General features: G+C 38.9%; 4 protein-coding genes, 2 long non-coding RNA genes and 2 pseudogenes across 7 annotated transcripts; 3 read left to right on the forward strand and 5 right to left on the reverse strand.

Moving 5' to 3' along the window:
• Positions 1–5,467: 5,467 nt before the first annotated feature.
• On the forward strand, positions 5,468–15,224 carry OXGR1 (oxoglutarate receptor 1). 2 transcript variants are annotated; one of them, XM_033177406.1, is made up of 2 exons: positions 5,468–5,888; positions 13,116–15,224. In XM_033177406.1, the coding sequence occupies exon 2, from the start codon at positions 13,189–13,191 to the stop codon at positions 14,200–14,202; it is 1,014 nt and encodes a 337-aa protein (XP_033033297.1). In that variant the 5' UTR covers positions 5,468–5,888; positions 13,116–13,188; the 3' UTR covers positions 14,203–15,224. The 2 variants fall into 2 exon arrangements, with proteins under 2 accessions (XP_033033297.1, XP_033033298.1); XM_033177407.1 differs by lacking the exon at positions 5,468–5,888 and adding an exon at positions 7,461–7,751.
• A 1,234-nt stretch (positions 15,225–16,458) lies between these two features.
• Positions 16,459–48,596, forward strand: LOC117063385. The gene is made up of 3 exons (XR_004428893.1): positions 16,459–16,571; positions 34,127–34,228; positions 48,076–48,596. It is a non-coding gene; the product is annotated as an uncharacterized LOC117063385 (long non-coding RNA).
• Positions 48,597–111,169: 62,573 nt separating this feature from the next.
• Positions 111,170–113,647, forward strand: LOC117063349 (annotated as a pseudogene).
• Positions 113,648–155,087: 41,440 nt separating this feature from the next.
• HS6ST3 (heparan sulfate 6-O-sulfotransferase 3) lies at positions 155,088–926,220 on the reverse strand. Its single transcript, XM_033177408.1, has 2 exons — positions 925,495–926,220; positions 155,088–162,110 (listed from the first exon to the last, which is right to left on the reverse strand). The coding sequence occupies exons 1-2, from the start codon at positions 926,199–926,201 to the stop codon at positions 161,402–161,404; spliced, it is 1,416 nt and encodes a 471-aa protein (XP_033033299.1). The 5' UTR covers positions 926,202–926,220; the 3' UTR covers positions 155,088–161,401.
• Positions 425,859–427,801, reverse strand: LOC117063590 (annotated as a pseudogene).
• LOC117063593 lies at positions 793,485–805,480 on the reverse strand. The gene is made up of 3 exons (XR_004429000.1): positions 805,422–805,480; positions 804,152–804,214; positions 793,485–793,588 (listed from the first exon to the last, which is right to left on the reverse strand). It is a non-coding gene; the product is annotated as an uncharacterized LOC117063593 (long non-coding RNA).
• Positions 873,195–875,649, reverse strand: LOC117063591 (ribose-phosphate pyrophosphokinase 2-like). Its single transcript, XM_033177409.1, has one exon. It carries the CDS (start codon positions 875,226–875,228, stop codon positions 874,614–874,616), a length of 615 nt encoding a protein of 204 aa, XP_033033300.1. The 5' UTR covers positions 875,229–875,649; the 3' UTR covers positions 873,195–874,613.
• LOC117063592 (ribose-phosphate pyrophosphokinase 2-like) lies at positions 875,035–875,649 on the reverse strand. The gene has a single exon (XM_033177410.1). It carries the CDS (start codon positions 875,568–875,570, stop codon positions 875,283–875,285), a length of 288 nt encoding a protein of 95 aa, XP_033033301.1. The 5' UTR covers positions 875,571–875,649; the 3' UTR covers positions 875,035–875,282.
• Positions 926,221–948,494: the final 22,274 nt, after the last annotated feature.

A 948,494-nucleotide genomic window follows, 5' to 3' on the forward strand; every position in this document is an offset into this window, starting at 1 on the left:
CTCTACTAAAAATACAAAAATTAGCCAGGTGTGTTGGCGGGTACTTGTAATCCCAGCTACTCGTTAAGCTGAGGCAGGAGAATCGCTTGAAATCAGGAGGTGGAGATTGCAGTGAGCAGAGATTGAACCACTGCACTCTAGCCTGGGCGACAGACTCTACCTCAAAAACAAAACAAAACAAACAAAAAACAATACTAATACCTTCAGAATTTCTTATTTAATTGATCTAGGGTGGGATCTGAGCATAGGTATTTTAAAAAGCCCCTCAGTTGATTCTAATATGTTGCCAGGGTTGAGAATCTCTGGATTAGCCTCAGAGGTAACGGAATTCCACTTCGAGTTCATGCAGATCTTCCCCCATCATTATTTCCCATCTCTGAGGAACTGCTGGCCTTTCCCCTTTCATTTGTGCTCCTGACCTAATAATAGTGATTATTTCATGAATGCTTGCTGTGTGCTAATGATTTTCATATATTATTTTATTTAGACTTGATCAATCATGCTTTTTGGAATAAACAAGATGATGGTTACAGAGGGAGGTTTTACAGCTTGTAAAAGCAGGAACCAGGATCCAAACACCTGCTTATTGCTCATGGAGTCATACCTCCCAACTATTTTACGTCCATTGTCCTTCAGTCATCCCTCTTCAATCTTTCCATTGACTTTTTTATTTCCCTCACTCTACACTAATGCTTAGGTTTCCTCTATCCTAAAGAAAGAATAAATTAAAAACCCCTTCTTTTAAGTATGTCACCCTTTAAGCTACATCCTTATTTCTTTCTTTCCATCATTTCCAGCAATTTGTAACTTCCTATTTTGCTATTCAACCCATTGCACAAACAAGCTTTGGCCCCTACTACCACCGAAATGGTTTTTATGTCACCAGTGATTTCCTAACAATCTTTCCAGCTTAGTTTTCTTTTTTTTTTTTCTTCTGAGACAGGGTCTCACTGTCATCCAGGCTGGAGTACAGTGCATAATCATGGCTCACTGCAGCCTCCATACTCCTGGGCTGAAGCATCCTCTCGCCTCAGCCTTCCAAGTAGCTAGGACTATAGGTGCGTGCCACCATGCCCAGCTAGGTTTTTTTTTTTTTTTTTTTTTAATTTTTATCTTTTGTAGAGACAGAGTCTCATTATGTTGCCCAGGCTGGTCTTGAACTCCTGGCCTTAAGCAATCCTCCCGTCTTAGCCTCAGAAAGCACTGTGATTACAGGTGTGAACCACCTGCACCCTGCCTCATTCTGTTTAATTCTTGACCACTCTTTCCCCATATTCTTTTCAGATGCTCAATTGATTGGAAGAGGCCAGTGGGAGACAGCTTATTCTCAACTAGCAACAAAAATCTGAAGAACTTAATATTAATTAAGGTCAAATGAGGAATCAGATTTAGAGTTCTAGTAATAATTAACTAGTAACTATAGGCAATTGTTATTGCTAATTTTGTACCTATTTAACGTGCTGCGTACTATCCAAAGAGGAGACTATAAACTGCTCTCTCTTGAGATGCAGCCAATCTTGTTGAATGGGCGAGACTCAAGTTTATAAAACTATTGTCATTTTAAATATTATTAAGCAGTTTAAAAATAAATCAATGTTACATTGTATGGTACAAAACACAAGTACAGCAAGTATTCAAGTTAGAAAAAATGTATTTCTTGGAAAATATACTCATAGAGTACTTTATTAAACCTGAAGTAAATTATAAGGTACAAATCAGAGAGGTGGGATAAGAAGGATAGTTCACACAGTGACACTTGCACCAGCAGAAGCAAAGGGCTCCATTTCTCGATGATGGTTTTCTCTATTCTTTGGCTTTTTTATAATCCTCTTCTAACACTTCCTTTAGTCTCCAATTTCCACCTCTTTCTGCTTCCATGGGTCAACACACTTCACACTATAACACTTCCTGAGCAGAATGGCAATCCCATCTCTTAGCTGTGCCTCCTATCTAGATCTATTAACTGCCGGCTTTTTAACCACCTTTAGAAGATCCTAACAGCATCTCCCAAATTATACTGGGATTGGATCTAAGGAAGGACAAACTAACCAATGTCTTTCTCAACAGAAAGAGTCCTTTCTGTCCTAGAAGAGTCCTTTTATTAAAGAACTGTCCACAAGTACAGTTCTATTTTAACAACATTTAAAAATCATGAAGTGATGTTCACGTTGAAGCATAGCAGGTGGCTCATATTGGCACAACAATATCATACTTATTTTTTTGAAGAAACAAAGCTTCACCCTTCTAAATTTTCATAATTAAGATCCCTTTAATCTAGATATGGCCTTACGAAGTGATCTGTCCAACTCTGCTTTTTCTAGATGGACTAAAAAATGCCTGGCAATGAAATTTCTTTTCCAGCTAAATGAGTTGCTTTCAAAACTAAAATCCAGGCCTCAAACTTCTAGTACTGTCTCACTCCACTATACCATAATGTCACCCTTCTCGCCAAAGAAATATTATCGGAATCTGGAAAGCATCACAGTATCTGAATTCGTTGCCTAACAGAGTATAGATCACACAGATTGCTTTATTTAATCAGTACATCTTAACTGAGCAATTCATTTTGAAGGCACTAGAAAATAAGTTAACCATTTTTCAAAAACCAAGACAATTCATCTCATGAGAATACTGCTATTATACCAAACATATCATATTGTGGCCAAAGTTATAAAAAAGTCAGACAAGGCCATACATGGTTGGGAATGATAAGGTCAGTCATGGTTGGAATACTATCTGGAAGCATGATCATCTGAAATTGAGTATGACGATGCTCAACTGATTGGACAGAGGCTCCAATCAGGAAACGGAGTGGTCCATGTTGTCACCAACTATGTGTTCCTTTCTAAATAAAACTCTGAATAAGAACCAAGATAATTTCTAATATTTTAGCCCAGCTAACCCCCAACTAAACCATTAATGGCTCTTTGGAGAATGCTGTAATACTAACTCTGCCTTCTATGCAGAGTTCCATGGGGCTTTTTGGCACAGTAGGCTTTAAGATGTCAGTGCTTCCTGGTTAGAGAAGTTTTGAGTTTCTTGATTATCATGATGATAAATCCCATTTCCTGCTTTAAATGAACAACTGCAGCACATCACACAGGTGACACCTGTGCTGCTCAAGTAGTTATAAATTTAAATGCTAGAATATTGTTCTATTTGGTTCTCATTTTAAGGAAGACAGTGCATTTCTGAATCTGGGCAAGAGACCAATTTTAAATAGGAGTGAATTTTACCCTCATATAAGTCTTTGATTTAGGGTTGTTAAAAGACAACCTCAAGATTCTAAATTTGAAGTTTAATGTACAGTCTAAAATAGTGACATCACTTTCTAATGCAAGTTGCTTTAAAGATATATATTATTCCCTTTACATAGGGACAGGATCTTTATTGGTTAGTTTTTTTTTTTTTTTTTTTTCCTGCAAATCACTATTACATAAAGAAAGAATTTGAGTTGTGGTAAGACGTAATGTTTAAAGGTAAACATTAAAAGATACAAGACACAATTCATTCATAATAATCATCTTGTTGATGGAGCCAATATAGAATATTGGATTGTAGTATGTTGTTGTCTGAGAAAGCAATGGTTTCAATCAAGTCACCTAGCCACCCCTAGAATGTAGTAGTAAGAACAGAGGGCTTGGCACATTGGTTTTACACAGACCTCTGTGGCTCTGACCCTGGGCTTGTCATTTGGACCACTCTAATTCTGTGTCCTCCTTTGAAAAGTGAATATATAGGACTGAATTTTTTAAAACGTCAGTTCAAAAAATTATAGTAAAATACACATAAAACAAAATGTACTATCTTAACCATACTGAAGTGTAGTTCAGTGGCATTATTACTGTGCAACAATATTGTTATGCAACCACCCTACCACCCATCTACAGACCTCTTTCATTTCCCAAAATTGAATTTCATACTCATTAAACAATAGCTCCTCATTCCCTCTCCCCACAACTCCCGGCAACCATTATTCTAATTTCTGTCTCCATAACTTTGACAACTCAGGCACCTCATATAAGTAGAATCATACAGTATTTGTGCTTTTGTGGCTAGCTTCTTTTGTTTAGCGTAATCTCCTCAGGGTTCCTCCATGTTGCAGTATGTGTCAGAATTTCCTTCATTTTTAAAACTGAATAATGTTCCATGGAATGTATACATCATATTTTCTTCACCCATTGATAGGCACTTGGGCTGCCACCCACATTTTGGCTATTGTGAATAATGCTGCTATGAACATGGGTGTACAAGTATCTGTTTGAGTCTCACCTTTCAACTCTTTGGGGTATATTCCCAGAAGCAGAATTGCTAGCTTGTGTCATAATTCTATTTTTAATTTTTAGAGGAACCATTATACTTTTTTTTCCACAGCACCTGCACAATTTTAACTTTACAGGACTGGATATGTTTAAATGTCCCTTCCATGTCTAGGGTTCTAGGACCCAGTACTTGTTTTTAAAATAACCTCTTTAAGTCATTTCCTCTTTAGCTGGAAACCCTGCTCCCCGTGGAAAAACACTGGGATGTCTTTTACTTCAGAAGCCTTCCTTTGGGTTATGTGCCCTCCCAGCACCCTTATTTACAAGTGGCAAGCCCTCATCATGTTTTACATTTATTTCTTATTTTCCTATAAGACATGAGCTCCTGGAAGCAAAGGTTATGTATTATTCTTTAATATTTCCTTAGTTCTTGACACAGAATAATCAAACAGCGTATGTCTGATAAATGAATAGGTGGAAACAAAACAGGGTCAAATATTTCCAAATGAAGAATTGAAAAAACGATTAAACATAGTAAAATTAGAGAACATTTTTTCTCCTAATGCAAAGTATTTTCCTGGAGAGGCTGGAACTCAAATAATCAAAATGATAAGCATGATAATAAAAATGCCTACCTAGGGCTATCCCAACCATTAGCCAGGGCGGAATCTTTCCACCTCGGCCCTGGTGGGACACCTAGCCTAACATTCTTGCTCCTGCTGGCTGGCATTCCCAGAGAATGGGCTATGCAAGGTGTTTCATGCCCATCAACATGGAAGTGCAGAAGAGACATTCAATGCCAGCCCATGGAAGAGCGTAGAGGGGCATTCTCCAAGCACCCCCATTCGCTAATACAGTGAACTCCCCTTTGATGCTGGAAGAGATCTTGAAGTTCAGCGGTTCAGGGGGCCCTAGTATATTGGACGATGTGGCTGAGGTTCAGAGAAGAGAAAAGGCGATTCCTAAGTTATGCAGCAAGAAGGCTACCTACGCCCTAGATCTGGAGATACCGACGCTCTTCGCAGGGATAGAAACTATTTTTAAGATAGTTTTTAAGATAGAAACTATTTTTAAACCACTTTGCTAAGCGCTGGAGGGCAGGGTTGTAATTGGATACAGGAAAATGACAACGCTTCAGTAAGTCGCCTGCATCCCACGCTAAATAAGAGCCACTGGACGCCTGGGCGACAGAGCGAGACTCCGTCTCAAAAGAAAAAAAAAAAAAAAAAAGAGGCACTGGGCTGTAGGAGAGTGGTAATATTTCTGGACCCAGACAAGGCGGCCACAACCCTCCTGGGGCAACAACCCTCCCGCCTGGCTGGTTTTTTGGAACCTCTGCAAACACTTTCTCCGGGGTCAGTTTCCCGCCAAACCGAGACAGAGGATGTCCAGAGGTCCCGGGAGTGGAAGCCGCTGTCCCTGTGTCCACTGGGAAGTGGGCGAGGCGGGATGCTGCCGGCCAGGCTGCCCCGGGTGAGGACCCGGGAACACTCACTTGCTCGCTGGGCCTCGGAGGGGTGGGAGGGGCGGGGCGGTGCACAGCCTCACCTGGACAGGTCTGCGGTCCGGCCCCAGCCAGGCTGCACAGGCACGCGGGGCGCACGTCTGCCTCGCCCTGGCTGCCAGGTGAGTCGCGCGCGATCGGGGAGCGGGGCTGACGGGTCGGAGGGAGTGGGTGTGGGGGACCCTGCGCTGGCCCGGGAGCGGAGATGCAAGGTGCCCAAGGAGCATGGGAAGGAGCACCCCCGCAAGTCCCAGCAGCAGGCAGGGGCCGACGGAGCAGCGCCCCCTTCTTCTTTGGAGGCGGCAGGAGCACCCCAGATCCTGTGGCGGGAGACAGAGGTTCATTATGCAGAACAAAAAGCCCAGGGCGAGAAGACATTTGACTTGGAGAGAACTGGGGGAGTTAAGGATTGCTGATTTCATCTCATACTTTTTTTCACACCCAAGCGAGGGGTCTGGGAGGTGGGCAGGGAGAGTGCTTAGGAGACAAACAGAGTTAATCCCTCACCCCACTGATCACCGCCCCGCTGAATGTTCTCAAAGCTCGACCCTGCATTGTGGTGGACTGTATGGTGTTGGAAACGACCAAAGACACTGCCCCATCCCCACCCCCAACAAGCAAGGAAAATGTTTCCCCTGAAATGCCTTTCTTCTCTGTCTTTTTTGTTTCGTTGCTATGGATTCGTGAACTAGCTTGTAATGGTCTCTAAACCTCTAAATTGTGTGTATAATATTTACGTGTCCATGCATGCATTTTTCTGAAGTGAGCTTTCAGATATTGTATTTGCTTCTCCCTAAGATTAAATAGGCAAAACCATATTTTTGGGCTGCATCAATATGACTTCTTAATAGTCTTCAGGGAAACTGAGTTGCAGATTCTTATTTAAAGAATTGAGGATTGGCTGGGTGCGGTGGCTCACGTCTGTAATCCCAGCACTTTGGGAGGCTGGGGCAGGTGGATCACCCGAGGTCAGTAGTTTGAGACCAGCCTGGCCAACATGGTGAAACTCTGTCTCTACATAAATACAAAAAAATTAGCCAGACGTGGTGGCACGAGCCTGTAATCCCAACTACTTGGAGACTGAGGCAGGAGGATCCCTTGAACCCAGGAGGTGGAGGTTGAAGTGAGCCAAGATCACAGCCACTGCACTCCAGTCTGGGCAACAGAGCAAGACTTTGTCTCCAAAACAACAACAACACAAGTGAACAAAAAACAATAAAGCGGGGATTGAGGGAAGAGCCTTGAGGCTCCCAGAAGCGTTGGGGAGGATTCCTGCAGAGACCGGGGAGGACAGCACTCACCCAGTCACAAATTCACCTGTGTTAAGAATTGGTCTGTTTCCCACCAGTATGAAGTACAACTAGGTTTCAAACATGTAGACTGTGAAATCGAAGTGAATCTTTGTGAATGGAAGGTCTACTTAAGTTTCTTTTTGACAATCCAAAGTGATCTCAGCTTCGGAGCTTCCAAGGATTCTGGAGAGAAGGTGACAGATGAAGTGTTCCAACTGTGCACCTCCCTAGTCCATTGGCATCTTGGGAAAAGGAGGAAAGAACAAACTGTTACCTTAGCATGGGAGCAGAACCAGAAAAACCCAGGGAGTCTGGGGGAAAGGGAGGAGAGCTGAGAGAGATACAGGCATTGTTGGAAAAGGAGCTTAACTTACCCAACAAAACTGATCCGCAAAACCAACAGGCACCTTAGGAAAATCACCTTACATCATTAATCCCACTTTCCTTGTTCCCACCAAATGGGCAGGAGTACTCGGTGGAGGTGAAGTAGTATCTGCTGCCACTTACCTAGATAGCATTTCTGATCCTGCCTTCTTTACCCGCAGAATCTTGGAGTCCCAATCTGTGAGGTTCCTAGGTGTGCTGGCATCAGGACAGCAGTCCACAAACGGTGTGTTACCCAAACATTAACATCCTGCAGCTAGCCTCAATCACAGCAACTTTCCAATTTCAGAGAAAAAAAAGGCTATAATTGTAAGCTTTTTCTTAACAATTTTTTATTTCTTAATTTTTTGTGGCTACATAGCAGGTATATATAATTATGGGGTACATGAGATGTTTTGATACAGGTATGCAATGTGAAATAAGCACATCATAGAGAATTGTGTATCCATCCACTCGAGCATGCATCCTTTGTGTTATTAATACAAACAATCCACTTACACTCTTTAAGTTATTTAAAAATGTGCAATTAAGTTATTATTGACTATGGTCACCCCACTGGGCTATAAAATAGTAGGTATTGTTCATTCTTTCTACCTTTTTTTTTTTTTTGTACACATTAGCCATCCCCTCCAGCAGTCCCTCACTACTCCTCCCAGCTTCTGGTAACCATCCGTCTACTCGCTATGCCCATGAGTTCAGTTGTTTTGATTTTTAGATCCCACGAATGAGTGAGAACATGCAATGTTTGTCTTTCCATGCCTGGCTTTTTTCACTTCCCATAATTACCTCCAGTTCTATCCATGATGTTGCAAATGGCAGGATCTCATTCTTTTTTATGGCTGAAAAGTACTCTACTGTGTATAAATACTACATTTTCTTTATCCATTCATCTGTGGATGGACATTTAGGTTACTTTCAAATCTTGGCTATTGTGAACAGGGCTGCAACAAACATGGGAGTGCAGATACCTCTTTGATATACTGATTTCCTTTCTTTTGGGTATATACCCAGCAGTGGAAATGCTGGATCATATGGTAGTTCAGTTTTTAGTTTGCTGAGGAATCTCCAAACTGTTCTCCATAGTGGTTGTACTAAAATTATAAGCTTTTTCTTCACAAGTTTATTCCAACCTTTGATGCTGGCTTTTATTCCTGTTGAACCCAGCTTAGTTCACACTTATATTTTTGGTTATGCTGAAGCTGAATATATCATTATTTCTTGCTTGCAAAGAACCCATTGGTTTCAAGTGATTTGTAACCTCCTCACGTTTGAGAACTACTGTTGTAGCAAGAGAAGGGATTATACCCAGGATTGTGCCACATTTGTCTTTAATGTCCTTTGAGTTGAAATGATTTGTTTGTGACCATCTGGAGTTTTGAGTTGTGGCAGTGAATTGTACTGGACCCTGAGGCTAGGGAGGAAAGAAACAGCTTCATCCCACCTGCTCACAGCCCAGACTGGTTTTTTGTGTGCTGTTCTTGACATCACACATATTTTGTAAACTCAGACTATACTTTTATGAGGTTTTAAGGAACAGAGATTAAGCTTCCTAGTCAACCCCTCCACCCTTACAGTTGGCTAGTCAGTCTTCATTCAATCCTAAATTGAACTATTATTTTTCAGAACAATAAGGCAGTTGTTTCTACCTATAACCCATCTTTTCTTGATAGAATTATTGTTCAAAATGGTCTCCATAACATGGCTAAGGGTTTATTTGGCAATGACAGGAATTGTAATTTTGCTTCTTATTTTAAAAGTCATCAAAGACCCAAGCTTTTTTTTTTTTCTTTTTTTTAAAGACAGAGTCTTGCTCTGCGACTCAGGCTGTAGTACAGTGGTGCAATCTCAGCTTACTGCAACCTACGCCTCTCAGGTTCAAGCGACTCTCATGCCTCAGCCTCCCAAGTAGCTGGGACTATAGGCGCGGGCCACCACATCCAGCTACTTATTTTGTATTTTTAATAGAGACGGGGTTTTGCCATGCTGGCCAGGCACGTCTCGAATTCCTGACCTTGGGCGATCTGCCTGCCTGAGCCTCCCAAAGTGCTGAGGTTACAGGCTTGAGACACTGTGCCTGGCCTAAGAACCAAGCTTTTTAAAAGAATGATAGTTGCCACTTCACTAGCCCTTCAGTACCACATAAGTTTTGCTGATGTTACTGATTGTTCTTTAATGCATTCAGCAAATACGAATATTTACTGCACACCTTCCATGTGCCATCCCCTGGGGTACGAGGTTACTTGTGTTTTGCTTTCAAGGAGCTGACAAATAAGCAGCTTGGACTTGAATTCCCTCCCCTTCTCTTCCTCTCACTTCTCTGTTGAGGCAAATCCCAATTAGAATGAAATAACTCCGGAGAATTATTTTGGGCGTTACTAAAACTATCTTTACTTCTTTGCTCCAGAAACAGCATTAGATACTTAGTGGCCTCTTGACGTAATCTAAGAACTGTCCTTGAGTCATGCTGCTTCTGGGACTCCTTGGCTGTGACCATTTTCTTTCAAGTTTAAGTGACTTCCTGCTCCTTATGCATGAATCCATTTAAGACGTTCTGCCAAGGGAGAAGCCATCCACTGTGGTTGCCTGGCTTCAGAGTGCTCTCACTGGTCAGCAGTCCCTGATTCCTATGACCTCCAGTGCTGTGTAGATGATAGTTCCATGAATAACACTTTTAACTAGAGTCAAATAACTTGGCAAGGAGAGAAGCATTCACTTTTGATGGGTAATACATGGTCCCAGGGAGCACCAGCCTCTCCCATCGAGGATCCTAACAGCTGGCCAGAGGCAAGTTCCATGTGCCTGGGCTATTTTTTCCCCAGTTCATACAGAATAAAAGTAGCAAACCTGTAAATGCATTCTGATCTGCACCTGGACTAAGTGAGATCTGGAAGAGTATACTCAAGGGCAATCAACAGGGAATGATTCTGCTAATTTAGGATTTGTTAAGTTGGGCTAGTTTGAAATATACCTCTGCACTCCTCTCAGGAAATGCTGGATAGAGTCGATTTAGTATCAGGTAATAGTTATAATGGTGGCAGATTCTGATGTAGCACTTAACATGATTCAGGCACCCTTTTAAACACTTCGTTTAGTATCTGGGTGACAGGATTAGTCCAGCCCCCAAACCTCAGCATCATTTAATAGATGCAACTAAGAAGTCTGCACATGTACCCCTTGAATCTAAAATGAAAGTTAAAATCATCAAAAAATCATCTAATCCTCTCTCAATCCAAGGAAAAGTAGGCACTATTATTATTGACAATTTAGCCCTGGTTCACACAATTACAGTTGGCCCTCCATATATGTGGGTTCTACACTTGTGGATTCAACCATCCATGAATTAAAAATACTTTAAAAATATGTCTGTAATAAACATGTACAGACTTTTTGTTCTTGTCATTATTCCCTAAACAATACAGTATAACAACTATTTATATAACATCTATGTTGCATTAGGTATTATAAGTAATCTAGAGATGATTTACAGGAGGATGGGCATAGATTACGAGTGAATACCATACCATTCTATTTTTATATCAGTGACATGAGCATCTGCAGATTTTGGTATCCTTGGGGGTCTGGGAACCAATTCACTTCAGATACAAAGGGACAACTCTACAGTGTTTGATTTATTGAGCTTTCCGAGATATTCAGCCTTTTCCTGTCTTCACACTTGTTGTTCCCTCTGTTATTTAGAGTAATCCTGATGAAAATCAACAAAACACACATTAAGAGGCAGCACTGAGAGATAATGTGCTAACTGGTCTTTGTGATTACAGGCACTTCAGATTTCCCTCTTGCCCACTCATTGTGAGATGCAGCCCAGCCCTGCAAAAAGATTGCCCCAGTCGTATCCTGGCTCACCCCTAACTAGCAGTTTGACCTTGAGCACATCACTGCCTCCTCTGTGCCTCAGTTTCCTCTTCTGTTCAATGGGGAGGATCACAGCACTACCTCACCATTTGTTGTGAGGATTAAATAGATGCAAATATGTAAGACACTTCCAGTAGTGCCTTGTACACAGAAGGCACTATTATTTTTTTATTAACCCCCATTTTTCCTTCCCAACTTCATCTCCCAATATCCCATAACCATGCTGAGTTCCTTACAACTCCCCCAGACCTCCTGGACTAAGTGAGATCTGGAAGAATATACTCAGGGCAGTCAAGAAGGACTGATTCTGCTAATTTACGATTTGTCAAGTTGGGTTAGTTTGAAATATATCTCTGTACTCCTCTCAAGAAATGCTGGATAGTATAGATTTAGTATCAGATAATAGTAGTAATGGTGGCAGACTCTGATGTTTCCTCCTTCCCTTGTGATCTCAGTAGTCTTGGACCACTCATACATCAAATGACTTAACAACTAACAATCACCTAATATTTTTTAAGCTTTTCTTACGTGCCCAGTAGTGTGCCAAGTGTTTTTCTTCCTATTTTTAACATACTATTGACAGCTTCATGAGGTGGGTTTATATTTTCTTAAAATAATTTGCCATGTCCACTTCCCCAGTAGACTGTGACAGCGGCTTATGTATCTGTGTATGTTATTCAGCTTGTATCTCTAGGACTTGACAGAGGACCCAATACAGAGTGGGTGCTCCAGAAATGTGGACTTGGATGCATTTCACCAACAGCTATTTACATCCAAATAATAAGCTAATTGTAACTCTTCTAGATGTACGTACTTTCCTCATTGCAAAAATTCACCATCAAAATTTTTAAAAACACTGATAAGCAAGAAGAAGGAAGTTAAAATTGAACTCCTTCCAGCCCCAGAGAGCTTAATCAACTCGCTTAGGAACATGCTACTAAATGGCTAATCTGAGCATCAAAATCTGGCCATCTGGCTTCAGGACTCAGGCTCTTAATGGTTGCATTATACCACTGATCCCACCCCATCCACCCCAACACACACTCCCCTGCACAAACAAATTATGTTAGCTATTAAAGGGAATTGGAAGAGTGGAAATGTGCAATTAAATCTACCACAAATACAATGCTGCAATGTGTGCAATCTATATTTTTAAAATTTACGGTATTCAGCGTTTTCCTGTCTTCACACTTGTTCCCTCCATTATTTATGGCAATCCTGATGAAAATCAACAAAATACAAATTGAGAGGCAGCACAGAGAGGTAATAGAGAAAGGGAATGGCTTTTGAGTCAGACAAACACAAGTGTGGATCCCAGCTAAGCCCCTAGATGTGTTACCGGAGATGAGCTGCAAAACATTTCTCAGTCTTAGTCTCCTGTAAAATAGAGGTAATAAGAAACACTTTTCAGTATTTTGTGACATGTAGAAGTGAAGTGATGGTGGCATGCACCACTCTTGGTTAGTAGTAGGTCCTGTTGTTAAGTCTCTAATGGTGATACCCTATAGCTTCCCCAAATGGTGACCTTGCCAAATTGTTTTCCAAAGCTACATGTGGCTTTTTTCTCCCAGTCCTTCATTTTAATTCTCATGATAATTTAACTTTTTTTTTTTTATTAGATTCACTTAGTAACTCGCCTCACAGTCATTTTCTTGGAAATTCAATTTCTTCTCCACAGGGTCTCTTTTGAGATTAAAGAGAGAGAAGTGGCAAATTTAGGATGTTAGAACAATTTTCATTTAAAAGTAGATCCTTGTTTTTATTACCCTACCATTAATGTTTTCTGTTTTCCTTTATCAGCGAGTTACTTCCATTTGATTCGTATTGCCAGACTGAACTCTCTTGTTTTCTTGCAAGATGAAAGGAGGCAACCATGAATGAGCCACTAGACTATTTAGCAAATGCTTCTGATTTCCCCGATTATGCAGCTGCTTTTGGAAATTGCACTGATGAAAACATCCCCCTCAAGATGCACTACCTCCCTGTTATTTACGGCATTATCTTCCTCGTGGGATTTCCCGGGAACGCAGTAGCGATATCCACTTACATTTTCAAAATGCGACCTTGGAAGAGCAGCACCATCATTATGCTGAACCTGGCCTGCACAGATCTGCTGTATCTGACCAGCCTCCCCTTCCTGATTCACTACTATGCCAGTGGCGAAAACTGGATCTTTGGAGATTTCATGTGTAAGTTTATCCGCTTCAGCTTCCATTTCAACCTGTATAGCAGCATCCTCTTCCTCACCTGTTTCAGCATCTTCCGCTACTGTGTGATCATTCACCCAATGAGCTGCTTTTCCATTCACAAAACTCGATGTGCAGTTGTAGCCTGTGCTGTGGTGTGGATCATTTCACTGGTAGCTGTCATTCCTATGACCTTCTTGATCACATCAACCACCAGGACCAACAGATCAGCCTGTCTCGACCTCACCAGTTCGGATGAACTCACTGCTATTAAGTGGTACAACCTAATTTTGACTGCAACCACTTTCTGCCTCCCGTTGGTGATAGTGACACTTTGCTATACCACGATTATTCACACTCTGACCCATGGACTGCAAACTCACAGCTGCCTTAAGCAGAAAGCTCGAAGGCTAACCATTCTGCTACTCCTCGTATTTTACGTATGTTTTTTACCCTTCCATATCTTGAGGGTCATTCGGATCGAATCTCGCCTGCTTTCGATCAGCTGTTCCATTGAGAATCAGATCCACGAAGCTTACATCGTTTCTAGACCGTTAGCTGCTCTGAACACCTTTGGTAACCTGTTACTATATGTGGTGGTTAGCGACAACTTTCAGCATGCTGTGTGCTCAATAGTGAGATGTAAAGTAAGCGGGAACCTTGAGCAAGCAAAGAAAATCAGTTACTCAAACAACCCTTGAAATACTTCATTTACTTAACCAAAAATAAATACTTGCTGATACTTTACCTAGCACTCCAAAGACGTTCAGGATGTCTCCCTCAATGAAACTCCTGGTAAATACTGTGTATTCAAGTAATCACGTGCCAAAGCCAGAGCAGAGCTTCTAGTTCTTTGCAATCCCTTTATTGAGCTCCTCCACTGGGGAGATAAAGAATTGGATGCATGCATTTCAGCAAAGTGTTCAGACATAGTATTACAAGCTATTGGAACTCAGAGGCATCTTAGAGAACATCTGTTCCCACCAACTTATTATATATACATGGAAACCAATTTCGTACCCTTGCCCTAGATTGCTCAGTAAATTAGTGCCAAGATAGGAGAAAACCAATCTTTTCACTCATCATTTCATGCTCCTCTGCACTCCAGACCTGTTTGTATTGAACCATTAGATAATTCAAATCACTACTTGTATCTTTCTTAATATTTATTTTTTACATCTTATAACTCTGCAATTTGTTTCCTTCAAGCTTAACTTTGAGATTACAAAACTGGGTTTAGCCAGTTCTGTATATTACTTGCAAGCCAGTAAGATACCCTTGAAATAATTCTAGGACATCCATGCAAATAGCTGAAATTAGTACCTGCAAGATATTTGGAGTATTATGCTTTTATTGTTGTTAAAAAGTTTTTATTGAATTTATAAAAATTATCAAATCGTATTCATCATTATTAACATGTCCTGGGGAAGGAAGGAAAACTTTTGAGAACAGAAGTCACTTTCAAATATCGTGTATGTATTGGGTGTTCAATCATATCTAACACTGTTTTGATTTTTGTGGGAAAAAATTCCAGGAAACACTAATTCTCTTTAGATACCTTGTTCTTTTATGACTACAATGAACATATGTCTTTGTAATAGCTAAATATATTTTTGAATTGTATGTGTGCTTAATTATCAGTAAGTACAAATATTTGAGAAAATACCTGGTCTGGATATTTAAAACACTCATAAACATGTTGGTACAATTAATAAACTTATTTATAATTGTGTAATAGGCTGTTTGGTCGTATTTTTCTGTGAAAATGCAGTTTTATCACTATTATATTTACATGAAACTTATTTTCTCTATGGTTAGGAACAAAAATAAGAATCAATAATATCATAGAATAAGGCTGAAATAGTTGACTTACACAGAGGAAAGTGTACCATAGAAATTCTTCCTGATGTTCCAATTCTTCTAGGACATGACATCTGACTTAGACTCCAGTGAGGATGTTCATCAGGAATCTCTTCAGAGAAAGTTGAGGGAAAGAAGAGGAAGCCGATGAATCTGAACATGAACTTTTCTGAACTTTCTGGTGCTTTCTGCAACCCCTGCCTTCTGAGCCATCTTCTTCTGAGCCTTTCTATAACATGTGGAATAAGCTATTTCACTAGAGGACCCCAACTTTCTCATCTGCACTGGCTGTATTAGCATCAAGAAATATTCAGAGGTCCACCTGGAACTGCTAGCTTTTTTTCTTTTTCCTGATGCCTAGTCCAGCCCCTGGACTATCGCTAAAGTGCCGACAGACTTGCCTGTATTCCACTGGGGTCATTATTCTAGCCTTGGGCACAAACTCCTTTCCTTTCTCTCCCCATCTTTATTCCTTCTTATTCCAAAGAGTTCACCCACCAGAGAAAAGCCACTTCAACCTCATTCATGTCTTTCTCAACTCATCTCTGTAGTTTCTTTTATTTTTTACCTTCTTCCTACCAACGTATAGAAAAACAAATCATCCTTCTGGCAGAAATTCTTTCACTGTATCTTTGGTCTTTATTTTGCTCTTTTAGGGACCTTGCTCCAACACTTAATCTCACTTTCTCACATTTTTAACATTTTTATTACCCTGGATAATTGACCTTAGCTTGGGAGCGTGCATAATTTTCCATTATCCGAAAAATGCCTTCCCCTTGATTAAGTTTTTCTGTCGTTCTGTTACCTAATCTTCTTCCCACAGCTGTGGGTTGGTCTGCCCTCTAGGGTACTGCCGATAGAACAGAATCACAGAGATCCAAGCTACATTTAATTCAAAGGGTCAGTTTTATTTTACAAAGTTAAGAGTTCTGGGTTATTTGTGCTGAAGGAGGCAGTTTTGAACTGAGGCCAAAAAAAGGGATTGATGATATTTCCCAGGCTACAATGGGACCTGTGTGACCTTGCTGCATACAACCAGGCCCAGGCAGAGAAAGACAGAATGAGAACGAAAAAGCAGAGCTCTGACTGCATCCACCAGGGCAGAGCTACTCAGGTCTGCTTGCTGTGTGAGAACTGAAAGTGCAAGTCAGGCTCACTGCACCTGCGTATGGGGAAGCCAGAAAAACCGATTCCAAACTTCTGAGACACAGTAATCCCTTGCGTTATTTGTAACTCTTTATTGTGGACATGTTCAAATAGTCACAAAATTTAAAAAGGAACCAAATGACCCGTATCTTAATTTCATCAATAGCCAACATCCCACCCTTCAGGTTTTATCTCTCTCATCTCACATCTTTTTTGCTAGAATATTTAAAAGCAAATTCTAGACAAGGTACAATTTCACCTATCAATGCTTCAACACAGATTTCTTTCAAAACATACAAAACCAAAACAAAATAATAACTGATTCCTCAATAGTATCTAATACTAATCCATGTTTCATTACCCCTGTTTTCCCCCAAAGTATATTTATACAGTTTTTTTTTTCAAATCAGGATCAGAGGAAGCTCCATGCATTGCATTTGGTTGATAAGACTCTTAAATTTATTTTAATCTATAAGAGCTCACCTTTTCTTTATTAATTGCCATTTATTTGCTGAAGAAATCAAGTGAAGTCATTTGTCCTGTGGAATTTTTCACATTGCAGGTCTGGCTGTTTTAATTCCATTTTGTTATTTATCACGTTCCTCCAACCTGCATATTTGCAGTAATTTGGAAGGTAAAGCTAGAGGTTAGATTAGATACAGATTATTTGTTGTTATTTCTTTCTCCACTTTCCTTTCCCTTCCCTTCCCTTCCTTTCCCTTCCCTTCGCTTCCCTTCCCTTCCCTTCCCTTTTTTCTTTCACTCCTTTCTTCTTCCTTCTCACCCCTCCCTCCTTCATTTCTGCCCTCATGGTAGCAATATTGCAAAATATAAGTCATAATCACAAAAATACAAGTCATAAAAAAGTGTCCTTTGCAGGGACATGGATTAAAAAAAGTGAAATAATACCTTTAGTGTGTCGAAAGAAAATACTTGTTTACCTAGAATTCCATATCTAGAAAAAGTAGCTTTTGAAAATAAAGGGGAAATGATGACCTTTAGAGGTAAAGAAGAGATAAAATGTTCACCACTGAAAGGCCTCCACAAAAGAAAATTCTAGGGAACGCACTTCAGGAAGAAGGAAAATCGTGTCAAATGGATAGTCTTAGAGACAAGAAGAAATAATGAGTGCAGAGATGGTTGTAATTGTTACAGGTAGTCAGACAGTCGTAAGTGGGCCAGAACAGGGCTCCCCCCAGTCACCCACCAGGAATGTCACGTGATCATCAGTTTTTGGTTCAGCAGTTATCATATTGCCTCTCTAAAAATGATAACTTGGCAGCTAGCACCAGGGAGAGACAGTCTTCTGATTTCCCAAACAGCTGTCACACTAAAGTGTTAATTGAACACAGGCACCAGGGAGAGGCAACTTCCCAGAGAAAAACACTTCCTCAGCACAGTGTGCATGCTCACCAAGCATGAAGAGGGCACTGTGCATGCAGGCAGCCCATCCTAAGGGAAGCATCATGGAAAAGGGGCACAAGAAGCCACAGATGGGCCAGAACATGAAGTCTTAAGATCAAGGTTAAGCATTGCATTTGCCCTTCAAGTTTCCCTCCTGAGTCTCCTCCAAGTGTACTTTCCTTTCTTTCCTGCTCTAAAGCCTTTTAATAAACTCCTTTAAATAAGCTATTTAATAACTCCTGCTCTGATGCTTGCCTCAGTTTTCTTTTCTGCCTTATGCCCCTCAGTTGAATTCTTTCTTCTGAGGAGTCAAGAATTGTGGTTGTTGTACACACGTACGGATTTGCTGCCAGGTAACGCAGATACCTTCTACTCCTAACGTAAGGATCTAGGTAAAGTTAAACAAAATTGACTGTGTAAAACAATAATTATAATGTCTAGTTTGTGGCTTTAAGAAACAAGGCAAAACCTAAACACTGAGAACTATTGATACGGCTCTGATGACTGAAGAAACACCAGGGTCCTTTGCCTCATGCTGATTTAGATAAAATGACACAGACACAAGTGGAGTGGTTTTAAGGAGCAGAGTTTAATAGGCAAGAAAGAAGAAAGAAGCTCTCTGGTACAGAGATAGAAGGGGGGGACTCTAAGCCAAGAGTGGAAACCCTGAGTGCCGCAGCAAACAGTCAACTATATTAGGAGGCTGGAGGAGGCCATGTCTGATTTGCACAGGGCACAGGGGATTGGTTTGACCAGGTATATCATTCACATAGCCTGCAAAAAAACTGGCCCTCCCACCCTAGCCTTTTAATATGCAAATGCAGGGCACCATGATGTCCTGCACATGCAGGGTTGTCTGGGAGTGGCTATGACTCTCGGCAGATGGGGTGACAAGGAGAAGAGGGAGGGAATCACCATATTGGATGAACCCAGTTTCTCATGGCCAGCATTTGCATATCAAAGCTTGCTGACTGACCCTTTCTGCTAGACAAGAAATGTTTTTGGAGCCGCTTTAAAAGAAATAAAACCTTTCCAAGGACCCCTTATCCACTCTATCTGCCTAAAATAATTTCTTAATAACTCCTATAATATTTCCCCCTGAGAAGATGTCATCCTCACTACTGTTAGGGAGCTTTGGGCCACAACTCTTTCTGGCTACTTCCTGCTGCAAAGGAGCGTTGAGTGGGAAGGGAAGAGCAGCTAGGACTCCTCCTGGGGTCCATCTAAGGGTCCTTGGCAGAATGTCACGTCCATAGGTGGTTCTGTTTGCGGCACCATTTGGCGTTTGATTGCTTCTAGACAAGAGGAAACAATTCGAGTTATAGTATTGAGTATACAAGGTCCGAATATTAATGCAAGGCATATAAGCAAGAGGGGGTTTAATAAAAGAGCTAACCAATTCCATAAAAAAGACTGGAATTCATTAAACAGGGTTTGTAGCCACTCAGGGCCGAAGGCTGCATTTTCTCTTAGCCTGTCAATAATTTTGATTTGATGCATTTTCTCTTAGCCTGTCAATAATTTTGATTTGATGCATTTTCTCTTAGCCTGTCAATAATTTTGATTTGATCTTTGAGTACCTGTAGATTTTCCTTTACTTTACTAGAGGTGTTAATCCAGAAGCAGTACATTTAATTTAAAAGTGCACAGGTACCTCCTACTTCAGCTGTAAGGACATCTTAGGCCCATCTATTTCGTGCTACTACTGAGGCTAAGGAGTCTATAGATTGTTGTTGTGCCTCTGTGGCACCTACAGTTGCCTTCCATCCTCATTGCATCATAATAGAGATATTAAGTACTGATCTTTCAAGTAAAGGGATACCTGTAAACTGGAATAGACCTCTGGCTATGGAATTTTCCATCCATGGCTTTTCTAAGATGGGATTGTCATATGCATGCCCTCCCCAGTCTGCCCTTTCAGTTAAATCTACATATTAGGGTATAGAAATGATAGTGCTCTTTGTCCAGCATATTTGAGATAGTGTAGTTTCTAGAAAACAGTCTAAGTTAGGGATATCCCCAAATGATGCTGCCATCTCAGTAGAATTTAAAAATAGTAAGTGGGAAACTGGTGCTACTATAGTACAGGTTCCCTTCCAATCCCTGGTAGGATTAGGTGTCCAGGAGCCACACACACACACACACGCACACGTACACACACACACTATATATGTATATGTGTATGTGTGTGTATATATATATATATATATAGCCCCATTCCTTGTAGGGACGATCCTAAGTTGTGCCTTGTGAGAGACACCAGCAGATTTTTCTCGTATCTTAGAAGTTTCCCTTCTTTACATGTAATAGGGGCATCCTTGGGATCAGGACATCCATATTTAGGATAGTCATTTACAATGCCATTTGGAATTTGACATGCCAAGTGAGAAGAAGTGCCACAAACAGAACCACCTATGGACATGACATTCTGCCAAGGACCCTTAGATGGACCCCAGGAGGAGCCCTGGCTGCTCTTCCCTTCCCACTCAACGCTCCTTTGCAGCAGGAAGCAGCCAGAAAGAGTTGTGGCCCAAAGCCCCCTAACAGTAGTTAGGATGACATCTTCTCAGGGGGAAATATTATAGGAGTTATTAAGAAATTTGTCCACCTGACAAATGGAGTTTTGAAAAATTAGAGACATAATATGCCCTGGCCAATATCTCAGATGACCCTTGTGGCAAGGGCTATCAGTCCAGATGTTTCCAGTTTGCCCACAGATCTGTAAGCAGCTACTATTAGCAAACATAATACATGGGTCTGGAATTCCATGAGGGGGTATGTTTGGAAAGGTCCATGTGTTATTCTTTACATTATAGTCAAGGTGGTTACTTAGAGCATGCTACTCCCGTCGGGACTTCCAACCAGAAGGAAAGATTAGATTCTGAAAGCTCCCCACTAGGCCTTCTGATCCTTTTAGATCACCCTTGTTGCACTCTCCTCCCCGACATCTTTGAACTATCACCAGTTACAAGTGTGATGTTACAATATCTGAGATCTCCCAACTACGGCCCTTTCTCACTGCTTTTTAAGCAGAGGGAGGCACTACTCAGTCAACTTTTCCCAGCCTGAAGGTGTGAGGAGAGTGTTCTTTGGCACTGGGGGAAGAGTGTTCTCCTGAGAGGAGTTAGTTATGCAGTTAAAAGTGCTCCCATACTATGTCCCATCGGGTCTTTCCTGCAGAGCTAAGAGTGAAGTGGAGAGAGCAGCCTATACTGGAGATAACGGAGCTGGAGTGGCTGATGGTACAATTGGAGGGGGACTGGAAGGATTGTGACATTCAATATCTGTCTTAGATTGCTCCTCTGGAACCTCCTTCAGCTCAGGGGAACTATTCCCTGTCGGCTTGCCTGCCATGGCTGCTAAAAGAACTGGGTTGATTGTACTGAGCTTATAAAGGTCTGGGTTGTCTCACAGGGCAAAGACAGTCTGCACATAGGGGACCTCAATCCATTTGCCCTTCTGCCTGCCGAAAAGATCCAACTGTTGGATAATATTAAAACCAAGGCTTCCCCCAACAGGCCACGTTTGTCTGTCCTCAAGATGGTAAGAAGGACATGTCCTTGTGCAATAAAATATGAAGGGGTTTTTCTTCAAAGTCTCAGAGTTGAAGGAGTCCCAGTGCTTTGCTTTAAAATACACTCCAGGAGAGGGCATGCTGAAGACAATCTGTTACCCATCTAGAAAGAGAAGTGAGAATAAAAGTGTCCTTTCAGTCTCCTTGCTTTCTGTATGTTACCCAGGTTGGAGAAGAAAACAGTGGGGGCGTCCCTCCAATTATTCCTGGGTCCTGGCACCCTGTTAAATGTGCTGCCCACGACTGTAGGTGTGATCCTCTAAGCCATGGCACCAGAGGAACTAGACTTTTGAGACCTAGTCACGCTTACTCAGGTAGTCCTAGTCCTCTGTCTATTATTTCCCTTCGACCTCCTAGACTTGTGTGATCTGTGTGCCTCCCTAAAAATAAAATGGATCTCAGGAAAAACTGTATAATTGGACAAGTCCCCTTTAATGGCAAGGCATACTAGCGTGAACTCCATATCCTGCTGTTATGGCCCATGCTAAAGCATTTACCCTTAGAAAAATGGTTCCAGTTAACTTCTGGACTTAAAATCCCCTTACTAGTTAAGTACTGTCTTAATCGGAGACAGAATAGGTGCCTTAAAGGAACGCAGGAACCTAATGGCTATTTTCCTGCTGATGGGACAATACTGAGACTCAAATTTGGCTATGGAAGACATTTAACTCCTAACTGTTGAGAGCAGAATTTTCCCATTCATGGAAGAGTCTTAGAGCCTGATTTCCAGTGGTGCACAAGGAAGCTCATGTTACCGTAAAAAAAAAAAAAAAAATAGCCTCATGAAGAGAATTTCTATTTCCAGTAGGTAGCGATGTTGACTTACAAATACTATGTGCTCACCAGAGGAAGGGTAGGGGGTTGGGCGGGGAGGGGGGGGGGGGGAGAGAGAGAGAGAGATTGTGGGTGAGGGGAACAGAAAATTGGAACAGCATTCCTGAGCTACTCTCCCGGTTACGAAATTCCCACACATTTGACACACACACAGAGTAAGAGACTATAGATAGGAAAAAGGAGAGTTTTTGGACAGGATAGCTGGGGATTCTCTTCCAACACCCGAAACGTGCTGTTGGAGGCTGAGTTTGGTCCAGAGGCCTTTGAGTAACGCCAGGGTGTGCCCTGGCCAGAAATTCTCAGTTGCCTCAGAACTTTTCTCAGCCATGGTGAGGTCTTCGCACAGAAGGAAACTAATTCAAAACATGGCCAACATTCCTGATGACCTGTGGGTATTCGGGGGTTCTCCATGTTCTCACCAACAAGTCTGTCATCTGTGTCTTTAGAACAGCAGGCATGATAAGCCTATTTAACCAGCTGATGGATGCCCATTGATTGATTCGATTTGATTTTAAAATAGAGGCTAAGATCACCTCAGAATGATAGAACAGATTTTAAGCTCACTCCCATACTTGCCACGCTGTACCTTGGTTTCCCAGTCAATGCACTAAAATGATATGCCTCTGATGACTGGAGGAATACCGGGGTCCTTTGCCTCGTGGTGGTTTAGATAAAATGACACCAACACACGTGGGGTGGTTTTAAGGAGTGGAGAGTTTAATAGGCAAAAAAGATGAAAGATGCTCCCCGTACAGAGACACAGGGAAATGGGCTACAGACTGACACAGGAAACCCCAAGAGCGGTGGAAAACAGTTATGCTAGGAGGCTGGAGGAAGTGATGTCTGATTTGCATAGGCCCAGGGGATTGGTTTGACCAGGTATGTCATTCACGTAGCCCACAAAAAAACTGGCCCTGCTACCCTTGCCTTTTAATAAGCAGGAAGCCATGATGTCCTGCAAAGTGAGGTTATCTGGGGGCGGCCATGATGCTTAGTACACAGGGTGACAAGGAGAAGAGGGCAATAATTGTCATATTGGATGAACCCAGTTTCTAATGGCTGGTATTTGCATATTAAAGCTTGCTGGCCTGGCCTTTCAAGCCACTTTTCTGCTAGACAAGAAACATTTCTGGAGCTGCTTTAAAAGAAAAAAAAAACCTTACCAAGGACCCCTTAAACTCTGTATCTGCCCAAAACAATTTCTTAATAACTGCTATAATACTATTAGCACTTTGGGAGAAGTGATACTGTAATTAATACAGCAAGATCTTTGCATTTGGGAAGCGAGTAGACACATTGACTAACTTTGGCTGTGTTAAATTTCAGTGTGAGAACATCAAGAAAAAATATCTCAAAAAATAAATTTAAAGAATTTAAAATCTAAGGCAATGGAAGGAAAATATGGAACAAGAAAAAGAGAGCATAGGAGGAGTGGCACAGAGGACATGGGTAAGTTAGTGTCAATATTATTTAATTGGGTTATTAGATAACAAGTGTTTATTGTCTTAATAAACAAGCAAACCAATAAATTAGGCAAAGGAAGACTTTGCTTAGACCAGTGATGAGAATCTGTCATGAACCAAGGAGTATTATTAACCTAATTCTGTTTACCTGAGAGTTTTAAAAGATGAATAAATACATAAATGAATGAATAAATAAGTATCAATTAACCCAAATGAAATCAAGAAAGAGGAGGGAAACAGAAATACAAGAGACAAACAGAAGCCATAAAATAAGATAGAAGAATAAATACAAATATGTCAGTAATCACAATAAATGTAAAAACACTAAATATTTCAGTTAAAAAAATAAAGACTTTCAGACTATACCAAAAGTAGTATAACGTATGCTCTTTTAAAGAGACAAATATAGAGTATAGACACATTGGTAGATTTTTGTCTGTAGATTTTAGACACATTTAAAACAACTTACTAACTTATGAATAAATTAAGAAAATGGAACAGAACTGTAAGGATGAAAGAAATAGTATTAGAAATTTCAGATATTCCAGTTAAGAAACACTAAGTCTGTATGAACATGCAAGTGACTTCTATCAAACATTCAAAAAGAGTCAAATTTCAGTTTTCCATAAAATATTATGAATGGAAACATGGATAATAAGCTAGTTTTAACAAAATCTAGGAAAAGAACAGTAGAAGGAAGAAAAACTTACAAGTTAAATTCATTCTTAGGCACTGATGTAAAAAGTCCTAAAAAAGAAAAAAAGCAAAACTAAATCAATAATGCATTTTTAGCAGAAAACAATACAACATAAGTAAACTGAGTTTTTAATTTCAGGAATGTAGGATTGGTTAAATGTTAAAATCAGTTTATGTAATTCACCTTATTCATGAACTAAACAAGAAGACAATATAAGCTTCTCAACAAATAGGAAAAGATTAATAAATTCAACATATACATTTGATACAAACTCTTAGCAAACCAGAAATAGAAGAGAACCTCCTTGGCCTACCTATCTACCAAGGAACCTCTAATAAATATAATACTTAATTGTAAATCATCAACAGCCTTTCCTTCATATCAGAAACAAAATGATGATGTTCACTATTGTTATTTTTATTCAATGTTGTACAGAATTCCCTATCTTGGGGTCAGCAAACTGTGGCCCATTAACCCAATCTAGTTTACTCTCTGTTTTTATATGGCCCAGAACTAAATGATTTTTTCGTTTTTAAATGGTTGGGAAATAATCAAAAGAATATTTTTGACACATGAAAATTACACAAAATTTAAATTTAACTGTCCATCAATGATGTTTTATTTCCTTACATATCATCTATTTTGCTGCTATAACTACAGACTCGTATACCTGCAACAGATAATATATGAACCACAAAGCCTATCTGGCCCATTACAGGAAGAGCTTGAAGAGCTCTGTTTTGGTTGGAAGAAAGACAACAAATTAATTAGCTAAAAAGTTAGTTTTGCTTTGGTATAATTTACATACAATAAAATTGATCAACTTTAAATGTACCATTAATTGTGTTTTGAAAAATATACACAGCCATGTAGTCAGCACCACAATCATGATATAGAACATTTTTTATCACTCTAAAAAGTTCTATGTTCTCTTTTTCTGTCAGTTCTCTTCCCTCACATCCAGCCCCTAAGGATCTCTGATCTGCTCTCTTCATTTTGTAAAATTTCCTATAATGATACACTGTGCCATCTTGTTTTTGAACTTCTACTTAGCATAAAGCTTTAGAGATTTGTCAATTTTTTTTTGCTGTGTCAGTAGTTCTTTCCTTTTTATTGATGATTAGTATTCCATTTGTGCAGAAATAACTGAATTTATTTATACATCTCACCATATTAAGGAAACAGGTAGTTTCTGCTTTTTGGCTGTTATACACAAATCTTCTGTAAATATTTGAGTACAAATCTGTATGTGAATATATATTTTCCCTAGGGTAAATACCTAGAGATAAAATTGCTGGTTCATATGATAAAGGTGTGTTTAGTTTTATTAGAAGCTGCCAAACTGTTTTCCAAAGTAGCTGTGCAATATTCCGTTCTCAACAGCAATGAATAAGCATTCTAGTTGTTTCATTCACTTGCCAGCAGGTGGTACGGTAATTTTTTTTTTAATGTTGCCATTCCAGTGGGTGTGTGGTGATAGCAGGTTGTGGTAATTTGCATTTACCTGAGGACTAAAAATGCTGCATCTTTTTTATGTGCACTTTGGCAATTTGCATATCTTCTTTTGTAAAGTTTGTCTAATTATAAATGGGTTATCTGTCTTTTATTATTGAATCATAAGTATTCTTTATATATTATGGATATGTCTTTCATTAGATATATACTTTGCAAATATTTCCTCCCAGTTTGTGACTTGATATTTCATTGGTCTAAAAAGTGTCTTTTAAAGAGCAAAAGGTTTTAATTTTGATAAAGTTCAATTGATAGTACAGTTTGTGCTTTTTGTTTCCTATAAGAAATCTCTTTGCCTAGTCAATGGTCACAAATATTTTCCATTGTTTTCTTCTAGAAATCTTACAGTTTTAGCTTTTACATTGAATTATATTTAATCAGCCCTTACATTTAATTATTGATTTCAGGTTGATTTTTTGCATGGTGTGAGTTAAGTGTCAAAGGCCCTTATCTGGCATATGGATATCAAATTGTTACCACAACAATTTACATTATTTGTTTCTCACTGAATTACCTAGCCATTTTTGTGAAAAATTAATGGTCTATAAGAGTCTATTTATTTATTAACTGTCTATTCTGTTCTATTGTTTAATATATCTATTTTTAGTCTAACATCTCACTCACTACTGTAGCCTTATGGTAAGTCATGAAATTACTTAACATCTTCCAGCTTTGTTCTCTTTATAATTTGTTTTGAATAGTCTATGTCCTTTGGCTCTCCATATACATATTAGAATCATTTTGTTAATTTCTCCAAAGAATGTGCTGACATTTTGGCTGAGATTGCATTTAACCAACAGGTCAAGTGAGAAGGAACAGTACCCTAGCAATATTTAGTCTTCTGACTCACAAACATGGTATATCTTTCCATTTATTCAGGCATTCTTTAATTTCTTTCAGAAACTTTTTTGTAGTTTTCAGGATCTATGCCTATTACTCTATCCTGCCCAGAAATTGAAATGGCAAAAGTATATAAGGCTGAAAGGCAGAAAAAAATACAAAAGTTGTAAAAGACAGAAATAGCCAAGAAATGTCGAAGAACATAATTAGGTGAAGGTAATCAAGCTCTACTACAAAGTTATGTGAATTTACAGCTGTGCAGTGTTGGTATGGGGTTATGAAAACTAAACACTGTGAGGTAATAGAAAGCCTAGGAGCAGATCCTCATGGATTTGGAAATTTGATTTATGATAGAGTAGTCACTGCAGGTATGTGTGGAAAGCATTGCTTAACAAGAAATAGTGCTGGAAGGGCTGACCATTCATATGGAAATATAGATTCCCATATCACAGCTTTTACACAATTAATTCTCAGAGGATTGATAACCTAAATGGTACTACATAGTACTGATAAGAATATAAACTCTAACATTTTGGTGTCTCAACACAATAAAAATTTATTATTAGTTTTTCTAAATCAGTGTAGGTGTTCCTGGTCAGAAGGTAGCTTTTGTCCACACAATGATTCAGGGACCTAAACTCCTTTCAACTTTTGGCTCCTCCACTGCCCAGCACCTCAGATGCTTCTTTTTCATCACCCTCTTCTTCTGTTCCAATGGCAATCACTGGTCCCTGTTCTCTCCATTGGTCCAGTTGTAGATATTATTAAATGGCTATTTAGGGACTAAAAGACAAATTATGTGGCTACTGTCCCCAACCTCAAAGCATAAAGAAAATGCAGATTAAAGGTAACTGCAATATAAAATATCCTTCAGAAAAGAAAGAAAAAAATAGGAGACAATAATCAAATGAATTTCAAAATCCTGCCATATAGGCATTAGGAAGACTCCTTTCCCTGGCTACAGAGGAAGTTCCTTCATGAGACTTAAGTCTGTTTTCTAGGAGAAACTTCCTTTCCACACTTCTCCACTCTCTCAGAGATTCTTATTTTTTTCTCCTCTAAGGCAGTTTCAAGCTTTGAGCAAGCATTGGAATCACCTGAAGGGCTTACAGCACACATGGCTGGGCCCTATCCCTCGAGTTCCTCACCCAGTAAGTCTGGGTAATGAGCATTTCTAACATTTTCCTGATTGATTGTGATGCTGCTGGCCTGGGGACTACATGTGGAGAGCCCCGCTGCCTCAGACCCCATCTGAAATGAGCTTTGAGGGGTCTGCCCTCCTTGAGAGGGCTGGATGTTCAAGGCCAACTTCTTGCTGCTGGGGCCCGTTTGGAGGCATGAGGACTATTTTATAATCACAGACATTTTAAAGCCAGATTGTCATTTATTCAACAATATAATTCCCAGGGACACGGTAGACTTCTCATCTATTCAATTTCAGTAAACCCCATGTATGAATAACTACATTCATTCTTCCCTCGACATAATTCTCAATTCGATTTATGTCTTTGCTTTTTGCTCCCTGTATCTCACCATTGGCTTTCTCAATGTAATGGCAGATAGCTTGAGGCCATCTCATAAAATAACCTTGAGTTGGAAAGAAAAAACCTTAATTTGATCTTTGCCACAAGGCCTAATCCTTTTGTGTAACTGAGAATTCCTAATGAGTCTTTCTTGCTCTAAGTATTTTTTCATTCTAATTTTTAAATCATGGTTTAGGGTACAGAAATAGCTTTGCCAATCCTTGAACCTCTAAATTTCTGGACTTTCTCCACTCCTTTCTATCTCTGCTCTCAAGACAACCACTTCTTGCTTGGACTCATCTTTTTCTTTATATAACTTGAGATAAGAGTGAGTAGAAACCAACACATAGTAACATTTTTAGCTCTTTGCAACTACTTCCTGCAGAGCTACATATCTACGAGGCATTTGATCTGCTTTCAAAATTACAGTAGGCACCATTTTATGTTACTGCATAACAGAGCTCTCCATATTTCTGTCTTGCTTTATCTTTTTCCTTGCTTTCTATCACCCATCCACTATGTCAATGCCACATATTTTAGAATTTGTTAAGGTAGCCTTCACTTGCAGATACCAATTTCCACATTGGTTAGGGTAATACTACATGATGAAATAAAATAGCCAAAAATTTAGTGGCTAACACAATAGAAATCCTTGCTTTTTTTGGCTCAAGTGGCTGCTGAATATGGGTGTTCCTGGTTGGCAGGTGTCTTAGGTAAGGTTGCTGCAACAAACTACCATGGAATAGATGGCTTATGAATAACAGAAATTTATTTCTCACAGTTTTGGAGACTGGAAGTCTGGGATCAGGGTGCCAGCATGGTCGAATTCTGGTGAAGACCTGCTTCTTAGTTCATAGAAAGTTATCTTCTTGCTGTTCTTTCTGGGGTCTCTTTTATCAGGGCACTAATCCCATTCAAGAGGACTCTGCCCTTATGACCTAATCACTTTCCAAAGGCCCCACTTCTTAATACCATCGTATTGAGAGTTAGGATTTAAAATATAAATTTCGGAGGAACACAAACATTCAGTTTATAGTAGTGGGCTATTTACCCACACATAGTCATTCAGGCATCTAGGTTCCTTCCACTTGTGGCTTCATCAGATCCTAGGATCCCAGAGTATTTGCATCTTTGTGGATGGGGAAGGAGAGAATTTATGCACTTCTTATATAAGCACAACATCACATCTACTCGCATTCCATTAACAAGAACTGGTCACGTGATCCCATCTAGATGCAAACAAGGGTTAACCAATCACTGACTGAGCAGCTTCTTCCTGACAATTCTGTCTTCTGAAGAGAAGGGGCACAAGCACTTGGTGGACAGTCAGCCTGCTTTACCACAGATACAAAAGAGTGCAGTAACACTTTAGATGGCATAGGACACTATTTTAAGAATCTAGAGGAAAAAGGATTTTTTAAACAAGCCATCAACAGCATAAACCACAAACAAATTATTGATAAATTCAACTCCATGAAAGCATTAAGAACTTCTATTCATCAAAATATAGCGTAAGGAGAGCAAAAAGACAAGCCTTAAACCAGGAGAAGATATTTGCAATATAAACCCCTGACCTTACATATCTAGGAGATATAAAGGACTTTTACAAATGAATAAAAAGACAAATGGTTCAGTGGAAACTATAGGTAAAAATAGATCTATAGATACATGAAAAGTTGCTTAAACTCATTAGAATTCAGGGACACGCAAGATTGAGCAACAGAGAACCGCCATTTCATGTCTATCAGGTTGGTACATATTTAAAATCTGGATAATACAAAGTATTGCTGAGGCAGTGAGGTGCAGTAAACTCTTTTTACAGAGCTGTTAGGAAAGAACATTTACACATCAATTTGGAAAACAGTTTGGCATTACCTCATAAAGGCAGTGGGTACAAGGGTATTTATTTTCTCATTATTCTTTTAAACTATGCACACACATACACACAACACATATATAATTTATTCCACAATATAAATATTTAAAACAATAATCTTTTGAGAATATGACATAAGAATTGTAGAAAAGGTAATCTGAAGTCATGCTGTAACCGCACTGGGCATATTCTGTAACACTTGATATCTCTTCTTCATTCTAGTTGCCTATTTAGAACTGTTCCTTTCTCCTATCATCATATAAGTAATGGATAGCATAGCTTCTTAGATTAATATGAAATAGCAGTTCCAAACCATTCCACCCGATCATCTTAATCTTCCGAGGGCTGATGAATAAGGGGGTGAGAGAGCCACACCATGATCTCTTCCTCTGGAGGAAGCACACCTTCTGTTTGTGTCAAAGGGGTTAATTAACAAGAGTTGGTGTCACTTCCAATAATTACCAGGAATTAAAATTTACAGAAGGCACAACGAGGGCCTGGCAGCTGTGCCAAAATAAATCTGCCTTTGATCATGCAGCTGCAGCTGTTACGTCTCAGAACATATTTTCCAAATCACCTTGGCTTTTTCAAAGCCCAAGCATGAGTATTACCAGATTCCCACAGAGTTCCTCGGACTTGAAGACGGGAAGATGGGCCCCACAAAACACCATATGGATGTACCTCTAGCCTTCAAAATTGAGGGGATTCATTTTCCTCTTTTCGGAGGACTGAATTTTAAACCTTTGCTCCAGCAGCCAGAGTTTAAGGCCATACATAAACTCTTCTCTTTTAACTTTCAAATAGAAATAATGAATTATTATAATAAACAGTAATGTGTAGCCTAAATGAAACAGATTCCCCAGCACAGAGAAATAGGTTGAAAAATAAAGTAGAGGTTTACACCTATCTTTGTGCAACATGAGGTAAAGTCATCCTAGAATCCCTTGGCATCATAATGGCCCTCCAGAAACCACTTTAAATGTTAAATTGAGAGCACAACCACTCCTTTAAAAATCCTTAGGCAGGCCGGGCGCGGTGGCTCAAGCCTGTAATCCCAGCACTTTGGGAGGCCGAGACGGGCGGATCACGAGGTCAGGAGATCGAGACCATCCTGGCGAACACGGTGAAACCCCGTCTCTACTAAAAATACAAAAAACTAGCCGGGCGAGGTGGCGGGTGCCTGTAGTCCCAGCTACTCCGGAGGCTGAGGCAGGAGAATGGCGTAAACCCGGGAGGCGGAGCTTGCAGTGAGTTGAGATCCAGCCACTGCACTCCAGCCCGGGCGAAAGAGCAAGACTCCGTCTCAAAAAAAAAAAAATCCTTAGGCAAAATTTTGCTTTCTAATCGTACGTTACCTTGACACCAATGCCACAAACAAAACAACCACTAGAGGGCAGAGAACCTTATTAGATATAAAAGTGCCTCAAAGAATGGAAAGCTTGAAATGCCTTCTTAGTCAAATATAATTGCTGCGAAAGGCAACATGAGGATGGGTTGTTTACACAATCTCTTTCTATAAAATATGAGTCTTCCAATGAATATGAACCAAACTGGCAAAATTAGTGAATGTGTATAATTTTTTTTTCACCGATGAGGTGCAGTTCCTAACCTACCTTATAATTCACTTAACCCACAGATAACTGTTTCAAAAAATTTTCCATCCATAAGAGTCCTTTGTAAAAAGAAATGTAGTGTCTATTAAAGACTGCATGTTAGAAAAACAACACCTTCCTAATTTACTCTGCTTAGAAAAGATTCTAAGGGAACCCTAAACCAAAAGAGATGGTGGAATATAGTGTATGGAGATTTCATTTGGGACAAGCAGGATCCTGTTTTAGGAATCCTAATTTGCCCTGAGCTTGTTGCGATATAAGGTAATGACTGTGTGGCTAGTTAATTCCTCAACTGGTTGATTTCTGGATCTTGTTTGCATTGACACAGGCAGTTGTTATTGGTGGTGATGTTCATTTTGTGTCTCTGTGTGTCTTTCTCTCCAGCATGAAGAAATGCTTTTCAGCTTTAGGGTCCTGCTTCATGACAAAAAGGAATTTCTAGGTCATTCCACAACTTCCCTTGCCAACAATATTCCTTCTGTGTGCTGAGGTACAAAATATCTCCAAATAACCAAAATCCCTGTGAGCTCCAAGCTAACTCAAATAAGCATTGATGCATAAAGCAAAAATCACCTACCCTGAGGCTGCACTTGCCTAGTAAAGAATGGAGCAGAGTATGTGGGTTGAAAAGGAGATGCTTAGGGAAGTTTTGTTTATTCCAACTGACAATCATTAGTTTCAAATCTGCACAAAGAATGGAAGTCAGGAGAGAAATTGTGAAAAAAGAGTAAAAAAGAAAATCTTGTGGGTTATTTGGTTAAATAGAGCTTGTGGAAGATTAGAAAAACAAATAAAAATGAAAACTGAATAAGGAGATACCCCATTCTAATTGAGTGCATGTGGAAAAAAATTTCAACATGGAAACTGCTGTTATGTTGTCTTTGAGAATAGGAACGTGGATGAAGTGCAATTGGAAGCTTTTGAATGGAACTCTCATCTTCAGCAATAGATCAAAGAATCCCATGAAAACTCATGTAAAATGCCCTTGAATGACAGAGGGATCTCAAGTAAGCAGAATTCACAAGGATTAAGTTTCCTTCTAAAAAGCGGTATGTGTGCTTAATTCACTACTTGGCTTGGAGTTTACTACAGTAGAGACATTTTATTTAAAAAGTGAGAAAAGCTGCTAAACCATATAATGATGATACTGATTATGATGTTGATGACAATGAGAACAAACTCCTTGTAGTGCTTGCTTGTAAGCACTTCCCATATATTCACTCATTTAACCCTTATAATAACTCTATGAATTAGAAATTATTATCTTGATATCCATATCATAGAAGGAACTGAATTGAACCACAGGGAGATTACAGGACTCACCCAAGGTCACATACATAGTAAATGGTGGAAGTGGAGTTGAAACTCAAGCAAGTCTGTTTCAGGGGCTACAGTTTTAACCATCGGTTAAGCTGCTTTTCTACAAAATAAAAATGCTTTGTTCGCAAGTTTTCTTAGTACTTATTGTTGTATGAGTAAAATGTAGAAATCTATAAACCCATGTAGTTCAGGTGTCTCAGCCCAGCTGACTTGGGTCTCTGCTCAGTTTAAGAAGTATGACCCATATATGGTGAACATTAAATCGATGCTGGCTTCTTGTTATCTGTACACATTACTATCCAGATTGTGTATTTTAAAATATATAGTAGTACCTCAAATATTTAATTTTAAGGAAACAAATCTATTTATGACAATGCTAAATGGAAATCCATGTGATATGATTTATATCTGTGCCCCCACCCAAATCTCATGTTGAACTGTAATCTCCAGTGTCAGAGGTGGGGCCTGTTGGGAGGTGATTGGATCATCAGGGTGATTTCTCATTACTTAATACATTCTGTTGGTGCTGTCATCACAACAGTAAGTTGTCATGAGATCTGGTGTGAAGCACCTCCTCCTTCTCTTTCTTCCTCCTGCTCCAGTCATGTGAAGTGCCACTCTCCCTTTGCCTTCTGCCACTATTGTAAGGTTCCTGAGGCCTCCCCAGAAGTCAAGCTGATGCTGCCATGCTTCCTGTACAACCTGTGAAACTGTGAGCCAATGAAACCTTTTCTCTTTATAAATTACCCTGTCTTAGGTATTTCTTTATAGCAATAAGAGAACTTACTAATACATCATGGTAAAAGGGAATCCTCCACAATTTTGCAGATTCTCGTCACCTGGAAGGAGTTGTTTGGAGTAATGTAAAGAAGGCAAGTTCAACCAGTGTGTCACCTACTCAACACCTCATCTCCTCCTTTATTTTCTCCCCGTCATTCCCACTTTTTCCTCTTCCTTTTGTAGACCTTTCCTAATACTGAAGGATTGTATAAAATTTGCTTTCACCAAGAAGTTCAGAAACTTTAACAGGGCTGATGTGACAAACTGTTGGGTCTTTCTCTGAAGGTAAATTTTCCTCCCATTAATCATTTTAAAATAGAACATATGCTGGGCATGGTGGCTCACGCCTGCAATCCCAGTACCTTGGGAGGCTGAGGTGGGAGGATCAATTGAGGTCAGGAGTTCAAGACCAGCCTGGCCAACACGGTGAAACCCTGTCTCTACTAAAAAAAATTCAAAAATTAGCCTGGCGTGATGGCACATGCCTGTAGTCTCAGCTACTTGGGAGGGTGAGGCACGAGAATCACTTCAACATGAGAGGTGGAGGTTGCAGTGAGTTGAGATCTTGCCACTGCACTCTAGCTTGGGAGACAGAGCAAGACTCCAGCTCAAATAATAATAATAATAACAATATTATACTCCCTGCAAACGTTATATATACTCCCTGCAAACGTTAAATGCTGTAAAACATAGGTTTTCTATTTAATTAAGTCATACACATTTAAGGCTTTTGCTTAGCAAATTTATCTGAGCATCAGTTTGACATTTTTAAATTATATAATCATTAAGATAATCCTTTAGACTCTGGCTTTCGAAGTGTGATCTGCATATCTCTGAAGGTCCTCTGGATTCTTTTGAGGATTCCAAGATGTCAAAGCTATTTTTGTAATACTACTAAAAATGTGTTTTGTTCTTCTCACTGTTTATCATTGACCCTGCTGATGCAAATGTAATGGTGGGTCTAACTGCTGGTCCCATAGCACAAACCAAGGCATTGGTATCAAGCTATGCTAATAGTCATCACTTTCTTCACCTCCACATACTTACAGCAAAAAAGGAATATTTCAGTCTCACTCAAAATGTTCCTAATGAAGCAGTAAAATTTATTATTAATTCTTAAAACATCTAGATTCTGAAATGAACATGCTTTTAAGGTTGTGTGTGACAAAATGGGGAGTATGTGTAAAGCATTCCTGTATTCTTCAATCCATAGCTGTCTTGTGCAAACGCACTTGTGCAATTACTTGAGTTGCATGCCGAACTAGCTGCTTTTTTCATGGAACATTATTTCCTTTTGAAAGAGTGACTAATAAACAAACTGTGATTTTCAGACTTCTGCATTTGGCCAAGAGTTTTGGAAAATCAACAAAATGCACCTGTCCTTTCAGGGAACACAACTGGCAACATTTGTTTCCAGTAATAGAGTTCAAGCTTTCATGTGAAAATTAGAATTATGGAAAATTTATATCTGTCTCATGAGTTTGTCAGCTTCCCAACTTTTAAAGGCTTTTTTTGATGAGATTTGGGGTAATATTAGCAAATGTTATTTTGTTTGCATTGAATAATGACATGTGTCAATATTAGGAAACTGTTTAACTTAATAAACCAATAGGTTCCAAATGAATATTGCATAAGAATAAAATGTCAAACAAGGATAAAGATCTATTCCAAATGAAGATAGGCAAAAATTTTAACTTAAAGACATGAAACATTTCAGATATTCCACATTGCAACTAATATTTAAGAAATTACCATGTGTTGAGTGTTGGTGTTGTATCAAAGAAGAATGTCCAGAATTATCTGAAATGACTCCAAAATATACTCCTTTTTTTCCCGTGTATTTCAACTAAAACAACATATCCAAATTACTGAATTAGAGTCCATCTATCCTCTAGTAAGGCAAACATTAAGGAGGTTTGCAAAAACTGTAAAACAATGCCACTCTTCTAACTAGTATTTATTGCTTTGGTAAGTCTTATTTTTTATAAATATATATTATTTGTGCCACTGTGTAATGGGTTTATAATTCTTATTTTAAAATAATAATTTGAATTTTTTTCCATTTTAATTTCTAAAATGCTATGCAGTGATAATATTAGTCACATTAAACAAAGCTCTTTTAAGTCCTCAGTACTTTTTTTATGAATGTAAAATAGTCCTGAGACCCAAAAGTTTAAGAAATGCTGCTTCAGATATCTAGTCTTAGTGGCTACAAGCTCCATGCCTAATCATGACAGAACTGCCATGCAGCAGTGCAAAGGCCATAAGTTTGTTGTCTACAGGCTTGAGCCTGATCATGACTTACCCATTTGCCAGCTCTGTGATCTTAGCTAATTAACTTGGCATCCCTGAGCCCTCAATACCTTTACTTGTAAGATGGAAATAATAATAACTACTTAGAATGTTAGTTTCTATGAGTTGCCACAGGTAATGGGCCTATTCCAATGTCTGGAATATAGTAGGCAATAAATACATAGCAGGTCCTTTCTTGTTCCCAGGGTGCCTATACCCGTTCTACAATTATGTTGTATTGCCTCTAAATCCTTCAATTTTCTTCCCAATATTACAACAAAGAACACTTGCTTATTTCTTACATAATTAATACCTTCTCTAATTCCCTTCTTTTGACAAAATTTTCTAACCAAAGTAATACACACATATGTGTGTGTGCTAAGTAACTAAGATCATACAAACAATAAGCATTGGAGCCAGAACTTTGCACAGTATGCCACTAATTCTGTATGCATGAAGTTAATAAATGACTAATGGAAAATTGACTTAGTCACATCAATATCTGCTCATTTTAGAAATTTCAACAGTTTCCCCTCCCTCCTTCCGTAGTCTCTCCATTGCAAAACAGACAGACCTTCCAGCATTTATATGGGTAGACCTAACCAATACATTTACTCCTCTTCTTCCAAATAGTAGCTTTTTGTAACTGGAGTTACTTAAACACAATCAGATAATTGCTTCTGGTGGATAAATAGAAATAATTTAATATTTTCCTTCCACATAATTGCATTTTAATCAATTGATTGGATCAATCCTTTATTATTAATTGTTACCTGACAGCCTATGTTAACTATCTTTAAATTGCCAGGTTTGGAGAGAATGGGGAATTGATTTTTGCTTATATCAGCATGTTTGTATCCAACAGATACTGGAACTATTTTTTTTAAAGAACATAATTACATAAATGTCTGACACACATTGTATATGCACTCACGTAGTAATTTCAAAACACATCATAATTTTTAGAACAGATGCTACAAAGCTGCCAGAAGAATCTAAACAAGCCATTTTTGGGTGCCCTGAGAATACTTCTCTTAATTTTTTCTTTTTCTTACTTAGGTGTTAAATGACTGTCATTATTTATATCATCTCCTGTGCCTAATCAAGTTAATTCATATCACCAAACATTTTTCTACAATAGGATACAACTTTTATCATTTTCCTCTAGTTCAGTGCAAAGCTTTATAGATTCATAGAATATTAAAGCATAAGGGGCCCTGAGGGACCATCTAGTTTATCCCTCTAAATTTACAGGTGGGAAAATTACTGGCACTGTACGTGGTTCACAGTGGGGAGTAGAGGCAGGGATCTGGAATGAAGGAAGGATTTCTTTTTCTAAATTTCCTTGTCGACATGGTGACCCTCTGTCTTTAGAATTCTTTTTCTCTACTATGTGTTTTATTTGATCCCTGTCCCTTTTTCTCTGTCTTGATGGCAACTGAAACACAGGCTACAGATCTTTCTCCTTTACACCTCAAAATTCCACTCTCTTGATGCCACCATGGGAAGTGGACTTTCACTGGGGATAAGTTGGAGTAATGGCACGAGAGGATTTTGTCTCATAACGATATGGGAGAAGACATTAAGCTGAATATTAGATTTCTCTCTTCTTAAGTCTCTCAATGATTCCGGCAATTTCTACCTTCTGGTAATTTCCCCCATGTTCTTTATATATCTTCAGCTTGCTACCAATTTCTCTCTCTTCTGTCTTCTCCCAGCTCCATACTGACTTTCCGGGGACACAGTTCTTTAATCTAACTCTGTGTTCCTACTAACTCATCCCTCTGAGGCCTTACTTTTTGTTAACTTCAGTTTTTCAGTGTTATTTTCTTAAATAAAAACAGTTATTTCCATAACAGTAACTCTGATGCCAACAACAAAATAATATATATGTTATATTTTATACATATTATATCTTAGCAGAAGTATACTTAAGGGACTTTTTGAACAACTGGCAAAAGTGCTTAATTCTACCAAGGGAGGTCTATGTCTTAGTCAATTTGGGCTGCTATAATGAAAAAACAAACAAACAAACAAACAAACATAGACTGTGTGCGTTAAACAACAAATTATATTTTTCACAGTTTTGGAGGCCAGGATTTCCAAGACCACGGTGCCAGCAGAGCCTGTGTCTGGTGAGGGCTCTCTTCCTAGTTTGTAGATGGCTGCTTCTTGCTGTATCCTCACATAGTCAAGAGGGAGATCATCTCTCTTGTGTCTTATATAAGGACACTAATCCCATTCATGAGGGCTCCATTCTCATGACACAATTACCTTCCAAAAGTTCCACCCTCAGATACTACCACACTGAGCATTAGTCTTTAACTACGAATTTGGAGGGGTGGGGCACAAATACTCAGTCCACCAGAGTCAGATAAAGCAACAAGTTTTCTCTGGGAACTAAAGGAGGCAAAATTGGGAAGAAAATTGTATCAGGCTAATAGACCAGGTAAAGGTGAATATAGAACAAGTGGCAGATTACAGGGGGTAGAGGGTGCTTAAAGTTCACGGTTCCTATGGCTGGTGGGAGAAAATGATAGGCAGTTGCATACAGGGGCAGATATCAATAGGTCTTCTTATGTTGGTAAGGAATTTACATGTGGATCCAGGGCACTTGGATCTGGTTCATTAACTTCTTTCCCAATGAGACCTGCTCTTCATCCACTCTGGCACTACCTGAGTTGGGTCCGTCACATCTCTTTCTTGTACTATTACATTATTTTAAGGTACAGAGATGAGGAAAAACATGAGCTTCAGGAAAATAGACCCCTAACTCAGGGTGTTTAGAGGAAAATGTGTGGAGAAGTAGTAAGATTCAAGCTGGAGAGACAAGCAGAAGCCAAGACTCTCTCCAAGGACAACTCTCGCATCCCTCAACTGTCTTTCAGATCCCAGCTAACAAACCACCAACCCAAATATATTTATGCAGACTCCAGGCAGGAGCATGCTCAATGTAAAAAAAAAAAACTCTTCTTCTGACTCTCCTACAAAAGAAACATAACCAATTTACATTTCTAGCAAATTTCCAGCATAGTATAAAAGTTTATTACAAAAATGAATATCAAAATAACAATATTTTATTGCTAGAGATCAAAGAAACTAGTAGAGAAGCTCCATATTTATGAGAACTAGTTGTAATAACATTTACTTATTTGAGACCATCTGTGTGAACACGGAAATAGCCTCATTATATGTAAACACATAATAGTAGTTATTAAAATTTGATTCTCTTTGTACTGTACTCAAACAAAAAGAGAAACAGAGAAGCTAAGGTAGGTTTTCTATGAATGTGGAATCAGAGAAACAAGTATATGTGAAAAGAAACTGCAGAGTTTGCAAATCTTTTCTGGAATATTTAAAATTTTTATTAGAAAATCCAAGATGCCACATAGCTAGCCCCAGCTATTAGCCTCACCTTAACCATGCAGACCTGGCCATGCCCTCCATGGGGATGTCCACAGTCATCCAAAACAGCAGGCTGCCCTTTGAAGTGATCTCTGCCACATCACATGTATACACACGCCTGCATATTTTTTCTCATACATGGAACTATCCTGCAAAAACTGTATTACTCTGAATTTTACAGATGATACAAAAGTCTCAGCTACTGAATGAGTGCTCAAGACTATAGAGTTGATAAGCCAATATATAATTCAGATTCTTGCTTCTCAAAAGCCAGCCCTTTTCTCCTTACACCTTCCTGTTCTCATGGAATCAGCTTTTCCCATGGGACTTGTAAGCTAGCTAGACTCTTAAAGCCTTTCCCTTGACACATATTGCAAGAAGATAGCAATACTTTGACCCATCTAAACTTGTGGTTCATAGTTCAAAGACGTTTACTATTTACTCATGAAGTTATTTTGAATAGTAGTTGTCCCTACTTTGCAGATGTAAGCTGAAACCATGCAAAATGGTTTTAATAGTCAATGTGAAAATTCTTTCTGTAACCTTTAAAAATTTTTTGTGAAAACATTTGTCGAGTTTGTAAATGTACTAAAAATGATGAAAATAGTAAAATTAATATTTAGTGTACTAGAAAACAAACACTGAGGATGAAAGTATTTCATTATTTGTAAAAAATTTATTAAGAGTGCTTTAGGATATGAGAGCGATCTGGCTGAGACGTCTGTTACCCTATTGATCGCCAGGGTTGATTCGGTGACCTGGCTAGCTAGGCGTGTGTGCTCTTCTTCCCTCACCGCTTTATGTGTGTCCCTCAATAAGTGCGCACTCCGTGGAAGAGGACGTCCATTCCCCAGAGAAGAGGACCAGTCTTCGATCAAAGGTATAGGAGTAGCTGCGCTCCCCTGCTAGACTCTCCAAACATGCTATTTTTTTTCTTTTTTTTTTTTTTTGAGATGGAGTCTCATTCTGTCACTAGGCTGGAGTGCAATAGCATGATCTCAACTCACTGCAACCTCTGCCTCCTGGGTTCAAGCGATTCTCCTGCCTCAGCCTCCTGAGTAGCTGTGACTACAGGCGCACACCACCATGTCCAGTTAATTTTTGTATTTTTAGTAGAGACGGGGTTTCACGACGTTGGCCAGGATGATCTCGATCTCTTGACCTCCTGATCCGCCTGCTTCGGCCTCCCTAAGTGATGGGATTACAGGCGTGAGCCACCACGCCCGGTCAACAAGCTCATAAGAGTAGTTTAGAGCCACGGGCAGCTAGGAGTGGGGAAATGGTTGCCACTTAAACAGTGGTGGGCATGGACGCCTGGCGCTGCCAGCTTGGTTCCAGTGGGGACAGGGTCTTTCATGATGAGATGATGAAACTTTAACAGCTGGTGCTGGATAATCAGAAAGCACTACTCAAGAAGGAGCAGAGAAAAAAGCACCTTCAGCCATTCATGGTGCAGCCAAATCCAGAAGCCAGGCTAAGTTGGGTGAAGCCAAAGGCCAATGAGGAGCGCACTCCTTTGGTGGATTCCCTTACTCCCACAGCAATGTCGCTTTATGGCAATATGGCCTAGCTGCTGTCCTGAAGCCAGATGCTCAAGATTTGGAAACCAAATTTCATGTTCTTCCAGTCAGCTCCCTTGTTCTGGGAGAAAATACCGAAGAGAGTGTTGATGGGGAAGACACCGCGGATACTGCTTCCAAGCCAGATCTTCAGAAGATTTTTCCAAAAACAATAGTATCTCAGATAGTCTGAACTTTGATGAGGAGAGTGATAGTGAAAAGAAGAAGGAAAGAAAATAAGATCCCAGGCTACATATTCAGAAACAGGAAGACCCAATTCAGTATCCAGCCTGCACTCGACCACAGATGCAGCTGCTTCCGTTTCCGGTGCTGCTGCCCAATCCGCCGATAACGAGCTGGGAGAAGTGGAGGACCTGAAGGACTTCCCTTCCGTTTTCGATTTTGCAGCCCAACCGCCACATAACCGGCTAGGAGAAGTGGAGGGCCTGGAGGACTTTTAGGTATAGTCCTTCCCTTAAAGTGTCACAGTAAGATGTCATATAATCAAGGATTAAAAAAAGGAATGGATTGGGGCCCCTGCTCCACTTACTGTATATACTTGGGAAAAGAAGAAAATCAGAAGACATTTCTTCTTACAGCTAGAAAGCGGAAAAAGAGCAAATCATCCAACTGTCTTATCTTCACTGATCCAACTGATTTATCTCGTGAAGGAGAAAGTTATACTGACAAACTTAGATCCAACCTCAGGGAACCAAGTTTACAGTTTATGACCACGGTGTCTGCCCCATGATGGCCGGGGTCTGGTAGGGAAGGCTCACACACGGCAGGAGCTAGCTGTCGTCTCCTGTGAAACAGATGAAGTGGGATCCGAAGGTCCTAGGAAAATGTTTGTGATCATTCCCGGAATGACGGTGAATCATGAGCAGATCCCATTTCAGCCACGAAATAACTACGACAGCTTGTTCTCAAGATGGCAGAACAAAACTATGGCCCGGGTGCGGTGGCCCACGCCTGTAATCCCAGCATTTTGGGAGGCAGAGTCGGGCGGATGGTTTGAAGCCGGGAGGTCGAGACCAGCCTGGCCAACGTGGTGAAGTCCCAGCTCTACAGTACAAAAATTCACCGGTTCAGTAGCGCGCGCCTGTAATCCCAGCTACTCACGGGGTTGGGCACGAGAATCTCTGGAACCCGGGTGGCGGAGGCTGTAGTGAGGCGAGATTGCGCCACTGCACTCCAGTCTGGGCAGAGCGAGACTTTGTCTCAAAAAAACCAAAAACCAAAAACCAACCAAACAAACAAAAAACAAGTGTCAGGAGAGGCTTTGGGAAGGATTCCCAGTGGACGTGAGCCCTGCAGGCCTAGGCAGGCCTTTGGGCTTTCTTCTTGGCTCCCTGAAGCCTGGATCATAGGCACGAAAGGTGTTTTGCTAAGTTTTTTGGATTATCGGCACCCCTCTGGGTATTATGTGACTCCTACACCAGTTCGCCCTTCCCAGAATGTATCTGAAACTTGAAATGCAGGAGTTCTGTGAGCTCTGCTGTCAGCACCGTTCAGCCACAGCCCTTGTGCACATAACTGCCAGCATTGGGCAAGGCACCTGTGGCGGCTGCTCCCTTCGATTTCCCTTCTGTGGACTGACCTCTCATCCCTGCCTACTCCTGGACCGCATTAGATAAGCATGTTAAGGAGTGCCAACTGGGAGCTGCAAAGATCCTTGGCTCATCCCCCACTGACAAGTCCCACCTGCTGGGTGTGGACAAGACTGTTTCTATCTCAGGCATGCTTCCCCTCAAGTGCCTCCGGCACAGCTGTGCCCAGAAGCCTCACAACTCCTCACCATCACTCCTCCCCCACTCCCCACTTCCCTTTCCCACACTGTCATCCTGGGGCACTGCCTGGCAAGCTACCTTCACTGAACACAGAAGCTAAGGAGAACTTAACGGTGGGCCTACTGGACCTCATCCTGTTCCTCCTCCTCCCTCTGGTTTAAACAGATATATAAATAACCTAATTTCACATAATTCTTGTTTATGTGTGCAGATTATTGGTTTTATCTAAGTCCTAATTATACCTTTTATATGTTATAGAAATAAAAGTTAATTTCCATAGAAAAAGAGAGAATAGGCAGTGCTTAGCTTCTTCTCATCATAAAACTTACAACATGGAGCCAGCATCTTCTCAGTGCTTCATCCAATTGTCATACTCCTTTCTAAATTTGGATCAGCTTGCAGCATTGTATTCTTTGTGTCTTCAATGTCTTGAAGTGTCTCTGAGAATTCCTTTAATGTGAAGTTCTTACCAGCTTCACTTCCTCTACGACATCTTCATTTTTTTCTTCACAACCATTTCCCTGTTTAGGTTGATAAGCCCACCTTCACTAAGCTCCTCTGGCTGCATACTGAGTCTCTCAATGGCAGCAGCATCAACATTCCTATGGCTGGCTATTGCTTCTATGAATCCATTTATGTTAGATTTGAATTTCACATCCAATGCTATCAATTTTCATTTTTTGTTGGACAGCTTTGTTGGCCAATTCCCTGTCTTGATTGCCTATTTTTATAAAATGTCACATGGGTCTATCGCTGGGAGACAAAGAAGCAACACAACTACATGCTTTGTTGTCTGTGCGGAAACTGAACAAATAACAAATGCAACAGCGACCAATCACCAGTACACTATGAAAGAAGTGGTTAGGTTGGTTACCGATCACGATGTACATCTGTTATTTACAAAGTGATTTAAGGAGTGAAGAGTTTGCAGCAAAATGTGTACTTCATGCCATTATTCACAATCTACCATGGGAACTAAAATTTAAATGAAGATGTTGGGTGGGTACGGTGGCTCACACCTATAATCCCAGCACTTTGGGAGGCCGAGGCGGGTGGATCACTTAAGGTCAAGAATTCAAGGCCAGCCTGGCCAACATGGTGGAACTATGTCTCTACCAAAAATCCAAAAATTACCCAGACATGGTGGTGCATGCCTGTACTCCCAGTTACTCAGGAGGTTGAGGCAGGACAATCACTTGAACCCAAGAGGCAGAGGTTGCAGTGAGCTGAGATCATGCCACTGCACTCCAGGAGGACAGAGTGAGACTCTGTCTCAAACAACAACAACAACAACAAAACACCTAAGTTGTTGGGGCACTGACATTATTCAACTAAACCATGATGACTGAAATTCACGCAAAGTGGACTCATATACAGTGAGGGCTACCTATATAAACATAATCAAACCCTGGAGTATTCTGGGATGGACTCCACTTTTTTTTTTGTCATATTGATTACTTTCCTTCCTTGTGTCTCCGACCTCAAAGGCAGTAGAGGGTAATGGTTTAACTGATCCTGGAGTTAAATTGCCTTTGGTTGCAGACTAGTCTGCCGGTTCCTGTCTGTAACTTGTCTCATACCTGTTTTTCTCTGGTCCTCTATTTTCTCACCTGGTAAAACTATAATAATAACCATCCCTATCTTATAGAGTTTTGTGAGCATTGCATGAAAGAATCCATGTAAAATCCTCAGAATGTATCAATCGTAGAGTAAGAATCCAGTAAACACTTTTATTTTAATGATATTATTACTCATAGTAGGTGGTTCTGAAAAGTTATTTATTTAACACATATTTATTGATGTTCTGCTATGTATTTGTTGCTGAGAATATAGTGGAGAAAGGTTTTTCCCCATAGAGCTTACACTCTAGTGAGGCAAACATCATTTGTTCATTAAAAATTAAAACTCATTTAAAAAGATAAAAAATAAGCCTATGAAAAGATAGAAACATATAAAACTGATAGAAAAATAATTTCAGATAAATCACGCTAAATGCTTTTTTAAAAGTGTGGTTGTAAAACTGTTAAATGCAGAAGAAAAAAATAAGTGAATTTTTTGGACAGCCTAAGAGCTCTGCCCCTGCTTTAGGGACCTGAGAAAGAGTCACCTTTAGTCTTTCCCAACACAAATCTTTAAATCTGCTCTTCAGAGAATTATTTCCATGACGATGTACTTGCCCAGTTCTTGAAGTGAAAGAAAAAAAACCGATTTCACCAGTATTTACTTGTTGCTGTTAACAGATCTAAATGTTGAACGGCAGTTGGCCACCTCAGTATCCATTGCGAGTTTTTATCTTCTTTTATGGATGAGTGTATTTGACTATGTCATCCCAGACTTTCCTTATGATAAATTGAGGTATTTGCTCATATAAATATTTCAGGAAGCAAAACAAGGAGACTTGGAAAGAATGCTTGAAGAGGAGATAGATCTATGTCCAGATCCTCCTCCTATACCACTTACATGTGTTCTCCCTGTTGTTTAAGCAGAAAAACACAAAGCACAGTTCTAAAAATACTTTATCAGTGCATTATTTCCAGTTTTGAAGACTTTTAGAGGGGACTAAAAAGCGCCCAACCAGGGGCTGACAGAGTAGCTGCCCTGTCTTTAGAATGCAGGTTGTAAAGGGGGCATCAGGCTCTCATTGTAGCACACAGCTCTGTTGTCATGGAACGTGGGAGAAAGCATTCTCCATGAATGTCTTCATATTTTGAAGAATCTTAATTACAACAAAAGTGGTATTTTGACAATTCTGTTAACAATGTGGAGGAAAGGAGGCTTGGTGCTCAAATGATGTATTTCCTTGATTATTCTGAAGATTCTTTTCATGTGGGGTCTTCTTGCAGTGTGAGGCAGACTGCTTGGGCATTCAAGGAGAAGGGGTGGGTCCTGTTCCACAAGGCAGATTAGCTGCAACCATATGTGTGTACAAAAGGAATAATGAGGGTAAAACCACAAAGTAGCGATTGTGAACTTTCTGCTTCCAAATTCTCCCAAGCTTTGAAACAGGCGAAGTACAGGGCCTGCTGTCTCTGCAGAACAAACAGTAATGGTTCCAGCTGCATCCTCTCCTGTACCACCTACTATTCCTTCAAAGAACTGAAAATAGAAGAAGCCAGCTCTCAAATAAAAAGTGCTATCTCAGCACTTTGGGATGCTGAGGAGAGCGGATCACAAGGTCCAGAGATCAAGACCATCCTGGCTAGCACAGTGAATCCCTGTCTCTACTAAAAATACAAAAAATTAGCCAGGCATGGTGGCGGGCGCCTGTAGTCCCAGATGCTCGGGAGGCTGAGGCAGGAGAATGGTGTGAACCTGGGAGGCGGAGCTTGCAGTGAGCTGAGCTCGCACCATTGCACTCCAGCCTGGGCTACAGAGAGAGACTCCATCTCAAAAAAAAAAAAAAAAAAAAAAAAAAAAAAGGCATGTCATTGTTGGTGGATCAGGTGGGCATCTTGGTGCAGAGGGGTGGGGTGTGTGGCTTATGGAATGAAGTCACACTGCAAGCCTCAATGTCTTTGTTTTGAAAAATGGTAGTGCAATCTTCAGAGAAATTCATGTTTAAAGAATGCTCAAAACGCCAAAAATAAAATTTAAAAAGAAAAAGAGGATCAGCAATAAAGCCATTAGGAAGTACAGGTCAAAGTCAAGGATTAATTACTTCGATAGATATTTAATGAGAAAATACTTTATGCCAGGCAGGGCTGCTGTGTGTGACTGTGCAGTGTGTAGACTACAGAAGAGCCCTCGGCTGCTCATCCTATGCAGGGTGGTGGAGGCCCTAGAGTCAGACAAGGTTTTCTCTCTGAGGATAAAATGGTGAATCAAATAGACAAAGTCTCTCTCCTCGCAAAGTATACATTTCAGTGCAGGATGCAGACACATTAGCAGGCATGTATATTACAGTGTGTTGAATGTCATGTACGTGGAGTGTCATGGGTGCGTGGAAGAGGACCTTGATCCACAGAGAATCCTTCTGGAGCGGCTACAGCTGGCACCATGGAGTACAGGCAGACACCTGTACATTTGTTGCTCTAATAACATATTTCCTTGATTATTATAAAGGTTCTCTGCATGTGGAGAGGATCTTCTCCCAGTGTGAGGCAGAGAGCTTGGGCCTTCAAGAAGGGGCGGTCCCTGTTCCATAAGGCAGATTAGCCACAACCGTATGCCTGAACAAAAGGAACAAAGGGGGTGAAACCACACAGTATGTGAGCAATGGGAGTGCTTCAGACAAAGGGAGTGAAATTGGCAAAAGCTCAAGCAAAAGAAAGGCCTGATACTTTCAAGCCTCTGACTGAATTCAGTTTAAATTGGAGCATCAAGAGTAAGAATGGAGAAGGAGCTGGAGAGGGAGGTAAGGGCCTGCTCACGCACAGCCCAGTTGACCATGCTAAAGTGTTTAGAGCAGCGAGTGAATGTTGGCAAGCAGGAAGGAGGAAGGGTCCCAGGATCTGCATTTTGCAAAGACCATTATGAATGCCAGGTCCAGACTGATTTGAGAGGAACAAGAGGAGAAAAAGGGTGCATACCACACATTGCAGATTTTACTTTAGAAACTTGTAAATTGTCTATTAAAAAATTTAAATAAATTAAAAGGAATTAGTTAGAATTGAAAGTAAAATTCCGTAAATGACCTTACCTATTTATCCATTTGGTGACAAAACCACACAGAGAAAAGTTGTTCTAAGTGATTTTAAAAAACATAAATGACTGTGTAACCCCAGTGGGATATACCCCAGGGAAAAAAAATCCCTGCAAAAAATCACTTAAACTGTTTTCAGTAATTGTTGGAGGAAATGTTAATATAATTATTCTGAGATTTCTAATCTAATACATGTAAAGTCATAAAAACACTGTAATTTTAAAGGAATTTAAAATTTGTAATGCAAGAACAAGAAGGAATTGTTTTGTATTACAAATTGTAGAGACTTTAATTTTTTTTTTTTTTTTTACAGAAAATATGTGAATGACATTTTTGGTGATAACAGGTGAGGCCTAAGGGTAGTCTAAAGTGGGAAGATAGAGACAAGAAAGCAAAATTATTGTACAAATTAAATAATAAGAAATTTCTGTTTTCTCTTAGCAGCTCAAGAAGGAAGGAGAATTTGAGGAAGGCTGAACTCAGAGAAGAGAGGTGGTAAAATAGAGAGAAAGGTCTCTGGAGAGATCAGCTACATGGTAGCCAGCTGGGACCCGTGGAGGACAAAGATCATTATGATATTCCCTGCAGCAAGAAGCAGCAAATGAACTGTCAGGCCAGTGAGGTCTGACACCCAATTATAAGTTGTCAAACACAAACACAGTGTCTTTCCATCAAACCTACATTTGTTAACATTATTTTAATTTACCTTCTGTTTTTTGTCAAGCACTGATATTGTGTTAAATCCTTCAGACAAAGTTTGGTGCTTTCATGACCTGACTATGTGTTTGCAGTCAGTGTTTGGAGAAATGAGAGAGATGAGGGAGAAGAAGGGCCGTGTGTGTTCACATTTTGGAGCACAGCAGTCCCCAGACCAGCTTGGGAAGCAAGGTGAGCTAGTGACAAGGTGGCCAGAAAGTATAGATGAGCAGCTAGAAACAGGAGTGGAGAGAGACAGGGTGAACCGGGGGGTGGGAGAGAGAGCTGGAAGTCTTAAGATTAAGCCAAGAAGTGTGGTAATAAGATGCTGTCACTCTGAGATGGGAGGGAGAGTTAGTCTTCGTATTATGCCATATTAGATACTTATAATTGCTTGAGAGTCATACCTCAGATGTAATCTCTGCTATGCCCCAACTAGCCATGAGATTTGTGGGCAAGGTATTTCATGTCCCAGAGCCTCCTCAATTTCTTACTCTGTAAGTTTCTCCTTTGTTCTTGTTTGCTTCATAGCACTGGTTGACCCCATCTGCTCCTGCTCACACACAGCCAATGGATCCACAACACACAACTGCATGGGCCCAGAGGTGGTGGGCTTCACTCTCAATCACTAATTTCCAAACAGAGCTGGGAAAAGAAGTTGATGAAGGGAGTTAGGTGAACTCCTAAGAATTCCTAAGAATCCCCTTTCCTCGAATGCTCAGACAGATCCTGGTTTTTGTTTGTTTGATTGATTTTCTTATTATGTTTTAAGTTCTAGGATACATGTGCACAACATGCAGGTTTGTTACATATGTATACATGTGCCATGTTGGTGTGCTGCACCCATTAACTCGTCATTTACATTAGGTGTATCTCCTAATGCTATTCCAATTAATAGAAAAAGAGGGAATCCTCCCTAACTCATTTTATGAGGCCAACATCATCCTGATACCAAAGCCTGGCAGAGACACAAGAAAAAAAGAGAATTTTAGACCAACATCCCTTATGAACATCGATACAAAAATCCTCAATAAAATACTGGCAAACCGGATGCAGCAGCACATCAAAAAGCTTATCCACCATGACCAAGTGGGCTTCATCCCTGGGATGCAAGGCTGGTTCAACATACGACAGATCCTGTTTTACAGACCTTCCATGGCCCCAGTATCTTGGCACTGTTTGTTATGCAAAAGTTTATCTTGGGCAGATGGGATTTCCGCTAATCTTCCATTTGCCTGGCCAGTCTAAGACAGTGTCCTTGACGTGCTGTTGCTGCCTGCCCTGCTCAGTTTGGCATTGCCTGGTGGTGGTCACTGTGCCTGTGCAATTCCTCCATTTCCTAATGTCAGGCTCAATGCAGGGATGTGGGCTGAATCGTAACTGAGGGGCACATTGAGAGCTGGAGGAGCACAGAAAGGTTGAGAATCACTGAGCAAATGACCGAATCCTTGAGGAGTTTAAGTATATCTGAAATCTTAGAGCAATACAGCCAGTCCCTGGAAATAGGGTTAAACTTCAAACTTAAGCATTATAACACATGTCTATGAAGTTTCTGTTTTGTAATGCTTAAAATTCCCGTTGACACTATGGGGCTGAGAAAAGGCCCATTTTTACTTAAAGCAATAAGTGTCTCATTCACCAAGGCAACGTTACCTTTCCCATGATAAATGGAACTGAAGCTGTTTTCGGGCTGCTACCAAAATTATGCTGAGGAACATCTACCACATAAATGACATTCCTTAATTGTTTAGCGTAAAGATTTCTCAGCATTCTGAAGAAATTGATTCCTCCTAGTTTAAATAAGAAAATGTGTCTTTCTTTTAAGATATAAACAGTGACACCTATAGAAGGATCAAATACAAAAAGAAATTTCTTCCATTAAGTAATTTCCAGAGATTGTCATTTTCTTAAAGACCACATACATGCTTACTCACACGCGCACACACACAGGACTAACACAAATTACAGCTGATTGGGAAAATCTCAACATTTTTTGCTATTTTGTTGTTTTTTTTCCCCCTAAAATGTCAGCAAAAGTGAATAAAATTGTGAAGCTCTGCACGGTAATACAATGTTACCATGGAGAAACATGTAGAGTTGCTAATCCCATGCATTTAGTTGTTTAATTGAGTGTTTTTATACTTTTTAATGCAAGAAGAGTGACATCAACTTGAAGACCCCATAAGATATTAACTTCATACAGGAACAATTTTTGCTTCTTTGATTTTTAGGGTTGACCTTACTTTTTGAGAGCCATGCATTTAATAATAATGCATTAATAGTAATGCATTTAACAGTAATGAACACAAATGTTAAGTGTATGGTTGCAGTGATAAACCTAAGATGTGACCCAGTTTGTATCTGGACATCTTCCATTAGCCTTTGCTCTGTCTGGTTTAAGAGAGATCCTACTTGCAACTTAAACAGAAAAAGGACATCAGCTTGCATTCCCTGTGCTCTTAATTAGTGTTTCCTACAAAACAACAAGGAAAAGCAAATAAACAGAAAAAACGCACAAGGGGTGTGAAATTCAATTCCTGGAAGAGGAAGGTTGATGGTCAATAAGCGCATAAGGGCATGTTCAACCTCCCTGATAAAAGAAAGAAAGGAAGATTAAAGCAGCAATATGATGCCATTTCTCACCTGCTCAGCAGATCAGCCAAAAATTAGAAGTCTGACCACCTGAGACTGGGTAAGGACTCACTGCTTGTGAGGTCACACATCTATATGTGTATTTTGAAGGAAAATTTGGCATCATCTAGAAAAGCTGTACTTTTATAAATTGTGAAATATTTTTAGTATATAAAAAAGGTAGAGAAAATATAATAAACCTCTATGTATCTTCCATCTAGCATGAAAAATATACACTGAAAATGTTCTGTTTATCTTTTCTCATTCCCCTTTTCCTCATCTCAAGTGAAACCTCTGTCTTGAACTTGGCATTTGTCATTTTTCATGCTTATTTCACTACTTATGTATGCCTCCATATACCACATCTTTGACCTTTACATAAATGGTATTGTATTGTATATTCCTTCTTGCAACTTCGGGTTTTGTTTATTCCTTTTTCTTGAGCTAAATATTATCTTTATGAAATTTATCCACATGTTAATTTATCTATATATCTGTGATATATGTAGCTGTAGCTTGTTAATTTTAACTTCTTATAGTGTTCCTTTGGTAAATACACTGTAGTTTACTTTTTAGTCCCCTACAGATGATCAATTAGTTTTATTTTTCCAGGATTTTTTTTTTGGGGGGGGGGGGCTCTTATAAACAATGCTGCAATAAGCATTCTTGTGTGGATATTTACTGTGAAAACGTGGGTGTTTTTCTGGGTCTGTATTGTACTCTACAGAGTAGTATGGGGTCGTTTAGAAGAAAACTTCTCAACCTTTAACGTGCATTTGAACTTTCTAAAAATGCAAATTCTGATTCAGTAAATCTAGCATGCGAATAGAAATTCTGCCTCTTTAACAAGCTCCAAGGTGATGGCAATGTTGCTGGTCCATGGACCGTGCTGGGGGTTTATGAGATCTCAGAGCTGTTTGCTTCCCAGGCAGCTTCTTAGTACATCCCTGTGAGCAAACATCAGCATGCTTGACGTCTCCTCATCTATACCATGAATGGCATTATTCTGGTTTACTCTTTAATACTGAATGGACCACTTTACACAGTGTAACCTTTCCAAACAACTGAATACGCCATAACAAAGTCTTTAAGAGATACAATACCATTTTTTTTTTTTGAAACTGAGTCTTGCTCTGTTGCCCAGGCTGGAGTGTAGTGGTGCGATCTCAGCTCACTGCAACTCTTGCGTCTGGGGTTCAAGTGATTCTCCTGCCTTAGCCTCCAGAGTAGCTGGGATTACAGGTGCAGGCTACCATGCTCAGCTAATTTTTTTGTATTTTGTAAAGACAGGGTTTCACCATGTTTGCCAGGCTGGTCTTGAACTCCTGACCTCAAATGATCCACTTGCCTTGGCCTCCCAAAGTGCTGGGATTACAGGCATGAGCCACCGTGCCTGGTTAAGATACAATAGCATTTCTTTACAAAGTCTTAAAGTTGTCATAAAACACTCCTTGAATTTGATATATAGGTGAAGTCATATGTCAGCGTTGGCCAGATGCTGGTGCTAAGCACATATAATGCTGGAGTTAAAGGGTTATGATGGCATTTACCCAGGGGAAAAAGGCCGTGTCCCTCGTCTTTTATTTTCTTAAGTAATTCGTGAAATGTGTTTGTCTGGAGGTTTTTTGTTTTGTTGTTTTGTTTTTTGGTGTGTGTTTTGTTTTAACAAAAAATGTAATGAATGCACTTGGCAAAGAAAACCAAAATTAATGTGTGAAAAATAATGAAAGCAAGTCTCTGCCCACTCTGTGCTCTGGGCCCTCTCTTTAGAGGCAGGTGCTGCTGCCAGTTTCTTAAACACTGTAGCAGACAGACCTTTACGGTGGCCCAATGACCCCCAACTTCTAGTTTCCCACCCTTGAGCTCTCCCATCCCTTGAAGAGCACAGGACCTATGACTCGCTTCCGACCAAGAGAACACAGGAAAGGCGGCAGGTTATATGTGATGACGATTGTGTGATGATGTGACTATGTTATGAAGACTGTAGTGCTATCTTGCTTGAGCTTCTTGCTTGCTTGCTGACTTTGAGAAAGCAAATGGCATGCTGGAAACTTCATGTGACAGGAAACTGTGGGCAGCTGGTAGAAGGCAAGAGCGGCCTCCCACGGACAGACATTGCTGATAGAAGAAATCACTCAGTCCTACAACCACAGGTACTGGATTCTGCCAGCAACCACATGGGTTTGAAAAAGTAGCTCCTTCTCCAGTCAAAACTCCAAATGAGAACACAGCCCCAACCACCACCTTGATGGTAGCCTTGCAGAGAATCCAACAAAGCCATGCCCAGATCCCTGACCCAAAGAAACTGGGAGATAAGTATGCATTGTTATAAGCACTAGGTTTGAGGTGACATTGTTATACAGCAAGAGAAAATTGATATAGTACCTTTCCATAAATTGCATGTGCAAAATATTTATACATGATTATTTTTGTTCCAATCTTGGAAATTATTCAGTATGGTCATGTATACATCTACCCTCTTAAATTTTAAGGCAGCATAATATTCCAGTGATTGAGCATTCAAATTTTACTTAGCCAGTCCCCAGTTACGGATTTTTAGGTTGTTTTCCTAAAAGACCCCACTCTGTCACCAGAAAAACATGAAAGTGGCTGCAATGCCTCGAGACAGTAAATTATTTTTTAACAAACTTCTGTTTTAGTTCCCACTCAACTGTCCACTTTGTCTTTTTATCATTTCTTCCAGCTGAGGTTTGAAGCAGGGTTGCTAATCATCCTGGTTTGCCCAGAACTGAAGGGTTTTCTGGGATGCAGGACTTTCAGGGTTAACACCAGGACAGTCCCGAGGAAAAATGGGACAGTTGCTCACCCTATAACCCCTTTAAAAGTACAAATAAAAGGAATAAGGTGAAAATCCCTAAAATTGCAGGTGACTTCCTCAAATCTCAGCCAACAGAGAAGGAAGCGCATTTCTGATACCTGGCTTCTGCTGGCAGAGGGTCTGCTCATCTCAGCTTTGAGGCCTCTGCTAAAAGTAAATATGTAAGTTTCTTTAATGCAAGAATAAGAGGAAGACTTTGGGTTTTCAGAACAATAATCTACCTCTTTTTATCAAGGGGATAAACCACTCAACCTAAAATAATAGTTATCCACATAGGACTTGGATTATCACCTCATAAAGCAGCAAGATTCTTCTATTATCACCTAAATAAAGCTGCCAGGAAGCTGGAACAAATAGGCCAGGCAGAGAGAATCTCTGCAAAACGAGAGGCTGTGAATTATAAAGGCTTTAGAAATGTGCAGCTGCAGATTGGATGATGCTTGCATTTGAGTCAGGCTGGCTAGAGGCCATGAGCGGATGACTTCATGTCTCTGAATCTCAGTTTTCTCATCTGTAGGTCACGGTGCATGGCAGGTGTTTAATAAATACAGGTTCCACCTCTCTTCCTCTCTTAAGAGATGGAAAGTAGGTCATACTGGATGGGCAGAGGTGGGCATGTATTCCAAGAGGAGCAGACATGCAAATTCTAGCTTCATGTTGCCCAAAATATTAAGTGCACTTGGAAAGGGGCACTGAGAAAAACATTAACAGAGTACTCAGAAAGGGGAAAAACTACGTTTATTAAGCACACTTTTACCGTATCCAAGAGCGACAGCAGCAAATCTGCTCAATAGCACATTTGAGTGTTTCCACAGGCATGGCGGTTGGGAGCCGCTTTGCCACACCCATGGAAAGGTTGTCTGCTTTAAGTTTATTACTTCATATTTCATTGTAGGCATTAAAAGCTTTCATTCTCCTTAGGAGGAAAAATACCCTATCCTGTCATATACTTGAAAATAATAAATTAAAGCACCTTTTAGCCTTCTCTTTCCAACACTCAAAAAACCCAATTCATATACTATTTCCTCAGAAACAGCAAATGTATTTGTGCAGCAGTTTTGGGCCCTCCAACCACAGCTGTCATTACACAGTCACGGTGCTCAGAGACTCTGTGAGAAAGCTGTTACCTGCACTTGCCAGTTCAATAGTCAGGCTAAGTGGAATTAAAAGGGCCCCAGGCAATGGGCATCCTCCTTTCACTTGTGATACTTCTGAAAAGAGACACAGATGCCTGTGTGCTTGCTGTGTTCATTTGCGAATATCCTGTCTGCAGAAGAGTGGTTAGAAAATATCTAATGGGGAAAGGAAACTAAACAATCAAATGAGAGTAATAAGATGTAATGATTACAGAAGGCCATTCAAGATTTTTAGAATAAACAGGAATCTGGAGTCTTACCTGTTTCACACCAAAGAGTGTTATCAGAAAGAGAGAGCTGTGGTTCAGCCACTATCTGTGGGTCATGGGGACAAGGAAGGGAGCGGCTGAGGGGCTTCCTTGGGGGCACATACAGCGGGAAAAACAAAAGAAGGTGATAACCCATTCTGATTCCTTCTCTACATTTTGTCTTCTTACCACTCTCATTGCCTACTCCCATACACCACTCTACCTCCAAGATGTTTCCATAATCAGACTTCTGACCCTCCAACCTACAACGTACATAGCCATCTTAAGAAAAAGCAGGGATTGCATCTCTGAAAATGTCACTCAAGCTTTCTGCAGGAATCATTTATTTCGGTCTCCTTGGTTACTTCAACTCAGATGAGGTCTGCATCTTTCACAAGTACATACTGAGAGGGGGCAGATGAGAACTTCAAGCTTCAGGCAACAGGATGTAGATTACCCACATTCAATAGCAACTACAGAAAAATTTGTTTAGAGGATAAGTAACTCAATAATGACACTTGGTTTCACTTTGAATTTTTCACGGTCCTACATCATCCATCCATTTATCAGACATTGATTCAGCCTTACTATTACCATGCTCATGTTCTCCTTTTCTTTGTAAACACCTTTAATTCTCTTGCTCCTCTGAACCAGCCTGGGCAAGACGAACACTGGAAAAATGAAATACGTATTCCATTCCTGCAGCTGAGCAGCCACACATTCATTTAGCAAAGCACACAGTTTTATGTCTGTCTCACTTTAATGCAGGTTCAGATGTTTCAATACTTCTTGCTAATCATATTATGGATCCTTGGTAGAGTCTGTTTCTCATTCTCTAAAATGACCTTTGACACATTGCTCTCTTGACTCAAATTTCTTGTTTCCCCTTTACCCTCTCACTGTCAACAGAAAACCTTGGCTTAAAGTTCTGAGACGAACTGGAAGCTATCAAATGAGAAGTCCTTCTCCTTGCCTCCACTAAATTAACCAACACACAAAACGTGAACCTAATCTTTTTGCTTTCCCTTCATCTGCAGTGAATAAACTCTCTCTGCTTCTATCAACCACATATTCACCATCCTTTCCCTCCTTCCCGAGAACTCCACTCATGTAAGTGCCCCTTCTGTCTCCTGCATCACCAGCTCCCTCTTTGTTCCAACTCAGTCCAATGTAAAACAAAAGTGTCCTCAATCTTTAATACAATACAAAACAGAACTTCAAAAAACTCCCTTGATACATTATCCCATAGCTACAAATCCATTACCCCGCTTTACCCTCTTCAAGCAAACATCATGGAAAGTTTAGTAGAATTTCTGTCTTCCCTACACACGAGTGTTCCATTAAAACTGCTCACTGAAGTTCCCAGTGACCGTCACTTTGCAAAATAAGGCAAAATATTTTGTATTACCTGATTTCTCAGCAGCATTTGATGCAGGTGGACATTCATTCCCTCTTGAAACACTCTTTCTCCTTGGCTTCTGCGATAGCACCCTCTCCTGCTTTTTCTATCACTTGCTGTGGCCATGCCTTCACAGTTACTCTTTCTCAGTTTCTTTTTTTTTTTTTTTTTTGGACTCTTGCTGTATCTTGCTTCTTCATGACACTGAAATGTTGGAATGTCCACAGGGACATGACCTGGTGCCCCTTCTCTTCCCAATCTCTACTCTTCCTAGGTAGTTCCACAAGTCCCATTTAAATGTCATTTAGACTGAAATAAGTCTCACAGTTGCAAATATCCAGCTCTTTTAAATGCCAGACTCTTACATGCAACTGATTACCTAAGACCTTTACTCAGCAACATATGTCCCTGTCTTTCTTATATCAGTACGTGATTCTTGGAACTAAGGGTTAAGAACAAGACCAAGTTCTTCCCATTTTCTTTATTTTCTTCCTCATATCTAATTCATTGGAAGGTTCTGAAAGCACTTCTTCTGGAAAACACCCTGAATCAATCTGCTTCTCTCCATTTCTAATGCCCCCACCTGAATCCAAGACACCATCATTAATTATCTAGATGATTCCATTAGTCCCTCACTGGTGTCCCTGCTGGCACCTAGGCATTATTCCTATTCTACACATTAGAAAACTAAAGTTCAAAGGAGTCAAATGACTTTATTCATTCAAAAATGGTTTTGGGCACCTGCTTTGTGCCTCCAGACACCTGCCTGAGTGGCATGGTAAATAAATGGCAGTGCCAGGTCTCTCTGACGCTGAAGCCCTATTCTCAGCATCACAAATGCTTTCAGGAATGCTCTAGAACATTCTTTCTAATGCAGAGACACACACACAGAAAATAACCCAAGAACAATGTACCTACACATATGCCACATGCTTCTCAAAAGCAAAACTAGATTAACACAGCCTGAGGCTTTGGAAATTTTCTCAAGAAAGTCAAACTGGTCTATGGGAATTTCTCTCAAGGGACCTGACCTCTTTTCCTTTACCTGTGGGAGTGGCTTCCCTTACCTGGAATGCCTTTAAGGCCACATGCCTGGCTAGTAACTATTGGGCTCTGCAAAAGCATCGCTTTAAGTAGGGAGCTTTCCCTGGCCTCTCTACACCAGCGAAGGCTCCCCTCCTCTGTCCTCACTGGTTGTCTGTGTTTACTTCTATCATGACACTGCTCATACTGTATCACATCACTTGGTTTATACTTACAAAGAACTTTGTCAAATGCTTTAAAAAGGTTAGGTACAATTTATAAATCTAGATGGAGATACTTTAAAAAATGAAAGTCTAAATATCTAACTCCCCTCTGCAAAACCTGACACTCCTGATCGTGTTTGCCCTCACCAGCTTAAACTTCCTGAAAACAAAAGATGTTCTAAATGCTTACTACATACGTGGTTGAATGGAAATGTAAGTCATGTCTGTCACTATACCAGTGTGGAAAACAAATACAGCCACTTCCTTTTGGTTTGTGCAACGACTCACTCAAGACCATTTGCCCTTCTTAGCAAAATATTTAGTGTCTCCTCAATTCCTAGTTCTGTTGCTAAGAATTTGGGGGGCCTACTCTGTCCAAAGAAGACAATACTGCTTCCAAATGTTAGGAAGAGAGAGAGTCCTGGAAAGTCCAATCACCTGCAGCCTCAGAAGGATTTGACCAAAAGACTTGGTGGTGTAGATCTCAGTGTACAACTGTAGCAGGGCCCCTGTCTGGATCAGGGCGACTGTGTTCAGAGGAATTCTAGAGTCAGATGCCAACCTGGGTTAGAGCCACCCCTCTTCCCAAACCCTCTGAGAGGTTTGTGTTGAGGTTGGCTAGGCCTGATCCTCCTTTCTTTTCAATGATTTCTTCCTGGAGAGAAGCGGGGTTGTTGATGTCTTTTATAGCGGGCACACCTTGCTTAGAGGCACCAGAATCCACTCTTACAAGTCATTCAAACTTTCAATTTCAGTGAGCAGGGAGTGAGGTTTCAGTCTTTTTTCCTTCCAGAAAGCCTGAAGGTTAATTTTTTTTTTTTTTTTTTTTTTTGAGACAGAGTTTCGCTCTTGTCGCCCAGGCTGGAGTGTAATGGCACAGTCTCGGCTCACAGCAACCTCTGCCTCCCGGGTTCTAGTGATTCTCCTGCCTCAGCCTCCCCAGTAGCTGGGATTACAGGCATGTGCCATTATGTCTGGCTAATTTCGTATTTTTAGTAGAGACAGGGTTTCTCCATGTTGGTCAGGTTGGTCTTGAACTCCCAACCTCAGGTGATCCACCCGCCTCGGCTTCCCAAAATGCTGGGATTACAGGCATGAGCCACCGTGCCAGACCCAGAAAGCCTGAAGTTTTTAGGCAACTTGGTTCATACCAATTCCAGATTCGTGTTTCAAACAGGTCTCAGAGAGGCAAATTTGCCAGCCCACAAAATGTTCTATTATAACCTTACCACATGAAAATGGATGCCTACCTTTTTGCCTTGCATTTACCTCAGAAATGCTACACAGGTGATTCTTCCTATCAAAATAAAAATCCTGGCCAGGCAGGGTGGCTCATGCCTGTAATCCTAGCACTTTGAGAGGCCAAGGCAGGTGGATCACGTGAGGTCAGAAGTTCGAGACAAGCCTAGCCAAAATGGTGAAACCCCATCCCTACTAAAAATACAAAAATTAGCCGGGCATGGTGGCAGGTGCCTGTAATCCCAGCTACTCAGGAGGCTGAGGCAGGAGAATTGGTTAAACCCAGGAGATGGAGGTTGTAGCGAGCTGAGATCACACCACTACACTCCAGTCTGTCTCAAAATAAACAAACAAACAAATTAAAATCCCTCTTCAACTGGAGACAATATCTGGCATAATTTAGAGGATAATTTTTGCCTCACCTGATCACCAGTACCCCTGTTAGACATGGGTGATAGGGCCCTACATTTTACATAACATGATAAAAGTTAATTGAATTGAAATTACCAGCTATCACTCAGGATCCAGTGCTCAGGGTGGGCACAGTGACCTAACGGTAAACACCTGTTTTGGAGACTGCAACTGTGCAGGCCCCGGGGAAAATGCTTCTCCATGTTTTGCCCTATGGGTCCTCTGGAAGCCATGTGGGTTGTTCTGCTGCCAAGTCAGAGAGAATGAACATGCTAATCTTTCCTTTCAAAGAGCATGAGTACAATATTCTTGAATAACAAAGTGGGTTTTTTTCTCTGACTAGTGCCAAGTGTTCATCTTTTTGTGTCTCTAGGTGTTCCAATTTGTGGTTCCGCAGATACTCAAGAATTCATGAGATATTTCAGCAGTTGCACACGAGTGGCTGAGGGACATTTTGAAGCACTAACAATTCATATTACTGTTAAATTTGTATAAATTATGCCTAGATGTAATATGCATGAGGGGCAATGCTTATTCTTCATATGGACAACTAGGAGAACTTTTGATACTAGTTTAAATAGGATCTTAAATTTTATCTTAAAAATATGTTCATACTTATGTTATTGATTTTTAAAGTATTCTAAAATTTTAGCTTTATTTAAAGATATTTGGTATATATTAATTATAATTCTATTTTTATCTTTTAGTTTTAATAGTCATTCTGAGTATTTCAAAGGAAAAATAACTGAAAAGATACGAAAATGATGTTTTTAATTTTTATATCTATTTAAATTGCATTTCAATAAAATATATTCAAACTTTAAAGACTTTACTGCAATTAATTTAATTTTTAATTACTTAGAAAATTACTTACAAACTAGAATGCTCGTTATGTGAAAATATTAATTAAAACTGCACAATTAGCAAATTTTGCTGAAACACAAGAAAAATAGATTTCATGAAAAAATTATGAGTTCTTTATTGTCTCTAGTTTATCGCTAATCTAAATATTGCTGGTTCATTCACAGAGTGTACAGGCTTGCACCATAATAAAATTCAGTTACTTTGGTATTTTGCTGATTTTCAGTCATATACCTACTATAGCTATGTATCTATTTTGTTTATAGAAAGAAATACATATATTCAGATAGGGTGACAGAACATGTTCTATGTAATAGATTTTTATCATAATTTATGACTTCCAATATTGAAAGTTTTAAGCGGAATGGAGGCCTGCCTGTTTGGACTCTTGCCTTGGTTTCCCATGAGTTTTTGGTGTGGACCAGCTGATGGTCGTTACCTGAACCAAGTAGCAGAACCAGTAAGAAGAAGGTTTTCTTCAGAGAGCGGCAAAGCTGGGCACAGTTTAAATGGCAGCAACCACATATACATTGCTGTGCTGGTTACTACTGAGTGTCAACTTGACTGGGTTGAAGGATACAAAGTATTAATCCTGGGTGTGTCTGTGAGGGTGCTGCCTAAAGAGATTAACATGTGAGTCAGTGGGCTGGGAAAGGCAGACCCACTCTTAAGTTGTGTGGGCACCATCTAAATGTGAAGAGGTTGGACGGGCCTAGCCACCCAGCCTCCATCTTTCTCCCGTGCTGGATGCTTCCTGCCCTCAAACATCAGGCTCCTAGTTCTTCAGTTTTGGGACTTGGACTGGCTTTCCTCACTCCTCGCTCCTCAGCTTGCAGACGGCTTATTGTGGGACCTTGTGATAGTGTGAGTTAATACTTAATAAACTACCTAATGCTAGTTAATACTTAACAAACTAATGAACCGTATTAGTTTTGTCCCTCTAAAGAACCCTGATGAATACAACTGGCAAGCAGCATTTTTTCAAAAAGGACTATTTGAAGACTTGAATTGTGCTAGGATAAATCTGAGAGGTACACCTGGAAAGGTGATTGGGTTGCAGCCTGGGAAGCACTTCTGATTCTGCTTTTGGGGTTTTGCCTGAAGGCAGAAAGGACAGTCACCCATGAAAGGTTTTAGTCAATAGAGCAACATGGGCAACCTAACTGCTTCAGAAAAATCTCTTGGACCAAATCAGGGAGCTTACTTGGAGGGTATTATGGCTGAATAGATGGAGAGTAGGTAGGAAATTATTATAATAATTTAGGAGAGAGGGGACGAGTTTCCCAACTAAAGTAAGCAACTAAACAGAGGCAATGGAACAGAAGGGGACACTGGATTTAATCAGTATTTCTATGCAGCTTAGATATATGTGAATGAGCAGTTCAGACCTCAGTGCTTCCAGACGGCAACAGCAGGGATGTTAATATTCCACTTACTTTTGAAAATTTAACTTGCTTTTGGGCTTCTTCATACTGCATAGAATTCAAGTATCTCATTGTAATGGATGGTGGATGAGTGATGGGGGTGACCATCTCTAGGGCAAAACATAAATCAGAGACAACTTTTCTTTCCCCTCCAGGAAGGGGAGCCCCTGCAACTCTGTTTCTGCAGACTGACCACCCCAGCCCTCAGAGAAGTGGCAACTGGGTATCTTGTTTTCATAAATGGATGTACTTTTTCTTCCAAGTGATGCAGGTTTTAGTTTTAATGGCTGTTGAGGCTCTTCATGCAAGGTTTTTTGTTTCGTTTTGTTTTGTTTCACCAGGAATGCAACTGTATGCAAAGTTGGATTCATCCATGTTCACTGCAGCAACAAAGATCACACACCCTGGGGACTGTGGGCCACCCCAAGAAGGGTTTTAATAGGGCTTTTTTAAAAGTAAAATAAAATTTAAAAAAACAAACAGAAAAAAACAGGATCTGAGTTTCTGCAAGGTGCTTTTTGGGAGAATTCCAGGAAGCAGGGATATGTTCTGGATAAGGCATTGTCAGAAAGCAGGGGTAATCTATGATTGGGTATCTTAATGAATTTTATCTAGAAGCAGGAAAAATGGAAAGAGGTTAAAGCTTTAATTGATAAAGAAGAGGCAGTCACACAAGTTCCCTAAGAGAGGGGTGGCCAGGTGTGGGGGCTCACACCTCTAATCTCAGCACTTCGGGAGGCCAAGGCAGGCAGATCACCTGAGGTCAGGAGTTTCAGACCAGCCTGGCCAACATGGTAAAAGCCCGTCTCTACTAAAAATACAAAAATTTAGCTGGGCGTGGTGGTACACGCCTGTAATCTCAGCTATTTGGGAGGTTGAGGAATAAGAATCACTTGAACCCAGGAGGCAGAGGTTGCAGTGAGCCAAGATCCCGCCACTGCACTCCAGCCTGGGCGACAGAGTGAGACTGTGTCTCAAACAAACAAAAACAAAGAAAGGGAGCTGCTTGGCCATTTCCTGTGGTTTGCACAGCGACCCTGTCTTTGTCTGTGTTCTGACGTGGTCACCAACTGGCCTTGGTTTCATCTTGCTTTATTACCTTGTCTGAAGGTAATGGTCTGCGAGAGTGACTATGCTCAACAAGGAAACCCTGAGGGATGCAGGTGAGTCAGGGGCTGCTTTTTCTCCTGTCCCATTTATGAGACCTGGAAAGGGAAATAAGGGTTTTAATATTCAATGATGACAGGGGAGAGGGTGGGAAGCCTAAAGTGAGAAGGAGTGATAGGAAACTTGCCCTCCAGATAGAAAAGTGGTCCCCACTTGGGGCTACTACTGCCCCAAAAGCTGCAGGGGCCTTGCTCAAGTTTGAACAATTTCTGAGTCAGTCCTCACCAGTAACTCACCCCGCTGTACCTAACTAAGCATTGCACTAAGAGATAGCAGCTGGCTTTGCAGGGGAGGGCAAAAGGCTACCAATGCCATCAGCCTTTGGTTCTCTGCAGACTCTGAAGCCAGACTACATGGGTTTGAATCTTCTCTCTACCACTTAGTTCCTAGCTTTGCCCATCTATGTTCTGTTTCCTCTTCTAAAATTGTGTATACCTTGTGGGATTATTGTACGAATAAGGGAATCCATACGTGGAAATTTCCTAACATAGAGCCTGGAGCATCGTTATATGTGTCAGCTACTATTGAAATTATTGCCTTCTCCCACAGAGCGCCCAAATGCCCTGACCACACATGCACATTTCCAGAATCCCTTGGACTTCTGCAGGATGGGGAGGAGGGACCCCTCCCACGCTTAAACTTAATGGTAAGACAAAACAAGGTAGAGCCCCAGGGCAGATGACGGTGAGTGGGCAGGTCTGTTACACGGCAGTTGTGGAGTAAGCATGGCATAGAGTCTGAATCTGGGTGAGTCATCTGAGTTGGTCCTTCCAATCCCCCAGGCTCTGCCTGTGGATACCTATAAGGCAAGGGGCATGGGGGCATGCGCAGAAAAACTGCTGAGCACAGTGATTCAGAAATGCCATTTTCCCAGGTGTCTTTCTTTCAAATGCACACTTTCACACACAACAAATCCCAAATAAGGCTGGTAAAACTATCACGATTTTTCCATTTCAAGAAGGGTCAGCTTCCAATGACAGGGAGGGGCTGTGAGCAACGAGCATTAATGCTGTAAATCACAAGAATGGGCTCCACATGCAGCAGTTCTCTTCCTTATGAGCTTTTAATGTCTTCTTTCGTCACTGTGGAATATCTTATTTACTCTCTGCCAGAGCTTTGGCTTCAGCCCTTCTACTAGCCATAAAAGTAACAGCCAATGTTTGCACAAAATGACAAATCAGACAAGGCAAATATTATACATGTGGAGTACAAATCCACCTGAACTCCTTTTGATCTCTTATCACAAGGTTATTTGGATGTGTCAGAGTAAGAGGATTTAGTTCTGTTTCTTATCAATGCAAATCTTACAAGCAAGCAGAAGAAATAGGTAAATACAAAGTTTGATTTGAAGGGCAAAGGGACAGATCTCTGTCCAAATCCCCATCCTCCATAAAATCTATCTCCCCACTGGTCTATTGCTTAATATCAAATACTATTCTTTGGGGGCATTTACATTTCAAGACATGGTAAGAGTTTAAGTTGCAGGAGTAAATCTCAAGTTGTATAATTCAACATCAGTTAGTCTACAGTAGAGATACTTGCTTCAGCATGGCAGGTCGAAGTCCAAGGACATTGGACTATAATTTGATACTCATGTGGAAATAGATAAGGGACCACTTGGACTCTAATGACGTAGCCAGTTCCTTTTAGACCTTTTAGACTGTGGCCACTGTATTCTGCTTTTGCTATTTTGCCTGCTTATGGTTCTACATTACAAGCGAAAAGTTGCTGACATGGATCATGATGAAAATAATTAGCTGCTTAATAAAAGTGCAGCAATTGTAACATCCCACTTCCTAAAAGCCTATGTTATTTCCTAGTGGTAAATTACCAATTTGGTAAAATATCTACGAGCTTGAATATGACTTTTCTAGGATTGTGTTCTAAGGGAGGCCATGCTCTGACCTTAGGAAAAGAAACCATTGACCAAGGTAAACTAGTAAGAAGTGTTCTACCATTATGGAAACAAAAGAATGGAACAAGGCATGGCCTAGAAGAATGGAGTTGAGGAGGCTTGACTCAAGGTCAGGATATTCTTCTTTGTCACAAAATCCAAAATATACCTTAAATACTTCATCTTAGAGAATGAAAGCTTCTGAATGCGCTGCTGAAGTACAGCTTAAATGCAATGGATTGTTTTACTCAAGAGTGCATGATCCAGGGGAAATCAGATGGCATTACATTGGAAAATGACACATTTCAGAGGCAGCTACTATATATATTTCCGGTAGACAAATTTCCATCAACCTACGCCGTGTTAATTTGTATACTGAATGTCAGAAATGGTTTTTTATTGGTAAGAAATACTGCTCTGTTGACTAGTATGAGGACTGTTAGAAGTGTGGTCTCATTGGTAAAATTCAAGGTTTTCTTTTTCTTTCTTTTTTTTGTTATTTTATTATTACTATACTTTAAGTTCTAGGATACATGTGCAGAACGTGCAAGCTTGTTACATAGGTATACATGTGCCATGGTGGTTTGCTGCACCCATCAACCCATCATCTACATTAGGTATCCTAATGCTATCCCTCCCCTAGCCCCCAACCCCCTAACAGGGCCCGCTGTGTGATGTTCCCCTCTCTGTACCCATATGTTCTCATTGTTCAACTCTCACTTATGAGTGAGAACATGTGGTGTTTTTTCTGTTCCTGTGTTAGTTTGCTGAGAATGATGGTTTCCAGCTTCATCCATGTCCCTGAAAATAACATGAACGCATTCTTTTTTTATGGCTGCATAGTATTCCATGGTGTATATGTGCCACATTTTCTTTATCCAGTCTGTCATTGATGGGCATTTGGGTTGGTTCCAAGTCTTTGCTATTGTGAATAGTGCTGCTGCAATAAACATATGTGTGCATGTGTCTTTATAGTAGAATGATTTATAATTCTTTGGGTATATACCAGTAATAGGATTGCTGGGTCAAATGGTATTTCTAGTTCTAGACCCTTAAGGAATCACCACATTTTCTTCCACAATGGTTGAACTAATTTATACTCCCACCGAGAGTGTAAAAGCATTCCTATTTCTCCACATCCTCTCCAGCATCTGTTGTTTCCTGACTTTTTAATGATCAACATTCTAACTGGTGTGAGATGGCATCTAATTGTGGCTTTGATTTGCATTTCTATAATGACCAGTGATGATGAGCTTTTTTTCATATGTTTTTAGTTGCATAAATGTGTTCTTTTGAGAAGTGTCTGTTCATATCCTTCAGTCACTTTTTGATGGGGTTGTTTTTTCTTGTAAATTTGTTTAAGTTCCTTGTTGATTCTTGATGTTAGCCCTTTGTCAGATGGATAGATTGCAAAAATTTTCTCCCATTCTATAGGTTGCCTGTTCAACTCTGATGATAATTTCTTTTGCTGTGCAGAAGCTCTTTAGTTTAATTAGATCCCATTTGTCTATTTTGGCTTTTGTTGCCATTGCTTTTGGTGTTTCTGTCATGAACTCTTTGCCCATATCTATGTCCTGAATGGTATTGCCTAGGTTTTCTTCTAGGGTTTTTAGGGCTTTAGGTTTTACATTTAAGTCTTTAATCCATTTGGAGTTAATTTTTGTATAAGGTGTAAGGAAGGGGCCCAGTTTCTGTTTTCTGCATATGGCTATCCGGTTTTCCCAACACCATTTATTAAATCAGGAATCCTTTCCCCATTGCTTGTTTTTGTCAGGTTTGTTGCAAATCAGATGGTTGTAGATGTGTGGAGTTATTTCTGAGGACTCTGTTCTGTTCCATTGGTTTATATATCTGTTTTGGTACCAATTCCATGCTGTTTTGATTATTGTAGCCCTATAGTATAATTTGAAGTCAGTTAGCATGATGCCTCCAGCTTTGTTCTTTTTGCTTAGGATTGATATGGACTCTTTCTTGGCTCCATATGAAGTATGTAAAGTAGTTTTTTTCTAATTCTATGAAGAAAGTCAGTAGTAGCTTGATAGGAATAGCATTGAATCTTTGGGCAGTATGGCTATATTCACTATATTGGCTCTTCCTATCCATGAGCATGGAATGTTTTTCCATTTGTTTGTGTCCTCTCTTATTTCCTTGAGCATCTGGCCCTGGCTGGTAGGCTATTAATTACTGTCTCTTGTAGTTCTCCTTGAAGAAGAACTACATTATAAGTCCATTATAAGTTGTATTCCTAGGTATTTTACTCTCTTTGTAGCAATTGTGAATGGGAGTTCACTCATGATTTGGCTCTCTGTTTATCTATTATTGGTGTATAGAAATGCTTGTGATTTTTGCACTTTGATTTTGTATCCTGAGACTTTGCTAAAGTTACTTATCAGCGTAAGGAGTTTTTGGGCTGAGACGATGGGGTTTTCTAAGTATACAATCATGTCATCTGCAAACAGAGAAAATTTGACCTTCTCTCTTCCTATCTGAATACGCTTTATTTCTTTCTCTTGACTGATTGCCCTGGCCAGAACTTCCAAAACTATGTTGAATAGGAGTGATGAGAGAGGGCATCCTTGTCTTGTGCTGATTTTCAGAGAGAATGCTTCCAGCTTTTACCCATTCAGTATGATACTGGCTATGGGTTTGTCATAAATAGCTCTTATTATTTTGAGATACATTCCAGCAATACCTGGTTTATTGAGTGTTTTTAGTGTGAAGGGGTGTTGAATTATATCCAAGGCCTTTTCTGCATCTACTGAGATAATTATGTGGTTTTTATCATTGGTTCTGTTTATGTGATGGATTATGTTCATTGATTTGTGCATGTTGAGCCAGCCTTGCATCCCAGTGATGAAGCTGACTTGCTCATGGTGGATAAGCTTTTTAATGTGCTGCTGGATTTGGTTTGCCAGTATTCTATTGAGAATTTTTGCATTGATATTCATCAGGAATGTTGGCCTGAAATTTTCTTTTTTTGTTGTGTCTCTGCCAGGTTTTGGTATTAGGATGATGCTGGTCTCATAAAATGAATTAGGGAGGATTCCCTCTTTTTCTATTGTTTGGAGTAGTTTCAGAACGAATGGTACTAGCTCCCTTTTGTACCTTTGTTAGAATTCGGCTGTGAATCCATCTGGCCCTGGTTGGTAGGCTATTAATAATTACTGCCTCAATTTCAGAACTTGTTATTGGTCTATTCAGGGATTTGACTTCTTCCTGGTTTAGTCTTGGGAGGGTGTATATGTCCAGGAATTTATCTATTTCTTCTAGATTTTGTAGTTTATTTGCATAGAGGTGTTTATAGTATTCTCTGATGGTAGTTTGAATTTCCATGGGTTCAGTGGTGAAATCCCCTTTATCATTTTTTATTGTGTATATTAGATTCTTCTCTCTTTTCTTCTTTATTAGTCTGGTTTGTGATCTATCTAATTTATTAATCTTTTCAAAAAACCAGCTACTGGATTCATTGATTTTTTTGAAGTGTTTTTCATGTCTCTATCTCCTTCTGTTCTGCTCTGATCTTAGTTATTTCTTATCTTCTGCTAGCTTTTGAATTTGTTTGCTCTTGCTTCTCTAGTTATTTTAATTGTGATGTTAGGGTGTTCATTTTCGATCTTTCCTGCTTTCTCCTGTGGGTATTTAGTGCTATGAATTTCCCTCTAAACACTGCTTTAGCTGTGTCCCAGAGACTTTGGTACATTGTGTCTTTGTTCTCATTGGTTTCAAAGAAGTTATTTATTTAAATTTATTTAAGTTGTTATTTACCTGGTAGTTATTCAGGAGCAGGTTGTTCAGTTTCCATGTAGTTGTGAGGTTTTGAGTGAGTTTCTTAATCCTGAGTTCTAATTTGATTGCCCTGTGGTCTGAGAGAGTGTTTATTATGATTTTCACTCTTTTGCATTTGCTGAGGAGTGTTTTACATCCAATTATGTGGTCAATTTTAGAATAAGTTTGATGTGGTGCTGAGAAGAATATATATTCTGCTGATTTGGGGTGGAGAGTTCTGTAGATGTCTATTAGGTCCATTTGGTCCAGAGCTGAGTTCAAGTCCTGAATATCCTTGTTAATTTTATGTCTCATTAATCTGTCTAATATTGACAGTGGGGTGTTAAAGTATCCCACTATTATTGTGTGGGAGTCTAAATCTCTTTGTAGGTCTCTAAAAACTTGCTTTGTGAATCTGGGTGCTACTGTATTGGGTGCATATATATTGAGGATAGTTAGCTCTTCTTGTTGCATTACTCCCTTTACCATTATGTAATGCCCTTTGTCTTCTTTGATCTTTGTTGGTTTAAAGTCTGTTTTATCAGAGGCTAGTATTGCAATCCCTGCTTTTTCGAGCTTTCCATTTGCTTGGTAAATCTACCTCCATACCTTTATTTTGAGCCTATATGTGTCTTTGCATGTGAGATGGTCTCCTGAATATAGCACACTGATGGGTCTTGACTCTTTATCCAATTTGCCAGTCTGTGTCTTTTAATTGGGGCATTTAGCCCATTTACATTTACGGTTAATATTGTTATGTGTGAATTTGGTCCTGTCATTATGATGCTAGCTGGTTATTTTGCCCATTACTTGATGCAGTTTCTTCATAGCATCGATGGCCTTGACATTTTGGTATGTTTTTGCAGTGGCTGGTACCAGTTTTTCCTTTCCATATTTAATACTTCCTTCAGGAGCTCTTGTAGGGCAGGCCTGGTGGTGACAAAATCCCTCATCATTTACTTGTCTGTAAGGGATTTTATTTCTCCTTCACATATTAATCTTAGTTTGACTGGATATGAAATTCTGGGTTGAAAATTCTTTTCTTTAAGAATGTAGAAAGTTGGTCCCCACTTTCTTCTGGTTTGTAGGGTTTCTGTAGAGAAATCCACTGTTAGTCTGATGGGCTTCTTTTTGTGGGTAACCCGACCTTTCTTTCTGGCTGCCCTTAACATTTTTTCCTTCATTTCAACCTTCACGAATTTCACGTTTAAGTGTCTTGGGGTTGCTCTTCTCATGGAGTATCTTTGTGGTGTTCTCAATATTTCCTGAATTTGAATGTTGGCATGTCTTGCTAGATTGGGGAAGTTTACCTGGATAATATCCTGAAGTGTGTTTTCCAACGTGGTTCCATTCTCCCTGTCACTTTCAAGTAAACCAATCAAATGTAGGTTTGGTCTTTTCACATAGTCCCATATTTTTTGGAGGCTTTGTTTGTTCCTTCTCTTTCTTTTTTCTCTAATCTTGTCTTCATGCTTTATTTCGTTAAGTCCATCTTCAATCTCTGATATCCTTTCTTCCACTTCATCAATTTGGCTATTGATAATTGCGTATGCTTCACGAAGTTCTTGTGCTGTGTTTTTCAGTTCCATCAGGTCATTTATGTTCTTCTCTAAACCGGTTATTCTAGTTAGCAGTTCCTGTAACCTTTTATCAAGGTTCTTAGCTTCCTTGCATTGGATTAGAACATGCTCCTTCAGCTCGGAGGAGCTTGTTATTACCCACCTTATGAAGCCTACTTCTGTTAATTCATCAAATTCGTTCTCCATCCAGTTTTGTTCCCTTGCTGGTGAAGAGTTGTGATTCTCTGATGGAGAATAGGCATTCTGGTTTCTGGAATTTTCAGCCTTTCTGTGCTGGCTTTTCCTCATTTTCATGGATTTGTTTACTTTTGGTCTTTGATGATGGCGACCTTGGGATGGGGTTTTTGAGTGGTCATCCTTTTTGTTGATGTTGATGCTATTGCTTTCTGTTTATTAGTTTTCCTTCTAACAGTCAGGCCTCTCTTCTGTAGGTCTGCTGGAGTTCTGGTAGCGGGACTGTAAATTAGTAGCTACCGCTTATCTACTGCAATCATTTTTGGTAGCTACTGTTCTCTACCAAACCAACAAAACACAAAGAGTTATACATGACCATCTTTTCACCTTTTCAGGATATAATTTGAAATCATTTTCTAGAAGAATAATTACATTTTGTGATATGTAAATCCCTTTCCAAATATAAGGTTCTATGAGAACATTTTTCTGGGGATGTGGGGGAAGGCAAGGGATACCAGAGTGTAGTAAGAAAAAGCTTTGAGGTCTTGAAGTGGAGATGGCATTGAAAGAGAGCATTAGAGGGAGGTAGAGAAACAGATTTTTCCTTGCTTCTGCCACCAAACAGTTTTCTGTGATTGAGTTTTCCTCTTGGGCTTCATTATTCTCAGCTATAAAATAAAGAAGATGAATAACAAAACCTCAAAGATTCCTCCTAGTTCTCAAGTTCAATGGCTCTCATTTGTAGAGTCCCCAGAGGACAGTAGTAAATAATTCTCCTCACTTGTTTGGCAAGTTACCAGGAAAGCCATTTCATCTCAATAGACTAACCCCCCTGCCTGAAATTCACCTAACTGGAAATGCACTTAGAGGGGCAATTCTCCTTTTCAATACAGTATTACTGGGGGACAGTGGAATTTATTTATTTTTTTGCCTCCATGTCTTAGTAAGTACATAGATTTTTTTTTTAATTTTGTTTTTAACCGACAAATAATAATTGTATATATTTTTGGGATGCAATGTGATATTTTTATATGTGATGTTTGTATACATTGTGGAATGGCTAAATCAAGCTAATTAACATATCCATCATCTCACATACTTATCAATAGTTTTGTGGTGAGAATATGTAAATTCTAATTTTTTAGACATTTTGAAATATGCAATACATTATTGTTCAGTTTCTGGTTCCAAACTGGTGGCATCCAAACAAGCGGGCCTCACTCTCCTCCACAGAAAATAGAAAACAAATCTACAGCACTGAGATATCCCAGAACTCAAAAATGAGGATGAAACAACTACCAGGGCCACAGAGATGTAAGAAAAACTCTGAGTAGACAGCAAAAGACTCAGACTTCAGTATCTGCAACACCCCGCCCCACAATCAGTTTGGCACTAAACACACGGAAAATTTCCCCCTGACTCACGGGTTTCTACACTGAAAAAAGTGAGATCAAGGTGGACAATCAGCTTCCCCACGATCTTGGGTTCCTGGCAGGAGATCCTGTCCCTGGTTTAACCCAAAGGAGACATCATCAGTGCCTGAGGGGAGAAATATTTTGGATGACAACCAAAGACAATGATGGGAGGTGGGATTACCATTCCCAGCTCTAGAAACTCTGTTCTGCAACTTAGCTAGAGGAGATGCCAAATCAGAGTGAAAAAATTAAAAATAAAAGTAAAAATCGGAGGGGGGATGGAGTTAAAGTGTAGGGTGTCTTTTTTTAGTTTTTTCTTTATTTGCTTGTTTCTATTCTTTTTTGTGTGATCTAAAATAAGTTGTTATCTCTTCAAAATTACTTATTATATCTATAAGATTTTTTTTGTAATCCTCATGTTAACCTCAATGCAAAAATCTATAATAGATACACTGAAAATAATAAGCAACAAATTAAAACATACTACCAGAGAAAACATGCTACTGTCTTCACTTAAGCACAAATGAAGACAGTAAGAAAGGAATAAAGGAGTTATAAAACAAACAGAAAACAACCAACAAAATGGTAGTATTCAGTTCTCACTTATCGATAATAACACTAAATATAAATGAACTGAATTCTCCAGTGAAAACACACAGAGTGGCTGGATAGATAAAGAAAAAAGACCAAACTATATGCTGCCTACAAGAAACCACTTCACCTATAAAGACATATATAGACTGAAAGTGAAGGAGTTGAAAAAGATATTCCATACAAGTGAAAACAAAAAAAGATCAGGACTAGCTATTCTTATATTAGATAAAGTACATTACAAGTCAAAGATTTAAGAAGGTCACTATTTAATGATAAAGGGGTCAATTCAGCAAGAGGATATAATAATTATAAATATCTATGTACCCAACACTAGAGTACATAAGTATATAAAGCAAACATTAATGGATCTAAAGGAAGAGATAGACTGCAATGCAATAACAGTAGGGGACTTTAACATTCCACTCTCAGTAAAGAACAGATCATCCAGATAGCAAATCAACAAAGAAACATTGAATTTAAACTATACATTACACCTAATAGGCCTGACATTGACAGAACATTTCACCCAAATGCTGTAGAATATACTTTCTTTTTATCAGTACATGGAACATTCTTCAGAATAAACTATAGTTTAGCCCACAAAACAAGTCTGAACACATTGTTATATGTAGAAATCATATCAAGTATCTTTTCTGACCACAATATAATAAAACTAGAAATCAATAATAAGAGAAACCTTAGAAACTTCACAAACACACGGAAATTAAACAATGCAGTCTTCAGTGACCAATGGGTCCATGAAGAAATTAAGAAAAAAAATTAAAAATCTCTTGAAACAAATTAACAGGGAAATATATGATAGCAAATACAACAAAAGCCATAGTACAGGTGATGTTTATGCCAATAAATGCCTACATCAAGAAAGTAGAAGTACTTCAAATAAACAACCTGATGATGTACCTCAAGGAGTTAGAAAAGCAAGAATAAACCAAACCCAAAATTAGTAGAAAGAAATCATAAAAATAATAGCAGAAATAAATGAAATTGAGACTGAAAAGACCCAATACAGATCAATGAAACAAAACATTGCTTTTATGAAAAGATAAGCAAAATTGACAAACCTTTAGCTAGACTAAGAAAAAAAAGAGAGAAGACCCAAATAAATAAAATCAGAAACAAAAAAGGAGACATAACAGAAATCCATAACTGAGACCACAAAAATACAAAGAATCATTAGAGACTACTATGAACAACTATACATCAACAAACTGAAAACCTGGAAGAAATGCAAAAATTCGTGGACACATAAAACCTACCAAAGTTGGACTATGAAGAAGTAGAAAGCTTCAACAAATCAGTAATGAGTAATGAGATCAAAGCTATAAGAAGAAGTCTCCCTTCAAAGAAAAACCTGGGACCTGATGACTTCACTTCACATTTCAAAAAGAACTAATGCCAGTTCAATGCAAACTCTTCAAAAAAGATTGAAGAGAATGGAATACTTCCAAACTCATTCTATGAAGCCAGCATTACCCTAATACCAAAACCAGGTAAGAACACAGCAAAAAAGAAACTACAGGCCAAATCACTGATGAATATAGATGCAAAAATTATCGACAAAATACTACTAGCACATTGAATTTGACAACACATTAATAAGATCATTCATCAGGATCAGGTGGGATTCATCCCAGGGTGCAAGGATGGTTCAACATATACAAATCAATAAACATGATACATCACATTAACAGAACCAAGAACAAAACACCTATGATTAGTTTAACAAATGCTGAAAAAACATTTGATTAAATTCAGCATTCCTTCACGAACAAAACCCTCAACAAACTGAGTATAGAAGAAATATATCTCAAAATAATAAAAGCCTATATATTATTCTGGAACCTGGATGAGAAAAATCATAATAACAGTAATATTAATAAAGGCCTATATGACAAATCCAAAGCCAACATTATGCTGAATGAAGAGCAAATGAAAACCTTTCCTCTAAGACCTGGAAAAAGACAAAGATGCCCACCTCCACCACTTTTATTCAACAGAACACCAGATGTCCTCTGGTCAGAACAATTATGTAAGAGAAAGAAATAAAAGGCATCCAAATTGGAAAATAAGTCAAATTAGCCTTGTTTGCAGATGACATGATCTTATACCTAGAAAAACCTAAAGACTCCACCCAACTATCATTAGAACTAATAAAAAAAGAACTAATAAAAAAAACAGTAAAGTTGCACAATACAAAATCAGCATGCAAAAATCGGTAACATTTACATACACCAACAGGATACAACCTGAAAAAGAAATCAAGAAAGCAATCCCATTAACAATAGTTACAAAGAATATAAAGTACTTAGGAATCAATATAACCAAAGATGTGCAAGATCTGTATAAGGCAAAGCATAAAAATAAAAAACACTGATGAAAGAAATTGAAGAGGACATAAAAACGTGGAAAGATATTTTATACCTATAAATTGGAAGAGTTAATATTGTTAAAATTACAATACTACCTACCCAAAGCAATCTAAAGATTCAATGCAACTGCTACCGAAATTCCACTGTCATTCTTCACAGATACAGAAAAAACAATCCTAAAATTTATATGGAAATATGAAAGACTTCAAAGCTAGAGGCACATCACAGCCTGACTTCAAAATGTAATACAAAGCAATAGTAACCAAATCAGTGTGGTACTGGCATAAAAACAAATACATAGGTCAATGGAATAGAATAGAGAACCTAGATACAAATCCATGCATTTTTAGCCAACCTGTTTTTAACAAAGTTACCAAGAATGTATAATAGGAAAAGACAGTCTCTTCAATAAACGGTGCTGGATAAACTGGATAATCATATGCAGATGAATGAAACTAGACCCCTCTCACCATATATACAAATAAAACAAACATAGATTAAAGATTTAAATCTAAGACCTGAAACTGTGAAACTACCAGAATGAAAAATTGGGGAAATGCTTCAGAATGTTGGCCTGGGCAAAGAATTTTTGTGTATGACCTCAAAAACACAGGCAACAAAAGCAAAAATAGACAAAGGAGATTCTATCAAGCTAACAGTCTTCTATACAACAGAGGACACAATCATTCAAGTGAAGAGACAATTCACCGAATGGGAGAAAATATTTGCTAACTATTCATCTAACACTCAAACAATAGTGAAAAAACAGTAATTTTACTAAAAAATGGGCAAAAGATCTGACTAGACATTTCTCAGAAGAAGGCATACAAATGACTAACAGGCATATGAAAAAATATTCAACATCACTAATGATCACACTAGTTAAAATGGATTTTTATAAAAAAGACAGGCAATCTGGCGAGCACATGGAGAAAGAGGAACCCTCATTCACTGTTGGTGGGAACGTACCCCAACAATCTACTTTATGAGATCCACTTTTCTGGTCCCACATATGACTGAGAATGTGCGACATTTGTCTTTCTCTGTCTGGCTTATTTTGCTTAACATAATGTCCTCCAGTTCCTTCCATGTTGCTGCAAATGACTGGATTTCATTATTTTTTATGGCTGAATAGTACTCCATTGTATATATGTACCGCATTTTCATCATCCATTTTTCCACTAATAGGCACTTAGATTGATTCCATATCTTGGCTGTTGTGAATAGTACTACAATAAACATGAGAATGCAGGTACCTCTTTGATATGCTGATTTCCTTTCTTTTTGATAGTACTTGGAAAAGGAATTGTTGGATCATTTGGTATTCTTAGTTCTTCTGAGGAACATCCACACTGTTTTCTATGGTAGCTGTGCTAATTTACATTCCCACTGCAAGAGGGAAGGTAAATGTAACGCTTTTCATTTTTAAAATGCTTTTTTAGTTAGATGTTGTATGTTATAGCTTGACTATAAAATTTGTTTGTATTTCTTCTTCCATTTTCCAGCTTTGTTTTGTTGTTATTGTTCGATTCAGTGTTTTGCAAATAGCATATATTCAATAATTGTTTGAACTTTATTCTCCTCAAAATACTGCCTTTAAAGTTTATTCCTCACTTTCTACCTTAGTTCATGCAATATTTTTTTTCTTTTTGGTAGCATCATTTCAGTCAAAAGATAGGATAGAAGGATAAACAACAAACACACCAGGACAAACACCAGTAAGACTATAAGGGCGTCTTAAAACTCCTGGAATAAACATGATCAATACTCTTCTACTTCAGTAACCCCTCTGTGGCCATATGTGTTGAGATACTCCTGTGGCTCTAGTGGCCCATGTTCAAGGTTTATCTTGCTTCTAAAATTCTGATTGAACCAGAAGCTTCAGGAAAGAACCATTTTATCACCAACTCCTTACATGGAAGGAGTACAAAATCACTGTCACTAAGCCAGTGGGCAAAGCCTGAGCCCTGAGCTCATAGCTCCTTCGATACTTTTATTCAGACTATAGAAAATCAGCATTCCAGAGTGAGGGAAGTGTAGACTGTGTGCTGAGCCTTCTGCTCAGTTCCAGAATTATAAGCTATGGTGCTTTACTTTCATCTGCTCCAGAGGGTCAGAAAGCCCCCTTGGAATGACCATTGCTTTTGCAAACTTTCTCATTGACAGCTGAAACTTCAAGTTTAATTGTACTCATAGTCATGTACCCATACTCTGTTCAGATTGAATTTTAACAAGAAAATACAATTTTTTTTCCTGGTTTTGGTTCTTCTTTTGGGTACTAAGATCTAAAATTCTACAGCTACAGAGATGAGATGCTAAAGCTTTTCAACCACAGGCAGTCCTCTATTTAAAAGATACATCCTAAATTGGCATTTATCTCCAGTTCCAGATTTAGAGAGTGGGTAGTAACATCTAAGTGCCGCAAACCAGAAATAAATGGTTCCTGGGGTTAGGGACACCAGGAGAAAGCAAGGACAGAGGTTGGCAGGGTGTTTAAGAATTATGGAGATTCAAATATACAGCTTTTCTATCTCTATAGACTCAATAGTTAAATAAATGGTATTGGAAAGGCTCTGTTCTCTCTAAGTAAGAGGACTCTTTCTGTATTTTGCATCTGCCCACTAGGAAATCTGATTTCAACAGGTAAATCATGTAAGAGATGGCTTGACAGCTTTTGAGAATCTCATCCATTTCTTAACTTCACTCCAGAGATACAAATGCATTAATTCCATCAAGACCAAATATTTCCATCAGCATAAAGGTGTTCGGATCCCATAACTGAGTTATCATACATTTGGGATTTATTCTAAGGAAATAACTCTAAAGGGAAGATATGATTTTGCCTGTTTTTTGGCTGCAAAATTATTTATAATTGCAGAACCATTGGGATTGACCTTAGAGTCACACAAAGGGGGATGGTATATAAATTATGAAAATTTTTATTGGTAAAAATTATTAAAACCATGAAATAGTAAGAAAAGAGATTTGCAGTTAAATGATAGTGAGAAAACAAGAACATAAACTATCATTTATGTTTTGATTACACATTTTAAAGTTGTTTATAAGAACCAGGAAGAGAAAGGAACGGAAAGCAAAACTACACTGCCAGCAGTGCCGATGGAAGTTTAGATGATCTTTCTTGTTTTTATTTTTCCTATTGTGGTTACCGTGTCGTCTAATGTTGAAACAGCTGTTCTGCGGAGAAGCAATTGGGAATTTCTAGTCTCTGCCAATATTTTCTAAGTGTGCTTCATAGGACACTAGTTAGGTCTAAAACATTAAGGCATTCAGTGAAAACAAAAGAAAGTAAAACAAAAAGAGATTTGGATCAAATGAATGTTATACACATTTGGTGTCAAAGTTGTCACTATAGGGTTCCTTAGAGGAGTGGTCCCCAATCTTTATGGCACCAGGGACCATTGGTGGATTCCATTTTGTGGAAGACAATTTTTCCACAGCCCAGTGAGGAGGTCCAGCGGGATGGTTTTGGGATGAAACTGTTCCACCTCAGATCATCAGGCATTAGTCTTATAAGGAGTGTGCAACCTAGATCCCTTGCATATGCAGTTCACAAGAGGTTTTATGCTCCTATGAAAATCTAATACAGCCGGTGATCTGACTGGAGACAGAGCTCAGGTGGTAAAGCTTGCTTGCCCATTGCTCAGCTCCTGTTGTGTGGCCCGGTTCCTAACAGGCCATGGATCAGGGCTGGTCCACAGCCCAGGGTTTGGAGACCCTTGTCTTAGAGTCTTCAGTATGCTAATATAGAACTTGTATCTCCCAAAAGGGAAATAAATATGCAGCCTTTTAAAGATACATCAGACCACAGAATCACATCTCAGCATCTCCCTCCAATATGCATACACACACACACTACACACATATACACACACACACGGGCATTCTGCATGCCCAGTGTTCTGCTGAGCAAGCTGTAGGTAATTTCAGGTCCCGACTCATGCAGTCACCTTGCTCTGTCAAAACTAAACGAACACTTCTTTAGTGTCCAGAGTATAATGGGTGGCTTAGCGATATCTTTTCATCTTTCGAGGTCTCACTCAAGTGTTGCAACCTCTGTAAAAACCTTCCCAACCCCAGGCAGAACTAATCCTTACTTCCACTTTGTTTCGATTCCACTTGGCTTTTTGTCAGAGCGCATTGTCTTCTTTGACAATTATTTGTGTTTGCTCATCAGCTAACACAGCAACGTTCAGTTCTTGCTGTGAGTCAGAATCAACTGGGAACCCGACTACAATATAGATGCCAGGCACGACCTTCAGACACTCAGCTATGTTCAGTCTAGGGGACAGACTTTGGCACGGCCTGATTGAGGACCATGGAGACAGTACCACCGCCTCCAGGCCAGAAGCAAGTTTTATTTATCTTTGTATTACCAGTGCCTGCCACTAGTGGGCAGGCACAAACTTTTGCTAAAAAAAGTGCCATAGCCAGGAGGATCACAAGGTCAGCAGTTCAAGACCAGCCTGGCCAACATAGTGATACTCTGTCTCTACTAAAAATACAAAAATTAGCCAGGCATGGTGGTGGGCACCTGTAGTCCCAGCTACTTGGGACTTAGCAAGCTGAGGCAGGAGAATCGCTTGAACCTGGGAGGTGGAGGTTGTAGTGAGCCGAGATCATGCCACTGCACACTCCAGTCTGGGCGATAGAGCAAGACTCCACCTCAAAAAAAAAAAGATGCCATAGTAAGAAAAATACTTGCTTAAAAACTGGATTTCTAATTCCTTCGTGGGAAATAACACATTTTGATTAAACAAATTCGTTAATTTGCTATTTTGGTCAAGGAAAGATAGCTACCAAAGTATCTATGATGGGGAAGAAGAACACAAAAGCTTAGCAATATGTGGAGGACCATGAAGAGAGAAAAGTCTCATGCAAACCACAATGTCCGATGGTAAGTCTTCTGTTTTGCTTCATTGTTTTACAATGCCTTGCCATTATTCTCAAACCTTAAGGTCTCAGTACTCCCCCATAACGTCCCGCAGTTCAACTAGCCAGGGCCTGAGCTGTGCTGGCCCCCGAGTTATCACCCAAAAGCAAAATCAATCAGAGCCGAGACTGGGGCTAGATGAGTGTCATACTTACCTTGGCTGCCAAAACAAGATAAATATGTAATGCAGTATTTTAAAAATCAAATCAAAGCAAAACATTCATCTTCAACAAAATATTAACATTTTAAATAAAGTCAGGATCCATCCCCAAGATGTGCTTAGCCACACAGGGGCCTGAGGCACAAAGAAACACCAGTAATATTGACCCTGCCTTTATGTAAAACTTTGGTATCATGTTCACCATGGATTTCTGCATTCATTTTGACTGTTTCATGTATTGCATTAAATAGTGTTTATCAAACACACCATTTCCCTTGATTAGTGTAATGTTTGGTGTTCTCTTCTATTTCGCTCCTGAGCAAGGACCTCATTTTCTCACCTTAGTCTCAACCCTGACACGGACACTTGAAAACTTCTCTGAAATTGGTCTTCCAACTTTGCAGAGAATGTTCTGTTGAGGACACACACAGCCCAATTAAATTGCAAGGAAGAAAGCTAACGAGCAAATCCTTTCAGGTCGACAGAATTTCTTACAGAAGAAAAGCGATCACTTTCTGAAAACAGAAGGTTTCAGACTGGATTCCTAGTGGCCTAGCCCAGTTAATATAGACTGCATACAACCCCAAGCTGGGGATTGTCTTAAGAGAGGTAGAAATTGGAGAAGAGGATGTTGAAACATGGAAAGAAATACACCAAGCATCTGTGACAACACTGACACATCTCTGAGATAGAAAAGCGAGGAGCCTCTATCCTGAGATCTTGGGCGTAGAACTTCAAATACCTCAGTGCCATGAGATTTCTGCCTTCCAGCCCACAAATGTTTTTAGGATGAAATATAGTCAGCATTTATAGGTACAAATTTTTACTCTGACCAAATGTAAGGAGAAAAACCACTGAGGGATACACATATTAGAGTGATTACTGCAAAGGAATGTATAGAGGGGCTGTCAAATATATAGCAGAACAAAGGATTTCTGAGACTATTTTATTGGGAAACCCTTTGGAATAAAATGAACTAGAATGGCACAAGAGATTTATAGGCATTCTTGAAATATTCTTGCCAGGTAAGTTAAATTAGGATAAAGACATTTGAGAGCAGAATTGGCTGTCCTTAGGAAAAATCTAGAACAGCAGGATCAGCACTGAAAGTCCAAAGCAGCCACAGGAAGTGGAAGTCGCTGCAGGTAAGATTCAGCAGTGAGATTGTGTCCCTGACACTAAGACGTTATGCCAATCTTGACCTCCACTCTGGTGCTGTCCACTCTGCTGCAACTCTAAGGCAAATGGCCATGAACAGAACAGCTGCAGCTCATTCTTTTGTACTTAGGAACCCGGAGTCTGTTTGGAATAGAAAATGGTACAGAAGAATGGAAACCAAGCCACCCAGGTTTTGGGAACTCAGCATTGTCCCAGAGCCTGGTGGTAAGGGCCCTGGGTATGGAAAGAGCATGCAGAGCTCTGATGAGCAATGCTGGCTACACAGAGTGCCCAAAATAGAAGAATTGCCCTGCTCTGAATGGGGGTGTTGGTGGGAAAGCTTCCCATAGAGAAAGAGCCTGCCAGCCTCGGAATGAGGAGTGCTCTTGTTTCTGAGCCCTGCCACCAAGGGGATGCTGAACACCTATGCTTCCCTCACAGAAAGCCTGCTAGTAACTCCCACTCTGTGAAACGAGGTTCCCTAAGACAGAAGAAGAAAATAAGAGCTGTAATAGTAGAGACCTTGCATGGAGAGTGTGAGAAACTCACTTCATAGTGATGCTTAAATGCACTGCTGATGGTGTACAACATATAAATGATGCAGGTGCGTTGTTGTAAACCATCTTCTTTTGGGGATCAACTTGAACAGTTCAGGTTTTCTCAGAAAATAATGTCTTTCTGTCTTTCCTGAACTCCCACACATCTCTTGGGGTGCAAATTTAAGGGGTAGATGCCCTTGCAGGGGATGCAAAGGTTTTGATGAGAGGGCAAGTGTGGTGGCTCACACCTGTAATCCCGGCACTCTTGGAGGCCAAAGCAGTTGGATCACCTGAGGTCATGAGTTCGAGACCAGCCTGGCAAACAAGGTGAAACCCCATCTCTACTAAAAATACAAAAAGTTGCCGGGCATCGTGATGCATGCCTGTAATCCCAGCTACTCATGAGGCTGAGGCAGGAGAATTGCGTGAACCTGGGAGGCGGAGTTTGCAGTGAGCCATGATCACACCACTGCACTCCAGCCTGGGTGACAGAGTGAGACTCTGTCACTAAAAAAAAGAGAGAAAGAGAGAAAAACGTTTTGCTGAGAGAAGAATGTAATAGAGAAAGAAACAAACGATTGCAATTTATCCTTGAATAATGCAGAGGTTAGTGGCACCGACCCCTACACGGTAAAAAAAATTATAACGTTTGACTCCCGAAATTTAACTACTAATAACCGACTATTGACCAAAAGTCTTCCTCATCACATAAACCATTGGTTAACATATATTTTATATGTGCTATGTAGTATATCCTTTATTCCTATAGTAAAGTATGCTAGACAAAAGAAAATATAATTAAGAAAATAATGAGAGGAAAGAAAATATATTTACTATTCCTTAAGAAGAAGCGGATCATCACAAAGGTCTTCATCCTTGTCTTCACATTGAGGACGCTCAGGAGGAGGAGGAGGAGGAGGAAGAGGAAGGATGGTCTTGGTGTCTCAGGAGTGGCAGAAACAGAACAAAACCCACATATAAGTGGACCTACCTGTACAAGCTTGTGTTGCTCAAGGACTGACTGCATTGATGACGTATCAGTTGTAGCAAGAGTCCTTCCTACTGAGATGAGGAACATTTGTGTGTGTGTAGCGAGATGTCTTGATGGGTCATTCTGGCCAGAGTTAGGAAGCACTCAGGCATGACCTAGTTAAGCAGGGGTCACCAGAGACAGCCCCGCCACTCTGCCTGGTAAAGTGGAGGACACTGTAGAGTTTCAGGAAATGATCGTGGTGGATGAGATGTTCTGCAGGATAGTGGAGGTAAAACCAGACACTACAGGGAAAGCTGTAGACCACGGTGAAGGCTGTTGGGCCTAGGGGAGAGAAACCTGTGACACAGAAACTCACTGTAGAGTATGGCGGTCCAATGCTCTATTTAAAGTTATCTGCTGTGCTCAGCTGTACTGTTATCTCTAGCCTCACTTGTACACCAAGTTAGTCAGTAGAAATCTTTCTAATCACAAGTGGCTTTCATGAATTGGGTTTTGAAGACAAAGCAAAACAAAACCAAAAAGAGTCAGTATTCTGTGGGTTGGTAATGGGGTGAAGTGAAAGGAATAGTCACAAAATGTAAACTTCAGGGGAAATTAAGAATAACACCGAAATATAACAAGGGAACAAAAAGAGATGAGAAGAATTAAAAGCCCTTGAAAGTCTTTGACTCTACGGCAGGTGGAGGATGGAGAAACTGGGAATGGGGTTTCCTCGTCACATGAGAGTGGAGCTCCAGCCATTTCACCTTGCTATTGCAGTAAAAGGTGACCTCATAAGGCTGGCAGAGAGGAGGACTTCCAGGTGACTGACATAGAAATGAGGCTTAAATGCCATCACATGCCACATAATGGCATAATAGAGTTTCTTTTTCCAGACTAATAATAATGCACTTGAGAAAAGGCTTTTACATGAGTAAAGAGAACATTATTTCTGAATATTTAATGCAAAATTGCCATAGAATAAAATGATCATTAAATATATAAATGCTATTTACACGTGCTTATTACTCAGATAACTCATCTCTTATATAATGTGATCTCTGTGCCCTAATTTGTCACTTGGTCATGAACTCCACAAATCAAAATCTAGGGCAGCTTCTCACAAAGAAGCAAGTTGATGAAATGCATACTTGAAAAAAATCTCTTTTCACTGCTAACAGTAGGTTTCTGCATTTGGTCTTGTTGCTTTCGACCAAGGGAGAAAAGATGGAAGCAAGCACATTACAACAAAACTGATGTAATGCCAGGTGGTAAAGGGTCGTTTGGATCAAAGATAAGTACAAATATTCAGTCTCAAGTAGAGAGGAGTGGTTGCCATAGTCTCTTTTAATGTAGTACTAAGCAAAAGTTTAAGAATTTTAAAAATTGCCCTTTGTTCATCACAAATGAGCCAATTTTCTACTTTCTCATGAGGGATGCTTAAGTGGTATTTATTATTTCTGAAAGAAAATAAAATGAAGCCGGCAATAGCTTCCTCACTTGTTCTGATGCTCATTAATGTCCTTTTATTTTTCCTTTCATCAAAGGGACCAAGTTACTCAAAGTGCCGAATTTCAGCCTTCCCTGTCCCCCTCTTCCCTGCAGAGCTGATGAATCAGAATCTGCATTTGAATATACGTCCAGGTGGATTGTATCCAAGTCTATGCTGCTTTTATAAGTGTCACCTTGGCAAGCTGGAACTACATTTCCCAGAGTCTCCTTGCTGTAAGGCCTCAAATTAGAATTGGTCAAAAGAGAAATCTCCGTGAGATTTATAAGGCAGAAGTGAAACAGCACCCTTTGTTCTCCAAGGGTCTCCATAGCTGCCATGAGATATACAAATATAGTCCCCTGAGTTCCAGTCTTTCTTAGTTCTCTCCCACTCTACATCCAGCTCTTCTTTTGCAGGAAAGACAAAAATGTCATCCTTTCCGTCACAGGTACTCTCAGCCCGCCTCCAGACACAGAGGCAGTAGCCTTCCATAGACTTCACTGTCACCCCTTCTCATTCCCACTGGCTTCTAAGATTTCCCTGGAAGCTCCAGCTGGTCCTCACTGATGAACATTGCATGTCAAAGCTTCAGGAAGGGAGGTTTGTTAGTGACTTTTCTCTAATTCTCCAACACTACTTTCCCACTCATTCCATAGTTCTAAGAGATCCAATACCTCTGATAAACCCCCTTACTCCATATTACTCGTGGTGGTTTTGCTTTCTTGGTGGAACCTTAGTAATACATTGACATTTAGAAACACTGGTCTAGGCTGCATGTATGCTTCACAAGAAACATTGCTAGTTAAAGATTTTCAACAAGCCTGTAGACCCATGCCACTGCAAAGTTTATCTGAAGGATGTGGGTGCTTTTCAATAAGTGTTGCAGGAAGATTTGGAGGTCTCTTACAATTTTTGGTGAATGTCCCTTATTTATATTACTAGAACTAGTTAAATGGAGGTAGTAGATCCCGGCAAGCCTATTGACGTCAGTCCAGCTTGGCTGGATGTTTCAGCTTGGAAGAGGTAGGTGGTAAAGGTGAACTGTTCTCACTTTGAACACCTTATCCTAATCCTTAAATTTTGTCCTGGTTTATTTTTGAGTGATCAATTGCAAGCTCTTTGAATTCTGTGTTGATTATATCTCTCATTTGCAAATAATAGACACCAACCCCAAACCAGCCTAAAGTGGTTAAAAGGATTGCTTTTTGTTTTTTCTCTCTTAACCGAAACATTGTTTTTGTTGTTGTTGTTGTTTCATTTTGTTTCCGGTGTTGTTGTTGTTGTTGTTGTTGCAGGGAGGAGTCAGTTGAGTTTCAGGTGTGAATTGATCCAAAGACTTAGGTGATGTCATGGGGATTGATTATCTCCCCATCCCTCTGCTTTCTGTCTTTCCTTCTTGGCCTTGTTTTTGGAAAGATTTATTTCAGTGACAGTTGAAGATACTTCACAGCTCTAAGTCCAGTTAAATAAGAAAGAGAACACCTACTTTCTGGTCACCCAAGCAAAATTCTGGGATTAGTCCAATGGGACCCAATGAGCTGGCATATGTCCCTTGCCTATTTATGATGCAATCATTTGGCTAGGAGAAGAGATGTTCTAATGATCCAGGTCGAGATCATAGGTCCACTCTAGCAGCTGCAATTGGAATGTTCTCTACCTGAATTACCCTGTAGTCCTGGGGACTAGCAAAAACCACCTGGGGCAAGCGCAAATCACCACCACCACTGCAATGGAATAGGTAGATGGTCACTTCAGCCTCTGACTGTAATACACTTTGAATTTTTCTATACTAGTTATTAGAAAGCAAATATAACAGGACATCATGGTTTACACATTTTAAATGCATTAAATGTTCACTGTTGAAATTTTTGAAAGTGCAAGAAAGTATAAAAGGAAAAAAAATCACAGTAATTTCACTTCCAAGAGAAAATCATTGTAATTTTTTTTAGGTAACTTTTTTCAGGTAATTTACTAAAGAATATTTTCCATATTATTACATATACTTCTATTCTGTACTTTATAATAGTCGCCTGGTTTTCCTTGCATTACATTGTACTACCCCACCAGTGTAATGTTGAGAGACCTTTTTTTATTGTTTCTAAATTATGAACATTGTGCTTAAATTACTAACACATACACTGCTTAATGAAATAAAACAGGACACAAACAAATGGAAGAATATTCCATGCTATTGGATAGGAAGAATCAATATCGTGAAAATGGCCATACTGCCCAAGGTAATTTATAGATCAATGCCATCCCCATTAAGCTACCAATGACTTTCTTCACAGAATTGGAAAAGACTACTTTAAAGGTCATATGGAACCGAAAAAGAGCCCACATTGCCAAGACAATCCTAAGCCAAAAGAACAAAGCTGGAGGCATCACGCTACCTGACTTCAAACCATACTACAAGGCTACAGTAATCAAAACAGCATGGTACTGGTACCAAAACAGAGATATAGACCAATGGAACAGAACAGCGCCCTCAGAAATAATACCACACATCTACAAGCATCTGATCTTTGACAAACCTGACAAACACAAGAAATGGGGAAAGTATTCCCTATTTAATAAATGGTGCTGGGAAAACTGGCTAGCCATATGTAGAAAGCTGAAACTGGATCCCTTCCTGATACCTTATACAAAAATTAGTTCAAGATGGATTACAGACTTAAATGTTAGACCTAAAACCATAAAAACCCTAGAAGAAAACCTAGGAAATATCATTCAGGACATAGGCATGGGCAAGGACTTCATGTCTAAAACACCAAAAGCAATGGCAACAAAAGCCAAAATTGAGAAATGGGATCTAATTAAACTAAAGAGCTTCTGCACAGCAAAAGAAACTACCATCAGAGTGAACAGGCAACCTACAGAATGGGAGAAAATTTTTGCAGTCCACTCATCTGACAAAGGGACAATATCTAGAACCTACAAAGGACTCAAACAAATTTACAAGAAAACAACAAACAATCCCACCAAAAAGTGGGTGACGGATATGAACAGACACTTCTCAAAAGAACACGTTTATGCAGCCAACAGACACATGAAAAAATGCTCATCATCACTGGCCATCAGAGAAATGCAAATCAAAACCACAATGAGATACTATCTGACACCCGTTAGAATGGTGATCATTAAAAAGTCAGGAAACAACAGGTGCTGGAGAGGATGTGGAGAAATAGGAACACTTTTACACTGTTGGTGAGACCTTAAACTAGTTCAACCATTGTGGAAGACAGTGTGGCAATTCCTCAAGGATCTAGAACTAGAAATACCATTTGACCCAGCCATCCCATTACTGGGTATATACCCAAAGAATTATAAATCATGCTGCTATAAAGACACATGCAGACATATATTTATTGCAGCACTATTCACAATAGCAAAGACTTGGAACCAACCCAAATGTCCATCAGTAACAGACTGGATCAAGAAAATGCGGCACATATACACCATGGAATACTATGCAGCCATAAAAAAGGATGAGTTAATGTCCTTTGTAGGGACATGGATGCAGCTGGAAACCATCATTCTCAGCAAACTATCCCAAGAACAGAAAACCAAACACCGCATGTTCTCACTCATAGGTGGGAATTGAACAATGAGATCACTTGGACACAGGAAGGGGAACATCACACAGTGGGGCCTGTCGTCGGGTAAGGGGCTAGGGGAGGGTTAGCGTTAGGAGATATACCTAATGTAAATGACGAGTTAATGGGTGCAGCACACCAACATGGCACATGTATACATATGTAACAAACCTGCACATTGTGCACATGTACCCTAGACCTTAAAGTATAATAATAAAAAAATATTTCAAGTCTATTCCAAGTCAAAAAAATTTATTCCAAGTCAAAAAAAATTTACTAACACATAAATCTTTGTGATTACCTATGATAGTCTGGACAGGAGAAATGCCAAGCAGGGAACTTGCTGGATTAAAAAGCATAAACATTTTCCAAATTCCCAGCTTATTGCCACCCATAAATGCATTATCAGTTTATACTTCTATCAGCTGTGCATTTTGCTACTTCCTCAACAATGATTATTAAAAGTGTGTTTTATGCTTGTCAATGTGATAAGCAAAAATAATGTCATTCTTGTTTTCTTTTTTATTACTTTGTGAAGTTAAACCAATTGTTCGTGTGAATATTTGTGCTTTTATGCATTTTATTGTGAACTTTCTCTTCAGTTCCTTTGCCCATTTTAAAAATTGAATTTTTTGTCTTTTCCTGATAAGGAAAATTATCTTTTCCTGATGGTTCTGTTAGGCTCTTTGCATACTAGGAATCTTTTATAATATATGTTACAAATATTTTTCCCAGGTTAACATATATAATTTTAAATTATTTTCAAAACTGAAACTCACATTTCCATTTATTTTTGTAGATCAAATAATCTTTCCATTTATGTAAGTTGCTTTCAGTATCATTCTTAAAAATGCCCACATTCACTCCGCTAAAAAGAAAAAACATAAATTCCTAAGTCTCCTTCAGGCATTCTGTGCTGTTAAATGGTTTATGATAAATATTAGTTACCCATTGATATCATTATCCCAGTCATGCTGCTGTTCCTCCCAATCCCGATATCCAAGAAGGCAAAACAAAATAGTAATTTCTGATGTCAAGTAATGTTATTTGCACTGTATTCCCTTGTGAATTTGGGTCTGTTTTCATTTGGAATCATTCATTTCTGGTGATAAGTTTGTCTATTTTAGTTCTAGAAACACATTGTTTAACAACTGTCACTTGGTAGTATATTTTATTTTCTGCAAGTGAAAGTCATGTCTTATTTAAATTATTCAAAATTTGAGTATTTTATCATACATTTTTGGACATGATGTGGAATAATTCTGTCAAGCTAAACAAGCCGTTTGGAGATTTTTATTGAAATTGCTTTGAATGCATAAATTAATTTACAAGTTAAAGTATTTCTTCCCATCCAGTAGAATTTTATATCCCTTTCTTTTTCCCAAAAAGAAATTCAATTTTTCCTTAACTGAATGTGTTTTAAGCCCCATGAAACAGGACGACCCTTTGTCCACATTCAGAAATCTCAGTCTTGGGCTGACAGCAGTAAAAATGCTTATCATCTTTCTTCTTCCGAATCGACCTACTGATCTATTCTGGCATTGCCACAGCTTTCCAGGAAGGTCCGGGAAGTTCTCCGTCAAACTGTTGATAACCAAGTGAGAGGTGACCTCGGAAGCCCCACCCCACCATAAGAGAGTGACTGATAGGGCCCCTCCCATGGTGCTCTCTCTTAAAGGAAAGAAGACAATTTGCAAACACTCAGCCTAAAGAATGCTCCTTGAGGAAAACTAGCCAGAACTCACAGTAGCAGAATGGGTCATTTTCTTCTACCTCAAAGCAAATTCTCTTAGAGCAGCAGGAAATGAAGTGGTATTCACACTATCAATTACACCAACTGTTTACCTAACGAACTCAGCTGCGGAAACAGCCATGTTCCAGACCAAAAGAATATAATAAGCCCACGGTAACCCTGCAGTAACGAGCACCTTGGCAAATTCAAGGTCTGAATTCACACGATTACAGTCCAGCTGCCAGGAAGGTGCCATCCCATTATTGACTTATAATGCTATGTTATTTATTGGGATAATTATGCTTTTCTATCCCTCCAGGGCTCAGAATCAGAGAAAGTAAGCAATGTATTCTTATTCATTCAGCATGTGAGCAAATTTCAAGTCAGAATAGATTTCTCCAAGATCTATTACACTGTGTGGGGGCACCCTACAGGCTTCGGTCCCTACCCCTAAAGATTACAGGGGCTAACAGGGTATTGCATGAATCAGTGGGAAGTTGGTTCTTGTAAGTTCAGTGAAGCAGAATTTCTGTTTTGTCAGAGCAATTTTGCCTGGAACTCTCTCACTCACTGCCCTCAAATGTAAGCATCTTGTTCCTGCTCTCGGAGCTTCAGAGCTTCTTTATAATATTGTAGGCATGAAAATGAAATTTTTACATATTCAAAATTTGACTATTATTTTATCATAATTTGCATATATTCTATGTTGCATATATTCTAAATAACCTTAAAGAAATTATTATTGCAGATGAGTAAAATAAAGGCTCAGAGTAACTAAAAGACTTATTTGGTGGACACAAGTAAATATTTCTCTTTTTCCTGAATATAATTCATTTGTTTACTTATTTGATTTCCTGCCAGGTTTCCTAAATCTTTGAAATCAGACATCTCCTAGCTAGATCCCTAATGCCTCCATCCCTGGTGTTGGCCCTGATAAATAGTAAGAATTTAATGAGTATCTGTTGAGTAGTGGGAAAATATTGGGCTAGAAGCCAGTAAATGATAGGATCCAATCTCAGTCCTACTAATTATAAACCTTGTGAACTTGGGCCTACCACTTTTCTCTGCACTTCATTTTCCTCATCTCTAAATTGGAGCTCATAACACCAAATCATACCAAACTTCTCTTTCTCACAGGTTTGAAGTAAGGATTAAATAAAATTCAATATAAGAAAGAATTTTGAAATAAATTATGCAGTGTGGATAAAATGAAATCCATCTTCTCAAATACCTGCTTATGGAAAAGTTTAGCCTAGATTGGAAGAGACCATTATACAAGCGACATAGAGATCAGAGCTGTTTCTGTAACATCAGAGTTTACTGAGCCTGTTCCAGTGGATCCTTCTTGCTGATCACTGATCTCCAGTCTCTGAATCATTTTGCATGGTGTTGTAGGAAGATCTATGAATACAGAATCAAAATATATAGGTTTAATATTAGTTTTGTCAGCAATAAGCCATGTGGTCAAGTTATTTAAATCCTGGGCTTCAGTTTTCATTTTGTTTTCTACAAAATAATGATGGTAGTAGTGGCGATAATTATGTGTATGGAGGGAGAGGGTGGAATGGGAGGGGATGGATTAAACTGTCTCTGAATGACATTGCAGACTTATTATTATGATCAAATTAGAGTTTGGAGAGAGTGGTGTGAATAAGATGGATGCTTAGAGTTTGAGGTGTATATATGAGCATGAAGGGTCATGGGTAAAGAATGAGAATCCAGAATGCTCCCCTTTCCTGCTAAAAGAAAACATTTTACACACAGCAGTTGCAAGTAAATCCTGCTGCAGGGTTGGACCTACTTCCACTGGGGTTGGAGTTAGTTCGAATGTGGATCTATCCCTAAATACCCTCTAATTGGATAGCTTCTCCCATTAAAGAGCCCCTGGAGCCTTGGGCAGCCAGAACCTGCTGTCAGTGCTTTGGTTGCTGACTTCTTCGGTGTGGGGAGGGCACTCACGGGAATGTTGTTAACAGCATTCCATATGATCCTCTGAGGTCAGCACAAACCATCAGACATTGTCGCTTTTGTCTTGCTCTGCATTACTCCTCGTTGTTTTCTTTCTGAAGGTGTCCAAGGCTCCAGCCTTTTCCTCCATTTCCCTAATAAACATTACCTAGCAGCTACAATTCTCCTGCAATACATCTGAAAAATTCATCACTTTTTTTTTGGCGGGCTTTGAACTTTGCTGCTTACTCAGAGGATGGAATCTAAAATTAAAACTGGCTTATTTAGCGGTGGGAATAATACAAATTTCATAAACATCAAAGTCTTATTTTTCTGCTGTATTTCACATTAGTTTCATGTGATTCACATCCGTTGCTGTATTTTACCTTAAGAAATGGATGCTTTGTGTGAAAAAAAATGTACCCTTGTGAGGTTTGCAATGGAAAATTTTCTGACATTAACCATGTTATTTTATTTCCTTAGTACTGGTTAGTTACAGACCCTGCTGTGGCTTGATTCGTATTCATGGCAAGAGAAAACAAGCCTCTTAAGGCATCCTTGAACTTAAGGATGAAGAAAAATGCCTTAAGGAAACATTTCAGCTCCAGAGTACAGTTCAGAGCCACCAAATCTGTGAGAAAGCTGATGATGAAAGACAAAAATATTTTTTAGTCATGGATTTTATAAGCTAAACCCCAGGGATTAGTTCTTGGTGGTGGAAGAATGTGAGAGGCACATTGGCAAAGAGCCTGCTGAATAATTGTAATGACCTTCCCTACAAATAAAATAGTTTATAACTTTGTACCTTTGCTAAGGACTAGGTCTAGGGAAAGTCAGGCAGGCGGAAAAAGATAGTTGTCTGTGACTTCAGTGGTGGAAAATATATTCCCAGAATAATCACACTGGACTATGGAGTGCCACTGGAAGAACACTTTAAAAAACAAAACCTCCGGAGGGGCGGAGCAAGATGGCCGAATAGGAACAGCTCCAGTCTCCAACTCCCAGCGCCAGCGACACAGAAGACCGGTGATTTCTGCATTTTCAACTGAAGTACTGGGTTCATCTCTCTAGGGAGTGCCGGACAATCGGTGCTGGTCAGCTGCTGCAGCCCGACCAGTGAGAGCTGAAGCAGGGCGAGGCATGGCCTCACCTGGGAAGCGCAAGGGGGAAGGGAATCCCTTTTCCTAGCCAGGGGAACTGAGACACACAACACCTGGAAAATCGGGTAACTCCCACCCCAATACTGGGCTTTAAGCAAACAGGCACACCAGGAGATTATATCCCACACCTGGCCGGGAGGGTCCCACGCCCACGGAGCCTCCCTCCTTGCTAGCACAGCAGTCTGCGATCTAACAGCAAGGCAGCAGCAAGGCTGGGGGAGGGGCACCTGCCATTGCTGAGGCTTAAGTAGGTAAACAAAACCACTGGGAAGCTCGAATTGGGTGGAGCTCACAGCAGCTCAAGGAAGCCTGCCTGTCTCTGTAGACTCCACCTCTGGGTTTACTCCACCGTGTGAGGTGTGGGGTGTCAGTCTGCCCCTAGTGGGGGATGTCTCCCAGTTAGGCTACTCAGGGCTCAGGGACCCACTTGAGCAGCCCTGAAAGTGAGGGGGAAAATGGAACCAAGTTGGAAAACATTCTTAAGGATATCATCCAGGAGAACTTCCCCAACCTAGTAGGGCAGGCCAACATTCAAATTCAGGAAATACACAGAACGCCACAAAGATACTCCTTGAGAAGAGCAACTCCAAGACACATAATTGCCAGATTCACCAATTCAGGGCACAGCTAAACAACAACAACAACAACAACAACAACAACAAAAGCAGCAAAAACCTCTGCAGACGCAAACGACTCTGTCTGACAGCTTTGAAGAGAGCAGTGGATCTCCCCACATGGAGGTTGAGATCTGAGAAGGGACAGACTGCCTGCTCAAGTGGGTCCCTGAGCCCTGAGTAGCCTAAGTGGGAGACATCCCCCACTAGGGGCAGACTGACACCCCACACTTCACACGGTGGAGTACACCCCTGAGAGGAAGCTTCCAAAGTAAGAATCAGACAGGTACACTCGCTGTTCAGCAATATTCTATCTTCTGCAGCCTCTGCTGCTGATACCCAGGCAAACAGGGTCTGGAGTGGACCTCAAGCAATCTCCAACAGACGTACAGCTGAGGGTCCTGACTGTTAGAAGGAAAACTATCAAACAGGAAGGACACCTACACCAAAACCCCATCAGTACGTCACCATCATCAACGACCAGAGGCAGATAAAATCACAAAGATGGGGAAAAAGCAGGGCAGAAAAGCTGGAAATACAAAAAATAAGAGCGCATCTCCCCCTGCAAAGGAGCGCAGCTCATCGCCAGCAACGGATCAAAGCTGGACGGAGAATGACTTTGACAAGATGAGAGAAGAAGGCTTCAGTCCATCAACTTCTCAGAGCTAAAGGAGGAATTACGTACCCAGTGCAAAGAAACTAAAAATCTTGAAAAAAGAGTGGAAGAATTGATAGCTAGAATAATTATGGCAGAGAAGGTCATAAACGAAATGACAGAGATGAAAACCATGACACGAGAAATACGTGACAAATGCACAAGCTTCAGTAACTGACTCGATCAACTGGAAGAAAGAGTGTCAGCGATTGAGGATCAAATGAATGAAATGAAGCGAGAAGAGAAACCAAAAGAAAAAAGAAGAAAAGGAAATGAACAAAGCCTGCAAGAAGTATGGGATTATGTAAAAAGACCAAATCTACGTCTGATTGGGGTGCCTGAAAGTGAGGGGGAAAATGGAACCAAGTTGGAAAACACTCTTCAGGATATCATCCAGGAGAACTTCCCCAACCTAGTAGAGCAGGCCAACATTCAAATTCAGGAAATACAGAGAACGCCACAAAGATACTCCTCCAGAAGAGCAACTCCAAGACACATAATTGCCAGATTCACCAAAGTTGAAATGAAGGAAAAAATCTTAAGGGCAGCCAGAGAGAAAGGTCGGGTTACCCACAAAGGGAAGCCCAGCAGATCTCTCGGCAGAAACTCTACAAGCCAGAAGAGAGTGGGGGCCAATATTCAACATTCTTAAAGAAAAGAATTTTCAACCCAGAATTTCATATCCAGCCAAAGTAAGTTTCATCAGTGAAGGAGAAATAAAATCCTTTACAGATAAGCAAATGCTTAGAGATTTTGTCACCACCAGGCCTGCCTTACAAGAGACCCCGAAGGAAGCACTAAACATGGAAAGGAACAACCACTACCAGCCATTGCAAAAACATGCCAAAATGTAAAGACCATCAAGGCTAGGAAGAAACTGCATCAACTAAAGAGCAAAATAACCAGTTATTATCATAATGACAGGATCAAGTTCACACATAACAATATTAACCTTAAATGTCAATGGACTAAATGCTCCAATTAAAAGACACAGACTGGCAAACTGGATAAAGAGTCAAGACCCATCAGTCTGCTGTATTCAGGAGACCCATCTCACATGCAGAGACATACATAGGCTCAAAATAAAGGGATGGAGGAAGATCTACCAAGCAAATGGAGAACAAAAAAAAGCAGGGGTTGCAATCCTAGTCTCTGATAAAACAGACTTTAAACCATCAAAGATCAAAAGAGACAAAGAAGGCCATTACATAATGGTAAAGGGATCAATTCAACAGGAAGAGCTAACTCTCCTAAATATATATGCACCAATACAGGAGCACCCAGATTCATCAAGCAAGTCCTTAGAGACTTACAAAGAGACTTAGACTCCCATACAATAATAATGGGAGACTTCAACACCCCACTGTCAACATTAGACAGATCAACGAGACAGAAAGTTAACAAGGATATCCAGGAATTGAACTCAGCTTTGCAGCAAGCAGACCTAATAGACATCTATAGAACTCTCCACCCCAAATCAACAGAATATACATTCTTCTCAGCACCACATTGCACTTATTCCAAAATTGACCACATAATTGGAAGTAAAGCACTCCTCAGCAAATGTAAAAGAACAGAAATTATAACAAACTGTCTCTCAGACCACAGTGCAATCAAACTGGAACTCAGGACTAAGAAACTCAATCAAAACCGCTCAACTACATGGAAACTGAACAACCTGCTCCTGAATGACTACTGGGTACATAATGAAATTAAGGCAGAAATAAAGATGTTCTTTGAAACCAATGAGAACAAAGATACAACATACCAGAATCTCTGGGACACATTTAAAGCAGTGTGTAGAGGGAAATGTATAGCACTAAATGCCCACAAGAGAAAGCTGGAAAGATCTAAAATGGACACTCTAACATCACAATTAAAAGAACTAGAGAAGCAAGAGCAAACACATTCAAAAACTAGCAGAAGGCAAGAAATAACCAAGATCAGAGCAGAACTGAAGGAGATAGAGACACAAAAAACCCTCCAAAAAATCAATGAATCCAGGAGTTGGTTTTTTGAAAAGATCAACAAAATTAACAGACCGCTAGCAGGACTAATAAAGAAGAAAAGAGAGAGGAATCAAATAGATGCAATAAAAAATGATAAAGGGGATATCACCACTGACCCCACAGAAATACAAACCACCATCAGAGAATACTATAAACACCTCTACGCAAATCAACTAGAAAATCTAGAAGAAATGGATAATTTCCTGGACACTTACACTCTTCCAAGACTAAACCAGGAAGAAGTTGAATCCCTGAATAGACCAATAGTAGGCTCTGAAATTGAGGCAATAATTAATAGCCTACCACCAAAAAAAGTCCAGGACCAGATGGATTCACAGCTGAATTCTACCAGAGGTACAAGGAGGAGCTGGTACCATTCCTTCTGAATCTATTCCAATCAATAGAAAAAGAGGAATCCTCCCTAACTCATTTTATGAGGCCAACATCATCCTGATACCAAAGCCTGGCAGAGACACAACAAAAAAAGAGAATTTTAGACCAATATCCCTGATGAACATCGATGCAAAAATCCTCAATAAAATACTGGCAAACCGGATTCAGCAGCACATCAAAAAGCTTATCCACCATGATCAAGTGGGCTTCATCCCTGGGATGCAAGGCTGGTTCAACATTCACAAATCAATAAACGTAATCCAGCATATAAACAGAACCAAAGACAAGAACCACATGATTATCTCAATAGATGCAGAAAAGGCCTTTGACAAAATTCAACAGCCCTTCATGCTAAAAACGCTCAATAAATTCGGTATTGATGGAACGTACCTCAAAATAATAAGAGCTATTTATGACAAACCCACAGCCATATCATACTGAATGGGCAAAAACTGGAAAAATTCCCTTTGAAAACTGGCACAAGACAGGGATGCCCTCTCTCACCACTCCTATTCAACATAGTGTTGGAAGTTCTGGCTAGGGCAATCAGGCAAGAGAAAGAAATAAAGGGTATTCAATTAGGAAAAGAAGAAGTCAAATTGTCCCTGTTTGCAGATGACATGATTGTATATTTAGAAAACCCCATTGTCTCAGCCCAAAAGCTCCTTAAGCTGATAAGCAACTTCAGCAAAGTCTCAGGATACAAAATTAATGTGCAAAAATCACAAGCATTCTTATACACCAGTAACAGACAAACAGAGAGCCAAATCAGGAATGAACTTCCATTCACAATTGGTTCAAAGAGAATAAAATACCTAGGAATCCAACTTACAAGGGATGTAAAGGACCTCTCGAAGGAGAACTACAAACCACTGCTCAGTGAAATCAAAGAGGACACAAACAAATGGAAGAACATACCATGCTCATGGATAGGAAGAATCAATATCGTGAAAATGGCCATACTGCCCAAGGTATTTATAGATTCAATGCCATCCCCATCAAGCTACCAATGACTTTCTTCACAGAATTGGAAAAAACTGCTTTAAAGTTCATATGGAACCAAAAAGGAGCCCGCATTGCCAAGACAATCCTAAGTCAAAAGGACAAAGCTGGAGGCGTCACGCTACCTGACTTCAAACTATACTACAAGGCTACAGTAACCAAAACAGCATGGTACTGGTACCAAAACAGAGATATAGACCAATGGAACAGAACAGAGTCCTCAGAAATAATACCACACATCTACAGCCATCTGTTCTTTGACAAACCTGAGAGAAACAAGAAATGGGGAAAGGATTCCCTATTTAATAAATGGTGCTGGGAAAATTGGCTAGCCATAAGTAGAAAGCTGAAACTGGATCCTTTCCTTACTCCTTATATGAAAATTAATTCAAGATGGATTAGAGACTAAATGTTAGACCTAGTACCATAAAAACCCTAGAAGAAAACCTAGGTAGTACCATCCAGGACATAGGCATGGGCAAGGACTTCATGTCTAAAACACCAAAAGCAACGGCAGCAAAAGCCAAAATTGACAAATGGGATCTAATTAAACTAAAGAGTCTGCACAGCAAAAGGAACTACCATCAGAGTGAACAGGCAACCTACAGAATGGGAGAAAATTTTTGCAATCTTCTCATCTGACAAAGTGCTAATATCCAGAACCTACAAAGAACTCAAACAAATTTACAAGAAAAAAACAAACAACCCCATCAAAAAGTGGGGAAAGGATATGAACAGACATTTCTCAAAAGAAGACATTCATACAGCCAACAGACACATGAAAAAATGCTCATCATCACTGGCCATCAGAGAAATGCAAATCAAAACCACAATGAGATACCATCTCACACCAGTTAGAATGGCAATCATTTAAAGTCAGGAAACAACAGGTGCTGGAGAGGATGTGGAGAAATAGGAACACTTTTACACTGTTGGCGGGATTGTAAACTAGTTCAACCATTATGGAAAACAGTATGGCGATTCCTCAAGGATCTAGAACTAGATGTATCATATGACCCAGCCATCCCACTACTGGGTATATACCCAAAGGATTATAAATCATGCTGCTATAAAGACACATGCACACGTATGTTTATTGCGGCACTATTCACAATAGGAAAGACTTGGAACCAACCCAAATGTCCATCAGTGACAGACTGGATTAAGAAAATGTGGCACATATACACCATGGAATATTATGCAGCCATAAAAAAAGATGAGTTTGCATCCTTTGTAGGGACATGGATGCAGCTGGAAACCATCATTCTTAGCAAACTATCACAAGAACAGAAAACCAAACACCGCATGTTCTCACTCATAGGTGGGAACTGAACAATGAGATCACTTGGACTCGGGAAGGGGAACATCACACACCGGGGCCTATCACGGGGAGGGGGGAGGGGGGAGGGATGGCATTGGGAGTTATACCTGATGTAAATGACGAGTTGATGGGTGCTGACGAGTTGATGGGTGCAGCACACCAACATGGCACAAGTATACATATGTAACAAACCTGCACATTATGAACATGTACCCTAAAACTTAAAGTATAATAATAAAAAATAAAAAAATTAAAAAAATAAAAATAAACCTCCAACACACACACACACACACACACACCACACACACACACACAGAGTAAATTTCTGAGGTCCAAACTCAACTGGACCCTCAATACCGCCCAACATTCTTATAGTTCCTTTTAGAATGCTATCTTCCATTGTTCAGAATGGTTATTTCAAGTCTTTTCCACTTATCTCCAAGTGTCTCAAGCCACCTTCCTCAAAGACTCCCCAGAAATAACACTGGGTCCAAGTTCTTAATGAAAGTAAAAGCAGCAGGTCAGTACTCCCTTGACTTTCTGTCATTCAACAGGCAAACTTAATTTCACTGGCACCAAGTTAGTTTACTAGGGCTGCCATAACAAAGTGCGAACTGGGGGCTTAGACAACAGTAACTTACCCTCTCACAGTGCTGGAGGCTAAAAGTTTCAAACCAAGAGTCGGTTCCTTCTGAAGGTGGTCTTGGAAAATCTGTCCCATGTCTCTCCTAGGTAGTTTTCTGTCAATCTTTGGCTTTTTTTTTTTTTACCTTCTGTTACATCTCCTGATCTCTGCCTTCACCACATGGCTTTCTCTCTATGTGTGCATGTTAGTGTCCAAATACCCTCCCCCTACTGTTAAAAAAAATTTTATTTTGAGACAAGGTCTTGCTCTGTTTTTCCGGTTGGAGTACTGTGGTACAGTCATGGCTCACTGCATCCTCGACCTCCCCAGGGCTCAAGAGATTCTCCCATCTCAGCTTCCTATGTAGCTGGGACTACAGGCATGCACCACCACACCTGGAGACACACACACACACACACATACATACACACATATATATATAGTATGTTGTAGAGATGGGGTTTTGCCATGTTGCTCAGGCTGGTCTCAAACTCATGATTCAAGCAATTCACCTACTTTGGCATCCCAAAGTGCTAGGATTATAAGCATAAGACACCACACGGGCCTCCCCTTTTATATTGTTTTATTTTATTTTATTTTTTGAGACAAGAGTCTCGCCCTGTCACCTAGGCTGTAGTGCAGTGCCATGATCTCAGCTCACTGCAACCTCTGCCTCCTGGGTTCAAGTGATTCTCCTGCTTCAGCCTCCTAAGTAGCTGGGACTACAGGCATGCACCACCATGCCCAGCTAATTCCTGTATTTTTAGTAGAGATGGGGTTTTGCCATGTTGGCCAGGCTGGTCTTGAACTCCTGTCCTCAAGAGATCTGCCCCCCCATTGGCCTCCCAAAGTGCTGGGGTTATGAGTATGAGCCACCATGTCTGTCTTCTTCTTTTTATAAGGATATCAAACATATTGGATTAGGGACTTACCTTACTTCAGTATGACCTCATCTTAACAATTACATCTGCAATGACCTTACTTCCAAATAAGGTCACACTCTGAGGCAGTAGGCATTAGGATTTCAATACGTGAATTTGGGGGAGACACAGTTCAATCCATAATAAGTATCCACCTTTAACCCATGCCTGATCTTTTCAAAAGTACATTTCCTTTTAGGTGTGGCTACTCCCTGCACAGATGTTCTGGCATCTGACCATTGTTGCTACTGCAGAAACCCTATTTAATCAGGCACCTCCTTGCTTCTCAACAACTACAGTTGTTCCTTTCATACAACTCATTCTAATCAGCACTTAACCAAGGTCACCTTTTTCCCACCTCAAGAAACCTCTGCAACAACAGAGGCTTTCATGAGCCTCACATCCCATGTGAGCTTAGGCTCTGTGCTCTCTTTTCCTTTGCAGTATACATCAGCTGTCTCCACTTGCTTATAGCCTGTTCACTCAATTCACTATAACATGGCCTCCTTGCTCCTTACTTCATTCACATTACTATTATTAAGAACAGGTGGATGACTTTGTTTTTGCTAGATACAATGGCTCTACAGGCTTCCTCTTACCCGAGTCTTCATCACAATTTAACACTGTTGACTTATCCCAACTTCTGGAAGTCCTTACCTGTTTCAGATTCCACACCTCCGCATTGCCCTTGAAACAGACTTTGCAAAAATTTTAACAATAAGAAAATGGTGGCAGTAAAACAGATCTGATCTATACCATGTTCATCTTGCCTTTCCCTTGATTATTCTTGGGCCTTTGGGCCAAGTTAACTTTGGAAGACATTTAGATTATGGTTTAAATGATAATAACCCTTCTCTAAAACTCAGCCATCAACCATCTTCGCAAAGCTAATGAAGGCCACCAGGCTACAGGGAAGAGAGGAGCCTGATTCTGCTAAGTTTTGTGGACCTGTCACAAGATATTCCTGCAGATAACACCACTACGGTAGATTGGCCTTTTGAGATATCTTTTCAGGATTTTTTTTTTTTTTTGCATGTCTGACATCCCTGGCTCCACCTGGACCTGATGGCTCCATGTGGACTCCGCAACCTTGCCCTTGTGGTCACACCCAGGAGCAATTCAGGTGAACAGCTTTGACTCCCTATGTTTTCATCTCCAACACAACCAGTTAGCAGCAAACACCCATTACGTGATCACTCCCACTCCCTTCCCCAAATTGCCTTTGAAAAAGACAGGACTTAAGGGGGATTGCTTTGAGTACTAACTCTGTCTCCCCTGTGACATGGCTGGCCTCATGTCATTTAAACTTTCTTTACTGCAATGTTGTGGTCTTTATTTGTGCAGCAGGCAGCAAGAACCCCTTGGGCAGTTCCATTCTCATACCACGATTTTCTTTTTACCTCCGGGCTGCTACATCACAGTCTCCTTTGCTGGTTCCTCTTTGTGAATCCTTTAAAATGTCAGAGGCCCATCTTCAATCCTCCAGACTCTCCTCTTCCGTGATGTCGTCCACCCTCAAAACTCTAATGCCTATCTGTATGCTCTTACCCTCAAATATATTTCAAGCTAGGATGTCTCTCCTGAGGTCCAGACCTATGTGAATAAAACCAGTGGACATCCTCAGATGGATATCCACAGACAGCTTAAACCCAACTTGTTCCAAACTGAATTCATCACAGGTCATCAAAATCTATTTCACCATCTATGCCCAATATCTCAATGGCACTGTTATTTTACCTTGTGTCTCAGTCAGAAAGCATGGATTTTTGTTTACCTTTTTCTTTCCCACAAACACATCCAATTACACTGATTATTTGAACTCTCTCTTATCTTTTGAAAGTCTCTAATTCTCCTCCTGGCAGTAGCTTATTTCAGGCTATAAGCATCCTTCTCCCAGACAACTGCAGCAGCCTCCTAACAGGTCTCCCTGTCTCTGATCTTGCCATCCTATGATGCGTTGTCCACACTGCAGTCAGAGCAACCTTTCTGATAATCTGTCCTATGCTTGACTCCTTAGTAGCCCTGCTCCATAGTCTAATGGAGAGCTCCAACCATTCCGAAGCTCTTACAGGTCCCCAGTACATCATGATTTCCCTCACCCCACTACCTTTATGCACATTGCTGTCACAGGAATGTCCATTCTTCACTCTTCTATCCTGTACTACCAACCCTCCAATTGGAAAACTCATATCCCCAAAACTGCCATAAAAAGTACTCCTAAATTTTCCTATGCCAGCAGGTTACTATTAACTTCCCTAACTTTTATCACATCGTATATTATATATATACTCTATATGTATTAACATATTCCTTGAGGACTAGGAATTTGCAATGTGTAGTTAAGAAATAGTTTATCTCTCACTGCACAGCACAGAGGCTGATATGTAGTAGTTGTTCAATAAATGTCTATTTTGTTTTGTTTTTAGAGACACTGTGTTGCCCAGGCTGGAGCGCAATGTCACCATAGCTCACTGCAGCTTTGAACTCCTGTGCTCAAGCAATCCCCTCACCTTAGCCTCCCAAGTTGCTGGGTCTACAGGCATGCACTACCACACGCAGATAATTTTTAAAATTTTTTGTAGAGACAGGGTCTCACTTTGTTGCCCGAGCTGGTCTTAAACTCCTGGGTGCAGGCTCTAGTCCCACTCAGCCTCCCGAAGTGCTGGGATTATAGACGGGAGCCACCGCATCCCTCCATAAATGTCTGTTTAATGAATGAATAAATGAAATGAATAAATAAATGAATAAATGATCAAGCCTTCAGAGATATTATTAAAGCAAGCTGTATTTGAGTTAAACAGCAAAACTGGAGGCGGTACATTTTGAAACCCCAAACAAATATGATCAAATAAAGATAAGCTAAAAAAAGAATCAGAAAAGCCCCCAAATGCTTAAATACGTGGGTAACTTTTTTTTTTTTTTTGAGGCGGAGTCTCGCTCTGTCGCCCGGACTGGAGTGCAGTGGCCAGATCTCAGCTCACTGCAAGCTCCGCCTCCCGGGTTTACGCCATTCTTCTGCCTCAGCCTCCTCAGTAGCTGGGACTACAGGCGCCCGCCACCTCGCCCGGCTCGTTTTTGTATTTTTAGTAGAGATGGGGTTTTACCGTGTTAGCCAGGATGGTCTCGATCTCCCGACCTCATGATCCGCCCATCTCGGCCTCCCAAAGTGCTGGGATTACAGGCTTGAGCCACCGCGCCCGGCCACGTGGGTAACTTTTAAGAACTCATTTTGTTGACAGTTTCAAAATACCACCTAGGTGTTTGTAAAGAATATTCAAGGTCAGATTTGGAAGAAAATATAAACTCCTCTTCATTTGCACATTGATTAAAAAATAGTCTTCCTACTGTTTCAGGTAGTCAAAAGCACTACAAAACAGACTTATTGGGATCTGTGTGTAATAAAAATGAAGTCAATGGCAGATTTATACTGCTAGGAGAAGCACATTAAAAGCTGCTTCTGTCACTGTCTCTGAAGGAAGCCTCTAGACTCTCCCACAGGGTTTGGCCTAGCATAATAAAATAGCATTAAGAGCATGAACTTCTAGTTCTTCTATTTGTAGTATTACAAGGTAATATTGAACCTTCATTGAACGGAGGAGGAGGCATTTCTTAAGCCTAAAACTTATTAATAGCAAATCCTGTCAACCATCAGAATAGATCCAAAATCTAGCTGGTTTTCACTACCTCTTCAGCTACCCCTTTTGTCTCCAATCACCAGAATTTCTTGCCTAGATTATTCCAAGGTCTCCTGACATCTGCCCTTGCACTTTGACTTTCTGTTCTTAAAATAATAGCTAAGGAGATCCTGCCGAACAAAAGTGAAAGCATTTTACTCCTCTGTTTAATTCAAAATAAAAACCAAAATGCTTATAATGGCCTTCAACATCGTACAAGATCAGCCTCTCCATCCCCAGCCATGACCACTGACCTCACTTCCCCTCCCTCCTTCCTCAGTCACTCAATTCTAGCCACACTGGCTTCTTTGTTTTTCTTGAAGCACTCCTGGCATGCTCCTGCCTCAGGGCTTCTGCAATTCCTATTCCCCTAAACAGAAGCATTTTTCCCAAACATCTCCATGCCTTGCTAATTTGCCTCCTCCACGTCTTTGCTGTAATGATTGCTTTCCTGCAGCATCTTCCCTGTCCACTTTATTTTAAATTACAATCCTCTCTCAGCATTAGCACTCTCTGTTTGCCTTTTTTGCCTTTTTTTGCTTCTTAGCACACAATTCCATCTGACAGTTCACTTATATATTTGTTTCTTAGTGTTTGGTTTCCCACATTATACACTCTTTGGGATTATTATCAGCTCTTGTTTACTGATGCATTTCCCTGCATTTAGAACAGTGCCTGACACATAGTAGCAGCTCAATAAATAGGCATTAAATGAAAATAAAAAGATCAAATTTGAAGACTACTTTAGCCAGAAGGACACAGAGGATCAAATTAATGTTCCCACTTAAAAAAATGGACAAAATAGATGAGTTGTTTTTTTTTTTTTTCTTTCAGATATTTGACAATGGGAAGCATAGACAAGGACAAGGAACAAAATGAGCCCCAAACTTGCCCCAGCTTGGTGCCTTAAAGGCATTTACAGGGTACTATGCAGGAAGAGGCTCAGCGATATACCCAAGTAGAGAAGACAAAATCTAGGGGCCCAAGGTGACTAGAACTCACAGAGAAGAGGAACGGAGAGGAGAGAACTACACAGAGAGGCTCCAGACATCCATGGGAAGATCCCTTTGAATTTTCAGCTCTGTACTGATCAGTGCATGCATGTCAGGAAACTACATCAGGCCCAGAAAAAATAGCAGGAAGGATCTGACAGAATCATCCTCAATGATTGCACCAGCCAGAGTTGAAATGCCTCCTCACCCGTGGAGCATCAAGTACAATCCTCGGAAGGATACTGTCACAGTAATGGGGTAAAGAAGAACCAGACTAAAAATTGTTCTGGACCCAGCTAACACAGCTTGAAAACAAACATGAAAAAGATCAAATTGTTTCCAAGTAATTTAAGTGTGTCTGTGAACAAAGACCAAAAATATTTAAAAGAATACAAAATTCTCTAGCAAACCATAATGAATGTACATTTCACAGCATCTGACATCCAAACAAAAATAAACAGGCATTCAAAAAATAGGAAATTCAACCCATAATGAGCAGAAAAAATAAAACAGCAGAAGCCATGCAGAAATAATATTGTATGCATTGAATTGTATCCCCCGCCCCACCAAATTTGTATGTTGAGGTCCTAAATTGCAATACTCAGAATGGGATCTTATTTGGAAATAGAGTAATTGCAAAAGTAATTAGCTAAGTTAACATGAGGTTTAGGGTAGCTCCTAAACCAATGTCACTGGTATCCTTTAAAAAAGGATACATTTGGACACAGAGAAAATTATGTATAAGGGAAGATGATGTGAAGAGACACAGAAAGAAGATTACCAGTTACAAGCCAAAGAGAGAGGCTTGGAATTGATCCTTCCCTCATAATCCTCAAAAAGAGCCCACTCTGCCAACATCTTGGTTTCATACTGGCTTCTCAAACTGTAAGATAATACATTTATCTTGTTTAAGCTCATTTTGTGGACTTTGCTATGGCAGCCCTAGATAACTAATGCAGACATCAATAATATTAGTAAAGAATGATATAAATATAAACAATAGGCTCAAAAAGGTAGACGAAAACTTGCACATGATAAACAGACTTTTGGAATATATATTTAGAAGATCCAAATTGAAGTTATACTGATGAAAACAACAATATTTGAGACCAAAAAATACATGAAGGGAATTAATAACAGATTCTACCTACAGAGGAAAAGATTAGTGAACTTGAAAACACAGCAATAATAATAATCTGAAATCCAACACAGAGGAAAAAAAGACAAAAACAAAAACAAAACAAAACAAAAAACCAACCCAAACCAAAAAGAACAGTATTTGTGAGTTTTGGAACAGTTTTTACTAGCCTAACACAAGAAATTGATGTTCTAGAAGAAGGGGTTAAGAGGAAAATAAATATTTGAAGAAATAATGGCCCAACATTTTCCAAGAAACTTAATAAATTCCAAGTAAAAGAAACATGAAGAAAATTACGTCAGGGTATATCTGATATGGTTTGGCTGTGTCCCCACCCAAATCTCATTTTGAATTGTACCTCCCATTGATACAGGAGCTAGAAATTACTTAGGCAGATAGTGAGGGTAAAGCAGTCCTCAGCAAGGCTTCTCTTTTAACAGAAGGCAGCCTCCGAATCGTTTCTAACAAACAGCAGTCTGAAAACTCGAGCTGCAGACATAGATAAGCAAGCTGGAAGCTTGCATGGGTGAATGCCAGCCGCTGTGCGAAAAGAAAAGGGTTACCTGGAAGCCAGTTATGTTCAACATGGAAGCTCCATCTTCCCTCTTCTTTGTCACCATGTGTACAGCAAAGGAACAGGCAACATGGTGCCAGACTAGCAGAGAACCCATCTGCATAATAAAAGATTAGGGTGGGGCGGCCAGCTTCTTCACGCACTACACAAATGGCACACCTGGTCTGGCCAATCTTTTGTGCCCTACATAAATCAGACACTGCCTCCTCAAGCTCATCTATAAAACCTTCTATATTTCATTGAGGAAGCAGCAATCCATTTTCTCTGGGATCCCTCTCTGTGCAGAGAGCTTCTCTCTTTCTTTCACCTATTAAACCTCTGCTCTTAACTTGACTCCTTGTGTGTCCACATCTTTGATTTCCTTGGTGAGAGTCAACAAAACTTAGGTATCACCCAGATGAATGATGCTGCTTCACCATAATCCCCACATGTCATGGGAAAAACTGGGTGGGAGGTAATCGAATCATGGGGGCATTATTTTCCCATGCTGGTCTCATGGTAGTAAGTCTCACAAGATCTGATGATTTTATAAAGGGCAATTCCCCTGCAAATGCTCTCTTGCCTGCCATCATGTAAGATGTGCCTTTTCTCCTCTTTTGCCTTCCACCATGATTGTTACCCTCCCTAGCCATGTGGAACTGGAGTCCATTAAACCTCTTTTTAAAAAATAAATTACCCAGTCTTGGGTATTTCTTCATAGAAATGTGAAAATGGACTAATACAATAAACTGGTACCAAGTAATGGGGCACTGCCGTTAAGATACCCAAAAATGTGGAAGTGACTTTGGAACTGGGTAATAGGCAGAGGCTGGAACAGTTTGACGGGCTCAGAAGAAGACAGGAAGATGTGGGAAACTTTGGAACTTCCTAGAGACTAGTTGAATGGCTTTGACCCAAATGCTGATGGTGATATGGACAATAAAGTCCCAGTTGAGGTGGTATCAGAGGAAGATGAGGAACTCGTTGGGAACTGGAGCAAAGATGACTCTTGTTATGCTTTAACAAAGAGACTGGCAGCATTTTGCCCCTGTCCTTGAGATCTGTAGAACTTTGAACTTGAGAGGGATGATTTAGGATATCTGGCAGAAGAAATTTCTAAGTGGTAAAGTGTTCAAGAGGAAGCAGGCATAAACCTTCAGAGAATATGCAGGCTGATGATGCAACAAAAAAGAAAAACGTATTTTTTGAGGACAAATTCAAGCTAGCTGCAGAAATTTGCATAAGTAACCAGGAGCCAAATGTTAATTGCCAAGACAATGGGGAAAGTGTCTCCAGAACATATCAGAAGTCTTCATGGCAGCCCCTTCCATCACAGGCCTGGAGGCCTAGGAGGAAAAAAAATGGTTTTGTGGGCCAGGCCCAGGGCTTTGCTGCTTCGTGCAGTCTTGAGACTTGGTACCCTGAATCCCAGCTGTGGCTACAGGGGGCCAATGTAGAGCTCAGGCCATAGCTTTAGAGGGTGCGAACTCCAGGCCTTGGCAGCTTACATGTGTTATTGTGACTGTGGGTGCACAGAAGTCAAGAATTAAGGTTTAGAAACCTCTGCCTAGATTTCAGAGGATGTACAGAAATGCCTGGATGTCCAGGCAAGGGTGTGCTGCAGGGGCAGATCCCTCATGGAGAATCTCTGCTAGGGCAATGTGGAAGGAAAATGTGGGGTGGGAGCCCCTACACAGAATCCCCGCTGGGATACTGCCGACTGGAGGTGTGAGAAGAGGGCCACCATCCTTCCAGAATGGTAGATCCACTGACAGCTTGCACCATGTGCCTGGAAAAGCCACAGACACTTAATGCCAGCTTGTGAAGGCAGCAGAGAGGACAGTTGTACCCTGCAAAGCCACAGGGGAGAAGCTGTCCAAGACCGTGGGAACCCACATCTTGCATCAGCATGACCTGGATGTCAGACATGGAGTCAAAGGAGATCATTTTAAAGCTTTAAGATTTGACTGCCCTGCCAGATTTCAGACTTGCCTGGGCACTGTAGCCCCTTTATTTCAGCCAATTTCTCCCATTTGGAACAGTTATATTAACCCAATTCTTGTACCACCATTATTTGTAGGAAGTAATTAACTTGCTTTTGATTTTACAGGCTCATAGATGGAAGGGGCTTGCCTTGTCTTAGATGAGACGTTGGACTGTGGACTTTTGAGTTAATGCTGAAATGAGTTAAGACTTTGGGGGACTGTTTGGGAGGCAGGATTGGTTTTGAAATGTGAAGACATGAGATCTGGGAGGGGCTAGACATAGAATGATATGGTTTGGCTGTGTCCCCACCCAAATCTCATCTTGAATTGTAGCTCTCATAATCTCTACATGTCATGGGAGGGATCCAGTGGGAGGTAATTGGATCATGGGGGTGGGTTTTTCCTGTGCTCTTCTTGTGATGGTGACTAAGTCTCACAAGATCTGATGCTTTTATAAAGGGCAGCTCCCCTGCACAAGCTCTCTTGCCTGCTGCCATGTAAGATGTGCCTTTGTTCTTCATTCACCTTCCATCATGATTTTAAGGCCTCCCTAGCCATGTGGAACTGTGATTTCATTAAACTTCTTTTTCTTTATAAATTACCCAGTCCCAGGTATTTCTTCATAGCAGTATGAAAATGGACTAATATAATATGACAATAATATTTTTAGTGGGAAAAATTTAAGCAGTCAGCAGGGAAGAAAGAATATATATACACAGGAACAAAGCTAAGAATGGCAGCAGCATCAGAAGTAATATAAGGGAAAAGCAGGAGAGCAACATCTTTTAACTACTGAAAGAGGAAAATTATAAACATATAATTTTATACCCAGCAAAACTATTTTACAACAAAAAAGGTAAAATAATCACAATGTGAAAGAGCTCAGACTGTTAATGCCTTGGTTTTGTTCAGAAAACCTGTAGATATCCAAGTAACCCATGGACAATTGTCTGCCAACAATAATATAAAATCTTATGTACCTAATAACAAAACCTCAAAATAGGGTGGGTGTGGTGGCTAATACCTGTAATCCCAGCACTTTGGGAGGCAGGCAGATCACTTGAAGTCAGGAGTTTGAGACCAGCCTGGCCAACATGGTGAAACTCTGTCTCTACGAAATATGCAAAAATTAGCCAGACATGGTGGCACATACCTATAGACCCAGATACCTGGGAGGCTAAGGCAGGAGAGTCACTTGAACCTGGGAAGCGGAGGTTGCAATGAGCCGAGACCGTGCCACTGCACTCTAGCCTGGGTGACAGAGCAAGACTCCATCTCAAAAACAAAACAAAACAAAACCTTCAAAATACATGAAGCAAACTGTTATAAATAAAAAGGGAAATAAATACATCTAAAATCATACAGGAATTTCCACATTCTTCTCCCAATAATTGATAGAAAATGTATGCAGAAAATCAGTAAGGCTATGTAAGACCTGAAGAACACAATTAACAAACTTGACCTAATTGATGTTTATGAAAAACTCTACCCACTAGCAGCAGAATTGACATTTTTTTAGCACCTGTAGAACATTTACCAACGTAGGTTGTTGCTAGTCTATAAATGAACTCAAAGTAAATTTAATAAGATCCATAAGAGTCAAGTAATATAAAATATTATATGACTATAACAGAATTAAATTATGAATCAATAACAGAAAGAGAAGGGGAATTTCACCAATTATTAGGACACTGAACAACATACTTTAAAAATTTTTTTGAAATTTTACTTGACAATTAATAATTGTGTATAACATGACGTTTTGCTCTATGTATATATTGTAGAAAGATTCAGTGAAGCTAATTACCTCACCAACTGTCTCAATTTGTTTTGTGGGGCTGTAACAGAATACCTGAGGGAGGTTAATTTATGATGAAAATGTATTGGCTCATGGTTCTGGAGGCTGGAAAATTCAAGATTGATGGGTTGGCATCTGGTAAAGGCCTTCTTGCTGCCTATCTTATGGCAGAAGAGAGAGCAAGAGACTGAACTTGCAGCTTCAAGCCCTTTTACAATAGGCATCAATTCATTTGTGAGGGTGGAACCCTCATGACCTAAATGTCTCCCATTAGGCCTCACCTCGTAACACTGCTTCACTGGGAATCAAGTTTTCAACACATCATTTTTGGGGTTTTCACACCATAGTGCCAAATTATCTTTCTTTTTGTGGTGAGAAAATTAAAAATCAATTCTTTTAGCAATTTTGACATATACAATACATTATTAACTGTGGCCACTATGCAGTGCAATAGATCACTAAAACTTATTCCTCCAGTTTAACTGAAATTTTGTATCCTTTGATCAACATCTTCCCATTCCCCATCTCTCTCCCTTCCCCCAGCCTTTTGTAACCACCTTTCTACTCTATTTCTACCAGATTGACTTTTTTAGATTCTGCATACAAATGGGATCATACAGTATTTGTCTTTTGGTTCCGGGTTTATTTCTCTTAGCATAATGTCCTCCAGTTCCATCCATGTTGCTGTAAATGACAGCATTTTCTTGTTTTTAAGACTTTACAGTATTCCACTCTATGTATGTGTATGAGTGCGTGCTCATCAAAAGACAAAATTAAGAAAATAGCAAAACACAACACATTTGTAACACAAATATCTGACAAATGACTTTTATCCAGAGTATGTTAGGAAACTCTTAAAACTCAATAATAAAAAGACAATAACCTCATTTTGAAAAATGTACAAAAGACTTGAATAGACAATTCAATTCAAAGGAAGACATATGGGCTCCAAGTCACTGTTGCACAGCCTGGTGCCCCATGCGTGTGGGACAGTCCCAACCCACCTTGCTCTCTAGTACTTGTAAGGCTTTTCTTTTCAAAATGCCTGAGGAAGTGCACCATGAAGAGGAGGAGGTGGAGACTTTTGCCTTTCAGACAGAAATTGCCTAACTCAGGTCTCTTATTATTAATATCTTCTATTCCAACAAGCAGATTTTCCTTCAAGAGTTGATTTCTAAAGTTTCTCATGCCTTGCACATGGTTCTCTATGAGGGCCTGGCAGACACTTACAAGTTGGACAGTGGTAAAGAGCTGAAAATTGACATCATGCCCAACCCTCAGGAATGCACCCTGACTTTGGTGGACACAGGCATTGGCATGACAAAGCTGATTTCATAAATACTTTGGGAACCATTACCAAGTCTGATACTAAAGGATTTATGGAGGCTCTTCAGGCTGGTGCAGACATCTCCATGATTGTCAGTTTGGTGTTGGCTTTCATTCTGCCTGTGTGGTGGCAGAGAAAGTGGCTGTGATCACAAAGTACAACGATGATGAACAGTGAGCCTGGGAGTCCTCTGGTGGGGGTTCCTTCACTGTATGTGCTGACCATGGCAGGGGTACCAAAATGATCCTCCACCTTAAAGAAAACCAGACAGAGTACTTAGAAGAGAGATGGGTCAAAGATGCAGTGAAAAAGCACTCACAGTTCATAGGCTAACCCATCACCCTCTATCTGAGGAAGGAAAGAGAGAAGGAAATCAGTGATGATGAGGCAGGGGAAGAGAAAGGCAAGAAATAATAGGAGGATAAAGATAATGAGGAAAAGCCCAAGACTGAAAATGTGGGTTCAAAGGAGGAGGATGACAGTGGTAAGGATAAGAAAAAGAAAACCAAGAAGATCAAAGAGAAATACATTGATCAGGAAGAGCTAAACAAGACCAAGCCTATTTGGACAAGACACCATGATTACATCATCCAGGAGAAGTATGGAGAATTCCGTAATAGCCACACTAATGACTGGGAAGACCACTTGGCAGTCAAGCACTTCTCTATAGAAGGTCAGTTGGAATTCAGGGCATTGCTATTCATCCCTAGTCAGGCTCCTTTTGACTTCTTTGAGAATAATAAGAATAAACACATCATCAAACTCCACATCCTTCATGTGTTCATCGTGCACAGCTGTGATGAGCTGATACCAGAGGATCTCAACTTTATCCGTGGTACAGTTGACTCTGAGGATCTGCCCCGAACATTTGAGAAATGCTCCAGCAGAGCAAAATCTTGAAAGTCATTCACGAAAACATTGTTAAGTAGTACCTTGAGCTCTTCTCTGAGTTGGCAGAAGACAAAGAGAATTACAAGAAATTCTATGAGGTATTCTCTAAAAATCTAAAGTTTGGAATCCTCAAGGACTCCCCTGACTGGCAACACCTGTCTGAGCTGCTGCACTTTCACACCTCCCAGTCTGGAGAAGGGATGACATCTCTGTCAGAATATGTCTTTTTTTTTTTTTGAGACGGAGTCTCGCTCTGCCGCCCAGGCTGGAGTGCAGTGGCTGGATCTCAGCTCACTGCAAGCTCCGCCTCCCGGGTTCACGCCATTCTCCTGCCTCAGCCTCCCGAGTAGCTGGGACTATAGGCACCCGCCACATCGCCCAGCTAGTTTTTTGTATTTTTAGTAGAGACGGGTTTCACCATGTTAGCCAGGATATTCTCAATCTCCTGACCTCGTGACCCGCCCGTCTCGGCCTCCCAAAGTGCTGGGATTATAGGCTTGAGCCACCGCGCCCGGCCATGTCTTTTTTTTATGAAGGATATACCTACTACATCACTGGTGAGAGCAACGAACAGGTGGCCAGCTCTGCTTTTGTGCAGTGAGTACAGAAGTGGGGCTTTAAGGTAGTGTATAATACCAACCCCACTGATAAGTACTGCATGCAGCAGCTCAAGGAGTTTAATGGGAAGGGCCTCGTCTCAGTTACCAAGGAGGGTCTGGGGCTACCTGAAGGTGAGGAGGAGAAGAAGAAAATGGAAGAGTGCAAGGTAAAGCTTGAGAACCTCTGCAAGTTCATGAAAATAATCTTGGATAAGAAGGTTGAGAAGGTGACAGCTTCCAATAGGCTTGAGTCTTCACCTGCTGCATTGTGACCAGCATCTATGGCTTGACAGCCATTATGGAGCAGATTGTGAAAGCCCAGGCACTTTGGGACACCTCTATGATGGTTACCTGATGGCCAAAGGGCACCTGGTGATCACCGTGAGCACCCCATTGTGGAGACGCTGTGGCAGAAGGCTGAGGCGGACAAGAATGACAAGGCTGTCAAGGACCAGGTAGTGCTGCTGTTGGAAACCACGCTGCTCTTCTGACTTATTCCTTGAGGATCCACAGACCCACTCCAACTACATCTACTGCATGATCAAGCTAGGCCTAGGTATCAATGAAGATGAAGTGACAGCAGAGGAACCCACTGCTACTGTTCCTGATGAGATCCTCCCGTTTGAAGGCAATGAGGTTGTGTCTCACATGCAAAGAATAGATCAGGAGTTCACACTTGGAAACCTTGTGCGCTCTGTGTAGTGTTCTCAGGGCTCCCACCACAGCCTTGAGTGGCCCTGTCCCATCTGCCTCACTCCGATGGTGCCTAGTGTTTTTTCTCTCCCATCCTTGTATCTAAGGCAGGAAACAAGGGCATCAAGCCCCATTTCCTCCCTAATTTGACAACAGGATTGGATGTTGTGTATTGTGGGGTTTTTGAAATTTTGTTCTGAAATTAATCTATGCAAAATAAAGAAGATGCCATTTTATATAAAAAAAGAAGACATATGAATAGCCAGTGCGCAAATGAAAAGGTGCTCAACACTTTAGTTATCAGGAAAATGCAAACTAAGACCAAAGGAAGAAACTACTTTATACTCACTAGAATGGTTAAAATTCAAGATGATAATACCAAATGTTGGCCAAGAGGTGCAGCATGGACTTTCATACATTGCTGACTACAAAACAGTACAAATACTTGGAAGAACGGTTCAGTAGTTTTATTCATTTTTCTAAATATAAGCAAATGTATCTTAACCTAAGGCAGAGGAATTATACTACTAGATGTTTACTTAAAATAAATGAAATGAGTTGTAGGAATGACTTGTATATTCTGGTTATAGTATTGCAGCTATCTTCTGTCACTCAGCAATTTGCCTTTCCCTGTCTTAGTATGCCTTTGGATAAACAGAAATTCTTACTTTTAAAGTAGTCCTACTTATCAGTCTTTCTATTTACAGTTAATGCTTTTTATGTCCTGATAAAATATATGTCCATAAAATGACATAAAAAGCAAAAACTAGAAACAACCCAAATGCCTATCAACAATTTAATGGATAAACAAACTGTGGTATTTTAATGTAAATACAATAATAACAATAATAATGAAATGTTGATACAACAACATAGATTAATTCTCAAAGCATTTTATTGAGCAAAAGAAACAAGGTACAAAAGAATTCTTGCTGAGTAATTCTATTTCTATGAAGTTCTATAACATTCAAAACTAAAATATAGTTACAGAAAATAAGGTGGCAGGGACTAAGATGAATTGACTAGAATGAGCATGAACATGACAGGGTGATAGAAATATTCTAGATCTTGATTGGAGTGATAGTTACACAGATGTATGCATTTGTCAAAACACTTTAAACTACATTTAAAATCTGTGCATTTTATTATAAGTAAATTGTACAATTTAATTTAAATTGTAAATTGTACCTTTAATTTGTACCTTTATAATTTACCATTTAAATAAGTTCCTTTACAATTTAAAAGTATGTAAGGAAGGGATCCAGTTTCAGTTTTCTGCACATGGCTAGCCAGTTTTCCCAACACCATTTATTAAACCGGAAAGCCTTTCCCCATTGCTTGTTTTTGTCAGGTTTGTCAAAGATCAGATAGTTGTAGATGTGTAGTGTTATTTCTGAAGCCTCTATTCCGTTCCATTGGTCTATATATCTGTTTTGGTACCAGTACCATGCTGTTTTGGTTATTGTACGCTTGTAGTAAGAAAGGCATACCTTTCTTTCTTAGAGAAACAAGGAAAAGAAAAAAGAAAAAAAAAGCACCCTCCCCCTCTATGGACACCTATAAGGACATGCAGTAATTGGATAAGGAAATTGAATCCATGACATAAAAGTAGCATGATCAGAGTGTATCAGGCTCATAGAAACGAGATAGTATTTCATCCAGCTTTTCAAGGCATACGAACATCTTCCCTCTGGAACACATAAAGACGTGTACACAGTAGTGAAAATTACTTTTGATTGCCCTATAGGAAACATCCAACCTTTAAAAGTTTCCAGAGACTTGTGTGTAGGTTCTGCACCTGGTATCCAAGAAAGAGGGGCTTGGGACTGGGCAGACATTTGCCCAGCTGAAGGTTTGTAGACAAATCAAGTGTCAAGCACTATTTAGCACAAGCTATTCTGCAGCCACTTAGCGAACAGTTATTGGCTAAATGACTACTTTTCTCTCTCAGGAGAATGGGGACAAAAATCCCTGAAGTGAAGCAGAGACAGGTGGGATTTCAGTGGCCCTTGCAGCATGACAGTTACATTGTTCTACGATTAGCCTTACACATGTCCAACCTTAAGTGCAAACAGGAGCACTGTTGACATATTTTCAAGACTCCTCTGGAGGTGAATGTACTGGCTTTCAGCAAAATTTGACACAGCAGAGAACAAGGTGTGCTGTGCTCTTAGCTGCTTGATAATTATAAATAGGTTTATGGTACAATAGATCTGATTTGGAAACTACATAAAATGGAATTATCTGTAACTCTCATTAAAAACAGATATTAAGAAAACACTGCGTTTGCCTACAGCCTTTGTCTTCAAGTTTGAGTTTATCAAATACTCATCATCATTCCTGCTTTCCCTCCAAGGTCTTGGGCTTTCTGTAGTCAGTGAGAGGTTCCTAATGCAGTCAAGTATGAACAGGAGTAAGATGAAGCAATGAGCTAAGATGTGGAGCAGAGGGGATTCTTGGCACCTCTCTGCTGAGAGGCAATAGTCGGCTCTTCTGGTAGAGACTTTGCAGCTCATCTACAATTATTTTACTGCAGGAGTGTCACCTGAAACTCCTCCACTGCTTCCAGCTACTTATCTTGCTTTTGTGGACATCTAGTGGCATTCTTACAACCCACTGTTCTTAGCCACCCACAAAAGACAGGCTCCAAACAACTGCCATCTTCTCAAGTATTAGAACTATCACCTTATGCCACAAATACGGAAAGCAATGTGAATAAATACTATTTACGTAAAGAGCTCTTGCAAATCAACAATGTAGCACAAACAGCCTAGAGAACCTAGGATATAATTTACAAAAGAAGAAATACAAACCTCTAATCTATGTTAAATAGGTTCAAGTGTCACTAGTGAGCAATTTAAGCACAAATGAACTAGAGGTTTTCATGCCTCAGGTTGGTGATGATTTGGAAAATATGAGTATACGGCAAGATAAGTACTCGTATACACTCTTAATGAGACCGTAATGTAATGGAAACCTTTCAGGGAAGCAATTTGGCAGTATGTACTAAGTGACTTAAATTGTTTCATGTCCTTTGAATCAGTCATTCTTCCAAGACACAGTCAAAAAGAAATAAGCATGCTTGTAGACAAGAATATATGTACAGGGATGTTTATCAGAGTTAGCCAAAATTGGAAACCACATAAAGGCCTAATAAAAGAGCAATGGCTAAACTATATACGGTATATTATGGAATATTTTAAATGCATTATAATGTTCATGGATATTATGAGAAATTATGCAAGAGATAACATTAAGTGCAAAAATAGGATAAGTGAGCAAATCTATGAATGTATATTTCTCAGAAGAAGAAGCCTCAGAGGTTGACAATTCTATGAAAAGATGTCAGAATTCCAGAGCAGTCAGAAAAATATGAATAAAAATAAAAATGAGATACTGATTTACAGGTACCATAATAGCAAAAAATTTGAAGAGCATATGATACAAGGGGTCTATAATAAAGTAGGAGGATGGAGACTTGAATAACACTGGAAAGCAATATGGTAGTACTTAGGATAGTCAAGGTCCCATGGCTTACTAATTGCATACGTGGATATATATCGCAGAGACACTCTTCCACAGGCCCTTATGAGGACACATAAGAGATGTCTGTCATGACAATGACTGTGCAAGGAGAAGTCAGAATAACTCACATGGTCAACACTGGAGGAATTAATAAGCAAAATGTGGTAAATGTATACTATATAATGACAAAAACTATATGGTGCACACATCAATAAATATGAAAACACAGTTTTCAGTGGAAAAAAGGGAAGGACAGAATGAGACTTTAGGAAAAACGAACATTAAAGAACACATACATAAAGGAATGCAATATATTGCATATATCAAAAACAATTTATATCAGTGCAACACATGTCATGTATCAAAATTATTAGGGAAGTACCTTTGTCAGAGACAAATAATGGTAGTTGTTATTGTTACTTTATTGTATTTAAAAGTATAATAGAAAAGAGCCTTGCTTACATCGATGATCAATGATTAAGGATTCTACAACCAAAGACATGACGCATTCAATATTCTGTGCCTAAGTTGTTGTTGTTGTTGTTGTTGTTGTGTGTGTGTGTGTGTTTTTCCCCCAAGACGAGGTCTCACTCTGTCACCCAGGCTGAAGTGCAGTGGCGCTATCTAGGCTCACTGCAACCTCTGCCTCCCCGGTTCAAGTGATTCTCCTGCCTCAGCCTCCCGAGTAACTGGGATTACAGGAGCATGCCAACACGCCTGGCTAATTTTTGTATTTTTAGTAGAGACGAGGTTTCATCATGTTGGCCAGGCTGGTCTCAAACGCCTGACCTCATGGTCTGCCCGCCTCGGAGGGCCTCCCAAAGTGCTGAGATTACTGACGTGAGCCACCACGCCCAGCCCTAAGTTTTTTAAAAGAGCTGTATATTAAATTCATATCGTACACAGTCCCAATTTTGTAGTAAATATGCAATGAAACACCAGAAGGTAAGAAAAACATTAAAAGGTTAATAATGGCAATCTCTGAATTTGATTTAATTATATGTCAATTGCTTTCTTTGTATTTGTAGCAAGGGTCCAGCTCTAGCCTGTAATGAACCCACTGTTGGGATTTGGAGATGTTTGTGCATAGTAGGGTGGGCTGCGGTGGTGGGGTATGGGGTGGTCTTAGTCCATTCAGACTGCTATAACAACACTGGGTAGCTTATAAATAGCTGAAATTTAATTCCTGGAGTCTAGGAACTGCAGGATTACAAATGCTAGCAGATTCAATGTCTGCTGAGAGCTTGCTTTCTGATTCATGGATGATGCCTTCTTGCTGTCTCTTCACATGGTAGAAAGGGCAAGGCAGCTCTCTAGGGCCACATTTACAAAGACATTAATCTCATTCATGAGGGTTCTTCCCTCATGACCTAATCACTTGCCACCTCCTAATTCCGTTGCATTGGTGATTAGGTTTTAACATGTATTTGGGGAGACACAAGCATTTGGATAATGGTGGTGGGCAAGTTAAGAGTCAGATAAATTTTCTTATGGGAAAATCCCAGAGCTCAGGCGCTAAAGAGGCAGCAAACATATTCTGAAGACCTGTCCTTTGGCAAGGAGCTTAGGCCAAGGGTGATGGGAGCCACAGTCAGAAGACAAGAAGTTCTTTTCTAGTGCCCTATTGCCTCAGTAAGAACATATGGCTGGTTGTAGGGGGAGAATGCTGGTCTCCACATTTCTGCATGAAAGTAGTCAGAGATTGAATTGCATCAAGGGTCTTTTGGCTACCAAAGGGTTCCAGAGCTCCAATTTCTTAGCGGGGGCTTGGGGTGTTTGGGGAGGCGGAGGGAGTGGGGCTCTGAGTGGTCATTTAAAGAAGATCCCCATCCCATCACTCAGTTTTGTAGGCAGCTGACACAATTGAGGGTGACCAAAGCTGTGGAAAGGGTATGGGCCAAATGCCACAAACAATGGCCTAAGCTATTAGGAACATGGGTCCATGACTCTCACTCTTTGGGATTCTGTGAGAGTCAATTTTACGTGTCAATGTGACTGGGCCATGGGGTGCCCAGATTGTTTCTGGGAGTGCCCGTGGGGGTATTTCTGAATGAGAATAACATTTGAGCAAGTGGACTCAGTAAAGTAGATTGCTCTCCCGGTGTAGGGGGGCATTCTTCAATCCACTGAGGGCCAAAATAAAATGAAACGGCAGAGGAAGGAGGAATTCGCCCCTTTTTCTTCCTGCTTGTCTACCTGGGCCGGAATATTCATCTTTTCTCGCCCTTATACAAAGATTTATGCCACTGGGTCCACTATTTCTCAGGCTTTCTGTCTTGAACTGGAATTATACCACAAGCTTTCCTGGATCACCATCTGACAATGGCAGATTGTGGGACTTCTTACTCTCCATAGTCATGCCAGTGAATTCCTTGTTTTATATATATAATTAGTCCTTTTCTCTGAAGAACTCTGCCTAATACAGATTTTCAACACAGTCTAGAAGTAAGAGGGACAGGAGAGAACAATAACTGTTCAGGGATTTGAGGACTTGCATTAAGGAGGATAAAAAATTCAGCAAAATATGATTTATTGTTAATAGGCTTTCAGGTTGCATGACCTGAAGAAATGTGTTACATGCTTTCCCTATTTTTCAAGCATTCCATATATAAATGAAATGTATTACTTTATAATGAGAAAAATGTTATAATAATTTGAAAGTAAAAGTCTCAAGTATCAAAGAAAAATGTGGAGGCCAGGTATTTCCAGTAGAAGTCCTGCTGACCTTTTCTCCTCTTTCTGGGCTTTTCTTGTCCCTGTTGGCCACTTCATCCAGGCTCTGTGCTGGAGCCTGGGAAGGGAGAGATGAAAAACACTACTCTGTTTCCAAACTACCTACAGACTCTTCTGTAAGGCTCTCTAAAAGTGATTGTTCTGACATAAGATATTTTAATTCTACAGTTCAAGGTAAAGGACTATTTCTAGGGTTAGAGATGCCACATCTCATAGAAGGCTGTACTCCCACATAGTGACTCTTAACAATTAAAAAATTATATTGCATATATTTTTTTCTACAGTTGGAAAGGAAGAGGTTAGAAGTATCATGGGATAGCATCTTCCAGGAAGCATCTTCTGCCTAATTTCTTGGATGCCCTTTAAGTATCCCATAGTCCTCTCCCAACATGCCTTTCACTCCTGTTTTTTCCCCCTACCCAATCTTAAACCTAGAGCAAACTTTGGTAATACTGATTGGCTTCAGTTTTCTCCCTCTTTTCTGCCTTTTTCACTTCCCTAGACTTCCTCTCCCCCATCCTTAGGGAGGTACCCAGTACTCTCCCAATGCCCTAGATCTCCCATTCTGACAACCTTCCCCCAAAGTCAAACTTTCTGCCACAGGACTATGCATACCAACACTTTTTCTCCCTCTACCCCTTCATCTTAATATTTCCTTGCAGAGCTGTATTTGCATATTTAAAGCAAATATTATCACCTAGGGATCTGTTAAGCATGCTATATATTTTACTTATTTATTTTCTGCTTCTCTACACATTCTCTCACTTCCCAGCTACAGTATAAAGTCCAGAAGATTGGTGACTTTTGTTTCTTATTCTCTGCTGTAATCTAAAATCAGTGCTTGGCTCATACAGAAGATGCTTAATAAATATTTGTTGAAAGGATGAATGAATTAATGAATTTGAGGGAAATAATACATTTAAATTAAAAACTGGTAGGTGATTGGCTATTCCATTCACTTATTCATCAGATATTTGTAGAATAACCCACTAGCCAATCATTAGAATGAGGGAATCATGGTTGATAAAACACAGTTCTTGCCCTGGAGGGGCTCAGAGTCTAGAAGGATAGAAAGATCAATGGAAGCAAAATAGTGTGGAAATCACTACAACTGAGTAAGTGTGGAGTAGGAGCACAGAGGAAGGGCACCCAGTCTAATCCGGGGGGATTCCATAAGGGCTTCAAACATCTACCTGGGCTGCGACTGAGAAGTGAGTAGGAACAGCAGAAGGGTTTGAATTAGGGCACTTCTGGCAGAGGGAAAAGTTGTGCCAAAGCTTGGACGTGAAAGAGGGTAGCAAGTTCTGGGCCTTGGCGCTGCACAACTCCAGGTGGTGTCCTTCCCGTCGTGTTTTAAGTGAAGAGCTCTCCCAGGCTCTATTGTGGAAACAGCTAGTGGTGATGGTTGCACAACATCATAAATGCACTGAATTATACAATTAAAGATGGTTACAATGGCAGCTTTTATTACATTCATTTACCACAATAAAAACAATTTTTAAGTATGTAGCTAAAATACTTAAAAAATGTTATTATAGAGGTATTTCAAGGTATTAGTATACTGGATTTTATAACATTTGAGGTAATTTTTAGCTTTTATAATTTGTAATTTGCTGTGATTTTTTGTCTCCTTTTCAGTGAATTTTCATATTACAAAAATAAAGTGAATAAGTAATTGGTATAGTTGTTGCCCAAATGATATACTTGAAGAACAGCTAACTGGTAGACCTCCTCCTAGCATGCTTAACCCTACAGAAGCTCTGGGCTGTGAACACAAGTATCCTCTTTTCATGGGTGAACAAAGTGATCTCAGCAGTTAAAGAACTTGCCTGTTAGCATCTAATCAGAAGGTCTGCCTGATTTTGAAGCCTGTGTTTGCCCTCACTGCATGATGCCACCTCCATTTGAAAACTACTACTTTAGATTATAACATGGTTAACGAGAATAAGCACTGAGCACAGTCTATAATTCCTTTCTAAGTAAATATACGCAAATAACTGAAAATTTTTAGACTGCGAACAATGAGCTTTCCCTCTGAAAGAAGGAGATGCCACCCCGTCCTGGCTCAGCCACTAACTAGTTGCAGAGCCCTGGAAAAGCCATTTAATTGCTTTGGGCCTCAGTGACAGCATCCGTAAAAGCCAAGTCAATAATATTTATTGAGTGGCCACAAGGCACCAGACCCTGAGTGAAACTCTGAAGGATCTTGAGGTAGAGTCAAAAACTATGCTCTTCACAAACTCAGGATCTAGTTGAGGAGAATGGAGAGACCCAAGAAAGATGGCCAGGGCCTGAGGATAGAACTAATTCTCTCTGGGGAGGTAATACTTGATGAAGTGTGAGAAGGAAATTGATAACCATGAAACTAAGTCACCAGGCTTTGTTTTGTGGGGGCTAGAGGTGAGGGCTTTTGGGAGCAGTCAGTGAAATCGTTTTTTCAGGTTATCTGGGTGGGTGAAACCCTGCCTTGTTCTCTTTAGTTGTCATCCCCGTCGAGCACTCTTGAGTGACTGTAGGTAACTTATGGTGGTTGAGGGGGTGACCTGTTCTCCTTTGCACAGTACACGGGCACACTACACACACCCCCACAGAAAGATGAAGTACTTTGCTGTTGGTTCTCGATAGTGGAAAGCCACTGTGCAAAACAGAGCAAGGGTAGGAGACTGGCAGGGAGCCTTGCAAACACTCTCACTTCTGTGCCCACCCAACCCAGGGTCTCACTGCCCCCACTACCCTGGTGTCTCTATCAGCATATGGACTTTCCTTCATTCTGCAAGTCTCTGTAAGACTCTCTCTTTTGAGGCCCCACCTTGAACTCTACTTGCTTTAACCCCTCACATTCCTCAGAGTCTTGAGTTCCACCAATCCCTTGCTTGTCCTTCCTCACAATTCCTCCTCATCTTAGAATCCTTAGAGGTGGTTGTGAGTCACTCTATTCCCTCTCCCTTTAGTTTCTGCAGTTGGGTTATTGGAGGTGAGTCTGAGGGAACTTTGAGTCTTAAGGGTGAAGTAAGCAAGAAGAGTCATTTTTAAAGAGGGAGATTCAGAATGGCAGCTTTTTTGATCTCATCCTAATACCTAATTATATTCTAAAGTCTTAATATATTAATTTTATTTATCTGTTCCTAGTTCTTAAATTTAAAATCTTGACCACTCAGGACTATAGACAAAAGATCCTACCATCTCAGATAAAAAGGAGAGAAGGGTATTTCTGGTAGAGAGATCAGAAACATTAAAGTTGAAAAGATGAGAACATCCATGCCATCAAAGACATAGGAATAATCTAATCTATCCAGTGAGTAGGGCGCTGCAGATTGTGGTAGAAAATGAGTCCTCAGGAGTAAATTAGGGCCATTCTTGAAAGGTCTTGAGTGTTACAATCAGATGTGATGGTCTTTATTCTGTAGTAAATGAGAGGTGATCACTTAAAGGTTCTGGACAAATGACAAAGTGATTATGTATTTATTTTAGTTAATTCTGAGAATTGTGTAGAATGAATTAAAGGAAAGAGAATCTAGGAATGTACTTTGCTTATTCTCTTAACAGTTAATTTATAAGCACATTGTCTACAATGTGCTAGAAGTAAATGCCGAAAAAAATGGATAAATATTCCCACCCTCATAGTACTTATAGGCTATGAGTCAGAAGACTATTAGATTGTGTGGCCTTAAATGGAGCAATGACACCAGGCATAGATAGGCAATATATGAATGTATTTGATATGAACAGACATTTCTCAAAAGAAGACATTCATACAGCCAACAGACACATGAAAAAATGCTCATCATCACTGGCCATCAGAGAAATGCAAATCAAAACCACAATGAGATACCATCTCACACCAGTTAGAATGGCAATCATTTAAAAGTCAGGAAACAACAGGTGCTGGAGAGGATGTGGAGAAATAGGAACACTTTTACACTGTTGGTGGGATTGTAAACTAGTTCAACCATTATGGAAAACAGTATGGCGATTCCTCAAGGATCTAGAACTAGATGTACCATATGACCCAGCCATCCCACTACTGGGTATATACCCAAAGGATTATAAATTACTCTACTACAAAGACACATGCACACGTATGTTTATTGCGGCACTATTCACAATAGCAAAGACTTGGAATCAACCCAAATGTCCATCTGTGACAGACTGGATTAAGAAAATGTGCCACATATACACCATGGAATATTATGCAGCCATAAAAAAGGACGAGTTTGCGTCCTTTGTAGGGACATGGATGCAGCTGGAAACCATCATTCTTAGCAAACTATCACAAGAAGAGAAAACCAAACACCGCATGTTCTCACTCATAGGTGGGAACTGAACAATGAGATCACTTGGACTCGGGAAGGGGAACATCACACACTGGGGCCTATCATGGGGAGGGGGGAGGGGGGAGGGATTGCATTGGGAGTTATACCTGATATACATGATGAATTGATGGGTGCTGACGAGTTGATGGGTGCAGCACACCAACATGGCACAAGTATACACATGTAACAAACCTGCACGTTATGCACATGTACCCTAAAACTTAAAGTATAATAAATAAATAAATAAATACAAATATATATAGGATGTTTAAACTTGGTGTATTAGTCCATTTTCCTACTGCTATAAAGAACTGCCGGCCGGGCGCGGTGGCTCAAGCCTGTAATCCCAGCACTTTGGGAGGCCGAGACGGGCGGATCACGAGATCAGGAGATCGAGACCATCCTGGCTAACACGGTGAAACCCCATCTCTACCAAAAAAATACAAAAATCTAGCCGGGCGAGGTGGCAGGCGCCTGTAGTCCCAGCTACTCGGGAGGCTGAGGCAGGAGAATGGCGTAAACATGGGAGGCGGAGCTTGCAGTGAGCTGAGATCCGGCCACTGCACTCCAGCCTGGGCGACAGAGCGAGACTCCGTCTCAAAAAAAAAAAAAGAACTGCCCAAGACTGGGTAATTTATAAAGAAAGGAGATTTAATTGACCCACAATTCAGCATGGCTGGGGGCAGGCCTCAGGAAGCTTACAGTCAAGGCAGAAGGCAAAGGGGAAGCAAGGCATCTTCTTCACAAGGTGGCAGGAAGGAGAAGTGCTGAGCCAAGGGGGAAAAGCCCCTTATAAAACCATCAGATCTCATAAGAATTTACTCAGTGTCATGAGAACAGCCATGATTCAGTTACCGCCACCTGGTCTCTCCCTTGACATGTGGGGATTATGGGAATTACAATTCAAGATGAGATTTGGGTGAGGACACAAAGCCTAACTATATAAGTTAGGGTATAGAAGGTAGAATATAGTCGGAGACTTTTAACCAAGGTAAGATATAGACAATAAAAATATTTTCTATAGATTTCAGAAAGTTATGCTGTAGATACACTCATATGAATATTTCATAGGGAAGACCTGTGGAGGTGTCCAGAAGGCAGCAGTAAATGTGCTTGGAGTTTGGTAGGCAGGTGAGATCTGTATATTTGAAAGGTACCAGGATATATATTTGAAAGGTACAAGGATATAGTGATAACTAAGGCCATGGGCAGAGAGGGAGTCACACAGACATCACATGCAGAATGAGAAGATGAGAAGGTGAAGGTCAGAAATTTCGAGGAAATATAGCTTCAGGGTCAAAAGACAAGAAACCGTTGCAGGACTGAGAGTGAGCAATCACAGAAGTAAGAGGAGAAGCAGAAGAGATTGAGGTTTTGGAGCTCAAAGGAGGCAAGTGTTTCAGGAATGAATAGGTAAGGGATGGGAAGCTCAAGGTGACTCAAGAAAAGATCAAACCAGTGTGGGAGCTTTGAGAGAGCAGCTTCATTAGAGCAGAACGATGCAGTGGGAGAGCCTAATTTTATAAAGAGTTAAATAAAAGGAAGGTAAAGAAATACTACAAGCCATTTTCCAGACCCATATTTCTTAATTTGAGTCTGGAAACAGTACATTAGAAACACTGGTTTGAGTGTTCTGTGACTTCCTCTGCAACGCTTATTTAACAAAGTTCCTTCTCTATAATTTTCCATATGAATCCGGAGAGACAAATGCAGGGAGTGCAAAAATAATCTGTCTTTTCCCCAAGTTTTGCAGGAAATGTCTGATTTGAGAGAGGACTTCTTCTCACTCCTCAGAGAGCACGGTGCCTTGAATTCTCTTCCCATTGCCCACAGCAACAATTCAAGAACTGCAGTGACAAACACTGTCCCAGCATCTTAGGAGATGGCATGGGCATGTTTCTCTCCTTCATAGTAGTAGAAGGAAGGGACTTCAGATCAAAGACAAAATTCCAACAAATGCCTCTTTGTGGTCGAGACATTTAGAAGGACTATCTTGGCTATACTGACATTCCAACAGTAATATTTCTGAGGCATCATAAATCAGTAAATAATCTTCTTTGGATCAGAATAAACTGACTGAACCTTGGCTAAGTGCTCTTAACTGGACAAGGCCTACAGGAGATTTAAGGGATTAATAACTCAAACCTCCTCCAGTCCACATGATGACACAGCTTGACACTGTCATAGGAGCACCGAGTACCCCTGTTTGCTCGTTCAAGTTAAATTGCCTCTTCTTTCCTCCCAGGGTCATTTTCAGTGGATTTCCTGGCCAGCTCACACTAATTTATTTGTTTAAGTCTGCCCCATCTAGCTTTCCACAGAGGCTACAAAATTAAAAATTGTCAGTCCCCATAACTACCTGACCTTTTCAATTGGAAAAGTTCAGATACTGGCCCACTGGGGCTAAACAGTAATTCTGCCAGAAGCAGCTGTGGTCTCAAAGAGTCAACGTAAATATTTCAACAGGTAAATAATCAGTCATAGAGCGTGGTCCAGGAAACTACAAATGTGGAGCAAGGCACAGAATCTCGCAGGTGGAGGAAATTTAAAAGGAAAGCTATAGAAGTGACAACTCATAACAATAAAACCTTGTTTTTATTCCTATAAAACAAGAAAAGGAGCTTTAAGGTAAAATTTAAGGTAAAATAATCCTACTTCCAATAAATGGCTACTTTTCAAGAGAACTCAAGAGAAAAAATGGAAGAGCATGCAAGAGAATCCATTCATCTGGACTTTACACTATGAGTGCTACATCAATACAATGGCCAGTGGCCACATTTACTATTTGAAAACTATTCACAATGTTTTTTTTTTTTTTTTTTTTTTCAGTCCTCAGGAGTTACTAGTTGGGTGGGTTTGACTGTGTCCCTATCCAAATTTCATCTTAATTGTAGCTTCCATAATCCCCATATGTTGTGGGAGGGACTAGGTGGGAGGTAATTGAATCACAGGGGCAGTTACCCTCATGCTGTTCTCATGATAGTGAGTTCTCATGAGATCTGATGGTTTTATAAGGGGCTTTCCCCCTTTGCTCAGCACTTCTCTCTCCTGCTGCTTTGTGAAGAAGGATGTGTTTGATTCCCCTTCTGCCACGATTGTAAGTTCCCTGAGGCCTTCCCAGCCATGCAGAACTGTGAGTCAGTTAAACTTCTTCCATTACAAATTGCCCAGTCTCAGATATTTCTTCATTGCTGCATGAGAATGGGTTAATACACTGTCTTATTCGGTAGTACCAGTAGAAAAGAGACCAAGAAATTCTTTAGTGAATGAGAGAAGAAAAATGAAGGTGCTATTACAGGTCCTGAAAATCTCCCCAAAGTCTAGTAATCAACAGAAATGAAAAAAGAAAGGAAACTTACTGTGGCTGAAATATTCATCATGAAAGTTTTATAAAAAGAGAGGTGTGAGAATCAAGAGTACAGAAATAATCTCATACGTTTTTGGCCAGTTGGTTTTGACAAGGGTGCCAAGATCATTCAATGGAGAAAGCATAGTCTTGTCAACAAGTGGTGCTGGGACAACCAAATATCCAGAAGCAAATGAATTCCTACTTTACAAAATATTAAAAAATAAATTCAAAATAGATCAACAGTCTACATATAGAGCTAAAATCATAAAACACTTAGACAAAAACATAGGGGTATGTCTTTTGATCTTGGATTTGGCAATTGATTTTTTTTATATGATACCAAAAGCATAAGAAGCAAAACAAAAAAAAAGTTGGACTTTATCAAAATTAAAATTAGTGACCAGCAAAGATTATTATCAAGAAAGTGAAAAGACAACCTACACAATGGGGAAAATATTTGCAAGTCATATATTTGCTAAGAGTCTAGTGTATCAAATAATGTAAATAAAAACTCTTACAACTTACCAGCAAAAAGATAAACAACCCAGTTAAAAAATGGGCAAAGGACTTGAGTAGACATTTTCCAAATACTGTTCAAATGGTCAACAAGCACATGAAAAGATACCAGACATAATTTGTCATTAAGGAAATGCAAATCAAAATCACAATGTGCTACCACTTTGCATCCATTAGGATGGATGCAATGAAAAATCCAGAAAGTAATACATATTGGAGAGGACGTGGAGACATTGGAACCCTTATGTATAGCCAATGGCAATGGAAAATGTTGCAGCTGCCACTTAGTATAGAGATTTCATTCCAGCAGCACAATTGCATTTTGAAGTTTGTGCTTCAAAGTTAGTACTAACAGTTGCCTCCCTAGGTGCCTGAGCAAACCCCTCAGTATCACCTCAAATAACTTTTAATTAAACCAAACTCATTCATTCCTGACTTAAGCTTTGTGCTTGTGCCTTCTACATCTAAAGTTCTATTTATAAACGGTTTAGTCATATGGGCTATTGATTTGGAGCCTAATTAGAACTGTGTAATACAATATGGTTGTCCCAAACATTTGCATCATTGTCACATGAGGCAGGCTAATGAATTGCCTGAGAAAGACCAATTGCACCTTCCCTACAGGTTTGCCTGTTGATTCCATCTCACCGTGCAGATGCATTTCATCTAAAAACCCAAAATCTCATACTATTCCTTGGCCATTTCTCTTGGATTAATGGTGGAGGTGTGTGTTGCAATTGAGGAAGGTTACCCCAGCTCCACACATAAGCCGGTGGCCACTGGTGACTCCAGATAGACTTTGTACAGGTCTTGAGTCAATGCAGTGGGCTGTCACCTTACAATCTGCTGGTGGTATCAGTAGCCAAACGAGCAAGCTCACTTCTCCTCCCATTTTGAATGGAAGCCAGAATTGTTATAAAAGAAAGAAAGAATAAGAAATAGAAATCAAGTAGAAATTCAACCACTAGAGTCAAGGGCAAGCAAAATTGATTTTAAAGGGCTGGCTTCAAGCCACAGAAACAAGTAAAGTTGAAATGAAACTGTGCTTTTCTGGTAAAATTGCAGCAACTGCTAAAGGAAAGGTATATAATGGAAAAGTAGACCTAAATGCTTCATGTTTAGCATGCCCAGTGTACTTGAAACTAAGGTAGCAACACACCCTTTAAAAATTAAAGAAAAACTGCCTCCAGCGTAGTTCTGTCTGCCTGAAATGTAAGCAGAGGTACAAAAATCAGGGCAAAATGAGAGAGTGGTGAAAAGAAAAACACAACTAAAATCCTGCAGCTACACATTTTAAAAATTTGATTTCTCTAAAGTAATATAATTTGCATTGTGTGAACAGGCTGTCCAAATTTAGGCACTGCAACCCCACTTATAATGAACCATAAACAATGTACGATATATTGAGTAGCCTAGTTCCAGAGCCAGAATGACTGAGTTCAAATGTTGGCTTTGCCAGTAACTAGCTGTATGACCCTGGGCAAATTATTTGACTTCTCTGAGCCCTAGTTTCTTAATCTGTAAAATGGGAAACACGATAACATTATTTAAGTCATAGTATATGACATGAATTGCATATGTGAGATGTGTATAGGGAGCAAACAAGAGCTACACAAAGTGTTCGCTATTTTCATCATTCAATATGATTTTTAGTTGCATTTCCTGGTTATCTATTTCATTTCCCTCAAACATCAACACAAAATATCAATGTAAGAAACAACGCCTCTTCACTTATACTAATGTTACATACAAATACTAATTTCAGGTAAATTGTAGATGTAAATAGTAATACATCTTCTAAAGGAAAATGAAAAAAGATCTTCAGGGCCATGGTAAGGCAAAACAATTTTGAAGCAAGGCATAAAAATTACTAACCATAGAAAAAGAACACTGAAAAACTGGGCTACCATACTTTAAAATTAAGAATTCCTGTTGATGAAAACAAATTGAGAGGAAAATGCAAGCTGCATAGTGAAAAAAGATAGTTGTAATACTGAAAGACTTCTTATCCAGAATCTAAAAAGAATCCCTGCAACTCAACAAGGAAATATCAGAGAATACAATAGAAATTGGATGAAAGATTTGAAGAGACACTTTACAAAAGATAATATCCTAGTGCCCAACATAAAAAAGTGTACAACATTAGTAGTCACCAGAGAAATTTACATCTTAACCAAGTGAAAATTCCTCATATAGCCAACCAGGATGGCTAAAATTAAAAAGGTGCAAAACACTAAGTGTTGGTGAGGATGTATAGGAAATAGAACCTTCATACACAATTGATCAGAGTGTAAAAGAGAAAGCATTTGGCGGTATTGACTGAAACTGAACCTGTGCTCACTCTGTAACAAAACAATTTCACTTGTAGATTTTTATTCCACAGATATATACCCCCAGATGCAGGTAAAAGAATGTTCATGTTAGTATTATTATTAATGATCCCAAACTGGAAACAATCCAAATTCTAATAGGTTAATAAATGAATACATTATGATAGTTTATGATACGCAACAAAAAAATGAGCAAATGATTGTTACACAAAACAATACAGGAAAATCTCAAAAAAGATTAAATGCAATAAGCCAGACATGTAAAAAACAAGTATTGATATATGACTAAATTTCTATAAAGTTAAAAACAGACTAATTAATGATGATAGAAGTTAGGATGATGGTTATCTGTGGGGAAAGAGGTTACTTACTAGACTAGCAAGGGCAAAAGGGGGAGCCTGGTAATAATTAACTAAAATGTGTGATGTCTACAAAGATGTGTTGTTTTGAAAATTCATTGAGCCATACACTTACAACTTGTGTACTTCTCTATTAACATGTTATACCTTGCTATTAAAATTGTTAAGGCTATGAGGCCAGGTGTGGTGGCTCACACCTGTAATCTCAGTTCTTTGGGAGGCTGAGACAAGTGGATCACTTGAGGTCAGGAGTTTGAGATCAGCCTGGCCAACATGGTGAAACTACATTCCACTAAAAATACAAAAATTAGCTGGGCATGATGGCACGTGCCTGTGGTCTCAGTTACTCAGGAAGCTAAGGCAGGAGAATCGAACCCAGGAGGCAGAGGTTGCAGTAAGCTGATTGTGCCACTGCACTACTGCCTGGGTGATAGAGTTAGACTCCATCTCAAAGAAAAAAAAAAAAAAAAAAGAAGGCTCTGAAAGCTAAGGAATAATTTTGCCAAGTAACCAATTTAACCCCTCAGGTGTTAGCATGTGGTTATTATCTATTTACATCTAAACTAATGTACACACACACACACACACACACACACATGTGCCACTAGAAGTTACGTTCTATGAAGACAGGAATTTTTGAAGAGTTTGATTTGCTTACTTCTGTCTCTGGCCACTTCAACAGTATCTGGTATGTAGTAGGCACTCAATAAATATTTGCTGAACGAATAAATGCAAAAATGCCTTGCATTTGACAAATTAAAGGAAAGTTAATTTAACACTGTATTTGTGGGCCAGGAAACTAGAATGGATTTCTTCCCAGGAGGTATAAATATTATGATTGATTTACTTTTATGTTTCCTCCAGCCAGTTTTTCTCAAGCAGTGTTCATAATTGGAGAGAGTGATATATGAGTAGCAATCAACTGTGGGACCCAGTGTGCAAGGCCATGAAACTTAAAGGAAATTAATTTCTGAGCCCACCAAGATATCTCAGTATCCATCACTTAACAGAGCACATGCATTCCTGCAAAGACAATTCCAAGGCAATTTCTTTGTTAAAAGAAATCTGTTTTCCTATGGGAACTCTCAAAAGAAGTTGAATGGGGGTTTTCACAGGAAAAAGTCTCACAGTAAATGAGAAGTATTAATAAATATAATAAAAATTAGCACTTCTGTGAGGAAAGACAAAAGATGGTGGTTAATTTCATGACATACAGTACTAGGTATTACAGTGCCTTAAAAAATAAGAGCAAACTTTCTGGCCATTGTTATTTCCATCTTGTTTATTACTTATTTGCATAAGTTTTCCAACTTCAGCATCTTCTATATTCAATGATGGAACAAATTTCTGTGAAATTCTGGCATCCCTACCTTTTTCTTAGGCTTAGGTATTTTCTCTATATAATGAAGCCAATGTGCAATATTACATTTCATCTGTATTAATACTGATCCAAACTCTAGCTTGAAAATTCCTCAAGTTTGAAATCTAAGATCTCATGAAATCAATTTTTAATTTGATAAATTCAAAATCAGGTAAATCAACCTCTATTTTCCTAATGGATATATGGATATAATTTGTACACATCACAGATTCTAAAGCAATTAAGTCAGTGTTCCTAAGAGAACTACACATTCAGATCTTAGCATCTTAGGAGAGTGGGTCATCACACCAGAGTCTGAACCTATGCTCTGTTACTCGTGCTTAGAGAGTGAAGCATGGGCTTCAGTTTCCTAATTTGCTAAAGTGGATGAAAATTCCTAGCTTGGCAGGTTTAATGAGCTAGTGTGTGCACACCACAGAATAGAAGCTCCATAAGTGGTATCATCATCATCATCATCAACACCATTTGCCTTCAGACAGCCAGAAAATAGCCCAGTGCAGTTATTGCTGGTTATTGTCTGGATGTTATAAAACTTGAATTTAGTTTAGCTCTAACTGAGTAGCAACCTGCCCTGATTCATTAATCAACAGAGAAACCAGCTATTGTGGATTCTGCTTCTAACCCTGTCATTGAAGAGCACTTCAACAACTGCTTCATATTTCCATCTGCAAAATGGGGTTGACATCCGCAGCCACTCACACAAGCAATTATTTGAATACAGACAGTCACCAACTTACAGTGGCTCTACTTTTCTTTTAACTTCGTATGTTACAAAACCATTACCATTTTCACACGGCACTTTGAATTTTGATCTTTTCCCAGGCTAGTGATATGTGGTATGTGAGATATTCAATGCTTTATTATCAAATAGGCCTTATGTTAGATGATTTTGTCCAACTCTAAGCTAAGGTAAGTGTGTTTTAAGCATGTTTAAGGTAGGCTAGGCTAAGTGATGATGTTTGGTAGGTAAGGTATATAGTTAACCATTGAATAATGTGGGAGTTGGGGGGCTGACCCCTCATGCAGCCCAAAATCCACATATATAACTTTTGACTCCCCAAAAAACTTAACTACTGATAGCCTACTATTGACCTGACCAACAACAATTAATACATGTTTTGTATATTATATGTATTATATACTGTGTTTGCCCAATAACATAAGCTAGAGAAAAGAAAATATTATTAAGAAAATCCAAAATCATAAGGAAGAGAAAATATATTTACTGTTCATTATGTGGAAGTGGATCATCACAAAGGTCTTCCTCCTCACCAACTTCATGTTGAGTGTGCTGAAGAAGAGGAAAAAGGGGAGTTGGTCTTGCTGTCTCAGAGGTGACTGAGGCAGAAGAGGTAGAGGAGGTGGAATGGGAGGCAGGAGAGGAAGGCACACTTGGTACAACTTATATTTTAAAAACACAGTGTAAATGGACTTGGACAGTTCAAACCCATGTTGCTCAAGGGTCATCTGTATTAAATGCATTTTTTACTTCTAGTATTTTCCACATATGATGGGTTTATTAGGACATAACACTGTGGTAAGTGGAGGAGCATCTGTATGGCCCATGTTGGAAACTGGCTGTGGAAATAAGCAGAACCAGCCAGGCAGTGAGAAGGCAGGGAGGCCATTGGGTTGCTGTTTGGAAGCCGGGAGCTGGAAACAGTTCTCTCTGATCTATTGCCTGGAGAATACCAGGAGCCAGCTGGCCCAAGAAGATAAGAGAATTGCACTTCTTCAGGCTGGGTGGAACCATAGCTAATCAGTTGTTGGGCAAGATGCTTAGCAAGCGCTACTTTTGCTGTGTGCCAAAATCTGCATGCATTTCATCTGGATTCCATTTTTTATCCTTTGCCACACTTCAAAAATTATTTTCTCCCTTCCCTGGAGGAAGTAACCAGCTTTTGTCCTAAGTGTAAAGAATTGAAGTTGGGGGTGACAGGAGACATTGAGTTAACCAAATCTGAAGGTTTAAAGCAAGCGTATATTTTAAAAAGTGACTTGGTATGCTTATGGAAACAACAGTAGCTTTGCGTAAATGTTATGGTGCCCCTTACTCCTGCTTCCTCTGTTTGTCGGTATGCTTGCTCTTCCTGTCACACTCTGCCTTGATAGAAAAGCAGAAGCTGGCAAACTGAGAGGAAGAAGGGATAGCAACTGGTCTCTTCTGTTGCAGAAGGGCAGCAGCATAAGAATGAAGTTGAAAATTGTGATGGGTAATTTTATGTGTCAACTTGTCTAGGCTATGGTGCACCGTTGTTTGGTCAAGTGTCAATCCAGATGTTCCTATGAAGGTATTTTTTAGATTTGCTGAACATTCAAATGAGCGGACTTTGAGTAAAACAGATTACCCTCCATAATGTGGGTGGTTTTATCCAATCCGTTGGAAGCCTTAAGAGGAGAGACAGATTTATTCTAAGACTGCAACCCAGAAACCCTTCCTGTGTTCCCAGCCTGTTGCCCTTCGGATTTCAGACTGAAGGCTGCAGTAGCAACTCTTACATGAGTCTCCAGCTTTCCAACCTACCCTACAGATTTCAGCCAGCCAGCCAGCCAGCCCCCAAGGTTATATGAGCCAATTCTTAAAATATTTCTCTGTCTCTCTCTTATTCTCTTTTGGTTCTGTTTTTCTAAGGAACCCTGGCTAATACAAGCATCTCACTCTTACTGCACAGGGCAGATATGCTGCTCCCTAGGAGGAGTGGTTGGATAGCTGACAAAAGATTGTTCATCCCCAAATATCCTCCTTCCTTTATTTATCTTGCAGTCTACCAGCTAACCTGCACATTTGTTTTGGAAAATCACTAAGAGGACATTACTGAAGTCCATAGAAGCGACCCTGCCTATTAGGCCATTAGTTTAGCAAATTTCTCTGACTAGTCAGCTGGGCCTTGGATCCTGAAAACAGAGACATAATATCGACTCCTGAAAATGGAGTTTAATTCTGATACTCAGAAGATCTGAGGGGTAATGACAGATAAGGACAGTCTAAAAGGTGATGAACAGTAGCTGGAAAAGATGCCTAAGAGGAAGGTGAAAAGATACAAGGAGAACAAAATGTTATGTTTAATATTATTAATAATCAGCATTATTGTATTCATAAACCCCAAACTAGGCATCTAGTCATTGCAAGACAAATCCTACCTCAAGCACATCACATTTGCAGCAGAGATGAGCTGAATGCCAAGATCTCGAAATGCGAGCTGCACATTCACAACCATTTCCAGCTACTGAGTGCAGTAACCAGCCCAGATACCCACCCGACCCTGCATAGGCAATACTCAGGGTCTTTCTTTTCCTAATACGGGAAGAGATACTTCAGGGTATTTTGGCTTTCAAAGATCTATCCACTTTCTCCTCTCTCAAATCCCGTGTCTACAGGAACATAGACTCTGTACTGCACTGAGTTCTTTTCTTGGCAGTAAATATTCTTCTCCCAGTACTCAATCTTTGGTTTCTAAACATTCCTTTTCTTTTAAAAGCAATTACTGTTTACTTAATTTATATTCTCTTATTCTCAGTATGGGCCTTTGGAGTAAATATTGTTCCATTTTGCAAATGAGGTAACTGAGGCTGAGTTTGCTCAAGTGTCAGGAGCTAGATTGGAGCCCAGCTTGATTAAGGGCTGGTATTGTGCTGACCTACAAGAGTTCCAAAAACGACAGCCTAACAAATGGCACCTTGGCTTAAGAAGGGTTCTGCAGCAGGGTCCCAATACACAAGGGGATATGGGAGTGTTTCAAAATGAAACCAAGGGGCTCTGTAATCCTTGAGTTTAAATGCAGACATGACATTAACAGCATGATAACCCAAGAATACTAACTCATCGCTCCTAATTAGACTTTGCATGTCTTTACTCTTTGACAGATGCAAAGAATTTCAAAATATAATTAAACTTTCCAATACCCTTGTGAGGAGGTGGCAACATATTCATTTTACAGATGGGTGAACCGAGGCCAACAGAAGGCACGTCTCTGAAAGTTAACTCATGATTCTTGAGAAAGCATTCAGGAAACCCCAGGGTTCTTTGCTCCTCTGTGCTTCAGCTCCAACCGGCTCAGAGCACTGGTCTAGAATTTTTAAGGAAGGAGTCAAGGCTGAAAACTTTTCACCCATATTTAACCTCAAGTAAAAGTAAATAAAAGTCAGTTCATATGTGCTTCAAGCTCCCACCTTAGTTGCAGTGGGTTTATCCAGGGGTTCCCCCAAACTTTCTTGGTCATAAGATTCCTTTGTGATACTTGTTAATAACATAGCTTTGCTGGATTTTCCCCCTGGAGATTCTGATTTTGTATGTAGGGATCATATCCTAGAAATCTGTATTTTTTACAAGTTTCTGGGTAGCATTTTATACCCAGGCATGTTTGGGAAACACTCGATGAAGCATTCTACAAGTACTTCTGGAATGTATTATTTACTTGCCTGGCACTGTGTTGGGTTCTTTTGGCTATACTCAGAGTGTAAGAAACAACCTCAGAAGTCCTCTTCCCCTTATTCAATGCAATGGAGAATGCAACAAATGTTTATTGCATTCTATCTTGCACTATACCCATTGTATTGATAGCCTTTAGCTCTTTGGCTGAGTACTGTGGCAGTCACAAAGATGAAGAAGCAGGGAGAGACAAACAGCTAAACAATCTCTGTATTAATGTTAGATAATATTATTATACAGGTTGGTACAAAGAATTCTGATGAGGGAGATTAGGGAGCAAGTAACTGGCTGAAAGAAAGAGGCTGGGGGACATATAGCAAGAGAGTGACTTATGAGATGGGTTTTGAAGGATGAACAGGAGTTTCTCTACTGGGGCACATTACAGAGAAAACAGAAAAACATGAACAAATAAAATTGTAGATACATGTATGTGTACACATATTTTAATTATAATTCTTTGGAAGAAAGGCAAATGATAAAGCATGATAAGAACATAAATCTGTGATGAGGAGGGGTGAGTAGTGATCTGCTGAGGTAGCTTTTCAATGTCCTTGCCCATCTTATTAATTCATTCAACAAGTAGATATCAAGTACCTGCTGGGTGCCACACAGTGGCTTATGTTCTGAACATTTAACCATTATAAACTCATTTAAAAAAATTTATTTCCTTGTGAGTTTACGGGGTGAGAAAATGAACAAGACAAATAAAATATATGATAGGTCAGACGATAATAAATGCAATGGGTATATATATACACACACACACACATATATATATATATATATATATATATATGGTGAGGGAGGGAGCCATCTGGGGGAAGAATGTTTCAGACCGAGGGAAAAGCAAATGTCAGGGCCCTGAGAGTAGAGTCTACCTGGTGTGTCTGAGAAAGAGAGAGGAGGCCAATATGACTGTGATGAAGTGGGATTGGAGGGGAGAGTGGTAGGAGATGAGGTTAGCAAGGTGACAGGCAAGAAGGAAAGGGGACTGATTGTGATGCGCCCATTTCATGGATTTTGGGCTTTTATTCTGAGTGAGAAGGGAAACCACTAGAGTGTTTTAAGTAGAGGTGTGACATGATCTGATGTTTAAAAATGTGTCACTCTGTCTGCTGTGATGGGATTGTCCTATAAGGGCCAAGGCAGAGGATGTGAAAACAAAGAGGAGGCTACTGCAATGATCCAGGCATGAGATGATAGTGACTTGACCGGGGTGGAAGCAGTGGAGGTGGTACAAAATGGTAGAATTCTTGATGTACTTTGGGATAGGTTAAAAGGTTTGACTATGGGCATGAGAGAAAAAGAGAAGATAAAGATCTTGAACCTCATTCTGGAAACTGTAACAGAAAACTGCAGTGACATTACCTGACCTATCATTTTGTGAATTCCCTCTAATTTCAGAGGAGAAGATGGAGGGTAGGTAGAGGCTCGGATAACAAGACAGGAAAGAGATAGGGAAGGTTGACCAAGGCTGAGTCTGTAAGTTCCACAAAAACAATCATGGTGAGAGAAGCATGGAAAAACAAACTGCAGAATTTGGTGACAAATTACATGTTTGGTGTAATCAAGCCACAGTGGAAAGAGAAGGGGAGTGAGATTCATGGTAGGAGAGAGGATGAATTTGGTTTGGGCTTGTTGAGATGTCTATGGTCTTTGGAGGAGGAATCACTAAAAGAATGAGCAATTTAACTCTGCCATTTGGGAAGCAGGGTATAGCTAGGAAGTTGTAGTGACAGCTAACGATTTTGGATATTGCAAGCTAATTTTAAAATGAGCTTTCTAGATCTTGCCAAGGATAACGATGTCTGCAATTTATAGTCCTCGTATCTCCAAATTTGAACACCAGGAGAGCTTAGTAGCTTAGTAAATGCTTAGAGATAAAATAGTCCAGCAGGAATGAACATTGAATATCGAGGATGGGTGGAAGGGATATTGTGGGATGTGAGAAGTCACCCAGTCTCCTCGAAATAGAAATGGCCATACACTAGAAGCAGGCTGTATTATCTGTGAATTTTTTCTTTGCCTCAATAAGTGTGATAAACACACTCATAAATTGTTTTTGCATTTTTGTTTTGTTTTGTTTTGGAGACAGAGTTTCACCCTGTCGCCCAGGCTGGAGTGCAGTGGTGCGATCTCGGCTCACTGCAACCTCTGCCTCCCGGGTTCAAGCGATTCTCCTGCGTCCACCTCCCAAGTAGCTGGGATTACAGGCGCCTGCCATCAGGCTTGACTAATTTTTTTGTATTTTTAGTAGAGACAGGGTTTCACCATGTTGGCCAGGCTGGTCTTGAACTCCTGACCTCAGATAATCCACCTGCCTTGGCCTCCCAAAGTTCCGGGATTACAGGTGTGAGCCACTGTGCCTGGCCTGTCTTTGCATTCTTAAAGTATGTTATAGAGATCCTCAGAAAAATTCCTAAGTGGGTTTCAAACTCCCTAGCAAAGCCACATGGCATTTACCCTCCATTATGCTTATAGAATCAGAGGTTATTAATATTATAAATGTTTCCATGATTGAGGTAGGCCAAAGTCAATCCCCTTCCCGATGTCTATAGATTTGCACCGGAGACAAATGAATAATATATACATATTCTTTCTTTGAAGTTCCTTTGTTTAGGAAGTTTGTCTCCTTAATTTGCATATAGAGATTTGTCCCTTGTTTCCCAATTGAATCGGAAGAAACAGCTAATGGAAATTTGCCATGGGCCTTATAGGATTAAAGCATGGGGAGGTTATTAATAAATTTCATTGTGGGCAGCAATCTCTGCCCCAGGGAAGGTTATTTTAAAAGATCAGGACATCCCCTCAGCTTGTGGGAAGAATTCCCCCTTGTCACTCAACAGTGGCATGACTGTTGGCTGGAGGCAAAAGGCAAATTGCCTTTGTGTCCACCTTGTCATTTTGCTACACCAGTTCTGGAGTCCTGATCAGTTCAGAACATCCATCAATGTTACCTGTGTTTGTGAGCTGAAAACTATATATCATATCTAAATATTGAAATTCCCCTCTTAATGCAATTACAAGAATCAACACCACTCTAGCTCAGAAAGCAGTGGCATCCTTAATTTTGGCAACCTTAATACAGTCATGAGCTTGTACATCTCTTGACCCACGTGATCATTCCAATAGTATAAAGTAGGATTCTAGGTAGAACTGCAAAGTATTTGGTGATCTGAGTTCACTGAGAAGGAAAGGCAAACCCACACTTTTGCCCAGGACTCTGTTGCCAGAGGCCACAAGCAAAATAATCTCCCTGGAGTTATAGAAACAATTATGGCCACTCTATGGTAACGGGGAAGTGAGAACGTACATCTAAAATAACTGAAAAAAGAAGAGCCCTTTGATGTTTATGATGTTTACTCAAGGGGGAAAAGAGGAAGATTTTGCTGGTACGTTTTGGGAGGAGTGGGTAGGAGGGACCAGCTAAAGAATAAGAGGGAGTTTTGTGCACAGAGGAAACACAGACAGGCTTGAAAAGAGAGCAGGCCACATACTCCCTGGCTCATTGTAGCAGGGGGTGTTCTAAAATGTGTCCCAATGATCCTGCCTCATGGTCTTCATGCTCTTGTGTGATACTTTCCCCTCGACTGTTGGCTGGATTTGATGATCTGCTTCTTATGAACAGAATATGGCCAAAGGAATGAGATGCCACCTCTGAGATTAGATCATAAAAGATTGTGACTTCCATCTCGCTGACACTTTCTCATTCTAATGCCCACTTCTGTGAAGCCAGATGCCATGCTGTGAGCTGCCCTGTAGAGAGGCTTATGTAGCAAGAAACCAGGAGTGGCTTGGCCAAGAACCCAGGAGAAACTGAGGCCTTGAGACCAGCAACCCATGAGAAAATACAGCCCTCCGACAACCACTGAGTGAACTTGGAGATCTTGCCCCACGTGAGCTTTGAGATAAATACAACCCCTGGAGAGACTTTGATTACAGCCTTGAGAGAGACTGGGGACAGAGGCATCCAGCTTAGCCATGGCCAGATTCCTAACCCATGGAAACTATAAGATAATAAAATGGGTGTCATATTAAACTGCTGAGATTTGGAGTAATTTCTTTCACGATAGAACTAATGCACCAATTGACCTGGGATAACCTGGGATGGTTTCCCTGGAAAAGAAACAAAGGGTCTTACATAATGAAAATAAGAAGTTGTTAGACATGTGACCCTGATGTAGAAGAAAATTTAAAAAATAGACTCCAAGAAGCACTGGAACAGAAGATAGAGAGAAAAGTGTGGAAACAATGACCAACCAAATTTGAAAAGCAAAGGCAATTTATCTGGAGCTTGCTGTGTAGCAAGGGAGCCGGCCACCATCACTGGTGTCTGGCAGAGACTCAAAGGCAGGCAGAGGAGTGGGACAGCTTTATAGCAGACACAAGGGATGGCTTCAGGTGTGCCCTGGTCAGAGGCCATTGGCCTGGGGAAGCCGGGGCAGCCAACTAGGAGCAGGGCAGCCATGTGATTGCTTAGGGGGTGTGTTAGTCCATTTTTGCACTGCTGATGAAGACATACCTCACACTGGGAAATTTACAAAAGAAAGAGGTTTAATGAACTCACAATTCCACATGGCTGGGGAGGCCTCACCATCATGGCAGAATGTGAAAGGCACATCTCACATGGTGGCAGACAAGAGAAGGGAGCTTGTGCAGGGAAGCTCCCCTTTATAAAACCATCAGATCTTGTGAGATTCATTCATCATCATGAAAACAGCATGGGAAAGACCTGCCCCCGTGACTCGACCACCTCCCACTGGGTCCCTCTCACAACACGTGGGAATTGTGGGAGCCACAATCCAAGATGAGATGCGAGTGGAGACACAGCCAAACCATATCAGGGGCATATTTGAATTCTTTGGCTGGTCCTAAGTTGGAAGTGGGGACACAAATCAGGGAAATGTAGAAGATTAATCATGTCCTGGCCATTTGAAGCTGATCAGTATAGGGGCTATCATTCAGCTTCCTGGATCTTTAGTAGAGACGGTGGTCTTTCACACAATTGACTTCCGGACAGTAGGCTGGATTCCTGGCCTGGTTTCCAGAGAGAATGGTTTGGTTTCCTGGACAGATTGCTGCAGGTTGTGGGTCAGAGTTCTGACTAGATATATGGTCTAGCCCTTGTCTGTTCCTGTAGTCAGTCTCTCAGAAGGAAGAATAACTTTGAAGAAATGGGGTCCTGAACTAAATCAGGGATAGTCCCACAAATGGATTTAAGAGACCCCAGTCACAGAAGGATTAGGAGAACCTGCTGCTTTTTGCACAGCCTCATAGATAGATCATTGGTGAATATCACAAGGATGGTTCAGCCATACTATGCTTCAGAGATTTGGAACAATGACCAGTCATCAGTTCCATTCAAATTGCTTGTTTCAACCACACCTGGTTTTCCTTTCACTGGATCTGGAAACAGTTTTGTCAAGCCATTTCTACAACACACTTTATAAAGTTTTTCATCTACTTTGCTTTTCTTTCTGTCATGTTTATCTCTACAGCCAGCATTTCAGTGAACTCGTATCACCAAAGCCTTCTGTCTAGAACCACTCCCAGTAGAGTCTTTATCTTCACAATCCTGAGTTGCAGTATAACTTTCTTTACTGGATTCCTTTTAATATAACCTTTTTCACAGTCAGACTTTGGAAGTTTTTTTCTTTTTTTTTTTTTCCCTTTGCTTTTTACCTGCTGCTTCACTAGAAAATTACCCGGCACATAGGAAGGTAAATGCCATCTCATCCTGTTGCCAGAATAAAAAATTATCTTTTACCTTTGCTCTGTAGGTCAAACATCTACATCAGATCAACACTCCCTCTTAGCAAGTGGTGACTTTCAGAAGGGGGCCTGGAGCCTGGATAATAACAGCAGGGCTTGTAATCTTGCCCGTGCTAATGAGGGTCGCATCCTACCTGACATGTAGGCCTTCTGCAGAGAGTTAAAAAAGCTTCTCCTGCTTTAATTAGTAATGGGTGATGGAGGGGAAACCCTGCACCTTGAAAAGTATCCATCCTAGTGGTTTGAACAATGCAGAGAACAATTACTTGCAGGCCCAATGGCAAAGATGGTTAATTAAAATAGTGATGATGCGATAAGATGAATGACAAACGGGGGGTCCCGCATTAACGAGAGTGGTCACATTCCAGGCTCCCTGCTCCCCTTGCTCATCAGGAAATAGCAGCGCGGAGCCCCCGGGAGACTCCTGCTCAATTAGGCCTTGCAGGCAGTGGAAACTGCCAAAGGCCCACCCCGTGAAGAGAAAATTTAACCACCTAATTTGGGAGGGAAGGAGAGAGGGCACAAGCTTTAATGGAATATGCCATTGGCACTTGCAGGTCCACATAGGATAGGAAGTGCCACTCAAAGCAGTCCCCAGGAAGGCAGGAGGGTGGCTGGCTGCAGAGCACAGGCTTTGAAAAACACAGGCCAGCATTTGAGCCTCTGGTTTCTCATTGAGAAACATAAAGAAAATGACAATGACCTCAACAAGTGCTGTGTGTGTGGTGTGTGTGTGTGTGTGTGTGTGTGAGAGAGAGAGAGAGAGAGAGAGAGAGAGAGAGAGAGAGAGAGAGAGAGAGAGAACATGGTTAAAACTGGCACCTTTCCTCTCCTTCTGTCCCAACAAACTGCCCTGATAGGTGTGATCCCTCTCTGTCATCTCTCATGCAACCCACCCTTCACTGGGGATAGACAGTAGGTTGAATTCCTGGCCAGGTCACCATAGAGAATGGATTGGTTTCCCTGGAGGCTGCTGCAGGCTGTGAGTCAGCATTCTGTCATCTCCACTTGGCCCCCACCATTGAAAAAGTGTCTATTGAAAGTGTCCTGAACAACTTTCTTGAATATTTTGTGCTATTTCTTATAGGGGCCAGCCTCCTGAGGACAGAAGCCATTCTTTCTCTTTCTTTGTCACCTTCCTATCATCAAGCCTCGACAGGTCCCCAGTTGTCACATCTAAGTTGGACAGCACTCTCCTTCATCGCCTAGAACAAGGGAGGGAAAAGAAGCCCTTGGAGGACTCAGGAGTGAAAGAACACGAATTCTTGCTCTTTCTGGTTTTCAGAAACTCTCGCTAGTGCTAATACTCTCGCCAGTATATTTGTAAAGCAGAAGCATCTTGTTATCTCATTTTGTTCAATGACCTTGTGAGATTGATAGGCTGGGCAGAGACTCACAAAGTTTAAACACCTTGGCTAATATCTCCCTTCTAGGAAGAGGCAGAACTAGAAGCCAGGTATTTTGAACCAAAGTTGGAATGTATTTTCCATTCTGAAAATAACTAATGCTTGACTCTGTATGATTCAAACTAGGCTGTGGAAATCTCAGCGGCTTAAAGCAACAAAGGTGTATTTCTCCCTCCCGCTGTCTGTCTACTGCAGATCAGCTGGGGCTCTCCTCACTGAGTCTGCATTTGGAGAGCCAGGCTGGTGGAGCAGCCACTCCTCAGAGCATCGCTGGCTGCTGGGCAGAGCGAAGTCAAGCATGCTCAAGCACGTGCTTTCTCTTAAAACAGCTGCCTAGAAGTGACAACATTTCTCTCCAGTCACATTTCATTGACCCTGCCTGAGTCTGATGGGGCAGGGAAGGGTAACCTATAACCCTTCCCAAAGGAGGCACAGGGACTTCAGTGAACAGTCACACAGTCTACCATCAACCCCATCGCTCTTTGTCTCAACTACTCGGTGCTGTAGACACAAGTGGAGTCTTTTGGTGATCTAGTCAGCCTGGGAAGAGATTGTAGATGAAGATGGAGGTGGATAAAGATGGAAATCTGCGGCCCTGATTTCTCGCCCTATGATGGCAGCAGAGACACAAGAAGGACATTCACAATAGTGTTTGCTCTGGAGGAGACTATTTGGAAGGTGAGGTCAAGTTTGGACATCAATACCATATGTTTAGATCTTGGACCATAGGTTAAAATATTAGCAAAACGAGAAGCTATATGAGCTGTGTTTCCACTTCTGTAAACCAATGTTCCAGGTGACAGGATGATTCAAAGCTACATGCAAAGGCTTATGGTCTTCAATAAGAAGGCATTAAAATGTCATAAGTGTATGCTTGTGTGTCCGCTGAAAAGAAGAGAGGATCATATAACTTGATAATGACAAAGGGCCATGTTTTCCCCTAGGAACAGCAGATATGGCATCTCCATGGTGACAACGGAAGATGCTCAGGGGCCTCAAATAAAGGAACTGACTTCTCCATTTATATTTGCAGTACACTCTGCAACTTCATTCTAGAAAACAAACTTGTTCACAAAACCCAAAAGGTAATAATGCAAAATATCTTTTTCCAGTTCGTGGAACCTGTTCAATACAAACATACATCAGATATTTACTTATTTAAGTAGACTTCATATTCCTCTTATTGCCAGGAAAATTTGAGGCAAGTTCTGCATGAAATGTACTGTGAAATAGGATGGCTAGATCTGAAACCACAGCAGATACTGCAGGGCAGGAAGGAGCAGAGCAAGTCAATGTTTCCACATCCCTAAAATAACCGATGGCTTATGTTGGGCCCTGACTTGCCTACAAAGTGTTGAAAGGCCACAAAGGAACATGCTGACCTCTCTGGGAGTCGTGCTTCTAACAGACAACCCACGTGATTATACAGGCAAAGTGTCACCCTAAGGGCTGTCCCCTCCCACTTTGCCTAAGCCCTCTGCCCACTATGCAGAGGCTTAGGAAAGGTTGATTTATTTCTAGGGTAGTTGTGCAACAAAATCTGAAGCAGCAGCCTCCTCCATGAGAGTTCACATAGGCTTGCCTCCATTCCAGTGCCTCCTTCCCTCCTAGCCAACTGTCATGGGAGGAGAGGATCTGTTCAGATGTTACCTGAGAAGACCTTAAGACATGGCCTGATTCAGGAATTTTCATTCAATTACATTCATCTAATATTTATTTATAGGTTACATTTCCAGAGCCTGGAAATACAGAGACGAAGAGAACAGGGGTTGTGGACATTCATATTTTAATGTGACTCTTAGGGATTCTCTGCATTTGAATACCCAAAGGACTTAATCTCTTTTGAGATAACTTCAGGTATGTCCTATGATTGGCTAAGGAAATTATCACAACTAGACAATCAACTCCCTCTTCCACCTCTCAAATAGTCTCTTACTAGTGCTTGCCTGCGACATCTGGGCCAGGCATGCTGTCAGTTCCTACCAGCATTGAGGCCCAGAGGGACTGAGCATGAACACTAACCCTGGGACCCCAGCAAACACAGCCCCCACGGTCTTCCTCCAGCTGTGCACCTCCTCGTGGGGAAAACAAACTGTGGGGCCAGGATAGATGTGTCCCCTGAAGCCTGTGGCCCTCCCCCATTCTATTCCATGTTCCAGGTACTGAGGACCCCAAAATTATCAGCCCCAAACAACCCCCCCACAGCCTATAGGACCTGCACAAATCTCTTCCCAAGATCCTTCCTTGTTGGGGTTCAGTTAGGCTGGTAGGAGAAGTACCAGTTATGATAGCCACAAACCCTCTTGGAAGGCCTGAGAGTTTGCATAACTTTGATAATATATATGGTTGAAGGCAACCTGATCTTTAGCTAAATAAATTAGAGTAGTAACAAGGGAATGTGGGCAAGTTATCTAGCTAGTTTGTTTACTCATGTGGTCTTAAGACTAACCTTTGATGTACTGTGGGTGCTTAAGTGCTTTCTACTCAGGAAGTCCACAATGTCAACTACCCTCTAGTGATGTTGACTCAAGCCTTTATCAATTAATCTTTACCAATAAATGCGAGTGTCACTAGCTGGTCGGGGCCACAGTCGCAGCTGTTTACAGGACTCTGCTGGAGTCTGTAAGTAGCTCAGACACTCAGCTGGACTGACAAAGCAGAATATCTGTGTGTCAGTGTACGTTATTCATCTGTCGCTGGGTCAGGGTCTGCGGGTCAGACCCCTGCACCTGGTGCCCCCGTGTGAGGAGCGCTACCACACATCCTGGCCTGGGCTGGGGAGTCCATCCAATGGGTAAGTGTTTGATGGGAGGGTTGGCCACAGCTTGCACCTCTGGCCTGAGGTGTCCACAGACTTAAGACCATCCCCCTTCCTCAAGAGATGGAGTGGGGAGTGGGAAAGAGTGGAACGGGCAGCAGGCCAGGGCTTCTGCTGGAATACCTGTTTTTGATCCTGAAAATATGTTGGTGCTTCGTGATGAGGCACTCTAGGAGTTGATGGCAAAGCTGAAGTGAGAGCTGAGCTGATCCCCAGTCTAGAATGGATTTCTTTTTGCCAGCAAGGAGTTAATCTGCCACTGTTAACCTGTTTCTGATTGTTTACGGGAAGATGTGATCATGAAAGGCCAATGAGAGTGTTCAGGACTCTGATTCTTCTTGTCTATCTAAATTACCATCTCAGGAGGTAAAGCAAACCAATTTACCTTGAGGTTTTCATCAAAGAAATCCATAGACAGCCCAGGAACCACATGCTAACGAGACAGTGAGTCCTAATATAGAAAAAGAAACTAAAAGGCCAAACTCAAACTAAAATATATTGCTTCATGATAAGCTCCCATTTATCTAGGTAAAAGAATCAAGAATAGTATTATCAGTGGGAAATATAAACTAAAAACATCTGGTTTACCAAATAGTATGTTAGGATTACATGTCCTCAAATAATTAAAAATAGAAATATTAAAATTATACTAAACATAATCAGATGTCTTCTTCTTTGTCACCAACCTCAGTAATTTTGGCAGATGGCTGAAATTTTTTTGTTTTTTGTTTTTTCTGGGATGACAATACATACTTAGGTTCTCTTTCCAAAGACAGCTATGCAGTAAAAGCAGGACAGAATTTCCCCAGTGGATCCCTCCTTGTTATAACAGGCACACAAAAACTTTGCATTAGAAGAGTCAGAAATGTCGTTACAGACATAGTCTCCTGCCTATGGCGTGTGACTTCATTATTGCAATGGTATCTGAATGTCAGGTTGGACTGTTCTCAGCTATTATGATTCTAGAGTGCATAGCTCGTCAAAGAATTCTCTCTCAGTATCCCTTCCTCGTCTCTGCTCTTCCTTCTGCACTGGAGGTAGAACCACAGATGCCTACTTAGCTATCAGAGGCCCACCCCCCTGAGGGTTGTCCACGTCTCTGCTGTCCTTTTTCTTCTTCCCTCATCTTCTTAATCAACTCCACCCTCACCCACCCAATGATCCCCTGAGGCATTTTTCTCCCTAGAACATTTGGGGGAATTCTCCAAATATTCTGTGTACTAGAACATAGGTCAGATTTCAGAGAGAGCAAGATGACATGGTTTGGGGACAGGGTATAAGTTGGTGTGTCCTAATTGCTATGCTGCAGAGTATTTACTTGATCATAAGGTCAACTGTTACCAATAAGAAGGTTGACCACAGAAGTGACATGACCAGGTCTTTGAAACGGTAAGTTGAGCTGAGAGGAAAGGCTTTGGAGGCTTGAAGAACAATCATTGCCTAGTAGAACTTGGGCTTTAGGTTGAAGCAAAACTGACTTCAAATTCTAATTCCAATATTTATCAACTATGGAACCATTAGGTGGTTATTATTTACTTTCTCTGATACTCAATTTTCTAATTAGAAAGAAACATAATGCCTTCTGGTATTTCTGTGAAGATTAAAATAAGTCTTAAAAGTTCCTATTGGAAAACAGGATGAGATAGGATAAAATTCTAAACTGGATTGGTGGTTGCGGGAATGGAGAGTAGGAGAGAGACTTTAGAGACGGTGTTATGAAGATGGGTAAGAGGAGTTAGGGTGAGTAGGGATTCTACCTTGTGTGACCCCATGAGTTGTACAGGTCATGACTCATTTGGGAGTTATAAGGGAATATAAAAGAAAGAACAATTTTTTTTTTTCAATGGCAAAAGAGCAGATAATGAGTTTCATGTTGGTTAAGTTGAATTGAAGGGGTGGGTGAAAGACATTTAGGTGCAAGTGTTCACAAATTCACGAAAACTAGGGACCTAGAGAACACTGTCTATTTGGGACTCATCAGAATACAGGTCACTGAATACACTGTGGGATTTGCTTAGCTTGCCTAAGAAGACATATTGGATTCATTCTCTCATTGATTCTTTTACCTACTAATTTTCTCATCCAATGTATATAGTAAAGGTACTCAGTATGTTCAGCATCACATCATGATGCTGATAATTCCAACACACACACATCTCTCTCTCTCTCTCTCTCTATATATATATATATATACACACACACATACACACACACACTATGGTATATATATATGCCATAGTAGATATAGTAGATACTCTGTACTGAGAGTACCTACTATGTGCCAGGCTCAGAATTATTGAACAATAGTCAACAGACAAAAGGTGTCCCTGACTTTAAGGATCTAAAGTCTGGAGTACAGGATCAAAGAGAGTCAAGGATGCCCCTGACCTTTAATCATGGGCTATCAGGAATCCAAGCTTGTGCTGAGCTGGATGCCCGGATGTTGAGCTGGGTATGCAGTGAGGTAGAGCTGGGTCTGTAATTCTGGATTATGGCACAAGGACGAGGGAAGACTGTCCAGGCTGAGAGCATCTGGGCACAAAGTAAAATACTGATTTAGAATAAGTTGTGTACAGGGGACAAGAAAGGTGGAGTGTGCAGGTACAGATGGTTGGGGGTGGAGAGTTTCTCTAAGGTTATTGTGAGGGATAAGGAATAATCTTTTCTAGATTCTTCTGACACTTGGTTTGTGAGTGCTAAAGAGATGATAAAAACAGTGTTTGGGTCAAAATGACCCTATTCTTTTAATTTAGCATCTAGTTTTGTGTTTGGCTCATAGAAAATGTTTAGTGAAAATTTTTAGAATGGAAAGCAAAAGGTATCATAAAAAGAAAGAGTGAAAAGACTTAAATTATTATCATTCTGGGTTCTAGATTTAGAAAGTTGTAAAGATACTGTAGATTCTCTACTGATGCTCTATCAAGTCATGGAGATCATTATGGGGGAAATAAACCTGGGTAGTCTGAGTTTGAGGACTGTTGAAAATTAATGAAATTTATGACCTTTAGTAAAACTGGTAATAACACCAAGATGTGCAACTTCATGGTGCAATGCTGAATGTATTGAGTACCTTTTCTAAATGTGAGAATCTCATCTAGAGATAGCTTTCTTTCCTAGATAGCAAAGAAAATGAGGCTGTTAGTGGAAGATCATGGCTCATCAGTGGTGACTGGGCTAACATATTGTGCGTGCTTCTGCTTTTACCTACTCATGAAAAGCAGGATGGGAGTGGCAGGAGATTCATGGCAGTGACTCACAGCTGCACAAGTGAATACTAACCACAAGCAGTGGCTTCTTAGAAGAACAGTAATATATATGCTTTTGCTTAAACCTTAACTGGCAAGCTTCCTGGCAGGGCTCCTGGGAGTGATGCCCTAATTTGCAAGGATTTAATGACTGCTTGTAGTCTAACACCTGTAGGGATGGAGACAAGCAGGGGCAAACAATAGCACCTGGCTGTGCCCCAGATAAAGCGAGCACCATGGATTTGTGAAGGCACTATCTTTCCTTTCCAGAAAAAATTCCTTGTGTTACATTTATTCAATAACTCTTACTGTAATATTAAAATTGCCAGTGTTCTTACATGGAAATATTTAAAAGTTACATTCTCAAACTAAGAGAATATCATGCTATCTACTACAGAAGGTCACTTCCTTCCTCCTCTCCACTGTGTATGTTATGATGGGCTTAGCTAGTCATAAATTAAACCTGAAAACAGTTGCATTTCTGTAGTTCTGATAAAATTTTCATTCCTTTTCTTTTCTCTGAACAAACATATTATTCAAGGAACTGATGACATTGTGAAAGCAAGCTGTCCCCATAGCTTTTAAACACTAATTTATGAGATTCTAATTTCCTCTTTATCTTCATGTCTTCTTATTCCACATGCAACAACTGTTTGAATAATTTAAATGATCAGATACATGCAAGCATTACCCAGAACTGTGGGGCTTGACTTTGAAAGTAACTCAGTATTTTCAGATCAGGATGAGAGTTTTCAGTTTGCATAATTTCCCCACGTCTTTCAATATAGTTACCATACTAAGTATAATAATAGTACAGCAGCAACAACACTATGAATCTATAGTCTCATCTTATTTCTAACCCAGAATTTTTATCCAGATAAAACAAATACTTGAAAGTAGGAAAAGGGAAGCATATAAATGTGAATATCTTCAAATTACATAAAGTCAAATGAATGTGGTTGCATTCCTAACACTGATTCAAAGAAATGATAGCCTATCATGAGAAAACAAAACAGAAAAGCATAAATAGTAAAAATCATAAAAGAAGAAAACAACAGAAGACAGTAATCTATCAATTATAACAATTCTCAAATAAAAAGATTTAGATTATGTGAAGAAAAGTTAAACTACACATGACTCATAAATTACAAAATGTTATAATAACACAAAAACAAGAGAATGATTTAAAGCAAAAGGTATTAAATGACACATAAAGGTCATTTTTTTTCTTTTTTTTTTTTTTTTTTGAGACGGAGTCTCATTCTGTCACCAGGCCGGAGTGCAGTGGAGGGACCTCGGCTCACTGCAACCTCTGCCTCCTGGGTTCCAGTGATTCTCCTGACTCAGTCTCCTGAGTAGCTGCGACTACAGGCACGTGCCACCACATTCAGCTGATTTTTGTATTTTTACTAGAGATGGGGTTTCACCATCATGTTTCACCATGATGGGGTTTCACCATGTTGGCCAGGATGGTCTCGATCGCCTGACCTCGTGATCCGCCCTCCTCGGCCTCCCAAAGTGCTGGGATTACAGGTGTGAGCCACGGTGCCTGACCAAAAAGGTCATTTTTATTGAGAATGGTAGCCTTATCAATGAAGAATATGAAAGTCATGAACACTAAATAACAAATCCCCAAAATATATAAGCTAAAAACTGTAATGAATTGATAAAAACACAATTATAGAGGGAGATTTTTGTATACATTCTGTCTCTGATAAATTAAATGATTTTATGCATATATATCTGTTTATATAAACAGGAATATATAATTCAAACTGTTACATATAAATATATATTATATATACTTATACATACTTTATATAAAAATATATATTATATATACTTATACATACTTTATATATTATATATGCTTATATATACTTTATATATAAATATATATTATATATACATATATACTTTATATATATGTCTTTTATATATATATAATTTGAAAAGACAATACATATTCATTTTAGGTATCCATGAAATTGTTATAAGAATTGATCACACACAAAACCCCAAAGGAATCTCAATGTATTTCAAAAAGTAAAAATTTTGTAGATGAAATTATCTGAGCATTACCTGTTAGTTAAAAATAATAGAAATAAAACAGGTTGTTTCAAAAAATGAAAGGAACAGCTACAAACAGCAATGAGAAATTAAAATAAACTTTGATGGAGAAGTGAGTATAAACTATCAATAAAAATGAAAGATAGGCATTGAGAGAGATTAAATTGATTTTCTTAGAAAAGATAAAAACTAGACCAATAAAATTAAAGTTTGAAAGCAATAAATTAAAAAGCAAAGAAAATCAAGATGAAAAATACAACCAGAAGCATAAAATTAAAAATGAGAACTAAAAGTAAGAAGTAAAGAGGTAAACTATAAGCACAAATAGGAAACAAAAACACTATTAAAGGGAATGAATATGAACAGGAAGGTTTATGGAAGAGACGAGCAAACAGAAAAGTTCCCCAAAGTAGAAAAGGAATGAAAGTTAATCAGGAAAATCTAGAGCCTCAAAATGGGAAGGATGTGATGAAAAGTTGAAAAATGAAAAAAACAATAGAAACACAGACTTAAAGGAAAATTTTGAAGTTAAGAGCAGAGTGATTGCATTAAGTTGACCAACTGAGCTAACACAGATTCCTCTTTCAGCTTTAAACAGGTAGAACTATTGGAAAAAATAAGCCAAAATGGGTTAAAAAACATAGCTGAGCTCAAAAGAGAGGAGGGCAAAACTCCAGGTACCTCAGACACGGAAGTAGCTCAGGCAGAAGGCTACGGAGGTGAGAACCTGGGGTTCTTTGGCAAGTTCGTGGTCTAGTGTCCTGGAAAGCACAGTCTGTGATGGAGATGTCTGTGTGGAAAACTGGCTGGGAATACATTGTGGGGAGCAAAGGAACCAGAGTGGGGAGTGGGAAATGGTGAATTGAGGTGCTTTGAAACAAAGTCCTCAGCTGATCCTACAGGGAGCTTTGGAGCTAAGATCCTTCAGAGTTGTCTCTAGTTAAAAGCCCTGGCCTCCACCTCCACAGCAATATCATTAGATGGCTCCAAAGACGGCATGACCTTGGCAGAAGTGTCTCTCTCTAACTAAGGGCAAGGCCTCAAGAGAGACTCAGCTGAGAGCTGTCGGTCAGCAGCCAACACTCCCAACATCTTGAAGAATGAACACCTGAGTCCTAGGCCAGGTGAGGTGGTTCTAGAGCGATACATATACTTTTCTTTGATTATGTAGATGACATTTTTTGTTCACAATTCATTTAGCTGCTTCTAGGCAATTTTGACAATCTTGAATATTTTTTTCTTTCCAGATTGTTGGGACGATACAACAAAGTGGTCCACTGTCCTATCTCAAACAGGCTTAGAGACTTCTACATAGATACTGCTTAGGTACAAATATATTAATTTCAGTGTTATTTTTATTAGTGGAAAAATTGAAAATGACCAAAATGACCAAAAATATGGGAATGGCAAAATTACATGTAGCTATTAAAATTACGTTTTAAAAGAATAGTTATTCAGATATTAATATATGTGTTTCTACTGCATAGATTATAGATTCCAATTTCCTAAAAATATTGGTTATTTAAAATTGTATCGTAATTGCTAATGCATAAAAAGTATGGAAGGAGATTGATCAAAATAATCTCAGAATTTGGCTCTATAATGTATGAATTTTAAACTACCTACTATTTTCCAAATTATCTAAGATGAAGTATTACTTTCCAATCACAAAAAATTAATGTTATATGAAACAAAAATATGTTGGATTATTTTATACTCCATTAATTTGCAAATTTATATTTTATATGAAAACTGATCTGTGAAAGTAAAAGCAAATTACACTGAGAGTAGATTTTTAATAATATTTTCAACGTTTTGTCAATCTTATTTTCAACACTATTTCCAAGGTGAATGGGAAAAGAAGGGAACCTTAGGATTCCTAGGTACTTCTCTTATCTGAGGTTTTTCTTGGAAGACAGAAGCCCCCAAACTCTTTCACGCTGTATGTGCACGTGTGCGTGTGCATGTGTATGTGTGCCGTGTGTGTGTGCCTGTGCATGCACATGCATGCCATGTTTGTGTGTGTTTGACTGTCACTGTCTTTTGGAGCTTTTCCTGTGGCTACTACGTGATTCTAACGTCAAGTTCCATTGCTTATGATTCCTACTAGATAGAGGGACATGGTCAGGTGACATTTTTCTAAGGTTATAAATCTCACTCATAAGCAAGAAAGGAATCCACAATTCCTACTTCCACAGAACAAAAAATAATGTATTAGTCTGTTCTCACAATGCTACTAAAGACATACGCAACCCTGGGTAATTTATAAAGGAAAGAGGTTTAATTGACTCACAGTTCAGTGGAAGGAGAAGCAAACATGTCCTTCTTCACGTGGTGGCAGCAAGGAGAAGTGCAGAATGAAGCTGGGGAAAAGCCCCTTATAAAACCATTGGATCTCGTGAGAACTAACTCATTATTATGAGAACAGGATGGGGGAAACGGGCCCCATAGTTCAATTATCTCCACCTGGTCTCTCCCACAACATGTGGGGCTTATGGAAACTGCAATTCAAGATGAGATTTGGGTGGAGACACAGCCAAACCATATCAAGTAAGTTGCATTGTTCAAGAAATTTTTGAATGAACGAGGTTTTCCTCTACTAGAAATTTCTCCTTCTTTGTTTATATTACAGGAACTGGTTATTTAAAAATAAAATCTCACATTGGAGAAATACACTTTAACCCTGTGGAGAGGCCCATGTTAGTGCTCGTGATTTTCTTCCGCTGTTTTCTCTCTTCCCCTTCCCCCTCCCCTTTTCCTTCCTTATCTCTTTCTTTCTTTTAGACTGAATTCGCAGATCCTTTGCTCCAATCCCTCGTTCTCTCCCACTACTGTTTCTCAAATCTGTACCTCATCACTTCATCTCCAGGAGGCTTTTTCACATTTCACAGTGGATTTCAATGTGCTAGGGTGGGCAGCGAGGGGGAGAGTTACTGAGAACCATCGTTTTAGAAGCTTATGTTTTTGAGAGTTTATAACATCCTCTCTGGCCTCAGAGGCTCTACATTGTTTCAATCCATATTTTCTTTGTCTTTTATGGCTTTTCATGTTTCACATCCAATAACCACATTTGCATCCAAAGCATGGATTTCCCGAGTTTGACAAAGCTGATCCTATGGATGCATTTCCAGAAATCCCTTAAAGTGTTTTAGCGACTTTGCTCATTTTGCAAAAGTCTCTGACAAAAACACAGGGGAGAACAATTGCTCTTGACATCACAACAGTTTAATATTTTAACTTATTCATTAAATTGTGCTTCACATCAATGGAAATCCTCACTTCTACAAACTATCATTTTTAAATAGCAATAAAGGTTGATAATGTCACAATACAGTCCCCTAGTAACTGAGTTCATACATATTATTGTACAGAAATAAAAGGAAATATCTCTTAAGAGAAATAATTTACTATCTATTGAATAACTATCTTTACATCTAAAATGGGTCACCACATAAAGATCCAGATTTTTCTTCCCAACGCTGAAATGATACATTAAAAGAGAAATAATGCAATCAAAGCCCCAGAAGCACTTCTGAGAAAGAAACAAAGGAAAGTGAAAAACATGATCATATGATTAACAAATAAATGTCAAGGAGGTGGAAGACAAATGTGACAATTACTGAAGTACACAAAACTTTTGCTCCTCAGAACACTGGTTTTTCTGGCACGATGTCTGGCCCTTTGATGAGTTCCCGTAATGCAGCAGAACACGTAGCTCACAGAGGTCCCACTAAGCGTGCCAAAGGATGACAGCTGCAATCCTTTCCACAGACATCTTGGAACACAGGCTCAAGAGACACCTGTCCATCTGCGTTCTCGATCTGGAATACTGCTAGGTTAGCGTGAGTCCTTGCCTAGAAGTTCAAAGGCTTTTGTGTTGCAGATGTTGCTGGTGTTTATAGCTAGGCCAGTCCTCTGGAAATCTCTGCACCTCTGCCAGGCAGGTTGGTTCTTTCACATGCTATGAAGATGGGTTCATGTGCACTCCATCAATTCATTAGGCTACAAAACACACAGGTTTCACAACCTGCCCACTTGCTCAGAAGGGCTAATTTGAAGTCTCAAGGAATTAGTTCAGATGTGTGTCCAGGTGAATGTGGGGAAACAGGCATTGGCTTATATCCAGTGGAGATAGTAGAAGGGGAGAGGAAGGCAGGCCGAACGTGCCTTGGGGAAAGAACCCTCGCATGCTCCTCAGATGGCACAAAATGGGTAGACTCATCAGACCCAGCCAGCCCTAATACCCAGCCTGAAGACACGCAGTTGCTCTGGTGACCAGTGGAGTCACAGCAACTATGGGAAAGGAAAACCTTGGAGTCACAGCTGCGATCAGATCAGGGTGTTCTTGTGTAAGTCCAACCCAGCTTTCTCTTTGATCTGATCCTTCCAACTCAGCTTTCAGTCCCTACAACCATTTCAAAGCTCTGGTCCTGTCTCAAGATCCTCTTCACTCATTTCTTTCAAATGGCTAAAAGAATTATAGTCCATATGTTTCCAGGATGCCCTAGTTCTAGAGGACAGAAACTGTATCTTAGTCATTTTTCTATTTTTCAGTATTGCATGGCATATATTTAATTCATCAACTTTCCACCTTGGAAAGATGTGCCTCCTTTTAGAAGCCACAATTTCCTCTAGAGTTACTCCTACTCTCCCTAACCTCCATCTCTAAATGATCCCATTATACAGGACCTCAGATACAGATCGTGCTTGATAAGGAATCAGATAAACTCTCTGTTTGCAGAATTTATGCTAGGACAACTTAAAGCATTTCCTCTCTCCAGTGAGTATGCAAAGGGATTCATTTAACAGCCAATGAAACCTTTAAGAATGAAAGCAGTATGTTGCTGAAAAATTACCAAGAGCCTGGGGAAGAAGACATAGAATAGGGAGTTTTTGTTGTTGTTGTTGTTTTGAGGAGGGTTTATATTGATTTCCCTTAGTAAGGAGTTGTGAGCACATTCCCTTGGCCTTCATATTGAATAGGTTTTGAGTTGGATGGAGTAGACACCCAGCTAGAAGTCTTTGAATGCCTCCTCTGAGTTTTGGTCTCCCCTGCAACACCACCCATCTCTTGGATATTTCATTCCTAGTAAGAGGTCCCCTCACTGGAGGTAGGAAGCTGAGAGTAAACTTGACCAGCGTCTTTGGCATTTTCCATGTCAAAAAAGGTAAGGAAGGATATAAATCAATAAAGATTTAGATTTCATTTTCCTGCAGTTCCCAATCCCAATACTGATGCTGAGCTGCATAAAATAGTAGGAAAGGCTATGAAGTCAAAAGGCTGGGCTCTAAGCAACTTTATTGCTTATAAATTAGAGTCGTTGGGAAATCTTTCAACATCTCCTACTCTCCATCCCAAACTAGCAAGTGGCATAATGAATAGAGGTCCTATTTAGCACACAAGAATGTAATGAGGACCAAGTGAGACAGCACATGCAAAAATGTTTTGAAAACCATTATGCTACACAAAGTGATGAATTTTAGTCTTATATTTCACAAAACATATGATGAAGTAAGTGACATTAAAAAGCACTTGAAATATTGTTTGGTTCCCTTTTGTATCAGATACTGATCGTCTTTATCAGTATTAATTTCCACATTGTTTCACATTTTTTCTTTAATAACAGAACCCCCATGCTTATCAAGGCACATGACAATCAATAATAAAGATATTCCCTAGCCTTCTTTGCAGCTAGATATGGCAAATGTCTAGGTTTTAACCCATGAGATGTGACTGGAAGCAATATGTGCAACTTCCCTCCACTTCCTCTCTACTACCTTAAACGTAAACGTGATGGCAGGAGCCATGGCAGCCATCTTTGTCCATGAGGTGGATGCAGCACATTAGGATGACAGAGCAACAGGAGAGAGCCTAGGTGTCTGGTAACGTCACACACCAGAACTGTCAAACCAGTTTGCCTTTAAGTAAGAGAGAAATAGCTTCCATGTTAAGTCACTATTTTGAATTTCTGTGTTAAATCAGCTGAATGAGAATTCTATCCAATCCATTTATATTTATTTTGTAATGATCTATTCTTATCTCCTTGCTAGGTCTATCTTGGGGACTTTCTTGCCAATATCAGTACTTTCTCTACTCAGATTTTTAAAAAACTTACCTTAAAGGCATAACAAAGAGCCCTCATACTTCAAACTTTTAATCAAACTAATTATGACAAAGTTACCTCCTTTAGATGAGAAGAAACACGTCTTTATCATTTTTAATAAAAACACATGACATGCCTCACTGTTGTCTGACACTGATTGTTAATGTTGCCAATTATTTATGAGTATTCTAATAATTATCAGGGCAGTTTCCTCCAGTTTCCAAGAGCAGGTTGCCTGAAAGTTAGAAGGAGACAGCATAAATGTGTATCTTAGTCCTTAACAACACACAGACACACACACACACACACACACGCACATAAACACAAAGACGTCTCATCCTAATCTCCAATCTGGGTACTGGAGCTGCCAAGAGAAGGGAAAGGACTGTAGGAGTCAACTGGGTTACAGAACCCCTGGGGATTGTTTTTTTCTTTTTTGTCTTTTCTTGAGCTTTTGACACTGATATATCTGGAGTTGATTTGGTTTGGGGTTTAATGCTCCTGACTTCCATGGATCCTTAGGCCCAGATGCATTCTGCTGGCATCACTTCCCTGAGCATCACTCAGCATGGAAGTGGGCAGTCAGTTTTTGGAGAATAAACTGCATCCCTACCTCTCCATTTCTATCAACATAGGACCCACCGGTATGACAAGTTTTCAGCTTTAGAATGAAATGAAATGAGGGAGGAAGCCCATGTTGGTCTTTTTAATTTGCTCAGCCCTGGCCTGGGGCCAACATAAAGAGCAGGCTCCCTCTGAACATCCTGATACCTGGTCTCAAGTGGAGCCCCACACATCGTGCCTTCAGCAGAAGGCAGTGGAAGCCTTTGATACCAATCCCGAGGTGCCTAAGGAACAGCGTGAAGTGAGCAGGGGCTGCCTCCAAGTCTCAGTTATGCATGAATTCCTTGCCAAAAATTTAAAGTGAGTTTAAAAGAAACAATCCGAATGCTTTCTAACTTGTTTTGATTTTCCACATGACAAAACACTGGATTGTGTGTGTGTGTGTGTGTGTGTGTCACAGAGGCAGGCAGAAGGATAATTTGCAGTCCTGCTATTCTAGGCAGAAAATTAGATCCTAACAATGAGATGAGAAGCTAGAGAGAGAGCTGCTCATTAATCCCAGCTGCAATCCTCCTTCCCTTCTTACCTTAGGAACAAATCGTTGGAAATGGAGAAATATTTTGTGAGCCTAATCTCTACCAACTAACAAGCAATATTTACTTGGCCCCTTTAAACTCACCCTTGTATATGGCTTAAAAAACACAGCTGCCTAAAAAGTCGGTGATCTGTCAGCTCATTGATGGCTCAGTGATGTGGAGGGGGCTGGACTGACCCAAGGCAGCATGGCTTTGGGTCAATGTTAGCATGGTGCTGTCACGGTCGGGCTACCCACATGGGTTAGAGACAAATGCTTCTGGGAAATTGCAGCGGGCTTCTTGCATTATTGGCAGGAAGATTTAGGTAGGACAAGCCCTTATTCCATATGGATATGGTGATGGAGTAAAGAGAACTTGACCTTTTTAGTCAGCTAGACCTAGCTTACAACCCGTGGAGGAGCTACTTATTTTCTGTGGGCTTCACTTTTCTCATCTATGAAATGGAGACTAACAATATCCATTCGTCGTGCAGAATATATTTAAGGTATGAAAAGGGCCTCCCTCAGTTCCTGGAGCAAGGGAGCCACCCGATAATGCCTTCCCTTGCACCCCAGATAAAGCCAAGCACAATGAGAGAAGCATCTCCAACTCTCTATCTGGTGGAGCTGCTGGACTTCCCTCTGTGCAGGTAGGCACTCCATGAATGCTTGTGGGCTGATTGACTCACAACCCCAGAGAGAGTATTCTGGAGGCTAACAAGTGGCTTAGGTAAAGCTAGCTTAAACATCAAACATGTTAGATATCAATGAAATAGGCTTTTCAATCTGATTTAGGGGTTTCACACATTTTGCCTTCAGCTCCTTGAAGGGATTGATCAGATCAATCCGTTATAAAACTTCCCACTCACTCTGATCCTCCTAATAAATGCTAGACAAAGGCTTTCTCTTCCTTCTTTCATACATATCCCCTTATTATTCTATAAACTTCTTGTTACTGTAGTTGGGATTATGAAAAGGTGAAAATAAGAACTCGGCACTGCAGCACATTTCTTGTCCAGTTTTAGACACTCTGGCCTCATTTACTGGCTGTGGCCACAGTCTAACAACAGGTAAAGATCGTGTGGGAAGAAAACAGTGATCAGGCTGGAGATATTCAAGATGCTGGGAGGCAGAGTCTGTCTAAACTCCTGTGATAACCATCCTATGAATGGTGTTTCATGTCTCCTGGCCTAATTCAGAGTTTTTATTCATTTAGTAACCTCAAATATATTTTGTATACATGCTAGCTAAGTTCCTATTCTTTGGGCCAAGCTTTTAAAAACATCTTTCTGTGGTGGCAAAATTTTAAGACTGGTAGTACCCCATTAAAGAACATAACTTCTCCAAAAAGGTTAAACCCTGAAATATTCTTTTAAAATCTAAGGTTATGTGACCAGTTTAGAAATGTTAGGCATATATTGATCTTCCTGATATATTTTTCTCTTAATTTATCATTCGTTCCTCACATTGAAAGTAACAGTTGGTAAAGTGAGATCCCTTTAGGCATTAGCAAATAAGCAAGTTTTCTCTTAAATGCTCCTACTGATGTTGATTTCTCAGGGGCTACAACCTCCTCTATTCTGGATCCACTCCGCATTCCCTAAAAGATGGAAGGAAAGGCATGGCTTAAGGTTGTGGTGTCAGGATTTTGTAGGATGTGGCTCTCTAGCAATGGTCAATAATAGGATAATTTTGTTTCAAAACAACTGCAACAACAAAACACGTTACTTGTGATTTAAGTCACATTCAAATAGAGTTCAAAGATGACAGCTAACAGCCAAGTGGGGGTTGGTGTAAGACCTCATCTAAGGGCTGAAATGTTTTTCTCTTTCTCTCTCTTTATACCGACTGATATTCTCATAATGGGAGACAGTATGACATAGACCAGTTTCAGCAGAACATCCAAGCCATAATTTGGCTTTTCATGTGTGCCTCTGTGGGTTCCTGGTACCCAAACTATTCTATGCTCCTGCAAAGGAGATCACAGGAACTGTCTCCTTTTTTAGTGTGGCTCTCCTTGGCCTTCTAAAACAGTCTATATGGGATGCACTCCTACCCTACTTAATATCACCAATTGCAAAATGTCAGGAAAAGAAAAAAAGAACAAGACAGATAATCTCCAGCTGGATAAAAATGAAGACAAAGAAGGAAGCAGATGTCCAAATCAAGCACACACAGCCAGATGTCCTCATGGCCCAGCTTCTCCAAGGTAACTCAACAGAAGGTCAATGTGCCTGCTCATCCTCCCCATCCTGAGAGAGGAGAGGGCAGGGGGTCACCATCTCACCACTTGGCTGTTGTAGTCCTCGGTGACAGTCCCCTCTGCAGCCCCATCCTCTTTGGGCCACTGGTGGTCCCTGTGCTCCCGTTGCAGCCTCCGCTCCTCCCGCCGCTTCTGGCGGTCCCTCTGGTGCTCTAGCTGCTTGGTGTGGTGGTAGCGCTGCTGGAAGAGATCTTTTGCATACTCGTAAAGCTGCATGTCCAGGAAGTTTAGCTCCTCAATGCGTTGGCGGGCGCCCTCATTGATCTCCACGTTAGAAGCCCGCGTGATGTTGAACTGTGTGAAGGGGGAGATGAACTTGAGGTTGAATGTTCTCTCAAAGAGAAACTGTGTCTTCCTCTGGAACTCAGTGAGCCCAAAGAAGGCCATGTTCTTCAGGTTGTTCTTTGCACTCTGCAATAGGATGGTGTTTCTTTCACTCTCGTTCATGAAAGTCAAGTTGTAGCAGCCCACCAGGCTGAGGTCGGCCAGCATGCGCACCTGGCGATTGTTAGCCAGGTTGTAGCTGCAATCCATAAACTCCCGCAAGCTGACCCCAGACCAGTCATCCCCAGGGTAGCAGGTAGGCAGCTCATCTGGGGTGGGGCTTCTTCCATCACACATATGAAGAGAAGTTTTCCACGTGGCCCCTCTCTGGACATGTTTCCACTCGCTCAGGTAACGTGACACTGGATCCCGTAACATTGTGATGTAATAGAAATTCCTAGAAGAAATTAGAGGAAGAGCATCAGTAGTTGACAACTCTAACAGGAGGGATCTAAATTTCTACAATTTTACATCAGCATTGAGTCAAGGGACTCTTTTGCCAGATGTTCACGTGAGAGTACCTGCCTGCATTTATGCCTATTGATGCGTGTGCATATGTTTCTATAAAGATGTATGTACCAGTTTTCAATGCTGAGTTTGTTGGGCTTTTCCTCCTTGCTCCAGTGTGGGGATGCATGAGGTGGAAAGAATAGATAGTTCATTCATTCATTCGTTCAGCAATTATTCACTGATAAATTACTACTGGCGATAACAATACCTTACATTTAGAGAAAATACCATGATTTTTAAGTTATTACCCATCTACTATTTCATTTGATTCTTACAGCAAACCTTTGTGGTAGATGCGGTTCCATATGATAGGGTTACATGAAGGAGTGAAGTGATTTATCCAAGGACATGGTATTAGAAAGGACAAGGCTGAACCTGTATTCTCCTTAATCTCATTTTTTTTTCTTTTTTTCTGAGAGGGAGTCTCGCTCCTTCACCCAGGCTGGAGTGCAGTGGCACAATCTTGGCTCACCGCAACCTCTGCCTCCCGGGTTCAAGCGATTCTCCTGCCTCAGCCTCCTGAATAGCTGGGATTACAGGCACCTGCCACCACACCCAGCTCATTTTTGTATTTTTAATAGAGATGGGGTTTCATCATGTTGGCCGGCTAGTCTTGAACTCCTGACCTCAAGTGATCCACCTGCCTTGGCCTCCCAAAGTGCTGGGATTACAGGCGTGAGCCAGCATGCCTGCTGGCCTCCTTAATCTCTTTATACTGCTACTTGGGATTATGAGGTAGGTGGGTTGAGGAAGGATGGGTTGGGTGTGGAGACTAGTATTTACTGGGCACCTACAATGTGTTAGGAACTGTGCTACATGCTTTATGGATGCTTGCACAGATGATCCTCAAGACAATTTTGTAAAATGGGTTTTATCGTTACTTTTTAAAATAAAAGCTGAAGCCACAGAGGTTCAGAAAAGTGAAACTGGAGCAAGTCTAAGTTAGGCCTATTTGATTTCAAAGCTCCCATGCTTTCCTGTACATCATATTGGTATTTAAATTGTAATTTCTATGTGTTCAGCACCTATTAGTGTTGAGGTTCTGTGGTTATTACAATCACAGATCTTATCTAATTCCACCTAATGGATTACTGAAAAGAGGCCCATTATTAAATGGTTCTCTTTAGAAGAATCACATAGAGATCAGGATATCTGTGGTTTAAAAGGACAAGGGAAGTACTAAGAGGCAGGAAGAGAGATGGAGAAGTTGAGAAATGAAAGAGAAACAGCAGGCATTAGAAGAAAGTAAATACTGGTTTAAAATAAGGACCATCATTTCCATTATTTGAGAAGCCTACCAGTGGAATTAGCTGCCCACCCCAACCCCATCTTTCCGGCAGAGTCTGGAAGTCCATTTGTCACAGAAGTCATAGAAAGGACCCCATTACGAAGCAGGCCCCCAAGCTGTCTTCCAATTCTCACATCCCATTGTAGCCTTTTGCCCTTTAGCACAAGCCAGTCTGATTCCAATTCAATTTCAGTTCAGTCCTTGGCTCCTTGAGGGGGGACAGCTCTAGAAATACAGGGTAGATCATAGTAACTCAGAGCTCCCCCAGGGAGAAAAAATTAGCCCTGCAATATTCCGAAAAGAACACCAGGCCTGTGCTGACACCTGTACAAATGTCTTGGTGCAATAGAGAGCCCAGAAACCACAGCTGGTGCTGCCAGGTAGGCCTCAATGTGACCTAGCATGTACTCAGTGGAAAGCAGTATTACCCAGCATGCCTGTCCTCAACCTGGTGTCCAGAGGGCTGAACAAAACTAGGTCATTTTTCTTGATTCAACTCAGTGTCTGCTCTTCAAAGAAACTTGATGATAAAATAAATACACATATATAGATACACAGATATATAAGATAGATAGATCAACAGTAGGAGTCTGTTGAGGAATGACTTTTGATTACCACTGCATTGTCATAGTTTTTCAAATATCTGTGTTAGCAAAGGCAGCAGTTGTAGATATTCCTCCGCTGTATCACTCCTATATGTTGTTAGGGCATGCATTTGTACTTAAAGATAAATGGTGGTGTGCCTGACTATAGATACTCCTTGAGTTATGACGGGGTTACATTTCAATAAACTTATTGTTATTTGAAAACGCCCTAAGTTGAAAGTGCATTGAGTACACCTAACCTACCAAACATCATAGCTTAGCCTAGCCAAACTTAAACGTGCTTGGAACACTTGCATTAGCCAACAATTGGGCATATTTATCTAACATAAAGCCCGTTTTATAAAAAAGTGTTGAATATTTCATATGTTTATTAAATATCTTAATGAAAGTGAAAAAAACGGAATGGTTGTATGGGTACTCAAAGTATGGTTTCTACTGAATGCCTACGGCATTCCCATTATTGTAAAGTTTAAAAATAGCAAGCCAAGCCCTCATAAATCAGACTTTCTGTATATTTAAATCAAAGGATGTCTGATTCCTCAAAGACCTAAAGACAGAACTATCATTTGATCCAGCAATCTCATTACTGGGTATAAAGCCAAACGAATATAAATTGTTCTATTATAAAGACACATGCACATGTATGTTCTCTGCAACACTCTTCGTGATAGCAAAGACATGGAATCAACCTAAATGCTCATCAATGATTGACTGGATAAAGAAAATGTGGTATATATACACCATGGAATACTATGCACCCATAAAAAAGAATGAGATCATGTCCTTTACAGGGACATGGATAGAGTTGGAGGACATTATCCTTAGCAAACTAACACAAGAACAGAAAACCAAATACTGCATGTTCTCACTTATAAGTGGGAGCTAAATGATGAGAACACATGGACACATAGAGGGGAACAACACACACTGGGGCCTATCAGAAGGTGGAAGGTGGGAGGAGGGAGAGGATCAGGAAAAATAACTAATGGGTACTAGGCTTAATACCTGGGTGATGAAATAATCTGTACAACAAACACCCATGATACAAATTTACCTATGTAACAAATCTGCACATGTACTGCTGCACTTAAAAGTTAAAAAAAAAAAAAAAGAAAAATTGAAAAAAAAGTTGCAGCAGTTGGGAATTTGCTCTTCCCCCCTTCTTCTCAAAACATTCACTTCCACTTCTTAGTTAAAAGTTGATGTTATCACATCAAGACAGGTTCAAAGCAGAAGAGAACTGCTTTGCCACCACACTCTGAAAATTGGCTTTGGTAAGAAAATTTTAGCATTGATTTCAAAGGAATGGTTAAGAAAGAAAAGGAAAAAGAAAATGATGCAATATTCTGAGTGTGTGTGGGAACTAAGAGTCAACAGAGAGAATAAGAAGCTCAATAGAGAAGCTAAATCAATGGAAAAGAACACATTCCTAATTCCCAAGAAAGGGAACTCAGTCTCTAGAGATGCCTAATAATTACAGAGGCAAAGAATAAATTGTTGAAGACTTAGATTTAAAGGAGATACTTTATTCATTCAAGACTAACTGATCACTTCCTATACCATTTAGAAAAAAACCACTTTTTCAAGATCTTGGGGCAAAAGTTTTCTAATTTTGTTTTCAATTGTAACAGCAAATTTTTTATTTAGATAAACTGACTGAAACACTTGGATGTCAAATGCTTTACCTATAGTCTGGTGCCCAAGACCCTTGACAGTGCAAACTTGTGAAGTGCCAGGCATGGCGCTAAGTAACAGTCTAACCCATTCCAGAATCCTATGAGATGTGTGCATATTATGATTTATTTTTATTTCACTTAATGTTGAATAATCTAAGGATTTGGGGAGATAAAATAAGCTGCCCAAGGTTATATTCGTAGTAAGTTATAGAACTTGAATTAATCTGGTCTGATACACTAAAAAAATCATCACTATATTATAAGAAGGAAAACTTCCTATTGTGTAGTAAAAAACTCAACCTAGTATGTGTTTTACTTGCCCAAGGTAAAATGAATTTTTAAAAAATACACACCAACTAAAAGCAACTTTTTAAAAAATGAGAAATGTAATGGTACAACGTTATTCTGCTTTTTAAAATGAATTGATAAGCTACAATATTTAAAACTACATTTTCTATATTCTGTTATCTTGACTGTCTAGCCTTACCACTAGGGTAAGTCAGGAAGTTTTGAAATGTGCTAAAGAAACTTCAAAATCTTTAAGTAACATTCACTTTCCTTTAAATCAGGAGGTGAAATTTATTGAAACTGCCAAGGGCAGACCAGTCTGAGCTCTTGCTTTTGCCAATCACCATTTTCCATGACTCTGTTGTCTTTCACTGTGACAGAATGACAATTTTCCCAAAAGGTCAGTATGGCAAGCAGAAAGTGACTGACACAGCTTCTGGGCTCCAAGAGGAAATACTGATGATAAAGTTGTGCTCAGAGTGGATATTACTATAGTTGAATATCATATGGCATGTCATTATTAATCCTGCTTTAGTCCTATGTTGGGACTTGTTCATGTTTCAGGCTTTTGTCTCAGTTAAGAAAATTGGCCACAGACCTTCCAGGACCATCACTCCACTGGAAATCTTTATTCCACATAATCTTAAATCTGACTGAAACTGGTTTAGGCTTAAAATGGCTTTGGTTTCAAATTTAACTTTATGCAGTTTAACCTTGCATCAAACATTGACTAGCCAAATTGTAGCATGACATTTACATGAGTAAAATAAGTCCTAAATGTCTTGGAGTTCTATCAGCCAAAGGAGTCAACTTGAAACTACCTCTGCTCTGACATCAAAACATAGAAATTTCCTAGTGGAACATATTTATTGATGAAGTATCAAGTCATCCTATCTTATGGTTCTGAACTTGAGTGGCTAAAAGCATCTGGAAATCACTTTAGACAGACATATTCTCATGTACATTTTGTTTGTTTCCATTCTGCAGAGCAGACTAAATAGAAAGTTAGAAGTAATAATAAACCAATAGGGTTGAAGAACTCAATAATAAATGATAAACCAATAGGGTTGAAACCAATAGGGTTAAAGAACACTCAACTACTGAAGAAAAAAAACTGAAAATGTGATTAATGAAATCATTTTTCTCATATCAATTTTTTATCTCTTTTTGCTTGCTTATATACTTTCAGATAGAAAACTACACAAGTCATTGATGAAATGATGTCTGTCTCCAGGCCACACGCCTAACTTTCATTGTTGACAAGCTTTGCTTTGATTTCATGAATCTCCTCCCAACTCATTTTCCCCTGCTCGCATAACTCCCAGTTCAGTCTCTAATGAAAGTACTTAAAGGATCCAGTACTACTGAAATCTCCAACTTTATTTTTTAAGTCTTACTTGTTCAACAGCACAATGGAGTTCGATGTCAACTACATTACCGTAGTTGAATATCATAAGGCATGTCATTATTAAACCTGTGACTTTTAGCCACTCAGATTCAGATCCATAAGATAGGATGACTTTATACTTCATCAATAAAAGCGTTCCACTAGGACGTTTCTATGTTTTGATGTCAGAGCGGAGTTACTTTCAAGTTGACCCCCTTGGTTGGTAGAACTCCAAATCATTTTTAAGTGGGTAAAATGAAGACTAGAGAGGAAGAACGGGTAGCACCTGAGAGCTGCGTGGCCACAATGCAGAGAACCCTCTGTTCCATTTAATTCAATCTCCTATGCATAGACAGTATCACTTGTTTGTATATTTTCCCTTATAGTTAACCTAAGCTCTTCCCACATAGTGAAACGATAAATAAGCAAACTCTATGCCCCCACCTTCAATCTATCTGTTCATTCATTCTTTAATTCTCCAAACTTTAATGAAGCCCCATCTATTTGCCAAACATTGGAACTAGGCACTAGGGACTCAAAGGCTAATATTCCATGTCCCCAAGGAGATCTTGGGCACACACTGATTCTGGTAAAGTGAAAGAAATGCTAACTACCAACTTAAGAGAATGTTACACCAATCTCCCTGGGCCAGAACAGTCCTTCAGACAGATCGCTTTGTCTGCCATGGTGACAGCATCCTGTCAGCAGATCTGCTGTTTGTCACCTGCTTCATTGAGGGCTTGGGTGAATTCATTTAAGAATGTCTGTAAAGCAACTGGAGCTCTTTAGAACTGCTGTTCTGTGGCTATGAGGGTTATGATGGCAAATACTTGTATGCTGAGAAAGATTAGGGAATGAAGTTAAGTCAATAATCATTTTAATTGATAATTATAATATGGGCCATCAAGGCTTACTGAAGTTCCACCAAATGGAACACACACATTTCCATAACTAGTTTCAAACCACTTTTAGTATCTTGTTCTGCTGTAAGGTGATCACGTTACAAAATCCTAAATACAATACAAAGGTATGACTGCCTTCCTCACTTTGAAAGCCTTTCCCTTTCTTTGCTTTTTGGTATCCTGCTTATCTTCCCTGGACCAGTTCAAGGCCCACATCCATCTTCCTTGTCTTTCCAGCCTATAGAGTTTACTGCATCACTTACAGCACTTTTAACTTAAATGTAACAGTCTTGGTCACGTCTACCCTCTAAAGTCCTTTTCGATAACCCTACTTTAGGCCTCAGATCCCTAGCAAAAGTCCCAGCACCTACCACAAAACCCTACTCACAGCAGATATTCAACAAATAATTGCTATGTAAAAGAACATTATCATTACATGAAATAAGTATATTTTAATAACTAAGTCTAATATTGCCTTTGATAAATATGCCTTTCTTTCCTCTCCTAAAACTAAACTGATAGTTTTAAAAATGCCTAAAATGTGTGCAAGGAGTAAAAAGATATATAATCTTCTAATGCACTTGTCATTTGATTGTGATGGTCAGTGATATGGAATGAAACAGTCAACACAGACTTACTGCAAAAAGGAGAATATTTTATACGACAAGTAATTAGTAACAATGAGGTTTATTTATCTATTTTTAAAATTAAACTTACTGGTTTTCTTCCTTGCTGTTTCAAGAACCTATGTTTCACTGAGCAGTTTATTGTATAATTTGTTCCCTTCTTTAATTAGCAAGTCATTTAATTAACACATGCTTATTGAGGGTTTGCTATGTGTAAGGATCTGCTTCAGGAAATGTTGAGAACATAAAAAAAAAGAAAAGAAGAAAATGCCGTCAAGTCTTACTGCACAGGTGTGGTAGAGTAGAAAAATGCATTCATTAGCAAGTTACAGAGGTCAGGATTTAAAGAATATTTAAGAGAGCTCTTCATGAATGTACCTAGAGCAGAGTACTCTGACTTGACCAGGAAGCTCATGTTGTGCATTTCACTAAACATTCATTTAATGAATGAATGAATTAATGAATGAATGGAAGGAGGGCATAGACTGGAGCAGGATGTTGAGACCCAATTGCCATAGGCTCTGAATGGGATTGTGAATGGCTGAAATTGAAAGTGTTAATTTAGAAAGACTTATTCAGCAATAGTATTAAAGTATTAAACAGTATTAAAGATCTCTACCTAAAGTAGAGAAACAGGAAACATTCAGCAGCCATGGTAAGAGACCGGCAGGGACAATCCCAGAACTGTGGGTGTTGAAGAGAAAGAATCCAGGACAGATTAAGGAAGTGCCGTGCACCCGCCTGCTACTACTGCTCTCCCCTGCTTTCTGTTGTCAGCTTTCTCTATACTACTTTTTTCTCTTCTCTGTTTCTTTCTTTCCTTCTAGCAAATCCTTCCTTTTCAATACTGCAGTAGATAAGAGGCAGAGCTAGTATCTTCATCCAAATGGTAGAATGAGGAGTATAAGTCCCTGGAATCACTTTGCTGGTGGTGATTAAAAGAAACTCATGTTTATGAGGCTATGACTTGCCTGTCCAATGAGAACACACTTCAAAGAACTTCAAAATGCTAGGTTCACAACAGTTTAGTAAATAGATTCCTTCTACCACCAGCTTAACCCTCATAAAACAAAGCAGCAAAATTAATAGCGCCACACTCCACAGTTTTATGCATTCATAAGAACCAGATCAGGTAGGAACTCCTCCACCCAGCCTGCTCTCACGTCCTCTGTAGAAGGGATTTCTCCCCCATTGCCCTGCGAAACCAGAGATCTCCTCATGCACAATCTTTATTCTGGTGACCAGCGTTACTTGTACAGGCTTTAGAGAGGGAACTTTGCCTGACTCACCTTTGATTCCCCAGGACGTATAATGCATGACCTTATATATCCTGGGTGTTCAGTTGTTGAATGTTTGTGGAGTGAATAAATATATAACATTTATCAGCCCCAGATTCCTAGATCTTGTGAGGATCTTGATCCTCTCCATGGAGCGTGCACAGGTGACCAGCACATCTTAAACAGAAGCTGATGTGTGCATTTAAAAAAAAAGGAAGCTTAGCTCCCTCTGCCCTGCTGTGCTGTGTGCAGGAGTCAGTTTCCAAATGTTCAGAATGGAATTAATTTCTTGGCTCTCTTTGTTGCTGCACACTCATCATGAGCCACTCATTCTTCATTATCTCACTAGAGTATTGTCTGCCCTGCACAGTATTTGATAGGGATATTGCGGCAGTTAAGGCTTAGCAATCAGACTGCCCTTTGACACAGCTATGAAAAGGCCTTCGATTCAAGCCTTGAGAACAAATTAAGGAATTTAAGAATGATGTTCTAAGCCAATGGGAAGTTGGAGACTAGAATTGTGAAGTATCATAATAAAGAGCTTTAGGAAGCTGACAGTGGTGTGTGTCAGAGCGATTGGTTCCGAGGGTGTCCGCAACGTGAGGAAGAGGAAATGGAGATGCGTGCATGTGGTCATCTTACCTCACAAAGAAGCCATGCGCCGCATGCTTTTTTCCTTTGTGCAGAGAATAATTTCCTAGGGGTAAAACTCCTGAGTCAAGAGAATCCCTCCTGTTCCCCTGTCAAAAATGCCTCAATATGGTTTTTGCCAATAGTATCCAGGCACAGTCAAAGCCGGAGAGGACTTGACTCTTCCATGAGGCCTGACATCTTGGGGCACAGGGAGCATGTCTGCTTGGGAGCCAAGAGGGTGCTGGAGACAGGCGCTGCTCCCTCCAAGATGCCATTACCTTCTCCCTCATGCTGACTTAGAAGGCAGCCAGACCCTTTGGGCTCAGGCATTTTTAATTTGCTTACTACCCATGGATCTTGACTCTCTTCAATAGGTAAGACAAGGGGATGGGAGGGCCCACAGGGCTTCCCTCAGGAGGGGAGAGGCTTGGGTGGCTTTCCTCACACACCTGATAACTTTAAAGGAAGAATAGTTTAGATTTAGCTGTTCTTGTTTTTTTTTTTAAATTATTATTTCCCTCACTTAGATATGCAATAATGTGTTACCATTATGGAAAGTGTGGGAACTGTAGAACAGTAAAAAGGAAGAAAATAGACCAGGCGCTGTGGCTTGCACCTGTAATCCCAGCACTTTGGGAGACTGAGGTGGCAGGATCACTTGAGGTCAGTTCAAAACCAGTCTGGCCAACATGGTGAAACCCTATCTCTACTAAAAATACAAAAATTAGCCGGCATGCAACTGTAATCCCACTTACTTGGGAGGCTGAGGTAGGAGAATTGCTTGAATATGGGAGGCGGAGGTTGCAGTGAGCCGAGATCATGCCACTGCACTCCAGCCTGGACGACAGAGCGAGACTCCATCTCAAAAAAAAAAAAAAAAAAGAAGAAAATAAAAATTACCTATAATCACTTTACTCATACATAGGCACAGTTAAATATATATATATATTTGATTATTATTTAAAGTTATAAATATGTTTACATTTTGAATTCATACTGCACAACATATTTATAACATGTTTTTAACTTAAAAAGACGGGGTGAATGCTTTTCCATTTTATTTAATATTCTTTCATAAGAATACAATGTCCTTCCAGAAGAGCATAATATTCCATTTATAGATGTGTCATAATTTGTTTGGCCAATCTCCAGTTTGGGACAACTAGGGACATTCTATTTTGGGGGTTTATTTTAAACAAGAATCTGATGAACATTCTAAGCCATGAATATTTGTGCAGAGAATAAGTTCCTAGGAGTAGAATTCCTGAGTCAAGAGAACTCCTCCCGTTTCACTGTCAAAATGCCTCAAGATGGTTTTTGCCAATAGTATCCAGGTACAGTCAAAGCCAGAGAGGACTTGACTATTCCATGAGGCCTGACATCATGGGGCACAGGGAGCTGGCTGCCTGGGAGCCAAGAGGGTGCTGGAACAGGAAGGTGCTCTGAGTCAAACCTTGGTCTGAGACTGCCATTCCAGGACAATCTGGTTAGAGTTTGTGACATGATGTTGGGGAAACAACTTTCCAAAGAGATTGTTTATTTTCCATTTAATGAACAGCTGGAATGTCAAATTAGACTAAACATTTGTGGAATCAAATCCCACTCATCAGCACTGCAGCTATATTAAAGCCAACATCTGGATCAGAAAGATGGAGGTCCCTCACCCGATTATATTCGGTACTAGTCCTCAAAGAAATGACCTCTGGAAAAAAAAAAAAAGAAACGACCTCTGGAGATGTAGTTTGTATGCAATGGCTGAGTGTCAGCTAACTTCAATTATGGGAAGCCACGTATTATACAAAACCAACCAAACAAAAGCATCAAAGAAGAGGCTTCTTGATGATACAGGTCATTTCTTAATGATGATCAGTCAACCCCCTGCTTCCCTAGAGGGAGAGATGGTATTTATCAATAGGAGGAAATTTCAAATCTTGTCACGTCGCTGCGTTATATTGACAGGAAACCTGTGAGCATCGAACTCACTAAAATGCCACGATTTTCGGGTGGTTGTCACATTTGCTTTCACTTTCCCCCAAGTGGCTGCTGCAAGAATAAATTTCAGGGAATGCATGTTCCAGGGGCTTGTTTTTGCTATCTTGTTGAGTACAGTTCCTCCCAGTACAGTTTCAAATGTGCCTGGGAGGGTCCTGCTCTCATGCATTATTCAGGGACTTCTGTGATTATTTGGTTCAGAGGCGCCCTGCTTTGCACTGCATCACTGGGATTTGGGCATGAGGATGTCTCAAGGCGCTCTGCAAAGCTGTGGTTTATGCATGCGGGTATCCACCTGAAGCCTAGAGCCGCCCTGGAGTGAGATAAGGCCCAATTCAGTCTCACTCGCAGCTCTAATCCCAGCCGGGCAAAGCAGAACACCAGATAGTACACTCAGATTGTGTTATCAGGCCTTCCGTGCTCAGCCACGCTCTCGTCTTAGCTAATTTCTCAGGCACTGCTTTTAGGGAATGTGAGAATTACACAGGTAGAAGCCATGAGGTGTCTCCGTTGTAATTGCTTAGCGCCAGCCAATTTGGACAGGAAAAGAAGTAAATCAGAATATTTAAGAGCAAGGCATGTGTGCCAATATTTAGAATGTATATTTGACAGCTCTGATGCATATTTTCCAAAAACATCACAGTATTTTTTTTTTAAATCCCCTCTGTCTAGATTTTGCCATTCTGTTGTATGAAGGATTCTTCTGTTTTAGAATTTTTTGTTCACTCTGCTATCAGGACTGGGTAATCATTTTGGCGTATTAAACAAAAATACTTGTGAGATTCCAATTTGTTTCCATTCCTTCCCAAGTCTCAAACAAAGATTGCCTCCAAGGTCATCTCCTTGATAATGATTAAGAGGAATGTTAACTCAAAATACGGAATGTTCCACATGCAATGAAAAATTGATATGAGTAACAATAATAGTGGCCAGCATTTACTGAATCTATACTATGTCCAAGCACATTTCTAAGTGCTGTGCCTGTGTTCACCACTTGAGTCAACAAAACAAACTTTTGAGTCATGTACTAGATTTAGATGATGTCTGTAATTCACAGAGTGATAATAGTTTTGGCAGTTTCTTCCATTGTCTTGCAAAAATCAGGCCACCTTGGAGGTTCAGTTTATGACTTAATGATGCAGTGGCCTAGGCTTTGTGGAACTCAAAGCTTTGGATGCAAAATGAACATCACAAGGTGAGGGATTTGTGTCTACCTGCAGGGAGGCAGCAGGAGATGAGAGAGAAGCAGCATCTTGCAAGGCCAGGGATGGACAGGAAGCAGGAGGGACAGAGGGCTTCCGTTCTACTTTAGCACAGGAGTGCATGGATCCAGAGGATGGTCTGAATATGTACAGCTTAGAAGAAGCTATAGAAACAATTTTCCTGAGCCCAGCACACCCACAAAGCTGTAATAGATTTACATTTGAGGAAGGGGCATTAGAGACAAGGGGAAATTACTGCAGTTGCATTCATTTTTAACACACCTAAAGAATCTAGAAGCCAAAAGCTGTAGTAATCTCAGAACAATAAAGGCTGAAAATAGCTATGCAAGAGAATCAAAACAAAGCCAAAGCTCATTCCATGCCATAATGCTCTTTCTGGCCTTAAAATGGATCTTTCTTGAATACAATGCTATCAAGACTCAGAAAAGCATTCAGAGAAGGTTGCTGAATCCTGAAGTTGGCTGTCCCAAAGCCTGTATTCAGGAAAAGATTTAAGAAAAGTACGAGTCCAACTGTACTCATTTGGACAAAGCATTAGTGCATGATTTCAAGAGTGTTGGGAACTTCACTTTATACAGAGTGAAAAGAAAATAGGTTTGAAGTCAGACAGATTCGAGTTCCAACGTTAAACCCACCTCAATTTCAGTGTGACTTGGTTAGCTTACAGGACCTCTGGGAGCCTTAGTTTCCTCATCTAAACAGCTAAAGCATCAGTACTGACTTCATAGGGTTGTGGGAATTGTTGAATAAGATAATGAATACAAAGGGCCCAGCAGTAGCTGATACCTAGCAGATCCACACCATTTACATATACTTTACATACACACTCCGCACTTCAACGTTCTCACTTCTCCATGATTATTAGAGCCTCGTAAACTGTCCAGAGTGAAATTTCAAATATTAAACAAGATGTGTTAATGAATATTTAAAAACACAACCTAAAGCAAATTTTTATTTGCCTAACATTTTTTAAGTTTTCAAACTACTTTCCTCATCCATTATTTCATTTGATCCTTACTACAATATTGTATCAAAGACAGCAAAGGAAAGATTCTTCGTCCACTTTTACAGATGAGAAAACTGATGCTCAGAGATATCCAAGGATTTTTTTTTTTTCTTTTTTTGAGACAGAGTCTCATTCTATTGCCCAGGCTGGAGTGCCGTGGCATGATCTCAGCTCTCTGCAACCTCTGCCTTCCAGGTTCAAGTGATTCACCTGTCTCAGCCTCCCAAATACCTGGGATTACAGGTGTCTGCCACCATGCCTGGCTAATTTTTGTATTTTTAGTAGAGATGGGGTTTCACCATGTTGGATAGGCTGGTCTTGAACTCCTGATCTCAGGTGATCCACCGGCCTCAGCCTCCCAAAGTGCTGGGATTACAGATGTGAACCACTGTGCCCGGCCATATCCAAGGATTTTCTTAAGGTCAACAAGTAAAAAGCAGTAGAGCTGGGACTTCTCTTTTTTCTTTCTTCAACTCTTGTGCTCATTTTGTTTATTTCAATACATGTGTTGGTTCTGTATCTCATGAGAAACACTATGTGAGGTGCTTAGGATATCATGGTACACTGCGTGGCCCGACCTTAAGGTCCTAAGTCATCAATTGACTACCCAACACTGTCTTATTTTGCTCATAGTTAAGAATTAGAAAGAAAACACAAAATTAATGCTTTATTCTACAAGTTGGGAGGTTTCACTGATATTAGCTTATTTTTTTCTTTGAAATCAAGTGAAAAAGGAGACCCAGGAGAATGAGCCAGAAATGCCAGAATATGGATATGCCTTCTGGTATGTTTTTTGATTGTGGAAGAATTATTCTTAAATAATACACTCATTTCTAAGTAGGGAGCGTTCCAGACTTCAGTCTGGAGGTGCATAAAGTCTGGGGGTCTCTCTTTATCTGATGGCAGTGGCCACTGATGTTCATCCAGAAAGCGGTTGTAAAATGGTGAAAGTCTTATTCTGTCATTTCTTTTTTCATTTTATTAGCTGGAATGCCTCTATAAAAAGAAACTTTCCCTTATCAACTATTTGGCATCCTGAGGTAGAGTTCACACAGGAAAGGCAAATGAACGTTTGATACATTTTACTTACCAGTTTTCAAAATAGTGGCTTGCTTTCTTACAGTCTCCCCCAAAGGGGATTTTTATTGCTGTTTGTTTTAGTATTCCATAAGCTCATGAATCTAAATATACTTAAGAAGTTTCAATACATTGTAGTCATGATCCTTACTGATCCTCAATTTATCCAATGTTTGGCTAGTGGGAGTTTATTCAATATGGAATCGGAGTTCTTTTGATATAACCCTTGTAGACTTTTATGTAAATTCTGAAAGGAACTTGCACACTGTAAAAGCCCTATATCAAAAAAAGACCAAGAAGGATAGTGTGGGAGCTTGGAATTTTCCACAGCTCCTAAAGAGCAAAGCGGTTGCTGCTCAACACTTCACCTTGGCTAGCATTACCTGTGCACTAGTCTCCTCTCTCACTCCCAACCAAGTGGTGCAACTAAGATTTTTGCTAATTGCACCTGTGCACTGAAGACAAAATAGGAAACAGATACCATCTTTAACTTTCATATATTTATCCAGGCCCAGACACCAGGGCTTTTCTCTTTCATTTTTGCTTCTCTTTTTCTTCTTCAGCTCCCATCCACGATATTTTTCTCCATGCTAGGAACAACAGGCAGGGCTAGTAACTCATTTGTGACTAGATGCCAGTGTCACTGCACAAACTAATCTAGGGAAAACCAAATTATGTTGGAAATAATGCAGAGCGATCAAGTTCTCTTCAAAATCCACTTATTCACGATAATTAGCATGAGTTTCTTCCAGAAGCCCAGCTTAGCACATGGACATTCAATGGGGTCTTTCAGCTGCAGTGACTCTGAAGCTGTGATTCTGCTTAATTAATAAAGCAATGACAGACATTTAGAAAAATATATGCATGATAATTTAAGTCTCCCAGAAAAAAATCAATTCGTTCTGTCTAAACTTTGCCTTGGGTGTTCCCTTCATCAAATCAAGTGTGGAGCATTGACCTTAAGTTGCAAATATTTTTCTTCAGGCATGATTGAAGCTTCGAGAGGTAATAGCTTTCAACGTTCATCTCTTAGAGATTTTAAAACACTCAAATGAGGACACTATCCCACTTTTCGCTGCTATATGTAAATCTGAGAAAATAATCTTTAAGACTTTCAAAGTAAATGTAGCTTAGGGCTACGAGAGGTGGCTTTTCCATTTGTGCAATCAATACACGATTAAAATGGTGTGTTGGGAGGGGGTGCATCCCTTAAGCAACAGAATGATACAACTGTAAGTTCCCTGCTTAGGGAACTTCCCTACATAAGCCCCTTTGTGTTGATTATTTCTCTTGGTGATAAGCATTTGAAAAAAAGGTCACCTGTTCCTGACATCTGCTACTATCTCTGTGTCTTTTCTTGAAATGACGTGCTATACTGATGCTAATCTAAATGAAAAGCAATTCGAAGCATATACATAAAGCCACCAAATAACTGTAACCAAAAGAAAAAGGGGGGAGGGGAAGACCCATCAACAAAAAACAACAACAAACCAGCTAAAAGCTTTTGATCGATTTTCAGTTAAGGAAGATTACCGCCACAAGGGGGCTCTCGAATCTTCCCAAATACTAGTTAAGTGCTGAGAGCTGTTTTTCTAGTAATTAATTTCCACAAATCAATATTACCTATTAATGTATATTACAGAGACAAGCTACAGACTTCTGACACTTTACATTCAAGTTAAAGAGAGAATTTCATATAAAAATTCAAGGGGTCCACAGTGATTGTAAGTCAAAGCTGAAATTAGTTGCACCTGTGATTTCCTGCATCCGCTCTAGCATAAAAAATCCCAACACTGCAAATTTCACCAAAGGTTAAAACTGAATGTGAAGCACTGTGTATATAATGGAATACATTGACCTCCGATGGATTTTAAAGGCTGTCTGCCTCCTCCTCCTACATCGTGCACCCCCCCAAACAGCCATGGAGGGTGACACAGCAGTTAAAACGCAATGACCCTTTCTGGGGGTGGTGGGAATTTGCGACAGCCATTAGTTCTGGAGGTATTCAACTCATGCTGAGAGCCTGATGGTTCTGATGGTGTTTACAGCCTGCACCACAAAAGGCACTTGGAATTCAAGAGGGCATTTTAATTTTCTGTTCAAGCCAGTAGATAGGGGCAGAATCTCATACCACACTTGGGCAGAGAATAAGGACAGATGGGAATCTCACCTCCAGCAGAAGAGAGAATACCACCTAGCACCCTTACCAAAGGGAAAATGGAGGAACAGAAATGCCCCAAAAACATTCTATCAGAGTAGTTAAAATACCCAGATAATCTTTGCACAAACTCAGAAAGCCCCTTGGTGCGTTGATGTGAAATGGCTTTTTGACAACTGCCTTTTCTCTAAGCTAATGAGAAAATCATCCCAAAGAAAGGTGAGCATAGGTCTGCCATTGGGCAGGAGCACTTTTGTGGCATGTGGGGGATGTGATACCTTTCCCCTGGACAGCTGGCTCTTCTGAAGAGGGGTCAGGGAGCAGCACAATTGTCCCTCATAATCAGGGTCTTCACGCATCATGCTTCCACATTCATTTTGGTTGTTGAAATTAGAAATCATTGTTGTTAAACAAATCCCTGGCTCAGGAAGGCCAGTGTTCTCACTCAGGCTCCCAAGAGACATATTCTGGGACAGCAAATTCCTCTGTTGTGAAATCCTACATTGCTTGGCAAATGCCCCCAGTACAACATGAACCAAACCTTGATGTAAACTGTATAGACTGTCGGCTTAGGACTTTTAGAGTCACTGGTACCCTCAAATTTCATTCCCAGTTTAAAGAGCAGTAGCCCCTCTTAATTAGACTCAGTCATTTTTCTTTAGAATTTCAAAAGGTGACTTCTAGAATTTTAGGAAGAGCCCTGTTTTGTTGTTTTCAGGTCTGGTCTTCCATTAAACCCTTCCATTGAAAACCTTCCTCTTTTTTTTTTTTTTGAGACGGAGTCGAGCGCTCTGTCGCCCAGGCTGGAGTACAGTGGCCGGATCTCAGCTCACTGCAAGCTCCGCCTCCCGGGTTTACGCCATTCTCCTGCCTCAGCCTCCCCAGTAGCTGGGACTACAGGCGCCCGCCACCTCGCCCGGCTAGTTTTTTGTATTTTTTAGTAGAGACGGGGTTTCACCGTGTTAGCCAGGATGGTCTCAATCTCCTGACCTCGTGATCCACCCGTCTCGGCCTCCCAAAGTGCTGGGATTACAGGCTTGAGCCACCGCGCCCGGCCCTTGAAAACCTTCCTCTTAATCACTTTGCAAGTCACCTTCGTGCTTTCCAGCATCTATCTAGAGCATTGCTGTCATTCAAGCACCATCGGGATATGTGGGGCCTTCCTTTGTAGAGCACTGCAGCCACGACCTGGGGATTTAAATTTAGTCTAGGGCTTGTATGTACAGACAAGGACCCTCTGCTCAATTCCCATTCAGAGCCCTGCCTCTCCTAAGGGTAGCTAGGATTTAGGCAGACCCCTGAAGGAGATGGGCAGGCATTTCACGGTAGAAACCTCCAGATTCTTAGCAGCTCATGGGGGATTGCGGCTTTAGACAGAGCATATCTAGTCAAGTTTAAGTACATTTCTTTAAAATACATTTTGACCTTAAAATCTTAAATAACTTAAAATTATAAAGAGAAGGAATTCCTCTCCTTTAAGCAGAAGGCAAAGGTTGATGTTTTAAAGAAAATAAGTGGACCCTTCCTGTACCATCCTTCCCCTTTTGTAGTGCATCTGATCACAATAGTATTTTACCAGAGAACTGCTCTTTTTTTTTTTTTTGAGACGGAGTCTCGCTCTGTCGCCCGGGCTGGAGTGCAGTGGCCGGATCTCGGCGCGCGGTGGCTCAAGCCTGTAATCCCAGCACTTTGGGAGGCCGAGATGGGCGGATCATGAGGTCAGGAGATCGAGACCATCCTGGCTAATACGGTGAAACCCCGTCTCTACTAAAAAATACGAGAACTGCTCTCTAAGGAAATTAAATGATTAATGATCTGCTTTGATGGGTGGGGTTAGTTAGGGGTGAGGCTTCAGAAGACAAGTCTTTCTCAGTGAAGAACTGACCAGCCCAACTGCTGATTTTTACTAATCAACACAAAATCCATCATTGATCTCCCATTGAGAGATGTTACGGGTTGAATTGTGCCCCTTCCCAAAAAAAGATGTGGAAGTCCTAACCACTACCCCACCGCCCCATACTTGGGAATATGACCTTTCTTGGAAATAGGGTCTTTGCGATAATCAGGTTAAGATGAGGTCATTAGAGTGCGCCCTGATCCAGTATGACTGGTGTGCTCATAAAGAAGTGAAATGTGGACTAAGAGACAGATACATGTAGAGTGAAGACAACATGAAGTCACAGAGAACACCATCTACAAGGCAAAAAATAGCTGGGGCTTCCAGAAGATAAAGGAGAGGCCTGGCACAGTGTCTCTCACCCTCAGAGGAAATCAACCCTGCTGACACCTTGATCTTGGACTTCCAGATTACAGAACCATGAGGGAATAAACTGCTGTTGAAGCCATCCAGTTAGTGGTACTTTTGTCACTGTGGCCACAGGAAACGAAAACAAGGTGTATCTTTATTGGAGAGACAGATGAACGTAATGAAAGAAGAGACCTGCACTAGCTGCACACATTAATAAACTGAGTCTTTTTCAATAAATATAAATGGATTATCAAGAATACTAAATATTTGAGAAACACAAGACAACTTTAAAAATATTATTATGATTATCCTGATGACTATCCATTATGTCATCTATTAAACCACAACAGAACAGGAGAAAAAAGAATAAGAAGTTCTTAGAAACTAATTTATACTCATACATGATGAGCCTGAAAATAAACGAATAGGTGAGACAAATGGTACAGACCAAGCAACTTGTCAGATATGAGAGGGTAGGGGAAAGACATGCAAACTATGAGAAATTAATGTAAAAGACAAGGAGATGCAATCTGTATGTCCAATATCCATCTTGAAAAAAATCCCCAATAGAGAGCAAAGAGAAACAAAGAACCAAAAGAGAAAAAATAATAAAAGTAAAATTAGACTACTTCCTAAGTCTGAAAAATTGTGCATTGAAATTGAAAAGGCCTGAATGAATTTAAGGGGTCTGAATGAAATGTTAGAACCCCAAAGATAAAGAGAAGATCCAAATGCTTTCAGAGAGGAAGAACCTGAAAAGAGATTAGATACATGGAATAAAAATCAGTTCACCACAATTTTCTCATCAGAACTCTGAAGACTAGAAATAATGAATCAGAAGCTTCAAACTTTTGAGGGAAAATGATTTTAAACATTGAATTTTATACTTAGCCAAATTATCAATTACATGTATAAGTAAAATAAAAAATAATAATACAATCAGAATATTTGCTTTCTTTGCACTCTGTGCTAAAAAGGACTGTATTTGAAAAAGCATCCCAATATAAATAAGAAGGAATTCATAAAAAAGCAATGGGATGTAAGACCCTGGACTTCACACAGTCTGCAAGGAAAAGATTTACAAGGATGACAATTCAGATATTTTTAAGGAAACATACACAAGAGGAAATTGTTTCCCTTTCAACAGATACCAGAATTCACGAATTGAATATTTTAAATAATAATAACGAAAGAGTCATAGAATTTGCTCTATAAGATAAAAGGCAATTAGCAACTCCCAGAGGAAACAAAAAGCTGAAAGAGAAAGTTACAGCCATCTGTGATGCGAACTAAAACGTGGCATTCTTTTAAGGTCTAGAAATGTAAGAAAGCAGAATTCGTTTGACCGTGGCATGGGTTAGAGGAATCTGTGTCCATTCCTTTGTTTGTGAGTTCAATCACATCATTTGTGAGTATTTATAGGGTCACATTATGTATGTTGTTTATTGGCTTTTTTATTTTTAGATTCACCCTAGAGAACAAGTTCAAAGGTCTATGCTACATTGAAGGCCAGATGTTCAAAAGCCTTACAGAGTGAGGATAAGGCCAGTAGACGCTGGGCATAGAGTAAGCTGAGGGGTTGTCAAGGGAAGTAAAGATGCAAGAATTTCCTCATTTTCCATAGTGGAGAGTCAATATATTGCTGTGTGATAGAGAAAGACATAAAGCTTTTATTCACTAAGTAACAAATACATATTGGGCTCCTACATATCAGAAGCAGGAGTAGAGCAGAATCTCAGTGGGGAGGCTGTCGTCCAGGGTCTCATTCCTTGTTCTTTAGTGACAATGTTAGTGGTAGGGTATGCAGATGGATTGTATCCTCAGGAAGAAGAGCTGCATGTTGAGGCCCTTTGATACCCTTGCATTCAGTCCAAGTAACATTTTGTGGGGGCAGATTCTCCTAAAATTGAATACAGACTTTATACCAGACTATTTTTCTGTGTTTTTAACATTTTCTGTCCTATTTTTGCTTTTACTCCTTTTTGTCAGATTCTAAGATAGCTGTGGGCTTGGTAAACCTGTACTTAGGCTGCTATCCTTCTGAAAGTAAATTGCAAAATTGATCTTGATACCCAACTGTCTCAAAGGCAAGCACTTTAAATACAGTTCGTCTGCCAGATGAGAGATAGGATTAGAGGGCAGACAGTGCTGATCCCACAGGTACTGTGATCAGAGGAGAGCATAGCAGGAAGTAGGCCCTGCCATCCTGAGTCTCCGTCCTCAGACGCTCTCATGATAGGAAGCTGATAACCCTACACCAGACTCCCCCAGGTTCAAACAACCAAGAGTCACTGAAACCATGGAGCTTTTCAGCAAATCCTAAGTTGGATATCAAAGATGTGTTCCCATTTCCCAAAGATAGGCCCAATACCAAAGCCTAAGGGGTGTGTGTGTGTTCATTTTTAAATAGAAAAATAATTCCTCATATCCAAAAGGGGAAAAGACGCCATAATGGGTTGACAACTTTATAATGGGAACAGTTTCACTTAAGAGGTGGAGTAACAAAGATCTCAAAGCTTGAAGAAGAAAATGTAACTGCTAGCAAGCTAATAATTGTTAGGCAAACTGCCGTTCTGTGTAGATCATCATTGTCTTTTTGTGCTAGTGAGGAGGAAAAAAATGTTGGAAGGTTATTTTAAGAATTAACTTTAGAGCTCTTTTCAAGAGGACTGGTTTTGCTCAGTAACATGTCTACATTGGTGTGTTTTTATATAGAAGATGCTCCATTCTTAGCATGGAGGGGCTGGAGTGGATTAAAGCAAGGGCTCAAATATTTTCTAGAAGAAGCTAACTTGACTTTGGAACAACAGGAAGTAGAAAGGAAAGAAAGGCTTCAAGAGAAAGGCAAAGGCATATGGGGAAATACTGGACAGCAAGAAGCTTCTGGTGGTGGAGTTGTTGAACATTTGAAGAACAGAGATGACTAGTATTAATTTTTTAAATCGATTTCTGTGTGATTCTGCCAGTCCAAGACATCAGTAAAGTTTTCTATACAAATAAACATCTTGTGTGGGTGGCAGATTGGGGCAATGGAGGAAAAAGGGCTGGGTTCTTTAGCTACGGCAAGGTTGGGATGCCACTCTACTTAGGATGTCAGAGTCAAAGGTGACCTTGAATAGGAATGAAGTCCTCACAGTTCATAGAAAGTGTAGTGAAGAATATATCTCACCCCAACCCCCCGACATCCCTCAGGCTCTGATTCTAACGTTACCACCCCAGCCTCACACCCTAAGCACATCCATTCTTTGGCCAAGATCTCCCCATTGCCTAAGTCTGTTCTAAGCATATTCTTCCCAATCTAATAGAAATTGAGTTTGGTAGCTTAGCCGAGACTTGGGCTTGAGACCCAGATACTGCTAATTCTCTCATGCTTTCATCTTTGAATTTTAGCCTTAATGTTCTTCACATATTAAACAATGCTTTCTTTTGGTGGTAGGGGACTAAATTACAATAGTAGGTACAAATGGTTATTTATTATATGTGCTCAACTGTCTAATTTGTATTTAATGAGGTCTCCTATTTATATGTTTTTTATTCATTAATTCATTCAACAGATACTTAAATACTACTATGTTGCAGCCACTGGATGCGCTATTCTATGAAATAATTCTGCTTTTTTACACTTTGTAATAAATGCATTTGCTTCCCACTATAGCAAAATGGAATAATATTAAGTTCTTCTTTGATATTCTTTTCTCAAATAACTGCACTTTTCCTATTTACATAAAGCTCAAGACATTCACTGAACATTCTCCAAAGATTCTTTAACATTCCAGCCAAGTGGGTGAAAAAGAATTGCTATTCTGATTCAAAGATGATTTAGGAACAGGGCCCAAATCATATCAGAAGTTGAAAAGCCCTTTAAAAATAGGACCATTTCTTCCTGCTCCTCTCTGCCAAGGCGAGGTGGCACGGGCTTCTAATAGTATCTTATCACTTCTTAGCCAACATGCGAAGTGGATATTTCCTTTGCAGCCCTGAGGTAAGTAACAAGAATGGCTTTTCATTTCTGATGTTGGTTTTACATCAGTAAAAACGTTCATTTTACTTCATTAACAAGAAAAAGATTCAACTGTCTAGGGGCTTGCTGCTGCTTCCTACGGAACATCATTTCCTTATCAGATCCATTGGAGTTGGGGGAGGATCTCTAGAGAATTTGGTTTTGGATAGTTTCTATTATTAGTACTTGGTGTATTGTTCACAGCTCAGAGGCCTACAATTAAGACTACAGAAAAACTTGAATTGTAATTTCTTATTTTTGACTAACACAAGTAAAAGAAAAATTGCCTAAGGTCTTGGGCTTCATTTGTGTTGTTCGTCTTGTGTTTCGTGGATAGTTTGCCATTCTGCAAAGGCAAAGCAGATCCCCTCACCCCTTAACGCACATGCAAGCTCTCAGTTGGCGGCAAAGACCCCAAACTCAGGGCAAATCATGCTTTCCCTCTATTTTCTACTTAACTAGAAATCCATTTTTAACATCATTCTAATACTTGCTCATTAGACAGAAGCCAAGCTTTGACACCACTTACTTGAACAAATTATTTCACCTTTCTGGAACTTTACTTCCTTCATGACTAAATGGTGCTAAAAATAGTACCAACCTCCAGGGTTTTCCTGTAAGGATTCACTGAGACACAATATGGAGAATTTGCACAGAGCCTATCATAGAGTAAGCATTAAGCAAAGGTCAGCAGTTCTCAATATTCACAGAGTTTATGGTCTAATAGTACATAATTACAGCCCAACAGACGCCATTTATGGAACACTTCCGATGTGCCTGGTTTGGGGTGGGGTGTTGTGGGAAGTCAGGGACCCCGAATGGAGGGACCGGCTAAAGCCCTGGGAGAAGAACATAAATTGTGAAGATTTCACGGACATTTACTAGTTCCCCAAATTAATACTTTTATAATTTCTTATGCCTGTCTTTACTTTTTTTTTTTTTTTTTTTTTTTTTTGAGGCGGAGTCTCGCTCTGTCGCCCGGACTGGAGTGCAGTGGCGGATCTCAGCTCACTGCAAGCTCCGCCTCCCGGGTTTCCGCCATTCTCCTGCCTCAGCCTCCTGAGTAGCTGGACTACAGGCGCCCGCCACCTCGCCGGCTAGTTTTTGTATTTTTAGTAGAGACGGGGTTTCACCGTATTAGCCAGGGGGTCTCGATCTCCTGACCTCGTGATCCGCCCGTCTCGGCCTCCCAAAGTGCTGGGATTACAGGCTTGAGCCACCGCGCCCGGCCTCCTGTCTTTACTTCTATCTCTGAACATAAATTGTGAAGATTTCATGGACACTTATCACTTCCCCAATCAATACCCTTGTGTTTTCCTATGCCTGTCTTTACTTTAATCTCTTAATCCCATCATCTTTGTAAGCTAAGGAGGATGAATGTTGCCTCAGGACCCTGCGATGACTGCGTTAACTGCACAAATTGTTTGTGGAGCATGTGTGTTTGAACAATATGAAATCTGGGCACCTTGAAAAACGAACAGGATAACAGCAATCTTCAGGGAACAAGGGAGATAAGACTTGGAGTCTGACTGCTGGTGAGCCAGACGGAACAGAACCATATTTCTCTTCTTTCAAAAGCAAATAGGAGAAATATCGCTGAATTCTTTTTCTCAGCAAGGAACATCCCTGAGAAAGAGAATGCGCCCTGAGGGTAGGTCTATGAATGACCCCCTTGAGGCGGCCACCTTTTACGGTCGAAGCCAAAGGGATGAAATAAGCCCCGGTCTCCTGCGGAGCTCCCAGGCTTATTAGGACAAGGAAATTCCTGCCTAATAAATTTTGGTCAGACAGGTTGTCTGCTCTCAAACCCTGTCTCCTGGTAAGATGTTATCAATGACAATGCGTGCCCGAAACTTCATTAGCAATTTTAATTTTGCCCCATCCTGTGGTCCTGTGATCTTGCCCTGCCTCCATTTGCTTTATCATATTTTATTACCTTGTGAAGTATGTGATCTCTGTGACCCACACCCTATTCATGCACTCCCTCCCCTTTTGAAAGTCGCTAATAAAAACTTGCTGGTTTTATGACTCAGGGAGCATCACGGAACCTGCCAATGTGTGATGTCTCCCCCGGACACCCGGCTTTAAAATTTTTCTCTCTTGTACTCTTTCATTTCTCAAACCAGCTGAGATGCTTAGGGAAATAGAAAAGAACCTAGGTTAACCATCGGGGGCAGGTTCTCCAGATGGTGGGGAAGGTCTGCTTCCTTCTTCTCTCTTCTACCCCTTCATCTCCCTCCCTTTCTGCAGGAAAGAGAAGAAACTTCTAATAATGTTGGTTAAAGTCCAGGACAAAATGGGGCAAGGTTTCCTGATAGGAAAGGTCACTAACCCTTCAAAACAAGTCGTCACAGTGGGACTACCCTGTACTTACTTCTCTCAGGCTGCCCGGGAGGCTGGGGTGCCTCACGGCGGCCTCCACGTCTAAAACACATTCTCTAGATCACCCTTTACCTGGCTTTAGCATCAGAGGGTACTGGATACTATTTCAGCCCTTAATCCAGCAGAACTTTGATTCCTATTTGGCACTTTTTCCCTTAGTCCTGTACCCTGGTACTAGCATTCTTGTGTACCAGCTATCTCACCATCATACCAGTACCAGTAATTCACTCCAAATCCCAGGCCCCAGGCCCTGTGCCAAGCTCTATGGAAACATAACCTCATGTGAGCCCCATAAGCCTCAGGGAGGAAGGTGTCATTATCTTCACCTTTCAAGGAACCAAAGAGGTTAAAGCTCTTGTCACAGAGCTAGTAAGTTACAGCCAGCGAGGAAATCCAGGTCTGTCTGGCTGACTGCAAAGCAGCCATATACAGTTCTGCCTCCTATGCAGAGGAATTAAGCGCCTGTGATACCAAGATAAATAAAACACACCTCTGCCTGCCCAGAGCTCATGGCGGAGTCTGGGAGCTCAGAGTCATTGCAGTGACCCTCTAGGTGTGGTCTGCTGCTCTGCTGCTCCTCTGTACAGCATCGCCTGAGTTCTTCTTCACGTGAAAGCTCCTGGCCCTCGTCCACCAGCCTTGCTGAATCAGAATCCCTCTGCAGTGGACCTGAGGGCTCTGCGTTTGGTAATATGTCGCCTGACCATTCTTAAATAAATTCTTAAATAAATAAACATTGAAAACCATCAGTTCCAAATCTACAAGTAAAAGACAAGACAGGATACAAAATCGCCTATTTTTAGGAAATCCCCCTATAACATTGATCCATAAGGATGTTCTTTTCACCAAACTTGTCTTTCTAAATCCCTAGCCTGAATCTTTTCTGGGGTTGCTTAAATCCACCAACATAATTCTTAGTTAGGGAGAGTCATGTTAGCACTGGATTACAATAAAGATTTTATTACTAGGCTTCACTTTAAAAAAAAGAATACATTATTACAGGGCTAACAAGAACCATAACTCAAACATGATGAACGTGAAATCCAAGGACCCAGAGCTTTTTCCTTGAATCTAAAATATTAAGCCAATCACTCAAATGGTTAGGAGTGAATCTATAAATCCTCCCCCAGAGTGGCATGCATTTTGTTTTGCTCTGTTTGGTGGTTTGATGGAGGGTAATGCCATCATTTCAGGAAAACTTCTTGTCTCTTTACTTTCCATCTGCATCCTGCTGTAGCCTGGCTGGGCTCTTTTCATCCCCGTCCTCTTTAATTCCCAAGGACCATTTCCTTCCTATTAAGCATCAGATTAATTTCTCTCATCTACCCTCCTCAAAACCAATAATAGCCTCCTGTAAAAAGTTCCCACTTCTTAATCCGACACGTGAAATTCTCTGCAATCTGAGCTCCCCCCATCTCTTTTTCAGAATCTACTTCTTTTTTTGAAATTATGCTTTCCAAAGTATTTACCTACTTGGGACTTCTCCATTCCCAAATCCATGCTTTCACTTCTGCATTTTCGACAAATGCTGGATCTGTCAGAAGAGGCTGGGTTATCTTCAGTAACTAAACGGCCCCTAACTCTCCATGACAAAAAACAACAAAGACTTATTTTACGTTCAAGTCATGTGTCTATCCAAAGCAAGCATGGGGCTAGCCTTGTCTTCCATGTTACAGAGTTAAACAATAAAACAGCCAATTTGAACCATGCTACAGAGTTAAGCAATGAAAACAGCCAGTTAGAACATTGCTGGCTGCCATGCCAGAGGATAAAGAGAACTGTGGAGAGATTCACATTGGCCATTAAATGCTTTGATCTGGAAGTGACACCTACCGCTTTCACGCTCCTGAAACTAATCACATGGTCCCACCCAGCCACAATGGGGTCAGGATGTGCAATTCTACTAGTGGCTGCAATGAGACAAAAAATATTGGTGAACAGCACTCATGACTGACAAAAATACTTTTTCATATCTTATCCATACTAAAGGTTGGGCTCAAATACATTCTCTATTGCTTTTCCGACCGAGGCTCCTCTCTATGGCAGTGGTCTCTTTTTCTTTGTCTTAGGACTCGCTTTCTCTTCCATTATTTTTGGCATTGTCCGGTCAAAACAAATTCCAAGTTATTATTTTACATATGTATGTCTGATGTCCCCTGAGACAAGACATTGTATCCTTTTGGAAGTCACTCACCTGATCTACCACAGTTAAGAGTGTGTAATAGGTGTTTAATAGCATATCTAGGCATTGCTTACCTTTTAAAATTGCAGTTAAAGTCTCACATCTATAACGCTACACTTTCATTCTGTGCCACTGATACAGATGCTCACTGCACACTATAGCTTTCATCTCCTTGTTTATTCAGTTAAATTCTTATGACAATCATCTCAAATACTCTTTCCTTAGTTGTTTGTTTTATAAAGGCCTCCCTCCTAACTTCTGGCATTTTGCTGGCAATTGTTGGTGTTTCTTGGCTTGTAGTTGCATCTTCTCAATCTCTGCCTTCATTTTACATGGCATTCTCCCCGTGTGCATGTCTGTGTCCACATTTCCCCTTTTCATAAAGGCACCAGTTATACTGGAGTAGGGGGCACACCCTACTCTGGTATAACCTTACTTATTACCTGCAACAATTGTATTTCCAAATAAGACCACATTTTGAGGTACTTATTTTGAAGAGTTTAGAAATTCAAGATATGAATTTTTAGGGGACAGTATTGAACCCGCAACAGGAGGACAGTGACTCAATTAGGCATTCAGGAGGAAAGATGGGGAAGACAGAGTTTGGTTTGTGATGTAATTGTCACAACAGCAAACACCATCTTTCTGGACGTTTGCACAGGCATGGTGCTCATTGCTTCAGGGCTTCGGCCTCCTTATTCTTCAGAAGTGATTCTCACCAGGTGATTACAATTGTCATTTCCACTTTCCAGAGGCTTAGAAATTAAGCCATAGAGAATTTAAGTCACTTGGCCAAAGTCTCACAGCTAATTAGGAGGAGAGGAAGACTTTGAACCCAGAATATTTCTGATCCAGAAGCCTTGCTCTTATCTTCTATGACATGTCTTCCCGGGAGGAAGGCCATAAAAGAGGGGATCTAACAGGCAGTTGTCCCAGGTGAAGATACAGACTTGGCATATATCAGCTTACAAACAGCTTGGACATTCCAGAATCTGTCAAAATCTGAGAATGTAAGAATCTCACCTGCAATTGAATAGTCAACATTAAACTGATTCATAATTTGCTCTAGATGTGCATCAACCCTTTCAGTTAACTAAGGCTTCACTTTACAAAGCAACTACCAGAAATATTGAAGAGTCAGTGGGTGCTTTACTGGTGCTGATTTGATTATTTTTATTAGCGATCCAGGTAAATATTTTGTAGTATTTGCATTAATATGCTTTTCTCCCAAGCAGATTATTGTGACAATAACTTGACTAGATCCTAATATTATTACTTCTAATTTGTACTTAAATGACATTTTCTTAGGAAAGCCTTTTCTCACCTGTCCCCACAAGGAAGGAGACACACTTCCACATGTTCCCAGCAGCCAAAAAGCTATCCTGTCATGGTTCTACTGTGCTTTATTTTAATCACTTATTTAATTATCAGTATCTATTACTAAGTCATATGTTCGGTGATGGCAAGGTCTGGGTCCATTATCCCTCTAATACCTGGCACAAGCCCAATAAAATTTCTATGAGAGCACGAATATATGCATTAATTGATCTTTGATTATACATTATTCTGGGGCTTGGAAACCATTTAGGAATGTTTTGCACCTGCCCAAGGATATTCTCTGGGTGAAGTTACAATGACCTGTTTGCTTATTTGTCCTGGTTTCCACCACATTTATAGGATAGAATCAATCCCACCTCTAGCTATGTGCTATGCTTGACAAGTGATATTGACACTTGCAATTCCAGGATTTCTTAGGGTGCATAAATACTTAATGAAAACCCTGAAATAGAATATGAGGAAGATTGATTGGAGAATAGCACTATCCATGCCTCCAGATACCCTAAAATACGTCTTTGGGTTAAGCCAGAGCATTAGAGTCCTGCATTCATGAAACAAAGCTGGGTAGTTTCTAACAGTTTTTTTGGTGACTGAACTTCACTTGGATATCAATGTAAAGTAACAACTTGATGCATTTCTAATGCTGTCTAACTCAGTTAGTTTCACCATAAAAATATTTTGGGGGATATTGGTCACTAAATTGCATTGTGACCTCTGTTGGTGATCCATGGAGGACTATCAAGCTCCATATTCTATTTCCTTTGAAAAATCTGTTTATGTTAATTATATGGCCAAGTCTTGGTTTCTTTACTTGAAAGATGGAAACAGTAAAGTACCTAGCTCACAGGGTTCAAGACGGGATATCGTGCATTAACAACAACAATATGCTTACTTAGCACAGTGCTTGGCACATAGTAAACCATAAGCACTGGTTATTTGTCTCATCATGACTGTCGTTGTTGTCATCATCATTGTAATCACTGTATTAGTCCATTATAAAGAACTACCTGAGACTGGGTGATTTATAAAGAAAAGAGGTTTAATTGACTCACAGTTCCACATGGCTGGGGAGACCTCAGGAAACTTACAATCGTGGTGGAAGGGGAAGGAGAAGCAGGGTACATCTTACACGGTGGAAGGAGACAGAGAGAATGAGTGAAGCGGGAAGTACCACACACTTTCAAACAACCAGATTTTGTGGCAACTCACTATCACAAGAACAGCAAGGAGGAAGTCCATCTCCGTGACTCAATCACCTCCCACCAGGCCCTTGCCCCGACAAGTGGGGATTGCAATTCAAGATGAGATCTGGGTGGGGACACAGAGCCAAATCATATTACCCTCTTGGCAGCTATCATTGGAAAGATCCAAAGCACATTCATGGCCATCTCTACCAAGTGAAATTACTTTATGTATGTCCAAAATAACCTTAGTTTCATTTTATTTTTTGACCAATTTTCTCATTTACATATTTCTGAGGTCATTTTTGTCACACTTTTAGATATAGGTTTACAACCTTTGTGAAACAAGGAGAGTTATTAATACACAAATACATATGTATGTTCATTTTCAAAGGAGAAAGATGGGTCACAGAGATTTGAAATGACTTGTACTGAAAGTAGCAAAGCAGGAACAATTCCTGTGTTCTAAATCATAGCTCTCAGCCTTTTTTGTCTAGAAGTCCACTGAAGCTTCTCTTTTGCTGAATTTTTACGTAGTCCCATTGAAGAGTTTGATGTGGTTTCTCCCACATTCCATGCTACTTATTGTTGAAATGAAAGCGTTCCTTCTGATTTGGCACAGAAACTGCCTTGAAGGAAAGAAGGACCCTGGGAACACATCACAATAGCTGAAAAAAAAAAATGATTCTTTGCGAGTTTTGTAGGTAACCTAAGTATTGCATGGTGAACCTATATAGGCAGGAATTTTAATATTACTTTTAAGGAAACAAAAAGTCAATTTCTCTTTATTCCCAATAGTGACTGTGATTAATCTGTCAGGTAAGAAAAGGGAGCAGCCAGACACAGAGCCCTTGAGGATTTATGGCTCAGCATGTGTAATCAGAAAACTTTATAAATGTGTTGCTAAGCTCCCGGCCACGCCCTTCACCATTCCAGGCCCCTCCCTCCTCCTCTTTATGCCATGTGGCCTCAGAAGCCCCAGAAAGGACATTTGGGGATGACATCTATACCACATTTCTCTATAGAGATTGGCTTTTCTCTGTTCCAACAAGTTTAGCTGCACACCCTTCCATCCAACCACTAGCTGTTCCCATTTCTGGACTTACAGGATTTGGTAACTTGACTCCATGCCTCTTTATATTTTTATTTTTTTAACTTTTTTGGCAAAACAGGCTGAAAACCCCATGTAGAATGCTAACACAAGTGACTGCTCCACTGCCCTGGTGTACAGGTTTATAAGCTCATGTTTTAGATGCTACCCGCAGATCCCTGCCCAAGTCCAACCGGACTCAGAAGGAGAGATGGGTCCTAAAGACTTTTCCTTCAGATAAGCTGCAGGCTGTTGAGGGCAGGACCCACCTTAATTCCACGTCTGTCTGGTTCTGCAGAGCACAAACTGTGTTAGAAATATCTTTTTTGCATAATCCCTCCCCTCCCCAACACACACCCATCTAGATGTATATTCCACATTACTAAGTGTTTATTTAAGTACATGATGGAACACAAGCAAAATCACAATTTTCCTTTTCTGCTGTCAAAGACTCCAGATGCTAGAATTACCCACGCCCCAAGACAAAACCTCTTGCCTCCCCACTCTCAGCATTGGATCTAAAACTACCAACAGGTAAACAAATAAATTCTGGCAAGATTTCAAATTTGAATATAGGGCTGTTTGCCAGGACATACTGAGTTCTAACGTAGCTTTAACTCAGAGTCTCTTTTTGGTCTTAAAAGAGAAAAACAAAACAAAACACATTTTCTCAACAATTTATGCAAAGTCATTCTCACCTGCCCCTCTGGGTACAGTGAGGATTAATGGTTTCTATTTCCTAACAATACCCTAGTCCCTTCCTGGTAGTAAGTTAGGAATATGGGCTCATTAGCTGCAAATGCTCTAGTGGCCTTAAAGGATTAATATACCTCCCACAGCCCTTAACTTACTGGTACAAATCTGGCTAAATGAGTTAATGGGCTAATTAGTTAATTGTCAACTCTGCCAAGATGAGAAGTGTTGTTATTTTGCACTTTATTAAATCCTCAAAAATTAACAACTATAGGTGGTAGATGCTAAGAGGACTTGAAATAGGCTGGGCAATTTTGACATGCAATACTGGCATCAACAAACACTTGTGCAGCCTCCACTGGGGGAATGAGGTAATGGTGCTATTAATTGTATCCCATGGGTAACTCCGACAACCAGAGCAGTTGGGAAAAGATTGGAATTCATCATTTGAAAGTCTTTTGGTTGTGAGAGTGATTGTCATAAAGTAAAATAAAGAGTCAGGGTAGAATAATTATCTATTTCCTCGTTATTGGAGATGAGGGAGGTTATGTACTGATGTGTGAACTTGGACAAGATGTGATCTGCAGCATAACTGAATATGCAGATTGGTAAGGTACTTTTACAGTAAGACTTTAAAATGCCACTTGAAAATATGGTTTATTTTAGAGCCATAGGAAAGAGCATGGGAAAAGTATTTGAAAATGTGAATCCACAAATAAGAGTAAAGTGAGACCAGCACAAGGCATCTGGGTCACGGGGAATCCAAGGGGAATTTACCGAAAGATGTTCAACTTGTTGGTTATGATCAGAGATTATAAAGCTTGGGCAACTTGTTTCTAAGGAGAAAACTTTATAATTGCCCAAGTTCCTGAATGGTTTGGGAATGTGTTTAATCCCTGAGCATCCCAGTACATCTTGAAGAACTGGACGTTTTACACAGAGCAGTCACAGACCAAATGATGGATAATTAAGCATTCCTGGTACCACAGGATGCATGTTTAATTTAAGGCTTTTGCCAACATAGTAGCTAATAAGACTGTTGGAAAAAGAGTATGTACGAAGAACAGCTGAAAAGCTTTTCCTCACAAAGTGAGTTTTTGTTAAAAGAGAAAAAAGCTTTAAAATGAAGCATGCACAAACACAAATTTGCAGATACAGATATCATGCCTGAATTATTCCTTGAGAGATGGAGTAGACCCTCTTGGTTTAATAGTCACTTTGCTTTCTTTCATTCTGACCCAGCCCTGATTTTCTTCTGGTTTCCAGCTTTCCATGACTCAGGTAAATCCTGATAGGTCTAGGCCATTAACAATGGGTCCATTGCTATAAAGGGCTGGTTTACAGGTGTGTAGGTAGCCAGTTTTGTCAATGAGATGTAAGAGAATGTCGACTGGGGGGGCTTCTGTGAGTTTTCCTCCCTGATAATTTTCTTAAGTCAGAACTCCTTCCTCTTCCATTGCTGGACAATGTATTTTGGAGTACTTCCGTAACTACTTCAACCATCTGGCAATGATGGGGAGAAACAGCCGTTAGAGGAAGCCAACACACAGGACAGCAAAATAGAACCTGAATTCTTACATTCTTGAGCTACTGATCTTGCTGTGACATCCCTCTGGAGTTCTGTTCATGTGAGATGATAAATCCCATTATGATTTATTCCAGTTGAACTGAGTTCTCTGTTGTTTGCTGCCAAGACATTCTCACAAATCCCAAAGAAATGGCCATGTCCTTCCCCAGTCCCAGTTTGCTCCAGAAATGTGAAATGTAAGATTGCACGTTTATGTAGAGCACCACCAAGAGGGACAGGAGTGGATTTGGATCCTGACTGTTGGGGACTGCCTGAGCTTGAATAAGACACTTCAACTCTTTAAGCCTCAAGTTTCTGTCCCTCAAGGGACAACAGCCACTATCTCATAAGGGCAGTTCATGAGATTATGTAACAGAACATTTTCAAAGTGTAGACTGTCAGTGATAATATCTAAAATACAAACACACACACACATATACATAAAGGCAACCCTGACAGCTGTTTTCAATAGGAAAACAAATCAAGTGAGAAAATTAACACCATTCAAGCAGCAGGATAAATAAACCTAGAAAGACATATGGTATATTGGACAGCATCTGTGTATAGGACTTAAAGCCATTTTAAAACACCTAATCCAGAATTAAGAGCAAAAATAAGAGTATTTTTATCTGATCTCTTAGGAACATGGAATCTGAGGGAAGATACTTTCGGAACCTCGAATCCGAAAGGAACTCAATGTTTTGCATCCTTGGGGATTGCCAGAGATTGTCAGAGGAGAGTCAAACAAGGACACAGAGATGGAGCAGCCTTGATGTAAGTGGGAGAAGAACACACTGAATGTGCTGACCGAGAAACCAAGAAGAGAAGCACTCACGAAGGATGGAGGGAGTGGACAACTGCGTCAGATGCTGCTAAAAGACGAAATGACATAAGAACAAGGAAGAGAATCTAAGGATTTCTAGGGAGCCATGAGATGAAAACAAGATTGGATTGGGCTGAGAATTAAAGGAGGGCTGAGAAATTGGGGACAGTGGCACTTTTTATGTTTTACTAGGACAGGATAAATAGAAATAGGGCAGTAACTAGAGGGCCACCAAAGGTGTTTTTCTTCTTTTCTTTTAAGATAAGAGACGATGAAACGTGTCTATATATTAATGTCAATGATGCACAAAAGAGGGAGAAATTGATGGAGCAGAGAGAAGGGAAGTGATGGTGGAGGAAAGTTCTTGAGAAGGGGAGCTAGTGGTGAGATATCTGGCATCTGTAGGATCTGGGGGACTTTATTGATTATAATAAGATAACCAGTAAGGAGGGTGGAGACAGATGCAGGTACGTGGGTGGATTTGGTGATGGGAAGATAAGTAGATTTGTACTAATGGGTTTCCATTCTGAATATATATATATCTTAAAAGATAAAGAATTTCCCAGAAATGGAAAAGTCTTACACATTTTTTACCTTGCCCCAGATTTCAAAGTTTTGACCTTGGGATAAAAGCACAGAATTCTAAGAAAGGAGAGTGGAATTTGTCTCTGATACTCTAATTGTTCTGACACTGCACTGCTCCAATGAACAACTTCTTTGGAATAGACGTAGTATAAATGCTCTGGGACAGGACAGTCATGAATTTAACAGGAAAATCAATTCTCTAATCATTGTACGAATACTTGGTGGCAGCACAATATGCTAAAAAAAAAAATGGGGGTCAGAAGAAATGAGGTGAAAGTCCAGCTGTATAACTGACGTATGCCACATAATATCGAGCAAACATTTTGCTTTCTCTGCATTTCATTCTCCCTACCTATAAATAAAATTATTGTAATAATATTTTGCATCTTATATATTTGATGTGAAAATCAAATTATATGACAACAACAATAGTCGTAATGTCCAAGAGTAACAAGGGCTATTGCTTGTGGATCTTTACCACGGGGCTGTAATTCTGAACTATCTCTCTCTCTCTCTCTTTTCTTCCATATATATATGTATACAAAAATACACCACTTTGAAGAGTCCAGGGTTTTGGGAGTTGTATTGTATACTAGGAGACTGGGATAAAGACCAAAACCAGTTCATAACTAGGATGAAAACCACAATTCAGCCCATAATGTGTTCAAACACAGTTTTAAAAAATTCGTAAGTCGAAGTCCTAATACCCAGTAATTCAGAATGTGACTGTATTTAGATATGGAGACAGGGCCTTCACAGAGGCGATTAAGCTAAAATAAGGATGTTAGGGTGGGCCCTCATCTAATCTGACTTGTATTCTTATTAGAAGGCAATCTGGACACAGAGACACTGGGGTATGTATGCACAGAAAAAGACCATGTGAAGACACAGTGAGAAAGTGGCCATTTGCAAGCAAAGAAGAGAGGTCTCAGAAGAATACAAACCTTCTGAGACCTTGATCTCGGAATTCTAGCCTCCAGAATGGTAAGAAAATAAATTTCTGTTGTTTAGCTCATAAAATCTGTGGTATTTTGTTATGGCAACCCTAGCAGATTACACACACATGCAGACAAACAAACATACACACAGATGTGTGTATAATCTTTTATCCTTACCCTAACTGTACAAGGTAGGCATTATTATCCTCATTTTATAGACGAGGACACTGAAGCACAGAAAAATCAAGTGACCTTCTTCAAAGTCACATATGACAGCTAAATGGTGACAAAGTGCATAGTAACTATAGGATCCCTATGAGGTTGTGAAATACCTATTTGGTCTTCATCCCAGTCTCCTACCGCGCAACTCCTAAAATCCCTGGACTCTTCAAAGTGGTAAGTGTCTTTCTGAACACTAATGATTTGACTGTTGGCTGGAAGCCCTTAGGAAGCTTCAGGATGGGAGCTGGTCACCCAAAAGACAAAGGTAGGATCAGAGGGTTGGGACTTTCAGCCCATTCCCCAGTCTCCAAGGAAAAAAGAGGTTGAGTTGATTGGTTTCATCAGTTGGGTCCACGTAATGAAGCTTCCATAAAACCGCCAAAAGACAGTGTTTGGGGAGCTTCGGGATAGCTGAAGACAAGGAGGTTCCTGGAGGGTGGCACACCTGGGGAAGGGATGGTAACTCCATGCCCCTTCCCATATGCCTTACATCTCTTCATCTGTATCCTTTTGTTTATATCCATCATCATAAGCCAGTGAGGGTAAATGTTTCTCTGAGGTCTGTGAGCTGCTCTAACAAATTAACTGAACCCAAAGAAGGGGTTATGGGAACTCTTATTCATAGTCAGTCAGAAGCACAGGTAAACCAACCTGTGGGCTTGTGAATTGCATCAGAAGTGTGGTATAGCGGCTTGTAAATTGCATCAGAAGTGTGGTGTAGTAGGCAGTCGTGGGGACTCAGCCCTCATCCCGTGGGATCTGATGCTATCTTCAGGTAGATGGTGTCAGGAGTGAATTGAATTGAAGGACACTCAGCTAGTGTCCACTGCAGAATTGAGGGCTTTCTTGCGGGTGGGGAGAATCCCCACACACTGCTTGGTAACTAGAGGGCACAAAAATCTTCTGTGTTGACTGCTATGGGGTGAGAGTGGAGGAAAAGTTTGTTTTTTCTACATAAGCCCCTTTAAAGGTAACTGTAAAATAATTGAAGTCATAGAAACAGATTTTTAAAAAAGAACCATTAATTTCTCTGTTTCCCATAACCTGCTTCTCAAACAGATTTGCAGTTAATGTGCTATGATTTCATAGCTTTGCCATTGTTGTTGTTTGCAGAGCTCCAAGATCACTATTTCTTCAAGGTTTATTAGAATTTTTAAACATCCTTCTTATTGCACCTTTTATTGGTCCCTTATTGCAATTCTATCATTCAAACTCAATTAACCAAATTGTTTATTCTTTCTGCCTTTGTTTTCATCTCAGCTGGAGTTACTCCAGGGGTTTACAGCTTGCCAGTTTTGCAATGAACTGCTTAGATCAGAACTCTGAGCAGGACCCCGTTTACTGGGACAGTCTGGCCATCAGATGGTGCCTGTATCAGTGTAGCTCCAGATCTCGTGGCTTTGCAAACATCTGTGCTCTCTGCTTTACCCTGCAGCATTTCACTTCCATTAAAAGTGCAGCCTAAAATCTCCCTTGTGTATCCTTGTCTAGGAACTGGGTGACTTCCAGTTGAAGGGTCAATAAATATAATTAAAAGGATCATCCAACTGGATCTCTTTCTCTGAGTGTCTTCCCTTGGAGGGCCAACCCGCTCCATCTCATAAATGGATTTTTTAAAACATGAGGGCTTTGAAAGGTGGCAGATGTCCTCAGCCTATTGATTTGTGCACTGGCAAGTGGTAGTCAGTGTCCTCAGATTCATAAAGACACACCCTCATATGCAGAGGACTCACAGATGATATTCACTGTATTATTGCCTGATCGATAGTCCCCTACCAAATAAATGCTCATCCACTCTATCAACTCTCCTCATAGACAAGTAATAACACCATGACTTATTAGGAAATACAATGAGCGTAAAACAGTAGTAGCCAGCTTCTTGAATAACTGTTATATAACACGGCATTTCTTGGTATTTTCACATAGCCTAATCCTATTTTTGACAATAAACCTGCAAGCTGCTAGTTTTTACTTCTGTATGATTATTAAGGAAACCAAAACTTGGTGAATTTAAATAATGTGTCCAAGGTCTCATAATTATAAAGTGTCTGAGATTATTTCTCCATCACCAAAGCCCATGTCTTTTCACTCTATTAAATTTTCTCTCAGCCAATCATCAGCAACATTCCAAAAATATGAGTTTTCTTTAAAAAGTTAACCTTTGAAAATTGATTTAGTTGAACAGTGCTTCCTCCTACCACTAGTCTGAGCTGCTCTCTTGCTTTAGAAGTCTACATGTTCAGTGATCCTTTGAATTACTGGTTTATTTGCCCTATCATTCAGAAGAAATGACAGTATGGTTCATTTTTAAAATTTCCTTTGTGTCAGGTTTTCCCAAGATCTGTTTATTGCTGTCATGTGGAAAAGGAAAATATGATGAGGCTTGAAATGTTCAAATGTGAAGTTTCCCTTTCCCCATTCAAATAAGGGCCAGCAACACATCAAAATGCAAGATTTCATTTTCAGTGATTGATTTAGACAAACCAAAGCCTGCATAAATGCTGCATAAATTAGATGCTGCTTAAAACCTGTGAATCATAATGCTTCTGAAAGGTAACAGACATATTGGAAACAGATCTTCTATCAATGCTAATGGTGACATCAAGGACTATGATGATGGTAGTTTGGGCTTTCATTGCCTTTTTCCTTCCAAAGATCTCCAAAAATCTGTTTCCTGTCAACAGATATATCAGGAAACCAAGGCCACACTGGACATTCACGGTGATCGTCATTGTGCTGGGCCACTCGGCTTCATCTCAAACCAGCAGCAGCCTCTCTATGAAGTTCAGTTCCTTGCCACTTGGCAGAAATTGCAAAGGAGAAATCAGATAGATGCTTGTTGCTATGGGGATAAAAGTAGGGAAGAAAGCTCTTCAGTGGAAACTGGTCTCCCAGCATAACACCCATCACTTTAGATAGGATTCTCTTTGGGCCCTCCGGGGGTCAGCCTGGAAATAATTTGCAAAAAGTTGGAAACTGGAATGAGTAAGAGTACAATCTTTCAACATAATTTTACAGTTATATTCCTGTTGCATTTTTGTTTGAAAAATGTAAGGCAGCTATTAATGACTAATAGAATCACCAATGTAATAGAATGTTGATAGCTTAGCATTTAAGAGAATGAGGTTGAGATTCAAAAGGACTGGCTTCCAAATCCTGCTTCTGTCACTGATGAGCTACATGGCCTTGGGAAAGTTACATAACCTCTTTTGTCTTTAGTCCTCTCATCCATATGATGAAAATAATCATGTTTAACTCAGAGACTTGTCAGAGAAATTAATAGTAGTAATAAATATCAAGCATATTTCAAGCACCTGGCACAATGACAAGATTAAAAATAGAAGATTTTAATATTAAAATTGATTAATATTATTATAGTATTGTGATAATAAGTCTGGGTAATAATGTTACCAGTCACTTATAAAGGTATGTTTATAAATGTATACTTTGAAAGACAGTAAAGAAGATTTTAAAAAAAGAGTGAAAGGTTTGAAATATTAAAAAGGCTGTGCTTGAATGACTTTGATATAAGTAAATTTTTTAGGAAGTGAGCTATTTTTTTTAAACTAAGCTGAACATATTTTTAAACCAGACAGTAGGGTACTAAGGTAGAAGTCACAGATGAAAATCAATATGCTTTGCCAAAAACATAAATAAGAAAACTCATCAGCTGGAAGAAGCATTGCTACAATGTGCATGTTGCTTCCATCTGGAAGAAAAATGCTAGAAAGAAACTTAATATTCATGACTGACACATTTTCTTTGTGCTGTCAGTCAGCTGGAACGGAAATACACAGCTGGTTAGAAAGTCCATCTCTACTTCATGTTCCATCTGATGACCTTATACATCAAATCAAGAATTGTGGGCTGAAACAACATGCTTTATCCTGGTTCATTTTTTTCAGAGGATGGTATAGTGTTCCAAACCTGACACAATGTAACCTGTTTCCTTTCTTCATCTTTCAAGTTCATGTCAGAAGTCAACACTAGAATTCAAGAATATAAGTCCAATTATCAGCCCAAAAATTGAGGGAGAAAAAAAATACACACTTGGCCAAATATCTTATTTGCAGGTAAAGTAATTCATCAAATAGAAGATTTACTTTTGTTTCTAGAGCACAGAAATTATGTAGAGACATTTTAAAATCCATGTTTTAAAAACTTGGCCACAGATATTTAGGAAATCTAAATATTGAAAAGAATCTTCATTGTTAACACATGTCTATTTTTTAAAGACTGCAAATTTCTCAAGTCAGATCCTGTCTTTTATTACATAGTTTCCTAAAATTCTAACCTGCACAGAGGAATATTTATCAGATGTGTTTTGCATATACTTATAAGTTCAGAGTTTTAGATTTTCACATAGAAGGTGAGTGTCTTAAAGTTTTACTGTTTAATCTGTAATCAGGAATTGAAAAATGAATTGACACATGAAGGATGACACTAAAGTGTCTGGATTTTTCAGAAAAAGAAAACTTGGCATTTGAGAATACAAAAGGTCTCATAAATGGAAAATCAGTAGAAGCAAAAGTAGTCAGGTATATACATGCCAAAATCTTGCTCCATGATTTCATTTCTCTTAGCCTGTCACAGTAGTCAATCGATAAGAATGTATTTGGGTGATGATGAGAAAACTAAAATAAAATGCATTATTATCTTTAAACAGTATTTTGTAAGGGAGATAATTCTTAGAATCATACCCTGATTTCCTCCTGAGGGATTACTTAAAACTAGCATATAGGTCTCAGAGCATTGGAGTGGAAATAAATCCCAAGCTCTGTAGCCTTCTGAGAATTGATTGTATACATTTTTGTTTTCCGGGATAGAGCAGACTCTAAAGATCCCAGGATGACAATATGTGGTTGTGATCCTGTGGTATAAGAGATTTAATTAGACATCAAATGTGCATTGTCTAATGACGGTTGTTTAAATTATCAGGTTACACACTGCAGTCCTCCGACCCGAAAGCTGGCAGGAAACATTGAGGTAAAAATACAGTAAATCTCCTTTTGACATAATGGGATGCAGAGAAATAACGTGTTACCATGGGCAGACCCACTACTCCCCAACTCTCCTTCTCTAACAGGCTGGGCTGTTTTGTATTTCACAGATGATTTCTGCTTATTCTCTGCCTCCCACCTACCAGATCTGCTTGCCATCACGTTTATCAATTTAATACCTTGGCTAATTTCACTCCAGAATAATGTTTCTGTTTACAGACATCTAGCCTCTGTGGCAAGCAAAAGGTACCCGGGGGTTTCCAGAAAGCAATGGTAATGGATGCTTGAATGGTGAGGAGAACCTCTCCAATCAAAAAACAGCACCCACTTCTATTGCCTTGTCAGTCCTAGCCCTTGCAAAGTGGTGATTAGAATCCTGCTGTGTGCAGCTGCTCTTCTCAGTACAGCCTGTTGGAGTGAGAGGATACAGAGAGGGCACCTCATTACCGGGACTTTGAGACTATAAGGGAAAGAATAACGTGAAATGAATCCTCTCAACTAAAAGGTCAAGGGCTACGAGGGTGTGCTGGTGAGACGCAAGGTCACTCACTCCTCAGGGCTAAGCAATTTGTTTCATTTTCCCCCATCCTTCTAACTTACAAAGCATGGACCACACATGACCAAAGAGAAGCAACTGTTAGTCATCTCAACAAATTGGTGTGGTGCCGAGAGGGAAGGCAAAACTTGCTGATTAGAGAAAGACTGATGACTGCGAATGTTTCCCAGGTATAAACCATCTGGGCAGGTATCTTTTAACTAAGATTAATAAACATATGCCACCACAAGTTTCTCATTACAGGAGGCATGATAATGCAGAATCAAAATTTTCGAGTCAAACTGTAAGGATGCCACTTTGCAAAATCTCTCGAGATAAACAAAGCTCTGTGCTCAATTAGATAGGAAAAGCTTCCCCTACTGCCCCTGAAATATTTTATCCTCAAGGTCAATAGTCCTCCTTCTTTCTGGAAAAGTGAACATGGACCAGAGACCTCTCTGTCCAGGCCAAAACACAGGCTCTAAAATGTCCTCCCAACTGGCAATCTACGCCCATATGGACTAAAGGCAATGTCCTGGCCTTTAGGTTAATGCCTGAAGCCAAGTGAAAGACTATTTTACAGGCTCTTATAAGCAATAGATGGCCAGGGAGCTAGGGAGACCAGCAATTTCCAAGGGCAACCACAGAGAAGTTGAAGACTATGGTGACAAAAATAGGAAGTGTTCTGAGAAGCACCAGAGGGGGTGTCACACTGTCAACTCAAAATTTCGTTTCTTTCAAAATGTCAAGACGTGCTAGGGCTGTGAGCTCCCAAGAAGCCATCAGAACCGTCATTTCCAATTCAGAATCAAAGTATATTTCCATTCTTCGGCTCATGTGTGTAACTCTACCACTGAACATTAGTTTCAATCTTGCTGTGAAACCACGGGCAACCTCTTTTCACAAAGACCACAAAGTGCTCAGAAAACAATCTCCTTGTCCACAATAGATGATTTTTAATTTTTCCATTTCTTTAAACTTGTAGTGAAATGACAATCATTTTTCATTTTAGACCTAGAGTAATATGTGTGCATGTGTTTAATATATATACTCACGTATGTATGTATATAAAAGTATATGTATATATGTATGAACACATTCATATATAATGCAATGTATATGTTACCATATATATGGTATGGTATCTTTGTGTGTATACTATTTATATACAAAATATATACAGACACCAGTAAATAATAACTATATTAGTTTGCCTCATAAAACTATTATATTAATCAAAAGTAGATGGGCAAACTCTTAACAAAGACTTACAGCAAGTCATGATTAATTGAAAACAGTTATCAGGGACAGAATGTTAAAGATCTAAAACACATGGCATTACTGTGGGACAGCACAAACTGAAATCCAAGCAGATAAATGAGAAGGGCAGACAAAGGAAGAGGTGACCAGTGTTGTATTTTCAAGGTAAAGGTATCCTGTCTTGTTCTATAATACCTGGCCATAGGGTTTCTCACATGAGAATGACAAAGGGTGTTATTTTCCCAAATAACACACATTATTACTTTTTATAGCCTGGTATATTTATGGTAAATAAACTTCATCCCATTCGTCAAGTTTGATGTTTTTTTTTATGGGTGCCTGGCCCCCTGTGTCTAGGAGGATTCTGAGGCTACATCTGGGCTCAGAGGGACCAGGGACAGTCAACAAATAATATCTGCTGTGGCCACAGGACAGGAAGGTGGAGGTCACACAACTTGTACTTTCCATGTCTCACCCTGTACCTAATAGGTACTTATAATAATTGTTTAATATTGACCATGAAGAATAGAAAATTAGCATGCAAACACTAAAAGATCCGATGGTCAGAACTTAGAGGATGGTGAAAATTAGCACAGGAAATAGAAGCTTCCCAATGTAATAGGGGTTCGTTAAGATTCAATAATTTGAAAAATTAGCGCTGCTGTATGAGGGAGTCATCTCTCAACCTCAGTAGAATATATTTCACATTGCAAAACTTGACGATGTGGTCCTAGAAATAGTCACTAAGGGCTAAAGGAAAAAGAAGATTCCCCCAAACTGTGTCTAATATCAGTGGGGGTCGCGGGAGAAAAAGATCTCTAGAAACACTAATTCAAGACTAACAACTTAGAAAATCAAAGCGCATATGTTCTCCTATACCACTAAAGAGATTTTATTACACATATAGGAGGTGGTACATCCAAGGGAAATGTTTAAATGTTCAGGTAAACATTTATCAGAATTTTGTGAGGGAATTAATTCATGAGGCAGCCGAAGTCACTATGAATCAAGGTTGGGCATTTGAATGTTAGAATCACCTGTGAAAGTGACTGCTATCAAGACATATTATGCAAACTTTCCTGCACAGGATCCGAGAATGTGTATTTCATGATGGCCTCAAAAAATTCTTATGCATAGATAGTATTGAAAACCACCAAAGTTTAACAGAATGTCTTCTGAAGTTCTATTTGGACAGAAAAGATTTTGAAATAAATAAATAAATGGAAAATCATATTTGTGTGAATACTTGGCATAATACTCAACATGCAGTAGAAACTTAAAAAATATTGGTTGAATCTGAATCTTAAGTTAGAATATTTTTGGACTTCTAATGTTCAGTTTTTCTCTCATTTTCAACAGTCTATATATTTCATATAGCATGTTACTTAACATGCAGTAGGGACTCAATAAATATTTGAAACTTGAGTTAGTTTTTATGACTTCCTAATTTTATGTGTTATCCCCATTGAGTGAGTTATTGGGACTTCATAATTATAAGTTTTTGATCATTTCCAACAATGACTGTAAGTGCTGCTTATAGTATATAAGAGGAGTGTGTGTGTGTTCAGGTGTGTGTTTTAGCCGCAGATTGGGAGAAAAAATGTTTAAAACTGAAAAACATAAGAACCTAAGAAAATAAAACTCACCTGATAGACTCAATAGCAGAGTGCAGATGGCAAAATGAAGTTAGTAAACTTACGTGTAGATCAATAGTAAGTATGCAATCTAAGAAAAAATGGAGAGATTGAGAAAAACAGTGCCTTGTGGACTCACAGGAAAATACCAACAAGTATTTGAGTTATTAGAATCCAAAAATGAAAGGAAAAACCATGGTGCAGAAAAATTATTTGAAGAAATAATGATTCAAAGCATCTTGAATTTGATAGGAAACAAACTTACAGATTTAAGAAGCTCATAAATCCCAAGCAAGATAAACGAAAAAAAAAAATTCCAACCCAGACACATTATAATCAAACTGCTGAAAACTAAGAGCAAAGAAAAAAAATCTTAAAATCAACCTGATGAAAGTATTGTATTACATACATAAGGAAGAATGATTCAAACGGCTGGGTTTTTTTTTTTTTTTTTTAAATCATAAACCACAGAGGCCAGGAGGCAATGCAACAACATTTTTTAAATGTTGAAAGAAAAGAACCCTCAATCAGAAGTCTACATCATAAAAAATAAACGTCAGGAATAAAGGTGAAATAAAGACATTCTCAGAAGAATGGAACCTAGGAGAATACATTATTGGCAAACCTGCTGTAAAATAAAAAAGTTATTTAAATAAAAACAAAATGATATGAGTGGGAAACTTGGAACTTCAGGAATGAAGGAAGAGCAACAGAAATGGTAGATACCTGGTTAATATGATGGACTATTTTTCTCATGTTATTCTTTAAATATGAATGATTGGTTGAGCCATCAACCAATGGATCTAATATCCATTTCAATGATAACTGAAAGCAAAAATTGTAACATTGTTGGACTGGGGTTTCAATGTGTGTAGATGTAATACATATGAAGACTACAAAATAAAGGGGAAAGGGCCAAAGGACCTCTATATTGATAAAATTCCCATATTTCACTTAGAGTAATAAAATATTAAGTCTAAGTAGACTATAAAAAGTTAAGTATGTATATTATAATCCCTAGACAAACACTGAAACTCAACACAAAGAGAAATATTTAAAAATTGAGAGAGAAACTTAAATGGAATAACAAAAAATATTCAAGTAATCTAGCAGAGAGCAGATAAAGAAAAGAATTAAAAACAAAGGGAACAAGCAAGGAAAAAACCACATAAAATGGTAGGCCTAAAACCAAGCATACCAATAATGAAATGGAAATAGTCTACACACCAATTAGAAGAGAAAGATTGACAGAATACAAGATCCAATTATATGCTACCTATAAAAAAACTACTTTAAATATAATGGCATAAGTAATTTAAAAGTAAAAGGATAAAAAATGTTACTCATGCAAATACTAATCAAAAGAAAGCTGGAGTTGTTATATTAATTTCAGGCAAAGTAGACTTCTAGACCAAGAAAATTATTGTGGATAAAAAAGGAAATTACATGATAATAAGAGGATCAATTCACCAAGGACTCATAATAATCCTAAATGTGTATGCACCTAACAATAGAACTTCAAAAACCATGAAGCAGAAATGGATATAACTGAAAGAAAAAACAGGCAAGTCACAATTCAATATGTTTCCCTCATTTACGACTGTAACAAGTAAACAGAAAATAAGCAGGGATGCAGAACTGAAAACATCATGAACCAATGGATCTAATTCCCATTTGTAGAACACTCCATAAAGAGTGGCAAAACTGCATACTAAAAACTACAGGCTGATGAAAGCAATCAAAGAATTAATAACTGGCCTGATAGATCATGTTCATAGATAGATGACCATGATATATCAATATATATCACTGTAGGTAAGATACAGTTAAGATATAGTTAAGATACCCATAAATTGAGATACCAATTCAATGTAGTGAATACACCAATTCTTCCCAAGTTGATGTACGAATTTAGTGAAATACCAATCAAAATCTCAGGAGGACGTCTCGTAGATATAGGTAAGTTGCCACTAAAATTTAACTAGAGAGGCAAAAAAGCATAGCAAAAACAATTTGGAAAGATATTTATGTTGAAAGACTCACATTATCTGATTTTAAGGCTTACTGTAACCTATAGTAACCAAGACTATGTGGTTTTGGCAAAGGGATAGAAATGGAACATAACATAGAACCCAGAAATAGATCTGCACAAGTATGTTCAACTGATTTTTGACAAAGGTGAAAAATCAATTAAATGGAGGAATGATAGTGTCTTCAACAAATGGTGTTGGAAGTAATTGGACATTCACGGATCAAAAAATAAACCTTGACCTAAACCTGACTCCTTATATAAAAATTAACTAAAAAAAATGGATCATCAAACTAAATATGAAATGTAAAACTAGAAATTTACAGAAGGAAACAAGTGAAAACCTTCCTGACTTTGAGTTAGGCTGAGAGTCCTTACATGTGACACCAAAAACATAAGAAAATCATAAGAAAAATACCGATACACTGGACCTTATCAAAATGGAACATTTTGCTCTGAGAATAACACTGTCAAGAGGAAGAACTGACAAGCTACAGTCTGGGAGAAAATATTTGCAAATCACATATCATTCAAAGAGGTGATTACAAAATACATAACTCTTAGAATGCAATGACAACTTAATTAGAAATGTGCAAAATATTTGAACAGACATTTCAGTAAAGAAGATATACAGATGCAAACAAGCATATAACATATTCTCAACATTACTACCCATTAAGGAAATGCAAATTGAAACCACCATAATATACTACTATACATCTATTAGAATGGCTAAAGTAAATATATATATATATACACATACGTTTATAAACATGCATGCATGCATAAAAGATAATGACAAATGCTGGGAGGGATGGGAAACAATTGTAATTTTCATATATTGCTGATAGGAATAAAAACTTCCACTCTGAAAAATACTTCGGCATTTTCTTAATAAGCTAAACATATATTTACCACTACTGTGGTAGGAATGACATGACCCAGTCGTCCTACTCCTAGGTATCTACCCCAGAGAAATGAAAACTTATGTTCACACTGAAACTTGTTCACAAATCTTTATAGCTACTCAGCCCATAATTGTTAAAAACTGGAAACAATCAAAATCTCCCCCAACAGGTGAGCAGATAAACAAACTGTGGGACATCCATCCAATGGAATATTGCTCATTAATAACACAGAACAATTAAGATACACAGACAACTGTGTATCAGATATTTCAAGGGAAATATGCTATGTGAAAAAAGGTCATCTCAAATGGATTCATATTATGTGATTCCAAATTTAGGACATTCTGAAAAGACAAACTATAGTAATGGAGAACAGATCAGTGGTTACCAAGAATTGGCATGATGGAAAGGTTTGATTAAAAAAGGGTAGCATGAGGGAAATTTTGGGAGTTATGGAACTGTTCTGTGTCTTGATGGTAGAAGTTGTTGCAAGAATCCATACATACATGTGCTAAAACCCATAGAATTGTATACCACAAAAGGTCAATTTGACTATATGTAAATTTAAAAATTAAGTCTTTTTCAATCATATGTGTAATTATCCTAAATTTATAATGTCTTCCCATGCAAGTACGTAACTTTTATTTGAGCAAATGTGTGTTGCCTCTGCATGTAACTGTTGATCTGTGTAACCAACAATAGGAGATCCTTATAATTTAGTGGAAGAAATATATGATTTAGGGGCAAGCCTGAATTTAATTTTTTGCCCCAAAACATACAAATGTATTAGTTAATATTTACTGTACACTTACTATGTGCCAGGTATGTGCCAGAATCTGGAGACAGAAAGATAAATAAAACAGATGGTTTGACATGAAGGAATTTAAATCTCATGAGGGAAACACACTAAGCAGATAGCACTAGAGTAGATAAATAAAGGTAATTACAGACCATGGTAAGTGCTACCAAGAAAATGAACAGGGAGATGAACATGGAGCTGGAGCAGAATGGGGCAAGTGCTGCTTTAGTTAGAGGGTCTGAGAAGAATGGGACATTTGAGATCTGAAAGATACCAACCACACAAAGGGCTGGTGAAAGAGTGTTCTGTTGCAGGGAGCAGCAAGTGGAAGGGGACGGAGGTAAGAAAGGGTCCAGTGTATTCCAGGAACAAAAGAAGAGGCAATGTGGCTGCAGCTCTGTAAGGGGCGGAAAGGAGAGAGGTGAAGTAGTCACACCCTGCAGAGCCTCCTAGGCTATGGCACAAAGTTTAGTTGATTTTAAGGGCAATGGAAAGCCATAGGTTTTTGTTGTTATCATTGTTTGTTTCTTTAAGCAAAGGAGCAGCCATGATCTGGTTTATATTATCAATCTTTAGAAAGTGCTTTTAACTCTGAATTTCAGGTTCTGCATATGACAAGTGAAGACACTACTTACAGCGCAATATTTCTCTGAGAATTTTATGTATATGTGTATATCCAGAATTATGCAGGTTCCATAGTAGGTACTCAATAAAATATGGGCTTCCTTTCTTTAATGTATCTCTTTGCCTCTTTTGTGTGTATATGCATGTCTCTTGTTGCTTTCCTGTTTGCATGAGTCCCTCATTTTGGTGTTTTGTTGTTGTCGTTGTTCCAGTCCATGCTGTGCTTATCTGTCTGACCTTGGAAGGAGAATCTTGGCAGGTACTCAAGAACAAGGCACAATCAAAGTCTCTGGTTTCTGCTATCTTTTGCCCACTTGTGACAGTGGACCAGATGACAGGCAGCTCAGATTCTATTTGGTTGAACCACGTGAAATGGCTATTTTGGGAGATCACGACCAGTAGAATCAGGTTGAACCAATTTCATGTAGCTCAGTTTTGTAGCACTCTAAAGTGTGATTTTGACTGATCTGAGTTATTTCTTCATTTGCCAAAGATTTCATTATTTTTGAGACCCATTACTGCTCTACATTCCGTGATTGTAATAAAGCCATGTTCGTCAAAGGCACACCCTTTCTCACCAACACAGGTGAGCATCCATCTGTCTAGCACACTGCCTCTGTCACTAACAGATTGCCAGGAGGCTCTTTTTGGAGTCACATCATCAAAATTGAAAAGAGAAACTTACTTATTATTATTATTATTATTGAGACAGGGTCTCACTCTGTTGCCCAGGTTGGAGTGCAGGGGCGTGATCTCAGCTCACTACAACCTCTGCCTCCCAGGTTCAAGGGATTCTCCCACCTCAGTCTCTCTAGTAGCTGGGATTATAGTGCACGCCACCATGCGCAGCTAACTTTTTGTATTTTTTATAGAGACAGGGTTTCACCCTGTTGGCCAGGCTGGTCTTGAACTCCTGACCACAAGTGATCTGCTCACCTTGGCCTTCCAAAGTGCTGGGATCACAGGAGTGAGCCACCATGCCCAGCCTGAGAAACTTTTTTGAATAGTGAATTTTACATTAAAAGCATTTAATCCCTGTTATATATATTTTTTTTTGAGGAACATTTTAGGGTTTCATTTTGTGTAACATTGTTTCTATTACTTCATTGAGGAAGGGCTTGACAGAAGGTACAAAAGAATTAGAGAGTCAAGTCTAAGTAATCCAGTGAGTTTACATGGTCTTGTTTGCATGTTCAATTTGAGGCATCTAATTTATAGTTCCTTGAGGATAATATATAAGAGCCATAAAATGCATTTTGAACAATATTTTCAGCTAATTAGTTGTTTGAAATAGAAATCTATTCTCCACTGATTTCTAAGCAAATCCAACTCATTTTATCTGTTCACAAACAATAATGAAGACATTATCATGCTCTTGTTTAACACTATTCTAAAATTGTCCCACAACATCATATGTGTGTGTGCTTGTGTATAATAATATATATTAGCATATGTTACTGTATCCAGCTCTCTACCTCTCAGCTAAGAAAAATAAAAATACAAAAATAAAACAAGTTATAAAGCTCAAGAACTCAATTCCTGATGAGCAGGTTGCAATTCTTTCTCCTTCCTCCCTTCATTGCTACATCTGCCAACCCCACTTCTGGAGGCACAGTCTTTCAGCCAGATAGATCAGTCAAGTAGGTCATATTTATTTCTCAAGGGGTTTTGTTACTCTCATTAATCTCTTCCCAGATTCTCATAAGGAGATCAATCAGATATTGATACAAATAAACACGCAACTTATTTATTTATATCAAAGTTTCTTTTTTTTTTCTCAGCAAAAAGTGAATTTCAGCCTCAACCTCCAATCTCCCAATAGTGATGAATCAAAGAGGTACAGCTGGGAGAGCTCAAAAATATGAAGATCAAGAGAGGCCTCCAGGACCTCATGTCCTCTCTGCTCTTTCTACTGAATATTTCTTTCTTCAGGGTATTGTTATTAAACTCATTGAGAAGTGCTAGGGTGCAGCACAGTGAGAGTTTCTGAAGATCAATGACACACCAAATATAATGGTTTTAAGGCACTCTCTTTTCAAGCTAATCAATAACAGCTTTCATGTGATCTTACAAGGCAAGATCACATCACTTCCAGGCTCTGTTGAATCACATCTTATCTTCCTATTCAAGAGTTCTCATGGTTGAAAATTGCATTGCTCAGCCCACAGTAAAAGGAAATGGTTTATATTGTCTCAAATTGCCTGACAAACCTGCAGTGGCTCCATCCTGTCCATAAATGAGGGTGTCAATGACCAAGCCCCTGGAAGACATTTTCCTCCTTACATAAGACAGAAAAAAAAAAAAAAAGCTTTATTTTTCTAATGCCCCATAGTTGAGGAGGGGAGAGCACCGTAGTAATCAGTTGCAGGATTCACAATTTCTTAAGAGAAAAACAAAAACTGTTTTGAATATGAAACTTAAAGCAATAACAAAAATTAAGACAAGGTAAGAAAGTAGCAGAGATTTCTGCAGTTATGAAACACTAAAACACTGGATAAAAATGAAAAAATTCAGCCAGCCTCTTGATGTTTAGTTTGTAGGCTGTCAAATGCCCTAATAGATTGAGAAGTAAGAAAAACAGTCATAACGCAATATGGGGACAAATCAGCCCAGTTCAGGAGCTCAAAGATTAGTCATAGTTGTTGTATTCCTAAGAAAGAAATGGCCCTAACATACATCCTTCGTGCATTGAGACAGTCAGGGTTCAGCCAGTTCCATAATTCTGTTTTTACATTTTTGTGTCATGTTCATGAATCTTCCTAAGATGCTTGGTTCCTAAGACTCTTTGTTCCTTGAACAAATAATGTGCTCTATTTCGCCCTCATTTAATCACATTGTTCAAAATAATTTACTCAACTTATTTGTGAATTATTTCAGGTCCAGTGCCTCTGCTTGTTCTTACAGATGAGAATTTCTGGCCTCTCACAGTTCATCTTTCTTGCCACAGATAATGGCTGCTCATTTTCTTTCCCTCTCATGATAATAGAGACCCAGCATTTCCCACTTGAGGTATTTCTGGGAGGAGGAGGCTTTTTCTCTTTCTGCTTAGAATGAGTGATTTTAAGTGAATGTCAGATGAGCCTTAAAACAGGCATGCTGGACGGGCAGAAAGGTTCTCCATCCTTTCTGCTCACTGGTAGAGTTAAAGGACTATGTAAAATCAAACTTTTCCTTGTGTAGGCAACCTGCAATCTTACTATGGATAATTTTATCTCACGGCAAGGATAAGTAATGAAAAAGCTGGGCACAGGGAACTTAAGGGCAAAATAAATGGAACAGCACTAAGATCATGAAAGAGCATCACATTTGCCAACTGAATCCACCAGCTCCATTTCCCTGTATCACAAGTTGTCCATTTCTAGTCCAAATCCTTGTTTAATAAAGCCTCCTGAATTCCAAATCCCCCATAGTATGTTTACAATCTCAGAGCGGGCAAGAGACCACCTAGCAGCCCACATTGCCACCCCCATATGCAAGGAAAGAGTCCAAACCAAACCCAAATAGGAACACAGAAAAGTTATCTTACTTAGCACTGGTCTGGTGTGTTCATGGCAACTATTTTGGAGAACAAGGAGAATACTGGTAATCCTTAACTCTGGGATGATTTTTACCTCCTTCAGTTTCTTAAATAATTCAGCAGCCTTCTTTGCTTTAAGATGAACATATATAAACAGAGGAAATTGGGGGCAGCCACAGGGCTAGATTGGTAAATTGATTATGTTCTCTGAAGGAAATCATCAGACTCTGGAAAACACCAGTGCAGTTGATACAAACATGAAAGTTCACAATAATTTCAGATGTGAATATATCAGAAAATATGCGTTAGAATTTCTATTTGTTTTCCTAACAGATTTCGGAGTTTATATTAAAGCTAAGTGGATGTCAGGCATGATAAAATTTGGGGGGAACATATTTATGAAAATAAGATTACTCTTTCAGGGTTTCAGCCCCTGATTTTTCCTTCAAGGTTTGACAACCGACTAATAAGAATGCCAATAAACACCAACAATAACGTATTTGTTATTCCACTGTAATAGCTAAGTGGAAGCAATTTTAGCTAAACATGATCATCTCTTGGAAACAAGATTTGGATTTATAAGAAATGAAAAAAAGATTCACGTTTTCCTTAATAATGGGAAAGAGATTATTTTTGAGGCCCAAAGACAACATAAGTTGTTTTGAATTGGGCTTCATCTCATTATTGATATATTTTCATTTGCTGAACTGCAGCAGAGTTATGATCTGCCCTGGTTTCCTGTTGAGAGTTTTATCTTTCCATTTTCATAGTACATGCCTTTTCAAAAGAGTAAACTTCCAGAGCAATTTGTTTAAGAAGATACAGCTACTGAATATCAAGATCAGTGAGGAACTGTCATGAATACACGACAGCTTTTCCTGAGAACAAAGCTTCGTTGTTGGCTCTTCAGCTGTGATAGCATTTTCAAGAATTTGGCTCAAGCCTGCTATGTAGAGTCGGGCATGTTGTTCACTTCACAAGGGCATCTGTCCAAAGGGTGCGAGGGGACTGAAAGCCAGCTCATGCTCTGCTCACCCAACCGTGTGCCCTGGCTTAGGGCTGCGTCCACCTGGAAGACATGTAGTGCCTTTCCCTAATTCACACAGAGGCACTTTATGGGCCAGTGGCAGCCCTATTTAGCTTGGCAGCTAACATGGAATAGGAAAATGCCAAAATGTGAATATTAATTTTTGCTCTGTAAAGATCAGGAAGAAGAGAGTATCTCCACAAGGAAAATGGGGGAATTGTAGAGATAGAAGAATGAGCATCTTCATAGTTAGACAGACATAGCTATCTGCCTCTGGATGCATTAAAATGGACTACTCTAGGCTCAGTTTCCACATCAGTAAATTGGGTGTAATAATGTTTACGCAGCAAGGTATATAATCTAGTGGCTGGCTCTTAATAGGCCTGAGATGCTTGGCAGCTGTCATTGGTGTTGCTGCTGCTGCTGTTTGATTGGGCTGCAATCTTATCCTTCCTCACACTTCCCAGTAAGAATGTCCTTCTGCCAGACCAGCTAGTCCATAGACACATGCGCAGCTAGGAATACTCCAGAGATGAGGACACTAGCTCAATTCCACTGCATATTCTGCCTGCTATACACATATAAGAAGGAGGCAGAGACTTTAACTTACCCTCAACAGCAGCTAGAAGGTGCTCCAGAGAGAGCTGACTTCTTATCCTGTACTAGTGTTCTCAGCCAGAGGTCTGAGAGAAGTCTGTGAACCCATATAATTACAGGAAAGATTTGAGGGTACATGAGTCTTTGCAGTAGTCTGGAGAGTGGGTCTCTAGCATTCACTTGATTCTCAAAATGCCCCCAATCCAAAGGTTAAGAATCACAGTGCTAGACTAAGGGAGAAAATGGGGAAAATGTTAGGGAAATTACTTCTTCCCTACCCGAGGAAATGGAGGTCTTACCTGGAGTGAGTATGTCAAGAACTGCCTTGTCCATCTCCTTGTCTCCTATTTATCTCTTTTTATAAGACTTGGGCTGACCAGCTAAGGCTGCTGGTTCCTACTAATACATGAAAACCACGACTAACCTAAGCTGAGGAAGACTCTTGGCATAACATCAAAAGGCTTAGTACTGCTTTCTATAGGTGCTATCAGTCTCTCTGCATGGATCCTTCACCTCTACTTTCCATTTTCCCTCACAGCTTCAGAGTCTCCGATACCTGTTCACTTTTTTCTTTGGTACTTCCCCTCTCTCCCAGTTCTATTTACAAATCCGGTTCTGAGCTTTGCCTTAGGAACTGTGTTCCAGGCCTGCCACTGAGATCCATCTCCTCCATGCCCTCTGCTCACTCTGCCTTCTAATTACGTCGTCCTAGTTCTATCTTCTACTCACACTGACAGGATCAAGCCAAGGCTTTTTAAAATAATCATGCCATTCAGCAGTACATTCCGCTAACAGCATTCCAATCTGGCTATAGGTTATGACCTATCTTGACTTCTTTCCAGTCTGTTAACTTGAAATGTGATCTTTGAGAGGTAGTCACACAGATGCAAATGCATCCAAAGATATAGGCATTATAAATAAGAACAGTGTTTTTGCTTTTGTTTTGTTTTTGTTTGTTTGTTTTTTTAAGTAAATATATATGCTTAATCTTGGGACAAGCCCCAAAGCCAAAGAGCTATGAGTTGTCTCACCATGTTCACTGGTCTGACCTCATGTTCACTTTTGCACAGCATGTGAAGCACTCCTCAACTCTACGTTTTCACCTTGAATCTTTTTTTAGACTCTGCATTTCCAACAACTATCACATTCATCTTGGCACATATGTCCTGCTAGCTACTCATCCACAAAATGACCACATCCCTCAATTCATGGTCTTCCCTCCACTTGACCTCCAAACTCAAATGCATTTTTTGCACTATATTCACAAGGATCCTTTTCAATGTAGCTCTCACATAGTTGTTGAGCATCTCAAAACATTTCAGTAACAGACCATTCCCATAGAAGAAATTCCTATGGAGTGAATTCTGTTTCCGTTCCCACAGAAGGAATTCTTCTTCTTATTATTATGATACTTTAAGTTCTGGAATACATGTGCAGACTGTGCAGGTTTGTTACATAGGTATACATGTGCCATGGTAGTTTGCTGCACAGGTATACATGTGCCATGGTAGTTTGCTGCACCCATCAATCCCTCATCTACATTAGGTATTTCTCCTAATGCTATCCCTCTCCTAGCCCCCCACCCATCAATAGGCCCCAGTGTGTGATGTTCCCTTCCCTGTGTCCATGTGTTCTCATCGCTCAATTCCCACTTATGAGTGAGAACATGCAGTGTTTGGTTTTCTTTTTCTCTGTTAGTTTGCTGAGAATGATGGTTTCCAGATGCCTCCATGTCCCTGTAAAGGACATGAACTCATCCTTTTTTATGGCTGCATAGTATTCCATGATGTATATGTGCCACATTTTCTTTATCCAGTCTATCACTGATGGGCATTTGGGTTGGTTTCAAGTCTTTGCTATCGTGAACAGTGCTGCAATAAACATAGGTGTGCCTGTGTCTTCATAGCAGAATGATGTATAATCCTCTGGGTAGATACCCAGTACTAGGATTGCTGGGTCAAATGATATTTCTGGTTCTAGATCCTTGACGAATCACCACACTGTTTTCCACAATGCTTGAACTAATTTACTCTCCCACCAACAGTGTAAAAGGGTTCCTATTTCTCCACATCCTCTCCAGCATCTGTTGTTTCCTGACATTTTAATGATCACCATTCTAATTGGTGTGTGATGGTATCCCACTGTGGTTTTGACTTGCATTTTTCTAATGACCAGTGATGATGAGTTTTTTTTCATATGTTTGTTGCCCACATAAACGTCTTCTTTTGAGAAGTGTCTATTCATATCCTTCACCCACTTTTTGATGGGGTTGTTTGCTTTTTTTTGTAAATTTGTTTCAGTTCATTGCAGATTCTAGATATTAACCCTTTGTCAGATGGATAGATTGCAAAAATTTTCTCCCATTCTGTAGGTTGCCTGTTCACTCTGATGATAGTTTCTTTTGCTGTGCAGAAGCTCTTTAGTTTAATTAGATCCATTAGTCAATTCTGGCTTTTGTTGCCATTGCCTTTGGTGTTTTAGTCATGAAGTCTCTGTCCATGCCTATGACCTGAATGGTATTGCCCAGGTTTTCTTCTAGGGATTTTATGGTTTTAGGTCTTACGTTTAAGTCTTTAATCCATCTTGAGATAATTTTTGAACAATGTGTGAGAAAGGGGTCGAATTTCAGTTTTCTGCCTATGGCTATCCAGTTTTCCCAACACCATAATAAACAGGGAATCCTTTCCCCATTGTTCGTTTTGGTCAGGTTTGTCTAAGATCATATAGTTGTAGGTGTGTGGAATTATTTCTGAGGCCTCTGTTCTGTTCCATTGGTCTATATATCTGTTTTGGTCCCAGCACCATGCTGTTTTGATTACTGTAACCTTGTAGTATAGTTTGAAGTCAGGTAGCATAATGCCTCCAGCCTTGTTCTTTTTGCTTAGGACTGTCTTGGCTATATGAGCTCTTTTTTTTGGTTCCAAATGAAATTTAAAGTAGTCTTTTCCAATAATGTGAAGAAAGTCAGTGGTAGCTTGATGGGGATAGCATTGAATCTATAAATTACTTTGGGCAGTATGGCCATTTTCATGATATTGATTATTCCTATCCATGAACATGGAATGTTTTTCCATTTGTTTGTGTCCTCTCTTATTTCCTTGAGCAGTGGTTTGTAGTTTTCCTAGAAGAGGTCCTTCACATCCCCTGTAAGTTGTACTCCTAGGCATTTTATTCTCTTTGTAGCAATTGTGAATGGGAGTTCACTCATGATTTGGCTCTCTGTTTGACTGTTATTGGTGTATAGGAATGCTTGTGATTTTTCCACGCTGATTTTGTATACTGAGACTTTGCTGAGGTTGCCTATCAGCTTCAGGAGATTTTGGGCTGAGAGGATGCAGTTTTCTATATATACAATCAAGTCATCTGCAAACAGAGACAATTTGACTTCCTCTCTTCCTATTTGAATACCCTTTCTTTCTTTCTCTTACCTGATTGCCCTGGCCAGAGCTTCCAAAACTATGTTGAATAGGAGTGGTGAGAGAGGGCATCCTTGTCTTGTGCCGGTTTTCAGAGGGAAAGCTTCCAGCTTTTGCCCATTCAGTATGCTATTGGCTATGACTTTGTCATAAATAACCCTTATTGTTTTGAGATTCGTTCCATCAGTACCTAGTTTATTGAGTGTTTTTAGCATGAAGGGGTGTTGAATTTTATTGAAGGCCCTGTCTGCATCTATTGAGATAATCATGTGGTTTTTGTCATTGGTTCTGTTTATGTGATGGATTACATTTATTGATTTGTATATCTTGAATCAGCCTTGCATCCCAGGGATGAAGCCAACTTGATTGTGGTGGATAAGCTTTTTGATGTGCTGCTGGATTTGGTTTGCCAGTATTTTATTGAGGATTTTTGCATCGATGCTCATCAGGGATATTGGCCTGTAGTTTTCTTTTTTTGTTGTGACTCTGCCAGGTTTTGGTATCAGGATGATGCTGGTCTCATAAAATGAGTTAGGGAGGAGTCCCTCTGTTTCTATTATTTGAAACAGTTTCAGAAGGAATGGTACCAGCTCCTCTTTGTACGTCTGGTAGAATTTGGCTGTGAATCCATCTGGTCCTGGGCTTTTTTTTGTTGGTAGTCTATTAATTACTGCCTCAATTCAGAACTTGTTATTGCTCTATTCAGGGATTTGACTTCTTCCTGGTTTAGTCTTGCGAGGGTGTGTGTGTCCAGGAATTTATCACTTTCTTCTAGATGTTGTAGTTTATTTGTGTAGAGGTGTTTATGGTATTCTCTGATGGTAGTTTGTATTTCTGTGGGATCAGGGTAATATCCCTTTTATCATTTTTTATTGTGTCTCTTTGATTCTTCTCTCTTTTCTTTTTTATTAGCATGGCTAGCAGTCTACCTTTTTATTAATCTTTGCTAAAAACCAGCTCCTGGATTCGTTGATTTTTGGAAGGGTTTTTCATGTCTGTCTCCTTCAGTTCTGCTCTGATCTTTGTTATTTCTTATCTTCTGCTAGCTTTTGAATTTGTTTGCCTTTGTTTCTCTAGTTCTTTTAATTGTGATGTTAGGGTGTTGATTTTTTATCTTTCTGCTTTCTCCTGTGGGCATTTAGTGCTATAACATTCCCTCTAGACACTGCGTTAGCTGCATCCCAGAGATTCTTGTATGTTGTGTCTTTGTTCTCATTGGTTTCAAATAACTTATTTATTTCTGCCTTCATTTCGTTATTTACCCCGTAGTCATTTAGGAGCAGGTAGTTCAGTTTCCATGTAGTTGTGCAGTTCTGAGTGAGTTTCTTAATCCTGAGTTCTAATTTGATTGCACTGTGGTTCAAGAGACTGTTTGTTATGATTTCCATTCTTTTGCACTTGCTGAGGAGTATTTTACTTCCAATTACATGGTCAATTTTAGAATAATTGCGATGTGGCACTGAGAATAATGTATACTCATCTGATACGGGGTGAAGAGTTCTGTAGATGTCTATTAGGTTTACTTGGTTCAGAGCTGAGTTCAACTCCTGAATATTCTTGTTAATTTTATGTCTCTTTGATCTGTCTAATATTGACAGTGAGGTGTTAAGATTTCCCACTATTATTGTGTGGGAGTCTAAGTCTTTTTGTAGTTATGCAAGAACTTGCTTTACGAATCTGGGTGCTCCTGTATTGGGTGGATATATATTTAGGATAGTCTTTCTTGTTGCATTGATCCCTTTACCATTATATAATGCCCTTCTTTGTTTTTTTTACCTTTGTTGGTTTAAAGTCTGTTTCAACAGAGACTAGGATTGCAACCCTGTTTTTTAAAATTATATTTATTTATTTATTTTTTCTTTGCACGTGCCTGGTAAATCTTCCTCCATCCCTTTATTTTCAGCCTATGTGTGTCTTTGCACGTGAGATGGGTCTTCTGAATACAGACACCAATGTGTCTTGACTATCCAATTTGCCAGTCTGTGTCTTTTACTTGAGGCATTTAACCTGTTTACATTTAGGGTCAATATTGTTATGTGTGAATTCAATCGTGTCATTATGATGCTAGTCAGATATTTTACCCATTAGTTGATGCAGTTTCCTCATAGCGTCGATGGTCTTTACCATTTGGTATGTTTTTGCAGTGGCTGGTACCGGTTTTTCCTTTCCATATTTAGTTCTTCCTTCAGGAGCTCTTATAAGGCATGCTTGGCGATGACAAAATCGTTATTTGCTTGTCTGTAAACTATTTTATTTCTCCTTCGCTTGTGAAGCTTAGTTTGGCGGGATCTGAAATTCTGGGTTGAAAATTATTTTCTTTAAGAATGTTGAATATTCGCCCCCACTCTCTCCTGGCATGTAGGGTTTCTGCAGAGACAGATCCACTGTTAGTCTGATGGGCTTCCCTTTGTGAGTAACCCAACCTTTCCCTCTGGCTGCCCTTAACATTTTTTTCCTTCATTTCAACCTTGGGGAATCTGACAATTATATCTTTTGGGGTTGCTCTTCTTGAGGAATATCTTTATAGTGTTCTCTGTATTTCCTGAATTTGAATGTCGGCCTGTCTTTCTAGGTTGGGGAAGTTCTCCTGGATAATATCCTGAAGAGTGTTTTCCAACTTGGTTCCATTCTCCCTGTCACTTTCAGGTACCCCAATCAAATGTAGGTTCGGTCTTTTCACATAGTCCCATATTTCTTAGAGGCTTTATTCATTCCTTTTCATTTTTTTCCTCTAATCTTGTCTTCATGCTTTATTTCATTAAGTTGATTTTCAATCTCTGATATCCTTCCTGCCGCCTGATCAATTCAGCTATTGATACTTGTGTATGCTTCATGAAGTTCTCATGCTGTGTTTTTCAGTTCCATCAGGTCATTTATGTTCTTCTCTGAACTGGTTATTCTAGTTAGCAATTCCTCTAACGTTTTTTCAAGGTTCTAACTTCCTTGCATTGGGTTAAAACATGCTCCTTCAGCTCGGAGGAGTTTGTTATTACCCACCTTTTGAAGCCTACTTCTGTCAATTTGTCAAATTCATTCTCTGTCCAGTTTTCTTCTCTTGCTGGAGAGGAGTTGTGATCCTTTGGAGGAAAAGTGGAATTTTGGTTTTTGGAATTTTCAGACTTTTTGCACTGGTTTTTCTTCATCTTCATGGATTTATCTACCTTTGGTCTTTGATGTTGGTGATCTTTGAATGGGGTTTTAGTGTGGACATGCTTTTTAATGATGTTGATGCTATTCCTTTCTGTTTGTTAGTTTTCCTTCTAACAGTCAAGCCCCTCTTCTGCAGGTTGGCTGAAGTTTGCTGGAGGTCCACTCTAGATCCTGTTTGCTTGGGTATCACTAGCGGAAGCTGCAGAAGAGCAAACATTGCTGCCTGTTCCCTCTTCTGGAAGCTTCATCCCAGAGGGGCATCCGCCAGATGCCAGCCGGAACTCTCCTGTATGAGATATCTGTCAACTCCTGCTGGGAGGTATCTCCCAGTCAGGAGACACAGGGGTCAGGGACCCACTTGAGAAGGCAGTTTGTGCCTTAGCAGAGCTCGAACACTGTGCTGGGAGATCTGCTGCTCTGTGCAGAACTGGCAGGCAGAAACGTTTAAGTCTGATGAAGCTGCGCCCACAGCTGCCCCTTCCCCCAGGTGCTCTGTCCCAGGGAGGTGGGAGTTTTATCTATAAGCCCCTGACTGGGCAGCTGCCTTTCTTTCAGAGATGCCCTGCCCAGAGAGGAGGAATCTAGAGAGGCAGTCTGGCTACAGCGGCTTTGAGGTGCTGCTGTTGGCCCCATCCAGTTGGAACTTCCCAGTGGCTTTGTTTACACTGTGAGGGGAAAACCGCTTATTCAAGCCTCAGTAACGGCAGACGCCTCTCCCCGCACCAAGCTCGAGTGTCCCAGGTTGACTTCAGACTGCTGTGCTGGCAGTGAGAATTTCAAGCCAGTGGATTTCAGCTTGCAGGGCTCTGTAGTGGGGTGGGACCCACTGAGATAGACCACTTGGCTCCCTGGCTTCAGACCCTTTTCCAGCGGAGTGAACGGTTCTGTCTCGCTGGCATTCCAGACGCTACTGGGGTATGAAAAAAACCCTGCAGCTAGCTTGGCATCCGCCCAAACAGCCACCCGGTTTTGTTCTTGAAACCCAGGGCCCTAGTGGCATAAGCACCCAAGGGAATCTCTTGGTCTGTGGGGTGCAAAGACCATGGTAAAAGCCTAGTTTCTGGACCTGAATGCACCATTCCTCATGGCACAGTCCCTCATGGCTTCCCTTGGCTAGGGGAGGGAGTTCCCCCACCTCTTGCACTTCCTGGGTGAGGCAACACCCCCCTCCCCTGCTTCAGTTCACCCTCTGTGGGTGGCACCCACTGTCTAACCATTCCCAGTGAGATGAATTGGGTACCTCAGTGGGAAATGCAGAAATCACCCGCCTTCTGTGTTGATCTCGCTGGGAGCTGCGGACTAGAGCTATTCCTATTCGGCTATCTTGCCAGCCACTCCAGGATTTCCAACAGAGAAAATTTCAAATTTCTTCCATTCCCAAAAAAGAAATTCAAAACTTCTCAAGATGACAATCAATACTACATGAGAGTAAGGACCATGTTTTAGCCAATATTACAATAGCTTGCAGAAACGTTCTTTTTATTGAAGGCTTATTACATACCCACTTATAAACACTGATGTACCTACATAACTTGGGTGGGTTTCTTAACATCTCTTCATCATTGTTCAGAGAATGCTCCCAGCCCCATCGCTCACAGACGGTGCTTAATAAATATCCGTTTGTTTCCTCATACCATTGCCTTTAGAATAAGTTTTTCAATAGATAAGTCCAACATGATCTTTGATTTCTTGCTATTTATTGTAAATATATTCCTATTACAATATTCTGAGTATTTGATAATCATGGCCCAACAAAAACTTGGCTTTTTTATTCTGGGGCCCACCTTCTGCCTTTACTCAATATAACCTTGCTCTCTTTGCTTTTCTTTAATTGAGTTGGCTTAGAGAATAGCACTGGAATCTATCATCCCTGGTCTTGGGATGCAGTGGAATGAGGCATATTAAAACCTCTATTGAAATAAGGCAAGCCCCTTTGCTTCTGGAAGACACATCTCCAGACTGGGAATGAGCAGGAGGCCCCAGACACCTGGTCTAAGTAGCCCCAACTCTGATAGCTCTGCAAGTTTCACTTCCCCTTTTTTGCATGTCTCACTTTGATTTCCAGGGCCGGCACCAACGTCTCAGCTGCCAGATGCATTCTATTTCCCATATAAAACCCTGGCCCCATCACAAACCCAGATAGCTTCCTTTGCTATCCTTTAGCAAAGCTGAAATGTTGTGGAATTAAAAAATAAAGACTTTACCAAATATGAAAGAACAAAAATACAACACAGTACCAGAAACATAAACTCGGTCATGATTATGCCACATCAACTTGTATTTCATAGTATTTCATCATCCCTGCTCATCCTTGTTAAGGAAACAGGGGGAAGATGGCCTCCTCTGCAAAAACATATCTTATCTTTTACATCTTTTATCTTTCTTTGTACCTCCTAGGAGTCTGTCTTCAGGTTGATGCCTAATGTATTCAGGAGTTTTTTCTGTCAGGTTGTGATTATGAGTATCAAAAGCAGTCACGTCAGGATCTGCTCTAACTGCCTGGGAGAGAATGGAATGCCTGCTGTGTCACAGGACAAAGCTGCCAAAATCTTGGAAGGCTTGGCACCTTGAAAGAGGAAATAATGCACATTTGTTTATTACAACACTCCTAAATGTACATATGCTTTCTCCATTCTGAGCTGGAATCATTAGGTTTCTCCTCCTCTACCCCCTCAGCCATTTTTGGTCGGCTTATTTTATACTTCTGTGAACGGTAGAGTGATTACAGGATTAGAATGCTCATCTGGTTTCCCTGTATTCTTTTAAAAGAGGGCTCCTGGTTTCCATACATCAGTTTATTTGCTGATCCAAGAGAGCCATTGTGCCAATGGACTAAACTGCCTTACAACGGTGACACCCTCCTGTCAGAGACAATAGCTGATTATGCACGTACAACCTCATTAAAACCACCCTCAATGGGGCAACCTGCACAGTGGCAGAGAAGACCCATAAAGGGTGGCCACAGATCTTAGAATCCAACTCAAGTTTGATGAAAATGAGCACTGTATCAAATGCTTCTATTGAATTCTGGCGGTTACTATCCAATAATTAGTCAATCTCTAATTCAATACCTATTTATTGAATGCTCACTGTGCCATAGAATCTACTAGTTTTTTTTCCCCTAATATCCTTCTATTTCCTCTCCACTGAGAAAATCAAGCACACTTTGCTTTGCGTTATAATTTACCATATATTGCCGTAAGCAAAATTTTGCCTTATAAAACCACTATTCATGTCAAGTAAATATAATATTCAATTAAGAATCTCTTGGTTCCAAAAGCAGGCATGTAAGAAGAACATGAAAGTGTTGGTTCTGATATATATTTGTTTAAGTTTCTGATCATTTAAAAAAACAGAATATGCCAGCATTAAAATTATGCTCAAGAGAAATTGAGAATTGGTAAATGGCAAAAAACATAATCAGGATCCATTTTCAATTAATAAATTTATCCACTGGAGCTCCAGACTGGCTTCTACAAATAACTAGACTGCATTGGGCAGGAAAGCCAACGTTCAGAGCCAGTAACTGTGCACACATAGTTCTGGACAATTTATTATTCTGTACAGTAAATGGCTGGCCCATAATTCACAAGCTGCGAGTTAATGAGAATATCTGTCCCTAATACCCATAACAAAGATAAGGACTGGTATAATGTGGTTTATCCAGTACTTCTGAGCCTTTCAAGGGCAGGAGTGAAAGCCACTGACAGCAAAATGTAGAAAGAAATATTGCACTGACCTACAGACTTCTTGCTCTCCCATCAAACCAGTCCATGTGTAGAGGCATTAAGGAGCAATTCATTCTAAATAACTATTCCCAAATAACCAGATTATTTTAAATTGCTGGCATAATTAACTTAATGATGTAATTGTATGGCTCCAAAATAAGAACAGAGTAGAGTACGGGTATTAATTTACTTCTTCCTCATAGCAAAACTAGAATACATATGCGCGCGCACACACACACACACACACACACACACCCCCACAGAGTTAGGAATGAGAAACAAATTAGAGTACGGGTATTAATTCAGTTCTTCCTCATAGCAAAACTAGAATACACACACACACACACACACACACACACACACACACAGAGTTAGGAATGAGAAACAAATTAAACAGGGGAATGTCCCCCAAAAGAGTAATTGTTTATCAGTTTATCTGCTTTTATTACCAACCTTTAGAAAGTAAATATATGTTGAGGGTTTCATCACAGCAGTAATAAATATTAATAATTACCAACTGATTAGAGGTTTAAAATGGTCCTTCTAAAACAACGTGTCAGCAATACTCTGTTCCTAGCAGACACAGAATGTATGTCTGCATTAACGGCTTCTCCTTTGTTTGGGGTTTTAAAGTCAGGAATGTTCTCAATGGTCTATCCTAATGGCTCTCTAACTCTCTCTGCTATTTCCTTAAAGGCAGCTGAGATGTCTTGTAAAGAAAATAAGTGTTACTGCCCTGTTGAAATGAACCTACCAAATCCCTGCCTTAAATAAAAGCAGAGTGCGTGTGTGCATGCGTGGGGGTGGGGGGGCACATGCGTGAACATGTGCATTGTTTTAGGTACCTGGTTGTGGGGGGGTTTCAATGTGGGTCATTCAGACAGGAGCAGTGTTCCCCCAAATGGGTCATGGACCAGCAACATCAGAATCCTCCCAGAGTTTGTTAGAGATGGAACAATGATCAGGTCTTTCCTGTTGTCAACCTGCTACATTCTGGGGTCCAGCCCAGGAATCTGTGTTTACAAACTGTGCAGGAGATGTTTTCTGCTCGGTAACGTTTCTGAAGTATGGGTCTAGAGTTTTTCTTGACTCAAGGGGACAACTCGATATTGTGCTGTGAATAAAGTAGGTATAAGCAAGCAGAATAAATGGCATGAACATGGCCTTTTAGATTCCATCTAAATGGCTCACGGGATCGATGGCATCGTTTGCATGCTAACTGAAGAGCTAGATATCGCTTTCTATGAAGGGCACGCTCAAGGGATCCAAACAAGTAAAGTGGTGTGAAGAGTCGGTTTCCCCTCCTTCATTGCAGTTTACGTGGCAGGAAGGAATGCATTCTCCTTCATTGCAGTTTACGTGGCAGGAAGGAATGAATTCTATTCTAAGTTTAATCACACTTCAGTTAGAGTACAAGAAATGGAGTTTGAGTATTCATGTTAAAATTCTTTACCCTAACAACTGTGTCTGAGGAGAAAGGAAGAAAAAGCTAGATAAGAATACAAAAGTGACAGAGTCAGAGTTTGTGATCATTTGCGGAGAAAGGCTTATGCATGTACTTAAATGTACTGCCTGAAAAATGCAGGCCCCAAATCACTGTTGGCAATTACTTTTCTGCACGGTCAACTAGCTGAGGGAGTGACGCTAAGCATTCTCCCTTTTGCATATACAGTATTCATTTCCTTTTTCCTTAATCTGTTGCTTCAAAGGCAGTTAAAAATGGTGTCTGCATGCTAAGCAAGTGTGACCTACCTTCCAAGCATCAGCGAGGTAAACAATGAGAGGAGGAGGTTGGAGCTAGTGATTGGAAAAATAATGAAAGAATTCTTCTTTTCAGGCCCTTGAAAAGAGCTTGAGTCTTAAGACTCTACTGTGTCTGCCTGAATGAGAAGAGAGAAAAGAAAACAAGGTGGTATGACCTCAGAGATGTTTTTCTTTCCAGTTCCTGGCCCATTTCTAGCTCACACGGGAAAGCAAAAGTATAATGGCTTCCAAAGGAGGCAGAACAAGGAAGTTACTGGATTGTAATATTAGCTCCTTCCAAGGACCCCGGTTCTTAACTAGGCTTGGTTGAGGAGGATCTATTTGATAGAGTTGTTTTGACACCTGTCTTTTTCACCTTCAGCTCCGTGTACAATTTCTTACCCACGTAATAATTAATTTCTGGGTTGATGCAGATTTGGACTACATAGGAACTATGCAGGATTTGCACCACAGTCCGCATTCTTCAGTCCCCAGTCTAATTTCTTCATCCTTATCCCTTCCACATGGCATCAGCTACTACTTATCATCAAACAACGCTCAGGCCTCCAATGAACAGTAATGTTGTCAAAATCTGTATTTGCCACAGCATCCACAAATCAGTTTTATTTCAGGGTTGCAATTCAAGAGTTTATGAAATTACCATGGAAGCTGTGTACAACATGTATAACAGGTTACAAATGAGGAAGATTTTTTAACGTTTTTGCAATTCTCACTACCATACACAACACATACATGCCAAAGCCATTGTTTCGTAACTCCAGTATCACACACTTTTCCAAACCAGTAGTAATGAGAACAAGGTAGGTAGAGCTTTGATTGAGACATAGATGACCTTCCTTTTCTTAAACCTGAAGGGTGGGTGCATGTGTATATGCATGTGTATGTACACATATGTGCTTGTGTATCAGTGTATAATTCCACAGTGACTAAGTCAGCCACATTGTGTTACAGATAGAAGGTATTTGGTGAATGTTTGTTTAATGAATTATTGGAAATAGTTGTTGAATACTTGCTATGTTACTAGTATTGTGCTGTTGTAGATATAAAACACAAAGATCATGGATAGGATTTTGATGTGGGCTGGGGATTCCAGGCACGATGGAGTCACTGTAGTCTCACAGTTAATGGTTATTCATTAACTATAACTTATTAAACTATCTCAAAGCCTTTGATGAATAGGCTGAATATACAGAGTAATAATTATACTTTGCATAAAAATACACTAAAGTTGAACATGCTTAAGGCAATTTACTCATAAATTAGCTCTGTTCAAAAGCAAGCTACACTCAGAATGAGCCTGTTTGTGAAGTTTATCAATTCTTTTAGATCAGTGGGGTTCTAATGGGACAAAGTTAGTACTGTCTATAATTTCGTGCACGTAACCAGAAGAGGTCCCCAATACTCTTGTTGAAGGGCAAACATCATGGCTGGGGATGGCCTGGTAGCTATAAATTGCATTTTGGTGACAAAGAGGGTATTATTTTCATCAGAAAATAAAAAGACTGAAGCTGGTGCAAGGTTGCCTCAGAAATATTTCTCTGTGACACCCCAAAGGAAGCTTACCCTCAGAGAAAACCGCAATTCTTTTGATGGATTACAAGTGAAAGGATTCCCCTTAAAGATATTAGAGACTTTCCAAGTCCCACAAACAATTAGCAGCAATCATGTAATCAGTCATCTCCAAATGTTATCCCACCTAGGCTCATAAAACGTCTACTTAATGATTTTGTCAGGCAAGTCACCCTAAGGGAATTTCTGCCTGAAGAAAATAGGGGGAAAATAGACACAGCTAAGAATCTTCCTAGCTAAGGAACTGAAACAACAAGCAAAAGACAATTAGCACATATAATCAGGGCTTGGGAAATTTGCCTCAGTCAGGGTTTTAAAATTTCCCTTTTTAAGATGATTAACACCACACTGTCACATTTACTTTTCAAGGTATAAACAGAAATTCTGCATTACAGAATATTAAAAATCATTTGTTCTAGTTTGTAAACTAAGCTTTAGAAATGTTTTTCATGGGATAATTAATTGCTGCCCTTTCATGTAAGTAATGGTAAGGACAAGGTAAATTCTAGTCTCTACAATTTTAACAGCTATTTTTCTTGTGCTTTTTTCTCACAACCCAGGGCTACACAAGGAAATGGAGCTTAGACCAACTTAGTGGCTCTGATTGACAATAGGTTGTACTGCCAGTTTATGCTCAAAATTTGTACATGAAAATTTGGAAGAATTTGCCTCAATCAAATAAAAATCAACTGCTATCCTGATTTCGTTAACTGTAATGGCATTTATTACAGTGTCATTTCTACATCTCAGATAAAACTTTTATCTCAAAATAGAACATGTCCTCATCTCTTTCTGAGACCTGTTTCATAGTAAAACACCTGCCAACACTCCTAAAAGAAAAAAAAAAATGCTCCCTAAAACTCAGTCTATATTTAGTACACAAAACTTTTGTTGAATATATTACCATATTCTTTGTCAAGCACTTAGTTCCAACATACAAGGTGAATATAAGAGAGGTACACTATGTTGGATGGAGAGAGAGAGAGAGAAAATGCACACATCTCTGTTCTCAGAAACTTCCAAGAACTGAACTCAAGGTAGCAGTCCAAACCCAAGAAAAGGCCCTGGAAAAATCACAAAACAGTAGTTCCAGAGAAATCTTACATTCATCTAATCCAATTCTTCCCCTCTAGGGAGAGGAGACTAAAGGTGACACAGACAATGTGTGGCTACTGAGTGCTTGAAATATGGCAAGTGCAACTGAATTTTTAATTTTAGTTACTTTCCATTTCAATTTCAATAGGCTTCCATGGCTAATGGGTAACTAGGCTTAAAGACATGGCCAATGAATTCAACTCAAGATAATTAAGAAGACAAAAGTCATTCACAATTAATGAAATCCACAAAGCCTTCTGAAACCAACCACAAATGCAACAGACATTCCAAGGGGAAAGTGATCGATGGAACAAAGACCCATAAAAAGCAAAAACACCCCGTGGAATTAAATTCTTCCCAGAGAGTTGAAAAGATGAGAAAGAGCCGAAGTGGCACAAAAGGATCGCAGCGGAACAGATATGTCATTCTCACCTCTCAACAAGCAAGGATCCTGCCTGCACAGAAAGTGTGAAGGAAAGGTTTCCTCGGCGCAATCAACGATTAATAAAAAGGGGCCACTGAGCAAGATGGCATGGCTGGAAAGACTTCGAAGACCATCCTGCCCATCTACTTTCTGTATCTAATTGATGCCGAGAGGATGAGTGGGCAGCGACGCTAATCAAGTATATTGGATTTTTATCGCTATGTTAGCAAGTTACAGTGTGACCTTGAGAAGCACGCTTAACTCACTATCTCACTTGCTTCATCTATTTAAAGAAATGATAATGAGGCTTGGTTTCAGGTGCTTTGAGAAGCCTAAGATGAAAGTGTAAGATATAATCATCACCTTGTCCCTTTTTTTCCTTTTCTATCAGACCATGCTTCCCTCTCTAGTTAATAAGACCAATCGTTTTCAAACTACAGTCTAGTTTCTTGTTATAGAACTGTTCTTTGAAAACAGTCCAGCTTAACACTTTCTAAAGCTTCTTTGGAAATACAACAATTGGAGTTAAAATTAGCATTGTTCATGTACTCAATAGAAAAGACTTTATTTAAAGGAGAAGCATGACTATGTAAAGAAATCCTTAGAATCTAAAGACGTGAATGTGAGTAAATGTTAAATTAAGAACACTATGAACCATTTTAAATTAAGCTACAAATGACTGTGATTTGGTGGGTATAATGGAAAGCCATTGTAATATTTTCATTTCTACTATTTTTCTGCACACCACATTTTCCTTTGAAAATCTGCTTAGTTTCTAACTTCACACTTACCCAAGAGTAATTATGCTTGAAAAACAGATTGTTGCAATATGATTTGTCTCTTACATTTTGTCCAATTTTTTTCCTGTGTATTTATTTTTTATTTTATCTAGTTAAGATGTTTCATATATGATTTACTATGTATTCAGCAATATTCTTAGCACTGTACACAAATTAAGTCATTTAATCAGCAACATTATGAGGTAGGCACCATTACAATTTATACAAGAGGAAACTAAAGCAAAAGGAGGTAAGAATATTTTCCAAGTCATTGAGCTCCTAATAGTGAAGCCAGGATTTGAACTCAATGTAGTTAGGTAATGCTGCCTCATTTTATAAATACATAAATTTAATATATTAAACATATATTGTATATTATTAAATACATAAAATTCATTAAATCTGTTATATAAATATATATTACATAATTTTTTTTTTAGACAGAGTCTCACTCTGTTGCCCAGGCTGGAGTGCAGTGGCACCATCTTGGCTCCTTGCAACCTCTGCCTCCCAGGTTCAAGTGATTCTCATGCCTCAGCCTCCCAAGTAGCTGGAATTAGAGGCGTGTGCCATGACTCCCGGCTAGTTATATAAATATATTCATATTAAACATTTATATTAAATCTATTATACTGATACATTATTTATATTACATAGAAATATATTAAATATATAAATATGTTTCTATTAAACATATTTCTATTAAATATCCATATATATACTTACATCTAATGTTTAAAAAACCTTTGTAAAATTAACTGGCCTGAAAACTTTTTAGTAGGCCACATTTTTCTTTCTCAGAGTTGCTTCCTCACACCCTCTTCCTGACTCAGACTTTATCTCCAAAGAATCTAAACAGGCAACATGCCACATCATCCCATATATGTGAATGATGTTTCTAAAGAAGAACTAAATCACCTTTTGAACAAGGACCATATTAGGATGGAAACTTGGTCCTAGTCTCTCTTTTGCATGTCATTGTATTGCTCCTGAAATTTAAGGAATAAAAATGGAGAGAAGACAGACTAAAAGAACAGAAAGAGGCAAGTAGACCAATGAAGAAGAGAAAGGTCAGTGGAGGGAATAAGGACACGTAAGGAAGACCTGTCAGCCTCAAGATAAATTTAGTAACTGCTAATTATCTAAAGTCAGTGACTTGAGTGGTTAAAGAATAGGCTGGACATCAAATAAATATACCTTATTCTCTCTCCCATAAAGAAGCAGTCTTGAAAAGAGCCCTTCACCCAATGAACAACCTTTTGTTAATTTTATTCACAGTGTGGCAAGGACACCTGAAGATCAGAGAATAAGACTCCAGGTGGAGTCTACACAGAACCAACCCACAAGAGAGATCAGTATATCAATACAACTGGAGCCATCACCTTCCATCGCTGAGGAAATGCAGTAGGAAATGTTAACGGTTTGGGTCCCAACACACTCCATATTTAAGAGCATTTTTTTGTTTTGTTTTTTGAGATGGATCTCACCCTGTCACCTAGGCTGGAGTGCGGTGGCACCGCATCGGCTCACTGCAACCTCCGTCTCCTGGGTTCAAGTAATTCTCTTGCCTCAGCCTTCCAAATAGCTGGGATTACAGGCACCCACCACCATGCCCAGCTAATTTTTTTATATTTTTAGTAGAGATGGGGTTTCACCATGTTGGCCAGGCTGGTCATGAACCTCTGACCTGAGATGATCTGCCCGCCTGGGCCTCCCAAAATGCTGGGATTACAGGCATGAGCCACCGTGCAGCCAATATCTAGAGCATTTTTAAAGAACTCCCCAACTGTGGCTTGATGGTAGGTATCTAAATATCTACAGATTTTAATTGCAAGCAACATAAGTTCTAATCTCATTAGTTTAAACATATATATATGCATGTATATATATATTTTACATATAAACATAAAAATAAATGTAGTAAATATATAGCTGTATGTATATATGTGTCTATATAACTATGTGTCTATATAACTATATACCATAATACTACACTCATTCATTTCATGTTTAAACAATTCTTATTTTTTAATTAGGCTCAGAGTTCAAAACAGAGCAGTGTACATCTTTTTCCTCTCAAAGTCAGAATAAAATGGCCTAAAATGAATGCGGTAAATATGTGTACGTGTGTGTGTTAATAGATGGAACTGTGTAAAAACAAGCAATTTGAAAAATTATGTGTGTTCCATTCAGAATATAATACTTATGTAAATGAATATTCTCAAAACAATACTACATATTGTTTATGGGAATATACAAAATAAAATTATGAAGATATGAACTAGATGGATGCAAACCTAATTTACATGAGTGATGATGGCCTCTGGAGAGGAGGAAGATTAGATTGGGAAGGGCACACACCAGCCTTCGATTTCTTCTATTTTATTAAAAAAAGTAATTACCTGAAATAAATTAAAACAGTTGCTTATTCTGGGTGGCAGATGCCTAGATGTTTATATATTTACTTACTTGAAAAAATATGGAATAATATTAATGAAAAAAAACAAAGACAGGAGATATGTAACCCAACAACAAAGATAAGAACTATCTCATCCAAAGGAACCACCAAAACCCAATGAAATTATAAAATTACAAATCAAAAAAGAAGAATAGGAGTGGACTGGAGAGAAAATCATCGGGATAGTTAACTATATAACTGCTGATGAAACAGCTGGACCATTGGACCCCAACTATGCTCCTTGATAAAAGAATTGTCAGCACTTCATAGGGAGGTCCAGGCTGCAGTGAGCTGAGACTGTGTCACTACGTTCCAGCCTAGGCAACACAGTGAGGACCTGTCTCAAAAAAAAAAAAAAAAAGGGAAAAAAATTCAACACTTCATATATACAGAGAAAATGCTAAACGTTTCCAGAGACAGAACTAGGTTGCTTACAAAGAAAGATGAGAAGATTAACATTAGTCTTTTTAGCAAAAGCATTGGATGCTGAAAGATAACATAGTCATGATTTCCAAGAGCATAGAAAAAATGAATTTTAATATAAAATTATCTACCCATCCAATCTATAAATGAGATGTGACTACAAAGAAAATACACCCTTTTAGAAGCACAAAAACTTGCTAATTTTACTACCAATGCTTCCTATGCTAAAAAAAAAAAAAAAGCAGAAAATACTTCTTGATGAGAAATGCAAAAAATAAAATAATTGAGAAATATGGAATTTAAACTTAGAAAATAACAACAGAAGATCCATTAGTCTGAGATGTTTGGATGATTCTCCTTCTAGCAATTTATTGACATGTGATACATGAATTAAGGATGTAAAGATATATGATTATATTATCTATTTTCACTATCAGTTCACATACTTCTTGGTACTGCACTGAATAAAATTTGCTATGTAAGCCTAATACTTACATTCACTAATACTGTAAATGCAGATTTTAAAATAATATTTAAATTTTAAAATTACCTTTATACAAAGCATAACATATTTACTTTTGCAGAACAATGTAAATGTTATAAGGTTGGACAATGCACAATCATGTACCTAAGTTGGTAGGCAGAAGTAAAATGGAGCGAAAATATGAGTGGTAAGTTTCTCAACTCTCATAGCAGGGAGTTCATAATTCCATATGAAGTCAATAAATCAGAACTATAAGTAACGGTATAGAATTAAAAATCATAATCAAAAGAAGATAAAAATTCTATACATGCTTGTATCTGAAGATTGAGGAAGGGAGGCTTTTATTTCTAACTTTAGATCCTTATAATTTAAAAATGCTCCCATGGTAATGCAATATAAAACAAAAAAAATTTAAAGAGTTTTACTTTAAAGAAGATAGAGAATTTTCCTTCTAGAAATACAATAGACTAAATAATCTGAAGGCTCTCCCATTACATTACAATTGGATTGCAGATATATCATACAACCATTGCTGAATTTTTAAGAAAACAAGATGAATCTTCAAATGATGAACAGCAACAGCAAAAAAACATGTCCTAAGTTCTGAAAGGTGGGCTGAAGGCAAAACACTAAAGCTGGAGTTGCTTGGGGCTCTAATAATAGAACTGAGATCAGGAGATTAAATTATGGAATAAGGAGTAATTGAAGCTAACAATCAATTATTAGGATAGACCCTTCACATCCATGGTTGGTAACACTCAGTAGCTCTTAGAAATGCATTCAGATCTTCTCTGAAGGAAATGTTCCAAATTTGCACTCTAAGAATTCTCAAACATTAAATTCAATCAAATATGAGCTAACAACCCCAAATTACCAAACAGTTCATTTATTTAAAAAGCCACTTACAGTTCTAAATTATATACTTATAATTTATAAATTATAACATTATATTGTGGGGTTAACAACATATGTAGATTTAAAATATATCACAACAATAACACAAAGAATGGGGGTATGAATTGTGTTGTGGCACATTCTCTTGTTTTATATGAAGTAGTGAAACTGACTCTAAGTAGATTGTAATACGTTTATTGTACTTATAATCTCTAGTGTAAATATAATATATACATAAAACACACAAAAGGTATACATGAAAAGCCATTAGATAAAACTAAAATTTTGAAAATGTTTTGTTAACCCAAAAGAAAGCAAGAAAGGAGAAACAGAAAACGGATTGAATGACTCGACGACAAAATGGTGGACTAAAACTTGATAAAATAATAATTATATTAAAAATAAATTGACTAAACACTACAATTAAAAGGCAGCAATTTTCCAATTGCGTAAAAATGTAGGGCCCAATCCTATGTTATCTTATATGAGAGACATAATTTAAGTATAAGTCACAGATGGCTTAAAAATTTAAAAAGGGAAAGTGATTTACCATGTAAAATGTAAATATAAGAAAGGTAGTAATATATCAGTGTAAGACAAAGTAAACTTCAAGACAAGAAATAAAGAGAGTCATTTTATAACAAAAAGGTTGATTCTTTAGGAATACATAACAATAAAAATGTGTGAAATCTGATAATACAGATTCAAAATATAAGCAAGAACTGAGAAATCTAAAGGGAAAAATAGAGAAATTCAGGATAACAGAAAATTGTAACATCTTTTTCTCAGTAATTGATTAAACAACTAGAGAGAAAAAAGGCAAAACAAAATGATATTTATAGAATGCTACATCCAGCAACAGCAGTTGGAACGCACACTTGTTTCAAGTGCAAAATGAAAAGTTCACCAAGATTGATATGTTGTATCATAAGTCTCAATAAATCAAGAAACATGGAAATTTGACAGAATACCTGTCACCACAGAGGAATTAGAAATCAATGATGGCCGGGCGCGGTGGCTCAAGCCTGTAATCCCAGCACTTTGGGAGGCCGAGACGGGTGGATCACGAGGTCAGGAGATCGAGACCATCCTGGCAAACCCGGTGAAATCCCGTCTCTACTAAAAAATACAAAAAAACTAGCCGGGTGAGGTGGCTGGCGCCTGTAGTCCCAGCTACTGGGGAGGCTGAGGCAGGAGAACGGCGTTAACCCAGGAGGCGGAGCTTGCAGTGAGCCAAGATCCGGCCACTGCACTCCAGCTCGGGAGACAGAGCGAGACTCTGTCTCAAAAAAAAAAAAAAAAAAAAAAAAAAGAAGTCAATGACAATAAGACATCTCAAAAATCCCCAAGTATCTGGAAATTAAACTTTGCTGATCTCAATAATTCATGGGTCAAAAAAATTACAAAGGAAGTTAGATAATATTTGTAACTGAATAATAATACCAACATCAAAATTTGTGGGATAAAGCTAAAATAGTTTTTAGAGGGAAAGGTATACTAATATTTAATAACAATGATATGTTTCCTACTCTATTCTATTCACCTAAAGTGAATAGAAAAAGAAAAACAAAATAAACCAAAAGAAGGAGGAAAAAATAATAAAGGCCAGAACTCGGCAAAATAGAAACAAGATTAACAGATGGAATTAACTAAGCTAAAATGTGGTTCTTTGAAATATGCTTTTAAAAAAATCATAAACCTCTAACAGCATCAATCATGGAAAAAGAGAGAAAGCACAACTTATAAATGATAGACTAAATAGATAAATAGATTCAGTATGGAGAAGATTTTAAAAGGAACAACTTCATTGTAAAATAATTGACAACTTAGATGAAATAGACAAACTTCTTAAAAATACACCTTTTCAAAATTGGCACAAGAAAAATAGAAAAAATGAAAAGCTAAAGTATACATATATTAAAGGAATTAAATTCATAATAAAAAAGTCTCCATAAAGAAAACTTCTGTCTCAGGTAGATTAACTGGTCATTCTATAATTTAAGGCAGAAATACCAATTTATATGTTTAGAAAATAGAGAAAATATGTACACCTCTATACATGTTATGAGACCAACATAGCTTTATCACCAAAATCTGACAGACATTTCAAAAAAGAAAAATTCAAACTAATATTTTTCAAGAACCTCAATGCACACAAAATATTTGCACACTAAAATCATAATGTATTAAAAAGATAATGCATCATGAAGAAACGTGGTTTGTCCAGGCAATGGAAGATTGGTTTAACAGTTGAAAATCAATCAGTGTAATTCACTATATTCATTAACTAAAGGAGAAAAATTACATGAGCATCTCAATAAATGCAGGAAAAAATGACAAAATTGAATACTCTGTCATCATTTAAAAACTCTCAGCGAACTTACAATAGAAAGAAACATCAATCAGATAATGCGTATTTACAAAAACCCTACTGTTACCAGCATATTTGGTGACAGAATATTGAAATCTTTTACCCTAAGATCAAGACAGATCATAGCAATTTTATTCAATATTTTACTAGAGGTGCAAGCCAGTACAACAACGTAAGTAAAAGTATATTTTTAAAAAACCTCAGATATTGAAAAGGGAGAAGTAAAATCATCTTTATTTTCAGACAGCCTGCCAATGTAATCTACAGACCTCTACTAGAAATAATATATGTGGTAGACAGACTTTGAGTGGCACTTATGATTTGTACCTCCTGGTGTTCACATCCTTATGTAATTCACTATTCCTATGGGCCAACTCCCTGGCTTGCTTCCAGCCAATAGAATACGTCAAAGATTTGGGATGCCACCCTTGACTACATTACATTATATGACTGGTGAAGGGTGCCATTTCTATGATTACATTATGTTATATAGACTCACTGTGGAGTCTTTCTTTTCATTGCTGGATTTAAAGAAGCAAGATTATATGAATTCTATAGCCAAAAGGAAAGGAATGCCACTATCAACCCTGAAAACAGAGGAGCAGATCCTTCCCCAGGTGTGCCTCTAGATGAGAGCACAGTTCCAGTCAAGACCTTAATTGTCACCTTGGGAGACACTAAGCAGAAGCCCTAGCTAAACTGCATGGTCTGCAACCCACATAAACTGTAAGAATAGAAATGTGTGTTGTTTTAAGCCACTGAACTGTAGTGATTTGTTATGCAGCATAGAAAATGAATACAATGTACACTTAGCAATGTCTCAGAAGATAGGACAATTTGCAAATTTCAATTAGATTGACAGATAGATAGACACATATGCAGCAAGCAAGTGCAAAATGAAATTTACAACTATTTCACAATAACAAACAAAATAAAATGTTTAGAAATAAACTTAACCAAATGTACGGAAACCTTCCATAATAAAAACAATACAACTATACTGGGACAAATTTTAAATATTATACACTATGCTTATGCATTGAATAAGACTTTCTTTTGTTAAGATCCAGTATGTTCAAATTGATCCATCGATTAAATAAAGTCCCAAGCAAAATATCGGCAAGCTTTTATTTTGTTGGTAGAAATTAACAAGCTGATTCTAAAATGCATAAAGGATACACCAAACTACAACTATATTGTATCTAGAAGAAAGTGTAGGAGAATATTCCCTCAACCCTAATTATGCAAAAATTTCTTAGAGTATATTCAAGAGACACTAAGTATAAAATAAAATAAGTTCAATTTCATCTAAATTAAAATTTTCTGCTCACTAAAATGAAACATTAAGATGAAAACGCAAGCCACAGACTGGGAGAAAATATTCACAATTTATATATTTGACAAAGGATTTGTATGCAGAATATACAAATAACTTTTCTAAATCCTTAACAAAAAAGAAAACAATTAATATTGTTTTCCTGATTAATAATGGGGGAAAGACTTGAACGTCACAAGAGAAGATACTCAATTGGCCAAAAAGAGAAGATATACACGTGGCGAATAAAAATAAAAATGTGTTCAACACCACTCAAAAACAGGGAAGTGTAAGCTGAAACTAAAGTGAGGTAACATTCCACACTTACTACAATGGCTAAAATCAAAAACGAATAACCCCCAGGGTGGCAAGAATGTGAAGCAAACAGTACACACAGTTGGGAGTCTGAACTGGTACATCTACTTAAGAAAACTATTGATTTCTTATCAAGTTGAATATTCACCTACTGTACGACACTGCAATTCCACTCCTAGGTATCAGCTAATGGGAAATGAAAATATATGTCAAAAATTACATACATCAATGTTCAGAGCAGCTTTATTCATAATAGGAAAGAAATGGTAAAATCCCAAAAGTCTATTAATAGGAAAATAGATTTTTAAAAGCTGGCTTACATTTGTACAAAGGAATACACCTCAGCAGCATAAAAAACTGAAATACTGGCTGGGTGTGGTGGCTCATGCCTATAATCCCGTAATACCAGCACTTTGGGAGGCCGAAGTGGGTGGATCACGACGTCAGGAGTTCAAGACCAGCCTGGTCAACGTGGTGAAACTCCATCTCTACTAAAAATACAAAAATTAGCTGGGCGTGGTGGCTGGTGCCTGTAATCTCAGCTACTTGGGAAGCTGAGGCAGAAGAATCACTTGAACAAAGAAAGTGGAGGTTGCAGTGAGCCGAGACCACGCCACTGCACTTCAGCCTGGGCGACAGAGTGAGACTCTGTCTCTAAATAAATAAATAAACAAATAAACTGAACCACTGATACATGCAGCTGCATGAATGAGTTTCAGATATATTTATGAAAAAATAAGGTAGACACAAAAGTGTGTAGATGATCTAATTTGATTTAGATTATGTTCATGAATAGATAAAACTAATTTATGGTGATCAAAATCAAGACTGGCTTATCTACAGGTGGGGAAATTGACCAGAAATGAGGACCAAAAAAACTTTCTGGGGTGAAGAAAATATATATATTAAGTTGGAGGTCAGTTCACAGATACCTAACTTTATCAAAGATTGACAAATTATATACTTAAGATCTGTGCATCTCACAGTTCTAACAGTGTAATCAAAAAAAAATTAAGAAAGTAAGAAGGAAATATACCAACATAAGAAAAAATTATCAGGAAAAACAAATTACACATTTAGACATGGAGATTGCATGTTATTATTATATATGATATATATGTACATTACACCTACAATGTAATATGTAATGTTGATATTATATAAAGAGAAATATAAATGTAAAGAAATCCATATTTAGACATACTTTAGTGAAATTAAACAATCTCAAAGAAAGGAGAAGATATCAAAAAGAAAAGGGATATACAGATCTTCTACAAGGTGAAACAATTAGACTGAGAGTCATCAAGTTTCTTTGAAACACTGAAATCCAGAAGAACATAGAATAATATCTTCAATGTGCTGAGAATTAAAACTGTCAACCTAGTACTATAGAGCCACTGAACTTTTCTCTCATAACTTTTCTTTTAAATAAAGATATTTTCAGTTAAACAAAAGTGGGATAGAAAAGGAGGATGTCACCCATATTCATTTATGTAGTTATACCTTTGGTACTGAAGTATACAAGCCCTGTGTAAGAAGGGATAATTAGAGTTTGAGCTCTTCCAAGGGCATAGAATATCCTAAACAAAATATCAGTAAACATAAACTGCAATGTTTGAAAAACATATGACCATATAGCATTATATATGATCAAACCTAGTTCATGCCAAAATTACAAAAGGAATTTGGCAGAAGACGTGTTTAATACAATTCACCATGTTAACAAATAAGAGGAGAAAAAAAAATAAATCTTCTCGATTGATGAAGACAGGCCAATAATAAAATTAATTTACTCATGATACATATCATAGTAAGGCAGAAATAAAAAGGGAATATTTGAGTTCAGAAAAGGAATGCTCCAAAAACCTGGATCAAAAAAACATTTTTGCCGGGCACGGTGGCTCACGCCTGTAATCCCAGCACTTAGGGAGGCCGAGGCAGGTGGATCACTTGAGGTCAGGAGTTCGACATCAGCCTGGCCAACATGGTGAAACCCTGTCTCTACTAAAAATACAAAAATTAGCCAGGCATGGTAGTGGGTGTCTGTAATCCCAGGTAATCCAGAGGCTGAGGCAGGAGAATCGCTTGAACCCAGGAGGCGCAGGTTGCACTGAGCCAAGATCATGCCACTACACTCCAGCGTGGGCAATAGAGCGAGACTCAGTCTTAAAAAAAAAAAAATCCTAACAGTACAATGTAATACCTAAAAGTAAGGTCAATCACTTTAAAGTCAGACGCAAGAGAATTATGCCCACTATCTGCTTCTAGTGAAGTTGCATTAGAGGTCCTTGCTTGTGCAGTTACATGCAGACAATAAATTTAAAAATACGAACACTGGAACAGAAAAAACAACCAAACAGTCACTTTCTACAGAAGTTATACTTATCTATACAGAAAACCCAAAATAATTAACAGAGATATTATTATAATTAATAAGAGAGTTTAGCAATTTGGTTAAAAATAAGATCAAACATTTAAATTTTGCACCATCAATAACAATAAAGAAGGTATACTTAACAAACAGATAACATTTAAAATAACCGCAAAAATATACAGTATCTAAAAATTTAATAAAAGATGTAGATTATTATGGATATAATTTACAACTTTACTGAATAACATCAAAGAAGTCATAACTATGTGAAGAGATGTAACATGTTCAGGGGTAGGAGGGTTCACTAGTATAGTGAAAAAAGGTATAATTCTCTCCAAATGTATTAAAAGATTCCAATTTCATGAGGGTTGTTTTGTTTTTAAGAACCTTGCCCAAATAATTCTAAAATGTATATAAAAGGGCAACAAGGCAAATACTACAGAAAAAGATAAATAGTTTGTGAGAACTTGCCTTACAATACCAATGCAATGCTGCAGCAATTAAAACATTGTTGTATTATTACAAGGATAGATAAAAACACCAATGAACTTGAACAGAGAGGCCAGTTGATTTATGAGGTGGCTGGCAACATAAATTTCTGGGAAAAGAGATGCCTCTTCAAAAACATGCTCTAGGACAACTGTTCAGTGATATGTGGGGGAAATGATATTTGAACCCTACCTCACACCATTCACAAAAAAGAAATTCTATATGTGTTAAATATGAAAGGCAATTTTAAAGCTTTTAAAAATATAGGGGAAATATCCTTATATCTTAAGAATTTGGAAAGAATTTTTAAAAGACACAAACAAAACATAAAAGAATTAATAGATATATTATACCACATTAAAATATAAACTTTTACCATCAAGAAATATAAAGAGTGGAAGACAAAGTCCAAACTAGGGGAAAATATTTACAACATATATAACTGACAAGGTATCTAGAATATGTCCAGAAATCCTAAATGCCAATAGAAAAAAAGACAAATGATTCTGTAGAAAAATGAACAGAAGACAAGAATAGGTATTTCACATAGTGGGATGTTCAAATGCTCTAAAAACTTAATTTACAGCACTCAACTCAGCTAGTAGTTAGGGAAATGCAAAGCAAGATCAAAATGAGATTCTATTTTATACTCACTAGATTGGCAAAAATAAAAACATCTTTCACCATCAAGTTTTGGAGAGAACATGGAGCAACAGAAGGCGTTCCAACACTGCTGGTGGGTGTGTTTAAACTTTGCAAAGCAATTTGACATTACTTTGCACACCTGAACATGTGCACACCCCGAGAATGTGCAAGTCCATTACATGGTGATGTGTGCTCAAGTATGACTGTAAATGGCAAGTACTAGCAATGCTACAAATGTCTCCAGTATCCATCAACAGAAAAACAGATACACAAACGAATGTAGCACATGGACAAATGTTAGAAACTTTGCTGAATGATACCAGTATATCTGAAATGACTACACGGATTGTGATACCATTATATAAACTCGAAAAAAAAGCAGTATAGTATTTCAGGAAAAATATGCATTTTTAAAACTTTTATAAAACAAGAAATGATCTTTAAAAGTTAGAGTAGTTACATTGGAAGGATATACAGGGGCATGTGGGAGACCATACAAGGAGCTTCATCAGTATTAGTAATAATCCCATTCTTAACTTTAGCAAACAGTTTGTGAGTCTTAGTTTTTAAATTACTTGTATAACTTTCATATGATTTTATATATGTAAACTTTTTTAAAGAAGGAGAAGGCTATGTTATGCAATATAAATACCTATGTGTGTGTACACATGTGTGTGTATATATATACACATACACACATATCTAGATATGTATATGTACACATATACAGACACACACACATACACACAAGCCCCTGAAAATAGAGCCTTTTTTCCCTTAAACAGAATATCAAAGAGCAACATTGCATTAACTATAATTAGTTACATGCCTGCCTTCTTGGAACACATTAGGAATCCAGGCTTTATTTAAAAATATATTCATTTATATAAATTCCTATGTGTCTATATTGGTTTTCTAGGACTGCCATAACAAATTACTGCAAACTTGGTGGCTTAAAACAACAGAAATTTATTCCCTCCCAGTTCTGAAGGCCAGAAGTCTAAAATAAAGATGGTATTGAGTTTGTGCTCCCTCCAAAGGCTCTAAGTGAGATTCTGTCCCTACCCTTCCAGTTTCTGGTGGCCCTCAGGATTTCTGGGCTCGTGGCTGCATCACTCCAATCTCTGCCTCCATCTTTACCCCACCCTCTTCTCTGGGTCTCTCTAGTTTCTTTCTGCCTTTATCCTGTAATGACAAAATTGGAATTACAGGGCTCATCCAGATAGTCCTGAATGATCTCATTTCAATGTCTTTAACTTAATTACCTCTGAAATGACCCTATTTCCAAATAAGGTCATAGTCACAAGTTCCAAATGGACATATTTTGGGAGGAGGAGCACCCTTCAAGTCACATCAGTAAGCATATCTCTATTTTATTTTAAATACTGTTTTAATAAATATTCAAAACATATGAGGGTAAAAAAAAGAGTGTGATTCTCTTAATACAAATATGTAGATAAAACAAACATAGATAGATGTCTGAAAAGAGTACTAGCCAGATATTGATTCTCTTTGTATGGAAGAAAATAAGCAATTTTAATTCTGTATTCTCTATATTGTAGGAAAATGTTTCAATTAGACTGTAATTTTTATAAGCACAAAAAATAAGCTTTTTTCATTTTGAAACGAAAATGCTATTGACGTTTCTTTTTTATATTTTGAAATCTTCACTTACATTTTAACTTAGGTCAACAGAATTTTCAAGGGAAGCTAATGATATTTCAGTTTGACATGTCATGGCTGGTCTCCTATCTATTGGACAACGTTTCCAGTCTTTCTTGAACGTCTACATGGTTAATCATTTCCTCACAATAGAAGGCATAGGGTTCAGACTTATGTACGAGTCTAAGGACCTTGGAGCATTTCTTCCTTTGAAACAGATTTTTTTTTTGGCCAAAGGCACATACATATACACATAAATACACATATACAAAGCATCTAAAACAATTGTCTAATTCACAGTAACACTCCTCCTGTTTGATTAATGAAAGAGTTATCAGGAGGTATATGGCATACACCTTTATCTTCACTTCACTTCAAAGACAGAGGCACACTGAAGAAGAGATGTGGCTTGTCTCCTTCACCCAGTGAGGAAGGAGAGGTCTGGGACAGGACCAAGGTCATGACCACCAGTTCAGTGTCACTGAAGGTTGCCACCATAGAATATCACGTTTCTTACAATCCCTGGTTTTCCCTGGGGCTTGTGCAAACCTAAGCAGCATATCCAAAGGATGGTAGTTTTTCCTGGGCCATGTAACTATCACTTTGTGAGGTTTTTTACCAAATGCCAGCCTGACAATGCTTGGTAACTGCTACCATATCTCTTTTATGGTGCCAGGGTAACTTAAATATGTAAATAAGGGGATTTGGAACTTTTGATTATTTCACTTGTCTTCTTGTTAAACTGATAACATTGATAAATGGAAATGTGTGTTCAAGATCTCTGTAGTTACTAAACTCTTTACACAAAACTATATCTTCTTCAATTTAATTCTCAAATAGTATACTCAGAGCCAAGAATTTTAAGTGTGATTCATTCTTATGCCCATGGATTAGGTAATTGACAAATCAGATGACAAATATAAATAATAATATTAGAAAAGTAATATTATATACATACAGACATGATTTGAATAATTGTAAGAGAATACTATGCATAATCTTATACAAATACATTTAAAGATATGCAGGAAAGGACAATTTTCAATGACAATACAAATTATCCGCATTGACTCAAAAAGATGTAAAATACTTCAGCAGATGAATGACCACAGAAGAAATTAAAATTTGTTGAATGTTTAGCTCTAATATAGACTACCAACCCACATAATTGTATAAGTCAACACTAAAAAAACAAGACAATAAAAAGTATTTATCTGACTTAAACTCTTCTGGAGATTAGAAAAAAATAGAAGGTTTCATACTCATTCTACAATACTCATATAACATTGGCTCCAAAGTTGGGCTAGGCGAACACTCATGAACACACACATCCAATCCAAAAATTACTCTCTTCTATGAATTAAATGCAAGAATCCTAAATAAAATATTAGCAAAATTAATCTATATATTTACTGACAAATTGAGTATATATGTATAATCCAAACTATATATATGCCTATAGAGAGGTATGTGTAATTATATATATAATGATACATAAATAAGGCAGAGGGTATATCTTACACTTTTTTCACTTAAAATGTGAAAAATATGTTGACTTATCTTTAATGATAGTATTTTATTAGGCACAAAGTATTCTGTTGCAATTATTGCTTTACGGCAAAATAAAAAAAATAATGTATTTGTGCTGAAGACAGAGCATATTTGCAGTGATACTGGGGGAAATACTCAAATACCTGAAAGTTGCTCATTTTAGATAGTTTTAATAACTCCCCAAATAACTGTGGAATCAACTGTTAATTTTAGTTCAGCGAGAAATTAACAGAGTAGAGAAAAAATGGAAGGAGGGCAGTGAGGGTAAATCGGAGGAGCTAAAAGTATTTAACCGAGACATTGATTTCCTAAAGTATAATAGGAAGGGCAGGGGTTAGGAGAGACCAGAAATTTGTAGGATATTATCAAGTGCCAACTCAAATGAAGGCAAGAATTTGTACCGATACAGAGCATTTAGTGACAACCAGACTCTACCAGTTGCGCTATAAAAGTAGGAAGGAGTATAATTATTATCATTTACTTCACAAACATTTTTGAGGGTCTACTACGAGCCAGGCAGAAGAGTAGGCAAGTCACTCATTTAGTGACTCAAGGGACTTCAAGCACTCAAGTGACACTTCATTGAGTGAGACGTAGTCACTCAATGAAGCTTGAACATTCACATTGTAGTGGGTGAGACGAGGCAAAACATTTATGGAAATGTATACAAGGAGGGTAACAAAGATTGCATTTGAGATATTTGCAAACCAGCATAGTTCTGACTAGCTAAATACTGTACAACTGAGTAAGTTAGACTGGTCCTGTGTAAGATTAGCCACGGTTAACTCATTAGCTGGGACCAAAAACTTTCCTCCATATTAACTGAGGACTTTTGCTCCAGGCTTGTGGTCTCCTTCTTCAACTGTCTTAGAAGGTTTTCCCCCTGATTCCTTCTCTTTTCATAACACTCCACATCTTGGATTACAGGGATAGACAAGCCTGACCTAAGCCTTGTCTAGCAAGCATAGGATCTCTGTTTCTCCATCCAGTGACTGGTCCAGCGGAGGGCACAGGATCAAAGCAGAGGTACAGAGAATCTCATCCTGGGACTTGTATGTGGGCTTTGAAAGACACAAGTCCTGTTTATACTCTGATGACCTGGATGGTAGAAATCTGGGATGCCATGAGCTTCTTCCATGCCCTATGGGGAGTACTTGTTTTGTAACAACAAAGAATGAAGTAAACACAAAAGTGAAAGAGACAAGTCAATAGGAGAGATGGAAGAGAAAAATGTCCTACATCACATGTGAAGTGAGATAGACCTACAGCCTTCTTACTTATAAAAGCCAAATAACTTGATTTTTGCATTAATTAGAATTCCTGACACTTGCAATAAAATGCCTCCTGAATTTATCTTCCTAATAGCTACCCCAGTCCTGAGAGCTTTTTGTATATGGAACACCCTAGCATCATGTTTTGAGCACACTGTCTCTAGTTCCCCTGAACTTCAGGCTGCTTCAATCACTCATTTCCATGGTCACAGTGAGATCCTTCTCATTATCCAGAACTGCTTCACTACAAAATTGTTTCTCCTAATAATATCCTGACTTTTATTAGTTATATATATGTGTATATATACATATTTATTAGTATCTAGATTATGAAAAATCAACAGCCACACACTGCATAATATAATGAGATATAAAGTTTATTAGTTATAAAGAAAATCACATTAATTATACAGATAAAACTAGCCATAAAGTGTTTAGAAGATTCTTTCTTATTTGGGGTAGTAATACTTTTAACATCTCAAGTTTTCTATACAATCTCTAGCTAAACATATGGCACATAAAAGAATAGATCTTGTAATGATTTTCATAGCACCTATTTTAAAACACATGGTCTTCTTATATATTGATCAGGCTTTAACCAAAATAGACAAAAAGGAAAACCATATCATTCCAATCCCGCCAAAAGCTAAATATAATTGATCTTTTTTTCTTCATATTTATTTCAGCCTTATGCTGCATTTGTTAGGAAGCATATAGAATTAATTGAATTTGATGAGCAACTGAAGTGTTCTGAGATGGCAATGGGATAATAGAGAGGTAAAGAGCTGGGCCACTGTTAATCATAACAACATCCCACTTAAAAGCTGGAATGCATCAGCAATCTGCTGTTGCCATATTGATTTCACTTAGCCCTTCTGGATGGAATATCTGGGAGACTTTCCAATGTAGAATCAAGACAGATGGTAGGGAGGTTGGGAAAAAAAAAATAGTCTCGCAGTATAATGGAAGTCAAAGCAAAGCTTTTTGAAAAATATTATTATAATTCCCTGACAAACAACTGACATCAAACCAAAAATATCTATTAGTACCATGGCAAGAATCAATGGCATAAGAAACTTCCAGCTTTAAGTGATGTTCACTAGCGATTTACTTTTTATCAATGAGGTCAGATTTTTCAGGGCTATTGATGACTCCCATATAGGTGTATTCCTAAAATCACTTTAGAAACCAAAAGATATAATACCATTAATTAGATTAGAGTTCCAGGGGATATCTTGACCTAAAAATAGAATTTTCAAAATAACAATTACAGAGGAAATGTTCAAATGTTATATCTTTAACTTAAAAATGATTATTAATATTCATGAATCAAACATTTATAATTATGCTTCATGATTTCATGTGGGATCAATATAGAAGTCAAAATCATGTTATTCTTAAAATGTAAAAAATGGAATTTCTATCTCATATGGGAAGCATCTACACTTTTCTTTATTCTACCCAAAGCATTGAACTGGCTAATCTGAACTAGCTAACAATATGGTTAGCACATTCTATATTCCTTGTTTATAAATTTCAATTACTATAGTTTTTTTGCATCTTTAGAATTTGGGGAGAAATGAATATAACTGTTATTTTATGTACTTGTTAAAAGAGATAGCCTGGTAAAAGTAATAGAATTTAGGGGGCAGGTGTTTTATTCCAATTCTCCCATATGTTAAGACTATGACCTTGGATATCTTACTTAACCTTTTTAAGCTTTAAATTCTTCAATGCAAAACTGGAATTATATTAAAAATGTTAAAGGTTATTAAGAAGGTTAGATACACAACTATATAAAAGTGCCTGGATTAGTCCCTTACCTTTTCCTTAATCCTGGCAAAAAAAAATACACTCTTTTTTTTTTTTTTCTTTTTTTTTTTTTTATTATACTTTAAGTTCTAGGGTACATGTGCATGACGTTCATATCATGTATAACTCCCCAATGCAATCCCTCCCTCCTCCCCTCTCCCCATGATAGGCCCCAGTGTGTGATGTTCCCCTTCTCGAGTCCAAGTGATCTCATTGTTCAGTTCCCACCTATGAGTGAGAATATGCGGTGTTTGGTTTTCTCTTCTTGTGATAGTTTGCTAAGAATGATGGTTTCCAGCTGCATCCATGTCCCTACAAAGGACGCAAACTCATCCTTTTTGATGTCCGCATGTCCATGGTGTATATGTGCCACATTTTCTTAATCCAGTCTGTCACAGATGGACATTTGGGTTGATTCCAAGTCTTTGCTATTGTGAATAGTGCCGCAATAAACATACGTGTGCATGTGTCTTTGTAGTAGAGTAATTTATAATCCTTTGGGTATATACCCAGTAGTGGGATGGCTGGGTCATATGGTACATCTAGTTCTAGATCCTTGAGGAATCGCCATACTGTTTTCCATAATGGTTGAACTAGTTTACAATCCCACCAACAGTGTAAAAGTGTTCCTATTTCTCCACATCCTCTCCAACACCTGTTGTTTCCTGACTTCTTAATGATTGCCATTCTAACTGGTGTGAGATGGTATCTCATTGTGGTTTTGATTTGCATTTCTCTGATGGCGAGTGATGATGAGCATTTTTTCATGTGTCTGTTGGCTGTATGGATGTCTTCTTTTGAGAAATGTCTGTTCATATCCTTTGCCCACTTTTTGATGGGGTTGTTTGTTTTTTTCTTGTATATTTGTTTGAGTTCTTTGTAGATTCTGGATATTAGCCCTTTGTCCGATGAGTAGGTTGCAAAAATTTTCTCCCATTCTGTAGGTTGCCTGTTCACTCTGATGGTAGTTTCTTTAGCTGTGCAAAAGCTCTTTAGTTTAATTAGATCCCATGTGTCAATTTTTGCTTTTGCTGCCGTTGCTTTTGGTGTTTTAGACATGAAGTCCTTGCCCATGCCTATGTCCTGAATGGTACTACCTAGATTTTCTTCTAGGGTTTTTATGGTATTAAGTCTAACATTTAAGTCTCTAATCCATCTTGAATTAATTTTCGTATAAGGGGTAAGGAAAGGATCCAGTTTCAGCTTTCTACTTATGGCTAGCCAATTTTCCCAGCACCATTTATTAAATAGGGAATCCTTTCCCCATTTCTTGTTTTTCTCAGGTTTGTCAAAGATCAGATGGCTGTAGATGTGTGGTATTATTTCTGAGGACTCTGTTCTGTTCCATTGGTCTATATCTCTGTTGTGGTACCAGTACCATGCTGTTTTGGTTACTGTAGCCTTGTAGTATAGTTTGAAGTCAGGTAGCGTGACGCCTCCAGCTTTGTCCTTTTGACTTAGGATTGTCTTGGCAATGCGGGCTCTTTTTTGGTTCCATATGAACTTTAAAGCCGTTTTTTCCAATTCTGTGAAGAAAGTCATTGGTAGCTTGATGGGGATGGCATTGAATCTATAAATCACCTTGGGCAGTATGGCCATTTTCACGATATTGATTCTTCCTATCCATGAGCATGGTATGTTCTTCCATTTGTTTGTGTCCTCTTTGATTTCACTGAGCAGTGGTTTGTAGTTCTCCTTGAAGAGGTCCTTTACATCCCTTGTAAGCTGGATTCCTAGGTATTTTATTCTCTTTGATGCAATTGTGAATGGAAGTTCATTCCTGATTTGGCTCTCTGCTTGTCTGTTACTGGTGTATAAGAATGCTTGTGATTTTTGCACATTAATTTTGTATCCTGAGACTTTGCTGAAGTTGCTTATCAGCTTAAGGAGATTTTGGGCTGAGACAATGGGGTTTTCTAAATATACAATCATGTCATCTGCAAACAGGGACAATTTGACTTCTTCTTTTCCTAACTGGATACCCTTGATTTCTTTCTCTTGCCTGATTGCCCTAGCCAGAACTTCCAACACTATGTTGAATAGGAGTGGTGAGAGAGGGCATCCCTGTCTTGTGCCAGTTTTCAAAGGGAATTTTTCCAGTTTTTGCCCATTCAGTATGATATTAGCTGTGGGTTTGTCGTAAATAGCTCTTATTATTTTGAGGTACATTCCATCAATACCGAATTTATTGAGCGTTTTTAGCATAAAGGGCTGTTGAATTTTGTCAAAAGCCTTTTCTGCATCTATTGAGATAATCATGTGGTTCTTGTCCTTGGTTCTGTTTATATGCTGGATTACGTTTATTGATTTGCGAATGTTGAACCAGCCTTGCATCCCAGGGATGAAGCCTGCTTGATCATGGTGGATAAGCTTTTTGATGTGCTGCTGAATCCGGTTTGCCAGTATTTTATTGAGGATTTTTGCATCGATGTTCATCAGGGATATTGGTCTAAAATTCTCTTTTTTTGTTGTGTCTCTGCCAGGCTTTGGTATCAGGATGATGTTGGCCTCATAAAAAGAGTTAGGGAGGATTCCCTCTTTTTCTGTTGATTGAAATAGTTTCAGAAGGAATGGTACCAGCTCCTCCTTGTACCTCTGGTAGAATTCAGCTGTGAATCCATCTGGTCCTGGACTTTTTTTGGTGGGTAGGCTATTGATTGTTGCCTCAATTTCAGAGCCTGCTATTGGTCTATTCAGGGATTCAACTTCTTCCTGGTTTAGTCTTGGGAGAGTGTAAGTGTCCAGGAAATTATCCATTTCTTCTAGATTTTCTAGTTGATTTGCGTAGAGGCATTTATAGTATTCTCTGATGGTTGTTTGTATTTCTGTGGGGTCGGTGGTGATATCCCCTTTATCATTTTTTATTGCGTCTATTTGATTCCTCTCTCTTTTCTTCTTTATTAGTCTAGCTAGCGGTCTGTCAATTTTGTTGATCTTTTCAAAAAACCAACTCCTGGATTCATTGATTTTTTGGAGGGTTTTTTGTGTCTCTATCTCCTTCAGTTCTGCTCTGATCTTAGTTATTTCTTGCCTTCTGCTAGCTTTTGAATGTGTTTGCTCTTGCCTCTCTAGTTCTTTTAATTGTGATGTTAGAGTGTCAATTTTAGATCTCTCCTGCTTTCTCTTGTGGGCATTAGTGCTATAAATTTCCCTCTACACACTGCTTTAAATGTGTCCCAGAGATTCTGGTATGTTGTATCTTTGTTCTCATTGGTTTCAAAGAGCATCTTTATTTCTGCTTTCATTTCGTTATGTACCCAGTAGTCATTCAGGACCAGGTTGTTCAGTTTCCATGTAGTTGAGCGGTTGTGATTGAGTTTCTTAGTCCTGAGTTCTAGTTTGATTGCACTGTGGTCTGAGAGACAGTTTGTTATAATTTCTGTTCTTGTACATTTGCTGAGGAGTGCTTTACTTCCAATTATGTGGTCAATTTTGGAATAAGTGCGATGTGGTGCTGAGAAGAATGTATATTCTGTTGATTTGGGGTGGAGAGTTCTATAGATGTCTATTAGGTCCGCTTGGTGCAGAGATGAGTTCAATTCCTGGATATCCTTGTTAACTTTCTGTCTCGTTGATCTGTCTAATGTTGACAGTGGAGTGTTGAAGTCTCCCATTATTATTGTATGGGAGTCTAAGTCTCTTTGTAGGTCTCTAAGGACTTGCTTTATGAATCTGGGTGCTCCTGTATTGGGTGCATAGATATTTAGGAGAGTTAGCTCTTCCTGTTGAATTGATCCCTTTACCATTATGTAATGGCCTTCTTTGTCTCTTTTGATCTTTGATGGTTTAAAGTCTGTTTTATCAGAGACTAGGATTGCAACCCCTGCTTTTTTTGTTCTCCATTTGCTTGGTAGATCTTCCTCCATCCCTTTATTTTGAGCCTATGTATGTCTCTGCATGTGAGATGGGTCTCCTGAATACAGCAGACTGATGGGTCTTGACTCTTTATCCAGTTTGCCAGTCTGTGTCTTTTAATTGGAGCATTTAGTCCATTTACATTGAAGGTTAATATTGTTATGTGTGAACTTGATCCTGTCATTATGATATTAACTGGTTATTTTGCTCGTTGGTTGATGCAGTTTCTTCCTAGCCTCGATGGTCTTTACATTTTGGCATGTTTTTGCAATGGCTGGTACCGGTTGTTCCTTTCCATGTTTAGGGCTTCCTTCAGGGTCTCTTGTAAGGCAGGCCTGGTGGTGACAAAATCTCTAAGCATTTGCTTATCTGTAAAGGATTTTATTTCTCCTTCACTGATGAAGCTTAGTTTGGCTGGATATGAAATTCTGGGTTAAAATTCTTTTCTTTAAGAACGTTGAATATTGGCCCCCACTCTCTTCTGGCTTGTAGAGTTTCTGCCGAGAGATCTGCTGTTAGTCTGATGGGCTTCCCTTTGTGGGTAACCCGACCTTTCTCTCTGGCTGCCCTTAAGATTTTTTCCTTCATTTCAACTTTGGTGAATCTGGCAATTATGTGTCTTGGAGTTGCTCTTCTGGAGGAGTATCTTTGTGGCGTTCTCTGTATTTCCTGAATTTGAATGTTGGCCTGCCCTACTAGAAGTTCTCCTGGATGATATCCTGAAGAGTGTTTTCCAACTTGGTTCCATTTTCCCCCTCACTTTCAGGCACCCCAATCAGACGTAGATTTGGTCTTTTTACATAATCCCATACTTCTTGCAGGCTTTGTTCATTTCTTTTTCTTCTTTTTTCTTTTGGTTTTCTCTTCTCGCTTCATTTCATTCATTTGATCCTCAATCGCTGATACTCTTTCTTCCAGTTGATCGAGTCGGTTACTGAAGCTTGTGCATTTGTCACGTATTTCTCATGTCATGGTTTTCATCTCTGTCATTTCGTTTATGATCTTCTCTGCATTAATTAGTCTAGCTGTCAATTCTTCCACTTTTTTTCAAGATTTTTAGTTTCTTTGCGCTGGGTACGTAATTCCTTCTTTAGCTCTGAGAGGTTTGATGGACTGAAGCCTTCTTCTCCATCTCGTCAAAGTCATTCTCTGACCAGCTTTGATCCATTGCTGGCGATGGGCTGCGCTCCTTTGCAGGGGGAGATGCGCTCTTATTTTTTGAATTTCCAGCTTTTCTGCCCTGCTTCTTCCCCATCTTTGTGGTTTTATCTGTCTCTGGTCTTTGATGATGGTGACGTACTGATGGGGTTTTGGTATAGGTGTCCTTCCTGTTTGATAGTTTTCCGTCTGACAGTCAGAAGGACTGTCTGTTGGTCTGTTGGAGATTGCTTGAGGTCCACTCCAGACCCTGTTTGCCTGGGTATCAGCAACAGAGGTTGCCGAAGATAGAATATTGCTGAACAGCGAGTGTACCTGTCTGATTCTTTCTTTGGAAGTTTCCTCTCAGGGGTGACTCCACCCTGTGAGGTGTGGGGTGTCAGACTGCCCCTAGTGGGGGATGTCTCCCAGCTAGGCTACTCAGGGGTCAGGGACCCACCTGAGCAGGCAGTCTGTCCATTCTCAGATCTCAACCTCCGGGTTAGGAGATCCACGGCTCTCCCCAAAGCTGTCAGACAGAGTCGTTCGCGTCTGCACCGGCCCCGGCTCTTTCCCCTGTTGGACTGCAGCTGTGCGCTGTCCGCAGAGGTAGAGTCTACAGAGACAGGCAGGCTTCCTTGAGCTGCTGTGAGCTCCACCCAGTTCGAGCTTCCCAGCGGCTTTGTTTACCTACTTAAGCCTCAGCAATGGCGGGCGCCCCTCCCCCAGCCTCGCTGCTGCCTTGCGGACAGATCGCCACAGACGGCTGTGTTAGCAGTGAGGGAGGCTCCGTGGGCGTGGGACCCTCCCGGCCAGGTGTGGGATATATTCTCCTGGTGTGCCTGTTTCCTTAAAGCGCAGTATTGGGGTGGGAGTTACGCGATTTTCCAGGTGTTGTGTGTCTCAGTTCCCCTGGCTAGGAAAAGGGATTCCCTTCCCCCTTGCGCTTCCAGGTGAGGCGATGCCTCGCCCTGCTTCAGCTCACGCTGGTCAGGCTGCAGCAGCTGACCAGCACCGATTGTCCGGCACTCCCTAGAGAGATGACCCCAGTACCTCAGTTGAAAATGCAGAAATCACCGGTCTTCTGTGTCGCTGGCGCTGGGAGTTGGAGACTGGAGCTGTTCCTATTCGGCCATCTTGCTCCGCCAATACACTCTTTCTAAATTGGGAGTTGGGCTGGATAATATTCAAATGGAAGCTTTTGTACTTACAACAAATCAAATGCATTTCTTGGGTGTAGTCCTGATATTTATGGGGTATCCCTTTTCAAAAAAAAAACTAGACAACTTATGCTTATTAGAAAAACCAATCAGAAACTGCTACTATACATGCTACAACACACTGCCTGGGCTTTGTATTTCTGCAGTGATGGGAAAGCCTGAAGATGAAAGCAAGTTTCCAGGAACAATGTCAAGAAGATAGAAGCGGGTTCAAGAGGAACTTTGTTTGCAGGGCAAGGCCAGCGGGAAGTTGCCTAGAAGAGTAATATTGGAATCAAAGCAGAAAGCTCTAGGAGTGCATATCAAACCACCTCCAGCGTGAGTCAGTGTGAGTCAAGCCAGAGACCCAACTAATCTAATGCATTGAAATGAATTCTGAGGTATTGAATTTGCATTAACTGTAATTGACCCATCCTGGATATTCTTTGCCCTTTACAAAAAGGTCTGGTTTTATCCTTTTCCTCCATGATCAAACCAATTTCACTGGGGGCATGGTGACTCTCTCAAGGTTACTCTTGGGACTTCTGGTACATTGCAGAAATGGAAATGGCTCCAGCTATGCATTCACACATAGCTCCTGAAGATCTGATTAATTTCTTTTAAACGGACATGGAATTGTATTTGTCTACACCAGATGAGAGGTCATCACTTTTACAACCATATGGCTGGACACTGCCTTACATCCTAACACCTTTTGTCACTACCATTGTTTTGCACTTTATCTGTTCTCTTTTGCCTTTTGATTTCCACCTAATTCCTCCAGAGTTTGGGAAGTAGGTTCAAATTGAGGATAGCTTAAAAATAATTGAGGCTATGGTGTTTGATCTAGAAGGTGCATTAGAAAATACTTATGTAAATTTTCTCATTTTTGCAAAGGTCAAGAGGTTAGGTGGCTGCATGGATGGCAGGAGCAGTGGTAGAGATTAGAGCAGAACTCAGGTGTCTTGGGTGATCTTTGTACTCAAGAGGCAACATGTCTTTTCCTGGATATGAATCGTACAAATTTCTGGACATTTAGTAGGTCTTCAGAAGGAAATGTTGGGTTAGTAGTTGTTCAACATGGGATTGCTATGTAAGATATTTGATCAGTAAGAAACTATATTCTTCTGTGAAACTGACAAAAGGTAGAAAGCAATCTGATTTATAGATCACCACTTTCCCTTTGTTCCTTTGGACTTGAGAATTGTGAAACACAGCCCAAGTATGTAGAAAGAACCCAGGCAAAAATGGGCTCTTTGCCCATTTTAACATTTGCCCAGGCAAATACACAAGCAATAGATTTGATTTTGATGGGCAAATCTGGTCACATTTTCCCCTTTCATCTTGGCTACTCTGCCACCGCAGAAAGCTCTGTCCTCATGACTGCAGTGCATTTGCTTATGCAAAGTTGGTATTAAAAATCTGGTTCATCAAAAGAGGAAAAAGATGATTGTCACAAGGGGAAGGCTTCTCAGAACTGAAGACAAGCTGCTCCTTTCCAACTGAAAATGTCAAACAGTTATTCATACGGTTCTTACCAGACTTGATTTATATGAGCAACTGCCAATCCTTAACCTCCCCCTCATGCAAGTGCAAATGGAAAGCCTGTTCATTCAACCATTAATATAGTGTTAGTTTGTTTGAGATCCTGAATAGAAAATCATTTCTTCCCTCTATGTGGGAGTTATTGATTTACCCTGATGTTCACTTTAAAATCTCTTAGTTTCTAAATATGCTTGTTGTTTACCTGCAGTGTTGTAAAAAATATGATTATTTTCTTTATGGTTTTCTAGAAGTTTGGCTTTAAAAAATAAACACTGCATGCAAACTGACTTGTAATTTGCATTCATATTTTCCAAGCCCAGTGAAAATTACACTCCTTATGGAAAGAGAGAAAAAATAAAAATAAGACAAAATTTCATTTATAACATGTTTTTCAGTAATAATGTAGCTTGTATCTTGGAGTCTATGCATTTTATGAAAAACTTACATGTTTTACATGTTTAACTTCTTGCATTTACTAGATGAGATGTGACTTACAGAAATATTCTTTACATGAGAATTAAAATAAAAAAAATCACATGCATAGGTTTGAGGCTGATTAAAATAAGGTTTTCAGTGAAAATTCAAAAACAGAAGAAAAAGAGAAAAAGCACAAGCTTGTCCCTACAGAGTGAGTCACTTATTTCAGAAAAAGAAAGGGGAGTCAAAAAGCATGATTTATAGTACCATGCCCCAGTAAATCATAGCCAGGAAAAAGAGTTGTAAGGTACAAAACATTTCCTGTGATATGCCTCTTCAAGCACCAGATTGATAAATCTTCAAAAATTAGACCCTACCCTAAATGTATATTACAACAGAGCCCTCTTGAAATCTCACAATTCACAACACCCTCATTGTCAAACTAGGAAAGAAAAGACCACAAGCTGTGTTTCGGTTTTATTTCACACACCACAAGGACTCAGAGCTTCAGCAAAACTAGAAAGAAACGTGCCCCCATTTCCTCACTTCAAAAACGAATAGAAAGACCAGTTATTCACTAAGTAAGATTTCTACTGTCATTATGGGATTTCACTCACAGTATGCAGCGCTCCTAGAAGAGAAGAATAGAGGAAGCTTAATGACCATGTTCTCCAGGGAAAGCTGGGTCATCTTAGAGGCTTTCCTTCCCAATACAAATGAGCAGTTCAAGGACTGCCTATGAGGCCACAGCAAGTCAATACTGGGATTGCCCGAGTGACTGTTCAATATCCTTCACATTCTTTTAGAACAAATTTGGACCCCTCAATGTTTTCCAAACTCAATTTTCCACATTGAATGACTTTCTTTTAAGAAACTCCTGATGAATAACACAGAGCAAAGAATGATCTGAAACAGCATAAATTAATCACTGGTTCAACCATAAGGAACCCCACACCTTCCCTGCTATTAATAAAAACTGGACCTGATCATCCAAGGTTGGAGATGAAGCATGATCTTTTTGCAGAGCTCATATTCCTTACTGTTGCTACATGAAAAATAAGTATTACCATTACAAAAAATCAGCCATGTTTCTCTATTATCCGAGGAGGACAGGAAAAAGGTTAGAGTGGACACTCTCCACTTCCAGAGAAGATTCTCTCCACCCCAGTACTGACAATCTGAACTGGGCTTTATTAAGGATGTTGTTAGTTCTCAGAATTCCCTACATTCAGATTTTTTTACTGGACTTAGATTGTAGCATCATGATATTCACATTCACGAGCTATAGCAAAAACTGATAGGATGCAATTTCCTACTGACACTTGTTTCATATAAAATGTGTCTTCATCTGCAGCATTTTAATAAGAAAATGAAACTAATATCCCTAATCATAGAAATAGGACTCTATTTTATAGAAATATACTTAGAAATTGGCATTTTGCTAGGAAAAAATTATCTCAGAATTTAAAACAAGTCTGAATATGCAGTTGAAATATCATCCACCTGAAATTGTGGTATTTAATTGTGTGCGCTTGTTCTTTTAAGATGTGCATGAGTTGGAAATTTTAGAGTGACAGGTAGCAAATAACATGACTGTAGTGGCCTCAACCAAAAGTACATTTATTTTTAACATTTGCCTGGCATATCTTTTTTCATCCTTTCACTTTCAACCATCTCCGTCTGTATGTTTTAGGGGTGTCAATTCATGTGTATCACTTATAAACAGAATATAGCTGAATTTTAGTTTTCTTTTATTCAAAAGAATATCTCTATTAAAGCCACATTTTGGTCATCTATCTATTGAGATTATGGATATATTTGGAATTACTTCTAATCATCTTATTTTATTTGTTCCTATTTGTTCTGCTTTTATCTATTTTTTTCCTCCTTTTCTGCCATATTTTTGTATTCAAATTTTTATATTCCACTCCCCTGCCTCCTGCCACTGACCTGGGTGTGATGAACACTGTTTTCATTCTTTAGTTTATTTCATAGCCACTTACATTAAGTGGGATTCATTCAAAGGAAATGAAGCACTTTGTACATTTTTACAATTGTCATAACTACTGCTTTCACACACTCTCAGGTTGCTCATATAACTTTAAAGATAACAAAGACTAATCTGGCTTGCAGGTACAGGGGATGTTTTGTTAACCTCGGGAAACCAACAAATCACAGAGAAGGCAGTCAGAGTAGCATGAATGGGAAGAGGGAATGGAGCAGTGTGGTCATCAGACCCCCGTATTCAGTCTGTGTGGAATTCATCCATCTATCCACCCATGTGTTCAATGAGCAGACTTTTGTGGAGTGCTCATGCTATTGACATATTTGCTTGTTAGTAAAACCAAACTGCTTCATTTGTAAGGAATGTGTTAGCTGATGACATTGTATATTTCAAAGGAATTAATATATTTTCTTCGATTTATTTTCCATCCTCTTACTCGGCAATTCTCAAACCTTAGGGTGTATTAAAGTCACCGGGTAAAGCTTGCCAGTCAGTGGGGAGATCTTGGGATTTGTATTTTTATCAAGCAATCTCCCTCAGATGAAGACTAAGCATGATTACATTTGGATGATCTGTCCTGGCAACTCTGCACACAGTGGTGCTTTATAAATGTTTGCCACATTGAAGTAGGTAGTTGCACTAGAACAAAGGGATATGAATTCTACAAAGGAAGCTATAAACCAGAAGTTTAGGTATTAGTTGACAAGGTCTTGGAAGTGTGGTGTGCAGAACAGAAAAGCTAATCAAAATAATAATAACCATGATTAAATTTGATCTTTACATTAGTCTGACACATTTAATACTATAAAGTTGTACCAAGAACCTGATTCTTTTGAAATCATCTCTGGCTGAGAAGCTTTTGAAATAGATTAGGCTAGGTAAAATAGCAAGGGAATCTTTGGGATTGTGAAAATGTTGCTCAGTGGCAAGAACAAAAGAGTGCACATTATGAGAATTTCAAGACTTTAATAATGCCACGTAATGTCAAATGGCAGCCAATCATACACTTTTCTAAAAGAAGACATTTCTGGTGGTAGTAAGTTGTTTTCCAGACAGAAAGTTACTTTTAGAAATAATAAAGAATGGATTTTTCCCCTTGTGGTTTTATATTTCAGTTGAAGGGGAAAATGATTAATGCTAACAAAGTGCCTTTGCTTAGCAATATCGTAACTGCTACTTCTAACCTCCCACAATTACGTGCTATCTGGAACTTGTTTAATCAAACATTGTTTCTGCTTCAGCCTTGCTGCCAGAGACTCTGAGTTGGTCCATTTGTGGTCCATTTGTTATCCATCTGCCAGTCTCAGGCTGACTTCTGTCTCCCACTTAGAAGAGGAGATGAAATCTTGTTCTTGAGGCTGAAGCACTAATTTGACTTTGATCTGAGGAGCACTACCTTCCTGAACACGACTTTTCCATGAATTCTCTTAAGAAGTAAAGCAATGGCACGAGAAAAAATAAACCAGTGATGGAGAATACCACCAATTATCTCCTTACTAACATATTAAATTACCATATCACTAGCAGAAAACCCTGTCTGCAGCAAAGAGAGTGATTAACAAACCCAAATAGGCACGGAAGGCTTCATACTCTTGGTTCAAAAGCTGTTACTCCATCCCAACTTATAGTTGCAATTTTAGTCTTTCCCGCATATTTTACATTTGCTTGTAAAAATTGAATTTGATTGTTTTAAATATGTAACACAAGCATGCAATATAAAGATTAAAAATGTATAAAATAAATGGTATGTTTCCCTTCCTCATTTGTCCCCCAGAAATCCAGTTCCTCTCCAGAGAGGAGCCTCTGTGTTCATTCTTTCATGAATCCTTCCAGAATTATGCCATGCACATATGAGGAACCAATAGCCTTTTCAACAAGTATTTATTGAGCACTCTATATGTTCAGGCATTGAATTTGGGGCATATGACAGTGAACAAGAGTCAGTATCATGTACCTTGAAGGAGAGTACATTCTGGTGTGGGGAGGCAGGCAATGAGTAAGATAAATATGCTATTTTATAATCTATTAGGAGATGATTGTTACTATGGAGGAAAAAATCAAACAGAGAATGTAGGTAGGGAGTCTTGGGAGGGTGAAGAAATAGGTGGCAAAATTTTACAGTGGTCAGAAAGTGTGTCATGGACACAGTGACATTTGTGCAGACTTGAAGGGGAAGTATAAGTGAGCCCTGTGGCTACTGGGAAAGAGGATCCAGAAAGAGTGGTGGCAAAAAGTGGGAAATGAGGTCGAGGTCCACACTGGACCACATAAGGCTAGGATTTGGCATGGTGATGAAGTTGGCTTTCATTCTGAAAAACATATATAGGAAGTCATTGAAGGGTTTTGAGCAAGGAGCAACATGATCTAACTTACATTCTGGTGGGCTGCATTGGATGCTTTGTTGAGAATAGCCTGAAGAGGAGTGGGGTGACCATTAAAAAGAGCATTGCAATTATATGGTCAAAAGATGAAGATTGATGTGGAACCATCATGGTGAGAAATGGTCCAAATCTGGATGTACCGGACAGGCAGCGTCAACAAGAATAGACCATGGCTTGGATGTGGGCTGTGAGATGAAGTCAGGAGTCAAGAGTGACTCTAAGCATTTTAGCCAGAACAACTAAAAGAAGTGGCCATTCCCTGTGAAGGAAAAGACTGAAGGGGTAGACATTTTGGGGGAAAGTGAGCATCTCAGTATCTGATATCCTAAGATTGGGAGGCTTGTAGATATCAAGTAGGAAATGCTGAGTAGGCAGTTGGCTGTACTAGTATAAAGTTAGGGAATGGGTTTGAGCTCAAGATAAACACTTGAGAGTCAAAGGCAAAGAGGTGGTATTTGAGTCTGTGAAATTGGAGGAGAATCCCCCACTCCAACACACACACACTCACACACAAGCAAATGTCGACAGAGAAGAGAAGGGGTGTGAAAAATGGAGCCCTGGGATTCTCTAACACTTGGTAGTAAAAGAGATGGAAGAAAAAGCAAAGAGACTAAGAAGGAGTAGAAAGGGGATCAAAAAAAAAAGAATGTGTGCAGTGTCCTGAAAGCCAAAGGAAGAAAAATACAGCAACAAGGCATGACAGTTGCATCTAATGCTGCTAAATGATTTATCAAGATCAAGGTTATTGGTCATATCAACGAGAAGAGTTTTGATGGAACAACAACAAATGAGAATGGATTTAGGAGTAGGAAGTACAGGAGAAAGTAGAGAAATTAAATATGGACTAATTCTTTTGAGGTGTTTTTCTGTAAAATAGAGTCAAGAAAAGGAGTAATAACAGGGGTGAAATATGAACAAGAGATTTTTTTTTACATGAGAGACATAAAAAGGTAGTTTGAATGCTGATAGTAAATGATCTCATTAAGAGGAAAATGTAACTGGGTTTAAATATATTTATTTTGTTGCACATATGATACATTGCTACACACTAAACTCAACTTTTTTCACTTAATTTCAGTATTTCATCACATTTACATTCTCGCTGACCACAGGACACACCATTACTATTTTGCCACTACAAAAGGAAAAAATGTTCTGCTATTTAAACCATAATAGGCCATTATTTGAAATATACATCCTGATTTCAGAGATGTTAAAATGCTTAAAATTTTTAAAAAAATTCCTCTCATAAACAATGATACATGATCTGCATCCTGGAAATGTTTTTCCATTTGAATACAAAGAGAACAGCTTCATTGATGGCAGTATATTCCATTTTATCAGAACTTCTTTAACCAGCTCAAAGAATCGACATTCTTTGATGTTACTTCAGTCAATATCCTGGTACATACAATCATCCTTAGCATGTGTGGGTGAATGTGAAAGAGAAATTCCCAAGAGTGGAATTGTTATCTTATGGATAATCCAAATGGCCATGCAGAAATCTTACATCAGCCTTCAGTGATGTCTGAGAATGCCTATTGATCCATAGGGTGTGACCAAATATATTATCTTTGGTAATATAGTGTAGGAGGCAGAATAATGGCCTCCCAAAACTGCTCACATCCTAATCCACAGAACTTGTGACTATATTACCTTATAGCGCCAAAAGGACTTTGTGAATAATGTAAGGATCTTAAAATGGAGGCATTATCTTGGATTATGTGGTAGACCTAATGTAATCACAAGGTTCTTATAAGTGAAGAAGGGAGGCAGGAAAGAAAGAGAAGGAGATGCAAAGAGAAGAATACCAGAAAGCCAGGTCAGAACAATGTGACTGCTGGCTTGAAGATGGGAGGGGGTCAGAGCCAAAAGTGAAGGTCTCTAGAACCTGGAAACGCAAGAAAATAAATTCTCGCCTAGAGACGATAGCTTTATTAAAATAACATAGAAACTTTCTTAGTTTTTACATAATCTGAAACAGTTTGAACAGCATGAGTTTTCTGTGATTTAACATTTCAATAGCTTGTGCTTTGAAAATAATCTTTTATAGAAATGTGTCTGTATAGATTTTCCATATTCTGTTTCTGTTTCTTTATAAATTCATCCCCTTCATTCATTCATGTTCTTTATTACATTTGTATAAAACTGAGCAAAATCGTCTCATGATTCTTTTAATTTCCACTGCATTTGTATTTATTGTGAATTTTTATAAGTTTTTCTTTCTCTCTTTATCTGTTTAAATTAGCTAATAATTTGCTCTCTTTTTTTCCTGTTAATCAGTTTTTGGGTTTACTGATTAGCTGTATAATTTTTCTATTTTCTAAATAATTAAAATCTGTTTTTATCCTCCTAATTATTTTGTTTTTCTTAGTTAGAAGTTTAATTTTTGTTAGTGAATTATTTAGTGCTATGATCTCGAACCTGACTTCAGATGTATGTTATAGGTTCTGACATACCACGCTTTCATCAGTCTCTTCTGAATGTATTACAGTTTGGGTTTTGATTTTCTTATTGTCTCCATGTTTGTTTAAAAGAATTTTTGAAAATTTCCACATAGCTGTGCTTTTCACTGTTTCCATATAATTATATTTTGCAATTTCTATTTTCATTGAATTTGATCAAAGAATGTTTTTGGTCCTATTTTAGCCTTGGTGAACTTGCTGAAGTTTTATGTATGGCCAGTGTATTAATTTTTGCAAATGTTCTTATTCTCTTGGGGGTAAAGAGTCTAATACATCTATATCTATCTGTATCTATACACAAACACTTATATGAATTAAACCTACCTTGTTAATTCTGTTATTTAGGTTTTCTATACACTTAGTTATGTTTTGTACATTGGGTATATTGATGACTATAATAAATAGTTTAAAGTCTCTAATATTGCCTTGTATTTACGATGATGTTTATAATGATTTTTGATACTATGTGATTTGGTGATTAGATACTCCACTGTTAGAACTGCACTCTTATCCTTATAAACTGCTATTCTTTGTCTAAATTTGCCCTGGAATCAAATTCATCTGATATCAACAATGTTGTCAATACTTTATTAACATTTGCATTTGCCTTTGTTTGGGGTGTCTTTGTCCATCCTGTGACTTCTTCTTTTTTTTTGGTCACTTGTTTTTTTAACTTTTAAGTTCAGGGGTACATGTGCAGGATGTGCAGGTGTGTTACATAGGTAAACATGCGTCATGGGGGTTTGTTGTACACATTATTTCATCACCCAGGTATTAAGCCTAGTATCCATTAGTTGTTTTTCCTGATCCTCTTTCTCCTCCCACTTTCCACCCTCTGATAGGCCTCAGTGTGTGCTGTTCCCCTCTGTGTGTCGATGTGCTCTCATCATTTAGCTCCTACTTATAAGTGAGAACATGCCATATTTGGTTTTCTGTTCCTATGCTAGTTTGCTGAGGATAATGGCCTCCAGCTCCATTCATTTCCCTGCAAAGAATGTGATCTCATTTCTTTTTCATGACTGCATAGTGTTCTATAGTGTATACGTACCACTTGGTTTCAGGAGTCTTCCTTTTCTGCAGCCTACAGGTGAGTTTTGTGTTGCCTGGGACTCTTTCCCTTAGGTGAGTTTAAACAGCTTTAACTTTTTTACATGATAAATATATTTAGTCTTAACTCCATTTGTACTGATTTTACTCATTTTTAATTGCTTAGTATATGATAAAAAAAAAAGCACAGTTTCCATTGGTTTAGTGCAAAGAACTCAGGAAACATAAGGAAAGGTAGACAGGGCCAACTCTTAAATTGCAGGAATGAAGATCTTGGGTCTCTTCATTGTTTGTTCCTTAGGATATGGCACTCTGTTTTCTGATCCAATATACCAATATCTTTCCTATGTTTTTAATAAGTTTTTTTTTTTTTTTTTTTGAGGCAGAGTCTCGCTCTGTCGCCTGGACTGGAGTGCAGTGGCCAGATCTCAGCTCACTGCAAGCTCCGCCTCCCGGGTTTACGCCATTCTCCTGCCTCAGCCTCCCGAGTAGCTGGGACTACAGGCGCCCGCCACCTCACCCGGCTAGTTTTTGTATTTTTAGTAGAGACGGGGTTTCACCGTGTTAGCCAGGATGGTCTCGATCTCCTGACCTCGTGATCCGCCCGTCTCGGCCTCCCAAAGTGCTGGGATTACAGGCTTGAGCCACCGTTTAATAAGTTTTAATGCTTAATATTCTCCCTTATATATGTTAAGCCCTCCTTTATAGTGAATACTTACATTGATAAAAGATATAGGTAACCTATGATTGATATTGACATGTTTCCATTCTGATAACTTTCCAATGTGATTCCCAGTATTTCTGAACATGCATCATTCTTTCCCATATCCCCCCTCCCAGACTTCCCATGCGAAACACATCAACTCTTCTTAGGTTTATAAAATAAAAATAATGTTGGCCTTGGAAATTTTGTGTGTTCCTTTTTTTTTCTTTAGATGATTTCCATCATATATCAGCCCAGAATCTTTTTAAAAAATGTGCAGGTAAATAGCACATTAGACTATTTTGGTTAATGCACCCAGCTGAGCAGTCTACTGCATTGTTCAACTGAAAGTCTGATGACTTTACTTTCTTTGTCAACTTAATACACTATGTTCTTAATTTGAATGAGTATAAATGTCAAAATCCAGCATCCAGAATAGCCCTGCAGCATCTCAACCTTCAGCTTTTGGGGAGAATGTCAGAGTTTTTCTAGAAGATGCTTGTTAACTGCTAATGATTAGCACCTCAAAGCTTAAAGGTATTCATGACTCTTCATCTGAAAAAAAAGTACCCATTAGCAGAAGCCACACTTGTGGGTATGAAAGAAGGAAAACAAATTTCTCCAGACACTGATCTGGTGAAAGAATAAAATGGTGGGTGTGCTGTCACTTGATCATTCTGTGTTAATGCTGCTTCAGGCATTGCTCATTTCAGCTTTGCATTAGCAAATAATTTTATGAAAGATATGGCCATGATAACACTGATTGATGGAGAGGAAGCATGCCTGGTTTAAAAGACTCATAATTTATAATCAACTGTGCTTTAACAATGTAAAAATGTCATTTAAAATGCTGTGTATATTTAATCTATTTCTGAGGGAGCAATTACATCTATATGAAATTCTAATGATTTGAATGTAATGTTCATCAAAGGATTCTCCATTTTGATTTCAGTTCTCTCCTCTCTAACAAATAGTTACTTTAATCTATAAGAACTCCATTCTTGAATACTCAATGATTATTAAATGTCAAAGTCTGGATAACGAAGGTGGGACTAATGTAGGAGAAGTCATAGTTTTACCATACCTCACTGCTAGTCATCTTTAAACAATTTATTTTAAAATACTGACCTAGGATGAAAGTCTATGACCAAACTAGGAGTGAATGATTTTTCTTTATTCCTTGTAGCAATGGTGTAGAGTATTTCGTTTGTGCAGCACTTACTTGTGAGTACTTCCTGGGTGTCAGGCAATTTGCTGCACACTGCCAGCGTGCACTGAAGCGATAGATCTGGTTCCTGTCTTCATGGAGCTCAGGGTCTGAGTGAAGTGGCCAGTTTATAAGTAAATAAGAGATTGGATTTTATTTCAAGGGCAGTTAGAAATCCCTGCAAGGTTTAAGCAATGAAATGGCCAGGATCTGATGTGTACGTTTAATCTGGCTGCTCTAGGCAGTGAACTGGAGGTAGGCTGAATTGAAACAGAAAAATTTAAAGTCTGTAGCAGTGATCTAGGGGCAAGGCTGTGGTGACAGTGAGAGGAATTGAGGTATTCTGGAGAAAGGGGCAACGGGACTATATGTTGATTAGATGTGGAAGAGAAAAAGAGGAAGCCAATCAAAGGTCTCTCTTAAACAATGGGACAGAACTATCTTCTGTGATTGGGGAAATGGGGCAGGAGTAAGTCCAGAGCTCATGGTACGCCAAGAGTTTTACCAGCTCATTACATTATCCATGACATGCACAAAACTTACAGCAGAATGAAAAACAAAACTCATATAATCATTTTAATAGATATAGAAAAACATTTGGCAAAATTCGACATTCTTTTATGATAAAAACTCGCAACAAATTACATATTGAAGGAATGCACCTCAACACAATAAAGGCCATAGATGACAAACCACGACTAACATCATACTCAATGGGGAAAACTTGAAAGCTTTTTCTCTATGATCCAGAATAAGCTCAGAATGCCCACTCTCACCACTCCTATCCAACATTGTGCTGGAAGTTCTAGCCAGAGCAGTAGCCAAGGGAAATAAATAAAAGGCATCCAAATTGGAAAGAAAGAAGTTAAACTGTCCCTGTTTGCAGGCAACATATCTTATATAGGAAACTCTAAAGGTTCCACCAAAATGCTGCTAGAAATAATAAATTCAGTAAAGTTGCAGGATATAAAATCAACATACAAATATTAATAATGTTTCTATACACTAACAGCAAACTATCTGCAAAAGACATGAAGAAAACAAGCCCATTTACAATAACTACAAAAACTACTTTGGAATAAATTTCACAAACAAGGTGAAAGATCTCTACACTGAAAACTATAAAACGCTGATGAAAGAAATTGGAGAAGTCACAAATAAATGGAAAGATATCCCATGCTCACGATCTGTAAACAATACTATTGTTAACATGTCCATGCTACTCAAATCAATTTATAGATTAAATGCAAAATTTGATAACTATCAAAATGCCAGTTACATCTTCACAGAAATAGAAACAAACAATTCTAAAAGTTGTATGAAACCACAAAATACCCTGAATGGCCAAATGATCTTGAGCAAAATGAACAAAGCTGGAGGCATCACACTACCATACTTCAAAATATACTGAAAAGCTATAGGAACCCAAACAGGGTGGTACTGTCATAAAAAAAAAGACATACAGACTAATGGAACGGAATAGAGAGCCCAGAAACTGTTTTCAACAAAGGCACCAAAAATGAACAATGAGGAAAAGACAGACTCCAATAAATGGTGTTGAGGAAACTAGATAGTCACATGCAGAATAATAAATTTAGACCCTTATATCACACCATATACAAAAATAAACTCAAAATGGGCTGAAGACTTAAACATAAGACTTGAAACTATGAAACTACTAGAAGAAAATATAAACAACTCAACTCAATAGCAAGGAAATAACCTGATTTAAAAATTTTAAAAAGGCCTGAATAGATATTTCTCAAAAGAAGACATACAAATGACCAAGAGGTATATGAAAAAATGTTTAGTTTCATGAATCATGAGGGAAATGCAAATCAAAAGCACAAGGAGATCTCTCACTCCAGTTAGAATGGATATTTTCAAAAACATAAAAGATAACAAGTGTTAGCAAGGATGTGGGTAAAGAGAGGCCTTGCACACTGTTGGTGGGAATGTAAATTAATATGGCCATTATGAAAAGCAGTATGGAAGTTTTTCAAAAAACTAAAAATAGGCTCTGTGTGGTGGCTTATGCCTGTAATTCTAGCACTTTGGGAGAAAAAGCCAGGAGGATTGCTTGAGCCCAGGAGTTTAAGATGAGCTTGGAAAACAGAGCGAGACCCTATCTCTAAAAAAATAAAAACATTTAGCTGGGTGTGGTGGTGCATGCTTGTAGTCCCAGCTACTAGGGAGTCTGAGACAAGAGGATTGCCTCAGTCAGGAGAAAGGTTGCAGTAATCAGTGATCACACCATTGCACTCCAGCCTGGGAGACAGAGCAAGACCCATCTCTAAACAAAAAAACAAAACAAAACAAACTAAAAATTGAACTATCATATGATCCAGCAACTGCACTACTGGGTATACATATTTACAAAGGAAATGAAATCAATATATCAAAGAGACATCTGGACCCCTATGTTTACTGCAGTATTATGCACAAGAGCCAAGATATAGAATCAACCTAAGTATCTATGAATAGATAAATGGATAAAGAAAACGTGGCATATATACACAATGGGATACTATTCAGCCATAAAAAGAAGGAAATCCCATCATCTGTGACAAAATGGATGAACCTGAAGGACATCATGTTAACTGAATAACATAAATAAACCAGGCACAGAAGGACAAATACCACACGACTTCATTCATATGGAATATGAAAAAGTTGATCTCATGGAAATAGTTGAATAGTGGTTACCAGAGACTGGGGTCATTAGAGGAAGAGGAGACTTTGGGGAGATGCTGGAAGGTTTGCTTGAGCCTGGGAGGTCAAGGCAGCAGTGTGCCATGATTGTGCCTCTGTACTCCAGCCTGGGCAACAGGGTAAGACCCTGTCTCAAAAAATATATATCACATTGTACATGATAAATACACACACCTTCATCTGTCAAAAAAAAAGGTGTCACACACAAAAAACTTTTTTGTGGGGGAGGGTAGGAATGGGAGAGGCAAATACAACTGAATAAAACTAATGGCTGACCTGGTGACCCAATTAACTCTATTAGTGCTTATCTAGTGCTTTTCACTTGCAAGGCACTCTATGAGATTCTGAAACACCAATGACAAAATTTATTTTAAATGGCTAAATATTAGAAATATCTGGAGGATTTAAAAGTGACTGGCAAAAAAAAAAAAAAAAAAAACTTAAAAAAACCTATAATGAAGGGCAACATGTTGAGCTGCAAGAAGATGACCAGAAGGGAGCCATGGGAATAAATGTCAGATTCAGTTTGAGCTGCAACTTTATTAACAATCTGGAAAAATACCTGTGTTAATGAAATTTCCAAATGATACTAAATAGGGAATTGTCAAGCTCACCAGTGAAAACAGAGAGATAATATTATGTGTAAAGGATAATAATAGCAAGAAATGAAGGTTACGCATACAGAAAAGATATAATTGCATAAAATCTCATGTTAAAAACCATTGTATTCTACATACAGGATAAAAATTTGAAAAATAAAATAAATGTTAATTGGATTGAGCATGTATCAAAGGTGAGAGAAGTCAGTAAAACAAAAAAATCCAAAGAGAGCAAAGTGTTATGTACACAGAAAATGAAGAGGTAACCGGAAAGCCAACTGCTATCCAAATGAACTAATAATATTTTGTGGTGTTTTGGGTATAGAAAGTATAGGTCATTTTTAACAGCCTCAAATAAATACTAAAACAGAAGTTGATACTGGGGCCTGGAGTGGTGGCTCACGCCTGTAACCCCAGTACATTGGGAGGTCGAAGCGGGGGTGTCACTTGAGGCCAGGAGTTTGAGACCAGCCTGGCCAACATGGCAAAACTCTGGTTCTACTAAAAAAAAAACACAAAAAATATTAGCTGGGCGTGGTGGCATGGGCCTGTAATCCCAGCTACTTGGGAGGTTGAGGCAGAAGAATCGCTTGAACCCAGGAGGCAGAGGCTGCAGTGAGCCATGATCCGGCCATAGCACTCTAGCTTGGGTAACAGCACGAGACTCTATCTCAAAAAGAAAAAAAAAATGAAGTCGCTATTGGAAGATATTACTGAATTAAGCAATCTCTTGGCACCCAGGTTTTGCTCCATCGTCCTGCTTTTAGTTCAGGGTATAGGACGGCCCATGCTTTCTCTCTGATCCTTTGAAGGTAGACTCTTTGCATTCACATCAAGGCTGGGATGATATAAGGATAGCATGCACTACTTTTTGAAGTCAGTGAAGGTTCTGTGTTCAGAGTGCAGAGGTTGGATTCTAGCCCAGACTGGCCATTCTATTTAATACCATAAAGGACAAACAACCTTCCCCCACACTCCCACCCCACCAGTGGGCACCGTCATTGGCCAGTGCAACTAGAACTCTATTCTTTTTTTTTTGTTCTCTGTCAAAAATGCTATATTCGTTGTCTTAGTTTGTTCTTGGGTTAGACAATGAAAGAAGGCTTCAGTTCTTATTCCTCTAGCATACCCTATGCATTCTTACATGAGGTATTCACAGCGCTTGGTTGGGCACATATCATTCACCTAAAGATGAAAACTCACAATATGATACGAAGCAAACTTCTGGCTCTTTCACTCTCTCTCTTTCCGACCTACACCTAACGAAGGAGGAAGGTAACCTCCATCATCACAAACACTCTGTCTTACAGTTTGGTTGGAAATTGAATGGTAGAAAGCACTTCTTTTAATGCAACCCAGGGAAAAAAAAAAACAATTGTGGCTCTCCCTTGAACATGATTATGTTTCATGTGTCAGAACAGGGATGACTGATGAAAATCACGATTGTGGGAAGGTGCCACATTCACTGGGTTCCAAGATAATGCCTTTCTACATTTGAGCTTCTCATACAAAGAGAATGCAACAAAAAAGGATGCTAGATCATTGACCTTATAATTCTGAAAAGGACTCACTATTCTATTCATATTTTGTACCATGCAACATCTAGAAAATTACTCAAGCAGTGAGTGGGTAGAAGACAATGTTCAGGAACAGACGTTATTAAATGTTACAAAAAACATTTCTTACGAATATTTAAAGTGTCCCCTGAATTATGTTTAATCTCAACTCTAGAGTATCTCTCTGTCTCATCCATATTTTAGGGAGACAGAATGATACCATGGAAACTGCCCTAATCTATAAGACCTGAATCCTGAATTCTACACGTGAGTCTCACGTAAGTTAGGTGAATGAATATAATATTGGGCTTCTTTATTTATTCATTACATATTTTAGAGTACCACCAACTGGAAGTAATCCCTCTTACCTCTGAACATATACAATAATAAAATTGTACTTTACTTATTTATTTCGTATTTATTTTCAGTATTTATGTATTTGTTTTTCCTACTTCATTTTACTCATTTATCCAACAAGTATTTTTTGAGAAGGTACATTTTGCCAAGCAGTGGGGTAGGTGGGCATTGCTCTTGCATTCAAAAAGTTTAAAGTCAGTGGAATAGATAGATAAGAAAAGAGAGAATTACAATTAGCCTAACCAGAGTTATGATGAGGACTAAAAGGGTTGTATAAAATTTGTCAAACGATGCCTAAACTAGACTTAGGCAGCTGGGGAGATTCCTGGGGAAATGGCAGTGGAACTAAAATTTGAAAGTTGTATAGAAATTAGCCAAATGAATAATGCAGATGATGCAGGTATTCCAGAAAGAAATAGCATGGGAAGAGGCTGAGAGCTGAAAGAAAGCATAACTCTTTGGGAAAAGAGAAATAAAAAGTGATTTATTAAGATTTAATAATTGGGTATGATTGAATGGAACTGTAGTGAGAAAAAGTTGCCAAACCATGAAGTATGTGGTAAAGGAGACAAAGAATAGATTACCAAGTAGTTTTTAAGCTAACGTGTTATTCTGGCTCCTTCCTGAGAGTTTTTATATTTTATATTTTATTTTTTATTTTGGCTGTTAAAAGAGTATAAGCTGAGAACAATATGATTACAATTTTTATTTTACAATAAGCACTTTTAGCTTTGGAGTAGAGAACAGATTGTAGGAGAAAAGGGATGCAAGGCCACTGTAATGATCTAAATGAGAAGCGATGGTGAGTTGACCTAGTGTAGTGAAGTTTGAAATGTTAATGATAATGATAGTAATAGTGATCATCATAAGAACTAATGCATATTGACTATCCGAAGAATAAATGCATATTGAGTATTTCTACGTGCCAGGTACTATGATGAATATTTTTCGTGTCTGTGATCCTTTATTATTCACAGCAAGCCCATAATATAGGTACCTTTATTATGCCTACTTTACAGATGAAAAAACCAAGATCTCCTCAAGATCTTTTAAGCTAGAAGGCAAGTGTATCTAAATCCATTTATTAAGTTCACATTCATTTTCTGACAGATAATATTAGGTGCTGAGTAAAGAATATTAAACCAGACAGAAATTGATCCTTTTCCTTTCAAACTGATAGAAAGATAGACTTTAACCAAAGAAGTGGGTAAAAAACTTAAATAGATGACAAAGGGATCTAAGAATAGTTAGATAACTTGCCTAATATCACACAGAGTAGCAAAGAAAGCACATGAATCCACACCTATCTACTATATAGCTGTGGACTGAAAACAGAGTCCTGAGCAGCACAACCATATGAATTATCAGCTGACATGAAACATACAGAGGGAAAATAGAAGGATAACAGATTTCTCACTGTGAATAATGTAAATGAGAAGACAATGGAGCAACAAGCTTAAAGTACTGAAAGAAAAAAAAGTGGCTACAACCAATAAAAATATCTTCCAAAAATAATTAAAAGAAGGTATATAGAAAATTTTACTAGAGGGCAATATGGTTTGACACATAGGAAAGAAGAAATAAAGTTGTTTTTCCTCACAGAAAACATTATTGTTTATGTAGAAAAGCCAACGAATTATACAAGAAAAGCTACAAAGATAATTTAGTTTAGCAAGGTTATATAATAAAGATCAATGTTTAAAAACTCATTACTAGCCATATATTAGCAACAAAAACTAGGAATTTGAAATGTAAAAGCAGACTAATTCACAATATCAAAAATATGAAATACTTGGGCATCAGTCCTACGAAAGACATATTAAGTCCTGTACACTGAAAATAACAAAATATAAATGAGAAAAACTAAATGGAAAATTATACCATATCCATAGACAGGAAGAATCAATCTTGTTATAATTTCAATTCTCCCTAAATTATTTATAGGTAACACTATTCCAATCAAAATCCCAGCAAGAGCTTTTGTAGAAGTTGTAAAGATATTCTAAAATTTATATGGAAATGCTATAGATCTACAATAGCCAAACCTACCTTGGATTAAAAACATCAAAATCGACAGATTAATATATCTGAATTAAAAACATGTCACAGACCGGGCGCGGTGGCTCACGCCTATAATCCCAGGACTTCGGGAGGCCGAGGCGGGTGGATCACGAGGTCAGGAGTTAGAGACTAGCCTGGCCAAGATGGCGAAACCCCGTCTCTACTAAAAATACAAAAATTAGCTGGGCGCAGTGGTGAGTGCCTGTAATCCCAGCTACTCAGGAGCCTGAAGCTGGAGAATCACTTGAACCCAGGAGGTGGAGGTTGCAGTGAGCTGAGATCGCACCACTGCACTCCAGCCTGGGTGACAGAGCGAGACTACGTCTAAAAAAATTTTAAACGTTTAAAAAAGACATATCATAAAGCATGAAGACAAGACAATGAGGTGTTTGCGAAGATGGAAAAATATATTAAGAGAACAGAATAGAGTCCTGACATTCTCTCTTTTCTCAATAGATAGATTTATACACACACACACACACACACACACACAATTCAGTGAAGAACTGTGTTCTCAACAAAAGGTGCTAGAACAATTGGATATCCCTATGCAAAAATAAACAAATACTAAATAAATAAGTAAATAAATGAACTTCTATCTACATTTTGTACCTATACAAAAATTAACTTGAAATGGATCATAATTCTAAAAGTAAAAGCTAAAACTCAAAACGTAGAAAAAAACCACAGGAGAACATCTTTGTGTCCTTGGGTTAGGTGATGATTTCATAGATATGACACCAAAATTACAATCCATAAAAGAAAAATATGATTAACTTCACTTACTCAAAATTTTAAAATTCTGCTCTTCGAGACACTGCTAAGAGAATTAAATGGCAAGCCAAATATTATGGAAAAAATGTTAGCAAATCCCATATCTGACAAAAGATTTGTATCTAAAATATGTAAAAAACTCTCAAAACTGAATAATTAAAAATGAATAACAAAAAAGACAAAACATTTGAAGAGATACTCTACTAAAGAGATATGCGAAGAGCAAATAAGTTCATAAAAATACTCTACATTAGTAGTCATTAGGAAAATGCAAATTAAAAGCACAATCAGATACTGCTAAACATCTCTTAGATACTTCACATCCCCAATACCAAGTGTTGGGGACAATGCGGAGTAATTGTAGTAATTACTCTGCAATGGAACTCTCATATGCGGCTGGTTGGAATATAAAATGTTACAGCCACTTTGGAAGACCATTTGGCAGTTTCTGAAAAAGTTAAACATATGCCTACTATATGATCCAGTCATTCCATCCCTAGGTATTTATTCAAGAGAAATAAAATGTGTGTTCATGCAGGGCTTGGATAGAAATGTTCCTAGCAGCTTTATTTATAATATCCCAAGATTGAGAACAACCAAATTATCCACCAGTAGGTGAATAGATAAACAAATAATGGTATCTCTATACAATGAACTACTACTCTGCAATAAAAATAAATGAACTATTGATGTATACAAAAGGTAGATGAATCTCAAAATAATTATGCTGAGGGAAAGAAGCTAGAGCAAAAAAACCTCGATAGTATATATTTTATAATTTCATTCTGTAACAGTCTCCAAAATGAAAACCAATCTATAGTCACAGAAAGCAGATGAGTGTTTTCTGGATAAGGATGGAAGTGGGGAGCCAACAGAAGAAATCACAAAAGGGCACAAAGAGAAGTTCTGGGCTGATGGATGGATCTGTTCAGTATCTTGATTGTAGTGATGACTTCATGATGCACACATATGTCAACATTTATGAAATTGTACATTTTCAAAATGCCTTGTTATTGTGTGTCACTTATACCTTAAGAACACCGCTTAAAAAGTTAGAGCCATAACTAAAGAATCCCTACCTTACCCAGTTCACTCCTTGTCTCCACATATGTAATTACCACTGATCTCTATCTAAAGCTGATCTCTATCTGCTCAGTGCATTTTAAAAACTTTTTCTACATTTTAGTGTACCCATACAATATATGCTACTGTTTTGTGTGTTTTAAGTGTTCATAACTGTTAATATAATGTGCACATTACGTTTTATTGGCTTTAATCTCTCCAGAGTGTTGTGAAAGATATATGAGCTTCACTTCGGAAGCTGAGGAGCCTGCTGGGAAGAAGAATATGATCCCAAGAGGGAAATAAAGCAATAAAGAGAAAACTTTTTTGTAAAATGAAAAAGGAGACTAAAGAAAAGAATAACAGGAAAGAAAAGATAGGATGAAGAAGTTGGAAGAGAGGAAGCTTGGTAAAGTATTTCACAATGAAACATCAAAAGAGTTCTATAATCATAAAATAGGAATTAAAGGAATTTAAGATGAGACCATCAAAAAGATCTTTAAGAGTCTGCAGGAGATGAAAGTGGGATAAAACAGAAATGTCATGTAAAATGCCGTACATTACAAACTGCTGGTTAAACCAAAATCATGTTGAAGGGTAGAAGGAGAGAAGGCACTTGCCAGGGGAGAGGACCGGGAGGTTATCCACGGCTGGGCTGTGAATGTGACAAAGTAATTACCCAGTAAACCCAGACTGGAAGGTTCAGGAGAGCTGCAAAGAGAATTTAAAGGTACTAATGAAAAGCAGATTATGAGAAGCAAGAAACATTTACTGCAAGTTTTATCAGTTAGAATTAGGTTCAGCTGTAGGCACTGGACACCTCTAAATAACAGTGGCTTAAGAAGATGGACTTTTGTTTCTCTCTTATATGCAAGAAACCGGGCATAGGCAGTGCAGGGCTGGGAGGTCAGCTCCGTAGAGTCATCAGGAGCCACCCAGGTTTGTTCTGCTCATCACTCCATCATGCGTAGGGTGAGGTTCTTCATCACAGTCCAGGGGTTTCTGCTGGAGAACCTTATGGGGATCCCAGGGTAGAGGAAGGAAAAACAGAAATAACAAAAGGTACATGCCCAGTGTTTCCTACGGTCTCCTGGATGGTGCCACCCAGAACTTCTGCTTTCATTTCATTGGCCATAACATCGTGTCATGACCATACACAGCTGCAAGGAAGGCTGGGAGATGTCCCCATGCACCAGCTAAAATTAAGGTTCTGCCATCAAGAGAGAAGAGGATAACAGAGACATTGGATACACAATGAGCAATCTTTGCTACCAACTCCTTGCACTGTTGTATCTTGTACACATACACACACACACACACACACACACACACACATAAACACGTATATTTGTTGAGACAGGGTCTTGCTCTATTGACCAGGAGGGAGTGGAGTGGTATGATCATGGCACACTGCAGCCTCAACCTCTTGGGCTCAAGCAATCTTCCCACCTCTGCTTCCCGAGTAGCTGAGACTACAGGCGCACGCCACCATGCCCAGCTAATTTTTGTATTTTTGTAGAGACAGGATTTTGCCACGTTGCTGAGACTAGTCTTGAACTCCTGAGATCAAGCAATCTGCCTGCCTTGGCCTCCCAAAGTTCTGGGATTACAGGCATAACCTACCACACCCAGCCAACATATATATTTTAACCTTCACATAAAAACTACAAGATAGATATTATTATTCCAATTGTAGAGGTGAATAAAATGAGGTTCCCAGAGTTCAAGTAAGTTATTGAAAGCCTCAGTCGTATTAAAATCTAGATCTGTCTGGATCCAAAGCGAAGATCCATGTGTTCTTTTCACAGTTGAAAATAGAAAATATAAGAGTCATGACCCCAGGGGAAAGTTTCTTGAGAAAAGCATAAATGTGAATTCAAAAAAGAAGCAGGAGACTCAAGCGGAATGATTAAAGACTTTATAAAAAAACAGGACAGTGCACTGACAAATTTGTGAGACTATTTTTACAACAAGAAATTGAGATGCAATATGCTATGGAATATTTTTGGCTTTGCCAGTGAAAACCTGGAATTTTAACATGTATTTCTTTCTTTTTTTTTTTTCTACACAGAATCTCGCTCTGTTGCCCAGGCTGGAGTGCAGTGGCACAATCTTGGCTAACTGCAACATCTGCCTCCCAGGTTCAAGTGATTCTCTTGCCTCAGCTGCCAAGTAGCTGCAATTACAGGCACCCACCACCACGCCTGTCTAGTTTTTGTATTTTTAGTAGAGACGAGGTTTCACCATGTTTGTCAGCCTGGTCTCGAACCCCTGACCTCAGGTGATCCACCCATCTGACCTCCCAAAATGCTGGGATTACAGGCATGAGCCACTGCACCCGGCCATCTGTATTTCATACAGGGTAACCATCTCTTACTTAAATGTTAAATCCCCAATCTCTGAACTCCCCCTCTTTTTTTCCCTAAATCATTGATTGTCAAAATCTGTTATTCGTAAGTTTCACCGCAGTAATTTTAATGAGCTTGGCTCCAGGAAGTGCCAGACAAGCCCTGGGTGCCATGTAATATATGGCCAATGCACAATGCTATTTTAAACAGTCTGAAACTTTTGTTTAAGAAACATATCTGGCCCGATGTGTTTAGATAAGATAATGTAGATTGTATAACAATCTTTCTACTATTGAAAATCAAATAAGGTAATATCTATGAAAATGTTGGGGATGGCCTGAGAAATCTGTAAGTATAGAATACATGATTATTATTAGTCCATGGCCAGATCAGCTCGTTTGACGTTAGCTCAGTAAGTCAATACCTGAGGTGCATTTTCTTCCACGAAAATGATGTGTCTGTAAATATTCCTTGAATATAAATTTCTTAGACAGTATTATTATTAGAGAAATATTATTATTTATGCAAACATTCTAATTAACCCAGTTCAATTTGGTCGTAGAAAAATCTCCCTCAGAGACAACACTGTATGTGTGGTAAATCCCTGAAGACTCCTGAGTGAAACACAAATCACTGGCTCACCAGAGCAGAGGCAAATATGAGGTCATTAAGTAGATAAAGATATAAAAATGCTGTGTCTTGTTCTAAAATTATATATCTAAGCACCTCATGCTCAGGTGATATGCACCATAAAAACATATAAACACCTTGCTCTTCAATAATAAGAGGAATTATCATTAGGCTCAGTAGAGAGACAGCCAGCAGGAGAGGGTTTTGAAGAATTTCAAACTTTGCTGCAGAGGCTGCTTGCTAATTCACAGTTTCTAGGTCCCTGCTATCTGCTCACCATAAGTCTTTCTATAAATTATATGATTTTTCTTCGGTTTCTTGCAGTGTTTACCATTATATAGTATTTCATTGAGTTCTTATAAAGATATGCAAGGAAGAGAGAACAGGATGATATGCTAATGTGAATTGTTCTTTTAATGACACCCTTAAACATGGGATAGGAAAGACATAAAACACGACTTCCTAAGTGAGCAGCGAACTTCAAAATACCGCAAAACATATCTATGTCATCATCTTAGGAGCCAGAGGCCTATCAAGATACAAGGATTATAACCAGAAGAGGAAAATCTTATTTCCATATTGCTTTGCATCAATAGAAGAAATTTCCTTTCGCAGTACATGTTGCGTCTATTTTGAGATGAGCATAAAAGCAAAGGATGGTGAAATAGCAACAAAATGCGTTATCAGGAGGCTACTCAGTGATGATAACTATGGCTAACCAGATATGCTGGCTCACTTAAAAATAAGTTAGAGAGAAAATAGAAGACCACAAGCATGTCACTGAAAGACTCTCTCTTCATTTTTTTTTTCTGACCCCCATAAGCCTCAAAAGCAAAATAAAGCTAGTGCCAAACCCAAGGATGGTGGGAGAATGAATATAAGTCTCAGGTTTTCTTCCTTCTCTGGGGTTTTCAGGAGCTAATTCAGACCAGGAAAGAGGCATCCTGTAGGGTTAGTCTCCCTTCCATACTTAGTTACCACCTACTATATCCAAGTTACTATAAGTAAGACAAAAGAGGAAGATGATCATGGTCTTGTAGAGCTTATAATCTATTTTATAAGATAAAACTACACAAACAAACCAAATTCTTTAGAAGGCAGTGCATGATGAGTGATACCCAGGTCTTAGAACCTATATAATTGCAGGCATTTATAGGAGGCAGAGTGACGTATTTAATTACTGCCTTCAGTGTCTCGGGATGTAAAAAGGAAGGCAAGAGAGAGAAGGATTGGGGAAACAAAGATGAGACATAACTGATGCTTTGGTGTCTGGAGGCCCATGATATATGCACCCTGCAATTTGTTAGCCCCTTGTCAGTGAGAGTGAGACAGCATCCCCTTTAACCCAAGGATAAATGCAGCTGCCTGTGAAGGCGTGAGCCCTTCAGCGGACAGGAGAGAAAGAAGAGACAGGAAGAAATGAGCACATTAGGGAGACAGGGCTCTCAAGGCAGTCAAGGGTGTGTGTGGGTATTTTTATTCTGGGCTCAACTCAAAGAAGCTCCAGGCCAGTTTAGCAAAAGGGAGCTTCGCAGTTATAGGTAATGGTAGAGGTGCTAAATTACTTAACTAGATTTTCTTTAGTCCTGGGAGCAACAGCATCATAAACCTGTGGAAAGACTTCTGATTCACGAAAAAGCTGAGTGCAGATCACATAATGTAAAACAGTAATTATGCTGGCAATTACTCATTTTAAAGTCTCAGCAAGCTGGCTTTAATAAAGCACAAACCACATATCACCAATACTCTCCTTTTTATTACAATAAAATAGCACTTTCAAGCTTGTAATTGCTTTATAGACCTAGAAAAAGAATGCTCATGAGATTATTTTCACAGGGTTCAAATATTTATGAAAATTCTAATAATTTTAAAAGTCAAAACACAAACATTACAGGAAAAAAAAAGCATGAAATCAAACAGGCTCTCTTGCTCTTTCTGCTGTCTTTTAAACCAAGAATAAACACTGGTCTCACAGTTTTCTGGCTTCTTGAAGTAGGAGGTTCTTTTTTTGTTTTTTGGTTTGTTTTTTTGAGATGAAGTCTCACTCTGTCACACAGGCTGTAGTGCAGTGGCATGATCTCGGCTCACTGCAACCTCTGCCTCCCAGGTTCCAGCAATTCTTCTGCCTCAGTCTCCTGAGTAGCTGGGACTACAGGTGCACACCACCACGCCCTGCTAATTTATTGTATTTTTAGTAGAGATGGGGTTTAACCGTGTTAGCCAGGATGGTCTTGATCTCCTGATCTTGTGATCTGCCTGCCTCGGCCTCCCAAAGTGCTGGGATTACAGGTGTCAGCCACCATGACCGGCTGAAATAGGAACTTCTTAGGTGCCATTTCAAAGATTGTGTAAAGAAATTTGAATGGTATATGTGTGGACTCTCTAAAGGAACAAGCAGCTTTATAAAGGTACACCTTTACTAAAGCTTTTTACTACAAAGTGAAAGAGAAAGGATGCACAGACATAGCTGATGAATAAAGTGGAAAATAGTAGTCACAACGGCCAATGCAGGCATTTACCATATATAGGCATTCATTCATTCTTTAGTTTTTAAATTCATTCTGCCACTTAACATATTTTAGTGAGGGCCTCTTCTGTGCCCAGTAGTATTTTTTGGGAGTTGTATCAATCATTATTCAGTTATTCATGACCTCTCACTTTATATAAAACAGACTAAAGTGGTATTTTATGAAGTTAGGTGTAGGTCATAAGTTCAATTTTATAATCTTTATTTTTTATAGTCAATCACCAAACAATATGGCTATTTTGGTGGACCCCTAAATTAGAAATTGGTAGTGACAGAGGTCAGCATCCAATTTATTTTTTGCCCTTTTTGTTGTTGGTTCCATCCCATAGAAAAAGTATCTTGATTCATGCTGAAAAGGAGTCACAGTTGGTAACAGTCCCTTAACAGCATGACAGCATGTCCTATAATCTCAAGATACTCTTCAATTAAAAAGAGATGGAAGGAAAGCTTTGATCTGAGGCCTGCACAAAAATGATTTAACCTGGCATTTATTTATAGATTTAATAGGTCACCGCCAGAAATACGTGGTGAGAAACTGTTTGCTACCCTCATGGAATTTAAATCTTGTGGGGGAGATAGACATAAACAAAATTAATTACACATATGATTATTTAATAATCACTGCAATAAGTACTACAGACTGCTTTGCAAATGTTAGGTGGGATGCTGACCCGGACTGGGGCATTTAGGACATCTCCACGATTGTGGGATCCATTGGCTGTGGAAGACTGGGGAAGAGGGAGGTGTCAAGGATTATGGAGTGAAGTCTGAGACAGGGAGACTGGGGTAAAGCAGGTTTGTGACAATTTTATTTTGCAGGTCAGGGAAAGTCAAATGTAATGGTCCCCAATGCATGAAAATGTGGAATATCACATCTCTGAGTATATTTTATTTTAGATATATAGAAAACTGATGCATTAAAAATGAAATTTCCCCCCACACACGTGCAACTGCTAAAGCACCTGATGGGATCCTTGCGTGGAATTCCCTTCCATGAGGTAAGCTGTGGGGGACACATACCAGGCTTAAGTTCACGTTCACCATTTCCACCTTGACACCAGGAGAGTTCTGTCTCATTTCTGAGATTTGATTTCTTCATTGTAAAAGTAAGGAAATGAGGCCTACCCCATGGAGTTGTGAGGAATAAACAAAATTAAATAGGAATGGTACCTGGCACAGTACTTAGTAACTAATAACTATGCTATCTTTTCATTTACTTATTTCTTTCTTCTTTACCCCTCTGCGAATAAAAATAAGGAAACACGCTTGCAGGGTTAGCATGAGGATTCAGTGCAGTCCTTTATGTGAAAGTACGTAGTGTGTGATATATTCTCAAAAAGCATTAGGAAGACAATAAACTGGAAAAAGACAGTAAATATGGCGTTTCACATTTGCTTGGGGTCAGACACTTTTATCCTTCTCAGAACTCATTCCCTCTAAGAGTATAATTTATCAATTCTAGCAGAGCCAATGGGCCACCCATCTGCCTACCTAAACACTCACCCACTGGAATGCATTGTAGGAGATTTACTTCATGCGAGTGGACAGCCGAATCGTATGATCTGCCACCCAAGTGTCCCTACTCTATAAAACTATACTTTCTTTCTCTTTCTTGACTACATCCCTTTCAGATTTATGGGTTCAAAAATGGAGCAGTGTTCTCTGCTCACAAATTACTCCTGGATGTTTACTGACATCCCAGACACAAAGGGCTATATGTTCTTGTGCTGCCCCGTTTCTGTGCAATTTCCCCTCTAAGCTCCACATTTCATAGGTCTCGTTAGCTGCTGGACCCGACCGTCAGTCCCTCCTGAATGAAGGAAAGTGATACTAGGAGTTCTTCCATTACAGTCTGGTGTTACTTCATTACCTTCCTAGCTCATGCTTGGTCTTAACACTTGGCCTACTTACCTACACTAATGGAGGAGTCAAGAGAATTTGCTATCTTTATCATTGTTCTTATTTTCTTTTTCACTTTATGGTTACTATATGCTATCTTTTAAAAGTCTGAAAACCACTTTGTGTGCTTTCTGGAACAAGAACAGAAATAAAATAGCTAGAGATAGGCATATATTTAGATGGAAAGATATCTAGATTACACTGATGGATGGATGGATAGATAATACAGAAATGATAGATGATAGATGATTGATAGATTATAGATAGATCATAGATAATAGATCATAAATGATAGGTAAATAGATGATAGATAAATATTGCTGTCAGCATTTTTCATTAATTATTGTATTAGAGAGTTACAATTACTTAGTGACATGTCATTATTTGATGGTGAGTCTAGATCAAATATACCCTCCCGGTTATTCCTAGAAATGGAATTTAAGTTGCACTCTTGGTTGCTATTCCTTCAAGAAACAACTGTTTAATATAAAGCCAAATATTTAAAAATTATTTGTCATTTAACAATGATGGGTTATGCTTTTCAGTAGTTTACTTCTTCTAGGCTTTAGATGTCTAGTAAGTGACTTCAGTTATCTGTTTGGATTAATTTCCACTTTACAAAAATCTTTCCTAATCATTTTAGTCCCTCAATGGAATATTTGCTGTTACGGGACATTTGAAAATTTTGAGAAAATAATAATGGTAGGTAATTCAAGAAATAAGGGTAATTAAAATTTCCAGGAATTGTAAAAACAAATATGGGAAAAATAGTAAAACTATAATTTGCTGTTTGAATGTGTTTTAAATCACTTAAAAAAATAACAATACTACAAAGAGTCTTTATTAATTTTAATCTTTTAGTGTACCACAGAGAAAAGGCACAGAAGATTATGGAATAGAATGTAGATATTATCAATCTGAATGATGTAAAATTATAAAAGAAAAAGTCTCAGAGATGGAAGAGAAGGAAAACAGTAAAGCGTCTCCAGGAGAGCAGCAATAAATACTATCTATGATTCATGAAATTAGAAATTAAGATTTAGATATAACAGGTTTCTTAAAACTATATATGAACCAATAAAGGAACTGAAAATCTTGATATAACTATACTTATAAATTGCTGGGGGAAGGTAGAAAGTGGTGTATTTGAGCACAATTAATAACTTTCATTATGGGAATAGATAATGTTTCAATTAGTGGAATATTTGGCTTAACTAGAGATAAAGCAGTAACTACTAGAAGAAACCTAAGGGTGGTTAATAATGGTTGCCTCTGGGAAGTGGTACAAAACATGAAAGAAAGTCTAAGGAGACCACTGTGTTTTGTAAAGTTTAAATCAGAAATATTTTAAGAATTCAAAAACACATAGATTACATAATAAGTATCCAAGTACATCCCAAATTTATCAAATTTTAGATATTTTGCCATATTCTAGTTTTTCTAATTTACAAAGTTTTTAGAGCTTTTTTTAACTAAAAAAAAGTAAAACATAATTAAAGAACCAAATGCACTTCTCTACTCCATTGTCTACCCACGTTTCCCAGGGTTAATGTCTAGCTTGACATTGGTTCTTCATTCATTAGAATGTTTTTTTTCTTCATAGGCATAAATCCATAAAATACATAGTATTTTTTTTACTTTAAATAACTAGTTTGCCAATTTTTCCTTCAATATTATTTGTTGAATTTTTTCCATCATGATACATATAGCCCTACTTCTTCATTCAGCATTTTTGTTTGTTTTTGTTATTTAATATAGTATGTGTGATTACAATATATTCACTAATCCTTCCATTAATGCACAGTTGGGCTGTTTGCACATCTTCACTATTATAAATAATCATAAATATCCTGGGGCCAGGTGTGGTCACTTACACCTATAATTCCAGTGCTTTTAGGAGGCCACAGTGGGAAGAATGCTCGAAACCAGGAGTTTAAGACCAGCCTGGGCAAAAGAGTAAGACCCTGTCTCTACAAAAAAAAAGAAAACAAATTAAATTAACTGGGCATGGTGGTGTGCAGCTGTAGTCCCATCGACTCAGGAGGTTAGGGCAGGAGGACCACTTGAGCCCAGGAGTTCGGGGTTGCAGTGAGCTATGATCTCACCACTGCATTCCAGTCTAGATGACAAACCAAGACCCTTTTTAAAAAAAAAATATACATCTACTTATGTATCAATATACATGTGCAAGCATTGCTCTAGGCTATGTAGCTAGCAGTGAGTTGCTAGAGAGTAGGGAATGCACACCTTCAACTTTAGTGTATCATGCCAAATTAATCTCTAAACTAATGATACCAATTAAAATTCCTACCAGCAACACATGAGTGTTTCTGTTGCTTCAAATCTTTCCAACTCTTGGCATCCTAAAACTTTAATTTTGGAAACTTGGGAAGGTAAAAATGACATTGCTTTGCTTCATTTTCCCTTTACTTGATCTGGAGCACCTTTTCATGTGTTTATCAGACATTTGGGTTTCCTCTCTTATGCTTCTCCTACTCTTTACCCTTGGCCCATTTTTTCAATTGTGTGTGTTTTTTTTTTTGTAATAAATATGTAGAAGTTATCTATATCACACTAATCTGTTGTGACATACATTACAAATGTTTTCTAGGCTGTCTTTCTACTTTGTATATATTTTATATGGATGTTATACATTTTAATATACTCAAATTTATCAATGTTTTCTTTTAAGTTTTGGATATTTTGTACCTTTAGAAATCTCTCCCTACCTGAAGGTAATAAAACATTCTGATATTTTCCTCTAAAATGTTTCCTCTAAAAAATGTTAAACTTTTTCATGTTCACATTTAATTCTTTAACCCATATGGAAGCTATTTTTGACACAGTATAAGGGAAGGGTCTTATTTTAACCTTATGGATAACCAATTATCTCAGCAACACTTATTGAACAGTCAATTTTTCCTCTACTGGTTTACATGCTACTCCTGCCATACCAAATTTCCATAAATGTGAAAGAGATTGCTAGGCTCTTTGTTCTGCTCCAGTAATTATTTATTTTTTATTATCAAGTCTTCTGAAATATTCATGTTAACCATATATGTGTATTTACTTAAAAAAACTAATAAAAATGGAAAATCATAATTTTTCACTCTAAAGGTAAAGAATATATTTCTCTTTTGAGGCTCTATGAGAAAAAAAATGCTTTAGTAAAATCATGTCTGGCTGCTTCTACCAAAGCCCTACTCGAAGCAAATTACTTTTACAAATAGTCACAAAACTGTTGAATGCACATGCCTTGAAAATATATTTTATTTAAAATATTGGGTAAATCACTCAGTAGCATAATCTCCTCCATTGGTATAAAATACAATTCATATATGGGAGGTGTTCAGAATCTATTCTTGGAGAAGAGTTAAAAATGGGCTTTAATGCATTTTTTGGAGCCATTAAGCCTTGCCAGGTAAATAATGCGTGTTTTAAACATCTCTGAATCTATATTTACAGTCATATGATAAATGGTAATGGTTCCAAAGAGAAATGCTAAGATCTAATGGACATTTAAAACAGTCCTTCAATATGTATTTATGCAAGGAATCCAAAGAGCCTCAAAAGCAGTTTAGTTCTGTTTGATCAATGGCAATCAATGGTTTTGAAAGATGTAGAATATTTAGAGTCCATATTTAAAACTCCTATAACTAGCAGTCCTACAAGCTTATGGTTATAAATGCTTCTTTGTAGCTTGGGACAGATGTGGAATTTTGAAAATATCCCATTAACATCAACACCCAAAAAAGGCCAAGAAAATTTAGCACAGAAAAAGATGACATTTCACAATAGTAAAGTTGTGGTACCAAACAAGGAAAGCTGGTGCATCCTTTTTATATCCTCAAATGGATTTTCATTTTATGTTACTCAGTAGGAGTCATTTTGAAGACAATTTCTTCTGAAAATAATCTTTGAAGCTTTACTGTTTTTAAAAATCCCATTTGATTCAGTTTGCACAGGCCTTGGTTTCTATTTCTGTTCTTTTCTCCCTTTAGAACCACTTACACTTCCATTGCATTGTTTGAATGAAAGAATAAAATCACACCTACTGAGTCCTTTAAATGAACTGCGTGTGTGGGGAGGGAGCCTTAGACCAGAATTTGCATCAGATTCTTGGAAAGCCTTTCTGGGCTGAGGAGTGTCAGGAAACCACAGCAGACCTTCAGAAACCATCTGACAGTCGCCTATTGATATATGAAATGGAGTCATCTTGATTGATTTGGATGGCAGGCCAACTCTTCTTGCCCAGGAGAAACTGCTATTTGGTGCTCCCAAAGCATTAAAGTGCAGTGCTGGTGGTGAGTTTATTATCTTGTTATTTGGCCACACAATATCTCTGAACCCCCACCTGAAATAATAGAGACTCTATGCTTTTGCTTCAATGAGCCTCAGATCTCACTGTGTTCATATGAAATTCCAGTCTAATAAATTATATCACCATGAAACTCATTCCATAGCTCCAAGTCATCAACTGGTATCTCTTCCTCTTTTACTGGTATTCCAAATGCTTACAAGCATTGGGAAGTATCTGTAGAGATCTGGACATCAAGAGAGATGAATTTGTGTCCCTTACGTTGCTGTTCATGTCCTAATTCCCTCTGCCACTCACCTCCATTTGATTCAACCATTCTTCATGAACCTAGGCAGCCTTCACATAATCCCTAATCCACAGGTCACTGAATGAAGTGAAGACACATCAGGACTGGTTCATTCAATAGATAAGAAATGAAATCAAACCACACTTGGCTTATGAATCACTGACAAATACACCATATATTAGAGAAAAGCATCTGTTATCCCAGGAAAATGGAGTTCAACACAATACATACATTTTATATTCCACTGTGGCAGAGAATCATTATAAGAAATCTTAACTTCACAAGTAGAATACTAACTGATCTACTCAACTTATTGCAACCATATTAAATGTCATTCTTTATGCAAAACATACCAGAGATTATACAATAATTCAGGTTGGTCACAATCTGGATTATAAAACCACAATGTAGAAATATAAACAAACATGGACCCATAAAGAATAATCCACAGGGAGAGTGTGACACAAAATACACTGGGAAACGTGGAAAGTCAGAAATGAGACACAAAATGATATAAATAGAAAATATGTGGGAAGGCAGCCCCTGAAAAAATCCTATGGATACGCAGGTGCTTAATTGATGCTTTGGATGGTGGTTTGATAAAGAGACATCCTTAAAAACTAGGAGAAAAAAATATATGAATGCAAAGAGGAAACTAAGAGGTTCACAGAAGGACAGGAAGTGACAAAAGCAAAAGGGATTGAAGACAGGCAAAGATGGCGGCCATTGTATCACAATCGTCTATATGCTATTTTCACACAGAGAATTACTTAGTAAATTTATATATTTCCCAATAAAAATGCATCTAGATGCTAAAATATTATTTAGTCCTTCTTATTATTTTATTACTATAGTATTACTTTATAAATAAATTATGAATATATTTAGGAAGTTATACGTTACACATCATTAGAGCACTTAGTTCAGTTCCTTTATTTTCTCCAAATAGTTCTATGACTGTTGGGTGTTCTGGCTGGCCAGGTTCTGAGAAATTGAGAAGCTGAGTTATTCAGTTTGGGCAGGTCAGAGGTTATAGGCTGAGGTGTAGCCTACCAAGGGGGAGACGAGTCAGGCTGAGGTTACTGCCTGGTACAGATACAGGGCTAAGAAAGATGCAAGAACCAAGGAAGAAACACAGGTTGCTTGCCTCATTTTGGAGGCAAGGGGCAAAAAAAGACGTAGGACAAGGGGTGCTTTTTGTTGGAAGACCAGTTGAGGCATGGAATCATCAAGAAATCTGAGAGAAATGTGCTATTCTAATATCAACATGATTCCTCCAGTTCCAACTTGCTATGTCCATTCTGAGATATCTCCCATTTCTTCTTAAAGAACAGGGATAGTTAATTTAGACCTGTTTTCCTAGGGCAGAGGTAGATGGATCTCTCATCCAGAATCCTCACAACTCTCTGCTCACAGATAACTGATCACCAGGCCATGAGCAACAGTGTGCCTCCACAGGGGCCTCTCGGCTTGAATTTGTGAGGGGCAGGAGGTGGCCTGGGAGGCAGCACCTATTCAGTGGGTGGAAGTGATGACGCGGGTCCTCCCGCAGCATTCAGGCCTGTGCACTAGGGGACCCACGACAGCACAATCAGCCTGCTTCTCTTCATGCTGAGAGATGGCTGAAGTAGGTATTTAACAAACGTTTATTGAATAAGAAAAGTAATGTGCTATTTGCCTACCGTGTGCATTTACCTGCAGAGAAAATGCCTACTGTTATTTGTGTTCACCTGAGAAAGGCCAAGGCCTGATGTAGCCTAGTTTTTTCACTTTAGTCTCGGGGCCCTGAAGCAGTCAGTTCTGGATGGGCTGTGCTCAGGAAGCCTCCCTGGTGGGTGTGGGGTGCAGGGGTGACCCAGCACCAGCTGCCTGCAGGCAAAGCTCTGCTGAGTCAGGCCCCCAAATGAGTGTGGCCAGTGCAGCCTAGGTCCTGCTTTATCTTTCATTTCTAAATTTATTTCCAGATGACACTGCTTTTTCAGATGACACTGCTTACTACTTCATCCTATTTTCTTTGGCTGTCTTTTTTGCCCATTTTTGAAATCCTGAGTTACACATTTAGTAGCCTAATGATATATAGTAGGAAAATTAGAATAATAGTCACTGCAACAGTAATACAACCAAGTGATTACTGTGCAGCAGAAATTTGTCATCTACCTTACCTACCTTTCCTCCCCAGGCGACTGAGAAACAGCACAGAGTTGCAGCTAAGGACATGGACAGAGGATGCAGATTCAAATACAGCTCTGCCACTTAGAGTCCTTGTTTGAATTGTGCATGGGTTTCTTTACATCTTCTCCAAGCTACCAAAAGGCAATCATAAGAAAGATGGGGTTTTCTGTTTCAATTTACCACTTCCTGTGGATATTCAAATTAAAAAGTACATCTTAAAATGCTTGATCTTGAGCAATCTATTTGACATTTACTGATTGTTCACTCTTGTAGTCATCTTGGGCTGCTGTAACAAACTACCACAGCCTGGGTGGCTGAAGCAACGTTTATTTCTCATAGTTATAAAGGCTACAAGTCTGAGATCAGGGCACCGGCATGGTCGGGTTCTTGGTGCGAGGCCTCTTCCTGACTTATAGACAGCCACTTTCTTGCTCTATCCTCACATGGAGGAGAGAGAAATCATCTCTCTCTTGTTTCTTCTTATGAGGGTGTTTATCCCATTCATGAAGACTCCACTTTTGTGGCCTAAGTCCTCCAAAAGCCCTTACCTCCAAATACCATCACAATAGGGGTTAAACATAAGAGTTCTGGGAGGACACAAAAACTCAATCCATAGCACTTACCATTGGGTCAGCCTCCAGGATGCAAAGATGAATAAGACACATTTCCTAAACTCACAGAAATTGTAGTCGTGTGTGTGTGTTTACATGTTATATTCGTCTGTTTTGACACTGCTATAAAGAAATGCCTGAGACCGGGTAATTTATAAACAAAAGAGGTGTAATTGACTCAGTTCTGCAAGTCTGAGGAGGCCTCAGGAAACTTACAATCATGGCAGAAAGTGAAAGGGAAGCAGGGACCTTCTTCACAAGGAGGCAGGAGAGAGCACGAATGAAGAGAGAAGAGCCCCTTATAAAACCATCAGATCTTGTGAGAACTCACTCACTACCACAAGACAGCATAGGAGCAACTGCCCCCATGAGCCAAGCACCTCCTACCAGGTTTCTCCCTCAACACATCGGGATTGTAGGGATTATAATTTGAGATGAGATTTGGTTGGGGACACAGAGCCAAACCATATCACATGTTGAGTGTGAGAAATAAAGTAAAACAGAGATACAGGAAAAGAAGAGACAATGTTTTGGAATAGGGTAGGGACAGGGGCATCCAGCCTTTATTTTTTCTCCTATCCTTTCTTCCATCCATTAACAACTGAACAGCATCTATGTTGTAACATCGCCTTTCCATTCCTTTGTCCCTCACTGATAGGCCTTCTCCATAATTTGCCATACCAGAGAACTAACTGCTCCCCAGATGAGTTGAAAAGAACAACTGAACTCTCCCATCTTAGTTGGTGTAGCCTGGCCAGGATCCCTGGGAGATTGTTCCTCTGTGGATTCACATTTCCCTGAAGTGAATTAGGTTTCAGGCTGTGCATGAAAGCTGCTTAGTTATGTATATACCTGGCCGATGTGTATGGAGAGGACAGAGGCTCTATGAGGAGGGAAAGAGAGAGGACAGTAGCACAGGTGACAAGAAAATAAGTGTAGGACGTGCTAAACAAATTGAATATTATTGATTTTATGCATCAATATTTTTCTGACCTCCCTCTGTAAGACAATTGGCCTGACAGAGGCCAGGGAAAGAGATTAGGGTATTCTCACGTTGGACATGCTTTGGAAAAAAAGAATGTTAATATTAAGAATTCCATCTTATATGCTCTAGATAGAAGGTCCAGATTTTTATATGATCTCATGTTTTTCAGAAACCCTAATCCAAAGTCATTAACTGTACTCATATAATTATGGAAAAGGGTAAAGTGGCTTCTAAGTGCATTGTTTATTCATTTTCCACAAACACACCACGAAGTTGCGAACATGTAAACCAGAGTCCCATAATGATTTCTGGCAGCTGTTTTCTTGAACTCATGACACCAGCACTTAGTGCTTTTCTGCAGAATGGCTGAAAGGTTCACAAATCCAATATCCTTAGAAGTTATTTTATTAGATTTCCTAACTTTAAAGCCTATCTGGAAAGCCCTTATTCCTTTGCAACTCAGTACTGACTGACGCTGATTATGCCATCAGCCAACCTCACTAACTCCAGTTCTTCACTTAGATCATTAATGGTCAATAGAGGGCCTGAAATGGTTCACTATTAACTTCTCATTCAGAGGACTGTCTTGAACACTTTTCCTTTGTTTTACACTGCATGCTAAGCTTGGCTGTCTATGGAAAAAGAAAGAGGAGAGTGAAATAAACTAATCCCTGATTCATCTTCCTACATGTACATGAAAACTAGGATTGTCAGGGCATCTTTATAGGAGCTGAGCATACAGACTGCAAAGGAGAAAATGTCAAAGGTGCCTGACTCCCAGTGCACATATACAGAAGCCAGAAGGAAGCACACTCAATATGCACACTGCCACAATGTTTGCCTCAGTGGTTCTCCCATGTAGGTTCTTGGAGTCAGGCCTGGCTAAATGCATCACAATGAAATGGGTAGGCTTTAAAATTCAGGTTTATGGACCTCTAGAGATACTAATACAGAGATACTGATACAGATGACTGATTGCTCACTGTTGTAGTCAGCTTGGGCTGCTGTAACATACTATGATTGCCTGGGTGGCTGAAGCAACATTTATTTCTCATAGCTATGAAGGCTACAAGTCTGAGATCAGCATGCCAGCATGGTCGGGTTCTTGGTGCAAGGCCTCTTTCCAATTTATAGACAGCCACTTTCTTGCCATATTCTCACATGGAGGAGAGATAAATCATCTTTCCCTCGTTTCCTCTTATAAAGGCGTTTGTCCCACTAATTGACTCCACTTTTGTGGCCTAAGTCCTCTGAAAGCCCTCACCTCCAAATACCATCACAACAGGGGTTAGAGTTTAAACATACACGTTCTGGGAGGACACAACAATTCAATTCATAGCCAATTTAGCCAATCCAAGCCTCCATAATGCAAAGATTAATAAGACACATTTCCTAAACTCAAAGAAATTGTAGTTGTGTGTGCTTGCACAGGTATGTATTAGTCTGATTTCACACTGGAAAGAAACATATATATTTCCTTTTTTTGAAAGCTACTCAGATTATTCTAATGCAAAGCCAGCTTTGAGTACTGCTGTTAAGGCAAGATCTCAACCTCTCCCCAAGCTCAAAAATGGCAAGGGTTGGAATGAGAAAGAATCTTATCTATTAGTACAATCAGAACGAGACTCAGTCATGTGAGTATGTATGTAACCTGAGCAGGTTAATAACTTGTCACTCCTCTAATGTAGCTGTCTTTAAATATTGTTTTTTAAAAAATATGTCTACGTGGAAGAGGCAGAATGTTGCAGAAGGGAAAGCGGGGGACGATGGATTGTTGGGGGTCAATGGTCGGTCAGTCTTTTCTTGTCCTGGGAAACTCCGCTCTCTCAAACTCATAGGTACCCTCTCAGCAAAACAAAAGCTCTGCAACTAAAAGGACCCACTGTTATGAGAAGATATTTACTTGACCAATGATTGTTGTAAAAGCCCGCCTCTTGGGAACCTCAATATCATACCTAGTAACTCATCACTTATTCATCTTAAACCAAATACTACTTTCCCTGATTATATATATGTGTGTGTGTGTATATATACACTATATTATATGTAATATATAGTATATAGCATATATAATAGTGTATATATAGCATATATTATATATTATAATGTATATTATATAATATATAGTATATGTAGTATAATATATATAATATATATAATTTTTCTTGCTGTTGTATTTCCAGTGATGTTTTAGTTTCTAGAGATTTTGTTTGTTTTGAGACTCAGGCTACTAACAATGCTGCCTCCTTCTTGGTCCATCTCTGGGTGTAACACAGAATCCCAAACACAGCGTCCAGGAACTGATGTTCATTTCTTAAGGCAGATGTGGTCCTAGGGGAAGAGGAACATGCACATTTCCTTTCTGCTCTTTGGGGACAGATGTATTTTAAAAAATAAGAGAAACAGTTGTAAGTGGTTTCCTTTCTTATGAAGAGTAAAAAGACAACTTAAGATTATGTTTTGTGGCTAGTATGGTGAGGAAAGAAACCAATGAATTATTCCAAAAGGAAGGATGCTCAGATGAGCCTAGACTTGAAAAATCCTCTACTAAAAGTGGAGAATAGTTAGGTATCTAGAAGGAAAAGAAGGTGAGAGCCAGTGAGAGTTGTTTGTCCCTGTTACCTTCCCTTGGGTAAAATCAGCAAAAATTTAGTGATGGAACACACAGCTGGAGATTCAATGAGACTAGGGTCATCTATGCCAGTGTGCAGAGGCCAGTGGGGTGGGTGGATGGAGCCTGAGCATGCTGCCATGGAGACACCAGCTCCTGCTCTGGTGAGCCTGATGGAAGAGGATGCTTTGTGCTTGCCTGTGAGGTTCCTCCCATGCCATGGGCAAGGACTTGCTTTGGGAAGGAATGCACAAAGCAGCCCCTTGAGGATGAGAAGCAGGGAGAGGATGGTGAAGCTTGAGCTGGAAGTAACCCACCTTCGAGTTTCCCATATGCGCCCATAGAAGGACCATCAACATCTGAGTGCAAGGGAGGAACAGGGACACTGAGAGGCTGGGATGGTCCCCTGAGGCTCAGTATCTTTTTGCAACACCCATATGTAATTTCTGATTTCCAATGCTCCCAGGAACAGAAATATACCAAAATGCACAGTATCCGGAGAATTTGAATAAAAATCACTTTGACAGAAGAGTTAACCTGACTCTTGTCATTTTACCCTTCTCAAAGTTATCCTTATTTCTGTCCATATGCAGTTATAAGAGTCCCAAGAGATTGGAGAGGAAGGAAAAATGAATAGGCAGAACAAAGAGAATTTTTAAGGTAGTGAAAGTATTACGAATGATACAATAATGGTGGATGCCAATCATTATACATTTGTCCAAACCCACAGAATGTCCAACATCAAGAGGGAGCCTGAATGTAAATGATGGACTTTGCATGATAATGACATACCAAAGTAGGCTCATCAGTTGTAGCAAATGTACCGCTGTGATGCTAGATGTCAACAGTGAGGGAGGCTATATATATACAGGAGGGCAGGAGTATATGGGACCTGTCTGCACTTTCTGTTCAGTTTTGCTGTGAACCTAAAACTGCTCTAAAGAATAAAGTTTATTTTTTAAAATATCCTAATAAAGTCTCTTAACAAAATGATATTGCTTAGTTTCTGAAAAGAGGCCAGATAGCACCCCTATGGAATCCCAGGCAACTTGGACCCTTAACAGCTCCCTCCCCATCCCTGACAGAAACCTCACGTTGCCTAGGAACTATAATTGTGTGCTCAGACATTGAGGAATTTGGGGGAATTTCTTTCTCTTGGAGTCCTCTGACTCAGTCTCCCTGTGACCCGGTGTTTCCGTTTTTATAGTTTTCATCCCATTCCCTCATACCTGGCTTCCTCTCTGCTAAGCCCCATGAGATCAGCTCTTCAGAGGACCTGCATCTGGCTTCTTCCTCAGGCTTCTCTGCAGCCCATGTCTCAGGGTACCAAACTCAAGAGCAACACCTTAATTCTAATACTGAATTTTAGACATACTGCTTCTATATACATTCAACCATCTTGATTTCTGATCTTTGTTCCTCATCAAATCATAATTTATTAATCTGTAATTACCTTCCTACTTGAGGCATCCACATCTATTTGACTGACCTTATTATTAATATTTTTTCTTGATAAGGGTGCTTAGGGCAGAATAACTCAGAAACGAGTCCTGTATGCTATCCAGACCAGTTCCACATTGTATGTGGAGAACCAAAAACTTCCAGGTTGGGACTTATTCTAGAAACAGCAGACAGACACTATAGGAATATCACATGCAGAATTTCATCTGATCTTCTTAAAGTTAGCCAGAGACACAGTCCACTCTGTGCTGATATTATAACCTATTGATTTCTATTTTCTTTGGGGCAAATTATGGAACTAACTGAGATACTTGGAGTTAATTAGGAAGTGCTTACTTGGGACTATGTATTAGTTCATTTTTATGCTTCTATAAAGAACTGCCTGTGGACCGGCAATTTATAAGGAAAGAGGTTTGACTCACAGTTCTACATGGCTTGGGAGGCCTCAGGAAACTTACAATCATGGTGGGAGGCAAAGGGGAAGCAAGGCGTGTCTTACATGGCAGCTTGTGGGGGTAGAGAGAGGGAAAGCCATACACTTTTAAACCATCAGAACTTGTGAGAACTCACTCACTAGCATGAGAACAGCATGGGGAAAACTGCCCCCATGATCCAATTACCTCCTACCAGGTCCCTCCCTTGCTCAACGCGGATTGCAATTTGAGATGAAATTTGAATAGGGACACAGAGCCAAACCATATCAGACTATTTTGAGGGTAAGGACTATATCATGATACATATCAACATGCTTAAGCCAAGCTCCTTTAAAACAGAAAATATCTAGCATCCTTTGTAAAATGCCCCAGCAGTGAAATAAATAATCCCAACAAATCCAGCAAATAGAACATAATGGAGCAATTGTCAGTAAGTAGTGGTAACACTGATGCTGGTGAATTTATTGCATTTTCTTTGTTATCCCCACTTTAGACATATGAAAGTATTTGCAGCAATTTTATGCTGCACAAAAACCAAGTGCCCAATCAGGCTAAGTGCGTCTGATGAGAGCACAACATTATTTTCATTTTCCTTTTTTAATTAGGATGCACCAGCAAATTACAGGTTGCTTCCTCTTCTCCCAACCTTCACAAATGCAGATGAGCAGAACTGCTTCTCAGGTGAACACTAAAAATTCTCAGTGCTATTTGTTAAATACAGTTCTTAAGCAAGCTGTGTAAAAGCATCAATGATGAGCAATACTGATGTCAACAGATCATTTAGAGAAGTTAGTCTTTAGTGGAAGCTGCCTCATAGATACACCAGGTTTGCTACTTGGGAGCAAATGCTCTTACTGATAACAGTGTTCTTCTGCCTAGTAGTAGGATTTGATTTTGAAGTTAATGTAAGGAATTCCTGGAGTAAATGTGTCTAATATACATGAATAGTTTAGACCTGCAAGAAGCCTGGCCCTGGAGATTCTATAATTCCATCACTTTATCAGGCAAAGAAAGAAGTCTTAGGGTAGTTGAATGGGCTAGCCCAAAGTTAAAGAGCATAAAATAACAACAATAGCAACACTGTATGCTTTTTAACTTCTATAGTTCATAAACACTTCCAAGTGCATCATTCCTGCTTTGGAAATTGAAGCTTAATTTATTTTCCCAGGTCACCTACCCTCTTCATCCCTCACCCCTTTTGCTCGTGTCCAGCTAATATGCCTTGTGAACTTAAATACTAACAGTATTTCATGTGAGATATTTAAGAGCTCCTTAAAGAGGTTTAAATCCAGTGGGCTTAGTTTTGTTTTTCTTGGATGCTTTCTGAAATTAAAAGAGCGTACCTTCCAAAGTTTCATTTCTTCTGTACATGCAAGCAATTCACTTTGTAGGTTTGCAATAGAGAAGCAGTCAGCAGGCTTTATACAGCTGTGCTGATACCCAAGGTAGTGCCAACAAGAAAAAAGTGGGTGATCTTCATTGTACCCTGGTAGGTTCAAGATTAGACCTTGAAAGCATGGCAGGAATATGTGTTATCAGCTAATGTTATTGATTTGGCTCACTTACACACTAACTGACAGTATTTTCTTTTAAAAAATGACAACGGTACTACATAGAAAGATTGTCCCCAAAGGGCCAGCCGGTCTGGACACTGAACTGCCAGAATGGTTTGTGTGAAAGGCTCCAGAAACTATAAATAAAGGCAGGGAAATCCCTAAAGATAAAGCAGATTCCTTTTGGATTGTCCTACTGGGGGCTCCAGACAGCTTTTGATGTAAGAGGAGTGGACTACATCCTCTTTAATCCTCTCCTTCTATATCTGTGATTTTTTTCCCACAACTAAAATGAAACCAAAACCCAATGTTGCCTTTAATTGACTTCATTGAGATATGTAACTCCATCGATATGGTCCATCTCATCATCTCCCTTTTCACGTCATCTCTCAGCCCATCTGCCAGTGGATTCCAGTGCTCACCTGTACGCAGCTTCTGTCCTTACATCTGTTGTATGTGCTATATCATGTTTCCCTCAGCTCCCTTTGTTCACAGGCCATTTCTTTGTGAGTTTTGGTCTCACTCTGTCCTCTAGGCTGCAGTGCAGTGGCGTGATGTCAGCTCACTGCAGCCTCCACTTCCTGGGTTTGACTGATCCTCCCACTTCAGCCTCCTGAGTAGCTGGGTCCACAGATTCACACCTCCATGCTTGGGTAATTTTTGTACTTTTTTGTAGAGATGGGTCTCATCATGTTGCCCAGGCTGGTCTCAAACTCCTGAGCTCAAGAAATCTGCTTGCCTCAGTCTCCCAAAGTGCTGGGACTACAGGTGTGAGCCTCCATGCCTGGCTATGCTTATAGGTCAGTTATTCTTTCTCATCTCCCTCATTAAATCAGAAACAATTTTGTCATAGGAACTCCTTTTTAAGACCACGAAGTGCCCAGTATAAAGCAAAGTGCTCTAAGTATTACATTTTGACTGACTTTCCTTCCCAGCTTTGTGAACTCCACAGTATTGAATTTTATTTTTACACCCGAGAGAAAAAAAATGAAGGCAAGTTTAGTGTGTATATTTAACCACTCCCAATAGCTATTTAAAACCCAGCCTCTTCTAATTTTATTCTTAAACACCATAATTAGGATTTGTCTATACATAATATAGAATCTCAGTGAGCTACCACATTATTCCATTAGTCATTCTCTGCATCATCAGACCAGTAATTAACATTTCACCTGTCTCAAATTGCACGTAGTGCCTCAGATGAAATGAAAACAAAGTGAAAGGCGGGTTTTAATCATACACTGCACCAGTCGTCATGACAGAAATGTTGTGACTTTGGTAAGTATAGTACTTCTTTTGTTAGATGGTAATTTTGATTGATAGATCAATCCAACTATTTAAAACCACTGATGATTATCCAACGTGTTTTTTCCTCCTAAAATCAGCTAAAATAATTGTTCTCCTTACTATGCTGATCGAAACAAGTCTGTGAATAAACTCTTCACCCTTAAATTGTGACCTTTATTCTATGAGGTAAGTCCTCACTAGCTGGGATGTTGCTTCCGGTGAAGTAAATGAGACCCGGATGTCCCAGTGCCCTTGCCTGACATGAGTAAGGAGTTTATACTCATTAAGTCATTATCCAGCCTAAGGATTAAGTCCAAAGAGATAAGAGTGAATCATTCACTTTAGGGGAAGTGTGCCATCTATTTTCAGCCAGAAGGAAACAATTTTGCAAATGACCTTTTCCAGTGTGATAAGCAGTCTCTTTGGAGCCAGAAGGAATTAAATTCTATTTCTCCTTACAGTGGATAATTTTTCCTCCTTTCCTACACAGACCCAGACACAGTGTGACAAGCAAAGGACTCAACTTATTTTAGCATGAAGACTCACAGATATATTAGTTTAGGTTTCTTATATGAGATAAAACTCATCCACAAAAATTTCAACAACATACATGATGGTTGTTCAAATAAAAAGAATTTAAAAGGAATAATGTACAGTTTTTGACATAACTACAAACAAGCAAACAGGAAAGAAATGCTCAGGTCCTGAGCAAGGGAGATGATATGGTTTGGCTGTGTTCCCACCCAAATCTCATCTTGAATTGTAGCTCCCATAATTCCCAGGTGTTGTGAGAGGGAGTTGGTGGGAGACAACTGAATCATGGGGGCGGTTTCCCCCTTGCTGTTCTCGTGGTGGTGAATAAATCTCATGGGATCTGATGGTTTTAAAAGGGGTTTCCCTTTTCACTTGGGTCTCATTCTCTCTTGCCTGCTGCCATGTAAGATGTGCATTTTGCCTTCCGCCATGATTGTGAGGCCTCCTCAGTGACATGGAATGGCGAGTCTATTAAATCTTTTTCTTTGTAAACTGCCCAGTCTCCGGTTTGTCTTTATCAGCAGTGTGAAAACAGACTAATACAGGAGAGATGTCTAAGGGATACACTGATGAAAAATAGTTTACGGGTCCAGACTGTCAATAAATTCATTTAGGATTCAGGAAAGCTATTGTCACCAAGAAGGCTAATACAGTCTTCGTTTATCACTCAGTAGAAATGAAGTATTTTAAAGGTGTTGTCTAATAAAGTGCGCTATTTAGCACTGATTTGGCAATATGTGGTATTTTGTGTTTGCTTCTGCAGCATATCACACTTTTAAAAGTATTACATCCTTCTCTGGAAAATAGTAGAGAATAATATGAAAACACTTCAAAGATAAATGAAATAAGTGGTCACTTTGCCACCCAAAGATAACCATTAACCAATAGAAAACAATTTTCCCTTACACTTGTAGTTTAAAGGCATTGTACCATTGTCTTCAAAAAGGCATTTTATCATTGTACCACATCTTGAAGGCCTAAATGAGCTGGATAGGCCATTAAGATATACAGAGTTTAACCTATAAGTTAACTTTGACAAAGTAATGAAATAATTTTACTAATACTTTATCGAAAAAGTCATAGAGGTTATGAGAGTGGCTTGACACCAGTTTTTGATATATTGTTGCTGATTATTACCTCCTTCAAGGATGAGCTGCACTTTTGTTAACATTTTCTATCTGGACATTTTTAGGATTTTTAAAAGTTTCTGGTGGTCTGAAATTTTGCAATATCTAGCTGTAGGTGTTTTCTTATTCCTTACAGGTGTTTACAGGTGTTTTCTTATTCAGCACTTCACAGGAATTTTTAATTGGAAAGATCTTGTCCTCTTAGGTTCTAAAAATTTTATTGCATCATCTCTTTTCTATTCTCTCCTTCTAGATTTTCTCTTTTCTTTTGGTGAAACTTTTAATTGCCATATGTTAGGGTACATGGATTGGTCCCAATGTCTAACATTTTATCTATTTTCCAATTGTTAGATTTTTACTATTTTTGGAATATATTTTCCTCTTTGTCCACGCAATCTGCTCATTTAAAAAGATTCACACACACATTTATATATTTTACGTGTGAACATACAAATATACATAATATATACATATATACACACATATACACACACATATACATTTTATATACACACACACACACACACACATATATATATATAAACTTTCCATGGGTACTTTTTTGTCTGTCTTGTTCATGGCATCTTTTTTTGTTTTATGAACGTATTATCTTCTCAAATCTCCCTGAATATAATAGTTATAGTTATTATAAGTGATCTCTGTTTCCTGAATTTTCTGAGATATTTATTCCACTGCGCTCTTTTTTTTAGTGCTGCATTCCTCCTCAAATGTCTGAAAATTCTGATTGCCCATTTGTATTTAAGAATGAGAAAACAGGCTGCCTGAGAGGCATGTCTGTATGTGTGGACTACATTCATTCATTACTTTTTGGTTTGGTGAGAGCAGGTCTTGAGTTCCTGTCAGGCTTGGGACCCCTTCTAAATGCCAAATAAGGCAGGCTTTACTCCTGCCTGTCAAAACTCATGTTAGCTGTCCTAATTCTTTCCAGGTGTTAGTTCCGCTTTCTTAGAGAAAAGTTTTCCATTTTTTGCTCAGGTATAAACGTCGTTTGTGTGCTGTTGTGCAAGAACAAGAGAAAGAAATACGTGAGGAGACCAACAGACCTCCCGTAAACACACTTTTCAGTCTGACTTCCCAGTCCCTCCCGAACACTGTTCCTGGGGTTCTGCCAGGCCGGTCAGCCCCTTCCTCTGCTGTTGCTGGTCAGTGTATTACGTATGTTGGGAATTCTTTCTCTCCAGTTCATCAGTGCACATACTTCCATTCATGTTACATTTTGTAGTGTGATGGTCAGTCTTAAGTGTCAACTTGGCCAGGCCATAGTTCCCAGTTATTCAATCAACACTTATTTAGCAGTTACTGTGAAGGTATTTTGTAGATAAGATTAAAGCCCGTAATTAGTGACTTTAAATAAGGGAGACTATCCTTGATAATCTGGGTATGTCTCACTCAGCTGTAAGACCATAGGGCAGAGCCAAGACACACTTGAGAAAGAAGACATCTACCTGGGGACTGCAAATGCAGCCCATGTCAGAAAGTTCCAGCCGGCCCTTCTGACAGCCTGGCCTATGGATTTCATATCTGTCTAGCCAGCCTCACAGTCAAGTAAGCAAATTCCTTAAAATACATTTCTTAATACAAATCTCCTACAATTTCTTTGGTAGGACCTTCACTGATACATCAAGAAATTAATTGAACTCTCTCATCCACTGAGAGACTCTTCTCCCTATGTAGTGTTCCTTACTGCTTATGGATTTATACTACTAAATTTTAATAAGTTATTATAAAGGAAGAAGATATGAACAGATATTCTTAGTTTAACACTTGGAGCCAGAAGGCCTGATTCTTTAACTCCTTATTTTTGGATATGTTCCCCCAAATTTTCATTACTACTGTTAATATGGTTAACGTTCGGTTGAACATCACTGTATACGAACCTTATACTTCTCAACATTTTTTATGCTAAATTTTATAAGAGAAATTGCTATATCAAAGGGTACATACTGGCTGGGCATGGTGGTTCACACCTGTAATCCTAAGACTTTGGGAGGCTGAGGTGGGAGGATCACTTGAGGCCAGGAGATCAAGACCTGCCTGGGGGATCATAGTGAGACTCCATCTCTAAAAGAAAAAAAAAAAAAATATACAGCTGAGGGTGGTGGTATGTGCCTGGAGTCCCAGCCACTCAGGAGCCTGAGGTGGGAGGATTGCTTGATCCCAGGAATTCGAGGCTGCAGTGAGCTATGATCATGATTGTGCCACTGCACTCCAGTCTGGGAGAAAGAACGAGACAAAAACAATAAAAAGGGCAGGCACTTTCTAAAATCTTTTGTTATATATCGCCAAATTGTTCTCCAGGAATTGTATGCCTATTTCTCACGGCCATCTGTAAGATGTGAGAAGAGCTATCAGACATTCAGAAGGGCAAAGGCAACTGCAACACCTTCAAAGGAGACTGTCCATCACAAAGGACAGAATTAGAAGATGTCTTATGTTCAGTGGGATGATAGATTTAGAGAAGACTCAGGGGTTACATGAAAGCCACCTTCAATATTTTGCCTCAAAGAAGTAAACTAGGACCAATGAGCAGAATCTAAAGAGATAGTTGGCTTTTTTTTTTTTCTGACCAACATAAGGAAGGACATTAAATAAAAAATATTTTTTTAAAAAAACTACAAAAGCATCCCTACATGAAATGGGCTTTCTCATCACTAGGCATGTTCAAACACTTAGCTGATATGCTAGCAAGCATCAAACAGCTGGGACTTTTGACCAAAAGTTTTTCAAAGACAGTTTTGACCCTGAGTTTCTAGGTGTCTGTGTTGTTGTAAAAATCAGTGTGGGTGTGCACACGCATACACCCTTGTTTTGATACATCAAGTTTGTGTTGTTTTCTCCCTCATAAAACTTAAAACTACGATTTCAAAAGAAGACATACACATGGCCAAAAAGCATATGAAAAAAAGCTCAACATCACTGATCATTAGAGAAATGCAAATCAAAGCCACAATGAGATACCATTTCACGCCAATCAGAATGGCTATTATTAAAAAGTCAAAAAATAACAGGTGTTGGTGAATTTGTGGAGAAATAGGAACACTTACACACTGTTGGTGGGGTGTAAATTAGTTCAACCATTGTGGAAAACACTATGGCAGTTCTTCAAAGACCTAAAAACAGAACTACTATTTGAACCAGCAATTCTATTACTGGGTATATACCCAAAGGAATATAAATCATTCTATCTATATAAATACATAAATCAACCTATCATAAAGACACATGCATGCGTATATTCATTTCAGCACTCTTTACAATAGCAAAGACATGGAATCAACATAAATGCCCATCAATGGTAGACTGGATAAAGAAAATGTGGTACATACACACCATGGAAGCCTATGTCGCTATAAAAAAGAATGAGATCTTGTCCTTTGCAGGAACATGGATGCAGCTGGAGGCCATTATCCTTAGCTAAGTAATGCAGGAACAGAAAACCAAATACTACATGTTCTCACTTATAAGTGGGAGCTAACTAATGAGAACACAAGGACAGGGGAGCAACACACACTGGGGCCTTTCAGAGGATGGAGGGTGGGAGAAGGAAAAGGATCAGGAAAATAAGTAATAGGTAGTAGGCTTAATACTTGGGTGACTAAATAATCCGTGCAGAAAACCCCCATGACACAAGTTTACCTATATAATGAATCTGCACATGTACCCCTGAATTTAAAATAAAAGTTAAAAAAGAGAAATAAAACTATAGACAGGAAAAAAGGATATAACTTCCTGTAAATATAAGAAGGAAATGACTGCTCAAGCTCAGCTGCCTTTGGAATTTTAGGTCTGTAAGTTATAAACAATTGCTCAGAACAGCAGCAAATATGAATTAAGGGTTAAATCTGGACCCATGTAACTTTAGTTTAAAGAAAAGTCTCTGTTTCTGTCTCTCTACTTCCCAAATAAAAGATATTCAGAGATTGAGAATGTTACTATTAACGTGTTCCATTCTGGCTTGAACTTTTGTAAAGGATGGTATCACACTGACTCTGCCTAATTCCTCCTAGGTTCTGCCTACAGTCAATCATCACTTTACCATGAGAATAAATAGCTGAAACAATTTGGATTACACAATAACTATAATGCAATCCTAAAGAATCTGGCCGGCTGGGCATGGTGGCTCATGCCTGTAATTTCAGCACTTCGGAAGGCTGAGACAGATGGATCACTTGAGATCAGGAGTTCAAGACCAGCCTGACCAACATGGTGAAACCCCATCTCTACTAAAAATACAAAAATAGCCGGGCGTGGTGGTGCATGCCTATAATCCCAGCTATTCGGGAGGCTGAGGCAAGAGAATCTCTTGAACCTGGGAGGTAGAGGTTGCAGTGAGCCAAGGTTGCACCATTGCACTCCAGTCTGGGCAACAAAAGTGAAGAAACACCATCAAAAAAAAAAAAAAAAAGGAAAAGAATCTGGCCAAACCAAAAAATAATCACATAGCAAAGTTATTTCTATCAGACATTAGAGAAGGTTGTTCCATATTCAATGATGAGCTTGGGATCTGTTTCTATGTTTTTATTAAAAACAGGTGAAACAGGACAAACAGCCTTTTTACCCATCACCTGTAGAGAAGGTAGCCTTATCTACCTAAAAGTGAGTTAATAGAGAAGGGTATTATTTTAGAGGACTAAAATGAAAGTATGAATTGGGATTGTAGATGGACATCAACCCTTGGAGGCTATTGTGCCTGAATGTGAAACTTAAGTTCTCAAATGGGAACCATCAGTTAGCAACAAATGTCCTTTGAAAGCAAAATTTACAATATGAGCTTGGTAAAATATAGACTGCACAATGTCCCTCGAATAGTGCATTAGAAAAAGCACCAATCTAACAACAACAGATTTTCTCCTACATAGTAAGTTTTGATAGTAGCAACTGGATTTGCATAATTCTGAATGCAAGACAAAAATAAATCACAAAAGAATTAATAGATCAAAATTAATAAGGGAATGCAAAATATACATTTTTGTTTACAAATGTGAACAATAAAAGCTATTCCAGAAAAAAGAAATGAAAAATGAACATCTGCTATCCCATGAAACATTATTCATATTCACATAAAAATAGATGCTGCTGAATTGTTCAGCATGGAATTTTAATGTATTTTAATTATTTTCATCTTCAGGCTTTGCACAAGTGCCCTGAAAGGAATCTGTGATTAAAGTTCCCAACAGATTTGGGAATATAATAGTGGCAAGTGTCCTTGAATAAACAGTTGGTTCTCAGTGGGCTCCATCCACATTCGTGGATTCAACCAACCATTGATACAAAATATCTGGAAAAAAAGTTTCTGTAGTGAACATGTACAGACTTTTTTTCTTGTTTTTATTCCTTAAATAATATAACAACTATCTACATAGTGTTACACTGTATTAGGTAATATAAGGAATCTAGAGATGATTTAAAGTATATGGGAGGATGTGTATGAGGGACTTGAATATTAATGGCTTTTGGTATCTGAGGAAGATCCTGAAACCGATCCCCCATAGATACTGATGGACAACTGTACTATGTCACGGCCTCCAAGGCCACATAATTTTGCAGAAATGAAGAAATTATTTCTTTCCTAGAAATATTTGTTTGAATGACTCTAAAAATTTCAATCTTGCCTACGTATCAAATGATCAATCTTCAATATTCTAAGACTAGTCTTTCTCTGAGTCATAATAAACATGATTTAGTTATGAAAGTTGGAGTATAAGTACCATATACTGTATTTAGGCTTGTGCTCAGATTTGAATGCTGTTTCTCTCACTTGTAAGTTGTATGTCCTTGAACATGCATTGTTTACTTTCTATCACTGTTTTCTTCTACTGTAGAGTAGGAATATTAACACCTACCTGATGGTAATCAACTGGTGTTAGAGTTAAATGAAATTAAAGAGTGCCTTGATTAAGAGCTACCTAAGAGCAAGCACTCATGTAAGAGTTAATTTCTCTAGGTTACACATCCAAATTTGCTATTTATCTTTGACATCTTTTCTCTGCTGAGTGAGTGTTCAGGTTGTTCCAAAGACATAGAACAAAGAAAAAAAAAGAAAGAAAAGGAAAGAGGGAAAGGAAGAGAAGGGAAGAAAAGTAAGGGGAAAAGAAAAAGAGGAAGAGAAAAGAAAGAAAAATAAAATAAAATAAAATAAAGAAAAAGAACTGAGCAGAGTTTTCTGAGCTGGCTAGCAAACTCTCAAAATGTGTTGGGCCAATATTGTCCTCTTACAAAGTCAAAAACCTAAATTATAATCTTTGTTTAAATTCCAACTGATTGTCCCATCTTTCAGTTCTTTATATATGACTACCAGTGCTAAGAAAAAAGACAACAGGGTTCCTGCAAGTGCTCAACACTTTAAAGACTATGGAGTTCAAATGAGTGAGGCTAGGGACATATGGAAGCTGACTGCCATCTTATATTTAACATCCCAGTTTAAATCCCTTATCTTCAGTAGCCTGTCACCAGAGCAATCATTTACACATGGCCCTGTGACAACTTATCAATCATGAAGCAGCTGCAAATTAAATATTTTGGCTGAACACATCCCCTCCTTATGTCAGGACACATTAATTTGAAATAAACATTTTGCTGAGATGTGAAATGAAGCAGATCCATTAAAGGCTACTAGTCATGTGTTTTGATTTATTACTTTCTGATATAATATTGGCCATTGTGTAGACACAGTAATAGTTGACCAGTGTGATGGATTCTCTATGGGATGGAAAGGGAATTGGAAAGTATCAGGGGCCTGCTGTGTGCCAAGGACTGTGCTAGACACTTGACATTTTATGTTTCTCTATAAATAATTTATTAGGTAGGCATTCATTCTCAACTTAGAGATGGAAAAATTTAAAAACAATCATAGCTGAACAGTGACAATGAGAAGAATACAAGTCATATTCAGATTATTTCCTTATATCTACTACATGTGTTCATTTCACAAGTGATAGGACCTTCTTATGTGTTTGTAATGAATTTTATTTCCCTACCCCTAGGTAGTTTCCATGCAGAGTAATGATCACTGCACAGAGGCATTTTTGAAAAGTGATCAAAAAATGCATTTCACCAATTTCAGAAGTCCTTGACAGCACTTGAAGGGTAATCTCTGTCCAGGCAAGTGGAGGTAAATATTGCAAGATGCTAGAGAGTCAAGAGTACTTCCTCAGCATTTATTCCTTCCATGCCCAGGAGATGATTTTATTTCAGATGACCCACGAAGGTTCTGGGACACATACTAGAGAAGTCTATGTGTGTTTATAAGATATCCCATTATCTGGTTTCAAATACCAAATCAGAAGACAGTCATGCAATAGTGTCTAGAAAAGCTTTTGTTATGAAAACTCAAAATACCAATCTATCAAAGATGACTTGATTACATTTTGAATAGTAAGTCACACACAGTCTATTATGTCTGCATATAAATTATAACCTGAGTAATCAAACCAAATGCTCTAGCATTCTTGTATTTTGCCTAAGGTTTGGAGTCCATCAATTCTCTGTCCAGTATATTTTAAATGGTAATATTTTCCTTTAAGTTTCTATTTCATTTCATTCAAGGATTCATTCATGCTATTAAACTAATGTTGTGGGAATGGGATAGTATAAAACCCCCTTGTAAGGAGTTAAGGAAGGAGTCCAACATCTCAAATCTATGACCTAGCAATGTCCAGTCTTTAAGAAGGGATTTCTGTTCCAGCATCTATCAAAGCTTTTTCTTCCTTGCAATTTAAAACACAATCATTAAAAGGACACCTAGTGCCTTCTTCAAAACAGGCCAATTTTTCCTACTTGTTTTACCCCCTTCTGCTGTGAATCTTCAGTCTATCATATAGCTAAGTTATCAATGTTAATGCAAAATCAAAACTGGACACTGCATAGTATAATAATAAAAAAAAAAGAGGTGCCTGTGGCCCACATCCTCCGAAGTTAAAATTCTATTTCTTGACAAGCATCCATTGACAAACTTCTGGACAATAAAGAAAGAAAGAATAGCCAAGGGAGCAGCTGCTCTCTTTTCTTCATATCTATCTCTCTCTAAAAATAGACCACAACTTGTGCTGCATTTTCTTGATGTTTATAAAGCAGGTATTCTTATTTCCATATGCCAATCACCACACAATCACCAAAACAAAAAAGAAAGCAAAACTACGAATACAATGGGTGACCCTGATGACTAAGCAACCAATTAACACATTTTGGGGGACCCTCTTATTAAGTATAATCCATTACGCCTGCTCTTTTGTCCACTGGCAATGTACTTGGAGTTATAGGGCATCTGCATAAACTATACCAGAATATAGTTGATCATAAATGTTAAATTTTCTACAGATCAGTATCTTAAATTTAGATGAGGGAAAGATATGGAAAATAGAAAAGAGCCTGGATTTTATTGTCCTCAACATTTGGATTTAAATTCCAGTTCCTTTAACTGACTAGCTGTAAAGAAGTTACTAGTACCTGCCTTCCAGGACCCTAACGAGTCTTGGGAGTAGTAATAACTTTCTAGATGCTGACTCTGTACAGTGGTAACCCTTATATATTTCATTTTTATGTAAGCCTAAGAACACTCCTTTGAAGGCTGTACTTTGATTACATTCATTTTACAGAAGAGGAAAATAAGGTAAGTTAAATAACTTGCCCCAGTCACACAACTGATAAACAGCAGAACACAATCAGACTATAAAGTGTGAATCAATATCCACTATACTGGCAAATACAAGCCCCTAGCACAAGGCCCAAATAATAGGTACTCCACAGATGGTGCCTCTTTAGATGGAGGTGATCGAAAAGACCCCTAGGAGTACAGGATTTCAACTGGATTTTAAGCATAAGCAGGATTCAAACACACAGTAGTGAGGAGGATGCTGAGAGAGAGAAAACTTGAGTAAATGAGGATTGGCAAAGCACGGCGTATGTCCACAGTGGGTAGATGAAGGACACAGGCCAGGGATATCAAGTGGGGCCCTTTGCATGATGATGGGCAGCTTATTTAATGAAGATTATAAATATATTTCATCATGCTAAATAGGTCACCTTAAAGGAGAGGGAGTTCATACACAACTGACAGATTCATAAGTTCAAGAAAAACTCATTAACGAAAACACTCTTAAATTTAGAGGTTGTTAATTTGACAGTTGATGGGGTTAGAATAAAGCTCTATATCAAGTGAGCATCTCTTCTCCATTATTCCTTCAGCACTATCCTTCAGAAGACCTGCAAAGGGGCAGGCAGCAATTAAAAGCAGAAGGAAGAAAGTACCCTGCATCTTGCATTCTTTGGATCCAGACTAAACCAATCCCGCCTCTTCACGCCACCAGCTCAGCTTGACGAAGCCACGTAAATCCCACTATCAAAATCCATTTAAAATATAAAACAAATTCATAGAAGCACAGCATTCAGTCACGCTCCTTTGGCCTAGCCTAGTACCACCAGCGGGAGGTTTGAAAGGCATTCGTTGACAAATTTGGAGCCAGAGATAGTCAAATCCATTCATAGATTTATCAAGATTATGCAAATGGGGACTAATGCAGTGTTTGACTGTCTCATTCATTGTTTTAGCCAGTGTTTAGTGAGAAATTACAGTGTCAGTCAGTCGGTCTCATTGGCTTTTTCTTCTCCATCTATTGTCCATATGCCTAAAAAGATGGAGAGTCTCAATCCTTGACAATCCCCTTCAACTTTTACTACTTTATTCCCAGTGCCACCAACCACCACACCTGCCCTTATCCACAATAACATTTAGATACATTCAGATCGTAGTGTGTACTGCATCTCAGATTGACATGCACACTACTAGATCATTTTAGAGACAGAAAATGCTTCATATTTTTCAGAGATTTGCTTATATGTGAGTTGGAAATATGTAATCATTTCTGCCCTTCATTTCCTACAAATCTAAAATACCAAAGTGAGCTCAACTGTGAGCATGTTTACAGACATTCTGCATATTGTAGTCATTCTTTAAATTCACCCTGTCTAGATGTGTTACAAACATAAGTTGCCCAAATTCAAAGTAATTGACTTTCAGCCAACTGTGACCAAATCGCACACACAAAAAAGAACACACCATGTGTTATAGCACGAAAACTCATCCCAAACCCAGAAGTTTCCACCACAAAAAACTTTTAATAGCCTGCCTTGAAAGCACACGAATATTCTATTATGAATAAGACAATTTATTCACTGGGGCTAGAAGGTGAAAATTTGTCTCACCATACAGATAATTTTTAACAGAATTATTTTGTATATTTGTTATAATGAAAATATTCACAAAATGAACATTTTGCCACCATATTTGTAAAAAAAAAAAAAAAAAAAAGCACTTCTTGCTTTTTCAGTATATATTTGGTATTTGCTCAGTGTTTCTTTAACTAAAAAGAGAAAAGAGGCCCTGAGGAAAGAGGGTAGGAAGCACGCATAAATTAAATTGTGCTTTTATCTCCACTGAATATTAAATACCAAAACCCACATTTTAATATATCTGATTATAACATGTATTGGACTACATAATGAGTAATAGCATGAAAAGTAACTATATATTTTACTTTTTTTATATCTGACTATAACATATATTGGACTACATAATGAGCAATAGCATGAAAAGTAACTATATATTTTACTTTTTTTATATCTGACTATAACATGTATAGGACTACATAATGAGCAATAGCATGAAAAGTAACTATAGATAACAGATGTGTAATAAAGTGTATGTAACCTGTAACCTATGGCTATGAATCCCATCCCTCACACCAATGTTATGTACTGTTATCTTCTAAGTCTCCTTCCACAACAGGGAAATGAAGCCCCATAGCGAGAATGTTACAAACTTGATTAGGGGCCTGATACAAATATATGACATTGTAACTTTTCTTGACCTTAAGAGTACTTGCTTCCTCAGTAAACCTTTCTATTTTAATATTTAGTTGCATGACAGATAGCCCCACTGTCATAAACTTCTTGATAGAGGAGCTATTTTGTGCCTTCAGTGTCTCAGTAATATAAATATTAGATGTACTAAAATCAAACAACAACAAAAACAACAATAAAAAAATGATGATCAAAGCTTCTCAGATGTGCTTAGCCAGCACAAGATAGAATATTGAAGCTATGGAATAGTTTCAGTTACCTTGCATTCAATGGAAATAAAAATTCAAGACACTTTTTTAGATGGCTTTGACCTCTGAGTTGTAATAAATACCATTTCAGCACTGTTTACACAAGTAATATACTATAATTATTGAGTTGGGGGGATAAATACATTGCTGTGCAATAAGCTACAATCTGGTCTCCACATCAATAAAAATACCTTTTCACTTGTGATAGTTATTTTCTTGGCTTGAAAGGTCATCATTTGCTTGAATAAATAGGCGAAGAGGAAGCTTTTCAAGCTGTGTTTCTAAGGAAAATGAGACCTGAATTGGAGGAGACGTGTATGGTAATGAGAAAGTGTGATGATGAGTTGTGTGTAACTGCAGGCAAACGCCTTCCTCCTTGGATGAAAATTTAATGATGGGTTACGTTTCCAGTGGGAAAGTAATAACTTAGGTGAGTAAAGTTGTACACTCTAAAAATGAAATTATTTTCCATTTTAAAAGATAACCCCAAAGCTATATACCTGTGATTTTGTCTGTCACTGTCATTAAGTGAGCACCTAAAATGCACTTTGAACATCTCACTCTCTGAATTACTTTCTGGCCCTTATGATCTGTCAGGGAATGCAAGTAGCATGACGGGCACGTGGATCAGATTTCTTGGCTCCTTGGAAGTTTTGGGAAACTACTCTGGGTCAATGAAGGAAAACTGGAATGAGATGCAGTAGCTGTTCTTTTCCCATTGTGTGTCTGTGTTTAAGAGAATATATTTTATCTCCTTGAGGTATAATTCTACTTCTTTTTCCATTAGTCCCATCATCGAAGAGGTGCGCTGTCAGATGGGTGGACATTGTGCATACACATTACACACCTAACTGCGTGATGCCTCAGATGTGTGCACAGTCAATATATGATAACTGTGTCAGTGCGTTAGCTCATGGCATCATGTTCATTTTCTATGTAGTATCTAACACAAATACTACATCCTGGTGGCATGAAACCCACCATATAGATGGCTGATCAGAACCATACATATGTGCTTATGATATAAACTTGAATAAAGCAACAAAATACAATACAGACTTTGATATTTCATGTATCTATGCCAAATATTTAAAAGTTAGTACTCCTTCCACATCCAGTAGTTGTATTTCTATATTTTATATGACAAGAAACCCCAAATGAGGTAATGAGATGAACAAGCTATCTGTACATAAATCCTCTTGACTTAAGCAAAATAATCAATATCTGGTCTATGTAGTGCCAAAATGATTAGTTTAACCTGAAATATCACTTTTCACTGGTTTGTTTTGAAATCATGGCAGAGAGAATAATAGCTAAATGATACTTATCAGTTAAAAATAGAAGACCGTCAGATTAAGAGAACCAGCCCCTGCCAAATAGGTCACTTCTGTTTTCTGTGTGCTGAATACTCAATTTATGTATTGATTTTTTTTTTACTTATATATCTTTGCCACAAGCTAAAGAACAAAATTATCAATGCTGTACAAATATGTTTGTGTTATGTGTGTATACATACATACACATATATGCATTCTATGCATTATGCATGTATTACATACACATAAACACAGAGCAGTTTTCTACTGTCACTGTCCTGGGAAGCAGCTCTTAAATGCATCTAGCAGCTTCTTGCTTGGATGGGTCTTCTTCTAGCATCCTTGCTGTCATATGCCACTGTGAAGTGCATTGTAATTAGCTGCACATTTTATGTCACGGAGCTGCACTACCCAGTGATAACAGGTTAGGGCTGTCAGTTCAAGTAGCAAGAATGTGAAAGGATATTAAGTAAAAGGATGACAACACAGTGGGAATACTTCAGATCCCAGAGTCCTTCAAAGTTTGGCCCTCTGTCAAACAACAGGCTACCTTTGCCATGGAATCTATTTCCAGGGTCAGCCGGCCTGCTTCTCACCCCTTACCAATATGTGCATACAGAGAAATGTATTCTTAGGCTTGAGTTTTGGAGAAGCCTCTAAAATTATACACACAAGTTGCCTAGCCCTGATTCCACTTATATTTCTGACTACAAGTGAAGACTTCATTTCAGAACTGTTGGATGGTGTCAAATATTAATGCTAATGTTTAGCTATTTAAAGTTGTTCAAAAATTAGACATCTCCCATTTCCCTAGAACAGCATGCCTCTAGATGCAGAAATATGGTTTAAAACAGATCAACTTTTGGAACATGCATATAGGAAAACCAACGAAAAGGTACATTAAGAAAAAAATTTAAAAAGAGAGATCGAGAGACAAGACACATTATTTCATTCAGATTCCTAGAAATTATATATGGTAGAAAATATAGAATGCTTTCATTCTGAGCAAAATAGTTTAGTTATTGGGGCAATGCATATATGTGTGAAATCAGTGTTTGTCTCTGCTACCCAAAACTTCTTTCCCCTAAACTATAACTGCTGAACAATTTCTAGGTAAGTAAATATTAAAGGACTTGTAGAAAGTGACTTAATGCTTAACCTTTCAGCTTTCCCCATATACGAAGATCATTTCAATTAGAAAAGTATTAATAATAATTTGGCATAGAAATGCCTACTCCTGTTAAAAACAAACTCTACCCTCCAAATCCATCTACTCATATTTAATTGTTTTCAGATTCTAACTCTGTGGTTTGTAATTTTCTTAACACAAAGTTTATTAAACCAAAGATAGAAATAATTGTCTTCTATTATGCTATGTGACTAAGGATTTGTTTAGTTTTGTTATTATCATAATTTATGTTTTTACCTCCTGCAGAAAAATGTAAGCAAGAGTTTATTAACATCAATAGAAAGTAAACATATGATGAGACACTATTCTCCCAGAACTGATGATCATTTTACAACAATGCAATTTCTTAGCCAAATAAACTAAAATCTATTGGTATGAATGGCTACCAGTTCTGTTTCCATAGTGCTTTGGCTAGCACTTGCCTGAGACGAAGTGGCAAAAATAAATAAATTATAAATGTATTAAACCAATGATTAAATAATACCTGCTAGCATGCATGCTCTTACAATGTATTAAACATACAATAAAAAGGAGAGACTGCTTTAGAGAATGGTCTCTATCAGTAAAAATTCTGCTAAGGCACATCAAGGTTTAATTAAAACATCAAAATGTGGGAAGAGACACAATTTGACAGATAAATGTGAATATCATGGCACTGTCACTGAGCTTTTCTAATGAGATTAGATTCCTCCTTTAATTGACATTTCTAACTGAGGCACAGATAAGACAGATTTAATGGGAGCAGTTATATATAGCTGGACTCTAGCTAGATGAAGGAGCATTTGACATTTAAATATCATAAATGATATATTATACACACCCATCTCTAACATACTGTCAATATTAAGAAGGATAAGCAGATACTTTAAATATACAAGGCAGAGACTAGGAAAAGTAATGCAAATAATCCTTATAATAATTCTGTTGCATCAAACAAACCTTCATGAAATACCTTCCATTCAATGCACGTAGGGTGTTGTATAGAAAAAGAAAAAGTCTCCTGTAAAATACCTAAACGTAATTCATAATTTATTGTTTATAAAAATGAATGGGAGCATATAAAGTTGCTTCTGAAAATGTGTCAACGATTTTCTTTTTCAGGTGACACTAATAAGATGCTTTTCTGGAATTATTTTCACTTGGTACTAACAAAAGACATGGGAAAAATCCATCAACTGATGCAAGGTTGCATCATGATCAAGACAAAAGAAATAAACCCATCATTTCTTTAAAAATATCAATACAAGAGCTTCTTTCTTTATTGGCCTTTAATGAGGTTTCCACCATGAATTCATCTTAAGCACTTTAGCTTAATGAAAAAAATGTGCTAGTATGAAGTCTCTTTTGTATCAGGCCTATAATCCAGGTACTGCAGCTCTAGGATCTATGGCATAGTCCACTGCGTTCAGTTTCCTAAGACTCACCGGTGGCCTTTGGAGTCAAAATCATTATCTTACATTTGTCCAGTTTACAGCCGGAGCTCCTCTGATAATTCTGCACGTATCAAGCGATCATTGTGTTTCTACAAATCTTTAAATATAACTGCATAGGAACAAAAGATGAACTAAACATAGATGAGGAATAAAACATTTAGCTTCAGGAGGCAGTATTTTACAGAGCTTGGTGAATATAAAGAGAAAATAAAAGATATGGAGACTGTATGCCTTAAATAATTATTATGCCCCCTAAATATTTATCCACAAACATTATTTCAATGAGTTCGGTATGTATTTGTGGCTACGAAAGCATATACACATTTATAAATATATATAGGTCTGAATATGGACAGACATCCTCAACATCCAGACTGAGACCTGAGTACCAGTTAATATTTGAGAGAAGAAAAATAATTAGTAAGTTTATGAATTGTGTTTGATTAGCTCCCTCCATATCTATGATATATTCACTATGGTCCAGGCGCCAAGATAAATAATACATTTCCTTGGCTTCCAGCAGCTCAGTCTGTGGAATAGATAACAATATAGCCAAACAATCACATGAAATAGACCCATGACTTTGCCCAGGTAGTCAGCACAGACTTTGCACTGGGGGTAACACTTGAACAGAATACTAAACGGTGAGGAAGTATTTTTCACACAGATGGTGTAAAAAAGAAAGGACAAGACAAGATTTCTAGATGAGGCATGAGAGAACAAGCACTGTTCAATAAATGGCCATAAGTTTAGCAAATCCAGACTTAGTGGTTTAAAAACTGGGCTATGTAGACTTGCTGCAGGGAAAATGGAGAGGTGAGAGTAATGGAAGAGACTGTGTTGAGCTCCAGATTTCCACTCCAGAGCTTAAGCAAAGCAGCCCAGTTTTATTCATTTGCCATATGAGGCTTTAAATCAGATTTTCTTTGAAGAAATAATCTGTTGCTAAGAAAATACATTTTATAATTATTTCATTAAAAAGCAGTCTAGGTTAATGAAGGACCTTGCATGCCCATCCTTGTCAATTGAGGACAGAAAGTCCGATGAAAGATGTAATGAAGTGAGTGATAGGATCAGTTTGCTTTTGGGGAAAGTAAGTACAGTAGCAGGAGGGTAGAAAATGGTTTACAGTGGGAATGAAGAGACATAAGCTAAGAGATTATAAGAGCCTGTAACTGAGGAAACTGGAATGGAGAGAAGGTATTAATAAGCATTTGAATGTAGCAGATGGGAGAGAAATAACAGTCTACACCTATTTCCCAGATTTGACAAAGGTGATTGGTTGCAAACAAGCTTCATAAGGACTTATCTAACAAAGTATTCTTATCACGATCAACGTAAAGCATAGTTTTGTAGTTATTTCCGATGTTTATGTATCAAACCAATGCAAACAAAATGTGATCAAGCATCTTCCTCTTCGAGCAAAAACTGTGGAGAACCCCCATAAGCACAGTCCACGATTTCAACTAGGCAAAGAACACAAATCTCTATATGGCACGTTTTGAGGATTTTAGCAAAAAACGACTTATGATGCTAAGTAGTTTTGCCCCATTTTACAGATTTTAAAACTGAAGGCCTGAAAACTTACAATTTGTCCAGTGTCCCATAACGAGTCAGTGGTGAAGCCAGCATTCCCAGATGTTTATGTGGCTCCAAAGTCTTCATGCTCTTTCTCACCCACCCACATGCTCCTAGTGCCTCCCCAATGTTTTCCATCAAGCCTGGATTCCAGAATTGACTTTTTATGAAGTATATAATTTCCTGGACATTTAAATATTCCTGAAGTGGGAAGAAAAATGTGTCCATGGCTGGAAGGGAAGATGTTTATATCAAGATGGCAGGTTAGCCCCTCGTGCCAGTCTTTTTCACAAGTTGGTCCATGGCAGCCCACATAACCAAGAACTGTGATCTAACCTCTTAGGAGTATGATGGTTTCAAAACTTCCCTCAGTTGTGCTAGTACACTGTTTACACCTCTGTTGAAATCTAGTTTACCATACTTGTGTGATGAAAGTGCCCTCTCCCCTCTAACCCCAGATTGGAATGCACTAAAGGGTCCTCCAGGGTACAGGTACATGAGTGCCTGAGCACCCAGCCTCAAAGGACACTTAGTTTAAATTCATCCTCTTTACTCTCCCTCAGAGCAGTCTGGGGATCTCACAGGGCTTACAAATATGCAGGGAGATTGCCAGGTTCCACATACCCATATTGCAGGACTGGGCTGCACTGCAACATCTTTTTGGGTTGAGTCAAGGATTGCTGACCAGGTGGTGATGACATGGTGGTGTGACAAGGCTAGGCTCCTAGATGCCATCAAGAAGTGCAGAAAATGATTGAGAGGCCAAGGACTGTGTGGCAGACTGTTTGTGTGAGTTGTCCCCCAGAGAGAGGTGCTGGGATGGGCTCAAGGTCTTTCATAGCAGCCAGCTCTCATCCATAGACACTGGCATCATGCAGGCACCAAACCTGTCTTGAATGGATGGGATGGGATGGGGCTCAGGGTCCCTTTCTTTATATCCCAGAGTGGCCTTCCACTTCCCCCCTTTGCCTTCCTTTCCCATGTTGCTACTACCTCTGCTCCTAGGCTTGAAACAGGATCTTTGTGGTCTTGGTACCCCTATTTCTTATGATGCCCAAGGTGCCTTGCCAGACTAATGCTCTTAAGACCAGGGCCAAGTCTCTTGGACCCTCTGGTCCCATGGTTGGATCCCAGCACATACCAGATCCTTAAATGTTTGAGAATGAATGTGTGATGCATACCTCAAAGAACAATCTGCTGCGTGCAACACCGTTGCCACAGTAACCAGCAGGTACTTCTGGGAAAGAAGGTGGCTACAGGGGCAGGAAGCCAGGGAAGAGCAGCATTCAAGTGAGTTCCTCCTACTAAAACAAAAGGGAAGCACATCAAAAAGACCAGAAAGCAGCTGCAGGGGCTTGCTAAGGATAAACTGTCTTTGGCTCTGCCTTGGGCAATTACTTTGGGGCTGAGGTTTAAAGCATGGGTGGTGGTGAAGGATGAGGAACAGGAGAGTAAATGAAAGGATCCAAATATGCTAGTGTGAATGTTTCCATGTTACCACTTTACATGAAGAAGATGTATAGCTGCAGGGGGCTGGGGTGGTTAGTAATGCCTGGTCTCAGTCTCTTGGGGTGAGGCAAACAGGGATGTGGCAGTGGGCTTTAAACAAGCCTGCTCAGAGATTTTAAAGGAGATACCCAAGTCTCATATTGTTAATTAATTAACTAGTTCAGACATCAGTGCACTTTAGCTGTTATGTTAGGACACTAGGATGTTAGCATTCTATAAATGCTATTGATGCTTGGAACCCAGAGATAAGTGTTGGCCCTACCTAAACCACCTTATAAGGAAACATGTTGGTACCTGAAGACTGTATTGCCATGTGGAACTGAAATAAGAAGCATAGTAGAACTTTGCTGAGGCAAGCCAGATAGGTGAGGGTGTGGTGACTCAGTGAGCAGAGCCAAGGCACTAATTCCCTTGGTTCCTACAGGAGTGACTTATTTCTTCTATGACCACCTCAGGAAATACATGTAATTTTCCTATCATCTCCACACCCAGGGTGAGGTCGGGGTTGACATTTTAATGCACTGTTTTGTAAGTAACAAAAACATCTGTCTGAAATTCCGCTGTCTTTGTTCTCTGTGAGATATTCCTCATACTTTAAGGGCTGCATCAATAGTTGGATTGAAAAGAAAAATAAATAAATAATGAAATGGATATGGTGGTAATTAGTAGCTATACAAATAATGAGGTTAATCAGAATCTATATCTAAGAAACTCTATATTATTGTCAATTCTTCACACTGCTTTTGAGTAAAGAAGGCCAATCCCACTTTTATACTGTTTTTTGTTGTCATTGTTTTGTTTTGTTTTTAGATAGAGTCTCACTCTGTCACTCTGTTGCCCAGGCTGGAGTACAGTGGCACGATCTGGGCTCACTGCAACCTCTGCCTCCTGGGTTCAAGCAATTCTCTGCCTCAGCCTCCCGAGTAGCTGGGGTTGCAGGCACCCGCCACCACACCTGGCTAATTTTTTTTTGTACTTTTAGTAGAGATGGGGTTTCACTATCTTGGCCAGGCTGGTCTTGAACTCCTGACCTCATGATCCACCTGCCTCGGCCTCCCAAAATGCTGGGATTACAGGCATGAGCCACTGTGCCTGGTCTTTATTCTGTTTTAAATACTAGCCATCATGCTATACTAATTGCCTTGGTTTGAATGTGTCCCCTAAAAAGCATATGCTGGAAACTTAATCCCCAAAACAATATTGTTGGCAGATGTGGCCTAATGAGAGGTGGACAGACCATGAAGGCTCCATGTTCATGAATGGATTAATGCCACTATTGCAGTAGTGTGTTTGTTATCATAAGACTGAGTTTATTATATTTATATTTTAAAAGTCAGTTCATTCCTCTCTTGCTTTTATGCTTACCTTCTCTTTGCCCTTCCACCTTCTGTCAGGGAATAATGCATCAAGATGACCCTCAACAGGTGCCCAGTCTCTTGATCTTGGACTTCCCAACCTCCAGAATCATGAGTCAATACATTTCTACTGATTATAAATTACCCAGTCTGCAGTGTTCTGTTGCAGCAGCATGAAATGGACTAAGAACATTTGTATTAAAAATGGTACTGACAAATATTACAGGCCCAAGCTCTAAAAATATTTCTCTAAATTAAACAACACAGTATGAAACAACAAATAAGTAAACATTTTAGCCAAGTACAATATTCACTTAAATCTTAAATAAGATTTATTTGAGTCTAGGATGACGCAAATTCTAGAGGAGAGAAAGAGATGTAATCAAATATTTACTATGCAATGTCATAAGATAAATATAAGAATTGAGTGCAGAGCGACATGGGTACAGCATTGCTAATAATATCCTGAAAGTCAATCTTTCAAGCAAGAAATATAGCTTAAGGAAGAAAAAAATGATATATAATATTTTCTTTCACTTTAATTTTTCTTGAATAAAAAATGTGTGAGATGTGTGTATATAAACATCCACATACACACACATACACACACATATATGCATATATAACATATGTATGTGTATATATATGTGTGAGTGTATACATATATACATCCCTAAATGAAATTTTAAATGCCAAGAAATACATATGACCATTGTAGGAAGACTAGCCTACTCATATCCTATTAACAGAAGGGCTTTCAATCTAGTCAGTTACCATATCTGCTGGCAAAAAGTAGAAGGATGCAAAGCCAATCAGAATGTAATTGACATAAATCTGTCTAGTGTAACTCCTTTTTTAATGGTATTTTAATCTTAAATTTTATTTAATCTTTATTGGTAGAAAAACTATCCTATCAAAATGCAAACAAACCCAAACAACCCAATTAAATACAGAAAATTTTGATTAAAAGACAACATACACGCTCTTGTACTTTACCCCCATATAATGTAACCTAAGTTCCAACTGATGAAGCAATTAATTTTTCTTAATCTGAAAATTTTCCCAACCACTCATAGAGATGACCCTTGCTCTACCACAAGATTTGCTGCACACATCTTGATGTAGTATTTGAAAAAAGACAAATTAAAAAGCCAACTTTTCTCTACTTACTATGACCTTGACTCTCTTGTTTTTAGTTCACTTGGTGAGATTTTCTGACTAAGCTCCAAACCTGCTGATTACCACACCCAAGGAGAGGATGCTAGAAGAAGCAAAATAACTTTTTGAGGAACAAATCACAGCCATCTAAATGAGTCCTTTGACAGAGTAATGGATCTTACAGATGAAAGAGAGAAGAAGGTGTCATTTATCTTGACTTCGTAAGACTTGTCAACTTTTCCTGGTTGTTTCTGAGGAACATGTTCATAAATAATTTAGAAAATTATGACTTAGACCTCAAAAGCCTTGACGTAGACTACTACAACCCAGGAATAAGGACTTCAAGAAAAAAAATGTTATCCATTTCTCTTGGGATGGAATGTGAATCATCAAACAATTTGGGAAATTTACTGAGCCTGGTCCTATCTACAATTGATATAAGTGGCTCATATCTCAAATAATTTAATTTCATTTAATTCAGTAAATATATGTTTCTTTATTGGACCTGTAATGGAGGTGAACGTTGCACTGGGTGTGTCAATGATGGTGTTTGCACCCTGAGATTCGACTACTGGTTCAAGTGGCTCTGCCCATATAGAGTCTCTTAGGGGTTACATAATGTCTTTCCAAAATTCATATAATGAAGTCTTCACCTCCAGTACCTCATTATAAGAAGAGGAAATTCAGACCTAGACTCACAGAGGTAAGACGTCATGTAAAGATATAGGGAACAAAGGCCATGTACACACCAAGGAGAGAGGCCTCATAAAAAATCAACCCTGTTGACACATCAATCTCAAACTCCCAGCCTCCAGAATTGTGAGAAAATGATTTTCTGTTGCTTAAGCCACCTGGTCTGTGGAGGTTTGTTATGACAGCCCTAGCAAACTAATAGGGACCCTGTTCCAAGAAGCAGTTCTGGGCTGCCTGTGCACAGGTGGATCTTACTGGACCAAGGATGATCAAGTGACCCGAGGGGAACGCATCTCTAGGCTGACTGACCCTATAGGGTGGCCAGGAGCACAGATCACTGCCCAATCAGACAATGATCCGGAGCTACCCAAACAGACTGGCTCGCTCCAGGAATCCTACTGGTGGATACGGTAGGCTGACAGTCAAAATCAAAAGGGGGATGGAGGCATACAGAAATAAGTGACAGCACAGGGAGAGACCACGTGAAAACTAGAGCGGTGAGTGCTTCAAGCTGCTTCAGGTTGATTCCCAAATCCAACTCCAGTCCTCATTTTCCCCTTACAATAATCTTTCCTGCCTTACACATTTTCTTAAAACATTGTCATGTAACTCAATATGCAAAGGGTCTTACATTGTTTTGAAACTGGAAAAAGTTATTCCAAATGGCAGAAGATTCCAAAGGTAAAATTCAATTTGCCTTTGGGAGAGAACCTTCCAGTAGGACATTGTCATTCCACAGATATGAGAATATTCCCACCCATTTTTTTCTTGAGGAAGCCCTACACTCAATGAAATAGCCCAAATGCTCTTTCTTCTGAATGAAATAAAAATAAATATATCTTTTTATATTGGAAATTGAGTGACACACACACATATATAAACAAATGTGACATATATAAATAAATGTGACATAAATAAATATATTTAAATGTGACATATATACATGTATATCTATATGTTCACATGTAACTATACATATGCCATATATATATTCATCTCAAAATTAGAAAATGTAGTTCTTGATTTTCTCTAAATCTGGGTTTAGATAGAGATTTGGGGCGATCTAAATTTTATAATTAAATTTATACTTAAAATTATAATTTATACTGGGAGAGTGGATGTATTTGTGCATGTATGTTATGTTTTGTTTCTGTTCGCATTCTTATCCAAACATTAGCTTTTCAAAGATCGGGAGTGGAGACTGGACTCCTGCAGTAAAGGTTTGCAGGCCTGAACTTAGACTGAGCACAGCACAGCAAAAGCTGGAATGGATGATCTGCTGCATTTACTGTTATTTCTGACTAATGTTAAACATAGTAAGTTAAAGTCATGCATTTATCTCTTCTTCTCCTGAAACATGACAGAGAACTGTTAAGGGATGAAAAGAGCATAAGCTCACAAAAATCTTTCTCTTGAGAATGAAAGAGGAGACCAGAGCAAGTGACAGACATCAACACAATTTTTGAAATCAGACCTGAAATATAAGTGTATGACGCACGGGAGGAGGAACAGAGATAGGGCTAGATGAAGAAGTGAGCAGCGGAGCACTGCAGAATCACAAAAAGGCTCAGAAATGGAGGTTCTATGTGTCTCCAGCGTCCCCTAGCTGAAGAAGGGATGTTTACTTTCTGCTGAGAATCAATCAGTGAGGTGAACTCAACAACAACGAGTCCATGTGAGGGCCATGGAGGAAACGTCTAATAGGTGGACAATGTGAGAGTCAGCTCATGAAGGAGAATCCTAGCCCCTTAACTTCGTTCTGTTCCCAGAGTGCTGGTAGCCTGGCTCACACCCCCAGGAGAAGCCTGGAGGATTCCTCCCTGAGAAGGACCACCTATATGAAACAAACAAACAAAAAAGACTAGAGAAATTGACCTTTGGAGGCTACACAGTGTATTAGTCTGTTCTTGCATTGTTATAAAGAACCACCTGGGACTAGGTAATTTATAAAGAAAAGAGGTTTAATTGGCTCACAGTTCCACAGGCTGTACAGGAAGCATGGCTTGGGAGGCCTCAGGAAACACAAAATCACGGTGGAAGGTGAAGGGGAAACAGGCCCGTCTTACATGGCGGGAGCAGGGTAAAGAAAGGGAAGGAGAAGCTTCCACAAACAACCAAATCTCATGAGAACTCACTCACTATCATGAAAACAGCAAGGGGAAGCCACGCCCATGATACAAGCACCTCCCATTCTCCTCCAACAATGGGGATTACAATTCGACATGAGTTGGGTAGGGATACAAATACAAACCATGTCACCCAGCAAAAATGCTTACTCACATTGTGATTGGCTTTTAAGTTTTTATCACCTCATCATGAAATATGAGCAAATATCCAGACATTTGAAGTAATCTTCTCAAATGAAAGAGAGAGGGGAAAACAAACAAAATTTTATTTATTTATTTATTTTTACTTTAAGTTCTAGGGTACATGTACACAATGTGCAGGTTTGTTACATATGTAAACATGTGCCATGTTGGTGTGCTGCACCAATTAACTCGTCATATACATTAGGTATATCTCCTAATGCTATCCCTCCCACCTCCCCCACCCCACAACAGGCCCCAGTGTGTGATCTTCTCCTTCCTGCATCCAACTATTCTCATTGTCCAATTCCCATCTATGAGTGAGAACATGTGGTATTTGGTTTTTTGTCCTTGCAATAGTTTGCTGAGAATGATCGTTTCCAGCTGCATCCATGTCCCTACAAAGGACATGAACTCATCTTTTTTTGTGGCTGCATAGTATTCCATGATGTATATGTGCCACATTTCCTTAATCCAGTCTATCACTGATGGACATTTAGGTTGGTTCCAAGTCTTTACTATCATGAATAGTGATGCGATAAACATACCTGTGTCTTTACAGCAGCATGATTTATAATCCTTTGAGTATATACCCAGTAATGGGATGGCTGGGTCCTATGGTATTTCTAGTTCTAGATCCTTGAGGAATCGCCACATTGCTTTCCACAATGGTTGAACTAGTTTACAGTCCCATCAACAGTGTAAAAGTGTTCCTGTTTCTCCACATCCTCTCCAGCACCTGTTGTTTCCTGACTTTTTAATGATTGCCATTCTAACTGGTGTGAGATGGTATCTCATAGTGGTTTTGATTTGCATTTCTCTGATGGCCAGTGATGATGAGCATTTTTTCATGTGTCTTTTGGCTGTATAAATGTCTTCTTTTGAGAAGTGTCTGTTCATATCCTTTGCCCACCTTTTGATGGGGTTGTCTGTTTTTTTCTTGTAAATTTGTTTGAGTTCTTTGCAGATTCTGGATATTAGCCCTTTGTCAGATGAGAAGATTGTAAAAATTTTCTCCCATTCTGTAGGTTGCCTGTTCACTCTGATGGTAGTTTCTTTTGCTGTGCAGAAGCTCTTTAGTTTAATCAGACCCCATTTGTCAATTTTGGCTTTTGTTGCCATTGCTTTTGGTGTTTTAGACATGAAGTCCTTGCCCATGCCTATGTCCTGAATGGTATTGCCTAGGTTTTCTTCTAGGGTTTTTATGGTTTTAGGTCTAACATTTAAGTCTTTAATCCATCTTGAATTAATTTTTGTATAAGGTGTAAGGAAGGGATCTACTTTCAGCTTTCTACATATGGCTAGTTTTCCCAGCACCATTTATTAAATAGGGCATCCTTTCCCCATTTCTTGTTTTTCTCAGGTTTATCAAAGATCAGATGGTTGTAGATGTGTGGTATTATTTATGAGGGCTCTGTTCTGTTCCATTGGTCTATATGTCTGTTTTGGTACCAGTACCATGCTGTTTTGGTTACTGTAGCCTTGTGGTATAGTTTGAGTCAGATAGCATGATGCCTCCAGCTCTGTTCTTTTGGCTTAGGATTGACTTGGCAATGCAGGCTCTTTTTTGGTTCCATATGAACTTTAAAGCAGTTTTTTCCAATTCTGTGAAGAAAGTCATTGGTAGCTTGATGTGGGTGGCACTGAATCTATAAATTACCTTGGGCAGTATGGCCATTTTCACGACATTGATTATTCCTATCCATGAGCATGGAATGTTTTTCCGTTTGTTTGTGTCCTATTTTATTTCACTGAGCAGTGGTTTGTAGTTCTCCTTGAAGACGCCCTTCACATCCCTTGTAATTTGGATTCTTAGGTATTTTATCCTCTTTGAATCTACTGTGAATGGGAGTTCACTCATGATTTGCCTCTCTGTTTGTCTGTTATTGGTGTATAAGAATGTCTGTGATTTTTGCATATTGATTTTGTATCCTGAGACTTTGCTGAAGTTGCTTATCAGCTTAAGGAGATTTTGGGCTGAGACGATGGGGTTTTCTAGATATACAATCATGTCATCTGCAAACAGGGACAATTTGACTTCCTCTTTTCTTAACTGAATACCCTTTATTTCTTTCTCCTGCCTGATTGCCCTGGCCAGAACTTCCAACATTATGTCGAATAGGAGTGATGAGAGAGGGCATCCCTGTCTTGTGCCAGTTTTCAAAGGGAATGCTTCCAGGTTTTGCCCATTCAGTATACTGGCTGTGGGTTTGTCATAAATAGCTCTTATTATTTTGAGATATGTCCCATCAATACCTAATTTATTGAGAGTTTTTAGCATGAAGGGCTGTTGAATTTTATCAAAGGCGTTTTCTGCATCTATTGAGATAATCATGTGGTTTTTGTCTTTGGTTCTGTTTATATGATGGATTACGTTTATTGATTTGCATATGTTGAACCAGTCTTGCATCTCAGGGATGAAGCCCACTTGATCATGGTGGATAAGCTTTTTGATGTGCTGCTGGATTTGGTTTGCCAGTATTTTATTGAAGATTTTCACATTGATGTTCATCAGGGATATTGGTCTAAAATTCTCTTTTTTTGTTGTATCTCTGCCAGGGATTGGTATCAGGATGATGCTGGTCTCATAACATCAGTTAGGGAGGATTCTCTCTTTTTCTATTGATTGGAATAGTTTCAGAAGGAATGATACCAGCTCCTCCTTGTACCTCTGGTAGAATTCAGCTGTGAATCCGTCTGGTCCTGGACTTTTTTTGCTTGGTAGGCTATTAATTATTGCCTCAATTTCAGAGTCTGCTATTGGTCTATTCAGAGATTCAGCTTCTTCCTGGTTTAGTCTTGGGAGGGTGTATGTGTCCAGGAATTTATCCATTTCTTCTAGAATTTCTACTTTATTTGTGTAGAGGTGTTTATAGTATTCTCTGATGGTAGCTTGTATTTCTGTGGGATTGGTGGTGATATCCCCTTTATCATTTTTTATTGTATCTATTTGATTCTTCTTTCTTTTCTTCTTCATTAGTCTTGCTAGCAGTCTATCAATTTTGTTGATCTTTTCTAAAAACCAGCTCCTGGATTCATTGATTTTTTGAAGGTTTTTTTGTGTCTCTCTTTCCTTCAGTTCTGCTCTGATCTTAGTTATTTCTTGTCTTCTGCTAGATTTTTAATGCATTTGCTCTTGCTTCTCTAGTTCTTTTAATTGTGATGTTAGGGTGTCAATTTTAGATCTTTCCTGCTTTCTCTTGTCGGCATTTAGTGCTATAAATTTCCCTCTACACACTGCTTTAAATGTGTCCCAGAGATTCTGGTATGTTGTTTCTTTGTTCTCATTGGTTTCAAAGAACATCTTTATTTCTGCCTTCACTTCATTATATACCCAGTAGTCATTCAGGAGCAGGTTGTTCAGTTTCCATGTAGTTGAACGGTTTTGAGTTTCTTAATCCTGAGTTCTAGTTTGATTGCACTGTGGTCTCAGAGACTGTTTGTTATAATTTCTGTTCTTTTACATTTGCTGAGGAGTGCTTTACTTCCAACTATGTGGTCAGTTTTGGAATAAGTGCGATGTGATGCTGAGAAGAATGTATATTCTGTTGATTTGGGGTGGAGAGTTCTGTAGATGTCTATTAGGTCTGCTTGGTGCACAGCTGAGTTCAATTCCTGGATATCCTTGTTAACTTTCTGTCTCATTGATCTGTCTAATGTTGACAGTGGGGTATTAATGTCCCCCATTATTATTGTGTGGTAGTCTAAGTCTCTTTGTAGGTCTCTAAGGACTTGCTTTATGAATCTGGGTGCTCCTGTATTGGGTGCATATATATTTAGGATAGTTAGCTCTTCTTGTTGAATTGATCCCTTTACCATTATGTAATGGCCTTCTTTGTCTCTTTTGATCTTTGTTGGTTTAAATTCTGTTTTATCAGAGACTAGGATTGCAACCCCTGCCTTTTTTTGTTTTCCATTTGCTTGGTAAATCTTCCTCCATCCCTTTATTTTGAGCCTATGTGCGTCTCTGCATGTGAGATGAGTCTCCTGAATACAGCAGACTGATGGGTCTTGACTCTTTATCCAGTTTGCCAGTCTGTGTCTTTTAATTGGAGCATTTAGCCCATTGACATTTAAGGTTAATATTGTTATATGTGAATTTGATCCTGTCATTATGATGTTCGCTGGTTATTTTGCCCATTAGTTGATGTAGTTTCTTCCTAGCATCAATGATTTTTACATTTTGGCATGTTTTTGCAGTGGCTGGTACCGGTTGTTCCCTTCCATGTTTAGTGTTTCCTTCAGGAGCTCTTGTAGGGGAGGTCTGGTGGTGACAAAATCTCTCAGCATTTACTTGTCTGTAAATGATTTTATTACTCCTTCACTTGTGCAGCTTAGTTTGGCTGGATATGAAATTCTGGATTGAAAATTCTTTTCTTTAAGAATGTTGAATATTGGCCACTCTCTTCCGGCTTGTAGAGTTTCTGCTGAGAGATCTCCTGTTAGTCTGATGGGCTTCCCTTTGTGGGTAACCCGACGTTTCTCTCTGGCTGCCCTTAACATTTTTCCTTCATTTCAACTTTGGTCATTCTGACAATTATGTGTCTTGGAGTTGCTCTTCTCGAGGAGTATCTTTGTGGCATTCTCTGTATTTCCTGAAGTTGAATGTTGGCCTGCCTCACTAGGTTGGGGAAGGTTTCCTGGATAATATCCTGCAGAGTGTTTTGCAACTTGGTTCCATTCTCCTGTCACTTTCAGGTGCACCAATCAGATGTAGATTTGGTCTTTTCACATAGTGCCATATTTCTTGGAGGTTTTGTTCATTTCTTTTACTTTTTTCTCTAAACTTCTCTTCTCGTTTCATTTCATTCATTTGATCTTCAATCACTGATACCCTTTCTTCAAGTTGATCGAATCAGCTACTGAAGCTTGTGCATTCGTCACATAGTTCTCATGCCATGGTTTTCAGCTCCATCAGGTCACTGAAGGACTTTTCTACACTGGTTATTCTAGTTAGCCATTCATCTAATATTTTTTCAAGGTTTTTAGTTTCTTTGCAATGGGTCCGAACTTCCTCCTCTAGCTCAGAGAATTTTATCGTCTGAAGCCTTCTTCTCTCAACTCGTCAAAGTCATTCTCCACCCAGCTTTGTTCTATTGCTGGCAAGGAGTTGCATTCCTTTGGAGGGCGAGAGGTGCTCTGATTTTTAGAATTTTCAGCTTTTCTGCTCTGTTTTTTTCCCCATTTTTGTGGTTTTATCTACCTTTGGTCTTTGATGATGGTGACGTACAGATGGGGTTTTAGTGTGGACGTCCTTTCTGTTTGTTAGTTTTCATTCTAATAGTCAGGACCCCCAGCTGTAGGTCTGCTGGAGTTTGCTAGAGGTCCACTGCAGACCCTGTTTGCCTGGGTATCAGCAGTGGAGGCTGCAGAACAGCGAATATTGCTGAACAGCAACATTGCTGCCTGATCGTTCCTTTGGAAGTTTCATCTCAGAGGGGTACCTGGTCGTGTGAGGTGTCAGTCTGCCTCTACTGGAGGGTGCCTTCCAGTCAGGCTACTAGGGGGTCAGGGACCCACTTGAGGATGCAGTCTGTCAGTTCTCAGATCTCAAACTCCGTGCTGGGAGAACCACTACTCTCTCGAAAGCTGTCAGACAGGGACATTTAAGTCTGCAGAGGTTTCTGCTGCCTTTTCTTCGGCTATGCTCTGTCCCCAGAGGTGGAGTCTACAGAGGCAGGCAGGCCTCCTTGAGCTGCGGTGGGCTCCACCCAGTTTGAGCTTCCCAGCTGCTTTGTTTACCTACTCAAGCCTCAGCAATGGCCTTGCAACTCAATCTCAGACTGCTGTGCTAGCAATGAATGAGGCTCCATGAGTGTGGGACCCTCTGAGCCAGGCGTGGGATATAATCTCCTGGTGACCATTGGAAAAGCGCAGTATTAGGGTGGGAGTGACCTGATTTTCCAGGTGCCATCTGTCACATCTTCGCTTGCTAGGAAAAGGAATTCCCTCACCCCTTGCACTTCCCGGGTGAGGCAATGCCTTGCCCTACTTCAGCTCACACTCGATGCACTGCGCCCACTGTCCTGCACCCACTGTCTGACAAGCCCCAGTGAGATGAACCCGGTACCTCAATTGGAAATGCAGAAATCACTCATCTTCTGTGTCGCTCAGGCTGGGAGCTGCAGACTGGAGCTGTTCCTATTCGGCCCTCTTGGAACCGTCCCAAAATATGTTTTTAAAGCACTTGGAAAAAAGGAGATGATACAGAAAGTTCAAAATCTAATTTAAATAATCATTCCTAAGAAATGAAAAAATACTATGGTTGTGAAACAAGAATTGGATGGCATAAGAAGAACACTAAATTAGATAATAACATTTTAATATCAAAAATGCAAAATATCGGTAGAAGGGTTAGAAGAGATAAATTGAAGAAATATCTCCGAAACTGGAACAAAAAGTTCAAGAAACAGAAAACACAATAGAAGATTTCAGTGAATTAGGGAATCCACCTAGGAGAACCCAGGAAAAACAACAACTGACTAGAGGAATTCTTTAAAAAGAGAACAGGAAAAATACAGGAGACTGAAGTTCAAAAATCAATAAAGAAAATACCCCTGAAATAAAGAACATAAATTTCTAGATTAAATTGCGTTCTAATTGCCTACAAAACAAAATGATTGACAAAGACTAAACATATCATTTTGAAATTTCAGAGAGAAGAGATTCTAACAGCTAAAAGCAATGAAATACCAGTTTACTTCCTATATATGACTGAATAATAGCTACCTGAAGATAAAGGTAGTTCTAAATTTCTAGAACCTGTAAATGTTATCTTAATTGGGAAAAGGATCTTTGTAAATGCAATTAAGAATCATAAAATGAGGAGATTATCCTGGATTATCAGGCAGACCCTAAGAGCCATCATAAGCCTGCTTATGAGAGAGGAAAAAAAGATTTAATACATGCAGTGGAGAAAGTGATGTGAAGGTTTAGCAGAGAGACTTAAAGATGCTGGCCTTGAAGACTGACCTGATATGGCCACCAGCGCAGGAAGGCTGGCAACTACCTAAAACTGGAAAAAGAAAGGAGAGTGTTCTCCCCTAGAACCTCTGGAAGGAGCATAGCCCTATTGACATCTTGATTTCAGCCCAGTGTTGCTAATTTCAGGCTATGGCCTCCAGAACTATGAGACAACAAATTTCTGTTGCTTTAAACCACCCAGGATGTTGTCATTTGTTACAACAATCAGAGGAAATGAATACACCATCATAAGGTCAAAAGTCAAAACTGAACCAAGACTCTCATTACAAACACTAAAAGATAGAAGATAGAAGATAGAAGAGTGCCTTTACAATTCTCAGGGAATATGATTTAACATCCATAATTGTGAATTATCAGGTAAGTGAATTATCAGTTATGTACAAGCGTAAACTAAAGTCATATTCAGATATTCAAAGTCTTCAAACAGTTATCCCTCATGCACTCTTTCTCAGGAAGCTGTTGGAGTATGTGCCCCCATTGAAATGAAGAAGTCAGTCAAGAAAGAAAGATTGAGATCCAGGAAGTGGGGGATGCAACATAGACGAGCAATGAACAGACTTCAAAGGACGAATCTGAAGGAACGTTCCAGGATATCACTATAAAATAATCTCGGAGTCCACAGCTGAGGTTGGAAATGGAGGGCTGCTGGAGAGGGGTTGCCAAGGAAACACTTGGCTCATGAGATGACCTTCTGTGTTTGACCATACTGACAGGAGTTTGAAATATTGCTAGAATGTTTAGGGATGAATTAGTGACAGGCACAAAATTTAAGCAAAGTAACAAAGCAATTTTCAGCTCTACCTACAACAATATATAGTACAAGAAAGGAAATATGATGTCCTTGTGGATCAGCTGTGGACAATACATAGTAATAATAAAGTAAATATTGACTAATTATTTGGTAATACATCTGTATTGGGGGTGGACAGGAATTGTGTATAAGAGGACACAAGAGAGCAAAATCTTCATATTCCATACTATGGAGCCGATGTAGAATATTTATCATGAAAATTAATAGCAATGTGAGCATGGTATTTAGAAATACGGGAATAAATGACAGAAGAATAAATATTTGAATGTGGCTACACTTAGGGAGCAAATATTGCAGATGGAGCTGGTGGGGCAGGAGAGTATTGATTTCATCATGTCATGCAATATTCTAACTTTTAAAACTACTTTGCTAATACCCTGATTTTGACTTTCTAGCCTCCAAAGCTGTGAGAAGATACATGTCTGTTATTTAAGTCATCCAGTCTGTGGTGTTTGGTTACAGCAGCCCTAGCATACGAATATACTTGGTAACTGATTTATGGTAACTGTCCTACCATAGGTCAATCCTGGACATGGATCCAGGATACATCCTTGTAGTTAGTTGGCCATAGCTTCAGTTGAAGGGAATTGCCACTCCCAATCACACTGGGAAGAGGGTAAATACTGGTGTAGGAAATGAGCCATCTTTGAAATACGTAGGGGAGAAGAGATTTCCTTCTGATTTGGGTTCAAAAGAATTTGGGAGGGCGGGGTATAGGCATCCGAGCCTGTACACAAAGCTCTGACAACACTTGGAGCATTCCTAACAATGAGGAGAGCTAGCTGGCTCCAACCTGTGTGGAAGCAGGAAGGCAGCTGCTGCAGCAAAAATTCTCTTGAGGTCAGGTTTAGGCTGAGGGGGTCCCTTCTAGTCATATTTGTAAGTTACTCTCCAGTGGTGTACTTCCATCACCCTGAAGTGTTCAGTAAAGTAAAGCCTATCCCTAAAGCTGCTAAAGTTCATAGCCTGCCCTTGGTTGCACTGGAGACCTGATCCCAGGCATGAGAGGCATGGTCAAGGAGCAACCAGAGGGGAATATCAGCAGTAGGCCCCCAGGAAGCACAGCTATGTCTGCCCAGCAGAAAGCACTTTCAGGACCCCTGGCTGCATAGACACAAAACATTTTCCATCTCTGTTGGCAGTCATTGTCCATTTGGTAGGACAGGTCCTCTTCCAAGGGCCAATGTTTTGTTTTAAAGTATAAGAAAATATTTCATTCTAGAAAATCAAAATTAAATTCAAAAATATAAAAAGAACAGTTCAATATTTGATTTGATTAAATCTCTAAGCTTACCTTCATCTGTACTCATACAACCTGACTTCCATCCAATAACCAAAGATGAACTCTCCCTGGACGAATCTAGGATCAATATCACTCTTGTGTTTTGTATTCCATCCTCTCCTTGGAACTTCCTTTCTCTCCAGCATCACCATTTCTCTTTTCTACTGAATTATTCCCACTAGTATACATCCTTGCTATAAGATCTCATGCCTTTAAAAAAAAAATTACTCTTGATCTCACGTTCCCCTCTGCTCTCATCCTGTTCTCTGTTCCTCTTTACATTGAACTCCCTGAAAGGTGTCTATATTCACTAGCTCTGCTTTTCATCTGCCATTCTCTCTTGAATCTACCTCAAACAGACTTTTGTCCCTATTACCTACCAAAAATGCTTTTGCCAAGGCCAATGAGAACCTCCTCTCACTCAACCTCAACCTCTAAGCAGCATTAAACACAGCTAGCCACTCCCATCTTCTTAAAACATTTTCTTTATTTGGTTTCCAGGACACCACATGCTTCTAATTTTTCTTTTTTATCTCTGACCTTGCCCCTTCTTAGTCTTCTTTACTGAGTTGTCCCTCCTTTCAGACTTCTAAATGTCAAAGTGCCCTGAGGCACTTTTTATATTAACTTCACTTTTTAAAATTTACTCCGTAGGTCATCTTATCCAATTTCATGGCTTTAAAAATCATCCAAAAACTTGTGGTCCTCAAATTTAAATTTCTAGCCCCTACTTGTCTCCTGAACTCCACACCAGTGTATTTTACACTACTTAAGCCTTAATTTCCTCTTCTTCCTCAAAACCCACTCCTGTTCTCCTCTGTCTTAAGAAACAGCTGCACAACTAAGTCAATGTAACAACTATAATGACAATTTCCTACCACTTTTAGCCTTAGGACAGAGGGTCTTTATTACGTAGTTCTCTTACTAGATAATTTTTACTATTTTAAAATACTATCTCTTTTACAACAGGATTCAGAGCAAAACAATGGTAAGAAGATAAAATTAAAAGAAAAATTACTAAAGAAAAGAAAAAAGTTTACTTCCATCCAGGAGTAGGAAAGTTGAAGACCCACCAAATCATGCATAGGCCCTGGTTACCAACTCTTTAGAAATGAAATAGGAATATATGAGTTTAAACCATTGTTTAAGAGACTTAAAGGAAGGCTTCCTCAATGTGAGCTCAGATGGGTTCTGGCTAGAAAAATGGGCTATTGAGAAAGGTACAGCAACATTTTCCCTCCAAATGCTTCCAACACTTGGGTAGGCAACAATCTGTCCTGGAAGATTTCAAGACATATCTTTCCTGGAGGGAGAAGGGGAGATCCAATTACCTCCTGAGGGCCCATCTAACGCCTAGATTTAGTTTTACAGTGCACTACAGTACCACCACTCTCTGGCAACACAGTGCAGTAAACATGTAACATTAAACCAGTCACCATCTGGACCTTTAGGCAAACTCAATATCCATATAGGGTTTACACCTAAGAAGAGTCTCATAAATATGTGTGCCTCCAGCATAGTGTATTTTATTTTATTTGAATACATAGTACCCTTCAAGTTTCCTTTTAGGTCTACCACAAATAACAGGTTTTTAGCACATCAGGTGATATTTTGCTTCCTGAAGCATTTAAATTAATTTTCTATTACCAATGCAAATGTGTACTTTCCAATTTACCCACTGCACAATAAAACCTAATTTAAAGCAATTAATGTTCATTAACGGCTCCATCTGCATGTTTATCGCTTTATCCTTAAATACTTGAGACATAGTATCCATATTTTATAGCTCCCTTCTTATCAGCAGGAATTCTTATCCTCAAGGGTAAATGTAAGACTAATGTGCAAGGATTTCCTATCTTTATAGAAAAACTGTTGCCTTTTTTTTTGAAATATCTAGATGAATAGATTGAATGTGCATAATAACAAATGTACCTGATATAAAAAATAAAATAAAATAAAATAAAGGTTGGCACTACTGTGCTCAGCTCCCTCTCTTATCTTCTTCTTTCCCCAGAACCGGGGTGACACAGCAGTGAATATGCACCCGCCAGTTCTCTGTCTCCAATAAGATTTTGCCAGGAATGGGATAGAATGCATTAGCAACAGCAGCTCTGTGAGGTTTTCCTGCCTTGTCCCCTAGCAGAAGGGAGCTGCCTCACAGGGTATGGGCAGGTGAGCCAGAGGGTCTTATTATGTCAGGAAGCATTTGAGCATCTGCTTTAGCGTCAGACAGACATTACTTTACCACTTATTAGTTGCATTAGTTGTGTGCCCTTGTGAATATTGTCTAACCTTTTTCAGTGTCAGTTTTCTCATCCTGCCTGTTTAGGTTTTTCTCATGACTGAATAAGATAATGCATTAAAATATAAAACATATTGTGTGTAAGAGAGTAGCTCCACCAGACCAGATTGCCAGGGTTCAAATCCTGGCTTCACTCTTCACCAGCTCTCTCTAGGGCTGGTGTGTGTGTGTGTGTGCGCGCGCGCGTGCGTGGGTGAGAGAGAGAGAGAGAGATCTCTTTGTGCCTCAGTTTTCTCATCTACAAAATGGGCTTTATAACAGTATCTGTTGCAAAGAGCTGTTGTGAAGATTAAAATGACTTAACTCGTGTACTTTACTTAAAACTAAGCTTGGCAGATAGTAAGGACTTGGTGAATGTTAGAGGGAGAAAAACAAAAACAGTAGGTGCTTTGGAAATAGTTATTTTTATTAAAGATTTTCCCAGGAGTCATAGACTGTATTGCTAAAATGTAGCTTCTGGGCTTAGAGACAAGAATTCTGGCACAAGGGCACATGCAGGTGGCTTTTTCTACACCTCTTTCCCCCATCCTAGAGGGAGGCATAGTTAAGTACCCCATCTGTGACACCGTTATGTCTAAGGCCTGACAGCCAAGTGCATGTATAATTCTTGCGAAAAAGGAAAAAGTCAATAATGTTTACAGCATTTTAACAAGAATAGCAAATGAGTTTGGGGAGATTTTTTATATATAACATTGCTGAACAAAGATCAACCCATCAGATTTGTCTATTTCTAAAAAAAAAAAAAAATTAGTTAATAAATGTTTCCACACGTGTGATTTCAGTGAAATTTACATTTATGAGTCATTATCATTTTGGTGGAAGGCTAAATGATATTCAGCTTGTCACTGGAGGGGCAGATGGAGATGGAGTTTAGGAAGTTGACAAGCTAGCTGACAGAAATGAGTAAAATTTACGTTCTCACCAACCTAATGGCAAGCAATTATTTCTGAACTAGGATAACAAATGGGCTTTTTTTATCCTATAACTTGACATGCATTATAGAAGTTTCCAGAAGGCATGTTTTCTGTAAAGAAGCAACTGATTCTGTATTCAACGTTTAATGCAAGAGTTTAATTGGATACTGACCCTTTCAGAAGATTTCGTTACAACTTAGAAATTAAGAGAATAGAAAATCTACCTGAAGTTGTTTGCTACTTTCTGCTGTCTATTTCTCTGTTTTAATATTGCCTTACAAATGTAGTTTTAATTCATATTCAATATGATTTATAGAATTTTGCATTAGCAAAATGTAAATCACTCTATGTACAATCTGTAGTCATACTATTTTATGAGTATCATAAATAAAGAAATACAAGTGGGACATTTGGTATTTACCTTGGCTTGAAAGACTGTATCTTAACATGAGAAAGACATTTTTGATTCCATGACTAAATGACATCCTACATAATAAAAAATGGGCAAATTTACTGGCATAGTTCATCATGGATGACATCATACAATTAAAATATATTAATGTAATATGTTACATAAAATAGTAGCCAAACTAGACTCACTCTCCTATATATAAATTGCATATCTTGAAAACAAGGTGCAATACCTGTATGAGTTATTTTCATTTACTTATTTTCATGAAAGCATAAAATGCAACTATTTTATAAAGAAGTGAAATTTTGAAAATGAGGTCACACAGAAAATCCAGAAATGTACATTCACAACCTGTTAGAGGTGGAAATGATGATACTTATATGGTTCAAATCGTTTATGTTAGAAATAAGGAAGCCGAAGTTCAACATGTTGCTGTAATATGCTAAATGTAGTATCAAGTGAGAGCAACTGTAAAGAGAAAATTAAAATATTTTCAGCCATTGAAAAATTAACCATAATATAGTATGATAGTATAATCTTAATCTAATAATATTGAAAAGAAAGTTATACGAGGAAAAACAGCATGAATGTGATGCATTTTTATGAACTGATGACAGACTTATCAGATAAAAGGGAAGAGAATAATAAAGGGATAGAAGAAAAGAAAAATAATATTGAGTTTATTATTGAAAAATAATATTGAGTAATAATAATACAGTTTGTCTGTGACTGCACCAAAATCTCATCTTGAATTGTAGTACTATAGTCCCCACATGTCATCAGAGGGAACTGGTAGAAAGTAATTAAGTAATTGAATCGTGGTGGGGCTTACCCACATGCTGCTGTTCCTGTGATAGTGAGTGAGTTCTCATGAGATCTGATGGTTTTCTAACGGGCTTTTTCCCCTTTTGCTCGGCACTTTTCCTCCTGTCACCAGGTAAAGGAGGACATGTTTGCTTTCCGTTCCTCCATGATTGTAAGTTTCCTGAGCTTCCCCAGTCATGCTGAACAGTGAGTCAATTAAACCTTTTTCCTCTATAAATTACCCAGTCTCGGGTATGTCTTTATTAGCAGGGTGAGAATGGACTAATACAAGAACCTACTATGTACTCATATCACGGTAACACAGTTTACTCAAAAAGGCTTAGTTTAAAATCTGTCTCAACACTTACTAGTCTGTGTCCTTGGGCCAGTCAAGTCCTGTGAGTTTCTGACTTCACATTTAAACCTTGAGGTAATAATAACTAGAGCTATCACGAGTAATAACAAGACTTAAAGTATGAAATTATTCCTGTAGGATAATAAGAGCCTGTTGTACTCTAGGATCTTCAGATGGGTTCTATTACTTAATGCTCATGATCATACCATGCTACAAAGTCAGTGGCAGAGCTGCGATTCAAATCAGGCCTGTTCATTCCAAAACCCAAGCTATTTTCAAACGTTTAGCCTCAAGATATTTGCACATTTTTGCCCCGTGCTAGAAATTCTTTTCCCACTCTTCTACCCTAAATCTCCAACTGCTTTCTAAACCCTATTCATCCTTCAAAATTTATTTAAATATAATTTTTTCAGTGAACTATCCGTAATGCTTCTATTTTATGTTCTCTTAGCATTCTGACATTTTTTCTTTGGTGTACTTATGCGTGATGAAAATTAATTATTGTCCTGTTTTTAGTACTCTTTAACTACTAGACTGTAAGTATCATGATAACAAGGCCTATTTCTCTCTTACTCACCATGATGTCTCCAGCTCCATAGCAAGGTATGTGGCACAATATAGGCATTCAATTGAAATGTATCTTGTATGTCAATGAATGCATGAATGACTAAATGAAGAATAAAGCAGCTTTGGGTTGGCAAATGCTTCTTTTTGGCCTTGTTTATTTATTTATTTTATCTTTTTGAGACAGGGTCTCTATTGCCCAGGCTGGAATGCAGTGGCATCATCATAGCTCATTGCAGCTTTGACCTCCCAGGCTCAATCCATCCTCCCAGCTCAGCCTCCTGAGTAGTTGGGACTACAGGCATATACCACCATGCCCAGCTAATTTTTGTATTTTTTGTAGAGATGGGGTTTCACCATGTTGCCCAGGCTGGTCTTGGACTCTTGAACTCAAGCAATCCTCCTGTCTTGGCCTCCCAAAATTCTGGGATTACAGGCATGAGCCACCACACTTGGCCTGGCTTTGCTTATTAATGAGAGAATGCTAAAGAAGAAAAAGAAGAAACAGACAAATTTAAAATATAGTGGAGTTATTATAAGAGATGGGGTTAAGTCCCTGGGAAAGTCAGAGAACTTGATCAGGCCATGGAAGTAAGAACTGCCCAAGAAAAGGAAGAGAAACAGTTCTGATACTGTGTTAGGGAAGAATATGGAAGGATAGTTGTAGATGTAGGAATTATTTGCAAAAGAGATCCCCTCACATATATTACATTCTCTGTAAAGTAGGAGATGGAATTCACATGGCAGAGTGAGTGAGAGGAGGAAGATGGGGTTTTTAAGACCTGAGTGTAGAGTATTAGAGAAGGTAGAAATGAGAGACACGGGGCTCCCAGGAAGCGATAATATTCAGCTAAAGTTAGAGACTATGAAGTTTCAATGTTTTTGATCTATATTGGCTTGGATAGTATTTTCTACTGCACAGTACAGCACAGCAACTGGGGTCAGGGTGATGAAATGACATATGGTTAAACCCAATATAAAGATTACAGTGATGATCATGATGATGAAGATAATAATGGCAATAATGACAAATAATGAATCATTGACTCACTGTTACTATCAAGCACTTTGCAAAGCTGTTTCTATGAATTATCTTATTTCTTACATATACACAGCATGCATGGGTACACACACACAATCACACACACACACACACACTACGTTGTATATATCCCATCTTTACAGATGAGAAAGCTGAGATTTCCTTTTTATACAACTTGATTAATGTATAATTTTTATGTAACATCACAAAATTTGCCTATTGCATATGTAAAACTACATGATTCTCAATAAATTTATAGAGTTAGCAACCATCACCACAAAGCAATTTTAGACCATTTTTAGTACTCAAAAAAATATTCCCTTAAACCTGTTTGCACTCAATTCTGCTTCAACTTTCAAGCCCAGGCAACCACTAATCTGCCATCTCCATAAATATGCCTTTTATGGATATCTTATATAAATGGAATCATACAATATAGAGATTTGTTCATTTTGTGTGGCTTCTTTCACTTAGGATAATATTTTGTGGTTCACTCATTCTGTATTATATATCAGTATTTTCTTGTTTTTACTGCCAAACAGCATTTAATTAAATGGATATATCACATTTTGAAATTGATGGACATTTGAATTGGACTATATTAATAATGCTGTTGTGAAAATCCACATGCAATTCTTTGTGCAAACATATATTTCTATTCTCTTGTGTTAATTCCTAGAAGTGGGAACAGGGTTGTGTGGTACAATTATATTTAACTTGTTAGGAAACTGCCAAAATGTTTTCCAAAGTAGATGTAGCATTGTATATTCCCATTAAAAATGGATGATAGTTTCAGTTTCTCCATGTTATTACCTATACTCTATGTCTTCCATCTATTTGATTTTAGCCATTCTTATGGATAAATAATGGCACCTAATTGTGGCTTTAATTTGCATTCCCTAATGACTCATGATCTTTTGTATTTTATTATGTACTTATTAGCCAGTTGCATGATTTCTTTGGTAAAATATTCTTTCTCAAATTTCCCATGGAGAACTGTGGGACAGAAGTTTTGCACAGCTCTCAGCTACATTGTGGCCTGGAGATAAATAACAGTTTAAACTGCGAGTCAGGATCCCTGGGACAGGGGTGTGATAAGGAAACAGATCACATCCTCAGCTGTCCAGGGGATGAAGCTGGTGCAGCCTCCTTGACCTCTGCAGTGGCCTCAGCTCATTTCACCAGGAGCTGCCCCAGCCACCTCTGTCAGGGCTGGTGCCTGTACTCATCACTGGGGTATTTGTGGGTGAGCTTGGTGGTCCAGCTTTTCCCAGCTTTGTTCCCTCTCCCAGCTAAACAGGAAACTTAGGGCAGCAGGCATCCCACAGACTAGCCCACTACCTGAAAGAACAGAGAGCACCTCCCAACAAACAAAAATCAAGCACATACCCATCTGCTTCTACCATTGCTGGCTATTACCCATAAGCATCAACTACTGGTCTGGAGGTTGAACTGCACAACCCAATACAAAACTTGCTGACAGACAAGCAAAGACCCTTACCAACATAAAGTCACACCCTCAAGAGGAAAGAAAACATCCCATCCAAAGCAAAGAAAATTCAAAATTAAGAAGTGATAGGTTCCCCAGATAAGAAAGGACCAACAAAAGAACTCTGGCACCATTAAAGGATTGAGTGTTGTGACACTCCCATTGTATCACAATGGTGCTCTAGCAATGGATCCTAACCAAAATAATAATGTTGAAATGACAAATTAAAACTTCAAAATATAGATTTTAAGGAGGTTCAATGAGATCCAAGAGAAAGATGAAAACCAACACACACACACACACACACACACAAACACACATACACACACAAACATGATATGAAAAAAGAGATAGATTAAAAAATATCAAACAGAACTTCTGGAAAGGAAAAATTCACTGAAGAAGTTAAAAGATAGACTCTAAAGCTTCAACAATAGATTAGACCAAGCAGAAGAAGAAATTTCAAGCTTGAAGACAGGTCTTTTGAATTAACCCAGTCAGACAGAAATGGAATAATAAAAAAATGAACAAAGGCGTCAAGAAATTTTAGGTATGTAGGCCGGGCGCGGTGGCTCAAGGCTGTAATCCCAGCACTTTGGGAGGCCGAGACGGGCGGATCACGAGGTCAGGAGATCAAGACCATCCTGGCTAACACTGTGAAACCCCGTCTCTACTAAAAAATACAAAAAACTAGACGGGCGAGGTGGCCGGCGCCTGTAGTCCTAGCTACTCGGGAGGCTGAGGCAGGAGAATGGCGTGAACCTGGGAGGCGGAGCTTGCAGTGAGCTGAGATCCAGCCACTGCACTCCAGCCCCAGGGACAGAGTGAGACTCCGTCTCAAAAAAAAAAAAAAAAAAGAAAGAAATTTTAGGTATGTAAAGTGATGAAACCAATGAGTCATGGGCATTCCTGAGACAGAAGAAGAAAAAGTAAAAAGTTTGGAAAGCCTATTTGAGGAAATAATTCAGGAAAATGTCCCTAGGCTTGCTAGAGACGTAGACATCCACACAGAAGAGACTCAGAGCACCTGAAAGATAGTTTGCAAGATGAACATCACCAAGGCATACAGTTATCAGGTTATTCAAAGTCAACGTAAAGGAAAAAATCCTAAAATCAGCAAGAGAGAAGAAGCATCAAATTATCTATAAAGGAAATACCACCAGTCATAAAAGTAGACTTCTTAGCAGAAAATTTAGAAGCCAGAAGGAATTGGCATCCTATTTTCAATATTTCTGAAGAAAAGAACTGCCAGACAACAATTTTGTATCCTGCTAAACTAAGCTTCAAAAATAAAAGATAAATAAAGTCTTTCCCAGACAAGCAAACATTAAGGGAATTCATCACCAATAGACTGGACCTACAAGGAATGCTACAGGCATTCTAAACATGGGAAAGAATGGGCAAAACTCACCATCATAAAAACACACGAAAGTAAAAATCTCACAGGTCTTATAAAGCAAACACACATTCATGACTATGAAGCAACTAACAATTAATATCACGACAGAAACAAAACCTCACATGTCAATATTACCCATGAAGATAAATGAACTAATGCTCTACTTAAAAGATGTAGACTGGCAGAATAAATTTAAAAACTGAGATTCTACCATATACTGCCTTCAAGAAACCTACCTAGGCCGGGCGCGGTGGCTCAAGCCTGTAATCCCAGCACTTTGCGAGGCCGAGACGGGCGGATCACGAGGTCAGGAAATCGAGACCATCCTGGCTAACACGGTGAAACCCCGTCTCTACTAAAAAACACAAAAAACTAGCCGGGCGAGGTGGCGGGCGCCTGTAGTCCCAGCTACTTGGGAGGCTGAGGCAGGAGAATGGCGTGAACCCGGGAGGCGGAGCTTGCAGTGAGCTGAGATCCGGCCACTGCACTCCAGTCTGCGCGACAGAGCGAGACTCCGTCTTAAAAAAAAAAAAAAAAAGAAAAGAAAAGAAACCTACCTAATGGGTAAAGACATTCACGGACTCAAAGTAAAATGTTGGAAAAAGAAAACCAAGCAGGAGTAGCTACACTTACATCAGATAAGACAAACTTTAAATCAATAACTGTTAAAAAAAAAAAAAAAGACAATAAAGGAATGAATTCAACAAGAAGATGTAACAATCATCAAAATATATACACCCAATACTGAAGCACCCACAGTCAAAAACCAAGATGCTACTAGACCTAAGAAAGGAACCAAAATACAATAATGGTGGGGGACTTCAGCACACCACCAACAGCACTAGGTAGATCTTCCAGACAGATAATCAAAATCAAAATCCCATGATAGGCCATCTGCAAGCTGAGGAGCAAGGAAGCCAGTAGTGGCTCAGTTTGAGTCCCGAAACCTCAAAAGTAGGGAAGCCAACAGTGCAGCCTTCAGTCTGTGACAAAAGGTCCAAGATCCCCAGAAAAACCACTAGTATAAGTCCATGAGCCCAGAAGCCAAAGAACTTGGGGTTCGAGGGCAGGAAATACCCAACACAAGAGAAAGATGAAGGCCGGAAAACTCAGCAAGTCTGCTTCTTCCACCTTCTTCCCACTTCTTCTACCTGCTTGTTCTAGCCACACTGGCAGCCACATTGTGGGTGGGTCTCCCTGAGGGTGGGTCTTCCTCTCCCATTCCACTGACTCAAATGTCAGTCTCTTTTGGAAACTCCCAGAAATACCAAGATGCACCCAGAAACAATACTTGGCATCCTTCAATCCAATCAACTTGCCACTTAATATTAACCATCATGGTTTCTAATATTTATTATCTTAAGGTTCTTGTTTGATATTAATATAATTCTTTGAGTTATATTAATATTATAGTTATTGTTTCATGAAGCAAAAATGATTGCCAAGTCCAATGTCACGGAGCTTTCACCCTATGTTTCCTTTTAGGAGTTTTACAGATTTAGATCTTAAGTTTAAGTCCTTAATCTATTTTGAGTTGATTTTTATATATGGTATAAGATAAGGGTCAAATTCCACTCTTTCCACAAGAATATGCAGTTTTCCAAACACCATTTGTTGAAAAGACTATCCTTTCCTCATTGTGTATGAATAAATATTGGCTAATATGATTTTACGTTTGTCAAACTTCTACTATTTATTTGTAACAAAAAATGTTTTGTATAATAATTTGTAATTTTCAAAGTGCTCCTGTGCCCTTTAATATGTTTCATTTTTAAAATAGTCCTGGGAGGCAGGTGTTATTGTACTGAAATTATAGCTGAGAATTATTCTGTACATTTAATAAGTGGTAGAATCTTGACAGAAATTCAGTTATTCTGATACTGTATTAATGCATTTCACACTATACAATAGAGGTTTTCTTCATTAAAAATTTAATTGTCTTGTTATTCCTACAGCTTTGGTTTGAAATGAGGGTGCATTATGATTCAGTGTACTTAATAAAAAAACAAATTTAATCATTGAGTTCACAAGCCTTAAAGGATTAAGTAAATATTAGTGCATCTATAAGTCAAATCCCATCTATCAATTAAAAGTGGCATTATGTTGAATGTTTATTGTCATGAAAATATAACCCTAATGTAGAAAGTGGGAAAAAGTTACAAAATACATCTTTTGTAACTTTTAATCAATATATAAACTTTTCTGTTTATGTATCAACAGAAGAGATAGTCCAGAAATAGATGTACACACATGTTATCAGTTGATTTGTGACAAACTTGCCTCTAAAATTCAGTAGAAAAGGAATTTATTTTCCATAAATGGTTCTGGAGCAATTACATACCTATATGAGACAAAAAAAATGAACATTGCCCCATTATTTCATACCATACTTTAAAAATTAATGTGAAATGGATGATGAATCAAAATTTGAAGAAAAACAATAAAAACTATTATAGTAGAAAACATATATCTTCATACCTTAGGACAGAAATCTATTTCTTCATTAATGGAGCAAAAAAATGCAATAAAGAAAAGTGATAAATTTTAAATTTAAGAAGTAATTTATTAAAATATACCATGAGGGGACTGAAAAAAAATCAAGAGAGAAGATATTAATAATCATAACACACATATCTAATAAAGAGCTTATATATAGGCTATCTCAAGATTTCCCATAACCTAATAAGAAAAAGGCAAATGAAACTATTTTTTAAATTGAACAAAAGATTTAAAGACACTCTGCAACAGAAAATATCTAAAGGACAAATCAGCAAATATCAATGTCATCAATCATCAGTGAAATGCAAATTAAATTAACCACCCCAAACTATTACATTCTCTATAGAATAACTAAATCCAAAAAGCTGACAATGCTACTTGTTGGCAATAATGCAGAGTAACTGGACCATTCATACCTTGCTAAAGGAAGAATAAACTGTTGCATTAACTTCATAGAACCGTCATTTTCTACTTAAGCTATATATATTTTTCCTCCATGATACAGCAATCAACACTGCTAAGCATAAAGCCGATGTAAAAGAGTTCATATAGGCTAGGCACAGAGGCTCATGCCTGTAATCCCAGCACTTTGGGAGTCAGAGGTGGTGGATCAATTGAGGTCAGGAGTTTGAGACCAGCCTGATCAATATGGTGAAACTCCATCTCTACTAAAAATACAAAAAAAATTAGCCACGTGTGGTGGTGCATGCCTATAATCCCAGTTACTTGGGAGGCTGAGGCATGAGAACTGCTTGAATCCAGGAGGCAGAGGTTGCAGTGAGCCAAGATCATGCCATTGTACTCCAGCCTCAGCAACAAAAGTGAAACTCCATCTTAAAAAATAATAAATAAATAAATAAATAAATAAATAAATAAATAAAAGAGTTCATATAACTGCCATACAAAAACATTCATAACAGCCTTATTCATAACATCCAGAAACTGGAAACAACCCAAATAATGATCAATAGAAGAAAGATAAGGCCGGGCATGGTGGCTCACGCCTGCAATCCCAGCACTTCATATAACTGCCATACAAAAACATTCATAACAGCCTTATTCATAACATCCAGAAACTGGACACAATCCAAATAATGATCAATAGAAGAAAGATAAGGCTGGGCATGGTGGCTCGCGCCTGCAATCCCAGCACTTTAGGAGGCCAAGGCAGGCGGACCACTTGAGATCAGGAGTTCGAGACCATCCTGACCAACATGGTGAAACCCCGTTTCTACTAAAAATACAAAAAAAATTTAGCCAGGTGTGGAGGTGCATGCCTGTAGTCCCAGCTACTCGGGAAGCTGAGGTAGAAGAATCACTTAAACCCAGGAGACGGAGGTTGCAGTGAGCCGAGATCGTGCTACTGCACTTCAGCTTGGGCAACAGAGCAAGACATCATCCCAAAAAGAAAAAAAAAGAAGGAAGAAGGAAGAAGGAAAAAGGAAGAAGAAGAAGAAGAGGAAGAGGAAGAGGGATAAATTGTGGCATAAAACAGAAGAGCATATAGCAATAAAAAAATTAACAAGCTAACAATATATGTAACAATGTGAATAAATCTCACAGACATTATGTTGAGAATCCAGACACACAGAAGTTCAGATGATATGATTCCATTTATGTCAACATTAAGAACAGGGAAAACAAACAAATCATGGCAGAAATCAAAAATCATCTCCACGGGGAAGAGGTGCAACAGAACTTTCTGGAATGCCAGAATTGTTCTAGATTTTGATGTGACAGTTACATGTAACTGCCAAGTCAAGTGCTGCTTCAGTTTCATTGTGCATCGTCATGATCAATGTCTCATAACTGTTATGGGAGGACTGAAGCCTGACTTCAGCTACTAGCTATGGTGTGCTGCCTTATTCTTCATAATTGTCTGGGTGGTAATTTCAAACACTGAATTTCCACTGGATAAAACAAGTTTTGGAACAATCTTCCATCCCCTCTCCCTTCATCTGTTTCTCCATGTCTGCTGCCATGTAAGATTCTGTAAGATTTCACTGGGTATTTCTGGTATTAGCATGTCCACAGTCAAGGATTCTTTATAAAAGTTCTTCTGAAAAAGCCACCAATGGCATGTGTAGACCATGATCACGCACAGCAAAGCATTTTAAACCTAAAACTTCTCATTTGAAACAATAATTGACAGGACATTGTGTTCTGATCTTAAAGCATTTGTTTGTTTGTTTGTTTTGAGAAAGATCTTGCTCTGTTGCTCAGGCTGGAGCGCAGTGAAATGATCTCAGCTCACTGTATCTTTGACCTCCCAGGTTCAAGCTATCCTCCCACTTCAGCTTCCCAAGTAGCTAGGACCACAGGCATGTGCCACCTCCCTACATTGCCCAGCCTGGTCTCAAACTTTTGGGCTCAAGTGATCTTCCCACCGCAGCCTCCTAAAGTGCTGAGGTTATAGATGTGAGCCACTGTTTCTGGCCTTAAAGCATCTTAAAGGTGAATGAGTTCTAGGTTGGTAAGACAATATCTTTCTTCTTTTTAAAAGTTCTCCTCGTTATTTTGATAATTTTGCTTTGCAATAAATAAAAATCAGGAAAGAATACATCTCTGTTTGTGCTGAATAAATATTAGGGATGGTTGGGTTCTACCTTTGATTATTTCCTGCTTTGCCATTTGAGGCACATCCTAGGTGTGGCAGGGTAAGATACATGTGTACATGTACATTCTTATTCTCTCTCTCACATGCATGCTTGCACACACACCCACACCCACACACACCAGAAAAGCCAGAGTAATCCATCTGGCCATAACCCATTCAGGTTTTAACAAACTGCATCTGACCGTGACACATTCCAAACATGGCTTTAGAGCAAGCATAAGATCATTTTGTATATAATTTCGTCAATCCAGTCAGTTTGCTATGAAATGTAAGGTTTAGAACTGGCCTAAAGCTTGGAGGTCAGGAGCATCAGCCTTGGTTTCTCAGAATAGCCAATTCATTGAAGGGTTCCACCAAGATTCCTATGCCATCATTTTTGCCACTCCTTCCTCCATTCCACTACAGAAGAGCTCAGAGCCGCGCTGTCCAGAGGCAGAAAAGTTCACTGTGACCCTGGTCTTGAGCACAAAGCCTTGGCACTAAACATATTTCTTCCATACCAACATATTTTTTTTCCATCATCTCTTTAGTTTCCTGGCCTTTATTCTACTTTCAAAGTGAGCAGAAGTTTGAAATGTGGTCAGAATTAGTTCCAACAATGGATTTCTGTCCTATCTTTTGGAACATGAGTTTATTATGTAACAACTTCTAGATCTGAACTTTTGATTTGTGACAGAAATAAAATAAGCCTCCCCTAATGGAAAAAAGGGTGTGTGACATAACTGGAATCTCATAAAGATACATAACTTGTAAATCATCTGCGAAATCATGGATGGACAGCATTATTGGAGAGCAAATTATTAAATTGCTTTAGTGTTCTCGTCTGCTCAATTCAGCATATAACTTTAGACCTGGAATCTAGACTCATTGCTCTAATTTATTTTGCTTGTATTTTACAAATACCACATTAGTTATTTTTGATAATGCTTCCTCAAAGGTAGTCCAAAGATAATCTTTGTAATTCTCTTAGGTGATGAACGAAGGCACAGAAATGTTAGTCTAAATTGGAAGCTCTTGAGGGCATTATATCAATTGGTATGTTTTATACATTATCTAACTTATTCTTGTCAAGCACATATACTGAATTATAATTTTGGTAATCATAATAACAATGAAACTGAGTGACATCTTTTACTATCATGAATTACACCCAGCTTTCGTTCTTGAGATGCACAATCTCCTTTCAGAAAGAAGTGGAACCCTGAGAAGTTTGATAGAAGATTGACAAGTAAGTAAGATTAGGAGAAAGAGCTCTTCTCTCTGCAATAGTGTTACCTGTCTCTCCTTTCCCAGCCAATCTCACCCAATTCCCAGAAACAAAATATATACCTGTTAGTATGGAAGGGACAAGATCAGTAGGAATTTGGTGACTTTGTTTCATTCTTTATCCACAGTACGCTTTTCCTCAGCACTAAACAGTAGTGATTTTTGTCAACAAAAAATCAGAATTTCTATTTCCTAGAGATGGCTCATTATAGATATATCAGAGGCTTCAAAAAAATCTTATAAATAGAAGAATGAGTTATGTTATAAAGGCTTCCAAGAAGACCGCAACTATTTTAGGATAGATACAAATGAAAAGACCTAAACGATAATCAGCAATCCTCCATTTGACAACTCCATTCACAAGTTTTGAGTAAAAGTTCAAAAGGATGATAATTTTTCTATTGCATTCCCCTTCCTGGAAATATGCAATAATCTTTTGCATTCCAACACTTTCGTAATCCCCATTGAACTAGACTCTGAAGCACACTTCTAACACATCAGAAATGTCCCCTGATTTACTCTCCTTAAGGAAAGTTGACAGGCGACTGTCAGGGGTTCACCATCACTCTAGTCCTTGTCATCATGAGTGTGTTAGATTGAGAAGTTCGGTTGAGCTGAAAAGCATAAAATAAGGAACTAAGATGCCCATTTTGCTCTCCCCTGACAGATATTGGCAGAGAGAAAAAATAAACTTAACAATGCCCTAAGGGCTAAGGTGATCTTTTTCCTTCACTTATAAACAGCTTAAAAATAAGGAAAATCACTGATGAGCCAGCCAACACAGCCAAGAAGTTCCTTCTGCAAAATCTCATAACGTAAACTCTTCAGGGGAAAAATTGGCGCTGCCCTTGTCAAGATAAATAACCACCTCAGACACATTAACTCCAGGCACTTTTCTAATAGTGATGACTTAAGAAGCAGGCACATCTAGAATGTGTAAAAATAATACAGATATGGTGTGTGTTCTTTTTTTTTTTTTTTTTTTTTGAGACGGAGTCTCCCTCTGCCGCCCAGGCTGGAGTGCTGTGGCCAGATCTCAGCTCACTGCAAGCTCCGCCTCCCGGGTTCACGCCATTCTCCTGCCTCAGCCTCCCGAGTAGCTGGGACTACAGGCGCCCGCCACCTCGCCCGGCTAATTTTTTTGTATTTTTTAGTAGAGACGGGGTTCACCGTGTAGCCAGGATGGTCTCGATCTCCTGACCTCGTGATTCGCCCGTCTCGGCCTCCCAAAGTGCTGGGATTACAGGCTTGAGCCCCGCGCCCGGCCGGGTGTGTGTTCTTAAACTGATGATTAAAAATGAGCCAGAGAGAGTCTGCTTCACTATAGACATCTTTTGTTTCAGTCAGGGTATTTATTTTTTATAAGCAGTAGTTTAAAAAAATTAAAAATATTTCATACATTTTCTCATATTCAGCCTGTGTTTCTTTGGCACAGAATGGAAGATGAGAATCAAACACAAGAACAAAGCTAGAGGCATCATGCTACCTTACCTCAAACTATACTACAAAGCTACAGTAACCAAAACAGCATGGTACTGGTACCAAAACAGAGACATAGACCATGGGAACAGAACAGAGGCCTCAGAAATAATGCCACACATCTACAACCATCTGAGTTTTGACAAACCTGACAAAAACAAGCAATAGGGAAAGGATTCCCTATTTAATAAATGGTGTTGGGAAAACTGGATAGCCATATGCAGAAAACAGAAACTGACCGCTTCCTTATACCTTATGCAAAAATTAACTCAAGATGGATTAAAGACTTAAATGTAAGACCTAAAACCATAAAAACTCTAGAAGAAAACCTAGGCAATACCATTCAGGACATAGGCATGGACAAAGACTTCATGACTGAAACACCAAAAGCAATGGCAACAAAAGCCAAAATTGACAAATGGGATCTAATTAAACTAAAGAGCTTCTGCACAGCAAAAGAAACTATTATCAGAGTGAACAGGCAACCTATACAATGGCAGAAAACTTTTGCAATCTATCCATCTGACAAAGGGCTAACAGCCAGAATTTACAAGGAACTTAAACAAATTTACAAGTAAAAAACAACCCCATTAAAAAGTGAGTGAAGGATATGAAGAGACACTTCTCAAAAGAGGACATTTAGGCCGGGCGCGGTGGCTCAAGCCTGTAATCCCAGCACTTTGGGAGGCCGAGGCGGGCGGATCACAAGGTCAGGAGATCGAGACCATCCTGGCTAACACGGTGAAACCCCGTCTCTACTAAAAAATACAAAAAACTAGCCGGGAGAGGTGGCGGGCGCCTGTAGTCCCAGCTACTCGGGAGGCTGAGGCAGGAGAATGGCGTGAACCCGGAAGGCGGAGCTTGCAGTGAGCTGAGATCTGGCCAGTGCACTCCAGCTTGGGTGACAGAGCAAGACTCCGTCTCAAAAAAAAAAAGGACATTTATGTGGCCAACAAACATATGAAAAAAAGCTCATCACCACTAGTCATTAGAGAAATGCAAATCAGGCCGGGCACGGTGGCTCAAGCCTGTAATCCCAGCACTTTGGGAGGCCGAGGCGGGCGGATCACGAGGTCAGGAGATCGAGACCATCCCGGCTAACCTGGTGAAACCCCGTCTCTACTAAAAAATACAAAAAACTAGCCGGGAGAGGTGGCGGGCGCCTGTAGTCCCAGCTACTCGGGAGGCTGAGGCAGGAGAATGGCGTGAACCCGGAAGGCGGAGCTTGCAGTGAGCTGAGATCTGGCCAGTGCACTCCAGCTTGGGTGACAGAGCAAGACTCCGTCTCAAAAAAAAAAAAGGACATTTATGTGGCCAACAAACATATGAAAAAAAGGTCATCACCACTAGTCATTAGAGAAATGCAAATCAGGCCGGGCACGGTGGCTCAAGCCTGTAATCCCAGCACTTTGGGAGGCCGAGGCGGGCGGATCACGAGGTCAGGAGATCGAGACCATCCCGGCTAACCTGGTGAAACCCCGTCTCTACTAAAAAATACAAAAAACTAGCCGGGCGACGTGGCGGGCGCCTGTAGTCCCAGCTACTCGGGAGGCTGAGGCAGGAGAATGGTGTAAACCCGGGAGACGGAGCTTGCAGTGAGCTGAGATCCGGCCACTGCACTCCAGCCTGGGCGACAGAGCGAGACTCCGTCTCAAAAAAAAAAAGAACAAAAAAAAAAAAAAAAGAGAAATGCAAATCAAAACAACAATGACATACCATCTCACACCAGTTAGAATGGTGACCATTAAAAATTCAGGAAACAACAGATGCTGGAGAGGATGTGGAGAAATAAGAACACTTCTACACTGTTGGGAGTGTAAATTAGTTCAACCATTGTGGTAGACAGTGTGGCAATTCCTTAAGGATCTAGAACCAGAAATACCATTTGACCCAGCAATCCCACTACTGGTTCTATACCCAAAGGATTATAAATCATTCTACTACAAAGACACATGCACAGGTATGTTTTTAAGTACTGTTTACAATAACAAAAACTTAGAACCAACCCAAATGCCCATCAATGATATACTGGATAAAGAAAATGTGGCACACATACACCATGGAGTACTATGTAGCCATAAAAAAGGATGAGTTCATGTCCTTTGCAGGGACATGGATGAAGCTGGAAACCATCATTCTCAGCAAACTAACACAAGAACAGAAAACCAAACACCACATGTTCTCACTCATAAGTGGGAGTTGAACAATGAGAACACATGGACATAAGGAGCAGAACAACACACACCAGGGCCTATCAGTGGGTGGGGGGCTAGGGGAGGGATGGCATTAGTAGAAATACCTAATGTGGATGACGGGTTGATGAGTGCAACAAACCACCATAGCACATGTATAGCAATGTAACAAACCTACACGTTCTGCACATGTGTCCCAGAACTTAAAGTATAAAATATATATATATATATAGAACCAAACACATGCTGTGAACCAACTGTTAAGGTTTTCCAATCCTCAGAAAGTCCCTCTTGGTTCAAGACTGGGCTGAATAATACAGTGAAATTCCTCTACTTTTTCTGCATCCACTTCAGAAAAGAGGTTTATCAAAAATGAGTCCCCAAATAGCAGTGACATTAAACAAAACATTTTTTAAAATATCATTTCTATTTTCTTGGGGATCAAACAGTTAACCATCAGAGTTGGGTCATCAATTTATTGATGACTATTATGGTGTGATTTGAATTTTGTGATAACATAAAAACTTTTCTCCACTTTTCTCTGTGAGTGCTGCTTATTTTACAGTATATCTAAAGAGCTACTAAATATGAGGTTGAAGACCCAGTACCACCTTTTAAAATCTGAGAGTAATTATGAACCCTATTGCTAACTTCAGCAATGTTTTCAGAACCCTTTACCCTACAGAGGTCCTCAAAGACTGGAGGCATAACTCACATCACAGACTGCCAAATACCTGGGTTGCTGAATCCAATCTCCCTTTCACACAGACATACAAAACACTTTGTTCTGATGCACTGTGCAATCAAGAACAAACAGATGAGGTGCTTTCTAATCATAGGGCTGTATATCAACAACTCAGTACAAGGTGATGATGATTATTCTAAATACCAACACCTTTTATTGTATGTACCAAGTACATCAAGCACAGTCATAGGTTAAAGATTACAAATGAGAAAGCAAGAGGCAGGCAAACAGAAGGAAGAAGGAGTGGAGGGAAGGACATGAGGGAAATAAAGAACGAACAGAAGTAGTGAGGAAGGAAGGCAGGGAGGAAAGAAATGGAAGAAAGGAAAAGAAAAAAGGGGAGAGGAAAGGGAAGGGACTGCATAGCAAATATATATATATGTATACCTATACAAACACATTCATATGTGTGTATGTATACACTAGTATGCACACAGATGTGTGTTTATGTATGTGTATATATATAGCTATAGAAATTATATATAATGGTAGAGTTTTAATACAGTATTATTTAATAGAGATGGACATACATGTGTGATATATATATATATCAGATATGTAGTAGAGACAATACAGTTTATTTTATAGACAGACAGATGTGTGTATACATAAACTGTATTATACAACTGTATTATATATAATAGAAGTTTAATACAAGTATATATATATATATATACAAATTTGTCATATATATATATATGCCTGAGACTAAATACCAGGTATTAATACTCTATATGTTTGATATGTGTCATGACTGTAACATATGGAGCCAAATCTGAATACTTCCATTCATTACACATATACTAACTGAAGACTTTTCTATTAATAAAGAATTGGACCATGTACTGTGGGGATAAAGAACCAAGGTTAGAACATGGTTCTGGAGTCCAAATGAACCTTGTTTCAGCAAGACAAGGCATGTAAATAATAAATGAAGTAATATGAAGCAAGTGTCCTGATTAGATACAAACAGATGCTGAGGGGCACTGGAGGAATGAGGGAGTTTTATGATGTGGTCCAAGGTGGGAAGGACATAGGAAAATGTTACTTGAAGGAGATGCTTTTCAGTCATTTTAACAGCTAGAGAAGGAATCAGAGTTCTGCAAGCCAATAGGGAAATATGAGTGATGGCATGTGATGAGGAGGGTACAGCATGCTCATGGATGGCCACTTGATTCATACACCTGGAGAGCAGGGTGCATAAGGGAGCCAAGCTGGGGATATCAGAGGAGGCAAGATTTTGGTGTAGGTGCCACGCTGAGTCTAGATTTGAGGATGAAGCAATCACTGGTAAGGGTCACAGATTATCATGCTGGACAGAAGGCATTTTAACTAACTCCTGAAAGATAAATACAGTTTCTTTAGTCAGAAGTGGGTGAAAAAGAACATCCCAGAAAAAGAGGATAATATTAGGAAAGGAGTAGAGATAAGAACATATAATGTTGATTTCAGGAATGGATTAAGATAACAAACACTTGCTTATTTCCTGGCATATAGTAGGAGCTCAATAAATATTTGTTGAATAAATAATTGATGATAGAAAAATTGGAAGGAAAGAATTTTCAAAATATAGGTTAGAATTAAACTTTGAATTCTAGACTAAGACGTCAGGACTTTTTCCAGTAGCCAACAGGGAGGTATTAAAGGATTTGGAAAGGAAATAATGACAAGTCAACACTAAGATCTGGAAGATGAACCTAGTATTCAGATAAAGAATGGATTAGAGAGGGGATGTCAGAAAGAACAGGCTATTTCTGTGATGTAGTATCACAGACTAAAGTTAAAAGGGACTTAGACAATAGTAGAAATTTAATGGACAGAATGAATGGAAGGCAGTATGAACTATCTACTTGTATTATATAGTTTTACCAGACTTATCCACCCACACACAGCAGAACTTTGCAAGACAATACATACAGACCACAAGACTTTCAGGCCTACCTGTGGCCATTGTGTGAACTTCACACTCACTCAATTCCCCACGCGTTCACCCACATCATTCTTATATTTCCATCTTCCACCCTGCTGCCTGTTTTAAGTTTCCATATGCCTCTTGAACTTAAATCAAGTTCTACTTCCTCAATTTGACATTCAGTACTCATTCTTGTACTCTTTCTGTTCTTGGTTGTTTCAGATAAACATATCCCTCATCCCAGCCTCAGCTTCTAGAGAAAAACCCCAAAAGTGACTCATTTGTTCAGAATGTACCTTATTCCTTGAGTCCCTCAGAAGTGACCCATGAAGAAAGAATGTAGAAGAGGAATGACTTCGATATAGAGTAGATACAAGACAGAAATGAAAGTCAAGGATGAACTGCTTTTAAAAGGAGATCATTCATTCTTAGATATTTATAGTATCTGCTAGGTGCCAGTCACGGCTCTTCATGCTTGATATAAACCAGAGAACAAAAGGATTGGCATTCCTGTTCTGTGAAGCTTAATAGCTAGATGGGATATACATGGTAAACAATAGATATGACATATGGATAAATTATATAGTATATTTGCAGATGTAAAATGTTATGAAAAAAGTAGAGCAGAGTATGGGGGATCAGCATTGAGAGAAGTGGGAACAGGATGCCATACTGAATAGAGTTGTCGGGGTCTGCCTTACTAGGAAAGGGAGAAACATGCAGAGGGTTGACAGAAGCAGGAGAATTAGCCAAGTGAGTCTTTAAGGAAGAGCATCCTGGGTAGAAAGAATAACTAACAGGAGCTTGTGAAGTTCAGCAAAGAGCAAGAAAGCCAGTATAGCTACTGCAGAGTAAGCAAGAAGGAGTATGACAGGAAATAAGATCACAGCAAAATCTACAGTATTTTACAGGCCATAGTAAGGACTTTGGCTTTTACACTGAGTGAAATGAGAGGCACTGGAGGATTCAAGTCAGGAAGTGACATTATCTCATCTATATTTTTAAGAATTTTACTTTGAGTGTACATTGAGGAAAAACTGTAAAGGGGCAAGGATAAAAAATGGGAGACTCCTGAGGAGCTTCTACGAGAATCCAAGTGGGAGATGATGATGGTCCCACTAGGATACAGTAATAAAGGTGGAAGAAGTGAACAGAATCAAGGGGTATCTTGATGGTAGAAGCAACAGGATTTCCTCCTGAACAATTTGGATGTGAAGCATGGAACAGAGAGGGGAGTCAAGGAAAATTCAAAGGTTTTCTTTGTTTCTTTCTGAACAACTAGAGAGATGGTGATTGGCTGTGTCCCTACCCAAATATCAACTTGAATTGTAGTTCCCATAATCCCCATGTGTCATGGGAGGCACCAGGTGGAGATAATTGAATCATGGGGTTCTCGTGATGGTGAGTTAGTTTTCACGAGATCTGATGGTTTTATAATGGGCTTCCCCACTCTTCACTCTGTACTTCTCCTTGCTGCCACCATGTGAAGAAGGACATGTTTGCTTCCCCTTCTGCCACGATTGTAAGTTTCCTGAGGTCTCCTAAGCCATGGTGAACTGTGAGTCAATTAAACCTCTTTCCTTGATAAATTACCCAGTCTCAGGTATGTCTTTATTAGCACCGTGAGAGCAGACTATTATAGATGGAATTGCCATAAAGTGAGATAGAAAAGACTGTGGGTGGGGCAAATCTGGGGAAAATCAGGAGTCCAGATGATCACATGTTGAGCTCAAGATGTCCAAGTGTCAATATTAAATAGGCGATCAAATATAGGGGTCTGCAAAGAGGTCTGAGATCAATATAGATAGTGGAAAGTGCTCCAATTCACAATAGCAAAGACATGGAATCAACCCAAATGCTCATCAATGATAGACTGGGTAAAGAAAATGTGGTACATATACACTGGGAAGTACTATGCAGCCATAAAAAGGAATGAGATCGTGTCCTTTGCAGGGACCTGGATGGAGCTGCAAGTCATTATCCTTAGCAAACTAACACGGGAACAGAAAACCAAACACCACATGATCTCACTTATAAGTGGGAGCTGAACAATGAGAACACATGGACACAGGGAGGGGAACACCGCAGACTAGGGCCTGTTGTGAGGGCATGGGAGAGGGAGTGCATCAGGATAAATAGCTAATGCATGCAGTGCTTAATACCTGGGTGATGGGTTGACAGGTACAGCAAACCACCATAGGTAACAAACCTGCACATCCTGCACATGTATCCTGGAAGTTAAAATAAAATAATAAAAAAAGAAAGTGGAAAGTGCTCAGTATATGAACTGAAGGTAAACTCATGAGACAAGATGAAATTACCAAATAAGTAGGCAAAGATCTGTCAGAGAAAAGAATAGGACCAAGGACTGGGTCCAGAGGCACTCAAGAGATTGGGTAGAATGACACTAACATCCCAAGGGGAATAAGAGAAAATCTGAGTGTGGTGAGAGATGGTTGGTCAGACGAACAAGTTCTATTTTCAGCATGTTATATTTGAGGTGTAACTACAAAATTCAGGTGACAGCTAGTGTTGTGCTGGTGAATATTTAACAACCAACTCCAGGGAGGGGGAGTGTAATTTGTAGCATTTGCCAATTTCTCTGGTATAATACTCCATCATGGCCAATTTTGAGCTACCAACTTGAAGTTACTGCATTTAGTCACTACTGGATACATAGTGTACAAAGATCAACACTAAACTTATGAAATATATTTTGAGAAATCATTTCTAATGGGGGTGAAGCCAAGGGAAAGGGTAAAATCTCCCAAGGATATATGATAATAAAAAGAAAACCAAAGGTAAGATGTAGGTAAATGTCCATATTAAAGAGTTCAGAAGATTTCCGAATGAAGAAAAAAAGGTAAGAAGCTAAATTCCAGAATGGTTTCTCAAGCTATGATAATTTTGCTACTGTTGCAAAGTATCTCTTATTTTCTTTTTTCTACGTTTTCTTGGGAAATGAAAGTGTACCAGATTCAGATAAAAAATGTTTAGCCTTTCAGAGAATGGGTACAACTTCTTCATCATATCTATAAAAGGATGTCAGATTCAAGTTTTTAAGAATAATTTTTACGAACTTTCAGCTTTCCGTTAACAAAAAGTTATTATGATATCTGTATACTCCAACACTTACACCATGTGATTTTCTGAATGGTCAATGTGGTTTCCCAGACTTGCTAATATAAAATTTTTTGTTTTTTTTTTAAGCCAGCTGACATTTGGTACAAGGCACTTAAACAGTCAAACAGACTGTTACACTGACTAATACTGAGAAAAGGGCATTAGGAAAGGATGGGTGCATCTAGACAATTTGCTTTTTCTTTGTGCAACTTTGTTGAAGAAGAATAAAATAAAAGAGCATGATTAATTCTCATTTATTTAGATGCAACTCACGTTGTGGATAACCAGACATGTGATATCACTTTTTTAACAGTTCTATTTAGATTTGGGTTACAGCATACAAATGGTAATCATATTTCTAGAATTATCCAAAACAGTCTCATTATTCTCATAAATATATTTGTAATTGTCAAATTAAGTATTCTGATTTTTTTTTCATTTGCAAAGTATTAATACTAGCAGCAGATTTGCTTTGGGCTGAATTAAATTTAGATTCCACCCCCATTGTCTGCTGGATAGTGCAAAGAAAGCCATCTAAGTCTAAGAATTATTGTGGAAAAAGTAGCAAACATCTAACACACATGTTCACTGGGCCTGCACTCTTAGGGAAGCTCAGCTAGTCCTAGCTTGCTATAATAAATGCTAAATGTCTTCTAAAATTGTAGTTGAATGTTCGCCCTAGATCTTAGAAGACTCTCTGAATCTAAGGAGTTCTCTGCTCCCAGTTGAAATTGTGACTTGAAAAAGGGGAAAAAGTCAGTTACTAAATTTTTCTCCGATTGAAAATCCAGTTGAAGAGAGTGAACTTCTTTTAAAAGACACAGCTCTGTCTCACAGTTTGGGGTCCTTGTGCAATCTCCCTCAGGGCCCATATGTGAAATGAGAACAATACGGAGACCTGAACGTTCACATAATTGATCCACTTTCATCGGCATAAAGGGATGAGAAAGTCTCAAATTATTAACAGTCCAGTGCTTTTACAGCTCCCACCTACCATGCACTTATCACTTTCAGATTCCCTTAATCGAATTACTGAGAGCAGACCAAATGACCTTAGTTGTCCAAGCACTATTTATCACTTTTTATTTTAAATGAATTACACTGTATAACAAAATATTCTCTTAATCCATTTTCCATCTTATAGTAATTATATCCTGGTGTCCTAATTTTTCTGTGACTTTTCTTTTCAAGAAAGAATGATTCACATTCAACATAGTCAGTGACCTTGTTTGGATGACTCTGTTCACTCAGGTGACCTTGAAGCAAAAATTATAGAAGCATCAGTTGGCAAGTTCACCAGCATCCAGCAAAGTATGAAAAGGGTAAGGGCTCTTCATTTGCCGGCACTGGCATTCATCATGGAAAGACACGTAAAAAGAAAGGGCAAATTCCAATGACATGCATCCAATAAATTGGAGACTCTTGTCACCGTAAACGCCAATTCAGCAGTTCATAATCACAATGCATAACATGGCAATATTATTTACTTTTTAACCCTCTAAATGGAGGAGGCTTCTATTACTGGTCCTTCTGTTTCTTCCTTTGTACACTTGAAAATTCTAAGTTTTATCTGTTAGGAAATTGTCTTTCTGAGTCGATTGAATTTCATCTTGGCTATTAGTAACAACTCTTTTTTGGAATAGCATCCAATTGAAAATTATAGATTCAGAAATCTGAAAGATCTCCTAGTCCCAGGTAGACCATTGTGTAAACAGAACTCGAGGGGAAACACACTACCAAATTGTTTATAAACTATTTTCAGTACAGCAAACCCAGAACTTCCCTTAGCAATTTCCATGGCATTTCCTCCCCTTTAAGCTGATAAATAGAGTCCAAATTATCTTGCCTGAATCAGAGCTAACTTCAAAACAACCATTTAAGATGAGCCGTCATTCCTAAGTTTATTATAGACTAAAATGGTATAGTTCAATACAAGCTATATCTTAAGACAGTGTTCATACTGTGTGCTGGAAAAAAATCAAACATATTTAATAGAGAGCAGCACACAGTATGAGCCCTGTTTTAAGATATAGTATGTCTGATTTTTTTTCACACAGTATGAATCCTCTAGCCAAAGTGCTTATAATAAGGTCAAACACACTTATGGAGATTTCCATGCATGTTCAGGCTCTCTCAAATCAATATTATATTTTACCTTGGTGGAATATATGAATTAGAACAGTGACATGGAACAGATACTAGACAAAAGGAATCACAGGTATAGGGTTAAAGTCCAGTGCTATGACTCTTACCGATCCCATTAGACAGTTACTCAGACTCTCTGGTACTGAATGTATTCATTTATAAAATTATTTCTGAAGTCATGTGATCCAGTGGGTCTATGTGGCTAAAAGTAAACCAGATTAACATCAGGTTTTTGCTCTTGCTCCTCCTGAAACAAAAGAAAACAAACAAAAAACAGAGAAGACACCAAGAACACAACTGGCTTTAGTATATACCCAAGATCGTGGGTGTATGATAAACTTTCCATCTTTGCAATCCTTCTCTTAAAAGCATTGTGAGAACATTTACCAGAAGTGAGAAGCACTACAGGGTTAACCCATGTTCTGATGCCAGTAACCCTATTAGGTAATATATTTATTTAAAAAAAGTCATCAGGCCTCTGAATCTCTTCATGGTACATATCTAGTGACCTGAGCACACATATTTGAATTAAAACAGTTAGTATTTCTAGTAAAAGACTGATCTAGTTTATAAAGCAGAATATTTCTCCTACCTAAGAAAAAATTTTCTTTGAGATCATCCTTAAAATATTTATTTATGGAAGCATGTTATTCCTGCAGAAAGATCCATAGAGGGAAAACCAATTCCAGAGCTTTCTTTTTTGAAGCATGGTTTGTCTATTTACCACATCAAGAAGCCAACGAGAGGGTCTGACAATTTTGTTTTCTTGAGTAATATGCTCTTATGACAATTCTGATCCTAAGGTACAACTATGGGTTTCTGGTATTAATTTTCATATCCTATCTTGAGTCACAGATTGCATGTTATGAAGCCAGTCCTCACCACATTCCACCAAGAATGCTAATCAGTTCCTAGGCTGCTTCTATTCTTTGCACTTTGCACCCCTGAGGCAGTGCCCTAATCATCTCACATGAGCCCTGGCAGATCTCGATGCCCATGGGCAATGGTGAACTCCAAACTAAGCCCACTAACAAGACTAAGGTTTACTGCTCATATAATACTATTTCAGACATTTCAAGGGCTTCCTTGCCTTAAACCATAATTTCATTTTTCTCATTGAGGCTTCATATACCTTTCAGAGAACAGGAACATGTTTTGACTCAGTACACATTTTCCTGGGAGAAGTAACATATGACCCCAAATATATATGACATAATTGATGAATGTCAAACCTTTTCCTGAAAATGGATATTAATAAGAAGCTTCACTGGCACCTGAAATGGGAAAAGTGCAGTAAAAGGAGGTGGAAGATAGAAAGTATTTTTCTTCTTTTGTGCTTCACTATCATATGAAATATGATGATAATAATGTTCATCTCATGAGGTTGGTTAGCTAATTGATAACAATAAACAAACATCATTTACTGAGTCTTTCAATAGTGAGAAGTGGCATCAGTGGAAAATGCTGGTAAGGACATCCAAAAAGATTCTCTTTCATAAGAGCAATGAGAATATTGGCAAAAAAAAAAAAAAAGTCAAAATCAACTTTTTTATAACTCCAGTCATTAACCCAAAGGCTTGCAGCAATTCAGAGAATATTTATTTTTTCTAAAAAAAGCTAAATTTTATTAAGAAAAGTACATTGTACGCTATTTTAACTTGCCCTATTCCCATCCACCTCCTCCCTCATTTCTGAGGTAACCTTAAAAACCAACAGGCCACAATCATAATTAACACCAGCAGCCTGGGAAGCCATTTGGAGGGAGTAAAATAGGGTAAGAACCCCTTCAAAGCCCTATTTCCAGATAATTATTCATCATTTGGCCTGTCTAATGTTTCCCTGGAAGACTCCACTCACAGGGCTGTTGGTACTTGACCTGATGTGAAGCTCACCCAGTGAACTTCACAAAAAGCTCACCCAATGAGGTTTCACAAAAAGGCTTAAAAAAGCCTTTTTAAAAAACCTTTTTGTGCACACACACACAAATCAGAAGCAATTGCTTAAATTTCAACTATGACCTGAAGCAGTGGATAACAGTTGAAAAAAAATAGCAAAATGGCATATGTAAATCCCACCTTATCAGTAATTACATTAAATATAAATGGGGTGAATGTTTCAATTAAGAGGCAGAGATTTCTTCATGGATGATATGATTCTGTATCTATAAAACCCTAAAGATTCCACCAGAAGGCTCCTGGCTCTGATAAATAACTCCAGTACAAAAAATCAGTATTAAAAAATCAATGTCCAAAAATCAGTAGCATTTCTACACAGCAATACAGTTCAAGCTGAGAGCCAAAACAAGAACACAATCCCGATTACAAAAGCAATAACAACAAAAAGTACCTAGGAATACATCTAACCAAAGAGGTGAAAGATCTCTGCAAAAAGAAATTTAAAACACTGATGTAATAAAATCATAAATGGTACAAACAAATGGAAATCCATTTGTCATACTGCCGAAAGCAGTGTACAGAATCAGTGCTATCTTATCGAGCTACCCAGATTATTTCACACATAACTAGGAAAAAAACTATTCTAAAATTCATATAGAACCAAAAAGGAGCCTGAATAGCCAAAGCAATCCTAAGCAAAACAAAGCCAGAGGCATCACATTACCTGACTTCAAACTATACTGTAAGGCTGCAGTAACCAAAACATCATGGTACCAGTATAAAAACAGACACACAGACTACTGGAACAGAACAGAGAATCTAGAAATAAAATTACACACCTATACCCATCTAAATCTTCAACAAAGTCAATAAAAAAAGCAACAAAGACTCTCTGTTCCATAAATGGTGCTGGGATAGCTGGCTAGCTATATGCAGAAAAATAAAACTGGGACCCTACCTATAATCATATACAGAAGGTTACTCAAAATGAATGAAAAATTTTCATGTAAGACCTCGAACTATAAGAATCCTAGAAGAAAAACTAGGAAACACCATTCTGGCCATGGGCCTTGGGAAAGAATTTATGACTAAATCCTCAAAGCAACTGCAACAAAACCAAAATTTGACAGTGGGACCTAATTAGATTAAAGAGCTGCACAGCAAAATAAACTATAATAAACAGACACCCTATAGAATGGGAAAAAATATTCACAAACTATGCATCTGACAGAGGTCTAATATCCAGAATCTATAAGGAACTCAAATAATTGAGCAAGCAAAAACCAAATAACTCCATTAAAAATGGACAAAAGACATGAGCAAACACTTCGCAAAAGACATACAAGCAGTCAACAAACGTGAAAAAATGCTCATCATCACTAATCATCAGAGAAATGCAAACCAAAACCACAAGAAGATACTATCTCACACCAATCAGAATGGCTATCATTAAAAAATCAAAAAAGAACATGCTGGTGAGGCTACAGAGAAAAGGGAACACTAATATGCTGTTGATGGGAATGCAAATTAGTTCAGCCACTGTGGAAAGCAGTTTGGAAATTTCTCAAAGAACTTAAAACACAACTCCCATTGTACCCAGTAATCCCATTACTGAGTATATACCCCCCCACACCCAAAATAAATCATTCTACCAAAAGGACACATGCATGTGTATGTTCACTGCAGCACTATTCAAAATAGCAGACATGGAATCAACCTAGATGCAATCAACAGTGGGCTGGATAAAGAAAATGTGGTACAATTACATCATGGAATACTAAAACTACACAGCCATAAGAAATGAATGAAATCATGTCCTTTGCAGCAACATGAATGCAGCTGGCGGCCGTTATCCTAATCAAATTAACACAGGAACAGGAAACCAAATACCAAATACCACATGTTCTCATTTATAATAGAGAGTGAAACAATGGGAATTCAAAGACATAAAGACGGCTACAATAGAAACTAAAGACTATTGTTGTGGGAGGATAGAAGGGGAAGAAGGGTTGATAAAGTAACTGTTGGGTACTATACTCAGTACCTGGGTGACAGGATCAATTATACCCCAAACCTCAGCATTACACAATATATCCAAATAACAAAACTGCACATGTATCCCTTGAATCTAAAATAAAAGTTAAAAATATTCTTTTAAAAAATCTCTTTTGAGTTTACATTTAAAAGTTTAATAGATGTATTATTATTTTTTAAGAGGCAGATATTAGAAGAATGGATTTAAAAATATAATCCCATTACATGCTTTTAAAAGAGACACACTTTGAAAGACACAAATAGGTTGGAAGTAAAAGTACACAATGATATGTATCATGCAAACAGCAACAAAAATAGAACCTGGGTGGTTATACTAACATCACACAAAATGGACTATAAAAGAAAAATCATTACTAGAAACAAGTAAGGACATTTTATACTGATAAAAGTGTCCAATTCATTAGAAATTATAGCAATTTTAAACATATATGCACCTAACAAGAGTCTCAAAATACATGTAACAAAAACTCAAAATTTAAGGGAGAAACAGAAATTCTAACAATAATAGTCAGGAACTTTAATAACCCACTTTCAATAATAGATAAAACAGAAATCCTGAACAACTCTACAAACCAACTGGACCTAACAGAAATCTGTTGAAGACTCCCCTCAACAGACGACTACATGTTCTTCTCAAGTGCACACGGCACACTCTCCACATAGACCATATGTTAGGCCATAAAACAAGTCTCAACGATTTTAAATGCATATTGCTAAAACTGAATGAATTAAAACTCAATGGTTGGGAAATCTTTTAAGTTCTTAGTGTATCTTATTCACAGGATGATTATCCATGTATTCATCTGTTCTCATACTGCTATAAGAACATACCCAAGACTGAGTAATTTATTTTAAAAAAAGAGGTTTAATTGATTCATAGTTCCACAGGGCTGGGGAAGCCTCAGGAAACTTACAATCACAGTGGAAGGGGAAGCAAACATGTCCTTCTTCAAATAATGGTAGGAAGGAGAAGTGCCAAGCAAAAGGGGAAAAAAGCCCCATATAAAACCATCAGATCTCATGAGAACTCACTGTCACAAGAACAGCAGCATACGGGTAACTGCCCCACGATTCAATTACCTCCACCTGGTCCCTCCCACGACATGTGGAGATTATAGGAACTATAGTTCAAGATGACATCTGGGTAGAGACACAGCCAAGCCATATCAATCTACTTATTACAGATGAAGAAATTGCAGTAGAGAGGGTGTGTAACTTGCCTAAGGTTAACCAATTAATAAGAAGCAAATGTGTAGGCAAAACTTAAATTCCTTTTAATGTCTGAGTTCTCAATTTAAATATTACCTCATTTGAGATATTTTCCACCCAATATATAAAAGGTCCCTACTGTAATTCTATCTCATAGCATCCTACTCTCTTATTTCATAGGACTTTTTACAGTGTGGAATTATATATTTCTGGTACTGAAGATAGGTAAGTAGGTAAGATAAGTAGTGTGAGCAACTCATCATGGTTTGCCTGAGACTTTCCCAGGATTGACACTAAAAGTTCCAAGTAGCGAGAATCCTCTCCGTCCAGGGAGAATCAAGGTGGTTGGTCATACTAAGGAATAAACAAGCTACAAGTGTTTCTTCATGATGTCTAGGTGTTTTCTCCAGAAATGAAAAGAGCTATCACCCAAGAGATAAGAATGCTGTAACTGACCATCTCCCTCAACAACCCTAAGTGGCTTCTAAACCAGAGGAGTGTATCTGAATCAATCCATGACAAGGAACACTTCTTAGGCACCATGGAAACACCATGTGCAAGCAAAACAAAGACAAAATTTTAACGTGGGCTTTAAATAAAAAGAACAACTCTGCAAGAAGGCATTACCATTTGGAAAGGAAGAAAGTATGTATTATTGGTTTTTGTTTTTTTTTTTTACTTGTTTACTCTGTTTCCTCCATTTTTGTTCATCATGAATATACAGCATCTAATAAATTCCTGGTACCTAGAGAGTATTCAATAAATATTTGTTGAGCCATTTACCATGTAACTTCTAAGGCCTTGTTCTTAATTATCATCTGTCATCTGCCTTGTTCATCTCTTGCCTTAATACTAATACAAGCTAGTGGAATGAACTATTTGTTACGTCTCAGCCATGATGGTATCTCAATTTGTCAGCAGAACAAGCTTTTGAGGTATCTCCATTTTCCAGATGAAAAAACGAAACAGAAGAGAGATTAAATAACTTTGCCAAGACCTCAAAATTAATCTCTCAACTACATATGTGTGCTGTATTTTTCTCAACTCTGACATCCTGATAGCACGAAATCTTTCTGTACCCACACAGTGTAGAGCACAAAATATCAGGTGCTTAACAAATAAATGCTCCTTACGTAGACACATTTCCACTTCTGCTCCCAATATTGTTTATCATACCAGTGTGGTAAGGTAAATATTTTTTCCCCTCTTGCATAAAGGTAGTCTCAGCTGGGCCTCTCTCCAACTAACAAAGTTCAAATTAACACAGAGTTATATAATGATCTTTGAATTCATCAAGCACCAGTAAATTTTAAGTGCATAAATAATATATATTAACATCCCTAAGTTTTTTCTTCCTCTATTAATAATTTCTAGGATGAAATAAAGGAAAACACTTTTATTCTTTTTTTAAAATTTAAATTTTATTTTTGTTTATAACCTGTGGCTCTAAAACTTCTCTTTTTTCCTTTTTAAAAAGGAATCCTCAAGGTGTACATGCATGATATTTAAATTAAACTCCCTAAAGCTGAATATGATTTATCTTCAAGCAGCAGAATGGAAAGGAATAGAGCAGAAATCTCCAAATATATATAGATTCATAACCAGCTTCTACTGAACTCCTGCCCTCGTCAACTCATTTAAAACACAATTTACCAAATGCCACTGCTTTCTGTGATCCTAGGGAGGGGAAGAGAGTGCTTTTATTTCATTAGATTTATGTCAATTCCATTCTGAGTTTCTAGCAATAGGGACTCCTGGAAAAACATGTCAAGCTTCCTTTCGGAGCTGGGCTGCTGTTAACTCTGGTACCACAAAGCACCAAGAGTAAATAAAATGATTCATGTTGTGCTCTAGACCCAAGGGAGCCTGTGAGATAGGACGAGAAATCAGTTGAATTGTCCAGACCCTACTTTCAATGTCATGCTGCTCTTTTCTCTATAGTCAGAGCTACAGCCATGGCCAAATTGCACACTTGGAGCCAAATTCTCCCCTCAGCTCTGTGTGGGCAACTTCATCCAAAGTCAGTAGGTATGAAGTGCAGACATAAAAGTGATGTTTGGCAATAGCACTATTTAGTTCTCTTATCAGCCACATACTATTTAGCAAGTGCCTTTCTACGAATTTCTGTACAAATGTGAGCCTGTTTGCTATTATCAGATGGCAGTGCTTGCTGTATGATTTCCTCACTTTTTAAAGCTTTTTGTGTTTTGCCAGTCAGAAGCACATTTTGCAAGTCCCTGGCAAACGCAAATGTACCCTCACTTCTTGGCTTAAACACTTGCAGAAGCCAGATGAAAGAAATGGCTCCCAGAGAAAGCTCTGGATTTCATCAAATTGTTGATGAAGTAATCTGTGCCTCTGCAGTCAGGTTTTTAAGGGATTGTGTTTCTTTAATTGATGAAGTCAAGTACAGAAGAGGGTAAGTGAAGAAAAGAGCTGACAGTTTACATTATTTGAGGAGTAGAATTTTCTGATCCTTTCTCCTGCTTTCTTCCCACAGGCTGAGTTGGTGCTTTCTATACCCTGTGTGAAGTAGCATATATCATGTTCATGTAGGGTTAAAAGTTACCAGGTACATATGTCTCCAATATCCAGTGTGGGCTCCCAGAGGCAGGGCCAATACAGTGTTTATCACTCAATTTCTGGCATATAGCAAGGGGTCTAGCAGTTCAGGTCAAGAAACACTTGTTGTCTACCTATTCTGTATGGAGTGCTGCAACTCCTTAATGGAGAAGATGAGGTTGCATACTTTTTCTCTTGGCAAACATAGACTCTAGTCAGAACACAGATGCATAAGCATAATATATGTATACAGTGTGATTGGAGGTTACATACAGCTATGCCCAGGGTGCCAAAGGGAACACAGCAAGATGGGTTTGTAACCCCTGGTGGTGCAGTCAGGAAGACTATTGGGAGAAGACTGTCAGAACTAAGTCCTGATAAAGAAATAGGCATTAAGTCAAGAGTTAGTGAAGAGGGGAGTGGGTTCCAGGCAGGGGCAGCGGCATAAGCTAAGGTAGAAGGGCATGGAATAGCAGAAATGAGCAGGAACTTCCAAGCAGTTTACCCTGCAAATTTCAAGGGCTAGGCTGGGACCAGCAGGACATCAGGACTTGAGAGGTAGGCAATGTCCAGGCAAACAAGCACTTAAGAAAAAAAAAAAAAAAAAAACTTACATCTTATGAAAAAGATGAACATTGAAAGAGTTTAATCCTAAGGGAAACAGACTCATATCTGTGATTTTAATAGTTTGAACTGGGAACATATAAAAGGGAGTAACTTTTATTTGTGCAAGACTGAAAACAGGGAACCCAACTGAGAAGCAATTTTAATAATCTTGATGAGAGACCATGGGAGCCTCTAGTAGGGCAGTGTTAATTAGGACTGAGAGTAAGGTGATGCGAGAAATGCCACATCAAGAACAGGCAGAATGGGAACGACATTGTCCTTGGTTAGACATGGGAAGTGAGTGATTGAAGTACTCCCTGGGCCTTGGGATATGTGAGTCTGAAACTCAGTGAAGAGTCAGAGATTAAGATTCAACCTCATGACTCAAATTTATAGGAGCAGAAACAATCCTTGGGAGTAGATGAAATTTTCCATGGATAACTCATTGAAAGAGAGAAGCATAGTCGAGAATCTCTGGGAACAGACCCCACTTAGTGGGTGAGCTGGGAAGCAGGCACCTCTGCAAATGATGAGAATACATTTCAGAGACATACATGTGAGACAGGATGAGAGTTCCCGGAGGCTCAGTAGCAAAGATTTTCACAGAAAAGGCAGGAAAGAGTGTTAATGTCACATTGCGGTAGAGTGAAGCCAGTGTAGAGTAATATCTAATCGTTTTGTTAATAAGCAAGTCTTCAAAAACGCTTCTAGTAGCAAAGACACTCATACTGAGTGTTTGCTAAATATATAAATGAATGAATGAAGGAGACGAACTCTCCTCTGACCCTGTCACCTTAGGATGTGAAGAGTGAGGCTTTATTTGTTGGACAAAGGTTGAGTTTCAAAGGAACACAAACCTCTACACGTACAAGTCCTTGTTTAGTACTGGTGACACAAAACAAGCCATTCCGATGTGAGCTTTTTCATACTGACTTCTCCACATCTCCTTGCTGTGCATTATCGGCAATGACAGATGTGGTAAGCACTGGGGTGCAAATGTAGAAGCCAGGGACATGCTCTCTTCTCACTTGTCACAAGTAGGACCCATTGCTCAGTTCGGCTGCTATAACAAAAGATCATAGATGAGGTGGCTTAAAAACAACAGACATCTGTTTCTCACAGTTCTTGCGGGTGGAAGTCCCAGCTCAGGGAGCCAGCATGGCTGGGTTCTGGTGAGGGCCCTCTTCCAGGCTGCAGATGGCTTCCTCCTCATATCCTCACAGAGCAGAAAGAGAGTTAGAGAGCTCTCTGGAGTCTGCTTATTAAGAGCACTAATCCTATTCATGAGAACCTCATCCTCATGACCTAATCACTTCCCAAAGGCCCCACCTCCAAATGTCACATTGGGAATCAGACATCAACGTATGACTCTAGGGTAAGTGGTGAGCACAAATATTCAATCCATAACATCAACTTCCACATTTACATGTATATTTGAGGTAACAGGTGGCCAAGAAGAATACTGACGAACATTGGAAACATCAAGACTTATTACCAAACCTCTACAAGGTCAGAGTTTTAGTACCAATTCCTTCACTGTGCTCAGTGCCTACAGCTGAGTCCATTATGCCTCTGGGTCTTAATTCTCTTATCTTATAATTGAAATAACAGACTAATGGACTTCAAAATTTTCTTCCACTAAAATTTTTATAGAGTTTTCTACTGCATTCACTTAATCAGTGCTCAAGAAATATCTCAGTCCCCAACTCATCTTTCTGTGACTAAAAATTTTATTCTTTCACAGGCAGAACTGTGTGCTGTGTGTTCCCAAAACAAGCTGAGACTTATTTTGCTTTCTGCAGTTGCTCTTCATTTCTGCTTTCCCTGTTGTGTTTGTGCATTTGCCTTCCCTTTATGTTCCTGCCTTTCCATGCGTAAGTCTAAGGAACACTGTCCCTGCTGACGTGCACACCCGTGCCGATTTATGGAATGGAACTGGCATCACTCCTCCATGTTTTCACTCACTGCAGGGGTGAGGCACACTGCCAATTCTGCTACTTCCAGTGTTAGAAGAGTGACAGGAAAGCAAGATGAAGAAACAGAAAAAAAAATTAGAAGAGGTTCTGATTACAAGTGTGGCTTTCAGCATAGTGATAGGAGAAACACAAATAAATGACCTGAGTGATTTCACTGTTAACATACACATCGCATTCACATATTCCCAGATTCTTACATCTACTAATATGTTGTCTGGTGTACTCAGATGATGCCCCATCTGGCCAGAGGTAATGTTGTCCTTAATCATGCGTGTTGTGTACAGCCTAAACTATCAAAGTTCCATTGCTGATGCTAACAATGAAAAGAAATGGTATTGGTGCACAACCGTGACTCACTTTTAGTATGGAAGTTACTAAAGACTGGAATCCTGTTTATGTCATATACTGTTCTCAGAGCTCAGCAGGTCATAGCTAAAAGTCAAAACCAGTGATCCCATCTTCTTTCACTGAGAGCACACATTTAAACGCTTAATGGTAGCTTAAATTCCCCATGTATCAAAGGGTGGATGCTTTGGAACCTCTCTGCAACAGTATTTAAAAAGATTGAACTGCAGAAAGTGAACCATGTTTTGATAATCAGAAATCAAAGGATATTAGCTGATATCCAGGGGCCCCCAAAGCAACTATTTACCAGTTGATATTCTTGAATTAAAGGAACTCTCCATTAGGTGCTATCTTAGTCAGTTCTTGCTGCTGTAACAAAATGCTCTAAAATGAGTAAGAAAAAAAGCACAGACATTTATTTCTGACAGTTCTGGACGTGGGAAGTCCCAGATTGAGGCACCAGCATTTGATGTTGCACAAGTACCTTCTTGCTGCATCCTCATTTAGTGGAAACAAGCACAGAAGGGGCAAAAGGGATGAATGCTGCATCCTCACAGGGCAGAAGAGATGGAAGGGGCAAAGTCATTCCCCTAAGTCCTTTTATAAGGCATTTATCTCACCCATGAGGGTGGCGCTCTCATTTAGGAGGCCTGATTGCCTCCTAAAGGCTTCTCCTCTTAATATTGAAGCATTGGCCACTAAGTTTCAACATGAATTTGGGATGAGACACCAACATTCAAACCATAGCAAGTCCAATCAATGGAACAGCCCAATCACCCTTGCAGATTTCCAGATACATCTGCATCAGGCTTGCCAAATGGTGGCTCTTTCCACTCTGCTTTGGCATTGAGTCTCTTATTTCCATTTCAAGGCAGTTTTCACAAACCTCACAATACTGATTCTGACAACCTCTCATTACTGAAAGTGTTTAAGGAATATGTGACATCCCTACCAAAGTGAATTGAAATTAATTGGGATTATGAGAATTTTGCAATATTATTTGGAGAAAACCTTGAGTTGATGTTTAAGAAATACGACATACAGCCATAATGTACTGAGGTTAATTGCACTTTGGGAATTTTGCAACATGTCTGGGATATCAGTAGATGACTGTGAGATGATACAGACGGGGCCTGAGAATCAGTCCTTAATGATAATAGAATCTTCATATAGGATGACTGGTCATAAGGATTGGTACAGAGGACAACAACAACAAAAATGAGTAGCTATTTATTTTTCCACACAAAGTACATTGTTTATTCTTAAAAATTTCTTGTTTACCTGATTAAATTTGAAAACTATTGGACAAAGTCAGTGTCTTCTGTTAACAATCTTTTGAGAACAAAATTTATACCGTTTATAGCTGGCATTTCACGATAAAAATTTATAATTCCTATGCCCTTTGATCTAAACAGTGCCATAGGCTGCTAAATGTTTATTTTTAGAAACAGAAGAGAAGTGACAGACAATATCAAGGCACAAAGGGGAGAAAGGGTGCATAAACTATGCTAGAATAAAACCACTCTGAAATGCTGAGAAGTCCTTGGGAAAAGACGAGCTGTTCTGTGTATGCCAACCCTGTGCTTGAAACCAAGGCACCTCCCTGAAATATCACCAGTACCTTTTCAGCTCATTTGACTACTGTCTAGTTCTGAAGACCTTTATTTCCTCATAAGAAATGAGCAACAATGTCTCATACGCATTTGTTCTTATACATTGAGCATGTTTCTGCCTTTATTTAACATCTGAGTACTGAAATCCATTGATTTCTGATTATAATAAGCTGTACTTCTAAAAAATGTAAGACTCAAAATAATTTTTAATTACATCCTTATTCCAACAGACACTACACAAAAAGACAACAGAGAAAGGAATTCCCATTTCTAAAAGTGAATTTTCCCAATAACTTCCCATCAAAACCTTCCAAAAGATAAAATGTAATAATTTAAAAGAGATATGTTTTAAAAGCAATCTCTAAACTGATGAGAAAAAAAGCAATCCAAAATGAAGTGAAACCCCCAAATAAAGTGAAAGCCAAACTCCAGAAAGACAAACCAGAATCAAAGCCTCAGATGTCCTGAGAATATTAGGCAAATCCTGTGACCCTGACTCTCTGTTTGGGTGGCTTGTCAGGGTATAGGAGGAAGAGATAAGAGCCAGGGTCTGCTCAAAGTGAGGAACTTAATAGAACCCTATAGAAAGCTGAGACCCCAAAGTGGAAGAGTAAATGATAAATACCTGGAGGAAAGGAGTGTGAGGGCACTTGCCATTAGTATAAAGAGAAAGTAAATCAGAACTAGTAGTTATGCTAATCACTGTGGGGAATAAGGAATTTGTGACCCACATTCATACTTTTTGTATGAATTGGAAAATCCCAAGCATAGCGAATAATTAGATGTGTATCCAGTGGTCCTGGGAAATACTCTCTCGAGGAACTCAACATCAAGCCGTAGACCAAATGGTTCTCAAGGTCATTCTAATAAAAACAAGGAAACTACAATTTAAAAACCACAACACACAGAAACAGCACAACAAGAATGAGAGACATCAGAATGGCTTACAAATACTTCATATGTTAAGTACATAGGACTCATAATATAAAAGAATTATGTTTCACATGCTCCAAGAAAGTCTTGAAAATATGAAAAAAAAAATGTTGTAACAAAGTTTTAAAATAATATGTGAATGTATTAAATGTTTTTAAATAACATTTAAAATTCAGTAGGATACATTAACAGTAAATTCAACATAGCTGAAGAATTAATGAACCTGAAGTAATCAACTCAGAGAAAAAAATATTGAAAATAGAAAAGAGTGAAAAAGATACAGAGAAGCTAGACTGAGAAAGTTTGAAGCCCTCCACATGATATTTCAAGGGGAGCTAATGAATAAAATTGGTAGAAAATTAGCCATTACTCTTAGCAAATGTTAATAAATCATTGAAAAACATTTTTCAACAATTTTGAAAGACAATAGACCTCAGATACAAAAAGCTCAATGACTTCCAAGGTAACTACATAAAAAGAAATCCACACCTAGAAATATTGATAATGAAAGTATATAACATTGAAAATAAAGAACAGATATTTAAAGGAAGCAGAGAATAAAATAAATATCACTTGCAAAAGAACAATTACACTGATGACTGATTTCTCAACACAATAGAGGCCAGAAGGCAGTGTGCAATGCATTGAGAGAACGCATCCATGACCGTGACCCTAGGATCCCATACCCACAATACTAATGTTCAAGAACAAAGGCAAAATAAAGACATTATCAGAAAAGCAAACCTATGAGTGTTCATTACATACAGAGTCTCCCCACATGAAATTCTAAAGGATATGCTTCTGGAGGAAAAAATTTAGTCAAGATGAAAGGCCTGAAATGTAAGATTGGATTCTGAGCAAAGATATTGGCACATATATGATAAATACACAGAAACGCTGATGTATAAGACAGTTTAATTTCTGAGGATTATAAAAAGATGAAACATAATATGTGGAAAATAATAGTATACAAGTTGAGAGGGGAGTGATTAAAATGAAAACATTCTAATGTCTTTGTAACAGTTGGGAATGAGAGTAAGATTAGGACTAATTTTAAACTGTGCTAATTATGCATGTTAGCATATCCCACAGTAAACGCTAAAAAAATAAGCATAGAAAATAAACTTCAAAAACAAGTACACAGATGAAATTCCAAAGGAGGCCAAAAATGAGACAAAATTTAAAAACAAGACATGACAGCAAATGAACAAGAGCCGAAGGTAAAATAAAATTCCAGTGAAATAACCTATGCAGTAACTTAAAGAGATTATTAGAGTAGACACACACACATATACAGATTCACATTTCATTCACGTGTACGTACATATGCAAATATACACATATACCTTAAACAACACACACACACACACACACACACACACATTCTGAACATATAAGGACGTAAAAGGATAAAAAGAGTCACACCAAACAAATGTTAATCAAAATATCACAAAAAGAATAGACTCTAAGGAGGAAAAAACATGATAAAAAGTTTACTTAACCAGTTAGACATAGTGATTTTAGAATTATATAAAATGTAATAATGTGGCTTTGAATTATATGCTTTGAAAAATTACAGGTACATAGGGAGAAGTCGACAAACTTACCAACATACTGGGAACTTTAAATGCAATCTCTCAGAAATTGACAGATTGAGCAAATAAAGCCAGTAAGTAGATAAAGGTTTGGACAGCATCAATTCGATTTAAACAGACGAAATGATTTTAGAATATAGCCTCCTCCTCTTTAAGAATTTATGAACTATTTATAAAATTTGTCCAGAAGAGGCCATAAAATAAGTCTCAATATATTTCAAAAGATTGGTATCATGTAGGCCATACTCCATCAACATGAAGAAGTTAAAAATAAAAAGCAAAAAAGATACCTAGAAAAAGAATTATACATTTGGAATTAAAAAAACTCACATGCTTCTGAAAAACATAGATCATAGAGGAAATCATAACTGAAAATCTTAAAATGAATTGCTGAATGATCATTAAAATACTGCATATTAAAACTTGTGGGATTAAGTTAGTAAATACTGAGAGAAAGTTAAAGCTTATATGCATACATTAAAAAGATGAAAACTGTCAAATTAATCAATTAAGCATCAAACCTAAAAAGTTAGAAAAAGAAAAATGGAATAAACCCAAATAAAGCACATTAAATAAACACATTCACAAAGAGAATAAATAATTGGAAAACAAATATACAATAGAAAAAATTAAAATGTCAAAAGTTATTTCTTTGAAAACAAAATGGGCAAATAATTGATAATATTAATTTAGAAAAAGACAGAGATTATACAAATAAACAATAATTGAGATGAAAAAGAAGATATAACTTCAGATGCAGAAGATTTAAAAGACAATAAAAGGATATTATAAACGCATTTATGCTAATACACTTGAAATCATAGATGAAATGGATACATTTTTAAAACATACAACTTATCAAACCTGGCTCAAGAAAAATGAGAGAACATAAATACTATATTTAGTACAAGTATATCCATAGTTTAAAGTATTTTCACAAAGAAAAATTAGCAGGCCTGAATAACTTTACAGAGAGTCTTACTTTTAAAATAAATATTCAAGAAATAAAAAATACTAGGCATACACAAACTACTTCAGAGAATAGAAAAACACATACTCTAACATTTTTATGAGAGTAACATAACCTTAAAACAAACAGTAAAATAGAGGCAAGTATGAGATAATAAAATAATAGACTAATACAAATCATGGATGTATAGAAGTCCCCAAATTCCTAAACCAAACATTTGCAAATAAAATCTATCATGGTATTAAATCATGGTATTAAAAAGATGCTCACCATAGCCAAGTTGTCTTCACTTCATGAATACAAGAGTGTTAGAAAACTGATTACTGTAACTTATCATTTCAAAAGATAAAAGGAGAAAAACTTGATCGTTTACGCAAATGCACAAAAACATTGATTAAAATTCAACACACATTTATGATTAAACCAAACCAAAACATATATGTTAGCAAAGTTAATAGCAAGAAACACCTTCACTTTTGAGAGGGGCTTTATAAAAACATATGCAATAAATATATTTTGTAACCATTAACTTGGAGGTCAGAACAGGACAAGGATGACTTGTATTACTTTTTCTTTTAAAAACATTGGATGAGAGATCCCTACCTATAGTAAGAAAATACAAATACAGGAACCAGAGTGGAAAAACAATACTATCCTCATTTGTAAATGATATGAGTGTATTCACAGCATACAAAACAAAGTTACTGATAAAGTCTTACAATGTATGAGATTTTAGCAAAACTGTTAGATACAAAATGAGTATTCAAAATTATCTGCATTTCCATATGCCAGTAACAATAAGATTTGTATTTTTTTAAAAAAAATACTATGTAGAATAGCACCAAACAATGTTTAGTACTGAGAAATAAATTTAACCAATGATATGCAACACTTACTAATTTTACACAGAACAGTACAGTCTACAAAAACCAAAAATTTGATAGAAATGTTAAGTTCATGAACAGAAAGATCCAATATTATCAAAATAACAGTTCATCCCAAATTTTTCTATAGACAAATAGGTTCCGAATTTTACACGGAATAGTAAACGATCAAGAACAACCAAGGTACAATTGAATAATAAAATAAAATAGAATACTTGTCCCACCATATATCAACATTATGATTATTATTGTGTTATATGAGAAGACAGTAAAATTCTTGTTTAAGTACACTTAAATAAACCAATGAAGCAAAACTGAGAGCTTTAAAACAAAACCACGCATGCGTGAAAACTAATAATTGCCAGAGTTGGTTGGAAAGCTGTGGAGAAAGGGTGGATTTTTTAATAATAAACATTACTGGAAAATTAGTTTTCCATGCTAAAAAATAAAATTAGATTGCATACCTTATCATATACAAAAATCAAATTTAGGCATATTAAAAGACAATATAGGAGAATATTTTTATAGAACTGTTGCACAGAAATATATGTAGACAATATAGAAAAATAGCAAAATACAAAAGAACATACTGACAACCTGGACTATGCTAAAATTAAGAATTTCTCTTTACAAAGACAAGCATAAAGGGAGCAAAAAGACTAACAGAAATTGGGGCGAGTTCTTTGCAACTCATATATGTGCCAAAAATTAGAACCCAAAATATATAAAGCACTAAATATTTAATAAGAACAAAAATGGACAAAAGTCACAAGTAAGCATTTCACAAACTAACATATACAAAAAGGCTTATAAACACAAGAAACTATGTTCAATTTTATTAGTAATTAGGAAAATTTAATTAAAATATAATAATCTAAAATGTAATTTGATCTAATACCTAATTAATAAGTGTTAATTGGCAAAATTATTAAAAATTGAGTGTTGGAAACAGTATGGAGCTATAGAAACTTTCATATAAGACTGTCAGGAATGTAAATTGATAGTTGTTTTGGCAACCAACTTGTTATGCCTTGTAAAGTTGGACATGTAAATGACTTAGAGCCCAGCAAGTCTATTGCTTGATACATACTCAAAGAAACTTCTGGACACATGTGAGGTAGGAGACTGGAACGACTTGTTTCCCAAAACAGTTGGGAAACCAGCCCAAGTCAGCAAGTGGTGCCAAAAGCAACCTTTAGTTAGCCTTGCTGCCCATCAGCATAAGACATTCCCATGAGTGCCATGAGAGTTTACAAATGCCATGGCAACACCAGGAAGTTATTGCCCATTTTCTAGAGATTTCTGAATAAATTTCCCCTTAATTCACTTGTAATTAAAAGTGGGTATCAATGCAGGAAGCCAACAGCCTCTAGGTTGCTACTCCCTGTGCACTGCCTACGGGCTAGCCCTGCTCCACAAGAAGCAGTCCCTGAGCTGTGGCAGTGTCACTTCAGTAAAGCTGCTTTCTTCTACTGCCTGCTTGCTCTTGAATTCTTTCCTGAGTGAATGAAGCCATGCATCTGCCCTGCATCACATGCACCCAAATACTGGCTCAAAAATGTCTACAGACCCGCTATTTAATAAACGAAACTGAAAAAAAAAATTAACAATAGAATAAATCAAAAATTGTGTTATATTCATTCAATGGTATGTTTTGTGGTTGTGTACAAGATTAATACACCAGCTACACACACCATCATGGGTGAATCTGAAAAACAAAACTGAGCAAACAAAAGCGAGTCAGACACGAAAACAGAAAACCACATACCACATGTCTCACTTGTAAGTGGGAACTAAACATTGAGTATACATGGATACAAAGATGGAACAATACACAATGGTGACGAGCGGGGAGGGAGGGATGGGAGCCAGGGCTGCAAAACTAGCTATTGGGTACTACGCTTACTATCTGGGTGACCAGTCCAATCACACCCTAAACCTCGGCATTATACAATATACCCTTGTGATAAACCTGCACATGTACCCCCTGAATCCAAAATAAAAATTGAAAAAAAAAAGTGAGTTAGAAAAATAAACTCTATTCTTCCATTTATATGAAATCCAAATCTAGGCAAAATTTTTTAAAAAGTATGGTTTATGATTACATATGTATGTGGAGGAATAACGAAACCCAAAGGTATCAATAATACAAAAATCAGAAGTGTTACCTTTGAAGGAAGTAAAAATTCTGTGGTCAGGTAGAGAGGGTTTTTAAGCTATTGGTATTGCATTATTACTTAAGCTGTAATGGCATACAGATTTTCACTTTATTATTATTATTTATGAAATATATATACACATATACCTATACATGTACTTATGTACACATAAACACATGTATCTATAATACATATTTTATGTTTTGTTTGTTTCCCAATAAAAAATAAAAGATATTTCACCAATAATACCATATCACAAAAAAGCCAACTTTTAGGTAGCATTTCATATACCAAGCGATATTTGACAAAAGGTAGATACTTAGTGGAAGCAAGATCTTTCTTAGTAAGGAATATAATTACGCAATCTTAAGTTCAGGGCTGTTTCCTATCATGGAAAAAACAGGCACTAAATAAATGCTTGTTGAATTGAACTAAATTAAAGTATGTGTAATGCAGTGGGTAAATGTGTGACATTGGCTACATTAGCCCTGCTTTCTTGGCATCAGTGTTCCACTTTCCATTTGGATTTCCATCTCTCACTCAGGCACCCTGTATACCACTGGGGAAGGTAACACCACTCTCAACAAGTGAGGTGGGCTCCGACTGGTTTAACAATCAGCTTTTCCCAATCATTTAGTTTCCCAATGTTTAGTTCAAAACAGTTAATGAAACGTAAACCAATGAGATACAAGAAAGTGGGGCAGGAGGGGGACAAATATCTCCTCGGTTTTCTGAAAGAGCTACTTAGACGCTCACCTTGTTGGTTGAACATGAACAAGACTGGCCACATATCCCTGCCCTTAGAAGCTGCGGGAGCTACCTCTGTGATGCCCAGAGAGACAGCTTGCAATTAAAGTCCAAGATAGGCCAATGCTGCCTGCAAAAAGTTAGAAAGCTATAACTGGGTTCGTAGGCAAAGTTTAAAGCCTAATCCTTTAAAAAATGATGAATAAAAATGAGGATCTGTCCCTGCCCAGTGCCCCCCAGCACAGGGAGATATACTAGAGTCTGGGTAAATCAACATTTCCTTGAGAATACATACTTAACAGATACGCTGTCACATAGACTCATCTCATGGTCTGAATCTTTACCCTGATTCTTGACCGGTAATACTCCTGGGATTCCTGCCCTCCACCTGCACCACCACCCTAATGCTTACACCTAAGCTGTATAGGACAACACTAAGTAAAAAGAAAATAAGTTTATGATGGAAAATTACCAAATAAAATGAAAAAAATTCACTAAATTCACTATTTATATAGATAAATAACAAATAATAGGTCCTAAGGATTTCAGATAATAGAATTATGAGATATAGAATAAAAACTACATATACTTAAAATGATTGAGGACATAAAAAGGAGATTGAAATTGTGTAAAAAGCATGAGTGATATTATAAAGCCAGGCAGACTTGAAAATAACCACCTGGAATGTCTAGAAAGGAAGTAATTAAAATACAAAATACAAGAGACAGATTAAACAGCTAAATAAGACCCATATGAAGACAGAATGAATGAACCAAAAGATTGATACTTTAAGACTGAGTAAAACATGAATTAATGAAAGAATAGAGTTATGATAGAAACAAATAAAGGCAAAAACTTAATCATCGTGAGTTTTAAAAGAAGCCATATTTAAGATGTGGGAAAAGTAGACAGTACAGAAAGCCATGGGCAGAGACAGAAATAAGACATTTATAGTAATTGTTTTAAAAGCTGCTTGATCAAATCTTGCCTGAAACCCTTTCTATTCCTTGACTTTTCTGTTGTTAGCCCACACATTTTCTTAACCATTTAATCCCATTTATGTCGAGTATTTTTCTTTACAAACTAACTGTTCTAAATGATATGGAGAGTAAAAAAGTAAAAATTAGACCGAGGAAGTAAAAAAATACACCTGGCCATTAACAAACTGGAATAATAGAGTCAAATAAAGCCAGCTGACAATTTAACAGGAAATGATATTTCTCTCAAGTAGTCACTACAGCTATAAAGTGTCGTAATAATCCCCTTTTATCGGTGACTATTGCTTTTTTACTCAAGATACTTTGTTGTCTAAAATCATAACCTATCAAAACCTTTGAGTTTTTTGGGGGGGGGAAATTGTATCAGTAAAAATGAAACATCCCATTCTTGCCTAGAGGATTTAAATCACTTTGACACAGAAATCAGCCACAATTTCAAATCCAGGTGTAGAGCTCCAAATAAGGGGTTTCTGGACACAACATTCTACATTTATCTTAACTGTCTAGTTTCCAAGGAAACAGGACCTTAGATCCACTTCACAGTCCAAAAGTTGATGTTAAACCTTTGCACACAGCTCTGCTTTGCTTTAAGCCTATCCAAATACTGCTTTATTTAAGTTTCACCTAAACTCCATTATCCCTCAGAATTCTATAGTAACCTCTATCTTTTCCTTTGTTTGGTGAGACACCTCACAATTCCCCTGGTGCGTGATCTCCCTCATTGCAATGGTGCAATAAACCTGACTTTGCTGAGTAAAAATTCATTTCTGGTGATCTTGGCTGATTAGGCTACGACAGGAGATGAGGTATGGCAAATTAAACAAACCAAGACATCAATTTATTTTTTTCAGCATTTGTCTAAAGAAAGTCATATAGAGAGGGACAACGAAGGTATACAAATTAGAACAATTAGTCTGAAACTAAATCAATCCGGAGGGTTTGGGTTGGTAATAGCACCTTGAAGAAGGTCAGTCTTGGAGAGAAGAAGAAAGAGGTTTGTATTAGCCTGTTTTCACACTACTATAAAGAATACCACCTGAGACTGGGTAATTTATAAAGAAATGAGGTTTAATTGACTCACAGTTCCACATGGCTGGGACGCCTCAGGAAACCATGGCAGAAGGTGAAGGGCTAAGCAGGCACCTTCTTCACAAGGTGGCAGGAGGGAAGAGAGACCGCAGGAAAAAACTGTCATTTTTAAAACCATGAGATCTCGTGAGAATTCCCTCACTATCACGAGAACGGTATGGGAGAAACTGCCCCGTGATCCAATCACCTCCCACCAGTTCCCTCCCTCGACACCTGAGGATTACAATTCGGGTTATAATTCAAGATACGATTTGGGTGAGTACACACAGTCAAACCATATCAAGGTTCCCTCATGCCCCATTAAGAACACGGAACAAGAGTCGCAGTGTTTAAAGAAAAGAGCCCCCTTGCTCCCGCTTGCAGCTGCACTTGCACTTCTAGACAGCAACAGATCCTTCTTCAATGCAGGCAGCCTTTGGGGCTCCCAGGAAATTGAGCACAGCCTAAAACAAGTGCCAAAGCACACCCTGGGATCCAGCTGCCTCCCAGGTCTAGGACTGAGCTCCTTGGCTGTATTTTCAGCAGTGAACTGGCTGTCATAAATGTCAAGCCCCAATCAGCATAATCGCCCTAGTTCTGCCAGCTTAGTTTGTAGCCACTAAAGGTGGCATCAAGATTTCCTTTTTTTTTTTTTAATATTAACTGGTGAACTCAGACATAACAAGGACGGTATATATGGCTTGTATTTCCAGCAGGCAGCAGGTTAAAGATCACTGAAGCATTTGTGGAATTAGATTTCTTTTTAATCAAGATAAAACACAAGATTTCAATATCTTCTCTGATTGCTAAATATGGTTATTTTACAGGTGCAAGAACTAATGAGAACATATCTGGCATAATGCCACAGTAAAAATAAAATAATCAAAAAGTGAAGCGTAATGAGGATGTATGTCACTGATGACCTCTGTTCAAGAAATCCCGTTTGTCCTCTTGGCTTCTTCAGATTACACTAAGGCTTCAACCTTGACCAATGAAATGAAAGTCAGATGTTCAAGGCCTGGGTAGGTGCTTCACTGTGTCTTGAACCCAGGATACTTGTCTAAGTACACATTGAGGAAAACCACACACAAGCACAAACTGCACATTAAATAGCCTGAATACTGCTCTGGACCTAACTAGTTCATTTTTAGATTACTGTAGCCTCTTGGGCTCTAACACTCCATTTGTAAGCTTTCCCAAGCATTTTTAAAAAACAGTCAATTTTCTGGACTAAACCGTACTTCGTAGAAAACCATCAAAGTGTTAGGGAGGGGTGCAGAAACATTGGTTGTAAATCAAATATTGGGAAATTGCTTAAGTAGACAACTTTCTTTTATAGCAACAGTTTTGGGTGCTTTAAATAACTTGGGTAAGTCATGCATGGGCATCCCCATCTTCAATGGATAGATAGCCTCATCACCAAAGTCTATAAACTTTCCAGAAGATGCACAGCACACATCACCTGCCAATCTCTAAAGGTGTCAGCTTAGCATGAAGAACATGACAACCAGCTTCTCAGACGGGGAAGGGATCTGCCAATTCACCTACCTTGTAGGTTTCACAGACAGGAAATCTTAAACTGTTTCAAGCCCCAAAGTTTCGTTGTTTACACCGATACTGCCACTGATATGTTGCTGGGGCCTGCCACCTGTCAACCTTGTCCAACCTACCCAAAAAGGAAGCTGTAAGGTGCATGTGCCATTATTGTAGAATATGGGATATTAAAATAAAAAATATTCCAGCTCTTTGATTTCCTCTGATTTTGTGGGTAATACAATAACCAGAATGAGATAGCTGAAACTAATAAAATCTGATTTATAGCATTAAAGGCAATCTTTATAGCACTTATTTATGGTACATTACATCTAAAATCCAATTTCACAGGCTGCTGTTTGAAACTTTCTGTTCAATCATAAATACACTATATACACTGCACCTCAGTGCCACAGAGTTAGATTACATAAATGTCTGTATCCCGAGAAGGTATTAAAATTTGGTTACTATGGTGGTGAGTGAGCTTGACAGTAATTTCCCTAACCAACTTTTCAACCAAAAAGATCCAGTCAGCACTTGATAAATACTAAAAATGCAAGCACTACTATCATTAAACCAGAAAAAAGTCAGATAACTCTACATTCTAGAACAAAATTAATTGAAAAGAAGTCATAGAAAAATTGGATAATTGATGATACTAAAGGATACTTGCATTTAATGTCATGGAGTACGTTTTCAATCCAATGACCAAAAGCACTTCCTTGCACGACACCATTGGTATTAACAGGAGACACATGGCTAAGTCTATTCATGCTTCTTTGAAAATATAACCTTAAGTGTCTACATTCATACACTTCAATGGAGAAGACTATATTCTGTTCAATTACTATAATCATTGTCAAAGAGAGGGCAAAGAATACAATTTGACTTTTAGAGAAGAACTATCATTTGTACCTTAAGCAACTTCACATTGGCTTAAAAAGATTTTTGCCTTAAAAAAAAAAGAAAAAAACTCTCTCCGTATACTTTGCTTGCCAAATATTTACTAAATGTAAATGAAAAGGCTAGAATCTTTGCCTGATCTGAGAAGCATGCAGGCTCTTGTTTTGTGAGAGATTAACTCCCTCGGCACTCAAGTTTTATTTCCTAAATAGAGTTCAATGACATGGTCATCCATAAATGTGTACTATGGGTCTGTCATATGCCTATGTGCTATCCTGGTAAGTTGTTCTAGTATACAGTTCAAGGCTTGAATGTAAATGACAAAAGGTGGCAGAAAGAGTGAATAGACTCAATATCAAAATAACTAACACTTGTCAATCCTCTTCCATGTGTTAGGCATTGTACCACGCCAGAAATGCCTCCAGATTCTATGGGGCCTGAAACCAATACAAATTGAGACGCCTCCGTAAGTTAAGAGAGTGTAAACTTCAAATATAAAATTAGACCCAAGCATATTATTATTTAGAAGGAACCTACACAAATGAGGACGCCAATGCCTATGCCTTGTTAGTAACGTGATAAAAGCAACCCTGGTTCTTGTTTCTCATATATCATTCCTTATCCTCACAATGCCCAGAAAGGTCAAAATTACTCTGAAAATAAAGAACCAGCCAGGGCATGATGGTTCCTACGTGTGATCTCTAGACTTTGGGAGGCCAAGGCTGGAACTTCTGAGCCCAGAAGTTCAAGACTAGCCTGGGTAACATTGAAAGACCTTGCCTTTACAAAAAACGTTTTAAATTATCCAGGTGTGGTGGTGCACACCTGTAGTTCCAGCCACTCAGGAGGCTGTGAGAAAGGATTACTTGAGCCCAGGAGTTCCAGCTTGCAGTGAGCCATGATTGCACTACCGCACTCCAGCCTGGGCAACAGAGTGAAACCCCATCTCTTAAAACAAACAAACAAAAGAACCTGAGGCTCACAGCGGTTGCCCAAAATGAGTGAGGTAAGAGTCTGTTCCTTGGAGCGCAAGCTCAAGTTTGTCTGACATGGAAACCCAAGCATACTACTGAGTTTCAGTTTAAGTTAAATTGAGATTTAACTTAAATTGAGATTTGGGTTGTGTTACCTGGACTTTCCTAAGATGGGATGTTACTCTTGGTTGTTTTAATCCCTGGGGAATACTTCATCTTAAGAGAAGACCTAAAGCAGTGGGACTGAAAGTTGAGCATGCTGAGGATCACCTGGAGGGCTTGTGAAACCAGGTATCTGGGCTCCACCTCCAGAGTTTCTCAGTCTGTGGCTCTAGTTGCTTTAGTTGGTTTGAGAATTTCCCAGATGATGTTGATTGATACTGCTGCTTTGGGACCAACCCTTGACAACCACTGACCTACAGAAACTGAGTTAATTATAGCATCTTGTTTGTCTCTTGTTCACCTCGAGTGAGACCACAGTAAGTATATTTCAGATTTCCTTTTACCGGCTCAGCTAAATTGGAGCTAAACTCTAACCCTTCACTGGATTAGCCTTGGACTGGATTAGCAACAGCTGGAATCCAAAAGATGCTGAGGAAGGAACAAACATTAGTGAAAGATTATGAGGGAAGTACTGACTGACTCTTAAAATGCAATTCAACCATGAGGAAATATATTTGAACTAGCTTCACTATTGCACAGTTTAAAACTATTAAGTAACTGTAATTAACATAACCGGCATAAATATCCTAATTTTTAAGTAACTAATAGAAAAATAGAATCAATGAATACACTGAGAAGTCAAGAAAATGGATTTACCATGTAAGGGACAAAAACTGAGAGACTAAAGGAATGAAATGTCATTTGAAATCGAGTTAGTAAGGTTTAATCAAGGTATTTAAATGTATTTTACAATAGAGTACAACTTACATTCTGTATTGAAGTCTGATTCAATATCATAATGATGGAATTTTATTACAGAATAGCTATTCAGTGATGCCAGTGAAATGATTGTAGACAAATTATCTCCATGACACACTACAAAAGTCACATCTATAAATTAGTTGAAGATTCCAGGACTAGGTATATTATGTTCGGAAGGCTTCAGTTCACTCTGAACTCTGTTTCTTGAACACATTTATGGAAAGAAGAGATGACCTTTTAGCCACTATTATCTTATGAATTATTCTTTAATAAGCATCTTGCGTATCTGTCCTTTGCTGGAAGCCTATGAGGCCCTTGGTATACTCAATAGAAATTTACTGACAACTACCAGGTGCAAAGGAAACACAAATATAACTGATCCAGGCTTCAAAGAATTAGCCAACTTTGTCTACCTGAAGAAAGGAAATAGAATCATTACAACTGTCTACTAAGTTACTTCAGAGACATAAAATAATAATTTGAGCTTTGGGTTCATGAAGCTATTTTTTCTAATAGTTCTATGTAATCTATAGAAATGGAGGGTCAGAGATCCAGTGTTCTCATGCAGCAATCTTAGCATTGTAAAACAGACTAATTTCTATGAAATTCTAAAAATATGGGCCCTGGTTAGAATATTTTCTTTTTTTTTTTTGGTTATTTATGTATTTATTTATTTTTTTTTATTATACTTTAAGTTCTAGGGTACATGTGCATAACGTGCAGGTTTGTTACATATGTATACTTCTGCCATGTTGGTGTGCTGCACCCATCAACTCGTCAGCACCCATCAATTCATCATTTATATCATGTATAACTCCCCAATGCAATCCCTCCCCACCCCTCCCCATGATAGGCCCCAGTGTGTGATGTTCCCCTTCCCGAGTCCAAGTGATCTCATTGTTCAGTTCCCACCTATGAGTGAGAACATGCGGTGTTTGGTTTTCTGTTCTTGTGATAGTTTGCTAAGAATGATGGTTTCCAGCTGCATCCACGTCCCTACAAAGGACACAAACTCATCCTTTTTTATGGCTGCATAGTATTCCATGGTGTATATGTGCCACATTTTCTTAATCCAGTCTGTCACACATGGACATTTGGGTTGATTCCAAGTCTTTGCTATTGTGAATAGTGCCGCAATAAACATACGTGTGCATGTGTCTTTGTAGTAGAGTAATTTATAATCCTTTGGGTATATACCCAGAAGTGGGATGGCTGGGTCATATGGTACATCTAGTTCTAGATCCTTGAAGAATTGCCATACTGTTTTCCATAATGGTTGAACTAGTTTACAATCCCACCAACAGTGTAAAAGTGTTCCTATTTCTCCACATCCTCTCCAACACCTGTTGTTTCCTGATTTTTTAATGATTACCGTTCTAACTGGTGTGAGATGGTATCTCATTGTGGTTTTGATTTGCATTTCTCTGATGGCCAGTGATGATGAGCATTTTTTCATGTGTCTGTTGGCTGTATGAATGTCTTCTTTTGAGAAATGTCTGTTCATATCCTTTGCCCACTTTTTGATGGGGTTGTTTGTTTCTTTCTTGTATATTTGTTTGAGTTCTTTGTAGATTCTGGATATTAGCCCTTTGTCAGATGAGTAGATTGCAAAAATTTTCTCCCATTCTGTAGGTTGCCTGTTCACTCTGATGGTAGTTTCTTTTGCTGTGCAGAAGCTCTTTAGTTTAATGAGATCCCATTTGTCCATTTTGGCTTTTGCTGCCGTTGCTTTTGGTGTTTTAGACATGAAATCCTTGCCCATGCCTATGTCCTGAATGGTACTACCTAGATTTTCTTCTAGGGTTTTTATGGTATTAGGTCTAACATTTAAGTCTCTAATCCATCTTGAATTAATCTTTGTATAAGGAGTAAGGAAAGGATCCAGTTTCAGCTTTCTACTTAGGGCTAGCCAATTTTCCCAGCACCATTTATTAAATAGGGAATCCTTTGCCCATTTCTTGTTTCTCTCAGGTTTGTCAAAGATCAGATGGCTGTAGATGTGTGGTATTATTTCTGAGGACTCTGTTCTGTTCCATTGGTCTATATCTCTGTTGTGGTACCAGTACCATGCTGTTTTGGTTACTGTAGCCTTGTAGTATAGTTTGAAGTCAGGTAGCGTGACGCCTCCAGCTTTGTCCTTTTGACTTAGGATTGTCTTGGCAATGCGGGCTCTTTTTTGGTTCCATATGAACTTTAAAGCAGTTTTTTCCAATTCTGTGAAGAAAGTCATTGGTACCTTGATGGGGATGGCATTGAATCTATAAATCACCTTGGGCAGTATGGCCATTTTCACGATATTGATTCTTCCTATCCATGAACATAGTATGTTCTTCCATTTGTTTGTGTCCTCTTTTATTTCAATGAGCAGTGGTTTGTAGTTCTCCTTGAAGAGGTCCTTTCCATCCCTTGTAAGTTGGATTCCTAGGTATTTTATTCTCTTTGAAGCAATTGTGAATGGAAGTTCATTCCTAATTTGGCTCTCTGCTTGTCTGTTACTGGTGTATAAGAATGCTTGTGATTTTTGCACATTAATTTTGTATCCTGAGACTTTGCTGAAGTTGCTTATCAGCTTAAGTAGATTTTGGGCTGAGACGATGGGGTTTTCTAAATATACAATCATGTCATCTGCAAACAGGGACAATTTAACTTCTTCTTTTCCTAACTGAATACCCTTTATTTCTTTCTCTTGCCTGATTGCCCTAGCCAGAACTTCCAACACTATGCTGAATAGGAGTAGTGAGAGAGGGCATCCCTGTCTTGCGCCAGTTTTCAAAGGGAATTTTTCCAGTTTTTGCCCATTCAGTATGATATGGGCTGTGGGTTTGTCATAAATAGCTCTTATTATTTTGAGGTACGTTCCATCAATACCGAATTTATTGAGCGTTTTTAGCATGAAGGGCTGTTGAATTTTGTCAAAAGCCTTTTCTGCATCTATTGAGATAATCATGTGGTTCTTGTCTTTGGTTCTGTTTATATGCTGGATTACGTTGATTGATTTGCGAATGTTGAACCAGCCTTGCATCCCAGGGATGAAGCCTGCTTGATCATGGTGGATAAGCTTTTTGATGTGCTGCTGAATCCGGTTTGCCAGTATTTTATTGAGGATTTTTGCATCGATGTTCATCAGGGATATTGGTCTAAAATTCTCTTTTTTTGTTGTGTCTCTGCCAGGCTTTGGTATCAGGATGATGTTGGCCTCATAAAATGAGTTAGGGAGGATTCCCTCTTTTTCTATTGATTGGAATAGTTTCAGAAGGAATGGTACCAGCTCCTCCTTGTACCTCTGGTAGAATTCAGCTGTGAATCCATCTGGTCCTGGATTTTTTTTGGTGGGTAGGCTATTAATTGTTGCCTCAATTTCAGAGCCTGCTATTGGTCTATTCAGGGATTCAACTTCTTCCTGGTTTAGTCTTGGGAGAGTGTAAGTGTCCAGGAAATTATCCATTTCTTCTAGATTTTCTAGTTGATTTGCATAGAGGCGTTTATAGTACTCTCTGATGGTAGTTTGTATATCTGTGGGGTCGGTGGTGATATCCCCTTTATCATTTTTTATTGCATCTATTTGATTCCTCTCTCTTTTCTTCTTTATTAGTCTTCCTAGCGGTCTGTCAATTTTGTTGATCTTTTCAAAAAACCAACTCCTGGATTCATTGATTTTTTGGAGGGTTTTTTGTGTCTCTACCTCCTTCAGTTCTGCTCTGATCTTAGTTATTTCTTGCCTTCTGCTAGCTTTTGAATGTGTTTGCTCTTGCCTCTCTAGTTCTTTTAATTGTGATGTTAGAGTGTCCATTTTAGATCTCTCCTGCTTTCTCTTGTGGGCATTTAGTGCTATAAATTTCCCTCTACACACTGCTTTAAATGTGTCCCAGAGATTCTGGTATGTTGTATCTTTGTTCTCATTGGTTTCAAAGAACATCTTTATTTCTGCTTTCATTTCGTTATGTACCCAGTAGTCATTCAGGAGCAGGTTGTTCAGTTTCCATGTAGTTGAGCGGTTTTGATTGAGTTTCTTAGTCCTGAGTTCTAGTTTGATTGCACTGTGGTCTGAGAGACAGTTTGTTATAATTTCTGTTCTTTGACATTTGCTGAGGAGTGCTTTACTTCCAATTATGTGGTCAATTTTGGAATAAGTGCGATGTGGTGCTGAGAAGAATGTATATTCTGTTGATTTTGGGTGGAGAGTTCTATAGATGTCTATTAGGTCCGCTTGGTGCAGAGATGAGTTCAATTCCTGGATATCCTTGTTAACTTTCTGTCTCGTTGATCTGTCTAATGTTGACAGTGGAGTGTTGAAGTCTCCCATTATTATTGTATGGGAGTCTAAGTCTCTTTGTAAGTCTCTAAGGACTTGCTTGATGAATCTGGGTGCTCCTGTATTGGGTGCATATATATTTAGGATAGTTAGCTCTTCCTGTTGAATTGATCCCTTTACCATTATGTAATGGCCTTCTTTGTCTCTTTTGATCTTTGGTGGTTTAAAGTCTGTTTTATCAGAGACTAGGACTGCAACCCCTGCTTTTTTTTGTTCTCCATTTGCTTGGTAGATCTTCCTCCATCCCTTTATTTTGAGCCTATGTATGTCTCTGCATGTGAGATGGGTCTCCTGAATACAGCAGACTGATGGGTCTTGACTCTTTATCCAGTTTGCCAGTCTGTGTCTTTTAATTGGAGCATTTAGTCCATTTACATTTAAGGTGAATATTGTTATGTGTGAACTTGATCCTGTCATTATGATATTAACTGGTTATTTTGCTCGTTAGTTGATGTAGTTTCTTCCTAGCCTCTATGGTCTTTACATTTTGGCATGTTTTTGCAATGGCTGGTAGTGGTTGTTCCTTTCCATGTTTAGGGCTTCCTTCAGGGTCTCTTGTAAGGCAGGCCTGGTGGTGACAAAATCTCTAAGCATTTGCTTATCTGTAAAGGATTTTATTTCTCCTTCACTTATGAAACTTAGTTTGGCTGGATATGAAATTCTGGGTTGAAAATTCTTTTCTTTAAGAACGTTGAATATTGGCCCCCACTCTCTTCTGGCTTGTAGAGTTTCTGCCGAGAGATCTGCTGTTAGTCTGATGGGCTTCCCTTTGTGGGTAACCCGACCTTTCTCTCTGGCTGCCCTTAAGATTTTTTCCTTCATTTCAACTTTGGTGAATCTGGCAATTATGTGTCTTGGAGTTGCTCTTCTGGAGGAGTATCTTTGTGGCGTTCTCTGTATTTCCTGAATTTGAATGTTGGCCTGCCCTACTAGGTTGGGGAAGTTCTCCTGGATGATATCCTGAAGAGTGTTTTCCAAGTTGGTTCCATTTTCCCCCTCACTTTCAGGCACCCCAATCAGACGTAGATTTGGTCTTTTTACATAATCCCATACTTCTTGCAGGCTTTGTTCATTTCTTTTTCTTCTTTTTTCTTTTGGTTTCTCTTCTCGCTTCATTTCATTCATTTGATCCTCAATCACTGATACTCTTTCTTCCAGTTGATCGAGTCGGTTACTGAAGCTTGTGCATTTGTCACGTATTTCTCGTGTCATGGTTTTCATCTCTGTCATTTCATTTATGATCTTCTCTGCATTAATTACTCTAGCTGTCAATTCTTCCACTCTTTTTTCAAGATTTTTAGTTTCTTTGCGCTGGGTACGTAATTCCTCCTTTAGCTCTGAGAAGTTTGATGGACTGAAGCCTTCTTCTCTCATCTCGTCAAAGTCATTCTCTGACCAGCTTTGATCCGTTGCTGGCGATGGGCTGCGCTCCTTTGCAGGGGGACATGCCCTCTTATTTTTTGAATTTCCAGCTTTTCTGCCCTGCTTTTTCCCCATCTTTGTGGTTTTATCTGCCTCTGGTCTTTGATGATGGTGACGTACTGATGGGGTTTTGGTATAGGTGTCCTTCCTGTTTGATAGTTTTCCTTCTCACAGTCAGGACCCTCAGCTATAGGTCTGTTGGAGATTGCTTGAGGTCCACTCCAGACCCTGTTTGCCTGGGTATCAGCAGCAGAGGTTGCCGAAGATAGAATATTGCTGAACAGCGAGTGTACCTGTCTGATTCTTACTTTGGAAGCTTCCTCTCAGGGGTGTACTCCACCCTGTGAAGTGTGGGGCGTCAGACTGCCCCTAGTGGGGGATGTCTCCCAGTTAGGCTACTGAGGGGTCAGCGACCCACTTGAGCAGGCAGTCTGTCCATTCTCAGATCTCAACCTCCGTGTTGGGAGATCCACTGCTCTCTTCAAAGCTGTTAGACAGAGTCGTTCGCGTCTGCACAGGCCTCTGCTGCTTCCCCTGTTGTTTTTTAGCTGTGCCCTGTCCCCAGAGGTGGAGTCTACAGAGACAGGCAGGTTTCCTTGAGCTGCTGTGAGCTCCACCCAGTTCGAGCTTCCCAGCGGCTTTGTTTACGTACTTAAGCCTCAGCAATGGCAGGCACCCCTCCCCCAGCCTCGCTGCTGCCTTGCTGTTAGATCACCGCAGACTGCTGTGCTAGCAATGAGGGAGGCTCCGTGGGCATGGGACTCTCCTGGCCAGGTGTGGGATATATTCTCCTGGTGTGCCAGTTTGTTTAAAGCGCAGTATTGGGGTGGGAGTTACCCGATTTTCCAAGTGTTGTGTGTCTCAGTTCCCCTGGCTAGGAAAAGGGATTCCCTTCCCCCTTGCGCTTCCCAGGTGAGGCGATGCCTCGCCCTGCTTCAGCTCTCGCTGGTCAGGCTGCAGCAGCTGACCAGCACCGATTGTCCGGCACTCCCTAGTGAGATGACCCCAGTACCTCAGTTGAAAATGCAGAAATCACCGGTCTTCTGTGTCGCTGGCGCTGGGAGTTGGAGACTGGAGCTGTTCCTATTCAGCCATCTTGCTCCGCCCCCTAGAATATTTTCTACTTCTGCGAGCAGGGGTACATAGGTTGGGTTTGTGTGCATTGGCATCTACCTAGGAATTATTACAAAGGTGAAGACTGGTGGCAGTGCTGATAATGAGAAGTTATTAAGAATTTTTCCAAATAGGAACACAGATTTCCAGAAAAGGAAATTTCTAAAAAAACTGTTGATAAAATGTAGTCTTTAATCCAAGATGATGTAAAAGAAAGTTCTGCATTTCCTTAGAAAATGTACCACTGGTGACAATAAATCTTAGCACTGATTTCCAGTCAATTGTCTAGTTTATGGATTAGTGAATAAGAAAATAATGAATTCCTGACTGACCATTACCATGGGATACAGGTGCCTTCATATGTAAGAGATAACATGAGAAAATAAATATATGATCTGGAATATCAATATACAATGTCATTTTTGCTTTCTAAAAATGGCTTCTGTAAGTTTTTCACTCCACATTTCACAGGTGGATGGTTGCAGAAAGACTATCTAACCAGAAACAAGACAAACACTTTTCCTAGCCAGTGTAAACTTTGTTTCCATTAATCTGCAATATTTGAAAGTGATTATTTTGATGCCTTCTCTAAATTGTTAGTAGGAAAGTTTCATTTGCTACAATTAAGAAAAATGAAAAATTACTTCTAGAAGTAGACCACTTCAATGGAGTAACTGCTTTCCCAGAGTAAACTCAGGTCACATATAACAAAAGGTACCAGTGTGGATATGAAAACAACCTTGGGTACATTCCGTGTGAAGAGATGCTGCCTATTTGTAGAATGCCTAGGATAACATGTCCATACACACTTTGTGTTACAAGGTCTGAAAAACCTTCACGCTTCATTAGAACCTTCTAACAGATTCTTCTAATGGTTGTGTTTATTCTGCTTCATTTACTTTTGAGTTCACATCAAGTTTCAGAACTTTAAACTAGAAGAGAGGGACCTTGTAGATGATTCTGTCTCTTCCCTTCCAACTCATGTTCAGTTATGATTTATTGAGACTCAGGGAAGTCTAGAGATATATACAGGGTCTACATCCAGGTGATGAATGGGCCGAGATTGATTGAAACCCTGGTCACATGACCCACCATCCATCGACATTGCTCTCATCATGTCATCTGATCAACAATCTTGCATGGTGCCCTGACACCTTTTCTGCAATTACATGCTCTCAACAGCTAGATGAACTCATCAGATCCCGTCATTTGAAGGGTGAGTTAAAGGAGAATCAGGGATGTGTACATGGAATTCTGAACTAGCTATCTTTTGTCTAATTCACAGAACTATTGCTAGGGTCAACTGAAGCAATATAGGTAAAGTAAACTTTTGAGGCAATAGTCTTTATAAGTTATAAAGCATGTTACAGTTTGGTGCAAGGTGCAACAGTAATTGCAGGTTTTGCCATTCCATTAATAGCAAAAACCACAATTACTTTTGTACCAATGTAATACTAATATAAGAAATATTCAAAATCATAAAACCTAAGATGAGTTGTTATATAAAATTTTCTTTAAAAATGCCAAGATATCTTGTAAAAAATGTATGGAATCCCACAAAATATCTATGCCAAACTGTACCCTCAGAAAAACTGATTGGATACATTTTAAAAGATATATTATAAATAAATGTTAAGAATAGTCTTACTATAAAAATGTATTTGAGATGAAAACAAACCTAAAATTCAGTAAAAAATTAACCAGCATTTGTAGAAATTTGGTTACTTTCGGATACTGTGGCAAAACGTCAATTCTAACAGAAAGAAGTGAAATAAAACCATCATTTTACATTTTCATAATTAAAATAAATACATTTTTAAATGCCTATAAAATAGCACATTATTTTTATTTCCTGTCAGCAATCTTTATATATATGTAGTTCTGATCCTTCAACAGCCTTATAGAATTTACTGAGCTAGTAATAAATTGGACTTTCACAAATTAATAGAAATTTTTCCTTATGAAAGATCAACTCATACAAAGATTCACAACATAAACTGTTTCTATTATTCATGCTTTACCCTTCGTCTGGAAGGCCTTCAACCCACCATCCACACCAACACCCTTGGCTCTATTTTGCTCCTAACCCTGAGTTGGTTTTGCAAATACTCACCTCTTAGGACACCCAACATCCTTTCCACCAAACCTTTCCTGTCACCTTTCCCTCCTTACCCACTTCTCCCAGGAGAAGTTTATGCTGCTTTCCGGTAATAACTTTTTTTTTCTTTTTTTTTGAGAGGGAGTCTCGCTCTGTCGCCCAGGCTGGAGTGCAGTGGCCACAATCTACGCTCACTGCAAGCTCTGCCTCCTGGGTTCTCGCCATTCTCCTGCCTCAGCCTCCCCAGTAGCTGGAACTACAGGCACCCGCCACCACGCCCGGCTTTTTGTATTTTTAGTAGAGACGGGGTTTCACCGTGTTAGCCAGGATGGTCTCGATCTCATACTTCGTGATCCGCCTGCCTTGGCCTCCCAAAGTGCTGGGATTACAGGCGTGAACCACTGCGCCCGGCCCAGTAATAACTTTTGTATCTGTTTACTAGTCTGTCTTCCGGACTGTGAACTCCTCAGATGGAGGGATACCTTACAGGTCTTTATGTTCACTGCAGGGCACCATGCTTGGCACCTGTTGTGATCAATAGAGGCTTACTCAGTTTGATTTAGCTAACATTCTTCATCAAATATTTTATTGACTATTTCCCGCAGTGCAATTAAAAGGAAGAAATTTTACAGACAAGCCCTCTTTTGATTAATTTGCTAGACTCAGCCCATGAGCATAAGAAAGCAGTCAAGTATTTAATATTTAGTATTTACTGCTGAGTTTACAATAGCAGTGTTTTAATAGAAAATGGAATCATGTAGACAGATTTTAAAATGCAGAAAGCTTTAAAAAAATGATATTCTTACAAGCAATAGTACATAGTGATTGAATTAAAACAAACTTTGAATTTTTATCATTCTATTTGTATTGATTTCTGAACATGGGAAAGAGATACTGTACCAACACTTCAAATTAATATATCCAAAGTTGACTTATTCATTACACACAGAGCCAGGTGACATTCTCAGTGCCAGGCAAGTAGCAGAGCAGTGAACAAAAGTAGGTCCCTGTTCTCAAAAGCAAAACTTGTGGTGGTGAAGCAGCCAGACTGCTTAAGTTTGAGTCCCAGGCCTACCACAAATGAGCTGTGAAATCTTAAGTAATTTATTTAACCTCTCTGTGCTTCAATTTTCCATCTATAAAATGGAAATGTTACCACCTATGGCATAAGTGGTTATGAATATTAAATGAGTTAATATTTGTAAAGTTCTTACAAGTCTGCCTGACATAGATGATATCTGATAAATAAAACTTCAAGATGCTTAAATTCTACCAGAAAGAGACCAACCTATACACCTGTATAACAGGTCAAGTGGTGATAAATGTGAAGAAAGTAAGCAAGGCAAGGGAATGGAGGGTAGAGGTCGTTTATTGCTATTTTATTCAAGATGGTCTCCCTGATAAAGGGACTTTTGAGCAGAGACCTGAATCAGTGAAGGCGGAGGTCTGCAACTTTCTTTTGGAGGAAGATTACAGGAAGAGGGATAGACCTGTGAAAAGGTTCTGAGGAAGAAGGTTGCTCGGAGTGTTGAAGGAACCAGGGGAGACTGACTTGCCCCCATGAAACAAAGCCAGGGAGAAGTGGGGTGGAAGGAAGCCAGGTTAGAGGGTAACATAGGAACAGATCACACAAGGCCTCAGACTTCATCATAAAGACTGTACACTGCACTCTGAGTGGGATGAGAAACCACTGAAGAATTTAGAATGGGGCCGGGCGCGGTGGCTCAAGCCTGTAATCCCAGCACTTTGGGAGGCCGAGACGGGCGGATCACGAGGTCAGGAGATCGAGACCATCCTGGCTAACATGGTGAAACCCCGTCTCTACTAAAAATACAAAAAACTAGCCGGGCGAGGTGGCGGGCGCCTGTAGTCCCAGCTACTTGGGAGGCTGAGGCAGGAGAATGGCGTGAACCTGGGAGGCGGAGCTTGCAGTGAGCCGAGATTGCGCCACTGCACTCCAGCCTGGGCGACAGAGCGAGACTCCGCCTCAAAAAAAAAAAAAAAAAAAAAGAATTTAGAATGGAAGGACAATTTTATTAGATAGATGTTTTAAAAGGGGCACTACAGCTGCTGTGTGAGAGACAGGAGCCCAGATGACTCTAAGAATTTGAGCAATGTAGTTGGTATCAAATGAGATATGCAAACTAGGAAAAAATCACGCTTGAAGTAGTGATCACAACTTCATTTGTGAGCATTTTAAGTTTCAGACATTTACTAGATGCCCAGTAAGCAGCTGAATGTATGAGTCTGGGATTAGAGTGAAAAGCTTGGAGCTAGAGTTAAATTTGTTATATCTGGAAATAACTTTATGAGCCACGAAATTGGGAAATGAGTGTGGACGCATAAGTTAGGAGGGTCAATTACTCAGCCTTGGAACACACCAACAAGCAGAGGTGAGGAAGACACAGAAGCTACAATAAATGACCCTAATAAAGAGGGGCCAACGGGGTTGGGGGGAAACCAAGAAAGAGTGGGGGTCTGGGAAGCCAAGTGAAAAATGTGAAGAAAGGGTGTGGCCAAGAGAGTCAACTGCTGCTCTCAGGGCCTAAGCAGGCACTTCACCCTGTGTTTCCTGTTTCAGTTCATGGCGTCAGTAACATCTTCCTAATCACTTAAACTAGAAGACATCTTCCAATAATTATTTCTCCCATTATTTGCCCAGCATATCTCCCCTAGCAGTCGTACATTCCTGAGTTCTCCCTCTCCTTTTATCCCCATCTGAGACCACTCTAACTCAAGTCCCCACTATCTCTTAGGTGGACAAGACAGCCTCCTAACTGTCTAACAGCCTCCATGTTGTTGCTTCTGGAGTCCATTCTTGCAAATGCCATCTGTTACTTTCCTGACACAGGCCAGATCATTTCCTCCTCAGAAACACTCGATGACCCCTGCTTACTTTGTAAAGTCCAGTTTCCTGGATGTTCTGTTCAAGATGCTTCCTGTTGACCCCAGTCTTGTCTCCACCCTTCTGTCTATGCTCACTCTGCCTCAGCCAAGCTTGACCCATTGCTAGTCCCTGAATCTTCATAATCTGATGAGTTTTTCATGACATTCATTTTCCTGGAATGCATTTTCTCTTCCTGTATGCCTGAGCAAAGGCTATTCAGTCCTTCAGTGATAACTCAGAATCCCAAATCTCTGATGGGGACTTCTCTGATACTTCATGGCAGAGGTTTTAGGCTTTGTATTCTTGTCACACACATTTCATTTTAACTTAATTATTTTACATAGTTGTTCATTTTCTCATTTCTTCTAGAATAGACTGGAAGCTCTTTGAAGGTAGAGGTCATATCTTGTTTCTATCAGTGGGATCCTAGTTCCTAGCACACTGCTTGCATTAAATTGGCATTCATACATTTGTTGAAATAAAATATTTGTTTCTCTTAAAATTATTATTTGATATAAAAACTACTACTTAATCTCTCCAAATATTCTCTTTAAATGTTAACTTTATAACTGTATTTATTTTTATTTCATCAAATAAATGTCTATTTTTAATTGCCTTCATTTTTAAAATGTTGATAGGTAAATTGTAGAAGAAAATAAACAAAACAAAAGGAAAAAGGAAAGAAATAAAAAGAAAGAAAGGTAACACTGAAAAGGAGATTTGATGTCTCTTGTCTTTGCTTGTTTTTAAGCCTGATACATTTCTTTGGCTGATCATATAGGTATTACCCTTGAGCTTTTCATGATAAGGTTAAAAAACATTTCTATGATATACCAGTATATCTTTCAAGCAATATGCCTGAAGTTGTGGGTTTTTTTTTTTTTTTTTTCTTCATTTTTTTCAGCACAGCTACAGACTTCTCTGGGGAATGGGCTGTAAAGCAAAGATTTGGTACTATCTGTCTCTTCCATTTCGGAAAACTACAAATTATATGATATGAGACATGAGGAAGTAAAACATCAATTATATAGAACATTTCAGTAGAGAAGGTATTCTAATTAACATGATAATCAACACAAGCCTTTTCATTGGAACAAATAGTATAATCAAACATTCTTTATGAATCTTGATAAACATACTTTACTGTCTGATGGATTTCAAGCTATTGGTGCTATTCCTTCTTTCTGGACACCAAGGTATACATGGCAAAAAGGAAGGAACAAAGAAAGAAGCCAATGTAAATTTAAAAGTTAGCTATCAATTTATTATACAGGGGAATAACACCAGTTCCTGATACTTCTGGGTGCTGATTAGAATAAATCATAATAGGGGCACTGAAAATCAGTAATGTCCTAAGAAATCCTCTAGGAATTTTTATGTTTATGCATAAGCCTCATTTCTTATCCCAAATTTTTGCTTAAAAATGAATAAATAATTCTAGCTGGAACAGAATGTATTATAAGAAATAGTTACCATTTATTGAACACAAACTCTGCCAGGCATGGAACTGAATATTTTATGTATAAAATCTTAATTTTTCACAATAACCCAGAAGGTAGCTTATTCTACCTTGAAATGCATAAATTGAAGCTTGGAGTGATTAAGTAACTTCTCCAATGCTACAGAAGCCATTAACTTTAAGAGCTGGGATTTGAACCCAGGCTATTTAATGCCAGAAGCCATTCACAGAGTCATGCCTCTATGTTTGAATCTGTTTTCTGAGATCCTCCCTCCCATGTGCTTGTGTGCCATGTATTGTGTTGTCACTAGGGATACTGCAATGAAGAAGACAAGCATAATAGCTGTTCTTATGAAGTTTACCTAATTGTTCCGTTAAAGAGAAAGGAAGTTGGTTCCTATCATGTATGCTTTCCTGAAGATTTAAGGAGAAGGCTACATTGCCCTTGCTAGTTCATTTTCCATCATCAAATATTATCAGAAGCATAAAAGCTTAATATATTTTCAATTGAAGTATGTTTTAATGGAATTATTTTCATTAAAAATACAGGTAATTTTTCATAGAATATAACAATTTTCCCCTATTACATCCATGCTTCATAATTGAAGAAAATGTTCCTATGGTCTTGCAGATACATAACTCTAGCTGAGAGGGCTACAAATGAATCATCTGGCACAAGCTGGGAGACAGCATCGACTGAGGTCTAGTCCTAGCACTGCCTTGACTGACATGGTCCTCGTCAATAAGATACATATCAGATACATGCCTCAGTTTACAATGGCTTGTCTTCAGCTTTCTATGCTTTGTAGTCCCTGGAAACCCTTTACAGTGTCATCTCTCTGAATGCAGGTTTCCAAAGACATCCACAGCCTGCTTCAAAACTAAATTTTACAAGAATTTTAAAAAAGGAAAAACATATAAAAATCTTCCAAGGTATAACCAGCAGAGAAAATCTCTCTTTATAATTTGGTGCTGTCTAGTAGCTTTTATATTTATATTCTACCAAACAGAAATTTTAAAATTCTTTTTATTTTAAAATAAAAAATATATATCTTTATATATATGTGTGTGTGTATATATAGATATAGATATCTTTATAGATATATATACACACACACACACACAAAAGATGTATGGCTTAATGAATTATTAGTGATACCACTTAAGTCAGGAAATAGAACTTTACTGCACATTCCAGAAACCTCATTCCATTCACAACTCCATACCCCTCACCAAAACCATCATTCTCCTCATTTTTACAATACCTAACTTTAATTGTGTTTTAAAAATAGCTTTATCACTCCAATATCTGTCTCTAATTACTCTAGTTTTGCTCATTTTTAAAAACCCGATATAGGATAAGTCGCTTTTAATCTACAGGGTCCTCCTCCACATCTGCCACTTCCCTGCAATTTATCTTTTGGAAAACCCAGACAATCTGACCTACAGAGTTTTCTAGAATCCAGATTTTACAGAACACATCCTTTTGAAAGTGCAGTTCAGCATGTTCCTTTGTCCTCTTGATAGCCTTCTGCAATTTGCAGCTGGATCCAGAGACTGATGCAGATGATCCAGAGCATCAGACTCAAGTTTAATCTTTTGTCATGACTATCAGTGGCATTTGGCAGGATTATAGGAGGCACGTAATATCCGGTCATCTCTGTTATTTGATCTTAGCAGCTGTTCGTGCTAAATGCCCATATTCATTCATTGGGAACTGCAAAACGGCAACATTCTATCATTCATTTTTCATTTATTAGTTGAAATTACTTTTATAAAGAAACATTCCCACATCTACTATTTAGATACTTAGTGGTATAGTTCATTTAGGAAAGTCAGAATAAATGTTTACATATTTCTCCTTTATTGACTAATTTTCAATATAATGATTTGATTTCCTATTATCTTCCAAAGATGAATAATTCTTTTGTTGTTTTTAAATATCATTATGAACTCAAAGATTTTAACATATTTGATGGGCTTCAATCTACTGCAACTATCATTATTGAAGCTCAAATTCAGTTGGTAAGTTTTAACATGGGTCTAACAGTCTCTGAAAGCTTCCTTGATAGCTACTGTTACAAGATTTTCCGAACCCACTTTTTAGTCCGTATCAGTGTTTCTAGACTTTTTCAGTGCACAGAACTGGGAAGTACACATTTGAAAATAAAATTTCTCTTGAGGTTACTTACTTTGATGATTCACATTCAGATTCAAACTCCTGACTTGACTTAATTTTTTCTCTAGCACACTGCTACCTACTTTCTTCAAAACCAAAAATCTGGTTCTCAAGGACATGGGATGTTACACCCAGACTATCCCATAATTATTCATTAGTTTTTTCCATATTACATATATAATAGTCTCAGAACCTAACAGTAATACCTCCACCAATATGATTAGTGAAAATATTAAAACACAGGTTTACTTTTCCATTCTCCTCCCATTTGTAAAGTGCTTACACTGTACTCTCAGTTCATATGGCCATCACATACCCTCGCCTTTTCTGCCCCATTTACTTTAAGCTCTATAAGTAACTACTTATTTAATGTTCTCCACCAGTCCTTATGATGTCTCTCTAGTTATTCTGCTTGTCTCAAGCCTGTTCTCTAATTAAATTCCTCAGGAAGTGCTTATAGGATCCAAGTTCTTACATATTGGGGACAGTTTTCTTGTGTCCTTTGCTGGACATTAGAAGGCTGTATTTTCTGGAAAGAAAATCCATGTCTTGTGTGTTTTTCCCTTGAGTATCTTACATATGTTTCTTCATTTTCTTTTGGTATAAAGCATTGATGCTGAAAGGTGTGGCAATTATCTAATTTTCTTTCCATTGTAAGTCATTTTTTGGCTTTTGTTTACATAGCCAAATGATTTTTTATTTTTCTTTGAAGCCCAGTAACTTGATCACAGTGTTTTGGTGTTCACAATTCTAAGTCAATATTCTTAGGGATGTGATACACTCTTTCGGTAGGCAGTTTCACATTTTAGTTAGAAAAGATTTTTGAATCTGCATTTTAGTGTTTGTTCTGTTTTCTTGCTTCCAAGTTTCTTCCACACGGATTCCTGCTATGCATATATTCAATATTTTTTCTTGTCTTCAACATTTGTCATTTTCTCTTGAATCTTTTTTATTGCTTTACTTTTGAGTTTAAAATTTTTCCTCTTATTTCATCTTCATTTCTTTTAACATATTTATCTGTTATATGTATTCATTCTTGTCTTCCTTGTAGTTAGGCTTAATTTCTTTTTCTCTTATTTCTGTTCTTTTTTTTAATGATTTCAACTTTTATTTTAGATTTAGGAGATACATGAGCAGATCTGTCATTTGGAAACACTGTGTTTCACTGAGGTATGGGGTATGGATGATCCTGTCACTCAGGCATTGAGCACAGCACCCAATAGGCAGTCCCTCAGCCCTCCCTCCCTCCCTCCATGTCACCCTCCTCCAGCAGTCTCTAGTATCTATTGCTTCCATCTCTATGTCCATGTGTATTTAATGTTTAGTTTTCACTTGTAAGTGAGAACATACACTATTTGGTTTTCTGTTCCTGTGTTAATTTGCTTCAGATAATGGCTTCCAGTTGTATTCATGTTGCTGTCAATGACATGATTTCATTCTTTTTTAATGGCTGCATAGTATTCCATAGTGTATTATGTACCACATTTTCTCTATCAAGTCCACCACTGATGGGCATTTAAGTTGATTCGACATCTTTGTTATTGTGGAAAGTGCTTCAAATAACATACAAGTGCATATGTCTTTTTGGTAGAGCTATTTATTTTCCATTGGGTACATACCCAGTAATGGGACTGCTGGGTCCAATGATAGTTGTGTTTTAAGATCTTTAAGAAGTCTCCAAACTGCTTTCCACAGTGGTTGAACTAATTTACATTCCCAACAGTGTTTAAGTATCCCTCACCAGCATCTGTTATTTTTTGACTTGTTAATAATAGTCATCCTGAGTAGTATGAGATGGTATCTCATTGTGGCTTTGATTTGCATGTATCTGATGACAAGTGATGATGAGTATTTTTTCATGTGTGTTGGCTGCTTGTATGTCTTCTTTTAAGAAGTATCTGTCCCTGTCTTTTGCCCATTTTTAAATTTTTTTTTTGCTTGTTGATTTGTTTAAATTCCTTACAGATTGCAGATACTAGTCCTTTGTTGGATGCATAGCTTGTGAATATTTTCTCTGACTCTGTAAGTTGCCTGTTTACTCTGTTAATAGTTTCCTTTGCTGTAAATAAGATCACCAAACAGAAATTGTTGTTTTTTTTTACATTGAGCCATTTGAAATTAAATGAGTCATTTAACTTTTCTGAGTTTCTTTTTTGCTTGCTCTATAAGTTTTAATGGAAACTTTTCTTGAAAAAGTAGGCAATATATCATTTACTTTACATATTGGGATGGAATAGTCCTGATTATACTAGACACTCTGGTTACCAAAATGGAGAAAAATGGATGTGGGTGATCATATGAACAATGTGTGGGGACCAAGAGACTTAGGACATATAAGTATGTAATAGTTAATAGAAAGCTCTATGAAGTAAATAAATAGTTATGGCTTTAATTCACCTACTCCAACAGAAAAAAAGATATAAATAAAACCTGATGGGATTAAAGTGTGTGCCTCTAAGGTGGTTTACCTGTATTAGGCATGATGATTAGTGCATTAAGTCATGATTTTCGGCATGTAGGCATTCTTTCAAAATAATATATATTATAGGCTCCTATAATACATAGGAATATTTTTACTTATTATTTATTCTTTCTGCACAACATACCCCCCTATCTTTAAAAGGAATAGTATATCTCCACTGATAGGTAAGAATACCCTGAGGTCCCAGAAATGATAAGAACTGGAGTGGAGCCTTTGCAAAATCTGTTGATAAATTATTTAGAACTGATTGAGCTGGAAAACCACCAGAAGAGAAAACATTTGGTAAATGATGTAGAAATCTTAGAAATCATCAATACTGGAATATTTTAAAGCCCCTTCCTCCTTTCTTTTTCACTTCTCACTACACCAATCAGGTCTCCAAATGTCTGAACCCTCTGGTCAAATTCTATTTCAGAGAATCTACCTGTGGAAGTGGCACAGCAGGCATTAAAGATGCCATTAAATAGACATCTGCTCCTGGACACGTGAACCTTAAATGGCCCGAAATCATATAATGTGCCATGCCAACTTAAGAGGAAAAAAAAGACAGAGGCAATAAAAAAGAAACAAAGTAAAAATACACTTAAATGAAATTTTTATTTAAATGTGTGAAGATGTGCATGTGCATGTACACACACTAATATGCTCAACTTGTTTCAGATTCATGGCACTGAATCAGAATTAGAATACTATAAGCTCCATTCTGATAATGGCATATATTCTACATTATTGTTAAAGAACTAATCATTATACTCTTCTTAACAAAGTGTTATATTATCACTGATGCCATTTACATCTCTGCAACCTTTGATCATACAGAGAAAGGTTCTTTTCTGGTTATTTCAAAATAAGCCAAAACAAATGTATCTGATAAAATAAAGATATACATCAACCAATATGCATTGTCATCTCAAAGATCTGAAATTCTTCTTCTAGCACTCGGACCCTAAAGATGTTCTCAGCACCTCCATTTCCAAAATACACTTGAAATTAATGGAAATTTGAATTATACCCACTGACTGTATTTTTAAAAATATTTTTACGAAGTAGAAAATTGTTTCCACTCAGTAAAAATGATGGATTATTCTATAGTGTGAAAAAATTAATGAGCAGATGGAATACCAACCCATTATTCATTAAAATATTGCACTGGGTTAATTCAGCAAATAAAAATGGAGAATAGAGCAGATGGCCATTTATAGTTTTCTTGATTTCTTAAACTACTTCTTTACAGCCAGAACTGCTCCTATATTTAACTTGAAATGCACAGCTCTTTCCATATGCACAGTAAGCAAGCATTCATGTGACCTCATAAACTTTTCATATAAAATAGCAATGATTTTTATGATTTAGTTAAAGGAACACTATACACTTACAGAGTAAGTTATTCCCATATCCCCAGTATTCTGTAGATAATTTAAATTTCCTAGCCTCAGTAGATCCTTGCTACCATTATCTGATCTGAAGTAGGTTCACGTAGTTACATGGGTAAAATTTCACAAAATAAAGGGATCAGCTTTGTTATAAACTGTGAAGTATGCCAAGCATACATTAAATTATTACAAACTAGTCCCAGTCTCTCTTAAACCAACACTTTTCTTGTTTTCATCATAACATGATTGTATAAGTTATTGCATTAAAAATATTCTCTTCTATACAGAGCAATTTACTTCTCATGCAAGTAAATTGAATCAATCATTCTGGAAAACTGTTCAGCAGAATCTATTGCAACTAAGCATACACATACTCTATGGCTCCAGCAATTCCACTTTTAGGTATACACCCCACAGAAAAGAATACATATGCCTGCAAAGTTTATGGATATGAGTATTTATAAAGACTCATACAAAAAATAACCCAGATATAATCAAGAAATACATTGTGATGTATTTATACAATGGTATAATACAGGCAATGAAAATGAATGAACTACCACAAGAAAAACAACATAGGTGAACATCACAAACATAAAGTTGAGCAAAAGAAGGCAAAGACAAGAACAAATACTGTATAATTCAATTTATATAAACTTCAACAGAAATCGGCATCGTGGTTGATTTAGGGGAAAGGTAGAAAAAATGTGGGACAAAAAGGGGCTGTTGAGTGTCTGGCCATGTTCTTTATCCTAACATAGGTAGGTGGCTGTTACGTGGGTAGAGTCCCATTGTGAAAATGCATTGTGGAAAAGGGCAGAGCAAAATGGCAGAGTAAGATGCTCTAGTAACCTCTCCCGCATGAAAACATCAACATTAATAATTATCCATGCACAAAAATACTTTCACAAAAGCTAAGAAAGCCAGGTGATACAGCATAGTTCCTGGCTATAGCATGACAGCAAGAAAAGACACATTCAAGAGGGTAGGAAGGACAATTTTACATCGAACGTGTCATCCCTCTTTCAAACCCAGGTAGTACACTGCAAAGAGAGATACTGTCCACTTGAAGAAAACAGAGAGAGCTGAGCAGAGGACTTTACCTTGGACTCCAACACTGGGCCTGGTACAGTAAAATCCAGCACGAGGCAGAACCCCCACAACCCCATAATCCAAGATAGTACTCACATACATCTGTTCTAGATCCACTGTGGCATAAGGAGAGACCATGCAGCATCAGGCTTCAGGATAGCGTGGCAAACTTGATCTCTGAGCCACACTACTGCTGGGACAACTTTAGTGGGCCAGTACTCCAGAAAGCCCTCAGCAGCTCTGGGCATCTGGTGTGCCCCAGAGCAGCACTGGCCACATCTAACACAGGCTTCTGGTAGTGCTGCACTAGCTGCTGCAGCGCCGAGGCTTCTGACCTGCTCAAGTACCACACCTGCTATAGAAAGCCTCAGACATCTTGTGTGTCACAGAACTGTGCTGGCTACAGAGATTTCCTAGCCAAAATCAGTGTGTGAAGAATGAAATAAGTACCTATTATTAAAAATATACAGACATCATGATAACAAAAGATCAAGAACAATCAGGAAAACATAATATCACCGAATGAACAAAAATAAGATGCCAGCAACTGGCCACAAAGAAATAGAGATGGATACACTGCCTGATAAAGAATTTAAAAATAACTGTTTTAAGGAAGCTCAGTTAAGTACAACAACAACAACAACAACAACAAAAAAGATACAGATTCTGTAAAATGAGGGAAACAGGACTTCTGCCCACCACTAGGGTATTGCATATGTCCACCTGCTTCAGCCACAGCTGGTTTTTACCTGTGGGCACCTCCTACTTGGGTGGAGGCTGATCTGTTCAACTCAGTTTAAAAAACACTGGGAAAAAATTTAAAACTGCACACCACTGCTGAATGAATATACTTCATGAGACCTCGGCCATTCTGGCTCCACAGGAGACAGTGAACCTGCTCACACACCCAGCACATCACTGCTATAACCAGAATCTGAGAAAGTCAAAGATTCTCCGTAAACAAGGAACTTATACAGAGTCTTTGCCATGGAAAGCACCCAGATCCAAAACTAGGTGACCATAAACTATACATACTAAAGTCACAACCTCAAAAGGAACTTTTTAAAAATCCAGTTGAATCAAAACTAAATTCAAAAGAAGAAATAGCCTGCCAAAATGAGAAGGATCCAGAAAAATAATTCTTATAATATGAAAAAAAGAGTTCTACAACACCCCCAAAAGATTATACTAACTCTCCAGCAGTGGATTCAAATCAAAATCAAATCAGACAAAGTATCCAAAATGCATATTAGTAATTTGCTCAATGAGATCCAAGAAAAAGTTAAAACCAACATAAAGAAATTAAATAATTCAGGATATGAATAAAAAACATTAAAGATATATATGTAAAAGAGAATATAAACAGAACTTTGGGAAATTATAAACACAGTTTGGGGATTACAAAATACAGTGGAAAGTTTTTTTTTTTTTTTTTTTGAGACGGAGTCTCGCTCTGTCGCCCAGGCTGGAGTGCAGTGGCCGGATCTCAGCTCACTGCAAGCTCCGCCTCCCGGGTTTACGCCATTCTCCTCCCTCAGCCTCCCGAGTAGCTGGGACTACAGGCGCCCGCCACTTTGCCCGGCTAGTTTTTTTGTATTTTTTAGTAGAGACGGGGTTTCACCGTGTTAGCCAGGATGGTCTCGATCTCCTGACCTCGTGATCCGCCCGTCTCAGCCTCCTAAAGTGCTGGGATTACAGGCTTGAGCCACCGCGCCCGGCCGGAAAGTTTTAACAATAGACTAAACCAAGTAGAAGAAAGAATAAAGACAAAGCTTATAAATTAACCCAATCAATCAAACAAAAAAGATTAAAAAGAAATGAACAAAGTCTCCAACAGCTATGGGAATCTATTCCTGGGGGAGAAGAAAAAGTTAAAAGTTTGAATAAAACGATTTGAGGGAATAATTGAGGAAAACTTTCTTTGTCTTGCTAGAGCTTTAGATATCCAAATACAAGAAGCTTAAAGAACTCCTGGGAGATTCATTGCAAAAAGGACATCACCAAACCATATAATCATCAGGCTATCTAAAGTTGACATGGAAAAAATAATTCTAAGAGTAATGAGACAAAAGCATTGGATAACTTACAGGAAAAACCTGTGAGACTAATAGTACACTTCTTAGTGAAATCTTCCAAGCCAGAAGTGGTTGGGATCCTATCTTTAGTGTCTTCAAAAAGAATAACTGTCAGTCAAGAATTTTCAATGTGGCAAAACTAAATTTCACAAATGAACGAGAAACAAAGCATTTCCCAGACAAATGCTGAGGGAACTTGTCACCACTAGAGCAGCCTGATAAGAAATGCTAAAAGGAGTTCTAAATATAGAAACAAGGTCATTACACACCAGTATAAAAACACTTGAAAGCATAAAACTCACAGGGCTTACAAAATAGTAATACAATGAAAAAAAACAAAGCAACTAAATAATAACCATCATTATGACAGGAACAGAACCTTATATATCAATATTAACATAAATGTAAATGGTCTAAATGCCCCACTTAAAAGCTACAGATTGGCATAATGAATTTAAAAAGCACACCAAATATATGCTGTCTTCAAGGGACCCAATTAACTTGTAAAGATTCATGTAAACTCAAGGTCAAAAGGTGGGAAAAAATATTCCACACAATGAAAACCAAAAGGGAGTAGGAATAGCTACTCCTATATCAGAAAAAACAGACTTTAAAACAACACTGTAAACAAAGACAAAGAAGGTCATTATATAATAATAATGAATCAATTCAACAAGAAGATATAGCAATCATAAATATATATGTAACTAACTCCAGAGCTCCCAAATTCATAAAACAAATACCACTAAATTTACAAAAAGAGATAGCAACACAATAATAGTGGGGGAGTTCAACACTTTACTAACAGCATTAGACACTCTACTGACAGCATTAAGACAGAAAGCCAACAAAGAAATAATGGCTTTAAACTGTAGCACTACACACCCGTATCAAAAAAACAGAAAGGTCTAAAATAATCTAAGGCTGCAAGAAATTAGGCAAAAATGCAAAAAGTAAGCCAAAGTTTATAAGAAGGAAGAAAATAATAAAGATCCGAACAGAAATAAATAAAACAGAGTCAAGAAAAACAATTTAAAAGACTAACAAAACTAAAATTTGTTTTTCTGAAAATATAAACAAAATAGATAAAAAGTTTAACTATAATAAGAAAAAAGAAAGAAGATCCAAATAAATTGGAAATTACAAAGGAGACATTACTGACACAACAGAAATGAAACGATCATAAGAGACTTTTATGAACAATTATACATAAGAAATTGGATAATCTAAAAGAAATGCATAATTTCCTTGATGTGTACAACCTACTCAGACTGAATTATGAATAAATAGAAAATTTAAACAGATCAAAAATGAATAAGGAGATTGAATCAGTAATAAAAAAAATCTCTAATCAACAAAAAGCCCAGGACCTGGTGGCTTTACTGCTGACTTTTATCAAACATTTAATGAAGAACTAAAAACAATTCTTTTCAAACTCTTCCAAACATTTAACAGACGGAAAAGCTTTTTAAAATTTTTATTTTATTATTTTATTTTATTGTTTTATTTTTATTTTTATTTTTTTGAGATGGAGTCTCATTCTGTTGTCCAGGCTGGAGTGCAGTGGTGCGATCTTGGCTCATTGCAAGCTCCGCCTCCCAGATTCAAGTGATTCTCCTGCCTCAGCCTCTGAAGTAGCTGGGATTATAGGCGTATGCCACCATGCCCGGCCAATTCTTTGTATTTTTAGTGGAGACAGAGTTTTGCTGTGTTGGCCAGGCTGGTCTCAAACTCCTGGGATCAAGCAATCCACTTGCCTCGGCCCCCCAAAGTGCTAGAATTACAGGCGTGAGCCACCAGGCCCAGCCTGCAGGAAACACTTTTAAAAAAAATTATAAAGCCAGCATCACCCTGATACTAAACATAAACATATTACAAAAAAGAAAAATTCAGACCAATATACCTGATGAATACAGATGCAAGAATTATCAACAAAATACTAGCAAACTGAATTCAACAGCATATTTAAAAGATCATTCACCATGATCAAATGAAATTCATCCCAGAGATGCAAGGATGATTCAACTTATTTAAATCAGCAAATGTGACACATCACATTGACGGAATGTAGGGCAAAATCCATATAATCACTTCAACAGATGCAGAAAAAGTATTTGACAAAATTCAATATCCTTTCATGACACAAATTCTCAACAGATTAGATATGGAAAAAATGTACCTCGATACAATATAGGCCATAGATGACAAACCCAAAGCTAACATTATACTCAATAGGAACACTTTGAAAGCTTTTACTCAAAGATTCAGAGCAAGACAAGGAGGCTCACTCTGTTCACTCTGTTCAACATAGTACTGGACATTCTAGCTAGCTAGAGCAATTAAACAAGAAAAAAAAAGTGTCTAAACTGGAAAAAAAAAAAGGTAAATTGTCCCTGTTTGCAAAGACTCTACATACACACGACACACATACAAACTGTTAGAAATAATAAGCAAATTCAGTAAGGTTGTAGGATATAAAATCAGCATATAAAAATAAACACTTTCTATTGACTAAGAGCAAACTATCTGAAAAAGAAATCAAGAAAATAATTCCATTCAAAATAGCATCAAAACATAAAACAATTAGAAATAAATTTAACCAAGCAGGTAAAATATCTCCATACTGAAAACTGTAAAACATTGATGAAAGAAATTGAAGACAGTACAAATACATGGAAAGATATCCTGTATTCATAGCTCAGAAAAATTAATATTGTTAAATTGTCCATCCAACTTGCTATTGTTTAAACATAATTTGTCCCCACCAAAATACATGTTGAAGCTTGGTTCCCAATGTAACAGTACTGAGAGGTAGTGGGACCTTAATAGGCCTTTGGATCATGAAGGATCCACCCTCATTAAGGGAGTAATGCCATCTCTCAGGAAAGTATGAGTTATCACTCTTGCAAGACTAGGTAAGTTACCACAAGAGTAGGTTGTTATAAAGTGAAGCCACCTGTTGGATTTGGTCTCATCTTGGCATGCTTCCAGTTGCTCTTGCACATGCCCCTGCCAGGTGATGCCACCCACCTTGTAATGATGTAGTATGAAGCCTTTGCTAGATGCAGTTGCCCAACCTTGAACTTCCCTGTCTGCAGAAGAATGAGCTAAAGAAACCTATTTTCTTTATAAATTACTCAGTCTCTGGTATTCCGTTGGAGCAATACAAAATGGACTAAAACAGTCCCCAAAACAATCTACAAATTCAATGCAATTCCTATCAAAATATCAAAGACATTCTTCACAAAAATAGAAAAAAAATCCTAAAATGTATGTGCAACCTACAAAAAAACCAGAATAACCAAAGAAATGTTGAGCAAAAACTCCATAAATAAATAAATAAAGCTGGAGGCATCATAGTACCTGACTTGTAAATATACTACAAAGCTACAAGAACAAAAATGTCATGGTATTGGTATAAAAACAGACACAGACCAATGGAACAGAAGAGAGAACCCAGGAATAAATCCACACATTTACAGTTAACTGACCTTCAACAAAGGTTCCAAGAACACACAATGGAAAAGGAAAGTCTCCTTAATAAATAGTGGTGAAATTAAAAAACAGACAATTACATATAGAAAAATGATATTAGACCCTTATCACATACTATATATAAAAATCAACTCAAAATGGATTGAAGATTTCATTGGAAGACATGAAACTATTAGAAGAATATTAGGAGAAAAGTTCTATGACATTGGTCTGGGCAATGACTTTTAAAATATGACCCCAAAAGCACAGACAACAAAAGCAAGAATAGACCAATGGGATTACATCAAACTAAAAAGCTTTTGAACAGCAAAGAAAACAATCATGTGAAGAGACAGGCCACAGAAGGGGAGAAAGTATTTGCAAACTATACGTCTGACAATGGATTAGTATCCAAAATGTATAAGGAATCCAAACAACTGAGTAATAAGAAAACAATCTGCTTAAAAAATGGACAAAAGGTCTAAACAGACATTTCTCAAAAGAAGACATTCAAGGCCAGGCACGGTGGCTAATGCCTGTAATCACAGCACTTTGGGAGGCTGAGGTGGGCTGATCACTTGAAATCAAGAGTTTGAGACCAGCCTGGCCAACATGGTGAAAACCTGTCTCTACAAAAAATACAAAAATTAGCCAGGCACGGTGGTGTGTGCCTGTAGTCCCAGCTACTCGGGAGGCTGAAGTAGGAGAATAGCTTGAATCCGGGAGGTGGAGGTTGCAGTGAGCCAAGATTGCACTACTGCACTCTAGCCTGGGCGACAGAGCTAGACATCATCTAGAAAAAAAATACATTGAAATAGCCAAGAACTATAGTAAATATGCTGAATGTCACTAATCAGGGAAATTTAAATCAAAGCCATAATAAGATATCTTTTTACTCCAGTTAGAATGACTATTATATTATCAAAATGACAAAAGATACTAGCAAAAGTACTAGCAAGATACTAATACTAGCAAAAGTCCTAACAAGATAATGACTGTTATCAAAAAGACAAAAGAAACTAGCAAGACAAAATACTAGCAAGGATGTGGGAAAAAATAAACTCTTGTATACTGTTGATGGGAATGTAATTAGTATACCCATTATGAAAAAAACTTAATGGAATTACCATATGATTCAGGAATCCCACTACTAGGTATATATCCAAAGATAATTAAATCAGTATTCATATTTATTGGAGCATTATTCACAAAAGTCACAGTATGGAGTCAACTAAGTGTCCAGCAGTGGATGAATGGACAAAGAAAATGTGGTATATACACACAATGGAATACTATTCAACCATAAAATATATGCAAACCCTGCCATTTGCTACAGCATGGATGAATTTGGAGGACATTAAGTAAAATAAGCAAAGCACAGCAATACAAACACTGCATGATTTTACTTATATGTGGAACCAAAAAGGTTGATCTCACATAAATAGAGAGTAGGGAATGGTGTTTACCAGGGGCTGGGGAGGTTAGGGAAGGAGGAGAGATGCTCGTCAAAGGATATACAATTTCAGTGACATAGGAGGAATAACTTCAAGAGGTCTACTATACAGCATGGTGACTAGAGTTAATTATATATTGTATTATTGAAAAATGCTAGAAGAGTGGATATAAACTAATAGCTATGTAAGATAATGGATATGTTAATTAGCTACTTAGTCATTTTACCAATGTATGTATACCTGAAAATATCATATTGTTCTTAGTAAATGCATATAATTTTTCTGTCAATTAAAAATTTTTTTAAATGTATTGAATTGCATACTTATGATTTGTGAACTTCTTAGCAGGTATGACAGACTTTTACTTTTTTTAAGTTTACTTTAAAATATAACTAAACCCTATAAAAGAAAGAAAAAAATCCTCTATAATAGTGCCAAGTATAGTCCAGAAATTTATGTTATTATTAATAGCAATTATATTGAATCACAGTTAATACGTTAATTAGTAATATAGTACAACAAATATGGTCTAAATAAATATTTTTCCATGCAATCATTTAAGCTCCATATTCAAAGAAAGTCCTCAGTAACTTTCCATTGATACAGTTATCCCATTGTAAAAGACATGCATTGTTTCCTCCAAGTATTTGACTGTTCTCTGCTAAGAGTACCCTAAATTTCATTTGTGAAATTCCCTTCCCCAGTTCTACACCATGTGGTCTGTGCCCAGTGATGGTATTCCCAGCTGCAAGTGAACCCTCAATGGCTCAGCCAGTGTTTCTCTCAGGCACAATGTTCTTTTGGGGGCAGAAAAATTCTTTGTTGTGTGGGACTGACTCATGCACTGTATCATGGTTAGCCTCCCTGGACCTTATAAAAGGTGTCAGTAGCCTGTAGGGCCTGTAATTTTTATTACATTTCTCCAGGAGCTCAAGGCTGCTCTTCTGTATAAGATACCAAGACAAGAGACCACGGATAATGTCTTATTCATTGTTATGCCACCTAAGCCTAATAGTACCTGGGACATGTTAGCTTGTCAATATTAGGTTATTTGGCATGCATTCAATAAACGTTTATTGAGCACCTCTGTGTGCCAGGCATGGTCCTAGAAAATTTGGATAGACTGGTGAATAAAACAGACCAAATCTTCCACATATTGTTTCACTTCTAGTGAGGGATAAAAAGAGATGTTGAGGCCAGGCATGGTGGCTTACACCTGTAATCCCATCTCTTTGGGAGGCTGAGTTGGGCGAATCACCTGAGCTCAGGAGTTCGAGGCCAGCCTGGTCAACATGGTGCAACCCCATCTCTACTAAAAATACAAAAATTAGCTGGGGGTGGTGGCACATGCCTGTAATCCCAGCTACTTGGGAGGGTGAGGCAGGAGAATCTCTTGAACTCAGGAGGCGAAGGTTGTAGTGAGCCGAGATCAAGATTGTGTCACTGCAGTCCAGCCTGGGCAATAAGAGCGAAACTCTGTCTCAAAAAAACAAAAACAAACAAACAAACAAAAAGATGTTGAACAAGTAACAAATGCAAATAGAATGAATGCAGATAGTCATAAGTGCTGTGAAGTTAGGTAAATATAATAGTGTAATAGAAATAAAATGGAAGGGGACCGTTTGCTTTAGCGATTCTCAACCAGGGATTATTTTGTCCCTGAGGCCATTTGGTGATACCTAAAGACATTTTTTATTGTCACTAACAAGGCTTCTAGTTTACAGAGGCTAGGGATGCTAAGCATCTCACAATGCACAGGACAGCCAATCACAGAGAATTAGACAATCCAAAATCTCAATAGTGTAGAGGTTGAGAAACTCATCTTTAGATAAGAGTGACCAGGGGAGGCCTCTCTAAGGAGGTCTCATTGGAGTTAAGACTTAACTGATGATAAAGAGCCGTACGAACAAAATCTGGGAGAAGCAGCTTTCCAAGCAAAGAGCACAGCAAGTGCAAAAGCCCTAGGGTACAAACAAGTTTGAATGGTTTGAAAAAAATTAAGAAGGGTAAAGGAGCTAAACTTAACCAGTATGGTGGAGAAAAGCATATTCAAAATGAGGCTGGGCAGAAAGCATGGACTAGATGATCAAAATCATGATAAGATGTTGGAATTTTATTCTTAGTAGAAAGTGAAGCCATTGGTCGGGCACTCACGCCTGTAATCCCAGCACGTTGGGAGGCCGAGGCGGGCAGATCACGAGGTCAGGAAATTGAGATCAGCCTGATCAACATGGTGAAACCCCGTCTCTACTAAAAATACAAAAGTTAGCCGGGCATGGTGGCGTATGCCTGTAATCTCAGCTACTCAGGAGGCTGAGGCAGGAGAATTGCTTGAACTTGGGAGGCGGAGGTTGCAGTGAGCCGAGATGGCGCCATTGCACACCAGCCTGGGTGACAGAGCAATATTCTGTCTCAAAATAAAAAAAAAGAAAAAGAAAAAAAAGAAAGTGAGGCCATGAAAACATTTTAAGCAAGGAGATGACATAAACAGAGTTTTAAAAATCACCCTGCCTGTTGAATGGAAAATGGCAGATAGAGGGGCAAAGGTGGAAACAAAGGCGCAAGTAAGAAGACTATGGCTGGGGTCCTAGAGAAAGAAGTTGATAACCTGGAAGCCTTCATGCATGGAGAGGCCACACATAAAACATAGAATCCTAGTTACATTTTGATTTCAGATGAACAATGAACAATATTTGGTATAAAATATCCCATGCAGTATTTGGAACATACTTATACAAAAAATTATTTGTAGTTTATCTAAAATCAAAATTTAACTGGGCTTCCTGCATTTTATTTACAAAATCTGGCAATACTATGCATGCCTGAATGGACAAATATATGCATATGTAAATAGAGGATGAACGTATTTGGAAAACGAGTCAATCTGCTACATTGCCCAAGTTCAAAAATGAATGATAAATGATTTCTATATGTAGAAGAGGAAATATGTACAAATATATATTGTTTATACAGGAGACCAGATAAGCACCTAATCAATTCTGAAATTTACATCTCCCACTTATTAGTTCAAAATCTCTAACTTGCTTCAGGATATGCCTCCAGTATCTCAATGAAAACTGGAACATATTTAAGAAATGGTTCTCATTGTCCCCTAAGTCCTCAACTTTCCATTTTCTGTCCCCATCATCCTGGAATCTCAAGTCCAAGATCTTGGGATAGGCTTCTTTCCATGAATTTTATTTTCATATATGAACTAATAAACTTTGCAAATTCTGTCACTTCTTTGGACATTTCTTTTAAATTACACCCTCAGATCTAGTTTCCACAGATCCACTTTTGTGTAGATCTGATTCCTGCTAATTTCTCACATGACTACCAGATCCTCTCTCTCTTTCCCTGTTAGCATTATGTCATTCTCATGTTTAAATCTTCCAGTGGTTCTCAAGATTGTGCAGAATTGCAAACCGGTCCTTTTTAGGCTGTATCATGACAGCAGACATCTTTAATTTGGTTCATGCAGTGGTTTTTAAAAAGGAGTCAATGTTTAAAATTAAGAGCATTTTCTTTAAAATCTATGAGTCTGGATGTCTTGAAAAATCTGAAGATCTAGACACACCAGATCTGCATTTGCTCATGGCTACAACAGCTGGAGTTGAATAGAAAATGTTCTCTTTAGACAGACTGTACAAGTCCTCACTTGCTTAGGTGTCTTGGCTGGAATCTGGTCTTATGACTAGAATTGGATTCCACTCAAATGCCTTTCCAGCCAGCGCTGGAGATCTCTTCCTGTTCCCCACTTCAGTACAAACTGTCAGTGAGGTCTATATCCTCAAAAAGCTCCTTTTATTCCCTGCTTCCCTTGGCTTGGTCTTTCTTCCCCCACCTCCAGTAGCCATGAGGACATGAATCCATATTTTCTCTTTCTCAATCCAGATTATTTTTACTTACTTTCTAAAATTGCTTTTGTACCAACATTGTTCATTACCTTGTTTTGCTTTTGAAAGCTAACATGCATACATTCTGGAGGTGTTGCTGGGTACTTATCTCACCAAGACTACTGTGTCAGCTTCCTGAGGACAAAAGCCTTCTGGTGCTACTTCTTCCAGCAGTGCTGACCATCCAAAAAAGGACTCAAAAGTAGTTGTTGGCCGGGCACGGTGGCTCACATCTGTAATTCCAGTGCTTTGGGAGGCCGAGGCAAGCAGATCATGAGGTCAGGAGATTGAGCGAACCTGGCTAACATGGCAAAACCCTGTCTCTACTAAAAAAACAAAAAAACAAAAAATTAGCCAGGTGTGGTGACATGCATCTGTAGTCTCAGCTACTCTGCAGGCTGAGGCAGGAGAATCGCTTAAATCGGGAGGCAGAGGTTGCAGTGAGCCGAGATTGTGCCACTGCACCGTCTCAGAAGAAAAAAAAAAAGTAGTTGTTGCATGAAATTACTATCCTGCAATCTATTCGGCATACAAAGAGGAAAATGGGCTTGAATCTATTCCTTTTTCAAATGGTATACTAGTATGGTTTGAAACTTGTAATTTTTCCTGTAATCAACTAATAAAAAAAAAAGCAAGTTCTTTTAAGCAAGTTCTTTTAAGCAAGAAATTAAGCAAGTTCTTTTAAAGTTTCCGTTTAAAGTAATTTGATAGAGCCCCTCTATTAAACCATTCTCTTATTTTATTCTACAGATAAATTTGATTCCATGACCAATAAAAACTAAAACTTCCATTATTTTGTTCTTACTTCTTATGAGATTATTAAAACTCAGAGATCCAATTTTCAATCATTTTAGAAAGGCTGATTATTTAAATGTTAAAGGCTTGAAATAAAGAAATCAAGCATTCTGTACCTTTGTATGCATCTATTAAAACATAAGGGAATAGATGAGAAGCCTGAATTCTAAGAAATATCTTCTATGTAAGTAAACACCAAAATCTACATAAATGAGTACATAGAAACCAATATTTTAAGGAATTTATTTTAGTCATGCACTGAAAAAAGAATATGATTTAAAGACAGGTTCTAAAGTCAATATTTGCTTAATCAAAAAAATCTTTCCACACAATAATTACCTTCAAAGAAAATTTTTAAAAGGTTCAAAGTCAAAAAATAATTAGTAAGAAAGTCACTCACGGTAGGTATTAGCAAACAATCTGTGTTTTCCTAAATCAGCTCCTCTTGATGTGTTGTCAGGATCATGAGGCATAAAAAATTTTAAATGGGCTTACTGCTGAGAACTCATCTATAAGGTACAACCATTTTGCAAAAAAAAAAAAAAAAAAAAAAAAAAAAAATCAAAGTGTTGACCAAAGTAGCAAACATACGTGACTTAGCTGCTTCCATTACAAAGTTGGCTAGTGAAGGTGTAAACGATAATGTTATACAGAAATCTTTCAGGAAAGGCTCATGTTAATATGCTATGTGAAACTGAATGCTGACTATTGATTACATTCTTCATAAATATCTGGGTGGGGGCTTGGAAGATGGTTATTCATTAATGAATAAGAAAAAAATATTCCTCAGTCATATTGACTCTTAGAAGGCAGTTTGGAGGAATTTTGGAGAAAAATATTTATATAAGGATACCAGTTGCTGATTAGTTTAAATCTTAAGTTATTATATAGTAAATAAAAGTTGAAGAAAAGGTGAAAAATTAATTATCAACTCAAATATAAGATAACAGCATTCAATTATCTAAGAGGGAGATTATATTGTTCATTACCCAGCACATGACTTCCTTATGTCAGATTATTTGCATATCATACCAGTAGCACTCACAAGGGATCACAGTGAGTGTCCATAACCTCTGTCACTCTAGAAATACCATCAGAGCAACCCCAAACAGTGACTCACCCAAGGTCACTTAATTTGTCTATGGCAGAGAAAGGGCTAGAACTTAGGCTTCCTGGGTAGAAAAAATATTGGTATTTCTTGAATTAGCTCAATTGATGTTTTTGCCCTGATGATATCTTGCTTAGCATTGACTCGTTGACTTCTTTTGTTGTTTAAATGAAAGGCTAAGCCAAATATTCTATCAATTCTACAAAGTTTGTTTGTTTTTTTTTCTTTTTTTTAACACAACGGAAGTTTATTTTTCTCTTGTGTAAGTAGGCAATCCACGGACTGGTGTGGCAGCTTCACAGTCCTCCAGGATCTAAAAAGTTTTTTTAGTCCATTATGATTTATTCTCTACAATACTTAACTAAAGAGTTTGTTGATTTGCACTCAGGAGTTATATAGCTCAGAGGCAACCAAGTGTAATACAAAGAATTGGTCTGAAGTCTTTGCACTGAAGGTCATATAGTCTCTTGCTTCAGGGTATTAAAGGTGAAAATGAAAAAAACCACATAGCTCCCTAGGCTCCAGAATCCCTACAGAAAATAACATCAACAGTTAGTGAAATTATAGCTGTCAACACATCATGGAAAACAGATTTTGTAAAAAACATTAAAATTAAAACCCAGGACTTATTTTGTATTGATGATTTTTATCATAAACAGTAAAATATATATACTATCTCACCTACAAAGCTTTCATGTTGAAAGGACCTCTAATATGAGTTATTTTAATATGATGAAGCAAAAAAGTTTAAGAATCTCACAGTGGAAACAATTTAATCGTGCAAACTCTAGCCATCAAAGACACACTCTTTTGATGTAAAACAAGGACAATTCATGATTACAGAGAATGTCCTAGCTACGGGTTATTATGAGACAAGCCAAGTTTCCAGACCAAAAGGCACTCACTCCAAAGGCTAGGTATGAAACAAACTCCAAACCAAGCCAGAGAATTTGGGCTAGTTTCTTGAAAACAGTGGCTACTGGCTGGGCCTGGTGGTTCATGACTTGAGGCCAGGAATTCAAGACCAGCCTGGTCAACATAGTGAAAAGCCATCTCTACTAAAAACAAAAAAATTAGCCAGGGGTGGTGGCGTGTGCCTGTAATCCCAGCTACCTGGGAGGCTGAGGTGGGAGAATCGCTTGAACCCAGAAAGCAGAGGTTGCAGTGAGCTGAGATCACACCATTGCACTATAGCCTACGTGACAGAGTGAGACCCTGTCTAATAAATAAATAAATAAGTAAATAAAACAAAACAGTGGCTACCTACTCTCCAGCTTGAGCAGCCCAAGAACAAAGGAAACAGCAGAAAATATTCCCTTTTCTTTAAATCCACCACTTACATCGCGGGTAGCAGGCACCTTCATCAGTGCCTTGGTCAAGTGTGTGGAAGGCAATTCAGTTTCAGCTTGGAGCTGCATCTCCACATGGAAAACTGCCACGTGGATGACCCAGACTTGCCATTTTTCCTGAGACCCACCAGTCACACATTTTTATGAGGCAACCTTGACCATACACTTCCAGACTAGGAAGTGCTTCCCGACTAGGCCCCATTCAGGATGGATACTGACAGTGTTCATTCCTCATGGAGCCAGATAGTTTTCCTTGGTTGACTCCTCTTGATAAGGCAAGAGGAATTGAAGCATTTCCATTGCTGGACTTGTGTGGGAGGATGAGGGAATGTGCAGGGAGGAAGGCTTCTTCACTCCAAAAACTAGAGTCCACTTTGGTGTGGTGCTGCACTTAACCAGCCCGATTATTGGGCACTGAATTTCTTTCGCCACTACTTGGCATTTTAAATTTTCTATTCATTTTCTTAAATACTAGGTATCCTACTCCATGGTCAATAAAATGAAATAAAAAAGATCTATACAGTCTTCCACAATGGTTGAACTAATTTACTCTCCCACCAACAGTGTAAAAGCGTTATTTCTCCACATCCTCTCCAGCATCTGTTGTTTCCTGACTTTTTAATGATTGCCATTCTAACTGGCATGAAATGGTATCTCATTGTGGTTTTGATTTGCATTTCTCTAATGACCAGTGATGATGAGCTTTTTTTCATATGTTTGTTGGCCACATAAATGTCTTCTTTGAGAAGTGTCTGTTCATATCCTTTGCCTACGTTTTGATGAAGTTGTTTGTTTTTTTATGTAAATTTGTTTAAGTTCCTTGTAGATACTGGATATTAGCCCTTTGTCAGATGGATAGGTGATTCCTCGAGGATCTAGAACCAGAAATACCATTTGACCCAGCAATCCCATTACTGGATATATATACCCAAAGGATTATAAATCATTCTACTATAAAGACACATGCACACATATGTTTATTGAAGCATTATTCATAATAGCAAAGACTTGGAACAAACCCAAATCCCCATAAATGATAGACTGGGTAAAGAAAATGTGGCACATATACACCATGGAATACTATGCAGCCATAAAAAGGATGAGTTCATGTCCTTTGCAGGGACATGGATGAAGCTGGAAGCCATCATTCTCAGCAAACTAACACAGGAACAGAAAACCAAACATTGCATATTCTCACTCATAAGTGGGAGTTAAACAATGAGAACACATGGACACAGGGAGGAGAACATCACACACTGGGGCCTCTCAGGGGTTGGGGGCCAGGGAAAGATAACATTAGGAGAAGTACCTAATGTAGATGACGTATTGATGGTATAGCAAACCACCATGGCATGTGTATACCTATGTAACAAACCTGTATGTTCTGCATATGTATCCCAGAACTTAAAGTGTAATAAGAAAACAAATAAAAGAAAAAACATCTATAATTGGGAAAGATAAATAGAGCAAATAGAGCAACAATTCTTCTTTTTTCTTTTTTTTTTTTTTTTTTTGAGATGGAGTCTCATTCTGTTGCCCAGACTGGAGTGTAGTGGTGCAATCTCAGCTCACTGCAACCTCTGCCTCCTGGGTTCAAGCAATTCTCCTGCCTCAGGCTCCCAAGTAGCTGGGATTACAGGCGCATGTCACCATGCCTGGCTAATTTTTTATATTTTTAGAGGAGATGGGAGTGTCACAATGTTGTCCAGGCTGGTCTCCAACTCCTGACCTCAGGTGATCTGCCTGCCTTGGCCTCCCAAAGTGCTGGGATTACAGGCGTGAGACACTGCACCTGGCCCAACATTTCTACAAGAAAAAAATCAGCGTAAGGAGCATGGCACTGTAAATTATTTCGTGGCCAATATCACTGAGCGTGCATGCTTAAGGGTGAAAGTTTAGCACTAATTTTTTGCTTTATTCTTTGAAATTAAACACAACTTTTGACCTAGAACACTTGCATAGTAATGAGTGTAGCCCTATACAATTCTTCAAATTGGAGGTGGGTGGCTTAGTCCAGAGCTGATCACCCTGACATCAATCCATGACTCCTAAGAGTAACTGTTGCCCCATCTGTTTTTAACAAGACATTTATTCTCAGCAGGAGGAAGTCATAAAAACAATCCCTTCATCTTCATTTACATTGTCAAGGGAAACATGGCAGGCTGCCCAGCACAGCAGTGAGGGGGCCGCGGCCTGGGCACCCTGTCACCACATTTCCCTTGCACATCCCAGGTCCTCTCGAGCAGCACAGGACAGTGCCAAGCAAACCAACACACCCTCGCCCGTTCCTTTCCAGAAACTTGACGGTGATGTCTAGAACATTACACGTGTTCTTTCTCACATGTGCCTCTGCTCCCTCTCCCCCATTCCTCAGAGGAGAAAATGCAAAAGCTCTTTTGACTTGAATATCTGCCCATTTCGGGAAGCCACACCATCACCACATCAACTTTTTAAAATAATTAAATCAAAACATTGTGTTCACTGGCTTGGCACCCAATCCACTTGAAGAGTTTTCTGAGATGTTGAAAACCAGTGTCAGGGCCTTGGGATCCCTTCTTCCCACTGGCCACTTCTGCACATCATTTAGCAGTGCCTTTGTGACAATGTTTTCAAAGCATCTTCCAAATTCCCTAGTTCTATGAACTTTGCCACCAAACAAGTGAAGAACAAGCCAGGGGAGAAGAAAACTTGCTGACAGAAATATGGAAATCAGCAACAATAAAAAGGGGAAATACGTCACAGGAAAGTTGGAATGGCCTAGATTAAAACAAGCTATTTGGAAATTTGCCCAGGTGGGGTGAAGATTCCAAACCTGTTAGGCAAGCTAAAGATCCGCCTTGTGAAATTACACAGCTATGTTGTAAAGTGCTAAAACGACTAGAATATCAACAGTCTTCCTATTTCTACAGGCAAACTAGAAAAAGGGATTCCCCTGCTTACTGGTCCCTCAGGATGTCTGCCTGAAAAGAAAACCAGCTCAGAGACCCTGCATTCTCTCCTACGGTGTGTCCTCCTAAAGCCTAAATCAACTGCTTGTTTGCCCATCTATGTTTCTAAGAACATAGGTCCAACTACAGGCACTGCTGCCAGTAGGAGAGTGAGGTAGACGAGTGGTAGGCAGGAGGCCTCTCCTTTCATGTCTGCGTGCAGTGGTGACATCACACCTTCCCCTGGGTGTCTTCATTCCGTTCCTCAGCAGGCTACGCCATGGAGGTCTGTTCAGTAATCAGGAGGCTCAGTGCAGGAAATGTGCCAGAACACCCAACTGAGAGTGGGACGAAAATGAAAATATCCATGGTTTACTGAGCAATAAGATCTACAGCGCCATCCAAAAGGCTTCTGATCTTGATGTGGGTCTCTGTCTAGAAGCCTTGAAGAACTCGTAATCCCCACATTCAACCCTAATGTGGCATCCACTAACGTATCATCAGGGTTGTATTCAACTCTTGGTATGCAATAAACTGGAAGTCTAAAAACAGGAATTTGCAACAACCTAAAACTGTTTTGTGTTGGTCTCCATTGCCCAGACTGCCAGGGGAATACACCTACTTGATCTGGGGCAGCTGCAGGGGTGTGTGTGTGTGTGTGTGTTTGTGTGTGTGTTTGTGTGTGTGTGTTCCACCTTCGTGGATCATCAATTCCAGCTTCAGAGTGTGGCCAACACCCATGTGGCAAATACCAGACAAGGCTCTTCTGAAGCCACGCAGTAATTCCCATTAGTCAGGGAGGAGCCCCAGTCCACCAGAACCTCATACAGAGGGAAGGCTGAGATAAGGCTTGGGCCCCTCAAGTTCTGTTTCCTCAGTTAAGGGGAGGCAGACTTGGCAACAGAAGCTGAAAATGGTCCCGTAATAGAAGTAACTGGACCAGGAAGAGGAGGTACCTGGTCCCGTGATGTCACAGCCATTGGTGCCCACGGGGGAGTGGGGCTGGTCATGCAGCCGTGTGTCAGGAGTAATGATTGTAGGGGGTGGGGCATGAAGAGTATGGTTCTGGAAACAGTGCTGTCGAGAAGCAGTTTTGCAGAAGTATTCTGCAAAACCGATTGTCACCTTCTCACTTTAGTACCTGGTGAGTTTGACCATTTTCCTGAATTCGCTGGTAGTTGGATCCTTAAAGCTACCTTTCCTGAGCATGGACTCTATTGTTTGGATCTGACTCCAGTCTTGTTCCTTAGCAACCTCAGGTGAAAATGAGGCTGTACATTTGATGCCTTTTTCATTAATGAATTCAATTTAAATTCCATGGACCCCTATCTCCCAGTCCAGGTAATCATTAGCATCCTCAAAGTTAGTATGGAGGGAGACAGAGCAGAAAAGCTTAGGCAGCTCCTCTCAGATTGGAGGGGAAATCAGCTGTCCTTAAACGCAATGGCTAACATGTATTCCCTGAGTCCTGAATAAAGATTCATGGCTGAGAAGGTCCCAATGCAGCCATGAAGCCACTTGTCACTCCCTGTCTTCCATGTCACAAAGAACAGACAGGGGTCATTGGTGAATCTAGGAAGTTGTGGCTGTGGAAAGCCATAGAGCTGACAGTAGAGTTCAGTAAAGCAATAGCAGCACATCTGTGCAGTCACCTCCAGATTCTTTGTGGAGCTGCCGTGCCATTAGACTGGGGCAGAGGGCTCAGTGCTCCTGACGCTGGATTCATTCATGTGATGGGAGAGCTTCCAGGTCCCAGAGTTAAATCCAACACACTCCCCTATCTGCTGCTGCTGTCTACATGCTGGCAGTTTTGAAGAGGTCCTGACCTAGGGCCAGGGACGGCTGTGGACTCGTTCTCGTGACTGTGTGTTTCACTTCCAGATAATTTGGGCTTCTTGCTCCCACAATAGCCTGCTGTCAACTTGGGATCCAGTGGAGGAACATGATATATTTTCTCTGTCCTGATTGGGTGCTCAAGTTCTAGAATGCTGCAGACCCTGAAATCAGAAAGTTTGTATTGCCAGAGGAACAGCTACAACAGAGGAGGGCAGCTATTTTGTTTCTGAAATGAGACTTCCTCCTTCCAATTCCATTCCTTCTTCCTGTATCTTTTCTCTTGGCCCAGATGCTCTTGCAGGGACAGGACCTCTCGTGCTCTGCCTCTGCTTCCTGCTTCATTGGAGCCATGCATCTGGCTGTGCGCTCCTGAGAAAAGTAGGCCCACAGGTCCAAAAGTTTTGAGAGAGCATAAAAAGGCATATGTACCTCTTTACCTAAAATAAAAGTTAAAAGAAAAAATAAAAGCTACTTTGGTCAGGAATATAAAACACTATTTTCATTAAGAGTAGACAGGGAGATATTGCGCAGGAAATAGAAATAAGAAAAGAACTCTAAGACATTCTAATTTTTAACCTGATCTTAGTGTCTACCAGCAAGGTAGGTCCGGAGAGGTGAGGCAGCTTGCTCAATGTTACACACCTAATCATTAGTAGAAATGGGATTAGAATTGACTTAGTCTAGGTTCTTTTCTCTGCACCATGTCTTTGAGTGAGGGTGAGGATTCATTGTAACACTGAAAATGAATTGTTCATTGAATAGGATAACTATCATATGAAATATAAATGCAAACACCAGACTCTGAAGTCTGATATACATGAATGATTTGGGGATTATTCAGTGTTATACAATGCGCCTATCACTGCTTCTTGCAATTAGAATGGATAAGGTATAGTTCACTGGGACATTTTTCCAATATGCATCTTGGAAGATGAACAGTCACTGTGTTAGAATATTGCCCTTGCGTCTTGAATGCAATGGATCACTGCAGGCAGAGATCCAGGCAGCACCAACAGTTCAGGCTTTAGAGTTAAAAGTTGTTTCAACCATTAGATGAACTAATTCATTAAAGATTTATTGATTCAGAATATTCAGGAGGAATGGAGTATGAAGTGAGGACAAGTCAATTGGCAAAAAAAAAAAAAAGTCTACAATAAAATACTTTTGAAGAAATACAAATCAATTATTTTGAAGTAAAATAAGAAAACGCAACCACTAAAATACTGCCAGATATATATACTGTAGGGCCTATTTTAATAACTGAATAATTTATCTGTAATTAGCAAATTGTTTACATGCAAATGGCACTGGAAAGCATTTGAAAATATTTTAGCACATTAAAAATGTGCTATTGAATCTCATTCATTTCAAACTTGGCATGCCAAACTTTTCTCTACAGAGAGTAGAGAGGTAAAATATAGTCTAGTTCTACTTAAATGATCAGAAAGTCTCATAGCAATAATGCTCTTCCTACTATAAGCAGTGATAATGATAGTAATAATAATTCATTTTCACTACTCATAGAGAGTCCATAAGTATTTTCTAGTTTGTATCCCAACATATCTCTGTGCGGTGAGGACAAATAGAGGCTAAGGGATATACCCAAGATCTATTAATAGCAGAAATTAAATTCTCAAGCCTAGAACCCAGGTTTTCTGATTCTCTGCTTTGCACCCTTCCACTCCTCTGCAAGGCTTGCTAGGATGGAGCACAGTCTTCTGGCTTAGGCTAGATGAGCTCTAATGTCATTTTGCCTTGCCAAGGTCTCTATTTCTATGACTTTATGAGTACTCTGACCTTAAAGTACATGGTGCATGGTACACGTATGTGCAATGGGGACTTAAACTTGCTGGATTTCAGGGACTCTGGATGTCCTTTCAGTGTGTTGTTTTCAGCATTTCATGGATCAGTACATGTGAATCCTTGTTGTTATGAGGTAGGCATAAATATACAAACTATCTTTGACTCTTTTTCCTAAACACTAGGTTTAATTTGTAAAGGAAACTGAGTCAAATATCCCTAAGCCATTCTAATGTCAAGGAAAAATGATAGCTCCTTATCTACAATTAACATGACTAAGACCTAGACTCAAGGGTAATCTTCTCTTCTCAAGCAACAATTACTGCAAGATCAGCTTTGGCAAGGATAGCAGAGACTCCAAAAGAATCTTGGAGATTAATTTGTTACAGAGAAACATATGCATGATAAGGAAAAGTCTTTATGCTGTTAACTTATTAATAAAGAGGAACCTGACACAGATAAACATGCATTTATTGCTCAAGAGTAGAGTCCATTTCACCTTATTTTATACCTGTTTGCTTGCTGATATTAAGTTTATTATTGACCTTATTTATATTGACATAGATGCAATCTTAAATAGGGCTCAGTTTGAAGTTACCTAGCAGCAAAATGTAGCCTTTTATCCTTTCTATACGACGAAAGGCCAACCTGTTCCACTGATTTGCATGCACATGCATGATGGTCTGGCCATAGCAGATTATGATGAACAGACCAACTAATAACTGATCAACAAGCAGAGTTGACCAACATGCCTGGAGAGGAAGAAAGAAGCCTTGAACTATAAATCATGCTGTGAACAGATTAAGTGAACATTCCTTGAATTGTTCCATTGGTCTTTTATCATCTAGATTTTTCAGCTTAATTTCTCACCATGCACATCTCTACCCTAGACCTCCTGAACTACATTCTCACAGATGCTTCACCAATAACTTTCTTAACATTATTACTACTATGAATAATCTTTTCTGGCCCCAAACACTCCCATCCTTCCTTCTCTCTTTCATACACAGAATTTTGCTCATATTTAAAGATCCAGCTTATATGTTACATCCTCAGAGAAGCCTCAAGCAACCACACCCTCCTCTATATTCAATACTACTTTGGTCACACCATTACTATAGTACTTATTATAATGTGTCATAATTACTTGACTAGCTAGCTCACGCATTAGACTATACATTCCTCACGGGCAGAGTCACTGTGTTATTCCTTGTCATATTTCTTCTACTCTTTGGTCACCTATACTTTACTTTTTACCCCTGCCAACATGCTTTCCACATCTTGCCTCCTGTTGGGTATAAAGTAGATGTTCTATAAATGCTTCTAGAATGAACCACAGTGGGAGTGGCCAGTGGTCAGCCAGGAGGCAAGGGGTGCATAGATTTGTGTATGATGAAAACTCTTTTAACATCATGTGTAGACCCAAAGTCTCTCCCTGACCTATAATTTAGGCTGCAAACCAGAGTGCCTGCAGCTTTGTTTATCCTTTTAATGTGCAACACACTTAGATTTCAATGTCACATTAATCTGGGATATTAATTCCACCAGCACTTCTGATGGAAACTATAATTTATATTACTGAAAAACCTTTCTGTGGCTTAATATTCAGAGGTGTGGGAATACAAATGATATTAAACATTAAGTTGGCAAAGAGGTATGAGCAAAGAAACTGTATGGTATAAAAATATAGGCCCCAAATTAAGACTATAACATTTCACAATTAAATCAGGATGAAATGAACAAGTATCATAGGTTGTGCATTAATCAGAAAGGATATAAACCAAACCAGACACATTTATCGCTTAAAAAATCCTCAACTCCCTAATGTGCCTATAATTATTAATTATTTATAAACAACACTGGAAGTGTTGACATTGTATATTCCTATAAAATGAAACATAAAATAATAATGCCTCAGTTTTATACATCCCTTCAAGTTAATGATGCAGTTTTAAAGGATCCTGTGAAGTTTTAGGTGAGCAGGCATTGATGAACACACAGAAATGGTAGCTGTTTGAGGTCTCAGTCTCCTCTTTCCCTTGAATATTCTTTTTAACAACCCCATAGAGAGACAGTACGAAGTGGCCAACACAGCCATGAGATCTAACCCTGAAATGCCCTAAACTTGCTGAGTGACCCTGAGCAGGGTTTACATTTCTCTGCACCCCACATTCCCTATTTAAATAAATGGGCTACACAAATTGGGCTTTATTTCCTTTCAACTTGAGTATTCAACCATTTCTATTTCTAAGGTTTATTTTATTTGTCTTTCCAGATCTTACCACTTACTCAGAGGAAAATGTGGGTGTTACGAAAAAGAAAAAAAAAGATTTTCAATTTTTAACATATTAATAGCTGCAAGTCATTTTTTTTTTTTTTTTTTTTTTTTACATTTTCACCAGTTGTTATCCTCCCAGCCAGCCTCAAGTAATAGAAAGTTTAACCTCATGGGAAAGTATTTTCCCATATAATAGGATATGGAGAGAATGCATGGGCTGAGGGCTGGATCAATGATAGGACTAAGAACCCGGGATCTTTCCATCTCTCTGCTCTGCTATCCTTGGCATCAGTCTCCTTTTCAGACTTACGGCAAGGTGGCTGGCCTAATTCCAAAGATACAATGGAGAATATCAAGACCAGACCCACAGTGTTACATTTCCTGTGAAGGTGTCATTCTACTTGAAGTTAACAGCCAAGAGCTCAGGCCAGTAACTTCTTTCTGTCACATTATCCAGGTAATTTGGCAAGTAGCCATTGAACGTCTTGTAGGAGTCCAGTATGATGCCAGGAACTATTAGTGACACAATGAAAAGAAGAATAAAGTAAAATGCATTCAGTTTTCACTATAAGATCATGATTAGTTCAGAAAATAAAGTATATCTGTTTTACAGCCATAAAGCAACACAGAAACATTCTTTCCATGAAGATAACCAAGTCCTAGCTGAATCTCAGATATGGTTAGATAGTGTTACCTCATTCCCACTTATGCAACAGAAAAAATGCCATGTGTATAAGTTCCACACTTACAGATGATTTTGGAAAATAATTTATTATCACAGGCCACACTTAGCTTATTCTTGAAGTAATTAAAGCTCAGCAATGCAGAATTCACTTAAGATTGCAACCAATTGTTATTTGAGATATCCAGAATAAAATTTTCAGCAGGACAGAGTATACCATCAAAACATGACCATAGCTACTATAGATTAAAATATGTGGCATATGGTATGTATAATCCATTCCCAAACCTGTGTTCTCAGATATGACCTGTTTTCTAAATGATAAATATTTCATTATGTTCATTATGGTCTGAACATGAAATATATGATGAAATTGAAATAATAATATATAGGCACTTGAATGTAAAGATTCAGAGAGCCAAATGATGGTATTTCCTGAATACACTGAAGTATGAATATATCACAGAGTATCTAACCATGTCACTATCTTTCATACTTCTAACAATGCTGTAAGGAATACCCATGTATGTCCCTACTGAGCTTATGGGTAGCAGTTTGTGTTGGAACCTGGTAGTGGAACTCTGAGGTCATAAGACTGCACATTTTTCATTTTCATAAATGCTGCCAAATTACGTTCCAAAATGGCTATACAAATTCCCAGCAGTTGTATATGGGCACTATATGCCCATAATTACATGATATAAGAAATTCTAACTTTCACCAAGCTGTTGGGTGAGAAACGGCATCCCATATTTTCTTATGTGCTTCCCTGATTCTCAATTAGATTAAGCTCTGACAATTTCTTATCTGTTTGTAGGCCATGATAAGCCTTTCTACTTCAGAAAAAAATGCTCATTTGTTCTGATTGTTCATTTTTCTGTTGGGATATTTTCTATTTCATATTGACTCTATAAGTGTTTCATACATGTTAGATATTATGTATGTATTCATGAAACATGTCCCAAATATATTCTTCCAGCTTTATTTTTAGTGACTTTTATCATGTTTTTTATTTTTATGGAGTCATATTTGTTAATAATCTTTCCCCTAATGATTTGTGTTTTTGTGTCTTAAGATGACTCTTCTTTGAAAGAGGATGTGTGGGTAAAAAATTTTCTGATCCTCCAATACCTAGAAATGCCTGTATTTTATCATTACTCATTATATAATAGAGTGATGCATATAGAATTTTTAGTTCAAAGTTACTTCCCCTCATATATTTTCATGTTATTTTTGTGTCCAGTGTTGCTGATGGGAAGTCTGATGCCAATCAAGTTTGCACACCTTCAAAAAAGTGATCTCCTCCCACCTCCACCACCCCCTCTCTGGCAACTCATTATTTTCTATATATGCTTAAAGCTCTGGAATGTTACAGGGATGTGATTATGAGTGGGTTTTTAAAAAATAAATCTGAAAAACAATTTTTGCTCAGTACTTAGTGGGATTTTTAATTTAAGACTTGTGGGTGTGGGGAGGAGGAAGAACTGTAGGTGAAGAAGAAGAAAAAAGAGGAGAAGAAAAAAAGAAGAGAGAAGATGAAAGAAGCCATAAAAGAAAAAAGGGAAAATGGAAAGCGATACTAAACAATGGTATCATTAATAAGACATATCCATCTATCTATACCTCTAATAAACTCTATGTACATTTTTTCAGTCTTTCCAAGTTTTTGCTTATGGAACATAGTTATTTTTGTTTGTAAAATTAAAGAGCCCTTTGATGAGAAATTCCTGTTTTTTTTTTCGGAAACTCTTAATTCCCGAGGAAAAACTGGATATATTTAAGAGTTATTTCCTCTGTTATTAGTCCCTATATTTCCAAATGATATGTTTATAATGTTATTTTTTAATTGATCAGTTTTTGACATGCGTGGGGTTGAGCCTTTAACTCAGTGACAACAGTTTCCTTCCCTCCCCATCTTCTCAATATGGTTTGTCATAAATTTGGCTTAGGTCAATGATAAGTGTTTACATTATTATGACTATTGTTTACACCACAGCTAAGTACTATCCTATAATTATGTAGTTTTTTGGTTCAACTTTTTCTCTTATAAGAGTTAATAGATTACACAGTTGTCACATTGGGACTTCCCGTTGCCCTTTGCCTGTGTTGGGTCTTTTCTTCGGTTTTATATTTTCCTCTTTCAAGAATAACCTTATTTACTGAAGAATATCCTTTAATAGCCTTTTTTAAAGAGTGTTTACTAGAGTCAAATATTTGAGTCCTGAACAAAGTGTCTTATGGTTACTCTTTTGCTTGAAAAAGAGCTTTTCTGGGTCTTTGTTCCCAGAAAAAGAGAAGCTGAAAGAATTATAAATTGAAAGTAATGTTACCTCATTCTGTAAGGTTTTCATTCATAGTCTTTTCAAAGGAGGTGTATTCCTTCAGTTCTAAAAAAATTATCCGTTTATGTGATCATTATCTTTCAGTCTCTCTATTCTCTCTGCAACTCCTATCAACTGAACGCTAGCTTTCTATATTTCTAATATTACTAATTTTGTCCTCCTATTACCCTTTGTCTTTTTGCTGGGAAATTTCTTTAATTTTCTCTCTCATTCCATTGAAACGTTTTTTTCAAGTAGCATATATTTAAATCCAAAGAATTCTTTCTTTTTTCTCGACTGTTCTTTTTTATAGCATCCAGTTCTTACTTCACAGATACAACGCTTTACCTCTATGAGAATACTTATTATATGCATGAATACGCCTGCATGGGGTACCTTTTATTCTGATCCTGATTATGTCTCTGTTTCCTCTGCATTTATATTTTCTGATTTGTTTTCATTATTTCATGGAGGATGCTCTTCTCAGATGTCTGATAATCCTTGTCTGTGAATTCACATTTAAGGCTGAGGCTTAAGAAAGTTTTGGGGTGGCTGGGGGAAGCTTATTCTGTACATTGACAGGGCTTGTTGACTGCTCAGCTTGAAGTGATCAGACTGTAAGCCAGGCTTTTCTTTAGGATACCCACAGATTTTAGAACCTTTAAGTCTCTCTTTTGGAGCCACTGAATTTGTTTCTCTGAGCTCCTGAATAGTAAACACACCTGGTCTCTGGTATACTAAGAGCTGAGGCCCTTTAATTCAGATTTTAAAGGTTCATTTATATCCCCTTTTAGTGTCATCTCTCCCATGCCACCTTCTGCATTTAGTATCCTTTAAACTGGGGCCTCTTGGTTTCAAACTTTTCAGAGAATATACCATTTCCAATCACTGCCATGGAGTGGGAAAATGATACTAACATGGCTGCTATGGGTGAGAAAGGGCACTTGGGATACCTGTCCTGTCCTTTACCCTACCTATTTTGGGATCTAAGGATCTAAATGGTGAACATTTCAAGCAAGTCTGTGGGGCAAACTGGATCACTCCTCGTTAAGTATCCCCTTCTGTTACTTTATATAAGTTTAAATATGTACTTCTCTGCTAAATTAACTACCACTTCTCCACTCAATTTCTTCCAAAGTTTGTTCAAGTGTCTTCTCAGCTATTGCCTCCTCTCCTGTTATCTAGGTTCCTGTGGGTTAACGCCCCATTAATTCCTTTACTCTCATTTGAGAAGGGTTTTAGAAGGGGAGAGAGATAAATGTGTGTGGCCAAGTCACTATGTCAAGCAGAAGTCCTGAGCTCTCCATGTTTGAGATCTTCCTCACTCTCACATACGCAAGTTTATGTACTGTAGCTGCAGCTGTAATGTCACCATGGTCTCTGATCTTGTTCCTCAAGCGTTCCACCTGCCGTAGCACTTCTAATTTCTTCTCTCATCACAGACACAGGTGAAAGAGAATGCTTTTATTCTGCAAACGCACAAGGAAAATAGATACTGTCTCATGGATTTAGTAGGAAATTTGGTTACTATGAGTATTTTAAATTACTTGGGTTTTCTGTTTATTCCAGTATTCCTCTATTTGAGGACTACTCCAGTGGTCAACTGTGTACTTATTTAGGGACATGAGAAATATCTTGTTTAAAACTAGAGATGAGGGAAGAACAAGTGTAGTGAGATCATGTGCCATTTCTGCTAATTTAATTAAGGAGCTCTTTGTTTTAGATTTGCCCAGGTCATTTCGTGGAGAAAGGATCCCACATTAATTCTTGTATGACCTTGTGCTTTTTTTCCTTTGTATTTTCATGTATCTATTGCTATGGTTTTAAGAGTCATTCCTAGTCAAATAGGGAATTTCTTCAGGTTTTGTGACTAAATGATGCTTAAGCAGTGTGCCAATGAGACATTCATTATGCAAGGTGCTAAGGCAAAGCACCCAATGATCTGTGAAGGAAATAGAACTTCATCTTTGGTATTTTAAAAGTACTTTCCAAGACAGATTATAGCAGATCACCACAAAGGGGAAAAAATAGTGTCAAGTAATTTTATAAGACAAAAGAGTTACAAGTATGTGCTATCTCCACTTAAAAACACATAACTGCATGCAGTCTGGGTTTTTCCCAAGCAAAGGGTTCCTCAATAGGTAGAAGAAAAGTTCTACAAAATGCATCAGCCAGAAGTACTGTGCTAAACTGCCTAATTACTCACGCTCTGTGGAAACTTTCAAAATGCAGCTGGCACCACTTGCTGAACTTGTTACTTCATTTTCAATTGCAAGGAACAACAAAGTGGTTTATTTGTCTTATTTAGGGGGACTGAAAAATGAGTAAGGTCATAAAGTAGATATGTATCATTATCATTTATACCTGAAGGGGCTGTGACCAATTATATGATTTCCTGTTATCTGCAAGGCAACAAATAGAAGCGGGAGAAAAGTCTAGAAGGTATTTGCAGACAGGCTGACCGGATCCATACGGCATGAGCCTCAGGCTTGGTGCTAAGACAGTAAGATGAAAGTGGGTAAGAAGGTGTGCATGACAGGTTGATTGGGCTCATTTGTCTTCCAAAAACCTATCAACATAGAGATTGTATCATCAAGAAAGGTGATGAACTTTGACATCAGGCATGCCTTCCACAACGTGGCCATTAGCAAGTCACTTAACCTTATAGAGTAACCTGATTCTGCAGGACAATCCCAGGCTCCCTGTGTCACCCATTACAGCTTTTGCCAGTAAGGCCTGCCCCACTGTGGCCAGCCTTTTCTTTCTCTTTCTTATATACTTGGGATTTTTCCTCACAGTAACTTGAAATGTTGATCTTCCACTGCTGCAAGACTTTTTCAAGCATAAAAGTAAATATCTAAAGATAGAGCAGCTTTCTCTTAACTTTCAGAAATAAAAGATAAATGAGTCTTCATTCTAAAGGAGCAGAGACCAAAAAATAATAAGAACTGTCAAAGAAAAACAAATCCTGCTACTCTGTTACCACCTATGAAACTCGGGGTTTGATTTACTCTGTTACCATTTATGATACCTGGGGTTTGATTTCTTTTTAAGTTTATTTCTCTCCTTTATGATATGATATACTGAAGTGTAATAGGTTCACCATTTAACCAGGAAGAGGGTCTGAGACAATGTGATGGAAATCCAGCCTGGCCTAAGCGACAGCCAACCTATGTCATGGATTCTTTTTATTAAAATATCTACGTAAGATGATTAGAAGGTTTGATTTATTAGAAAAATTAACTTGGGGTCAAAAGAAAATACGGTATAGGTTGAATTGCTAACTGGCTTTCCAGCCTTGGACTTTTTTTTTTCCTATTTCTGCTGACTGGCTCCATTGCTCAGTGTAGGCCTACTTTCAGGGAGCAGCCTTCTCTTTCTTAGCCAGCCCTCAGAAACCTGACAGTTTCCACCTGGATCCCTCATCTCAGCATTTGCTGCTTTCTTTCTCTCCTGTCCTGACCTTCTATGAGCCACAAAGCAAGCACCTCTTCCAGAGATGCTTTCAGAGCTCTAACACCCCTGACTCTTCCATGGAGGGCTCCTAGATCCTGACTTCTGGGTGACAGAAGCCGATCCCAGGCAAACCTTCCTCCTGCACGTCGAATGTATGTGACGAAACACAGTTGATTATTTTACTGGAACTCAGTTGCTAGAAATGATTTTTCTTTAATGTTATGATTCTGAAAAAAAAAATATTCAACTTGCTTTGTCAGTCCTTTGGCTCTAGATTTTAAACATCTGAACAGTCAAGAGCAATGTGATAAACAGTTTAAAATTATTAATTATTATTAATATTGTCTCTGATGCTCGGCATATTATTATTTTTTCAACTTTTATTTTGGCTTCAGGGGTTATATGTGCAGGTTGATTATGTGGGTATAGTGTGTGATGCTGAGGTTTGGGGTATGAATGATCCTGTGACCCAGGGACTGAGCATAGTACCCAATAGTTTTTCAACACTTGTCCCCCTTCTCCACCAAGTAGTCTTTAGTGTCTATTGTCGCCATCTTTATGGCATGACTACCTATTGTTTACCTCCCACTTATAAGTGAGAACATGACGTATTTGGTTTTCTGATTCTGTGTTAATTTGCTTAGGATAATGGCCACCAGCTGCATCCATGTCGTGGCAAAGAACATGATTTCATCCCTTTTTGGCTGTGTACAATCCCATGTTGTATATGCACCACATTTTGTTTATCTATCCACCATTAAGGGGCACCTCAGTTGATTCCATGTCTTTGATATTGTGAATAATGTTCCAATGAACATACTCACGCATATGTCTTTTTGGCAGAATGACTTCTTTTCTTTTGGATATATACCCAGCAATGGGATTGCTGGGTCAAATGGTAGCTCTGTTTTAATTTATTTGACAAGTCTCCAAACTGTTTTTCACAGTGACTGAACTAATTTACATTTCCACCAACACTATGTAAGTATTCTCTTTTCTCCACAGCCTTGTAAGCATCTGTTATTTTTTTACTTTTTAGTAACAGACATTCTGACTGATGGGAGATGGTATCTCATTGTGGTTTTAATTTGCATTTATCTGATGATTAGTGATGATGAGCATTTTTTTCATATGTTTGCTAGCTGCTTGCATGTCTTCTTTTGAGAAGTGTCTGTTCATGTCTTTTGCTCATTTTTTAATGAGGTAATTTGTTTTTTGCTTGTTTAAATTTCTTATAGTTTTTGAATATTAGACTTTGACAGATGCATAGTTTCTCAATGTTTTTATTTTCCCCATTCTATAGGGTGCCTGTTTACTCTGTTGATAATTTCTTTTGCTGTGCAGAAGCTCTTTAGTTTAATTACGTCCGACTTGTCATTTTTTGTTTTTATTGAAATTGCTCTTGAGCACATAGTCATAAATTACTCCCAAGATCTATTTCCAGAATGGTGTTTCCTAGGCTTTCTTCTAGGAGTCTTATAGCTTGAAGTCTTACATTTAAATCTTTACTCCATCTTGAGTTAATTTTTGTATACTGTGATAGGCAGGGGTTCAGTTTCATTCTTCTGCATATGGCTAGCCAGCTATCTCAGCATCGTTTATCCAATAGAAAGTCCTTTCTCCATTGCTTGTTTTGTTGACTTTATCGAAGATCAGATGGCTGTGGGTGTGTAGATTTATTTCTGGGTTCTCTATTCTGTTCCATTGGTCTATATGTCTGTTTTTATACCAGTACCATGCTGTTTTGTTCACTGTAGCCTTATGGCATAGTTTGATGTCAGGTAATGTGATGCCTCTGGCTTTGTTTTTTTGCTTAGGATTGCTTCACTCTTGTTTGGTTCTATATGAATTTAGAATAGTTTTTTTCTAGTTCTGTGAAAAATGGCATGGGTAGCTTGATAGAAATAGTGTTGAATCTGTAGATTGTTTTGGACAGTATAGCCATTTTGATAATATTATTGGTTCTTCCAATCCATGACATGAAATGTTTTCTCATTTGTTTGGGACATCTATGATTTCTTTCATCAGTGTTTGGTAATTCTCCATGTAGAGATCTTGTAGAAATCTTTCACCTCCTTGGTTAGATGTATTCCTAGCTATTCCTATATTTTGCAGCTATTGTAAATGGCATTGCTTTCTTGATTTGGCTCTTAGCTTGGTTCATCATTGGTGTATACTAATGCTACTGATTTTTTTGTACATTGATTTTGTATCCTGAAACTTTACTGAAATTGTTTATCAGTTCCAGGAGCCTTTGGCAGATTCTTCAGGGTTTTCTATGTATAGAATCATATCATCAGTGAAGAGAGATAGTTTGACTTCTTCTTTTCCTATTTGGATCCATTTTTACTTCTTTCTCTTGCCTGATTGCTCTGGCAAGAACTTATAGTACTGCGTTGAATAGGAATGGTGAGAGTGGGCATCCTTGTAATGTTCCAGTTCTCAAGGGGAATGCTTCCAGTTTTTCCCTGTTCAGTATAATGTTGGCTATGGGTTTGTCATACATGGCTCCTCTTATTGTGAGGTATAGTGTATTATTTTTAAAGAGCTACCATTTACTGAACACTTGCTAAAAGCTTGATACTAAGAGTTTACATATAATAAACTATCTCTCATTTAATTCTCATAAGATAACATTATTATCATAGGTAATTGAGTTACATGTCTAACACATGGCCACTAATAAACACAATGTACATCTTTGAACCCAAACAAGCACATTCAGGGGGCCCACACACAAAGCCCCACACTAGCACTTTCTACAATGAATAACGTACCCATACTTTATTTAGTTGCTTACATAGCTTCAGGGTTGTTGCCAACTATAAGCCTGTAGATGGCCTGAGATGAAATTCTTATAGATCTCAAATTAGGAATATGCGCAAAGGAGCCATAAATACATGTGTTTTGATTAGGATGACAATAATTAAAAATATAATTGTATGAATGGTCATAGGTAATACTGATTAAACCAATTTAATAAAGCCCTCATCACCACTCCACTAAAAATACATTTTAGCATCTTGATGATTTGATCAAAGATTGCTATATTGCAATTCCCAGCTGCACAAAACCTATTCTCAAGCATGATCATTATAATCTTTTGCTTTATTAAACATCTGAAAGGAATGGCATAATGGTCCTTCAAGGACAGCTCCATTAAGGAAAAAAAAAAAGAATAATCTACAGTATAATGTGTTTAAAATGCTTTTTAAAATAGTGTTGTCATTAAGGTGATCAGCACCTGGGTTATTCTCATTGAAACAGCCTGAGGTCTGCTTGATTAAAGAGACAGCTACACCCCTTTTTCCTAGCCCATTAAATGAACCAAAGATATAATCTACACATACCTTCATGTGTTTTAGCTTCATTAGAATGCAATCTCCAAATACCAGCTAGATATCAGTGGAATAAACTAGGCTGGGAAAGAGAGAGATTAGGATGATATGTAGCTTTATTGACTAATAAAGTTTAATTGACTGTCCGGGCATAGTGGATTACACTCGTAATCCTAGCACTTTGGGAGGCCAAGGTGGGCGGATCACTTGAGGCCAGGAGTTCGACATCAGTCTGGCCAACATGGTGAAACCTCATCTCTACTAAAAATGCAAAAATTATCCAGGTGTGGTGGGGGGTGTCTATAGTCCTAGCTACCAGGGAGGCTGACACATGAGAATCACCTGAATTTGGGAGGCAGCGGTTGCAGTAAGCTGAGATCACACCACCGCACTCCAGCTTGGGTGACAGAATGAGACTCTGTCTCAATAAATAAATAGATAGATGGATGGATGGATAGACAGACAGACAGACAGACAGACGGATAGATAGATAGATAGATAGATAGATAGATAGATAGAGATAGATTATATAGATTCTGACTTAGAATTGGTTAAAATGGCTCCAAAATTCAGTTGATGCTAGCAGAGCTTCCTTCTGAAGTTGAAATATGATTTTTTAAAAAAAGCACACCATTCTCCAACTTTTGTTGGCCAAAATTATATCAGGCATTCAGAATGAATCTTGCCCAACAGTTAATTAATATTCACCAATCTGTGTGTGAGATTACAAGTAGAATTCTGTAAGTTTAAAAAATAAGAGTAATAAAATTTACATTTCTATAATGACTGGAGATTTACAAACACTTTTCTTATCCATACTATTTTAAAAAGCTCACATCGACGTTATGATTCTCATTCTTAAAATGAGGTGTGAAATGGTTACGTGACTAGCCTGAGACAAGAGACCCTAAATTGCTACAAAGAAAACAAAAAAAAATTCCAACAAGGCTTACAACTGACCCTGAGCTCTATTATCTTTTTTAAGTTACAAGTTTCCTCTTACCGACACTTGCCATACTGCCCAAATTCTTCAGAACATTATTACATGCTTTGTAAATGAATCTGTAAATGGTTTGTGAAAAATGAACCTTTTATAGCTCAGCAGGCAGCCAGCAGTGATAACTGTTATCTACCTGCTGTGAGACTTAGGGCAAGTTAGTAAATCTCTCTGAGACTTCACTTTCTCTTCTTTAATGTCAAAATAATAGTATATGCTTGCATTTGAGAGAAATCAATAAAATACATGTAAGAGACACTCTCCCAGAACTTGGCACACGGTACCTGTTTAAAATGCATCTCAATTTGAGCATTATCAAAACCTAGGTGATAATTAAAGCTATAACTGTACTTTTTTTCCCCAAAGAATGGGTTGTTGGAAAAGTATGTTTGGATGACACACTTATTTTATAAAATAAGAATTTAAAGAGCATTGAGGAGAAGCTAGAGATAAAAAAGCAAGTAGGTAAAGGCTAAAGAGAATCAAATAGAAGAATTTAAAGAAAAAAACGATAACTACACATACACACTTATCAGTCTATTGATGATAATTGGACAACCCAAAGCAAATAGAGAATTTATATACTTATTTACCCCTCCTGCTAACCCTGTGAGATAGCTATTATTGTTACTGTCATTTTACAGAAAAGTAAATTGAGGGACAGAGAGGTTAACTATCTTGCCTAAAAACACAGCCAGTCAGTGACAACCTTAACTGTCTGACTCCAAAGTCCATGCTCTTATCACTTTTTATTCTGCCCCTGGTCTAAGCTAGGAGTCGAAGGCAGCAGAGAGATTGAGTGGGTACTGAAAATACTGTTATCATGATAGAGGATGTCTGTCTTGAAGGCATAAACTACCCAAGGGTACCATGGACATACCTAGCCCCAGGCAGCAGTTCACTAAGAGCTTGGGATGATGAGACCTCAGTGTAGATATCCTTATTCTTCATGTATTTGCAAAGATTGTTGAAGGATCCCTTAGGGTGAGAGGCTGAAAGACACAAATTTTCCCAGCGATCCAGTCCAAACCTTGGGCATGTGAGGACTGTCCTTTCACTGAAAGATCAGGAAGGTCTGAGTTTGCTGGGTTTTCTCATTGGTGTGGGGTCTTTCATATTTTTTCTTTGGATATTCTTTTCTCTCCTTACTCATAAGACCACCATTTCAGCTCATCAATCAGTGGCTGCACAGGCGTCAGAACCTAAGAGGTGGAGCCCTTCGGCATCAGCTCCCGTTGGTAACAGTTCAGACCTGGTTGCGCCATTGTTAGTCGTATGAGCTCAGATGAGACATTTAACCTTTGTTAGTACACCTTCATTTATGAAAATTGATACAAGACCCACCTCACAGGTACTTGCAAGGGTACAATGAGCCTATACATGTGAAAATATCCAGTACTTGATACACATCTGTTGAATCTGGATTTCAGTAGCAAATATTACTTATGAACAGCTAGACTGGCTGTTTTTAGAAGCTCACAGTTGGTGAATACATCTGAACTTTAAAGATGGCCTATAAATCATGTGGATTAAGTGTTTCAAAAAATTGGAACTGACATCAGATAGAGGGCCATCTCTTTGCAGCATACCCAACAATGGCACTTTGCTGTAGCTGCTGCTGCCGACAAAAATGAGGGCAGCCGAAATATCCTGAGCCATGATTATATAGCATTAATGTCACTTGTAGCACTCGAAACTGCTTTTCTGACATTCTTATGAGTAATGACTCACCCGTGCTTGGGCTACAGTTCCTATTGTTTGCTCTTCTCACAGAAGTGGATGGTTGGGAATACACACAAAAGAGTGGGAATCAAAATCAGAATAAAAACTGCCTCACCTGTATTGCATAGTCCAAACAAGCCTCATCAACCAGTATTAAAATGCATTCATCTTTTCAAAACAAATAATTTTTCTAATCAGCTCAAAAGTACATCCAAACAGGATTTCTTTTTTAATGGTCAAGGGGTAATTCCACTTGACAAATGTAAACATCATGAGTTCTGGTCAAAGCTTCAAACAAATTTAAAGATGTTGGTTTAGATACCAATTTCCAAGAATGAGTTTCTAAGAATGGGTGTAAAACCTAAATAAAATATTGTTTATGCTGAAAAATAACTTTATTTTAAAGTTACAAATATAAGGACCATAATGTAAATGACCTAGTTCTATACTAGTTAGTACCACACAACTAGCACTAAAATCTAAATCTCTTTCCTCCAAGTCCAGTGGGGTTTCTTCTTTTAAGTTGCATAAATACAGAAGCATGAAAACCTAAGCCTATTCCAATATTTTATGAACAACCAGGCCCCTCCTATTCTAACACCAAGGAAAGCCATGCTGTACCTCTCTCCAAATTTAAAAGTAGCCTTAGGAAGGACACATGGTCAATAGTCGGTTGATCAAAAATTCATTTTCACCGTAATAAGAGTGGTTTAGATTCAAGAAGCTAAAGCTTAGGGCCACCTTGACCTTCAGACTCTTCCTGAAACTTTCCATTTCTCCTTAGTTCATATGCATAGGAGATCAAGATACAATGATCTATGATGCTAACTTAAGGTGGTTGAGATTCTGGGGAAATAAATTGTTCCAAGCAATTTTCCTGCTAAAAAGTCCAGAATTTATTGTCTCTGTCTAGCATTTATTGTCACTAACATCTGCGAAGATTTTCAGACAAGAATGTATTGTCTTCCACATCTTGCTTCATTTCAGTATACTGTATTCCATATAGAAGTTTTTTTTTTTTTTTAAGAACCATCTGTTTAAAGTGTCTTTATTAATTCATTTTGGTATATTTTTTGACATGTCTACAAATTACAGATCATAAATTTTCTAATAACAAAGTTGTTCATAGAGCTCTAGGCAGAACCCAATATGAGAGTCTAAATAAAGAAGTGATATTTACATCTATACCCAAGTAATTCATACATAATATAAATAAACCATGTTTGCTAACACCAAGAGCATGTTGTAGACAAGCCCTGATAACATCAAATACAATGCAGCTGTAGGTTTTCCATCATTAAGCCTTAGTAAGCTCTCATATCTTAATCTTATAGTGTTCTTTAAAAATATCATATTTAACTTGAAATTTAAGGCAAATGACTGCTTGAAAATATGGACCAAGCCCACTATTCCCTACCGTGAACCATTTGACCACTTGTCCTGAATCATTAGGTCTAATGCTTTGTATTGTGTTAATAGAGAAATAAAAAATGTATATATTTATAATGTACAACATGATGTTTTGAAAATGTATACATTGTGAAATAGCTAAATCAAACTAATTAACATACACATTATCTCACTTACTTATCAATGTTTTGTGTTGAGAAAAAAATCTACTCTCAGCAACTTTCAAGCATACAGCATCCCACTTTACTCTGCAGATTATAGAACCACGTGTGTATGTATGTATGTATGTGTGTATGTGTGTATGTATGTATTGAGACAGGGTCTCACTCTGTTACCCAGACTGGAGTGCAGTGGCATGACCACAGCTCACTGCAGCCTCAACTTCCTGGGCTCAAGCAATTCTCCCACCTCAGCCTCCCAAGTATCTGGAACTACAGGTGTACAACACACACCCAGATTAATTTTTCTATGTTTTGTGGAGACATAGATCACTTGAGCTCTTTCTGAGCTCAAGTGATCCAACTGCTTCGGCCTCCCAAAGTGCTGAGACTATAGGCATGAGCCACTGCACCTGGCCACATAGAAATTTTCAATCCCCACACTACAGTAAGTACCAAATTGTCTTTTCCAAGCTCATGAGGGGAAATACCAAAAGGAGACTGCACTATGGCCCTGAGCTCCATGCCTGGAGGAAGGTGTGGGCTGCTGACACAGAGGAGGAGCTCCGATGCTCAGTGGCAGATGAAAATGGGATTTTGTGCAATGTTACCAGTTCCTTCTTTGACCCCGATGGTCCACAGATAAGGAGCTTGTGCCCAGATTCTTCAGCAGAGAAGCAAAATAAAAAGTTATTTAAACAGTGAACATTGGCTTTTTTATAGCAGATACAGGGGACTTCTGTCAGCTTTTATTTCAAGCTGTTTACATTCTGAAAATGGATATTAATGGATGTATGCACTTGATTAAATATGATACTCTTTGGTGACTTCTGTCCTATGTATAATACCATTTTTACATAGAGATAGATAGATACGTTTTAATTATTATACAGCAACAAGATATGATATCTTCTCCATGAAACTCTCCTCTCTTGATTTGGTAACGCACTTTCCTGACTGTCATCTATTCTGAATGATTGTGTCTCTGTTTCTCTCTCCTGCTCCTTGTTTTCCTTTTGTGCCTTAAATGAATATGAAAGCCAAGGTTCTGACCTCTCTTCTGTCTCAGTCCCTAACACAACCCCTGAGCTGTGGCACCACATTCTAATTGCCTGAACATGTTTACATCTATTTCTAGCTAGCTTGCCTAATCAACCTTCTATTTGTACTTCACTCTTCTGCATTCATTACCTCACACACACGCGTGCGCGCACACACACACACTCACCCACGCACACACAGACTTCCCTAATGTGATTTATTGTACCAGTAGTCTCTGAGTCAGCTGGATTCAAAACAGCAGCCATCTTTGATTCCTTTCTTTCCCTCATCAAGTTGTTACCATCACAGCACTTCATGATGCTCTCACAATTGCATATGTGTTCTGACATGCTTTTCTTCCTTAAGTGTCCATTTAATTCATCCTGTGTAAAACTAAGCACCTCCTTCATTGTATTAGTCTTGCATAAAATATTCAAGAAAGCTCTGGAACTACCACCTGAAGCTTCCATGTAATTTAGTGGAATTAATCTGACACTTAGGCTCTACCAAATGTGGGCACATCTGTGCAGTGCTACATTTCAGTTCCAACCGTGTCTCCTTGTCCTAAATGCCAAGAGAATGCTTTCCTATCTCTACACCTGCTCTTTTCTCCGCCTTATCCCTTGCTGTATACCTAATGAAAGCCAATCTCCAAGGTTCAACTCAAGGAAGGATTCCTCTAAGAAACCTTCCACAAACACTCCTGGAGCCCTATCTTTCTGCCTCTAGACAGCTGTGGTCTTCCGGACCACTCATATCCCCTCCACCACTTAGCATCTCGACTTGGGCTTATTCACATCCTTTTCATACCTCAGCACCATAGTGTCCATACCTTAAAGATGCGGACTCTGACTCAGTGACCACTGGAGCCCTCAGAGAATGTAACTTAATGCACACTGTAACTACTATGAGCACATAGTAGGTGCTCAGTAAGCATATGCTGAATATTGAGCAATGGGCATTTGAATCCCTAGGAAGCAGCTGTAAGCCAGGAATAGAAGGACCACAATGTAGAACTGAGAAAAGATAAGGAAACACACTGTGCATGTGGGGAATTACACAGACTCCTTCAAAAGACACCGAGCTTCACAAGGTACACTATCTCCAGTCACTCCAAGGTCCCACACCCCAGGGAGGACTTGCTGATCCTTAGGGTCAGATGTGTCCTTTCTCTGCCCCTGCCTCACTCCTCTCCCTGCAGGTAAACAACTCAAACCCCTGTAAGACTCCAAGGGCATTTGCTACAATTTCAGCCATTATAACTGGACTTCTCTCTTCTTCTGCCTGCATTCCAGCTCTGGTAGCTGGATTCCTTTGCTTTAGGCTGAGGTTCTGCCTTAGTAATCCCCTTCCCCCGTCCTCTGACCTTTGGATTTCGGTTTGTGCTTCTCAGTACCATCCTCATACCTCCTCCAGTATGTACTCTCACCTTTGAACCTAAGCTAGGTGTCCCCTACCTGCTGAAGCAAACCTTGATGCCAAATGCCTGCCTCCTATGAAACCGCTGCCAAGCTCCACCACTTGTCCAGATGCCCCTATTACTCCTTACTAGGAAGCTCTCCCTGTGCCAGCTCTTGCTGGCCTGGATGTCCAGCTTTGGCAGTCCCACAAGACTTGCATCAAGAGTGGGCAGCAGGATGACATCCACAGTGCCCATAGCTCCCAGGTGGGAAAGTCTCAATTAGGACCCTGGACCCTTACCCTCTGACCCTTCCACTCTAGCTGACCTGGCTCTGACCACAGATGTGACCACCTGCAGAAGGCCGGCTGCAGAGAACCCAGAAACACTCAGAACAAACAGTGTGTCACCTTCAGAGTAGTTGGGGTCAGCTGCTGTCCATAATAGCTACCCCTGTGTGGATCTTATTAATCAGGATGCAAGACAGTGAGGCCTGTCCTCAGATGATCCTATGAGACTGTTGTCAGAAAAATACAAAAGAGCTTCAGAAAAGTTAAACATTTTTAAGAGGAAGGACATTAAAAATATCATCCTAAGCCTCTGTACTTCTGTAATAGGTGTAATAGCATGCATCTAAGCAATAAATACGTGCACACTGAATTGCTCCAAAACCATGGAAATAAACCAAATTCCATTTTTAATGCACGCAATAAACTTTTTCCCTAGGATATCAGTTAAGATTGCTCTAACTTTTAAAAAAATAACAGCTGACTTATTCTGTATTCCTATAGCTCAGAATAAATAGATCAACTAACTTTAAAGTTGGCAGGTTTACAGTTCTCCCAGAGAAGAGAAATTAAAGCCAAACTGAAGATAAAAAGTAAGTATTTTTATATTTATGAAGTCTTAAAATTACAGAGCTGAACATACAAGGTCAATACAGAGCTGGCACAGAGCTGAGCTCAATGATTCCCACATTAGCCTTATTTCCTCAAGTGAGAAAGTGTGCTCCGGGGGGTGGCGATGTGTGCTGAGCAGTAGGCGAGATGGCTGTGGTTCTGAGGCTCTGTGCAAACTTTGCATCCCGAGTAAACATTTACAGTTAAATCCCCAACTCAAGGCTCTGGCTAAATCCCTTCCTAAAATTAGGTCAAAACGTGAATTGTGAAATACAATGCTCTCTGGAGTATTTCCGAATGACAGTGTCTTTATTTGTTAATTACTTTGTGTTTATTTTTCTGTGTATTTGTGGTTTTTATCCCCCTGCCCCCCCAAGAGTAAACTCCACAGGACAAGATCCATGCTTTTCTTGTCTATAATCTCAGTGTTGAATACAATGTCTGCCAATGACAGTTTCTCAATAAAAACTTGCTGAACGAATACATACATTTTCATTCTTACTATGACCTCCTCAAGGGAGCTCACCAACCCTTGCACCCATCTCAGTGCTCAGAAAGAAGAAAAACACTGTCTGTTCCTTAACTATGGAAGGACATCCAGGCACTGTAACGTAAGGTGTCACTTTCAAAGGTAACATTTTATTTGATCACTTTGAGAGCCTGTCTCCAAACCATGGAGAAAGAATATTAATCTTCCTTGTATTTGTCTCTCTGATCACTAGAAATTTATTAACATTTAATTGTCACGAATTTGAATTTGGTTTTCAGGAAACTTCAAAGAATCAGCATACTCTCAGAAAACCCTTGTAAGATATTAATTTTTGATCTCAAAGGGTAGTTAATTTAGGTTGTTTACATGACAGATTTGGACAGAGTTAAAGGTTAAATTCTACCTTTGAAGTCTAAAGATAACTGACAGTTGATGTTAATAATTTTATAATTACTGAAACTATGATTAGAATGGTCTAAATATCTCATGCTAGTAAAACTCACTCTCCCTGGGAGATGACCTGACTTTTGAATTTTCATTACCCCTAAAATTATCAGCTTCAAAACAGCATTTATGAAAAGAAATTAACATAAACATTTAAATGAGGTTTTTCTGAAAAGTTACTTGCTCATCTAAAACTGAAAGTCAACAATAAAATTACTTAAATTAATCATTCCTCCCTTCACTCAACACATAATTATGCCAAGTTTTGAGTATACAAACAAAAACCAAAAAAAAAAAAAACCATAAAATATTGTCCCTATATCTCAGGAGTCTACTGCAGAAATCCATTTTTATTTGTTGATCTAATAAGTACTGGTGACAAAGATGGCATGGCTTCGGTCCACATTAGGCTTGAAGGTTCACAAGGCTGGGAGCATGTGTTAGTCTGTTTTGCATTACTATAAAGGAATGTCTAAGACTGGGTAATTTATAAGGAAAAATCTTTATTTGGCTCACAGTTCTGCAGACTGAACAGACACAGCACCAGCATCTGCACAGCCTCTGGTGAGGCCTCAGGAAGCTCTTACTGATGGTGAAAGGTGGAGGAGGAGCAGGCATGTCACATGGCAAGAGAGGGAGCAAGAGAGAAGGAAAGGGGTTCCAGGCTCTTTTAAACAACCAGCTCTCGTGAACTGATAGAGTGAGAACTCACTCATCACCAGGAGGACAGCACAAAACCACTCATGAGGGATCCGCCTCCATGACCTGAACATCTCCCACTAGGCCCCATCTGCAACATTAAAGGTCACATGACATGCAATTTGGAGGGGACATACAACCAAACGCTGACAGACCACATCCATAATGCTCACCATTGAATCGCTAATATGAGAAGCATAATAGTAACAAGTATGTATTAATGTGTGATGCTTTTAAAGGCACTGTTGTTGCAGAAAGGCAGATGTGGAAATACAGAACATACAATGTGACAAGTGAAATGAAAAAAAATGTACATGGTGCATCATTGCCAGGAAGGAATGACAAGGTTGGCCCGCTGAAGTCAGAGAAGACCTTTCAGAGTAGACACCATTGAGCTGCAGCAGTGTAAATAAGAGCGTGTCTCAACTGGGCAGGCATGAGAGGGTGTTCCAGACAGAATAAGTAGAATGAGCCAAAGCATGGAAATACAGCAAGCTGAAAGACCATGAACATATTGGTACAGCTATGAAGGTGCTACAGACACAATCAGAATTGTTCTCAGGCCCTCTCATAAACTGTTACCTGAGTAAAAACAATGCCTCTGAAAGTAAACTAAGTGAAAAATTATTATTGGGCTGAAGTTCATATTTTACAATGATTTAATCAAAGGACAGATAACCTTTGACTATACTTTATAAAATCAAAGAGCTTTCATTTTAAATATTAGTATTTTTGATTACTTCTAGAAAAACAATTTAACAATTTCTATTCAAGCCTGGAATCAAATCAGAGCCACAGCTGTCCCTTGACCTAATGAGGATTTAATATTCCAATCTACTGTTCTCTGGTAAAGCCAGCTTCAAAAACTCCAAACCTCATGTCACCATTTCTTCCCAGTCTGATAGACTATCTATTTGAAAAACACAAATAGATGAACACTTGCATTCAACCAAACATAAACGGTGGGTCCTAGAGGCTACAGAAGTTCTTTATTCTGCATACACATCCAGGAATCATTTTTATTGAGTGCCTCAAAAGAATAAAACCAAAAAAACAAGGGAGGTCTGGTTAGTCTTGGAGAACTGGAGGAGGAAAACCAGCACCCTGCTTTGGGATAAAACTGTGAGGAGGTGAGGAGAAAGGGTAACAAGGGTGCTAACGGACCTCAGACTACACTGTATTAAGAATAGCTGAAGGCCTGAGAGGTTTAGCTTGAAGAACTTTGTCTCTAGGGGAGTAACCATAACTGGCTTCAAGTGTTTATAAGGAGAGTGTGAGGGTTGATTGTATGTATCAATTTGACTGGGTCATGGAGTGTCCAGATAGTTAGTCAAACATGATTCTGAAAACTTTCACAAGAGTGTTTTTGAATGAGATTAGCATTTAAATCTATAGACCGAGTAAGGCAGATAGCCCTCCCTAACGTGGGTGAGCTGAAAGTCTATGTAGAACAAAAGGCTGAGGCTCTCCCAAATAATGGACAATTCTCCTGTCTGACCTGATGACCTTCAAACTAGAATATTGGCTGTTTCTGGTTCTGCAGCAGTCCATGACCTGCAGACTTCAACTAGGAGGTTGGCTCTGCAGATTTTGCACACAAGCCAATTCTTTATTTGATGATAGATGATAGATAGATAGATAGATAGATAGATGACAGATACATAGATAGATAGATTCATACATTCATACATGTGCACTTGAATCCATACCTCCTATTAGTTCTGTTTCTCTGGAGAATCTTGACTAATACAGACAGCAATAATGAAGGGGAAATAGTATTGGAAAACAGGCAAAGTTGAGATAGTAGAAGACAGTTTGGGGTGACAATGGATAAGCCAGTTTACATGAACAGAGCTCTTACAAGGATATGGTGTGAAAGAAGATGGGAAAGTGAAATTGGTGCCGTGGGACTGACTCCTGCAGATGTCCGTGTCCCTGGATGTCTCCGAGTCAGGGTGGGGATGTGGCAAGCAAGGCGTGTCTGGATGTGATGTGTAACCTACTGAAGGAGGAAGAGTCTGGAGGTGCAGGTTTGGTCATCATGTGAGGAACATGGAGTTCCCCTGTATGAACCCAATTTTCAATCAAAAAGAACTGGAAAATGTTTTGGGTTAAAAGTTAGGTTGGCCAAGGAGGTGGGAGGCGGTGGGCAGGGGGCGGGGGGCACAGGAGAAGCAACACTTCAAACAAAACAAAAACATTGAACAAAATGTAAAAGGATTAGGTTTGTTTTTCTGTAAACATTACACTCTTGCAACTTCTGCACTTTTCTGCATTTCTCCTAAATAAAGCTGCGCAGTGAAGGAGAATTGTCATGACTTCCTTGGGTGCCTCTGTGACAGCTTCATCTTTCAAGCAAATCTCTAGGATTAAAAAAAAAAAAAAAAAGACTATCGGGCCTTAAAACACCCCATGTGCTGTAAGTCATTTAAGCCAAGAACAAACTACAGACCAAGCCATGCTAAGCACTAAAACTGGAGCCTTCCCCCATCGCAGCAGTAAACACATTACTCATATAGATACGCTGGCCAAACTCCAAACAGCTTATGCCACAAACGAAGATGAGGCAAAAACAATCAAGGTGGCAGATAAAGCAGTGACACTATATAAAGAGTAGAATTAATTTAAATGTTCTGCAGAAATACCTAAGCTGAATTCCCTTTCTCCTTCTCTCTTTTTCTTTGTAAGCCTTTAACTTTATAAACAAGAAAACCACTAAAGTTAACCTAAGGGAAAGCTATTCTATCACATTGAAGTATTAAAATAAACATTAAGAAATTAATAAATATCAAATTAACATAGTACTGCTCATTTAGCACTAATGAAAGATATTATTGATGGTAGGGTTAGTCTCTGCGTCATTTAGTGAATAAGGAAATACTAGACTGAGGTGCTGGGCAAATCCAAAAAGGAGAAAAGAAATGCTAGAAGTGTTGATGGATTGCCTTGAGTTAATTTTGGTACCAAGTTGACGTCCTGAAATCAACAGCTACCTAAGCCAAACCCAAGCCTGTCTTAACTTGCACACATGCCCTGCACCTTCTAATTGTTCTTTCCAGAGCTCATTTCTTTTAGGTAATATTTATTGTTCCTAAGAGAGAAGCTATTCCCAGTATCTCCTCACTTCCAATAGCACGTGTTAGCTTTCACCAACTTACTCGCATAAGACAGCCCAACTGTTGCCAGGGATAATGGAAACACAAGACCTTGAGAAGTCAAACTGCTATACCGTTTTGTCTCTATAATTTACCGTTTTCTTTCTGGCATTAGGGGTGGGCTACCCAGACCATATTCTCCTGCTAACATTTGTAAAGGTAAACACAAGAGGTGCATAGCTAGAACAACTGTGGACTCTGCTGTCCCTCTAGGAGTTTTCCTTGCATGGCCCTAGGCTGATGCTGAAATATGCATTCTAGGGTAAATGCCCCTTGTGACTTGGGAGTTTATTTTAAATTGAATCTTTAATATGCAAATGTGAGATTCACCTGGGGCACCATAAGAATGAAATCTATCCTCCATCCTGTCTTGCGCTCCTACATTAAAAGGAAGAACAGTAATTTTTAACACACCCCTACGATGGTTTTATGCAAATTCTTCAAGCTAGGCAAATTATTTTTGTGTTAAAATTTTTCAACCCCATAAAAACAGGAGTGAATTTATGTGGCATTTTAAAATGATGTTAGGCACATTGTAAAGCTATTTCATCTCATTTATAAAGAAGAGTGAACATAAAAACAGGCCATGGCATAATTAATAGTGAAATGATTTATAGCACCAACTCCACCATACATATTTATGCATTTTCTATAGTCTGGTGCAAGTTCTCCCCCTTAGACCCTCAATCCCTGCCCTTGCCAAAGGAGCGAAGTAGTATCAAGTGAAACTCGTAATATGGAGCTTAAATTATGTTTTACACACACGTGTGAACACACACACACCCCTCACACACCCCCCTGTAATGGTTCTCTAGAATTTTCTAAAGGGCCCTACATAATTCTGTTATCCGGGTTCCACTCCTAAAGGTTCTGCTTGAATTGGTCTGAGGGGGCGGCCTGGGGCATTGAGATTTTTGAGTTTCAGATGAAGCCCAGCTTGAGACCTACTATCTATGCTAAAAGGACATTAATATTATTAAGCAAAGTTACAATGTGGAATTTAAATCACCATGTTACTAAATAACTTGAATAATATACTCAGAGACCATACTGTAAGGCCATTCCATTTCTAATTCACCCTTCCATTTATGATTTATTGCAAATTCAACAAATACTTCTTGAGTGCCTACTATGTGCCAGGCACTGTGCTAGAGCCTGGAGATAGAAATGTAAATAAGACAGACATGCCCTGTTTGTTCAGAAGGTAGAGTTAAGCAGACATTTGTGGACTGCTTTTTCTACTTCCTGTTTCCCAGCTAACGTTCCACCTGTTCTTAGTATCTGTGGATGGTATCACTGGCTCTCAAAGTAGTTATTGTATTTTCCTACTTGGAACCTCTGTTTTTAAATTCCTTAGGAATACAGATGAAAACTAAAGAACTGATATATCTTTACAATGGCAATAAGAACACAGGTAATAAACAGATTTTGAAACTAATTAACATTTCAAAGAATCACCTGAAAGACAATAGGATACGTTATCTCCTTACAGAGATTTGGTTCTCTCTTCTGAAGTTATGGTAGAAACAAAAGTTCAGCACAAACTATACTTACTAAGCTTAAGTCTGATCTCCACCAGAAGTAGAGCACTGAGTTACACCACTGTTCTTCTGCCCATGATCATCGAGGTGGCCTTTAGTATAATTTGAGATCAACTCTAAAATATTTCCTAGGTTTTTCAAAAGCATAGTCTTGCCTATGAAGGCAGTGCAAAATAGCAAATTATGCCAGTGTTGGTTGTAGAAAGATGTCATTTAATTTCTCTTTACTATGTTCAGCTGAAAAGTCTGCTCACAATGGTTTGATGAGGCAAATGGAAATAATTACTCCATTTTTATGTGGATAACATGAGCACAATAAGCTGAGTTATCAAACTTACGATCCAGATAAGTAGCAGAAATGTAAGCAAACACTGACTCAGAAGACAAATGAATTTTAGTCCTACACAGAACCCACCATGACTTCCTCGTGGTTGACACAGGCTGCATAAATAATGCCAGCAAGACTTAGAAAGCATTATACAGCGATGTTCTCACACATTTCTATTATATATTCACCAGGCAAGGAGCACATTTTCTGTTTTTTAGTTAATAAACACTCATCTGATTCCCTCTAGAATACTGATTTTGAAAGGAGTTTCTTTATTTGTAAAATTTTCAAGTATTTCTTCTAGCGCAAGTTTCATTTTAAAGCAATACATTTGCGAATTTCTTAATAAGGCTCTTTTTAAAATAATATAATCAGCCAGATTTTCTCCAGTGCCCAAGTCGCTTCCTGGTAGTTACTGAGCCTTCCAGGCCATAGTAATTTGCCACTTACCATGCTCCATCAGGCATTCACCAGAGAGGACGGTACTTTGGAAGGTGATGAAAACTTTATGCACAAATAAGAGAGGAGGAAGATGAGAGGGTCAACACTGAAAAATATTCATACTTTGGATTTTTCCAAAAAAGGAAGACTAAAAAGAGTTGTCACAAAGATCATAATAATAACTTGCATAAAATGAAGGTAATAATGATTTACATTTTACAGATCTGTTCAAGCCCCGACCTGATCATTTGCAGTGACAAAGTGCTCACTTTTTTGTTAAATAGCTTGTTCCACTGTTGGACTGTTCTAGTTTGAAATTCCTATCCATCTGCCATCAATTGTCTTGTACAACATGGTTTCTACCAACTCATTCTTCCACACTAGCCATGTAAATATTGGAAGAAACTGATGTCTACCATGAGTCTTCTCTTTCTGTATTAAATTCCTCAGTTCCAGAAACAGTTCATTATACTATATAGTTTTCAGATGCCCTTCCACTGGAGCCAACACACTTTGAATGCTCTCTCATTTATAAGTATCCCTGTCAGTGAGTTAGTCCCCAAATTAGACACAGTATTCCAGATTGGAGTTTATCAGTGCAGATGTCAGTGGGAATATATCGTCCCTGGTTCTAGGCACTTGCCCTTTTTGTTGCTATGCCATTCTGTGGATGTAGGGTGAGCTCATGGTCCACTGATGCCCTTAGGGTCTTTTCAGATCAACTACTGTCAAGTCACACCTGATCTCCCTCACCCTGAACTAGGGCCGATAAGGTTTATAATTCAAAAAAAAATATATATATATATATATATATATATGGTTGAAACACATCATTCCATCCTATTAAGAAAAATAAATTTGATTCTGTCATCTATTTTTGGCCTCGTGTATTCAACATTTTTAATAGGTCATATGAAGACATGCTGTAAAACAAATTTGCCATCCTTCATAGTTTGTATCATGCCCAAAACTGATAAATATGTTTCCCATGTAACTGAAGCACCATCGGCCACACATTCCTGGAATGTTACTAGGAGAGAGGAACGGGTCCTGAAACTGATTCCCTTCAAATAAAGATGAAAGGAGAATGCCCAGGTCAAGAAATTGGCTTGACTTCAGATTTAACAGGGAAAAATATTAATAGCAAAGTTTCTGCTCAACCTTAGTATAGCTAAGAGATGACCCACAGGGAGAAGGCAGGCCTGAAATAGTTCTATCTTTTATATCCCTGAAGATTGCAGTGTAAAGAGCAAACATCTGCCAGTCAAGAAGACTCATGAAGTTGTTAAGTGGTTTCCTTGGTGTGGGCAGGGGCATCTGTGAAGATTGTGCTTCTTTCTCTCAATGTGTCTTCTGACTGCTCTGAGAATTACTCTTGGGGCTGGGTGTCTATTTGGATACAGTGATCACCCAGTGGATGACAACCAAGATGAGCAGACAACCTGCACCACATGATGACAGAGAAACCTCGACCCAATCAGACCTGGGGGAGGAGGATGACTGAAGTACCGCAGGAAATTATTCTAGACTGAACAAATCAGGTAGTGAGAAATGCACTGCTGGGAGCTGCCGCATCCTCCATAATCTGTACAGGAGATGGGAAGATAAATAAATTCCTTTCTGTTTGTGGTGGTGGCAATCCCTAAGGGGAGCCAAACAACAGATATGCACAGATATGTAAAGATAGGGATATGGTATGTGACGAATGAATAGTGTTTTTTTCTCAGAGCTCTTGTTGGTTTCTGAAAGAATCTTGTTTATCTGATTATTTTTAATTGTGTCTCTCCTACCATCAGAATGTAAACCTCCTTTTGAGCAGGAACCACCATCATATCTCCTCTCATTGTCCCAGCATCTAGAACACTGCACAGAGAAGTGCTCAGTTACCACATTTGGCTACAGATGGACTGAGATGGGGCAGAACTTGAAAGTGGCAGAGCAAGGACCTAGACTATGTCCCTGAGAAAATACCTACTAGAGATTGACCGTTGTGGTCCTCTTCCCCATAGGACATACTTGAATGATCTTGAGTGGAGGTCACGTAAGCAGCAAAAGGGTAGAGTGGTGGAGGTGAATGCAGTCACTCCCACACTTACCAGTTTGCTGAAGTTCATGAACAAGAAGATACAACAAATATAGGGGGCTGTGGCTGGGAGGTGTCAGAACGGTCACGGAGTGAACTGAATCTTCTTGATTGCATTAGGAGTAATATGAGAACAAGTTCCTCCTTCCCAAATAGGCCAGAAAAGGTGGACCCTTGAAAGAGTGGGAGGCTGTTACTTTGTTAGATGATGTATTTAGGTAATTCCATAAAAATACCAGTGGGACTGCAGATATCTTTTAGGGTGACATGAAACTAATATTTTGCATACAGATATTTTAGTGACAGGAGCCCATCTGACTCTATTATCATACTGCCCAATTTCTCCCTACCTACCAGGAGCATATCCATATTGGGAGAAAGCTGCTGGCTATCTCAGTGAATAAAGCTAAACTCTATCTATGGGTAATGGTTTTTCCCTTCATCTGCCAGACCAGTAATGCTACAAATATAAGGAAGTAACTGGTCACGTGTTGTTCTTAATGAGCCAGGGACTGTCTCTTTCTTATGTAATTGTTCAAACACAATTTGTTAAGTATCCCAGAGGCTTTCTGTCCCTAGGGATTTTTGAATCAAAAAGGTTTCAGATCTGTAGATATGCATAACTAATCCACAGGAGGTAAAAGTGTTTTGATTCAATAATGGTAAGAAAGAAAGCAAACACAAAACTCCCAGAAACTGTACACTATATTAAACTTACTCCCATACTGTTCTATTTCAATTGACATAAGAAAAGCAACTGGTAAATTGTGGAACTGCTTCTAAATCAAATGATAAAATCAGTTGCAGTCTACCAGGAAAATCACTCTTATAAATAATTTGGGAATGATGAAGATAATGTTATGTTTTGGGCATCACAGTTGCAAGCCATGGCATACTGGGCAAACGTTCCTATATACTCCACGAAGTCACAGAGTATCAGCTGGTTGGGGGAAGCACCTCCCATTTGGCCCTGGGCAGACATCATATCATCCCATTTTTAGAAGCGTCTCAGTAAAGTTATCATTCTCATTACATTTGGCATTTTTATACCACCTGTAATCATAGCTCCCAGGCACTATATACATTGTTAATTTATTATAGTGATTTCAATTTTGCTAGTTAACTCTCAGGTCTCCTTAATGTGTTAAGCCCTAAAATCAGCAGGAAGAACTGAAACTCTTAAATACCCAAATCCCTGTACATTTTCAGGAACCAGAAGACCTGGGTTCTAATACTGTTTTTTGTACTAATTGGCTCTACAACTCCAGCAAGTCACTTATTTCTGGGCCTCAATCTCATGGGTAAAATGTCAGACTTGATCTAAATGAGGCTGGGCACAGTGGCTCACACCTGTAATCCCAGCACTCTGGAAGGCCAAGGTGGGTGGATCATTTGAGGTCAGGAGGTCAAGACCAGCCTGGCCAACATGGTGAAACCCCGTCTCTACTAAAAATACAAACAATTAGCCGGGCGTGGTGGTGGGTGCCTGTGATCCCAGCTACTTGGGAGGCTGAGGCAGGAGAATCACTTGAACCTGGAAGGCGGAGGTTGCAGTGAGCCGAGATCCTGCCATTGCACTCTAGCCTGAGGGAGACAGCGAGACTGTCTCAAAAAAATAAATAAGTAAAAATAAATTAATAAATAAAATAAATGGCCTCTAGTGTCCTCCCCAGCTCTAAGATTTTTGGGCTCTGTATATCAGAGCTCTCAGGAATAAGTCTGACATATATCTCTGCATAGATGGAGATTAATGTGTTCCTGAGGTCACTCTGACACTACACTCTTTCAGAGCATTATCCATCCTGGTGCTGCCAGCTGCCAGCTCCCTGTGGAGGACTCTGTATCAGATCTAATTCCAGAAAGTCCTCAGAACCAGAAATAAATAGGAATGCCTAGGGCTAATTTAGACGTCTGAAGCTGAGCAAAGAGAAGTGATTCCTTTATGAAATTTATTTTAGAACAAAAATGGTTTGCAGAGTGAAGTGAAGGAACTGGCATTAAGTTACAAGAGCATGTTAGTAATTAATGGCAAGGCTTAAAATATCAAGTTAAGACATTATCCTCAGTGAAGAATCCATTAACCAAATCCACACAAGGCTGATCAAGGCTCCTTTGCCTAAGGAGGGAGTGGCCTATTGGAGTGGATGGGAGGAGGGTTGGAAGACATCCCTAAATGTTTTCTACTATTCACATGCTTATAATTTAGCAGATAAAATGGATCCAATGTAAGTGAAGGGACAAGTTAAGCAAGAAAAAGACAAACAAATATATACATTCACAAGCTTATGATAAATATTTGGGCATTTTAATCAAGTTTTATACCTGAGTGCTATAAAAACCTTAGAATGGGCATTCAGGGAAAGGTAAAATTTGTCTTGGAAAGTGGCTTACAAGAAATAAATATACAACATTTATTAGGAAGTGACTGGGACAGAAATGCAATCAGGCTGAACTTGCCAAAGACTTAGGTGGGTTAGTAGGGTTCAGAGCAGTGCTCACCATGCAGCAAGACCCAACCTCCAGGAGAAGTTCAAAACTTTATCTGGTAATCTCCAAGTGAGTTTTCAATGGTGTGTCACTATGAAAGAGTTCTCTGTAGAGATGGGGTTTTAGCCAGCAGCCACTACCCACTTGCCAGGCCTGTTAATGGCCTATGCCCAAAATTCTGCTGTTGTCACTCATCAGGAAGACTCTGAGCATGAAGGAATAAAGGAGATTCTCATATGGAGAATGTTTAGTCCCTAGGCTACAGGAAAATACCAGGCACATTTATTGCATGGGCCATAAGGGAGTAGTTGAAGATATTAACGGGGAACTGGTAGAACAAGTGGATGTGTCCAAATACAAAAGGAAGCCACCATGGCTTTCTGAACCTAGGGGTGGTTCGCTGGGGGAACTCAACACCTGTTAATGAGCAGCCAATTATCCATCAGAAGGTTTCTCTTTTCAATTCCAGGAATAAATTAAAATGGTGGAAAAATAATGAAGAACTACTGAAAAATAAACAGACTTAAAAATGAGTGCCCAGGCTCACGTGTGTAACCCCAGCACTTTGGGAGCCTGAGGAGGGTGGATCATGAGGTCAGGGGTTTAAGAACAGCCTGGCCGGCCGGGCGCGGTGGCTCAAGCCTGTAATCCCAGCACTTTGGGAGGCCGAGACGGGCGGATCACGAGGTCAGGAGATCGAGACCATCCTGGCTAACACGGTGAAACCCCGTCTCTACTAAAAAATACAAAAAACTAGCCGGGCGACGAGGCGGGCGCCTGTAGTCCCAGCTACTCGGGAGGCTGAGACAGGAGAATGGCGTGAACCCGGGAGGCGGGGCTTGCAGTGAGCTGAGAGCCGGCCACTGCACTCCAGCCTGGGCGGCAGAGCAAGACTCCGTCTCAAAAAAAAAAAAAAAAAAAAAAAAGAACAGCCTGGCCAACACAATGAAACTCTGTCTCTACTAAAAATACAAAAGATTAGCCAGGCATGGTGGCAGGTGCCTGTAATCCCAGCTACTTGGGAGGCTGAGGCAGAAAAATCACTTGAACCCAGGAGGCAGGGGTTGCAGTGAGTGGAGATCTCGCCATTGCACTCCAGCCTGGGTGACAGGGCTAGACTGCGTCTCAAAAAAAAAAAAAAAGAATGTTCAAACTGAGTTGTGCAAATGCTTTCATTGGGTTAAATTTTGTAGTCGTAGTCACAGGATGGAGACACATTCGAGCTCAGATGAAGGTTTACAGAGAACACTAGTGAAACAATGAATGCTAGGAGAGAACATAAACTGACAGAAAGTGTTTTCTAAGTTTATACTTTCCCTATTTTCTCTGTGTTCCTATTTCCAACCAGTATGGCCAAAGTATAAAGCACCTACTCTGTTGGCCACTTTTTTCCAGAGTCACTGGACATAATTCTCAGTTGAAAATACTTCCCTGAGAAACCCTGGAAGAGTAAGCCACTCCAATGCCTGGATAATCGCACAGCCCATACAGATATTGGAGCAGAAGAAAAATGTTGAGATCATGTGAAAAACACAGAACAAGGGATCTGCCCAAATAGCATTAATAGACAATTGGAAATGCAGAATAATCTCTGACCCGAGTCTTTTGTAACCTACCCTTACCAAGAAAGAGTGGAACTGGTATAAATTCCACTGAAAAAGCAAAAGTTGCAAATATTTTTAGACAAGATTTTTCCCAATTTATCTTGAATTTTCTATGTGATATAGATACTTCTGAAATCAATTTTCACATGCTCAGCCAGGCATGGTGACTTATGCCTGTAATCCTAGCACTTTGGAAGGCCGAGACAGGTGGATCACTTGAGGCCAGGAGTTCGAGACTAGCCTGGCCAACATGGCGAAACCCCATCTCTATCAAAAATTAAAAAATTAGCTGGGCATGGTGGCATGTGCCTGCAGTCCCAGCTACTCAGGAAGCCAAGGCACAAGAATCACCTGAACCCAGGAGGCGGAGGTTGCAGTGAGCCAAGATTGTGCCACTGCACTCCAGTCTGGGTGACAGAGTGAGACCCTGTCTCAAAAATAAATAAATAAATTTTCATGTGCTCAAATGTTTCACTAGGATATATCATAATATCTTAAAACTATTTTCCTCTTTCAAATTGTAGTAAATTTATAAGGCACTAGATCTCTATAATTAATATATAAGGCAAGAGAAAGGCATGGCCATCATCATTTATTCTCTCAAAGTATGATTGGATTTACTGCATAAATTATTAACATATTCTACTAGCACAATAAAATAGCATCTCTTTCTGCATGAATCACATTATTTATTCGGAGCATGTAGTGACGTTCCTTTAAAATGCTTTGCTAATATGCAGGACAAGGAATCTCAGGCTCTAATTGGTGTTTGGTTCCTCCTATTTGGAAGTACACAGCGTAAGCAGTACAGTTGCATCAGTCTCTGGTTTATTTGCATACATTGTATGTGAAGCATAACCTTCAAGATATGCCAGGCATGGGGCAGAACTGTAAGATTGAAGGGAAGAGTGACTTTATCTCATGCCCACCTCTTCTTCTGGTATCCTTTTTCCCCTTTGAAACCATCACTGTCCACCAGCATATCCTACCATCATGAATCTCTCTTTTACCCTATGCCTTTGCAAACAGAGGTAGACTCTCTCCCACTCTCATTTATAAAACAGACACTTCTGACACTCAACTTACCATCAAAAATCTATCAGTCCTAGCATTGGTTTATTGATTAGTGTCATTGCTTTTTAAGACACATTAATGAAATTAACTGATCCAGGATAAACTGATTTTTTAATGTCATATTGTATTTAACATTGAACTGAGAATAACACCCTACTTTTAGTCATTAGGTAAGTCAATGATATAAGGATGCATGAAACATGTCCCCTATCCTTAGAGACCTTTACAATCTTAGAAGCTTTAGGGAAAGAAATGAATGCACATAAGAAATAGAATAAATGATTTGAATGGGCAGAAGAAGCACAGAGAAATCAATGCCTAATAGGGGATTAACATGGAATTAATTGCAACTAGGAGTGAAAACCACTTTTCTGCTATGACCCTCGTTATAGAGTCTTCCTCAGGTTTAGGAGGTGATATGGTTTGGCTGTGTCTCCACCTAAATCTCATCTTGAACTATAGCTCCCATAATTCCTACATGCTGTGAGAGGGACCCGTGGGAGATAACTGAATCATGGGGGTGGTTTCCCCTATACTGTTCTCATGGCAGTTAAGTCTCACAAGATCTGATGGTTTTATTAGGGGTTTCCTCTTTCTCTTAGTTCTCATTCTCTCTTGCCTGCTTCCATGTAAGATGTGCCTTTCGCCTTCCACCATGATTGTGAGGCCTCTCCAGCCACATGGAATTGTGAGTCCATTAAACCTCTTTTTCTTTATAAATACCCAATCTTAGGTATGTCTTTATCAGGAGCATGAAAACAGGCTAATACAGGAAGCAAGAGAGAAGCGCTTTATTCTAATTATCAGAATATGGGCTTTGCAGAGGATTCTTACATCTTATACAAGGCAGGTGCCTGATAGATGTTTAAAGAATGACTATTCAAATGAGAAGAGGCTAAAATGGACCACCTGCATAGGTAGGCGGAAGATTTCCAACCCCCCCAAAAAAGTGGGCTGTTGGCATGCTACTGAAACCACACAACTTTGGTGGTTTCTGCATAAGACAGTCTATTTTTGCACAAATATCTCTGGAGAAAGCATTACTAGTCATACGCTCTTTGAGCTCCCTGAGGACCACATTCTACCTGGCTGTTTCAGATTATCCTGAAAAGTGGTAGAGGGTGGCAAGCACAAATCTGTCCCTTGAGGGCACAGTTTTCCACCTTTCTTGGTCAACTAAAGCCAGTTTCCCAGGCATGACTTTGCCTCTCCTCTCCCCAACCACAGATAGAGAAAAGCCACAATCTCCAGCTGTCTACAAATAAATGAATGCTCCCAGCTAAAACTGCCCTTTATATTTGATAATTCTGGATCTGTACAGAGTTTTTCTCTAAGCATCCCTATGTGTGTTATGCACACGGAGGGAGAGCATCTTATTTTTATGTTGTCTATAATAAATTATAAGTGTAACAGCGGGAGCTTTTTCAATACTATTTGAAAATGCAGCCAGAGGCTATTAAGTGATTGCTGTATCAAATAAATATAATTAGTAAATAGCAAAATAACATGTTTTGTAAACTGCCTTTGGAAATATGTGATTAGACCAAAGAAAACGATTTCTGCCAAAGCTTCTAAGTGTTTCCAAGAGATACCAGGAAAAGGCTTTAACAATTTTTATAACAACTTCAAAAAATGTTCATGTACATCTGCTGAGAAGGTAGACAGTATTCAGTCCAAACTCCCTTTGAATGCTTCACATTAAAAATTGAAGCATGAGGGTACACTTAAGGGCATATTATAATTTTTCCAGGGGAGTTAAAATGTGCTTGATTATTGACTATCAGTTTTTAAATTGGCATTTGATGAGGTTAAAAAGAAGGAGGTATAGATATAACTCCACGTGCACAGTGCTTTCACACTGTAGAGTTATTCTCAATTAGTAACACTTTAAATTATTCCAGCAAGTCAATCAGTTTGGAGGGAGGTGAACTCATCCTGCCTTCCCTCTTGCTGGTGTTAGGAAAGGGACTTTGCTTCTCAACAGCAATGTGCTTCTCACTGTCTGGCAATAAACACAGAAGAGTCACCCAAACCCACTGATTCTTCTTCTAGAAGATACATTATGTTTGTCCCTTACTCAAATTCCCTCATCTGCTACCTGTTATCTCATTTCCCAGCCTTTCATCCACCATTATATTAATTATTCACTTTTATATGTGATTCCCTGATAAAGAACCAGATCTCCATGCATATGTGTCAAGGTCTAAATTATTGCATTTAGAACCCCTAACAACCACACGGGACAGACAGGATTCAATGCACCATTTAAAACTGAGACATATAAAAGTCAGTTTGATTAGTCATCAAAACTGAATTTCAAAGAAGTAGGTATACATAATTATCCTGTAGATATTTAACAATACAGCCAGTATATATATCTGGATTACATTAGGAAAGAGACGGCTCTAAATCCTATGATTAGAACATTCCACTGAGTTCCATGAGCATCCATTTATTTGCTCACCCATTCCTTTGACATATAGGAATCCAGCCCGGCCTATGTGTCATATGCTATAGGCTCTAGGGCTAAAAAATAAATCAACAAAATGGTCCCTGCCCTCAAACAGCTCACTGTCTTGGCAGTCCACAAAACTGCATCTGTGGTCTTATTTCCCCCTAACTTGGAGTCTGAGGGAGGAATAATGTGTGATGCTAGAGAAGAAACATTTTAAAAACAGCTGAGATCCAAGAGTCATTTGGGGGCTAGAGAAGCAATGCCTGATGGGGAGAATGAATGATGAGAAAGGAAAGGATGGATAGGGCAAGTGACTATGACAGCTCTCATAGAAACTTCTGGAAAAGCAAAAACCAAGTCAAGAGTTCCAGAAAAATAATCTCTGGACCCCCTGGGGCAGTCTGCTAAAGCCCATATTTATCTGTCCATAGCAGAGGTGTGAATGCCTGCAAATAACTCAAGGTCGGATCAAATGAGACTGTGCCCCTTTCCAGTTGGAGGCCTCTGGGGATGACTTTAATACCGATCACTTAGTCATCATGTTTGATGGCTTCCGCGGCCTCCTTTATCACGGATCTATAGTTAAATTTAATGTTCATGTGAGTGGAGGACAGCCATGGCAGCCCGGCTCCTTGTTGCTGATCTGCCCCCATTGATGTCTTCTGAAGTGGAAATGATGGATGCCACATGTTCGGGCTGTGATTAAATTTGCTTTGACGAAGCAGCATGGAAATCTGATTTTCAATAGACTTCTGTATTTCACCTAGTGCTGAGTAAACAGATACAGAACATAATGCTTGCACGGCTGTCAGGCCGATAGCTAATTCATTGTGGCCGCCTAATCAGGCTGTCCATTAAATTATTATTTGTCGATAACATGCAGGATCATTTCTGAAACTCTGAGGAACGAGAAGCTTGTTTTTAAGTAAATAAACGTGGAGGGCTTGACAACGTTGGGGGTTTTTCTTAGGAGGGTCCAAATAACTCATCAGTCTCTGTGTCTCTACTCCCCTGAAGAATCAAAGCACCATTTAAGAAGTTTTTAGTCTCACTTCGCTTGGCTCCCATTTCAAATGCAAGCAATATCATCCAATTACAACAGAGAATGAAGCTACAAACATTGACACTTTAGCTTCCCCAGTTTATCTTTAAAGGAGAATGAAGCAGAAAATCACATTAAGTATGCATCTTATGTTAGAGCTTTTAACCTCCTGCCTAGAAATGATGTGTGCAGACCACCTCCTGGAAACAGCTTCCACTTTAGAGAAACACTGGAAAGAGCCTGGTCTCATCAGGCAAGCAAAAGTAAGTGGCTGAGAATATGATTGTCTACGCTTGTTCCCCTCCCACCCTCTTTTGTTCCATCAGCGGTTTAAGTAGACAATCAGGTCCCTAGTACTATTAAGAAAGGTCCTCTTTGTTATCCTGGCACAAATTTTCTCCTGTAGCCTCATTCAGACCTCCATGCTTTCAGTAAATTTTTGACTTCCTGAAGTTCAGGTCAACCATCTTCTTTTGTTCAGTGATTTAGGTAGACAACTGGGTTCCTAGTACTATTAGGAAAGGTTCTCTTTCTTAGCCTGGCACAAATTTTCTCCTGCAGCCTCATTCTCAAACTCAGACCTCTGTGCTTTCAGTAATTTTTTACTTCCTGAAGTTCAGGTCAAGCATTTTCTCACCTTCTTTGAGCCCTGCTTAGAACATCTTGGGCTTCTATCAACATTCTCCTTTTGAACCTACTCCTTGTGAACCAGCCCCAAAGTTAGCAAATATTTTTCCTGATAAAACCCCAGACCTCAAATGTTTCATTATTACTAAAGAGTTGAGAGTGTGCAACACATTTGCATATACAAACTAGCTGAAAGAACTTGAGCAAGTTTCTAAAACATGCTAAGCCTTGTACTTCTCACTGGGAAAATAATCTGTATATCAAAGTACAGTTGCAGGGATTAAACAGAATAATGTACACATGGAATAAATGATTTTCCCCTCTGTTTAGTTGCCCATTATTCCCCATCAAAAAAGAATTCCCCTTTCAGAAGTACAGGGGACCCCAGTTCTCAGTCTTCCTGAGCCAGTCTTTCCTAGTTTCCCAGGAAAGGGTGACAGCATACTGAGGCCTGACTGTACTCTGGATCCAGCCTGGGATGGGTCTTTCCCCTGCTGGGGACCAGGTAGGGCTCAGGTGACCAATGGCCTGCTGTTACTTGTCTAGCCCATTGGCTTTGGGAGGTAGGTATGTTCTATTTAGGAGAGAAAGAGAAGGAATCTCAGATGGTCTTCAAATCCAAGTTGTTTTCTTCCTCCAGCTTTGTCTGTGATAAAACTGACATCAGAGACCATTGGGTTTATTTCTCAAAGGTGAAAAGACTCAGGAGAGAGGCAGCAGGAATTACTTATTATATACATTGCCCCAACAGTGATGACTGCCACATATCAGCTACTCAGTTTTTAGTGGCTTTTACAACAAAACAATGTAATTCTATGAGATAAGGAATAGTGGTGATGGTTGCTGTTACGATTGTCATTGTCTCATTTGGCCTTCATAACACCCCCGGTAGTCAGGTAAGGCAAATAAAACCTCCATTTCATGGGTGAGGAAATGAATTTCATAGATCTCTGGGAATTTGCTCAAGTTCACAAAACTAGTAGGATTCAGAACAAGGAGAGTCAGACTTGGTAATGCCCAGTCGAGCACACCTTTGAAACCTAACCGCACACTGCTTTCTTCCTGTATGTGTGTGCAGGAGGATGGAATCCCTGCAACACTCCTCTGAGTGCGGAACATCCCTTGGATTGAGTCCCTCTGTATAAGTTTTCTTTTCAGCTTGTGTGACCTCAGACAACTGTGCTAGTTTCCTTACTTAAAGTATTTTGTTGCCTAAATATTTACACCATCAAGGAAGCTGGAATTGTCAAATTGCTTGCTGCGGAGATGACCATAGACCAGCCAATGACTCTGTCCTACCAGACGGATGGTAATGGCTGCAAAAGCATTAATGGGTCACAGACCACCCTCTCTGCCCTGCTGACCTGCACCAGAGAGCAATAAATAGAGGAAGCAGCTCAAGGCTTATTATAATTATCATGAATTGAAATTTATGCTAACCAGTATCCAGCCAATACAAAGAGAGAACATTCTCAGAACACTGTGCTAAACTTTAAGCTTGTAATGATCTTACAGTAACTACTTGGAAATAAATAAAATATTCCACAGTATGTGTGAAAACAATGAATGAACATCTGTAAAATACAGTTTAATCCAAGGAACTTCTCGTTTTTGCAAATATTAATTTGTCACCAAATCAGGAGAATTTGGATCTCTCAGAGCCTGGCTATGGGGCAAAATGGAGGGAAAGAGGGGTTTGCAAACTTTTACTTTATTACAAATAAATTCATTGTTTATTAGGAGAATTATTAGCATAATGATGAAGGCAGAAAGGAGGGTGGGTGGAGAAAGAAAGTGGAAAGAGATATGGTTAGAATATATTGGAGATATTAGAGATATTCTCTGATCAGCATTGAATGATGCTGTGAAGATGAGGTGCTTAGAAACAATAAAGAATGATCTAAATCATTGCTACTCAGAGTGTCATCAATGGACCAACTGCACAGAACTCACGTGAAACTTGTCAGAGATGTGGAATCATCAGATACACTAAATCAAAATCTGCAATTTGACAAGAAGCCAGGTGATTCTAATACACATTAAAATTAGTGTCTCAAGAGGGTAGTGGGTGACTGACAACAGTTTGAGGATAAACGATCAATAAGAAAACACCATAGGCAGGGCAGTTCAGTAATAATCCAAGTGATTGATGATAAGGACCAAACTGTTGCTGGAAACAGAATGGAGGGAATAGATTTGGAAGATGTATCAGAAATAGAAGGAATGGTTTTAGAAACTGGTGAGTTAGGCCAGGCATGGTGGCTCATGCCTGTAATCTCAGTCCGAGGTGGGAGGATCACTTGAGCCCAGGAGGTCCAGGCTGTAGTGAGCTATGATTGGTCTACTTCACTCAAGCCTGGGCAACAAAGTGAATCTCTGTTTCCAAAAACAAAAAAACAAAAAAAAAAAAAGAAGAAAAAGAAAAAGGAAAAGGAAAAGGAAACAGAAACTGATCAGTTAAAGAATATCTGTGTAAAGGAAGAATTAAGATGAAGTTCTGAGGCTTCTGTTTGGGTCATCTTTCAAGTAAGGGGTTGTTTATCTTATCTTCCCAGAACCTACTGCAAATCTGGTACAGAGAAGGTAGGCACTACATGTGAGTTGGGTGACTGCATTCACTATCCAGATCATGGGATTTCAAATTATGTTCCATTAATCCCTAGGAATCTTTTTTTTTTTTTTTTTTTTTTTTGAGACGGAGTCTCGCTCTGTCACCCAGGCTGGAGTGCAGTGGCCGGATCTCAGCTCACTGCAAGCTCCCCCTCCCAGGTTTACGCCATTCTCCTGCCTCAGCCTCCCGAGTAGCTGGGACTATAGGCGCCTGCCATCTCGCCCGGCTAGTTTTTTTTTTTGTATTTTTTAGTAGAGACGGGGTTTCACCATGTTAGCCAGGATGGTCTCGATCTCCTGACCTCGTGATCCACCCGTCTCGGCCTCCCAAAGTGCTGGGATTACAGGCTTGAGCCACCGCGCCCGGCCCCTAGGAATCTTAAAAGGTACTTTGGGAGCTGAAAAGAGGAAGTCGGATGGGCAGTGCTCCAAGTCCTTACTCCCAAACTTTATTTGCAAAACAAACAAAAACAACAAGTCCATCATATTTTCTTAATGAAATCCTATGCAGTTGGTCCATCAACCATATTCTAAGTGCAATGATTTTGGTCATTCTTTTTCTGCCTATAAATGCCTCATCTTCAGAACATCATTCAGTGCTCATCAGAGACTGTCTCCAATGTAACCATAGGACTTGAAGATCAGCCCCAAGTCTAATTTCTGTCTCTTACCCTCCATGTTCTTGGATTCATGTTATTCCTCATGGTATTGAGACAACTAAAATTTGGACACACTGGCCTTATTACCAGCAACCTCTAGAATAATGGAGAGGAGAAGTGAGCATTGTTTAAAATAGACAGTTTGCTCTTGTATAATAAAAGATGAGGGTGATCCTATCTAAATTTATACTATGAAAACAATTTGATAGAACAAAGCCATTATAAATGCAGATAAATACAATGTGATTTATCTATAATATTTTTTAAAATCACCTAAATGTTAAATAAGCAAAAATCATAAATGAATTATGGCACATTTGGTTTATACAGTAATAGGCAAACTTGAGAATAATGGTTATGAAGATCAAGCCTCCACATGTTAAAAAGTTTATAACACAAAGATAATGAAATAATGAAGAACATAAAATGTAAGAGAACTATCGTTGCAATTACATAAATTCATGTATGCACATGATCAAAAGGTAGAAAGGCATATGGATAAATACAAATGAGGTAAAATATTATAGACATATGAATCACCAGTACATTTCAGGTTCTACCTTGTAAATATTAATATATCTGAATCCAATGCATTCTTACTACATCTATCATGACTACCCTGATTCAAGACTTCGTCTCTTAATTTGAGCATCCTAACTGGCCTCCATACAGCCCCTCTTATGAAACACCCTCGTCTTCAGTAGCTACAGTAATACTTTATATATAAATTAGATGTTGTCATAGAATGCTTAAATTCTACCTATGCCATTCCATTATACTTAGAATACAATCCAAATTTCTAACTCTAGATCAGCAGTTCTCAATTTGGCTTCAGGGACTCTTTAAATTCCTGACAATTATTGAAGAACCCAAAAAGCTTTTGTTTATGTAGGTTATGTCTGCTGATATCTACTGTATTTGAAATTTAAAATGAGAAATATTAGAAACATTAGTTTACTAATTTGTTTACAAACGGCAACAGTAAATATATTCCATGGTAAGAACATATTTATATGAAAAAATATTATATTAGCTTCCTCCCAAAATCTGAAAAGAGTGCCATTGTTTTATATTTTGCAAATCTTTTTACTGTCTGGCCTAAGAAAAGACAGCTGGATTACCCTATCTGCTTCTGCATTTAATCCATTGTAATATGTTATTTTCATTGAAGGATATAAAGAAAATCTAGTTCTGACAAATATGTTCGAAAAGTCAGGGATATCTTATTTTCAGATAATTGGAGATATTTTTCTTTGGTACAACATGTAAGTGGTAATGTCTTCAGAGTTATTTGCAATGTGGAATCTGAAGCTTTATGAATGAACCTTTTGTATAGTGTTACAGTAAAATACGTTGTTCTGTCTTCAACTTTAAATGAATCTTTCACCCAGAGATGATTTTTGATATTATGTATTGAACATTGGAAACTATAGGTTCATTGAGTTATGCAGAACTTTTAAATGTTGGCACATTTTATTACATAATATCAAAAACATATTTATTAATTTCACCAACAATTTCATCAGTATTGGGCCCCTGTCAAGCAGCTCATGGAGGTTGACACAAGTTTTCCAAAAAGTTCTAATATTCTCTTGAAAGCTCAAATTTTATCATTAGCAACAAATAATGTCATTTGTTTCCCTCAAAGTGAATAGGCTCACTTTTGAAGTGATAAGTTCATTTTTGAGAAAATGCTTGCTAAATACCCGAGTCTGAATAACTAATTTGCAAGATATTGTTTCAAGTAAAAACAGCGTTCCATGAAAAACACTGCAAGTAAAACTTACAATTCAATCGCTCCAGTGCTTTTCCTTAGGATAACCATTTTATCTGAGTATGCAGCAGAAGTATTTAGCATGTACTTCTCATCTCATTAAAAAGAATGCTAAAAAGATGTGTACTCACAGTTCAAGATTTAATGTAATTAAAAATTTCACTGCCTTACCAAGGTCGCTCTTAGGTGAACCTGGCATTATGTGTTCACCAAATGGCAATGAGAATACAGGGACTAGAAGAGTTTAGTGTCCCCACCTTGAAAGGCACTAGGGCTTCACCATGGCTTCCATCATCAGTGCAAATATTAACACACTAAAATAGCTTTGACTCTGAAGACACCCCTGACAGTCTTGGGATCTCCAGGGCTCTGCGAGCTATACTTTGAGAACAATGCTACCTACTTAGCCACGGCATCTGCTGCCACTCTCCTGCCTCCCTCTGCTCCAGCCACAAGCACTTTTTTTCAAACACACTGATCTTGTGCCTGCCTCAGGGACTCCACATTTGCAGTTCCCTCTGCTGGTGATCCTCTCACCTGTGAAGTTTACCTAGATTGCCCCTCCTCATCACTTGTAGTTTCTGTTCAAGGGATATCTCCTCCGAGATACTTTATCTGACTCACTTATCTACAAGAGGCTCTGTCTTTCCCAGCAGAATCTCAGGAAATTCTCATACTCGGCTCTACTTTCTCCATACCACTCGCCACTAACTAGAATTACATTATGTATTTATTGGCTTATTTGTGAATTGTCTGCTTCCTGCACTCAAATATTAAGCTCCATGAGAGCTAAGACTTTCTTTTATTTGCCACCACAGTTCTAACATGGTACTCAATACATACTTATTATATGAATAGATTCACTTACTTTAAAAAAATCCCTTAAACACTGTTGATATGCTATTTTTAAATGAATAAAGGAGAGTTTCCTAAGTCAGTGTAGTCCAGTAAAAATATGTGAGCCCAGCGTGATGGCTCACACCTGTAATCCCAACAGCTTACAAAGCTGAGTTGGGAGGATCAGTTGAGCCCAGGAATTTAAGGCTGCAGTGAGCCGCTACTGTGCCACTGCATCCAGCCTGGGTGACCCAGCAAGACACGGTTTCTTAAAAAAAATTTTTAAAAAGTGGAATGATTTAAAAATCTATCTTTATTCAATATACCTAAAATAATATATAATTTCAATATGTATTCACTATAAAATTATTGCAATGCTATACTTTCTTATCTTTCTTACTAAATCTTTGAAATCAGTGTATATTTTGCATTTACAGAATATCTCCATTCAGATTAGCTACATTTCAACTGTTCAGCAGCCATTTGTGACTAGTGGCTATTGTCCTGGAAAGCACAATTTAACCAAAGATGGGGAATAAACTAGATCACAGCATTTGCTTTCTCCCATACCTAATGAGATGAAGAAAAAATAATGAACAGTAGCTAGTAATAACAAAAACAATAATTATCAGAAGCAACTAAATAAGAAAAGAGTCCAACTTAATACCTTAAGTTTTACTAAAATGGTGGCCATGATTAAAGCAGAACATTCCGTCATAGCTTCACACTTCTAACCACTCCCAATCCAACCCCTAGAAATGATACTAGGGAAAAAAAGCTGAGTTGCCAATTTACTGACAATCTTCACTGATACCTCCTAATTTGGAGAGGATTAGAACAAGGAGGTGAGCAGACAGCCTAGCCCTTAACTAACACTGCTGGATCACAGCAGAAATAAAATAAATCCCCCACAGCATCACACTGATTAGAGGAAATAATTCTAAGTCTCCACACAGCACCTAGAGTGACCTTTCTAAAATGTAATTCTGATCATGCTACTCACTTACTTGAAATCCTTCACTGCTTCACCTCATCCTCGGGGTAAATTCCAAGCTCGTCAGCGATGCATCACATAGGTTCACTGTGGTTGGGATCTGTGTCCTCCCTGGATCTTTACCCACCTGCATCTTCATCTTCCCATATGCATAATACACCTTTAACATACTGAGCAAGCTGTAGTTTCCAAAATTAGAAATCTCTGTACCTTTAACTAAGGCACTCCATCTGCCCAGACTATATGTCTTCTCTTTTCCGGGCTAACTCCAAAACTCCTCCAAATTCAACTCAGTAACCTACTGAAAACCTTTCCTCTTCACTCGGTTTTTATAATAATGCATGCTTGTATTTATACAACATCCTGGGAATGCCTAAACGGTATGCATACACAGTATTACAATTGCGGTTTTACTTGCATATCTTGCTGACTAAAGTACAAAGTTCTTGAGGTCAGAAACAGTGTTTTTAATTGTTTTGTCACCAGAGCCTAACACAATGCCCACATCACAGTTTACACAGTAAGTAGCTGTAGAACAAGTGAATTAATATATTTAGATTTGTTATTTACTGATTCTCATCACGTTCATTCCTAAGAGGTACACTATTAAAAAAACTTGATAATGAGACCAAAGCATTCTACTAGGTGGTAAAATAATTTCATTTGAAGATCTTTCAAAGTCATGGATTTGAAGTCATCTGAAATAAATTATAGCAAAACAGATAAAGACCTAAATTTGAGTGGCGTGTGTATGTGTGTGTGTGTGTAACACTAAAACATCAGGAAAATGTCCACAGTTCCTGCTGCATTATATTGTCAGTAGCTACTATAACCTGTTGGCTATAGAGGTAACAGTCAATCTTCCTGGAGAAGCACCAGAGCAACCTGAAAATTCAGAGTCCCCTGGTAACTAGGAGGAGAGGAGAGGGAAACAGAAAATGAAATGGGTGGCTATAGAAATATGCCAGTTTCTAACCTCCCATCTTTATTCTAGCAGTTGCCAATGATGAGCAGCTCAGAATTCACCTCTAGGCAAAATAAATGAAGTAACCACCCCCATCTACTTTTAAATAGAAATTAAGCAATTTGCCTGTGGAAAACTAGTGTGAGGAGAGAGGTTGAAGGTCAAGGTGTCAGTCTATTTCATATCCAAACATTTTCAATTTAATTGATATGAGAGAAAACATAATTCAGAAAACATAAATTTAAAAATTTATTCAGATGATAATTACAATAAAAACCTAGACTTCACCATTATTCAATATATCTGTGTGACAAAACTTCACCTGTACCCTTTAAATTTATACAAATAGGGAGCCATTTTCCAAGATGGTCAAATAGGAACAGCTCCAGTCAACAGCTCCAGTGAGACAGACGCAGAAGATGGGTGATTTCTGCACTTCCATCTGAGGTAGCTGGTTCATCTCACTGGGACAGGATGGACAGTGAGGGCAGCCCACAGAGGGCAAGCCAAAGCAGGACGGGGCGTTGCCTCACCTGGGAAGCACAAAGGGTCTGGGGATTTCCCTTTCCTAGCCAAGGGAAGCCCTGAGTGACTGTACCTGGAGGAACAGTATACTGCTGCCCAAATACTGCACTTTCCCCACAATCTTCACAACCGACAGACCAGGAGATTCCCTGATGTGCCTGGCTCAGCAGGTCCCATGCCCACGGAGCTTTGTTCACTGTTAGCGCAGCAGTCTCAGATCGACCTGGGTTGCTGGAGCTTGGTGGGGGGAGGGCGTCCACCACTGCTGAGGCTTGAGCAGGTGGTTCTATGCTCACAGTGTAACAAAGCAGCAGGGAAGCTTGAACTGGGTGGAGCCCACCGCAGCTCAGCAAGGCCTACTGCCTCTCTAGATTCCACCTCTGGGGGCAGGGCATATCTGAACAAAGGCAGCTTCTCCAGACTTAAATGTCCCTGCCTGACAGCTGTGAAGAGAGGTTCTCCCAGCACAGCATTCAAGTTCCAACAATGGACAGACTGCCTCCTCAAATGGGTCCCTGACCCCTGTGTAGCCTGACTGGGAGACACCTCCCAATAGGGGCCAACAGACAGGTGGGTGCTCTTCTGGGACGAAGCTTCCAGAGGAAGGATCAGGCAGCAATATTTGCTGTTCTGCATTCTTTGCTGGTGATACCCAGGCAAAGAGGGTCTGGAGTGAACCTCCGGCAAACTCCAACAGACCTGCAGCTGAGGGGCCTGTTAGAAGGAAAACTAACAAACAGAAAGGAATAGCATCGACATCAACAAGAAGGATATCCACTCCAAAACCCTATCCATAGGTCACCAACATCAAAGACCAAAGGTAGATAAAATCACAAAGACAGGGAAACCAGAGCAGAAAGGCTGAAAATTCCAAAAACCAGAATGCCTCTTCACCTCCAAAGGAACACAACTCCTCACCAGCAAGGGAACAAAACTGGATGGAGAGTGAGTTTGACGAGTTGACAGAAGTAGGCTTCAGAAGGTCGATAATAAACTTCTCTGAGCTAAAGAAGCATGTTGTAACCCATTGCAAGGAAGCTAAAAACCTTGAAAAAAGGTTAGATGAATGGCTATCTAGAATAACGAGGGTAGAGAAGAACTTAAATAACCTGATGGAGCTGAAAAACATGTACAAGAACTTTGTGAAGCATAAACAAGCTTCAATAGCCAATTCAATCAAGTGGAAGAAAGGATATCAGTGACTGAAGATCAAATTAATGAAATAAAGAAAGAAGACAAAATTAGAGAAAAAAAGAGAAAAGGAAATGAATAAAAACCCCAACAAATATTGGACTACGTGAAAAAATCAAATCTATGTTTGAATGGTGTACCTGAAAGTGACAGGGAGAATGGGAACCAAGTTAGAAAACACTCTTCAGGATATTATCCAGGAGAACTTCGCCAACCTCACACGGCAGGTCAATATTCAAATTCAGGAAATACAGAGAACACCATAAGGATACTCCTTGAGAAGAGCAACCCCACGACACATAACTGTTAGATTTGCCAAGGTTGAAATGAAGGAAAAAATGCAAAGGGCAGTGCGAGAGAAAGGTTGGGTTACTCCCAAAGGAAAGCTCATCAGACTAGCAGTGGATCCCTCTTGGCAGAAACCCTACAAGCCAGAAGGGAGTGTGGGCCAATATTCAACATTCTCAAAGAAAAGAATTTTCAACCCAGAACTTCATATCCAGCCAAACTAAGCTTCATAAGTGAAGGAGAAATAAAATCCTTTACAGACAAGCAAATGATGAGAGATTTTGTCATCACCAGGTCTGCCTTACAAGAGCTTCTGAAGGAAGCACTGAACATGGAAAGGAACAACAGGTACCAGCCTCTGCAAAAACACACCAAATTGTAAAGACCATCGATGCTATGAAGAAACTGCGTCAACTAACTAGCGAAATAACCAGCTAACATCATAATGACAGGATCAAATTCACACATAACAATATTAGCCTTAAATGAAAATGGGCTAAATGCCCCAATTAAAAGACACAGACTGGCCAATTGGATAGAGTCAAGACCCACTGGTGTGCTGTATTCAGGGGACCCATCTCATGTGCAAAGATACACATAGGCTCAAAATAAAGGGATGGAGGAAGATCTATGAAGCAAATGGAAAGAACACACACACACACAAAAGCAGGGGTTGCAATCCTGACTCTGATAAAACAGACTTTAAAGCAGCAGAGGTCAAAAGAGACAAAGAAGGTTATTACATAATGGTAAAGGGATCAATTCAACAGGAAGAGCTAACTGTCCTAAATACCTACGCACCCAATACAGAAGCACCCAGATTCATAAAGCAAGTTTTTAGAGACCTACAAAGAGACTCAGATTCCCACATAATAATAATGGGAGACTTTAACACCCCACTGTCAGCATTAGACAGATCAATGAGACAGAAAATTAACAAGGATATCCAGAACTCAGCTCTGGACCAAGCAGACCTAATAGACATCTACAGAACTCCCCACCCCAAATCAACAGAATATACATTCTTCTGAGCACCACATCACACTTATTCTAAAATTGACCACATAATTGGAAGTAAAACACTCCTCAGCAAATGTAAAAGAACAGAAATCACAACAAACTGTCGCTCAGACCATAGTGCAATCAAATTAGAACTCAGGATTAAGAAACTCACTCAAAACCACACAACTACATGGAAACCGAACAACCTGCTCCTGAATGACTACTGGGCAAATAACAAAATGAAGGCAGAAATAAAGATGTTCTTTGAAACCAATGAGAACAAAGATACAACATACCAGAATCTCTGGGACACATTTAAAGGAGTGTGTAGAGGAAAATTTATAGCACTAAATGCCCACAAGAGAAATCAGGAGAGATCTAAAATCGACACCCTAACATCACAATTAAAAGAACTAGAGAAGCAAGAGCAAACACATTCAGAAGCTAGCAGAAGACAAGAAATAATAAGATTAGAGCAGAACTGAAGGAGACAGAGACACAGAAAACCCTTCAAAAAATCAATGAATCCAGGAGATGGTTTTTTGAAAAGATCAACAAAATAGATAGACTGCTAGCTAGACTAATAAAGAAGAGAGAAGAATCAAATAGATGCAATAAAAAATAATAAAGGGGATATCACCACCAACCCCACAGAAATACAAACTATCATCAGAGAATACTATAAACACCTCTATGAAAATAAACTAGAAAATCTAGAAGAAATGTATAAATTCCTGGACACATACACCCTCCAAGACTAAACCAGGAAGAAGTTGATTCTCTGAATAGACCAATAACAGGTTCTGAAATTGAGGCAATAATTAATAGCCTACCAACCAAAAAAAATCCAGGACCAGACGGATTCACAGCCGAATTCTACCAGAGGTACAAAGAGGAGATGGTACCATTCCTCTGAAACTATTCCAATCAATAGAAAAAGAGAAAATCCTACCTAACTCATTTTATGAGGCCAGCATCATCCTGATACCAAAGCCTGGCAGAGACACAACAAAAAAAGAGAATTTTAGACCAATATCCCTGATGAACATCGATGCAAAAATCTTCAATAAAATACTGGCAAACCGAACCCAGCAGCACATCAAAAAGCTTATCCACCACAATCAAATTGGCTTCATCCCTGGGATGCAAAGCTGGTTCAACATATGCAAACCAATGAACATAATTCATCACATCAACAGAACCAATGACAAAAACCACATGATTATCTCAATAGATGCAGAAAAGGACTTTGACAAAATTCAACAGCCTTTCATGCCAAAAACACTCAATAAACTAGTTATTGATGGAACATATCTCAAAATAATAAGAGTTATATATGACAAACCCACAGTCAATATCATACTGAATGGGCAAAAACTGAAAGCATTCCCTTTGAAAACCGGCACAAGACAAGGATGCCCTCTCTCATCACTCCTATTCAAAATAGTATTGGGAGCTCTGGCCAGAGCAATGAGGCAAGAGAAAGCAATAAAGGATATTCAAATAGGAAGAGAGAAAGTCAATTGTCTCTGTTTACAGATGACATGATTGTATATTTAGAAAACCCCATCATCTTAGCCCAAAATCTCCTCAAGCTGATAAGCGACTTCAGCAAAGTCTCAGGATATAAAATCAATGTGCAAAAATCACAAGCATTCTTATACACTAATAACAGACAAACAAAGAGCTAAATTGCTACATTCACAATTGCTACTGAGAGAATAAAATACCTAGGAATACAACTTACAAGGGATGTGAAGGACCTCTTTAAGGAGAACTACAAACCACTGCTCAAGGAAGTAAGAAAGGACACAAACAAATGGAAAAACATCCTGTGCTTATGGATAGGAAGAATCAATATCACGAAAATGGCCTTACTGCCCGAAGTAATTTATAGATTCAATGCTATCCCCATCAAGCTACCATTGACTTTTTTCACGGAATTGGAAAAAAGTACTTTAAACTTCATATGGAACCAAAACAGAGCCCACACAGCCAAGACAATTCTGGGCAGGAAGAACAAAGCTGGAGGCATCATGCTACCTGACTTCTAACTACACTACAAGGCTACAGTAACCAAAACAGCATGGTACTGGTACCAAAACAGATATATAGACCAATGGAAGAGAACGGAGGCCTCAGAAAAACATCACACATCTACCACCAACTGATCTTTGACAAACCTGACATACACAAGCAACGGGGAAAAGATTCCCTCTTCAATAAACGGTCTTGGGAAAACTGGCTCACCGTGTGACAAAATATTCTCTGAACTTGATGTAACAAGGAGTAGAGAGGTTCAAATAGTTTGTCAAAAGGTAACCAATATAATTACTAAATATAATAAAGACAACCATCAGTTTAGAGACACAGAGGAAAGACAGGCTGAGGAAAAATAAAATAATGCTTCATTTTTCATATTGAAGGGTCCAAAAGTAACATCTACATTTTCCAAATCAAGACCTAAGTATATATACCTGTAATTTAGCATTATGGAGGTAACTACCAGCAGAACCAGGAACTTCATTTTGGAACAACTTTATGGGATAAGTGGTATCATTTTGCCCTCTTTATACTGAGTCACAGAAAAGTTAAGTAATTCCCTTTAAGTTTCACAACTGATAACTCACATAGGTAAGATATAAACTCATTTGTCCTGATTCCAAAGTTTGTGCACCATATTGCCTCCCAAGCTATGAATGGGCAAATAAAGGTCTCCCCAAATAAGTTTTAACTGCCCAAGGGCAGAAAATAAGTAAAATTATTTACTTATTTTTATATACTCTACAGTGGCCAGCTTACTACCAGCCTTATCGTTGGAACCCAAGAAATGTCCACTGGTTGAACCATGCTCAGAAACATCCATCTCTTTGTTTCTCTTTTCCCCAGTGGTAGGTTAACACACATAAGTTCAGTTTAGATACAGTCGTTCAAAGTAAAACAAGACTTCACCTCAAAATAGCCAATCTCTGTTATATAATTTAGGAAAAGCGCATAGGTCATTGAGTGAAGCCATGGCTCTTCTCTAGGGGACAGACTATGAAACACGATATCAATCCCAGCAGGCAATTAGGAAAATGTTGGAGTCAATCAGAACTGAGACCACCAGTCATTAACAAAGTGACTCAAAGGCAGCATTAACCTTGCTGTAGACCCAGGGGATTCCCCAGGCTTTTCTCTGCCCTGCCCCTAAGAACATATCTTCTGAAAGCAAAGAGAATGAACTCTACGCCAAGTAAATAGCTTTTAAACAAGTGTTTTATCATTTTAGACAACTTACCAATAAAAACTGGTAAAATAGAAAGCACATATTTGGATCATAAACTCTCTAACTATTCTAAAGTCATTTCAGTCAAAATGTGAAAATAAGTGTTTTCTAAGAGCTTGTACATAGAAAGGATAGAAAATAGAAACCTGTAGTTTTTAGAAATAAGTAAAATGATTTTAGCATGAATGTTGCTTCAGAACTCGGAAACTGCAAAATGACTTTGAATGAAGGACAGGCATTATAAAATGTTCCCTAATAAATTAGAAGTTACAAAATGCTTTCAGACATTTCCTTTTCATCTGATCACTACTTTTAATAGGAACACAATATAGGTGGATAATTAAATTATTGCTGTCTTAATCCAGAAATTCTAGTGTTTACAGCTTTAAAAACCTGCAAATGTACTCTCTGAACCTATAAAGTATAGCACATATAATTATGTATAGTACATAACACTTGATAATGATTAGAAATGACTATGTTACTAGTTTTAAGAAATTTTACTCATAATCAAGCAGATAATAAGACAGAATGTTTACAGAATTTCTTTTTACTACCTGGCAGGTAGTGAAAAAAGATGATAGTTTGGTACACAAGATAATATCTTTTGTGATATTTTTTGTAAACCATTTTGAAGTTGCTACATAATATATAGAAGATATTAGAGATTAAACATACTTCTTTTAGTTGCTCAAACTAAATTAACTCATACTATTCCAACTGCTTCCCATAAAAAAGGGAATAAGAATTAGTTTGCAATCATGCCCATTACCACAGATAAGACATATTTTATTAATATTTCATTTGTATTAATCAGAAAGAAATTCAGAATGTTCTGGATCTCATTGCTTTTATTTTAATAAAAATCTGTTTAGGAGATGGTGTCTCCTACAGGGGAAAGGAAGCATTTCAAGGAAACCCAGTCAGAGAAAAGAGCGCCTTTAAGAAAGGTGCATGGCTTTCTATTCCTGTTAGTTTGCTAGGATCATAGACCCCCAGCTCCATCCATGTTCCTGCAAAAGACACAATCTCATTCTTTTTTATGTTTCCACAGTATTCCATGGTGTATATGTACCACATTTTCTTTCTCTAGTCTGTCATTGATGGACATTGAGGTTGATTCCATGTCATTGCTCTAGTAAACAGTGCTGCAGTGAATATTTGTGTGCTTGTGTCTTTATGGTAGAATGATTTCTATTTCTCTGGGAATATACCCAATACTGCACGTTTTCACTTATAAGAGGGAGCTAAATGATGAGAACTCATGGACACAAAGAAGATAACAACAGACACTGGGGGCTACTTGAGACTGGAAGGTGGCAGGAGGGAGAAGAGCAGAAAAAAATAACTATTTGGTACTAGGCTTAGTACCTGAGTGATTAAATAATCTGTATAACAAACCACTGAGGCACAAGTTTACCTGTGTAGCAAACCTGCACATGTACCTCAAGCCTAAAATAAAAGTTAAGAAAAAAAGGAAAATGTAGCTGACACCTAAAAATAAGAAAGAAAGGTGCATGGGCTACTACAGTTATCCAAGTTTCTATGTTAAGGAAAATATAAAAGACCAATGTGGTAGATTGAATCATTGTTCCCCGTGCCTGCCCTCTCCCCTAATCTCCCTGGGAAGCCTACCTTTCTTGGCTCCACTATTGTTAGGCTGGCCATATGATTTTGTTGTTACTGTTGTTTGACATGGGGTCTTGTTCTGTCGCCTATGCTGGAATGCAGCAGCACAATCACAGCTCACTGCAGCCTCAGCCTTCCAGATCCAAGTGATTCTCCCACCTCAGCCTCCTGAGTAGTAGCTGGGACCACAAGTGCATGCCACCACACCTGGCTTTTTTTTTTTTTTTTTTTTTAAATAGGAACAGGGGTTTCCCTAAGGTACCCAGATTGGTCTCAAACTCCTGAGTTCAAGTGATCCTCCCACCTTGGCTTCCCAAAGTGCTGGGATTACAGGCATGAGCCACTGGGCCTGGCCTGGCCACATGATTTTCTTCAGCCAATGGAATGTAGGTGAAAGTGATGAATACTCCAGTTCTAAGCAAAGCCTCTTGCCCCTCTGGGAGCTTTCAACCACTGCCTTAAAAAGAGCCTGCCCGTGTGTCCCACTGGTCTCAGAAGAATAAGAAGTATATAGAGCAGACCTGAACCTCACCATGGTTCTGAACCAAAACCAACTGAACCAGGACCTGATGGCTGAACCCCATATTCACAGGCCTATGTGTGAGAACAATGCCTATTGTGTATGCCACTAGACTTTGGGGTCGTTTGTCACACTACATTGTTGTGGCAATAGCTGAGGCTAACATCTAAAAATTTTGAAAACTATTTAAGTTGTCAGTCCACCAAGACTAGGGTAAATGCAATTCTTTTAAACGTGTTCATTGAAATTCTAATGCAAATGGTCACTCTGAACCAATAAGAGTTCTTCTGCTGTTTTACGCTATGCATAGAAAGAAAACTGGAGATATAAATTAAATATTTATTTAAAAATAATAATTTGATAGCATATATATTTCAACAAAATATATGAGAAAGGGACAGTGTTTTGCTACTTTTTGTGACAATACAGAAGAATACTACTCAACATGTAACTGTTTAATTGATAATTATTGACTACCTATTAAGTACTCAATATATGTGTGAATATAGAGATGAGAGGTATAAGTTAACAGGGCCTTTGTCAGCCACAAAGTAAGTATGATATAAATGTTGGCTGGGCATGGTGGATTACGCTCATAATCCCAGCTAGGGGGGTGGGGGTTGGGGCAGATCACTTGAGGTCAGGAGTTCAAGACTAGCCTGGCCAACATGGTGAAACCTCAACTCTACTAAAAATACCAAAAAAAAAAAAAAAAAAGCTAGGTGTGGTGGTGCGTGCCTGTAGTCCCAGTTATTAGGGAGGTTGAAGCTGGAGAAACGCTTCAACCAAGGAGGTAGAGGTTGCATTGCGCTGAGATCACCCCACTGCACTCTAGCCTGGCTGACAAACCAAGACTCTGTCTCAAAAAAAAAAAAAAAAAAAAAAAGAAGCACTGTTAGTGTCTTCATCATCATCATCTAGACAAACAATAGAGTGTACTAGAATAACAATGCAACAAAAGAACTGGTAAAATGGAACTCTGGACAGAATTTCAGTATGTGTCTATGGCATAAAGAGCCCCTGTCTACTTTAGGGAGTCTGAATAGTATCTTAGACTATACTATACACTGCTATAAAGTATCTTAGACTATATACTATTATAAAGACATACCTAAGGCTGGGTAATTTATAAAGAAAGGAGGTTTGTTTAATTAACTCACAGTGCTGCATGGCTGGGGAGGCCTCAGGAAACTTACAACCATGGCAGAAGGGGAAGAGGCATGTCTTACATGGCAGCAAGTGAGAGAGAGCATGTGAAGAAGGAACTGTCAAACACTTATAAAACCATTACATCTCACCTCCCACCAGATCCTTCCCTCGACACATGAGGATTATGGGGATTACAATTCAAGATGAGATTTGGGTGGGGCTGCAGCCAAGCATATCAGAGGAGGCAGCATGTAAGATGAAAGGAGAAAGATGAGTAAGAGTGTGCAAAGGCAGAGCAGGGAAAAGGCTTCCTAGCATATGTAAATGCATAAAACATGAATGTGCTCTGCATGTGTAGGAAAGAATAAAGCAGAAGCAACTCTACTAAAATGTGAACAAGGCCATCCCCTCATGCCTACTATTAGCAAGGAGCTTGCTAACTGAGTGCTTCAAATCATGGTCCAATCCCCACAATTTGGACTTGGAAAGTCTCCTAGTGTAGTGTGGACTCATTCAATCAATAATAATTGCTGTCTTCAATTCTTATAAAGGAATAACAAGGAACCCCACCGATTTTAATTTTTATTAGAGCTGCATGTTCACGGTTTATTCAAGTTTACCAATATTTGGCATTCACAAACTAATGTTATATTATTCCTAAAGTTAATGTGGACTCTAGGGAAGGTATGTGCAGCTGCCAATCAACTGCAAGTCTCCTACTTTCCAGGCAAAGGTGCACATAGGGATAGATCAAATTCTTGACAATTTCAGAAAAGACACGTTGGTTTTAGTGCATAATCATTGTTGCCTTGAGGTGGCTCTGACTTTCAAATACTAATCTAAGTTTTTATTAGAAATTAGTATTAGCTTACTTTCATCTTTATTAGTACTTATTCCCTGAACTGCTTGCTACCAATCATTTGCATGCCTAAGAGCATCTTAAATTTAACTTTTCAAGAGTCAAACACTTTGATTAATAACTCCTCTTCAAGATCACAAAAGTGAATAAATAAAAGGCACCTTACTCGGGGTTATTGGATTAGTCTGCTCAAGCTGCCATAACAAATACCCCAGACGGACAGCTAAAACAAGAGGCATTTCTGGAGGTTCTGGAGGTTCTGGACACAGTTCTGGAGGTTGGAAGTCCAAGATGGAGGTGCCAGCAAGGTACCTTGCCTCTGAGGCCTCCTTTCTTCTCTTGGCGTGTCGGCAGCCGCCTTCTCGGTGTGTGCTCACATGACCTCCTCTTCTTCTAAGGCCACTAATACTATCAGATTAGGGCCCACCCTTATGACCCCATTCGACCTTAATTACATCCTAAAAGCCCCATCTCCAAATACCATCACATTGGAGGTTAGGGTTTTAACATGAATTTAGGGAGTGGGGACCCAATGCAGTCCACAGCAGCCACTTGTAGAAAATGGCATCTCCTTCATCCCAATTATCAGAACAAGAAAAACGTTGACACTGAACTCTTTTCAAACTTTATATCTCGTGTGGAATTAATCACCAAATCCTGCTAGCTGCACCTTCAGTATAAAGCCCAAATCCAGGAAATTCTCACTCGCTTTACTCCCATCAACCTACTGCACGCTGGTATCAGGGTTATGACAATTGATTCCTATTCATCTCTCTGTCACCTCTTCTGCCCTTGTTCCTCTACTCTCGATACTACATCCACAGTGACCATTTGAAAAATCAGCCACATCATGTGACTTCCCTACTGCCATCCCTACTGCTTCCCATCGCACTGACACCCCTCAAAGCTCATGGTCAGGCTCCTGCCCACCCTCCAACGGCATATCTCCTAACTCTCCTCTCCCACACCACTACAACTACACCACACTCCTTATTCTTCCTCACACACTTCTAGAACATTCCTGTCTCGGAGCCTCCTCTCTGCTTGGAAACTTTCCTTCAATAGTCACAGGACTCGTTCTCATTGCATCTCAACAATGTAGGCCTCTGCTCAAAGATGGCCTCATACTGAACCACTTCTATCATCACCCTACTTAAAAAATTCTCTTACCTTAGTTTGTGTAAGTACACTCTATGATGGTGCATAATGAAATCACCTGACAATGCATTTCTCAGAAAGTATCTCTATCTTTAAGTAATGCATGACTGCAGTTCTCTGTTGCCTCAAATAAATTATAGACAGTATGATGATTCTAAAGAAAAGATACAAGAGTTCAAAGAAATTTAAGACAATGTAAAGAAATAAAAAGTAACCTGGCAGAGCTCAGGCAAGAAGTGGAAGGGAAAGATAAATACACACTTACAAAAACTAGAACTAGTATACATTAAAAATGTCAGTATCATGGTGAAAATTATATGAAACAAAATGGAAATTAGCAAAGTTATTTAAATGATTATGGCAATGCTTACAGACATGAAAAGAAAAGAAAACCCCAAATGAGTACTATTGGTATTCCGAAAGCAGAGAACAGGGGAAAGAATAAATTTTTAAAAAGTGTTCAAAGACAAGATAGAAAAACTTTCCCAAAATAAAGGCTGGAATCTTTAGATCTTGCCCCAGAAAAAAAAATACACGGAAAGATCAAGGCCAAAATATATTGTGGAAAGTCACTGAACTTCAAGGATAAGGAGAGAGATAACACAGACATCCAGTAAAGGGGGGAGGGGGAAGAAAGGCATTTAAAAAGAGAAAAATACAGTTTGATCTCAGATTTATCCAAAGCTACACACACAGCTATGTGATAGTGCAGAAGTCCATAGAATTTCAAGGAAAATATTTTTTTTCCAGTAACTTTAGAATCATCCAACTGGTGTAACAGAAATAAATTCTCAAGCATTTCAAGGAAAATATTTTTTTTCCAGTAACTTTAGAATCATCCAACTGGTGTAACAGAAATAAATTCTCAAGCATATAAGAAAAAAGGACAACATCTATGATGCTCTCCTTAAAACTTTTGAGCAATACTACCACTTCTTCTGTAGTGAAAGATCTGCCCATACTATAAGAATCAACAACAACAAAAAGAGGTTAAAGATCAGAAAAGAGAGAGGAAGAAAAAAACAACCTTTATTATTTATGGATGATATAATTGCCCACAGAGAAAAACCAATAGAATCAATAGACAAACCACTGTAATTAATAAGAGGGTTCTGTGAGGTTGACAGGTATAAGATAAACTTATAAGAACAATGACATTTTTCTACAACAATGAACTACTAGAAAATATAACTAATAAACCACTCATAATAGCAACAAATTTATAAAGGTGTAGTAAGTTAAAAATAATTCTTGATTCCCTAATGTATAATAGAAAAATTTTAAATCCACTGAAGAATCAAAGAAAAAAAAAACCACAATAGATGGATAGTTCATACACTTCAATGGGAACACTGGATATTAAGGAGTAGTTAATTATTCATTAGTCAATATAAAATTCAGTAGAGCCACAGTCAAGAGTTCCAAATGGATTCTTGGAGAATTTTGATAAACTCATCCTAAAACTTATTTGAAAATTTCAATAAAAGTTGCAAGAACAGTTAGTTCAATATTGTGAAAGAAAAGCAGAGGGCCGGGCGCGGTGGCTCAAGCCTGTAATCCCAGCACTTTGGGAGGCCGAGACAGGCGGATCACGAGGTCAGGAGATCGAGACCATCCTGGCTAACACGGTGAAACCCAGTCTCTACTAAAAAAATACAAAAAACTAGCCGGGCACGGTGGCGGGCGCCTGTAGTCCCAGCTACCGGGAGGCTGAGGCAGGAGAATGGCGTAAACCCGGGAGGCGGAGCTTGCAGTGAGCTGAGATCTGGCCACTGCACTCCAGTCTGGGCGACAGAGCGAGACTCCGTCTCAAAAAAAAAAAAAAAAAAAAAAAAAGAAAAGCAGAAAGGGTGCTTGCCCTAAGAGGTATTTTAGACTATAGCAGAGTCATAGTAACAAATACAATATGGTACTGGGGTAAGAAAAGGAGTCTCAAGATGAAATTATACAGAGAATGTTCTTGCAGACATTATCCAGCATCAGGTGGAGAGTGGCAATGAGGCAAGGATGCCTAATTTCACCACTCCTATTCAACACAGTTCTGGAAGTCCTAGCCAGAGCAATTAGGTAAGAGAAAGAAATAATCTCTCTCTATATATAATTATATATCTTTCTATAGAGAGAGATATATAGTTGAAAGGAGTTTTTAGATATAATTTTGTACATATATATAAATATATATATATATATATTTGAGCAATACTATCACTCCTTCTGTAGCAAAAGATCTGCCCATACTATAAGAATCAATATAATCAATATTATATATATATATAAGTTGGTACCTTAAACCACTTGAGAAATATTAGTCTGTCTAGCAAGTAATATTGGGGAAATGGGCTCATTATCTGGATAAAAGTAAAAATGAATTCCTGTCCAACAGAGTACATAAAAGTAGATTTCAAATCCAAATGTGGGAATTAAAACAAAGAAATTAAATGTAAAATGATGGAAAAGATTGTCATAAACCAGGAATGCATAAGGACTTTTAAACGTAAGCCTCAAGGCACAGACATAAACCAACATTGATGGATTTGATTAAATTAAAAACTCTGTTGACCTAAGGACACCAAGTGCAAAGTTAACAGACAAACAAAAATGATAGACTGGGAGATGCTCACAATCTAACACCAACAAGGGAATCATATCTTGAATGCCCACAAATCAAAATCAAACAAACAAAAACAAGAAATCAAATTTTTAAAATGGGCTAAGTATACATGCAGGCAATTCAATGAAGGAAGAAACTCAAAAGTTAGCAAGCTCTAATTCATTCATTCTTAGAGAAATTCAGGTTAAAATAACATTGAGTCATTACTTTAAAACCATCAGGTTGTGAAAAACTAGACTGCTACCTACTGTGGGCTATTGGAAGGATGAGGATATGGGAATCCTCCTGCACGGATGATAAAGCTTACACAGCTGTAGTCATCCTGGAGCATAAAGTAGCTATTAGTAAAGTCAATCACATTGTACAGCTCTGACCTGGCAACCTCTAGGCATAAATTCCTAAAGATATTTTCACTCAGTTTCATATCTGTAAGCATGTCCATCTCAGCATGGTCAGTGACGGCAGAGTGTTTAATACAATCCAGGTATCCAAGAACACACTGCTGAAAATATAAAACATGTAGAAAAGGTGGATAAGGTGACCATACATCTCAGTGTGCTGACTCAATCCCAACTTACATCTAGACTATCGTCCTGGTGTAATTATCAACAGGCCCTTTTCAGTTTCCAAAGCATCCCATTTTGGACAACAAATTATACAGAATACTATGCAGTGGTAAAAGCAACAAACTTGATCATATATGCAGAAACATAAGTAAAAGCTATAAATATCATGTAGAGGGAAAATTCAATGAGGCCTTACCACAATGTCACTTACGTAAAAAAACAACACTACATGTTTTACAAGAAAGCAAAAACTCATCAAATGCATGAGATATACACTAAACACTTTAGAATGCTTATCTGTGGGGTTATGTAAGGAGAATGACATTAGGGAATAAAATAGAATTAATAATAACAACATTAATAAAATAATGCTAATAATAAAATTTTTTAAAGGAGGGATTGTGTCACATGAACTAAGGAGTAGGAACAATCCATTCTCTAGAACCGAGGTTGAAAATTATGCTGGGTATTCAAGAAAGCCAACACACTAAGGCTATCAATCACCAAGAAATCTCACAGAGCGGGCATCATTCCTCTGCCACCCCCATTAGAGCTGCTGCTACCCATGGCGGGGAAACTTAAAGACAGGTCACATCATCGGATTCCTTGCAGACATTCCCCAGCACCAGGCTGTAGGGTGGCAACTGGACAAGGATGCCTACTTTCACCACTCCTATTCAACACAGTTCTGGAAGTCCTAGCCAGAGCAATTAGGCAAGAGAAAGAAATAAAAGGCATCCAAATTGGAAAAGAAGTCAAGTTATCACTGTTCGCATATGATATGATTGTACACCCAGAAAATCCTAAAGACTCCTCCAGAAGACTCCTAGGTTTGATAAACAAATTCATCAAAGTCTCTGGTTATAAAATCAATGTACACAAATCAGTAGCACTGCTATGCATCAATGACGAAGCTGTGAATGGGTTCAAGAACTCAATTCCTTTTACAACATCTGCAAATAAAATAAAATAAAATAAAATAAAATACCAGGAATATACTTAACTAAGGAGGCGAAAGATCTCTACAAGGAGAACCACAAAACACTGTGGAAATAAATCATAGAGGACACAAAAAATTGGAAACACACGCCATGCTCATGGATTGGGAGAATCAACAGTGTAAAAATGACCATACTGCCCAAAGCAATCTACAGATTCAATGTAATTCCTGTCAAAATACCAAGATAATTTTTCACAGAATTGGAAAAAACAATCCTAAAGTCATATGGAACCAAAGAAGAGCCGAAATATCCAAAGCAATCCTAAGGAAAAAGAACAAATCTGGAAGCATAACATCACCAGATTTCAAATTATACTACAGGGTTACAGTTACTAAAACAGCACGTCACTGGTATAAAAGTAGTCACATACACCAGTGAAACAGAATAGAGAACCCAGAAACAAAGCCAAACACACACAGCCAGCTGATCTTTGACAAAGCATACAAAAACATAAATTGGGGCATGGATGCCCTATTTAATAAATGGTGCTGGGATAATTGGAAGCAATATGTAGAATAATGAAACTGGATCCCTATCTTTCACCTTATACAAAAATCAACTCAAGATGGATCAAAGATTTAAATATAAGACGTGAAGCTATAAAAATCCTATTAGACAACATTGGAAAAACTCTTCTAGACATTGGTTTAGGCAAATAATTTATGACTAAGACCCCAAAAGCAAATGCAACAAAAAGAAAAATAATGGGACCTAATTAAACTGAGAAGCTTCCATAGAGCAAAATAAATAATAAACAGACAGCACACAGAATGGGAGAAAATATTTGCAAACTACATATCCAACAAAGGACTAGTATCCAGAATCTACAAGGAACTCAAACAAATCAGCAATAAAAACAAATAATTCCACGAAAAAGTGGGCAAAGAACTTGAATAGACATTTCTCAAAAGAAGATGTACAAATGGCCAATAACCATATGAAAAAATTCTCAACATCACTAATCATCAGGGAAATGCAAATTAAAATCACAATCAGATACCACTTTACTCCTGCAAGAATGACCATTATTAAGAAGTTCAAAAAACAAGAGATGTTGCCCTGGATGCAGGGAGAAGGGAATGCTTATATACTACTGGTAGGAATGTAAATTAGTACAGCCTCTATGGAAAACTGTGTGGAGATTCCTTAAATAATTAAAAGTAGATCTACCATTTGATCCAGCCATCCCACTACTAAGTATCTACTCAAAGGAAAAGGAGTCATTATATGAAAAAGACACTTGCACATGTATGTTTATAGCAGCACATCCACAATTGTAAAGATATGGAACCAACCTAAGTATCCACCAACTAATGTGTGAATAAAGAAAATGTGGTATATATAGACCATGAAATACTACTCAGTCATAAAAAGAACAAAATAATGTCTTTTGTAGCAACTTAGATGGAGCTGAAGGCCATTATTCTAAGTGAAGTAATACAGGAGTGAAAAACCAAAAGCCATATGTTCTCACTTATAAGTGAGAGCTAAGCTATGAGTACACAAAGGCATACAGAGTGATATAATAGACTTTAGAGATTCAGAAAGAGGAGGATTGGAAGGGGCTTAGGAATTAAAAAAAAAAAAAAAGCACACATTAGGTACGATGTACACTACTCAGGTGATGGGTGCCCTAAAATCTCAGAATTCACCACTATATAATTCATCCGTATAACAAAAAACCACTAGTGCCCCAAAAGCTATTGTAGAAAAAAGAAAATTATGCCAGGGGTTGTGGAGGATCAGGGTGTAGGGGGATGGTTACTGAACAGATCCAGCCAATTATGGAATAAATAAAGGCAAAAAAATGAAAACTACAAGTAGAAAACTTACAGTAGAAAGACTTGAGTTCAGCAGTCTATTAATTTAAATATCCAATAGCAATTATGAAACCGTGGGGATTAATGTTACCGTGCAAAATTTGAGTGTTATAAGCCATGATAATATAAAACATAATCATGTAACTAATAAAAATAGTGAGTGGTGGGTATCAAAAGGTACAAATGTGCTATTTCCTCATCTTTCACAGCAGAGAGTCAATAGGTAAAGTCTCAATTTCAAACATGTAGGTATAACAAGCATTGTAATTTCAACTCTTAAAGCTCTTCATCACTCTTATTTTTAACCTTAGACACTTTCAGGTTCCAATATTTTTGGTAAAGTACCTACCTGAATTTCAATTGTGCTAGGTTCTGTCAGCTTCTTTTGTTAACTTCAAGTAAAATTCAACTGAATAGTTAATCTTAAAATCATGTGTATGGTATAATACATTCTTTAAAGTTATTTCGATTTAATTTTTCTGGAATGATGCTCACCAAATAATAATGATGATTCTACCTGAATAGGATGTTCACTTTCCTTGTCTTTTTTAATTGTTTGAATGTTTAAGATGCATGTAGCCTTTTTACAGAGATAATAACATTATTATTGTTAATAAAATGAAGGAAAATAGCAAGGACATGGTAGCAGTGATTGGAGCCGTTCTCACTAGCTGTTAGGCTATAAAAGTAAGCAGAGATATAGAAAAAAAAGCAACACGCTATCTCTGCCCATCATTTTCCAGGGCCTTATATTAACTGCAGAAAAGTGAAAGCAAAAATGCTATTCTGAGTGAGATTCTAGTTGCAAAACCCTACCTCCTCTTCCAGAGACCAGAGCTCTCTCTCTTCTTAGGATCTCAGAAAGAGATCCAAATCAGGGTCTGGCCTTACTCCATTGTTCATTACTGAAAAGGCAAAACCACGAAGGATAGTGAAAAGAAACAAAGTCTGATTTGTCACTGACAGCCAAATACTCTGTTTTCTGCTCACGACATACATCATTCCATTTCACGTTAAAAGGTAAGTTTGACCAAAATAGTGTCCATAGTGGATGCACCGAATTGCCACGCAGAATTCTCCAAAAGAGGCTGCAGTGTGGCTGTCCTTGATATCTGCAGTTATTTGAGTTAAATGAAGTCTGACATATTCCCACATGGAAATAGTAAGAAGAAACCAATTTTTTTCAGTCTATTAAATTTAATTCATTGTGTATGTTTCCCTTCCTTATCAGCAGTTCAAATTAATTTTTCTCATTGTCAACAGACTGACAGTCTCACACTACTTTAAATCCAAGCACACAATATTTGTAAGAACTATCCATACCCACGGGTGTGGAAAACAACATGTTCATTCCATTAGGTCTTAGCAAGGCTCTAAAAATTACACAAAATAATTTATCCCTTGACGATCAGGTACAGCTGTATCTAACTCCTCCTGTCAATTTCCATTTCAGCAGCAGGAATTGTGATGTTCTCGGGAGAGGAGTGATTGGTTTTCAGTTACACAGTGCTACAGGTGGAAGCCATCTGAAAACCATAAAGCCAGCATATGGATAACCTGTATGGCAGCATAATGATATTTGTACGTACCTTATAAGTGCTTATCCAGGACTATGCCAATGTAATCAGTTTCACGGGAGCAGAAATAACATGGATCTCTCTCTCCATTCACTGACTGCATTGAGCACTGAAACAATAATCACCATCTAAATGGAAGGGCAACATTCAATAGGAAAACAAGCAATAACTGCAAAAGATGGTTTCTTGTCCTATTTAAGAGATGAATTAATGGCAGCTACAACTTGCAGAGGCAGACTTCATGGGATGTTTCCCCACTTGTTTATAATACATGGTGAAAATACTTTTCCCATTTTAAAATCAGGAAATAGTCCTGGAATCAGAAATTCTTTTTTTGAAAATAAGTACTCATTCCAGCATCTTGTTTCATTTTTTTTCATCTGTAAAACGAGGAACCTGAGACTGTCTCATCCTTACCTACTAAGAGCATTTTGAGGACAAATGGAAAAATAATGTAAAAGTAGTAAGAGTTATTGGAAGAAAAGTTCTCTGTTAATCCAAGCTATTACTATTATTATCGCTGCCAACTATACAGCGGTTTCAAATTCTAAATCTAAAAGCTTTTTCAGACATCTATTATTCAAATCTTATTTAAAAAATCCCTGCATTATTTAGGTCCTTATTAGAGGTGGGTAAACTGAGACCTAAAAAGAACAAGAAACTTCCTCAAGGTCACACAATGGCATAGCAGGTAAAGAAACAGAAGTATTAATTCTTTGTGCAGCGTCTCAGAGACACAGTGGCAAAGTGAAATTCAGAACCATTAATATCAGAAACAGCCTGAACCAGCAGCTTTTAAATTTAAAACAATATCCAATTGAAAGCACTGGTACAGCAAAAACAAACAAACAAACAAACAAACAAACAAAAGCCCTTTGCAGAAAAGGTATGCATGGAACCACTTTCCACCATTATCTTAGTTCTATTTTTGACGTGACATACAGTTTTTATTGAGCATAAAGAAGTGGTGTATATCTTTTCCCTGTGTGCTTATGAAAGGGATCTTTAAAGGGCTTCAATAGATTCCTTCATCAAGGAACTAGAAGTCTACCCATGTGAAGTTGTCTTGATGTGCAATGTATTTTTAGAACAAATGAAGACAAGTAAATAATTCCTGCAAATGTGTTTTCCTCAATTCATTTCAACCCAAGTGTTTGCTGAGTACTTTGCGTATATCAGTAACTCTCTAGGTGACGGAGAGAGCTACAGGGAGGTATGAGTTCAAAAGTCATGTGTAAGTTGGACAAACCCAGGCACAAACTGGGAAACACTCAAATATTCCGTCTCAGCCTGAGTTATACTTTGAGAATCCTCAGAAATATTTCTCAAATGGAGAGCTCCTCCCAGGGCTCAGTGCTGGGAGGAATGTGGGGAGAACATTCGGTGTGGGGCTCCCTTTCATGACTCACGTGCTGCTCTCATTAGTGCTTTTGAAATTTAGTGGAAGCCTGCCTATTCCTATTTTCTTGCATGTTTTGATGGATTTCAACCGCAGCCTGCCAGTCTTTTGGGAATTCCCCCATGTGACTGCACAGGATGGAAAGCAGCAATTACAAAGGAATAAATTTGTTCCACATTAAAGCCATTTTCAACTGCTTTGGGAGATCGTTTAGAAAATTCTGGAAATGTTTCCATTATGTTGGATAAGCCATTATTTACACCCTCACAGAAAGGATGCCACAAAAATCAACACTTGAGTGTGTAACACAGTATTTTGGGTCAGTGTTTTCTCATCTAGGGTAATAGTTTCCAAAAGTGACAGGTCATTTATTATCTTTGGTCATTTATTATCTTAAATTTTATTTTTACATTTAGCAGTTACATCTTGAAATTATAGTATTACTTTACGTCTGTTACATAAGAATTATGTAACAACATTTTACATATTTTTATACGGCATCCTATCACGACTGAACGTCTCTTAACTTGTCTTATATCACAACATGCTGATAATGTAACGAGCCTTATTTTCTAAAGAGGGGGAAGAGAAGATCATGTTTAATTATGTCAGGTCCCTTGGGACTAAGTCAAAGCATCAAAGAGCAAGGATGCCACCAAATGTCACCAAGGAGTAGGTTTGTGCTACCCCATCATTGTGTACCATAGCTGATTTCTCTCCCTCTTCCTCTCTCTTTTATTTATTTTATTTTATTACTTTCTTTTTGTGCCTGCCTATTTCCGACTGTCTGTTACTCAATGTCTCCTTTTCCTGTCTACATCCTAAACCTCACTGAGCCCTACCAGTAACATTCATTGCTAAGCAGTTGCTAACACCTTTTCAGAATCTCCTTCAAATATCTGCATTTTCCAAGATTTCCAGCAACTTATCCTTGTTCACAATACATCAGCTACCACAGCCACTGGCCACTAGGGAGGCAAAATAGCATAGCAGTCATGGATGTGAGAGTTGTACTGTTTGGAGTCAGGCTGCCTGGGCTCAGATCCCACCTTTCATCAGCTATGTGACCTTTGGTCAAGCTACCTAACTTTGCCATGGCTTAGTTTATCTTCCATACTCCGGGAACAACAGTAGCAAGTACTTCCTAAGTGCTATGAACTGAATGTTCGTGTCCCTGAAAAAAGGTACATGTTGTACCTCTAAACTCCACTGTGATGGTATTTGGAGACAGGGCCTCTTGGAGGAAATTCAATCATGAGGGTGGAGCCTCCATGGATGGGATTAGTCTCCTTATAAGAAGAAATAGGAGAGAGCTTGCTTCTTTCTAAGCCTTCACCTTGTGAGGCCACAACAAGAAGGCAACTATCTGCAAGCCAGGAAGAGGACCCCTCATGGGACATTCAATCTCCCCATGCCTTGATCTCAGACTTCCCAGCCACCAGAACTGTGAGAAATAAATGTTTGTTGTTTAAGCACCCCAGTCTATGGCGTTTTGCTATGGCTGCCCAAGCAGACTAAGACAACATGGTTTTTGAAGGAATTCAATGTGTTCATAGACTTAAAGTAGTTAGCACATGGCATGGCAGAAAAGAAGCGTTCAGTGAATGTGAGCTATTATTTTCAGTCCAAACTACCTCCACCCCGCTCAGGCTAGTTTCTTTGATGTTCTGGAAGACATCATGCTCATTCTCCCCCATAAGGACTCCTATTCCACTAGGCTGGAATGCCTTCCTGTGTTCCTTTAGTAATAAATCCCACTCTTCCTACAAGGCCCACCGCCTCCAAGAGCTGTTCCAGGAATATGGCATGTCATGATGATCTTCCCCTGATGTCTTCTGTATCATTTACACTCTCCTATCCTTTCCTTGTTAATGAAATACTCTAGTGTGTTGCTCTCTAATTGTTTTCTGTGAATTCATGTCATCTTCATAGCTAAACACCAGGCCAGTACAGATACTGCCCTGACCTAGGCCTCACATGGCAGTTGCTCACCAATGGGTAGTTCCAAACAGGTGTTGATTCACTCTATTGTGAACGTTCTAGGAGGGTTTGGTGTGCATGTAACAAAAAAGAAGAGGAAGGAGAAGGAGGAGGAATAGGAGAAGCTGCTGTTTCCCAAATTTTCTCTATTTCATTTAGTATATGCATTTAGGAAACAAGCGATAATACAGGAGGAATTCAGATCTTCACACACAAAAAACCCACATAGGCACAAAATGATGCTCACTAAATTTTCATTTAAGAAGAAAAACTCTTTTTAGTCAGCACAGACAGTGAATCTGCTGTGTATGATTGATTGAAGTTACACTCCACTTGTAGTCAATTGACCTGATCAGGAATTCCCCCTTGCCAGATGGAAGCTCACATCAGTGTGACCAACCTATAGAGAAGATTCTGTTAGGTTTTCCTTGGTCAAATTCATGGTTTGTTCTTCCACACTAAGGATGTTGGAATTGGGTTCTCATTGGTATTCAAGATATATGGCTTGGCTACAATATTTTATATAGGTAAGTTACACTCACACCCTTGAATAAACAAAGTATAAGAACTACTGATGCTTATAACCTACCTGCACCACGAGAGACGGTGCATGTTCCCGTTCCAGACACGAGCATTAGAAGACCGCCAGTTGCATACAGCCACCTACACAAACTTCTACGGAATCCTTCCTTTGGGATATTGTATATCTGACTCCAGTGAATCTTCCTTGAAAGGTCATGATTATAGCACCTAAGAGAATGGGTCTTCATCAAATTTACACAGAGGTTGTGTCTTCTTTGTCCCTGCTTGATAATAAATACATTCTTTAAATAACTGTAGCAAAAAAGCTCATTTGTGAGAAAATGACAGGAGTACTTTGACCCACTTCCCTATCCATATCAGAACTTGTGATCTGTTCCCATTTAAAGTGTCTGAAACTTCCAGACGAAAAAAAAAAAAAAAAGTACGTGAAGAGACTTATAGACACAGGCACAGGCTAGCAACACGCTGGTGCTTTACTAACCAGAAAGCTATAAAAATCAAATCAGTGAGTTAGTACTTGCTGATTGCCTGCTAGGTGTCCAGATCATGAAACTACCAGATACCAGAAACTGGCATTTCAGATATCACCTAAGATAAATCTCCAATCTGGTCAGGAACAGTAAGCCAACTGAACAGTGCCACCTACACAGTAAGGTTAGAGTACCTGAGGGTCACTAGAACATTGTTAGTTATTATGCCATCCTTTCTTAAAGGTGAAAAGTTAGATCTACCTGTCATACAAGGCCTTAACAGTCACAATTTGTGCCCCATGTGTTTGGTTATAGGTCTAAAGAGAGAAGAAACTGATAGACTGAAAGTCAGAGTGGAGGAGCAACATGAATTAAGACTCATTGTATGTGAAATTTGCTTCATTCAGCATTACAATTGTATGCTCGCTAACAAAAGTTTTGTGGTATATATATATGTCAAAGGACAAGTTCACAAGTTTGCTAAAGCCCTAAACGACCAACAAATTTAACTGGATTCATTTGAAGTTTTATAGGATTTCTGGTTCCTACATTCATCAGGAATTTTTAGCATATCAGAAATGTAATAGGTAAATTAGAAAATCAGTAGCTCATATGCAATTTGTTGGTCTCGTTTTGGGAAGAGGCAGCGTTCAGGGTAGAAGAAAGGAACCCAGGTTTTGTGGCAAAACTTTGTACAAATATTGGTTCCTGGAGCACTTGCTAAGGGCCTGGCTCTGTTCTAAATGCTTTTAATTGATGGATCCTCACAACGGCCCTATGAAATAGGTTACTATTATCTCCATTCACAGGTGAGGGCACAGGACACAGCACAGTTACATAATTTGCCCAAGAACAGCAACTCATATGTGGCATGAGCCAGAATTTGAACACAGGGAGTTTGGCTCCAGGATTCATTCTCTTAAGCACAACATCTGCTCAGAGGATGTAATGAAGTTGAACGTGAAAAAGTATATTACAGAAGTGGGCACTCAACACATTTTACTCCACTTTCCCTTATTTAGAAACCAATTTTATGTGCTATGGGTGCTCCAAGAATTGACACCCTTCTGCTGAGCAAACAGACCATTAGGTTCCAAACAGCAGCATAGGCACAACACACTAATGACTAATCTCATCAGCCAGACGCATCAGCAGCTTGATAGATGTGGGTTCTAAGATCTTTCTCTCTTCCTCTTTTAGACTCTCACCTCCATCAAAAGGCATTTTATAGGCTGGGCGCAGTGGCTCACACCTGTAATCCCAGCACTTTGGGAGGCCGACGCGGGCAGATCACGAGGTCAAGAGATTGAGACCATCCTGGCCAACACGGTGAAAACCTGTCTCTACTAAAAATACAAAAATTAGCTGGGCGTGGTGGCACATGCCTGTAGTCCCAGCTATTCGGGAGGCTGAGGCAAGAGAATGGCGTGAACCTGGGAGGAGGCAGAGCTTGCAGTGAGCAGAGATCGCGCCACTACACTCCAGCCTGGGTGACAGAGCGAGACTCTGTCTCAAAAAAAAAAAAAAAAAAAAAAGGCATTTTATAGTCAGTATAGTCAGTAGATATACTGTACGTTTTTTCTAATCCTACCCATCTCCTCTTGCAATTCCTTCCACCCAAGCTTTCACTCTACAAAAGAGAGAGAGAGCGAGCTTGAGACTGCCAAACCGCATTATCAATTGTAATCTGTCTCACAGTTTAGGATGTCTACAATTAGTGAAAGCACTTAAATAACAGGGCCACACATTTACTCTTTGCAAGCCAACTACAGTTATTTTTATAGTTCTAATATTATTAGAGCATTACATTTTAATAGATTTCATGTTAATCTGGGGCAGTATTGTTACGTCTATGAATAAAAACTCTCTCTAGAAAATACATGTCACAGAGTGATAATTTATTAAATGTGGGTTTTTACACCATTCCCAGGATGGGAGGCGGACTTGTCGATGTGTTGTGACGGAACTCATCCTGAGCAGAAGAGAGTGACTATCACTGGAGGTCCACGGCTCGGTTATGTCCTAGGGCTTCCAGCAGGTCAAAAGCAGTGTCCTGCAGCCACCCTGTTCTCCCATCTGGATTACTGCAATAGCTTACTAACTTGGTTGCCCCATGTATACCTTTGGCTACCTTCAGTCTAGTCTCAGTATAGCAGACGAAATGGTAACAGAGGTCATTCTGCTCACAGGTATATACCCAAGAAAAATTATAATATATCCATATAGAAACTTGTACATGAATGTTTATAGCAGCATTATTTATAACAGCCAGAAGGTAGAAACAATACAAATAAGTGTTCAACCACTGATGAATGAATAAACAAACTGTGGTATATCCTTACCAAAGACTATTACTCAGCAATAAAAAGAAATGGAGTGCTGACACCTGCTACAACATGGATGACTTGAAGACATTATGCTAAGTGAAAAAAGCCAGTCACAAAGGACCACAGATTATATAATTCCATTTATATGAGATGTCCAGAATTGGCAAATCCATAGAGGCAGAAAGTCGATTGGTGGTTGCCAGAAGAAGGAGGCAAAGAAGAGTGAAGACTGACCGCTAACAGGTATACAGCTCCTTTCTGGGGTGATGAAAATGTTCTGAAATCAGCAGGGATGTTGCGCCACTGCAGATATACTAAAACCCACTGAGTTATATACTTCAAAATCGCAGATTTTATGATATGCAAATAATACCTGAATAAAGCTGTAATTTCAAAAAACAAAACATTGATGTCAGATCATGCTGCTTTTCTGTTCAAGCAGACCAATGGCTCCCCAGTGCGTTCAGCCTGGATGCCCAGGCCCAGCATGATGCAACACACCCTCCCACCCACACTCGGGCTTCATCTCCCTCTGCCTCTCCTTTACCCACTCAGTTCCAGCCACACTGGCTTCACTGCACAGGTCAGGCACACTCATGCCACAGGGTCTTACCCAGGCTATTCATGCTGCCAAGAAAGTGATCGCCCCAGAAAGCCACAGGGTTCCTGCCCTCAACTCCAACACATCTTTGCTCAAATGTCGCTTTCTCCCTGTGGCCTTACCCTGAGTATTCCACCTGAAACAGCTGTTCTTATCTCCCCATCACCCTAGCCCCACATTATTTTTCTCCTTTGCCTTTAAACTCACTGAATAACTTCAGTAAACAACCAAGGTCTCCCTCTGCTAGAATGTAAGCTCCTCCAGGGTAGGGATTCATCACTCTTTTGTTCACATCTGTATCCTCATGACCCCAAACAATACCTGATATGTACTATGTGCTCAGTGATCACTTGTTGAAGAAATGTGTGAACAGGGCTGGGCGCAGTGGCTCACCCCTGTAATCCCAGCACTTTGGGAGGCCGAGGTGAGCAGATCACCTGACGTCAGGAGTCCGAGACCAGCCTGGCTAACATGGTGAAACAAAAATTAGCTGGGCATGGTGGTGGCCACTTGTAATCCCAGCTACTGGGGAGGCTGAGGCAGGAGAATCGCTTGAGCCTGAGAGGTGGAGGTTGCAGAAAGGAGAGATCGAGCCACTGCACTCCAGCCTGGGCAACAGACTGAGACTCTCAAAAAAAAAAAAAAAAGAAAAGAAAAGAAATATGTGAACAGTCTTTCCAGTTTAATTCCCTTTGTCACGAATGTTCCACACTGACCTGAATGACAGAAAATTCATAAGAATCTGAAAGATGAGAAATCTTATTTAACACATTCTGTTGTACCTGGATGACTCAGTCTGTTCTAAGTGCCACTCAATATTCCCAATCACAAGTTAGGAGAAGTATGACAGGGAAAAGATTTAATTCAGCTCAAACCAAACAAATCAAATAAGAACTGGTGACACCGGCTGAACAAGAAGGTGTGATCACTGCCCTTTTGAATTTCACATTTTGTTATAAAGGACACAAGTTGAGTAAGTAACTAAAAGAACAGTGACACTACAAAGGGTGACTATACCTTTCTAGGGGAAGACATGTCACAGGAACTAACCTGTCTAGATCTTCTGGGAATAAAATTAACAATGAACTCATAAGAAAGATATCATCAGTGAAAAATTCTATACAGAAAATTGAAAGCAGGTGATATAGTAAGAGCTGAGTGGTCACTACGGGTAGAAAAGGAAGGCTTCAATCAGGAGGGGACATTTAAACTGGGATTTAAAAGACAAGGAGCCATCCTAAAGAGGCCCAGAGGCGAGTGCTGCTGGGACTCAGAAACTGATACCCCAAAAGATGGTGCCTTGACATGCTTTACTGAAGAAGCAGCCTAGGTCTTTCTGACCTCCTGCTGCCCCACCTCCTGTCTCTCAATCCTCTGTCCCTCCAAAGCAGGGGACGAAGCTGTTTTCTGAAGTTTCCTTAACTGCCTAAAGTTTGGGCTCAACAAAGAAGAAAACAATTGCCTCTGGTCTCTTCCCTGGGTTACCACTAAATGAACTCATATTGCAGGAAAAAAGACAAACTCTGTTGTCACAAACCATTGTCTGCTCTGTGAGCCCAACAGACCTTGTCCAAGGACATTGTGTGTTCTTCAAGCCCCCTGAATTCCCCCCAAAATCATTTTCTACCCACCTAAAAGCATTCACACTCCCCCCATCTTCCTTTCCCCTAAGAAGAAGGATATATAACCATCTGTATTCCATTGCATGGTGGGGCAGTCATCCTGTGAGTCTCTCCCACGCATGTTGGTGAATTTGTACATCTTTTCTCCTATTAATCTGCCTTCTGTCCCTTGATTTTTACTAACCCTTCAGAGGGCAAAGGGGAAATTTTCCCTATAGTGACAGCACAGTGTTTTCTAGGCATTTTAAGAAGGTCAGGAAGTCTGAGCTTAAAGCCATTAGAGGAAGCAACATGATATAGGGCTGGAGAAGTATGCAGAAGACAGATTTTAACCAGCTCTGAAGCCTCACTCATAATTTTACAATATGAACCTAAGGGCAATGGGAAACCATCACAAGGGCCGAAGCAGAATATGACTGACACAATCAGGCTTTATTTTCAAAGGATCACTTTGAGGGCCTTGTGGTGAATGAATTAGAGATGTCTGAGCAAGGGGGCTGGGGAGGAGTTAGAAGGCTGCTGCAAATGTCTACTCCACAAAATGTGGCTACTCAGACCATGATGAGGTTACTGTGAGGGTGCATAAAAATGGATCGATTTGGCCCATACATAGGAAGTACTGTAAATTAATAAGTCACTGATTAGATGGGTCTCAGGGAGTGATTGAAAGATGGTAATAACTATGCAACAATCTGGAATACCTATTTGTACCCCACATTCCTTGGGGTGCTCATGAGTCTGCAGGACCAACCTTTTCAGTTCATGGGTCAGAAGTCACCATTGCAGGTAGTAACAATAGTAGTCCTATACCCACTAGACGGTGGGGCATGAGATTGATCCATGGGTGGGCTCAGAGCACACACATATCTAACACTGGCTCCCCTTTCCTGTCCTCTGATGTGTTTCCCGGATTCATTCTCCATGTTTTCATTTGGACTAGAGATCTTCCCTCAGTGCCCGAAATAACCCTTGCCACCGCCACCTGTCCTGGACTAGTGATGGCTACTCCTTGCTGTCTTGTCCCACCTGCCAGATCAGACCAGCTTGGGTATTCCCACCAGACAAGGTTAAGTCCAAATGACGCACCTTTAAGCACCACCACTGGGGCAGCACACAACCCCCATGAAGTATCCCTACATGCGCGTTAGTCTTCTAAATGATGGTTATGTCTGGTCTTGGCTTTCTTTCCATCCCCACAGACCAGGACCTCTATAGGCCTAAGTTTATTCAAGCGATCACAGGTATCAGCCCCTATTTCAATTGTCTGTTGCTGTGTAATAAGTCACCCTAAAGCTTAATGGCTTAAAAAAAAAAAACAACAGCAATGTGTTCTCCTTGTGATTCTGCAGCCAGAGTTGAGCTCAGCTGAGCTGTGCATTTTCTCCTCCACATAGTGTCTTCTGGGGTAGGAATGTCTGAGATGGCTTCTTCATTGGCATGTCTGGCATCTCACCTGGAATGGTTGGAAAAGTTGGGTAGAAAGGTGGAAGCAGGCGTATCTCTTTCCACATGGCCTCTCCATGAGGCAAGTTGAGGCATGGAGGTTTCAGGTGGTCAGATCTCTTATTTGGTAGCTGGCTTCCAAGAGGAAGGAAGACCTAGAATGTCACTTTTGCCACATTCTAGTGGTCAGAGCCAGTCAGAAGACTGGCCCATTCAGGGAGAGGGAATACAGATGTCCCTCTTCATGGGTCAAGCAGCATGAGTGTAGAAAGCGGGAAGGCACTGATGGTGGCCTTCTTGGCAGCAATCTTCCAGAGTTCCACAGAATATTTTCTAGGGACTTCAGACCTTCTCTCCCCACACTCCTCACTCTATCCCCAAGAAGAATGCCCAATTCAATAATAAAATGAATATCAGGGATAAAATGTGGCCACTGTAATCAGGGGTGGAGCATTTAGGAATGGGATGAAAAAGGTGTTGGGTGGAATGGGATTGGAGCGCAGTTCCTGGCCTTGGAGTGCCCTTGACTGTGGCCAGTGCTCCTTAACTGACTGCCCTCTCTTCTCACCCTGCTTCCTCTAATGTGGCCCAAACAGCAAGACAGGCCTGGGGCCATGTCCCACCTAGAAGCCCTTTTGCCTTTTGCGTCTGCCCATTGCCCTTGCAAGGCCCAATTAACACGGGGTTCGGGGGTGGAGATTACAGCCAAGGAAGTGCCAAAGCATGCTGCTCACGCCTGCCTTGCGTGGGGGCCTTATGCTGAAGAGGGAGACAACTAATGCCCTGTGCACAAGGGGAGTGGGTAAGAGAGAATACATCCAAACCTTAATGAATATTAAAAAAAAAAAAAAAAAAAGACGCTTTGCTCACAGTGTAAAGTTTTGCAAATCTAGTATTAGTGATTTGCAAAGGGATGCATTCAAAAATACTGAGAGTTGGGCCTTGGCCACACGTTTACACAACTAACAATTTGTGGCTCTATGAAGTCATATCAATTACACTCCCCTTGCCCTAGGCCAGAATGATATTAGAATCTTCATTAAATGGCTCTTTAAATAAAGAGACAATATGCTCTTTTCATTAAGCTCTTAATCTTAGCTTGATCAGGACTGAAGCAATCACTAAAAGAAGCCATCAACCAAACAAGAACAATCTCCCCACTTACTCTGTGGCGATTTTCCTCATCAACTCTTTCCACTTAACATGGAAAACCACCAGCTCTCGGTGTTTAAAGCACTGTTAGAATTCTAAGGGGGTAATGATGAAGGAACGGTGTTTTCACTTAATGAAGTCTATTATAAAATATTGGTAACAAGAAAACTGCTAAGTAGCCAAAAAATAAAAGTAAAAACAAAAGGAGAGGGATATTTCTTACAAGCGACAATGACCCTAGAAATAAAAATCCTCATGACATGGCATCCTCTATGCTAGTATTGAAAGAGAACAGTTCTCTTTTCATGAACAAATTCTGCAGCAATAAATTCTTCAATGCATTTGATAAAAGAACTAGGTGTTATAAATGGGCTGTGTAAAAAACAAAACAAAACCTTCCTCAGAGTGATTCTGGAACACAGAAGAGTACAGTATCAGGTAGGAGGAGTAAAAAAGATGTCAAGACAAAAGAAGAGAGGAAAAGCCACTGGGGAGATAGAGGAGGGAAAGAAACAAGGTGAAAAGCTGAGAAAGCAGAGGATTGGGGCAGTGCAATTAGGCACACTACTGTGTGTCACGAAAGTAGGTTTGTCCCAAGGGCAAAAACATTCCCAAGTACTCTTCATATTGCTATATTTCCTTAAGCATGTATCAAGGAGAGATTCAAAGGAAGATCTCCCAACAATATTAGTGATGCCAAAGCACAGATAAGTAGAACCAGGAACAATATAGCAGTCAGTTTTATCCCATCACCTGTTTATTAATATCCCACACTAATGGGGTTGAGCCAGCATATGTATATAGAAGACATGCTGAAACGCATATTTTATCTTTCTCTTATCTCTTACCTCGTGTGTGTGTGCGTGTGTGTGTGTGTGTGTGTGTGTGTTTTGAAACTGGATGTTTCAAATTTTCTATTGCAGCTTAATGAAAGTACATATTCCTGGACCCTCCCTTTAGTGGCTGTGATTTAGTAGCTACATGGTGGTTCTAGGCATCTGTAATTGTAGCAAGCTCCAGGGCTTATTCTGATGCATCACCACGACTAAGAACCATTGACATAGTAGAAAGACAAGATCAGAGATTAAGGGAATTATGTTTGAGTTACGACTCTGAACTAATGGCTTTTAAATAATGACCAGGCTTGAGATCCGAGGTAATTCACTTAGCCATTCTGCAAAAAATTTCATAATAGTCCTTATATTTGTTTTAAAATGTGAAATATTGATACTTTTCCTTTAATAAATCATAGCATTTTTTTCTCACAACCTTCTATACCTGTCTCTCTCTATCATTCCCTACTCTGATCTCCAGTCTGTTTTATTTGAAGTTAAAAAGACATAACCATAAAAATATAAGAAAGAGAAAACTTTATCCTTTTTTCCTAGCTTTTTGGCAAAGAAAAACTACAACACATTTAATATTTTGCTATTGTGAGAATATGTAGTTCAGTTTATACATCGAGAGATCAACTTTTTCCTAATCATATATTAAGGTCAAGGGGGAAATACTAATTTATTTTAACAGATGAGTTCGATATCATTCTGAACCAAAAGTACCCAAACTGTCACTAAGAAAGATGATAACATTGATCTTGCAGACAGAATGGCTGTAAAAAATGAATGCAATAATGAGCCACTTTAAACCCTGTAAAACATCCTAAAACCTAAATGATCATCATTATTTAGATATATATGTGTAGCAAAATGCTCTATTGGCAATTTAGCTTGTGATTTTTTTTTAAATGCTTTATTGAGAGAGATCTTAGAGTATTTCTTTGAAATCTTTGAGGAAAACCTTGAGAAGGATGATCGTAAAGGCTCCTGGAATCATTCATGTAACCTCCCTCCAAATGATGAACTGTCTGGGAAAGGGTATAGTCAGATCTTTTTCTGTGTTTAACAACAACAACAAAAAGCTACCCAACCTCTAGGTGTATGTCTTCAGGAACAGACAGGGAACAGTGGATCTGGTTCTGAAAAAGGACTAAATGAGCTAAACAGCAAGAAACATGACCTTGGGAAGTCAAGTGAAGGGACACTTTTTCTGAGCATGGCTCTGAGAAATTAAAGTTGTCCTCGCTCAGAAGTCAACATTGGCAGAGTGCCCTTGGCCAGGGTGAAGATGTGAATGAGCGGCATCTGTCGGAGCAGAGAGCATGATTTTGTCAACAGCCACCCAACTTGGCAGCAGCAAACAAGCAACAGCATTTGCAAACTGATGAGAATTCAGTCTCTCTTCCCTTGTAACAGAAATTAAGACCTCTCAACCCCCATTTGGAGTGAGCAAGCCCTCAGGTTTCAAGGAAATTTTAAGAGAGGAAAGATCCCAAAAGGAAGTTACTGTATTTCCTGTTAATATATAAGAAGACTCAAATCAATTTTAATTTGAGTTTAAAACTCCTGGAGGAGTTCAAACTCAGATAGATACCCTCAAATATGTATTAGGGTCTCAGTAGAGGCCATTCTTCAAAAATAAAATTGCCCTCTTAGAAACGGGACTGATTGTCTATCCGTAGACACCAGGACATTTCTGCAAGGAAGGGGAAAGAGAGATAGGATGCCTGGCAAGGCAAAGTACTCAAATGACTCAGGGGGATCTGAAAGAAATGCTCCCTACTATAGGACCAGGTCAGGGTGAGGGAGGATGATGTGCTTACAACACAGAGTGGTATTATACAACAGCCCTATGGCTAGCCCCCAAAAAACTGGTAGATGTTCCTTACCAGAACAAATTTTGAAGTAACATAAGACGCTAACCTTTCCAAAGTTGACTGAGAGAACTGAGAGTCTTTTTAGTTGCTGTAGAAAGAGTGTCACTGTCTGCAGAATGGGTGAATTTAGCAGCAAAAGCAGAGAGAATGAACCCAGCCCCAGGGAGAATGTGGATTAACCAACCAAATGGCAGCATCTGTGAATTGTGAGATGTGCTCATAGTACCTGGCACAACAAAAGCAACCTTACCTACTTACAATCAATCCATAGGCAACAGAGGAAGAGATAAGTCAGGGGGTTTTATCCTCTGTAACACGAATACGCCATTGAGAAGGATAGTCATTAAGGTAACCATTCTCATTGTGGGGGCCAGAAAACAACCACTAAGTGGGCTAAGTAGTGGACGTGAAGCTCTAGTAACAAAATTTGGGTTGAGACTAGATCTATCTCCTTCATTCATTCTCTGGGTGGAAGATAATAAGTGAAAAAGTTGTCTGGGAGATCTCTGAGGCACATCTATCAGCAAAAGTGGCTGGAATTGAGAGATCTGAAAATGAGACCGAAATTAATACAGGCAGCATGACTTACGCTTCATGAAGGGTTTAGCATGTGACAGAGACTGGGAGAGGCCATGTGTATATGGACTGACCAGTAGGAAATATTGCTAATAGCTAAGGTATAATTCATCACCAGAAATGCCCCGGTGGTCCCATATATCTATGAGCATGCAAGTTGGGAACGCAGGTGGGTGGTGGCAGATAATTCATTTACCAAGATGTCCCATTCAGCAGCAGACAGCTGGGAACCTCTATTTTCACCACACTCCTCTCAAAGTCCCATAATCATGAGTCTACACTGTTCTGGGCATTTTTTTTTTTTTTGCACATTAGTACTACAATTATAAAGTTACCAATAACTTTATATTAAGAAAATCATTTTCTTCCCCTTGAAAACAAAGTATGTCCTCACTTTCCCTGCTCTTTTATTCATGGCAGTATGAAATGTGTCCCTGATTCCCTCCGACCTGCCACAGAATACTGAAACAGTGGCCGTGGGAAGAAATACCAGATGGTATGCATATGGCTTTGGGAACAGCTTTCAGCAGTGGTCACTTGTCTTTTTTTAATGCGTTTCAAAATGTGTTTGGTTAGCAAAAAATAATGAGATAATTCCTTCAAATAAATGGTGTTTCCCTTGAACTTAATTAGCTAAAGTATGAGACTCAGATCAACATGGGTCTTCTTTAGAACTAGTTCAAGAAGGCAAATCATGTTAAGAACTGTCATATGGTCTCCCAGACCGATTATGGAGGAAGTCATTATGAAAATGTTCAGAATGGCTCCCAAGCAGTCTCAAGTCACACACAGCCATATCCTAAACACATGGCAGCAGAAAAGGTCCTTGCATGGTTCACCGTAGGTAGTTTGCTCAAGCTATCCAGATGTGACTCAATATTGATTGCTGGGACAACAAGTAGCACAATACGCTCTAAGATGTGAAGCAGCATAGCCTGTGTTAATACAATAATAGAAACAGAGCATGGGGTTATCAACAAGTTTGCCTACTACCCTGCAAATGCTGTGAAAAGCCCTATATTTAATGCATCACCACTTTGTAGATATTCTGGGGAGTTCTATTTATAGGCCAGATGACACAGGCGATTCAATAAAATATGCCTCTCAAGTGACATCAGAACCATGAAATGCAATTGTTTAGTACTTGGAAAGACAGAGTCTGTAACCATGTCATTTAAACGTCCTAAGCATTTTCAGCACTGTAATACACATATTAATATTTTAAATGCATTCTTAGTCTGGTCAATGCAAAATAGTCATCTCATAAATCTTTTAGCATTGTAGTACTTTTTCATGTTAATCATTTTAATGTCCCTAAAATTCTGTCCTGCACATTTATTTTTATTTGTGAACCTTAAAAATACACTGAAAATGCTTGTTTATAGTTGAACACCTTACTCCCCATGACCAGTTCATTTAGGTTAGTGTGAACATGTTCTACTTTCTTCTTTAGGAAACTACTACCATAAAAACACATGTCAGATGCCCTTATTCTGCTAAACACCATAAACATGTAACAGTTCTAGAATTAAGGCTCTGGGTCTGAACTAATTATGGATGCTTTCCTATCGAATTAAGCTCAGCTGCTGCGAAATCCAAAAATATTTTAAAGAATATAATTCCAAGAACTAGTACCATTGCTTATAATTATTGCCTATAAAATTGAAAGAACTAACTCTCAGGAATTTAATGTATTTGTCCCCATATGAGGCTATTTAATGCATCTCTGGGTTTCTGTAATACGCAAAGGAAGGCTGAGAGCTAAGTATGAGTGGAAGGGATGGATGGAGCTAATTTGCTCTACATAAGAAAATAGAATGAAATTTATTTTTGCACATAAGAAGGAAGGGGGCAGAAGTGAGAAGAGAAAAGAGAAAGAAGACTGGCTGAGCTAGGTGGAAGAAGACATTTTAAGAATAGTGCTATCTGATATGCTATGATATAAATATACTCTTTCCCCTAAATGTCAACAAAATCTGCTCCAAATATATAAGAAGTATAAGAGTGTATGCGTACGCATGAGTATATGATTTAAACAACTTAATAAATGGAAAATGCTTACTCCAGTGCCTGGCACTTACGAAACTCTTAAAAAATGTTAGCTCTTATTATGATCCATATTCATATTATTTACCATTTACAGCCTTGCCTAAAGAAAGAGACATGCTATGACAACACACATAAGCAGTGCTATTAAAAACAATTAATTTTTAAAGAAAACATGAAAAAATATTGGAAACAAAATATTTCGCTAGGAACTAAGGTGAGATAGTTACTCTAGTTAAGCATAAATTTTAATTCTAAGTTTGCCAGTTGGCAGTCAAAAATAGACACATGTTTTTATTTTTTACTAATTTTAGAAAAAGACTGTGTATATGTGTGTGTGCGTTTGTATATACAGAAAAATATTCCTGCCACAAATTCTTGTGAGTTTATTGTGTGTCTTCATGGATTCAGAGCCACTAATTAACATGAAGAGCCATTTACTAACTGGAGTTTGTTCTATAAGTAACTATTTTGCTATAAGAAGCCTTGGTAAAAGCTAAAAAATATAATGTTAAATTATAACCTTAAAGGCTTTTTAGAGGGACAAAAACTAATAGAGGCAAAAATGATATTTCTTTTAATATCAGTCATATAAAGATGTATTTTATAGACTCTAAAAGAATAATTTAGTTAACATGCCCATTACAATATTACTTATTTTTTCTCACAAATATTTCCGAGTGTCACATGTATTATTAATCTTCCTCTTCAGTAAATGAAGCACACATTTACTGAAGGATCACACACACTGTGTGAAACATGTCATACCACGGTCTGTACATTCTTGACAATTTTTTATATGTTTTCCCCAAGAAGTAGAAAAAATGCTTTTTAAGGATCTCAAAATTTAGTGGTGAGTGATAGGAAATATATTCACAGGTACAGAAAGTGAGATTGAGCATATGGAATGGAAGAATGACGTAGAAGCATTCAAAGTAACCAAGAATATTATTTTAATTACATGCATATTCCACTTTAAAAAGAAAAACTGTCATACAGATGGCAGTGATTAATCGCGATGCACAAGATCATTTGACTGACAAAAGATATCATGGCCCAGTTCTACCCACCAAGTGCATTTTCCTAATCTTCATAAATAGCCAACCACTTTAGGGAGAACAAACTAGAAAACAAAAGAAGCTCAGCTTTTGAAAACATAAGCCAGCATTGTCCATGGACAATCAGAAGTTACGACATAAGCCAACAGAGAATGATGAACCAATTTACAGTCTAACTTTCAGGAACACATCACTCTCACTAAAATGCCTTGATATATAATACAAACACCATTGCATGATTTAAGTAACACTGTATAGTATGTATCATTATTAATTTAAAGCTTTCATCTTAGAGGCATCGTAAGAGGTACTGGTTTCCAAGTTTAAGGGCATATTCTCAGCCTATTAAAGCACAGCAATGGAGCAGATAAGGAATGTTTCTGGCCAGCTATAACTGGAACACAGGAGAAAATATAAACAGCAAAATTGCCCTTTCTTACCTGTTATACAGGAGAGAAGAAGCCAAGTTCATGGGGTGCATACACATCCAAAGAGGAAGCCAAAGGGGGAGAAAAAAGAAAGAAAAATCATTTTGGGTAAATATAAGGCACAGGTTAACAATAAAAATGAAACAGTTTGCAAAGAAAACATTCTCTACAGAAAGCTTCTGATTGTCTGAGTTTGCAGAGTTAAATACTTTTTTTTTCCTGACAAGTAAATTTCAGTGAATTTGTATGTGATGTGGTTGACCACCCACACTAGACAGTCTCAGGTGGTACACAGCTGTTTCCACTCACACTGATAGATGTACGTAACCAGTCTTACATGTTGAAGGTAATTCAGCAATAGAGAAAACACCAAGTATGCATTACATTATCAATGTGCCACATTCAGTTGCAGGAACCTGTAAGTCATATCCAAATTCATGTTAAAAAGGGATGATAAGCCAAATATGAATGGTCTGAATGTGACTCAGGGTCTAATTATTTCCTCTACTTTGTTTAAATATTGATCACACCTCTAAAATATATTAAGAGCTAATTCTAGAAGACATGGCATATAGATACCAAACATGGCCTTTGTCCTTGAACGTATAATATTCTACATGAATGTGGAAATATAAATGGGTAAAACTGGAGACCATCAGTTAGTTATGAACCTGAGATTACCAAAAAGCAATCCTGATGCCAGCATCATCAATAAATATTAGTCCCTGTTGAAATTCAAGTTTTTTACTTTCCAGGAATGTCACATTTAGAAATTTAATTTAAGTGGGATGCATTTTCGAAGACTTTTTTTAGCAATTGTCTATAAAGCCTCTAAGGAAATAAGGTACACAGACCGACCTAAGTCAACATCAACTCAACATGCGCTCTGAAAATCTCAAATGTCCCCCTGAAATTTTACCTTTCAAAACAAGCAAGAGGGTCCTGCCTTGTCCTTCAAAAATAATATTGCGCTATTAGAGTTTTCTTATTTTTTTCATATTTATAATCATTTTATTTTCCTTTGGGAAGAAAAGGAACCAAAAAATACACAAAACAAGTCAGATTTCCTTTTTAAACTTCTGTAAAAACAAACAAAACACAACTGCAGTGGATGTGAGATACTTCCCAAGAGATGATCAGCCAAATATAAATGGTCTTTGATGGTAATTGATAACTGAACAGAGTCCAATCTTAGCTTTATTTACCTTACATGGAAACTTTCCAAATAATGTTTTATCTCTTAGAGTTCCCAGTCAGCCTATCCCTTTATACAACTTTTGCCAGAATGAGCACTCCCTAAACTGAACATTTTTTCTATTGATGAAATCTGACTCAAGGGCATTTTTGCTACTGAATAACGCTAGTCATCTCAATTTACTGCCTTTTCAGGTGAGGGTATCATAGGTCACATCAAGGCTGTTCTCATTTCAGGCTCCCCTGTCACTGATATTAATCATGCTGTATCTCCAATCTATCTATAATCCAAGAGCTCCTACTCTATAGAGTGTTAAGAAAGAAACTGATATATTTCTTTTTGTTTTTTGTTTTTTGTTTTTTTTGAGACAGAGTTTTGCTCTGTCGCCCAGGCTGGAGTGCGGTGGCCGGATCTCAGCTCACTGCAAGCTCCGCCTCCCGGGTTCTCGCCATTCTCCCGCCTCAGCCTCCTGAGTAGCTGGGACCACAGGAGCCCGCCACCTCGCCCGGCTATTTTTTTATATTTTTCAGTAGAGACGGAGTTTCACCGTGTTCGCCAAGATGGTCTCGATCTCCTGACCTCGTGATCCGCCCGTCTCGGCCTCCCAAAGTGCTGAGATTACAGAAACTGATATATTTCTAAAAAGAATTTGAAGGCTGCATGTAATCCCAGCACTTTGGGAGGCCGAGACGGGCGGATCACGAGGTCAGGAGATGGAGACTATCCTGGCTAACCCAGTGAAACCCCGTCTCTACTAAAAAAATACAAAAAAAACTAGCTGGGCGAGGTGGCGGGAGCCTGTAGTCCCAGCTACTCGGGAGGCTGAGGCAGGAGAATGGCGTAAACCCGGGAGGCGGAGCTTGCAGTGAGCTGAGATCCGGCCACTGCACTCCAGCCTGGGCGACAGAGCGAGACTCTGTTTCAAAAAAAAAAAGAATTTGAAGGCTATGAAGTATTGTAGCCTACATGAGCTACACCAAAACAACTCCATACATGTCATGTCAGTGGAACTGATGTTCATTCATATATTTCCCTCCATCCATCCATTTCATTAAAGAATATCTATAAGAATTCTATCGCGAACATCATAGTTAATGGTGAAAACCTGAAGCTTTCCCACTAATTTCAGGAACATGATAATTATGTTCCCTCTCACCACTCCTTTTCAACCTTATACTGTAAGTATTAGCTAATACAGTAACATGAAAACAAATAAAATATGTACTGGTTAGGAAGGAAGAAATAAAACTGCTTTAGTTCACAGATGATTATCTATGTTGAAAATTCTAAAGATTTGACAAAAAAAACTCCTGAAACTTGTAAACAATTACAGCAAGGTTGCAGGACACAAAATTAATATACAATAGTCAATTGTTTTCCTAACACTAGCATGGAACAAGTGGAATTTGACATTGAAAACACAATACTATTTACCTTAGCACCCTAAAAGAAACCAAAATAGTTTTGTATAAGTCTAATAAAATATGTACAATATCTATATGAGGAAGACTACAAAGCTCCTATGAAAGAAACTCAAGAAGAAATACATAAATAAAAACATTCCATGTTCACGGATAGGAAGACTCAATATTATAAAGATGTCAGTTCTTCCCAGCTTGAAATACAGTGCTATCCCAACCAAAATCCCAGCAAGTTATTTTGTGGATATTGATAAACTGATTCTAAGGTTTATATGGATAAGAAAAAGACCAGATCAAAATACAAAGAGATCACCTCACATCTGTAAAAATGGCTATTATCAAAAAGACAAAAATAAAACCTGCTGGTGAGCATGTGGAGAAAAGGAAATTCTTGTACACTGTTGGTAGGAATGCAAACTGGTACGGCCATTGTGAAAAACAATATGGAGGTGCCTCAAAAAATTAAAAGAGAATTAACATATGACCCAGCAATCTCACATATATCCAAAGGAAATGAAATCAGTATGGTAGAGACATCTGCATTCCCATGTTCATTGCAGCATTATTTACAATAGTCAAGATATGGAAACAACCTAAGTGTCCATCAATGGATGAATGGATAAAGAAAATGTAGTATTTGTACACATTGGAATATTATTCAGCCTTAAGAAAAAGGAAATCCTGCCAATGGCCACACCATAAATGAATCTGGAGGACATTTTGCTAAGTGAAATAAGCCAGACGCAGAAAGACAAATACTGCATGATCTCACTTACATGTGAAATTTAAAATAGTCAAACTTGCAGAAGCAAAGAGTACAATGGTAGTTGGTGGCAGGGGAAGGATAAATGGAGAGATGTTGGTCAAAGGATACAAAGTTTCAATTATGCAAGATGGATAAATTCTGGTGATCTAATGTGCTGCACAGTGAATATAGTTAACAATACTGTACTATATACTTGAAATTTACTAACATTAAAACACTGAATATGACTTACATTAACAATGTGCACACATTGACTATCTGTTCTCAGCACATAGGAAGGAAGGAAGGAGGAAGGAAGGAAGGAAGGAAGGAAGGAAGGAGAGTAAGGTGATTGATAATGTTAATCAGCTTGATTGCAATGATCATTTCACAATATACACATATATTAAAACATTAAGTTTTACACTTTAAACATATACAATTCCTACTTATTTTTTCCTCAATAAAGGTGAAAAAAAGCTACAGTAATCGATAGTGTAGTACTGGCAAAAGAATAGACAAATCAATGAAATGGAACATAGATCTCAGAAATAGATCCATATAAATATAGTCAACTGATCTTTGACAAAGGAGCAAAGACAATACATGAAGGAAAGATAGTCTTTTCAACAGACAGTAGTGAAACAACTGCACATCCTCGTGTGAGAAACTGAATCTAGACACAGACCTCATCCTGTTTACAAAAATTAACTCAAAATGGAATACAGACCTAAATGTGAAGTGCAAAACTTTAAAACTCTAGAAGATAACACAAGAGAAAACCTAGATGACCTTGGGTTTGATGATGACGGCTTGTGAGCCATTCTGAACACTAACCATAATGACTTCCTTGATAATTAGGCTGGAGACCATAGGGTACGATAATTCATAACCAAAAGGAAAGTCCCCTGTCAAAGATGCTCATCTCTTAAGTAAGAAACATAACTCACAAAGATGCCCAGTAATATAATGTGATAAGTAATGTGACAGTGAGCCACAGATTCCATAGTTCAAATTTCTCAGTTTTCTAATTCTGAAAGCACTCTTTATTCTTTCAAAATAAAGCCAAACATCTCTTTTCAAATAAAAGTCTAATCATGTTACAATATTTAATTAAAATGCTTTAGTTACTTCACATGACCTTGCAGGGATTGTTTATATGGCCTCGGTGCCCTGTTCGGTCTACCTCTTCTGCCCCATCCCAAATCACTGCCCTCTTGTTCTTTAAGCTCCAAACACACTCTCCTCGTTTCAGTTCATCAAAGATTCTGGTTCTTCCCACTAATAGGCTTTTGCACCTACTGTTCCCTCTTAGTGGAATATTCACCTCATAAGCGCCACCTTTCATGTGGGGAACCCCTGCTCACTTTTCAACTTTCAGATCTCTAGTACCACTTCCCTGACTCTCACACACTCAAAATCTAACCATTCCCATAGTTAAATGCATTCGTCAAATCATCAAGCCATATTCCTTTCCATAGGAAGTTAACTCTGTTTACTTTTATACTTTCATGAATGTGATATTCCCACTAATGACTGTAAGCTCATGAGGATGATAACCATACCTGCTTTTGCATTCATGTCATTTATCCTCAGCACCTAGTATCTGGCTCAAGGTAAGTACTCAATAAACACTGCTTACTATCAAATCAGTGGGTGGATTAAGAACTACTTTTAGTGTATGACATGCTAAAAGTCACATTAGGAAGAAAATGCACATTTGTGGGGATGCATCAAAGAAGTCAGAAAAAGTAATCACTAAAGGCATGGGCATACCTTTAAATTTTTTTCCATCTAACAATTATTTCCTAGGATCTGCTAGGAACAACTAAAAGTGAAACATACTCATGCAGAGTAATCTGCCTTTTTAGTTTTGCACCCTTCCATAGATTTCTATCTTATCCACTTCTTTATATTTAATGTTTGACTGAACTTGAGGTGACGAAAGACAATTGCTGGATGCAATTGATGGAAAGTCATTTTGAAAGCCGGTCAGGGCCTAGATGGATTCAGCTGCCTCAGCCCAGGAAATGACCTTAATCAAGTCATTTGATTATTATGGGCTTCTAACAACACTACAGAGGAGACCAAATAAAAAGTTAATCCCTATAGGACAGACAAGGCTACCTCCAAGCTACGTTTTATGGAGAGAAAAAAAAAGAAAGAAAACAATAAATGTGAATCTAAAGAGATGAAAAAATTACTGTCATACGAGCAGAAAATACATTCTATTTGGTTTCAAGGAGCCAGATTTGAAAGCTAATGATCTCTGTATCATAACCAGTCTCTCATTCAGCCTCCACTGGGAGCTATGGTAAAGAAAGCAGATTGACAGACCAAAATAATGAGCATGCATTTGCCCCAGGAAGAAGAACCCTGAAGATCAGTGTCACAGGTAACTAGTAAATATCATCGCTGGTGTAGAAATAGGTAACTCTCTGGGTTATTATTAATAAGAATGTTTATAAGGCATCCAGTCTGTGAGACACTGTGAATAACATACCTGAGGATAAGCACGGAGAAAGACAAGAGAGCTTTTTGCTGAAACTTTCGGCAATAGTAAAGGACTTTCCCCCCATTTTTATTCTTTTATTTTTGGAGTTAATGAAGCACAGAAGGTGGAGATCTAAGAACAAGGAAGTGAGCACGCTGGGAAGAGGACAGAGGTGAGTAGGACAGAGAGAACAAAGACAGGAAGAAAGAAACAAAGGTGAGAGAGGTGACAGCCTGGCCAGAGAAAGAGAATTTTGAAAAATAATTAGTTTTCCTTTGGAGCTCTGAGCGTTTTCCAGTTTCCAAAGCACTTGGCACACATGATGTTATCCCACCTCACAGCAAGCCTGCGAGACAGACAGGTAAGGATCACCACCCTGCTTCTTCCTTTTTAGCTGATCACCTGAGGCTTAGAGAGGCTGCAAGTTGCCCAAAGTCCCTGAGCTGGAGAGCAGAGGGGCAGGACGGCACTGCATGAGTTTTCTGACTGCAGAAGGCATCTGGGGAAGGCAACAGAGAAACGCCAGGTCTTGAGGTTGGTGGGGAGTGAGTGTGTGTAGCTACTAGTGTTATTACCAGTCCGGGGGTTAAGCAGAGCTGCTTCTGGAGAAGAACAAATCCTCAACTGGCAATGCAGCACTTGATTAAGTCTTGTTTTTCTACTCTTAATTCATGTACTGAAAACTTACTACGGGCTTACTCTGGAGAAAAATGGACCCCAGATCCCCCCTAAAAGGAACACACTCTTTCCCTGTTCACTTACACAGGAGGAAAAGCAGGGAACAGAGCTCTTGTTTGTGACTTCTGATTGATTTTTAAATTAATAAACACATTTTTAAAAAATTCTCACTTTCTATCACATGTTTTTCTCAACAGCCTTGACAAGAGTTCTAGGTCACGTGCTCTTTGATTTTAGACAGTTCATCTTAGTTTGACTTAATTGGTGAGGCAATTAAGTCAAAGGACAGAGATGGGCATGAAGTACTTGGGAGTTAATTCAGATCTCGAAAATTATTATGCAGAGAATATCAAGAAATTCTCATTCTCTATCAAAACCCCAGATCCCAGGTTATGAAATAGGAAATAAAGGCTTCTAGATAGAGAAAATATTTTTGCGATTAATCAGTCTTTATGATTTACCATTTATGGTTTAGAATGAATCTAAGCAAAAGGTGTCCAAAGCATTTAGTTTCTCTTTAGTACTCCACTATTTTTAAGTAGCTGTAAACATTTCTTCAGTACCTGCGCACTGTGAGCTCCAGAGTACACTAAGGCCACACTCAGATGAATCCACAATGTAGGATAGTCCACACAAAGACTGTGGATTGCTGGGGAGTCACTTCCCAGTATTGCAGTAAACTTCCATGCAAACCACTTTTAAAGGGAAACATAACACCAAGATGGCAGAAGGTAGGCAGAAGTGGGGATCAGCGAGTAGCACAGTGGAGAGAAGCCTATAGAACACAGTGATGTGCAAAGAGACACTCTGATATCATTGGTGCTGTTTTCACAACAAAGCGGCCAAATTCATGAAAGGTACTAGGACATGCATACCTTCCCCATCTCATGAATCAGCAGCCTCGAGCTTGGAAAATTAAGTCCAGTGATGCTGCACACAAACTCTACTCCCTTCTCTACACACCCACACACAGAGTCACACTTAAATGCACATACACATTCTTAAATTTTTAAAGTGGAGGCCCGGTGCAGTGGCTCATGCCTGTAATCCCAGCTGTTTGGGAGGTTGAGGTGGGCAGAACACCTGAGGTCAGGAGTTCAAGACCAGCCTGGTGAACATGTTGAAACCCATCTCTACTAAAAATATGAAAATTAGCCTGGTGTGGTGGCGGGCACCTGTAATCCCAGCTACTCGGGAGACTGAGGCAGAAGAATTGCTTGAACCCAGAACGCAGAGGTTGCAGTGAGCTGAAATCATGCCACTGCACTCCAGCCTGGGTGATAAGAGTGAAACTCCATCTTAAATAAATGAATAAATGAATGGAGAGCTTCCTAGTCCTTGTGGTAGACAATATTAATGTTTTCCAGTATCTGGAATGTTTGCCACTCCTGAGCACACCAAAAACTGCACTGCTCATCGTTCCTGTCACTGGGTAGGCCCACTAGTTCTAACCAAGGAGATGGGAGCAAAATATAGTGGGTCACTTCTGGGCTAAGGTGAAAAGCTCATCCCAATTCCCCAGCCATTGTCTCTCACTGGCATGGTGTTTGCTGAGGAGTTCTATTAAGATGAAGGTAATACAGGCTGAAGCAACTGCATTGCTAAGCATGTCGGACGATTGCCCAAAAGAGTTACCTAGACCTACAATAGACGCTGCGTAAGAAAAAAATAAGCTTTTGTTAAGCTACAGAGATGTGGGTCATGCCTTTATAGCAGTGTAACTTAGTTTAATCTTACTAATACCATCTGCTTGTTCATATTATTAATCACCAAGTTCTCTTAATTCCACCTCATCAATATTTCTCAGATCTATCCAATGCTAACCATTGTCACTACCTTAAATCAGGTTACCATTTCCTCTCACCTGTATTGATGGGACAGATCTCCCTGCCTCTCAATCCATTCTAATCCATTTTCCCATATAACCAGAGTCATCATTCTGAAGTTCAAACCTGAGCCTTTTACTTCTTTACCTAAAATCATTCAATGATTCCCCATTGCTTCAAGGAAAAAATGGAAACTCCTTCCATGGCCTTCAAGGGCCTCCTAATCGTTTTCTTCTCCATGTGCATCTCCTGACCTTCCACTCTCTATGCTTCAGTCCTAGAAATACCTGATTTCTCCGGAACTACCATTATATAGCCTCACTGTTCCATCTTCCTGGAACATTTTTGTCCACCCGCTGACCTTTCTCTAGGCTAATTCCTTAAGAACCTGTTTAGACAAACCCCTCCTTTCCTGACTTCTTAAGGCTGAATTGAGTGCTCCAGTGTCAACCTCTGCTCACTCCTGCTAAAGGTCAGGATATAGAATCACCTGTCCCCTTGACACTCCTCTGCTAGAGGGAGAGCTCCTTGACACAGACACTATTTTCTAGTCATGACTCCATTCTTAGGGCCCAGCACGTGGGAGACCCAGCAGGTATTTGTGAAACGGAGAAGTGAAAGAAAGAGAAAGCCTGGATCTAATGTGCCTCTCTCCTGGTTTCCCTTCTTAGTTATTCCAAAGGTATAGAGCAGAAGGAAAGAGAAAGGATTTAAGAGTCTAATCAATCTGTCTTTACATTCTTCTTCTACCACTTGGAAACTGTGTGACCCTAGGCAAGCAACTTAATCCTTCTGAGCCCCCAAACCTCCACTTGTAAAATGGTAGTAATTGTATATATATCCATGATAGAGTTGCAAATCATAGCATCTCCATGATGGAGTTGTAAAAATTAGAGTTGTGAACATAAAACAGGCACTGAGTGAGAGGCACAAAGCAAATGCTAAACATAAATGGTAAGTCTAATAGTATTCTTGTTATTATTATTATTGATCATATAAAAACTGGCTTGATGGCAGCAATGGAAACGTCTGGAAGTGAGATCAGATTTCATTTCAAGCAGGAAGAAAGTAAACAATTAGACTAAAGATGAGACTATGGAACTCTACGGGGGATAATGGACTCTCCCCGTGTCAGCTGCTTCTGTCATCCTTATCCTTTCTATTTTACTATGTACATTAAATTTTAAGCCACTCTGACATTTCTTCCTTTTTTGCCGCTTAGGACTCCGGCGATGACTGCCTGCCTTCTCCATGTTCTCTTCTCTTATCATCCTTAAAACCCTTCTCTACACATTTTCACTTTCCTATCTCTGGCCAAAAAGAAGCAGGCAGTTAATGAACACAAATAAAACTGAGCAAGCTATCCTCACTTAAAATACTAGGTCTTAATTTCAGGTCTTCAAATGTTCACATCAGTCATTAATTCAACACATATCGATTGAGCTCCCACTATCGTAGGTCTGGGGCACTGAGTTAGGTCCTATTTTTTCTCTCTGAGCAAATATTAATTAGTTACAAACTACTAACCATATTTAATTCCAATAAAATTTCTCAAAGGGAAAAGTTCCCCTTCTCTTCTTGATACTTTGGTTTTATTGATACCTAGGCAAAAAGAGGTTTTTGTTTGGTTTGGATTAGCTTTGGACTTCTGTGTGTATGTGTGTGTGTGTGTGTGTGTGTGTGTGTGTGTGTGAAGTATGTAGCACATTGGTAATATAATATATTATTATAATTATTATTATTATTATTTTGAGACGGAGTCTCACGCTGTCACCCAGGCTGGACTGAAGCAGTGGTGTGATCTCGGCTCACTGCAACCTCTGCCTCCAGCTTTAAGAGATTCTCCTGCCTTAGCCTCCCAAGTAGCTGGGATTACAGGTGCCTACAACCAAACCCGGCAGATTTTTGTATTTTTAGTAGAGACGGGGTTTCGCCATGTTGGCCAGGCTGGTCTTGAACTCCTGATCTCAAGTGATGCGCCTGCCTCGCCCTTCCAAAGCACTGGGATTACAGGCGTGAGGCCACCGCGCCTGGCCAGTAACACAGTATTTTGTTCTGAGTATATATGAGACTTGCTAGTTAATCATAAAACATAGTAACTTCTTTGATTGAACCAAAGGTGTAGGACAGGCATGGATGTCAGTTCTCTTACGCTAAGGACCTAAGCCTACAAATACATAAACACATTTATTTCTTGAAAATAAAAATCTCATCAGTGTCAACAAAGCATAGCCATTGTCACCTATTGAAGAATATAGTAATTTTTAGTTTTTTTTGTTACTTGCTGTTTTCATTCCTAAAGGAGTTTGATGACTAAAAGGAAAATTCCACTCACATCCCTCTCTTCTTCCATTATCCCAGTCTCCTAGCTCAAAAGACACGCTGCCTAAACTAAATGAGGCAACAGGATAGTGGAGAGAATTCTGATCAGGAACTCCAAAGGTTTATCATCTTACAGCCAGTGCTAGGTAGAGTGTAATTTAGGTGATGGGGAGAGGGAGGAATGGGGGGAACTTCAAACTCAGCCTCTGGGTCCTCATGAGGAAAATGCAAAGAAATGCTCCATGGCCAAGGTTTTACTAAAAGGAGTTGATTTTTAAAACATTATACACAGGAAGCTGAAGAGTAACCTTTCTCAGTAACTCATGTCCAATATTAAATAGCCTTGACTTTCAGGAAATTCCTCCTTACAATTTATTCCAACCCTTCATCTGTGTAAAATGTTCTGAATTATTTAGGAGAACTCAAAGATACCATCAAATCAAGGTGTTGTCATCTCAGCTCCACTCCACCAGCTTTTTATAACGGCTTTTCCCCAGGAATTGGTTTCCCATCATTAACAGCACAAACATATGTCCTTTTCTATGATTCAAGGCACTACCCCCCAAATAGATCCCATCCAAGTGGGCAACACCAGCGACAGTCACAAGATCTAATGTCACTGCAGGTAGAAAACTGTCTCGGCCAGGCACGGTGGCTCACGCCTGTAATCCCAGCACTTTGGCAGGCCAAGGCGAGCTGATCACAAGGTCAGGAGATCAAGACCATCCTGGCTAACAAGATGAAACCCCGTCTCTACTGAAAATACAAAAATTAGCCAGGCATAGTGGCAGGCACCTATAGACCCAGCTACTCTGGAGGCTGAGGCAGGAGAATCGCTTGAACCTGGGAGGCGGAGGTTGCAGTGAGCCGAAATCACACCATTGCACTCCAGCCTGGGTGACAGAAGAAGACTCCATCTCGAAAAAAAAAAAGAAAAAAAAGAAAAGCAGAGAAAAGAAAAAATAAAACTGTCTGAAGGAATCATTGAAGTCTAGTTCTCTGTCTCTCTGTCCCCATTAGCAATCCATCCATTGTACGTGTCTAAAGACCTCTAGCATCTGTTAAAGAAAATTAACCTAATTATCCGGAGTGTTAAGGAGTGTTTTTGGAGTGTTAAGACTCCAGCAAAGATGAAGATAGCTTCTTCTTATCATGTCCATTTCAGATAATTCCTTAAATTTAACACCTTTCACCAGCTATGAGAATGTACCACTCATCCCTCTTAACAGAAATGTAGCTACCTCTTATTTTCAGGTCATTGTTGTTCTCTTCAAGTGAAAATTTACCAGCCTCCAAGGCGTCTCAGCAGGTGAGCTGCTCTTCTAAAGCAGTCTGAATATGAGAGCTGAGGGATCAGCATGGTTTTTCGGTTTGTTTATTTGTTTTCATGATTCTTCCTGCTCTTCCTCCTTTCAGCCAAGTGAGGGTTCTTGGATGAGGTTAATCCAATTATCATGAGCTCCATTTCAATTTGCAAATTCCTCATTCTGGCATATGGCCATAGAGGTCTGTTTGGCTTACTATGGTGACTCATCAGGTTTACCAATGCATAAACTTAGAATGATTTCAACTGATTTTCTTTTTTAACCTGTGACCATTGTTGAATGACTTAAAGCCTTAATTAACCAGTACATATCACTAGAAAAATTAAATTCAGTACAATTTAGGATAATTTTCTTTCTTTCTTTCTTTTTTTTGGTAGTACCAGTTGCTGGGTAATGTAGCTATCTTCTCAGAGCTGTATTCTGGCCAAATAGCTTTTGCTGACACATGCCTTAACAGACTGCTGATGGTCAAGGGGCATCCAGACGTTTCCAGGGAAATAAAAGAAAACTTGTGAAAACTAGCTTGAAGGACACATTATATACTTATTATCAAGCAGCTAAACCATTATGCTTGTATTAGTGCCCAAAGCCTTCAGGAAAACGTGCATTCCTGGAACCTATTCTAATAGCTGCTATCAGCTTCCTGTCATCCCCGTTTAATGTGCCCAAAGCTACAGGAGCACGAACTGTCCTGTTCTAAGGCATAGCTTAAACCACGGAGCAGGCTTCTAAGTCATGGTCCATCTTCTTGATCCAAAACCAGAAAGGTAGAAAACTGAAGAGTAGAATAGCTCAGAGAATGCAATACGTTCTCAACCTAAAAATGTTCAGGACTGTTTGTGTGGGGAATCAGAGCAGGAATTCCCAAAAGCAAAATATACATTAAAAGGTCTATTTAGGGACAAAAAAAAAAAAAAAGTAGCCTCAGTGGTGAGAGAATAGAGTTGCACTTAGCTTTGAACTTTGCATTTTCTACTAGGGAAATCCCAATTACTGTCAACTCTTTCCCCATAAGGTAACGTGCTTCAATAGCCAATCCATAGACAAAAGAGGTTTTGCATTCTCCTCTCAGCACTGCACTCAGTTTCTATTTGATCTTATGCAATTTTTTAAATGTCCTGTGCCTTAGTTTCTTATCTGAAAATTTAATATAGAAAGAGCAATCCAAAGATTATTTGAAAAAGATAATTAAAACTAGTCTAGATACAGATGAGAATATTCTATTCATTTCTTTTCCTATTAAGTTGAACAAGCCTCCCTGGGGCAAACATTCCAGAGAGGTTGTTTTTTCCGGACTTCTGATTTCTCTTCATTGGAGCCGATTATTCTTCTACCTAGTGAGGTGACTGAATACAAGAAAATCACTCGAAATTCTTAGCGTATTACATTAAACTCTTATTACTGTATAGCAAATGCTATATTTTCTTTGCATTCTCACAAAAACACTGATGCGGTAATGATTGTATAATGCAAAGATCCCTCTTAAATTCTGTGATTGGACCCACACAGAGTTAGCACTACTGTCTTCCCAGGGCCCTACATTTGCTCTTCATCTAAGGGATCTGTCATCCTTCCTGTTTTATTTTTAAACATTTCCTATCCGTCTGAACACAGTCACACCAGTCCCTAAGCTAACCTACTCAATGCTAATATACCATCGTCACCTTCCCCAAGCTTCAGTCTCATCTCACTGTGCTCCTCTCCAAATCTGACACATTGCCATCACTCACAACTCCGTGTGATTAAAGAAACTGTCACTCTCAGTATTGTGCTTAATGCAGAGCAGTAACATTAAGATGTGTCCAATAGAGGAAAAAAAACAGAAGGAGGGGGGTACATAAAACGAAGAGGATCCATTGACCAGCAAAAATCAATGAAGCAAAAATGGGCCATTTTCCTCTCATTGATTTTCACTGCTCATTGTAGGCTGACAGCAGTCTCTGCAACGTTCCACTCCTTTTGTGGTTCCCAGGAAAGCCACGTGACAACACAGGAACGCTCACCACATTTGGCCAGGCCCTTCCCATTCTACCAGGTGAAAACAATAGACTAGAAAGAAATTCACATTAAACAAAAAAACAACTATGGTTTCTCACTTAAGAGTACACAGTAGCAAATGTGTTCCCAAGCAACACTGTCCTCACTGGTTTCTGATGAAATCTCTCTACAGCCTGTGCTCAGTGGCCTCTTGACTTTGGCCAGCCACCTTCTCAGTTACTCTGTCCTGTGGGAATCAAGACCTACCCTTTTCTCGACTCGACCTTCCTATTCCAGAGGCATCTCATTTTACAAAAAGTGCCATCCATCATCTGCAAAAGCCAGGAAGTGTAAGTCCCTGCCAAGAGCAGGGGCAGATATTCTGAGTAATTGGACGCCGCCTCTGTAGACCTAGCTGCCGCCTGAGCAGCTGGAGACAAGAGGTGAGATGACGAGAAACCTGCCCCAGAAGAGGTGGCGATGCCAGACACTTCGGATTTCATCTCAGAGGCAATCAGGTGTGTGTCAAACTCCCTACCTATTTTTAAACAGCACATGCATTCTAAAACAAGCCAGCATATACTTTTTTAAGAAGTTATTTACCGTGATGTGTCATGCAGTCACTTGCTCTAAGAAGGTTGGCACGAGAGCTCAGATAAAGATAAACTCTTTTTGATACATGTCTGGAATATGGAGGAGCTCAGTCCTGGCTACATTCATCACCCTCAGTTTTTCCAATAAGAAAATAACCTAATAGCAACTAAGTCCCCATTTCCTTATTAGCATTCTACTAGGGGTACTCCAGGCTAAGCCTTTATGTGTCTGTCAATGGCAGGGCAAGAGTGCTCCCTGTGTAATTAAAACTGCCCATGTTCAGGCAGACACTGCTAGGCAAGGTAGTAGCCTTGAAATATTTACAAGGAAGTGGGGAAGAGCATGCATTTGGCTTTGGAAAGTGACTTTTAGGGTCTGAGTATATGCCTGTCATGCTAAATATATGGATTCTCTAGATGAAAAAATAATGCTTACAAAATTAAGCCAACAATGGTATACTGATTAAGGGCTACCACCTCATAACTACAGAAATAAGATATTCCAAGCAGAAGTTTACTGTGAATGAATAATAATGAATAAATAATCAATAAATTTCCAGTGAATGAACTGTCTTACACGTAACCAATCACCACCCTTTTCTTCCTCTTTCTTTCCTCTCTCTCTCCCTTCCTTCCTCCCACCTTTTCATCTTCTCATTCTTCTTTCCTTCACAAACGTTGTTGATTGGATAACTACTAAGTGCCAGGTGCTGTGTTGGATTCTAAGGACACTAAATTAACTGAGGTATTGCTATAGCCTTTGAGGAATGTTCAATTCTACTTGAAGGGACAGATGGCCGAAGCAATGACACAGCACAAAACAGTAAGTACAATGCTAGAGACAAGCACAAGGTGCCAAGAAGCACAGAGGAGGGCACTGACGTGTGTTTCATGGAATCATGGAGGGCTTCCAGGAAGAGGTCATTTCTTGACCTCAGTTTTAAAGGTAAAATAAGAGTTAGCTAAATAAAGAAGGCCGAAGAGGAGTCAGAAAAAACAGCATGCAAGATATGCTATGCTCAACAGAGATCCAACTTGGCTTGAGCTAAATTGTACATATATTAGGGCAAATGAAAAAGAAATGAGGCTGAAGAGATCACCCAGTTGCAGCTGCACACCTGGCCACCTAGCATCCTTAAAGAATTTGAACTTCACTTTGAAAACTAAAAAGTCATTGAAATCATGTAAGCCATTTTAGCATTCTAGTAGATTGGGTTCTTGTTCCCAATTCTTACTCCTCCCACTGCCACAGGAACTTGCAATAGAATAGAGAAGATGAAGTAGACGTCTCACCGACATTTAGCTTGGCCCTGTCCCTGGCCTTAAACAACAGTATGTGGATGGTAGTGACAGGTGCTATTTCTGAGCCCAGGCCTTTAGAAGCAGCCCATGTTTCCATGAAGGCTGCTGCCCTAGAAGAATAAGCCCCAGGTAGCCTCTGCCTCTTCAGTTTCGGTCCTTGAAGAAGCACCAAACCCAACGAACCTCAGCCAAAATGAGCCAAACCTCAGCTCCTACATACCCATGAGCAAGAAAAGTAGATGCATGTTGTTATAAGTCCCTGAGATCTGGAATATTGCTTCTTATTCTGCCTTATATTACAGCAATAGCTGACTAATACAAGCACTGAGTCCATTCCCCACCCTCCAACCCCTGCTTCTTAAACCAAAATAAGGTGATGGTCAACTCAGAATCCATAAGGACTATGAGCTCTTTTGATAAGAACAATATATCCCATTGTGTCAATAAGGAAAGTGTAGAGGAGTACTGAAGCTATCCTGGATAAACTCACTTTCTTGTAAATGAGGAATATCCATCTTTAGGGAGTTTAGATGGCTTATGAAAATGACAGAATCCTGGAAGACAGCTGCTCAATCATTCATTGGATTTTTAAGCAAGCATTGAAATAGATGCACACTGAGTGCCTGTTCAGCTCATGATCCCCATCCTGTGAGCAGCCCATGACACCTTCACACCCTCAGGGTGTAACCCCAGAAGCCACGTTTCTACCACTTGTCTCTGCTCCCCCAGCATAGAGGACTGGAGCTGAGGATGTATCAACTCAGAATAGGGAAAGGGATGCTGAGAAGGAGGAAAGCTGGTATATAGAAGGAAAAAAAAAAATGGGCCAAAACACAGAAAGAAGCAGAAGCTAGTAGTTATTTGGCCCCTGAAGGCAGAGGACATCCAAGATAAATGGTCTTGGTTCCTACAGCTGTCTCTTCCTATTCTCAGTACCCCATGCCCCAGCAGTACTTTCTGTTGCTTGACCCAAGATGTAATTCTAAGTCATCATAATAAATTCTCCTTTTGCTTATGCTGGAGGAAGTTTCTGTTACTGGAATCCAAAAGAAACTGGAGGAAAATATATGCCTACTTTGTGTCATACATGGGCTAGGCATCAGGGATATAAAGCAAACAGGTCAGACAAATAAATAAAAATTTTTTAACAGTTCCTGGGTTATGAAAAAAAGAATACACAGGCTATTTCTTTCCCAGACTTGGAGGCCTCCACAATGTCCTCCTGGAGGAACCGATAGTTAGGCTGAAACCTAAATGGTACATTGGAGGTGGCCAGATAAACAGTTTGCCAAAAAGAGTGTAAGGAACAGGGTCACATACCATCCAGGAGGGAAGGAAAATGTCTGAGAAATAGCCTCGCAACTGAGCAAAAAAGGGAAATGGCCAATATTGAGAGAAATGTTAGTGGAGTGGTGAGGACAGAGGCAAGAATGCAGTGGGTTGAAGAGGTGAGTGGGAAAACAGAAACAAACGTAGACAACTCTTACATTTTCAAGATGCACGACTACGGAAGAGGCAAGGTTCTAAGTCGGGGGGGTATACACAGGATGACAATGGGGAGTTTTGTTTGTTTGTTTAAGTGGGAAGGGCTTCCCATTCCAGATATGAGACACAGAATGACATATCTTGAAGAGAGTTTCTTTTGTGGGAGATGATCAACAGAAGGGACAGTACAATGAAATTGGGAAATAATGTGTCAAGAAGATAAAGACAGTCCATTCAGAATATGCAAATTTAAACTAAACTGCTCTTCCTATAAACCAACTGCTTGAGAGGAAATTATTTAATATTTGGGGGAGGGGAAAATGCTTTGCCATCCTTAAAGGGAACGCTTAAAAACGAATTACTGTTTCTAACTTATTCATTCCCAGTGCCTCACCAACATGATCCTTTTGTAATAGATTCATATTTCAAAGTGTGGAATGAAAAAAATGTGTGCCAACCAGCAATGACACCAAGACAATCCTCTAAGGTATAACAACAAGGGGGAAAGTGAATATGGGGAGATTTTTAGCACTACTATATTACAGGGTTGGTTTTCTTTTACAACTCTCATTTTCCAAGGTACTCAATGTATATCAAACAAACAATTTGAAATTTTATTTTGTTGGTTTTGAAGAATTTTCTATATGTATGTAGAATATTTGATCAAGACTTTCTTCTTAAAATTAATAGTGTTTTTAGAGACAGAAAAATAGTAGCATGAAAAGCAAACTATCTGTTGTAAAATGACCAGAGCACAGAAATTTTTGTAAAAGTGTTGTACCAGTCACATTTCCCAGACCCTTAACTGGGATGCTTTTAAGGCACTGCCATAACCTTGCCACTACTACTATTATTAATTACTATCCACATCACCATTACCATCACCACCATTGCCATCACCATCACCACCACCACCCTCACCATCACCAGCACTATCTCTATTTTTACGTCCACCATCACCTCTACAAATATCATCAACATCAGCTAGTTTCCTAGCATGATCTCTGAACCATGAGTTGCTGTTTGACTCAGTAATTTTTAAAATGGCTCATTCAATGTCAACCAAGTTCTGGGCTACTTTTGCTCCTGAAACTCCTTCTTTGCTCTATTTATGGTTAATTACCATAGAAATACAGGCCAAAGGCAAGGATGGAAAGTGGAGAATTAAGCCTCAGGGTGAAAGGTGGAGGAGCTCGATACCATCTAGCACTGTGATAAAGACCTGCTGCTCAAAGCACACTGGTCTGCTGAAGGATGGAATTTCGATAGGAACTTCCAAAAATAGCATGTGCAGCCACGGCTTTATTTTTAATGTCCCAGCATTGATCAAAAAAAAAAAAAAAGTTGGGGGAGGGATTCAACTAAGCCAATGACGGAGAAAACTAATTTCATGGTAAGATAATTCTAAAATGTATTTAAGGTGCACTGGCAAGACCATTTTCAAAGAAATCTGCATTACAAAACATGCATGGGAATTGAAGACTCCATCCAGACCACCTCCAGTGGCTAAAGAAAAACTGTTATTCTTTAGTTCTCTCCCACTGTTTCCTGTAAACAGTTTTATTAGGGAGAAAAAAACTTCCTTACCACACTGGCCCTCCTCAAAAGAAAGACACAGCATGGAACAAATATTTTGTTTTTCTTCCATTAGCAAAATATTTTTTTCTTTAGAAAACAGACATGAATAAACAAGAGGAAAACAGTGGTGCTGAAATTATTTATTAGCTTCCTTAAAGGAGATCAATATGGAAAAGTCATCGAAAATGGCCTTTTTCAGGTTTTGCCAAAAAGAGAAGCACAGTGAAGGCATATCTTCTTGTGAGTTGTTATATTTTATGTTTAATGCCAAAAGATCCAAAGTAGAGATTTCACTTCTTAAAAATGTCAAAAATTCTAAATTATAGCTTCCACAGGCTCTGTAAACAAGGCTCTATAGGATACGCATAGTAGATTTTTCTTGTTGTTTATGATGATAACATTCTGCTCTTAGTGGGCGCATGTTGGGTGGACTTAAACTCGCAGTGGGAACTATAATTCAAACACAGCCCTGCAATAGCATGTCTTTTACTTTTAGCTTCCTCATTTTCCTTGCAGAAAAAGATGGAATTGATAATATTATGGAGAGTGTGTGTGTGTGTGTATGTCCTGTTAAATGTTAAATAAAATTCAAATGGCCACACAAAGTAATTCAATTAAATGATCATATAACCAAATAAACGTTCTATCGGTTCCATTTCTGTGCTCTTATTCAAATTCATTTCCATTTAAAGACACCCAATTTCTTCCTTTCTGAGACTTCTTAGAATTTATGAGGAAAAAATGCCCATTCAGGATGCCTAGCTCATCATGCCATATATATTTGTACATTTATTTCTAAGCCTGATTTGTCATTTTCTTCAACTTAAGGCTTAAAGTTCTTATCTGGGAACATGTGCAGCAATTTCTGGCATTCTAAAATGCAAATCGCTGCTTGAAAAAGTCAACAATAAGGTATGTTTAAAGAAAACAGAAGTTGTAATCATTAGGAAAACACAGTCCTTAGATGTCAGCATAAAGAAACACAGGACTGAATACATCCCCCCCAGGATTAGGGGTTTAATGAAGTTAGTTGAATTCCTGCGTTTCAGCTACAATGTTGATACTGACTAGTGCTGTTCTCAGTCCATACCCAGCTCTTGCACCAACCCTGTACTCTGCTTTATTTCACACTGAATTTGAATGCCACGTATGTACTGGGTATAAACAGTGGGTCAAGAGTTGGCTGCCTGGTTTTTAAATTCTCAGTGTACCATGTAGTAGTTATAGGACTTTGGGCACATGATTTTCCTTCTTCTTCTCAATCTACTCATCTGCAAAATGGTGACAAATGGCACGCATATGATAGCACTGTTATAAGCATTAGGTGGGTGAATATGTGAAGAATGGTTATCATACAGGAAATGCTATATTAACGTTGTGGTTATCATCACTTATTACTATTAATTATTATTATTAGCACAGATATCGGTTCCTTTAGATGACAGGTTCCTTGAGGAAACAAGCCAGGCCTTGTACATTCAGGAACGTAAACAAGCCTTGTACATGGTAGGTGCTCAACACATTAAACCTTTTCTAGCATCTGGTTTTCATTAGAAACTCTACTAAAGATTCAAAATGACCAGCGGCACAATTATAAAAGAATAATGAGAATTTCAAAAATATCCCATTTGGCAGTATGATCTTGCTCCTCTTTTCCTACGAGACTAATTAAAGAGAAACAGGACTCAGGACAGATTTAAGCAGAGGACGGTGCCAAGTGCTAAGATGACAGTCCTGCCTTCTTTCTCCTTCTTATCACATTGAATGGTGATGCTTGAGAGATAGCTTCCCATAGAATAGGCAAATACAACACACGAGAGATGGGAAATATAATCAAACTTTGAAACTTCTAGGAAAAAAACCAGGTTGGAAACAGTATATGTGATATGTTGAATTGGAGCAAGCACAGCCGACTCAGAGACAGAGGGAAGTTTATATATACATTGCAATGGGAGTCAGACAGAACATATCAAAGATACAGGGGGGAAGATGAAATGATTGAAACAAAGGAAAGCAACTTCTTGTGCTACCTTGGCTTCAGTAACACTGTATAATTTTCTAACTTTTAACCCTAACATCCCTGCTAAGCACAGAAAAATCAAATTCTACTCAGGGGTACCCACTATCTTCTGCTGTGACCAGAGGGTTTTCTTATGGGACACATATACACTTCTCATTACGGGAGATTTCCAACTTAAAAATAATAGCATGGTGGCTGTCATTTTTTTAGCTCTATTAAAGTATAATTGACAAACAGAATTGCATATATTTAAGGTGTCCAACTTCATGGTTTGAAACATGCAGGTACTGTGAAATGATTACCACAATCAAGCTACTTAACAACATAGTCATCACCTCCCATCGTTACCATTTCCTTTATTTCTCGTTCTCTTTTTTTCTTTGATTTAAAAAAGAAATAATCCTGACATTTGTGACTATGTGGATGAACCTGAGGAACATTATACCAGGTGAAATAAGTCAGACATGGAAAGACAAATAATGCATGATTTCAGTAATATGTGGAACCAAAGGAGCCAAACTCAGAGAAGCAGAAAATTGAAGGGGTGGGACAGCGGGTAGATGGAGGGGGCAATGGAGAGATGTTTGTCAAAAGATACAAAGTTCCAGTGATGCAAGATGAGTAAGTTCTACAGATCTAATGTACAACATGGCGACTGTAGTTAACAATACAATAATTGAATTGTACACTTGAAATTTGCTAAGATAGTAGTTTTTTTTTTTTTCTGTGAGACCGAGTCTCACTGTGGCCCAGGTTGGAGTGCAGTGGCGTGATCTTGGCTCACTGCAACCTCCGCCCCCCAGGTTCAAGCGATTCCCCTGCCTCAGCCTCCTGAGTAGCTACAGCCGTGCGCCACCACACCTGGCTAATTTTTGTAATTTTAGTAGAGACAGGGTTTCACCATGTTGGTCAGGCTGATCTCGAACTCCTGACCTCATGATTTGTCCACCTCAGCCTCCTAAAGTGCTGGGATTTCAGGCGCGAGCCACCGTGCCAGACAAGATAGTAGATTTTAAGTGTTCTTACCACCCCCCAACACACACACATTAAAAAAATGAAAGAAAATGTGTCATTCCTTTTAGATTAACATTTTTATTTGGAAAATTTAGACACCAAAAAGAAATCTTTAAAAATTTAAAATTATCTTTAATTCTATGGCTTATAGAGAGTATTGTTAATATTTTGGTTTATTGCTTCATTTTTAGATTTATTGAGACACTGATCATAATATATAGATCACAATGTATACAGAACATAAGAACATTTTAAAGAAGCATAACCAAGTGAACACCTATGTAAGCACCACCCAGGTTCAAAAGCAGAAAATTGTACCTTACCTCAGACTCTTTTTTTTGCTCCAACCATAATCGCACCATATTTTCCTAAGCATATCCTCATCCTCTCTCTCTCCCTGAGTCTAACATCTGTTTTGCCACCTGTGGGTTGCATCCTTAAGTAATATATTTAAAGTTGTGTTTTGTAACTTTCTGTAATGAAACTGTATACTATGTATGACTGGAGGCTTGCTTCTTTTCATTCCTCCTTGTGCCTGTGCAAGATTTATCCGTGGGAAGTCTCAAACTGTATTTCAGTTCTTTTCATTACTGTATAGTATTCCCCCATGTATTTCTTGATTCTACTATCAATGGACATTTGGGTTGTTGTTTCCATATTCTTCTGCTAAGAGTATTTGTTTGAATGTTTCCTGGTACAAATATGCAAAAGTTCTCTCAGGATTCCACTTAGTAATTCAGTTGCTGGCTTCATGAATTACGTGCAGGCTCAAGTGTATTAAGTGATACCAAAGTGTTTTCCAGAGTAGATATACCAATATTCCCAACAAAAGTGGATAAGCATCCCCATGTACAACCTAATCATTGGTGTTATCAAACTTCCTAGTTTTTGCCCACATGGTGAGTATGCCTACTTAAAACTACTGAGTTGGAGCATCTCTTTGTATCAGCTTCGCCATTAAAGTTCCTCGTGTGCATGTACACACGCAACACGCACACACACACACACACACACACACGAAGCATCTTGCCAATATAGTAGATAATGAACTTACTATAGACACTGTGGAAAACTATGTGCTGTGTTAAAATTAATCAAAATATAAGAAGCTTCTCTGGCTACCCTGCCTTTATAATTTAAAATAAATATATCAATGATTGGATTCGAAAAACTGTTATGATTGATGGCACCACTATTCACATAATTGCCCAACTCAGAACCTGAAAATCATTCTACTCCTGTCATCTTACATTACCTACCTTCCAGTAGGTGATCAGATTCTACTAAGACTACTTCTTAAATGCATCATGATTTCTAGAAAATCAGTTACCTCTTCTTCCATTATATATAACTACTTACTTACATGTTCTATTTTTACTTATGTAAGTAAGTTTGTTTCCACTTTTTAGCAATTACTAACTGTGATGCAATGTTTTTGTAGAGTTATGTATTTTTCTAGCACACACATTGAAAAGTGGTATTTTAAGTCATGGTATTACTGAAACAACAGGGGTTCAGTCTAGGTCCTGCTGCTTGTCACACAGAAAGTCAGTGGCTGAGACAATGATTGCTGCCAAGGAAGATGGCTTTATTCGGGTGCTGCAGCCAAGGAGATGGGAGATCAGCCTCAAATTCATCTCCCTGACTGACTAAAATTAGGAGTTTATCTAGCCAGGAACAAATGTAACAATGTGTAAAAAAACAGGAACTGGGTAGGGGGGTAAGGAAGCAATCATGATGAATGAGGGGTTTGGCATCTCATTGTCTAGATGCATGATCTGGAGAGTTTCAGATCTTTGATTGTTTTTTGTTTTGTTTTTTTTTGAGGCCCAAGAGTCCTTTCCTGAGGAGGCAAGTAAGATAAAACAAACAAGTTTCAAGCTTTAAAACCAGAAGGGTCAATTTCTATGTTTATCAAACAAAACAAACAAACAAACAAAAAAAAAACACCCGGTCGATGGGACTAGTGGGACAGTTTCAATGGTAGTATATGAATATTTAAATTTCTTCAGAAATCCAAAAGTGAATGTGGGTTCTCCACCACTGGCAAAACCTCACAACATGTTTTAGTTTGATATCTTTAGTGGATGGTAAAGGTATTTCACTTTGCTTTCAATTCTTTCCTTGACTAATAATGCTATTTCACATCTTGTCACATGTTGTGAGTCATTTATGTTCCTGTTTTCTTGTGTTTATTTTCTATTTTCCTATTGAATTGCCTTTTTCTTACTGATTTGAGGAAGTTCTTTTGTGTAATCTGCATACTAGTTATTTCCCAGCTGTATGTGTTGCCAGTTTGTGGCTTGTCTTTTCTGTTTACATTGTCTTTTGATAAACAATATCTTAGTTTTAATGTGGTCAAGTTAAATCCTTACTAAATGGTTTGCTCTTTTGTGTCTTGTATTATTTGTGTCTTGTTCAAGAAATCTTTTTCTACCCTGTGGTCATAAAAACGTAATCCTATATTTTCCTCTAAACATTTTATAGTTTTCTCTTTCACTTCTAAATTTTTAATTACTTGTAATTTACTCCTGGTATGGAGGCAGGCACCCAATTTCACTCTTATCATATGATTAATTATTTGTCCTAGCAACATTTATATTTACCTCTGTTCTACAATGGTGTTTCTATAAATTAAGTTGTAATATTTGCCTGAGTTCTTGGCGTGCCCTACATTTCACTCCATGGTTCTAGTTCTAACTCCCTACAGTGTCTAAGCTGGAATAGAGTTTTAAATAAGTCTGTATTTGAAAGGGGTTGTATTACCTTCATCTTCCTCATGGGTGTCTTGGGTATTCTCTGCACTTTCCTTTTGCAAATAAATTTTTTATAAAACAGTTCATCTAGTTACAAAATTCACACAACTCCATTGAGGTTAAATTGGCATTGAATCTGTAAATCAACTTGGGAAAAGTTAATGTCTTCCTGGCTAGGAATATGATATAGCTCTCCATTCATTTTGGTTTTCTTTAATTTTTTTAAATCAAATTTATAATCTATAATTGTTCCCTAGTTCTATTTGCCTAACCTCATACATTATCTAAATGGAAAGACGGTTATTACAAAACTTTTGTCAGATTTATTTCTTGTTACTTTATTTATATTGCTACACCATGTTCTTGGTGCTAGCATCTAGAAATGCAACTCATTTAGATAGATAGATAGATAGATAGATAGATAGATAGATAGATAGATACATACATACATACATACATACATACACAGATACATACATTGATTGATTTTATATCCAGTAATTTGCTAATTGCCTTCTTAATTCTAGCAATACATTTGTAAATCATTTTGAGTTTTCTTCATCGATAACCTTTAAACAATGACAGTTTTGCTTCTTCCTCCAGTCATTCTTTTTCTTTGTCATATTGTATTGGCTGAAATCTCCACTTTAATAAAAACAAGGAACTGCGACAGTGGGCTTTCTCATCTCGTTCTTGATCTTAAAAAGAATGCTTTCAGTATTTCACCAGTAGGTGTATGCTTATTGTAGGTTTTGTATAGATCCCTTTTGTCAGACTAATACAGTTTCATTATACACCTAGTTTGCTACCAATTATTCAAGTCATAAATAAATGCTGATGTTCTTCAAATTCTCTTTTTGTCAATCTATGAAAAGTTTTTAGGCTGAGCACAGTGGTTCACACCTGTAAACCCAACACTTTGGGAGGCTGAGGTAGGAGGATCACTTGAGGCCAGGAGTTTGAGACCAGCCTAGGCAACACAGCAAGACCCCATCTCTGCCAAAAACTTTAAAAACTAGTCTGGCACGGTAGCACACACTTGTTGTCCTAGCTTCTTGGGAGGGTGAGGTGGGAAGATCGCTTGAGCCCAGGAGGTTGAGGCTGCAGATCACACCGCTGCACTCCAACCTGGGCAGCAGAGTCAGACCCTGTCAGACCTGTCTGAAAAACAAAAGTTTTCAAAAAATCCTTTAATGTGTTTTGTGTGATACAGTAATCAATTTCCTAATTTTAAATCAATTTAACATTCTTGAGATAACACAACTTGATCATTATACACTCTCTTTCTTAGATGTATCTGGATTTCATGCGCTTACAACTTTTATTAGATATCCATATCCCTATTCATGAAGAAAGCAGACTATAATTTTTATTATTTTCTAATCTCCTTATCAGGTTTTTGTAACAAGGTTCTGCTTGCCCCATGTAATGCATTTGGGATTGCTGTCCCTTCCTCCTTTTCAGAGGGGGTATAGATTACCTGTTCCCCAAGTACCTGGTGGAGTCACTTGGCACAGATGTGAAAGTTCAAGGTTTTGTGGATTTGTCAGAAAACCTCAGGGTGAAAGCCAACTGTGGAGCTTATCCACCTTGCAGAATTCCAGCTTGTAAGTTTTGGCCTCTTCAGATTCAACCTTTTTGTGTTCGTTCAGCAATGCAGTTTAAAAGATTTTTAAAATATATTTTCGCCGGTCTTTGGTTATTTTAATCAGATGGGCTTTTATACTACCAGAAATGGCTGTCCTAGTGGCTGTGCTCTTCTAAGAAGACCTGTCTTTATTTCCAGGACCATGTCTACCTCAGCTCACCACTGTGTCTCTGGCATGCAGTAGAGGCTCAGGTAATACTGTTAAATGAACAAATGAATACCGCAATTGCATTAAACATATTTTGTTGTTTTTCTTCTTATAATACGTTATAATTTTTACTTAAATGTCAATCACTTCTGCCTAACTGTCAGTTTTTGAAGGATATGAAGCTGTGTATATATCTTCTCATTCCCGGCATCTGGCACATAAAAATACTGAATAAATGAGTAAATAAATACACAGATAAATCCATCTCTATAGTTGATTTGAATATATGTAGGTTAAATTTCAACCAGATGCTTTTTTATCTGCTACCAAATCAGTAATTAATGCAATGCAGGGAAACCAAGATGTAAATTATTGAATTCCGCAGCAAAGTAAATTTACTGTCATTTAATTGGGTGTATCTCCCATTTTGTAGAGTTGCTTATGTAAATCGCAGATAATTAAAAGCCTACAGTCAGTTATTCCATAGCACTTATGATGCTTTTTTTTCATTTCTGCCCCCAGGCAGCTTGTTTTTGGCAATAGATGTCCACCTCCCATGCATTGTTTGAACGTAAGTTATACTTCCTGACAATATGCTCTGAACCTCACCATTGAAAGAGAGAGAAGTCAAATAGGTCTGTGTCGAGTGGGCACACTACAGACCTATCTCCTTAACTGGAAACTGCCTACAAATAGAATTCAGAGTCATCTGAGCTGTCTAATTCTTAAAGCCACTGTTATTTGAAGTAAGGGCCTCCCACAGTTTACTATTAAGTATAAAAATATCAAAAATCAATACCAATGCACATGTATTTCTCTGAAGAAAAACAAATGTATCTATCATAACTGACTGCATCTAGTCTTAAAAGGTGTGTAGACCAGGCCAACAGCTGAATTAACCCAGCTGTCTTTGAAAACACCATGATACTTCCAAAACCTGATAGCTCAAAGAAGATAAACTAAATATATGTACCAAACATTACTGAATCTTACAGAAAATATATGAACTCTGAGAAGGAAACAATTCCAAGATAAAGCTTAGTTACCAAACTAAAATAATTTTTCTCCTACATATAAAACCATCGACAACTTCAATAAGTAGAAGAATTTCAAGCAGATAAATTACTTTCACAGCGTAAACTTGTTTAATTTGCTAAATTCCCAGTACTATCTTACAGTCTGAAGCTAGACTTTCCTCTCTGATTCTGGGTTTACTTTTTGCTCCCAAATACTAATAATGGCACAGTGGTGGGGTTAGAAACACATAGAAAAATGGTTTCATTCTGTGAAAAATAACACTGTTTCATGGAAATTGTGTTTTGCCTATTATGTTGTGTATATTTTCGCTCTATATTGAGCTTCAAGTATAAGATTCTAATAAAACGCCTGCCTTTAATGACTGCAATATAGCAAATTTAGCTACTCAAATGTATTTGAAGTAAACCAATTTGCTCATTAATCATCATTACACTCACAAGGAGAATCAAGCAAATAACCTTTCAAAATGTTTCTCAGGTCAACCTTCACATCACTCCTACAACTTTCAAACACTGAATTTTAAAAGGCAGTCTACAAATATATGCACACACCATATCCAGCTAATTAAAGTAGATCTTGATTACCCCATTACTCAATTTATCATTTTAAAGGTACAAAAGCAAATGTGAACACTGATCAATCTCTTTACAACTTGGAGGGCATCATTCTTGGGATGGAGTCATAGCTAATGTGTGTACCTAGAGCTGAGAAAGGAACATGTATGCAATCGTACCAAGAACTGTTGAAATGTAAAAGAAAAATTACAATCACATTTTTATCCAAATGAATATGTAGGAATTAACATACTGCAACACAGCAACAGTAGAATTATCAGAGTCTATCTTCTTTTCAAAACTGCATGCATAGCAGAGATATTGACTGACCTACTAAGAAGGGGGCCTATACTGTCGGATATACTCAGTATTTTTCCATATTGTGTTATACTCTATTCTGAAATTAGTGTGACTTTCAGTTTTTTTTTTCTTTTCTAATATGATAATCAAGATGATCTCATGAGAAGCAAGTCCATGATGATCCTGATAGTCCTTTTTTGAAGTCAGTGATATCTCAGGTTCAGAACAAGACAAAGCATTTTTTCTTCCTTTCCTTGAGAACTTCTATAGACATGTATTTATTTTTTCTTCCTTATTTATGATAAAAATAGTAAACATCAACTAAGTATTAATTATATCCTCAGGAAGTACCTACTACCACATCCCATTGTCTCTCCTGCCAGGATCAATTACGAATTGTAAATGCTCCACTGTTTCTCATATCACCTTTTTTTTTTTTTTTTTGAGACAGTCTTGCTCTGTTGCCCAGGTCAGACAGCAGTGACACAATCTCAGCTCACTGCAACCTCCACTTCCAGAGTTCAAGCAATTCTCCTGCTTCAGCCTCCCAAGTAGCTGGGATTACAGGCACCTGCCACCATGCGCAGTTAATTTTTGTATTTTTAGTATGGACGGGGTTTCACCATGTTCGCCAGGCTGGTCTCGAACTCCTGACCTCAGATGATCCACCTCCTACCCTCCTTGGCCTCCCAAAGTGCTGGGATTTTAGGCATGAGCCACCACGCCCAGCCACATCACCTCTTTCTTACAAACCTCTTCATTTTTATCAGCGTCTCCTGCAGTCTCCAGTTCCCAGGTGGTTTTAATAATGTCCCAGCTCCCTCAGAAAACATATAGCAAAAAATGGACATATGATCTAGGAATTTCAAATCTGAAACTGCAATTCAAAGATCACTCTTATCTTTTCTTTCTTTCTTTTTTTTTTTTGTCTTGAGAACTTAACAAATGTAACAGATGAAGTAGGCAGGACAGTCCCTTAGAACCTATTCCTAATGTTAAAAAAGAAAGTCAAATCAGAACCAGAGCACCTTGACTATGAAACGCAGCTGCTTGCTAAGGCATTGCTCCTGTGTCATTACTTCTGACCCTTCTGAGTGAGTCTGAACTCAAAGAGAGAAATGGCTCCATTAAAAGAACTGAGCAGAAAATATCTAAGAAAAACTTCTCTGGATATTTTGTAATAAGAGGGAAGCATCACAAATCAGACGTAGTACAACCAGTCCATATACTTCATCTCTTTTTTTCTTTTTAACTAGCAATATAATTACATGAATAAATGCTTAAAACACAAAAAACATAATTTGGCATTCCTAATATCCAGTATATTCTTGACTCCAGGTTTTCAACCATTACCATCGAGCACAGGACTCAGTAAATGCTTTTGGAATGAATGAAGGTAAGACCACAGTATGAGAATACAGAATACAAAGCAGGAATTGTGTTTACCAGGGTAACGATAGAAGAAAAGATACTACATGTTAGTAGGCAAATTGGGTCTTATTTTTTGTTAATCCTATTTCCTCCTCGGTTCCTAAAACTATATGCAATACTACTGGCAAGAAAAAAGTTATCTAGTAGAATAGGAGGCTTATCCACTAGCTACCGAACCCAGTAGTATAGACTCTTAGCCTTCTTATTGAGGAAAAAAGAAAAAAACTCAATGAAACGGGTGACATGATTGTAAAAAAAGAAGAAAAAGGAAAACAAGTTTTCTTGGGGAAAAAAATGTCTACATGCAATTTATATCTTAAGTAAAATATTTTAAATCTTCTTACTCAAGAGTATCTAATGATGAGATTTCCAGGTCCAAATTAACAGAGCCACTTCTCCTTGATACAGAAATAGGTTCCTATTGATCAAATTCAGCAGAGGGCAAACTAAGCAGTCTTGTCTGCCCATCTGTATGTGTTTTGCCAGCTCAGAATTTCCCTAAAGAGGAACAGAAGTGCTTGGAATCAATACTGTCCAATCCAATTTTTTTTCATGGCTATCAAGGAGAGTTCGGTAATTAAGAAGCAATTCCATTAAAATGTCTAGTACCTATACGATAATCAACAGGGACTCAGATGATTTTCTGTTTCTGAAATACTATTTATGTGTTCACTTTGCGCATCACATTTATGTAACTGCCACATTGTCACCAAGCAAATAACAATTTTTCTCTTTCTCCCACCTGAGAAGCCAGAAGTTGAGAGTTAAGATGAATAATTGTATATTGTTTGAGGTTGGGGTTATCTTAAAGTAGTCTATCCTGGCATCTTAAGGTTTGGGACATTAAGCATTTCTACAACTTAAGCAAACTGCTTCCATTAAGTATTTTAAAGGTAAATGTCAATCTAGCTACATTCAAATAACATAAATTTTCTATTAAAAGAATAAGTGTTTGTCCACTGAAATATACTTCAGAGTAAAAACAATATAAGGCAGGGATTCTAATCAGGGTCATTCAGCTAATTGTGATCAGCCTCCCTAAAACTGATAGAACTTGAAGTCATATAGATCAATAACTTTTACCTATTATTTTACTACTGAATTAAAATATTACAATTAAAATTCTAGAAATTTAAAGTCATTTGCACATGCTAAGGATTGCTACAGTAAAAGTTCAGAAAGATTAATTTATCTTATAAATATGCATTTTAAATATGTATAATGACTATATTTTCCAAAGAAGAACTCTAGATAGCCACAAATACTTAATCGGAGAAAGAAAAAAATATTTAACAACAAGGCTACACCGTAAAATCCATGACTTATTTAAACGAATTAGGTGTAAATGTAAGTAAAGTTTTACAAATTCCACATAAATTAAATTATTGGAAAACGAAGATTAGAGCAAGAAAACCTCAGCATAAATACCACCATCACTGGGGGAAAACATGTTTCTGAAAGCCCCGATATGAGATCACTTTCTCAACTAACTTCATAATAAAGTAGAAGTGAAACTGTCCTCTAGGGACTTAAAATCTAAGGCCATCAGGGCTGATATTTTAAGGGCATGTGTAACAGATATACATAATAAATATTAGCAGAATGTATAAATAAGATTAAATATTGTATAACTTATCCCTAAGAAAAATGTATTTACTTACAACTTAGGAAAATGCATTTGCATGTCAGTAATTCATGTCATTGGGGTAGAGGGCTGCTGGATATTCAAATCCAGATAAACTGAGACCACTCTGTCTCATCTGAAAATGGATTATAAATAGATAATGTGTGTTCTGATTAATCTACTCTTCTTCAGTTTTACACAGCAGAAATGATTTCTCACAAAGGGTCAAGATGCAGATTATACAGCTAAATCAATCGAGTTTTCTTCAGTATTACACATCAGAAATTATAACAAAGTAGTGAAAACACTGATTATACAGTAATTCTATTCCTGGAATACCTACTGTAGTCATTCTACTACAACTAAATAAAAAGACAAAAAATACATTTGTCCTTTTAAAAATTTACCCAGAAGAGCTGAGTTTTTATAATTCCATTGTCCAACTAAACATACACATAATAAAAGGCATTCAGTGAAATTGACTCTTCACAAAGGATACCATAGCTTCATCACTCTACCAGGAACAACTTAAGAAATTGTGAGTACTCAACTCAAGAGGCCTAGGTTTAACCATCAGCTTTTGAAAGGCATTTGGTCATTTTTCCACAGTAATTCCACTGGCCTGGCTACTTCTATTTCACAAAAACATAAGCTTTCTGTTTCTATAGGCTCAGCATCAAATAGTTTGAAACTGTTGTAAAGTCTTTAGCTAACAACCTGAATATGAATAAATAGTTCACACTGGTTTACAATAAAGGCAAAATTCTAAATTATTTAACCATCAAACTTTTATTTCAAAACTATACTCAAAGTACTAAATGTAGCCACTTGTTCAAGTTCAAGCCTTATTGTTTAAATTTTTGCCTAATTCCCTTTAATTTTGTTTTATCTGTCAGTTAGTGGCTGGAGACACAAATATATAGACCACAGAGTAGACAATCAATAAGTGATAGAGAGACTGATACTCAATTACCCCTTTGTAGGCTGGGTGTGGTGGCTCATGCCTGTAATCCAAGCATTTTGGTAGGCCAAGGCAGGCAGATCACTTGAGCCCAGGAATTTAAGACCAGCCTAGGAAACAAAGTGACACCCTGTTTCCACAAAAAATAGAAAAAAAAAAAAATGTAGCCAGGCATAGTGGTACATGTCTGTAATCCCAGTTATTCAGGATGCTGAGGTGGGAGGATGGCTTGAGCCCAGGAGGCTGCAGTGAGCCTTGATCATACCACTGCACTCCAGCCTGGAGGACAGAGTGAGATGCTGTCTAAAAACAACAACAACAACAAACCCTTGTAGTGGTGAAAACATTATTTTCTGCAACTAATACTTATTGGGATCTACTTTCCTCTTAAGAGTCCTTGCTTAATTTTACTACATTTTAACATCATGCCAAATCAGTAAACTCTAATGCAAAATGATCTTGGTTAATACGCACTGGTAAAATTAGTAGTCAGATGGACAGACAAAAATATAGAAGCTGAGTCCTGATCCAGAAAGCGGAAAAGGTTAGGAATTTACATCACTCACCCTCCCAGATACAGTAATTCATTTAACTTCAATTTATTTCAGCATATCAAAGATATTGTATACTCTTCTGCTTGGCTGGCATAAAGGCATATTTTTTTTTTTTTAGGGTTCCATAATATTATTCCCTGGTAATAACAGAAGTGGCAAAAATAAAACAAGAAGTGAACCAGATAATCAGTTTTCAGACTCAAAGTCTTAAAATGTCAGTGCTCCTATTCCTAACCACCATCCTCATGATCTGAGGGTTCTACTGTCTACAGTGACTCACAGTCAAACAGACTGCAAATCTTACTTTTCTAATGCAAATGTGTCTCTCCATCCATTAAAAAAAACTAAATGTTTTAAGTTGTAAGTAGAAAGCTCTGCTCCTTTAGCAAACACCCGTCCAAGTGAAGATAGCATCACACATGAGCAGAGTTTAGTGTTATAATCAATGCAACTTAAAAACATTGATCTGACACATAGTTAGTATTATGAATAATCATTGTGCTGCATGGTAATTAGAGATAAATGCTAAGTCGTTCACATAAATGACTTCAATTAATGTTAGGTTTACACAGCAAAATCAAATTTTCATAGTACTACATTTTTCATTAAATTATCCCCAAAATCAATGATTGCTACTACACATAGTCATTCTCATACTCACATTGAAAAAGCAAAGGTCTCAACTCCTACTCCCCCATGGCTGGTCCGCATCAGCACAGACTCCACTATGATTTCACTGATGGCCCAGAGCTGAGGCACATTCAGTTCCCAATACATGCACTAAATTCCAGACCCTTAATCTACAGGCTCCGTGAAAAGGCCCAGCGCAACATATTCAATCTTGACAACATCTACTGCCCACAGAGCCAACGTTAAGACAGTGGAAACCCTGGACTCAGAAGGCCAAGGGTAAGCTAGGGGTGGGGGAGTGGTAGAGGGAGAAGGGAGAGATTCCTCCCCGTTTGCGTCAACTTCTTTCGAGAATCTTACACAATTCCTTCCAATGATGACCAACAGGGCAAGATAAGGAGGATAAGATAAAGGGGAGAAGACCCAGAAAGTGAAGTGTAGTTCTCCTTAAGACACTCTTTTCCATATCCATGTTTTGATCCAACTTGACTCTCTTCAATACTGCCATCAAGATTTAGCGAAGAAATATTTAAAATTTTCAGATTATTCAGAGTGAGAGAAAAGAAGGGGTGTTATGTACTAAGCAGTGCTGTGATGTAATCCTAGTCTTCCTGTCCATTTGATTTCCAGGCATATGGTGACTTTGAGCCTTTCTGAATGAGCAAAGTAACCAGTAGCTAACAAAATGGCTTCTAGATTCAATAATAATTCTACCCTAGAACCCGTTTTCTGCTTCTTTCAATGCTACTGAAAGGACACCATGGGTGTACTACCTGAGGAAAGGCATATTGAGGCAGGGCCTGGTTATTTTCACTTGGCTGTTGAGAGATGATTCTCCATGGTGTTTCTGCACATCTTACAGCAGCTTTTGTGCTGGTCTAATCTTTCAAGGGTGTTTGTATGACAAACAGTCTTAGAAGATAAAGATAGTATCTTCCTTTTTTATAGCAAACAATGTGTACACATGGACATACAAAGTGGAATAATAGTCATTGGAGACTCCAAAAGGTGAGAGAGTTGCAGAGGGGTGACGGATAAGAAATTACTTATTGAATACAATTTACCCTATTTGTATGTGGTTACTGTAAAAGCCCAGACTTTATCACTACACAATATATCCATGTAACAAGAATGTGCTCGTACTCTCTAAGTCTTTTTTTTTTTTTTTTTTTTTTTATTTTATATTTTTTTAAAGAGCATTTTTCTCCAGGGCAATGGTTGGTCAGGTTTATGCATGGTCCATAGTAAAATATTTGGCTTTTTTTATACTCAGGGGTCCTTAGCTGTGTCACAAATCCTTGTGTGCACTTGTCATGCCCTGAGTCTCTGACCCAAGGGTCTCATGTCTCTTGCCAGCATCCCATAAAACTATGGCAGGGTAACCTGTTAGTTTGCAAGTAGGGTAAAATTTCATCATGCAATTCCTCCTAGGTAGTAGGGTAGAAAATTCCTATGGATTCTCTAACCCACCCTGGGGGGGAAATAAAAAACATAGAGGAATGTCTTAGAAAACAGAGGAATTTCATACTCCAGGGTATGGAAATAAAAAAAAACATACAATAGGTGCCAAAAGAAAATTAATAGCCAGGCATAAAAGAAATTCTCCAAAACCTGGGAGCAGCCATATTTCCCTAAATAATCTAACAGTTCCCTTAATCGTATATTAGAAAAATGTATATTACTTTAAGACACAAGACTTTTGTGATTCTTGATAGAACCGTTGGTAATTGAAAAAAAATCAGAAAGCTAATACAACTTTCTTAAAATTCACATTTTTGAAAAGCAAATTTGAATGACATTGAAAATCCTATTTGTGATTGCATATATTAATTTGCAGACTGCCTCCAAAATGTTAAAAGCAAGCTAAATTATTTTCATGTCAATGGATTTTTGTCAATCTTTTAAGGGAAAAAAGGAGAACTTTGTAATTTCTCGGAGTAAGAAAAATGTCTCCTTCAACACTTGAGTTCCTGCTGCTCAGTGGTGTCATTTGTTTGGAGCACAAACTCAATATTGGTCCAGAAGACAGCTATTTACACTCAAGTTCTGAATCTCTATGAATTTAACAGGTTTACTATATAGATGTGCTGAGGGTTATGTTCTCCTTGGTTAGTTAATGCTCCACGACATTTAATTCTGCATTACACAAATACCAGTAAAGAGAGTGAAAAATAAAACAAGATGCAAATTTTATGTTCATTGCAATGTGAACATTAGGCCACAGAAAAATTCCTGGCTGGATTCAGAGTTTTCTTGTGCCAGCTAAAGCCTTGGTAAAATGTTAAGTTATTTTTCGCCAATTCAACAGAGGTAAAAACGATCACATAAAAACCAGACTAAACAAAAACAAGTCAATGAGGCTGCTACACATAAAGCTTTATACAAATGAAGGACGATCAAAACATTTCCAAATGTCAGGAATTCATTTAGAAATTTATAGTATCTTAAAAAAAGGAAAAACCTCCTAGTATAAATTTGCTTTTCTGTACATTTAATCCCAACCTCTCATGATCACAAAAATATCCATCTTCTCAATTTCTAGAACCATATCTATAATGTTAATTTGCAGAGCACAAGTAGTCTGCCAGTGCTATATCCCAAAGGTAGCCAATTTGATTACAGTGTTGAAGAAGATGGCCTAGAAGGACAAAACTGTACATAAAAACAATCAACTCTGCACAAGACGGCTTTTCCTAATCATTTTTAGACATGCATAAATCAGAGAGGCATTTGTGTTACCTAATCACTACTAATGAGGCTTGAGCAGAGAATTCAAACTTCAATATTTAGCTAAAATCCTGAAGTGCAGCGTCTGAATTAAATTAATACCCTTGCTTGGAAAGCTAAGATAAAGCATTTACATTTTCTAGATTTGGTATGAACACTCAAGATTGGATAATGTGACTATGCCTTAACCTTTAGACTAGAGCGAAACTGAAACAAAAAGATGCAAAACCAGTCTTGCCAATACTGGAAATTCAAAATAAAAATATATTTTGGCTTTTCTTAAGGATAAAATTATGTTATCTATATCAACATCACTGGGTTTATTTATTCCAATAGTAGAAAAATAGGTGATGTGACTACCATCTACCCATCCTTTGTCCCCCTAACAGTGGGTGATTTTTAATGTGTAATACTATTACACATTAAATTACATTACACATTACATTTTTAATGTGGAATACTATTACACATGATTTTTAATGAAGTCATACTATTCTACGAAACATGGAAAAAGTTAGAAATAAACTAGCTTAGGTCTAGCTGCTTTCATGAGAGACTAAATCTGCTTCTGTAATACTGGTTGGTCTTCTGACATGGCAAAAACTGATTCCACCTGAGGCCTTAACATAGGGGTTTGAAGGGCTCCCATTAGGACTTCACAAGCCACAGCCGAGTGTGTGTCTAACACCAGCATATTTGATACCCACCCAGACTGTTTTTCTAGTATCATAATTTCACCTCTTTAGCAGAGATGCCAAATGTTCTATGACAGGCTACAACTGCACTTTTGGCCACATCTATTTCATAATGAGCAGGGACAATTACTGCCTTTTTCTCAGCAAAGAAAATATTGCTACAACATAATTGCTTATTAATCATAGGCACAGTTTCTATAGACAAGTTAGCCAGAAACCTCTGAGGCAATTTATATGCTGAAGACAATCATCTCAACTTCTTGTGAAACTGATAAATATTTGTACTGAAGAATGAAAGAGAGATGGCCTGTCTCCAGGGTATGGAAAAAATATTCAATAATCATTGAAATTCCAGCTAGAAAAAAAAAACAGAGATAGGAAAGCAGGGGTCTGTATTCAACACAAAATGTTTAAAGACATCTTTATCTAAAAATAAACAGATCTCACAATAATTCTATAAAAAGTCAACTACGGTGAGATTTTTCACAAACATCAATGTTCTGTTCAGATGAATAGACATGTTTTTAAATAAGTCTCAAAACAAATCATAAAAGTTCCTATGGCAAATACCAGTGGGAATAAAGAAAGTAACAGTCTATCAAATAGGGTCATAAAACTGATAAAAAGCCAATTGTATATCCCCCTGAAAAATGACTTTGTTCAAGCCAACTCATTTATAAGAACTACCCATCTCTCGGAGAGCATGTTTCCAGATTCACTGACCTACCATTGAGCAAAACATTTGTTTGAGGTCAGCAGGGCAAGTTCCACATATAACAACTAGTTGGGTCTTTGAAACATAAGGCATAAATATGGGGAAAGGACCAAAATAAAAATTACTGTCCAACCTGAGGCTGCTCTTTGATGTGTTTTCTTAAAATCCAGGGTACATGTTTTATCTGTAGTTTTCATAAGTCAACTTAGAGTTTTAGCAAGCAATATAACGTAATGCACAATACCTCTCATCTCCTAGAAATTCTAACTTTTAAATTCTATCATCATTTTCATAATGGAGAAGGGCAACAAAAGTCATCCAACAATGCTCAATATATCTGGAAACTGTTTCCAAGAAGTAAGTCTCTTGTAATAAAAAGCTAGATAGCCTACTACTTGCATTCTCTATAATAATGAACATCTATATGTTACAGTGTTCTGAACATTTAAATATATACACTGATTACATATAGTTATACACATATATGTGAATATGTACATTTATGTATGCATGTATATACATATGGGAATATATATATGGAGGTATGGTCTCCTGAGGATAAATTTATTTGATTATTTGAGATTTAACATGGGCCTACCCTATAAAGAGATCCACTTGGAAGCTTTATTTGGTAACAATGAAGCCATTGTCTAGGAGTAGACTAAGACAGACAAAGGCCTGAATCATGAGAAGTATCCTCCCTTATAGAACTCTGCAAGAAGTGTAATCATCAGGCTGGTAGCAGAGGGATAAATTTTATTTCTCCCAGACTGGCATGTAGATGTCGGAAGGAGCGCCTTGGCAGTATCTTCCTGGGGTGGAAGGGGAGAGAGGATCTTTTTTGGATAAGAGTTCATAGTAAGCATGGTCATTCTAAAGACTTCCAGATTATGCCAGGTACAGTGGCTTAAGCCTGTAATTTCAGCACTTTGGGAGGCCAAGAAGGGAGGATAGCTTGAGCCCAGGAGTTTGAGACCAGCTTGGGAAAGATGGTGAGATCTGGTCTTAATGAAAAATTAAAAAATTAGCCGGGTATGGTGGCACGTGCCTGTAGTCTCAGCTACTCAGGAAGCTGAGGCAGGAGGACTCCTTGAACCCAGGAAGTCGAGGCAGCAGTGAGCAATGATCACACCAGTGCACTCCAGGTGGGCCACAAACTGAGACCCTGTATGCCAAAGGTGAGAAAAAAATGAAAATAAAAACTATACCCCATCCAAAAATATATGCACATTCTGTGGCTGCTAACGTGCAGGGCATGACATACAAAGATGAACTAAACAAATACTGTCATGGTCTAATGCAGACAGGCAAACAATTTCAACACAAACTAAGTGCTACAGAAGAGATGCGGGAATACAGAAGGACACTTTGTTAGAGAGACATGAGGTAGGAGGGGTCCCCAGGGGAGGCCCTCTGGAGTTCAGCCTAGACAGTCAAGCGGATGAGGAGGAAGAGAAATTGCAAGGGTATTAGACAAGGGAAAAATGTACAGGGGCAAAGAGAACATGATATATTAGAAGCATAAATGGCTTAGGGCAGATATCACCATTATTTTGAGTATGTATTAGGTGCCTTGCACTGTAGTAAACATTGGAAATACCCAGAAGAAAGCTGTGTTCAGGAGAGCGGTGAGAAATGAGGACTGAAAGTTTGGCCAGAAGTAGACTGAGATGAGCATGCGGTGCATTTGGTTTGGTATTTAGCTGTAAGTACTTTAAAAACCATAGAGTAATTTTAAACAAGGGGAAAACATGATCATACATGAGAGAGAGACATTCTGGTGGCCTATATAAGGATGATGACAATGGTTGACTAAATTTTAAGGAATAGGCACAATTAAGCAGGTGTATATAAACAGCATAGAATTTAAGACAGTAAAATATATGTTTAGTGGGCCAATTTTTAAAGGTAACCAAGAAACTTTGTGCCAAGAGAAAAAATAAGTTGCATATGCTCAAATTTGTAGACCAGAACTAAACATAAGAAGATTTGAGACGGGTCATAGCTCTGGCTTCAACCAGGTGCAATAACTGTACCATGGGCAATTAGGTGAAGCCTCCACAAGGATAAAAGTTGGCTCTATGTTTAGGAAGAAGAGCACCATCTCCTCAGACTGTAATAATGACACAGCTCTGATGAATGGAGGAACACCAGGCTTCTTGGTCTTCGCATCAGTTTTGATAAAACAACACAGACACACATGGAATGGTTTTAAGGAGCGGAAAGTTTAATAGGCAAGAAAGAAGGGAGAAGACAGAAGGAAGAAGCTCCCTCTACAGAGACAGACGGAGGCGGGGCTCCAAAACCCAGAGAGGAAACTCCTACTGCAGGGTGGAAACCAGCCAGTTCTAGGAGGAGGTGGTCTGATTTGCATAGGGCTCAGGGGATTGGTTTGACCAGGCATGTCATTCACCGAGCCCTTGAAAAAACTGGCCCTCCCACCCAACTCTTGCAATATGGAAATACAGGGCGCCATGATGTTCTATGCCTGTGGGGATATGTAGGGGGCAGCCATGTGCCAAGGGCAAGAAGAAGGCAGCGGGAATCGCCATGTTTGGGTGGACCCAGTTTCTAACAGCCAGCATTTGCATGTCAAAGGTGGCTTTCCTGCTAGACAAGAAATGTTTCTGGAGCTGCTTTAAAAGAAACAAAAACTTCCGCAGGACCCCTTTTCCTCTCTATCTGCCTAAAATAATTTCTTAGTAACTCCTATAATAAGATGGAAATGAAGAAAATACAAGGGTCTGGAGAGAGGAGTACACAAGTGCAGGTCTTCTGGGAGCTCAGGATGAGGTCTCAACGGGGATGAGAAGCGGAAGAGGAGGGGGTGAGGAAGCACTGACTTTGGACAGTTATGGATGGAGAGAATGCATGAAAGCGGATGACCTTATTATGCCAGTGAGCTTTGCTTCCAGAAATCGTTCAGCTGCTTAACTTGTTGAGCAGGAGTAACAAGAAGATAGAAGTTGGTGCGTTGCTGAGGGTGCTCATCTAAGAGCCACGGAAATGCCAGTCAACAGAACACAGGACAGCATGCAGGGTAATATGTGATATTGGAATAATTCAGAAATTGAGGGCTCTAGCTAAAAAATGGATAAGTTGGAGATTAAAAAGGTAGAATAAAAAAGGACTTGAAGGCACACCTCGAGAAAAAGAGGTGTGGAAATGAGTGTGCTTCCTGGTTTCTGGCCAGAGAATGAAGTAGATAATAGACTCACTATCTGACCTAAGGAATTCAGAAGGGCCACATTTTGAGGGCGAACTGCTTGCCTTTCTGGAACTCAGTTTCTTTACATAGCTATAGAATAAGGGCGTAGTCCCAGTGTGCTCTGGTGGCCACACCAGCAATGGCTGTCCCTGTGAATAAAAAGTTCATTGAGAACACTCCACATTCCACTTTTAGCCAGTGGATCTCACGCACTGCTCTCCTGGACCCATCAACACGCTTATTCTTTTCCACTGCCAAAGTTGCATAAGAATTCAGTAAAAAAAGAAACCGGCCGGGCGCGGTGGCTCAAGCCTGTAATCCCAGCACTTTGGGAGGCCGAGACGGGTGGATCACGAGGTCAGGAGATCGAGACCATCCTGGCTAACACGGTGAAACCCCGTCTCTACTAAAAAAATACAAAAAATTAGCCGGGCGAGATGGCGGCGCCTGTAGTCCCAGCTACTCGGGAGGCTGAGGCAGGAGAATGGCGTAAACCCGGGAGGCGGAGCTTGCAGTGAGCCGAGATCACGCCACTGCACTCCAGCCTGGGTGACAGAGCGAAACTCCGTCTCAAAAAAAAAAAAAAAAAAAAAAAAAAAACCGCCAGAATAAGAATAGTGACATCCAGTTCAAAGTTGTCGGGAGTGCCGAACAATAACTGTGAAGAGGGAGGTCACGCCAGAGACCCTACCAATTATCTTCCCTTATCATTGTGAGAGGGGAAAAATACTCCCACTTGTTACCCTGCACCAGTCTTGTCACATATAAAGAGTTCTTTCTTCGTTAAGTAGGAGAGATCAGAGAATAGCATGCATATAGGAAGGTGTTACTGTTGGGTATGTCAATATGCATAGTAAGATGCTGCTAATTAAATTTAGCCTCAGTTTACTGGTCTAAAAAAAAAAATGCCTGAAAAAAATTTAACTTACTTTGGAAATCATTTTTTTATAAAAGTATAGAGATTGAGACTGATATCCAACTTACATAAATTCCATAAATAAAATATTTTTTACTTGAAAAACAACTTTTTTTTTTTTTTTTTTTTTTTTTTTTGAGCCGCAGTCTTGCTCAGTCAGCCAGGCTGGAGTGCGCGCCATCTCGGCTCACTGCAAGCTCCGCCTCCTGGGTTCACGCCAGTCTCCTGCCTCAGCCTCGCCAGCAGCAGGGACTACAGGCGCCCGCCACCACGCCCCGCTAATTTTTTTGTATTTTTAGTAGAGACGGGGTTTCACCGTGTTAGCCAGGATGGTCTTGATCACCTGATCTCATGCTCCGCCCACCTTGGCCTCCCAAAGTGCTGGGATTACAGGCGTGAGCCACTGCGCCCAGCATTTTTTTTTCCCCTGGGTCCAAGTGATTCTTATGCCTCAGCTTCCCAAGTTGCTGGAATTACAGGTGCGTACCACCACGCCTGGCTATTTTTTTGTATTTTTAGTAGAGACGGGGATTTCACCATATTGGCTAAGCTGGTCTCGAACTCCTGGCCTCAAGTGTTCTGCCTGCCTCGGCCTCCCAAAGTGTTGGGATTATAGGTGTGAGTCACCACATCCAGCCATAACACTGTAATTTTTAAATTACTATTTTTTTTTGCTAAAGTGGTATGAAAGAAAATATATAGTGTACTCTCATGGGGTTAATGTTGAGTGTTTAATAAATATTGCTTCCATACTAATAGGCTTTAGTTATTATTTAAAAGGAGGCATTCTGGGTTTAACAATATATTCATTATCTATAAGACTTCAAATTACTTTTTAAGTAGAAATAGTAAATGTAAATGAACAAAACTCATTTAGCTGTCATACACCCTGGATACAAACACCCATGCCAAGCATCTCCTGACACAGTTTTTGCTCAACTGATTGTTTTATTTCATAAAAAACGTAATAGCTTCAATGTTTTCTTCTTCAGTAAACACAGGGTAATATCTGGTTCAATGCTTTCCAGCACAACATTACACTGAAGAAAGGCCAATGTAATAGGTTTGACCTATTATTTTTACCTATTTCCTTCCAATTTCCACAACCTATTGTACCATCCAGCATCTCTAATGCAGGGTAATTCATTTCTGACTCTACAATCGACCCCTAAATATACTGAGGTCATTCACTACATTTGATACCCCCATTTTTTAAAACAATTTCTCCTTCCACTTACATTATCCTTTTATTTAGACAGAGCATAGTATGCTCTAAATCTTCTGATCTTCAAAGAGTATGTCTACGAGATTCAAGTGCAGTTGGAAAGTGAAAAAACAGAAAGCTGTAAAAGTGCTGTTTCAGCCAATGCCATCCATTCAGTCTGTAAGAAACTACCAGATGAATCCTTTGGTTTCACATCACCATCCTGAGAGAAATCACATATATAAATAGCATAGTAACAATATCTATTTTATATACCATATAATTGTATTCTTTATCATGTTGAAGTCCTTTTACTGCTCATAAAAAGGTGAACTCTCGGCCGGGTGCGGTGGCTCAAGCCTGTAATCCCAGCACTTTGGGAGGCCGAGACGGGCGGATCACGAGGTCAGGAGATCGAGACCCTCGTCTCTACTAAAAAATACAAAAAAAAAAAAACTAGCCGGGCGCGGTGGCGGGCCCCTGTAGCCCCAGCTACTCGGGAGGCTGAGGCAGGAGAATGGCTTAAACTCGGGAGGCGGAGCTTGCAGTGAGCTGAGATCCGGCCACCGCACTCCAGCATGGGTGACAGAGCTAGACACTGTCTCAAAAAAAAAAAAAAAAAAAGGTGAACTCTCTACTAAATATATTCCTACATAAGAAACCCTATCATTTTGTATCATATTGAACCCAGAAAGCATAGAATAAAATATTGTTTATGCACAATCCCATTGGTGTTACAATAGAAAAATAAAAATTTTAATATCCTAGCATTAAGAAATTAAGATTGATTAAATTATTAGGCTGTTCGCAATACTCAAATTTTGTTCAACTTATAGAAACAAGACTAAGACCTCACTGTTTAAGTAAATGTTAATTAACATGTAATGTGCATTAGTGGGAAATCATCATAATGAAATTTCCCTTTTGTTCTCATATCAGGGTCCATTCCACAACACCCAGTTAGTGCCTTGAAACCTACATGCCAAGTGAAATAGACTCCTGGTAATTCCCAAGAAGCCATAAGGTCTTACTGTGTCACTTTGTATGGCGCTTGCCTTTATACACCACAGCCCCATGTGCCTGCCACATTTGAGAATTTATTTTCAAATTTTTATCAAAGTACACATGCCCATGATTTAAAAGAAAGTAGCCCATAAGGATCTACAATAAAAGAAGAGTTGCCTGCTTCACACTCTATACTTTTCTCCACTGGTCCTTGTCCCTGCCATCTCTCAGCTTTTCTCGGCTGTTATAGAAAGCTGTAATATGGGAATAATAATAATGTAAGTAGTTCATAGTGAAGGTTAAGGGAATTTGTGTACATGAATATGTACAGCAGTATCAGGATCGTGGTTCACACTGTGTAAGTGCAATCTGTGATGATTAATTTTTTTTTTTTTTTTTTTTTTTTTTGAGACAGAGTCTCGCTCTGTCGCCCAGGCTGGAGTGCGGTGGCCGGATCTCGGCTCACTGCAAGCTCCGCCTCCCGGGTTTACACCATTCTCCTGCCTCAGCCTCCCGAGTAGCTGGGACTACAGGCGCCCACCACCTCGCCCAGCTAGTTTTTTGTATTTTTAGTAGAGACGGGGTTTTACCGTGTTAGCCAGGATGGTCTCGATCTCCTGACCTCGTGATCCGCCCGCCTCGGCCTCCCAAAGTGCTGGGATTACAGGCTTGAGCCACGGCGCCCGGCCCTGTGATGATTAATTTTACAGTTAAGTAAATTTGTGTACGTGAATACAGCAGTATCAGGATCATGGTTCACACTATGTAAGTGCAATCTGTGATGATTAATTTTACAGTATCAGGACCGACAATATCAAGACCTAGGACAGTATCTGCCCCATAACTAGAACTAAGTCTTTGCCTACAGGTCGATTCCAAAAGGTGAAAATGAATAACAAGTACTTACTTTGCCATAACTACAGGGAAACCATTTACTTCTCCATTCAAGCCACAAATATTTACCAGGTAGAACTACTCAGGCTCAGACACTCTTCTACATGCTGGGAATAGAGCGGTGTACAAGGCCAACATAGTGCTTACTTTCTAGTAATGAAGAGACAATAAATAAGTGAGTAAATAATGTCATTTTAAATAGGAATTTGTGTTATGATCCCTTCTTTTAAATAGTGATCAAAATTAGGCTACATTTTAGTCTGCTTTTTTAAAATGATTTTACATGTGTAAAATGTAAATTTTTTTTCACAAAAAAGTCATTTGTTAAATGATCTTACATTTTAAATGATTTTACATTTTAGTCTGCTTTTTCAAATTTTCTGTTATGATTCCTTTTTTAAATATTGAACAAAATTAGGTTACATTTTAGTCTGCTTTTTTTTAAAATAATATTTTCTTGTATATTTTTCCTTTCTCTGTCTTTGTTGGGAGAATTATCCATTTTTTACCTTATATTGCTCAATTTCTTCTTCATTCTTTCTATGGATTGAAATTTTTTCCATTTTCTTAAAGTTGACCAGTCTCCTAATGTAATTTAGGATATTCATACGTGCACCAAGATTTTTCTTGTAAAGCTGTTTGTTATTCCTAGAATTTCAGGGGGTTATTTGGTTTGTTTTTTCCTTATGTTCAATTCCTTTATCATGTTCTCAGACTTTTTTTTTTTTTTAACTTCCAATTGTACTTTTTATCACATTGAACTCACTGTTTTCCCAGAACTCTACTTTCTGAAGTCCTCTCTTCTTCTCTCCCATCTGGTCTCCCTAGGTGTGCCACGGAAATGTCATCCTGCGGTTTTGCTTCTCCCTTGGATGCACTGCTATTTGGAGCTCATAAGTTCATTTTTTAAATTCTCATCCTCATTTTTTTCTGCTATGCGTGTTCAAGTGACTTCCTAAGAAAGAGTGCATAACTGAAAATGACTTTATTCTGGTTTGCTGATTGATAATTTACCAGGACATAGAATTCTTGGCTGAGAATTCTTTCAGAGATGGAAGTCAGTGTTCAATTGTTTTCTAGGATCCTGTGTGCTGATGCACAGTCAGGGAAAAAGTGGATCTTTTTTTTTTCTCTTAGTTAATAAGCTTAATTCTCTTCATTTAACCTTTGTGTTCTAAAGATTCAAAATGATATTTTCAGCCAGGGGTAGTGGCTCATGCTTGGAATTCCAACACTTTGGGAAGCCAAGATGATGGATTACCTGAGCCCAGGAGTTCGAGACCTGCCTGGGCAACACGGTGAAACTCCGTCTTTACAAAAAATTAGTGGGGTCTGGTTGTACACAGCTGTAGTCCCAGCTACTTGGGAGGCTGAGGTGGAAGGATCACCTGAACCTAGGAGGTCAAGGCTGCAATGAGCCATGGTCATGCCACTGCGCTTCAGCCTGGGAGACAGAGTGAGGCTCTGGAAAAAAAAATCTGTTATTCTGATCAGCCCACTGTCTTTTCAATGTGAAAATTTGTGACAATTTTTAACTCTGGAAAATTTTCTTATATGATTACCAATTTATTCCCATTGATTTTTTCACTTATTAATTTCTACAATTCCTACCAGTTGAACATTGAACATTTATGGATTGATTTCTGTGTCTTATCTTTTTCTCTTGTTTCTGGTCTCTTGTCTTTTTATGCTACATTCTCACAGATATCTTAAAAATTTAACTTCCAAATCTTCTATTGTATTTTGTATATCAGTAGTAATATTTTTTACCTTTAGAAGCTCTTCTTTATTCTCTGATTATTCACTTTTACAGAATCATGCTCCTGTTTTATGGATGTAATATCTCACATCTCTCTTAGGAGACCAATTATAACTTTTTTATTTTCTGCGCTTTCTGAACTCTGAATCACCTGCTTCCTTTAAGATTAGTTTTTTCCATGTTTTTGTAGCTCTTTCTCTGTAATGCTGAAGACCTTCCTCAGCTATCTTCAGCTTCTTTACAGTGTTCATTCATAATAATAATTGTGTCTCTATGTTCATGGGTGAGGCTTGTCAACAGGTCAATTCGACTTTAGGGTGAGCCAGTGAAGAGCCACCATTGTGCCAATGGCTCCTCAAGTACTGCTGTGTGGAGAGTTTTGCTCTGTGGCACCATCCCTGCCATTTGTTTTCTTGATGCTCCCCTGTCCCCTACTTATCAAAAAAAAAAATATATTCAAATGTTTTCAAGTCTTTATCTTAGTTTGGGCCACTGTAATAGAATACCATATACTGGGAGGCTTAGACATAACAAGCATTTATCTGTCACAGTTCTAGAGGCTGGAAATCTAAGACTAGGGTGCCAGCATGGTCAGGTACTTGGTGAAGGCCCTCTTCCTGGTTTACGGACAGCAGTCTTCATGTTGAATCTGCATATGGTGGAGGGAGAGCCAGCTAGCTCTCTCTGGCCTCATAAGGCTACTAATCCCAATAGGGCTCCACCTTCATGACCTAATCATTCTCCAAAGTTCCCACCTCTAAATACCATCCCATGGGATTAGGGTTTCCACATAGGAATTGGAAGAGACAGAATCATTCAGTCCATCACAGTCCTCCATCTATTTTTAAATCAACTTAGCAATAAATGCCGGAGAAAAGGTAGGGAGTAAAGGGATTAATTATTCCTCTGCATTTCTCACTGTCAAGCATTTTGTTTTTTTATAGTCTCAAGACTATTTCTTATAGTCTTGCTAGGATTCCTTAAGTCAAACCACTGTAGTCTCTGCTGCTCTGAATAATTATCCATACTCTTCCATTTTATATCATCCAAAAATTTCTAGAATCCCATCGTTCCCTTCTCTTCACTTTTATGTGATGATACCAGTTATATTTCTTCAGTGTGGTATTAATAAATTCTCAAGAATAAGAGGAGATAAAAGCATATGCAAGCCATCTTGAACTAAGAAAACCTTGTTTCTTTCTTTCTTTCTTTTCTTTTTGTTTTTTTGACAGACTCTGTCTCGGTCACCCAGACTGGAGTGCAGTGGCACAACCTCTACTCACTGCAATCTCTGCCTCCTGCATTCAAGTGATTCTTATGCCTCAGCCACCCAAGCAGCTGGGACTATAGGCGTGCGCCACTATGCCTGGCTAATTTTTGTATTTTTAGTAGAGATGTGGTTTCACCATGTTGGCTAGGCTGATCTCGAACTCCTGACCTCAAGTGATCTGCCTTCCTTGGTCTCCCAAAGTGCTGGGATTACAGGCGTGAGCCACTGCACCCAGCCAACCCTCTTTGTTTCTATATTAGGGAAAATTAACTTCAAGTTTCGCCTTAACAGAAAAAAAAAAAAAAAAAACCCACATACACACACACACAAATAGGCAAGATCTGCCCAAAGAATACTGACTGGTATAAATGGGGCATATCACTCTGTCAACATATCAATAAATAAGCCCAGTCCTTTTAGAAATGGTGCCAATTCACCATACTTAGAAGAGAATTCTATTTCTGTCTAATTGACCAGTGACTACCCAAAATTACCCAGCCTGCCTGACTTGAATTTATCACATAATTAGAATCCTCTCGTTTGCAGAATCTTCTATTCACAATCTTCTATTCTTGTTTTGGCAGCTAAAACTCTGGTTAACCACACAACCCTAGCCTCTAGACATGTACTGCTTTAGCATTAACAGTCACATTCACACCTATTCTGAGTCAGACATCATTCCAAACATTTAACATATCTTAATTCTGTCCATTCTCACACAACCCTACAGAGGCAGGATTCTTATTATTCACAGTTTATAGGAAACTGAGGCACAGGTAGGAAGAGTAACTTGCCCGTGGTCACACAGCTGCTAAGTGCCAGAGCCGTGAAATAAACGACACACAATCAGGTTCCAGAATCTGTATTCTCACCCTCCACACATGCTGTCTCCTCGCTGTGATTTACAATTCATTTATTTGAATTGCTTTGAAAAAAACCGCTAAACATATGTCCCTTGGAATTACAGTTAGCATTTTATTTCTACGTGACAAACGGAACCATCTTGCTATAATTTAAGAGATTACCACAACCAGTCTAAAATTACTATCTTACATTTTTATACTTTTAGAAATACACATATTATCTGGATGGAGATCTTAACAGCCTTCAATGGAGTTATTACATGTTTCTAATAGATAAAGAGGACCAGGACCAACTGGTGATAGAGCTAGGACTAGAACCATAGTGTTCTGCTTCCTATTCCACTGTTCTTTCCACCAAAAAATGTGGCCCACACTCAAATATAAGATCTAATTGAAGATCTCTAGTGGCCACATATAACCATCTTTTTTTTTTTTTTTTTGAGACTGATTATTGCGCTATCGCCCAGGCTGGAGTGCAGTGGTACAATCTTGGTTCACTGGAGCCTCTGCCTCCTGAGTTCCAGCAATTCTCCTGCCTCAGCCCGTTGAGTAGCTGGACTACAGGTGCCGGCCACCATGCCCAGCTAATTTTTTTGTATTTTTACTACAGATGGGTTTTCCCCATGTTGGCTAGGCTGGTCTCAAACTCCTGGCCTCAAGTGATCCACCCACCTCGGCCTCCCACAGTGCTAGGATTACAGGCATGAGCTAGTGTGGCCAGCCATAACTATAATATTTTAAATCAGAAAAGATCTCAGAATTCTGGACTACCTGGGCTTATAGATAATTTCTCAAGATATTTAAGAAGTTTCATTAGCGTCATCTTCAGGCATTATTGGTCAGGAACAATTAATTGTGAGGTCTCTGAGTAAACTCAGTATATTTTGAATGAAGTGGTAGTCACAGTAAGCCAACTCCTCTGACTCAGAAATGTGAATAACAATGGAGTGCCCAAAGTAGCTATTCTGTGATGAGCTACAGTGGATCAAACAAGAGCCAAGTAGAGAGAGATAGAACGGAACACCAGACTAGAAGTTAGGAGCTCCGGATATGGCTTCTGCTTCCATCCCTAACCTTGTGTGTGACCTTGAATAAGTCATTGCACCTTTCTGGACCTTATCTGTAAAATAAGAATTTCACATAAGAGTATGCAGTATGATGAAACACTAAGTCAGAATATAAGATTTGCATCCGAATATGGTTAAAATTTGTGCATGTAATAAACCTTCAAATGCTCTTGTTTTATATACCAAACATGAAGAAGAAAGGACATCAAATTATTACACAGTGAATACTGTGTATTAAGACACAAGAATCAATCTGAACTGAAAACAGGCATCAGTCCCTGGATACAGTGGTGTTTATATTGAATGAATGAACAAGTAGCAAGAAATATATATGTTTAGAGCAGTGAAACTCTTAAAGATGAATGTTGCTGACATTTGTAAAGAGTAAGAAGTCATGACATCATAACAGAGTGTCCCCCAGCGAGTTCACTGTTAAGAGCATTACTCCTTCCTAATACAGGTTGGAGATTTCCAACAACATTTGTCTGTGCCTCTGACTGTCAAAGGAATTTATTGTGAATTTACACAAGCAAGAAAGAAAAATTAGAAAAGAGACCAATCCTCATACTTTTTAACATGAAGAGTATCCCCAGTTGGGTTACTGAGAAAACAAAAGTTCCCCTAAAATAATTTAAGTGCCTTTTCATCAGATGTATTGAACTGTCAATAGCAGTTCTCTTTTCCCTAGCATGTTATGAACTGACTACAGCAAGAAAGATACTGAATAAGAAAAGGCAATGCCTCAACCTAAAATAATAATCTACCTTTGTATTCAAATGTCCCCTTCATTTCTGAACATCAGCTCTGTTTCTGATCCCTTGTTTTTACCCCATATCTTCATGAAGAATGAGTCATCAGATTCTCTGAATTTAATTCAATAATTACGCATCCTCATGTGTTCAGTGATACACTAGCCCTGCTGGGAGAAAGATGTGGCAGAAAGGTGGGGAGGAGACTGGAAATGAGAAAGAAGTGATAGTATTTTCCTTGCCTTCATAAAATGTAAAATCTTCAAAGCAAATAAGACTCAAAGAAGAGGAACATTGAAGAGCCTGAATAATGAAACAAAGTAGCTGATGATACTCAGCAATTAATATCATGAGCAACAAGGGACTGAGGATGACTAAGAAAGACATCAGTGCAGAATGGGTGGCCAGGGAGATCTGGAAGGAGAGAAAATTAACAAGGTCATGCTAGAGAATGGGCCTAATCTGGATGCCCATGAAATACAGGGAGGCATCTTGAGCTGGTAAATGCAGAACTCAAAGATCAAAACTTAGAGGAGTTTAGCACAGGAACAAAGAGAAAACAGACCACACGGTGACTTGGGTTGTGTGAGGAACACTCACAACATATTTGGTAGCTAGTACAGCCTTCTAGAACACTGTCCTAAAATATGCTCCCCCATTGAATTTGTGAGGAAAGCAAGAATGGTTAAAAGAACAATAGAAAAAAAACCATGGAGGCCCTTTTTCTGCTTTTAATGCCCTCTACCTAGAACTTTACCAATAAACGTATTTGAATGTTCACTTTTGCTACAGGGGTTATATTAGTGTGCTAGGGCTGCACACTAATGCCAATCAGTTGTGCAAGTAAAGGGCAAGGGGGCTGTAGAGAGCCATCTGACTAGACAACAAAGCCCAGGGCCAAGGCAGCCACCAGTCAAGGAAGGAAAGGAGTTGGGCCACCATTGTGATAATTAGCATTGATGAACAGCAAAATAAGAAGAAAATAACCTGGAGAGTGTGTTATACCCCAGGTTAATATTATAGTAGCAAGATAAGAAGAAAAGTCCTAGGAGAATAATACACATCAAGTTAATATTACAATACTAATATTACAACCTGGGGGAATACTGTTAGTCTGTGAGGGCTTCCATAACAAAGGCTGAACACCTAAAACAACAAAAATCTATAAAATTTTTCACAATTTGGAGGCTAGAAGTCTGAGATCAAGATATGGAGTAGGCAGGGTGGTTTCTTCTGAGCCCTCCACGTGGCTTACAGATTACTATCTTCTTCCTGCTTCTTCTCATGGTCTTAACTCTGTACACCCCTGTATTAGTCTGTTCTCATGCTACCTAAAGACATACCCAAGATTGGGTAGTTTATAAAGGAAAGAAGTTTTGCTTTTGTTTTTGTTTTTGTTTCCTGAGACAGAGTTTCACTCTTGTCACCCAGGCTGGAGTGCAATGGCATGACCTCGGCTTACTGCAACCTCCGCCTCCTGGGTTCAAGTGATTCTCCTGTCTCAGCCTCCCAAGTAGTTGGGATTACAGGTGCCTGCCACCAGGCCTGGCTAATTTTTGTATTTTTAGTAGAGATGGGGTCTCACCATGTTGGCCAGGCTGGTCTTGAACTCCAGACCTCAGGTGATCCTCCGGCTTCAACATCCCAAAGTGCTAGAATTGCAGGTGTGAGCCACCACACCCGGCCAGGAAAGAGATTTAATAGACTCACAGTTCCACGTGGCTGGGGAAGCCTCACAATCATGGTGGAAGGTGAAGGAGAAGTAAAGGCACATCTCACACAGTCGCAGGTAAAAGTGCAGGAGAACTCTCATGTATAAAACCGTCAGATCTCCTGAAACGTATTCACTCCCATAAGAACGGTATGGGGGAAACCAGCCCCAGGATTCAATTATCTCCACCTGGCCTCACCCTTGACACATGGGGATTATTACAATTCAAGGTGAGATTTGGGTGGGGACACAGCCAAACCATATCAATTCCTGTATTCAAATTTCCTCTTCTTACAGGGATACCTGTCTTTTTTGGATTAGGGCTCACCCCAATGACCTCATTCAAACTGAGCTACCTCTGTCTTCTCCCCCGCCTAAAAAAGCCACCTTGCTCAGCCGAGGGACTAGAATACGTAAGTACAACCTTGTTATTGAATGTTTCTTATCAGAACTGAGAATTTTATTATCATTCAATTATTAGATCTCAAACAAAAAACAAAGCACACAGAGTGAGAGAAAAACAATTTTTTAAAAGAACAAATTTGGTTTGTGACTTTAGCTAGTATTCCCAGCTTCATTTTTCTTACTATTTATTAGCCAAATAGGCCTGACCAGGATTTAAAGTCGAAGACGAGAGGGAAAATTACCATGCACTCTTCTCTTACGACTTTCAATATTTTAAAAAGAGCTTAAAGACCTTTTATTTTATACATTTGCCAGTAATTGTCTTTATGGTTTTATTGGTACTAATTTCATGCAGCTCATTTAGAATGTCAAGCCACATATGCAACATGATAATAAAGTTATTATTACTTCATAGAGATATAATTATAAGTAATTTTGATTCTCTCATTTTTGTCCTCTCACTTTCTCCTCATTCCTGCCCACGTTTTATAAAAATGAAGATGAGTTTGCTGACCTTTTGCTAAAGAACATTTAGTATAAGAAGGTGATGATTTCATCCTGATTGAGGCCTGTGAAACTTTTATTTTCTAGCTCCATTAACTTTTTCAGAGTAAGTCTGGTTATTATATTACTGCATTACAATAAACTTCTAAATTCAGAGAAAAATACAAATGCCACAAAACAGTAAATAACTCCAGTAATATGGGACCCCTTTTGGCCAATGAACCAAGTTTCAATAAAATGTTTGTTGCCTTGATTAACAATATACTAGAAAAGATATTATTTAAAAGAAAAGAAAAAAGGGATAAGAGAATTAAAATTTCTCATTATTTGGTAAAGATCTGATGACATACACCATTAAATATAATAAGATGAAGTTTCTCAGTATTAGGAAAGCAATGTAAAATATATAGTAAATGTAATTTGTACCACTGACGTAATTTGCATATTTCTACAGGGGTCATTGGCCATAGTTTTGAAGGGCTTTCTGAAACTATTAATTTCTACATAAGAGAGCACCTTAGCTGGTCCAAGGTAGGGATAAGGCATCACTTTGGCAAATATTTTAATTCCAAAAGTAAAGGAAAAAAGGCAAATAGAAATGGAAGTTTCTACTTCCATACTTTGTTCTGGGAAGGGGCCAGAACAACACCCACTTCTGGTTGGAGAGATCTGAACCTGAAATCTTAAAAGCAGGAGAGGACCACTCATTTCAAAGACGGAGCTATGAGGGAATGACACGGAGTAAGCAGAATGTACCTTTAGTGCTGACTATGCCTTTGTTCTGGGAAAGACACAGGTCTAGAACACTGAGTTATGACTATAGAAAACAAATAACAGATTGTACAGTGGAAAGTTTGAGGAGCTGGGGATTTGAGGAGCTGGGGCTTTGAGGAACTAAGTTGCCCTGCAAGAGATGATCTATGTAGTAGGCAAGGGTTACATCACCAAGCACAGACGTCTAATCGGACAAATAGTGATTGCCAACCATTGCTTGTTCTTGTGAGCAACTATTTGTTTTATTCAAGCTGTCTGCTCAGGTAAGCAGAGCCCGAGAGCATAAAGAACGTGGAAGATCTTTGAAAAGGAGCTGGACTAGCTTGACAGAGCCCAATCTGGACTGTCCAGCAGAAGTCTAACACATGGCATTATGTAAAAATGAAATTCACAGATGCTAAGAAATGCCTCAATTAAAGGGCCTATCCTTTATTTGTGTAATTCAGAAGGCGAAGATATGAGGGAGAGCTTTAGTAACAGGCCTTGGGAGGGCAAGGTTAAAACCACACCCTTGGAAAGCAAGATCTGAAGGGCTTGGACATTCCCATTGTCAATCACTCTGGAGAGACTGACAGTGAGATTTGGAGGAGGGAACTAAAGTGGAAAGAGAGAAGCCCTTTCCCTCTCTTGATGTTGTTTTCTTTAATTTCCTTTTTTTTGTTTGTTTGGTTGGTTGGTTTTGATTTTGGTTTATTTGTTGTTGTTGTTGTTGTTTGTTTGTTTGTTTTTTGTTTTAGAGACAAGGTCTCACTCTGTCTCCCAGGCTGGAGCACAGTGAAGCAGTCTTGGCTTACTGCAAACTCCAAATCCTAGACTCAAGTAATCCTCCTGCCTCAGCCTCCTGAGTAGCTAGGGCTACAGGCACGTGCCACCACACCCTGCTATACTGTTTTCTGGAGATGGGCCTCTTGTTATACTGCCCAGGCTGGTCTCGAATTCCTGTCCTCTAGCGAATCCCCAACCTTGGCCGCAGGGTAGCTGGGCCTACAGACATGAGCCACTGCACCAGGCTGAATGTTGTTTTCTTAGGCCTGGACCCAAAGAATCTATCTCAAGAGGTAGACATAAGTGGAGAGAAAATATGCCTCTGAAACATGGAAACAGGAGGACGCTGGCAAAAGAGACCCTGAGGTCAAGTGGGGCTCCCGTGACACAGCTGAGCAGAGCAGCAGCTTCCGAAGGGAGTGGCTGAACTGACCTTCACCTTTGAGGAAACCGGCACTAGTGGTCAATGGGAAGTTGGCCTCAGGGGTGCCCTTCCTCTGGGCCACTTTGGAGCTCAGACTGTAGGGAATGGCTGGAAGTCCAGGTGGTAAAGAGCAGGGCCTTCTGAGACTAGCACAGAGGGCAGTGGTACAACAGCAGCAACCCAGGGGCCAACTTAGACACTTGGGATAGAGGCTTGGCTCATGGCAACAGTGCGGGCCTCACCCCAGGAGAGCTCGAGGTCAGCTCTCTGAAGTGGAATGGAGGGCCAGACAGTGCCCAGGGTAGCATCGTAAGTTCACGGAGACACCGTCCTGGAAAGGTATCAGATAATGTAGGTAACCCTGAAGAATCCAGGAGGGAGGGCGTTCACCTACTACAGCTTGCCAGACAGACACTGCCGACTTTGAATTTGACTGCTAAATGTAACATCATTTGTATTCCCCAAGCTGGTGAAACCTACGAGATGTAGGCATTACACTTAAAATAAATAACTCCAATGAAGCCAGGAATTAGGTTCATTTTAATTTCATAGATAGAAAATTGAAAGACTGTGAGATTTCCTCAAACTAAAAAAGGGTAATACCCCAAATTAGAACTCAAAGCCTGTAGCATCCACAGCTATGCAAAGACACTAGCTGCAATGTTGTCTCAGAGGATGAACACACAGCAGGTACGTTAAATCAAATTGTGAAAGCACAGTGATCAGCGTCAATTTAGATTCTATGAATGAGCCCCTATATTTTATCATGCCTTTCTGTCAGCGTTTATTATTTGTTAAGGGGTTTAAATCTACAATAGAAAAATATTTCTGTGTAATCCAGTAACACACAATGGCTAACCATAGCTGAATTTTATAAACTATGATTTGTCAAATAATTCATGCTGTTTCCCAAACACAAGAGCCTGCATTATTCTGACAGCAAAAAAAGAGTTTTCCTATTCCCTATAATTTTGTATCGAACCTACAGACTATCTGCTTTACCTGAATTCTTAGAGGGTTAGGAATTTAAGCCTAAAAACCACTTTGTGATAGGAAATGTAAAGTCTTACAGCTAAAGGGCTGAAAACATCATTTCTCTGGACTTCAAACAATACCAAATATACACCAGCTCAGGTTGAGCAAAGCATACTGCACTCTTTAGACATGTCTAGGGAATGAACTTATACAGGGAAGAAAGTAGCCATTGATCAAACTAACAATTATTGTGCAGCAAGCTCTGTTCTAAATCTTCTAAATTTACATTAGTAAATCTACCAAAATTACACCTAGTAGCTTAGTTAGCTCCCCCAAAAATGAGACTGTTAGTGTTTTCATGAGGGCTAAGTTCTTTGTCTAAGATCATGTAGCAGAATAGTAAGTTGGCATTTAAAACAGATATATCTAACGTTAATCCAATGTTCGTTGTATAATATCAGGCTGCTTCTATTGGTAACCTTTCTGGTATTTAACCACTGTTTCTATCAGGAAATTGTTATTCTATTCTAATCTGAATCTCATTCATTGCCACTTAAGCCTGTTTACTTAAAATCTATTCTTGTAAAGTTGCGAAACAGCTGGTCACTGTCCTTGGTTTAACAGCTCCTGCACATACAGTACTCAAAGATAATTAAATCCCCTATCGGCAATTTCTTCTTTTGGCTGAATAAGCCCTTTTCAATGTTTCTTTAAAAAATTTTCTGTGCCTTTAAATATCTTGCAGCATCACCATAGCACGTTTACTTTTGCAGCTGCAATACGAGCACGTGATTTTCTTATAGTCATTTATAACTACAAGGACCATTCCTACCCATCCCCATCATGCTCTTCTACCATCTTCTATTTACTGCTTAAGCAGCTTGGTTCTCCCATTGAGCATTTTTGTCCTCATCGAGCTTCATTATGTTTGCTGTGATGGTTTTCTCCAATTTGCCAAGAAGCTGCTTCTATTTCTGAGGAGCACTGCAGAGCACTTGCATTCCCAGTCAACTCCTTTGCCTGTTCTGTTTCATTCTATGTTCTTACTCGATAAGCACCTGGAATGGGCTGAATTGCCACCCCCAAATTCATATATTGAAGTCCTATCTCCTTGTACCTGACTTTATTTGAAGATGGGGTCTTTAAAGAGGTAACTAGATTAAATGAGGTCATTGGGGTGGGCCCTGATCCGATGACTGGTGTCCTTTCAAGAAGAGGAGGTTAGGACACAGACACACACACAGAACGTAAGCCCATAGAAACACACCATGAGAAGATGGACATGTACAAGGAGAGAGACCTCAAAAGAAACCAACCCTGCTGACACCCTGATTTCAGACCTCCAGTCTCCAGAACTTGGAGAAAATAAGTTTTTGTTTATTAAACCACGCAGTCTGTGATACTTTTTTGCTGTTGTTTTATGAGACGGAGTCTTGCTCTGTCACCCAGGTTCAAGCGATTCTTCCACCTCAGTCTCCCGAGTAGCTGGGACTACAGGCACGTGCCACCATGCCCAGCTTATTTTTTTTGTATTTTTAGTAGAGATGGGGTTTCATTGTGTGAACCAGGACAGTCTTGATCTCCTGAACTTGTGATCCGCCCACCACATCTGTGATACTTCCTATGGCAGCCCTAGCAAACTAATACAGCACCCTCAAATGTGTCTCATTTCCCTAACTATCATTAACTATGTAAAGAACCCCACAGATATATCATGTACCCCTCATATTGAAAAGGGTACATCACTTCTATGGTATTATTGCCAAAAATGCCTAAACTCAATCTGTCAAAACTCAAAGGTACAAGGAGATAATCCCAAATTGTGACGTATTCTATAACACAACTGATCAGTACTCTCAAAGTGTCAAGGTCAAGAAAGCAAGGCAAGTCCAAGTATTGCCACAGATGGCAGGAGTCTAAGGAAACATGAGAACTAAATGCAATGTGGAATCCTGGATTCGATCCTGGAACAGACAAAGGACCTTTATGGAGCCCTGGTGAAATCTAAACAAAGTTTATACTTTAGTTAACAGCATTGTACCAATGTAGATTTCTTAGTTTTAATAAAGGTCCTATAATTATGCAAGATGTGCAATATTAGGGAAAGGTGAGTAGAGGGTATACAAAAAATCTCACTTCTATCTTTGCAATATTTTTGTGATTCTAAGTTTATTTCAAAATTAAAATAATGTATCATAATATAAATAATGTATTATAAAAGTAACACATACTAGGAATAATAATATAAAAATCAAATAATAAATGAACTAATAAAACACCGCCAGTGGAGAAAAATCACATATTTTCATCATTGTGAAGTATTCCCTGAAATAAACTCTATATTAAAAAAGGAGGGGAGAAAGAAGCTAACCTTCATTGAGATCTACTGATACTGAGTATTTGACAGGTACTATCTTATTTAATCCCCACAATAGCACTGCCACTTATAAAATGTGACATCTGATGAAACAGAAGCTCAAACATATTTCAGTGATTCGTCCAAGGTCACATAACAAGTGATAGACTGGAATTCAGACCCAGCTCCATTTAATTCCAGTGCACCAGGTTTGTTCTCCTGGTTAAGTGTGAATTTATATGTCCCCACCAACTATACTTTCACCTAAGTATATCCATTCTAACTGTGGATTTCATTCTTAGCCAAATATTGGAATCACCTCGGAAGCTTTAAAAATTCCTGAGGCTCAAATCCTACCCCCAATTCTGCTGTAATAATTTCAGGATTTGATTGGACCTCAGAATTTTAACATTATCCCCAGATATTTCATATGTGTAGAGAACAACAACTCTACTAGTTTATCAATGTTAATGTTATACAGAACAGAACTAAAACCTTTGCAAAAGACAGGCAGTCATATTTATCATTTATTCAGGAGTAAGCATGTATCATCAAAATCAATTAAATTCAACTTGTGCAACATATTATTTAAGGAAACAAGCAAAAGAAATTCTTTAAAAGACACATGGAGACCAGGGGCCAACTTCAGAAGAACTCTCATCAGCTAACTGCATAGAGCACCAGGAACATAGAAGCAGTTGACTCCAGAGATAAATCTCAAAACCTTCCAATAAAGAGAAGAAAGTAGCAATCATTTACTAAAAAAAAGTCAAATGACTTACTGTCTCGGATTTTAATTTCCTCTGGTCTCTTTAAAATGGCAAAGGGAAACCATCAAGCTATATAAGACGCTAATTGAAAATAAACATTTTCCTACTTTTGAGTGGAATTAAAGCTGGGAAAAACTGAATTGCTTCAAGGTGAGGAATGAAACAGAAAGAAACATCAAGAAAGCGGCAATGAGAGTATCTGGAAACCATTCTGTTTGCTGAATTGTCAGCCATGCAAGCACTTATAGACAATTACAACCTTAGAAAACAAATAAAAAGTGTGTAAGTAGGCACTTTGATGCTTCTTCCTAATTATAGGGTTTACGAGCTGGATTCAAAAAACACAAATAGAGGCAGTGAGAATAATAGTAACCCTGAAATGAGGTTATGAAGCTTATTAGCTTTACATAATTACACAGCTGTGACAGGTTGAAGAGACCCCTGCCTGAAGCACATTTCCTCCCCTCTTTACTACTAGGTCTCACAGCAAGGTTGCCATTTTTTTTTTTTTTTAATTTTACCCTTTTTAAAAATATAATTTAGGTTGAATCACGGACTAACCAATATTTGACCTACACAAGTGGCTATTTCCTATTTTGTGTTTCCATATGAAGATCTCCTTCATCTCTCTTCGGGTTCTCGGAGGACACTGACTGGTTTTTCTCTATCCTTTGAAACATCCACAGCACCAAGCAGACGTGTGTGAATAACAGAGCATGCTCAGTAAGGGCTCATGCATAAATGAAAGAAATTCACCTACTTATAGGGAAAAGCTGTGTTTTCTAATATTTAACCTATTGAAAAGCCCTGGAAGCCACCATTTGTGATATGTATCTCCCCTCAAAAAATCATTCTGGTAATCGGCCTGGACACCAAATTGTACCTGCAATTCAGCTGACAGTCTGGGGTTAGTAAAAAATGGTTCTTTACTGTCCTGCCTGAGGTGTCTGTGCAGGGCTATGGGAAGGAGTAGGGTTAGGGGTCTCACTGTATTTGCACACACATATACACATACACACACAGAGAAGGTTTGTAATTAACTATTTGGCATATCCATGATTTAAAGATGCAAATATTGATTTTTCCTTTTTTTTTTTTTTTTTTTTTTACAAATAAGAAAGGAAACTCAGGAAAATAAGAGCAACTTATAAGAACGATATGCAACTAATACTTAGTTGTCTAAAATTTTTAGTAATGAAGCCTGTGTATGAACTTCTTTGTTGCACTAACATTTTATCTTTGAAAAGCCAAATTTACGGACTTGGCAGATCTTCTCATATATGCCAAAGAGAAATTTCTTTAGGACATTTAATTCAAAAAAAGAGAAGAGCAGAGCTCTTTAAGGCTTTAGGCAGCAAACTGCAGGATATAATAATAAAAGCTCACATTTATTTAGTGTTTGCCATGCTTGCTGTGCTAGCACTTTAAACATTTTAGCTATCTAATCCTCACAATGATCTAAGAGGCTGGTACCATGCTCATTCCCATTTAACAGAGAAGAGGCTTCGACAAGTCATTTGCCTATAGTTACATGCATATAGAAGGCAGAACGTGGGCTCTCACCCAGGTAGGTAGTCTCTCACTAGGGCCGGTACTCGTACGTACCCCTCTCCTGATAGATAGATCGTATCAGCCAACCACAACTTCTCTCTCTTTATCCCCCCAAAAATCTGCTACAATACTCATCCACAATAATATTCCAGAACTACACATCCCATTTGTACATTATTTTGATGTGTATAGTAGGTTGGTGGCACCTATCTTGAATATTGCTCAATGGAAAAAAAATGAGGGCCACCAATCTTATATACCAGCATGAATTATGTTTATTTGATTATGTGATCAATGGACTGAATGTTTATGTCCTCTCCAAATTCGTATGTTAAGTCCTAATGTGCAGTGTAATGGTATTTGAAGATAATTAGGTCACGAGGGCAGATCCCTCATGAATGGGACCAGTGCCCTTATAAAAGAGGCTGGAGAAAACTCCCTCACCCCTTTTGCCATATAAGGACACAGAAAAAGTCACCATCTATGAACCAGGAAGTGTGCTGTTAGCAGACACTGAGTCTGTCAGCACCTCCATTTTGGACTTCCCAGCCTCCCAAACTGTGAGAAATAAATGTCTATCATTTGTATGCTATCCAGTTGATGGTATTTTGTTACAGCAACTCAAAGGGACTAAGATGTCACTTCAGGGTTTAGTGTAAGATCATCATGTAAAAGGATGTTTGTCAAAAACACATGGTGTGCCCATGTAATGTATATAATAGTTCTAAATGAAATACTAGCGAATGACATCAGGCTTTATAATCTTTTAAATGTATGTAATTGTGTTTTGTGTTTGGAAACATTCATTGAAATCATTTACAGGTGTAATGATTCAACAAGAATTGGCTGGACTTAAGTTTCATTAAAATAAAAGTGAATATGAATAAAGACATATTCATTTTGATTGGAAATATTCCATGGTTCTGGAATTCGTTTGTCTTGTGATGTCAACTGTGGGAAAAAAACTTATCTCTAATAAATATGGTCATTGTAATTGGATTTCATATTACTGAACTAGCTAGAGAAAGATGATGCTTTATGGGAAACATACACTTGCAATATGAATATGAATAGTCCCTTAGGTAGTTTTGAATCCAGTCTTTATGAAGTGTAAAATTGGAATAACGGGCTTAGAATATTTAATGCATGTGGATAATTTGGATTGTTGCTGCCAAGATACAATGGCATGTTTGGGGAATGAAACAAGTTGAAAACACGCAAGTCATGTCATGTAGTTACGTAGAATATGGCAGTGACCTCATAATTGACCTTACTTCCATGTTCGTCACCCCTTCTAGTCTATTTTCAACAAGTAGCCAGACTGGTCCCTCTAAAACCTATGTTAGAGGAGTTACTCTCCTGAAGTGTACCATCACAGGCAGAATAAGACAGAAATCCTTACAGCGGTCAACAAAGTATAGCCTCCATTCTGCTCCAGCCACACTGGCCTCCTGGCTGGTTCTCAAACTTGTGGGGTGGGCTCCTTCCACAGAGACTTTGCACCTACTCTTCCTTCTGCTTGGAATGCTCTTCCTGAAGAACTCCAAATGGCTAGCGCTCATTTTTTCCAGGTACCCAAATGTCACCTCTTCAGAGGTCTTGACTGTCCACCCCATCTCAGTGACCTTCACTCCACCGGACCCCAGCACACTCTCCAGCCAATCTACTCACTTCATTATTTTTCACCATGCTTGTTACTACCTGACAGCATCTACCTTTATTTTGTCATTTCCTATCTTCTCCACTAAAAAATAAGATTACCAAGGAAAGAAACTTTTTTGGACCCAGGACCCAAGACCCAGAACGGTGCTAAGCACATCATGGGAATTATCTAAATACGTTTGGAATGAATGCATGAATCTGAGTAACTGAGTGAAAGCTCATGAATGAATGGGCATTTTGATTTAAAGTAAAATACCCGAATTAGAATGAAGAGGGGACCCTCATTCTTAAGGAGAAAAGAGTTTGTAGCTTCATGGATTTTGTCTGGATGACTACTTTCCGAAAACCTGGAAAACCTTGGTAGAAATATATGAGCTCCTGAAAAATAAGAAAAAAAGAAAGACTTTTGCATGTGTTCTATTCCCCATTGATAATTTTAATTTAAATTATATATTTATTTCATTTTAGTACTCTTACCACAGAATATTTAGGCTTCCTTTAATGTCCATATTTAAAAGCACATTACTTGTGATGTTTTGATAGTATTACATAAGCTAGGTGGTAGGACTTGATGCTTAAGAAAGCAAGTCAAAAGGAGAAAACTTATTTTAAAAGTAAAAAATAAACGGGAGAATCTATTTTTTATTATTGCCTTTGGCTAGTTTCTTGATTCCTTCCTATCCAGTGCTTGATTACCTTGCATTTAATTCCACAAGTATACACATACCTCATTTACAGGAGAAGAGTGGGGAATGATGGGTGAATGGGTGCATTCCTACAAACAGGAGCTCTCACAGAATTAGTTCTAATGCAATTCACACGACATGAAGTCATCAAATTATCATGCCCATGGAGATGTATCACACAGTGGCAATTGCTCGTTCAACTTTCTCAAAATCTCTTGAAATTCTGACACACCTTCTATAATATTTCTTCCAGACATTATTCTTAACTGTTGAACACCCTGCCCAGTCTGTAGTGAAACATATGTGCCATGCCTAATGTCAAGGATCTTCTACCAAGTCCTAGTTTCCTGATAAATATTGTCTTCTATTTTCTAGAACATCATTTGGAGAACTCTGAAGCTGCCATAAAAGTCACATTACAACATCAAAAGGATTCTCCTGTTTTTCAGAACTGCTCACCAAAATATAAAATATATGACAAAGAGAGAGGCCACCGAAGACCAAACTACACGTGTTGCAGAATCCACTCAACTCAGAATAGCTCAGTGGCTCACTGCCTGAGAGTTTGCAATGCGATGTGCTAAGCAGTCTGGCCAGGACAGACTGCCATCGCTCTTACTGGCTGAGAGTGCATGACAAAAAGTATATCTTAACACTGTGCTGTAATTTTGTTTTAATTACAAAAAGACTTCTAAGATAAATAGTGTTAAAATGAATCAGTGTTATTTAGAGAAGCATGAAACGTGCAATATATTCAGAAGGAGGTGATAATTATTTCATGAATGATAAAACAAATTATGTAAAGATATGAAAAAGCTGAATTGTGGAGAAAATGAGCCAAGGCATGAAAACATGCATTCTCTCAATAAACATTTACTTATCTACGTGCCAAATATCTAAATTTACAAACTGGACATGTAAAGATGAAAAGACAGTGTTCTTGACCTCAAAGAGCTCACAGTGCAGCACGGAAAACAGATATGCAAACAAACAATATGTGTACTGTTTTACCAGAGTCGTTTTCAAAATACTATGGAAACAGGGAGACAGAAGGCATTGAATTCTTCTTGGTGAGTTAGGAACAGCTTTACTAGTGATTACTAAGACAGAACCTCAGAGATGAATGCAGGTCATTGGGCAAATCAAGCACGTAGGGCCTCTAGGCAGAAGCAACACCATAAGCCAAGGTGAGAAGAAAAATGGCACATTCAGGTGACTACATGTCATTTGAGTATTGCAGAGGTCAGATCATAAAAGACCTGTGTACCATGCTCAGGAGGAACTTGGTTTTTACACTGAGTAAAATGAAAGTTATTGAAATATTCTAAGTAAGTGAATATTATAACCAGATTTGCAAAGCAATTTCAGCAGATTGTAAAGGACTGCAGATCTTTTCCCTTCCCTGAAGATGTGGGGCATTGACAATAACTAAATTTCTCCACGGGAAGAGAGGAAGTCATTAATGAATTGGTGACAAAATAATTTACGAATCTCTCTTCTTTTTTAACTATGGTACTAAAGAAATCCTATTTTTACAGTGAACCATACAAAGAGACTTTTTGTGCAATAGCCCAAACAAAGATATTTTAATAATTCAATGATAAATATTAAATATTTATCATTTGTTAATATTGATGTTAACATTTGTTATTAGCTTTAATATGCAACTCTGATTTCTACCTGTAAGTAACCTCCAGAGGAGGCATCATAACTGGGGTCTAATATTGGTCAGGAACTCTCAATAAAGCATCACAGAGAGTAAATTATTTGTGGCTGCATTTTCATAACAGTAAAAGAAAAACAAAGGTTCAACTGCATGAAAGGTGGTAATGGAGTAGGAAAAAGGGTCAAACTGGAGCTAAGGAAACCATGGTTTAGAAGATATTCTCATTCACCAACCACATGAACTCAGCAAATGGTTCACACTTTCTTTATTTCACTCCATTCAGGCAATGTAAAAATAACTATACTATTCCTTGTCTATGCAGAAATGTTTCAAAACCAAATGAAATCATGCTTGTAACTAAAATGCACCAAATATCCATTGATACAGCATTTCTGGTCTAGAGGTTGAGGAACTGCTCATCGTGTCAATGTATGTAACAGAAGATGATGTAAAAAGGACAAACATGGGCACTCTGATGAAACAGTTATAAACCTGATACTATTATATATTTGACCATCGATTATCAGCTACGTTTCAATATTTAAAATGTGTATTTGTTGCTCTAAAGTTAGATATTCCCCCAAGGATTGATCAAACTAGCAAAAGAAGCAAAATGAATTTTTCAAATAAAAATTCCTCATCCACCAAGTCGAAGTGACATGTTATAGTACATTCAGCAAGTATATCATGAACCTGACAAAGAAACAGGACCACAGAAAGGATGGGGGGATAGTGAGGCGAATAAAGAAGAAGAGGATGCATAAGGATCTCCAGAAAAGCAGGTGTAACACAGAAGCCCTTCCAAACACCAACATTTGACTTTTTTTTCTTCAAAGATGTACCATAATCCCCTCCTATAAACCCAGGTACTCATCAGGGACTCCCAGCACTCGTTCCGCCTGCCCAGTCAGAATGAAGCTGGTTAGAGCACAGTGTCAGCACAGGCAGACACCAACTGAGTTGTTTGCTGCTGTTCACTGGAAAACTTAAGGCAAACCTGCAGGAGGAAGGGAAGCAGTCCAAAGGAAACCTAAGCTATGACTATGAGGTTGTACCCCAAACTTATATACAGGATTTTTATGAATGATAGCATAACTTCTTCGTGATGGGGTTCAATTGTGTCCCCTCAAAAGACGTGTGGAAGCCCTATCCCTTAGTACTTGTGAATATGGCCTTATTTGGAAATAGAGTCTTTGTAGATGCAATCAATTTAAGATGAGATCATTGGAGTGGGCCCTAAAGCAACACAACTGGTGTCCTCATAGGAGGAAGGAAATGCCATGTGGACATAGACACACAAGGAGAAGACGACCATGTAGGATGGAAGCAGAGACTGGTGTGATGAACCCACAGCCAAAGAAGGCCAAAGACTACCAGCAAAACACCAGAAGCTAGAAGAGTCAAGGAAAGCTTCTCACTACAGGTTTTGGAGGAAGCATGGCCTATGACACCTTGACTTTGAAATTCTAGCCTTCAGAACTATAGATAATAAACTGTTGTTTTAGGCCACCCAGTTTGTGGTACTTTGTTTTGGCAGCCCTAGAAAACAAAACAAATATACTCTTTTCTACAAATTTATCTGCTTACCTCTCTATCTATCCCATCTATCTACCTCCATTTATCTAGCTATCATCAAAATATCATGTTAAGCAGAGCTTATGCCTTTGCAAATACCACACATCATAACCCATCTTTTCTCTGTCTAGGCTCAATCAGATGCAAAATGGTCACATTTTCTCTTTTGTTTTGTTTTGTTCCGTAAATGGCCATTCTATTTCCCCCCTACACTTTTATGCAGCTTCAGTATTAAGGTCTCTTCCTGTGACAGAGTCTTGAAGGATGGTTTCACATTAAAACGGAAAAGGAACTCATAATTAGTGATTTACATTTGTTGACTAATTACATTTTAACTGAAAAGCATTCACACTAAATTGTTACAACTGAATATTTTTATGATCTTTTCCTTGCCTCTATAATTACAGAAAGAAAGGCTTTTCTCCGCAATAAAGGCATTTTAGGCATCCGCCTATTCAATTGACACTGGGAAAAAAAGTCTGACTTAGAATCTGTAAAAAGCCTCAAGACAGTTAATCAATCAAGAAGGCATTTATCAGGGCGTTTCATGCCCCTGGTGCTGAGCTTTAGACTTCCAAAGATGCAGACATGGGTCAGATCCCTCCTGCCTTGAAAGGACAGCCAGTTGGCTGGGAAGAGTTTGATCTTGAGGAAGCTAAGGTCAGCAGGTTTCTGAAGTGTGGAATGACTCAGTGAAGCCTGGAGTTAGAGCCGAGAAGCAAGAGCCTGGCACAAAACAGAAAGCGTGGCCCTGCTACCGCCTGGTAGAGCTCAAACAGCTTGTTTTCTTGTTTTTGCACACTGTTACTGCTGGCCTCCTCTCTTCCAACATTTCCTCTCCAGCTCAGTATTTGCAGCACCTGGGACATGACCAGTTACAAGGCATGGTGGTTGATTGAAGCATTAAATCATTTGCATCTCTTATAGCACCTACCAGGTTATAGGCAGAAAAGGAAGAAAGAGGTCAGATTGCTGAGCTCCCACTTAAGGAGACAGGGGCTTATCTTGCTTCCCTGCTTGAAGCCAAAAATGCCATTTCCAGGCTTTGGATTGCGACTCATCCAAAGACAAAGCTCAGAACTCATTGAGCAAGACAGAAGGCACAATTTAACATATATCATATATACATTCAATCCTCAATTTGCAGATTTTGTATCTGTAAAATCGCCTACTTGCTAAAATTTGTTCATAATGCCAAAGTCAATATTCAGAGAACTGTTGCGGTCATTCATACTGCATGTTCAATGTGGCAAATAATTTGAGCTGTTCCCAACAGAGGTGGAACAAGGCTACTCTCCACCCTCTTGTTTCAGCTCTCATGCTGCAAGCGTTCTTTTCATGGTCTATTTAGTGCCATGTGTTTTGCATTTCTGTGCTTTTTGTTGGTGATCTCACTACCTAAAGTGGTCTCAAGCACCACGCTGACAGGTTGCCTGGTAGTCCTAAGCACAAGAAGGCTGGGATGTGCCTTATGAAGAAAATACATGTGTCAGATGAGTTTTGTTCAGATATGAGTTATAATGTCAGGGCAGTGTTAATGAATTAACAATACATTTGTGAATAAACACAAGTGGAAATGTCCATGTGTGTTATTCAGCAGAAACACACATAAAACAAGGATATATAATGATTCATTGATGAAAATACTGTGACTGGAGGCTTGTAGGAACCTAAACCTGTATTTCCTCTAAAAGCAATTAGTACTCATTAATTCAGCTTTCACAGCAACTTTACAGAACATAGTTACCGTGAATAATGTAGACTATTATGTGTGTGTGTGCGAAATTGGCTATACACATACATATATATAACTATATAGGTATATGTATATATAGTTAAATATTTATTTACATATATACATGTATATATATGTACACATACACACACACACATATATATGCTATTGTTTTTCACCATGCTGGGCCCTGTATAGATAATGGTAAACAAAACAGATCTGGCTGTACCTCTCATAGACATCCAAGTCTAGTAAAGAAGTAAAAGATTAATTAGCAAACCCCTATGCGGTGCTACATTGACAGCAACATTCTCTAATCAGCTTAATCAGTGGTAAAACTTGATGTTTTTATCATCATTGTTTAATTCCTCTCTCTTTCTCAGCTGGCTATGAAGAAGAGTAGGGCAAGGAAGAAGAGAGTTGCATTAGAACGTAAGCTCATGAGGGCAGGAATCTTTGTTTTGCTCTAAACCTCCAGCTCCTTGCACAGGTACCTTGTACATAGCATTTGGTAAATGAATCAATTTATTGGTTCACTAAACACACCAACAGCTGGTACCTCCAAGAAAAAAGAAGAGAAGCAAACTGCAAAATAAAATTCCAAAGCATGTCCACTTATCCGAAAATAATTCTTCCAATGTCCCTTGCTAAGAATTTCTGAACGTGTGCTGGCAGCATAAAAGTGACCCCATGCTGGATGGGCACAGGGGCTCACGCCTGTAATCTCAGCACTTTGGGAGGCAGAGGCGGGAGGATAATGAGGTCTGGAGATCAAGACCATCCTGGCTAACATGGTGAAACCCCGTCTCAAACAAAAATACAAAAAATTAGCGGGTGTGGTGGCGGGCACCTGTAGTCCCAGCTACTCAGGAGGCTAAGGCAGGAGAATGGCATGAACCCGAGAAGCAGAGCTTGCAGTGAGCCGAGATCACGCCACTGCACTCCAGCCTGGGCGACAGAGCAAGACTCTGTCTCAAAAAAAAAAAAAATTACCCCATGCCTCTGCTGATAAGCAAGCAGGCAAGCCCTTGAAGGGACAGTGGAAACTGGTGAAAGAGCTTTCAAAAAAAAAAATAATAATAATAATACACTTACCTAGTTTACAGTTCTAAAAAGGATTCTTCTTTGTAACTAATACCTTTATGTTCTCCAATCAATTTACTGAGTTCAGTCGTTCAGTAAATTTAGCCTGAACAACCAGCAAACAAAAATGCTTTCAGCATTCCAGAGATGATCAATAATAATAGCAAATGCCATTAAATACAAAAGTATCCATAGGTTGTTTTTGTTGTTGCTTTTAATCCCAACCCTACGCTTAGTGATTGCAAAATTTATACCATTCCAGGTATGAATCTTAGTATTAGACTAATGGGATATTACCCATTCCAAGTCTGCAAGTAATTAAGACACTTAAAATGAAAAATATTTTTTTCAATTGACTGCAAATATATTTTAATGCATGCATCCCAAGATATTGGCAACACCAACTGGATGAGAAGAGGCAGTTTGGCCAGTTGCCATTTTGCCACTAACTAAAAAAGCTAAGGACTGCTCTGAAAATCTCCTAAATAAAAAAGCAATCTAGTTTCTGGCAAGGAGATCAGCAATGGCCATTTCATATAAATGAATCTGTCATGATTTCATTTGTGCACAAGCTCGATCATCCAAAATAGCAGAAACAGCAGGCTGTGGTGTGGCTTTTCTTTATCTGTTTTTGATAGACTGCTTCTCCTTTTCCTGCCCCAAATGATGACTGCCACCGATGAAAAACGGTTCTGTGAAATTGCAAGAAAATTATTCTCAGTTTTAATAGTCAACTAAGTTACCGAAGAGAAATTGTACCTCTTACTTTGTTAGTGCTTTACAGATTCCGAACACAAGATCAAGTACAAATATGATCCTCCCTTTATATATCTTCATCAAAATAAGATAAGTGGAGTATGACAGGCTATAAAATACATTCTTTGCTTATTGGTATGGCCACCTGTTCCAGATCATTTTCAGGGCTGCCAGTAACAGAAGGAAGTGGCATAAATGAAATATGTCCCCCTTTTTTTCCCAGTAAGATTTTCTTGCAAGATCCACAGAAAACATCAGCCATTATTTTCTAAAGCCAGTCAAAGGTCTTCCGTGCCAATGTGCACATCTAGACAGCTACGCAAGCTGGTCTTATTTCCCCCATCTCCGGCTATCCCAGTCATGAGGTGCCTAAGCTGCTTCATTAAGCAGAACCAGCAAAAACAGCATTCAGAATGGTGTGCCCTTCAATCCAAATAAAAAAGAGCACTTTATTATTTTTTCTTCCAAAGGCAATGAAAATTGTCATAGCTTAGCAAGAAGATAATGGAAGCGCATCACTGGGCTGTGAGAGGCTTTAGAGTTGTACTATGCTGTGTCTCTTTTATCAACATGACTTGGGGCTCCTCACGGATTCCTGCGATTTCACCGGCAAAGGAGTAAGATGACTCTACCTCCCTCCCTCTCCTCATAGATTCCCACCCCCTCTGTACAGAACATCATGTTCCCAGACAACTTCCCTCAGGAACTGTAATTTTCTCATTAATGTTACACTGTGAGAAGATTCAAAATGGTTGAACAGGTCACCCCATTCCCCAAAGAACCATAACTGCAAGGCAGTAATGTCCAAGCATGCATTTTCTGTTATGTGTCAAATATCCTATTTTTAAAGCTACATTTCCGAGTAATTAATATAACTATAGGAGCTAAGTAAGAAAAGTAAAACATGTTGAATTATTTTTAAATGATCTTATTTTTTTGAAGGGGGTTTAATTTCTTGCTCAAATATCAAGAGTTCTGAGAAAGGCTCCATCCTTTCTTATAAAATATGCCATTTTTCACTCTGAAATAGTAAATTTTGTACAAAATGAAAAAAGCCCATATTTATTCAGCAAGATGTCACACTATGTTTAGAAAGAGTATTAGAACATGAATCAAGGCTGGGAGTGGTGGCTTACACCTGTAATCCCAGCACTTTGGGAGGCCAAGGTGGGCATATCACCTGAGGTCAGGAGTTCCAAACCAGCCTGGCCAACATGCTATAACTCTGTCTCTACTAAAATACAGAATTAGCCAGGTATGGTGGCAGGCGCCTGTAATCCCAGCTACTCAGGAGGCTGGGGCAGGAGAATCACTTGAACCCAGGAGGCAGAAGTTGCAGTGAGCCGAGATCGCACCACTGCACTCCAGCCTGGGTAACAAGAGCAAAACTCTGTCACAAAAAAAAAAAGAAAGAAAAATGAATTAAGAAATTTGGGTTGAAGTTGATATCATACAAACCTAGCTAATATTTGGCTTTGGGTAAATATACCTCTTTGGACCTCATATTTTGCATATACAAATTAAAAGATCAGACTAATGATATTAAGAACCTTTCAAACTCTAAAATTCAATTATTCTAATTGGCTGAGGAATAATATGAATAAAATCATTTCTTAATTGCTTTATTTAGCACATAGTAAATCACAATGAAATGAATTTTCTCTCTGAAGGCCTGGCCTAGGTGAAATTTTTATTCTTTTAAAATAGATCTCCTTAATACACACTATCAAAATACCCTATTTCTTAAAGGCGTCACTAACCAAGGCCATTAGTTGAGAACTTCAGAACTGTAACAAAGTCAGCAAAACTCACCATGTGGGTTTAAAAGAACATTGAAAGGCTTTCTCTCATTTTTGACTTCGCCATTTCTGAAAGGAATTTGGCTATTGCCCAGTTTAATTTATGTAGCACTTTGTTGCTTGTGTTTAACATAATTGCAAACATGAAATGCATTCAGAATTGAAACCTAAGCACTAACAATCTATTTATCATCTCACCAAAAACTATAGGAAGAAAGGAATTCTATCACGGATTTTGAGGTCAAATGCTAAATAGCAGCAGTAATCAAAGGTATTTAGAGGACAATTATGTTAGGTGTCATCAGGTTCTAGACTGATGATGTTTGTAAATTCAGAGATAGACTTAGATCCAAAACACAAATCATAATCATTATCACATGATAGCCATTCAAGCCTTAAATGTCCATCAAATATGTTTTTCTCACAACCGTAGCTATTATAAGCAAATTCAAGACGGAGCTGACAAGTAAAACAAAACATGTAGTGAATACCTGAATGCTGTTGAAACTGAATAGTGAAGACTTCTTCTAAAAATTGTTTTGCTGCAGTATCCTCTATAAATTCTCAAGCTTAATATTTTGCAAAATTAATCATTTGAAAAGTCTTAACTGATTTGCATTGGTTTTCTATTTCTTCTACCCCCAATTTGTTTTCTGACCATACCTTTACCTCAATATCTTCATTCCAAAACTGTACTAGTTATTTTCTGCTCATTCTAAAGATAAAATAATTTGCTTTAGTCTGTTAAATTTTATACTGTTTCATACCCATTCCCTTTATTTGCAGATTATTTTCAGTGTTCAAGGTACTATTACTCACAAACTTAAGAAACAGTCTATCTAATCAATGAATAATACTCATGGTAAGATGAAACATTATCAAGTCTGAAGCCGCTATCTCAAAATCCACTTAAAAGAACAATGTCATGTGATAATGAGAGTGAAATACAGAAAGCGTCCCTTCAAAAAGGCAATTCAAGTAAGCGTGTGCTCACAGAGCAGGTGTCTATGGTGCTTGATGGGGATGTTCGCAGGCCTGAAACAAAGGCAGTCCATTTTTACTCTTGGGAGTAGACAGAAAGTAAAAGAGGAAGAAGGGGATTTGGGAAAAAGTGGAAAGAAGGGACACGACACAAAGATCTCTTTATATTGCATTCTTTCTTCTTTCTCTTACTTCAATTGTGCATTCAATAAATATTGATTACTCACTATGCCTAAGGTTTATATATGTTTTTATACATATAAATGTATATATAACATACTGTATATGCAAACATGTATTCTAACATGGAAATATGTGGGTTGAATGGAATTTATTTCCTTTAAAACCTTTTCATTTCAAATGGAGTTGCAGATGTTTCTACTGAGTGTCTACCAAGTACTGGAAGAAAGAGATCCAACAGAAACCATTCAATACTTTCCTCACTGATCTTCTCTGTGGTTTTGACATTCTCTCAGGTGGAAATTATCTCTCTTCCGGCTTTATAACAGCACATACTCTTGATTCTTCTCTTAGCTCTCTGTCCACTGTGCCTGACAATTTCTACCCAAGAATCTTCTTAATCCATCTTGTTCTAACGGATTAAGAATAAGATGGATCATGGTATCCAAAAGGCAATGTTTCTCAGAATTATGTCATTCCATCCTCTTTTCTTTACAAAAACTCTCCCTAGAATTGTTCTCCTTCCCATCCTTGACTTAGAATCTTTATCTCTGATCTTGGTCATCTTCCCGGGCCCCAGAGACAGCCTCAGTCCTCTGCTGGACTTCTCTTAGAAATACCAGGCACGGCCAGGCGCAGTGGCTCACACCTGTAATCCCAGCACTTTGGGAGGCTGAAGAGGCAGGCAGATCACAAGGTCAAGAGATCAAGACCATCCTGACCAACATGGTAAAACCCCATCTCTACTAAAAATACAAAAATTAGCTGGGCGTGGTGGTACGTGCCTGTAGTCCCAGCTACTTGGGAGGCTTGAACCTCCCAAGTTCAAGGAGGCAGGAGAATCGCTTGAACCCAGGAGGCGGAGGTTGCAGTGAGCCAAGATCGCAACATTTCACTCCAGTCTAGCTACAGACAAAGAATCCGTCTAAAAAAAAAAAAAAGAAAGAAAGAAAGAAAAGAAATACCAGGCATAGCACCTTCCTCTTTTTCCTAATCTGCTTCTCCTTCTAATGTCCTGTTTGTATCAAGTGCTTCCTCATTCCCCTGGTGACTCAACCCTGAAACTTCAAGTCATTATAGATTTCTTCACATCACTCACTCCCCTATTCATCTATCATTTATTTCTGTTGTTCCTACCACCTTTTTATATTTCAGATCCATCTTCTGTCCATCCCTCATTGCCACTTCCTTTGTTCGTCTTTATTATGTCTCATCTGAATGTCTGCAATATCTAACTAACTGCCCTGCCTCTAATCAGGTTTCCCACCAATCTGTTCTCTAGCTTGATAATGGATGGTCTTTCTAAAACACAAATCTGAGTGTGCCACGCCTATCCTACAGGCCTATTTTGGTTCCCATGTCTTGCAAAATGAAGTCTCGGCTCAACACAGGAATTGGACCTTGTTCACTTCTTTGCCTCATCTAGTACTATTTCCCCAAAACCTCATTTGGCTCTACTCCCACCAAAATGTTTGTATGACCAGAATTTGCCATGTTATCTCACCCATCTCAACCTTTGTAAATGTCTTTCCTTTGCTTAGGATGTTCTCCTCATTTCAGCCTATGTAAGCCCCAAAATATTTCCCATGAGAACTCTCTGGCTCCTCCGTGTGGTTCGTTGCTCTCTCTCCTCTGCAGCCACCTGTTCCCAGGCTGCCAGTGTGGGGCTTGTCCTCGCTGGTCAAGATCACTCAGAAGCCATCATGATGGAATGGGGGACTGTGGAGGTGGCTGAGAGGTATTCTTTTCCTCTCCAAATAAAATGTTTGTCTTTTATTCATTAAATCCTAAAACTGATCTAAATCTTCAACCCATAAATCATTTTAAATATGTATTCTGACTGTCCCAAATAGCTTGAACCATAGGTGGTCTTCACTTGGTTGCTTTTCTCACCCAAATCCCACCAATAATGGTTTGTGGGGCTGTGACAGTGAGGTCAAAGAACTTTAACCTGGAAATTTACCATCCTCATTCCTGGCTATGAGCTCCAGGGTTAACATATAATTTCAATCTGTGTAGCAAAGCATTCTCTCATTATTTTCAAAGATTTTTATTTTATCACTTCTAAAGTGTAGGGAATTTGGAAAATATACCTTCCATAATGTAACTAGAGTTAGACACCATGATTGGCATTTAGATGTATTTGCTTTCAGTCTTGTTATTTACCTGTATTCCAATTTTGACAAAGTGGTATTCTCTGCATAAGTGTTGTCTATTTAAAACAATGCTACTAGGTGCTTTCTGTATCATTAAATATCATATTTAAATATGGTTAAATAATATTACATTGGATGCAACTGGAATAATTTGGCTAACAATAATTATGATTAACAAACCATATTTGTATACTACCCTATTACAGACATTTAATTTTTTTCAATGTTTCACTGTTGGGGATAGCACTACAACAAATACCCAAACAGTATATTAGAGCTGTGGTGGTGTTTGCATAATTTCTCGCCAGGACAAAGTATTTTTTTTTAATTCATATCAGTTTGATAGATAATATAAGATATCTCATTATGGCTTTACTTCTTATTTCTTTGACTATCAGTGAGGCTATACATACTTGTTGTCAATTATACTTCCTGGAAAATTGCTTGTTCATTTCTCCTGCCTATTTTAATTACATAATTTGTACTTTTCCAATTGATTTATAAAAACTTCATTATTATATTATTATATAACATTATATCATGGATCTTAACCTTTTGATGTGTATTGTCTAAGTGTCCTACAGAGTTTGCCACTTGCTTTTCAACTTTGTGCATGCTGTTTTGATTCTTTTGCTTTATGGAAGCTGTAAATATTTATGTAGTCAAAACTATCATTATTTTCATTGTTTTTCCTTTCATGATTTTATATATAGAACGTCTTTCTCCATATGAATGTGAGGAAAATATTAACTTTATAGTACTTTTATTATTTCTTTTTATTTTATTTAACTCTGTAATCCACCTGGCATTTATATTGGCATACTGCTTGAGGTAGGAATATAACTTTTTTCCCATTAACATTTACTTCAGTCTCACTTATTGACTAAATCTTTCTTTTCGAGCTTGCTTTTAAGACCACATTTCATAAGATGCTTTACGTGGTGTAACAGATCTTTTTAGGGGCTTCCTGTTTGTAGCTCATTTTCAGGCCTTACTGATTTTATGTCCTTAAATTAGTCAGTTCACTTCTTGGTGTCTAATTCCATTATCTGCAAAATAGATAGATCTGCTTGCAGACTGCTTTAAGATTAGAGATGATTCATATGAGATGCTTATCATAGCACCTGGAAAGTTAGAAGCACTTGATAAATAGAAGTTCCTATTTATTTATTGTATTGACTGATATCTTCTGCCAGCACCACAATGACAAACACATTTTGAAACTTAGCATACAGCCAGACACATCAGCCGTGGGAAAACTCTTGCATATTTACTTCCAACATAGGCCTCATTATCAACACTCTTCCCACCCAGAAGTCATAAGTTTAACAAATATTTCAGCCCCTACCATGTGCAAGGTATTGTAGAGAATAAGAAGATAAATGAAAAACAGCATTATATAGAACTTCTGTAATCCCTGCTTGCTTCTGCTGTGCACAATATAAATGAAATATTTTTTATTCAGCCAAATATTCATTAACCTGTGCTATACGCCTGGACACAGAACTGCTGGCTATCAGCATGGAGTAGCATACTACTATTTTGTCCAGGATTCTCATACAAATTTGATCCTGCACATGCCAGATACGGACAAATATCACACATTTGGGGAATTTGCTGATAATCTCCCTTCAATATCCAGCCAAATACCTTCTCTTTCATGAAGTCTTCCCTAGTTTCTCCATTAGAGGTTATTACTGTTTACTCAGAATCCCTTGGGTGTTTCTATTCATTTCTAATAACTCAAATGGCACATTCCTCTGGGCTCCCAGAACATTCGCACAATGTTCAATTACTGTATTTTCTTTCTTTCTTTCTTTTTTTTTTTGAGACAGAGTCTCACTCTGTCACCCAAGCTGGAGTGCAGTGGCACCATCTCAGCTCACTGCAACCTCCGCCTCCCGGGTTCAAGTGGTTCTCCCTGCCTCAGCCTCCTGAGTAGCTGGGATTATAGGCCCCACCATCATGCCTGGCTAATTTTTGTATTTTTGTATTCACTATGTTGGCCAAGCTAGTCTTGAACTCCTGACTTCAGGTGATCTGCCCGCCTTGGTCTCCCAAAGTGCTAGGATTACAGGCATGAGCTACCACGCCTGACCTGATTAGCATAGTTTTGTCTTGCTTCTGTGTTCATCTGTATGCCTACCTGTCACTCACCCCCATCTGACTATCTCCTCCTCAGGATCAGAGCTACATCTTCTTTCTCTTTGTATTCCTGGCAAACACACTGCCTATTCGATAACAAGTACATGCAAATGATGCTCATCTTCTATTATCGTGTATTATATGTTAGTTAAGTAAAGCTACCATGTTGCAGCTTATATTTTAGCTACATATCTGTGCAATGTGCTCCAGTTTGGAGAATATTTTTCATTCGTTTTTTGTGAAACATTGCCACTGGACTCATATGTTACACTATACTAACAGACTGTCTACTTTGAAATTGGGGGAGGGGAATGGATCATACTTTCCATTATCAGTATTAAAAATAATGCTGGCTAGGCGTGGTGGCTCACACTTGTAATCCCAGCACTTTGGGAGGCCGAGGGGGTGGATCACGAGATCAAGAGATCGAGACCATCCTGGCCAACATGATGAAACCCCATCTCTACTAAAAGTACAAAAATCGGCCGAGCGCGGTGGCTCAAGCCTGTAATCCCAGCACTTTGGGAGGCCGAGACGGGCGGATCACGAGGTCAGGAGATCGAGACCATCCTGGCTAACACGGTGAAACCCCGTCTCCACTAAAAAATACAAAAAACTAGCTGGGCGAGGTGGCGGGCGCCTGTAGTCCCAGCTACTCAGGAGGCTGAGGCAGGAGAATGGCTTAAACCGGGAGGCGGAGCTTGCAGTGAGCTGAGATCCGGCCACTGCACTCCAGCCTGGGTGACAGAGCGAGACTCCATCTCAAAAAAAAAAAAAAAAAAAAGTACAAAAATTCAGGAGGCTGAGGCAGGAGAATCGCTTGAACTTGGGGGCGGAGGTTGCAGTGAGCAGAGATCGTGCCACTGCACTCCTGCCTGGCAACAGAGCAAGACTCTGTCTCAAAATAATAATAATAATAATGCTAAAAATCCTGAATATTATCAATATGGAATTTTGGAGTTGTAACCAAATCCTCCCCGAATCCTGAGCCTTGACATTTTATTTCACTTCTAAGATTCTTATTATTCCCATCACTTACTTAACAATCTTTTTCTATCCTTTACTTTTAGCATTTCCCTTGTTATTTAACTTAAAATTATTCTCAAACGTTTCAAATATTCAAGTCTTATTTCCCCATCTATAATTGTAATGTAAATTCTTCACGGACAAGGACAATTTCATACTCTGCTTTATATGTCCCACGGCACCCAGCACAGTGCTTTGATCTTGCTAGGTTATCAAAATCTTATCTACTGATTTAAATAATTAGCACTTCTCTGAGGGACACATTTAAGAAAGTATCAATGTGAACACAACATATCTAACCAGGTGAACACCCATTGAGCCCCTAATATGCACCCAATATTAGGCATATCACATAGTCTTGGCCATTTAATCATCACAACTCTGTAAGGTAGATACTATTATTATCCCGGTTTCACCAGTGAAAGAACCAAGACTTAGTAAAGTTAAACAGGAAGTAAACGGCTGAGCACAGATATGATCCCAGTCTATCCAAGAGCCAAGTTTAAGGTCTTAACCAATACATTGTACTGCCTGAAGAAGTATATAAGGATGTAAGAATCACTGACCACTGAAGAGATGAATTATGGTTTATATTTTGTAAGATCAAACTGATAGAAACTTTATAAATAGTTCTTCCCTTTTGAACTTAAAATTTCACAAAGAATAATTTAAGTTTCAACATTAACAGGTTATTGCATTAAGTTTTAATATTAACAAATACATTCATTTCAAAGATATTCCCTGGATTTAAAGTCAAATCCAATAAAATGATATAACTTTTTATAAATCACTGCATTATAGGATGTTAATACAAATATCTAGAAGCTGAATTGTAGAATGACTATCAGGATGCAATGTCCATTAAAAACATAAAATTATATTCCAAATGTACAGTTGTATATGTATCTTGTCTACAAAAAAAAAGTTTAATAAAAGTTGATCGAATGGGTCATTATGGAAAGAGAACACGGGGGGACTTCCTATACATTTTTGTCTGACACATATGAACTGCATCAAATCAAAATCTCCTTAGAGTAACTTCTGACAGAAGATAAAATACCTGATATAAACCTCCATCTAACTAAAGATCTGCATTCTCCCCACCCCTATTTAAGCCACCCTGTGCTTCAATGAGTTGCCACTGTTGCTCTTTTGCATTTTACAATTCTTGTTACCTAAAAAGAACACTAACTGCATTTTTAGAAATCAAGCCATTCCAAGAAAAATTGAGAATAAATATAGTGCAATTCCTACCTTGCTGTTAGATCTAAGTTGAACAGTTCCCTGGTTGTGAAATGCAAATGATAGCTAAAACATTCTGCTAATTCCAAAGTTCCAATGCAAGATGAATACACACAGCACTTCAGTGTTCTAGTTTATAGCTAATGGATAGCACTGGTATTTTCACAGCCACGAAAACAAAGCAAGTACTGTAATTATATGACACTAAGCAAAACCCACAAAAATAGGTAATGGTTGTACTCACTAGTATTTGAGAACAAAGAAATCGGTACCACTGAGCCTAAGAATTACAGTATAAGTCTTATATTCTCCTCAAAGTGTTAGTTGAATGCTTTTACATTGTTTTCATAATTAAGGAGCTGTCATAATTATCTGTGTGTGATAGCAGAATAATGTCTGAGTAAAAATATAAAACTGATTAGAAAATGCTGAGACTGTAACTAAACCAAACTAATCCAAAATGAATACAACAGTTTAATTTCATTAGTATTCCAGATCCTTAAACAGTTGTGGTACCTAGCATAAAAAGATCACAAACTTCAAGGAAACTACATTAATCACACAGCTGAAAAGTGAAATAGAATAAAAAGCATTCTCCAAAGTCTCACTGGACAAAGGTGAAAATTTTATTTCCTATTGTTCTAACTTTCCAAATCTCTGAATTTCCCTTTCTTGTGGGAGAGGGTAGGGGAGCAAACTGGCTCAGAACTTACCTCTGAAAGTTTATGAATTTGAATGACTCCCTAAAAAGAAACCAAAGACCACACCAAAGGCACTTGCAAGGAAACGTAAACAATCCTCTGAAATCTACTGTTCTCACAAACCTGTCCCTTTTTGCACTGGCAGGTCTTTTGCACCAAGGGAAACATTCGAAAGATTCTTCCTCTGCTATGCCATAGGCAATCTTTTTGCAAAAGAAAGGAATTTTATATCAGTACAAAAGGTAGAAAATATAGGACATGCTTAATATTTAAGAAAAAGCGTTTGTAGCACTCTATCAAGAAAGATCATTATTCAATACCCATGTCAGATAGAAAGCTGCTGAATCTGATTTTATTCCATTCACTGATACTCCTTGTGTACCTATGAGAAATAAGACAGGGCGTTAGATGTAGAAGATACAAAAATGAACAGATAAGGACCTTTCCTTCCAGGCCTTCCCATCAATCATGACCAAACATGGAAATATCATATTTCCATATGTAGCAATATATTCATACTGTTCAACTTGCCACAAATTAACATTTGTTAATATTAAATAGGCTAATAAATGAAAAATTTACATGTCTGTATGAACTAAGTTCTCAAATATTTGTACAAATGATAGCATATGGACATGAAATATAGAACTAACTCTAAACTTGAGGAAAAGAAAAAATACACATGCAAACTTTGGCTACTCTGGTGATCCCCTGCTGTATTAGTCCGCTTTCCTGCTGCTGATAACCTGCCATGACTCTCACTCTAATATTTTCCCCTAATCCTTCATCACAATGGCAGGTGAGAGTCTGCAACAAAAGGTTCAGAAATACGTCAGCCCACTCTTTAAAACGTTAAGTAATTTTGCTCTCTGTCATCAGGTAGAGAGGAATATTCAGCCAGGTCGTTCCAGGACAGGAGCTGCCTCTTGAGAATACATTAGGCTCTTTAGGCAACTACCTTAACAACTTTGGGTCATACAGTATTGCACTAAATTGTGTCCTAGGGGGATATAAGGCACTCAACATCCTCCAAAGAAATCCCATCTTATTCCTAGGGAATAGTGGGGTTTTTTCCTCCAAAAATAAAATGTGATTTAAAATGAATTAACTGGGGGATAACTTCCCCAGTCTTTTACATGGGATTTGGAAAAATGGTTGAGTGTTAAAAGGTATGGACTTTTATAAATGTTTTATAATTGCCACTCCTCTCACATGAACAGATGCTAAAAGAAATCACTATTCTACAGAAACAGTTCATTTTAAAATAAACCAATTAGAAGACGTTACTAAAGACAAATAAAAATATGGAGACATTTCTCATTTATATTCAAAGCTAAGGATTAGGAGAACAACCCAATTACTCATCCAATCTGCCCATTTAAGCACCTGTCAAGTAAAGGGATTAATATGCCTTATGTTTATGGAATTAGGGGCAGCTCTGTCACAGTCTTTGCCTGAGAATCATTAACAAACACATTTTCTAAGTATGTATTAACATGTCTTAGCTGTCACTACTGTAATGACCCTGATATACGCTAATGAAAACATTGAAATTTCACAGCTATATTGTTGTACATAGAAGATGAAGCCTTCCCCCAAGTTGTCCCCCACAAAAAAAAAACAGTTGCTCTCCTCCACCTAGGGAAACAAATAGTTGCTTCAAATAACCAATTCATAAAAGCTAATTATTCTCACGGGGATTTTTTTTTCCTCCCTGAAGAGACAAATTAAAACGAGTATAGGAAGGAAATGATTAAGTCACAAAAGTGTAAAAATGTTCAGAACTACATAATGTGGGATCTGAGTTACTGGAGATACCATATGCAGCATCTGCAAATGATGATCACTCTCAGATGGCAGCAACACCTGCTCTGGCTCTGACTGTGGTGTAAAACTCTGACACCAAGGTACTGGTACTTTACTGAGTCTATTTGAGGACAGGTTAACCATTTTGGCAGTGGCTTCCTTCCATTGACAAATGGAATCATATGTCATAAATGGGCTGTACATACATAAATAACTTCATCGTTATGTAAGTACTCATCACATAAAAATAATAATAAAAATGAATCAATTAAAAATTAGCAAAAGACGAACTGACACTTCACAAACAAAGATGTTTGCAGGGCCAATAAGCACATAAAAAGAAGTACATCTTTAGTTAACAGGGAAATGGAAATGAAAACGATGAGATCCTCTTCATGCCCACTAGAATGACTAAAGTTACAAAGACTGGGATGAGGGAGAACATAAAATAACTGGGAATCTCATACATTACTGGTGAGAATATAAAATGTTAAAACCATTTTGAAAACTGTGACAGTGTTTCTTTCAAAGCTATCCTACATGCCAGTGATTCTACTCCTAGGTGTTACCCAAGCGAAAGGAAACATATATCCTCAAAATGGTGTATATAAAAATATGTATTGCAATTTTCTTCATAAAAGCCCCAACTGGAAACAATCTGCATGTTCGTCAATGGGAGAATGGATAAACAAATCGTATATTGACATAATGGAACACCACTCAGCAATGGAAAGGATTGAACTACTGATGCTTACAACCCTATGGGTGAATGTCAAAAATAGATTTTCAAATAAAAGCACGACACAAAAGAGCATCCACTTTATGATTCCATTCATCTGAAGCTCTATAGCAGGGAGAAGAAATCTTTGGTGATATAAATAAGAAAAATGGTTTTCTCTGGGGACAGGGTATTGACTCCAAAGGGGCAGGAAGAACTTTTTGAGGTAATGCAAATGTTCTATTTCTTGATTGAGGTGTGGCGTACATAGATGTATATAGCTGTGAAAGGTCCTCAAGCTGCGCACTTTAAATTATACCACAACTAAATACAGACCTAAAACTAATCAGCCTTATTTTTAACCATTCCAAAGCACTTAATAATAATAGTTAAAACTTACATAGCATTCATTATATAAATGACTGTTCTAAGTTCACATATTATTCAACTTAATCCTCATTACAATTTTATGAGGTAAATGTTATTGTTATCTCCATTTTATAGATGAGAATCTGAGGGGCTAAACAACTTGACTTAAGGTCTCATAGTTTATACGTCCATCCATGCCTTACATAGATAGTTAATAAATTCAACATATCTTACATCAACCTTAAAGGGTCCTAAATAGAACTGGGTGCAGTAGTGCATACCTGTAATCTCAGCTACTTGAGAGACTGAGCTGTGTGTAATCTCAGCTACCTGGGATGCTGAGGCGGGAGAATTTCTTGAGCACAGGAGTTGGAAACCATCCTGGGCAACATAGCGAGACACATCTCAAAAACAAACAACAACAAAAGACAAAGAGTCCTAAGTAGTTCATAATTTGGATTGATGAGCTGTTTAGTTCACAAGCTACAAATTAATATTACATGAGGTTAAATGAAAAATAACACCTGCTGGGTGTGGTGATTCACACCTGTGATCCCAGCACTTTGGGAGGCCGGGGAGGGCTGGGTACTCAACGTCAGGAGTTCAAGACCAGCCTGGCCAGCATGGTGAAACCCCACCTCTACGAAAAATATAAAAATTAGCTGGATTTGGTGGTGCATACTTGGGAGGCTGAGGCAGGAGAATGGCTTGAGCCCGGGAGGTGGAGGTTGCAGTGTGCCAAGATCGCACCACTATACTCCAGCCTGGGAGACAGAGCAAGACTTGGTCTCAAAATAAATAAATAAATAACAGTCCTTATAAAGTATTTTTGATTCATGAATATGTATACTTGTGACAATTGTAACAATAAATAAAACTATACGAAACTGAGAAAGGACAGTGCTACCAAGATTCACTGGGCACATTCAGATGCTGTCTGCCTGTAGAGGCAGGACAGGTGGGCATAGCTCTGAGAGAGTTGTCTGTCTGTTAAGGTCCATCCATTTCAGGACCTGATACAAATGACATTTTGAATAGTGTCTTGGACGATGAGAAAACAAAGCATGTGTATTAAGTTTGTATTGACATCAACTTGAAGGGTGTAGAGGGCTGGACACGGGTTCAAATGACCCCTTGTGAGTCAGAGCTAAAAATAGAATGATGTTCAATACTAACAAAGATTGGTCTTTTCAATTGGGGGGAAAAGGCTGTAAGGTACAAAAGGCAAGGAAACTGTTCTGTTAAAAGACTCCCAACAGAAGGAAGGTCCAGCCTCCTTCTGCACCTTCCCAGTCTCCACATCATTTTAATTACTTTGATGTCTTCCCTAGGCAGCTGAAAATAGACCTTGAATAATCAATGTATTTTAAATTAGTGGTAGTTTCGTATTCAAATTTTCCTGTTTTCATTCCTGATAGGTATGCTTGAAATAAAGATTTTTAGACTGTAGCTGTTTATACTGTCCATTTCTATCTCCTATATTAAAAATTAACACACTGAGTCTGGAAACCAGGAGGTAGAATACTCTTCAGAGGAGGAAAAGAAAATGCCCGGAAATCTTGGTAGAGTATAACTGGAGGATGTTAAAGTGACTAAAATGTGACAAAAGGAACAAATTGTGTGCAAACCACTGTGTATTTTACTGCTCTCAGGTTTGTCGGAGACAAATTCCCAAACCACAAAGCCCTGTGCCATTGGTGGGATATTCCTTCAGCCCTTCAGTCCCAATACCTTCTCTTTCATCACTCCGCTCCTCTGGCCTCATCTTCCCATCAATATCCCTTTTCTGATATGCTCCTGTTCGAAGGTCTCTAATTACAGCCATTACCAACTCCCCAGTTTCCATCAACACTGATAAGTTCCTGTTATCCCCTCTCTAATTATATCCATTACCACTTCCTTATCCACACTAACCAATTAATTCATTAATCAGTTAACAAACCTCAAATTAATACCTATCAAGGCACATTACTAGATATTATGGGGTATAAAAATTGGTATGTGACACTCTTCCCCACTCTGAAGGAATTCCCAGCCTATTCAGGAGTCAAGAACGTGTGTGTGTGTGTGTGTGTGTGTGTGTGTATGTACCTGTGTGTGTATGTGTGTGTGTGTATCTGTGTGTGTCTGCGTGTATGTGAGGCTGTGTGTATGTGTCTGTGTGTGTGTGTATGTGTGTCTATGTGTGTGTCTGCGTGTATGTGTGTGTATCTGTGTGTGCGTGTATGTGAGACTGTGTGTATGTGTCTGTGTGTATATGTGTGTCTGCGTATATGTCTGTCTGCATGTGTGTGTGTGTGTGTGTGTGTGTGATTTCAGCACTACTGAATTGAAGGCAGCATTTCCAGTATATTGAGATGAGCAGAGGTGGCTCCCACTGAAAAGGTGAGAGACCTGAGCTTCCCTCTCTGAATGAAAAACAGGACTCAAACTTTTCGTGAGTTGTGTGAACAAAACCTAGAGGTGAAAATGATAAGATCAGTCTCCCCTGAAAAAAATGTTTGGGTTCTGGAGCAGAGGGTCCCAGGACTGATGTAGTAAATTAGACCAGATCACTGAGGAAAAGACTTTGATAGCAAGGAGTATAGTTATTACTTATAATACAGGCATTATGAGTCAGTGACAACTAATATTGCATCCTACAGTAAATACACAAATAAACTTATTAAACTTAGGTCTTTCAGTTGTAAGTCAGAACTCATCTATTGATAGCCTGTAAGAAGAGGGACGGCATGACCGATGGCACCAGCCAGTGGACATGCGAGACCCTTGGACATCTCCAGGCCAACCACAGATCTAGCAATGGCCAGTGATATTCTATGATGGGCAGCCCTCTGGCACAGACCAAACATTCAAATATTGTATTTGTATTTGTACAAAGTAACTCTGGGCATTTCCTCACTTCTAGAAATAAACAATATAAAGAATATTTATATAAATTAAGGCCATCTTTCAGGATGATGATATAAAAATCTCAGTGAAGATTCCAAAATGCATAGAGGCTATGCAATGTAGTATAAAGAAATGTGAACAGTAAGTAATCTTGCTATTAATCTAAACCCTGTTACAGAAAAGTTATATGTGATTAAATTTTCTCATCTATAAAATAAAAACGTTAGGCTAATTCTAAGGTCTCTTTGAGTCTAAATGGGTCTTTTTTATCTCTGTAGTTTCACATGCCATGATTAAAAACTACAAATAACCCTTTTTAAAAAATTAAAAACTTGCCGGGCTCGGTGGCTCAAGCCTGTAATCCCAGCACTTTGGGAGGCCGAGATGGGCGGATCACGAGGTCAGGAGATCGAGACCATCCTGGCTAACACGGTGAAACCCCATCTCTACTAAAAAATACAAAAACTATCCGGGCGAGGTGGCGGGCGCCTGTAGTCCCAGCTACTCGGGAGGCTGAGGCAGGAGAATGGTGTAAACCTGGGAGGCGGAGCTTGCAGTGAGCTGAGATCCGGCCACTGCACTCTAGCCTGGGCGACAGAGCGAGACTCCGTCTCAAAAGAAAAAAAAAAAAAATTAAAAACTAATTTTATTTTGCTCTAATTACAAATTACAGACATAGCTTAATGTTTAACACTAATTGGCAAAAGTTGGTCAAAATCAGAAAAGTATTCAGAAACTTGACTTGATGTGTATATTAGTTATCTACTGCTGCATAATTACCACAAATTTAGTGGCGTGTAACAACACACATGTATTATCTGGCAGTTTCTATGAGTCAGGAGTCTGAGCCCAGCATAGCTGGTTCCTGTGCCCAGGGTCTCAAAAGGTGTCAACCAAGGTGCATTCTGTTCTGAGCTGGGGGACCTCAACCAAACTCATGTGGTTGTTGGCAACATGCAGTTCCTGAGGTCTGTGTCTAGTTGCTGGATGCCATGTAGGGGCCACCCTGAGCTCCCAGAACTGCCCTAGAGGCAGCCTTCAGGGCCAGCAACTGCTAAGACAAAGTCTTATACAGCATAGCATATCCACAGGAGGGACAGAGCATCTCCCCTTTGCCATTTTATATCAGCTGGAAGCAAGTCACGAGCTCTGCCTCCTGCTTGAGGGTAGTGGATCACACCAGGGCATGACTCATTGGAGTTACCTTAGCGTCTGTTCCCACAATGTGAAAGGTAAAACAATTGCATTAAGATAGCAACCTAACTTCTTTCAGTCAACTTTTTAAAATGCAACAGATGGGGCTGGACTTGGTGGCTCTCTCCTGTAATCCCAGCATTTTGGGAGGCCGAGGCGGGTGGAGTCACTTGAGGTCAGGAGTTCAAGACCAGCCAACATGGCAAAACCCCATCTCTACTAAAAATACAAAAATTAGCTGAGCATGGTGGTGGGCCCCTGTAATCCCAGCTACTTGGGAGGCTGAGGCAGGGGAATCACTTGAACCCAGGAGGCGGAGGTTGCAGTGAACTGAGATCATGCCACTGTACTCCAGCCTGGGTGACACAGCAATATTCTGTCTCGAAAAAATAAATAAAAATAAAATACAATAGATAATTAAGAACTAAAATGAGATAGGGCAGGATGCTATTGGAAAACTTTCTTATAATAGTTGCCATGACAAGAAACATAGTAGAAAGCAGCATGTGTTCAGCACTTCCTATGCAGTGGGCTTTGCACACATGTTATTATATTTAACAGTCACAGTGATCCTATAAGATAGGGTTATTATCCTCATCTTAGAGTACAAAACATGATGCAAAGATAGGTTAAGTGGCTTGCACAAGGTCACACAACTACAAAGAAGCAGAACTTGATAAGAACCCTAACCTCATTTTCCTATACAGCAGCAAAAGAAATGTCTACTACATTTGGAAGCCTAGTAACTAGATTACTCAGCAAATCATTATAGTCTTAAGCCTCAGTTTCCTCATCTGTAAAATGGAGAAGATAGCGGTACCTGGTCTAGATACCTCTTAAGGTTGTTGTGAAAATGAAATGAGAATGAGATGTGTAAAGCTCTTCACACACTGTAAGTGCTTACTAAGCCGTATCATTGCTGTTCTGTTGTAAGTTCTGTGTAAACTCTAAAGAACTATACATATGAAAGTACAGGAAGGGCAGTGAACTTAATGGCTCTTTATGCGTTGTTTGTTTTTTTTTTTTTTTTCTGGCAAGAGATTTTCAGGATTCTTCAGTAAATCAGCCTACTACCTTCTCTGGTGAAAAGGACCTGGAAGCCAGAAAGAAAAATAAATATTCCATTGATCTTTCTGTAGGAGAAGCAATAAAGTTCTTGTCCACAAATAAATTGAAACGTAAGAGCTTTTTTAACAATTCATATTGATGAGTCAAAGAAGTGGGCATTTATATGCTTGAAGAGAATGTTTGAGTTAACCTTTGTGAAAATGTAAAGTATTAAGATAGACAAACATGGATTACACAAAGAATGAGTGGATCAAAGGGAAAATATGTCTTCAGAAATATTTAATAATACAGTAATAACATTATGGGACATTATAAATGCTAAGTCATACTTAATACGTCTATGACACACTTTAAAAGTAAATACCCATATTGTAAATTATTTAGTCTAAAAATGCAGTTTTTGTTTTTGTTTTGTTTTGTTTGAGACAGTCTTGCTCTGTTGCTCAGGCTGGAGTGCAGTGGGGCAATCTCTGCTCATTGCAACCTCTGCCTCCTGGGTTCAAGCGATTCTCCTGCCTCAGGCTCCTTAGTAGCTGGGATTACAGGCGCCCACTATCACACCCAGCTAATTTTTGTATTTTTAGTAGAGACGGGGTTTTACCATGTTAGCCAGGCTGATCTCGAACTCCTGACCTCAAGTGACTCCACCCACCTCGGCCTCCCAAAGCGCAGGAATTACAGTCGTGTGCCACCACACCCAGCCAAAAGGCAGTTGTTTCTAAGACTAAGGGTGATTATATTTATCTACTTCAATTCCTTGGCTTTACCTTTGCCATGTACTTGTTTTTCATTTTTGTTTTTAGGCCAATCAATGTTGTCACCATTTGTAAGTGCTGCCTTGTCCTAAGGGGATATTTGCTAATAGGATACCCATTGCCTTTGCCCAAGGGCCACCTGTAGTGCAGGCAGGAGGGACACAAGCAGTGCTGTGCTGGTAAGTGTTTTAACAACTGACGGGGATGGGGATGTTTGTCAATTTCCATGGCCAATTTCAAGCTGTCAATGGTATGTTACCGATCAGGAGATGGGAAAAGGTGGCTCTGCACATCACATAGCCCAAGTGAAAAGATCAAAAAGGAAGACATCAAGGAAACGTTAAAATTCAGCTTAATGTATTATAACCTATATATCTATATGCCAAGGCCTTGAATTTCTAAACTGGGCTGGGCAGGATTAATCTGGAAAACTTCTAGAAAGATACAATTTTTCAAAGGGAAGAATTGGAAAGAAACGAATTAATGATACCAGATATCCTATAAATGCTATCTGAGGTAATTCCTTTTTTTTTTTTTAATGGAGTCTCCCCCTGGCACCCAGGCTGGAGTGTAGTGGTGTGATCTCAGGTCACTGCAACCTCTGCCTCCTGGGCTCAAGCGATTCTCCTGCCTCAGCCTCCAGAGTAGCTGGGATTACAGGTGTCCCCTAGTACACCCAGCTAATTTTTGAATTTTTAGTAGAGACAGGGTTTCTCCATGTTGGCCAGGCTGGTCTCGAACTCCTAATCTCAAGTGATCCTGCCACCTCTGCCTCCCAAAGTGCTGGGATTACAGGAATAAGCCACCGTGCCCAGTCAGTAATTCCTGATTAAACATAGGAGGCAGGTATCATTTTCCCCATTTTACAGATAAGGAAACAAGAGGCTCAGACAAACTTCCTCATAGATAATAAGTGGAAGATTATTTCATTCTTCCACCCTTTCTTACCTCTTCCCTATTTTTCTTTTATTCTGCATTCTTCCTTCCTTTCCTCTTCTCTCCCTCCTTCTATCCCCTATACCCCTCTTTTACTAAAAATCCACCTGGTGCCTTCTATGCCCAAGGCAGTGTGCATATAACCAAGTACACAAAAGTAAATAAGTATCATAAATATTTTTAAAATTCTGTCCTCAAGGATTTAATTCCACTGAAACTGGGAGCGGACAGGGGTCCAGACAAACCCCCCAAAATAGTTTAGATAAGTACAATGACAGGACAGCCATGAGAACAGGCACATTGGGGCGGAGCACATGAAATGAGAATTACTAAGTCCACCATTATCTAAGTCAGCATTCAAAGCCATCTCTGAATGTGCTGGCAGGCGTTTCACATACTTGGAGGAAAAAAACAGATGGATGCAGTGGGGTTGGTAGCGGGGAAGAGAGTTGAGAAGGCAGCCGGGGTGGGGGAAGAAAAGAAGAAGGACATATTCTTACTATAACAGCAGACTTAGTGCTGGAGCACCTACTTAGAATTAAGACTAGAGTTTAGTCTGCTATTAAAGATAAATGTGACTTAACTAGTTTGTTTTATTACAAAATAGGAACAATCTCAGTTGCTAGAAACTTCACAGGGATGCTGCAGTGCTAATAAATACCCTCTTTGTCATTCTCCAGTAGTACTATAAAAATTTTTACAATATTATTATCATTACAAAAGATAATTTATCTTTCAGCTCAGTGCTGGAGAAAGGAATAGAATCTCTCCAATACCCTCTGGAGCAAACAGAAATCTTCCAAATAATATAAGTGCATTAGCCAGAAGCTTTTCTTTTGAGAAGATGACAAAGCAATAGATGAACAAATGAAGCCTTAATAGAAAGGTATTCATGGTGTAAACAGGTAAAGGTGGCAATTATTTCAACATTTTAGCCACCCTCACCACTTGATGTTTTTCCTACAGTTAATAAAATAAAATATTAAAAATATCCATTAGTTTCACACAGTACCTAAAACTAAATGATTCTAAGTATTTGCTACTATAATCCTGTCACCTTTGAGGGACATTTTTTTCTTTAAAAGATCCAAGCTTTACTCTGTACAAAAATGAGATTGAATTTGTAGTGTTCTTACACCATTCTGTATCATCGTACTAGACAATGTACCATAAGGCAGGGTACGAATTCCAACAATAGGATCCCACTCTAAGCTCTTTATTGCAAAGATTATTGTTAATATGCTATACTCATACCTTTCTTCAAGTTCCACACAAAGAGGATTACACAGTTTTATACAAATAATATTTCTACCAGATACGCTCCATATCATCTCTTGTGGAGAAAAGAAAGAGAGATCAGACTGTTACTGTGTCTATATAGAAAGAAGTAGACATAAGAGACTCCATTTTGTTCTGTATTTGAGATGCTGTTAATCTGTGATCCTACCCCCAACCTTGTCCTTGCAAGAAACATGTGCTGTGGTGACTCAAGGTTTAAAGGATTTTGGGCTGTGCAGGGTGTGCTTTGTTAAACAAGTGCCTGAAGGCAGTATGCTTGTGAAAAGTCATCACCATTCTCTTAATCTCAAGTACCCAGGGACCTCTGCCTAGGAAAACTAGGTATTGTCCAAGGTTTCTCCCCATGAGATAGTCTGAAATATGGCCTCGTGGGAAAGGAAAGACCCGATCGTCCCCCAGCCTGACACCCGTGAAGGGTCTGTGCTGAGGAGGACCAGTACAAGAGGAAAGAAGGCCTCTTGGCAGTTGAGATAGAGAAAAGCATCTGTCTCCTGCCCGACCCTGGGCAATGGAACAAACCCGAATGTATGTTCTGTTTACTAAGAAAGGAGAAAACTGAGGCCGGGCGCGGTGGCTCAAGCCTGTAATCCCAGCACTTTGGGAGGCCGAGACGGGCGGATCACGAGGTCAGGAGATCGAGACCATCCTGGCTAACACGGTGAAACTCCGTCTCTACTAAAAATACAAAAAAACTAGCCGGGTGAGGTGGCGGGCGCCTGTAGTCCCAGCTACTCGGGAGGCTGAGGCAGGAGAATGGCGTAAACCCGGGAGGCGGAGCTTGCAGTGAGCTGAGATACGGCCACTGCACTCCAGTCCCTGCGACAGAGCGAGACTCAGCCTCAAAAAAAAAAAAAAAAAAAAAGAAAGGAGAAAACTGCCTTAGGGCGAAAGGTGGGACGTGCTAGCGCAATGCTGCTCTTTATGCACTAAAAAGGTTTATGGAGATGTTTGCATATGCATATCAAGGCACAGCACTTTTCCTTAAACTTATGTCACGGAGATCTTTATTCATAAGTCTTACTGCTGACCTTCTCCCTACGATGATCCTATTATCCTGCCACTTCTCTTTTTCTAAGATGGTAAAGATAATGATTAATAAATACTGAGGGAACTCAGAGACTGGTGCCGGCGTGGGTCCTCTGTATGCTGAGCGCCGGTCCCCTGGGCCCATTTTTCTTTCTCTATACTTTGTCTCTGTGTCTCATTTCTTTTCTCAAGTCTCTCGTTTCACCTAACGAGAAACGCCCACAGGTGTGGAGCGGCAAGCCACCCCTTAAATCTCTAAAGTTAATTTATTGAATGTTAGGTATTGCTTTACAAAAAATGAAACCATACTGACCTAAAACTGAGACGACAAAAGATTAAAGAGCCTCTACCCTGTCCAAAGAGTCAAAACGAATGCAGGACAGGAGTGAGGATGGGAGGAAAAACTTGATACCTTGCTGGAGTCTAAAAAGTCACCCTTTATCCCTATCTCAAGACGTGCTAGTGCCTTAAACACTGCTAAACACTTGATTACCAGCTATGGCCATTCCATCCTAAAAAAAAAAAAATGGGGGAAGCTGGGTGAGTGAGTGTGTCTCTGACTAAAGCACTCCTCTCAGTAGGCAGTAAGGGCCACAGGCATAGCTGTGGAAAAGTTCAACAGGTAAAAGGGCCTCAGCTCCAACCAGACATCTGGTTTACCCTGCTTCCTCGGCACAGACACTAGAGAGAGAAAGCTAAGAGAACACAAAGGCTACCATCTGCCAAGATTGAGAATACTGAAAAAAAAGTCTATTTTGGTTTCTATATATTTGCCTGGTCATTTAAAATTATACCCTATCAAAAATTTCATAAGACACATGGCTAAGAACACTCTTTGCCAAAATTACTTTCATTATTGAACCATTTTCTGGCATCATGAGCTAAAAATGATCAGTAGCATCTGGATGCTAACCCAGTAGCCTTATCCACTAAGAACAAATACTGGGGTAGTTAAATTCTGGGTGGCTCAGTTTCCTCACCCCACCCCTCCAGCTTTACTTCTAACTTGTAAGTTCACAGCTAATATTTTATAAGGAATGACAGGAGACTTTATTCTTGCTGTCTTTAAACAAGCCCATCTCCTTTCCTTGTCACAGCCTCTGCCGGCTGAGTTATTTTTCCAAAACAGAAACTCTGCATACTTACAATCACAACTAAATGCAGTCAAGGAGAAATTCTGCAAAGTTTAAATTCTTAAGTGCTTACCTTTCCCTTCTTTAAAAAGTAAAATCATCAAGATTTTTATTGGCAAGCAAGCAACCTTTTTATGTTCTCCAAGTATTGCCAAAAATATATGCTTGTCTATAGGCATTATTTCAAAATTTATAGCATCAGTATGAAGATAATAATTACTAAGAAAGGACTCAGGCTATAAAATGAAAGAGAAGAAACTTTATTTAAACCATGTACTTTTCAAGTTATTATAAATTGTACATCAAATTGTCACACATTTAATAGTTTCCTGGATGATATAGCAGCTAGCTACCTAAGGTCTCCCTAGGTCTCCTCTGGGCTGCTCCCACCTCTCTACAATCCATTCGTCACATAGAAAGCCTAGTGTATTAGTCTTTTTTTCACGCTGCTGATAAAGACATGCCTGCGACTGGATCATTTATGAAGAAAAAGAGGTTTAATGGACTCACACTTCCACATGGCTGGGGAAGTTTCACAATCATGATGGAAGGTGAAAGGCACGTCTTACATGGCGCAGGCAAGAGAGAATGAGAGCCAAGTGAAAGGGCCTTCCCCTTACAAAACCATCAGATCTCATGAGACGTAGTTACTATTACGAGAACAGTATGGGAGAAACTGTCCCCACGATTCAAACATCTCCCACCAGGTTCCTCCCACAACACGTGGGAATTATGGGAGCTACAATTCAAGGTGAGAGCTGGGTGGGGACACAGCCAAACCATATCACCCCATGATCCTTTCAGAATGACAATATGCTAATGTAAACCCTATGTTTAAAACCCCTGAATAGTCTGCCACAGCTCCCAGGATATTGATCAAACCATCAACGTGGCCTTTGAGGCCCTGAGGGGTCTGCTTCCTCCTATACTTCCAGCCTTTCTCCTATCAGTCTCCCAATGCTTACTGCTCTTCAGCCATGCCAATTACTTTCAGTTCTTTAAATGTGCCACTCTCCATCTTGCCACAGGGCCTTTGCACAGACTGTGCACCCATTTGGTATACTCAAAGCTCGCTCCTAACCCCATTTCAACTTCATTCACCAACTTAGCTCCAACTAATTCTTTGGACATCCGATCATGTGTCACTTTTTCAGGCTGCCATCACTTCCTTCAAACCAACCCTCTGGGTCAGTTGTCTTTGTTCCAGGTGTTGATGGGGTCATGTTCTCGTTTTCATGTGCTGTATTTTATTATTGTGGCTAATTACCCCACCCCAGTTGCCTGGAAGCTCTGTTAGGAGAGAGGCCTCATCCTCTCCCTACTTATCATTGCATTTCCATCACTGTCCATAATTACTGGTACAAAAGAGATGCTCAATAATTATTGAATGAATAAATTAATTAATCAATTAGTCTTGTCTTGTTTGGTGTGACCAGGTCAAAGGAAAAAATGATAGTAGAGTCCACTGGAAATTTGGAAGGCAGTCAGCCTACAGGTATGTGCTGAAGCAAACTGCTAAAGACCACACACAAAAGGCTTAATAGTCTTTCTTCTAGGTAGAGGGGTTAATAAAAATGTCAGAAAGGGCATGGAAAAGGGAAGGGAATGGACAGAGTTGGAAAAGCAGTTGTGACAGCAAAGAGTGGGCCTTATTCACTCAAGGAATACTGCAAATGCATTGTAATAATATATCTAAACATTTGTTCAACATCTTTCCAGTTACAGACACAATTCACATCTGTCATTTCAGTCTTTCTTCATTCCTCTCGGCAAGTCAGTGACATAGACAGGGCAGATGCTATTCACAACCATTTTAAAACTGATTAAACAATCTCAGAGAATAATTTTCGTAAGAGCTCAGAGATAAAGCCAAGGCTGCAACCAAGTCTTCAAAGCCTGGTTCCCTCCTATTCCCACACATGATGCTAATGCGCAGGTGCGTCTAGTTACTTAACCTGAGAAAAGGTAGAACAACTAGAATTATTTCAAAGAAGGAGTTTCAACTTTCAATGGGTTTTCTCATTGAGGTTGCTGGAATGAAACTCTGACACTCATAAACCATTAAACTTGGGGAACGAAAGGGGAGCTATGGATACATCTCATTTATTCATCTGTCCTTCCACCTAATATTTACAGTCAATGTTCATTATCTGCAATAATTTTGCTCTATTAAAGTTACTGCAAACATGAAATAAGCAAATATGGAATCATTGCTCCTAGGAGAAATACAGGATTAAGTTCCTATAAACCTCTGCTCAAAACATTTTCATCAACTAATCAATACATACCTTAATGTCTGTGTCTGTTCAAAGATACCTTATTTAATATATATTCTTCTTGATTCATTAGCACTGAAATCATGACCAGCAACACTGTAACTCATGCCTGGATGTGAAATCGGCCCCACTGTCCTATGAAATTGATGTTTATGGCTTCTTTGAATAAACATAAAAATTGACTCTTCCAGTATTAAATTTTTTTAAATTACATTTGTGTTATCTGAGTTTCTTTCTCAAGAAACCAATGACCAGGCCTCCTAGACAATATAAAGAAACTGAAACTTACTAGATTACTGCATCTGGACAATGAGACACCAGACCCCTCATGACTGCCTAACCAGCCACCTGCTTCCTGTTGACCACACTCCTCTTTCCTACCCATCCGTAACTCCTGTTTTCCCACACACAATTACATTTCTTCCTTGCTACATAAAGCACTAATTTGAGTCAGAGAGACGGATTTGTGACTGATCTCCCATTTCCTCAGCTGCAAGACCCAAGTAAAACTTTCTTCCCTGACAATATTTGTTGTTTCAGTAATTGGCTTTCTGCGACAGGAGCAACAGAGCCTAGACCAAACCCCTGGCATTAGGTAACAAATGAAGCTACTCTAAAACAGGTGTATTTTCTCCACAAAACCTTACACCGACAAATGCTAGACAGCACTTCAGCATGATGTTTGGGAGCTATTTTAAACACCAAAATCACCAACAAAAAGCACAAAAATGTGAAAATAGACCATGATATGTTTGGCTGTGTCCCCATCCCAATCTCATCTTGAATTATAATTCCCACAATTCCCATGTGTCATGGAAGGAACCCGGTGGGAGGTGATTGAATCATGGGTGCAGGTCTTTCCTATGCTGTTCTTGTGATAGTGAGTGGGTTTTACGAGATCTGATGGTTTTAAAAACGGCAGTTTCCCTGCACAAGCGCTCCTGTCTTTGCCTGCTGCCATCCACGTAACACGTGACTTGCTCCTCCTTGCCTTCCACCATGATTGTGAGGCCTCCCCAGCCATGTGGAACTGTAAGTTCATTAAACCCTTTTTTTTCCCACCCAGTCTCAGGTATGTCTGCCAGCGGTGTGCAAATGGGCTAATACAGAGCACAAAAATAACATCTATATTATGAGAGCTGAAATAAGAAGGCAGAGTGTCTATTGCTTTGTTTGACCCCAGCTGAGAACATGCATATCCCACAACTCAAATTGTTTGCCATTCCTCAAATGACTATCAAAGTACATGAGTACTGATTTTGAGGTTTCAAATAAATCTTAGTATGTAGGACACATTTTCAAATGTGGAATCTGAATAATGAGGATCCACTACATTTGGGTTCCACAAAGCAAAAAGTAATGGGAACACACAGCCAAAAACAGCAAAAACAAAAACAATACGTCTCTAAACTTACAAGTACTGAGAGTAAAATGTAACAAATGAGAATGCAATGCCATCAAGTGACATAGAAAATTAAGTGCATCTTGAAGATAAAGGTATTTGCCAGACTCGCTGGGATGGAGGAAAAGTAGGAATTAGAAGAGGAAGTCCAAAAGATCACATAAGTAGAGATGTATGCTATGGCTAGCATGTTAAGGATCAGGGATCAGGCTGGTAGAAAAGATAGAAACACGGGTTTAAAGAAGGGAAGAACATTATATGTGGCTGCAGTGGAACTAGGGCTTTAGCATCTCGATGATGGGAAACAATGACAGTTTTTAAGCTATGGAGTGATTGGAAATTTAGAAAAATAATTGGTGATATAAAGAAACCTGAACTGTATGAGACTGACCAAAGAGGACAGAAACTGGTGGTCAGTTAAGAGGCTGCAGCAACCGTCTACCCAGAGGTGATACAGCCTGGATTAGCACAGCTGCCCAGAAAGGGTAAGGAAGGGGGCACTTGTTGGTAGATACTTAACAGGTAAAAAATAACAGGATTTGGTGCAGATTGAGTGTTGCAGATAAGAGAAGGGGAAAAATCTGTTGAAGACTGGAAGAATGATCTCAGGATATTATATATGTCTGTCTTCATCTGCTCTGGCTGCTATAACAAAATCCCGTAAAAATGCATAGCTTATTAACAACAAAAATTTATTTCTCACAGTTCTGGAAGCTCGGAAGTCTAAGACCAAGGAACTGGCAGACATACTGTTTGGTGAGGGGCTGCTTCCTCATTCATAAAAAGCCTCTTCTCACCGTATCCTCACGTGGCAGAAGGAGACAAAGCAGCACTCGGAGGCCTTTTATATGAGGGGATTAATTAGCACCCCAAAGCCCCATCACATTGGTGATTAGATTTCTACACATGAATTTGGTGGAGGGAGAAAAACATTCAGATCATAGCAGCACATTTAGCAGTCTAATATTTTTAACATTATTCTATGTAGATTGAGTGTTTCCAATGGAAGAGGATCATTGAATTCACACTATGGGACTGAATTACATAGCCTATACAATATTTTGAATGATACAGAAATTACAGATAATTTTAAATAAAAGGATAGTTTGTATCAATACTAAAGATATTTTCTAATCTCACTGAAAGTAAAATGGCAAAGAAAAAATAATAATTTAGCCCCAAAGAGACACTGTCATATATACTACAAAAAAAAAAAAAAAAAGAGAGAGAGAGGGAAAAAGAAATAACTAAAAAAAGAAATTACAAGACAACTTCAAAAGCGACATTTCAAGTTTTTGGTGACCTCTTATCGGCCTCCTTGCTGAGTTGGGCCTCAGTAAACATAAAATTGTTTTAAATTTTAATTTTCCACTTTCTCCTGGAATGTGGAAAAAACAACAGCCTTGGATATGGGAAACCAGAGTTCCAATCTTGATTCTATTTCTGTTAAAATCTTAAGGAGATCCCTTCAGTTATTTAGTCCTTAGTTTCCTCATCTATAAAATCAAGGGTTTCAGCTAAATGGTTTTTAAGATCCCTTTAATTTCTAATAGTCTTTTATCCTTTGTGCTCATGTTCTAAGAGCTTATATATTACATACTCATATTTTCATACGTAGTGCCTTTTGGTAGAGGAGATGATATTTAGGGAGACTGAAATTCACTACTTACCTTTCTAGATAAATGCTTGCATACCATTTTAAACTGTTAGGTCAGTGTGTTTGATACAGAGAAAAATATTCCTATTTATACCCCCTGGAGCAGGGGGTATAAATGATTTTAAAATCATTAGCAATAATTTATATCAACTTGATATACATATTTATTTCCAACCTATGAGTTTTATTTTTAAAATAAATTTTATTGTACATATTTGAGGTTTACAACATGATGTTGTGTGGTACATACACATAGTAAAATGGTTACTATAGTGAAGCATCTGTCATTTTACACAGTTACTTTTTTATGACAAGAACAGCTAAAATCTTATTTAACAAAAATTCTGAGTCCAGTACAAATTTGTTAACCACAGTCATCATGTCTTACATGAGATATCTAGACTTGTTTATGCTATATGTCTATACTTTTAAACTATGGTTTAATTTTCCATCTCTGTACATTTGGCCATATTTTATCAAATATTTAACCAATTCATAAGTTTATCAAATGAGTTTATCAAATATTTAACCAATTCATAAGATTTCTACAATGTTTTTCCAGCTATGTTAGGTTAAGGATGTAGCCAAAAGTAGTGTATGTCCATTCTCACAGTGCTATGAAGAAATACCCGAGACTGGGTAATGGATAAAGGAAAGAGGTTTAATTGACTCACAGTTCTAAAGGGCTGGGGAGGTCTCAGAAAACTTACAATCATGATGGAAGGCAAAGGAGAAGCAGGCCCTTCAGGAAGGCGTGAATGCCAGCAGGAGGAAATGCCAGACGCTTATAAAACCATCAGGTCTCCTGAGACTCACTCATTATCATGACAACAGCATGGAGGAAACCACCCCCATGATTCAATTACCTCCACCTGGTCCCACCCTTGATACTTAAGGATTATGGGGAATTACAATTCAAGGTGAGATTTGGATGGGGTCACTGAGCCAAACCATATCCAGTAGGAAATCCCAGGAACTTTAAAAAAGTACAGAAAAAATAACATTTTTTCCTTTCTTATTGTCAGAAATTGTAGATATATTCATATACTTCTTCAGCTCTAGGCCTATCGGCCCATTCTAATTTGAAGGATTGTTTACACAACCTGCTTTGTTTGCAGAAGCCTATGAAATCATTTCAATTAATTATTCCTTATAACCCCATCTAGTTCAGCACATTAATATTGCCTTAGCATATTCATGAAGAATATATTTATTAGGCATAAATGTGATGACAATCCTTCAGAAACTATACAACACACCATCCTTGCGAACATTAAATTCTTTTAATTACAATTCATGGACTCACAGCTCATAGAACCATATCCAACTCATTACTCAAATGACTCAGTATGGTTGTTTTGATTCATTCTGGATATCCATATAGAATTCGTTCACAATTGCTCCATGATTAAGCTCTTTAAATGCAAATGAAATACACACTAATTTGGATGTGACCAAAAGTATATGTTTAAATACCTTGACATTTATTTTCCAGAGAACAAACCACAGATGAATCTATAGAAGTCCAGGCAAACCAGAGGGTAGTTGACAGTTTAAAGGCCATCAAAGTTGTCCAAATAGTTGTTTTATATCAGAATTGGTGGTAAATCCACTGCTGTGGCTCTACGGCCCTAACACTCTGAGGCGAAACCTACACCAGATGGCTGGCAATCAAGGAACCTGGCACAGTCACTTGCAAATGGCCCCTGAAGCACAACGTAGCAGAAAAGAGAGAATTTACAGAACCCTCTGTAAGATCATCATGCAAATATTCTGGACCTTGGTTAATCCCAAATAAATAAATAAATGGATAAGTAAATAAGCAAATAATGATAAACGAAAGCTTTGATTCTGCATGGGGAAGATGATATTTGGAGTAATTCAGTTGGTTCATGACTGTAAACACATTTTTCCCCAGTATAGAATAATCAATTTAAAAGCCCTTTATAAAACACCAGCTTCTCCACTGGATTCTGTTCCATCTCCATATTTGGCTATATTATAATTCTCTGCATTCTGAACTACCTTTTATTTATTTCCAAAAGAAAAGAAAATGTTTTAACCACCATACACAGACGGATGACAAATAGCTCCACAAGAAGAATTATTCCTGTGCAGAATAATATTGTGGCTCAACTGTCTAATCCAGTAAATAGAGAAAAGATTTAAATGATTAATTTTGCAGGTGTGGATTATTTACTCTGAAGATCATTCCATGTTAACTTGAAAATCAGAATCATTCGCCACACTCCTGATTATCTTTCCACATTGTTCAAGTTTTTACTCAGGGAACACAAATCTATTATGGTCTTAGGCAAACATAATAAGGATGACATAAAAGGATGATTTTTCAAAAGTCATATAATGCATCCCAAAGCTATGTATTAATATATTAACTATATCATGGCTCCTTTTCATTGCAGAAGGCTTTCAACAATTACTTTCATTTGAAAAAGAAGCAAAGGCATTACAAAAGCAAAATCCATTCTTAACTGTTTTTAAGCATTTGCTTTTGATCTAGCACAGTGTTGGGTGCTACAACAAACAAACAAAAAAAAAACAGTAAAAAAAATACATATTGTTTTGTTTTTTCTAAGACCACCAGATCGGGCGCAAAGGAACCAGCGACTAGGCAAGGGTAGGAGCAAAACTGCAAGTTTATTTTGGTCACCTAGCTTCAGGGGAAGAAGGTGGGTAAGGAGAGGTCTGTTGGCCTCCGGCAAATGCGGCCCACAGAGTTCTCCGTGCTGCTGCCCTCGGACGGAGTTCTGACAGTCCCCACCGCAGTGGGGAAGCTGGGAAGTCCGCGCGTGGCACTCGTCCGGAGCGGCTTTTCTGGGAGTGGGAGGGCGATAGGCGGGGCACGGGCGTGTCCGGGGGCGTTCCACAGGTGCGACCAGGTAAATCTTGGTCTCTTCAGATTGACGTCACCTGGCGCATGCCCAGTTGGTCTGCACCTTCCCGGGCGTCGGCTGCATTTTCGCACGCGCGGGAAAAGTTGGGGGGGTGAAGAACCCGGAAGTGCGCCATCTTGCCTCCGTTGGTCCAAACACATATATCTTCAGGGAACTTAGAATCTTAGTGGACATGAAACTTCATATTTTAAAAAGTATATCATTTTATAAGGCTGAACATTAGTAACCAAAGTAAGATTGCAGTTTGTAAAAGATAGTGCCATAGAAATTCAGAAAAGACAGGACCAAAGTAAGAAGGATTCATTAGAGAAGATTCTTTGGATGCCATGGGGCTATCCCCAAAGGAGAATTTTCTGCTTTCTTTATGCAGATCACCTGGCACGGTGCAAGGATCACATAATAATTTTCCAAATTTAACTGAAGGGAATTGTGATAACAAAATGGAAGGGAGAGGTCATTCAAGCAACAGAGCAATATAAGAAAAGAAAGGGTGAAAAAATAAATCAGTATCATCTATCTAGTGTTTTTGCTAAAATGCTTAACTTGAACATAATCATGAGGAAACTGTTACCAAACACCAGAGGTTTGGTCTAGGTCTTGTTACTTGCCACACAGAAAGCCAATCATTGAGACAACAAGTGTTGCCAGGAAAGAAGGCTTTAATTGGGTACTGCAGCTACCTGATCAGTTTCAAATCTGTCCCCTCAGTTGATTAAAATTAGGCATTTTTATAGCAGGGAAGAACGTAACCATGTGTGGGAACACAGGAATTAGGGAGGGGTAAGGAAGAGGAGTTGTTCAACAGGAAGCAAGTTGCCATTAGGTAGTCATGAGGCGTGAGGGCTCTGGCATTTCATTATCCAGATGCAGTAATCTGGTGAGTTTCAGTTTCTTGATACTTTCTGAAGTCCTGATGGTCAGCTTCCTAAGAAAAGAACTCATATAAGACAAATGCAACTTTCTCAAGTTTTAAGAATGGGAGGGTTAATTTCTTTCTGTGTTTATTCAAAAGAAACCATAAACATTGATTCTATGGAACAATTGGGCTAGTTTTTAAAATCATTAGACAAATCCAAATCTAAATAGAGGGACATTCTATAAAATGCTTCACATGTGCTCTTCAAAAATATGTCTCCAAACACAAAACATTATGCAGGGGTATTCTAGATTAAAGGCTACAAAAGAGACATAACAACTTAATGAAATGCATTTCCTTGATTATATCCCGGAATGAAGAAAAACAGCAAGGTTATTTTTTTAATTGGATAAATGTGCATATAAATTGCATCTTAAATAATACTACTGCTCCAGTGTTTAATTCTTGAGTGTGACAATGACATTATGGTTGTGTAGGAGAATGTCTTTGTTTTCCAGAGAGATACAACTGAAGCATTTAGTATTTAGGGGTGATGGATCATGTCTGCAACTTGTTTGAAATGGCTCCAGACAAAAAAAAAAACAGTTCTATATATAAACACACACCCACAAAGAGATAAACCAAATGTGGCTTTTGTGAGTAAAAATGAAATAAATAGTTGTGGAAGAGAAATAATGAGTCAGATGGGACTAGATTAACTGGCGGATAGTACTGAGAAATGATAAGACTGATGCAGAGGTGTCTGAATAGGGAAGGAATCAACAACTGATGGAGATCTTTGAATTATAAAATGAAGGACTTGACCTAGACTTGGAAAAACAATAGAGATACTGACTACTCAATAGTCTTTGGCTTAACAGTAAAACAATGACTTCATACACCAGGAAAACAAATATGGTTATACTAGGCAAAAAGCACTAGAAAAAGGAATGTTTTTGAAACTGACTCAGTAGTCCCATAGACAGTTTTTTTGATAAGCATAGAAACTGACCCTTGTGGTCTTAAAGCTTGAAACTTACATTGGTTTTACCTGCATTCTCAGGCCTCTCAAAAAACAAACAAACAAACAAGCAAAAACTATATATATATATATATAAAGAACTTTATATATATTCAGTCCTTTATATATTCAGTTCTTTATATATATATATAAAGAACTGAAACTCGCTAGATCAACACATCCAGACAATGATTTGCCAGACCCCTCATTCATCATGATTGTTTTCTTATCCCTTTCTAGTTCCTATTTTCTTACAAATTATTACTTACATTTTATTTATTATTACTTACAAATTATTACATTTCTTCTCTACTATATAAACTCCTAATTTTAGTTGATAAGGGAGATGGATTTGAGACTGATCTCCCATCTCCTCGGCTGCAGCACCCAATTAAATTCTTCTTCCTTGGCAATAATTGTTGTCTCAGTGACTGGTTTTCTGTGCAGCAAGGAGCAGGACCTGGACCAAACCTGGTGTTTAGGTAATACCTTGAAGACCAATTAGAAGAGTCTCTCATAATAACCAAAGGGAGCATAATGAAAGCTTGAGCTCTATAGGAGCAGAAAAAATGGAAAGGCAAGAATAGATCCAAGGATCAATAGGGAATATAGGTTGTAGATGGATTGCTTACATGAATTCATCTAAGATTATTTCCCTCACTAGCTCCCCATGAAACCTCAAGGCAGTCCTCATCGTCTCTTCCAATTCCACCAGAGTTCAACCAAAGCAAGAACAACCACATTCCGGCTAGGATCTTTCTCCTGAGATCCAAAGCCTCTGCCACAAGTAATTCCAATAAACAGCAGCCTTCAGGATAACATTGACTGTGTCTCTCTGATTGTATGTTAGTGTGCAGTAACTACATAAGAATTTTTTTTAAAAAATCATAATAAAGAGAGTTCAAAGAACAGAAGGAGGTCAAAAATGACATTGATGCACTGAGATGTTCATTGCAGTATTATTTACAATACCTAAGATATGGAAACAACATAAGTGTCTGTTGGTGGATGAATAAAGAAGTGTGTGTGTGTGTGTGTGTGTGTGTGTGTGTGTGTAAGATTATTCAGCCATAATAAAAAAATCTTGCCATTTGATGAACCTGGCAGACATATGCTAAATGAAATAAGCCAGACACAGAAAGACAAATACTATATGATCTCACTTATATGTGTGACCTAAAAAACATTAACTCATAAAATAGGGAGTAGAATGGTAGATTCCAGGGGCCATGGGTTGGGGTAAATGGGACATGCTGGTCAAAGAGTACAAATTTTCAGCTTATAAGATAAATAGGTCAGGCACAGTGACTCATGCATGTAATCCCAGCACTTTGGGAGACCACAATGGGAGGATGGCTTGAGTCCAGAAATTCGATACCAGCTTGGGCAACATGGTGAAAGCTCATCTCTAAAAGAAAAAAAAAAAAAGAGCTGCCATGGTCCCAGGTACCCAGAAGCCTGAAGCACAAGGATCACCTGAGCCTGGGAGGTCGAGGCCGCAATGAGCTGTGGTCATGCCAATGCAGTCCAGCCTGGACAACAGAATAAGACTTTGCTTCCAAAAAAAAAAAGAGAGAGAGAGAGATAAATTCTAGGCATCTAATATACAGCATGGTGACTATAGATAATAATGTGCAATTATTTTATTCATTTATTTATTTATTTTGAGATGGAGTCTCGCACTCGCTCTGTCACCAGGCTGGAGTGCAGTGGTGTGATCTCGGCTCACTGCAACCTCTGCCTCCCAGATTCAAGTGATTCTCCTGCTTCAGCCTCCCGAGTAGCTGGGATTATAGGCATGCCCCACCACGCCCAACTAATTTTTTGTATTTTTAGTAGAGACAGGGTTTCACCATGTTGGCCAGGATGGTCTTGATCTCTTGACCTCGTGATCCACCCACCTCTGCCTCCCAAAGTGCTGAGATTACAGGTGTGAGGCACCGTGCCCGGCCAATTTTTTTTTGAAGTAAAACATATATATAAAATTTACCATCTTTAAAATTTTAAAAAACAATATACAACTTTTATTTATCAATTATTCCCTAATAAAGCTGGATGGAAAAGAACAAAAAAAAAAAAGTCTGTGAGATGTCCAACGTGTCAGGCTGAGGGAAATGGAAAAATCTGGAAGGAGCATCGGCTTGGGGCAAAGGCATCATTCTGCACGTAACTTTAGAAGTGAAAGTATATCGGCAGAATGGAGTCTCCCCATTCTGCTGCAACAGTTTTCTTCCCAGATTGCTTTTGGTGCTGCTTTGTTTAAAATACAATAGATACACTTACTCACATAATTCATGTGTCTGACTTCCTGTCATGTCAATATTTATTTACGCAAATCAATCTTGTTGCTTTGTCCCTGAGGGCAGGTGGTCAATTTGGGTCACTATAAAGCAAATTTCCAAAATGTTTTCTCTTATGGATCTTTTTCTTTTTATTTTCTACTCAATTTATTCCTGGTCTCCTCTTTTATGACCTCATTTCTTGGTTTAGATTTCAGTTTCTTACTCGCAGATGCAAGCCTAACATGATTTTATAGCTAAATCATGCTGGAGCTTTGGTTTGTGTGTTTTTCTGCATGCACTGCATGTACATAGTAAGAGCCCAGGCCTAGATTTAAAACTGGGATCTGCTACCTACTGGATAAATGACTGGGACAAGTTACTTAACTTCTATCAAATGGATATAGTAATGTATACTTAATGCACACCTTAATGAAATAAGATAATTCATGCAAATTACAGTACCTAAAATAGTAAGCACTCAAAAAAGAATTCTTATTATTACTATAACTGCCATTAGAATCAATTTTACTTCAATATAGAATATAATCCAATGACTAATGAGAGCATTATCTACATTTACATATTAAGAATGCTTAAGAGATAGAAAAAAGTGTGAAAGAATACATTTTGATGCTCACTGTCCAAACCTCTGATTTCTGTAAATATCTGTAGTGAGCAGGTAACTTTTCTGTGGTCACGCAGCTCAAGAGTGGTCCACATCCACTAGCCTATCCCAGAGTCTTCTGACTTTCAGGCCAGTGAGGGACTTACCTACCTTTTCGGAGAAGTAACAGGCTGGGGAAGATCTGGAATTACTACCAAAGTCCAGTGCGATTTTAACATGTTCCTATAACTAATGCTGTGTTGCAATATGAATGAGTTAGCACAGAGGAATGTTATTGAGGTCTTATAGATATGAAATAATAGCTGCAGAGGGAGGCTTTATTTTTTAAAAGGCAGTGAAGTGTATTTTGACAAATATTCACTTATATTCTTTCTTTGGAGCTAGAACTTCTCCACTTGAAAAACTTATTTTAATCTTGAAAAAAAACTTTTTTTTTTTTTTGAGATGGAGTTGTGCTCTTGTTGCCCAAGCTGGAGTGCAATGGCACGCTCTTGGCTCACTGCAACCTCCGCCTCCCGGGTTCAAGTGATTCTCCTGCCTCACCCTCCTGAGTAGCTGGGATTACAGGCATGTGCCACCACATTCAGCTAATTTTGTATTTTTAGTAGAGATGGGGTTTCTCCATGTTGGTCAGGTTGGTCTTGAACTCCAGACCTCAGGTGATCTGCCTGCCTCTGCCTCCCAAAGTGCTGGGATTACAGGCGTGAGTCACCACACTTGGCCAAGAACCCTTTTAAGAGTGTTTTTTAATCATACAAGTCTGAAGCAAGTCCTCAACACTTTATCTTTGCAGTATACAACAAGATTGTTAACTAGAATCTGAGCTTGGGTAGTAAGTGGATGCAATCACTTTGTCCCTTACCCATAGTTTTGGTAAGTAAAGGTTGAGGTTGTTGGAAATTTGCTTCTGAGGAGTCTTCTGGGATGGAAGGTATTGAGAACACAAAGCCTGAGTTCTATGTTACTGAACCCTGTTGAGTTAGCCCTGACTCAGGCCAACTTGGAGAGGACCTTGAGACAAAATTCACCATAAACAAGAGGCACACTTCTGTCTAAACCTAACACCAGGGCAACAAAGGAACATTTCCACCCACAGCCACAGCAATGGACATGAATCAGCAATAGAAAAAAATTCTCACTGGCAAACAAAGCAATACTTCCAACTACCTGGAATTAGTGGAAGACAAGACTAATGGGCACTAACTTTTTGTTTTCAGTAACCATACTTGACATTCTTGGATACAACAGAAGGACAAAATAAGATTTGCCGCAAGTAAGGTCAGAACTCAGAGTTACTATCATTTGCAAATTAAAATATATGTTATTTTAAATAAGAATAAAAAGAACAAAAATAAAATATAATAAAATAAACGTGATTTTATAGGTAGTCAGAGTCTGAAAGACCAAGGACACCTCACTCTAACTGCAAATGAAGTTACATTAATAGACCCACCCATGGCTCTGTCAGAGGTTCTTTTCCACAAATATAACTTCAGGATCTTGGGTAGCCTCCACTTTTCCTGGTTTGTTTCTGCCCCTGGTATCTCAGGCAGTCCTCAAGAGGTGCCCCCATGCGCTCCAAGCACCCCTGGGAGCCATTCAAGTGCAGCTCCCACACTGTTGTGTGCCGCCATCTGCCATTTCCTTTAGTGTCTCTTCTCAGGCCTCTCTGGAGGATGGAACTCTGCCCCAGCTTGCTGAAGCTCTCTTAGGCTGTATTTGTCTGCTTCGGGGCTCCCCCAAACCTGGGCCTCATCCCGACCTCTGACCTAACCTCAGACCCCATCTGTCCATCAGCATTCACCCTGAGGTCAACCTGCTGCTCCCCACCACCCTGTGCTTCCCTCTCTTGGCCATTGGAAAACTGATCCCCTTCCTCTATGTCCTCCCCACTTTGGGGGGGGTCCCCTTGCAGAACTGTTTGGCCCCTAGGATTTGAGCTTTTCATGGTTCACACTTAGAAGGCTGCGCACAAATGGTCAAGGCCTAAGCAAGAGCAGGATTAGTTGGTGAACAACCTAGAAACCCTGCTGTCCCTCAGCTTCAGCTTCTGTCACCAGGTGTGGTTCAATGTTCCAGAAACTTCTTCCCTCAGGATAGATTCTCATAATCTCCCCTAGAGTCTGGATTGTCTTGAGTCCCTCTCTCCCACATTTATTTTTCTTTTTTGAGACCAAGTCTTGCTCAGTCACCCAGGCTGGAGTACAGTGGCATGATCTGCAACCTCCGCCTCCCAGGTTCAAGAGTTTCTCATGCCTCAGCCTCCCAAGTGGCTGGGATTACAGGCACATGCCACCACGCCCAGCTAATTTTTTTGTGTGTTTAGTAGAGACGAGGTTTCACCATGTTGCCCAGGCTGGTCTCGAACTTTTCACCCTGTTGCCCAGGCTGCTCTCGAACTCCTGAGCTCAAGCGATCCACCTGCCTTGGCCTCCCAAAGTGCTGGGATTACAGGCGTGAGCCACCATGCCCAGCCTCTCTCCCACTTTTACCTCATCCATCTCACCTCTCAAACTTGCTTCTATATAACTGAGGAATTTTTCTAGATTAAGCACCTCGGTCCCTATAAATCACCTCATACAAATGTATACCACAGTGTGGGGGTAAGTTGTTAACCTTTCATACCTAGTCTGTAGATTCAGAAAGCTTATGCTGTTATACATACACATCCATACACACAAACACATAATGAAAATATTTTATATATGTGTATGTATTTTTTTCTCTTTAAGTATTCACTGCTATTAATAGAATGTAGCAAAAATGAAAAATTAAATTATAAGTTAGGCTTAGAGTGAGGAAAGTAGATAAGAGAGAAGAAATCTTAATAATATAGTTCTTCATAACTTTGATATTATTTTCAGATGCAAATATTTACATGAGAAGCATAATCAGCAAGAAACATTAACTGATATCTACTACCTACAAGGTAAATTTTATTATATTCATACTTTTCTAGAAGTGCACACCCCTTGGGCTTCAATTTCCAAAGTGATATGACTAAGTTTGACAGTTATGTTTGTTATATTATTGCAAAACTTACTGAAACTCATTAATTTTCTATGTTGACACATAATTCTTGACTCTAAAAACAAAATGGAAAGAAGGACGTTTCAGTAAGAATGAAAGCATGACCTTGACTTATGCAATGGAGTTTACCAAGATATATTTTCTAGAACATTATAACCAGAATACCATCAATATCTTCCAAATCATAGCCAATAATAGCTTACCTAATAATACTTCATATTTATGAAGACTCTAGTTAATAAGACCCATTCATTTAAAGCCATATCATTTTTAGAAAGGAAGAAATAAAGTTGCAATGAAATGAAAGTAAATTTCTCAGTCACAGAGTATTGTATAAGACCTGAAACTAAGGTTCAATATTACGTGGTTCCTTAACATCTGATAAAATTGAAAAGGCCTTGAATGGCCTAATGAAAAGTTGCCCTTCCCACTCTGCTCCATTGACAAGGTCCTCTAGCAAAACAACCCTCCTTATCACAGGGACCAAGTGCAGCTCCTGCCTCTCCCTGAGTATCAGGTTCCTGTTCCCTATCAGCCCACAAAATTATTCAAACAAGCCAATCACATCCTCCTTTGGGAGCCATGAGCCACCGTACCTTCTTGATACTACCAAGCCTGCCTCCCACAGCACGTGCTTGTTCAAAATGTTCCTTAATGCAGCCCCTGTGTAATGACCCTGCCTGGGCCAGTGTCCTCCTGCCCCAGGCTGTGAGAATCTGTAACTAAGAAACTGCTTTTAATCTCACCTGTCTAGTGTCTGGTTTGTGTGTCAGGCCATCCCCATAACTCTAGGGCGGGAATCCCTTCTTTATTAATGGGGGAAAAAAATCAAAATGCAAGGTAAGTACATGACAGAGCAGGCGATCCTAGTCAGGCCTTAAGACTCCACAGCCACAGCTCTCCAGACCTCCAGAGCTATCCCCACCCCATAAATGACAGTGAGCACTTAGTGAGAAATATGCAAGCATCAGACTCTGTGCTGAGCTCATTTCAGCCTCACAACTGTCACGTGAGGCAGGCAGTATTGTTCTTCCCATTTCACAGACAATGAGACTGAAGCTCAGAGAAGCTAGGCAACCAGCTAGAGTCTGCACTCTTAACCCCATCGCCAAAAGAAACACTGGCCTTGGAATGAGTGATATATGTTATAGATTTTACAAACCATCTTCACCAGGTGCAAAGAATTGAAAAATATAAGCTTATGAAATACAAAGTTGGTCTTATACATGTTACTGATTTTAGTTCTGCTAAACACCAAAGAAAACAGCAGTGCCCACTGAGCGTACAAAGTGAAAGAGCGTTATCCATTGCCTCAAGCATGGATAAGGAAGAGCAGCACACAATTCACGTGTTATTATCTTCTGCAGTCGTAATTTTTATTAAGTATTTGAAAATAGCTTAGTATTGTTTAGGCCCTCTCTTTTTTCTATGCTAAACACAGATACAAAATGATACGTCCAGCTCAAGCTGTGTCCATGCTGCTTCTGAGCAGAATCTAACTCAGTCATTCAGTAAATGTTTTGGAATATGAAGAAACAAATGAACATAAAAGTAAAAACTTTTAAAAAAGAAATTGTTTATTTAAAACATGTTATCAGTAGCTACTTTATCCAAAACTATTTCTTTATTTAGAGGCTAGACTTTTTCTGAATATTTTGGTATGTGTTTTGAAAAGAATTTACAGTTTTTATACAAACTGATAAAGTAGATCCCTGAAAAGAATCTTTAAGAACTTGTCATCTTAACAAAGTGTGCTAGGCCAGGTGCAGTAGCTCACACCTGTAATCCCAGCCTTTTGGGAGGCCGAGGCAGGTGGATTACCTGAGGTCCAGAGTTCGAGAGAAGCCTGGCTAACACGGTGAAACTCCATCTCTACTGAAAGGACAAAAATTAGCCAGGTATGGTGGCAGGCACTTGTAATCCCAGCTACTCACGAGGCTGAGGCAGGAGAATCGCTTGAACCCGGGAGGCGGAGGTGGCAGTGAGCAGAGATCTCACCTTTGCACTCCAGCCTGGGTGACAAGAGTTAGACTCCGTCTTGAAAAAAAAACAAAACAGTGCTAACTTAAAACTAGTATCTGTTATAAGATTCATATGTCATCTGGGAACACAAACACGTGCACATGCAAGCACAAGGTCAACCAACTGAACTGTTCACCACCAACACTGAAACAGAATTTTCTATAAAGCAGAGAGCTGCTTGCTGAAAATATTTAAAATGTTCAATAACTACCTATCAAGGATGTGGAAAGGAAAATTTCTGTCTGAGTAAAGGTCGAATCCAACCTTTCTCTCAAAGCAGTTTTAGTTATAAAACTATGTGATTTCACAGAAACCCCAAACATCTTATCACTTTAATAGAAACTGGTTTTAGATGTTTTCCTTTTTTCCTCTTGAGTCACTTCTCAAAAAAAAAGTGCTCATCTATGCACTAGGCTGTTGCTGCAATTCTAGAAATATTTCTAGAAAGAAATATTTGATAAAGCACAGCCTCACTGTAGGCAATTTTTAACCCAATTCTCAAACGTAAGTCTGTAATAATCACTCAGGGAGGTTATCAAAGTGCAGATTCTAAAGCCCACACTGTACTTCCCACATCAGAATTTATAACCAGTAGATCCAGAATGTGGCTAAGAAATCTGCATTTTTATCGGGTAAAGATCTGCCTGCTTTGAGGATTATATCAACTCCACATGGAAAAATACTGCTTCAGAAAATGTAAAATCCGTTTGAATAATTCCTTAGTCCCCTCCAGCTGCTATGACAAGATACCCAAAGATTGGGTCGTTTATAAACAATAGAAATTTATTTATCACAGCTCTGGAAATTGGAAAGTCCAAGATAAGGTGCTGTCAGATCCGGTGTCTAGTGAGGCCCCGCTTCCTGGTTCATAGATAGCACCTTCTCACTGTGCCCTCGCAGAAGGGCACAAGCAAGAGTCTCTCCCAGTCCTCTTTTAGAAGAACACTAGTCGCATCCGGGAGGGCTCTGCCCTCGTGACCTAATCATCTCCCAAAGTCCCCACCTCTGAATAACATCACCTTAGGGATTAGGATTTCAACGCACGAAGTTTGGGAGGACACAAACATTCGGACCATAGCAAACAGAACTTAAAGATTTTTTTTGTTAAATGATTTATGGCAATGTGCAGAATGATCCCAAGTGAAAGAGCCTGTTGCCAAGAAAATGTGTTAAAATAATCCAATTGAAGCAGACCATCAGTGGAGAAAATGGAAAGAGGATGGTTAAAAAAAGACGAAAACATTTAGGAGGCTCGATATGCACAGGCTAAATCAACAAGACTTAGTGATTTGAGAGTGAGGCACAGTGCCGTAGAAAGAGCTTGGGGGGAGAGACCAGGAGTAGGACATCTCTCTGGATTCAAGCTTTGGAGTTGAACCAGCTGCAGATGCCACTAACTGAGAGAGTTTCTGATTATTCATCAAGTTTGTGAAACCCAGCAGGGATATTGCCAATCGATACAGTATTTTTGTAAAAATTAGAAAAGTCACCGCTATTTAGGTAGAGGTATGCCTCTGAGCACAGCTGGGTAAATGAACAGGTCCTCTGGGCAAATGAGAAGATGCCCCTGCCTGTGAGCAGACACAACCCTGTGCCTACTACTGGGGAACAACAACAAGGGCTGGATGTAAGCCCCACTTTCCCCTCAGTGAAGGCGCCCTCATAGAAAGCACAATGTGTTTGGCCCACTCAGTTGTTCAATGAATGTTTTGGAAAATGAAGAAATAAATGAATATAAAAGTAAAAACAGGCCGGGCGCGGTGGCTCAAGCCTGTAATCCCAGCACTTTGGGAGGCCGAGGCGGGCGGATCACGAGGTCAGGAGATCGAGACCATCCTGGCTAATACGGTGAAACCCCGTCTCTACTAAAAAATACAAAAAACTAGCCGGGCGAGGTGGCAGGCGCCTGTAGTCCCAGCTACTCGGGAGGCTGAGGCAGGAGAATGGTGTAAACCCGGGAGGCGGAGCTTGCAGTGAGCTGAGATCCGGCCACTGCACTCCAGCCTGGGCGACAGAGCCAGACTCTGTCTCAAAAAAAAAAAAAAAAAAAGTAAAAACACTAGTAAGATTCAGGACATAGCCCTGGGAAGGGATGGATAAAGGCAGGCAAGGTGAAGTCACCAGGGAGAACAGTTTCCAGGAATCAGGAGGTAGCCTGTTGGATGAGCGGCGCTACATGCATGACGAGTTCTTCTAAGACTGTTTCCCGAAAAGGCCCTCTATGAGCCTCGTGGAGGCCCTCACACCTCTTCCGATGCTAAGTCAGAAACTACTGGAGTAAGGTCTCATTTTGGTGAGGGCTTTGCTTTAGATTCACTTTTATGAATCTAAAACCACAGATAACTCTCATGACACTGCAGGACTGAAGAGGGTGGGGATAGCATCTCATTCATTGTTGTGTCTCCTGGGACAGCACCTGGTTCATAGTTAGCATGATGCTATGGTGCCTAAAGTCCAGTATTCAATAACATTCTTCACTCACTTGCAAAAACATGATTTGGGGTCCCTGTTCTTGTTTTAACCTTCCCCAATACTGACAAATAAACTTCCCTAAAACTGTCAAATGACACTAACAAGACTAACTTTATGAATGACGTCGCTCGATCAATTCCGTCAAAACCCCGTAAATAAAATAGGCTTCCCTTGGAAATTTCTTAGGGAAAAATCCTGCCAGGTATTTTATTGTATCCCTCTTTCTGTTACCCCGACTTACACGTCCTTTGCTAACAAAACATTTCTCTAACTTTTATGAGCTCTGGTCCTGGTCCTTTAACAAGTTATTTTATATACCTGTACTGGATTTTCTCTCTGTCTTCCATGGTGTCACATTTCTATCACAGTCACTTAATTTTCTTGCTCTTTTGACAACAATGCTTATATTGTTTTGCCTCAAAGGGCACATCAGGTGGAAACAACAGAGATGTCAGTACCTGTATCCTAAGTCTGTGCCTTAATGTCTCATTTGGTTCATTATTTTACAGAGTTTACATCCACTGCAGGAATGTTGATTCTTTAATTAGAAAAAAGTCTCAACACTACTGCTTTCATTTCTTTTGTACACCTGCTGCTATTAGTGCTCATAACTATGTCTAGAAGATCTAATTAAATATAGCAAAAATACTTGAGAACTACCATCAATAATTTTATATATATGTTTGTATTTTCGCATTTAAAATTTAGCTATATTCTCTTAAAAAGAACAATGCTTCAACTTACTTTTATTATTAATAATTATTAATATTGCCGTTGTTGTTGTTGTTGCTGTTGTTTGAGACAGGGTCTTTCCCTGTCACCCAGGCTGAAGTGCAGTGGTGTGACCATAGCTCACTACAGTGTTGAACTACCAGGCACAAGCAATCCCCCCACCTAAGCCTCCCAAGTAGCTGGGGCAGCATCACCACAGCCAGCTAATTTTTGTATTTTTTGGTAGACACAGGGTCTCACTATAGTGCTTAGGCTGGTCCTGAACTCCTGGTCTCAAGTAATCCTCCCACCTCAGCCTCCCAAAGTGCTCAGATTACAGTCGTGAGCTACCACACTCAGCCTAATTTTATATATATATAATTTTTTTGTAGAGATAGGGGTGTTGCTATGTTGCCCAGACTGGTCTCGAACCCCTGGCCTCAAGCAATCCTCCAGCATCTGCCTCCCAAAGTGCTGGGATTACAGGCATGAGCCACCATGCCCACCCTTAACTTTTAAAAGACAAAGTTTTAGGAAAAGGGAGAGCAGAGAAGACAGAATAAATAAGTATTTACTGAATGTTTACTATAGTCTAGGAATTTACAAGGTTTCTCATGACACCCTCACAATAATTCTTGAGATTAGCATTGCTCTTCCCATTTTATAGATGAGAAACTTCATAAAGACTAAGTAACTTGCTGAAGGTCATAGATAATATCATAGTCAATAAATGTCATAGATAATGGTAAAGGTAGATCAAGGATTCAATCCCTGGTATGTCAGGTTCTTGCCATGCTACCAGCCTTGGACAGTTTTGATGAAATTCAATTTTTTCTTAACAAGACACTGCAATCCATTTTGAGAATATGACATACTAGTGTCATGTGAATGTGACACTAAAGAAGCAAACTTAGGTCCAAATTGAATCACTTTGCAGTCTCACTGCTTGACATGAAAGACAGTGCAATGGCTCCCAAGCATTCATCTATTTACCAGGAGTCTCCTACAATGATATGGGATTTACAGTAACAGATTAGCATCTGTAGTTCATAATCCAAAAGCACTTTTCATGAAAACCCCAAATGCTAGTGGCAGCATATTTGCACATTTGTTCTATAAAAGACAAACTTGTATCTTAGTTAAACCATGAAGGCAAGTTTATTTTTCTTCAGTTAGCTTAGTCCCTAGGATATTATTATCCACCCTTTTTAACTCCATTTGCTCTTAAGTCACACCACCGACTTGGTGGAAGCCTGGATTATGTTGATCATTCGGGGTTCCATATGCTTCTGGGGCCATGATTACCATATTGCTTGACCTGCAAATCTCAAAAACAAAATTCGTAAAGAAACAAAATGCCAGGAACTCAAAACACGGAAGACAAAATGTAAATCAATCCATGGAGAAATGCTGGCTTAAATTATCATTATCATTGAAATATATCCTTAAAAATGTATACACAAAGAGAAGTTTTTTCTTCCCAGGGCCTAATGAAATGCTAGTGTCACAAACAGTAATATTCGTAAAGAAAATCTTCACCAATAACATTTGACTTTTTAGGTCCATGGATATATTTTCCACATCAAATAAATACCAGCATTCCATTTTCATTCAAGGTCAAGTGTAGTTAGTATATTATAATTTTCTAGAGTTTAGGTGGCATATGTTAATTGGCTTTTATTGCCTGTTGAGAGATATTAATAAGCAATAAAGACAAATAATTGAGAACCAAAATAAGCACCCTGCTATACACACTGACCCAGGTCACAGGCTTGAAGTTAGAGCCTGTGAGAGAGATGATGATAATTTATTAAATGTGCTTTATAGAAGAACAATTCCATTGGCTCAGGAAGATTAAGTCATTCATTCAATGAGTATTTTTTGTACACCTATGGAATACAGCAGAAATAACCCAGAGATGATTCCTGTCCTCAAAGTATTTATATACTGGGGTGCTGAGTGAAGGTAGACAATAAAAACAAAACAAGAAAGCAGGATTGCCATAGGTCATGCTAAAGGCTGTAAAGAAAATGTTCAGCGCGATGGGAAGCACCTAGGAGTTGGAGGGGAACAGATGAAGGGACAGGTCTTTACAAAGTAATCAGGCAATGCTTACGGAGAGGGTGGTGTTTTGGCTAAATCCGGAGTGAGAAGGAACAAGGCAAGAAAAGGCCAGAGAAAGGTGTGCTGAGCAGAGGGAAGAGCAAATGCAGAGACCCTGAGGCAAGAGAGAGCTTTCTAAGTGAACGGATAAGAATGGAAGCCAGGATGGCTAGAGCACATGAGTAGGGAGGAGACTGGCCTGCGGTATGGTTAAACAGGTGTGCAGGAGCCAAACTCGCAGGGCCTGTGTGGCATGAAAAGCTTATGAATGGTAAAGTAGAAGCTTCTTGTTACTTAGTTGATATGTAAAATTAATGCAGTGCATCTGGGTCAGCTAGTGAGTTAGAAGAAAATAATACAATTAATAGAATTTTGGAGTTGGAGGGGGATGTATGGATTGTACCCCTTGTTTTATAGATATTGATCATGAGGCACAAGGGAGGGACAGAGGGGTCAGAGAGGAGGGAAGTCAGAACTCCTTGTTCTCTGATGTATAGTGACCTTTCTGTGATGCCTGCAGACTTACGGTTTTTATACCACTCAAGACCCTCATGGCATTTTCCTAGTCTTTATCCCATGGCAAACATCTAATGACTAAAGAAAGCTACTCAAGCTTTTTGCAGAAGATGGAAATGAAAAAGAACAAGAGAGTATTCCTGCAAGCCCATTGGAGGGATGACTTGAAGGTCCTCAAGATCTGCTCTTGCTTGGAACTACAGGAAGAGACAGGGACAAAGATTTGAGGAATGCTACATGAAGGAGAAATCTGATGAAATCACAGAGAATGGGAAATCCCACAAGCCAAGATAACCATAAGTAGCAGATATTAATAGGTAAAGCTGGAAAAGACTTGAAGTTTGCAAAAGACACAAAATAAAACTATAAAAAAGACATTAAAAATAACTTCAAAATATTAGTATTATAAAAATGTCCCAATTATTGATTGTCAATTAGGTTGAATTATCTTCCTAATGTATTTAACCCTCTTTTCAGTTCTTTATTACCAAATCAATATAAACAAACAAAAATACTATTAAGATTAAAGCAATAATATAATAATATAAGACATTTGACAGGATAGTTAACTGTACAACAGATTAATAAGCATTAAGACAGGCACTCTCTTTCTGGAGAGACAGAGATTACACTGGTCTAGTCAAGGTGTTTATCTGCTTTGGGGGCAAGAAACCAGACCAAATAAGTTTATAATGCTGCTTCTTACAAAACAATCATTTTGTTCCCCCTGAATGCAAAGTATGATTAGCATGGTCAAAACCCTAAAAGGGAAAAGGAGAGCAGATTTAAACTCACATCATGACAAAATAAGATAATTGCAACTTGGAAATTGTGATAGTCGGACACAGTAGTGCTTTTCATGTCGATATCTGTGTGTCAGGCACACCACGATTTGTATACCCCTGGGATTACATCGGGAAAAACCCAACCACTTATTTCAATCAAATTGATGAGAGCAGACATGATTGAAATAAGCAGAGAATGCTTGAGGAAAAATTTGCTTAAACACGCACAGCTTCACATAAAACAGTCCTCTTACATCTCCTTAAGTCACATATTTGTTAACAACATGAAAAAAATCCTAACAGTCCCATTTTCAAATTGGTGGGGAATACAAGTAATGACACACAGAAAATGGAAAGCTTACGCTTCAGAAAGCTTCATTCTGTTAGATTTCTAAATTACTTAAGTAACAATCACATTTATACTCCTCACTCTTTTTATCTTAATAAAAATGATACATCACCAAAATCCTTTTTAACAACATCATTTTAAAAAATATGTATATAGTCCTATTCAATTTATGCAGCACTATGCATGGTCTCCAAATATTGGAATATTTAAAGATCATGTACTTCAATTTCAGGAAAGCAGGGCCTTTAGTAAGTTGAATGGTGGCCCTCAAATGATGTGTCCACACCCTAATGCTCAGGGATATGTGACTGTGACCTTATTTGGAAAAGGGTGTTTACAGACATAACCAAGGATCTCAAGATGATAGCATCCTGGATTATCCAAGTGGGATTTAAATCCCATGACAAGTGTCCTTATAAGAGACGTACAAAGGAGAGACATAGAAAGAAGAGAAGGCCATGTGAAGATGGAAGCAGGGATGAAAGTGATGCAGCAGCCACAAGCCAAGGAAGGCCTAGAGCCAACAGAAGCTGAAAGAGGCATGGAAGGATTTGCCCCTGGAGCCTTCAGAAGGAGCATGGTCCTGCCAACACCTTGATTTTGAATTTGTGGTCTCTAAAACTGTAAGAGAAAAAAATTTCTCTTCGACCTAAGAACAAAAGGGTAAGTTCAATAAGAGATAGAAATTTTTAAAAATCCAAATTCTAAAAGAGTACAATGAATGAAATTGTAAAATGCAATAGAGGGCACAGTAGCAGAACTGATCAAGCAAAAGAATCTGAACTCTTCAATAAATACTGCTGGGGAAACTGGCTACCCACATGGATAAAATGCAAAAACAAAAAATGGATCTTTATCTCACATGCAAAAAATTGAAATTGGATCCTTCTCTTATACTATACACAAAAATCAACTCAAAATTAATTAAAGGCTTAAACATAAGACCTAAATCCATAAAATTCCTAGAAGAAAACATAAGAAAAGCTCTATGACATTGGTATGGACAGTAAATTTTTTTATTTGATATGACACCAAAAACACAGGCAACAAAAGCAAAAAGAAACAAATGGGACTACATCATACTAAAAATTTCCTATACAGCATATGAAACCATCAACAAAATAAAAAGAGAACCCAAGGAATAGAAGAAAATACTTCCAAACCATATATCTGATAAGTAATTAGTATCCAAAATATACAAGGAATTCATATACTCAACAGTAAGAAAACAAAAAAAAACCCCACTATAAAATGGGCAAAGGAACTAAATAGACATTTTAGAAAACACACAAATGGCCAACAGGTATGCAAAAAATGTTCAACATCAGTAGTCATCAGAGAAATTCAAATCAAGATCATAATGGGATATCACTTCATACCTGCTAGGATGCCTATTATCAAAATGTCAAACGATAACAAGTGCTGACAAGAATGAGGAGAAGAGGTAACCCTGATATATTGTTGGCAGCAACAGAAAATGATACAGCTGTTATGTAAAACAATTTGGAGGTTCTTCATAAAATTAAAAATAGAACTACCATGTAATCCAGCAATCCCACTCCTGGATACATATCCAGAGGAAATAAGATCACTCTCTTGAAGAGAAGTGCATTCTCATGTTTACTGCAGCATTATTTACAACAGCCAAGATATGAAAACAACCTAAGTGCCCACGAACAGAGGAATGGATAAAGAAAACCCAGAAACATATAAACAGATAGAATACATATATATGCAATAGAATACTACTAATCCTTCAAAAACCTAAGTAGGGAATCCTGCCATTTGCAACGATATGGATGAACCTGGCAGATATTATGCTAAAAATAAGCCAGATACAAAAAACAAACATTGAATGATCTGACTTACATGTGGTATCTAAAAAGTCAAACTTACAGAAACAGAGAGCAGAACAATGGTTTCCAGGGGCTGGGAGTCGGGGAAATGGAAAGATGTTAGTTAAAAAGTACTTACTTGCAGCTATAAGATGAATAAGTTTTGGAGACCTAATGTACAGCATAGAGATTACAGCTAAAAATTAGGTATTGTATACCTGAAATTTGCTAAGAGAGATCTTAAGTAGTCTCATCACACACACACACACCACACACACACACACACGTAACTATGTGAGGTGGATAGGCTGATTAGCTTGATTGTGGTAATCAAGTCACATTGTACATGTATATCAAAACATCACATTGTACACCTTAAATATATACAATTTTTATTTGTCAATTTTACTTCAAGAAAGCTATAAAAATTTCTAAAAAGATATTTAGTCATCAGGTAAATGCAAATTAAGACCACCATGAAATACCAATTCATATATATATGAGATTGCCAAAAATGTTAAAGGTTGATAATGTCATGTGTTCACAATATGGAGTAGAGTAATATATAACCCAATATCCATTAACAAGATGACTCAATCAAATTACACTATGTTCACACAAACTGAATTTTATACAGCAATCAAAATGAAATACAGCTACATAGCATTAATGACTCAGAAATAATTTCAAGTGAAAAACAGCTAATTGTGTAAAATAACATAAAGCATAATATTATTTATATGATGCTCAAAATCCAGCAAAACCAAACAATATATTGTTTAGTAATACAGGCATAGAGTAATAATCAATTTTTATTTTTATTTGTATTTTTTTGATACAGTGTCTTGCTCCATCACCCAGGCTGGAGTGCAATGGTGTGATCTCCGCTCACTGCAACCTCCACTTCCAGGGGTTTAAGTGATTCTCCTGCCCCAGCCTCCCGAGTAGCCTAACACTGCACCCAGCTAATTTTTGTATTTTTAGTAGAGACAGAGTTTTGCCATATTGGCCAGGCTGGTCTCGAACTCCTGATCTCAGGTGATCTGCCTGCTTCAGCATCCCAAATTGCTGGGATTACAGGCATGAGTCACTGCACCTGGCCAATAATGGATTTGTTAAAATGGGAGTGATGAAGACAAAATCTATAACACTGATTACCCTTGAGAGGGTCTGGAGACATGACCTTTTAGAGGAACACATCAGGCAGTTCAATAGTGATGGTACTCTAGTTCTTAAGCTAGATAATGTGTTAATGGGTTTCCATATTATTGTTATGCTTCATAACTTACATATATGTTACAGAAATTTTTTACATAAAAATGTTGGCATACAAAATATTAGAAATTTTTTAAAGAAAAATAAGGAATCAACAAATGAACTGACAAAAACTTCACTGTTCTGAAGGGAGAGAGAAAAGTTGCACATAAACAATTCTGAAACACTGCAGCTGAAAATAACTTCAGCTACAGAAAATAACTTCAGCTAGTTTTCCACCCTAGCCGTATATTAGAATCACTTGGGGTCGTTGGAATTTTTTAAAAGAGCAATGCCTAGACCCCACCTGAGACCGAATAAATCGAAATTTATTGGACTGACAACTAGTCATAAGTTTGTTTATTCTCTTTTGTTTTTGCTTTTACCATTGCCAGATGGTCCTAATATGCAGCCAGGGTTACAAATCATTGATTTAGACCATGCCTCCTATTTTATGTTGGGAAAGTGGGGGAGAAGTGACTTGCTCTATTAGTGGAAAATTCAGGCTTCAAGCCATCCACTAACTCATCACTATAATTAGACTGTCAGGAATTTCACCCAGTTTCTACTAAAACTTAAAAAAATGGTTGAAAGAACATAGCCTTAAAAAATGTTCTGAAAACAGTCACCGATGCCCTGGCATTCCAAATTTTCTCCAGGTGAACAGTACATAAAGCCTCACCATTTTTCCCTCTCTTTCTTCAGAGGAGGAAAAACTCACCCTGCTTTATACCTTCTTCTCCACTTTGTACTGACTGATGTGCAGTAAAGCCCAAGAAATCACCCGAAGAGGTGTCCACCATCCTCATCCTTGTGCTCATCAGTCTTGTTGTGCGTCTGCTACTCAGATGACAGAGGCCAGTGAGGTGCTAACAAATGTGCAGGGCTTGCTGGAAGTTCTGCACATTTGTATGAAAAATACCACTTGCAGCATCTTCTTTCTCTAGGCTTTGCCTGGAAAGATTTCAGTGGCAGCTCAAAACATGGTGATATCGTGGGATCCCCAATAATACTTACACGGTGTCATCAGACAGCTGTGAACAATATCTAAGGCAACTGGGTCCTTTAAGGCATCTGCATTCTGCTTCACTAAGCAGAAAACTGGGGAAAGAGGGGGTGATCCTTTGATTCGATAACCAAGTATCCGTCTGCATACTCTCCTGCAGTTGGTTCCAAAGGAGTATCTCCCGGTCGCTGCTTGGTGGCTTTGCTCCAAGCAGTGTCTGCCCCTCTCTTTAATATGCTGCAAGAGGGCGTGCCCCATCAATGGAGGATTTGGTTTTTGCTCTAGAGGCAGGGATGAACCTACGGAAATGCACTGGGCTCATATCATCCCATCAAGGTTATGGGTACGCAACCTCCCCGCAACTCTCATACCCGTCCTCCCCACCCCCACTACGCCAGTGAGATGTCATCTTTCTCTTACAGACTTAATCCTCCTCAGTCCAAACACAGAGTACATTGTGATGGAATTTTATGCCTCTCCTAGACCCCAGTGATAGTAAGATAAATGTTTCCTGGGGACAAACATGTCCCTTACACTTTGACGCAAAGAAAGAGGGATTAGGAAGTCTGTAAAGACTTTGATTGTTAATTATAATCAACATCGGCATGTGTCAGCAGTTCCCGTAGTCCCACTCTTGAGTCATTACCCAACTTTTCCAATATCATAACTAACTTACTCCAATTGAATCTCCTTTCCTTTCCCTTATGAATACACAGTATTCTGTCTAAACTCAAAAAGAAGAGAAAGAGGAAAAACGGATGGAATGATTTCTAACAGAGACAAATTCTAAATAATTGATAGTTGACTAAGGAGAGAAAATACATAACTGACAAAAATCGAATTTTTACTCAGTTTTATTATGCTTCTGTTAAAATGAAGAATTATGCTGTAGATACTGAATTATGCCATGTAATTCAAAATGAAGAGGAAAATTATGCTTTTTTTAAAAAAGCTCTGAACATCAGGTTTGCTGGCTAGAGTCTGGATTCATGCTTATGATGCGAGAAGTCCTTCTTTTCACCGAACAAGTCTACCAGCTTGATTGAAAATATGTCCTCTTCAAATATAGTAAAGCTTAATATAATAGGCATTTATATACAACATGCTTTGACACAAACCAGCCTTCCTTTTACTACCAAGTTCCTAAAACTTTTGTTATATAATTTACAGGTATCCTATCTTCAATCCAACTAGGGTGCTCCTATGACTGCCAGCCCCTTCCTTTCGGATAGGTAATAGGTTTCAACCTGCAAGCATAGAATAAGAACCTAGAGTTACTGAACTATTATGCAATAATATTATGCAACAACGGGAGAGGGAAAGTCACAGGGTCTGAGAAAAGCAATAAAGGAGTTACCAGCAATGCTGGGCTCTGTGGGGTAGAGGCAAAGAAACCATAAGGAACCTTGAGCAAAAACATGTGGGGAGTCTGGAGTTTTTGGGGTGAAATATTGTGCTCTGTGCACTCTTTCTTTGACTTAGTACATTTACAAAAGGAAAAAACCATAAACATCATGCAATGTGTTTCCATTGAGCTATCTAAAGAAACTTGTTGAAAGAACGCTGCTCAGTGTGGATGTAAAGTTAGAACAGTCACCAAGGGAAAGAAAGGGGAGGAGTGGGCAGCTGGCAAATAGATTAGGTTACAAAACCTACTGGGTCTCAAGACAAGCTCTTCCACTTGGGTTGAATAAGACCCGCTTACTTCCTTCACTGTTGCTTCAGTGTAACTGGGGTCTAGAATAGTCTTGAGTTCTTTGCACCAGCAATCATAATGGGTAACATATTTTTCTTCTTTACATTTTGCAAAGAGCTTCAAGGTTAACTCGTTTACATCCCTTTCACTTCCATCATTGTTAACATCTAAGAAGTGGAACTGTCCTAAGAACACAAGGAAGAGCCAATACAATCTGAGAAGCAGGAGATTAGGCATGAATCCAGGAAAGAAAGCATAGTAAGGGTATACCGGTGTCATAGGCAACAGCTATGATTTGAGGAAGCTGTGGATCAATATTTAGTTAAAACACACTAAGTACAGAGAACAAAACCCATAGACATTAGATCTGAAAGAGGCAGTGCAAAAATAATTTGAACCTTATTATTCTGAAATTAAAATATTTTAAAATGCAAATCCTTTTTATCATTCTTTTTCAATATTGTTTTTATAATGTCACCATTGTCTAGAAATATAATTTCAGGGTTATATAAAATGTTACCATAAAGAATTAAGGTATGTGTCTTATATCAGTTTTCCTTTTACAAAAACCATGCTAAATATTGTTTTTAATCTATTTTGGCATCTTCCTTTATACAAGAGAAAAATGCAAATCATAACTATTCATGGCTCAGTTTAGCAATTTATTCCTTAGAGACCATATTAGTCTGTTCTCAGGATGATAATAAAGACATACCCAAGACTGGGTAACTTATAAAGAAAAAGAGGTTTAATGGACTCACAGTCCCACGTGGCTACGGAGGCCTCACAATCACGGCAGAAGGCAAAGGAGGGACCAAAGGCACATCTTACCTGGTGGGAGGCAAGAGAGCATGTGCAGGGGAACTCTCATTTATAAAACCATCAGGTCTTGTGAGGCGTATTTACTTCCATGAGAACACTATGGGGAAAACTGCCCCCATGATTCAATTATCTCTACCTATCCCCACCCTTGACACATGGAGATTATTACAATTCAAGGTGAGATTTGAGTGTGGACACAGCCAAACCCTATCAGGGACATTTTTTTTTTTTTTTTTTTTTTTTAAGCAATGGTTCTTGGGCTACCCACACCAGAATCATCTGGAGGTACTGTGCCTGGGTCTTACCTCTAGAATTCTGATGTAATGGCTCTGGGGTGCATCTTAGGCACGGGGATTTTTAGAAACACCCTAGATGATTCTGATGTGCACCCAAAATTGAGAACCACCAGCCTAGACTCACTAAAGAAGGATTTCTGTGCACGGGCCTTGAACTCCAGGGCCTTTCATGATCCCTAGATGATTTTTGCACATATTATTTATTTATTTATTTATTTATTTAAGACCAGGTCTTGCTATGTCACCCAGGCTGCAGTGCAGTGGCACAATCTCGGTTCACTGCAACCTCCCTGCCTCAGCCTCCCGAGTAGCTGGGATCATAGGCGCATGCCACCACGCCCGGCTAATTTTTATATTAGTGGAGACAGGGTTTCACCATGTTGGCCAGGCTGGTCTTGAACTCCTGACCTTGGGTGATTCACCTGACTCAGCCTCCCAGAGTGCTGGGATTACAGGCGTGAGCCACCACATCCAGCCAGATTCTTACATATATATTAAATTATAAGAAAATGAAAAATTTTAATTTACATACATATGAAAATAATTCAAAGATATTCAAGTGTGTAAAAAATTCAGCATCTTCTAATCCTTTAGTCACCTCCCTAGGGAAGGAGTAGGACTAATTCAGAAGTAGATATGATCATTATAAATACCTCTGTAAAGTGCCTTAAAGTTTCTAAGGATTTCTCTGTAATTTATGTCATTTAATATGACAACAAGCTTATGGAGTAGTCTTACTATAATTCTTATTTTTAAATATTAGCAAATTTGGGTTCAGGGCTTTTGACTTACTCAAGTGAATTAGCTAGTAAGTGGTGAAATTGTAACACAAAAATCTCGACATTTTTCCTGGAAAATATATTATTTCCCTAATATGCATTATGACTATGTTTCCTGAAGAAAATATAGTTCCTAGTCTGGTAAACTTGAAAATATTCATACTTCATACTCATGGCCTCTCTTGAATCTTTCTATTTAGGTAGTCACAAATAACAATGTTAGAAAAAACTTTTATTAACATTTACTTAATGCATACTATGTGTTACAGTTGGCACAAGAGTTTTCACAAAGAAGAATCATAGAATATAACTAGAATAGTATAACGAGTATGATTTTCAACTCCTTGTTATTAATCTTTTACTTTTACCTATAACGTCCCAGTGCTTAGGATGGAGCAGAAAAAAAAAGAGAAAAAATATGATAAATACTTGTTAAATGTGGTTGATCGAGACTAATACTTTTTACCCCTACTTCATGTCCTGCCAATGCCAGTGTGGCAGGCTGGCATAGAAAATTGAAAAATAACACTATAAGAATATTCATAAACACAAAACATATGCTTTTAGTTAAACCACACCCAGAATCCCCACATTTAGTGCCTCATTTCACGTTCTGAAAATAAGCGTGTTAGGGAGGAACATCTGAGAGTCCAGTGAGGGGCGTTCCTCCTCCCAGATCTGGCAAACTACATCTAAAACATCTCTGCCCAGGCTTCTGTCAGTTCATACCTGGACATTCTGACTTAAAACCTGGACTAAACCTGACCTAGCAAAACGAAACGCCTGGTCCAACCCCACTGGGTCACATTGGAAGGAAAGGAAGAATCTAAGAGTTTGAAGTATGTCCCTTTAAATAAGTACTTAAAATAAAATAAAATAAACACTTTGTATCAGCCCTTGGCAATTCTGAATTAGACAATGTTTACTATCTAGAAGGGAGACCATAAATGAATTTTAAAATAAATTGAGATAATCTGTTCCTTCATCTTTCAGACAAAGGTCTGACATAATCCTGTGTAATATGTGAAAGTAGCACAAACAGCCATTGACTTAAAGTCTTAAAATATTTTTCTTCCAATACTATTTTCTCTTACATTTTTATTGTGGTAAAACATACATAACACAAAATTTGAGATTTTAATTATTTTTAAGTGTACACTTCAGTGGCATTAAGTACATTCACAACATTATGCAACCACCACCACTATCCATTTCCTGAACTTGTTCACCATCCCAAACAGAAACTCTGTACTCATTAAACCATCACTCTCAGCTCCTCCCTCCCCCAGCCCCTTGTAACTTCCATTCTACTTTTTGTCTCTATGAACTTGACTACTCTAAGTACCTCATAATAGTGGAATCATACAATACTTGTTCTTTGGTGTCTGGCTTGTTTTACCTAGCATAATGTTTTCTAGGTGCATCCCTGTTACAACATGCATCAGATTTTATTTCTTTATAATAAAAGGCTGAATAATAGTCCATTGTAGGTATATGCTGTGCCATACTTTGTCTATCCATTCATGTGTTGTGGACATTTAGAGTGTTTTCACCTTTTGGCTATTATCAATAATGGTGCTATGAACATGGGTGTACAAGTATCTGTTTGAGTCCCTGAATTTGCCAGATCATGTGCTAGTTCTATGTTGAACTTTTTGAGGCATCATCAAACTGTTTTCCATGGTGGTTGCACCATTTTATGTTCCCACCAGCAATGCACACGTGTTCCAATTTTTCTGCATACTCACCAACACTCATTATTTACCTCTTTTTTTAAGTAATAGGTATCTAATGGGTGTGCTTCCAGTATTTTTACAAATTATTTTCTTTCTTCAAGCATGGTGAGTAAAATCAATTTTAGACTCATTCAACTTATCCAATATTTACCAAAATAAACATAAAAATATTATTTTATAAAGGTGTATTTTTCTTTTCTTATATTTTTCATTATTATTATTTTTTTTTTTTTTTTTTTTTTTTTTTTGAGACGGAGTCTGGCTCTGTCGCCCAGGCTGGAGTGCAGTGGCCCGATCTCAGCTCACTGCAAGCTCCGCCTCCCGGGTTCACGCCATTCTCCTGCCTCAGCCTCCAAAGTAGCTGGGACTACAGGCGCCCGCCACCTCGCCCGGCTAGTTTTTTGCATTTTTTTTTAGTAGAGACGGGGTTTCACTGTGTTAGCCAGGATGGTCTTGATCTCCTGACCTCGTGATCTGCCCGTCTCGGCCTCCCAAAGTGCTGGGATTACAGGCTTGAGCCACCGCACCCGGCCTATATTTTTCATTATTTTCTAGTTTTTAAAAATAATTCCTGGCCGGGCGCGGTGGCTCAAGCCTGTAATCCCAGCACTTTGGGAGGCCGAGACGGGTGGATCACGAGGTCAGGAGATCGAGACCATCCTGGCTAACACAGTGAAACCCCGTCTCTACTTAAAAAAAATACAAAAAACTAGCCGGGCGAGGTGGCGGGCGCCTGTAGTCCCAGCTACTCCGGGGGCTGAGGCAGGAGAATGGCGTAAATCCGGGAGGCGGAGCTTGCAGTGAGCTGAGATCCGGCCACTGCACTCCAGCCTGGGCGACAGAGCCAGACTCCGTCTCAAAAAATAATAATAATAATAATAATAATAATAATAATAATAATTCCAACAAGGGAGAGAAATAGTGTTCTCTTTTTTCATTTCCAAAAAAAAATTAAAATTCATTACATAATATTTATAGAACCCTAAAACTTGTTGAATAGAATACATACAATTGAAGGAACTTTATTTTGATCTCCCCCTTTCCTTCTCATCTTTTTTTCCTCTCATCTATAACCTGATGGAGTATTATTATAAAAAATACCTTACTCTTTTGACTTTTCCATTTTTTTTGAACTTTGTGATGAATGGGTATTTTGTGGTGATGGTCCAAAAAGACTGATTGCTCCTATTGAATACATGTAACCATACAAGTGTTTATAAAAGATAAGGCTATAGGAGAATATGAAGAAAAATGTAGTATGGATTGGCAGAAATACCTTTGGATTTAGCAGTTGGGTTTCACTGGGAAATTAGTGGTTTTTGTTATGGTAGAGAAAGTTAGCTGCCTGCCAAAATCTTTTCTCCTCTTCCAGTTTCCCCTGTACTTTTGCAGCTATGTGTGGTCATGCAATTCGTCCCTGTCAATGAAGCCTTAGGAAATGATGTGTGCCATTTCTGGGTCAGTTTCTTTGCTTTAAACTTTAAATTTTGAAATCACTGTAGATTCACAGGATATTGCAAAAAATGTACAGGAAGACCCCATAAACCCTTCACCCACTCCCACTGGTGGCATCCTGCATACATATCATGGAATATTAAAAGCTGAAAATTGACATTTGTACAATCCATAGAATGTATTTAGATCTGCAAGCACTTGTGTGTGTGTGTGTGTATGGTGTGTGTGAGTGTGTCTGTGTAGTCCTATGCAATTTTATCACATGTATAGCTTTGTGTGACTGCCGCCCCAATCAAGACATGGAACTATTCTGTCACCCATGCTACACCTGTATAATCGTTACCTCCCATCTCCCATCCCTAACCTGTGCCAACCTCTAATCCATGCTCTATTTCTATAATGTTGTAATTTCAAGAATGTCTTATAAATAGAATCATGTGGAATAGAATCAAATGGAATCACAGTATGCAATCTTTTAGGACTGGCTTTTTCATTCAGCATAATGCCTTTGAACTTCATCAGATTTGTTCCATATATCAATAGTTGCTTGCTTTTGATTACTGAGTGATATTCCATAGTGTGGCTATATCAGTTTGTTTAACTATTAACCCATTGAAAAGCATCTGGCTTGTGTCCAGGTTTGGGTAATAATAAAGCTGCTACAAAAATTCATGTGCAGGTTTTTGCATGAACATGTATGTGTTCATCTCTCTTGAAAAGAGATCCATGAGCTGAGCATTTTCTTAATTGAGTGTGATTCGCCAACTCTCTCTTTCTCTTCCACAAGTGGGATTCACACAGCAAGTCACGAGGGATGATAGACATAGACATAAAGTAGAAGAAGCCTGGTTTCTGAATCACTGAGTAAAGGAGAGTCTACTATTGCTCAAAAATATCTACCTTGGACTTTAAATAAAACAGAGATAAGATTGTAGTGTTTGGGGTGATTTGCTATAGTAGTCTGGCCTATCCTATCTAAAACCAGTAACAAACTAAAAATAACACAATGAATACAACACATTCTAACCCAAGAGCTAAATAAACTTTTCTGCAATCAAATTATATTCAATAAGAAGTTTTTCTAATTTAAAAAATATTTTGTTAGAAATCATTATTAAATATTATTTGTTTTTTAGAAAACAAAATCATACTGCATTATCACAGTAGTAACATGGGTTGCACAGGTAATCCCTACGTTAAATCTTCCTTGACCAGAATGGCTTACTCAATTTCTTTGTTTTTAGCTCGCCTCCTTCTGCTATTACTCTTCCACTGAATTTAATTTGCAACTTCCGCTCACCTATTCCCTAGCACTGCAGTTCTCAAACTTCAGCTGCATCAGGATCACTGGGAGGGCTTGTTACAATCAGGTTGCTGGGCCCCATTCCCAGAGTTTCTGATTCATTTGCATTTTAACAAGTTTCCCAGGTGATCCCAAATCTGTTGGTCTGAGAGTCATACATTGAGAACCACTGACCTAGAAAATCATAAAAATAAGATTGTAATGTTTTTCAAACAAGAGAAGCAAGACTCTGAAGGCCACATGAAGGCATCTCTAACGATCCAAGTAAGTTGCATTAGACAGCCAGACGCTGTAGCATCTACTTTAACTATGGAGAAACTGTATGGAGAAACTGGGTTTTGTTGGAGAAACTGGGTTTTGTTGTTCTTTGGTTGGTTGGGTAGGTTTTTTCCCATTGGTTTTTCACTTGCTTCCAGCTTCTGATGGAGTCTTAGCAGTTAGATCTTAAAGATTATCTAATCCCAAAATAAGCAAGCAGCTCGCTCTCTATTTTAGCACTTCCAGGGATAGATAACTCACCCTTTTGTTGTTTTCAAATAGTTGAGTCTGTCAGATGGGAAGAATCTAGTTAAGTGTTACTTTTAAATGATGTGAATTAGGATACAAACTGAGACATGAGAAGATGAAACTATCTTAGCTTTCTCTAATAGCCTTTTAAATTAGTATTTTAAAACTTCTTATATTTTTTCTATTATACATTATTCAGAATAAGATAAAATAAAGAAAGTCACTTAAAAACAGTCAGAAAGATTTTTTATATAGGCTCAACAGAGCACTGTGACAAAGTAAGGAGTCAGAGACTGGATTGAAATCACGGTCTTCTATGGATGAGCCATGTCAATTACTGTTAGCCTGGACTTCATTTGCAATATGGGGATAAAAGTGTGCCTGTATTACTCACAGGTATAACAAATCATACTTATTCAAATAATACGTATCAAAATACCCTCTAAACTGAGAAAATCAACTTGTTAACTATTAATAGCCCAATTAGTAATCTTACCCTTTTATCTAACTAATATAACATTCTTGCATAGTGTTTCCAATATCTTAGTCTCTTGGTTAAACACTAATAAATATAAGGTAGAAAAATGCCCTTTTGCCTCCTCCTGCATTTTTTTCTTTTCTTTTTTTTTTTTCTTTTTTTTTTTTTTGAGATAGGGTCTCGCTCTGTCATCCAGGCTGGAGTGCAGTGGCAAGATCTCAGCTTACTGCAACCTCCGCCTCCCAAGTTCAAGTGATTCTCCTGCCTCAGTTTCCCAAGTAGCTGGGACTACAGGTGCCCACCACTACATCTGACTAATTATTGTATTTAGAGTAGAGACGGGGGGGTTCACCATGTTGGCCTGGCTAGTCTCAAACTCTTGACCTCAAGTGACCCACCCACCTCAGCCTTCCAAAGTGTTGGGATTACAGGCATGAGCCACTGCACAGGACATTTTTTTTTTTGATAATACAAAAACAACATAAATCAGGGCAGTCTCTATCTCTTGAGAATTTCAAAACAACCATAATGTCCCCTGTCTCTCTTAACCTCTCCATGGCTGTTCATAATGATGGTTGCCCCAACTTAAGTCTACTACCTTGGTATCAACAAAAGTCTAGCCTGACAGGATATTAGCAGCTCTTTCTGATAGTGGGTGATTGGAATTTTTTCAGCACCCTTCCCTGGCCCATCCTGCCTATACTAAATATAAGATTTGCCTTGCTTCTCTTCTCTTTTTTCACAACAAGCTTGAAGGTCTATCATTTGCAATCCCTAGAGGGATTCAATATTAATTTCATCTGTTCTGTCCCCAACAATGGAGCAATGAATAAGACATTCCCCTATTTTTTTGTCAGTAGCTCCTATAAAACATCCAAAGGGTGCCTATACTTTTGGCCCAGATGCGAAGGTCCCCTGAGTCTTTCCGTATCCTCCCTACAAAGTGGAATCTCTTTCAGCCTCCCCAGGAAGGTCTCCTGCTGCTGTTGGATTGTGCCAGCACCCCATCCTTCAATAACAGGGCTGGTTCCTATTTTCTCCAACACTGCTCCCAGCTTAGGAGCACCCCAAGCTAGCAGAGCATCTTGTTCACTTCATTTCTGCCCTGTCCTCCAGAAGTGTGCCCTCACTTTCTATGTGGATGACCTAGACTATGTCACTTCTCTGACTTCCCCTTGGACCTTCAGCCCTGCTTAGTGGTGGAATAGGGGTGGCTGGAGTATGTCCTCGTTCTTCCAGCTCCATGTCAACTCCTGCTTCAGTGCAAGTTTCTCCTCTGCCAAACCTTCCCTTCAACTCCTGTTGGAAACTAATAATGGACAGAAGTGTTTTGCAACTTGCTCTCCTTGAAAGTATTAATCCATTTTCTCCTACCCTACCTTATAAGGCCAAATCTGAAGTTTTTCAGTGCCTGCAGCATGTTCAAACCAATGGTATGAATAACTTCAGAATCAGCATGATGCTGATTCCCTTCCCCAAGGCCCTACATGACCAGCAAAGTGACTGGTGCCATTCCTGAAAGCCTATGTGTCGATGAAAGAATCTATCAATTTCAGTAATAGAAATCTTGTTAAAACCAGGTTGCTGGGCCCCATTCCCAATGTTCTGATTAATCTGAAACCATAACAAGTGTCCCAGGTGATATCGAAGCTGCTCATATGAGAACCACACTTTGTTAGCCTGTTAATGGTTAAAATAAAAGCTTTAGTGAAAAAACAAGGTTTTCTAAAAGTGTACTGATTAATCCACCTATATAAGTAGATAGTTTACCACATTCCTACACAGAAATCCAATTCAATAATTTTAAAAGCAAACATCTTTTATGATGAGCTGTTCAATACTCTGACAGCCAGTCAATCGTGGAGTACAAACAATCTCATTAAAGATACAAAAAGTTTTAGGATGAAAAAGTGATCATAGCTGAGGCTGCTATAAGTATATTCATTTGCATTATCAATCACAATGTATTTATTTCTAGTAAGAATGAGAATCCCATTCATCTTACTGAGTTAGCTCCTTCTCAAGCACCCTCCCCTAAACATCGTAATTGCCCCCTGAAAGTAATGACGAAGTCAGCACCAAGTACCTTCTAAAGCATCCACTGGAAAAAGTACAAGTCATTAATCCACATTTAATATTTTTCTTCTCATTTTTGCAAAATTTCAAACCCAGAGAATATTACAGTAAATATCTGTGTACATTTACTCAGATTAATCAATTATTATTTTGCCACATTTGCTCTCTCTCTGTGTCATCTCTAGATAGATAGGTAGGTAAGTAGGTAGGTAGGTAGCTGGATGGATGGATAGATAGATAGATAGATAGATAGATAGATAGATAGATTATATATATACTTCCTTTCTTAATCATTTGAAGGTTGGTTACAGACAGCATAATACCCCTAAATATTTCAGCATGCATCTTTGAAGACAAAAATATTTTCCTAAATAACTACAAAACCATAATCACAACTAAGAAATTCAATACATAAACTGACACACAATTTATATTCCAATTGTTCCAGTTGTTCCCAAAGCCCCCAAATATCATGTATAGTTTTCTCTCTTTTCTTTTTACTTTAAACCCACTATCCAAACTCGACACATTGCATTCTGTTTTTAGGTCCCTCTAATTTTTGTAATTTAAATATTTTTAAGAACCCAGGCCAACTGTCTGTCACAATGTCTCCCTTTCTGGATTTGCCTGATTGTTTCCTCATGATTAGACCAGATGTAACATGTTTGGCAAGAATATGGCCCAGGTGATATTACATCAAATCCGGAGTCATAGACTACAAGATTGTTCCACTACCTAGAATCACATGGATAATGTACAACATAAATTACATTTTTCACTTTGTAATAGATAGGCAGCCTGTGATGAGATAGTATGAGAACATGTGAACACCCTGTGCCCCATCACCTTTCTCCAAAAGATTTAGTATTCACTGACGATCCTTGTCTGATCAATTATTAAATTGGATTACAACGCTGTACTTTTCCTAACCTGTCTTGTCTTCTACATTTATTAGACAGCATTCTTCCATTTTTATTTTTGAAAAGAGATTTCCATATATGTACCATACAGGCATAGCTCATTTTATTGCACTTCACTTTATTGCACTTTACAGATGTTACTTTTTTTACGAATTGGAGGTTTGTGGCAACACTGCTTTGAATAAATCTATTCGCATCATTTTTCTAACAACATGTGCTCACTTTGTGTCTCTATGTCACATGTTAGCAATTCTCAAAATATTTCAAACTTTTTAATCATTATTATATTTATTATAGTGATCTGTGATACTATCTTTGCTGTTACTATTATAATTGTTTTGGCTCGCCACAACCAAGCCCACACGAGATGGTGAACTTGGCCAGGTGCAATGGCTCATGTCTGTAATCCCAACACTTTAAGAGGCCAAAGCAGGAGGATGGCTTCAGGTGAGGAGTTTGAGACCAGCCTGGATAACATAGCGAGAACCTGTAACCTGTAGTCCCAGCTACTCAGAAAGCCTAGGCGGGAGGATCGCTTGAGGCCAGAAGTTCAAGACTACGGTGACCTATGATTGCACCACTGCACTCCAGCCTGGGCAACAGAGCAAGACCTGTCTTAAATAAATAAATAGATGGTGAACTTAATCAGAAAATATGTGTTCTGACTGCTCCACTGACCAGCTTTCTCTCTCTCCTCAGGCTTCTCTAATCCCTGAGACACAACAATATTGAACTTAGGCCAATTAATAACCCTACAATGGCCTCTAAATGTTCGAGTGAAAGAAAGAGTCACACATTTCTCACCTTAAATACAAAGCTAGAAATGATTAAGTTGAGTGATGAGAAAGGCATGTTGAAAGCCGAGATAGGCAGAAAGCTAGGCCTCTTGCACCACTTAGCCAAGCTGTGAATACAAAGGAAAAATTCTGGAAGGAAATTGAAAGTGATACTCCAGTAAACATACAATTGACAAAAAAGTGAAACAGTTTTATTGTTAATATGAAGAAAGTTTTAATAATCTGGATAGAAGATCACACCAGTCACAACATTCCCTTAAGCCAAAGCCTATCCAGAACAAGGCCCTAATTCTCTCCAATTTTAGGAAGGCTGAGAGAAGTGAGGAAGTTGCAGAAGCAAAGTCTGAAACTAGCAGAGGTGAGTTCATGTTTAAGGAAAGAGGACATTTCCGTAACATAAAAGTTCAAGGTGAAGCAGCAAGCGTTGCTGGAGAAGCTGAAGCAAGTTATCCAAAAGATCTAGCTAAGATCACTGATGAAAGTGGATACAAACACTAGATTTTCAATGTAGGTGAAGCAGCCTTATATTGGAAAAGAATACCATCTAGGATTTTCATAGTTAAAGAGAAGTGAATGACTGGCTTCAAAGCTTCAAAAGATAAGCTGACTCTCTCGTTAGAGTCTAATGCAGCTGGTGACTATACCGAAACCAATGCTCATTTACAAATCTGAAAATACTAGGGCTCTGAAGAATTATGTGAAATCTACTCTACCTGTGCTCTATTAGTGGAACAAAAAAGCATGGATGACATCAAATCTGTTTACAGATGGTTTACTCATTATTTTAAGCCTATTATTGAGACCTACTGCTAAGAAAGAATGATTGATTTCAAATGATTACTACTAATTGGCAATGCACCTAGTCCACCAAAGAGCTCTAGTGGAAATGTACAAGGAGATTAATGTGGCTTTCATGCTGCTACTGCTAACACAACATCCATTCTGCAGCCCATAGATCAAGGAGTAATACCTACTTTCAAGTCTCATTATTTAAGAAATATATTTTGTAAAGCTACAGCTACCATAGATAGTGATTCCTCTGATGAATCTGGACAAAGTAAATTTAAACCTTCTGGAAAGAGTTCATCATTCTGCATATCATTAAGAAACATTTATGATTCATGGAAGGAATTCAAAATATCAACATGAACAGGATTTTGGAAGAAGCTCTAATCCTCATGGGTGACTTTGAAGCGTTCAAGACTTCAGTGGAGGAAGTAACCACAGATGGGGTAGAAATATGAGAATTAATTCATATCATATGAACTAATATGAGAATTATGAGAATTCTCATAATTCTTGAATATGAGAATTAGTTCATATCATATCATATCATATCATATCATATGAAATGAGTTTTCTTGAATATGAGCCTGAATATGTGGCTGAATTGCTACAATCTCATGATAAAACTTAAATGGATAAGGAGTTGCTTCTCATGGATGAGCAAATAAAGTGATTTCTTGAAATGGAAACTACTCCTGGTGAAGATGCTGAACATTGTTGTAATGACAATGAGTTATTTAGAATATTACATAAACTTAGTTATCAACAAAGCAGCAGTGGAGTTTGATAAGATTGACTCCAGTTTTGAAAGAAGTTCTACTGTGCATAAAAATGCTATCAAACAGCATTGTATGCTACAGAGAAATCTTTTGTGAAAGGAAGAGTCAATCAATGTGGCAAACTTTATTGTTATTTTTAAAAATCACCACAGTCACCCAACCTTCAGTAATCACCACTCTGATCAGTCAGCAGCCATCAAAATTGAGGCAAGACCTTCCACCAGCAAAACAATTATGACTGATGGAAGGCTCAGATGATAATTATCATTTTTTAGCATTAAAATATTTTTAAAATAATGTAAGTACATTTCTAGACATAATAATATACTAGGAAACCAAAAATTTATGTGACTCACTTTATTGTTTATTTGCTTTACTGTGGCAGTCTGGAACCAAACCCACATTATCTATGCCTGTGTGTGTGTGTGTGTGTGTGTGTGTGTGTGTGTGCGTGTAATAACTATAGACTCATGCTTTTACTTTCTCCACTGAAGTCTTGAATTCCTCAAAGTCAGCCATCAGGGTTGGAATCAACTTCTCCCAAACTCCTGTTCAGGGGATATTTTGACCTCCTCCCATGAATTATGGATGTTCTCAATGGCACCAAGAGTGATGAGTCCTTTCCAGGAGGTTTTAAATTTATTTCGCCCAGATCCATCAAAGCAATCATGCTTTTACCTTTTCTTTAATTTCCCTTCATCCATAATTATAATTATAATTTTTTGATGTTTAAATTGTCTGAATTTGACCATTTATATCTGCTTCATATAAAGTCCTGCAGGCGGACACATTCTAATGCTGGTTAGTTTTTTGTTTAGTTGCTTAAGATATTCAATGGAATTTCATTTTAAGTGGATTTTGATATTTTCTATAGGAAATACAATTCTGGTAGTTGGGGAAATTATTGCTTATAATGGTAGCTTGAATCAGAATAGTCTGGAATCATACACTTGGAAATGCTGACACCCAATATGGTTCTATATTTAATAGCAAGTAGTTCCTTAATTCAATTTTAATGGACATTATTTTCAGGGTACTTTATATTAAACTACTAAGGCTGAGAGTAAATTTGTGTTGAAGATTCAACAGAATCTCACAAACCTTACATTACCTTTTCTTTTACATTTTAAGTCATCTCTATGCAATTTACATTGTTGTAATGGTAACATGTACATTATTATTTGTTATTTCCACCTAATAAGCAGTAACATTATTTAATTCTTCATGGGACCAGATATAAATTTGAAGATACATGGAGTTTCATATAATATATCATAAAAAACAAACCCTAACACAGATTTTTTAATTAGGTATTCATTTGTATTGCAAAAGTAATACAGATACATGACCAAAAAAGTAAAAGAGTACAAAATGGAAAATAATGATTGAAATTAAGATTTTTTTTTCCCACTCAAGACCCCCCAGTCCTACTTCTCAATAGCATCTGTTTTTATCTGAGTTTCCTTGCAGAAATTGCAAATGTACAAAAATCAATGTAAGTGAATCCTTTGTTGATGCTATTGTTAAACAAATATGATTTTTATAGCAACCAGTGTTCTGCACGTTACTAGCTCCCAAAACCGTATTTGCATCATTTTTCATATCAGCATATCTCTGTCAGCTAACTCTCTTTAATAAATACATGCATAGGTTTTCACTGTGTAGTTATTACCATAACTTATGTAACTATTTCCATATGGTTGACAATTTTCAGTTATTTGCTTACTTCTTACTGTTTCAAGCAATAATGCAATATTAACTGTACATATATCTTTAAGTACATGGGATAGTGTGCATTTAGAGTAACTATTCGTGGGTCAAAAAATCAAGGAATATTTCATTTTGAGAGATAATGCCAGTAGTATGTGACAATTACCTCTTCCCCTACACCCTTGATAACACTGTTGAATTAGCAAAATTTTCATTCCTGCCATATGCCAGTGTGATAGGTGAACATAAGTTTATTTAAATAGGAAATTGGGCACTTTTTGTATGTTTATAAATCCTCTATATGTTGGCAATAGTTATCTCTTTATAATTTGTCATTGAATTAAATATCTTTTCTTTATCATTTTAAAAGAACTCTTTATACATAAGGAAATCAAAGTTTTGGCTGTTGCATAAGTAAAGGAATATGTTTTTCCCTAGTTTGTTATTTATCTTTTGATTGCTTATGATATATTTTCCACATGTAGTCAAATTGATCATTCTTTCTATATGACTTACAGGTTACAAAAAGAAAGTTTTCCCATTTATTAGGAAAAAAAACAGTTTGGTAACATTTTCTTCTAATACTTTCATTCAGTTAAGTTTTATATTTTAATTCTTTATTTGTGGGATTTTGGTATAAAGAATGATTGACTCTAGCTTAATTTTCCCCAGATGGTTAGCCAGGTGGCCACAATACCATACATTAAACTATTTCCACTAATCTGAAAGGCCACCCATATTCTACACTAAATTCCCATAAGTACTTGAACCTATTCACTTCCATTAATTTGTCTCCCTATTAGCACTATCTTCACTAATGAAGAACTTCTTCATTACTGTAGATTTAAGAATACACAAGAGACTGAGACCATCCTGGCCAACACTGTAAAACCCTGTCTCTACTGAAAATACAAAAATTAGCTGGGTGTGGTGGTGCACGCCTGTAGTCCCAGCTACTCAGGAGGCTGAGGCAGGAGAATCGCATGAACCTGGAAGGCAGAGGTTGCAGTGAGCCAAGATCACAAAAAGGCACTCCAGCCTATTGACAGAGCAAGACTCTGTCTCAAAAAACAAAACAAACAAACAAAAAAACGAATACGCTAGCTCTAGTAAACACTCTACCCTCTTTCCACTTAGAGTTAAAGATTTGTGCTGCACAGCCACACAGCCTGGGTTCAAGTCCTGGCTCTGCCACTTAATGTGGGACCTTGAAGAAGTTATTTACATTTCTCTGTGTCCCCATTTTCCACCTGCAATGGGATAATAATAACTACTTCACAGAGGTGTCAGGAGGCATAACTGATATAATTTGTACAGAATGCTTATAATTATGCCTAGTAAAGACTGCGTGTTTAATAAATGTTAGCTTTTTCTTTCTTTTTTTTTTTTTTTTTTTTGAGACGGAGTCTCGCTCTGTCGCCCAGGCTGGAGTGCAGTGGCCGGATCTCAGCTCACTGCAAGCTCCGCCTCCCGGGTTTACGCCATTCTCTCGCCTCAGCCTCCCGAGTAGCTGGGACTACAGGCGCCCGCCATCTCGCCCGGCTAATTTTTTGTATATTTTAGTAGAGACGGGGTTTCACCGTGTTAGCCAGGATGGTCTCGATCTCCTGACCTCGTGATCCGCCCGTCTCGGCCTCCCAAAGTGCTGGGATTACAGGCTTGAGCCACCGCGCCCGGCCTCTTTCTAGAACATTTTCTGGCTATTCTCAGATATTTGTTTTTCTATTATAATCATTGAGACTGACTTCCCAATTTCTAAACCTTCTATGGTAGCAGCCTCCAAGATGGTCACTAATGACCTATGACTCCTAGAAGTCATGTCCTTGGGCAGTATCCTCTCACATTAACTAGGACTGACCTGTGTAACCAATAGGATAGTATGAAAATGATTATGTGTGGCATTCAAAGTTAGGCCATAGAAGACCTTTCTGCTTCCATTGCATCCTGTCCCTTGGATCTCATGCTCTGGGGAAGCCAGCTGCCATGCTGTAAAGAAACTTGAGCGGCCTCTGGAGAGGCCCACAGGGGAGGAACTGACACCTCCTGCCAACGATCATCATCATGTAGGTGAACCATCTTGGAAGTGAATCTTCCAGTTCACATTAAGACTTCAAATGATAGCAGGCATGACTGCAACCTCAAGAGAGATTCCAACCCAGAACCACCCAACAAAACTGCTCACAAATTCCTGACACACAGAAACTATGTGAAATAACAAAGATATATTGTTGTTTTAAACCATCAAGTTTGGGTTAATTTGTTATACAACAATATGTAACAAATACACCTTCTTATTGGCAATTTTATTAGAAAGGCATTGAGTTTATAGACTCATTTACATAGAACAGACTTCCTCATATTATTGAATATTTCTGCCTAAGTAGAACTTCTGTCTTTCCATTGATTCAAGATTTTTTTAATTAGTAGACATTTTAAATCTTGTTCACCTAGGTCTAGCATAACCTCCCTTATTATTTGTGTTGCTGTTATATTTCCTTCCATTTTATTCTCCAAATTGTACTGATATTATCAATTTAATACCATTAATTTTCTGTTAATTTCATATCCAGCCAACTTGCTAAATTCTTTTTCCTAGAAGCTATAATTGATTGTTTTGCATTTTTCAGATGGGCAATCATACCATATGCAAATAATAATTTCACCTTCTATTTTCCATTTTATAGCTATTTCTTTCTCCTTTGTAATTTCACTGGCTGAACTAATAAATATTACCTCTAAAAATATATTATGGTAGAATACATTATAGACCATCAGTATTCATCAGTTTGATTTCTTCCATTATTCTGAATATTCTTGTAGTTAAACACTGTCACCAACCAGGCATGGTGGCTCATACCTGTAATCCCAGCACTTTGGGAGGTTAAAGTGGGCAGATAACTTGACTCCAGGAATTCAAGACCAGTCTGGGCAACATGGAGAAACCCTGTCTCTACAAAACACGGGAAAATTAGCCAGATGTGGTGGTGTGCCCCTGCAGTCCCAGCTACTCAGGAGGCTGATCACCCGAGCCTGGGAGGTTAAGGCTACAGTCAGCCATGATCATGCCACTGCACTCTAGCCTGGGCAACACAGCAAGACATTGTTTCAAAAAAACAAACAAACAAAAGACTGCCACCTTCCTCAGTTTGGGGAAGTTGAAATAGCATTTTTATTTTATAACCTCATAACCTCCCATTTTTGATAAAAATATTAATAATTTTTAAAGTTATAGCAAATTAAACCTTGCTTTCAGGTTCTTAATAATATGACTAAAAATGTAAGAGATAGCAGCTGTCACAGTTTGTTATCTTTCATTTATTATCCTTAATGCTACTTGACCTTTAACCAAAAGAATTAATTATCTCCCTAAACCATGGAAAGTGGAAATTAGAACTACAGAAATAAATAAAAACATGGTTCTCAATGAAAAAGTTTAAAATTAAAAGGGAATAATGTCTTGACATTGCTTAGGGAAAAACGTCTTCCCAAATAATTTTCCTTTTAATAACTTTCAAAAGAAATGCAATTTCTGAAATATTTAAGTTAAGAAACAATTTTCAAAATGAAACTGGATAGACAGGAAGCAATGGGGAGCATTTTTGAGACCCAGGAAAATGAGAAAGCTACACTGTAACTGATAAACTGATTTTTTAAAATGTTGGAAGCTTGCAAACCCTGTCTCTTCATTGTGCTGCACTAAGGAAATACACTAGCAGGTGTTAAAACACCCTCCAAGGATTTTCAATTTCGTTATTATATCCGTGTGGAGGAAAGAAAGCCAAAATAACAACTAGGTAAAGTAAAAGGTTCATTATTTCCTACAGTTGTTCAGTGTCAATTTTTTCCTTATCTATGTCTAACAGAAGAACATCTAGCACCTTATACTGCAGGCAAAATGAACATATAAGATTAGAATTAGAGACACCCACATTTTATAGATTCTAATTCTAGAAACATATCTTGCATATAAATGATATTTATGCTTGAGAAGACCCTTTTCTATGCTTTACAGACAAATGTTATGCCAAGACTTTTCAGTGACTTATCACAACGCCAGATTTATGAGCAGGTTTGAGCAACATTAGCAGAGTCATCTCACACCAAACATTATGGGATTTACAAGAGTACAGACCATGACGATAACATGTAGGCTGGCTATTTCTGTTCTTAACTTGGAACCACAGATATGTTCAACTCAAACCCTTTCAAGTCTTAACATCTGTTGTGAGCATGATGAAAAACAATAGACGTGGAAAACTGGATTTATTTCAATACTAATTTCAGTAGCCTGGCTTAATGTAGCTACAGAATTTATATGAATAATAGCAGAAACAAGGCAGACTATGCAATCTGAGCAAGGAAATTTCATGATTGTTGGAACTCTGCAGATTTGGAGTCTACACACTTAGGACTCTGCAAAATACTCTGTTCTAATACCCAGCTATGCCCTTCAGAAGCATAGTGTAAGATTTGTTCCAACAACTTCGTAATGAAAGAGAGAGTTTCATCTTTACTTCAGATACCACCTGAACCAGAGTTAGATGATTTCCTTGGAAATAAATACTTCGTAAATTTCCTGTATTCCTGATAAGAACTCCAGTCAACATTTACACCAACATTATTTGCTTTTTATATGAATAGATACTCCTTAATCTTTGCTTACAAAACATATTGAGGTCATATGGCATTAACAATTCAATCATATTTTCTTTGTAAAATTTTTCTCTTCCTCTTTTAATTCTGCTGAACTGAAACGAACAAAGCAGTTTAAATTTTTGCCTTATGTTGCAATAAAGTCCAAAAATACAAGCTTGAAAGATAAACATGCTATAAGGAAACGTCACTGGCAAGCTAAGACTTGCATTAAGCTATACCATTAACACGCTTTCAGAAGCAAAGTGAATCCCTATACTGTCAGTCTTCATGAGGTTGAAGTATGATATCTCTGGATGTTTCCTTTCTCAGAAGGTGTTGTGACACTGCATTTCAACTTTTCAAAATGTGATGCAGCACTTTTGGAGAGAATTGTTTGGAAAGAGAGAGAAATAACCTTAAGCAAAGAACAATATGATTCTAAAACAAACAAATAAAAAAGAACCACACAATTGCTTTCTTAAGAAGAATATAATGTAGAACACACAAACACACAAAATTATACTACAGAAAAGAAACTCTTGATGTGCTTATGTGAAATTATGGAGAAAAGCTAAAAACTTCAGAACAGGTTGTTTTTGCTTTTTAACCTTAACTTAGCAGACCAATCTCCACGAATCCAAAAATGTTAACTGAAAATTGCACTACTACTTTATGATTATTGCAATTCAGAAAAGAATTAGAGTCAAACATCGGATTGCATGTGAAATCCAATCTTTCATTGAGGTTTACAAATTCCTGTTTATAGGAAGTATCACATTTAGGATATCACTAGTTAGACAAAAACAGTGTTCCAGGATACAAACTGCACGAAATTTTCATTTTGTAACCCCTACACTTTTCGAATTTCTTTCTCTATTGGTTGTCTGCACTCAAAACATCCCTGACTTTTATTGGTGATGTGATTAGTAAAACTCAGCTGCCACATGTGACTAAGGACATGGTTAGTTATCAGGCTTTTCTTCACTTGCTCCTCCTTGAGCAAAAAGTACAACCTTCAAGATCGTGTGTGAACTAAAGAGATGCAGATGAAAAGAGATTGGCTGCTCCAAGATGTGCCCACACCTTTTAAGTGTGCCTTGGGAAATGAGTTGAGACCTCTCTGAAGCCGGGCTATTCCACCTGCCTTGGATGCTAGCTCTCTGAGTAGCAAAATAGATGCCTGCAGTCCTTGTAAAAACAAGCTTAAGTCCCTCTGTGAGGGCACCTTTACAACACAACATTTAACAGTTTTTCAATGAATACACAAGTACACATGTTGGTTTCAGTAATCTTGACAGTTATTTGGAAAAAACAATGCTGTGGAAAGCATATTTGCCATTTATGTCACAAAGCTAAGTTTCATCTTACATGGTTAGTCATTGATTAGTACTATTTCAGACTGAAGTACTTTGAGGCACCTTCCCTCAGACCCTCTAAAGATGACACAACCCACAGCTTTCAGTGTTATGTGTATAGCCAACACCTCCTGATGAGGAGTAATTGGAACTACAATAAAAGGTCCTCAACTTGACTCTAATGAATTTTGAATGTCACACCTTCCGAGATGGCCTTCGTTCTTGCAGAATCTATAGTTATATTAGTTTCTCTCAGTCGACATCCTTGAATTTTCCAGTCAAGTGCTGCTTTAATACTGCAGAAAAGAAAGTCTTAGCTTTCTTTCTTTCCATCTAGCTTTGCTAGGGCAAGTACCTCCTCCCACATTTTTTTCTGATTCCATTGGTAAGAATTCTCTGATTGCATAGTGTTGACATTTAAATTTATTCAAAAAATATTTCTTCACCAAATATTTACTGAGTGTTTACTCTACGCCAAAGAGTGTGCTAGGTGCTAGAGATATAGGATGAATAAGAGATTTATGTTCCTTGCTTTAATTGGCCTGAAGCCTACTGGGAAATGTCAAGAATTAAACAACAACTCTACAGTTGAAGTGCTCTGGAATGAAAGCACAGAGCGCAGTACTCAGCCCAGTTATAGTGGAAGGGGTGGAGTGAAGAAGGGAAGTCAGGTAAGTTTACCTGGAGGGTATTATTTCACTGGGATCCAATAGGTGATTGAGAAAAGAAAGATATGGCAAAAGGCAGCCGAGGATATAGTGGAATTTTTCCCAAGCACAGACCATGTATAGTATGTTCTGTTCCTCTGAAGTATAAGGACAACAAAAATGTGGCATCACTGCCCAACATATTTTCTGATTATATCATTAATTTCCATTAATGTTAACCATGGTTGAGTCAGAAAGAAGGAATTTACTATATATTTCAAATATTAGGTGATCCTGCAGTATAAAATTTAAAAATTCCCCCAAACAGCAATGTTGGAATAAGCACACAAGGGCACTTTCACCCAGGTTTCATTCATGAAATACAATTTTCTGAACAATGACTGAGGAAACAATGATAATTTCATCAAGACTGGGTCTTAAAAGAGGCAGCAAAAGACCAGAATGAGGCATAAAAGTGGTTGGGATGAATGGTCAACCATAACATGCTTCTGTTGGCAACTCCATATGTTTCATGACAGAATGGATGCTTTGGCAGACAAATTCAGGAAAGCAGGCTGCATCCATTATCTATTTCTGTGTAGCACATTACCACAAAACTTAGCAGCTTGAAACAGTTCCGGCTTATTATCTCATAGTTTCTGTGGATCGGGAATCCAGGCACAGCTTATCTGAGTCCTTTGCTTCAGGGTCTCTCACAAGCTGCAATGAAAGTGGGAGCTAAAGCTCCAGTCTTATCTGTAGCCTCAACCAAGGAAAGACCCCCACCAAGCCTATGTAATTATTTGCAGGATTCAGCTTCTCACTGGCTGTTGGCTGGAGGCTGCTCTCCATTCTTTGCCATGGGGACCTCTCCAACATGACAGCTTGATTCATCAAAGCATGCAAGCAAAGAAGGCTATAAAGTCAGCCAGTATGATAGCAGTCATGATTTCTCGTAACCTAATCATGGAAGTGACATCCTCTCAATGCTATCATATTCTATACTAGAAGAAAGTCACTCAAGGGGAAAGGATCACACAAGATCATTAATCCCAGGGGCTGGAATCTCTAGGGGCCATCTGCGAGACAGTCTGCCTTACAGGCCAGTTCACGAGCCACCGTTAGTGTGTCTCAGTCAGCGTAAAACATGCCCAAGTTTTAGCACATTTCAAATTCTCTAGCAGGAACATACAAAGACAAGATTATAGTACCTGTTTTTCTTGGCTTTGTTTTTTTTCATTATTTATTTATTTATTTTTATTTATTTATTTATTTATTTTTGAGACGGAGTCTTGCTCTGTCACCCAGGCTGGAGTGTGGTGGCGTGATCTCAGCTCACTGCAAGCTCCACCTTCCAGGTTCACACCATTCTCCTGCCTCAGCCTCCCAAGTAGCTGGGACTACAGGCACCCACCACCACATCTGGCTAATTTTTTGTATTTGTAGTAGAAACGGGGTTTCGTCATGTTGGCCAGGATGGTTTCCATCTCCTGATCTCATGATCCGCCCACCTTGGCCTCCCAAAGTGCTGGGATTATAGGCTTGAGCCACCGCACCCGGCCAGCTTTGTTATTTTAAGTAATATTTAATACAGTCACAAACACAACTGGTTCCAACAGAGAATTAATCTAGATAAGTAATCAGACATCCTTTACTCTCTCCATAAAGCAGGGGTCCCCAACACCTGGGCGGTGGACCGTACTGATCCATGGCCTGTTAGGGACTGGGCCGCACAGCAGGAGGGGAACGGCAGGCAAGAGGCATTACCACCTGAGCTCCGCCTCCCGTCGGATCAGCAGCAGCATTAGATTCTCACAGGATTGTGAAAACTATTGTGAACTGCACGTTAGGGATCTAGGTTGCAGGCTCCTTATGAGAATCTAATGCAAGCTTGTCCAACCTGTGGCCCATGGGCCACCTGCGGCCCAGGACAGCTTTGAATGTGGCCCAACACAAATTCATAAATTTTCTTAAAACATTATGAGATTTTTTGGTGATTATATTTTTTAGCTCATTAGATATCATTCATGCTAATGTATTTTATGTGTGGCCCAAGGCAATTTTTCTTCTTCCAATGTGGTCGAGGGAAGCCAAAATATTGGACACCTCTGATCTAATGCCTGATGATCTGAGGTAGAACAGTTTCATCCCAAAACCTTCCCCACCCAACCCAATCCGTGGAAAGATTGTCTTCCACAAAACTGGTCCCTGGTGCCAAATAGGTTGGGGATTGATGCCACAGAGGATACCCACAGTGTGGTACAACATTGTCCCCTAGTACATGTGAAGGAAAGAGCAGAAAATGTAAATGGTAAATATGAGTGGGGAGCAAATGGATCCTACAGGACAAATAGAATTCTTGCACATCTACTGGTTTTTGGAATCCATTAGCAACATAACATCTTCATACAGTTCTAATAAGTAATACTGGGCACTGGATATATGCACACACATCTAAAAATTAATCCAGTCACAAAGACAAACATGCTTTAGAAAAAAGCTGTCTAGCATGATAATACCAAAGCCCTGAAACAACAATATAAATAAGAATATTTCAGGTAAATTGCTAGAGGCTGTATTTTGTTTTCTAAGCAATTGTACTTCTCAAGGATTGATGATAGTCTTATGAAAAACAGGCACTATGAGCTCACTCTAAGGAAGAATCCTCCTGAAGCCTGTCTAATTCAATGCAAATGTATCTCTAAAACAAAACAGGGACAAAATGTCTCTAGCACCCCTCATTCTAGGATGTTTCTCAAATGCTGCCTTAATCAATGCTGTGGGTGGAGATTATTGCTAACCCAAATGCTTCTTCCACATGAAACCTGAAGATAATCTTACTAGAAAATATGATCATGCTCTATTACTTTTATTCAAATCTGATCCTGACACAGTTGAAAAAGAATTCCCTGTTCTGTTATTATTTATACATGGACAAGCAAATAATAAGAGAGAAAGCTACAAGATCATGTCATAAGATTTCTCATCTATCTATGAGCAAAACAGGCATTCACATAATACCTCAATCAGCAGGCTTAGCACAGTGATTCCTAGGATGTTATTCCAGAACAACAACATTGTTCACAAGCAATGACCTTCATTAAACAGAAACAGCCAGCGTGAAAGGAACATCAAAAGAAGGAAGTGAAATACAACCCAAACGCTTCTTTCTAATAGAGGACAGTTCAGGGTCAGTGTGTACCACTAACCACCACAGGAGAGAGGATAAATTTAATAAACACATACCAAAATGCAATATGCCCACTCACTAGGTTCACAAAATGACCAATCAATAGCAAAGAGAAAGAGCAGCAGCAATGCATAATCAAACCTATAAATATTCATCAGTTAAGATACTATCATATGATACCAAGATTGTAAGTTTGGCGTTTCAACTATCTATCAGCTACCAACGGTCTGGCCTTGGGCAAGTCTACATTTTGAGACTCAATCTTGGAAATGAAGACAATTATACTTATCTCACAGAAGATACGTAAGCATCTCCTTCCTCACATGTTATTTCTATAGTTGTATTAGTTTCTTTCAGTCGTAAGTAAAATTTATGAATAAGAAAGGATTGTATTGATAATTGAATAATTAGACAAATGACTATTTTCGCTGGGACCTAGAAATAGATCCTTTCATAGGACAACCTTATAGAGTTCTTATGAATATTAAAGTGTTAACATTTTTAAGAGCTTATTCTGACACCTACGTATACACACCTATTGTAACACACTATATAGGTATATGTTAAACAAGGTTAAAATAAATAAGATAATAAAGGGACAAGTAAAGATACTATAATAATTAGGCCTGGTGTGGTGGCTCACACCTGTAATTCCAGCACTTTAGGAGGCCGAGGCAGGTGGATCACAAGGTCAGGAGATTGAGACCATCCTGGTTAACATGGTGAAACCCTGTCTCTAATAAAAATACAAAAAACTTAGCCAGTCATAGTGGCGCATATCTATAATCCCAGCTACTCGGGAGACTGAGGCAGGAGAATCACGTGAACCTGGGAGGTGGAGGTTGCAGTGAGTCAAGATCACACTACTGCACTCCAGCCCAGGCGACAGTGCGAGACTACATCTCAAAAAAAAAAAAAAAACTGTAATTAAGGAGTGGCAGGAAAGAAATAAGGGAAGTGGAAAGATAAATAAAAGTATAAGAGTTAAAAGAAAAAAACACAATGGGAAGTGTAGCAAGAAAAATAATACTTCCTTCCAAATATGTCAATGTTGCATCTCCAGAACCTATGAATATGTGATGTTACACAGCAAAGGGGAATTAAGGAATTTAGCTGACCTCAGGCTAGGGAGATCAGTCTGGATTCTCAGGTGGACCCAAAGTAATCACAAGAATCCTTACAAGTAGAAGGCGGTCAGAGTCGCACAATATGAGAAGGGCTCAACTTTCTATTACTTGCTTTGAAGATGAAAGGTGCCCAGGCCAAGGAATGTGGGCAGGCTCTAGAAGCTGGGTAAGGCAAGAAAGTGGATTCTCCCTGAGCCTCAAGAAAAGAATGCATACTTGCTGACACCTTGATTTTAGCTCAGTGAGTGAGGCAAGTGTTGGACTTCTGACCAATAGATAAGGCATCTGTTTTCTCTGATACTATTAAGTCTGTGGTACTTGGTTACAACAGCAACAGTAAACTCATACAGGAGGGATAAGGGGTAGCAAGATAGCATGTGCTCTGGCAGAAAAAGCATAGACTAATGAGTCTGGTTGTCACTGATGCTGAAGAATCAGAAACTCCTATTAGTATGCAATTCCCTTCTGATGAAAGGAAAGTATCCATGACACCATAGCCAGTTTGGCTGTTATGTCAAGATATCTTAAGACAACAGAGAAACAGTACAACATTGAGGACAGAATACAGACATGAAGTTGCAAGACATGGCATTTAGCCCTGCAATACTTAGGGCTAAGATATATACTTTCTTTTTTTTTTTTTTTTTTGAGACGGAGTCTCGCTCTGTCGCCCGGGCTGGAGTGCAGTGGCCGGATCTCAGCTCACTGCAAGCTCCGCCTCCCGGGTTTACGCCATTCTCCTGCCTCAGCCTCCCGAGTAGCTGGGACTACAGGCGCCAGCCACCTCGCCCGGCTAGCTTTTTGTATTTTTTAGTAGAGACGGGGTTTCACCGTATTAGCCAGGATGGTCTTGATCTCCTGACCTCGTGATCCGCCCGTCTCGGCCTCCGAAAGTGCTGGGATTACAGGCTTGAGCCACCGCGCCCGGCCTACTTTCTAAAATATATCCGTTATCTCCAAATGAGTCACAGATGGAAACATTTCTTCTTGAATAACACAAATCTCAACAACAGTGAGAAGAGCAGAAATATGCTGAGATAAATGATCTGCACTTGACACAGCATAGCTTCCCTCTAGACAGGGTGAAATTTTTAGCTGATAATTAAGCACCAAATGAACCATTTGAAAATTTCAGTGCCATGAGCCAAAGAAAATTAAATTAAATCAGAATTAACATATTAGGTCTGGGTTGAGTAAAGACAGATTATTGCTCTGTCTGGATTCTGTCTTGTTAAGGAGAAGCTATTCTTCAAAATATCCCATTCTAAAACACAATTGATAGGATGACATTAGTAAGTAAACATGATAATCGACTCATTTAAGTTCAAACAAATGTGCGACAGAATGTTCTGTTGGTTACAAGGGCAATGCTTCAGGGGAATTATATGAATGTGTTTTGGGATTCAGTTCAACTCCCAACACTTATGATTGAGCCAGGCATAGTATTAGATACCTAGGCTTTAAAGCTGAATAAAATAGTCACGTATTTTACCCTTCACGGAACTTGGTCTAGAGGAAGGAGATATGATAGATAAATAAATACAACAAATGATACGATGCAAAGAAACACAAACTGACATTGGGTCTCAAATTATAAATGTCCAAATATGAAAAGGAGTGATTTGCCCATAGATGCCTCAAACTGTAAATGACAAAATTTAAAGAAAAATTTAAATCAATGAGTTCTTAACATTATTTTTATCATAGATCTCTTTATGGTTCTGACGAAAACAATGAACTGTTTTTTGTGGGGAGGGGAGAAAGGAGGTTCAGTGGTGGAGAGAAGATAACAAATAGAAAAGTACACACAGATATGTTCAATTTCAGGACATTCATCTGGGACTTCACTTAGAATATACTCCATCCGCCGAAGATATGTACACTTAAAATCACTGCTAAATATGTACATTATAACACTAAATAACTCTTTATAGTAAAGTTTATTTGAAAATTTAACACCAGTGGTAGAGAAGAATGAAAATGCATGCCATAGAGTTTGGAAACCCTACTTACAGCAAGCGCGACATAGTCTCAAAGTTTCCATTTTTCAACAGTCCATAAGAATTTTTACCCAATTTCCTATGTTTTGTTATAAAAATGTTTCAATTACCATCTAAGAAATACCTAAAAGAGCCCATCAATCTGCATTTCTCCGCCTCCATATCTTTACAAAACAAAATTTCCATTTACGTGGACATTCCAGGTAGTTATATCACGTCATATTCACCCTAGGGCCTCGCAAGACCTGTGGGCCCATTCCTGTAGACCCCCAGGCTGAGAATATTCTAGTTTGAAAAGCACAACATAGGGAATTTGTTAGAGTGGGCCCTTCACTAAAAGGAATTTGTACATAATATAATTTACAAAAAAATATTGATTCATATATGGGCTATACCAGATAGGTTCAAAACTGTCCACATATATGTATGCACATATATTTATAAATTGCTTCCTTTTAAGACTCATGTGGATCAAGGTCGCTCAATGTGAAGAAAAATTAGTCCTTCTCCAAAATGAAATATGAGCCCCTCCCAATAACAGCCAAAAAGTATGTCTCAAGTTTAACATATTTTTTAAAAATTGGAGTAAGTCTTTATTTGATTGTTTTAATCTATATATTGAAGAGGTAAAAAATAACAATATTCATATTTTATACCACTTTGAAACACTGTAAATGCCTTTAAAAGCAATACATGGCATTTTCTCTTCTCCATTTGAAAACTGGCCAAATTCTGTGACAGATCTAAATAAAATAAAGAATATTTTATGGATTATTTTTATTCCATAGCAAATGTATGCCATCTTCCCCCAACACTGTAGAAGACTACTTGGGAATAAATGCTTGACTTTTCCATGTACAACCAGAAAACACTGAATTTCAATGACTTTTTTTTGTTAGTTTAGTGATTATGTCTGAGAATAAAACATCCAATATTTCCCTAAAAAGTAAACTGGAAGCTAAGGCAATTGAAGACTTTTGGGGTGAACATTGGTTTAAGGATGGAATTAGTGATAAATAGATATGCATTCAAAAAATATTTACTGACCATCTCTTATAAAGAATAGTATGTTAATCTCTGAGACAAGAACACTACAAATCACATGGCAATGCCCAAGGCAGAGTAGGGCTTAATATGAGAAACAGACACGTAAACAAAAGGACACCCAGGGAGAAGTGCTGGTGGCATGCTTGGGAAACCTGAGCATGTCCCTCCAGTTCTTCAGTGTCTCAGCACCTAGTGTGGCACTGCACCTGTGTCTATAGTGTGATCACCATCAGAATCAGGGTCCTCACAGCCACCACTGATCATACGCCCCCTATATGCCAGGCGTTCTGCTAAGTGCTTCTCAAATGCTGCCTTCTGTACTCTTCACATCAACTCTATGACATAGGGATTATTATCATCCCGCCTTCATATTTGAAGAAAATGTAGCTGAGAGAAGTTAATGTGCTCAAGGGAGCAGTGTAAATGACAGAGCAAGGGCCATCTATCTCCAAACCCACTGCCCTGAATCAACCACCAACTGTCCCTCCCATGTAAGGTGTCTTTTGGATTGTGTTGCTTTTTGTTTTCACAGACAGTATTAGTTCCTGCAACTGGTTCCAAGTCCAGGACCTCTGGGTGACATGTTGTTCATTTCTTAGGTCCAGATAGGATTTCCTATGATTCAGCAACATGTGACTAAAAGATAAACAATTTCCAACATACTTAATACATAATAGCCCATAAAAATAACAGTGGCAATTTAAAAAATTAATATAAAAAAGTAATTCAGAAAAGGAGAAAGTCTGGAAAATAGTGCACAGAGCTTCTTGGTTCACCTTATGCAACTGGACCAAAAAAGTCAGGACTCTCTGTTCTGAATAAGAGAGTTAGTTCTTCATCAGCAAACTTGCCAACCCCAGCTCCCTCTGGAAATAATTTCTTGATCGTCTGCCTTCTACAGTCTTGTGGTTACACCCACAAGAGCATCTTCCTTTTCCACTGTCCTCCGTATCCACACATGGCCCACAGACAGAGACACAGATGGGGATCAAGAGCCTCTTTCCAAGACTGGATAAAGACAGTAGTAACCCACTGTTACTCCCAATTGATGGGGGTGGTCTGGGGAGGCCTGGGGATTGTCTGAAGAGCTGGGTAGCCAAGGCTATAATAATCCACTGGCTGAAGAACAATACAGTTCTTCAATTGCTTAATAAACTCCTGGTCTATTTGGTCCCTTGATAGTCTTTGCTACTGGGGGCTCGTCTCCCTGACACAGGCTCCCGGGCCCTTGGCTTTCACTTCAATGGCTTCTGCTCCCAGGCAATTAGAAACTATAGCCTTGGAAGGTTCAAGGAAGCACACCTCAAGTACTTTCTCCCCTCAGGCCTGATCACCTTGCAGGTGGAAAAGCTTCATGAGAAGAATGTGAGAGATCCTGATAACTCAAGCTATTTTTTTTTTTTTGGCCCCCTTTTATCTCCTGTGTAAAATCCACCTCCCTGTGTCTGCTTGCTCTAGAGAGAGAATTTGCCTTTTAAACGAACCAACAACGATTTTAGGCTCTAGACAAAGAGGTTTTGTTCTTCATCAATGAGTTTGCCAACCTACTTCTGTTTTCTTAACAAAACTAATTGTTCTTGTGTGTCATTTTGGTGTTTTTATTGTTGTTGTTGTTGTTTAAACACACCACCCTTGGCTCAGTCTTTTCTCTTTCTTGAAGGGAATCATCAAAGGCTTCATGTAGCAGCAGCACACTTCACATCCTAAATTTTCCCTATTTCCCTAATGTTCCATCCTTGGTAAGCACAACATCTATATCCCCATGTACAACAGGCAGCAGTTTAACTGACTGTCCTGTAAAAAAACACAAAAAACAAAAAAACAAAAACATGATCACCAATTTCTGAACCCAGAAAGAAAGCACCACTTTCTACCCTCGACTGTTCAAGATCTCAAAAGCAAGGAGCCTTGTTTTTTTGGAAAGAGAATTTCAGTGTAAGGTAGTTCCTCCAGAAATCTGATGGATAGAACCAATGTGAGTACTGCTGCTGCTTCCTGTATCCTACCAAACGACAAGAAAGGGGCACCAAAGGTGCAGCCCTACAACTAAAAAGAGAGAGAAGGAGAGAGACAGAAGCAAAGAGACTGGTATAACTGACACAAGAGGGGAGGGCTGACACCAAAGCTGGCAGGAGGAAGTCCTGAAGCTAGAGATTCCATACCCTAAAACCCCAGGAATTCGAGGCACCAAGAGTCTCTGGAAGTAGGGCAGCATATGAACAACTGACAGATATTGGTCATGTCTGTCGAAAGAAGCACTGAGGTCTCCAGATGCTCTCTCTAACTCTTCTTGGCCAGGTGACTGGCCCTCCCATGCTCCAGCAGAGAACGGCAAGATTACCTTGGAGATGGTCAGAGAGAAGGACTCTGAGCTCAGAGATGTACAGTACACCAGGGATAAGTGAAAATCTGCAGAGAGAAGTGTGAGCCCCAGGGTTCCCTTCCCTTAGTAGCTCCCTGAATACTGCAGCCAAGCACACACCTTTCCCCTGTGCACTGAGACCCAAGAGAAACACCTCCACATCTGAAAGTTGGTGATCTTCCAGCAACGTGGCTCACCGGCCATTTGTGGAGTTTCCAGTAGCCTTTGTGTGACTCACCCTTACACAGCAATTCCAGCCAGAGGCCACCAAACATTGGAGAAAAGCCTCTAGAAAATCTGAGGACCAAAGAAGTCAAAATGAAACAAGAACTTAAACATAGCAAAGACAATAGAGAAAAAACATCTTTTAAATTATATTTTACATATCCTCAGAGAGATAAGAAGGTATCACATCTAAAAATAGAAAAAGGAGGCTATAAATTATTCAGGAAACAAGTGCCACCAGTGTTCTGATGTCCATAACAAAAAGAATTTTTTAAAATTAAAATATGATTACACAAATGGAAAAATGACTTAAAGGATTGGAAGATAAAGGAGGAAATCTTCTAGAAACTGGGTTAAAAAGTTGGACTTTAGGGGATAAATTATAAGAAAATTCAGGAATCAATCCAGGAGTTCCTACTTCCAAATAACAGTTGCCCCCGAAAGAAAAAAAAAACAGAGAAAATAGAGAGGGGGAAATTATAAAAGTAAAATATTTTATTTTAATGGTTCAGATTCCAGAAGATGAATTTCTTAAATGAGGAAGCCTACCGAATTCTCAGCTATAAAGATGAAGAAATACCTTCCCTGATGTAGCTCATGGTGAAATATCAGAGCACTGAGAACTATAATGTTCCAAGCAGAGAAGGTGCAGGTGAAGTCACAACACAGGGTCGGAAGTGAGAGTGGCCTCAGGTATCTCAACAGCAATGCCGAAAACTGGAAACAATGAAAACAACTGTAGGGATAAAACATTTCACATCCCACAAACCCTTCTCAGGGTGACACTGGAGACTCTAAGATGGAGCTGACAGCAAAATCCAGAAGAAATTTCCTTAAGAAGGTCGGGCGCGGTGGCTCAAGCCTGTAATCCCAGCACTTTGGGAGGCCGAGACGGGCAGATCACGAGGTCAGGAGATCGAGACCATCCTGGCTAACCCAGTGAAACCCCGTCTCTACTAAAAAATACAAAAAACTAGCCGGGCGAGATGGCGGGCGCCTGTAGTCCCAGCTACTCGGGAGGCTAAGGCAGGAGAACAGCGTAAACCCGGGAGGCGGAGCTTGCAGTGAGCTGAGATCCGGTCACTGCACTCCCGCCGGGGCGACAAAGCGAGACTCCATCTCAAAAAAAAAAAAAGAAATTTCCTTAAGAAAAAAAAAAACAAACTGGCCGGGCACTGTGGCTCACACCTGTAATCCCAGCACTTTGGGAGGCTGAGGTGGGCGGATCACGAGGTTAGGAGATCAAGACCATCCTGGCTAACACAGTGAAACCCTGTCTCTACTAAAAATACAAAAAATTAGTCAGGAGTGGTGGCAGGCACCTGTAGTCCCAGCTACATTGGGAGGCTAAGACAGGAGAATGGTGTGAACCCAGGAGATGGAGCTTGCAGTGAGCGGAGATCGCGCCACTGCACTCCAGCCTGGGCAACAGAGTGAGAGTGAGACTCCATTCCAAAAAAAAAAGAAAAAACACTGATAAATTACTTCCTGTTTTTAAATGCTGAAAAGAGATGTATACTTATGTCAGAGTTGAGGATGACGTAGTAACTGGTCATAGAAAACTAATCACATAGTAAGTGGGACAGTTATTAATTTTGGGAAGAACAAAAGGTTATTTAATCAGAGTGTGCTTCCTGGCTCACCTGTGAGTAATAGTTTTATAATATTCCAACCCCAAAGAATAATTTAATAAATTTAGATGTTTGTATATGTACACTCAAGATAAGAATATGAGAGTATAAGAAAGCAAAAGTATGATCTTTCTTCCATACCAATGTATTAGTCTGCTAGGGCTACTATAATCAATATCACAGACTGGGTGACTTAAACAACAGAAATTTATTTCCTTACAGATCTGGAGGCTGAAGTCCAAGATCAAGGTGTGGGCAGGGTTGGTTGGTTTCATTCCAAGCCTTTCCTCTCTCTCTGGCTTGTAGATGGCTATCTTCTTCTGGTATCTTCATATTCTCTTCCCCCTGTACATATAGGTGTCCTAATCTCCTCTTCTTATATGGACACCAATCAGACTGGATTGGGGCCTACCCTAATGGCCTCATCTTAACTTAAGTACTCTACAAAGACCCAATGTCCAAGTACAGTCACATTCTGCACTACTGGGGGTTAGGGCTTCAATGTGTGACTTTAACAGAGACATAATTCAGCCCATGACAACCAGTAAGTCAGTAGATAATACCTAAAATGGAAAACTCATGTTATTAGAAACATGGAGGCAAATAGTAGAAGCAACTCAAAGAGTTCAAAGTAGTTGTCTCTGACGCATGGAAATCTGGGGAGCAGAGGATGGACAGGGAATTACTTTTCTGTTAAAAGTCTTATAGAACTAGTTGTCCTTTTTTAAAGCACCTATTTAAATGTGATAAAAATAAGAAAATTGGAGTATTTCAACAAAAAATATGAAAATGTGAATAATAATGTAATACTCTCTATATATCATTTCCAATTAGTCAAAACTCTCACCTTATTATCAAATGCTTGGGGATGTGATATTTTGTGACATTTAAGGCATAAATAACTAAGAAAATAATGATAAACTAACCAGAATTCACAGTATTTTAAAAATGTCAAACACTTAAGTATATTATAATACTTCCTAGGCACCGATAATCTAAAGAAAGTCTCATATATAGAAGATATCAAGGATTTATTCTACCCCTGACACTCACAAAAGGAGTCTTTTTCTTTGTTTTCTATATATCTTTTAAGAAAAGAAAACAGTGAAATATGCAAGCCATTAATATCCTATCAGTGAGGACCCTGAAGGCCGGAGGAAATCAACTCTAAAGAGGAGGACTACACCAATCTCCAGCTAATTTATAAAACTCCACTCTGTGGGCGGGCACCTTAGTCAACTGCGGCCATGCATAGCAGCTAAAACTGCCCCCTCACAGATTCCTCATTCCAGAAGTTAGAATTACCATGGAAACATTCACCCCAGCTATAGCTAAAAGACATTGGTGTAGGCAGTAAATAGAGTCCTCTTTACAGAGGTACCAAAGAACCAGAGCCACAGGGATGAGAAAGGGAGGCCAACTTTCTTACGACAAGATACTGTGCTGCTCAGTGGGCAAAGCCGGCAGTCAAGCACGTCACAGGGATCCCCAAACTACCCTGCTCATCACTGAGGTCAGTTCAAACCACTGAATGACCGATATGGTGTTGTCAGTAAATATACCATCACTTGGAATGCCTACCTTGGTCAAAAACCGGTCTGGGTGACTCCAGAAACTTTACAACTCCTTCTAATTTGCAAGAGTTCCTGGGACACCTCACATTGCATGTGGTTTCTATCTTTTCCCTTAGCACGGTCCCAGGCTCTCCAGCTTCTGGGGATGGACTTTGATGGGCACATGACACACATGACACCTCCTGCACCAGCCACCCCCAGTTAGTAACAACAAACACCCTCCTCATGTCAACAAGATCTTCAGATTCCAAGAGAGGTCAAGATGCCCACCAGCCCCCAGCCCAATTTGTACACAAGTTTTGGAAGATGTTTTCTAAGCTCATAAAGTTCTTTGAACACCTACTCTCCTTTGCCATTAACCAACTGATGGCAGAGCTGAGAAGCGTCATCAACTAGGTATTGAAGAATGACTATAAAGAACATATACCTGTGTGTTAGTCCATTCTTGTGTGGCTGTAAAGAAATACCTGAGGCTAGGTAATTGATATGGTTTGGCTGTGTCCCCACCCAAATCTCATCTTGAATTGTAGCTCCCATAATTCCCAAGCGTTGTGGGAGGGACCCAGTCGGAGATAATTGAATCATGCAGGCGGTTCCCCCATACTGTTTTTGTGGTAGTGAATAAGTCTCACGAGATCTGATGGTTTTATAAGGGGAAACCCCTTTTGCTAGGCTCTCATTCTTTCTTCCCCGCCATCATGTAAGATGTGACTTGCTCCTCCTTGCCTTCCACCATGATTGTGAGGCCTCCCGAGTCACATGGAATTGTGAGTTCATTAAATCTCTTTTTCTTTATAAATTACCTAGTCCTGGGTATGTCTTTATTAGCAGTGTGAGAACTGACCAATGCAGTAATTCATAAAAAAAAGAGGTTTAAATGGCTCATGGTTCTGCAGGCTGTACAGGAGGTATAATGCTGGCATCTGCTTTTGGGGAGGCATCAGGGAGCTTTCACTCATGGTGGAAGGTGAAGTGGGGAACAAGATAGAGAGTTTGGGTTGGGGAGAGGTGCCACACGCCAGATTGTGTAAGAACTCACTCATTATCGGGAGGATCCACCCCCATGATACAATCACCTCCCACCAGGCCCCACCTCCAACACTGGGGATTACAATTCAACATGAGACTTGGCATGAACATATATTCAAACTCTATCACTACTATAATTTTTGTAAGCTGCCTTTACCCAGTTTTGAGGCCCTGGCTAGAAGCCAGTCAGCTCCCCTTTCTGCCCAGCTAATTCACACTACAGTCACTTCCCTGATAGAGCTCTCATATTCTGGGTCACTGTGTACCCACCCTAAAGGCCCTGGTGCCAGCTACCAGATATGTACCCTATGTCCCAGAACCTGCAGAATTATTCAAATAAGCCAACCCACAGAGAACCATCCCTAACTCCCCTCCACTTGCTATATATAAGCTTCCCCCTGGAGTTCCAGCTTGCTGTTACCCTGTCCCTGGATACAATCCACTGTACGGTCCTGCCTAGAAGCTTTGGAAGCCTTCTTTCAACTGGAGCTGTAAGTAACCAAGTATTTTGCCTTTCATCTATCCATGTGTCAGTGTGGAGTGTCCTGCCATCAAACAAATATTTAAATCTTATAAAGCACCTACCCCCAAATCCACGTCTTACAGAATTTGTTTATAATGCTTTACTGCATTCTTCTACTCTGTATATAACTCGAACTTCCACCCCTATGTATTTCTCCTGCAAATCCCAGTACTATTGCTACTCCAAAAGCTTGTCAGCAGCTGGGTAAAGCTATAGGCTTTCCCAAAGTCCTCCATACAAACCAGCACTGCAGACCCCCAAAAAGAGAAGAGAGACTCAGCTCCCAAACTGTCTTCCTTGCCCTGGTCACCTTTCCTTGGTTTTGCACCTGACTTTTACCACAAGTCCTAACAGCAATCCTCTCTAAAAAGTGATCACTTTAGGTTAATGATCTTCCAGGAAAGAACACAAGCATTTGGTGGAAATTGCTCTGCATCCTATACTGTGAATTATAGACATGGAATCTTTGCAAAGAGTCTCCCTCGCTTTGATTCTGAACTTAGATGTCATAACATGCAGTTATGGTTCTCAATATTAGCCTATGGCCCAAAAGAAGGACCAGCAACATGCCTGCATTTCTATTTCCTTTTTTAAGTAGATGTGTTCAAATAAATGTTTACGCATATGTCTTGGCCCGTTCGGACTGCTGTAACAAAATCTCAAAGGCTGAGTAGCTTGTAAACAACAGAAACTTATTTCTCACAGTGTTATAGGCTGAGAAGTCCAAGATCAAGGTGCCAGCAAATTTGGTGTCTAAGCGGGACCTGCTTTCTGGATCATAGATGGCATCTTCTCTGTGTGTTCTGGTGGAAAGGCCGATCTAGCTCTCTGAGGAATCTTTGAGCCCTAATGACTCAATCACCTCCAAAAGACTCCACCTCCTAACACCATCACATTGGTGATTAGGTTTCAACATATGAATCTGGGGGAGATACAAACATGCGGGACATTGTACTACGTGTTCCTGATGAACACATAAGTAGACACTACACTACACAAGTCAGTTCATGGTTTAGATATTAAGCAATTCCTGTAAAAAATGTGAAATGCCTTCATTTTGTTTAGTTACAATCCCTTCGGTCATAGTGGCATTCTTCAAGATTCACAGATTGAGATTTGAAAAATCAAATGAGATGTTCAAAGAGGGCCTCTAACAATTAAAGGAAACTATAGCCAGTAGCAGAGGAAGACAAGAAGTTCACCTAAAACAAGGAAACATTTCAAATGGTGCCACATGGACTAATTCTCAGGAGACAGAACCACATATCTGAACTTTGTCAGGCTCCACAAAGACTTTCAGGAGACAAATTAAACAGACTGTTAGAGTTTTGTAGATGCTGAAAATAAAAAGATAAAAAGATTTTCTCAAAGGTTACCAGTTAGTAAGCAAAACTAGAGCTAGAACTCTAGTTCCAAACTCTAGATCCAAAATTTACATGGTCTGCAAGAGCCATATACCTCCAAATCTACAGTCCTCTTATGTATTCTACAAAACTGTTGTGTAACAAAATTTAAAACTATGATATAAAATTTGAAGAATAAAAAAAAGACAGGAAAAAATGAATATATCAGATATGTTTCAAATTATGTCTTCATAAGCAGAATAAATTGGATGTTTTTCAATATTATTATTTGAGTACAGTTTTCCCACTATCTTTAGACTATAATTCACTTAGTATACAAGTTTTCTTCCAAGTTCATTATCACTATGGAATTTTAAGCCACTGATCTCTTCTTAGATCTTTTCTTTCTCACAATAATGTCAAACTAAAATAAGTATTTTTAAAATATAGTTCTGTGTATATATTACCATATCTTAAGATACATAATGAATACAGGAGGGAAATGATTTTAACACACAAAACCAATTCTTACTAACATTAACGTCTGTCAATTTAAGTGGATTTCACAATATCTTAAAAACTTTCTCAATCAATTTAAATGACCAATTTTAGCCCCTCAAAGAGTAAACCCTTTTTTCCAGACTCCATTCATAGTCCCAGTCAGTCATTAATGTTAAATGTTTAAGATTACAGTTGTCCTTCAGTACCCATGAGAGATGGTTCCAGAACTCCCAAGGATATCAAAATCCTTGGATGTTCAAGTCTTTGACAGAAAATGGCATAGGATTTGCATATAATCTATGCACATCCTTCCATATACTTTAAATCATCTCCAGATTACTTACAATACCCAATAGAATATAACTGCCATGCAAATAGTTGTTCTATTGTGTTTTTTCATTTGTATTATTTTATTATTTTTAATTTTTTATTAAAGAATATTTTTGGTTCAAGTTTTGGAGATAGGGTCTTTGCAGATTATCAGATTAAGATGAGGCCATTGATTTCTTGGCTCCAGAACCTGCAGATACAGAAGGTCAACCGTGTGTAAAACTATTTCCTTACCTTAGAAAACACTGAAGGAGTATCATTTCTATAACTGCATTTCAAAAGAAATACTTATCGAAAATACTTCTAAAAGTAGAGCATTAAATAATTCAGTATGATCTTTCATTCCATTTGTAAAGTTAGCCCTCTCAAGTATGCTTATAAAAAGTGGAAAAAATATTTCTTTTCATTGAATGTCTGGGAATGTTACAGTATACAGTATGGTTTCACTGGTGAGTAAGTGATAGGTGGAAATTTTTTCTAGATAATTAAAATCTAAAGCTCTGGGATTTAGACAAATTGTCAGCCTAAAATGTTATGCCCAAGCTATATACAATAACAAAACTACAATCAGGTAATGCTGCCATAACAAAGCACGCCAAACCAGGTGGCGAAAGTAACCTAAACAGATTGTCTCACAGTTCTGGAGACCAGAAGTCTGAGATCAAGGTATCAGTTGTCTTGGTTCCTTCTGGGAATTGGGAGGGACAAATTGTTCTAGGCCTCTCCCCTAGCTACTGGATAGCTCCAGGCATTACTTGGCTTATAGATGGTGTTCTCCCTCTTTAGCTTCACAACATCTTCCCTCTGTAGGTGTCTCTGTGTCCAAATGTCCCATTTTCATAAAGACACCAGTCAAATTGGACTAGGTCCACCCCAATGACCTCAACTTAATCTGATGATCTACAAACACCCTATTTCCAAATAAGGTCACATTTACAATGGCCTTGGAGCTCTAATTTCAATATATTTTTGCAGAGAGGAATACAATTCAACCCCTAACAGGTACTAATTAAATATCATGAATTCTCACAGCATTTGTCATCTCTTCCCTTGAATTCTTCAATATACCACATGGTCAGGGGTCAGTTTTCCTCTTACCTGCCCTACCCGCAGATTCCACACCGTGTCACTTCCTACATTTTCAAACACCTTCTTCACCTGATTTCCAGGACACTATGCTCTCCAGGTGTGCTGGAGATCACAGCATTTGTAATCTCTTCCTTAGAATTCTTTAATATACCAAAAAAGAGTACCTTATACTCCTATCTTAAAGATATGTTATGTTGGTGGAGCAGTTAGCCACTCAGTAAAGCTTCTGGAGATGTTTAAAGGAGTTTTCTGTAACTTCTGGAAGCCTGTTAGTGCTAAAAACTGTTGCTGTCAATGTCCTCTCTGACTCCAGCTTACTACCCTCTATTACTGCAAATCTTCATAGCCAGCATGGAGGCACAGGGGACGAATAAAGCATCCAGCTTCTCAATGTGATTCATTTATAGGAGCCTTGTCACCTCATATCCTTTGTGGGAAGAGGTAGGTTATAATAAGAAAGAAAGCCCAATTTAAATCCCACATGGTATTCCTGCGACAACAACTATTTATTGAGTGCTTAGTGTGCCAGGCACTGTTCTTGGCACTGAATGAAATGGACAAAAATTCCTGCCCTTACGAAGTATATATTCTGCTGGTGGTGGGAAGAAAATAAACAAATTAAGATGTAAAATATATAGCATGTAAGATGGTTATAATTGTTGCACAAAATAAAGAAGGGAAGGAAAATAGAAAGTACCAGAAGGCAGCAGATTGCAACTTTAAATAGGTTCTTCAGTGGAGATGATGCTGACTAAAGACAGGAAGGAGGCATGGGGGCCAGGGCTCCAGGCAGGAGGCATAGGGAGGGCCAAGGTCCTGTGAGGGTGTGAGCTCCACAAATGGCAAGGAGTCAATGGGCTGGAAGCAAAAGGTCTTGAGCAAAGGAGTGCCATGAACTATGAGGCTGTGGTTGCCATGTTGAGAATAAAGTTCAAGAAAGCAAAGGTGAAAGTCAAGAGGGCAGTTAGAAAGACCTGTGGGTAGTGGTGAAGGTGACAAAGAGTAGTCATCCTCCGGGTAGGTTTCAAAGACAGATTTATAGGACTTGCTTAACAGTTGAGTCTGAGGTATCAGAAAGGAAAGAGGTTAGAGCTAATACAACATTTTTAGTCTGAACACCCAAAGGATAGTTTCTATTTACTAAGATAGGGAAGACTGTGGGAGGAGTAGATTTGGAGAGAAGTTCAGATGGTTGTTTTAGAGACATTATGTTGAGATAATCTATCAGATATCTAAAAGAAGTGTCACTATATATGCAATTAGATATATTAATCATGAGGGAAAGATATGTAGGCTGGGGGTATTGATTTGGAAGTGTAAAACATAGATAGTATTTGGAGTCATGAGCATGCAGGAGTAGAGAAGGGGTCCAAGGACTGTATCTTGTGATGAACCAGTGCAAGGAGGTTGAAGGGGTGAAAGGGAACTAGCGAGGAAGACTGGGAAGAATCACCTGTGAGGTAAGAGGCACACCCGGAGAGCACAGTGTCCTGGAAATCAAGTGAAAAAAGTGTTTGAAAATGAAGGAACTGATATTTTGTGGAATCTGCAGATCGGGCAGGTAAGAAGAGAACTGACCACTGACCATCTGATTTAGCTACATGTAGGCCATCAATGGCCTTGACAAAGCAGTTTCAATGGAGCGATAAATAGAAAGAAAGCCTGATTATAGCGGGTTCCTTTCATGGAAGAAAGGAAAATGTAGAATGGAGACAGTAGATTCTTATTAGAGTTTTGTTGTAAAGTGGTTAAGAGAAAACAGATGCTTGAGAGTGATGTTGAGTTAAGCAAGGGTTTATTTTCTTTTAATAGCATTAGATATTTTTATTTTTAAATAAAATATTTTAAAAATAAAAATAGCATTTTATTTTAAAATTTTATTTTATTTTTTGAGACAAGGTCTGGCTCTGTCACCCAGCTGGAGTACACTGGTGCAATCTCGGCTCACTGCAACCTTCGTCTCCCAGGCTCAAGCCATCCTTCCATCTCAGTCTCTCAAGTAGCTGGGATTATAGGTGTGAACCACCACACCTGGATAATGTTTGTTTGTGTTTTTGTTTTTGTTTTGTTTTGTTTTGTTTTGTAGAGATGGAGTTTCTCCATGTTGCCCAGGCTGGTCTCGAACTCATGAGCTCAAGAGATCCGCCCACCTCGGCCTCTCAAAGTGCTGGAATACAGGCATGAGCCACGGCGTCCAGCCAGAAATAGCATTTTTAAAATGTAGATATGGATAACCAAATAGAGAGGGAAACTGGATTATGCAGGTCAGGAAGCAGGAAAATCCTGGAATAATGTTCTTGAACAGACAGGGTGGTAGAAACTACTAATTAGGTTGAGGGACTGGCTTGATATAGACAGGAAAACGTTTGTCTATGGTAGCTGTTATAAAGGCAGAGTATGTGAGTGGATAGAGGAGATGATGGGAATCCAGAAGTTCTGTTCTGATGACTTCCACTTTTTTTTCAGTGAAGTCAGAATAAAGTCATCAGCTGAGAATGACTGATGGAGAACCGTTGGGAGTTTCGGGCGGAAAGTATGAGATAGTCTAGGAGAGTGCAGAGTGAATGGGCCAGGGAAGCATGGTACAAACTCATTTGAGATTCATGGCTGTAACTCTAAGTGAAACCTACCAGCATGGTTGTCTATTTTTTCCCCAGCCACATTCATCTGCATGGGTACAGATGCAGAGGAGGCAGAAGGTTGAATCTGCCACGGACTGAGGCACTGCTGGGAAAGTCCAGTGAAGTGACAGAGGAGCAGGAACATCAAGGGAAAGGGCAAGAGAAGAGCTAAAATGACCAACTATGGAATTTATGCTGAGTAAAGAGGAAGTTCAGGAATGAGGACAGGGAGAGGCAGTGAAAAGGAGGTAGCCAGTGGATTGCAGTTTCCAGAGAAGATGAAGAACTACTGGAAACATGATACTGAGAAAATAAGTTGGAAACCTAGGACATGGTGATCAGAGGATGAGATTCTTGAAATTAAGATGTAGAGGAGTTCACATGATAAGTAACAATGATTAATAGTTTGGACTAGCTGAGGAAGACTGGAGGAAAAAAAAAATCATCAGCAAAGGAGTGGTGATAAAGGACATGAGGGGCAAGAATACAGAAAAGATCATGAGATCACCAGAAATTACGACAGTTCTGTAAAGTGAAACAGATCTTCAAGGATTGAGGGGAATGATGTGGGGATAGGTACTTCAACATGGAAGGATCACAGGTGATTTAGTCTAACAGCATGAGACTCAAAGTGGATGGACTGAAGGACATTTTTAAATATCCTATTGTCTTCGATAAGCTGAAAGAAGCAATCTTATCTTACTTCTTTTAAAAAAAAAATGAGTTCACTGTCTAGTGTAAAAAAAATGAGTTCACTGTCTAGTGTCTAAGTAAAAAAAATGGCTGCTGATTATTCATAATAATCAGGAGGGAATGAAAGGGGATAATTGTGCAAAGAATAGCACCTGGACCAAGGAAATCATGCTTCCTACATGCACCAGCCCCAGGAAGGGATCAGAAATCCACAATAAAACATGCAAGGGCGTGAGACAAATGCCAAGTTGACCTGGACCAGAATCCATACCAATCTGATCTGATATCATGGGCCGTGACACAGAAGTAGGAGTCTCTGGAGGGGTGTGGGGCTCCCCAAGGACTGAAGTCAACAGACGGACCCAACGTCTCACTCATGTGGGAAATAGGAGTCCCAGTATTCTTGCTTTTCCCCGACTTTAGGGATGCTGGGCCCAGCCCCAAACCCTTCACATCAGCTGCTGGGCCATGCTGGGGCTAGCAGCTGTTGACAGTGTTGAAGTCAGCTGAAATGCCATCTCAAATAATAGTAAATAAGATACACCCCAGTGTAGAGAAAACTTAAAGTAGAAATCAGCATTGTGGTGAGTGTCATCTCAATCCAATCTCAAAGATAGAAAGGCCCATTTTCAAGCCTTCTGTGTTTCTTTGTCAGCTTTCTGTACATATTTATGCCTTGGCACAGTTTATTTCCATAACACGGCTTACATACAATTGTAAAAAGCGAGTAAAACTTATTAGAACTGAATGTTCTCACATCTCAATGAAAACTCTGGGATAGGAGACAATATAATGCAAGGCACTGTGAAGGTTCAGTATCTCTTCTCCTAACAGTTCAGTCTGGTGTCAAGCAAGAGACACAAATGTACTTGGAGCTGTGAACGAGAAGTAAACAACATTTCAGAATCCAAAGGCGGAGCATATAAGACAAGCATCTTGCCAATAAAACGGTGTGTAGAAGATCAAAGTGTTCATGTGTGCACAAGAGTGACTTTTCAGGACAAAAAAAGGAGGATTCCAGATGAAGCTATACATGAACTCTCCAAGACACTGCATCAGGGAGGTCTCTGATAGATTCTTTTTGTTTGTTTTTCATCTTCCCTTTTCCACCAGCATGCAGGAAGGAAAAAAAAAAAAAAAAAAGTCATTTGAGGAGTAAACCAAAAAACTCACCACCATTGAATCACGTACGGACAAACTCATCAGAAGCCCAAACCACAGACTCGTATCTGACGTCCGCAGAGAACAAAGAAAAGCAATTTCTGGGGCAGCAATCTTGTTTTCCCAGTATTCAGAGAGCTCTAGTATTGGAAAACTTTCTGACTCCCAGCAAACAGCTATAGAAAGATTGTTCTCAAGTGCTCTAAAACGAAATCCTAAAATGCACCTGCAAAAGTCATAACAAGCTTGTTAAATATTGCTTCTAGTGTTAACATTGTAATGTTGCAGCTAAGTATATTTTATTCTAGTGTGGCTCAACATCAAAAATTCAATTAAAAGCCTAGGACATGGAGCAACTGGAACTCTTACACACTGCTGATGGGAACGGAAAATGGTGCAGCCACTTTGGGGAAAAGTCTTGCAGTCTTTCAAAGGGTTAAATATAGAGTTACCCTATGACCCAATAATTTGATTCCAAGGTATATATCCAAGAGAAATTTTAAAAACTATGCCCACACAAAGACTCATACATGAATGTTTATGCCAACATTATTCTTAAGAGCCAAAACATGCAAACAACCCAAATGTCCATCAGCTGATGAATGGATAAGCAAAATGTGGTCTATCCATACAGAGGAGTATTATTCCACAATAAAATGAAGTGCTGATATATGCTAGAGCATGGATGAACCTTGAAAACATTGTGATAAATACTGTGATAAGTTAAATATTGTGATAAGTTAAATCCATTTACAGAAGACCACTTTTTAAAATTTCTGTTTATAGAAAATGTCCAGAATAGCCAAATCCATAGATACAGAAAGTAGACTGGTGATTGCCAGGGACTAAGGGATGTTAGAGAAAAATGCAGAGCAACTGCTAACAGGCACAGGGTTTCTTTTTTGACTGAAGAAAATGTTCCAAAATTGGCTATAGTGATGGTTGCACAACTCTGTGAAGAAATTAAAAACCACTGAGTTGTACACTTTAAATGGATGAACTGTATCTTAATAAGACTATTATTTTTTAAAAGCTAAGGACAGATATTAAGGCAAAATTAACATTTTCCTTTGTGAATATCTGTATGTCAAAAATTAGTTTTTCTTTCAATGTCATCGTTAGAACTTGGACCTAATAGATGACCAACATCTGAGGCAGCACACTGCCCAACTTCAAACTATACCGTAAGGCTATAGTAAACAAAACAGCATGGTACTGGTACAAAAACAGACACATAGATCAATGGAACAGAATAGAAAGCTCAGAAATAAAGCCACACATTTACAACCATCTGATCTTTGACAAGGCCGACAAAAACAAGTAATAAGGAAAGGATTCCCTATTCAATAAATGGTGCTGGGATAGCTGGCTAGTCATATACAGAAGAATGAAACTAGAACTTTACCTTTCTATTTTTTTTCTTTTTTCTTTTTGAGAAGCAGTCTCACTCTGTCACCTGGGCTGGACTGCAATGGCATGATCTAGGCTCACTGCAACCTCTGCTTCCCAGGTTCAAGCGATTCTCCCTGCCTCAGCCTCCCAAGTAGCTGGGATTACAGGCAGCTGCCACTATGCCTGGCTAATTTTTGTATTTTTAGTAGAGACAGGGTTTTGCCATGTTGGCCAGCCTGGTCTCAGACTGCTGACCTCAGGTGATCCACCTGCCTCGGCCTCCCAAAGTGCTGGAATTATAGGCATGAGCCACCACACCCGGCCCTGGAACTTTACCTTTCACCATATACAGAAAGTAACTCAAGATGGATTAAAGATTTAAATGTAAGATCTCAAACTATAAAAACTCTAGAAGAAAACCTAGGAAATACCCTTCTTAACATCAGCCTTGGAAAATAATGTTTGGCCAAGTCCCCAAAAGCAATTGTAATAAGAACAAAAATTTACAAGTAGAACCTAATGAAACTAAAGAGCCTCTGCACGGCAAAACAAACCCTCAACAGAGGAAACAAACACCCTACAGAATGAGAGAAAATATTCACAAACTGTGCATCTAACAAAGATCTAATATCCAGAATCCATGAGCAACTAAAACAAATCAACAAGCAAAAAACAAATCCCCCCATCAAATGACATGAACAGACACATCTTACAAGAAGACATATGAGTGGCTAACAAACATATGTAAAAAATGCTCATTATAATTAATCATAAGAGAAATGCCAATCAAAATCACAATGAGATATTGTCTCACACCAGTCAGAATGGCTATTACAAAAAGTCAAAAAACAACAGACTCTGGCAAGGCTGTGGAGAAAAGGGGACGTTTATATACTGTTGGTAAGAATGTAAATTAGTTCGGCCACCATGGAAAGCAGTTTGGAGATTTCTCAAAGAACTTAAAACAGAGCTACCATCCAAGTCAGCAATCCCGTTACTAAGTATATACCCAAAGGAAAATAGATCATTACACCAAAAAGGCACATGCCCTCACGTTCATTGCCATGCTGTTCACAATAGCAAAGACATGGAAGACCTAAGTGCCCATCAATAGTGGACTGGATAAAGAAAACATGATTGATTGATAGATAGATAGATAGATAGATAGATAGAGATATAGATATGTTCCATGATATATGTATCATGGAATACTACACAGCCATAAAAAGAATGAAGTCATGTCCTTTGCTGCAACATGGAAAGAGCTGGAGACCATAATCCTAAGTCAATTAATGCAGGAACAGAAAACCAAACACTGCATATTCTCATTTAGAAATGGGAGTTAAATATTGAATGCACATGGACATAAACACAGGAATAATAGACACTGCAGACTACTAGAGGAAGGAGGAAGAAAGAAAGCATGGGTTGAAAAACTACCTATTGCGTCTGAGGCTCACTACCTGGGTGCGGTATACCCATGTAACAAATCTGCACATGTACCCTCAGTATCTGAAATAACAGTTGAAAGTTTAAAAAATAAATAAAATAGCTTATTTTTATACAATTATCTTCTGATCAACACCATGCTATTTTCGGTGTGGAAGGCACTTACAGAATAACCAGAACTCACTTATGCACAAACACAAAATAATAAATAAAAAGTGATTCTTTGTGACTTCAGAATGCCTATCCATCTTTTCCTATGTTGCTTTAGATGGGATACAGAAAGTAGGGAGAAAAGAGAAGGGGGGTAGGCGTGTTTGTTCATATGAGAAGAAATGTCCAGGAGCCAGAAAAGTAGCATCTGCTCCTCCTGGCTGTGACTAAAATTAAGCTCTAATTTAGCTTTCAGCTAAAATTATCATAATTGAAATAAAACTAACAAACTGGATGTGACTTGCAATTTTCTCATCATTTAGGGGAGACGAGGCCAAATGGTAACTTCAGAATAGTGGGCTTCTCCCCTGAAGTGTGTGCTGAATGGACAAAGACCTTCCCTAGCTATCCCCTCTCCATTGCTAGAGCTGCATTTCACCTTCATGGGCCCTCCAAATCCATGACAAATAAGTTGCATTTGGAGAAAACCCAGGGAGGCAATGGAGCTGAGCACCCTGGGATAGTTTGGAACTTAGGGAAATTATGTTTTCTTTTTATTTGACTCTTCGTTTTGAAACCCTTGCTTCAAATGAGACTTTTACATACTCACAGTCATACACATCCACTGTACACACACATACACACACACATACAGGTGTATGCAGTGCATGTGTATATGTATATATGTTTATGTGTATACATATATACATATATGCGTATATATATAAATATAATCTTATACCTTATGTATCTATAGTGGTCCACAAGTACTGCTTTATGAAAACAAAATAGCACTTACCACAAGTCTGTACTCCAAATATGTGTTCAATACGAACTGTAAATATCAACACAAAAATGATATTTTAAAAAATACAACCAGAAGTGAGCATTCGAAGTTCTGGGGAGAAGCCAAGTGTTGGGGTATATCTGGCTTGCTGCACAATGGTGTTAACGCTCATTTTTCTTACAAGAGGAAAAGAGGGAACCTGGTCTTCTTATAAAGAAAACCCACTGACTTCCTGAAAAAGTCACATCTCTCTTGAGTATCTATTTTACCTATTCAAAGGACTAGCAAGCTTGCTATTGAAAATGCTGAGAAATATTAATACAAACACTCTCAGGTTAAAGATACAAAGTCTGTGAAAATACATACAGCCAGATGATTAACACAAACAGTCCTTTTTTCAAAAAAATGGCATTTTTATTTGTTATATTGGGTAACAGGGAGAATAAAAAGAAAATAAAGTAATGCATACAAATGAGGAAACTGCATTCTGTATTACATAAAGCTTTAATTTTATCATGAGCTTTGGAACATTCTATATAGGAAAAAATTGTTGGTTTTTTCATTTTTAATCTCTGAAAGCAGATCCTATGTTAATGTAAAAACCTAAATGCACACTTGTAGCAGAGTTATTGTTCTAAATATAAATAAAATGTTTAAAAGCAGATTCTTACACTCTGAGTAAAGATCCCTCGTTATCAGCTTAAACAATGTGTTATGTTTATTTTTGTTTATTCTGCAACTATAAATAATAATTGGCTATATTTAAACTTTTCTATTTTCACATAAATGATCACAGTCCCTTTCTTCAGTTTCTTTGTAATGGCCTGGGTCATAACCAACCAATATCAGTTGTCAAGATCTTAGAGAAATATGTCTGAACCAACCAAGAATAATTAATTTAAATCCTTTGTGCAGACACTGGGTGTAGTATGTTATGAGTCACTGATTTTCTCCTCTACAGCTGATATATTCAGCATGAAGAAAGACTTTCTGTTTAGTAACAATTGTACTTTATTTTTTCCCAAGGTCAAAAACATTTAGGTAAGATCTGTTCATCTACAGATCTAATGTTAGACTTGGGAAATTTAAGAGTTTCTGACACACTCTGCTTTCTTGATATTAGTATATTTTATTTGTTTTTGCTTTTGTTGCCTAATTTATTATTTATTATATTTTGAAATTATATGAAGTATATGAAAATGTATAAATGTATATGTACAATTTAAGGATCAGTAATAAAATGAAATATTTGCATCTGACTCCCAGGCCAATAAACAGAGGATTCCCAGAGGCCCCCAAATTATTTTTATTACATTCGTACATAACCTCAAACAATAAATAGTTTAGTTTTACTTGTTCTTACACTTTATTTGAGTGGAATAATTCTGAATTTATTCTCCTCTGAGCTTCTTTCATTCCACAATGTTTTTGAAATTCATCCATGTTGATGAGTGCAGCAATTATTCACAATGTTGGTCTATTTTTTTTAACGTAAAATATCTACCCTCTCCAAAGACATATAGACTGATTTATCTATTGGGAATAGAATAAGTATTAGTCTGGCAATGCTGAGTTACATCCAAAGGCTTCAAAGGCATGAAGAATTTCTCTTTTGACTTCTTTCTGATGATGGGATAGATGAGTAACTTTTTAAGAAAATATGTGAAAAATAATAATGTTAAATTTCCTTGCATTGCTGGAATACAAATTTCCCAATATCTTAGTAAAGCGTATTATAGATAACTGCCTTGTGTGTGAGTATCTTTGTCGAAATTAAGATAATGAATTTCATATCTGGGTTGATGTAGGTGAACTTGAGAACCACACTTGTACTCCAGTCTGGGAAAAGCCAAAGAGCTTGGGAAATATTTTATTAATTTTTTTTTTAGACGGAGTCTCACTCTCACCCAGGCTGGAGTGCAGTGGAGAGACCCTGGCTCACTGTGACCTCCGCCTCCTGGCTTCAAGCAATTCTCCTGCCTCGGCCTCCCAAGTACCTAGGACTACAGCCGCACACCATCATGCCCACGGATGGGGTTTCGTCATGTTTCCCAGGCTGGTGTTGAACTCCTGACCTCAGGTGTTCCACCCGCCGTGGTTTCCCAAAGTGCTGGGATTACAGGCGTGAACTACCACTTCCGGCCTTGGGGAGGATTTTAGGCAAATGCTCAGTGTGCAGTGGTCAATCAAGTCAATCTCACCTACAATTAAAGAGTCAAGGAGACTCACACAGGCACCTGGATGGGTCAGAACAAGAATATACTAACTTCTTTCTGGTATCTATATTGGACCATCATAAAATTAGAGAACAAGGCAAGCTTATGAACCAGAGGTGCTATTTCAGTGACTTCGAGCTAAGAAGGTAATAGGAATTCAGAAATGAAACACATCAGTGAGGAACAAATATTTGAGGCTATCATGAGGGACATTACATTTGTAGTAGACTTGGGACGAATCTATAGCATTTAGGAAAATGGGCAAGAAGAGGGAAGACACCACTGAAAGTAAGTGGAAAAGAACTGCATGACCTAAGATATGCAAATGAGAATTGTCTAAGATAAAATGAAATGAGTGCTAAATCGAGGCATAAATAATATGGGGAAATCCAGAGCAAGGGATTAATTCTGTCTGACAGAAGAGCTCTCCAAAGAGGTAGCTTTGGAAACTTTAAACATGATAGGGGTTGAAATGGGCAGAAAATGGAGAAGAATTTTTTACTTCTCATAAGATACCGGATAAAATAAACTTCCTAAAAATGTTGCATCCAATTCTTTTTAAAAATCCATTCTAGGGCACAACTGAGTTTGCAAGACAATAAGAAAATAAAGGAAATCCTAAAATAATAGAAAGCAAGAGCAAGAATCCAAGATGGGAAGCAGGCTCTCAATCCAGCAGCTACCTCGAGGCATTTGCCAGCTTCCAGTAACCTAGATGGAAATAGTCTACAGGCAAACACTACCCAAAAGGAAGATGATACCGCTATTTATACTAACAAATACATTTTAAGGCCATAAGTATTTTTACTGAAAAAGAGGATAACTACATAATAGTAAAACATTCAATCCTCCAAGAAAATGTAATAATTTCATTTTGTGTGTGTGTATGTTTTTTTTTTTTTTTTTTTTGGAGACAGGGTCTCAGTCTTGTTACCCAGGCTGGAGTGCAGTGGTGTGATCTCAGCTCACTGCAACCTCTGCCCCCCAGGTTCAAGCGATTCTCATGCCTGAGCCTCCTATGTAGCTGGGATTACAGGCGTCCACCACTATGCCTGGCTAATTTTTGCATATTTAGTAAAAACGGGGTTTCACCATGTTGGCCAGGCTGGTCCGCAACTCCTGTCCTCAGGCGATCCACCCGACTCGGCCTCCTAAAGTGCTAGGATTACAGGCATGAGCCACTGTGCCTGGCCAAGAAAATGTAATTATTCTAAATGCATATACAGCTAATAACATAAATTCCAAATAAATAAAGCCATATTTGACAGAATAAAAGGGAACCTGAAAAATAAAAGGAGATTTTTAACAGAGATCTTTCAGTAACCAACTGACGACAGAGAACAATAATGGAAACTAAAACAGATTTAAAACATCTTAAATAAAATTAACAAACTATATAATTTATTATTATAAAATTATAAAGTGAAATATGTACATATTACAAAAGTTGAATATAGACGTATCACATTCACTGACCACAATGTAATCAAGTTAGAAACTAATAATGAAGAAAACTCAAACAATATATTATTATTGGTGATTTTTTAAATATATAAATAACTCATAATTCAAATAAGGAGCCATAATGTGAATTGGAAAATACTACATATCCAAGTCTGAGAAGTTCAACTAAGACATTACTTAGAAATGAAGAAGGGCTGGATACTATTGGGTTAAGTGGACAATTTAAGAATTTGGAAGCTTAAGCCGAACAAAATCTAAAGAAGCCAAAAGGCAGTGTTGGTTCAGATTATGCAGTGCTACCACTGGGCACTAAAGAGCTCTATGTTACCACGCAGCTAATATAGAATCTGTATGATTTCGGGGTGGGGGAAGACATTGTATCAGTTAGAAATCTTTGTGTTTTAGATGACAAAAACAACTCAAAATTAATGAAACAAAAAAGAAATGAACTTACTAGCCAAAGAAAATGAGAAAGTTAGCAGAGATTTATTTAGAAGCTTAAACAATGTCCCCAGAGCCCACACTCTCTCCCTCTTGAAACTCATTCTCCTCCGCAATGGTTTTATTTCCAAGTTCTACTTGGTGGCTAAACAGTTGCCAGAAACTACGGACCTACATCTTCCTTAGATTTACCCAGCCCTTGGAAAATCTCTTTCGATCTCATGTGCCCATCTCTGAATCAACTACTCTGAACAGGACATTGCAAAATGTTCTGTTTGGTCTGAATTACATCCAATTCTAATATATGACATATGTGTAGAAAAGAAAGAGGTTTTTCAGCAGAAATCCAGTTTACTTTAACAAGACAGAATATGGATTCTTTCCAGCCAACATTTGGGCATTCATCTTAACCTGCTTTAAACCAATGTTTCATGACAACACCTGTGGCAGGAGTATCAAAGAATGAGGGGACAGGTGGCCCCTTTGCTTTAATGAGCTGTATCTCCTTCCTTTGCCCTCTCATTTCAGACTTCTGCAAAGTGCCCACCAGTCCAGGAACCTCCCACCAATTGCCAAAGTTTAAATTTCATGCATTTTGTTAATTCAAGAAATGTGTGTATGCTGCCATTCCACAGTTACAGAGGTTGTGGCATGTGAACGGAGAGGATAGAAATGAAAGAACAAATAGGATAGCAACATTACCAAGGTTCTTCACTAAGCCCACAAATCCATCTTCCCTGACTGTTCCCTACCAATGGAATATGAGACTCACTGATGGCTTACATGGCTATGCACATACCAGGATTTTTTTCCTAAATGTGGTACGTGGCATGGTGGTGAGTATTTTATAGCTTCATTTAAAAAAGAAAACGAGTTATCAAATTCATTCACTAGAGTACTTTTTGCTTATTTGCTCTCTTGGCTTCATTGGAATTATCTGCACCTGAAGTAAAAATATTTTTGAACTTCCACATGTAAGTCTGTATTTCATGATTTTCAAGGGCCTTTGTTTCGGGGTGGTCGGAGGTACACATGCAACACATACAGGGAAGGGACAGGTGTAGCAGGAAGCAACAGACATTATTTGCTAATAAGTCCCTAGCTTTCAACTAAATAAAAACACATTTTTAAGGTGAACCGTAGTTAAATGAAAATCAAGGGTAGCACTGAAAAGGAGAAGAACCCAAAAATGTGCCACATACAATGAAAGAGTACGTGGATGCAGTATGTTGTGATGTACACGTATGTTTTTATGTGTGCCACAGAGTGGGAAGGGAGGGGGATAGGGAGGGAGGGAGGGAGACAGAGATAGAAAGAGAGAGAGCATATCTCAAATCTCCTTCATCGTCTTTTCTAATTGTATGGATAATATGGGCATCTCCCTTTCTTTTCAGTACTGGTTGTTAGATTTAACTTGGTTTTTTTTTTCCAGCCCATTTTTAGAATTTCTCAAACTTTCTACCTGTATCCAAAAAGCTGAGACAACCCTTCCACCTTCTGCAAACCCAAGACTCTTAAGCAAAGGATAGATTTATTGGCCATGGAAGCATAGGGTCCCACAACACAATGATAAATAAATTTCATTTCAATAATGTTTAAATTATTCTAATGTCATTGAAGCAGATTGCTCTCTGATTCTATATACATATATGTACGTATATACATACATGTATATGCATGTGTTTGTATTTAAATGCTTGAAGAAAAACAATCAGCATGACAAAAATGCAAAGAACAACTAAGAGAAAGAACTTTTGAGCACTACTCACTATACATATATAAAATTCTTGAAGAGTAGATTTTAAAATACAGATTGTAATAGCCAAAAGAAGAAAATAAAATCTTGTAAGACTCAGCCAGGAATAATCACTGTACATAATTCAAGGACACCTTTCCTGTCTTTATTCTATGCATTTATAAATGTATTTTATTTATGTAAAATGTGTTAAATTATAAACTATATATCCACTATACATAAGTTTTACAGCTTCTTTCCCCATTATTAGCTATTGATTTTCTCTAACAATATTCTTCTCATGTAAAGTTTCCCAATATAGTTACACTGATGTGTTTTTAAATTTTAAAAAATTGAATAGAGTGTTGAATAGGAACATACGATCTTATTAAATTTTTATCAAAGTTTAATTCAAACGATAAGAATAGAGAGAACATATGACAACTGACAAAATCTGGACTTTTCGCCAAAACAACTACTCAGTCATTAAATCTTATTTAAGTCACAGAGCTCTTTGAGAATCTATTAAAAGCTTTGATTCTCTCTCCAGAAAAATGCACATGCATGCAACACTTTGCAAATTATTTCAGAGTTTGCATTAATGTTAAACCTATCTATGGGGCCCCAGCAGACTATAGAACTTGATTTAAGTAGCCTTGTTATACGTGAAAATTTTTCCACTAAGTAAACTAACTACTTGGGACCAGAATTCAATGAAATATTTCAAATAAATAAGCTAGCACATCCTCCTAAAATGTTACATTTAAATTTTTATCACAGTCAGAAACCAAGTCATTTTTATCATCATTGAGGTTGACTATCACCATTCAATTAGACAGTACCTATTGAGCACTCTCTACGCCCATGTGCTATGCTCAGCATGAAACCAAGCAGATGCTAAAGTAAATGCCACTCCTTCTTCAAAAATGTATGGCTAAGCGAGTAAAACAAATAATAAAAACCAGAAGGTGGTAAACACTAAGAGTAGATGCAAGTACCACGGGATCCCGGTACATCACCTAGAACAATATTAGAATAAAATTTGAGGAAAATAAATATTTGCAAACTATGCCAAGTGTGTATTTGATATGAAATTCACTCAGAAAATATTTAAAATTGTTTTTCCACAGTTGAAGTCTATGTAAATATTTTGTACAAATATAGAGGAAATATGCCAAATATAATTTCTCTCCTTGATGCTAGACAAAGGTTAATTTTCCTAATCTTCCCAGGAAGTTTCTTGATTTCCTATCGGTAAAACTCTCTTCAGTCAACATGTGTATGCAATTTTCCCATTAAAACAGACTATATCATGCATACCACTAGACAGCAAATTGTCATGGATAGAATCTTTGCTTCCCAGAATAGAATGCATATTTATGAAGCTGTGAGCTTGAAAAGAACAAGCTAATCTTAACCAAACATGGCTGTTCAGAGGGGTTTTTGCCGAATACCAGACTTAAGAGTGTACAGAAAGAAAGGAATAAGGATGGAATGGAAATAGAAGCAAGAATGAAAATGGTCCCTCAGAAATTACCTTCGCCTCTCCCTTTCCAGAGTTAGTAAGACGGATTCAAATAAGTCTTTTCCACCGTAAAAGTCTTTTACATAAGTCTGCTGCCTGATGCAAATGTCTACTCATTAATTATGGAGAAGAGGAAACCATGTTGATTATTTTAATGACCATTATATCTAATTTTTAAACTCAGGTGCCTGATTTCGGGTATTGGGTTGCCTATATTTTGTTTTCTGACATTTAAAGCATTGTTCCAGTACCAGCAGTAAATATTCTCTAATTATAATTATTTGACTAAGAAGAAATGAAATGAATCTGTTACTCTTCTTGTAGGATAATGAATACCAACCTCGAAGATCATTGCAAAGGCTTTCAGTGAAGCAGTATATAAGGAATTGATTGTGTTCCTTTTAACGTAACGTCTAATGGTGTCAGTTAAGTAAAACAAAAATCATGTAAGGAATCCATCCTCTAAATCTAAGAATAACTATTTTCTTATAGATTGAAAAATATCCATGAAGTCTGGCACTATCATTTTAATAAATTCTTTCATCTTACTGATCACCATATTAAAGCGGTAGTTAAATGTTATTACTTTTCAGTATTGATACCCTTGACTCTTCATCTTATCTCTCTCTTTAAAATAAATTAGTTCATTTCTCAACAACTGATGGAAATAATGTAAATCCAAAAAGCAGCAATTATGCAAAAACTAAAGTCAAAACCGTTTTCTTTTTCCCCCACTCTAACAGCTTGTAAGCATAATTAATCAAATCAAGCTTCCCTCTCATCGTGGAGAGCTGTAATTTCAAAAAGCAAATTACAGCATCTTTGCAGTAGCACACAGAAAGTATATTAAGAAAATATATGTATGAAATAGGAATTAGTTCTTGGTGATAAATTTCATTTGAATAAATTCCACTCTGTATCATGAACTAATATTCATATAATATTTACTGGCCATTTAAGGAGACATCTTATCACTAGAATTTTTGAATAACTCAAAATACAATTAATTATTTCCTATGTCACCACAAATCAATAAAAAGAAAAAATTAGTGAATACTACAGGTTCGGAAGTCATCTCAAGCATATCTAATGTATTATATTAATAAATATACCTTGGCAGGTTTTTTAAGACTTATCAAAAGTAGCATTACAAAAATCAAAACTGTCTTTAGTGTTGCAAAATGTCCACAATTAAGATATTACTCATCTAGTGATGTAAGTTTCTTTTTTTCCATTTTTTCCAGGAATCATTTAATAATTATTCTCATTGTTTGCCGAAATGTGTGGCTATTGCTCTCTGCTTCGAGGATACGTTATGCCTATGTGTCCAAATAATTGCCTAAGATTATGAACGCAGGAAAAAATACTCAAATAGTGATTTGCTACCCAAGACATGATATTAGAGAGTGCACTTTCTTTCAATGAATCATCTTAAAATCCCTCCTCTTTCTTAGTGACTTCCTAGACTCACTGAATGTAAAAGACCAACAGAAATTTAATGGCACACTACCACTACCCTTTCCTATATCATTATTCCCCTGGGGCTCATAATGCTATTAAATCATCTATTTGGTATATGAATTTTGGATCCTAACATTGATGCAGCTGTCTCCATCTCCACTGTATTTACTTGAATCAGTGTTGCCTATCTGTTGTGCACCCAATCCAGGATCAGCTCCGGTAACGCACTTCCAAAAGCTGCTTGGAATAAATGATGATGATGAAAATTATTTGTTAAAGTCTAGCTTTCTTATCATCTAGAATTTTTGTTTTGTAGAGAGGTAAATCTATTTTCTCTTGAAGATACAGAGCTAATTTATTTGAGCGAAGCACTTCATGACAGCAATCCTGGAACACAAAAAGAAGCTATCAATGTGCACACAGAAGCAAGAACACAGGCCATGCACGCAGGACAAGCAGAGACACTGACTCAAAAGATGAGCCCTTCCCCCAGCAGTCAGTGGGATTCTTCTGGTCCTCCTGGAAAGGATAAAGAACTTATGAGCACTGTCACTCTAGAAGGGACAGACTCTAACTCACCTTCATACAGGTCATCTGAAGCAAAAATAATTTGGATAAATTTTAAGTAGCTGGGTGCGGTGGCTCACGCCTGTAATCCCAGAACTTTGGGAGGCCACAGCAGGTGGACCACTTGAGGACAGGAGTTAGAGACCAGCCTGGCTAACATGATGAAACCCCATCTCTACTAAAATATAAAAATTAGCTGGGCGTACTTTGGGAGGCCGAGGCAGGTAGATCACAAGGTCAAGAGATCAAGACTATCCTGGCCAAGATGGTGAAGCTCTGCCTCTACTAAAACTACAAAAATTAGCTGGGTGTGGTGGCACGCACCTGTAGTCCCAGCTACTTGGGAGGCTGAGGCAGGAGAATTGCTTAAGCCTGGGAGGCGGAGGTTGCAGTGAGCCGAGATCGGACCACTGCACTCCAGCCTGGCGACAGAACGACACTCCGTCTAAAAACAAAAAAAAAATTAGCTGGGTGTCATGGTGCGAGTCTGTAATCCCAGCTACTCTGGAGGTGGGAGAATCGCTTGAGCCTGGGAGGCGGAGGTTGCAGTGAGCCAAGATCATGCCACTGCACTCCAGCCCGGGCGCTGCGTGACAGAGTGAGATCCTGTCTAAAAAAAAGAAAAAGGAAATCCGGTACATAAATGTTAATAGAAATGAACTGTGAACTCCGTCTCCAAAAAAAAAAAAAATTAACTAAGGGGGAATAGCAAACCATGACACAGATAACAACATATATCAAAGCAAGTAACAAATTCATCTTGAACCAACTATGTATGCCCAAGGTATAATATGTACATTATGTATATGATTGTGGGACACATGTAAATTGCAGGAAAAATAACTAATAATTATTTTTAGGTATAACTATTGAGGATATTAAACTATTAATGACTTACATGAGACCCAGTATTAGATTCTAAAATTAGTCACATATAATTTATGTAAATATAATAATGTAAAAAATTAACATTTTCATTTTCATACAGAGAAATTTTATATGCAATATGTATATTTACACAGTAAAATCTGTATAGATCCTACAGCATAAATTGTATAATTTGTGCAAACACAGAGCTGTCTAAAACTTGACGAGAATAAGGCAAGTTGGAAAACTCCGTAAATGATGCATTTTATATGTTCTTTGTATTTCAACAAAAATTTGCTATCAATTTACTGTCTATCAAAGAATATAAAGATTAAAATATTCATGAAGTATAGTAAAATTAAATATTTACTTAGGGGATAAATACGAATTTTTCCAAAATATTTATAAATATACTAAGCAATTATGAATGATAATATTTGACAACCAAGTTTATCATTGTCAATAGTGTTCCCCTAAATTTTTTCCAAATAAAAAACCATTAGTCTTTCTATTCCTAATAAGACCCAGGTATACAATGGCTATAATCTAGAGACAGGAATCAATTTCAGAAGAATTATTAGATTCCTGTGATCTCTTGATGAATAAATAAATGTGGAAGGATGCAAATATGGAAAGCTCAGAGCAGGAAAATCATTAGAAAAACATCCAGTGACTCATGCCTGTAATCCCTGCATTTTGGTAGGCTGGGACAGGTGGATCACAAGGTCAAGAGTTCGAGACCAGCCTGGCCAATATGGTGAAACCCCATCTCTACTAAAAATACAAAAATTAGCTGTGCATGGTGGCGGGTGCCTGTAGTCCCAGCTACTCAGGAGGCAGGAGGCTGAGGCAGGAGAATTGCTTGAACCCGGGAGGTGGAGGTTGCAGTGAGCCAAGATCGTGCCACTGAACTCCAGCCTGGGTGACAGAGCGAGATTCTGTCTAAAAAAAAAAAAGAAAGAAAGAAAAACATCTAGTGGTGATTCTCATGTAGTTCAGCTTTGAAGCCTTACACATTATGTATGTTATTCTCTCTCCTCTTCCCCAGGCAATCAGTGAGTTATCAGTGACCTCGGAAGACATCCCCAGCTCCAAAATGATCACACTTCCACCTTCCCACCATCATCAGTCACTCCTATTAACTAACGCACGTCTCCATTAGATGGTCCCTTGATTAGGCCTTGGCACTAATGTATAATAAATAATTTAATACTTCTTAAGACTAATCACATCTTTGACGCAAAGAAAGGCATTTAAATCAAATACATGTCTAATTAAAGAATTGGGAAGAAAATATTTAGAAGCACAGAAGACTCTGGTGCCCCTTTCTGTCTATTCTGGATGAGATGCAACTCCATCCTCAAAATAATCCAAGAAATAATCAATGACTAACCTAGTAATGTGAGGGCCAATCAAAACTGAATGTGCATGAGTAGAAAACATATGCCAAAATTTAAAATATTTGAAATGTAAAAATCACATTTTTTTTAATTTCTTTTTTTTTTTTTTTTGAGATGCAGTCTCTCTCTGACCCCCAGGTTGGAGTGCAATGGTACAATCTCGGCTCACTGCAACCTCTGCCTCCAGGGTTCAAGCGATTCTCCTGCCTCAGCCTCCCCAGTAGGTGGAACTACAGGTGCGTGCCACCACACCTGGCTCATTTTTGTATTTTTAGTAAAGAGTTTTGCCATATTGGCCAGACTGGTCTCAAACTCCCAACCTCAGGTGATACACCCACCTCAGCCTCTCAAACTGCTGGGATTATAGGCGTGAGCCACTGTGCCCTACCCAAATCATATTGTTAAGCTAAATCTTCCTTGTTCCAGTCATTAAATTTCAGGTGAATTTGATTAAATAATTACAAAACAAGTGAAAAAGAATCACAGCCAAAATCAATGCAAAACTCTCACTCAATTCTTTCACAGATTTATTCACATATTTTATCTTCGTCTTTCCAGATACCTATAGACCATCATATTTTTTTCAGATCTCAGGCATCTTTCCTGTGCCATTAAGGCCTGTATTCCTTTGATTCTACCCTTGTCCAGAATGTTCATCTCTCCATTTTGTTTCTTCGAGTTCCTTAAAGACAGGGACTCCTCATTCATCCTTCCCAGCACGGCCCCCTACAGAATGCCTTAGGCAATAAATATTTGCTATTTAAATGAATGCAACATTTCACCTTCAGTTGGAAAGCATAGTAACTGTTTTGCAAAAAAAAAAAAGCAACACTAGCCCCTTCTCCTTCCTGCAAAACTAGACTGAACATAACATTTTGTAGCTCACAAGGTCAGGTCACAGAGGAATGGCAGCAGCCCAAATCTCTGCAGTCCTCACTAGATCTAAGCTTCTCTGATTCTTCAGCAAAAGAGTCAACTTGGATCTTGACCTTTCTTAGCCCTGCGAATTCAATATGCACAAAATTATTAAAATAAAGTATAGACCTTTAGAGAAGTTTGGGCATCAACATTTCTGTTAAACATTAATATGAAACTATATTTTCACTGAATTCATGCATTTTTAAATGATAGAAATTTCCAATTCAACACTCTAGAATAAGGGTCAAAAAACATTTTCTGTAAAGGGCCAGAAAGTAAATATTTTAGAACTTTGCAGACCATACAGTCTCTATCACATTCACTCAACCCTACCACTGTAGCATGAAAACAGCCATAAACAGCATATAAGTGAAGGAGCATGGCTGTGTTCCAATGAAACTATATTTACAAAATAAAGTAGCACATCGGATGAGGTCTAAGGGCCATGGTATGCCAATTCCTGTTCTCGGATAAAATTATAGGTATACAGAACCTTAAAACAAGAGATAGCATACTATAAATCATCTAGCTTAGCAAACTTTTAAAAAGCGTAATCATTATCACACTTACTATATCTCAATATTATATATCATATGTATATTATTACCCTTTGAGGAATACATAAACAATATTTTATTGAAGAAAATTTTGAAATAGAAAGCAAAAGTTCACTCTAATCTCACAACATAGAGATAGCTACTGTTAACACGTTGGTGTTATCCTTCTAGTCATTACATATAAATCTCATGTATATAAATGTCATAGTTTTCATATTCTACATGTACTTTCTTGCAAAGTAATTATCATATTACACATACAATTTTGTGAAGTATTTATTCAACAATAGATAAAGAGTTATAAATAACCATTTATCTATTTAAATACCTACTTATCCTTTTTATAAAGATTTACCCTATCCTTAAGTAAACTTCAAGGGTATTTTAAAAGGTTATGAAATTTTGTTATCAGCTGCATATGTAATAATTTATTTAATCAGTCCCTTAATACTAGGCATTTCTTTCCAATTGTTATGCGACTATAAATAACTCGACAACGGATCTTTTTGTAAATAAACCTCTACAGGACAATCTGATTACTTCCTTATGGTAAATTCTTAGAAAGGGAGTTGTGTAGTCAAATAGAGTTTTAGAAACTTTTTTCATTTTGTGGTCATTGATACATATTGTCAGGTTGCCCTCCTGAGAGGCTTCCTCAACGGATACACCTCCAGCAGTAAACTATTAATATAACCCCCACTGTCACGCAATCTTGTGATGTTCTTTTTTTATACATGCCAATTTGATGAGCTTAATGCTATCATATTGTAATTTAACATGCATCTCTTCCATGAATGAAACGAATAGATATTTTTCTTACTTTTAGAAAATTATTATTATTATTATTATTATTATTATTGTAGATGGAGTCTCGCTGTGTCTCCAGGCTGGAGTGCCGTGGTGCAATTTTGGCTTACTGCAACCTGCACCTCCCGGGTTCAAGTAATTCTCCCTGCCGAGTAGCTGGGATTACAGGCACCCGCCACCATGCCCAAATAATTTTTTTGTTTGTTTGTTTTTGTATTTTTAGTAGAGATGGGATTTCACTACGTTGGCCAGGCTACTCATGAACTCCTGACATCATGTGATCTGCCCACCTCGGCCTCCCAAAGTGCTGGGATTACAAGCGTGAGCCCTCGCACCTGGCCAGAAAATTATTTATTTCATACAATTCAGCTTTCATTTGAAAGACAAGGAAGATCCAGAGGCTCAGAGAGGTTAAGTAAAATCTCATAGTCACAGAGACAGAGAGACAGACTCAGGACCAGCCCCCAAGTCTTTGGCTGACAGAGCAAAGCTTTCTTCCCACTACACTTTGCTACCCCTTACATTCCCCTCTACAACCTGAACATTTGGATCAGTCTGATAGGCCTCAAAGAATGTTCCTAGTTCATCTTATTGCTTCAGCTTTAAGTGCAAGATAATCAATAAACTTTATTTTCCCTTTGTTCTCTCTTCTTACCAAAGTGTTTCAGACCAAGGTCTATAGGATCAGCAAATATTATAGTGAAATGTTTTATGTTTTGTTTTGTTTAATTGTATACAGGAGGAGGATTAGAAGTCAACATTGTGAAGAACAAATATATCAAAATATATATTTATAATTATTTCCAACGCAATGTGGGTTGCTTACAGAGATGACCATACATCTTGGTTTGCGCAGGGACTAACTCAGCTTACATCTCTTGTACAGCATAATAGTTAAAGGCATCCTCTGTCAGTCAAACATTGTTTCATTTGAAAGAGAAAGTTAATCACAGATGAGAATCATTGCATAGATAATGCAAGTGCCTCTTTCTTCCAGAACTCTAGACTTCAATGTCTTCCTTCTAATGGTACTTCTGGTATTTTTTGATGTTATGCAAAATGTTGTCCAATTAACACTCTTAAAAATATTTCTCGGCCGGGCGCGGTGGCTCAAGCCTGTAATCCCAGCACTTTGGGAGGCCGAGACGGGCGGATCACGAGGTCAGGAGATCGAGACCATCCTGGCGAACACTGTGAAACCCCGTCTCTACTAAAAAATACAAAAAAAACTAGCCGGGCGAGGTGGCGGGCGTCTGTAGTCTGAGCTACTCGGGAGGCTGAGGCAGGAGAATGGTGTGAACCCGGGAGGCGGAGCTTGCAGTGAGCTGAGATCCGGCCACTGCACTCCAGCCCAGGCGACAGAGCAAGACTCCGTCTCAAAAAAAAAAAAAAAAAAAAAAATATTTCTCATGAGGTCATTAAGTTGTTACCATTATTAAGCATCTTTCAAAGTAAATTAAACTATACATTTTTATCTTTTTTAATTGCAACCTAACACAGCAAACATAATTATTTTATGAACATATTAAGCTATATATTTTTAATATAAAAAGACATAAAGTCTACCTTTGATTCCTGATATTAAAAGAAAAACCTGTAGAGTGACTTGATTTTTAAAAGTCAGATAAATGATTAATAAATATTCATCTTCTCTAAACTTTTTTTCATGAAAGAAAGAATATTCTCTTCTACTGATAAAATGTTCTTGTAAATTTATCTGTGTAGTAAGACTTCTGATATGGTTTGGCTCTGTATCACCACCCAAAGCTCAGGTTTAATTGCAATCTCCAGTGTTGGAGGAGGGACCTGGTGGGAGGCGACTGGATCATGGCCATGAATTTCCCCCTTGATGTTCACCTGGTATTGAGTGGGTCAGGAGATCTGGATGTTTAAAAATGTGTAGCACAGCCAGGTGCAGTGGCTCACGCTTATAATCCCAGCACTTTGGGAGGCCAAGGCGGGTGGATCACCTGAGGTCAAGAGTTTGAGACCAGCCTGGCCAAGATGGTGAAACCCCGTCTCTACTAAAAATACAAAAATTAGCCAGGCATGGTGGTGTGCACCTGTAATCCCAGCTATTCAGGAGGCTGAGGCAGGAGAATTGCTTGAACCTGGGAGACAGAGGTTGCAGTGAGCCCAGAGCGTGCCACTGCATTTCATTCTGGGTGACAAAGTGAGACTCTGTCTCAAAAAAATTAAAAAAGTGTAGCACTTTTCCCTTTGCTTTCTCTCCTGCTGCCATGTGAAGATATGCTTGCTTCCCCTTTGCTCTTCCGCCATGATTGTAAGTTTTCTGAGGCCCCCTCAGTCATGCCTCCTGTAGTCTGTGGAGCTGTGAGTCAATTAAACCTCCTTTTTTAAAGATAAATTACCCAGTCTCCAGTAGTTCTTTATAGTAGTGTGAGAATAGACTAATGCAACCTTTTCATATCATAATTTGGAATATTTTAATTTTCTGGTCTGGATTATCCCATTCTCACCTTCCTTCAAAACACCAATGTCACAGCAATTTTTTTCTTCAGTGCAAACTTGAGTATACCACTCTGCTAAATGCTTCATGGACTCCTGGTAGACTTCATGTTAAAGTGCAGATATATCACTTATCCCCCAAGCTCTTTCATAATTTGGACTTGCTGACTCTAGAGGCTTTCCTTTTGACACTGGATCCAACAAAAACATTGCATGTTCTCTCATGCTATTGTGCTTTTCCCACTCTGTTCTGTTGTTCTGGAATGCCCTTCACAGTCAATTCCATCTGTTGGCCATTTTCTCTATGCATGGTGACTTTTACATTTCCTTCAAGACTTTGCTCAGGTGGCACCAGTGGGGAGACCTCTATGAACTGGATCAAGTACTCATCTAGAAGTTCCTTGTCTGCAAAATCCCATATCACATTTAACACATATTTATTCAGCTTCTGCCATGTGCAAAGCATTGTGCTAGATGCCAGGAACGAAGCAGTGAATGAGACAGATGCAATCCTACCTCCATAGAGTTTTGTATTCTAAACTCACATTGTGTCACCAAATTTTCATTGTTGCTTTATTTGGTTATGGCAACCAATAGATTGCGAATTCTACGCAAGCAGTGACTCTCTTGTCTTTGAATTTCCCTGTGCCTGGATTAAGGGCTGAAATTAAGGAGTTTAATCCACCATGAGAAATAGCCCAAAGAAACAGTACATTTGGACTTTATATTTCCCTGGCGTAAAAGATCCAGAAACAATTACTGAAACAAGGTACTTTTAAACTTCTAGCTTACTTAAAAGTTAAATATTCCAAAATATATTTTTTTCTACTACAACTGAACTTACAAATTTTAAAAGGATATTGCTTTTCCCTTATCTCCAACAGGTATCACTAATCTTTATTATTTTCCTGCAATACAAAAATTTCATTTGGTAGAAGTAAAGCTGTATGACAAAGAATAGGTACTCAGCTTCACTTCTGCTGAGCTGTTACTTTCTGCCCTTAAAATAGGCAGAGGACACAGAGGTCAAACACGATAACCTCATTCTATGTGACAGGTCAACTAATATCTATAAAGTTGAAATGGAGTTCAGTAATAAAAAAATTTTGCAATTGCTGTAGAACAATTTGGGTGCTGCTTTATCTTGATTTAGGTAGCAGACTATTAGAGATGTCTCAGGATTCAAAGAATGTGCACAGGAAGAGGGCAAGGCATTCAGCCTCAGAGAATTCTCTATGAGAGGAACAATTACAAACCCGGGTGTCTGATCTAAGTAGTGTTCTTTGCCAACGAGCCTAAGGAGAAAACTTACTTTATACTATTTATTTCAGCAGAAAGACCTCTAAGAATGTGTAACTATAGATTTTGCCTTCTGCCCATTTACTTTTCCCATCTTTCAAATTCACCATTTCCTTCCCCCATCACATGCTATGTGTTTTGTGTGTGCACATGCCAAATCATGCTTATCTGAGTGCATACACACCTCTGTTTACTTAATTGAAATTATTTCCTTTCTATTGAAAATCCTGACATCTTAGCATACAAGCAGAGCACAAATAATCCATGAAATTGGGGGGCGGAGCAAGATGGCCGAATAGGAACAGCTCCAGTCTCCAACTCCCAGCGCCAGCGACACAGAAGACCGGTGATTTCTGCATTTTCAACTGAGGTACTGGGGTCATCTCTCTAGGGAGTGCCGGACAATCGGTGCTGGTCAGCTGCTGCAGCCTGACCAGCGTGAGCTGAAGCAGGGCGAGGCATCGCCTCACCTGGAAGCGCAAGGGGGAAGGAAATCCCTTTTCCTAGCCAGGGGAACTGAGACACACAACACCTGGAAAATCGCGTAACTCCCACCCCAATACTGCGCTTTAAGGAAACAGGCACACCAGGAGAATATATCCCACACCTGGCCGGGAGGGTCCCACGCCCACGGAGCCTCCCTCACTGCTAACACAGCCGTCTGCGGCGATCTATCCGCAAGGCAGCAGCGAGGCTGGGGGAGGGGCGCCCGCCATTGCTGAGGCTTAAGTAGGTAAACAAAGCCGCTGGGAAGCTCGAACTGGGTGGAGCTCACAGCAGCTCAAGGAAACCTGCCTGTCTCTGTAGACTCCACCTCTGGGGACAGCCCACAGCTGAGGTCCAATACGGGAAGCAGCGGGGGCCGGTGCAGAGGCGAACGACTCTGACAGTTTTGGGGAGAGCCGTGGATCTCCCAACGCGGAGGTTGAGGTCCGAGAACGGACAGACTGCCTGCTCAGGTGGGTCCCTGACCCCTGAGTAGCCTAGCTGGGAGACATCCCCCACTAGGGGCAGTCTGACACCCCACACCTCACAGGGTGGAGTCATCCCTGAGAGGAAACTTCCAAAGGAAGAATCAGACAGGTACACTCGCTGTTCAGCAATATTCTATCTTCGGCAACCTCTGCTGCTGATACCCAGGCAAACAGGGTCTGGAGTGGACCTCAAGCAATCTCCAACAGACCAACAGACAGTCCTTCTGACTGTCAGACGGAAAACTATCAAACAGGAAGGACACCTATACCAAAACCCCATCAGTACGTCACCATCATCAAAGACCAGAGACAGATAAAACCACAAAGATGGGGAAGAAGCAGGGCAGAAAAGCTGGAAATTCAAAAAATAAGAGCGCATCTCCCCCTGCAAAGGAGCGCAGCCCATCGCCAGCAACGGATCAAAGCTGGTCAGAGAATGACTTTGACGAGATGAGAGAAGAAGGCTTCAGTCCATCAAACTTCTCAGAGCTAAAGGAGGAATTACGTACCCAGCGCAAAGAAACTAAAAATCTTGAAAAAAGAGTGGAAGAATTGACAGCTAGACTAATTAATGCAGAGAAGATCATAAACGAAAAGACAGAGATGAAAACCATGACACGAGAAATACGTGACAAATGCACAAGCTTCAGTAACCGACTCGATCAACTGAAGAAAGAGTATCAGCGATTGAGGATCAAATGAATGAAATGAAGCGAGAAGAGAAACCAAAAGAAAAAAGAAGAAAAAGAAATGAACAAAGCCTGCAAGAAGTATGGGATTATGTAAAAAGACCAAATCTACGTCTGATTGGGGTGCCTGAAAGTGAGGGGGAAAATGGAACCAAGTTGGAAAACACTCTTCAGGATATCATCCAGGAGAACTTCCCCAACCTAGTAGGGCAGGCCAACATTCAAATTCAGGAAATACAGAGAACGCCACAAAGATACTCCTCCAGAAGAGCAACTCCAAGACACATAATTGCCAGATTCACCAAAGTGGAAATGAAGGAAAAAATCTTAAGGGCAGCCAGAGAGAAAGGTCGGGTTACCCACAAAGGAAGCCCATCAGACTAACAGCAGACCTCTCGGCAGAAACTCTACAAGCCAGAAGAGAGTGGGGGCCAATATTCAACGTTCTTAAAGAAAAGAATTTTCAACCCAGAATTTCATATCCAGCCAAACTAAGTTTCATCAGTGAAGGAGAAATAAAATCCTTTACAGATAGCAAATGCTTAGAGATTTTGTCACCACCAGGCCTGCCTTACAAGAGACCCTGAAGGAAGCCCTAAACATGGAAAGGAACAACCGGTACCAGCCATTGCAAAAACATGCCAAAATGTAAAGACCATCGAGGCTAGGAAGAAACTGCATCAACTAACGAGCAAAATAACCAGTTAATATCATAATGACAGGATCAAGTTCACACATAACAATATTAACCTTAAATGTCAATGGACTAAATGCTCCAATTAAAAGACACAGACTGGCAAACTGGATAAAGAGTCAAGACCCATCAGTCTGCTGTATTCAGGAGACCCATCTCACATGCAGAGACATACATAGGCTCAAAATAAAGGGATGGAGAAGATCTACCAAGCAAATGGAGAACAAAAAAAAGCAGGGGTTGCAATCCTAGTCTCTGATAAAACAGACTTTAAACCATCAAAGATCAAAAGAGACAAAGAAGGCCATTACATAATGGTAAAGGGATCAATTCAACAGGAAGAGCTAACTCTCCTAAATATATATGCACCCAATACAGGAGCACCCAGATTCATAAAGCAAGTCCTTAGAGACCTACAAAGAGACTTAGACTCCCATACAATAATAATGGGAGATTTCAACACTCCACTGTCAACATTAGACAGATCAACGAGACAGAAAGTTAACAAGGATATCCAGGAATTGAACTCATCTCTGCACCAAGCGGACCTAATAGACATCTATAGAACTCTCCACCCCAAATCAACAGAATATACATTCTTCTCAGCACCACATCGCACTTATTCCAAAATTGACCACATAATTGGAAGTAAAGCACTCCTCAGCAAATGTACAAGAACAGAAATTATAACAAACTGTCTCTCAGACCACAGTGCAATCAAACTAGAACTCAGGACTAAGAAACTCAATCAAAACCGCTCAACTACATGGAAACTGAACAACCTGCTCCTGAATGACTACTGGGTACATAACGAAATGAAAGCAGAAATAAAGATGTTCTTTGAAACCAATGAGAACAAAGATACAACATACCAGAATCTCTGGGACACATTTAAAGCAGTGTGTAGAGGGAAATTTATAGCACTAAATGCCCACAAGAGAAAGCAGGAAAGATCTAAAATTGACACTTTAACATCACAATTAAAAGAACTAGAGAGGCAAGAGCAAACACATTCAAAAGCTAGCAGAAGGCAAGAAATAACTAAGATCAGAGCAGAACTGAAGGAGATAGAGTCACAAAAAACCCTCCAAAAAATCAATGAATCCAGGAGTTGGTTTTTTGAAAAGATCAACAAAATTGACAGACCGCTAGCAAGACTAATAAAGAAGAAAAGAGAGAGAAATCAAATAGACGCAATAAAAAATGATAAAGGGGATATCACCACCGACCCCACAGAAATACAAACAACCATCAGAGAATACTATAAATGCCTCTACGCAAATCAACTAGAAAATCTAGAAGAAATGGATAATTTCCTGGACACTTACACTCTCCCAAGACTGAACCAGGAAGAAGTTGAATCCCTGAATAGACCAATAGCAGGCTCTGAAATTGAGGCAACAATTAATAGCCTACCCACCAAAAAAAGTCCAGGACCAGATGGATTCACAGCTGAATTCTACCAGAGGTACAAGGAGGAGCTGGTACCATTCCTTCTGAAACTATTCAATCAATAGAAAAAGAGGGAATCCTCCCTAACTCATTTTATGAGGCCAACATCATCCTGATACCAAAGCCTGGCAGAGACACAACAAAAAAGAGAATTTTAGACCAATATCCCTGATGAACATCGATGCAAAAATTCTCAATAAAATACTGGCAACCGGATTCAGCAGCACATCAAAAAGCTTATCCACCATGATCAAGTGGGCTTCATCCCTGGGATGCAAGGCTGGTTCAACATTCGCAAATCAATAAACGTAATCCAGCATATAAACAGAACCAAAGACAAGAACCACATGATTATCTCAATAGATGCAGAAAAGGCTTTTGACAAAATTCAACAGCCCTTTATGCTAAAAACGCTCAATAAATTCGGTATTGATGGAACGTACCTCAAAATAATAAGAGCTATTTATGACAAACCCACAGCTAATATCATACTGAATGGGCAAAAACTGGAAAAATTCCCTTTGAAAACTGGCACAAGACAGGGATGCCCTCTCTCACCACTCCTATTCAACATAGTGTTGGAAGTTCTGGCTAGGGCAATCAGGCAAGAGAAAGAAATCAAGGGTATCCAGTTAGGAAAAGAAGAAGTCAAATTGTCCCTGTTTGCAGATGACATGATTGTATATTTAGAAAACCCCATCGTCTCAGCCCAAAATCTCCTTAAGCTGATAAGCAACTTCAGCAAAGTCTCAGGATACAAAATTAATGTGCAAAAATCACAAGCATTCTTATACACCAGTAACAGACAAGCAGAGAGCCAAATCAGGAATCAACTTCCATTCACAATTGCTTCAAAGAGAATCAAATACCTAGGAATCCAGCTTACAAGGGATGTAAAGGACCTCTTCAAGGAGAACTACAAACCACTGCTCAGTGAAATCAAAGAGGACACAAACAAATGGAAGAACATACCATGCTCATGGATAGGAAGGAATCAATATCGTGAAAATGGCCATACTGCCCAAGGTGATTTATAGATTCAATGCCATCCCCATCAAGCTACCAATGACTTTCTTCACAGAATTGGAAAAAACGGCTTTAAAGTTCATATGGAACCAAAAAAGAGCCCGCATTGCCAAGACAATCCTAGGTCAAAAGGACAAAGCTGGAGGCGTCACGCTACCTGACTTCAAACTATACTACAAGGCTACAGTAACCAAAACAGCATGGTACTGGTACCACAACAGAGATATAGACCAATGGAACAGAACAGAGTCCTCAGAAATAATACCACACATCTACAGCCATCTGATCTTTGACAAACCTGACAAAACAGGAAATGGGGAAAGGATTCCCTATTTAATAAATGGTGCTGGGAAAATTGGCTAGCCATAAGTAGAAAGCTGAAACTGGATCCTTTCCTTACCCCTTATACGAAAATTAATTCAAGATGGATTAGAGACTTAAATGTTAGACCTAATACCATAAAAACCCTAGAAGAAAATCTAGGTAGTACCATTCAGGACATAGGCATGGGCAAGGACTTCATGTCTAAAACACCAAAAGCAACGGCAGCAAAAGCAAAAATTGACACATGGGATCTAATTAAACTAAAGAGCTTTTGCACAGCAAAAGAAACTACCATCAGAGTGAACAGGCAACCTACGGAATGGGAGAAAATTTTTGCAACCTACTCATCTGACAAAGGGCTAATATCCAGAATCTACAAAGAACTCAAACAGATATACAAGAAAAAAACAAACAACCCCATCAAAAAGTGGGGAAAGGATATGAACAGACATTTCTCAAAAGAAGACATCCATACAGCCAACAGACACATGAAAAATGCTCGTCATCACTCGCCATCAGAGAAATGCAAATCAAAACCACAATGAGATACCATCTCACACCAGTTAGAATGGCAATCATTAAGAAGTCAGGAAACAATAGATGTTGGAGAGGATGTGGAGAAATAGGAACACTTTTACACTGTTGGTGGGATTGTAAACTAGTTCAACCATTATGGAAAACAGTATGGCGATTCCTCAAGGATCTAGAACTAGATGTACCATATGACCCAGCCATCCCACTACTGGGTATATACCCAAAGGATTATAAATTACTCTACTACAAAGACACATGCACACGTATGTTTATTGCGGCACTATTCACAATAGCAAAGACTTGGAATCAACCCAAATGTCCATCTGTGACAGACTGGATTAAGAAAATGTGCCACATATACACCATGGAATACTATGCAGCCATCAAAAAGGATGAGTTTGCGTCCTTTGTAGGGACATGGATGCAGCTGGAAACCATCATTCTTAGCAAACTATCACAAGAAGAGAAACCAAACACTGCATGTTCTCACTCATAGGTGGGAACTGAACAAAGATCACTTGGACTCGGGAAGGGGAACATCACACACTGGGGCCTATCAGGGGGAGGGGGGAGGAGGGAGGGATTGCATTGGGGAGTTATACATGATATAAACGTTATGCACATGTACCCTAGAACTTAAAGTATAATAAAAAAAAATAAAAAATAAAAAAAGAATCCATGAAATTACTAATATTAAATAAGATAGCTCTCTATATGTAAATCTAGCAAACTGGAGCATTTCAGTAATTCTCTAAATACATCATATCTAACCAGTTAAGTAAGAAATTAATAACTTCCCCATCCTAAGCCAGAATTCATTCTTGGAAGAGCCAAAACAACAGGGCTTTTTTTTTTTTTTTTTAAGAAATTTTTATTTAAAATAAGTATAGTTTTGCAAATAGCTTTTAGTAAAGTGTTCAGGCTTGGAAATAAGTTATTCCACTCATTCATTCATTCAAGATGCATTTTTTGGTGCATATACTGTATGCAAGATTGTGTACTAGGCATTATAGGGAATAAGAGAAGGTGAATTAGCAATAAATTTTACCAAGAAGCTCCTCTATGAGTAGGCGAGCTTATGAATGCCAGTAGAAGTGATAATAAAATGTTATAGGAGGGCAGATGAGGACATGGGCATTGCACACTGGGGGAATCAGAAATGCCTTCATCTGGGACACAGCTTTTGTCTGGAAGCTCAAAAATGATTACAAATGAGGGAGAGGAGAACTATATTTAGAAAAAAGATTATCGGGCAAGGTAGGAAGTAAGCAAAACAAGGGCACAGAGAATGATTCCATTTGCAAGGACCACTCAGGGAAGGAACGGTGTGAGAACTAATGCTGGCAAAGCAGATTTGGGAAGAACCCTGCTGTTCCTGGAATACCAAAGAGCTTTTTCACTTTAACCTACATGCTATAGGGAAACCACTACAGGTTTTAAAAGGTGGATTAAGAGTTCAGCTTTGGTTTAATTACTTTGAGAGGAGAAGCAATATTTCTTTCCCTGAGAAGAGTGGCAGAGAAAGAAAATAAGTGAAAATGTAGCAATAGAAAGGAGGAAACAAAACCACCTCAATGTGTACAGAAAAGTGAAATGGTCATTGCGGAAAACAAGTAGATAGGGGAGAAACTAGAAACCTATGCAGAAAGGGAAACGTTCATTATAAAGACATATATTTATTAGAAATACTTTAGATAAATAAGAAAAAAATAGTTTGAAATATAGTTTAAAACAGTAAAAAATAGTTAGTTTGAAACATAGTAACCAGGGACCCAATGTGATAGGCCAATAAACAAAATGCTGAAGAGTCTGTAACATAGCAAGCCATGGGAATCTAACAGAAGGGTTTTAATTGGTTCGGGACATGATCAAACGTGCATTTTAGCAAGATAACACTAGCGACAGTATTGAGAATAGGCCAGAGAGGAGACAAGCTAGAGACCCCAAAACTAGTTTGTGGGTGAAAGCTATAAACTAGGCAAGAGATGCTGGTATCCAAGGAACTGTGTTAATAAATTAAAGTATTATCAATTTAGAATAAAGACAAGGGAAGATACAGCAAAATTGGTGGAAATGTCCCTGGTAAAACATTCGAATTAAACTATGTAAGTTGAAAAGACATTTCATATTATAAAAGAGATATAACTTGGGAAATTTAAAAATGCCTGAACCCATTCATTCACTGTAGGCAAAAAATGAATATCAGGGTAACATAATCAGGATCTCATCCATTTAAAGTCATCTTAACAGCTGTATAAATAGTAAATTATTTTGTTAATTTTATAAAATACAAAAAGAAATAGCCTGGAAAAAATGTTAGCGTTTTCTAAACACTAGGAATTTTGTGCTGGCTTTTCTCACCATTGTTCTGTCGTTCACAATCTACAGACCACCATCGCTCTCCCAAGAGTCTATTCCTGTGAGTTACCCAGGTATCTAAAAAACATTAGCTATGCCAAGAACCCATTCTGAAATCAAAGTCTAATCTCTCACCCAAAGATTCAATGTGAAGCTAGAAGTAATGGGAGCTGATCACTCCTCCGGGGAAGAGTTGATACTTTTGATATTAATACTGTCCATTTAAAGGATTCGCAAGCTCATTGGGGAAATCCTTTTACAAATGTAGAGTATAAACAGAAACTCTGTAGTGTACAGGTCAGTCTGGTATTTAAAATTCAGGGCAGTGCTGTCCAGTAGAATTTTCTGGAATTGGGGGAATGTCCCAGGTTTGCATTTCCCAATGCAGGAGCCACCAGACACATGCGGAGCCCTTAAAATGTGGCTAGTGCGACTGCAAAACTGAATTTTAATTTTTGTTTAATTTTTATTTAAATGTAAATAGTATATATGGCTAGTGGCTCCTGTATTGAGGGCCCAGGACTAGACTAGACAATGGGCACACACTTGGAAACAATATCTCAAAGATTTGATAACAGCAGAAAATTCTATGCACAGGTCTCCCAATGAAGCAAAGTAGGCCCTCTATTAAGTACTTGCATATGGGAAACCAATGCCCCTCCTGTGTGTATAACCACAGTCATTCTTCCCTGACAATCAGAGCACCACACCTTGATGTTTCCCACTCCAAACTCAAGTCAGCAGCTAACATCAGACATCCTTGTTAACGTAGCATATGCTGATGCTTTCCATTTGATACTTACCAGACACCAAAGCTGTCCAGAGAACAGAAAGTATAAACACAGTGTTCAATAAAGCCTGGCAGGCTTTTAATAAGACACACGGGAGCATACTAATCCAGATTTCTGTGGGCAGATACTTCATAAAAGGTTAATCAAAGTGCTGGGCAATGGGGGAACACCTGGATCGGACTCAGCACTATTTTTTTAAGAGAGCTCAACATCTGTACTGAAGCCAGGATTGCTCTGTGGGGAGAACCCTCAGCCCTTAAAAACCTTAAAACAAAGATTTGCAACTGCATCAACTGTTGTTACGTTAACATGGCTTCTCCTCAGCAACTGCTTCTAAATCACAATGACACTTAGAAAAAAACAAGAAATGCTTCTCTATTCTGATATTTAATATATTTCTTGGCCGGGCGCGGTGGCTCAAGCCTGTAATCCCAGCACTTTGGGAGGCCGAGACGGGCGGATCACGAGGTCAGGAGATCGAGACCATCCTGGCTAACACGGTGAAACCCCGTCTCTACTAAAAAATACAAAAAAATTAGCCGGGCGAGGTGGCGGGCGCCTGTAGTCCCAGCTACTCGGGAGGCTGAGGCAGGAGAATGGCGTGAACCCGGGAGGCGGAGGTTGCAGTGAGCTGAGATCCGGCCACTGCACTCCAGCCTGGGCGGCAGAGCGAGACTCCGTCTCAAAAAAAAAAAAAATAAAATAAAATAAAATAAAATAAAATAAAAATATATTTCTTTAAAAAAGCTAGAGGTAAGCATAACCTATTATATAATAAAGAAACATTATCTCTGTTGAAAACTAAAAAAGGAAAACATGGAGGTATTATTATCAGCAAATCTATAAGGTTTCAATGGAATTATTTTCATTCTATTATATGTATCCTGTTTAAAAGTTACAAAATACCTAGCCATGGCCATCTGGTGAAACAGTTGGGAAGAAAAGCCCATTTGTTGATCATCCTCTTGTAATCGTTACCGTGGCCCTAGTCTGAACCACATACTATTTTTTTAAAAACTGACTATAAAAATCCAGTGGTTTTGTTTCTTGCTATGATTCCTTTAACATAACTAATTCTATTTACACTACTAAGGAAGGAAATTTTAAATTACAGAGCATTATAGCAATGTTATTAAGGATTAGGCAGGGTTTCCATCACATGCGTTCATTCTATATTGCATTTATATAAATACACTCTCCTCATTCAGAAAAAAACCCACATTCATTACCAAGATCCATGTTTTTATTATCTAAAGTATTCAGTATAAAATATCAGCATATTTTAAAAGAATCTAAACAGTTAAGTTACCCTACAAATGGCCAGAGATAATAAAAACAGCCTGGTTTATTCTATTTTATATAAGCATATAAACTTATAATCGTGGCCTTTTTACATAAAACTCTAACATGAATACTATTTCACAGATTCCTTCAGCAACCTATATTGTTCTATTTAAGTTAACTTCTCCTCTGGGATGAGAAAATGAGTGATGTCCAGTGGAATTTTCTACAATCTGGGAAACATCCCAGGTTTGCATTCCCCTAGCAAAGGAGCCACTCACTGGCCACATGTGGTTATGGAGCACCTAAAATGTGGCTAGTGTGACTGCAAAACTGAAAAAGAAAAACTTTCTTCTTTTAACTTGAGGTATTGTTGGTGAACCAAGAAATAATGTTGTAATAACTTCAGCCATGCTGAATTATTTCTTTATACCATACACTAGGAATGTAAGTATATACTTACTACCTGAAATATCAACAGAAGGTGTTCAAGATACCTATATAGAAATTGCTCTGAAATTAATCTAAATGTTGTACTGGTAACAAATAGTGATCATAATATCCATTTCCTAAATAACCATTCACATTTAAATAATGTGTATAAGTAATTCTCTGCATAGGAGTCTCTCTGTGTAATAAGAGAGAATTATTCCTTTCTTGCCTAGAGACAGGAAGAAAAAATGCCAATAACAGCTTTACCAAATCCATCTGAGCTTGAAAACCCAAGAAACGTAATGTCATTCCTCTAGACATTAATGGTCTATTATCAGCTCCCTAAGCCACAATGGATCTACAGATCTTAAACTACAATTTAAAGATACTGCCACCACCATGCAACTGTGAGACTCTTGAAAATGCCAAGGTAAGAAAAGTACATGGACAACTAACATCCTCTATCACCCCAATCCTCAATCTAGGGGATTTCCTATGAGATGATGTGGCTTATCAGTTTGCACACATTGACATCTCAGCCTCTCCCTTTGTGCATCATGAAGACGGTGCTTTCTGGACAATTTTCACTTAATTTTCTTACCAATATGCTCCTGAGGTGATACAGAAATCAATCATAAACTGCTTAAGAGTTGGTTGTGACATGAATATCTGAGAATCATGGTATTACATATTTTTCCTTTAATAATATGTAATACTTATTAAATACTGAATTAACGACAATCTAGTGATTCTGAATCACCCTTCCCTCTTGGCAAACGTGAGGAGGGAGTATATATGTATGTGTGTATGTCTTATGTGTGTGAGTTTACGTACATACAAGTGTACTGCATATATTATATGTGTATATGTCTATATGCACACATATGAGAATTTGTTATGAGAGTCAACTAGAAGTCAGTTCATCTAAGACGACTGTATTGAAAACATGGTGCGCTCTCTCGCTCTGAAGAACAGTCTGCAATGGGTAACTGGATATATCAAACTAAGTGATGAATCCACTAATGCCCCTTACTCTGAACTTCAAAGGAAAAGGCATAAATATTATAGGCAAACTCGAGGTATCGGAGCAAAACATCATCAGTAGCTAGCACTGACCTTCAAAAACTGTTATTAGAGTTGCTATTTTATTCTGAAGAAATATCAAATAAAAGATGGTCATGCTCCTAATTCAACCATATTGTTTAATAATTTTACAAGTTGTTATTGCTCTCTTTCAGGGCACCGTTATTTCATAAATACTTATACTATTTTATTCAATAATAAAATCTCGATTGGGGGTGGAGGGTCATATGTTAACATCTCTACAATCTCCCATTTCTAAAGAGAAGCCACAGGATTCATCATCACTAATCATCATTCATTAGTTGTGAGCTAAATCTATGACTTTAGAACTAGCACCCGATAATACAGCATATAAAAGCAGCAATTCATGTTTCGCATATTTTGTCTAAGAAATGTTTTAAATTATTTAGAATTTTCACTCTAAAATGTGAAATTGTTTGAAATGGAATAAAACAGAAAACTTGTTTTCTTTTCAATTTAATAACTAGAAAGCAGATTAAAGTTATTCTAATAATCTTGCTATTTATTCACCAAGGTGAATTCTGTCTTATAATGTATTCTCCTTAGGAACAGAATTCTTATCTCTGTCAGTCCCCAGTGCCTATTAGTACCTGGCACAGTAGCAGGCTCAATAAATATTTGTCAACCTACTTACTGTTTACTTAGCTGAAGTACTGTATATATAGTTTTATACTTTTAATAGAAAGGTAACTAAAATTAAGAATTTGAAAATTCACCCATTTGCTTGTATAGATTACAAAATGTCCTGAAGAACAAAATACCATTTGACATTAATAAGGTACTTTTAATTTAAATGGCTGTTTTTATTTTTTTATAGCAAATTTTTTTTTTATACTTTAAGTTCTAGGGTACATGTGCACAATGTGTAGTTTTGTTACATATGTATACATGTGCCATGTTGGTGTGCTGCACCCATTAACTCATAATTTACACTGGGTATAATTCCTAATGCTACCCCTCTCCCCTCCCTCCACCCCACAATAGGCCCTGGTGTGTGATGTTCCCCTTCCTGTGTCCAAGCGTTCTCATTGTTCAGTTCCCACCTATGGGTGAGAACATGCGGTGTTTGGTTTTCTGTTCTTGTGATAGTTTGCTGGGAATGATGGTTTCCAGCTACATCCATGTCCCTGCAAAGGACATGAACTCATCCTTTTTTATGGCTGCATAGTATTCCTTGGTGTATATGTGCCACCTTTTCTTAATCCAGTCTATCACTGATGGACATTTGGGTTGGTTCCAAGTCTTTACTATTGTGAATAGTGCCACAATAAACATACGAGTGCATGTTTCTTTATAGCAGCATGATTTATAATCGTTTGAGTATGTACCCAGTAATGGGATGGCTGGGTCAAATGGTATTTCCAGTTCTAGATCCTTGAGGAATCGCCACACTGTCTTCCACAATGGTTGAACTAGTTTACAATCCCACCAACAGTGTAAAAGTGTTCTTATTTCTCCACATGCTCTCCAGTACCTCTTGTTTCCTTTTTAATGATCGCCATTCTAACTGGTGTGAGATGGTATCTCACTGTGGTTTAGATTTGCATTTCTCTGATGGCCAGTGATGATGGAACCAAAAAAGAGCCTGCATTGCCAAGTCAATCCTAAGCAAAAAGAACAAAGCTGGAGGCATCACGCTACCTGACTTCAAACTACACTACAAGGCTACAGTAACCAAAACAGCATGGTACTGGTACCAAAACAGAGATATAGACCAATGGAACAGAACAGAGCCCTCAGAAATAATACCACACATCTATAACCATCTGATCTTTGATAAACCTGACAAAAACAAGAAATGGGGAAAGGATTCCCTATTTAATAAATAGTGCTGGGAAAACTGGCTAGCCATATGTAGAAAGTTGAAACTGGATCCCTTCCTTACACCTTATACAAAAATTAATTCAAGATGGATTAAAGACTTAAAAGTTACACCTAAAACCATAAAAGCCCTAGAAGAAAACCGAGGCAATACCATTCAGGACATAGGCATGGGCAAGGACTTCACATCTAAAACAGCAAAAGCAATGGCAACAAAAGCCAAAATTGACAAATAGGATCTAATTAAACTAAAGAGCTTCTGCACAACAACAAAAACTACCATCAGAGTGAACAGGCAACCTACAGAAAGGGAAAAAATTTTTGCAACTACTCATCTGACAAAGGGCTAATATCCAGAATCTACAAAGAACTCAAACAAATTTACAAGAAAAAAACAACCCCACCAAAAAGTGGGCAAAGGATATGAACAGACACTTCTCAAAAGAAGACATTTATGCAGCCAACAGACACGTGAAAAAATGCTCATCATAAATGGCTGTTTTTAATAACAAACACTTGAACAGACATACCCCATCAAATCCATGATGAATTACTCCACTGCCCAAAGAAATAAAAGTTAAAATACAAAATCTACCTTGTTAAAATAAAATAACTAGATTACCATGGTCTTTCATGTACAGATGCTTAATTAACATCAGAAAAGTCAAAATTAACTATCACTTTAAAGTAATATAAACCTTCTAAACTTTTATACACACACACACTTTCTCTAAATTTCTAAAAACTTCATATTAATATTTTATGCTAAATATATCCTAAATTCACTTACATAAAACACCATTCTCACACATGTTAACAGGTGTTTTACAGAAAAAGTATTCCATGATATGGGAATCATAACATATTTCAAAACCTCTCTTAGATATTTACCATCTCAGAAGTCAAGGTTTTCTAAGCATATTTAATCACAGAAAAAAAACTTACAACATAACTCTTAGCATCTTGTAATATAGCTTTCTATGGAACACAAGTTTGACATATGAGACGAACCACATGTACTCAATAAGTACTCCATGGTATGAACAAGAATGTGCTTTTTATGCAAAAAACAATCATTAGGATCTTCCTGCATTGTGAATCAGATCATTATTTTACATTGATTTCATTGGAATAGAATCCTGCCTAGATAAGCTTTCCAAAATCAATCACATTTTGGTTTTAATTTTGCTAGCAGCACTTCTTTTTCCAGTTTTAAGTCATTAACAGAAAGCTTCATCACAGCACAAAATAATATTTCGATAACTCTTCATATCATTAAATGAAAAGGGTTTATCTTCTGAGAATAAATTTTTAAAAATAAATGCATTTATTTTATTCACTTGTCAGGATCATCAATGTTTTTTATTAAAATCAAAAGCTTATTACCAAAATAAATCCAAATCAGACATTTTATATTCCCAATAAGATTTCTTCATCTTTCCCCACTAGCACGCAGATTTTCCTTGTTTCCTAGCTCATATTCAGGAACATGGCAGTTCCTATCCTTTCCCAAAACATGGGCTGCACCAGGCATGTTGAGAATTCAAGGGTGCCTCACTCTGTCTCCACACAACCACCAACCCTTGTCATCAATACTAAACAAGCCCAAGGCTGGCAGAATCTAGGCCTTATTCTTGTTTCATTGGTCATTTATTCATTTAACAAATATTTATTGAGCATCTACTATACGCCAGAGACTATATGAGGCCCTAAGGATTAAGTAATGGATGACACAGAGAGGGGCCACATTCTATGAGAGAGACAGAAAATAGAAAAAAAAAAAAGTAAGTAAAATATACAGTATGTTATATTAGCAAATGCTAAAATAAAAGAAAAAATAGGGAGGATATGAAGAATATAAAATGTCAGGGATGAATTTGAGAATATTTAAAGGGTGGTCAGGAAAGACTTCACAGAAAAGGTGGCTTCTGAGTAAATAGTGAGAATGGAAGCAAGAAAATAAGACAATGGATAGCCCAGGGAAGGGCATTACCAGCAAGTGCAAAGGCCCTGGGGTAGAGGATGTTTGGCCTATGGGAGGAATAGCAAAGAGGTCAGTTGTAGCTGGAGGTAAGAGGCACATGGTGGTTGTGGTAGCAGATGAAATCAGAGAGGTGACAGCCAGCTGCCTCAGATAGAGCTTTTACAGGTCATTTTAAGGACTTCAGCTTTTTCACTAAAAGAGATAGGAAGCCATAGGTGGGTTCTGAGCCAAGGAATGAAGTGCTGTGACTTCCATTTTAATGAGATTACTCTGGTTGCTATACTGGGAATAGACTGAGACTGGGAAGAGAGTAGAGGTAGGAAGGCCAATGTAAAGCCTGCCTCCTCCTAATGCAGGCAAGAGCTGATGGTACCTTTGACCAGAGCAGTGGCAGCAGGATGCATGTGAGAAAAAGCAGGAGCCCTTCGAGCCATGGGGCAGTTCTTGGCTCCGATCCTCTTATTGTGGCACATGCCCTGAATATTAAATCTACCGAGGCGGTCACTCACCTTGTCAGGGTGTCTTTTGGGATTTGCACTTCTTTGAAAGGCCTTTTTATCTCTTTCTGCTATTGTACCGAATACAAATCTCCTGCCTCTCCTTGTATCCCCTTGGTCATATTACCTGCCTATTAAACCCATGAACACCACAGGGATGCAACCAGATGTGAACCCTGGACGAGTCAGGCCATTCCCTTTGGCCCCTGTTATGCTGTCCTGCCTAGCCACATGCTCAGTTTCTGGACCACTTCTAGACTAAAATGAAACATCGCAATGGGGAACATGGGAAATGGCATCGGGGGGAGCATCAAGGAGCTGTAGTGACACCCTCTGCAAGCTAACTGCCCACAGGACAAGCAATGACCAACAGGAAAGAAGACACGGAGTGGGGCTAGCTAGGCAGACAAATTCCCTGTCCTCCCTCCCTTCCCATAGACTTCTCAGAAGATAAGTCCTCCTTGCAGCTCATTTGAGAAGGGTCATATGGGGAGAAAATACGCCAGCCAAGTGACCTGCTGCATCTTATGTGTCTTCTTGAGAAGCAGTAACACGTCATGTTCTCTTGCTTCTCTTTCTTTAATCCTCATGCTCGCTAACCTGGGTTTGCACCTCACAGATAAAGCTTCACCCCTTGAATCACAGCCTCAGATTCTGCTTCCTTGGAAAACACACATCAAAAGTATCCTCTCAAGCTATGGCCAGTCTATTGTCTTTGTAGCATCTGCCATACTCAAATATTTTACTTTCAGGTGGCCAAAAGTGTTTCCTTTAATAGCTTCTAGACTTCCTGTCTTGGTTAGAAAGGTCTCCACAACCTGCATGTTAATACAGTTGTGATTACTTTCCCTCTTGAATTTTATTTTTTAATTTAGTTCTTTTATTCTCTTGAAATTAATTTTGCATATATATAAAATAATGGTACCCATTTATTTTGACTGCCAGTTGTGTGAGCATTATTTATTAACTAAATCATTCTTTTCATAGTGAAATAAGATGTCACCTTTATCATGGATTGTTTCCATATATAGTGAGATCTGTTTCAGGGTACTTACTCTGGTCTACCAATCTATCTTTGCTCTATTCCCACACGACACTGTTGCCATCACAGTTGGTTTACAGTATGTTTTGATATCCAGCAAGAAAATGGCTTTTTATTCTTCTGTTCTTTATACTTTAATTTTTTATCGAGTGTTCTTTTTTCTTAACCTTGAATTTTTTAATTCAATTCAAAAAATAACTTGAGTTTTTAAATGAAAAGGCATTGAGTTTATATATTACAAATAGAGTATTAGTTCTTTTATTTGTTTAAGTCTTGTTTTATAGTCTTCAATAATTTCTTATAATTTCATTCCTATAAATTCCGTGGCTTTCTTGTTAAAATTAAACCCAAGTATTTTAAATTTTTTGTCATTTTTATGACTGGAATAATTTTCCTATTTCCATTTCTAAGTGACTATTGATAGTATAAAGAAAGCTTGAATATTTCTCTTATAACCAGGCTCTTTATAAAGTTCCCTCATCAATTCTAGCCATTTTTAGCAGCATCTCTTGGGGTTTCTAAATATGTAAGAAAACTCTTTAGGAAAAAAAAGTTGACTTTGCTTTTTCTTTAATTAGACTTATATCTATGATTTTATTTTCCTGATTTGTTGCATTTACTTCAACCAATGAAACGAATAATAAGAGCAAAAGAAGGCATCTTCTTCTCTATCCAGATATCAATGAAAATGATTTAGGGTTTTAGTATTTAAGGTGATGTTTGCTGATTATTTTAGTAAATGGTCTTTATCATGCTGAAATATTTTCCTTTTATTTCCATTTTGCTTAGAATTTTTATTGGGAATGGCTGCTACATTTATCAAACACTTTTTCAATGAACGTAATGAATTTTTCTCCTTTAATTTGTTGATATGGTAAATTATATTCATAGATTTCCCGATATCTGACCCATCCTTATATTCCCAGACAGTAACCCTAGTTGGTCATAGTAGCTATTTTTTTCTATATATTACAGCATTCTCAGATTCTAGCTGGTAACATTTTGAGTAATCTAGTCCAAAATACAAATTAAAAAAAAAAAAAACAGAATAAACTATATTATAAGAAATCTATCTAAACACAAGTTTTTAATAATTTGTTCAGAGGTTTAAAAATGTAACATAAACTATAATAACAAATTTTTATGTGTATATTTATAACAAAGGGAAAAGTCAACAATATAGCACAATTTTCAGATCAGATTCAGACAGGAATTACATCAGTGGCTCTCAAACTTATGTATAGATCAAAATCACCCTTAGGGCTTATTACAACAGATTTCCAAGCCTCACCTTCAAAGTTTCTGAATCAGTAAATCTGCAATGAGTCCCAACAATTTGCACTTCTCTCAAGTTCCCAAATGAAGTTGAGCCTTCTGGTCTAGGAACTACATTTGAGAACCACAGCTATACAGCATACAAAGCTTCACATTTGCTAATTAAACTTTGAAGCTTCAGTCTCCACATCTGCAAAATGGAGATAACCATCAGTCCCCACAGGATCACTGTGAGAATTAAATAATCTAGGATATGGAAAGCACTTAGCAGATAGCCTAGCACATAGCAACTAACGTTAGCTGCTATGATTTTTTCACTAAAAAAAGTATAGAATTAAAGAATAAAAAGGAAAGAGAGGGCAGAAACAGGAGCTAAGAAGGAAGACTAACACAACACCCAATGCCTATTAGCTATTTCCATTTTATGACAACATCTAACATACTAAGTTAATAGCAAGAAGAATGAAGAATTAACTAGAGTAGAAATATTCATCTCTGTATGAAGTGGGGATAAAAAATATTGTAATTATTTTCAGCACTGAGCCATAAATTCCATGAAAAGAAAAATTAAAAAAAAATTAAATGTTACTTTAAATTTGATGTTAGGTATTATTCCATTTTCAAATGTTCACTAAACTACTTTCCACACGTTGCTTGATAGTAAGTAATGACTTATATTGAGCTATATGTGGATAATGTTCTTTAAAGATCTTAAAATAGCTCTAAAAAGCTAAAGCTTCTTAAGGATCTTAAAATTGCCAAATATTAAAATATTTTAAGGTATTATATAAGATTTTCCTGTATGTTTTTATGGATAAGACTTCTTAAAATGAAGTAAATCAGATTTATCTCATGGATATTAAGCATTTGGAAGTACACCTTAATAAAAAGTAATTCATTTAGATTTCTAATTATGAATTCAACAGGGATGTCTGAGATGTTATATAGAAGCTTATCCGATTTACTTTTATGAGAAAACTGAGAATCAGGGACTGTAGCTGCTGGAGTCAACTTCTACTACACTGTGCCTTGGTGACAAAGATCTCCTTGTTTTCTAAGGACCTCCAGAGGAAACGCTTTGCCCTGGCATTGCTGCCATGGGTGCTGGGGGATTCTGTTTCTCTCCCAGATCTGTTTTGCTGCTTTGCTCAGCACAGCCTGGACACACACACGCACACACACTCACACGCATGCATACTCACACACACACACACATGCACGTGTGCGCAAACACACACACACACAACCTCTCCTCAGGTATGACTAAGGGTAAGTGTCTGTACCATCCTGAAAACAGGAGTATTAGGTAAAAGTCCACATACCCAGTGTTGAAACCCCCAGTCTTCCTCTCAACTCAGCTCCCGAGGTAACGGAACCAAGCACAGACAAGCATATCTCCCATCAGGAGAGTGATGGTGCCATTTCTGGGGAATACAAACTCCTCAAAGTAAAGATGTAACAATACTAAGCTAAATTTTTGAAATTAATGCTTTCTTAGCCACAACCACTGTTAACTCTGTGGAGAATATCCTACTGCATATCTTTGTCGTTATCTGTATGTCTTCATGCCTATAGATCTACAGACTCTATTCATCTGTGTTTTGAAGGATGCCGTAGTCTACAGCTACTGGAGATCTGTTTTTGTACTTAATGTATTATGAACATGTTTACAGGATGTTAAACGTTACACAATAAAATTTTAAACAAGGCCCCCCTCTCCACACGCACATCCAGAGCTTTCAAAGACTGTATGTAGGTCTATAGAGAATGAGGGGTAACTCAGGAAGGAAACAGGAGGGATTTCAGGACTAAATGATTAAGAATTAAATTGTTAAAGCAGAAAAAGAGGGAGAAGCTAAAATAAAGCAGAAGGGGAGAACTAACTGCCTAAGCTACACAGAAAGTGCCTCACTCTGTTCTGAGATTGCCACTTGTCAGACAATGTCAGCCTCAAGCTGCAGGTTGCCAACCTGGACAATCGCTAGGAAGAATGAAGCCAACACCAAGGAAAACAGAACTGAGAAAGAAGGAGGAAGTGAGGGAAAGAGAAAGAGAGAGGGGAGAGGAAGTGAGGCAAGAAGGAAGAGAGAGAGAAAGTAAGGGAGGAAAAGAGGGAGAGAGAGAGGAAGAGAAAGGCAGGCAGAAGAAAGAGAGAGAAAGGGAGGGAGGGAAAGAGGAAGAGAAAGGCAGGCAGAAGAAAGAGAGAAAGGGAGGGAGGGAAAGAGGAAGAGAAAGGCAGGCAGAAGAAAGAGAGAGAAAGAAAAAGGGAGGCAAGGAGGGAGGGAGGGAAAGTGGAAGAGAGAGAGAGGGAAAGAGGGAGAGGAAGAGAGGCAGAAGGAAGAGAGCTAAAGAGAGAGATATCAATCTGATAACTTGATTAAGACCCTGGATCTATCCATGCTTGAAGCTAGAGAACCGTAAGACTTGCCAGTTATGTGAGCACAGAAATTCCCCTTTTTGCTTAAATCAATTTGAGATAGGTTTATCTTCCTTGCAATGGAAAGATACCTTGTCCTTTAAGTTAAACTTCGCCTCTTATATCTCCAAACAGGCGAGGCTCTCCAATCCACAGCGCGCCTACCAAATTCATCATGAGAGTAACGGTAAATATTGTGTGAATTAATTCATGACTTATTCCTCAGAACACCAATTTCTCTCACTAAGGCCAGATAACTATTAGAATCTAAGAGCCCAATTCCCTATTCTGTACTGCTTTATTAAATCACATATAATATGTGACCATATTTTCCATCTTCTCAATGGCTGAATGGCTGTTCTTAAAATGGAAGATGGTTATAGTTTCATAGCTTAGTATCATGAATTTAGAAGTAGAATAAATAGCACTAAATAAAAGTATCTTTTAGTCTCTCTGGAAGCTAAATTATTGCTAAATAGTATATCTTTGAGATGATCAGAAGTGTCAGCTGCTCCTTGAAATTTATGTGCTGGGGAGCACAAGGATGATAAATCATCAGCATGTCAGAGTTGTAGATCTTTCAGCTGAATCACACTGAAGAGGTGCTTGAAGTTCTGTCACATGGCCTCCTGTTCTTTTTTTACCAGTTGATTATCTTACACTGTCAAGACCTTACCAGAGCCAAAGATCATGAAGCGATGAAGTGCAAGGCTAATAAGTAAAAATATGCATTCAATCTTAAAGCCCTAAGATATTAATTAATATATGCATAGCCAATGTACATTTTCATTTCCTGAAAATCCCAGTTTTCAAAAAAAAAAAAAGCTGACCAGTATCCTCTCTACAAAAATCTTAGAAAAAAGCATCCAACCTGTGATGGTTAATAATGAGTGTCAACTTGATTGGATTGAAGGATGCAAAGTACTGTTCCTGAGTGTGTCTGTGAGGGTGTTGCCAAAGGAGATGAACATTTGAGTCAGTGGACTGGGAAAGGCAGACCCACCCTCAATCTGGGTGGGCACCATCTAATCGGCTGCCAGCGCAGCCAGAATAAAAGCAGGCAGAAGAACACGGAAAGACTAGACTGGCTTAGACTTCCGGCCTACATCTTTCTCCCATGCTGGATGCTTCCTGCCCTCGAACACCATCAGACTCCAAGTTATTCAGCTTTGGGACTCTTGGACTTTTGACCACAGACTGAAAGCTGTACTATTGGCTTCCTTACTTTTGAGGTTTTGGGCCTTGGACTGGCTTCCTTGCTCCTCAGCTTGCAGACAGCCTATTGTGGGACCCCACCTTGTGATGGTGTGGGTCAATACTCATTAATAAACTCCCCTTTATATATACATCTATCCTATTAGTTCTGTCCCTCTAGAGAACCCTGACTAATACACAACCAAAACATCAACGGGGAAAAATTTGGTTCCCTGTTACCCCACGGCTTTTAGATAAAGGCATTGCTAATCATTGTGCTTAGGTCAAAGGGGGCTGGCCCCATGATTCTTTTCAGAATCTCCATCTTTCTGTTCAGATTTGGGAAAAGAAACAAATGGAATAAAAATGTATGTTTTCAGGAAGGTATGCCAGCATTTAATAAGCAAACTATCCATTTTAGAGTAAGGCAAAACTTATTCATTGTGAACCATCTGTACCCTCTATAACCTTGCTAGTCAAAGGGTGACGCACAAGCCAGAGCATGAGCAAGACCTGGAGCCTGCTGGAAATACAGAGCCTCAGGTCCCGCCATGGACGAACTGCGTCAGAATCCATGTTTTAACAAGCTCCCAAGGTGATCTGTATGCACATTAAAAAGCACTTTTAAAAGCACTGTCCCATAAGGAGCAGTAACAGAAATGCCTTAGAAACATAATTTTGTTGGAAAAATGCAAATTATAGATAATTATACACATACACATATCCATTTTGAGATTACAAAATGAATGAAACTAAATGGTATATGGTTTGGTCATTCAGGTGTAGGTGATGAAACTACAAATTAAAAGGCAACTGAGGACACTATTTCCTCGGGGGTAGGGGTGCACAGAGATGAAGTAGGCGGGGAGGGTAAGATAGAAGCAACAGAATTGTTCCAGTTTCTGAAGGAAAGGGGGATTCACAGGTGTTCCTGTTAGGATGATATTACATACAGTTTATATATTCAAATATTACAAGATAAACATTTTCAAAAATGAGGAAACAACCTCATTAGAATGAAAATAATCTTTGCAGTCATAAATAACAGCTTTTGCTGGGATAGAGAACTGGAAAGGACTTACTTAGCAGCTCATAGAGTTACTAAGCAAGAACAACGATGATTTAATTCAGGTGGATAATAAAGAATACTTTATTACTTAGAAGTGGAAAGGTAACAAATAATCAAACAAATATACAAATAAATGAACCTACAGAACAAACAGTTGTTTGCATTTTTCTGCAAGAAAAAAAAAAAAACACCCTGCATCACCATCATCAACATCTCTGAAATGACAGAAACAAACAATGAGTCTGGCATAGCAGATGCTTGGAGCACAGTGAGGGAGAGACATTCAAGAGATGCCAGCCAGGTTCCTCATCAGGGACTTTTGGAACTGGGGACAGCTGTGGAGTGAATGGGTTTTCCAGCCAGCAGTGCTTCCCTTAGGTAACCAGGCTTGTATTCCTTATTTGCTATTTTACGTTAAACAATAACTGATTTTAAAAATCCATGATCACAACAGCCCTTTGAGTAAACCCTGAATTCTAAAACTCTGCTTGCAAGGAAAGCAACCTTATTGAGCAAATATGCAGCCTCGGGTTTTCATGATACACCTCCTGACCAGGATATTGTTTCACAAATTTGCTTTCAGGTTAGTGCATCATGAGACAGAGTAAAAATTCTATGTAAGAACTTACATATTATTAAACATACTCGGAGTACCCTAATCCTGACAATGAGAGGGTGGAGAAGAAACTAAATGTTGTATTTAGAAATAGAATAAACTAAATATTTTAATGAGAGACTGTAGGCAAAAGATGTAGGTTTAATTCCTGGCATTCCATGGCATGAGACCAGAACAACTTTGGGTAAGTCCGTTAACTCCACTGACCCACATACGTTCCTCATTGGTTACTGAGTATACCCAGCTCTTCCTCTACTCTGTACGGGAATTCAATATGCACGGATGTGTCTCCTGAAACATCTTGTCTGCTCTGCACCTACTTCATTATTCCTTGACCCCTTGGATGTTGACCTTCACCTGGCGAAAGATCATGCTTCTAACAGCGCACATCTAGCTGGACTCCTCCCAGCCACTGACTTTGACTGGACTTCCTGACTACTGACTTCTCTCTCTTCCATGGGATACCCACTCCAGAAGAGTCACCCCCTCCTTCCACCCCCATTCCAATATTCTCACATCTTTGCATGGCTGGGCTCATGGAAAGGACTCATGACATACCCTCTTTCCAAGTTTGTTTTGCAGACCAAAGAAGATACATTAGATGTGAAGACATTTTGAAAAGTTTAGAATAGTTACTGAGAAGATTTAGAAGATTAAAATACAACAGAGGTTAACCTATCAACAGGACTTACAAAATTCAGAGAATTCACATAAATATAGAACTTTACATAAGTATTATCACAACCAGTAGTCTTAAGTCCAGCTATGTCACCAAGTGGACCCACTGAAAAATTCTTATTACAAATCTCTTGAGCTTTTCCTGTAGCATTGAGTACATGTAATCTTGCCATGAGGACAACAGACAGTCATGCAAAATACGATGGCTGCGATTACCTAATGTTCCATGGGGGGAGTCTGAAAGAATTCACAGGTCTAAGTAACGTCAAAGAGTATCCAATATAACTCCTTCATTTTCTCTTTTTGGAAATACGCTTATGACCATAGAACTAATTAGTACTAGAACCAGAACGATAATTCAAGTCCCAGTATAAAAACATTTCCAGTAATTTTAAGATGTCTAATAAATACTTCTGAATGCAGGCAAGTTAGCCACTTCAGACTGGTGACAATATGCTATTTTTAAAGCCATCAGGACAAAACTTCCACAATAGACCTCAAAATTCTACTGTAGTGCTAGAGAGAAACATTACCTGTACTACTGGTCTTTATCCTCACAGTTGTCTGAATCATTCTTACTGCAATTTTACCTATTCTGTTGATACCAAAAAAAGCATGCACAGTTGTTTCTAGTTTTCATGCTAGCAATACTCACATTTATGAGAAATTGGCTGATTTTCTTTACAGAGCTCAAAGCAATCAATTATCCTTAAAGAGATAAATTTCTGGGCTGGGCGCAGTGGCTCATGCCTGTAATCCCAGCACTTTGGGAGGCTGAGGTGGGCAGATCACAAGGTCAAGAGATTGAGACCATCCTGGCCAACATGGTAAAACCCCGTCTCTACTAAAAATACAAAAATTAGCTGGGTGTGGTGGCATGCACCTGTAGTCCCAGGTACTTGGGAGGCTAGGGCAGGAGAATCACTTGAACCAAGAGGCGGAGGTTGCAGTGAGCTGAGGTTGCACCACTGCACTCCAGCCTGGTGACAGAGCGAGACTCCATCTCAAAAAAAAAAAAAAAATACAAATTTCTGTTGCTGCCTGGGAGTATGCTGAAAAGAGCTGCCCTTAAGAGAAGCAGGATATTAAAAACCAATACCTACAATTAAGAGCTCGTGTCGTTACTTTGATTTGAATCTTACATTGAAATGAGCATTTGTTTTATAAATATATGGTATCTTTATATGTGTGGTTTGTCTCTCTGGCACATGTACTTCTTATTCTGTTGCAATATTAACTATTGCACCAGAAAATGGCTACCATATTGAGGTAAATCTGCATAAATTTTGCATACGCCACAAAGCTCTTTTAAGACAGGCTACGCTAGACCTATCTTCTAGATTTCTCTGCAACTGTAAATACATCCAGCAGGTTTTGTGTTATGTAGTACAAGGGGGACAAAAACATAACTCATATTATATTGATTACAAAATATATACTCTCTTCAGGGAGTTTGACTCTCTGATTGTTCAAACAATTTAAAAATCTACTTTTCTATTTTATTTGTTGCTGAACGGAATACATGCTGAATTTGTCACCTCTTCTTTCTCTACACTGGGTCCCTCATGTTGAAGGCAATCATTCAATTGGTTTACAATATAATGCCTGAGAGGCTGCAGTTACACATCACTTTGCTGATAGAAATAATAAAGGTAGAATGGAGAAATGGCAGATTCTTTTTAAATGGACAGAAAAAAAGAAGGTTTCATTGGCAATTTTTTGGCAAATATATTATCAAAGATTAGAACATATGACCAAGAAGAAATGGCTCCTTTCTTGAAGAAAAAATATTTCATCACAGCTATTAACCACCAGGTAAGAGACTTGTCAAAAAAGAAAATTTCAGTGACACATCGCTTTTGCAGAACCATCCAGGAGCTAATACTGTACACAAAGCAAGCTTTATGTTGACAGACAATAAGAACCTGCCAGTGTAACATGTTGCCAAGCTACTGATTGAGGACACCAAGGCAAAGGGCTGACAAACCCAGAAGCTATGTCCACATACAGCTGAAGCCACAGGAGCAAAAATTCACATCTTTTAGGGAGTTGTAATCCCTTGCCATTTTTTACACAAAATGATTAGATATCTTGTAAAAATATTAACAATCTTAAAAAATAAAATGAAAGTAGCAAAAATATATAGTTTTATGAGGTGACAGTGAGAAGAAACCTCTGAACACCAAACTATAGGCACAATGGAGAATTTCCAAACATCGCCAAATTACTCCCAATATAGAATTAAAGAAGCATGCTGACTGAATGCTAATGACTATTCTTTTATGTGATGTGCAAAAGACAAAAGAGCAGTTCTGAGATAAAGAAGGTAAGAAAGAAGAAAGGGAAATAGAGCAGGTAGGAAAGTAGATGAACAGCTAACAGAAGTAGCAGGATTCTTTAATAAGAATGGCCATGGCTGAGGTCTAGATAAATTCTACTCAGCTCTTAGTTCTTAACGTGGCAGTTTTCTTTCTGCAGTCAACGTTTTTCTAGCCTCTCCAGACAAGATTAGATGTTCCTGTTGAGCGCTTCTAACACTCTGAAACTTGCTCTTTGTATCACTTAAAATTTATATAGCTATTTGTTTAATGTTTATATTCTCCTAGCCCTCAACTATAAACTCCACAATGCTAGAGACCATATATATCTTGTTCACCAAAATATCCACCATACCTAGCATATACTATGTGTTCAATAAATATATGAGTAAACAAATCATTCAATGATTACTCATGATGAGCAATCATTAATGTAAGTATATGGAGAGACAGCATTAGAATAATGATTAAAGGAAAAAACTCAGGGTTCTGACTGCCTGGATTTGACTTCTGTTTGCAACATTCACCATCTGTGTGAACTTTGGCTATTCAAGCTTTCTTCCTTTTCTGAAATTACTTTATTTATATACAGTTACAAAGATACATTGAACGTCAATTATTCTCTGATGGTTTCATGTATTATCTGTTCCTCCATTTATATTGTAAGATCTTTGAGGATGAAGTCCGTAACCTGGGCTGCTGTTCACTCATTGTTCTGCCTCCATGAGGGCTGACACAGTGTTGGAAATTCAGCAGGTATTATATTACTACTTGATGGTTAAAATAAAACAGGTATAATATCTGAAGAACACAAAATTACATTAACATTTCAATAAATTTGTTCTTAAAAGGTATTGAAAATGTGATTGCCAAAACTCATGAGTTAATTGGTAAGTTGTAGTTCCTCTAAAATACTGCTCAAATCATTTATAAAACCTTGAATAAGGTTAGATAACCCATTACTTATATCATTGTAGATATTTTTTAAGAAAACATGGTTAAAATTATAGCTGATTCATTTTACTCACAGCTGATTAATTACAAGACTTGATCAAAATTAAACAGTTGATACAAAACTTTAAAAGAAATTATTGATTCTTCTCATGAGCAACAGCCAATTAAAACAGTATGGTGCAAGACTGCTCTAGTTCTTAGTCTTCTAATTTTGGATTTTTTCTCTTCAATTTTTTAAACAAAGAACATTATATAAAGACTTCAAATTAGCTCTTGGCTTTTCCTATTCAATATCAGCCACTTAGCGAGTGTCAATCATTTTGCTGAACCCTTCTTTAAAAAAGAGTTTTGCCAGTGGCACTGCAAATGAAAAGAGATGATGAGATAATCATAGCAAAATCTTACTCCGGTGTGCTGCCTTTCTTCCCTGATGAAAACCCCACAGGATATTATGCTGGAAAAGGACATGATGATTTAAAGACCAGAAACTGTTCCTTGCCACACAAACAAAATACAAGACAGTCCCAAAAAGCACTTGTATGTGGATTTTGAGTACAAGAAGTTTAAGGTATTGATTGCCATAGGTCTTGAATTTCAGATATCCTACTGGCAGTTCTACTCCTGGGAGGAAATTGAAATATCGAGCTTACAATAAGCATAGATAAATAGCAAGTTTCCAAGATGGCTCTTCTAAGACAGGTTACCATGTCAGCCATGTCTTTAAAATACCTCCTGTATTAGCTGAGTCCTCATTATTATTTAAGCTAAAACTTAAAAGCACAATGCTATCAGAATTAGCTTATGCACTGAAGACTGCTGAAATCTCTATATAACTCATGTCATTTTCCATTCCCCAAAACTGAGTATTTTTCCCATAGCTGACAACAATCCAAACTGGTTATCACTGTTATGTTTTCTGCTGATTTTCATGAAAGCAGGATTGTAGCATTAAAAGAAAATAATGTGTTCATTAATCTATCACCCAAATATAACTATTTTCACATCTGTGTTCTCTCCCAGCCTTTATTCATGCTTTTTCATAGCAGTAATTGTAGTATAAATATAACTTTATGTTGTTTTCCTCACTTAAAATTAAAAACGAATTTGTGACATTTTCATGTTGATATATAATTATCATAGTTATAATTTCAATGAATGCATATATTCCACTTAATTAGCACGATATCCCCAACCATCAACCTTTGCCAAGGATATTTGGAAATTCTATCACCTTTCTGAATAAATAAATTGACTTATATTTTTCAAACATTCTTACTTAGCACAGCAGCTCTAATCTAATCTGCATTCAAAGAGCTCTTAAACAAGACAGTGGTATCTACTGTACACCTACTAGGGTCTCCACATTATAACGGAAGTGGTGAGAAACACCAGAACATAACACATAATCTCTGGTTGCAACCAGTTGATAATCCAGTAAACGATACAAGACAAAGACAGAGGGTAAAATCCAACCATAATGCCAGAGGTAAGCTAGATCCATGTAGACTGTGCTATTCAAGGAATGCTTCACTGGGTACGTGGACTTGGATGGAACTTGAAATATGGAAAAAGTATATTTAGTAAGATACAGGAAGGGCATTCCAGAAAGAAAACAACTTATTCTTGAATATGTCCAAATAGGGAACTTGGCAAGAGTGGTGGAATCTGTCCCAGACTGAAGCAGGATTGGGCCTGTACGTAAACATTTCATTCTTTCCAGTTGTGAGGATTTCATGGACAGAGAACTGAATAGTGAGTGAACCTACTCTCTTGGTAGTATTTATCCAACAAGAGCATGGAGGGAGTTCTAGCCTCCAGAACTGCAAGACTGTTGTGTAAGCCACGAGCTTGCAGTATCTTGGTAGCATGGCCAAAGCAAACTAATATATGGTGCTTTTCAAAATGCAGGTTCCTGAGCCTTATAGTAAACCTAAAGCCAGAATCTGTGGGCATGGAACCATCTCTATAAATCACCCCAGATGATTCTGGCACACTTAAAAGTCTAAGAATCTTCCACATAACCTATGCCAAACATTAAACTACAACACCAGCAAAGAATTTTCTATGAGAGATTAGCTAATAAAGATTGTAGAGCTTATTTTTCAATAGAAATCCAATGAAATAAAATAGTTAACCTGTATAGCAATATGTACAAGATACTTTCACATGCTTTACTGTATTGAATCTTTAGAACAATTGTGAGCTACATACAGGTGACTATTTATACTGGTCCTGTTTCCAAAATAAAGAAACTGAGTTTCAGAACTTTTCCAACTTGCTGAGCATCACACAATCAGTAAGAAGCTGAGCTAGTGCTCCCAGCCAGGTTTGGGGACTTGCTCAAAAAATGTTTACAGGGTATTGAAGGTCAAAGCCAATCAAAAGGAAAGATTAGGTGATGACATCAGAGAATGGCAATATGCTCCATGTAACTGGTCTGTTGAGTATCCGTCAGGGTCATGTCTTGGGTCCAGTTCCACAGAACACAAGACAGGGCTGGAGGGAGGAACAAGGCAGGAATTCTGCCTTAGTGGGAAAATGGTGGGCTGCTTAGACAAGTGTGAGAGCAAATTCACTTCTGACTCCTAGTGAAACTGCACTGACTGGCGGCACCTCCACACCAGCAACAAATGGCAGTCAGAGGCTATCAAGGCATGCTAAGAATGGCAAGGCATGATGGGAATGGTAAGGCACGATGGGAGAGGCAAGGCACAATGGGAACAGAGGGCAGGATCTAATGGAACCAGGCCTACTAACTCCTGTCCCATACCCACAACTCTACACCCAGGCTGTGCTTAACAGGCAAGGAGAGGCTTCGCACGCAAATTTTATGTAAACTTTGGAAATTAATTCAGAACCACCACCACCAAAACAAAAACAGAGAGAGAGAGAAGAAGAATGGTACTGACATTTGGATTATTTAACTTCACAGCTACTGACATTTCAGAAAAGTCTTGATTGTCACCTTGAGCCTTGCATAAAAGCTGTGGAAAACAAAGGAACATAACTTGAGGAAACAAAGATTTCAAAGAAGAATGCTTTAAACCAAAATGATAGCTTATGGATGTGTGTTTTACTTCTTTTTCATATTGCATTTTTACCCTAGATACACAATTCATTCTTAATATCATGTAGGTAACTGGAGAAAGAATGTTGTGATGCTATGACTTTGGAAACATTGTTCTATTGATTAGAAATTTCTATAGAAATGAGGAAAAATGAATACATGGAAATTCTCTGAAAATGAGAATGAAAATGCAATGCCAGTTGCTGTATGACTCAAATTCCCCAAATAATTATTGGTAGGCCCCATTGCCATCTAGTTGTATAAACATAAATGAGCCCATGATAACACCCAAAGCTCAAAGAGTAATGACAAAGGTGGAAGAGATGGTCTAGTCAGGCATGAAATTGATTTTATAATAACAAATATCTGTTGCCTTCCATGTGCTAAGTAAATAATTCTGAAGCAGGGGGTAAAGATAATAAAAACAAAATAATTAACTGCTTCTACTAAATCAAACGTGGAAAGGAACCCATCGTCTTGTTGACCCTGAAGCCTGTTTAATGGCTAACTAAAGCAATTATTTTCATCACGACACAACCCTTCATCATTGGTACCTTCAGAGCTGTAGGAGACTGGCTGGTAACCTTGTTGGGAGTAGGTTTTTTTACTCCCCAGATTTACACTGAAAATGAGTGACACATTACGCTCAGGTGTGGCTGGAGAGGAGGCACTAGGAAATAAACCCAATGCTGAAGCCTGCAACAGAATTATGGGTACCACAATCTAACCTTGAAGGCAGATTTCAGTTGATGTCATCTAATTCTTCTCTCTCTCTCTCTCTCTCTCTCTCTCTCTGTGTGTGTGTGTGTGTGTGTGTGTGTGGTGTGTGTGTGTAAAGGACTAGGTTAGCTAATCACTGATAATGGAATTTTATAGTCAGCTTTAAAAAGTCACTTTCAATGTCATTACGTCATTTATGTTCCCACAGTTTCGCTTGGTCGATTAGAATATAATTCTATGGAGAGCAGCATTTCTGGTTCAATGCTCAGGTGGGTCAGTTAGCTTTTCTTAGTCCCTTGGCCCCACAACTCATCATTTTCCAGCTAGCTGTTTCCAAATGTGAGACTTTTATCCAAAAGAAATCACAAAAGAAAGTATAGAGGAAAGAATGTTATACATGTTTCCAAAGTCCAGCAATAACTCAAGAAAAGTTCCACCCAAATACCGTATTAATGGTGTCTGCACACATCATAGACACACATGGAGTAAATACCTATGGTTTTTGTCTTCCTAGCACCCCTCTCTCCTACTTCTTCAAGGTGTTCCTCTCCCTAGTCTAATGCAGCTCCTAGGGAAACTGCCTTGGTCCTACAGGACTCAACCTCCTGGCCTCAGCTGATTAGTTAAAAGGTCGACATCTTTCCAAGCCTATGCCTAACAGAAACCTCTGCCTGGGATTTCTGAAACTGGATTCAGAGAACATGTGTAAGTCTGCCCTTCTTTGATAATGGAAACAGTCAGAACTTTAGAATTCAGGCTGCTAGTGGCCATGTTTTATACCACTGTGCAAGAAAGTTGGCCTTAATAAGAAAGAGTGGGAGTTTGTGGTTGCAGCAAGCCATGATCATCCCACTGCACTACAGCCTGTGGAACAGAGCAAAACCCTGTCTGAAAGAAAGAAAAAATCAAATAAAGAAAAGAGAGAAAGAGAGAGAGAAGGAGAAGGGAGGGGGGAGGAGGAGGGAGGGAAAGGGATGGAGGGAAGGAAGGAGGGAGGGAGGTAGGAAGGAAGGAAGGAAGGAAAGAAGGAAGCCAGCCACACAGAGAGAAATAGAGACAGAAGGTAGAAAAGAAGGGCCTGGCAGGGTTTGGTTCCCAAACTCATTGTTTCTGAGGCTCAGCTCTTCCTGTGCCTTCTCATTGTCTTACTTTTTAACTTTGTTACACTCCAGGTGCTGCTAACTTCCTTTGGTTTTGCTTCAACTACTTTCAGTTGAGTTTCTGTTATTTGAAACCTAACCGATACCTGCACACTCAATGAAAGGCAATCCAGAAAGAGATTGCCTTTCTGGAGCAATCTCTTGCTCCAGAAAGAAGCTGAACCTTCAGTTCTGGCAGTGACTCCAGTTATCAGTCTGAATAGGTTATGCAACAGCAACAAACAACTCCAAGCCTCAGTAGCTTAAAGGAACAAAGATTCAGTTCTAAGTGACTACATATCCCTGTGTACTCACAACAGTTCTGGTTTATACCTGTTGTCTCAGCCTCCTCTTAGTCTCAAAAGTGGTCTGGTTGGAATGAAAAATTATATGGTCACCCTACTGATTTCTAATTTTTGCTACCTAGCCATCACGTGGGACCCAAGCTGATGAAGCAGTCAGGATCTAGAACTCTGCCAGTCAACATAGTCAAGAGGGAAAAAAAGTCCTAGCATCTCACACTAGCAATTAAATGCACTGGACTATAAGAATTATCTACAAGCATTATTGTTTTAATCAACGATTCATTGGTCAGAACTAGTCATAGCCCCACCTCATCATGAGGCATCAGGAAGGGCCATCCTACCCAGAAGGCCAAGAACTTGTATTATTTGGCAAGCAGCACTAACGACTGAGAAACTCTAGCTCCCCTTAAGTGTATATCAATTTTCCTATCATTCTTACTCAGTCTTTCTAATGAAATACCACATGGATCTTTAGATTCAATTCTATTATTTTAGTGTATGATTCCTTTTCTAAACATAGCTCTTTGAAAAAGCTGCATTATTTCATTTGACATTCATTGTATCCCTGTTTGTTAAACTTAGTGCTAACTCTTTAAGGATAACACAATGAATAAGACATGATCCCTCCTGCAGAAGCTTCACTCACTTAGTATTCTTTAGGGTATTTTTTGGCTCATTGTAGCAGTAATTTACTAAGTGATTCCTTTAAGAACTGCCAGAGTTAATATCCCCAAGGTATGGTTCACTCACCTGGTAAGACCTACTAAAGAATATCTCAATGTAAATTTTAATATAGCTTATTCCAATTTAATTTTAACTGTATAGCTTATAGTCTATTGCAAAGAAAACTCTGATTTTAATTAAATAAGCACAATGCAAAAAACCCTAATATAAAACACTAGCAATATCCCTTAGATAGAATTTACTTTTGCATTATAGCTATTGGAACTTTCTCCCCCACCCAGAATTTTCTACCTACTACTATTGCAGTACTCAGAACTTAACTTCCTCTGTTATGACTAAAACTGAGAGTACATCAATAAGTTTCTAGTCCCCTTGCTTAAATTCTAAACAGGAATTGGGCAGGAGGAATTCCTACACTCATCGCCAGAGAGGAAAAAGCAAAAACTGGGGCTCTAGCACCAGAATTGGGACTTGAAATGCATTTTCTCTCATAGAATATTTTATAAAGTTGTGAGCTATTATGTTATTAGTGTTATATTTCAGCACGGTTGTGATTGAAATGGCTTTTTATGGACCAGTCTAGAGATGTCACTACCATTTACATCATTGTTGTTATGCAGAAATATGTTTTGAATTCCAAGCAAGTAAGTTATACATTAACTTTCAGAATACTTTTTCCTAAGTCAGACTTATCTGAACTGCCACATGTACTAGGTCAGGATGATTTAGTGAGATGCCCAAAAAACTCCTTTGCTTTAAAGGCTATTACTCTTTATAATGGCTGTGTTACGGACTTTAAATAAATACCTTGGCTTCAATCATTCAACCAAGATGTACTAAGTACCTCCTATGTGCAAGACACTATTCTAAGTACTGGTGCTATGTTAGTGAGCAAGAAGCAGATTGTCTGTCATCCCTTTGGTATCATCTCTGCCCTTGTAAAGATTCTAGGAAATGCAGAGAGCCCTGAAACGAGTCTTTAGATGCCCATCCTGTATGGTGTCAGGTTAGAGTTATCCAATGAGAGGTGTCCATGTGGGATTTCGACTTCTCTGGCAGCAGCTGCAAGGAGACTCATAACAGAAGTCTAGTTCCTTAGAACTGCTAAGATCAGCAGAGGAAATTCCCACTGAGATTGGGAGATTCTCTCAGACAGCTTCTGTGTAAATTCCTACATGTCACCTGCTCCCAAGCACTTGCATCCATGACCTTCCAAAGTAGGGTAAGTTTCTAGTTCCTTGTATGAGCCCCTTTCCATTCAGAATACCTAAGTGGCTTCTGTTGCCCCGACCCAAAACTCACTGATACAGCAAGGCAAGAACAGTGCCCGCCTTTAGGAGCTTACATTCTCATGGGGAATACAGGCATTGAATAATTGATTCCACCTGTAACTATGTGATTGTCAGTGACGTACTGGAGCCAGCTCCTACTGGTTGTCTGAGCTGCTAGCAAAGTTAGCAGGAATTTTGCACAACCCAGTCATTAAATAGCCACATTAAAACTTAAATTATGTAAATTTTAAATTAATTATATGAGAAACTTTAAGCTCACCACTTCCTATTTTACTATTTCTATGCTCTTGGAATTCTTCTCATACGTATTTGCATCTGTATGATGTAAACTCTACGCAATGGCTTGCTACTGAGCCTCTCTTCCCAACTTGACATTCAATGTCATCACACTGGCAGCTTGAAATCACCATGCTGGGAGTCTTTACACCACCAAAATCAGCAAACTCTACACACCAGGGCACTTTTCTTCCCCCCATAGAGCCAGTTGTTAAACATTTATCAAACTATCACTGGTAATTGTGATAAGTACCAGAAACCTAATTACTCAATGGCATAGACCAGAGAGACTCTGCCATAACCAGCCATTTCAAGGAAACTTCCTAAAGTAAGACTTGGAAGAAATATTACTTGAGTTGAGTCCTGAAAGTCAGTTAGGTGAAGGGGTAGAGAAGGACATTCCAGAAAAGGAAAAGCATATATGAACTCTGTGAGGAGGGAAAGATCTGGGTCCTGGCAAGCAAGTGAAAGGCTGATGGAGACACAGTGCAAAGAGAGAGGGTATGACATTGAGCTTCATTGTTTCAAGCTTCCTTTTTTTTCCAGTCTCTACAGTCTGCCTTGTAGTCTTGTTAGATGTGCATTTCTCTTCCCTGTTACTCAACAGACAATTTTGTTGAGGACAGGGGCCATGACTTCTTTAACTTTCTCTTGCCAGATGCCCAGCACAACTCTTTATATACTCTCAGCATATTTCTAAATGACTGACTGAATGAATCCTCATAACACTAAGCTCAGTCAACATGAATGGTCAAATTTTCAGAAATGAAGGTAAATTCATAATCCAACTTTTAAAAGCAAATTACATTAAAATAACAGGTTTCAAATTAAAAGAGACAATTGAATGTGTATAATCGCTAATGACAACTTAGAAAAAATCAAAACTGAAATAAACATATTTCATTTTAAAGAAAAATAGGTGTATTAGTCTGCTTGGGCTGCCACAATAAAATTCCACAGACTGGACGGCTTAAACAACAGAAATTTATTTCTCACAGTCCTGGTGTCTCAGAGACTAAGATCAAAGTGCCAGCAAGGTAGGTTCCCTTCTGAGTCCTCAATCTCTTGGCTCATGGGCAGCCTCCTCCTCACTGGGTGCTCACATGACCTCTTCTTTGTGTGCACACACTCAAGTGCAAAGAGACAGAGCACACTGTGCTGTCTCTGCCTCTTTTACAAGGAATGGGCATATAAAGAGACAAATTGGGAGTGGAATCTGGGGAAAAGAATTAGACCATTGGACAGATAACCAGGTACGTCTGAGCCCTCATGGCTAACCAAAGGACAGTTTGGTTGCCCTTGGCTGCATTCTGGTAAGTCTTGCTGGAGGGAATGGATTGTGTACAGACAGTTAGAGACCAACAAAGTTTATCAGCTGATTCTCCAAGTGGCTAAAATAGTTGATTAGAGCAGAGGAGCTGGGCTCAATGAAAAGATAAAATCTAACATAGCTACATTATGAACTGCCAACAATTACCTACATTTATCAGACTGCAAAGGACATCAGATCATCTTGCTTATCCTCTTGCTTCCTGGCAAAATTGCACATTAACGATTCTGGGTGGAGGTGTGCTTCACATACCAAATAATTTTGGGGAAAGCTGACTTTAGCATGAAAACTCAGTCAAAGCGAAAGACAACTTTCCTTTGGGTCTAGTATTCCTGATATTATTACATCAATTTCATCCTGGTGCTAATTCAAAGAAATGGACACAATTTATCAATTAAAGATTATTTAAATAATCACAGAGATGTACATTCTGAACAGGCAGAAGTGCACGTTTCATGGAAAGCAGCATGACTTTCCCCCACCTTGTATCTAGGTTAACAAACTATTGATGTTTAGTTGTAGTATGCACGAAGTGGTCACATTGTGTGAGGAATAGGTTGATAAACACCTTGAATTTTTCAAAACTCACATAATTCAACATTAATTTTTCTATTGTAATAAACTGTAAGGCAGGGGGATGCATCCCAAGACTTCCTAAATCTAGCACAATTGCCATGTGATTTCATTTTTAAATATACATTTTATGTGTATCAAATAGCATAAAAATTACACATGAATAAATAACCCATAAAACTTTGACCCTTTACATAACTTATTATATCTAATTTCATTCCATGGCTCTTGATTTGGGTGCCCGCTTAACAACACTAACACTCAATGAACTCTGAGCCATTGTTATGGTATATACAAACAATTATAAATTGTAATAGCACTGAACATTAAAATAACAATACAATATAACAACAGTTACACAATCGTTCAGGAATGTTTTCAGGCTATAAAGTCAAGTGTGGTTCATGGGATACTTTTATTTCCGATATTTCTGCTTACCAGCCACAGTGCTGCTAGCTCACGGGCTAGCATAGATGCTATTTGTGGTCAACCTACTCAGCCCCCAGGTTTGAAGGAATGTGATTCATGGATGGTTTTCAAAGTGTGTGTGTGTGTGGTGTGTGTGTGTGTGTCTGTATCTTCAAATTTTTCATGTCAAGCTATACTGCATATAAATACAAGATGTAATATACAAAATATAAATGGTATAATTAAATCAAATCGTTTCAAGTTGGTGTCTTTCAGTGTTGTATAAATAATGGGAATATCTCACATCTATATCCAGTAACAGTTATCATGATTACTGATGAAATTTTAGGAAGAGTTGCATTATACTGTATTCTCAAACCAAATATGTGATATATGCTCTCACATTAAGCCATATTGCAAAGGACTTGATATGGCTTGGCTGTGTCCCCACCCAAATCTCACCTTGAACTATAGTTCCCATAATCCCCACGTGTCATGGGAGGAACCCAGTGGGAAGGAATTGAATCATGGGGTTGGTTACCTCCATGCTGGTCTCATGATACTGAGTGAGTTCTCACAAGATCTGATGGTTTTGTAAAGGGCTTCTCCCCTTCTTCACTCTGCACTTCTCCCTGCTGCCACCATGTGAAAGACATGTTTGCTTCCCCTTCTGCCATGATTGTAAGTTTCCTGAGGCATCCCCAGCCCTGTGGAACTGTGAGTCAATTAAACCTCTTTCCTTTATAAATTATCCAGTCTCTGGTATGTCTTTATTAGCAGTGTGAGAACAGACTAATACAGGACTAAATTGTGTTCCCCTGAAATTCACAGGTTGGAGCCCCAACCCCCAGTAGGACTATACTAAGTATAGGTCATTTAAAGAGGTGATTACAATTAGAAATCATGAGGGTAGAGCCCTCACCCAATAGGGTTGATGTCCTTATAATAGACGAAGAGACATCAGAGCTCTCTCTCCCTCTCTCTCTCTCTCTCTCTCTCTCTCTCAGCACTTGAGTGTGTGTGTCTGTCTGTGTGTCTGTGTGTCTGTGTGTGTGTGTATGTGTGTGTATGTCTGTAAAGAAGAGGTCGGGTGAGCACACAGCAAGAAGGAAGCTGCCTACAAGTCATGAGAAGAGGCCTGAGTGTTTAGGTGAGAATCTGTTCCACATTTAGTCCTTCCTATCAACAAGGTCCTCATATGATAAGCCCAATGGTAACCAACCTCCCAGCAGGAACAACATAACTGCCCCTTCCGCTGCCTACTCCCCTGTCCTCTCCACTGCATGAAATTCTTAACTTTTCAGCTTCACACAATTTCTCATCCTAGTGGGAACCACCTTGCTAACGTTATAATATTGCACTTATAAAATCAGCGTCAGACTTTAAAATTTACAAAACAATTTATACGAGCATAAAAGAAATTAAGATGTAAGCTAAGAGTTGAGTTCATTATGAAACTTAAAGTAACTACATGTATTACTTACACAGTGCCTTGGAAAGACTAACACAGATTTTTAATAACATAAAAGACTCCTAAAAGGATAGTCAGGAGAATGGATTTCTTCCCTTCCCACTGAGGAAAAGCAGAAATAAAATAGCTTAAGTTGAAATCAGAAGTTTATTAGATTTAAAGATTTAGAAATGGTTACATACAATTAGAAGAAGAAACCTAAAATACTATTTCCTGTTAATGTACAAGATGAGAGATGCCAATTGTGTTAGTCCATTCTCACGCTGCTATAAGGTCATACCCAAGACTGGGTAATTTATAAAGGAAAGAGGTTTAATGGACTCACAGTTCCACATGGCTGGGGAGGCCTCAAAATCATGGTGAAAGGTGAAGGAGGAGCAAAGGCACATCTTACATGGTGACAGGCAAGAAAGCATGTGCAAGGGAACTAGCCTTTTATACAACCATCAGATCTTGTGAGACATTCAGTATCACAAGACCAGCACACAAAAAAAACCCACCCCCAGGATTCAATTGCCTTCCACTGGGTCCCTCCCACCAGGTCCCTCCCATGACATGTGGTGATTATGGGAACTACAATTCAAGATGAGATTTGGGTATAAACATACAGCTAAACCATTATCACCAATCTTTCAGAAACGGTTAGAACATACAGTTCAGGACACGCAGACTGACCATTCCTTGGAGGCAGGTACTATATTTATTTTGTTCACTTCTGATTTATTGGTAGCTGGAATGTGTGTGGCATATAGGCATTTATTGAACAGGCATTCAGTAAACACTTGTTGCATGAATGAAAGACTCATTAAAATCTAAAGTCAAATATATTAGCTACAGTGTATTTGTTTTATCCAACACTCATAATCTTTGAAAGTGAAAAGGATTTTAGAAATCTCAAGCGATGTACCCACAGTCAAAAGGGGAATTAGTGCAAATCTAAAATTGGGTCTCCCAGCCCTTTGTTCTGTCAATTAAATGACTCTGCCATCCTTTTAGAAAAAAAGATGAGCAAAATTTGAGTGGAGAATCAATGAATAATGTCAAATTTTACTTTCAAATATTTATTGACACACATCTACTGTGTAAAGTGGGAACAACAAAAAGTAAGTTGCTGTTTCTTGTCCTTCAGCCCAGACCTCTGTCCCAGGTGATCTCAGAATCTTTACACCCAACCTCACATTCCCTTTGCAAATGATTCTCCAACCTCTGCATATTGTAATGCCTGCACCAAACCCTCTCAGGATCAGAGTCAGGAATGACCACACCTCTTCTAACAGAAGCTTGGGTCCTCAAAACTGGTTAACAGAGTGAAGGACACTCTGATCTGAGGCGCCCAATGAAGGGGAGTTAGCAACTTGTATTTTCCACGAAACATCAGATGATTCAACATATCAACTACTTAGAGACCCAATTGTTGGCAGTAAATTCAGACTAGACTAAAACGTCTTGCTAAGCATTGCTATAGTGCTCTTGCAGGGTATTTAAAAAAAAAAAAACCTGCAAGAGCATCATAAGATGGGGATGATAATTCCTACTGCATGGAGTAGTTCAGAATTCTACTTAACCCTACAGGGATAGTTATCCCCATCTTACAGATAAGGAAAAAGCCACAACAAAATGAAGCAAATTGCCCAATATTCCTCACAGACTTGAATTGAAGCCAGATAGTTTTATTCTACCTCCAATGTTGCTTACATTATATCTTGAGGAACCATGGAATTCATAGGCAATTAAATAGGGTGACCATCTATTTTATCATCCAAATGAGCAACCTGAGAACAAAAAGACCATGACAACAAGTGTAAACTGGCTCTATTCTGGGCAAGATGAAGGAAGGTCACCATGGTCCTGTCCACTGACCCTTCCCCGCATCACCACAGGTCTGCAATTCCACCATTATCCTAAATTACTCCATCCTAAAGCTTTCCTTCTTTTGGGTCAGCCTATGTGCCTATAGTTCTTAAATTCTTAAGCAGGAATTTTTACTTTTCACACTACAAAAACTAGCTGGAGTGTTACAAGGGATGCTAAATGAATCAGAGTCCACAGTGTTGTGCTCATCAAACACGGCATCTCACGCCTATAATCCCGTCACTTTGGGAGGCCGAGGCAGGAGGATTGTTTAAGTCCAGGAGTTTGAGACCAGAATGGGAAACATAGTGAGACACCATCTCTACAAAAAAAAGAAAATTTTTAATTAGCTGGGCATGGTGTTAAGTGCCTATAGTCCCAGCTACCTGTGAGGCTGAGGTGGGAGGATCAGTTGAGCCAGAAGTTTGAGGCTACAGTGAGCCATGACACATCACCGCACCTAGCCTAGGTGACAGAGCAAGACTCTGTCTGGAAAACAAAAAAAGGGTGTACATATTAACTAAATCAAGATTGCTTAAATAAAGTCCATTTCGGCCAGGCGCGGTGGCTCACGCCTATAATCCCAGCACTTGGGGAGGCCGAGGCGGGCGGATCACGAGGTCAGGAGATCGAGATCATCCTGGCTAACACGGTGAAACTCCGTCTCTACTAAAACTACAAAAAATTAGCCGGGCGAGGTCGCGGGCTCCTGTAGTCCCAGCTACTGGGAGGCTGAGGCAGGAGAAGGGCGCGAACCCAGGAGGCGGAGCTTGCAGTGAGCCGAGATAGCGCCACTGCACTCCAGCCTGGACGACAAAGCGAGACTGCGTCTCAAAAAAAATAAATAAATAAAAAAAGAAAGTCGACTTCAACTCAAAATTTCCAAGAAACAGTAATTCCTTTTTTCTTTTTAGGGTAACATCAATAGCACTTTGCAGAGGGATGGAGAAAGGAGGGAAGTAGGTTGGACTCTAAGACCCCAATTTCCTACCCAGTACCACAATGTCATTCTATATTTATATAATGTCTTTGGGTTAGGAATTTGATACACAGGGGTTATTAGCTAGGGAACTGATCAGCGAATGGTAGAAAATGTCAATTCCACTTATTATTGCTTAATTAGAACTTTTAAAAAGTTATTTTCAAATTTCAGCATTTTGAAATGTCAACTTATAACACTGGCAAATAATTTTTAAAAAGACTGTACAAACCGAGCCTCATACCTTTGCCTTTTAGAAATAACCCATGGTGACACTGCACTGCTTTGGAGAGCTGCAAAACCTCTCATCTCCCCAGATCCCCAGAGTTCACTTCCCTGCACTGTAAAATAAAACTGGGAAAAGGGCTTGAATAGAAGTTACATAGGTTTAAGCTCAGAGTCTATCAGATACTTTGTTTTCAGCCATTCATGAGGGCCAGGCTCCACTTTATAGACAGAACAACTTTAAAAGGAAACCAGGTTGTTCATTATTTGGCAGTACCAGAAATAGAAGCTATCTAATTTGCTATGGTCCACGGGCTGTGTGAATCGCCTCCCAAGTGTGGACAAGCCAGGGCCAGCCAAAACACTTTCCTAGAAATCAGGGTTTTCTGCAGCAAGGGAGAAGTTGGCACTTGGTTTTATAGGCTCTGGAGCCCCTTTCAATGAAACCTAGTTAAAAATGGCTCTACGTGAACAAAAGGCACAGTCCCCTCCGTGATCTGTATTCTGGAGATCTCATCCATTACCTCACTTCAGTACCTCTTCCGGTATTTGCATAACCAGTCCAGGGAGGCATAGTGACACCTGCATAAATGTGGAAGATGCAGTCACAGTATTCTTTGCTATGAGAAACTGCATTATGTGAGATTAAAACAGAAAAAAAAAAATCATAGGCATGAGTTTGTTTTCCAGGCATGATGTTCACCCAGATGAAGCCATTAATTCTCCAACATTCTTATACACCTGGGGGTGGGAAGGAGTATAGAAGTGACTCCCTCACCCTGGCGGGCTCCTAGCCCTGGAATGTGGGTCAGGGAGTGGTCCCCACAACCCAGGAGGCTCCATTTTGAGAACAGGCATGTGACTGCCATTACAGCAAATTCCCTCATCGCTCAATAACTGTCAAAAACAACAATTGTCTCCTCCCCTACCCAAACCTCCCAGGGATTTGTTAATCAAGAAAACACTGTAAATCACAGTGAAATATCCAGATCTGGACCTGGTTCAGTCAGTGGCTGCTCTGTTCTTGTCCACATCTGTCTTTTTTAAGCCAATGGTCTACTCCAGGTAATAAATGTCGGAATCTTGGCTTCTGCTATCTATAATCTATACTAAATCTTTTGTGATTCATTAAATACTTAAGAACTATGTATCATGGGCCCTAAAAATATCCTCATTTTCTGAAAATTTGTTCACGTTTCTTGAATAATTTTCCATCCAAACTATACTGGTATTCTTATATCTTAAGGAGAAAGCTACGTCTGGAGAGGTATTCCCAAACACATCATTATTTTCAATTATGATCTAGTATTCTAATTAAAATAAATATTATGATTCATTTATTTTCCACTTGTTATATTAACGTGGGTGCTCACATGCATTTTCCCTTCTTCTGTGAAAGTTAAGTCAACTGTAGAATACGGACTGGGAAAACTTTCGAAGTGAATGGTTCTCAACATGGGCTCCTTGAACTCTCAAAGGGATCAAGAGTAGAACTCAGGGAGTCCATTTATTTGGATAGAAAACTACATTGAAACTTTATTTTCTCTGCCTCCAGTGGAAATTTAAGTTTCCTTGAATTATAAAGATAGGCGACATGTCACCATAGTATTAGCCAAACTTGTGACTGTCACCAATAGAATTCACATATTTTCATATCATATGAGGTTTTAACAGCTATTTTGCAAGAGTAACTATATTCATCATTACTTCAAAATCATGGTACCTAAAACATCTACCCCATTTCAAATTTTTGTTTTGTAAAACTTTAAAAACAATACTTCAATATACGTGGTTTCTATTGTAATCCTACGTATTTTATTTTATGCACTTAAACATTATTCTGAGAGGTCATACATAAGCTACCACAGACGAACAAATAAGTCTGAGGTACAAAACAAGTTAAGAAACACAGTTAAGTACTCATGTTTAATAATATAAATAAATTCAGGGAAGACAAAATAAAAAAACTTTCTATATTCATATCTGATAATATCGTGTGCCCTATTTTGACTTAACTGCAGATGTCACTTCTGATTACTTCTTGCTCTTTTAAGAGATATCCTTTCTTGAAAGCTAAAAAGAAAGGAACTTTCCCAGCTCTGTGGTTGATGCATGAGTACAACAGTCAGGTTAGCTGGATAAGGACTAATTTCTGCTCTGGTAAACCCAGAATGGGTAGATGGACACATAACTGACCATGTAGCTCTTAAAGACTGTGCACAGATAATCTTACTTTTGTATTTTTTACTGTCTGATTTTTCATTTCATCAAGTCAAAAACTTTAAAAGGTACTAGTAAAGGAACAATTACAATCTAGGCTTGGTCATAATTTTCTTGATTTTTCCCCAAAAAGACACATGCTATCCTCAGACACATACGTCACAGAAGACAGAAATATCCACCCAGACTCTTCATGGATTTCAGACTTTCCCACTGAAATGCTTCTGTCTTAAAGCTCAACCAACAACTCCAGACTAGATAAGAGGTTCCTGGGCCCTAAAGAGTCTTTTAAACATAGAAAACGTTCGCCTTCTATTTCTATTTTTCTTTACATTTTCCACCTGCTAGTGATTTTTTTCTCTCACTCTTATTTATTCAGAGTCAGATAGTTAAATGGCCCTTCTTAATTTCCTGGGGATAGATACCTAGTTGTGATGATGTTGGTATCTTACTTTTGAGACATTCTTGAATGACAGTCATGATGCACCATTGTGATAACCTTCATTCATCCCAGATAAACACCACAGGGATAAATCATCTCACTGTCATGGTAATACACATTTACTTTCTAAGATGACTGTAGGGTTCTTATTGTACCTCTACAAAGGCAGTTGATCCTTCTCTCGGTTTCTTCCCTAAGAGCCTTGGTTCAGGTTACCTGTGTTCTTGAAGATTCTAAACACACTGACCAGACTAGGCTGAAATGGATTAGTCTAGAACCATAAAACACCTTTATCTTCATATTTCAATGTCAAAAACCAAACAATTTAAAAAATTAAACAGGGACCATATTCTCTACAGAGCCACAGCCTCTACATATTTCTGTCTTTACACCAATTGCCACACTTTGGAGAACAGCATTTTAAAGACTCTAAAGTTCAACTGTTTCAGTTTCCTGACTTTCTATATAAGAAAGGTAGGCCTAAACAGATTGAGTGACTCATGCAAAATCGTTCAGCTGCCAGAGCTGAGGAAAACCAGTTTCCTCTGTTTTCTCCACTTCACCAGGCCATCCCCTGGCCCTCAGCTACATATCCACTACAGTCTTGTATTTGCGCACATGTAATACTGAAAATAAAATATATCATCAAGGATGTTTACTAACATTTTAAAAGCAGCAGTGTGCAATCAATTTCCTTTTTCATTCACGGTTCCATATGCCCTTTTTCAATTGGTACTCTCTATACCCAACTTTAGCCCCCACCACTTCAAGCCTATCATTACTACATAATGTTTATACATATATACATATATAATCATTCACACATATATATGTGTATATATATTTTTAGGGATATATATATATATTCATGACTTTAAATTGTTTATATTAGCTTTACAACCACTAAACAAATAATCAGTTCCTATTACATGTTATTAAAACTTACTGGTATTTACTAATGAATTTCCGTAAAACTAAATATAAAACTTTTAAGATACAATTCAAAGACATTTTTTAAAATAATGAATTTGTTAAATTGAACAGTCTCCCCCCAAAAAATAATATGGCCAAATATATGAATTGTTGTTCTTAAGAATCCTATTTGGCTTTTACTAGAAAACCCAGAATGTCGCCCATTATAAAGGGGATTAAAATTAGAGGCAAACAGACTTAACTATAAGAAAATCCAGGACAGGCACAGTGGCTCACACCTGTAAACCCAGTACTCTGAGAGGCCAAGGAGGGCAGATCACTTGAGGCCAGAAGTTCGAGACCAGCCTGGCCAACATGGCAAAACCCCATCTTTACTAAAAATACAAAAAGTAGCTAGGTCTGGTGGTGTGTGCCTGTAGTCCCAGCTAACTGGGAGGCTGAAGCAGGAGAATCACTTGAACCTGGGAGACCGAGGTTGCTGTGAGCCAAGACTGTGCCACTGTATACTAGCCTGGGTAACAGAGCAAGATTCTATCCCCGAGAAGAGAAGAGAAGAGAAGAGAAGAAGGGAAGGAGGGAGGGAGGGAAAAAATAAATGCACTCAGCAAAAAGAAAATATTTAAAAGGCCATTCAAGCTAGGATCCTTGCAAAGTAGTGATCAAATTAGTCAAGCAAGGATATCGAAGAATATTCACATTCAGAAGTTGTATTGGATGTTCTCATTATTTTTGGCAGTAGCAACAAAAGAAGATACAATAAATAGAAGGCTCTGATTATTGACTCATTTTGTGTCTCTACAGAATTCAGAAGGAAACAACATAATCATCACTCCAGTGAGGGCACCACCAAGAAAATAATATGTTATGAAAAATATTGCTACACACCCAAATCATGGTTTAATGCAGCCAACAGTTTAAACTTTATATTATAATAGAAAAATAATTTGAACAAATAAACAAGAAACAAAAATTTCACCTCTCCTCTTTATCTGTGACTGCTGTTTCTCTGACAGAGATGCTAATCAATAGTTATTTTGTTTTCCAGTTAAACAACAATAGGTAGAAAAAGGAGAAGGTAAAATGGATAGAAAAATCCAAAACTTAATGATCAAAGTTAAATGTGTATAAAGACATAAGGTAGAAAGAACCAAAGAAAAATTTAAAAGATAACAGGTTGGGGCTGTGGCTTTCACATGTTAAAACACTATCTTTATAGTAAAATTAGAAAATCACAAGAAAATACAAAATGTTTTCCATGGCTCTTCAAATATTGAAGAACTGCTGCTGAGTCAACTCAAACCAGGATTGGATTTCTCTAGATTTTACATCCAATCAGCCCCAAAGTCCTGTCATTCTTGTATCCTAGGATTTTTGACCTATCCCATTGCTCTTCCCAGAGCCACTGTGTGCATCCACATCCTCTTGTTCTCACCTGGACCACAGTCATCCCCTGTGACAGTCAGGGGAGCTTTCTACGTCTGTGCCTGTCAGTACTTGCATGAAATCCTCCACAGGCTCCAATGTCGTTAAGATAAGGTTTAGGTGCCTTATCATGTCTTGAAAGGCCTTTCATGATTTGCCACCATCTGAGTTTTTACCCTGGGTCCTCCAACCTGTGCACAAGTGCAAGGACACCCATGTACACACACACAGACACACAGACACACACACACACACACACTGCTTTCCAGATAAGCTAAAGTGCTCGCAGTTTATAGCAAGTTAATGTGCTCTCTACTTCCCCTAATTTCCTGCATATGTAATTCCCTCTGTGTAGAATATCCTTCCCCTCTCCATATCTACTTGGTGGACTTAGCTCAAATACCTCTTCTTCTGTGAAGCTTTTCCCAGTTAGAGTGAGACACTTCCTCATTTGTGCACCCATAGTCCCTTCTATAGACTCTACAGTGTACTCATTACCATGTAATTCTCTTTCTAGTCTATAACCACCTATAGGGAAGAGATCACGCTACGTTCATCTCTATTTCTCAAGTCCTTAGCATAGTAACTGACATATAATAATTAATGGATGATGAATGAACGGACTTAGTTGGATCATTATCATTCGATAATGAATATATATCCATTCAATATCTACTATAGGTCAGACCCTGTTGAATATTGGGGATACACTAACAAAAAGGCATTGATCTCTATGATCAAGAAACAGCCTAGTGAATGGCAGGTAAAAGGAAAGAGCCTATCCTAAGTGCCCATCGCTCTGACAAACACGATCTTGTTTAATCTTTACTCTGACTCTAGGAGAGGCTGCCAATCCCATTTCACAGACAAGCTCAGAGAGTTCAACAAACAATTGAGGCTCATCCACTTAATCCCAGAGCCAGAATTTTAATACAATTCTACCTAATTCCAAAGCCCAAAAGCCTTCCTCTGCTTCTTTGTGTTTTTCTAATGTTTACATTTCTTGGGGTTTTTGTTGTTGTTGTTTTGAACATCTGACATGAGAACTAGAAACTAGATAATAAGATGACCTTGCTCAGATCATCCTGTAGAAGTGATTCGGAGACCATGTTATCCAGGATTTAGAAGCAGTCATTGCCAGATATTGTGCTGTCAGTTCTATGAATGTCTCCATTTTCCTGTTTCATTTAAAGAACTCAACCATAGACATACTAAATTCACTTCGGTCTCATCCAGACTTCAGTAAAGAACTATCACTTCAGAACTTCTAAGTCCTGAGGCTGGACCACTGTATTTAACTGATGAAGTGAACAGCCATCAAGTCCAATGGAATTTAATAATTTATGACAATGATTAAAATATTGATGATAGTGACGACAATAGTAACAACAGTGAAATAATTGCACTGGCATCCCTGTAAAATTCAATTGCACTCAAAGAATAAAGCAAAGGAAAAACTACGTTTGTCTTTTGGGTTCATTATGCCCAATGAAATATCAGCTCTTGTAACACAAAGATTTCTATCTTAAAATATCCTGTGGAATGTATTTCCTACTGTTGTTCTTCTCTCTAATACCCTGTGCTGTCTATAGCACTCACTTTTATTTTATTCTTTCCTTTACTCCCATTTTTACGTCTGCAAGCATTTCAAACCTAATGTCACCAGTACCTGATTATATGTAGAAGCTTTATTTATATTTTTGTGTAGAAATACTTATAGGCTTCTTGCTAAGTAGCATGCACTGTAATGAGCATTTTATAAATGTTAATTCATTTAATCCTAACAAAAATGTTACAAAGTAGCTACTATTATTATATTACTAATGAAGAAATTGAAAAAATTAACAAACTTGTCAAGGATCACAAGATTGATAAGCAGGTAAAGCAAGGTTTCAAACTCAAACAGTTTGGCACTAGTCTTTGTTCAAACTACCAGGTAGACTGCCTCTCAGATAAATATGATAATCCCTATAACAACCTTGGATGGGAATATCAGCATGGATAACTGGAAAGATGCAAATAATCTATAAATGATCTTTGACTTTGAATCATAGAGCTCTGTACTACAGGTGTTATTCCTGCAGATGCACAGTAGATACATGGCAAAGACTCTTCTGAGGCCGAGATAGTAGGATTAGGAAAGGAAAATCCTCTAGTCTCTTGTTAAACCCATTAATCGCAAGGTCCTGGTACCATTAAGTACTGGCACTATTAAGTACAGTGAAGGGGCTAAACTCCTGCCTTTGGAGGGATCTCTAACGCTTCTGAGAAACACCATCATCAGAAATAAGTCCACTCATCCTTCGAATGCAGTTATGATATTAATTCAACAGAAACAGGAAGCCCTTTTGAGAAATGCTCCACCTGAAATGTTAAACCAGATCCCAAATGAAGCACGTCAACCACAAATAGAGAGACCATATATCCCTGGTTGCCTGGGACCATTCCAGATTCCTCCTGTTGTCCTGATGTAAATATTTATAGTACACTCTTTCACTCTCAAAACCACACTGGTTTGGATGATAAAATACATTGCAATTCTCACCATGGACAACCAAGGGTTGGTTGTAACTATTAATACATCCAGGAGAGAATTATCTCTGCAGATGACTATGCACATTTCATCTAAAGATCTCTAAATTTACCACTTTTGCCTTATGACTGTTCATCTAAATTTCAGTTCTATTACTAAACCATTCTAATCAGGGAAAATCTAACAAATAAAAAAATACTCATTAACTATGCAACAACTTGTGCAAAGCCCTGCAGAGGCATGAAAAAGTTGTCTCTGCTCTCGAGGCATGTAGTACCAGCTGGCTGAGAAGAGGCTGAAGCTGCCTTCCTGTTCCCTACCACACAGCCAGAACTGTACTAAACCCTGTAAGCACATGATTTAATCTTCACAACAACCCTGTAGATAGGAATCAATATCCTCTTTCAGGAAGAGTCAAACTGAGGGTTGGAAGTTACTATAGCACTGATCAAGTAAATTAATAAATCAGACACTGTTGAAATAAAATGAAACACGTAGTTCCCATCCTTGCCACACTTTTGAGATGATGGAATGTTTCAATACATGTGACAAGGTATTCACATTTCATATAACCTTGACTTTCATTTATTATATGGTGAAACTCCATTTCCTTCTAGTACCAATTGCAGTGACCATATATCACCTGATGGCATACACTATGGCCTGACGGCAGTACCACTGTCTATACAATAGCATTTGTGTAAATATTTGAATATTTCACTGATCTTTTCTATTCTATGAAGCAGATTAGAAGACAGAAAAGTAAAAATGCTAATGTCAGTGCTAATATACTTTAAGAAATGCATGCTGAGGGGCGGAGCAAGATGGCCGAATAAGAACAGCTCCAGTCTCCAGCTCCCAGCGCGAGTGACACAGAAGACTGGTGATTTCTGCATTTTCAACTGAGGTACTGGGGTCATCTCTCTAGGGAGTGCCGGACAATCGGTGCTGGTCAGCTGCTGCAGCCGGACCAGCGTGAGCTGAAGCAGGGCGAGGCATCGCCTCACCTGGAAGCGCAAGGGGGAAGGAAATCCGTTTTCCTAGCCAGGGGAACTGAGACACACAACACCTGGAAAATCGGGTAACTCCCACCCCAATACTGCGCTTTAAGGAAACAGGCACACCAGGAGAATATATCCCACACCTGGCCGGGAGGGTCCCACGCCCACGGAGCCTCCCTCACTGCTAACACAGCAGTCTGCGGCGATCTATCCGCAAGGCAGCAGAGAGGCTGGGGGAGGGGCGCCCGCCATTGCTGAGGCTTAAGTAGGTAAACAAAGCCATTGGGAAGCTGGAACTGGGTGGAGCTCACAGCAGCTCAAGGAAACCTGCCTGTCTCTGTAGACTCCACCTCTGGGGACAGCCCACAGCTGAGGTCCAATAGGGAAAGCAGCGGGGGCCGGTGCAGAGGCGAACGACTCTGTCTGACAGCTTTGGGGAGAGCCGTGGATCTCCCAACGCGGAGGTTGAGATCCGAGAACGGACAGACTGCCTGCTCAGGTGGGTCCCTGACCCCTGAGTAGCCTAGCTGGGAGACATCCCCCACTAGGGGCAGTCTGACACCCCACACCTCACAGGGTGGAGTCATCCCTGAGAGGAAACTTCCAAAGGAAGAATCAGACAGGTACACTCGCTGTTCAGCAATATTCTATCTTCGGCAACCTCTGCTGCTGATACCCAGGCAAACAGGGTCTGGAGTGGACCTCAAGCAATCTCCAACAGACCAACAGACAGTCCTTCTGACTGTCAGATGGAAAACTATCAAACAGGAAGGACACCTACACCAAAACCCCATCAGTACGTCACCGTCATCAAAGACCAGAGACAGATAAAACCACAAAGATGGGGAAGAAGCAGGGCAGAAAAGCTGGAAATTCAAAAAATAAGAGCGCATCTCCCCCTGCAAAGGAGCGCAGCCCATCGCCAGCAACGGATCAAAGCTGGTCAGAGAATGACTTTGACGAGATGAGAGAAGAAGGCTTCAGCCCATCAAACTTCTCAGAGCTAAAGGAGGAATTACGTACCCAGAGCAAAGAAACTAAAAATCTTGAAAAAAGAGTGGAAGAATTGACAGCTAGACTAATTAATGCAGAGAAGATCATAAACGAAATGACAGAGATGAAAACCATGACACGAGAAATACGTGACAAATGCACAAGCTTCAGTAACCGACTCGATCAACTGGAAGAAAGAGTATCAGCGATTGAGGATCAAATGAATGAAATGAAGCGAGAAGAGAAACCAAAAGAAAAAAGAAGAAAAAGAAATGAACAAAGCCTGCAAGAAGTATGGGATTATGTAAAAAGACCAAATCTACGTCTGATTGGGGTGCCTGAAAGTGAGGGGGAAAATGGAACCAAGTTGGAAAACACTCTTCAGGATATCATCCAGGAGAACTTCCCCAACCTAGTAGGGCAGGCCAACATTCAAATTCAGGAAATACAGAGAACGCCACAAAGATACTCCTCCAGAAGAGCAACTCCAAGACACATAATTGCCAGATTCACCAAAGTGGAAATGAAGGAAAAAATCTTAAGGGCAGCCAGAGAGAAAGGTCGGGTTACCCACAAAGGGAAGCCCATCAGACTAACAGCAGATCTCTCGGCAGAAACTCTACAAGCCAGAAGAGAGTGGGGGCCAATATTCAACGTTCTTAAAGAAAAGAATTTTCAACCCAGAATTTCATATCCAGCCAAACTAAGTTTCATCAGTGAAGGAGAAATAAAATCCTTTACAGATAATCAAATGCTTAGAGATTTTGTCACCACCAGGCCTGCCTTACAAGAGACCCTGAAGGAAGCCCTAAACATGGAAAGGAACAACCGGTACCAGCCATTGCAAAAACATGCCAAAATGTAAAGACCATCGAGGCTAGGAAGAAACTGCATCAACTAATGAGCAAAATAACCACTTACTATCATAATGACAGGATCAAGTTCACACATAACAATATTAACCTTAAATGTCAATGGACTAAATGCTCCAATTAAAAGACACAGACTGGCAAACTGGATAAAGAGTCAAGACCCATCAGTCTGCTGTATTCAGGAGACCCATCTCACATGCAGAGACATACATAGGCTCAAAATAAAGGATGGAGGAAGATCTACCAAGCAAATGGAGAACAAAAAAAAGCAGGGGTTGCAATCCTAGTCTCTGATAAAACAGACTTTAAACCATCAAAGATCAAAAGAGACAAAGAAGGCCATTACATAATGGTAAAGGGATCAATTCAACAGGAAGAGCTAACTCTCCTAAATATCTATGCACTCAATACAGGAGCACCCAGATTCATAAAGCAAGTCCTTAGAGACCTACAAAGAGACTTAGACTCCCATACAATAATAATGGGAGATTTCAACACTCCACTGTCAACATTAGACAGATCAACGAGACAGAAAGTTAACAAGGATATCCAGGAATTGAACTCATCTCTGCACCAAGCGGACCTAATAGACATCTATAAAACTCTCCACCCCAAATCAACAGAATATACATTCTTCTCAGCACCACATCGCACTTATTCCAAAATTGACCACATAATTGGAAGTAAAGCACTCCTCAGCAAATGTACAAGAACAGAAATTATAACAAACTGTCTCTCAGACCACAGTGCAATCAAACTAGAACTCAGGACTAAGAAACTCAATCAAAACCGCTCAACTACATGGAAACTGAACAACCTGCTCCTGAATGACTACTGGGTACATAACGAAATGAAAGCAGAAATAAAGATGTTCTTTGAAACCAATGAGAACAAAGATACAACATACCAGAATCTCTGGGACACATTTAAAGCAGTGTGTAGAGGGAAATTTATAGCACTAAATGCCCACAAGAGAAAGCAGGAAAGATCTAAAATTGACACTTTAACATCACAATTAAAAGAACTAGAGAGGCAAGAGCAAACACATTCAAAAGCTAGCAGAAGGCAAGAAATAACTAAGATCAGAGCAGAACTGAAGGAGATAGAGTCACAAAAAACCCTCCAAAAAATCAATGAATCCAGGAGTTGGTTTTTTGAAAAGATCAACAAAATTGACAGACCGCTAGCAAGACTAATAAAGAAGAAAAGAGAGAGAATCAAATAGACGCAATAAAAAATGATAAAGGGGATATCACCACCGACCCCACAGAAATACAAACAACCATCAGAGAATACTATAAATTCCTCTACGCAAATCAACTAGAAAATCTAGAAGAAATGGATAATTTCCTGGACACTTACACTCTCCCAAGACTGAACCAGGAAGAAGTTGAATCCCTGAATAGACCAATAACAGGCTCTGAAATTGAGGCAACAATTAATAGCCTACCCACGAAAAAAAGTCCAGGACCAGATGGATTCACAGCTGAATTCTACCAGAGGTACAAGGAGGAGCTGGTACCATTCCTTCTGGAACTATTCCAATCAATAGAAAAAGAGGAATCCTCCCTAACTCATTTTATGAGGCCAACATCATCCTGATACCAAAGCCTGGCAGAGACACAACAAAAAAAGAGAATTTTAGACCAATATCCCTGATGAACATCGATGCAAAAATTCTCAATAAAATACTGGCAAACCGGATTCAGCAGCACATCAAAAGGCTTATCCACCATGATCAAGTGGGCTTCATCCCTGGGATGCAAGGCTGGTTCAACATTCGCAAATCAATCAACGTAATCCAGCATATAAACAGAAACAAAGACAAGAACCACATGATTATCTCAATAGATGCAGAAAAGGCTTTTGACAAAATTCAACAGCCCTTTATGCTAAAAACGCTCAATAAATTCGGTATTGATGGAACGTACCTCAAAATAATAAGAGCTGTTACGACAAACCCACAGCTAATATCATACTGAATGGGCAAAAACTGGAAAAATTCCCTTTGAAAACTGGCACAAGACAGGGATGCCCTCTCTCACCACTCCTATTCAACATAGTGTTGGAAGTTCTGGCTAGGGCAATCAGGCAAGAGAAAGAAATCAAGGGTATCCAGTTAGGAAAAGAAGAAGTCAAATTGTCCCTGTTTGCAGATGACATGATTGTATATTTAGAAAACCCCATCGTCTCAGCCCAAAATCTCCTTAAGCTGATAAGCAACTTCAGCAAAGTCTCAGGATACAAAATTAATGTGCAAAAATCACAAGCATTCTTATACACCAGTAACAGACAAGCAGAGAGCCAAATCAGGAATCAACTTCCATTCACAATTGCTTCAAAGAGAATCAAATACCTAGGAATCCAGCTTACAAGGGATGTAAAGGACCTCTTCAAGGAGAACTACAAACCACTGCTCAGTGAAATCAAAGAGGACACAAACAAATGGAAGAACATACCATGCTCATGGATAGGAAGAATCAATATCGTGAAAATGGCCATACTGCCCAAGGTGATTTATAGATTCAATGCCATCCCCATCAAGCTACCAATGACTTTCTTCACAGAATTGGAAAAAACTGCTTTAAAGTTCATATGGAACCAAAAAAGAGCCCGCATTGCCAAGACAATCCTAGGTCAAAAGGACAAAGCTGGAGGCGTCACGCTACCTGACTTCAAACTATACTACAAGGCTACAGTAACCAAAACAGCATGGTACCGGTACCACAACAGAGATATAGACCAATGGAACAGAACAGAGTCCTCAGAAATAATACCACACATCTACAGCCATCTGATCTTTGACAACCTGACAAAAACAGGAAATGGGGAAAGGATTCCCTATTTAATAAATGGTGCTGGGAAAATTGGCTAGCCATAAGTAGAAAGCTGAAACTGGATCCTTTCCTTACCCCTTATACGAAAATTAATTCAAGATGGATTAGAGACTTAAATGTTAGACCTAATACCATAAAAACCCTAGAAGAAAATCTAGGTAGTACCATTCAGGACATAGGCATGGGCAAGGACTTCATGTCTAAAACACCAAAAGCAACGGCAGCAAAAGCCAAAATTGACAAATGGGATCTCATTAAACTAAAGAGCTTTTGCACAGCTAAAGAAACTACCATCAGAGTGAACAGGCAACCTACAGAATGGGAGAAAATTTTTGCAACCTACTCATCTGACAAAGGGCTAATATCCAGAATCTACAAAGAACTCAAACAAATATACAAGAAAAAAACAAACAACCCCATCAAAAAGTGGGGAAAGGATATGAACAGACATTTCTCAAAAGAAGACATCCATACAGCCAACAGACACATGAAAAAATGCTCGTCATCACTCGCCATCAGAGAAACGCAAATCAAAACCACAATGAGATACCATCTCACACCAGTTAGAATGGCAATCATTAAGAAGTCAGGAAACAATAGATGTTGGAGAGGATGTGGAGAAATAGGAACACTTTTACACTGTTGGTGGGATTGTAAACTAGTTCAACCATTATGGAAAACAGTATGGCGATTCCTCAAGGATCTAGAACTAGATGTACCATATGACCCAGCCATCCCACTACTGGGTATATACCCAAAGGATTATAAATTACTCTACTACAAAGACACATGCACACGTATGTTTACTGTGGCACTATTCACAATATCAAAGACTTGGAATCAACCCAAATGTCCATCTGTGACAGACTGGATTAAGAAAATGTGGCACATATACACCATGGAATACTATGCAGCCATCAAAAAGGATGAGTTTGCGTCCTTTGTAGGGACATGGATGCAGCTGGAAACCATCATTCTTAGCAAACTATCACAAGAAGAGAAACCAAACACCGCATGTTCTCACTCATAGGTGGGAACTGAACAATGAGATCACTTGGACTCGGGAAGGGGAACATCACACACTGGGGCCTATCGGGGGAGGGGGGAGGAGGGAGGGATTGCATTGGGGAGTTATACATGATATAAACATTATGCACATGTACCCTAGAACTTAAAGTATAATAAAAAAAAAAAAGAAAAAAAAAACTCAATATGTAATTTAAGAATAAACTTCATTCTGTATTAAACACCAAAAAAAAAAAAAAAAAAAAAAAAAAAAAGAAATGCATGCTATCATTAAGCATGGCAAAAGCAAGACAGCAAAAGCTCATGGGACATGAGTTGGTCAATGGTGAGTTTATCTGTGAAGGAAATGTTAATTATTTAATGACATACATAAAATGATAGAACTAGGGTCAAACATTGTGCCTTCAATTTGAGGTGTAGGTGTAGCAAAAATGGAGAGATCTGTAAAATTGTGAACTCAGAATCAAAATCAGAGAAGCACTGAAGTGATTCAGATACAAAGACAAACTTGGAAATCACTAAAGCTGTTCATATGAATAAAGTTTTCTACAGATTCCTCATGAAGAGAAGACAAAGGCTAGTTTTAACACTCTTTGAACAAGTTTTATACAGAAGTTGGTAAATCTCCATTAAAGTCCACATCCTAATTGCCTGCTGAATCTCCTAAAAAATCACAACCAGAAAGCCTTCCCCAATGTTAAAATACATATCTTCTATCTTCTAAAATTCCGTGAAGTTGAGAGCCCTAGAATTTTAGATGGGAAAAAATTTTGTAAATGAATTTAAATCACATGGTCTTAATTCTCAATGTACTTTTTGTGTATTAGACAAATATATACATTGTAAAGTTTAGAAATAAAAGCCTAGGCCTATATAATATACTTGATGCTATAATTAGAAATTTGATAATGTTTTCACTTCTATGGGAGTGTCTCTCCTTCACTTCTTGCTATTAACCTGAAACTCAACTTTTGTATATGACTTCTATTCTTATTTGCAGGAAGACATCATGCAATAAAATAGGATAACATATTAGGCTGGGAGCGGTGGCTCATGCCTGTAATCCCAGCACTTTGGGAGGCCAAGGTGGGCGGATCACCAGAGGTCGAGAGTTCGAGACCAGCTTGACCAACATGGAGAAACCCCATCTCTACTAAAAATACAAAATTAGTTGGGTGTGGTGGCGCATGCCTATAGTACTGGCTACTCAGGAGGCTGAGGCAGGAGAATCGCTTGAAAACCCAGGAGGTGGAGGTTGTGGTGAGCCAATATTGCGCCACTGCACTCCAGCCTGGGCAACAAGAGTGAAACTCTGTCTCAAAAAAAAAAAAAAGGATGACATTAAAACTGTTTGCTGTCACAGTAAGCCTGTAGCAGACAGGGGAGGTCCCACAGCCCTAACTTAGAAGATCAACTCCCTGTGGGTGGAGATGCTTATCTCTGAGTCTCCAATGCCTAACCTTGCTCCAGCTAGGTAACAGATACTAATTACTTGTTGAATAAATTTTGAAAAGGATCTAAAATGTTAAGCATATTTCCAAAAGTAAGAAAAATGGAATGTCTTTTCTAACCTAACTTTCACCATTTACTCTGACTCATTCATTTTACAAATGGTTTTTAAACAGCTGAAATCCACTTATAATTCTCACAGAATATTGGCTTTCTATTCACTGCTATGGAGAAAGCCACAAGGTCAAAAATCACCCTAGTCAGCTTTTTTCTTTGGGTTTTCAGAACATATAACCTTCTCTTTTCTGGAACAACTTGAAGTTCCTTCTTATAAAGCAAAATTTTTCCTTTCAGGCAAAAAGTCTACTTTCTTTGGTTTCGCTAAGCTAGACAGTTTCTGAGCTTCTCTCTGGAGTCTGTCCTTCCCTTTGAGCTGTTCTATATTCTCATACCTTAGAAACCTGAAATGACATCACTTTCTTTGGCTGATTCCAACTGAGCTCTTCCAGTAGGAACTGTGAAAATTAGATGCAAATTGTCTTTGTAAAGGGCCAGGCTTTGGGGAAATAAGGTAGATGATCAGGCACTGATGAGGAAGGATGTCCACTATGCAAGTGTGAAAGGAAAAGTGTGTGTGTGTATATGTGTATATATATACATGTACATATATATACACGTACATATATATACACACACACATACATATATATACACATACATATATGTATATTTTCTTTTTTTTTTTTTTTTCTGAGACAGAGTCTCACTCTGTCACCCAGGCTGGAATGCAGTGGCACAATCTCAGCTCACTGCACCCTCTGCCTCCCGGGTTCAAGCAATTCTCCTGCCTCAGCTTCCTGAGTAGCTGGGATTACAGGTGTGCAACACCACGCCCAGCTAATTTTTGTATTTTTAGTAGAGATGGGGTTTCGTCTCTACTAAAGATGAGGCCAGGCTGGTCTCAAACTCCTGACCTCGTAATCTGTCTGCCTTGGACTCCCAAAGTGCTGGGATTACCGGTGTGAGCCACCGCGCCCGTCTGGAAAAAGTATTGCTCTACGGTGGAAAAGTTATATTTGTAACCTACACACATTCAGAAAATGAAAGTCTACACTCCAAATATTGGAATTAAGGATAATACTTACCCTTTTCACTTTCCACATTTATGCCATGTTTGAAATTTCAGTAATAAGCACACATTTCTTTGGTAATTAAAACAATAAAGAAAAAACAGTCAATCTTTTTCAGTACACAATGCCTTCTTTTTGCAAAGTCTTGCCTCAGAGAGAAAGAATGACAAGATAAATTAATGGGGCCCCATCATAGAAAACCTCATGATCTTAGGGACATGGACACATATACCAACAGCAATACTATATTCATTTTGATCTGGATGCAGATAAGTACATAAATGGTAGCTATTTAATACCTAGAAAGAAAATAATTTATTCACTAGTGCCACTGTCTGCTGCCGGGGGAAGGTAAAGGAAGTTTGAGTGAAAAGAAAAATGAGAAGGTAACTGAGGCATGACATCAGTGAGATGGTGGAATATGAGGCCCCAGCTCTCATCTCCCCAGAGAAATACTGATTTTGGCAACCACTCATAGATAAGAATGCTTTGTGGGAGCCCTGAAGTCTAGTTGAGTATCCAGCACACCAATGACACAAAAAAATCTGGGAGTGGATGTATGGCAGAGAGTAAGGACAGCAGCCACTTCACTCATGTCATCCCTTTCCAAAGTGGCACAGCTCAGTACTGAAAGGCCTGCTTGGCCCATGATTTCTTCCATGGGGAAAAGTGAGAGCCCCACTTTCCCAGCATTGCAGGATGCGACCCAGGGGGTCCACTTATGTTGCACCTCACCTAGAACACTGAAGGAGCCAGCACAGCAGAATCACCTGGAGACGTCTAGGAGCAAGGCATAGGGAAAGGAGCACACAGCCACTGGCCTACAGTTCTCAACAGCCAACTGCAGATTCTACTACCTGGCTCACAAACTCCACCAAGAGGCCTACCCATGAAGCCCACAGGATGACTCACCTGAGAACCCTCTCAACCAGCCAGCACATACCCCAGCACCCTGTATGGTCCCAATGGGCAATACCTCACATGTCTCTGAGCATGGCTCACATAAGCTCCTTGTATTAGGTCGTTCTTGCATTGTTATCAAGAAATTCCTGAGACTGGGTGATGTATTTAATATAAAGAAAAAAGGTTTAATTGGCTCATAGTTCTGCAGGCTGCAGAGGAAACATAGTGCCAGCATCTGCCTGGCTTCTGGAGAGGCCTCAGGGAGCTTTGACTCATGTCAGAAGGTGAAGCAGGAGCAAGGGAGAGTTGGGGGTGGGGTGCCACACTTTACAACAACCAGATCTTGCAAAAACTCAGTAATGTGAGGACAGCACCAAGCCAGGAGGGATCCATCCCCATGACCCAAACACCTCCCAACAGGCCCCGCCTCCAACACTGGGGATTACATTTCAACAAGAGATTTGCACAGGGACAAATATCCAGACTATATCACTCCCACAAACAGCACATGGATCTCAACAAAAGGTGCATATCTGAGCAACTGGCTCAACTTTGATGGATTGGGAGAAACCTGAACACTTAAACACTTCAAGGTACTGCCCTAGGCTAAATAAATTGGAGGCTCTCAGCACCAGACCTGACTTTGCAAAACTGGAGAAGGCACAACAATCCTAAGACTTGCTCCACTGGAGGGAACAGGAGGCATGCAGAGAGGGAATCCACAAAAAAGGTGGAAGAGAGCCCAAGAATTGACAGGTGGGCTCATTGGTGAAGATCTTTGTCTCCTGAAGCCAATCAGTAAAGACTAGAGGACGTGACTCCTTCTTCAAATCTAACTGTCACAAGAAACAAAGAAGGTCATTACATAAAGGCAATAGGGTCAATTCATCAAGAGAATACATCAATTGTAAACGTACATGTACCCAACCTCAAACCACTTCAATATTATAAAGCAGATATAACTGAAGAAATAAATACACGGCAATACAATCATAGTAGGAGACCTCAATAGCCCACTTTCCAGACAAGAAATTAATAAGAAAATTATAGACTTGAATAACACTATATGCTAAATGGACCGACCAGACATATACGAAACATTACATCCAATAGCAGTAGAATATACATTCTTCTCAAGCACACGTGGAATATTCCCTGGGATAAATTATATATTAAAAACAAGTCTTAACAATATTAAGAAGATGAAAATTATATCAAGTATCTTTTATTTGACCACAGTGGTATGAAACTAGAGTAACAGGAGGAAAATTGGATAATTCACAAATATATAGAAATTAAGCAACACACTCCTGAACATTTAACCAATAGGTCAGAGAAAAAATAAAAAGAGAAATCAAGAAATATCTTGAGATAAATGAAAATAAAAATAAAACATACCAAAACTTACGGGATGCAGGAAAAGTGGTTCTAACGAGGAAGTTTAGAGCAACAAAGGCCTAGATAAGATCAAAGACAGATCTCAAGTGAACAATCTAACATTATACCTCAACAAAAAAGAACAAAGCCCAACATTAGTAGAAGGAAAAAAGGCAATAAACATTAGAGCAGAAGTAAATGAAATAGAGACTTTAAAAAAATCAACAAAACTAAGTTGTCTTTTAAAAAGATAAACAAAATCAATAAACCTTTAGCTAGACTAGGGAAAAAAAGAGATGACTCAAATAAATAAAATTATAAATGAAAGAGGAGACATTACAATTGTTACCACAGAAACACAAAGGATAATAAGAGATTACTATTAACAGTTATACATCAACAAATTGGATAACCTAGACCAAATGAATACATTCTTAAAAACATATAACCTACCAAGACTGAAACATGAAGAAGCAGAAAATCTAAACAGATCAATAACAAGTAAAGAGATTAAATCAGTAATTTTTTAAAGACTTTCCCAAAGAGGAAAAGTCAGAGACCAGATGACTTCACTGGCAAATTCTACAGAAGACTTAAAGAAGAATTAACACTTATCCTCTAAAACACTTCCAAAGAAATTGAAGAGGAGGGAAAACTTCCAAGCTCATTGTACTCATTTTCCTGATACCAAAGCCAGATGAGGATACTACAAGAAAAGAAAATTACAAGTCAATATCCCTTATGAACACAGAAGCAGAAATCCAGAACAAAATGCTAGAAAACCAAGTTCAACAGTATGTTAAAAGGATTATACACCATAATGTCAGCAAGTGAGATTTATCCCTGGGATGCAAGGATGGCTCAATTCTACAAATAAATAAATGTGATCCACCACAATAATGGAATGAAGGATAAGAAGCATATAATTATCTCAATATATGCAGAGAAAGTATTTGACAAAATTCAAAAGCCTTTCAGGATAAAAACTCGCAACAAATTATGTGGAGAAGGTATGTACTGCCCGGTATCTAGTCATATTTTGCAGAACAGAGAGAAGTTGGAGGATGTATTATATTCCTAGGCCCTCTGTAACAGATTACCATAAACTTGGTATAAATCTGGAGGTTGGAAGTGTGAAACCAAGGTGCTGACAGGGCCTGTTATTCTGAAGGCTCTTAGAGGAGCATTCTTGCCTGCCTTTCCCAGCTTCTGTTGACTGCAAGCATTGCTTGGCATCACTCCAATCTCTGCATATGTCTTCACACAGCCTTCTCCTCCAAGTCTTCTCTTCTGTGTCTTACAAGGACACTTGTCATTAGATCCAAGGCCCACCAGGTAATGCAGGGTGATCTCATCTCCAGATTCTTAACTTATACATCTACAAAGACCCTTTTTTCCAAATAAAGTCCCACTCCCTGGTTCCAGTAGTTAGAAGACAAACATATCCTTTTGGGGATCACCATTCAATCCACTACAGGGGTTTTATGGGGTTTGTTTTCCCTGTGCCCTAGAACCTTACCTCTACTGAAGTAATTCAGTTTCTGGATCATCTTTTCATCCTGTGCAGACTGTAACACACCAGAAAAATGGTATACAGCTTCTATCTACAGATTTTTAAAGTTATTTATTGAGGTAAAATATTCGTAACAGAAAGTTTACCATTTTATCTTTTTTTTTTTTGAGACGGAGTCTCACTCAGTCACCCAGGCTGGAGTGCAGTGGTGCGATCTCAGCTCACTGCAAGCTCCACCTCCCAGGTTCATGCCATTCTCCTGCCTCGCCTCCCCAGTAGCTGCGACTACAGGTGCCTGCCACCACGCCTAGCTAATTTTTTTTTTTTTTTTTTTTTTTGAGACGGAGTCTCGCTCTGTCACCCAGGCTGGAGTGCAGTGGCCAGATCTCAGCTCACTGCAAGCTCCGCCTCCCGAGTTCACGCCATTCTCCTGCCTCAGCCTCCCGAGTAGCTAGGACTACAGGCGCCGCCACCTCGCCCGGCTAGTTTTTTGTATTTTTAGTAGAGACGGGGTTTCACCGTGTTAGCCAGGATGGTCTCGATCTCCTGACCTCGTGATCCGCCCGTCTCGGCCTCCCAAAGTGCTGGGATTACAGGCTTGAGCCACCGCGCCCGGCCTTTTTTTTTTGTATTTTTTGTAGAGATGGGGTTTCACCGTGTTAGCCAGGATGGTCTTGATCTCCTGACCTTGTGATCCGCCCATGTCGGCATCCCAAAGTGCTGGGATTACAGGCGTGAGCCACCGCGCACAGTCCATTTTATCTATTTTTAAGTGTTACAGTTCAGTGGCATTAAATCATTCATTCTGTTGTACAAACATCACTGTCATTTTTCTCCAGAACTTTTCATCAACCCAAACTTAAACTTCGTACCCATTAAATAATACCTCCTCATTCCTGTGCAACACCCTTATAAACTCTAATCTACTTTTTGTCTCTATGAATTTGACTTCTTTAGATACCTCATCTAAGTAGAATAATAAAATTTCTGTCATTTTGCATCTGGCTTACTTCATAGCGTAATGTCCTCAAAATTCATCATGTTGTAGCATATATCAGAATTTCATTCCTTTTTAAGGCTGAATAATATTCCATTGTGTGTATATATCACATTTTGGGTTGTTTCTACCTCTTGGCAACTATGAATAATGCTGCCATTATCTCCAGATTTTGACATGAAAAAGACTCACCTACAGAAAGCTACTGTATATGTAGCAGATTATACTGGGGAGATGAAGTCATTCATGCTGCAAAGAATGTAAACAATCTAATTTCAACTAGCAAACTACCCTGTTCTTACAAAGTTCTTTGGCCTTTTGTACCAACTCTGTTTCTACTTCTCTGTCAGTTTTTCAGCCACTTCTCTTATCTTCCCTCTTCTCACCTCCTACTCCATTTCTCTCCTTTCCTTCCAGCCTCAAATCTCTGTTCCTTATGCATTCAGGATGATTTAGCTTCCTTTTTACACCTTATCTTCTGTCAATCTTTTTTCTCAGGTTTCAGTTTGCAGCAGCAAATAGCAATGCATTATCTTAAGCAAAGTCCACCACCTCCTGAGAGGGATTTCTGGGGCCCAGTGTTAAGATAATGTATTTCCTCCCTACTATGTTATATTTGAAATAGCACTGGGACATAAATGTAGAAAAGCAACCAGTTGAAAATGGGAAACAGGAGGATATGAAAGAGAACAGGGTTTGAGATAAAGAATTCAGCTTTGTCTCCTCAAAGACTGATAGTAGAGGAATCAGAATAAAAATCGTCTTCAGGGAAGAGAGGAAAGAGAAGACTAGAGGACAACAACCTTTCAGAAGACAGGGGGAGGAAATGGTACCAGCAATGGAGAGAGCTGTCAAGAAATCCATGAAAGGTTATAAACATACTGGGTGACAGAAAAAGTGGCCACATCAATTACACTACATGGCAGATGTGAACATTTGTCATGCACAAGATTTTGAGATAACTTGACTAGCATAGGCTACTATATAAATTGTATACGTGCTTGCTTAGAATAGAAATACAGGCATTCCTCATCTGAATTAAATTCAAAAAATACTCTGAATAGCAGTTTTCAGGTGGTAGGAGCTTATCATATATAATTTTAATTGGGAAAATTAATATGTTCCCAACCCATCCAAATACCTATCCAATTTCCTCAAATATGAATAAAATCGTTGTAAACATCTGCATAGCCATCCAATTCCAGCAAAGATTTCTGACTTATATAAATTAAGTTGTTTGAAATACCAATTACCTAATCCTTTAACACATAATGAACTCTTTGGAGAGTATGTTTGTATGCAGTATGCAAAGAATCCTTCCTTACAGTATCAAATAGAAATTACATTTTCCTTTTATATGTGCAAGGAATTATGCACTGCAATTTAAATAAACAACATAATATGTAAGAGATACTAAAGATCCTATATAAATTAGACACTAGTTATAAGTGTTCCCAGGCTCTTGGCAGAAGTGAACTGAGACACAGGAAAGGCCAAACCCTCTAGGAAAAGGATGGGGGAAGGTCACAGAAGCCATGCAAACACTTTAAAACAACCTGAGCCGAGGGCTTAAGGCTGCAGCCCACTCACACTACATGGTCTTGTCTGATCTGAACAACAACAAAATGTTTTTGTTGGTACAGGCATGTATATTAATTATAGTAAGAGTTTGATTCAGTGAGTTTAAGGTTAAAGTGTCTGCAAATCTTCAGGGCAAGTATTTGAATAATGAGAGTTTACATACTGAAGGACACCGTATACATTAAAAGGAAAACAGACTATAAGTAAGTCTGATTTATAAGATGATTATCTTTACTTGTCTTATATTAATTCTGAATTGAATCCAAATTTTGAATTCTGTGTCTACGGGATTACTGTTATAGAGTTGACACCCAAGTGAGAAGGTATACTGGAAAGGCAACTAACCCTATTCCTGTAACCTTAAGATTACATAAAATTTATAATGACCCTCAAATTAACCGAGTATGCTGAAATACGAACCTGCAGTATGCAGTATGTACATTAGGTTTCCAGGTTAACAAAAAAGAGCCACATTAAAAGTAGGCTCTGTTATGCTGTCATGCTGATATGCCAGTTCAAAGCCACCCACTACAAAAAGGAAGGGAAGGAGGAAGGAAGAGAGGCAGCAAGAGAAAGAGAGAGAAAGGAAGGAAGGGGCTTGTATTAGTCCATTTTCACCCTACTCTAAAGAAATACCCCAAACTGGGTAATTTATAAAGGAAAGAGGCTTAATTGACTCACAGTTCCACATGGCTGGGGGAGGCCTCAGGAAACTTACAATCATGGTGGAAGACAAAGAGGAAGCAAGGACCTTTTTCACATGGCGGCAAGAGAGAAGAATGAGCAAAGGAGGAACTTGCCAAACACTTATAAAACCATCAGATCTCATGAGAATTCATTCACCATCATGAGAACAGCATGAGGGAAACCACCCCCATGATCCAATCACCTCCCACGAGGTCCCTCCCTTGACACGTGGGGATTATGGGGATTACAATTTGAGATGAGATTTGGGTAGGGACACAGAGCCAAATCATATCAGGGCTGTATTAAAACAAGAATTTCTTCTGCCAATTACCTGTTCAATAGACACGTTGCCACCAAGAGGAAAGGGCCCAAGAACTGCAGAGGTGTTCTGGGGTCCAGGATGGGAGAGGAAAGTTATTCTGAGAGATTTCTCTTGAAAGTTAAGGTTTTAAATATTACCAGAGGGAAAGGAAATGTCTGATTTGCCTCCCAAAATGTAGCTCTCTCAGCCCAGGGTGTAATGAAATACAAAATAATCTCTCTAAAATCTATCTAACTCTCTACATGTCCTGACAAGAATGCGAATACTTTGCTCTATTTTTTTTTATTTAATGCAACACAGTCTTCTAGGTTTGTTTTTAGCAGCAGATACTAAGCGAAATCAATTACCATTCTCAAGAAATAGTCCCACTGAAAAATTATTTTTGAAGCCTGTCACATCTTTTACACTAACTGGTCCATAAAGTTATAAATCCTCTCCCAATGGAAATCCATTCTGTCGTGGGGAAGAAGCTAAAGTTGTATGCAATCCAATCTTCTCTAGGGATCTGAAGACAATTTCACTCTCCTGTTTTTAAACATCTTGAAAAATCCTTACATTTACTTCAAAGGGCAGATTGATGTTCTTTTCACACACAAAAAAAGGAAACAAACACTGTATTTCTGGAATTTAGAGAAGCTACCAGGGCAGTTTCTCCGGTAAATATTTCAATCAAGTCTATATTTATAAACCTTTTTTGAAGTATCTGCCTTAAAATCATGTGATCTGAAAAACAGGGTGAAGAAAACAACTTCAGTAAGCCCTGATTCCACAGGACTGTCCTCAGGCCAGACTGAAAAGGTAGCTGCCTAACCATTTGTTAAAATAACCACTGCAAATGTCCTCGATAATGTATTTCAATGTTTCAACCTATTAGCATCAAAAAGTTCACCCTGATAGCTAACCTAATTTTCTTCCATTGCAAAATAATCTCAGTCTTGGGCAGGGAGGGAGGAAATGAGCAAAGAAATCTGAGTAAGAGAATCTGGTTTCAAGGCCTGGTTGGCTCCACTGGCTGTGTGTCTTCATGCTATGGATCTCTAATTGTTAAAGTACTGGACTAAATCTGGTTTTTACAGATATGGCTGTCCTCTGAGAGAGAGAAACTAATAGGTCACTATGGCTCTCCTCTGAGAGAGAGAAACTAATAGGTCACTACAAGCCACAACAAAACAGTCATTCAAATATCTACAAATATATTATTAAATCTAATACAGAATATATTTCATTAATATTTTAGATAGCTTTCTGTTACTCAGATTGACTAACCCTAATCTTTTTTTTCACATTTCCAAAACTCTATTTGGTTTTTTTACACTTGTAGAAAATAATAATTTAACATATCAACTAATGTAGTTTCCCCCTCTATACTCGCTATTATCCCAGGGTGTTCCCCTATTCCCACATTCTCAAAATCTAGGAAACAGGTAGACATTTGGGGGCTTCTATTTCAGAGTAGACCCAAATAAGCAAATTCTTGACTTTTGCATCTAAAACCCCCAAAACCTAGCATGAGCAATAGATTAAATGGGAAAAATATGCTGCCTCTTAGCCTGTTTTCCAATCCTACCAAGAGTCTAATATAGTTTGCATGGGGTGTCTGGTCACCCTAGACAAGCCCAGAGGGTACCTAATGGATAAAGAAATGGCTCTAAGGGCAATCTGGACCCTGCAGACCTTAGCATCAGAACAAGGATAACTTGGCATCAGTAATCTGCAGGGAGCAACCAATAGGGTCTAGAAAGAGGACCAGAGTGAACCCTCAGGTCTCAACATCTATCAGGTCCCTGGAAATTAGCTGGAACCAATGAGAAAGTAGATACCATGAATTGACCAAGGAAACTCCGAATTGACAGCTATTACCTTAAATTGTCAAAAGACTTGAGATGGAAAATATAATTAAGTTACATCCATTGAAGACGGTAAGATAGTGATCTTAATGCTCTACCCCTTGTACTCTTCTGTAAGTCAATTCTCTGAATTCTGTGTACATTGTAAGTTTCAAACTCAATATGATGACAGAGGGACCAGCTCTAAGGAGAGTCCAAGAATAATCCCATTGTTTGCAAATGTCATATGTGGATTCCAAAGCAACAGTGGAAACTTGATTTCAATCATCTGGGATGATTTAGTAATGACACATAATTAGTGCCACAGTTACTGATCTCATTCAACCAAGTAGGATATGAAGTAAAATTCTGCTGTGACTGAAACAGATTAAAATTAATATTTTGTACATGCTGTGTCTTCTGAGCACAGGCATGTGAATAACATTTAAAGTTAATAGGTATTAGCAGCAACAACAATTTTATTTTCAAACAGCTACACCTATCTTAGAGAGAAAATATAATACATTCAAATTTCCCTTGAGGAAAACTGACAAGAGTTCATTATCTATGAACGAAACATATCATATTTGGCAGACTTCTGCTATAGGCCACCCATAGATTCAATCCCTGGCAGAATATATCTCAATAATTAGCACCAGAGGTGTCAAATTTCAGTTCTATTTCTTCTGTTATAAATTTAAAACTAGCTTGGATAATCCTCTTCACGTCTGTGAATTACCTAGAACTAGGTGAAGAAAACAGTTATTTTTTCCCATTGATTAACAGCAAAATAGATGGAATGCATGACAACTCAGTTTCCTTTTACTGTGACAGGATTAAGCATTTCTGATTCATCATGATGACATCTCCTATTCCCTTAATTTTCAGAACATCAATTGTATTAGAAGAAAATTAGCACACCTCCTTGATTAATTTAATATAGTGGTCATAATTACAGAAAAAAAAATAAGCTCTCTCTTCACGCAAAAGAACTCTGGTCTGCAAATGCATACAAGGCTTTCAATTATAATACTGGTTTTGACGTGGTATGTTTACTTTAGCATAAAGTCATCAGAACAAAGTGATCGCCTTGTCAACCTTCTTCCCTATTCAGTACACCTGTGAGATTTTCTAATCTCAGTTGCAGTTCAAGAATTTGCACTATTGAATTCATATTGTATTCACAATGGTAGAAGCCAAAAAAAGAAAAACAATCTTACAACCTGAATAATTACTATTTTTTCATTAAACCCAAATGTAACGGTGATGTAATTTTCCCAGTGGAATAAACTACTGTGCTAAAGTTGAGACTAGCTTTTAAAAATGGCTTTATCATCCTCCTACATTCATTTTAATTTGAACAAATTAAGATTCTCGAGGGGCCCTTTTTTAGTTTGTTTATCTTGAAGGCCACAGCTGTCAGCATAAAGGTTTATCAGAAGGAGACAAAGATATTTCCAGTATCTAGGCAGTCCCACTTTCCACACACCCCACCCCCCAAAAGAAAAAGTTTCTAAGGGACTAGTTGGTACAGCTAAGTCAATTTATTTTCAAACTAGGTGAAAATAAGTAAGTCAGATGAGTCAAATATAGGTGTGATAATATTAACCAATTGATAAGCACCCCAGGGAAAATTTAAACTCATAATTTTTTAAAGAGCATCTAATGCCTTCCAAAGAACTATTAATTTGCATGTAAAGATGGTCATACTTAAAATAAAAGCTGTTGTGACTGAAAGTAGCTGAAAAGCCACTGCAGTCCCACCCCCAGGATGCTCACAAATTTAAATGATTGTCTAGTTACACACGCAGCAGCTATTAACAGCCTTGTCAATTATTTACAACTCTGACAGCTTTGTTGTTCCAAAAAGAGCAATCCAGTTTCCAAAGGACTAGTCAGCAGACTAGTATTATCAAGGTGGTTTAACAAAAAGTTTATTCGTCAAAACAATTCAACAAATATGGTGTATCAAGCTATCTTACTAGGCTGGGCATTATGCTGAATACCTTAAGAATATCAAAGGAGTTTAAAAATATGATTCCTGCCCTCAAGAAGCTTAGAGTCTGCTAAGAAAACAAAGAATGCTCAAGAAACAACTGGCAAATGAAAATAAAATTTTAGCACTAATATCTGCCATATAGATTTGCATTGTCCAATATGGAAGGCACTAGCTATATATGACCAGTAGCACTTGAAAGGTGTTTAGTCCAAATTGAGATGTACTACATGTGTAAATTCACACTGAATTTTGAAGACTTAGTGCAAAATAAAAAGAATATTAAGTATCTCAGTTCGTTTTGTATCGATCACGTGTTAAAGTGGCAATATTTTGGATGTACTGAGTTAAAATATATTAAAATTAAGTTCAACTGTTTCATTTTTTGTAAATAAGATAAGAGAAATTAAAATTACATACATGGTATGTGTATACAACATTTTCTTTATCTATTTATCTGTGGATGGTTATTCAGGTTCTTTCCATCTCTTGGCTACCGTGAAAAATGCTGCAATGAACATGGGAGTGCCGATATCTTTTGGAGATACTGATTTCAATTTTTTTAGAATTGAAAAGAAGCAATCCAGATGTGAGACTGTTGGATTCTACAGTAATCCTATTTTTAAATTTTTGAGGAAACACTATACTGTTTGCCATAGTAGCTGTATCATTTTACATTCCCACCAACAGGGAACAAGAGTTCCAATTTCTCCAGAACCTCACCAACACTTGTTATCTTCATGATTCAACCTTAAAAAAGAAAAGAAATCCTTTCATATACCACACCATGGATGAACCTGGAAGATATTATGCTAAGTGAAATAGGCCAGTCACAGAAGGACAAATACTGTATGATTCCACTTATGTAAGGACCTAAAATAGACTTGGGTCGGGCACAGTGGCTCATGCCTGTAATCCCAGCACTTTAGGAGGTCAAGGTGGGCAGATCACTTGGGCCCAGCGGTTCAAGACCAGCCTGGGCAACATGGCAAAACCCCATCTCTATAAAAAAGATAAAAAATTATCCAGGAATGCACCTGTAGTCCCAGCGACCTAGGAGGCTGAGGCAGGAGGATCACCTGGGCCTGGGAGGTCAAGGCTAAAGGGAGCTGAGGTGGTGGTGCCACTGCACTATAGCCAGGGGACAGAGTGAGACCTTATCTTAAAAAAAAAAAAAAAGACTCAAAAACAGAGAGTAGAATGGTAGTAGCCAGGGGCTGTTGAGAGGAGGAAATGGAGTTGCTGTTCAATAGGCATAAAATTTTAGTTACTCAAGATAAATTTTAGTTACACAAGATAAATTTTAGAGATCTGCTACACAACATTGTGCCTATAGTTAACAATGCTATATAATAATTTTTAAGTATTATACACTGAAAACTGTATTAAGAATTAAGAGGGTAGATCTCATGTTAAGTGTTCTTACCTCAATAAAAAATAAGTAAATAATACAATAAAATATAAATTAACATAAAATTACATACATGGCTCACATTTGTGGTTTACATTCTTTTTCTCCTGGACTGTCCTGGTATGGAGTTTGAAAAACTCATGGAAGGAATGAGCTTTCAAGGATCCAGAGGACTCTGACAGGCTGAGTTAGGAGAGAGTCATGTTCTAGATAGGAGCTGGAACACTGAATTCCAAGGGCAGCTGGGAGATTGGCCTGCAAGCGCTTTTGGGGGTTTAAGTATTTTGGTTGAGGTCAGATGTTGGGGTACCATAGAGGGGCATGCACCATTTTCCAAACTTCTCACCTTATTTCTAGGGCTGTTTATCAGCAAATTCACTATAACACATACCACAGAGAAGTACAAGGCAAGTTTCTAAAATCTTCAGTGGAAAGTAAGAAGTGAGATTCTATCTGCCATTCCCAAAGAAGGCCTTAGGTTATCATCCCTGCTTCAGATTATCTCCAAGTCCCCTTAATATCATGTAACTTCTAGTATTTTCCTTAATGCCTATGGTTATCCATTGACTTTAGGAACTTCCTATCAGTAAGTGTTTGGAGACACTCATGTAGCAAACAAATTAATATCACTCTAAACTTGTGGTGGCCACCCTCAAGACTGGCTTCTCCACTATCAGTTAATGCTCCTGTTCAACCTCAACAGCTGCTTCAAACCTCAGCCTCTCTTTGGACATCCTCTTCCACACTTCCTGCACTCTCAGATCTCCAGTCCCATAGAGACACAATCAATAACCCTGCAGCTAGCCAGCCTTCTCTTGCTTCCTCTTCTTGTTACACCGGTGAAGGTGGAAGAACTGTTGAATGGTGGTGCTCGTGGTGATCTAATCTATACCCTTTCCATTTTTGACCCTACTTTCCCTCCTTATACCAGTGGTCTTCAAGCATTTGTACTCATTTAGCCACAAAAAATAATTTTGAGAAACTCCTCTCACATTTTTAAGTTAACATCCAAAAGTTACCACATAACTTTGCATAGGATATCATCAGGAATGAAAGAATACATATAGTAAACTTGATAACAACATTTAATAACAGTTATTTCATTCTTTTAAATATGGCAAAGGTTTTAAAGCATGTGAAATCAACACAGTGACTGCATTCCCACCTTCAGCCAGTTAAAAAATACATGAATAAAGCTGGGTGCAATGGCTCATGCCTATAATCCCAGAACTTTGAGAGGCCAAGGCAGGCGGATCACCTGAGGTCAGGAGTTCAAGACTAGCCTGATCAACATGGCGAAGCCCCACCTCTACTAAAAATACAAAAATTAGCCAGGCGTGGTGGTGTTCACTTATTATCCCAGCTACTCGGAGGCTGAGGCAGGAGAATCGCTTGAACCCAGGAGGCGGAGATGCAGTGAGTGGAGACTGCACCACTGCCCTCCAGCCTGGGCAACAGAGTGACACTCCATCTCAAAAAAAAAAAAAAAAGAAAACATGAATACCCACTTCTTTAACATTAGAAAATGTTACATCAGGCCAAGCGCGGTGGTGGCTTACGCCTGTAATCCCAGCACTTTGGGAGGCCGAGGTAGGCAGATCACGAGGTCAGGAGATCAAGACCATCCTGGCTAACACGGTGAAACCCCATCTCTACTAAAAAATACAAAAAATTAGCCGGGAGTGGTGGTGGGTGTCTGTAGTCCCAGCTACTCGGGAGGCTGAGGCAGGAGAATGGCGTGAACCCGGGAGGTGGAGCTTGCAGTGAGCCCAGATCGTGCCACTGCACTCCAGCCTAGGTGACAGAGCAAGACTCCATCTCAGAAAAGAAAAGAAAAGAAAGAAGAGAAGAGAAGAGAAGAGAAGAGAAGAGAAGAGACGAGAAGAGAAGAGAAGAGGTTACATCATTCCTTTTCATCTTTGAACTCATAATTATGTTCTACTTCTACAATAAAATTTTAACCCAGTGCAATACATTTTATGCTTGAAAGTCTTTTATTGATTATCTTATCACCCAATACTGCAAAAAATATATATGTTGGTAAATTTAATTTTTATTGAATCTCCTGGGACCATAAGGTTCTAAGTGATAGCATTTTTCTTCTGCATTGAGTTCTCATTAAATTAGCATTAAATACAATTGATAAACCCAATGTAACATAGTTTGTATTTTGACAAATATATATATTAATTATATAAAACAAAATTTAGATGGAACTATTAATTTAAATGCTTTTTTTCAATTATTTCATGGGTCTATGCATAACATAACTTATTGAAAGAAACAGGCAATGTTCTACATGAATTTATTCCTGTTTTTCATTTTTATGTAAGTGCCTAGAACATTTTTTACACAAATAGGTGATAGAAATGGAAGGAGTTGTATTATAGCAATGTCACTCAATTCTTTAAACTCTTGAGTTATATGACAAAAATCAAACAGTGATCTAGCATCAAAAATTATTTTAATGATCTATCAGCTGACAGTTCTATTAGGCATTTCTTTCATTTTATGGAAAAGAAAAAAAAAAAAAAACAGAAAGGACCTGAGTTGCAAAAAGATTTATTACCCTCTCATTTAGATCATTCAGTTTCCAAATATAAATGCTATTGCTTCTGTGTGGGGCCTAGGGAGGCAATGTAGCCAGTAGGAATAAGCTGCAGGTCCTCGCTTCATATGCCAGGGCATATATCAGGCCAGTCGTGTCTCCCACGATTCAGAACCAACTATCTACTTACCTATTGGTCATTCTAACTTACAAAAACTTTCTGAATCTGTCCACTTGCCTCTATTCCCGCCCCTGGCCTTGCCCAAGAAAAAGCCTCCATACTACCTTGCCTGGAATGCATAACCACACTGTAGCCAAAAAAGTTAAAAGGATAAAATAAAACTGGATCACGTCCTGACTCTCCTTAAAATCTCCAATATCATCCCAGGTTTAGGATAAAGTACAAGTTCCTTTATCATGGCTTATGGGCACTGCCAATCTCTTCTTAGCTCATCTCCTGGACCCATCTCTGCCACTTTTCTCTACACTCCAACCTCACACCAGTCTGGATGTTTTTCCATTTTTCAAAGGCTCCAGAACCTACATACAGGCTCTTTCCTTTATCCTCTTTACCCAATTCCTACTTAAATAAAAGACTTAGTTTAATTTTATTTCCTCCAGAAAGACTTCTCTCATCCCTAACTTAGCAAATGAATGCTCCCGTGGCACTTTCAAAAATATATATACAATATGTTATTATATATTATAGCCACCATTCTTTGCAATAGATCACTAAAGTTTATTTCTCTTGTCTAACTTAAACTTGGTACCGTTTGATCAACATCTTACTTTCCCCATCCACTCCCCTCCCCTATCCTGTGATGCTCTTAATTTCTTAATGACAGCACACATAATATGTTACTGGAGCAACCTAATGTCTCATTTCACTTTGTGACTATCAAGTTTACACTCCAGGATCTTATCTATCTTGTTTTTGTATGCCTAGTACTAAACCTGAAATGCTGTAAGTGCTACATAAATGAATAGTTGGCAAGTTAAAGAGTTTTCTTATTAATTCATAACCAAAATTTTGTTAGCAGTATATTCACCATTCTCTGACCCCAAATTTGCTTGAAATACACAATTATCCATTATCACTTGAAGGCAAATTTAGCATTTCTTTTCCAATGACTTATAAAAGCATCAAAGATTCCAAAGTGACTAAACATAGAGATCTAACCACCAAGAGGTTGCTTTTCTATTGCATTAAAGATGCTATTAAGGAAAAAGCCAGCTCTCTTGAGTGGACACTGACTGTAGCTTTTACCAGTATTCCATTTAGATAGAATCACATCAGTCACCTACATGGATTCAGGTAGGAATTTCATTGATTTAAAGGATTTCCTTCCTCCAGATGCTCCAAAGAGGCTTAAAATAGAAGTTATCAATTTCTGACAAATTTCCATATACTATATTTGTGTCTGCCTTGCCTTTTATATATAAACTCTTTGTGTGATAAAATTCATTATTTTTATCTGCATGCTCACAGTAATTGACTATTAAGTATTTCAAATTTCTTTTGTACAGTAAAAATTAGCAAAAACAAATGTATAATTGGCTTTAATAAAACAAATAAGTGCCTTGCAAAAAGCATTGTATTTGCTAAGAATACAGTTGAATCGTATTCACCACCACTGTTTGCCTTATTAAACCACCCATTATAATTGCTTTTATGGATAGCATCTTTCATATAAACTAGTGCAATGTGATAAGCCAACTGCTGCTAAATGATTGATTTCATTTATAGAGCCAGATGAAGGGATGCCTTTCATATTAACACTCTAAGGCATAAGACAATCATCCAGGGAATTCTTAGATAATCAATAAGCATCTGTCATGTAAATAGTTAACCTTCATATGAACCATTTCCATGGTATGCATTCACTGGGTGTATATAGATATTAACGACCTGAAAGGTGCCCAAACTTTCTCAACTTTAATGACTTTGTAGTTTCTCTTCTGTATTCCATTCTGAGCCATTGCATGAATGCTATTTTTGAGTCAGGTTGCCTGAAGATATTTTGTAAGGATAAGGTCTCCCATATAAGGAACAGAATACTGAACCCTGAGCATTCCTTTCTTAGTCCATATCACTGCCCTACTTCCCCATCCTTGAAAAGATACAATCATTTTGTCATTTTTCAAGGTCTAAATCTTGCTGTTGTATTTTCTGTTTCCCCATGTTGCACTGCCAACCCTTACCACTTACGCTGTGTCACCCAGGCACATGGTAATCATCTTACAATCTGGATCATTTTTACCCTTGCTCTTCACATAGGCACCAAATAGAATAAAAATTTAGCAAGTATTTGTCTATTCATTTGTTTCATAAATATATTGAAAGCATACTATCAACTATGCATAAGCACTGTGCTGGGTACTGGGGTAAAACAGTGATTGGAGGGGACAACAACCTGACTTCCTGGGGCTTCCAGCCTTGCAGAGGAAACATACAATAAACACACAAACATGCATAATCCTAAGCCATAAGCGTTGCAAAGAAAACTAAAAGTAAAATGGTACTGTGCTAGAGAATAATGATGAAGAAAGGATTCATTTTAATTACGAGGTTGAGGAATGCATCTCTGAATTAACTACATTTAATCTAAGACCTAAGAATGAGGTCGCAGTTGGAAAAGACAGACAGGCACAAAATGAGGCTGGAATGACAACAAAAGAGCCTTGTCAGCCATCATAAAGAGCCTATAGTTCATCTAACAGGCAAAATTGGATTTGCCTTCAAAAAGAAAGCACTTTGGCTGACAAATGGATGAAAAGTGGCAAGACTAGGTGCAGGGAGAGTTAGTTAAAGTAAGAGATGATGTGCCTTGGCTTAGGATGTTGATGGTAGGCATGGGTCTGTACTACGACAGATAGTTTTGAGATACATAGAAGGGGAAAGCTATAGATTTTGGTGACAAATTGCATGTGAGAGGTAAAAGGGACAAGCAAGGATGACCCCCCAGAGTTCTTCCCTAAACAACTAGATACATGGTAGTAGTCTTTACTGAGATAAGGAAGACTGAGAGAGAAACAGGTTTGGAGGATGGAATTCAAGGTGCCATTTGGATGTGTTAAGTTTGAGAAGCTCGTAAGATAATTAACTGAAGATGTCAAGATGGCAACTGGAGATTCACAGGTAGAGAATAAGATCTATCAGAGAGAAGGTATAGGGGATAGGGAGAGTTAAAAAACAAGGCCCAGGTTTAGCTGACAGAAACACCAACATTTTGAGGCAGAACAATGAAAAGTCATCAAGTGAGATATGAAGAAAAACAAGAGGGTCTGGAGTTTAAAAAGCAAAATTTTCAAGAAGGAAGTGGTCAACTAAATCCAGCACTGAGTAAAACCTAAGACCAATAAGGACAATGATGTGTCCACTGAGTTAAACCATACAAAGCTCATTCATGACCTCGATGAGAACAGTTTCAATGGAGTGTTGGGGTTAAAAACAAGATTAGAGGTAAAGCATTAGAGACAGCATATGTAGACAAATTTTTAAAGACAGTGAATGGAGCAGATGTTAGGGAGGAATATGGTGTCAATTATTTGAGGTTTATTTTTAAACACTGATCTGGTAACAAGGAAGAGATGAATGATACAAAGAGAAGAAACGAGTTAGAGAAGGAAGTCCCACAGAAGACAGAAAATTAGGAATAGAATCCAGTGGAAAATAAAAGAACTGGCTTTGATAGGAGGAAGAGGAAGGGCAATAGAAGGAGGAAGAGAAGGAAGAGTAGGAGGAGGAAGAGGAGGGATATTTTCCCTATTGTAATAAAAGGGGAGAATGATGTAGATGCATTTATAGATTTGGTTAGGAAAAAGCAAATAAACTTCATTCACTTGGCTTCCATCTTCTCAATGGCCTAAGAGGCAAGGTCACTGGCTGATATGATTTGGCTGTGTCCCACCCAAATCTCATCTTGAATTGTAGCTCCCATAATCCCCATGTGTTGTAGGAGGGACCCAGTGCGAGGTAATTGAATCATAGGAGCAGTTCCCCCAGGCTATTCTCCTAAGCAAGTTCTCATGTGATCTGATGGTTTTAAAAGGGGCTTCCCCCTTGGCTTGGTTCTCAATCTCTCTACTGCCGCCCTGTGAAGAGGTGCCTTCCCCCATAACTGTAAGTTTCCTGAGGCCTCCCTAGCCACATGGAAATGTAAGTCAATTAAACCTCTTTTCTTTATAACGTACCCAGTCTTGGGTATTTCTTCATAGCAGCATGAGAATGGACTAATACATCAGCTGACATAGAAGTGGGAAGAAGAGGTCTAAAAAGATTTGAGGAGAGCAGATGAAAGGAAAGAGCCATTTCAGGAAGTGGAAAATTGAGCCTATTGGAGAAGTATAGTAGGATAGCAGTTTGGCGCTGACTGGCTATTTGAGGTTTTTTATCGTGCATTTAAAATTAAATCTTGGCACCTCTTGTGTATTTCTTCTCTAGGAATATTCAGCTGCTTGAGGGCTGGCAAGGAGACAGTGAATGACAGATTCATGGCGTCAGAGTTCTTCTAGAAATAAATAACAGAAAAAGAAAGGTAAAAAAGTTGAGGGCTTTAGCAAGGGAATTATCAGGGATAACTATGGAGTTTAAGCTGACTACGGAGGAAAGTGAAGAGACAGTGGCAGAGGTGAGGAATGGACAGTGAGAACGTAGAACGTATTGCAGGGGAGAGTAGAAAAGGCGATTGTTTGAAAAGATAAGGGAACCAAGAGGTCAGGAGTTGGATGACTAAATGGGTGTCAAAGCCACCTGTGATGGCTAATACTAAGTGTCAACTTGATTGGATTGAAGGATGCAAGATATTGTTTCTGGGTGAATCTGTGAGGGTGTTGCTAGAGGAGGTTAACATCTGAGTCAGTGGACTGTGAGAGGCAGACCCACCCTTAATCTGGGTGGGTACCTTCCAGTCAGCTGGCAGCATGGCTAGAAAAAGCAGCAGGAGAGGGTGAAATGAGCTGACTTGCTGAGTCTTTGGTCCATCATCTTTCTCCAGTACTGGATGCTTCCTGCCCTCGAACATCAGACTCCAAATTGTTCAGCTTTTGGACTCTTGGACTTACACTAGGGGTTTGCCAGGGGCTCTCTGGCCTTTGGCCACAGGCTGAAGGCTGTACTGTTGGCTTCCCTACTTCTGAGGTTTTGGGACTTGGACTGGCTTCCTTCCTCCTCAGCTTGCACATGGCCTATCATGGACTTCACCTTGTGATCATATGAGCCCATTCTCCTAATGAACTCACCTCCATATATACATGTATCCAATTAGTTCTGTCCCTCTAGAGAACCCTGACTAATACAGTCACTAAAAATAATAATCTGGTTTGGGGAGGGAAATAAGACTTTGGCGTCAGGAGCTAATCTTCAATGAACGAAGAGGGATGACCAGGATATCAGTAGATGACAACAAGGATTTGGAGGTAAAGGTGTTACATCTGTTCAGGGGTTTTTGAGTGGTGGTAGGGGGAGGAGATTGCCAAACCTTTAAAAAGATAATAGAGGACAAGGGAAAAAAACAACCCATGCTACACCCTTTTTATTTATTTTACATTTCACTGAAAACTTTTTGTTGGCCTTTTAGATGGAAATAGGAATTTATTTGCTAGGAATGGTGATCCCATCTTACTCCCCTGGGACCCGTTTGTGGCTTCCTCTTTGCAGGTTCTATGTGTGGCATCAAGCAGCCTGCATTCGCTTTGATAAAAAACAGTTTCTGCTTGATAGGGCTGTGGGGAAGCCCACCCTCAAACATCAATTGACTGCCTGCTCTGACTAGTTCAAATCCTTGTGGTCTGGCAGCTCAACAAGAGTACTTCTTAAGAGTTAGATTTATAGAGTGCCCTAATATAATTTTTTTGTACTAGCAATCATAAATAATAATGAAATATCCAGTACCCATCTATACATTTAGTCATATATATTATTTCCCCAAATTGTACAAACTATGGGAAACTACTTCTTTTCCTTAACTGTATATCATATTTTTCCAACAACATTAAAGACTCTTCTATAACATGGTCTTAATAAATGCATGGTATCACATTGGATAAATCAGCTGGGAGTTATGTATGCAATTTACTATTTTTATATGTCTCAGTTGTTTCCAAATTTGGGGTATTATAAATAATACTGTATGAGCAACCCTAGGCATAAATTTTTGAAGATATCTTTAGATATTATTATCTACAACAAATCATTTGACATAGTATTATTTAGTCATAGAAAATGGGAATTTCTAAGGTTTTTGAAACATATTATCCAACTGTCTTCAGAGGAAGTTTGTATAAGCAGCATCTAAGAGTGCCCTTATACCTTGCCAAGCTTAGGTATATTCTTTTCATATGGTTTGGTTGTGTCCCCACCCAAATCTCATCTTGAATTGTAGCTCCCATAACTCCCACATGTCACTGGAAGGATATGGTGAGAGGTAATTGTACCATGGGGGTGGGTCTTTCCCAGGCTGTTCTCATGATAGTAAGTCTCATGAGATCTGATGGTTTTATAAAGGGGAGCTCCCCTTTACATTCTCTCTTGCCTGTTGCCATGTAAGACATGCCTTTGCTCCTCCTTTGCCTTCCACCATGATTATGAGGCCTCCCCAGCCATATGGAACTGTGAGTCTATTAAATATCTTTTTCTTTATAGATTACCCAGTCTTGGGTATGTCTTTATTAGCAGCATGAGAACAGACTAATACATTTTTTTTTTTTTTGAGACAGAGTCTTGATCCATCACCCAGGCTACAGTGCAGTGGCATGACCTAGGCTCCGTCTCCTGGGTTCAAACGATTCTCTTGCCTCAGCCTCCCTAGTAGCTGGGATTATAGGCATGTGCCACCATGCCCGGCTAATTTTTGTATTTTTAGTAGAGATGGGTTTTCACCATGTTGGCCAGGCTGGTCTCAAACTCCTGACCTCAGGTGATCTGCTTGCCTCAGCCTCCCAAAGTGCTGGGATTATAGGCGTGAGCCACTGTGCCTGGCTTCTTTTTCTTTTAACAGATGAAAAAACAAAGACCCAAAAGAAAGAGTCTTGTTTATAAGTTGCATCCACTGCAGAACCTGGGTGTGTTGATGTGCTATGGTGTGTCCCATCCAACACACAGTAAGTAATGTAACCACTTTCTTTCCCCTAAAATGCCTCTCCTTGACTTCTTTGTGATTCTACATCCTGAATGCAAATTATTTCCTGCTGTCATTTTGACCTTGTTAATCCTTAACACTCAATTCCCAAAAGCTCCCTGAATTAAATTTAAATTTCTTCCATAAATTTTATTTCCTATTGACAGACTTGCTCCGACCACATCTCTAAACTTCAGGTACCAAGTCATTATCAGCTTGCTACCCAACTTCTCCACATTCCCTCTTCCTATCAAGTTTAATTTCTGAGTGAAGCTCCCAGGTAAACACAAATGGCTATCATCTCATTGTTTTCTATTGTGTTTCATTATCTCCTTTATTATTTTCCCAATTTCCTTCTGTGTTTTCGGTCTTCCTCATAACTGGATTTATTTTCATTTGTTATGTATCCTTTCCAGCCCTCATCACTGTATCTCTTTCCATTTTAGACTTATTTTGCTGGAACGCTTCAAACTATAGTTGATTTCTTAGTTATTCCAAACCCTTTATAATAAAATGAATGTTCTACATTCATCAAGTTCAAAACCACATTTTCCACTGGCTATTGCTTTCAATGGTACAGTAATAGCTACTACACAAAACTAAAGGAACAAAAAGAAGAACCAATGATGCAACACTGCAATATTCTACCTGTTCCATAGCCATGACAAGCCTTTTGCACATAATACTTTATATAACTTCAAGAAAAAATAAATAAAAAGTCCTTTTTCTGGATGGAAATTCTACTCTTGCTAGCCTAACAGTGGTCCCATTTAGGGCAGGAAGTTAGAAATTCATTTTAATGTAATGTTTTTGTTTTCCAATTTGTAGAACTATTTCCAGACTACAATTAGAGGAAAACATATTCTTTACACAAAACCAATATTTTATTTTTAAAAAGACAATGTATCAATCATGCAATAGATTCTTCAGCACTGTCATTCAAAAAGAATCCTTAACATGTTTACCAAAAGTATGAAATTCAACCTGCAGAGGTTTCTTGTTTGGTATGCATAAAATAAGTAGACCTCTTCTTTGACTGACCAAGACCACATACATCATGAAACACACTAGGCCTAACCACCCAACACATCCATCCTGGGAACACGCTTACTAATTTCTTTCCCAACAACATTTTTACCCAACTTTCAGCCAGAATCCCTAGACCAGTCAACAACATATCTCTGGCTTCTCATTATCTGTGAGCACAGCCCCAAGGGAAATCATCTTTAGATACCAATCATTTCTCCCACGTTCATCTTCCTACTGATCTTCCCTTCCCTAGTTCCTCCTGATTCCCCCACAGCCAATCCCTCTCCAGTCCTTGTCTCTGGGCTCCCTGGAAACCCTCCTGCTGATTACCACTGTCCCCCTGACACTCCCATCTGTGATTTTCCAAGCTTATCTCAGGATGCTCAGAGCTCTTCACCACCCTATTTAGATCCTGCACTTCCTAGGTACTGATTTTCCCCTTTTAGCCCTCTCTGATAGAGACTGCACATTCTCTCACACCCAATACACAAGCATTCTTGTTTATATTTTGTCTGCCACTTCTGGTTACTTTTCTGCCTTTGTAGGACACTTCTAAGAGGCTCATGACCTCTGACTCTACTATCCCCAACACCTCCTTTTCCTTATTATTACAATCCTATGATCTTTTTCACAACCAGTGAAGCTTTCACATTTGTCTTTCTCTGATCCTCAACTCCTGCCATCCATCCCAACACCTACTTAACAACCACACTGACAGCCACTGTTGAACTGTGTCATATCTCAGGCTACCTACCTCTGCTCTAGCATCTTATACTCTGAATTCACTCTCAGAACACAATCTCGCAACAATCCATTTTTCTCACTCTTGCACTTTAACATCCTCTGCAGGCTATGTGCTCTACCTCTTTTCCAAATCTGGTCAATGTGGCACATTTCTTCAACTTTCCTACCACGCTACCCTTCAGAACAATGGGCTCTGTGTATTCCTCTTATACCCAAGCAGACAAATGCTGCTGGAAACAAGCACACAATCATTCACATCGATGCCATTAACATTTTTATTTCCAACATTAGAGGGAACGATAGCTTGTATTTGCACTTTATGACTGGTCAGTACAGAGACAGAGGCCAGTGCCAGAAGGTTAGCCCTCCTATGTACTCTATCAGCAGTCTTCACATAAACCCCACCCTCCATTAAACACATAATCTTAGTAAATACAGCGAGTGTATACAAGCCAGTTCCAAAAAAATTTCCTACTTTCTTGCTACTCAAACTTTTGTGCATGGGCCTTGATATGGCTTGGGTCTGTGTCCCCGCCCAAATCTCATGTCAAATTGTAAATCCCAATGTTAAAGGCGGGGCCTGGTGGAAAGTGAGTGGATCACGGGGTGGATTTCCCCTTTGGTACTGTTATTATGATAGTGTGTTATCACGAGATCTGGTTGTTTAAATGTATGTAGCACCTCTCCTCCCGCCTTCCTCCCGCTCTGGCCATGTAAGACACACCTGCTTCCCCTTTGCTTTCTGCCATGGTTGTAAGTTTCCTGAGGCCTCCCTAACCATTTTTCATGTACAGCCTATGGTATCACGAGTCAATTAAACTTCTTTTCTTTATAAATTACCCACTCTCAGGCATTTCTTTATAGTAATGTGAGAATGGACTAATACAGGACTATAGTATCAGCATCACTTGGGACTTGGGAGTGTGACAAATTCAGAATTTCTTTTTTTTTTTTTTTTTTTTTTTTTTTTTTTGAGGCGGAGTCTTGCTCTGTCGCCCAGGCTGGAGTGCAGTGGCCAGATCTCAGCTCACTGCAAGCTCCGCCTCCCGGGTTCCCGCCATTCTCCTGCCTCAGCCTCCCGAGTAGCTGGGACTACAGGCGCCCGCCACCTCGCCCGGCTAGTTTTTTGTATTTTTAGTAGAGACGGGGTTTCACTGTGTTCGCCAGGATGGTCTCGATCTCCTGACCTTGTGATCCACCCGTCTCGGCCTCCCAAAGTGCTGGGATTACACGCTTGAGCCACCGCGCCCGGCCGACAAATTCAGAATTTCAAGCCCCACCCCAGACCTAATGAATCAAAATCTGCATGTTAGCAAGATTCCCACAGGATCAATAGGCACAGTAAGGATGGAGGAGCCCTGTACTGGCCCCACCTGCTTTCTTCTCCAATCCTTCCCTCAACATGCACACACTCTGGAGTTTCACTGAGGCAGCCCCTCTTTGCTTTCCTAACTGGCCGCTTCCACATTACCCTTCATACCTCTCTTTCCACCTTACCCAGAGTAGGTGGTCTTACCACCTCCCATATAGACAAGATGTAGATCCAGGTAAGAGTTGCCTTAACTTCTTAATCCTCAACCACTATATTTGTCAATTTCCGCAAGTATCTTCACCTGTTTCTGTTTGTCTTGGGTTCCATTCCTATCCAAGTTAATCATTTGGATCCTAACATTTTCAGGACCCTGTTCCATGATTTGCCTCCTTTCTCTGCTATATCATGAACCCATCTGTCTTTACTGGCCCCATCATCTCAGCCTGTGAACATGCTCAGATACTGCCCATCTTTTAGAAAGCTTCTGTTGACTTTGAGTCCCTATAAGCAATTTAGTTCCATTTTTGTGAGAGAAGTCTACACTCATGCCTCCAATTCCTCCATTCCCATCCAGTCCTCCCTTGGCTTCCATACTGCTCCTGTGCTCCTCCCAGGTATTGGTCTTCAGCAAATTCCATCCTTGGACCTCCTCTTCTCCTACAACTCACCCTCCTTGACCTGTTTCCTCAGCTCCCAAGACTTTGACTACAATTTCATGCTGAGTGACTCCCAAGCCTACATCTCCAGACCCATATTTCACCTAGGATCTGAATAGTTATACTTGGAACCTCAAATTCAGCATCTCCAAAAACTCGATTTACCTTTCCCATCAAATCAATCCAGTGATCCCGACCTGGTTGATCATCTATACAGTTGTCAAAACCAGTACCCTGAGAGTTTTCTACCCTTTCCGTGCCAAGCCTCACTGCCTTTTTAACTTTTCATCATTTCTCACATGGACCAAAACGATGGGTTCCTGTTTCCCTGCCATATCCTTTTGCCTATTCCAATCCATCTTCTACACTATGCTCTAAAACACAAAAAGGAGTGTATCACTAATCTTCTCAGGGTCCTTCAACAACAACTCACCATTACCCACAGGATAAAGTTTAAACTTCTTAATATGAAAAACCTTTCAAACTCCTAAGCTCTGATGCTCTTTTAGACTCATCTTTTGCTAATTCAACATGTTCTTCCCATGCTCTAACCTGAGCTTCTTGCAATCCTTGAACATACCCCATGCTTTCCTAACTCCGCATGTACTGTAGAGAATATGCTTCTTGGTTACTTCTTACTTGTCTTTTGAGACACAGCCTAAATGTTTCCCTCTGTGAATTCTTCCCTTGCCCTAACCTTCCAAGCAGAGTTAAGTGCTTCTGCCTGAATTCTCCCTTGCAATATGCCCTTTATTTCATCATGTATCACTCTGTAACACTAAGAGCCTAAAGCGGAGTGGGGGGGGCTCCCCTTGAGACCGTGAACCCCTTGAAGGCTGAAATTATGTTCTATTTTATTATTTATATCCTCAATACCCATTTGTTATGGACTGAATATTTGTGACCCCCAAACTTATATGTTGAAGCCCTAACTCCAAATATGATGGTAACTGAAGGTAGAGCCTTTGGGAGATAATTAGGGTTAGATAAGGTCATGAGGATGGAATCTTCATGATAGCATGAATGCCCTTGTAAGATCGGACACCAGAGGGCGTGTTTCCTGTCTCTCTCTCTCTCCATCACATGAAGACACCATGAGAAGGGAGTCATCTGCCAGCCAGGAAGAGAGCCCTCACTAGGACCAAATCCACCAGCACCTTAAGCTTGGTCTTCCCAGACTTTAGAACTGTGAGAGATAAGTGCCTGTTTTTTAAGCCACCCAGAGTATGGTGTTTTATTATAGCAGCCTGAGTTGACTAATGTACCAGTCCAATTCTTAACTCACACAAGGTGGTGTAATAGTGATTATCGAAGGACCAAATGTACATGGAGGAATGAGAAATGGCCTGTGCTGTCCAACACCAAAGTGATACGGCCCCAAAATCAGAGAAAACTAAAATCAGTACCCCTCTTGGGTTTTACAGCATAGACCATGGCATTCAAATTGAGTATATAATTAATTTCACTTTGTGGTATTCTGATGGCTACACAAAAGAGCAAAACCAGATCTTGAAATGGGTGACATTTTGGCTTCCTTATGATAACTTGAAACCCTTCCTAAATATAAAAAGCATCTTCTGCCCGTTGTTATCTGAGCTGCATGTCCCTTAGGATTTCTGCTTCTCCATCCACACTGCTCTCCTCACATCCACACCCATACCCACATTCCTCTGTACAATGCTTCCTCCTTACCTCATCCTCTGCTGGTCCCTCTTCCTCCTGCTGTGTCTGGTCAGAGAATTAGTATGGTTTCGGTTTTAGCCTTTAAGATGTTCTGTTTTATTACATTGATCTGTTTTTATGTGGCTGACCTTTTCTCCATCTGAATAAAAAGTTCCCTGAAGGCAGAGACAATGCTTAATTCCTTAGCACAGAGTTTCAAGAAATGCATTAAAACAAGGGGTGGCAAACCACAGCCCACGGACTAACACTGGCCCACTGCCTGTATTTGTATGGCTACAGGCTAAGAACATTTTTATATTTCTAGATGGTTGCATAAAAAAATAAAGAATACTCATGACAGGCTGGGCATGGTGGCCCATACTTGTAATCCTAGCACTTTGAGAGATCAAGACAGGTGGATCACTTGAGATTAGGAATTTGAGACCAGCCTGGCCAACATGATGAAACCCTGTCTGTACTGAAAATACAAACATTAGCTGGGTGTGGTGGCAGGTGGCTGTAATCCCGTAATCCCAGCCACTCAGAGGCTGAGGCAGGAGAATCACTTGAACTCGGGAGGCAGAGGTTGCAGTGAGCCAAGATCGTGCCACTGCACTCCAGCCTGAGTGACAGAGGAAGACGCCATCTCAAAAAAAAAAAACTATATATTCATGACACATGAAAATTATATGAAATTTCAAATTTTGATAGCTGTAAATAATGTTGTATTGGAATATAGCCATACCTATTCACATATGTATTGTCTATGGCTGGTTTCCCATCATAACAACAGTGTTTAGTAGCTGCAACAGAGAACATATGGCCCACAAAGCCTGAAATATCTACTACTTGATATTTTAATAGAAGGCTGAGGTGATAACCTTCCAATAAAGATCAACTGAACTAAGTTCTCTGAGAGTGTTAAAATATGCCCTCAACATACCTCTCCCATTCCCACTAATTTTTTTTTTAATGAATAAGTAGAGCTAAAAAGAGAAATTACAAGTCCTCTCTTGGAATACCCAACCGTAGAATTGTTGATGGCATAATCTGATACTGTGAGATCATAAAGCAACTGGAATTCAAAAGAGAAGGTCAGGTCCTTGTGTCATCTTGCACCAACAATCATGAAGAAGCAAGCAATGAAGGCCTCCTGCACATACTCTACCTGGAAAATCTGTACTGAAATTAATCTAAGAAGACATTAAAGAGTTTTGTTCCCAGCAGTTGAAACCCATGTTGTGCAGAAAAAAAATGCGAATCACAGATTGGAAACAATGAGGCTTCTTGTCTAATTAATCATTTTTATGCATTTGTCTCTCACTGCAGGATAGAAATCAGTTATTTAAAAAATGACCTGAAAGAGCTAAATTTTCCATAGCTACCTTTGCCTCCTACTACCATGTGAATAAATGCAAGTTAAAGCCAATGTTGTCACAGTACAGAGGTTCTTTGATCAAACAACAGGAGATGCAGAACTTGGAAACTTAACCAAGTTAATAAAGTGCTGTCTTTACCTCATCATAACATCTGTACATGTCTGACCATGGCCATATAGATGCCAATGCATTAACTCAATAGGCTTCCTACTTGATATCTCAGCTAAATTAGGACTATTTATCAAAATGACACCTGTTTTAGAGGCCAGATGAAATTGATTAGCGTGGCTCTCCACAAGTGTTGTTAAGTATCTATTTTTAGATCAAAAAATGGGTAAATATTTATCCCAAAGTTTGTAGTAAATATAGTCTGTTGATGAGAAGAAATATATCTGATATGGGAGAAATGTCCATACTTTAAAACTGTATTTGTACTTTTGTATGGAACCTGCAATATATGGGATCATGTAAAACCAATATTTTAGGGCATATTTTTCCCAAGAGATGGGCCCAAAATATTTCTATCTTGTGTCAAGATTAAAGGGACTAATCCTTACAACTACGGATTTTACAGGCCACAGTTTTAAATGCAATAAAAACATTTATGCAGCACAATAGCCAGACAACGTCACAATGGAGCATCAAGACGCTACTGTCTAAAGAATAATCAATTAATGTGAATAATGTTAAGTGTAGCTGACTCTCATCAATAATAACCATTGTTAAAAGACTTTGCCTTGTACTTGACAAAAGATTCTTTCATATCTTGGTTTAATATTTCACTTTACCATGTATGTGCCATAAATGTGTATTCACAACAAGATGTCTATCCTATATTTAAAGGCCCCTAAGAACATAACTATGCCATTTTATTTACTTAAACAGAAGAATGTTACACTATGTATAAGACAGAAATTGAAACACAGAATGTGTTGTTCCATTTAAATAGTATGTGTTAGAAGAAGGTTCACATACTTTGATTAGCAACAATATATACAACCACTACCAAAACAAAAGATATTATAATGTCTTAATTTCTTTATCATTATTTATTTATTTATTTATTTTTATTTATTTTTGAGACAGAGTTTCGCTCTTGCTGCCTGCGCTGGGGTGCAATGGCGTGATCTTGGCTTACCGCAACCTCCACTTCTCGAGTTCAAGCAATTCTCCTGTCTCAGCCTCCCGAGTAGCTGGGATTACAGGAATGCGCCACCATGCCAACCTAGTTTTTTATTTTTAGTAGAGACTGAGTTTCTCCATTTTGGTCAGGCTGGTCTTGAACTCCCAACCTTAGGTGATATGCTCGCCTTAGCTTCCCAAAGTGCTTAGATTACAGGCATGAACCACTGTGTCCAGCCAATTTCTTTATCTTAATCATAAAAATCTTCAAGGTATTTCCTCTTTGACATGTACATAAATCTATTGGTTGATTGTTTTTAAGTGTTCTAAATTATTTAAATTAGTATATCAAATCTGTTTATGAGAGGGTCAGACCCTCTGCAAAACCAATCATCCTACATTAAAGTGACACCTGAGGTTGTGTCTTCACTTAAACCTGATTTTTCCCACCACCACTGAGGGCAATAGAAGCCGAGAGACCCAACAAAATGCACTGAACTAAGATCAGCCAGTCACTGGCAAGACCATAAACCAAATTTCCTAATACTCTTACCCAGGACTCTCCATGTAAATGGTAGCATGCTTATAAGCTACTTCTCTATAGGTGATTCACCCTTTGACATTCCCCCTTTTTTACCCAGTTGAAATTTAGTTTTGATTCTTTCTTAAATCTTGAGATACTCAACTTTCATCAATTTTAGTTGGTCACAAACAGGAAGTATAGACATGAAAACCAAAAAATCTGGGTATATAGAATTGCCAGATAGATAATACAGAATAAAAAACCCAGAATCCATTTGTAAATGTATCACTTATTAAAAGAGAAAAGTAAAGTTATTAAAATAAAACGTTCTATCATAGTCTGATGCAAGGTGGGATGGATGTACAAGAACACTTAGATCTGTTGCTTCCCTTTTCCAGTACTACCTCCTCCATCAAAAAGAAAAAGAGCTGCATACATATCAACATGATTATCTAAAATAATCCTAACTATGCAGTGAGGAAAATATTCCAAAGTAAGGTGATTATGTCCAGCAAAAATGTTCCCCTTTGGGAAAAAACAAGACTTAAAATATTAAAGTCTGATGTTTCCCAACTTGCGGACTTTGGAAATGATTTGGTAGTTTATTAGAAGACTTATTCCAAAAGGAATAAACACCATATAACTCATTGTTTGCACCTCCCAGTGTAAGAGACTTATAGTAATGGCATAACATTTCCACATACTTACTTAAACCAGATAATTTAATTAGGCCAAACTTGATGTGATGTGCATTTACTTCTCAAATGGTTTCGCATATGGGTAGACCTGTCAGGTGCGACCAACTAAGTCCGCCATCTACAAAAATGTCTGTGATCAAAATTCACATTTTTAAGCTCCCAAAATAGTTATGACGCTTGAAGGAAATGTTTCATTCTTAGGGACTCTCTCAATTGCCAACTTACAAGCTAATATATTGCGGTGCATAAACCATGCATTCAACTTCAGAATAATTCAATTACCCTTTGGAAAAATTAAACGCACTCCCAGTAACAATGCAAACTCGCTCCACTTAAACAAACATAAAAGTCTGCCCAAATTATTTAAGAATGGCCTAAAAGAAATCAAAGTAATGGATGGTAAAGCAGACATTCATTTTTAGAGAATGTGAGATTCTTACCAGAAGAATCCTGTAGAAAGATCACTGGTCTACAGCATCATGAACCAATTAGGTGGCTCTGCAACCTTCGACGATCAAGCACTGCCTCATTCTAACTCTGTGTCCTTTAATCCTAAAACAAGACAATTTGTATTCTGCCTAGAACATAATACTGTGAACATATATAAGCAAGGTTGCTTTGTTAATTTCTAAAAGGTGACATACAGGCCGGGTGTGGTGGCTCACGCTTGCAATCCTAGCACTTTGGGAGGCCAAGGCAGGAGGATCACTTGAGCCTAGGAGTTCAAGATCAGCCTGAGCAACATAATGAGATCCTGTCTCAAATTAAAAAGTTAGCCAGGCATGGTGGTGCATGCCTATGGTTCCAGCTACTCTGCAGGCTGAGGCAGGAGGTTCACGTGAGCCCAGGAGGTTGAGGCTGCCGTGAACTGGTGATGGCACCACCGCACCCCAGCCTAGCAGACAGAGACTACTTAAAAAAAAATAGTGACAAACAAACAGCTAGTCTCAAATTTCTCAAGTTAGAATCTGGCATAGGCCTCAAGACTTTACTCTTCTCTGTCCAAACCAGCAGTGCTAACAGTGATGGTGCTCTGGGGTCTCATTTGCAATCATTAGCCTGAAGAACCACAGGATAACTGAAAGCACCACAGAGGCTGATATCCTGACTCGGAAATTAGAACCTCTCGAAAACCCACCGGTAACATGGAAAGGAGCTATGTGTGCCTCCAGGATGCACAGCTGGTTGCTATTAGGCTGAGTCATGCTCTGATACATTTACTGAATTTATACTGTGCAAAAGGAGAGAAGAGAAGAGGAGGAAAGCAGAGGGGAGGGAAGGGAAGAAGAAGAGGGAAGGGAAGAGGGAGAGGGAAGGAGAGGGGAGGGAAGGGAAGGGAATATTTTGCTTGAGATTATATAAAGAACTAGCTGCCATCTGGAAGAAACTGCCTGTGGCTAAGAGAGGGAGACTGAAGTCCCCCAACTAGATATCCAAGGAAAGCACTGTTGACCTTTTATGGTAGCAACTATCAGGGTCAGTTACATAGTTATAGCCAAAAATTGTGGCATATATGTTATTACAACATCTAGGCAATCTTCTTTCTTCTCCTACCATCCCCCAAGTTAGACACAGATAAAGAAATAACCTAAAAATACAAAACGAAAAATATTTCCCCCCCATATCCACTCCAGAAACAACATTCGAGGGGTTATTTTGTATTACCAGAAAGTACAGCTATTCTATTCTGAAAGCAATTGCTCTGGGCCATCCGTGAATGTCAATGCTAGAGAAGGTTCTTGGGTTCAGGCCCAGGCTGGGGCATCAGAAAAATGCTCTGTGTATATCAACACTGCCAACACCGAAGCTGAAATTAGCTGAATGGTGTCAGTGAGGCGTTCAAGCCACTGTGGGGGCAACCACATTGCAAAGGGCATTGGAACAAGCTGTTCCAGAGTCTGGGGGCTGGGCTGTCCAACACAACAAGCATGCCGGTACATATGAGGCCACCTCATCATCAGGGCATTTGCTAAATGGCAACTATCATGTTTCCTATTGCAGAATAAAGATGCCTCACCTTTCTGTCCAACTCTGCTTCCCTGCTCCAATGTCACTCATGATTTCTCCCATTCTTGTCCTGATTGGATTACACAGCTGACATACAAATACTGAAAATTCAACTGAAAAAAATGATTTTGTTCTTTCATGAAACCAAGTATTCCAAAGCAAGCATGGCTAACAATAGTAAGAGACACTTAACACACAAACACATCCATCCATACTAAGGCATATTATGCAGTCGTATTCCATTTCCGAATCAAAATGAGCAACATCATCAATTTTGCAGTTGCATGATATAACAATGCCACAGAAGCTCCTAACTTGACACCTTTTACCAGGTCATATCCACAAACCCCACTGAAATATATATATATATATACAGGCTACAAGAAGAGTCATCCCCACTCCACAAAAGAGTCCTAACTTGAAACTCTATGAGCTAAAGCATGCTCCCAGATAAATGAGAAATTAATATTCAAATGGAGAAGGATGGAAATTTAAAAAAATGGCAAAGAAGGCATAGAAGTCCTAAGTTGTAAACTATTTATTTAAAATTCACTAGAAGACACAATAATTCTCTGTAAATAAATTCCTTCTGATTTTTCCATTTCTGATTCAGCTGTCAAGGAGATTACTAATTATTAGGCCTGAATACCATACTCCTATAGAAAGAGCAATGCTCTACGGAGAAATCATCCAGAAACAAGGTAACGAAACTAAGCCAGCCCACTTACCTGGTGTTATTTCAGTGGGCAATTTTCATTAAAGAAAGTTAGAAGCTGCTGTCAGCGTTCGCTGATCTTGTTACCTCGTTGCTTGGATATTGACCTTGCATCAGCTATTTTGCCTCCAGTTTTCTCTGAGCTTAACTATGTTCTTTAATTTCCTGTGGTATTAATCTTCAGCCCAAGAAAAATAAAGTGGATGCTGTACCACAAGAAATGTTGCACATTACCTTTCAACACAGACATCTGCAGCATTTTACAGGGCCTAGAAATTACTAAAGCCCATTTCAAGGCTTTTATTTATTCTTTGTCTTATGTGGTTTGTGCCTTGTTAAGAAATAAAATCAATTTATTCCCTGTTACATCATAAAGTGGCCAAGAGGGAAGTCATATTTACTTCAACATCTCTAGACTGTCTTATGAAGTTTTAAATAAAGAATTTGATTGATGTTTTACAGTTGCCCAAGGAAAAATATCCTTGATTTTATCTAATCACACTGTCAATTTCATCATCTGTATTTCAAAATTGGAACACTTTTTAAATCAACATGCTACAGTTTATAGTTCAGCCATCTAAAATCTATTATAAAATTTAAAATAACAGTTAATTCACCATCTTAAAAGAACATTTACTACAACTAAGGTTGATTGATTTTTTTTCCATTTCAAAGAGAAGATATAATATTTTTCAGTCATCCATGCTAAAGTGACAGATGACCTAATGTAAGGCTATGTCTTATTTTCTATCCCAGTAATCCAGTACCTAGATCTTCTATGTTGCTTACATCATACAACCTGCTGATAAACTCTCTGACTATCTAGAATTCCAGGGGTCATGTGTCAATAGCCTTCTTCCCTCTAATATATGAGATTTTTGCAGCCAGCTCCTACCTTGCTAGACTCTAGGGATCACCAGTTTATCCCATCACTCCTTGGTACCTGTACTGTATCTGACCTCTACTGTTTGCTGCCTGTTGAATGGACTTTAGAGCATTCACCTGCATCTATCTGTTCCCTCAAATCCTACCTCCTCCCCATCCCACTCCAGTTAATCAGAATCAGATCACACTCACTCAAAAAATATTTATTGGAAGCTACCATGAGCATTGTTCTCAAGTCTTGAACACTACATTATTTAAGACAATCAGAATCCCTAGCTTGAATTCTATAGGTGGGAATAGCCCATAAGCAACGAAACAATAAACAATTGAAAACAACAGAAGGGTAGGGATCACACAGCAACTTTCCAGCATCAGTGCTGCTTTTCCTTGACCAATAATTTGAATAATAGTCATGTGTACCCCACACAAATAGATATTTCCCAAAAAGACTCTCTCTGACCCTAACTGCTTTCTAATGAATCAAAAGTACGAGTATCACAAAAGCAGTTTCTCAACCACAAAGCAGTTTCTCAACCACAAAGCAGCACCTATTTTTCCTGTTAAAAAAGAAGGTTTTCTTTTGTTTTTGTTTTTATGGTGGAGGGAGGGCAGAAGGACTATTTGAGACACTAGAAAAGGTAAATTTTTTTCTTTATTAGCTATTCCTGTCCATTCACTTGACCCAAATGTATAATATTTAAGATGTTCAATTTTTAATTATTTTAAACTCAGTTTATGAGTCAGTATTGCAGCAGGAAATACAAGGAACACTCAAATTGAGTAATTGAGTAATTTCTTAATGCAATTAATGTTTTGTAGTGGACTATCATGGTTTTAGTAACTGAAAACAGGATGCTTCAATCCTGAGGCATTAAAAAAATGAGAAAATCATGACATTGTCAGACCACATTAATTTCAACAATCACAGAATTAAATTCATGAAGCCAGTGGGACAGCCTTAAAAATGTACATCATATGGCTCAGCCATCTAATATGTGAATTTATAGAAGCCCTGGGCCAGATAAAATGTCACAGATTTATTAGGAGATATAAAGCTATTAGCAGGGAAAGAAGGTAAAACAAAGTTTCTTAAATTTTTTTAAGACAGTGTCCACATGAGAGGCCGGGCACGGTGGCTCACGCCTGTAATCCCAGCACTTTGGGAGGCCGAGGCAGGTGGATCACCTGAGGTCGGGAGTCCGAGACCAGCCTGACCAACATGGAGAAACCCCATCTCTACTAAAAATACAAAATTAGCTGGGCATGGTGGCACATGCCTATAATCCCAGCTACTAGGGAGGCTGAGACAGGAGAATTGCTTGAACCTGGGAGGTGGAGGTTGCGGTGAGCCAAGATCGTGCCATTGCACTCCAGCCTGGGCAACAAGAGTGAAACTCTGCCTCAAAAAAAAAAAAAAAAAAAAAAAAAAGACAGTGTCCACATGAAGTAGATCATCACATCACAAACAACCTGGCTAGCTCAAATAAACTGACAGTTTAGAGAAAGAGAGAACCTCTGTCATTGCTAATTAGAGCTTTTAAGTGGCAGAAGAGGGAAAAATGGCTTCAGATGACTGTGAGATAACTGCTCTACCTCACACCCTTAAGAAAAAAGTACCTTCCTAGCGAGACTCTGCCTCAAAAAAAAAAAAAGAAAGAAAGAAAGAAAAAAGTGCCTTCCTTTACAACCCAAAAACCAAGAAGACAAATCAGAAATTTTAAAATTTTAATGATGCTTGAAAATTGTCTATTTATAAAGAGCTTACAAAAATATATTCCCTCCAGATGATCTTTTCCAAAAGTCTTGCAAATGCATCTAATATCAGATTTATTATCTGCATGGAAAGGATGACAAATAAGATTTATTAAGCAACTATTATGTGCCAAATCCTACCACTCTCCAAGATAGACACTATGTTCACCGTCTTATAAAGGAATGTGCTCCCAGACAGAAGGGTGCAGTCTGCTTTGTCTATCTCCAATTTGCCTAAAAAAACCACCTGGTACACTGGAGGTACTCAATGAATGTTCTTGGAATGACTGAATGAGCAAATGAATTCATGATGCCACTAGAGTTTAAGAATCCTGCCTGTGGGCTGGGCGCTGTGGCTCACACCTGTAATACCAACACTTTGGGAGGCCAAGGCAGGCGGATCAAGAGGTCAAATGATCGAGACCAGCCTGGCTAACATGGTGAAACCCTGTCTCTACTAAAAATACAAAAATTAGCTGGGCATGGTGGCATGTGCCTGTAGTCCCAGCTACTCGGGAGGCCGAAGCAGGAGAATCGCTTGAACCTGGGAGGCAGAGGTTGCAGTGAGCCAAGATCACGCCACTGCACTCCAGCCTGGGCGACAAAGTGAGACTCTGTCTCAGGAAAAAAAAAAAAAAAAGAATCCTGTCTGTGGTTATGTAAGTTCAGGCCTGTTTCTCCATCGTCCATACTTCTATCAACATGCCATGTTGAAAGAATAGGGTTGAAAATACAGTCACAGGGAATCATCACCACGAAATATTATTCTTGCCAAGAAATGCAAGCTCTACCACCTACAGCAATGTGTTATTATTTAGATGGTGTTCTGCCTCTAAAATTCCTTAACAAGGATGATAAAACTATATTGGAAGGGAAAATGGGCAAACAGAAGGAAAGAAAAACACCAAGCATTTAACAAGGGAATTATTTAAGGTGACAGCTTTAGGCAGAAGGTGAAAGCAAATAACTAACAGAATGGATGTTAAGTGTTCACACCATCAATAAATGAGAAGTAGGTGAGGTTATATATATGTTAGCTTGATATAGCAATTCCCCAATGTACATATATTACAAAATATCAGATTGTATGCCATAATTATACACAATTCTTATTAAAATTTCTTTGAAAAGAAGGTGAAAGGGAGTGAGATCATCTGTGAGCCAGGCAAGCTATTGGAGTTAGTGTGGCTCTGGGAACATGCCTGTATGCAAGGGTCTTAATTTAGGCCGAATAGCAATGGGAAAATGTACAGGGACTGGCAGAGGTCACAGCTAGTCCCAAGGGTACCTTCATGTGAAAAGATGCAGTCCTGTGAGGGGATGGCTTAGGAAGCCATTGGCATCATTGTGGAAGGCAGAAAAAGGCTCAACAGGCACTCCACCATGGGCTACAGCTCTAGGTTCTTAACTGAAAACTTCCACTGAGAAGTAGTGTGGGCTGGGGACTGGGGAGAAAAACAAAACTAATAGCAGAGATGATCCTTGCCAAGAGCAGTCCAGGCCTCAATTGAAAAAGGATGGTGCACATAGAGACTCAGTCCAGCAGCAGGAAAGCCCATCTGTTGAATGATGGACAGCAACAAACAGCATCCACTAGCACAAGACAGAGTGCTCTGGAGCTGCCTGAACCCAGCCCTTCAGCACATGCCTTCACAATTTAGCCAGACACGCATCTTCCTGGCAGTTTCCATCTCTGGCCAGTTACTGGCTTATGCTTTAAAACATGGCCCTAATGTTTGTCTTCTCTCCACGTGGCTGTGAGTGATGGGAACCTGACACTTGGTAATCGGCTTGTTCCCAGAGGAACCATGACATCCTGGAAACAGACAGATTAGCACACACAGCCATTCACTGCCAGATCTCTTCCCCTGCCCCTCCAGGTCTTTCCACCCTTCTCCACCCTCCTGTCTGCCCCAGAGGCTGTCCCATGAGGACAACGGCAAGGGGCTCCCTTGTACCCCCACTTCCCATTAGGTTTGGTGGTTGAGAAGCCCAGGCAGGGAACCAGAAGGAGAGAGGAGAGTGAGGCCTGGCTCTCTCCCTGAGGGCCCCTCAGCTGCTGTGTACCTTGCCTGACATTCACTGGTCCTCTCCCCTGGTTTCAGAAGCCACCCGCTTCTCTCTGGGGACACAGAGATGGTGAGGAGCATTGCTGATGCCACTCCTGAGTCCCGGAATCATCCTTGGGTCTTCTGGCTTGCATATTTAGAGGAGTCATTTCATAATTAAAGTCTCCTTTAAATATTTTACTTTGACATCATCTCTTTCATATCTTTCTTATTGGAACCTGGACTCATGAAAATGTATTCATGCATTCAGAAAATACTTATTAAACACTACTGTGTGCCAGACATTATTTGATGTGCTAGAAATATAGCAGTAAATGAGACAAGAAAGAAATTATCTATCTATCTATCCATGCACCCATTCATCTATGTATCTATGTATCTAACTATACACATAAACACACACATCACACATACATGTATATAAATATATACACATGTATGTGCATATGCATGCACACATATATACATAGTCACACACACATACATATTGCTTCTCTGCAGTATAACACTTATTAACAGTACAGATTTTGAAGTTAGACTAGTTTCAAATTCCTGCCCTACTTGACTAAACTTTAAGATCCTGCCAGAATTTATTAAACCTCTCTGTGACTTAGTTTATTCATTTGTAAAATTAAAGACAGAGAGATGAGTGGATGGATGGACAGAGAGAGAGAAAGAGAGAGAGAGAACAACATCTACTTCGTTAGGAAGTTGCGAGGATTAAGTGAAATAAGTAACACAAGTAAGGCCCTTAGCAATGCACACACAGTATGCCCTGAACGAATGCAAACGCTGGGTATGATCTCGTGGCGCTTCCATTCTGAAGGAGGGGGACTACATGAGTAAAAATAGCCTGGGTTATACCCATGCCAAGAAATGGGCCTTGAGTACAGTACTTTAAATCTCTGAGATTCAGTTTTCTCATCCATTAAATGAGAAAAATAAACACTCTCTTCAAGTTGGGGAAGAATGAAATTGGACTGTATATGAGAAACAGCTAGTACAATTATGTCACTCAATAAATGCTACTGTGAGACCCCTTGTTTTTCAGAATAGATATGACATTCAAAATAGGTTGCTTCTTTCCGGACCCCTGGGAAACTTCCATCTGGCTCCCCAGTACCCAACTCCTCAACTCAGGGCTGCGAGGACAAGTCATTGGATTGAAGAAGCAGATGAGCAGGTTCCAGACCCACACCCTGGGGTTGCAGGGTGAAAAGAGAGAGATCACAGAAAGAGAGAGAAGACACGGCGGGGTCACAGTGACTTCTCTCTGCAGAGGGAACTCAGGAACAGGAAGGAGCAGGGAAAATGACGCACGCAGCAACAGAAAAGCAGACCAGGCTTCTCGGGCTTTCTTTTCCTTCCCCTTGCGTGTTCCCTTTATTTTTAGTAAAATTCTCTTTGAAAACTGTAGCCTGTCTTAGTGTGCTAAATGAAAATAGGAAATGGTGGATGATCTGTGCTTTGGCCGGGATAATAAACAGCAACGGTGGCTCCCTCTAGGGCAGGAGAGAGGCGCCTGAGAGGAAGCAGCCTCCAAGCTTCCTCTGGGCACCTGTTTGCAGATTGTGTCTACCCCCAAACCACTTCACCCGCTCCCACCCACCCCACAATGATACAGTTCTTAGACGAGGAATGATCTGAAGCATATATGATGAACTCTAGCTTGCACTAGTCCAGTTGTTGAGTCATGGGCATCTCTTACTTACACTTCGTTGTACATAGAAGGTATTGTCAAAATTAAAACTGCACCCTTAAATAATATAAATTTTTAACAAGGATGTAAGCACAAGAATATTTCTCCTAATATTATTTGTTGGTGGAAGGAGAGCAGGAAGGAAAGAAACTCTTAGTAGTCAACATTGAGGCAATGGCTCAGTGAATTATGACACACCCATTCAGTGGAATATTAAGCAGTCATCAAAAAGACTATTTACAGCATAGGAAAGAACCGTGGTTATGTGAAAAAGTAGAATCAAAATGTATATGCAATGCAAACCATTAAAATATGCTAGAACATCAGCACTGATTGACCAGAAATTGTGCAACAATAAGAGTTACTACGTGGTAGGTATTATTTTATGTCATTCACGAATACGTATAATTCTCAGAACAATTCTATGAATGTTTTATAGATGAGGAAACTGAGAAACACCGACGTTAAAGAACTTATCCACGCTCACCCAGCTAGCAAGTGGCAGAAACGGGATTTGAGCCCAGGGGGTCAGCTCTGGAAGCATGCTCTTCACTACTATGCATTATTACCTCCCATAAATAGGTTGATAACAGCAACAACTACCAACTGTCAAGAGCAGTAATCATTTCGGTAAACCTTCACAACAACCCTGTGTGTAGATTTTATTAACCCCATTAAAAAGATGAAAAATGCAGCATTAGAGAGGGCTAAGTAAATTGTCCAACTACACAAAGCTAGGCACCACAAATTCAAACCTCACTCCATAGTCCATATCCTAAATATGGCACTATATATATTTCTAAATCTTCTACAATGAGCCGATATTACTTTGATAAAAAAAAACTTAAAGGGGAAAAACAGAAAAAAGTTCAAAAGAAAAAAGCTTTTTTTTAACAACAAAGAAATTGAAACTACAAAAGAATCTCACATTTATACTGAAAAACAAAATTTAAACTCCCACTTTATGGCTTTCCCTTAAGTCTTTTTTAATATTCATTTTTCACAGAACTTTGGAAGAGTACATAGAGTTTTATATCACCGAGAAATAATTTTGACTGGTAACACTTGGGAAAGGCAACATTTCTTTATATGATTGCTTGGATAAACCCACTGCCATCGGCATTTCACGTCTAGAATTCAATTTAATGGAATGACCGATGATTTTCTCTCCAAGCTATCCAAGCTGTGTCTCGTTACCCATTAACAGCCAAAAATTACTAATCACTGGGTGAACAGAAAGCCATACACAGGCACATGACACATTGCAAGGAGGGAGTCCCTGCTTCCTCGAGAACATTGCTGATATGCAGCGTTGCCAGTTGGACAAAACAGGTCCACATTTTGAAGCTGCTTTTGTAACACAGATGCTATGACACAGAGAAAAAGGGCCTGAAAAGAAAGCTGCCTTTATCACCATCCTCATCCCATGGCAAAACCTTGCTTCATTTCTAACATCCCTGTGGTTTGACGACCCCCTCCCACTCTGGTAAAATGGGTCTCAGCGGGGAGGAAGTGTGAGGGCAAAGGTGGGGATCAGATAAAATCTGTCAAATGAACTACATAGAGGCTGGCACCAAAGATGTGTGACTGCCCAGTTCACATTCCAAGCAGCATGTCTCTCTTTTTCTCAGAATTCTGGTGTATCTGAATGGTCTAAATCTCAAATTCTTAATTTTGGTCTTAATGTTATAGTGATCATCTTCATTTACTTATATAAATAATAAACTTCTTTGCTTGATTTCTGTTTTCAAAATTTAGAGATAGACATTTCTACTGTCTGTAGGTTTCCTATTTATGCTAACTGGAGAGATATTCAGGTCACGATATGGTTACCTGCGCACCGCTTCAGGCTCAGTTAAATTTCTACCAACCAATTCTGGGCCCTCAATAATGTACATCCCATACACACCTACTATGTACCCACAAAAATTAAAAATTAAAAATAATGTACATCCACGGTATTTAGCAAACTTTCAAATACTAGTTTGGGGAACAGGTGGCCCACCCTTAGAGACTAATACAGTTAATGAGGACTTTTTAAGCAACAAAGCTTTTATCTTAAAAAATTATAAGGAGATGAATTGACTAGAACTCGAGGGGTCTGGGGGAAACACACCACCAGGGCAGGGCTACTCCCCAAGAGAGAAGTAGTGTCAGAGGTGAGATGAGATTCTACCTCTTGGAGGATTAGTGGGGCTATGTGAGCAGCTGCAATTCCTTTGAACAACAGCCCTCATCCACCATATCCCCAAATGAGATTACGGGCATTATGGAGATTACGATTCAAGATGAGGTTTGGGTGGGGACACAAAGCCTTATTATATCAGGCAGCATGCATGATGACACCTTTTATATACAGTTTCTAAAAATGAAATCAAAGTTTTTGGTTAGACATGCCTGCATATGTAGGATAAGTATAAAAACGTGTAGAAAATGATCATACCAAATTCAAGTTAGTAATTTCTTCCCAGTTATGAGACCTGGGAGGACCTGCAGAGACCTTCAACTGTAATTGTTAGGTTTTATTTCCTAAACTAGGGAATGGGTATGTAGGTGCTGTTACATTATAGGTATAAATATTTCTCATAGGTATAAATCTTTCTCATAGGTATAAATATTTCACAATAAAAACAGAGAGTAAAGAACTCCATTAGCCAAGGTAGATGTAACCGGTCAAATGAGGACCTAGAGATCTAGGATGCACATACTCTGTAATAATATTTCAGTATCAAAATATCCAAACTTATCCTTTGGGACCCATTTGCAAAGTTAATGCATTCTTCCTAACTCTGAAAATGACTAAATGTACATACCTTAAACACCTACATGGTACATCCACACACAACACTGACTCCAGGAGTTTTCCTAGTTTTCCCTCCTTTTATAAAGAGGCACTGTTAGTGCGGCTCACCATTCCCTGACATTAAAATGTCCTGTACAGAGCGAGCTGCGACCACGTCACTGCACTCCAGCCTGGGCGAGAGAACAAGATTCTGTCTCAAAAAAAAAAAAAAAAATGTCCCGCACAGAGGCAGTTGGCTACCGGCCAAAGAGTAGGAGACATGAATTTGCTTCCCTTGGTGTTCAGCTCAGCTGTCATAGTACAGGTAGGAACAAAGGAGACCTCACAGAAACACAAAGTGGAATCTTTAAGACTGGACAAAACAAACAGTTAAAAATATATCCCCAGCAAAATCAGAGAAAAGAGCAAACGAACACAGGGACCACAAAAAAGGGTCACAAGTGTGGACACCACAGTGGCACATTCCAGTACCAGATCATTTCCTTTTTATGGCTACATGATAGAAACTCTATAAAAAGTACATATACAAGGGAACCAAAATTTTAAGGAAAACCTGGGGCCATCTTATAAAACCCCAATGGGTTAAGTCAGGTTTTTTAAGTCAATATTTGGATTTGTAAAGTCCAGGATAAGCCAGTACAAAATCGCATAAAAATCCCTTGACCTAACTCACAGTTTATACATTAAGTCAAACCAAAAATAAGTTATCAGCTGCTCTGTCAGTATAGAAAAATCAATATTTTCCTATCATACCATCTGCTTTAGCGTTGCAAGTTAATAAATTTAGCTGGTGAAAATTTCTTCTCTTTTTGGGTTCTGGAGAGAGAAAATATATTTTCAATAGTTAATCTAGTCACTAGGAATGAAAAATGAAATACTATTATTTGAACATGTAGAGTCTGCCATGTACGATAATAGAATTCTTCAACCACTGAAGCAGCAAACCTACATAACATCTATGATTCAGTGCCCTCTATGGCTAGTCTTCCCGCTCCCCAAATTCTTGCACACTTTACCCCCCGAAAAAGTACCAGCCAACCAAGAGGATAAAATAATATAAACACTAGAAAGTAACTTAGCATTTAAGACCCATCTTCAAACCTCAAACTCCTAGCTTCAAGCGACCCTCCCGCCTCAGCCGCCCAAAGTGCTAGGATTACAGGCATGAGCCAGGGTGCCTGGCCTTCCACTTTCAACCCGGAATGCATTTTGTTTTTCTCTGAAAATATGTAATTGACTACATTTATATAATTTGAACACACACGTGCAAGATCTACAAGCACATAAGATTCTGAGAATTATCCTAATTTTCTCTAATTGTTTAGGAAGACGTTGCTGAGACAGACACACACTGAAATTCAACATACACTAATAATACTTGTCTTCTGAGAACGTTTAAACAATCCCCAATGAAAATAGGTTTTCATGGATATTTTCAAAACAATGAAATATATATTAAGTACCTACTATGTGCCTAACGTATATAATGACTTCATGTTTTCTTGTGTGCGTCGAAAAAAAAACACACACACACAGGCATTAAAACTGATGCTGGTATTTCAATTCAATTCCTCTCTCACCACATTTCAAAAATTCTACAAAAATAGCTTTCTTTTGATTTTTACCCTAGAGATATTTTCCTATTAATGTGTCTGGCAGCAATTGACCAGTCAGACAAAAGCTCCTTTTGATGTAAGCGTTTAAGTTAGTGGGGCATACCCAAATTGACTCTGGTTTGAGAAACTGTGAAATTAACAGAACTTGCCTGCTTCTGGTATACTCTACGATGGCAAGAAAATTGCCTATCCTTTCTGTAACTTCCTTTCCAGTTCCCATTTATCTCGTTCTCTGGGGTTGTTGAAAGTTAATATCTATAAAAGGTTTTGTGTTTTCTTGACAAAAAGAGGGTAAGTGAGAGAAAAGCAGCAGTATATCATTGTAATGTGTAGACATTTCAATGAGTTCCATACAACCTGAATGTAAAATTTTAAGTTTCCCAGAAACACAATATAAAGACAACTACCTATGGTGCCATACTTCCATGAGAGAACAGCATCCTCTTTATTGTCTTTTTTTTTTTGTCCTAGAAGAGAAGAAAATAAAGATTTTTGGAATAAGAAAATATCTAATACAATAATAGAAAACAACATATTTAAAGGCTTTGGATATTCTCATATTATAAAAGACATTTAGGTAATCCACAGCTCTGTGCTCTGAAAATTGGAGCAACTAATTCAGTCCTCAAAAGCACTAAGCTAAGATTCAACAAGCCTAGGAAACATCTATTTACCTAAGCAGGAAAGTGCAAGCTGAACATCGTAGCTGTGGGATTATCACTGGGGTGCATACCAGTGAGGCAACTCCGGAGGTGCTGTGGGCCACGATTTGGAGTCAGAGTGGGTGGGCAAGGCAAGACTGGCTGCAGAAGAACAGTAGTCAGGTTTCCAGAAGACTCAGGGCTGGAAGTTTGTTTCACCAGCTAAATAAATAATAGCTGTGATAATAAACATAGAGATGATACTGGATTACAGGCTTAAGTCTGTAATCTCAGCACTCTGGGAGGCTGAGGCAGGTGTATCACCGGAGGTCAGGAGTGCAAGACCAGTCTAGTCAACATGGTGAAACCCCGTCTCTACCAACAAATACAAAAATTAGCTGGGTGTAGTGGCATATGCCTATAATCCCAGTTACTTGGGAGGCTGAGGCAGGAGAAACACTTGAACCCAGGAGGTGAAGGTTGAGTGAGCCAAAATCATACCACTGCATACTCTGTTGCCTGGGCAACAGAGTGAGATCCTGTCTCAAAAAAAATAATAATAATAATAAACATAGAATAGAAATGATAGCAACACTGACTGGCTGGGCATGGTGGCTCATGCCTGCAATCCCAGCACTTTGAGAGGACCAAAAGACTCAAGAAGGTGTGACATATACATATAATATATCCTTTGTAGTCATGAAGAGAATAATTTGTAATGGAAAAATATCTACATTAAATAAAAAATGTCCGTTGAAGACCAATATATTTATCATGACTGAGCGTTGGAGGAAAATTTTTTAAAATATGTGGAGGGAGTGGGAGGTGCTTTAATATCTTATGATTTTAGAATTATAATGGTTATATATATTTTTGAAATGTTCAAAAACATAAAGCAATAAATGAAACTATAGACATGATTTGGTTTATATCACCTATTCCTTTTTTATAATTTACCAATATATGCATTTTTTTCTTCAACTTTTAAGTTCTAGTGTACATGTGCAGGATGTGCAGGTTTGTTACATAGGTAAATGTATGCCATGGTGGTTTGCTACATAGATCATCCCATCACCTAGGCATTAAGCTCAGCATCCATAAGCTCTTCTTCTTGAGGCTATCCCTTCCCCCATGGTCCCCACTTGCAGGCCCCAGTGTGTGTGTTGTTCCCCACAACCATGTGTCCATGTATTCTCATCATTCTCCTCCCACTTATAGGTGAGAACATGTGGTGTCCGGTTTTCTGTTGCATTAGTTTGCTGAAGATAATGGCTTCCAACTCCATCCATGTCCCTGTAAAAGACATGATCTCATTCCTTTTTATGGCTGCATAGTATTCTATGGTGTATATGTACCACATTTGCTTTATCCAGTCTATTATTGATGGGCATTTAGGTTGATTCCATGTCTTTGCTACTGTGAATAGTGCTACAATGAACATACATATGCATGTATCTTTACAACAGAATGATTTCTATTCCTTTGGGTATATACCTAGTAATGGCATTGCTGGTTCAAATGGTATTTCTGCCTCTGCATCTTTGAGGAATGGCACAATGTCTTCCACAATGGTTGAACTAATTTACACTCCCACCAACAAGAAAACAAGAAAAAGGAAAAGGAACAACAAGAAAAAGGAAAAGCATTCCTTTTTCTCTGCAACCTTACCAGCATCTGTTGTTTTGTGACTTTAATAATAGCTGTTTTGACTGGCATGATATGGTATCTCAAGGTGGTTTTGATTTGCATTTCCCTAATGATCAGTGATGTGGAGTTTTTTTCATATTTGTTGGCCACATGTATGTCTTCTTTTGAGAAGTGTCTGTTCATGTCCTTTCTCCGCTTTTTAACAGCGTTGTTTGGGTTTTTTCTTGTAAATTTGTTTAAGTTCCTTTTAGACTCTGGATATTAGACTTCTCTTAGATGGACAGATTGCAAAAATTTTCTCCATTCTTTAGGTTGTCTGTGCACTCTCATTATAGTTTATTTTACTGTATAGAAGATCTTCAGTTTAATTAGATCACATTTGTCAATTTTTGCTTTTCTTGCAATTGCTTTTGGCCTTTACATCGTGAAATATTTGCCTGTGCCTATGTTCTGAATGATATTTCCTAGATTTTCTTCTAGAATTTTCATAGTTCTGGGTTTTATATTTAAGACTTTAATCCATATTCCATTAATTTTTGTATATGACATAAGGAAGGGGTCCAGTTTCAATTGTCTGCATATGGCTAGTTAGTTGTCCCAGCACCTTTTATTAAATAGAAAGTCCTTTCCCCATTGCTTGTTTTTGTCAGGTTTGCTGAAGGTCAGATGGCTGTAGATGTGTGATTTTATTTCTGAGTTTTCTATTCTGTTCCATTGGTCTGTGTGTCTGTTCTTGTAACAGTAACATAGTTTTGGTTACTGTAGCCTTGCAGTATACTTTGAAGTTGGGTAGCGTGATGCCTCCAGCTTTGTTCTTTTTGTTTAGGATTGTCTTGGCTATTTGGCCTCTTTTTTGGTTCCACATAAATTTTTAAATCATTTTGTCTAATTCTGTGAAGAATGTCAATGGTAGTTTAATGAGAATAGCATTGAACCTATAAACTACTTTGGGCAGTATGGCCATTTTCACAATACTGATTCTTTCTATACATAAGCATGGAATATTTTTCCATTTGTTTGTGCCCTCTCTGATTTCTTTGAGCAGTAGTTTGTAGTTCTCCTTGAAGAGGTTCTTCACTTCCCTTGTTAGCTGTATCCTTAAGTATTTTATTCTCTTCATAGCAATTGTGAATGGAAGTACACTCATGATTTGGCTCCCTGCTTGCCTATTGTTAGTGTTAGGAATACTAGAGATTTTTGCACACTGATTTTGTATCCTGAGACTTTGCTGGTTGCTTATCAGCTTAAGAGGCTTTTGGGCTGAGATGATGGGGTTTTCTAAATATAAAATCATGTTATCTGCAAAAAAAGATAATTTGACTCCTCTCTTCCTATTTGAATACCCTTTCTTTCTTTCTCTTGCCTGATCACACTGGCCAGAACTTCCAATACTATGTTGAATAGGACTGGTGAGAGAGGGAATCCCTGTCTTGTGCCAGTTTTCAAGGGGAATGCTTCCAGCTTTTGCCTATTCAGTATGATACTGGCTGTGAGTTTGTCATATACAGCTCTTAATATTTTGAGGTATGTTCTTTCAATACCCAGTTTACCGAGAGTTTTTAACATGAGGGAATGTTGAATTTTATCAAATCTATTGAAATAATCATGTGGTTTTTGTCTTTAGTTCTATTAATATGATGATTTGTGTATGTTGTACCAACCTTGCATCCCAGGGATGAAGCCAACTTTATCATGGTGGATAAGCTTTTTGATGTGCTGCTGAATTCAGTTTGTCAGTATTTTGTTGAAGATTTTTGTATCGATGCTCATCAAGGATATTGCCCTGAAGTTTTCTCTTTTTTGTTGTTGTATCTCTGCCAAGTTTTGGTATTAGGATAATGCTAGCCTCACGGAATGAGTTAGGGAGGAGTCCCTTCTTTTCAATTGTTTGCAATAGTTTCAGTAGAAATGGTCCCAGGTCTTCATTGTACCTCTGGTAGAATTCAGCTGTGAATCTGGGTGATCCTGAGCTTTTTTTGGTTTGTAGGCTATTTACTACTGTCTCAATTTCAGAATTTGTTACTCGTCTATTTAGGGATTCAATTTCTTCCTGGTTCAGTCTTGGAAGGGTGTATGTGTCCAGGAATTTATCCATTTCTTCTATATTTTCTAGTATATAGCGTGTAGAGGTGTTTATAGTAATCTCTGATGGTTGTTTGTATTTCTTGGGGTCAGTGGTAATATTCCCCTTATTTCTGATTGTGTTCATTGGATTTTTCTTTTCTTCTTTATTAGTCTAGCTAGTGGTCTATGTATTTTTTTAATTTTTTCAGAAAAAAAAAAGCTCCTGGATTTGCTTACTTTTTGAAGGGTTTTTCGTGTCTCTATCTCCTTCAGTTCAGCTGAAGGATATTGGTTATATCTTGATATTGGTAATATCTCTGATATTGGTTATATCTTGTCTTCTGCTAGATTTCGGGTTTGTTTGCTCTTGGTTCTCTAGTTCTTTTAACTGAGATGTTAGGTGGTTAAGATCTTTCTAGCTTTTTGATGTGGGCATTCAGTGCTATAAATTTCTCTCTTAACACTGCTTTAGCTGCATCCCAGAGATTCTGGTATGTTGTCTCTGTTCTCATTAGTTTCAAATAAATTCTTGATTTCTACTTTAATTTCACTATTCACCCCAGAGTCATTTAGGAGCAGATTATTCAATTTCCATGTAGTTGTGTGGTTTTAAGTGAATTTCTTAATCTTGAGTTCTAATTTGATTGCACTGTAGTCTGAGAGACCGTTTGTCATAATTTCAGTTCCTTTGCATTTGCCGAGGAGTGCACATATTTCCAATTATGTGATCAATTTTAGAGTAAATGTCACATGGCAATGAGAAGAATGTATATTCTGTTGTTTTTGGGTGGAGAGTTCTATAGATATATATCCACTTGACCCAGAGCTGAGTTCAGGTCCTGAATATCTTTTTAATTTTCTGTCTCAATGATCTGTCTAATACTGTCAGTGGGGCATTAAAATCTCCCACTATTATTATATGGGAGTCTAAGTCTCTTTGTAGAAATCTAAGAACTTGCTTTATGAATCTGGGTGCTCCTATACTGGGTGCATATCTATGTGAGATAATTAGCTCTTCTTATTTAATTGAACCTTTAACCATTATATTATGCTCTTCTTTGTCTGTTTTGATCTTTGTTGGTTTAAAGTCTGTTTTGTCAGCAACTAGGATTGCAACCCCTGTTTTTCTATGATTTGCCAATATATACATATTTTAACCAAAATTAAATTTTATGACACGTATTAATCTGACACTTGATTTTAAGCTTAATGCATATATGCTTTTTTAGTGGTCACATAAAAGTTTATAGTATGAGGGCAGGAAAACATATTCAACTGGTTTCCTTTTAATGAATAGCTAGCTTGCTTCCTTTTTTGGCTTTATAATTATATGTGATATTTTAAAATAAATATATAAATACGAATACGAAATAGAAGTAATCTTTGTGAGGGTAGAGGGATGTACAGGGATTCTGACATTTCATTTCTTTATATAATACCAAAAAAGCATGGAATTCAGAATGGTATTTCCTTACTTTTCGGTATTTTCCAGATACTTTACATTTGAACCCACTTTGAACTCCCTTTCACGAGGAAAGTGTGCAAGATTGAATCCACTGCCAGTGTTTCCCTCTAAGTTTCATCCAAGGCATTTGGCATATGGTATTTGGCTTCTAGCATCCTTCCCACGTGAACAATCAGCTCACAGAAAGGAGTCCAAGTAAGAAGGGGGTGTGAGGCTCTAAACTGGAAATGTTGAAAGAAGACACTGGAAGCAAATTAATTTTAAAACAGATTAACACTAGTTAAGGAGAGTTTAACAGTACGGTGTTTGCTATAGACTGAATGTTTATGTCCCCCCAGGATTCATATGTTGAAAGCTAATCTCCAATGTGATGCTATTTGGAGGTGAGGGCTTTGAGGTATGATTAGAGCACAGAAGTGAAGCCTTCATGAATGGGATTAGTGACCTGATAAAAGAGACCCCAGAGCACTCCTTTGTCCCCTCTTGTTGTGTAAGGACACAGACAGAAGGCAGCAGCCGGTAAACCAGAAAGAGGATCCTCACCAGACATTGCATCTACCTGATACCTTCTTCCTGAATTTTCCAGCTTCCAGAACTGCCAGAAATAAATTCTTGTTGCTTATAAGCCACCCAGTCTATTGTATTCTGCTATAGCAGCCCAAACGGACTGGGGCCGGGTTTATATTTTTAAAAGGGAAAGTGAGAGGTGAAGCCCAACACACTTCTATAAGGAGAAAAATCACTGGTGCCATAAGTAACAGGCAGACAGTAACATGAATGAGTAAATGAGTGAAGGAGTGAGTGAATGAGTGAATGAGTTGAAGAACTGAAAGAATGGAAAGAGGCCTTTATCATTGATGAGTCTCTTGAACCTTCTCATAACCTAGAACAAATTTGCCTCCTAAGTTCATCTTGGAGTTTATCACACAATGAAAAAGTCAGAGCTACGATAACGAAGAGCAGAACTGGTAAATTTCAGAAACTGGTTCCAGACTTTCCATTCTGTGGACCTGAGTCATTTCCACAATGGACAAATCCCCAGTGAATCACAGCAGGATTGCCCTGTGTAACCTGTGAGATAGGTTCCTAAAATTTTGAGAGGTGAAACATCCTTGAGAGCTCTTGGGATGGTCAAGATGATGGAAAGAAAGGAACATAAATCAGAGTGGTCTGCCTTCTCGGGCAGCCCTGCCAGGAGCAGCTGCAGATGAATGAGAGCAGCTGCTCCAATTCAACTTCTTGGGGTTGCATCAGGGATGCTGAAGCACAAACGATCACAGGGCAGTGAGCAGGAAGCCATGGCATGGCGGGATGGAAGAGATGACGTGCAAAATCACCGAGAGACAGGACAGCAGTGTCGATGGTTATAGATCATTAGGGCAGGGAATAAAGACAGGCATTTGATGAAATCAGTGCAGTTACATAAAAAGGAAGTGAATTGCAAAAGGGATAGTAGCTAGAAAGCATTAAAACCTTTGATCAGAAATTTCAAATGGATGCTAGGAGTACCTGAATAAGAAAAATACATTTCCCCTTTACCCCCCTAATTATTTCACAGGGCATCAAGGCATTAAAATGCAGTTATCTGGTGTGATTCATTACAAAAAGTTTCATTGGTGTCAGATCAATTCATTTTTTAAAAGACATTAAAAGGACAATTTAGGGGATAGAATAATTTTTTATAGCCACTGCAATGTATCATGGTAGTCAGCAATATGCAGGTGTTAATCTTGGAGTGCTTATTTTAAAACAGATCTATATTAAGATGGTTTGGATCTTCAAACTCATCACAATTTTAATTTTGACTAAATGTTTCATTTTATTTCACAATATGCAAATTCTTAATTTTAAGGGCCTGGTTCCTTTGATACAAGCATCCAATATTTGGCACAAATAAACTATTTCATATACACACACACATACAAGATACAAACAAATATTTTCTACATTTGCAACACTAACAAGTTCAATGACTATATAGATGGAAATTTATTTTATATTGAAAAATGTAATGAAACTGTGCTACTCTCAGTACCTAATAAATATTAAATATCCATCCTCATTAATTTCATGAAAATGTATTCATATAATTCTCACATGGTACTTGCTGAACGTTATAAAAGCAGGAGATACAAAGAATTTTCAGTTCATTCTTTAGAATCCTTCTATGCAGGTTTAAAGTTTACGCTCTAAGAAGAGTGCTAACACCACATATTATATGGTTCTTACACCATATACCTTGGGCACTGGAAGGAATCCAACTCAACAGGAATGAAATTTTAATGTAGCATCATTCATGCAATGGCAGAAAACATAACTCTCCATGAAAAATAATGAATTTTTACTTCCGATATCAATTTTTTAATGTTGCTATTTTGTTAAATTTTTTGTGGCCTTCACAAGACCAATATTAATCACAGAAACCTGGGGTGGAAGATATCATTATCCCAACCGGCCTAATCTAGGATGGCTTCCTCCATGCAAGGAATTTAGAAATTTGAAATGGAAGCTAATTGGAAAGCAGATCAGCTCTCATCTGAAATTCTGATGATGCCATTTTGCAGGCCAAGCTTCCTTTGAGGCAAGGAATTTCACCACTTAAATCAGGTCCCAAATCGATCCATCTATTTAGCCCCTATTGTCAGAAATTCTGAGACATGCCAGAGCTCAGAGTGAAACAGGTGCATCTGCATACAGCCGTCTGTGGGATGCACACCCACTCCCATGCACAGCTGGGATGTAGTAATAGATGCTTGGCAGGCTGTCGTTTATCAACTGTGTCTCTAATCTCAGAGATAACCAGGCAGAATACCATGGCCACCTGCCATGCACTCACAGTCATAAGTTTTCTAGCCTGGGCTCTGTCCTGACAGGCACAAGGGTGGCACTAGAGCACACACAAAACTGGGATGGTGGGATCAGGCTAGGAATGAAGGAGGGTTACAGTCCACAGGCAAAGTAGGATCATGTATTAAACAAAAGCTAAAGCGAGAGGAATTTGAAATGAGAGGCATTCTGAATACGACATAAGGTATATTCTGTAGTCATCCACTCAATAAGTATAGCTAGCTACTGTTCTAGGTACCTGACATACATTAGTGAGCAAAACAAAAATTCTTGCCCTCAAGTAGTTTGGGGGAAGATATCCAAAACCAAGAGATATAACAAATGGGAAAAAATAATATAGTTATAAAATGTGCCAAATGAAATATTACAGCAGAGCAAGGAGGACTAGGTATGCCGTGGTCTGGGGAGAGAAGAGGAAAGATGGCCAAGTTGCAACTTCAGATAAGATAGTCAAGGTACACTTTATGAGAATACAATATTTGAGCACAAAGAGGACTAAAGGGAATTAACCATGTAAAATACCTAAGAGAGGAGCCTTCCAGGCAGAGAGAACTGCCAGTGCAAAGTCCTAAGGCAGGAGAATGCCAGGCCTGTCAAAATAGCAAAGATGCTCAAGTCACGAAAGTAGGGGAGAGTGATAAGAGATAAGTTCAAAAAAATAAGGGAGTTATATCATGTGGGCCTCAAGAACCATTGCAGGGTGTGAGATCTTACTGTGAGTGAAATGGGCAGCCATTGCAGAGTTGACTATTAGAATTCCAATGGTTAAGCCCACTTTTTGGTTCCACCTCCAACTATGCCAGACATTTTTTGAAACATTGGGGCACAGAGCTGAATGATCTTTGCAAATTTCAGTTCTAATACTTTACTGTAAAGGAAGTTCATTTTAAGTGTTTGTTTAGAACTAAGTATGGCCTATAGTTCTTGAAGACATTCTATTTGGAGACTTGAAACACGGACACAATTCATTTTCAGTGTCAGAAATATTTTTCCGCTCCTCAAAAGAGTCTAGAAGTCGGCTACCAAGGCTGGTGGCTACTCTGAGGAAGTTTAATTTTAATCTTATTCCCATTTGGCTTGCTAGCAAGCTATATTAAAAACACACACACACACACATATGAAGCCAGAATCTGCATGTCCTTTGACTATGACACTGGCTAAGAGGCATTCCTAGGCTTTTCTCTAGCCAAAAAATGAATAAAATTGTAAACGGGTTGTTTCTTGGTAGGCCTGTCTTCTACAATTCAAGTCAAATTTTAAAATAAAGTATGTTACAATTTGCCAGAGCCTCGGCTTTGTCTTAGAATAAGAATAGTCTAGCTTTTAAAATTAAAAATGAAATGAAATACACAGACGCAATGCAGAAATCAGAACCCCCAAAAAATCAATAGATATTTAATGGTTCTCATTTCTTTATAGCTAATACTCAGTTATTAAAATGAATTTAATGCTGAGTAGGCACTTGGCTACATAATAGCCTGCTAAGTTTCATCCAGCAAGCTTATAATTAATTTTTAAATTAATATAATTGAAGTCCTAGGGATAAATAGGTAACTGTCAAAACGTACTCTGTGGTTGCTCCTTTTTAAAGTAAAGCAATCTAATATCATATATACAAAATCTCACCTTCACCATAATTGTTCCACAATGTACATGGAGAATACAATTGCATGTTGCGAAAGCCCTATTTTAACTCCATAAAGCACATTCATTTATACATTGTTAGTGTTTAGATGTTGATATGGTTTTGTTGTGTCCCCATTCAAATCTCAACTTGAATTGTAGCTCCCAGAATTCCCACATGTTGTGGGAGGGACCCAGCGGGAGGTAAATGAATCATGGAGGCTGGTCTTTCCCACGCTATTCTCATGATAGTAAGTCTCACGAGAACTGATGGGTTTATCAGGGATTTCAGCTTTTGCTTCTCTCTCATTTTCTCTTGCCGACACCATGATTCTAAGGCTTCCCCAGCTATGTGGAAGTGCAAATCCAATTAAACCTCTTTTTCTTCTAAGTCTTGGGTAAGTCTTTATCGGCAGCATGAAAACGGACTAATACGTAAATTGGTAGCAGGAGAGTGGAGCATTGCTGAAAAGATACCCAAAAATGTGGAAGCAACTTTGTAGCTGGGAAACAGGCAGAGGCTGGAACAGCTTGGAGAGATCAGAAGGAGATAGAAAAACGTGGGAAAGTGTAGAACTTCCTAGAGACTTGTTGAATGGCTATGCCCAAAATGCTGATAGCAATATGGACAATAAGGTCCAGGCTGAGGTGGTGTCAGATGGAGATGAGGAACTTGTTGGGAACTGCAGTAAAGATGACTCTTGTTACGTTTCAGCAAAGAGACTGGTGGTATTCTGCCCCTGCCCTAGAGATTTGTACAACTTTGAACTTGAGGAAGATGATTTAGGGTATCTGGCAAAAGAAATTTCTAAGCAGCAAAGCATTCAAGAGATGACTTGGGTACTGTTAAAGGCATTTAGTTTTATAAGGGAAGCAGAGCACAAAAGTTTGGAAAATTGGCAGCCTATGTGACAGAAAAGAAAAACCCATCTTCTGGGGAGAAATTCAGGCCAGCTGCAGAAATCTGCATAAGTAGCAAGGAGCCTATTGTTAATCCCCAAGATCACTGGGAAAATATCTCCAGGCCATGTCAGAGACCTTCATGACAGCCCCTCTCATTAAAGGCCCAGAGGCCCAGGAGGAAAAAGTGTTTTCATGGGCCAGGCCCAGGGTCCCTGCACTGTGTACAGTCTAGGCACTTGCTGCCCTGTGTCCCATCCACTCCAGCCACGCTGAAAGGGGCTAACATATAGCTCAGGCTGTGGCTTCAGAAGGTGTAAGCCCCAAACCTTGGCAGTTTCCAAATGGTGTTGAGCTTGCGGGTGCACAGAAGTCAAGAATTGAGGTTTGGGAACCTCCGCCTAGATTTCAGAAGATGTATGGAAGTGCCTGGATGCCCAGGCAAAAGTCTGCTGCAGGGAGGGGGCCCTCATGGAGAACCTCTGTTAGAGCAGTGTGGAAGAGAAATGTGGGGTCAGAGCACTCACACAGAGTCCCTACTGGGGCACTGCCCAGTGGAGCTGTGAGAAGAGGGCCACTGTCCTCCAGTCCCCAGAATGGTAGATCCACCAACACTTTGCACCGTGCACCTGGAAAAGTCACAGACACAAAATGCCAGTCCATGAAAGCTGGAGATCATTTTGGTGCTTTAAAATTTGACTGTCCCACTGGATTTTGGATTTGCATGGGCCATGTAACCCCTTTGTTTTGGCCAATTTCTCCCATTTAGAAGGCTGTATTAAACTAATACCTGTACCCCCATTGTATCTAGGAAGTAGCTAGCTTGCTTTTGATTTTACAGGCTCATAGGCAGAAGGGACTTGCCTTGTCTCTGATGAGATTTTGGACTGTGGACTTTTAGATTAATGCCAAAATGAGTGAAGACTTTGGGGGACTGTTGGGAAGGCATGATTGATTTTGAAATGTGAGGACATGAGATTTGAAGGGACCAGGGGTGGAATGATATGGTTTGACTGTGTCCCCATTCAAATCTCAACTTGAATTGTAGCTCTCAGAATTCCCACATGTTGTGGGAGGGAACCAGGGGGAGGTAAACGAATCATGGGGGCCAGTCTTTCCTGTGCTATTCTCGTGATAGTGAGTAAGTCTCACGAGATCTGGTGGGTTTATCAGGGGTTTCCACTTTCGCTTCTCTCTCCTTTTCTCTTGCCCCTGCTATGATTCTGAGGCCTCCCCAGCCATGTGGAACTGTAAGTCCAATTAAACCTCTTTTTCTTCCCAGTCTCGGGTATGTCTTTATCAGCAATGTGAAAACGGAATAATACAGATGTACTTTAGCCCTAAAAGCTAAAGAAAATTTCTATCATTTATCTATCAAATACATTTCAATCACCTGTCATGTCATTGACAATCAGTCAGTCCTCTGTGAATCACATAGATTCTTCTGGAGGTCACACAGACAACGAATAACAGAGCCAGAAACATAAACCTCAGGATGGTTCAGAAACACTGGTCAGAAAGTTGCATTTTGGAGCAAGAAAGACACTTCCTAACTCTGAAAAACAAAGGCTGTGAGTGGATCAGCAGATGCCATGGACAGAGCTGCAGCTGAATAAAGCTCTCTGCCTCCCATGGCAATATCAGTAGCTAAATACTGGGGTCCTGTAACAAAGAAAGAGGAGGACAGAAGCCAACTATGTCACTAGTGAGTCTCTTCAGAAAGGTCCCTCTGATTGCTGCTGCCCACCTAGCACAGCTCTCCCTCCAGTGACATCAGCATGTTGCAGGTGAGCACTGCACACCCATGTCTTCTTAAGCCCCTGCTCTGAGCTACATAAACAGTTACCAAAGTCACAGTCATTATCAGCATGCTCCTCAAAGCACAGCAAAGCATTCATCGGTCCCATAGCCTTGAGAAGTTATTCATTCTCTCTATGCTGTTTTGTATCAACTATCCAAAAGAAGACTCAATACCCATGGCATAGGGTGTTGTGGGGATTTCTGTCAACACAGTACCTTTCCCCTCCTGTTGGATTAACCCTTCAAAAAGTAGAGTGCAGAGGAGACATTCTCCGGGGAGACACTTAGGAGATGTCTGTCAAAATCCCAACAGACTATACACATGGGTTACAATCCAAATAGGTGAGGCCAAGAGGGTCAGACCAGCTATGAAACTGAAGCAACAAGGATGGCAGAGACCAGATAAGAAGACAGATTTGAGTAGGACGGTAGAAGGTGGACGCCAGGAACCCTATGGGCTACCAGTGGTGGCTGCCTCAGCCGGTGGCAGAGGAAGCAGTTGATGTGCAGACCCAGCGCGACACTTCATACTAAATCACTCTTCACTTTCACTCACATCTGTGCTCTCAGGAACATACTGTAAGAGTACAAAATGATGCCTTACACTTGAGGAAAAAGCACACAAGTAAAAGCAGATCTAAAATAGAAAGAAATCGTTTGGTTCCTGGGATTTATGAACTCAAGCCTACTCTTAAGAGCAGAAAAAAAAAAATGTTTTAAACTAACATTTATCGAGTGCATATTTTACTACATGCCAGATACTGTTCAAGATGCTCTGGGTGTTTTACTTCATTTACTCACATAATAACTTCATGTGAGAGATACAAGAATATCCCTGTTTGGCAAACAAGGGAACTGAGGCACAAAGGGCTCTGAATTACTTTCTGTCATCTGTGAACACTTGGAGTGAGTGAGAATAGATGATGATTGATGGAAATAGCCAAGCAATGCATCTCAGGTACTGGCTCTGCAGCAAATGCTTGCTACTGACTGCATGGCGTCGGCTACCAAGGTGAGGAGCTCACTCCCATCCTTATAACCCTAAAAGACAAAGTGCAGAGTGATCACCCAGGGCCATGTTTACATCAAGCAATAGAGTCCCACACATAGTTGTTGTTTGCAGTTATTCACGAGGAGGTCGTAGTTCCTTCCTGACAGAATTTATGCACACACTTGAAGATATGCAGGGCTGTGAAGATGGATTAAGCATGCCACTGGGACCGCACTTAGGCGCAGAGACGAGAAGACGCTCCAGAAAGGATAAAATATTTCTGCAAAGAGTGTTTTTTTTTTTAAACCTTCGAAGCTATACAGTAGTTCCTTTTATCAAGCAAAAGCTCAAAGATGGCATTAAAGATTTTCTCTGTTATTCATTGCTATTTTCAGGAGGCAGGGAAGTCTGCAAAAAAACATGTTCCATCTTCCAATTTGACATCCTCAAATAATATAATTTCCTACGTGGGTCTGTTAATGTTATTTTTGTTTCCCGTTTTAGTTTTGACATTTTAAAAAAGAAAATCCTTGAAACTAGCAGACAAATCTTGAACTAGTAACAGTGAAAGCATCATTTCCGCCCCAACATATTGCTCTCTTGAAAGGAGTAATGGTTTTATATCTGAAATCAATGAAACTGCATTTTAAAATAACCATTAAAAATAATATTCACATTAATTCCACGAGCAGCACATGACCTCTAAGTCTAATCAATAACAAAATGTTAATTAAAGTTTGGAAATGGGATCAATTTACCTAATAGAAATGACAGGTAACTGTTATAAGAAAGGCTAAAGGGAATAAAAAGAAATAAGAGAAATATAACAATGTGAGTCTAAAGAAGTCAAACTAATAGGAACAGAGTAGAAAGGTGGTTGCCAGAGGCTTTGGGGGTGAGTGAAATGGATGGATGGTGGGGGGTGGATTTGGTCAAAGGATACAAACTTTCAGTTACAAGATGAATAAGTTCTGGAGATCAAATGTACAGTATGGTAACTATAATTAGTAATAACGTATACTTGAAATTTGCTAAGATACCCTCTGCTCCACACACAAAAAACAGTAACTGTGTGAGGTGGCAGATATGCTAATTAGTTTGATGACGGTAATCAACTCACACTGTATATGTATATCAAGATATCACATATATCTTAAACATATATCATTTTATTTGTCAATTACACTCCAATAAAGCTGGGAGAAAATAAATTTTAAATTTTTAAAAATATGAATTTTCTGGGTACCAAGATAAGTCTAGAAAACAGAGACCTCCATATTTCCCTGAATTTATAATTGACAATAATTCATCTAAAGGGATTATATTAAAAATTCAGAGGCCAGGGCTAAATATCTTCAAATGCATTCTGTCTATTTCATATATGGCTCTTTGGTTTAGCTTCCTGGCAATCAGGTTTAGGCAGACACAATGCATTTCCTATAAGCAGATGTTTGTGCCCTCCTGGTTTCCCAATATCGTATATACAATGAAATGAGGATGCCAGAAAAACAGCTGCAATATGTGGAATGGCGGCAAATAAGGAAGACAAGGGCTTTGAGAATGGGCAGGGGAAAATGTCTCCTCACAAGATTATTGTGCAGATTAAAAGAGAATTCCACAAAGCTCAGATCACAGTGCTTAGCCCATTGTAAATGTCCAATAACTCATGTCTGTTGTTATTATTACTGAAAAGCAACAGAATTATTCCTAGAATGCACATTTGGAAGCTTCCTGGGTTCCTCAAGGAGTTCCAGTTAATGAAGTAGCAGATTACCCAAAGTATTAATTAGCTCTGGTGGCCTGAAAGAGTTGATTCAATTTACAAAATAATAAGATGGCTAGAAAGGGGCTTCATGAAATCCCATAAGAAACTTCACTACTCCTCTTTCTAAATGCCCTGCACACTCTTGCAACGTATACTCAAATATTATCAAAGCAACTGCCAACCCTTAAGACATATGCTAGATCATTATTGTTTTCAGCCTCTCTTTCTTTTTCTCCTCTCAGTTTTCTTTTTAAAATCTGTAACATCTGCTCCAGTTTTAAAGAGCGTGCCCATAATCAGTATCACCCTAAATATTTAAGACATATCCACAACACAGTCCTGACCTGTTTCAGTTGATCGCCATCTGGGAGTTCAGTATTTTTTTTAATCCCTACCCCATCATGTTTCACAGCTCTCTTAGAAAGCCTACACCAAAGGCCCCATTCACTTTTCTTTTCCTCTTTTGCCTTTACTCAACCACTTCTTCCCCATTTTAGTTATTTACACGACCTTAATGACATCCCCAAGTAATACAGAATCAAGTATGCAGTGGAAGCTGAAAGTGCTGATAGAATGGAATTGAACTGTCAAGTCATGTTCCTTCCTATTTCTTTTGGCTTTGAGAAGATGATGCTACTCCAGCAATAAAAAAAATGAGTGGTTTTGTTCAGGAACAAGATAGAGGTGGGAAAATCCCATGGATTTAGCAGATGCCACCTAAAACCTAAGCAAAGAGATCTCTGAGCTTCAGCTTCAGAGATTATTTCTCCCATCTCGCTTTGGACAGAAACCTGGAGCCAATGCCATCAGAAGGATGAGAGGAAGTGTTAGAGATAGGACTAGCATCAAGGAAGTCATGGACTTGGCAGCTCTGCAATTTGCTGAGAGAGGAACAGCAGCAATCAAGGAGGCGGACAGACATGCCAAGACCTCTCAGAAGACTCTTGAGTGCAATAATACTTCTCAGAGAGCTTAGAAAAACTCTTTCCTTCAACCTGTCCTTATATTGAACCATTTTTCACTTTTTCCCAACTTTATACTCATTCTAATTTAGTATATTTCTATACTAATTTACTATCCATCATGCCTTTTAAAAAATATCATATTCGATCCAGTAGTCCCATTATCGAGTATCTACCCAAAGGAAAATAAATCTTTATATGAAAAAGACACTAGTACACGTATGTTCATTGCAGCACTGTTCACAACAGCAAAGTCATGAAACCAACCTGGAACCAACCTAAATGTCCACCAATGGTTGGCTGGATAAAGAAAATGTGGTATATACATCCTACGGAATACATACAGCCAAAAAAAAGAACGAAAAACAGAAAACCAAATACCACAAGTTCTCACTTAAAAGGGGGAAGCAAACAATGGGTACACATGGACATAAAGACGGAAATAATAGACATGGGGGACCCCAAAAGGGGGGAGGGTGGTAGGGGGACAAAAGTTGAAGAAGTATCTATTGGATACAATGTCCACTATTTGGGTAATAGGTATACCAGAAGTCCATCACCACCAGCATGCAATATATCCACATAATAAATATGCACATGTACCCACTGAATGGAAAATAAAGTAAAATAAGTAACTATAATAGAAGAAAAATCATATTTGGTCAACATGATATCTCTTGAAAATATTCACATCTGAATTTGAGTACTAATAATAACAGTAATAATATTTGCCAGGCACTTTGCTAAGTACTTTTGTTATCTCCTTTAATCCTCACAGCAATCCTGCAAGGATTAGTAATTTGCCCAAGGCCATAATTAGTAAATGCCAGAGTCAGATTTGAACCGAGGTCTCTGGCTCCTGAGTATGCACTGGTAAATTACTTGGCCAAAGTCTTGCAGTGAGTAACAAGAGTCAAACTCTGGTGTTGTGTGGCTCAATGTTCTCTCCACTGCACTAAGCTGCCTATGCTTTCTGACTTGTAAGGATGCTCTCTTTTTCTTTCCATATGCCTAACCCTACTTATGTTTCAAGAAACAGCTTATATATAATATCCTCCCACTTTACCTAATCAGCTAGCTTTTATACAGCACATTTATTTACAACGCACTGGTTTATCCATAGCGAAAAAAATCCTCTTTCTTCACATCTTTGGTCATTTGAATTGCATGTATATATTCATTCAATCGACAAAAATTTTTAAACATCCACTAGTTCTAGGGCACTGTGTTAGGTCTTTCAGATAGGAGAGTAAATAAGACAAACAGCTCACACCGTGATGGGAAAGACAGATGAGTAAAATATGGAGTGATGCTAAAATAGGAAGGAACAACACAAGAGGCAGTAAGTGCACATAAGGGAGGTAATTAACTCAGACTGGGTTGCTAGGGAAGAAAAACACTACTTGCGTCGAGGCCTTGAAGGAGTAATTGAAGTTATCCAGGTGCAGGAATGGAGAAGAAACAGAATGCACAAAAACTAAGCACTCCTAGTCATAAAAGTGAGAGAGACTGTGATACATTCCGAGAACTACAAGGACCGTAGCATAGTGGGACCGTGCTCTTGTGCGTATGTGCAGCAAAGATGAGAGAGGTTGGAGCACAAGGCAATTGGAAGCACTGAAAGTCTCTGTGCTGGAATGGACTTGATCAAAGTTCCATTTTAGAAAGGTCACTCTGGCAGTGAGGTAGAGACTAGGTTGGAAGCAGGCAAGTCTAGAGGCAGAAAAGCCAGTCAGAAGCTGCCATGAATGGTGATGGCATGGACTGAGGAAGTAGCAGTGGGAATGTAGAGAGGTGGGTAAAACTGAGAAGTTGTGGAAAACAGAAAGTCACAAAGATTAATTAGACATAAGAATGAGGAAGAAACAGAGACCAAGAATGACCTGGCTTGATGATGGAGTCACACGAACAGCTTCTCGTCACACTTGGACCACACTGATTGCGGCCTTCACAGCCTATCATGTCCAGGTCCTGGCCACCTCTCCAATCCCATCTAGCCTGTGTCACTCAGCCCCACTGGCCCTCTTCAAGCATGCCCCAGCTTCTGGCATTTTCACCAGGTGTTCCCTGAACCTGAAGTAGAGTTTCTCCAGCTCTTCATATTCCTGGCTTCTTCTTTCCATTCAGGTCCATCCTCTCCTCAAGAGGCCTTCCCTAACTATCCTACTTGTTATTTTATTTTTATGTCCCCGTATTCTCACTATCTGTATTTAGTTTTGTTGTTATTTGGTACCTGCTTTCTGCTGTCTCCCTACCTTCAAAATGTAAGCTTTTGGAAAGCAAGAAGCTTGTTTTGTTCATTGTTTTATCTCCAATACCTTGAGCAGCACCTAGCATAGGGTTAGGAGTCAGTAAATGTTTGTTGAATGCCATGAATGAATGAATGAATAACTGATTACATGAGTGAGTGGGGACCACATTGGGAGAGTAGTTTGGGGAGGCACAAGGAGTTTGTTTTCAATATGATGTACTAGAGAGGTATAAATCAATAAAAGTACATGTATCCATGTAGAAGATAGTTAATATGCAGCTCAGGACAGAGTCTGTGCCTGAGAATGGGTTCAGTCACCACCATACAGATGGTAACTGAAGCCAGGGGACTGAAGGAGAATGCCCAGGCAGAGACCCAATAAGCACACAGAGGAGCTGGCACCTAGAACCGTACCTGCAACACAGTAAATGGTTCTAAGTATTTATTGTACAAATTAACAAATGAATGGATGGATATGTTGTAGTCACTTGCAAATACATATGATCCTATAAAACACTATATAAGTTTCCATTGGACATCAACTGTGGACCATTTATCTTTTTAACATTTACAGCCTACTACACTGTAAATAAATGCCAGGTGAGGGAATTTACAATATATTACGAATTTTTACCATCTTATTTCTTCCCTAACACGTAGGTGGATTCAGAAGATCTGAGTCAATGTGGGGTGGGCTACACTACCGCTCACAAATATCTACTCTCCTTTCCTGTCCTTGCCTTACCCCCATCCTGTGGAACTGGCCATGTGATTAGTTTCAGCCAAAGCCCTGTGAGCAAACATGATGCCCTGGCTTTAAATCTGTTCATGTAGTTGATTTAGTCTCTTGGGTTCACGCCCACTGCAATGAGGGGTCCCAGATAGGAGTGGCTCCTTTCAGTCCAGGGTCCAGAAATGTCTGACCCACAGTCATCCCGCAGCCTGGGCAAAAGCCACAGCCAATCCACAGCCACAAGTAATGAGCAAGAAGCAATTTTTTTCTGGTGTAAGCCACTGGGATTTGACAGTTATTACTGCAGCCAATGTTGACTGATTCTTGGACCCCCAGAAGACATTAAACACTTCAGGGATGGGAAGACGACAGTGCAGACCTCAAGATGAGGACCTCACAGACAAATTCCATGTTGAATAACTGTCGAGAGATAGCCCTGCATCTTAGATCCATGCTAGACGGAAGTCCCAGCCAAGAGAATGCCATTTTTACCTTACCTAGTGATAAGTGTCCAACTGAAAATTAATGGTTGTATAACACAGGAACTTATATTCATTATTAAATGTAATTCAATTTGAATCTGCTATTGTTGACTCTGTTACAATCCCCATGACTTATTTCCCCATCCTGTATTCAGCCCCCACTCATGAACTCTGTTTTACGTTTTTAAGACTACAGTTCATAAGCTTCTCTGAAAGAAAACTCAATAAAACTATAAATAAAAAAGAGCATTAAAATTAAAATGATAATAAAAATAATCAATTTTCATTTCTTTTACAGTCTTATAATTCCTATAGATTTAATCAAGCCATGAAATGTTATTTATAGAAAATTATAGATGAAGAAAAATGAACTGAAATGCACTTTCCATTCTTGCTTAATTAAAATGATTCCCCCAAATAAAACAGTATAAACACCTGGATTTAATACCTTATTAGTGCTAGCCACAGCTACATATTTTCTATGATGTGACAATATTGATCTAAATATTTCTGTCAAAAATTCAATATGAAATAGTGTATTGGGAAAAAGCTTTTATACTAGCACAGGAGTAACCTAAATACTCATTCACATCTTTCAGCCAACTCTTTTAATTATGGACAATAAATATCCCCATGCAATCATCTGATAATAACAACAATTACACATTAATAACTATAATGATAAACAAAATCCAAAGGAAGTGGGTTAAGAATTACTTTGCAATGATTCACAGTTTATAAGAAAAGAGAAATGCCATTTTGAGGACTCATGTCAAGCACCATCCAAGGCACTTTCTATATGTTCCCCTCCATTAACAATAAATATCTAAGTGAGGAAGCATATATATTATCTCCGTTTTACTGATGAGGAAAATGACTCAAAAAGATTAAGAAAGTTGATCAAGATTATACTTACTTTTCTAGAAAGTTTACTCTAATTTTGTTTGTTTGTTTGTGTAGAGATACGGGTCTCACTATGTTGCTTAAGCTGGTCTTGAACTCCCAGCCTCAAGAGATCCTCCAGCTTTGGCCTACCAAAGTGCTGAGATTACAAGCATGAGCCTCCATGCCCAGCCTGATTTTGAGACAAAACCCATGTTACATATAAATTATAATTAAGACTAATATTCAACTTTATCTAAAAATCGCTATAAACATCATACTCACTAAACTATAACCAATACACCTAGATATCATACTATGTCAAGTTCTCTCATGTTTGTTAAATGAAACACAGTACTTTACAGTAAACCTCACTTGTGATAGTATTTAAGTGACACCCCAGGGATGTGGGTCAGAGGCAACACTCCCATGACCTGGTGCTATAGGGGGAAGAGGAACATACCAGAAAATAAACATATGTCTGCTTTATATACCAGTATACCCTACGTAATAATGCGTATAACCAGCACCACTCTACAAACAACACGACTAGAACTTGAATGGCTAACATTTGACAAGTACCAGAAGAAGACCAACACAGACACCAACCTCTCCTTAAGGAGATTCACTTATAGGCATTCATTATCGACGGAGAGAAAGAAGTTATCACTGAATTCTACTACTTGGGTAGCGAGTTCTCCATCACCTGCTGGACAGACAAAGAAATTGCTAGCCAAGTCAGCAAGAGGACAGATGGAATGGAACACCAATATGGTATTGGCCGGCCAATCAAAGGGTGGTTGTGTCAAGTCCATGACATGTCAGAATGTTTAGGATCTGCCAAAAATAATACATTTAGAGTCTTGGAAATTGGCCATAGTGTCACCGAGTCACAGTTCACTAACAGTCTATGGCCAATATTCAAGTGCCAGAACCTATTCTATAATATAATATGAAGCCACGGGGCACTGCAGTCACATCAAGTAAAACATGGGCTTTGGAGTCATAGAGCCCTGGGCTCTGAACCGGCTCTGGCACTGACTAACTGGGAAACCTGGGGCAAAGTGCTTCATATTCTAGGTCTCAATATCCTCATTTGTAAAATAAGAATAATGCCTTAACTTCCTGGCAACAAAATAAATACGATAGCATAGGTAAGACGCATAGCACCTAGCAAGTTCTCAGTAAATGGCAGCTATCTGTTGTTAACTATTTGATCAGCTTGGAAGTGGTATTCTCAGCTGCAAAGATGTTCTTAACCAGATGTGGGATAGATATATGATATCACAACAGTTGCTGCAAAGTGAACAGAATTCAGACAAGTACCAAAAGTTTTACAAAGGCACACTGAAGCACAGACTCAAAGAGTGTTCTTTTTACCTGCAAAATGCTGAGAAGCAGCCCTGCCACCACCAAAGCAGAGGACATGTGTTAGGATGCCTCACTCGTGGCAACAGTATTGGACAGATTGTGAAAATGAAAGCCTGGGCCCCCCGTAAATCAGATCTGATCATAGCTAAGAGAGTCCTGGGCCACAAACCAAGAAACAGTTTTCACAGCAAATTACATCGCAGAAACTGTTAATCATACAGTGGCCTCTTCAATCACATCCGCCCTCGAGGCTAGCATCATCACTGGTGGCACCTGAAGGACAATAACATAAGAAATGCTCCATCAGCCCATTGTGAATAAAGGTGAAAAACCCATGCTGAGAGTTATGAGTACTCACACACAGAGCTAAGAACAGCAAAAGAGGCTTATCTATCAGAGAGTCTGATTAGAAACGGATATATGAAGGAACATTCAGGGGAAAAATGTCGTAGGCTCCCTCTGAGAAGCATTCTACACATTTGCCCACAGAGTCAAAAATAATAGAAAATGGTGACCCTGATGTATACAATTTACTTGGATTTTCAAATATCTTTAGATGAGGCTTTAAGTCCTGGGGTGTTTTACGCCCACACACAAAGGTCTCCTTAGTAGAAAGGCATCCACACATGACTTTGAATCACATCAAACTTTCAAGACCCATCCACAGAACAAACACTGAGTACATAATAATGTAAAGTCAAAGTTTAAACTTGTGCCATAAGTCTCAGCAGGAGAAAGGATACCAGAGGCAGGTTAAAGAAGGATTCAATCATATGCGGTCTCTTCCAGAATTCCTGCCAGTAGAGGAGACGTGGTGGGGCAAATGCTAATGAAATCCCAAGAGCTCCATCTTTCTCAGGCTGAACTGTAGATGCAGGACCGTGTATTCTTTGTGTGCTGAGCCATCTCTCCTTTCTTCTTTCATTTTTCACAAAAGGAAGACACTCTGCAAGACCTCATCTGTTTTCATGCATATATGAATGGTGATGTCTTAAGAAAAAATTTTGCTCATTTTCAAGAGAAAAAAATTATATGTTTATATTGTACATATACATGCATATACACATATAGGCATATAAATGTATTTTACATACATATGTATGCACATATGTATGTTTATATCCATATCCATACATACACTCTTAGATCCATGCATACACATAAACATACAGCATATAACTTTCTTTAGACCTACTCCACTTTTTTTTAGCACCTCTGCCCAATTTGGGAGGAGCAGATAGGCTTCGTACATGTGAGTAAATGTTTCCCATTGCAAACATCCTATAGTAAATGGCCTCCCGTTACCAAAAGCATGATCATCTAAGGCAAGCAAACACAGAGTGAAATTCCAAACATTGAAATATTTCAAGTACCTTTATTTTCTCTCTCTCTAAATTCAAGTAAAATATAAAATTTTGAAATTGAACCACTGCCACTGAAAAAAAATAATGTGGAATGTATATATTTGTCTGTTTTTGTATGTCAGCTGAGCATTTAGACAATTAATAATAGGAGAAAATGCAGTAAACTCGTATAGGTAAAAACTCTTCTTGATAAAAAATCACAATGATAAGAGTGTGTGTTTTCATAGCACTTTAGAATGTTTGAAATGGTCTCTGCCCTCAATTGTAGCACAGTGAGGAGGCAGCATCGTGCGGAAGACAGAATAACAAGTGTGCAGCCAATGGACCTCGGCTGGGGCCTCACCCTGCCACTCACTAGGTAGGTCTCAGACGTTGGAAATGAAGTTTCTCTTCTTTAAAGGGCAGATAGTCATACCTGCTTCACTTGGTTCCTATGAGGCATAAATAAGAAAGTATCTTATAAATGTTAAAGCACTCTACAAACAATAAGGAGAAAAACAAAGTCTTTATAACTGCTCCAAAGTAGATGGGACAACTGTTATTACCTCAATTTCAAAGAAAAACTCAATACAGCTATGTGATGGACAAACTTAGCATTCTGTAACATCCAAATTGGTAAATGGCTGACTCTAGATTGCTTCTTTTACGCACAATTTCTCATTTTTATTATGAGTTATTAAGATCATATATTTTAAATACCTTTGGAACAAATTACAAATACACAATTTCTTCAGATCCATGTTTTTACAATGTCATGATGAATTCTGTAGTATGTCTAAGACTCTTAGAGAAATTATTTGTAAATTGTGAAAATGAGAAAAGTTACATAGATATGTATTTTTGTTCATTCAGTCAATTCATTGAATATCTACCATGTTCACTACCGTGTGCCAGGGCCCTGGGGAGATAGCAGGGAAGATGATGAGATCCTTACCCTCGTAGAATTTGTATTCCCCTGGAGAAGAAAATCAATAATCGATCAAACAAGAAAAGGACATAATGTGGTAAGTGTGCTATAGAATATAAATAGGTTGAGACTGAGAATAACCGAGGCTGGGGTGGGGGCAGGGGAGGAAGGACATGTTAAAACACAGGGTGAGAGAGACCTTCTTTGAGATAGGACTTTTACGGGAAGTCCTGAAAGATGAGTGGGCCCATCTAGTGAAACATGGAGGAAGAACATTTCAAGCAGAAAGAAAACCAGGAGAAAAGCTAGAAAGGACATGATTGAAGACCAGTCAGGAGATTGTCACAAGGGAAAGGGCATGGCCTAGGGCCACTGTGGTAGAGACTGAGAGCAACGGATGGAGCAGAGATACATTCTGGGGGTAAAGTCGCCAAGACTCAGGGATGGATTGGATGTGTGCGAAGAGAGAAAAGGATGCAAATTTTGCATTCGAGTACCTAAGTGAATGTTTTGTAAGTAATAATTGGAAAAGGTGAGATAACTGAGTTGGGCAGGAAAAAAATCCAGGTACAACTGATAGCATAACAAAAGAAGACTTTGAAAAAATTTTTTTAATTGTGATAAAATACACATAGGTAAATCTTACCATCTTAACCATTTCTCTCTCCCTCTCTTTTTTTTTTTTTTTTTTTTTTTGAGACTGAGTCTCGCTCTGTCACCAGGCGGGAGGTCAGTGGTGCAATCTCATCTCATTGTAACCTCCCCCTGCCAGGTTCAAGTGATTCTCCCTCCTCAGCCTCCCGAGCAGCTGGTACTACAGGCATGTGCCACCACGTCCAGCTCATTTTTGTATTTTTAGTAGAGATGGGGTTTCACCATGTTGGCCAGGATGATCTCTATCTCTTGACCTCATGATCCGCCCACCTCGGCCTCCCAAAGTGCTGGGATGACAGGCATGAGCCACCATGCCCAGCCCATCTTACCCATTTCTAAGTATACAAAATTCAGTGGCATTAACTACATTTGCATTGTCATGTAGCCATCACCACCATTTATCTCCAGAACTCTTTTCATCTTGCAAAACTGAAACTTCATACCCATTAAACACTAACTCCCCATTCTCCCTTCCCCCAGCTCCTGGAAACCACCATTTTCTGTCTCCATGAATTTGACTATTCCAGGTACCTCAATTAAGTGGAATCTTTCGGTATCTGTCTTTTTGTAACTGGCTTATTTCATTCAAAAGAATGTCCTCAAGGTTCATCCATACTGTAGCACAGGTAAGAACTTCCTTTAAAAGGAGATATTTTTTATGATGTGGCCATGGACAGAGTAATGGAACCCAGAACAAAATCTATCTGGGCCTCAAATTGAAAGGGAAAGAGCAGATGTTTTATGATAGGGTTATAATTAGAAGGGGATGGGGGATAATTTATAACTCTTAAGTACTGGAAAGAAGAGTTGAGAAACATCTCTGGGTACCCACAGCAATTTCCCCTAAGGCACACTGAACAAAATGAAGATCATCCCAAACTTTCTTCCACCTCGAGCATCTAAGTCTCTCCAGGTATGGGACCCTAGTGGAAATCAACATTTCAATTCAGTTCAGCCTCTCTTACCAAACATGAAGGTATACCTCTTAGATAACAGTAAAGGAGAAGAAAAATCAACTTTTATATGAGATTCCCCCCCCGCCAAAAAAAGCTTTAACATAGCACTCTGTAATTTCCAAGCTTGTATTTTCAATTCAGCCATTTTTCCAAGAAAATGGAGGTTATCAAAATGATTGTTATTATCCACAACATTTGGTAACAGAAAAACAACAGGGCCATGTCCCATGTTAGTTTCTACTGCCATCCAGAATCAGCCCTCAAACAATTTCTATCACTTCTTTAATTCACCCAGGAGGAGGCTACTGACAACAGCTGTCCACAAAATGGAAATCCTTAATCTCCAAATACTTGGACAAAGAAAGAAATTGCAGAAGACTTTGAAAAGGAAGCTAATAATTTAGATGTGAATGACTAGGCTATTTTTCTGATATTTTATTTCACTTGATTCCTAATCTCACAGAGGTCTTTAGTTCAGAAGAGAGGCTTCAGAAATAAGAAGGTGAGACCATGACATTATTTTGCAACTAAGTATTAGTACAAGGAATTTTGTTAAGGATTTTATTTGCTTATTCATAACAGGTATATCACATTTGATGCTATGTCTGCTGCTGATTGCAAAGAACTCTATGCCTTTATTCATAACAGGACTGAACAAGAAGAAAAGGCAAAGTAATGACAATATAGAGTTATTCTTAATCTGCAGCAGATACAACATCAAATGTAGTATAATTAAACTAAAATAAAATCAATACTCCTCTTCATTAACATTCTACTTCACAAACTTAAGAATATTACTCATGAATATCTAATTGCAGTTTTCCCTCATGAAGTTCTATTTTGAAACCTCTGTCAAACTGAAATTGAGCTCCCTGATCACATTAGTGAGCAGAGTTATTTTAGGAATAAAAGATTCTTGTTTTAAATCATTAAGACATCGCCTTTATGGCCCAGCACACTTTTAGCAACTGCTGGAATCACTGTGCCCCAGAAGTCAAAATGAATTGCAGGGTTCAATATTATTTTAGCAAAAGTCAAGGGTTGACAATATGGAAAAGTCTCAGAAACTCAAATTAATGTAACAGAGAGAGGACTTTACAGAAAGTGCTATTTTGGGAATGCTTTATATGAACAGCATGGTCTAGTCTCAAGAGGCGTGGACCAATAGTCACGAACTCTGTCTGATGTTCTGATTCCTTTGCCAACTAGTTATGTCATTTCATGAGTCCCTGAACTTTTTCGAGGCTGTCATTTCTCATCTGACAAATTTCTTCGTCTAACTTATGGAGCAGATAAAACAAAACAGGGTAGGTGCATAGGCTTTTAAAGTCAGAAATTACTAAACCTCTAAGGTATTATTAAGTAAAGCTAACTACTGGGTAAAAATCATCAAGTAAATATTCTACAATATCCTGCAGTGGGGAAAAAAAAAAAAAAAAGATAAATCACAACAAACCAGGACAGAGGTATGGATATAAATTAAGAAGCTCTTTTTAGTTTAGAGAAACAGCTTTGAAGGGGCGGGGGTTCTAGCCGACTCCCAAACATGCTCAATCTAAAAGATCTCATGAAGGTGGATTCTGTTTTAGGAGCGTGTTGGGCAGTCACAGAGTTCTGAAACGGCATCAGGCATCCTCCATACTAGAATCAGCCCTCCGAGTCGAATGTGCCTCCTATGCACCTCTAAGACAGAGACCCCAGCAAGAGCTCTGAAAAGCAGACCATCTGCAACATCGCCAGGCCAGGGCCCTGAGAGGCCTGCAGCACAGCTAGAGACCCAGGAAACTGCTGGCTACCGAGCTCAGATGAGGCAGAAAAAAAACCTCTCCTTTCCTCAGGAAAATATTTGGAGGAAAGTTTTTCCAGTCATTGCTAACTACGATAATTGCATTTGACATTTTAAGAACACAACGCAATAGCTAAAACATGTCAATGTAAATGACTCATGGTAGCAAATATCAATGCGTATACATCCGAAGACCCATTGCTCCTTTTCTGAGGAAATGTGCCTCTGAAGCTTCTCACAGTTGAAAGTTTGGGGGGAACAAAAAAGGTCTGTAATACACCATGGAATTTTGAGTAGCAATAATCTTTATAATCTAGTACCAAATATCCTAGAAGATAAAATTACTAATTTTGATTATATTGAGTAACTTACATAATAAGATAAAGTATTTCTCTACTACATGCAGAGTAAAATTCAACAACTTACTCAGCCACTACTGTTCACTAAATAACCAATGCGTGTGATAACAGAACATTAATATTATTACCTTAAGCAGAATGTTATTTTATAAAAATTAAGTATGTTGTGGTAAATTAACTCTCCATAGCTCCATACCAATGTAGTCATACATTCTTATTCCCTATGCCTCTTTATAAGTTATCCATATTAATAAAGAAAAAAAGGAGAAGGAAGGAGGGGAGGAAGGAAAGGATGGATGGATTATGTTTGTACTTTAATACAATTGTCTTTGGTTCAAATCTCAGACTCACGACTTGGTAGCTATGAACAACGTATTTAATGGCTTTAAGCCTCAGAGTCTTAATCTGCTGTAAAATAGAAATAGCAAAGGTACCTGCCCCATAGAATTGTTGTGAGAACGAAATAAGTTATTCCATATACAACACTTGACTCAGTGCCAGGTACATACAAGTACTCAATCATTCTTATTGTTTTGATGTCAAATATTTTCTATGAAACAATTAATCTCACTGTTTGCAAGATTCTTTTGATATCATTAAAAACAGTTGAAAAGTTTAATAAATATTTATTAGCCCTTCCTTATTTCTTTTGCTGTCTTTCTAGCAAAAATCTCTGAAGTTTTATGAATAAAAGTTACTTTTTTTCTTTTCGAAAGCAACAAGAACAACAAAAACTTGTAATTGAGGGGGAAGATTTCTAACAATAATTTCTAGAACCAGAGAAGACAGACAGACATAATTTTCACTTTCTTCCTGGTAGGAAAAGCTGGTTAATAAGATGGAAGGGATCAAGCTACAGGCTCAGAGAGCAAAAGTGTAGCTTTAGGCATTTGGTCATGTTTTAGGGCCCCAGACTAAGGCATATGCGTTTAGTTGGTTGGCTGGTGTGTGTGTGTGTGTGTGTGTGTGTGTGTGTATTTGTGTGTCTGCATAGTTGGGAAATCACACAATTGCATCCTAAAAGCAGGAAACACAGGCTGGGTGTGGTGCGTCACGCCTGTAATCCCAACACTTTGGGAGGCCGAGGTGGGTGGATCACTTGTGGTCAGGAGTTTGAGACCAGCCTGGCCAACATGGCGAAACCCCGTCTCTACCAAAAAATACAAAAGTTAGCCAGGTGTGGTGGTACATGCCCAGCTGTAGTCCCAGCTACTCGGGAGGCTGAGGTAAGAGAATCGTTTGAACCTGGGAGGCAGAGGTTGCAGTGAGCCGAGATTGTGCCGCTGCACTCTAGCCTGGTTGACAGAGTGAGACGCTATCTCAAAATAAATAAAATAGCAGGAAATACAAAACATATAAATAAAGATATGAAAAGTGGGAAAGAATTACATAATAAATGATTGTTACTCCTAATCTAATGGAAGAGATAGACTCATAAGTACAATCCAAAACAGACTGTAGTGAGTAGTGTTTTAGAGATGCTAAGTAACAGATGATAATATACAAGAGACTCACTTAGTAGTAGTCTCCTGTATGTTGGCCCAAAGGAGAAGAAGAGGCTGTGAATGATCTTTGCAAGACTATCACCTTTGTGAATGCAGGAACCACATTTATCTTGTTCCCTCAGTGGGCCCAGCGCTTAGCAAAGAGCTTGGTCGATTCCAGGCACTGATAAATACATGGTGAGTGGACGAGTAGATAAATGAATGACTCCAAGGTGATGAGCTCAAGGAGTGAAAAGATGGCATTATCAGAAACTTCAATGGGAATTATAAAAATAATGCTGGTTTGCAGCAAAGAGACTGAAAAGGATAGAGTTTAGTTGCTGATGTTTTAGCTGATGGTCAATAGTGACCTTCAGAAATGTAGTCCTATTACAGTGGTAACAGAACCCATATTAAATGGGGTTCCATCTGTTAAAAATATAGTGTGGATTTATTTTTTTAAAAGTACCTTGGCCACAGCACACTTACACTCAACTCTCTTTCTACCCACTATTTTGAGAGATATTCACCACTTAACTTTATACCATTTTAGCATTTTATTACTTAGTGGAGTCTGGCATTTCCCAGTCTAAAAAGTTCACTGTTCAAACTTGGTTCCCGATTACTTATTTAAAATTCTGAGATCATCTGTGTTGTTTTAGTAAATGTTAATGTTTGTGTTAGTAAATCTCCCCATTTCTATTTGACCCAATGCCAATATAATTCAGGTTTTGAAAACATTCTTTTATATCAAACCTGGTCAATAACTTTCAGTAATCTAAATGAAAGATCCATCTTTCATTTTCATTTCATCAGATATGTGCTCAATGAGGCAGTGGTATCTGTGCCCCGGGGTTGATTTCAACCTTCCCTATTCTGTACTCCCCGCCTATGAAGAAGCATTCCTGTCTCCCAAAGAGCAAGGACAAAGCCATTCCGTGGGCATCTGCCAACCTAAGAGATCTCAGGTAGAAAGTATCCCCAGTGCACTGTAGAATGGTAATCAGCCTAACTTACAGAAAGGCTTTTTTAAGAACACTTCTCACCCTCACAGCTAGACAGACAACCAAGACATTTTCCCCAAGAGGAAGCATGAGATCTACACTGCAAAGAATTTACCAATGCAGTTTATTGTTCCAGGATAGAAGTTGGTCCCCCCAAAGTGAAGCCCTCCTTCTTTCGACATTTGAACAAGCAGTGCATACCTCCAACACCCTCAAGTGAAGTTGGTCAGTTTAAAGTCCCCACCGATCAACATGCAGCCCAAAGTCAGCCCTCATTACAGAGAAGGCGGCCCACTGAATCGCCAAAGAAATCCATTCTTGCTACCCAATTTTAACCCAAACTAGTTTTTTATTCTTTATTATTTTATACTTATAAAAATATTCCAAACACATAAAAGGTTCAAAAGGATAATATACTCCCAGGTATCCAATATTCAGCCTCAAAAGTATTAATTCATGGCCAATCTTGTGCCCTATTCACCTGAACGTATTTCCTCAATCTACATAATTGTTTAGAAATTCCCAGATACCATAACATTCCATCAGTAAATATGTAGTTATACATCTCTAAAATATAAGGCCTCCCCTTTGCAATGATAACCACAATACCTAAATCGCAGCCCTCCCCAAATCAAAAATTCCTTGATATCATCACTCAGTGTTGAATTGTCCTATAAATGATCATTTTAAAAACAAAAGTGTTTATTTGAATTGGGTTCCAAAACACGGAGCACACATCATAAGTCTCTTGGTTTCTTATACTCTACAGATTTCCTTTCTGTATCTTTTTATTTTTTAATTTTATTTATTTATTTATTTTTAACTTTTATTTTAGGTTCAGGGGTACATGTGTCATGTGGGTTTGTTGCACATACTATTAATATTTCATCACCCAGGTATTAAGCCTAGTACCCAACAGTTATATTTTTGGTCCTCTCCTTCCTCCCACCCTCCCCACTCAAGTAGACCCCCATATCTGTTGTTTCCTTCTTTGTGTTCATAAGTTCTTATCATTTAGCTTCCGCTATAAGTGAGAACATGCAGTACTTGGTTTTCTGTTCCTGCGTTAGTTTGCTAAGGATAATGGCCTCTAGCTTCATCCATTTCCCTCAAAGGACATGATCTCATTCTTTTTTATGGTGGCATAATATTCCATAGTGAATTATGTACCACATTTTCCTTATCCAATCTGTCATCGATGGGCATTTAGGTGCATTCCATGTCTTCGCTATTGTGAATAGTGCTGTAATGAACATTCATGTGCATGTGTCTAGGGTAGAATGATTTATATTAATCTGAGTATATACCCAGTAATGGGACTGCTGGGTTAAATAGTAGTTCTGCTTTTAGCTCTTTGAGGAATTGCCATACTGCTTTCCACAATGGTTAAACTAATTTACACTCCGATCAACATTGTAAAAGCATTCCTTTTTTCTCCACAACCGCACCAGCATCTGTTGTTTTTCGACTTTTTAATAATAGTCATTATGACTGGCATGAGACAGTATCTCATTGTGGTTTTGATTTGCATTTCTCTAATGATCAGTGATATTGAGCTTTTTTCATATGCTAGTTGGCCGCATGTATGTCTTCTTTTGAGAACTGTCTGCTCGTATCTTTGCCCACTTTTTGACAGGCTTGTTTTTCTCTTGTGAATTTGTTTAAGTTCCTTATAGATGCTGGATATTAGACCTTTGTCAGATGGATAGTTTGCAAATATTTTCTCTCATTCTGTAGGTTGTCTGTTTGCTGATAGTTTCTTTTGCTGTGCAGAAGCTCTTAAGTGTAATTAGATCCCAACTGTCAATTTTTGCTTTGTTGCGATTGCTTCTTTCCATCTCTTTTTGCTTCCCTGCAATTTAAATTTGTTGAAGAAATCCATTTGTCCCATAGAGTTTCTCAAAGTTTGGATTTTGTGGATTGCCACCTCCTGATGTCACAATACATTCCACTACTGTCCATATTTCTCGTACGTCGACAGGTTTGTTGGCATGACTTGATTTGGGTTCAATTTTTTTTTTTTGGCAAGACCACTTCAAAGATGGTGTGCACACTTCTCTTATAAGGTACCTAAGGGCTGGCTTTCCTTCTTTTCCCAAAGTTAGCAGCCATTGATAATCACTGCCTAGAACAAGGGATTCATTAGGGTTCCATCAGAATTATATTCTTATTCTATCATTCCTCCATTTATTATCTAGAATACTTCTATAAAATTCTTCTCATCAAATATTTGATTATCCTTAGGTACTGTTTATATAGGAAAAGCATGACACACCTCAGTTCTTTTCCTTTATTAAACAACTTTCAAAAAATTAATGTTGTATCTTACAGAGGTAATTCATGAGTTGTGTGAGGAAAGGTTGTTTTTTTTTTTTCTTTTTGGTGGAGGAAAGTTATTTGTTTTATTATAAAATCATAGATTTAAACATATTCAGCCGGGAACGGTGACTCACTCCTATAATCCCAGCACCTTGGCAGGCCAAGGCAGGCAGATCACCTGAGGTCAGGAGTTCAAGACCAACCTGGCCAACATGGTCAAACCCCGTATCTACTAAAAATACAAAAAATTAGGCAGGCATGGTGGTGCACGACTGTAGTCCCAGCTACTCGGGAGATTGAGAATCACTTGAACACAAAAGGTGGAGGCTGCAGTGAGCTGAGATTATGCCACTGCACGCCAGCCTGAGCAAGTCTCCATCTCAAAAAAAAAAAAGAAATAACAATTTTAAAAACTAATTCGTCTCCTCAGAGAGAATCAAGAGGATACTGCAGCTACAAAAACAAGAATAAACAACTCTGAAGATGTGAGAAGATAAGAGAACAATAGGGGAAATTAGATTTATTTTTTAGCCAAATTCACTAGAAAGGCTAGAAGATGAAGATGAAGTTGAAATAATGACACAAAACATAAGATAACACACAAAAAGGTTAAAAGTATGTGAGAAGAGTTCATCGTCTGGGGGATCCATCTAGATCCTGCAACTATCTAATAAGAATTTCAGGAAAAAAGATCAAAAAAAAAAAAGAGGCAGAAATATTTTTTTTAAAAAACAATCACTTCCCAGGGCTGATGATATTGAACTGAAAGGAAACAGCAAGTGTCAAACAGAAATCCAACCTGACTCAGCCTTTTGAAACTTCACATATCAAAGATAAAGAGAATATTTTAAAATCTTCAAAAGAAAAAAAAAAAACCATTACAAAAGGAAAGGAGCAGGTATCAGACTGCTCAGGAACAACATCAGATGATGGGAAAGTGCACACGCTCCCGGGAAAATCAGTTCAAGCCTCTGCATTTCCACTCCCCCAAACTTTCATTTCAAATCAAATATTAAATGAGAGGGCGAAATAAAGACATTTACACAAATGTAAGAACACTGGCATGTATCTTATGAGAAAATTACACAAAGGACTTCAAAAAAAGGAAGTATAGGGGATCCAAGAAATGGTAAGACTAATTCAGCAGTCATGAAAATATTCTAGAATGACAGGGATGCAAATCCCAAAATAATAAATCCAAGAATACATTTCACTTAATAAAAGCCACAATTTTTTAAACTAGAAGATTTAATGATATGGTAAAGAAGGCTTATCTTCCTTATATCTACAAACACAAAGCAATACTATTAGAAACACCAGGAAAAATAGAAAGTTGTACCCAAAAGCCATAGTCTAAATTTGGATCTCAGGAATACACATTTTTTTTCAAGAGAGAGAGAGAAGTATCTTTTGACTATAATTAAGAAGCAAGAGATCAGTTATGTAAGACTATATTCTCTAAAGGTCCAATCATACAGTGGATTCTACAGTAAATAATATTTATTTGATCATAATATTATAAATGTTCCTTATTGGTTTTCAGTTTTTAAGCATTTAAATGTAGTTTAGAAAAGAATTTAAATATATAAATCCTGATAATATGAGTAATTGAACTAAAAATGTCATATATAGATATACATTTAAAGTTAGGGGCCGGGCGCGGTGGCTCAAGCCTGTAATCCCAGCACTTTGGGAGGCCGAGACGGGCGGATCACGAGGTCAGGAGATCGAGACCATCCTGGCTAACACGGTGAAACCTCGTCTCTACTAAAAGAATACAAAAAAACTAGCCGGGCGAGGTAGCGGGCGCCTGTAGTCCCAGCTACTCGGGAGGCTGAGGCAGGAGAATGGCGTAAACCCGGGAGGCGGAGCTTGCAGTGAGCTGAGATCCAGCCACTGCACTCCAGCCTGGGCGACAGAGCGAGACTCCGTCTCAAAAAAAAAAAAAAAAAAAGGCCGGGCGCGGTGGCTCAAGCCTGTAATCCCAGCACTTTGGGAGGCCGAGACGGGCGGATCACGAGGTCAGGAGATCGAGACCATCCTGGCTAACACGGTGAAACCCCGTCTCTACTAAAAATACAAAAACTAGCCGGGCGAGGTGGCGGGCGCCTGTAGTCCCAGCTACTCGGGAGGCTGAGGCAGGAGAATGGCGTAAACCCGGGAGGCGGAGCTTGCAGTGAGCTGAGATCTGGCCACTGCACTCCAGTCCGGGCGACAGAGCGAGACTCCGCCTCAAAAAAAAAAAAAGAAATAAAATAAATAAATAAAAAAATAAAGTTAGGAACCCCAACCAAAGATCCAAAAATAATATATCTACTATACCAGGCATGGTGGCCCATATCTGAAACGCCAGGTATTTGGGAGGTTGAAACGGGAGAATTGCTTAGGTCCAGGAGTTTAAAGCCAACCTGGGTGACATAGTAAGACCCGTCTCAATAAATAAATTAATTAAATATCTAAAAATTCTGGAGGGAAGAGGGAAAGATTTGTGGGATAAATTCCTCTTTCATGACTGGGATTCAAGAGATATTATCTATAGTTGAAAAATCAGGGGATAAACATATAACGCATTATATAGAATATTATAAACATATAGGCAGAAAAAGCTGGAAGTGATTGCCTCTGAGGAGTGGAGCTGGGGTTGGGAAGCTGTATAGTCTTTATGCAATGCCTTTCTGTATGCTTAGAATTTTTTCATAATAGCTGCATTGGAAATAAAATATGAGAATGAATAAAATGACAATTGGCTGGTATTTATATGCTTTCATTTATAACCTTTTTCCCAAGGAACTGACAACTGTTCCTGTCTGTTAAAAGCCTTCCAAAAGTAGTATTAACAGGTGATAATTTACTGTGATGCCCAAAACACAGTGTGACAAGTATGGTTTACCTACAAATTACACATACTCCTTGGAGCTAACTCAGCCTCCTTCTGTCCATCACTCTTTTGCTCTCTTTGCCATGTAACTAACCATAATAATAATACAAATACATTACTATCCACACACACACACACAAAGAGAAATTAAGGTGCTTAATTTGGAATGCAATCCTCAATTGATTTTTTTTCTTATTTACTAGGCACCAATTAAAATGAAAATGATCTCTCCTTCTTGAACTAAGTAAATATTACTGTCCTCTGGACTCCATTTTTTTTTTTTTTTAACAACCTGTGACTCTGCCTCTTCAAAGAAGTCTGCTATAGCAGGCAAGTCTTGTTTATCCTCAGAGAAACGATTTCACTCGATTACACTACGCAATGTTTGCTTGAGTATTCAATGATTCCACCTCTCTTATAGTAGGTTTTATCTCTTTGGTAAATATGTAAATGAGACTGATCTTTCTGTAGCTCTCAAGTTCTTTATAGATGGGAGTTAATGGTAGAAATTCTCAGATGCTCAGACACAATGATATATCAATTCACACACTTTGAAAAATATGTTAATAATTTTATCATTGAATTAGTTCAAGACTTTTGAGTAGCACCAATTCCTTGGTTAGGGCAACTTGAATCCTAGGAAGGATCTCTGCTAATGGTGCTACCATGAACAAGTTACTTAATCTCTGGGAGACTCAGTTTCTTCTTCTGTAAAATGAGGATAATAACACCTAGTTTACAGAGATACATCCCTGACTATCTAAAATGACATATTTATCATTCTCTTTCTCTTTTATCTGATTTATTTTTCTTCATCACACACATATATCTATCAGCAATTACTCTGTATATCTATTATTTTCTTTGTTTGTTGCCTGTCTCTAACACTAGATTGTAAGTTTCTTGAGAACAGGGTTCTGCCTACTTTGTTCACATCTTTATCTGCATCCCTTAAAACAAAACTTGGCACATAGCAGCTGCTCAATCCATTTTCTTGAATGCATGCTTGAATGAAGAGTACTGCTGACAGGATTTAAATGAGGTAACATGTAAAATTCTTGGCACTTTGGCAAAAAGCAGGCACCTAGTGAGAGATAAGTATTATTATTTTTCTGTGTCTATTACATTAATACTTTTCACTATTTGCTTAATATTAAAAGACAATGTAAGCAATACCTTTAGAAATTAAGATAAAGAATTTGTTGTGTTGTTCTTTCTCCTTTTCATCCCTAACTGTATCAGATCTTCTCTAACACTAGAAATAAGATACACCTGAGCCACTTGTGGACTGAAATCTACAGTGACTGTTTTAAGGAAGGTTTGAAAATACTTATAATAGCAATTGTAAATAATAATTTATAAACGCTGATAAAGTGTTACTATGTTCCTAGTACACAGAAATAGCAAATGTTTGTTATAAAATCAAAATAGTATATCTGTTGAGAGTAAGTAACAGGAAAGTAATAAGTGGACCCAATGCTAAGTAGATTCATTAGTGATTCTCAAACTCTGCACTTTGGGCCGCTATGGTAAACTCACAGGGCTTTTTAATTTCTGAAGAAAGCAGAGCACCACTGACAGACACTGCAGAAGTTACTACCTCAAAATGGTTCATGGTTTCAACATTGGACTGCATGACATAGCCTTTGATGATGTCATTGCTTTGCAAAGGTGGGTTTTGGCAGTTGACATGATAAAAGGCAAGTATCCACATGAAGATCACTGTGGAATGACAAATGAGGCTGATGGTGTCCAATATGATTTCCAAGTTTGTGAGGTTGTGCAGGACTCAACAAGTACACATATTTCATTAGTGAGTAATTGTAGTTATTTATGAATTAAATAAAAATACTTTTTCTTTCAATCTATGTCTATTAATTTCTCAAACAGCTCTAATTATTAGAACATGAGGTTTGTGAAGTTGTGCAGGGCTCAACAAGAAAGCATATTCCCTTAGTAATTAATTGTAGTTATTTATGAATTAAACACAAATAGTTTTTCTTTCAATCTGTGTCTATTAATTTCTCAAATGGCTATAATTGCTAGGACATAACTACTCATTAAGTTCTTTGAACCTAACTACTTAATAAGCAGAACAATTAAATTTATTTGTTGAAATAAATTACTGAGAAACTCAGGGCTCCATGAACTGATGAAGTCTGAGAACCTCTGCCACAGGAGTTACAGAAAAACCGCAATATTGCATGTCAAGACCAGAAAACAAAACATAAATTGCTATAAAGTTCTAATATAGTGTGAGATTGGCTGGGTCCCACTGGGATAAGAACATTGTCAAAGAAGATATATCCCAATAACCAGAGAGCAAGCCTCCTGGACACCAAATCAAAGAATTCTGCAAAGGAAACTCTGGGAGGGCAATTCCATTCCATATGGACAGCCCTGCAGCTGGGCCATGCTTCCCTGTCACCAAAGAAAGAAAAGACATTTTGACCTGCGAAACCACTCACGCAGGACAGATTCAAGGATGAGGGGTGAGAAAGGGTCAAGGAAGGGGGAAGGAGACGGTTGAAGAGAAATGCATGGAAATCCAGGATTTCATGTTCATGGGTATTTTGTTCTCAACCATTCTAAGGTTTCATGTTTTTAAAATAATATTCACCTTTTAATTTGACACCTGAGCGTTTCCTATCATAGCTGATTCTAAAATTATGGGATTCTGTGGTCTTCACCAAAAATATAGCTTCAACATTTCTTCATAAAAAGGTATCTAACTAATCTGTATGTGGATAGACTTAAAGTCCCTCTTATCAGCATGACCTGAGATTAAATCTTTCCCAAACATTTTTAAAATAATTTCAGTACAATCTCATTGGCCTGTGTGTGTGTGCGCACGCGCGCGTGTGTTTTCAATAATATAAACCCCTTGATCTGGCATTCCTACTTCCAGAGATTCAATACAGTTTCCTCCACCACGTTTCTGTGCTACATCAAGGCCTCACTTGCTATCAATTTTCCAATTTTTCATTTTGGTTTTGGGGCTCCCAGAACATAATAGCATTTCTACCACTTCCTGTGCCTATCAGTAATGCAGTTAAATGGGTTCACTGTTTTCTCGTCTCCATTTTCCTCCTCTGTAGCAATGAGTTCCCCATGACGGTTCCAGTGAGGTCTTTATCAGTCTGAGTCCTAAGATTTTCCTTACTCATCGGCTTTTCTCCAGGTGTTAGCTTTTGAAAAAAAAACCCTCTCTCCCACCATTTTTCAACTTCTGGAGATCTGCAGACTTTAGAAAATTCCTTGGCTGCCTCATTGCCCCTGCAGGAAGAGCTCACTAACAGGATCACATGAAATGACTTATTTTTAGGCAAGAGGAAGAGAATGTAAGTAGGCTGTGCTGCTCTGACATCAAGTTGCTATTCTCTATTTAAAGTCTTCTCTTCCGTTGGCAGCAGCAGCCCAAGTTCAAACCCTAGCATGACCACTTATTAACTGCATCACCTTAACAAGGACATCAGCCTTTCCTGGTTCCTGGTGTCCTTATCTGTAAGATGCTATAAATACCTTCCCCACCTGGTGGTGCAGATTGAATATAAGTGGCTGATGGGAAGGCTACACAGCACCCAGTGTCATTAATCCCTCTTCCCCTCTTGTGTTGTTTACTCTTGATTGTATTAATTAACTGCTGATCAATTAAACACTTACATTATCAGTGTGGATTATGTGATGGTCATGAAACAACACAAATGGGAGCACTTTAAAATACAAATACAAAATACAAGTGGTTTATTTTTATCACAAGCAAGTTCTGATTCTTCTTCCCATCCTTCAATAATATGACAGGCAATAATTCTAACTGGGTTGGTTAATATGGTAAATAAGCAAAACAGACTAATTTAGACAAATACCCTTGCTTCTGAGCCATGCTCTCCTCACATCTGTAGCCCCTTCCTTTTTAAAAATTTTTATCTTATTTTTGTTTGTTTGTTAAGACACGGGGTCTTGCTACATTGTCCAGGCTTGAGTGCAGTGGCTATTCACAGGCATATCCTGCTACTGATCAGCACAGGAGTTTTGATCAGCTCCATTTGGCCCCAGGCGTCAACCCTTCTTAGGAAACCTGGTGGTCCCTGCTCCCAGAAGGTCACCCTATTGATATTAAACTTAGTGCGGACACCCGACTGGCATAGCACACTACAGCCCAGAACTCCTGGGCTCATGTGATCCTCCCACCTCAGCCCCCTGAGTAGCTGAGACTACAGGTGCCTGGCTCCCTGACACCTTTTAAGGGCTCATGGTTGCAAAGACATCAGCAACGAGCATGCACAGTATTAAAAACACTCCTGCTGGAGCCTGAAGGCAGTGTGATGGGTTTTATACTTGCTCAGGGCTCCTTTGCACTCTGTGATTCCAAACGACTCTGGGAGTCTATGCCTTGTAACTCTATCGAGTCAACTTCTAACATTCCAGTGCTACCAAACAGTTTTCCTATAGCAGCATTATTTAAATAAGGGACTCTGGTTTACATGGAAAAGGCAGTATATTCCTCAGTCTGATCCAGAATGAGAAAAAAAAAAAAAATGCCACACCGGTCATGAGAAACTCCCAGTCGAAATCCCATTTCTCTGACCCTCAGTCATCTAATCTGTAAAAGGTGGGCTGAACTCAGCAAAATCTTCAGTTTCATTTTAACTCTGATATGCTGATTCTAGGATAAAGCTGCAGCCCTTCGCAGTGCTAGGTACAACAGAAGGCCAGAAATAATCATGAGAGAACCACCACCTTTTCAGAAACGCCCCATGACCATGCCTCTCTCAGCGCTGGTTATCTCTGAGAAAGGGGATGAGGTGGAGAGCAATAATCAGATCAGCTCATAATAATAATCTTCTAACTAGGAAAAGACAAAAATGGGAGGGTGAGATGGGGTGAGGGTTGAAAAATTATCTGTTTGGTACGATGCTCAGTATTTGGGTGACGGGTGCAGTAGAAACCCAAACCTCACCATTACCCAATATACTTGTGTACCAAATCTGCACATGTACCCCGTCTATCATAAAAAATTAAAAAGTAAAAATAACAGACATGTATTAGAATCAATAGGTGCTCTCTGCTCTCTATTCTGAAATAGTAATTTTTTTTTTGGTCTCACTCTGTCACCCAGGCTGGAGTGCAGTGGTATGATCCCGGTTCACTACCGCCTCTACCTGGGGTCAAGCAATCCTCCTGCCTTCGCCTCCTGAGTAGCTGGGACTACAGGTGCACACTACCCCCTGGCTAATTTTTAAATTTTTTATAGAGACAGGGTCTCCCTGTGTTGCCCAGGATGTTTTTGAACTCCTAGGCTGAAGGGATCCTCCCACTCCAGCCATCCAAAGTGCTGGGATTACAGGCATGAGTCACTGCACTAGACCAAAAATAGTAATTTTATCTTGGAAGTTACTCTAAGGGAGTATAGGCAACCTATATAAAACAAAAGTAAAATAATAATTTTAAACAACTGGTCAGTGATGTGCCTTTGTGTACCAGAAACATTCAGGAAAGGACTCGTGTGTCTTAAAGATAATGATTCTCCTGGGGAGCTCAGAAACCCAAACTGCTGGCTCCATAGCCATCCCTCCTTCTTGACAGCACATACATTTCCTCCATGCATGCCCTAGACAGTGGTTAATTAGCACCATCATGGGCCCAAAATAAATAGAGACTAGTTTTCACCGTCTAGAGGCCCAGATTATTTTAATATTCCAAGAGTAACCAAGGCAACTAGAGTTTAAGAAACATAATATTACTGCCAATAAAACTTTCTGATTTGTTCAATTTTGTCAGTTATTCTTTGAAACTGAAAAAAATGGTGCTAAGTTTTAATGACACTTGGAAAAATTTTCAGTATTAGCTTCCAGCTTTATAATGTAAGCCCACAGCACAAAAATCTTAATCATTATCAAGCACTTTACACACACATATACAGAGTTTATTTATATATCAGAGATACCACATCTTTAGGCATACATTTATAAATAGGCTCAAGGAAAAATTTTCATAGAAATGTTAATGATTTCCATAAAAATTCTCATATACTGTATGACACTTGCATATAACTTCTTAATTAATCACCTATTCATGAAACACTTGAGTACTTGCACGATTCAGCATGATTAATGCGGCATTAATGTGAGGACATAGTAAAGATTGTCTAATAAACCTTTCCTCAAGATGCTTCATATTTGCAAAGCACCATGGCTCAGTAAATGACCCAGCGGCCTGACAGATAATGCTCCAATCTGTTCTGCACATGATCCAACCTCTTGCAGCCCTGTTTGACTTAGAGCAGATGAGTTGCATGGGAGATTCCTGGGCGATGAGGAAAGATAAAGCAAGAGCACATGGCATTTTGCAGCCCCCAGAAGCTAATTCAAAAATAGATATGTGTCCTTCTTCCTGAACAAATACTGGAATTATGCTTGCTGTGGAGAAATAACTCTGGCAGAGGGGAAAAAAAGATGAGTTAAAGATATATTTTTCTTAATAATGGCTACCATTTATACATGCCTACTGCATGCCAGCAATGTGTATCCACAAACATTATGATGAATTATCCCAACATCCCTGTAAGATATGCATGAAAATCTCCATGTTTCTGTTTGGAAAACTGGAAATAAGAGAAGTCAGTGTCAGGGATCTGATCGCTAGTCTCCGCAACTTCAAAGACTGCCCCTGTATTATTAGTCTGTTCTCATGCTGCTCATAAAGACATACCCGAGACTGGGTAATTTATAAAGGAAAAAGGTTTAATTGACTCACAGTTCAGCATGACTGGCGAGGCCTCAGGAAACTTACAATCATGTGGAAGGGGAAGCAAACATGTCCTTCTTCACATGGCAGCAGCAAGAAGTGCTGAGCAAAAGGGGTAAAAGCCCCTTTAAAAAATGATCAGATCTAGTGAGAACTGACTCACTATCACGAGAACAACATGGCGGAAACCACCCCCATGATTCAATTACCTCCCACTGGGTCCCTCCCACAACACATGGGGATTATGGGAACCAGGATTCACAATGAGATTTGGGTGGGGACACAGCCAAACCATATAAGCCCCCTTGCCTCTCCTTTGAAAGAACTAAGTTATGGCAGGGTATGGTGGCTCACGCCTGTAATCCCAGCACTTTGGGATGCCAAGGTGGGCTGATAACTTGAGTTTAGGAATTTGAGACCAGCCTGGTCAACACAGCAAAACCCCATCTCTACAAAAAAAGATACAAAAACAGAAAAAGAAAAGAAAAGCAAAAAAGAACCAAATTATAACATCTAGACTATATTAAAAGACTATACACTATACTAAATTCTTAATCAATAGACCTGAGAGGTTTCAAGAGCCACACTGATCCACTCATCCTCATTCCGTGCAAAGGGCTTAAAGGAGAGAGAATGTTCTCCATGAGGTTTTGGTGGCTGAACACTCAGGAATCGGTTAGGCTGTATCCGTGAGCTGATAGGCTAGAGTAGGAACCAAGGGGTCAGAGCAGTATGAGAAAGTTTACTTTTCCTTTGGATAAGATAAATTAGCAAATGATTCCCCCACACCAACCTCCATCCCAACCCCATTCTAGCTCTTAAAAACTCTCTGTGGCATGTGCCTGTAGCCCTAGATATTCAGGAGGCTGAGGCAGGAGAACTGCTTGAGCCCAAAAGTTCGAGGCTGCAGTGAGCTATGATCGTACCACTGCACTCCAGCCTGGGCAACAGAGTAAGACGGTCTCAAAAACAACAACAACAACAACAACAACAATCTCTTCCACCCTCCCATCCTTTGTTTCAGCAGAGTTGAGTTCAGACTCTGCTGTTCTGGTCTCCCTCCCCGAGGGCAACAGTCTTAAATAAAGCCTTTCTTGATTGTTTAACTTTATCTCATGCAATTTTTGTTGTACCCTGCCATAATTTAACTCTTTCAATATTCACCACCCCTTCCTAAGGGAGGACTGTATTCCTCACCCCACTGACACAGGTTTGGCTATATACGTGCTCTGATCAATGAAAAGTGAGCATAAGGGATATGTCTCTTCCAGGCCAGCTGCAAGCTCTGGGACCTAGCCTGTAGGTTGCATAGTCTCTTTTCCCACTACCACAGGTCTCTTTCCCAGACATGACCCATCCACCTAGCTTCACAAGTGATGACAACAGAAGCACAGCCACAGCTGACCCATTTGCCCACACGTAGCAGGAGCAAGAGCTACTACATCTCCACAGTTGTAAGCCACTAGGACTTTAGGATCACTTGTTACCACAGCATAACCAGCAGTCTCAACCAGTAACACATCCTTTCTGGATTTGGCACTGCAAAAGAGAAGGTCTAGAACACACCAGTTGTCTCCTAGAAGCCTGCCTTCGGTTACTGCCTTTCATAAACTAAAGAGTTTCCCAGGGCAACAGAAGTCCCCTAGGAAAAACCCCCAGAGAAAATACAGGGGAAGCCATGGGGCTTCTAAAGTTGCATGTGTACTGCACCGAAAGAGGTAAGCCTATAGAAAGAAGGAGGCAACTAAGGCCTCCAGACAATCCTAGGTGATGTTTCAAAGACTTGTTTTTGGTGTTCTTCAAAACGCTCTGCTCACATTCCCCCTAAAATAACTTTGAAAAGAAAATTATGTACCTCTTTACATATTTTTTATTCGCCACTCCTAATTTTTCATTATGTTTTAAAGTTAATTTTTTTGTTAATAATAGGTATGAAATAGTAAATATTTTATAAGCCAAATAAGGTAAGGCTTGATTTTAACTGAAATCAATATTTCATGATATATTTTGATAAAATAGGTTTTAACTATCTTACTGGAGAACTCCACTGAATCAAAAAGAAACCATATGAAATATATATCCGTGGTTTTTATGTAATGTGTCTTTTAAACTTTGTTAGTCCTGGAAAACACAGCTGTAATTTTAAAAAAAATCAGTACCATTAATCTACATTGCAAGGCCCAGCTTCATCCTAATTAGAAATACATGTAAGATCAGAAAGCGAGGAAACCCACAGGTTTCAGTTTCCTTAATTAATCATTAAAGGAGCCCTTCTCTAAAACTAATATTTCTAATCATCCCTTTCTTCTGTGCACCGAAAGTTTCTAATCCTAGGGCAAAGGTACCACATTAACACTTCAGATAGGTGGAGAGGAATGTGCAGAGCAGACATTTTCTCAGGCAACTTTAAAAAGAAATAAATGTAAAAGTTGATCATCTTTTTTTTTTTTTTTTTTGGCCGGGTCTCATTCTGTCTCCCAGGCTGGAGTGCAGTGGTGCGATCATAGCAAACTGCAGCTTCAAACTCCTGGGCTCAAGCAATACTCCCACCTCAGCCTCCAGAGTAGCTGGGCCTGCAGACACATGTCACCATGCCAGGCTAATTTTTATGTTTAATTTTGTATAGACGGTGTCTCACTATGTTGTCCGAACTGGTCTCAAACTCCTGGCCTCAAGTGATCCTCCTTCCTTGGCCAAGTTGAGAATCTTGAAAGCAGCATGTTACTGCAAACCCTTAACACTAGCCATGCATGATATCCTTGGAAAGCATGCCTGCCCTGTTGCGGGAAGTCAGGGACCCCAAACAGAGGGATCGACTGAAGCTGCGGCAGAAGAACATAAATTGTGAAGATTTCATGGACATTTATTAGTTCTCCAAATTAATACTTTTATAATTTCTTACACCTGTCTTTACTGCAATCTCTAAACATGAATTGTGAAGATTTCATGGACACTTATCACTTCCCCAATCAATACCCTTGTGATTTCCTATGCCTGTCTTTACTTTAATCTCTTAATCCCGCCATCTTCTTTGTAAACTGAGGAGGATGTATGTCACCTCAGGACCCTGTGATGATTGTGTTAACTGCACAAATTGCTTGTAGAGCATGTGTGTTTGAACAATATGAAATCTGGGCACCTTGAAAAAAGAACAGGATAACAGCAATCTTCAGGGAACAAGGGAGATAAGACTTGGAGCCTGACTGTACTGGTGAGCCAGGTGGAACAGAGCCATATTTCTCTTCTTTCAAATGCAAATAGGAGAAATATCGCTGAATTCTCTTTCTCAGCAAGGAACATCCCTGAGAAAGAGAATGCACCCTGAGGGTAGGTCTATGAACAGCCTCCTGAGGGTGGCCACCTTTTACAGTGGAAGCCGAAGGGATGAAATAAGCCCCGCTCTCCTGTAGCACTCCCAGGTTTATTAGGACGAGGACAATTCCTGTCTAATAAATTTTGGTCAGGTTGTCTGCTCTCAAACCCTGCCTCCTGATAAGATATTATCAATGACAATGCGTGCCTGAAACTTCATTAGCAATTTTAATTTCACCCCATCCTGTGGTCCTGTGATCTCGCTCTGCCTCCACTTGCTTTGTGATATTTTATTACCTTGAGAAGTATGAGATCTCTGTGACCCACACCCTATTCGTGCACTCCCTCCCCTTTTGAAAATCACCAATAAAAACTTGCTGGTTTTACAATTCGGAGAACATCACGGATCCTGCCAACATGTGATGTCTCCCCAGACACCCGGCTTTAAATTTCTCTCTCTTGTACTCTCTCCCTTTATTTCTCAAATCAGCCGAGACACGTAGGAAATAGAAAAGAACCCACGTTAACTACGGGGAGTGGGTTCTCCCGATAATGCCCCTTTTTGAAGAATGCTTTATATACATGGAGACACAGTTGACATGTATGTGACAAAGACACAGATGGGTAGGCTAATTATCACGGGCACTTTCTGGATTTGCAAAATAAGCTTGAGCAGAAAGCCTAATCCCATTTGAAGTGACTCTTCCCCAGGGCAGGGAACAAGGCCTCACTGCAACGGTATCCACAGCCCCTACAGTAAAGCACCAGGAATCATTCCTGGGGCATCAGTGAAGACTGAGAACTATGTTTCCCAGAACTCCAATCATGTATCTTAGAATGCCAACAAGACTATAAAGCATTTCTCCAGTTTTATACATATTTAAGAACTCATGAGTAATGTATCTGACCTCTTCTACTAAAAAGACCCCTGCTAGCAACTATACTTTTGAATAAAGAACTGTCAACGCTGGCAGATTCAGAACTTCTGCTGAGAAGAATTTACCACAACAGAATAATCTAAGTACATCATTTCATGCAGTAGTACTTTAATAATGATATATTTCCATGCTAGTGGGGAAAGGGGTTTTTAAGCTATTGATACATGAAATATCATTATAACTATCATTACAAATTAATCCTATACTATTATACTATACTATTATGACATTATTGATGGCATTTTTCTTAACAGAGCACTATAGTTCAAGATACCCCCTGTACAGGCACCAAGGAAAATACTGTAGGCTGGTCTAATTTTTAAAAGAAGTGTATCTCAGGGGCTGGGCGTGGTGGCTTACGCCTGTAATCCCAGCACTTTGGGAGGCCAAGTCAGGTGGATCTCGAGGTCAGGAGATCGAGACCATCCTGGCTAACACAGTGAAACCCCATATCTACTAAAAATACAAAAAATTAGCCGGGCATGGTGGTGGGCACCTGTAGTCCCAGATACTCGGGAGGCTGAGGCAGGAGAATGGCGTGAACCCAGGAGATGGAGCTTGCAGTGAGCCAAGATGGCGCCACTGCACTCCAGCCTGGGCGACAGATCGAGACTCCATCTCAAAAAAAAAAAAAAAAGTATCTCAGACTTAAACACCTGAATGCATTGAAACAACACAGAAAAAAATATTGCACTTACATACCCACTGCCCCGTAAAAGCAGCATGTTACTCCACACACAAAAGAACAACTCTTTAAAATCAGAAACTTCCGTCCTTTCTTAAGAATTCGCAGCTATGATCATTCCACCCCTCGTTTGAAGTTTGGAGTCAGGTCCTAAAATGTTATATTTGTTGTTATCAGATTGTTTGGGGGAACCTCTTATGTGCATCATTTAGTAGCCATCATAATTTAGTCATTTATTTTGGGAAGGGGATGGTAGAACAACAACAACAAAAAACTAAACCACATTACTGTTAACAAGGAAAAACATTCATAAGAACCAAACCCAATAGTTAATTAACATATCAAATATAAACCAAACTACAGAATCCAAACACAAAACATAAAAAGAAGTGCCAGATAACATAAAATGTATTGCCTTTCATCTTAACTGTGATAAATTTTTAATGGGGCAGACCTCGTTGCATCACAGACGACTTTGATTTAATAAAGTTAAACCACATAGTACAACAATTGTATATCAAATAGAATTCTTCACATCACGTTTTATCACACTTTTCATTCTGTCATACCCTTGATATCCCTCAAGTATCGCCTCTGTGTTTTCTCTTCCCTACCTCCCTTCTGAGCTTCCAGACTTAAAGTTTCTAGTACTGGACAAAAATGTCCACAGGGATATTTCTCCAGCACCTCCAAACCCAAAGGTTCCAAAACAAATAAATGCTTTGTCCACAAATTTCTTTTTCTTCCCGTATTCAGTGGCGCTATCACGTACCTATTTAGTCTCTCTGGATCCTCTTCAGCTCCCATTTTCACACTCGATATCCAGACATTTGACAAGTATTCCAAGTATCTCACATATTCAACTTTCTTCTACACACCCCTTATTCTACTTTCTCTCTTTTCACCTGCTCTCTCATTTCATTCATTAGACGGATGTTGGAGCTTATGAATCTGTCTACCACGTCACCTAAATTTTTTTAAATATATTTTTATATCTTTATTTCTGCGCTATATTCTAGGAAAATTCCTTGATCTCCCAAATCACTGATGTACTATTAAGCTGTTCCCAAGGCTGTGATTCAGCCTATTAGCTATGTTTTTCATTTTGAAAATTTTATTTTTTATTTGCAAGATTTTTTTTTTTTGAGACGGAGTCTTGCTCTGTCGCCCAGGCTGGAGAGCAGTGACGCGATCTCGGCTCACTGCAAGCTCTACCTCCCGGGCTCACACCATTCTCCTGCCTCACCCCCCGAGTAGCTGGAACTACAGGCGCCTGCCACCATGCCTGGCTAAGTTTTTGTATTTTTTAGTAGAGACCGGGTTTCACCATGTTAGCCAGAATCTTTAAGTAGGTTCTTCATAAATGTCTACTCTTATTTTGCAAACATTTGTTTTTGTTTATAAATGTGAAGGCATTTATCACCCTAAAGATACGAAATACTTTCATTTTGAAGTCTTTTTCATATTATTCTATTTCCTTGGGAGCAAATCCTTGTGTAATAACTAATGTTGATCTCTTTCATGATGGAAGCGATGGAAGCCTTCCTCAGGTCTTTGTAATTCCTTACTCAATTCCTATTTTGGCCGGGCGCAGTGGCTCAAGCCTGTAATCCCAGCACTTTGGGAGGCCGAGACGGGCGGATCATGAGGTCAGGAGATCGAGATCATCCTGGCCAACACGGTGAAACCCCGTCTCTACTAAAAATACAAAAACCAGCCGGGCGAGGTGGCGGGCGCCTGTAGTCCCAGCTACTCGGCAGGCTGAGGCAGGAGAATGGCGTAAACCCGGGAGGCGGAGCTTGCAGTGAGCTGAGATCCGGCCACTGCACTCCAGCCCGGGCGACAGAGCGAGACTCCGCCTCAAAAAAAAAAAAAAAAATCCTATTTTATGTGAGAGAAATTTTGCTTGTGGTCTTATGTGCTTCTGCTTAACCAATTTGCTTTCTTCTTTTAGCACAGATATGAATTTGTTGGTTTTATAATCATTCCTTTTAAATATTTCTCTGAGTTTTGTGTGGGAAGGGAAGATTTCAGAATAGGCTTTCTTCACTAATTTTGAACTAAATATCGCTCATCTGCACACTGAGAGGGCCTGATTATTGAGTTTAGTATTATTCTTTTACCTAAAGAGTCGTAAAACATGTTCCTAGATCTTCCATTCCCAAGAGAAACAAGAACTCCAGGTTAGGAATCCTAGTGGAGAATATAGTCCCATCTCATTTTCCAACCTATTTCTCACTGCATCTCTTCACAAACTCTGCCCTCTAGCCATCCAACTACTCAAATAATCTATGCAATTTCATGTTTCCCGCCTTCACTGACACTACTCATTTCACTTCCACGGCCCACTCACTATCCTGCTATCTCTCCTACTATCTCTCCTATGAAACTTCCAATATGTTATAGACATTTCTTTAACTGGGCCTCCATAAGGTCCCATATCTCTGTTAGTGCACTTATCTCATTCTGCCTTAATGCATTAGAATCCTCAACTAGGTTATAACAAGGGCAAAAGTTATTTATTATTTCTTGCCATGTTTCAAGCAGAACCTAGCACAATGCTCAGCATATAATAGGCACTTGACAACTTTTTCTAAAAGAGATGAACCTTGTGTCAATGCCTAGAAATGCTATTTGGCAAATATGTATTTATAAAATTAAACTCAAGGAATTAAGGAATTCAACATAAAGGAGGTACAGAGCCAAACCAGGATTTCGTATTATAGCTCTAAATTATAGCAAACAGGAATTACCTCTTCAAATTTTGAGCCTGTACCAGCCTCAAGTACCACTTCCCTGTGTGAGAAGCCCCCAGGGCCATCCCAGCCCTATGAGTTCTATTGCATGCCTGCAAGCATCTTTCACTGCATTTATCTTCCTGTAGTGTACCTGTGCATCCATCTGCCCCATCAGATTGTACGCCCTCTGGGAGCAGAAAATAAGTAAAAGTGTGTTGACTAAATAAATGCTTAAACACCACATTTTCCCTCATTTGTCTTCAGAATAGCCCCACGCTATAAGGGAGGCTGTTGTTATTCTCGTTTTCTAATAGGTAAACCAGAGTAAATGGAAGTTAAGTGAACTCAGGGTCACGAGAGAGGAACTTGGTAGCAGCATCCAACTCTTCTTAAAAATCAATCACTACCTCTCTAGACACTCCTACATGGTACGTAGCATCCATGGTCAGGAATATAAGAACGGGATAGCTTGGATCTCTTCACCTAAAGGAAATAACCCTCAGTATAGCACAATGAATAAAACTGACCTTTAAACAATCCACAGAGTTGTTTCAACCCTTCACTCAATTCAAAGAGCTTCTAGAACATAACTAACTAATTATAAACAAAGTATTCAGCCACACACTCATCAGAACAGCATAATGATTTCTAGGTGCTCAGGGAAACCATATTAAGTCGACCTCTTCAGAAAGACTTTAGAAAGCTAGAAACATAACCAGATTTAGTGTATATTAATTTCTACCATTTTCAGCATTTTCCTTACCTACAATGTTGTCTATTAAAAACAAGATGCTCCTATGAAAACTTCATATAGCTATATGGATTTTAAGTTATTATTGCTATTATTCACTTTATTAGCTATTGAGTACTTACTACGTGCCAAGCATGTTGCTAAGAACAACACAAATTATCTCATTTCATCTTCATAAAAATATTATGAAATAGATTCTATCATAATTGCATTTTACAAATGAGAGAACTGGGGCTCAGCAAGATGAAGTCACACATGCAAAGTCATGTAGCTAATCAGAGATCAAGCAGAGACATGTTCCCAGCCCTCTCTGGTGCCACAGTTCTGGCTCCTACCCACTGCGGACACTGCCCCTCATTAGTGTTCACTGGAAGGATATGCTTGCTCAGAAACTCCCATGTTTTTAGCCTTATTATCAGATTGAACTCCATGAAACTGCTCTTTTTGTAGCTCAAAATTGGTCAAATGGTTTGACCTCATACAGTGAACATTAGATATTAATATCTACAGCTTTTTCTTCTTACCAAGATATTATTTCATTTTTGCTTTGTGTAATACATTTAGTCAATGACTGCTGAAATTATTATTACAAATTACAATATAACCAGTAGGACACAAACACCAGTCAGTCCTTTCAAGTACTTCCCCAGTTCTGATCTCAGTCTAGATGTCGATTATATGAGAAACACATCGGAAAGATGTGACCCGGAATTCTCTCCCTTAAGAAAACCGTTTCCAGATTGGCAAGTGTGACAGCTATGGATAATGATTTGTTTCTGCAAACCTGCAATGGTTTACTAGCACAGTATCTTTATTTCTTTTAAAAAGCGAACAAGACTAAATAACTCCAAGGAAAAAAAGAATAAAATAAAATGAATGCTATTTTTATTTACTACTGCTCCCTCAGGCAAGAGATTGAAAACCAGAGCGCACTGCGATTCACTCTCCTCCTTTTCACCTTCATTGATCCCTGTGTCTTTCCTTCCTGTCTTGGAGGGAAATGTGTCCTGCTTCTTGAGGAACTCACCCTCCTATTCCTGCTCTTTATCCCAGCTAGCCACTGTCACTTCCTCGGGATACTCCTTCCCCTCCGTCTGTACCCCCAACTGCTCCCTCCTTCCTGGCTTTGCTCTCAGCACACAAACATATTCAGGGGATCTCCTGTATCACAGGTACATACACACAACCCCTTCCTTAAACTCTTTCCTTCTTTCTCTTCTCTTTGTTGCTGAAAGAATTCACTGACAGTTTATGCCTATGTGTCCTTGCCCCCAGACCCCTTGCTCACTCATCAGCCCAAAGGACCCTGGCTGTTGCTCTCCCCACTCCGGAATCACTCTCAGGAATGTCACCAGCAACCTCCTGGTTCCTGGGCTCTCAGTTCTCCTTCCTCTTGGTCTCTCCCTAGCTTGTGTTAATGTTGTCTCCTCCCTGGCCCAACACTGTCCCTGGGACTCACTAATATTAAACTTTCCCGGCTGTCTTACTATACCTCTGACTGTTTTCCAAGGCTCTGTTCTCTCTCTCTCTCTTTATTTATTTATTTATTTGAGACGGAGTCTCGCTCTGTCTTCCAGGCTGGAGTGCAATGGTGCGTTCACGGCTCACTGCAATCTCCGCCTCCCGGGTTCAAGCGATTCCCCTACCTCAGCCTCCCAAGTAGCTGGGACTACAGGCATGCATCACCACACCTGGCTAATTTTCGTATTTTAGTAAAGACAGGGTTTCACGATGTTGGCAAGGATATCTCTCAGTCTTATTTGCAGGTTCCTTCTTTGGCCTTTGTTGTTCCCTCTACTCTCCACGTTTTTCTTGTTCCCTCTACTCTCTCTCTCCAATATACCTTGGGAGGCTCCACTTCAAATTAGGTTTTCTTTCCTCAAACCTACTTCCTTTTGCTCCCAATTTAGATCCATGCCATCTCCCAGTAGAAACCACCACTCATTTTGACCTCCTTCCCGCATCTCCCTCTACAGCCTCATCTCTTAGCACTCCTCCTGCACAGCCTGACGACCCATCTAACCACACCACAGTTCTCCCCAGAAATGGCCCATAGCCTTGATACCCGTATACAATGGTGTCCTTCCTTTACATCGCTCTTAACCTTCAGATGTCCACTCAAGTGTCACATACTTTGTGAGGCTTTCTCTCATCTTCCTAAGAACACTCATTTCCTCCTCGATGTTCCCAAATCACTTTGTGTACACCAGTAATGCAGCATATACCATCCTGGCACCCACAGTGTATAGTCCCGCCCCACTTCATTTGTTTCTGTCTTCATTGTTCCTTGAAGGAAGGGGCTGTGTTGCATTCCTCCCTGTGTCCTAGCTCATAGTGCGTCTCCAAAGATACCCACTTCATTGAGCTAATCCATCTGTCTGGTAAGGTTTATATAGAATCTGCATTCGAAATAACGCTTATATTAAGTCATTTTTTGAGTCCTCTTGCACACTAATCATTCATTACGTAAAACCACAAAAACAGCTCAAGAGGTGATTAACATAACACTATTTTTTCTTCCTGAAATAAGTGTTTTCACAAAATATAACCCTCCAATTCTTATTCACTGAAAGTTACCTGCACTGAACAAACAAAAGAGATTCTCTTGAGCACACCAGTTTCCCAAGTCAGCCAACTGCTTACTGTTGCTTTCTTGACTCCTCCTTTAAAAGTCCAAAATGACAAATTATCTCACAGGTCCCTAAGCAAATACTTCATTGCTTTCTGAAATGTCAGTGCTGTGTCTATTCCTACTCAGGTTTGCCTCGTTCTAAACCAATAGGAATATCTCTTCCCACCAGCTGACATTCTGTTTTATAAAATTCTTTTTATGCTTTCTTATTTTCCAGGATATAATTTCTTGGATGAGCCTCTCCTCGTTTTTAAACTTTGGGGAATTAAAATCTCTTAATTTCATTATCCCATTGAAAGACAGGGAGAAGAAGCTGAGCTCCAAAGATGGCAATAAAAATGAAAACTGGAGAAACCAGAGCCAAAGGCTTTTCCAATGGTAACATTTACTAAATGGCATCAAATACTAATGTAATAAGAAAGTAGGTTAGCGATTAAAGACCTTATTATCTGACTTTAATGCTCATCAGAGCCCTGCAAGGTAAATGTCATTATCCCTGTTTAACAGATCAATATATGGAAGTTCAGAGAAGTTTGTAATTGTCCAAGGTTACCAGATAATAAATGCTAGCCCCTGCCACGTGCTGGAGTGACCTGAAACAATTTTCTGAGGTAAAAACTGAAAAGCCTGAAGGTGCTCCCTCGGCTCACTGACATGTGGTTCCTGGCCAGGCACCATTATTCCCATAAGAGAATGTCAATCCTATACTCTGCCTGCATTTATGCGAGGCACTGTGCTATAAGATCTTAATATATTTTCTCACGTAATTACTGAATGAGCTATGAATGGCCAATATGATTTATCATGTTATTTAATGAGTGGTAAATGAGGCAGTAATATCCTTACAGAGAAGGAAACAAAACTCAGGACCTGAAGTCAAGAAACAAACCCAAAGTCTCAAAGTTAGTGGAGCTGATGAACCAATCCTATTCCCCACACGAAGCCCATGTCCTCAAAACTAACCCTGCTGCATCCTTTGATGGTCATGGCGGCCGACACTGCCCTAAGTCAGCAGGAATCTTGCCTAAGAATATCACCAGGAACGCAGCTCTACCATTCTGAAATTTGATGGTAAGAAGTGGTGTTCAATTCTGCTAGCCTTCTAGGTCTTCTAAAACATATCCTTTTATCATGCCACCTAATCATACAGCTGCGTACCTTTCACTGTCTGGATTTCTCCTAGGAATGCCTGCCCTTACTAAACCACATCTGGGATTTCAGCATTCTCAGTGCTTCTTAGTCTGTACTGTAAGAAGCAGGAGGATGCCATGGTGTAGCACCAATGCTAGGAAATCAGACAGCTGAGGTTCCGGTCCCAGGTCTGCCATTTACTAAGGGACTTGAGCGAGTCTGCCTCTCCGTTGTGTCTCAGTTTACTTGACTATAGAATGGGGATAATGACCCTGTCTTCCTCAAAGAGCTTCTATGACTCTTCATTGAATTAATACCTGTAAAGTGCTTAAAATTGTCCCAACTACATAGTAAAACTCAACAGATATTAGCTAGGAATTTTATAGATTGTTAGATGACTCTATATTGTGAGAAGAGAGAATGAGAATGAAAACCATGAGGGTGTAGCTTCCTTGAAGCTAAAGGTAGAGAATGTTTCAAGCAGGGAGAAATCACATGCCTCAGCCTTTCAAAGGTCACTGAATAAGTGGCCTTTGGGTTTGGCTAAAAGAAGGTCTTCAGTGAGCTTAAAAAAAATGTTTCATAACTCTGTGACTTATTTACCCAACAATGTCACATGTTTATGATTCCTTCCCATTCACTCAGAGAAACATCTTTGGAAAATTAAATGCAATCCAAAATTTCATGTACTTTGACAGAAAAACAGTATGATAAATTGCAGATCAAGATAAATGAATCTTGCTTAAGTCATTGGCCATGGAAGCTAGAAGTACTTGGTATATACTGAAATATTTTTTTCTATTATCAGGTTTTCATTATTTAAAATGCTTTCCATTCTTAGCCTTTAAAAAAAACAAAAATCCTTAACCTTTTTTAAAGGAAAACTCGCCAGAATAGCATGGACATGAATTTTCATTGTATAAATTACCCCAATCAAAACTTGTATTATTAACCTCTGATGTCTTCCTCCTTCCCTGGTGCTGAATCTAGGGCTAATTAATACCTATTTAAGCATTCAGCTTTTGCCCCAGAGGCCAAGATAAGTTTGTCCACAAGGCAAGAATATATTTGCCCAAAAGTAAATCTCAATGAGAAAAGCATTACTTTTTTGGTATTTTATTTACAATTTTGTTGGAAAACTATAGCAAAGAAAATTTAAAGAATGTAGAAAGAGGAAATAAAATCATGATACCACCTCTCTTAGGTAATCACTACTATTATTTGGGCTTTTAAGGTTTTTTCCCATGCACATTTTTATAAAACTTTAATTATGGTAATACACGTAATGTCATATTCTGTTTCTCAACACAACTATAAGCATTTTTGAAGTTGGTACATGGTCTTACATGTATTGTAATACACGTGTATTGACTGAACAATATGTAACTGAATGATTAACTTAACCATTTCCATAGTGGTGAACATTAATATTGCTTCTATCTAGTCTGCATAATTTTATTTTATTTTTTATTTATTTTTTTTTTTGAGACGGAGTCTCGCTCTGTCGCCCAGGCTGGAGTGCAGTGGCCGGATCTCAGCTCACTGCAAGCTCCACCTCCCGGGTTTACGCCATTCTCCCGCCTCAGCCTCCCGAGTAGCTGGGACTACAGGCGCCCGCCACCTCGCCCGGCTAGTTTTTTGTATTTTTTTTAGTAGAGACGGGGTTTCACCATGTTAGCCAGGATGGTCTCGATCTCCAGACCTCGTGATCCGCCCATCTCGGCCTCCCAAAGTGCTGGGATTACAGGCTTGAGCCACCGCGCCCGGCCGTCTGCATAATTTTAAATAACATTGTGATGAACACTTTGTTGCAAATATATTGTTCTACATTTTTTTTTGAGACGGAGTCTTGCTCTGTCGCCCAGGCTGGAGTGCAGTGGCGCGATCTCCACTCACTGCAAGCTCCGCCTCCCGGGTTCACGCCATTCTCCTGCCTCAGCCTCCTGTGTAGCTGGGACTACAGGCTCCCGCCACCGCGCCCGGCTAGTTTTTTTGTATTTTTAGTAGAGGCAGGGTTTCACCGGGTTAGCCAGGATAGTCTCGATCTCCTGACCTCGTGATCCACCCGTCTCGGCCTCCCAAAGTGCTGGGATTACAGGCGTGAGCCACCGTGCCCGGCCTGTATTATTTTCTTAGCTTTAATTTCCAAAGACAGAATTCGGGGTCTACAGGTATAAATATTTAAGTCATTTTTGATTCATATTCCCAAACTGTCTCTAAAAGTATTGCACCAATTTCACTGCCACCAGTATTCTAGGTGAGTAATCAATGTCACTAGATCCTGACTCTTTATTAAAAAGTTTTCCTATTACAATAGGCTTGAAGGAAAAAAAAATACATACTTCATTGTGTTAATTTTTACATCCCTTATTACACAGAATGGTTATTTCTCATGGTTATTTTATACTTTTCCTTTGTGAGTCATCTATTCATTATCTTTATCTGTTCATCTATTAAACCCTTTTTTATTGATTTGTAAGAAGCGATCTCTTTTACTCATAAAATTATTTAATACTCAGAGTAAGAATATTAGAATTATCCTTGACATTTTACTGATGTTACACTAAGCTGAATAGTGAAATCACCATCATTAATAGATGAAAATTAAAATATTGTAGGAACACTTCACCATTAAGTTCTGACATTACTTGAGGGACAATCTGGAGGCTTTAAAAGTCTCTACTTTCCCTAAAACTTACCTATCTGTTATAATTACAGTTATCTTTTGAAATTAAAAGCCTTCTTTAAATACAGTGTGCCAGCCAATTAAAGATAAATTAATTATCTTATTCCCTATCTCTCCCTTGACCTTTAAAAGCACTGTTGAAACAGTTCAATGAATGCAAATAAAACTAATGAGTCTGCTACTCTAAAACTGATGCTTACACTAAATCTCAAATCATCTGATATTACTTAATATTAATATCATAATTAATATTAACAATATTAATCACCTAATTTCACTGAAAAATCACTAAGTGCCAGATAGTGTGCTAAGTGTTTTATATAAAATATCTCATTTTATTCTCATAACAAACCTCTGAGGTAGGTATTAGCTTTCCCACATTACAACTGAGAAAACGTGGGTCTGGAATGGCTACCTACCTGGGCAACGCCAACCAGCTAGCGATGGGGTAGAATGAAAACCCAGGGCCTGTGTCCCTCACCGCTAAGCATCTGGCCTTATAGTAATTGCACTGTATACTAATACCGATTCCAAGAAATTTTGAAAAGGACATTTTAGCAAGTGCATTTAGTATATATATTCTGGTTGGAAATTCCTCAACTGATGCTTCCATTAATAAAGGCTGGCATCACTGATTACATTTTTAAAGTTTAGCCTATGTAATTTACTATAATTTGAAATATAATTTTTCATATTGGTAGTTTTAATAGAAGAAATGACATTTAGGTAGATAATATAAAATTCTCAAGTTAAATACTTTGCTCACTTTTGTGATATTTGCATACAGAACATGAGATTGATTCAGATAAACTATATATCCTGGAAATTGATCCAATGGCCACATCTTCTAACCATTTTCAGAGGAGCTACAACCTAACCTTTCAAATAGCGGTGATGAAATGGGGCAGGATAAATAAAAGAACCCTGGCTCAGAGGGGGAAGAGACACCCCTAGAGGAAAGCCAAGGTATCATTCCCTACAGCAGCTGCAGAATTTTTTCCTCGGGAAATATCCCCAGCATTGCGCAGATTTAATAAGTCATTTCTCGCATTTGGTTATCTGCACTCTGATACCTGTTGATTGAGCCCACGCTTCTGAACTCAACATCACTCTCTTGTGTGCTCTAATCAGTAACAACTCAACGCCTGTAATGAGGGCTCACAGATTCAAGGCAGCATCCTAGGCCACTGTGGGGAATGTTAAGATGGACAAGACACAGAAGCTGCCTTCAAGGGCTTTACAATTTAGGGGTCGGAGATGTAGGTGTGTGTGTCCATATGCTCACGTGTGCACCTGGGAGTTCAAATAAAGGCGAGAGAATCCAAAGGAAGGAACTGGTAAAAGCTCTGGGAGGAGGTGGTATTTCAGGTGCTACTGAAGAGTGGTAACTAGTTTAATAGGTAGGGAGGGGAAATGGGGAAGGTCTTTCAATGAATGCGAACAGCGTGCATTAAACTAAGGATATAGGAAAGTGTACAGCAACTTTGGAAAATCATAAGCAGTCAGGCTAGATTAGAGCACAGAATTTGTGTATGAGAATTGTGAGAACTAAGACTGAATAAAAAGGAGAGTCAAGTCACGGATGACCTTGACTGCCAAAGAAGTAAGCTTTAGAAATTTCATTCAGAGAAGCCATTGGAGGTTTTGGAGAAAGGGAACAATAAGATTAGAAATGCACCTCAGAAATAGAATGGATTGCATAGGAAATCACATAGAAGCACATAAAACAGACTGCTGACAGGAAGTTATTAAAAAAAAGAGGAGCCGGGCGCGGGGGCTCACGCCTGTAATCCCAGCACTTTGGGAGGCTGAGGCAGGCAGATCACAAGGTCAGGCGATTGAGATCAGCCTGGCTAACACGGTGAAATCCCATCTCTACTAAAAATACAAAAAATTGGCCGGGTGTAGTGGCGGGTGTCGGTAGTCTCAGCTACTCGGAGGCTGAGGCAGGAGAATGGCGTAAACCCGGGAGGTGGAGCTTGCAGTGAGCCGAGATCGCGCCACTGCACTCCAGCCTGGGCCACAAGCAAGACTCCGTCTCAAAAAAGAAAAAAAGAGGAAAGGGGCCAATTGGAAATACACTTTAGAATCTCAGCTAGAAACAGTCTCAACTAGGGAATGGCAATAATAGCAAAGGGGATATTTAAGAAATGTTGTATCCCAGAAAATCTCAACAATGTGGGACTCCGTGGATACAGGGGAAAGGAAGAGTCAATGTAACTTTATATCTTGAGAGACAGAAAAGTATTCAAGAACTGATTATTTTCAACAAAGATCATTGGATAAACCTGGAATATTGCTATGGGGTGAACTGTGTCCCCCCACCCAAAAAAGATACGTTGAAGTCCTAACCCCTAGTATCTCGGAATGCAACCTTACTTGCAAATAAGGTGGTTTTGCAGATGTAATTAGTTAAAACAAGGTTATACTGAATTAGGGCAGGCCCTTAGTCCACTATGAGAAGTATCCTCAAAAGAAGAGAGAGACATGCAGGGAAGAGGGGTGTCATGTGGAGACACAGACATGCAGAGGGAAGACTACCATGGATGGTGGAGGCTGACTGAGGTGCTGCCGCTGAACACCAAGCAGCATCCAAGATTACCGGCCAACACCAGACGCTAGAAGAGGCAAGGAAGGATCCTTTCCCGCACGTTTCAGAGGCGCATGGCCCCGCGGACACCTTGGTTTAGGACTTCTGACCACTAGAACTGTGAGACAATAAATTTCTGTTACTTTAAGCCACCCAATGTGTGGCACTTTGTCACAGCGGCACTGAGAAATTACTATAGCAATGTTTTTCTATTTATAAAACAGTCAACTATGATCTCTCCACCAAAGGATAACCACTGTTGACACTGTGTGTATCCATCTAGACTTCATGGTGTAATTTTTTTTTAATGGAACTTGCATTGTTTATACTATTTTGTATCCAGATAGTTCTTTTTTTCTTTTTTTTTCTTTTTTTTTTTTTTTTTTGAGATGGAGCCTTACTCTGTCACCCAGGCTGGAGTGTAGCGGTGGGATCTCAGCTCACTGCAACCTCCGCCTCCCAGGTTCAAACGATTCTTCTGCCTCAGCTTCCCAAGTAGTTGTGATTACACATGCACGTCACCACGCCCAGCTAATTTTTGTATTTATAGTAGGGACGGGGTTTCACCATGTTGGCCAGGCTGATCTCAAACTCCTGACCTCAGGTGATCGACCTGCCTTGGCCTCCCAAAGTGCCCTGATTACAGGCATGAGCCACGGTGCCCAGCCTGTATCCACGTAGTCTTTATTTAGTGGACTGGCTAGAATTATGTCACATGGATGTCCCACCATCAATTTCCTGTTGGTAAGCATATCCACTGTCTATGAAGTATCTTCTTAGAAATGTCTTCAAACAACCTACATGCCAAAAGGAAATAGTAATAGATTTGCTGTCCACATTTACTCACTCAAGTTCCCCTTAAGAATATAGACATATATGTTTATTCACATTATATGTTATAAATTATATATACTTATATAGTTTAGTACATTTAGATATTTTACTTAGGTCCTTTATCAAAAACTTTCTTCATATTCAAAATACAGCATAGAATCAGAGTGCCCAAGAGGGTCCTTCATGGACATCTAGTCTAGAGTAACACAAGAACCAGAAAATTGGGGCATCCTGCTCAAAGTCACAGGGGACTCACTGGGACAGGAATCCAGTCTCATTTCCAATGCTATTACTGCTTGATGTACTGTCATAAAAATGATTTAAGAATCATTTTAAAAATAGGTGTAGATCTTCCTCTCAAGCTTTGTGGTAAAATGTAGACCTTCACTGGAAATCTATCTCCGTTTAACTATTTTTTAAAACTGTAAATATTCTGTCAATATTCTACTGATAGTGAAAGCAGACAGACAAATTCCTACGCAGACAGGGACAGGTCCCTGGTGAAACCTAACCTTCAAACCAAGGAAAGTCCAAAGCATGAAAACCAAGCTGCCAGTTCCCGACAGAGTCCGTGACCAGAGTAAGAAATTCTATCCCTGGCTTACCCACTCTAATGATTGGTTCACTCTGAATGATGTCTCTTAACCAAACCAATGGTGCTTTTTCCAAGACCACTCATGGACCAATTAGCACACACTCCCCTATTCTAAGCCCATAAAAAGCCCAGACTCAGCCTCACAGAGGGCTACCAGCTTTCAGGGTCCCCTCTTGCCACCGAGAGCTTTCCTTCTGTCGCTCAATAAAATTCTTCTCTGCCTCACTCACTCTCCAGTGTCCGCGTACCTTATTCCTCTTGTTGTGGGACAAGAACCTGGAACTCACCAAGCTGTGGACAGAAGGCGGGAACAAAAGAGCTGTTAACACTCCTGTTTGCCAAGCTGCAGGTGGCAGAAACAAAAGAGCTGTAACCCTCTAGTTCACTGAGCTGCAGGTGATAGGAATAAAAGAGCTGTAACCCTCCGTCCCGCTCACCAACCTAGGAGAACAAAGAAGCCATAACACCTCCACTAGCAATTTCACTGCTAGTAAAGCTAGTTGTCTTCAGATAACAAGTTATCTTCAAATAACATTTTATTCTCTATAGAATTAATTGAGTCATTTTCAGATATCTTAAGAAAAAATATATATTAAATTCCAAATATAGGCATTATCCAGCTGCTAATGAATGACTGTTATAGTTCTTCATGAAAGTTTTCCAGGTTCTTCAAATCCTTTGGTTGCAAAATAGAAAGTTGTGCCTTATATTTCTGTCATAGACATAACATTTTTAAACTGCCATTATAGGGGAGGATTGTGTCAATTTTTTAAAAATATGCATTATATTTTATTTAATTGATCCAAATACGATGTTTACTTTTTAAAAATAAGATGATGGTGCATCATGAATTCATCTTTTGGTTTACTCTTCTCTGATGCCCTGGGTCATTGGCAGCTTTGGGACAAACAACTTGGCTTTTGTCACTTGAGGGAGATCTGTAATTCTGATTGTGAATGCATGCCACTTTAACATGAGGTGAGCATTTTCTCCCAAAACAGGAAAATGGGAGGTCACACTATTGTGGCCATAAAGAAAAATGAAAAATGCTATAAAAATGAAGGCATGAAAAAAATGATCATGAGCTACTCTCATAATCAAAAATAAACTTCGGGCCGGGCGCGGTGGCTCAAGCCTGTAATCCCAGCACTTTGGGAGGCCGAGATGGACAGATCACAAGGTCAGGAGATCGAGACCATCCTGGCTAACACGGTGAAACCCCGTCTCTACCAAAAAATACAAAAAACTAGCCAGGTGAGGTGGCCGACGCCTGTAGTCCCAGGTACTCGGGAGGCTGAGGCAGGAGAATGGCGTAAACCTGGGAGGCGGAGCTTGCAGTGAGCTGAGATCCAGTCACTGCACTCCAGCCCGGGCAATAGAGCAAGACTCCGTCTCAAAAAATAAAAATAAAAATAAAAATAAATAAAAAATAAATAAAAAAATAAAAAAACGTTCATGTTGTGTCCTTTGACACACAGCATAATGAAGCAGGCACTAACAGTTCATAGTAGTCGAAAAATCACCAAGAATCGCTTTCCACTGCATCAAAAAGGTGTTATTTTTAGCACCTGAGAGCCTGAATCATCAATAATTGGCATTCTAATGTGAAAGTTATCAAGATCTGTTTATTTAAATGATCTTTGATCGATTCCCTGCCAAGTCTAGTTTGTTTCCCTGTCCTTCAAACACACAGTTTCCTATTCCATTTTCTAAATGAGAGATTATTTTACTACAAAGGCAAAAATTTTCTTTAAAGACAACTGAATTTTGTTTTTTGTTTTGAACCATCCTCTTCTCCTTTGCATCTAAGAAGGAGGATGTGTTTTCTCAGTCTTGTTTTCCTCTCATACATAAAGAATATATTGTCCCTTAGTATATTTCACCTTGCAGTCGCCATATGTTTCCTGGTTTTATCTTGTCCTGCCATCATTGATATGCCTTATTTCTGGTTTAATGCTTACTCTCATTCCTAATCTTTACTCTTGGACATTTCCAATGTGAAGCTCTGTGTAGCTACCTGGGTTTCATCCTTTTCTCTTCATCCTCTTGCCATCCTTATAAGTATTGTTGCTTTAAGAAATAACCTAATTTTCATGGGTCCTTCCACTTACAGGTCATTTTCTTATATTTAAATCACTAAAGTCGACTTTCCTGAAATTCATTACCTTTAGGTTGTTGTTTCCACTTCTTTGATAGTCTTTGTGTAAACATCAATCTTTAAGAGCATTTTCTTAATTAACTGAAGTGTTCACTTAAGAAATAGCTCTAGTTTACAGGGCAAAAGTCAGAAATAGCTAAATACTAGCACAATCTCACCTCCCTGTTTGCTCTGTCTCTATTTTTGTCTCTCTCCACAGACCCTACTCACAGGTATTTCTGCCTGACCATGTTCAGGATATACTCTCCCACCATTGAATTAATTGACTGTGAGATATATTTAATCTCTCATTGAATATATAGTTTTGTCCAATATGCACTTAACAGTAAGTCCTCAACATGATCAGTAGGTTCTTGTAAACTGTGACTTTAAGCAAAACAATGTGTAACAAAACCAATTTTACCATAGGCTAGTTACTGTATAAACAAGAGTTAAGTTGCTATGGTATGTTTATGGTCACAGAAACACCACCAAACTTCTAAATAAAGAACCAAAACACTTCTAATATTAAACACTGAAATAAATGTGAGCTATACATACATTTAGGAAAGATTAACACAGACAAGGAAGATAATTATCCAATTTTTGGGTCATCAGTGAGTGACAACAGTCACAGTGGTGGTGATGAAATAGTGAATAAATGTTTGCAACTTGAAAATTGTCTGGAGCACCTCCTACCACCACACAGTTCAAAAACAAGCAATAACACATATCATAGGCTTGCTGAGTGCTTTCATACCGCATTGTTTATTGTTATGCATTTGTATGATTATGGTATATGTTACAAATTTTTGTTTTGCAATCATTTGTACTCATTCATTCATTCATTCATTTTCCAAACTGTTTATTCCAGTTAAGGATGACAGATGGCCAGAGTCTCTCCCTGCAGCTCAGGGTGCAAGGTGGGAACCAGCCCTGGACAGGACACCATCTCACCCCATCACAGTGTACACTCACACTCACTCAGATTGGGACTGTGCAGACATGCCAATTCACCCAGTGGGCACACCTTTGAGCTGTGGAGGGAAACCAGAGTGCTTGGAGAAAACCCATGCAGCCAGGGGTTGGGGAACATGCAAACGTCCAAACTCCCAGAAGACAGTGGCCCCAGCCAGGAATCAATTTATTTTTTCTCAACAATGTTATAATGAAACAATATGGAACAAAACAACTTAATGAAGGACCTACTGTGGAAGGATGGTTAGTGACTCTTCAATTTGATTATGACTTCTTATTGTGACAACTAAAACCTGGGAACCTCTGTAAGAGACAGTTAAGTTGGTCAAAGGGCAAGTTAGCTGTGATTTGAGTGATGTGGGGCAACCTGAAAAATACAGGATAAAATAGGAAAGATACACAGCCTTAATGTATTAATGAAAGTGGATTTATTATGAATGACACTCACTACAAAGATTAATTAAGCTAATCCTTTATTATGTGCTCTGCTGATCACCATCAAGAATGAAAATACATATTTGCTCTGTTTTCAATTAAAATGTGTGGAATTACAGAAATTTGAGAAAAGTTTGACTTTTACAAGGTCCTTCAACCATACTTAATCACTTTGCTGACTTTTATTCATCTTTCTGCATCTCAGTTCCTTATCTGGAAAGTACAATAAACTTTCCTGTGTTGCTGATGATAGATGGTATAACAATCTTCTTTTGTAGCTGAATTCTCCAAGTCAATACCACCTTCTGCATGATTCATGGTTCAACTCCATTTGACAGTTCAACACTAGCTAATACAATTGTTCCCTTATTAAATGTACTAACCCCTGTGTTCTCTGAATTTCTTTAAATAATTTTAAAGAAACCATAAAGTACTCAATAAATAATTTTTCCAAGAAATGTATTCTCAAAGTGATTATACCTGTGTATGAATTCATTTATAAAACTGCTTTTCTTTCAAGCTGACATAAGAGTCCTAGGAAACAGGGTCAGGCAGGAATGAGAAGAAGAGACATCATCTGTATATCATGATTGATAACTGTATCTTGAATAAATCCAAATACGTATTAGGGAGCATCTATCAGAAGTTTCTCTTAATTTATTTGAACATCAGGGTTTTCTAATATATTTAAATATTCTTTTTTAAAAGAATTTTATTTATAAGCAATTTCAAGATTGCATCTAGTCTATAAACTACATGAGATGAGGTGTTTTTATACATGACTATTTGATAGTGAATACAACCTGAAAAAGAACTTGGATCTCTAGCATTTCCACTTTCAACCCTCTCAGGATTAAGGTTTATCTCCTAATTCTGATGGAATTCTCCTATGCATTGAATAAAAGTGGTGAGTGTTATTCTATGTGCTGGGAAGCTAGCTTCATAGAATTATGTTAGCAATGAGTTATTACATTTACGCATCAAAAGTTTGGAAGCTGACTTTTCTAATAACTTTTTTTACAGTATACTTAGTAATCTTAATATAATCAAAGAATTGGCCTCTGATATTAACTATGTTCTACTAAATTATAAAACACACTCAGGTGAAAATTACAAATACGTTCTATACTAGATTTTTAACATAAATGATTAATTCTCATAACTCTGCCAAACAGATATTTTATCCTCCTTGAACTGATGAAGAAATAGCTCTGACCAAAGCCATATGGTTAAGCAACAGCAGAGGTAGATTTTGCACCCCGCTGTGTCTGATGCCAAAGCTTTTCACTATATCATGCTGCCTTTATTTTCAATTAAGTTTAGGATTCCCCCAAGTTAATGAGAAACACACATACTATAAATTAAAATCAACAGTACATTGAAAGCCTGATTTTGACTAACAGCTTTTGGGCTAAACACTTTCCTAATGTTAATATGAAAAACATTCACTCATCTAACTTGCTTCTTCCATTGCCCCCCCTCTATCATCCAACCCCATTAGGATGCTGCTAAGCTCTGATAGGAACAGAAGGTAGACAGTAGCCAGAGCAAGGGAAGAAACAGAGGGCCTGAATTATCTACAAACTGTGTAACCAGCTCCCAAACCATCAGGAGTGAACTTAACTAAATGGTTTGTTTAAAGTGTGTCTAAAAAGGGAAAATAATTCATTTTTAATTAGGACAGTCTTTTTTTTTGGTAAATGGTAAAGTACTTAAATCACAGTATTATTTTTAGACATCTCCTCACTTTAAATAATTTAGAAATTCAATTATAATCATTTGCAATAAACCACTTAAAAATACTTAAGGTTCTTCTTGAAACTACCGTGTCTGCTTAAAATATATATTATATATTTATATAAACATATATTTATATGTTTGTCTGCTTAAGAAAATTATATTTATATATTAGTATATTATGTTTATATATTTTTTAACAGACAAGGTAGTTTCAAGAATATATATCAGATAATCAGCCTAAATACAAAATGGTAAAGAGACATTTCTGTGTCACTATTTTTACTCAAAGTTTTGTTTTGATCTGTCAAAAAGTTTTGGGGAGCTCTGTGGATTTTCAGAGCACATTATCTTATTTCATAGTGATATTAGCTTCATTTTACTATGATAGTGAGGCATTAGATGGCTGCTATCAATAGGATCTGTGTTCATCCACAGAGACACTTCAAATGAAGTGAAAAACATTTGCCAATTACATTATGTTATGATAGTGAATGATTTTAAAAGATGTCAAGTTCTGCTTAATGAGTTTTATATGAAATAGCATTTACATTAGGGGAAAGTTTGGGGGAGGTAAAAGATGTAAGTCATCAGAATTTCATTTATTTTTAAATACAATTAAGCTCTCAGAAAGCATCAGCACTTTAACTCTGAAATATCTCTTTTAAAGACATTACTGAAATATCATTATTACCGTACTTTTATTTTCTAATACATCCCTGAAAATGAGTTCACTTTAATAAGTGGAAGGATTTATGAAGCAAAATAGGCTATAAGCACACAAGAAGGATAAAATATTTAATTGCACTAATTATACTTTCATGCTACACCATTGTTAAGACATATATGTTTACCACATTTCTAAACTTCTATAATAATACTGTGGTAAGAGATGTTCACATGTATCGTAACTACCCATAGCCACAGTTCATACATCTTTTTGCCACAGGAAAATTAGAGGACAATATATTCCCTTCCAATCATACAAAGTAAAATGCATGTACTTGTGAACATTATATTAATACTGTATTGAATAGAATAGCATCCATTTATACTTTGGTTGAGAGCTGAGACATCTGCCTTAGGAGTCACTGACTCAGTACCAGATTCTTTTCAGTCTTTTTTTTTTTTTTTTTAAAGCAGTCAGAATGATCTTATTGAAATTTTTTAGTACAATGGTAGAGGATCTTAAAATTTTATATTTTAAACCAATACAAGCACTGCAAATGATATATTCCGGAATCTAGTTGATGTAGTATCTAAAAAGAAAAGCGATCATATGAATATCTATAAGTTGACTAATGTAATTTAAGTTGGAGGCTAAACAACTTTGGTATATTCATATTTCTCTGGCTCCTGTTTTTGGCCAGATAAATGCCAAGTCCACCCCCATTCAGTAGAATTGGACAGGGCCAATGTATTTGGTGGTCTCACTTAAGTTTCCACACCAGGAGCAGCAAGAAATGTACAACTTCTGGGATTAAGTTGCTCCAAGACAGTCTTCATCACCTTTGTGAACTGGAAACACCAAATAGTCAAGGTCTGAATTTCCATTGTGTGTGGCTAAGGCCAGTCTCACTGGTTCATAAAAGTATTCTGAAGGACTTTAAAATACAATGGTGGGGCTAAATAATGACAAAAAACATCAGTTCTTAATTCAGAGAATGACAACGCAGGTTCCTATATCCTTTTGAAAAATCTGAGATCATTATTTTAAAACTAGCTCTATACATTCTTAGACTTTAAATTTAATGTTAGCTGAAATGATTACCTTTAAGTCAATTGGCTTTAGGCCTTGGCAATTGCTCAATATAATTCTGAAATTTTAGGATGCAGCATTTCAGGTAAGTGACAGTTATGTTTTAGAAGAGGTAATTTTAAAAATGATCCAGAACTACACTGCTCTGTCTGATGTATACCCCCAAAAATGTGTCAGTGTCCATATTAAGCTAAATAAAATTTGGTCCAAATGAAGCACAATAACCAAGATGGTTTATCTGAAACTGAGTTATCAAAAAAAAAGAAAAATTCAAAATCCATGGTATGATAATTATAAATTTTCCAAGGTTCACTCCAAAGTAAAAGGCTAATTAATTCTATACAGGGTTTTACCCAAATGTCCATAGGCATTATCATATATATTTACACAGAAGGCTTTAATCTGAAGTCATCTTTGGCAACCTCGAAATATATAAACTATGACTTCCACAATGAAATTATATACTTGAAAGTTGTTGCCTCAAAGTACTGAAAGAACAAAGGAAGAGATCACATGTACCCGTTAAAAGTCAAAATGACAAAAACGTTTCTCATTTAAGACAGTTCACTTAAAGACCAAATAACCACCACCATTTCCCCAAAAACTGGAAAGAAATGATCTTGAGCTTTAGAAGGGGAAACAATAAATCTCAGCATATACAAAGATCTGATGCTTTTGCCAGTGATGCTATCATTGCTGAGTACCCACAGCTAAAAATCCAGAAAACAAACACAAGTCAGAAGTCAGAGTAGGCTTGCTGGACACTTCCCATTCTGGATTTATAGCGGGGCATGGCTGAACAGGTAGGACACAGATTCCCCACTGTGTGCCCTTCGGATTGCTTCAGCCAAGATCATGGCAATGTCAGTGACCTGAATCTTGGTGCAGTGTTTCATTTTGTCCTCTTGCGGAATTGTGTTTGTGATGACAACAGCCTCAAAGGCAGCATTATTTACTCCGGAAACAGCTGGTCCAGAGAAGATCCCATGGGTAAGGACAGCATACACTTTGGTGGCTCCAGCTGACGGCAGTTTGTCCACGGCATGGCAGACGGTGCTGCATGTGTCAGCCATGTCATCCACGAGGATGCCCACGTGGTCCTTCACGTCGCCCACCAGGACCATCTGGTCCACTTCATTCACCTTCTTCCTCTCTTTGTGGATCAAAGCAAATTCCACATTCAACCCGTCTGCGATCGACGTGACCCTTTTGGCTCCCCCTGCGTCAGGTAAAACAATGATACAGTTCTTCCATTCGGCAAAGTTTTCCCTAATCCACTGCAGGACTGCGGGCTCCGCATACAAATTATCCACAGGAATATCAAAGAATCCCTGTATCCGAGAGGCATACAGGTCCATGGTGACGATGTGATCCGCCCCAGCCACCGACAGCATATTGGCCACAAGTTTTACAGAAATTGGGGCACGACTCTTGTCCTTTTTATCTTGTCAGGCATATGGGAAACACGGGATCACGGCAGTCACTCTGGATGATGATGCAATCTTGCAGGCATTGATCATGATGAGGAGCTCCATCAGGTTGTCGTTAATTTCCCTGCAGCCGCTCTGGATGATGTAGGCATCTTCCCCTCTCACACTTTCACCAATCTCCACGCTGGTCTCCTGGTTGCTGAACTTCTTGGTGACCACCTTGCCCAGCTCCAGGCCCAGGCGGTCGGCCACGCGCTGGGACTGGTCCTGATGTGAGCTGCCGCTGAACAGCACGATGTTGGGCATGGTGGGGCGCGGGACTCCGAACGGCGCACGACGGCGGAGGAAGTGGCGGAGGCAACAGCGACAGCGACGCGGAAGGCTGCTGCTTCTTCCAGTCTCATTTCAACTTCACTAATACTGGATCTTAGATGCAAGATAATTAATTGTTAGTTCTTTGGGAAAAGTGTTTTCCGGGAGAATGACCTATCCAAAAAATACAAAAGGAAAATGCTACTAAAAATAAGTGAGAAAAAAATGTATAATTACCTTCAAATATTTTTAGAGAATGCTTTGTTTTGTTAATTACCCCAACTCTAATTTTAATGGAAATTGATGACTGTATTGATTGATGCTGTCACTTTCATTTCCTTTAACATACTAATGGATGAAAATAAGTATTGAAAATATTCATTTCTTCAGGCTCAAAATACAGTTGACCCTTGATTAGCTCTTGAATTTCTCCATGACGCCTATCTTGAAACCATTCACCCCCCTAGCCACCTTTTTTTTTTTTTTTTTTTGCCATGACCACAATCACTTTCATGATTCCTGGATTGGCTCTGTCATAAATCTGGTAAAGTCATGCATATCTGGACACAGTTTTCTTCAGCAGGAATTTAGTGATTTCAGGCTTGATGGCATTTACAACTTTATTCTATAACAATGATGGCATTTTCAAAGATGTCACCTTTCTAGACTCTCATGATGATCTCTCTCTCAGGGTTCTCTTCCATCGTGTTGACAATTCTTTCCATACAGTACTGTGCGTAATGAGCCTTAAAGGCCCTTATGACCCCCGATCTAAAGGTTGAATTAGAGACACTGAGTATGGGAGCAAGTCAACCACTTTGGAACCTTCAGTGTTGAACTCATGCATTTTGGGTAGCCAGGAGTACCACCCAATATCAAAAGAAATTTGAAAGACAGTCACTAGGCCAGGCATAGTAGCTCACATCTTAATCCCAACACTTTGAGAGGCTGAGGCAGGTGGATCACTTGAGGCCAGGAGTTCAAGACCACCTACTACAAAAACTTACAAAAATTAGCTGGGCATGATGGCGCACACCTGTAGTCTCAGCTACTTGGGAGGCTGAGGTGGGAGGATCACTTGAGCACAGGAGTTTGAGGATGCAGTAAGCCAGGATCATGCCACTGCACTCCAGCCTGGGCAACAGGGTAACAGAGCAAGACCTTGTTTCTTAAAAGAAAAAAAAAAGTCTTTTACTGGCAAGATACTTTCTGACTTTAGGAATAAAGCATCTTTGGAACCAATCCTGAAATAAAGTTCTTATTGTCCAGGCATTCTTGTTGTACAACTAAAAGACTGCCATCTGGTGTTAACTTTTCCCTTCAAGGCTTCGAGCTTAGCAGCTTCATAAATTCAGTCCTCATCATAAACCCAACTGCATTTGCACAGAACAGTAGAGTCAGCCTGTCTTTTCCTGTCTTAAATCCCTTCTCTTCCTAATACATATCTTTTGTGACATTCTTTTGTCCAGAATAGGATACTTTTGTCTTCATTCAAAACCTGTTCTGGCAGATAACCTTTCTCCTTGTTGATTTTCTTGCTGGCATCTGGGAACCTGTCAGGAAAAGCTTGCTTCTCCTGTTATGTTGACATTTTTTTAAGACAAATCTCTTTCTAAAATTATTAAACCATCCTTTGCTGATAGTAAATTCTCCAGCTTTGATCCTTCACTTTCCTTTTTCTTTGTTATGTAGTGATCTCAATTTTTCTTCAATCATAGTAGAGTCTATAGGTATGCCTTTCTTATAGTAATCCTGCACCACATAAAAGCTGTATTTTTGGCATGAGATAAAAAGGATTTTGTAAAAAGTACAAGGTTTTCTCACCTTCTGGTATAACTACAACAATGGCTTCACAGATTTCCCCCCCCTTTTTTTTTTTTAACAATGGTCCTTAAGCAAAATTCGTTTATCTTGAAATGGCAGGAAACCATATCTGCAGACCTCCGTCAATGGTACATATCAAGCAATTAAACTTTTTCTTGTAATGTCATGACACCTCTCTGCTTCTTGAGACCACTTCCAGCATCACTAGTGCCATTACATTTGGGTCCCATGGTGTTAGTCAAGGTTTACAGTGTTGCACTATATATTATGAAAAATATATCAGAACCAAGAGAGATCCCTTTTTACTGCAATAAGCAACTTACCGGAGAGATGAACAGCTCTCTAGTAAACTGAATTAGTGTCACATGGCGTTTTAAGCATACACAACACTTGAGCTCATTACAACAAAGAAGGTGGTTACAAAATTATTACAGTAATATATACTACAGTTAATTTCATGCAGTTATGATTTAATACTGCATCTTTATGTTTGTTTACATTTGTGGCACCACATATGGTATGTGTTTATTTGCATATGTTTTGATATATTTCAACTTTTTATAATAGATTTGTGTATATTTTATGGTAGCGTATAATAAAATAGACTGGTATCTATGCATATTTTATATATTCATCACCTATCTAACTTTTTCATAATTTTTTGAAATTTCTAGGCTACATGATTCATCTGCGAGTTTTTTCTAATTGTCCCATATCTCAAAAAAACTTTCTGATATATTTATTGAAAACAATCTGCATATAATTAGAACGAAGCAGTTCAAACCCATGTTGTTTAAGGGTCGACTGTGGATACTTGGTTTTAGGCCCAAGTACTGCACCCAAATAATCCACTAAACTTTATGTGTCTTGAGAACAGAGATACCACTCTTTGCTTTTTAAAAAAATTTTTCCTAGAGGCCTGCTAACACGAGATAGGCAAATATTATTTTGTTGAAGTCAGTAAAAATAGATATGTAAACTTTGTAATCATTGTTTATGTTTCATATACTGTAGTCCTATGCAAAACTCATGAAGAAAAATTACTCTTCACCTCTTCATGATGTATACTTCACCATGAATTATAATTTCATAAGAAGTATAATTTCCTTATATATAACAAATTACTTTATACATGGATTTTTTTTTCTTTCTGAATCTTACAGTATTTCAGGAAAAGGGTTTCATTCCCAACTGACAACAGGGAAGATCAGCTCATCCTTAATTCATTAAATGCCATTTTTTACCCGCTTACATTCATCAAATTATAGGATTCATTATAACAGGGATGTAGAGTTATGGCTTTAGCTCTTTTTGTTCTAATCCTTTTTTCACGTATTCTTTCCTTTGATTTGCAACCTTCATTACCAAGAGAGCTCACATAATGTGTTCAGTTCAGTTCCAGGAGGCTAAGCAGTCAGCTACTGCAGGAATTATTTCACATATCATAGTTATTAATATGATTACTCAGAACACTTATATTAATATCCAAAGTATTCTAGCACTTTCAGAAAAAAACAGTGCTTCTTTATCACAACTTTTCCTTTCACTTAGAGAATACATTCTTAACTACTTACAATTCAAATCTTCAAGTGAAAATTCCTCAGCCAAGTGGAAATGCGTTATAAAATGTTTGCTGAATACTTAGATCACCTAATTCAAGGCTTGCTTTACTATTTTTCTGATTATAAAATAATGTATTCTGATTTTACTAAATGTAGAAAATATAAAATAGTATAAATTAAATAAATCACCTATAATCATGCATACCCAGAAATAACCATATTTTAATATGTTTCCCTCATTTTTTTCTATATATGTTAATGGCATTTTGTGTGTGCCAATTTAAACTCAGTCTGTATTAATAATTTTATATCATTTTTTCCACATAACATTGTATCTCACATAAGTACTTCCCATGTAATTATTTTTCAAATGCATTATTTTAATTTTAACACAATATAGATAGGCCATAATTTATTTTAATATCCACTTAACCACGCTCTACAAATGCAAATTAATACATATTGGCAGAAATCTGATCTGTGGTTGATGGGATTGGGTGAAAGTTAGGACAGGAGAGAAAAATTTTAAAGGGACACCAGGTAACTTTTAGAAATGATGGATGTCTTCATCATCTTGGTTGTGGTGATGGTTTTATGGTACAAACATGTGAAAATGTATCAAATTTCATGAACTGTAAATATTCTTTGTTATTATATATCAACCATACCTCAATAAAGCTGATAAAAGAAGTTTTTTCAATTCTCTTATTATTGCATAGTAGGTTAGTTTCAATCTTTAGCTAGTATAAAGTGGTAACAAATAAAATTCACTACTTTATTTCAAAAAGAATATAACTTTGAACATGTAAAGCTATTCATAAATTTGAGGCAGTGACATTTCAATTCCTGTGCAATTCATAACAGATTTTGTAAATTACTTTTAAATTTGCTGAAACTCATTTTACTAAAACCCTCACTAAACTTCCACAGATTTCCAGAGCATTCCACTTTACCCTACTGATCTAAAAGTCTTGGGGGCAAAATCAGGTAAACTATTAATTGCTATCATTAAAGCTCGCACATTCATTGAAGACTTTCCAGGAGCTAGACACTTACTTATCAGCATTTTACACTGCACATCAATTATCTTCTTACTTGTTCCTTTCAATAAAAATAAGCACAGTGATGCAAAAACATGACAATATTAAGTAATGAGATCAGAAGGAAGCTTGCCTGAAGAATTCAAAGTTCTTTAAAAATGTTCAGGATTGTCCCTGCAACTTCCTTTCCTGCTCCCCTGGGCAGCCCTGAAGCAGGGATGGGCCTTGTAGGGTCAAATGCTGACATGGTGGCCCACAGCTGCAGAAAGGCCAGGCCTGTAATCCCAGTACTTTGGGAGGCCAACATGGGTGGATCACAGGTCAGGAATTCAAGATCAGTGTGGCCAACATGGTGAAACCCCGTCTCTACCAAAAATACAAAAATTAGCTGGGCGTGGTGGCCTATGCCTGTAGTCCCAGCTACTCGGGAGGCTGATGCAGAAGAACTGCTTGAACCTGGGAGGCAAAGGTTGCAGCGAGCTAAGATGGCACCACTGCACTCCAGCCTGGGTGACAGAGTGAGACTCTGTCTCAAAAACAAAAAAAAAGTTCAGGATTGTTTCTCTAGGTAGCAAGAAACAAAATCTCCAGAGCGTAGAATGGAAAAATGATGTATTCATACCATGAAATGCGATAAAAATAAACTATTGATACCTGAAATAACATAGATGATGAGCCTCTAAAACATTATGCTGGCTGAAGAAAGTCAGACACAAATTAGTACATGTGGTATGATTCCATGCATATGAAGCCTAAGGATAGGCAAAACTCATCAATGGTTACAGAAGTCAGAAAGTGGTTATTCAATGGGGGTGGGGGTGGAGGAAGAAATTAATTAAAAGGGGGCATGAAAGAACATCCAGGAAGTAGCTGCAAGGTATATACAACTGCCAAAACATGCTATACATTTGAGACTGTGCATTTCATCATATATTAGTTATATTTCATTAAAGAAAACTAGGATAAAATAAGTCTCTAGGAAGCTAAGGGTTTAGCTCTAAAATGATTCCAATTCAATGCTCAGACCTTTTGTCTAGCATGACCCTTTCACTCCACAAAGTCTACAAGATATGAGGAAAACCATCAACACCTAGATGGCATATAACCAAGGATGATGCTGACGAGAAAGGATTTCCTCTATCAAAATAAATAAAAGTAGATGAAGAAACTCATTGCAAAAGGAAATACCCTATTTTGAAATAGGCTAATTAAATCATTTGTATATGTTGTTTCACCATAGCAACCATTTAACTACATATATATATATATGTCTCATAACATCATGTTGTATACCTTAAATATACATGATATAGTTTGGATTTTTGTCCCCAACAAATCTCAAACTGTAATCCCCACTGTTGGAGGTGGGGCCTGGTGGGAGGGGACTGGATCATGGGGGTGTTCTCATAAAGGGTTTAGCACCATCACCCCATCCTTGGTACTGTATAGTGATAGAGTTCTCACAAGACCTGGTTGTTTAAAAGCGTGCAGCACCTCCCCTTTCTCTCTCTTGGTTCTGCTCCTACCATGTAAGACTCCTGCTCCTGCTCTGCCTTCCACAAAGAGTAAAAGCCCCCTGAGGCCTCCCCAGAAGCAGACGCTGCCACGCTTTCGTACAGCCTGTGAAAGCCAATGAGCCAATTAAACCTCTTTTCTTTATAAATTACCCAGTCTCAAGTATTGTTTTATAGAAGTGCAAGAATAAAGTAATACAATGCAGAATAAAATGTTTGTTTTAAAAAAATCCAATTTAAGGCCAGAGGTAAAATGAACACAAGCTCAAAGAATCACAGAACCTTCTAACCTCCTATAGGGTAAACACACCTGTGTACTGTAGATGCACCTGACAGTGATAACTTAACCTTAAGCACACCCTCAGAATGACCCTATATGGCAGACGCACCTGAATGTGTGTTGGGAGCTCCAATTGTGGCCAACCAGGAGAGGCATTCCTTATCTATGAGAAACATCTGAGCCCACCAGTGGACTGCAGGCTGCACGGGGGAGAGAAACCCTTTCTTCTGGGTTACGTGAAGGTTGCCAGATGTAGGTTGTTGGTGGGGGTGGAGGTGCTAAGTGAAAATGCTATATAAACTCCATGCTTTTTATAAGTGGTGGCGGTTCTTCTGTCCTGCTACCACTGAAGCATCCCTGTAAGTCATCAATAAAACCCTATGCCTAATTCACTGGCTGTGGGTCTCTGGCTCTTGAACCCGGCACCATCCCTACTGAAGTTAATAGGCACAATGCCTCCCTAACAATGGCCGTATTAGCCTATCTTGGTCCACTCTGAAGCAGGAGGCTGTGCGGTTTAACGGTTTTCCCATTTGAATTGTTTTTCTCCATAAACACAGCCAAACCTGGATTCCTGTAAATTCCACCCATTACATCTAGTTCTGCCCTAGTTAGCAAACTCCTCTTCCATGACAGCCCTAGGGATACTGCCAATAACAAGCACATTTTCTTTAAACTCCTCTTATAATAAGACTAAATATTCCTTCAACTGTTCCTCATATGGCATGATTTTTAAGTTACCTCACCATTCTATTTTTAAAGTATATGTCCCAGACCAGACTTACAATTCCCTGTGTGGTCTTACCAAAATGGAAAGCAGTAGAGTTCTACTTTTATTAGTCCAAGCTTGTATTTTCTTTGAAAAAGAAAGGAAAGTCCACAGTGATAACTGCAACCCATGTGCCCCTTGTAATGTGGGAATGAAGGAAGAAGATCAATACAGCCAGGAGTCTCCCATAAACCTGCTAAGAAGGGTGGCAGGTCAAAGGCAACATGCAAAGCAAGCTGAGGTAGAACAGATTTCAGGAGTATGGCTGTGGTCTCACTACACAGCCTCCTTCCAGAATGGTCTTTCAGAATTTTCTTCAGCAATGCCAGGTCTCAGGCAGCCTTCCCCTCCAACCTGTTCTTTCAGTAATGTGGCACAGTGTTGAGAAATCTGCAGGTCCCAATGATTGTGTCAGACAGAGTGGGTGTGAGACTGTCCAGAGTCTAATACACAATTGACCAATATGGGATGCAAGAAAAGAAAAACTCTAATTCTAATATCAAATATGCCCCTTCCATAAAGAAAACCATTATCATTCTTGGATCAAAAATGTGTCATAATGCAATTCTAGGGTTATCCATGATTATTTCATTTTACCTGGGGAATTCACACTTGGGATATGGAGAGAGATTCTGCAAATCCAAAAGAGCAAACTGTGAGAGATGGTCAGGACAAAAACATGCAAGACTACAGAGACAAGAATGTCCTTGCAATTTTCATCACCAACAAAATGCCTGTGTGTCTGTAATTTTAAGAAATAATAAATGGAATATATCAGGAAGACAAGAAATAGACAAATAAACATGAAAGGGTTTTGAATATTACAATGCAAATAACTAGTAAGAGTAAAGCCTATATAATAGATATCAAAAACTTAGAAATAAAAAGAAAAAATTATGACACTGTTAAAATAGAAATAGGTAAACAATAAAAATCAGAAAAAGAGCAAAATAAAAAATAACTAAATACGGAAAATGAAAAGAAGATAAAGGTAAAACCATGACACCAAAAAAGAGGGGGTAAAAAAAAATACAAGTGAAAAATTACTATAAAAAGTATTAAAAGTGTTAGAAAAAGACATTAAAATGCATAAAGGCATAAGCTGACACATTTAAGAGTATAACTATAATAAGACAAATATTTAAAAGTTTCAACTTTTTAAAAATTCATAAGATAAAGAAATAAAAGAATAACAAAAGTAAATGGCAATAAAAACAGCAAGGGGCTGGCATAAGAACAGACACATAGACCAATGGAACAGAACAGAGAGCTCAGAAATAAATCCATGTGCTTACAGTCAACTGGATTTCAACAAAGATGCCAAAAATAAACAATGGGGAAAGGACAGTCTCTTCATAAAATGATGCTGGGAAAACAGGATATCTATATGCAGAAGAATGAAATTGGACCTTTGCCTCATGTCATACAAAAATCAACTCAAAATGGATTAAATGTTTTAATCCATTTAATCAACTCAAAATGGATTAAAGACTTAAATGTAAGACATGAAACTGTAAAACTGCTAAAAGAAAACATAAAAGCTCCAAGAGTTGCTCTGAACAATGATTTTTTTGGTCCACGATCACAAAAGCATAGGCAACAAAAGTAAAAATAGACAAATGAGATTACTCCAAACTAAAAAGCTTCTGCACAGGGCCAGAGTGGCTCTGTAATCCCAGCACTTTGGAAGTCTGAGGTGGGTGAATCACCTGAGGTCAGGAGTTCAAGTTCAGCCTGGCCAAAATTGTGAAACCCCAGCTCTACTAAAAACACAAAAATCAGCCAGTCACAGTGGTGCACACCTGTAGTCCCAGCTACTCAGGAGGCTATGGCAGGAGAATCGTCTGAATGCAGAAGGCAGAGGTTCCAGTGAGCCGAGATTGCACCACTGCACTCCTGCCTGGACAACAGAGTGAGACTCCGTCTCAAAAAAAAGATAATAGGCTGGGCACAGCGGCTCACGCCTGTAATTCCAGCACTTTGGGAGGCCAAGGCAGGCAGATCACAAGGCCAGGAGTTCGAGACCAGCCTGACCAATATAGTGAAACCTCGTCTCTGCAAAAAAACACAAAAATTAGCCAGGCATGGTGGCACATGCCTGTAATCCCAGCTACTAGGAGGCTGAGGCAGAAGAATCACTTGAAACGGGAAGGCAGAGGTTGCAGTGAGCCGAGATCAGGTCACTGCACTCCAACCTGGGCGAAAGAGAGAAACTCCGTCTCAAAAAATAATAATAATTAATTAATTAATTAAAAAGCTTCTACACAGCAAAGGAAATAATAAAGTGAAGAGACAATCCACAGAATGGGAGAAAATATTTTGTGAACCATGGATATAATGAGTTAATATCCAAAATATAAAAGGCACTCAAAAGATGCAATAGCAAGAAAACAACCCGATTTAAAAAAAAAAAAAAAAAAAAAGAATGGGCAAATAAACACGTCTGAAGAGATATTTCTCAAAAAAATACAAGTAGCCAACATGTATATAAAATAATGGTCCACACAACTAATCATCAGGGAAGTGCAAATTAAAGCCACAATGAGGCATTACCTCATACCTGTTATAATGGCTATTAACAAAAAGACAAAAGATAACAAGGGGTAGTGAGAAAGTGGAGAAAAAGGGCCACCTGTACACTATTGATGGGGAGTGTAAATTAATAACAGCCATTAGCTGGGGGGTGCAATGGCTCATACCTGTAATCCCAGCACTTTGGGAGGCTGAGATGGGAGGATCACTTGAGGCCAGGAATTCGAGACCAGCCTGAGCAGCATAGTGGGACCTCATCTCTACAAAAAAACTCAAAAATGAGACAGGCGTAGTGGCATACGCCTGTGGTCCCGGCCACTCAAGAGGCTGAGTTGAAAGACTGCTTGGGCCTGTAAGGTCGAGACTGTAGTGAGCTGTGATTGTGTGCCACTGCACTCCAGCCTGGGTGACAGAGCAAGACCTGTCTTAAAAAAAAATGAAAAATCAAACATTCAGCCACTTCAGAAAAAATTAAAAACAGAACTACTGGCCAGGCGCGGTGGCTCAAGCCTGTAATCCCAGCACTTTGGGAGGCCGAGACGGGCGGATCACGAGGTCAGGAGATTGAGACCATCCTGGCTAACACGGTGAAACCCCGTCTCTATTAAAAAATACAAAAAAACTAGGCGGACGAGGTGGTGGGCGCCTGTAGTCCCAGCTACTCGGGAGGCTGAGGCAGGAGAACGGCGTAAACCCAGGAGGCGGAGGCTGCAGTGAACTGAGATCCGGCTACCGTACTCCAGCCCGGGCGACACAGTGAGACTCCGTCTCAAAAAAAAAAAAATAGAACCACCATATGATCTCACAATCCCATTACTGGGTCTATATCCAAAAGAAAGGAAATCAATATATTGCAAAGATATCTGCACTCTCATGTTCATTGCGGAATTATTCACAATAGCTAAGATACAGAATTAACCTACGTGTCTATAAACAGATGAACAGATGAATGGAAAAAGAAAATGTGGTGTATGTGTGTGTGTGTGTGTGTGTGTGTGTGTATACTGGAATACTATTCAGTCTGAAAAATGGAAACAAATCTTGTCATTTGCAAAAACATGGATGAACCTAGAGGACACTATGTTATATAAAATAAGCCAGGCACACAAAGACAAGTACCACATGATCTCATTTATATGTGGAATCTAAAAAAATTGAACTCGGAGTAAAGAGTAGAATGGTGGTTAGCAGGAGTTAGGAGAGGGAGAAGAGACTAGGGAGATGTTGATCTGATCAAAGGATACAAAATTTCAGTTAGATGGGAGGAATAAGGTCAAGAAACTTACCTTAGTGACTATAGTTAATAACAAGGTATTATATACTTGAAAATTGCTAGAAAAGTAGATTTTAGGCATTCTCACTACAAATAAATGATAACCATGTATGGTAATACATAACGTTAATTAGATTTATTTAGTCATTCCACAATATACCTATTTCAAAACATCATGAGTACACCATACATACAATTAAAAGTTTTTTTTAAAAAGTAAACCTCAATAAGATGTTTTAACTTAAACCAGTAAGATTTTTGATAGTTTTTTTAAAAGAAAAAATATCCTAAGCATTAAGTAGACTAATAAACAAAAACATTCTAAAGAATAAATGGAAGCATTCAATGAATAGAAGAGGTTCTTTAGTAAAGTAAAATATATTCTTCTCTTAGATGCAGTTAATGACTCGTTTTGAGTTCAGTACAAAGGCAGCAGATGTGAAGATTTGACCTTCCAAGACTTAGAGCTTCTGGCAAAGGATCTCAAGGCAGCTTTAATGGAAAGCTGAGGGCAGTGAGCTGAGGAAAGCCTAGAAAGATCAGAAACAGTACACTTGCCACGGCAGACACTCACGCAGTCCCTGACACTCCCTGGCCCTCAAATACTCTGCTTGGTAGTGGGAGGGAATAGCGTTGAAAATGCAGGTAGCTGAGCAGGGCTGCAGGGTCAGCAGAGGGTATCTTAGGGTTTGGCAAAATGGGTAAGACTTGGATATTTCTAATAACTACAAGGAATGAACCATCAGAGAAGAAGAGGTTGAAATCTGAATGCAGCAATAATTGAAGGAGGAAGTTCCAGACTAGGTAGGATAGGATAAAGAGCTCAGAGAAAGCTGCACAGAAATTCATTAAATGTAAATCCTTTTATAAGCAGTTTTTAATGCAATACTACAGAGCTGACTGAAAAGCCCAAGGCTTAACCAATAGGGCCAATAATGAATGCAGATTTGGGGATAGAGGTGCTCCTGGCATTACCTCAAGAAAAAGGAATTAAGGAAAGACAAATTCACAATGATTGGTTAGGTATGTTATTTTTTCCCCATGGTATTCACCCCATGTCTTTAGATCCTAAAAGCTTCCTCAGACAGGATCTGGTCAACCATCTCAAATGACAGACGTAATTAATCTCTTTTCCAGAAATCACTTTTTGCCTATAGGATAATATTACTCATTTTAATGGTAACAAATCCTGATCCCTGCAGAGTCTAATTAACCCTTAAGGCACAGTTCCTTCTAGGTGAACTCAGAACAGTTGCCAGCAATATTCCCACTGTCTCTTAAAGGGTTAAGGTTCCAGGACACCTCAGGGGAGGGTGGCAGCCACCAATGCCCTCCCAGCACCACACACATGCCCTTTCAACCAAAGTAAAGCCATTCTGCTAGTGTGTCCTTAACACTCTTTTAAAAAAACAAAAAAAGATTCCCTACCAAGTAAAGTTTGAAAACCCCAGGATAAATTAATATATATACCAAAAAGTTAGCATCCTTCTCCCCAAAGTATATATTCTCATTTTTGATGGGAATATCTTTCAAACTCTTTGCAATTATTTTCCCCTATCTAAATACAGAGCTGGATTATTTAGTCTAATTCTGCACCAGGAAGGAGGTACACTGTACTAGTTTGCTAATTCGTTTCCTAGGGCTGGCATGACAAAGTACTAACTAGGTGGCTTCGTCAACAGAAATATGTTATTACCTCACAGTTCTGGAGGTAAGAAGTCCAAAATCAAGCAATCTACAGAGTTGGTGCTTCTGAGGGGTATGAGGGAATGATTTATTCCAGGCCCATCTCCCTCTGTGTGAGTCTGTCCTCAAATTTCCCCTTTTTGTAAGGTCACCTGTCATTACCGGATTCAGGTCCAGCCCAAAATAACCTCATTTTAACTTGGAAAAGACTCTGTCTTCAAATAAGGCCATACTCTGAGGTACTGGGGATTAGGATGACAATATATAAATCTGGAGAAACACAATTCAAATCATCACACAAAAGCCTGTTACTATTACTCAAGATAAGTCAGATTAATTTTTTAAGATAAGATAAGCTCCAAATTCACTATGATTCTTGGTTCCCACTTATTCTTGGTTTCATACAAACTAACAGACAGAGATCCCAGGGACATGAAATGACTTTATTGTACCAGAACCATAAAAACCAGAATAGAAGATGTTTCAATAAATCAAACTCCAATCCCAAATTACCTAAACCAAAACTATGCTGCAGGTTCCACCCTCTGTAACTTATTCCTATGCCTTAATACAATTATCAGGTTACCTGGATGCATGTTTACCTGCCATGGCACCCTTCCTCAGAAGTACAAAACGATCTTCCTGCAGAGCCGTGGCCAGAATAAACCACTCACACTGTTGCCTATATCACCACCAACATTTTCATGTTTAAGAAACAGCTTTGATGGAGACATTTTTGAAAATGAGACAGAGAAAATTTTATTGCCAGAATTGCTCTTAAGGGGAGCTGGGCATGGTGGCTCATACCTGTAATCCCAGCACTTTGGGAGAGAGGCTGAAGCAGATGGATCACCTAAAGTTAGGAGTGGGAAATGGGCCTGGCCAACATGGTGAAACCCCGTCTCTACCAAAAACACAAAAAATTAGCCAGGTGTGGTGAGCACTTGTAATCCCAGCTACTTGGGAGGCTGAAGCAGGAGAATCACTTGAACCAAGGAGGCAGAGGTTGCAGTGAGCTGAGATCGCTCCATTGCACTCCAGCCTGGACAACAAGAGCAAAACTCCGTCTCAAAAAAAGAAAAAAAAAAAAAAAACACAGGGGAAAAAAAAAACTACTTTGATTAACCTCGTGGGATGAAGGGAAAGATCTCCTAGGCACATTCACATTTTTAAATGGTGATTATCAAGCTCTCTGCATCAAACAAAGAGGGGAAGGTGTCTAGCTCTTAGAAGAGAGGGAATGTGAATGGGGGGGGAAGAGGAAGAAGACAGAGAAGCCAGGAAAGGGGTGAACTGGGAGATGCAGAGAGGCTGCAGATATCAAATGCAATTCCCGCATGAACCCCATAATCTCCAGTAAACTAACAAATGAAAACGGAGGCCCCGGGAACTTGAAGAGAGATGAGCTTTGCACCAAAGTGGGGCAAAACCATTCAGCACCTTCCTGAGGAGCCAACTAAGGAGGAGAGCCTCAGCTGACACCCAGCTTGCAACTTCTTCCACTTAGTTACCTTGGAACGCACTTTAAAGTCAACCCACGCTGGGCCCATCCTGACATAGCACAGCTCAATGTCAGCAACTGTCCATGAGAGGACATCCATGGGATAAACAATCGGCAAATCCCTACCTTCTAAATATTCTGGGCCACCACACTGCTATGCCTCACAGGACAGAACCAAACACTAGGTCAACTCTATTAGGTATAAGCACATTCAGAGCTGCTTTTAGAAGAAAGTTTTGATCCCCCCTATAGGTCATCCTGCAGTCAGGAATCTTACTCATTAACTAGAGAAAACAGATAAGGGTTTTCAATTTCCAAGACAAAATATTGGCTTTCTGACTTAGCACAGGACTTAACATACAGTAAGCACTGGATAAGTGTGCAACAGAAGCAATTCGCGAAGCCTTTGACAATACAGATTCCCAAGCCCCATCCCAACCATACTGACTCAGAAATTCAGGGATACGATTGGGTATGTATATTTAAGTGATTCTGTTGCAGTGGGTTTGGGGATCTTATTTCAAAACCTCTGGGAATATGTGAGCTGTTACCTCTTCCTACTTCTCTACATTCTAATATTTAAGCAGTTCAAATAACCAGAATGTTACAGCTCTAGATGACTTCACTCTGATTCCTAAGCAACCAATGAGCACACAAGGGGCAGATGAAATGACAAAAATGTGTGAGATCCTGCAAGTACAGTACCTAGAGTAGGAATAGAACTAAGGACGTTTATCTAAAAACCACCATCATTTAAAGGGCATTGGTAGGACAAAAGAGAACTTTAGAAAGACCAAAAAGGCGATAGTGAGAGAGATAAAAGGAGAATCAAGAAAGTCTGATAACAGACAGCTTCAACCAGAAATTGATCACATAGAGCAGGGGTCCCCAACCCCAACGCCACAGACCATGGCCTGTTAGGAACCAGGCAGCACAGCAGGAGGTAAGTGGCAGGCAAGCGAGCAATACTACCTGAGCGCTGCCTCCTGCCAGATCAGCAGCAGCATTAGATTCTCATAGGAACACAAACCGTATTGTGAACTGCACATGCAAGAAATCAAGGTGACATGCTCATTATGAGAATCTAATGCCTGATGATTTGAGGTGGGGCGGTTTCATCCCAAAACCATCCCCCCACCTCCAACCACTCCTGGTCCATGGAAACAAAACAAAACCCATCCCTAGTATCAAAAATGTTGGGAACCACTGACAGAAGAATGGCAAGTATCCACTGGAATTAGCATAGTAGGCAACATTAGCATATAAGGCTCCACCCCCATGACCTCATCTCCTAATACTATCACATTGTTTGGTAGGGCTTCAACATAGGAATTTTGTGGGGACATAAACATTCAGTCCCTTACAGGTGTGAAATAGAGTGCCAAACATTTCATTGTCTTTGATTGCAAAAAACAGAATAAAGATGGCTGAAACGGTAGGTAAACTTTCAGGTAGAAGTCAGAAGAAGTAGGGATCACCTTGATAGGCCCAGTTTTCTTGATGCAGTAACAAACAAAGGCCATCTACTGAGAATGAGAGGTGGGGGATAGAGGAAAGGAGGTGAAGGAGAAGACTAAAGAGAGGTGAAAACTGAAGGCACAGAGGCCCAGATGAGCCAGGACCCCTCAATGATGTCATGGCGACAGGCTGAACATTTGCCTGGTTTCCTCCAACACGGTTGTGAGGCACTAATAAGACAAATAAACAGCAATGAGGAAGGGATCACAGATTGGGGAGTACAATTGTTCCAAGAGACAGCTAGTCACAAACAACCCGCTGGCCCAACATCCTGATCCCAAATACTGTACATAACCCCAGCAGCAAAACCCTATCTGCACACCTTATCTGCATGGAGCCCCAGCAGCATGACCCTATAAGACTTCCCTCCAGCCCCTGCCTCTTTGCAGACAGCCCCTTCTCTGCTCTGCTGCCCGCTGCACCCTTGCAATGTATCTTCTTACTTTCTCCAATAACTCTGCCTTTCTTTACCTACAACTGTCTTAGTAAATTCCTTTACCACCCTTGACGCCAGCCCCAGCTAGCTGCATCTGTGACAAGGGTTCAACGACTAAGGTCATGCGGAGAGGAAGCAGCAAACTGTAGCATCAATCTTGATTCCATATTTTGCAGAGTAGGGTGCTGGAGGAAGACTAAGTGTAGCACAGTTTGAAATGCTGGTGAAAGAGTAGTTGGGATGATAAACCACATGGCCCCTACTAGGTTGGAAAGGAATAGAAGTCAAGAAGGGACTGACTAGCAGATGTGGAAAAAGGACAGGACTAACGGATTAATGGTCTATATGAAGTCAGCAAACAGGTCTGGGAGAAGTGTAATTATGAGAGATCAGGAGAAAAGGAAGCACATGCATTCATGGAATTAAAATTACATAGCCATGGTCACTGGCTAAAATGTTCTAATAACCTGTCTTTACTTGTAAAACTTTTTCAAGAGTCAATTATAAATGATCCCATTAAATGATTCTGCATATCGTATAAAAACTGTAATTGAAGACCACACTCATCATGGTACTTATTTATATTTTGTTTATACTGTGCCTTATGCTATGTAGGATTTTGGTGGCTTACAAAGATATGAAAATATAATATGATAGAATAAATTTAAAATAGGTGAGAGAGATGAGGTTAATAAAGTTAAATAAGTAAGATAGAACTGGAAATGAGGTTGGTTTATGAAGCTTAATGTGCCTTAAGTTAAGATCAATGCAATAAATTCTTCTTAGAATTTTGTGCCAGTTAAAAGTTTTCTCCTCACACACCAGTATATTTTTCATTATTAAACCAGGAAAGTTATTTAACTTATTCCATTTCCATTTGGATCTTGACTCCAGGACTCTTGGAAGTAAATATTTCCACCAGTTGTAATTACTACCTTACATATTCTATTTAAACCACCTCCCTGCTTCATTATTTCTATCTCACTCTTCATCTTTGATTTAATGGTGATTTGGTGGTTTTAATTTCATGCCACCTCAGATACCCTTGCAGTAGGCATAACATAAATCAGAAATAAATATTCAAAAATCTCATTCTTCATTGCAATACAAATAGCCAATGTTTTACTTTAAATCACTGGCTGCACACTATATTTCAACATCTAAAAATCATTTCTCAAGTTATCCTACTCCAATATGTTTTTTCTTACTTTTCTAGATACGGCAGAATGTCACATAGTAAAATATCCTCCAAGAGTATGGCATATCTCTACAGCTATCAATCTATATTCAGGGGTGGCATATCACTGGTAGCATACCGTACATTAAACATCTAATAAGCTGTGTTGCTTATCAGTACTCGATCTTACCTGCACTGTCTACATGTATCATCAAAAGCAAGAATCTTTAATAGCAGGTAGCAAGCCACATGTGGTGAGGTCAGAAAACTGTTTAGTTAAACCAGGTCTTAAAGTGGATGACTCATTAGATCAGTAAAATACTCTTTACCTGGTTATGCCCTCTGCATGTAACCCAGGTGTGTCGGGCTCAAAAGTAGAAATCCAACACTAACCCCAAATACCATACCAAAGAATCATCCAACCTCACTGCTGTTACATGTTTAGAGGGCTTTTCAAGTCAAAGTCGTTTACACATTCCATTACTGAATGGGAATAAAACAATATCTACTTTTTTCCTTCATTTCTCTTATTTTAGTTATTTATTTTACATCTATTCCATTAAATAAGAAATGAGAAGCGCCAGAGTAAGGAAGCATACTGGGGGTGCCCATCCACTGAAGAAGCATGGCTAAATGATTTTGTCCACAAGGACCTTTAATGCCTGGAATGAGTTCTCTCATTCAAGTCCCTGGTGGTCTCCTTGTCCTAAAGGATAACCCTCCTGAGATGGTTAATAACTTCACATCGAACATCGCTGTTCCTGGCAATTCAGTAGAACAACAGGCTAGAAATTGCCATCAAGAGAGTAATAAGCCCCAATTCTAAAAACTATGAAGGAACGCTCCTGAACATTTTACTTTCTCTTCTTTTTAATATCTGGGATAATTCAGTCCCTATATGAAAAAATATGAGAGCTAAAATGCATGATCATCAACAGGCTTAACCCTGATGCTATTGGTCAAACCTAATCTGCCCATGCATACAACTAACAATCCAATAAGCTCTGCATTTTTAATTTTCTGTAACAACTGGGTGGTCCTTTTTTATAATATTTCTAAGAGGATTCTTAACTGTACTATTTCAAACCCTCAACAAAGTAGCTTTTCTAGAAGAAGTTTCAAAAGGATTTTTGCATCCTGTAAATCCTTTACCTGCATCCTCCACTCATTGCAAAAATTAAGGTATAGATGAGTTATAAAGGCAATCATAGCTGGAACAGGTTTACCCTTTTCACAAAAGTTATCGAGCCAAAACTCCTCTGAGAATAAACCCTAGTTTATAAGAGGCTGCTTCAAGGGAAGAGAATTTATGTCTACTCTGGTCGTATTCGACACTAGACTTCTGGGAATGGTTTTCCTCAGTAATGGAAACCAGTTGAGAAAATTCTTAACATTTGTGTTGCTCTCTAAGAGTGACAGAAGGGTCTCATGAGTTGACACAAGACAAAGGAAATCAAACTAACCAGTATAAAGAACCTGAGCAATGGCTCCAACTTGCCCTTTCCAAAAGCTTTTCTGATACCTCAACCAAAAAAAACCCACCCATTCATACCATTTGTCCAATCCTCACTTGAGTAGCGAATTTAAAATTCTACCTAATCTGGATACTTTTTACTCATCAGCTGATGATAAGAAAGGAAATCTATTGCACTTGAATAATATGTATTTACTCCATTATTTAAGAACACTGCATTCTTCTAAAAAAAAAAAAAAAAAAGATAAGCAAAACAAATGGCATGGATGGAACTCAAGGACTGTTAAGCATTTGTAATAAGTAAGCTAACAGCTTAAGAGAAGAGGAAAAAGTCATAGGGAGTATTAAGTAGAGATAACAAGTAGCTTATGAGACATGGGGACATCACAATGTGTTAAATATGAATAGTAAGTTCAACCTATAAGGCATGTTGAAGACAGAATAGATGGGGTATATAATGGAACAAACAAGAGCATTGCTCGATGACTGGAAGGTTTGAAAAGACCAAGTCCTAAGGTAAAACTATGCCAGTCTGGGCTGACAACTATTGTTATCCTTAAATTAGCTTTCTAACACAGTTCAGTTCTGCCCCTACATGCTCTCTGGCAAAAAAAAAAAAAAAATACAGATAAACCCCAAGGCTATTTGGCAATCTAACTGGCACACTAAAGTTGTTAGTAGGTGTGCTTGTCTTTGTATTTCTCTGATAGAGCAGGTGTGTCCCCCAGAAGCCTTTCATCTGTCTGTTAGGGCCCCTTTCCTCAAGCCCCATTCTCATCCTCATAACCACAGCCCCAGTTTGAAAGGCTGATGTAGCAAAGAGACAGATATATGAGCATTGTATAACCCAGCATTTGGGTTGTGTAGTCACCCCTACTTGTATACTATCCTAAGTGCATTAACCTACTGTATCTTCTCCCCCTTGATTTTCATTATATGTTTTAAATTGACTTAATCAAGCATGTGATTAGAGTGTCGTAATTTTGTGTGTGTCTTTCTGTTCAGTGATTTCTGGTAGTGTATTTGAAAGCTAACATTGCATCAGTGTAATCTCCTATAGAACAATGTGAGCAGAGAAATACATTAGGCTAAGCAGAAAATACATATATTTAGTTGGGGGTTTGCAAAAGTATAATCATAAGATTATGTTAATTAAAATATGAGCATAATATTCTATAATAATAGATTTAGAAGAACATGTCTTTTTTTTTTTTTTTTTGAGGCAGAGTCTCACTCTGTAGCCCAGGCTGGAGTGCAGTGGCCGGATCTCAGCTCACTGCAAGCTCTGCTTCCCGGGTTTACGCCATTCTCCTGCCTCAGCTCCCGAGTAGCTGGGACTACAGGCGCCTGCCACCTCGCCCGGCTATTTTTTTTTTTTTTTTTTTTGTATTTTTTAGTAGAGATGGGGTTTCACCGTATTAGCCAGGATGGTCTCGATCTCCTGACCTCGTGATCCGCCCGTCTCGGCCTCCCAAAGTGCTGGGATTACAGGCTTAAGACACCGCGCCCGGCCAGAAGAACATGTCTTTTTATATTGTCTTGTGACAACTGAAGATAACAGAATCAAAGCTTTGTTGGAAAGAAGTAAATATATATAGGTAAGCATGCAGGCTTTTGAGTCAGAACTCCTGATATCAAATCCTTGTTCCACTACTTTCTATCTTTGTGACTTTGGGCAAATTACTTCTCTGTGTCTCAATTTCCTCAGCTGTAAAAGAGCAATAATAATAATAATACATGAAAGGGTTATTTTGATGATTAAAGGAAGTACTAGCATGTAAATTTCTTGCACTAACCAGCTCAGAGGAATTGCTTCTAAATTTTTTAGCTATTGAAAAAGAAAGAGTAAATGAGTATGACTAAAGGGAATAAAGTCTTTTGTGGCAATGGGTTTCACAAACATTACTGCTCCTTGCCATGGTAATGAGATCCTTTTCTCATGCTAATGCCAGTATATGGGTAAAAATTACAGTATATAAAGCAATAATTAGTAACCAATATGGAGTAACATGTAATCTTGTGAGTTTCTCTTCAAGATTGGGATGAATTTCCGGGAGTCACTGGGTGGTAAATGAGAAATGATTCAGGGAGTCCAGCAGCTGGAAAACCCTGGGAGCCCAGGACCAGCTGCTCCTCCAAATGGAGTCACCATAGCCAATAAAAATAAACCAAGATTTCATGATCTGTAATGTCCCACTTATAACCACTGCTACCAGGAAGAAACCTCGGACTGGAGAGTTGAGCTCACTCCTAGGGTTGCTGTTACGAACTGGTTTGGGATATTAGCAATTGTGGCCATCTACTGCTTCATTTGTTTTCTCCACTGTTTGATAGCATCAAAGAAGTTCCACCTGCCCAAAGGGAAGGAGGGTGGCCACAAGATGTCAACATATGTTGTAAATGAGTAATACCAATAAGTCTAGGTGTTTTCAGCAGATACCCCTACTCCGCACCTCTCAGGGTGACCTGCATCTCCAATCATTCTAGCCTTACTCTACCTTTGCTTGGCTCCTTAATGAGCTTCTAATAAACTGCACCAAGAAACCCAGAAAACCTATTTGCTTAGATATAGCTCAATTCAGCTAAATTAAATATATCTTAATTCAAAGTATTAGTAAATCAGTAACTCAGAAATTACATACTTTTAAAACCTCAAAGGGAAAGGAAGGCATTTCTAAAACCTTAGGATGGATGGAAATATACTTATAAATAACTTAAAATATTCTTCAGGTAGGTATGCAAATAAACTTAAGTCCTCTGTGACCCATTCCAACAGTTTCTGCTTTAGGTCTCAGACTTGGAAAATGAAGCCTTTGTGCCCAAGTTTAATTAGGCACTTTTCCTATCCAGCCCAGGCCAGGCCCTATGGCTATCCATCACTTCAGAACCTGCTATATTCATCCCAAACTTTATCCAGTCTCCAGATGAGACTGACCTGTGAAGACCTAATATACAACGTTCCACAGCTTTTGTAATACATGTCCTTTAGATATGTCAGCCTCCTCAATTTTATACATTTTAACTGATTTGTTACTGTTCGGCCTCTTGTATGCCAGAGCTGATAATGGTTCTGCCAAGCTCCACACACAGAAATTTAAATTAAAAAACAAATGTTTATAATTGTGGTTTTTTTATTAGGTGACATAGATGCCTAAATCACAGCAGACAAAACGAAGAAAAATACATTGTTCTTCAAAAAAAATTCATAAATTTGTATCTCCTTATAAAATTTGAATAATTCAGAAAATAAAATAAAGGAAATAAAATTCAAAATACTACTAATCAGGAAAAAAACTCGTTTTAACTCTATGATGTATAGAATACAAATTGAAGGACTATACATATACACATTTAGGTATTTTTTTAGATAATAGGACAGAGCATACAGAATGTCTCATAATCTGCTTTTCAGTTATTAACATATTGTAAGCAGCTTTTCACAGCCTTAAAATATTCAAGAACATGCTTTAAATTATTGCAAAAGCTGCACAGTCCCTCTATTAGTGTCCTAGGATTGCCTAGTACTATTAATACAAACTGGGTAGCTTAAAACCACAGAAATATATAGTCTCCCAGTTCTAGAAACCAGGAATCTGAAATCAAGGTGTCAGCAGAGCCCCAGACCCTCTGCAACCTGCAGAGAACCCTTCCTTGTCTCTTCCTAGCTTCCAGGGCTGCTGGGAATCTTCGGCATTTCTTGGCTTACAGCTGCATAACTCCAACCTCTGCCTTCCCTCTCACAGGGCATTCTTCCTGTGTCTCTCTCTTCTTAGAAGGACACCAGTTATATTGAATTAGGGGCCTGCCCTAATCTAATATGATCTATGCTTAACTAAATTACATCTGCAACCATCTTATTTCCAAATAAGGTCACATTCTGAATTACTAGGGGTTAGAACTTCAACTTATTTTCTGGAAGAGGGGACACAGTTCCATCCTGAATAATCCCCTATGGTACAGCACAGTTTCCTTTCTTCTTTTTTTTTTCTTTTTTCCTATTATATTTAACGATGCAAATAGTCTGTGGCAGTAATTTTAATCGTAAGGCAATATTTTAGGACTCATTATTCCTCACACAACAACCCCATCTCCACTGTACAGAGTGAAAACTGGAGGAGCAGAAATGTATTAAATAACTGCCCAAGGACACTCAGATAATAGACAGAGGAGCCTCCAGGCCCTCTGGCTCACAGTCTTCAAGATTAATCACATTCTATAGTAGGAAGTGGGATAGATCTAATGCAAATTTCACTTAATCAGGAGGTCAAAATGATTGATCACTGAACAATCAGGCATTTTTTATTTATCTCGATCCTTAAGTAGTTCAGACCATCTTAAAATCTATTTTCCTCCCAAATTTGTCCTGAGTCTCAATTTTGCCATCCTGAACTCTAATAATAAAACAATATCTAGCATCAACTCTTACTTTATAATTTACAAAATAAATCAATATCTATTATATTAAATTACACTTAATAAAGAGATACTATAATCAGTATACTTAGAAAGATCACTCAAGTAAAACATTACTCTGTTTTTTCCAATTTTAAGAAATCATCTCCTATTATTTTAAATTCCCTTAAATGGCTTTCATACTCTGCATTAAATTAATTGAAATTAGTTAATACTATTTATACTATTTATGAGATTAATTTTTATATTTTATATGTATATGAAGCACTAAAGACTACAGATTTATCCTATATGCTGTAATTGTGCTAAACTCTCATTGCTATAAGTTGATTTCTTAGGCTTTCTAAACACACAGTCATTTGTATGCATTTAGTAACATAAGTTATTCATCTTGTCCTTTACATTTTTTCCACTCATAATTCTCCATCAAATATCTTTAATGTTCTTAATTAAGAGTATTGATAGAACGCATTTCAACATCTTTCCTATCTCTCCTTTCAAAAGTTCTTATTTTCCAAATCAGAGGAAGTTTCTACTCCCTTCATATGGTTTCCATGGAAATTGTCCATCATTTTCTTTTGACATCTGTATGAGTTTGCTAGGGTTGCCATTATAAAGCACTACAGACTTGGTAGCTTAAGCAACAGAAATTTAATCTCTCATAGTCCTAGAGGCTAGAAGTCCAAGATCAAAATGTTGGCATGACTGGTTTCATGCTGTAGCCTTCCTTTTTGGCTTATAGATGGCAACCTTATCTCTGTCTTCACATGATCTTCCCTCTGCGTATGTCTGTATCCTAATCTCTACTTCTTATAAGGACACCAGTCATATCTAATTAGGACCCACTCCAATGACCTCATTTAGCCTTACTTATTTTTTCAAAGATTCTACCTCCATATAAAGTCACATTCTGGCTGGGCGTGGTGGTTTATACCTGTAATTCCAGTGTTTTAGGAGACCAAGGTGGGAGGATCACTTGAGGTCAGGAGTTCAAGAACAACCTGGCCAACAGAGTAAAACTCCATCTCTACTTAAAAAAAAAAAAAAAATACAAAAATTAGCTGGGCATGGTGGTGCACACCTGTAATCCCAGCTACTCAGGAGGCTGAGGCAGTAGGATTGTTTGAACCCAGGACGTGGAGGCTACAGTGAGCCAAGATCAAGCCACTGCACTCCAGCCTGGGTGACAGAGCAAGACTCCATCTCAAAAAAAAAAAAAAAAAGTCACATTCTAAGGTACACATGAGTGAGGACTTCAATACATAAATTTGGGGGCAGGGGACATGATTCAACCCATAACAACGTCCCTGTTATGCACAGATTTATCACAATCCATTTGGTAGATTCATGCAGTCTATTACATGTTTTTAATTCAATCACTTAACATTATAGTTTACAACTAGTATAAAGCTTCACTTCAGTGCTCTAAGCCTACCCCTCCTTGCCTGCCTTATTTTTTGGCATTTCTGCAGCATCTCCATGTGCTGTAGTCATTCATCATCACTGCATATTTTTATAGATATTATGTTTTCTTTTCTATCTTCTCCAGAGAATATCATCATTCAATCTTATCTCTTTCTGATTCTTGATATTTGTTTTCCACCTCCTTCAATGTAAATGCCTGGTCCTAAAAATGTGTTCTTCCTCTTTGGCGTTAAAATACTTTCACAATTACAACTGGCTTTCTTTATTTTAAATTTGTAATTATTGTTTTTAAAGGTTATTTTCCTTTTGTGATACTTATTATGTTTTTTGTTATTCTTCTGCCTTATTTTGATGTGTTTAGACCATAGGGGGCATCTTACAATGTTAATCCTGTTAGCGTGTTCCTGAAAGTTCTTCTCTTATGAAATATTCAGACCAAAATAGTCTCTTTCATGCCACAGAAATAAGGACTCCTAGGACTCCATTCAAAATAACTCTCAAACCATTTAATGAAGTACAAAGCAAGGAGAGTGAAAGGGAAAAGAATTAAATTACTTATACCTACTACACGCTAGAAATTTTATTTCATAATCTTAAATGTGCAATCCTACAAACTAGGCTAAATTATTTATCTCATTTTACAGATGAGTAAACTGGAGATCACAGGGCTTAGTGACTTTCTGAAGTTTATATATGTAGTCAATGATAAAGCTCAACATCAAAATTAATGTGTATCACCCAAAACCCTGGCTTTTCCCCTCACTTCATATAAATGCTCATCTCTCCTTAAGTATATTTTTACCTACCTTGAGTTTCCCTGAGCCTCTCTGAATAAATGGAATGGTAAGAACACAAGTCAGGTGCCAACATAATCACAACAAAACAGTGGTTTGGCTCCATGCACCTCTCTCTCTAGCCCTCCTCTCTCATCAACAGTTTAAAATAGCAGTGTTCAGGCATTCATTGGAAATTTACTGCAATTTATCGCTTGCTGTAATGAGTGAACTATCAGGTATCCGAAAGTTCAGTTCAATAGCGCATATTGAGCACTTTCTGCATGCCCGACACCACACTGATTGCTTAGAATTCATGGATGAATAATATGCTTATCTGCTGTTGAAAACCTCATGGGTTGGGAATGGAGTAGGGAGGGGAGATTGCACTGCACATTAAACACATTTTGGGGGTGTCTGTCATGCTGTTGTTTCTTTCTCAAAGAGCCGGCCTCAGGGCAAATCTCTACTGATTAGGGGAGACCACATGTGTACATCATCACCACCATATTCCCTCCAGTCACTCCCACCCCACAGTTGGGTCAGGGCAGACACCTGACTATAGCTGATTGGCAATCCATGGGACCTCAGAAAAAGGTGAGGTGGGCCAGTCAGATTTCTCTGCCAAAAATATATAATCAGGCCTATGAGAAGCAAATCAGGTAATAGCGTGTAAAAGAAGCCAGTAAGTGAAGAGACTATCCACTCAAGTCATTGAAGGAGAGCTAATTCCTGCTGCCGAGTTCCCGGAAGTTGACCAGGTTCTCACAACTCTTCCTGTCACCTGTTGTTCTACTGTCTGTTTTCTAGAGATGCTGCTGTGTTGCCCCAGCATCCTTAAAAATAAACACCACTTTAAAAGAAGACATTTATGCGACCAACAAATGTATGAATAAAAGCTCAACATCACTGATCATTAGAGAAATGCAAATCAAAACCACAATGAGATAGCATCTCATGCCAGTCAGAATGATGATAAAAAAGTCAAGAAACAATAGATGCTCGTGAGGATGTGGAGAAATAGGAACACTTTTACACTATTGGTGGAAATGTAAATTAGTTCAACCGTTGTGGAAGATAGTATGGCGATAGTAAAAAAATACCATTTGACCAAGCAATCTCATTACTGGGTATACAGCCAAAGGAATATAAATCATTCTACTATAAAGATACATGCATGTGTATGTTCACTGCAGCACTGTTTACAATAGCAAAGTCGTGGAATCAACCCGAATGCCCAATGATAGACTGGATAAAGAAAATGTGACATACACACCATGGAATACTATGCAATCACAAAAAGGAATGAGATCATGCCCTTTGCAGGTACACAGATGAAGCTGGAAGCCATCATCCTCAGCAAATCAACACAGGAACAGAAAACCAAACACCGCATGTTCTCCCTCAGAAGTGGGAGTTGAACAATGAAAACCGTGGACACAGGGTGGGGAACAACACATAGCAGGGCCTTTCGGGGGAAAGAGGGGTGAGGGGAGGAAACTTACAGAATGGGTCAATAGGTGCAGCAAACCATCATGGTATACATATACCTATGTAACAAACTTGCACATTCCGCACATGTATCCCAAAACTTAAAGTAAAACAAACAAACAAAAACACCACTTTTAATATGGCCTAGTTAGATTGATTTCTGCCACTTGGAAGTATACGAGCTCCAACTAATGCAAAAATGTAATATAATGTGACAACAGACATATCAACAGGGTTCCATGTCGGTGCCAAGAAAAAAACTCCTGACCCCTTCAATAGAATGACTCCTTAACCATGTCCTGTAAATCTACTAGCAAGCACACAGAAATGGAGGCGGGAACATGGGGCCAAAGGTCAGCACAAGGTCAAGGAGGAACAATACCAATGGTTACCTAAACTCGGACTAACTATTAAACCTAATAATCAAAAAATCACATATCTAGAAATTCAGTCAAAAACTGATTGCCTATCATGAAGCAGCATCTTAATACAAATGGGTAGAGTCCTTGCACTAAAGAAGTCACAGTCCAGTGTCAATAGCTTTGCTCCCAACACAAAGACTTATTTATGAGAAGTCAACATCTATTTACCAGGCCTGGAGGCATGGTGTTTTGTGGCAAGAGCAGCGTTTTATTTATTTCGGGGTTTTTACACCCATCTATATCTCATGAAAAGATTATACTAATAGCTAATACTGACATAGTGCTTTACATACGCCAGACACTTTTCTAAGCACTTTACAAACACTAGCTCATGTAATCCTCAAAACTCTATAAGGTAGGCCTTATTATTATCCCTGTTTCACAGATGAGCAAACTGAGACACAAAAAACTGGTAAGTTACTTTCCCCAGTCACACAGCTGGTAAGTAGCAGAACTGGGATACAAACCCAGAAATCTAAAGATCCACAATCTTAGCCACTACTTCATGCTGCTTTTAATAGTAATAAAAGAAAGGGCCAGGAACGGTGGCTCATCCCTGTAAGCAAAGTGCTTTAGGAGGCCAAGGGAGGAGGATTACTTGAGGCCGGGAGTTCGAGACCAGCCTGGGCAATACAGTAATACCCCATCGCCTCAAAAAATGTAAAAATTAGTCAGGCATGGTGGCAACCTTATAGCCCAAGCTACTCAGGTGACTGAGGCAGAAGGATCACTTGAGCCCAGGAGTTTGAGGCAGCAGTGAGCAATGATCACATAATTGCACTCCAGCCTGGATGACATAGACCAAACCTATCACTAGAAAAGAAAAAAAAAGAACTATTACATTAATAAAGAAAATAGAAAAGAAATTAAAAGTACACACATTTTCATACTTTTTTCATGTTATTATGTTTCTTTGTAGAACTTGACCGTAGTATAGAAAGTTGATCACTAAATGATACTATTTTGTGTCTTCTTTAATTTAACAGTGCCTAAAACATATCCTAATACGCTGCTCTTCATAATCATCATTTTAATGGGGGCATAATATTACATCAGTTTGTTGTACCATAGTTCAACCATTCCCCTACCATCCAAATTCCTAGTTGTTCCACTTTTCCAATTTTTGGCCATTATAAATAATGGTGAAATGAATATATTAGTGCATATACCTTCTTTCTTTTCTTCTCTTGAATTATTTCCTTAGGATAAATTCCCAGAGGTGAGATTCCTAGTACAAACATCCATGGGCAAGTTTTTGATTCCCAATGTATAGTCAGACTCCTTTCCAAAAACCAGCAATGGAAGATTCCAAATTTATAAATGAACCCATTTCACCACAATTTTATGAGAAGTGAGTATTATATCTATGTTTTTTTTTTTTTTTTTTTTTTTTTTTCTGAGATGCAGTTTCACTCTTGTTGCCCAGGCTGGAGTGCAATGGCGCGATCTCGGCTCACAGCAACCTCTGCCTCCTGGGTTCAAGCCATTCTCCTGCCTCAGCCTCTGGAGTAGATGGGATTACAGGCATGCGCCACCACACTCGGCTAATTTTGTCTTTTTAGTAGAGATGGGGTTTCTCCATGTTGGTCAGGCTGGTCTCAAACCCCGGACCTCAGGTGATCTGCCCGCCTCAGCCTCCCAAAGTGTTGGGTTACAGGCGTGAGCCACCACACCTGGCCTATCTATGCTTTTTAATGTTTATTCATTTAGTAAGTGTAAGCTATGTTATTTTCTTAATTTATATTTTACTTGTATTGCTTACAGATAAGGTTAATATTTTTCTAGTTATTTACTTACTAAGGTTCTTAATGAAAAAATTGTACATAAGTTTTGCCCAATTATCTATTGAGAATGTCGTGTTTTCTACCAGTTTGAATGCCTTTAAGAAAGTCAATAATCCTTTCCTGTCATACTTGGTGTGCATTTCCTCAATCTGTTTTTGGTGGGTGGGGTCGGGGGCTGCTTTCCAAAGTTCTAGAAAACAAGCCACTGAGCTCCTGCTCAGAGACACCTGGCCTCGGCTCTGAGTCTGGCTTTCCCCATAGATGAGCCTGTGACCTTGAGGAGGCTGAGTTCGGCTCAAGAACAGGAGAGCTTGATGATTGTAAATACCTCCTTAAATTTAAGTGAATCCGTGTTTGTGTGACTCATCTTTGGATGGTGATTTAAGCCCTGAGCATAAACAGGCTTGAGGTCTAGCATCACCTGATCTCCTCAGATCTGGAGGAACACCATGAGGGCAGTGCCCACTGCAGCAGCCCGACACCCTTACCAAACTGGAAGTCCCCAAGACAGAAGAGAGCCGTTGGAATCCACATCTGCTCCTGCTCTATGTGACCTCCCCACTCCAATAAAATCCTGCATCCCTGACTAAATAAACTAGGAACATCAACTAATCCTACCATGGAATGTGTGTCTGTGGTATTCCTGCCAACGCAAACCCACAGACACCCTCCCACCCCGTCCTCCTCTTCTTCATTTTATTTATGTTGTCTTCACTATACATGTTTCACTATTTATTTCTGTGAGGCAGGAACCTAGACCCAACATGGTGGTATCACCCGATATGGCAGGTCCTTTGTTAGGACTTCCCACCCTTCACTTCCTGCTAAGACTTTTAGCGCGCGAAAAAAGCCCGCGCCCGCCAAAAACCCCCCCGCTCTGCGCAAACTCCTGGACACGTCATTCCTCAGATATCGAAACCTAACTCAGGAAACCGAAACCTACAGACTCCACCTACCTCACCCTATAAAAGGCCCCTGATACCTGCCCCGCGCACGACTTCCTGGGCCCTCCTCCTAGAGGACCGGTGAACCTCGCGCGCGAGCCCAATAAAGCCTACCTCTGTTCTCATCTGCCTCCTGTCTTCTTGCTGGGCTCCCCATTACATTACAATTTGTTTGTTTGGTGAAACAGAGTCTTGTTCTGTCCCCCAGGCTGGAGTGCAGTGGTGTGATCTCAGCTCACTGCAACCTCCAACTCCTGGGCTCAAGGGATTCTCCTACCTCAGCCTCCTGAGTAGCTGGGACCACAAGTGCACACCACCAGCTGGGCTAAAATACATATATATATGTATATATATATTTTAGAGATGGGTTTTTATCATGTTGTCCAAGCTGGTCTCAAACTCCTGGATTAGAGCATTCCGCCCGCCTCAGTCTCCCAAAGTACTGGGACTATAGGTGTGAGCCACTGCATCTGGCCTGTTTCACCATTTAAATATAGATAAATCTTTCATGTTTTCCCTTGTACTTCCTTTTATCCCTTAACACACTAGAAACATTCATTTTTTCCAAGGAACGCAAGTATGCCCAATTTTACATTATCCCAAAGCTTATATTATTTTTTTTAACTATTGAATTCATGTGGGACACAGGTTGTTACAGAATTACGTGATACAGATCTAAAAGAGTTTGCTGTGTTTCTAAACACTGTGGGAAACTGGTTATTAAATGAGCATTCCTTTCCCTATCATTCTGTAAGGACTACTATATCACACATTCAATTCATAAATATAATTGTATCTATTTCTGGGGCTTTCTGTCCTATTTATGTATACTTCGAGCTATGCATCCAGAGATGTAGTTTTAATTTTGTTTCCAACATGATTTATATCTGGGACCAACTCTACCTCATCACTTTTCTTTTTTTTTTTTTTTTTTTTGAGGCGGAGTCTCGCTCTATCGCCCAGGCTGGAGTGCAGTGGCCAGATCTCGGCTCACTGCAAGCTCCGCCTCCCGGGTTTTACGCTATTCTCCTGCCTCAGCCTCCCGAGTAGCTGGGACTACAGGCGCCCGCCACCTCGCCCGGCTAGTTTTTTGTATTTTTTAGTAGACACGGGGTTTCACTGTGTTAGCCAGGATGGTCTCGATCTCCTGACCTCGTGATCCGCCCATCTCAGCCTCCCAAAGTGCTGGGATTACAGGCTTGAGCCACCGCGCCCGGCCTCATCACTTTTCTTCTTCAGGAATACTGAGGGTATCCTATTTTTTTCCAAAACATTTTAGAATGATTTTGTCAAAAAAGGACTAGTAATTTCTTTTCTTAAATTTATAAATTGTAAATTTTTACAATGTGGTTTCTTCCATTCAGAAAACATTTGTCTATTCATTCGAGCCTCAATTTATCTCCAATGAAATCTGTTGTTCTCTTTATGTAGGTCACAGTCATCCCTAATGAAGCTTATTCCCACATATTTTATATCTTTGTCACTATAGCGAATGAGATCTTTTCATTATATTCTCTAGTTGCTTACTGCTGATATACCAAAATCTCTGTTTCATACAGTGGATGTGAAAAAGTCCTTTGGAGAATACTCCTGTGTCTTCTGCAAAACTATTGTGGAAACACTGTTCAGGATGTCATCGCATGTCTCTTTAAGCAAAAAATTCCTTCCAGAGGTCAGAAAAAAAGGAATGTTTTTTTTCTGAGACAAATTTAACCCAGTGACAAGGGTTCTCTGTTTAGTTATTTGCCTTAGCAGCCAAGATATTAAAAGCTTAAGTTCCTCTTTAACTGCAAAAAGGAATTATACCTAGATATCTGGCACACATATTTTTCTGTTCCTTTTCATTGGTTTTGGTTTTACTCATATTTTTAACTGTCTTATTTTAATTCTGCAGTCCTCCTCAAATTGTCTTTGGAAGTAGGCAGTTAGCCTTAGAAGGTTATGTGCCTTAATATGCACATTCAGAAGTAATTAAGTTATATGATAATTGAATAGTATTGTTCATCTGTTCTTAATTATATATGCTAAAAAAGGAGTAATCAACCTTTTTCCTTCAGGACACATTGTAAATCTACCCCCTTTGTATCTCACTCAAGAAAGCATTATAGAACATGGGAGTGATCCTGCATGGTCAACTTGAATTTTAATTTATTTTTTAAAATAAGCATTTTTCATAAACCATGGTACTTCTAATATTTTTAATAATAAATCACTTACATCTTTAGACTAGTCAATGTGTAGCAAACAGCATGTCATCAAGGCACACCAGGACATAAATGAGGGAAGAACAGTGAGCAAATGATCTGGGAAAAGTTCCTTGAAAAGGTAAAGTTGTGCACAGTGCCTGAATTACTGCTTCTAAAGTCTTCACCATACCCCTCAAGGAAAATTAACCACTCCTTATTCTGAATTCTGATGGCCCTTTATAATTAAACCATTTCCTCCAAAAAGGTTGATACAGTTTGGATATCTGTCCCCTCCAAATCTCATGTTGAAATGTGATCCCTTGTGTTCAAGGTGGGGCCTGGAGGGAGGTGTCTGGGTCACGGGAATGGGTCCTTCATGAATGGCTTGGTGTCCTCCGCATGGTCACGAGTGAGTCTCGCTCTGTTAGTTTACAAGAGAGCTAGTTGTTTAAAGGAACTTGGCACCTCCTCCTCTTTCTCTTGCTCCCTCTCTTGCCATGTGATGTGCCTGCTCCCCCTTTGCCTTCTGCCACAATTGTAAGCTTCCTGAGGTCTCACCAGAAGCCAAGCAGAAGCTAGTGCCATGCTTCTACAGCCAGCAGAAAGAACTGTGAGCCAAATAAACGTCTCTTCTTTAAAATTATTCAGCCTCACATACTCCTTTAGAGCAACACAAAATGGACTAATTCAGAAGCCTCTCCCACTCCAGCTATGCTCTGCCTCTGTGCTTTGCAGCTCTGTGCCCACACCACAGCACATCCCTCACTGCATACTGGAGGCTGCCCATTACAAGTTCATTGAGAAAAAAGACAATAGCCGATTCACCTTTTTATTTCCAATACCCAGCCCAGTACCCAGCACTTCCAACCTGCTCACATCATAGCTTAGATAGTGGTTCATACCGCCCAGGATATCCCATATTACTGAACACTAGATGTCAGGACTTAATAAACAATTGACGGAGGTGCACAGCTCACCATCTGCACCTTTGTATCCCAGCTATCTTGGGCCACTTTTGGATCTTCATTTCTAGGCCTTTCCTTCATCCCCTTTGACTTCCCTGATACCTCAAAGTCACTAACACCACTGCAACTTGTATTTTCTCTAACACTTCTCCAGAACAGAACAAATGGATATCAGATTCTGATACATGTAAGTAGCTTTCTAAATGTGGAGAATCAAGCTTTAGACAATACACAGGCCAATCTGTGAATGAGTTCCCTTGCACACATAAGGAATGCATAACCTTTTGGAAACTGTAATAATTATCCTCTGATGTATCCTTCTTCCAGCCCATCTCATCAAAACCACAAGTGGTTTCAAATAGTCTAACCCATTTTTATGAATGTGACTTGCCTCCTCAAGAAACCTCTATTTCCCAGAAACCTATCCACTCACACACTGACATATGATCTGCTGAGTCATAGTTGGTTTCCAGACACTAGGGCCCAGCTCACATCCAATAGTCAGGCTCTATTCGCTGTGAGGTCATCTGTCTACTGGAAAATCTCATGTATCTGACAATGCTTGTGACAAAACTGTCCTTCACCAAAGATTAAAATTTAAAAATGCCTTTAGATAGCCAACTTTACAAATACTGTCCATGCTTCTGCTTTCTCCCCGATAAAGAATGAATGCTGAACAAAATTTAACCATTTCTTGTTGACTATGATAGAGTTAAATATAAACATAGATATAATATAGATAAAGATCCAGATGATACAGAGATAGATAGATAGATAGAGATAGAGATAGAGATAGAAATAGGAGTAGATGTCACAGATTTAACCTTTCATGGAATGCTGCCCTGTGACCTCCTTACTGTCCTGGAGTTCCCATGCACCTGATGGGATACTGAAGGATGAGAAGCTTTTTACCCTTCTCTACAGAGCAGGATTCAGGTTCTTCTAATACTTTATTTAACTTCCTGTGGCTACTTCTTTTCTATCTTTCTTATTTAGTATTTTCTGCTCTCTTCTCTGCCCTTTATTCCTTTCCTTCCCACAGTCCTGTAATACTGAACAGCTTAGAAGTCTGATTCGTGGAAGAAAGAAAAATTATATTCCCACAGTCTTCTGGAGCACATGTCATATCACTGTCACCCTTCACTCCTGGAGCTAGCACTGTGGACCTCCTGATCTACAGCACCAGGAGGTCCAACTCTACATTCCTCTCCAACTCTACTTTTATCATCATTTTTGACATGAATATTCTCATGGATAACCCATCCAACACCTTGTCCCGACCATTCTCCCAGTTTCTTAGCTCCAACGATCACTCACTGCCCCATCTCAGGCAGCCATTTATAGAGACCATACAAGGAATAGTCTCCACTCCAGCATCTCAATTTCAAACACCCTTTTCTTTGACCATTATCTCCTATAGTCCAGCACACTTATACCAACTCTCCAGCACTCCTACTCCTACAACCTCCATACTATCATCAACCTTAATATATAATATTGACCCTACCACTTTTCTTATTATCTATCACCTACCCTCATACCCTCGCTTATCTCCCAATCAGCCTAAACGACATGTTCTGGCACTAAAATGCTTCCTTGCAAATATCCATAACTCCCTTGCTACTCACTGGGTAAAACGCCAGTGCTGGTTAAACCCAATTGTGTAATTTTTCCTCTACCCAAACAGTTAAATGTTACTGAAGAAAATTACAGAACCATTCTAACTGGACTGATTTCAAATGTATAATCACAGATCTCAAAACAGAACTCAATACTGCCAGACAACTTACTTCCCTAGGAAATGTGTTTTCCCAACTTCTAAGATAATTATTCACATCTCTGCTCTTCTCAAATTTCCGACATTCCTTCCCTTTCCTCAGGACTCTCAGCTAATGACCTTGCTTTGTACTTCACAGAGAAAAGAGATGTAATCAGATTAGAACAATCTCATCTTTCAACTATCAATTCCACCAACCGTCCTGTATCTGTACTCAAATACACTGCCTTCATTTTGGTTAAAAAGGGAAGAAGATAGATGAGATACTTCCTGTGCTCTGTGATCAGACTGTCTCTTATCTTCTTAAAAATATCACCCTACTTTGTTTTTTCATTTTTGTTAGTGTTCATATCTGGCTCAGGGTCTCTCACAAGGCTGCTGTCTGTAAAGAGCTGACTGGGGCCGAAGGATCCTTTTCCAAGCTCACTCACACTGCTGTTGGAAGGAGGTTTCAACTTCTTGCCAAGTAGGTTTCTCTATAGTGCTGCTGAGAACACAGTTTTCCCCAGAGTAAGTGGAGAGCGAGAGAGCAAGAGATAGACAGAGAACATGTACACCGAAACAAAAGCCACAGTCCTTTTATAACCTAAACTCAGAAGGGGCATCTCATCTCCTCTTTGGTTGTGCTCTATTCATTAGAATCAAGTCATTAAAGCCAATACTGGGCATGAAGGGATGCATGATGCTTCACCTCTTGAAGGAAAGAGTATCAAAGAATTTACTGGATGTATTAATACTTTAACAACTACTACTATTTAAGAGTTTAAAGTAATTCCAAATTTCATATTGAATCAAAAATAATTTCCTCAGTCTAGCATATTTTCAGAGCCCTCTATATACAGCTCTACAACCAACCCAATATCACCCCATCACTTCAGTCAATACGAACCCTTTATTGCCTGCCTTGTTCATTCATGCAAACAAATGCCTTCTTCAGCACTTTTATAAATCTGATTACAATACCAGGAATTAACTTAAATGTTGTGATGTAAATATTTCCAAGCCATTTTGTCCATGACGTACATAACTATGATTTCATTCTTTGCGAGCCAGGACCAAGTCTCTACTCAATTTGTATTCTTCACAGGGCCTGGTATTGGGCTATATATAAGCATGAATGAACCAATCAATCTAGTTAGCAACAGAAAGAAAATAATTTCAAAATTAAACAGTATTATATCTCTCTTGCCAACCATTCAATGTTTTATAACATTACTTATTTTTATTTTATTTTTGAGATAGATTCTCACTCTGTCACCCGGGCTGGAGTGCAGTGGCGCAATTTCAGCTCACTGTAACTTCCGCCTCCCAGGCTCAAGTGATTATCCTGGCTCAGCCTCCACCTAGCTGGGACTACAGGCTCCCACCACAATGCCTGGATAATTTTTGTACTTTTAGTAGAGACAGGGTTTCACCATGTTGGCCAGGCTGGTCTCAAACTCCTGACCTCAAGTGATCTGCCCGGCTCAGCCTCCCAAAGTACTGGCATTACAAGCGTAAGCCACCGTGCCTGATCTATAACATTACTTAAATTGTAAGGAATTGTCTATGTCAGGTTTTGCTGGGTTTCACAGCTGTAAACCCTTCCCTTCTCTCCCTCCCTCCTCCTACGTCCATATCCTTCCACAGCTTAAAACCATTTGACTTGGAGACTTGATCCCACTCCAATCTCTCAAACCAATCCACGATCCTCATCATGGGTGTGAGAGCACAAATTACTCTGATCCTATGTCTAGTCTCAATTCGACTTTGCACCTGTACTCTGATCACCGGCTTCTGCACTTTTCTTTTTTCTTTCTTTTTTTTTTTTTCTTCTCTCTTTTTTTCCCCCCACCTTTGTGACTTTGGTTAATTACATTATTTGTCCTGGGCAAATAATTACATTATTTGTCCTGTACATTATTATGTTCTTTCCAATCTTGATAACTGTTTTAAGGATACCCAGGATTTGTTTTAGTCTAGTACAGTAAGACAAGCAGACAAAGAAACAACCATCATGAAGGAAGAAGGATTTCATGCTCCCTGGGAGATCCCTGGAAATGACAGGCAAGCCACACCACACCGGGACACAAAGGGAAGCACGGGGTCAGTCAGGAAGCAGAGGGAGAGGGGAAAACACGGCCAAGAGCCTTTATTGTGGTTTCCATGGAAAGTAAACCAGTGAGACAGGGTAAGCAGGTTTAGGACTGGCCAGTTTGAATCATTTCAGCAGGCCCTGAGGCAGCTGTCTGGTGTGGGCTCTAGATTGGTTGGTTTGCATATGAAAAGTATGCTGGAAGGTGAGTCATTTACTAACTCAAGGAATTAGTTAACCCTAGGAAAGGCAGTCCCTTCAGAGTCAGCAAGGCCCCAAATGTCAAAGCGTGAAAATCACAACGTGAATCTTAGGGTTTTCTATCAGCTTACTGACATTCCTCCAAGACTTACCCCAGCCCAGGAGTTCCATATATTCTAGATCTCCAGCCATGGAAATCTGTCATATCCTGGAGTTGATCGCTACGAGGCTTCACATATGAAAACCAGCTCATTAAGAAACAAATATTATTCTGCCAGTGGATCTTATTGCAATGCAAACTTTAGATTCTGGAAGATTTTATTTTCTATTCTAAAGTAACTTCTTGCTTTCTTTGTAATTAACTGCAAAACCAATTACATATAGAACAATTCAACAGTTTTCTCAAATCAGAAATTTTCATTTTCTTGAATGAAGAAAAATTACATTCTCAGGTCACTTTCAGGACATATTAACCTGTAGCTATAATTTATCTCTATTATATACGTCATGAACACAAAATTTAAATTTTCTCAAAAGGGCAAAGCAATGGAAAACAACAACAACAACAACAACAACTTTCAAACCTTGATCTATGCCAAATCCCTAGGAGGAAAAAAGGTTTCCTGATGGTCTAAGGGAAAGATTGATGCACTTAGATAAGTCATTTATGTTATAGAATGTCCTGTTTTAAAAGGAACTGCTCATTACTCTAACAAGTTGTTGAGCTAAATGTGTATTTTGAATATTTTCAACTTCATCTTTGTCATTCCGGTGTTTTGAAATGCTCTATAAAAGCTGAATTACATATTCATTGCATTTTCAAAATCCAACTTTCATTCCTTACGTCAATATAAATTTAAATTTGTATAGCACAGTACTGTAACATTTACGAAGTGCCTTTATAGTCATTTTCTCACCCCACAACTCCAAAACACAGGATACAGGGCACACATTCTTATCCAAATCGTCTAATAAATTAATAACTTTATTTATGCTTGCTTCATTCTTCCATTTATTCAGTCAACATTTGTTTGACAGCCATTATGCACCAAGCACTACTTTAGGCACTGATGATGCAGAGGGGACCACAAACTCACCATGCTCAGGAAACTGATACGTTGGCAGGAAGTGATATAATAAATAAGTGAACGAGTAAGGGAGGAAACCCAGATTCAAACCCTGGTTGCCTGATTACAAATTTAAAGCTCTTTTTTGGATACCACTCTGCCTAATTATCCAGTGCACAAGTTCTCTTTGCCATGAATTTGGTAGTTTGATTTCTTCTTGGACTCATCTCTCTTTAGGTTTCATAAAGGTCTCAGATTTTTCCTAAACTCTGAAGTAACTCTGTTATCAACTGTCAAAACATTATTTAATAACCATCATTTTCGGGGCACTATCGTAAACGGTTAGAGAAAACCAGCCCCTCCACCCCGCTTCTCAAAAAAGAGAATCACGGATTTTAAAATTAGTTTTAAAAAGAAAACACATATATGCCAAGAAAAAAACACATACCGATAAAATGTTAAAGTACAAATTAATATCCTGCAAGAGTATACTCACTGAATTATTAGCACTTGTCCGCCTACACAGTGTTTCTATAGGACTGCATTTCAAATTACTCCCTTTGCCTGTTTTCCATCTCATACCGCTCACTAGTAAGTTAACTTGTTCCATGTATCATTAGTAATTCATGACTTGCTTGCGAAAGTGCAGGGACAGCACTACTACAGACCTAATACAATGAATATCTTATTAGGAAGAAATTAACAAATGAATTGTTGCCAATCAATAGGTGTTGAAGAGAAAATTACAACGATAGTAAAGCCTAAATAATTTATACACAATATTGATTTTTTCATTACATTAATTATTCTTTATAGCACACATAAGGAACTTGGAGAATAAAACCTTCAAAGCAAAGAAATTATCTGCAGTGGTATTTTAGGCCTAAGTCTGAATTTAAAAGACAAAGAATGGTCCATGAGAGTTCACAAGTTTTTTTTCTTTTCTTTTTTTTTTTTTTTTTTTGAGACAGTCTCATTCTGTCACCCAGGCTGGAGTGCAGTGGCCCAATACTGGCTCACTGCAACCTCTGCCTCCTGGGTTCAAGCGATTCTCCTGCCCCAGCCTCTCAAGTAACTGGGACTACAGGCCCCCACCACCACGCCCAGCTAGCAAATATTTTTAAATTAAAAATGCACCTGATAATAAATTGGACACTTCCAATGTACATATGTTCCTTCATGTTGTGAGAAGTTTTTAGACACAAGTACTTTTGACATTTATCAATAAAAGTAGTGACAGAAATGTTTATTCATAGAAATATTACAAATAGAAATATCCATTAGTCCACCTCTTTTGTCGAATATACAGAAGGCACAATAAGGAACTCAAGGAAGCTGTGTGGGGAAAAAAAAATACCTTCTCTGATACCTCTCCCGGATTTTTAAATTCACTGGACTTAAATTCGGACCAACAGAGTGCACGTTCCTTAGAACTAATAACTTTCATAGCCAGTAGAAAACAATTCCTCACGCAATTTTTTTGTGGCCTCAGAGACAAAGACCTGAAAATGATCCTTTTGTTGACAGGCCATCGATGACTCTAGCTATGTCATAACATGGTGTATGTGCACGAGAAAGAGAAAGAGAGAGAGGAGAGAAAAGACAGCTATGTGTAAGGAGGTACAATGACAGAGAGGATTCAGGTTGGTATATTCTCCATGGATGACATTGTTCCCAGCAACTCAAAATTCCCTCCTCTGGAAGGGAGACATGAACGTGACATATATGTACCAATCTCAATAGATATACTACCTACAGACAGGATATTGGATATGGATTTCGTCATCTATAAATATCTATGTTGAATAGTGTTTTGCTGATGGCACTTTGACTCTCAGAATTCAAGCAGTGAATTGAGGGTTCTTGCGTCAAGTTTTGTCAGATACCAATTTTATGTAAATACTTTTAGGATCTAATATAGAAGCTCTTCATAATATTTTGCACCAAAAGGTACATGCATGTGTACTTTCAACATATCACATTCCCCAAAAATAAATATGGAAATACTGCTTCAAAAGTCCTTTAAAATTAAAACTAAAAATATGAGGATAGTTTCAAACATGACACAATGTATTTCTTCCCTCACCTATTACCTTCAGAGACTTAAAGCTCGCAAATATTACTCTAGAGAATTTTAATGCTCTTAGAAGAAAATCTAAGCGGCAGAAAGGGTCTCATCTCAAAAAGGTTTTTGCAAACTACAGTCAGTTTTGCAAACTACTTGTCATGCCTTAACTAATATTGTTATATAACTTCAAATTCATAAAATATGTGTTGTCTACTGTGCATCATAATATAGATACAACTGGCGAAATCTGTCACAATTATCAGATGATTCAGGGGTACTAAGATGACAAACACCCAAATTAGCATTATTTTTAATACTCGGCGAAAAGTCACTTTGTCTGTGGTAACTGTTCCTTTGGAGAGCGGCCCTTTGCTGCACTCATCATTCTTTAGGTGGAGACTAATGGTCCATGCAGAAGACATGCAGTACAGGTACTAAAATATGGGGTATCTGTTCTTGGTCTCATTTGTAGAACACAACCAGGGCATCCATAAACTGAATTAGAAGAAATTTGCAACTCTTTTTAGACACTGTGCAAGTTAGTCTCCATTTTCATCCCTCCCATCACTGGACCCCAAATCCATTTTCCATCTTTCTCTGACTTGCTGAAGGCCACGGATGCATCAGCAAGCTCTCTTGCCCTTTAGCTTCTAAGTGGATTCACTCTGTGGAAGACAATAGGAGGAAATGGACAGGTGGGAGGAGAAAGCGCTGCCACTCCTTTCTCTTGGCCTCTGCTCTATAGCTCTAGCAGTGGCTGCTTTCTGCAAACTCCTCCTCTCCACAAGTTTCTCCTTCTGCTCTCTCCTACTACTGAAACTGGGGCTCCTATCAGCCTCCAGCAGGCAAAGAATACTGATAACACATTTCTCTCCTTTTGCCTCTTCACATCCAATGGGGTTAACAGTTTCCTCTTGTTACTGGTTGCAAGGTACCTTGAGGTCCAATATTGGTTTCCCTATCCCTGTTCCTACCTCTCAAACTAGTTCCTTTGAAATCCTGAAGTGTGCCTCTGCTTGCTGCCAGGACCTGTAAAGCTACCAATACTTTAAAACAGCAGCATGATTCAGAAAAAGAATGTATAAGTAGATAAATATACATTAGTAGCACTTAAATACACTCACCCTCCAAATCAGATAGCCTTCTGGATAGTGGATTACTTCCCATAACTGCACTAATGAGAAAAACCATTGCATACCAGTTAAATTTCTGTCTTCTACGTTCAATATTACCTTCTTTCTGATTCAGATATTTTAGGATTTCATTGTTTACCTCGACTGTTTTTGTTCTTCTTCTCTCCCTCCTTTGTATCATTCTTCCAATTTACACTTTACATGATCACTGTCTGTTATCTCTTTCTTGGCATGTCACCTTGTTCTTTACTATATCATGGGGCTCTCACCTTCAGATTTACAGACACACATTAAGTTACACATGTCTGTCTTTAAAACCACATTTGCTCTTCTTTCTAGGTCTATGTTTTCACATTTGAAGTAAAATAAAATCCTCCATGTTCCTAGAGTCCACAAAATACAGATGCCATCTCTCAGGTTTACACTTAAATATCCAGAGCCTTTAATCATTTGGAAGAAATACTCTGTAAATCTAATAAATAAATACCAAGGACATCGAGGTGATTAGCATTTATACCCTTTGATGTTTATAAAGAAACTAGAAAGCAGGAGCAAACATAAATACACAATGTCAAATGTAAGGTTCTGAAAACAAATGACATAGTACTTACCAATAAAAGCATGGTAAGATATTAATAATAGGAATGAACTACAAATATTTATGTGCCCACAGGCAACTAATTCAGTTTCACTGCAGGATTGCTTCATGTATGAATTTAATTGTATATGTTTAAACATTTTTATTGCTGTTTCATTAATTTCCCATAAAAAATAAAACTATATGCTGGGGGGAGAAAAGACTGCAAATTTCCATTCTTGGACTGAGTGCCCAGCGAATATCCACAGCATCCTAAGAATTAACGTTGACTTTATAATTTATGGCTTCGCTTTTGCATCACAGCTTGAAAATTCATTTTTACACTATTCAGGAGGAGAAGTTCCAAATTCAAAAAAGATGGTACAGGTTTAATTATCATTTTATTTTTACACAAAAACAACATATATGTGGTGGGGTGTGGTGGCTCACACCTGTAATCCCAGCACTTTGGGAGGCCAAGACGGGCGGATCACCTGAGGTCAGGAGGTCAAGACCAGCCTGGCCAACATGGTGAAAACCCGTCTCCACTAAAAATATGAAAACTAGCCGGGCGTGGTGGTGGGTGCCTTTAATCCCAGCTACTGGGGAGGCTGAGGCAGGAGAATTGCTCGAACCTGGGAGGTGGCGGTTGCAGTGAGCCGAGATCTTGCCACTGCACTCCAGCCTGGGTGACAGAGCAATACTCGGTCTCAAAAACAACAACAATAACAACAAACATACATGCATGTGATGAGTCTCAGGAGAAAACAATAATAGCTAACTCTTTCATGATTTCCTTACTATGAGTCAGGCTTTGTCCTATGCTCACCATGAGATAGTGCTCTTCTTACCGACAGTTTCCAGAGAAGGAAACTGAAGTGCAGAGCAGATAATTGACTTAACCCAGGGCCACATGAGAGAACGTGACTGAATCAGATTAAAATCCAGGAAGTTTGACTTCAGAGTCCATGCTTTTATTTTATTTTATTTTATTTTATTTTAATTAACTTATTTTTAGAGATTGGGTTTCACTTTGTTGCCCAAGCTGGTCTCGAACTCCTGGGCTCAAGAGACCCACCTACTTCTGACCTCCCAAAGTGCTGGGATTACAGGTGTGAGCTACCATGCCTGGCCAGGGTCCATGTCTTTAAACATTACCCCAATTACATTCACAAATCAAGCACTCACATGATTTTCAGTGGCTGATAAATTTGTCATTGTTTTCCTCCAATCTCTCTTGAAGTCTTTTTCCTAATTCATCATCTCTTTCTATTGTTCTCCAATATTACAATCTCCAACCATCATCACCTTCAGCGACCTGGCTTTGACCAGTAGTAACCTAGCATCTATATGAACCAGAGGTTATATTACTAAATACCTCTCTCATCCTCTCACCCGACATCAGAGTTCACATCTCAGTTTAGGCTGATTTTTTTTCTAAAGCACAAATGAATGATTACATTAACCTTTTCAAGAGTCAAATACATCTGTCAGTAAACAAATGAATTTCTGATGTGTGGCATACAGTCTAATAGGATAAACCTCCTCAAATAGTCCAATAAGTCCAATAAGCTCTGATCTCCATATTTACTTTTACTTCTGTTCTAGAGAATCTGGGGAGTGGGCATCTTGCTAATTATGGAAGGCAACCACTAATAATTAGAATTTGCACCTGAAATAACAGAGTCATGATACAAAACTTTTGATAATTCCATCTTTTAAATAACACAATCTTGTCAAGTTATGCTGATATCTTTTCAAGGTAATCTAAAAGCTGACATTTATTAAGAATCTTCTATAAATTAATCTCTGTGCTGGGCACTTTACATGTGTCTTACTGAGCAACTGTATTTGCCAGAGGAAGATAAAAACAAATAACACTGTCCAAGTTAGAAAATGTTTACTATTCTTCCCAATACATGAATGCTCAGCTATAATCTAAACAAAGTTCTATTAGCTAATTAAAATCAACAGGGAATTCATAAATGATATCTACAATCTAACAAACTCAAAAACAAGATAAGTGATTACTACAAAATATTAATTTGGCCAATTAAAATCAACAGGGAATTTATAAATGATATCCACAATCTAACGAACTCAAAAACAAGATAAGTGATTACTACAAAATATTAATTTGGATTTTCCATTTAATTGTTTTCATACTGAACCTATTTCTTGGCCCAATAATTTACTTCATGACTCTTAAAATAACATTAGTATTTGCCAGTCTCAATTAAACTGTTTAGCTCATTATCAAGCATAAATAACTTTCAAATGCCATAAGCTTCTGATTGTCTTTAGTCAAAATGAGATGATAATAATTAGCTTTGGGGAATAATAATATAAGAGTCTAAGATTAAGCAAATCTACATTGTTGGCAGCTAAATTGGCCTCACTTCTATTATGAGAACATTTCAATTTCTCTAAAATCAACCCAATCAAAAACCATCAAGAAGAAAGCAGAAGCATAAATCATCTATTACCATTTACTACTTCCAATTCATGTCTTCACTACTTAAAAAACTGAAAGGGTTTAATTTAACCTCTTATTGATTTATAGCAAATATTGTTGGTTTGAAGCAGAGCAATACTTTAGGACACCCTATAATGAACAAATTAGTAGATATGGCCTACAGACAGAGCAATCTCATATCTCTTTAGTTTTACACTGCTCTTTAGTTTCACTACAAAAACCTTATGGTAAAAATTAACCTTCTTGGCAGTTCAACAATTCTAATTAGAAGAGACATCAAACAGCTTATGCTTTAGAAAGCAGTTCAGGCCATGATAGTCTAGTCTCTGAAACAGAGCTCTGTAACCTCCTTATATATTTTAGCCTGCTGTCTAAAGGAAAAGCAATAACCAGATAACGTTTCAAAGTGGTTCTGGTTTTTGTGGCAAGTTGTGTTACATTTTCTCATCTTATCTTTTTATACTTATTATTAAGAAGCAGGCGACCTAATACACAGGACCCATTTATTGCTTTTGGCCCTGAATGTGTAAAACAGTCTACACCATCAGACTTTACAAAAAGTTTCCTTGGTAGAAATATTTACAAATGCTAGAGGACTAGTTCATTTATAATCCTTTTTTTTTTTTTTTCTATGCATAGGGTAGGAAAGAGGAGATACCCTCCACTCAGCTTAGATTAGAACTAACAAAACTTAAAAGGTCATCCAGGCTAAGCCTTTCCCCAAGAAGAAATTCCTTTTACAACATCAGTAGTTAACCAGACATTCATAGAGTTTTTACTGAGAGTGAGCACCAAAGAGTTCGTGCTCTTTTTAGGCAGTTATAAATTTTATTAAGTTCTTTCTTACTCTGAGTTGAAATCCTATCACTTCTTATCCTAGTTCTACCCCTTGGAGCAACACAGAACAAGTCTCCCTCACCTTCCACGTCTCATTCCTTTTACTATTTGAAGGCAGCTTTTATGTCTCTCCTTATTTTTCTCATCTCCATATTAAATATTACACATTCTTTCAATTAATTCTCATATGACATGGTTTCCAGATGCTGCAAATAAATTCAAGTTGCAGTTTGACTTAAAATTTTTCCTAAGTGGAATACAAAAAAAAAAGAGAGAGAGATCTGAAGGTTCATTTATTTCTCATGTATTTGCATCTACAGTTTACACAGTTGGAGGGGTTGTCCAGAATCCAGTGGTCCATCCAGGAGCTGTATCTATGGTAGCTCCTCTTCTTCCTAACAACACACATACACACATACACACACACACACCAGTCATATAAATGGTTGTGTGATACAAGGTGAGTCAGATAACCTTCCCTCTCTCCCTGGCCACCATGAGTGACTGAAAGAACAGTCACAGGTTCCAAGCTGGGCTAATCAGAGTCATTCCCAAATATTTCAAACTGGAACTCAGAGAAGGCCTGCTTCCCTCTCGGCTTGTGGAGCTATTAGATAAGAAGAGCATTTCCCCACCTTGTGGAATTGGCCAATTTGACAGAATGAGATCAATATGCAAAGGAGTATGGGAAGAAAGACCCCAAATCTCCGATTCCAGTCATTCCTGAAGCCACCTCTCCCCCACCTTCCTGTGGTGTGACTGGGTTAGCCAGTAATTCCCCTCTGGCTGAAATAAGTTTTGAGTTAGGTTTGTATAACTTGCAACACAGAAGGTCCTATTTAATATAACGTCCACAGGGTTCAAACTATTCTAACAAAACTAATGGAATACAGGTCATAAAAGAGAAAAATTGCCATCCTATCTTACCAAATGATGCAGATAGAATATCTTTCCATCATTATTTAAGAATGGGAGTGATACTCACTTATCAAAGACGAAGCCTAGGCTACACAGGGCTGCCAATGTTTAAAACGCAATTCCCAGAACTATCGTAGTGTCCAGCACATAGTAAGTAGGTGCTTAAGGCACACTCCACTACACTTTCCATAGTAAACAGAAGATATATAGTAAGCAAAACACTGACTATAAATTATGAAAATGAAGACATGAATTCCTTCAAGAAACCTTAGGTGTGTCATTTCACCTTTTTATGGTTACATCCCCCATGAAAAATGTGGGACTAGATTCTCTCTTCAGTCCTTTTAGCCATAAAATGCTATGATTCTATACATACTCAAGAATGCTAAAAAGGAGTCTTTTAAGGCTTTGGACATGCAGATAAATGGGTATACAGTAATAAAGAAGGAAACATAAAGAGAGTGAGAAAGAATAACCTGCCAAAAAAAAAAAAAGTAAATGGTGGGAAAAGCAACACAAAAATAATGGGAAAAAACCGTCAGTGATATGATAAAAGAGGTCATTCCGATATGCCATCATCCTATTCCAACCAGTTTCTGTGGTCAGAAGTTACCTCTGTGCTGGATTCAAACCACCAGCCCGAGGTCCTGCCACTTGATGGCCCACATAATCCATATGATGGCCCTTCAGGTTTGCCATGTATTTCTCTTCAGAGTTGGCTTCCTTCTTCTGCCTTCAGTCCTAGACGTTCTCACCTCCTCTCTCACCATTCCAGATACTTTTTTGTGTTACCAAAGGAATGTATATCCAATTATATTTTGTGCCCCCAACTTTGTTCCCACCTTCTCCCCTACAAAGACTGATGACCAAATGTCCATAATTTTCAACTTATTGTTTAAGTTTGCAAGCTAGGATGCTTAGTACAAGTAATCATAAAATGGTATCTCTGTAAGGTGACTCATTTATACAAAGCGTCTCTAACAAACTGACCTCATGGTTTTTTAGGAAGAAAGCCTTGAATAGGGAACCTATTATTGCAATTAACAACTGATATTGCACTATTACTATATATCCACATAGTAAGTACGATATGCCAGCATATTATACTATGCATATATACTATGCTAAGCATTTTGCACACATTGATTCATCTAGTTCTCACAACACTCCTATAATATAATGGCCATACTAATTATTATCTACACTTTAAAAGTGAAGAAACTGAGACTCAGAAAGAGTAACTTACTCCTGGGTACACAGCTAGTAAGTACAAGAGCCATATTTATCTGATTCCAGAATCCTTACTCTTACCCATTATGTGATCCATAAGGGCATTGATCTCTGAGTGAAATTGGGAGGAGACGCTTGGCGGGGACCAAAAGCAGAAAGACTAGGGAACCGAAATCAACAAGATCTGCTTAAGAATTTTGCTTAGAGTCAGCCCTATTTGAAGTAGAACCTTGTTTCCATTATGTACCAATAGATTATCTGCCATTTTGCATTGTGAAAATGTACCCTCCATTATCCAGGCTAATCTAGTTGACTGTAGAATGCTGTACACAGACATTACAATGACAGACAACTAATTCAATCTTCTCTGCTAGAGAGATGCTACTGTTAACATCCTTTCAACTTTTTCCCTATAGCTTTTGATGCAGGGCACTTCACATATGCCACAACTATTCCCTCCTACAGTATCTAGAGCAAGGAAGTAATTGAGAATTACTGGGAAGACAGAGAGGGTGGGAAGGAAAAGAAAGAAGGATTATAAAATGAGGTAAAAACAAGATACTACCAAAAATGTTTTTTCTAAGAAAGAAAAGGAAACCAGAACACGGTGACTAATTGTCTGCTAACTTGTGATTCAGGGAAAAATGAATGTTTATGCTCCATTACTAAACAAAGAAAATAATTTGATCATACACTAGAAATCATATGTTTAAACAGTCACGGTGGAGTTTTCCTATGTCACAGAATAAAGAGATATTAAGTATTTCCTATAGAAGTGAGACCTTACTGCTTGTCACCTATTCAGGGTCTGTAGTAGCATTATACATCACTAAGCAAAAATTATTTTTAGATTCCACATCCTCCTCTAAGTCCTCTAAAATCTTCATCTATTTACTAAGACTTTTAAGTACATGGGACAAAAATAATGCCAGCCCCTACTGAAGAGTTTTCTATGTGATAATCAATAAGACTCCAGTTTTAGTGAAATGGAAGCTGGGAAGCAGTCTAGCAAACTCTTTGGGGTCAATCAGGAATTAATCTAAACGGAGTACAAGGTTGGATGAAATGTAGCAGAAATTGTCTCACTGAAGTAATCATGTTATGTGTTAGGAGGTTTGGAAGTAATACTTAACTGAAAAACTGTTTTAAGCTAAAAGAGAGTGGCAGGATCTAAAGTAATACACTATTAAAAATATTTAAAAGCAAAGGATCTGTAAAATATACTAAGGGAAGAGCCTAATGCCCTCATTCCAAATCCAGTTTCTTATTCTAACCAGTGTGCATGAAACAGGAAAACGAGCAGGGAGGAGGGAAAGTATTTGAAAAATTGCCAGAGTAAAAAATCCCATAATGAAATTTCGCTCATTCTTGGAGAAATGAAGTAGAATTAGATGCTTCAGTAGTGGTGAATTCCAGAATCTGGGTAGCTTCCAGTAAATGAAGCTTTTCTATAACATCAAATGCAAAAGCTATCTGTGCTATCAACATAATGAGCTTGAGCTTTTAAATTCCTATTTCCTCATACCAAATTGTTTGAAACCTTTAAGATAAAAACTTCAATGAACTAGTGTTCCAAGCTTTTAATATTTTCATCCTTGAGCAAGCATGTCAGATTAACCTTCAAATTGCAACGGGCAGAAAGAACCTTCAAATTCTTAAGCCCATGTCTCTCTCAAAGCATGTTAATAATGTAAGCAGTTTCATTGGCTATTAAGATTTTTAACTTTCCTAATTCTCCACTGTATTACTGTTTTTTAAGGCTAGGAGGCAGGGGATCAAGAATGTCATTCCATCCTGAAAACAAGGGATGTTATTTTATCTTTATACTCACTTAGCACCTAGCACACTGTCAGGCACCCTGTAGGCATTTAACAGGTACTTTTGGAATAAGTTGATGCAATGGCCTAGGAAGAGCATGGAAATCTTTCTGAGGACAGGTGAGTCCAAATCCTGGCACTGCTGGGCAACAAAGACCATCTCCAGAATTAGAGTTATCTATCGAGGTAAAGCAGAAATTTGCACGTGTATCTTCAAAGTGTCACCAAGAGGATTGACTGTTTCCTGACCTGCCACCCAAAAGCCACTTATAGAGGGATTATATTCGTCTCCAGCTTCACCATACCTGGAAAACTTCTGCCCTGCCTCTCTACTCCCCCTTCCTTTTCCTGGGTGTGGGTTTGCACTCCCAAAGCTTAAGTTCACAATTTTGCAAGGCTGGTCTAACCCAGACTGCGATCCCCTCCCCATTTCAGGGCGTTTTTCCAGCGTCCACTGGGAGGGAGGCCAGGCTGTGCTATAGGCACCAGGCAGGATCCACACGGTGGCTCCGCACACCTTAGAGGGTGAAGGCAGAGGGGTGGTGGGAAGCGGTGGGGACTGGGGGAAGAATGAGTTCAGGACCTGGGCACTATCCAGACGTCTCTCATCCCTCCCCAAAGCCACGGCGCCAACCGCCCAGGACGCCAGGAAACCAGGGGCAGGGAGCGCGGGGTCGCTCTGGGTCAGGACTGAAGAAGGGGGACGGGATGGGGGGTGGGAGGGGAAGAACAGAGACGGGGCAGGGGACAGTACCTGGTGTGGCTGTGGTTGCGGGGACAGTCCTTCTTCTCCATGATGGCTGGCACGCAGTTAGTGAGCTCCGTCCAGTCGGCGTGCAGCCCGCAGCTCCAGCCGGTGGAGAAGCGGGAGAAGAGCCACGTCTCCTTCTTGCCAGGCCGGTGGCAGGTGCACTTCTTCTGGCCGGCTTTGCAGCTACAAGGCTGCTCCAGCCGGATGTTCTTCACCAGGTGCCGTCCGAAAGTGGTGCCCCCGGTTTTCTGAATGTGGAGGAACACGATCACGTCGCGCCCTTTGATGTTGAAATCCACAAAGCGGGTCAGGTCCTTCAGGGTGAAGTTGAAGCGCGGTACGAACCGGGGCAGCGAGCCGTTCTCCGGGGCCTCGGGGTCCGGCTCGTCTTCCTCCTCCTCCTCCTCCTCCCCCCCGGGGTCTCCGGGCTCCTCGTCCTCCTCCTCTGGCGCCGCCGCCCCCCGACGCCCCTCGGGGGGCCCCCGGGGCGGCGGGGGCAGCTGGGGCCGCCGCTCCCACTCCTCGGGCGGCGCTTGAGCCCGGCGGGCGGGACCCGGGACGGCGGGCGGGCCGGCCTCCCCCGCGCGGGGCTGCTCCCCGAAGTTGGTGCAGGAGCTGGTGCAGGAGGGGGACACGTACTGGTACATGATGACCACGAAGAGGAGAGTGAGCACCGGCGTCAGCAGCCACTTGTTGAACCTTTCATCCATGGTCCCGCTCTCAGGCCGTCAGGCGAAGCGGCGGCGGCGGCAGGGCGGACGGGCGCCCGCTCGGAAGTTTCGGGGACTCCGGGGCGCGGCTCGGAGCCCGCCGTTCCTCCATGCCCCTGACGCCGAGGCGTGCGGCTGGCTGGCGGCCCCGCGGCCCTTGGGGCTGACGGAGCCGGGGCCTGCGAGCAGGGCGGGGGAGGCGGGCGCCGGCGCGCTCGGCTGCGGCTGCTGCGTGGGGCGCCCTGCGCTCCCGGGGGCGCCCGGGCCAGCCCGCTCCCTGCTCCCGCCCCGGCGCGGCGCTCTCAGGCGACGCGCTGCATCCCGCCGGCGGCTTGCGGGCGCTCAGGCGCTGGGGAGCGCGGTTCGGGTCCTGGACCTGCAGCGCGCAGTCGGGGAGCCGGGTAGCTGCGGCCGCGTGCGCTGGAGCTGCATGAGGCTCGCCAGGGCGCCGGCCAAGGGCGAAGGCGCGGCCCGGTCCCGCCGCCCCGGCCGGCGCCTTTGCCGGCAGGTCGCCGGGCTCTGGAGCCGCGAGGGCTGACGGCGCTCGCCGCAAGTTTGCAGAGCGGCCCCCGCAGCGCAGCGGCAGCGGGCGAGGCGCCTCTGCTGAGACGCCTCTCCCGGCGAGTCGCACTGCCGCTCCGGGCTGTCCGCCCAGGCGCAGGCACGCAGACACACTCGCACACACAGGCTGGCACCGCCACAACCCGCCAGCCGGTGTGACAGGAGCCCTGCTACCCGCAGCAAAAACCTGCCCTAGGTACGGAGCATGCGCCGAATCCTTCCCCAGCCCCGGAGGAGTTTCCAGGGGAGGAGTCCGCTGCTCCGCGGGGCTCGGATGAGGCAGCTGGGGGTGGGAATCCCTTCGGCCTGGAGCGAGGAGAGATTTGGCAGAAAGGCAAAGGTGGGGCGTGAAGAGGCCCCGAGGTAAGCGTCGCTGGCGCTGATCTCAGACCTTAAAATGGGCAGCTTCTCCGTCTGGTAGTGGCCGGCCTTATTTGCAGGAATAACACCTGCACACTCCCGGGAAGACTCACCTAGACCAGACTTCCCACGGGTTGGCAGCTCCCTTCTCGGCAGGGGAACGTGGCTCCAGACTGCTGTGAATTTCTACCCAAGTCATTCTAACTGGTGCTCGAGTTTTATGCTGGTCCTCCCTGAACAACAAACTTGGTGCTTCCAACTATACAACTGTATTCAACCAGCATCAATTAACCATTAAGCACCTATTGTGCATCAGGCTCTATATTCAACACACACTTTCTTTCAGCACTAGACAGTCCAGCCTTCAACCATGCAGTACTTAGAACATAAGTTTAGGGATCACCTCCTAAAAAAATAATTCTACTAATAGACGTTGAACTCCTAAATGTTCAAGATTTATTCCTTCCCAACAATGGTGGGAGATAAGACTTATGCTTGCCTATATTTCATAAGCCCAAATTTGTATACAGATGTTTTTGGAAACTTTATTTTTCAAACATCTAGATACTGCATTTAGTGTTACCCCAGAACTAAATCTTTGCTCGATAACAACTTCTGTTTTGCAGATAGTGAAAAGATATACCATAAAATTGTTGTAACTGCCCTACCACATTCCCTAGACCTGCTCGACCTATTTTCCGAGGGGACAGTAGCAATGTGTTAAAGGTGAGGAGGATGCAGTGTGATTCCCTGGCCCAGGCCAATGTGTCCCTCCCAGCTACACTACCAGCTGCAGTCTGCTCCACCTGGTATTCCACAGATGTGCTATAATATTTCATAGCAGCCCACCTTCCCATCTGGCCTCTTTGTGAACCCATGCACTTGTTTCTTCCCGAGACACTCTGCCGATGTCATCTATTTATCAGGGTGTCCCCTCTGCAGCCATCAGTGAAGATCCAGAGCTCTTTCAAGGAAGCTAAAGCTTGCCCATAGGATACTATTTTCATTGTTTAGACAGGTGGAATTCTTCTCAACAAAACTTCCCTACTCTGCTTTCTTTCCTGTTTTCAACTCTGTAAACAACTCCAACCCGTGCCTTTCCTAATATGTAGGAGCTTATATTAGCAGAAAAGGTGTTGGGTGAGATGAATCAGCTTCCTTAAAGCTTTTTTGATTATATTTTCTTTTTCTCTCACCTAAGTTTGAAATCCTATTAATGGCATCACACCTCACTCCACAGCAAGAAATTGTGATAAAACAAACACCAATAAAACCCAACAATTATTTTCTGAATGTGTCTGGTTCATATACACATACCTCTGCTTTGGCTAAGTAAAACATCATTATACCTTTTTATATCACCCTATCGAAGAAGCTTCTAATTTCCTATAAAATTGCTTGATATCACATGGATAAACATCACCTTATTAGCTACCAAAATGGATAACCATAATACTAGTGGTAATTTGTATAGTGGAAATCACTCTCCTAGCCATTATTTCATTTGCTTCTCAGAACAACACTCTAAGGAGATAAGAGAAGTATAATATCCCATTTCAGAGATGAGGAAACTGAAGCAAGGAAAGCTTAGGTGAAAGCAAAGCCAAATTAGAAACCGCTAACATCCCTAAAATACACTCACTGAAGAAGTTCAACAAACATCAACAACAGAGCCCATAATTTCTTCTGTCCCCTCTTGAGACCATTTGAGTCAAGAGGCAGGAAGAGACAACAGAATTGCAATAGAATAATTAAATTATGTTCCCTCTCCTCCTGACTTTATAGGCAAAGCTGAGCAATTCTACATCCTGCAGTATTTTGTCACTTAGTCTATTAGTTTCAAGAAAGAGGGAAAATAACAATAACAATCGTAAAATGATTGTATAATTGTTAAAATAAATCACTTAGGAGAATTGTAAAAATAAAATGTACAACAAACATACAGCAGCTACATTGCTAAGAAAATGTGTATTTCCGTAAATAAGTGTACCTTTAACACTTTCCAAAGAACATTATCCCCGAAAATCTCGTTTTGTTTTCAGTAAAATAGCTATTGAAGTGACACCATTTCCCTGAGGTAACCACAAGGAAAACAATGCATAGAATCAAGGCAATTACACAGACAATTCAGGCATGTACTCAAAAATTCATTTTTTAATAATAGGTAACTTTGGTCATGTAAATACAGTCTGTTCCAGGTGTGGTCTCCCTATTACAGTTGTGGAACTTGGTGTGAACCTAATCAAAGCTCTTAAATCACACAATAAACAGGCTTCCTTATCTATAAGGGCAGACCTCACATTCAGGCAAAAATGAATAGAAACTTTCTAAAATTGAATGCTCTCTGGGTAAAAAGGCAAAACATACTTGCATTCAGCCTACTATAGTTACTCCACGATGACACCAGCTGGCAATTGTTTCTCCCTAACAGATTGCAGCTACTATGATTCCTACACAAATTATTAAAATAATAAAAATAATGTTTTCAAAGAGCTTTCTTCCACTTCCTTTGCCAGTGTAGCAATGAGCTTAACACTATCTGTGAAACAATTTGTTCACCTAATTTTATGCCTTAATAAGCTTTACTACAATTATTTTCTTGCCTGATTCTTTCTCTGCCTTGACTTTAGTATCCTTACTGCCTGTTCTTCTGCAATATTCTCAAACCTGTTACCAACATCGCACTCCCCCAGGATTCAAACTTTTGATTAGAACAGTCTCCATTTAATCAAGTTCAATTGGGAAATAAAATTGCATCTCAACTTCTCCATTTTCCCTTTGGTGCCAGAAACTGCCTTGAGAGTGTTGAAGAAACCCTGGAGAGATTAACAATCCAAACGATCACAGAGAATAGTTTTGGATCCCGTACGTTTGTGCAGAGGAAGAGAGATATGAATGCCCCTCAGTAGAGATGAAAATAAAACAGATAATGTAAGTCATTGGCAGCATGACTCTCTCCTACAAGAATAGAAAGTGCTCTTATATACTGAAATGACTTCTGTTTTTCAGTTTTGTAAACAATCTTTCTCCCCACAAAAGCCTCTGGGGTAAGCAGTTTTGCAAATAACCAGCAAAGTGACAGCTTTCTTTTTCCTCAGGAAGTTAAGCAGACAGAGCCCACATACTTAGAACCAATGGCAGAGAGAATTGGGATATATACTGGTTGTGATATATTCCGGTTCACTACATTATTGTAACTGGGGCAACCATGACCCTACATACCACTTTCCATAAACTTCTATTTATCTGAACAGTTCATTCTTTGCCTTATTGTATAACATCCACCATAGATAGTTGCCTATAAGGATGAATGGAAACCATCTGTATGTATAATGTATTCATTAACTCAGTATAGGGTAAGTAGATGCACTAACCTTTTCCCAATAGATATTCTTTTATTTCTTTGAAAAGGACTTGTTGAGCATTTACTGTGTACTGTATACTCTTCTGAATGCTTTAGATATGCTATTAAACAAAAATAAGGATCCCGTCCTCATGTAGCTTATAGTCTAACAGTGGAGAAATACATTATAAAGAAGTAAGCAAGATTCATTCATTCGATTCAAAGACATATATTGAGCCCTTGCTGTATGCCATGTAGTTTTAGGTATTTGGGATAAACTGATGAACAATAAAGACAATAATTTTTACCCTTAAAAATTTGAATTCCGGCAGGGTAAAACAGTAGGGAAAAAGTCAGAGAGACAACGGGAGGAAGGTTATGTCAGGCCTTGTGAGCCATTGTGAGAATTTGACGCTGACAAATGAGGAGCCACTGGAAGATTTGGACAGTTTTAAAGGGATCCTTTTGAGTGTTTTATTGAGAGTCAACTGTAAAAGGAAAAACACAGAAGCAGGAAAACTGGTTAAATGGCTATTCCAGTAATCAGGTGAGATTGATGGTGGCCCAGACCAAGACAGGGTAGTTGCAGAGGTGGTCGGAAGAGATCAGATTGCCTGCATTTTCAAGACAGAGCCGTCAGAGTTTCCAGACAGATTGAATGTGGGGTAAAAGAAGAAGAGAGGAGTCAAGGATGATGCCAAAGTTTGGGGCCTAAACAACTGGAAGGACAGAGTTGTCATCAAAAGGAATGTCAACTAAGATAATTACAAGTGCTACGAGGGGACACAGCAGGGTAATATGACAAAGAATTCATGGCAGGGTGGAGGGAATGGGGCAGGCCTTTCCACTGGAGAGTCAGAAAAGACTGTTGTTACATAGAGGCAAAGGGGATAAGTCCTGAAAGATTAGAATGGTACAGCCATGCCAGACATCCTGGAGAAGAGCTTTCTAAGCAGAACAATAAGCACAAAGGTCTGGAACAGAAAAGAGTTTAGGGGGCTTCAGACAGACAAATGATAGAGAAACAACAGAGAGGGAGGTTTGGAGTCAGAGCCATGATAGTGGTGCAAAGTAGTCATTGAGGACATGACAGGACTGATCCATACTAAAAGCCCACTGGGTTCCGTGAAGAATGGATTAGGAAAGACAAAAGAGAAAGCAGGGAAATCAGTTAGGAAGTGACGGTTGTTCTCCAGGCAAGAGATGATAGGGACTTAGGCTAGGCTGGCAATGGTGGGGAAAATAATTTACAGAAGTGAGTCCGCAGGCCTGATATGGAAAGATTTCACTTCTTTCATTTTCAAATAACAAAATGAGACTTTGCCTTTAAGAGTCTATTGCCTGAGACAGACAGAAATGAGAAGCATACAACTTACATCAATTCAGCCACTTCTGTGTTAACCTCTGTATCTTTGGAATAAATAGTCAAATTTGTGTTTCTCCCCTCCCCTTCCTCTTTGCCTTCTACAGTGAGCTAAGCACTTTCATACTGGCTAAGGGAATTGTGGTCTGCAGGGGAGTTTCCTTTTCCTGCTGGTCCCTCTCACCCCCTCCATGTGCAGTTATTCCTACCTGGTCCCAGGTGCAAGCCTGGATTTCTGCTGGGTCTTCTGCTCTCTTGTTAGAATCTAGGCTGTCATGTCCACATGCTCTACATCTTCCTTCACTGAACTGCGAGGCCACCTCTGTCTGCCACCTCAGCTCTTCTGTGGCCTTTTCCCAAGGGCCTGTTAGCATGGAAGCCAATGATGTTTAACCCCATCAGATGGAGCACTCATTTTTATTGAACAAATGTTTTGAAGTAATCCCTTTAATGATCTCAAGTTAAGCATCACAGATAATAGAATCTACCTACACACAATTTCTCAGAAATTAACATAATACTCTAATTGTAATGTAAATGAAACATGAAAAGAAAGTAATCAATAAAACACTGTGTATTGCAACATATAAATGCTGAGACCTGACTACAGTAGACAACGTAAAGAAGTTCTCAGATGCTAATGTCTTTTAACTATCTCAAGTTTGGACATAAGAAAAGTAAGAGTAGAAGACATTCCTTTCAAGAAGAAAATAAAAGAGCAGAGGTGTTTGTGGACACCAGAATTAAACTTAGTGATAGGATAAGTGAGAATAAATCTGGCTTAAAAATAGACATATAAGGCCGGGCGTGGTGGCTCACGCCTGTAATCCCAGCACTTTGGGAGGCCGAGGCGGGTGGATCACGAGGTCAGGAGATCGAGACCACGATGAAACCCCATCTCTACTAAAAATACAAAAAATTAGCCGGGCGTGGTGGCGGGCGCCTGTAGTCCCAGCTACTTGAGAGGCTGAGGCAGGAGAATGGCGTGAACCTGGGAGGCAGAGCTTGCAGTGAGCCGAGATTGCGCCACTGCACTCCAGCTTGGACCACAGAGTGAGACTCTGTCTCAAAAAAAATAGACATATAAGAAAAAGAAGAGAAAAACCTTAATTGAAGCAATCACATACTCAGACAAAAATATAGACTTTTAGAGTGAAGAAATTGGGGAAGTATAATGTTCCCCAATTAGCTAGGCTTTTAAAAAAATGTCAGGTCAAAATACTTCCCTATAGCATAAAATATCTCAAAAAACATATCTTCTATCTTGAAATCCTACTATACATCAAAGGATAATCCAGTTTCTGAATGTAGGGAAATATTTGCAAGTCACATGAATGCAAGACAATTCACAATTCTATCATTGCCCCCACCAAATAAATGCCAGTAATAAATAAATCATTAGGAGATGCTGACCAAACACCAAACTGCAGGCTATAAACTCTTTCCTAGCCATTAATTCCACTCCTATTGAGTATCTAGAAATCCCCCTGTCTTTCCTCCATCACAAAAAAAAGCTAGTTTGGAAGATGTAAAAAGACTAAGTCAGAACACACTTTTCCTCACTGTGCTTATACTTTGGCTCTTGATAGTAAAGGCACATTTTAGAATTTTTAAATGATGCCATTTTTTCCCCCCTTTGAAAAGTCTGATTTTGAAACCATTTGAAATCAAGGTAACATAGTAAGTGATAGTACTCAGATTTGAACCAGGTAGTCTGAATCCAGAGGTGGAAAGAAGTGATTAGATCCAAGATGGATGCTGGAAGTCAAATCAACAGGATTTGCTGAAAGATTGGATAAGAGGGATTGAACAATGGATGAATCAAAGATGATTCTCGGGGTGTCTCTTGAGTTCCTGGAAGCCTGACAGTTCCATTTACTAAAAAGGGGAAAAAGAGAGAGAAAATGTTAGGAGGTGTTGAGGGTGGGGAGCAGGAAGGGTGAATTTTGAGTTCTGCTTTAGGTGAGCTAAGTTTAGACTGCTAATGAGACAGCTAAACGGAGATATCAAATAAATAGCTGGATATAGGATCTAGAGCTCATGCAATAGTTCTGGACAGGAGATTAAAATGTGATGGTTTTAATAACACCAGTAACGTAATAGCAATGAGTGCTCAATAAATATTTGTTGACAGAATCTGTGAAAGACTAAGTAAGCAATTACCATGGTCCAAGAGAGAAATGAGACCCCAAACAAAAGGAATAGCAATGGAACAGAAGTGTACACATTTGAGAAATATTCCAAAGGTAGAATCAATAGGATTCAGTGACTAAGTAGGAAGGGGTGAGAGAGGAAGAAATTGAGAATGACTCAAAGTGTGCTAGCTTGGAAAGCTAAGTGAATGATAAGGTCATTAATGTGGAAGGCAAAACAGATGTGGGATTGGGCATGAAAATCAGTGTAGATGACTATTCTTTCTCTTAACAAGGTAAAATGTTTGTGTTTTTCAAATGGCTTTGAGCTTCAAAATGTTTGCTTGCATTTTAAGAAAGCAAGCTTTAAAAATACACTTTAATTTGTCTACAGCAAGACAGATAACTTTAGTTTAATTATTACCTTTGGCAAAAAAAATCCTAGGTAGAAACACATTTGGTAAAAACTATTTTTGCTTTCCTAATATTTTATATCACAAATCAGGATGTAATCCTCCTCTTTTCTATATTGGCCATGAATTTTAGTTTTTTCTCTCTCTCTTCATATATGTGGATACATTTTTTTAATCATAAGAAATCAAATGTCTAAAGCAGGCTGTAAGAGATATTTAAGGTAATTGTTCTTTGCTCCATTAGGATGGCCCTTTTCAACAGCACAGAAAGACAGATGGTCCAGAACCTTCTAAGAGCAGGCTTTAAATAGGACCCTCAGTTTTTTAGGAACTTACCACAGTGCTTTGCACTTAGTAGGCACCTGCATAAATGTTCTTTGAACATGGAAAGAAGTAAATATATCCTCCTTTTAAATTGCCAAAAGAGTTTTCACAAACTCCCTTGCTAACATATCCCTAGCTGCAAAACCTTGACACTTCTTGCTTACATTTTATCTAAGGTGAAGTGAGCTTTGACTCCCTTGGCAAATCGTTCAATGTGTTCCTGCTACTGATAACAACCTTTTTAGTATGACCTTTTACTATCATTTAAACCAATGTTCCTAGTGAAATATCTGTTGAATTATACCACACGAAAGCAAAATTTCATTACATATATATATATATATGTGAATATACATATTCGTTTATCAAAAAGACTGGTCACCTTGCCATGGAAGCATATTAGCTACCCAACAAAATTATTTTTTGCTACCTTATAATGATTATTAAACAGAATCTTTTTATCTTCCAAACCTGTATAATTACTTCTCTTTTTTTTCCTCTAAGGGATCAGGCAGTAAACACTTATTGTCCTGAGAGCATTTTCGCAAAGTTTTGAGTTCTGCTTACAATTGCTCTAGTTTTCTGTTTTATCAAGAAGCATATTCTGAATATTTTTAAAGTCCACAGTTTAATGTAGCCACAAATCTTCATACCCAAACCCAAGTCAAGGTCTTTTTTTTTTTTTGAGACGGAGTCTCGTTCTGTCGCCCAGGCTGGAATGCAGTGGCCGGATCTCAGCTCACTGCAAGCTCCGCCTCCCGGGTTCCCGCCATTCTCCTGCCTCAGCCTCCCCAGTAGCTGGGACTACAGGCGCCCGCCACCTCGCCCGGCTAGTTTTTTGTATTTTTTAGTAGAGACGGGGTTTCACCGTGTTAGCCAGGATGGTCTCGATCTCCTGCCAAGTCAAGGTCTTACATATAACCTCAGCAGTGCGTATTCATTGTTATTCAATTAATTAATATTAGTATTTGTTTTTAAAATCACATTGTGAGGCTCATGGCTTTTTATCTAATTAATTCTTAATTGTACTCCAGACACTCAAATTCCGTATACTTTATGCACAAAAAGTCATTTTGAAACAGTTGCTCTTTCATTTTTCTTCCTTCCATGCACTGTAGATGTCTACCGATCACTTTTTCCCATGAATTGCTCATTTAATGCTAATTCTCCCCAATTATTGTTAGTTAAATGTTGTTCTTGTGATTTTATAAGGCAATAATACATCATTTAAGTGTCTTACTCTAAGGTGTTGTCCTAATGTAGCAAATGCAAAAACATCTCATTCCCCCGAAGAAAGGAAATTGAAACATCTGTCTTTCTGGGTCTTTGTTGTGAGTTCTATTTGCTAAAAGCGCAAAATGGCAGAGCAAGATAAAATGATCATGTGCCTCCCATGAGGGTTACTTAACCAAATCAAGCATACCACCCATGGAGGAGTGTTTGCTTGCAGAGAATGAAAACAAGTACTACCAGGTCTGTGACTACTACTCTTCCCTGAGACTATTTTACCAGCTCTTGCTCTACCACTTTATCTCTGAATGTTATCTGTCTACATTATCAGCTCCCTCTTCTCACTCTACTGTGCTCCAATGGCAAAGGCCCTGCCTCCCACCTTACCTTCCCACCACATACCAAACACACACACACACTCGCGCGCGCACACACACACACACACACACACTCTTTCTATTCCTGGCGGCCTTCCATAAGGAAAATTCTTCTCCATCCTCTCCATCTGATGATTCAGCTTGCCCTTCCACTCAACTGAAATAGCTTCTCTTCTGTATGGAAATTTCCATAATCCCTCCATTCCAGTAAAGTTAATTATTGCCTCCATTTATTTGACCTTGCTACAATTATGTAACTCTATTACCATACTGTGTATTTAAATTATGCTTAAGTGGCTGACTCATATGAAAGTCTGTGAGCTCTTTGTGGGGAAGCACTATTGATTATTGATATCTGTATTGATCTGAGGTAGGCAGAATTCCAAGATGAGTCCCAATGACTCTTACCCTTGTATAATCCTATCCTGTTGAGTATGGACAGAAACTGTGATTATGTTATGTTACAGGGCAAAAGGGATATTATCCGGGTTAGACATGACCGAATCACATGAGACCTTTAAAAGTAGAAAATTGTCTTCAGTTGGTTGCAGGGAAGACATTAGAAAGACACACTCCTGTGTATAGCCGTACCACCCTGAATGCAACCAGTCCCGTCTGATCTTGTCAGCTAAGCAGAGTTGAGCCTGGTCAGTACTTGGATGGGAGAAAGACACACTTATGCTGACCTGGAAGAAGATCAATAATCATATTGTGAACTGTCTGTGGGGGCCAGGTAGCAGACTGCCGGTAGCCTCTAGGAGCTGAGAACAAGCAGTCCTTGATCAACATTCAGTAAGAAAACAGGAACTTCAATCATGCTGCCTCAAGGAACTGAATTCTGCCAAAAGCTGAATGAACTTGGAATCAGGTTCTTCCTCAGCATCTCCAGACAGAAAATCAGCCCAGCTGACACCTTGATTTTAGCATTGTGAGACCCTAAGCAGAAAGCCCAGCCATGGCATGGCTGGGCTTGTGCCCTGCAGAACTGTGAACTAATAAATGATTGTTTTTCTAAGCAATTACATTTGTGGTAGTTCATTATGTTGCAATAGAAACTACATACTAGTACAGTGCCGGGTACATAATAAAATATTGGCTGATCAGTTGTTGCTTGGTTGATTTGAATTAATGAATGAGAGTATGGAAGGAAGGACAGAGTAAAAAGAAAGAGAGGAGGATGAAAGAAATGTGCTTTAAAGAAAAATAGTTTGTATTTTGGCCCATTCCTACAAATGAATTTTCAGAGAATGAGCAGACACTTTCTTGGAATGATTGATTGGGCTTTCTAGCTGAAGAAATGAGGCAGACCTATTATGCCTGTTTAGATTAGCTTTTTCTGCTCATGTTTCCTAACTTCCGTCCCATCCCTCATCCGTAATCATTCCTTGACCCTGTTGTCATCCTTACCCTGACTCCAAATTGTCTGGTTCAAAAGAAGAACATAGCCCTGACAACTGTCAGCTAGTAGCTGGCCTAGTTGCTACCAGCTATGCCACAGTGTTTTCCTGTTGAATATAAACAGCTTCACATTATTTAAGCATCAGGTGAGAACTCACCATAATTACAAAGTAAACAAAAAAGACCACTCCATAAACTTGCTTGAACAGAGTTCAAAACAAAGAGACTGTGCAACCACAAAACAATAAAACATCTTCCAAAGAATATGAATGACAACTGCTTCCTTTCCAATGTCAACTCTAGCTCTGCTCTATTCCTCCTGCCCCTTAAATAAAAAATATTAAGATACCCATTCACCTAATTGGCCTGCATTCTGACAGATTCCAATCCGGACCCCTGCTTCTTTGAATCCTCCCCCAAATCATTTAACACAAGCACAATTCTTAAAATAAGCTCCTCCTAACTCCCTCTTTTCAAGACAATTTATGGTTCCTCATGGTGTGTGATCTTCTTAACTGCAGCAAGCAATAGACTCATCTTTGCTTGACTAAAGGTATTTTCCTGGAGGTCTCCTCTGGCTTCGTGGGCCTCCACAGAGGTGAGGATATCTAGGCTAGACACCTCTTGGATGCAATGTCATGAGTGTTTAATGACTCATTGTTGGGGTATGTCAAAGTAAAAATAGCTGAATCTAAAAGTTTGCACAAATCATCATATACCCTTTTCTCCGAAGCTGAGGGCACTTCATACTTACCTACAAATGCCACCTCTCGGGAGCTGGTTTCCACAGCCCAGTAGTGACCCCAGGAAAGTGACAATTGACTATCACAGTGGTGACTCTGGATCGAGTCAGGATTGCTGCTAATCTCATCATGAGTCACTGTCCATATTCTGTTTCCCTTGCTCCTTTCCAACTCCTGAGCCCCCAAAACCCAAGTGCATAAACATTGCTTGGGCTCTGTCCTGGTCCCTGTTCCCAAGTGGTAAGAGGGGTAGAAATTCCCTGAGTAAACTGCAGAATGCATAAAGTATTTAGGTTTGAATTAAGACCAAGGACAAGAGTGTAATTGCTATTAATTTTATTTGAGGTGAGACTTAGACTGTAACTATAGGCTTTTCTAAGAATAAAGACTTATGATAGAATCAGACAGGTAAAAATGTGATTAATAGGACTCAAGATAGGTAGGTGAGCTAGGCTCAGATTTGACTGACAATCAAAGGCTTGCTCCAGGTAAGCATACAAGGAAAAAGCTGGTATGGATGGGGAAGGGTGAGCCTTTGGGTGTTTATTGCTCTAAACCAGAGATTCTCAACCTTGGATGAGCAATGGAATCATCTTGGGAACTCTAAAAATTCCTAATATCAAGGCAACATTGCAGATCAATTAAATCAGAATCTGGGATCCAGGCATCAGAATTTTTAAAACTCTCCATGTGATTCCAATGTAAAGTCAAAGTTCAGTTCAAGAAATAAAATATTATGGCCAAGTGCAGTGACTCATGCCTATAATACCAGCACTTTGAGAGGCCAAGGCAGGCGGATCATCTGAGGTCGAGAGTTCGAGACCAGCCTGGCCAACATGGTGAAACTCTGTCTCTACTAAAAATAAAAAAGTTAGCTGGGTGTGGTGGCACGCACCTATAGTTCCAGCTACTAGGGAGGCTGAGGCAGGAGAATTGTTTGAACCCAGGAGGCGGAGGTTGCAGTAAGCCAAGATCACGCCACTGTACTCCAGTCTGGGCAACAGAGTGAGACTCCTTCTCAAAAAATCATCATCATCATCATCATCATCATAAATTAACAATAAATAAATAAATAAAATGTTATCTGTACCTTTGAAGGACCCTGTTCTGTCCTCCTATATTTCCCTTCCCTTTCATACTTTCTTCTACATTCCAGAAGTGTAAAGTTCACCTCTTGAACATTTTGTTATTCTCTATGGTTTTAACACTATGCATACATCTCTCAACAATATATTGCTTTATCTGCTTTTTAACTTTACATAAGGGGACTTATCCTGTATATATTCTTCTGTGATTTGCTTTTTCACTAATCAATATGTTTTTGAGATTAACTATGTGAGTATATGTAGCTGCTGTTCATTCATTTTCTTTGGGATCCTATTATTTCCTCCAAGCAGTGTCTCAAATCTGAATTTCTCTTCTTACCTCTTGCCAGGAGACAAAGGGACCATATGAAAACAGAAATGTGTACAGGTATAAGTATCTATCCTTTTCATAAGGGAAGTGTGTAAACTACCTCTAATTACCACCTCAGGTTACTAACATTTACTGATTCTTGAATAATTAGCATTGGACAATTTTTTTAAAATTTTAGACAAAGAAAACAGGATAGACCCATTCCATTCATTAAAAAAACAAAAACAAACAAACAAACAAAAAACACCTTCAGATTGTCAGTTTTGCTGTCTTTCACTTCCACACAATTCTATTTTATAAATACATTTCCAAATAGAAGAGTACCTATTGTAATTTAGTAACTGAAATCATAAATAGCATTCTCAACTGTAATCCCAGTGCTTTGGGAGGCCAAGGCAGGAGGATCACTTGAGGGCAGGAGTTTGTGACCAGTCTGGGCAACACAGCAAAAGCCTGTCTCTAAAAAAACTTAAAAAAAATATTAGCTGGGTTTGATGGTGCATGCCTATGGTCCTTGCCACTTTGGAGTCTGAGGGGGAAGGATCACTTGAGCCCAGAAGTTCAAGGCGAGCTATGATCATGCCACTGGACTTCACCATGGGTGATGGAGTGAGACCCCGTCTCTCAAAAATAAATAAATAAGTAAATAGTATTCTCTAAAGGAATTCTATATTACTTCTTCATCTTGCTTGTTTTAGAACAATATTGGCTGTTACAATGTATTGCCAAGTTTGCCTTTCAATGTTGTACTATGGAAAGTAAATATTACCTACAAAAGAGTTTTATAAAAAATAACTCATGAATTATAAGAGAAAATGCAGGTTAAAAAACTGTATTTGATGATCCAAGCACACATTATTTCATTAATGTTCCATTAACGTTTACTCAGCCTCTGCTAAGGGTCTGGGTGGGACACAGTAATGAGTAAAACAGGATTCCTGCTTAGGAAGGGCTCCCACACTCTAGCAGAGGGAGACTAACCCATGTGGCTGTAAGACAAGGTAGTGGTTGAAGCAAAGTGTAGGAATAGGAATTAAAAGAAAATAAATTCCAGACAGGAAGTCAGAGAAGGCTTCAAGGGAAAGGTGGCATTTCAGCTTTGAAAGATTAGTAGGATTTTGACAGCAGAGTGGAACAGAGGCGATGGCAGATACTAAGATTGAGAGTGTGCAAGCACAAGGATGTGGAGGTAAGAAGGGACCAATAAGGTTCAGGAAGCAGTGAGTGGTCTCATTTGACTACAGAAGACAATAAAGGGAGTAAATCCGGTTTTAAAATATTTTTTTCACACTGTTTCTTTTTTGGGTGTCTCAGTGGGTCAGCTCTCTCTTACCTAGTGCCCAGCCACATGTGCTGATGTAACACACACACACACATACACACACACATACACAATCTGACCTTCTCAATAATTTGGTTGGAATTACAGATAAGGGAATGACACCATGCATCCCATAGCAACCCTTCCTTAAAATCCTTATTATACCACCCTTTTCCTTCGGAAGTTCCATGTACCATTTAGCTCCACACCTCTGCAGACCCCTCAACATGAACCTACCCTCCTCTTCCCTCTCCTATCCCCCTGCTGGCCATTGCCTCTCTAGCCTCCTACACCTCTACTAGATTTTTCCTTCTGAATGTCTCCTTTCTGTTTATCATGAACAGCCACCTGACTTTCCATTTCTCCAGTTTTTCTCCCCACCCAGCAGCAAGGAAGAGTTCACTGCTTCCAAACAAAGAAGAGGAGGAAGACAAAGAGAAGAGAGAGGAGGAAGAAGTAGAGAAGGGAAAGAAAAAGGAGGAAGGAAGGAAAGAAAGATAAGGAAAAGAGAGGGTAAGAAAAATAAGAAACTCCTTCCCTAGAAAGATAGTAGGGCAAGGATACAAAACCTTATGCTTTACACTTTTCTCTGAACTAGTCACAAAACTTTATTTAATCTTCAGCCATACCAGCTGGAGCAGTAAGACAATGTAGAGGAACTGGAGGTCATCAGGTTCCTCAAAGTATCAAGCATCATTCATTCATATGATGACTTCAACATTTCAACATGTTTTCATTTTCAAAAATCCTCCACTAATGATATCAACCATCATTCTGGTTTGTTTACGCTTTATTCCTACCACTTCATTTCCAATAGCCTTCGCAGGACATTACTTTCTACCATGTACATCGTTTCTTGTTGATTTTTCCCATGGGTAGCACAGTCAGGCAGACTATATTTTGAATATTCATGGCTCAACCTGTGCAATGAAAACATGGAACAAGTAAAACAGCTGTCAACAACACTACAAAATTCTGTTTCTTGGATTAAGACCATAAAATGCACCTGCAGGTAAGTGTTATTACATCTTTTTTTTTCATTTGCATACACCTATTAAGCAAAGAGATATTGTAGTCATTGATTCCTAAAAACTCTGTTAATAACCAACGTCATCAGGTGCATGCAAGTAGAAGGTAGTTAAATGCAACCTGCTACTGCCAAGAACAGTCCCCTGGAGCCTCTCCTACCTAATCGTTTACTCTTACAAACATACAGACAAGTCAGTGAAGAACTAATGTAAAACCCAGGGGGCAAAAAGTAATAGGAAGCTCAACTACTTAAGCTTCCTAGATCTCTGGAGAAAATTACTTCTAAACAATTACATTACATTTTGTTAGCATCATCTCCTCCAAGCCAAGAAAAAGAACAGTTTTTGATTAATAAGCAAAAGAGAAATTGGAAATTGTAAAACTAAAATAGTAAAGTTTAAACTATATTTGTGAATTAAATAATGGTCTATTCTTTTTTTCTAAAACCAGCTTATTAAAGAATCTACACATCCACTTGGAAATATGGTTTTCCAAATTCAAAGAATGTGCATTATATACATGTATATATATAATATTAAAATTTAGATAGCTTCAATTGAAGCCTTATCATTGTTGGTTATCAACATTGTTTTAAAATATTTCCCATCCAGTTGCTATGCCTAAAAAAGCATTCTTTGGCAGAAGTTGACTTATTAAGCATATCAAAGGTACCTAGGAAACTTGGGAATCACCAATTAGCTGACTTTTATCACCTTTATGATGTGAGTGTGTGCATGTACTAACCTAAGAAAAGCGATCTTAGCTGTGGCAAGGTCTGAAGAAAAAAAGATTGCTCTGGAAAATTTTAAGCAAAAATCACTTAATGCATGAACAAACAGTCTCTTAGAATAAGAGTCTGGGTCATATGCTAGGGAAAACACCTAGCTTGGAGTCAGACAAAACTAGTCTCTGCCACTAGCTGAGTAATCTTGACTGAGTGAATAAACATCCACCTCTGTAAAATGGAGACAGCCCTCTCTATATCACAGTGCGGGTTGAGATGATAAGGAGAGTTGATGTATGAAAATGTCTACTCTGCCTTCCCCTCTCCTGCCAGTCCTTGATCAGTTAGCATACTCCCAACATTTGCATTTTCTTGGTGAATGTGAAAAACTTGTATTTGGAGTGGAATTAATTTCTGCATAATGTTGGAAGATGCTCAAAGCAGCACAGGAACTTTTGGGGCAAGTACTTGTGTTTGCTTGCTTGTTGGCTTGTTTGGTGTGAAGGAGAAAAGAGGGTGGTTAAAGATTGGTGTAATTTTTAACCTGCCAAAAGAAGACCAGAGGACCCTTTATCTTCCCTTTTCCTCATTCAGGAAGCAGGCTTAGGTTTAATGTTCAATTTTATTTAACCATTCAGAAACACAACGGGATAACACTGAAGATTTCCACTCTTATTTTGAAGTTTCCATTGAAAAATTAGGACTGGAATCAAGGATATATACGCTAGAAAAGTTAGATTCTCCTGAGACTGCATATTTGAGGTAAATACTACAGAGCTGAATTGTGTGTGTTCTTGCGAGCAAAGTCTTAAAAAGCAAACAAGTACTTGATCGCTGTCCCCTTATTTTTTTAGAGACAGGGTCTCACTGTGTCACCTGGGCTGGAGTGTAATGGAACCATCATAGTTCACCGCAACTTCGAACTCCTGAACTCAAGTGGTCCTCCAGTCTTAGCTGGGACTACAGGCATATGCCACCACGTCTGGCTAATTTTTTTTTTTTTTTTTTTTGGTAGAGACTGGTTTTGGCATGTTGCTAAGGCTGGCCTCAAACTATTTGACTCAAGAGATCCTCCTGCCTTGGCCTCCCAAAGCACTGGAATATAGGCATAAGCCACCACGCCTAACCCCATTACATCTTTTACAACTGTATTTCCCCTCCATGTGCCATGAATATTTCCAGAGTTTTAGATTCAGTAAGGCACTCTCCACATTTGAACCATTCTGTAAGGATCATAAAGATTACATTATCCTAAATTTTTGCCCCATTCCCTAGTGGGACATTTTAGCAAAACACTCACATTAAAATAGCAAAACTGGCCGGGCGCCGTGGCTCAAGCCTGTAATCCCAGCACTTTGGGAGGCCGAGACGGGCGGATCACGAGGTCAGGAGATCGAGACCATCCTGGCTAACACGGTGAAACCCCGTCTCTACTAAAAAATACAAAAACTAGCCGGGCGTGGTGGTGGGCGCCTGTAGTCTCAGCTGCTCGGGAGGCTGAGGCAGGAGAATGGCGTGAACCCCGGAGGCGGAGATTGCAGTGAGCCGAGATCCGGCCACTGCACTCCAGCCTGGGCGACAGAGCAAGATTCCGTCTCAAAAATAAATAAATAAATAAATAAATGAATAAATGAATAAATAAATAAATAAATTAAATTAAATAGCAAAACTTCTATAAAGACAAGTCCTTCACTGGTCCAACAGATAATAGTGAAGAATATGAGGTTGGGCGTGGTGGCTCATGCCTGTAATCTCAACACTTTGGGAGGCTGAGGCAGGTGGATCACTTGAGCTCATGAATTTGAGAACAGCATGGGGAACATGGCAAAACCTCATATCTACAAAAAATACAAAAATTAGCTGGGTGTGGTGGTGTGCTCCTGTAGTCCCAGCTACTCAGGAGACTGAGGCAGGAGGATGGCTTGAGCCTGGGAGGTCAAGGATGCAGTGAGCTGAGACTGCACCACTGCACTCCAGTCTGGGCAACAGAGTGAGACCCTGTCTCCATGTTTAAAAAAAATAAAAAAAGAGAGAAAGAAAGAAAAAGAATATGAGGCCTTTGGTACCAATCTTGTTCCAATTTGAACCTTCAACAGTCACATGTATAATCCTCAATACATCCTTTTATAGTTGAAATAATTAACTTTTGGCCGGGCGCGGTGGCTCAAGCCTGTAATCCCAGCACTTTGGGAGGCCGAGGCGGGCGGATCACAAGGTCAGGAGATCGAGACCATCCTGGCTAACACGGTGAAACCCCGTCTCTACTAAAAAATACAAAAAACTAGCCGGGCGAGGTGGCGGGCGCCTGTAGTCCCAGCTACTCGGGAGGCTGAGGCAGGAGAATGGCGTGAACCCGGGAGGCAGAGCTTGCAGTGAGCTGAGATCTGGCCAGTGCACTCCAGCTTGGGTGACAGAGCGAGACTCCGTCTCAAAAAAAAAAAAAAAAAGAAATAATTAACTTTTTTGCATGACTTATAGCTGAATGCTTTTATTAAAATTTTTAGTAGTTTTAATTGTGGCAAAATATATATAAAATTGGTGCGACCTTGAGCAATTCACTTAACCTCTGCTGTTTCTCAGGTTTTCTTATTATTACAATTCCAAACTCTGACAATTAGGCCCTAAATTAACATGGAGATATGGACTTGTCAGGAATTTAGCTGACCCTACAATCCTACAGGCCTTTTGGACCTAATCTTTAGAGATACAAAAGCCCTGAAACTCTTGCTTTGGTCAGTATATTGTCTCAGGATCTACAGACAACAGGCTATGGCTTAATTAATTCTTCCATTACCACAAAATACAGGCTACCAGCACTTTGTTGCAAGCATGAAGGCAATTCCCCTGCCCATTTCTCTGCCTCATCACCAAAACCAGTTCCACGTGTCCTTCATTTCCTGTGAGCTTCTGGCGTGTATAGCCCCACTCCCGGTTCCAATTTATACTGATATTTTGGTTGCAAGGAACATGGGGTCAGTTCATTTCCTGGCACATAGAAATGAGAAGAATGTGAAGCTCAGGCACATGGGAATCCAGAAGTCAGGCAACCAGTCTTCTTGGGAGAACAGGAAACTTGGCAGAGCCAACTCTTCGAAAGTATATTTGTTCCTGAGGGCCACCATAACAAAATACCAACACTGAATGGCCTGAAACAACAGAAATTTGTCTCCTGGGTCTGGAGGATGGATGTCAGGAATCAAGGAGTCAGTAGGGCCATCCTCCCCGAGACCTGTAGAGAGGAATCCTTCCTTGCCTCTTCCTAGCTTTTGGCAATTCTTGATGTTCCTTGGCTTGCAGCTGGAGTACTTCAATCACTGCCTCCATTGCCATGCGGCATCCTCCTCTGGTGGGTCTGTGTTTTCACATGATGTTTGATATGGTTTGGCTATGTCCCCACCCAAATCTCATCTTGAATTCCCATGTGTTGTGGGAGGGACCTGGTGGGAGGTAACTGAATCATGGGGGCAGGTCTTTCCCATGCTGTTTTCATGATAGTGAGTCAGTCTCATGCGATCTAATGGTCATTATAAGGGGGAGTTTTCCTGCACAAGCTCTCTTTTTGCCTACCGCCACCACGTAAGATGTGACTTGCTCCTCCTTGCCTTCCACCAAGATTGTGAGGCTTCCCCAGCCATGTGGAACTGTAAATCTAATTAAATCTCTCTCTCTCTTTTTTTTTTTTTTTGAGACGGAGTCTTACTCTGTTGCCCAGGCTGGAGTGCAGTGGTGCGATCTCAGCTCATTGCAAGCTACGCCTCCCAGGTTTATGCCATTCTCCTGCCTCAGCCTCCCGAGTAGCTGGGACTATAGGCGCCCACCACCTGGCCCGGCTAGTTTTTTTTATTTTTTAGTAGAGACGGGGTTTCACCGTGTTAGCCAGGATGGTCTCGATCTCCTGACTTCGTGATCCGCCCGTCTCGGCCTCCCAAAGTGCTGAGATTACAGGCTTGAGCCACCGCGCCCGGCTAAACCTCTTTCTTTTGTAAATTGCTCAGTCTCAGGTATGTCTTTATCAGCAGCATGAAAATAGGCTCATACAGTGTTCTTCTCCCTTATCATTGTGGGCACCAGTCATATTAGGTAAGAGCCTATCCTAATGACCTCATTTTAACTTGATTACATCTGCAAAGGCCCTATTTCCCAATAAGGTCATGATACCAGGTACCAGAGCTTAGAACTTCAGCATATCTTTTTGGTGAAGACAGTTTTATCCATAATGGAGATTGACCTGGAAGTGTTTAGAACCAGTTCTGGCAATTGGCTTACCTAGCTACCACCTCAGAGAACAAGATTTTATGAATCTCTGTTGTCACATTCCTCTATTAACATGCTACAGCTTCTTTCTTTTCATATTTAAAAAATAATTATAACTATGGACTGGTCAGCTTTTTCTGAGTCTCACATTCAAAATCACCACAAGAATATAATTGTTCTAAAGAGTTCCCAAGTCTTCTCTCATGCAAAGCTCTCAACCCTAATCACCATTCAGGCCCTTGACAAGTCTGTACATTAGGGAAACTTGGGCAGGGTGTCTACCCATTCCTTATCTCTGCTATGGCCAAGGGAACAGGGTCATGAGATATCACAGTAGTCACTTACACTTATGCAATCATCTAGGGCTATTTTGCTTAGCAGGAGACCTTGGGCAGAGAACGATCAGCTGATCCACAACAACTGTTTTTTTTTTTTTTTTTTTTTGAGACAGAGTCTTGTCGCTCAGGCTGGAGTGCAGTAGCATGATCTCAGCTCACTGCAACCTCTACCTCCCGGGTTCAAGTGATTCTCCTGCTTCAGCCTCCTCCTGAGTAGCTGGGACTATAGGCATGCACCACCATGCCCAGCTAATTTTTGTATTTTTAGTAGAGACAGGGTTTCACCATGTTGGCCAGGATGGTCTCCATCTCTTGACCTCATGATCCACTCACCTCAGCCTCCCAAAGTGCTGGGATTAGAGATGTGAGCCACCATGTCCGGCCAACAAATTTTAAAAACTCACACATACACCATAAATCCATGTTACCAGAGATATATATTGTGATCTATATCTAACATATAATGCCATGATTCATAACTATCTGTAAGTTAATGTTGTTTAGGGAATAATAATTTTTAATTACCTGAATTTTATACATTAAAATTTGTATATATATTATTATGTTAAAGACTATATATGTAGTATATATGTGAAACATTATAATGTGTATATGTGTAATTATAATTGAACTCAAGGGATCACTATAATTATTTAATAACAGGGAGAAAAAAATCAAAGCCAAAAGCAATAAATCCATTTTAATTATATGTGTGATAGCTATGGCTGCAGATTTTTAAACATATCCATTCATGTGTGCCTTTTATGCTTTGCATTGATTCTAAAGCTGTTTCTTCCACGTTTTATAATTATGACTCCATGTAAATCACCTCAGTAGAAAATTTTACATATTCAAACTAATGGAAAAAAATATAAGATGTTCATTTGCATTGTTGAAAAGTAAGTTTTATATGTTCACCATAGTTCTGCTCAATATAAGTGATCGCATGAATTCAGTGATTAAATGA

The sequence above is a fragment of the Trachypithecus francoisi genome, unplaced genomic scaffold (genome assembly GCF_009764315.1).
Source record: "Trachypithecus francoisi isolate TF-2019V2 unplaced genomic scaffold, Tfra_2.0 Lachesis_group18, whole genome shotgun sequence".
NCBI classification, from domain to species: Eukaryota; Metazoa; Chordata; class Mammalia; order Primates; family Cercopithecidae; genus Trachypithecus; species Trachypithecus francoisi.

Excerpts from the sequence above, each read along its gene's own strand:
- OXGR1 (XM_033177406.1), top strand. The coding sequence starts at position 13,189 with ATGAATGAGCCACTAGACTATTTAGCAAATGCTTCTGATTTCCCCGAT.
- LOC117063591 (XM_033177409.1), bottom strand. The coding sequence starts at position 875,228 with ATGCTGTCGGTGGCTGGGGCGGATCACATCGTCACCATGGACCTGTAT.
- LOC117063592 (XM_033177410.1), bottom strand. The coding sequence starts at position 875,570 with ATGCCCAACATCGTGCTGTTCAGCGGCAGCTCACATCAGGACCAGTCC.
- HS6ST3 (XM_033177408.1), bottom strand. The coding sequence starts at position 926,201 with ATGGATGAAAGGTTCAACAAGTGGCTGCTGACGCCGGTGCTCACTCTC. Across the intron at positions 162,111-925,494 it reads CGCAACCACAGCCACACCAG|GAATTTCTATTACATCACAA; the intron begins GTACTGTCCCCT and ends AATTTCTTCTAG.